The sequence below is a fragment of the Anomaloglossus baeobatrachus genome, chromosome 4, assembly GCF_048569485.1.
Source record: "Anomaloglossus baeobatrachus isolate aAnoBae1 chromosome 4, aAnoBae1.hap1, whole genome shotgun sequence".
Taxonomy (NCBI): Eukaryota; Metazoa; Chordata; class Amphibia; order Anura; family Aromobatidae; genus Anomaloglossus; species Anomaloglossus baeobatrachus.
Window position 1 is genome coordinate 467,445,179 of NC_134356.1, and position 1,153,433 is coordinate 468,598,611.

Consider the following 1,153,433-nt stretch of genomic DNA (forward strand, 5'->3'; position numbering starts at 1 on the left):
CCATATGAGGTCATGTCTTTGAAAGTTTCTGATAGGTTTATTTGCAACATGTGAGTTAGAGAATTGCGTATGAGCACTACGTACAGAACTACACAAACTTACATGTCTTAAAGGGAATCTGTAACAAGGTTTTTGCTACCGAATCTGAGAGCAGCATAATATAGAGACAGAGACCCTGATTCCAGCGATGTGTCACTTACTCAGCTGTTTACTGCCATTTTGATAAAATGAATGTTTTTTGTGCTGCAGATCTAGCAGTTATACAGAGCTCATGAATATGCTGGACTACCTTGCAGCATGCCAAGTAGTCCTCTAATGATCTCCTGTTGATTCAAGATTGATTTTATCAAAACTATACTAAGAAGGCCAGAAAGTGACACACCACTGGAATCAGGATTTTTGCCCTTATATTATGCTGCTCTCAGATTAAATTGTAAAAACCTGGTGACAGATTCCCTTTAACTGCTTTCAGTTAGGTTATGGCTTGTTGGAAAAATGTTCAGATGGGCACACAAATCATCAAGATCCACCACTGGCACTTGGTTTGATGCCATACCTGCCTGTGAGAATTCCGGAGCTATTGGTGAATTTCCTCCTAATCCACCAGAGAAGGAAGTGGAGATTACCTATTTTATCTCACTGCGGTCAGTAACTGACTTCTTAGCCTCTTCTCACTTTAAGGGCCAACTTGAGGATAGCACTTACACTTGTAGCTTCATATTCCCACAGGCATCACACAGTGCGTTTCTAATGTTCTAAGGTCACAGAGCTGATAGGACCACCTATTTACTTGAAATCTGCCCTATTCTTGAAACTTTTTTTACTAAGAGAAATAAAATGTCTTACGGTATTTTATAAAGAACATTGCTGTCTTTTGCCAGTCCTAGCTGCAATCGCTATACTCTACTGCCACCTACTGGAAAATCTTAGAAATATCACCAATAATCTTTCCTTCTGCAGTAGATCTCATTATTATTATTATTTATTTCTAGAGCACCATTGATTCCATGGTGCTGTATATGAGAAGGGGTTATATACAGAATACATATATAAGTTACAATAGACAGACTGATACAGAGGGAAGAGGGCCCTGCCCTTGCGGGATTACATTCTATGGGATTTTGGGGAGGAGACAGTAGGTGGGGTGTAGGTTGGGCGGCAGCTCCGCATGGTGGTGGTGGGGCCGCAGCTCCGCACGGTGGTGGTGGGGCCGCAGCTCCGCACGGTGGTGGTGGGGCCGCAGCTCCGCACGGTGGTGGTGGGGCGGCAGCTCCGCACGGTGGTGGTGGGGCGGCAGCTCCGCACGGTGGTGGTGGGGGCCGCAGCTCCGCACGGTGGTGGTGGGGGCCGCAGCTCCGCACGGTGGTGGTGGTGAAGCAGTGAGGTCATTGAAGGTTATAGGCATTTCTGAACAGATGAGTTTTCAGGTTCCGTTTGAAACTTGCGAGTGTAGTAGATAGTCTGACATGTTGATCTAGCTTACCCCTGCCTCCACCTGATACCAGATTACTCAGGAGCCTAGCTCTAATTTTTCGAAGCCCCACTTGAAGGTGGATTACCCTCCCCTTTTCATAATTTGAAAATATAATAAACTAACACCCGTGACACCCTCTGAAGCTCATACGTTTCTGGAAATTGCCGTACTGTTCACATACAGCTCATAGGCATTCCATTTCACATATGGATACATACAACTCTAAAAATTAAACAGATATTAGATTCGGGAGATGCAGGTTTCTAAGTAGTTATATATTTATTTCCCTTGTAAGATTCTAACTAAAGTGCGATATAGAAAAGTAATAGTAATGATGGCGAAATGTGACTTGATTTCTTGGACAGCAATTATCTTTACATGTTCTCAGTTCTATATATTTTGGCATTTCCATCAGGCTTCTTCCAGCTCCACCAGGACTCCATCACAGTCTTTTGGGTGCAAGAATACAACTGGTTTTCCATGTGCACCAGTTTTTGGCTCTTCACTTAATAACCTGATATTTTTCTGTTTCAGATCCGACATTGCCTTTTTAATGTCATCAACCTAGGAACAAAAACAAAAGATAGCATATTTGTATAGACGTGTATCTTATTATTTAAGCAAAAAAGGATGAGAAAAAGGAACAAATAGATATACTTTACATCAAAGAGCATACATACCCCTTTCCCCTGACCTATTCTACCTTTGGAGAAGAGGGCATAGAAAAGAAAAGAGAAAAGGAAACCATGCTATTTAGCTGCCTTAATATCCTAACGGCCAATGATGTACCGTATTTTTCGGACCATAAGACGCACTTTTTTCCCCCAAATGTTGGGGGAAAGTTGGGGGTGCGTCTTATGGTCTGACTATAGGGCTGCGGCTGGGAATGAGGGTGCTGCAGGTCATTGGGGGCACGAGCAGGCAGCAGCAGCGCCTGCCGTGACCACGTGGGCCCGCTCATTACATATGCACGCCCATCCTCCCGCCCATCTCTCAGCGCTGAAGCCGGCACTGACAGGTGGGCAGAAGGATGAGCGGGGACGCGCGCATAGTAAAGAGCCGGCCGCATGATCACCCCTGGCAATTACAGCCTGGAGTGATCATGTGCGGCTGTATTCACTGCCCCCCGCGCGTCATTACCAGCGCGGGGTGCAGTGAATCAGTACACTCACCCGTCCCCGTGTGTGGAGCCGCCCCCCTGCTGCACGCGATGTCTTCCTGTCTGTGCCGGTCAGCTGATCTGTGCTGAGCCGGTCAGCTGATCGGCACAGACAGGAAGACATCGCGATGCAGCAGGGGAACGGCTCCACACACACAGATCAGCGTGCCAGAGAGGAAGATATGATCGGTGCTGCAGGGAGTGAGGAAAAGGTGAGTATAAACGTTTATTTTTTTCTCTGTGCTATAGGATACAGGCCATATACCAGGATGGTATATGAGCAGGATGGGAGTATATGAGCAGGAGGGATGGGGGGGTATGTGAACAGGCTGGATGGGGGGGGGTATGTGAACAGGCTGGATGGGGGGGTATGTGAACAGGCTGAATGGGGGGGGGGGGTATGTGAACAGGCTGAATGGGGGGGGGGTATGTGAACAGGCTGGATGGGGGGGGGGTATGTGAACAGGCTGGATGGGGGGGGGGGGTATGTGAACAGGCTGGATGGGGGGGGGGGGTATGTGAACAGGCTGGATGGGGGGGGGGGGGTATGTGAACAGGCTGGATGGGAGGGGGGGGGGTATGTGAACAGGCTGGATGGGAGGGGGGGGTATGTGAACAGGCTGGATGAGAGGGGGGGTATGTGAACAGGCTGGATGGGGGGGGGTATGTGAACAGGCTGGATGGGAGGGGGGGGTATGTGAACAGGCTGGATGGGAGGGGGGGGTATGTGAACAGGCTGGATGGGGGGGGGGTATGTGAACAGGCTGGATGGGAGGGGGGGGTATGTGAACAGGCTGGATGGGGGGGGGGGTATGTGAACAGGCTGGATGGGGGGGGTATGTGCACAGGCTGGATGGGGGGGGGTATGTGAACAGGCTGGATGGGGGGGGGGTATGTGAACAGGCTGGATGGGGGGGTATGTGAACAGGCTGGATGAGGGGGTATGTGAACAGGCTGGATGGGGGGGGGGTATGTGAACAGGCTGGATGGGGGGGGGGTATGTGAACAGGCTGGATGGGGGGGGGTATGTGAACAGGCTGGATGGGGGGGGGGTATGTGAACAGGCTGGATGGGGGGGTATGTGAACAGGCTGGATGGGGGGGGGTATGTGAACAGGCTGGATGGGGGGGGGGTATGTGAACAGGCTGGATGGGGGGGTATGTGAACAGGCTGGATGGGGGGGGTATGTGAACAGGCTGGATGGGGGGGTATGTGAACAGGCTGGATGGGGGGGGTATGTGAACAGGCTGGATGGGGGGTATGTGAACAGGCTGGATGGGGGGGGGGTATGTGAACAGGCTGGATGGGGGGGGTATGTGAACAGGCTGGATGGGGGGGTATGTGAACAGGCTGGATGGGGGGGGGTATGTGAACAGGCTGGATGGGGGGGTATGTGAACAGGCTGGATGGGGGGGGGTATGTGAACAGGCTGGATGGGGGGGGGTATGTGAACAGGCTGGATGGGGGGGGTATGTGAACAGGCTGGATGGGGGGGGGTATGTGAACAGGCTGGATGGGGGGGGGTATGTGAACAGGCTGGATGGGGGGGGGTATGTGAACAGGCTGGATGGGGGGGGTATGTGAACAGGCTGGATGGGGGGGGTATGTGAACAGGCTGGATGGGGGGGTATGTGAACAGGCTGGATGGGGGGGTATGTGAACAGGCTGGATGGGGGGGTATGTGAACAGGCTGGATGGGGGGGTATGTGAACAGGCTGGATGGGGGGGGGTATGTGAACAGGCTGGATGGGGGGGGGTATGTGAACAGGCTGGATGGGGGGGGTATGTGAACAGGCTGGATGGGGGGGTATGTGAACAGGCTGGATGGGGGGGTATGTGAACAGGCTGGATGGGGGGGGTATGTGAACAGGCTGGATGGGGGGGTATGTGAACAGGCTGGATGGGGGGGTATGTGAACAGGCTGGATGGGGGGGGGTATGTGAACAGGCTGGATGGGGGGGGGTATGTGAACAGGCTGGATGGGGGGGGGTATGTGAACAGGCTGGATGGGGGGGGGTATGTGAACAGGCTGGATGGGGGGGGGTATGTGAACAGGCTGGATGGGGGGGTATGTGAACAGGCTGGATGGGGGGGGTATGTGAACAGGCTGGATGGGGGGGTATGTGAACAGGCTGGATGGGGGGGTATGTGAACAGGCTGGATGGGGAGGGTATGTGAACAGGCTGGATGGGGGGGGTATGTGAACAGGCTGGATGGGGGAGGTATGTGAACAGGCTGGATGGGGGGGGTATGTGAACAGGCTGGATGGGGGGGGGTATGTGAACAGGCTGGATGGGGGGGGGTATGTGAACAGGCTGGATGGGGGGGGGGTATGTGAACAGGCTGGATGGGGGGGGGTATGTGAACAGGCTGGATGGGGGGGGTATGTGAACAGGCTGGATGGGGGGGGGTATGTGAACAGGCTGGATGGGGGGGGTATGTGAACAGGCTGGATGGGGGGGGTATGTGAACAGGCTGGATAGGGGGGGGTATGTGAACAGGCTGGATAGGGGGGGGGTATGTGAACAGGCTGGATGGGGGGGGGTATGTGAACAGGCTGGATGGGGGGTTTATAGCAGGATCATATACAAGGCAGGAGGATCATTACCAGGATGGGGTACCTTAGTAGAGAATTTGGGGACATTACCCCCATAACAGTGTCAGCAGCAGATCCTCGCCTCATAACAGTGTGTCATGACCACATTTTTTGCTTAAAGTTTTATTTTCCCATTTTCCTCCTCTAAAACCAGGGTGCGTCTTATAGTCCGGTGCGTCTTATAGTCCGAAAAATACGGTACATTTCCGTCATATGTTGATAAGTAATGTATGAAGCAGTGTCAGAAGATGAGCCTGTTTATACTGAGCAGGTGCTGGCTGTGTTACATAGCTAACACATCAGTTTTTTGCCAGTCACAATCCATCGAATTTTGAAAAAATAACGGATCCAGCGACTGATGCCACTGAATCCGTTTTTTTTTTTCATTGACTTGTATTAGTGACAGATGGCCTCACATTTCATCCGTCATTCGACAGATCCGTCGAAAAATGTTTGTCTGTCGAACCAAGACAACGTCAACAGTAACATTTCTTGTGTACGTCGAAAAAAAAACAGACGGCGACGGATACGTCGCTTAGTGGAATGGAAGCCTATGGGCGCAGGATCCGTCGTCATCCGTCAAATGACAGAATACGGTGACTGATTCGGTTTTTTTTTAACTGAGCATGCTCCAAGTATTATTTAGCCCTCAGCTAGTCGGATCCATTGAAAAACGGAGCAGTCGCATCAGTTTAGCCACAATCTGCGAGGTATCCGTCGAGAAAACAGATTGTGACTGATGGCAAAAAAAGTGATGTGTGAAAGGGGCCTAACTACAGCGGGTGGGATGGGATGAACCACTTAAATACCACTGTCAATCTCTGATATCAACATTAAAATGACACCAGTGCAGGCACATTGGCTTTCATCAGACACCCGCGAAGAACCGTTGGGTTACCATGTTAGACAGGAGCTTGCTCATATTACTGCCATCTTGGTCTTCATATGAAGCTCAAGTATATAGGAGACAGCGATTTACCTACATACTGAATACTGTGGCATTGCTATGTACACGGTAGTATAAGAGATCAAATGCTTGCAGGTTCAAGTTCCCTAAGGAGACTAAAAATAAAAACAAATGTTTTACAAAATATTTTAAAAAAATGCAAAATTTTGAAAGACCCTACTGTTCCCCCAATAAAATTAAAAAAAGAAAAATAAAATATTCGGTATTGCTGTGTCCCAATATATCAGCCTGTCAAGAAACAAAATTATTTAAACCATTGGTTAAAGGTCTCCAAAAAAAAATCTAAAATGCCTAAATTGCATTTTTTTTCAGTTGCCAAACTTACCAAAAAAATGCAATGAAATTAAATTAATCAAAATGTCATATGAAGGGTAGTGTGAATAAAAATATCAGCTGAGCACACAAAACGTAAGAGTCCTGATATAACACTATGGACAGAAAAATAAAATAAAGTTATGAGTTTCAAAAAAAGGGTGATGGAAAGAAAATTCGTTTTGTTTTTTTTTTTTTTACAAATTTCCAAATTTATTTCATCAATGGAATAATGAAGTAACTGGAGAAGTATAGTAGTGTAGTATGGTATCCCCATTACCGTACTGGACTGGAGAATCATGTCAGGTTAATTTTACCGCGCACTGAACAGTGTCAAAATAAAATCCCCCAAAAATGGTAGAATTATGGTGGTTTTCTTTGGGATATAACCGCGCTTGAATTTTTTTTTTCCGTTTTTCAGAATATTATATGGTAAAATGAATGGCGTCATTCAAAGTTACAACTCATGTCGCTAATAATAACAAACCCCTATACAGATAGACTGACTGAAAAATAAAGTTATGGTTGTTGGAACAAAGGAAGGCAAAAACCAAAGTGCAAAAGTGTAAACTTCCTGGGACTTTGATAAAATCTTTTCACATTATTTTTTTTTCCCGAAAGCGATAAAATGGAAATAAAGCTAGGTTCACATGATATCGAGCGCTACTTCTGGGCCTCTGCTGAAGTTCCCAAAAGACTATTCCGAAGGGAAACCGGACACAGCTGTAAGGCAGCCATTCACGAGAATTAAGCCGACAGTCACTGTAGACACTGTCTGGCCACCCTCCGGGCAGTATTCACCATTTCCAGATATACAAAAAGATGTGGTTTGCCAATGTGTCCAATCCAGGTCAGTAATGTGCACTGCAAGCTTTGCCCCCACATTATTCTCGTTCTTGGGTCCACAGCTTTGCTGCGCCTTAACACCTGCGTGGATGTATAAACCGTTGTTGCATTATATTCAGTGTTCAGTACAATTTATTATAGTACCTAATAAAACCTAATTCCCTGGTTTATAGATTATAATAACTACGAATTTGGATGCATTCATTAATTATGAAATTACTCGTATAGTAACTGTGGTTTTATGGTAACTGTATATGGCTGGTAGTTTTACAAAGAAATTACCGTATTTTTCGCTTTATAAGACGCACTTTTCCTCCCAAAAATTTGGGAGGAAAATGGGGGGTGCGTCTTATAATCGGAATATAGCGGTACCTGGGGGTCTTGCCTGTGCGGTAATCGGGCGGCCGGGTGCCTGTGGCTGCGTGCGGCCGGCTGCCGGGCGCTGTGTGCGGCCGGGTACCCGTGGCTGTGTGCGGCCGGCGGTCGGGCGCTGAGTGCGGCCGGGAGCTGTGTGCGGCCAGGTACCCGTGGCTGTGTGCGGCCGGCGGCTGGGCGCTGTGTGCACCTGGCTGCCGCCCGCACGCAAGCACAGGTACCCGGCCACGTGCATGCAGGGTGGGCGCGCAACCTGCTGGCTGCCACTCTGTGCGTGCGGGGCGGGCGGCTGTGTAGCAAGTTACCCAGTTTGTCTGCGGTCCCACTTTCAAATGATGGCGCCGGGAGCGGGAGCGGGCGCATGCGCAGCTGGAGTTCTTGGATGAGAGCTCCATCTGCGCACGCGCTGCTCCGTGAGTCAGCGCGTGCGCAGATTGAGCCCTTGGATGAGAGCCCCATGTGCGCATGCGCCGCTCCAGGCGACATCACTTGAATCGGAACCGCGGATACACTGGGAAAACACGGCATCGGTCTGCTCCACCACTGAGCAGTCGCCGCTGCCACCACTGAGCCGTCACCGACGCTGCCACCACTGAGTAGTCACCGCCGCTGCCACCACTGAGCAGTCACCGCCGCTGCCACCACTGAGCCGTCACCGCCACTGCCACCACTGAGCAGTCACTGCCGCTGCCACCACTGAGCCGTCACCGACGCTGCCACCACTGAGTAGTCACCGCCGCTGCCACCACTGAGCAGTCACCGCCGCTGCCACCACTGAGCCGTCACCGCCACTGCCACCACTGAGCAGTCACTGCCGCTGCCACCACTGAGCCGTCACCGACGCTGCCACCACTGAGTAGTCACCGCCGCTGCCACCACTGAGCAGTCACCGCCGCTGCCACCACTGAGCCGTCACCGTCGCTGCCACCACTGAGCAGTCACAGCCATTGCCACCACTGAGCTGTCACCGCCGCTGCCACCACTGAGCCATCAGCGCTGCTGCCACCACTGAACCATCAGCACCGCTGCCACCACTGAGCCGTCATCGCCGCTGCCACCACTGAGCCGTCACCGCCGCTGCCACCACTGAGCAGTCACAGCCACTGCCACCACTGAGCCGTCACCGCCGCTGCCACCACTGAGCCGTCACCGCCGCTGCCACCACTGAGCCGTCACCGCCGCTGCCACCACAGAGCAGTCACAGCCACTGCCCCCACTGAGCCGTCACCGCCGCTGCCACCACTGAGCCGTCACCGCAGCTGCCACCACTGAGCCGTCACCGCCGCTGCCACCACTGAGCCATCATTTGACCCGGGACCGCGGACAATGGGACACTCACTGCAGCGGCCTGCTGCACGACTCACCCGCCGCCGCTGCTGCCGCCACCACGGACCCCGCGGCTCCTGCCACCACGGACCCGCTGCCACTGACCTGCCGCGCCTGACAGCACAACCTGTGCCTCCTGTGACCCCGCTTCACCACCACTGCTGCCACCCTAAGGTAAGAGAACACCGAAGTATAAGACGGACCCCATTTTTCTTTTTTTTACCTTTTTTATATCTAAATTTGGGGTGCGTCTTATAATCCGGTGCGTCTTATAAAGCGAAAAATACGGTATGTGCTTGACATCAGTACACACCTATCTTGGTCATGTATGGTCTGGGGTCCTTTGGATGTCTGTTAAAGGGAAACTTACCCTTTGCCCTAATAAATTTATTCAGCATTCAAAAATCTTTTTTCATGTCATCAATTGTTTCAGTGTGCCAGAACTATTACTATTTTGTTAAAGGGAAACTGTCAGGTCCCCTATGGCCTCCAACCCAGCAGCATTCATACATGTATATCCAAATTCCCTCCATAACAGCCCTGTATGATACTATTCACATATATGAAGGTTTAAAAAAAAAAATGACTTATAAATCTCACTTTATCTATACTAATTCGGGCCTTGACTAGTTGCAGGGACGTTAGTTGATCAGACTAGTAGGCCCTCTTTCCATGTTATCATGCCCCTCTGGGCGCTATAACAGGATTTCCATGAGTTGGCGTCACCACCAGCTAATGGAATCTCACACATGCGCATGGCTCATTTCGGCTCCTCAGAAGCAGGTTGTATGCTTCCCGGCTTCATTAGGAGCACTGCACACGATCAAAAGATAGCTCATGTACAGGTCTTCTGAACTTCCGGTCATGCACAGTGTGCCTAATGAAGCCGGAAGCGTCTACCCTGCTTCGGAGGTGCACGGACGTGGCCAAAATGAGCCGTGCGCATGTTTTACAGGACCTGGCAATGACACAGACTCATGGAAATCATGGCCCACAGGTGAGTGATAACATGGAAAGGGGGCCGACTAGTCAGGGGGTCTAATGCCTCTGTGACTAGTCACAGGCCTAATTAACATAGGGAAAGTGAGCTTTAGGGTATGTGCGCACGTTGCTTTTTACCTGCTTTTTACCTGCTTTTTTGCTGCTTTTTCTTCTGCGCTGTTTAATGACAAAATGGATGTGTTCTTCTATTCAAGCAAAGTCTATGGGAATTTGGGTTTCTTGTTCACACTATGTTGTTCAAAATGCTGCCTTTTTGTGGCAGAACTTTGGTCAAAAACTCAGCTTTTCAAAGAAGCAACATGTCAATTGTTTTTGCCATTTGGGTTTTGCACTGCAAAGCTGAGTTTTTGACCAAAGTTCTGCCACAAAAAGGCAGCATTTTGAACAACATAGTGTGAACAAGAAACCCAAATTCCCATAGACTTTGCTTGAATAGAAGAACACATCCATTTTGTCATTAAACAGCGCAGAAGAAAAAGCAGCAAAAAAGCAGGTAAAAAGCAGGTAAAAAGCAACGTGCGCACATACCCTTAGAAGTCCTTTTTTTAAACCTTCATATTAGTGAATAGCATTATACAGGGCTGGTTAAGGAGGGAATTTGGGCGTACAGGTATCAATGCTGAAGGGTTGGATAGGGCATGGGTCCCCAAATCCAGTCCTCAAGGGCCGCCAACAGTGCAGGTTTTCAGGATTTCCTTAGTATTGCACAGGTGATAATTTAATCACCTGCACAGTTGATGATTCCAACACCCATGCAATGCTAAGGAAATCCTGAAAACATGCACTGTTAGCAGCCCTCGAGGACTGGAGTTGGGGAAACCTGGGATAGGGGGGCAGATTCCCTTTAATCTCATAAGGCAATGTATACACATTGATGCCCTTCTTTGTAAGTTTAATTTAATATAAAAAAAAATAAAACAATCAATATAGAATATACGCCTAAATTATGCCAGGGATATTATTCTTATATTTCTAATCCAGGGTTTTTTCTCGCGGTATGCTTTTTCAAGAGAAAGCAAAGTCAATAATGATTTCTAATACAATAAAAAAAAAGTACTGTATTTTTCGGCGTATAAGACGACCCCCAACTTATCCAGTTAAAATATAGAGTTTGGGATATATTGTATATACTCGAGTGTAAGCCGACCCCAGAAATATCCCCATTGTTTAGTGATGTCCCCTGCTGTAATGTCCCCATTGTTTAATAATGTCCCCTGCAGTAATGAGCCCAATGTTTAATAATGCCCTACTGCAGGTTCTCTTCTGTCCCCTATTATGCCATAGTTTACACACAAACGGATTTTTGTGTACTCACCATAAAATGGTTCTCTCTTAGCCATCATTGGGGGACACAGGACCATGGGTGTTATGCTGCCTATCCATAGGAGGACACTAAGTAGATGCAAAAGCATAGCTCCTCTTCTGCAGTATACACCCCCTGGCCGGGCCAGGCAACCTCAGTTTTAGTACACAAGCAGTAGGAGAAAAAAAACAGTAAAACCCTCTCAACAGAGGAACATGAGAAAAGAAGATTCATAACCGAATAAGGTACTGAGAGAACCAAGGCCCAACAGGGCAAGAGGGTGAGTGCTGTGTCCCCGAATGATGGCTAAGAGAAAACGATTTTACGGTGAGTACACAAAAATCCATTTTTCTCTGACGCCTCATTGGGGGACACAGGACCATGGGACGTCTTAAAGCAGTCCATGGGACGTCCTAAAGCAGTCCATGGGTGGGAAAAATAAAAACAAGACAACGCAACCTAAGGACTGGGAACCAGTCCCAGACAGCCTGGAGCACCTACTGCCTGCTCTACTGCCGTTTGCAGAATTTTCCTACCCAGATTTGCTTCAGCTGAAACCTGGGTATGGACTCTGTAATGCTTTGAAAACGTATGTAGGCTAGACCAGGTCGCAGCCTTACACACCTGTTCCACTGGAGCCTGATGCCGAATGGCCCACGAAGCGCCAACTGCTCGCGTGGAATGAGCCCGCAGCCCACTAGGAATGGGCTTGAGTTGCAAGCGGTAGACTTTCTGGATCGCAGAGCGAATCCAGCGAGCCAGAGTCGCCTTTGAAGCTGCTTGTCCCTTCTTAGGCCCCTTAGGAATGACGAACAAAGAGTCCGTTTTCCTAAAGGGGGCTGTCCTGGATATGTAATATCTGAGAGCTCTGACGAGGTCTAACGAATGCAGAGACCTTTCCACCCTATGAACTGGGTGTGGACAAAAGGAAGGCAGAACAATGTCCTCGTTCAAATAAAACGGGGTAGGAACCTTTGGAAGAAAATCCGGAAGGGGGTGCAGAACCACCTTGTCCTGGTGAAAGATCAGAAAAGGCTCGCGGCAAGAGAGTGCTGCCAGCTCCGAAACCCGTCTGATGGACGTAATTGCCACCAGGAATGTTACCTTCCAGGACAGAAGAGCAACTGAGGATTCCTTGAGAGGTTCAAAGGGAGACCTCTGGAGACCGTCCAGAACGAGATTGAGGTCCCATGGGTCCAGCGGCCGTTTGTACGGGGGAACTAGATGGGAAACGCCCTGGAGGAAGGTCTTGACTTGCGGTTTTTGAGCCAGGCGGCATTGGTAGAAGATTGAGAGCGCTGAGATCTGCCCTTTAAAGGGAACTGAGAGACAACCCCGCTTGCAAGCCAGACTGTAGAAAGTCGAGAATTCTGGGGATGGCCAGAGGCATAGGCTGCACGTTAGTTTCCCTGCACCATGAAAGGAAGATTTTCCATGTAATGCGGGATGAAGCAGGCTTTTGGGCGCTGATCATGGTGGAAATAACCGTGGGGGAGAATCCCACTCTTGTTAATACCCAGGTCTCAATGGCCATGCCGTCAGCTTTAGGGCTCTGGAGTTCTGATGGGAAATGGGCCCTTGGGTCAGCAAGTCTGGGATGTCTGGAAGGCGCCACGGTACGTCTGCGAGCATTTGTACTAATTCGGCGTGCCAGGCGCGCCTGGGCCAGTCCGGTGCTATCAGTATCACCGGGACTTCCTCTGCCTTGATCTTCCTGATTACCCGCGGCAGCAGGGGTAGAGGTGGAAATATGTAAGGCAGGCGGAAGTGGTGCCAGGAGCAGACTAGAGCTTCCGCGCCGATGGACTGCGGGTCGCGTGACCTGGCTATGAACGCGCGTACCTTTGGGTTCAACCTTGAGGCCATGAGATCCACGTCTGGTGTGCCCCAGCGAGTGCAGATGTGTAGAAACACTTCTGGGTGGAGAGACCATTCTCCGGCAGCCAGGCCGCTGCCCAGTTCTCTACCCCCGGTATGTGTACCGCTGATATCACTGACCACGTCGATTCGGCCCAGCTGAGGATCTTGTGGGCCTCGAGATAAGCCGCTTTGCTGCGGGTGCCCCCCTGCCGATTGATATAGGCTACAGCTGTCGCATTGTCCGATTGGACTCGAATCTGACGACCCGCTAGCAGAGGGCAGAGCGCCCTGAGCGCGAGGAAGATCGCGTGGATTTCCAGGATGTTTATGGGTAGGGAAGACTCCTGGGGCGTCCAACGTCCTTGAGCAGTGTGGTGCCGGTACACTGCTCCCCAGGCTAGGAGGCTTGCGTCCGTGGTCAGGACCCACCAGTTCACTGGGAGAAAGGATCTCCCCTTCGATAGGGATGAGGACCGAAGCCACCAGCGGAGTGCATACCTGACTGAAGGCGTCAGGTGAAGATGTCTGTCCAGGGAGAAGGGGCTCTTGTCCCAGGCCGCTAGAAGGGCTAGCTGCAGTGGGCGGAGGTGCAGTTGAGCAAAGGGTACTGCTTCCATAGCCGCCACCATCCTGCCAAGTACCTTCATCCTGAATCGAATGGAGCGAGACGGAGGACGTAGAAGGCAGCGTACCGCTCGTTGAAGAGCGATCGCCTTGTCCAGGGGGAGGTAGATCAAGCCCCGACGGGTGTCCAGGGACATGCCCAGGAAGGTGATGGATCGTGGATCGGGGATGATTTGTCTAGATTCACTAGCCACCCTAAGCGGGATAGTATGTCCACAGTGATCTGTACGCTGGTTGAGCAGTCGCGGAAGGAGGGGGCCTTGATGAGGAGGTCGTCCTAAGTAAGGGAGAACGACTACTCCCCTGGCGTGGACGCTCATGGCGGCCGCCATGACTTTGGTGAAGACCCTTGGTGCAGTGGCAAGGCCGAAGGGTAGAGCTACGAATTGAAAGTGGGAGTCCTGAACTGCGAAGCGGAGGAACTTTTGGTGATCTGGGGTGATGGGTATGTGCAGGTACACGTCCTTGATGTCTATGGAGGCGAGGAATTCCCCTTCGACCATGGATGCAATAATGGACCTTAGGGACTTTATTCTGAATCTCCGTACGTGCACATGTTTGTTCAGGTGTTTGAGGTCCAGGATGGGTCGAACTGACCCATCCTTTTTGGGGACCACAAAGAGGTTGGAATAAAAACCTCTGAACTTCTCGTCGTCCGGGACAGGTATTATCACTCCTGCTGTTTGGAGCGAGTGGATTGCTGAGAAAAAAGCTTTGCGTCGTTTTCGAGTCTTTGGGGGTTTGAGAGAAAGAATTTCGGACCCGACCCCTGAGTCAGTTCTATCTGGTAAACCGGAAGACACAAGGTCTCGCACCCATTTGTCGTCTGTGGTGGCAGCCCAGATGTGTTGAAAGAGCCGCAGTCGACCTCCTACAATGAGAGTGTCTTCCGGGGCGCCGAAGGAGTCATGAGGGGGGAAAACGTCGTGGACGAGTCTCCCTAGTCCTGGACTGTTTTGGTCTAGGCTGCCATGACGAAGTGGGTTTCGGGGAGAGCTAGCTAAGGTTGGTCGGTCTCTTCGTAGTCCACGGCTGGTGGCGGGGACAGCACGGGATGTCGACCACCCAAATGAGTTCCGAAAGGAGCGGAACGAGGACTGTGGACATCTGGTGAAGGACGTCCTGGACTTCAGCTGGGGGAGGGAGGTACTCTTTCCTCCCGTGGCGTCAGAAATGAGCTTGTCCAGACGTTCGCCAAACAATCGGTCTGGAAAAAAGGGAAGGCCCGTGAGAGACTTCTTGGAGGCAGAGTCCGCTCGCCATTGTCTGAGCCAGAGAGCTCTACGAATGGCTATGGTATTTGAGGCGGCAAACGCTGCTCAGGTAGCAGCGTCCATGGAGGCCTGCATGAGGTACTCCGCCGCAGCAGCAATTTGAGCTGTTACCTCTGTGAAGGTATGAGTGAACTGTGATTTCTCAAGCGAAGTGTTAAGGGATTCTGCCCAAACTGAAATCGCCTTTGCGACCCACACAGAGGCAAAGGAGGGCGAGAGGGAGGAACCCGCAGCCTCAGAAGCAGAGTGGGCGAGGTGCTCCACCTGTCTGTCAGGTCCTTGATGGAGAAACCATCGGGCAAAGACAGGAGCGTCTTTGTGGCAAGGCGGGAGACCGGGGGGGGGGGGGGGTCGACCGAGGGCGGATCGGCCCAGCTCTTAGGGGCAGGTGAGGCAAAAGGGTACCGGGACTCCATGAGTTTTCGGTTACCGAAGCGCCTGTCGGGCTTCTCCCTTTGCTTTGTGCGGATATCCTGAAACTCTGGGTGATCAGCGAAAACCTTTTGGAGTTTTCTTGGCCTCTTAAAGGAGACCGCATGGTCAGTGGTAGTGGATGGGGGATCTTCCACATGCAGAGTTTGGTTGATTGCTGCTATAAGGGAGTCTATTGCAGTTTGATCATCTTGGGAGGCTGAAACCAAGGAATCCTCTTGGTACAAACAGCATTCTCCCTCCTCCAGCTCTTCAGAAGCCGTGGAGCGTGTGGGAGAGCCTGCCCTGTGTGCTCCCGAGGGAGAGCCCTGGGGGTCATGAGAGAGTGCTAGAGACACCCGGCCGTTTGCTCTTTTCCTGATCCCTGCAACCGGTGAAGCATGTGCCCGGATTACCTCATGGGATCCTCCATAGGGGTATCCTCAGGCTGCGTTCCGTCCAGGGGCCCAGAAGGGTGTGGAGGACGACATTGCATAGCCAGAACCAGGTTCTGTGACAGTTTTTCCATGGATTGGGACAGAAATTGTGCCCATTCCGGTGGGCTGGGAGCCCTAGGGTCTGGGCTGACGGTTGCGGCGGTGGTGGCGGGCGGGTCTTGGAGGGCTATATGGGCACAGGAACCACAGAGAGAAGGTGTGTTTACGTGGTAGCTCAGCGTGGCAGGCAGCGCAGGCTGAATAGTAGACTATGTGAGCCTTAGCGCTCTTAGTGCCCTTAGAATTCTGCATGTTCCTGATAGGAGTATGCCAGGAGGGGGAGCAATGGTCAGCAGAGCTACAAGTGAAGCAAGTACCTCACCAGAATCAGCCGATGGCCCTGCGTCCTCAGGAAGGAGTAAGCTCTGTGGAGATCTTTGCACGCTTTCCTGGGGGGGCGGGGCTTATCACGCCCGTGGGTGGGCGGAGCTTAGCGCTAAAAGAGCGCCAAGAATAAGTCAGTGTGCCCCCCCTGCTGTCGGTAGCAAAAAACGGCGGGAAGGGAGCTTCTGTGACATCTCCCTCCAGTCAGCACACAGCTAGTTACCGAAGGATAATCTCTGCCGGCTTTCTGCAATCAGAGCCGCACCTAGAGCAAATAAACAGAGCAAATAAACAGTGTGAGTTCCTGAGCTCTGGGTCCTCCCCCCCCGCCACCGGTAAATTATCTGTGCAGATTTCTGCAAACAGCGAGGGACTCCCCCCCCCTCCCCCCCCCCTCCCCCCCCCACCCCCTCCTCCAGCCAGCAAGCTAGAGAAAAAATTAACACTGTGTGTTCAGGATCCCTGGGGCTCTCCTCCTTGCAATCAGCAAGGGACTTTCTCATAATAAAATACTGTGCATTCAGTGGTCCTGGGAGCCTTCCCTGCACTGTCTTTTCTCCCTTTGTCTGGGAAACCAGTCAGGGGGAATCTCACCTTAAACACTGCTTCAGTCCAGGCAGTGGAATAGCAGAATCAGCCTCCTGTGTCCGGTCACACAGTGCAATGTCCAACTCAGAGCCTGCAAAGAGGGGCTGAGGAATTGTGCTTCTGCCCTGGGCTCTGGAAAATCGGTGTCTGTGGGACCCGTCGTCCAGTAAAAGGCAGCCCAGGATCCAGCGTCGCAGGAGGGGGGTACGTGGAGGCAGCACTCCGCGTTCCCGCCCGTTGATGGTATTGGCAGATCGGTCCCAAAAAGAAACCGTCACCTTGAAAAAATAACAAAACCTTGAAAGATGTGCCTCCTACAAACACTAAGCTAAAACTGAGGTTGCCTGCCCCGGCCAGGGGGTGTATACTGCAGAGGAGGAGCTATGCTTTTGCATCTACTTAGTGTCCTCCTATGGATAGGCAGCATAACACCCATGGTCCTGTGTCCCCCAATGAGGCGTCAGAGAAAAAAGATATTTTCGCCTGTCCTCCGTGCCCGCGCTGCCTCCAGCTGTTAGTTGCAGTCCACAGGCACACAGACCCCTCCATGATAGTCTGAACGAAGCGGCCGCTGTAGGATGTCATCATGGCTTTACTACAGTTGAATGCTTTACAGCGCCACAAAGCACTCAACTGCAGTAAAGCGCTGACAGCCTCGGTGGCCCTGTGTATGGGATGCGATCATGGAGGAGTGCTTCTTGTGGACCGCAGGCACACAGACCCCTTCGTGATAGCGTTCAATACACAGGGCTGCCGCTGCTGTCAGCGCTTTACTGTAGTTGAATGCTTTGTAGCGCTGTAAAGCATTTAACTGTAGTAAAGCCATAACGACATCCTGCAGCAGCCGCTTCGTGCTCTGGACGCTATCACAGAGGAGTCTGCGTGCCTACAGACTGCAAGAAGCAGCTGGAGGCAGCGCGGGAATGGAGGACAGATGATAATATCTTTTATTGTGTGTAAACGACAGCACCGTGCACTGCCGTATAAGACAACACCCGGCTTTTCAGGGGTTGAAAAGTTGTCATATACGCGGGAAAATGCGGTATACCACAACAAAACGGTAAAAAAGGCAGTCCGGTGTAAAATTGGCAGGTTTTTAATGGAGAGTGGGGATTTGCTGCCCTCTGCTGACACAAATGAGGAAGTGATAATCTAAAAGGTGAAAAATGAGGATTATCGTTCCTTACGTTCAATGATGATGGTTTATTTACTATGGGCAGAAAAGGATTGTGCTCATTATACAGAAGTACATTGATAAAAAGCCCATTTTACCAGTTCATTTCTGGACCCCAATGAATCTGTCTGCTTTTACCAGTTGATAATCCTGAGCTGATGATTTCTCACCATTGTCTTCTCTGTGGAAGCTTCATATTTATTTCATTTTATGGATATGCATTACAACCTTTCTTTTCAGCCCATAAGGAGTTTAATGAAACCTTTTCTAACACAAAACTAGTAGTTTTTCTTAAACTTTATTTAATGTACAAAATAATAAAACATAAAACTATATAAATTTATTATTGCCATATTCGAAATGACACGCAGAATAAAGATAACGCTCTTTGTGCAGCGGAGTGAATCGTGTAAAACTTAGTTAATAAAAAAAAAAAAAAAACAGTGGCAGATTTTGTGTTTTGTCTATATTCCTCTCCCAATAAAAGTTAATAAAAGTTTGTTCTTAAAGCTAATGCTAATGACCCTTGGCTCTTGCTGTGCTGCGAGTGTGAGCTGAGTGCCATTATACTGTGATCTGATCCTGCGATCAGATCACAGCTGCGCAGGAGAGGGCGGGCGCTGCGGTGGAGAGGGAGGGATTAATCTCCCTATCTCCTTCATTAGCAGCTGATGCGTATATCACACTGCATTCCAGTGTCATCCGAATGCAGTCTGATGTTTCACTCACACCCATTGACTTGTATGGGTGCGAGTGAATACGGAATGGATTCCACCTGCAGCATGCTGCAATTATTTTTTCAGTCTAATTAGGGCTGAGAAAAAAACTGCAGATGGGAATGGCCCCATAGAGTAAGAAGCAATTTATTGCATTCCACTCTGCCCACTTTACTTGCCGCGTGTCCTAGGCCTAAGTTATTTACACACAATAATGATTCCACTGAAAACACAATTCATCACAAAACAAAAACCTAAAACAAGCTCTCATACGACTATATCACCCATGGTTTGTTGACAAAAATATGATAGAAAGTTACATAACTTGTCCTTGTGCGTCATTCCTCCTGGGACCCACCTGAAAAAGCACTAAAAAGTAAAGAAGAATGAACATACAGTGGGTACGGAAAGTATTCAGACCCCTTTAAATGTTTCACTCTTTGTTTCATTGCAGCCATTTGGTAAATTCTAAAAAGTTCATTTTTTTTCTCATTAATGTACACTCTGCACCCCATCTTGACAGAAAAAAAACAGAAATGTAGAAATTTTTGAACATTTTTTAAACAAGAAAAACTGAAATATCACATGGTATTAGGTATGCAGATCCTTTGCTCAGACACTCATATTTAAATCACATGCTGTCCATTTCCTTGTGATCCTCCTTGAGATGGTTCTACTCCTTCATTATAGTCCAGCTGTGTTTAATTAAAGTGACAGGACTTGATTTGGAAAGACATACACCTGTTTATATAAGACCTCACAGCTCACAGTGCATGTCAGATTAAATGAGAATCATGAGGTCAAAGGAACTACCCAAAGAGCTCAGAGACAGAATCGTGGCAAGGCACAGATCAGGCCAAGGTTACAAAAGAATTTCTGCAGTACTCAAGGTTCCTAAGAGCATAGTGGCCTCCATAATCCTTAAATGAAAGAAGTTTGGGACCACCAGAACTGTTCCTAGACCTGGCCGTCCAGCCAAACTGAGCAATTGTGGGAAAAGAGCCGTGTAAGAGAAATAAAGAAGAACCCCAAGATCTCTATGGCTGAGCTCCAGACATGCAGTAGGGAGATGGGAAAAAGTTGCACAAAGTCAACTATCAATGCAGCCCTCCACCAGTCAGGCCTTTATGGCAGAGTGGCCCGACGGAAGCCTCTCCTGAGTGCAAAACATATGAAAGCCTGTGTAGAGTTAGCAAAGAAACACATGAAGGACTCCAAAACTATGAGAAATAAGATTCTCTGGTCTGATGACATGAGAATAGAACTTTTTGGTGATAATTCTAAGCGGGATGCAGAGTGTACATTAATGAGAAATAAAATGAACTACCGTATTTTGAATTTACCAAATGGCTGCAATGAAACAAAGAGTGAATAATTTAAAGGGGTCTGAATACTTTCCGTACCGACTGTACAGAAATAACCAGCTCACCACTGATGGAGGAAGAATCCTAGGACGGTGCACGGAATGGCAGGCAAATCCACAGCAAGGTAATAGACGAAAATCCAGCATCCATGTCCAATATCATAAAAAACTTCGACTTTATTTCACATGGTATAAAATTGGTAAAACCAGTTCAAAATGACATGACCATGTCATTTTGAACTGGTTTTACCAATTTTATACCATGTGACATAAAGTCGAAGTTTTTTATCATATTGGACTTGGATGCTGGATTTTCGTCTATTACCTTTCCGTACCCACTGTATCTGCGACCTACTGCTTGAGATGTGAGCCAAGGAAACTACAAGGACTTCTTTACATGCCACAGTTTTTCCGACAGAACCAGAGGTATTTACACATAAGAAAAAGGAGTGATTTGCTGTGAGTCAATACCTCTATACAGATGTGATGCATTCCTCCGGCCTTGTTTTTCTGAAGGAAGCCAGAGATAGGGCTGTTCTGTCCCAGAGGATGAAGAAGCTCCAGCTTTGTGTTTCCCAGCTCCACAAAAATGGTGTATACTCCATGATCAGGAAGGGGAATGGTCTCACTTACACTTGCTCCCAAAACATTTTGATACAATGATTTGGCTTTTTCTAAGTCCGGTACAGCGATGGCTACATGATTCAGGCGTCCTAAGCTCCACAAGGCATTTGGAATCTTCTGAACCAAGGTTTCTGATAATGACAAGTTCCTCCTTACTTGGATGGCGCCGGGAACTCTGCAAATTAGACCTAGAGATGCAGAATAAAAGATTAACGTCTACAAAATTCGACATTGTTAAAGGGAACCCGTCAACAGATTTGGTGACTAAAAGCTGCGGCCACCACCAGTGGGTTCTTATCTTATATACAGCAATCTAACATGCTGTATATAAGAGCCCAGGCCGCTGTGTAGAACGTAAAAATCACTTTATAATACTCAACTAATGGGCGGTGCGTGTGCAGATTGGTCGGATGGGTGAACGGAGACATCCATCCGATCAGTCTGCACCGCACCGCCCGTTAGGTGAGTAATATAAAGTGATTTTTATGTTCTACACTATAAGAGCCCACTGATGGTGGCCGCAGCTTATGGTCACCAAAACTGGTAACAGGTTCCCTTTAAGGTATATGCACAGAATGTTTTTAGAAGTAGGCGGACCCGCATCGTTATTGAAGGAGTGACATATTTACTGAAGTGATGCACTTTTCAACATCTTTTGCAAAGGCTTTCTCGGGGCATCTATGTTTTGTTTTTTACGTACTATGTATTTAATAGTGGTAAGTTCCCAGAGGAAGCCGCCATAAGAATGAATAGTAACAAAAGACACAACATGTACATTGCAAATCATTTTTACACTGCTGTGCAAAGGGTAATCATTTTCATAGTCCTTTTTCAGGTGGGTTCTAGTCAGAATCTGCCTGATAAAGACATTGTGGGCACATACTCTAATAATACTCTGATAGTATGTTGTGCCCAGAGACTCACACCATCTCACTCTAAAGCCTCATTCAGACGTGTGTGCCCACCGGTCTCCAAACCTGAAATTAACACCCTCATATACTCCTAGAAGACTCTCAAGTGTGAGTCAGGAGACGGGCAGTCGGTCCGTGATTTACTCTCAATACACAATGAGTACAGATGAGCGGACACGTGGAAGATCGGTTCGGTGGGTTCTGCTGGACTTTAAAGTTCGGTTTGGACTTGACCAGAACCTCAATGGAAGTCACTAATTGGGCAGTTTGGGTCTCCGTCTACATGCAGATGGGAATAAACAGAACACTTCCAAGAGTGGGGGGGGTCCATTCATATTTATTTTTTATTTTTTGTGCACACTATATCCGATAACGCTGTTGTTACCCTCAGTGTGACCCATTCAAACACTGCATGCGGCTCTTACTGGGCTGATCACTGAGTGTACCCGAGCACAGCGATGTTCGCGTGAGTGGTCAGCATAGGTAAAGCCCCCGAACTATGAACTCAAACTCTGTTATTCTTTGTAAAGTCTGTGTTCAGGAGGATAACTTTATACGGCAGCTGGTGCAATATCAGACACGGCTACCATACCATTCCACATAGCACTGCTACCTCAGTTGTCCTCCCCTGTGGCTTATCCTATCTGACCTATGCACGACATCTGTTTGGGGGCCTCCTGATGAATTGAATTGGGGAAACGCATTGAGGCATTTTTCTACCTGAAGAAAACAACTTTGTGTCTGGTCTGAATTTATGACATCCGTGGCCGTTTATTTCAAGGGACTACCTGGACTATTATATCTCTGGATGTCAATATGTGAAGAATTAAACAGATAAGTAAACCTATAGCTTCTATCAAGGACATTAATAATTGAATTTTTCAGATCACATGATGCTTACCCGTTCTAGCACCCCCTTTAGGTGTTGTGCTACGGGGGTAGTTACTGTCTGTTAGGGGTACCATATTTAATGTAGGTTTTCCTACTGATAGACGAATATGTCCCTGAAAGCCAAATTCTGCCTATCTCCAGTCTTGTATATTTTGGTATACATGTTGTAAATTGTGTCGACTGTATTATATTTGGGTTGTTTTGTATATTTTTTTTATTTTATATTTTGGTGGATTTTAAACAATACTAATAAAAAATTAAAGGAGCACGTCAGAAGAGACTTTTGTCACCAAAGCTGACCAACCCCTTTAAAGGGAATCTGTCACCAAGTTTTTGCCACCTACTGTATGAGCAGAACAATGCAGAGGGAAAAAAAGAGCCCGATTCCAGCTATGTGTCATCTGTGTCTGGATCAATGTTATTCTATGAGGTCGAGCATGTTAGATTCTTTCCTCAGCTAGTTTCTCTCTTAGGTGAGAAAAAATAAAAAGACAATGTGTCCGAGTTTGATTCGATATTGGATGGCACAGATCCAGGCAAGGCAACGAGTGCGTGGAAATCACCAGACTAAGGCTAGTATCACACATCCGGCTTTTCACTGGTTTGCCGGATTGGGCGCACGCCAGTACAGTGTATACAGTACAGTGGCAGCGCGACAAGCTCCGGTCACATGCTGTCATATGACCGGAGCATGTGACCCGGAAGTTACAGTGCTGCCACTGTACTGTATACACTGTACTGGCGTCCGCTCAATCCGGCGAAAAGCCGTATGTGTGAAACTAGCAGAGGAGAAGATGGAGACATATTGTTCTCCATCTTCTTCTCACAGCGCTCTCTGATTCTCCCATCAGACAAATTGGGATCACACTGAGCTCACACTCCGACCAGACTCAGTGCCATAATCAGCTCGATCCTCTCTACTGGGAGAACCTATGGCCCCCTATTGCAGAGGATGATGTCTGCTGTATAACTCCTTGTTCAGACAGGTGAAATGTCAGCCTGTGCTCAGCCATATCACCCCGGCTTTAGGCTATGTGCCCACGTTGTGTCCCGTCCCTCCATAGACAGAGCGGGGGCTGCATCCAAAGCGCACTGAATAAGTGACATGTTGCTTTTTAGAACGCAGCAATTTGGCAGCATGCAAATCGTTGCGTTCTAAAACGCAACGTGCGCATGGATTATGCATAATCATAGATTGTGCAGGGGACGCAGGACGCGTGCAGTTATGCTGCGGTGCAGAACGCAGCGTACCTGCATGCCATACGCACACGTGGGCACAGAGCTTTAGGATGTATTATACGGTCCATGGTAGGCCAGGATGACACCGGGATCTAAACAGATCACAAAGCCCAGTCAGGAGAAGGGTCTCCCCACCCTAATGTACATCCTGACATGTCTGTGAGCCTGTAAGCATACACTAGTCAGCCTGGGCCTTGTGGTCCATGTAAGAGCAGGGAAATACACGTGTGTCAACACAGCCGTATGGCCACCAGCCTGACCTAATAGCTAGCCACATAGGCAGGCAAACATGCCGGCTATAGGTCAGCAGTGAGAGCAGCACTGCGGCCATCACATGCGCTATGTACACTGGGCAGGAAACCTTCACAATCTACTGTGTGTGTACTTATATCCAGCGTTATGGAGCCGAGGTCACAGTAACCAGCCTGCATGGGTCAGCCAGCCGCGTCCCAGCGGTCAGTGTGTATCGCGACATATCGGCAGTGTCTGGCATCACACAGCTGCAGCGCACCCGGCCCTGTACTGACAGCGCGATATAGGCAGATGTGTGATCCGACCTCCCGAGGAGCATTCACCGACCACAGCATCACCGCTCTCCGGGACCTCTATTACCTGTCACTCTGACCATGGACGCCGCCATGTTGTTTACTTTTTTTTTTTTTTTTTTACAAAACTTTATTCACCCACGTTAATACATGTTGTGCGTCAGGAGCATAGACGCCATATTAGAAGTGGGCGATGTGCCAGCAGTGCGGATTCATAGGTGAAACAAGTGTCATAGCTAGAGAGATTGTAGATAGATAAGAGATAGATTATAAATCAATTAGAAAGATAATGGATACAGGAAATAAATCTATAGATTAAAATATACAGATAATAGATGGCTATACATAGATATATAGCAATAGATATAGAAAGAATAGATCAGTAGATAGCTAATGATTGACAGAAATAATAAAGATACAGAAATGTATGTGTGGATATATATATATACATAATACAGATTAGATAGCTAAATATATATATATGCATGTGTATGTAGATAGATTATATGTATATATGTACCACCCCAGGGCTATGGGGTACTAGGTCCCGGCCGTATATATGCGGTGAACAGATCACTGGGTGGCTGTTGCCCGATTCCGTGACCCTGTGGGTCGCTTTAAAAGGGGGGTTATTTACAGGGGAATGTTCCATAAAGTTTATGTCGTGACGCAACTTGCAGGTTGCAGTTATGGTGATGGAACCGCCGCTGCACAATCTCTCCACTGGGACTAATGTTAGTGGCAGCTTGGGTGTTGGGCCCTCCACAAGTAGGGCCGGGGCCCCAGGGGGTAGGTTATGGAGTTAGGCGTGGGAATGAGGTAGGCCACACAAGGAATTGCAGTGTAACTGGGTTCTTTACTCACAGCAGGTTGGTAATTGGTACCCGGAGGAAGGCTGGTGTTCACCTCTGGTTCCCTTAGTCCCAGTGCTGGGGTGGTGACCTGGTGGCTTCTTGCCTCTGCACTTTTCTCAAGTTGGTGGGTTCCCGTGGCTTGGAGCAGCTTGGGGTCCCCTCCTGTTTGTCTCTCAGTCTCTGGTCCATATGGCAGGCAGTGTGAACCCTCTAGGGTTGGTGTTCTGTTCCGGTCCCTGGTTCTCCCGTTACTGCTGGTGCCCCTGGACCTCTAAGGTCAGTGAGGCCCTGGATGGTCCCCTCACTGTGCAGATTTTATCAGGTCTGTCTTGAGCGTTTGCCTGACCTAGGGCTCTGTACCCCGTCGTTGCTATGGTTCCGGGAGTATTTTGTCGTATTCCACCGGCAACCACACGCCTGGGCCCTCAAGTCACCGTTACATTTCCCATCAGTGAGGTTATATCCGTCTCCTCTCACTTCCACTTACTAACTGTCTGACTGTCCGTCCCCTCCCACCTGGTTGTTATCTAGTGGACTGGATCGGCTCCATTACTAGGTGCCCATCCATTGGGTCCAATTCTAGTCTGTCACCAGTCCTTGGGAATGGGGAAAAACTGGGATTTTAGTGTGTTTTGCTGTTACCGGCACTGGTCTTCCAGGTCCCCGGGGGTAGGTCCTGCACCTTTGACAGGGTGCAGTACCTTGTAGTGCCCCAATGGGTTCAGGGGTGCTACATATATACAAAATATATATGTATAATATATATATATATATATATATATAATGTGTTTGTATACATATATAGCCGGGTAGACAGACACATTTATATGTGTATATATGTATATACAGAGACAGAGGGTGTTAGGTCTATTTCTGCAGACTCCTCACCACATTTCTGATTTGAAGCCCACACTGGGCTCACACCACTCACGATAGGGCACGTTTATATTGGTATAGTATTTTAGCCCCCAAAGTACTAGCCAGGTTTCTGTGGACACATGAGCGGGCTTTTGTTGTATGGTTTTGCAGTTGTTGTGGGGTCCGGCTGTCAGCTGTCCTCTCTGAAGAGTGATGCAGAATAAGGCAAAGGAGAGCTCTCTAGGTTTTGGGGCAACAAGATGGATGTTATGGGTTAAAGGGGGCTTTACACACAGCGACATCGCTAGCGATGTCGCTCATGAAAGCACCCGTCCCCGTCGTTTGTGCATCACGGGCAAATCGCTGCCCGTGGCGCATAATATCGCTAGGAGCCGACCCACATACTTACCTTCCTAGCGACTTCGCTGTGGCTGGCAAACAGCCTCTTTTCTAAGGGGGCGGTTTGTGCGGTGTCACAGCGACGTCACACGGCAGGCGTCCAATAGTAGCGGAGAGCAGCCGCAGGGAAGTCATGCCCACCTCGTTGCCGGAGGACGCAGGTACAGTGTTGTTCGTCGTTCCTGGGGTTTCACACGTAGCGATGTGTGCTGCCTCAGGAATGACGAACAACCTGCGTCCTGAAACAGCAACGACATTTTGAAAATGAACAATGTGTCAGCAATCAGCGATTAGGTGAGTATTTCTGATCGTTAGCTGTCACTTGTACGTGTCACACGCAACAACGTTGCTAACGAGGCCAGTTGTGCGCCACGAATTCCGTGACCCCAACGACCTCTCATTAGCGATGTTGTTGCGTGTAACGAGGCCTTAAGTCTCTTCTCTGACTGCTTTGTGATGGCTGGGTCCACAGTTATAGCTGTAGTTATAGTTCTACCTTCCTTCTCTTTAATTGTGTAGAATACTTTGGGATACCTGCAAAAAAGTTAGGAGTACACAACAGGTCCCAGCAGTAAATAAGACCAGCAAAGTCAGTACCTTTTTAAATAAAAACTTAGAAACACTTATTTATTTTATTGTGTGGATTAAAAACAATTCTCCACTATATTGGGTTTTGCTTTATTTACTCTCAGCATTCACTATGTAATTTGAATATTACTTTTATTCTGTGGATCAATTATAAATACATTCATAGTAGCGTTTTATTGTTTTACTACCTATGAAAAATGTAGAATTATTGACAGCACATCCATTATTAAGATCGGAGGGAGTAAGTTAGATTGTATGACAGTATATAACACTCATGTGACGCCCTCGACTATCAGGTCGTCACAGGGTATTGTGCAATCTGCCCTTCTGTGCATATCCACTTCCTCCTTGGTTATGGGTCCCCAGCTATATGGTGTTGCGTACATCAGTCAATAAAATCCTAGATACACTCTGCACCACACCCACCAGACACATCAGTGGGCAGCCTGAGTGGAATAGGGTCGCTCACTTGGGGGGTTGGTTAAGGGGAGGTCAGGAGTGTCAGGAGTAGGTCAGTTGGAGAGTGAAGTGTAAAAAGTGAAGGAGAGAGGAGGTCAGGAGCCGGGCTCCTTGGAAGCAACTAGGTGGGAGACGGCGGTCTGGGCCTAGTGGGAGCTGGACCCCCGGGCGCAGGGGATGGTAAGAAGGGGCACGGAACTGTCAAGGAGGACAGCCGGCGTCCTTGTACCATCACCGGGCTGGGACCAGGGCACGACGGGGTACGTGGACCCTAGGTCAGGGAGTAGCTTCAGGCAACCTGACGATTTACCCGACGAGAATGGAGCCTTCAAGATCCATTCTCCACCTACTCCAAAATCGGGGTACTAGAGCAACAAGGGGGATTGGACTTTCTACCAAAACGGTCCAGAAAATCCCAAGCGTGAACCCTGAGAGCAAGCTCCCACAGTTAGCTACACTGGGGAGCGGGACCCGACTAGTTTTATTCTACCGGGGCCAACTAAGAAGAGAACTAAGAGCCAGGAGGAAGATCACAGATCACCAGGCAGCACCATCGGGGACGGGACCCAAACATGCTCCCCTCAGCGGCAGCGGTGTCCAGAACTTTGGTTTATCCAGTTGTCGGTGTCAGCTTTATGGACTGTGTGAGTACGAAAGTGTCCCTCTTCGCTCCCCACGGCACCCCTGCAGCTCCCATCACCGATTCCCGGGGCATCCTCCCTACCCGTGGAGGGTTCTAACATCCGGCTGCCCCACTCCATCGCCCCCGGGTACTCCTAACTGCAGCGGTGGTACTCCACATTACCGCACACCATGGGTGGCGTCACAAACTCTAAATATACAATCCCCTGTAAATACCCCCTTCGTTTGAGTGGCCACACGACCCCCGGGTCCGCACGCCCCTCGAGCCACCCCGGATCCGAGCAGCCCGGCTGCTGACAGGGGGGCGGCACACTGACAGTGGTTGGATCTGTATAGCATAGCATCATTACAGTAAATAAGACTCTTTAGGGACCATGATGAGATTGAAGGGTAATATAAAAGATGAGTTTAGGATTAATCAGTTTAATTTTGGAGCATCCAAGGTTGATACCCCCTCGATACTCTATTTCACTGCCATAGATCCTGTTGAATGTAGTGGGAAAATTAAATTTCTACGTGGCTGTCCCTCCAAGAAAACACAGTCCTTTAATGGGAGTAGCCCATTACCAATACATAAAGGTTATGCCAATACTTTTATGATCAGTGGGGGTCCATGTTTTGGTAATACAGTGGAACCTTAGTTAACGACAACAATCCGTTCTGGGAGTGTGCTTGTTAACCAAGTTACTTGTTCAGCAAAGCAAGATTTCCCATAGGAAATCATTGCAATGCAGACAATTCGTTCCAAAACTTCTTAAATGTCCCATCCTGGTCCCCTATTGTGCCATTCCACACACGCAGAAACACGCACAAACACGCACGCACACATATTATGCTCACCTTACCTTCCGTTCCATCGCCGGCCTCATGGATCTTGCAGTTCGCCGGTACATAATGTGTATCAGGTAACCATCACGACGAGGGAGGAACTTCCGCTGCCAGAGCAAGTTCCTCCCTTTTGGCGATGGTTACCCGATACAAATCCTGTACCGGCGAACTACAAGAACCATGAGGCTGGCAATGGAATGGAAGGTAAGGTAAGCATAATATGTGTGTGTGCGTGCTTGCGTGTTTGTGTGTGTTTGTGCGTGCTTGTGTGTGTTTGTGTGGACTGCAAGAGCGGGTTAGAGCGCGGTGAATGTACGGAACAGGAAGTGTGTGCGGTGACTATTTTGCTCGTTCAGCAAAGCTTGCTCCTAAAATTAGTTACAAATTTATGTACCGCCCCGGGGCTCGACCGGCTGCCGAGCCACTTGGATCCGTGCTCGTCGGTGGGTGGCTCGAGCTCTCCACGGACCCGGGGGTCACGTCGCTCTGAAAGGGGGTTGGCGCTACACGTAGGGACTTTGGTGGGGTGATCCACGGCCGGAGCCGCGGTGGTTTGTAGGAGATTTTAAGTTCGTGACACCACCCACGGGTTGTGGTGAATGGATGGACACCACCGCTGCCATTGACTAGGCTCCCGGGGACGGTGTTGCGCAGCTTGGTGTTGACCGCCCTCCGTGGGTAGGGGGATGGTGGTCCCGGGGGCCCGAGGGAGGTGCTGAGGCGAGGGGACGGATGCGTGCTGGGGTGTCGGTGTGGTGCGGTGAGCGGCCCGAAGGCACTGTTGTACTCACTATGATAAAATACGCTGGAGTCTCTGGTAAATCAAAGAAGATGGTGAACGGTGCCCGGCTGCAGTTTCCCCTTAACAGGTTGGTGGTTTCCGCCTTTCTCCTGTACCTCTCTTGTGTGAAAGTTATGACTCTTATGCCTAAGCAACGGTAGTCCGCTCCCTGGCTTGCTGTATGTTGGGAGAGCCCTGTGTGCCCGCAGACGCTGGCCCCTTGGGTCTCTATGCCTTGTCGGTGGCTTTACCCTAATGGTTGGGCTGTTGTCTTCATTCGGGTCTTGTGTGGGAAAGGTCCTAAAGTCCAGTCCTCAATCAGTTAATTTGACTTAGCCTAGTTGTTTCTGGGCCTCATACTGGGTCTGAGTACCCCTCCTGGTGCTCCGGTTTCCAATCGGTTCCCCGGTTCGGTACCGGCGGGCCACCGCCCATTCCTGGTCCCTACGGTTCCACCGTCTGCCTCCTTGCCAGAGGTTACTGGGCTCCAACCCAGACACCTGGTGTAGACTTGTTGGCAGGCCTAAGCACAGGTCTGCCCTTGAACTTGACTCAAACTCGTCTCTCCTTTTTTCCCGCCTCCAGGACTGTGAACTCCTCGGTGGGTGGAGCCAACCACCTGGCTCTGCCCCCCTGGTGTGAACATCAAACCCGGAGGGTGGTGACAAGGGTTTTGTAGTTTGGCTGCTGTCACCTTTTTAGGGGAGGGGGTGTGTGTATGCATGGGACTACCTGGGACGACCTGACTAGTCCAGGGCATCACATTTACAGGAAGCTTTGCTCGTTAAGCGAAATACTCGCTAACTGGGTTACTCATTAAGCGAGGTTCCACTGTAATAAGAAAAGGCAAATTCGGTCAACTCACCCATGCTTTAGACCGTTCTCAGAATGAGAAAGTGGTTATCCGTGATAGTATCAATCCATAAAAATAAACATACGCCATCCAGGTATCATTAAAAGACAATTTATTCCAAAACATTAAAAGTGACAAAAGGTCCCTCCAAAAGTAAAGATTAAAAGCCATGCAATACAATAATTTCAAACGCTTTTCAGACCAGTGTCCGAGGTCATGATTGGTCCAACCTTTTGGACTCATACTGGTCTGGAGAATGAAGGAGTCATCAGCACTGGTATAGTGCTGTGCTCCATCAGATTTTTTTTATGGCTCAGTGGTGATTCTTGCCCTCTGACTGTGCAGGCAATGTCAGTAAACGCCTTTCACCTACACTACCAGGTGGATAACCGTCCACTATGTGGGAAAAAAACAGTAAATGCCAGTTTTGGAGCCCTCTCATTTTCAAGACCAGTTAAGGTTCCCAATAGAGAGAGATATACCATTAATTTATGAGATTATATATAAAAAATACAGCATGTGCCATTACTGAGCTTTTTTATTAAACAGTAGAGATGAGCGATTACCGTAATATTCGTAATCACTATAGTCATAACGAGTACTTTGTAATACTCATGTATTCATTACGAATAGTGAGTACAATGCAAGTCAATCGGAATCGTGAGTAATGTTTTGCTGGACCCAACAGAGAGGTCTGGGGGCCTGAGGAAAAGGCTGAAATGGATGGGAAAGTGATGAAAGTGAATGGGGAGAGCCTGGAGAATATGCCTACATGCATTTCTGACTCACATAGGGTTTCTGGGAATGAGGATGTCACAGTATTATGCCACTGCTTCTCTCTCCAAGCGCTTCCGATCACGGGACGGATGTCATACTGCTCCTGCGGCCTGTCATTCTTCTTGCCTACCGATCATTAGCCTCATCATATATTCACTGCTTCTCCCTGTGATTGGTTGCAGTTAGATCCGCTCCCAAGGTGAGTGACAGCTGTCTGACTGTAACCAATCACAGCCGCTGGTGGGTGGGTCTTTATCGTACAGTAAAATAAATAAATAATGTTAAAAACCGGCATGTGGTCCCCCCAATTTTGATACCAAGACAAGATAAAGCCATATCGCTAAGGGTTGGTATTTTCAGGCAGTGGGTACCCGCGTTTTTGGCAGCCCCCAAGCCTAAAAATATCAGCAAGCAGCCGCCTGGAACTGCAGCATCCATCAGATGTGACAATCTCGGAGCTTTACCTCACTCATCCCGAATGTCCTGGTGCGGTGACAATCGGGGTAATAAGGAGTTAATGGCAGCCCATAGCAGCCACTAAGTCCTAGGTTATCTATGAAATACCCCCCCATGATTAAATCTGTAAGTGAAAGAAAATAAACACAACCACCGAAAAATCCTTTATTTGGAATAAAATACAAAAAGCCCCCTTTTTCACCACTTTATTAACCCCCCATACAGCCGTCCAGGTCCAACGTAATCCACACGAGTTCCCACTACAGTCCTGGCTCTGCTACATCCGAGCCTGGAGAGACCGCAAGCATGTCCGATCTCTCCAGGCTCCGGGAAACACTGACAAGAAGGACCCGGCTGCCAGCAGTGACATCACTCAGTTCATCAGCGGTCATACCCGGGTTCCCACGGTATGACCTCTGGTGACCTGAAGCACTCTGGCCTAAAGTGCGGGACTGTGTCCCGCACCCTGCCAGTCCTTTAACAGTGCAAAACAAGAATGCCGTGGAGACACCATCACATGTCTCTCAACGCTGGCAGGAAACTAGCCAGGTCTTTTACCGGGAAGAAACAATCAGGGGAAGTGCAGTCTCCAGTCAAGGAAACCGCCTATACCAAAACATGGTATCCATCCACAGACAGCTGTTTTGGGGTATTTGCCCCTCATCAGTGGATGAAGCTCTGCCAGGAGGAGCTATCGAGGTGAGTACATGCTGCAGCGAGCGGTGATCACAGCCCACCATCTGCTTTGAGCTGTGTGCACTGCCAGGAGGAGCTGCCGACACACATCCACCTCGATGGTGGGCTGTGATCACCGCTCTCCCCGAACGGCATTGTCAGTGATGAAGTGCTGGTGGGGAGCGGGACAGCCGTGTCGCGCCATGATCAGTGAGTATAAAGTTCTTGGAGAGAGATGCTGGCAATGTATTGTGTACAAAATAGTGGTGGCCAGCCAATCACAGTAATGTTGCAGCCAAGATGGTGCAACAGCGAATAGTGATGAATACACTTGCTCATCACTATTAAACAGTGCCATACTTTATATAGGATGTGCATCATAAAATTATGTATCACTTTGCAGGTCCAGTATTAACATATTGTTCAGTCACACTATGTAATGATCGTGGTTGCAGCTTCACATTGCGTTGTGCAGAATATAAAGAGCCTTCCTCTCAAAACAGTGCTAAAAAATAATTTTAACTAATGATGGGGAGAACTGTAAAAGTCCAGATCCACGCGATTTCAAACTAACCCAAGTGCCGGACCCAGGCCCAGAGTTCTCAGGGAACTCCAGTTACTGATCCGGGTCCTGCAACTCAGAAAATTAAAAATAAAAAAAGAAACTAAAAAAATAAGAATGAAGTGGGCGCTTCATTCTTACCGAGTCTCCAGCACGGCTGTAACTGGTCTCGTGGTTGCTCATTCTTCTGGGGCTGCTCATTCTTGCTAATCCATATGCACTGCTTCACCTGCCCATTGGCTGTCCTGGCGTCTGTGATTGGTTGCAGTCAGACGTGCCGCCAGTCTGTGTGACAGCATCTGACTGCTTACAATTACAGACCCTGTCTGCTGGTTTAAAAATAAATTTAAAAAAAATTGCCGTAGGGTCCACCCATATTATGATACCTAGCACAGATAAAGCATACAGTTACAGGCTGCAGCCCCCAACGGTGCGCTTATCGTGGTTGTGTATTAAAATAAGAGGAACAGCATACAGCAATTTTGATATCCAGCCATGATAAAGCCACCAGCTAGGGGCTGGTATTCTCAGGCTGGGTAGACTGTTATGATCCGGAACCATTGAAGACCACCATAAATCATCGGTAAAAGGTGACAAGAGCATTGGCAACTAATCTGGCCGCCATCCCCTTACTAACCATCAACAATAGAAGTAGCCGAGGGGTGAACTAAGATCCTGTGCACCGCGAACCCAGACGGAGAACTAGCTATCCTAAAGGAAGGAAAGATGAATAACTCTCTGCCTCAGAAAATAGATAAAGAATAGCAAGCCCCCCACATTCAAAAACTGTGATGATATAGGAAAACACAATACACAGATAGATGATAGGATTAGCAAAAGGTGAGGCCCTACTGACTAAATAGGACAGGATAGGAAAGGGACTGATGGTGGCCAGAGAAAAACCCTACAAAAATAAAAAAAAACTGATAGTACAAAAAGCCCTCAGATCGCTAGATCTGAACTCCGTCCTATACCAGGCGCTCTTGTCATACCAATGAACAGACAGCAGGAACCATTACAAATTCAAGAAGCAACAAACACATGGACTAATAGGAGCAATACTCCAAACATAGCTGCAGGGAGCTTCCCAGCTAAGCAACTGAGAGTGAAGATCCCTGCATGCAAATAAACTGAAAACAACCCCAGCAAATGACAAACTCAGATAAGAGCAAAATAATAATAATAATAATAATAATTTTATTCATTTATATAGCGCTATTAATTCCACAGCGCTTTACATACATTGGCAGTACTGTCCCCATTGGGGCTCACAATCTAAAGTCCCTATCTGTATGTCTTTGGAGTGTGGGAGGAAACCGGAGTACCCGGAGGAAACCCACGCAAACACGGGGAGAACATACAAACTCCTTGCAGATAAAAAAAAAGAACCAAACAACAAATAAAGAGCCAAGCACTTATCTGGGGTAGATGTGGTCTGCAGCAGGATGAAGCAGGCTGGTGAACAAAGAACAACTGACATCCGGCATAGCCTGCTAGCAGACCAGGGTTTAAATAGGCAGAGAGTTAGCAATGGAAACGCCCATTGCTCAACACACCTGGTTTCTGTCCAAAACATTCCTGGCCACAAGAGGGAGCCTCACAGCAGCAAAAGCATAACTGACATTCACAACAGGAACCCATGCTTATTGGGCCCCCAACCTAAAAATAGCAGCCTGCAGCTGCCCAGGTTTGCCGCATACATTAGATGCAACAGTCTTGGCAGTTTACCTGGCTTTTCCCAATTGCCCTAGTGTGGTGGAAGTCAGGGTAATAAGGGGTTAATTGCAGCTCGCAGTTGCCACTAAACTCTAGATTAATTATGGGAGACTTCTATGAGACCCCCTATTACTATCTGTAAGTGAAAAGAAATAATCAAACACCAAAAAAAAACTTTTTTTGAAATAAAATACAAAAAAAAAATTCTCTTTCACACCTTTATTAACCCCCAAAACACCCAGGCCTGACGTAATCTGCACGAGGTCCCACGACGATCCCAGCTCTGCTACATCTGAAGTCACAGCAAGCAAATCATTTGGTAAGTTATGGTTCCCAGTCCCTATGATTAAAAGTATAGTTAAATGTCTTTCATATCAAATGGAAGGATTTGTTTTGATGTGGTAAAGTACCAGCCATACCATGGTTCAGCATGTGAGCAGGTAAGTATATGTGTATAAGTGGGTGAGCTAAAACCTATATAGATGGATATTTGTGTATGTAAACCTGTTTATTTGAATACAATTTTTCTTTAAAGGAAAATAATCTCTAATATTTGGTAATGATATTTTTAATCTTATATTTGATCATTTAAAACTGTCAGTAAGTAGATTTTATACGTATTTAACACTTATTGTACACATACTGTATATATACTGTATGTTTCCTAGACTTGAAACCATTGGGACTTCTAACCCACCCACCAGCTGTTAATGTGATCTAAGGTATTTCAGATTGCAATCACTTTTCTAGTCTCATGGGGAAGCAAGTTTCCTTGTGAATCAGCACATTCTGAGCAGGATGAATTAGAAATACATTTACTTGTCAAACTTTGGAGCAAGCAAATGAATACAACCGCACTTTGGGTGCATCAAGGTATTTGTAAACACTGCAGGTATGAAGGTATGAATTATGAAATGCATTAATGCTATGTATACGTATATATATATATATATATATATATATATATATATATATATATATATATATATATATATATATATATATATATATATACAGTTAGGTCCAGAAATATTTGGACAGTGACACAAGTTTTGTTATTTTAGCTGTTTACAAAAACATGTTCAGAAATACAATTATATATATAATATGGGCTGAAAGTGCACACTCCCAGCTGCAATATGAGAGTTTTCACATCCAAATCGGAGAAAGGGTTTAGGAATCATAGCTCTGTAATGCATAGCCTCCTCTTTTTCAAGGGACCAAAAGTAATTGGACAAGGGACTCTAAGGGCTGCAATTAACTCTGAAGGCGTCTCCCTCATTAACCTGTAATCAATGAAGTAGTTAAAAGGTCTGGGGTTGATTACAGGTGTGTGGTTTTGCATTTGGAAGCTGTTGCTGTGACCAGACAACATGCGGTCTAAGGAACTCTCAATTGAGGTGAAGCAGAACATCCTGAGGCTGAAAAAAAAGAAAAAAAATCCATCAGAGAGATAGCAGACATGCTTGGAGTAGCAAAATCAACAGTCGGGTACATTCTGAGAAAAAAGGAATTGACTGGTGAGCTTGGGAACTCAAAAAGGCCTGGGCGTCCACGGATGACAACAGTGGTGGATGATCGCCGCATACTTTCTTTGGTGAAGAAGAACCCGTTCACAACATCAACTGAAGTCCAGAACACTCTCAGTGAAGTAGGTGTATCTGTCTCTAAGTCAACAGTAAAGAGAAGACTCCATGAAAGTAAATACAAAGGGTTCACATCTAGATGCAAACCATTCATCAATTCCAAAAATAGACAGGCCAGAGTTAAATTTGCTGAAAAACACCTCATGAAGCCAGCTCAGTTCTGGAAAGTATTCTATGGACAGATGAGACAAAGATCAACCTGTACCAGAATGATGGGAAGAAAAAAGTTTGGAGAAGAAAGGGAATGGCACATGATCCAAGGCATACCACATCCTCTGTAAAACATGGTGGAGGCAACGTGATGGCATGGGCATGCATGGCTTTCAATGGCACTGGGTCAGTTGTGTTTATTCATGACATAACAGCAGACAAGAGTAGCCGGATGAATTCTGAAGTGTACCGGGATATACTTTCAGCCCAGATTCAGCCAAATGCCGCAAAGTTGATCGGACGGCGCTTCATAGTACAGATGGACAATGACCCCAAGCATACAGCCAAAGCTGCCCAGGAGTTCATGAGTGCAAAAAAGTGGAACATTCTGCAATGGCCAAGTCAATCACCAGATCTTAACCCAATTGAGCATGCATTTCACTTGCTCAAATCCAGACTTAAGACGGAAAGACCCACAAACAAGCAAGACCTGAAGGCTGCGGCTGTAAAGGCCTGGCAAAGCATTAAGAAGGAGGAAACCCAGCGTTTGGTGATGTCCATGGGTTCCAGACTTAAGGCAGTGATTGCCTCCAAAGGATTCGCAACAAAATATTGAAAATAAAAATATTTTGTTTGGGTTTGGTTTATTTGTCCAATTACTTTTGACCTCCTAAAATGTGGAGTGTTTGTAAAGAAATGTGTACAATTCCTACAATTTCTATCAGATATTTTTGTTCAAACCTTCAAATTAAACGTTACAATCTGCACTTGAATTCTGTTGTAGAGGTTTCATTTCAAATCCAATGTGGTGGCATGCAGAGCCCAACTCGCGAAAATTGTGTCACTGTCCAAATATTTCTGGACCTAACTGTATATATATATATCAGTACAGACAAAAAGTTTGGACACACCTTCTCATTCAAAGAGTTTTCTTTATTTTCACGACTCTGAAAATTATAGATTCACATTGAAGGCATCAAAACTATGAATTAGCACATGTGGAATGAAATACTTAACAAGAAAGTGTGAAACAACTGAACATATGTCTTATATTCTAGGTTCTTCAAAGTAGACATCTTTTGCTTTGATTATTGCTTTGCACACTCTTGGCATTCTCTTGATGAGCTTCAAGAGGTAGTCACCGGAAATGGTTTTCATTTCAAAAGTGTGCCATGTCAGGTTTAATAAGTGGGATTTCTTGCCTTATAAATGGGGTTGGGACCATCAGTTGTGTTGTGCAGATGTCTGGTGAATACATAGCTGATAGTCCTACTGAATAGACTGTTAGAATTTGTATTATGGCAAGAAAAAAGCAGCTAAGTAAAGAAAAACGAGTGGCCATCATTACTTTAAGAATTGACGGTCAGTCAGTCCGAAAAATTGGGAAAACTTTGAAAGTGTCCCCAAGTGCAGTGGCAAAAACCATCAAACGCTATAAAGAAACTGGCTCACATGAGGACCGCCCCAGGAAAGGAAGACCAAGAGTCACCTCTGCTGCAGAGGATAAGTTTATCCAAGTCACCAGCCTCAGAAATCGCAGGTTAACAGCAGTTCAGATTAGAGACCAAATAAATGTCACACAGAGTTCTAGCAGCAGACACATCTCTAGAACAACTGTTAAGAGGAGACTTTGTGCAGCAGGCCTTCATGGTAAAACAGCTGCTAGGAAACCACTGCTATGGACAGGCAACAAGCAGAAGAAACTTGTTTGGGCAAAAGAACACAAGAAATGGACATTAGACCAGTGGAAATCTGTGCTTTGGTCTGATGAGTGCAAATTTGAGTTCTTTGGATCCAACCACCGTGTCTTTGTGTGATGCAGCAAAGGTGAACGGATGGACTCTACATGCCTGGTTCCCACCGTGAAGCATGGAGGAGGAGGTGTGATGGTGTGGGGGTGCTTTGCTGGTGACACTGTTGGGGATTTATTCAAAATTGAAGGCATTCTGAACCAGCATGGCTACCAGAGCATCTTGCAGCGGCATGCTATTCCATCCCGTTTGCGTTTAGTTGGACCATCATTTATTTTTCAACAGGACAATGACCCCAAACACACCTCCAAAGTATGTAAGGGCTATTTGACTAAAAAGGAGAGTGATGGGGTGCTATGCCAGATGACCTTGGCTCCACAGTCACCAGACCTGAGCCCAATCGAGATGGTTTGGGGTGAGCTGGACCGCAGAGTGAAGGCAAAAGGGTCAACAAGTGCTAAGCATCTCTGGGAACTCCTTGAAGACTGTTGGAAGACCATTTCTGGTGACAACCTCTTGAAGCTCATCAAGAGAATGCCAAGAGTGTGCAAAGCAGTAATCAAAGAAAAATGTGGATACTTTGAAGAACCTAGAATATAAGACATATTTTCAGTTGTGTCACACTATTTTGTTAAGTAATTCATTCCACATGTGTTAATTCATAGTTTTGATGCCTTCTATATGAATCTACAATTTTCAGTCATGAAAATATAGAAAACGCTTTGAATGATGTGTGTCCAAACATTTGGCCTATACTGTATATATCTATCTATATATATATATACACACTATGATATCGAGGTAGTTTTTGAGAAAGAGAGCGAGGCAGACGGCAAAAAAACTAATGTGTGAAAGAGGCCTAACTCAGTGGCCCCTTGCTTGAGCAAGTCCAGATCCCTGGATAGGGATTAAAGTGTGAAGGCCAGGAGATTTCTCACGAGCTGCGCCTATGCTCTAGAACACACTACCAAGAGAAATCCGATTAATTCCCAACATCCACACCTTTAAGCGGGCCCTAAAAACGCATTTCTTTAGACTAGCCTATCACCTCACTGCCCTGATCTAATCTAGTCCCTACCTGCCCTTCAAAAAATTTACTTCCAGTTCTCGTTCCCTGTACCTGTATAAATTCTCACCGACGGGTTCATGCAGCTGGTTTTGAATACCCTATTAAATCGATGGCTGGACCATATATGACAAGCTTTTCTCCCCCCCATTCACCTTTTATGTCTCCCCTATTTCCTCATAGACTGTAAGCTTACGAGCAGGGCCCTCACTCCTCCTGGTATCTTAATTTTGTTATTTTCTATTGTCTCATATTGTTTGTACATGTCCCCTCTTAATTGTAAAGCGCTGCGGAATATGTTGGCGCTATAGAAATTATTATTATTATAGAACCCCTGGGATATGGTAAATGTAGCGTCCCTGAGCCACTCAGGGCACTACAAGGAACTACATCCTCTTGGGGATGCAGGACCTACCCCTGGGATCTGGAGTACCAGTGCCGATACCACCAAAGCACAACCAAAATCCTAGTTCTCCACTCCACACCGGGACTAAGGCGTTAATCAAGTAAGGGGAAGGTCACCTAGAGTAAGGAACGAGTCCCAGTGATTAACCAGCCTAGTGGGAAGGGATACAGAGAGAGAACAGTGGCAAACAGAGATGTGTGCGGACGTGCTCGAGCTGGGTCCGTGCAACGGTGACCCGTGGGCCCACGAGAGAGGTCGTCAGGGCGGGTATGGACAAGTACCGCTGGGACCGGAGCACGCAAAGGGCACAGGGCCCTAGATCAGGCACCACTTCTACACGGCTTGATAATCACCTGCATGGTGTGGACACCTTCATAGACTTCACCGAACCAAATAATCTGGGGGCATTAGCAGTAAACTAGGATGATTGGGGTTCGGACAGTTACCTCCCCACAGGGTCCGCACTGCCCACCGTATGGAGGAGACTGATGCCCCAAAAGGGCCAGTCGCCCCCCAACCGCTCTATGCTGCGAGGACCCAATCAACAGAGAGTGTCGGGGACAGAGCAACCTGGCACTGATTGGCACTGATACTCCATGGAACTTGAACCAGTCATCCATGGGTCGGAGTAAGTAGAGACTGTTCATTACAACCGTGTGTGGTCTCCATTATTGCCCTTCACATCTCCCAGGCATGGCTCTACCTGCGTAGGGCCCAACATCATTGCTGCAAACCAGCACCAGCACTGGGAGTAAGCACATTCAGCAGCGGCGGTTCTACACCCTTAACCACAACCCCCAGATGGCGTCACATACACTAACTTTCATTCCTATTTAAAATAATTCCCCTTTTACAAGAGAAACCCCAAAGCACGGGACCGGGCAACGGCCACCAGAGTGACATTCCAATTTGCAACCTCCCGGGACCTGGTACCCCTTTCCTGGGCGACACATAAATGGAGCGGTTCGCACTAAGCCTATCCATTTTAAAGCTGCTACGTGACTACTGACCCTGTTACACTCAACTACTCGACTTACCTCTCCTGGGCCTAGACCTAAAAATTTAAAGGACAGGTTGGAATCAGCTCTAGTTCAAAACAGCTTATTACAGTCAAGATGAATGCTCAGTGAATATGGAGGCAGTTACGTACCCCCAAATGTATGAAAAAAGAAACTACGTACCTACTAACAAGATAAAATGCATACAGGTGCAGGGTGCTGTGACTGCATTGCTGAAACATACAAATACAAACTTTAAGTGGGCTATGAATATATGAATTTTGACGTCTAAAAATTGAGGTCATTACCACACAGATGAAATTGAGTGATGCCATCTGCAAGTGACAAGGTGATAGCTTTAGAAGGGAAACTACGGTACAGTACTAGATTTATCTCTCCCAGGTTTAGGCCTTGGAGCAAAGTTATAATACGAAATTGTAACTGATTCCGGTTATTTAAGGACGGATGGATGGTATAATTGTTTTTCCAGAAATAATGAAGTATCAATAGGACTTTGTATAATATTTAGATTATTATCCATGATTATATATGATAAAAATGTAAATTTATTTGACTACATTATAGTTTCATATGGCTAGAGTGTGACCTTCTGTGTACTGTAGTGCAGCTGTATTTGCTTGCTTATAATGTATATAATATAACTAGTTGTCTCAGCTTGCACCTGTTTACACTTGTCGTATTCAGTTTCGAGGTGGTGGTCAGTTAATTGATATTTGTAGTATACTATTTTTGACTGTGCACGTCACCAATCAGCCTAGAGTGTTTTTAATTGGTCAGTTAATTAGAGCTGGATCCTGCCTGAGCTTACCATGTTTCCCCCAGAAATAAGCACTACCCCGAAAATAAGCCCAAGTTGCGGTTCAGTAATGAAGTGTGCATGCAACTAAAAAAAGTTAAAGAATACTGCAGGACACTTCATTATAGAAAGTAGACACCCTCTAAAGCGAGAAGAAAGAAGACAAAAGACCTCGCAATCTTACTCACCAGACCCCGAACGGGAAGACCTACAGTGGAACACACACCCACACATATCAGATCGCACACCCACACATATCAGATCGCATACCCACACACATCAGATCACACACCCACACACATCAGATCACACACTCACATCAGATTGCGCACACATCAGATCGCACACACAAATATCAGATCGCACACACACACACACATCAGATCGCACACACATCAGATCGCACACACAATAACACATCAGATTACACACACAACATTCGGTGATACTTATTGCTTCTGGTCGACAGGGGAACCTGGGATGGAGTGCAGTGGAATTAGAAACCTTAGAAAAATATTCAGGGGGGTCTTTAGACAAAGTACACCTCGAAAAAACAAGCCCCACAATAAAATTCAATACTTTATTTCATTAACCCCTTAACGACCGCGGGCCGTAAAATTACGTCCTAAATGACATAATCTTACTGCCCGCGGTCCTCCGGCGGCAGCATGCCGCGATCGGCACACATCTCAGCTGATTTTCACAGCTGAGATGTGTGCCTGCTAGGCACGAGCAGAATCGTTATCTGCTCGTGCCGATTAACCCCTTATATGGCGCTGTCAATACATGACAGCGCCATTATAAGCGCGATCGCGGTAAAGTTTTACTTACCGCCGAAACCGGAAGTCACGTGACGCGATCACGTGACTCCCGATAGTTGTCATGGTAGCACAGGGTCATGTGATGACTCCTGTACTACACATGAATTGGTTTCACTTTCGCTGTGCCCGGGGCACAGCAAAAGAGAAAGACAGCGTATCTGCTGTTTACAGCCTTCCAGCTGTGATCAGCAGATACTGCAGAGCGATCGGAATGCTGATCGCAATAGCCCCCTAGGGGGACTAGTAAAATAAAAAAAAAAAGTAAAAAAATAAGTTTTAAAAAATTAAAAAAAAAACAAAAAAACCTAAAAGTTCAAATCACCGCCCATTCGCCCCATTGAAAATTAAAGGGTTAAAAAAATAAAAAATATACACACATTTGGTATCGCCGCGTTCAGAAACGCCCGATCTATCAAAATATAAAATCAATTAATCTGATCAGTAAACGGCGTAGCGGCAAAAAAATTCCAAACGCCAAAACGACGTTTTTTTGTCGCCACAACTTTTGCGCAAAATGCAATAAGAGGCGATCAAAACGTAGCATCTGCGCAAAAATGGTACCGTTAAAAACGTCAGCTCGAGACGCAAAAAATAAGCCGTCATTGAGCCTAAGATCCCGAAAAATGAGAACGCTACGGGTCACGGAATATGGCGTAAAACGTGCGCCACTTTTTTCGGACAAACTTCCGATTTTTTTTTAACCCCTTATATAAAAGTAAACCTATACATGTTTGGTGTCTACGAACTCGCACTGACCTGAGGCATCACACCCACACATCAGTTTTACCATATAGTGAACACAGTGAATAAAATATCTCCAAAACCACAGTGCTATCGCACTTTTTTTGCAATTTTTCAGCATTTGGAATTTTTTTGCCATTTTCTAGTACACAATATGGTAAAACTGATGGTTTCATTTAAAAGTACAGCTCGTTCCGCAAAAAATGAGCCCTCACATGACCATATTGACTGAAAAATAAAAAAGTTACGTCTCTCAGAAAAAGAATGGCGAAAAAAAAAAACGGAAAGCGAAAAATCGGCCGGTCGTGAAAGGGTTAAACCAACAAAGTGCAAATTAAAAACAAAGTGGTTTGATGCAAAAAATTACGGTCACAGGGAGGATCCCGGGCAAATTTCCTATTCTCTCCCTTCTCACATCCTTCTCATTGTCCAGATCAAAAACCATCTCCAAAGGTACTTACTCAGATATCCCACTGCATGGGTCTATAGGCCGGCCGCATGCCGGTAGTGCGAGGGTAATGGCGCCTAGCTCATTTCAAAAAGCTGCCAGGTTTAAATCCCCTTCAGGGGTAACGTCATATTACCTCATTTCCGGTCCTTTTTAACCAGTTTGTTACAGGTCACCCTGGGGGGTGTTATCCTTAGAGCCTGGTGTTGATCGTCAGCTGGTACCTCCCACATATGATGCGCAATGCCGCGCACCCGATCTCATTGGTCAGCTGTTACGTTTCATCTGGGTTACGTGGAGTTTCCCTACTTCCGGTTTATGGAGGTCAGGTGATCGACACCCCATCCGGAGCATTACCATGCCTCCTTTCCGGTGCTCGTCGTCATGGAGGGAGTGTCATATCCGGTCTCCGCTTTCAGCACAACCCTCAGATGAAAACAGCATCATTTTGCCTCACTTCCTGTGCTGGCAAGAGGTCCGTACATACTCTGAAAGCGGCATCATTTTGCCCTACTTCCGGTCCCTATAAAATACTTTATTTCCAGGATAATCCACATCCATATTTAAAGGGGAACTGCCTTATTATAAGCCTCAGGCCTTCAAAGGACCCCAATAGGTTCTGGAGTCCTTATTGACCACCCTATATCCATGTATCCTATTAAACACTCCACGTTTTCCATCCCTATATACCACACAGGGTCCCAAAACACTGTCGACCCACCCTGGGGTTAAGAACCTAGAACCCCTCATACCCCATTAGTTAGATTTAGATCCATGTAGCCCCTGATCCTGACCCAGAGAGGAGTGAAGGGGGACTCTAAGAACAGACCAGTCATTCAAAATCAGACTACTGGCCTAACACTGAAATCAACCTGCATTTTAAACTTGGTCCTATATCTTAAGATGGTACCTACATTAGCTACCTTTATGCCTATAGCCTCATATTAAACACTCTCCTTCCATTGGAAGGTACCTTATGTGTTTCCTGGATCAATTTGCCCATAATTAAATAAAACTCAGAAAGCTCAACTGCTCATTGAGCCCCTCTGGATGTATTGTTCGCAGCCAAAAGATCCAACGGGTCTCCCTTTGGATAATCGTTTTATCCCAGTCTCCTCGTCTCACAGGGATCGGGATGGTCTCAATGGTCCTGAAGGAGAGAACTCCCACATCCCCGCCATGGCAACTATTAACATGGTGGGCAATGGGGGTGTCCCTTTTATTCCTCACATCCCCTAGGTGCTCGCTGATGCTAATTCTCAATTGCCTTTTGGTTTTCCCAACATAATCCAGTGGGCACGTGCACGTGCAAAGATAGACCACTCCCTCCGTCCTGCAATTAGCAAAGTTTCTATTCCTATACACCCTTCCTGTGCTAACGCTTACAAATTCTTTCGATGGTGTAATGAACCTACAGAAGGAGCATTTCCCACACCTGAAGGTCCCCATTTCTCTCTGGTCTAACCAGGTACCAGCTTTTTTTGGTGGGTGTATAAGCTGTGGACAACGTGGTCCTTTATTGTTCGACGCCTCCTGTATGTCACAGATGGTATATTGGTGATCGAGTCACCAATATCTGGGTCACTAAACAGGATCCCCCAGTACTTTCTCAGGATCCCCATCACTTTCCCATTCTGATCGTCAAATGTGCCAATCAGCCTTGTCTTCAAATCTCCCTCATTCTTCTGTCTCGGAACCAAAAGTTTTGTCTGTTCACTTTGCCAAGCGTGTTCACAGGCCGCATTTATTGTTTCCAAAGGATACCCTCTTTGGAGGAATCTATTTCTCAAAAACCTTGACTGTTTGTCAAAATCCTCTGCCAAGGAGCAGTTCCTGCGTACTCGCAGGAACTGCCCCTTGGGGATGCCTTTTTTCAGGGGGAATGGATGGAAGCTCCTCCAATGCAACAGGTTATTGGTGGAATTAGGTTTCCTATAAATATCCGTCCTCAACCGTCCATTTGTATCCTTTTGGATGAAGATGTCTAAAAATAGGATCCTGTCTCCTCCGATCTCATATGTCAGCCTGAGGCCAAGATTATTATTATTGAGATATCCCACAAACGAGATAAATGATTCCTCAGTCCCGGACCAAACAATAATAACATCGTCAATATATCGCCCCCAGAAAATTATCTTGGGGCTCCATATTGTGTCCTCTTCACCAAAAAGTACTGTGTCCTCCCACCAGCCCAAGAACAAATTTGCGTACATGGGGGCACATGGGCTCCCCATTGCGGTGCCCCTGAGCTGGTGGTAAAATCTAGAGTCAAAGATGAAGTAGTTCTTGGTTAGGACAAATTCCATCAGATTCCATACAAATCTATTGTGGGCATTATACTGAATTCCACGAGATGAGAGGAAGTGGTCAATGGCTCCTAGGCCATGTTCATGGGGGATTCAGCTGTATAGCGATTCCACATCTATCGATGCCTAAATGGCCTCTTTTTCCACAGTTACACCCTCTAGTTTTCTAAGTAAATCCATCGTGTCTCTAATATGCGACGGTAAAGCCGTTACAAATGGTCGTAAAATTTGGTCTATGTATGTGCTGCTGTTTTGACAAAGGGCATCGATCCCCGAGACGATTGGTCATCCTTTCAGGGGATCGAGCCCTTTGTGCACTTTAGGCACTGTATAAAACGTGGCTAACCTAGGGTGTCTAGGGAAGAGGAATTCAAATTCCTCTTTTGAAATTAGTTTTACATCTCTTGCTTTATTCAAGAGCTCCTTCAGTTCACCACTGAAGGTGTCAGTTGGATCTTTTCTTAGAACCTCAGAGGTGTCTTTGTCGTTTAGGAGTACCAAACACATACGTAGATATTCTGATCTATTCATAATTACTGTATTTCCGCCTTTATCAGACGGTTTAATTATGATTTTAAGATTTTTTTCCAAGTTACTTAAGGCCTCTCTTTCCTGTCTGGTCATATTCGTTGGGGTGGGGTTACGTTTAGGGTCAATTTTGGTCAGTTTACTGGTCACCAATTTACAGAATATCTCTGTGCTATTGTGACGCCCTGGGCAAGCCAGGGGTCACAGGTCACAACACCACACGCACCCCACATTCCCTGCAGGTACACACAAGGTCAAAACTAAAATCCTTGTTGCGTTCCTCCAGGGGCTGGTGTCCACACCAGGGGGTGGGCCAGGCGGTTGGCTCCGCCCACCGAGGAGTTCACAGCCCTGGAGGCGGGAGAACCAGGCAGTGCAGTTTAGGAGGAAGAGGTAGAAGGAAGTGAAGTGGTAGTGGAGCAAAGGAGAGGAGCTTGTAAGAGGAGTAAAGAAGTAAAAAGAAACAGTTAAGCAAGCCTGAAGTTGGTCCGGGTGTGTGCCCCGGACTGATACAGCAAGGTTGGCAGACGGCGGTGACCGTCTGCAGGCGAGACTGATTGGAGGTTGCCGAAAGGACCGTGGACGGGTGGTGACCCGGCGGTACCGGAGCGGTATACGAAGATTAGTCAGCACCAGGGCAGGGGCCTTTCGGATCCCGGCAAGGCTTGGAGTCGCCGAATTTGCCAAATCCGTCAGTAAAGGGGACGACTGTCTCCCAACAACCAAGTCCCGTTGAAGGCAACAGTCCAACCGTTAAGGGGAAACACCGCCACCGCCAAGGCACCAGTTTCCCAGGGCCAGCGCCTGCGGGCAAGAGTGGAGCTCCTCCGGCTCATATCCAAGCTGGGGAGCGGGTTACCAGTGGGGACCCATCGCTACCAAAGAGACTTTCATAGGTGCAGGGAAGAGACCGTCACCGCTAACTGCAGGGAACATCAGCACCGTGAACCGTCCGAGGGACCCGTCCAACCAGCCGTTTGTTTACCGAGAACTGTGTCGTGTTTACTGGCTGAGTGAGTACCTCCGTGCCGCCGTGCGGCACAGCGCTGTTCCTGCGCCCCTGCACCTCCACAGGCCCCATCCCCGCCTGTCCACCATTCCAACACCCCATCACTGGGCCCCGGGATCACCAACCCCTACCCACGGATGGGCAACACAACAACTGGCTGCTCCATACCATTACTCCCGGGCTTCCCATACAGAGCAGCGGTGGTGTTAACAAATCACCACAACCGTGGGTGGCGTCACAGACAATAAACTATCCCAAAACACCAATTCCCCTTTTCACTCACGGGCGAGGAGCGCCGCTCAAGTCCCCGGGATCCGGCCCATCGCTCGAGCCACCGAGCAGCGGCAGGCAGCAGCAGCCGCGGCAGCCGGACCCGAGCAGCAGAGGGAGAGCGCGGCGTCCCCTCCTCCGCCCGCGACAACTTGGCGTCACGAACAGGATCTTACCGCTCTGCCGTTGGGTAGAGGTGCGCCTTGTGACCGCCGGAGGTATCCGGCTGAAAAATTTCAGAAGTCACCATCTTTGGCGCGAAAAGTTCCCGCTCGAGCGTCTTCTCGAGTAGCAGAGGCGCGAAGGCCAAAACCCCGCCCCAATAGAGGAGGGGCCGGAAAGAGGCTGAAGGAGACGGAATGGCGGCTAGCTGCATGTAGCCGCGGCTATAAAAGCAGGGACGCCAGGACTCTGCAGACATCTTGTTCCTGGGAGAAGCCGCCAGCAGCATGTGGATGCCGTCCCGCAACACCGTAGCCCCCGCGCCTGGAACCGCGGTGTGGGTGGAGATCCGGACCGCGCAGCTCTACCAAAGGCTGCAGGTCAAGATGCAGCTCCTCATGGAGGAGTGGGAGACCAACATGGCGGACGTCATAGCGACCGTGCGGAGACGCGAGGAGGAAGTGGAGGAAGGGAGGGTGAGTGACCCACGCCCCGATGCCCTCGAAGGGCCGGTCATCGCAGCTGCGGGACCCGGTCCAAGCCCTCTCCCCCCGCTGCCTCCCTCGCCACCCGTCTCGGAAGCCGTGACCCCGCCATTAGGCCCGTTACCACCGCAACCGGTAGCGATACCCAGCATGCCCGCCCAGGCGGGCCAACCTGTAGCCGTAGCCCGTAGTCGACCGGAGGTGTTGCCCTGGAAAGCCCCGAAAACCGAACCGGAGGCGTCTCCCAAGAAAGTCCCCGAGCCGGAGCCGATGACCCGCTCCGTGCCGAAGGCCCAACTGCGGAAAGCCCCTGTGCCCATCCCCCACACCTCGGCTGAGGTTGCGCCGGGTTGCCGATGCAAGGCAGCGTCTAAGGCCACGTCACCGCGGGACCTGTCGCCCAGAGTACCAGCAGTGGGCAATGTCAAACAGGTCTTGCGGGGCCCGACCCGTGCGCCGGAGCTCGCAGCAGCGCCATACTGGGACAGGGAGCCGGTACCGTTGGGCCTGGAGATCGGTGAGAGGGAGAGGAAGAAAGCAGAACTGGTGGCCCGTGCAATCTGGGAAAATGAGAGTCTCCGTCAGGCAGCGTTCCGTGTCCGGGGGCCGCTGTATGAAGGGCAGGTGAGGCGGTTTGATGTCCGCCGGGGCTATGGGTTTATATATGAACCGGGCCTGGAGGCCGAAGTGTTTATAGCCCGGCGGGATGTGAATGCCCACCTGCCTGAGGAGCATCCCGGTCGTAACCTGATGCCGGGCGACATCGTGCAGTACACCCGGCACTGTGGGGAGAGGGGGTGGTTCGCGCTGGACGCTAAGCTAAGGGGCAGTCAGGAGTCCCGTGTGAGCGCCGCACCCCCTCCCTCAGGTGATGCCGAAGAGCATGAGTAATGGCAGCGGAGCACCGTTGCACTGTCCCCGTTGGGACCACCAGTGTGTTTAAAAGTTTTTGCAAAAGATGAAAATGAAGTAATTAACTGATGAAGTAACCTGATTGTCTAACCGTGATTTGCAACCGGCCGTTGCCGGCACTGTTGTCCCCGTGGGGACTGCTTGAAAAGTGTTTGCATGAGGAACTGCTCATGGACAAGCCCGTGAACTTGCAGGGCAACCACAAACGTTAGTGGCTTGTAAATAAGTTGTGTTACCGTTACTGTTTCCGCATTTACCGCCTCCGGAGAGGCAGGTTGGAGGGAGGGCCCACAGCAGAGCAGGCTGGGGCCCAGCCACCACAGGAACCGGTGGCTACCCTCTGGAGGGGAAGGACAGATCCCACTCGGGTAACTTGTGCTGGACTGGGGTCAAGGGGTGCTGCCTGGGTTTTAGGGGCAGCATCAGGGCCAGGTTACTTGGGTGGGAGAGAGCAGAGACCGTAACCGTTAACCGTTTTAATGTTTGCAACGTTTAAGCACTGAACCTCCCGATGTGGGATGATGCCATAAACTGTAAATATGTTACCGTTTTTCTTATCTTTACAGAAAACAAAAAGGAAAATAAAACCGGTGTTGGACGGGCAGCCCGAGGACGGTCTGCGTTTTGCTAAGGGGGAATGTGATGCCCTGGGCAAGCCAGGGGTCACAGGTCACAACACCACACGCACCCCACATTCCCTGCAGGTACACACAAGGTCAAAACTAAAATCCTTGTTGCCTTCCTCCAGGGGCTGGTGTCCACACCAGGGGGTGGGCCAGGCGGTTGGCTCCGCCCACCGAGGAGTTCACAGCCCTGGAGGCGGGAGAACCAGGCAGTGCAGTTTAGGAGGAAGAGGTAGAAGGAAGTGAAGTGGTAGTGGAGCAAAGGAGAGGAGCTTGTAAGAGGAGTAAAGAAGTAAAAAGAAACAGTTAAGCAAGCCTGAAGTTGGTCCGGGTGTGTGCCCCGGACTGAGACAGCAAGGTTGGCAGACGGCGGTGACCGTCTGCAGGCGAGACTGATTGGAGGTTGCCGAAAGGACCGTGGACGGGTGGTGACCCGGCGGTACCGGAGCGGTATACGAAGATTAGTCAGCACCAAGGCAGGGGCCTTTCGGATCCCGGCAAGGCTTGGAGTCGCCGAATTTGCCAAATCCGTCAGTAAAGGGGACGACTGTCTCCCAACAACCAAGTCCCATTGAAGGCAACAGTCCAACCGTTAAGGGGAGACACCGCCACCGCCAAGGCACCAGTTTCCCAGCGCCAGCGCCTGCGGGCAAGAGTGGAGCTCCTCCGGCTCATATCCAAGCTGGGGAGCGGGTTACCGGTGAGGACCCATCGCTACCAAAGAGACTTTCATAGGTGCAGGGAAGAGACCATCACCGCTAACTGCAGGGAACATCAGCACCGTGAACCGTCCGAAGGACCCGTCCAACCAGCCGTTTATTTACCGAGAACTGTGTCGTGTTTACTGGCTGAGTGAGTACCTCCGTGCCGTGCGGCACAGCGCTGTCCCTGCGCCCCTGCACCTCCACAGGCCCCATCCCCGCGTGTCCACCATTCCAACACCCCATCACTGGGCCCCGGGATCACCAACCCCTACCCACGGAGGGGCAACACAACAACTGGCTGCTCCATACCATTACTCCCGGGCTTCCCATACAGAGCAGCGGTGGTGTTAACAAATCACCACAACCGTGGGTGGCGTCACGGACAATAAACTATCCCAAAACACCAATTCCCCTTTTCACTCACGGGCGAGGAGCGCCGCTTGAGTCCCCGGGATCCGGCCCATCGCTTGAGCCACCGAGCAGCGGCAGGCCGCAGCAGCCGCGGCAGCCGGACCCGAGCAGCAGAGGGAGAGCGCGGCGTCCCCTCCTCCGCCCGCGACACTATCATATTCCCCTGGAGGGGGCTTTTTAGTGCTTTTGTTCTTAAGTGTAGAGAAAGGACCTTCGCCCATCATCCTTCTTCCTTCCTCCTCCAGTTCCATCAGGGTGTCAAAGTCATTGATCATATCCGATGGTAAATCTAGTCTTTGACACTTCATTCGGTTATTTATTGCAAAATGTTTCTTCCACTTTAGTTTCCGAATGAAGAGGTTTAAGTCTTTTACCCATGTGAATGCATCATATTTCACTGTGGGTACAAAGCCCAATCCTGCCCTGAGTACTGATAATTCAGTTTCTGACAATTTATAGTTTGATAAATTAATGACCTGTGTCCTGATCCCTACTTCGTACACACATCCCATCTAGACCCTGTTTATTTTTGGTGGTCCCCGATCCCTTATATCGTAAGGTCTCATTTCTCTCCTTTCTAAAAAAGAGGGAGTGGGAGGGGGAAGGGCCACAGAAGTGGAGGGTAATCCAGAGCCAGATGAACCAATGCCATCTGTACCCCCCTGATGGGTATTTTGATTGTATCTTGCCCCCTCCCCCTTCTGAAACCTCCCTTCCATCTCCTCCTTTTTGATCCTTTTGGGATCCAGGGATTTCTATTATTCCTGATCTCTGAATCCGACTCTGCCTCAGTGGATGAGACGTCACTTGGAAAGGTGTTTCGACTATTATCCTGAAAATTGTATGCCTGCTTATCCCTAAAATCTTTTAGGTCCCTCACGAACCTCTTGTGTTTCCTGTCTTTGATACTAAGTCTGTAGCGTTCAACTGAGGTTTTTAACGCTGCTTCCCTACTAGCAAAGTCGGTCTCTGTCTTATGTTTGACAGCGGTCTCTATGAGTTCCTGCAATCTTACAGTAGTTTTCTGTAGGGTATTCTTTTCCTCTTCAAGTAGAATCCCCATAAATCTCACAGATGAAGAGATAGACTCCTCCTCCCACTTCGCTAGTAGTTCCGTTGACCTAGATCTAGGGGCAGGTAAGATAGAGATGCGTAAGCTTCTGGGGACCACCCGGTTCTTAATATAGTTGTAGAGGGACTGCACCTCCCACCAAGATTTTATATTTTCTTTATATCCAATCAATAGGTCCGAAAAAATTGATCTCAAAGTTTGTGTTTGTGTAGGGTTTCCTCAGTGAGCAGCTCAGAAAAGCTTCCTTGGCATCATTCAGCCAAGTGTTGTCGCCAATAGGTCCAGACAAAAATCCAGCCATAACAATTCAACTAGAAACCTTAGAAAAATATTCAGGGGGGGTCTTTAGACAAAGTGCACCTCGAAAAAACAAGCCCCACCATAAAATTCAATACTTTATTTCATTAAACCAACAAAGTGCAAATTAAAAATAAAGTGGTTTGATGCAAAAAATTACGGTCACAGGGAGGATCCCAGGCAAATTCCCTATTTTCTCCCTTCCTGACCGCGGGGGTCAGCACCCTACAAGGGTTAACGTAGTGGTGCCCCCGCTCGGTGTGGACTGACCCTTCAAAACCCTGTACTGACAAACTTATTAGTGCTGCTGATCTCTGTGAGAGCCTTATACGGTATCTCGTGAGGTTCTCATGCACCCACACAGGCACTCTGGGGAAATATGTATTTAGTATTTCACAATTTTACCCCTTTCATATGCTAAATAGACATCTTCTCTATACTCAGCATTTTGTAAATAATATAGTCAGCTTCTCAAGTTAGAAGACACAGTCCATGTTTTTAAGCAACAAACTTCTGAATATCACCAGTAGATGACGTAGCTACCGTGTTTTTCCAAAAATAAGACCTCCCCCAAAAATAAGCCCTAGCAGGGATTTTCAGCATTTTCGGAGAAAGGCTTAAATATAAGTCCTCCCCCGAAAATAAGCCCTAGTCGCGGATCAATAATGAAGTGTCCCTGCAGCTAAAAAAGTTACAGATACTGCAGGACACTTCATTATACACGGCACTCCCAAAGTGTGATGAAAAAGTGTATTTATTGTGCTTGAAGAACGTTTTCGGTCCAAATTGGACCTTCCTCAGTAGCACTAAGCATAAAAATAAAATACAAAAAATAAATAACATAGATACAAACGGTGTATATAACACTGAGGGCAAACAAAATAGTTACATGTACAGTGTACATTGCAATATTCAAATTCATATTCTTTGATAGAAAAAATCTCATACATATATTCATTTCATATATGTGACAATTTATACATTATTCTGTGATAAATAAATTTCATATTGACTCAGACTTTTTTTGAAGATAAAACATGAAATGAAGAGAAAAGGAGTAAAAATGGAGAAAGAGAAGAGGAGCCAAAGGGAAAAGAAGTTGGTTTGTATAGGGTTAATGGAAAGAGGATGTGTGATAAATGTCTATAACAGTGAATGAGTGTGGTGGCAGGGAGAGACCGATTGATAGCATATGTATATAGTCATCAGGGGTGTAGGATGTGATAATATGATTACAGAGTAGGGTAAGATAGTATGAACACAAGCGCTATGTGTGGGAAAAGGTCATATAGGAATTGTAAGTATAGGAATTGTAAGCGCTTGTGTTCATACTATCTTACCCTACTCTGTAATCATATTATCACATCCTACACCCCTGATGACTATATACATATGCTATCAATCGGTCTCTCCCTGCCACCACACTCATTCACTGTTATAGACATTTATCACACATCCTCTTTCCATTAACCCTATACAAACCAACTTCTTTTCCCTTTGGCTCCTCTTCTCTTTCTCCATTTTTACTCCTTTTCTCTTCATTTCATGTTTTATCTTCAAAAAAAGTCTGAGTCAATATGAAATTTATTTATCACAGAATAATGTATAAATTGTCACATATATGAAATGAATATATGTATGAGATTTTTTCTATCAAAGAATATGAATTTGAATATTGCAATGTACACTGTACATGTAACTATTTTGTTTGCCCTCAGTGTTATATACACCGTTTGTATCTATGTTATTTATTTTTTGTATTTTATTTTTATGCTTAGTGCTACTGAGGAAGGTCCAATTTGGACCGAAAACGTTCTTCAAGCACAATAAATACACTTTTTCATCACACTTTGGGAGTGCCTTGTTACTTCTTGTTGTATGGCTTTGGAACCTGAAGTGCACCCCAACATCTTTTGAAAATATATACGAAGGAAGTGCCGTTTTCTTCTTCATATACTTCATTATACACAGCGGCACCCGGCAATTACACTCACCCGACACTGAGCGGCAGGTCCTGCAGTGATCACATACCCGCACACATCAGCTCTCACACACACACACACACACAATCAGATCTCACACACACACCAGATCTCACACACAAACATCGGATTGCACACACAGTCAGATTGCACACATAATCAGATCGCATACACAAACATCGGATCACACGCAAACATCAAATCACACACACAAATATTGGATCGCACACACATCGGATAGCATACACACTCACCTCATCCAGTGACACCGATCTCTTCTCGCCAGGAGAATCCTTAGAGGCAGTGCAGTGGAGCACAACGAACAGGACCTGCGGCCGGACACGTGACTTGCTCTCATTCCCTGCTGCCGTAAGTGCTGGATGTGATGTGATGTGTGTGTGTCGCGGGCGGGGAGGAGGGTGTCAGCACTGTGCTCACCCCTCTGCTCGGGTCCGGCTGCGGCTGCTCAGTGGTGGCTCGAGCGGTGGGCCGGATCCCGGGGGTTCTCGAGCGGCGCTCCTCGCCCGTGACTGAAAGGGGATTTTGGGTGTAGGGATTGGTTATTGTCCGTGATGCCACCCACGGTTGTGGTGAGTTGTTGACACCACCGCTGCTCTGTGTGGGGATCCCGGGAGTGATGGTGTGAAGCAGCAAGTTGTTGTGTTGCCCCTCCGTGGGTAGGGGTTGGTGATCCCGGGGCCTAGTGATGAGGTGGGAGATGCAGGGCCTGGTGGGCGCAGGGACGCGGGGGCAGCGCTGTGCCTTGCCGCGCTGTGGTACTCACTCAGCCTGAGACGATGACACAGTTCTCGGTAAAACACACGGCTGGAAAGACGGTTCCCACGGATGGCTGCACTTGCTTTCCCAGTAGGTGACGGTGATGTCCAATTTCCTGCACCTAATGTTGTTGATGGTTTCGATGGGTTCCCACCGGTAACCCGCTCCCCGGCTTCAAGCTGGACCGGAGGAGCTCTACTCTTTGCCCGCAGGCGCTGGCCCTTAGAGACTGGTGCACTGGCGGTGGCGGTGTCTCTATTTTAATGTTTGGGCTGTTGCCTTCAATCGGGACTTGGTTGTTGGGAGACAGGCGTCCCCTTCACTGACGGATTTGGCAAATTGTGGCGACTCCTAGCCTTGCCGGGGTCCGAGAGGCCCCTGCCCTGGTGCTGACTGTCCTTTGTACACTGCTCCAGACCGCCGGGTCACCACCCGTCCGCGGTCCTTCCAGGAACCTCCGAGCAGTCACCCCTGCGGACAATCACCGCCATCTGCTGACCTTGCTGTCTCAGTCCAAGGCACACACCCGGACCAGCTTCAGGCTTTCTTACTGTCACTTTTACTCCTTTACTCCAGTTTTCTCCTTTGCTCCTCTACCACTTCACTTCCTTCTACTTTCACTTCCTTAACTGTTCTCCATGTTTACTCCTTCACCTCCTGAACTGAACTGCCTGGTTCTTCCCGCCTCCAGAGCTGTGAACTCCTCGGTGGGCGGAGCCAACCGCCTGGCCCACCCCCTGGTGTGAACATCAGCCTCTGGAGGAAGGCAACAAGGGTTTTTGGGTTAGCTGGTGTGCCTAGCTGGGGTGTAGGGTGTGGTGGTGTGATGACCTGTGACCCCTGGCTTGCCCAGGGCGTCACATGTGTGTGATCTGCTGTGTGTGTCTGCAATCGGCTGTGCGTGTGTCTGCGATCGGCTGTGTTTTTCTGCGATCGGCTGTGTATGTCTGCGTTCGGCTGTGTGTATCTGTGATCGGCTGTGTGTGCCTGTGATCGGATGTGTGTATCTGTGATCGGCTGTGTGTGCCTTTGATCGGATGTGTGTATCTGTGATCGGCTGTGTGTGCCTGTGATCGGATGTGTGTAGCTGTGATGGCTGTGTGTGCCTGCGATCTGCTGTGTGTGATCTGCTGTGTATACTGTATCTGCGATCTGCTGTGTGTGTGTGCCTTCGATTGGATGTGTGTATCTGTGATCGGCTGTGTGTATCTGTGATCGGCTGTGTGTATCTGTGATCGGCTGTGTGTATCTGTGATCGGCTGTGTGTGCCTGCGATCTGCTGTGTGTGCCTGCGATCTGCTGTGTGCCTGCAATCTGCTGTGTGTGCCTGCGATCTGCTGTGTGTGATCTGCTGTTTATATCTGCGATCTGCTGTGTGTGTGGGATCTGCTGTGTGTGTGTGTGTGTGTGTGTGTGTGATCTGCTGTGTGTGCCTGCGATCTGCTGTGTGTCAGCGTGTCAGCTAGCAGCAGGGTAGGACGGCGTGCAGCACCGACCTGAGATCACAGGAGGACCTGGGAACCACGCAGACGTCCTGGTCTGATGAGTATGAGTCTCCTGGGAAGTGAAGGGGTCTGCTTTTTGGGGGGGTAAACTTACCCCCAACCGTGTTTCTCCAAGAATAAGACCTCCTCCAAAAATAAGCCCTAGTGCTTTTTTGGGGGGCAAAAAAAATATAAGACAGTGTCTTATTTTTGGAAAAACACGGTAATAGCTACTACTTCGCCATTAAGCGTAGCTCACTGCCCGACGCGTTTCTCCTCCTGGACCAACAATTGAACGGAGGTTCATCAGGGGCTGTCCAAGGCTTAGTCGCGCAGATGACAGACTGAAAACACCAATATGTCTATATTAGATGACTGGCCACCATTTCATAGAGTCCATGTATAGCAGTCCCAAAAACAAACCATTACTCACATTATATTAGTGCCATATATGGTAATTCAATCCTTCAATGAGGTACTGTTGTTTAGCTGAAAATACATGTATATAAATTCATCACATCATTCTCATCATATTAAATCAACAACATGTTTTTGAAAAAACACCAATACTCACTCAGATATATCACTGCCTGGGAATGCACTATTTGTCTATTTGTGCCGTGAGTAATTGATCCCTCAATGAGGTATTATTGTGAACTGTAAAGCAATATATAAATCTGATAAAACCCCATCACATCCTTCTCATTGTCCAGATCAAAAACCATCTCCAAAGGTACTTACTCAGAAATCCCACTGCATGGGTCTATAGGCCGGCCGCATGCCGGTAGTGCGAGGGTAATGGCGCCTAGCTCATTTCAAAAAGCTGCCTGGTTTAAATCCCGTTCAGGGGTAACGTCATATTACCTCATTTCCGGTCCTTCTTACCCAGTTTGTTACAGGTCACCCTGGGGGGTGTTATCCTTAGAGCCTGGTGTTGATCGTCAGCTGGTACCTCCCACATGTGATGCGCAATGCCATGCACCCGATCTCATTGGTCAGCTGTTACGTTTCATCTGGGTTACGTGGAGTTTCCCTACTTCCGGTTTATGGATGTCAGGTGATCGACACCCCATCCGGAGCGTTACCATGCCTCCTTTCCGGTGCTCGTCGTCATGGAGGGAGCGTCATATCCGGTCTCCGCTTTCAGCACAACCCTCAGATGAAAACAGCATCATTTTGCCTCACTTCCTGTGCTGGCAAGAGGTCCGTACATACTCTGAAAGCGGCATCATTTTGCCCTACTTCCGGTCCCTATAAAATACTTTATTTCCAGGATAATGCGCATCCATATTTAAAGGGGAACTGCCGTATTATAAGCCTATCAGCAGCACTAATAAGATTGTCAGTACAGGGTTTTGAAGGGTCAGTCCACGCCGAGCAGGGGCACCACTACGCTAACCCTTGTAGGGTGCCGACCCCCGCGGTCAGGAAGGGAGAGAATAGGGAATTTGCCCGGGATCCTCCCTGTGACCGTAATTTTTTGCATCAAACCACTTTGTTTTTAATTTGCACTTTGTTGGTTTAATGAAATAAAGTATTGAATTTTATGGTGGGGCTTGTTTTTTCGAGGTGTAGATGGAGTGCAGTGGAGCATGAGGACCTGAGGTGGAATGCATAGAGGGCCTGCAGTGGAACCAATCGTTGTGTTCCACCGCAGGTCCTCGATGCATTACGCTGCAGGTCCTCAAGCTCCACTGCACTGCGTCCCAGGTTGCCCTGCCAGCCGGAAGCAATAGGTATCACTGGATTTTGTATGTGTGTGTGCAATGTGATGTGTGATTGTGTGTGCAATCTGGTGTTTGTGTGCAATCTGATGTGTGTGAGTGCCAGCCGGAAGCAGGGCAGGACCGCTGTGGAGCATACCTGCTGGGAGCACCTGCCAAAGATCACAGGATGACCTGGGAGTGATGCAGACATCCAGGGCCTGGTAAGTATGATTTTCCCAGGAATGGGGGTCTTCTTTTTGGGCGGTAAACTTACCTCCAGCCCATATTTCCCCAAGAATAAGCCCTACCCCGATAATAAGCCTTGGTGCATTTCCTGGGGCAAACATAATAAACAGTGTTTTATTTTCGGGGAAACACGGTAAAAGTGTAGGCTTTCACCCTGGAGAGGCATATAAGGTTAGGGTGCCAACAAAAGGGTATGCCTTGTTGCTGTCATTTTTTAACGTAGTTTCTATAGCAGTAAAGCAATTCCAAGTTCATATTTTCAATTTGTACTTAGTATGACATATCAGAGGGCAGCTGTATTCTGTTATATAATTTATTCCTGCAATGAACGCATGTTATTATATGTATAACTATGAGAAGTACATTACCTGTTGTAATTCCTAGAATACTAATTGCAACAAAAATTACATGGAAATGCATGAAACTGTGAACTTTTATTTTACACCTAAGAGATTTATTTTTTCTATGTCGAATTTGAGAGTGTACAGGTTGGCTAGGTAGAAAATCAGGGGTCGCTTTTTTTATTTCCTTCAGTAATTTTGATAGCTTTTCTTCTCTGAGGCTATAAGTAAACGAATGAAGCAGACTCCTCTGAGTTTACTTGCATGGCTGGCAGGTTTGTACATGACATAGTAAATCATTATTTTCTAAGTATTGATGTGGCAATGCAGAGGTTACATGTTACAGCCTGAAACCTTTTGCATGCAGTTGATTAAAGTGAAGTCATCATCAGAAAATGACCTATTGGTTATCAATTTTTGGTGTTTAATGTGCTTTTAATGCTTTAAATCTAAGCCAAAAATTCAATATAGGGAAAAAAAATTCCAGCGATGCAGAAAATCGACCCAATCCAAGGAGTATTCTTAAACGTCACAACTCTGAGAGCCAGAATGAGGCTCTCATAGAGTTGTATTGAGTTGTGACCTACAGCGCACTCCATGAAACAATGGAGCTGCCGGCATGTTACAAATCGCCGGAGCCTGACCGGCGTGGTAGTCATAGAAAATTAAGCTGCTGGACGGTGAATATGAGACAAGGGTCAGGGCATTTAGATTTACGATTCAATATGTTTTTATTTATTTATCAACTTCCAAAAAAACAATCTTTGACAAATATGCAAGGCAAATGAAATACATAGAAAGTTTACATATAAGAGTGCAATATTATATAATTAGTTTCCAAGTCTATTAATAACACACCATAGTACAAATTGTATAAGATATTTAATGATATAATGAATAGTAAGTGTATACCTTGAACAATGTTAAACATGAGGAATTGGAAAGGGAGGGAAGAAAACAACACATAAGAAGAGGGAAAAACATCGGAGAATTACAGAGGAGAAGGAGATAACAAGTTCAAACACAAAAAGGCTTAAATTATTGCTAGACTCACTCACAGTCAGAAGAGCTCCTAAAGGAAGACCAAGATAACCAAGCCCTCAAATACTCATAGGACTCTGCGTGGAGCCAATTATCTGAAATTATTAAATCTTTCATACGTATTAAAAAGTTCACATATTCAACCCATTCTAGCATAGAAGGGTGAGTAGATGATCTCCATTGTCTAGGGATGACTTTTCTTGTTCCTGTCAAAAATATTCAGAAGAGTCCTCTCTTGATAGATGAAATAGACATTGGAAGAACAGAGTAATGCTGCTTCTGGTGAATTCCATAAAGTTGTTCCAAAGGTCAAGAATTGAGTCCCAGAGTTTATTAATATCAGGACAAGCCCAACAAATATAAGTCATGTTGGCTACAGCTAAGTCACATCTCCAACAATATGACAAAATGTAGAGATCTTATGGGTAAGAGTCAAGATCAGCAGAGAAAAATAATCTGAGCTTCCGTTCCTACATCCCTTGAAATGGAACCGAAGTACTTAAAGTTCATCAATCACCAGGATTTTCCTATATAACCTAAAGCCAGGGCTATACTGCCACTACCATGCAGATTCTATGCATACCTTTAGTTGTCAGCTAGGATGCATAGGTTTTGAAACACAAGCAAGTAAACCATATAAAATGAGTAGCTTTTTGATTGGCAGCAGCTGTCGATCAGCTAATAGCTGGGGTTGGTTTTGATACTGATTCCCAGGACCCCTGCCTATCCACACTTCCCCTGTTATTTATGCTAATTCTATTATATCAAAAAGCATGGTTCCATAGATTGTTTGTGAGCTGAGATGCAGGACCTCTGCCCCTCTGTAGGACAGTATCCCTTGATGAGTCTATATCGACGAAACGCGTCAGGTGCTATTAGGGAGGGTACAGAGGTTTACATTCTAGCTAGCTGTGGTCTGCCCTTGTTAGAGCGGAAGTCTGGCGTAACAGTCAAATATATCTCCTTCAAAACTAGGGTTAGTGAAGCCATGGCAACTCTAGGACTCCTAGGAGAGAGAGACTGATTTACCCAGCAGACCACCTAATTGGTGAGACCATTCCCATCTTTTCTATATCAACTGTACTATCAATGCTTTATGTACATTTGAACTGTTGACCGCTGTCAACAATCTATATTATTTATATATTTTGTGTTTTTCTATTCAGTTTGTTGTGTATATAGGACCGTTGTCCGGATAACACGTGAAAACACAATCTGCATATATTTTTCATTTTTTGTTTGTTTGTTTATTTTGTTAAATTTGTGGCATCCCTGAGGGGCTATCTCTTGTGTGGCGTGGCCTACACCTTATATCCTGATAGTAGTCGAGGATGCTTATGGTTACATTGGCCTAAGTATTAGGTCTTTTACATACTTTTATTAAAAGTTATGTTTTAGCCTCTTATTTGCTTGTTGATATGTATATAATAAGTGGCATTGAACACATTTGCTGTATTCTAATTCTATTATAGAAATGTTTTACTAAGTGGCTAGAAGGACCTTTGCTGATTGTGAAGATGTCATTTACCCTCTCACTGTATATGCTGTGATACTATGTCATGATATGTATATTTCCCTGGTTGTATTAGTTGTAATTCATGTATTTTCTTGGGGGAGCTACTGGTTTCAATGTGTCTCTCTCATACAATTGCAGTCTTGGCATCTAATGTGATTATGTAAATAGCCTGTTGTCTTCTATCCAGAGTTGTGTATCTAGTCTGTAATTGCATTGGCCAGTGAAGGAATAGTCATTGTTCTGCACAGCAGGGGATCCATTCATCTACTGTGGCTGGCAGACATATCGGAGCCCTGTGATGGACCAAACCATTAATGATAGGATGTGTGACCCCCACCCCCTGAACATGGTGGGCTGGTCAAGGAGCACAGACAATGCATTTCCCTTTTTGTAACTTCAGAGTGAGCTGAAACTTGGAAAGAGAAGGAGACCCCAGCCTGGGTGGCTGTGGACACGGACGGAGCTAGGCCTGTGTGGCGGCCCGTGGGATTGTGTGGAACTCTTTGGACTACTGTAAGGACGATTGCTTTGTTATCCGGTCCGAGGATTGTTGGGAAGGGCCCCCGAATCTGTTTTATGTGGACTTATCGTGTGCTGTTCCAGTGTTCTTGTGAATAAACCTGTTGGATCGTCCCTCGGCCTCGTCCATCCTTTGCTCTGTTGTACACTCCCGTCACAAACTGGTTGGCAGCGGTGGGATCAGAGCAGAAGGAATGGAGGACAATGGCTCAACATCAGGAACCAGCACTGCAGAGTACAAGACCTGGACTTTGGGGAGCCTGCAATCAAAGGCCCGTGAAGTAGGAGTTCGTTTCAAAGGACTCTCCAAGGAGCAGCTGATTGAGGCGCTAGAAGGAGTCTGCTCGCAAAATGACGTGGAGGAAGGATCCTCACAGCAAACGGAAGAAAGACGGCAGCCGGAGGTAAATACCCAAAAAAGTCAGTGGGTTGTGTGGTACGAGGAGGAGATGGCCTTGCTGGGAGAGGAGACCACCATAGAATATAAGATGGAGGTCATGCGTGGAGCTAAAGAGGAGGAGCGCAGGATGGAGGAGATGGCATTGCTGGATAAGCAGCTCGCTGTGGAAGCCGCGAGAGGTTCCAGACAGACTGTAACCCCAGCACCCATCATGAGGGAACTTCCCAGGGTGTCCCGCAAAGACTTTAAGCCGTTTAATGAGGCTGCAGGCGACATTGAGGGCTTCTTCCAGGACTTTGAGCATCAGTGTCGATTAATGGAAGTCCCGGACAGGGAGCGTGTCCGGCATCTGGTTGGGCTCCTAGAGGGGGGAGCTGCTGAAGCCTATAGAGCTATGGACCCTCGGGGGAACTGTGAGTATGCGGATATTAAACAGACTATTCTAGAACATTATGCTGTGACCCCAGACACTTACAGGACTCAGTTCCGTGCTTTAGCCTGTGATGGGGAAGTGTCTTTTAAGATATATGCTCATAGACTCAAACAAATATGTAATCGCTGGCGGGAGGCAGAGGAGGCCTTATCTTGGGAGACCTTCCTGCAGGTCATCCTAAAAGAACAATTCTTTGCCCAGTGCCCCGCTGAGATCCGGGAATGGGTGCGTGAGAGAAAACCAGCGACAGTGGAGGAAGCTGCTGCTCTAGCTGATGAGGTGCTCACTATCAAGCCTCAGTGGAGGGTTCTGTTGGAGGATGGAGAGACGCCTAACAGCTCCACAACACCGGATGCCCCCAGTTATTCTGTCCCCATTGTTCCCCGTTCCTCTAAGCCACCACATGTTGATACCCGTGTTAATGTGCCTCCAGTTGCTTCTACTGCATTTTCTGGAATACGCCGGGGAGAGGAAGTAACAGAGCGCAGGTGTTATGTTTGTAGGCATCCCGGGCATTTGCAGGCCTCATGCCCAGCCAGCCCATGGAGGAATCATTCTCAAACCCCTACAGCACCTTCAGGTGGGAGCCGGCCTCCAAGTTCCCCTACCCCTTAACCAAGAGGACGCCTTGGATGGAGGGAGACCCAGCTCAGATGCTATCAATGTGGACAGCCAGGGCATTGGCAAGTCTCCTGCCCAGCTGTTCAAATGAGGACTGATCCTGCACCCAATCGGATTGTTAATTTTTTACAGCCCAGTGCCATGGAGGAAGATGTGGCACCGCTATGTGAGGACTGGCCTAGTGACTCAGCCCCCCATGTTGCAGCACCAGGAGTTTACGGGGTGCGACCCGCAGTTATGACGACTTCTGCTCATCGAGGTAAGCACTTGCAGGAGGTTGTGCTGGATGGACAGAGACTTGTTGGATTTTGTGACTCGGGTGCTTTCCTCACACTGGCTGATCCCCGAGTGGTTCGGCCTGAGGCAATCCATAGAGGACCTGGGATTGTCATTGAACTTGCTGGTGGACAATGGAGGACCATTCCCACAGCCACTGTGGATCTGAACTTTGGTTTTGGGGTCAGGCGATGTGTGGTTGGGGTGATGGGTGGTCTGCCTGCAGCTGTTCTCCTGGGCAATGATGTGGGAGAGCTACGATGCCAATTCGTGGCTGCATGAAGCCACATGTAAGTAACGCTCTGCCTGTGTGTACTTAACCAGTGACCTGTAGAGGTCCCTAGTACGTACACAAGTTGGGAGGGGGAGGGATTGTGAAGATGTCATTTACCCTCTCACTGTATATGCTGTGATACTATGTCATGATATGTATATTTCCCTGGTTGTATTAGTTGTAATTCATGTATTTTCTTGGGGGAGCTACTGGTCTCAATGTGTCTCTCTCATACAATTGCAGTCTTGGCATCTAATGTGATTATGTAAATAGCCTGTTGTCTTCTATCCAGAGTTGTGTATCTAGTCTGTAATTGCATTGGCCACTGAAGGAATAGTCATTGTTCTGCACAGCAGGGAATCCCTTCATCTACTGTGGCTGGCAGACATATGGGGGCCCTGTGATGGACCAAACCATTGATGATAGGATGTGTGACCCCCACCCCCTGAACATGGTGGGCTGGTCAAGGAGCACAGACAATGCATTTCCCTTTTTGTAACTTCAGAGTGAGCTGAAACTTGGAAAGAGAAGGAGCCCCCAGCCTGGGTGGCTGTGGACACGGACGGAGCTAGGCCTGTGTGGCGGCCCGTGGGATTGTGTGGAACTCTTTGGACTACTGTAAGGACGATTGCTTTGTTATCCAGTCCGAGGATTGTCGGGAAGGGCCCCCGAATCTGTTTTATGTGGACTTATCATGTGCTGTTCCAGTGTTCTTGTGAATAAACCTGTTGGATCGTCTCTCGGCCTCGTCCATCCTTTGCTCTGTTGTACACTCCCGTCACACTGATGTCATACCCATGCGACCAGAAGGGGCAGGGCCTCAGCCAACATAGCTGGTACCAGAAAGCAACATTATTTTTCTGTTAACTGAGGCCCCGACTCTTCTGGGCACATGGGTAGGACATCAGCACAGGTCCTTCTAGCCACTTAGTAAAACACTTTTATAAGAGAATTAGCATCAATAACAGATGGGGGAGGAACAACAGGCAGGTTGCAGGAATCATTATCAAAACCCAACCCACCTATTAGCTGATGCAGCTGCTGCCAATCAAAAACCTGCTCATTTTGCAAACTTTACTTGCTTGTGTTTCAAAACCTATACATCCCAGCTGACAACTAAATGTACTCTATATATAGAATCAGCATGATAGTGCCAGTATAGCACTGGCTTTAAGTTATATAGGAAAATCCTGGTGATTGGTGCGCTTTAAACTCTCCGCTTCCCTCTACAATCCACACAACAGTGAAACACAATGAAAAAGGAACTTTCTCTATAATACAACATTTTTCAAACTCGATTATGGATCTCCCAACATGGTATTGAATAAAAGAGACAATATATGTAGCTGAACTCCATCCAGGCATGACTGTAATAGTGACCATATGATGTTAGACTTTTGATAGGTTCTAAATCCAGTACCGAAGTAGCATACCTCATCTGACAAATCCGAACCCAGGAATTTAAAAGTATCAGAATTCGGCATATGACGTAAGAGCAGAGACCTAGGAGCAGATATTGAAGAAATATTGTATTTACTTATTACATGATCTCAGGTAGATAAGAGAAAATGATATAAGGGTGACAAAAATGGCACTCCAGCATGCAGAATGCGACCCCCCAAACAAGTATAATAAACAGGCAGGGTTCATAGATTCTTCCAACTCAGTCCAAATTTTGAGAAGGAGTTTATGATTATACTCAAAATACAATTATTTGATGAGATCTTAAGATATCCCAATCTGAATCTGAAATACGAGCCCCTCCACATGCTCTAAGTGCATCAAGACTGAGTAGGAGAGCCTAGGCCTTGAGGTGCCTAAAAAAAAACTTAGAAGATAAAGATTTAAGACTAAAGCGAGCTTTATACACAGCGACATCGCTAGCAATGTTGCTGGTGAAAGCACCCGCCCCTGTCGGTTGTGCATCACGGGCAAATCACTGCCCGTGGCGCACAACATCGCTAACACCAGTCACACGGAATTACCTGCCTAGCGATGTCGCTGTGGCCGACGAACCGCCTCCTTTCTAAGGGGGTGGTTCATTCGGCGTCACAGTGGCGTCACTAAGCGGCTGCCCAATAGAAGCGGAGGGGTGGAGTTGAGCGGGCTGAACATCCCGCCCACCCCCTTCCTTCCTCATTTCGGGCGGCCGCAGGTACGGTGATGTTCCTCGTTCCTGCGGTGTCACATATAGCGATGTGTGCTGCCGCAGGAACAACGAACAACCTGCATCCTGCAACAGCAACGATAATTGGGATTAGAACGACGTGTCAACGATCAACGATATGGTGAGTATTTTTGATCGTTAACGGTCGTTCCTGCGTTTCACATGCAATGACGTCGCTTATGAGGCCGGATGTGCGTCACGAATTCCGTGACCCCAACGACATCTCGTTAGCGATGTCGTTGCGTGTAAAGCCTGCTTAAGAAAGAAAGATCTAAGAAGATTAGATGGAATGGTGTGAAAAAGATAAAGTATTCAGTCTCAGAATGTTAATCCTACCAAACAAAGTAACCGAAAGCCTGGACAGTTCAATAGATCCCTTGCAATAGGAGGAGACGTAAGAAATTAAGAGAGTACAACTCAGTGGGGATAATGATCTCTAAATATTTAATATGGTCATTCCTTAACTTAAAAGGAAATGGACTAAGATGTAAGGCCTCTGCACCTGAAATATTAATATTAATAGTCTCTGATTTAGAAATATTCACTTTAAAGTTAGAGAATAAAAAGAAACGCTTAAGTTCCGCTAAGATCACTGGAATGGAAATTCTTGGAGAAGTGACACACAGTAGAAGGTCATCAGCAAAGATGGACATCTTATGTGTTTTGTGCCCTTTTGGAATCCCTAATTTGTGAGGGTTATGATGGCTAGTGCCACCATAACCAAAATATAAAAAGAGGGGACAAAGGATAACACTGAAGCATGCAATTGTGTATTATGAAAGTTTTAGAGAGATTACCATTTACCCCAACGTGGGCCATAGGAGAGATGTAAAGGACAATAAGACATAATACCACATTGCCACTCAGACCAACCTTCCTCAGTGTTGCCCCCAGAAATTCCCACCCCACCCTGTCGAAAGATTTCTCAACATCTATAGACATCAAGCAGGATGGGATTCCCAGATATTGCACCCTCTCAATAGTGGAGAGGGTCTTGATGTTCTTATCCCTGACCTCCATGCCCATAACAAAACCCACCTGTTCTTTATGTATAATGCCCATAGTCAGGGGTTGTAACATAAGAGCTAAAACTTTTAAATATATTTTTAAATCTATGTTAATTAATAAAATTGGTTTGAAGTTGTTACAATGTGTGTGGTCTTTACCCACCTTAAGGATAACCATAATATGAGCTAGTAATGATTGCATATGAAATTTCTCACCCAAGGTTATAAAATTAAAAGAGTGCAATACAATTGGAGCCAAATGTTCCTGAAATAGCTTAAAGAATCAAGGAAAAAACTGTCGGGACCTGAGCTCCTACCTACTTTCAAATTTTGAATCACCCCCAAACTCCGCTCAACTTAAAATCTCTCTCCAGTGCCTGTGATTGACACAGCTCAAAGGAGGAGCAAAGATATCCAGATAGGTTGTAATTAGTGATGAGCGAGCACTAAAGTGCTAGTTACTCTAATCGGGCAGGTGCTACACTTGGACCTGCTTGATTCGAGTAATGAGCATAATGAAAGTCTATGGGGATCTCAATCATTTTTCCAGCAGTCTCCACAAGGAGAACTAGGGGGCTGGAAAATAGCTGAAATGGATGGACGTAGTTCTCAAAAGATATGGGAACAGCATTGGGCAGACGCTTGGATGCATCCTTGACTCATAAGGTGGTGTCACACACAGCGATGGCGACAACGACGTCGCTGCTAAGTCACCATTTTCTGTGACGTAGCAGCGACGTCCCGTCGCTGTCGCTGTGTGTGACATCCAGCAACAAGCTGGCCCCTGCTGTGAGGTCGCTGCTCGTTGCTGAATGTCCTGCTTCATTTTTTGCTCGTTGCTCTCCCGCTGTGAAGCACACATCGCTGTGTGTGACAGCGAGAGAGCGACAAACTGAAGCGAGCAGGGAGCCAGCTTCTGGCAGCCTGCGGTAAGCTGTAAGCAAGGTAAATATCGGGTAACCAAGGGAAGCCCTTTCCTTGGTTACCCGATATTTACATTAGTTACTAGCACCGCCGCTCTCACGCTGCCAGTGCCAGCTCCCTGCTCCCCGCACACGTAGCTGGACTACACATCGGGTAAATAATCAAAGGTTTGCTTATTAACCCGATGTGTACTCTAGCTAGGAGTGCAGGGAGCCAGCGCTAAGCGGTGTGCACTGGTAACCAAGGTAAATATCAGGTAATGGTTACCCGATATTTACCTTAGTTACCAAGAGCATTATCACTTCCACGCGTCGCTGCTGGCTGGGGGCTGGTCACTGGTCGCTGGTGAGATCTGCCTGTTTGACAGCTCACCAGTGACTATGTAACGACGCAGCAGCGATCCTGATAAGGTCAGGTCGCCCGTCGTGATCGCTGCTGCATCGCTATGTGTGAACCCAGCACTAGGTCTCTGCTGGAAAGTTAAAACTTAAATAATTAAAATAAAACCATGGGGTTCCCCCAATCCCATTTGTTAGAACCAGCCACAGTAAAGCAGACCTGGATATAGAATACAGCTGTTGTCTGCAGTCCCAATCATCCTCAGAAAGCTTGGAGAGGTAGTCCTCTGAGACAGAGTACATGGGACCACAGTCAACTCAGAACCTGGGTCAGAGAGCGAGGACTCGATGATGCAGTCTGGTGCCAGCGTCATTTTTTACGTCATCTCCAGGACTGAGGGAGTTGTTTTGTGGTGCAGATAGCAGGAAATATCTGCTTCTGTGGTCATCAAGCTTGGGCCAAAAGTCATGGATTCAAAGGAGAAAAATGGTTGCAGTTATAAAAAGAAATGGAGAGTCTTGCAGAGGCTCTTCAGGCGTGTGTCCTATCCCTCCGTCAGCAACACTCGCCCCTCGCAGGGGACTTAGATTCAATGCACTGCTCCAGCGATGCAATAAAAAAATGCTGGATTGGTGCTTTAAAAAATGTTTATCCATTTTTTTTATATTACAATCTGTATTAAAAATAGAAATCTTCCAATTTTCACACTGACTTTTTTAGGCACTTCCTCTTATTTTAGCAAACAACACATGTACATCAGCCAAACCCAGTCCACGTCTTTTGTATTGAAAAATCTAATGTGCCTGTGCAAAGGTCATTGGGGAGTATGGTCAGGTGTCTGATCATCTATTTTAATTGAAGAAACCTATATTAGCTGTTATCGATCATAATTCTGCCTCTAGTGATAAGGAGCCTGTTGAAAACTCTTCTTGAAAGAATAGGAATTATGAGTCTAAAAAAGCACAAGTAGCCAATGTGAAAATTACAAGACTACTATTTTTATTAATACAGATCATGAAAAAAAAAATACATGTAATACAAAATCTGATTTAAAGTGTCCCTTTCAAATAAACATATAATCTTCCATGCAATAACAATACAGTATCCATGAATGAAGAGTACAATGTGTAATAAAATGGTAAGTTAGAAAAAGAACACAGGCGATAAACTATGGACATTTGGTGGTAGCTTGCACTGCACTAATAAAATCCAAATTTATTAACACTGTATTGTTATTATAACAGTTTTCATGAAAAAAGGGGAGTTACAGTGAACCATATTACAACTTCGTGTTCTCACGTAATGATCCCCCAATTTTTACCAAATATATGCATACTCCTCAATATCTTAAAACAATGTGATGCCACACAACGGAGTTATTTTATGCTCACTTTATTGAAAAATTTAATAAAAACAATCACCAACACACAAAGTGAAAAATACTGATAATACAAAGCTAAAAAGTAGTCCTGCTGTGTAGTGATCCGGATACAGCATTAATAATACACCTGCATTAATTTTAATTAGGGATAGTATACTCACTCACACAAGAGGTTAATAATCAGGGACTAAGCCCATATAATGCAGGAGATCTAAAGTACAACCCCCCCAGGGGTCTGGGCATCAGGTACACCGTAATGAATTGTGAAATGACAACCACTGTCAAAGATTACTCAAATAGTCAGGGTAAAAAGCAACCTTGCAGCAACCAGTTATGTCAAAAACGTACCGGATTAGTCAGACGACTGGGGGTGTATCCAGGATCACAAGCCCGAAGCGCTTTTCGGCAACCTTTCTCAAGGGCCGTTACACATTGTCTGTAAACCGCCACCTTGTGCCCATAAATACCTCAAGGATCCACCCCCGTCAGGGACACTTGTTTAGTGTCTTAGTATGCTTAGATATTTACCAAATTTACAATGCAATTTTATTTTATCTTAACAACAAAAAGCAAAAACGTAAGTATCTTATTGACAGATGCCAGTGTCACGCTAAGATACGGGGAAGAACCAAGCGAACAGAGAAAGGAAAGGGAAGGGAAATCCTGTGTCTAGGGAAGTGGGAGATCGTGAACCCTAACGAAGCCAACCTCTGGGCCTGTGTTCCCTCACCACATTAGATAGGTTCCGCACCTATGCACCGAGCTGGATACCTGACTATACGCTGACTCTGATCTGGGCCGTAGGTAGGGAGCGGATGGGATTAGCTCTTCATCAACCTCAGTAGGCACTAAAGGACGCACAGTAACAGGCTAGTGTCACTACCAAATGGTTCCATTGGGAGGCTTTTTTCTCCTCTCCACTGTATTGGACTATTCTTAGATAGGGAGGGGTATGTGGTGTACAATGTATCTTGATGGGCCCGGTTTTTGATATGGTAGATTCGCATGCTCAGAGTTCTAACAATTTCTTGAGTCCCTTCTTTACTTGCTATCTTCTACATCTTTTCTCTCCCTCTTCCTGTTTTTTACTTTACTTTTCTTCTAGTGTATAAGCACCTGCCTAATGTTGATATTGGCACTTCATATGCGGTTTTGTCAAGTGCTATTCTTTTTAATGGAAAATCAATAAAATTCTTAAAACTGAAAAAGGATATACAGGGATAAAAAACAAGGGAAAGCAACAAACAACTTATCTCCAATTGTCTCATGGAGAGAAGCTGCAACAAGCACCAAGATTCTCCTGATTTATACAAGCAGCCTGCTTGCACTGAAGACTTGATAAAGATGTATCCAATATCACTAGCACCGAGTAATAGGAAGTGAAGATATATAAAGTCAAGCAAAGTACTGATGAACAGCAGCTGACAGGCTAAACAATGCCCTAGGGTCCTAAAAGGAAAACAATGAAAACCAAACAGGAATTATAGAATGTGAGGGAGCAGTTTGTGCAGCCAAACGCATTGACCTTCTGTAGCTGGACACCACAGGGTTGTTTGTCACCCATGACACACCCCTGATAGCCAGGTTTTGGGTCAAATGAAGACAAAGGTCTAGCTTTGAACACTATTTGGTATATTTAATTTCCTAAAAAAATTAAAAGGTTGTTTAAAAACAAATGGGACAAAGTAAGTTGATGCCTTAAGGCCCCTTTACACACTGAGACTTTCTAGCAATCCCACCAGCGATCCCAACCTGGCCGGGATCACTACAAAGTCTCTGGTGAGTCGCTGGTGAGCTGTCAAACAGGCAAACCTGGCCAACGACGCAACAGCGATCCGGACCTGCAGAACGACCTAGCTAGTTATTGGGGACGTTGTAAAGCAGCTTTTTGAAAGGGAAGTCGCTAACGAAGTCGCTGTAAAGTCCCCTTTACACACTAAAACTTTGCTGCACAGCGGGAAACAAAGGACCAAAGAATGGTCCTGAACGATTTGTAGCGATCAGCGACCTGACAGCAGGGGCCAGGTCGCTGATGTGTTTCACACACTGCAATGTCGCTGGGGAAGTCGCTATAACGTCACAAAACCGGTGACGTTACAGCGATGTCATTTGCGATGTTGCAGTGTGTAAAGCCACCTTTAAAATGTCAAAATAAGTATTACTTACCTGTTGACTCTCCTGCTTTTCCAGTGCTGCCTGTCCCCTGCTTAATGCTGGTCCATTGTGAAATTAGGTATACAAAAAGAACAATATTCAGCAGGTCAGTGGTCTACCACCATTTCATTTATAGGGAATATGCTCAAGGCACAGCTCGTCTATGTTGACAGGGCTGTAATGCTGATTTCGCAACTGCAACACAGTGCCATTGTAACCAGTGCTGAGATAGACAGAATGAGACCACTGATTGGGTATAGCAGTCAGTTGTAGACAGGACATCACTATGTAGCCCTGTCAACTGAGGCTACCAGAGAGGAAATGGAAAGGTGGCTCTGGAGTCATAATTCACTATATCAAAAAGAGTATACAATTGGAATTCGTGATATCAATCTCATGCACACACTAGTGCCAATTTCTGGAGGAACCCTGGGCAAATATGGAGAGAACATACAAACTACCTACAAAAATTGTCTTTGTTGGGCTTCAAACCCAGGATCCCAACCTTGCAGAAAAAAATGCTAACCACTGTGCTGCAAAGACATAGAAGTAAATTAGTAAAAAAGAAGTGACTTAGGCACTGTATATAATTGCATTTAAAAGGAGTTTGTCAGCACTGAATGGCTGTTCAAACCAAGTACAAGTGCTCAGTGTATCCTTGGCAAGGCCAAATATTTAAGAGAACCTTCCCACCTATTTTTTTTTGCTTCTAACTATGCCCTTTTCTGGCTTTATAAAGCCAGAACTGTCAATCAAAGAATTGGGGGGATGGAAATCGGAAAGCAGAAGTAGGTGGGAAGGTGCACTAAAATGTTCGGCAAAGACACCGGTGCACTGAGCGCCCGTATTTCAGTCAATCATTGCTGACAGACGTTTTTTAACCTTAGGGTTAATAATACAAGCTTTAAATTGGTCTTAGTGAGCCAAATGACCCCTCAGCACATAAAGAACATCAGGAAATCTGCAACATGTCCAGAGCCTTAACACATAATTAGAATCAAAATAAAGTCAAAATATCATCCATTAATATCACAAATCCTGTTGTGTTTTGGTTTCAAAGTAATAATATATAAATATATATATATATATATAAACATAAGTAATAGATTTCATATATACTGTATATATATATATATATATATATATATTATATATACATATATATGTATATATACAGTACAGACCAAAAGTTTGGACACACCTCCTCATTCAGAGAGATTTCTTTATTTTCATGACTCTAAAAATTGTAGATTCACATTGAAGGCATCAAAACTATGAATTAAAACATGTGGAATGAAATACAGACATATGAAAAAAAAGTTTGGGCACCCCTATTAATGTTAACCTTTTTTCTTTATAACAATTTGGGTTTTTGCAACAGGCATTTTAGTTTCATATATCTAATAACTGATGGACTGAGTAATATTTCTGGATTGAAATGAGGTTTATTGTACTAACAGAAAAATGTGCAATCCGCATTTAAACACAATTTGTCCGGTGCAAAAGTATGGGCACCCTTATCAATTTCTTGATTTGAACACTCCTAACTACTTTTTACTGACTTACTAAAGCACTAAATTGGCTTTGTAACTTCATTAAACTTTGAACTTCATAGGCAGGTGTATCCAATCATGAGAAAAGGTATTTACGGTGGCCACTTGCAAGTTGTTCTCCTATTTGAATCTCCTATGAAGAGTGGCATCATGGGCTCCTCAAAACAACTCTCAAATGATCTGAAAACAAAGATTATTCAACATAGTTGTTCAGGGGAAGGATACAAAAAGTTGTCTCAGAGATTTAAACTGTCAGTTTCCACTGTGAGGGACATAGTAAGGAAATGGAAGAACACAGGTACAGTTCTTGTTAAGCCCAGAAGTGGCAGGCCAAGAAAAATATCAGAAAGGCAGAGAAGAAGAATGGTGAGAACAGTCAAGGACAATCCACAGACCACCTCCAAAGACCTGCAGCATCATCTTGCTGCAGATGGTGTCAATGTGCATCAGTCAACAATACAGCGCACGTTGCACAAGGATAAGCTGTATGAGAGAGTGATGCGAAAGAAGCCGTTTCTGCAAGCACGCCACAAACCGAGTCGCCTGAGATATGCAAAAGCACATTTGGACAAGCCAGTTACATTTTGGAAGAAGGTCCTGTGGACTGACGAAACAAAGATTGAGTTGTTTGGTCATACAAAAAGGCGTTATGCATGGAGGCAAAAAAACACGGCATTCCAAGAAAAGCAATTGCTACCCACAGTAAAATTTGGTGTAGGTTCCATCATGCTTTGGGGCTGTGTGACCAATGCGGGCACCGGGAATCTTGTTAAAGTTGAGGGTCGCATGGATTCAACTCAGTATCAGCAGATTCTTGACAATAATGTGCAAGAATCAGTGACGAAGTTGAAGTTACGCAGGGGATGGATATTTCAGCAAGACAATGATCTAAAACACCGCTCCAAATCTATTCAGGCATTCACGCAGAGGAACAATTACAATGTTCTGGAATGGCCATCCCAGTCCCCAGACCTGAATATCATTGAACATCTGTGGGATGATTTGAAGCGTGCTGTCCATGCTTGGCGACCATCAAACTTACCTGAACTGGAATTGTTTTGTAAACAGGAATGGTCAAATATACCTTCATCCAGGATCCAGGAACTCATTAAAAGTTACAGGAAGCGACTAGAGGCTGTTATTTTTGCAAAAGGAGGATCTACAAAATATTAATGTCACTTTTATGTTGAGGTGCCCATACTTTTGCACCGGTCAAATTTTGTTTAAATGCGGATTGCACATTTTCTGTTAGTACAATAAACCTCATTTCAATCCAGAAATATTACTCAGTCCATCAGTTATTAGATATATGAAACTGAAATAGCTGTTGCAAAATCCCAAATTGTTATAAAGAAAAAAGGTTAACATTAATAGGGGTGCCCAAACTTTTTCATATGACTGTACTTAAAGTGAGAAATAACTGAAAATATGTCTTATATTCTAGGTTCCTCAAAGTAGCCACCTTTTGCTTTCATTACTACTTTGCACACTCTTGGCATTCTCTTGATGAGGTTCAAGAGGCAGCCACCGGAAATGGTCTTCTAACAGTCTTGAAGGAGTTCCCAGAGATGCTTAGCACTTGTTGGCCCTTTTGCCTTAACTCTGCGGTCCAGCTCACCCCAAACCATCTTGATTGGGTTCAGGTTTGGTGACTGTGGAGGCCAGGTCATCTGGCGTAGCACCCCATCACTCTCCTTCTTAGTCAAATAGCCCTTACACAGCCTGGAGGTGTGTTTGGGGTCATTGTCCTGTTAAAAAATAAATTATGGTCCAACTAAAGGCAAACCGGATGGAATAGTACACCGCTGCAAGATGTTGTGGTAGCCATGCTGGTTCTGTATGCCTTCAATTTTGAATAAATCCCCAACAGTGTCACCAGCAAAGCACCCTCACACCATCACACCTTCTCCTCCATGTTTCACGGTGGGAACCAGGCATGAAGAGTCCATCCGTTCACCTTTTCTACAAAGACACGGTGGCTGGAACCAAAGATCTCAAATATGGACTCATCAGACCAAAGCACAGATTTCCACTGGTCTAATGTCCTTCTGCTTGTTGCCTTAGCAGTGGTTTCCTAGCAGCTATCTTGCCACGAAGGCCTACTGCACAAAGTTTCCTCTTATTAGTTGTTCTAGAGATGAGAAGGTGTATCCAAACTTTTGGTCTGCACTGCATATATATTTTTTTTATTTTTATATATTTATATATATATATATATATATATATATATATATATATATATATATAAAAGCAATACTGATAGTAAAACATGCATCATACATATGAAAAACACAGATACATTTACATGGGTGATCATTGCTTTCCATTTTGAGACAGGATTGGATACAAACTAAAGGCCGCTTTACACGCTGCGATATCATTACCGATATTGATAGTGTGCGTACCCGTCCCCATCGTTTGTGCAACACAGGCAAATTGCTGCCCGTGGCGCACAAAATCGCGCAGACCCGTCACACTACTTACCTGCCTAGCGACGTTGCTGTGACCAGCAATCCGCCTCCTTTCTAAGGGGGCGGTCCGTTCTGCATCACATCGACATCACTAGGCGGCCGCCCAATCTAAGCGGAGGGGCGGAGATGAGCGGGACGTAACATCCCGCCCACCTCCTTCTTTCCGCGTTGGCGGCGGCCGCAGGTAAGGAGATGTTCCTCGTTCCCTCGGTGTCACACACGGCAATGTGTGCTGCCGCAGGAACGATGAACATTGTCACAGCATTAGCAACGATAATCGAGATTAGGGGGGCATGTCACCGATGAGCGATTTTGAACGTTTTGCGACGATTCAAAATCGCTCATAGGTGTCACACACAGCAACATCGCTAAAGCGGCCAGATGTGCTTCACGAAATCCGTGACCCCAACGAGATCGCTTTAGCGATGTCGTAGCGTGTAAAGCGGCCTTAAGCAAAGAGTGAAGATTTCCTTTTTCCCTGTGTTGTGATGCAATCCCATTTTTTATGTATACTGGGACATTTATCACTACTAAAACTATTAATCCATTGCGACAAAATATATATTATATTACACTGAAACTTCTTTTTGACCCAAAAATGCAGAATAAGGTGGTCTTCTCTAGGGGGATAGTCTTTTCAAAGGAGATTGCCAATATACATTATATATGGTCAAGGTGAAATCTTTACCAGGAAAACTAGTTTTAATAAAGAGCTAGTTTTTTTGAGAGGTCTTATTCTATATTACGGAAATTAGTTTACCATTGCTTCTATTTTCTTGTCTTTGGTTCTTCTGTACAGCATGGATTTAATGATAGCTTTTTGTTGGTCTTTTAATCTCTACTAATCATTTCATAAGTGGCCAAGTTCATCTTCAGTGACTCAGGGCTCTTTTACTTGTTGTTATTACCTGTAATTTTCTGGGAACTCAGAATGTACTGTAATTGTCTGTGCTCTTGCAAAAAGCAAAGTCTCAAAAATAAAAGTGAAGATCCTGTTCTCCCAAATCAGCCTTGCTTTGGTTACCCGTTTTTTTCTAAATGAAAGACGTGTACTCCAGCATTTAGAATTTTTTTTAACTGAAAATCGAATGTACATGTTGAAAACCTTCCATACATGCTATATTATTTTTAGTCATATTAATATTATTATTATAATTATTTATTTTTAAAGCACCATTGATTTCATGGTGCTTTACATGTGAATAGGGGTTACATACAAAATACAGATATAAATTACAATGATGCAATGACAGATTAGAACAGAAAGGGGAAGATCCTGCCTTGTTGGCTTAAAGTCTATGGGATGAAGGGTAGGGGGACAGCAGGTTGCGGGGGTTTGCGGCAGTTCCTGGTGGTGGTGAGGTGACAAGGAGTCATTGCACACTGGAAGCTTTCTTGAAAAAAATGGGTTTTCAAGTTCTGTCGGAAGGCTCCGAATGTGGCAGATAATCCGATGTGATGGGGCACAGAATCTCTGAAGATTTTTAAATAGTCTTCAATACTTTTGGGTGAAAATAGCAAAGAATTATATCTTTATTAACCAAAGAATTATATTTAAATATGTTTACAGTTTTTCAAAGCAGGGAGATCCCCTTCATCAAGGAGATGACAGAGGAGAACATAACATTTAAAAAAATTTAATATTCCTGCAATAGATACACGATAGTTGTAGTCAACATTATTGGCATCCTCGGAGGTTGATGTTTTCATTTTTTATATATATATAAAACACAAAAAAGCCAACATCTTCTGAAATAGGTAAATTGTCACAGCTTCAAGTCCCGAGGGCACTTGTAAAACAATAAAAAGTGAGAAAAAAGGTTTTTAACAAAAAAAGATACAAAAGTTCAAATCACCCCACTTTTGCCTCATTGAAAAAAAAAAAAACAACAAAAAAAGACATATTTGGTATCACTGCATTTAGAAATGTCTGATCTATCAAAATCTAAAATAAAATAATCTGATTGGTGAACAGAGTAATGAGAGAAAAAAAATAAAAAAAGTCCAAATTACATTTTTGGCCACTGCAACATGGCAATCAAAACATCACATCTATACAAACATGGTGTTTGTAAAAACATCAGCTCATGGCACAAAAAGTAAGCCCAAGATGCCGAAAAATTAGAACATTACGGTTCTCGTAAAATGGTGACAAAAGCACAATGGTTTTTTTACAAATTTCTGAATTTTTCTTCACCAAATAAAAAAAAAGCTATAGATGTTTGGTACTTACAGAATTGAATTGACTTGAAGAATCATATTTCCAGGTCAGTTTTACCATATAGTGAACATGTTAAATACCCCCCCAAAAATTGTGGAACTGCACTTTTTTTTGCAATTTCACAGCCCTTGAAATTTTTTGGTAAATTTTATCAGTTCATTCAAAAGTACAACACGTCCAGAAAAAACAAGCCCAAAAATAAAAAAGTTTTGGCTCTTGGAAGAAGGGGAGAATAAACAAATAATGGAAAATCGTAAAGTGGTGAGTGGGTTAATGGCTATCTAAGCTTTACAAACAAATGAGGTCATGTCATAAGTCATTGTATAAAACGTAAATACCGTATTTTACGGACTATAAGACGCACCGGACCATAAGACAGACCCTGGTTTCAGAGGAGGAAAATAGGAATATAAACTTTTAAGCAAAAAATGTGGTCATGACACTGTTATGGGGCGAGGATCTGATGCTGACACTGTTATGGGGGTAATGCCCCCATCCTGCTATATACCCCCATCCTGCTATATACTACCATCCTGGTATAGCCCTCATCCTGCTATATACCGCCATCCTGCTATATTGATAAATGGTTGTACCACTGGTTCTATGGCCAAATCAATGTAACACCGAGCTTTTAATCTACCATATATGAAGAACAGAGGGATGCGGCTATCATACATTATAACACCAAACACCATAACTCTTGAAGTAGGACAGGTGTGAAGTTCTGTCTTAAAGGACTTCACAGCATTGCCTACATTGTTTCCAAATCAGTATCCAGCAATCATTGTGTCCAAGACAAAAGGGAAACTCATTGCTGAAGAATAGAAAACTTTACTTCTGGCCTTATGAGTATTGCCCTGCAGCATGGTAGCCTTTGAGAGTGGTGACAGGAGGTCAGTGGATCACCTGTAGCTGGACATCTGGCTCGTAGATCGGTTTTGTGCAAAACCCTCCTGATGGGTCTACAAGGTGTCCCGGTTGCTGTTTTTCAACAAAACACCAGACCACATGTTGCTTGTGCTATTGTGAATTGCCTGTGTGGCCTGCAAGTGCAACCATGGCCTGTATGTTAACCTGTCCTCCATTGAGCATTCTGGGAAATCATTGATTGGAAATTACAAAAGGAGTAGTGGATCTTCATGATTTGTGTACCCAAGTGCATTTAAAGTGTCAGAACACTGAAATCTGATCCTAGGTCTCTTCTACATGTTTCCAATGTTGATGCATACTGGTTGACTGACTTGGGTAGGCATACAGCTTTTTCTTCAACTCTTTCCAAAAGTATTTGATTGGGTTGAGGTCTATAGACTGTGGGGGCCAATCCAGCACCTTTACTTTCACCTCCTTCCCATCTTGCCCTGAGGCAGGAAATAGATGGGAAGGAGGTGACGTGGGGTCAGCAGCACCGCGCTTGCGCAGAACGAAAGACGCCGAGGGGGAAAGAGCGGTCCCGCGATTATGGGCGGTTGCTTGGTAATAAACATCACAGCACCGCCCATAATCTAAAGCCTGCGCGCACGTCACCAGTGGTGACACTGGGCACAGTGCTCATCCATGAGAGATGGGCACTGGGCATGTGCGGGGACCTGTGGAGCACTGGACGGCGTCCACAGCTATGGAAGGAGTGATGGGGGACGGCCTAAAGCGGCAGGAGGCAGAATAACGGACGCCAGGCAGCCCGCCCCCGTGTCACATTTACAGAATCCAAATCCAAAAAGGTATCACTTTATAAAACTCTGTATTTTGGTCAGAAAGAGGGCACAATAATAACAGGGACCTTTCTAGAATGCAGCCCAGGAGCTGCAGAGGGGGAATCTTTTAGGTTTTAGGGGAAATTTCTGCTGACAGGTTCCCTTTAAACCAGTGACCTTTTGCTTGAGAATTAACCTAATAACACACTGAGGCATGGGTGTAAATAGAAATCATTGGAAACCACAGCAGATTTTCAAATTGGCCCCCCCAAAAAAATAAAAATAAAAACAAATAAGAATAATATTCAGTTGGTTTACAGAAGAGCATATTTCGCAACTTTGCAGCCCTAACAAAGTAATTTTCCTCCTATTGAAGCCCCTAGGGTCCCCTTTCATTGCACTCATAAAGTATAATGGCAACAAAAGTGTCCCACAAACACTGAATGATCACCAAAGTAAATTCCTCCACAGTATCCTACACACACACACACACACACACACACACAGTATGATGACCCTACTGCACCCCCTGCAACTTCCCCAGCTATGAATGGTGACCGACATGGTAAGATCCCCAACTGTGACCCCCACACAGCACTCCATTCAGTAAAATAAGCCTACATATAGTATAATAGCCCCTACTATCCCTCCAAATCATATAAGGCCCTCACACAACCCTCCACACAGTATGATAGACCCCACACAAACTTTCACACTGTATAATTGCTTGCATACAGTACAATGGCCTTCAAATAACTCTAGATAAAGTATAAATGCAACCTCATAGCACTCCAAATATTATAATGGCCCCAGAAAGCCTTCCAAATCATCTAAAGCACCCTATAGTGCTCCATAAAGTATAATGCTCCCCCATAGTCCTCCATGTACTATAATGCTGTCACGCTCCCGATGCCTCGGCACCACTCCTTACCCGCTGATCCGGTCGCACCATCCCGGCACCGCTCCGTACCCACTGATCCGGCCTCACTGTCATTGCACCGCTCCTTACCCACTGATCCCGCCCGTGCTCTCCTGTGTCCTGTCCTCAGTCTCATGTGTCTGACTCTGAGTCCTAGACTCATGCTTCTGTATAGGGTCGGGCCGCGCCCACTCACCTGGTCTTATGGGCCCAGCACTGCTGAAGCAGGATATGACATGAGGCTGGGCTGGGTATATAAGACAGGCCTTTCCATGTGGGTGGGGCCTGATCAACATGTCTTGTAAGCTTTGTCTTGACAGCTAGATGCTCAGGTCCCCTTTTGCCATGTCCTGTTATCAATACTATTGCCTGACATTCCTACCCGACACCTGTGCCGGATTCCTGCACTGTTTCCAGGAACTCTGAAGCCCCAGTGACTCTGTTCTACCCGTACCCTGTGGGACGCTGTCCTTGCCATGCTAGTGCTCCGGCTACCGTGCACCCAGGCCTCCGGTGGGGTGCTCGGTCCAGTGGATCCACCATATGGACCGAACAAATGCACCTCATAGTCCTCCAAATATTATAAGCACCCCATAGCCCTCCATATAGTAATGGGTCCCACATAGTCTTCCATATAATATAATGCACCCTGTAGTCCTTCATATAATGCATTTCCCATAGTCCTCCATATATTAAAATGCACCATAGTCCTTCATATATTATAATACACTCCCCATATTCCTCCATATAGTTTCATGCAGCCCCACATAGCATTATGTAGCCCCACATATTATTATGCAGCCTCACATATAGTATTATGCAGCCCCATATAGCACTATGCAGCCCCACATATTATTATGCACCCTATATCATATTATGCACCCCCATATAGCATTATCCAGCCACACATGTAGTATTATGCACCCCAGTATTAGCATTATGCACCCCATATAGTATTATGCAGCCCCACATATAGTATTATGCAGCCCCCATAAAGAATTTTGCAGCCCCATGTAGCATTATGCAGCCCCACATGCAGCCCCATATAGTATTATGCAGCCCCATATAGCATTATGCACCCCCTTATAGTATTATGCAACCTCATATAGCATTATGCAGCCCCCATATAGTAGTATGCAGCCCCATATAGTAATATGCATCATCATATAGTATTATGCAGCTCCATATAGTATTATGCACCCCCACGGTGTACTGATTGATTAAATAAATAAATACCTCTACTCATTCCCCCGCTGTGTCCTGTGTTCTGCACATCTCAGCACAGTGGCATGCAGTAGAGATGTCATTGCGGTTTGCTGTGCTGAGCTGTGAAAGCACCACAGACACAGCAAATGATGAGAGGGAGTGCTCCACCCCCTCTCTCATCATTGCTTTCAGTTGCATTGGCATCTGTGATGCCAGTAAAATTGAAAGTGCGATCCTGGGTTGGGGTACGTGGAAGGTGGGCCTGTGTCAGAGCTTACACCAGGCCCCCATGACTCATTGGCCCCATAGTGGCCACATGATCTTCAGCCATTGGCAGTACGCCACTGCACTGAGATATTAGGGAATGTGAGAAGAGGTTGCAGTTTGTAGTATATAGAAAGAAAAAAAAAATCAGACATCAGGAGCGAAGCTGTAATAATGCAGTGACATGACAAGAATCTGCATAACTAATCATATGCTAAATAGCTGCAATTCAAATTAATGCATGAGATAGCCAAGATCATTGTCTGTAAGACTGCTGAGACCCCACCACTGAACCAATGTCCCACGCCCGAACAAAACACACAATTGTAGTCAACCAAATCAACTTTATTAGAGAGATAATCAAATATTTATACAAACTCTCATCTTTTGTTGGGTTGGGGTCGGTCACAGCTTAAAATTAACCTTTGTAATTATCCAACCGGATTTACCATTTCAAACGAGGCGTAATGCCAGGCCGGACTCCCGGCGCAATCAGCCTTCGCTTAACATCCACCATTTTCAACCACTGACCGCTGTGACTTAAAACAATATAACATACAATAAAGGAGAGGGAGGGTGGGACAGCAGCAGACTGTGTCCAGGTTGCCAGCAGCACAGCAGCGTCTGTGTCTCAGGATGAGGAGAGGCCGAATCCAGGAAGTAAGGGGAATTATATAGGGGAGCCAATATTGAGGAAAATAGTGGGATTGGACACCATAAAGGGGGCAGGGTTCGGGCATGGGAGTGGGATTTTAACCCCTTACATACCGGGCTCAGCAGTCAGAGTGCATTCAGTGCAGCCTCACTGACGTGCCCTGCAGACTGCTGAGACCCCACCACTGAACCAATCGCTCATGCCCGAACAAAACACACAATTGTAGTAAACCAAATCAACTTTATTGGAGAGATAATCAAATATTTATACAAACTCTCATCTTTTGTTGGGTTAGGGTCAGTCACAGCTTAAAATTAACCGTGGTAATTATCCAACCGGATATACCATTTCAAACGAGGCGTAATGCCAGGCCGGACTCCCGGCGCAATCAGCCTTCGCTTAACATCCACCATTTTCAACCACTTACCGCCACGGAGGAGCAAAAGTTGATAGACTGCGCTCCGACCCCCACCCATAAAAAAGAGGGCCTGCTGAATGCCATCTTGAAAGCCAATAAAATAGCTGCCTGTCTCTGGGAGTTTTTACCACGATGGACCTCTTGGGACAGGAACAGAGCTCATCACCGAATATGAAAAGCTCGGGCGATACCGCGCCGTCTATTAGTGAAGCAATAAATGAAGGCTACCATAATGCACAAAACAAGAGGAACGCCATTACCGACGTGCTGAAAATCAGGGTTAGAAAACCAGCCTGTGCAGCCTTGGCAGCAGCACACATCCTAAAAGAATGCGTACCAAAACCAAAGGGGTTAGGCCGAGTAAATCAAAGACACTGACGTAAAAGGAACAAGAACTGGAACTTTTGACAGCTAGGGACTATCCTATCCTCTAGAGATAGGAGGAAACACTGGAGTTGAGCAGCGCATGTAGTTGTTAACCAAAGAATACCTACCGGATGGATCCGTTCCTGGACTTACAAACCCAAACACGTAAACCGCCCGAAAAACCAACAGAAATGTGATTTGCAAAACAACTGCTTGCCGATTCGACAAGCGCCAAAAAAGACCTAGCCAAAGTAAAACGCAAAAATAAAAAGAACCGATTGAGAATGGACAAACAAAATTACACGCACAAGCAATTGCCACCATGTGCTATGGACAGATCTAAAAAACTCATGGGAAATGAAAGCAAGCTTTGTCAGGTGTGAGGCGAAAAAAACCATACCTTTGGAATCAATTGCAATCCCTAAAAAGGGTAACCAAAATAAAGCCCAATCACAGCTGCGCAACAGCCTCTTTATTAGGGTACCGGTCGAGCCACGGTCCCATCGCGAGAACACCCACTGGCGTCCTTATCCAGCGTATTTGATGGTTTCGCTGGCAATTTTGCGGACGAACTAAGGCACTGAGTTGCTGCATGTGCTCCGCCACAAGCGGAGCACTCATGCCTGAATTTACATAGGCCAAAGAAGCGGCAGTGGCCTTCATTAAATAACCAACACGCGCCGGGTCTACGAACGGCCACTGAGCTGGAGGCGGCAAAGGTGCCAGGGTGAAGGGGGTCATAAGCCTTCTGAGCCAGCATTAAACGCAGCCAATTGTCCATGGCTTTCACGCCCCAACCCAACTGGGTTTGAAGGGCCAAACGACGCCGAAAATCCTCGTCGTAACGCCACCAAGCTGATCCACCATGTGACTTGTAGGAATTATAAATGGTGTCGAGATATATAAACATCTCAGAACAGCGCTCAGGGTGCTTCTGTCCCATGACACATCCCATAACAAAAAATGCCAGAAGCCAGTTGTTAATGGACTTAGCCACTTTTGGCCTCCTCTTGAAAGGATGATCAGATGAGCTTCATTCCTTGCCAATTGTATGTTGATCGGTCGTAACTAAAGACCATATATCAACATAGTCATTCACACATATTTTTCGGACAGTCTCCGCATCCAAATGGGATCCCAAAGAGGCAATGCCGCAAAAGAAAGCGTCTCTATGAATGTCAGCACGAGGCAGGGGGTCAGACTGTAAAGGAGGTGGACCAGCTAAAGAAGGGTTAACTAGTATTCCCCCACCAACCTGTAAATTAGCTAACAGTGTCTGGATAGTCGTTGCTATGCCCGTACTACCCCCCAACGCCCCCAAGTATTGGTACTCACCAACATCCGGAAGGAGAGTGACAGCAGGTTCCTAAAGAGGATCAACAACCGTCTCCCTCGGAGGAGGTTGGTAACGACGGCGATGATGCCCATGGGGCACAACTGAGCCATTTGAGGAATACGGTGAAGTGGAAAGAGAACGCCACCTCGATGAAAGGGAACGGCGGCTCCTCCGAGAGGATCTGGAACGACGGGAGGAATGGTGGCTATGTCTGCCATGTGATCCAGCAGAGCGTGTGCGGTCAGGGCTGCGAGAGGTTGATGCCGAGGAGAACAAGGCGGAGCGGTTACCGTGCCCACGGCGGCTACGACCGCAGGCCGGGGATCCAGCAACCGCTTTTGGTGAAGCAGGAGCAAATGGGGCTTGTGCAGGTGGAGGAGGGGCAGACACTGCAGGGTGTACACCTGCAGAGCATCTGCGTAGGCCAGGGCTGCAAAGGGGTGACACTGAGGAGAGCAAGACAGAGCGGATACCGCGCCCACAGCAGCTACGACCGCGGGCCGGGGGTCCAGCAACCGCCTGGGTTAAAGCAGGAATATCAGGGGCTTGACAAGCTGGGGCAGGTGGACAAGGGGCAGGAGGGGCTAATAATCGAGCAGATGAGGCTTGTGCAGGTGGGGGAGGGCAGATACTGCAGGGTGCACACCAGCAGCCCCCTGCACCAAAGGTCGCATGATGAGGGACTGCAAAGGGGCCAGGAGGGCTTATTACTGCCCCAGCACCCAGGGGTGCATCCTGCTCAATAAACTGGGAAGGAGGGGGGTAGGGGGTGCACCATGCCTGCAGATCCCCCTATGAACGAGCAGCCACAGTCATGGTGTCCCCCTGTTATTCGTAGTGACGGTGGTGGCTGTTTTAATAGAGGTTCGGGGAGGCAGGGGTTAACTAATACTGGCCACGGTTCTACACTGACAGGGGAAGAATGTCTGTGTGCAGCAGCCATGGCCGGAAGCTGGGAGGGAGTGAGGAGCTGGGAGGGAGTGAGGAGCTGGGAGATATCTGCATGAGTTGGTGGTACATGGGGGTTAACAGCTCCCGACTGCAGATAGATGCGGCCAGGGGGACAGTCCTGGCTCACAGCCGCCGCGGCCGGGAGCTGGGAGGGAGTGAGGGGGGAGGTATCTGCATAAGTTGGTGGTACATGGGGGTTAACAGCTCCTGACCGCAGATACATGCAGCCAGGGGGACAGTCCTGGCTCACAGCCGCTGTGGTCGGGAGCTGGAAGGGGGTGAGGAGCTGGGATGGGGTGAGGGGGGAGGTATCTGCATGACTTGGTGGGTTAACAGCTCCCGAACGCAGATACATGCGGCCAGGTGGACAGTCCCGGCTCACAGCCACTGCGGTCGGGAGCTGGCTGAAAGTGGGCGGTACTAGTCGCGAGGCGCACGCACGAGAAGTGCGCACGCCCCGTGACGTCACAGCTACCGACCGCAGGTCCACGCTGCCAGAGGGACAGTACTGGCGTGTAGCCACTGCGGTAGGGAACCGAGGGGGTGCTTGGGGGGCTAGTCGCGAGGCGTGAGCACGAGAAGTGCGCACGCCCCGCGACACTATCGGTGTGGGACTCAGGTGCTCCAGCGGACGGGTACACCGAGCGGACCGCCTGCCACCGGGGGTCACTGCCGGAGCCTCAGGAGGGACGGAATGCGGGTGTATCCAGTACAGCCTCACCGACCTTCCCTGCAAATGAAGCTATAAAATAAAGCTATCTCTCTCAAAGCTGTAGCTATGGAGCTTGAAGGTCAAAAGTTCAAAACATTGTTACCCTTTTCCTCGGCAGTGTACATTTAAAGCACCATTCTAGCGCTGAAAAAACCCCCCACTGGATTGGTACTTTAAATTATCCATGTCTCTCTTTTTCTTATTTTAGGATACAAGGTATTTTGATCTAAAAAAAATTCCATATTTGTAACTACCACTTAGCAGAAATCTATTAGCTATTAGATTAGTAACTAGATTTCTACGAAATTGTATTTTCTTCCAAGCTAAAATCAATAATATGTATGCTTTACAGAGCAATGTAAAACTTCTTTCTAAATCATTCTCTGCATTTATTATTAGAAAGCGTTATGATTGAGAATCGTTTTTTCAATCCATCTACTTATGGTAGAATAATACTCTTAAAATGAATTACTTTAGAATATTACTTTAGAATATTGCAGATTAGAAGTCCGGTCAAATAAAACATAGCTATACATAAAGTACTGTGCAAGAGGTTTAGGCAGGTGTTGAATAAATCCTGCAAAGTGAGAATGCTTAACCCCTTAGTGACGGAGCTAATTTTCACCTTAATGACCAGACCAAATTTTGCAATTCTGAGCAGTGTCACTTCATGAGGTTATAGCTCTGGAACGCTTCAACGGATCCCGGTGATTCTGAGATTGTTTTTTCGTTACATATTGGACTTCATGTTAGTACTAAATTTTGGACAATATTTTTTGCCTTTATTTATGAAAAAAATTGAATTCTGGCGAAAATTTTGAAAATTTAGCAATTTTCAACTTTTGAATTTGTATACCGTTAAACCAGAGAGTTCTGTGACATAAAATAGTTAATAAATCACATTTCTCAAACATGTCTACTAGTGATGAGCGAGTACTAAAAAGCTCGGGTGCTCGAAGCTCGGGCCGAGCCTCCCAAGATACTCGTGTACTCGGGCCGAGCAACGAGCCCAATGTTATCCTATGGGAGACCCGAGTATTTTTGTGAAATGACCCCCCGGCAGCATGGAGAAACCCTAAAAATGTCACAAAAGTCTCAGAAGAGTGCTCAAATGACATGGCAACAGCATGGGGAAGACCCCTTGAAGCATTTATCACTCAAAAGTCACAGCTGTGAACAATTTTGTCCGCGTTTCACGCCATTTTTACGGACTCACCAGAAAACCTTCCAAAATGACCCCAAAATGATTTTTCATGGCAGAAATGTTAAGGGCACATACGCAATAGTGAGATAGAGCTGGTATATGTTACTTTTTGAGATTAATACATGAAAGATTTTACGTGAAAATATTGTGTGGCACTCCGATGTCCCTGAGAAGAGACGTACATGAAGGCCTCTTGAGTCTAATGTGCCCATTTTGAGGAAGTGAGTCTTTGTAGTATTTTCCTTTGCCAGGGCAGTCCAAAATTGTGAGGTTCACCAATGCCCCTGCATACAGACGTGCATGAGGGCCTGTAAACCTGAAGTGCCCATTGTAAGGAAGTGGGTCTATTTTAGTATAGCCCTTTGCCAGGGCAGCCAAAAATTGGGAGGCTCCACGTTGTCCCTGGATAGAGACGTGCATGATGGCCTGTAAACCTGAAGTGCCCATTGTAAGGAAGTGGGTCTATTTTAGTATAGCCCTTAGGCAGGGCAGCCAAAAATTGGGAGGCTCCACATTGTCCCTGGATAGAGACGTGCATGATGGCCTGTAAACCTGAAGTGCCCATTGTAAGGAAGTGGGTCTATTTTAGTATAGCCCTTTGCCAGGGCAGCCAAAAATTGGGAGGCTCCACGTTGTCCCTGGCTAGAGACGTGCATGATGGCCTGTAAACCTGAAGTGCCCATTGTAAGGAAGTGGGTCTATTGTAGTATAGCCCTTAGGCAGGGCAGACAAAAATTGGGAGGCTCCACATTGTCCCTGGATAGAGACGTGCATGATGGCCTGTAAACCTGAAGTGCCCATTGTAAGGAAGTGGGTCTATTTTAGTATAGCCCTTTGCCAGGGCAGCCAAAAATTGGGAGGCTCCACGTTGTCCCTGGATAGAGACGTGCATGATGGCCTGTAAACCTGAAGTGCCCATTGTAAGGAAGTGGGTCTATTGTAGTATAGCCCTTAGGCAGGGCAGCCAAAAATTGGGAGGCTCCACATTGTCCCTGGATAGAGACGTGCATGATGGCCTGTGAACCTGAAGTGCCCATTGTAAGGAAGTGGGTCTATTGTAGTATAGCCCTTAGGCAGGGCAGCCAAAAATTGGGAGGCTCCACATTGTCCCTGGATAGAGACGTGCATGATGGCCTGTAAACCTGAAGTGCCCATTGTAAGGAAGTGGGTCTATTTTAGTATAGCCCTTTGCCAGGGCAGCCAAAAATTGGGAGGCTCCACGTTGTCCCTGGGTAGAGACGTGCATGAGGGCCTCAAAACATTAAGTGTCCATTGTCAGGAAGTGGGTGTATTATAGTATAGCCCTTAGGCAGGGCAGCCAAAAATTGGGAGGCTCCACGTTGTCCCTGGGTAGAGACGTGCATGAGGGCCTCAAAACATTGTTCCCATTGCAAAGGAGCGGGTCTCCTGTCGTTGTAATGTCCATTCTGCAAAGAATGGGCGAAAAAATTTACCACTGGGGGTATACCTGAAACAAAGGCCTAAGTATTGCAATTTGTAACGGTCATCATCATGGTGGCGCATGAGGAGAAGGAGGAGCAGTCCAGCGATTATCCAAAGTCCAGAAGTGTGTACCCATGGGTGAGTGGAGGTACATGGCAAACTTTAAATTCCGCTCTCATTTGCTGGTGGTGTGGTGAAGTCTGGCCCAATCCAACCCTTGTTCATCTTGATCAGAGTCAGCCTGTCAGCATTTTCAGTTGACAGGCGGGTGCGTTTATCTGTAATGATTCCACCTGCGGCACTAAAAACACGCTATGACAAAACGCTAGCAGCAGGGCAGGCCAGGACTTCCAAGGCGTAGAGAGCCAATTCATGCCACGTGTCCAGCTTGGATACCCAATAATTGTAAGGCACAGAGGAATGTCGGAGTACAGTTGTTCGATCTGCAAGGTACTCCTTCAGCATCTCGGCAAACTTAGGATTTCTTGTGGCACTACCCCGCACCTCAGGGGCTGTGGTACGTGAGGGGCTGAGAAAACTGTCCCACATCTTAAAGACTGTTCCCCTACCTCTGGCGGATTGGACTTGTGCCTCTCTCGGCTGTACGCCTTGGTTGTCCACTGATTCCTGACCTATGCCGCTAGCGTTTTGTGAGGGGAATGCTTTGCCTACTTCCGTGACTATGGCCTTCCGGAACTGCTGCATTTTGGTTGACCTCTCCTCCACGGGAATAAGAGACAAAAAGTTCTCCTTGTAGCGTGGGTCTAACAGTGTTACCAACCAGTAATGATTGTCGGCCAAGATGTTCTTAACGCGAGGGTCACGAGACAGGCAGCTTACCATAAAGTCAGCCATGTGCGCCAGACTCTTAACAGCCAGGACTTCAGTAGCCTGACCAACAAGATGACTGAACATGCTGTCCTCCTCCTCCTCCTCCTCCTCCTCCTCCTCATCTACCCTGTCCTCTGGCCAGCCACGCTGAACCGAGGATATGACTGGTGTGCATGTCATATCCTCAATTTGGCCGGAGAGTTGCTCCATGTCTTCATCCTCCTCCTCGTCATAGTCCTCCACTGCACGTTGTGATGAGACGAGGCTGGGCTGTGTGTTATCACCCACACCCACTACTGTTTCTTGCTGCAACTCATCGCGCTCCGCCTGCAATGCATCATGTTTGTTTTTCAGCAGAGAACGTTTTAGAAGGCAGAGTAGCGGTATGGTGACGCTAATAATGGCATCATCACCACTCACCATCTTGGTGGAGTCCTCAAAGTTTTGGAGGATGGTACATAGGTCTGACATCCATCTCCACTCCTCAGGTGTTATGTGTGGAGTTTGACCCATTTCCCGACGGCTTAGGTGATGCAGGTACTCAACAACTGCCCTCTTCTGCTCACATATCCTGACCAACATGTGCAGAGTTGAATTCCAATGCGTGGGGACATCACACACCAGTCTGTGAGCCGGAAGATGCAAACGGCGCTGAAAGCCGGCAAGGCCGGCTGAAGCAGTAGGTGACTTTCGAAAATGTGCAGACAGGCGGCGAACTTTTACCAGCAGATCAGACAGCTCTGGGTATGACTTTAGAAACCGCTGAACCACGAGGTTGAGCACATGGGCCACGCATGGAACATGTGTCAGCTGGCCTCGCCTCAAAGCCGCCACCAGGTTCCGGCCATTGTCACACACGACCTTTCCTGGCTTTAGGTTCAGAGGTGTGAGCCAGTGATCTGCCTGCTGTTTCAGAGCTGTCCACAGCTCTTCTGCATTGTGGGGTTTGTCACCTATGCAGATTAGCTTCAGCACAGCCTGTTGCCGCTTTGCCGAGGCAGTGCTGCAGTGCTTCCAGCTTGTGACTGGTGTGGAGGGTACAGTGGATGAGGATGCGCAGGAGGAGGAGGAGGCTGAAGAGCATGACATTCCGGAGCTGTAGAGTGTGGGTGAAACACTGACTGAGGTAGGGCCTGCAAACCTTGGTGTGGGAAGGACGTGTTCCGTCCCTCGCTCAGACTGGGTCCCAGCTTCCACAATATTAACCCAGTGTGCCGTCAACGAGATGTAGCGGCCTTGCCCACAAGCACTTGTCCACGTGTCTGTGGTTAGGTGGACCTTGGGTGAAACAGCGTTGTTCAGGGCACGTGTGATGTTTTGTGACACGTGGTTATGCAACGCGGGGACGGCACACCGGGAGAAATAGTGGCGGCTGGGGACCGAGTAACGTGGGACAGCTGCCGCCATCAGGTCACGGAATGCTTCTGTCTCCACCAGCCTAAAAGGCAACATTTCCAGCGCAAGCAGTCGCGAAATGTTAGCATTTAGAACTGTGGCATGTGGGGTGTTGGCAGTGTATTTGCGCCTGCGTTCAAAGGTTTGCTGAATGGATAACTGAACGCTGCGCTGGGACAAGGACGTGCTTGATGATGGTGTTCTTTCTGCGTAGGCAACTGCAGGTGCAGGAGTGGAGGAGGCTTGTTCGCAGGCAGCATGGACAGGGGATTGGCTCGCATGCACAACCAGCGAAGACGTAGCAGTGACATCAGCAAGCACTGCTCCTCGACTCTGTTGTACTTCCCACAAAGTCGGGTGCTTGGCTGACATGTGCCTGATCATGCTGGTGGTGGTCAGGCTGCTAGTTTTGGTACCCCTGCTGATGCTGGCACGGCAGGTGTTGCAAATGGTCTTTTTTGAATCATCTGGATCCAACTTAAAAAACTGCCAGACTCGGGAAGACCTAACATTTGTACAGGCACCTTGTGTCGTCGTGTTGTTCCAGGGAACGGTTGCCTGACTTCTGCCTGGGGCCACCACCCTGCTTCTTACTGCCTGTTGTGATGCTACGCCTCCCTCCCCCTGTGCACTGCTGTCCTCGCTCAGCATATCCTCCTGCCAGGTTGGGTCAGTTACTGGATCATCCACCACGTCGTCTTCCTCTTCCGCACCCTGCTCCTCCTCCTGACTTCCTGACAATTGTGTCTCATCATCGTCCACCACTTATTGAGACACGTTGCCAACTTCGTGAGAACGTGGCTGCTCAAATATTTGGCCATCTGTACAGACGATCTCCTCATGACCCACTTCAATATGAGCTGGCGAGAGGCCAGAATGTGTGAATGGAAACGTGAACAGCTCTTCCGAGTGTCCAAGTGTGGGATCATTAATGTCCGAGGAGGACGTGTACTCAGCCTGGTGGTAGGAAGGAGGATCAGGTTCAGAAATGTGCGGTGCAGTATCACGGCTACTGACACTTGACCGTGTGGAAGACAGAGTGTTTGTGGTGGTGCCAATCTGACTGGAAGCATTATCTGCTATCCAACTAACAACCTGTTGACACTGGTCTTGGTTCAAGAGCGGTGTACTGCTGCGGTCCCCAAGAATTTGGGACAGGACGTGCGAGCGACTAGATGTGGCCCTTTGTTGTGGCGAAATTAGAGCTTGCCCACGACCTCGGCCTCTGCCTGCACCACCATCACGTCCACTTCCTTGTTCCTTGCCAATGCCCTTGCGCATTTTGCAATGCTGTGCACTGCTGACGTGTATATTCACTACTTGTGCGTTATATCAAAGTTTCTGGAAATTGCACACAAGTGCACCTGTACGCTGCCACCAACAGGCACACACGTGCGGTTTTAAAAACCAAGCACGGACGCAATAAGAACCTAACAGGTTTTTTTGGGGAGCGACAATTACAGACAAGTCCGACACTATCTGGACTGTTTTACACTGTGTACACCAGCCCCAGATATGATGAAGGCTGGTATACGGTCACCACTACCCTGCCTGCCTGCCTGTATACTGGTACAATAGTCCTGACAAGGACTCTTTTGGTCACTAGCCTGTATTCAGACCTGGCTATACCCTGCCTGTATATAGCAACAATAGTCCTGAGAAGGACTCTGCTACTGTACTCCGACCTGGCTATACCCTGCCTGCCTGTATACAACTAGAATAGTCCTGAGAAGGACTTTTGGTCACACTGTTTTCAGCCCTGCAACTGAAAAAGCTATAAAGGGCCGCAAAGCTTTCCCTGAATCAGCGACACTCTCCCTGCACTGACAGTCTGGATAGCTGTGAGCAGAGCACAGCGCGCCGGCCGATATAAAGGCTCGGTCACGCTGTGCAGGCCGGCCAATCACTGCAATTCCACAACTAACAGGGCTGTGGCATTGCAGTGGTCTGCCAGCCAATCCCTGCATGAGGGCTGGCTCTCAAAAGAGCGCCAACATGCAGAAATGAAGACCACGAGTACAGCACGAGTATCGCGAGATTACTCGGTCCCCGCCGAGCAGCCCGAGTACAGCGATACTCGTGCGAGTACCGAGTAGTTACAAGCATGCTCGCTCATCACTAATGTCTACTTTAAATCAGTGTAAATTTTTTAAACAAAATTTTTTGGGGTTAGGAAGTTAGAAAGGTTTAAAGTTCATCAGCAATTTCTAATTTTTTCGACAAAATTTACAAAATCTTTTTTGTAGGGATCACATCACATTTGAAGGGACTTTGAGAAGCCTAGGTGACAGAAAATACCCAAAAGTGACACCCTTCCAAAAACTGCACCCCTCAAGGTACTCAAAATCACACCCAAGAAGTTTATTAACCCTTCAGGTGCTTCACGGGAAGTAAAGCAATGTGGAATGAAAAAAAAATGTATTTTACCTAAAAATATTGCTCTAGGGCCACTTTATTCCCTTTTAGAAGAAGTAACACAACAAAATGGAACCCCAAATTTGTTCCCCAGTTTCTCCTGAGCGTGCTGATATCCCACATCTGGTCAGAAACCTCTGTTTGGACAAATGGTAGGGCTCGGAACAGAAGGAGCAGTATTTGAATTTTGGAAAGCAAATTTGGCCGAAATAGATTGCGGGTACCATGTTCCATTTGCAGGGCCCCTAAGGTAAATAAACAGCAGAAACTCTCACAAGTGACTACATTCTGGAAACTAGACCTCTCAAGGATTTCATCTAGGGCTATAGTGAGCATTTTGAACCCACAGATACTTCACAGAATTTGATAACATTATGCCATCATATTGAAAATTTTCATTTTTTTCACAAAAATATTGCTTTAGCACCAAATTTTTCACTTTTTCAAAAGGTAATGCCAAAAAGTGGACCCCAAAGTTTTTTTACCACTTTCTTATGAGCGCGGTGATACCCCACATGTAGTCAGAAACTTCTGTTTGGACAAATGAGAGGGCTTGGGACAAAAGGAACAATATTTGAATTTTGGAAAGCAAATTTGGCTAAAAAAGATTGTGGGTACCATTTTGAAGTTTTAGGGCCCCTAAGGTACCTAGACAGCAGAAACCCCTTACAACTGACCCCATTTTGGAAACTAGAACCCTCAAGGATTTTATCCAGTGGTATAGTGAGCATTTTGAACCCACAGTTACTTCACAGAATTTGATAAGCTTAGGTCATCATATTGAACAATTTTATTTTTTCCACAACAATGTTGCTTTAGCACAAAATGTCTCACTTTTTCAAGAGGAAAATCAAAAAGTGGACCCCACAGTTTGTTATCTAATTTCTTATGAGCGCAGGGATACCCCACATGTGGCCAAAAACCTCTGTTTGGACAAACAGGAGGGCTTGGAATAGAAGGAGCACCATTTGAATTTTGGAAAAGCTGAAATAAATTGCGAGCACCATGTTGCATTTGCAGGGCCCCTAGGGTACTTATACAGCAGAAAGCCCCCACAAGTGACCCCAATTTGGAAACTAGACCCCTCAAGAATTTTATTCAGGGGTATAGTGATCATTTTGAACCCCCAGGGGCATCACAAAAATGTTGCTCTAGCAGCAAACTTCTCACTTTTAGCCTATGTGGCCACGATCCGGCGACACTAGTCTATGGAGATGTGAGTGTTGTCCATGGCAGAATGCAGCTGCCCGTGACCATGATCCAGGTTCCGGACCCCAGGCAGTGCACAGGGCCCCAGGAAACACACAGGGGTCCCAGGCAGTGCACAGGGGCTCCAGGCAGTACACGGGGTCCCAGGAAGCACACAGGGGCCCAAGGCAGCACACAAGACCCAGGCAGCAAACTGGGGCGCAGAGAAAGCGCACAGGGCCCCAGACAGCGCACGGGGCCCTAGACAGTGAACAAAGCCCCAGCAGCATACAGGGCCCCAGGCAGCACACAGGGGCCCCAGGCAGTGCACAGGGCCCCAGGCGGCACACAGGGACCCCAGGCAGCACACAGGCCGCAGAGACAGCACAAGGGGGAAGAGAAAGTGCAAGGGGGAAGAGACAGTGCAAGGGGGGAAGATACAGTGCAAGGGGGGAAGAGACAGCACAAGGGGAGGAAGAGGCAGCACAATGGTGGTAAGAGACTGCACATAAGGGGGGAAGAGACAGCGCACAAGGGGAGTGAAGAGACAGCACACATGGCCCCTTTGTGCTGTCTCTGCCCCCTGTGCGCTGTGTTGTGCCCCTGTGCGGTGTCTGGGTTCTCTGTGCAACGTCTGGGGCCTTGTTCTTGAGTATATCACTCAATCGTTCTCATAAGCGTGGAAAATCTGATCTACAACAGTAGGGGTATATACACTGTGTGCAGAATTATAAGGCAAATGAGTATTCTGATCACATGATCATTTTTATACATGTTGTTCTACTCCAAGCTGTATAGGCTTGAAAGCCAACTACCAATTAAGTAAATCAGGTGATGTGAATCTCTGTAATGAGGAGGGGTGTGGTGTAATGACATCAACACCCTTTATAAGGTGTGCTTAATTATTAGGCAACTTCCTTTCCTTTGGCAAAATGAAGAGAGATTTGACGAGTTCTGAAAAGTCCAAAATTGTGAGATGTCTTGCAGAGGGATGCAGCAGTCTTGAAATTGCCAAACTTTTAAAGCGTGATCATTGAACAATCAAGCGTTTGATGGCAAATAGCCAACAGGGTCGCAAGAAGCGTGTTGGGCAAAAAAGGCGCAAAATAACTGCCCATGAATTGAGGAAAATCAAGCGTGAAGCTGCAAAGATGCCATTTGCCACAAGTTTGGCCATATTTCAGAGCTGCAACGTTACTGGAGTATCAAAAAGCACAAGGTGTGCCATACTCAGGGACATGGCCAAGGTAAGGAAGGCTGAAAAATGACCACCTTTGAACAAGAAACACAAGATAAAACGTCAAGATAAAATGTCAAGACTGGGCCAAGAAATATCTTAAGACTGATTTTTCAAAGGTTTTATGGACTGATGAAATGAGAGTGACTCTTGATGGGCTAGATGGATGGGCCAGAGGCTGGATCAGTAAAGGGCAGAGAGCTCCACTCCGACTCAGATGCCAGCAAGGTGGAGGTGGGGTACTGGTATGGGCTAATATAAGCAAAGATGAACTTGTGGGACCTTTTTGGGTTGAGGATGGAGTGAAGCTCAACTCCCAGACCTACTGCCAGTTTCGTTTGGCGTTTGTTGACTGTTCACATTGGGTCATCAGGCTTTGTCCACAGGCTATATATATACTTCATGCAGCATTTGCTTGGACCTGTCCCGCCCACAGCCATGACTCAGTCATGGGTACGGGACTGCAATAGACCAGGTGAGTGCTGCTGAGAGCAGTTCTGCTATTTATATGTGAGGCCGCATGGCACATTTTATAAAAATATTTTAGTGTAGGACTGCTTCAAATGAGATTTGCCGTGACGTGGCGAAGCAGCTCAAGAAATTGCAATTTTTTGCCAAAAATCTCAAAAAAATTTTTATAATGCAGTTTGGAATATTTGATGCCTTAGTGCACATTGGTGCTGGCTCTTTGTTGTTTCTTTGTTGAATTGGTCGGTGGTTGACCTCCACCTTGCTATGCACCCCAATTTGGGATGTATTCCATCTGTATAGATTTTGGCGTTTGGTGACTGTTCACATTGGGTCATCAGGCTTTGTCCACAGGCTATATATATACTTCATGCAGCATTTGCTTGGACCTGTCCCGCCCACAGCCATGACTCAGTCATGGGTACGGGACTGCAATAGACCAGGTGAGTGCTGCTGAGAGCAGTTCTGCTATTTATATGTGAGGCCGCATGGCACATTTTATAAAAATATTTTAGTGTAGGACTGCTTCAAATGAGATTTGCCGTGACGTGGCGAAGCAGCTCAAGAAATTGCAATTTTTTGCCAAAAATCTCAAAAAAATTTTTATAATGCAGTTTGGAATATTTGATGCCTTAGTGCACATTGGTGCTGGCTCTTTGTTGTTTCTTTGTTGAATTGGTCGGTGGTTGACCTCCACCTTGCTATGCACCCCAATTTGGGATGTATTCCATCTGTATAGATTTTGGCGTTTGGTGACTGTTCACATTGGGTCATCAGGCTTTGTCCACAGGCTATATATATACTTCATGCAGCATTTGCTTGGACCTGTCCCGCCCACAGCCATGACTCAGTCATGGGTACGGGACTGCAATAGACCAGGTGAGTGCTGCTGAGAGCAGTTCTGCTATTTATATGTGAGGCCGCATGGCACATTTTATAAAAATATTTTAGTGTAGGACTGCTTCAAATGAGATTTGCCGTGACGTGGCGAAGCAGCTCAAGAAATTGCAATTTTTTGCCAAAAATCTCAAAAAAATTTTTATAATGCAGTTTGGAATATTTGATGCCTTAGTGCACATTGGTGCTGGCTCTTTGTTGTTTCTTTGCCAGTTTCTGGAAGACAACTTCTTCAAGCAGTGGTACAGGATGAAGTCGGTATTGTTCAAGAAAAACATGATTTTCATGCAGGACAATGCTGCATCACATGCATCCAACTACTCCACAGCGTAGCTGGCCAGTAAAGGTCTAAAAGATGAAAAAATAATGACATGGCCACCTTGTTCACCTGATCTGAACCTCAAAGAGAACCTGTGGTCCCTCATAAAATGTAATATCTACAGGGAGGGAAAACAGTACACCTCTCGGAACAGTGTCTGGGAGGCTGTAGTGACTGCTGCACGCACTGTTGATCGTAAACAGATCAAACAACTGACAGAATCTATGGATTGTAGGCTGTTGAGTGTCACTGATGAAATGAGAGTGACTCTTGATGGGCTAGATGGATGGGCCAGAGGCTGGATCAGTAAAGGGCAGAGAGCTCCACTCCGACTCAGATGCCAGCAAGGTGGAGGTGGGGTACTGGTATGGGCTAATATAAGCAAAGATGAACTTGTGGGACCTTTTTGGGTTGAGGATGGAGTGAAGCTCAACTCCCAGACCTACTGCCAGTTTCTGGAAGACAACTTCTTCAAGCAGTGGTACAGGATGAAGTCGGTATTGTTCAAGAAAAACATGATTTTCATGCAGGACAATGCTGCATCACATGCATCCAACTACTCCACAGCGTAGCTGGCCAGTAAAGGTCTAAAAGATGAAAAAATAATGACATGGCCACCTTGTTCACCTGATCTGAACCTCAAAGAGAACCTGTGGTCCCTCATAAAATGTAATATCTACAGGGAGGGAAAACAGTACACCTCTCGGAACAGTGTCTGGGAGGCTGTGGTGACTGCTGCACGCACTGTTGATCGTAAACAGATCAAACAACTGACAGAATCTATGGATTGTAGGCTGTTGAGTGTCATTATAAAGAAAGGTGGCTATATTGGTGGCTAATTTTTTGGGGTTTTGTTTTTGCATGTTAGAAATGTTTATTTCTAAATTTTAAGCAATTATATTGTTTTACCTGGTAAAAATAAACAAGTGAGATGGAAATATATTTGTTTTTTATTACGTTGCCTAATAATTCTGCACAGTAATAGTTACCTGCACAAACAGATATCCTTCTAAGATAGCCAAATCTAATAAAAACCCACTCCAACTTCCAAAAATATTAAGCTTTGATATTTATGTGTCTTATGGGTTGATTGAGAACATAGTTGTTGATCAATAATAATATAAATCCTCTAAAATACAACTTGCCTAATAATTCTGCACACAGTGTATAATCTGGCCTAGGTCACTTTATACTCCGGGGTATAGTTTAGCCTAGACTATAATTTACCCATGGTCTATACTCCTCTAGGGCATAATATTGGTGTGTTTTTGCTACTGTAGTGCTACAGTATATATAGATGCACATACACAAACCATATACCATTTCATGCAGCTTTTGTCACATTTTGATGCGGTCTGCAGCAGATTTCCCTCTTCCATGTGACATGGAGAAATCTGCTGTGATTCTGCACAAAAATCCAAATCATTGGGATACAGATTTTGATGCATTTTGGCTGCTGATTTTTTCCCTGTGGAAAATCAGCAGCAAATCTCGTGCAAGTGAACGGGTGGACTAGAGCCGACTAGACTAGATCCTAAAATTTTAGCACCCAAATTGCTGCGTTCATAAAAGCATTGTGCGCATGTGTTATGCACAATCTTCATAGATTGTGCAGGGGACGCAGGACACATGCATTTACGCTACAGTGCAATGCGCAGCGTAAATGCATGCAATTACGCAACGTGCTCATGAGCCCTATATGAGGCTCTGTTTTATTCGAGCTAAGTTATGCTTTATGTTAGTGCCAGTTTTGATAATGCACTAGCATTTAAATTTTAATCAGCAAGTGGTCGTATTCCCATAGAGAGGATAATTCCCACAACGTACTACCACGGCACCGAGCAGAAAAGGACTAGAGATCTAGTTATGGAACAACCAGTATTTAAGATGTACAGTAGTGATGAGCGAGCATGCTTGTTACTACTCGGTACTCGCACGAGTATCACTGTACTCGGGCTACTCGGCGGGGACCGAGTAATCTCGCGATACTCGTGCTGTACTCGTGGTCTTCATCCCTGCATGTTGGCGCTCTTTTGAGAGCCAGCCCTCATGCAGGGATTGGCTGGCAGACCACTGCAATTCCACAGCCCTGTTAGTTGTGGAATTGCAGTGATTGGCCGGCCCGCACAGCGTGACCGAGCCTTTATACCGGCCGGCGCGCTGTGCTCTGCTCACAGCCATCCAGACAGTCAGTGCAGGGAGAGTGTCGCTGCTTCAGGGAAAGGTTTGCGGCCCTTTATAGCTATTTCCGTAGCAGGGCTGCAAACAGTGTGACCAAAAGTCCTTCTCAGGACTATTGTAGTTGTATACAGGCAGGCAGGGTATAGCCAGGTCGGAGTACAGTAGCAGAGTCCTTCTCAGGACTATTGTTGTTGTATACAGGCAGGGTATAGCCAGGTCGGAATACAGGCTAGTGACCAGAAGAGTCCTTGTCAGGACTATTGTAGCAGTATACAGGCAGGCAGGCAGGCAGGCAGGGTATATAGCCATTCCTAGTGGTGACTGTATACCAGCCTTCATCATATCTGGGGCTGGTGTACACAGTCTAAAACAGTCCAGATAGTGTCAGACTTCTCATTAATTGTCGCTCCTAAAAACCTGTTAGGTTCTTAGTGCGTCCGTGCTTGTATTTAAAAACCGCACGTGTGTGCCTGTCGGTGGCAGCGTACAGGTGCACTTGTGTGCGTTTTTACCAAACTATTATATAACGCACAAGTGTAGTGTATAATACACGTCAGTCAGCAGTGGCTGATAGTGTCAGAGTTCTCATTAATTTTTGCTCCTAAAACCTGTTAGGTTCTTAGTGCGTCCGTGCTTGCATTTAAAAACCGCACGTGTGTGCCTGTCGGTGGCAGCGTACAGGTGCACGATTTGCACAAACTTGGATATAACGCCCAAGTCTAGTGAATACACGTCAGCACAGCATTGCAAAATGCGCAAGGGCGTTGGCAACGAACAAGGAAGTGGACGTGATGGTGGTGCAGGCAGAGGCCGAGGTCGTGGGCAAGCTCTAATTTCGCCACAACAAAGGGCCACATCTAATCGCTCGCACGTCCTGTCCCAAATTCTTGGGGACCGCAGCAGTACACCGCTCTTGAACCAAGACCAGTGTCAACAGGTTGTTAGTTGGATAGCGGATAATGCTTCCAGTCAGATTGGCACCACCACAAACACTCTGTCTTCCACACGGTCAAGTGTCAGTAGCCGTGATACTGCACAGCACATTTCAGAACCTGATCCTCCTTCCTACCACAAGGCTGAGTACACGTCCTCGGACATTAATGATCCCACACTTGGACACTCGGAAGAGCTGTTCACGTTTCCATTCGCACATTCTGGCCTCTCGCCAGCTAATGTTGAAGTGGGTCATGAGGAGATCGTATGTATAGATGGCCAAATATTTGAGCAGCCACGTTCTCACGAAGTTGGCAACGTGTCTCAACAAGGGGTGGACGATGATGAGACACATTTGTCAGGAAGTCAGGAGGAGGAGCAGGGTGCGGAAGAGGAAGACGACGTGGTGGATGATCCAGTAACTGACCCAACCTGGCAGGAGGATATGCAGAGCGAGGACAGCAGTGTACAGGGGGAGGGAGGCGTATCATCCCAACAGGCAGTAAGAAGCAGGGTGGTGGCTCCAGGCAGAAGTCAGGCAACCGTTCCCCGGAACAACAACACGACACAAGGTGCCTGTACAAATGTTAGGTCTTCCCGAGTCTGGCAGTTTTTTAAGTTGGCTCCAGATGATTCTAAAAAGGCCATTTGCAACACCTGCCGTGCCAGCATCAGCAGGGGTACCAAAACTAGCAGCCTGACCACCACCAGCATGATCAGGCACATGTCAGCCAAGCACCCGACTTTGTGGGAAGTACAACAGAGCCGAGGAGCAGTGCTTGCTGATGTCACTGCTACGTCTTCGCTGGTTGTGCATGCGAGCCAATCCCCTGTCCATGCTGCCTGGGAACAAGCCTCCTCCGGTCCTGCACCTGCAGTTGCCTACGCAGAAATAACACCATCATCAAGCACGTCCTTGTCCCAGCGCAGCGTTCAGTTATCCATTCAGCAAACCTTTGAACGCAGGCGCAAATACACTGCCAACACCCCACATGCCACAGTTCTAAATGCTAACATTTCGCGACTGCTTGCGCTGGAAATGTTGCCTTTTAGGCTGGTGGAGACAGAAGCATTCCGCGACCTGATGGCGGCAGCTGTCCCACGTTACTCGGTCCCCAGCCGCCACTATTTCTCCCGGTGTGCCGTCCCCGCGTTGCATAACCACGTGTCACAAAACATCACACGTGCCCTGAACAACGCTGTTTCACCCAAAGTCCACCTAACCACAGACACGTGGACAAGTGCTTGTGGGCAAGGCCACTACATCTCGTTGACGGCACACTGGGTTAATATTGTGGAAGCTGGGACCCAGTCTGAGAGAGGGACGGAACACGTCCTTCCCACACCAAGGTTTGCAGGCCCTACCTCAGTCAGTGTTTCACCCACACTCTACAGCTCCGGAATGTCATGCTCTTCAGCCTCCTCCTCCTCCTGCGCATCCTCATCCACTGTACCCTCCACACCAGTCCCAAGCTGGAAGCACTGCAGCACTGCCTCGGCGAAGCGGCAACAGGCTGTGCTGAAGCTAATCTGCATAGGTGACAAACCCCACAATGCAGAAGAGCTGTGGACAGCTCTGAAACAGCAGGCAGATCACTGGCTCACACCTCTGAACCTAAAGCCAGGAAAGGTCGTGTGTGACAATGGCCGGAACCTGGTGGCGGCTTTGAGGCGAGGCCAGCTGACACATGTTCCATGCGTGGCCCATGTGCTCAACCTCGTGGTTCAGCGGTTTCTAAAGTCATACCCAGAGCTGTCTGATCTGCTGGTAAAAGTTCGCCGCCTGTCTGCACATTTTCGAAAGTCACCTACTGCTTCAGCCGGCCTTGCCGGCTTTCAGCGCCGTTTGCATCTTCCGGCTCACAGACTGGTGTGTGATGTCCCCACGCGTTGGAATTCAACTCTGCACATGTTGGTCATGATATGTGAGCAGAAGAGGGCAGTTGTTGAGTACCTGCATCACCTAAGCCGTCGGGAAATGGGTCAAACTCCACACATAACACCTGAGGAGTGGAGATGGATGTCCGACCTATGTACCATCCTCCAAAACTTTGAGGACTCCACCAAGATGGTGAGTGGTGATGACGCCATTATTAGCGTCACCATACCGCTACTCTGCCTTCTAAAACGGTCTCTGCTCAAAACCAAACATGATGCATTGCAGGCGGAGCGCGATGAGTTGCAGCAAGAAACAGTAGTGGGTGTGGGTGATAACACACAGCCCAGCCTCGTCTCATCGCAATGTGCAGTGGAGGACTATGACGAGGAGGAGGATGAAGACATGGAGCAAATCTCCGGCCAAATTGAGGATATGACATGCACACCAGTCATATCCTCGGTTCAGCGTGGCTGCCCAGAGGACAGGGTAGATGAGGAGGAGGAGGAGGAGGAGGAGGAGGACAGCATGTTCAGTCATCGTGTTGGTCAGGCTACTGAAGTCCTGGCTGTTAAGAGTCTGGCGCACATGGCTGACTTTATGGTAAGCTGCCTGTCTCGTGACCCTCGCGTTAAGAACATCTTGGCCGACAATCATTACTGGTTGGTAACACTGTTAGACCCACGCTACAAGGAGAACTTTATGTCTCTTATTCCCGAGGCGGAGAGGTCAACCAAAATGCAGCAGTTCCGGAAGGCCATAGTCACGGAAGTAGGCAAAGCATTCCCCTCACAAAACGCTAGCGGCATAGGTCAGGAATCAGTGGACAACCAAGGCGTACAGCCGAGAGAGGCACAAGTCCAATCCGCCAGAGGTAGGGGAACAGTCTTTAAGATGTGGGACAGTTTTCTCAGCCCCTCACGTACCACAGCCCCTGAGGTGCGGGGTAGTGCCACAAGAAATCCTAAGTTTGCCCAGATGCTCAAGGAGTACCTTGCAGATCGAACAACTGTACTCCGACATTCCTCTGTGCCTTACAATTATTGGGTATCCAAGGTGGACACGTGGCATGAATTGGCTCTCTACGCCTTGGAACTCCTGGCCTGCCCTGCCGCTAGCGTTTTGTCAGAGCGTGTTTTTAGTGCCGCAGGTGGAATCATTACAGATAAACGCACCCGCCTGTCAACTGAAAATGCTGATAGGCTGACTCTGATCAAGATGAACAAGGGTTGGATTGGGCCAGACTTCACCACACCACCAGCAAATGAGAGCGGAATTTAAAGTTTGTAACGGGAATTTGCCATGTACCTCCAGTCACCCATGGGTACACACTTCTGGACTTTGGATAATCGCTGGACTGCTCCTCCTTCTCCTCATGCGCCACCATGATGACCGTTACAAGAGTTAGGCCTTTGTTTCAGGTATACCCCCAGTGGTAAATTTTTTCGCCCACTCTTTGCAGAATGGACATTACAACGACAGGAGACCCGCTCCTTTGCAATGGGAACAATGTTTTGAGGCCCTCATGCACGTCTCTATCCAGGGACAACGTGGAGCCTCCCAATTTTTGGCTGCCCTGCCAAAGGGCTATACTATAATACACCCACTTCCTGACAATGGACACTTAATGTTTTGAGGCCCTCATGCACGTCTCTATCCAGGGACAACGTGGAGCCTCCCAATTTTTGGCTGCCCTGCCAAAGGGCTATACTATAATACACCCACTTCCTGACAATGGACACTTAATGTATTGAGGCCCTCATGCACGTCTCTATCCAGGGACAATGTGGAGCCTCCCAATTTTTGGCTGCCCTGCCTAAGGGCTATACTACAATAGACCCACTTCCTTCCAATGGGCACTTCAGGTTTACAGGCCCTCATGCACGTCTCTATCCAGGGACAACGTGGAGCCTCCCAATTTTTGGCTGCCCTGCCTAAGGGCTATACTACAATAGACCCACTTCCTTCCAATGGGCACTTCAGGTTTACAGGCCCTCATGCACGTCTCTATCCAGGGACAACGTGGAGCCTCCCAATTTTTGGCTGCCCTGCCTAAGGGCTATACTACAATAGACCCACTTCCTTCCAATGGGCACTTCAGGTTTACAGGCCCTCATGCACGTCTCTATCCAGGGACAACGTGGAGCCTCCCAATTTTTGGCTGCCCTGCCTAAGGACTATACTACAATAGACCCACTTCCTTCCAATGGGCACTTCAGGTTTACAGGCCCTCATGCACGTCTCTATCCAGGGACAACGTGGAGCCTCCCAATTTTTGGCTGCCCTGCCTAAGGGCTATACTACAATAGACCCACTTCCTTCCAATGGGCACTTCAGGTTTACAGGCCCTCATGCACGTCTCTATCCAGGGACAACGTGGAGCCTCCCAATTTTTGGCTGCCCTGCCTAAGGGCTATACTACAATAGACCCACTTCCTTCCAATGGGCACTTCAGGTTTACAGGCCCTCATGCACGTCTCTATCCAGGGACAACGTGGAGCCTCCCAATTTTTGGCTGCCCTGCCTAAGGGCTATACTACAATAGACCCACTTCCTTCCAATGGGCACTTCAGGTTTACAGGCCCTCATGCACGTCTCTATCCAGGGACAACGTGGAGCCTCCCAATTTTTGGCTGCCCTGCCTAAGGGCTATACTACAATAGACCCACTTCCGTCCAATGGGCAGTTCAAGTTTACAGGCCCTCATGCACGTCTCTATCCAGGGACAACGTGGAGCCTCCCAATTTTTGGCTGCCCTGCCTAAGGGCTATACTACAATAGACCGACTTCCTTCCAATGGGCACTTCAGGTTTACAGGCCCTCATGCACGTCTCTATCCAGGGACAACGTGGAGCCTCCCAATTTTTGGCTGCCCTGCCTAAGGGCTATACTACAATAGACCCACTTCCTTCCAATGGGCACTTCAGGTTTACAGGCCCTCATGCACGTCTCTATCCAGGGACAACGTGGAGCCTCCCAATTTTTGGCTGCCCTGCCTAAGGGCTATACTACAATAGACCCACTTCCTTCCAATGGGCACTTCAGGTTTACAGGCCCTCATGCACGTCTCTATCCAGGGACAACGTGGAGCCTCCCAATTTTTGGCTGCCCTGCCTAAGGGCTATACTACAATAGACCCACTTCCTTCCAATGGGCACTTCAGGTTTACAGGCCCTCATGCACGTCTCTATCCAGGGACAACGTGGAGCCTCCCAATTTTTGGCTGCCCTGCCTAAGGACTATACTACAATAGACCCACTTCCTTCCAATGGGCACTTCAGGTTTACAGGCCCTCATGCACGTCTCTATCCAGGGACAACGTGGAGCCTCCCAATTTTTGGCTGCCCTGCCTAAGGGCTATACTACAATAGACCCACTTCCTTCCAATTGGCACTTCAGGTTTACAGGCCCTCATGCACGTCTCTATCCAGGGACAACGTGGAGCCTCCCAATTTTTGGCTGCCCTGCCTAAGGGCTATACTACAATAGACCCACTTCCGTCCAATGGGCACTTCAGGTTTACAGGCCCTCATGCACGTCTCTATCCAGGGACAACGTGGAGCCTCCCAATTTTTGGCTGCCCTGCCTAAGGGCTATACTACAATAGACCCACTTCCTTCCAATAGGCATTTCAGGTTTACAGGCCCTCATGCACGTCTGTATGCAGGGTCATTGGTGAACCTCACAATTTTGGACTGCCCTGGCAAAGGAAAATACTACAAAGACTCAGTTCCTCAAAATGGGCACATTAGACTGAGAGGCCTTTATGTACGTCTCTTCTCAGGGACATCGGAGTGCCACACAATGTTTTACGTAAAATCTTTCATGTATTGATCTCAAAAAGTAACATACATCAGCTCTATCTCACTATTGGGTATGTGCCCTTAACATTTCCGCCATGAAAATTCATTTTGGTGTCATTTTGGAAGGTTTTCTGGTGAGTCCGTAAAAATGGCGTAAAACGCGGAGAAAATTGTTCACAGCTGTGACTTTTGAGTGATAAATGCTTCAAGGGGTCTTCCCCATGCTGTTGCCATGTCATTTGAGCACTCTTCTGAGACTTTTGTGCCATTTTTAGGGTTTCTACATGCTGCCGGTTGTCATTTCACAAAAATACTCGGGTCTCCCATAGGATAACATTGGGCTCGGTGCTCGGGCCGAGTACACGAGTATCTTGGGATGCTCGGCCCGAGCCTCGAGCACCCGAGCTTTTTAGTACTCGCTCATCACTAATGTACAGTAGTTCACTTTTTCTATGGATACAAATGAAAAAAATCCTGGTACAAGGATAAGTTTCCCGCTGATAGCATACAGTGTTTGCCTATGAAGAAAATGCCTGCCCTTACTCATCATAGGGAATATATTGGATGTGATGTGCTGCAGTTAAAACAACTACTGGAAAGGCCACTGACTCATTTTCAATGCTTGAATTAATTTTTATTCCAGGGAAGTCTGTGAATGGAACCTTTTCATGACTCAGTAATTCATGCATGAGATTGGTCGCTGAGCAAGTGATGTAGGCTTTAAATATTTTAGATGGTTTACGGATGATTTACAATCTTATTTCATACTCGTATGTACAAGAGGTAGAGCAAGTATTTTGACCTTTTGGGTAAAACACCAGCAAGTGACTTAGGGGCAGCGACCAATATTCTTATTGAGCAGTAAAGACATTAATTGTAGCACACGCAGATACATTCTGTTTATGAAAAGTGTTGATGTAGTCTAAAAATAATGTATCATACTCTATTTGTTTTATATATATATAAAACATTATACATTTTATAGATTTATATACTATATACACACATATATATATATATATATATATATATATGTATATATATCTATATCTATATATATGTTTTCCCTATTCTGTCACTCTGTCTGTCTGTCCAGAAAATGATGTCGTGCGTTGAAACCGCCTAAACTACGTCCACTCAGCTCCAACAGGCCGAACACCCCCTACACACACACACCCCTCACTCCACCCTCACCCAATCCAGGGCCGCCATCAGGGCATTACTAGTGGAACTCCTGTAGCGGGCCCGGTGAGCAGCAGGCAGGAGGGGGGGCCCCGGACACACTAACAGGCCCCTCCCCTTTCATTCCTCTGCTCCCCGGGTCCCAGCGCAGGGGGCGTTGACAGTACACTTCGCAGGGCGGGCTGGTCGTGCAGTGACCAGGAGGCGGGGCCTCGGTAAGTTTAAAGACACTGTCTCCTTTCAGCCGCCGCCATTACCCCAGCCCCCCACCCTTCAGCTGCTGGCTGCAGCAGTCACTGCCCCTGATCCAGTGGCACTGAACCCATCTGCTGCGTCCCCTCCATCTGCCACCCCCTCCCCCATCAGCTGCTGCCCCCCCTCCCTCATCTGCTGCCCCCCTCCCTCATCTGCTGCCCCCCCCTCATCTGCTGCCCCCCCACCCTCATCTGCTGCCCCCTCCCTCATCTGCTGCTCCCCTCGCTCATCTGCTGCCCCCCTCCCTCATCTGCTGCCCCCCCACCCTCATTTGCTGCCCCTACCCTCATCTGCTGCCCCCACACCCTCATTTGCTGCCCCCACTCCCTCATCTGCTGCCCCTCTCCCACCTCTCACCTTCCTCCATCTGTTGTGATCTCCCCACCTGCTGTGATCTCCCCACTTGCTGTAATCTCCCCACCTGCTGTGATCTCCCCACCTGCTGTGATCTCCCCACCTGCTGTGACCCCACCTGCTGTGACCCCACCCCCACCTGCTGTGACCCCACCCCAACCTGCTGTGACCCCCCGACCTGCTGTGACCCCCTCCCCACCTGCTGTGACCCCCTCCCCACCTGCTGTGACTCCCCCACCTGCTGTGACCCCCCCACCTGCTGTGAGACCCTCCACTTGCTGTGAGACCCCCCACCTGCTGTGAGGACCCCCACCTGCTGTGAGACCCCCCCACCTGCTGTGAGACCCCCCACCTGCTGTGAGACCCCCTCACCTGCTGTGAGACCCCCCACCTGCTGTGAGACCCCCCACCATCCATCCGTCACTCTGTCCATCCATCCCTCCGTCCCTCCATTCCTCCATCCCTCTGTCCCTCTGTCCCTTCGTCTCTCATCTATCTGTAGCACCCACGGGGCAGGGGTTAAATGTTACTCGTCGCCGGGCCAGTGATTTCGGATCAGGGGGATGTCACAGGTGGCCCTGCCCGGCTTCGTGGCCCCGAGGTGTACAATAAAAGGGGATTTGGATGATGGTGGGGGAATGATGAGGATGTTAGTCTTGTGACGCCACCTGTGGTACGTGGCCAGGGATTAGCCGCCGCTGCTGTCTCTGTCCTCCGGGGCGGATGGTGTTGCAGCAAGGATGTTTCTGCTCCCCACAGGTGGAGCGGGGCCCCGGGGAGGATGATGAGGAGAGTAGTGGCCGTTGGTGCCGAAGTGCGAGGCGACGGCAATCAAAAGGCTGAATCAGCTGCTGTGGTTCCAGCCATGATGGGCCCCAGCTGATCCCGGATCTGTTAGAGGTTAGAACCAGTACGGTGGTCGATGGGCCCTTCCTACTTGTGCCTTTACAGATGGATCCCCGAGCCTGATGCTGCTTGGGGATCCCGGTTCGTGTAGTGTTAGCTCCTGTCCCATGTGTAGGTGACGCAGGGCCGCTGTGGGCTTGACTGTAATCACGACTCCGGACCCTATGTGGCACTGTGCTCCGGGATCTCGTGGTGGTCAGAGGGACTTGCAATCCCCCTGTCCTGCAGATTCTGGTGATACAAGGTGAAGTCTGTTCCACCCTAAGGCTCTGCACCCTGAACCGTACCGGTCCCACTCCTGTTCTCTCCTGCTGGAGAACACTCTAACTGTTGTGTAAGCTCCTAACTCCTCCTGGTGGCTGCTCCTCCCCCGGTTCCCTGTCACTAGTGGGTGGCCGCCCCCCATGTTTGGTGACTAGCTTAAGACCCGACCCTAGCCTGGTCCCCAATGGGGAGGGCATCCTGGTTGTGTATATGAGTTTGTGTTGTGGAACTGGTACCGACCTCCTCTGGATCCAGGATGAGTACTGCACCTTAAGTGAGGTGCAGTACCCTGTGGTGACTGAAGCCTCAGGGGTGCCACATATCCATCTATCTATCTATCTATCTATCTAGCCATCTATCTATGATTCTATCTATCTATCTATCTGCTGAAAGAGCCTTAAAGGGAATCTGTCAGCAGGTTTTTGCTCCCCCATCTGAGAGCAGCATAAAGTAGAAACAGATATCCTGATTCCAGCGGTGTGTCACTTACTGGGCTGTTTGCTTTCATTGTGATAAAATCCATGTTTTCTCTGCTGCAGATCTAGCAGTTATACAGAGCTCATGAATATGCTGGACTACCTGCAGCATGACAAATAGCCCTGTAATGATAATCTCCTGCTGATTAACCAGTGATGTTATCAAAACTACACTAAGCAGCCCAATAAGTGACAATTGCTGGAATCAGGATCTCTTCCCCTATGTTATTCTGCGCTCAGATTAGGTGTTAAAAACCTGGTGACAGATTCACTTTGAAGGGGTTGTTACTTAGGTCTAAATCCACAAGTCAGAATTATCCCAATTTGGTTTCAATTAGTTTAAAAACTGAATGCGACACATTCCCTTAAAGACAGAAAATAGATATACCAAAAATAAATATATACCAAAGAAGTTAGATTTAAAAAGAAAAAAAAAAAGTTAGAGTAAAGTAGGGCCCTGCCAAAAGAGTCTGCCTTGTCGTGGAGGCAAGCTTAAAAAAATCTGATGGCTGCGTGTGTGATACGGTGTTCAGTGTAAAGGGTTAATGTGTGATTGGTGAGGCTGTAGTGCAGAAGTGAAATTTTCCAAGAGTGGCGGTGGGACTGTGGAAGATTTTTGGGGTGGAGGCGGAGCTGGAGCGGAGGTGGAGCTGGGGCGGAGCCTCAAGGGGGCCCCGAACCTTTGCCAGAATGGGGCCCTGAATTTCCTAGTGGCAGCCCTGACCCAATCAACAGCGGTCCTGCATCACACCCCCCACACACCCACACCTTACTCTACCCACACCCAATCAGCAGCGACGACCACTCAATTAGGACACGCCCACTCGCCAAAACCCTGACAACGCCATGACGCAGCCGGCGGACAGGTACAAGCGGTACCGCCATGGAAGCCCCCTACACCCGACGCGACGGAGCACAATAAGCCCCGACCCACAGGAGGCCCCAAACGCAGGTCAGTGACCCAACTACACCACAGAGACACAGAGGGACGGGGACCTGAGGAGATGCAAATGCGGCATCGCAGGGCTTCCCCGCGCCACAGAGAAACAGAGGATGGACGAGGACCAGAGGAGATGCAGCTGCGGCATCGAAGGGCTTCCCCGTGCCACAGAGACACACAGAGGGATGGGGACCAGAGGAGACGCAGCTGCGGCATCGCAGGGCTTCCCCACGCCACAGAGACACATAGAGGGACGGGGACAGGAGGAGACACAGCTGCGACGCACTAGGAACCCAGCACTCTGGGACGCAGCTCTCCCACTAACCACTGATAAATGCAGGGGAAGCACATGGCTACTTAAATATTAACACTGCTGTGAATGTTAAGGAGCCGCTCATTACTATTCATGAGCCGCTCATTACTATTCATGAGCGGCTCCTTAATATTCACTGCAGTGTTAATATTTAAGTAGCCAGCATTCATCGGTGGTTAGTGGGAGAGCTGCTTCCTGGAGTACTCATGAGCCAATCATTACTATTCATGGCCAGCGGGAAATGAAGCCACACACACACCACAACTCCCACAGAGCCCAACACAAACACACACACACCCACACACACAAACCACCACGTACACACACCGCTGCGCACACACACACACAACAACCCCACTCATATCAAATGCGCCCCTCACACACACACAACCACCCACACACGGGCACACACACACAGCTGCACACAAACACCCCCGCACACACACATCACCCCACAATCACACGCCCCCACTCACACACAGCAGCACAAAGACAAATACACACACACTGCACAAAACACACACCCACACAACACACACACATCACCTCACATACGCATCGCAACACACACATGCAACACAACAATCCAAACACACCGTGCAACACAAACACTGCCCTACATAGACACCCACATACCAGGATGGGGGCCATACAAGGATAGAGACTATACCAGTATAGGACACAGACCAGGATGCTGTATGCACAAGGATCCTGCCTATACCACGATGGGGCCACATACCAGGATGGGGCCACATACAAGCATCAACCCACATACTAAGATGGGGGCCAAGCAAGGATGAAGACTATACCCAGATAGGACACAGACCAGGATGCTGCATACACAAGGATCTTACCTATACCACGATGGGGGCACATACCAGGATGGTGGCAATCATAGGATGGGGCCACATACCAGGATTAGGCCATATCACAGCATCAGCCCACATAACAGGTTGGGGGCCATACCAGGATGGAGACTATACCAGGATGGGACACAGACCAGGATGCTGCCTGCCTACACCAGATGGCGCACACAGACCAGGATGGGGGCACATGTCAGGATGGTGGCTACACCACGATGGGGGCACATACCAGCATGGGGCCACATCACAGCATCAGCCCACATACCAGGCCAACCCACACCTCCCAACGCAACAGCCTGCAACTCACCGCCGGCCACAGTGGAAAAGCGGAGCGGACACTGCACAGGAGCGAGCAGCCAGCGGACAGGTACAAGGGACACCTTAGGAAACATTCTGGATGGTGTCTATACCGGGAGACTGCCTACACCAGATTGCGCACACAGACCAGGATGGGGACACATGTCAGGATTGTGGCTGCACCACGATGGGGGCACATACCAGCATGGGGCCACATCAAAGCATCAGCCCACATATGAGGATGAGAGCCATACCAGGATGGGACACAGACCAGGATTCTGCATACACAAGGATCCTTCCTATACCACGATGGGAGCACATACCAGCATGGCGGCAATCACAGCATGGGGCCACATACTGCATGACATTGCCCTGACCTGACTTCTTTACTTGATTCTACTTCATCATTCGCTACCACTGTCTATGTGGGTATCTTTCACAAATTACGACAAACAACATTTAACCTTCCGGCCTTACAAGGGCTCCTAAAAGAAAAAACGCAACCCAGCAACACATCAAACCAGCAGCAAGAAGAAGCCAACAACAACATCACAAGAAACACAATGCTACAAAGGAAGACCAGACAACCACACAAGCACGAACATCACACACAACTTCAAGAAGAAGCCACATTACAACACAAGAACGTCTTACTAACCCCGGAAGCAGAATCTCAGACACAACAGCCAGAAGAAGAGAATCCTCCACAAACTAAGGACACATATTTTTCAATGATATTGCTAAATCACACAGTATACTGTTAATGCAGTTAGTTCCCAACAATATTTAGTTACATACAGTTACAACTTCATGTTAAACATTCACAATTTTTAAACAATAAAACCTATCTTTGACAAAAAATATATTGTGTCTTCCTTCCATTATGAGTCAGAAATCATATATTAACTAAACAATAAATTCTAGAATACCCGATACGTTAGAATCGGGCCACCATCTAGTGTATATATATATACTAGATGGTGGCCCGATTCTAATTAAAAAATCTATTTGGGTCCGAGAGTTTTGGGGTTGCAAGACCCTGCCATGTACAGTAGAGCAGGATCCCATGTCCTTGTCTGGCAAAACAAGAGATGTCACCTTTTATCTTGTGATCTTGCATTTTTAACTAAAACGGCGCTGCTGCATTATTTTATGCGTGGCAATTATGAATGAATAACATCATTATATTGTATTTTATCAACTGTAAACATTTATTCTTGTACCAGGCTTTTACCGGTATGCATTTGCTTCCAAAACAAACATGAAAAATATGTGATGTCCTGGCTGTTTGCTAATCATAATTAACCCTTTCTTGCCCTACGCCAAAATTGTACGTTAAAGGACAGGAGGAAAAGGAGCATGAGTGCAAAAAATAGTAGAAAATATATTTATTGATAACATACTAAATACAAAAAGGAAAAAGGAAAGATTGGGGGCAATATGCCGAAGCAACAAGACAGAGCCAATCTCAGCATGTAAACATGCCACTACACAGTACAATGTGGGAGGTCAATATGGGGTAAAAGAACCCAATGTACACAGAATTACCAGGCTAAGACTGATGCATGAAATAAGGACAATAAATTATTAAAGTGCAATTAGTGCAAAAAACAGTGGATGCTATGGGCTTCGGCATATTGCCCCCAATCTTTCCTTTTTCCTTTTTGTATTTAGTATGTATTGATAATCAATAAATTAATTTTGCACTATTTTTTGCACTCATGCTCCTTGTCCTCCTGTTCTTTCATGTCATTTTGGAGTTTTTGTGCTTATCCACTGGGTCATCATTGTATGCACCCCGGTGTATACTCTAAATGGTGTTCTTGGTTTATGTAATCCTTCAAAATATTACATTGTGGGAATTATGTGCACTATGGGTAAAGAACCTCACAGAGTTTAAAGCTTAGCTGTTATTAGCATGCAAATCAACATGGACAACCTATAAAATATAGTTATCAAGTCAGTAATATTGCTTAATGAATGCTGTAAAAACTAGAGCAAAACACTGGCATCATTGCTGGGTTTTTCTGCCTCCCTCACCAAAAAAATAATACATTTTATGTACACCAAATGGTGATATTCTAAAACTCTACAAAAACAAGTCTTCACAAGTCTATGTCAACAGTTAAAAAAGAATGACGGCTTTTGTAATGTGCCATGTATTAAAATTAAAAACTAAAAGACCTAAAAGACTAAAAAAGTCAATTACCGTATTTTTCGGACAATAAGACACACTTTTTTTCCCCCCAAATGTTGGGTGCACCTTATAGTCTGAATGTAGGGTACGACTGCGAGGAATGAGGGTGCTGCGGTGGAGCAGGTCATCGGCGGCATGCGCAGGCTGTAGCAGCGCCTGCCGTGACCACGTGGGCCCGCTCATTTCATATGCATGCATCCTCCTGGCCATCCTTTCTCAGCGCTGACAGGTGGGCGGGATGATGGGTGGGATGCGTGCATAATTAGCAGTGTGATCACCCCTGGCAACTACAGCCTGGAATGATCATGTGTTGTGGCTATATTCACTGCATCATCATCAGCACGGGGGGGGGGGGGCAGTGAATAAGTATACTCACCGGTAACCGTTCCCTCTGCAGCATCATGATGTTTACCTGTCTGCCGGCCTGCTGATCTGTGTAGACACCGGTGAACACAGCGATAACGTCATCCCTGTGCGCACTGCTCTCCATGCACATCAGCGGGCAGGCAGACAGGAGGACGAGCGATGCTGCTGGAGTGAGGAAAGGTGAGTATACATGTTTATTTTTTTGTGTGCCACAGGATGCAGGCCATATACCAGGATGGGGGTAGGTATATAGCAGGATGGAGGTATATAGCAGTATGAGGGTATATAGCAGGATAGGGGTATATAGCAGGATGGGGGTATATAGCAGGATGGGGTATATAGCAGGATGGGGGCATTTATCAGGATGGGGATATTTATCAGGAGGGGGTATATAGCAGGATGGTGGAATATAGCAGGATGGGGTATTTACCAGGATGGGGGTATATAGCAGGATGGGGGTATATAGCAGGATGGGGTTATTTAGCAGAATGGGGGTATTTATCAGGGTGGGGTATTTATCAGGATGGGGGCTATACCAGGATGAGGGACATATATACAAGGATGGGGATCATATACAAGGCAGGAGGATCATTACCAGGTTGGGGTACCTTAGTTAGAGAATTTGGGGACATTACCCCCATAACAGTGTCAGCAGCAGATCCTCGCCCCATAACAGTGTGTCATGACCACACTTTTTGCTCAAATTTTTATTTTCCTATTTTCCTCCTCTAAAACCAGGGTGCGTCTTATAGTCCGAAAAAATACGGTAAGTCAAATTACAACATTGAAAGATGAGTGTTTACTCTCATAAAGGGAACTCAGTGTGAACATAGCCTTAGAGGATACTCACCCAGCTTTATTCTTTCTTTTTTTTTTTTTTACTTTGTAACTTATACACAAATCATAGTTATGAAACAAAAATTGTTTAACAGCTGGACATTCTGGCTTTACCAAAAATAGAAAACATAAATGAAAGTAAATTATTTTAATTAATGGCATATATTTCATATATTTCATATATTTTTACCGTGACAAGTATATCAGGGTGGATATACTGCACGTGCAGCCAAGTTCACGGAAAATCCAGCAATCCAGTCCACGGAAATTCTTTCTTAAAATCACAATCTTTTATTCATAACTTCATATTAAAAAGTCCATGACAGGGTCACATATACCCAACGCACGTGCAGCCAAGTCTGCTGCATAGGGATCCATGGCAGAGAAATAGCACATGACATGTTGCTCAGCCATTGTGATTCTCCTGAGGAAGGAGATATCTTATCACTGAAACGTGTAGAAATAAATCATGTTCCAGTCATCCTGATGGTTTCGTCTTTCCACGGCAGCGCGGTGCTTTAACCCTGTCTTCTCCAGCTAATGTGTTACACTCATTTGGGGACCACAGCAGCCATCTTGTGCATGCCAGCAAATCATCCAGGTGAGCAATTTCATACACACTTGCTAATTCTCCATCTGGGATAAGACCCTAGTTTGCGCTATTTTTTCTTTCCAGCACACTTTATTTGTACAAAAACTTTTGATAGACACAAGTCAGGTATATATAATGGTTTTAACTTTAGTTGGTTAGGGACTGTCCCAGATGGGTACACCGTGACGAGGTGTGATGGCTTCTTATGTTTTTGCAAAAATGTATATACTAAGTACCCTGTTATTAAGCACTTGCAGTTTATTCATTATTATTCAGGGTATTTTTCATTCAATTTTTCTTTTTGGTTTTTTCTTGTCTAGAGGCTGCTATTGACATGCTTGTAATGTTGCATGTTTTCTTTTTTTATTTTGTTACAGCTCAGTTTTTTGGTGTTTTTTGTCTGCTATCTTGCTTTATTGCAAGTTATGGGCACAGCCCTCCTTATACTGAGGCTGAACAACCAATTGCTTCCCACTTTGCTGTGTATTTAATCTGGGACCCAGCTGACCACTTGTTACCATTCACATTGGAGTTTTTGATAGACACAAGTCAGGTATATATCATGGTTTTAACTTTAGTTGGTTAGGGACCGTCACAGATGGGTACACCGTGACAAGGTGGGTGGCTTCTTGCATTTTTACAAAAATGTATATACTAAGTACCCTGTTATCAAGCACTTGCAGTTTATTCATTGTTATTCATGGTATTTTTCCTACAATTTTTCTCTTTATTTTGTTTTTTTTTTTGCTACAATGATAAGGTAATGGAAGCAGTGTCACGAGCATTTCTCCAAAGTGTTCCAGGAGCCGTTTTTTAACATGACAACACCAGGATGCCTGTTGCTCGTATTACTCTGAGCAGTACGTGTGGTCCAAATGTGCTACCATGACCTCCAAATTTGCTAGCAGTGCCCCCACATTTATCTCACATTGAGTAAATCTGGAACATCATTGGTTGGCAATTGTAAAGGGAGCTGCCAGCAGCAGATCTTGATGATTTGGGTGTCCAAGTGCATTCAGCATTGCAGAACATTCCTCAGACAAACATTAAGGACCTCATTAATAGCATGTTAACGTGTGTGTGTGTGTGTGTGTGTGTGTGTGTGTGTGTGTATGTTACTGCTTCTAGTACTCAAAATTTTGTTTCCATTTTTTTCATCATTTCTGTAGCATTAACATGTCTATCGTTCTTCTGATTTCCTTAATTCTAACACTTTTCTTTTTGGATTTACAATTTCAAAGTTTTAAAATGTAATTCAATTTTATAAGCATCTAAACATCTCTTTTCCTAGCTGGACAACCACTTTGCAAACTTTTGAATTTTGCTGTTTAAAATAATTATTGGCCCCAAAAATAAAAAACTCAATTGAAAAAATTAAGTGGCTTACAAAATTATTTTAAGATGGGAATTGGACTATGGCCTAAGGATGTTCCCAATAAGCTGTGTATAAAATTTGCTGCATACATAAATTTAATTTGGAAGGAATAAAAAACGTACATGTATGCCCAAGTAGAGTTACAAAGCAATATAATAAAAACAGAAAATGTACAGTAAAATAAATCAATAATTTCTTGTAGATGGTTCACCTATAGATTATTGTAGTATAGGAAGTTGAGTGCACTGGTTGGATTCTGTACCCTCAAAAAAATCCTATTTAATTAGTAGAAGAAGAAATACCGAGTCTCCAGACGTTACAGCTTTGGAACAAAAGTGCGGAAGATCAATAAATGTCTGAGGCAATTTTTTTCTTTTATTGCCTTAAACATTTATTGATTTTAAAACTTTTGGTTACATAACTTTGAAGTTTGGAGAGCTGGTATCTCTGCTATAAAAAACAAACAGGAAAAAAATGTACAGGAACTGAAGTCAATGTTTGTGACAGAATTGTAAAAATCAGTTGGATAAATGACATTTACATATAAAACAAGCACTAAGATCTAAACAGAAGAAAACAATATTATACGTTAAGAGATGGTGCTGGAACTTCTATTTGGTAGCATTCTACTGAAAATTTTCAAGATGGCTGTCTAAGGAATGCAATCAAAATTCACCACTCACTTATGTAAATACATATGCAGTAGGAATGGAAAGAAGAAGCAGATAAAAAGTGCACATAGGGTGAGTATGTAATGACACCGGGAGTAGTGGAATAACTGAGGTTGGGGTGCTAACCTTTTTGAAGATGAGCTGAATGGACACTTTCACTGCCATTCAGATGAGACTGGTTTGCCACATGGAGACATAGCACAATAGTGTTAAGGGTACAGTCACGACTGTCACAGCCATGTCCCTGTTTTGGAGACTAGTGGCAGCTTGAGGACTGGAACCCCCTTATCTCTATCTAGGACTCTGCCTTTAAATGTTTTGCTTCCTTTGGTTCTGAAGTAGTTAATGTCAGTTTTTTTGCTACCAGCTCTCCTGCAGTTTAGGGCAGATGCTCTGTAACCACACCCCCTTGTGTTTAAATAGCTAGGTCTCCCAGCATGTTTTGCCGACTATACAAAGCCATTTGTATTTAAGCCGCCTTGGTGGAAGGAGCTGCTGTGGATTCTCCTGAAGTCATATCCTCTCCGTTTTGCTTGTTTATCCTCTGTTTGTCTCCCCTACCCTCTTGTCTTATTAGTTCAGTGGTTGGTGTAGCAAACTTCACGTACCTCTCACTAGTCAGGCATCTATAGGGTTTCCCAGGGTCTCAGGGTGCTGCTCGGCAACAGTTTTCGATACTGTATAGGGACTGGCTAGGAGAGTAGGGACAGCTACAGGTGAGGTTAGGTAGTGTCCATCTACCCTCTCACTAGTCCCAATGCTATTGTTTCCCCTGTGCCCCCCGTGTCTGTGGTGTTTTTGAGATGTGTTTTTCGTTTTGCATCAGATTTCAGTTGGTCTGAACGTGCTCGCCACACTTGTTGCATGACAGGTATGCCTTGAAGTGGTTGGATGGCTTTTGCGCTCTTTGATCAAAAAAGTTACATACCTTACATTTTTAACGATTATAGCAATATTGGAGTTCATTTATTCTTTAAGTGCTGTGTGCCACCGTAACAAATATGTTTACCACTCCACTGCAGGCATAAATACATGTACAAGACACAGCTACTATCTTTGTCCCACAGCTGGGTGTGTCACCAGAATCCCAGAAGGTTATCCAGGAATACACTGTAGGCAGATGCCCAAAACAAGCTGACAGACAGATCTTGATTGATGTTCAATCTTTATTAAGCATATCTCCAAATTCACAATCCATTTCAGGGCTCAGGGAACATTTTATCAAGTGAGGGAAACAGACACAAGACATTACATTGTTTTTTTTTTAATTACAAAAAAAGGACGCCAAAAAAATGGGCTGAGAATACGCCTCCGTTTTACCACATTTGTCACATTAAACACAATAAAATGTCTTTAAATGAATTCATTATATGTACATTACACAAGCAAATAATGAGTTCAGATCTAAATATATAATGGTTACAATATCAGGATGGATATCCAACAATATGATATAGAGAGATGACCGCACTCTCACAAAATCTTGAATAAAGTTTTCAATTTGGTAACAAGCACAAACAACATGTCAAATGCCTATATACAGTACATGTCATGATGTATTTTACCTTCTCACTGTATTTGCTGTAATACTATGTCAGGATGTGATGTCACTTTCCTTTGGTTGTACTTACTGAACACTTTGAAATGTCTTGGGATGTAAGTAACCATACCTTCCCCCCATCTCCTGTGTCTCTGGGCCCATAATGCAATTATCTCTTGTCCACACAGCCAGGGGAACTTCTCATTGTTTCGTAAGCAGTGGATAACGCCAACTACACAAACCTGTAGACATCTCGGAGCCAACCTTCTAGAATCTTCTAGTGGGCCCAACCATTGCATAGACCCCTACCCTTGAGGGGCGGGCCCACGAGCTCAAACAATTCACTCCTGTTTCTAAATGCAGTTGGGAGTTGAGTTTTTGAAGAGGAAGGGAGCGAGATCTGAATCTGCGGACAGACCTCGCCGTCCAGTGGATTGTGTGGGATTTCTGGGACTCTGAAAAGGACTATTACGTTGTGATCTGGCACTTTGGATTATCGGGAGGTGCCCCCGAATCTGTTTTATTTGGACTTGTCGTGTGCTGTTCCTGTATTCCTGTTAGTAAACCTGTTGGATCATCCTCGGCCTGTTGTCTCTCTTTGCTCTGATGTACCCCCCGTCACAAACTGGTTGGCAGCGCTGGGATCAGAGCAGAAGGAATGGAGGACAATGGCTCAACATCAGGAACCAGCACTGCAGAGTACAAGACCTGGACTTTGTGGAGCCTGCAATCAAAGGCCCGTGAAGTAGGAGTTCGTTTCAAAGGACTCTCCAAGGAGCAGCTGATTGAGGCGCTAGAAGGAGTCTGTTCGCAAAATGACGTGGAGGAAGGATCCTCACAGCAAACGGAAGAAAGACGGCAGCCGGAGGTCAATACCCAAAAAAGTCAATGGGTTGTGTGGTACAAGGAGGAGATGGCACTGCTTGGAGATGAGGCCACCATAGAAGATAAGAGGGAGGCCATGCGTGGAGCTAAAGAGAAGGAGCGCAGGATGGAGGAGATGGCACTGCTGGATAAGGAGCTCGCTGTGGAAGCCGCGAGAGGTTCCAGACAGACTGTAACCCCAGCACCCATCATGAGGGAACTTCCCAGGGTGTCCCGCAAAGACTTTAAGCCGTTTAATGAGGCTGCAGGCGACATTGAGGGCTTCTTCCAGGACTTTGAGCATCAGTGTCGATTAATGGAAGTCCCGGACAGGGAGCGTGTCCGGCATCTGGTTGGGCTCCTAGAGGGGGGAGCTGCTGAAGCCTATAGAGCTATGGACCCTCGGTGGAACTGTGAGTATGCGGATATTAAACAGACTATTCTAGAACATTATGCTGTGACCCCAGACACTTACAGGACTCAGTTCCGTGCTTTAGCCTGTGATGGGGAAGTGTCTTTTAAGATATATGCTCATAGACTCAAACAAATATGTAATCGCTGGCTGGAGGCAGAGGAGGCCTTATCTTGGGAGACCTTCCTGCAGGTCATCCTAAAAGAACAATTCTTTGCCCAGTGCCCCGCTGAGATCCGGGAATGGGTGCGTGAGAGAAAACCAGCGACAGTGGAGGAAGCTGCTGCTCTCGCTGATGAGGCTCTCACCATCAAGCCTCAGTGGAGGGTTCTGTTGGAGGATGGAGAGACGCCTAACAGCTCCACAACACCGGATGCCCCCAGTTATTCTGTCCCCATTGTTCCCCGATCCTCTAAGCCACCACATGTTGATACCCGTGTTAATGTGCCTCCAGTTGCTTCTACTGCACTTTCTGGAATACGCCGGGGAGAGGAAGTAACAGAGCGCAGGTGTTATGTTTGTAGGCATCCCGGGCATTTGCAGGCCTCATGCCCAGCCAGGCCATGGAGGAATCATCCTCAAACCCCTACAGCACCTTCAGGTGGGAGCCGGCCTCCAAGTTCCCCTACCCCTTACCCAAGAGGACGCCTTGGATGGAGGGAGACCCAGCTCAGATGCTATCAATGTGGACAGCCAGGGCATCGGCAAGTCTCCTGCCCAGCTGTTCAAATGAGGACTGATCCTGCACCCAATCGGATTGTTAATTATTTACAGCCCAGTGCCATGGAGGAAGATGTGGCACCGTTATGTGAGGACTGGCCTAGCGACTCAGCCCCCCATGTTGCACCACCAGGAGTTTACGGGGTGCGACCCGCAGTTATGACGACTTCTGCTCATCGAGGTAAGCACTTGCAGGAGGTTGTGCTGGATGGACAGAGACTTGTTGGATTTTGTGACTCGGGTGCTTTCCTCACACTGGCTGATCCCCGAGTGGTTCGGCCTGAGGCAATCCATAGAGGACCTGGGATTGTTATTGAACTGGCTGGTGGACAATGGAGGACTATTCCCACAGCCACTGTGGATCTGAACTTTGGTTTTGGGGTCAGGCGATGTGTGGTTGGGGTGATGGGTGGTCTGCCTGCAGCTGTTCTCCTGGGCAATGATGTGGGAGAGCTACGATGCCAATTCGTGGCTGCATGAAGCCACATGTAAGTAACGCTCTGCCTGTGTGTACTTAACCAGTGACCTGTAGAGGTCCCTAGTACGTACACAAGTTGGGAGGGGAAGGAATTGTCATGATGTATTTTACCTTCTCACTGTATTTGCTGTAATACTATGTCAGGATGTGATGTCACTTTCCTTTGGTTGTACTTACTGAACACTTTGAAATGTCTTGGGATGTAAGTAACCATACCTTCCCCCCATCTCCTGTGTCTCTGGGCCCATAATGCAATTATCTCTTGTCCACACAGCTAGGGGAACTTCTCATTGTTTCGTAAGCAGTGGATAACGCCAACTACACAAACCTGTAGACATCTCGGAGCCAACCTTCTAGAATCTTCTAGTGGGCCCAACCATTGCATAGACCCCTACCCTTGAGGGGCGGGCCCACGAGCTCAAACAATTCACTCCTGTTTCTAAATGCAGTTGGGAGTTGAGTTTTTGAAGAGGAAGGGAGCGAGATCTGAATCTGCGGACAGACCTCGCCGTCCATTGGATTGTGTGGGATTTCTTTGACTCTGAAAAGGACTATTACGTTGTGATCTGGCACTTTGGATTATCGGGAGGTGCCCCCGAATCTGTTTTATTTGGACTTGTCGTGTGCTGTTCCTGTATTCCTGTTAGTAAACCTGTTGGATCATCCTCGGCCTGTTGTCTCTCTTTGCTCTGATGTACCCCCCGTCACAGTACAGTCATGGCCAAAGGTTTTGAGAATGCTACAACTATTAATTTTTACAAAGTCTACTGCTTAAGTTTTTCTAATGGCAATTTGCATATACTTCAGAATGTCAGAAAGAGTGATCAGCTTAACAGCAATTACTTGCAAAGTCAATATTAGCTAAGAAAATGAACTTAAACCCCCAAAACACATTTCAACATCATTGCATTCCTGCCTTACAAGGAGCAGCTAACATTGTTTTAGTGATTGTTCCATTAACACAGGTGTGGGTGTTGATGAGGACAGGGCTGGCGATCAATCAGACATGATTAAGTAAGAATGACACCACTGGACACTTTAAAAGGAGGCTGGTGCTTGGTATCATTGTTTCTCTTCAGTTAACCATGGTTATCTCTAAAGAAACACGTGCAGCCATCATTGCTCTGCACAAAAATGGCCTAACAGGGAAGAGTATCGCAGCTACAAAGATTACACCTCAGTCAACAATCTATCGCATCATCAAGAACTTCAAGAAGAGAGCTTGCATTGTTGCCAAAAAGGCTCCAGGGCGCCCAAGAAGGACCAGCAAAAACCAGGACCGTATCTTAAAACTGTTTCAGCTGTGGGATCGAACTACCAGCAGTGCCGAGCTAGCTCAGCAATGGCAGCAGGCTGGTGTGAGTGCTTCTGCATGCACTGTGAGGTGGAGACTGCTTGAGCAAGGCCTGGTTTCAAGGAGGGCAGCAAAGAAGCCACTTCTCTTCAGAAAAAACATCAGGGACCGACTGATATTCTGCAAAAGGTACAGGGAGTGGACTGCAGAGGAGTGGAGTAAAGTCATTTTCTCAGATGAATCCCCTTTTCGATTGTTTGGAACATCTGGAAAACAGCTTATTAGGAGAAGAAGAGGTGAGCGCTACCACCAGTCTTGTCTCATGCCAACTGTTAAGCATCCTGAAACGATTCATGTGTGGGGTTGCTTCTCAGCCCAGGGAATCGGCTCACTCACAGTCTTGCCTAAAAACACAGCCATGAATAAAGAATGTCCTCCAAGAGCAACTTCTCCCAACTGTCCAAGAGCAGTTTGGCGCCCAACAATGCCTTTTCCAGCATGATGGAGCACCTTGCCATAAAGCAAAAGTGATCACTAAATGGCTCATGGAACAAAACATAGAGATTTTGGGTCCATGGCCTGGAAACTCCCCAGATCTTAATTCCATTGAGAACTTGTGGGCAATCATCAAGAGACGGGTGGACAAACAAAAACCAACAAATTCTGGCAAAATGCAAGCATTGCTTATGCAAGAATGGATAGCTATCAGTCAGGATTTGGTCCAGAAGTTGATTGAGAGCATGCCAGGGAGAATTGCAGAGGTCCTGAAGAAGAAGGGTCAACACTGCAAATATTGACTTGCTGCATTAACTCATTCTGTCAATATAACCTTTTGGTACTCATAATATGATTGCAATTATATTTCTATATGTGATGTAAACATCAGACAAACACAATTAAAAACCAGAGGGCAACAGATCATGTGAAAATATAATTTTGGTGTCATTCTCAAAACGTTTGGCCATGACTGTACACGCCATTCTTTCCATTCTTGACACATGTGAAAATGCAAAATTTGGGGCTTAAGCAACATTTTTGAGGAGTGAAAGAAAAATGATTTTTTTTACACATTGCTTTAATTCCTGTGAAACCCCTGAAGGGTTAATAAACTTGTTAAATGTGGTTTTGAGTACTTTGAGGGGTGCAGTTTTTAAAATGCTGTCACCTTTGTGTGTTTTCTGTCACATACACCATTCACTCACTTGAAATGTGACGTGGTACCTAAAAAAAGTGGTTTTGTAAATTTTGTTGGAAAAAGGAGAAATTGCTGATAACCTTCTCACTTCCTAAAAAAAGAATTATATTAAAAAAATGGTGCTGATTTAATGTAGACATGTGGGAAATCTTATGTGTTAAAGAGCACCAACCACCAGGATTTTCCTATATAAACTAAAGCCAGTGCTATACTGGCACTATCATGCTGATTCTATACATATCTATTTGTGAGATTGGATGTATGCTTTATGAAATATAGGCAAGTAAGTTTGTGAAATACTGTACAGTTATTTGATGAGAAGTGGAACAGAATATCTAATAGGTGGGTCAGGTTTTGATTTGAGTTATTCCTGCCCCTGTCTGCCTGCCTGTCCTCCTTCCCCCTGTCCTTCCTCACCCTGTAATAACAGAGACAGGGGGAGGAAGGACAGGCAGGCAGACAGTGGTGGGAATAACTAGCAAAACCTGACCCACCTATTAGATATTCCATTGTACCTCTCATCAAATAACAATGCATTTCGCAAACTTTACTTGCCTATATTTCAGAAAGTATACAGCCGATCTCACAACTAAAGGTATGTTTAGTGTTTAGAATCAGCATGATTGTGCCAGTATAGCGCAATCATGCTGATTCTAAATAGTATATCCCCCAGAGACCCTTTATTTAGAGTACCATTACAGAGCCTGATGCAGAGTGGCCACACAGACCCTTTATTAAAATCCCCCCCCCACAGATCATTTTATTAGAGTACCCCCAGTGAGCCTGGTGCAGAGTGCCAACAAAAAAACCCTTTATTAAAATTCCCCCCAGCGACCCTTTATTTAGAGCACCACTACAGAGCCTGGTGCAGAGTGGCAAACACAGACCCTTTATTAAAATCCCCCCCACAGACACTTTTTCTAGAGTACCCCAAGTGAGTCTGGTGCAGAGTGGACACACCGAGACTTTTTTTAGGAGTTCCCCACAGGGCCTGGTGCACAGTAGACACACAGAACATTTTTTAATAGTACCCACACTGTAAGCTAATGTATCGCCCCCGTAGCAGCAGCCGAGCCACTCGGATCCGGAGCCGCGGTGGCTCGAGGGGTCTCCGCACGTACACTCGAATTAAAAAGGAGTGGGGGAGTATATATACAGGATTAGGAAAGTTTGTGATGCCACCCACGGTGCGTGGTAAGATGGTGTACCACCGCTGCTGTTGGTGCGGGAGCCCGGTGGTGATGGTGTAGCAGCAAGGTGTTTAACCCCTCCATGGGTAGGGGGTTGTGCCCCGGGAGCCCAGTGACGGTTGGTATAGGGGTGCCGTTGAGGTAAGAGAAGGGTTTTTCAGTGTACTCACTGAGTCCAGAAATAACCACACCAACAGCTTGTAAACCAGAGTTCTGAGCACCACTGCAGCTGGGAGGGAGTACGCTTGGGTCCGTGTCCTTGGTGTTGCAGTTGGTCTGTGACCCTTTCCTTGGCACCTGTGTTTTCCTCTTTGGACCCTCAAGTCTGAAACTTTTCGGGTCCCGCTCATCCGTGTGGCTAACGGAGTGAGCTTGCTCTCAGGGTTCACGCGTAGGATTTCTTTGTACTGTATTGGGAAAGTCCTATCCCATCGGTGCGCTAGTACCCCGATTTTGGAGCGGGTTGGGGATGACACTTGAAGTCTTCACCCCCGTCGGGTAAATTACCAGGACGCGTGAAGCTACTTCCCGGCCTAGGGTCCACGTACCCCGTCGTGCCCTGGCCCCTGCCCCCTGCCCGGTAATAGCTGAAGGCCACCGGCCGCCCTCCTCGGCAGTCCATGCCCCCTGACACTATCCCCTGCGACCAGGGTTCCAGCCCCTACCAGGTCCAGACTAACGTCTGCCACCTAGTACTCAGGAGCCCTGCTCCTCCTGTGATCTCTCCTCCCGAGAGTCACTTCACTTCTCCTTCCACCACTTCACTTCTCGACTCCCCTTGCTCCACTGTCACTTTCTTCACTTTCCCCTTACCACACCCCCATATGGGTGGCCCATTCCCTTCTGGCCCCCCAATGGTGTGTCTGGTAGGTAAAGTGTAAAGTGTTTCTAGGGTTTTGATTGGCTCAGCTGTTAGCAACACCAAAGGACCAGGACCCGTAACCAAGGAGGAGTGGATACTGTGCAGAAGGGCAGATTTCACAATACCCTGTGACGACCTGATAGGCCAGAGCATCACACTAACACCACCCATGATCTGTCAATTATACAGGCCCTGTCATGTGATGTGCAAGCCACTCACAGCCATGCCAATACTTGGTATGGCTGTGATAACTGTGGAACTACTCACAGCCGAAAAGCTTGTCAATTGGATGCGCTGCAACCTTTCAAAAAACTTTATTCAGCATCTGATTTTCATTCGAACGCCAAACTCGACCACAGACGTCCATGAGAAGTTCGTGTTCAGATTTGAGAACAGGATGCTAGGGCTCCGGTACAAATGTTGAACTTTACAGTTCGGATTCGCTCATCCCTAGTATTCACTTTCATGTGCAATATTGCTTTAAATCTCTGAATCAATGATGCAAGTGATGTCATTTTCGTAATTTTGGTTACGTTTAATCTACAATTTAGTTGAGGTTTAGGGGGTAACATGTTACGGTCGTCTTCCTTTGATAGGCTCAAACTCTGAGTCTCTTATTACCATCTGAGACTAGAGTTGAGCGCGGTTCGTGGTTCGAGGTTCTCCAGTTCTAGGCTCGAGTGATTTTGGGGGCTGTTCGAGATCGAACTAGAACTCGAGCTTTTTGCAAACGGGAACGGTTCTAGCAGCAAAAAGCAGGGCTTTTTACAGCTACAGTGTGCAGGAGCCATCGCTGGCAGCCTGCCAGAAGCTGGTAACCAAGATAAACATCGGGTATCCAAGCAAAGCGCTTTGGTTAGTAACCCGATGTTTATCTTAGTTACGTGCAGGAAGCCCACACTTCCCCGCTCAGCTCGCTACTCCCCCTCCTGCCCGCGGCATGTACACATATACACACACACACACACACACGCATATGGTCCCGCTCGGCTTACCTGCGGTGATGAAGTCCCGCCATCCCGACCTCAGCGCTGTCACTGTCCTCCATGGCCGCCGCTTGTCACATCACCTCTCGCTTCCGACCCGAGACTGACTAGCGGTGACGTCACGGGCCTCTCGCGATGCTTGGCTGTGAAGGCGCCGGTCATTGACCTCAGTGACAGGGGCTGTCAGTGTGCTGGAGATCAGCGCAGGTAATGTACCTCGCTGACAGCAGCACTTGTCATGCCCTGCAGTGACCTGGGCTGACCCATTGATGTTAGCTCAGGTCACTGCACTGCTCTCCCAGCCAATGAGGAACATCCTGCTCTTCATTGACTGGGACAGTGTGGATCGTCATGGCAACCCCTTGGATTACAGCAGACCTGGATTTGTTTTTCATTCTAATAAATTGGTTAAAGAGGGAATGTTTTGGGGAGTGTTTTTTCAAATAAAAATGTGTTTGTCGTCTATTTTTTTTTATTACTGACTGGGTTGGTGATTTCGGGTATCTGATAGACGTCTGACCTCACCAACCCCAGGGCTTGATGCCAGATGACATTACACATCTGGTATTAACCCCATATATTACCCCGTTTGCCACCGCACCAGGGCGCGGGATGAGCTGGGGCGAAGCACCAGGATTGGCCCATCTTCTGGGGTGGCTGCGGCCTGCTATTTTTAGGCTGGGGAGAGTCCAATAACCATGGACCTCCCTAGTCTGAGAATATCAGGCCCCAGCTGTCTGCTTTACCTTGGCTGGTGATCCAATTTTGGGGGACCCCTACGTGTTTTTTTTTTTAAATTATTTATTTAATTTAAAATAACAGCGTGGGGTGCCCTCAGTTTTGGATTACCAGCCAAGGTGAGGTTGCCAGCTGTGGTCTGCAGGCTGCAGCCGTCTGCTTTACCCTAGCTGGCTACAAAACTAGGGGGAACCCTACGTCATTTTTTTTTCATTTTTTTGGCTAAATACAAAGCTAAGCACCCCTTAGTGCCACATGAAAGGCACCAAAGGGTGCTCCACTTTTTCTCCATTTTTTCTTCACTTTTTCTCCATTTTTTCTCCACTTTTTCTCCACTTTTTCTCCACTTTTTCTACATTTTTTTCTACATTTTTTTCTCCACTTCTTCTCCACTTTTTCTCCACTTTTTCTCCACTATTTATCCATTTTTTTTCTCCACTTTTTATCCATTTTTTTTCTCCACTTTTTCTCCACATTTTCTCCACTTTTTCTCCACTTTTTCTCTATTTTTTCTCCACTTTTTATCCATTTTTTTCTCCACTTTTTCTCCACATTTTCTCCACTTTTTCTCCACTTTTTCTCCACTTTTTCTCCACTTTTTCTCCACTTTTTCTCCACTTTTTCTCCACTTTTTCTCCACTTTTTCTACATTTTTTTCTACATTTTTTTCTACATTTCTTCTCCACTTTTTCTCCACTATTTATCCATTTTTTTTCTCCACTTTTTATCCATTTTTTTTCTCCACTTTTTCTCCACTTTTTCTCCATTTTTTCTCCACTTTTTCTACATTTTTTTCTACATTTTTTTCTACATTTTTTCTCCACTTTTTCTCCACTTTTTCTCCACTTTTTCTCCACTATTTATCCATTTTTTTCTCCACTTTTTCTCCACTTTTTCTCCACTTTTTCTCCACTTTTTCTCCACTTTTTCTTCACTTTTTCTCCACTTTTTTCCACTTTCTCTCCACTTTTTCTCCACTTTTTATCCACTTTTTCTCCATTTTTTCTCCATTTTTTCTCCACTTTTTCTCCATTTTTTCTCCACTTTTTCTCCACTTTTTATCCATTTTTTTCTCCACTTTTTCTCCACTTTTTCTCCACTTTTTTCTCCACTTTTTTCTCCACTTTTTCTCCACTTTTTCTCCACTTTTTCTCCATTTTTTTCTCCACTTTTTCTCCACTTTTTCTCCACTTTTTCTCCATTTTTTCTCCACTTTTTCTACATTTTTTTCTACATTTTTTTCTCCACTTTTTCTCCACTTTTTCTCCACTATTTATCCGTTTTTTTTCTCCACTTTTTATCTATTTTTTTTTATTACTGACTGGGTTGGTGATTTCGGGTATCTGATAGACGTCTGACCTCACCAACCCCAGGGCTTGATGCCAGATGACATTACACATCTGGTATTAACCCCATATATTACCCCGTTTGCCACCGCACCAGGGCGCGGGATGAGCTGGGGCGAAGCACCAGGATTGGCGCATCTAATGGATGCGCCACTTCTGGGGCGGCTGCGGCCTGCTATTTTTAGGCTGGGGAGAGTCCAATAACCATGGACCTCCCTAGTCTGAGAATATCAGGCCCCAGCTGTCTGCTTTACCTTGGCTGGTGATCCAATTTTGGGGGACCCCTACGTGTTTTTTTTTTTAAATTATTTATTTAATTTAAAATAACAGCGTGGGGTGCCCTCAGTTTTGGATTACCAGCCAAGGTGAGGTTGCCAGCTGTGGTCTGCAGGCTGCAGCCGTCTGCTTTACCCTAGCTGGCTACAAAACTAGGGGGAACCCTACGTCATTTTTTTTTTCATTTTTTTGGCTAAATACAAAGCTAAGCACCCCTTAGTGCCACATGAAAGGCACCAAAGGGTGCTCCACTTTTTCTCCATTTTTTCTTCACTTTTTCTCCATTTTTTCTCCACTTTTTCTCCACTTTTTCTCCACTTTTTCTACATTTTTTTCTACATTTTTTTCTCCATTTCTTCTCCACTTTTTCTCCACTTTTTCTCCACTATTTATCCATTTTTTTTCTCCACTTTTTATCCATTTTTTTTCTCCACTTTTTCTCCACATTTTCTCCACTTTTTCTCCACTTTTTCTCTATTTTTTCTCCACTTTTTATCCATTTTTTTTCTCCACTTTTTCTCCACATTTTCTCCACTTTTTCTCCACTTTTTCTCCACTTTTTCTCCACTTTTTCTCCATTTTTTCTCCACTTTTTCTACATTTTTTTCTACATTTTTTTCTACATTTCTTCTCCACTTTTTCTCCACTTTTTCTCCACTATTTATCCATTTTTTTTCTCCACTTTTTATCCATTTTTTTTCTCCACTTTTTCTCCACTTTTTCTCCACTTTTTCTCCATTTTTTCTCCACTTTTTCTACATTTTTTTCTACATTTTTTTCTACATTTTTTCTCCACTTTTTCTCCACTTTTTCTCCACTATTTATCCATTTTTTTCTCCACTTTTTATCCATTTTTTTTCTCCACTTTTTCTCCACTTTTTCTCCACTTTTTCTCCACTTTTTCTTCACTTTTTCTCCACTTTTTTCCACTTTCTCTCCACTTTTTCTCCACTTTTTATCCACTTTTTATCCATTTTTTCTCCATTTTTTCTCCACTTTTTCTCCATTTTTTCTCCACTTTTTCTCCACTTTTTATCCATTTTTTTCTCCACTTTTTCTCCACTTTTTCTCCACTTTTTCTCCACTTTTTTCTCCACTTTTTCTCCATTTTTTCTCCACTTTTTCTACATTTTTTTCTACATTTTTTTCTACATTTTTTCTCCACTTTTTCTCCACTATTTATCCGTTTTTTTTCTCCACTTTTTATCCATTTTTTTTCTCCACTTTTTCTCCACTTTTTCTCCACTTTTTCTTCACTTTTTCTCCACTTTTTTCCACTTTCTCTCCACTTTTTCTCCACTTTTTATCCACTTTTTCTCCACTTTTTCTCCACTTTTTCTCCACTTTTTCTCCACTTTTTCTCCACTTTTTTTCTCCACTTTTTCTCCACTTTTTCTCCATTTTTTTCTCCACTTTTTCTCCATTTTTTCTCCACTTTTTCTTTACTTTTTCTCCAATTTTTTCTCCACTTTTTCTCCACTTTTTCTCCACTTTTTTTCTCCACTTTTTCTCCATTTTTTTCTCCACTTTTTCTTTACTTTTTCTCCTATTTTTTCTCCACTTTTTCTCCACTTTTTCTCCACTTTTTCTCTACTTTTTCTCCACTTTTTTCTCCACTTTTCTCCACTTTGTCTCCACTTTTTCTACATTTTTTCTCCACTTTTTCTCCACTTTTTATCCACTTTTTATCCACTTTTTCTCCACTTTTTCTCCATTTTTTTCTCCACTTTTTCTCCATTTTTTCTCCACTTTTTCTCCATTTTTTCTCCACTTTTTCTCCACTTTTTCTCCACTTTTTATCCATTTTTTTCTCCACTTTTTCTCCACTTTTTCTCCACTTTTTCTCCACTTTTTTTCTCCACTTTTTCTCCACTTTTTATCCATTTTTTTCTCCACTTTTTCTCCATTTTTTCTCCACTTTTTCTCCACTTTTTATCCACTTTTTTCTCCACTTTTTCTCCACTTTTTCTCCACTTTTTTCTCCACTTTTTTCTCCACTTTTTTCTCCACTTTTTTCTCCACTTTTTCTCCACTTTTTTTCTCCACTTTTTCTCCACTTTTTCTCCATTTTTTTGTCCACTTTTTCTCCATTTTTTCTCCACTTTTTCTTTACTTTTTCTCCAATTTTTTCTCCACTTTTTCTCCACTTTTTCTCCACTTTTTCTCCACTTTTTCTCCAATTTTTTTCTCCACTTTTTCTCCATTTTTTTCTCCACTTTTTCTTTACTTTTTCTCCAATTTTTTATCCACTTTTTATCCACTTTTTCTCCACTTTTTTCTCCATTTTTTTCTCCACTTTTTCTCCATTTTTTTCTCCACTTTTTCTACATTTTTTCTCCACTTTTTCTACATTTTTTCTCCACTTTTTCTCCACTTTTTCTCCACTTTTTCTCCACTTTTTCTCCACTTTTTATCCATTTTTTTTCTCCACTTTTTCTCCACTTTTTCTCCATTTTTTCCTCCATTTTTTCCTCCATTTTTTCTCCACTTTTTCTCCACTTTTTCTCCACTTTTTCTCCATTTTTTTCTCCATTTTTTTCTCCACTTTTTCTCCATCTTTTTCTCCACTTTTTTTCTCCACTTTTTCTCCACTTTTTTTCTCCACTTTTTCTCCACTTTTTATCCATTTTTTTCTCCACTTTTTCTCCATTTTTTATCCATTTTTTTTCTCCACTTTTTCTCCATTTTTTCTCCACTTTTTCTTTACTTTTTCTCCACTTTTTCTTTACTTTTTCTCCAATTTTTTCTCCATTTTTTTCTCCACTTTTTCTCCACTTTTTCTCCATCTTTTTCTCCACTTTTTTCTCCACTTTTTCTCCACTTTTTTTCTCCACTTTTTCTCCACTTTTTATCCATTTTTTTCTCCACTTTTTCTCCATTTTTTATCCATTTTTTTTCTCCACTTTTTCTCCACTTTTTCTCACTTTTTCTCCACTTTTTCTTCACTTTTTATCCATTTTTTTCTCCACTTTTTCTCCACTTTTTCTCCACTTTTTCTCCACTTTTTTCTCCATTTTTTCTCCACTTTTTCTCCACTTTTTCTCCACTTTTTCTCCACTTTTTCTCCACTTTTTCTCCACTTTTTCTCCACTTTTTCTCACTTTTTCTCCACTTTTTTTCCACTTTTTCTCCATTTTTTTCTCCACTTTTTCTTTACTTTTTCTCCAATTTTTTTCTCCACTTTTTCTCCACTTTTTCTCCACTTTTTCTCACTTTTTCTCCACTTTTTCTCCACTTTTTATCCATTTTTTTCTCTACTTTTTCTCCACTTTTTCTCCACTTTTTTTCCATTTTTTTCTCCATTTTTTCCTCCATTTTTTCTCCACTTTTTCTCCACTTTTTCTCTTTTTTTCTCCACTTTTTCTCCATTTTTTCTCCACTTTTTCTCCACTTTTTCTCATTTTTTTTCTCCATTTTTTCTCCACTTTTTCTCCACTTTTTCTCCACTTTTTTCTCCACTTTTTTCTCCACTTTTTTCTCCACTTTTTCTCCACTTTTTCTCCATTTTTTTCTCCACTTTTTTCTCCATTTTTTTCTCCACTTTTTCTCCATTTTTTCTCCACTTTTTCTCCACTTTTTCTCCACTTTTTCTCAATTTTTTTCTCCATTTTTTCTCCACTTTTTCTCCACTTTTTCTTCACTTTTTCTCCACTTTTTATCCACTTTTTATCCATTTTTTTCTCCACTTTTTCTCCACTTTTTCTCCGTTCTTTTTCTATGGTCGGTCTACCCATTAGCTCTGCCATGCATACTGTAGCTCTACACCTACTGCACATGTTACTTTATGATTGACATCTCTTTCGTACCAGAGCTGTCTAAGCCTACTCTGACCCCATATTTGTCATTACTATATTGTCCTTGTACTGTATTATGACATTTGTATCATGTGTTTCATTTCTTGCTGTGTTGCAATTTTTTTGCTGCATCCCAATTGTACATTGTTCGAGTTTATGTTATTGTTCTCTCACTCTTATGTGATACTGATTATTGTCATTTTTCATGATTACATGCAGATAAGTCCAATCTGACGAAGGCTCAGGCCGAAACGTCATTTGTAACTTGTTTTGGACAAAAACATATATGCTTATGAAAATTTTTTTTTTCTTAATACGGACCAATAAAGAGTGATTTTTGCATTACTATCCGTTGTGACTTACTGACTTAGTCTGGGAGATTTAGAGTGCCGAGGTTACTCACTAATTTTATCTATTATTACCTCTGAGCACCTATATACCAGTGAGCAGAGCTTCCTCTACAGTAGTTCTCCTGATTAGGCATGCCTTTACCTCATGAGCAGGGCATTGCAGCTTTGGTAGCAACCATTACGACATGGACTCTGCTGCTGTGGACCCGAGAAGAGTGAGTGCAGATTCATTGCACCCACACTCCTCACATGAAGGGTCCGCACTCCTAGAAAATGGGGGATACGTTCCCTGAGTGTCTCCCCCCATATTCTAGACGATCCAGAGTCGTCGTGGGACCCCTTTATTTTTTTTCTTACAATAAATTGGTGAAAGAGGAAATGTTTTGGGGACTGTTTTTTCAAATAAATTTCTTTTGTCGATTTTTTTTTTTTTGTTAGTACTGACAGTTTATGATGTTGGGTATCTAATAGACGCCATGACATCACAAACTGCTGGGCTTGATCTCAGGTGACTTTACAGCTAGTATCAACCCGATTTATTACCCCGTTTGCCACTGCACCAGGGCACGGGATGAGCTGGGGTGAAGCGCCAGGATTGGCGCATCTAGTGGATGCGCCACGTCTGGGGTGCCTGCGGCCTGCTATTTTTAGGCTGTGAAGGCCCAATAACTATGGACCTTCCCACCCTGAGAATACCAGACCACAGCTGTCCGCTTTACCTTGGCTGGTGATCCAATTTGGGGGGGACCCTACTTTTATTGTGTAATTATTAATATTTATAAAATAATTATAAAAAAGAGCCTGAGGGGACCTCCACATTGGATCCCCAACCACGGTAAAGCTGCCAGCTGTGGTTTTCAGGCTACAGCCGTCTGCTTTACCCTAGCTGGCTATCAAAAATGGGGGGACCCAACGTCATTTTTTTTTTTAACTATTTTTTAAATAGAAAAAATTAATGGGCTTCCCTGTATTTTGATTGCCAACCAAGGTAACGGCAGGCAGATGGGGGTGGCAACCCATAGCTGTCTGCTTTATCTGCGCTGAGAATCAAAAATACCGTGGAGCGCTACGTCATTTTTTTAAAGATTTATTTTTACAGCACTGTGATGTCCAGCAATCAAAATACAGGGAAGCCCATTTTATTTTTAGTTATTTAAATAAATAATTAAAAAAAATATATATGGGCTCCCGCTGCATTTTTTGTATTGCTAGCTAAGGGTAATCCAAGCAGCTACTGGCTGCTAACCCCCACTGCTTGGTGTTACCTTCACTGGCAATGGAAAATCCAGAGAAGCATTTTTTATTTTTTTTGCCAAAAAACTACAAAAAAAGGACGTGAGCTTCGCCATATTTTTGTATGCTAGCCAGGCATAGCAGGCAGGTGCTGGAAGAGTTGGATACAGCGCCAGAATATGGCGCTTCTATGAAAATGCCATTTTCTGAGGCTGCTGCAGACTGCAATTCGCAGCAGTGGGGCCCAGAAAGCTCAGGCCAACCTGTGCTGCGGATTCCAATCCCCAGCTGCCTAGTTGTACCTGGCTGGACACAAAAATGGGGCGAAGCCTACGTCATTTGTTTTCTAATTATTTCATGAAATTCATGAAATAATAAAAAAAGGGCTTCCCTTTATTTTTGGTTCCCAGCCGGGTACAAATAGGCAACTGGGGGTTGGGGGCAGCCGTACCTGCCTGCTGTACCTGGCTAGCATACAAAAATATGGCGAAGCCCACATAATTTTTTCAGGGGCCAAAAAACGTCTGCATACAGTCCTGGATGGAGTATGCTGAGCCTTGTAGTTCTGCAGCTGCTGTCTGTCTGTATGGAGAAGAGCAGACAGCAGCTGCAGAACTACAAGGCTCAGCATACTCCATCCAGGACTGTATGCAGAATTTTTTTGCCCACCAAAAAAATGACGTGGGCTTCGCCATATTTTTGTATGCTAGCCAGGTACAGCAGGCAGCCACGGGCTGCCTCCAACCCCCAGTTGCCTATTTGTACCCGGATGGGAACCAAAAATATAGGGAAGCCCGTTTTTTTTAATTATTTCACTTATTTCATGAAATAATTAAAAAACAAATGACGTGGGCTTCGCCCATTTTTTGTGTCCAGCCGGGTACAACTAGGCAGCTGGGGATTGGAATCCACAGCACAGGTTAGCCCGAGGTTTCTGGGCGCCTCTGCTGCGGATTTCAGTCCGCAGCTGTCCCAGAAAATGGCGCTCTCATAGAAGCGCCATCATCTGGCGCTGTATCCAACTCTTCCAACAGCCCTGGAGCCGGGTGGCTTGTTGGGTAATCATGAGTTAATACTGGCTTTGTTTTACTAGCCAGTATTAAGCCAGAGATTCTTAATGTCAGGCACGTTTGACCCGGCCATTAAGAATCTCCAATAAAGGGTTAAAAAAAAACACCACACAGAGAAAAAATACTTTAATAGAAATAAATACACAGACACATTAGAGACTCCATCTTTATTACCCCCTGTCAGCCCTCCACGATCCTGCTCTTCTGTCTTCTTTCTTTCTAGTGTAGTAGTAGTGACGATTGTAGTGAGGATGAGATTCCCCAGCTCATCACTTGGGGCTGGGGAACCTCATCCTGACTACAATCCTCACTACAATCGGGAAGCAGCGTGCAGCCTTCACTCCGTGAGTGATCAGTGCTAGCTGTCAGCGGTAACAGCGGTAACGCTGACAGACGCGTTACCATAGCAACGGTGCTCTCGGAGCCGCGGTTAGCGGTGACATCACCGCTAACTGCGTTGCTATGGCAACGGTGATCTCCGTTAATGACCGGCTGTGTCAGCCGGTCCCTAACGGAATGGGGAGTCGACCGTGTGCTAGAGCATGTCGCCTGTACACGGCGAAACACATATGTGCACCGTGTACCGGAGAGATGCACTCGCAGGTCCTACATGACGCGTCATAGTCATGTGACCAGTCTGTAGCCAATGAGATAATAGCCACGTGACTGGTCACATGGCTATTTTGACGTCACGATAGGTCCTGCATCTCTGCTGGCAGTGCAGGTCACTGGGAGGATTAAGCGATCATAGGATGGAATAGCGGCAGGAGACAGAGTGCAGAAGGGATCGCGGGGACCGGTAAGTGTTATGGCAATGTTTATTAACTGTTTGTGTACATTTATAATGGATTTTTATGTGTTTGTGATTGCCTCCCATTATAGCCTATTGGTTCGAGTTCAGTTCGTCGAACGTTCGACAAACCGAACTCGAACGGGACCTCCGTTCGGCGACCCGACCTCGAGCCGAACCGCGACCGGTTCGCTCATCTCTATCTGAGACGCTACACATTAAATGTGTTTTTCCCTTTTGGTATGCTCTGGATTAATGTCATTTTTCTTGCAAGCAGCAAGCTCATTACCCCTGTTCAGGAGTTTCCACTGATGACCACTCCTAACCTGGATAAATAGCGGGTGCTGTTTATTCAGAATTCATTCTGGAGCTTGGTCTGGAGTGGAAAGGGGGTGTTTGTTGCTGCTGCTGCTGCCGCCGCCGCCACTGAGCCCGCCATTGTCTTCTGTTGCTTGGTGTGGTAGAAACCCTGTAGTTTTGTTACTTGCTCCTTATCTTATTTACCTCCTGGGCACCTTTTGTAGTCTTCCTGGTGTTTGATTTTGTGTGCATGAGTTTTGTTTTCCCCCCTGTCTGTGTTGTGTGTCGGGGTTTTGTGAAAGCTGTCCCGGCCCGACCCTTGGGTGGTGGGTGTGGACGGTGTTACATCAGGGTCTTGGACAGGAGATAGGGAGATGCTGGGGGCTCAGACCTCACTACCATCGAGTGTATCTCTGGGTTGGGGGTCAGCTCAGGGTGCTACCTAGTCTGAAGGTCAGCTTAGGGGTCCCTATCTATTCATATCATAGACACCAGCATAACATAACATATTGCTATGACAAAGGCAATTTTAGTCCAGAATGCATAGAAAGACTACTACAATTGTAGATTTTTATAATTTTTTTTTGTGAACATGCTGCTTTAAATTCATGTATTTTCTCACATGTTATTGGTTGGTAAAGGATTCACCTCTGCTTATTTTTTGTAATGTAATCTTTGTCTTGCTGTGGCATCCATGTATAAACAATAGCTGATGAATATTAAATAAGAGCCTATTTTAAAGGGTGAATCATCGTTAATGCATTGCAGTTTTCCAGAGATAAGTCTGCACATTTTTACTGTTTAATATGGAACTGTTTACTGCCACAGTACATGAAATAATGAGACAACAGGATGAGTATGGCATTCACTACACTGTAAAGCAATTTGCTCTATGCCTCAGAGCCAGAGATACATTCTGCAAAAGATGGTGAAGATAGTAATTGAAGTTCCCAAAAGGCAGTGAATTCCACTGATCAATACTGATGTGAAATACTGTAGGAGTTTTAATTTAGTGGTTGGGCATAATCTGGTCTCCTGAGATTAAAACTGACAGTTTTCTCCGTAGTGATGTCAATAACCTTTTGGCATTTTGCTAACGGTTTTGCGAGAAATTATTAATTAAATATAATAGATGTTACATGTACTGTTGACCCAAGAACACGTTAAAATCCTTAAAATATATAAAGCCAGATAAATGTAAGAGACGAGCGTGTTACTGAATGGTTTTAAAATACCTGTGCTTTAAGGAATCAGCCATTAATTTGGCACGTCTGTCACTTTGCACAAATGTACGGATTATATTGTCTAGATTGGATCTGATGTGATCTCCTAAATTGGAGAGTAATTTGCCTTTATGACAGTAAGATTTGTGACCCGTGCGTTGATGGAATTGATGAAAGCAGATCAAATGCACAAATTTCAAAGAATCTACTGTATGTTCAAGTGCGAGAGTCAGACTATCCATTAATCTATTAGTGAATTTTGTGAAATTATAGGAGTAAAATAAAGTCTGTATGAAATCTCTTATGGATATTTATGTCTTTATGAATGACAGTGACCGGGAAGAGATGCCAAATTCAGAATGAGAAATGTAAAGAGATGTATTTTCAAGTGCAGTGGAATGTAATTTTATAATACAGTGGAACTTGGTTAACGAGACCAATCCGTTCTGGGAGTGTGCTTATTAACCAAGATAAGGCTACTTTACACACTGCGATATCGGTCCCGATATCGCTAGTGTGCGTACCCGCCCCCATCTGTTGCGCGACACGGGCATATCGCTGCCCGTGCCGCACAACATCGCCCAGAGCCGTCACACATACTTACCTGTCCGGCGACGTCGCTGTGACCGGCGAACCGCCTCCTTTCTAAGGGGGCGGTCCGTGCGGCGTCACAGCGACGTCACTGAACCGCCGCCCAATCGCAGCGGAGGGGCGGAGATGAGCGGGACGTAACATCCCGCCCACCTCCTTCCTTCCGCATAGCGGCCGGGAGGCAGGTAGGGAGACGTTCCTCGCTCCTGCGGCGTCACACGCAGCGATGTGTGATGCCGCAGGAACGAGGAACAACCTCGTTACTGCTGAAGTAACGATAATTGGGAATGGACCCCCGTGTCGCCGATTAGCGATTTTTCACTGTTTTGCAACGATGCAAAATCGCTAATCGATGTCACACGCAACGGCATCGCTAATGCGGCCGGATGTGCGTCACGAATTCCGTGACCCCAACGACTCCGCATTAGCGATGTCGTAGCGTGTAAAGCCCGCTTTACTCATTCAGCAAATCAAGATTTCCCATAGGAAATCATTGCAATGCAAACAATTCGTTCCACAACTTGTTAAATGTCCCATCCTGGTCCCCTATTGTGCCATTCCAAGCACGTACAAACACGCACAAACACGTACAAACAAGCACAAACATGCATGCACACAGACATATTATGCTCACCTTACCTTCCGTTCCATCGCCAGCCTCCTGGATCTTGCAGTTCGCTGGTACAGGCTGTGTATCGGGTAACCATGGCGACAAGGGAGGACCTTCCGCTGCCAGAGTGCTGACGTCAAAGGCAGGAGCCGCTTGCCTCTGGTCAGCGCGCTGCCTTTGAATAGTGGCTGACAGCGGAATTTCCTCCCTCGTCGCGATGGTTACCCAATACACATCATGTAGCGGCGAACCTTAAGAACCATGAGGCCGGCGATGGAACGGGAAGGTAAGGTGAGCATTATATGTGTGTGCGTGCGTGTTTGTGTGTGTCTGTGTGTGATTGTGTGTGTTTGTGCGGACTGTAAGAGCGGGTTAGTGCGCGGTGGATGTACGGAACCGGAAGTGTGTGCGGTGAGTATTTTGCTCGTATGGCAAAGCTTGCTCATAAAGTGAGTTACAAATATACAGCAAGTTTTGCTCGTTAAGCGAAATACTCGCTAACTTGGTTGCTCGTTAAAGGGAACCTGTCATCAGAAATTTCGCCCAAAAGCTAAAAGATTCCCCCTCTGCAGCTCCTGGGCTGCATTCTAGGAAGGTCCCTGTTATTATTGTGCCCCATGTGAGACCAAAATAAAGCCTTTATAAAGTTCTACCTTTTTGTATGCAGCTTCTGTAAATCCGTCACGGGGGCGGGCTCTCTGCCGTCCGTTATTCTGCCTCCTGGTCCTGTATGCCGCCCCCATCGCTCCTTTCCATATCTGATGCACCGCCCACTGCTCCAGCCATCCCCGCGCATGCCCAGTGCCAGTCTCACAGGACTGAGCAGTGTGACCGCTGGTGACGTGTGCGCAGACAAGTGATTATGGACGGGACTGTGACTGTTATCAGCAAGTACCCGGCCATAATCTCTTGAGCGCGCAAACCTCTCCAGCATTCACACTGAGCTCAGTGTAGATGCTAGACTGTATGGGCTGCTTCCAGGGATGACGTCCCTTTGTCATGTGATAGGGGCGTGTTCGAAATACTATCACATGACAAAGGGACGTCATCCCTGGAAGCAGCCCATACAGTCTAGCATCTACACTGAGCTCAGTGTGAATGCTGGAGAGGTTTGCGCGCTCAAGAGATTATGGCCGGGTACTTGCTGATAACAGTCACAGTCCCGTCCATAATCACTTGCCTGCGCACACGTCACCAGCAGTCACAGTGCTCAGTCCTGTGAGACTGGCACTGGGCATGCGCGGGGATGGCTGGAGCAGTGGGCGGTGCATCAGATATGGAAAGGAGCGATGGGGGCGGCATACAGGACCAGGGGGCAGAATAACGGCCATCAGGCAGCCCGCCCCCGTGACACATTTACAGAAGCTGCATACAAAAAGGTAGAACTTTATAAAGGCTTTATTTTGGTCTCACATGGGGCACAATAATAACAGGGACCTTCCTAGAATGCAGCCCAGGAGCTGCAGAGGGGGAATCTTTTAGCTTTTGGGCGAAATTTCTGATGACAGGTTCCCTTTAAGCGAGATTCCACTGTAATTGAATTAGAGATTAGCAGCTTTGGTGAATTTAAACATGTTAAAATATGATTTGCAGATTGCAAAAACAGAAAAATTGCTGTCACCATTTCCCACGCTGCCAATGTATGTAAAGTGCTATGGAATTAATAGCGCTATCTAAATGAATAAATTATTATTATTATTATTATTATTACTGACGCATTTGCAAATGGGCTAATGTCTTTTTGCGTGGCCACTAAGTTATGACATGACATCTTATGAATGATGCCTTGTACAGTGGTGATCAATAGCTGGGCCGTCAAAAATGAGCGGTTCCTAGTGGCACACAGTCTGTACAGCAGTCATTTTCCATTTCCAGAGTCACTGGGTAAGTTTCTCTTTCCTGTAGAGTGTAAGCTCTTATGGTGGGCGGGGTGCTCTCTCTCCTATAGCGTGTAAGCACTAATGGTCACTGAGGTTCTCTCTTTCCGAAAGAGTGTATGGTCTTATGGTCGGCTGGGTTCTCTATTTTCTGTCCCCAGATGTATTTTCTGAGTACACGCTTTTCAGTATTGTGATTCACACAAATTTATTCCTCACAAATCAATTATAGGGGAAAATTCTGCAATGCCGGTGAATTCAAATTTCAAATGATCAGCTATTTTCTACTTCTGACTTGTATGTCCTTAAGGCCCCTTTCACACATCAGTGATTCTGGGACGTTTGTGCTTTTTTTAAAACGTACCAGAATCACTGACATACGCAGACCCATTATAATGAATGGGTCTGCTCACACGTCAGTGATTTTTCACTGCACGTGTCTCCGTGCGGCGTACCCGCGTGTGCGTGATTGCCGCAAGGAGACATGTCCATTTTTTTCTGGCATCACTGATGTTCCACGGACCACGCAGTGGTGTGGTCCGTGAAACACGTGCCAGAAAAAAACGTGCTTTTAAAATAAAAAACATTTTAACTCACCCGGCGTCCAGCGATGTCCTCTGCAGCCCGTTCTCCCTGCTGCTTCTGAGCCGGCTCATTATTGTCGCGCATATTCATTATGCACGACACAGCCGACCCGGAAGCAGCAGCTGCGGGGGTCACCGCCGGCCGGATGCTGCACCGCGGGAGCGATCAGCACCATGGACAGCGGGAGCACGCACAGGTGAGTTGTTTTCTAAGTGCAATCACGGGCCACGGAGAACGGAGCCCGGATTGCACTTAGATAACCCACGTGTGCCGTGAATCACGGCACGGCACACGCAGGGACATGTGCGTGTTTTACACGCCAGTGAAAAACGTCACTGTTTTTCACTGACGTGTGAAACGGGCCTTATTCATATATATAGAATAAAAAATAATACCTGCTGTACGAAGGAATTAATGCAACACAACTTAAAGGATTAAAACTAAATTTTTATTAATATAAACATCTTACAAACAATATATTTATTTACTAATTCATTTGAACAGAGTGCCTAACTATGCAATCAAGGACACTAAACCACCGCTCAAGTAAATAAATAAATAAATAACCCCTAAAATTTGTAAATGACGTGCACTTGGCTTAAGTAGATATAAAAATTATTATTAAATATAAAAAACTTCAATAGAATTCAATTAAATAAATATTAATCAATTAAATATTCAATAATTATATTATCAGTAACAGTCTAATAAATAAAGAAACAATGCACTACCCTGTGTGATTCCCAAATTACTAGCAATAAATTACCAATGTGAAAATATATTACATACAATAATTTAATATGTATATATATATATATTTTTTTTTTTAAATTCAATATAAAAATGAATTCATATAAATATACATATAGTTTAGGAGATAAATAAATAACATAGGAATCAAATATTGCACTTTTGCACTTTTAACAGTATATAAGAGGTATCTAAATAAATCTTAATGGACGGCTCCCTGATGAAGTGATATACGAAACGCGCATCGGAGCGCGAGGCACGCAGCAAAACCGGCATACACAGGTATTAGGAAGTTTTGTATTTATGTAATATTTATTTTCTACTGAGGTGGTTTTTTAGGACACTGGTCCATTAAGATTTATTTAGATACCTCTTATATACTGTTAAAAGTGCAATATTTTATTTCTGTGTTATTTATCCCCTAAACTATATTTATATTTATATGAATTAATTTGTATATTGATTTTTTTTAAAAAAAAAAAAATATATATATATTAAATTATTGTATGTAATATATTTTCACATTCAATTTTTTGCTAGTAATTTGGGAATCACACAGGGCACTGCATTGTGGCTTTATTTATTAGACTGTTACTGATAATAAAATTATTGAATATTTATTTCATTGAATGCTATTGACATTTTTCATTTGTAAGAATAATTTTTACATCTATTTAAGCCACGTGCATGTAATTTACAAGTTTTAGGGGTTATTTATTTATTTATTTATTTATTTACTTGACCGGTGGTTTAGCATGCTTGATTGCATAGTTAGTAATATTGGAAACAAATCATTTTTCATAATTTCTTGGTATGCTGAGGTATTAAGATTTCTATTCATTTCAAATAATAGGTCAATGCCAATCCTTGTAAAACAACCCTATAGTATTTTCCTTCCTCTATGAATCTTTACAGTTGGTAAAGTGCTGTCAGATAGGCAGGTCATGTTTTCCTAGCATTCACCAAACCAAAATGCATCCAACAGCCTGGCAAAGAAGTGGGATTCGTTACGTCACAGAATACTTTCCACTGCTCCAGAGGCAGTTCTGGCATGTTTTATATTACTCAACCCAATGTTTGGCAATTGATGATATAAGGCTTGCATGTAGCTCCTCCATCAGGGAATTGTGGCGCCCTGGGCAAGCCAGGACGTCACAAGCACTACACCAACACACCCCACACTCCCGGTCAGGCACACCAAAGTCAGACAAAAACCCTTGTTGCGTCCCTCCAGGGGCTGATGCTCACACCAGGGGGTGGGCCAGGCTGTTGGTCCCGCCCACCGAGGAGTGCACAGTCCTGGAGGCGGGAAAAGGAAGGAGTAGAGTTGAGTTTTTAGAGTTTGAAGTGGAAGGAGTGAAGTGGTAGAGGAGCAGATAGAAAGTGGTCCGGGTGTGTGGCCCGGACGGAACAGCAAGGTTGGCAGACGGTGGTGACCGTCTGCAGGAGAGGCCGATTGGAGTGAGCCGTAAGGACCGTGGACGGGCGGTGGCCCGGCGATACCGGACCGGTACGCAAAGAGAAGCCAGCACCATCCGGCAGGGGCTTACGGACCCCAACAAGGCTAGGAGTCGCCGTGCAATTTGTCAAATCCGTTAGCGAAGGGAACCTCCTGGGTTTCCCAGCAGCCAAGTCCCGACAGAAGGCAACAGTCCAACCGTTAGAGGGAAATACAGTCACCACCAAGGCTAAAATTCCCAGGGCCAGAGCCTGCGGTCAAAAGGGGCTCCTTTAGCAACCTTCAAGCTGGAGGAGCGGGTTACCAGTGGGAATCCATTGGAACCGTCTACACTACAAAGGTGCAGGCAAAGGCAGTCACCATCAACCTGCCGGGAGGAGAAACCCCGCAGCCGTCCGTGGGACCCGTCCATCCAGCCATTTGTTTTACTGGAGACTCTGTGTTTATCATTGGCTGAGTGAGTACCACCGTGCCATGCGGCACAGCGCTGCCCCCGTGACCCTGCACCTCACCAGGCCCCGTAACCCGCCTGCCATCTATCCCTACCCCATCACCGGCCCCCGGGACAACCAACCCCCTACCCACGGAGGGGAGAACTAACATCTAGGCTGCTCCCTGCCATCGCTCCTGGGATCCCCGTCCAGAGCAGCGGTGGTATCACCAACCTCACCACAACCGTGGGTGGCGTCACGGACAATATCAAATCACCACAATCATACCCCCCTTTTCACTCACGGGCGAGGAGCGCCGCTCGAGTCTTTGGGATCCGGCCCACCGCTCAAGCAACCACCGAGCAGCAGCAACCGGACCCAAGCAGTGGGAGAGCACAGCGTCCCCTCCTCCGCCCGCAACAAAATCACATACCATACAGCCGACATCGACGATTTTATACACTATGCTCCTCAGAACTTGGCAACTCTGCTCAATAATGTTACCTGGTTTTCCAGTTTGTGGCTGAGTTGTTGTGGCTCCTACATGCATCCACTTTGCTAAACTACAACTGATACTTGATCATGGAATTGTAGGGTGCTAGAGGGTGGTAGTCATGGGCGAGCTGCTGCTGCATAGTCCCCTGGCAATCTACATAGAGATTGTGTCCCAGATTAAATATGTTGTCTTGTGTGAAGTGCATTACGTATAATCACTGGTGGGCCACAGGTTTCTGCTGACTCCAAATCTTCCATTTCAGGAGCCGCTGAACAAAAGGACACCCAGTTTGTTTCAAACCCTGAGAATTTTACTCAACAGTCCATTTTCTTCCACTTGTAACATATAAAAATGGCCACATAAACTTCCGGTAGACCTTTCAATAGCACAGTACTCTTCAAGGTTCACATTTCATTCCTCATGGACTATCACTGCTCTTACTGATCCTGTCTCCCACCTGTCACTCTACGTCAAACTTTCCTCCGTGAGAAAGGGCTTCAGATGCTCACAAATGCACCACCAACCAGCCTTAGTCTATAGCTATTTCAGCAGTATATTAACAGCGAGTTCCAGTAAGGCCTCATACTGCCCAGAACACCATGCACTCTCTATGCTATCCAACCTTATCTGCCTATTTATCCAGAAACCCATTTGAGTCCTTACACACTATCCCCTGCCATAATGGACTAGTCCCACATTTAACTATTTCTGTCCCTGCACTCTATTGCTGACAGAACTGTCTTAACTAACAATAGGACCCAGACCTTAAAGTACGGTGTTCGTACCGAACACAGACTTTACAAGAAAACAGTGTTTCAGTTCGGAGTTCAGGGGCTTTATGTATGCTAATCACTCGAGCGAGCATCGCTGTGCTCCGGTATGCTCAGTCATTAGCTCAGTGCGAGTTGCTTGCAGTGTTTGACTGTCTTGCACTGGGGAAAAAATAGCATTATCAGATGTAGTGTGTACAAAAAAAAAATGAAAAAACCCACCCAATCTCCCCCAGAAGTGATCTGTTTATGGCTGGCTGTGTGTGTGCAGAGACCCAAACTGCCCAATTAGTGACTTCCAATGATGTTCGGGTCCAGAACAGAACTTTATCATAAGCCCACCTGAACACGAACTTCCACGGGTCCACTCATCTCTAGTCTTAACAAACGTTTATAAACCATAAACTACACCTTGTTGCTTTCAACACTATACATTATGTGACACCCCTGGACTATCAGGTCATCACAGGGTATTGCACAACCTACCCTCCTGTGCAGTATCGACCTCCCTCTTGGTTATGGGTCCCTAGCCAAATGGTATTGCCTAAAATAGCAAATCAAATCCTAGATACACTCTGCACCACACCCACCAGACACATCAGTGGACGGCTTGAGTGGAATAGATTCGCCCACCTGGGGGGGACAGGGAGGGGAGGTGAGGAGTGTAGTCAGTAGTCAGTAGTTAGGAGTAGGAGTGAAGTAGTGGAGGTGTGAGAATGTGGCCCTCGAGCTGTGAGGAGTTCTGAGGAAGTCGGGACCGGTGACTCCCATAAGGAAACTGTCTAGGTTGCAGACGGTGGTCTGGGCCAAGAGGAGTCGGACCCCCGGTCGCAGGGGATCATGGCAAGGGGCTCGAATCTTTTGAGCAGGACAGCCAGCGACCTTGCACTATCACCGGTCCGGGACCGAGGCACGACGGGGTACATGGACTCTAGGTTGGGGAGTAGCTGCATGCAACCCGATAATTTACCCGTGGAGAATGGAGCCTTCAAGATTCGCTCCCAACCTCTCCAAAATCAGGGCACTAGCGCAACGAGGGGGATAGGACTTTCCACCCAAAACGGTCCAGAAAATCCCAAGCTTGAGCCCTGAGAGCAATCTCCCACACTTAGCCACAGTGGGGAGCAGGACCCGGCAAGTTTCACACTACCGGGACCACCAGAGAAGTAAACTTAGTGCCAGGAGGCAGGTCACGGATCACCAGGCAGCACCATTGGGGACAGGACCCGAACTAGCTCCCCTCAGCGGCAGCGGTGTCCAGAGATTTGGTTTACCCGGTTGTCGGTGTCTGCTTAATGGACTGAGTGAGTATAAGAGTGACCCATGCATCCCACGGCCTTCTCCTCACACCAAGTCCCGGGGCATTCCCCCTACCCGTGGAGGGTTCCAACACCTTGCTGCCCCGTTCCATCATCCCCGGGTACTCCCAACCGCAGTGGTGGTACTCCTAATTACCACACACCACGGGTGGCGTCACGAACTCTATAATCCCTTGTAAATACCCCCTTAATTTGAGTAGCCGCACAACCCCTGGGTCCGGAGACCCTCGAGCCACTGAGAACCTGGATCCGAGCAGCCCTGGCTGCTTCCACGGGGGCGGCACAATTACATTTTCCATTGCGATTTTTAACAGACGCACACAATTGGTGTCTTCAGGGTCAGGAACACCACCATCTCCTTACAGAATATTTAGGAGGGAAAAAAAATGAATTAACTGACATGTTACAATGGTGACATCTTATTACAGGACCATGCTCACATCCAGTGAGTTCTTTAGAACAACACATTCTTTCAGGAATGCTTCGTTCAGGCAGACTACATGGTTCTGGGCTGGATTTTATACATTTTGTGGCAATGAGACTGAGTGGAAAATCTAAATTCAGTCAGGTATGTCCCAATACTATTGTTCATATAATATAGCATCAGTCAGGACAAATGGAAGCTCTTTTTTTTACTTCTGTTCTTGTCTATATTTTCTGATGAGATAAGTGACTTTCATTGGAAATGTCATTTTTGCAGGGCTCTTCTTTTTCTTTAGAGATTAGTCTACATTATACAGTCATTATTCCAGGGCAAATGCACAATGTCACATTTAGGACTTCACTTATTCCTCAACTGCAAAATGTAATACACGAGCCACAGCTGTGTCTGAAGATATCTACCACTTCAAATGTTTTTCAAGATGTCATACATTAGAAAACAGAAATGTCAAGTTACTAGAAGTCGCCAGCCGACCCTCACTCTGTATGTCTTCTTTATGAGTTTTTCAGAGAAATAGAGCTCTGCTGCCATCTTTATTTTAGATAAATACCAGTGTCAAGAGTCCTCCTTTCTGGGTCATGTGTGCAAGTTATTCAGCCAATATCAATTATCTTCAGAGACTTTTTTTATAAAATGGGCTGGATCTATGTAAGCTAATAATTATAATGGCCCAGCATAAACTAACAATGCTAGAATTATTTACTGCTAAAAGATGTCAATGTCAAGTCCATAATGCATAAACTTGCATAGATTTTTCAATACTTCATCGTTGAATCTTTTCAATAAGTATAGAAGAAGCAGCTGCTTAAGTTGATGTAATCAATTCAGATGAATTTTGTCTACCAGAGGTAGGCTGTATACAAGGATTCTGATGTACTGAACAGTGTCTGATGGTTTTGTTGCCCATATGGGCTAAGCCGCTAAGGCATAATGTGATTTTTTTTAGGTCAGACTAGAGAGAAACAAGTGAACTTGATTAATTGGTCCACATGAATAAAGACTTTTCATACATGAGTTCCAATATTTTAAACCCGGGAACTTTGCTGAGGGCATGAAGACCTTATTTCCACCACTTCAAGGAAATGTCTTATGAAGAAGACCCTGAAGCCTGCATGCAGATCAGCTAATCAGGTCAGCCATGTAAACTGATTGTGATGATGTTATCACTAGATGTCACAACTAGCCAAATAAATGTCAGCCTTTTAATATATGGCTGGCCAGATACAGCAGATACATAAATAGTGAGAGCTGTTTTTGATGAGCAGCTTCCAGCAAAAAAAGACAACCCTGGTGCAAAACTCGGACCGGGGCCCCCCCTCCATGTACATCGACACTTAGGGTACAGGATAATGACACTGACACTTGGCTTTTACCCACAGCACCCAGGTTTCCCATGATCTGAAATCCATCTAGTCCTCGGCACCCAACTTTCCCATGCTCTGCCATATATCCTTCCCTCAGCACCCAGCTTTCCCATATCAGAGCATGGGAAAGCTGGGTGCTCAGAGTAGATGTACTAAAAAGGTAGCTGAAGTGAGCACCTATATATATATATATATATATATATATATATATATATCATATAGAGAGGGAGAGATACAGAGTGGAAGCCAAAAATACATAATCACTACAGATGAAGGCTGCACATCGACAATTTGATAGTCTTGGCAGGTATGTGACCCGATCATGCAATCAGGTCACAGCTGTTAAGCTGAGGACGGGCGCTGCGGAGGGGAGTGAGGGGTTAATCCCCCCATCTCCTCTATTGTCAGCCTGTGCGTATATCGCACTGCACTGAGATAACATCCGAGTGCAGTCCGATGTATCCCCCGCACCTATTCACTTGAATGGGTACGAGTGATACGGCCGTAGCAGAAAATCGCAGCATGCTGCCACTTTTCTCACATCCAGAATCTGGATGCAAGAAAAGCTGACTAACTGCTCTCCATCACAGAGGTCTGAGTGCAATTTGAGATTTTCTCGCACTCGTCCGATTTTCACGCTCGTGTGAGCGTACCCTTAGAGAGAATATGTATAGCAGAGCATGGGAAAGCTGGGTGCTGTGGGAAAGAGCCTTTTTCCCTCAGCACAAAACATTTCCATCCCATGCTTGTATCTTTGTCCCCCCTAGTATATAGTTCTCCAAATACTATAATGGCCCCCACATAGCCTTCCATATAGTATAAAGGGTCCCGCATAACCCTTCATATATTAGAATGCACCTCCATGTCTTATAATGCATTTCCTATAGTTTTCCATATTTTATACTGCACCTCCATAGTCCATGTATAAGGCAGCCTCCATGGTCCTCCATATATTATAATGTAGCCCCCATAGTCCTATGTATTATAAAGCAGCCCCATAAATCATAATATTGTATTATGCAGCTCCATACTCCTCCATGTATAATGCACCCCTAGTCCATATATGAGGTGTCCTTCGTTTATTATGCAGTCCCATAGCCCTCCATGTGTCATGCAGCCAGCCCCCCCAGGGCCTCCATGTGTCATGCAGCCTGCAAAATAAAAAAAACAAGTACCTTTCTTCTCCTTCCGACCCCTGCCCCCATATGTCACACACCCTGCTCCCCATACAACCTGCACCCCACCATCACACACACTACACCCCCATATGTCACACACCCTGCCCCACATATCTCACCCTGCCTGTACCCCAACTTACCCCTCTCAAACACTCTGCACCCCTTCACATCCTTCTGTCACAGTCTGCAGCCCTCATATGCCACTCACCCCGCACCCCCCTTATGTCCCCCCTCGTGTCCCCTCTTTTCTCATTACCAGTCATGTGTCCCAATCTCCTTCAGGAATCATTATTTTCTCCTGCCTTCTGCCCGGCAAAGCTGTGTCTTCTCCCACACAGTCACAAGGGCATGACAATCGCAGGTCCTGGAAGGATGGATTCCGTCTTCTGTGAAAGAGCATTTCTATTCTGCCGCAGCTCAGAAATGCCTGGTGGCCCTCTCCAGGTCAGGGACCCCTCTGCCCCCTGCTGACACCGGCCCCCCCTGACTCACAGGCCGGCGGTCGTATGGTCATCCACTCAAGAGTGCAACTCCTCTCTTACAGAGAGAAGCCGGCTCTGCAGAGCGGCTGCCAGGCCCAGTCGCAGTGGCGACCTCTGCGACCACGGTCGTTACGCCCCTGCCCCTTACCCAATTTAATATTCTTTAGAGTTAGTGCAACATTAAGGTAAATACCTCTATAATCGGTGACAAATCGGGGCACACTTTATAATGTAGTGTCAGTGACGTTATTACACAAAAGCACATCCGCTGAATCAGGCGCTGGTTTAGCGAGCCACTGCATAGTGTGTTGCTGATATATTGTTAAAGACTGATGGCACTTCCTAAATTTCTAATCTGAACAGGTGCATACTGAGCATGTGAAGCGACCGGTGGTAGGGCCGCGGGTGTGTGTGTATGCTCTATTCCAACAAAATCCCCATACTCAGATTTTACCGGTAGTAACATTTCTTTACTAGGAAACATATTTATAATACAATCAACCGAACTATCTGCGCACATGAGTATAGTGGAGTCCCCGGATTTTCACTCCTTCCGGGTACGCAGCAAGAAGAAAGGAAAAAAAAAGCAACAAAGAAATGGCGGCAACTTTCCCTAACTTTCCCTACAATCACGTACCAGTCTATCCCGGAAGAAGATGCCGCTCCCACGTCGCAGGCCTGGAGTCTCACGATGATGGGTCCCGGTGCAGTGCTGAAGGGATGCAGCTCCTCGGTCTTTTCCTTTGATCTTCCCCCACTGGTAACGGATTCTAGTCAGTCTTTTAGTCCCGGGGCACGCCGAGCAGAAGAAGGGAGGTCACAGCCCCTGCACTTGCACTCAGGGTGCGATGCTCTGCAGTCCGGTTAGATCCTTGGTGAAAACAAACTCCTGCAGACCGGGAATGGCAGAAACCACTTCCACAGGGTGATTTCTCCAAGACTCCGGTGGCAAAAGAGCCCTCTGTTCAGGAAGACCACACGCAGCTCTCCTCTGGCTGAGCTCTGGGGCTGAACAACCTTCCCGCACTTTTTCTTCCTGGTTTTAAACACACAAGCTGCAGTAAGGGATTTCCCACCTCTGTGTTTGTGATTGCACAGTCTGACACTGTCCTTGTGGGCAATTGCTGAAGCAATATTCAAATCCATTTCTACATTAATGATGCAGTCTGAATTGTTGATCCCATTACATACCCCCCCACTTAAAGGTTGGCAGTCCCTGTCAACTACCGTCGGTTCCCAGGCAGCGATGACTGCAGATGTCACAGGGGTTGGTTGATAAGTGGGCCATACATACAGGTCCCTGTAAGACCGCCCGGGCGGGATCCCAGCAGTGGTGCGGTCAGTGCGTCTCAAGGGTCGGTTGTTCCCCTCCCTGTCACTGTCTTTACGCCCCACTTCAGTCAGCACTCCGGGGGAAGAACTGGGTTGTGTAGGTGGGTCACCGACCTCAGAGTCAACGTTATCACTATGCTGGGAAACGTCCGTGACGTCAGTCGTGTTGGTAGCGTCACCCCCTCCGGGTACTGTGGTAGGGGAGTCAGGCTGGGATCGGCAGGGACGCAACATATTTCGGTGCACAGTGCGGATGCTGCGACTGTCTTCACCCCGTACTCGGTATACATGCCCGTTGGGGTAGGGGCGTTCGATTACCCGGTAGACCTCAGTCTCCCACTTGGCTCGAAGTTTCCCTTGGGGCTTCTTGATACAGAGCAGAACTAGCTGTCCCAACTTTAAGGACTGCTCTTGCACGGGGAGTGGGTCAGCATGTATCTGGCCCCGGATTTGTTGGCTCACCAGCCGGTGTACAGTCTCCATCTTCTGTCGGTGAGCATTTAGCCAGGAGGGGTAGTTATGGCAGACATCATCTCCAGGGCGGAATAGGTTCAGGTCATGGACCCCTTTTCCGGGGCGGCCAAAGAGAAGGGTGTGTGGGGTGTAACCAGTCACGGAGTGGACCTGGTTGTTGTAGGCCCATACTAGATCGGGAAGGAATTGGGGCCATTGGTCTTTCTTATCATCGGCCAAGGTGCGGATCAGCTGGAGTAGGGTCCGGTTGAAGTGTTCACATGCACCGTTCCCTTGTGGGTGGTAAGGAGTGGTCCTCGACTTCTGGATCCCATACATCCGATGCAGCTCTTCGATGACTCGGCCTTCGAAACAAGCCCCCTGGTCGGAGTGCAACCTCTCCGGGCACCCGTAGACGTGGATGAACTGTCGACAGATGGCCCGAGCAGCCGATTCAGCCATCTGGTCTTTGGTAGCGACAGCGACAGCGAATTTTGTGAAGTGATCCACCATGACTAGACAGTACTAATAGCCACTGCTCGCCGTCCCAATCAGCAGATAGTCCACCATCAACAGCTCAAGGGGCCTGGATGTTTTAATTGTCTGAACAGGTGCACGCTGCTCAGGGGACTTGTGTAGTTCGCAGGTGCGACAGGTCTGGCAGACGTCTTCAACCAGCTTGCGGAGCCCCGGACAATAGATGGACTGTTGAATCCACCGAAAGGTCTTGTCTATTCCGAAGTGTCCATTCCTTTTGTGGGCTTGGGCCACCATCTCACGGGCCAATTGATCAGGCACCACAACTTGTGTGCATTCCTCCAGCATGTGCGACAAGAGAACCTTCCGGTATAGCACTCCTTCTCTCAGAATCAGCCGATCCCACTGACTGAGCAGGGTCAAGGTCCCGGTAGACAGTCGTGCCCGTATATCGGCGGGAGGCTTCTGCTGCCGCTTCACCCATTGTTTGAGTAGAGCCCATTCAGGGTTCTGGTCCTGGATCCTGCACAACTCCTGGGGTGGCAAGGCGACTCCCACTGGAGTTCCAGCTTTGCCCACAACGAACTGGCGGTAATCCACCATCTGTTGGGCGAGCTTTGCAAAGTCAGGCGTCTCGTCCCCTTCTAATTCTTCATCCCGGTCTCGGTTGAGTAAGGGGTATAACACTCTAGACAGGCTGTCCGCATTTTGATTCTCAGCTCCAGCCCTATATTTGATCTTGTAATTGAACTTGGAGAGCCGAGCCATCCAACGCTGCTCCATAACTCCGAGCTTCGCATTTTCTAAGTGGGCCAACGGGTTGTTATCGGTCAGGACTAGTACTTCGGTCCCCGTGAGGTACCCTGCAAATTTCTCCGCCATAGCCCACGTTAGGGCCAACAGCTCCAGCCGAAACGAGCTATAATTGGTGGGGTTCTTCTCGCCCTCATGTAGGGACCGACTGGCATAGGCTATGACCCGTTCCTTGCCTTCTTGTACCTGTGAAAGTACTGTCCCTAGACCCTGTAGACTGGCATCGGTGTGTAGTTGAAAGGGCAGGTTGTAGTCCGCATATGCCAGGATGGGGGGCGACGTTAAGACACCCTTTAGGGCTTGGAAGGACTCTTCCTGGCTGGGTCCCCAGCTGATGGGTCGTCCTCTGGGGCTGTTGGTGGTCCCTCGAAGCAGGTCATGCAAGGGTGCAGCAAGTCGGGCGAAGTTTTTGACGAACCGGCGGTAGTAGCCGGCCAACCCCAGGAAAGCCCTGACCTCCTTGACGTTTGTGGGTTGCGGCCAATCCCGTATGGCGGCTATCTTCTCTGAAGATGGCTGGACACCTTCGGCTGAGATCCGGTGGCCAAGGTAATTGATCTCGGGCTGAAGAAGACGGCACTTGCTGGGTTTCAACTTCAGGCCATGTTCTCTCAACCTACTGAACACACGGCCCAGCTGCTGCAGGCGTTCTTCAAATGTGGCCGAATAGACTACAATGTCGTCCAGGTAGATGAGGGTGAAGTCGAAGTTGAAGTCTCCCAAGCAGCGCTCCATCAGCCGCTGGAAAGTCCCCGGCGCGTTGTTCAGACCAAAGGGCATCCGGTCGAACTCGTACAGGCCCATGGGTAAGATGAAAGCAGTCTTCTCTCTATCTTTCTCATGCATAGGTACCTGCCAATATCCGCTGGCCAGATCCAACGAAGAGAAGTATTTGGCTTTCTTCAGGGCTGTCAGGGATTCTTCGATCCTTGGCAAAGGGTACGAGTCCTGGATGGTGCAAGCATTCAAACGGCGGTAGTCCACACAGAATCTCAGGGATCCGTCCTTCTTCTTGACTAACACCACCGGTGCCGCCCAGGGGCTCTGGCTTTCTCGTACCACTCCCGCGTGTAACATGGAATTCAGGAGATTTTTCACTTCTTGGTATTGCTGGGGAGGAATTTGGCGGTACCTTTCACGGATAGGAGCAGTGTCACCGGTGGGGATTTCGTGCTTGATACTGGTGGTGCACCCAAAGTCGGTGTCATGCCGGGCAAAGGACGCCTGATGCTCTTGAAGTAGCTCTTCCACCTGGGACACCTCCCGTTTGGAGTATTGGGATACGTCCAACTGACACTTCTCTCGTAGTTCTCGCCCCGCGTTGGTGTCACCTGCGACAGCGGCCATGGCAGAGACCGTCACTGTCCAATCTCCCTCTGTAGACGGTACAAACTGGAGGGGGCTCATAGGGTTCACCTCTTCGGTTAGAGCGTAGACTCGGGCGAGCTGTGTCCCGGCTTCTAGGTCAACTCTCACGTTAGCCGTGTTGCCCAGCCTGACAGGAATTCTTCCCTTTCTCACTACTGCTAGAGTTCAAGCGACTAGTGGATTCAGCTTCCCTTCCTTCGGGGTGCGCGGCTCAATCAGCACCTCCACGCCTTCAAGCTGTCTCGTGGTGCTAAGGGGTAGTGAGATAACTGTCTCTTTCCCAGCCGGTATGGTGATCCTAGTATGGCGGGGTACGGTGACCGTGGCCAGCGGCAGTTGTTCTTCTGTCATTCGCTGGAGGTTGCAGGTCCGGACCACTTGCTGAAAGGCACGGCGGGTGGCCCTATGTGCGGTCACTTCTTGCCAGTACTTGGGCCCCTTCTTGGTAAACAACACCAGATATCCCAATAATCATGGGCGTTTCTGATCCAAAGCCTTCCCTGACCACGATTATCCCTCTCTTCCCTAGATCTTGGCCACAGATTTCGGTGTTCATCCAGGCAACTCCCGTCACCGGAATGGGTAGATTATTGGCTGCTTTGATCTTGATGGCGGTATCAGGGTCATAGGCAACCCGCGGCTTTAGACATTCTTCGTAGAACTGCTCTGAGATGGTGGAAACCTGAGACCCAGTATCCTGTCACGCTCCCCGGGTCCCCTGCCCTGCTCCCCGGCTCACCTGCCACGCTCCCCGGCTTCTCTGCTCCTCTCCCCGGTCTCCAGCCTCCTTTTCCCGCGGTCCCCAGGCGTCCCGCTCCCCGCTCCCGGCGCCCGTCTGCTACACACCGCTAGCCCAGCTCTCCTGCTTCTTCCTCACCGCTCCCTGCCCTGGCCTCTGGCACCCGGGCCGCGCGCATGCGCATTAGGGTGCGGGCGCGGTCATTGACCCTTTCTTAAAGGGCCAGCGTCCACTGACAGGAAATGAAGCACACAGGTACAGGGTATAAAGGGGTTTAGTGTCCAAGTGGGCGGGGCCTGTTCTTCATGTTTCCCAAGCTAGGAGTCAGGTCTCCTTGTGTTTCTGTGAGATACTCACCTCTCTCTCTTCTAGAGCCGATCCTGCCTCGTCATTCGGTCCTACCGAATCCCGAACCCCGAACGCTGCCTATCTGCCATCCTGACAGTCCGTTCCATCTCTGATCCCTGCGGTGACCCGTCATCTCGCTCCATCGGTTCCGGATTCCGCCTGACACCATCTCGGCTTCCGAACCTGAGCTCCATCACCCGGACTACCATCAGTGACTCCGTGGTCCCAGGGACTTCTCCATTCTACTCTTGTGCACGGACTGTCCTGCTACCTGTAGTGCTCCAGCTACCGGACCCCTTACCATCATCAAGGAGTTCGCCCAGTGGATCCACCTCCTGGGTCTGCCCGTCCACCTGGCCCTAACATATCCATTAACCCTTGTACAGCGATCCCTTCCAGTAATACTTCCAGGGTGGGGCTATTTGATGCAAGTTTTTTCCGTGGCTGGCTCTGTTTTCCTACACCCCTCTCTTTGGCATCCCCTGCCGAGTGAGCCTCTTTGGCAGGGGCGTCTAGTTTAAAGGCGGCCACTGTTGTGGGACATGACTTGCTGGTTCTGGTAGATCGGACTGTGGATGAGCTTGAAAGTTCTGGGGGCAACGGTTGGCTCTATGGCGGGGATCGCCGTATGTCCAGCATCTTCTCATCGGCCGGCTGGGTTGTTGTCTCACTTGCCGGCCCGCCTGTTGGTCTAAGGTGAGCTGTAACACCTGTTTCTGCAACTCTGCCACCATCTGTTTCAGTTCTTCCGTGTTGCTGTTCGGAGTCCCGATACCAGATATGGACCTGCAAGCCGCGGTATATGTCTGTATCTCCACGACAGATCCCCTTGAATGTTCTATAGCTTCTTGTTTGGCCTCAGCGAACGTAAAGGCCGGATTTATCCGGAGTAGATCTTGCAATGAGCGGTTAAGGTACGGGTCTCTCAATCTGGTCACGAACTGATCTCTCAACACCAGGTCACGGGTACCCGTACTAGCTATCTGTTCTTCGTTTCTACCGACTTGTTCTAGTAGCACTTGGAGGGCATTGGCATATTGAGGAATGTCCTCCGACTCGAGTTGAGTACGCCGGAAGAACATATAGCGCAATGTTCCCGCATATGTGGTCGGCCCATAGGTGTTCTCCAGCACCCGCACCAAGTCATCCAACGTACGCTGGCCCCTAACCGTCTCCAGCCTGACTGTCGTCCACGCTTCCCCTTCTAATGTTAGCATGGCCATTTCTGCTAAGGTCTTAGGATCAGTGTTATACATTTCCCCCACTATCTTAAGTTGTTCAGTCCATTCAGTTACAGGATAGTTCCGTCCGTCAAACTTTCTCACCTGATTGACAATAGATGGCGGGGGAGCTGTCCGGTTATAAGTTGCTACCGGGGGATGATTTTGTTGGTCACACATCCTGCCGACTACGCCACATGAAGCGACCGGTGGTAGGGCCGCGGGTGTGTGTGTATGCTCTATTCCAACAAAATCCCCATACTCAGATTTTACCGGTAGTAACATTTCTTTACTAGGAAACATATTGATAATACAATCAATCGAACTATCTGCGCACATGAGTATAGTGGAGTCCCCGGATTTTCACTCCTTCCGGGTACGCAGCAAGAAGAAAGGAAAAAAAAAGCAACTAAGAAATGGCGGGAACTTTCCCTAACTTTCCCTACAATCACGTACCAGTCTATCCCGGAAGAAGATGCCGCTCCCACGTCGCAGGCCTGGAGTCTCACGATGATGGGTCCCGGTGCAGCGCTGAAGGGATGCAGCTCCTCGGTCTTTTCCTTTGATCGTCCCCCGCTGGTAACGGATTCTAGTCAGTCTTTTAGTCCCGGGGCACGCCGAGCAGAAGAAGGGAGGTCACAGCCCCTGCACTTGCACCCAGTTCAGACTTAGAATGGTGTTCCAAACGTTATTCGTTATTGTTAGTAGTTTTTCGTTTGTGAACCCTGCCCACCACACCTATTGCCAATCCATATAATACGCATAAATAGCTTGGGTCTCAGCTTCCCATACACGGTAAGTTTTTTAACTGCATGAGAGGACACACACAAGCTAGGGACCCCAACGTAGAGAAATACTTTGGCGTAGTGTTGGGGCTCTATTGCATTGATCAATTCAGTAGCTAAATTTCTCTTGATTCATATGTTCATGGCAGTAATGCAGATTCCATTTTTCACATTTTCACTCTTCATATAGCTATTGGATTTTTCAAGTCAGTATTCACACAGCAGTTTCTGCTATTCCATGTATTCCCCTTACATAGTCACTGGTGTGCATACCTTATCTCCCCATAGTGATGTTTTTTTAGGTTTTTCGCACCCAGTTCAGACTTAGAATGGTGTTCCAAACGTTATTCGTTATTGTTAGTAGTTTTTCGTTTGTGAACCCTGCCCACCACACCTATTGCCAATCCATATAATACGCATAAATAGCTTGGGTCTCAGCTTCCCATACACGGTAAGTTTTTTAACTGCATGAGAGGACACACACAAGCTAGGGACCCCAACGTAGAGAAATACTTTGGCGTAGTGTTGGGGCTCTATTGCATTCATCAATTCAGTAGCTAAATTTCTCTTGATTCATATGTTCATGGCAGTAATGCAGATTCCATTTTTCACATTTTCACTCTTCATATAGCTATTGGATTTTTCAAGTCAGTATTCACACAGCAGTTTCTGCTATTCCATGTATTCCCCTTACATAGTCACTGGTGTGCATACCTTATCTCCCCATAGCCCCTGCACTTGCACTCAGGGTGCGATGCTCTGCAGTCTGGTTAGATCCTTGGTGAAAACAAAGTCCTGCAGACCGGGAATGGCAGAAACCACTTCCACAGGGTGATTTCTCCAAGACTCCGGTGGCAAAAGAGCCCTCTGTTCAGGAAGACCACACGCAGCTCTCCTCTGGCTGAGCTCTGTGGCTGAACAACCTTCCTGCACTTTTTCTTCCTGGTTTTAAACACACAAGCTGCAGTAGGGGATTTCCCACCTCTGTGTTTGTGATTGCACAGTCTGACACTGCCCCCTTGTGGGCAATTGCTGAAGCAATATTCAAATCCATTTCTACATTAATGATGCAGTCTGAATTGTTGATCCCATTACACATGAAACATAGTAACAAAAAGGAGACAGTTGCACTCTGTAGTGCTAAGAGATATGTAATAATGAATTTAAGAATTTAAGAATATAGACGTGCAATATGGAAAACGTACAAATTGAGATAATTAGCACACAAAAATGGCCAGTTTTATGTTGGCCCAACAGACAACGCCGAGGTGAACTCTTATTGTTAGGTCCCTGCCTACTCCAATGTCTTTCTTTGAGTTAAAAAAAACCCTCCAATTTATGGGCAGACAGGAACCTGCAAATGAACAAATAAAATTGCTTAACACTGAGGAGCAGGACTGCTCAATCAGAAGGCATAACCCTGTAATCTAAGAAAAAGACTGAGGGCATGTCCTAAATTTCTAATGTGAACAGGTGCAAACTGAGCATGAAGTATAGTAACAAAAAGAGACGGTTACACTCTGTAGTGCTAAGATATGTGTAACAATAAATATAGGAATATAGATATGCAATGTTTTTTACGTTTTCCATAGCAGTAATGTATGTCTAGATTCCTATAGTCATTATTACATATATCTTAGCACTACAGAGTGCAGCTGTCTCTTTTTTGTTGATATTATTAAAGGCACCCACAATACAGACAGCTGTGAGACGGCAGCAGGGCAGGGCCACCCCAGCTCACATGCCCCATAGCAGCCGCATGGCCTCCCGCCGTTGGTGGTATACCACTGATGGTAAGCTCACATTCCTCTGTTCAGTCAAACTAACAGGACACTGAGTTGAGTGGATTTAAGAGTTTAGATTAACACCTTTCTTTAGCCGACTCAGTATGAGCATCCATCTCAATCACCCTGGGCAGCACTGAGGCTCAGTGGTTAGCACTGCAGTCTTGCAGCACTGGGGTCCTGGGTTCTAGTCCCACCAAGGACAACATCTGCAAGGAGTTTGCATGTTCTCCCCGTGTTTGTGTGGGTTTCCTCCCACACTCCAAAAACATACTGATAGGCAATTTAGATTGTGAGTCCCAATGGGGACAGTGTTGCCAATGTATGTAAAGCGCTGTGGAATTAATAGTGCTATATAAATGAATAATTATTATTATTATTATTACTGCATCTGCCTCTTCTTCACTCATCCTACAGCATGTCTTCTAAAATCTAGGACGGGCTGCAAAATGACATAAGATGGCAGTTGAAATCTTTAAAATCCTGACAGAATTCCCTAGATAAAGCATATCATTTTGCTAAATAAAGATATTTAGAGAAATGCTTAATATTTAAATGGGTATCATTTTTTTATTCCTTTCTTTTATTACATTTCTTGGAGAACCTCATTAACATAATACTATTTTTTTATTTCTGTAGTGCTAACATTATGCAGCACTTTTCATGCTTACTATACACTTAACATGCTCAAACCTTTGAATTGTCCCCTTTAAATTTTTTGAGGGCACTTTAAGGTATGACATGCAAAAATATATTGCAGAAAATAATATAATAACTGACAGACAGCATAGATTCATGAAAGGTAAGTCGTGTCTAACCAACATGTTGGGGTTCTATGAGGGGGTAAGTGCAAACCTGTATATTGGTAATGCAGCTGATGTGGTTTATTCGGACTTTGCAAAGGCATTTGATACTGTACCACATAACAGTCTTATGCTAAAACTCCAGAAGCAAGGATAAGGGGACTGTATGTAACTGGGTAAGGAATTGACTAAAAGATAGGAAACAAAGAGTAGTCATAAATGGTACATTCTCTAAATGGGCTATAGTCAGCAGTGGGGTGCCGCAGGGATCTGTGCTAGAACCGATTCTTTTTAATCTCTTTATTAATGACAGTGGATGTGATTGATAGTAAAGTGTCAGTCTTTGCTGATGACACCAAACTATGTAGGATATTAAAAACTGACCTTGATAGTACAATATTACAAAAAGATCTGGATAACATGTCAGAATGGGCAGATACTTGGCAAATGAGATTTAATGTTGATAAATGTAAAGTAATGCACCTAGGACGGAGTAATCCTATAGCTGCGTATACATTAAATGGAAGTAAACTCGGGACTACAGAACAGGAGAAGGACTTGGGTATTCTCATTAAAAATAGGCTGAGCAGCAGCACTTAATGTCAAACAGCAGCTGCAAAAGCAAACAAGATTTTAGGGTGTATAAAAAAAGAGATTAGATCCCGTGAGCCCAATGTATTGTTACCCCTCTATAAATCACTTGTAAGGCCACATCTAGAATATGGGATCCAGTTTTGGGCTCCATATTTTAAAAAGGACATTCAGAAGTTAGAGTCAGTTCAAAGGCGGGTAACTAGACTACTATAAGGAATGGAAGGCCTCCAATATGATGACAGGTTGAAAAAGTTAGATATGTTTAGCTTAGAAAAAAGACGTCTCAGAAGAGATATCATTTATGTGTATAAATACATGCGTGGACAATATAAAGGACTGGCACATGACTTATTCCTTCCAAAGACAATACTAAGGACAAGGGGGCATAGACTGCGAGTGGAATACAGTGATTCTGGCAGCTAAATAGAAAAGGGTTCTTTACAGTTAGAGCAGTCAGACTGTGGAATGCCCTACCACAAGAGGTAGTAATGGCAGATACTATAACGGATTTTAAAAAAGGGCTGGATGATTTCCTGAGTACACACAACATTGTTGGTTATAAATGACTTAGGGACTAGAGATGAGCCACACCCCTAGATTTCGAGTTCGGTTCATCGAACGAAGGACAAGTTCGTCGAACATTCGACGAACGTTCGACGAACCAATTGGAACCCCATTGAAAACAATGGCAGGCAAACACAAACACATAAAAACACATTATACATGTACACATCCACATACAGTTAATAAACATTGCCATAACACTTAGGCGGGCTTTGCACGCTGCGACATCGGTAACAATGTGTTACCGATGCTGCAGCGATAGTCCCGCCCCCGTCGCACGTGCGATATCTAGTGAAAGCTGCCGTAGCGATTATTATCGCTACGGCAGCTTCACACGCACATACCTGCCGTGTGACGTCCCTCTGGCCGGCGACCCGCCTCCTTCCTAAGGGGGCGGGTCATGTGGCGTCACAGCGACGTCACACGGCAGGCGGCCAATTGAAGCGGAGGGGCGGAGATGAGCAGGATGTAAACATCCCGCCCACCTCCGTCCTTCTCATTGCAGCCGGGAGGCAGGTAGGTGATGATCCTCGCTCCTGCGGCTTCACACACAGCGATGTGTCCTGCCACAGGAGCGAGGAACAACATCGCACCTGGCGCTGCATCGGCATTATGGAAATGTCGGAGGCTGCAGCGATGATACGATAACGGCGCTTTTGCGCTCGTTCATCGTATCAAAAAGGTTTTACACGTTGCGATATCGACTGCGACGCCGGATGTGCGTCACTTTCGATTTGACCCCATCGACATCGCACGTGCGATGTCGCAACGTGCAAAGCCGCCCTTACAGGTCCCCGCGATGTGTCCTGCACTCTGTCTCCCGCCGCTTTTCCTTCCGATAATCGCTGCATCCTGCTGGTAACCAGCACATATGATAGGACCTATTGTGACGTCAAAATAGCATTTGACCAGTCACGTGTCTATTATCTCATTGGCTACAGACTGGTCACATGGCTACACGTCATGCTAGGTCCTGTCAGTGCATCTCTCCGGTACGCGGTGCTCGTTCCAGCATCTCCGTGTACCAGCGAAATGCTCTGGCACATGGTCGGCTTCCCCGTTCCTGCAAGTGGGCTCTCTTTACAGAGTCAGCCCACATCCAGGGTCTGGCTGCCACAGCCGGTAAATAGAAGCACCGGGAATCACGTGATAGTAGATTGCCATTGCTATAGTAACGGTGGCAGCGGTGACGTCACCGCTTACAGCCCGCAGCCTCTGCTCACTCACTGAGTGATTAGACTGCACGGGAGCAGCAGCGTCTTCCTCCCATGCAGTGCTGTCTGATGTAGCAGAGCTGCATGGGTTGAAGGAGAAAGATGACAGAAGACCAGGATTGTGGAGGGCTGACAGGGAGTAATAAACATGGAGTCTCTAAGTGTGTGTGTATTTATTTCTATTAAAGTATTTTTTCTCTGTGTGGTGTCTTTTTTTAACCCTTTATTGGAGATTCTTAATGGCCGGGTCAAACTTGCCTGACATTAAGAATCTCTGGCTTAATACTAGCTAGTAAAACAAAGCTAGTATTAACCCATTATTACCCAGCAAACCACCCAGCTTCAGGGCTGCTGGAAGAGTTGGATACAGCGCCAGATGATGGCGCTTCTATGAAAGTGCCATTTTCTGGGGCGGCTGCGGACTGCAAGTCGCAGCAGAGAGGCCCAGAAAGCTCAAGCCAACCTGTGCTGCGGATTCCAATCCCCAGCTGCCTAGTTGTACCTGGCTAGACACAAAAATTGGGTGAAGCCCACGTCATTTTTTTTTAATTATTTCATGAAATTCGTGAAATAATTAAAAAAAAAAAGTTCTTCCCTATATTTTTGGTTCCCAGCTGGTTACAAATAGGCAGCTGGGGGTTGGGGGCAGCCGTACTGCCTGCTGTACCTGGCTAGCATACAAAAATATGGCGAAGCCTGCGTCATTTTTTGGGGGGGGGCAAAAAACTCCTGCATACAGTCCTGGATGGAGTATGTTGAGCCTTGTCGTTCTGCAGCTACTGTCTGCTCTTCTGCATACACTAGTGAATGGAGCATGCTAAGCCTTGTAGTTCTACTCCCCCTGCCTCTCCCTCCAGCATACAGTCCTGGATGGAGGATGCTGAACCTTGTAGTTCTGCAGCTGCTGTCTGCTCTCCTGCATACACTAGTGGATGAGGTATGCTGAGTAGAGATGAGCGAACTGGTCCCGGTTCGGCTCGAGGCCGGTTCGCCGAACGGGGGTCCCGTTCGAGTTCGGTTCGTCGAACGTTCGACGAACCGAACTCGAACGTATAGGCTATAATGGGAGGCAATCACAAACACATAAAAATGCATTATAAATGTACACAAACAGTTAATAAACATTGCCATAACACTTACCGGTCCTCGCGATCCCTTCTGCACTCTCTCTCCTGCCGCTATTCCATCCGATGATCGCTGAATCCTCCCGGTGACCTGCACTGCCAGCAGAGATGCAGGACCTATCGTGACGTCAAAATAGCCATGTGACCAGTCACGTGGCTATTATCTCATTGGCTACAGACTGGTCACATGACTATGACACGTCATGTAGGACCTGCGAGTGCATCTCTCCGGTACACGGTGCACATATGTGTATCGCCGTGTACCGGCGACATGCTCTAGCACACGGTCGACTCCCCGTTCCGTTAGGGACCGGCTGACACAGCCAGTCATTAACGGAGATCACCGTTGCCATAGCAACACAGTTAGCGGTGACGTCACCGCTAACCGCGGCTCCGAGAGCACCGTTGCTATGGTAACGCGTCTGTCAGCGTTACCGCTAGCAGCCAGCACTGATCACTCACGGAGTGAAGGCTGCACGCTGCTTCCCGATTGTAGTGATGATTGTAGTGAGGATGAGGTTCCCCAGCCCCAAGTGATGAGCTGGTGAACCTCATCCTTCCTCACTACAATCCTCACTACTACTATACTAGAAAGAAAGAAGACAGAAGAGCAGGATCGTGGAGGGCTGACAGGGGGTAATAAAGATGGAGTCTCTAATGTGTCTGTGTATTTATTTCTATTAAAGTATTTTTTCTCTGTGTGGTGTCTTTTTTTTAACCCTTTATTGGAGATTCTTAATGGCCGGGTCAAACGTGCCTGACATTAAGAATCTCTGGCTTAATACTGGCTGGTAAAACAAAGCCAGTATTAACTCATGATTACCCAACAAGCCACCCGGCTCCAGGGCTGTTGGAAGAGTTGGATACAGCGCCAGATGATGGCGCTTCTATGAGAGCGCCATTTTCTGGGACGGCTGCGGACTGAAATCCGCAGCAGAGGCGCCCACAAACCTCGGGCTAACCTGTGCTGCGGATTCCAATCCCCAGCTGCCTAGTTGTACCCGGCTGGACACAAAAATAGGGCGAAGCCCACGTCATTTGTTTTTTAATTATTTCATGAAATAAGTGAAATAATTAAAAAAAAACGGGCTTCCCTATATTTTTGGTTCCCAGCCGGGTACAAATAGGCAACTGGGGGTTGGAGGCAGCCCGTGGCTGCCAGCTGTACCTGGCTAGCATACAAAAATATGGCGAAGCCCACGTCATTTTTTTGGTGGGCAAAAAACTTCTGCATACAGTCCTGGATGGAGTATGCTGAGCCTTGTAGTTCTGCAGCTGCTGTCTGCTCTTCTCCATACAGACAGACAGCAGCTGCAGAACTACAAGGCTCAGCATACTCCATCCAGGACTGTATGCAGAAGTTTTTTGCCCCCTGAAAAAATTATGTGGGCTTCGCCATATTTTTGTATGCTAGCCAGGTACAGCAGGCAGGTACGGCTGCCCCCAACCCCCAGTTGCCTATTTGTACCCGGCTGGGAACCAAAAATAAAGGGAAGCCCTTTTTTTATTATTTCATGAATTTCATGAAATAATTAGAAAACAAATGACGTAGGCGTGGCCCATTTTTGTGTCCAGCCAGGTACAACTAGGCAGCTGGGGATTGGAATCCGCACCACAGGTTGGCCTGAGCTTTCTGGGCCCCACTGCTGCGAATTGCAGTCTGCAGCCGCCTCAGAAAATGGCATTTTCATAGAAGCGCCATATTCTGGCGCTGTATCCAACTCTTCCAGCACCTGCCTGCTATACCTGGCTAGCATACAAAAATATGGCGAAGCTCACGTCCTTTTTTGTAGTTTTTTGGCAAAAAAAATAAAAAATGCTTCCCTGGATTTTCCATTGCCAGTGAAGGTAACACCAAGCAGTGGGGGTTAGCAGCCAGTAGCTGCTTGGATTACCCTTAGCTAGCAATACAAAAAATGCAGCGGGAGCCCATATATATTTTTTTTAATTATTTATTTAAATAACTACAAATAAAATGGGCTTCCCTGTATTTTGATTGCTGGACATCACAGTGCTGTAAAAATAAATCTTTAAAAAAATGACGTAGCGCTCCACGGTATTTTTGATTCTCAGCGCAGATAAAGCAGACAGCTATGGGTTGCCACCCCCATCTGCCTGCCGTTACCTTGGTTGGCAATCAAAATACAGGGAAGCCCATTAATTTTTTCTATTTAAAAAATAGTTAAAAAAAAAAAATGACGTTGGGTCCCCCCATTTTTGATAGCCAGCTAGGGTAAAGCAGACGGCTGTAGCCTGAAAACCACAGCTGGCAGCTTTACCGTGGTTGGGGATCCAATGTGGAGGTCCCCTCAGGCTCTTTTTTATAATTATTTTATAAATATTAATAATTACACAATAAAAGTAGGGTCCCCCCCAAATTGGATCACCAGCCAAGGTAAAGCGGACAGCTGTGGTCTGGTATTCTCAGGGTGGGAAGGTCCATAGTTATTGGGCCTTCACAGCCTAAAAATAGCAGGCCGCAGGCACCCCAGACGTGGCGCATCCACTAGATGTGCCAATCCTGGCGCTTCACCCCAGCTCATCCCGTGCCCTGGTGCAGTGGCAAACGGGGTAATAAATCGGGTTGATACTAGCTGTAAAGTCACCTGAGATCAAGCCCAGCAGTTTGTGATGTCATGGCGTCTATTAGATACCCAACATCATAAACTGTCAGTACTAACAAAAACAAAAAAATCGACAAAAGAAATTAATTTGAAAAAACAGTCCCCAAAACATTTCCTCTTTCACCAATTTATTGTAAGAAAAAAAATAAAGGGGTCCCACTACGACTCTGGACCATCTAGAATATGGGGGGGGGAGACACTCAGGGAACGTATCCCCCATTTTCTAGGAGTGCGGACCCTTCATGTGAGGAGTGTGGGTGCAATGAATCTGCACTCACTCTCCCCGGGTCCACAGCAGCAGAGTCCATGTCGTAATGGTTGCTACCAAAGCTGCAATGCCCTGCTCATGAGGTAAGGGCATGCCTAATCAGGAGAACTATTGTAGAGGAAGCTCTGCTCACTGGTATATAGGTGCTCAGAGGTAATAATAGATAAAATTAGTGAGTAACCTCGGCACTCTATATCTCCCAGACTAAGTCAGTAAGTCACAATGGATAGTAATGCAAAATCACTCTTTATTGGTCCGTATTAAGAAAAAATTTTTTTCATAAGCATATATGTTTTTGTCCAAAACAAGTTACAAATGACGTTTTGGCCTGAGCCTTCGTCAGATTGGACTTATCTGCATGTAATCATGAAAAATGACAATAATCAGTATCACATAAGAGTGAGAGAACAATAACATAAACTCGAACAATGTAGAGGTACAATTGGGATGCAGCAAAAAAATTGCAACACAGCAAGAAATGAAACACATGATACAAATGTCATAATACAGTACAAGGACAATATAGTAATGACAAATATGGGGTCAGAGTAGGCTTAGACAGCTCTGGTACGAAAGAGATGTCAATCATAAAGTAACATGTGCAGTAGGTGTAGAGCTACAGTATGCATGGCAGAGCTAATGGGTAGACCGACCATAGAAAAAGAACGGAGAAAAAGTGGAGAAAAAGTGGAGAAAAAAATGGAGAAAAAGTGGAGAAAAAGTGGAGAAAAAGTGGAGAAAAAAATGGAGAAAAAGTGGAGAAAAAGTGGAGAAAAAAATGGAGAAAAAGTGGAGAAAAAGTGGAGAAAAAAATGGAGAAAAAGTGGAGAAAAAGTGGAGAAAAAGTGGAGAAAAAGTGGAGAATAAGTGGAGAATAAGTGGAGAATAAGTGGAGAATAAGTGGAGAAAAAGTGGAGAAAAAGTGGAGAAAAAAATGGAGAAAAAGTGGAGAAAAAGTGGAGAAAAAGTGGAGAATAAATGGAGAAAAAGTGGAGAAAAAGTGGAGAAAAAGTGGAGAATAAATGGAGAAAAAGTGGAGAAAAAGTGGAGAGAAAAAGTGACGAAAAAGTAGAGAAAAAATGGAGAAAAAGTGGAGAAAAAGTGGAGCACCCTTTGGTGCCTTTCATGTGGCACTAAGGGGTGCTTAGCTTTGTATTTTGCCAAAAAAATGAAAAAAAAGATGACGTAGGGTTCCCCCTAGTTTTGTAGCCAGCTAGGGTAAAGCAGACGGCTGCAGCCTGCAGACCACAGCTGGCAACCTCACCTTGGCTGGTAATCCAAAACTGAGGGCACCCCACGCTGTTATTTTAAATTAAATAAATAATTTTAAAAAAAAAACACGTAGGGGTCCCCCAAAATTGGATCACCAGCCAAGGTAAAGCAGACAGCTGGGGCCTGATATTCTCAGACTAGGGAGGTCCATGGTTATTGGACTCTCCCAAGCCTAAAAATAGCAGGCCGCAGCCGCCCCAGAAGTGGCGCATCCATTAGATGCGCCAATCCTGGTGCTTCGCCCCAGCTCATCCCGCGCCCTGGTGCGGTGGCAAACGGGGTAATATATGGGGTTAATACCAGATGTGTAATGTCACCTGGCATCAAGCCCTGGGGTTGGTGAGGTCAGGCGTCTATCAGATACCCGACATCACCAACCCAGTCAGTAATAAAAAAAAATAGACGACAAACACATTTTTATTTGAAAAAACACTCCCCAAAACATTCCCTCTTTAACCAATTTATTAGAATGAAAAACAAATCCAGGTCTGCTGTAATGCAAGGAGTTGCCATGACGATCCACACTGTCCCAGTCAATGAAGAGCAGGATGTTCCCCATTGGCTGGGAGAGCAGTGCAGTGACCTGAGCTAACATCAATGGGTCAGCCCAGGTCACTGCAGGGGATGACAAGTGCTGCTGTCAGCGAGGTACATTACCTGCGCTGATCTCCAGCACTGCCGACAGCCCCTGTCACTGAGTTCAGTATCGCGAGAGGTCCGTGACGTCACCGCTAGTCAGTCTCGGGTCGGAAGCGAGAGGTGATGTGACAAGCGGCGGCCATGGAGGACAATGACAGTGCTGAGGTCGGGATGGTGGGACTTCATCACCGCAGGTAAGCCGAGCGGGGGTGTGTGAGTGTGTGTGTGTGTGTGTGTGTGTGTGTATGTATGTGTACGTGTGTGTGTGTATATGTGTACATGCCGCGGGCAGGAGGGGGCAGAGTGAGCTGAGCGGGAAGTGTGGGTTTCCTGCACGTAACTAAGATAAACATCGGGTTACTAACCAAAGTGCTTTGCTTGGATACCCGATGTTTATCTTGGTTACCAGCTTGTGGCAGGCTGCCAGCGATGGCTCCTGCACACTGTAGCTGTAAAAAGCCCTGCTTTTTGCTGCTAGAACCGTTCTCGAACGTATCTAGAACTATCGAGCTTTTGCAAAAAGCTCGAGTTCTAGTTCGATCTCGAACAGCCCCAAAAATCACTCGAGCTTAGAACTGGAGAACCTCGAACCACGAACCGCGCTCAACTCTAATGCTGAGCCTTTCAGTTCTTCTCCCCCTGCCTCTCCCTCCACCATACAGTCCTGGATGGAGGATACTGAGCCTTGTAGTTCTGCAGCTCCTGTCTGCTCTCCTCCATACAAACAGACAGCAGACAACAGCTGCAGAACTACAAGGCTCAGCATACTCCATCCAGGACTGTATGCAGGAGGTTTTTTGCCCCCCCCCAAAAATTACGTGAGCTTCGCCATGTTTTTGTATGCTTGCCAGGTACAGCAGGCAGCTACGGGCTGCCCCCAACCCCCAGCTGCCTATTTGTACCCGGCTGGGAACCAAAAATATAGGGAAGCCCTTTTTCTTTTTAATTATTTCATGAATTTCATGAAATAATTAAAAAGAAAAATGACGTGTGCTTCGCCCAATTTTTGTGTCCAGCCAGGTACAAATAGGCAGCTCGGGATTGGAATCCGCAGCGCAGGGTGCCCAAGCTTTTTGGGCACTCCAGCTGCGAATTGCAGTCTGCAGCCGCCCCAGAAAATGGGGCTTTCATAGAAGCGCCATCTTCTGGAGCTGTATCCAACTCTTCCAGCTGCACTGGTGACGGGTGGCTTGCTGGGTAATAATGGGGTTAGGGCTAGCTGTATATTATCAACTGGCCCTAAGTCCGAAATTCATGGTGTCACGCCAATATTAGACATGGCCACCATGAATTTCTAGTACAGATAAAAAAAAACACAACACACAGAAAAATATTTTAATTAGAAATAAAACACAACACAATTAGTGACTCCATCTTTATTGAAATAAAGAACCCCCGTCTGCAGTAATCAAGGATCCCGCGCCGTCCAATCCGTATCCAATATAATCTGATCGGTTTGCTGGAAGGCAAAGCGATCAGATGATGTGTCAGGTTCAAGGGCCTGAATCACATGACACAGCAGTTGATTGTATAAACGTCTTTCATACAATCAGCTGATGCATCAGTGCAAAAAAAAAAAAAACTACACACTTCTGTGCAGACTCCTGTCCGACAGCATCAGCTGATAGTTTAGCCGGCTAAGCGGTAAAAAGCCAGCCTCACCGCTCGACTAATAGTGTCAGCTGATTTCGTCAGGTGACCACATCAGCTGATCATCGCCAGGTCTGAGGGAGAGAAAAGAGAGAGAAAAGAGAGGAGAGAGAGAGGGATAGAGAAAAGAGAGAGAAAAGAGAAGAGAGAGGGAGAGAGAGAGAGAAGAGGAGAGAAGAGGAGAGGAGAGAGAGAAGAGAGAGAAAAAGAGAGAGAAAGAGAGAACAAGAGAAAGAGAGAGAAGAGAGAGAGGAGAGAGAGGAGAGAGCAATGCAGCCTCATTCCGTGAACTGCTCCGATTTTAGAGGTGTGGCCCGCGGCTCACAGCTGATGTCCGACTCCTCCCCTCAGTGCATATTTAAATTAAATTAAATTATAATTATAAATAAATAATTATAATTTAAAATTAATTAGTCTCTTTACCGGGGCGGCTGGGACTTAAATTCGTGAACTAATGCTTCTTAGGCAGTAGCTCTAACCATTGAGCCACTGGCTCTAATGAGAAACATAGGAAGATTTGGTTATCTTGACTAGAGATGAGCGAACCGGCCGTGGTTCGGCTCGAGTTCGGTTTGGCGAACGTTCAACGAACCGAACTCGAACGGCATAGGAAACAATGGCAGGCAATCAGAAACACATAAAAACACCTAGAAAACACCCTCAAAGTTGTCCAAAAGGTGACAAACAACTCACAACACAACACAAACACATAGGAAAGTGACAAGGACATAAACTCATGCGAAAACAAAAGAGCTGGACAAGGAAAAAGGAGGAGGAGACACATATATAGGCATGGCACGCCCTTCTAAAATCATGTAAAACACCACAAGGTGACTCCAAGTGGAGTTCTCCCTTTTTTCCAAAAATTGGGCCACACACACACACCCACTCCTTCAGTGGCAGCACTTGTGCCCCAGTTGTACACTTCACAGCTAGATTTGCATCAAGCACATTCAGAAATACGCCATACTTTTCCGTCCTCAGGATTGCACCGGGGTAGGTAGCTAAGTCTTTGCTGAACCATGACTTGTTCATCTTGGCTCCTTTTAAAAAACACAGCAAGCAAGGGTTACTCCAAGCGGAGTCTCCCTTTTTTCCAAAAATTGGGCCACACAGGCACTCAGCCCTTCAGTGGCAAAACTTGTGTCCCAGTTATACACTTCACAGGTAGATTTGCATTAAACACATTCAAAAATACGCCATACTTAACCGTCCCCAGGAGGACACCGGGGTAGGTAGCAAAGTCTTTCCTGATCCCAGATCTGTTCATCTTGGATCATTTTTAAAAACAATGTAAGCAAGGGTTACTCCAAGCGGAGTCTCCCTTTTTTCCAAAAATTGGGCCACACAGACACCTACCCCTTCAGTGGCAGCACTTGTGCCCTAGTTGTACACTTCACAGCTAGATTTGCATCAAGCACATTCAAAATACACAAGCATTTACTCTCCCCAGGATGACACAGGGGTAGTAAATTCCTTGTGGATCCATGACTTGTTCATTTTGATGAACGTTAGTCTGTCCACATTGTCACTGGACAGACGCGTGCACTTATCTGTCAGCACACACCCAGCAGCACTGAAGACACGTTCAGAGACAACGCTGGCAGCTGGACATGACAAAATCTCCAAGGCGTAAGTTGAGAGCTCTGGCCATTTTTCAAGATTTGAAGCCCAAAATGAGCAAGGCTCCATTTGCAAAGTCATGGCATCGATGTTCAATTGGAGATACTCCTGTATCATCCTCTCCAGCCGTTGACTATGTGTCAGACTTGTTGTCTCTGGTGGCCTTGCAAAGGACGGTCTAAAAAAATTATGAAAAGATTCAATAAAATTGCTGTTACCAGCACCAGATACGGTGCTACTGGTACGGGTAGACTGTTGAAGATGACGAGACCGTCCCATGTTTGTCAAGTTACAACTGGGAGATTCACTCCCTGCACCTGCACGGTTGTTTGGTGGAAAAGCCGAGCTAAGATCGAGTAACAGCTTCTGCTGATACTCCTGCATACGTGCGTCCCTTTCTATGGCTGGAATTATGTCACAAAATTTGGACTTGTACCGGGGATCTAATAGTGTGGCAAGCCAGTAGTCATCATCACTTCTAATTTTGACAATACGAGGGTCATGTTGGAGGTAGTGCAGCAAGAAGGCGCTCATGAGTCTTGCGCAGCCATGCGAACCAAGTCCACACTGTGTTTGTGGCATAGAGGTGCTAACCGTTCTTTCTTCCTCTGACATCTCCCCCCAACCTCTTTCAACTAAAATTTGACCAAGGTCTCCCTCATCGGCTGAGTCTTCCATGTCCATGGACAGTTCGTCCTCCATTTCTTCATGTTCTCCTGCACCTTCCTCAACATTTCTCCTGCTACTATGTGTCCTTGTTGATCCCTGTCCCCCATGGTCCCATGCCTGCCGCGTTGTTGATGATGAACGTCTCGACCTTGGTGATGTTGTTGTGTCTTGCGCATATGAATCCTCCTGTAGTTCCTCCCCTTCCTGTTGTCCCACTCCCTGACTCCGAATAGTGTTTAGCGTGTGCTCCAGCATGTAAATGACTGGAATTGTCATGCTGATAATGGCATTGTCAGCGCTAAACATATTCGTCGCCATGTCGAAACTGTGCAGAAGGGTGCATAGGTCCTTGATCTGAGACCACTCCATCAGCTTGATCTGCCCCACCTCTGCATCTCGTTGGCCCAGGCTTTACATCATGACATATTGCACCAGGGCTCGGTGGTGCTGCCACAGTCGCTGTAACATGTGGAGAGTTGAATTCCAGCGTGTCGCCACATCGCATTTCAGGCAATGAACCGGCAGGCCGAAAGACTTCTGGAGCGATGCAAGTCGCTCAGCTGCGGCGGTTGAATGGCGGAAGTAAGCAGACAGTTTTCGTGCCCTATTCAGAAGGCCATCTAGGCCGGGATAGTGTGTTAAAAATTGCTGGACAACAAGGTTCAACACGTGAGCCATACAAGGCACGTGTGTCACCTTGCCCAGGCGAAGGGCCACACCCAGGTTTGCAGCATTGTCGCACACGGCCTTACCAGGCTGCAGGTTGAGTGGAGACAACCATTTACCAAACTCAGTATCCAGAGCTGCCCACAACTCAGCCGATGTGTGACTCCTATTTCCAAGACATGTCAAGCTAAAGACCGCCTGATGCCGTTGCGCTCTGCTGCCAGCATAGTAATGAGGGGTGTGTGATTCCTTCTGCGCAGTGAGAACGCTGGTTGCCTGACCAGGCAGGCTTGCTGCGGAGGTGGAGGACCAAGATGAGGTGGAGAGGGCAGAAGCAGTGGCGGAACTTGGACAGACAGAGGATTGACACACAAGTCGTGGGGATGGCAAGACTTGTGCAGCAGACCCTTCACCATCTATCACCATAGTTACCCAGTGCCCAGTCAGTGACATGTAACGTCCCTGTCCATGCTTACTGGTCCAAGTATCGGTGGTGAAATGCACCCGTTCACACACAGAGTTTCTCAAGGAAGCGGTGATGTTGTGTGCGACATGCTGGTGTAGCGCGGGCACACCTTTCTTAGAGAAGTAGTGGCGACTGGGCATCTGGTACTGGGGCACAGCGACAGACATAAGGTCTCTAAAATCCTGTGTGTCCACCAGGCGGAAAGGCAGCATTTCGGTAGCCAAGAGCTTACAGAGGGATATAGTCAACCTCTTAGCTTTGTCATGGGTCGCAGGAAATGGCCTTTTATTTGTCCACATCTGAGGGACAGAGATCTGGCTGCTATGTGTAGACGGTGTTGAGTAGGGTGGGTTGACAGTAGGTGGGATCTAGAACTTCCTCATCTATTGTTGTGTTTGCACTCCCCTCACCCTCAGACTGAGCCTCTTTTTGCCCTGACCGAATATTTAAGTTGTGATCCCAATCTGGTATCTGCGTCTCATTGTCATCAGTATGTTCCTCATTGTCTATTACAACAGGTGTTTCAGTTTGTGAAAAAGGGTCAACATTATGCTCAGAAACTTGGTCCTCACGGCCTGAATCAGAGTCACAAAGGTTCTGGGCATCACTGCAGACCATTTCCTGGTCTGTGCTCACTGTAGCTTGGGAGCAGACTTCTGATTCCCAGGCTATAGTGTGACTGACCAGCTCTGCAGACTCAGCCATCTCAGTTCCACCATACTGTGCAGGGCGGATGGAGACTTCAGAGCTGGGAGAATGCAAGTGTGATTGGGCTGACAACTCAGAGGACTGGTGTTTTTTGGATGCGGTAGTTGAGGTGGCGGAGAGGGCACTTGTTGGACCGCTTGAGATCCATTCAAGCATTTTCCTTTTTTGGCCATCATCTACCTTTGTTCCAGTTGTTCGTGTCCGTAAAAAAGGGAGCACATCGGATTGTCCACGGTAAGTAGTAGACATCTTACTTTTGCTGGAAGATGGTCTATCTTCAGCAGATGTTAATGGAGCTTTGCCACCTTCCCCACGGACAAACCCTTTTTTTCCTTTTCCAACACGCCTCTTCCCCTTTCCACCAGCATTTGTCATTTTGCCACTCATTTTGATTGTGACAAGATTGTGCACTTAAAATGTGGTAGTAAAAATTGAGAGGTGGTGTAGATTTCAGCGGTGGTCTAGCTTTATTAACAGCAGAATAAACAACAATAATTATCCCTGACAATGCAACTACGGTCCTTAAACTGGCAGCATAGTTTGCTAGCATAATGGCTTAGTAACAATGAGTTTGAGTGTGCAATGCCGGCAAACGTGCTGCAAATATCTTTGCACTAGTGGGACAATAATGAAGTCCAACAGCCACTTTTGGGATGCCACTAAGTTTCCTCAGTGTTTGCTAGTATAATGGCTTAGTAACAATCAGTTTGAGTGTGCAATGCAGGCAGACGTGCTGCAAATATCTTTGCACTAGTGGGACAATACAGAAGTCCAACAGCCACTTTTAGGATGCCACTAAGTTTCCTCAGTGTTTGCTAGTATAATGGCTTAGTAACAATGATTTTGAGTGTGCAATGCAGGCAGACGTGCTGCAAATATCTTTGCACTAGTGGGATAATAATGAAGTCCAACAGCCACTTTTAGGATGCCACTAAGTTTCCTCAGTGTTGGCTAGTATAATGGCTTAGTAACAATGAGTTTGAGTGTGCAAAGGGCAGGAGGGTACAGTGGCAGGGTTGTGGGTCTGGGTAGAGGAAAAGAAGCCTCCCTTTCTATCCCTCCTAATGGGGAAATGCAGCGAGGAAATCCCTGACCTTAGCTACACAGACGCTGTCATCTTGTGTAGCTGTTAAAATCTGTTTTCACGGACCTGACTGTCACCTATGGCTCTGACCCTGCCGGTATTAGCCCTTACAAGGGCTGAAAGAAACTTCTATCCCTATTCTGTATAGCGCTGTGTATAGCGCGTACACAGCAGTATCGGAGACAGGAGCTACGCCAGCGGTGACTGACACCAAGACGCAGAAGGCAGATAATGGCGTGCTGGAGGAAAATGTCCGTTTTTATAATGCAGGGACATGTGACATGGACATCCTATCACACATGCCGTTGCTTCTCTGGCTAAAAGTCCACTTAGCTGTGCATGTGTCTGGGATTGGCTGACATGCTGGCCCGCCCCACTACACGCGCGCGCTTAGGGAAGGAAGACAAGGAAAAAAAAAAAAATGTCGATCGCCATTATCCAAACAGCAGTCATCTGAATGCGCTGTTCCCGCACACTATACACTGAAATTTCATAATAGTGTGAGTCACAGAGTGACTTACACTATTACAGCGGAAAGCCAGCTAGTAATTAGCTTGTCTTTTTGCTGCTAGAACCGTTCTCGAACGTATCTAGAACTATCGAGCTTTAGCAAAAAGCTCGAGTTCTAGTTCGATCTAGAACAGCCCCCAAAATCACTCGAGCCGCGAACTGGGGAACCTCGAACCGCGAACCGCGCTCAACTCTAATCTTGACATCTGCATTACAGAGTGAAGTCTCTGGTGACAGCGCGGCTAACTTCAGGTGCTGCATGGAGAGGACACAAAGCGCTCGTGTTCTATGGGGCTCCCTGTCATCTTCATGTAGCAGAGCTGACAGTGTCGTGTGGATTACTTCAGACCTGGATTGTTGTTTGGGGATTAATAAAGAGGTAAATGAGGGTTTTTTTTGTCTTTTATTCCAAATAAAAGATTTTTCGCTGTGTGTTTCTTTAGTTTAGTTTCAGTTTAATCATGGAAGGTATCTCGGGGAGACGCCTGGCATGATTAAACTCATTATTACCCCGATTACCACCGCACCAGGGCAATTCGGGATGAGCTGGGTGGAGTTCCAGGACTGTCACATCTAATGGATGCGGCTATTCCGGCCGGCTGCTGGGTGATATTGTTAGGCTGGAGGGCTCCCCATACCGTGGCGCTCTCTATCCTGACAATACCAGCTTCCAGCCGTGCGGCTTTATCCTGGCTGGTATCAAATATGGGAGAACCGCATTTTTTTTTTTATTATTATTTATTTATTTATTTTACTGCACGATATAGACCCGCCCGCCGGCGGCTGTGATTGGTTGCAGTGAGACAGCTGTCACTCAGCTTGGGGACTGCAACCAATCATAGGCGCCGGTGGGCAGGGAGAGCACGGAATAACTAATTGACTAATGAAGCGGCAGCCATTTTCTAAAGAGGAAAAGACACCGCAGATTTGTGACAGACTTTGAGCGAGACGCCCGTGATCGGTGAGTAGGAAAGAGAGAGGGATTGTGCGGGGGACGCAGGACGCATGCAGATAGCAACGTGTGCACATAGCCTTACTGTGAAAAGCCACGTTTATAGTGATCGAACCGTTCTCGAACGTAACTCGAACTTTTAGCAAAAACCTCGAGTTCGACCTCGAACATGAAATTGGCGAACCTCGAACATCACTCATCTCTATAAATCAGTCAGTTTGGATCCTTCAAGCTCTTTTTGTCCTCCACATAGACTTAAAACTCGGACTACAGTTACCACTATCTTCTAAAAATCAATGCAATAAACATCAACATTTTTTCCCTGCTGCCATAGACACAAAACAGCCTTCAGTATAAACATTCTATTATTTTTTTTTACAAAATTAGCATTTCCTTGCTGTTTTTCATAGGCACCAGCTGTCACCATTATTGTTTGTTGCCTAAATGTTATCTTTGGAGTTAACACATGAAAACTAAAATGACACAGCCTTGTAAAAATAGCATTTTCTTATTCAGAACATGGAAGTATATAGTTCAATAACATAAAAACAATTAAACATCTTGTATGAACATTTTCTTGTTTCTTCCAATCAATCTTTCTGTTTGTTAGCATTTTATTATTTTATCATCCTTTCTGCTAATCATAGGTGAACGTGCTCGCCACTGCTCGATACGCCATCGAGCATTGGTGTGCTTGGGTACTCGCGGAGCTTGGCCAAGTATTGTGGGATTCTGATGTTTCTTCTGTGAAACAATGATGACAAATTACAGGTTTGCTTGACTGCATGATATATGCATATGTGTCATCCATGGTTATGGGGTACTCGGTCCTGGACAGCGTATAACTGGGGAATGTCACTTTGGTGGCCATTACCCGGTCCCGTGCCCTGGGTGCTTTTTAAAAGGTCGATTATTTACAGCGGATTTTGAATAAAGTTCACACGTGACGCCACTTGCGGTTTTGCGGCTATGTGGATGGAGCCGCCACAGCACAGTTTTCACTACTGGGGCTGGTGTTAATGGCAGTTTGGATCTTAGACCCCCCCACAAGCAGGGCCAGGCCCCAGAGGAAAAGGAATGCAGGTGGGTGTTGAAAGAAGGTAGGTCACAACAGGTTTTTCAGTGTTACTGGTTCTTTTTACTCACTGCAAGCTGGTAACTGGTCACCCGAAGCTGGCTGGTTTTAACCACCCGTTCCCTTAGTCCCACTGCCAGTTTAATGACCTAGTGGCTTCTTCCCCTGCACCTGTCTTTTGGTTGGTGGGTCACCGTGGTGTAGAGCGGCTGGGGGTCCACTCCTGGTTGTCTTCTTCAGCAGTCCGTATGACAGTAACGTGAACTCTGTGGGGTTGGAGTTTCTGGTCTTGTCCCCGGTTCTCCCTTTGCTACTGAGTCCCAAACTTCAAGGTCAGTGAGGTCCTTGATGGTCCCCTCACTGTGCAGATTTTATCAGGTCTGCCTGAAGCTTTTGCTTTTTAGGGGGTAGGCCCTGCATCCTGGTGAGGATGTGTGATGCCCTGACCTATCAGGTCATCACAGGGTATTGTGCAATCTGCCCTTCTGCACAGTATCCACCCTCCTTGGTTACGGGTCCTGGTCCTTTGGTGTTGCTAACAGCTTAGCCAATCAAAATCCTAGGAACACTTTACACTGTACCCACCAGACACACCATTGGGGGGCCTGAAGGGAATAGGGCCGCCCATATCGGGGGTTGGTAGGGGAAAGTGAGAAAGTGACAGTGGAGCAGAGGAGAAAGGGAAGTGAACCAGGAGAGGAAGGAGGTGCAGGTGACTCTCAGAGAGAGAGGTCACCGGCCTGGAGAAGGGCCCCTGTAGTTACTAGGTGGCAGTCGTTGGTCTGGGCCTGGTAGGAGCTAGAACCCCGGTCGCAGGGGATTGTGTCAAGAGGCACGGACTGCCGAGGAGGGCAGCCGGCGGCCTTGAGCTATCACCGGGCAGGGGCCACGGCACGACGGGGTACGTGAACCTTAGGCCGGAAAGTAGCTTCACGCGTTCCGGTAATTTACCCCACGGGGGTGAAGACTTCAAGATTCATCCCCAACCCGCTCCAAAATCGGGGTACTAGCGCACCGATGGGATAGGACTTTCCCAATACAGTCCAAAGAAATCCTACGCGTGAACCCTGAGAGCAAGCTCACTCCGTTAGCCATACCGGTGAGCAGCACCCAAAAAGTTTTATACTTGAGGATCCAAATAGAGACAAAAGGTGCCAAGGAAAGGGCCACAGGCTAACCGCAACACCAAGGGCACGGACCCAAGCGTGCTCCCTACAAGCTGCAGTGGTGCTCAGAACTTTGGTTTACAAGCTGTCATTGTTGTTATTCCTGGACTGAGTGAGTACAGTGGAAACCCCTTTTCCTAGCCCCCCACGGCACCCCAAGCACCAACAATCCAACGGGCCTCGGGACACAAACCCCCTACCCACGGAGGGGTTAACATCCGGCTGCTGCACCATCGTCACCGGGCTCCCCAACAGCAGCGGTGGTCCCTCACATTACCACGCACCATGGGTGGCGTCACGAACTTTCTAACCCCCTTGTACATATCCCCCCTCTTCTTTTAATTCGAGTGTCCGCGCGGACCCCCCAGATCCAGAGACCCCTCGAGCCACTGCGGCTCCGGATCAGAGCGGGTCGGCCGCTGGTACAGGGGCGGTACAGTAACACTAGGTGCATACCAGTCCTAGCGACCAGCATATATTTCACGATCTATGTTATTCTGCAGTTTCCATCATTAGATAAAGTCCAGTCTGACGAAGGCCTATTAGCCGAAACGTCACGTTTTGTGGACTATTTCATGTACATCATTTTCACTGAGTTCTCTCATTTTGTGCTAAATAATTTTTTTCTCCTGAGCACCTATCAATCGGTGTCACAGAGCTTCTCTCATATATTGGACTATTTTTGTTTGTGGCATGTTTGCTGGGGATTTTAGTACATACAAATAAAATATCAGTGTTTTTAGAGGGTTTTTTGTTTTTGGTCTTTCCTTATGGATTATACCTCTGGTAATTTGAGTACATTCTGGTTTTAAATTATTATTAATAATAATAATAATAATAATAATAATAATAATAATAATAAAACACAAAATAACCAACAAAAAATATTCCGTTTGTTAACGTCAGTAGAGAGACATTAGTGATACAAAATATAAATACTGTAAAATAACCTATAATTAGAGATGAGCTGACCCTTGGAAATTCAAGTATGCTAGGTTCAGCCAGGCTTTAGATAAAGATCAGTTTGGGACCTGTAGTTCACCTGAACTTGATCCCGGAACCTGAACCCCATTAGAAGTCACTGATTGGGCAGTTCAGCTCTCCACCCCCAGGACATCTAGCCATAAATAGAACACTTCTGGGGAGGAAGGATGGGGTTTTATTTTTATTTTTTTGTACACACTACATCACCAAATATTTTTTTACCACCAGTGAGAGCCATTCAGAGACTGCAAGAGGCTCGCACTGGGCCAAGCACCGAGCATACCTGAGCACAGCAATGCTTGTGTGAGTGGTTAGTATACAGTATGTAAGGCATCCAAACTCAGTCACTGATTTTTTTTTAAAGTCCATGTTCGGTATTTACCCTGAACTTTGCAGTTTGGGTTCACTCATCTCTACCCACAATCTCATTGCCAATATAATACATATTATGCAAAAAGATTTACAGTTTCCACACATGCAGTAGTACATATAGAGCCATTTTGAACAGATATAGGATCAGCAGGACTGCTTGTTGTTTATATAATGAGCATGTCATTCTCCTTGTTTTTGAAATCACAAATTAGCTGATATTAGCATGGGGAGTGTGAGCAATGTAATTGTCTGCACCAATACAATATAGACAAACATTTTGTCCAATAAATCGTGATATATAGTCAATAAGAGAACTTTTGATTTATTCATGATTCAATGGATAAAAAATGTATCTATATTGTGGAGGTCCAGACAATTCATCACAATAACCACACCCCATGCTATCATCAGCTTAAGAGTACGCTCACACGAGCAGATGAATCGGATAAGTGCAATGTGAGAAAATATCGCATTGCACTCGGACCATTATTAGTCAATGAGGGAGAGCAGATGGTCAGCTTTTTTCTCATCCAGATTCTGAATGAGAGAAAAGTCGCAGCATGCTGCGATGGTCAGCAAGAGACGTGTCACTCGCAGCCATACAAGTCTATGGGTGCGAGAGAAACATCGGACTGCACTCAGATGACATCCGAGTGCAGTGCCATAATCGCATCAGCTTAAAATGGAGGAGATGGGGAGATTAATCTCTCCCTCTCCTACGCAGCTCCTACCCTCTTATCCACAGCTGTGATCCTATTGCAAGATAGGATCAGAGCTGCCTGACACTTGGCTTACGCTAGTAGTAAAGAAGGAGCCATACCAGTGTGTGAATACAGCCTAAGGCCACATTCACACGTTCAGTATTTGGTCAGTATTTTACATCAGTATTTGTAAGAGAAAATGCAGACAGAATAGAATAGAACAAGTAACAAAGATAGACCACCAGCATGTAAAAAGGGTAATTCAAATAAGAGTTGTACTCAAGTAAAGGGGAGGGAAAAATAATTGAAGGATGTGAATAGTGAATATTGAAATGAGAATATGCATTGCTGTCCAAAAAATATGAAAAATGTTTTGAGAAAAAACGAGATTTTTTGCAAATAAAATTGGCCAAATTTACTTGAGCCGAGTTACCACGCCAAGGTATAACTCTCAACTGGGTCCTAATCTAAATTTCTGCCTCTTTTTGTGTCAATCCTGACCTTTTATATGGGCTAGAAAAGAACCTGCAAAAGAAAAATTAAAACACCTGAGGTCATTGGGAGGAGAGCGCAGATTGACATGAAAAGAGGCAGAAATTTAGATTAGGACCCAGTTGAGAGTTATACCTTGGCATGGTAACTAGGCTCAAGTAAATTTTGCCAAGTTTATTTGCAAAGTAACTCATTTTTTCTAAAACAATGTTTCATGTTTTCTGGGCATAATATAAAAATAGCAACAAAAAGAGGAATAAATATCCTCCAAAAATTAAGTATTGCTTACAGCAAAGATGGGCTGCAGTGTGTACATCGCCCAGGCCAAAAACTAATACTCTATCAGGATACCACTGCAGCCCATCTTTGCTGTAAGTAATACTTAATTTTTGGAGGATATTTATTCCTCTTTTTGTTGCTATTTTTATATTTAGTGTAGGGACCTATAAGCATGAGGTTCCCGTGACGAGAGTTGTAGGTTCTGTTTTATGGCCATAAATACCAACTAAAACCTCATATTTTTTGTACAGGATACAGCCAGGCCCCTTTCTGTTAGGCCTTGCATTTTAGAGTTTCTGTCCCTGCATGATACACAGGTGGGGTATGGCTTGGCAGCCCGCCTGATCTAATAGTATGGGCATCACCTAATAGGCTGTGGGCTTGTGACTGTGTTATTTGCATGTGTGCACAGCGCTCTATGCAAGCCATCAGTGTGCAGTTCTATCATCTAGCAATCGCCCCCACCATTCCATGGAAGTGTGTGTGTGATTTGCTTCTCCTGCACCTGTGATGCCTCCACTTAGTGGGGGTTTATCTGCATCCTGGTAGAGTATTAGCTTTTGGCCTGGGCGATGTACACACAGCAGCCCATCTTTGCTGTAAGTAATGTTTTCTGGGAAGCAATGCATATTCTCATTTCAATATTCACTATTTACATCCTTTAGATATTTTCCCTCCCCTTTACTTGAGTGCAACTGAAATTTTGGATAATATATGCTATGTTCAGTTGGCACCAGTTGAGACCTTCAGTTTAGGAAGGGCCGACAATTTTTCTATTTTGTAAAAAGGGTACGAGGGGCTGCTGATAAGTCTTTGGCTTTACCCAGGAAGAAACGAGATAGGATGATGAAACTTTACAATTATTCCACATACTCTCCACTGATGTTAATACACTTCTTACATTGGTATTCCCAGTTCTGTAAGCCTAGCAAAAAGAAGGATTTCGGTTGTGCCTCAAACCAGGCATCTGTAGCACCAACGGCATCAGAAATGGTGTGACATGACATTGGTACTCTTGAGGTACTCCTTCAGGTTTGGGAACAGATGATAGTCAGAGGGAGCTAGATCTGGTGAATAAATAGGTGGTCAACCAGCTGGAAGCCCAGCTCTGCCAGTGTTGCCATGGTCACTTGTGCAGTGTGAGCAGAGGCGTTGTCTTGCAGGAACAAGATTCCTTTGGACAGCTTCCCATGCCTTTTGGCTTTCAGAGCTGCCTTCAATTGGACCAAAAGTTCAATGTATTACCTTGCATTGATGGTGGAACCCTTTTGAAAATAGTTCACTAGCAGCACGCCCTCTCATCCCAGAACACAGACGCCATCACCTTGGTGGCTGATTTTTGCACACTGAACCTCGTTGGAGGAGAGCCACTGTGCCTCCCCTTTGACTGCTCTTTGTTTTCAGGGTCATACAAATAAATCCAGGTCTCATCCATAGACACCAGTAGATCCAGGAAATTCTTATCAGTCCGGAAACACTGACAAATGTACGAGGATGTTTTCAATCACATACTTCTCTGATCTGTTGTCAAACATTTGGGGACCCACTTTGCAGTTGTTTGTGGGATTACCTGATGTGGAGATCCTTCCCTGCCCCAGGTACAGGTATATTTGTGGCAACTGAACCCTGGGGTGCCACACAACTGTCACTCAAGAAGCTGCTCATTTTACAAACTTCACTTTCTTGGATTTCAAAACCTAAACATCCGAGCTGACCATTACATGTATGTATAGAATCAGCCTGATTGTGCCAGTATAGCACTGGCTTTAGGTTATATACGAAAATCCTGGTGATTGGTTCCCTTTAATATCACATGTGAAAACAACAGACAATATTACTATCACATACACTTTATTACATATTACAGTCCTATTACAAACAAAAGGGATATCAGTACCATGTAACTAGTAATCTCAAATAACAGCAGTACTGATGTGTGCATTGGGTTTATCAGGTACTCCACACAAAATGGAAAAAAAAAAAAAAAAATGAAGGAACTCACCACTCTGTTGTGTATAGTTATGTTTTGAGTGAGATAATGCTGGAATGGGCACAGCTAGTGGAAGCCCGGACATGACAGGGGTTTAAAAGTAGGAGGCTAGCAATTTTTTGCACTCTCCTGCCAGGCGCCGTCGCCCTCCAGAGAGATTGAGGCCAGATGTTTCTCTCTGCTCTAAAAGAATGAGGAGTCCATCACACATCCTATCACAGGCACACACAGCCGATCACAGATACACACATCCGATCGCAGGCACACACAGCCGATCACAGATACACACATCCGATCACAGACACACACAGCCGATCACAGATACACACAGCCGATCACAGACACACACAGCCGATCACAGATACACACAGCCGATCGCAGAAAAACACTCCCAATCGCAGACACACACACAGCCGATTGCAGACACACACAGCAGATCACACACACACATCACATCCAGCACTTACGGCAGCAGGGAATGAAGCAAGTCACATGTCCCGCCACAGGTCTTGTTCGTCGCGCTGCACCGCACTGCCTCTCAGGATTCTCCCGGCGAGAAGAGATCGGTGTCGCTGGATGAGGTGAGTGTGTATGCGATCCGATGAGTGTGCGATCCGATGTTTGTGTGTGTGTGATTTGATGTTTGCGTGTGATCCGATGTTTGTGTGTGCGATCTGATTATGTGTGCGATCTGACTGTGTGTGCGATCCGATGTTGTGTGTGAGATCTGGTGTGTGTGTGAGATCTGATTTTGTGTGTGTGTGTGTGTGTGTGTGTGAGAGAGCTGATGTGTGCAGGTGTGCGATCACTGCAGGTCCTGCTGCTTGGCGCCTGGTGAGTGTAATTGCCGGGTGCCGCTGTCAATAATGAAGTGTCCTGCAGTATCTGTAACTTTTTTAGCTGCACGGACACTTCATTATTGATCCGCGACTAGGGCTTATTTTCCGGGGAGGGCTTATATTTAAGCCTTTCTCCGAAAAGGCTGAAAATCCCTGCTAGGGCTTATTTTTGGGGGAGGTCTTATTTTTGGAAAAACACGATAGTAACCGTGGCCCAATCTGAGAATGCACCATTAATAACCACTCTTTGTTTTCTACCACTAAGCCAGCTACCTACCCATTTACACACATTTTCCCCAAACCCAGGCTTTCTCATTTTACTTATACAGATAATTATCCTTGGTTACTGACATAAGCCGGTTTCTTTTCTAAGATACGCAGGTTTCAGTTTTCCAGTCTATATCGGGAAGTTGAAGTCACCCATATAAATCACCTCATTGTGATTTCCTGTTTTGTTTATTTGTTTCAATATTACATTTTCAGTAGTTTCTGTTATATTTGGTGGCTTATAACAAACCTCTATGAGCATTTTATTAGTTTCCCTTTTTATATCTCCATCCATAGAGACTTCACCTCTTTATTTCTCTTTTGTATATTTTTTCTTAGGCTGGGCTTTAAACTGGACTTTATATATAGACTGACTCCACCCCCTTTCCTGTTTTTACGATCTCTTCTAAAACAATTAATATTTTTGCAGGTTAGCCTAGTCACAGCTGTCATCTAACCACGTCTCAGTTATTTCTACTATCAAAGGTTTTCTTTTCTTTTATAGATACAGTATATACGAACAGTGTTGTTTATCGTAAGGTTTCAAAGTTCCCCAGCGAAGTATATTGTTATAGAGATATAAGTTATTTTCAGAGTTTGTCCAACTTTAGTTTCTAGTATGTAGCTAATTTATTACCTGCTGTCTTATTTTTTTTTTTTCCTTTTAGAGTATAGCAGCATAAAACTATGAACTTTTGCCAGATTGGTACACAAAAACAAAAAAGAAAAAAGGGGGGAGAAGTCATTGCGCAGCAGATATATTATACAAGTTCTGGGGCTGACCCTTCCCCCGCAAGTCATATTTGCTGGATTACTCTGAAGCATGTCTGTTAACTGAAATAAGAAAATCTTATCCTATATGTTCATTTATTTAGTATTTTCAGTCATGTGAAGTATAGATGACCACTACCTGTATTATAGTCTGAGTTAAAGTTATAAGAATGATCTAATGCATATTTTTAGTTTTTTGTTTTCATAGATGGAACAAGATGTTGGTCGATTCTACACTGGATATGCTACAGTATACACAACATGAGGTACTCTAAAATTTGAACCACTCCCTCCCCTCCTATTGGTACAGGAGACAGTGACATATTAATGTTCTTTCTAGATGCATATGGCAGGAGTGGGTAAGATGGTTAGATGTGTATGTAGGTTGTAGATTTTTTCCTGTTGTCAAATGAACCAGTTATGCTGAAAATAAAGTCTAGATCTGAGCTGATGGAATCGGATGGGGTTTCCCCGCACAGGTGCAACTGACCAAGAAGCAGTGAACGGGCCTAGAGTTGAAGAGTCCTTTACCAATGCATACCAGTACTATACCTCGGTGGCACTTGTCACGTCAGTGACTTCTGTCACTCCTTATGTTCTTAAATCCTTACAGGAACAAGCGAATCAACAAGGAATGTAGTGTGAGACGCAGGGAGCCGGCTGACTGAGGAAGGTCTGTGGATAAAGGGCGGTAAGCTTTCTCTGCCATGACATCTCTTCTTAATGATGGCCCAGGTAACCTATGGACTAAAATCTGTGTAAGACAGATATCAGTGTGTGCTTTGATGACACCAAGGTGCAGTACTCAGGTGGGCAGACTCACCCAGTCTTGTAAGACATGTGCCTAAAGCGAAGTGAGAAAAAAACTGTTAAGAATCAGCAGAAACACCATGCACCTGCTCTACCCATTTTTAGAGACTGCAAACTGATTTTAAATGTATATTATGAGCACGTTGTATGCAAGTCTGTGCGTGTTGGGTAGATTTCTTTCCAAGTTTGGTCGGAGGCATTCCAGTGCAGAAAACAACATTATTGCTGAAAAGCACATGATGAAGGTGGTATGTAAAAAAAAATGGGTTTACAAAAAAGGTGTATATTTTATAGAAAAGTGGAAACTGGCAAATCGTGAACAAAATGTATGTTTTGTTTTCTTTTCGTAATAAACAGGTCTTTATGTAAGATTTTTTTTGGTTTAGCACAGGCATGTATATTTTTAGATAATTGACTAGATAGTGTGATAAACAGGTGTATTTTCCAATTCCAGATTTTAAATCAGAGCTAGTAGTATATGGTTTTCGGTCAGGAGACTGATTGATTCTAAAGGACAAGCGAGAAAGAGCCATGAGTGAACACTAGATGAGCCGATCCAACCGCAGAAACATCCATGGATTAACGCCTTGCATTGCAGAAGGGTCGACCCACCAAAGCTGCACTGAGCGCCCTGCTCATATTTATCCTTTTCAAAAACCTGTACAGAGAGGAGAGAACTTAGAGAACCTTGAGACATGGGAAAGTCCAACTACAAAGGGCTAGCACAGGAGCGGTACAGTAACACTAGGTACATACCAGTCTGACCAGCATATATTTCACGATCAATGTTATTCTGCAGTTTCCATCATTAGATAAAGTCCAGTCTGACGAAGGCCTATTAGCCGAAACGTCACGTTTTGTGGACTATTTCATGTACATCATTTGCACTGAGTTTTCTCATTTTGTGCTAAATAATTTTTTTCTCCTGAGCACCTATCAATCGGTGTCACAGAGCTTCTCTCATATATTGGACTATTTTTGTTTGTGGTATGTTTGCTGGGGATTTTAGTACACACAAATAAAATATCAGTGTTTTTAGAGATTTTTTTGATTTTGGTCTTTCGTTATGGATTATACCTCTGGTACTTTGAGTACATTCTGGTTTTGAATTAATAATAATAATAATAATAATAATAATAATAATAATAATAGTAATAAAACACAAAATAACCAACAAAAAATATTCAGTTTGTTAACGTCAGTAGAGAGACATTAGTGATGCAAAATATAAATACTGTAAAATAACCTATAATTAGAGATGAGCTGACCCTTGGTAATTCAGGTATGCTAGGTTCAGCCAGGCTCTAGATAAAGATCAATTTGGGACCTGGAGTTCATCTGAACTTGATCCCGGAACCTGAACCCCATTAGAAGTCACTGATTGGGCAGTTCAGCTCTCCACCCCCAGGACATCTAGCCATAAATAGAACACTTCTGGGGAGGAAGGATGGGGTTTTATTTTTATTTTTTTGTACACACTACGTCACCAAATATTTTTTTTACCACCAGTGAGAGCCATTTAGAGACTGCAAGAGGCTCGCACTGGGCCAAGCACCGAGTATACCTGAGCACAGCAATGCTTGTGTGAGTGGTTAGTATACAGTATGTAAGGCATCCAAACTCAGTCACTGATTTTTTTTTAAAGTCCATGTTCGCTATTTACCCTGAACTTTGCAGTTTGGGTTCACTCATCTCTACCCACAATCTCATTGCCAATATAATACATATTATGCAAAAAGATTTACAGTTTCCACACATGCAGTAGTACATATAGAGCCATTTTGAATAGAAATAGGATCAGCAGGACTGCTTATTGTTTATATAATGAGCATGTCATTCTCCTTGTTTTTGAAATCACAAATTAGCTGATATTAGCATGGGGTATATGAGCAATGTAGTTAATTGTCTGCACCAATACAATATAGACAAACATTTTCTCCAATAAATCGTGATATATAGTCAATAAGAGAACTTTTGATTTATTCATGATTCATTGGATAAAAAATGTATCTATATTGCGGAGGTCCAGACAATTCAGCACAATAACCACACCCCATGCTATCATCAGCTTAAGAGTACGCTCACACGAGTAGATGAATCGGATAAGTGCAATGTGAGAAAATATCGCATTGCACTCGGACCATTATTAATCAATGAGGGAGAGCAGATGGTCAGCTTTTTTCTCATCCAGATTCTGAATGAGAGAAAAGTCGCAGCATGCTGCGATGGTCAGCAAGAGACGTGTCACTCGCAGCCATACAAGTCTATGGGTGCGAGAGAAACATCGGACTGCACTCAGATGACATCCGAGTGCAGTGCCATAATTGCATCAGCTTAAAATGGAGGAGATGGGGATTAATCTCTCCCACTCCTACGCAGCTCCTACCCTCTTATCCACAGCTGTGATCCTATCACAAGATTGGATCACAGCTGCATGACACTTGGCTTACGCTAGTAGTAAAGCAGGAGCCATACCAGTGTGTGAATACAGCCTAAGGCTACATTCACACGTTCAGTATTTGGTCAGTATTTTACATCAGTATTTGTAAGACAAAATGCAGACAGAATAGAATAGAACAAGTAATAAAGACAGACCACCAGCATGTAAAAAGGGTAATTCAAATAACAGTTGTATTCAAGTAAAGGGGAGGGAAAAATAATTGAAGGATGTGAATAGTGAATATTGAAATGAGAATATGCATTGCTGTCCAAAAAATATGAAAAATGTTTTGAGAATAAACGAGATTTTTTGCAAATAAAATAGGCCAAATTTACTTGAGCCCAGTTACCACGCTAAGGTATAACTCTCAACTGGGTCCTAATCTAAATTTCTGCCTCTTTTTGTGTCAATCCTGACCTTTTATATGGGCTAGAAAAGAACCTGCAAAAGAAAAATTAAAACACCTGAGGTCATTGGGAGGAGAGCGCAGATTGACATGAAAAGAGGCAGAAATTTAGATTAGGACCCAGTTGAGAGTTATACCTTGGCATGGTAACTGGGCTCAAGTAAATTTTGCCAAGTTTATTTGCAAAGTAACTCATTTTTTCTAAAACAATGTTTCATGTTTTCTGAGCATAATATAAAAATAGCAACAAAAAGAGGAATAAATATCCTCCAAAAATTAAGTATTGCTTACAGCAAAGATGGGCTGCAGTGTGTACATCGCCCAGGCCAAAAACTAATACTCTATCAGGATACCACTGCAGCCCATCTTTGCTGTAAGTAATACTTAATTTTTGGAGGATATTTATTCCTCTTTTTGTTGCTATTTTTATATTTAGTGTAGGGACCCTACAAGCATGAGGTTCCCATGACGAGGGTTGTAGGCTTCTGTTTTATGGCCATAAATACCAACTAAAACCTCATATTTTTGTACAGGATACAGCCAGGCCCCTTTCTGTTAGGCCTTGCATTTTAGAGTTTCTGTCCCTGCATGATACACAGGTGGGGTATGGCTTGGCAGCCCGCCTGATCTAATAGTATGGGCATCACCTAATAGGCTGTGGGCTTGTGACTGTGTTATTTGCATGTGTGAACAGCGCTCTATGCAAGCCATCAGTGTGCAGTTTTATCATCTAGCAATCGCCCCCACCATTCCATGGAAGTGTGTGTGTGATTTGCTCCTCCTGCACCTATGATGCCTCCACTTAGTGGGGGTTTAGCTGCATCCTGGTAGAGTATTAGCTTTTGGCCTGGGCGATGTACACACTGCAGCCCATCTTTGCTGTAAGTAATGTTTTCTGGGAAGCAATGCATATTCTCATTTCAATATTCACTATTTACTTTCTTCAGATATTTTCCCTCCCCTTTACTTGAGTGCAACTGTTATTTTGGATAATATATGCTATGTTCAGTTGGCACCAGTTGAGACCTTCAGTTTAGGAAGGGCCGACAATTTTTCTATTTTGTAAAAAGGGTACGAGGGGTGGTGATATGTCTTTGGCTTTACCTAGGAAGAAACGAGATAGGATGATGAAACTTTACAATTATTCCACATACTCTCCACTGATGTTAATACACTTCTTACATTGGTATTCCCATTTCTGTAAGCCTAGCAAAAAGAAGGATTTCGGTTGTGCCTCAAACCAGGCATCTGTAGCACCATTGGCATCAGAAATGGTGTGACATGACATTGGTACTCTTGAGGTACTCCTTCAGGTTTGGGAACAGATGATAGTCGGAGGGAGCTAGATCTGGTGAATAAAGGTGGGTGGTCAACAAGCTGGAAGCCCAGCTCTGCCAATGTTGCCATGGTCACTTGTGCAGTGTGAGCAGAGGCGTTGTCTTGCAGGAACAAGATTCCTTTGGACAGCTTGCCTTGCCTTTTGGCCTTCAGAGCTGCCTTCAATTGGTCCAAAAGTTCAATGTATTACCTTGCATTGATGGTGGAACCCTTTTAAAAATAGTTCACTAGCAGCAAGCCCTCTCATCCCAGAACACAGACGCCATCACCTTGGGGGCTGATTTTTGCACCCTGAACCTCTTTGGAGGAGAGCCACTGTGCCTCCACTTTGACTGCTCCTTGTTTTCACGGTCATACAAATAAATCCAGGTCTCATCCATGGCGACCAGTAGATCCAGGAAATTCTTATCAGTCTGGAAACACTGACAAATGTACCGGGATGTTTTCAATCGCATACTTCTCTGATCTGTTGTCAAACATTTGGGGACCCACTTTGCAGTTAGCTTCCTCATGTCCAAATGTTCATGGATAGTGACACAAACATTTTTACGGGAAATCCCCATGATGTCTGCTATTGCTTTAGCTGAAATTCTGTGATTCTCCAGTATGAGGTTGAGCACAGCATCGACGATCTCCGGAACAACAACCACTCTCCGTCATCCAGGACATTCCTCATCATTGGTGCTGAAATGTTCTGTTTTAAATTTGGCAACCCAGTTCTTAACTGTGGAATATAAAAGGACTTGATCCCCCAATGTCTGCAACATATCACCATGAATATCCTTCGTGGACTATCCTTACAGAAACAAGATTTTTATCACTTTTCTGCTCTCAGTTGCAGTGAATATCTCATTAGACTCCGCCATTTTGTTTTCCCTTGTGCGTAGAACACTGTTGCCATAAGCAACAAACAAAAAATTTGGAGAACATATATTAGACACATAAGGCTTTCATGCGGTGTAACATTCGTTTCCATAGAAACAAAAAAAGATCCCAAAGCTAAAGACTTATCAGCAGCTCCTCTTAAAGGGAACCAATCACCAGGATTTTCGCATATAAGCTGAAGCTAGTGCTATACTGGCACTATCAGGCTGATTATCTACATACCTGTAATGGTCAGCTCGGATGTTTAGGTTTCAAAATCCAAGAAAGTGAAGTTTGTAAAATGAGCAGCTTCTTAAGTGACAGTTGTGTGGCACCCCAGGGTTCAGTTGCCACAAATATACCTGTACCTGGGGCAGGGAAAGATCTCCACATCAGGTAATCCCACAAACAACACTTCCACTCCAAGCCTGGAGGGGGAGCTTTACAAGCAGAGTTCAGGTGAAGTCCCCTTTAAATCCAGGTTTGGAGGCGGAGTCAGACAGACAGTTAACAGTTGGAGTTGAGCTCGAGCGAGGAGAGGGAAGACATTAAAATGGAGAGGGCTGTGCTAAGCCCGCACGAGTATCTGTGTGACAGACTGAGGGATCCAGACGTGAGGCAAAAGAGAAGTGACCGGGGAGGTGGAGCCATATCGGTTCGTCCCCGAGGAACAGCGCTGATTACCGGACACCTGTGTCCAAGATTGTAAGAGATCTAATCTGCCCAGCAATAAAGACCGGAGGCCAGGGAGACTCCAGATCTCCTGGCCGCAGCAGCACCGGAAGGCAAAGCCGCTACACAGAGCTTAGGGACCACAGTGAGTACAGCAGTGCCCTTTAGAGAAGCTCCCGCCGCCTGCCATACAGGTGAAGACAGTGAGAGAGGGACAAGGTATAGCTACAGGCAGCCTAGTATCAAGGAGAGACACAGCGCAACAGGGAGGTCACACAACTAACCTGGCATAGAGATCCTGAACTGTTCCCAGATTACCCAAAAACTGTCACATCAGAAACTGAACCCCTTTTTAATAACACCTGCAAGTAAAACCTGGTCAGAGTTAATGAAATGGTGTGATATACTTTATTACTTTCATCTGAGGAGCCATAGGCTGCTGCACTAAAGTGACAGTTGAAAAGGCTGTGAAGACAAACTGCCATATTTGTGCAAGACTACAAAAACTGCCCTGGGGATCCCGCTTCACCTACGGGAAGCGTAAACAACTGGCTGCCTAACCATCACCCCGGAGGTCTAACCTGCAGCCCCAGTAACCATACAGGCCCCCGTGACATAATCCCATTATCCAACCCCCGGAACCGACTACCCCACGGCCCTGGGGCAGGTCAGCTGCACTGGAGCATATATTCATAGTTATCCCCTCCCTCTGTTAGAATTAACATAAGCATTATGCAAATGACTCACTTTGTCTAGCAGTGTTTCTCAACTCCAGTCCTCAAGACCCACCAACAGATCATGTTTTCAGGTTTTCCTCAATGTTGCACAGGTGATGGAATTATTCCCTGTCTAACATTGAGGAAAACCTAAAAACATGATCTGTTGGTGGGTCTTGAGGACTGGAGTTGAGAAACACTAGCAGGACCTGTGGTGAGGTCATACCCATGTGACCTTGGATCCAGCTTTGGTGGCTGAGGCCCTGCACCTTTTGGTCACATGGGTATGACCTCACCACAGGTCCTGCTAGACAAAGTGAGTTGTTTTTATATTACTTATGCTAATTCTAACAGAGGGAGGGGATAACTATGAATATATGATCTGCTCCAGTGCAGCTGTCACTCAAGAAGCTGCTCATTTTACAAACTTCACTTTCTTGGATTTCAAAACCTAAACATCCGAGCTGACCACTAATGGTATGTATAGAATCAGCCTGATAGTGCCAGTATAGCACTGGCTTTAGGTTATATACAAAAATCCTGGTGATTGGTTCCCTTTAATATCAGATGTGAAAACAACAGACAATATTGATATCACATACACTTTATTACATATTACAGTCCTATTACAAACAAAAGGGATATCAGTACCATGTAACTAGTAATCCCAAATAACAGCAGTACTGATGTGTGCATTGGGTTTATCAGGTACTCCACACAAAATGAAAAAGAAAAAAAAAAACAAATGAAGGAACTCACCACTCTGTTGTGTATAGTTATGTTTTGAGTGAGATAATGATGGAATGGGCACAGCTAGTGGAAGCCCGGACATGACAGGGGTTTAAAAGTAGGAGGCTAGCAATTTATTGCACTCTCCTGCCAGGCGCTGTCGCCCTCCAGAGAGATTGAGCCCAGATGTTCCTCTCTGCTCTAAAAGAATGAGGAGTCCATCACCACCTTCAGCAGCGTTGTCTCCGGACCAGGTAAGAGCTCCTGGTGTGAGAATCCAGGCAGCGGCACATGCGTGAGAGAGGGGAAGGGCTTATGACCTTTGCTTCTCTTATCGAGATCTTGTTGCGATAAGATGTGGCCAGTTTCAGAGCATGGAGTGATGACATGGCTCAGCACCAGGAACCAATGATGAGGAGGCTGCTACCACGCATTGAAATATCCAGGCCCAGCGCTTGGTGGGAAAAAGGCGTGGGGGTAAATACAGGATCAGTCTATTCTGGATGTATTTGTGCTTTCCAAGGCTACCTCAGCTAGATTGTGCCTCGGGTCACGGAGAGACATCGCAGGGAAACAGCTAGGACCAGTGTGAAGACCATTTCCATGCCAGTGTGTGTGAGGGGGGGCAGGGATTGAACAGGCCGCATGCAATGCATCATATCGGATTACCCCTTTTTCATATGAGGAGGTCGATGATAATCAAGACAGTAAAGGTGTCCTGAATTAAGTACAACACCTGCGTTCAAGTGAGACTAGTAGTTCGGTTAGTTTACAATGTTTGTCAGGCAATTTGTGGCTGGTTTTAGGACAGTAATTTATCAGTTTCCTCCAGAGTTGATAGGTCAGATTAGCCTATTGAGTGCTTGAGTAGGATATAGGTAAAAGGGATACATCCACCTCCCAGGCATTGGTTACTAGTGTGTCATTTCCAGACGCATCATCAGGTACGCCAGTTTTGGGTGCAGTGACTTTCACAGAGTCTGTAGACCTTGGGATTAGGTTAGATGATGTTTCTTGGGGAGAGGTATATGTCTGTTTTGATGGCACTTTTGGGGCTCATTTAAAACATGACACTAGGGAAAATATTTTGAAGGATGAGTATGTGGAATTTTTTCCCTGCTCCCCATGGCCAAATTAAATCTGGAAAAAATTAAACCAGATGAGAGTAATTAAGAAGCGTTATTGTTTAATACCTTGGACTTTTTCAAATTTGCTATAAGCCCATGCTATTTTAGCCAGCGTCATTGGGGAAAAGCCCCTCAGAATTGTTTGACATTATTTTATTATATGGACTCCATAAGTAAAGCATATCGGGTTTTCGGTGATTTTGACTGGCTCCACTACAATGGACTCAGGTCTCAGGATTTAATGTCACAATTGGTAGGGTAAGCTATAAGGATAGCTAATGATATGGCCTGAAAAGAATGATTGCTTTTTTCAAAAGGGCTGGGCAGGGAAGGGAGGAGTGGTGATCTTTTGACATTGCTTCTGTACTTTATTGGTGATTGTTTTTCACAAGGGGTAACTATTTCCGGGGTAGCAAAAAGAATGGTGGGTGAGTCCTTTTGGTTTACAATGCTGGGTATGGAAGATGTGTCAAAGGCACATTTGTCAAAGAACAGTAAGGTACTATTCAAATTTCAAATTGTTGCAGTTCTGTGTAAGGTACTGGGAAGGTTGAGGCTGAACTTTAAGGAGTTCACATCTCACTCCACTAGAATTGGTGCTGCTACTAATGCCAGCGTCACACGGGACGATCTATTGTGCGATCGCACAAGCGATCGTACCCGCCCCCGTCGTTGCCCGTGGCGCACAAAGTCGTTAACCTCCTGTTACACGTACTTACCTCCCGGACGACCTCGCTGTGGGCGGCGAACATTCTCTTCCTGAAGGAGGAGGGACGCTCGGCGTCACAGCCATGTCACACAGCAGCCGGCCAATAGAAGCGGAGGGGCACAGATGAGCGGGACGTAGACATCCCGCCCACCTTCTTTCTGCCGCATTGCCGGCGGGACGCAGGTAAGCTGTGTTCATCATTCCCAGGGTGTCACACGGAGCAATGTGTGCTGCCACGGGAACTATGAACAACTGGCGCACAGAATACGAAACGACTTTTTTTAAAATGAGCAACAATAAGGTGAGTATTTTTGCTCGTTCACCGTCACTCATAGCTGTCACACGCTACGATATATCAAACTGTTGAGGATAAGAATTGAGTAAACTGAAATACTTAATTCAGCCATTTCATAGACTCAAATATATAGTTTAGTAGATGTAAACTAACACACATATTTATGAATGTTTTTGTTTCTTATTAACACGTATATATGTATATTGCATATTTAGTGATTTTCCTTAACACAGTATATACCAGCATTTGTAACTTAAAGATGGTTGCCACATCTTGTGTACACCCAAGATGATGAACAAAGGAGAATTCCTAAAGTTTTGACTGACCAATCCAATAGAGATTATGCAAATTCCTATACGTCTTGAAGCCCTGACCTGCAATACTTGATTGGACTATACTTTTGTCTACACCCTTCACTTGTCTAAAGCTATAAAAAGTTTCAAACAAGAAAGAGAGCTAATTGCTCAGCGTCTGTCATGGAGAAGGTTCATAACTGATGCAGTGTCCGTTGTTTACTTCTCGAAGTGCACTCATGACATTATAATTTAGAACAGCAGTCAGATCCCGAAAGACCACTTGAGTCTCATTATCACCATCTCAACAGCTGGCGCCCAACGTGGGGCACCGAAAGAGTGAGAGTGAGATCTTCCACTTTCCGGACATCTGGGGCTACTCCACAAGTAACCAAGTGTCTCTCGATATTGAAGATTTGATCACCCTCATCGATCTACAGGTACGCTTAATATACATTGTATGTGTTGTTCTATCTGTGGTTCGAGAGACACTTGGTGAAAGGGGGTGGTCACTAGTCCGGAGAATGGTAGTGCACCGGAGACCTAACGGGGTGACTGTCGCTCGCCGGTGACCTCGAGAAGGGAAGATCTCAGACTCCCTGAGAATCTGGGTTTAGGTCTTTTGCATGGGATCTGCCTGTCTGTGTATTATTGAGTTGTTGTAAGTGAGGCAAAAACCGGGGGCTTTTTGAGTAGCAGCTACCCACAGATTTGTATGCAGCGGACTGACATTTGTGATTAATTAGGAATAGGGAAGGGGCTGTGAGCTCCATAGAAGTCTTGTAATTTCTCCGCTTTAGCTCTGACTTAGTCCTCAAAGAGTTAATTACTTGTAAATGTTGAAATCAGCTGCAGAAAGGAGGAGGGTTAGCAGTTACCCACACTACTTGAGTTAGGCAGAGGGAGGGGGGCCAGAACCCAGGGACGCAGCTGCAGCCTTTACATTGAGAGCGAGGAGGAAGGGGGGGCAGTGGGCAAACATAGAGGATGCAGGAAGCAAGAAGGGGGGTCAATCACCCACTGCTGCAGTCTTTATACAGAGAGTAAGGAGTGGGCTTATACGTTTTCAGTTTTCAGTATTTTGCAATTGAGTTTGTTTTTGAAGAGGTGTGGGAACCATCAATTCCCCTGTGTTGTATATGACACATTCACTGCCTGTGTTTAATCACTAAATAACGGGCAAGAAGGGAAGGGTTTAGATAAATTATAGTGTTAGAATCAGCGTATTCCCCTGTGTCTTAAAGGACACGTGCCACTGCTGTGTAGGAAGCCGGAAAAATAGGAACGTATGAGGAATGGTATTTTTATTCACATGTTGGACGTCATGAGAACGTCCTCCCGTACACAAGCGAGGTCGGAAAGGATTCAAGTTGGATTTGGCCAATCCAATTAGAGCACTATGTATACTCTGTTAAAAAAGAAAACGTTTTTTCTGGAAAGTGCTGAAAACGCTATTGCCCTAGTTAATAAAAGAGCAGGAAAAAATATACAAAGGATTGTAAGATATTGTGTAAAGTAGTTGGACTACCACCAGGTGGCAGGCTGCAACCCAGTGTATGGAAGTCCATACTGATCTCCAATAAGGGTATACTAGAGGACAAAGACTCCATTCACTGTCTGTTACATCCTTTAGTCCCACTCCCTGCCCCCCTCTGCCTGTTGCTGTTTCTGAAATCACTAAATGTCTTTCTCCAGTTATGTCGGAGTAATTACATCTGGTACTAATCAAACCCCTCCTTCGTATGCTGGAATGCAAACTGGTTTACAGCCACTAAAGGTAACACCCCTGGTTCAGTCCATAGCTCCAGCCTCTCCCATTACACCCAGAGTGTCCCAACATGGAAGTACTCCCGGAAGTCAGGTGCCTGGAACTTCCTATGGCGGCCATCTTGCTACACCCACTGATGGCATAAGCCACGCCCCTCTCAGTGGTTCTTTGTCCAAAGTTCTCAACCCATCCCCTTTAAACTTTTTTTTTCTTTTTTGGGGGGAGGGGTGTTCTCTGGAATATATGACTAACACATTTGAATAAGTATAAAATAGTATATTTGCTTACTCAGCTATCCAAAAAATACAAGTCAGAGATAAATAAGTGAAATTTTTAAAGAATTGGTAAATAGAAAGAGGTAACTGTCCACCTAAAATAATTGGTATTCTAAAAGTCCAGTAACATTATATCATAAAATAGAATAGAGGTAGGTAAATACATATCATTGTATTGTGTTATTTAATCTAAAAATCTTAAAAAACGTACCCTACTGATTTCAAAAGGTATTATATCCATTTGTAAGAGCATTAAGCAATGCATCCGAAGAGAAGAGCAGAGCGAGAAGTTAAAAAGGCTGTCCAGAGTTTAACAAAAGAGAGAATGGAATGTCGCCCCTCCCAACAGAGAAGGGAGTTCTGTTTAACCCTTTAAGTTCAGGATTTCACATTTTAGTTTCCTGCTCATACCCGAATGATTAAATTAACTTTATAGGGAAAAATATTCTTTTCCGACTCCTAAGTTGGGTCAACTATCTACCTGTTATATTATGTTATTCATAACCTTACACTTATCTGTGTTACACCTCAGCTTCCATTTTTCAGCCCAATTCTCCAATTTTCTCACATCCATCTGTATTGCAAACTGTCCTCCTTTGTGTTAACTACCTTACATAGTTTTGTATCATCTGCAAATACTGATATTTTACTCTGAAAGCCATCCACTAGATCATTAATAACATTAATAAATATATTAAAAAGAAGGGGGCCAAATACAGAACCTTGTGGCACCCCACTAGTAACCGTAGCCCAATCGGAGAATGCACCATTAATAACCACTCTTTGTTTTCTACCACTAAGCCAGCTACCTACCCATTTACACACATTTTCCCCAAACCCAGGCTTTCTCATTTTACTTATACAGATAATTATCCTTGGTTACTGACAGAAGCCGGTTTCCTTTCTGAGATACGCAGGTTTCAGTTTTCCAGTCTATATCGGGGTATTTGAAGTCCCCCATATTAATCACCTCATTGTGATTTGCTGTTTTGTTTACCTGTTTCAATAATACATTTTCATTAGTTTCTGTTATATTTGGTGGCTTATAACAAACCTCTATGAGGATTTTATTAGTTTCCCTTTTTATGTCTCCATCCATAGAGACATCACCTCTTTATTTCTCTTTTGTATATTTTTTCTTAGTCTGGGCTTTAAACTGGACTTTATATATAGACTGACTCCACCCCCTTTCCTGTTTTTACGATCTCTTCTAAAACAATTAATATTTTTGCAGGTTAGCCACCCAGTCACAGCTGTCATCTAACTATGTCTCAGTTATTTCTACTATCAAAGGTTTCCTTTTCTTTTATAGATACAGTATATACGAACAGTGTTGTTTATCGTTAGGTTTCAAAATTCCCCAGCGAAGTATATTGTTATAGAGATATAAGTTATTTTCAGAGTTTGTCCAACTTTAGTTTCTAGTATGTAGCTAATTTATTACCTGCTGTCTTATTTTTTTTTTTTCCTTTTAGAGTATAGCAGCATAAAACTATGAACTTTTGCCAGATTGGTACACAAAAACAAAAAAGAAAAAGGGGGGGAGAAGTCATTGCGCAGCAGATATATTATACAAGTTCTGGGGTTGACCCTTCCCCCGCAAGTCAAATTTGCTGGATCACTCTGAAGCATATCTGTTAACTGAAATAGGAAAATCTTATCCTATATGTTCATTGATTTAGTATTTTCAGTCATGTGAAGTATAGATGACCACTACCTGTATTATGGTCAGAGTTAGAATGATCTAATGCAAATTTATAGTTTTTTGTTTTCATAGATGGAACAAGATGTTGGTCGATTCTACACTGGATATGCTACAGTATACACAACATGAGGTACTCTAAAATTTGAACCACTCCCTCCCCTCCTATCGGTACAGGAGACAGTGACATATTAATGTTCTCTCTAGATGCGTATGGCAGGAGTGGGTAAGATGGTTAGATGTGTATGTAGGTTGTAGATTGTTTCCTGTTGTCAAATGAACCAGTTATGCTGAAAATAAAGTCTAGATCTGAGCTGATGGAATCGGATGGGGTTTCCCCGCACAGGTGCAACTGACCAAGAAGCAGTGAACGGGCCTAGAGTTGAGGAGTCCTTTACCAATGCATACCAGTACTATACCTCGGTGGCAAATGTCACGTCAGTGACTTCTGTCACTCCCTGTCACTCCTTGTGTTCTTAAATCCCTACAGGAACAAGTGAATCAACAAGGAATGTAGTGTGAGACGCAGGGAGCCGGCTGACTGAGGAAGGTCTGTGGATAAAGGGCGGTAAGCTTTCTCTGCCATGAGATCTCTTCTGAATGATGGCCCAGGTAACCTATGGACTAAAATCTGTGTAAGACAGATATCAGTGTGTGCTTTGGTGACACCAGGGTGCAGTACTCAGGTGGGCAGACTCACCCAGTCTTGTAAGACATGTGCCTAAAACGAAGTGAGAAAAAAATGTAAAGAATCCGCAGAAACACCCTGCACCTGCTCTCCCCATTTTGAGAGACTGCAAACTGATTATAAATGTATATTATGAGCACGTTGTATGCAAGTCTGTGCGTGTTGTGTAGATTTCTTTCCAACACGTATATATGTATATTGCATATTTAGTGATTTTCCTTAACACAGTATATACCAGCATATGTAACTTAAAGATGGCTGCCACATCCTGTCTACACCCAAGATGATGAACAAAAGGGAATTCCTAAAGTCCAATAGAGATTATGCAAATTCATATACGTCTTGAAGCCCTGACCTGCGATACTTGATTGGACTATACTTTTGTCTACACCCTTAACTTCTCTAAAGCTATAAAAAGTTTCAAACAATAAAGAGAGCCAGTTGCTCAGCGTCTGTCATGGAGAAGGTTTATAACTGATACAGTGTCCGTTGTTTACTTCTCAAAGTGCACTCATGACATTATAATTTGGAACAGCAGTCAGATCCCGAGAGATCGCTTGAGTCTCATTATCACCATCTCAACAAAAACATGCCGGGTGTGCGTCACTTACGACGTGATTCCGCCGACATATCACCCGATATATCATACCGTGTGACGCCGGCATAAGGCAGCAAGATGGGGATTAAGTGAAATTGCTATCAAGTAAGTTGGCTGTTGGGAGTCAAGTAAATATAAGTCTTATGTTCGGCTATGTATGTAAGAAGATACAGGGTTAGGGTGGTCTTTGTTTATATAATCATGTTCTAATTGTTTCTTCCCTCTCATTCAGAACCATACAAGTGCTTAATTTGCATTCTGAGCCATTTGTTTTGCAGTGGGGGGCTATAAGTACAGGCATGCAACTGGAGTCCAGATTACTAGGACTGGAGGAACGAGGTGAGATGTGCTGGTGTTGCACATGGGGGTAATGATCTCAGGGACTTAATAAGAGATATTAAATTTGACTTGCTTTGCATTTGGTCTTTATTTCCAAATATCATAATGGTATGGTCGGAGATTTCAGCTCGTCTCACTTGGTGGTGATTCCTGATCTGAATTTTCGTAGAAAAAATAGGGTCCACTTGAATGTGGTGGATTTGGACCTCTGGTGATTGAACCTAAGAGAATGTGTGGATAAGTCTGTTAAGGTTTGGCTGGACTTTTGGGTCCAAATATTCGCGCATGCTCATCTTGAAGATGAGGAGGTCAGAGATGGCTCTGGATAATGGGGTCAGGGGCTACATCAGGTGTTGTGTCCTCAGGTAACAGGAAATTCTTGTTTGGGCAGCACAATAACTGTTAACCCAGAGTTGGAGTGGTACAACTGGCGATTTTGGTGTTTGATATTGTCCAGCTTTAGTGAGGATCTCCTCAGGAAAATTGAAGGTGATTAATTGTGTTCATTTAGATGTATTTAATAAAGGCTGCTGGGGCTATATATATTCTATCATCACTCAGTGTTAAGCCTTTATTTATTAATACTGTAGATATGTTTCAATACCCTAGTCAAGATAGGCTGGAATTAGAGCAGCTAGTGGAAGCCTGGACATGACAGGAGTTTGAGAGTAGGAGGCTAGGAAAGGGTTAACTTTTAGTTTGAAACATACACCAGAGAGGTTAGTTAGTGGGCAGTGCATATTTGTTAGATCACATGGGCATGAGAGGTTCAAGATTGGTCAAGCTTAGAATATGGGAGGAGTGGTATGTCAGGTTATTTTAAGAGGAGAGGCCTTGTGGTAAAAGCCTTCACTAAAAGCCCAGGACTAGAGTTGAGCAATGTTCGAGTCGAACGGTTCGCCAATTTCATGTTCGAGTGATTTTGGGGGGTGTTCTAGTCGTTCGACGAACTCGAACAATTTGCTTAAAGTTCGGCAGTTCGAGTTACGTTCGAGAAGGGTTCGATCACTAAAAGCGTGGCTTTTCACAGTAAGTATGTGCGAACGTTGCGTATCTGCATGCATCCTGCATCCCCAGCACAATCCCGCTCTCTTTCCTGCTCACCGATCACGGGCACCTCGCTGCACGGCTGTCACAAATCTCCGGCGGCTTTTCCTCTTTTGAAAATGGCTGCTGCTTCATAATTCAATCAGGTATTCCGTGCCTTCCCCGCCGGCGCTCATGATTGGTTGCAGTCAGACACGGTCCCACGATGAGTGACAGCTGTCTCACTGCAACCAATCACAGCCACTGGTGGGCGGGTCTATATCGTGCAGTAAAATAAATAAATAATTAAAAAAAAAAAAAACTGCAGTTCCCCCCATATTTGATACCAGCCAGGATAAAGCCACATGGCTGGAGGCTGGTATTGTCAGGATGGAGAGCCACGTTATGGTGAGCCCACCACCCGAAAAATATCAGCAGACAGCCGCCCGGAATTGCCGCATTCATTAGATGCGACAGTCCCGTGACTCTACCCAGCTCATCCTGAATTGCCCTGGTGCGGTAGCAATCGAGATAATAACAGGGTTAATCTTGACAAGCGTCTCCCCGAGATACCTTCCATGATTCACCTGTAAGTGAAAGTAAAGAAACACACACAGCAAAAAATCCTTTATTTGGAATAAAACACAAAAAAACCCCTCCTCATTTACCTCTTTATTAATCCCCAAACAACAATCCAGGTCTGAATTAATCCACACGACACTGTCAGCTCTGCTACATGAATATGACAGGGAGCCCCATAGAACACGAGCGATCTGTGTCCTCTCCACGCAGCACCTGAAGTGAGCTGCGCTGTCACTGGAGTCTTCACTCTGCAATGCAGATGTCAAGATAACCAAATCTTCCTATGTTTCTCATTAGAAGCAGTGGCTCAATGGTTAGAGCTACTGGCTAACGAGCATTACTTCACAAGTTCAAGTCCCGGCTGCCCCGGTAAAGATTTAATTTATTTTTAAATTATAATTATTATTTATTTATAATTTTAATTTAATTTAATTATGCACAGAAGGGAGGAGCCAGACATCAGCTGTGAGCCGTGGGCCACACCTCTAAAATCGGAGCAGTTCACGGAATGAGGCTGCATTTCTCTCTCCTCTCTCTCTTCTCTTTCTCTCCTCTCTCTCTTCTCTCTCTTCACTCTCTCATCTCTCTCTCTTTTTCTCTCTCTTTTTCTCTCTTTTTCTCTCTCTCTTGTTCTCTTTTTCTCTCTCTTTCTCTCTCTCTCTTTTTCTCCCTCTCTCCCCTCTCTTTCTTCTCTCTTTCTCCTCTCTCTTCTCTCTCTCTCTTCTCTTTTCTCTCTCTTTTCTCTCTCTTTTCTCTCTCTTTTCTCTCTCTCAGACCTAGCGATGATCAGCTGATGTGGTCACCATACGGAATCAGCTGACACTAAAAGTCAAGCGGTGAGGCCGGCTTTTAACCGCTTGGCCATCTAAACTATCAGCTGCTGCTGTCGGACAAGAGTCTGCACAGAAGTGTGTTTCTTGTTTTTTTTTTTTTTTGCACTGATCCATCAGCTGATTGTATAAAAGCCGTTTATACAATCTGCTGCTGTGTCATGTGATTCAGGCTCTTGAACCTGACACATCATCTGATCGCTTTGCCTTCCAGCCAAGATGATATTGGATCCGGATTGGACGGCGCGGGACCGTTGACCCAGGATTACTGCAGAGGGGGGTTCTTTATTTCAATAAAGATGGGGTCACTTATTGTGTTGTGTTTTATTTCTAATAAAAATATTTTTCTGTGTGTTGTGTTTTTTTTTATCTGTACAAGAAATTCATGATGACCATGTCTAATATTGGCGTGACACCATGAAGTTCATGCTTAGGGCCAGTTGATAATATACAGCTATCCCTAACCCCATTATTACCCAGCGAGCCACCCATCACCAGAGCAGCTGGAAGAGTTGGATACAGCGCCAGAAGATGGCGCTTCTATGAAAGCGCCATTTTCTGGGGCGGCTGTGGACTGCAATTCGCAGCAGGGGTGGCTAGAAAGCTTGGGCACCCTGCGCTGCGGATTCCAATCCCCAGCTGCCTAGTTGTATCTGGCTGGACACAAGGCTCAGCAACCTCCATCCAGGACTGTATGTAGGAGTTTTTTGCCCCCCAAAATAATGACGTGGGCTTCGCCATATTTTTGTATGCTAGTCAGGGACAGCAGGCAGGTATGGCTGTTCTCAACCCCCAGCTGCCTATTTGTACCCGGCTTGGAACTAAAAATATAGGGAAGCCCTTTTTTTTTTTTTTTTTTTAATTATTTCACGAATTTGATGAAATAATTTTAAAAAATGACATGGGCTTCACCCAATTTTTGTGTCCAGCCAGTTACAACTAGACATCATCTATCAAGGTCTGTGTCTTTCCCCATCCCCAGGCAGCTGGGAATTGGAATCCGCAGCACAGGCTGGTCCGAGCTTTCTGGGCCCCTCTGATGCGAATTGCAGTCTGCAGCCGCCCCAGAAAATGGCGCTTTCATAGAAGGGCCATCATCTGGTGCTGTATCTAACTCTTTCAGCAGCCCTGAAGCCGGTGGCTTGCTGGGTAATAATGGGTTAATACTAGCTTTGTTTTACTAGCTAGTATTAAGCCAGAGATTCTTAATGTCAGGCAAGTTTGACCCGGCCATTAAGAATCTCCATAAAGGATTAAAAAAAGACACCACACAGAGAAAAAATACTTTATTAGAAATAATACACAGACACATTTGAGACTCCATGTTTATTACTCCCTCTCAACCCTCCATGATCCTGGTCTTTTGTCTTCTTTCTCCTTCAACCCATGCAGCTGTGCTACATCAGACAGCACTGCATGGGAGGAAAACGCTGCTGCTTCCCATGCAGTCTAATCACTCAGTGAGTGAGCAGAGGCTGCGGACTGTAAGCGGTGACGTCACCGCTTCCACCGTTACTATAGCAACGGCAATCTCCGATCATGTGTTTCCCGGTGCCGCTATTTACCGGCTGTGGCAGCCAGTCCCTGCATGTGGGCTGACTCTGTAAAGAGCGCCCACATGCAGGAACAGGGAAGCCGACCATGTGCCAGAGCATTTCACCGGTACACGGAGATGCTGGAACGAGCACCGCGTACCAGAGAGATGCACTGACAGGACCTAGCATGACGTCTAGCCATGTGACCAGTCTGTCGCCAATGAGATAATAGACACGTGACTGGTCACATGCTATTTTGACGTCACAGAAGGTCCTATCATCAGTTCTGGTTACCGGGAGGACGCAGCGATTATCGGTAGGAAAAGCGGCGGGAGACAGAGTGCAGGACGCGTCGCAGGTACCTGTAAGTGTAATGGCAATGTTTACTAACTGTATGTGTACATGTATAATGTGTTTTTATGTGTTTGTGTTTGCCTGCCATTGTTTTCAATGGGGTTCGAACGGGTTCGTCGGACGTTAGCCGAACGTTCGCTGGATGGAGCCTCCGTTCGACGAACCGAACCGAACTCGAACTCGAACTCTAGGGGGGTGGCTCATCTCTACCCAGGAGTGAACATTCTGCCCACCCACCCTTGATAAAGACTAAACTTTCTTGGTGGGGGTAGGATTTGGTGTTATGTTTATTTATGTCATAGCAGTTAGAGGTGATGAGGTCATGGATGGCCCTGGATAATGAAGTTGGGGGTTATATCAGCGGTATTTCACCCATTGTTATTTTGTGTGATTAGTTCCAGCTGGGATGGTTCTTGAGAAACAGGAAATTGTTGTTTGGGCAGTACCATGATAGTTTGTCAATCCCGAGTTGGAGTGGAGTGATGTGACCCCAGTTCATTTACATGTTGCATTTAATAAAGGTTACCGTGGTGATATATATTCCATCATTATTCAGCGTTAAATTGATTTTTCCAACAAACAAAGTTAATTTTAAAGTTGATTTTAATCAAGAGATCTTGGAATCATAATAAGTTACACAATTGGATGTTTTTAAAAAAATGTTCCTGTGCTGAGATAATCATATATATGTGTCCCTGCTATGTACTGTGTAATGGCCGTGTCTGACCATACAGGGACATGATCTGATCATACCACATCTCCTGGGCAGGGGAGGATATAGAAAAGTATACAGACATTACAGCACTGGATCACCGCTGATTCGCTTTGTGAGGTAAAACATTTCCCTACCTCTTTTTTTCAAAAATGTTTTACCTTAAAGAAATATTATTATTTGTGGTCCCATGCTCTAATATCTGTATACTCTTTTACTTTCTCCACTGCCGAGGAGCTGTGGTATGATCAGACCATGTCCCTATATGGTCAGACACAGCCATTACACAGTACATAGCAGGGGCACATTTATAAGATTATCTCAGCACAGGAACATTTTTTTAAAGCACATCCAATTGTGGAACTTATTATTATTCCAATACCTATTGGTTAAAATTAACTTGGAAAACGCTTTTAATTTTTTACTTATTAGTGATGTAGACACTTTTTAGTACCCTAGTCAATGCCCATAAGTGCTGGTTACAGTGATAGCGGGTGCTATCACTTCAATAAAGCTTGGATAAAAAGCACAAACGTCCCTTAATTTGATTTTGTCTTGTTCCTTACATTTTGTATCTTTTCAGTGCTATTAACGAAGATGTTTTTTACATGCATATTGGAAAAGTGGGCTGGAAAAGATGTAGCCTAAATTGTGATACAATGTGCCAGAATTGCTTTAGAACTTGGCTAAATTTAGTGGGAAAAATAAGTCAACCAAATAGATGGTGTTAATAGTCAAAAAAATGCAGCATATTTATCAATCGGCATGAATCACTTACATTTGGGGTATTTTAAAACTGCCTGGTACGGCATCTATTGTTTTTTAGATTACATATCAGAAACATATTGTACAACCAATTTCAATTTTACATGTTACAGAAGAAGCCAGGACATCAGTCATAAACAGGGTCTGAGTGGATAATGTATAATCGCTCCTGATTCCTGTGGCTGGAGATCATCTACATGAGGCATGTAAAACATATCCACACTGATCCTAAATTTGGTGGAGGTGATCTCAACCTGTCACACTATAGGCTACTGTGTCCAAGTTGAGTCCTAAAAAAGGAAAACAGGGGTAAGCTTTTCCAAAAGACTGACCCCTTTATCCTTTCCCATGCCTGACTTGACGGAGGTATTTTTTTTTCAATCATACTATGTAATATGAAGTGCCCTTTAAGCCCTTTAATTATAATAGGCCAATTAGTTAGAAATCCTATTTGAACCTTAGGGCATCTGCCCAATATGTAAGGTCTCTGATAGCATATGGCCTAAGAAAAAAGTAGGATCTCATGAAACATTTTGGCAAAATTAAGGCTGCCCAGGATATGGGGAAATTCTATGTGAGGAACTTTTTCAACAGTTTCTTATCGCAGTCCATTTCTCTACTTACTCCTACTATACTTCTAAGGCTAGTTTCACACTTGCGTTGTGTGGCATCTGTCACAATGTGTTGTGTGACGCATGTGACTAATGCGTTGTAAATAGTGTGATAATACAGGCAACGGATTCCTGTGAAATAACGTGTTGCATTCTTTTAGCTTTCTTTAGTCGAGAGAGAGAGAGCGAGAGAGAGCAAGCCCCCATCATCACTGCACACACACCAGCATTACCGCCCCCATCATCACCGCACACACCGGAACTCCGACCCCATCATCACCGCACATACATCGACACTACTGCCCCCATCATCACCGCTCATACACCGGCACTACCACACCCATCATCAGCACACACGCAGGCACTACTGCCCCCATCATCACCACACACGCAGGCACTACAGCCCCCATCATCACTGCACACACACCGACACTACCGCCCCCATCATCACCACACACACCGGCACTACAGCCCCCATCATCACTGCACACACACCAGGACTACCGCAGCCATCATCACTGCACACATGCAGGCCCTACTGCCCCCATCATCACCACACACATACTGGCACTACCTGAGTGATGTCACCACTGACAGCGTGGTTCACTTCACTTTCTGCGTGGAGCTCACAGTGAGCGGCGGTGTTCTATTGCTGCTACTGTCAGATTCCGATGTAGCAGAGCTGGACCTCATGTGGATTACAAAAAAAACCAAGGAGAAAAATTGTATGAAAAATACCCTGAATATAAATAAATAAATTGCAAGTGCTTAATAACAGGGTACTTAGTGTATACATTTTTGCAAAAAGGTAAAAAGCTGTCTCACCTCGTCACGGTGTACCCATCTGAGACAGTCCCTAACCTACTGAAGTTAAAAACATTATCAATACCTGACTTGTGTCATGTCAAAACTCCAATATGGATGGTGGCAAGTGGTTAGCTGTGTCCCAGATAAAATACACAGCAAAGTGAGACGCAATCAGCTGTTCAGTCTCAGTACTAGGAGGGCTGCACCCCCAACTTGCAACCAAGCAAGAAAACATACAAAAAACACAACAACCTGAGCTGAAACAATGTTCAGTAAACATGCAACATTAAGCATGTGAATTGCAGCCTTAGGACTAGAAAAAACCAAGGAGAAAAATTGTATGAAAAATACCCTGAATATAAATAAATAAATTGCAAGTGCTTAATAACAGGGTACTTAGTGTATACATTTTTGCAAAAAGGTAAAAAGCTGTCTCACCTCGTCACGGTGTACCCATCTGAGACAGTCCCTAACCTACTGAAGTTAAAAACATTATCAATACCTGACTTGTGTCATGTCAAAACTCCAATATGGATGGTGGCAAGTGGTTAGCTGTGTCCCAGATAAAATACACAGCAAAGTGAGACGCAATCAGCTGTTCAGTCTCAGTACTAGGAGGGCTGCACCCCCAACTTGCAACCAAGCAAGAAAACATACAAAAAACACAACAACCTGAGCTGAAACAATGTTCAGTAAACATGCAACATTAAGCATGTGAATTGCAGCCTTAGGACTAGAAAAAACCAAGGAGAAAAATTGTATGAAAAATACCCTTAATATAAATATTCAGGGTATTTTTCATACAATTTTTCTCCTTGGTTTTTTCTAGTCCTAAGGCTGCAATTCACATGCTTAATGTTGCATGTTTACTGAACATTGTTTCAGCTCAGGTTGTTGTGTTTTTTTGTATGTTTTCTTGCTTGGTTGCAAGTTGGGGGTGCAGCCCTCCTAGTACTGAGACTGAACAGCTGATTGCGTCTCACTTTGCTGTGTATTTTATCTGGGACACAGCTAACCACTTGCCACCATCCATATTGGAGTTTTGACATGACACAAGTCAGGTATTGATAATGTTTTTAACTTCAGTAGGTTAGGGACTGTCTCAGATGGGTACACCGTGACGAGGTGAGACAGCTTTTTACCTTTTTGCAAAAATGTATACACTAAGTACCCTGTTATTAAGCACTTGCAATTTATTTATTTATATTCAGGGTATTTTTCATACAATTTTTCTCCTTGCTTTTTTCTAGTCCTAAGGCTGCAATTCACATGCTTAATGTTGCATGTTTACTGAACATTGTTTCAGCTCAGGTTGTTGTGTTTCTCATGTGGATTACGCCAAACCTGGAGGGGTATTTGAGGATTAATAAAGTGGTGACAGACAGTGTTTTTTTGTTGTTGATTCCAAATAAAGGATTTTTCGGGTGTTTATGTTTATTTACTTTCTCTTACTTTCACTTACAGGTTAATCATTAGGGGTGTCTCATAGATCCTTGCCATGATTAACCTAGGACTTAGTGGCAGCTATGGGCTGCCATTAACTCCTTATTACCCCGATTGCCACTGCACCAGGGCAATTGGGGAAGAGCCAGGTAGAGTCCCAGGACTGTCGCATCTAATGGATGGGGCAATTCTGGGCGGCTGCTGGCTGATATTTTTAGGTTGAGGGGCTCCCCATAACGTGGGGCTCGCCATCCTGAGAATATCAGCCTTTAGCCATGTCGCTTTACCTTGGCCATATCAAAATTGGGGGGGACCGTACATAGTTTCTTCTAACTTATTTATTTACTTATTTTACTGCACTATATGGACCCGCCCACCGGCGGCTGTGATTAGTTGCAGTCTGACAGCTGTCACCCAGCATGGGGGCTCGTCTGACTGCAACCAATCATATGTTGGAATAATGAGCGGCCGGCATTTTCAAAAGCAGGAGAAGCCGCCAGAGCAGTGTGACAGCTGTGCAGCGCCGTGCCGGTGATCGGTGAGTGTGAGAGAGGGGGTGAGAGTGAGAGACCGACAGAGAAAGAAAGAGAGACCGAGATCAACAGAGAGAGGGATAGACCGACAGAGAGAGATAGAGACCGAGAGAGAGACCGACAGACAGACAGAGAGAGAGACTAGAAGTGCTTTTAAACTATTTAGAATGATTTAGAACGTTCTTCTGGACATGCTGAGCATGCTCAGTATTACATGACAGAATCCAGCACCATAGACATTCATTATGCCTCTTAACGGATCCCAACGGAATCCTGCAGAGTGCGTTTTTTTACAGCAACAAAAAACGTTACATGACGCGTTCCTTCCGCACGACGATCACTGACGGTCACCGACAAAACAACTGATGCGCCGCGGGGCGGATGCAACGTAAGACCATCCATTGCAATCCGCCCTTAATAGAAGCCTAATTAATACAAAGGACCGGTTCTTTGTATTAATTATACTGTGGATGCCTTCCTTGGACACGCGCACCTTGAAGGATTGTGTGCCGCCTGGAACTTCTGTTTCTTAATAGAAGCCTATGAGGAATAAATGGATTCCTGCAACAGTTACCATAATTCCTCAAGGCGGCAGATTGCAACGGATGCCGCACAACTCAAGTGTGAAAGTAGTCTTACCTTAGGCTAGGTACACACTGTTTGTTACCATTATCAAAAGAAAAAGGTTTTGGTACTGTGTTAGCCAGTTGAAAAATTATTGATTGCCTAGGGACTCATCCACCATAGGGACACATTGTAAGGAACATATAACGTATGGTATACATTTCTTTGTGGTAGACTCTCTAGTCTGATGCGCTTTTTTATACAGTTAAACAAACAGTATGCTGGTATATACCTATGAGACAATTGCCTGAAAGAACACACTTTGACCTCCATCGGGTGAATGAGGGCCTATGTTAATATCACAGAACATGTCAAGTGAAGATCCCGAAATATACAGTAGACTAGGTACACAAATATAATGTATACCTTGCTTTAAGGTGTTTTTATATAGAAGAATGAATTAGAACAATGTCAGACTCTTTCAGAGTTCCTACCAGAATTGCAAATCAATTGGCACAATTTACTAGAGTACCTGCTCTTGTTTTATTGCCTTTTTGCTCACAGCTGTGCCTCTAAGCATTTTAAGGACCTGGAGCAAATAATTTACTGTGCCAATGATATACTCACCCTGGAGGTATTCAGATTTGCATCCAACACACAGGATGAGAATCTGCAATTGAGTAAAGAACAATATCATAAAATAATCATAGTAAAAAAAGTTTTGATTAGTGCACTCCTTGACTTCTTCATTTTCTTCTCTTTGTTGGCAGATCTCCATGTTCGGAGGAGGCAGCTCTAGCTATGAACCACCTCCACATTGAGGAAGATAGGAGAATGTGGTATACAACCACTATAATTTCTAGCAGCAGCTAAAGCCATGAACCACAGGTTCCAGCGACAGCCAGTGAGACTTTTGTATACTTGATCTACATTGCAGACTCTGAGTCCACAAGCAAATTATACTGGTACAAAGAAATACACTGATATATACAATGTATTCTACAGGGAGAATAAAGGAGAGATTTTTTTTTCTTCCTATAAAATTACTAAAAAGTAATAAAAAAATGACAACAATGTCATTTTTATTGTGCTTTCTAAAAAAAATAATAAACATCACAAATCAGCAGATAACATGAACATATTTGGTGTCCCTGTAATTATAACATCCCACACAACACAGCAATCAGATTATTGATGGTGATCGGTAAATGGCATGGAAAATGACATGTTTGATTATTAAATCGATAAAAAATACAATAAAAATGTAATGGAAAGACCTTAAGTCTAAGTTGACATACGGCATCTTTTGCTGCGTTTTTGGTGCATTTTTGAGGTCATAAAGGTGCACGTAAATGCATGCATTTCCTTCTCCCAGCAAAGTCTATGAGATTTTGATTTTGCTGTCTACACAGGGCATCTTTTGTTGGGTGCAACTTGGCTGCCTTTTTGAAGATGCAGCATGTCGATTCTTTTTGCGTTTTTCCAGCATTTTTCAGCCCTTGCAACCAATAGATTTGACTTAAAAGCGCATTGGGCAAAACGCAGTAAAAACGCATCAAAAACACATTGCGCTTCTTGATTCGTTTTTGTAGTGGTACATTTTTTTGGAACAAAAACGCTGCATCATTGAGGTAAAAAAAAGATGTCGCGTGTGAACATACCCTAAATGCTGCATTTTTTCTACTGCTTTTTTCTGGACATTTTCTGGAGATGTCATCACCACACAACGCAATAGCAATCTTTTGCAAGTTTGCTGCATTTTTTTCCACCTTATTTGTTGCATTTTTGGTGCAGTTGTGACTCCATGTTTTTAATGCTTTTATTAATACTACAGAAAAATTTTGATACTGCCATTACATTTTTTTTACCTGCATTTTTTCCAGACAGCACATAGAAGCTTATAGAGAAAAAAAAAAAGCACCAAAACTGCCCAATTCTTAGACGCTTTAGAGTTTTCATAAAATCACATTGAAATCACATTAATGAAACTGCTTTGCTTGGGCATTTAGGCCGTGTTCATATGTAGCCTATATGCTGTGTTTTTTCTGCTGCTTTTTTTTGCAGAGTAATTTTGCTCAATTTAACTGTCCAAGCAAAGTGATGTGATTTCATAAGAATTGCACCCACTGTGCATCTAAAGATGAGGTTAAACAGTTCAGTTTGTGTTTTGTTTTTTTTTTTTACTCTAGAGGCTTCTCTGTGGAGCCTACAAAATGCATGCAAAAAACTGCAGTAACTATTTTAAGTGCAGAATGAAAGCTTTTCCATACAATAAAAAGCACCCACTTAAAAATGCAGCTTCATATCGGCACCAAAAATGGTGGGGGGGAAAGCATAAAAAATACAGCAAAAATATGTGACGCCCTGGCAAAACCAGGGTGTCACAGAGCCTGCAGAAATCCAGCAAAGTGCAGGCCATTCTCCTCCTTGGCACCAACACAGTCCTCACACAGATGCACACCAACCAATCAGGCCCTCCTCACCCCCCCTTCAGGAAAATGGGAGGGATTGGAAAGCACTGAGGAAGTGTTAGGGCCGCTTTGCACGCGGGGATGGATCTTTGGTGGATCTGTGGTTGCGGTGGAGTTGTGGACAATCACTGCCAGGTTTGTGGCTGTGTACAAATGGAGCAATATGTCCATGATTTCGCTGCGGCCACGGATCTGCCGGGGAGTTGTCTCTGCGTGTAGAGTGGCCTTTAGAGCAGAGTTTAGTCAGTCTGTGCTGAGGTCAGTGAAAAGCTGAAAGGGGAGGCTTGCAGCTCCCCGGAGAAAGGGGTAGCCAGGGTTGGGGCCCTGGACTACCGGACTAGGTGACTGTAAGGGCCCTTGCTGTGCATCCGTGTGCGGGACCCGAGCACAACCCTGCAGAGGCTACTGGCATCCGGCCTTGGTTCACTATAAGGACTCTGTGTGAATTTAATCTGAATAGTGAGTACACCAGTACCCTCAGGTACAGCACCGTGCTACGCCGCCCTGCCCTGCACTCTTCTAGCAGCTCCGTCGTCATCACCCCAGCGGGCCCCCGGGACTCACACCCCCTACCCACGGAGGGGTCAACACCTAGCTGCGCCACAACACCGCCACCTGGGAGCCCCCACCATCATCAGCAGCGGTGGTGCCAACAATCACCACGACCCATGGGTGGTGTCACGAACAATCTCCATAGCGGCCCCGGCCGCGCACCCACCCGATCACCAACCCAATCCCCATTTTCACTCGTGGGCGAGGAGCGCTGCCTGAGCCCTGGGTCTGGCCCACTCGAGCCACCAAGGAGAAGGTACCGGACCCAAGCGTGATCTCCCCGGGCAGCCCCCGCGATGGGGGACACTGGCCCCCGCCCGCGACAACTACAATAATCAAAAAGATTGTTATTGCTTTGTTTGGTTCACCTGCAAAAAACAAAGAATACAGTATTTACGCAATATGTGAACACGGCCTTAGGCCTCTTTCACACATCAGTGATTCTGGTACGTATGTTGCAGTGTTTATACATACCAGAATCAGAGACATACGCAGACTCATTAAAATCAATCATTTCTCACTGACATGTTTCCGTGCGGCGCACACAAGTTTCCATGTGTTCCACATGGAGACATGTCTGTTTTTTTCTGGCATCACTAATGTCCTACGGACCACACAATGATGTGATCTGTGAACCACATACCAGAAGAACACAGACATTTAAAATAAAAAGCTTTTTAAACTCACCCGTCTCCAGCGATGCTGTCTTCAGCGGCTGCTGTCTCCTGTTTCCAGGCCGTCTAATTATACTCATGCATATTCACTGCACAGCCGACCCGGAAGTAACAGCAATGGCAAGACAGCGGCGACCGGACACAGCATGATGGGAGATATCAGGTGCGAATTTGTGCCTGATCTCCTTGTATTATCACGGATAGCAAACGGAGATCACACATCATAGGTGATGCCGGAAGGTAAGAGATTTGCAGCCTTCCATCCAGTTACTAGGTACCACTGACCTGGATGCTGGACCGGAGTCACATGAATCGATGTGCTCAGTTCTAATCCCAGCAATCCTGGATACAATGGACATCCCTGGATTTGGGTCTACTCCCTGCAGTCTCGGCCATCTTCTGAATGTCCTTTACTGCCACCGCTCTCTCTGATATCTCCTCCCGGCAAGGTAAAAAGAAACGGTAAATAGGTGTGGCTATGGGCATGGACAAAAGTTGTTGCATAATTTGTGCCTCTTTCTGTTTTTCTAAACTTGGGAGGCATGCACATGTTCTGTCTTATGTCACTTCTTTTACCGACTTCAGGGTTCAGAAACTATGAAAAGGTTAAAAGAAGAGACATAGTCATTGTTGTGGCGGCTTTGCTAGGAAGCTGCCTGCCCTCTATAAATCACAGAATAGAGTGAAAGTCACCGGATTAAACTCCTCCATGCAAGTCTATGACCAAAGCCTCCTTCAGATGTCGGCACTCGTACCTGTGATAGTCTATGGCACCATTCATATGTCCATTTCACTTTCTGATTACTGAGGTTGCTGCTGGTAAAACTCTACAGATGGGAGGAAGGAGCTCTGATTTTAGACCCTCCTCCATCCCGCTGCATAGGAAATAACATTTGCTACCAATAAGATTCTATCTCTGTAATTTCAAACTTGTATTCAATGAATACATATTTTTTAGCATGAATTGAGAAATTTGGGAACAAATGATGAGCCCTGGCAGAGAAAGAAGCAGATTTCGTTGATAAAATATATTGCAAAGTTTCTTATTTTCTTATGTACTACTGATTTATTCAATAAAAGTGAACACGATGGTTTCTTTTTAAGGCTATGTGCACACATAATGTCAATCTGATTCTGCCAGAATTTGCCTGAAAAAGCATTGCAAAAGCACCTCATAACATGAGCATTATGCACAGCAATGTCAAAAACAACATTGCAGTGTCACTTCCATCTATATCCCCTCATTTAACCACTTCAGGGTTTAGAAATCCTGAAGTGATTAAAAGAAGTGACATGCTTATTATTCCACAGGGAGAGAGATGGGAGGCCTCCATGTTGCCAACATTAGGCTAACGTGTATTGAGACCTTAAAGAGAACCTGAAATCTGATATGTGCTGCCCATGGGCAGCAGGTATCAGACACTGGCTGTACTATCACAGCCAGTTATGTTTGACAGAAAAGATGCAACACTTCAGAGAAAAATAAACTTTTAATAGCCACCGGGGATCAAGCCATGCTGTAGTAGTATAGTAGGACAGCCATGTCTCCGGCGGCTTCTCCCTGCCTGCTCCCCTGGACTGACAGATCTCTGTCTATATGCAAACATATGTAGCGTCCCTAAGCCACTCAGGGGCACTACAAGGAACTGCAGCCTCTTGGGGATGCAGGACCTACCCCCTGGGACCTGGAGTACTAGTGCCAATACCACGAAAGCACAACCAAAATCCTAGTTCTCCACTCCACATCGGAACTAAAGGGTTAATCAAGTAAAGGCGGCGTTACACGCTACGATTTATCTGACGATATGTCGTTGGTGACGCACTTCCGTCATCGTTAGCGACGTCATTGCGTATGACAACTACGTGCGACTCCGAACGATTGCAAATAGGTTGAAGATCGTTGATCGTTGACACGTCGTTCACATTCAAAATATTGTTCATCGTTTGGATCGCAGCAGACATATTGGTTCGTTTGGCACCCTGCAAATGACAAACAACATCCACACGACCACCTTGGTCAAACAATATATCGTTGAACGATTTTGCGTTGCTTGTGAGATCGTTACGTGTGACCCCTAATAAAAGACCTATGAGCGATCTCGGCAAATCGTAACTACAATCTGGGCATGTCACATCCCTAATGAGATCGTCAGATAAATCGTAGCGTGTAAAGCTGCCTTTAAAGGATGGTCGCCTAGAGTTAGGACCGAGTCCAGGGATTAGCCAGCCTGGTGGGAGGGGACAGAGAGAACAGTGGCACACAGAGAGGTGTGCGGACATGCTCGAGCTGGGTCCGTGCAACGGAGACCCAGGGGGCACAGTAGAGAGGTCGCCAGGGCGGGTACGGACAAGTACCACTGGGACCGGAGCACACACGGGGCACAGGGCCCTAGGTCAGGCGCCAGTTCTACACGGCTTGATAATCTCTTGCACGGTGAGGACACCTTCATGGACTTCACCGAAGCAAATAATCCGGGGGCATCAGCAGTAAACTAGGATCGGGGTTCGGACACTTACCTTCCCACAGGGTCCGCACTTCCCGTCGTATGGAGAAGAAGACTGATACCCAAAAATGGACAGTCGGGCCCCCAAACACTCTATGCTTCAGGGACCCAATCAACAGAGAGTGCTGGGGACAGAGCAACCTGGGTCACTACATTGGCACAGATACTCCATCGGACCTGAACCAGGTCGGAGAAAGTAGAGACTTAGAGACTGTTCATTACAACCGTGTGTGGTCTCCGTTATTGCCCTTCACATCTCCCAGGCATGGCTCTACCTGCAGAGAGCTCAACATCATTGCTGCAAGCACCACCAGCCCTGGGAGTACCCACATTCAGCAGCGGCGGTTCTACACCCTTAACCGCAACCGCAGGTGGCGTCACATACACTAATTTTCATCCCTACTTTAAATAATACCCCTTTTACAAGAGAAGCCCCAGGGCACGGGACCGAGCAACGGCCAGCAGAGTGACATTTCCATTTGCAACCGCCCGGGACCGAGTACACCCTTCCCTGGGCGACACACATACACAGACACCTGTCAAACCAGGGCAGCAGGCGGGAATAATCTGCCAGAGACCCACCTGTCCAACTAGTCTATAGTGACAGTGCGGCTCGGTTCCCAGCAGCTATTAAGAGTATGTTCTTCTCTGAAACATCTAAGCATTTCAGTCAAACATATCTGGCATCTGGCTGTGATCATACAGCCAGTGCCTGATATAAGAGGCTATGTGAGGGCTCATACTGTACTGTATATAGGAGACAATGTGGGGGCTTAACTTTATATAAAAGTTCATACTGGGTACAGGAGAATATACAAGGGTGTGTCCAGCAAGACTAAGTAAGGACAACTAGTCCGAAACGCGTCCTCCTAGCATGGCATGATGGATTTTTTAATATTTCTTCAATAAAGGACTTTTATTTTAAATTATTGGAACCGTGCTGGATCAACTTTTTTTGATTTCTGGGTACAGGAGACTATGTGGGGGCTCATACTGTACATAGGATGCTATGTGACGGCTCATACTGTATATAGAATACTATGTGAGGGCTGTCTATAGGGGAGCTATGTGGAGTCTCACACTGTATATAGACTATGTGAGGGCTCATCCTGTATATAAGGAGCCTATGTGAGTACTCTTACTGTGTATAGGTAGGCTACCTGGGGGCTCACATTGTATATAGAGGGCTATGTGAGAGCTCATACTGTATATAGTGAGGATATGTGAGGGCTCATACTGTATATAAGCAGCTGTGCGAGTGCTCATTCTGTACATATGAGGCTATGTGGGGCTCATACTATATATAAGCAGCTGTTTGGGTGCTCATACTGTATATATGTGTGAGGGCCGGGGAGGACTGGTAGGCCCAGGAGGTGGATCCACTGGACCGAGCACCCCACCTGGAGCGCAGGGTACAAGGTAGCTGGAGCACTAGCGTGGCAGGAACGGGAAGAACCAGGTCACCAGGGTCATGGAGTCCCATAGGACAGTACAGGAACAGGTGCAGGTATCAGGAAGCAAACACAGGACCAGGACACTAGGGTCACAGCGTACTTTAAAGCAGTAATACAGGAAATAGGAACAAAAGGACCTGAGCACCTAGCTCAGAAGACAAAGCAAAGAAACACAAGCGATGATCAGGCCCCTTCCCACATGGCAAGGCCAGTCCTATATACCCAGCACAGCCTCAGGTCATTTCCTGTTGCAGCAGTGCTGGGCCTATAAGACCAGGTGAGTGGGTGCGGCCCCGTCCTATACAGAGGCATCAGTCAGAGTCAGACTCCTGAGACCTGGAACAGGACTCAGAGGAGCAAGAGTGGGCGCGGCAGGCGTGACCGGTGGACGCATGGACTGGACCAGTGAGCAAGGAGCGGTGGTGCGATGGCGAGACTGGATCAGTGAGCACGGAGCGATGCAATGCAGGTGCGACCAGATCAGTGGGTACGGAGCGGTGCCTGGATGGTGAAACTGGCTCAGTAGGTAAGGAGCGCTGCTGGGACACTGGGAGTGTGACAATATAAAGCTATGTGGAGGCTTATACTGTATCAAGGGACTATGAGGGCTCATACAATGTACAGGACGTTTTGTGGAGGCTAACACTGTATATTGTGAGCTATGTAGAGGATTACACTGTATAGAGGGCTATGTGAGGGCTCATACTATATACAGGGAGGCTACGTCAGGACTCATACTGTATATAGACAGCATTGTGGGGGCTCATACTGTATATAAGGGACTATGTAAAGGCTCATCTTGTATAGAGGGAGGCTATGTGGGGGATCATGATGTATATAAGACAGGCAATGTGAAGGCTCATACTGTATATTGGAGCTATGTGGGGCTTATGCTGTATATAGGGGGTGGTGTGGGGGCTCATACGCTATACAGGGGGATGTTAACATACTTAATTCTGCTGAACAATAAGAGAAACAATTAATATCCATATAATAACTCTAATTAATATGTTAACATTAATATTGACCAGGTTTTATTTTTAGCCCATTGGTTTAGTCCTCCACAGCAGTCACGATCTCTCATGTGGCCCCTTGGGGAAATTAATTACCCACCCTTGCACTATTATGTATGTATGTATGTTATGTATCACAGTGTACATAAGGAAAAAAAATCTCTCATTTTGCACCTTGCTACTCTACATGCGCCCCTGCTCCCAGAATCAGTGCAGCAGCGTGTGACAGTGATAATAGCGCTGGACCACAGCCATGTGTATGTGACAAAGATTGGAATCTTTTGGTACAATTACATACTATGTAGTAACAAAATACGTCGAGACATTGTGCAATGCCTCCCATTAGCTAAAGAAAGTCCAAAAACGTTTATTTATGATCATAAACATGACTTTAAAATCAGTATTTCAACAGATAAAATCCATGTGGCAGATGTCGCGGGCGGAGGGGACGCGCTCGCCACGCTCGGGTCCGGGGCTTCTGCTGCTGTTGCTCGGTGGCTCGAGCGGTGGACCGGACCCGGGAACTCGAGCAGCGCTCCTCACCCGTGAGTGAAAGGGGGTGGTGGTTTGGTTAGGGAGATTGTTCGTGACGCCACCCACGGGTCGTGGTGATAATGGCACCACCGCTGCTGGTAACAGGGATCCCGGGAGAGATGGTAGGGTGCAGCTGAGATGTTGTCCCCTCCGTGGATAGGGATTTGGCGTTCCCGGAGCCCAGTGGTGTAACGGGGAGGCTGGATAGCTGGGGTGCAGGGACTGCGCGGCGCGGTGCCGGACGGCACTGGTGTACTCACTCAGACAATCACTGACAGAGTCTCTGGTAAACCAAAACGGTCGGATGGACGGGTCCCGAAGCCGGCTGCAGTGTTGTTGTTGTGCTCTCCCCGGACGGCTGATGGTGGCTGTCTTTCCCTGCACCTTTTAGAATGTTCTGACTCCTGTGGTTGCCCACCGGTAGTCCGCTCCCCGGCGTATAGGTGCCGTAGGAGCCCGTTTTGCCTGCAGGCGCTGGCCCTTGGATCTCTAGCCTGTGGCGGTGGCTGTATATCCTCTCTGGGTGAACGGTTGCCTTCAATCGGGACTTTAGTAGTTGAGAAACCCCTGGGGTTCCTGTCACATTTGGGTTTGACTATTGACGGCGGCTCCAAGCCTGGTCGGGGTCCGATGGCCCTGCCTGTATGCTTAGCTTCACTCCATTCCCCGGTCTGGTACCGGCGGGCCGACGCCCGACCCCGGTCCTTACGGCTCTGCAGAGTTCCACTAACTCCTGCAGATGGCCACCACCGTCTGCCAACCTTGCTGTTAGTGTCTGGGCTCCAACCCAGACACCCAAGTGTTCACTCTTCTCTCTTTCACCTCCAAGACTGAACTGACACTTTTCCCGCCTCCAGGCCTGTGAACTCCTCAGTGGGTGGGGCCAACCGCCTGGCTCCACCCCACCCGGTGTGGACATCAGACTCTGGAGGGAGGCAACAAGGGTTTTGTGTTTGGCTGCTGTAACTGCCTAGGGTGGGGGTGTGTGTGTTGGCATGTCTGTGACTACCTGGCTAGTCCAGGGCCTCACATTCCCCCTTGGTAAAATGCAGACCGTCTGCGTGCTGCCCGTCCATCACCGGTTTTATTTTTCAAACTGTAAAAATATAATTAACATATAAAATGGTAAACATTTAAAACAAGCATTTTTTTTTTTTAAGGTCACTTTAAACGTTGCACATATAAACATTTTTAATACTGACAGACGGACGGACGGATGTCTTCCGCTCTCCCACCCAAGCAACCTAGCCCTGATGCTGCCCCTAAGAATTGGGCAGCACCCCTTGACCCCAGTCTAGGTTCTGGCTGCCCGAGCGGGAACGGGTACGGTAACTCGCACCCACAAGTTTGTGGGTGGCCTGCCAGTTCTCGGTCATGTCCATGAGCAGTTCCTCATACATACGGTAAAACACATAGGGTCCCTCCGGGGACAACTTGCCGGCAACGGCCGGAATAATCACAGTAGATAATCAGGTGAAGCTTCGGTTGGATTATTTTTCATTCATTCAAACTGCTGAGGGTCCCAACGGGGACAACTTGGTTGCAACGGAGGACCGCTGCCACTATTTGAGGTCGCACTCATCCAGGACCTCCTCCAGCTCAATATCCGGACGGCACGGTGGAGGAGGGGGCTGGGGCCGCATCTGCACACCGCGGCTCTCCCTTTGCTTAACGTCCAGGGCGAACCAGCCCCTCTCCCCGCAGTGGCGGGTGTAGGTGACCAGGTCGCCAGGCAACAGATCGCGACCTGGGTGGCCCGTGGGAAGGTGTGAGTTTACATCGCGGCGGGCCACAAACACTTTGGCCTCCAGGCCCGGCTCGTAGATGAAACCGGACCCCCTTCGCATGTCAAACTGCCGGACTTGGCCTTTATACACCGGGCCCCGCACCCGAAAGGTGGCATGGCGGAGTGCATCCTTCTCCTTAATCACTCGCGCCATCACTTCAGCCTTCTGCTGCTCCCTGGCGGCAATCTCTCGGCCCAACTGGCTTGGTTCACTGTCCCAATAAGGGGCGTTGGCAGACCCATGCGCTCGGGTCTGGCCCCGCTGGACCGCGCCCACACCGGCCACAACCGGTACTCTCTTGTGGGGGTCCTGCGGTGACGTGGCCTGGACTGCTGCTTTGCAGTGGCGGCCCGGCACAGCCTCAGCCGAGGCGTGGGACTCTGGGAGAGTTGGCCTCACCGGTTGGGCCTTTGGGCCCGCAGCGGACGGTTCTTCCACGGCCGGGCGGACTTCCGGAGCCGGGACAGTCTCGATTGCGGCCACTTCCGAGGCCGACGGCTTCTTGTCATGGACGGGCACCTCCAGCGGGATCTTCCATGGCAGCGGGAGGGATGCGGGCCGTTCGCGGACAACGCCCCCAGGTCGGTCCTCTAGGGCGGACGGGTTTGATTCAGCTACCAGTGTTGGGGGTAGCGGTCCAAGCGGAGGGGCAACAGCAACCGGTACGAATGGCGGGGGAGGCAGGAGGGTGAGCGGGCGCAAGCCGGGCCCCTCAGCCGCAGCGGCCGGTCATTCTCGGACACAGGGGCGTGGGTCACTTACCCACTCCTCCAACACTGCCTCCACCTCGCGTCTCCGCACAGCCGCCGCCACTTCCTCCATCTCGGCCACCCAGCGCTCCATCAAGAACCGGACCTGGGTTTGAAGGCGGCAGCACATTTGTGCGGTCCACGCTTCCACCAACGCCGCCGTTCCTGGCGTGGGCTCAGGAATCTCGGCATCACTGGACGGGACGGACATGCTTGCTGGCAGACTTCCAGGAACCGGATATATTGCAGACTCCTGGCGTCCCCGCTTTTTATGCCCTCGGCAACATTAGGCAGGCTTTCAACCGCCCCCCCCCCCTTGGTTCTTTCTAGTACGTCCGCTTGTTGGGGGCGGGGCTTCGCTTTCGCGCCTTCCCTACTCGGGGAAGACGCTTGAGCGGGACATTTTCGTGCCAAAGATGGTGGCGCTTTCAATTTTTCGGCCAGACGCCGCCGGCGGAGACTGCAAGGCGGCTCGATCCTGTTCGTGACGCCAAGTTGTCGCGGGCGGAGGGGACGCACTCGCCACGCTCGGGTCCGGGGCTTCTGCTGCTGCTGCTCAGTGGCTCGAGCGGTGGACCGGACCCGGGAACTCGAGCAGCGCTCCTCACCCGTGAGTGAAAGGGGTGGTGGTTTGGTTAAGTGGATTGTTCGTGACGCCACCCACGGGTCGCAGTGATAATGGCACCACCGCAGATGCTAACGGGGATCCCGGGAGAGATGGTAGGGTGCAGCTGAGATGTTGTCCCATCCGTGGGTAGGGGGTTTGGCATTCCCAGGGCCCGGTGGTGTAACGGGGAGGCTGGATAGCTGAGGTGCAGGGACTGCGCGGCGCAGTGCCGGACGGCACTGGTGTACTCACTCACACAATCACTGACAGAGTCTCTGGTAAACCAAAACGGCCGGATGGACGGGTCCCGCAGCCGGCTGCCGTGTTGTTGTTGTGCTCTCCCCGGACGGCTGATGGTGGCGGTCTTTCCCTGCACCTTTTAGAATGTTCTGACTCCTGTGGTTGCCCACCGGTAGTCCGCTCCCCGGCGTATAGGTGCCGTAGAAGCCTGTTTTGCCCGCAGGCGCTGGCCCTTGGATCTCTAGCCTGTGGCGGTGGCTGTATATCCTCTTTGGGTGGACGGTTGCCTTCAATCGGGACTTTAGTAGTTGAGAAACCCCTGGGGTTCCTGTCACATTTGGGTTTGACTATTGACGGCGGCTCCAAGCCTGGTCGGGGTCCGATGGCCCTGCCTGTGTGCTTAGCTTCCCTCCGGTGTGTGTGTTGGCATGTCTGTAACTACCTGGCTAGTCCAGGACCTCGCACAGAAAATCCATGGTGTCTTAACCAGGTTTTAAGGAACAGCTGGAGAAAGGAAAGTTCAGTGCTTGGATATTTGTCAGTCCCTTAGGCCTCCTTCACATGCCCGTGTCTCCGGTATGTGTTTGGTGCGTTTTTTCACGTCCTGGAAACATGGGCACATGTAGACTCATTAAAATCAATGGGTCTACACTCACGTGCGTGTTTTCCATGGACCGTGTGTCTGTGTGGAGCATACGTGTGCTCTACATGAAGACATGACCATTTTTCTCCACCATCATGAGTGTCACACGGACCGCACGGATATGATCCGTGTGACATGCACCGGAGAAAACACGTGTCTGTGAATTAAAAAGAATTTCTATACTCACCTTCTCCAGCCCTGCTGTCTCTGCCGCTGCTGTTGTACCACCCCGCGGCCTCGGCTGCAACCGCCGAGCCGCTCGGATCCGTGCTCGTTCTGCTGGCGGTAGCTCGAGCCTTCCACGGACCCGGGGTCACTTCGCTCTGTAAGGGGGAGGCTGGCGCTGCACGCTGGGGGTGCGGGGATTTCGGGTAATCGCTCGTGACGCCACCCACGGGTTGTGGTGATGGTGGGCACCAGCGCTGCGGTAGAAGTGAGGGACTCCCGGGAGCGATGTCGGGGCGCAGCTTTGGATGTTAACCCCTCCGTGGGTAGGGGCGGTGTGTCCCGGGGCCCAGTTGCGGGGAGCTGACGCAGGGCTGCTGTGCGGTGTGGTGCTGCAGTACTCACGATTGAAAGACACGGAGGCACTGGTAAACCAAACGTGGTGGAAGACGGGTGGCCCACAGCCGGCTGCATTCCACTAGGTGGGTTGGCAGAGTCCTCCTTTCTCCTGCATCTAAGTGTAAGTGGACCACGGTGCCTAAGCACGGTGGTCCGCTCCCCAGCGGGTTTGCCGAAGGAGCTCCTTTGCCCGCAGGCGCTGGCCCTTGGATCTCTGGCCTCTGTCGGTGGCTACTATCCAGTCGGGTTGGGCTGTTGCCATCAATCGGGACTTTGGTGGGAAAGAACCCCGGGAGGTCCAGATCTTCAATCAGTTAATTTGACTAAATGGTGGCCCACGGCCTAGTCAGGGTCTGAGTACCCTTCCTGGTGCTCCAGTAAACTGTTGGCTCCCCGGTTCGGTTCCGACGGGCTCCAACCCTGTTCCGGTCCTTACGGTTCCACCGGTCATGTTCTCGGTCTCCTGCAGGCGGCCCCTGCCGTCTGCCTGCCTGACTGTTTCAGGGCCCTGGGCTCCAACCCAGGCCCTACGCAGAGCTGTACTGAACTCCTCCACTACCATGTCCGACTCCCTCCTCCCTCTCTCTCTCACCAACTACTTCTCACTACTGTCTTCCTGCCTCAGGCCAGCAGACTTCTCGGTGGGCGTGTCTTTCCACCTGACTCCGCCCACCTGGTGGGCCTGTCTAACACTGAGGGAGGCAATCAGGGCTTTATGTGTGACGGGTGTTACCTGCCTAGTGTGGTGGGGGTGTAGGTGGTGTAGTGACCTGTGACCCCTGGGGTGTCCAGGGCGTCACATTCCCCCTTGGTTAAATGCAGACCGTCCGCGGGCTGCCCGTCCACACCGGTTTATTTTTGTTAACTGCAAAAGATAAAATATTAAAACATTTAAGCATTTTCATTTATTCCCTTTCGGGAGGCACATTCTTGAACTGTTACAAACAGGAAAAACATTTTTAATAATAACGGGAACGGGTCCATTACCTTCCACTTTCCCACCCAAGCAACCTAGACCTTGATGCTGCCCCTATGAAACGGGCAGCACCCCTTTTCCCCAGTCCAGAAAATGGGAACTGGCCCAGGCCACCCAAGCGGGAACGGATACGGTGCCTTGCACCCGGTCAGTCTTGCAGGGGCCCCGCGTCCAAGGGGACCCCTGCCCCGGAGGATGGTCACTGGTTCGGGTGGTGACCGGACCCCAGCCTGCTCTGCTGCGGGTCCCTCCTCCAATCGGCCTCTCCGGAGACTGACTGTGCGGGAAAGGGCATGGCCGGGGGCAGGAAGGGACAAAAACTCACAGACTAATGGCAGAAGATGTAAACTGCCCAAGGCCAAAAAGACTAATGCACTGCCAGGATGCAGCAAGACCTCCATTAAATGGAGACATCACAGGTGCAAGGATGATGGTAAAATTGCACACTTGTGGCTTGCATAGATCACTGTTCACACACGCAGGTTCACAGTATCTGGTATGCAGCCTATTAGTTACGCCTCATCACAATAGATGCAAGCGGGCTGCGCCAGTACTATATATGTGCACCATGCAGGGACAGTGAGTATAGTATGCAAGGCCTAACATAAAGCGGCCTGGATGCATCCTGTATAAAATATTCTGTGCAAAAGAATAAATAAATATATGAGATATTGGTAGGTAATATGGCCATAGTACGGAAAGCCCACAATCCACGTCACGGATCCTCATTTTTGTGGGTCCCTACACTAATATATCATATATGTATATACATAATAAACACCAAAAAGAGGAATAAAAATCCTCCAAATATTAAGCAAAAACTCACAGACTAATGGCAGAAGATGTAAACTGCCCAAGGCCAAAAAGTGTGATGAGGTGTAACTAATAGGCTGCATACCAAATACTGTGAACCTGCATGTGTGAACAGTGATCTAGGCAAGCCACAAGTGTGCAATTTTACCATCATCCTTGCACCTGCGATGTCTCCATTTAATGGAGGTCTTGCTGCATCCTGGCCGTGCATTAGTGTCGCGGGCGGAGGGGCCATGCTCGCTACGCTCGGGTCCGCAGCTGCTGCTGCTGCTCATTGGCTCGAGTGGTGGGCCGGACCCGGGGACTCGAGCAGTGCTCCTCGCCCACGAGTGAAAAGGGGGTGGTTTGTTTTGGGAGATAGTTCGTGACGCCACCCACGGGTCGTAGTGACAATGGGCACCATCGCTGCTAGTGACGGGGATCCCGGGAGCGATGGTAGGGAGCAGCTAGGATGTTGTCCCCTCCGTGGGTAGGGGTTGGTGATCCCGGGGCCCGGTGGTGTAACGGGGAGGCAGGATGGCTGGGGTGCAGGGTTGCAGGGGCAGCGCGGCGCGGTGCCGGATGGCACTGTGGTACTCGCTCAGACACAGATGCACAGAGTCTCTGGTAAATCAAACGGCTGGATGGATTGGTCCCGCAGCCGGCTCCAGTGTTTGTGCTCTCCCCGGACAGGGTGATGGTGGCTGTCTTTCCCTGCACCTTGTTAAAATGTTCTGACTCCTGTGGTTGCCCACTGGTAGTCCGCTCCCCGGCGTATAGGTACCGAAGGAGCCCGTTTTGCCCGCAGGCGCTGGCCCTTGGATCTCTAGCCTATGGCGGTGGCTGTGTATCCTCACGGTGTGGACTGTTGCCTTCTGTCGGGTCTTGGATGTTAGGAAACCCCTGGGGTTCCAGTCACTTTCGGATTTGACCGTTGTCGGCGGCTCCAAACCTAGTCGGGGTCCGATGGCCCTGCCTTTGTGCTTAGCTTCACTCCGCTGCCCGGTTCGGTACCGGCGGGCCACCGCCCGACCCCGGTCCTACGGTTCCGCAGAGATCCACTAACTCCTGCAGACGGCCACCACCATCTGTCAACCTTGCTGACAGTGCCTGGGCTCCTACCCAGACACTAACAGGTTCTGTCCTCTCACTTTCACCTCCAAACTTAATCTGTCACTTTTCCCGCCTCCAGGCCTGTGAACTCCTCGGTGGGTAGGGCCAACCGCCTGGCTTCGCCCCACCTGGTGTGGACATCAGACCCTGGAGGGAGGCAACAAGGGTTTTTGTTTGACTGGTGTGAACTATCCAGGGGAGGGGGTGTGTTTGGTGTTATGTTTATTTTTCTGCAAAATATAAACATAAACAACTGTACGCATATTTCAAATCTTCCCTTACGGGAGGCATGGTGCTTCAACGTTACAAACATTAATAAAAACATTTTTATTACTAACGGACGGGTTCATGTACTTCCACTCCCCCACCCAAGCAACGTAGACCTTGATGCTGCCCCTAAGAAATGGGCAGCACCCCTTTACCCCAGTCCTGGTCCAGGTTACCCGAGCGGGAACGGGCACGGTGTCTCGCACCCGGCTGTCACTTCAGGGGACCCCACGTCCAGGGGGACCCCTGACCCCCGGAGGATGGCCACCGGTCCTGGTGGTGGCCGGACCCCAGCCTACTCTGCTGCGGGTCCTTCATCCAATCTGCCTCTCCGGAGGCGGCAATGGAATACAGCCCACAACTTATTTACAAGGCCACAAGTTCGTGGTTGGCCTGCAAGTTCTCGGCCTTGTTCATGAGTAGTTTCTCATGTGGGCTGTTTCGAAGTAAACATCCTGATGGTCCCAACGGGGACAACTCTCTCCTTCCATGGACGGTAATCAGGTAAGTCATTTGGATCAATTAGTATTCATTCAACTAAAACAAAGTGCTGAGGGTCCCAACGGGGACAACTGTAGTGCAACGGTGGACCGCTGCCATTATTTGAGGTCACCTTCCTCATATGCCTCCTCCAACTCGACATCCGGACGGCACGGTGGGGGAGGGGACTGGGACCGCATCTGGACACCGCGGCCTTCCCTCTGCTTCACATCTAGGGCAAACCAGCCCCTCTCCCCGCAATGTCGGGTGTAGGTCACCCGGTTGTAGGTCGCGACCAGGATGACCCGTTGGTAAGTGGGAGTTCACATCACGGCGGGCCACAAATATCTCGGCCACCTGGCCCTCGTACACCGGGCCTCGCACCTGAAAGGTGGCGTTGCGGAGATTGTCTTTCTCTTTTATGACGCGTGCCAGCACTTCGGCCTTCTGCTGCTCTCTGGCGGAAATTTCACGGCTCAGCTGGCTCGGCTCTCTGTCTCAGAAAGGGGCGTCTGCATGTCCCTGCGCACGGGTCGGGCCTCGCTGGACCTCCCCCACACCGGCCACTACCGGTTTCCTCTTTGGGGGGTCTTACGGTGACGAGGCCTGGGATGCTGCTTTGCAGCGGCGACCCGGCACAGCCTCAGCCGAGGCGTGAGATTCAGGGACAGCAGACCTCACCTGCTCGGCCCTCCGGTTCACGGCTTCCACCTCTCCTGTAGTCGGACGGACTGCCGGGGCCGGGATGGTCTCGGGTGCGGCCACTTCCGGGGCCGACAGCTTCTTTTTGCGGATGGGCACCTCCCGCGGGATCTTCCATGGCAGCGGGAGGGGTGCGGGCCGTTCACGAGTAATGCCTACAGGCTGGTCCTCCAGGGCGGATGGGCTGAACTCCGCTACCGGTGTCGGGGGCAGCGGGCCTAGTGGCGGGGCAGCAACAGCCGGTGCGGATGGAAGGGGAGGCAGCAGGGTGAACGGGCGCAGACCGGGCCCCTCAGCTGCAGCGACCGGTCCTTCAGCAGGGACACAGGGGCGTGGGTCGCTTACTAGCTCCTCCAGCACTGTCTCCACCTCGCGTCTCTGCACGGCTGCCGCTACCTCCTCCATTTCGGCCACCCACAGCTCCATTAGAAATCGGACCTGGGCCTGCAGGCGGCAGCACATTTGCGCGGTCCGGGCCTCTAGCACGCCGCTGTTCCTGGCGTGGGCTCTGGGATCTCAGCATTGCCAGACGGGACGGACATGTTAGCGCTTGTGCTTCCAGGAACCGGATATGTAGCAGAGTCCTGGCGTTCCTGCTCTTTATACACTCGGTTACATGAGGCAGGCCTTCACCCACCCCCTCTTGGTTCTTTCTAGCACTTCCTCTTCAGGGGGCGGGGCTTCACTTTCGCGCCTTCCCTGCTCGGGGAAGACGCTCGAGCGGGAAATCTTTGCGCCAAAGATGGCGGAACTTAAAATTTTTCGGCCGTACGCCGCCGACGGGGACTGCAAAGCGCACTTCTACCAGTAGGTTGATTGGTTCTATCCTGTTCGTAATGCCAAGTTGTCGCAGGCGGAGGGGCCACGCTCACTACGCTCGGGTCCGCAGCTGCTGCTGAGCTCGGTTGCTCAAGCGGTGGGCCGGACCCGGGGACTCGAGCAGCGCTCCTCTCCCACGAGTGAAAAGGGGGTGGTTTGTTTTGGGAGATAGTTCGTGACGCCACCCACGGTTCGTGGTGATAATGGGCACCACTGCTACTGGTGACGGGGATCCCGGGAGCGATGGTAGGGAGCAGCTAGGATGTTGTCACCTCCGTGGGTAGTGGTTGGTGATCCCGGGGCCCGGTGGTGTAACGGGGAGGCAGGATGGCTGGGGTGCAGGGTTGCAGGGGCAGCGCGGCGCGCTGCCGGATGGCACTGTGGTACTCACTCAGACACAGATGCACAGAGTCTCTGGTAAACCAAACGGCTGGATGGACGGGTCCCGCAGCCGGCTGCAGTGTTTGTGCTCTCCCCGGACAGGGTGATGGTGGCTGTCTTTCCCTGCACCTTGTTAAAATGTTCTGACTCCTGTGGTTGCCCACCGGTAGTCCGCTCCCCGGCGTATATGTACTGAAGGAGCCCGTTTTGCCTGCAGGCGCTGGCCCTTGGATCTCTAGCCTATGGCGGTGGCTGTGTATCCTCACGGTGTGGACTGTTGCCTTCTGTCGGGTCTTGGGTGTTAGGAAACCCCTGGGGTTCCGGTCACTTTCAGATTTGACCGTTGTCGGCGGCTCCAAACCTAGTTGGGGTCCGATGGCCCTGCCTTTGTGCTTAGCTTCACTCCGCTCCCCGGTTCGATACCGGCGGGCCACCGCCCGACCCCGGTTCTACGGTTCCGCAGAGATCCACTAACTCCTGCAGACGGCCACCACCATCTGCCAACCTTGCTGACAGTGCCTGGGCTCCAACCCAGACACCTAACAGGTTCTGTCCTCTCACTTTCACCTCCAAACTTAATCTGTCACTTTTCCCGCCTCCAGGCCTGTGAACTCCTCGGTGGGTGGGGCCAACCGCCTGGCTTCGCCCCACCTGATGTGGACATCAGACCCTGGAGGGAGGCAACAAGGGTTTTAGTTTGACTGGTGTGAACTATCCAGGGGAGGGGGTGTGTGTGGTGTTATGTTTGTGACTACCTGGCTAGTCCAGGGCGTCACATTAGTCTGTTTGGCCTTGGGCAGTTTACATCTTCTGCCATTAGTCTGTGAGTTTTTGCTTAATATTTGGAGGATTTTTATTCCTTTTTGGTGTTTATGTATATAAATATATGATATATTAGTGTAGGGACCCACAAAAATGAGGATCCGTGACGTGGATTGTGGGCTTTCCGTACTATGGCCATATTATTTACCAATACCTCATATATTTATTTATTCTTTTACACAGAATATTTTATACAGGATGCAGCCAGGCCTCTTTATGTTAGGCCTTGCATACTATACTCACTGTCCCTGCATGGTGCACATATATAGTACTGGCGCAGCCCGCTTGCATCTATTGTGATGAGGCGTAACTAATAAGCTGAATACCAGATACTGTGATGTGTGAACAGTGATCTATGCAAGCCACAAGTGTGCAATTTTACCATCATCCTTGCACCTGTGATGTCTCCATTTAATGGAGGTCTTGCTGCATCCTGGCAGTGCATTAGTTATTTTGGCCTTGGGCAGTTTACATCTTCTGCTATTAGTCTGTGAGTTTTTGCTTAATATTTGGAGGATTTTTATTCCTCTTTTTGGTGTTTTTTGGGCAGGAAGGGACACTATTTACAGACCCAAATGTTTCTGGGTTGGCCTGCAAGTTCTCGGCCGTGTCCATGAACAATTTCTCATGCAAACAGGGAGGGGGAGCAAGGTGACAAACATGACCAAGGTGACAGGACTTGTCCCAACGGGGACAGGGCTCTTCATAGCCAACGGGCTACCACAACTGTAGGATGAAACTCCATGGCCAACGCAGCCTCCTCCAGCCACTTTCCCTGATCCACCACAGGGCAGCACGGGTCCCCAATGCCACACTCACTCATGGTGGCACTGTCCAGAAAGACCCCGTCTTCCACTGCCTGCGGGGCGGGTACGGTAACCGGGCTCTACTTGTAGAACTGTTCTCGCTCCTTAAACTTCCCGCCGTCCTCCACCAGGGGCTCCGACCTCCTGATGGCACCCACCGGGGCTCCGACCCCAGCGGCGTTCAACAAGTGGGGTGGTGTCCGGCTCCTTCCACCCGGAGTACCGGATGGCGCCCCACGGGAACATGGTGGCGTTCAACAAAGGAACACGGTGTTGCAGGAACGGGACTCTTAAAACCTTTAACTTTAGAACGCCAACTTTTGAACTTTAGGGGTTAATCCTTTGCGGTTCGCGGCTACCACCGCCGCGATCCAGACTGGCCGATGGTCAGACGATCAATCGGGTTCCCCATCCAGGTGCAGTGGGTTCCAGGGCTGTAGGCCGATACCGGGAACGGTGGCGGAGGCGGCGTACTCTGGACCCCTTCCTCCATCAGCTGCACCATCTCGGTCTCACCTGCTGCGGTGCGGCCGGGTCCCAGCTCCCACTCTATCAAAGCCGGTTTGAGGGCTTGCGTGGCCTGATCTCAGCACTGCACGATGGCGGCGGCCCCTTGCTCACGGGCCCATACCACGGCAACCATCCTGCGTACCTCCGCCTTCCAATCCAGCAGCTGCTGCAAGCTCTGTGCCCTCACCTTCATGCAGAAGCGGCCCAGCTCCCGCTCCAACCATGCAGCGGTCCCAGAGGGGAGCTCACCTGGTCCGCAGTCCTCAAAAGCTACTCCTCCTCTGTTTCTTCCGGGCCCCGCCACTGCAGCGATGGGCACCCCTCCGCTCCTGTCCGGGAACGCCGACATTCTTCCATCCGTCCCCCCTTGGTTCTTTCTGGCATTGCCTTCTTTTGGGGGCGGGGCCTCACTCTTTGCGCCTCACTGCTCGGGGAAGAAGACTCGAGCGAGAACTTTTCGCGCCAAGATGGCGGATCTTCAAACTTTTTCAGCGGGACGCCGCTAATGGGAACTACAAGGCGCACTTCTATGGGTGAGTAGAATAGATCGATCCTGTTCGTGACGCCAGTTGAGTCGATGTGTACCGCCCTGCGGCCTTGGCTGTGACCGCGGAGCCACTCGGATCCGTGCTCGTTCTGCGGGCGGTGGCTCGAGCCTTCCACGGACCCGGGGTCACTTCGCTCTGTAAGGGGGAGGCTGGCGCTGCACGCTGGGGGTGCGAGGATTTCGGGTAATCGCTTGTGACGCCACCCATGGGTTGTGGTGATGGTGGGCACCACCGCTGAGGTAGAGGTGAGAGAGTCCCGGGAGCGATGTCGGGGCGTAGCTTTGGATGTTAACCCCTCCGTGGGTAGGGGCGATGTGTCCCGGGGCCCGGTTGCGGGGAGCTGACGCAGGGCTGCTGTGCGGTGTGGTGCTGTAGTACTCATGATTGAAAGGCACGGAGGCACTGGTAAACCAAACGTGGTGGAAGACGGGTGGCCCACAGCCGGCTGCAGTCCACTAGGCGGGTTGGCAGAGTCCTCCTTTCTCCTGCACCTAAGTGTAAGTGGACCACGGTGCCTAAGCACGGTGGTCCGCTCCCCAGCGGGTTTGCCGAAGGAGCTCCTTTGCCCGCAGGTGCTGGCCCTTGGATCTCTGGCCTCTGGCGGTGGCTACTATCCAGTCGGCTTGGGCTGTTGCCGTCAATCGGGACTTTGGTGGGAAAGAACCCCGGGAGGTCCAGATCTTCAATCAGTTAATTTGACTAAATGGTGGACCACGGCCTAGTCAGGGTCTGAGTAGCCTTCTTGGTGCTCCAGTAAACTGTTGGCTCCCCGGTTTGGTTACGGCGGGCTCCAACCCTGTCCCGGTCCTTACGGTTCCACCGGTCGTGTTCCAGGTCTCCTGCAGGCGGCCCCTGCCGTCTGCCTACCTGACTGTTTCAGGGCCCTGGGCTCCAACCCAGGCCCTACGCAGAGCTGTACTGAACTCCTCCACTACCACGTCCGACTCCCTCCTCCCTCTCTCTCACCAACTACTTCTCACTACCGTCTTCCTGCCTCAGGCCAGCAGGCTCCTCGGTGGGCATGTCTTTCCGCCTGACTCCGCCCACCTGGTGGGCCTGTCTAACACTGAGGGAGGCAATCAGGGCTTTATGTGTGACGGGTGTTACCTGCCTAGTGTGGTGGGGGTGTAGGTGGTGTAGTGACCTGTGACCCCTGGGGTGTCCAGGGCATCACACTGTCACCTTCCTCTGACCCCCGCTTATTATGCTCATTGCATATTCACTCCACTGCGGACCGGAAGCAGCAGCAGCGGGGAGTCTGCAGGACCGGAGACCGTAGATCAGGACCACGGACAGGAACGCCAGGGACAGGTGAGCAGAAAGTTCCTGTTCTCCGTGTGTTATCACGGAGAACACACGTATGCCATAAACACGGCACCCTGAGGGCAATACACACCTTTGACACGTCCGTGAAAAACGTGCGTGATTTTCATGGATGTGTGAAAGAGGCCTTAAACAATGAATGTAACAATGCTCTGCGCTCGAAATCTTGCAGTTATGCAGTGTGGATGGGGGCTCGGGACCCTGGCTCTAATGATTTTTGTGAGTCCCAGAAGTGGTACCTAAGGCATGAGACATTTATTGTATTAATATCCTGCGCTGTTTCCAATAGTCGGGAACAACAGGAATAGAGTAACTTTGTAGCTTGGAGCGCTCAGTTGTTTCCTAAACTCTTCTATTGGAGTGGCAGACACAGCAGAGCAGATGGCTTGGCTGTTTCCGTATTCCTGACCACCTGTATTCGTGACATAAAGACAGGTATTCCCATCCCAGCCATGAAAAGCTAGAAGGAAATACCAGTGGGTCCAATAGCATCTGTAGGGCAGTAGTTCTGTTAATGTTTGACACACAAAACAATTTAATCTGTTTTAAAGCATCACATTGTATTAATGGGGTCATAAACTTTGGACAGAAGCTTCAATTACACCCTATCAAGACATATAAAAATAAACATGAAAAATGCACATCATGATTTAGTGCAATAAGCCCAAAGCAAGATGGAAATATAGCTGATGAATGTCAGCGCTCAAAAGAAGTGGTAAATGTCGCGGGCAGGGAGGGCGCTGCGCTTACCACGCTCGGGTCCGGCACTGCTGCTGCTGCTCGGTGGCTCGAGCGGTGGGCCGGATCCGGGGACTCGAGCGGCGCTCCTCGCCCGTGAGTGAAAGGGGAGTAGTTTGGTTTGGGGATTTGGTCCGTGACGCCACCCACGGGTTGTGGTGAGGTTGGAGCACCACCGCTGCTATTGACGGGGATCCCGGGAGCAATGACAGGGAGCAGCTGGGATGTTTCTCTCCCCTCCGTGGGTAGGGGGTTGGTGGTCCCGGGGCCCGGAGAGGTGACGGGGAGGCAGGGTCGGGCAAGGTGCCGGGGGCGCTTGGACTGTGCAGCGTGGTGCCGGACGGCACGGTAGTACTCACTCAGCCACAAATGAATGCAAGTCTCTGGTAAAAGAAACGGCTGGATGGACAGGTCCCGCAGCCGGCTGCTGTGGTTTCTCCCAGATGGTTGGTGGTGGCTGCCTTTCCCTGCACCTTTTGTGTATCTTCGGTCCCGATGGCTTCCCACCGGTAACCCGCTCCCCAGCGTGGCTATGTGCCGGAGGAGCCCTTTTGCCTGCAGGCTCTGGCCCTGGGAACTCTAGCTGTGGCAGGAGCCGTATTTCACTTGTGCTGTTTGGACGGTTGCCTTCAATCGGGTCTTGGCTGTTTGGAAACCCCTGGGGTTCCGGTCACTAACGGATTTGACCTGTTTAATGGCGACTCCAAGCCTGGTCAGGGTCCGCAGGCCCTGTCGGTTTGTGCTGGCTTCACTTCGCTCCCCGGTTCGGTACCGGCGGGCCACCGCTCGTCCCCGGTCCTACGGTTCCGCGTTGATCTGCCTATCCTGCAGACGGCCACCACTGTCTGCCAACCTTGCTCTTGGTGCCCGGGCCACGTACCCGGACACAGTCAGTTTGCTCCTCTACTACCACTTTACTCCTCACTCTTTCCCTTCCCTCACTTCACTCCTCTCACTTTGACTTCCCTAACTTCACTCAAGCTCTGCTCGAGCTGAACTCTCAACTCAACTGACTTCCTTCTCCTGCCTCCAGGACTGTGAACTCCTCAGTGGGTGGGGCCAACCGCATGGCTCCACCCCACCTGGTGTGGACATCAGCCCCTGGAGGGAGGCAACAAAGATTTGTGTCTGACTGATGTGCCTATCTCGGGGTGGGGGTGTTGTGTTGTAGTACCTGTGACGACCTGGCTAGTCCAGGGCACCACATTCCCCCTTGGCTAAATGCAGACCGTCTGCGGGCTGCCAGTCCATCACCGGTTTTATTTTCAACTGAAAAAGGTAGAAAAACATATGAAAAACATTCAACAAAGCATTTTTATGGATCTTCCCTTAACGGGAGGCATGGTACTTTAACGTTACAAACACTATTTTATTAATAATAACGGTCGGCTTCCGCTCTCCCACCCAAACAACCTGGCCCTGATGCTGCCCCTAAGAAGTGGGCAGCACCTCTTGACCCCAGTCCAGATCCAGACTGCCCGAGCGGGAACGGGTACGGTGTCTCGTACCCTACGGTCACTTCAAGGGACCCCACGTCCATGGGGGACCCCTGACCCCTGGAGGATCGCCACCGGTTACTGTAGTGGCGGGCCTGGGCCATCTCTTTCCTCCAGGCCCATCCTCCAAATCGGCCTCTCCGGAGGCGGCAATGGAAACATGCCAACATATTTACATTTCCACTAGTTTGTGGGTGCCCTGCTAGTTCTCAGGCGTGTCCATAAGCAGTTTCTTATGCAACGGTACAAAGGGTCCCTAAGGGGACTACTTGCCGGCATCGGCCGGTTCAATCACTGTCGACAATCAGGTAACATCTTTGGTTGATTACTTTTCATTTACCAGGTTAACGGTACTGGTGGTCCCAACGGGGACAATGGTGCAACGGAGGGACCGCTGCCTTCACTTTAGATCCACAACGCAGGCCGGATGAGGGGGCTGGGCCAGTTCTTGGGCTTCCTGGCCTCCTCTCAACTTGACATCCAGGGCAAACCAGCCCCTCTCTCTACAGTGCCGCGTGTACGTGACTAAGTCGCCTGGGAGCAGGTTGCGGCCCGGGTGGCCCTCTGGCAGATGAGCATTAACGTCCCGGCGGGCCACAAACACCTCGGCCTCCAGGCCTGGCTCAAAAATAAATCCATATCCCCGACGGATATCAAACCTTCTTACTTGCCCCTCGTGGATCGGGTCCAGTACCCGGAAGGTGGCTCTGTGGAGGCTCTCCTTTTCCTGTATGGTGCGGGCTATCAGCTCAGCCTTCCGCTTCTCCCTCTCCGCAATCTCTCGGCCCAGCGGGGTCGGTTCCCTGTCCCAGTAAGGGGCTGCTGATTGCCCTTGTGTGCGGATCGGGCCCTGCGGAATTTCCACTACACTGCCTACACTGGCGCCCTCGGTGGAAGATCCCGCGGTGACATGGCCTGGGGTGCTGCCTTGCAGCAACGACCCGGCGCAGCCTCAGCCGAGGCGTGGGGGATGGGTACTGGGGTCCTCTCCCATTTTGACCTTCGCCTCCTCCTGCACGGGACGGATCACCGGAGCCGGAACGGGACTAGGCACGGTCACTTCTGGGGCCACTGGTACGTCTCCGCCGACAGGTGACGCCTTCGGGAGCTTCCAGGGAAGCGGCTCGGGCCAGCTGCGGGCTTCAGCTGCAGGCTGGTCCGCTTGGGCGAACAGGCAGGGTTCCGCTACCGGTAGTAGGGGTAGCAGGCCTAGTGGCGGGGCGGCAGCAGCCAACACGGGTAGTGGGGGAGGCAGCAGGGCGAGCGGGCGCAGACCGGGCCCCTCAGCCGCGACGACCGATCCCGTTGGAACACAGGGGCGTGGGTCGCTTACCCGATCTTCCAAGTCTTCCTCCACCTCGCATCTCCGTATGGCCGCCACCACGTCCGCCATGTCGGCCTCCCACTCCTCCAGGAGGAGCTGCATTCAGACCTGCAGGCGGTTGCTCAGCTGAACGGTCCAGATCTCCACCCACGCCGCGGTACCAGGCATGGGCGCGGGGACTGCGGTGTTTCCGGACGGACGGTGCATACTGGCAGCGGTATCTTCTAGGAACCAAATATGGCCACAGAGTCCTGGCGTCCCTGCTTTTATAGCCGCGGTTTACATGCGGCCGGACGCCATCCGTCCCCCTTGGTCTTTTCTCAGCACCTCCTCTTCAGGGGCGGACCTTCGGCTTTCGCGCCTCCACTGCTCGAGAAGATGCTTGAGCGGGAAAATCTTCGCACCCAAGATGGCGGCTTCTGAAATTTTTCGGCCGGACACCGCCGGCGGGACACAAGGCACACTTCTACCAGCCGGTAGAACGGTAAGATCCTGTTCGTGATGCCAAGTTTTCGCGGGCGGGGAGGGGGCTGCGCTTACCACGCTCGGGTCCGGCGCTGCTGCTGCTGCTCGGTGGTTCGAGCGGTGGGCCGGATCCGGGGACTCGAGCGGCGCTCCTCGCCCGTGAGTGAAAGGGGAGTAGTTTGGTTTCGGGATTTGGTCCGTGACGCCACCCACGGGTTGTGGTGAGGTTGGAGCACCACCGCTGCTATTGACGGGGATCCCGGGAGCGATGGCAGGGAGCAGCTGGGATGTTTCTCTCCCCTCCGTGGGTAGGGGGTTGGTGGTCCCGGGGCCCGGAGAGGTGACGGGGAGGCAGGGTCGGGCAAGGTGTCGGGGGCGCTTGGACTGCGCAGCGCGGTGCCGGACGGCACGGTAGTACTCACTCAGCCACAAATGGATGCAAGTCTCTGGTAAAACAAACGGCTGGATGGACGGGTCCCGCAGCCAGCTGCTGTGGTTTCTCCCGGACGGTTGGTGGCTGCCTTTCCCTGCACCTTTTGTGTATCTTCGGTCCCGATGGCTTCCCACCGGTAACCTGCTCCCCAGCGTGGATATGTGCCGGAGGAGCCCTTTTGCCCGCAGGCTCTGGCCCTGGGAACTCTAGCTGTGGCGGTAGCTGTATTTCCCTTGTGCTGTTTGGACGGTTGCCTTCAATCGGGTCTTGGCTGTTTGGAAACCCCTGGGGTTCCGGTCACTAACGGATTTGACCTGTTTAACGGCGACTCCAAGCCTGGTCAGGGTCCGCAGGCCCTGTCGGTTTGTGCTGGCTTCACTTCGCTCCCCGGTTCGGTACCGGCGGGCCACCGTCCGTCCCCGGTCCTACGGTTCCGCGTTGATCTGCCTCTCCTGCAGACGGCCACCACCGTCTGCCAACCTTGCTCTTGGTGCTCGGGCCACGTACCCGGACACAGTCCGTTTGCTCCTCTACTACCACTTTACTCCTCACTCTTTCCCTTCCCTCACTTCACTCCTCTCACTTTGACTTCCCTAACTTCACTCAAGCTCTGCCCGAGCTGAACTCTCAACTCAACTGACTTCCTTCTCCTGCCTCCAGGACTGTGAACTCCTCAGTGGGTGGGGCCAACCGCCTGGTTCTACCCCACCTGGTGTGGACATCAGCCCCTGGAGGGAGGCAACAAGGATTTGTGTCTGACTGATGTGCCTATCTCGGGGTGTGGGTGTTGTGTTGTAGTACCTGTGACGACCTGGCTAGTCCAGGGCGCCACATAAATATATGAGGAATTCCATTTATTACAGGTCGAGTTGCTCATCTATACTAACCCATCTTTCAATGGATCATTTCCCCTTGCATGCCCATTCTCTTTGCTTCCTTTCTGCTCTTCCCCTCCTGGCACACAACTTGCCCTCCATAACCAGTTTTTCCTTCACTCATTTTCCCCCACTGCCATCTTTCTTTCTTTCCATTCACCTCCACCTTCTTGACCCAATGATTATCATTGTTACATGTATTTTAATGTTGGTTTCTCTTTGTTTAATGGCCAGTTGTTAGGGCCAGGTGGACGGGCAGACCCAGGAGGTGGATCCACTGGGCTGAACACCTCACCGAAGGCAAGGTGTCCGGTAGCCGGAGCACTACAGGTAGCAGGACAGTCCGTTCAAAGGAGTGTAGAAGTCCCTGGGACCACGGAGTCACTGAAGGTAGTCCGGGTGACGGAGCTCAGGTTCGGAGGCCGAGATGACGTCAGGCAGAGTCCGGAACCGACGGAGCGAGAAGACGGGTCACCACAGGGATCAGAGATGGTATGTACTGACGGGATGGTGGACAGTCACCGTTCGGGGTTCGGGAATCGTCAGGACCAGATGGCGAGGCAGGAGCGGCTCTAGGAGAGAGATAGGTAAGTATACCAGAAGACACAAGGAGACCTGACTCCTAGCTTAGCAAAACACGAAGAACAGGCCCCGCCCACTTGGAAAGGATCCCCCTATATACCCAGTACCTGATCCTTCAATATCCTGTTGGAGGACACTGGCCCTTTAAGAAAGGGTCAATGACCGCGCGCGCACCCTAATGCGCATGCGCGAGGCCCGGGTGCCAGAAGCCAGGGCAGGGAGCGGTGAACAGGAGGCAGGAGAGCCGGTCTGGAGCAAAGCTGCCGACGGGCGCCGGGAGCGGGGACCGGGCCGCCTGGGGACCGCAGGTGATGGGGCCTGGAGGCTGTGGAGCGGGGGACGCCTGACAGAGGAGCCGGGGAGCGAGGCAGGGAAGCCGGGGAGCGTGGCAGGGGAGCCGGAGAGCGTGACAGGGGACCCGGGGAGCGTGACACCAGTGTGAACATGCGCTCACAAGCTCCATGTATACCATCTCATACTCCGGCTCACTTTTTTGTTTTTATGTATTTTAATGTGTAGTTGGTGTTTTAACGTTGTTTTTAGTATATTTTTTCAGTACGTTTCTCACTACAAATATATTAATGAGGTCATAGGGCATATTCACTGGAGATAATATTTTGTTCACGTGTGTGCGCACTTTTACTGTATGTGCCCTGATGAATATAACAATCAAAATACATTGTCTGACTGTTTTACCAGTAAAACCTTGACTACATCTTCTGTTCTCTTGATGGTCATTATCAAGACATTGGGAAGTAGGACACCTTGCTTTGGACCCTCTTCAAATAACCAAAATAAGGTGTTTCTACGGAGTTTAGAATATGCAGCATCTGTATTACGGCTGCAACATTCTGACCTCCTCTGGTTCTCAGCCAACATGCTGGTTTCCTCCAGGTCTAATCCAACATCCTGACCTCCTCTGGTTGTGATCCAACATTCTGACTTCCTCCAATTCTGATCCAAACTGCTGACCTCTTCTGGTTCTCTGATTCTGATCCAATATGCTGACTTCCTCCAGTTTTGATACAAGCTCTTGAACTCCTCTGGTTCGGATCGAACATGCTGATTTCATTTAGTTCTGATCCAACATTCTGACCTTCTCTGTTTCTAAGTTAATATGTTGACCTCATCCAGATCTGACACAACATCCTGACCTCCTGTTCTAATCCAACATCCTGACCTTCACTGGTTCTGATACAATATGCTGACTTCATCCAGTTCTGATCCAACATTCTGACCTACTCCAGTACTGATCCAACATCCTGACCTCCTCCAGTTTATATCCAACATTCTGACCTTCTCTGATTCTGGTCCAAAATGTTGATCTCCTCTGGTCATGATCAATCATCCTAATCTTCTCCAGATCTGATCCCACATCCTAACCTCCTACAGTTCTAATCCAACAACATCCTGACCTCCTCCAGATCTGATCCAACATCTTGACCTTCTCAAGTTCTGATAAAACAGCATCTGTCGCGGGCGGAGGGGACGCGCTCACCACGCTTGGGTCCGGGGCTTCTGCTGCTGCTGCTCGGTGGCTCGAGCGGTGGACCGGACCCGGGGACTCGAGCAGCGCTCCTCACCCGTGAGTGAAAAGGGGGTGGTTTGGTTAGGGAGATTGTTCGTGACGCCACCCACGGATCGTGGTGATAATGGCACCACCGCTGCTAGTAACGGGGATCCCGGGAGAGATGGTAGGGTTCAGTTGAGATGTTGTCCCCTCCGTGGGAAGGGGGGTTTGGCGTCCCCGGGGCCCGATCGTGGTGACGGGGAGACTGGATGGCTGGGGTGCAGGGTTGCAGGGACAGCACGGCGCGGTGCTGGACGGCACTGGTGTACTCACTCAGACAATCACTGACAGAGTCTCTGGTAAACCAAAACGGCCGGATGGACGGGTCCCACAGCCGGCTGCAGTATTGTTGTTGTGCTCTCCCCGGACGGCTGATGGTGGCTGTCTTTCCCTGCACCTTTTAGAATGTTCTTACTCCTGTGGTTGCCCACCGGTAGTCCGCTTCCCGGCGTATAGGTGCTATAGGAGCCCGTTTTCCCGCAGGCGCTGGCCCTTGGATCTCTAGCCTGTGGTGGTGGCTGTATATCCTCTCTGGGTGGACGGTTGCCTTCAATCGGGACTTGGTAGTTGGGAAACCCCTGGGGTTCCTGTCACTTTCGGATTTGACTATTGACGGCGGCTCCAAGCCTGGTCGGGGTCCGATGGCCCTGCCTGTGTGCTTAGCTTCACTCCGTTCCCCGGTCCGGTACCGGCGGGCCGACGCCTGACCCCAGTCCTTACGGCTCTGCGGAGTTCCACTAACTCCTGCAGACGGTGGTGGCCCAACCCAGACACTCGCAGTATGTGACCTCTCACTTTCACCTCCTGAACTCATCTACTGCTTTTCCCACCTCCAGGCCTGTGAACTCCTCGGTGGGTGGGGCCAACCGCCTGTCTCCGCCCCACTTGGTGTGGACATCAGACTCTGGAGGGAGGCAACAAGGGTTTTGTGTTTGGCTGCTGTAACTGCCTAGGGTGGGTGTGTGTGTGTTGGCATGTCTGTGACTACCTGGCTAGTCCAGGGCGTCACACATCTTGACCTCCTCCAGAACTGATCCAACATCCTGACCTCCTCCAGAACCGATCCAAAATCCTGACCTCCTCCATTTCTGATCAAACATCATGACCTTCTCCAGATCTGATCCAACATCTTGACCTACTCAAGAGCTGTCCAAAATCCTGACCTCTTCCAATTCTGATCAAACATCCTTATGTGACGCCCTGGCCTATCAGGTCGTCACAGGGTATTGTGCAATCTGCCCTTCTGTGCAATATCCACCTCCTCCTTGGTCACGGATCCCTAAAAATTGGTATTGCCAAAACCAGCTAATCAAAATCCTAGGAACACTCTGCACCACACCCACCAGACACACCAGTGGATGTCCTGAGTAGAATAGGGTCGCCCACTTGGGGGGTTAGTTAAGGGGAGGTTAGGAGTGTCAGGAGTCAGTCAGAGAAAGGGAGTGTAGAGTTGGAGGTGAAAGTGAGAGGAGGTCAGCAGCTGGGCTCCTTGGAACTACTAGGTAGCAGACGTTGGTCTGGGCCTGGTAGGAGCTGGACCCCCGGTCACAGGGGATCATGACAAGGGGCACGGTATTGTCGTGGAGGACAGTCGGCGGCCTTGTACCATCACCGGGCTGGGACCAGGGCACGACGGGGTACATGGACCCTAGGTCAGGGAGTAGCTTTAGGCCACCTGACAATTCGCCCAACGAGAACAGAGCCTTCAAGATCCGCTCTCCACCAGCTCCAAAATCGGGGTACTAGTACAACGATAGTGATAGGACTTTCCACACATACGGTCCAAGAAATCCCAAGCGTGAATCCTGAGAGCATGCTCCCTCAGTTAGCAATACTGAGGAGTGGGACCCGACTAGTTTTAGGCTACAGGGACCAACCAGAAAGTAACAAGGGGCCAAGGGGAAGGTCACGGATCAACAGGCAACACAAACGGAAACGGGACCCAGGTGTGCTCCCCCTCAGCGGCAGCGGTGTCCAAAACTTTGGTTTACTCAAGTTGTCGGTGTCAGCGTTATTGGACTGAGTTAGTACGCAAGTGACCCTTACCTCCCCAACGGCACCTCCCTGTCACCTTCACCGAGTCCCGGGGCATCCCTCCTACCCGTGGAGGGGTTAAACACCTGGCTGCCCACTCCATCGCCACTGGGTACTCCCAGCCGCAGCAGTGGTACTCCACCTTACCACACACCACGGGTGGCGTCACGGACTCTCAATATACCATACCCCCTGTAAATTACCCCCTTCATTCAAGTGGCCGCGAGACCCCCGAGTCCGGACGCCCCTCGAGCCACCGCGGATCCGGATCCGAGCAGCTCGGCTGCTGACACTGAGGTGTCCTCCAGACGTCCTCCAGATCTAATCTAACATCCTGACTTCCTCCAGATCTGTTCAAAAATCCTGACCTCCTTTAGTTCTGATCAAACATCCTGACCTCTTCCAGATCAGCTCCAATATCATGATTTCCTCCACTTTTGATCAAACATCCTGGCCACCTCCAGATCTGATCCAACATCCTGACCTCTTCCAGTGTTGATCAAACATCTTGACCTCCTCAAGTTTTGAACCGAAAACATCCTGACCTTCACCAGATCTGATCCAACATACTGACCTGCTCTAGAACTGATTAAACTGATTGGACCTCCTCCAGTTATGATCCAACAACATTCTGATGTCCTCCAGATCTAATCCAACATCCTGACCTCCTCTGGTTGTGATCCAACATTCTGACTTCCTCCAATTCTGATCCAAACTGCTGACCTCTTCTGGTTCTCTGATTCTGATCCAATATGCTGACTTCCTCCAGTTTTGATACAAGCTCTTGAACTCCTCTGGTTCGGATCGAACATGCTGATTTCATTTAGTTCTGATCCAACATTCTGACCTTCTCTGTTTCTAAGTTAATATGTTGACCTCATCCAGATCTGACACAACATCCTGACCTCCTGTTCTAATCCAACATCCTGACCTTCACTGGTTCTGATACAATATGCTGACTTCATCCAGTTCTGATCCAACATTCTGACCTACTCCAGTACTGATCCAACATCCTGACCTCCTCCAGTTTATATCCAACATTCTGACCTTCTCTGATTCTGGTCCAAAATGTTGATCTCCTCTGGTCATGATCAATCATCCTAATCTTCTCCAGATCTGATCCCACATCCTAACCTCCTACAGTTCTAATCCAACAACATCCTGACCTCCTCCAGATCTGATCCAACATCTTGACCTTCTCAAGTTCTGATAAAACAGCATCTGTCGCGGGCGGAGGGGACGCGCTCACCACGCTTGGGTCCGGGGCTTCTGCTGCTGCTGCTCGGTGGCTCGAGCGGTGGACCGGACCCGGGGACTCGAGCAGCGCTCCTCACCCGTGAGTGAAAAGGGGGTGGTTTGGTTAGGGAGATTGTTCGTGACGCCACCCACGGATCGTGGTGATAATGGCACCACCGCTGCTAGTAACGGGGATCCCGGGAGAGATGGTAGGGTTCAGTTGAGATGTTGTCCCCTCCGTGGGAAGGGGGGTTTGGCGTCCCCGGGGCCCGATCGTGGTGACGGGGAGACTGGATGGCTGGGGTGCAGGGTTGCAGGGACAGCACGGCGCGGTGCTGGACGGCACTGGTGTACTCACTCAGACAATCACTGACAGAGTCTCTGGTAAACCAAAACGGCCGGATGGACGGGTCCCACAGCCGGCTGCAGTATTGTTGTTGTGCTCTCCCCGGACGGCTGATGGTGGCTGTCTTTCCCTGCACCTTTTAGAATGTTCTTACTCCTGTGGTTGCCCACCGGTAGTCCGCTTCCCGGCGTATAGGTGCTATAGGAGCCCGTTTTCCCGCAGGCGCTGGCCCTTGGATCTCTAGCCTGTGGTGGTGGCTGTATATCCTCTCTGGGTGGACGGTTGCCTTCAATCGGGACTTGGTAGTTGGGAAACCCCTGGGGTTCCTGTCACTTTCGGATTTGACTATTGACGGCGGCTCCAAGCCTGGTCGGGGTCCGATGGCCCTGCCTGTGTGCTTAGCTTCACTCCGTTCCCCGGTCCGGTACCGGCGGGCCGACGCCTGACCCCAGTCCTTACGGCTCTGCGGAGTTCCACTAACTCCTGCAGACGGTGGTGGCCCAACCCAGACACTCGCAGTATGTGACCTCTCACTTTCACCTCCTGAACTCATCTACTGCTTTTCCCACCTCCAGGCCTGTGAACTCCTCGGTGGGTGGGGCCAACCGCCTGTCTCCGCCCCACTTGGTGTGGACATCAGACTCTGGAGGGAGGCAACAAGGGTTTTGTGTTTGGCTGCTGTAACTGCCTAGGGTGGGTGTGTGTGTGTTGGCATGTCTGTGACTACCTGGCTAGTCCAGGGCGTCACACATCTTGACCTCCTCCAGAACTGATCCAACATCCTGACCTCCTCCAGAACCGATCCAAAATCCTGACCTCCTCCATTTCTGATCAAACATCATGACCTTCTCCAGATCTGATCCAACATCTTGACCTACTCAAGAGCTGTCCAAAATCCTGACCTCTTCCAATTCTGATCAAACATCCTTATGTGACGCCCTGGCCTATCAGGTCGTCACAGGGTATTGTGCAATCTGCCCTTCTGTGCAATATCCACCTCCTCCTTGGTCACGGATCCCTAAAAATTGGTATTGCCAAAACCAGCTAATCAAAATCCTAGGAACACTCTGCACCACACCCACCAGACACACCAGTGGATGTCCTGAGTAGAATAGGGTCGCCCACTTGGGGGGTTAGTTAAGGGGAGGTTAGGAGTGTCAGGAGTCAGTCAGAGAAAGGGAGTGTAGAGTTGGAGGTGAAAGTGAGAGGAGGTCAGCAGCTGGGCTCCTTGGAACTACTAGGTAGCAGACGTTGGTCTGGGCCTGGTAGGAGCTGGACCCCCGGTCACAGGGGATCATGACAAGGGGCACGGTATTGTCGTGGAGGACAGTCGGCGGCCTTGTACCATCACCGGGCTGGGACCAGGGCACGACGGGGTACATGGACCCTAGGTCAGGGAGTAGCTTTAGGCCACCTGACAATTCGCCCAACGAGAACAGAGCCTTCAAGATCCGCTCTCCACCAGCTCCAAAATCGGGGTACTAGTACAACGATAGTGATAGGACTTTCCACACATACGGTCCAAGAAATCCCAAGCGTGAATCCTGAGAGCATGCTCCCTCAGTTAGCAATACTGAGGAGTGGGACCCGACTAGTTTTAGGCTACAGGGACCAACCAGAAAGTAACAAGGGGCCAAGGGGAAGGTCACGGATCAACAGGCAACACCAACGGAAACGGGACCCAGGTGTGCTCCCCCTCAGCGGCAGCGGTGTCCAAAACTTTGGTTTACTCAAGTTGTCGGTGTCAGCGTTATTGGACTGAGTTAGTACGCAAGTGACCCTTACCTCCCCAACGGCACCTCCCTGTCACCTTCACCGAGTCCCGGGGCATCCCTCCTACCCGTTGAGGGGTTAAACACCTGGCTGCCCACTCCATCGCCACTGGGTACTCCCAGCCGCAGCAGTGGTACTCCACCTTACCACACACCACGGGTGGCGTCACGGACTCTCAATATACCATACCCCCTGTAAATTACCCCCTTCATTCAAGTGGCCGCGAGACCCCCGAGTCCGGACGCCCCTCGAGCCACCGCGGATCCGGATCCGAGCAGCTCAGCTGCTGACACTGAGGTGTCCTCCAGACGTCCTCCAGATCTAATCTAACATCCTGACTTCCTCCAGATCTGTTCAAAAATCCTGACCTCCTTTAGTTCTGATCAAACATCCTGACCTCTTCCAGATCAGCTCCAATATCATGATTTCCTCCACTTTTGATCAAACATCCTGGCCACCTCCAGATCTGATCCAACATCCTGACCTCTTCCAGTGTTGATCAAACATCTTGACCTCCTCAAGTTTTGAACCGAAAACATCCTGACCTTCACCAGATCTGATCCAACATACTGACCTGCTCTAGAACTGATTAAACTGATTGGACCTCCTCCAGTTATGATCCAACAACATTCTGATGTCCTCCAGATCTAATCCAATATCCTGACCTCTTTCAGAAGTGATCCAAAATCCTGACCTCCACCAGTTCTAATCCAACATCCTGACCTGCTCCAGATCAGATCCAATATCCTGACCTCCTCCAATTCTGATTCAAAATCTTGACCTCCTCTAGAACTAATCTAAAGTTCTGACCTCTTCCAGTTCTGATCACAAATCATGACGTCCTCCAGATCTGATCTAACATCCTGACCTCCTCCAGATCTGTTCCAAAATCCTGACCTCCTTCAGTTCTGATCAAACATCCTGACCTCTTCCAGATCAGATCCAATATCCTGATTTCCTCCAGTTTTGATCAAGCATCCTGACCTCCTCCAGATCTGATCCAAAATCCTGACCTCTTCCAGTTCTGATTAAACATCTTGATCTCCTCAAGTTTTGAATCAAAAACATCCTGACCTCCTTCAGACCTGATCCAATATCCTGATTTCCTCCACTTTTGGTCAAGCATCCTGACCACCTCCAGATCTGATCCAACATCCTGACCTGTTATAGAACTTATTAAAAATCCTGACCTCCTCCAGTTATGATCAAACATCTTGACTTCCTCAAGTTCTGATCCAACAACATGCTGATGTCCTCCAACTCTGATCCAACATCCTGACCTATTTCAGAACTGATCCAAAATCCTGACCTCCTCCAGTTCTGATCAAACATTTTGACCTCCTCCAGTTCTGATCCAACAACATCTTGACCTCCTCCAGATCTGATCCAACATCTTGACCTTATCCAGATCTGATTCAAAATCCTGACCTCCTACAGATTTGATCCAAAATTCTGACCTCCTCCAGTTCTGATCAAACATCCTGACCTCCTCTAGATCTGATCCAAAATACTGACCTCGTCCAGTTTTGATCAAACTTCCTGACCTCCTGCAGTTCTGATCCAACATTCTGACCTTCTCAAGATCTGATCCATAATAATGACCTCCTCCCATTCTGATCATACATCCTGCTCTCCTCCAGTTTTGATGAAACATCCTGACCTCCTCCACTTCTGATCAGGACTGAGATCACTGTTACACAGTGGTTTCCTAATCCTTGGTTACATAAGTATTATTAGGACACCCTGTGAGTGACTTCACTAAGTGATTCTGACATTACAGGGGGAAGTATCTTTTAAGCAGTTCTCTCATAGATAGGTGAGGGTGAATGACTCAAGTATAGGCAAGGCATCATCTAAGGAGAGACATTACAAACGATAATAAGGTGGGCATATATTACATTTGGATGGCTTGGTGTGCCCTGTGGTTATGCCCTAGGCAGGAAATGCAAGTGTATGAGAAGAAGATGAGTCAGGGTGAAGTGGAGCAGATGTAGATAAACATTCCCCTCCAGTGTCTTCCTTCTCACACTGTATTTCTTTACTACAAGGCACACAGGCCTAAAGGAGGAGGAGAAGGAGAAGGATGGGGCAGCAGCCGTCGCCATGGTAACAGCCTCATCCCCTCCCTTCACTCTCTCTCGTGCATTCTTCTCCTTTCTCAGCCAGGGGCCATGTTCTTCCTCACACAGGTTCCAGGGCTGCCATTGTACGAGCTTCGGTATGCAGCTTCCTGGGTTCATTAGTAGTCTCAGCGTGTGGCTGGGAAGCAGGAACACAAAAGAGCTGACTGCTGCCTGACAATCCGGATCCTCCGCAGAGGGAGACGCACTAAGGGGCTGCGGGCACAGGTAGGCACCTCACAGGGGGCTCTCACCTGTCCTGCCCAGGAAGGCTGCCCTGCGTGCGGCACATACACAGGAGGGGTGTGGAAGTGACCTGAAAGTAGAGACCATCCTGGCACTGCGATCTGGGGAAGGTCCCACAGATTATTCTTGAAAGCTGTATCTCCAGTGTACGTGATGGAAGAGGCTGATGCCTGCTCGTCCTGCGATGTCGCCGGTGTTCTGCATGATGTCTTCTAATCTGTTGCTATAGGGAGAATGGGGATGCGGTGACTGGTACATGACGGGTAGGGGCAGCCGATGGGCACCGGGGCTGCCAGAGGCTGGGACAGGCAGGAGAGGATAAGCAGGAGGGTAGAGGCTGAAGGGGATAGGCAGGAGAGGATAGGCAGGAGAGGATAGGCAGGAGAGGATAGGCAGGAGAGGATAGGCAGGAGAGGATAGGCAGGAGGGGATAGGCAGGAGGGGATAGGCAGGAGGGGATAGGCAGGAGAGGATAGGCAGGAGGGGATAGGCAGGAGGGGATAGGCAGGAGGGGATAGGCAGGAGGGGATAGGCAGGAGGGTAGAGGCTGAAGGGGATAGGCAGGATGGGATAGGCAGAAGGGGATAGGCAGGAGGGGATAGGCAGGAGGGTACAGGCAGGAGGGGATAGGCAGGAGGGGATAGGCAGAAGGGGATAGGCAGGAGGGGATAGGCAGGAGGGTACAGGCAGGAGGGGATAGGCAGGAGGGGATAAGCAGGAGGGTAGAGGCTGAAGGGGATAGGCAGGAGAGGATAGGCAGGAGAGGATAGGCAGGAGAGGATAGGCAGGAGAGGATAGGCAGGAGAGGATAGGCAGGAGAGGATAGGCAGGAGAGGATAGGCAGGAGAGGATAGGTAGGAGAGGATAGGCAGGAGGGGATAGGCAGGAGGGGATAGGCAGGAGGGGATAGGCAGGAGGGTAGAGGCTGAAGGGGATAGGCAGGATGGGATAGGCAGAAGGGGATAGGCAGGAGGGGATAGGCAGGAGGGTACAGGCAGGAGGGGATAGGCAGGAGGGGATAGGCAGGAGGGGATAGGCAGGAAGGGATAGGCAGAAGGGTACAGGCAGGAGGGGATAGGCAGGAGGGGATAGGCAGGAGGGGATAGGCAGAAGGGTACAGGCAGGAGGGTACAGGCAGGAGAGGATAGGCAGGAGGGTACAGGCAGAAGGGTACAGGCAGGAGAGGATAGGCAGGAGAGGATATGCAGGAGGGTACAGCAGGCAGGAGGGGATAGGCAGGAGGATACAGGCAGGAGAGGATAGTAAGGAGGGGATATGCAGGAGGGTACAGCAGGCAGGATGGTACAGGCAGGAGGTAATAGGCAGGAGGGTACAGGCAGGATGGGATAGGCAAAAGGGTACAGGTAGTAGAGGATAGGCAGCAGGGCACAGGCTGGAGGGGACAGGGAGTAGGGGATATGCAGGAGGGGACAGGTAGGAAGGGACGGGCAGGATCGGACAGGCAGGAGGGGATAAGCAGGAGGGTACAGGTAGGAGGGGATAAGCAGGAGGGTACAGGTAGGAGGGGATAAGCAGGAGGGTACAGGTAGGACCTACTTGGCAGGAGTTATATGGAGCTGGTTGTAAGCAGTGTAAGATGTAGCAGAGCAGACACTGTGCAGTCACACCCTTGCTTCTCCCGAAGGGCTTACAGGCAGTTGTTTGCTTCCCAACTTCTATCTATCTATCTATCTATCTATCTATCTATCTATCTATCTATCTATCTATCTATCTATCTATCTATCTATCCCTCTATCTATCTATCTATCTATCTATCTATCTATCTATCTATCTATCTATCTATCTATCTATCTATCTATCTATCTATCTATCCCTCTATCTATCTATCTATCTATCCCTCTATCTATCTATCTATCTATCTATCTATCTATCCATCCATCCATCTATCATCTATCTATCTATCCATCCATCCATCTATCATCTATCTATCTATCTATCTATCTATCTATCTATCTATCTATCTATCTATCTATCTATCTATCTATCTATCTACCTATCCCTCTATCTATCCATCTATCTATATCTCTCCCTCTATCTGCATACATATGTGACATATGAATACAGCATTATATACATGTGTGTGTGTGTATATATATATATATGATGTGTTTTGTGTTTTCTTTTTGCTGTAGTCACTGTCACTTATTAATGGCCTCTGTACTCACATTGGCCAGGAGAAAGCTTTCAGTCTAATTTACCTATTGAGGCTTGTACCATTTAATAGGAAATCAATGAAGCTGTGCCTGTTTCAGTAAAGTGTGGGAGGCGAGCAATACAGCCCTGGCAGAATATGTGAACTTCATGCATGTGTTGTAGACAATCCCGGTGCTGTCTGGTTACAGCCGTGATCCGGACACTGTACATGTTATTGTCACACATTGGTAATATTTCCAGAATTATTATATTTCCTTTGACATAACAAATCTTACCTGTCTTTAGTAATCCTATAAATACTATTATGTAGACATACTGGCATTCTGATTCTGGGATGAATGGTGGTCACATATTAGCCAGTTGGCACCTGATACAATGATTACTGGTAATGATGACTTGGCTGTCCTGGTCATGAAAGACAAGTGTTAATCCTAGTACGTCTCCTTCATTGCTAGTGCATCTTGTGGCTCTGATTTTTAGCTTTATGGCTCTCAGCAGAGACTTGCCTGTTGGATGACAAATGATTCCATTAAGCTGTCATCTTTAGGTCAGCGGCCACCATACTTCGCACTTGTTCTGCTGGTCAGTGGTCCCAGTTGTGGAGGGCCGGGATGGCTGCATTTCCATCGCTAATGCTGTCTCGCTTTGTTATAGTGCTCGATTATTGACTCTAGTGCAGCCCTAATATGCAAGTGCCATCATCATTTTCTATTATCATGTGTTTTTCCCTTCTGTTTGCTGATGTGATAGTCCACTGCACATTTCCTCCATTATAAGCCATTTTTCTATAGCTAGCTGCATTTTGATGATGTTGCGACACTACACAGAGTTATGTTGCAGCATTATATAAATTGCTTTTTAGTGGTCTATGTAAAGAACAGCAGCTTTTGCTTCATCCGGTTCCCTTCATGGTCGCTCTACATGTAAACAAATAATTTGATTTTGTTATTGTATAAGGGCCGAGGCATACATTATCTATGCCCTGCTGGAAATTGATTGATCTATTGAATTGGGAAGGCATGCGTTGCTGAAGGCCTTTCTGTCCAACCAAGGAGTTCAATATTTTCAAGTGTCAGTGATTGAGGGAATTTGCATGAATGACATTGTGTTGTCTGCCATTCCTTAGTTGTAAGGCATTATTTTTACTGTTCTTTAAGCAAAACTTTATAAACACTCATTGTTTTCTGATGACCAAATGTCAAAATGATTTATTTTTACTACATATGATCAAAACAATATAATATCACATTGATGGGCATGATTTGTCAACAATTTGGACTTGGCACTTCCATGCATGTTGGTCACATTTATGGACCCCTGTAGCATTTTAAATCCTATAAAGACATAAGTGTTGCCCTCTCCCACACTTCATTATGTAGTTATGTCCCTCATCCTGTACTAATATCCTCCATCCTGGGTGTCCTCCTGCTAAATATTTCCCCCATCCCAGTAAATATGTCCCTCAACTTGGTATATAAGTCTTTCATCCTGGTTTCTTTCCAGGTATAGAAGACCCCCATCCTGGACCATGTTCATATATATATATATATATACATATATATATATATATATATATATATATATATATATATATATATATATATATATATATATATATATATATATATACACATATATATATACACATATATATATATATATATATATATACATATATATATATATATATACACATATATATATACACATATATATATATATATATATATATATATACATATATATATATCTACACACATATACATATATATATATACATATATGTATATATATATGTGTATATATATTTATGTATATATGAATATATATATATGTGTGTATATATATATATATGTATTTATATGTATATATATGTGTGTGTGTATATATATATATATATATATATATATATATATATTATATGCCCCCCATCCTCGGCTCATTACTGGTATATATGTCTCCAATTATGGTATATTTGTCCCCCATCCTGAGTCCCTTCCTGGTATATATGTACCCCATCCTGGGCCCCTTCCTGGTATATATCCCGTGTTCTGAATCTATTCTCTAATGCATAAAAATAGAAACATGTCTTCTCAGCTTCCCCCACTTCTACACCCAGTGTTCTCTTCTGTAGCTAGCACAGCTGATATCAGCAAACCTGCAATAAATAACACATGACATCACTACCCTGCAACGCCAATGTCTAGCATGCTGTCAGCTGTGGCTGGTGGCATGTATTGAGATGCAGGTACCCAAGGGGTCTCTGTGCCACAATACACTTCAGCTCAATGTGCATCCTTAGCCACATCCAGCTGAAATAGGTGCTGGCATTGGCCTGCACTCCTTTAACACAGCCAAATTGCTGACAGATTTTATGTGACCACGATCGTTACACACCTGGCAATACATCTGTTTGAAAGGGAATATTACAAAGGCCTGATTCAGACGGATGTTGTGTCGATCTGCGTGCACAACACAGTGCACACTGAATGCTATGTATAAGCTAGTACAGCTGATCAATTTAAAATTGGCAGCATGTGCTATTCTCATCTGCTTCGCGGATGTAGCAATACTAGTTTTAATGGCAGATAGTTCTTCTGCAGATAACCGTATACACAATTTTTAGACATGGTCCAAAAATAGCCACAATGATCTGAATGTATATAACATAAAGATCCAGAAATTATAGGCAACAACTCAATAATGCATTTAAAACACAGAACACAAGAGTCTTTAAATTCACCAAGGTATGAAAACACCCCATAGACATCGTAGTACAAATGTATAAAACATTTTATTAATAATAGTGCACAGGGTATTACAAAATTACAGAGCAACAATCAGAATAACCGGAATGGGTAGTGAAGGAAGAGGGGAGAACCCCACGTGACCCAGGATAGATGTCAAGTATTGAAAGCAGGACCTGCTAAACAGATATATATGTATAGTAGCCTCCTGTCCATAGAAAAGGCCCAATGTGTCGCTAGTTTATGGTCCAAAGCATAGACATATGGCCTTCTAACGGGTCATACATCAAGTATAGCTAGAGGCCTATGTAGAAGAGACTGACACCATGGCCAAAGTTCGCTACACAGCTAGGCTATAACCTCATAAACAAATCAGAGGTGCCCAGGCTGTATAGCTTGATCAACTATCTATAAGGCATGAGGGCTTACCAGTGACAAGCAGAACGTCCGGGAATCCTGAGGGGCACGTGGGGACCGACGTCCCAACACGTGTTTCGTCAAATACTTCGTCGGGGGACGATAGTTAAAAGGTGTGAGGAGTGGAGTTTAAGAAGGGAGCCTAATTGTCACTGACACGCCTCCATTCCCCATGTGCGCTGCAGTGGATGACCGCTACGGAGCGCGCCGCGGCACAGTCTCGGCGGCCGGAAACCGGCGGAACAAGAACTTCCGGTGACGTCACCAACTAGTACATCCGGTTCCCCGCCGCACCGAGCGTTGCCATGGACGCGATATCAATCAAAGCGGAAACCACTGCAGCGCTACGTCAGATGGACCAACCCCTTGTGGAAACGCCAATCCAACCTCCACAATCCCGTCATCAAAAATGTGATGTCTAATGCACCAATGTATATTAGGCGTTTTTGCATATAAGAATGAAATATCCCCTAGTGACACCTATACAAGGAATATATTACAAGGCACATACGTATTATGCATTATTTATATTCAAACGCCACAAGTGGTGCTAATATGGAAGAAAATAGAGGGAAGAGGAGGAGAAAAGATAGGCAGACGTCTGCATAAGTATATACACAGTGGTTTTCAGCATAGAAATAATTACAGACAAATCCATGTCCATGTCTGTCACAATTCCGTAGCCTCCCAGTTTTTTTTGTTGTTCTGTAGACGCACATAGACCTCCATTTCTTCCAGATCAAAATTGATGGCAGACCCTTGGGGGCAGTGGAGGAAGGTGGGAAAGGGGAAATGGGGGCGGTTTTTTGGAGGGAAGGAGAACGGGGAGGGGAGGGGGGGGGGGGGGGAAGGGGGGAAAAAGGGGGGGTGGGAAGAGGAAGGGAGGGGCCAGAATGGTCGGAGTTCATGACAAAAACAGGTCCCTTAAAGTTAAACAAAAGATAAAAAACACACTGTTAAAAGAGTCATAGGACCAGCAATATATACAACATGAAAGATACATCTAAAAATATATCTACAAAATACGCTAGAGGTTACGTGATTATTCACACCTCTATTGCGTATTCATGGTGGACTCAGCCACCCAGAGGACCAAATCTCGAGTTAATTGAATCCGACTGGGAGGAGCACGACCCCCCTCTCTCCTCTCTCCAGTCGGACTCCTTTAGGATATCACTATTATCGTGCCGGCGAGCTCCCATGCGCAGTGTTGGTTGCGCTATATTGACGACATTCTGGTCGTCTGGGGGGGAACCGGCTCTGAGCTGGAAGATTTTGTGCGTCACCTTAACTCCAACAGGTTTCCGGCCGCCGAGACTGTGCCGCGGCGCGCTCCGTAGCGGTCATCCACTGCAGCGCACATGGGGAATGGAGGCGTGTCAGTGACAATTAGGCTCCCTTCTTAAACTCCACTCCTCACACCTTTTAACTATCGTCCCCCGACGAAGTATTTGACGAAACACGTGTTGGGACGTCGGTCCCCACGTGCCCCTCAGGATTCCCGGACGTTCTGCTTGTCACTGGTAAGCCCTCATGCCTTATAGATAGTTGATCAAGCTATACAGCCTGGGCACCTCTGATTTGTTTATGAGGTTATAGCCTAGCTGTGTAGCGAACTTTGGCCATGGTGTCAGTCTCTTCTACATAGGCCTCTAGCTATACTTGATGTATGACCCGTTAGAAGGCCATATGTCTATGCTTTGGACCATAAACTAGCGACACATTGGGCCTTTTCTATGGACAGGAGGCTACTATACATATATATCTGTTTAGCAGGTCCTGCTTTCAATACTTGACATCTATCCTGGGTCACGTGGGGTTCTCCCCTCTTCCTTCACTACCCATTCCGGTTATTCTGATTGTTGCTCTGTAATTTTGTAATACCCTGTGCACTATTATTAATAAAATGTTTTATACATTTGTACTACGATGTCTATGGGGTGTTTTCATACCTTGGTGAATTTAAAGACTCTTGTGTTCTGTGTTTTAAATGATCTGAATGTAGTGTAAATGTAATGATCTGAATGTAGTGTAAATGATTGTTTTGGAACTGATTTCTAGATAGCAAATATCAGTGACCCCATAAACCTGTAGTGTCTGTCACAGATGTGTTTAACCTCCTCTAGGCTATCTTGTGTGTCCCTAGGATCACAGCCCCAGCGAATACGTTCCATTTTCATTATGGTTGTGGCTACATGTGTCTCGTGACAGCAATTCTCAGACAAGTCTCTCCATCAAAAACATTTGTGCAACTCGTCTGCAACTTACTTTGATGGGACTATTTTAGGGCCACAATTTTGTTGTAAAAAACAGCGAAATTACAATCAATGTTAAATGTGATCTAACCTTAGCTTTAAAGAACACCTATTAGCTCAGCTGAAAGAATGTCTGTTTTAATATATATTTGCTTGATAAAAGATTTCTGGAGTATTTTTTCCTAGTTTGCTCGATTGTGCTGTTCCTCTGTTATTGCTCCTGTGTGACTGTGTGACAACTGGGTGGTACCAATGATCTTGTGTCCTACACAATCTGTCAGTGTCATCTCCAATAAAACAATGTCATACCTCCAATTGATAACACCCAGTTTTCAATTTATTTGAGAATTTCCAAAACGAATAACGGTAAAATATATCTTTGTACCATGGTAGCCAGTAGAGAAAAAAAAAATTTGTTTAAAAGAACTGAGAGTCCTCGGTTGGTGATACCTTTTAATGGCTAACTGAAAAGATGGTAATAATAGCAAGCTTTCGAGACTACTCAGGTCTCATCAGGCATGGTATAACACAAAATCTGAAGATGTAGAATTGGTTTTGTAATCCAGAGTCCTTTGGGGATCAGATTCTCCTTCTCTCTCTTTAGATTTTGTGTTATACCATGCCTGATGAAGAGACCTGAGTAGTCTGGAAAGCTTGCAATTATTACCATCTTTTCAGTTAGCCATTAAAAGGTATCAACCACTGAGGACTTCAGTTCTTTTAAACAAACTTTTTTTTATCAAGAGGAATAACAAAATTCTAAAATTAAAAATACATGGAGTTGTTAATTTGTGAAGAATACAAGTATTTACTTTTATACACACGTCAGGAAATCTAAAAGGTCCTCTTTAAATGATTGCTTTTGGCTTGACTTTAAAGGGTGCTTTACACGAGACGATCTATTGTGTGATAGATCGTCGGGGGTCACGGTTTTTGTGACTCACATCCGGCGTCGCTTGCGACGTCGGCCTGTGTGACACCTCTTAGCGATGCAGTATCGCTCACAAATCATGAGTCGTGTACTCGTCGCTAGGTTTCATGAAATCGTTTATGAAACATGGCGCCAGTTGTTCATCGTTTCCGTGGCATCACACGTTGCTCTGTGTGACACCACGGGAACGATGAACATCGCTTACCTGCATCCCGCGGCTTCCGCCGGCTATGTGGAAGGAAGAAGGTGGGCGGGATGTTTACATCCCGCTCATCTTCGCCCCTCCACTTCTATTGGCCGGCCACCGTGTGGCGTCGCTGTGACGCCAAACATCCCTCCCACTTCAGGAAGTGGATGTTCGCCGCTCTCAGCGACGTCACATGGGAAGTAAGTGCGTGTGACGGGGGGGTTAACGAGCTTGTGTGCCATAGGTAATCAATTGGCCGTGATGCACAAATGACGGGGGCGGGTACGATCGATCGGGAAATCGGATGATTGGTCATCCCGTTTAAAGCAGGCTTTAGGCTATGTGCTCACGTTGAGTATTTGGTGCAGATATTTTCTCCATAAATTCTGCATCTTGTAGCAAAAAAATGCATCAAAAAACACATCAAAAACGCATCAAAAATGCACTGTGGAAACTTGGTTGTTAACAGTTGATTAAATTAGATTGGGACACCAATATCAGTCAATAAAATGGTAAAATACTGTTCGATCTCTGCGCAGCTGAGCTACAAGGCAACATGAGTAACTACTGTGGAGATTTGGCTACAATAGATTTTAGGCCATGTCGGTGATCTGGACATGACCACTTTAGACTTTTGTGTTAAGTTAAAAATAACCTTCTACATAGAAAAATTGAATGCAAGAATGAATATTCAAAGTGTCGCTAGCTACCGAAGGATTACACTTAAGCTGGTGTCACACATAACGACGACGACAACGACGTCGCTGCTACGTCACCATTTTCTGTGACGTTGCAGCGACGTCCCGTCGCTGTCATTGTGTGTGACATCCAGCAACGACCTGGCCCCTGCTGTGAGGTCGCCGGTCGTTGCTGAATGTCCAGCTTCATTTTTTGGTCGTCACTCTCCCGCTGTGACACACACATCGCTGTGTGTGACAGCGAGAGAGCGACGAAATGAAGCGATCAGGAGCCGGCACTGGCAGCTGCGGTAAGCTGTAACCAGCGTAAACATCGGGTAACCAAGGGAAGACCTTTCCCTGGTTACCCGATGTTTACGCTGGTTACCAGCCTCCGCTCTTGCTGCCAGTGCCGGCTCCTGCACTGTGACATGTGGCTGCAGTATGCATCGGGTAATTAACCCGATGTATACTGTAGCAAGGAGAGCAAGGAGCCAGCGCTAAGCAGTGCGCGCGGCTCCTTGCTCTCTGCACTGTGACATGTAGCTGCAGCACACATCGGGTTAATTAACCCGATGTGTACTGTACCTAGGAGAGCAAGGAGCCAGCGCTAAGCGCGGCTCCCTGCTCTCTGCACATGTAGCACAGCGACGTTATGATCGCTGCTTCTGCTGTGTTTGACAGCTAAGCAGCGATCATAACAGCGACTTACAAGGTCGCTGTTACGTCACCGAAAATGGTGACGTAACAGCGACGTCGTTGTCGCTGTCGCTTAGTGTGACACCAGCTTTACTTTACAACCGCTCTGTTCTTGTCGAGTTCTCAAACACAAAAAAGCCCTGATTTATCAAGCTGTTTTGGTCAGAATTCTGAAGCAGAACTGTTTGAAATATCGTAAACTTTTTGCACAATGCAAAGTGATTTTGACGTTTTTCCACGAAGTCCCAACCAGCTCCACCAACGCTTAAAAAGTGGATGCAGCTCAGGCAATATGAGGGGTGGTAAAGCACTGAGAGGACTCGCGTTGTTTCCCTGCAGCACCAGACGACCAGACGAACTACTGTGAACTACTGCATTGTCTGCACTGGCCTGAATATGTGGGGGAGCTCTATGTGGGGTCTCTATCTACCTCAGGCCATTTATCAATCAGTTTGGATTTCTGTTCATATTGGGCCTCCTGATGGACCGTACAAAACGGGGAAACGCGTCAAGGCCCCGGAGGCAAATATGACTACTGCATTTTTACCTGGAGGACTTTGGTTGCATTATATATAGTCCATACAAGAGATAGCAGATACTGCTCCATGGGGTTCTTTAATTTATCAGCTAATCGCTATATGTGAATACAAGGAATCATGAAGGATCTTCCTTTGGGAAGCTGAGTATTCACATCTGGAGGCGTATTATTATTATTATTTATTATTATAGCGCCATTTATTCCATGGCGCTTTACAAGTGAAAGAGGGTATACGTACAATAATCATTAACAGTACAAGACAGACTGGTATAGGAGGAGAGAGGACCCTGCCCGCGAGGGCTCACAGTCTACAGGGAATGGGTGATGGTACAATAGGTGAGGACAGTGGTCTACTGGACTGAGGGCTATTGTAGGTTGTAGGCTTGTTGGAAGAGGTGGGTCTTGAGGTTCCTCTTGAAGCTTTCCATGGTAGTGGAGAGTCTGATGTGCTGAGGTAGAGCGTTCCAGAGTATGGGGGATGCGCGGGAGAAATCTTGTACACGATTGTGGGAAGAGGAGATAAGAGAGGAGCAGAGAAGGAGATCTTGTGAGGATCTAAGGTTGCGTGCAGGTAGGTACCGGGAGACTAGGTCACAGATGTAGGGAGGAGACAGGTTGTGCATGGCTTTGTATGTCATGGTTAATGTTTTGAACTGTAGTCGTTGGGCGATGGGAAGCCAGTGAAGGGATTGGCAGAGTGGCAAGGCTGGGGAGTAGCGAGGGGAGAGGTGGATTAAGCGGGCTGCAGAGTTTAGGATAGATTGGAGGGGTGCAAGAGTGTTGGAAGGTAGGCCAGAGAGCAGGAGGTTGCAGTAGTCGAGGCGGGAGATGATGAGGGCATGCACTAATGTTTTTGCAGATTCTTGGTTAAGGAAAGCACGGATCCGGGAGATATTTTTGAGTTGTAATCGGCATGAGTTGAAGAGGGCTTGGATGTGTGGCTTGAAGGATAGAGCAGAGTCGAGGGTCACTCCAAGGCAACGAGCTTGTGAGACTGGGGTGAGTGAGCAACCATCGAGTTTGATGGAAAGGCTTGTTGGAGGAGATGAGTGAGGAGGAGGAAAGACAATAAACTCTGTTTTGTCCATGTTAAGTTTTAGGAATCGTGCAGAGAAGAAGGATGAAATAGCAGAGAGACATTGTGGTATTTTGGTTAGTAGAGAGGTAATGTCAGGTCCAGAGAGGTAGATCTGTGTGTCATCGGCATAGAGATGATACTGGAAGCCGTGGGGCTCTATGAGCTGTCCCAGGCCGAAGGTGTAGATGGAGAACAGCAGGGGTCCAAGAACTGAGCCTTGAGGGACACCGACAGATAGGGGGCGAGATGAGGAAGTGGTGTGAGAATGGGAGACGCTGAAAGTTCGGTCGGTTAGGTATGAGGAGATCCAAGATAGGGCCAAGTCTGTGATGGCAAGAGATGAGAGAATCTGTAGTAGGAGGGAATGGTCTACTGTGTCGAAGGCAGAGGACAGGTCCAGGAGAAGGAGGATAGAGTAGTGTCGCTTGGCTTTGGCGGTTAGTAGATCATTTGGTGATTTTGGTTAGGGCAGTTTCAGTAGAATGATGTGGTCGGAAGCCAGATTGAAGCCGGTCAAAGAGGGAGCAGGAGGAGAGGTATGAGGACAATTCAAGATGGACATGCTGTTCCAGTAGTTTTGAGGCGTAGGGGAGAAGGGATATGGGGCGATAGTTTGACACAGAGGATGGGTCAAGGGAGGGCTTTTTGAGGATGGGTGTAATAGAGGCATGTTTAAAGCATGAAGGGAATACACCACGTATGAATTTATTCTGTTACATCTGGACTATGGTTCTCCTTCCTGCGGTTGTATATAAATTGTTTGATTCCCTTCCATTTATATATATATACCGTATATATTTATATTTATATATATGTGTTTGTCATTTTTTACACGTACCGGCGGCACGGAGACACGTACAGCAATGCTACCCTATGGTAGCAGGCACACACACGTAAAACCACACGGAACGTGTGTCCGTGTGCGTTTGTACGTGTGTGCGTTTTTCAAAGCGCTGACATGTCTGTTTTTTCTCCGGCAGCACGGGTGTCACACGGCCCGCACCCGTACCACACGGGTGTAGTGTGGATGCGGTCCCGTGTGACACGCGCCGGAGAAAACACACGTGTCAGTGAAAAAAAAAAAAACATTAACTCACCTTCTCCTGCCCTCCTGTCTCTGCCGCTGCTGCCTCTTGCTGCCGACCGCCGCTCATTAATCTCATAGAATATTCACTTCACTGCCTGGCAGCAGCAGCAGCGGGGAGACGGGAGGGCTCGAGCCCGAGGATCAGCACCACGGACAGCAGCGCGGACATCGGGAAGGACCAGGTGAGTATGATAATTACCGGTTCTACGTGTGCTATCGCGGATAGCACACGTAGATCACACGTGGCCCGCACGTACCAGAGACACGTACTTACCTGCACGCAACACGCAGGGGAAATACGTGTCTCTCGGCACGTGCGTGAATTTCACATGAATGTGGCAGAGGCCTAAAGGATATTTACAATCACAAAATTTTGCACAGACACTTCATTTGACTCACAGAATGTCATAGACTATGTTTTGAGGGGAAATTTTAATCCCACGCTTTATAGTTATTCATCAAAAAAACCTTCCTCCATTAAAGTAAATGGAGCTGGGAGCTACAGGTCGTTAACAGGGACTCTGGTTGCTATAGGCAACGAAGGACATTCTTAGTATAAGAAGCTTATGTGGGAAGTAATATGTTATAGATGGAGAGACGGATAGAGCGAGATACATAGACAGACACACAGAGATAGAGACAGATAGAGAGACGGACAGAACGAGATAAAGAGACAGAAAAAGAAACAGACAGAGAGACAGAGAGAGCAACACATAGAGAGAGACATAGACAGACAGAGAGAGACAAAGAGAAAGATAGAGAGACAGAGTGAGAGACAGACAGAGACAGACAGAAAGACAGACAGAAAGACAGACAGAGAGACAGACAGAAGACAGACAGTGAGAGACAGGCAGACAGAGAGAGAAACAGAGAGACAGACATACATAGAGAGACAGACAGGATGCTAGAGAGACAGACAGGGAGAGATAGAGACAGACAGAAACAGGCAGACAGGGATAGAGACAGAGAGACAGACGGAGACTGAGAGAGACAGCCAGACAGAGAGGGAGAGTGAGAGATACAGAGAGACAGTTACTATCCCAGGCAACACCGGGTACTATAGCTAGTAAAGAATAAAAATATCTAATACATAATTTTTAACAGATTTCCTTGAATCAGAATCAGTTTTGTGTGAGTAATGTTTATGCCGGGGAAAAAAAAGGTCGCACATTTGGAATTTGAAAACTCAATCATGTTTTTTTGTTTAAGTTGCTTCTAGAAGTTTCTGATAGCAGCTTACTGACTTCTCCCTATGCAGAACATGTGTCTTATGCTGAAGCCCACCAAAACACACAGAAACAAGCAAAAGAGGAGAATAAAGTCACATCAGATGGAAAGGGTTACTTCTAGATGAAGAACACTACAGTCAGCCTCTCTTGCAGGGAATAATAGATTGTATTCTGCTGCAAAGCAACTGGATTTAGACCTTAGGTTTCGTAGCCCTTTAATAGAAGTTACTAGCTTTTGCTATTAAATAAGTTTCTGACTCACCATGATTCAGAGATAAAAGATAATTATCTAAAGATCAAGTGCAGAATGTTTTAAGGAAAGGTCATTATATTCCCATTACTGGTGGAGGTGAATCTCATAAGGAATTGAAATTGATATTAATTCTCTCTCACTTTTGTTCAGGTCCAAACTATTCATGATCCAATGTAGAGCAAGAGAAATAACACTTGCTCTATGCAAATGTTCTAGAATGCCAATGAATGACAGATTAAAGATTATTTCACAGTACATCTAGACATTTGTACCTCTGATTATTAAAGGGGTTGTCTGGCCTTATGCGGGCGTCACACGATACGATCTATCGTGCGATCGCACAAACGATCATACCCGCCCCCTTCATTTGTGCGTCACGGGCAATTAGTTGCCCGTGGCACACAAAGTCGTTAAACCGCCATTACACATACTTACCTGCTGAGCGATGTCGCTGTGGGCGGCGAACATCCACTTCCTGAAGGGGAGGGACGTTCAGCGTCACAGCGATGTCACACAGCGGTCGGCCAATAGAAGCGGAGGGGCGGAGATGAGCGGGATGTAAACATCCCGCCCACCTCCTTCCTTCCGCATAGCCGGCGGGAACCGCGGGACGCAGGTAAGCTGTGTTCATCGTTCCCGGGGTGTCACACGGAGCAATGTGTGCTGCCCCAGGTACGATGAACAACCGGCGCAAAGAAAAACAAACGATTTTTTAAAAATGAGCGACGTGTCAATGATACACGATTTGCAAACGTTCTGCATTGCTCGTAGGTGTCACACGGGACGACGTCGTAACCGATGCCGGATGTGCGTCACGAAAACCGTGACCCCGATGACATATTGCACGATAGATCGTCTTGTGTGATGCCCGCATAAGGGTACAAGTCTACAGTCCCTCTGTGTCACTCCATGTGACTGCAGACTTGTGAATCCTCACAGCTCGCGCACTGCTCACTGTGAGGACTCTCCACTGCCGAGAGCGGGGGCCACGCGATCACAGGTAATTGATATGTATACATGCAATCACGTGTCGAGATGATGGTGCAGTCTTGCTTCATGCTAGAATGTGAGAGGAAGCATGTAGATCGCATCCTTGCGGTCACTTGGCAGCCCACTTCTGTCTTCGGCACAGGAGAATTTTCACAGCATGCAGTGCACGTGATGTGAGGATTCACAAGTCTGCCATCACATGGAGTGACTGTAGACTTGTAGCATAAGGACGGACAACCCCTGTAAGTGCAACAGTAAGTAACAGCTGGACCTGGTCCTGCATTGTCTGCTTCTGTGACCTGGTGCCACTGTATCTGTGACCTGGTGCCACTGTATCTGTGACCTGGTGCCACTGTATTCAGTCTATGGGCGACACTGGTGATGGAGAAGATGTCATGACCAATAGCTGGGGTCAGTTCAAGCTTTGTCCAGCCAGAGGAACTTAGTGTGGCATGAATCTATAGTGCTGCCCAGTCTTGTAGTATGGTTATGTGTGCTATCTAGTAGTAGTAATCAGCTCCCTGCTGTGGCCAAAAGCACAGTGCCACACCATACTTAAACAGTTATAGTTACATTTGCTTTGGCTCACTCCTGTTAATTATTTCTTGTTCAGCTTGTTTGATTTCCATTTCCGACCTCGGTCTTTGTTAGACCATGATTCTTACTGATATTTTTGTATTGTTCCTTACTTCATGTTATTGATGTGGTTTTCTTACCACAGTCTACAAACTTGCTCAATGTACCATGTGGACCCAATATGAGTGCCCCTGTGGAAGTCCAGGTCCTTTTTAAATGGTGAATGCCAGGGCACCTCCTGGAATCTGCTAGATCTACTGGCTAGAGCAAAGCCTGTCCATGGGAGCCCTATTATCCCTTTTACTGACAGTAATGATCAGCAACACCTTGATCACATCTGCTTCATATACACATATAGATGTTGCCCAGAACCAGATAGACATCTGGATAGGTAATTATCAACATGTCTGTCTGAGCCGGCCACTTACTCGCAGGATTACTTGCTAGGATAGCAAACTAAATCCCTGCTATTCCCCATAATGGGATTTTTATTCTGTTCACCATTTACATGATGACACATGCTACGAAAACAGCAATGACAATTGTCTGATTAGAAAACAGCTACAGATCAAATCAAGATCATCTTACCAGTCGCTGCACAGTGGTTATAGCTGTAATCGGACATTTTCGGTTTGATCATAGCTAAGTCACGTCATGCATAGTAGGAGCAGCCTTCGGCACTATTGTCCTCTTTGTTTCTTCTTCATCAGATAATAGACATCAGGTCATCAGTTGATTAACACCAGGGATGCCAAACGGCACAATGCAAGCTCCATTTCTACAGATATATGGTCATTAGCTTGACATGTTTTTATTATTTTTATAACCATTTGTTTTAGGTTTACCTGTTACCTAATCCCTTGTATGAATGAAACCAGCTAAGCAGTCACAGCACGTAAACTCTCATTCCATTATTTCCAAAAGAACACACTGTAACCTGCCCTGCAATGTCAAATTGTGAACAGCACTACAGGTTACTGTTTTCTCTAGGTTCAGAATAATGGATGTTTAGGGGATATCTCATACATTCAGCTCATTTGTGGATGGCAACATAGAAATATATACTTAAAGAGGACCTATAGGTTATGTGAGAAGCATAAAAGTGACAGCAAATTAATGGTAAAGTGGAGTCTTGTGCTCAGATCTGGCCGTTTTTGGCCTGTTTCTTCTTTTTATCAACTCAAACATTTGCTCATTTTATTTTAATTTAAGTCAAATCTGCTGTGGAGGGATTAAAAAAATCCATAAACTCATACTCATCTCTCCTGGGCCCTCCCTATACCGGTCCTGCCGCCTCTCTGCCCATTCTTCCAGACTCTTCTCCTCCCTTCGGGTTTTCCGCCAACACTGACTAGACCCAATCAGGAAGAGCGGCAGTGAAACGGGTATGAGGAGGGCCAGGAAAAGGTGAATAGAAAAGAGTATTGTGTTTTTTTTGTACCCCATCCCAACCATCAGAATCCAGCAAAATAAATGCTAGTTTGACTATTTTGCTAGATTCGAACAAATCTATCACAGAAAAAATTCAGATTACTTAGATCCTAAATTTTGGGGGAAATTAATAGAAAATTCAGTTACTGTATTTTTCAGATTATAAAATGCACTTTTCCTCCCAAAAAATTGGGAGGTAACTGAGGCGTACATCTTAAAATCTGAATGCACCTTACCGGGAGATGGTGGAGTGAGGTCGCAGGAGGCAGGCGCTGTGCTGGAGCCTGTGCAGCGGTAGGCTGTGCTGGGGCCTATGCAGCGGCGCGCTGTGCTGGGGCCTGTGCGGCGGCAGGCTGTGCTGGAGCCTGTGCGGCAGCGCGCTGTGCTGGGCCTATCCGGCGGCGCGTTGTGCTGGGGCCTATCCGGCGGCGCGTTGTGCTGGGGCCTGTGCGGCGGCAGGCTGTTCTGGTGCCTGTGCGGCAGCGGGCTGTGCTGGGGCCTATGCAGCAGCGGACTGTGCTGGCTGAGGCCTGTGCGGCAGCGGGCTGTGCTGGGGCCTGTGCGGCAGCAGGCTGTGCTGGAGCCTATGCGGAGGCGTGCTGTGCTAGCCTGTGCGGCAGTGGGCTGTGCTGGGGACTGTGTGGCAGTGGGCTGTGCTGGGGCCTTTGCGGCAGTGGGCTGTGCTGAGGCCTGTGTGGCAGCGGGCTGTGCTGAGGCCTGTGCGGCAGCGGGCTGTGCTGGGGCCTGTGCTGCGGCAAGCTGTGCTGAGGCCTGTGCGGCAGCGGGCTGTGCTGGGGCCTCTGTGGCAGTGGGCTGTGCTGGGGCCTGTGCTGCGGCGGGCTGTGTGGCAGCCCTTGCTGTGGTGGCCTGTGCTGGGGCCAGTGTGGCGGTGGGCTGGGAGGCAGGGGCCTCCTGAAAATGTTGGCGCTGTGGGGTTCAAATAATGGCACCCAGAGGCAGCGCATGCTCAAATAGCGCTTTCAGCTCAAGATCTCATCTGCGCCCGCCCCGCCACCAGCTCACTGATCTCACAGCAGCGGACTTAAGGAAAATGATGCCCGGAGATGGCACATGTGTAGATGAGATCTTGGCCTGTCATTGAGCTGATATCTCAATCTGTGCACGGGCCGACTCAGGGCGCCATTTATTTTAAGCACGCACCACAGATAGTTTCTGGAAGTTGCCTACCTCAAAGCATCTGGGACTTGCCGCACGCACCGCCAGCTGCATCGGCCTGCTGCACCAATGCGTCTGCCTCTTGTGACCCCCTTCTACCACTGTTGCCACCACTTCCCCACAAACAGAGACCACCATATTGTAAGACGGATCCCATGGTTTTTTTTTTTACCTTTTTTTCCTCTAAATTTGGGGAGCGTCTTACAAACCGATAAATACCATAATTTAGAATGAGTTGGCTCATATCTATTAACCAATGTATCTTAACAGGCAGCTATTTAGTGAGATGCAAATCAAGCAGAATATGTATCTCATCTCAAGGAACTTTACTTCATATTGAATATTTCTATTCATTAGCCATGTAATACTGTAAGTTATCCCTGTGTATTATGCAGGGCAGATAAAGAAGAAGCATAATGTTTCTAAAGGGTTAAATTTCAGAAGACACAGCTAAATCTAAGGGCTCAGTCTGCAAGATTGGGGCATAGTTGCTTGTAAAACAGTATTCTGAGTCTTTCACTATATACATTATACAAACAGACACAGAAGGCTTTGACATGATGTATCTCAGTTGGTGTTCCTAGTTGCCTCCTGCTGCTACGAAATACACAGGAATCCATCTTACATTGGCTCTATATAATAGCATTCAGTATGCTGTAAAAAACAGCATTAAGATAACAGCATAGATCTTCCCTTTTTTCCATGCTGCAAACAGAAACTGTGCAGAAAGTACTACTACTACTACAAAAAAAAGAAAAGTTATATAAATGGTTGATTTTTTTTGTCTGTTCAGGCATAGCTTATGCATGAGAGAGATCCCACATGGCCGATCAGAACAGTGAATAAAATCTACTTGCAAGCATCTTAATTTTACTATACATATAGGGTAGATGTGTCATGCCTTAAATTTGATCCATTAGTGTCTTGTGCAGTGGTCCATTTCCTTCTCCTCTGAACCACAGTCAGGTTCAATCACTGTCCTGGTTCTGAAAACTTTGTTTGCATTCCCTTTCTACCAACAAGTGTTTCCAATGCTGTAATTCAGTCTGCCCTCTCACCGGCATATGTAACTATTTACAGGTTCCCTGGGCTTGCATTTCTCATTGGTGATATTTCTGAAGTGGATACTGCTTGGAATTACAGCCTGTCTACCAAATGCTTTCCTGGCAGACTGTTAATTTTGGCTTACCTTTTTTTTTACTTTTCACCTTCCCCTGGATCCTTAAGGAGGTACGCTTAGGAGGCAACTGTCCAAGTGGTCATCTTATACATCCAGTTGAGGTTGTTTCAGTTTGTACAGGGAACTTTAGGGGTTGCGTAGCTGGGAGCTCTAGTCTGTACAAGAACAGGCAGGTCAGATTTAGTAGTTTGAGTTAGACTTTATTTTCCATGTGCACACTATCATGTACATAACAAACAAATGTATGGTAATTTAAAAAAGTACTTGCGGCCCTGCGGGTGCACCATTCCAAGCGTCCCTCGGCCAACTGCGACTCATTTGCAGGGCACCAATAAATTTATGTGCACCCAGAGCATGCTTCAGACCCCTGTCTGCCATTACGCTGCCTCTATGAAGATCAGCTCGTGGCTGACAATCATAGATTGTGATTTTACTATACACTGCAATACTATAGTAGTACAATACTTAAAATATTCCATTAGGATATGTGCACACAATGATTTTTCCAGGAAGGCAAAATCAACAAAGTTTTAAAGTGGACACTGCTTTAGGAACTGCTGACGGTTTTTTTACCTGACGCTTATTTTTACTGTGGTTTTCTGAAATAATTTGCAAAAAAAATTTTTTGCTGGCATTTTATTAAACTTTTTTCTTTTGTTAGCATTATTTGGGGTGATTTGCAAGTGTTAGTGTTGTTTATGTTCATTAAGCAATGAGAAAACGGGAGTGTTTTTTTAAAAAAAATTTTAGGCATTTTTTGCTTTAAATTGACCTCTTTTGTAAAGTATGGTGTGTCATCCAAGCAAAAAATGCCTGAAGTGGTTAGGGAAAAAAAAAGAAAAACAAATTGTTTGCTGGCGTTACTGGCTTCAGAGAAGACAGGGTGACCAGAAGATCAGAAAGATGGGAATTTTATTGACAATGTGTTTTGGAGTTGTTTTAACTCCATCATCATCATCATCATCATCATCATCATCATCATCATCATTTATTTATAGAGCACCATTAATTCCATGGCGCTGTACATGAGAAGGGGTTACATACAGAATACATATACAAGTTACAGTAGACAGACTAGTACAGAGGGAAGAGGGCCCTGTCCTTGCGGGCTTACATTCTATAGGATTTTGTGGAGGAGGCAGTAGGTGGGGTGCAGATTGGGCGGCAGCTCCGCATGTGTCACGGGCGGAGGAGGGGACGCCGCGCTCTCCCACTGCTCGGGTCCGGCTGCCGCGGCTGCTGCCGCCTGCTGCTGCTCGGTGGCTCGAGCGATGGGCCGGATCCCGGGGACTCGAGCAGCGCTCCTTGCCCGTGAGTGAAAGGGGATTGGGTTTTGGGATAGTTTATTGTCCGTGACGCCACCCACGGTTGTGGTGATTAAGTGGACACCACCGCTGCTCTTTCTGGGGAGCCCGGGAGTGATGGTACGGAGCAGCCAGTTGTTGATTTGCCCCTCCGTGGGTAGGGGTCTTGGTGCTCCCGGGGCCCAGTGATGGGATGGGAATGGTGGACAGGCGGGTCTGGGGCCTGTGGAGGTGCAGGGGCAGCAGTAGCATGGAGGTACTCACTCAGCCAGTAAACACGACACAGTTCTCGGTAAACAAATGGCTGGTTGGACGGGTCCCTCGGACGGTTCACGGTGCTGATGTTCCCTCCCTCCAACCTGCCTCTCCGGAGGCGGCAATTGCAGAAACGGTAACGGTAACACAACCTATTTACAAGCCACTTAACGTTTGTGGTTGCCCTGCAAGTTCACGGGCTTGTCCATGAGCAGTTCCTCATGCAAAACTTTTCAAACGGTCCCCACGGGGACAACGGTGGCGGCAACGGCCGGTTTCCAAATCACGGTTGACAATCAGGTTACTTTCACGGTAATCATTTTTTCATTATCTGCAGAACTTTCAAACAAACACTTGTGGTCCCAACGGGGACGGTGCAACGGTGCTCCGCTGCCTTTTGCGGCTCAACAGTCCATTCTCACTCGTGGGGTTCTAGTGCCACCTTCACATGGTGCACCGCTCTGGACCCCAATGGTAGCTCACTGCAGGCGATCTTCTTCCATATACATGCGGGCATGCACATCCGCTCTACACCCCTCTCGGGCATCGATCTCCCTGCGCAGCTGCTGTTGCCGCCGCTCCCAGTCTGGAGCACTTTCTGATTGCTCCTGTTCGGCCTGTGCGGGGAACGGACCCAGCCAGAGTCCCTCCGTGTCGGCTACGACCGGCACCTTCAGTAATGAGGGACCCCGCTGTGACGTGGCCTGCTCTGCCGCTTGGCAGCTACATTCCCCCTGTGCCTCAGCCTAGGCCCGGTGCCTGGGAGCAGTTAACGTGACTTGCGGTGTTGGCGTTTGATCGAGGATCGCCTCCGCTGCGGCCGGGCGGACTGCCGGGGCCGTCATCAACTCCGTCGCGGCTGGGATGGAAGCCGGGACGGGTGCCAGGGCGGTGGTAAAGGTAAGGCCCGGGGGCCGCAGGTCTGGGCCCTCTCCCACAGATGCTGCGGGCTCCGCTACCGGTGGCAGGGGTAACGGGTCGGTCGGGGCGTTGGCCGCAGGCATGGGCAGTGAGGGAGGTAGCGTGGTGGACGGCAGCAGGCCGGGCCCCTCAGCCGTATTGACCGATCCCTCGGGGACATAGGGGCGTGGGTCGCTTACCCGCTCCTCTGAGACCACCTCCACTTCGGATGCCCAAACGGTTGCGGCCAGGCCCTTCATCTCCGACGTCCACTTCGCCAGAATGAAGTGGACTTGGGCCCGGAGCTTCTGGCACATCTTGCTTCTGGATCCAGGAACGTGTTTCAGCAGAGTCCTGGCGTCCCTGCACGCTACAGTGCTAGTTACATGCGGCTGCGACCACCGCTCCTCCAGCGGCTCCGTCGGGCGCAGACATCTTGTTTCCGTCCCCCTTAGCTTCTTTCCGGCGCCTCCTCTATTGCGACGGGGTTTTGGCCTTCGCGCCTCTGCTACTCGAGAAGACGCTCGAGCGGGAACTTTTCGCGCCAAAGATGGCGACTTCTGAAATTTTTCAGCCGGATACCTTCGGCGGTCACAAGGCGCACCTCTACCCAATGGCAGAGCAGTAAGATCCTGTTCGTGACGCCAAGTTGTCGCGGGCGGAGGAGGGGACGCCGCGCTCTCCCACTGCTCGGGTCCGACTGCCCTGCAGTTAGCGGTGACGGTCTCTTCCCTGCACCTATGAAAGTCTCTTTGGTAGCGATGGGTCCCCACCGGTTACCCACTCCTCGGCTTCAAGCTGGGCCGAAGGAGCCCTACTTTGCCCGCAGGCGCTGGCCCTGGGAAACTGGTGCCCTGGCGGTGGCGGTGTCTCTCCTTCACGGTCGGGCTGTTGCCTTCAATCGGGACTTGGTTGTTAGGAGACAGACGTCCCCTTCACTGACGGATTTGGCAAATTATGGCGACTCCTAGCCTTGCCGGAATCCGAAAGGCCCCTGCCCTGGTGCCGACTGTTCTTTGTATACTGCTCCGGTACCGCCGGGTCACCACCCGTCCGCGGTCCTTCCAGCAACCTCCGAGCAGTCCCCCTGCAGACTATCACCGCCGTCTGCTGACACTGTTTGCTGTCACTGTCCGGGGCACACACCCGGACCAACTTCAGGCTTTACAAACAGTTTCTTTTCACTTTACTTCAGCTTCTCTCCTAAGCTCCTCTACCACTTCACTTCCTTCTACTTTCACTTCCCTCACTGATCTGCCTGGTTTTCCCGCCTCCAGGGCTGTGAACTCCTCGGTGGGCGGAGCCAACCGCCTGGCCCACCCCCTGGTGTGGATATCAGCCCCTGGAGGAAGGCAACAAGGATTTTGGGTTAGCTTGGTGTTCCTGCAGGGAATGTGGGGTGCATGTGATGTTGTGACCTGTGACCCCTGACTTGCCCAGGGCGTCACACATGGTGGTCGGGCGGCAGCTCCGCACGGTGGTCGGGCAGCAGCTCCGCATGGTGGTCGGGCGGCAGCTCCGCATGGTGGTGAAGCAGTGAGGTCATTGTAGATTATAGGCATTTCTGAACCGATGTGTTTTCAGGTTCCGTTTGAAGCTTGCAAGGGTAGCTTCATCACCTGGTACCTGCAAAGATTGTGTTTTCCATTTATTTTTTTTCAGGTTCTGTGCCTGACTTTTTTCAGGTTCAGCAGATGGAGTAGCAGCCACGTTCTACCATTCTTTAAAGGAAACCAATCACCAGGATTTTCGCATATAACCTAAAGCCAGTGCTATACTGGCACTATCAGGCTGATTCTATACATACCTGTAGTGGTCAGCTCGGATGTTTAGATTTTGAAATTCAATAAAGTAAAGTTTATAAAATGAGCTGCTTGTTGAGTGAAAGCAGCAAATGATCAAATAATATCTGGGGGGTATGCATAGTTATCCCCTCCCCCTGTTAGAATTAGCATAATCATGATACAGTCGACCTAGTAGGACCTGTGGTGAGGTCCCATGTGACCAGAAGGGGCGGGCCTCAGCCAACATAGCTAGATACCAGGTCACATGGGTATGACCTCACATAGATCCTGCTATGTCGATTGTATCACACTTATGTTAATTCTAACAGGGAGAGGGGGTAACTATGCATACCCCCCAGATATTATCTGATCCTCAGCTGCTGTCACTCAAAAAGCTGCTGATTTTATAAACTTAACTTTCTTGGATTTCAAAACCTAAACATCCGAGCTGACCATTACATGTATGTATAGAATCAGCCTGATAGTGCCAGTATAGCACTGGCTTTAGGTTATATACAAAAATCCTGGTGATTAATTTCCTTTAATTAAGCCCTATGCAGTGTTGTGCTTACAATTTGCTCCTTACCAGGTGGGTGTCACCCTTGAGTCTCTATTTTTTAGTTTTATCCCACTGATTTCACATATGGAGCGCCTCTGCTTCTTTTTCTTTCATTTGAAGCGGTTAAACTCTCAAAAGACTGATCAGCAAGTCTTTTTTACATAGAACTGAATATGAAGATTCTTTTTGAGTGTTCTCAGCAGCACAGCTCCAACCTTACCTGAAAATAACATTGTGGGAACATACCTTTAGGCTATGTGCGCACTTTCCATTTTTACCTGCGTTTTAGGTGCGTTTAGGGTCTGTTTTGAACTGCAGCGTTTTTGTGCCCAAATGCATGCGTTTTGGTTTTCCATTAAAGACAATGAGAATTCATGATTTCTTGTCCGCACTTTGCGTTTCAAAACGCATCTCAAAATTTGCATAAGTTTGGTCAAAAACCATGCGTTCAGAAAAGGACCCTGTCAATTGTTTTTGCCATTTGTGGTGCATTTTGTTAACATTGAAGTCAATGAGAAGTAGCAAAAAGCAAGAAATATCAAAATTCCTACGTTTTACCTGCTTTTTCATTGCAGAAAACATGCGTTTTGGACATCAAAATAATGATTTGATATGTCCCTTTACACACACACACACACACATAATCCGACAATTAAATTTAAGAATAATATGCATTTATTGCTATTTTACCAATAAAATGTATATTAACGCTATAGTTTTATTAAATATATCTTTTTCCATTATTTTTCCCATTAATATAGATTTGTCCCTTTTTTTCTACATTTTCATTCCGTTTGACTGTTTAAACTTTATTTAGCAGTGTCTTGATGTTCAAAACGCATCTGTCAAAACGCAAGGGAAAAAGCATGTAAAAAGCGCTGAAAACGCATCTAAAACGCGGTAAATACGCATGCGTTTTCTGCGCTAAATTTCTGAAAAAGGCAACTTTGGCTAAATCAATTAAGGCTAAAACGTGCGTTTACAACTGCATGTAGGACGACGGAAAGTGCGCACATAGCCTTAGAGTGATGCAGTGGATAGACATGGATGGCACTCCACCATTTATTGTCCATGTAACTGCTGGAGATAGCTGATCGCTGTCCTCGACTATCATCATGCCAGATGGGTTGGTGTTGGCACTAGGCGACTCAGACTGTTTACCAGTTTAATCATCTTTACGCTTCATTAACCTACAATTTGCTGTTATCAAATTATCTTGTGTAATTATAGCTCAGGCAATGTCTCAGACTAACACTTCTACCATTTTTGTTGCCGCTCAGGTGTAACACAATATTGGTTGCAATGATTACCACCATTTTTCACTTTGCCCCTGTGAGGCCTCATTCATACATAGGTGATTTTTCTCATATTCATCCCGTATTCAACAGTATTTGGTCCATGTGTCAGTTTTTACCATCAGTATTTCATTGCCGTTTCTCACGTATGGATAAATAAATGCTAAAGCTTCTCCTATTCATTACAACGTTAATCACGGACTGCACACTAATGCCATCAATGACAGCACATGGTTATGTGGCGCCCTGGACTAGCCAGGTCGTCACAGGTACTGCAACACACACCCCCACCCCGAGACAGGCACATCAGCCAGACACAAAATCCTTGTTGCCTCCCTCCAGGGGCTGATGTCCACACCAGGTGGGGTGGAGCCAGGCGGTTGGCCCCACCCACTGAGAAGTTCACAGTCCTGGAGGCGGGAAAAGGAAGGAGTTCAGTTAGGGAAGTGCAAGAGAGAGGACTGAAGTAGTGGTGAAGGAGTAAACTGACCGTGTCCGGGTGCGTGGCCCGGGCACTAAGAGCAAGGTTGGCAGACGGTGGTGGCCGTCTGCAGGAGAGGCGAATCAACGCGGAACCATAGGACCGGGGTCGGGCGGTGGCCCGCCGGTACCGAACCGGGGAGCGAAGTGAAGCCAGCATACACAGGCAGGGCCTGCGGACCCCGACCAGGCTTGGAGTCGCCGTTAAGAGGTCAAATCCGTCAGTGACCGGAACCCCAGGGGTTTCCTAACAGCCAAGACCCGATAGAAGGCAACCGTCCGACCAGTAGAAGGAAATACAGCTACCGCCACAGAGTTCCAAGGGCCAGAGCCTGCGGGCAAAAGGGCTCCTCCGGCACATATATACGCTGGGGAGCGGGTTACCGGTGGGAAGCCATCGGGACCGAACATACACAAAGGTGCAGGGAAAGGCAGCCACCATCAACCGTCCGGGAGAAGCCACAGCAGCCGGCTGCGGGACCCGTCCATCTAGCCGTTTGGTTTACCAGAGACTTTTGCGTACATTTGTGGCTGAGTGAGTACAACCGTGCCATCCGGCACTGCGCTGCGCAGTCCACGCGACCCTGCACCTTGCCAACCCTGCCTCCCTGTCACCTCACCGGGCCCCGGGACCACCAACCCCTACCCACGGAGGGGGAAAACGACATCCCAGCTGCTCCCTACCATCGCTCCCGGGACCCCCGTCACCAGCAGCGGTGGTGCCCAACCTCACCACAACCCGTGGGTGGCGTCATGGACCAAATCCCCAAACCAAACTATCCCCTTTAACTCACGGGTGAGGAGCGCCGCTCGAGTCCCCGGATCCGGGCCCACCGCTCGAGCCACCGAGCAGCAGCAGCGCCGGACCCGAGCGCTAGCGAGCGCAGCGCCCCGCCGCCCGCGACAGTTATCACATTCCCATTGAGTTGTATAGGTAATTTTGATCCGTGAAACAGATCAACAATGGATATGTCGCATTAATGTTGACCACTCAGTGCCCGAAAATGAACAGACCTTTAATGGTTACTTGTTTGGCCACTGAAAATCACAGCTAGACACATACATGATTCAAGGACATCTGAATGGGGCTCTAAGGTGCATCCTTACATGGCTTTTTTGTGCTTTGTGTATATTTATTAGAGACCATGATAATTTCTGTTATAATTATGGTCCTGTCTTTTTCTGGAGAGAAATTTAAATTCCACATGATGTTAGTCCTTTTTCGTTCACAGATGTTGGGGCACAGTTTACCATTATATGATATTCACCCTTATCAGCCCTGAAATACAAGAGCACAAACATATTTCGTGTTCACCTCTCAATAATTAGGCCTATATGCTTTCAAGGATACAGTTCAGTCCTATTCCCATCCTGCTCCTATCTGTGACTATACAATGGGTGTAGCAATTGCTCTTCCGAGAGAGATTATAAGTAGCATCCGTGAGCTTCTCTATTCACATTTGCACATATTTTATCATGTTAGAGTGGAAATGTTAGTTTGCTTTGGTTCAAGGACATTATAAGAATTGTTTTTATGAACAGCGCCTTTTATGTCTCCTTGAAGAATATAATCTAAAGCTGTGAGAGTATCTTAGTAGAAGCAGCCTTGAAAAAGTTCATAATCGCCAATAAAAGAGATATTGGATCACTTGTATATACAGTACACCTATTACACTAGAAATTACTCCTTATAGTATTACTGGCTCTCCCAGGGATCGTGTGATATTGTTATGATCCCTGCTGCCAATCAGCGGCTACTTCACTGTTTCTTCCTTTGGACGTAATGACATCTGGAGGGAGTGAATGGGCAGCAGTGGACAACCCCTATAAGAAAGTGCAACCTGTGCTGGTGGAGCGTCCTATGACTGGATGATCTAAAAATGGGGTAAGTGGGTTCTCCAGCAGGTACAATTGCCCTCAGACCGGGGGCAGACATATCATTGATGCAACCTGTGCATTTGCCCAGGGGCCCAAAAGGTAAAGGGCCCATTTTTATCTCCAAAGAATTTGGAATTGTGTATTATGATGAGCTATTGGACTGCAAAGGCCCTATATATTGTGCTTTCACAAGGCCCTTTTCTGTATGTGTCCGCCAGTGCCCCTGACAGTTCTTTTCTATGAACATTTCTACTATGAAAGGTTCCGATAACCTTCAATGTTCTCTTGTATGTTAATAACTGTAAATTATATATGATTCATAGGTGTCATATGTTGCCCTTTGGAGTAAATCCATCAGAGCAGCTTGCTCGACCCTTAGCATACAGGAGCATATATCACTATTTTCCCGTCTTCTCTCTCCTTGCTCACTGTCGCTGCTTATGACTCAGTTTGATGCTTGGGATCCATCTCACTGACAAGCTAATTCCCAATGGTGTTTCCTACGAATATTTTAATCCAGCCCTCAGAAAACTTTCCGAGCATCCCCAAGTCTGTACATTTTTTATTTTGTTACCACAACAAAGAGACGACTATATTAAAACCTGACCTACTGCAAAATAGAGCACAAGGCTGAACTTCACTGAACTTTCCATCACTACTCAGGAACTGAAGACGTCGATGAACATTAGGCGGGCTTTGCACGTTGCGACATCGCAAGCCAATGCCAAAGCAATAGTCCCCGCCCCCGTCGCAGGTACGATATCTTGTGTTAGCTGGCGTAGCGAAAATTATCGCTATGCCAGCTTCACATGCACTCACCTGCCCTGCGACCGTCGATCTGGCCGGCGGCATCATAGCGACGTCACACGGCAGGCAGCCAATAGCGGCGGAGGGGCGGAGATGAGCAGGATGTAAACATCCCGCCCACCTCCTTCCTTCCGTATAGCCGCCGGCGGCAGGTAAGGTGATGTTCCTCGCTCCTCCGGCGTAACACACAGCGATGTGTGCTGCCGCAGGAACGAGGAACAGCATCGTACCTGTCGCGGCAGCGTAATTATGGAAAAGTCGGAGCCTGCACCGACGCTTTTGCGCTCGTTAATCGTATCATCTAGAATTTACACACAACGATGTCGAAAGTGACGCCGGATGTGCGCCACTTTCGATTTTACCCCACCGACATCGCACGTGCGATGTTGCAACGTGCAAAGCCGCCCTTAAACTGCCCACTACAAGGGGGAGCAACCACATACATCAGAAGATCGGCATATAAAAATTGCCTCCCTAGCTGCACCACACCAATGACAGGGGAACGTCTCACACAATATAAGAGTAATTGCTCCATTTCCTTTCCTATTTTAGGAAATTAGAATATAGCGGTTAAGTAATATAGAGCGCTCAAAGCTTTTATCTGATAATACCTACCCCTGCATAACTGCTGTAGACACCTTCTTCATTTTCCCCTTGCGCTAATTTTGATGTCTCAATGTGTCAAGCTTTGCATTTTCTGTGTATTTTTTTTAAGACACCCCGTACTATCTTGCTTTTTTCTTAGGCAAATGGTTTGCATCTCTCTTAGCAAGCGTTTAAGTAGAGCATGGCATTTTATGTGTCAAGCAGGCATCACTTTACTTCATAAGCATAATTACCTATGCATTATTCCAGAAAGAGACGGCACAGGAACAAAATACAGCCTTATGAATTCGAAGTTGTAAAGAATGTCACCTGCCAATCACTTTTCATTACTCTAGCCAGTAAAGTTACATCGTTACAACCGCAAACTGAGTCAAACACAAAACAGAGGAAGCGCCACACATTTCTTAGGGTCTTTTTTTTTTTTTAAGACATAATGCTTCCATTTTACTGTATTTTTTATTAGAAGTACAATCAAATGTAGGGATCGTTCAGATAAGCATATTCTTAGCCCGTATGCTGTCGGTATTCAAAACATGCACACAGCACTCACTGACCAAGTACACACTAACCACATGAACATGTTTACCATTGGTCCGCTTATAAAAAAAAGTCACTGGCATGCCAGACCAAGCTTGGTACTGTCCACAAGGAGAAACCTTACCCTTTATATTCAAGTCTTAGGGGTACTTTGCACACTACGACATCGCAAGCCGATTGCTGCGATGCTGAGCGCGATAGTCCCGCCCCCGTCACAGCTGCGATATCTTGTGATAGCTACCGTATCGAACATTATCGCTACAGCAGCTTCACATGCACTTACCTGCCCTGCGACGTCGCTCTGGCCGGCGAACCGCCTCCTTCCTAAGGGGGCGGGTCGTGCGGTGTTACAGCGACGTCACACGGCAGGCGGCCAATAGAAGCAAAGGGTGCGGAGATAAGCGGGACGTAAACATCCCGCCCACCTCCTTCCTTCCCCATTGCAGCCGGGACGCAGGTAAGGAGATGGTCTGCGCTTCTGCGGCTTCACACACAGCGATGTATGCTGCCACAGGAACGAGGAACAACATCGGAACATCGGTCCTTCCGAAAATATGGAAATGACCGACGCTACACCAATCATACGATTTCGACGCTTTTGTGCTCGTTAATCGTAGAAAAAAGGATTCACATACTCCGATGTCGACAGCGACGCCGGATGTGCGTCACTTTCGATTTGACCCCACGGACATCGCACCTGCGATGTCGTAGTGTGCAAACTACTCCTTAGCCTCTCACCTAGCCAAATCAGATCTCATACTTTGCCCTGGTGAGGGGCAATACCCCAAAACACGTGTCTGCAAATTGAGATTCTGGTTTGGGTTATATCCTAAAGGCCCCTTTACACACTGAAACTTTCTAGCGATCCCACCAGCGATCCCAACCTGGCCGGGATCGCTACAAAGTCTCTGGTGAGCTGTCAAACAGGCAAACCTGGCCAACGACGCAACAGCGATCCGGACCTGCAGAACGACCTAGCTAGTCATTGGGGACATTGTAAAGCAGCTTTTTGAAAGGGAAGTCGCTAACGAAGTCGCTGTAAAGTCCCCTTTACACACTAAAACTTTGCTGCACAGCGGGAAACAAAGGACCAAAGAATGGTCCTGAACGATTTGTAGCTATCACAACTGCACAGCAGGGGCCAGGTCGCTGATGTGTTTCACACACTGCAATGTCGTTGGGGAGGTCGCTATAACGTCACAAAACCGGTGACGTCACAGCGATGTCGTTTGCGATGTTGCAGTGTGTAAAGCCACCTTTAGTCATATAGCTAGGCTCGTTAAAGGGTTGATATTGACTTTTAGGATTGCTATTTCAAATAGGTGGCGCAAGAGTTCAGTCCTCTCTGAAGAGGCATTTTGCATATAAAAAAACAGCATACACCTCTTGGAACTCTATTTTGGCTCAGACTTGCCTATTATAAATCAACAGGTGCCAAAAAAACAGCTCACGTATGGGTCATCCTTAGTGATGGGTGATAAGTAACTATTTGTGTTTGGATTATTCGTAACGAATCCCAAAATACTATACTATATACTATACTATAACTAGTATTCATTACAAATAACAAACCTAATGAACGTCAATGGGGAACCTGAGCTTTTTTTCTGGGAAATCATGAAAAATGCTCAGGTTCCCGATTGACTTGCATTAGATTCGTTATTTGTGACAAATAGCGGAAAAGTACGTTGAGATTCGTTCCGAATAATCCGGACCCGAAAAGTTACTATTCACCCATCACTATTCATCCTTATGGGTTCTGTTTTCATACAATTTCTAACATAGGAAACTATATTTAGACTTATATTATTTATTTATTGATGTAAAAAATGGAAATGGAGATGGCATACGGATGAAATTTTTTTTCACACTATTTAGTATATTCTCGCCTGAACCCCGCTTAAAACATATAACAAACAACAGCGAAACATGTATAAAGGATGATAACAGTTCTAAATCGATGTACTGTATACACACACCATAGTGTTTTGTATTCTTACCCTAGACACCAGTGTTCCAGACTGAATCCGACGTTGTTCCCGCAGCTTCTCTCTTTGGTACATTTACAAATTAAATTAATAGAAACTAGAAACCTGTATTTGCCTGAAGCAGGAGACTGCGTAAAGGTCTTTGATGCACTGAATGCTCTCTTGAAAACATCAAGGTTAATGTATAGTCAATGAACACGTGTGAAAACATCATAATTCTAATGAGCCAGCGGCTACAACATTGTCGGTACATAATGCATAAAGAGACGGTGACTGTGGTGAAATTTTTCATTTACTAGCGGGTATGAAATTCTTACAGCCGCTGTTCTATCATATCATGTAATGAAGGAGTGGATTATTAATACCGGACACACGCATCCATCCTGACTGCACAGACGGCACAACCGTCACAAGATCAAAGCTTACAAGCACACCATCATCACCACCTGAAGACGTGCCGCAAGAAACGACATGGGAGGAAGATGGCTGTAGTGGCAATAACACCGCAAGTGCTTTCTTTTCTGTGGTAATGATCAAGATATCAGCGTTATGGGAGAATGGCGGCAACGTCGCTAGAAATGTGAAGAGATAATCATGTGTTATTTCCGGCAGTGCTAATTAACTCCACAAATGTGTTACTGCATCATACCAAGTGTTAATAGGCAGATATTATAAACATATAGCGAAGTCTCAGAATCCGAGCGTCTCTCATCCCAGCAGCTCCGGTCTCATCACCCATGTATTTGATGTATATATTAAAGAGCACTTTTTACATCTGGGAAATAATTAGTACAGGTGGCAGGGGGCACAATGAACCCAAGCTGTCTAATAAGCTTTTATTTTTAACTCTTCTTTCCTGACAACCTATAGTTACGCTTATATTAAGGTTGCTATTTAGAAAGCACCTATGCTCTTGACACAAGTTTGCAGGATACTTTTTACAGACATATGTTTTGTATTGTTGGTTATTACATTGGCTCCCTGGGAAATATGATGTGGATATAATTATTCACATGGCATCCTTTTTAGATGCTTCAAGTCAACAGACATGGAAAAGTCTTATAATAATCATAACATCCTTTTGAATCAGCACTTCCCAGCTAATAACACCATGTACCCGAATTATTGTATCGTCAATTTCTCCCAATGTTTTTAGGGGAGTTTAACTCTGAAACAGTCTCCAGTGGAGCAAGCCATTGTTCTTTTTATGAAATGCATCAGAAAGTAAATCTGTTAGCCCTTAGTGTGAATTTATATTAGAATTTTTGGCAAGCTTTCCGAATCCTAACAATGTACAATGTGGTCAGTTGTGGTTGTCACCTTTGGGTTCCAAGGATTTAAGAAGAAGACTACTGAGGGACATATACTGATAGGTCACTTCTTTAGAGACACCCATCTAGTAGCGTGTTGGACCTTCTTTGGCCTTCAAAACATCAATATATAATTAATCATTGCATAGATTTCTTTGTGATTAAATTGTTCTGCAAAAATATTGGCCCACACAGATAGGTCAGCTTCTCACAGTTTTCTCAAATTAGATGGAGATACTGACATCCTCTGAACAAAGTGTTTTACCACATCTCAGTGAGGCTGTATAACTTTAAGAACAGACTTCATGGTGAGTCAGTGGTTATAGTGCTGTGGTCCAAGTCTACTTGGAGTTTGTATGTTCTCTTTTTTTGCGTTGGTGTCCTCTGGGTTCTCCAACTTTCTCCCACACTCCAAAGACAAAGTAATAGAGAATATTGACTGCAAACCCCAATGGGAACAGTGATGATGATGTCTGTAAAGTCATGTGAATAAGTTTTTTATTGTACTTGTTTATATAGCACTAAATCTGGTGACTGTGAAGGAAAACTTGTTGTCTTGTTCCTGAAGCCAATCCATATGACATTGTATATTGGTAGTGATAGTGTTTGTGATTTGTTGAGCAGTAGGACTCGTTAGTTGGAACGCGAGTGTTGTAGCTATCTACAATTTGTTTATCTGCTAAGAATTTCCTTGGCAACCTTCTCTGAGCCCTTTCATTGACATGTTTACTTCCACAGCTTCTCCCCTGTGCTGTATATTTTCCGCATTTTCTGTATACACTGGATACCATTGCAGGACCAAACAATGTTGTTCAGAGGGCATTGAATGCGCTTATGTCGATTTGGTTCAGCAAACATGTATGGGACTCCTAATTGTCTGAGTAGTTACATATCAGGCATGTCCAATTTTGGACTACCTGTCCTTTTGTTCTCTGCAGATAATCCACTATCATAGTTGTGTCTGGCAGGAACACTCTTGTAGAGAATACAGGAACACTTGACAGAGTGAGTACTCTTGTAATTAGGACAGTCAGGTGAGATACTTGATGACCGAACCATTGTTAGGGCCAACAACTATTTAATGTGTATGTGGGGCTTAAGCAGTAGGAATAGTGTCCAGGTTGACTATGTTTGTTAAAATTTAAACTGATTATGATTTCCTACTAGATTCCTCAGACCAAGCAATAACACTCTGCTTGCATTAGGACTTGCTGTTATGCCTCTTTTATGACGTAAAATGGTCCATGGTGTAGGTGCGTGTCTGTGTGTTCCATGTGCTGTCCCTATGTTATCTGTGTGACATCCGGATAGCACATGGACGGCATGAAGTTGTATACTTGTCCCCGATGCTGCTGTCTCTGACGCTGCTGTTACTTCTGCGTCCACGGTGAGTCCAGTGAATAAGCAATGAGCATAATGAGTGGGCCTAGAAGTAACAGCAGAGGCAGAGGTAGCAGCGCCAGGGTCAGGTAAGTATAAAAATTCTTTATTTTTATATGCCACGTGTTTTCTCCTGTACGTGTCACACTGATATCACAAGGATCATATCATTGTGTGGTACGTGTGACATCCGTGCTGTCGGCAGAAAATAGACATGTCACCATGTGGAGCACATGGACATTCGTGTGCTCCACATGAACACACAATTTGTGTGAAATCACGGATGTGTGACCAAGCCCATTGCTTTTAATGGGTCTATGTCACATGTACCGGAGACACTGATGTGTGAAGGAGGCCTAAGTGTGTGTGGCAAATAACCACATGTATGAACTGGTGGCCATTTCTGGTTAGTTAGACTCTCAAACTTACTAATGAGAAGATTGAATTGGTAATGCTATAATGTTGGGGCAGACTAGCCGAAATAGTCTCCTGGTTTTATTGGTTACAGTTCAGAAAAAGGCATTTTTAACAGAGAATTCTTGGCATAAAGTAATAGGAGACAGAGTGGTAGGTAAACGGACAAGATGTGATGGGCACAATAACAACAGCATCTCCTGCTACTTTTATATAGTTATAGAAAAAGACATTTCACAGTCATTTCCCTGTCAGTCACTTTTATAGTTACAGCCGGATGAAATGCGCTGTGTTCCAGGAGAAGAACATTCAGCTTTTAATAGATTATCGTGGCTTTTGGTGCTTGAAACTAACTTTGAGATTTTTTTTTTCATTTTTATTCTCTGGTGTTATAAAGAGCAATGTTAAGACAGCAAACGCAGAACGATTATGGTACATTCGCTTCTGTAGACAATGACAACTTAGATAGGAAAAACAGGGTCTTATGTATTCTTAATATTAGTTGTATCCCTTGACCTTATCCTTTTAGGTTTATTTCAATAAAAAGTATTTATGACATGATGAAAATATATGCAGCTTTCTATTTTATTTTGTGTTGTAAATCTTCCATCTCTTCATCAATATTGAGATTTCTACTTGCTGTTAAAAAATAAGAATATTCTTAGGCTCAACTAATATATAAACTGGAGGTGTCCAACCACGTCTTGTAAGATGTATTGTGAGCCCATAGTCCTTTATTAAAAAGCATAGTCATAGGAAGCCAAAAGTTTGGGGTTTTTTTGTTTTTTTTATTCCAGTCTATTGTTTATATCCAATTGTTTATATCCAAAATCACAAAATGTCCTTATCATAGCCAATTATTAAAGGGAATTTGTCAGCATATTTTTGCTACCTCATCCGACAGCACCATAATGTAGGCAAGGAGATTCTGAATCCAACAGTGTATCACTTAGATTACTGGTTGCAGCCATTCTGAAAGAATCAAAGAATTTAGATTCAGGAACACAGCACTGCAGAACTAAGGCGGGCTTTGCACGTTGCGACATCGCAAGCCGATGCTGCGATGTCGCACGCGAAAGTCCCCGCCCCCGTCGCAGGTACGATATTGTGTGATAGCTGGCGTAGCGAACATTATCGCTACGCCAGCTTCACATGCACTCACCTGCCCTGCGACCGTCGCTCTGGCCAGCGACCCGCCTCCTTCTTAAGGGGGCGGGTCGTGCGGCGTCATAGCAACATCACACGGCAGGCGGCCAATAGCGGTGGAGGGGCGGAGATGAGCAGGATGTAAACATCCCGCCCACCTCCCTCCTTCCGCATATCCTACGGAAGCCGCGGTGACGCCGGTAGGAGATGTTCCTCGCTCCTGCGACTTCACACACAGCGATGTGTGCTGCTGCAGGAGCGAGGAACAACATCGGACCATCAGCGTAATTATGGATTACGCCGACGCTGCACCGATGATACGATTACGACGATTTTGCGCTCGTAAATCGTATCATCTAGGCTTTCCACACTACGATGTCGCATGCAATGCCAGATGTGCGTCACTTTCAATTTGACCCCACCGACATCGCACCTGCGATGTCGTAGTGTGCAAAGCCCGCCTAAGAGCTGTCCCCTCACACACCAGGCTCTCAATAGAGATTGCTCATTGACTGTGAGGTGTCAATCACAGCAGAGTGTCAGACTGGCATGCATGTGAGTTTCTAGTCCTGTAATGATAGTCACAAGGTAGTAAACTCTTTAGTTTGCGTAAACAATAGCTCACACACAGATGAGAGAAACAGCTGCTTTTGTTTAACCCTTACAGCATGTCCTCAGCGTACATATCAAAAACCTGATGACCGATTCCCTTTAAAGGGTCATTCTCAACTTGGCAAGTTTTTGGGCATGGATATGCTTCATGGTTTCATGAAGCACTGCACTCAACAGGCTGTGTAAATGCACCATTAGGTCGGTTTAACACAACATTCACAGTCCGAGAAAGGATGGCCATTGCTACGTCACGGCCATCCATTGGTTGTGATGAGTTGCAGGCTGTTAAGAATTTTGTTTGCATTTCACAATAATGCACAGTTTGGATTGGGAGAAATTAGAGTATTTAATGACATTCATAAGAACGTGGAGACTTCTGTGAGCTCCAAATGTCTATTCACTGACATCAAGCAGAGATCTTCTGGGCTGCATGCAAATAAGTGTGTGCATTTTGGCTTATCATACAGCTCACACTGTGCATCTTATTGCTGATTCTTATTTTTAAGTTAGGATTTGTTTCATAGAATATTTTTTCTGCAGACGTTTATATTCAGGAATAGAACTTCCTCCAATCTGCAGCATTTGCAGGAACAGATGGACACTTCTCTCATGCAGACTTTATATACATTTGCATTTCAAGAGGGTTATGTATAGTGCTGCTTAAATAGTGACTGCATGTGGTATCTGTAATTTTTGTCACAAATACCTCTATTTAAGAGATATTTAGAGGGAATATATCACCTGTATTTTGCAATAATTTACTCCATATACTTTATTTTTTTCAAAATCTGTTTTAAGTACATTTCTTTATTCTATGTTCAGTAAATTCTTATTATGTAGCCATCTTGTTGTTGTTAATAGCATTAAGGCCACATTCCCACAATGAGCTTTTGTTGATTTTTTGATGCAGCATATTTTTACTGTTCAAAAAATGCAAGGTTTTACAGTAGCGGCAAAGTGGATGCAATGGTGTTTATGTATTAGTCTCCCTTCACACGTCAGTGAAAAACACAGATGTTTTTCAGGGACGTGAAAAAGGTGCGTATGTCCCTCCATGTGCCGTGATTTTGTCACACGTGTGAACTCGGTGTGCTATCCGTGATAATACACAGAGATAAGGCACTTATTATGCTCACCTGTCCCCGCTCCTGCTCTCCATGGTGCTGAACTATCCCAGATGCTGTTTCCGGCCGCCGCTGTCTCCCCTCTGCAGCTGCTTCCGGGACGGCTGTTCAGTGAATATGCATGAGCATAATTAACTGGCCTAGAAGCAGGAGACAGCAGCGGCTGAAGACAGCATTGCTGGAGATGGGTAAGTTTGAAAAGCTTTTTATTTTAAACGTATATGTTTCTTCTGGTACGTGTTTCATGGAACACATCACTGTGTGGTACGTGGGACGTACATATAAAAACTGTCTCATATGTACCAGAATCACTGATGTATGAAGGAGGCCTTACTCACCATAAACTGACCTGCAGTGTGAGTTTCAAATTAGCAACATATCAATTTCTCTTAGAGATACAGTTTTTTGTGCAGATTTTTCCCATAGACTTGTATAAGATGCCAAAAATCTACAGGTAAAAAAACACACAAGTGTTCATAGTGTGTTTCCGCAGCAGAAACTCATCAAAAACTCATGTAATCAGCATCTTAGAATGTCAGTAAAGTTTTGTTAAAGCCAAATGCCAAAAGCGCAATAACAACATACAGTATGTAAAAAAATGCATACAAAAACGCAATGAAAAAAAGCAAGTAGTCTAATTTACATAATAGGTGCTGAAATTCTGCAACATCAAAAGCTCATTGTGAGAGCATAGCTTTAGGCCATGTGTACATGTTGAGTATTTGAAGTTTTACCTCAGTATTTGTAGCCAAAGCCAGAAATAAAACAATCAGAAGAAAAGTATAATAGAAACACGTCACTACTTCTGTATTTATCACCCACTCCTGGTTTTGGCTACAAATACTGATGTAAGATACTGACCAAATACTCTACATGTGTATGTGGCCTAAGAGATATGCTTTTCAGCAGCCACATGCATCATAGGAAGGGTAGGTCACACAAACGTATAAAAAAAAAAAGCTTTGATTTTCATCCCAATAAGTGAGAGAATTTTTTCTCACTTGTCATCCATGTGTAGCTCATAGTATCAATAATAATAATAATAATAATAATCTTTATTTCTATAGCGCCAACATATTCCGTAGCGCTTTACAATTCAGGAGGATCATATACAAACAAGTAACAGTTATAGAAATACAATATTTAGAGGGGAAAAAAATACAACCCTGCTCGTGAGAGCTTACAATCTACAATGAGATGGGGGGAGAGGCAAGGTTCAAGTGCTTATTTACAATGACAATCCAACCATCTCACGGAAATGGGGCTGGATAATGGTTTCCTGGACCAGTGGGCCCGAGCCTTGAGATGCCTTTGGGTGCCATGGAGTTTGATGTGGAGCTATGTTGTGAGAGGTTGTAGAGGGACTATGTGAATCGAATCTGATTAGGGAGTGTGATAGGCCGCCCTAAAAAGATGCGTCTTTAGGATAGTTTTTAAGGTTGAAGGGAGACTCTAAGGCGGGCTTTGCACATTACGACATCGCAGGTGCGATGTCGGTGGGGTCAAATTGAAAGTGACGCACATCCGGCATCGCATGCGACATCGTAGTGTGTAAAGCCTAGATGATACGATTAACGAGCGCAAAATCGTCGTAATCGTATCATCGGTGCAGCGTCGGCGTAATCCATAATTACGCTGACGCGACGGTCCGATGTTGTTCCTTGCTCCTGCGGCAGCACACATCGCTGTGTGTGAAGTCGCAGGAGCGAGGAACATCTCCTACCGGTGTCACCACGGCTTCCGTAGGATATGCGGAAGGAAGGAGGTGGGCGGGATGTTTACATCCTGCTCATCTCCGCCCCTCTGCCGCTATTGGCCGCCTGCCATGTGACGTCACAGTGACGCCGCACGACCCGCCCCCTTAGGAAGGAGGCGGGTCGCCGGCCAGAGCGACGGTCGCAGGGCAGGTGAGTGCATGTGAAGCTGGCGTAGCGATAATGTTCGCTACGCCAGCTATCACACGATATCGTACCTGCGACGGGGGCGGGCACTATCGCGTGCGACATCGCAGCATCGGCTTGCGATGTCGCAACGTGCAAAGTCGCCCTAAGTCCATCTAGTTCAACCCGTAGCCTAACATGTTGATCCAGAGGAAGGCAAAAAAAACCTAATGTGGCAAGCAAGTTCCAATTGGGAAAAAAATTCCTTCCTGACTCCACATTCGGCAATCAGACTAGTTCCCTGGATCAACACCCTGTCATAAAATCTAATATACATAACTGGTAATATTACATTTTTCAAGAAAGGCATCCAGGCTCTGCTTAAATGTTAGTAGTGAATCACTCATTACAACATCATGCGGCAGAGAGTTCCATAGTCTCACTGCTCGTACAGTAAAGAATCCTCGTCTGTGATTATGATTAAACCTTCTTTCCTCAAGACGTAGCGGATGCCCCCGTGTTCCAGTCGCAGGCCTAGGTGTAAAAAGATCTTTGGAAAGGTCTCTGTACTGTCCCCTCATATATTTATACATTGTGATTAGATCCCCCTAAGCCTTCGTTTTTCCAAACTAAATAACCCCAAGTTTAATAACCTGTCTTGGTATTGCAGCCCACCCATTCCTCTAATAATCTTGGTGGCTCTTCTCTGCACCCTCTCCAGTTCAGCTATGTCCTTCTTATATATCGGTGACCAGAATTGTACACAGTATTCTAACTGCGGTCGCACTAGTGACTTGTACAGAGGTAGAACTATATTTTTTTCATGAACACTTATACCTCTTTTAATACATCCCATTATTTTATTAGCCCTGGCAGCAGTTGCCTGACACTGTCCACTAAAGTGAAGTTTACCATCCACCCATACACCCAAGTCTTTTTCTGTGTCTGTTTTACCCAGTGTTCTACAATTAAGTACATAATTATAAATTTTATTTCCTCTACCCCTGTGCATGACCTTACATTTATCTACATTAAACTTCAATTGCCACTTCTCAGCCCAATCCTCCAATTTACATAAATCTCCCTGTAATATAAAATTATCCTCCTCTGTATTGATTACCCTGCAGAGTTTAGTATCATCTGCAAATATTGAAATTCTACTCCGCATGCCCCCAACAAGGTCATTAATAAATATGTTGAAAAGAAGCGGGCCCAATACTGACCCCTGTGGTACCCCACTATGAACTGAGACCCAGTCCGAGTACGTACCATTAATAACCACCCTTTGTTTCCTATCACTGAGCCAGTTTTTAACCCAGTTACACATATTTTCCCCTATCCCCATTATTCTCATTTTATGTACCAACCTTTTGTGTGGCACCGTATCAAAAGCTTTTGAAAAGTCCATATACACAACATCCACTGCATTTCCCTGGTCCAGACTTGAACTTACCTCTTCATAGAAGCTGATCAAATTAGTTTGACAGGATCGATCCCTCATAAACCCATGTTGATACTCTGTCATAAGGTTATTTTTCTTGAGATACTCCAGTATAGCATCTCTTAAGAAACCCTCAAGGATTTTACCAATCGTTGAGGTTAAACTTACCGGCCTATAATTTCCCGGCTCAGTTTTTGTCCCCTTTTTTGAATATTGGCACCACATTTGCTATGCGCCAGTCCTGCGGTACCGAGAGTCCTGCGGTAGTTCATACAGTCCAATTTTTTTTTACAGTTTCCCTTGTTACAGAATCGCAATGTATCCATTAAAATCGAATGCTATACTATGGTATCTGATTTTTTTTTTCTTCCAGCCATAGACTTGGATGAATGATTCTCAATCAATACTCAGAGGAAAATCGGGCATGCTGCAATTTTTTTTTCTTTCACACAGATTTGGTCAGTGAAAAAAATCCTTCATCTGCACTGCCCCATTGAATAACATTGGTCCAAGTTATCCATTTTTTATGGATAGCACTTAGACCGAAAATACAGTTTTGTTATTGAGCAAAAATGGGTATCTGTAGACTGGAGTTGCACTTTGACTTACATGAAGGAGAGATCTAGGCATCCCCTATGAGTGTAGAGGTCATCATAGTGAAGGGATGGAGAGCTAGTGAGCTGTGAAAATCACCCATTTTGTATCCACTGTTATCTAGAAACAAATACTACCGTATGTTTCAGTGTAGTACTGTCTGTTGTGATAATGCGATGACTCTTGAGTAGAGATGAGCGGACCCGTGGAAGTTCGGGTTTGACGAGTTCACCCGGACTTTAAAAGAAGTTTAGTTTGGCACCCGTACTAGACCTGAACCCGATTTGAAAGTCACTAATTAAGCAGTTCGGGTCTCCGCACACATACAGCCAGCTATAAACAGATCACTTCTGGGTCGGCATTTTTTTTTTTTGTGCACACTACATCCGATAGCGCTGTTGTTACCCCCAGTACAAGCCGTTCAAACACTGCAAGCACCTCGCACTGAGCCGAGCACCGAGTGTACCCGAGCACAGCGATGCTCGTTCAAGTGATGGCCAATTTTTAAAAGTACAACTCGTTCTGCAAAAAAAGAAGCCCTCATATGGCAAGATTGATGGAAAAACAAAAAAGTTACGGCTCTTGGAAGAAAGGGATCAAAAAACAAAAAAATGAAAATTCATCCGGTCATGAAGGGGTTAAATAATATATCACATGTCAGCGCTTATGTGCACAAAAGAGCCACATCATGGACTAAAACTGTGCACTTTGTGCAACTACGGTTATTAAATTTCTTACTTTTGATTCAAAGGTTAAGGGTAAGGTTTTTCTACTTTTGATTTGGCAAATGGTTAAATCCTCAGCAAAATTCGATTTACTGCAACAGCTTTCATATTTTTAGGTTTGAAAGAATAGAAAAGTCCATTGAGTTTATCCTATAATCTTAACATGTTGATTTAGAGCAGGGGTCTCAAGCTCAGTCTGGTATGTGGGTTTCACATAGAAAAAAAAATTGAAATTGACGGGTCATTTTCCTTGCAGGATGACATGATTTCAATATTTTTTTGATCACTTTTTATTTCATCTTGTGTCAATATAACTAAAAAGCCACATTTTTTGTAAGTTGATACATTTATTTTGTACGGTGTTTATCATATAAGTTATGGCATACTTTTATAGTTTGGGTCATTTGGAATTCAGCAATACCAGATGTATACCATTGTTTTGTTTACTTTATATTTTATTTTTTTCACTATTTTTTCATACTTTGTTTTAATTTTATTTTTTTTTTTAATAATTACAATTTTTTTTCTCTGCTTAGTTTAGTTGGTACATGGGACTGTAACATTTAAATTGCCTGATTTCTGATATATTATCCTGCAATACTTCTGTACTGCATGATAATAGATCTGTCAATCTTTGTGACACTTATTGCAGGGCCTTACAGGTCACCTTAACTGGCTGACCCAAAAATCATTATTAAACATTTGCTTGCTATGGAAAACACCGAATTAAAGAGAGAACACTCATACTTAAGTAACCAAATGGTGGTGACCGGTGCCAATACTGATCATGGACGTTGAAGCAGAATGTCAGCTATGATATACAGCTGACACCTGTTGGTGATGGTACCGGCGGAACCCTCTCTGGGACTTCTAGTGTTAAATAACAAGTTATACTGAATCTTTTCTCATAAAACTATATATCAGTCTACTCAGTCCACTGCTCTATATCATAGTGCTCGCAAATTGAACTGCATCTTTATGTTGTTGGGTTCCATTTAGTCACTCTCTCTGCACCTGCTCAAGTTCAGCTATGTCCTTATACACTGAAGAACAAAATTGTATACCGTATTCTTAGTGTGGTCGCACAATTGACTTGTATTGAGGCAAAACTATGTTCTTGCTATGAGCATCAATGCCTCTTTTAATGCATCACATGATTTAATTTACCTGCCAAGGTGCCCGACACTGGTGAGTAAAGATTAGTTTTCCACCCATACAATCAAGTTATTTTTCAGTGACAGTTTTATCTAACATGTTACAATTTATCGCATAATTATACGTTTTATTTCCTTGGCCCAAGTGCTTGACCTTACATTTATCTACATTGAACTTCACTTCCCATTTCATTGCACAAGTCTCCATCTTACATACACTGGCAAGCAAAAGGGCAACAATATTTTCAACTTTTGACTTTCAGGCAGTGACATAACTAGAGCCCAATGGACCCTGGTGAAAAATTTGGACCGGGGCCCCCTCTGGCATGCTGGTTAGATGTATGGGCCCTTGTAGTGTTCTAAATCTTATAGAGACATACACGTTGCCACCTTACCTCTTCATTATGGAGTACTGTAGCCCCCATCCTTTAGTAATATCCCCCATCCTGGGCCCCTTCCTGGTAAATATGTCCCCCATCCTCATAAATATGTCCCTCATTCTGGAAAATATGTCTCCCACCCTAAGTCCCATCCTGGTGGTATTTACAGTGCTGGCCAAAATTATTGGCACCCCTGCAATTATGTCAGATAATACTCAGTTTATTCTTAAAAATGATTGCAATCACAAATTCTTTGGTATTATTATCTTCATTTAATTTGTCTTCAATGAAAAAAAATAAAAAAAATTGTCATAAAGCCAAATTGGATATAATTCCACACCAAACATAAAAAAGGGAGTGGACAAAAGTATTGGGACTGTTTGAAAAATCCTGTGATGCTTCTCTAATTTGTATTATTAACATCACCTATAACTTATAACTATACATCTCCGAACTACTCTCCCACTACACTCCAACACGTCACCTCCGGTCCTCCCAAGATCTCCTCCTCTCCTCCGCTCTCATTCGCTCCTCACGCAACCGACTCCAAGACTTCTCCCGAGCATCCCCAGTCTCCTGGAACTCGCTGCCTCAACACGTCAGACTATCCCCTACCCTTGCAAACTTCAAACGGAACCTGAAAACGCACCTGTTCAGAAATGCCTACAATCTACAATGAACTCGCTGCCGCCCGACCACCGTGCGGAGCTGCCGCCCGACCACCGTGCGGAGCTGCCGCCCGACCACCGTGCGGAGCTGCCGCCCGACCACCGTGCGGAGCTGCCGCCCGACCACCGTGCGGAGCTGCCGCCCGACCACCGTGCGGAGCTGCCGCCCGACCACCGTGCGGAGCTGCCGCCCGACCACCGTGCGGAGCTGCCGCCCGACTACCGTGCGGAGCCGCCGCCTGACCTACACCCCACCTATTGTCTCCTCCCCATAATCCTATAGAATGTAAGCCCGCAAGGGTAGGGCCCTCTTCCCTCTGTACTAGTCTGTCTACTGTAACTTGTATACGTATTTTGTATGTAACCCCCCTTCTCATGTACAGCACCATGGAATTAATGGTGCTCTATAAATAAATAATAATAATAAAATAATAATAACTTACCTGTGGCACCTAACAGGTGTTGGCAGTAACTAAATCACACATGCAGCCAGTTGACATGGATTAAAGTTGACTCAACCTCTGTCCTGTGTCCTTGTGTGTACCACATTGAGCATGGAGAAAAGAAAGAAGACCAAAGAACTGTCTGAGGACTTGAGAATCCACATTGGGAGGAAGCATGAGCAATCTCAAAGCTACAAGTCCATCTCCAAAGACCTTCAAGTTCCTGTGTCTACGGTGCGCAGTGTCATCAAGAAGTTTAAAGCCCATGGCACTGTGGCTAACCTCCCTTGTTGTGGAAGGAAAAGAAAAATTGACGAGAGATTTCAACGCAAGATTGTGCGGATGGTGGATAAAGAACCTCGACTAACATCCAAACAAGTTCAAGCTGCCCTGCAGTCCAAGGGTACAACAGTGTCAACCCGTACTATCCGTCGGCGTCTGAATGAAAAGGGACTGTATGGTGGGATACCCAGGAAGACCCCACTTCTTTCCCCGAGACATAAAAAAGCCAGGCTGGAGTTTGCCGAAACTTACCTGAGAAAGCCTAAAACATTTTGGAAGAATGTTCTCTGGTCAGATGAGACAAAAGTAGAGCTTTTTGGGAAAAGCTATCAACATAGATTTTACAGGAAAAAAAAAAGAGGCATTTGAAAGAAAAGAACACTGTCCCTACAGTCAAACATGGCAGAGGTTCCCTGATGTTTTGGGGTTGCTTTGCTGCCACTGGCACTGGACTGCTTGACCGTGTGCATGGCATTAGGAAGTCTGAAGACTACCAACAAATTTTGCAGCATAATGTAGGGCCCAGTGTGAGAAAGCTGGGTCTTCCTCAGAGGTCATGGGTCTTCCAGCAGGACAATGACCCAAAACACACTTCAAAAAGCACTAGAAAAGGGTTTGATAGAAAGCACTGGAGACTACTAAAGTGTCCAGAAATGAGTCCAGACCTGAATCCCATAGAACACCTGTGGAGAGATCTCAAAATGGCAGTTTGGAGAAAACACCCTTCAAATCTCAGGGACCTGGAGCAGTTTGCCAAATTCCAGGAGAGCATTGTAAGAAACTCATTGATGGTTACCGCAAGTGGTTGTTCACAGTTATTTTGGCTAAAGGGTGCCAATACTTTTGTCTGGCCCATTTTTGGAGTTTTGTGTGAAATGATCAATGATTTGATTTTTGTTTCATTCTCTTTTGTGTTTTTTCATTGCAAGCAAATTAAATGAAGATAATAATACCAAAGAATTTGTGATTACAATCATTTTCAAGAAGAAACTGAGTATTATCTGACAGAATTGCAGGGGTGCCAATACTTTTGGCCAGCACTGTATGTCCTCAATTTTGGGCCACATCCTGGTATATACAGTGCCTTGCGAAAGTATTCAGCCCAATTTTCAGTTTATTATTTTTTATAAAAGTTTAAAATAAGCAATAAATTTTGTTCAACTTCACAATTGTGTCCCACTTGTTGTTGATTCTTCACCATAACATTAAAAAATTTTATCTTTATGTTTGACGTCTGAAATGTGGGAAAAGGTTGAAAAATTCAAAGGGACCGAATACTTTCATAAGGCACTGTATGTCCCCCATCCGGGTATATATGTCCCCCAACCTAGGCCCCTTCCTGGTATATGTATGTCCGCCATCCTGGTATGTATATCCCCCCATCCTAGTATGTATGTCCCCCATCCGGGTATATAAGTTCTCCTTCCTGGTATACAGTGAAGAGCAAAAGGATAACAATGTTTTGAACTTTTTACTTTCAGGCTCCATATCTCACCATCCACTACATATTTGAGTATGAGACTAGCTTAATTTTATATACAATCATCTTGGCTATCTCATACATAAATTAGAATTATAACTATTTAATATATGACTAGTTATGCAGATTCTTGACATGTCAATGAATTGTTACTGTTTTGCTTCTGGTGTTAAAAATCTTTTTTCTTCCTGTATACTACAAATTACATCCTGTTCTTACATTCCCTAATAACACAGTGTGTTATTAGGTTGATTTCCAACAAAAGTCAGTGATTCGAATCAAGCAGCTACCAGGAAGATTTTCCAGGAAAAGAGAAACCGCATCATCCAGCTAATTGATAGCGGATTCTTGGTCAAGAAAATTGCCAAACTCCATCATGTGAGTGCCAGTTAGAAGAATATGAAATGAAGTCTGTCCATCCATTCAAAAGAGGAGAAAGTCCAGTCAAAATATTGGAGGTAACAAGTCGGCTCAACACAAGGTCTATCAGTTCTGACGCGTCTAACATGGCAGTGGAGGAGGCTCATATGCTTCATAAAAGCGAGAATCGAGATGTCCATGCAATCACTGTGGGACGCACTATACACAAGTTGGAATGGTGGTCTGAAAAAAGGTGAAAAATCCTCAACTTCAATATCATCATAAAAAGTGTTGTCTCGAGTTTGCACCACACGCAAGCACAGGTACCCGGCCGCTTGTACGCAGGGTGGGCGGGCAGCCTGCTGGCTGCCACTCTGTGCATGCGGGGAGGGCGGCTGTGCAGCATGTTACCAGTTGTCCGCGGTCCCACTTTCAAATGATGGCGCCGGTGGAGCTCTTGGATGAGAGCTCCATCTGCGCACGCGCTGCTCCGGGAGTCAGCGCGTGCACAGATGCAGCCCTTGGATCAGAGCTCCATCTGCGCATGCGTCGCTCCAGGCACCATTACTTGAATCGGGACCGCGGACACACTCCACCACTGAGCAGTCCCTGCCGCTGCCACCACTGAGCAGTCGCCGCCACTCCCACCACTGAGCCGCCGCCGCCGCTGCCACCACTGAACCGGGACCGCGGACACTCGCTGCACGGCTTACCCGCCATGGCTGCTGCCACCACCATGGACCCCATGGCTCCTGCCACCGCTGACGCCACCGCGCCTGCAACCACGGACGCCACGGCACCTGCAAACACGGACCCCGCTGTCACTGACCCGCCGCGCCTGCCAACACAACCTGTGCCTCCTGTGACCCCGCTTCACCACCACTGCTGCCCCCCTCCGGTAAGAGAACACCGGAGTATAAGACGGACCCCATTTTTCTTTTTTTTACCTTTTTTTATGTCTAAGTTTGGGGTGCGTCTTATATTCTGGTGCGTCTTATAAAGCGAAAAATACGGTAATTGTCTTTCATTATGTAAAAAAATCTGTTTCCTTTTGTGGACCTGCAGGTTTCTGCTTTTTTATTTATGTACTAATCGGCTCTCTTTCCATGATATCACGCTCCTGTGGTCATGATAACATGATTTCCACAAGCCGACATCACTGCCTCTTAATGGGAATCTGGCACGTGTGTGGTTCGTTTTGGCATCGTTGGTGTGACTTTGAAGCAGGGTGGACGTTTCCTGACTTCATTAGGGGCACTGCTCATGACCAGAAATTCAGAAGATGGGTCAAGTACAGGTCTTCTAAACTTCCTTTCTTGTGGAGTGCGCCTAATGAAGCCGGGAAGCATCTACCCTGCTTCAAAGGCACACTGACACAGCTGGAATGAGCCACACGCACATACGAGATTTCCAGGAGCTGGCAGTGATGTCAGCTTGTGGAAATCATGTTATCACACCTACAGGGGCATACAAACAGGGAAAGAAGACCGACTAGTCCAGAAACGAATGCATCTGCGACTAGGCAAGACCCTAATTAGCATAGGGAAAGCAAGCTTTATAAGTCTTTTTTTAAACATTCATATTACTGAATAGCATTATACAGGTTTGATAAGGGATGGAATTTGGGCGTACAGGTATCAATGCTGCTGGGTTGGAGGGCATGAGGGACCTAACAGGCTCCCTTTAAACAAGAACCACAAAAAGGTATCAGTTTAATTAATATAACTGGGCCATTATGGCCATGTCTTTATATTGCTAAACCCTGCTAACAGGTTCTCTTTAACCCCTATGATGTATTGGTACGTCATAGGTCGTGTAATTCCCTCTGGAATTGATGTGAAGAACAGTGATTTTTGTTCGAAGACACTACCAAGCGCAAACGTTTGGTCCATAACGGACCTTCCTCAGTGTGCAGTGGTAGTTTCCCAGGAGAGGCACGCGTTAGTGCAATGTCTACCGCTATACTGAGCAAACGCCTTTTGCTCAGAGTTTGCTTAGTATAGCGGTGGACACCGCTTGGTAGCGTCTTGGGATAAAAATCACAGTTCTTTCACATCAACTCCTGAATGCCAAGTTTTCTGTTATATTGGTATTCATAGGAAGTCATCATTTCTGCTGTACAGAGCTGATACTGATACCCTGCTCTGCACAGCACAAGCGATAGGATGGTCGCAATTTCAAATCCCCTAAGGGGACTAGTAAACAGTGAAAATTAAAAAAAGGTTTTTAAAAATATGAAGAAACCCTCCCCACATCCGTTCAAATATCGGAAAATTGCAACAAAAGCTCATTTTTTTTACATGTTTGTGAATTTTTCCCCCCCAATTAAATCTAAAAAAAACTATATATGGATTTTTTTTTTCCTGTTGGTAAAATTAATGGTTTCATTCAAAAGTACAACTTGTCCTGCAAAAAAACAAGCGTTTGTGAACGAAATACACTCCTTCTATTCCCTTGCAACTCCAAATTAATAAGATTTGTTTTACAAGCACTTGAAGAAATCAATACAGCACACACGCTTTGTGTTGTACTGAGAGTTTCTGTTTTATTACATCATGTAATCAGCTTATATAGTACCTCAAATAAAAAAAGTAACTATGCACCAATAAGGCCTAAGCCACACAGCATGAAAATTGGTGCGAGTGAAGTGCGGTAAAAAATCGCATTCCATTCGGACCAATATTACCCTGTGTGTCAGCACCCATGAGCGATTATTTTCTCAGCCCTAATCGGATCGAGAAAACAATTGCAGCATGCTGCGACTTTAATGCGATCCTGTTTTCTCTCGCACCCATTCAAGTCTATGGGCGAGAGAAAAATCACACTGCACTAACGGTACACTGGTGTACCGCAAGTGCAGGGTGAGAATGGCAATAGCCAGTTACGGAGGAGATAGGGAGATAAATCCCTCCCTCCCCTCCTCCATGCCAGCCCACCCCTCTGCAGCACCAGCCCGCCCCCCGCAGCTGAGGTCCGCTCCCACAATCTGACCTCAGTCGCAGGGACACTCGCATGACACTCTGCTCTGCTGTACTGCCAGTGTGAGCCGAGTGTCATGCGAGGGGATCACAGTAATTCCCATGTGGCACCAGCCTAAGAGCCGCAGAGGTGTGTGTAGAAATGTGAAACATCCCCACCCATCAGTGTTCGCTTGTATTCTCTCACACCATCATAGTGCTATGTTGACAGAAAAATAAATGATGGCTCTTGGAAGAAAAAATGAAAAACAGGAAATTGCTAGGTGGTGAAGAGGTTACGTTTATAGCCTAAATCTCTGAATTCATTCCTAAGGAATTTCCACCTACCTGTAACATTGTGACCAGTGACCACTCGGTCCTCAAGCACCCCTAGTGATATATCCATCCTTTTCTCGCTGTGTCAACTCGAGCAGCAAGAAGGAAACATTTTTGTGACAGATTGCCGCTAACCATGGTAAAATGATGCCACTTGTGGACCTTACCCTAACAGCAATCCATATTTATCCGTTTAGAGAACGGAATGCGCGCCTCCTAATTTATTAATGTGAAGCTATAATACCTCTAAACCGCCATTTATTTTTACCTCTGCCTTGATTCGCAGGATTTCAAATCCAGATTTGGCTTATTTTTTATTTATATAAAATAACCAGGTCTCATAATATTTTTTATATATCATACTGTGCGGGAAACAAAAAGGAGAATCATTAATGGCCGCCTGCTTGCTTAGTTTATATAGTTTCTTGCCTGATTATTTCGAGAAGGGATTAGACGGTGCGATAAGGCAATACACTACCTCCACTCCAGCAGCAGAAATAATCAGCTTGTTTTGCATTTAGACCAGGCTGCTGAATAAACAAGATAGGCAGCTCTGAAATGTAGCAGACACTGTGTGCTCTTGTTTTTATGTATCGCATTAGAATTGCAGACATTTTCCTATCAAGCCCCATAGTCTCCCGACACCTGCGGCGCGGTGATAATGCAGCAACCTACATCTATTATTTGTAATAATTAAACTCCATCTCTTCCCGCAAACTATTGTCCTTCATCTCATCATGCATATAACCCATTATACTTTTATTAATGACTTAGGAAATTTTATTCTAAACTCCTATTCTATTTAAAAAAAAAAAGGAAAATCCTGACATGAAGGTGAGAATATTTTGCATATGAACATCATAAGAAATGATGAAAGTTCCAGGAGGAACAAGGGCAAGATAAGTACATAACTGTTATTTAAAGCTCGTCTCCAGGCAAAAATTTAGGTTTTTTCTTTGACAATCCATCCAACAGTCCTCTGCGTTCTGATTTCCTGCAGTCACACATCATTTGATATTAAAAAATAGATGCATTTTATGTCTTCTAGTCACATACAAGTAAATGCCAACCATATATTTCCAGCTCATCTGTGCACTCGACCCTTCTCATCCATAATATTCAGTGCCTAGCCTTTACTTTCCCAGCTCTGTAATGTTCTCCAAAGTGGTACCACAAAACCCTCAGATCCTCTATTTCTAAATACTATATTTTTGGATTATAAGATGCACTTTTCCTCCCAAAAATTTGGGAGGAAAATGAGGGGTTCATCATATAATGCGAATGTAGTTTACTGGAAGTGGTAGAGAGGGGTCACATAAGGCAGGGGCAATGCTGTAGGCTGCTATGTGCTACGGGCGTGTGGTGCGCTGCTTTGTGCTACGGGGGTGTGGTCTGCTCTGTGCTGCGAGCTGAAATGAGTAGAGCTGCCAACACAGACGGAACGCACTGCGCATTCAGAGTACCCAGTGGCATTCAGAGATCAGCACCACCCTCACATGAGGCAGGGGCAATGCTGTGGGCTGCTTTGTGCTACGGGCATGTGATGCACTGCTTTGTGCTACGGGCGTGTGGTCTGCTCTGTGCTGCGGGCTGAAATGAGTAGAGCTGCCAGCACAGACGGAACGCACTGCACATTCAGAGTACCCAGTGGCATTCAGAGATCAGCACCACCCTCACAAGTGATGTCACTGAGGACGTGGTTGTCACAAAGTGTGACGAGAACTTGGAATAGGGATGCCTACACTGGCACTCGGGCTACAGGGGGTGCTAGCTGTTCCTGTTATCAAAGATACATCTAATGGTGATGATGTTTGGGTCGCCTTCCTAACTCTAGATCCTGAGTAGCCCTGGTGTATACCCCCAGGGAGGGCCGGGACAGAAGTGGTTTATCACATACAAATAGACAGACAGGGAAAAAAAACCCCTCAAACTAACTGCATACACAAAGGTAAAACAGTACATGCTCTATAGGAAATACAAGAATCAGGGAGGAAATAACAAACATCAATGATATTTTCACAACGCATCAAATAACACACAGAAGATCACCAGAACTAGATCACCACAGCACAAGGACCGGTATTCGCAAATGAAGCTATAATCGGCATGGAGGAACAGGCTCCACACTCTGATAGGCCTCCAGTAACTTGCAATCCTAGCATCTATCCACAGGCTAGCAGAAATTAACTTGTGGTAGACTGATCACTAGTAAGCACACAACTGGTTGATGCTCGAGTCTGACTGTGCAACCCAAAAGCACCATACCAGGTGGCGTGTCAGACTCTGCAGTGTGAACAGGGTCACAAGTTGTCATGACACCTGGTGAGTTCAGAACTGAACACCTTGTGACAACGGTGCTGGTCTCTGAACACCACCAGGTACCCTGAGCACACTGATAGTGCCACTGCTCTGTGGTACCGTCTCTACTAATCTGAGCCAACATCAGATTGGATGCTTTCACTGTGCAGATCGCACAGCGAGCAGAGAGGAACAGAGCAGTCCTTGAGATGAGTGTCACTTATGACGCTTCTTTCAGGGATGGGCAGGGGCTCTGGTAGTGACCACAATCTTTGTCCCCTGGTGACACTTTGTTTTAATATCCCAGCATGCACTATGATTCTCATAGCATTGTCAGACAGAAAAAAGGGGAAAAAAACAATAGTTTTATAATGTAGTCAGAGAAGGGAAGGAGATTTTTAATGCAGCCATATTAGAAAATAGTTTAGATTGGGGCAAAAATAGATAGGAATTTAGATTGAAAATTCTTCAGCTTTCACACCATCCCTTTTAAGTTCACAGCCATAGCACTGTATATACAGTAAGTATCTTGCTAAAGGCAAGTAGCTTCTTGGCATTTTCATTTTACCTCCTCATCTACATCTTAAGCCTACAATTTCTTCAGGCTTTGGACCAAGAAAACCCCAGCTTTGACTATGTCCAGATCTTACCTTATTTTGCACTTAGAGATGCTGATTTTGGCCTAACAATGCATCAGTGCCCATAGACTGGACAATTTACACAGGCGACAAGCATTGATTGATACAGAACAATTGATCGTACAATCCCCATATCATATTTGTTATTGGCAGCACATCCCCTGTTTAAATAGGTAATGTGCTTGCTGATGACAATGGTTTTTTTTCCTTGTCATAAATTTAATCATCCAACGAACCAGCTCATACGTTGGGTGATCGCCGGCATGTTTGCACCAGCAGAAAATTGGTCAATGAGCATTCCTATGAATGCTTGCTCCCTAATTATTCACCAGTTTAAATGTACCATTACTTAGCCCTGGTGTAGTATACCTCATTTGGCAAAACCTTTGCAATCAAGCCTTGGCGTACTTTCCCAAATGTCATTAAAATACTTCTGTAACTGAATAGGATAACTGAAGTGAGCACTAATATATATATTCTGAGTGCAAGCCAAAAAAATACATACTATATAAGGATAAGGCTGCACATCAAACTTAGATAATGGTATAATGCCTCAAGCATATGGAAAAATATTGAAAAATACAATGAAAAATGCTATTTGCTAACTTGAACATGTGAATAATGAATTGCATACCTGCCATGAATATTAGGAAAAAGGAGATATTTAGCAATCACATTGATCAATGTAACTGAGCCCCAAAACCTCGTCAAGGTATATCTCTATATTGGGGTCCCTAGCTCTGTGACCCTAACTGTGTGTCATCTCATTGCACTCACTGCTGTGGGTGGAGAGGGGTAACCAAGGACTTTCTTATATAGGAGATGGAAAAAACATGGCCGAAAGGGGCGGAGCTGTGTTCACATTCAGAAAAAAAACAAACAAAAAAACTACATATAACTGAATAGGATAACTGAAGTGAGCACTAATAAATACTTATAATAATTAAAATACTTCTGGTCTGCAATTTTAAAAGAAGGCCCAGAAGTAAGAAGATAGCTTTCCAGGTATACAATTTTCTAATTGCCTCCGAGCTGAAACTAATCATATAGGATATTCCTTTATTATAGGGTAACTTATGACATTTCACTTGGATATATTTTCAGGTTGTGATTGGAGGATACCCTTTGTATGTAAAAGGGGGGTATAGTGCTGAATTAGTTCTCTGGCCCCTGAATTCTGTGCATCAGTGAAGCCAATCTATTACATAAAGCTGAGTGTATGTGTGTGTGTATGTCCACTAAAGGAATTTGCACCGTCACATTTACAATCACGAAATTTTGCACAGACACCCCATGTGACTCAGGGAACATCATAGACTGTTTTGACGGGAAAATTTAACCCCGCGTTTTAGTTACAGTCCAAAATCCTGCCTCCATTAAACTGAATGGAGGTGGGAGCTACAGGCTATTAATAGCAACTGTCAGTGGTTGCTATAGGAACAAAATAAACTGTTAGTATAAAAAGCTTATGTGGGAGGTAATATGATGTCGGTGGGGAGACAGAGAGAGAGACAGAAAAAGAAAGACAGAGACAGACAGATGGGCAAAGAGACAGATGGGCAAAGAGACAGCCAGGCAAAGAGACAGCCAGGCAAAGAGACAGCCAGGCAAAGAGACAGCCGGGCAAAGAGACAGCCGGGCAAAGAGACAGCCGGGCAAAGAGACAGCCGGGGAAAGAGACAGCCGGGGAAAGAGACAGCCGGGGAAAGAGACAGATGGGGAAAGAGACAGATGGGGAAAGAGACAGATGGGGAAAGAGACAGACGGGGAAAGAGACAGACGGGGAAAGACAGCCCTGAAAAGAGACAGCCAGGCAAAGAGACAGCCGGGCAAAAAGACAGCCGGGGAAAGAGACAGCCGGGGAAAGAGACAGCCGGGGAAAGAGACAGCCGGGCAAAGAGACAGCCGGGCAAAGAGACAGCCGGGCAAAGAGACAGCCGGGCAAAGAGACAGCCGGGCAAAGAGACAGCCGGGCAAAGAGACAGCCGGGCAAAGAGACAGCCGGGCAAAGAGACAGCCGGGCAAAGAGACAGACAGACAGACAGACACACACATAGAGACAGACACAGAGATAGAGAGAGACAGACAGACACACACATAGAGACAGACACAGAGATAGAGAGAGACAGACAGACACACACATAGAGACAGACACAGAGATAGAGAGAGACAGACAGACACACACATAGAGACAGACACAGAGATAGAGAGAGACAGACAGACAAAGATGGAGACAGACAGAGTAATAAAAATACAGACAGAGCGATAGAAACAGACATACAGAGACATAGACACAGACAGACAAAGAAAGACAGAGACAGACAGACAGAGAGTGACACAGACAGAGACTGGGAGAGAGACAGAGACAGTTACTATCCCGGGCAACGCCTAGGCACTACAGCTAGTCTAATATATAAAGCTGAGTGTATGTGTGTATGTACAGTATGTATGTATGTGTCTGTGTGTATGTCCGCTAAAGGAATCCACACCGTTGCATTTACAATCACAAAATTTTGCAGAGACACCCCATTTGACTCAGGGAATGTCATAGACAATGTTTTGAGGGGAAAATGTAACCCGCGCTTTACAGTTATTCGCCAAAAAAGTGCTTACATTAAAGTCAATGGAACTTGGAGTTACAGGTCATTAATAAGAGCTCTGATTGGTTGCTATAGACAACAAAGGACATTCTTAGTATAAGCAGCTTATGTGTGAGGTAATACGTATATCGGTAGAGACAGAGACACACAGACACAGAGAGAGACACAGAGTCACACAGAGACAGAGACACACAAAGACAGAGACAGACATAGAGACACACAGGCACATAGAGACATACACAGACACACAGAGACATACACGCAGAGACACACACAGACACATAGACACATACACACAGACAGAGACAGACAGAGAAAGAGAGGCAGACAGGCGGAAGACAGACAGAAAGAGAGGGAGACAGACAGAGAGGGAGAGTGAGAGAGACAGTTACTATCCTGGGCAATGCCGGGTACTACAGCTAGTCACTTTATATAATGCAAATACTCAGAATTTTTGCAGAGATTGATCTTTAATGAATGTTAAAAAAATATATTTTTAAACAATTTTCTTCATAGTAATTTACACAAAAAACATTTTCAGTATTTGTAAGAAACTTTGATAAAGCACCCGCCCTTCTAAGTAGGTTGTAATTATTGTACGTGTCTGAAATGTGACTTCAGATTTGCTATTTAACCTCCACCAAATGGCTCTCTCTCATCCCATTAAAAACCATATTGCTATGGGATTCCTACTAGATTCTGCTTTGTTTGGAACAGATGCTTTCTTGTCATATCACAGCTAATTGCATTTTTCTCTTTATATTCAAATATGAGACATACCAGCCTCCATCTGTGCCAGCTAAGACTCTCCGAATGGTTTATTTCAAAGCTCATTCCCAACATATAAAAGGTAATCTTATTTATTAGGCAGATACAAAATTAGGAGTTAGTGAATCTGTATAGAACCAGTAGACTTTGGTATTAAAGAGCTTTATTTCTTTTTTTTTGTGTGATGTAAGCCCAATGTAGCGCCACTACTTACTACAACCGCCCTAAGCTGGCCGCTCTTGGGAGCAGTAAAGATCATTGTCTCCGTGGTGCCGCATTTTCAGTACAATGGCTAGACATCTTTTATAACTCTTGTAACCTGCAGATTAACCCTATATCTGCAGGTTAATATCATTATCTCACCTGACTGGTTCCCTTTAAATTCACCTGAAAAACATGAAATGTCATCAGTGATTTCCTTGAACCCAGACCGTTTTCTACCTTGTATTGACTATGTAAAGCACAGAAACCTCATTTCTAGTAATTTAATATCCTTACATGAAATCTCGTGTCTCAGGAACACTTAATACTCATTTTAGTTTGGTTGCTCTATTTGGGCTGTCACTATGTGATTACCAGGCTCTGTTTCTACCCAAATATAATGTCATGTGTTTGGATTTGATCCAGCAGCATCCTGTGCTATGGTCCATTTCCCTCTCCATTGAGCCACAGTCAGGTCTGGTTGCTGGCCTGATTCTGAACACTTTGTCTCTGTGTAGACACTGTGTGTTCATTGCTATTTTTAAAACAAGTGTTTCCTATGATGCAACTATTTAAAGGAAGGTTTTTCAATTTTGGTATTAATAATACAGATTATGGAATCAATTATTTTTAATACAAAATTTAATTAATTGTTTATTTAGTTTTTATTTAATTCTATTTATACTCTATCACTGGGGGCTGACATCTTGGATTTGCTGTGTGTAACGACAGTTACTCAACTCAAATACGACAGTTCCTGTGCATAAGAGATAATAGTCAGTGTCCAACCCTATCTCCTGCACTTTGTCTGCTTCCTGCTGTGACCTGGACATGTCTCCAGCATCTATTGTGTGACTGTGTGCGCCACTGTCACCCTGAGCACGGTGGCAGTTGCGGTGATCAGCAGCTGATCCTGATGTTGCACTGTGGAAGTCGCGCTGCAATCACCGCTCCCCTGAGTGTGCTTGCCTCATGCCTCCACTCCCCCCGTGTGTGCTCACTTCGGACCTCCTCTTCCCACTCCATGTGCTTGCCTCGGGCCTCTACTCCCCCCCACAAGTACTCGCCTCGGGCCTCCCGCTCCCCCCGCGTGTGCTCACCTTGGGCCTACCGCTTTTGGCATCTCCTCCTCACTACTCTGTGCTCCTATCGCTGACAGGAGGAACTGCCGAGACACCAGGCTGAAAGGAGAAGCTTCTAGGGCAGAGGTCTGAAGTGAGTGCATGTGTCTGGGAACGATGTTCATTGCGTGACACCTGTACTGCAGTGCAGGGCATAGGGTATAGTGCCACTTGCACATAGCTTCCGATGCAAGAGCATCGGAAGCAAAATGCTAATGACCCTCTGCTGCGAGTGTCAGCCGAGGGTCATGTGACTGTGATATGATCTTGCAATCGCATCACAGCTGCGGAGAAGAGGGAGGGAGCATTTTCTCTCCATCTCCTCCGCTGCCTGTTTTTATGTACATCGCACTGCAGTCTGATGACATGTGAGTGCAGTGTGATATTTCACATGCTCCCATAGACTTGTATGGGGGTGCGTGAGCCGAGAATCGCTGCCAAACGTAACATGCTGCAATTCATTTCACAGGTCGCTATGGCTTGAGAAATCAATCACAGATGGACACTGTCTCATAGTATTGCACTGGTGTGAGTGCAGTCCAATGTTTTATGCAAAATGCAATTGGAACCGTACCCTTAGGCTGTAGATCACCCCTCCTCGCTGCATGTCACTTCGGACCTCTGGTCCCATCTGCTTCTCTTGTCAGCCTGGTGTCTCGGCAGTTCCTCCTCTAAACGCTCAGAGCACAGTATATGGGGACACAGGAATATGGGGGCACAGGAATATGGTAGCACAGATTTATGTGGACACAGAAATATTGGGCACAGGAATATGGGGGCACAGGAAAATTGGGGCACAGTATATTGGGGCACAGTAATATGGTAGCAGAGTATATGGGGCACAGTATACAGTGGGGCACATTATACAGTGGAGAGCTATGCCAGCTGTCCTTGGTGACACATTAGACATTAGGATCACTTTCCGGTCACCAACAATATGGCTCGGCACTGTGATCCTAAACTTCATCTTCCCTTATACTTTTGGAAACACCCAGAAGGGGAGGGGGAGGTGTGACATCACACACATGAGTGCAGATTCCACCCACTTTAACTACAGTTGCAATGTGAGCTAGTTATACACTAGGATTTTAGCAGCGGTTCCCCTTAGTTTTTAATAGTGGAAAATATCAAACTTTTTACTTTTTTTATATTTTGCTCAATTAAAAACAAATAATAATATTTAAATAAAACATTAAAACATGAATTACTTTTTTTCAGTTACTGATTTTTTTTTTTTTACAACACCTTCTCTTTAAAGCTTTCCCAGGCTTCCATTTTTCCACTGGTGATATTTGAGAAATGGACCCTGCTTGGAATTACAGCCTGTTCTTCTTGTGTTTCTCCTGGCAGATTATAACTTTTGTTTTACCTTATTTTTGACTCTGGACCTTCCCCAGATTCTTTAGCAGGTACGTGGAATCCTCGATGGCATCGATCCTCTAGTGGTCATCTGAGTCATCCAGTTAGGGCTCTTTTCCATCTGCGGGTAAATAATCACTGTGAATCACCCAGTAAAGTGGGGTGAGTGTCATGTGTATAGTGTGCATTTTTTTTCACCTAGCATCCGTATGACATGTGAGTGTCATGCGAGTGCTATGTAAGTGTGTAGATTTTGAACACCAAAGATCCGTGTGACATGCATATGCCATCTGTATGACCTGCGTATGCCATCTGTATGACATGCGGATGGCATCCGTTGTGCGATTTTTTTTTTTTTTTTTTTCTCTCGCTCCCATAGGCTTTCATGGGGGTACAAGAGCTGAGACTTGGTGCTGCGATTACACCGAGAGCCCGATTCGTGTGCAGAAAAAGCAGGACAGAGGAAACTGACTCATTGATTAACACTGGTGCGAGTGCAATCTGATTTTTTTTATCGGATCGCACTCGCACAAGAAAATCGCAGATGGAAAAGCACTCTTATGGTTGTTTCAGTCTACACAAGGGCTTTTAAGGACTGCGCAGCTGGGACCTCTAGTCTATACAAGAAGCGGTTTAGTCAAGTTTAGTAGTTTTAAGTAAGACCTTATTTTTTGCGTTGTTTACCACGTGTTTACTTTTGTGCACATTTCATCTAGTCAATGCAAAGCAAACTCAAAATCAATCGGTAAATAATTTACTTATACTTTAAAAAAGTTAAATGGCATGAAATAGATGTATAATGCAGTGATTGATCTTGTGATCAGTTGAGGTCCCACACCTTTTAATGGATGCTAGGTCTTTGTCCCAGAATAGTCCTGAATGTGACAAATATAGAGCTGGGCTCTTTCCCTGTAACGCATGCTGCTTTAGTACTGCAGCTCCATTTACTGGGGAAAACAATAGTGTGAAAAATGATAATGTTCTCCGGATTTTGACTGGACACTCCAAATCCTTTATTTTGTTCCTTGTGGACTTGTTTATGTGCTTCGGATCATTGTCAAGATGCATAACCTAAATTCTCTTGAGCTTTAGGTCTTGAACCGATGTGCAAATATTCTTCTTCTCAGGAATTTGACAGAGAGTAGAATTCATGTTTCCATCAGTTGACAAGTTGTTTAGGTCCTGCAGATGTAAAGCAGCCACAAACCTTAACACTACCACCATGTTTGACTGTTATGATGTTTTTATGGTGGAAATTTCTTTCAGTTCTAGGCAACCTGTAAATCCAGCAGTAATTCTAAAATTGAACTTGTCAATTGAATTTGAATGATTGATTTAGTAACTAAGGGGTAATTATTACATGTCCACATAGGTCCAGAGAGGACTGAACAGCATTTCCCTTCAGTAAATGAAATTATCATTTTAAAAGAACATGTTGTTTTTCCTTGGGTTATTTATTAGTGATGAGCAGACACGCTCGCCACTGATCATTACTTGATTGAGCCTCGAGCATCTGAGTCTGAGAAAGCTCGAGTTTCCCATTGACTTACATTATACTCGGTGCTCTAGTAACATTGGCGCAACCCATTGCTCTATCAGCATGTTTGCCCATCACTATTATTTATGTCTAATAAAAATAAAAGGAGTTTGATGTAAAATATTAAAAAATCATAAATATAGAAATATTAAAAAAATAAGAGCTTGGGAAGGGTGCAATACTTATTTAGGCGACTATGAAGTCTTTCCCGATGTTTCGACCCCTACTGGGTCTTAGTCAAGAATCGCTTCAAGAATGGTGCCTGGGATATGGAAGTTGAGTTGAGTGGATGATAGTATGAATAAGGAATGCCTTGAGGATGTGGGTCCTGTGTTTAAGCAAGCGCAACAGCACTATTGCTGGTGATAAATATATCCTATCACCCTATCACCAGCAATAGCGCTGCTGTGCTTGCTTAAACACAGGATCCACATCCTCAAGGCATTCCTTATTCATGCTATCATTCAGTCAATTTCCATATCCCAGGCACCATTCTTGAAGCGACTCTTGACTAAGACCCAGGAGGGGTCGAAACGTCGGGAAAGACTTCATAGTCGCCTAAATAATTTTTTTTCCTTTTTTTGCATCACAACCATTGAGTGCAGTTAATTTATTTTCTACTATGTACTAGGGCCATTGACCCAATTTTTCACTAGCACCACAATCTTTTTTGTCTGAGTGCAGACCATTTTTTGAACTGCAATACTTATTTAGAGCACTATAGAATTGTATTTTGGCAATTTGGAAACTGGCAGCAAGTCATAAAAACACCATTTATTTGCACTACACTGTAGTGGAAAATTACATGGAAAATCTACATCAAATCTCTCAGTGTAAACATGGCCCTAGGGGAAAAGAGATTACCACTAATCCTGTTTTCATTCCCTATACATTTACAAGGAGAGATGGAGGGAGCAATAAGGAAGAGAGGGAATATTATTGTTTTATAATATTTTTATTTTCATACCAGGGCTCAGAATTAAATGTCCATAATATTTCATGTGATAAAGATACTGCATATGTACAATAGATTATTACTGCTCAAAACAGTGCGTGGGACTATACTAGGGATACATATTCCAGAATACAAAGATTATATTTTGGATGGATTATGTACTTTTGCAAGACTATTTGATTGTGACTACTTTCAGAATAAGCTGTGATGTGTGTACATGATAAATAACATCTTCCTTAATGCCCTTTCATTATTGTTTTCTGTGTTTTCTGGTGGATGGTTTCTCTGTGACCATTGTGCATTTAGTGCAGAATAACCACAGACAGTTGTGTTTTCTTTATATTGCGTATAATGTTTAACATAATGAAATAAAAAAAATAACAATAATCATATTCTTCCAGACCTTTTTATGACTTGTATCTGCATTTTTAGCAGTTTTTCCCTCTGCAGTATTAGCCTCAGCATTTTTTCTCTTTGTGTGCTTTGCCTTTTACTCCCTCCAATGTCTCCCCCTCCCCTCTCCATAGGCTTTTACAGGGACTGCAGAACCATTTGGTGACAGATTTAGTGCTTGTTCAGACAGGCGTATTATACGGATGCTTGCTGTCCAAGTTAAAATTGGGAAGCACTCTGACCAATGTTATTTAATTTGGCTGGTCCGATGACACTTTTTTGTCCATGTGATTAAAATCGCAGCATACGCTATTCTCTTCTGTATTTCAGATGAGGCTTGCCTGTTCAAGCCTAAGGATGTAAAAAAATATCAGATCTCATGCGGCGCATCTGTTTTGCATCCAATTTTTATAGATACAAGATAAGAAAACTGCTCACCACACCTGTAGCTTCATTTTGGGTGCTCACCAGCTTGAACAGAGCAAGCAATATTATCCAGTAAGGGAAAAGCCATCACTCCGTCCTTCTTGAGAAACTCTGTTTTATTATAATTGTATTCCATACGTGCTAAAACCATTGAACACAGATCCTCAAACAACTGACGCGTTTTGGAAGTAAGCTTCCATACCCATACCTCAAGGAGTTTCTCAAGGACGGAGTGCTGGCTTTTCTCTTACTGGATTTTCATAGATACATTGCTATTATTAACATAGGAAGCTGTACTTGATCACATACACTGTTATATAAATACGGATGTCACGTGGATATACGGTAATGAACAGACAACTGGATGGAACACAAATGGAAAATGAATGAAAATACAGATAAAAATTGTCCAAGTTTTCCGGATGAAAATCAGACAATGCTCGCCTAAGCCTAGCATTATGGAGAATCTGTCAGAATGTTTTTGCAATTTAATCAGAGAACAGCATATTATAGGGTATGAGACCCTGATTCCAGGGATATGTCACTTATTAGGTTGGGTGTTGTAGTTTCAAGGGAATCAGCATTTTTCCAGCAGGAGATTATCACTGCCCGACTACAGTTCATATGACAGGCAGTCAGGCTAATCTGTCTAACCCCGCCCTTACCACTGATTGGCAGCTTTCTGACAACACACAGTGGACACAGGAAGTTGGCAGTTAGGAGTGTGAACAGTTATACACAGAACAGAAGTCTTAGCTCTGCTGCATCTACATCAGACAAAACAGGTATTTTCTGAAAACTACACCAAGCAGTCCAGTAAGTGATACATCCCAGAATTAGGCTTTTTTGCCCTATATTTTGGTGCTCTCAGATTATATATAAAAAGTCTGCTGACAGATTCCAGGTTTGAAAAATGAGTGACTCGTATTTGAGAGGAAAAAAAAGGACTTCTTTTTTCTCAAAAGAGCATATTTTTCCAATAAGACATATTACAAATATTATCTTCATTGGTACTTTTGATTTATGAAAATAAGGAGTTGTTACTACCACTCCAATGTTTTCTTTTTCAGCTCTGGAGTGAGGCTTTTAGTATAAGGTCTATGCTGCCAGTAATATACTTACCCTCTGGCATCTTCACATTTTACCGACACCACCCTTTTGTGACTACTACTTCTGACTAACTGGATTGCATGTCTTTAAGAGCCAGAATGAGGCCCTCATAGACTTTTATTGAGTTGTGACCTCCAGTGCGCTCCATGAAGCACTAGAACTGCAGGCAGGTCACAAACTGGAGAAGACCGATGGGAGCAGCGCAGATAACAGATGAAAACTCTGGAGGGTGAGTATAGGACAGGGGGGCAAGGGACTTAAGGCCCCATTACATGCTACGATATATCTAACGGTATGTCGACGGGGGTCACGTCGTTAGTGACGCACATCCGGCATCGTTTGACATATCGTAGCGTGTGACAGCTGCGAGCGACTGTGAACGAGCAGAAATACTCACCTTATCGTTGCTCGTTGACACGTCGCTCATTTTCAAAAAATTTAGCTTCCTTCTGCGCGCCGGTTGTTCATTGTTCCCGAGGCAGCACACATCGCTCCGTGTGACACCCCGAGAACGATGAACTGCAGTTTACCTGCGGCTGCCGGCAATGCGGAAGGAAGGAGGTGGGCGGGATGTTACGTCTCGCTCATCTCCGCCCCTCCGCTACTATTGGGCGGCCGGTGTGTGACATCGCTTTGACGCCAAACGTTCCTCCCCATTCAGGAAGAGGATGTTCGCCGCCCACAATGAGGTCGTTTGGGAGGTAAGTACATGTGACGGGGGTTACCGACGTTGTGCGACACGGGCAACAAATTACTCATAACGCATAAACGATGGGGGTGGGTGCGATCGCTAATGCGAACGCTCGATAAATCGACATGTGTAAAGCGGCCTTTAGATTAGAAGCAGCACTCCAGTGGCAACTAAGAAAGAAACACTGGAGTGGTGTTTTACAATTAAGCTTTGTTGGTTAAAAAAAAGAAACTTTAGGCAAAAAATAAATCATCTATAACACTCATATTTTTATGAAATATATTGGGTATGGTAATAGGCAAGATCCTGTTATATCGGACTTATGAAACCTTAGCATAATAACCTTTTTTTTAGATTTGAGCGAATCAGGTAAATGCTGAAAAAAGTGTAATTTGCATGAAAAAGAAATGCTTCATTCTGCTCTTTGTATTGAAAAGCATAAAAAACATATATACAACTGTGATCTACAGCCTGTATATTTCCAGCTGGGTAGTGAAACTACAGCTCCCAGCATGCACAGCTTTCATAGCATACTAAGATAATCCATTCAATGGCACATTGTATTTAACAAAAATGGCAATCTAACAAGAACACTATAAATAAGAGCTCTTCCACATTCAGCAAAGTAGACCCTGGAGGCTTGCAGGTGTCCCCCTCCCCTGCTCTAGCGCCATCTCTCTGCAGCTGCCCAGTTTCTGTGTTTTGGCGCAGTAGTGATGTCATTATGACATCACACATCATTGCTGCAGCCAATCATTGAGCTCAGCAGCTCTGCCTTTAACTTTATCAATTCAACAGCATAGCATATTCATCTACAGTAAATGCAGAATTTTCTGTCCAGATTTCAATCTGATCATAAATCAAATAGAGTATCCCTGGTCTTGTTTTCAGTCGATACTACATTACACAGACCACTACTTCATGTGGGCTCATATAATACCCAGAATTAAGCCTGTGCATTTCTATTTCTCAGACAACAACCTATAAATACAACACGTATTCACGGTTTTACTCTTTTCTAGTAGTGGTAACCTTGGATTTCACTGAGCAGAGAGAATTATACAGATTGATGATCCCTAGCGTTCTCTGAGGCGCTGACCTGAAGTGAGGACATCTTTTATTAGAAGGTAAAGTGCAGTGAATACAGAGTAGTTTTCTATCTTCAGCCAGTTTTACAACCAGTATAACATAACAATGGATTTAAAAGGGATTAATAAATACCGAATGGCATACGAATGTGGACGGCATGAGCTTTATTCAGGTGCACTGTGAAGGAAGAGCTTTTATTGCATGTGGATATTAACACGAACCTATCAGTTGAGTCATGCTACCAAAATCATGGCCAACGTGAATCAGAGCCTGGTTGCACAATTTCAGCCAGGTATGTTTTTCTCCGAAATGCTCCAGTATTTCAGAGAAAATGTAGTATGAGCAGAGGCGTACCTACAATCGGTACAGATGTTCCAAACGCACCCAGGCCAAGGAGCTATGGATCCCAAAAAGTCCCTTTGATTTACAACAAAAAGCCAATACTATGATAGGAGCCTTGCCTTGGGTGTTGTAAGGCACTAGGTCACCTGCCCTGCTTGTGCACTGTCACTGTGGCAGTGGTTGGCCTTTAAGGCTTCAAATAAGTGAGAGACCGACTCAGATGTTCGCCGTGACGTGGCAGTGGCTTCATACAGTGTGATCAGAATGTTAAACCAAGAACCTCATGTTCAGGTATTTAAATTTTTGCCTAGCGGCATAAGATCAAAGTATGATTGTAGAGTAGCGATTCATGGCTTTTTGTACAATTATTACATGCCCACTACTTTTACATTGATGACCTATTCGCAGGATAGGTCAATTCATAAATGTCTGATTGGCCTGGGTCCGACAGTCGGCACCCCCACTGATCAATTCTTGGTGCTGCGGAAAGTTACGCCACTTTTGACAGTCTCCGTGTAGTCTCTTCTCTGACTTTGGTCACTGGCCAAATCTTCACACTGCAATCGTCCAACCAGGTTTTGATTCATTTTGCACACAAATCAGCTAACGGGTTCCTTTTAACTAATATTTATGCTTATAGAGAATATATTTGCAAAGAACCATTTATATTGGCACAGATCCCCTATGGCATCAATTATGAAAGGTAATTTAATAAAATGCCTCTTATGGCTGATATTTAGTGCAGATCCTTGCGATATTTGTTGTCTTTTAGTGCTTATAGATTTAAAATGTAAAGCATAGCCAAGGAAATAATAGGAACATTAAGAAATGCCAAAATAATTCAATTATAAACAGCAAAAAAGTAATAGTATTTACCAGTCAAGGTCACTGAAAAAAATGCATAAACAGGATACAGCAGAACCCCTTAATAAAGGAGGTAACACAGGTCCCAAATACTGATGAGACAACCACTTTTAACCTACCAGATCATGGAGGAGATCATTTCCCACTATTAGAATTGCTCACAGATGAAGCTTGCAATAGGGCACAGGTCACACACATGTGAAGTACAGTGGCCAGCCATCAGCATATTACACACCTCTATTATTCGATTAGGCGGGCTGCCCGGCACCCTCTCAGTGCAACACAGAGGCCCCTAGTTTACAAGGTCACCATTAATGGACCTGGCTGCAGCCTGTAAAAAAAATGTAAAATGTACAGGAAAATATATACTATAAATAAGAGGTATTGGTTCATATTTTGGCCGAAATACGTAAGCAACATTATATATTGTTTACTGCGGAAAATTTCCGAAAACTGCTGATGAATTGTGGCCAATGACTTACTGATATTCCTGTAATTCTAGTCATTATATTCTTGAATCAAGAAGTTCAGGACAAACATCCCTTTACATACATGCGATATACACTAGGTGAGTGTAGCAGTGCAAAGAAATGTGGGTGAACTAATAAAATATGAGTTTCACTAAAAACACCATCATTAGATATACAGTTCTCAGAATAAATGAGTACACCTTTAAGAAGTTTCATTTTAATTAGAATCTCACTGAAAAGTAGAATAATTTCCTAAATTTTGTCTAGATGACGTTTCATAGAACATTTTTTAACTCATAACATGAAAGTAAAGTTAATAATATAACTTTAATTACAAAATTCTCAGCTCTACTTAAATTAGATGATGTGAAAATTAATACATCTCACGTCAAAAACTAATACATCCTGTATTTTGTATGACCTCCATGCTTTTAAGGACAGCACCAAGTCTTCTAAGCATGGAATAAACAAGTGGGCGACATATTGCAACATTTTTCCCATTGTTCAAGAATGACCTCATTTAGATGCGGCATGGAGGGTTATGCTCAGCTTGTCTCTTTAGAATTCCTCATAAGTGTTTCGGTTGGGTTCAGATCAGGAGACATACTTGGCCATGGAATCATGTTCCCCGGTTCTTCTTTAGAAATGTAACACTGGCAATAGATGTGTTTTGGATCAGTGCACATCTACCAATTGCCTGATGTAGCATCTTTTCTTTCAACATAGAGCAGTACAACTATGAATTAATGTTACGATCAATGAAATATAGTTTCTCAACACCAGTAGTCATGCAGCCTCACATAAGGACACCAACACCACCGTTTTTCTATCTTGGTCTCATCACTCCAGAGTATAGACTCCCGGTATTCTTCATATATTTCAGTATGTGGAAAATTCTAGGTAGGTTTTATTGTCTATGAGCTTTAGGAGAGGCTTCTTTCGTGGACAACACCGATGCATGGCATTCCTCTGCAGTGTACACCATATTGTGTCACACCACGAATAGACTTTTTACTTCCTCTTTAGCTTACTGCAGTGAGCTTACATTCTTCCACCCTCCTCCTTAGAGAACGCTCCTGTTTAGGTGTTAATTTCCGTTGTTGGCCTGGACATCTTGATGAGATGGTAGTAATTCCATTATTGTTACATTTTTGTATTACTTTTGATATAGTATTATGACTGATAAGTAAAGCTTTGCTAATCTTCTTGTAGCCTTCACCTTTCTTATGTAAATAAATTATTTTCTTTCTCAGGTCTCATGACATTTCTCTTCCATGTGGTGCCATTGCTGACAGTGTGAAATGGAAAGGGTTTTTTTGTGAAGTAACAACCTTTTACAGACAACTATAATGAATAATTAGACTTACCTGTGATTGAATTCCTATTAATTAAAATTTTGTGGTCAAAACTTTAGCTTTGCACCTAAAACTTTCAGTAGTGTGTATGTTTGCAAAATCACCTTGGAGGAATCGGTTTAGAAAATTACTTTTTGGAGGTGTGCAAAATAACAAACCTTGTTTCCAATCAATGGCTCACATTTGTGGGAGTATTATATAGGATGGTACTCAATAGAAAATGTTAATTCTGAAAAGAAACTATAGGTTTTGTGACCAATCTATACATTACATATGATACAGGCCTGGTGTATAGTATATTAGTACTATAGCAGAAAAATAATGTGCTTATAAGAGTAGTGAATCTTCCCTCAACTAGATCAGCTATTTATATTATTATAAATATTATATATTTATTTGGACTTTGTGTGCATATCTTTGTGTTCATGTTAGTACCTTCTAGAACTGGTTATGTTCAATTCTTGTAAATATTTTATCAGTTGTAACATTGTATCTACTGCTGCATATATTTGATTCTACATTGCATTTCTATATTTACAAAACAATAGTTTAGACTATGCAACTAGAGTTAGGCAAATTCTTTTCAAGTGGAATTGAATCCTACTGGAGCTTTACAAAAATCCATACTCTCTTGAATATGGATTTTATTTTTTTAATTTTCTTCTCGCAAATTGTTCAAAATGGAAACCATGTGAGGCTACCATACTGCTGAACTATAGAGGGCTAGCAACAGTTTAAAATACCTCACTGTTCACTGCCATCTGGTCCTTAGGGTGTCTTCTTCCCACAGTCGTGTGACAATGTCTTCACTATAGAACAGGACCTCCAGTCATGACCAGTCTTTGTAACATTGTAACTAGGGATGATCGAATACTTCGATTATCCGGCTTCATGAATATTTTTCGAATACCTCGCCGCTATTCGACTATTCGCGAATATTCGATACACAATGTAAGTCTATGGAAAACCCGAATAACAACTATTCAAAACTATTTGGGCTTCCCATAGACTTAAGGGGGCTTTACACGCTACGATATCGTTAATGTTTTATTGTCAGGGTCACGTCGTGAGTGACGCACATCCGGTGTCATTAACGATATCGCAGCGTGTGACACTTATGTGCGACCAAAAACGATCGCAAAAGCGGCCAAAACCGTTTGCTGCGGAGAGGTTGTCCTAAAACAAAAAATCGTTTACCTCTCATTAGCGATGTTGTTCCTCGTTCCTGCGGCAGCACACATCGCTGTGTGTGACACCGCAGGAGCGAGGAACATCTCCTTACCTGCCTCCACCGCCAGTGCGGAAGAAAGGAGGTGGGCGGAATGTTACCTCCTGCTCATCTCCGCCCCTCCGCTTCTATTGGACGCCTGCCGTGTGACGTCGCTGTGACGCCAAATGACCAGCCCCCTTAGAAAGGAGGCGGATCGCCGGCCAGAGCGACGTCGCAGGGCAGGTAAGCCGTGTGACGGGGGAGAAAGATTTTGTGCACGACGGGCAGCGATATGCCCGTGTCGCACAAACGATGGAAGCGGGTACGCACGCTAGCGATATCGGTACCGATATCGCTAGTGTGTAAAGCCCCCTTTACATTGCGCATCGAATAGTCGAATAGCAGCGAGGTATTCGGAAAATATTCGTGAAACCGAAAAATCGAAGTATTCGATCATCCCTAGTTGTAACGTCATTATGCACAGTAACCACCGAGGTCTGGTCATGGCCAGAAGTCACGCAAAGAAGTGACCCATACAGTAAATTTCTTAAAGTGGTGATCCAGTCATTTTATTTTTCTAAATGTAGTACTGTAAAAGAATGAGCTAACCAATATTTACCTATTTAAACCCACTGTTTCTCCAATGTTGCTATCCCAGTACCAATATCATCAGCCTGGATAACCCCTTTAATTTAGTTGTTTTGTTACTATAACAGGGCAGACCATTGGAATTAGAAACACTGATGTGAACAGAGCCTTTTAGGGTTCTGTTAATAAATATGCGGAAATTGTACATTCTGGGAAGTGCTGATAACTTTGACAAGAATATCACAATTTCAGTGTTCTATTATTAACATATTTTGAAATGTTTAAATTAGAGGTCTTTAATGCTTTAGATTTCATTTTGAAATCCATCAGAGTTGGTGTTTACCAGTCACAGTCCATTTCAATTAAAAGTTATTATTGTGGCAAATCAAACAAGATACTGTGAAGATCGAAAACACAAAACTCAGTCTGGTGGAAGTTGAAAATTGAAATGACTATGAAACTCCATCACAATAAACATTGTTCGAACTGTCCAACAGAAATTCTGTCCATGTTGCACCTAACAAATAATAATAGATAAGTTTAAGAAAAAAAGTCTGATTGCTTTTAATTGGTAAGAAGTCAAGCTGATGTTTATATCTAATAAATATTTTGATTAATAAGATTTTCTGGTGCTGGTGGATTATCACTGATTCAAAGGCATTTCTTGCTGTTTATGGTATAAAAATATATGACTAGTATCACTAGGGTCTCTCATTGTCAGCATCAACTGGAATGGCAGCCATCGGACCCCACTACTGATATTGTGTGACAGTTACTTGAGAAAGTTAAGGAGCATAAATAAGAGCCTAAACAGTAGAGATGAGCGAACCGGTCGCGGTTCGGCTCGAGGTCGGTTCGCCAAACGGGGGTCCCGTTCGAGTTCGGTTCGTCGAACGTTCGACGAACCGAACTCGAACCAATAGGCTATAATGGGAGGCAATCACAAACACATAAAAATGCATTATAAATGTACACAAACAGTTAATAAACATTGCCATAACACTTACCGGTCCTCGCGATCCCTTCTGCACTCTGTCTCCTGCCGCTATTCCATCCGATGATCGCTGAATCCTCCCGGTGACGGCACTGCCAGCAGAGATGCAGGACCTATCGTGACGTCAAAATAGCCATGTGACCAGTCACGTGGCTATTATCTCATTGGCTACAGACTGGTCACATGACTATGACGCGTCATGTAGGACCTGCGAGTGCATCTCTCCGGTACACGGTGCACATATGTGTATTGCCGTGTACCGGCGACATGCTCTAGCACACGGTCGACTCCCCGTTCTGTTAGGGACCGGCTGACACAGCCGGTCATTAATGGAGATCACCGTTGCCATAGCAACGCAGTTAGCGGTGACGTCACCGCTAACCGCGGCTCCGAGAGCACCGTTGCTATGGTAACGCGTCTGTCAGCGTTACCGCTGTTACCGCTGACAGCCAGCACTGATCACTCACGGAGTGAAGGCTGCATGCTGCTTCCCGATTGTAGTGAGGATTGTAGTGAGGATGAGGTTCCCCAGCCCCAAGTGATGAGCTGGTGAATCTCATCCTCACTACAATCATCACTACTACTACACTAGAAAGAAAGAAGACAGAAGAGCAGGATCGTGGAGGGCTGACAGGGGGTAATAAAGATGGAGTCTCTAATGTGTCTGTGTATTTATTTCTATTAAAGTATTTTTTTCTCTGTGTGGTGTTTTTTTTAACCCTTTATTGGAGATTCTTAATGGCCGGGTCAAACGTGCCTGACATTAAGAATCTCTGGCTTAATACTGGCTAGTAAAACAAAGCCAGTATTAACTCATGATTACCCAACAAGCCATCCGGCTCCAGGGCTGTTGGAAGAGTTGGATACAGCGCCAGATGATGGCGCTTCTATGAGAGCGCCATTTTCTGGGACGGCTGCGGACTGAAATCCGCAGCAGAGGCGCCCAGAAACCTCGGGCTAACCTGTGCTGCGGATTCCAATCCCCAGCTGCCTAGTTGTACCCGGCTGGACACAAAATGGGGCGAAGCCCACGTCATTTGTTTTTTAATTATTTCATGAAATAAGTGAAATAATTAAAAAAAAAACGGGCTTCCCTATATTTTTGGTTCCCAGCCGGGTACAAATAGGCAACTGGGGGTTGGAGGCAGCCCGTGGCTGCCTGCTGTACCTGGCTAGCATACAAAAATATGGCGAAGCCCACGTCATTTTTTTGGTGGGCAAAAAAATTCTGCATACAGTCCTGGATGGAGTATGCTGAGCCTTGTAGTTCTGCAGCTGCTGTCTGCTCTTCTCCATACAGACAGACAGCAGCTGCAGAACTACAAGGCTCAGCATACTCCATCCAGGACTGTATGCAGAAGTTTTTTGCCCCCTGAAAAAATTGTGTGGGCTTTGCCATATTTTTGTATGCTAGCCAGGTACAGCAGGCAGGTATGGCTGCCCCCAACCCCCAGTTACCTATTTGTACCCGGCTGGGAACCAAAAATAAAGGGAAGCCCTTTTTTTATTATTTCATGAATTTCATGAAATAATTAGAAAACAAATGACGTAGGCTTCGCCCCATTTTTGTGTCCAGCCAGGTACAACTAGGCAGCTGGGGATTGGAATCCGCAGCACAGGTTGGCCTGAGCTTTCTGGGCCCCACTGCTGCGAATTGCAGTCTGCAGCCGCCTCAGAAAATGGCATTTTCATAGAAGCGCCATCTTCTGGCGGTGTATCCAACTCTTCCAGCACCTGCCTGCTATACCTGGCTAGCATACAAAAATATGGCGAAGCTCACATCCTTTTTTTGTAGTTTTTTGGCAAAAAAAATAAAAAATGCTTCCCTGGATTTTCCATTGCCAGTGAAGGTAACACCAAGCAGTGGGGGTTAGCAGCCAGTAGCTGCTTGGATTACCCTTAGCTAGCAATACAAAAAATGCAGCGGGAGCCCATATATATTTTTTTTAATTATTTATTTAAATAACTAAAAATAAAATGGGCTTCCCTGTATTTTGATTGCTGGACATCACAGTGCTGTAAAAATAAATTAAAATGATTCTCAGCGCAGATAAAGCAGACAGCTATGGGTTGCCACCCCCATCTGCCTGCCGTTACCTTGGTTGGCAATCAAAATACAGGGAAGCCCATTAATTTTTTCTATTTAAAAAATAGTTAAAAAAAAAAATGACGTTGGGTCCCCCCATTTAGCCAGCTAGGGTAAAGCAGACGGCTGTAGCCTGAAAACCACAGCTGGCAGCTTTACCGTGGTTGGGGATCCAATGTGTAGGTCCCCTCAGGCTCTTTTTTATAATTATTTTATAAATATTAATAATTACACAATAAAAGTAGGGTCCCCCCCAAATTGGATCACCAGACAAGGTAAAGCGGACAGCTGTGGTCTGGTATTCTCAGGGTGGGAAGGTCCATAGTTATTGGGCCTTCACAGCCTAAAAATAGCAGGCCGCAGGCACCCCAGACGTGGCGCATCCACTAGATGCGCCAATCCTGGCGCTTCACCCCAGCTCATCCCGTGCCCTGGTGCAGTGGCAAACGGGGTAATAAATCGGGTTGATACTAGCTGTAAAGTAACCTGAGATCAAGCCCAGCAGTTTGTGATGTCATGGCGTCTATTAGATACTCAACATCATAAACTGTCAGTACTAAGTACTAACAAAAAAAAAAAATCGACAAAAGAAATTTATTTGAAAAAACAGTCCCCAAAACATTTCCTCTTTCACCAATTTATTGTAAGAAAAAAAATAAAGGGGTCCCACGACGACTCTGGACCGTCTAGAATATGGGGGGAGACACTCAGGGAACGTATCCCCCATTTTCTAGGAGTGCGGACCCTTCATGTGAGGAGTGTGGGTGCAATGAATCTGCACTCACTCTTCTCGGGTCCACAGCAGCAGAGTCCATGTCGTAATGGTTGCTACCAAAGCTGCAATGCCCTGCTCATGAGGTAAGGGCATGCCTAATCAAGAGAACTACTGTAGAGGAAGCTCTGCTCACTGGTATATAGGTGCTCAGAGGTAATAATAGATAAAATTAGTGAGTAACCTCGGCACTCTAAATCTCCCAGACTAAGTCAGTAAGTCACAACGGATAGTAATGCGAAATCACTCTTTATTGGTCCGTATTAAGAAAAATTTTTTTTCATAAGCATATATGTTTTTGTCCAAAACAAGTTACAAATGACGTTTCGGCCTGAGCCTTCGTCAGATTCGACTTATCTGCATGTAATCATGAAAAATGACAATAATCAGTATCACATAAGAGTGAGAGAACAATAACATAAACTCGAACAATGTAGAGGTACAATTGGGATGCAGCAAAAAAATTGCAACACAGCAAGAAATGAAACACATGATACAAATGTCATAATATAGTACAAGGACAATATAGTAATGACAAATATGGGGTCAGAGTAGACTTAGACAGCTCTGGTACGAAAGAGATGTCAATCATAAAGTATCATGTGCAGTAGGTGTAAAGCTACAGTATGCATGGCAGAGCTAATGGGTAGACCGACCATAGAAAAAGAACGGAGAAAAAGTGGAGAAAAAGTGGAGAAAAAGTGGAGAAAAAGTGGAGAAAAAATGGAGAAAAAAGTGGAGAAAAAATGGAGAAAAAAGTGGAGAAAAAAAGTGGAGAAAAAGTGGAGAAAAAGTGGAGAAAAAGTGGAGAAAAAAGTGGAGAAAAAGTGGAGAAAAAGTGGAGCACCCTTTGGTGCCTTTCATGTGGCACTAAGGGGTGCTTAGCTTTGTATTTAGCCAAAAAAATTTAAAAAAAAATGACGTAGGGTTCCCCCTAGTTTTGTAGCCAGCTAGGGTAAAGCAGACGGCTGCAGCCTGCAGACCACAGCTGGCAACCTCACCTTGGCTGGTAATTCAAAACTGAGGGCACCCCACGCTGTTATTTTAAATTAAATAAATAATTTAAAAAAAAAACACGTAGGGGTCCCCCAAAATTGGATCACCAGCCAAGGTAAAGCAGACAGCTGTGGCCTGATATTCTCAGACTAGGGAGGTCCATGGTTATTGGACTCTCCCCAGCCTAAAAATAGCAGGCCGCAGCCGCCCCAGAAGTGGCGCATCCATTAGATGCGCCAATCCTGGTGCTTCGCCCCAGCTCATCCCGCGCCCTGGTGCGGTGGCAAACGGGGTAATATATGGGGTTAATACCAGATGTGTAATGTCACCTGGCATCAAGCCCTGGGGTTGGTGAGGTCAGGCGTCTATCAGATACCCGACATCACCAACCCAGTGAGTAATAAAAAAAAATAGACGACAACCACATTTTTATTTGAAAAAACACTCCCCAAAACATTCCCTCTTTAACCAATTTATTAGAATGAAAAACAAATCCAGGTCTGGTGTAATCCAAGGGGTTGCCATGACGATCCACACTGTCCCAGTCAATGAAGAGCAGGATGTTCCCCATTGGCTGGGAGAGCAGTGCAGTGACCTGAGCTAACATCAATGGGTCAGCCCAGGTCACTGCAGGGCATGACAAGTGCTGCTGTCAGCGAGGTACATTACCTGCGCTGATCTCCAGCACACTGACAGCCCCTGTCACTGAGTTCAATGACCGGCGCCTTCACACCAAGTATCGCAAGAGGCCCGTGACGTCACCGCTAGTCAGTCTCGGGTCGGAAGCGAGAGAAGGTGATGTGACAAGCGGCGGCCATGGAGGACAGTGACAGCGCTGAGGTCGGGATGGCGGGACTTCATCACCGCAGGTAAGCCGAGCGGGACCGCGTGTGTGTGTGTGTGTGTGTGTGTGTGTGTGTGTGTACGTGTGTACAATACATGCCGCGGGCAGGAGGGGGCGGAGTGAGCTGAGCGGGGAAGTGTGGGCTTCCTGCACGTAACTAGGATAAACATCGGGTTACTAACCAAAGCGCTTTGGTTGGATACCCGATGTTTATCTTGGTTACCAGCTTCTGGCAGGCTGCCAGCGATGGCTCCTGCACACTGTAGCTGTAAAAAGCCCTGCTTTTTGCTGCTAGAACCGTTCTCGAACGTATCTAGAACTATCGAGCTTTTGCAAAAAGCTCGAGTTCTAGTTCGATCTCGAACAGCCCCCAAAATCACTCGAGCCTAGAACTGGAGAACCTCGAACCTCGAACTGCACTCAACTCTACTAAACAGTCAGGTCTTTCCATTTGGATCTCAACAGATTTATGTAAGGGAGGTTCCCTTCACCCATTCCTAAAGGGCAAGTGGCTGTACACTGTTTCATAATTTCATGTAGACTAAAGCGGGCTTTACACGCTACTATATTTCTAGCAATTTCTAGCGATATCGTACGCAAAAGCACCCGCCCCCGTCATGCATACGATATCGTGTGATCGCTGCCGCAGCGAACATTATCGCTATGGCAGCGTCACACGCACTTACCTGGTCGGCGGTGGCGCTGTGACTGCCGAACAATCTCTCCCTCAAGGGGAAGGTGCGTTCGGCATCACGGTGACGTCACTGCGACGTCACTAAGCGGCCGGCCAACCAAAGCGGAGGGGCGGAGATGAGCGGGACGAACATCTCGCCCACCTCCTGCCTTCCTCATTGCGGGTGGGACGCAGGTAAGGTGAGGTTCCTCGCTCCTGCGGTGCCACACATGGCGATGTGTGCTACCGCAGGAACGAGGAACAACATCTTTAAACAACCATTAACAATTTTTGGTTTTAGGATGATCTCTCCATGGTGAACGATTTTCACCACTTTGGAGGACGTATAAGGTCGCTGGTGTTACACGCTGCAATACCGTTAATGATGCCGGATGTGCGTCACTAACGACGTGATGATAAAACATTAACGATATCGTAGCGTGTAAAGCCCCCTTAAGACCTGCGTATTGTTTCCAAGTACCGTGTTTCCCCAAAAATAAGGCAGGGTCTTATATTATTTTTGGCTCCAAAAGATTCTTTAGGAATTTTTAGGGGATGTCTTATATTATGTTTTGGCTCAGTGATTGGGTCTCCCATTAATGAACAATAAATATTCAGTCCCTTCCCCCTCCCACTCCTCTGCGCCAGTGTTAGTGATTGGAAGTGTGTTAATGGAAATGAATATTCACCATCTTTCCCCACCCATAATCATGTCACCCCTCCCCCTCCCGTGCGAGTGTCAGACAAGAACTCGAGAAAAAAAATTAGAATAGCAGTTAGTGTAGATAGGGAACAGTAGGGAATTTTTAATACAAGTATATTAGAAAACAGCTTAGATTGTAGCATCAAACATAAAGGGATTTAAATTAAATTTACTTTTGCCTTCGGATCACCCCTTGGATATGAAGCAAGGCAGAATATGTATGGCTCCTTGTTCTCCATCAGCTCATAGATCACCTCCATCATGACTGCGTTTGTAATTTTGAGCCATTTCTGTTTTTTTTTCAATCCTATTGAGGAGCAGAAATATGGAAAAAAAAGTTTAGTTACAGGACCAGGAGTTTTGTTTTTTATAAAATACTAGCTGTAGCACCCGGCGTTGCCCGGGATAGTAACTGTCTCTCTGTCTCTCTCCCAGTCTCTGTCTGTGTGTCGCTGTCTGTGTGTCTGTCTCTTTCCTTGTCTATCTGTGTGTATGTCTCTGTCTTTCTGTTTCTGGCTCTCTGTCTGTATTTGTATCAGTCTATCTGTCTCCATCTCTGTATCTGTCTCTATCTCTGTGTCTGTCTGTCTGTCTTTCTGTCTATCTCTTTGCCTGGCTGTCTCTTTGCCCGGCTGTCTCTTTGCCCGGCTGTCTCTTTGCCCGGCTGTCTCTTTGCCCGGCTGTCTCTTTGCCCGGCTGTCTCTTTGCCCGGCTGTCTCTTTCCAGGGCTGTCTCTTTCCAGGGCTGTCTCTTTGCCCGGCTGTCTCTTTGCCCGGCTGTCTCTTTGCCTGGGTGTCTCTTTGCCCGGCTATCTCTTTCCAGGGCTGTCTCTTTGCCCGGCTATCTCTTTGCCTGGGTGTCTCTTTGCCCGTCTGTCTATTTCTAGGGCTGTCTCTTTCCAGGGCTGTCTCTTTCCCTGGCTGTCTCTTTGCCCGGCTGTCTCTTTCCAGGGCTGTCTCTTCCCAGGTCTGTCTCTTTGCCCGTCTGTCTGTCTCTATCTTTCTGTCTCTTTCCCCGTCTGTCTCTGTCTGTGTGTGTCTGTCTGTCTTTTTCTGTCTCTCTCGATCCGTCTCCCCAATGACATCTTATTACCTCCCACATAAGCTTCTTATACTAACAGTTTATTTTGTTCCTATAGCAACCACTGACAGTTGCTATTAATAGCCTGTAGCTCTCACCTCTATTCAGTTTAATGGAGGCAGGATTTTTGGAGAGTAACTGTAAAGCGCAGTGTTAAATTTTCCCACTCAAACATAGTGTATGACATTCCCTGAGTCACATGGAGCGTCTGTGCAAAATTTTGTGATTGTAAATGCGACGGTGCGGATTCCTTTAGCGGACATACACACACACACACACACATACACTCAGCTTTATATATTAGATTTTCAGTTTGCATCTGTAGATGGAATGGACACTTCTGTTATTTTTGTTTTAATAAAAAATAGTCTATGAATTTACCAAAGCTTCTATTTTTAAACAGTTGTTCGTTTGTTTTTTCTTATTCATTTTTGTTCCTTTTCATTTATTTCATTTATATTGTCAAATGGATCCACAACTGACACAGAGTGTCATAAAACACTGGGTTTATGAAGAAGAATTTGCAAACCTGTTAACATGATATGCTATGAACACAATTCCCTAATTACCAATAATGCTGCACATGCATCACACGTTTGGTTGGCTTATCCTCAGTGATGGATATTTCCAGCTAACGCATTATCGTAGCTTTTGCTCGTCACTGGCGCTCTTTCACGATGCTGAATCAAGCATTTAGACAAACATTCAGAGAAAGATTTTTGCCAATAGATTTAAGATGCCAAAAATGAAGAGGCAAGACTGCCCAGTGTTGTCATTCAGGATGAACAGCTCTGAATAGTTGCCAAAAATGTCAAAATTTTCACAGTCAGGATTACAAGCTTTTACACATTGGATGTGGCTTTTATATATGATTTCCCATTATATAAATGCAATGCAATGTTACAAAACAAAGCAAACCTTTTCTGTTTATGCGAACAACTGAATGTGTAAACTTAATTTCCAAAGAAAACGGAAATTAAATTGAGATTCATTTTGGAAAATGCAAACAGAAGTGGATAGGATATGAATATATATGAGAAACTGGTAAGAGATGAATAGATAGACAACAAATAAGAAAAACACTTTTTTGTGAGTAAGTATAATAAAAATGGCAGTTTTCGCTGACCTGTGTCCAGTATCTCTGCCCCTTAATTCCCCTTAGTGACACTACGTCTAAGGCCTCTGCCACACTCACGTGAATTTCACGCACGTGCCGAGAGACACGTATTTTCCCTGCGTGTTGCGTGCAGGTAAGTACGTGTCTCTGGTACGTGCGTGACACGTGTGTTCTACGTGTGCTATCCGCGATAGCACACGTAGAATCAGTAATTATTATACTCACCTGGTCCTCCCTGCTGTCCGCGCTGCTGTCCGTGGTGCTGATCCTCGGGCTCCAGCCCTCCCGTCTCCCCGCTGCTGCTGCTGCCAGGCAGTGAAGTGAATATTCTATGAGATTAATGAGCGGCGGTCGGCAGCAAGAGGCAGCAGCGGCAGAGACAGGAGGGCTGGAGAAGGTGAGTTAATGTTTTTTATTTTTTTCCCTGACATGTGTGTTTTCTCCGGCGCGTGTCACACGGGACCGCATCCACACTACACCCGTGTGGTACGGGTGCGGGCCGTGTAACACCCGTGCTGCCGGAGAAAACACTGACATGTCAGCGCTTTAAAAATCGCACACACGTACAAACGCACACGGACACACGTTCCGTGTGGTTTTACGTGTGTGTGCCTGCTACAATAGGGTAGCATTGGTTAAAGTGTCTCCGTGCCGCCGGTACGTGTAAAAAATGACAAACACGTGCCGGAGGCACGGATGTGTGGCACAGGCCTAAAAGAGTAGAGATGCCAGAAACACGTCAGTGAAATCTGTGATCACATCATGTGGATTTTAATCTTTTGCTAATCTACTAGGGATCACTAATAAAGAAATAAGCTGGATGTGCTGTCTTCCTTTACTTTTCTGAAAAAGTGCTATATATGAAGTATATACGTATCTTTATAGTCAATGGCCCCGACAGTGCATACACACAAATCCCGTTTTGTGAAAATTTGGGCATAAACTGTAACAGAGCCACTGAACATAGTGGTGTGCACTCTCTTCGTCCAGCCTGCAGTATATAGTGGGTCATATTCTATTTTATATTATACCTTTGTGTCATGGTCATCTCCCTGCTGTTTTGGGACCAATGAAAGCCTTAGGACTGGAGCCTCCCATCTCCATCTTAATTCCTCATTTAAACGAGGTTTCCTTTCCTTTGGGGTCTCATGAGTTACAGTGCCTTGCAAAAGTATTCTGCCCCTTTTCAGTTTTTCAACCTTTTCCCACATTTCAGGCTTTAAACATAAATATAAAAAATTCTAATTTTATGGTGAAGAATCAACCACTAGTGGGACACAATTGTGAAGTTGAACGAAATTTATTGATTATTTAAACTTTTATAAAAAATAATAAACTGAGGCGTGCAATATTATTCTATTCGGCCCCTTTAAGTTAATACTTTGTAGCGCCATCTTTTGCTGCGATTACAGCTGCAAGTCACTTGGGGTATGTGTCTATCAGTTTTGCACATTGAGAGACTGAAATTCTTGCCCATTCTTCCTTTGCAAACAGCTGGAGCTGAGTGAGGTTGGATGGAGGCATTTGTGAACAGCAGTTTTCAGCTCTTTCCACAATTTCCCGATTGGATTCAGGTCTAGACTTTGACTTGGCCATTCTAAAGGTGGCTTTACATACTGCTACATCGCAAACGACATCGCTGTAACGTCACCATTTTTGTGACGTTATAGTGACCTCCCCAGCGACATTGCAGTGTGTGAAACGCATCAGCGACCTGGCCCCTGCTGTGAAGTTGTGATCGCTACAAATCGTTCAGGACCATTCTTTGGTCCTTTGTTTCCCGCTGTGCAGCAAAGTTTTAGTGTGTAAAGGGGACTTTACAGCAACTTCGTTAGCGACTTCCCTTTCAAAAAGCTGCTTTACAACGTGCCCAATGACTAGCTAGGTCGTTCTGCAGGTCCGGATCGCTGTTGCGTCGTTGGCCAGGTTTGCCTGTTTGACAGCTCACCAGAGACTTTGTAGCGATCCTGGCCAGGTTGGGATCGCTGGTGGGATCGCTAAAAAGTTTCAGTGTGTAAAGGGGCCTTAACACCTAGATACGTTTATTTGTGAACCATTCCATTGTAGATTTTGCTTTATGTTCGGGATCATTATCTTGTTGGAAGACAAATCTCCATCCCAGTCTCAGGTCTTTTGCAGACTCCAACAGGTTTTCTTCAAGAATGGTCCTGTATTTGGCTCCATCCATCTTCCCATCAATTTTAACCATCTTCCCTGTCCCTGCTGAAGAAACGCAGGCCCAAAACATGATGCTGCAACTACCATGTTTGACAGTGGGGGTGGTGTTTTCAGGGTGATGAGCTGTGTTGCTTTTACGCCAAACATATCATATTGTATTCTGCCCAAATAGTTCGATTTTGGTTTCATCTGACCAGATCACCTTCTTCCACATGTTGGTGTGTCTCCCAGGTGGCTTGTGGCAAACTTTAAACTACACTTTTTATGGATATCTTTGAGAAATACCTTTCTTCTTGCCACTCTTCCATAAAGGCCAGATTTGTGCAGTGTACAACTGATTTGTTGTCCTGTGGACAGATTCTCCCACCTCAGCTGTAGATCTCTGAAGTTCATCCAGAGTGAGACACTGCAAGAGACAGGCGGACACACTCCATGTTCCTCTGTCACGGTATAGGTTCTAACAGGGATCTTCTCATACTACCTCTTCCTTATGAGCGACTATAATTGTCTCCCACACTTGTGATTACAGATGGATACACAGTGCCCTTTACTACTTCATTTGGTTCCCAATATAACAGGAATCGTTCCCAATTCCTAAGATTTAATAGATATACAGTACCTTTCATATCCACTTGGTATGACATTACGTAAAGATTATTTTCACAATACATTAGAATTTCTTTATGAATCTTGGAAATTCATCTAATAGAGTGGATCCCTATCCAGAGTAATTTTATTTGGACCTCACATGACTATAAGGACACTAAGACGTGTATCCACTAGAGAATCTTCTTTGTAACCTGACATACCTATGCTCATCCTTTGGACCTCCATATTGTTATGGTCTAGCAACCAGTGTCCAGCTCATCTTTGAGAATTGTTTTCCCTGTGTACTGACATTAGATAAAATAAGTCCAGTCTGACGAAGGACTGCTGGCCGAAACGTTGACCTCGGTGGACACTTCCTTAATATCCTTAATCCAGCAATATACAACAATTGCATTATTTTTTTGATTAATAAAATTATCACAGCATAAACTCGACTTGACAATTTTGTTTGGGGTCATTAATGTACCGAAGTTTCTCTATTTAGCCGTGCTCAGTATAGAGACTGTAACAGCTCCTACCACCACCTCGATAATCGGAAATGAGCAGTAGGAGGCCGGCATTGCTCAGTTCCGCAGCTGATCCATCTTGTGATATAGGCCGCATTGGGGTATGATTAATGCCGCTATCGAATGGGCGTATTTTATGGTCCATATATTGATTGCCCCAACTGACGGGGAATCTCCAGACCCAAATCTACAATCTTAGACACATATAGGTCTGTAAGTTTGTGGGAAGCCCAGCAATCAGCCCGACATTTCAGTTAATATATGAATTGTGAACTACGAACCTGACCTGATGGTCCAAAAAATCTGTTCCAGTGCTATACAAAAGTTATAGACAAGTGTAGAAAACTGCTGCAAAATGTGGGTACTTTCAAAGATAAAAGAATAAAAGTGTTATGAGTATTTTTATCAATTAACAAAATGCAAAGCGGATGAACAAAAGAGAAATCTAAATTCAATATTTGTTGTTTTTGTAGCATCAAAGCATCACTTCTTCTATGTTCACTTGCACATGGTATTCTTCTAGGTACACTTATTTTTAAGTGCAGGTAGGTCATTCCAAACATCATGGAGAACTAACCACAGATTTGTGGCTGCATGAATCTTTGTCTGTTCATGTAATCCCAAACAGAATCGAAGATGTTGAGATCAGGTCTCTGTGGGGCTGTATCATCACTTCCTCCTTGTTCTTCATTACGCTAAAGATGGTTATTAATGACATTGGTTGTATGCTTTGTGTTATTTTCCTGCTGCAGAATAAATATGGAGCCAGAAAGATGCTTCCCTGTTAGCTTGATGATAAAGTATCTGTCTATATGTCTCAGTAATGATGACACCATAAATCCTATTCAACTACACTTGCTGAATTTTAGCTCCAAAATTGCAAACAACCTCTACCATGCTTCATCAGTCCAGAGCACCTGCTGCCATTTTTCTGCAGCCCAGTCAGTATGTTTTCGTGCATAGTTGAGTTGCTTGGCCTTGTTTTCCATGGTATGGAAGGTTTGGCTTTCTGGCTGCAATTATTCCATGGAGATTACTTATATCTAGACTTCACTGAATAGTAGATAGTAGACCTGAAGGAAATTAACTTTATTCCTCCCAGGAACTGCTGGCTTTCAGACATAGAAGTGTACCAAGTAAGACTACAGTCAACACTCAGACACTTTGATTGACAGCTTGCTCTGGAACACATTTGTGCCTAGTGAGCTGTCAATCAAAATGATGGGATCTGCTTACAATGCCATGGGTGGTGACTGTAGCTGCACCAGTTTGCATCTGAGTATACTCACATTAGCGTATAGCATCCGATGATTCTCTCATGCGAGAGCAGTGGGTATGCTATGCTATTGACATTTGGCTCAAGATCTGCTACCAGCGTAATGAAAGTGTCATATTACTGTGATCAGATTCTCATGCATGCAAAAATTGGATCACAGATGCAGAGAAGGAGATTAATCTCTCCATCCTCTACATTGCCTGTCTCGGCGTATATCAATCTGCGCTCAGATGTCATCTAAGCGCTCCCTCATATTTTGCACACACCCATTGACTTGAATGGATGTGTGTGATGCCCTGACAAAACCAGGTAGCCACAAAAGTTGTCCACCGTCCTTGTTACCACCAAAAACCCACACCCAGGTATAACACATGGCTATTAAAGCCTAGCCACCCACTCATGATAATAAGGACACATCAATGGGCGGAATCAGGCAGATGAGAATGCCCACCTAAGGGTCCTGAGGTGTCAGGGGCGGGAACACGACAGACTAGTTCTGACAGCAGTCAAGTCTGGAGAGTTGACAGTGGAGTCGTGCTGACAGCAGTGGAGTCAGGTGTAGGGGCCCCTGGACTACCTGGCTAGATGGCAGACGGTGAACAGGGCCATAGGCGACGGAGATCCGTTCGCGGGAGACCTTAAGTGAACCGGGGCAGGGTCATAGCCCGCTGATGCTGACAGCGGGAATCCGATCCGGAGGCCGTGCACAGACGGGGTGCCTGAACCCTAGGACGAGGAAGGTTGCATGCCCCTTGTTAATCAACCATCAGAGGACAAGGTTTACAGCCTCCAACGGCAGCCGGTCACTGGCAACTTGGTTTACCACTGGACTTGTGTGAGATTACTGAACTGTGAGTACACCATTGACCCCCGGTCCAACCCGGCATGCCACCTCCAGTAGCCATTACTCCCGTGTACCGACCAAGGGCCCCGGGACTACGCCTCCCCCTACCCGTGGAGGGGATCCCATCTTGCTACCCCGCTACACCAGCCCCGGGCGCCCCATCACCACGCAGCGGTATTAATAAAATCGACAAATCAGACCACAAAGCATTATTCGTCCTGAAGTCCTGCACTTAGGTGATTCATAAGTCACAATAGAGCATTTATGTCTCTTATAGTGTCGGTCTGCATTCTCACTGCCTTAAATCATAAAATGACCATTACCATAACTTTATTATGGTTATTAAAACCTTTCCTATTAATGTGTCACTGCTACTGTTTTCACTGTTAAGTGGGTTTTAGTGGAAACAGTTCTAATTAAAGACCATTTCCTACTAAAATAGAAATTACTTGTACAAATGTCCTTGTGTTCCCCTCTTAGCTGAAATATAATCATAATCTCAAAGTCTTACTAAGTTACCACTGAATTTGACGTTTACATTTACTACAACCATTTCCTATGGTCACGCTGAACATACAGAAGAAAATCTGTAATTGTGCTCGCATTGAGCCTGTATAGTGTCATCAACTGTAATATTCATTTTAATAAATAATTAGGGTGAAGGAAACTGATGTAACACGAATTGTTACTGCTTCTAATAACCTACTGCTACAGTCCTTACCGAATTCTGTCTATGTGTAATTAGTTCTGATATTTCTTTCAAGAATCAGAGGATTTTGTAAAAATGTTATGATAGTATAATTGAGTTGGAATACATGAAAATATACTGTATTGTTTTATTTCTTACATAAATAGGCATTCTGTAAGGTCATTATGCAATTTCTTAGGCTCTGATGAAATTATATTTGAACACTTTGTTAACCCCTTCACTACCCTACCATTTACCATTTTTTCTTTTTTCCTCCCCTTCTTCCTAGAGCCATAGTTTTTTTATTTTTCATCAATATAGCCATATCAGGGCTTGTTTCTGTGGAACGAGTTGTACTTTTGAATGACACCATTCATTTTACCATATAATGGTAAAAAACAGAAAAAAAAATCCAAGTGCGGTGAAATTGCAAAAAAAGTGCAATTCCACAATGGAGTTATTTTTTTTACCATGTTGACTATATGGTAAAATTGACCTGGCAATATTATTTCTTGGGTCAATTACAGTTCATTGATGCCAAACATATAGTTTTTTGGGGGTTTTTTTGTTTAAATTGATGAAAAATTTCAAAATTTGGCAAAAAACCCCGCACCTGTAGCGTTCTGATTTTATGGGATCTGGGGCTTGGTGATGGCTTATTTTCTTGCACCTTGAGTTGTCTTATTTTATTATGCAAATTTTGTGTAGATACGATGCTTTAATTGCCTCTTATTGCAATTTTTTGAAATGTTGAGGCGACCAAAAAAACATAATTCTGGTGTTTACCTTTACCAATAGGATTAGTTCATTTTTTTATTTTGTTTGATAAATCAGGCATTTCTGAATGCAGCGTGTATGTATATATATATATATATATATATATATATATATATAAAATTAGCTGTAGTACCCGGCGTAACTAAGTGTCTCTGTCTTTCTCCCACTCTCCCTCTCTCCCACTCACTGTCTGTCTCCCTCTCTGTCTGTCTCTCTATTTCTGTCTGTCTGCCTGTGTCTCTGTCTCTGTATGTCTCTTTCCCTTTCCGTCTGTCTCTTTCCCTGTCTTCCTCTCTCTAGCTGTATGTCTCTTTCCCTGTCTGTCTGTCTCTTTCCCGATCTGTCTCTATCTGTATGTCTCTTTCCCTGTCTGTCTGTCTCTTTCCCTATCTGCCTCTGTCCTGTCTGTCTGCCTCTTTCCCTTTCTGTCTGTCCCTGTCTGTCTCTTTCCCTGTCTTCCTCTCTCTCTAGCTGTATGTCTCTTTCCCTGTCTGTCTCTTTCCCGATCTGTCTCTATCTGTATGTCTCTTTCCCTGTCTGTCTGTCTCTTTCCCTATCTGCCTCTGTCCTGTCTGTCTGCCTCTTTCCCTTTCTGTCTGTCCCTGTCTGTCTCTTTCCCTGTCTGCCTCAGTCTGTCTGTCTCTTTCCCTGTCTGTCTGTCTTTGTTTGTATGTCTCTTTCTGTTTATCTGTCTCTTTTCCTGTCTTTCTGTCGCTGTTTGTCTACCTTTTTCCCTGTCAGTCTCTGTCTGTCTTCCTCTTTCCCTGTCTGCCTTTATTCGTCTCTATCTCGTTCCATGTTTGCCGCTCTCTGTCTGTCTATTTCATTACCTGTCTATTTCTCAGTCTGTCTGTCTGTCTGTCTGCCTGTCTCTGTCTCTCCACAGAAATCATATTACCTCACACATAAGGTTCTTATACTAAGAAAGTCCTTTGTTGCCTATAGCAACCAATCAGAGCTCCTATTAATGACCTGTAGCTTCCAGCTCCATTGACTTTAATGTAAGCAGGTTTTTTGGTGAATAACTGTAAACGGTGAGGTTAGATTTTCCTCAAAACATAGTCTGAGGTTCCCTAGAGTCAAATAAGGTGTCTGTGCAAAATTTTGTGATTATAAATGCGACAGTGTGAATTCCTTTAGCGGCCATACACACATACATACACCTACACTCAGCTTTATATATTAGATATACCATATATATTTATAATTTTTATTTATTTATATATATATATATATATATATATATTTTAATTTTAGTGCTGCAAAAAGGGGGTGATTTGAACTTTTGTGGGGGGTTTCTTCATATTTTTTAAAACTTTTTTTCCCCACTTGTTATTGTTTTTACTAGTTCCCTTAGCGGACTTGAAGCTGTGATTCTCCAAGTCTGTTGTATTGTACAGAGCAGTGCATCGGCAATTGACTTTCTATGAACGCTGGCGTTCACAGGAAGTTTGTAATGACAGACATAGGAGTCATCAGCTGGTCCCTGGCTCTCATGATAACCCATCATTGCCCTGCGTTAACGTCACGGGCCGCTATTGGGAGCGGGAAATGACATGCTCCCTGCCGCCAGAGAATGGCAGCGGGATTAGTTAACAGAGGCAGATGTAGGATGATCAGATCAGCCGACATGTGCAGGGAAAAGTGCGATCTCAGCTTGTGAGCCCACATCAAAGTTAGGGAGCCGAAATAGGACATACCGGTATGTCCTATGTCAATAAGGGGTTAAGCATAAAAGGAACCTGTCATGTTGGATAATTGTATTAACCTGCAGATATAGGAGTAATCTACAGGTTAATAGCATTAGAAAGATTTACTCAAAGTGCAGTTTATGAACTTTTTTCCTTCCAAGAGCCGCTGGCTTTCAGTCATGCAGACATGCCGATGCGGGTACAGTGACCACTCACTGTACTGAGAGCAGCAGCTGGAAGCATGCCTAACACTTTTACTAACAGCTTGCTCTGCAGTGTATCGGTGCAGAGCTACCTGTCAATCAAATTGCTGGGGCGTGCTTCCAACCGCTGCTAATGGTATACTGAGCAGTCATTGGAGCCACATTGGCATGCCTGCATGACTGAAAGCCAGCGGCTTCCAGGAGGAATAATGTTCATTTTCTCCTCAGAGCCATGATTTCAGTGCAGCAGCCGAGCTACTTCCCAACTATATTAACCTGCAGATCAACCCCATATCTGCAGGTTAATAGTGTTATTCAACCTGACAGTAAATCCAACATATCCAGTAAATCTCCAGGTGAATACAACAAATTCCAGATTGAATTTGTATAAGCTAACTGACTGTTCTTTTGGCATATGCAGGACTTGAAAACGCAATTACATAGCTTTCTGCTGTTGTATGTTTGTCACATTTGTGGAGAAAGTCATCCTCACTTTTAATAAATTATTATAAAATATCTTGATGCTGAATACTATAACTTGACACCTAAGGATGTGTTCACATGTTGCGCACTTGATGTAGATTTTGTTGCAGAAAGTTTTGCAACTATTTCATTTCTATGAAACAACCCTAGGCATATGAAAGAAACTGTGTTTTCAGTCGCAGAAACGTCTACAAAAATCTGCAGCGTGAGAATATACCCAAACACAACACATTATTGCATGTCAGGTTAGGCTACGTTCACTTAGAGCTTGGCCCTATGGTCAGTGGCTCTGTCGGGGATTATACCGGTGCCCCTCCAAACAGGATTTGGTCGTATGCGCTGATGAGGCCATTGACTATAATGATGCAGACACAGTCAGTGTGCTCTGTCATGCTTCATTTTTTATTTGAGATGGGCAGCAAGACGTAATCGACTACATCTTGGTACCCAACTCAACTAGATGAATACAATCAAAATAATGCAAGACCAAGCACACGGTGACTCCTTCAGAATCTTCATAGTCAATGGCCATACACCGGCATCCCAGACGTGATGTGAACATAGCCTACGGTGTCAAGTTACTTGTTCTTCTATCAAGATATCATCCTGTACCAAGTAACAAAATGTTCTTTCCGTGCCAGAAGCTGTGAAACATTATGGCTTCAGTTTTACTTTTGATTCCTTTACCTAATCTTAAAACTACATTTTACTGTGAATTTCTGCTTTTTCCATCTTTGAATGTTTTTTTATTTCCTTGATTTTAAGCTACTTATAATGTTCTTTTGCTTTATAATCAGCATCTCTTATTTCGGTAGCTTTTGTTCTCATTTGGCACAGCAGCCGTCTCATCACTCGTGTGGATGTGATTGCCTTGCTATACTGTCATGTAGAAAACATTTCAAATAAAAACTGCAGTATAGGTATGTTCATGTGATATAGATCTGACTCTTGTATATGTTGCTCTTAACAGGATTCATCCATTAATGGCTCACGAAATGTTGCAAGGGAAACAATTAAGTCATCTATTTTCCTAGTATTTGTAATAATTTTCATTTAGGCTTTATCTACGAGCTGGACTGGAGCTTAAAAGCTATCCTGGCACTCAAACCCCGTCAGCCCATATACCATGCACCACTATTCCAATCTTGGAGGGAGAAATAGCAGCATGCACCTCAAGGTGCAGGGAATTTTTGCACTTTCTCATGCTTCTCTCCTCTCTCTTAGGCCTCCTTCAGACACATCCGTGTCTCCGGTACATGTGACATCCGTTTTCACACGTACCGGAGACACAGGCACACGTAGACCCATTAAAATCAATGGGTTTGGGCACACGTGTGTGTTTTGCCATAGACCATGTGTCCAGGTAGAGCATACGTGTGTCCATGTTCTCAATATGTAAACATGTCTGTTTTTTCTCCAGCATCACGGGTGTCACACATACAGCACGGATGTGATCCGTGTTACATCAGTGTGACATATACCGGAGAAAACACACGTGCCTGTGAAATAAAACGAATTTCTATACTCACCTTCTCCAGCCCTGCTGGCTCTGCCGCCGTTGTCACTTGCCTCCGACCTCCGCTCACTATGCTCATCGCATATGCACGGCACAGATGACCAGAAGAAACAGCAGCGGGGAGTTGGCAGGGCCGGACACCATAGATCATCACCACGGACAGCAGCGCCAGGGACAAGTGAGCAGAAAGTTTTTGTTCTCCGTCTGTTAGCATGGATTGTGCCAAAATCAAGGCACGCAGAGGGCAATACACACCTTTTACACATTCGTGGAAAACATGAGTGGTTTTCACGGATGTGTGAAAAAGGCCTTAAACAGCTTGTCCACTGTTAATTTTTATTTCCCAGTAGGAGTGCAAATGTAGAGAATAAGACGCCCCCCTCCCTGTGCTCCTGTGCTAGATCTCCGTTGCTTCTGTCCTTATTGACATCATTCAATGGTTGACATCATAACCACAGCGCATATGACCGCTCCTGATAACCACTGGATTCACCGGTCATGGCGAGGTAGACAGAACGAGAACACTGAGTCCCAGTGTACTTATCGTGACGTCATTGCTAAAGCCTGTTTAAAAAAAGCAAAAAAAAACAAAAACAGGTAGCTAGGGGGAGCCAGTGTTTGATGAGCTCAGCTGCTTTTGTGTAATTTTTGCCTATATTCTAAAAACATTGGCAAACCAATTTAAAGAATAGCTGGTATCAGCATTTCAGTAAAAGCAAAAACACCCTGAAAACATACCATGAAAAATACTGTCTCTTTTACCTGTACCTATAGTTTCACCCAACTATTTTCCCCACATCTAAGAAAAATGGTCCAATTTTTCTGATTACACCGGAGTCACATTTGAGAGTGAACACTATTTGCCCGAGGGGCAACAAGAGGTACCCTAACTAAAGACCTAATCAAATAAACTTTATTAAATTATATACAGTCATATGAAAAAGTTTGGGCACCCCTATTAATGTTAACCTTTTTTCTTTATAACAATTTGGGTTTTTGCAACAGCTATTTCACTTTCATATATCTAATAACTGATGGACTGAGTAATATTTCTGGATTGAAATGAGGTTTATTGTACTAACAGAAAATGTGCAATCCGCATTTAAACAAAATTTGACCAGTGCAAAAGTATGGGCACCCTTATCAATTTCTTGATTTGAACACTCCTAACTACTTTTTACTGACTTACTAAAGCACTAAATTGGTTTTGTAACCTCATTGAGCTTTGAACTTCATAGGCAGGTGTATCCAATCGGCAGCTGCACTCATCTAATACGGATTTGGCCTCCCAGCTGCCAATTTTATTCTTTGTCCATTTATATAATTTAATAAAGTTTATTTGATTAGGTCTTCTGTTAGGGTACCTCTTGTTGCTGCTCGGGCAAATAGTGTTCGTATAATTACCCCTACGCTGACCGAGTGACAATCAGAGGTTAGTGTTTGTACATTTGAGAGTGACTCACGCGTACCTGGCGTGAGTCTTGCATCGCATCACCTGGTACAGCTTGATGCTGTCCAGAAAGGAGCATCTCAGCGGCATACATGCAGCCAACCCAGGAGAGTGTGCTGCCGTGTCGGTGATGCGATGCGCGACTCGCACGAGTCACACTCAAGTGTGACTCCGGCATTAGATTTTGATAAGAATTTGAAAAGAGTCTGATCAGAATGGCATTAGTTTGTCTTGTATGTAGAGAGTAAAAAACAGGGTTCTCCACTTTCCTCCTCCATTTTGTCAGCCCGTGAAAATGTCTTCTAAGTGCGGTTCAATTTATCTCAGGACCCATAGAATTGCATTGCTGATTTTCATTGGACACTCAGATAAAAATGTGACATGTATACAGCCACAACGGAAAAAAGAGAGACAAGTGCACATAGTATTATACAGTATAGGGTAAAGGAAGTTAGGGAAGGTGAGGGGGTGCTGACCAGGAGGTTGTGTATGTCACAATCCATTATAGGCTCATAGAGAATACAGCTGCACAGTCACACCCGCGAATAGTGGGAATTCTTCATCTGCAAACATATTGAGGAGTACTAGAAGATGGATGTTTTTGGTTCATCACGTTGCTGCTGGAAAAGTAGTCATAGGTTTAAGTACTAACTCATGAAAACAATGGATAGCACTCAGAAGAGAAAACCAGTCATGTGCACTAGTCCTTAGGCTGGACTACACAATAATTTTGGTCACAACAGACCAAAGATAGGGTTACACTGCTCCTTCATCGCAATATATTCTAAATCAATGCTATAATGCAGGATGCAAGAAATCCAAATGATTTTGGATTTTTCCTCTTTGGTGTCATGGCTGTGCGATGGCATTCACTAACATTAGGGAGCTTCTGACAGCAGTACAGCATAATGTTTAGCTGCACAAAGTGTGTCACTGTCCGGGCCAAAGTCCATATTATGTAGCTTTTTTCAGCCTGCAGTGCAAATCATATACTGTATTTTACTATTAGCGAGTCACTGCAATAATTAGAATTTCACATATCTCACACAATTTTAGTTTGTAGATGCCAAACATGTAGAGTTTACTTTATGTAAGTGTGACGCAGTATTCCAAGTCCCTCATGGTTCTGGGTCTCTATCTAAATAGTGTTGTTTCCAACCGCAAATCAAACCCTAGATACACTCTGCACCACACCCACCAGGCACACCAGTGGACGGCTTGAGTGGAATAGAGTTGCCCACATGGGGGGTCAGGAAGGTGAGGTGACGAGTGTAGTCAGTGTGTGAGTAGTCAGGGAGAGTGAGAGAGAGGAGGTCGGGAGCTTCAGGTAACATGACAATTCACCTGAGGAAAACTGAGCCTTTATGATCTGTTCCCACCCGCTCCAGAATCGGGGCATTAGCGCAACGAGGGGGATAGAACTTTCCAATCCAAAACGATCCAGAAAATCCCAAGCTTGAGCCCTGAGAGCAGGCTCCCACACTTAGCCACAGTGGGGAGCGGGGCCCAGCAAGTTCCATACTACTGGGCCACCACGTTGAAGCTAAACTTAGTGCCAGGAGGCAGTTCACCGATCACCAGGCAACACTATAGGGGACGCGGCTATACCAAATATGTGCATTTTTTTTATAATTATTGCTTTATTTTCAACTAGGAAAAAGGGGATGATTTGAAATTTTAGTTTTTATTTTTTTTTTTAAATTTAATATTTTTTAAACTTTTTTTTTTATATATGAATTTTACTAGTCTCCTTAGGGGACTTTATGGTTTCACTGTCTGATTGCGTCTGGTAATCAGGGCGATGCTTCAGCAATGCTCTAATCAGCAGAAATGCTGTGTTCCTGTGAGTGTCAGCATTCACAGAAGGTGGTTAATGACAACAACAGGGGTAATCAGCTGATCCTACACTGCCATGACAACACATTGGCTCCTTGTGATCGTGTCACAAGCCGCCGGTGTTTGCGGGGAACTGCAATCCTCACTCGAGTGCATTATATTCCGCTGTCAGTTTGATCCACCCGAACCATTATCCTCACGTCTGCTTATCAGATCAGCAGACATGCGTGGGGTGAGAATCCCGAGGTAATGGGACAGCCAAAGATGTACTAGTACATCCTTGGTCGTGAAGTGGTTAATTATTGTTATATTTTGATAGAGCGGACTTTTATGAATTCGGTGATACCAAATATGTGTTTTTTTTTTTTTTAATCATCTATATTTTTAATTAGGCAAAAGGGTATGATTCGAACTTTTATGGGTTTGGGTTTTCTCAGATTTTTTTCAAACTTTTTTGTACTCTTCACAGTTTTTAATGGTTCCCTTGGGGGATTTGAAGTTGCTATCTGATCGCTTGACGTTATATTCAGCAATTCGAGAGCATTGCTGCATATAATGAAAATCATAGTCTCCTTTGAAGCCCAGCTACAGGCTTTAATAGACCCCTGGCTGTCATAGCAACCCATCGACGACTCCCGATCGTGTAACGTGTATGCCGATGAACATTTAGAATGGTGCAACCCCCTGCCGACACATGTTAATGCTGCTGTTCAGAGTTTGACAGTGGGATTTAACAGGTTAACAATCTATTGTTAGAATCAGGTGCTGGCTGTAATACACATTCATCACCTGACCGCTGAGTGACTTGTACCGTACATGTATGGTCTTTTCCATGGGAGAATTGCTCATAGGATTCTCTGTCCTTTTTGAAGACCATAAAAATTTGTTTGTTGGGGTCATGTAATAAAAATCCCCAGATCTCTGGAACCATATGGCAGATTTAAAATGGAAAACAACGTGATATTCAAAAGAGATGTAGGAATAATACATGAGTGAAAATTACCCACTTTCAGCTTGATAACAGGTCCTCTTTAAACCCTTCACAATTTTTTAAGTATATTACGTCATATATTGTCTCTCTGACTTTGATGCGGGCTCTCACACCGAGCCTGCATCTTTCCCTGCACATGATAGCTGATGTGATCAGCTATCATGTGTCTCTAAGAGCGTGGGTGGATTGGAGACTCGCCCACAGCTGTTAACCAGTTAAATCCAACAACCAATTTCTGACAGTGGGATATTACACATGCCGAAGGGGAAGCACGTCATTCCCTGTTCCCATCGGCGTTACTGTGACATGATCGCTGGGCACCAATGGGTTGTCATGACAACCAGGGGTCAGCTGATGACCTTTGTGTTTGTAATGATGAATTTCCTGCGAACGCCAACTGCGAGACGGCATTCCTAGGAGATTGTGATGTCAGTTCTTCGTGCATTTTGGTACTGCATTTTTTAGCCCTTCCAGCCATTGATTTTACAAAAAAAACCGCATGGGACAATAACATGCAAAAACCGCATGCTGTTCTATGCGTGTTCTGGCACAAGGTAAGTCTTTCTGGCACAAGGTACGTCGCTTTGGCACAAGGCGCGTTTTTGTGGCACAGGGTGCGTTTTTGGTCGACAATACAAAACTGCATCGTGCGCACATAGCCTAATTGTTTTAAGTGGTAGAACATTAAAAAAAAAAACCAAACAGTAGAAAGTTCACTACTTTGAAATTTGGAAAGAAATTCCATACTATCTAGCTGTTTTATTGGCTCTGCATCAAACCTCTTATATTGTAAATCCTTGAGTCCATTCGAGCACCAAGTGCTCGTTACGAGAATCGGGCACTTGAGGATGGTAGTGCTCGCTCATCACTAATTGCAACGTATTCATTTTGAGTATGCATATTCCTATCTCCGCATGGGAACATGCACCTCTTATGGCTTTTACAACTTTAAATTGGCAGATACCAGTTGTAATCAAAGTGGATAAATATATTCTGATAGTCAGAGTAACGCCAATAATCACTTTATTTTCAGCACAATGCATACAGCCTTATACGACGCTGTTACAAGTAGAGCCATACTTAACCTTACAAATGTTTTCTCTTCTGCAGTTTTCAGATTCCTACTGGCAGTGGAAGAATGTACTGCAATCCGCTGATCACATCACTGTAGTGCCCAAGAGAATATTTGGGGTTCTTTACTCAGGTACAGTTTTTGCTCACTTTCATGCTTTGTACAATCATGAGTGCAAAAGAAGAAATAACCTTTTTAGAACTCTGTTTGGTTCCTACGTTTTCTGGCATTGTTGTGCACTCCTCCATCCTGCTGCCCTAATGAATAAAAATAAGGTCTCATTCACAAGGTGCTTTTCTCACAGTATTTTAGTCAGTATTTTATCATTGCTGTATATGAGCCAAAACCAGGAATTTGTCCCAAAAACATATAAGGTGGAAATCTTTTTATACCTTCTGTAGGTTTTATTCTGGTTTACAAATACTGATATCGTGTTTCTCCGAAAATATGACGAGGTCTTATATTATTTTTTGCTCTGAAAGATGTGCTACGGCTTATGTTCAGGAAATGTCTTATATTTTCCCATGAACCACAATCCACATTGGTTCTTGAACAAAAAAAATATTTTTTTTTGAAATGTAATCATGTGTTAACATTCTAGAACATCAACATTTTGTGTTTAATCACATTATTGGTTCAGATGCACATTTTCTTATCTGATCTGTTATTCTCGTGGTGCAGGACCAGTCCTATAGTGGTGGGTATATACCATATTTACAAAGATTTAAATTACCTGCTTAATTTTATTACTCTGTTTGTACTGCTAATTTACCCCCAAAAGAAAGCCACCTCCTAAAAGAATCGCACTTAGCAGACCCCAAAGAATTAGAGTTGGCAAGTGAATGGGCTCTCACATAGAAATCTGTATCACTGTCAGATTCCCCCTCATTCTACAGTGTTTGGCTCTCTCTGGTGACTGGAGCTCTATCTGTGTATGAGAACTGCAGTGCGGGTGGAATGGCAAGGGACCTGACAGCAACGCAGATCTGTGTGAGAGCCCATCCACCATTGGTACTTACCAACTGTAATTGTATGGAATGGCATGAAAGTAATGGCATGTGAAAATCACCATTGGCAATTTTTTTTTTAACAAGTCTAGAACCCTAAATATTTTTTAGAGAATCTTATTGCGATTCCCAGTAGGTTTCCTGTTTTGATATAGAATAAGTAGAGAGGAGCTAGCAGTGATGACTGCAGATATATTCTAAGCTAGGAGACATGGAATTTATTCCTGTGCAAAAGAAAGTCGGGGGAACTCAACTGGAAAAAAGCATTTCCTTAATTCTTAAAAAACATAGTGATATTGGTCAAATATTTATATGCTGCATTTGAAGAAGGTAATTCTGGATTTGGTACACATCTCTTTGCTTTGTAGGTTTTGTATCTTTTTAAGGCAACATTGGTTGTAAATGGTCCTCTGTGATATTATATATTATCTATATTAAATATAGAGGTGTTTCTCATTATATGCTCTCATTAAGAACCAAATTTTGTAACTGGATTCAAAATAATGTTTTCTTGAAAGTTTAGATCAACATTTTTTGATACTTTGTAACCTTGCAAAGGATCAAGGATGTGTTAATTCTGCAGATAAGGATTTTAGTCATGATTTATCAAAGTGCTTATGGAAGAAAACTGGTGTAAAACACTTTGTGCAAGCCTTTTGCCACTTCAATGTGGAGTTGTTCAAATATGTTACAACTAGTGATGAACGAGTGTGCCCTGCCCTGCTTGTTGCTTGATCAAGCATCAGAATGCTCGGATACTCGTGGAGCTCAGCCGAGTATCTCAGGTGCTCGAATATTTTGTCTGTGAATCAAAGACCAAACCGCACAGGCTTGCATCACTGCATGATGTGTGCAGACACCACAGGGTGAGGCATTCGCAGTTTCTGGCTCACTTGGAGGATAAAACGTTTTTGTACTGAAAAACTCCCAAACCTGAACAGGCCAATCATTGACTTTCCATAATTCTCGTTACTTGTGTCAAGCTTGTCCAAGCATCTGACCAGCTCAAAGTGAGTATCGAGCATTCAAGTATTTCAGTGCTCGTCCATCACTAGTTATAACTTTTGGCTTTTCATGTGGATTTTAGCAGCTATGCTAAAATAGGTGGAACTTGGGTGTGAGACCAAGATGGGAATTGGCAATGAAAGTCGATCGAATTCATCATTAAGGTGGCATTTGTTACACAAGAAGTGTTACTGGCTTTTTAGACAAGGTGCAAAGAGTCACATGCCACGGATAAGATGTCCCTACTCATAAACTCCCCTTCATTAATGTACAATGCCGGTTTTAATGAATCAGGCCCTTTTTTTAAGTGTTTTGCCCACCGCTTGATTCATGGTATGTTTCAGTGGTGTCACCAAATGCATGCACTCTTTTACAGACAAGTATTATATACTTATATTACAGTATAGTGTCAGATAATAGATAAGACCTATCCGTCTACCCGTAAAGTTAGATTCTGTTGTTTCAAACAATAGGGACATAATATCTATTGACTAGCTTTGCTTTTTATGAAGAAAATTAATCGCACATTGTCAGGATTACAATACATTTACGACAGCTTTGGCACAAGTCATACTGGCAATGTTGTTGTCCAATTGCTGCCAAAAACAATGTGGCTCAAAATTACATTTGCAGAGTAATCTTATCAGAGCTTTTAGCTTAGCATGAAATCTGCTGGGACGGACAAAAGGCATCTTTGTGACTGAAGCCTGGGATTGTACTGTGCCCTGACTTCTGCCCCCTGCCACATCTAGTCTGTGCCCAATTCCTCACGGGTAATTGTTGTTTCCAGTGCAAACAGAAGCCATTTAATCTATCAGCATTCTGATTTAAAGGAAAATATAGATATTTCTACATCTTTGGAGCCATAGGATAGCTGCTGCTGCTGATCTCTTCATTTCTAGCAGTGAATAATGCTGAAATCCATCATTAAGATCTATTGTGAGAAACACAAATTAATCTATCTCATGTATATAATAATGTGCTGTGAAAACATGTTAAATACCATTAGATATTTCTAAGGGTAATAGGTCTTTCATGTGTTTTCTCATAGTTTCATGTGTTTTGAGGTTAAAGGTAGATGTAAGTCCATCAAATTAATACTATAGTCTAACATGTTGATCCATAAGAAAGCAAAACCCCATGCGGCAGACAGAAAGGTCCATGTTAGGGGAAAAAATTCTTTCCTGACTCCACATACGGCAATCAGACTAGTTCCATGGAGCAAGGTTTTCTTGTTTATGCATGAAGGTTATTTCCAATACTTTATTTCAGTTCTTAATCATGTAGTCATAATCTTTAATCTATGCTTATATCATCCGTATTCAGTGACATTAGTCTCTTTAAAGGAAACCTGTCACCAGATTTATCTCATAGCTGTGGGTGGCCACCACCTGAAAGTCCTTATATACAGCATTGCAGAATTCTGTATGTAAGAGCCCAGGCTTAATTTAAAAAGCAGCTTTGTTATACTCATTTAGGGAGCAGTATGGTCCGATGGATGTCACTGGTCGTGGGTCTGCGCCTCCTCCATTTATGCAATCACCATCCTCCTTTTTCTGAGCCAAGTGTGGATTATGTGTCCTATGTCATTCACACTAGCCAGCATTGTGTTGCTGCAGTCTTTAACCTTTCTTCGCATCTGCGCATTCAGTACTTTGATCTGTCCTCAGGGCAGATCAAAGTGAGCCTGCACAGGACCGCAAAGACGGACTGTGTGGATAACATAGGGCGAGTCATCCACACTGTGCTGGGAAGGAGGACGGCGACCGCAGCTAAGGCCTGTTTCACACGTCAGTGATTCTGGTACGTTTGTGCTTTTATTTCTACATACCAGAATCACTGACATACGCAGACCCATTATAATCAATGGGTCTGCTCACACATCAGTGATTTGTCACTGAACGTGTCTCCGTGCGGTGTACCCGCGTGTCCATGATTGCCGCACGGAGACATGTCCATTTTTTTCTGGCATCACTGATGTCCCACGGACCACGCAGTGGTGTGATCCGTGAAACACGTGCCAGAAAAAAAACGTGCTTATAAAATAAAAATCATTTTTACTTACCCGACTTCAGCCGCGCTCTCTGCAGCCTGTTCTGCCTGCTGCTTCTGAGCCGGCTCATTACTGTCGTGCATATTCATGAATGCACAACACAGCCGACCCGGAAGCAGCTGCTGCGGAGGTCAGCGCCGGCCGGATGCTGCACCGCGGGAGCGTTCAGCACCATGGAGAGCGGGAGCGGGCACAGGTGAGTTAATCTCTATGTGCAATCATGGACCACGTAGAACGGAGCCCGGATTGCACTTAGACAACCCACGTGTGCCGTGAATCATGGCACACAGAGGGACATGTGCATGTTTTACACGTCAGTGAAGAGCGTCTGTGTTTTCCACTGACTTGTGAAACAGGCCTAAGAGGAAGTGCCAGACCGAGATCAGCGACACCCATCGGACCAGACCGCCTCCTGGGTGAGTATAATAAAGGTGTTTTTTACTTTATACAGAGCGGCCTGGGCTCTTATATATAGAATTTTAGAATACTGTATATCAAACCTCACTGGTGGTGGCCGCAGCTTATAAGGGAAAAACCTGGTGACAAGTTCCCTTTAAATTTACCAGCAAATTTCCATATCAATAAATACCTATTTTTTTAGCTGGTGTAACATAAACCATTCAATCACATTTGTTATATGCAGGAGAGCCTAAAACATTGGTTATCTATTTGATTCAACAGCATTTCAGTTCATGTTAACTTATGGAGTAAAACTATTAAAGGGAATCTGTCACCAGGTTTTTACTGCATCATCTGAGAGCAGCATAATGTAGGGGCAGAGATCCTGATTCCTACAATGTGCCACTTAGTTTACTGTGTGCAGCAATTGTGACAGAATGAGAATTTTTAGATCTAGCATATAGCAGAGGTCAGAAAATTAAACTCACCCACACCACAGTTCTCTGTATACATTGTCTATTGACGGTGAGCTGGAGGCGTGACTAGATCTCATTCACTGTTGTAGCTGGTGTAGTCTGAGCAATGTGAATGGTGATAAAACCTTCAATATAAGTAAACAACAGCCACAGTTTGATAAGTGACACATCACTAAATTCAGTGTTTCTCAGTGTTTTAACCGCTACCTCACACTCTTTAGATTTTCATAGGAAACACCTATAGGATGTGTTTCCCTGTATTGTTTCTTCTGTTTTTTATTTTTAGCAGATCAACTCTTACAAATGCTGGAAAAATAATTTTAAAACAATCACTGATCTTGGGGAGACCAGCTAGAGAAAACACTGCCAGCAGCCAACAAAGGCGCCCAAAACAGTGAAATCCTAGGTGCATTGCCCCCTGGGAAGTATGCAAATCAAAAAAGGTCCGTGGAGCCTCTGTTAGGGAGTCTCGACACAGAAATAGCCAGATATCCCTCCGGGAAGAACCTAGCCAGGGAGTGGCTCTTTTTAGGAGACCACCATAACCACCATATTAAGTGGCCCTTTTAGTCAATATCCAACTCTTTGACGAGTTCAAAGATATGACAAAGCAAATACCAAGGCCAGGTATCCCTCCACAGACAGCTGTTTCGGGGTGTTGCCCCTCATCAGTGTGGAGTAGGATTCTGGCTAGGTGGGAGCAATGCCTTTGGACTCGTCAAAGAGTGGGATATTGACTGAAAGGGCCACTTAATATGGTGGTTATGGTGGTCTCCTAAAAAGAGCCACTCCCTGGCTAGGTCCTTCCCGGAGGGATATCTGGCTATTTCTGTGTCGAGACTCCTAACAGAGGCTCCACGGACCTTTTTTGATTTGCATACTTCCCAGGGAGCAATGCACCTAGGATTTTACTGTTTTGAGGGCCTTTGTTGGCTGCTGGCAGTGTTTTCTCTGGCTGGTCTCCCCGAGATCAGTGATTGTCTTGTCTTGTTGGTCTACTAGAAAAAAAATCATCCAGAAAATGACATTAAAAAGACCTCCAATAATGCTGGCAGAAAAAAATGTTGAAAAAGCACTCTAGAAATGGTAAAAAATGCATAGAAAAAGAAGATTCAAGTTAACAAAAGCTCAGAGAGAGAGAGATATTCCAGAAGCGGTTTTTGTTTGTAAAACAGACTTTTTGAGCGTCAGAAAAAAAACACTGTGAACTTGTCCTTGGGGAGTCAAACATAAAACCTAGGTTTTCCTTCATCTGGAACAACCATTTTATTTTCTATTCAAGTCATATATATAAACTTAATGAGAAAGTGACTTGTTGGGAGTCTACCATGGCATATCGGCATCATAGCAGTCACTGATGACCATCATTGCTGGAGAGGGTTCTATAACCTCTTTAATCGTAAATCTCTAAAAGTGACATTTTAACACCCGCCAACACGCCGACAGGGGAGTGCGTCATTCCATGAGCCCATCGGCGCGCCTGTGAAGTGATCCTGTGTTGCCATGATAGCCAGGGTCTGCTGAAGACCCAAGTGCTTCCCATGACAATTCTGTGAAATCCAACATTTAGCTCTGTTCATAGGAGACCTCAATTTTCAATCTACATAGCAGTTCTGATGCACTACAATGTATAGAACAAGTGATTGGATGATAGCAGGTTCAAGTCCCCTAAAGGAACTAATAAATACATGCATTTTGAAAAATAGGAAAAAAAATATAAATTTTATTTATCCCCCATTTGTCCCATTAAAAATAAAGTAATTAAAAAACATAAAAATACACATAATTGGTATTGCTGCATTTGTCAGAGTCAGAGCTATCAAAATGTCAAATAAATGAAGCCGATCAGTAAACAGTGTAATATTAAAAAAAAAACTGCATCAAAATGCAAGAATTTTGGGGAATTCTTTGGAATTAGAATTTTTCTTAGATAATAAAATTATTCACTGGGGAACAATTTTTGTTATTTCCACAAAAACACTTGTTCTTAATTCGAGTGTTCTGATCTCAAATCTGAGATTAGTTTCTCCCTGCAAGCTGCAGTTTTTTTTACAATTCAAGATTTTAGGTTTTCGTATTGTAAAAATTTCAACATTTAGTTTAACATAATGAAGTAGAATGTCTTCTTTGGCATCATCTTTGTGAAAAAGTAATGCAGAAAATACACTAATACACTAAAAAATATGATTACATCAGAATTTGTCTACAATTTAAAAATAAAACATTTTAGAACACTTATTTTAATCATAAAATTTGCACAAAACTTATTTAAATTCTATTCAGGCAAACATTTGCGTGTGTAGCTCTTGAGTTTGTGTACTTGAGTAAAATCTCATTTGATTCTCCAACAGTAGTCTGCCATCATATTTTTTGTCCCATCGCCAGTGATAACGGTTTTCCATCGTCTTCAGATCTTGATGAAAATGTTCTCGCTGCTCATCACTAACAGCGTCAAGATTTTTTAGAAATTTATGACGGTGACTGTTCAGGAAGTGACTCTTAACACTCATGTTACATCCAATGTCGCAGAAAGCCAACAGCATCCTTTGAACCAGAAAGTTCATAGTTTTCTGCTTTTTTGTTGCCAAAGAAGTTCTTTGTAACTGCCACAAAACACTGCCATGCTGCTTTCTCCTCTTTTTTCATCTTCTTGGCAAATTCTTCATCACGTATGAGGGTTCAAATTTGAGGTCCATCGAATACACTTGCTTTTATCTTCTCGAAAGACAAGGCAGGAAAAGAAGAAATAATATTTTGAAAGCATTCACTTTCTGTATTCAAAGCCCGAACAAACTGCTTCATTAAACCAAGTTTGGTGTGAAGTGGGGGAAAAATGATCCCGTCTTGATCAAGTACAGGTTCATTCACAATATTTTGCATCCCTACTTCCAGAGCTTCACGTTTCGGCCTGTCCAGTGTTTTTCCCGAGCTCGGCTGTCCCACAAACACAGAAAATAAGGATACTTCATGAAACCTCTCTGTTGTCCTACCAAGAGATTTATCATTTTAAGATCTACACAAATGATCCAATTATGCTCCTCATACTTCAGTAAGTCAAGGACAATTTTTGTGTCATTATAATCTTCTCATAGTTGAGTTGAATAACCAATTGGAACCGCTGCATAAACATTACCATTACGTAGGACTACACATTTCAGACTCCGTTTAGAACTGTCAAGAAATAGCCACCACTCTGTTGGATGATAAGTGGTAACACCTAGCTGGCTAAGTAGAATACTGATATCATGACAGAAAATAAAGTGTTTGTCTTCGGAAAAAAGTCCACAAAAATATATTCACACTTCCTGAAATGGGATACTTTAGCTGACCGGTGAAGTACATTTTTTTTTTGAAGCCTGGAGGTTAATAACTCGGCTGCTTTCTTTGATAGGCCCAAATCTCTTACTAAATCATTCAATTCGGGTTGGGTAAACTGCTGAGGGGTTAATGACTGCTTAGCATCAGAAGAAGACCCTTCAGATTCTACGTTCATTTCCTCATGCTTCTTATCAAAATACATTTGATCACCATCTTCACTTTCTTCATCCTTAGAAGAAATAAAACTATTGAAAACTGGAACCGGGAGTGTGGGATAGGTCGTATTACTGAAGGAATATTAGGATATGCCATCATATGCCGTTTTTTTTCTTGCCGATGCCCTTTGCATAGATCAGATAGAAATAACAGTCACTGCTGTGGTCCTTAGGTTCACGCCAAACCATGGGAATACCAAAAGGCGTTCTTTTGCGTTTTCCTTTTGTCCAGTCGCGAAACATTTCCTCACAATTATGACACACAATATTAGGAGCCCAATTCTTGTCTTGATTGCCAAGGGGAACTTGAAAATAGGCAATATATGCACGTGTCACAAATTATGAAATATTGCTCCTTTGACATTGAAGTGTGTAACAGCCACATATATAAGAGAAGGTGTCAGGACTAGTCTTACATTTACGCCTACTCGAGGAAGCCATGATTCAATCTGAAAACAACAATAAGAGGTTGTTTTTATCAGATAATATAATTTTTTACAGTTCAAAGCAACTACAATTCTGCAAAAGTGATGTTTGTAAAACATTAAAGAGGATTGTACCTATGTATTTCCTAATGCTACTAATTGCTACTAATAAATAATGCTCCTAATGCTACTTTACATGTTCCTATATGCAGGTTACACACAAAACCGAGACGACAGGTCCTCTTTAATTGCCTTGTGGCTGTGTTCAATCCAAGAGTCCTTGCCCTTTAACTCCAATTTAAAAACCAATGCATGCCATAAAATGTAACAAAAATAAATTAAAATTGCCAAAAAACTAGAGCATGCACCAAAAAAACGTTTTTCAGATTTGGAATCAGGGATGCAGCAATATATAGAAAAGGTTCTAAAACCTCATGCAACAGAAAATAAAAAAAAAATGTTGCCCAGTAAATAATTTACAGTTTAAAATCGTATTTTGCCGTGATTTCTTTTGATAAACATTTACTATACATAAGTGGATTGTAGTCACAATGTAACAATAAGATTGAATTTATCACAGCAATACAATGAGCGATTATAAATAGCCATTTCCATGAGCATTAAACAGCTGAATCATCGATCCGCCTTCTCCATTTTTGCTGTTTAGGGCTCATTGCTGTTCCCGTTTCAGTGCGTGACGAACATTGTTCCTCAGTATAATATGGAGTCAAAACACATCTGAGAGAATAAAAAAGAAAATAATTTATGTTCTTTAAAAGTGTAATACTGCTTAAGAAAATAGTTTGCGAGCTGTGCTAGCTTTTATTTCTGTATATTAATTTTTTTCTTAACAAAAAATATGATGACTGGTGATTAAAGTAGATTATAAGCTTGTTTGTGCTCTCGCTTGCTGGCTCTTCACTTTGCTCTCCCTCAACCGGTCTAGAGAGATGTCAGTAATCATTGGACTATAGTACAGTGAGCAGGGCGTATGTTCAGCATGCATGGTTATGGACAACCGGCGCATGATTAGTAGAGCAGAGATCAGCTCCGCCCCTGAAACAGATGTCACTGTTGATGTCCCATTTCAGCAGCAGGGGCAATGACGCAGCACCTGCTGATGACACATTTGAGAATCCCCACTGCATGTTGGGATACTCAAACGAATCATTTGCTTTATACATGAAAAAATTGGTGACAGGTTCCCTTTAATACTTTTGTTTGCTGCTCATTACCTTGTAAACTAATTGCTAGACATCAAAACATGTGCAGCACTTACAAACTCATTTCTATTGAGCTTGTAAGCACTGTTTTGAAGCTGGCAAGAACCGCTTGAGCGCTGTGCCACCTAACCCTGAAAAGTTTTAGTCCAATGTTTACAAACTAGACAGCATCGGTGGCCGGTCTCCCAAGAAATGAGCTGTAAACCGCAGAAAAAAAGTTAATATCTCAGGTCAAAACAGCAAATACGCAAATATGTGACATTTTTACACATTTTACATTTACACAGTTTATAAAAAAAAATCACACTACTGGCAATTTAAAGAGAGGAGAAATTTTAGATTTAATCTTTTTGTAAATTCTAAACTGCTTTCCCACATTCATACCTGGGTATCTCCTTCCTTATGGCACATTTGATGATCATTTCCAATATTCATAAATTCCGTAGTGCTGTGCAGTAAGCCTCCTACCACCCATTGTATGACCCCATTTTCACATTGAGTCACAAGGGATGCAGGAAATTAAAATTTCCCGTACCCCTCACTTTATTACAGCTTGCTTCTCTACTGAGCGCAATTATTGAAAATGATTCCTAATGCATAGTGAAGTGTTTCTATATTCCTGATTTCTGTAATATCAGCTGAGGAAATACTGAATTAATGAGAACACATTAAGCGTTGTACAGCTTGTCAACCTGTATATAGCGTCTAATTGTTCTTCCAGTGGTGGAACTAAATAAGTTAATAGGAGTCTGCCCGTTCACGTTTTGAAATTAATTTCTGGACCTTTTCAGGCTTTGCATTATTTAATATTTTAATTGACTAATCAATCTTTACAGCACAGTATCTAGTGAGTGGAGGTTCTGATGAGAGCGGGGCAAAGAGACAACTAAAGCTGCTTCTCCATTGTTCTCCGCTGTATAATCTAGAAAGTAATTGTAACTCTAAATAACAGACTAAAAGGGTTTGCTTCCTCTAATGGCAAAAACAAAGCCAAATATTTGACAGACACTTGTATGGGTGAGTGTAGCTTTTTGTTTTTGGGTGGTTTTTTTACCTCTTAATAGGTCTGAAATTCTGTACTGTTTAATTTCACTTTTTATTAGTTTGTTTCTGATACAGATTTCCACATATTACAAATGTATTCAGCTCAAATAGACCTAAAAAAAATCGATCTACAATAAGCTCGAAGGCTCCCCCTTGTGATGACTATAGGAAGTCAGAATTTTGTAATTTATGTAATACAGTCACTATTTACGGGTTGTAGAAACAGAAGAGTAGTCAGGGAAGCCGGGATCTGGTAACAGGAGGACATGTATGGATTCAGGAAGTACACATATGTGAAGTCAGATCACAATCCAGGGGTCAGAATCCCAGGAAGGCACTTAAAAGATTCAGGGAGTAAACTAATGCCTGCTTTACACGCTTCAATAAATCTTTCAATCCGTCGTCGGGGTCAAGTTGTGAGTGACGCACATCCGGCATCGTTCGTGACGTATTTGCGTGTGACACCTACGTGCGATCAAGATTGAACGCAAATACGGTGATCGCATACACGTCGTTTATTCCTCATACATTGGACGTTTTGTTGTACGAACCTAGTCAATTGAAACGTGTGACATCCCTCATATGATTTTGATGTCTGAGGCTATGTGCGCAGGTGTGCGCTCTGCACCGCAGCTTAAAAAAAGGTCCACTTCAGAGTGCAGCTGAAAAGCTGCGTTCTGAAGCGCCTCACAATGTCTGTCAGTCGGTCACTATCTCTGTCAGTCGGTCACTATCTCTGTCCCTCTCTCTCTGTCCATGTCAGTCTATCCCTCTTACCCCCTCTCTCATACTCACTGATCCCCGATCACCGGCGGGGCGCTGCACGGCATTCACACTGCTCCGGCGGCTTTTACTATTTTGAAAAAGCCGTCCGCTTATTAAACAATCTCGTATTCCCTGCTTTCCCCGCCCACCGGCGCCTTTGATTGATTGCAGTGAGACACGCCCCCACGCTGAGTGACAGGTGTCTCACTGCACCCAATCACAGCAGCTGGTGGGCGTGTCTATACTGTGCAGTGAAATAAATAATTAAATAATTTAAAAAAACGGCGTGCGGTCCCCCCCAATTTTAAAACCAGCCAGATAAAGCCATACGGCTGAAGGCTGGTATTCTCAGGATGGGGAGCTCCACGTTATGAGGAGCCCCCCAGCTTAACAATATCAGCCAGCAGCCGCCCAGAATTGCCGCATACATTAGATGCAACAGTTCTGGGACTGTACCTGGCTCTTCCCGATTTGCCCTGGTGCTTTGGCAAATCGGGGTAATAAGGAGTTATTGGCAGCCCATAGATGCCACTATATCCTAGATTAATCATGTCAGGCGTCTCCCAGAGATACCTTCCATGATTAATCTGTAAGTGACAGTAAATAAACGCGCACACACCCGAAAATATCCTTTATTAGAAATAAAAAACACAAACATATACCATCGTTCACCATTTTAATAAGCTCGAAAAAGCCCTCCATGTCCGGCGTAATCCAGGATGCTCCAGCGTCGCTTCCAGCTCTGCTGCATGGAGGTGACCGGAGCTGCAGAAGACACCGCCGCTCCTGTCACCTCCATGCAGCAACTGAGGTGAGTATCGCAATCAGCTGAGCTGTCACTGAGGTTACCCGCTGTCACTGGATACAGCGGTGGCCGCGGGTAACCTCAGTGACAGCTCAGCTGATCGCGCGGCTGTCTTCAGTTGCTGCGTGGAGGTGACAGGAGTGGCGGTGTCTTCTGCAGCTCCGGTCACCTCCATGCAGCAGAGCTGGAAGCGAAGCTGGACCATCCTGGATTACGACGGACATGGAGGGCTTTTTCGGGCTTATTAAAGTGGTGAACCAGGGAATGCGTTTGTGTTTTTTATTTCTAATAAAGGATTTTTTCGGGTGTGTGTATTTACTGTCACAGATTAATCATGGAAGGTATCTCGGGGAGACACCTGACATGATTAATCTAGGATTTAGTGGCAGCTATGGGCTGCCATTAACTCCTTTTTACCCCGATTTGCCAACGCACCAAGGCAAATCGGGAAGAGCCGGGTACGGTCCCAGAACTGACGCATCTAATGTATGCGCAATGTAAACCGCACGCCGTTTTTTTAAATTATTTCATTATTTATTTCACTGCACAGTATAGACACGCCCACCGGCTGCTGTGATTGAGTGCAGTGAGACACCTGTCACTCAGCGTGGGGGCGTGTCTCACTGCAACCAATCATAGGCGCCGGTGGGCAGGGAAAGCAGGGAATACGAGATTGTTTAATGAGCGGCCGGCTTTTTCAAAATAGTAAAAGCCGCCGGAGCAGTGTGAATGCCGTGCAGCGCCGCGCCAGTGATCGGGGATCGGTGAGCATATGAGAGGGCTGCTCAATTCAGTTACTCAGGAGTTTAGCGGTCACCGGTGAGTCCTTCACAGGTGACCGCTAATCAGGACGCGACACAGACAGAGCCGCAGCATGACAATGAAGTCGGGTGAAGTTCACCCGAGTTCATTCTGATCGTGCGGCTCTTTCTGTGTCTACTGTCATCTGCCATTCAGCTCTGCTACATGGCTGTCTGTGTCTGCTGTTAGCGGCTATGTAGCAGAGCTGAATGGCAGATGACATAGTAAAAACGCATCCCTACACATTACACACGCTTGGCAAGTCAATAAATAAAAAAAAAAAGGGTGCCCAATACATATGTCACAGAACACATGATCTAAAGGATCGCACACAAAATTGATCAATTTAACATAGACTACTAACGCACATGTGACAGCAAATGAACGACCTACGTGCAATCTCATTAAATCGCATATGCGACCTGGGCGTGTCACATCGCATACAAGATCGCACACCTAATTGTAAGGTGTAAAGCTGGCTTAAGACGTGGTCAGGTAATGGTCTGGGATCTGAAGCCAGGAGGTCATCATGACAGAAACAGGGAGCGGGCAGAGAGGAGTCAAATCAACAGTCCGGAGTCAAGCCACAATAGATCAGAACACTTGCAGGAACACAGGCCAACAGCACAACAACTGAACCAGAATGTATGACTGGCAAGGTTCTGGGAGAGCATGCTCAGGAAAGAAGCAGAACAGTTACCAGGAAGATGGAACAACCTGAGTAATCAGCACCTCCCAGAACCAGCATGGAATCCTGTGCTGTCAATCAACCTGCCAGCTAAGTAGCTCAGGAAACACAGCAGTGCATCTCCTAATATGCAGGATCCCCTGCACAGACGAATTGTGTCACTGCCAGCTCAGTGGTCCAGGAAAGCTCACCAGGATATCTCCTAGTGTACAAGATGCTCTGCACAGAGCAATTGTGACAATTTAGTTCTATGATTGTGAAAAGTGAAGCAAAGGCTTTAGAGGTCTGTATCACAAAAACTGGGCATTGTTATAGACTTTATGAAATGAATCTGCTCTAATTTTTGCAACCTCATTTTTACATATGTGTAATATGTGGATTGTTTTTAATTTTACCTACTGCCAAACAAGCCTATTCTAGTTCTGTTAAATTCCTTCAAAGGGAATCTGCTATCAAAAAATGTCTCAATGTTTAAAACAAGTTTTTATGTTAAAGGAAATCAGTCATGTCATTTTTTGATCTTAAACTACCTCCAATGTGTTTTAAATGATGCAATGTGCATCATTAACTTGGTTAAAAAAAATAAATCTATGTATTTATCTTAAAAAAATACTTTATATGTTTAGGTGAATGCAGTAAATACAGTAACTATAGGTTTCAGTTATTGGGTGGAGCTTTTGCTGGAATCAGTCACTGTCACTCAAGTTCAGGCATGATTCTTTTCTTAACGTAATCACACCACAGGTCCTTAACCCCTTCACGACCTTGGACGGATCTATCCGTCCAGGATCGTGTCCCGTTAAGCCCCGCCCCCTGCCGCGGGCAGGCGGCGTGGATCGGCACACATATCAGCTGTTTTCAACAGCTGACATGTGTGCCTGCTAGCCGCAGGTGGAATCGCTTCCACCCGCGGCCATTAACCCCTTAAATCTTGCTGCCAAAGTCTGTCAGCAAGATTTAAATGCGCGCGGCCATGTTTGTTACTTACCGCCGCCCCCACCGGAAGTCACGTGTGTTATCACGTGACTATCGGTGGTTGCCATCGTAGCACAGGGTCATGTGATGACGCCTGCTGCTACGATGTTTCACTTTCGTTTTCCCTCGGCCGAGAGCAGAGGGAAAACCAAAGTGACTGAATCTGCTGATTACAGCTGTATTGCTGTGATCAGCAGATAGCGATCAGCGATCGGATTGCTGATTGCTATAGCCCCCTAGGGGGGACTAGTAAAATAAAAAAAAAAGTTAAAAAAAAAGTTTTAAAAAATAAAAAAAAATAAAAAAAACCTAAAAGTTCAAATCACCCCCCTTTCCCCCCATTGAAAATTAAAGGGTTAAAAAATAAATAAATATACACATATTTGGTATCGCCGCTTTCAGAAATGCCCGATCTATCAAAATATAAAATCAATTAATCTGATTGGTAAATGGCGTAGTAGCAAAAAAATTCCAAACGCCAAAATTACGTTTTTTGGTCGCCGCAAGTTTTACGCAAAATGTAATAACAGGCGATCAAAACGTAGCATCTGCGCAAAAATGGTACCATTATAAACGTCAGCTTGAGACGCAAAAAATAAGCCATCACTGAGCCATAGATCCCAAAAAATAAGAACGCTACGTGTTTCGGAAAATGGCGCAAAACGTGCGCCACTTTTATTGGACAAACTTGTGAATTTTTTTTAACCCCTTAGATACAAGTAAACCTATACATGTTTGGTGTCTACAAACTCGCACCAACCTGAGGCATCACATAGTTACATCAGTTTGATCATATAGTGAACACGGTGAATAAAACATCCCAAAAACTATTGTGCGATGACACTTTTTTTTGCAGTTTTTCCACACTTGGAATTTTTTTGCTGTTTTCCAGTACAATATATGGTAAAACCTATGGTTTCATTTAAAAGTACAACTCGTCCCGCAAAAAACAAGCCCTCATATGGCAAGATTGACGGAATAATAAAAAAGTTACGGCTCTCGGAAGTAAAAGAGCAAAAAACAAAAACGCAAAAATGGGAAGTGCCCGGGGGCTGAAGGGGTTAAACATCACTTCTCTGCTGAGCTCTGCCCATTTAGGTCACATGATTATGACATCAGCACAGGTCCTGCAGAACCACTTCTCTTCTGCTGATTACCACAGGTCCTTCAGTATGACTTCTCTGCTCAGTTCCGCCCATTATGGTCACATGATCGTGACAGCAGCACAGTTCCTTCACCACCACTTCTCCAATGCTGAGTTCCACCTGAACTTGAGTGACCATTACTGATCCCAGCAAAATCTCCACCCCAATAACTGAAACCTAAGATATTTACTGCATTCACCTAGGCATATAAAGTCTTCTTTAAGATAAATACATGGATTTTTTTTTAAAACCATGTTAGTCATGCACATTGCATCATTTAATACACATTGGAGGCAATTTATATCAAAAAGTGACATGACAGGTTCCCTTTAAGCATATTTTTGAATACATTATCTACACCGTGTGAAGAATTATTAGGCAAGTTGTATTTTAGAGGATTTTTTTTATTATTGATCAACAACTGTGTTCTCAATCAACCCAAAAGACTCATAAATATCAAAGCTTAATATTTTTGGCAGTTGGAGTGGGGTATTTTTTTTAGATTTGGCTATCTTAGGAGGATATCTCTTTGTGCAGTTAACTATTACTGTGTAAAAGTATTAGGTAACTTAATAAAAACCAAATATATTCCCATCTCACTTGTTTATTTTCACCAGGCAAACCAATATAACTGCGTAAAATTTAGAAATAAACATTTCTGACATGCAAAAACAAAACTCTAAAAAATTAGTGACCAATATAGCCACATTTATTTATGATGACACTCAGCAGCCTACCATCCATAGATTGTCAGTTGCTTGATCTGTTTATGATCAACATTGCGTGCCACAGCCACCCAGACACTGTTCCGAGAGGTGTACTGTTTTCCCTTCCTGTAGATCTCACATTTTATGAGGGACCACAGGTTCTCTATGGGGTTCAGATCAGGTGAACAAGGGGGCCATGTCATTATTTTTTAATCTTTTAGACCTTTACTGGCCAGCCACACTGTGGAGTAGTTGGATGCATGTGATGGAGCATTGTACTGCATGAAAATCATGATTTTCTTGAACGATACTGACTTCTTCCTGTACCACTGCTTGAAAATGTTGTCTTCCAGAAACTGGCAGTAGGTCTGGGAGGTGAGCTTCTCTCCATCCTCAACCTGAAAACGTCCCACAAGTTCATCTTTGATGATACCAGCCCATACCAGTACCCCACCTCCACCTTGCTGGCGTCTGAGTCGGAGTGGAGCTCTCTGCCTTTACTGATCCAGCCTCTGGCCCATACATCTGGCCCATCAAGAGTCACTCTCATTTCATCAGTCCATAAAACCTTTGAAAAATCAGTCTTAAGATATTTCTTGACCCAGTCTTGATGTTTTATCTTATGTTTCTTGTTTAAAGGCGGTCGTTTTTCAGCTTTCCTTACCTTGGCCATGTCCCTGAGTATGGCACACCTTGTGCTTTTTGATACTCAAGTAACATTGCAGCTCTGAAATATGGCCAAACTGGTGGCAAATGGCATCTTGGCAGCTTCACGCTTGATTTTCCTCAATTCATGGGCAGTTATTTTGCGCCTTTTTTGCCCAACACGCTTCTTGCGACCCTGTTGGCTATTTGCCATGAAACACTTAATTGTTCAGTGATCACGCTTCAAAAGTTTGACAATTTCAAGACTGCTGCATCCCTCTGCAAGACATCTCACAATTTTGGACTTTTCAGAGCCCGTCAAATTTCTCTTCTGACCCATTTTGCCAAAGGAAAGGAAGTTGCCTAATAATAAAGCACACCTTATATAGGGTGTTGCTGTCATTATACCACACCCCTCCTCATTACAGAGATGCACATCACCTGATTTACTTAATTGGTAGTTGGCTCTCAAGCCTATACAGCTTGGAGTAGGACAGCATGTATAAAAAGTATCATGTGGTCAAAATACTCATTTGCCTAATAATTCTGCACACAGTGTACTTTTTCTGTACAGATCATAAACATCTCATATTTAGGGTATGTGCACACATTGCATATTTGGTTGCAGAAATTTCTGCACCAAATCTGCATCTCTTGGCAGTAAAAACACAGTGACAAAAACACTGTTTTTCCAACATCAAAAAAATGCAGCAATACATGCATGTGCAAACAATCCTACAATTTATAAAGCACAGGGTAATACCAGTCAATATAGGTATTAATCTCTGCTCATCTCCCCCCTTTCCCTCCACAATGATCTTAGCATGGGTCGCATAATATGCCTAGAAAACTCTCCCATAGATGTCAATGAGCTCCCCAAGATTACAGATTTCTTCCATGTGGCTGCTGTAAAACATATATCTAATTATTGCTAACAGAAGTTCAGGAAAGTTGACTAGCTTCATAATCATGTACAGGGTGAAATAACGTACATATTGAACGTGTAACCAATTTTCTAAGTAAGTATGTTTTTAAAGGGGCTATTGACATGAATTTCTCCCCAGATGTCAGTAACAAGCCATCCAAGCCACACAGACATAGAAATCAAACCATACATGTCCATAAATTTAGTGATATGCAATGATGAGAAATGACACAGGGAAAAAAATATTGAACATGCTTACTGAAATGTATTTAATTCTTTGTACGAAAGCCTTTGTTGGTGATGACAGCTTCAAGACATCTCTTATACGGAGAAACTAGTCGCATGCATTGCTCAGATGTTATTTTGCTCCATTCTTCCACACAAACACTCTTCAAATCCTGAAGTTTCTGTGGGCTCCTTCTATGAACGCTGAGCTTTAGTTCCTTCCATGATTTTTTTTTTAAATTCAGATCAGGTGATTGGCTGGGACATTTTAAAATTTTTATTTTTTTTCTCTCAAACCAATTGAGTTTTTTGTGCTGTGTGTTTGGGATCATTGTATTGCTGAAATGTCCACCCTCATTTCATCTTCATTATTCTGGTAGATTGCAGCAGATTTTTATCAAGAATGTCCCAGTATATTTGTCCATTCATCCTTCCTTCAATTATATGAAGTTTGCTGAAAATCAGCCCCACACCATGGTGTTCCAACATCCGAACTTCACTGTTGGTATGGTGTTTTGGGGGTGATATACAGTGCTTTTTTGCCACCAAACGTGGTGTGTATTATGGCACCCAAAGAGTTCACTTTTGGTCCCATTGGACAAGACTATATTCTCCCAGTATTTGACAGGCTTGTCTAAATGTCGTTTAGCAAATTTTGAATGTGGTTGAAAATGCTTTTTGTTGGAGATTTTTGTTGTGACCGTGCATAAAGACCACAAAGGTTGAGTGCATTACTTATTGTTTTCTATTGTTTTCTTTGAAACAATTGTACCTGCTGATTCCAGAGCAGGTGGTTCTTGAACAACTCTTCTGATAATTATTTTCACTCCTCAGTCTGAATCTTGTGGGGAGCACCTGGTTGTGGCTTGTTTATGGTGAAATTATGTTCTTTCCACTTTAATTTCAAGGTCCTAACAGTGCTCATTGGAACCTTTAGTAGTTTAAAAATTCTTCTGTAAGCATTGCCATCAGTATGTTTTGAAACAAGGTTGTGAAGGTCTTGAGACAGCTTACTGATTTTACCCTTCATGAGATGTTTCTTGTGTGGCACCTTGATAATGATACACATTTTTATAGGTCATCAGTTGAACCAGCTGATAAATATTTTTCATTAACTGGCAAGATTGCTTTCTCATTACTGATGGATTTCATCTGGTGTCATGACTTTCCATGGCTTTTTATACCTCTTTCTTCATGTGTTCAATACTTTTTTCCTGTGTCATTTCTCATTATTTACATATAAGTTAATTTATGGAAATCTATAATTTGATTTCTTTGCCTGTGTGAATTAAATGGGTTGTTACCGACATCTGGGGACAAATTCAAGTCAATAGCACCTTAAGAAATATATTTACTTACAAAACAGGTGACTAGAGTTGAGCGCGGTTCGAGGTTCTCCAGTTCGCGGCTCGAGTGATTTTGGGGGCTGTTCTAGATCGAACTAGAACTCGAGCTTTTTGCTAAAGCTCGATAGTTCTAGATTCGTTCGAGAACGGTTCTAGCAGCAAAAAGCAGGGCTTTTTACAGCTACAGTGTGCAGGAGCCATCGCTGGCAGCCTGCCAGAAGCTGGTAACCAAGATAAACATCAGGTATCCAAGCAAAGCGCTTTGGTTAGTAACCCGATGTTTATCCTAGTTACGTGCAGGAAGCCCACACTTCCCCGCTCAGCTCACTCCGCCCCCTCCTGCACGCGGCATGTACACACACACACACACACTCACCTGTCTGCAGCCAAGCAGTCCATGACACTGACGTCCTCAGCGCCACCCACTTCGCACTCCGCCGCCAGTACACATGGCTCCGCCCACCTGCACTCTGCACACATGGTCCCGCTTGGCTTACCTGCGGTGATGAAATCCCAACCTCAGCGCTGTCACTATCCTCCATGGCCGCCGCTTGTCACATCACCTTCTCTCGCTTCCGACCCGAGACTGACTAGCGGTGACGTCACGGGCCGCTCGCGATACTTGGCTGTGAAGGCGCCGGTCATTGAACTCAGTGACAGGGGCTGTCGGCAGTGCAGGAGATCAGCGCAGGTAATGTACCTCGCTGACAGCAGCACTTGTCATCCCCTGCAGTGACCTGGGCTGACCCATTGATGTTAGCTCAGGTCACTGCACTGCTCTCCCAGCCAATGGGGAACATCCTGCTCTTCATTGACTGGGACAGTGTGGATCGTCATGGCAACCCCTTGGATTACACCAGACCTGGATTTGTTTTTCTTTCTAATAAATTGGTTGAAGAGGGAATGTATTGGGGAGTGTTTTTTCAAATAAAAATGTGTTTGTCGTCTATTTTTTTTTATTACTGACTGGGTTGGTGATGTCGGGTATCTGATAGATGCCTGACCTCACCAACCCCAGGGCTTGATGCCAGGTGACATTACACATCTGGTATTAACCCCATATATTATCCCATTTGCCACCGCACCAGGGCGCGGGATGAGCTGGGGCGAAGCACCAGGATTGGCACATCTAATAAATGCGCCACTTCTGGGGCGGCTGCGGTTTGCTATTTTTAGGCTGGGGAGAGTCCAATAACCATGGACCTCCCTAGTCTGAGAATATCAGACCCCAGCTGTCTGCTTTACCTTGGCTGGTGATCCAATTTTGGGGGGACCCCTACGTGTTTTTTTTTTTTTAAATTATTTATTTAATTTAAAATAACAGCGTGGGGTGCCCTCAGTTTTGGATTACCAGCCAAGGTAAGGTTGCCAGCTGTGGTCTGCAGGCTGCAGCCGTCTGCTTTACCCTAGCTGGCTACAAAAATAGGGGGAACCCTACGTCATTTCTTTTTTCATTTTTTTGGCTAAATACAAAGCTAAGCACCCCTTAGTGCCACATGAAAGGCACCAAAGGGTGCAAAATTACAAAATGCAGGAGAGTGGGACATTATGTGTCTTTCTGCCATTATAATGACAGAAAAGACTGATATGAAGTGCACAAGCACAAGAAAATCACCAGAGCGCTCTACGCTGTGAAAAGCAGTAGAAAATGGCACTGGAGTGAACATGTGACCGCCTCATGTAGGATGAAGCTATGGATCCTGGGTAAATTTATGCATTTACCCTCCTTCAGTTGTTTTGCAGTACACAAAAAAACGGAAGGCACACGGATGACAAACAGATGACATACGGACCGTCTACGGAACGGAAACGGATGCCACACGGATGCACCCGTGAAAAAAAACGGACTGTTTTTTGCAGACCACAAAAATGGATCGGTCGTGTTAATGTAGCCTTATTCTGATCTGCCGTTTATAAACAGCAGGCAGAAATAAGTGAATAACGCCCCCCAGCATCAGAAAATCTCCGGGGTTTCAGGGCTAGCTGAGACACTGGAGATCATGATTCAGGACGGTTTTTCCAGTCCCCACTCACGTGATCACAGGTATACACCATACACCGATGATCACGTTACAGTAAATGGCAGCGCCGGTAAAAAATTATTTATCTCCCATCTGACATGAACAAACATGATAAATCTCCTCCCCGGTCTCCTCCGGTCCCCCGGTGTCGCCAAAGTGCCCCCCCTGATGCCCTCCCAGAAATCCAAGATGGCTGCGCGCACAGCAGCGCGCCGGCCGCATTCACCCTATTCCTCTGATTTCTGTCGCATGTGCCATGACACATGCGACAGAAAACTCCTCCCCAGGCCCTGCCAGGTCACCCCCTATAACCCCACCGGTGTTCCCCGGTGTCCCACGGTACCTGTGCAGCGTTGATCCCCCCCACGGCCCTCTCCTTCACAATAGACGCTGCCGCATGCACAGAGCGGCTGTCAGCTCAGCTTCCTGTGTTCAGACACAGTGAGTGGTGGTTATGCATCTGTAAGCTAAATGGGCGGCACGGTGGCTCAGTGGTTAGCACTGCAGTCTTGCAGCACTGAAGTCCTGGGTTCAATTCCCACCAAGGACACCATCTGCAAGGAGTTTGTATGTTCTCCCCGTGTTTGCGTGGGTTTCCTCCAGGTACTCCGGTTTCCTCCCACACTCCAAAGACATACAGCGCTATGGAATTAATAACGCTATATAAATGAATAAATTATTATTATTACTGCAATGCCCTGCTCATGAGGTAAGGAACATAATTGATCAGGAGAGCTATATACTACATTTCCAAATGGAGGGATTTGCTGTTATAGTTTCCCTGCTGAACGACTACCAAACATGAGAGTCCGTTATACGCCACAAGAAAACACATCTAAATAGCGAGCTCTGTTGTTAAGTATTCATTCAGCTGGATAACTGGACTTAAAGGGGTATTCCATCTCCAAGATCCTATCCCCAATATATAGTAGGTGGAATAGCAATAATATCAGCAAATACCAATATTTGGAAATGTAGAATAGTTCTCCTGATTAGGCATGCCCTTACCTCATGAGCAGGGCATTGCAGCTTTGGTAGCAACCGTTACGACATGGACTCTGCTGCTGTGGACCTGGGGAGAGTGAGTGCAGATTCATTGCACCCACACTCCTCACATGAAGGGTCTGCACTCCTAGAATATGGGGGATACGTTCCCTGAGTGTCCCCCCCCCATATTCTAGACGGTCCAGAGTCGTCGTGGGACCCCTTTATTTCTTACAATAAATTGGTGAAAGGCAGGTGCTGGAAGAGTTGGATACAGCGCCAGAAGATGGCGCTTCTATGAAAGTGCCATTTTCTGAGGCAGCTGCAGACTGCAATTTGCAGCAGTGGGGCCCAGAAAGCTCAGGCCAACCTGTGCTGCGGATTCCAATCCCCAGCTGCCTAGTTGTACCTGGCTGGACACAAAAATGGGGAGAAGCCTACGTCATTTGTTTTCTAGTTATTTCATGAAATTCATGAAATAATAAAAAAAGGGCTTCCCTTTATTTTTGGTTCCCAGCCGGGTACAAATAGGCAACTGGGGGTTGGGGGCAGCCGTACCTGACTGCTGTACCTGGCTAGCATACAAAAATATGGCGAAGCCCACATAATTTTTTCAGGGGGCAAAAAACTTCTGCATACAGTCCTGGATGGAGTATGCTGAGCCTTGTAGTTCTGCAGCTGCTGTCTGTCTGTATTCTTAAATTTCAAATGAAAATAGTAGTTGCATTTCAATTGTCACTCCGCTATTGCGCATTGGTAATCCCAAAAGGCCACGATGGAAAGCTTCTCGTTTCTAAGCGGTTTTGTCATGCTTACAATTTTAATTGTTTTATTTTATAAAGATGCCATGTTTCAATGTATCAATAGCGTCTATTGTAAGCAGCAGACAGTGGATTTGAACAAGACGTAGTGTTAGTACCATTGGGACCCATCGTGGATATCTACAATACATGAATTGTCTAGCACAAGAGTTCTTTTAATGTTCCATTCTCTTATTATAGGATTGTGGATGTTGAATTAGTGATTTAGGCACAGTCTTTGCTTTTTTTTCCAAGGAACTGATCATTTCAGCTCTTTATCACTCATGAGAATCGTGCTGGCTCTATATGGCAGAGTGCTATGCAGTATGCACTACCAATGTGTGGTATATGCTGTAACTACATAGTAATGTAATCTCAGGGAAACACGGGTTAGAGGTATGTTTACCCCCCAAAAAAAGGCAGACTCCTCCTTCCCAGGATACTCATACCAGACCCCGGACGTCTGCGTCACTACCAGGTCTTCCTGCGATCTTCGACGGGCGCTCCCAGCAGGTATGCTCCACGCGGTCCTCCCCTGCTTCCAGCTGGCACACTCTCATCCGATCGCACACATACACACACACACACACATATCAAATTGCATAGACACACACACATCAGATTGCACACACACACACACACACACACAAAACATCCTGTGGTACCTGTTGCTTCTAACTGGCAGGGGAATCTGGGATGCAGTGCAATGGAGCGGGAGGACCTGCGATGGAATGTATGGAGGACCTGCGGTGTAACGTATTGATGCATTCCACCACAGGTTCTTGCTCTCCAGTGCAAAGCATCCCAGGTTACCCTACCAGCCGGAAGCAATCGGTATGATCAGATGTGGTGAGTATGTGTGCGATCTGATGTGTAATTGTGTGTGCGATCTGATGTGTGATTGTGTTTGCCATCTGATGTGTGATATATGTGCAATCTGATTTGTGTGGGTGTGCAATTTAATGTGTGTGGGTGTGCGATCTGATGTGTGTGGATGTGCGTTCCACCGCAGGTCCCTGATGCATTTCTCTGCAGGCCCTCCTGTTTTGCATTTGGTGAGTATGGTTGGGGGTCTTCTGTCATCTTTCTTCTATCTTTTTGGGGTGTCTGCTTTCTATAATGAAGTGTCCTCCAGTATTCCTTCACTTTTTTGTCTGCATGGACACTTCATTATTGAATTACTAGGGCTTATTTTCTGGGTAGGGCTTAAGGCCACTTTACACGCTGCAATATCGGTACCGATATCGCTAGCGTGGGTACCCGCCCCCATCGGTTGTGTGACATGGGCAAATCGCTGCCTGTGGCGCACAATATCGCGCGTACCAGTCACACTAACCTGACCTGCGACGTCGCTGTGACCGGCGAACCGCCTCCTTTCTAAGGGGGCAGTCCGTGCGGCGTCACAGCGACGTCACTAAGCGGCCGCCCAATCAAAGCGGAGGGGCGGAGATGAGCGGGACGTAACATCCCGCCCACCTTCTTCCTTCCGCATTGCGGGCGGCGGCAGGTAAGGTGAGGTTCCTCAATCCTGCGGCATCACACGGAGCGATGTGTGCTGCCACAGGAGCGACGAACTACATCGTACATGCTGCAGCAGCGATATTTGAGAAGGGACCCCCATGTCACCGATGAGCGATTTTGAACGTTTTTGCGACGATTCAAAATCGCTCATAGGTGTCACACACAACGACATCGCTAATGCGGCCGGATGTGCGTCACAAATTCCGTGACCTCAACGGCATCGCATTAGCGATGTCGTAGCGTGTAAAGTGACCTTTATAGTTAAACCTTACACCGAAAAAGCAGAAAATTCCTGCTAGAGTTTACGTCTTTTACGGTATATGTTTCACGGAGTTTCTGAATATTTTCATGTGTATGAACTATATTGAAAAGGTGGAAGTGACCCCATATCTGCAGGGTTCTTGGACAGTCTTTGTGGTAGGTGTAATTAAGTATCAAACTTCTTTAAATGAAATCATAAAACACTTTAGACACTCTTTTACAGTCTTCTCCCCCAAAAAGCTTAAAATCCAAATGAGGCTCTTGGACCATTGCAAATGTCTCTCCAGCTGTTGTAAACCATTCTGCACTAGAAGAACCAACAACGGCACAACAATATTGAACATTGGTTCTAGGGTCAAACCTTATTACCAACAGTTAACATTAGGAAAAATATTCCTTTTAATATTTAGCAGGTTTTACATAATTCTGTCATTCCTGAATTGAGAAAATAAAGGAGGATCTCTATTCTAAGTAATTAATATATTTTTTAAAGTTTAGAGTGTGTAAATATTATACAAATATGGATGCCAGCTACATCACTATGGGGGATCTATTCATTTTATCATTTGTACTGGAAAAATCTGGTAATGTGACTACCATCATGATTCATACCAAATGAATGGTCACAAGAATTTATTTATTTATTTATGTAACAGCCTTCACCTCGATTTTCAAGCCACGGCAACTTGATGGATAAACGCTCTGGATCTTGTGGAAGCCTAGATAGGTCTACCAGGGTCTTCTACATCACTATCTTGATTGTATCAAGCCATTGGCTTGCTCGTCTTCCTTTGTTCCTTCTATGGTTTGACCCTAGGGCCAATGTTCAGTAAAGTTGTGCTGTTGGCAGTTCCTCCAGTGCACATTGGTTTCCAACAGCTGGAGATACATACGCAATGAGTGTTTTTATGCTTTTCTTTAAAGGAGTTTGATGCTAAAGCAGATCTACCACAAATACTCTGCTAGAGCACTGCAGATATGGGGTCACTTCTACCTTTCCAATACAATTCAGTCAAGACCCCATTAATTGTAGTGTGTTCTCCATGTTCTCTGGTTAGGCTATTTCTGAAAGCTACAACTTTAGACTCAACAAAACAAACTGGAGCACATGCCAATATATCTATAAGGCTTATTTGTATGAAAACATTGATTTTCAAATCTTCATTTTTGTATAAAACATTCAATGCTTGAGAAGGGTGAATTCTCCAAATCGTTACAACAGATGTGGAGGCTGAATTCAATCTTGTTTCAGTCTTTGCCGGCCTATGACTTAAGTTGAAGCCAGGGAACCTCGACAATGGTTTAACTCTACAAATGGGATTATGTGGGTGGTTGCATTATTTAAATTACGATTTGTATGTCTAATCTGTCATGTCTGTGAATAGTGATTACTGATCATCACTCAAATCGAGCAGCTCAGACACCTGGATGGTCCCCACCCATTTTTTGATAACCAGGCAATGTAAATCAGACAGCTGGGGGCTGACATTACCAGGCTGGGAAAGTCCATTATTATTTGGCATTTCCCAGCCTAAAAATTTTAGCCCACGGCCACCCAGGCATTAGCGCCTCTAATGAATTCCGGTGCTTTGCCCAGCTCTTCACGATTGCCCCGCTGCGGTAGCATTCGGGTTAATATTTTTGGGGGTTGATGTCACCTGTGTAATGTCAGCTGTCATCAAGCCAAGGGGTTAGTAGTGGAGAGATGTCTTATCAGACACCCCCATTATTGATCCAGTAATTAAAAAAAAAACACAGGAAAAAATTGTTTATTTGAATAAAGACTTTTTCACACTATCTCTTGTTTTCCATTTTATTATCAAAAAATGTTCTCACAAAGCTTTGTTGTGGTCTACAATCTATGAATGCAGCTCCAGTGACTGTGAATAGCAGTAAAGTACGCTGTTCACAGGTGCTGGGTAGTGACTACAACTTTCATCAGAGCTGCCAGCTCAGCACTACACTCAGCGAGACCCAGCATCTCTGATTAGAGTTGTCTCACTTCTCGAAATCTGTCAATAGCTGTACTTTACTGTTATTCACAGTCACTGAAGCATCATTTGGGGATCGTGGTCTATTACTGAGCTTCTTGGAAACATCTTTGATAATAAATTGGTGAAAGAGGGATAGTGTGAGGGGGTCTTTATTCAAATAAACTTTTTTACGGTTTGTCTTTTTTTTCTTTTCACTTAGTGGGTTAATAATGGGGGGATGTTATAGACGCCTCCCCACTACTAACCGTTGGGCTCGATGTCAGCTGACATTACACAGGTGACATCAAGCCAAAAAAATTACCCCGATTGCCACCATACCAGGGCAGTTGGGAAGATTGGGCAAAGAATTGGAGCATCTAATTTGATGCGCCAATTCTGGGGTGGCTTCTGGCTGATATTTTTAGGCTGGGAAGGGGCCAATATCCATGGACTTTCCCAGCCTGATAATATTAGCCACAAACTGTCTGCTTTACCTTGGCTGGTTATCAAAAATAGGGGGAACCCACGCCGTTTTTATAAATTATTTATTTATTAGGTTAAACAAAGCTAAAAATAACTCTTTAGTGCCCCACGAAAGCTATTGAGTGCAAATGTACAAGCCCTGCTCTAATTTAACTCTCCCTCAAATATCAACTCATTCTGAACTGTTTCCAGAGGACAGTGGGCCACCGGGTCTCATATATGATCTGATGATGCAATACGGTTGGTCACAGTAATGCTAGTAACCAACATGGCTACGGCTTTACCATGTATGGCAGGCAACCCCACATGTTTATTGGCTGTCTAGCAGCTGCAATGCATGTGGAGCGGGGATTCGAGCATGGCGCTCGAGCACCCATGATACTGGATCAAGTAACGAACGTATCGAGCACCCAATGAGCATGCTCTCTCATCACTATCTCTGAAGCATTGAAGATACTAGATAGTGATGCCATTGTTTTATTGAGTCGCTTGCTCCTTACAAGTGTTCTCATTATTTCAACTGTTTATCAAACAAGTCCATACTGTGTTGCCCATCCAGAAGCTCCACTATCTATGCTCGCCCTGTTACAAATTTTAATTTTATTTTCTAAAGAATACATTTTTGTACAAACACCAACATACATACATTAACAAATACATAGATATGTAGACACACACCATTCTGCAATGGAGAAAATTGCCATTGGCATTTTTTATAGTTTTGCAATGCAAATATAGTTCATTATTTGTTCGTTGTTTATTTGACTATATACGGTACGCTGCCTACATAATATGAATCTAGTATTATTTGGATGCCTACTTTGTTATTCACTTCTTTCCATCAAGTGTCAAAAATATTACTAATATTCCTAAAATTCTGCTTGACAGCACTTGCTAGAATTTTGCCCATAAATTAAAGATGTGGCTTATGAGAAATGAACCATTGAAGCGACCGGGGAGAAAACACAGATAGATGAAAGGTATATAACTGCCTATGGGGACCTGATTGAAGCGTGGCATGTCAAACCTAATCTAAAGTAAGAAGCACTTTCTAGACTTTGTCATACAGTGAGATACCTGACCATTTCTTTATTAGAGAGGAACTTTGCTGTAATAACCGGATAATTATAAGCATTAAGTTCTTTCTTATGCTGAGAAGTGCACGTGCTTAGTATGATAACTGAAATTAAAGGGCATTTTCTGTGTAGAAAAACAATCTCTTCTCAAGGAAGAGATATAACTGTTAAGGCTGCTTTACATGCAGCGACATTGCTAGCGATGTCGCTCGTGAAAGCACCCGCCCCCGTCGGTTGTGCGTCAAGGGCAAATCGCTCCCCGTGGCGAACAATATCGCTAGGAAGCGTCACACGTACTTACCTTCATAGAGACATCGCTGTGGACAACCTCTTTTTTTAAGGGGGGGCGGTTTGTGCGCCGTCACAGCGACGTCACACAGCGGCCCGCCAATAGAAGCGGAGGGGCGGAGACCAGCCGCAATAACGACACGCCCACCTCGTTGCAGGAGGACGCAGGAACGCTGCCTTTCGTCATTCCCGGGGTGTCACACATAGCGATGTGTGCTGCCTCAAGAACAATGAACAACCTGCGTCCAGCACCAGCAACAATTTTTTTTGAAAATGAACGACGTCTCAACGATTAGGTGAGTATTTTTGATCATTAACACTCGCTCATAGGTGTCACACGCAACGACGTCGCTAACGACGTCTGATGTGCGTCACGAATTCCGTGACCCCGACGACATATCGTTAGAGATATTGTTGCGTGTAAAGCCCCCTTTAGTCAAAACGTATGTACCACTCTATACTAAAAGGGTTGTCCATTACTCGAACAACTCCTTTGCAATCACTATGTTTCCACCAAGTAAAATAATAACACCTATATTCGCCTCCGATGTTGGTGCCATTCCAACGTTGTCAAATCTAGCTCTTGGGGGGCTGTGTAACACATTGCTATTTAAGCAATTCTAGTTGTAAAGTACTGTGGAATATATTAGTTACACAGCATGAAAATAAACAAATTTGCAATTGACTTATTTTTTCTGTCTGCTGTCATTGTCATGCAATGAGAGCTTTTATCTTTCATAGTGTGCAGTTGGTTTCCATTGAGCTCGGCCACTAGTGTCTGCCCATACTCTGGCCAAGATTAGGTATTAGTTTCACTCCAGGAGAGGAGTCAATTCCTAACATACCAGTCAGCTCTCCAGCCCATTGATTTTTATAGAGCAGTTATTACCAACCAGAAGTTCTAATCACACAGACAAGCCCTGTGCTTATTTAAATGCCCTGTTATCTCTATGGGTAAATATAGTAATAAGAGTCAAGGCTCAGAATAAACCATTGATAACTGATTTTGAACTTGCAAAGATATTTATAGTTCTACTAATGCTACAGTTCTAAGGGTACTTTCACACTTGCGTTTATTTCCTTCCGTTACAATCCGCCCTTTTGGAAAACAGCGGAATCCGTTAACGGATTCCGCTGTTTTTCATAGACTTGTATGGGTGACGGGTTGTACCAAAAGGACCTGCGTTGCTTCCACTGGGCGACGCTCCGTTGCTTCCGCCCAGCGGGAGGAACGCAGCATGTAACGTTGTTTTGAGCAGCGGAATCCTCTGGATTTCACTGCGCATGCTCTTTTTTTTTTTTTTTTTGTAAATCAAACTTTATTTTGGCTCGCGGTGGCCGAACGTTCAGCTGAGCGCCCGGCCGTCGGCAAGCGACAGCGCTCAGCTGAGCGACCGGCCGCCAGCATGCCCGGCCGCCGGCAAGTCACAGCGCTCAGCTGAGCGCCCGCCCGCCGGCATGCCCGGGCGCCGGCAAGCGACAGCGCTCAGCTGAGCGACTGGCCGCCGGCATGCCCGGGCGCCGGCAGGTGACAGCGCTCAGCTGATCACCCGGCGGTCGGCTGCAGGGAGCGATCAGCTGATCACCTGGCGGCCGGCAAGTGACAGCGCTCAGCTGATAACCGGCGGTCGGCTGCAGGGAGCGATCAACTGATCACCCGGCTGCAGGGAGCGATCAGCTGATCATTCACAATAGTCTGCCGCTGGTAAAACTGTAAAAAAAAAAAAATCAAAACGAATTGCGTTGTTTTGCAGCATCCGTTGCATCCGTTACACAACGCAATGCAACGGATACCGTTCAACGCAAGTGTGAAACTAGCCTTACTCAGCAGTTGTCAATCAAGTAGGAGTGCCCACCCTGCAAGAAACCAGAAAGTAAAGAGAAAACTATATGCAGCTCAAGATACAAGTTGAGAATTCTCCTTTAAGTGAGGAAACATCTAATAATCTTGTGAACACATTTGTAGCTAAAAATCCCCACAAAATGTTTGATGTCTACTTTATTATTGATGCTGAGTTATTTTCTGGAACATATTTAATGTCACTGATTTCTATACCCAAATAGGGTATAGAAAAAAAGTACCTATTAATATATTCATCTTTCGGCCTTGTGACCACCCACCTAAAAATACGCACTGTAACCCGCTGCTTAGTAGATAGAAGTGCTTTGCTCCTGCATACACAGAGTGCAGTACACAGAATCAATGGACAGTCAATAAGTCTGTACATGGAATATAGACTTTCTACTGGGTTCTTACATTGCTGTGTGCACAATCATGTAAAAGTTGAGCACCTCTGCCTCCTGAGCCATGTGTTACATGTCAAATTTTTAGCAATTGGCGGGAGTCTGAGGATCCAGACCTCCACCCAACTGCTGTATGTGTAAAGAATGATGGATATACAGTACAGACCAAAAGTTTGGACACACCTTCTCAGTCAAAGAGTTTTCTTTATTTTCATGGCTCTGAAAATTGTAGATTCACATTGAAGGCATCAACAATCAAAACTATAATTTAACACATGTGGAATGAAATACTTAAAGTAGCCACTTTTTGCTTTGATTACTGCTTTGCACACTCTTGGCATTCTCTTGATGAGCTTCAAGAGCTAGTCACCAGAAATGGTCTTCCAACAGTCTTGAAGGAGTTCCCAGAGATGCTTATCACTTCTTGGCCCTTTTCCCTTCACTCTGCGGTCCAGCTCACCCTAAACCCTCTCGATTGGGTTCAGGTCTGGTGACTGTGAAGACCAGGTCATCTGGTGTAGAACCCCATCACTTTCCTTCTTAGTCAAATAGCCCTTACACAGCCTGGAGGTGTGTCATTGTCCTGTAGAAAAATAAATGATGGTCCAACTAAACGCAAACCGGATGGAATAGCATGCTGCTGCAAGATGCTGTGGTAGCCATGCTGGTTTAGTATGCCTTCAATTTTGAATAAATCCCCAACAGTGTCACCAGCAAAGCACCCCTACACCATCACACCTCCTCCTCCATGCTTCACGGTGGGAGCCAGGCATGTAGAGTTCATCCGTTCACCTTTTCTGCATCGCACAAAGACACGGTGGTTGTATCCAAAGATCTCAAATTTGGACTCATCAGATCAAAGCACAGATTTCCACTGGTCTAATGTCCATTCCTTGTGTTCTTTAGCCCAAACAAGTCTCTTCTGCTTGTTGCCTGTCCTTAGCAGTGGTTTCCTAGCAGCTATTTTACCATGAAGGCCTGCTGCACAAAGTCTCCTCTTAACAGTTGTTCTAGAGATGTGTCTGCTGCTAGAACTCTGTGTGGCATTGACCTGGTCTCTAATCTGAGCTGCTGTTAACCTGTGATTTCTGAGGCTGGTGACTGGGATAAACTTATCCTCCTTAGCGGAGGTGACTCTTGTTTTTCCTTTCCTTTGTCCTCAGGTGAGTCAGTTACTTTGTAGTGTTTGATGGCTTTTGCCACTGCACTTGGGGACACTTTCAAAGTTTTCCCAATTTTTCAGACTGACTGACCTTCATTTCTTAAAGTAATGAGGGCCACTCGTTTTTCTTAGCAGATTTTTTCTTGCCATAATACAAATTCTAACAGTCTATTCAGTAGGACTATCAGCTGTGTGTCCACCAGACTTCTGCACAACACAACCGATGGTCCCAACCCCATTTATAAGGCAAGAAATCCAACTTATTAAACTTGACAGGGCACACCTGTGAAGTGAAAACCATTTCCGGTGACTACCTCTTGAAGTTCATCAAGAGAATGCCAAGAGTGTGCAAAGCAGTAATCAAAGCAAAAGGTGGCTACTTTAAAGAACCTAGAATATAAGACATATTTTCATTTGTTTCACACTTTTTTGTTAAGTATTTCATTCCACATGTGTTAATTCATAGTTTTGATGCCTTAAATGTGAATTTTACAATTTTCAGAGTCATGAAAATAAAGAAAACTCTCTGAATGAGAAGGTGTGTCCAAACGTTTGGTCTGTACTGTATTAATAATAATAATAATAATAATAATAATAAAAAAACAGGGTAAGGTAATCCTATGTTGTATGCTGCATTATGATATTCAATTTTACATCACTGATCTCTTAGAAGCCGGTTACAAACAAAGCTCAGCTAATCTCAGCCCCTCCTGAAGTATATCTCATCACTCAAGCCTCTTTATACAGAGCTCCATCCTGCATTATAGCCTATCCACCATTCTATACATTGCCTTCTCCAGCAGTACACATATCTTTCCTCTCAGCTGTTACACAGAGTAGCCTCCTGCAGTATATCTTTCTTCTCAGCCCACTGTCCAAGGTCCATCTATGACATTATCCTTCACAGGAAGCACAATATGGAGATGGCCACAATAAGGAGACGGGGCAACAGAGACATAATATGAAAGTATGTACAGTATGTGGAGAGTGCAGTGCGGGTGTGAGCCAGTATGATCAGGAAGCACAGTAAGGAGAGGAGGCACAGTATGGAGAGGGGACATATTTCTTTGCACTCTGACCCATTATTTTGCTGAGTGGGGCGGAAAGCCGAGGTAAATTTGAATGTTTGTACATGTTTATTTCAGTATGTTCTGTCCTTATATGATTGGACCTAAATATGGAGCCAGTTGTTCTGGAGGATACATCTATATTTCTAGTTAGCTACATAAACATTTGCATGACACCCATGTTGTAGATTTTCATCATGAAAGAAATACAGTTGACCACGCTGGCAAACACAGACAGAAAAGGGCATAAATAATGCCAATATTTAACTCTGCATCTTAATACACCAGTGACAATGAGGCCTTTGCTTTTTCATTGCATTTTAAGTTTGCTCTTGTCCACATCTTAGTCTTTAATACATCTACCAAAATACTGGCATAATACATAGAAGATGTCATACAAACAAATTTGCCTCATGAAAGACGTTTTTCTATAGTTACACCTATTGGTGCCAACCCTGTAATTTAATACCCAGCCCAGTTAGGGTTCTTGTGTAGGGATAATGGCCAAATCAGATACTCCTATCTATAGACAGCACTGTTTGGAGTTTTTATTCCTTATCATTTGCATACTTTTTTGCTGAATCTCCAGAAGTAAAGTAGAGCGAGTAACTACCAACATCTGCTTCAATTTGAATACGTTTCTCAAAGAGCATTGCCTGTAAGGTTGCTTTCACAACAAGTGACAGGAATGCACTGCTATTTGATTGACAGATGCAAAAGGAAGAGAATATGTGAGTCAGGTCTTGCTATCTAATACCGCCCCGTCTGCCTACCTGTGCCGGAGTTAACGTTTATGACAGCGACAAGGGGAGAAAGGCCAGGCAGACAGGGGTAGGAATAGATAGCAAGACCTGACCAACATATTCCCTTCCTATTGCACCTGTCAATCAAATAGCAGAGCATTGGTGCAACTTTACTTGCACATATTTCTGAAATAAAACATCCAATCTCTGAACAAAGGCTATACTTACATTCAGCACCAGAGTGCCAGTATAATACTGGCTTTACTTTATGTATTAAAATGGTATCTTTAAAACAAATTCACAGATAAAAACATACTTTTGCTTTGTCACACAGGGCTCCATTTTACAATATCGCAGTAGTACCAGTCAATAACCGGGTTACGTTTACACAACCAAGCATACCCAAGACTACTGCCATTGATTGCTGAAGGCAGAATCAGGTATATCCACTAAAGCTGGTGTCACACACAGCGACAACGACAACGACGTCGCTGCTACGTCACCATTTTCTGTGACGTTGCAGCGACGTCCCGTCGCTGTCGCTGTGTGTGACATCCAGCAACGACCTGGCCCCTGCTGTGAGGTCGCCGGTCGTTGCTGAATGTCCAGCTTCATTTTTTGGTCGTCACTCTCCCGCTGTGACACACACATCGCTGTGTGTGACAGCGAGAGAGCGACGAAATGAAGCGAGCAGGAGCCGGCGTCTGGCAGCTGCGAAGCTGTAACCAGCGTAAACATCGGGTAACCAAGGGAAGCACTTTCCCTGGTTACCCGGTGTTTACGCTGGTTACCAGCCTCCGCTCTTGCTGCCAGCGCCGGCTCCTGCACTGTGACATGTGGCTGCAGTACGCATCAGGTAATTAACCCGATGTATACTGTAGCAAGGAGAGCAAGGAGCCAGCGCTAAGCAGTGTGCGCGGCTCCCTGCTCTCTGAACTGTGACATGTAGCTGCAGCACACATGGGGTTAATTAACCCGATGTGTGCTGTAGGAGAGCAAGGAGCCAGCGCTAAGCGCGGCTCCCTGCTCTCTGAACATGTAGCACAGCGACGTTATGATCGCTGCTTCTGCTGTGTTTGACAGCTAAGCAGCGATCATAACAGCGACTTACAAGGTCGCTGTTACGTCACCGAAAATGGTGACGTAACAGCGACGTCGTTGTCGCTGTCGTTTAGTGTGAACCCAGCTTAAGACACAGGAGCTGATACACACAAGAGCTAGTTAGTTTTAACTCAAAGCTTTCAAAACTGGCAAAAGCCACAAGTCACACAGGTAAAACAAGGTTTCCGAATAGTCATCCTGCAACGGCCGATGGTTGAAGCAAGAATAGAAGGAAAAGGCATCGGCATATATGTCACAGCTGTAAAGTACGAAATTAAAAAGGCCTTCATTCTTGAGAATGGAGAGGATATTTAAGAAAAAAAGTAAATTGCAAAGTTGTTGGTAAATGAGTTTGCTATTTTAACCATTTATGTACATGAGACAACTCCTAACACTCTCATAGAATAGGTTTTAGGGGTACTTTGCACACAGAGATAAATCTTTGGCAGATCTGTGGTTGCAGTGAAATCATGGACATATTGTTCCATTTGTACACAGCCACAAACCTGGCACTGATTGTCCACAATTTCACTGCAACTACAGATCTGCCGCAGATTTATCTCTGTGTGCAAAGTACCCCTTAATGTTCCATCACACGCCAATAATAAAGGATTCATTCACTTTGGATTAAAAGATAATATTATGGAGTTTTCTTAGAAACTGCGATGAAATATGTTTTGGCAATTATAATTAGAGAGTGAGCAGATGGCAAAAGCCTAATAAAATCACTTTGAAAATAAATGAATTTGCCAGGCTTTAATTTTTGATTACATGCATGATTTCTCCATTTAATTTTAGAATGGTTCCTGATGTCCATGCCTATGGGCAATGTTTCGTGCATGTAGATGCAATAAAATAAAATGGAAAAACCGGTAAACATCTAAAATGCTCTCAGGAAATATTATTAAGATTAAGGCATTTTAATACACCCCCAGCTTTGTGAGACTATGACCCACCAATTACCAGTCGCTGATAAAGAAATGCTGATTTGGATTGAAAGCATTAACATTAAATTGGTGCCCAAATAATTTCATAACTTTTATCAAAGGGTTTTTAGTGTATCAAGGTACAGTAGGAGTTCAATTTAATACTGTAGAATTTCTAGAAGGTTATAAATTGACATATCTTGTAAAAAATTACCAACATTGTATAAAGAATTGACAAAAAGAAAAACAATAAAGACTAATGTAAGAAAGTCAAAGCCTCAAATCCTAGTGAAATACGTAGGTAAAATTGTGTGCTCCTCTTTATATATCTCATTATAAGATTCCAATTTTTTTGGAACTCTTCAATATCTGCTGTGTAGAAGTTAATGAGATTTTCCCACAAAGTTCATTTTAATAAATGGATATTGGAATAATAATAACAACTCCCCCATTTGGATTTATTTAAAAAAAAAATGTTCCTGTGCTGATATAATCTTATATATGTGTCCCTGCTATGTCCCTGCTATGTACTGTGTAATGGCTGTGTCTGACCGTGCAGGAACATGGTCTGATCATACCACATCTCCTGGGCAGGGAGGAAGTAAGAGTATACAGACATTACAGCATGAGATCATAGCTAATTCCCTGGCAGTTTAAAAAAAAAACAAAAAAAAAAGTTTTACCTCAAAGAAAGAATTAATTGAGATCCCGTGCTGCACTGTCTGTTAATTTTTTAACTCCCCCCTCCTCCCCTTGCCTAGGAGGTGTGGTAGGATCAGACCACATCCCTGCATAGTCAGACACAGACTTTACACAGTACATATCAAGGACACATATATCAGATTATCTCAGCACAGGAACATTTTATATAACATCCAGTTGTGGAAATTATTAATATTCCAAGATCTATTGATCAAAATCAGCTTTAAAATTAACTTTATTTGTGGGGAAAATCCCTTTAAGGTATAACAATTGATAACTATGCAACTGTATGTTTTTTTTGCAGTCAAGGCCTGTTATACAAGTCTACCATATCTTAACTGTATTGCATAGTTTGGGAAAGCTCCTACAAAGTAGATAACTCCAGGGTATATACCAATATTTGTTTGTCTTGTAATTTATCATAACTTCAATAGTTTCAATCCAAATCTAAATTTTCCTAAAAGTCACAAGCCTAAACCTCTTGCCTCAATTTCTAATCCTATAGTCTGTTATGAAGACTTCAATAATCTCCCAATATGTTCATCAATATTATTACACTAGAAGGTGGCCCGATTCGAATGCATCGGGTATTCTAGAATTTACGTATTGTGTAGTTAATGTATGATTTTTGTATATATATATATATATATATATATATATATATATATATATATATATAGATGTTGTTGTGTGTAGTTACCAAGTGTTTGTGTAGGGCGCTGTAAATGTTCTGGGTGTTGTCTGGGTGTGGGGGTGTGTGAGAGCGGTGTTGTATGTGTTGCGTTGTGTGTGTTGCATTGTTTGTGGAGCGCTGTGTGTCTGCAGTGTTCTGTGTGTGTGGTGCTGTGTGTGTTGCGCGGTTTGTGTGGGTGTGGAGTGCGTGTGTGTTTTGGGGGGAGGTATGTTTTGTGCAGTGTGTGTGTTGCGCGGTATGTGCGTATATTTATGTATACCGCGGTGTTTGTGTGTTGGGTGTTGTGTGTGTGCGGCGTTGTCTGTGTGTGTGGGTGTCTGTGTAGGGCGGTGTTTGTGGTTCCCAGTGTGTGTGTGGTGTGTTGTGCGGTGCGCGTGTGTGTTTTGGGCGGAGGTGTGCACCCCCATCGTTCTCCATCCCCCATGCTGCGCACCCCCCATCGTGCTCCTTCCCCCATGCTGTGCATCCCCATCATGCTCCATCCCCCATGCTGCGCACCCCCCATCGTGCTCCATCCCCTATGCTGCGCACCCCTCATCGTGCTCCATCCCCCATGCTGCGCACCCCTCATCGTGCTCCATCCCCCATGCTGCGCACCTCCCATCGTGTTCCATCCCCCATGCTGCGCACCCTCCATCGTGCTTCATCCCCCATGCTGCGCACCCCCCATCGTGCTCCATCCCCCATGATGCGCACCCCCCATCATGCTCCATCTGACATTCTGCGCACCCCCCATTGTGCTCCATCTGACATGCTGCGCACCCCCCATCGTGCTCCATCCGACATGCTGCTCACCCCCCATCGTGCTCCATCCCCCATGCTGTGCACCCCCATCGTGCTCCATCTCCCATGCTGCGCACCTCCCATCGTGCTCCATCTCCCATGCTGCACACCCCTCATCATGCTCCATCCCCAATGCTGCGCACCCCTCATCGTGCTACATCTCCCATGCTGCTCACCCCCATCATGCTCCATCCTCCATGCTGCACACCCCCCATCGTGGTCCATCCTCCATGCTGCACCCCCCCATCGTGCTCCATCCCCCATGCTGGGGCCGCCGGGGGCGGGTCCGAGCGTGGCAATGTGTGCCGGGGCGGGGCTGAGCGGCCGAGGCATCAGCGTATGCCGGCTCCCTGCACATGTGTACCGGGAGCCGGTGTACGCTGGTAACCATGATACACATCGGGTAACTAAGGGAAGCGCTTCCTATAGTTATGCGATGTGTATCATGGTTACCAGCATACATCGGCTCCGTCACGATCCCAGCATCGCAAGGTTATGTCCGCCGGGGGCGGGGCCGAGTGTGCCAACGTGTAGCATGGGCGAGCGAGCGAGGCGTCAGCGTATGCCGGCTCCTTGCACATGTGTACCGGGAGCCGGTGTACGCTGGAGCGGGCGATGTGTGCGGAGGGCCGGGCGGGTGAGCGGCTAATCCATGCGGGGGGCGGGGCCAGGCTGAGGCGAGCGGCCAATCCGTGGGGGGCGGGGCCAGGCCGAGCCCAGCGGCCAATCCGACAGTTGTCACTCTAACGACACTGTCACGGTGACACAATTTTGGAGTAAGACAGACAGACAGAATAAGGCAATTATATATATAGATATTATAACTGTGCAGTACTTAGGGCAAATTTTAGTGTATTTTTTGCTTTGCTTGTTCTGATTTGCTCTGGTGATGGTTTACAGGAGAAATAAAAATCAGTGTAAGGCTATGTGCCCACGTTGCTTTTTTTTCAGCGCGGAAAAAAACGCACCCTCTGGCAGAGGGGAGAATTGTAAACAATGCTTTCTGAGAAAAACGCATCGAAAACATGCGTTTTTCATGCGTTTTCCATGCGTTTTTTTAGGTGCGTTTTTTAAGACTTGTCAGTGTTAATAAAGTTGGTTGATCACAGACCTTTGGAAAAAAAAACCTGTGATGTCATTTCCTTCTCCACATTCTGTTTGGATAAATGGGAGGGCTTGGAATGGAAGGAGCACCATTTGAATTTTGGAAAAGTTGAAATAAACTTCGCGCACCATGTCACATTAGCAGGGCCCCTTGGGTACCTATACGTCAGAAAACCCCCACAAGTGACCCCATTTTGGAATCTGCACCCCTCAAGGATTTTATTCAGGAGTATATTAAGCATTTTGAATCCACAGCTACTTCACCCAAAATGTTGCTGTAGCAACAATATTCTCACTTTTAGGCTATGTGGCCGTGATCCAGCGACACGGCGTCTAGTACACAGTGCCAGCCTTCCTGCAGAGATGTGAGTGTTGTCCACGGGAGAACGCAGCTGCCCATGCCCACGATTTGGGTTCAGGCTGCTGTGGACTTTAGCTCTATTCTACCTGCAGAGAGCACTCTCGTCTCCACAGCATAAATTGACATGCTGAGGCTCGGGAAGCCACGCCACCGGTCAGTTTATGCTGCGGAGAAAAGAAGCACAGTGGGCATGGGATCTCCAAAAATCCTTCCACTGTGCTTCTACTGCACAACGCAGTGTTATGGACGCAGGGAAAACACTCAGCGCCCAAACCACTGCAAAACCTGATTGTGGGCACACAGCCAAAAAAGCGTCAATGGATGAATGGATGTCAAATATATATAACGTCCCACCCCCGCCTGCATATTCTAAGCTGGCACCTTTAGTACCTTTCATGTGGCACTAAAGGGTGCCTAGCTTAGTATTTATCAAAAAAAAAATGAAAAAAATGGCGTCTGGTCCCCCCTATTTTTGATAGCCAGTCAGGGTAAAGCAGACAGCTGTAGCCTGCAAACCACATCTGGCAGCTTCATCTTGTCTGGTGATCAATTTGGAGGGCTCCCCAGGCTTTTTTTTTTATTTATAAATAAAGAATTAAAAAAAAAATTAACGTGGGGTCCCCCCAAATTAGATCACCAGCCAAGGTGAAGCTGACAGCTGGGGTCTGGTATTCTCAGGGTGGGAAGAGCCATGGTTATTGGACTCTTCCCAGCCTAAAAATAGCAGGCCACAGCTGCCCCAGAAGTGGCGCATCCATTAGATGCGCCAATCCTGGCGCATCGCCCCAACTCATCCCGCGTCCTGGTGCGTTGGCAAACGGGGTAATAAATGGGGTTGATACCAGATGTGTAATGTCACTTGGCATCAAGCCCAGCATTTAGTGATGTCACGGCGTCTATCAGATACCAGACATAACTAATTGACAGTAAACAAAAGCAAAAAAAGACAAAAACATTTTTATTAGAAAAAACACTCCCCAAATCATTCCCTTGTTCTCCAATTTAATAAAAAAATTTGAAAAAAATGGGTCCGCAGAAATCCATTTGGACGTCCCACGTCGGCTCTGGACCTTCTAGAAGAGGGGTGGGGAACCTTTTTACTGCCGAGGGCCATTTGGAATTTTCTACCAACCTTCGGGGGCCGCACCAAATTATCAACTTGAAAACGACCAGGCTATATTTGGTCAAACAATTAATTAACTCACCCCTAATGTGGTGGCTGGAGCGGCTGTGATGTTCGGTGATATTGATCATTTTGTTTCTCACAACTGCTTTTCCAGGTTTGTCTTGGTCTGGAGAGGCTGGGGGCATACACATCCCAGGAGAAGCTGGGGCATATACATCACAGAAGACACTGGGGCGCATATACATCACAGGAGACACTGAGGCATATACATCACAGGAAACATTGAGGCATATACATCCCAGGAAAGGCTGGGGCGTATACATCACAGGAGGAGCGTATAGATCACAGGAGGGGTGTATACATCACAGGAGATGCTAAGCATGGACAGCACTAGTGGCGGGCACAGACAGCACTAGGCGGCGGCACAACGGACAGCACTAGGCGGCAGCACAGAGAGCGCTAGGCGGCAGCACAGAGCACTAGGTGGCAGCACAGAGAGCACTAGGTGGCAGCACAGACAGAACTAGGTGGCAGCACAACGGACAGCACTAGGCGGCACAACGGACAGCACTAGGCGGCACAACGGACAGCACTAGGCGGCACAACGGACAGAACTAGGCGGCACAACGGACAGCACTAGGCGGCAGTACAGAGAGCGCTAGGCGGCAGCACAGGGAGCGCTAGGCGGCAGCACAGGGAGCACTAGGCGGCAGCACAGGGAGCACTAGGTGGCAGCACAGGGAGCACTAGGTGGCAGCACAGGGAGCACTAGGTGGCAGCACAGGGAGCACTAGGTGGCAGCACAAAGAGCACTAGGTGGCAGCACAAAGCACTAGGTGGCAGCACAGAGAGCACTAGGTGGCAGCACAGAGAGCACTAGGTGGCAGCACAAAGCACTAGGTGGCAGCACAGAGAGCACTAGGTGGCAGCACAAAGAGCACTGACAGTGACAGCACAGAGAGCACTAGGTGGCAGCACAAAGAGCACTAGGTGGCAGCACAAAGAGCACTAGGTGGCAGCACAAAGAGCACTGACAGTGACAGCACTAAAAGGCAGCATGGAGAGCATTAGGTGACAGCACTAGGAGGCAGCAGGGAGAGCACGATGTGACAGCACTAGGAGGCTGCACAGATTACACAGCACTGAGGGGTTACACACAGTACTGGGGGGTACACAGCACTTGGGGCAACACATAGTACTAGGGGGTACACAGCACTTGGGGCAACACACAGTACTAGGGGGTACACAGCACTGGATGGGGGAGCAGCGATGGGTTGCATACTCACAGTACAAGGGGAGGAGGAGGAGTCACATAGCACAGGTCCAGGAGGCATGTACAGCAGGAAGGCATCTGCTGCACCTCTTCTGCTGTGACTGGAGCACAGCGCGCTGTTTACCCCGCCCTCAAGGTAAACCCTCAGCATGCGAGCACAGTCCCGGGTTCAGTCTAGAATGTATGGGCTGTAGTCAGGTCCCGAAAAGAGCCCGTACATTCTAGTACGGGCTGCAATCAGGATCTGTAAATAGCCCGTACATTCTAGCATCTACCCATAACGCACTGGGATTTTAAAGGGCCGGCAGCTGGCAAAAGCGCAAGTGCCGCTCGAGCACTGGGGTAGCCTGGAATGTGCCCGGGGGCCGCAGTAAATGTCATCGCGGGCCGCATACGGCCCGCGGGCCGGAGGTTCCCCACCCCTGTTCTAGAATATGGGGGCACGTTCAGGGAACGTATCCCCCATTTTCTAGGAGGGCAGACCCTCCATTTGAGGGGAGTGGGTGCCAAAAATCTGCACCCACTCTCCCCGGGTCACAGCTGCAGAGTGCGAGCAGCCAGCACAGCTCTCTGAACACAGTGCTGGCTGTCAGCTGCTCTGCTCATGTGACCGCACTGACCGGCGTCTGCTGTGAAGGAGGAGGGGGCCGCGGGGGATCAGCGCTGCGACCGGACAGGTAAGGGGGAATACCGGGGGAATAGGGGGGGACCTGGCAGGGCCTGGGGGGCATTTTTCTGTCGCATGTCTCAAGGCACATGCGACAGAAATCATTAGAGTAGGTTGCAGCCGGTGCGCTACTGTGCGCGCGGCCATATTGGATTTTCGGGAGGGGGGTCGGGGCGGGCACTTTGGCGACACCGGGGGCTTTCCAGGACTTTGCCAGGAAGTGAGGTCAACAGGAAACGTCTTGACCTCACTTCCAGGTAAATGCCTGCGTTCTGGCATGCCGACAAAGCCCGCGGACCGCAACAAAAAAGCAGCTCACTGCGGTGTAGCTGCGTTCTGACCCACATCATTGATTCAATGGGGGAGAGAACGCAGCCACAACGCACAAAAGAAGTGACATGCTGCTTTTCTTTCCACACCGATTTTTGGCATCCAAAACACTGCGTTTAGAAACGCAGCGTGTGCACTGATTTTTCGGCTTTCTCATACACTTTGCTGGGAAAGCTGAACGCATGCAATTTGCCACTGAAACGCTGCGGTTCTAAACGCAGCGTTTCCGCGGTAAAAAACGCAACGTGTGCACACAGCCTTACATATTCTATCATAGTGCTGACCTATTAATGTTTCCAGTGGTAATTTCTGCATTCAAATTCTAGACTACAGATTCAATATGGACTGCTCTTGAAACAATAAAACGTATAATAATTTTCCTACATTCTAAAAGCCATCAAGTGACAGTATAATACAAAACAAATTGTACCATACTTTCTTTAATGTTTGTTTTCTAAAATCTTTTTTTTTCTGGGTGATTTTATTTTGTTTGTTTCTGCTAAATAACCCCCATAAGTAGCCCTGAGCTTTGATATAGGGTATTTTCCTTTCATTTTCCATCCATCCATTTTGCATGAGACACATAAAAGAAATGACAAATAGTAAAAAAAAAAAATCGTAAAACACTGGCCATCTCATTCACTTTTCTTTCTACTGAGCTTTAACATGATCCAAGTACTAGATTGTTCCTCTGATTATAGCAAATTGGCAACCACGTTATTTGGTTGCCAATTAATGATTGAAAACGTTTCTCAAAAATGCCCTAATGGAAGTAAAGTTTGGACAAGGCCACCTTTGGAGCATATACCAGTCGGGTGTAATGGCTCATTTTGTATATATGAAGTATATCGGTTGCACCACATGTATAAAAATAATTAGATTCTCCTACTGCTGTCAGAGGGCAACGATCATAAAAGGATGGCAAGAAGAATAAAGCTCTTTATCTAAGATAATAGACATAGGCTAGATACTTTTAGCAATGTCCTTTCAGTCATAGCACACGTTTTCTATGAATAGTGAAAAGCTGTTGTGGAAATATTACAAGACAAGAAGATCTGGTACTACTTTGTTTTCAACGACTGGGAGCTGGCCTAGAGAAATGTCTCACCAGAGGATCTTTGGCTTAACACACATGGATGATTTTGTTCCATCATCCGAGGCACTGTTCAGAATTACAGTCACATATTATTGTCAGTAGAGTGTGATGCCTCATCCTTATTTTTATCCAGATCCTAGAAATTTAGCATTGTAGCTATCTCTGTGACATGTTTACATTATACCATGCCTCCAGGATTCACAAATAGATCTGCTTAATTGAGTATGATGAGTGTAGCTCGGAGATTGCAATATAATTTGCAGTCTTTTTGTTCCCCCAATAAAATTATGTGATGGCTCAATGGAATCAATTGGCTTCTTGCTTGCCTTAGTGTACCGTCACACTTTAGCGATGCAGCAGCGATCCCACCAGCGATCTGACCTGGTCAGGATCGCTGCTGCGTCACTACATGGTCGCTGGTGAGCTGTCAAACAGGCAGATCTCACCAGCGACCAGTGACCAGCCCCCAGCCAGCAGCGACGTGGAAGCGACGCTGCTCTTGCAGGGAGCCAGCGTCTGAAAGCTGCGGACACTGGTAACTAAGGTAAACATTGGGTATGGTTACCCGATGTTTACCTTAGTTACCACTGGCTCCGTGCACTCGTAGCCACAGTACATATCGGGTTAATAAGCAAACCTTTGCTTATTTACCCGATGTGTCCTCCGGCTACGTGTGCTCGGAGCAGGGAGCCGGCACTGGCAGCGTGAGAGCTGCAGACGCTGGTAACAAAGGTAAATATCGGGCAACCACCTTGGTTACCCGATGTTTACCTTGGTTACAGCTTACCGCAGGCTGTCAGATGCCGGCTCCTGCTCCCTGCACATTCAGGATTGTTGCTCTTCCGCTGTCACACATAGCGATGTGTGCTTATCAGCGGGAGAGCAACCATAAAAAAACGAACCAGGGCTGTGTGTAACGAGCAGCGATCTCACAGCAGGGGCCAGATCGCTGCTCAGTGTCACATGCAGCGAGATCACTAATGAGGTCACTGCTGCGTCACAAAAAACGTGACTCAGCAGCGATCTCAGTAGCGATCTCGCTGTGTGTGAAGCACCCCTTACTGGGTGTGTTATCGTATATACAAAACACTTACATAGTTTTAGGTCAGACTCAGAAGTGCAAACAGTAGTAAAAAAAATACAGTACTGAATGGTAATATTACAGGCAACACTTTACAATAGCTACAACTGGAATGCACTACTGGGAAATCAAAGAGACAGGCTATATAGTATGGTGCTGCTCGCCCACCGCCACAAAAGACCAGAAGGACATAAGACATAACACAAGTAACATAAAAAACACACAAAAAAATGCAAGAAATAATTGGTTCTGAAATATCTTATCTGATAATTCAACATATGCTGTATTTTGCGGACTATAAGGTGCTTTGAACCATAATATGCACCTAGATTTTTAGAGGAGAAAAATAGGAAAAAAAATGTGAAGTAAAAAAAATGTGGTCATGGCACACTGTTGGAGATTTGCTGCTGACACTGTTATGGGGGTAATATCCCCCAATTTTGTACTAATATGCTCCATCCTGGGTCCATCTCAGTGTATCCTCTCCTCGTTTCCGCGTTTACCGTGGTTCCTGTTTTTTCACATACCTGGATTATTAAAAGAAGAAAATTTTCACGATTGAAGTGTGCCACTGTACTTCTGTATTCTTGGATCACTGCTTCACCCATCACTGGGTTTTAACAAGCAGAGCACCTCCAGTCTCATTCAGCAAGTCCTGCTGGTCAGTCAGGATCGCAGTGAGTGAAACCCATGGCAGCTGAGTGGTCCGCATGTCGTTTGCTATTTCTTGTCAGATATTCTGGTATATATATCTCCCCATCATGCCGCACACATAAAAAAATAAACTATTATATTTGCCATCTCTTGGCCACCCACGAGCACGATGTCCTCTTCTGATGCCGGCAAATGACTTCAGCATGTAAGTAACACAGCACATAATGTCACTGCCCTATGCCTCCAACTACATGCAGAAGTCAGATGCTGGAATATTCACTGCTCCCCATGCCTGGGTATATGGGTGTGAGGAGCAGTGAATATTCATTCTCTTTAAAAGTGACCACACGTGATCCCCACACTGGCTCTTGTCGGACTATAAGACGCACCCCCCACTTTCTTAAAATGTTTGTGGAAAAGTGTCTTATACTACACAAATTACGGTAATATTTTTTGGGGGTCCTTTTTTATCAATATTTTGTAAGTGATATGGTGGGATACTCATATATATGGGGCAAGCAGACTGTAGGTATTAAGAAGATGCGTTATCTTACTAGACTGGATATATCCCACATCAACCCACTCATTTCTGAATCACCCCCACCCTCCCTCATGTCTTTGCCATCATTGGCAGTCCCATCGGTTTAGGTTTGTTTTCCCTTCCAGTAGGTAGAGTATAGTTAGGAACACTGAATAATGACCGCAGAGGATGAAACTACATATTTCCTGCAATGTCCACATGATGCTATATGGTCAGTGGATGGATGCATGCATTCATAGACGTAAATGAAAGCACTTCATTAAAATCTGTTTGATCCTTATTTCCGTAATACCCGTTTTTGAGAGTTTTTTTGCTACATTGAATGCTACAGGTCTAGAAGTTGAACCCCCAAAGCCAATCCCTTTCTCTGTAATCAGCCATTAGCACTGGTAAAAGACAATAAGTAATAGTGTAAGGGTACTTTTCCACTTATGATTTTCATGTGCGAGTGCGATCCAATAAAACATTGCATTGCACTCGCACCAGTGCAAAACTATGGGGCAGCATCCATTTGCGATTGATTTCACATGCCATAGCGCAATGCGGAATGGATCACAGCATGCTGTGTTTGGCAGCGAGTCTCATCTCACGCCCCCCCATACAAGCCTATGGGAGCGTGTGAAACATCGCACTGTACTCGCATGTAATACAAGTTCAGTGCGATATACGCAGAGACAGACAGCTGAGGAGATGGGAGAAAAGTGTTCCCTCCCTCTTCTCCGCAGCTGTGATACGATTGCAAGATCAGATCACAGTCGCATGACCCTCGACTGACACCCGCAGCAGAGGGTCATTAGCATATCACTTCCGATAATCTCACATCGGAAGCTATGCGCAAGTGGAAAAGTACCCTAATATAGTAAATGGTTGCGTCTACCCCAATGGCTGCAGTTTTTGCATATGCTCTCTTATATAGCTAATAAAGGAAGATCCAAAGCAGAAGACCCCTCCAGGATCCAAAGCAGATGACCCCCCTATATGTTGATATATGACAATAGAATATAGCTCACTTTCTAAAACACTTTCATTAATACTCCATCATAAGGTTTGCCTCTTAAGTATATTTTTTCCCTAGGAACAACCAGTATTCCGAGTTTAGATTATTCTTTTTGATAAAGAAATGAAATCTTGTGAGTACGAGACACTGAGAATTTGAGGTTTCTCCATTAATGTTATAAACCGTTCACATCAAAAACTGCGGCAATGGTTCAAATATATATTTGATGAATATTAAAAATGCATATCTGTAATGCTAATAAATGTGTGATTTTATTGTTTTTACTAATTTATGTTTAGGTAGTTATTCAAGATAAATGACCTACGGTACATAGACATGAATACTGTAGTTTAAGCTGCACTTTTTCATGTAATGTTCATTAGGGCTCATACACTGGAATGAATGGAAAGTCTTTGGGAGCACATCCCTGCAGATATGTCTTATAGAGCGCCTTGTCTGGCACGTTGCTGATCTCAATAACAGAAGACTTAGCTCAGTTTTATTGCCTCAGGGTAGCAGATTCTCAATTCTCATAGCAGATTCATTTAGTCATAACTATGATTGCTTGTGAATAAACATAATCTGGTGCGACAGAGTTTACCTGCCATACATGAAAAACAGCTGTAAGTATACCAACTGTGCTCAGGATTTATGTATATCCTGTACATAACTCAATGTTTATTGATCTGTATACGGTTCACATTGTATAACTATTTTGTTGCAAGTGTGGTTTGCAGAGTTGCTAAATTCTTTTGAAATTAAAATTCGCAAAGTTTAACTATTTCTTTCCAAATATTTAGCTGTACATTGCAAAGGCTCCAATTTTCCTGAAAATTCATGTAACACTTGGACATCTCCTAGGACTGTATTCAACCCCTTTTAAACAAACACAGCCTTAATATCGTCAGAATAATCTCCCCATAGAAATGGCTGTTAACATTGAAGTATCAAACTGCCAATTTATTAACACAGTTCACTGATAGACATTTCATGTTTTTAAAATTATATAAATTGTCCAAAAAATATCCCCAGTAAGAGTGTTTTTGTGATTTAGAGCTATTTGTAATGATACAGACCACTGTGCAGAATACTTACTCAAACTGACAGTGTCACTGTCAGAGGTCACATCATCCTGCTGTGACTGAGACTATTGATTTGCCATATAATTCATACAGTTCTCAGCTACCCCTTAATACACTGGCTGTAGCCAAAGGAGGCCAATTTTGAACTAGGCTTGGCATTACTATTGAGAGGACAGCTGGTACCAGTGGTGATGGTAATGTGATTACTTGATGCTCGCACATTTTTAGCCATAGTATATTTTTGTTTTTATACCACTTTTGACATTTTTTTCTTTTACCACGCATTTTGTATGATGTTATAATTATTTTTTTGTCAATTTTTTCAGCCCCAATTATGTACCTCTTGTCAAAAATGACATAACTTATCATTTCTGATAAGTAGATACACGTAGAAAAATAAAAATGTGGCAGCAAGTTGTAGTATAATTTTGGCATGTATGGTTAAGTTGGACTAGTAAAAACAGATATGCAGTTAAATGTCTAAAAACATTTTTTAAAGTCTATTTAGCAAAATGTAACTCACTTCTCAAAAATAAATAACTGCGATGTAGGTACACATCCAAAAATCACCTGCAACAGTGCAAAGTAAAATAAAAGTGCAATAATAATTGTTTGCAAAACGCACACTTTGTGGTTGTTATTAGCAGTCAAATGACTGGATTTTGGTTAATTATATGAAGCACATCATGATTTTTCTTCTGAAATTCTCCATCAGTCTGAGCTGTTAGTCTATGTGCGCACGCTGCGTTTTTGCGCATTTTTCGGGTGCCTTTTTGGCCTCAAAACTGCATGACTTTGCTTCCCCAGCAAAGTCTGAGTTTTCATTTTTGCTGTCCACACACAACTTTTTTTAAGCTGCGGTTTTGAGCTTGAAAAAAAAATGGACATGTCAATTCTTTCCTGCGTTTTTCTGCGTTTTCTGCCCATGCAATGCATTGGAAAAACGCAGCAAAACGCAGAGATCAAAAACGTAGCAAAACGCAGCCAAAAACGCACCAAATCGCGGTAAAAATGCATGCGTTTTTTTTACGCGTTTTTTCGATGCAGTGCATTTTTGTGCGTTTTTATCGGACAAAAACGCACAAAAACGCAGCGTCACAAAAAACGCAGCGTGCGCACATAGCCTAACACACCTACCTTGTTATATAAGAAAAGCTGAAGTTGAATTGAAAATGCCGGCATTCGAGATAGCCGACATGTTAGTCAACATGAGAGAGGATCCTTCACGAAGTAATAGCGTCTGCAAAGCTGAATAAAATATTTTATTTTTTTTTTTTTTTTTGTTTTTTTAATTTTGTGTATGTGTTGCAGAGATATTAGCAATTAAAGTTTTTGACACCTTATTATGAGTTAATTATCTTTAAGTCCACGTGGGTGTTTTCAGATAGTTTTCACTGGGGTCATGTACTGCTAAAGTGTCGCTTCCTACTTATGATTTATTAACTTTACTGGAACAAGAAGGACACATCCCGCAGTAAAATCTCTTATAACACCCATGGTCAAGGGGTGCTAAGCTGGCCCTAAGACTGTAGGCCCTGCGCTCACCCTGACCCTGGAAGTACCTTTGATGGTAGGGAGGTCCAGGTCACCACACTAGGTCCTGTCTCCTGTCCCGCCATGTCCTAATACCTCTCCCTGAACGACTAACCCCAGGACGGGCAGGACACCAAGTAACAACCTCCCAAAGACACAGACAAGGGGATAGAATGGAGAGACACACACCGCAAATAACCACAGAGGAGAGACAAAATGACACCGGAGGGAATAAACCAAAAGGGGTAAGAGGAATTCACACCAGGGAACTATCGAACTGAGCAAACAACGATTCACTGGTCATCAAATAGAAGAATGCCACGGACGCCTGGACTTCACAACTGCAAGCAGAGACTATCTTCGGTGATGGTACAAAAAACTCCCCAGCCTTAAGTAGGAGGAGACTAGCTGGAAATGGTGATTAACTGAGAAGCCAGCCCCTACTCCAGTAGGAATTAACTCCTAAAGTGCTAGAAGCAGACTAAAACAACCGATGCCCAACAGAACAGAGCTACTTACACAAACCAGGTTGCTTGTTGGAAGTGTGTACAAAGTCCAAACAAGTAGTGCTCCATAAACGTGGATCTGCACCGTGCATGACACACACTTGAACATAACTAAAGTTAGCTCATTAATTACCAATGATTGCTAATATCTCAGCGACACAGAGGCAAAATGAAAAAAGAAATGAAAACACCTGCTCTGCAGCCACTATTATATCACTTGTCCAATTCACCATGAAAAATTTGTGCCTTAATGTAGATCAACTTTTACCAACACTTTTTCATTTTCTATTGGTATTTACTTATCTTTGTACTGTTTATTCTAGGTATCTTTTGAGGTCCCCTTTATATCAATTACTGTTGAGTTTCTCTGTTTTCTGTTTATTTGTGTAAATTACTTTTTTATTAATCAGTAATTTGGTTGCTGAATCTTCCATAATAAATGTAAAACAAACCAAAGTTAGTACAAGCCCAGTGAAAGTGTAATGAAATGAGGTTATTAGCATCGGGGCATACATCGCTATCCGAACGCTTTAATTAAGATGAAGTTTAATAAAATTTGTTGCTACTTGTGTCTTTGAACTATTTAATTAATTTGAAATCTAATCAAATTTTAACCTCCTTATTTCTAAGAGGCACATTTGTTTCAAGTTAAGCACATCATTTATCATTTATAATTAAAAACCTGGATTTTCCAATGGATTAATTTGTACAGTTGATGCAGAAACGTTGGATAGAACTAGCTATAGGGAAGCTTTTATAGAAAATCTCTATAGCTTACGTGTGCTATATTTTTACTAGTGATAGACAAACATACAAAAACTTTCGAATAATTGGTACTGTATAAAGATTGGTACTTTGCATAAGACACAGGCATTTGGAATAAGGCAAACTATTACCTAAGCTTTAAAGGGAACCTGTCACCATTTTTTTGGCGTATAAGCTGCAGTCACCACCACCGGGCTCTTATATACAGTATCCTAACATCCTGTATATAAGAGCACAGGCTGCTGTGAGAACATAAAAAAACACTTTATAATACTTACCTAACGGTCGCGCAGTTGGCCATATGGGTATCTTCGTTCTCCGGTGCCGGCGCCTCCTCTTTCGTCCATCTTCGTCCTCTTTCTGAAGCCTGTGTGCATGATGCGTCTACGTCGTACACACTTGCCGGTCCTGCGCAGGCGCACTAAAATACTTTGATCTGCCCTGCTCAGGACCTGAATGCCGGGGAGTGTGTATGACGTTGGACGCATCATGCACCGCAGCTAGAGAAGGAGAACAAAGATGGCCAAGAGAGGCGGCGTCGGCACCGGAGAACGGAGAAGGCCATATGGCCAACTGCGCGACCGTTAGGTAAGTATTATAAAGTGTTTTTTATGTATTCACAGCGGCCTGGGCTCTTATATACAGCATGTTAGAATGCTGTATATAAAAGCCCGGTGGTGGTGGCCGCAGCTTTTAGGGCAAAAAAGTGGTGACAGGTTCCCTTTAAAAAAAATGTTCCAACAAATATATAATCAGATCATTCCCACATGGTAAACCTGACAGCATTTTGTAGTACAAATGTCACTCGTGCTTCGAGGTGTACCACATGTCTTTGATATTTTTGGTATTGTCCAAAAAATATTTTTGTGCGACAGTGGAAAAAAATGAAAGCTTAAAAGGAATCTGTCACCAGGCTTTTGCTAGTCAAACTGAGCACAACATAACATAATAGCAGATACTCTGATTCCAGTGATGTTTCACTTACCGGGCTGATAAGGGTGGTTTTGATAAAATCACTGTTTTATCAAGAGATTATCATTAAAGGATTAGTAATCCTGCTGCCAGGTAATTAAGCATATTGGTGAGCCATGTATAACCCCACACCCAACACTGATTAACAGCTGTGTACACTGTACATTGAGAGAAAGCTGCCAATCAGAGTTGTGGGTTGTGTTATAGAGCTCAACGTTCAGAGAACTGCTAGATCTGCAGCAGATCAATCAGTAATTTTATCAATGGCTGCAAACAGCTCAGTAAGTGACAAATCACTGGAATCAGGGTCTCTGCTGCTACGTATCAGATGGAGTTGTAAAGACCTGGTGACTAGAGATGAGCGAACCCAAACTGTGTTCAGGGCTCGTACTCGCACATGGACTTTTAAAAAAAATCTCACTTTCCAAGTTTGGAGTTCCGGTACTGTCCATATGCGAACCACTCAATTGTTTATCAGGGTGCTCGGGTACATTGACTTTTTTAGGCTCCAGGATCAAATTCAGGTCAAATCCGGGTCCTGAACTGAACTTTATCCAAAGTCCGGCTGAACCGGCAATCCTGAATTTCCACGAGTCCACTCACCTCTACTGATGACAGATTTCCTTTAACTTCTTTCAAATATGGCTGTTTTATTTTTACAATGTTTTACTTCAAAGAAATATCACAAGTTTTATCTATGTGGCCAACTGTTTATTCTTTCTGACTACCTCTGAGCTATAAATTTCATGGCTCAATGGGCAAACAATATTTAGATGACACTCACATTTTCACACCATAAAATGTTTTTAATTAACCCTTTGAAGGGCTGTAAATTACCTTATTTGAAGTAAATAAATTGAAGTTTCATACAGTGACAGTAAGTTAGGTGCTTGTAGTCATAACCATAGCTATCTAAGCTGCTGTAATGCGCTGCACATGAGGTAAGTGACAAAGCTAATCACGAGATCTATACTACATTTCTAGTTGGATGCATTTGACAATATTATTATTATAGCTACTACATATTAGGATAGGATCTTGGCAATGGGAAAACCCCTATAAGTTTATATACAGTGCCTTGCAAAAGTATTCGGCCCCTTTGAATTTTTCATCCTTTTCCCACATTTCAGGCTTCAAACATAAAGATAAAAATGTCAATGTATGGTGAAGAATCAACAACAAGTGGGACACAATTGTGAAGTTGAACAAAATGTATTGCTTATTTTAAACTTTAAAAAAAAATAACTGAAAATTGGGGCGGGCAATATTATTCGTCCACTTTAAGTTAATACCTTGTAGCACCACCTTTTGCTGCGATTACAGCACAAGTCGCTTGGGGTATGTCTCTATCAGTTTTGCACATCAAGAGACTGAAATTCTTGCCCATTCTTTCTTTGCAAATAGCTCGAGCTGAGTGAGGTTGGATGGAGAGCGTTTGTGAGCAGCAGTTTTCAGCTCTTTCCACAGATTCTCGATTGGATTCAGGTCTAGACTTTGACTTGGCCATTCTAACACCTGGATACGTTTATTTGTGAACCATTCCATTGTAGATTTTGCTTTGTGTTTGGGATCATTGTCTTGTTCGAAGACAAATCTCCATCCCAGTCTCAGGTGTTTTGCAGACTCCAACAGGTTTTCTTCAAGAATGGTCCTGTGTTTGGCTCCATCCATATTCCCATCAATTTGAACCATCCTCCCTGTCCCTGCTGAAGAAAAGCAGGCCCAAACCATGATGCTGCCACCACCATGTTTGACAGTGGGGATGGTGTGTTCAGACTGATGAGCTGTGTTGCTTTTACACCAAACATATCGTTTGACATTGTGCCCATATAGTTCGATTTTGGTTTAAACTGACCAGAGCACCTTATTCCACATGTTTGTTGTGTCTCCCAGGTGGCTTGAGGCAATCTTTAAAAGACACTTTTTATGGATATATGTGAGAAATGGATTTCTCCTTACCACTCTTCCATAAAGGCCAGAATTATGCAGTGTACAACTGATTGTTGTCCTATGGACAGACTCACCTCTGCTGTAGATATCTACAGTTCATCCAGAGTGATCATGGGCCTCTTGGCTGCATCTCTGATCAGTGTTCTCCTTGTTTGACATTACATTTTTGAGGGACGGCCAAGTATGGGTAGATTTGCATTTCAATAGGATCGCTTGCACAGTGCTCCTTGGGATGTTTAAAGTTTTGGAAATCTTTTTGTAACCAAATTCGGCTTTAAATGTCTTCACAACAGTATCACAGACCTGCCTGTTGTGTTCCTTGAGCTGGGTTCACACTAAGCGACAGCGACAACGACGTCGCTGTTACGTCACCATTTTCGGTGACGTAACAGCGACCTTGTAAGTCGCTGTTATGATCGCTGCTTAGCTGTCAAACACAGCAGAAGCAGCGATCATAACGTCGCTGTGCTACATGTGCAGAGAGCAGGGAGCCGCGCTTAGCGCTGGCTCCTTGCTCTCCTAGGTACAGTACACATCGGGTTAATTAACCTGATGTGTGCTGCAGCTACATGTCACAGTGCAGAGAGCAGGGAGCCGCGCTTAGCGCTGGCTCCTTGCTCTCCTAGGTACAGTACACATCGGGTTAATTAACCCGATGTGTGCTGCAGCTACATGTCACAGTGCAGAGAGCAGGGAGACGCGCGCACTGCTTAGCGCTGGCTCCTTGCTCTCCTTGCTACAGTATACATCGGTTTAATTAACCCGATGTGTACTGCAGCCACATGTGCACAGAGCAGGAGCCGGCACTGGCAGCAAGAGGGGAGGCTGGTAACGAAGGTAAATATCGGGTAACCAGGGAAAGGTCTTCCCTTGCTTACCCGATGTTTACGCTGGTTACAGCTTACCGCAGCTGCCAGACGCCGGCTCCTGCTCGCTTCATTTCGTCGCTCTCTCGCTGTCACACACAGCGATGTGTGTGTCACAGCGGGAGAGTGACGACCAAAAAATGAAGCTGGACATTCAGCAACGACCGGCGACCTCACAGCAGGGGCCAGGTCGTTGCTGGATGTCACACACAGCGACAGCGACGGGACGTCGCTGCAACGTCACAGAAAATGGTGACGTAGCAGCGACGTCGTTGTCGCTGTGTGTGACACCAGCTTTGGTCTTCATGATGCTATCTGCTTTTTAAACAGAACACTGAGACTATTACAGAGCAGGTGCATTTATATGGAGACTAGATTACACACAGGTGGCTTATATTTATCATCATCAGTCATTTAGGACAACATTGGATCATTCAGAGATCCTCGATGATTTTTTGAAGTGAGTTTGCTGCACTGAAAGTAAAGGGGACAAATAATATTGCATGCCCCACAATTCAGTTATTTATTTTTTTAAAAAGTTTAAAATAAGCAATAAATTTTGTTCTATTTAACAATTGTGTCCCAGTTGTTGATTCTTCACCATAACATTAAAATTTTTATCTGTATGTTTGAAGCCTGAAATGTGGGAAAAGGTTGAAAAATTCAAGGGAGCCGAATACTTTTGCAAGGCACTGTATTCCCCTATCTTTGTATGGGCTTCCTCTCGCCAGTTTAGCGTTTACCTTATATGTAAGAATACTGTTAATCCCGCTTTACACGCTGCAATTAATCGTGCGATCGCATTGTTTGTGCGGCAAGGGCAATTTGTTGACCGTGTCGCACAATGTTGTAACCCCCCGTCACACGTACTTACCTTCCAAATGACCTCGCTGTGGGCGGCGAACATCCACTTCCTGAAGGGGGAGGGATGTTTGGCGTCACAGCGACGTCACATAGCAGCCGGCCAATAGAAGCGGAGGGGCGGAGATGAGCGGGACGTAAACATCCCGCCCACCTCCTTCCTTCCTTCCGCATTGCCAGCGGGACGCAGGTAAGCTGCAGTTCAGCGTTCCTGGGGTGTCACACGGAGCGATGTGTGCTGCCTCGAGAACGATGAACAACTGGCGCAGAGAAGGACGTGCGATATTTAGAAAATGAGCGACGAGTCAACGAGCAACGATAAGGTGAGTATTTTTGCTCATTAACAGACGCTCGTAGCTGTCACACGCTATGATATGTCAAATGGCGCCGGATGTGCGTCACTAACGATGTGACCTCGACGACATGTCATTTGATATATCGTAGCGTGTAATGCCCGCTTAAGTCAGAGCAGCTTTGGTGGCTGAAATATCTTTGAAGTTTATGGTTTTCATGTTTCAACTCTTAAGTACTTGTTACGGTGTAGATTGGGATAAATTTTATTACTACCGTATTTTTCGCTTTATAAGACGCACCGGATTATAAGACGCACCCCCAAATTTGGTGAAGGAATAGAGATTTATTTTTTAATAAATGGGGTCCGTCTTATAATGCCAGTGTCCGTCTAATAAATCATATAGGGTATATGTCCCTCATAGCCCCCCATCCTAAAATTAGCCCCCTTAATCTGGATATGGCCACCTTATATTGAATATAGCCCCCTTGTGCTGTCACACACCCCCTGTGGCTGACACACACGGCCCCCCTATGGCTGACACACACGGCCCCCCCTTTGGCTGACACACACGGCCCCCCCTGTGGCTGACACACACGGCCCCCCCTGTGGCTCACACACACGGCCCCCCCTGTGGCTGCCACACACGGCCCCCTCGTGGCTGCCACACACATCCCCCCTGTGGCTTCCACACACTGCCCCCGATGTGGCTGCCACACACGGCCCCCCTGTGGCTGCCACACACGGCCCCCCTTGTGGCTGCCACACATGGCCTCCCTGTGGCTGCCACACACGGCCTCCCTGTGGCTGCCACACATGGCCCCCCCTGTGGCTGCCACACACGGCCCCCCCCTGTGGCTGCCACACACGGCCCCCCTGTGGCTGCCACACACGGCCACCCTGTGGCTGCCACACACGGCCTCCCTGTGGCTGCCACACATGGCCCCCCCTGTGGCTGCCACACACGGCCCCCCCTGTGGCTGCCACACACGGCCCCCCTGTGGCTGCCACACACGGCCACCCTGTGGCTGCCACACACGGCCCCCCTGTGGCTGCCACACATGGCCCCCCTAAGGCTGCCACACATGGCCCCCCTGTGGCTGACACACATGGCCCCCCTGTGGCTGACATCGCCCCCAGGCTGCTGCTTTTAGTAAAATAAATTCTTTCCTTACCTTCTCCAGCACTGTGCTCCCTCGTGTCCCCCTCCTCAGGGTTGAGCTCCGGCCTCCTGCCTGCATTTCCTGGTTCACGGTCCGGTCATGTGATCGGCACGGCAGAGTGAAATCTCTGCGTGCCTGATCACAGCATCAGGAGGGAGACACGCTGGAGGGGGTAAGTAAGGAGTTTTTTATTTTACTATGGACAGCACCATGGGGGCCATAGCTAACACAGGGGTGCATGTGCGATCAAAGGGGCGCAGGCAGGTATAATATGCGCTGCTCCCCCAGCCCATCGCCGCGGTGCGGTTTCAGCACCACAGCTATGGACAGCGGCTTTGCATATTATATGAGCGGGAGCAGGAGATCAAAGATTCCCTCCCTCAGCTTCACCAGCCTCCACCAGCCCCCCCCAGCACCGCTCAGGAGCGGCCCCCACCTCCCCTGGACCCTGCAGTATATAATCCATATATTCGGTTTATAAGATGCACCCCCTACTTTCCCCCAAAATTTGGGGGAACAAAAGTGCGTCTTATAAAGCGAAAAATACGGTAATTTGCTTTACATTTGTGACATATTACATAGATTTTTAGTTCAATAAAAAAACAACAAATATTTGCACTTTTTTAATGTTTGTATGTCCTCATGTGTATCAGTTTATTTACTTTCTATTTAACATCCAGATTTTTGTTCAAAGGTTTTTACAGCAACACAAAAATATAAATGTGATTTACAAAGTGAGTTTTAAAACTTGCTAATATACTTCAATTAGGCAGTGTTCACATCATTATCTAAAAAATGAAACCAGAAGAACAATATGGTTGTCTCTGCGCTTTTGGAGAATGATGAGATAGCCAGACGTTGAATACAGATGAAAAAGTGGTTTATTTCAATGCGTTTCAAAGTGATCCTAACCTGGTGGCTTTCCTGAAGAAGTGAGGATCACTTGGAAACCCTCGTTGAAATCACCTTTTCATCAGCATTCAACTTTTAGCTATCTCCTCATTCTCCAGCAGCACAGACACAGCCACATTGTTCTTCTGGTTCCATTAGGATCTTTCTCAGTCTTAGGGCTTGTGGCTTCTGCAGCAGCTTTTTCTAAGCTATATACAGGGTTGTGTAAGGCACTATTATATGTTTACCTGGTAAGACCCTATTGCGCTCGTTTCTCCACAGCTCACCCACCATTAGCTAGTCACTCCATCTAAATGGCTCCTTCAGATGACCGAGCACATCAGTCTGATCTTGGATCGCAATGCATAGACTGGCCATGGTTCTCTCAACTTAAGCGGGACAGTCTCATAGAAACATATGAAGCTGTCATGCTCCGGTCAGGAGTCCTGTAGCCAATCCGTGTATTGTGGTTGGAGACTTAACTTATGTGCATGGTCATCTGAATGAGCCCAATGTCTTGCTGCGTGATACTGGAGTGAAGTTCTTGTGACAAGGGTAGGGCATGAAGTGGGGATATTAATATTGAGGGTCTGCTGATAGATCTGCCAGGTAATGATACAAATATTACATTTGGGACAATTATTGGTTTGGGACAATTATTGGACTGTCGGACAATCATCCCTCTTTCCTTATAACTATGACAAAAAGGAAACAGTTGCACTGTATAATGCTAAGATATGTGTAACAATGAAAATAGGAATATAGGCATTGCTGCTATGAAAAACATGTAGTGAGATACTAAGCACACAAAAATGGCCAGTTTTATGTGCACCTAACAGCCTAGTTATGGGCAAATGTGCTTGCCACTGCTCGTTACTCGATCATCGGATTGCGTTGACGCTATTCGAGTACCGAGTAAATTGGAAGTCATTGGAAAACTCGAGCATTTTCAAACTCAGATGCTCGCGGCTTGATCGAGTAATGAGTTGTGATAAGCATGCACGCTCAACACTATTTATAACCTGATTTAGTAATTTTTCTAATATCCATATTTAATGATGGAAACTTGAGCTGGTGCTTGTATAAAAAGCTGCATCTACTCTATTTTTCTCTTTTTTTTACTTACAGTTTTCTTGGCAGTGAATAGGCCTCACAGGTAAAATAAAAAAAACTACAGTCATGAAACAAAATTCATGACACATTCCATAAAAATATCTCATTTATCCTTGTGCTTTATCATATCCTCAACAAGACCTTGACATGTGGCAGATTTCTGTAGAGCAACCTGGCAGGACAAGGTTCATAGTATTGAATTATTGAATGGCATGACCTGCAATTGATTTTTCTTTCCTGTGGCAAATCATACAGGAGAAAGTTTATCTCCAGGGGATTAATTAACTTCTGCTCTTTTACCAATAGCGGCAGATATGTGAAGCTTTCTCTTTCACAAGTACTTGTACTTAACACTTGTTTACATGCCTAGGCCTGGGGAGATGCAGCGTAAATTTAGATGACATGCAATGCTGGTAGACTACATCAAACACTTTGTTCTTCTCTATTTCGAGCCTGTAGAGGTTGGTCAGAATAGGAAATGTACAGAGAAAATCCGATTTCTTGATGAAAAGCGTCAACTTTTATCTGTAATGGCAAGTGGATATAAAGAAGAGTTAGCATGAAAATTCCTGATACTAGCACTTCATATCCAAAACTTTCATTGATTATTTTTGCAGCTTAGAGCGGTTATCTGAGAATATAACCTAATTTTTAAAGGCTTTATATCTTATCAGTGTTCATCAAGCAGCTTAAACATGGTATTAACTCTTTAGCCACCTGATTTCTTTCATCTTGTGTCAAAGGTCCAGAAATTCAAGGACAGTTGGTAAAAATAGGGCAATTTTTGCCCAGTCTGTAAAAAAAAATGAGTCTGTAAAAAAATTAACTTTTTTTTTGTAATTATCATCATTTTACTGTTTACAGTGAATGCAGCTTCATATCAGAATTATGGGCTGTAGACATGTTTCAATTATTTTTATTATTATTATTATTATTATTATTATTATTATTATTATTATTATTAATATTATTTATTATTATAGCACCATCTATTTCATGGCGCTTTACATGTGAAAGCGGTGTATATAATAGGGACAAGTACAATAATCATAAACAATACAAGACACAGACAGGTACAGGAGAATTATATTATTACAGTTTTCTTATATGTCTGTAAAAAATAGTCTGTCCGTGATTTTCTCATAAGCTGTCCAGAAAAATGAAAAAATAAATTGTCAACCCTGTTCTTCTGCCACCCTAGTCCTTCATGACTTCGTCTTTGTAGTTCAGTGTAGACAGTTGGTCATGTGACCAATGTTTGAGAAAACTATATTTCCCATAACCCCCTCCTTCTCCTACAAACTCCCTCCCTGTCCTGTGATTATTCCAACATTTAACTTATTTTAAGACTCTCTGCATTATCCTGTGTGCAGCCACACATCTAACATTCACTATTTTAAAAAATGTAAATAGTGCAAGTATTCACACTGGCCACCAAAGATCTTTTAGACTCATTATTACTGTTTTCTGTTTTTTTTTGGGAAGAGTTTTTAGTTAACACCTTATATAAGGCTGATAACACAAAATCCACCATTCACAGGAGGTGATCTCACAGCTGATATCTCAGTCTTACTTTTAAATTACCTTTGCACATGCTCATTTGATGCCTCAATACAAAAGCTAGACTCAGGCTATTGCTGCTAATGTACATGTGAAAATTCCTGAAAGTACAGAAAGTGCTAAAATAGCCCAGTGACCATTGTAAAAACTACAAGGTTTCTAATTTTTTTTTAATACAGATTGTGATATAAAAGAAAATGCCAAAAATTTAAATAAATTTAACATAAAAATCTGATTTAACCCCTTCACCCCCAAAGATGTCCATTTTTTGTTTTCATTCTTTCCTCCCCTTTTTCTAAGAGCCATATCGTTTTTATGTTTCCATCAAAATAGCCATATGAGGGCTTGTTTTTTGTGGGACAAGTTGTACTTTTGAACGAAAGCATTCATTCTATCACATGGTGTACTAGAAGTGGGAAAATGTTTCCAAATGCAGTGAAATTACAAAAAAAGTGCAATTCCACAATATTTTTTGCCCTTTTTATTTACCATGTTCATAATATGGTAAAATTGTCTTGGTAATATGATTCCCCAGGTCAGTATGCGTGCTCAGATACCAAACATGTATATATTTTTTTTTATTTGACTAGTGATAAAAAAATGTTTTTGCTTTTATCCCCATTTTCCGAGATCCGGAACATTCTCAGTTTTTGGGCCCTGAGCTGACGTTTTTTTACTGATACCATTTTGGGGTTTCATTAAATGTTATTGCATTATTGCGACAACCAAAAAGCTATAATTTTTGAGAATAGAATTTTTTTTATTGTTGCGCCATTTACCAATCAGATTAATTTGTTTTATATTTTGATTGCATTTCTGAATGCGGCGATACCAAATGGGTATTTTTTTAATAGTTTTATTTGTAGTGGGGTGATTTGAACTTTTGTTTTTTTTTATTTGTTTAATATTTTTCAAAACTTTTTTTTTTTACTTTTCACTGTAATTAACAGTCCCGCTAGGGGACTTGAAGTCTGATCGCTTGACCTATACAAAAGACTGCATCAGTGCACTGCTCTCTGTAGCAGAAATCACGGTTTCCTATGAATGTTGGCTTGCAACTGGCGTTCATAGGATGATCGTGATGACAGACATGGGAGATTTCATCACTCAGTCATAACCCGTCAGCACCCAATGGGCAGGATCGATGACGTGCTTCCTGTCTGTGTCTGTTAAATGCTGCTGTGATTGACAGTAGCATTAACTGGTTAATAGCCATGAATGGATCCACCTGCGGCTGTTAGAGGCACTTGATGGCTGATTAAATCAGCCATGAAGTGTGGAGAAAGATGCGGGCTCAGCGTGTGAGCCCAGATCAAACGCAGGGACACGGCTGATGATGTAAATATACGCCATCGGTCATGAAGGGGTTAAATAGTAACATTATTTGATGAAATATTACCTTTAAATTGGAATGCAGTGAAAGTAGATACTTTAGCTACTGAATTTATTTTTTACAAGGTGACTGTATGGGGATATATATGATGTAATGTAGGTCAGTATTCATACACAGAAGACTCCTGTGTAAAAATGATAAACCCTTCCAAAGAAGACCTCTTTGGAATTCAACCGTATATTATTCTGTATAATGACTCGGTGCAGAAATGATAAGCTGTTGCCATGGATACAAATAGTGTTTTGGTTATTGAATGATCCAGTGACATGATAATTCTACTTTCAGAGTGTGTGATCTTTTTAAGACCTATGCTAATAGACCTTTCAGTCTTATAAATGCATTTAGAATTATATTGAGATAGAAAATACACTTTTTACTTAAAATGGAACTTTACTGAAATATAATATTGAAATATCAAAAATTCACTTTATTACAGATTATGTGTTTCGGTAAGATTTGCACATACGCAAAATGAGAAGGAAAATCTTAAAATATACCAGTACCATACTAAATTCTTTAAATTCTTTTAATTTTAATTAATCTTAATTTAAAAACAAAACAAAATATTTTTCTCCTAATACTCTCTATCAAACTTTTTCGGTATTCTACCTAATGACTTCTGCTATTGTTGCTATTTCATTTTTATATTCTCTACCCTAGTTAGATAATTAGACCCTAAGGGCTAGTAGGTTAAAAGAAGCAGATTCAATATATCACAAAAGTGAGTACACCCCTCACATTTTTGTAAATATTTTATTTCTTTTAATGGGACAACACTGAGGATATGACACTTTGATACAATAAAGTAGTAAAGTAGTAAGTGTACAGCTTGTATAACAGCGTAAGTTTGGTGTGCTCTCTAAATAACTCACCATAACCATTAACGTCTAAACTGCTGGCAACAAAAGTGAAGACACCTCTAAGTGAAAATGGCCAAACTTTGCCTACTTAGCTAGTTGCCTTTCTTGGTGTCATGTGACTCATCAGTATCAGTGTTACAAGATCTCAAGTGTGAATGGAGAGTAGATGTGTTAAATTTGGTGTTATTGTTCACATACTCACTTACTGGTCATTGGATGTTCAACATTGCACCTCATGGCAAAGAATTCTCTGAGGCTCTGAAAAGAAGAATTGTTGCTCTACATAAAGATTTCCAACTGAGCTGCAGCACGGTGGCCAAGACCATACAGTGGTTTAACAAGACAGGTTCCACTCAGAACAGTCTTCACCATGGTCAACCAAAGTAGTTGAGTGCACATGCTCAGCATCATATTCAGAGGTTGTTTTTTCAAAATAGATGTATGAGTGCTGCCAGCATTTCTGCAGAGGTTAAAGGGGTGGGGGAGTCATCCTGTAAGTGCTCAGACCATACACTGCACACTTCATCAAATTGGTCTGAATAGCTGTCATCCCAGAAGGAAGATTTTTCTAAAGATGATGCCAAGAAAGCCCTCAAACAGGTTGCTGAAGACTAGCAGACTAAGGACATGGATTACTGGAACCTTGCCCTCTGCTCTGATGAGACCAAGATAAACTTATTTGGTTTTGGTGATGTCAAGCGTGTGTGGTGGCAACCAGGTGAGGAGCACAAATACACATCTATCATGGTGATGGGAGGTGCAGGGCAGTGTGACCAGGGACCGGGCACGACAACAACATCAGGTGGTTATCCTTAGGGGTGAGATTCCCCATACTCTTTAAAAAAAACAGGCTGACAAGCATGTGGGAAACAATTTAAGGCTTGAACCATGATAGCACTAGCTGAAGATAAGTAATTGAATATATGTGGCTAATTATACCTGTTTGGTATTGCAATAAGATACTATAAAATATAATGTATGTAATATAGTGGTTGAACTACTTTTGGGGCCAATCCACGTGCATTGCATCCGGTTCTGATAGTTTAATCTGTCATTACAAAGAGCAAGTTATGTTGTCCAATATAATGTAACCTTGAGATTCATATATATACACTGTGTTCCAAATTATTATGCAAAAAATATTTTTTCATATTTTCCTAAATTAACTTTTTGAATTGCAGTCATTGTTATTTTCCAGTCATCTACTATTTGAGTATAATTGAAATGTTTTGAGCAAACTGCCTATGAAAACAGTATATTTTTAAAAATAATAAACACTCAAAATGCACTTAAAATGCATGTTCCAAATTATTATGCACAGCAGAGTTTTCAACCTTTTTATTTTTATTTTGAAAAACAAAATGGTCATTTGTGAAATTATAAGCATTATCAGCTTATTACAAAATGAAATCACAGTTTTCAAGTCAAAACTTAATTCTAGGTGATGACATATTGGCACATAGGACCCCTTGTTTGAAAGAAGCTTCTGAACTCTCTCGTCCATTGAATTTGTCAGTTTGTGGATGGTTTGTGCTTCAATTGTTTTGCATGTGGACAGAACACCTTCCTAGAGCTGTTGCTTAGATGTGAACTGCCTCCCGCCATCATAGACACTTCTTTTCATGATGCTCCAGAGGTTCTCAATGGGGTTGAGGTCAGGGGAACATGGTAGCCACACCATAAGTTTGTCCTCTTTTATGCCCATAGCAGCCAGAGATGCAGATGTGTTATTTGCAGCATGAGACCGTGCACTATCATGCATGAAAATGATCTTGCTGCGGAATTCACGGTTCTTCCTCCTGAACCATGGCAGGAAGAGCTGTTTTAGAAACTCCACATAGATTATGGAGTTCATCCTTACCCCTTCTGGGATCCTAAAGGAGCCGACAATCTCTCTCCCCATGATTCCAGCCCAAAACATTACTCCACCTCCTCCTTGTTGGCGCCTTAGCCGTGTTTTCATGGGGTGTCCATCAACCAGCCATCCTCCACTCCATCCATCTGGACCATCTAGCGTTGCACGGCACTCATCGGTGAACAAAACAGTTTGGAAGTCAGTCTTCATGTATCTTTTGGCCCACTGGAGCCGTTTCTGCTTGTGTGCAGTGGATAGAGGTGGTCGATAGGATGGCTTACGCACAGCTGCAAACCTCTGAAGGACAATGCACCTTGTTATTCGGGGGACGTTGGAGGTACCAGTAGCTTCAAAAATTTGTCTGCTGCTATGACAAGGCATTTTAGCAGCTGCTCTTTTAACCTGACGCAATTGCCTGTTGGAAAGAGTCCTCAATTTCTTCTTATCAGCATGCACACGTGTGTGCTGTGAATCAGCTACATACTTCTTGATTGTGCGATGATCACGATGAAGTGTCTTGGCAATGTTGATTGTAGTCATGCCTTGACTTAAATACTCCACAATTTGTTGCTTCTCAGCAGCCGACACATTGTTTTTCTTTCCCATTTTGGCAAAAAATATAGGCTGCTTAATAATGTGGAACAGCCTTCTTAAGTAGTCTTGCCTTTATTTGACACACCTGCCAAACTAATGTGCACAGGTATCTGCAATTGCTTTCAGTGATATAAAGAGCCCTGACACACATCACCAGCAATGAGTGTACATGACAAACAAAAAATTTCTGACCTTATCACTCAAACTCTTTTTGCATAATAATTTGGAACACAGTGTATGTATTGCTAAATGATGAACATTTAAGTATGCAATAGGGTTGACCTATATGCAATATGTGAATGTGTTCTGTCCATAAATACAAACTTTATATGATAATTTTTATGCAGTATTTGGGATGTGTGCAATATAACAATTGTCTCTCCAGGAAAGGAGACAAACTCTAGCGCCACCTATTGGAAGTAGCAAATCCTAAAAGTCAAAAGTGGCTTTTTAACAAGCCTTTTCATATGAAATATGCCAGACCAGAATCCCAATTTGCAGACATGGTGTTTCAGGGTGATTGCCCCTCATCAGTGCAAAGTGTGGGTATCTGATCTGGCTTATGAGAAGCTATGTGGGGACCACGGAGGAAGACTATTCTCCTTACGGAGACCTGACAAACCAGTCTGGCTGTCAGTTGTGAGGGGACTTATAGCTGCAATGCCCCTCTGGAAATTATTTAAATTGTCTCTCCAGGAAAGGAGACAAACTCTAGCCCCACCTATTGGAAGTAGCAAACCTAAAAGTCAAAAGTGGCCTTTTAACGAGCCTTTTCATATGACCTAGGATATGCAAAGTGTGAGTATCTGATCTGGCTTATGAGAAGCTATGTGCAATATAATAGAGTGCAGTATAATGATATATTATAAATACAAAGGAGCACTATAACCAAGCACTTTAATTGTTTAATATAATATTGCGTACATACAAACAGTTTGTCCTCTTGCACATATATAATTCATCTAATCATGACTGGTCCTATCTTATGTATGAATTAATGCAATTGTCTCTTCTAACCTGCTCTGTAATAGATATGAAGATAGTCTATGTCCTAGGTCACGCTGCCCTGTGAATGTTTACCTTAATGTATTTTTTGGTTTTATAAAAACACTATCTGCACTGTGTGTTATCTATAAAAATATTTATCTACTAATAAAATATTTGATATAATGAATCCACTTGGAGATTATTTTGCGTTTTCATATCTGTAACTATGAGTCGGTTGTAGGTAAATACCAATGCTAGGGACCATAGTAAAAAGAACATCATAATAATATGGATCTAGTGATTCTAATTTTAAGGATTCTCATGCACCGCACGCTGCATCAAATTGGTCTGAATAGCTGTCATCCCAGAAGGAAGAGTCTTCTAAAGATGATGCCAAGAAAGCCCTCAAACAGGTTGCTGAAGACAAGCAGACTAAAGCGGGCTTTACACGCTGCGACATCGCTAATGCGAACTCGTTGGGGTCACGGAATTCGTGACGCACATCCGGCCGCATTAGCGATGCCGTTGCGTGTAACACCGATAAGCGATTTTGCATCGTTGCAAAAACGTGCAAAATCGCTAATCGGCGACACGGAGGTCCATTCTCAAATCTCGTTACTGCAGCAGTAACGAGGTTGTTCCTCGTTCCTGTGGCAGCACACATCGATGCGTGTGACGCCGCAGGAACGAGGAAGCTCCCCTTACCTGCCTCCCGGCCGCTATGCGGAAGGAAGGAGGTGGGCGGGATGTTACGTCCCGCTCATCTCCGCCCCTCCGCTGCTATTGGGCGGCGGTTCAGTGACGTTTCAGTGACGTCGCTGTGACGCCGCACGGACCGCCCCCTTAGAAAGGAGGCGGTTCGCCGGTCACAGCGACGTCGCCGGACAGGTAAGTATGTGTGACGGCTGTGGGCGATGTTGTGCGGCACGGGCAGCGATATGCCCGTGTCGCGCAACAGATGGGGGCGGGTACCCACACTAGCGATATCGGGACCGATATCGCAGTGTGTAAAGTAGCCTTTAGGACATGGATTGCTGGAACCTTGTCCTGTGATCGGATGAGACCAAGATAAACTTATTTGGTTTTGATGATGTCAAGTTTGTGTGGTGGCAACCAGGTGAGGAGCACAAAGACACATCTGTCATGGTGGTGGGAGTAAACACAAAAAAAACTCAGCACACTAAATGAGAATACAAGAAAATATGATGTTCAAAGATGTATATTTATTTGTGCGTAGGCATAAGAAAATTAAGTCCAATGTTTCGACCATACATTTGGTCTTTTTCAAGGACAAATGAATCTATGGGAAATATTTAGTAAAACGTCAATTGTTTCTATGTTGGTCTATGACCGTCTGGGGATTTCCCTTTACACTTTAGTTGGAGCATTCAGGTCTCAATATTCTTTTATCATTCCCAGGTACCAAACATTCACTCCTCTTCACCTGAGCCACCACTCGAAACACCAATGCAGGAGCATAGTACTGATAAATACCCGGGACATTACCCAGACATTGATTTCCTAGAAGGATTGCAGCTCTCACTTTTATCAGGGGCATTTAACTGTATAATTAGCTCCTTAAAGTGACACACTGTGTACACCTTATATCAGGATTCACTCAATTGCTTATCACCATCTTGTTTTGCTCCGCACCTCCCCAGAGAGTACTGAGATGTGTCCTTGGTGTCACTTATGCACAAAGAAACTTTTGGAACATTGGGAAACTTTTTCTATGAAGTTTCCATTTTCCTTTGACAAATAGATTTGTCAAATATTATAAAAACATTGCCTGTAAGGATGATAAAAGAATATTGAGACCTGAATGTTCCAACTAAAGTGTAAAGGCATATCCCCAGACGGTCATACACCAATACAGAAACAATTGTCTGTTGCCTAGAGACGTTTTTCTATATATTTCCCATAGATTAATTTGTCCTTGAAAAAGACCAAATGTATGGTCGAAATGTTGGACTTAATTTTCTTATGCCTACGCAAATATACATCTTTGAACATCATATTTTTCTCGTATTCTCATTTAGTGTGCCGGAGTTGTTTTTAGTGTTTTCTAGACTTAGTTTTCTTCTGAGCACCTTTGAGTATGTATAGTTGTCGGGTTTAACCCCTTGTTTTTATAGTGGTGGGAGTCTCATGGTTTTTTGGCTGTGGATTCTGTTAGTACACATGACTGTTCAAACCAAGGACACGTGTATCGTAGCACTACCAACCATTTAAGTGTACCTTCCCATCTGCTTGTTTTCCCTCTATCTCCACCCTCGCCTCTTCTTTGAGTGACAGCTCTGGTTTGATAGAGCCAAAGAAGGGAAGAGATAGATGGAAAGAAGCAGGTGGGAAGGTGTATTTAAATGGTACTGCAGTAATGCACTAATCGCTTGTACTTGGTTTCAACAGTCAATTTTGGTCTGATAGAGCCCCTTTAAATGGTCATCATGTAATGCTTCATTTCCCCTTTAGCGCCTAGAATGTATTGCCGGATGTGGTTTCCCTAGAAATTTTCCATCTGATTGCCAGTGTTTAGAGAAGAGAACCATCAATCAGCTGCTTGCTGTGACAGATTCAGCCTATCTTAATGAGAGACCAGAAAGCTCCTACATACTTTTCTATGCATTTCTTTAGGTGCCTTGTATATTATTAGTCTTGTCATTATCTGTCAGATGTAGGCATCAATCTGCGGCTTGTCACTTGCATATAATTATCAAAAAGTTGGAGTTTGACATTTTTATACATTAAAAGTAAAATTTGAATATTTAAAATATTGTAAGATCCCGATCACATCAATACATAGTAGTATGATGCATATGTTCTGTTCTGCAACATCTGGGCCAACATGAGGAAACATTGCACTGGCACATGCTATTTCAATTATTTCTATTAAAGGGAACCTGTCACCAGTTTTTTGCCCTATAAGCTGCGGCAACCACCAGTGGGCTCTTATATACAGCATTCTAACATGCTGTATATAAGAGCCCAGGCCGCTGTGTACAACATAAAAAACACTTTATAATACTCACCTAAACCGGTCGCTGCAGTGGATATGGCTCAGATGGGCGTCTTCATCCTCCTGTGGCGGCGCCACCTCTTTCAGCCATCTTTTTCGCCGCCTCTGTCGTCCTTCTGAAACCGCGGTGCATGTCGCGTCCGAAGTCATACACACTCACCAGCATTCAGGTCCTGAGCAGGCACACTTTGATCTGCCTTGAACAGGGCAGATCAAAGTATTGTAGTGCGCATGCATGGGACTGGCGAGTGTGTATGACGTAGACACGTCATGCATCGCGGCTTCAGAAGGAGAACGAAGATGGCCGAAAGAGGTGGTGCCGGCACTGTAGGATGAAGACACCCATCTGAGCCACATCCACCGCAGCGACCGGTTTAGGTAAGTATTTTAAAGTGTTTTTTATGTTCTATACAGCGGTCTGCAGCGGTCCGCAGCTTATAGGGTAAAATAAATGGTGACAGGTTCCCTTTAAAGGAAACTTCTTGCTTGATTCTTGTTACTATGAAGAGCTTGGCTGCACAATTGCAGACAAGTATGTTTTTCTCTAAAATGCTCCAGGGTTTCAGAGAAAACATAATTTAAAGAGCCATCCATGCACTGCTGTATTTAATTGACGGATCTTTCATGAGTGTGCAGAGACCTGTGTACAGAGAGGACGGCCGCGACCTGTGCCGGACTAGTCTCATCTCTTCCTATGGTTCCAAATTGGCTCTCAAAATTATGTTTTCTCTGAAATGCTAGAACGTCTCAAAGAAAACATACATTTCTGCAGTCATGCTGCCAGTGGGGTTGTCAACTTAATTTTTTACTTTTTCTGGCCAACTTTTCAAAAAATCACGGACAGACTATTTTTTTATGGATACATTGGAAAATTTGAATAAATCATAATTATAAGTGATACATGTTTACTGCCCATAATTATGATATGAACACATTAAATTCATTCATTGTAAACTGTAAAATTACAATGATTACAGTCAAAATAATCTGTATAATTTTCTTCAGCTTCAAAAAAATCATGGACTCCTGAAATTTTTTTATGGACAAGGCAAAAAAGTGTCTTTTTCAATGGACTGTCCTAGAATTTCTGGGCGTTTGGCAACCCAGGCCGCCTTCCTCTAATTACTGCTGCCTGTGGTCTGGACTAGTGCTGAGCGAGTAGTTAGCTATTCGTACTTACTATGCTGTTAGCGAGTACTGTCCGCTACTTGCATAGTCGTTATGAGTAGCGGGCATAATGTAAGTCAATGGGAAATACTTGCAAAGTAGCAAGTACCCGAAAGCCGTACTTTTCGTGCCGAGTAGCGAATAGTACGGCTTTTGGGTTATTCGCTACTTAGCGAGTATTTTCCATTGACTTAAATTGTACCTGCTAACAAATATGCAAGTAGCGGACAGTACTCGCTAAGAGCATAGCGACTACGAATAGTCAACTACTCGCTCAACACTAGTCTGGACAGCATGATTCAAGTTACACATTCACTTTGAATAGAGATTTCCAGGAACCCTGATACTCTGAGGCATAGCTATGTAAAGTGTGTGAGGGGGGTGGGGTGGGAGTCGGGGATAGACATTATACCATGTGAATGAGGCCATCTTTCATCCATGACTAATAAAAAAGATTTTGAAGAAAATAATTAATCTCTAACCTTTGCATGGTGATGTAAGTGAGCTGCTAATGTTAAAGCTGGTTTGTCTAAATGTTTCAAAAAGTAAAATTTTTTATATATGTTTAAATAATCACTGTTGTTTCCAGAAACTTTGCATACATTACTAGTATACACAAATATTAAACACAAATATTTATGAACTAAGTAGAGAAAAAAACTGCTAATAGACCAAAAAACTAATTTCTCTAAAATCAATTTTTATTTATAAACATAAAAATAGTCAATTCAAGCCATATCTTATCAAATATAGCTATATTGGTCAGTGAGCACACACCCGGTCGTGCAGAGCTAAATGCACTCTGATAGGGATATTAATCTAGAAGGTGAAGGTTAGCTCGAGGTGATTTTACATGGTGGTTCCAGGGATAACAATGAGATATTCTTTGCCAGCTTGTCCTGAGGAAGAGAGCCGAGTCTCTTGAAACGTGTTGACCTGTGCACAAAATAAAGCAACATTAATCTGAAACCTTCATGATCTGTCGGTCATTGGCGCGGCTTGGAAACCCATCTCTATCACTCTTTGTTAAATGAGATATTAAAGTAAGGGCCAGGCTGCAAATACCTAATGTCGCTCCTACCTGGCCGCGGAGGTTAATGCACCATAAGGTTTTGGGCGCCCCCGCTAAGCGTCGGCTATCCCTAAAGAACTCCTATACCTGACTGTGTGCCAATAATTGACCCATAGCCCAAAAGGGTGTAATTAGTGCTGAAGTTAGAGTGGTTCAGTCACACTAAGTACATAGTCAGTACACTAATAAATATTAGGTATTATTATTGGTCATATAAACAGTTCCCAATCGGAATACTTAAACACACACTCCCCTTTGGTAATATATGAAAAAAGGGGGTTCTAAGGTATTCGGGATATTTGTTACTTGTCGAGTATTTTGCTGCTCAGCTCAAGAATCTCAAGTCCCCTCTCCCCATGTGCTGCCTTATTTTCAGCCACTAAACATGCGGTAATTGCCTGGCAATTACAGTAATGCTGTAGCCATCTCTGCTATTGACATTACTGTGATTGGCAGGTACAGTTGAAAAAAAAAGACCTGCGGTCCCCCGCCTATTTGTGATGACCACTGCAGGTAAAGTAGACAGCTGCTGGCTGCAGCCCCCAGCTGCATGCTATATCTTGACTGGTTATCAAAAATAGAGGCTCTCACACTGTTTTTTTAATTATTTAAATTTATAAAAAATGACAATAGCTCCTGCCCATTTTTGATAACCAGTGGATATAAAGCAGACAGCTGGGGACTGGTATTTTCAGGCTGTGAAGGTCCATGGTTATTGGACCCTACCCACTCTAAAAATAGCAGCTTGCAGTCACCCTACAATTGGCGTATCCATTAGATTAGCTAATTGTAGGGATTAACTCTGCTTATCCCAATTGCCCTTGGCAGTGGCAATTGGGGTAATATATGAGATTGATGTCAGCTGTGATTTGTCAAAAATCACAACTACCTTTAAGCCCTCGGTTGCTAATGGAGAGGTGTCTATGAGACTCCCACAACCAACCCTGTAAGTAAAAAAAAAACCCACAAACACACAAAAGTCCTTTATTTTAAATAAAAAAACAAACAAAAATATACCCTCTTTCACCAATTTATTAACCCCTCCAAAATCCCTGTAGGTCCGATAAAATCCAAACGGCGTTTCACGAAAATCCTGGCTCTGCTACATCCAGAGACCATGGTGAGTGGTGACACACTGAGAGCAGTGTGGAAGCAGGCAGAAGTGACCTCAGGTGAACTTAGTGCCAGACTGTTGGACTAAGTGTCACTGCAACAGCGCAGTCCAACAATCCAGCACTGAGTTCACCTGAGCTCACTTTTGGTGGTTCCCATGATACCCTCTGTGTGAGCTGCCAGCTGTGACCTCAAATGAACTCAGTGTCAGACTGTCCGGCTGTGTGAAATGGCGAAAGTGCAGTTCGACAGTTAACTAGGTGAGAGGCTTGGAAATCTAAAGGAGTCTTTAAGGTAGACTTTAATGTTACTGGTGTCCCCTGCCACCAGGTCTCTTGGCAGCTGTCAACCCAATAACTTTAAGGCTGTGTGCACACGTTGCGTTTTTTACCGCGGAAACGCTGCGTTTTGAACCGCAGCGTTTCAGTGGCAAATTGCATGCATTCAGCTTTCCCAGCAAAGTGTATGGGAAAGCTGAAAAATCAGTGCACACGCTGCGTTTCTTTCCGCAGCGTTTTGGATGCCAAAAATCGGTGCGGAAAGAAAAGCAGCATGTCACTTCTTTTGTGCGTTGTGGCTGCGTTCTCTCCCCCATTGAAATCAATGATGTGGGGTCAGAACGCAGCTACACCGCATGGACCTGCTTTTTTGTTGCGGTCCGCGGCCTTTGTCGGCACGCCAGAACGCAGGCATTTACCTGGAAGTGAGGTCAAGAGGTTTCCTGTTGACCTCACTTCCTGGCAAAGCCCCCGGTGTCGCCAAAGTGCCCGCCCCGACCCCCGACCCCCCTCCCGAAAATCCAACATGGCCGCGCGCACAGTAGCGCACCGGCCGCCCTGCTCCTATGTTATCTGTCGCATGTGCCTTGAGACATGCGACAGAAAAATGCACCCAGGCCCTGCCCGTTCACTCCAATTCCCCCCGGTGTCATACATACCTGTCCGGTCGCAGCGCTGATCCCCCGCGGCCCCCTCCTCCTTCACAGCAGACGCCGGCCGGTCACATGTGCAGAGCAGCTGACAGCCAGCACTGTGTTCAGAGAGCTGTGCTGGCTGCTCGGCACTCTGCAGCTGTGACCCGGGGAGAGTGGGTGCAGATTTTTGGCACCCACTCTCCTCAAATGGAGGGTCTGCCCTCCTAGAAAATGGGGGATACGTTCCCTGAACGTGCCCCCATATTCTAGAAGGTCCAGAGCCGACGTGGGACGTCCAAATGGATTTCTGCGGACCCATTTTTTTTATTAAATTGGAGAACAAGGGAATGATTTGGGGAGTGTTTTTTCTAATAAAAAAATTTTTGTTTGTCTTTTTTTGCTTTTGTTTACTGTCAATTAGTTATGTCGGGTGTCTGATAGACGCCGTGACATTACTAATTGCTGGGCTTGATGCCAGGTGACATTACACATCTTGTATCAACCCCATTTATTACCCCGTTAGCCAACGCACCAGGGCGCGGGATGAGTTGGGGCGAAGCGCCAGGCTTGGCGCATCTAATGGATGCGCCACTTCTGGGGCGGCTGTGGCCTGCTATTTTTAGGCTGGGAAGAGTCCAATAACCATGGCTCTTCCCACCCTGAAAATACCAGACCTCAGCTGTCAGCTTCACCTTGGCTGGTGATCTAATTTGGGGGGACCCCATGTTATTTTTTTTTTATTATTTTTATTTATAAATAAAAAAAAAAACCTGGGGAGCCCTCCAAATTGATCACCAGACAAGATGAAGCTGCCAGCTGTGGTTTGCAGGCTACAGCTGTCTGCTTTACCCTGACTGGCTATCAAAAATAGGGGGGACCCCACGCCATTTTTTTTATGTTTTTGTGATAAAAACTAGGCTAGGCACCCTTTAGTGCCACATGAAAGGTACTAAAGGTGCCAGCTTAGAATATGCAGGGGGGGGGGTGGGACGTTGTATATATATTTGACCTCCATTGACGCTTTTTAGGCTGGATGCCCACAATCGGGGTTTGCAGCGTTTCGGGCGCAGATTGTTTTCCCTGCGTCCATGACGCTGCGTTGTGCAGTAGAAGCACAGTGGAAGGATTTTTAGAAATCTCATGCCCACTGTGCTTCTTTTCTCCGCAGCATAAACCGACCGGTGGCGCAGCTTCCCGAGCCTCAGCATGTCAATTTATGCTGCGGAGACGAGAGTGTTCTCTGCAGGTAGCATAGAGCTCCACAGCAGCCTGAACCCAAATCGTGGGCATGGCCAGCTGCGTTCTCCCGTGGACAACACTCACATCTCTGCAGGAGGCTGACACTGTGTACTGGACGCCGTGTCGCTGGATCATGGCCACATAGCCTTAGGCCTGTTTCACACGTCAGTGATTCTGGGACGTTTGTGCTTTTTTTTAAACGTACCAGAATCACTGACATACGCAGACCCACTATAATAAATGGGTCTGCTCACACATCAGTGATTTTTCACTGCACGTGTCTCCGTGCAGCGTACCCACGTGTGCGTGATTGCCGAACGGAGACATGTCCATTTTTTTCTGGCATCACTGATGTCCCACGGACCACGCAGTGGTGTGGTCCGTGAAACACGTGCCAGAAAAAAACGTGCTTTTAAAATAAAAATCATTTTTACTCTCCCGGCGTCCAGCGATGTCCTCTGCAGCCCGTTCTGCCGGCTGCTTCTGAGCCGGCTCATTATTGTCGCGCATATTCATGATGTGCGACACAGCCGACCCGGAAGCAGCTGCTGCGGGGGTCAGCGCCAGCCGGATGCTGCACCGCGTGAGCGATCAGCACCATGGAGAGCGGGAGCAGGCACAGGTGAGTTAATCTCTAAGTGCAATCACGGGCCACGGAGAACGGAGCCCGGATTGCACTTAGACAACCCATGTGTGCCGTGATTCATGGCACACGGAGGGACATGTGCATGTTTTACACGCCAGTGAAAAACGTCACTGTTTTTCACTGACGTGTGAAACGGGCCTAAAAGTGAGAATATTGTTGCTACAGCAACATTTTGGGTGAAGTAGCTGTAGATTCAAAATGCTTAATATACTCCTGAATAAAATCCTTGAGGGGTGCAGATTCCAAAATGGGGTCACTTGTGGGGGTTTTCTGACGTATAGGTACCCAAGGGGCTCTACTAATGTGACATGGTGCGCTAAGTTTATTTCAACTTTTCCAAAATTCAAATGGTGCTCCTTCCATTCCAAGCCCTCCCATTTATCCAAACAGAATGTGGAGAAGGAAATGACATCACAGGTTTTTTTTTCCAAAGGTCTGTGTTCAACCAACTTTATTAACACTGACAAGTCTTAAAAAACGCACCTAAAAAAACGCATGAAAAACGCATGAAAAACGCATGAAAAACGCATGCGTTTTCGATGCCTTTTTCTCAAAAAAGCATTGTTTACAATTCTCCCCTCTGCCAGAGGGTGCGTTTTTTTCCGCGCTGAAAAAAAAGCAACGTGTGCACATACCCTAAGGAACATTTTAAGGTTTCTGGTGTTCTCAGCTGTTGGGATACCTGAAGGCTGTGAACTGTGCTAAGTTTTGGCTTACAAATACTGAGGTAGAAACTCATATACTCAACGTGTATTTGCAGCCTTAAGGGTACTTTACACGTAACGATATCGCTAATGATATATCGTCAGGGTCACTGTGTTCGTGACGCACATTCGACGCCATTAGCAATATCGTTGTGTGTGACTAAAAGGAGCGACGATGATTGGAAAAACGTCACAAATCGTTGATCGTTGACACGTCGCTCCTTTTCTTAATACCGTTGGTGGTGCATGCCGCTGGTTGTTCGTCGTTCCAGCGGCATCACACATCACTATGTGTGACACCGCAGGAATGACGAATATCTCCTTACCTGCGTCCACCGGCAATGAGCAAGGAAGGAGGTGGGCGGCATGTTCCGGCCACTCATCTCCGCCCCTCCTCTGCTATTGGGCGGCCGCTTAGTGACGCCGCTGTGACGCCGAATGAACCGCCCCCTTAAAAGAGAGATTGTTTGGTGCAGCAGGTACTGTATGTGCGTGTGACGCTGCTGTAGCGATATTGTTCGCTACGGCAGCGATCACCCCCATGATGAAACAGCGACTTGGGCGGGTGCTATCGCGCACGACATCTCTGGCTATCGCTAGCTATGTCGCAGCGTGTAAAGCACCCTTTAGAGTCTCTGGATAAGGGGGAGGGGCAGAGAGTGGCCCAAACACAGAGAGATCGTTCTTCACCTTTGTAGTGTTTTTCTCACCTCAGTGCAGGATTCCTAGTTATATTGTCAGTTCTGCTGTTTAATTACTTCAAAGCTGCTGCGACTTCTGATTATGTGTAACACAGAGAAAGCTAGGCAGGAATCCCTAATGTCAGTGTGTGCTTTATATAGGTGATATTACATCAACTGGTCTTTACCCACTAGTGTAGAGACAACTGAACATTAGAGAAGGAGCATTCATAAGGGAACACCAGTGAACAATGAATGGTATGTCATATAATGATTAGAACTAGTGTTGTTTCTCAAGACAGCTGACTGTGACAGGTACAAGTAAAATGTTATAATAAAAGAAAACTCCATATAGGTTGAACTATTTTGACTATGGACAAGCCTGATAAAGAATAGGTCCCAGATTAGGGCTCCTATTTCTTATCTACTTTACAGCTGGGAGCTATTCAGGAAAAAAATAAAGACCATATCCAAATATAGTTTCTTCCAAAGATCACTTTATCATTATGTCAAGGTCAGTTTTACAGTATAAATATAATCATGCATGTCTTCATCTACAGTATTTAGAAATTGACAGGGACATTTTTGAAGCAACAAATACTATTTCACAGTTAGCGACTTCCCTAATACTGAGAGAAACTTCCCAAGTCCTTTAGTGTCACTATCAAATTGAGTTCATGTTATTTGACCAAAGGCATTTATTTTGTAGACACGTTCAGAATGTGCTTTTAAGACTGATTTCTTAATGTTTAAGATATGGATCCTGAAATGACTCCAAATGTTGTCAGTGATAAATTATATCTCATGGCTTGCAGAGGGCAGTTATGTCCTTGATAAAATATTGAGGTTTTGATTATTTTTGTTGAAGTTCATTGATTTCCTTTAGTTCACTAAACTTTTATTACTTTGTTTAACCTGGATTTTTTTCAGTACATGTATATAAGGTATTTTTTTAACGTGTTTTAGTTTTAAGCAGATATTTGAGTCTGTCTGGATACAGTAAACTTACTGCTCTAAAAAAAGCTACCAATATAGGCTTAACGGGTGAGTTATATTGTCTAAGCTATAGGTCAATGTGAGCACCACGGACCAGGGACGACGGAGCAGTATAGTGAGTGGTCTGTGATCGCATGTGGATCAGTGAGGACTAGAATTGCTGGGCACGCAGGAAGTAATGGCAACTTTCTCTTATTTACAGAGGTGAGGTTCACATATATATACCGGTAACGGAAATATATAGGTAAACTGGAAACTAGCGTGCTGTGATATGTTACCTTGATTGCAGTGAATGAGGTGGGAATAGCACCCAGAACAATTCGTGATATGGAAAACCCTAATTAGAAGAAATTAGAGATAAGTGGATCTTTTGAAATTCAAATTTGCCAACTTTGTTGATTTTTCCCCCAAAATTTGATTTGTGATGCATAAATTCATCATTACTATCAATACTGAAAAATGTCTACGAGCCAGGAAAATATGTATATAACACTCTGAGGTCTTCCATACATGTATTGAACTCCTTTTGAGCTTTTTAATGCAAACACTGCCTTATTAATGTCCAAGTAACCTCACCCTATCTGGCTGGGAAAAAACAATGGTAACGAGCAGCCTTTTAACAACACATTGTATTAACTGACGTTTGTAGGTTACTGAAAGTGTACAGTGGTCAAAAGAATTATCTCTTCTTTAGCAGAAGAAGGTGCTTGTGGAAGAAGCCAATTCTTTTTAACAAGGGCTGGTGCTTAGTAGGTTCATGTCCCAAAAGCAAGCTTCTGCAGCAGGCCTGCTGTATTCAAGTGGTGTGTAGGGGTGTGATATTGACCTATTACTGTCATGAGTATGTCCCACCTGGGGGAGATCTTTGGCGAGTCTGGAATCAGAAGGACACAATGCCTTATTGCTTGCAGATTCACTAATGATAATGTCACTCACGCGTGACAAACATGATCAGACCAACAGGAGTCTGACGCACTACAAAAAACACCACAAAAAGGGGGAAACACCAGGGTCATGATACCATGGCTGTCCCTGCCACTAGGGAGTGAGTTGAGGGGACACCTCCTGAACTAACCTCAAGCTGACTCCTGAGCTCCCTAGCATCCTTATACAGGTTCTTTCAACCTATTGGTGAGCAGGATACCTTAGACTCAACTGACCATAAACTCACTCTGCCTAGTGAGTAGGCCATCGAGTACACTAGGCTTGCCATTACACTAATAAACATGGAGAGAAAGGAAAGACAAATGGTGGGAATAAACAGAAGGATACAAAACACCAAACTTCACTTTAGTAGATGGACTCTAAAGTAGCAGGTGGATGGGCACAGGATATAATCTCAGCAGTTCCTTCCACCAGGTTGGCCAATGTAGAAATTAATTCTAACAGCAGCAGGGTCTGCTGGGAAAGCTCCAGTATTTAACCTAAATGGGCATGGGCTCAAAGCAGCTACAGCTGACTTGCACTGCTATGAGCTGCTGGCAACAAACCTGAAATTAACTCATGAGATGCTAAAGGAAAGGAAACCGTGTTTAAATGAAAAGTCAAGATTGAGTTGGGAGGCTCCAGTCCAAAGGCACTAGTCTCAAAGCAGCAGGAAGATGACCATGAATGATACTTAAATGACATCGACTTGCCTTTAGTGCTGTAAGGGTTAAGCACCCCTTTTCTGTCTGGCTGCTGGCTGTAGCTTTAATCCGAGGTGCAGCATTTTTGCCACCACTCCCCTTCACTATATAAAGTCATATGTCTTATCAGCTGATGCCGGTGATATAAATAGAATCCTCATTTCTATGTAGTCTACTTTGGAAGGAGCCTGGCTCTGGGAAAAAAAAAATTTTGTCTCGTGTAATTTTGCAGCTGTGGTGTTAGCTGCATAATAGCTGCTTTGAGTGTTTGTGAATTTTGTATGTATTTGCCCTGTCTGTTTTCCTAGCCTTGCATTTCTTTGTTGTAGAGGCGAGACTAGTGCTTTTGTTGGCCTGCTCACTAGCCAGGGTGAATTTGTGAATTTAGAGCAAACAAGGGCTTAAGAACGGCATCCATTGCAAGGTGAAAGAACCTGTATAGGGACATCAGGGAGTGCAGGGTGCAGTCTCATGTAAGTGCAGGTGGTGACCCTGCTCCACTCTCCCTAGCGCCAGGACACGCCGTTGTATTGTGGCGTCTGTATAACCTATGTGTTGTTGAACCTTCTGGAGGTTTTCCTGGTGCATGGTATACGAGGTGACAATTACAATAAGGAAGTGTACAAAAAATAAATATATTTTTACAACATACACACTTTGTTAGGTAGACAGTTATGTTTTCATTTCTGAAATGTGAAGATTTACTTTTTTTAATGTTGGTTGCCTTTCTCACAAACTAGGAAGCTTGCTTTCTCTGACACACAAACCTTGATTTCAGTATTTTTCTTTAGAAGCAAAGTTAGGACTGAGAGTATAATACTGTGTCCTTGTATGTTGTGTGTGAACAATAAAAAACTATGCTGTTATTAAGGTGCTGTTAATGCAGTACATCACAGATCAAAAAAATTCACAGTTACACTGACTATGCAGGTACAGCACATCACTATCACTTGAGTCTTTGTATTATTGTTCAAAAATAAATATTAACCCTCAGTTGACCGATGTAATCTCATAGGGGAATACACCAACTGAATAATTAATCCAAAACTCCACAGGATAAACTCAGAGTAGAAACCGTGTGCACTAAGGCCCTGATAATAGTAATAAAACACAATTTTATTTTAAAAATAACATTAAAAAGATTTAAAGGATAAAATAGCAAGTGCCCCAAGTGGGCCAGCACCGACAATACAATTATTTGCCTAAAAAAACAAAAGGACAAATTACAGTCTTTGATGCCATACCTATATGGACTCTGGAAACCTAATGTACCTTTACTGTTGTTTGTGGGAAGGATTTTTAAATTGAAATTTTCTCCTATTATTACATAGAAAATATTGTACAGCTCAACCCCGTTGTGTAGGTACCACCAAGGTTTATGCATAGGCTTTTGTTTGCTGGTGCAGAGACTGGACTTAAAAAAGCTCATGTGAGGTGAAAGCATGGGAAATTCTGATAATGATAGTATTATGGTTCCCACACAGTCTTCCACACAGTATGATGGTCCTCCACAGTCTCAATACAGTGTGATGGTCCCCCATGACCCCAATACATTATTTTGTACAGTGGAACCTTGGTTTACAAGAACAATCCATTCTGGGAGTATGCTTGTAAACCAAGTTACTTGTCTAGCAAAGCAAGATTTCCCATTGGAAATAATTGAAACTCAGACAATTCGTTACACAACTTTTGCAATGTACCATCCTGGTCCCTTATTGTGCCATTCCATACACGCACAAACACACATAAACACACACACACACACACACATTATGCTCACCTTACCCTCCGTTCACTCGGCTTCCTCCTGGTTCTTGTGGTCCGCAGGTATGTGTATCTGGTAACCACTGCGACTGATGCAGGAGCTTCCGCTGTCGGTGCAGCAGACGGCATGCGCAGGAGCCGCTTACCTCTGATTGGCCAGCTGCCTTTGAGAAGTACTGTTTGTGTGTGTGTTTGTGAGTGATTGTGCGGACTGCAAGAGTGGGTCAGAGCGCGGTGAAAGTACGGAACCGGAAGTTGTGCAGTGAGTATTTGCACATACAGTGAAGCATTGCTCGTAAACAGAGTTACAAATTTACAGCAAGCTTTGCTCATATAGCGAAATACTCGCACACCAAGTTACTCTTAAACCGAGGTTCCACTGTATCTTCTGGTAGTGGATTCGGGTGGTGGGATGCAGTGTTGTCATCATGCCAATCAACGTTCCATGCATGGCACTGGCCTCCAGCAGGCTACACACCCAAAATATCCTGCGGTTTGCCAGACCAAGTGTTGATACATGGAGCCTGTGGCTCCATACTCCATCAGAGCTGTTACCAGTACTGATATCCTGAGGATACAATACTGTTAACAGTGTTGCAATTTATGTGGCCCATCATGGCATTTGCCAGTTTTGCCCGATGGCCAGTCCGGCCCTGGTGACCACTGTAGTATAAGTACAGCACATGGTTTTAAAAGGGTCACTGAGGATTAGCTCAACAAGAGTGACTAGCTTTATGGCTGCCTTTTGTGTAACCCCAATAAATGAGAAGATTAAATGTATGTGAGGATTCCCTCAGATGGTTATCAGAGCTGCATATACTTTTTACAGTAATGGATGTATGATCATGTAGATCTATACAGCTGACCCTGAATAGTCTACCACTGACATATAAAGGCTTTTAATTCACACGAGACAAATTCCATTTATGTAGTAAAGGAAATTGTACCACATTTCTTTTTTAACTGATAGAAATTCTTTTCTTTTTCTTTTTTATGCTGCTAAATCTATGATCTTGTAGACTTATGAAACCTTAACAAGGCAGGGAGGCCAGATGCAGATGCAAGGTCAGTGACAGTCTGGAAAAAATTCTTACTTTGTTGTTCTTCAAAACATATGTTCCTACTGTCCTTGTAGATAAGAGGTTATTGCCTGGGAATATACTGATGTATCGCCCTTGGGAACAATAGGGCAGCACTGTTTATCTTAATCCGTCTTGTGTTCCAGATACTGAACAAGTGAATTGTGTAGCATCAATCTTTTATGCGAAGGTTAAACAAAATAAAACAGTCCAGATAAACGGAATGCAAATTTAAAAAGGTCTCAGAAACATTCTTAAGATAAATGTTCATTTTTTGATTTTTAATCTTTTTTAATGTCTTTACTAAATTTATTGTTCTAGTCTATGTGATAGACAATGGAGGAATTTACCAAGTTTTGTATACCTGGCTTGAACCTATAACGCTCTGGCGTTAGGTGTGCCAAATTTCTAAAGAGGTGCACACCCCATAATAAATGTAGGGCTTTTTTGGTCTGTCTGTGCTATCTACTGTGTGTCCACCCATATCTTGTCCACCGCCATTAACTTGAGAACGGCGGCAGCTATAGGCATAGAAGTGGTATCTAGGTATAGTAAAGTATCCATGCGCTACGCAATAAAACCACCTATAGCGCCACCTAGTGGAAAACAATGGAGTTAGCATTTTTATCTCGAAAACGGAACAAGATGGAGAAAAAAGTGAATTATAAAGTTGTAGAGCATTATCAATTCAATACAAATTGACATATTGCATACAGAAATGCTATGATTAGAACGTGTAAAACGCACAAGGCTGCGGACGTGAACCGATACCTCATGGAGACCTTCCTACAAGTCATTGGGTATGGTGGCTGCGTGGAGTGGCCTCCACGCTCACCTAACCTGACCTCATTGGACTTCTTTCTGTGAGGTCACATCAAACAGCAGGTGTATGCGACCCCTCCACCAATATTGCAGGATCTACGACGACGTATTACAGATGCTTGTGCAAATGTGTCACCTACCATATTGCACAACGAGTAGCAAGTCACAGTATGCTATCCAGAGTCCAGATGTGCATTGCAGCTGACGGTGGCGACTTTGAGCATCAAAGTTAAATGAGCCCCATATGCGTGACCAGCATTCAATGTTTTGGGGGGGTCATGGGTTTCATATCATAGCATTTCTGTATGCAAGGTGTCGATTCGTATTGAATTAATGATGCCCTACAATTTTTTAATTTACTTTTTTTCTCTATCTCGTTCCGTTTTCGAGATAAAAATACTAACTCCGTTGTTTTCCACCAGGTGGCGCCATAGGTGGTTTCATTGCGAAGCGCATGGATACTTTACTATACCTAGACACCACTTCTATGCCTATAGCTGCCGCTGTTGTCAAGTTAATAGCGGTGGACAGGTATGGGTGGACACACTGTATAAAAATGATAAAAAGATGGTACCAGCTCACCTCTGTGAAGGCATTTGCAGGGGTCTTGGCACAGTGAAAGCCACTCATGCCCAGTATGTCACTGCAAAATTTCAAGAAAGTGATGCTGTCCAAATAAAATAGTAAGCTTTATTCCAACATTTGAAAATTGCGACATTTTTAACTGTATCCAAAAAGATTTAATCCTTTTTCATACAACGTTTCTGATCATACTCCGGTCCTTATTCATGTATAATTACAAATTATCTAATTAAATTGTGTTTATCCATGAATAAAGACTTGGGTATAGTCTGAAACGTTGTGGGAAAAAGTTGAAATCTTTTTGTATGTACCTGAGAATGTCACGATTTTAAGATGTTTGAATAAACCTTACTATTTTACCATATTTTTGGACTATAAGACGCACCGGACCATAAGACGCACCCTGGTTTTAGAGGAAGAAAATAGGAAAATAAAATTTTAAGCAAAAAATGTGGTCATGACACACTGTTATGAGGTGAGAATCTGCTGCTGACACTATTATGGGGATAATGTCCCCAAATTCTCTACTAAGGTACCCCATCCTGGTAATGATCCTCCTGCCTTATATATAATCCCCATCCTTTTATATATATATATATATATATATATGTCCCTCATCCTGGTATAGCCCCCATCCTGCTACATAGTGCTAGCCGCTAGCCTGGTAAATGCCCTCATCCTGCTATATACCCCCATCCTGCTATATACCGGCATCCTGCTATATACCCCCATCCTACTATATACTGGCATCCTGCTATATACCCCATCCTGGTATATACTGCCATCCTGGTATATGCCCTCATCCTGGTATATGCCCTCATCCTGCTATATACTCCCATCCTGCTATATACCGGCATCCTGGTATATACCTCCATCCTGCTGCATAGCGCCATCCTGGTATATACCCTCATCCTGCTATATACCGCCATCCTGGTATATGCCCTCATCCTGCTATATTCCCCCATCCTGGTATATACTGCCATCTTGGTATATGCCTTCATCCTGCTATATACCCCCATCCTGGTATATACTGCCATCCTGGTATATGCCCTCATCCTGCTATATACCTCCATCCTGCTATATGCCCCCATCCTGGTATATGCCCTCATCCTGCTATATGCCCCCATCCTGGTATATACTGCCATCCTGGTATATGCCCTCATCCTGCTATATACCCCATCCTGGTATATGGCCTGCATCCTATGGCACACAAAAAATAAACGTTTATACTCACCTTTCCTCACTCCTGCAGCATTGCATTGCTGCATAGCGCCATCCTGGTATATACCCTCATCCTGCTATATACCGCCATCCTGGTATATGCCCTCATCCTGGTATATGCCCTCATCCTGCTATATACTCCCATCCTGCTATATACCGGCATCCTGGTATATACCTCCATCCTGCTGCATAGCGCCATCCTGGTATATACCCTCATCCTGCTATATACCGCCATCCTGGTATATGCCCTCATCCTGCTATATTCCCCCATCCTGGTATATACTGCCATCTTGGTATATGCCTTCATCCTGCTATATACCCCCATCCTGGTATATACTGTCATCCTGGTATATGCCCTCATCCTGCTATATACCTCCATCCTGCTATATGCCCCCATCCTGGTATATGCCCTCATCCTGCTATATGCCCCCATCCTGGTATATACTGCCATCCTGGTATATGCCCTCATCCTGCTATATACCCCATCCTGGTATATGGCCTGCATCCTATGGCACACAAAAAATAAACGTTTATACTCACCTTTCCTCACTCCTGCAGCATTGCTCGTCCTCCTATCTATGTCAGCAGCAGCGCCTCTGACCTGTGTGGAGCCGTCACCGTTCCCTGCAGCATCTCGATGTCCTCTTGTCTGCCAGCCCGCTGATGTGTGTAGAGACTAGCAGGCTGGTGTGTGGAGACATCATCCCTGTGCTCACCGCTAGTCTCCACACACAGTAGCATCCAGCAGACAGGAGGACATCGCGATGCTGCAGGGAACGGTGACTGGTGAGTATACTTATTCACTGCACCCCGCACTGATGGCGATGCGCAGGGAGCAGTGAATACAGCTGCACATGATCACTAGGCTGGCTGTTAATTCTGTGCACATCCCCCGCCCATTATCCCACCCACCTGTCAGCGCCGACTTCAGTGGTCGGGAGGATGTATGGATATGAAATGAGCGGGCCCATGTGGTGACGGCAGGCGCTACTACAGCCTGCGCATGCCGCCGATGACCCGCTCCACCGCAGCACCCTCATTCCCAGCAGCCATGCCCTACATTCAGACTATAAGACACACCCCCCACTTTCCCATATTTAACCCTTGGAAGACGCATTTCCTGCGAAACGTGTGTCATGTGCAGCATATGTTTCCTTTGATTGCAGGTTCACATTTTCACTGGATATTAATCCCTTCACGACCGGTCGATTTTGCGTTTTGATTTTTTTTGCCTTCCTTCTTCTGAGAGTCATAGCTTTTTCTATTTTTCAGTCAATATGGTCATGTGAAGGCTCGTTTTTTGTGAAACGAGCTGTACTTTTAAATGAAACCATGAGTATTACCATATAGTGTACTGGAAAACGGTAAAAAAATTCCAAATGTGGAAAACTTGCAAAAAAAGTGCGATTCCATTATTGTTTTTGAGATATTTTATTTACTTTGTTCACTATATGGTAAAACTGATGTGTTGCTGTGATGTCTGAAGTCGGTTCAAGTTCGTAGACACCAAACATGAATAGGTTTACTTTTATTTAAGGGGTTAAGAAAAAATCAGAGGTTTGTCCAAAAAAGTGGTGTACGGATTGCGCCATTTTCTGCAACCCGTAGCGTTCTCATTTCTCAGGTTCTATGGCTCAATGATGGCTTATTTTTTTCATCTCAGGCTGACGTTTTTAATGGTATACTTTTTGCGCCAATGCTACATTTTGATCGCCTGTTATTGCATTTTGCACAAAACGTAATTTTGGCGTTTGGAATTTTTTTTGCTGCTACGCCGTTTACCGATCAGATTAATTGATTTTATATTTTGATAGATCGGGCATTTCTAAACGCGGTGATAGTAAATGTGTGTATATTTTTTATTTTTTTAACCCTTTAATTTTCAATGGGGCAAAAGGGGGGGGGGGGTGATTTGAACTTTTAGGTTTTTTTATTTTTTATAATTTTTCAAGACTTTTTTTTTTATTTTACTAGGTCCTCTAGGGGGCTATAAGGATCAGCAGCCTGATTGCTCATTGTTTTCTCCAGATCAGAGCAGCACAGCTCAGACAGGGAGAAATGATCATGTCTTGTAACCTGCAGTGCTTGGCTGCTGATTACAGGACCGGAGTCATGTGAGCTACAGGAGTCATCACATGACCCTGTGCTACAATGACAACTATTGGATCCACATGATCATGTCACGTGACTTCCGGTGGCGGCCTGTCAGTATGTCATTACTGTGATCACCATTAAAATAGCGCTGTCACATCTTGACAGTGCCATTTAAGGGGTTAACAGATATGGATGGATAGCGATTCCACTCGTACCTGCGAGACACACATGTCAGCTGTACAAATCCTGCAGCAGGAGGGATCTAACACTCTGACCACTAGGACGTAAGATTACTGCACACGGTCATTAAGGGGTTAATCTTTGTCTTTTTCACTTATACATTTTCCTTGAGGAATAACTGTTTCTGTTATTTATTTGTATGCGGTTTTTTGAACAAGGTAAACCGCTAGTAGGTTTTCTTTCCACAACAGTTTAACTCCATATATTTATGCACATATTTTTGTCTTTATTCTTAACCAGGCCGTACTCTATCCAGCCATTAATTGCTTATTATTATATTTACTGTGTACCAGGGACTTAGCCTTTTCCCCTAATTTGCCTGTACCGCTGCTGTTTTTATCCGGTATGTATTTCTCTTATTATCTAATATATAAAGCTGAATGTGTGTGTGTGTGTGTGTGTGTGTATGTCCGGGATTGGCATCTGCACCGTCGCAGCTAGAGCCACAAAATTTTGCACACTCACACTTCTGGACCACGACAGCGTCATAGGCTATGTTTTGAGGGGAAATTTTAACCCCGCGCTTTACAGTTATTCGCCAGAAAACCTGCCTCCATTAAAGCGAATGGAGCTGGGAGCCGCAGTGCGGCCAGAACTTCAGAAGAATGCGCAGCCACGCCCTTATATGGAATGTTGGCGTGTCACAATGCAGCCAGGGAAAGAGACAGACACAGACAGGGAAAGAGGCAGATACAGATAGGGTAAGGCTAGTTTCACACTTGCGCTATTTTGACGCAAACGGAATCCGTCACTAATGTAGTACAGTTCATTTATTTACAGGTGAAGCGCGACACCATGTGGACACAAGCGGGTACTGCATGACACACACACGCGCCATAGTAACGCGCTTCCACAGTAAATAAATGAACTGTACTACATTAGTGACGGATTCCGTTTGCATCAAAATAGCGCAAGTGTGAAACTAGCCTAAGAAACAGACATAGACAAGGTAAGAGACAGACACAAAGAGACAGACACAGACAAAGAGACAGACTGACAGGGAAAGAGAGAGACAGACACAGACAGGTAGAGACAGGACACAGACAAAGAGACAGACACAGGGAAACAGACAGACAGGGAAAGAAAGGGAAAGAGACAGACCGGGTAAGAGACAAAGAGACAGACACAGGGAAAGAGACAGAGGGAAAGAGGGAAAGAGACAGACAGGGAAAGAGAGGGAAAGAGACAGACAGGGAAAGAGAGGGAAAGAGACAGACAGGGAAAGAGAAGGAAAGAGACAGACGGGGAAAGAGACAGAGATAGATAGACAGCCAGGGAAAGAGATTGAGGCAGACGGAGAAAGAGACATAGACAGTCAGAGACAGACAGGGAAAGAGACAGACAGGGAAAGAGACAGACAGACAAAGAGAGAGAGAGACATAGACAGAGAGATATATACAGAGGGGGAGACAGACATTATAATTACATTTCTATCTATTTGTTTTGTGTTTTTTGTGTGCAGAATACATTTTTGTTAATACATTCTATTTTGTTAACAGCAGTTATTAACCCGGGCAAAGCTGGGTAGTACAGCTAGTACATCAATAAACATGTAAGTTTTATAGTTTGTTGTTTTGCATTTTGTCTTATTGAGAGTATATTAAGTATTTTTGCAAGCTAGTCATTGCTGCTGAATTAATCTTGCATATGGGTGTTTACTATTTTATTTGGAAAACGGCTGGAGGATCACACTTTTCCGTTTAGGTATGACCTGCCCATTTTTTAAAAAAAATTAAAAAAATATGGCAGGGCAAAAAACATTTTTTTTCTATAGAATACCATTTGCAACAAATTTTACAATTATTTCATGCCAGTTTTCAAGCATATAGAGAACAATAGATTTTCCCAAATTAGTTCAGCTTTGAATTTTCTAGACAAGTGTGTACTATGTACTGTATATAATAGGTGACAGCGGATAGGGCAAATTGAGTTGCTGTAATATGTATTTGACGCTCCAGTGAACAGGCAATTGTATATCTTCTATGTTATGTTTCTTGCAAAAGGTTTGCAGTGAGCTGTTCTCCTCTTAGGTGATTCAATGCAGCACAGCTGCCAAAGATTAATTTAGGTGTAATGTAACTTTCCTATATGCTGGTGTATTGTAATTATCCAATTATCTCTTAAATACATTTGTTTTCTGCATACCAAGTCATAGGAGAGGTATAAGAGTCATTAGGACAGACTCATGCGCGGTGCCATAGATATAGGTATACCAGCAAGACATCTTGATACAAGGATTTTTAAAAACAAGTGATCTGAAAAAGCAAGATGTTGTTTGAAAAAACATCATGTTGATCCGAAACATAATTGCTTTTCACTTGATGGAGTGTTGCGGTCATGTTATTTTTGCCACGGAGGTAGGCAAAGACAAGAAAAACGCTTGTCCACGTGGTCTGCTTTTCTTGCTTACCACGGAAAATGAATTCACTCATGAATCTTTGCAGTTAGTTTTTCTTTCCTTCGATATAGTTTTTGGCCTTTCTATAAGTTGTTGAGATGTATACACTTAAAGGTAATTTGCCATTAGATAAATGGCCCAGTGTTTAAATCATATTTTAGGTCACGTTTTTGGTTTTTTTTTGTTTGTTTTTTTAATTTTCCATATCACTATATAAAAATAAGCTGAAATCTTGCATTTTTCACACCGACCTCTAGTCTTATTATTAGCCTAATACTTCTTGTTCTTCTTGGCAGGCACGTGATCATAGGCAGCAATAGACTGAGGAAAATGTGTTACCTTAATTTCATCAGATGCGAGGCCCTGCTGTTTTGTCTGTATACTCACTTATTACTGTGTCCCACCTCGGTGATGCCGAGTCAAATTCCAATTCTAGAAGTTGACGTGACATCACTCGCCATCAGAGGTCACTGCAGCTTGGGGCGACGTGATGGGGATGAGCGGAGAGCAATAGCGCCGCTCACAGGCAGAATGGACGATAGAAGGTATTCAGAAAAAGCCGCCTGTCAAAGCTTTACGCTGAGTTGGCCAATAAGCTTTGTAGTGGACCACCCCTTTAACAATATGGTATGCATGCCATCTCAAACTGATTAAGAATTAGGTTTGTATGATTACTTTTCTTAAACATGGTTTCCATATGATCTGGTAAAACTGATTTATCTGCTATATTTAAAAAAATGAGTAGAAGAGCCGCAGTCATGCATTTATTTATTACTGTACTGCATGACATTTTTGTCAGGGAGGTGGGTGTTTGTATTATGTTTGAGCATTTCTACTGTTTTTGTAATTGTTCCTTCACAACACAGAATGTTTCGGTTATGGCCTTTTTTTTCTAATATTCTTCCTATAGTCTTTTCTATAGGACTTTAAAACCACCAGAAAAAAAATGCCTGTTTAAAGTGGTGCAAGAAATAAAGTCATTAAAATGCTTGTAAAAAATGCAACTGAATTGCAAAAACCCCCCAAAAAACAAATGTTTTTAATAAGCCAAAAACTGCCAAGAACAATTGTGTGAAGGAGCACCCTGTGAGCCGGATCCATGCGGTGATCTCTTCAGTTTTAGGTAATACTGGTCATAATTATGCGTGAAGTAGGCTTATCCCAGACCTGTTTAATGCCTAGTTAATTCCAGCTACTTAACAATAATACAGTAAATAATATCTTCTAGCACACAATTTATGCTTTATATGCTCATTATTACAACTGCATAAAATTGATTTTTAAGCCATTTTATGCCCAAAATGATTCTGTATTCTCTTCATAAAGTTATTACAAATATAAACCTAAAGTCTTCAGCTTTCAGTCAGATGGATTTTGCTGTATATTTGCAGGCATTATCCACAGCATGCAAGTTCCTCCATAAGAAAGAAACCTTTATGCTTACTACAGATCACTATCCTGCCATTCTATAGCCAACCTTTTTACAAGCATTGCAACATGACTTTTATCCAACCAGAAAATCCATATATAAATAGATTGTTCGCAGTTCATGCCTCATCATCAGCACACAACAGGTTACTGGTTGGCTGGATTGGATGTATTTACTAAATGTATGTATGGTTTTGGTGTTCATTAATAGATAAAGCAGAAGTAAACTGATTTTTTACTATTAGAGGACAATTAATTTGCATAGTAAATTGGAATATCTTGATAAATGGGGATTTTAAAGTTGGGCTTTCATCAGAGAGGTATGCACTTGTTTATTAAAGGGGTATTCCCATCTCCAAGATCCTATCTTAATATGTAGTAGGTGTAATAATAATAATAATAATATTAGCAAATACCTCTAATTAGAAATATAGTATAGTTTGTCTGATTCACTATGTCGGTTACCACATGTTCAGGGCATTGCAGGACCTTAGATATCCATGGTTACGACCACACATATAGTCAAAGTTAGTTGCTTAGTTATTAGTGGTTATAATGGACACCTAAGGTCCTGCAATGCCCCGAACATGTGGTAACCAAGATAGTGAATCAGAAGAACTATACTACATTACTAATTTAGGTATTTGCTAATTTTATTTCTATACGTGCTACAAATTGGGATAGGATCTTGAAGATGGGAATACCCCTTTAATCTCTCAGCGCAAATAACATACCTGTATTTCAGCACTCAGATCACCACGTGATGACAGGGCTTAAAATCTGAGCTCGCTCCCCATGTGGTTGATGTCCGTTGTGTTAAATACTTGGCACCTGTCTCTTAAAGGGAATCTGTCACCAGGTTTTTGCTAGCAGCAATAGTATAATAGTATAGCAGCAAAAACAATAGTATAGTATAATTCGCTGTATCCTATGAAGTTCAGCCTGAGGCTGGTATTCAGAGTCTTTAGCTCTGATTGCTGCTGTTAACAGCAGCAATCCGAGCTAAAGACTGAATACCAGAATTAGGTTGAACTTCATAGGAGATAGCAATTTATAGTATACTATTGTCTTGCAGTATATAATATAGCCATTAGGCGATCACAGGTTGAGATCCCCTAAAAAGTCTAAAAAGAAAGTAATAAAAACAAAAAAGTAAGTTAAGAATATATATATTAGGTGTTTTCTTAAAAAAATATGGTCTATCGAAATAAAAAAAAATAAATAACCTGTAAGGTAAACACAGTTAGGCCTCTTTCACACGTCCTTGTCTCCGGTACGTGTTTGGTCCTTTTCCTCACATACCGGAGACACGGGCACACGTAGACCCATTAAAATCAATGGGTCTGCGCTCACGTGCATGTTCTGCCATGGACTGTGTGTACGTGTGGAGCATACGTTTGTCCGTGTGCTCCACACGTCAACATGTCCATTTTTCTCCGGCATCACGGGTGTCACACGGAACGCAAATTAACCACACGGAGGTGTTCCATGTGACACGCACCGGAGAAAACACACGTGTTTGAGAAAATAAAAAAAAAACTTTACTCATCTTCTCCAGCCCTCTTGTCTCTGCCCCTGCTGTATCTTCCGACCGCTGCTCATTATGCGCATTGAATATTCACTTCACTGCGGCCGGAAGCTGCAGCAGCGGGGAGTCGGCAGGACCGGAGACCGAAGATCAGCACCACGGACAGCGACGCCAGGGACAGGTGAGCAGAAAGTTCCCGTTCTCCATGTGTTTTCACGGATAACAGACAGAGAACACACGTAGGCCATAAACACGGCTCACGGAGGGCAAAACGCACCTCTGACACGTCCGTGAATAACATGCATGGTTTTTCACGAACGCGTGAAAGAGGCCTTAAGAGTGAAAATGTAGAAATGCAATCATTTTTCAGTTACCTCATCTCTCTAAAAGAAATTCAATAGGAAGCAATTAAAATGTCTTATGTACACCATTTGGTATTAATGAAAACATCAGCTTGCCATGCAAAAAGCCCTGACATGGCTCCAGCGACGGAAAAATAAAACCATTTTGGGTCTTGGATAGTGGCAGCACACACCATCATTTTTTTTTATTTACAAATCTCTTAATTTTTTTTCTCCACTTAAAGGGGTTGTCCACTACTTGGACAACCCCTTCTCATTCATCGTGTTTGGCCCCATTACAGTAAAAGGCTTATACTCACCTCCCATTCCGTGCCGTTCCAGCAGTGTCGGTGCCCGCATTCTTGGGGCTCAGGTTGTGACGTTAGGGGAGCCGTGCATCCAATCAGTGCTGGCTTTTTTCTCCCCACCTCCAGTCATATAATTAATCTTCAGGAAGTGAGTGATACGTCACTTTCTGTTGACTACTCATACATCCAAAGGTGGGGACCGAAAAGCTAGCACTGATTGGACCCAGGACTCCCATGACATTACAGTCTAACTTGAGCCCCGGGAACGCAAGTGCATACAATGCTGGATCAGCACGGCGGCGCAGGAGGTGAGTAAAAGCTTTTTTTATTCTAATGGGGATATAGCAATTCTGCCATGCAGAAAAATATTGCCCAAAGTTCTGGATTAATAATCCTACCAAGGACTAAAATATAACCTTTAATTCAACACTTTAAAATCAGTATATAAAGTGCAGTGCAAAAAACAGTGCAGAAATCATGAGATTAATGTATAGAAAAACACAAGAAGAATACAAAAAGGATAGCACTCACCCAAATCTTCACACTGGGCAGACCAATTGCCACCAAAACATGCTGCAGGCGAATACGAGGGTAACAGAGGTAGGGTCCAAACAGATAGTGAAGTCCTAACTCCTGTCATGCCCCATGCAAATGCTTCCGCCCTTACAAGGGCAGCACCCCAGTAATGCAAGCTACCCTGGATACGAAAAGGGGACCCTGCAAATGCGTTTTCCTCTCAGTAGCCTGTAATGGCAAGTATAAATCACTAGTCAAGGGTGACTAAAGAAATACAGCCTGCAGTGGCACGTATATAAAATTGCACATCGCAGTGAAATTCCACTGGCCACCCAGCACATCTGACCACTGCGGTGTGCAATTTTACATACCTGCCAATGCAGGCTGTATTTCTTTAGTCACCCTTGAGGTGATTTATACTTTCCACTACAGGCTATTGATTCAATTTATCTCCCCTGATGAACTCTCTATTTAAAACCTGAGAGGGAAACTCTGGGATGGTCCCCTTTTTGTATCCAGGGTAGCTTGCATTACTTGGGTGCTGCCTATGTAAGGGCGGAAGCATTTGCGTGGGGCACGAGATGGGTTACGACTTCACTATCTGTTTGGACCCTACCTCTGTGTTACCCTCGTATCCGCCTGCATTATCTTTTGGTGGCGATTGGTCTGCCTGGTTTAAAGATTTGGGTGAGATCTATCCTTTTTATATTATTCTCGTGTTTATACGTTATTCTCATGATTTCTGCACTGTTTTTTGCACTGCACTTTATATACTGATTTTAAAGTGTTGAATTCTAGGTTATATTCTAATTTCGGATGAGAAGGGGTTGTCCTAGTAGTGGGCATTCCCTTTAAATAAACAAAAAGCCTATGTAAGTATTACTGCAATCATACTGACCTGAGAAATCAAATTAACAGTCCTTTTTACAATGCACAGCACAATGTATATAGAATATGATTCAATAATATACGGTAGATTAAAGAAGATGTAAAGCGTTTTTTTTATCACAATTAAGAATAATGAAACATTAAGTAAAGGCGGATGGTTCACGTTTAGCCAACTGTCGTGCACCTTCCTTGCTTCTAGTTCATTTAGGATTGTGACTTATTAAAACCTTGTATCTTAGCAATGTAGACATAGCCAACACTTATCTGTTAAGAAACAAACCTTTTCTAAAGGATGAGTAATAGCAGTATAACAGCGATATCACAGCTGGAATGGCGAGCACGAGCGCTGTCAGGAACAGCTTACAGCTTTCAGATCAATACCCTTGGGCTCCGTCTACACTGAGACTTTTATTGCTCTATTTGGACAACTCTGTGTCGCTTAAAATATATCTATATCTTTCACAAGGAAAATGATCTTTCCATAACTGACGTAGCAAAACTTTGCATTTAGGAAGCAAATGAAAAAACAAATTAGCATGGAAGGTATACTGAACATTTAAAGTGTGGATTACTTTAATTATTCAGAATAATTCCCAATTGTTTTAAACTTAAAGTGGATTTCTCATGAAATTTTACCATAAAAAGTGCATACATTATTAAATAGATCCATTAGACCTGATGAAATTGGTGTACTTTCTTTGAAAATCCATGTCAGAGTGCCTGTATTATCCATTTTGACCATTTTCCTACCTGCCATTAAATGGAACTGTTACAGATTACTCATGTTAGTGTAAAGATAATACAGCCTTTCTCATGTGAGTTTTTCAACATAAATACACCAGCCTCATTAGATCTAAAAGATCTAATTAATAATGTATGCAGATTGTATTGTGAGATCACATGACAGATCCTCTTTACCCCTGAATTGGTTGATTATTTGTTAATTATTCAGAAGCTTACTGTCTGAGAAATTTCAACACAATAATTGCCAAAAATGGGTATACAAAATACATTAGAGAAATAATAAACAAAATACTGTATATGACCCAGATGACACATCAACCACATAATTTTTCAGCTGCGAAACCAATATTTGCTGGTTTTTTTTGTACAAATATTTTCCAACATTCCTTTTGCTAGACTCATAGAAATCAGTGGGTCGATATAGTACCTCAGTATGCCTCCAATTACAAACAGAATCTGAAAATTTATTAACTGAATGGTATATTCCTTATTCACATGCGGTATTATATACATATTTTGTTCTAAAAACATTGCCTCTGGGACATAATGAGGTGCAAGCTATCATGCAGTGGATCACAGAGTATCTAGAGCTGTAGATCTATAGTCACTATGAGGAAATTGGTGCATATTTCTTTGATTATAAGCTGCAGCTCCTGAAAACACTAGGTCATTTGGTGAAACAGTGGGGCTTCAATTTTAAAGTAAAATAAGCCTCAGTGGTCACAGATGTTTGTGTAGGATTGTGTACTGCAGATGAATCCTGGCATTACTGTTCTTGATTTTATCAGCTCAATTGTAGTTTTAATGTACATATAGGTGCCTTTAAATAAGTTATGTTTTACTTTATTCTATTCACACTTATATGCAGCATTCTGATTAATAGCTGCATTAATGGGTAAATTTAAAGGGAATCTGTCACAAGGTTTTTGCCACCTAATTTTTAGAGAAGCTAAGTGCAGAAACAGAGACCCCAATTCCAGCAATGAGTCACTTACTAGACTACTTGTTGTAGTTTTGTTAAAATCAATGTTTTATCAGGAGGAGATTATCATTAAATGACTAGGAAACCTGCAGCCATGTCATCCTTCATGTTTTTAAGCTTTCTATAACCCCACCAAGATTTCTGCCAATGCCAAGTATACGTATATAAACTAGAAAAGAGAAGCGCTGATAGGGTTTTACCAGATTAAACACACGGTTAGCAAATGGTAAATGCACTCACCGATTGAGGTTGTGAGAGGTCACAACCACCACAGATAGCATGAGATAATGGCAGCTGCAGCGGCCCCACGTGTTTCAGACTTCAAAGTGGAGAGGGAGAAGGGGTTAAACCCGCGCAATCCGCCAGTAATCCAGAAGGAGATGATGATAAATAAAACAATCTTTTATTCCATGGGTCTACGCGTTTCAAGGTCTAAGACCTCTTCTTCAGGACCAGTAAATCAACACTCTAGTGTAGAGTGTTGATTTACTGGTCCTGAAGAAGAGGTCTTAGACCTTGAAACGCGTAGACCCATGGAATAAAAGATTGTTTTATTTATCAACATTTCCTTCTGGATTACTGGCGGATTGCGCGGGTTTAACCCCTTCTCCCTCTCCACTTTGAAGTATACGTATACACAGATAGCTGTCAATAAGTGGTGTGGTCGGGGTTATACAGAGCTCAGTAGTCAGAGAACTGGTGGATCTGCAGCAGAGAAATAATTGGATTTTATCTAGCAGCCCAGTAAGGGATACATTGCGGGAATCAGGGTGTCTGCGTTTACATTATACTGAGCTCAAACAGGGTACCAGAAACCTGGTGACACTTTTATTCTTTATTTATTTACTTTTTTATTTTATTGTTTTATTTATTATTATTATTATTATTATTATTATTATTATTATTATTATTATTATTTCTAAGTTCTTTTTTGCCTTTTGTCAAGTAGAAAAATTACCATTGATTCTTATTCATAACCAGTTATCAGGTGTAATACATACTACATATATACATTATATAGGTAAGAATGGTTGACCTTAGGGAGATCAAGATTGTTGATCTCCCTAAGGTCAACCATACTTACGTATATAGTCTTCTACTAGGCATTGCTCCCACTAGCCAGTTTCCTACTCCACACTGATGAGGGGCAAATACCCCGAAACAGCTGTCTGTGGATGGATACCATGTTTTGGTATAGGTGGTTTCTTTGACTGGAGACTGCCCTTCCCGTGGTTTTTCCTTCCCGGTGAAAGACCTGGCTAGTTTACTGCCAGCGTTGAGAAACATGTGATGCTGTCTCCGCGGTTTCCTTGTTTTACATATATACACTAGTTATGATAGATATATTCACTATATATTGCTGGCAGTGTAAGGGTACACTAATATGTGGCGCTCACTGTGCTACAGCTGCTAAAATATTTTAACAGTCATTTGAAAATTTAATCCGTAAAAAAATTATTTTTTTTCCTGGTGTTCATTGAAGGAGTGGACACTTGTTTTCAGCTTGGTTAAGCATTATTCAGTAGCTCAGACTGTCAATCAGAGAAGTATACTTGTTCCCAGCAAACGACAGCCTGAATCCATCCATACTGTTCCTCCAGTGAAGCAGAACCCGCTTAGCTGCATCTCTTTTCCTCATTAGCCATCAGCATATTTGAAAGGGATTTCATAGTTCATGAGTCACAACAATGGGAATGGTAATTAAGGCGGTCAGTGCATTTTTTCTGGGAGTTGTTCTGCTGGTGGCATGACTTACCTATATTTAAACAGTTTATTGCACATCCTTGGTTCTTTAAAAAAAAAAATCAAGTAGTTTTTATGCTTCAATTATTTGACAGATGCAATGTTTTCTTCAGTTGTGGCTTAGGAGGGATTTCAGACATTTTTAGAAAGATACTGGGGAAAACTGTGGAGTATCTGTACAGCCACAGATTACTACTTTAAGATATCTTTATATAGAAAGATAATTGTCTCTGTGGCATGCGCAAAAAATGACAAGAATGTACACAGCCACTTTGTCACACCAGCATGATGGTCCTGCGGTGCTCTGCCAATCTCTGCCCAATACGTTCAGTGATTGGCGGGAAAAGTCACTATGCCGCGATGACTTCATTTGACAACAATGTTTTACAAATGATCCAGTGTGAGTTCAAAGGTTTAGTTGTTTTTAAGGTTGAAGGTAGACTTTAGTCCATTGAGTTTAACCCATAACCTAGGGGACTTTTTTTCTTTTTCCTTTGTTACATATATGCTACCAGTTAGTCTTTTTCTAGGGCACTAAACACAACACTAGAGATAAGTGAATTGACCCTGCACTAATCAAATTTGGTACAAATTGTTCTTTGTGCAGTAATTCTCAATTAGTTTTGTTCGAATCTCCTAAAACACACTGACGAAGAAAAGGGTAACAAGGTTTTGAACTTTTGACTTTCAGGCTCCATATCTCACCAGCCACTACAGCTTTAAGCATGAGACTATATTCATTTTCATGGCTATCTCATTTGACTTGCAACTATTTAGCATATGATTAGTTATGCAAATTCTTGTCATGTCACTGCATTGTTACTATTTTGATTCTGGTGATAAAAAAATCTTTTTCTTCCTGTATACTACAAATTTTACCCTGTTGTCACATTTCCCAATAGCTCAGAGTGTTATTAGATTGATTCGCAAGCCAAAGGTCACTGGTTCAAATTGAGGCGTAACCATGAGGGTTTTCCAAGCTAAGAGAAATGGCATCATTCAACTCATCAATAACGGTCTCTCAGCCAAAAACGTTGCCAAACTGCATCATGTGAAATGAAGTCCTTCTATCCATTCAAAAGACAAGAGTCAACAACTCGGCTCATCACAAGGTCTATCAGACGGCTTCATAATAGTGGGATCACAGACGTCCATGCAAGCAACGTGCAACGCACATTACACAAGTCTACAATTGACGACATAGTGTTCCAGCAGGACAATGATCTGAAGCATACGTCGAGATTGGTGAAGAAATGGTTCATTGACAATTAGTTAGACGTGCTGGATTGAACCCCACAGTCCCCAGACCTCTTCACAACTTTAGTGTCAATGGATTGCTGCTTGATCCGTTCTGATGATTACTGGACTCCCTCCCCAGGTTCAGTGATGTCCCACCACTGCTGCCCCATTTTTTGTCAGCAGGCTGCAGTAGTGACATCATGATGATATGTGACCGCTGCAGCCAAACATTGTAGTTGTGATGTCAGAAAGAAAACCCCCCAGAACATATGATAATGTATGTCATGTAATATGTTCTGGGATTTTGATTTTAATATTAACTGTTATCCCTCATAGCATTGCAACATATTCTTTTGTTCTATTTATGTCTTGGCATACTTATTGATGATTTTCTGTGTGAATTCAGATCTTGGAATCTTTCCTTTGTCGTGTTGATATTGTATGAGTAAATCACAGTGAGCACAGATGGTAAAAAACAGCAGTAAGTTGTAATACCGCATAATCAGTGGAGGAATTTCACACCACCTACAGAATAAATGATCCAGAGAGAAGTAGGAAACTCAAGTGGCCAAGTGAATATATTGCCTCACAAATTCCTTCAGTTCACATAAGAACCTAGACGCTTGTGAAACAAATTGACCATTCTGTAGAATGATTTCTCTCGGTGTGTACTAACTGCTTAACTGCAGGCTATGCACGATCCACAGAGCTCTTGTTCCAGCTGTACTTTAATATCGGTATACATGTATATATTTCATAGAATGGAAACCTGCCGTATGAGAAAGTGCTTCTTATAGGCTTTTGATATTTTTTTTGCAGCTGAAAAAAAACCTCTTGTAAAGAAATTAAAAAGTTTTTATAGTGTATATATATATATATATATATATATATATATATATATATATATATATATATATAAAACTTGTCTACAAAGACTAAATTGGTTGTCTTACTAATATTTATTCTTTATTTTTCCTTTTGTGCCATTATAATTATGTGTATAGGAGATAAAATACTCTATGGTGTATCCCAGTGTTGGGTGCTACCACTGAGTATGACATGTCATCATAGATACATTTGGGAAGACTTTTAGAAAGGATTAATGTATGCCATCCTGCTTTAAGATCTCCATTTTTTTAGCGCTATGGAAATAAAGGGATACACATTAGATTGCCGACATACCCTTTCATTATCAGAAGGTTTTGCTAAAGGCACCGTCACACTAACATCGCTGCTAACGAACAACTTTTGTGACGTAGCAGCGATGTTGCTAGCGATGTCGCTGTGTGTGACATCCAGCAATAACCTGGCCCCTGCTGTGAGGTCGTTGGTTGTTGCTGAATGTCCTGGGCCTTTTTTTAGTTGTTGCTGTCCCGCTGTGAAGCACAGATCGCTGTGTGTGACAGCGAGACAGCAACAACTAAATGTGCAGGCAGCAGGAGCCGGCTTCTGCGGAGGCTGGTAACCACAGTAAACATCGGGTAACCAAGAAGCCCTGTCCTTGGTTACCCGATATTTACCTTCGTTACCAGCCTCCGCCACTCTCACTGTCAGTGCCGGCTCCTGCTCTGTGCACATGTAGCTGCAGGACACATCGGGTTAATTAACCCGATGTGTGCTGTAGCTAGGAGAGCAGGGAGCCAGTGCTAAGCGGTGTGCGCTGCTCCCTGCGCTCTGCACGTGTAGCTGCGTGCGCTGGTAACCAAGGTAAATATCGGGTTGGTTACCCGATATTTACCTTAGTTACCAAGCGCAGCATCTTCCACACGGCGCTGGGGGCTGGTCACTGGTTGCTGGTGAGCTCACCAGCAACTCGTGTAGCGACGCTCCAGCGATCCCTGCCAGGTCAGGTTGCTGGTGGGATCGCTGGAGCGTCGCAGTGTGACATCTCACCAGCAACCTCCTAGCAACTTACCAGTGATCCCTATCGTTGTTGGGATCGCTGGTAAGTTGTTTAGTGTGACTGGACCTTAAGATTAGACTAATGAGTATTAAAACATCTTAAAGTAGACTAGATTAGACTAATGAGCATTAAAACATCTTAAAGTATACCTGCACTGATCCACTGATCTTATAAATACACATATTGTATATGCAATTAACCTGTAATGTTGCTATAAGCAAATTATACTTGAGAGCAAGCCTGGAACAGAGGGATTTGAAGAACTATCTGCGTAACCTTTCAGGATACCGTATTGGCTCTTCAGCTCTACAGTGGTTATCATACAGAGAACATGGACGATTCCTTCCACCTAAGCTGGCCATTCCTTTCGCTGGCCATACACATTAGATGGCATCTGTCAATCTTTCGGATGACAGTCGTCTCAGGAGACTGTTTCTTACACAGGAGCTGTATAGCTTCGGCTGTGTGTCTCCGGGAAACAATGCAATCTGCAGTCAAAATTAGTCCTGCGCAATTGACATCTCTACTAACCATCAGTTAGCTGGCACCTCCTTACACATTGGACCAAGGGTGGGCAACATTTTTTTTTCCAAAGGCCACATTGCCATACTGAATCAATCCCAAGGGCCTCAAAAAAAATTCAGCCATTACATCATCAGAACCACCATCAGTACATTAATACATCACCAAAGTATGGGAAAGAGAGAGGGGAAGCTCACCAGCTTCTCTGCAGACCCCACCGATGCACATTAATATATCCCCAGAACCAGGTTTTAAGTATTTGAAAAGGATTTGGAGAGATTCTGCTCAGTTTCTGCTTCAAAAAAAAATCAGTGTTAACACACTAACTTAAACTAAGTTTTTGAAGCTGAAACTCACCAAATCCTCTGCGGAAATATACTGAAAAGTTAGAAATTTTAGATAAAGTTTTAACATAGCCATGATGCACATTTGACACTGTTGACCACTCCCTGCTACTACAGATCCTCTCTTCCCTTGGTGTCAGAGACCTCGCTCTCTCTTGGATCTCTTCATACCTCTCCAACCGCACTTTTAGTGTCTCCCATTCCCACACAACCTCTTCATCCCGTTCTCTCTCTGTTGGTGTCCCTCAAGGCTCTGTCCTGGGACCCTTACTTTTTTCTATCTATACATTTGGCCTGGGACAACTCATAAAGTCCCATGGCTTCCAGTACCACCTATATGCTGATGACACTCAGATCTACCTCTCTGGTCCAGATGTCACATCTCTGCTGTCCAGAATCCCAGAGTGCCTATCTGCTATATCTTCCTTCTTTTCCTCTCGCTTCCTAAAGCTCAATATGGCCAAAACTGAACTGATCATCTTTCCTCCATCTCCCCTGCACTCTCCACCTGATCTATCCATTACAATTAATAACATCACGCTCTCCCCAGCACCCAAAGTTCGGTGCCTCGGAGTGACCTTTGACTCTGCCCTGTCCTTCATACCGCACATCCAATCCCTCACCACCTCCTGCCGTTTTCAACTCAAAAATATCTCCAGAATCCGCCCTTTTCTCAATCCCCAATCTACAAAAATTCTAGTGCACGCCCTCATAATCTCCCGCATCGACTACTGCAACATCCTCCTCTGTGGTCTCCCTGCTAACACACTCGCCCCTCTCCAGTCCATCCTTAACTCTGCTGCCCGACTGATCCACCTCTCTCCTCAATACCACCCCGCTTCTCCTCTCTGCAAGTCCCTCCACTGGCTCCCAATCTTCCACCGTATCCAATTCAAATTACTAACACTGACCTACAAAGCTATCCATAATCTGTCTCCTCCATATATCTCTGAACTAATCTCTCGCTACACTCCAAAACGTAACCTCCGGTCCTCCCAAGATCTCCTTCTATCCTCCTCTCTCATTCGCTCCTCATGCAACCGACTCCAAGACTTCTCCCGAGCATCCCCAGTCTCCTGGAACTCACTGCCTCAACACGTCAGACTATCTACTACACTCGCAAGCTTCAAACGGAACCTAAAGACTCATCTGTTCAGAAATGCCTATAACCTTCAATGACCTCACTGCTTCACCACCGTGCGGAGCTGCCGCCCCACCACCGTGCGGAGCTGCCGCCCCACCACCGTGCGGAGCTGCCGCCCCACCACCGTGCGGAGCTGCCGCCCCACCACCGTGCGGAGCTGCCGCCCCACCACCGTGCGGAGCTGCCGCCCCACCACCGTGCGGAGCTGCCGCCCCACCACCGTGCGGAGCTGCCGCCCCACCACCGTGCGGAGCTGCCGCCCCACCACCGTGCGGAGCTGCCGCCCCACCACCGTGCGGAGCTGCCGCCCCACCTACACCCCACCTACTGTCTCCTCCCCAAAATCCTTTAGGATGTAAGCCCGCAAGGGCAGGGCCCTCTTCCCCCTGTGCTAGTCTGTCTATTGTAACGTGTACATGTATTCTGTATGTAACCCCCTCATGTACAGCACCATGGAATCAATGGTGCTCTATAAATAAACAATAATAATAATAATTATGGAGTGATATATGTGTGGAAGATCAGAACCACCATCAATACATGAAAGCAACATCTGGACAACCATCAGTGCAAAAATGCAACACCAGAAGCACCATCAGTACATAAATGCAGCTCCAAAACCACCGTCAATACATGAAAGCAGCATCTGGACAACAATCAGTACATGATTGCAGCATCAGAACAACTGTTAGGACATTAGTTTAGTGCCAGAACCATAATTACTACCACAATGCAACACCAGAACCACTGTCCGTACATAAATACAACATCAGAACTACCCTTAGTACATGAATACAGCATTAGAACCACCATTAGTACATTGTTTCAGTGCCAGATCTACCATCAATACATGAATGCAGAGCCAGAACCACCGTTAGTACATGTATACAGGATCAAGCATAGTGCAGTGATCAAATTTATTGTCATGTCAGCCCCATACATATATTGCTTGAACCTACAATTCCCAGTATGTGATTAACAATGGTAAGGAGATATTGGGAGTTGTTGTTATCACTCATCATCAGACTTCATACCATACAGAAACCACAGTACTAGTGAGACATAGTCAGTATCACAAAAACATTTACATCCATGTACCTTATAGATGACACCTTCCTTGATTAAAGTTGTTTCCATCTTTTGTCTCCACATAGTCAAGATGACATGATGAATTTTCATGTCCAGAGCTCGTCTCTGCAGACTTCCCTCTTCTCCATCTGCAGCAGCATTTCCTGACACAATGCCATTAAAAATAAAAGTATCTTTATACTGCCCCATAAAAATAAATATCTTCCATGCTGCACTTCTGAAAATATAATTGCCCCTCACTCTGCTTCCTGCACAAAATATCCCCCACACTGCTCCTTTCCACAATATAACTCTCTCCATAATGTCCCCCCCAGCTAGCGCTTCTCCATAATATTCCCTCCACACTGCCCCTCTCCATACTCTCTCCCTCACATTGACCCTCTCCATAATATGTCCCGTCCTCCCTCCCAAGTGTCCGTTTCCATAATCCCCCAAAGTACTCTTCTCCAAAATATCCCACCCACATTGTACCTCTCCATAATATTACTCCCACACTGAGCCTCCCCATAATATCCCACACACACTGAGGCTCTCTGTAATATTTCCCCCCCACTGTCCCTCTTATTTTTCCTCCCACACTACTACTCTGCATAGTATCCCTCCCACACTGAACCTCTACATTATATTCCTCCCACACTGTCCCTCTCTATACTGCCCCTCACATTCAGTTTTTCCATAAGATGAGAATCCATTTGAATATACAAAGAAGGGAGTGGCATCTACCAGATAGGTCGATAGGTCTGTGAGCTTCAGCAAATCCTCTGCGTTATTACAATCAGCCTAAGGCCACATGCCCAGGGAATTGCATCGAAAAAAGGAGGCCGCTCTGGAGTCATCTGATTCCCCATCTGGGCAATGCCCGGAAGTTATATTTATTGAAAAGCTTTAACATGCAGGTCAAATAATGCCAATTTTATTGGTTACTTTTCAATCCTCACATAATGATTGGTTACACCCTTGTTCATGTGTTATACTGATTGGTTCTTTGGAAGATTACATACATTTAAAACCACATAACATAAGTGGATGCTAAGATAATGTTCTTGGCATGGTGTACTGTATGTCCCTTACGGTTCCTATCTTATTCTGGCACACTGTATGTTTTAGGAGCTTTTTAATATTATTTTATGTAGGTGTAGAGTCAAGTTATTCTTATTTTTAGATGGTGTTATCTATGTGGTAATGTCTCAAACACATAGCCATGTGCCATTGCCATAAGACTACATGAATGCGATATTGGCACATTACAACACGCACAAGATGGGCCATCTACACAATGTGAATGCCAGGAGTATCATTATATCACAACAAATTCAAACAATAATAATAATAATATAATAATGTCCAGCTTATAGATTAGGTTATTTCCTTAACTCTCTGGCATGCCGTATGTTATTAAGGCCTTCATTAAATTATTTGATGAACCTGTAGGTATGAGCAGGTTTACCGAAATTTGTCTAATATGCATGGGAGTAGTTAGTCTAGATCTTATGTCATAGAACAAAAAAATGACGACTTAAGTCACTGGCAGACAAGTATCTCCTGTTGCATCACACCGCTGTTCAATTCCACAGGAAGTCTAGATCATGTTCCGGATTTCTTTTATTCTTTTTCATACAGCGTATGGTAGTAGATAAATAAGACCAATTGGCACCATTTTTATTCTCCTTTTTAAACTGCAGTTTTTAGGTACTTGAAATGGGTCTTGGTGACCTATCTTAATCTTCATTTTTTTCTTTAATACTTCTAAAAAGTTATGTTGATATTTTCCTGCTGATTTGAGTGACCTTATTACATAATCATATTCATTGGGCTGCATTGAGTGAATTCATGTTAGGCAATCATAGGCAATACATAATTATTTTAGTTAAGTCAGTCAAGAAACCATTTATTTTTCTTAGCTGTAGCGCCGAAGACATATTGTAAGACTCAATATTCCGTCTCCTGAATTTCATGAAAATATATCCTTACAGATGTGTGGGTGGTAAATGGAAGCAAATACTAAGTCTGTATGTGTTTTCATAAGCGCTCAAAAACATAACCCCCAGTGTGCTAACAAGTAACTTCAATTACTTTTCATGGGGTTTTAATTAGCGCAGTGATTGCATATGAAGTACAATTAATGTATCTCTGTGTTTCACTCTGCACCTGGTAGGGAATTCAGATGGGACTATGCAGAGATTTTGGAATGTGCTTCAGAACAGTAAGAAAATAAATCACAGACTTATTTGTCATACCAGCCATGGGAAATGTAATCTTCGAAAAAGTTTTGACAGTGAATATAGATTCTTTTAGTGGGGCGCTGTTTGATGTATGCTCTTGAAATTTAAGTGTTTCATTTTTTTCCTAATGGTATTGTACCAAAATATTTTTTAGCTGGTAAAACAATCTTACCCATCCTATTACAAAGGAAGTTTCCTTTAAAACATTATATAAGAACTCCTGCAAAAAAGAATCCAACTGAATAAGGCCTCTTTCACACATCAGTTTTTTGCCATCAGTCGCAATCCATCGTTTTGTGAAAAAAACGGATGTTTTTTTCTTATTGACTTGTATTAGCAACGGATTGCGACAGTTGGCCTCACGTGTCATCTGTTGTGCGACGGATCCATCGAAAAATGTTTGTCCAGCCGACGGAGCCGACGTCCACATGAACTTTATTTGTGTGCATCGAAAAAACGGACAGCGACGGATCCATCGGCATCCGTCGTTTGTTATAATGCAAGCCTGTGATCACTGTATCCATCACAATTCGTCACGGATTCCCATGACGGATCCACCTTTTTGTAACCGCGCATGCTCAGCTGTGTAAATTCAATTCTGGTCATAAAATCTCTCTCTCTCTCTTACTCTCTCTCTCATCCCAAAGTAGCATCATATGGGTTTTCCATAGCAAATAGCCTTTGGTCTGAAGAAAAAAAAATAAGATGGATCCATTTTTCTGACGGATACGCGCATCAGTTTTTACACAAACTGCAACGGATCAATAAGATCCGTCACAAAACGGATTATGACTAATGGCAAAAAACTGATGTATGAAAGGAGCCTAAGGGGTACTTTGCACACTACGACATCGCAAGACGATGCATCTGATGCCGAGCGCGATAGTCCCCGCCCCCGTCACAGCAGCGATATCTTGTGATCGCTGCCGTAGCGAACATTATCGCTACGGCAGCTTCACATGCACTCACCTGCCCTGCAACATCGCTCTGGCCGGCGACCCACCTCCTTCCTAAGGGGGCAGGTCGTGCGGCGTCACAGCGACATCACACGGCAGGCGGCCAATAGAAGCGGAGGGGCGGAGATGAGCGGGACAGAAACATCCCGGTCACCTCCGTCCTTCCGCATAGCCGGCGTGAGCCGCGGTGACGCAGGTAAGCTGATGTGTGCTGCCGCAGGGGAACGAGGAACATTATCGTACCGTCGCTGCCGCGCAATTATGAAAATGTCGGACACTACACCGATGATACGATTACGACGCTTTTACGCTCGTTAATCGTATCAAAAACGCTTTACACACTACGATATCGACAGCGATGCCAGATGTGCGTCACTTTCGATTTGACCCCACCAACATCGTAGCTGCGATGTCGTAGTGTGCAAAGTACCCCAAAGTTACCTCCTATGGCTGCATGCACATGTTTTGGGCATCAGTATTGTTCACCGCTAATTGCAATGGTTTTTCGGCATAAGAGATGAGCCATGTACAGTCATGGCTCACCATATGCATTGAAAAACTGCATGTAGTGTTGCCACATGGCAAAAAACAAATTTGCAGGAAAAAAAGTTATATTTTGCAACATCTATATTCTTTTTAATACAGAATTCACAGGCAGATGCAGCTGTAAAGGAAAATTTATATTTTTGTGCAGCAAATCTTACAAAGTTTTTGTTCAAAATAGGCATCAAAATCCTCAACAAGATCTTTAACTCTTATAAGCAGATTTGTCAGGTATTTTGACTCTGATTTCAGCCTTATCAATAATTTTATCATTTAAGGATGTATCCACAGTTTTTTTGATAATGACACTTACTCATAGTATATTTCACATCTCTTCCCCAACACAAAAGTCTTCTGTCTCCCATTAGAGAAGAGGGAATCTTTTGAAATGTAAATTGACCAGATTTGCCAAATTTTTCATAAGAAAATTTGGTTTGTGGTAAATCGAGTCGCAGCAAATCAGTGCTCCAAAGCCTCTATTTGCATTGACAATGTTTATCACACTATTTTGTTCATCTCACACTAACATTCTTTATTTCAACATAGCTGGAGAAAAAGGCATAAACCGCACATCCAAAAATCATCAGTTTATTTAATGCCGCAGGCAAAAATTTTATATATTTGAACATGAGGTTCTTGGTTTAGCATTCTGATCAGACTGTATAAAGCCCACTGTCACATCACGGCGAACCTCTGAGTGGGTCCCTAACTTATAAGAAGTCTTAAAGGTGCGGTTCCGCTTGACAACAACCGCCGCAACAACAGTGCACCAGCAAGTCAAGTGACCTGGGTCCTCACAACACCCATGCTGCAAGGATGAGTCCCCATGACTTCAGGAACACAACCCCACCAACACAAAACCACTACAAGAATGGCTGCCGCACAGCACCAGCACTCTGGACACCTCACCTTCCACAAGCTCCCAGTATGTGAACTGAGAGCAAAAAAGGCAGGACCCCCTCTTTTAATTAAAAACATTCACTCTGCTTCATTATCATGCTGCTACATAGTATTTAGACTGCATTTCCATGTTGCAACCGCATGGTTTTTTCGTTTTCTTTTTTTTTTGCTACAATCACTGTAAAACCACAAATTCTTTGCCTTAATTTTTTAAAATGGTAGAAAAACTATTCATTTATGCAGTAGTTGTACAAAAAAATAAATTGCTGCTGCATTTCCTACTTCTGCTTTTATACAGGCTATGATTGTCCCTACTGATTGGTTGTACTATACCATGTGACTAGAGTTGCGCGCGGTTCGAGGTTCTCCAGTTCGGGGCTCGAGTGATTTTGGGGGCAGTTCTAGATCGAACTAGAACTCGAGCTTTTTGCAAAAGCTCGATAGTTGTAGATACGTTCGAGAACGGTTCTAGCAGCAAAAAGCAGGGCTTTTTACAGCTACAGTGTGCAGGAGCCATCGCTGGCAGCCTGCCAGAAGCTGGTAACCAAGATAAACATCGGGTATCCAAGCAAAGCGCTTTGGTTAGTAACCCGATGTTTATCCTAGTTACGTGCAGGAAGCCGACACTTCCCCGCTCAGCTCGCTCCGCCCCCTCCTGCCCGTTGCATGTACACACGTACAAACACACACACACACACACACACACACACACATGGTCCCGCTCTGCTTACCTGCGGTGATGAAGTCCCGCCATCCCGACCTCAGCACTGTCACTGTCCTCCATGGCCGCCGCTTGTCACATCACCTTCTCTCGCTTCCGACCCGAGACTGACTAGCGGTGACGTCACGGGCCTCTCGCGATACTTGGTGTGAAGACGCCGGTCATTGAACTCAGTGACAGGTGCTGTCAGTGTGCTGGAGATCAGCGCAGGTAATGTACCTCGCTGACAGCAGCACTTGTCATGCTCTGCAGTGACCTGGGCTGACCCATTGATGTTAGCTCAGGTCACTGCACTGCTCTCCCAGCCAATGGGGAACATCCTGCTCTTCATTGACTGGGACAGTGTGGATCGTCATGGCAACCCCTTGGATTACACCAGACCTGGATTTGTTTTTCTTTCTAATAAATTGGTTAAAGAGGGAATGTATTGGGGAGTGTTTTTTCAAATAAAAATGTGTTTGTCGTCTATTTTTTTTTATTACTGACTGGGTTGGTGATGTCGGGTATCTGATAGACGCCTGACCTCACCAACCCCAGGGCTTGATGCCAGGTGACATTACACATCTGGTATTAACCCCATATATTACCCCGTTTGCCACCGCACCAGGGCGCGGGATGAGCTGGGGCGAAGCACCAGGATTGGCACATCTAATGGATGCGCCACTTCTGGGGCGGCTGCGGCCTGCTATTTTTAGGCTGGGGAGAGTCCAATAACCATGAACCTCCCTAGTCTGAGAATATCAGACCCCAGCTGTCTGCTTTACCTTGGCTGGTGATCCAATTTTGGGGGGACCCCTACGTGTTTTTTTTTTAAAATTATTTATTTAATTTAAAATAACAGCGTGGGGTGCCCTCAGTTTTGGATTACCAGCCAAGGTGAGGTTGCCAGCTGTGGTCTGCAGGCTGCAGCCGTCTGCTTTACCCTAGCTGGCTACAAAACTAGGGGGAACCCTACGTCATTTTTTTTTTTCATTTTTTTGGCTAAATACAAAGCTAAGCACCCCTTAGTGCCACATGAAAGGCACCAAAGGGTGCAAAATTACAAAATGCAGGAGAGTGGGACATTATGTGTCTTTCTGCCATTATAATGACAGAAAAGACTGATATGAAGTGCACAAGCACAGGAAAATCACCAGAACGCTCTACGCTGTGAAAAGCAGTAGAAAATGGCACTGGAGTGAACATGTGACCGCCTCATGTAGGATGAAGCTATGGATCCTGGGTAAATTTATGCATTTACCCTCCTTCAGTTTTTTTGCAGTACACAAAAAAAACGGAAGGCACACGGATGACAAACAGATGACATATGGACCGTCTACGGAACGGAAACGGATGCCACACGGATGCACCCGTGAAAAAAAACGGACTGTTTTTTGCAGACCGCAAAAATGGATCAGTCGTGTTAATGTAGCCTTATTCTGATCTGCCGTTTATAAACAGCAGGCAGAAATAAGTGAATAACGCCTCCCAGCGTCAGAAAATCTCCGGGGTTTCAGGCGTAGCTGAGACCCTGGAGATCATGATTCAGGACGGTTTTTCCGGTCCCCGCTCACGTGATCACAGGTATACACCGTACACCGATGATCACGTTACAGCGCCGGTAAAAAATTATTTATCTCCCATCTGGCATGAACAAACACTTTTTCTCCACTTTTTCTCCATTTTTTCTCCATTTTTTCTCCACTTTTTCTCCACTTTTTCTCCACTTTTTCTCCACTTTTTCTCCACTTTTTCTCCATTTTTTCTCCACTTTTTCTCCACTTTTTCTCCACTTCTTCTCCACCTTTTCTCCACTTTTTCTCCATTTTTTCTCCACTTTTTCTCCACTTTTTCTCCACTTTTTCTACATTTTGTCTCCACTTTTTCTCCACTTTTTCTCCACTTTTTCTACATTTTTTCTCTACTTTTTCTCCACTTTTTCTCCACTTTTTCTCCATCTTTTCTCCACTTTTTCTCCATTTTTTCTCCACTTTTTCTCCATTTTTTCTCCACTTTTTCTACATTTTTTCTCCACCTTTTCTCCACTTTTTCTCCATTTTTTCTCCACTTTTTCTCCACTTTTTCTCCACTTTTTCTCCACTTTTTCTCCACTTTTTCTCCACTTTTTCTACATTTTTTCTCCCTTTTCTCCACTTTTTCTCCACTTTTTCTCCACTTTTTCTCCATTTTTTCTCCACCTTTTCTCCACTTTTTCTCCATTTTTTTCTCCACTTTTTCTCCACTTTTTCTCCTCATTTTCTCCATTTTTTCTCCACCTTTTCTCCACTTTTTCTCCATTTTTCTCCACTTTTTCTCCTCTTTTTCTCCATTTTTTCTCCACCTTTTCTCCACTTTTTCTCCACTTTTTCTCCACTTTTTCTCCACTTTTTCTCCACTTTTTCTCCACTTTTTCTCCACTTTTTCTCCACCTTTTCTCCACTTTTTCTCCATTTTTTCTCCACTTTTTCTCCACTTTTTCTCCTCATTTTCTCCATTTTTTCTCCACCTTTTCTCCACTTTTTCTCCATTTTTCTCCACTTTTTCTCCACTTTTTCTCCTCTTTTTCTCCATTTTTTCTCCACCTTTTCTCCACTTTTTCTCCACTTTTTCTCCACTTTTTCTCCACTTTTTCTCCACTTTTTCTCCACTTTTTCTCCACTTTTTCTCCACCTTTTCTCCACTTTTTCTCCATTTTTTCTCCACTTTTTCTCCACTTTTTCTCCTCATTTTCTCCATTTTTTCTCCACCTTTTCTCCACTTTTTCTCCATTTTTCTCCACTTTTTCTCCACTTTTTCTCCTCTTTTTCTCCATTTTTTCTCCACCTTTTCTCCACTTTTTCTCCACTTTTTCTCCACTTTTTCTCCACTTTTTCTCCACTTTTTCTCCACTTCTTCTCCACTTTTTCTCCACCTTTTCTCCACCTTTTCTCCACTTTTTCTCCACTTTTTCTCCACTTTTTCTCCACTTTTTCTCCACTTTCTCCACTTTTTCTACATTTTTTCTCCACTTTTTCTCCGTTCTTTTTCTATGGTCGGTCTACCCATTAGCTCTGCCATGCATAGTGTAGCTCTACACCTACTGCACATGTTACTTTATGATTGACATCTCTTTCGTACCAGAGCTGTCTAAGCCTACTCTGACCCCATATTTGTCATTACTATATTGTCCTTGTACTGTATTATGACATTTGTATCATGTGTTTCATTTCTTGCTGTGTTGCAATTTTTTTTGCTGCATCCCAATTGTACCTCTACATTGTTCGAGTTTGTTATTGTTCTCTCACTCTTATGTGATACTGATTATTGTCATTTTTCATGATTACATGCAGATAAGTCCAATCTGACGAAGGCTCAGGCCGAAACGTCATTTGTAACTTGTTTTGGACAAAAACGTATATGCTTATGAAAATTTTTTTTTTCTTAATACGGACCAATAAAGAGTGATTTTGCATTACTATCCGTTGTGACTTACTGACTTAGTCTGGGAGATTTAGAGTGCCGAGGTTACTCACTAATTTTATCTATTATTACCTCTGAGCACCTATATACCAGTGAGCAGAGCTTCCTCTACAGTAGTTCTCCTGATTAGGCATGCCCTTACCTCATGAGCAGGGCATTGCAGCTTTGGTAGCAACCATTACGACATGGACTCTGCTGCTGTGGACCCGGGGAGAGTGAGTGCAGATTCATTACACCCACACTCCTCACATGAAGGGTCCGCACTCCTAGAAAATGGGGGATACGTTCCCTGAGTGTCTCCCCCCCATATTCTAGACGGTCCAGAGTCGTCGTGGGACCCCTTTATTTTTTTTCTTACAATAAATTGGTGAAAGAGGAAATGTTTTGGGGACTGTTTTTTCAAATACATTTCTTTTGTCGATTTTTTGTTTTTGTTAGTACTGACAGTTTATGATGTTGGGTATCTAATAGACGCCATGACATCACAAACTGCTGGGCCTGATCTCAGGTGACTTTACAGCTAGTATCAACCCGATTTATTACCCCGTTTGCCACTGCACCAGGGCACGGGATGAGCTGGGGTGAAGCGCCAGAATTGGCGCATCTAGTGGATGCGCCACGTCTGGGGTGCCTGCGGCCTGCTATTTTTAGGCTGTGAAGGCCCAATAACTATGGACCTTCCCACCCTGAGAATACCAGACCACAGCTGTCCGCTTTACCTTGGCTGGTGATCCAATTTGGAGGGGACCCTACTTTTTTTGTGTAATTATTAATATTTATAAAATAATTATAAAAAAAGAGCCTGGGGGGACCTCCACATTGGATCCCCAACCACGGTAAAGCTGCCAGCTGTGGTTTTCAGGCTACAGACGTCTGCTTTACCCTAGCTGGCTATCAAAAATGGGGGGACCCAACGTCATTTTTTTTTTAACTATTTTTTAAATAGAAAAAATTAATGGGCTTCCCTGTATTTTGATTGCCAACCAAGGTAACGACAGGCAGATGGGGGTGGCAACCCATAGCTGTCTGCTTTATCTGCGCTGAGAATCAAAAATACCGCGGAGCGCTACGTCATTTTTTTTAAAGATTTATTTTTACAGCACTGTGATGTCCAGCAATCAAAATACAGGGAAGCCCATTTTGTTTTTAGTTATTTAAATAAATAATTCAAAAAAATATATATGGGCTCCCGCTGCATTTTTTGTATTGCTAGCTAAGGGTAATCCAAGCAGCTACTGGCTGCTAACCCCCACTGCTTGGTGTTACCTTCACTGGCAATGGAAAATCCAGGGAAGCATTTTTTATTTTTTTTGACAAAAAACTACAAAAAAAGGACGTGAGCTTCGCCATATTTTTGTATGCTAGCCAGGTATAGCAGGCAGGTGCTGGAAGAGTTCGATACAGCGCCAGAAGATGGCGCTTCTATGAAAGTGCCATTTTCTGAGGCGGCTGCAGACTGCAATTCGCAGCAGTGGGGCCCAGAAAGCTCAGGCCAACCTGTGCTGCGGATTCCAATCCCCAGCTGCCTAGATGTACCTGGCTGGACACAAAAATGGAGCGAAGCCTACGTCATTTGTTTTCTAATTATTTCATGAAATTCATGAAATAATAAAAAAAGGGCTTCCCTTTATTTTTGGTTCCCAGCCGGGTACAAATAGGCAACTGGGGGTTGGGGGCAGCCGTACCTGCCTGCTGTACCTGGCTAGCATACAAAAATATGGCAAAGCCCACATAATTTTTTCAGGGGGCAAAAAACTTCTGCATACAGTCCTGGATGGAGTATGCTGAGCCTTGTAGTTCTGCAGCTGCTGTCTGTCTGTATGGAGAAGAGCAGACAGCAGCTGCAGAACTACAAGGCTCGGCATACTCCATCCAGGACTGTATGCAGAAGTTTTTTGCCCACCAAAAAAATGACGTGGGCTTCGCCATATTTTTGTATGCTAGCCAGGTACAGCAGGCAGCCACGGGCTGCCTCCAACCCCCAGTTGCCTATTTGTACCCGGCTGGGAACCAAAAATATAGGGAAGCCCTTTTTTTTTTAATTATTTCACTTATTTCATGAAATAATTAAAAAACAAATGACGTGGGCTTCGCCCCATTTTTGTGTCCAGCCGGGTACAACTAGGCAGCTGGGGATTGGAATCCGCAGCACAGGTTAGCCTGAGGTTTCTGGGCGCCTCTGCTGCGAATTTCAGTCCGCAGCCGTCCCAGAAAATGGCGCTCTCATAGAAGCGCCATCATCTGGCGCTGTATCCAACTCTTCCAACAGCCCTGGAGCCGGGTGGCTTGTTGGGTAATCATGAGTTAATACTGGCTTTGTTTTACTAGCCAGTATTAAGCCAGAGATTCTTAATGTCAGGCACGTTTGACCCGGCCATTAAGAATCTCCAATAAAGGGTTAAAAAAAAGACACCACACAGAGAAAAAATACTTTAATAGAAATAAATACACAGACACATTAGAGACTCCATCTTTATTACCCCCTGTCAGCCCTCCACGATCCTGCTCTTCTGTCTTTCTCGTTCAACAAATGCAGCTCTGCTACATCACTGCTGCATGGGGGAAGACGCTGCTTCCCGTGGAGCATTCACTCCGTGAAAGCTGCACGAGAAGCAGCGTGCAGCCTTCACTCCGTGAGTGATCAGTGCTGCTGGCTGTCAGCGGTAACGCTGACAGACGCGTTACCATAGCAACGGTGCTCTCGGAGCCGCGGTTAGCGGTGACGTCACCGCTAACTGCGTTGCTATGGCAACGGTGATCTCCGTTAATGACCGGCTGTATCAGCCGGTCCCTAACGGAACGGGGAGTCGACTGTGTGCTAGAGCATGTCCCCGGTACACGGCGATACACAAATGTGCACCGTGTACCGGAGAGATGCACTCGCAGGTCCTACATGACGCGTCATAGTCATGTGACCAGTCTGTAGCCATTGAGATAATAGCCACGTGACTGGTCACATGGCTATTTTGACGTCACGATAGGTCCTGCATCTCTGCTGGCAGTGCCGGTCACCGGGAGGATTCAGCGATCATCGGATGGAATAGCGGCAGGAGACAGAGTGCAGGAAGGATCGCGGGGACCGGTAAGTGTTATGGCAATGTTTATTAACTGTTTGTGTACATTTATCATGCATTTTTATGTGTTTGTGATTGCCTCCCATTATAGCCTATTGGTTCGAGTTTGGTTCGTCGAATGTTCGACGAACCGAACTCGAACGGGACCTCCGCTCGACGACCTGACCTCGAGCCGAACCGGGACCGGTTCGCTCATCTCTACATGTGACAGCTTCAAGGCATTATATGGTAGTTTGCCTGATGTCATATGTGCCTTCTCTGGCTGATGTAAGCTCCAATGTGTAAAGGTGCAGACATTTTAAACATTTTAGATGATGAGTGGGAAGTGAACTGCAAATTGTCAGGTTCAGTGGATTTCTAAAAAACTGACAATTAAATTTACTTCAAATTAATTTGTTTATCTTTCTCTACAATCCACTTTATACAGATTCCATCCATTTTATATTGCCATTACCTGGATTTAACATTATTATTATTATTATTTTTTAATATTATTGTTAGAGAACTTTTCATTTTGATTTGGCTGGGAATAATTTGATTTGGCTTTTGTTACTATTCAGCCATACAACTTACATTATTTAGGATGGTCAGGGTTATGAAATGTTTATATCATGTGACTTTTGTATTATTGTGCATTTCTATAATAAAACCTTAGATTTGTATTTTTTTGTGTGCACACTTTTTGCACAATTTTCTACTTTTCATGGCTTGGTTTGATGTAGAAGTTATATTTAGCACCCAACCTCATGAATATTGCAGTTCACCCCTTAGTGCTGTGTTTCTGCAATGGTTAGGTTCTTCAAGGAAGTGTCCACCGTTTTGACCATGAGATCTACTTAAGACAATTTCACACTTCTTTTCCCTAATACAAGTTTATTTTTTTACCGTGTCTGGACTACACAATTAAATGTTTAAAGGATATAATTGAATCGAGATCTCAATTGGTATACTAAAAGCCACCGACGTCATTTTATTAAGGACCTCAGAGCAATCTCCGCTAGCATTGCCCACAACGAGGATGATGCAGGCTCAAACTTTCAAATAGGAGTCAGGTCGCACATGACGCAGTGATCTGTCATACTGACACTAGAGGCAGGCGGAGGGGCAGGGGAGGAGCCGAAAACTCTATCCACAGTCCCGCCCCTGTTCATCTAAATTTTATTACATAAAAACTTCAAGTGTTAATTAAAGAACAACCATAGAGCGGATTTCTTCACTAGAAGGTATCGATTAAATCAGTATAACAACTCCATTATGGCCATGCCTTTACTTTAACATGCCAAATCCATGCTGACAGGTTCTCTTTAACTTGAAATGTACATTATTTTGTCTTTTACATTATGCAATCACTGTTGAAATATCATAAAAAGAGGAAAGTGAGGATCAATATCGGATCAACACTATTTGTCCATTAAAGTAAAGTAATTGTATAGACTATACTTTTGGTTCAATGCATATTATCAATAGTGTTGAGTGAGTAGTTAACTATTAGTACTCGCTATGGTGTTAACAAGTACTGTCCACTACTCGCATATTTGTTACAAGTAGCGGGCGCAATGTAAGTCAATGGGAAATACTCGCTAAGTAGCAAATAACCCGAAAGCCTTACTATTCGCTACTCGCACGAAAAGTATGGGTTACTTGCTACTTAGCGAGTATGTCCCATTGACTTACATTACGCTCGCTACTCGTAATGAATATGCGAGTAGCGGACAGTACTCGCTAACAGCATAGCGAGTACAAATAGTTAACTACTCGCTCAACACTAATTATCAAGTGTATCAAGAAGATGACTGCAAGGTGGTAATATAACAGAAATAATAAAATAAGAATAAAAAATTCATAGCATAACAATAAACAACTAAAGAATCAAAATTCACTTACAATGAGATTCTGATAAAAATGTACAACATCAGATTGTGAACAATAAAAATAAAGGATAATAAGGGTAGGGTGAGAAGATATTATTTGAAAATGTCAATGTGACATATTTAAAGAGAACCTGATAGCTGATTTATGCTACCCAACCCATGGGCAGTATATATCAGACACCGGTTTTATGAGCTCCATTAGATATGTTTAACCCTGAAAAACTAAATAAAATACACCACAGCATTTCAAGTATACCTGGCTGAGATAATACAGCTAGTGGCACAATCTGTGGCAGCTTATCAGCAGACAGGTTCCCTTTAAAGAAGGCTGAAGTAATGAGGGCTGATTGGAGACCCAGGTATTAAAGGATACAATTTTTTTTTAACTGATCAAAGTGGTCTATATTTTTAGAAAATGATTGATGTTCGGTGTTTGTATGGAACACAGACTTTCAGTGTTTAAATTCAAAGTTTGAGTTCAGAGTTTGAGAGCTTTACATATGCAAACCACTCAAGCGAACATCGCTGTGCTCAGGTACACTCGGTGATTGGCCCAGTGTGAGCCACTTGCAGCGTTTGAATGGCTCTCACTGGGCATAAAATCAGCGTTATCAGATGTAGTGTGTGCATAAAAAAAATAATAAATGCCGACCTCCCTGCTCTGAAAAGTGATCTGTTTATGGCTGGTTGTATGTGGGCGTAGACCCGAACTGCCCAATGAGGTTCAGGTCAAGTCCAGGTCCAGAACTAAACTTTATCTACAGTCCAGATGAACCCACCGAACCGAACTTCAACGGGTCTGCTCATCTCTAGTCCTGAGGTAAAAGCACATTCATCATTTATAAATTAGAGATGGTGCATTCCTTGGCTAAGGGAGTTTGAGTAGCTAAGTGTGTAGCTTCGAAAAAGAAAAAAGACCCTTTTCCAGAGAAGTGATTTATTCAGGAAGTGTGGAAAGGAATGGCCCTGGTTGTAGACAAATATACTAATATATATTAGTAGAGTGTACTAGATTATACAGATTGTTTTTTTTTTTGCCAGATAGAAACAATTTCCCAACAATCCCACCAGATATGTCCAATAACGTATCTTCCATTTTCTCCAACACATGAGTGTTGAGGGTAATATTTATGCATGACAGTAGGGGTCCGGTGCCATCTGGATTAGAATTTTTTCCCTGTATCTTCCAAAAGATTGATGATTTATGGTTAAAGATAAATCCCATTCATTTTATTCTTCCAGGGCGAGAGATTGGTGTAACTCTTACCCCCATAATTGAAATGTATAGAGAGTATGGTGAAGTATTGGGTCCCATGCAATTTGTATTTCAAACATTTTTTTTGTGCTTTGATTAATCCCTTTATGTATTGGGTTAGGCAAATATAATAGTGGAAGATATGAACAATTCTCTACAGCTAAAGTGCTATGTAAAGTTGTTGCATGGTGTCGCTGTAGCTTTGGGCGCTGCTATCTATAATGCTGGCAGTGAGCACTTGTATTGCGGTTATCATCAATTACCTGATGGCTATAACCATATAAACATTTCTTTCAACAACACAAATGTATTTAAAAAGAAAGAAAAAAACTTACAATTTGTAGAGTGTGAGATTAATATTGTTTTTTTATTATAGCTCTCATTTGTTCATTGAAATTCAGACAGCTATTGTAGTTGCTTTTTTGTCTGGGAACATGGAAATAATGATAAAAGGAAGAGTAGAGTTTTTATTTGTTCTGTAAAAACGCTAATGTTTCTCGGCAGAGACATCTAAGTCTTGTCATCACTGCTTTTGTATTCAGAAAACATTTCTTCCATCCTCCATTAAATCTTAAGGACATACTAAATTTATTTAGGGTGTTTGGCAAACGCAATGCTTCTAAGCTGAAGTACACACTTCATGATACCGGAGCTAAACTGAATTCTCTGCTCGTCATTACAGCAATGTCCTTTCCAAACGCATGTTACTTAGGTAAAGCACAGCTGTGAAATTACATAGGAAAAATTATAATTTACACTTTTCAAAGTCCATATCAGAATAAAATACAATCCTGATATTAAAATGAGCATTTTACAGAAAAAGATTTCCCAGATTTTAATCAAGATCTAAAATGGGAAAGCTCACAGGTTCACGCACTGGCGAATGCTGACAGAAGACTGTCCCTGAGCGAGTACAATATATGGGCCCTTGGCAGTCCAATATTTCATCATAATGTTCAATTCCACCTGCTGTAACGGGCACCCTTATATCTTTGGCCCCTCTGCGGCTGTACAGGTTGTGCCAATGATTTTCCACTCCTGAGTCCAGGTATTTTCAGTATCCACCCAGCCTGACTAACAGTTGCAACCTGTATTAAGCAGTGTCAGATCTTAGCGGCAGCAGGGAGAAGGGATGCTGAGTAGTGACTAATGAAGCTAGTGGGCAGAAAATGAGTTTATATACAAAAAGGATTCTGTAACTGTTTTTGACTTCCAGCCTCATCATGTCTAACAGATCTACTTAAACGGAACCTGTCACCAGATTTGTCCCCTAAGAATACTGTAAGTAAGTGACCAGGCGATCGATATAACATAAAAACAGCTTCTATTATACTCACTTGCGGGGCGATCCAGTCCGCTAGTCTCGGTCTCGGTCCAACGTCTTCTTTCTTCCTTCCATCGCCATCCTCCTTCCCAGCTCGTTATCCACATCAGTGTCCTCCATTGTGCTCATGCTCATGTGTGTTTCTCCCCTGCCATGCTGAGGACAGAGCAAAGTACTGCAATGTGCAGGCACAAGGAAAGGTTAAAGAATGCTTGCGCATGCGCACTATAATGTTTTAATCTGCTTGCGGAAGGGCAGCAGGGCATGAGCACGATGGAGGCCTCTGTGTGGATGACGTAGGACACGTCATCCACATGGAGCTAAGAGGAAGGACTGTGATGGAAGGAAAAGAGGAGGTGCCAGACCGAGACCAGCACCGCCCATTGGACCCAACTGCCCCACAGGTGAGTATAATAAAAGCTATTTTTTTCTGTTAGAGCAGCCTGGGCACTTTCTAGTATTCTAGAATGCTGTATATAAGGGCTTACTGGTGGTGGTTGCAGCTTATAAGGGACAAGATTCCCTTTAATATTGTATGCAGTTTGTATTGTAAAATCTAGTGACAGATCTGCTTTAAGAGCATCCCTATTTAGCACTCATCCACAGTATATAAAGTTCTGCTGATTCCATTCTTCACCCACCTCCAAATGTAATCTCATTCTCTCATTGTTTTGTACTACAAATATATTCTAACCTTCTAAATAGTGATCTAATCCCAAATGAATAGATTGGATCTGCTTCACTGATTCAGACCTCCAAATGAAATGTAATTAAAAATCTTCTTTGATCCATCCAGTGTTGTGATTGTGCAGGTCGTAAATAAATCACTACTTTACAAAGATCATTTGACTTTCAAGCAGATTTCATTACAAGCATTAAAAGCTTCAGAGGCAGTAATGTAGTCAGCTGCATGGAAATTATCCGTTCTGTCCATGCTTATGTGGGGTTCATCTGAATACTTTTCTGAGGGCCCATGCAATACTATTGTGGCACCATATTTTTCTTCTGACTTTGACACCTTTTTCTTAAAAGGTGGGTCTAATGGAGAGCTGTGATTTGGCTGGATTTCCATTTATGGTGCATAGGTCACCCAAAGATGTAAAAAGTCAACTATTTTCTTGTGCCCCAATGAAGTCTGATACCAACACAAAGAATCACAAATGGAGTCCTATTTATTCTGTTTGCCTATGATGAATGACTCTGTCAGGGACATGTCTGAATCCCATTTTTCAGGGGTTCATCCGACAGTTCGGATGGAAACCATCAAACCATTGATGAACGCTGTGTGCAGTTAGCATTGGAAGTAGTGCAGCTTTAACAACACTGCGGTATAACTGCTTTTGTTTTTACTGCGTTGGTAGTAGAAAAAATAATGAAGTGGGAAACTTTGCAAAGATTTACTGATACAGCAATTATATTTAGATACTAATATATTTCTTGTCAAGCATCCACTTTGAATAACAATGTTTTATTATGGCTAGACATATATCTTATGATGTTCGCATAAAGATGATAAATGTGTTTACTGCACTCAAACTTGTCACATTTCGTTGTTGCTGACAAATGTATAGTACATGTATTTAGTTTCATCTTAGAATGTTCTCTAAAATCCTATGTTTACAAGAAGCTCATTCTAATAATGGACACTATTCTTAGAGAATAATCACAATAATGTAATCAGAGTAGTGTTTACCCAAAGGGTTATATGTCACACCGGGGCAAGGGAATACACTGCGCGTGACGCAAGAGGAGGTGTATGCTAGGGAAGATGTAAGGTAGGCACTGATGATAGGAAGAGGGATCACCACCTAACTCACCTGTGGCTGATCCCTGAGGTCCGTAACATCCATAGACAGGTCATACACCCCCCACCCGTGCACAATCAATCACGTTCCTAGGCACTAGCTGACCCTAGACTTGCCCTGACTAAGGCAGAGGCCAACAAGACACTAGTCTTTCTACTAGTATAAAGACAACACAAGGAAGGGGAGACAAATAGGGGACAACAGAAACTCCAGTTCTTCTCCTGAGAGGGACTCCACCAAATTCTGCTGGAAAGAGAACCACAGCTTTCTCCAGAGACAACTCCTTCACAGGTCAGCATAGAATGAACTATAGCCAGCATAGGAGAGAGTAAGGAGTGGGTTTATATAGCAGAATGGCGGGGCTGCAGCAAAGATTAACAGCTAGATGTCAATCTCAGCAGGATAGAAAAGAAACCGTAACCTTTTCAGAACCATCTGGAATTAAATACTATCTTACTCAGGATAAATGATGAGCAGGTTTAAAAAAGGATCTGTGATCCACTTAGCGGTGACCTTCTGATCCCAGATCCCCCTAAGGTCTCAGCAGGGCACGACACACTCGTGACATTATACAACTTAGACTAAAAGAGCTATTTTGGTTTACATTAAATCAAAGAGCATACACTATAAAATATATGTATGGGAAGCCTAGTGCATTTTTCTTTGCCCCTTGGCATAATGAAAGGTCACAGTACAAGTCTACCATGAGACACGGAGAATGATATTACTGGTTGACTGCAAAGAATCTTTCAAGTTAAATGTAGCAAGAAAATCATACTTATGACATTTACTCAGATTTGTTGCTAACTCATGTTGTCTGTGATTCCCAATCTCAGAATAATATGCAGAGACTCAGCAGCCAGGTACTTGATACAGTGGCTGCTCGTGAATATTCACGATGAGCTCCACTCTTCTTGGTCTCCATCTACCAGCTTATTTTAATAGGTAATTGTGTTGTCACCTCCTATTAATTTCTGTGTAACAGGTGATGTGATAGGTTGATGACATCACTGAAGCATCAGTAGTCACTGAAAAATAAACACACCCATTTGACAATACTACTTTGTAAATTGGCATTATCCAGATCGGTTTTTAGCCCCTGGTATAAAATATACTATAAAAGTGGTGCTAAACCACGGCTCCTGTTCCTATTATTCTTATTATCACTGGGATCCAGGTAAATGAGAAAACACATTAAATAAAAAACTACTAAATATACAAAAATAGAGAGAATAAATGATGTTTACACTCAGGAACCCACGTTTATGGTGATTAACCCCTGCTTAGTCCAGTCATATTTGACATATCTATCCATTAATTTGGTCCATTTTCCTACCTATTTACTACTAGTCTTAAATTCTATATTTATATTAAAATCATTCAAATCTAATTTTTTTTTAAAAAAAAAAAAACTTTACTCACCAACACTTTGGTCCAGCATCCATCTTTACAAGACAAATCCTGAGAGCAGAAGTGACTGCTAGGGCAGGTGGATCCATGATTGTCACCTTTTGCTGGCTAGTAGTTACTTAGGCAAGATTTTATTACCAGCGTTTTCCTTTAAATATTCTTCAAATATCTTTATAAATAAGTTTTCATTAAAAACAGCAGCACAGAATACTTTGCTCCATAACAGCTAAAAGTAGGGCACTTATGAAATGTTTTACATTACTAAATCATAATCTTTTAACCTGACAATGAAAAATTCATATAGAACTTAACAAGCTTTGACCGCATCCATGCTGAATTAAAGTGTTCTAGTGACAGAAAAGGGCTATTTAGAGGAATAGGGCACAGCACATTATGTGAGATGATAAGGAGATGGACGCACAATGTTCTGGTTATGCTAATGATGTGTCAAGCAATTACGTACTTCTGTAGGCAGCAAAGCGCCCAGCGTTTATCTCAACTATAGGGAGTGAAATATGTTTTCTATGGCATAGAACATGCAAGTTATACCGTATATTACGGTAAATGTGTTTATATTGCAGCCAGTTGTTCACTGGAATATTGCAATTCTGTATGTTCAATGGTTTAAAATAATGGGCTAGAAATAGGTCTTAATGACCGCCGATACACTTAAAAAAGGTGGCCGCTAAGGGGCCTTATTCCTCATATAGCACCCCCAGCATCAAAAAAATCTCTGGGGTTTGAGCTACCGAGAGTAGCTGAGTCCCTGGAGAACATGATCTGGTTGGTTTTTGCCGTCCCCGATCACGTGATCACCGTTACTCCACGAATAACGGCCATCGTGTAAAAAAAAAAGTAGGATCTTCGTTAAAAATCATTTTACATGATCCAATATGTTAGATGAGAGAGAAAAGGTGTCCCCTGGCCCCCCAAAGTACTTTGGTACCAGAAAAGTCCTCCTCCTGTCATTGCAAAACGGCCGGCGCATGCGCTGTGCCCCCACCAACATGTGTTGGCTGGCTGCCAGTAATGTCAGGAACCAGTTTAATTGATTCCTGACATTCGAGCACTGTGATAGACAAATGTTATGGTCCATTTTGTTGTGCTATCCCTTGTAAAAAGTAATAGATTGGGAACATTTTAGAGGTGAAATGTAAATGTATTTTTTTTTTCATATCACTTTGTATCAATCCCTGTGCAGCACCCGGAGGGTTAAAAAAATTCCTGACAGCAATTTTGACGTATTTGAGGGGTGTGGTTATTAAAATGGTATGACTTTTGAGGAGTTTCTTATATATAGGCCCTTCAAAGTCCATTTCAGTCTCAATAGATCCCTAAAGAAACAGGTTTTGTAAATTTTTTGAAAAAAAAATGAAAGATCTCTGCTTACATTTTAACCCTTCTAATATCCTATCAAAATGAAATGATGCAGATATAAAATATGAAAATGTTATTTATCAATTATTTTGTACGGCATGACTAACTGGTTTTAAGGGAATATGTCTGCAGGTTTTTACTTCCTCACCTGAGAGCAGCATGATGTAGGCAAAGAGATCCTGACTCTAACAATCTATCACTTAGATTAGTGGCTGCAGCCATTCTGACACAGTTAAAGATTATTTTTTTTGCATATAGTAGAGTTTGGGAGCTGCCCCGACAAACACCAGGCTTTCTGTGTATATTTCCATAGACAGAAACTGCTAATCACAGATGGGGGTGAAGTCAGACTACAGCTCATGTGCTCCTCAGACCCACTAATGGTAAAGCTAAGAGGCTTAAACTAACATTGCAGGTAAATAAAAACAGACTTTAAGATAAGAGACAGCTGGCTGTAAACTGCATCTTAACTTTTACAGCATGCTGGCTTTAGATTACATAGCAAAAACATCCTGACAGAGTGTCTTAAGGATATAAAATGTGAAAGTTTGATCATTTGGGATTTTTTTTCAAAATTTTCAGTAAAATTCAGAAATTTTTGCATAAAAATTTACCTAAATTTACATAAAGTACAATGTGGCATGAAAAACATTATCTGAATCACTGGAATCTGTTCAAGCATTGCAGAGTTATTACCACATAAAGTGACACTGGTCAGATTTCTAAAATTTGGCCTTGTCATTATTAGCTCAGTCACTAAAGGCCGCTTTACACACAACGACATCGCTAACGAGATATCGTTGGGGTCATGGAATTCGTGACGCAAATCCGGCCTCGTTAGCGACGTCGTTGTGTGTGAAACCTACGAGCGACCGCTAACGATCAGAAATACTCACCAAATCGTTGATTGTTGACACGTTGTTCATTTTCCAAATATCATTGCTCGTGCTGGATGCAGGTTGTTCGGCGTTCCTGAGGCAGCACACATCGCTACATGTGACACCCCGGGAACGACGAACAACATCGTTCCTGCATCCTCCGGCAATGAGGTCGGAGTGACGTGAATGCGGCTGCTCTCCGCCCCTCCACTTCTATTGGTGGCCCGCTGATTGACGTCGCTGTGTCGCCGCACGAACCGCCCCCTTGATAAAGAAGTTGTTTGCAGCCCACATTGACGTCGCTAGGAAGGTAAGTCCGTTTGACGCGTCCTAGCGATATTGTTCGCCACGGGCAGCGACTTGCCCGTGACGCACAAACGATGGGGGTGGGTGCGATCGCTAGCGACGTCGCAGCGTGTAAAGCGGCCTTTAGGGTTTAAAGAGAAATTCCATACAAGCATTTTACATATGTGTTAATTAGTCAATACCACATTAGTCTGTTCCTGCTCCAGTGGAGGTCAACAGTTATTTATCAGTAAAATGCATTTTTTGCTGGTTCACTCTGCTGAAACTTTGTAAAAACACATAGATGAGTTTCCTAACAAATGCAGCTAAACCTTCCCATTACTGCCCATAAGTCTGTGCTACACACTTTTCTAAAATGCAATGTACATTTTGATGTGTTGCCCTTGTAGCTGTGATGCCCTGAAGTGGCCCAGGAGGAGAATTATGAGCAAACGTTAAATGCAGTTGTATTGTTATTTTCTTGTTTGAGAAATGGACCATCTGTTATGTTACAGTGCAGGGATTTGAGAAGAATAAAAATTGTTGCGCACATAACGTATAAATTCATAGCTCAGCTGTTGGCTGTATTCGAGAGATTGGTCCAAATTGGTAAAAAAAAAGGGTAATTTTACCTTGAACAATGCAGTAATCTGCTACAGTTTTACTGTTGTTGTATAAATGGATGAGCATTACAGTTTTACATCTGCAATGCCACTACCTATTTTATTCTGAATAGGCTATGTGGATGGATAGGGCTAGGCAACAATGAGGGATCAGATGCCCAAAGAGACAGAGAAAACTCATTGGGGCATCAAAGCTCAACCAGTTCTTGTAAATATGTTAGCCTGCCCCTTGTATAGTCAACGACCAATATTTTAAGCTTGTATTAAAGAAAATAAAGAGACTTCCTTTAACGCCAGCGTCCCTGCAGGGACGCCGACTTGCTTACTACCGCGGCTGGGTTTTGTCTTTCCCTGCCGCCCCACGGTGACCCATGTGTTCCCCTGCCTCCCTCTCTTCTTGAGGCCTGTGAACACCGCATAGGATCTATGAGAGTGTGCTTAGTTTGCGAGCGCACACATCGACCCTCTGCTTAAAGGGCCAATGTGCTATTTCTAGGAAATGCCTCTCAGACAAAGGCTGTGAGGCACTATGTATTTAAGGCACTGTCACAGAAAGGGAAGTGCCTGCGAAAAATTTTCAGTTAGTCAGTCTCCTGTCTGTCTAGCTAGTTGTCAGATCCCATGCTCCTACCCTACATCCTTTACCTGTACCTCTGTCCACCCTCCCATTCCAGTCTGTCTCTACTATTCCCACTATTCCTGTCAGTACCCATTGTCCTGCCTGCCTCAGGCATCCTGGATGTACTCGCCTCACACTAGAGACAGTACCTGCCTATAATAGTGTCCATACCTGCAATGGGGGTCAGCTGCCACAGTCCCGGTCACTGCCCTGGGAGTGGTACCTGGCATCAATCTCGTGGTAAGCACTTAGTTAAGCCCCTCCCACTAAAGGGAAAGCCAGGGTTCCCCCTGTGGTCCAGTGGGTTCATTACTCCTTCTCACTGCCTCTACACCAGCCGTGAGCCTTACACTTCAGGTTCCAGTGCTGGTGATGTTGGACACAGCGTGAACAGCTCCTGCACCCTTCCAAATTAAAAACAGTCATTAATGCCACCAAGTGGCTCAGACCAACTCAACAGTGGTATCAAACACTGACAGCACCGGCTCCCCTTTTTATGAACCGTTATTTGCTCAGAAGACAACAGTGGGACAACTACATCTGACGGGAACTTTCATGGGAGGAGAAAATCTCGCCGACTTCAGAATGCACCTCAGCTGTTCAACAAGATATGTCTCTCTTTAAGAGTGAATATGCTGATGATCTAACAAAGGAGGCTTCCACCATTATGCTGGACTATAAAAATCTGACAGGCTAAGTAGAGAAGAGAATAGTTCCAGACATACAAAAAACCTCTAAATCTAAACATCCCTCACCAATATACAGGGAGAATTAGGCCAACAAAAGGGAAAAATAGAGGAATCAAGACTACACCAAGCAATATATTTCCTAGATTACAATGACAGGTCTGACAGAATGAGAGCTTACAGGAAGAGGGCCACCTTATGAAAATCAGAGGCATGAGACTCTTTGAGGATGATTCCGCTGACGTTGCGAAATACAGGAAAGCCTTAAGCAAACTATGCTCAGTCTTGACCAGGCAAAAAGAGGTTTATGCTTCAGTACCCGACAACACTTAGTGTGGTACCCCTTACCTGGTCAGGCACCACAGAGTACTGCACCCATGCTGGGACAGTGCTTCCAGGTAATTCCAAAAGGCCAGAAGGTGTGTACACACAGACACATAGCAAACAGGTGTCCCACACCTTTAGAGGGGACCCTTGGGTAGCCTCTGAAGTGGTTAGCTTTCAATTCTCAGCAAGGGGTGCAGTGGAGGGGCTGGAAGCTAGGTTGCAGTGGCAGAAAGGAAGGAGGAGGAGCAAGCCAGTCTAGAGCAGTGTACAGAAGTTGCTGAAAGAAGCAAACGTACAGCCACGCTAGTCAGACCCTGCAAGTGTGGTAGCTGTTAGCGGGGGAGTACAGTGACCAGAAAGTCAGTCTGAAAGACACCTGAAGAGAGGCAGTCGAGTACGGGGACTGCTGGTGATTGGACACGCACAGGGAACAGGTCCCTAGAGCCAGACATCCATTTACTGATCTGCTAAACCTGCCGGTGAGGGGACTAGAGGTCCCTCACCAAAGATAGAGTTCGAGCCTCAGCAGCAACAGGGGGACCCATAAGGAGATAGGGCCAGAAGCCATCTCACCTGGTCCACGCTGCCGGCTAACGGGCCAGAAAAGGCAGAAAAAGGCAGTAGTGACTTCCCTGGATGAATCACACGATACTGCAAGTCAGGGGTTAGACGAACAAAAGAAGTGCAAGGAAGGTGAGTTAATAGCTACCCTCAGTTTGGCCTGGAGGAGTTCCTGGTTCCACCTGGTATAATCTCAGCATCGCCCGGGTATCTCACCAACCATCTAAGGGGCACTTTGCACACTACAACATCGCAGGTGCGATGTCGGAGGGGTCATGTCGAAAGTGACGCACTTCCGGCTTCGCACTCAACATCGTAGTGTGTAAATCCTAGATGATATGATTAACGAGCGCAAAATTGTCGTAATCGTATCATCGGTGTAGTGTCTGGGAATTCCATAATTACGCAACTGTGACAGGTACAATGTTGTTCCTCGTTCCTGCGACAGCACACATCGCTGTGTGTGAAGCCGCAGGAGCGAGGAACATCTCCTACCTGCGTCCTGCAGCTCACGCCAGCTATGCGGAAGGACAGAAGTGGGCGGGATGTTTACGTCCCGCTCATCTCCGCCCCTCCGCTTCTATTGGGCAACCGCTTAGTGACGTCGCTGTGACGCCGAACAAACCGCCCCCTTAGAAGGAAGGCGGTTCACCGGTCACAGCGACATCGCTAGGTAGGTAAGTAGTGTGACGGGGACTAATGATGTTGTGCGCCACAGGCAGCGATTTGCCCGTGACGCACAACCGACGGGGGTGTGATCGCAGCATGTAAAGTGGCCTAAAGTGATACATCATTGGATTCAGGATCTTTTTGCCTACATCAGGCTGCTTTCAGATGAAGTAGGAAAAAGCGTGCTGACCGATTCTCTGTAATCGTTTTGTCCATGTCCCCATATATATATATATATATATATATAAATATATATATATATTTAAGTAAAAACTATATTTTACAACTGATGAGTTGAGGCATTGTTCTACATGGAACCTATTAAAATCAGAATATATATTTAGGAACACACTGGTTATTCCAACTCTATAGCCATTGTTTGCAGCAGCTTTCCCCATTGGCTAATTGAAGAAGGTTCTCAGCTAGAAATCAGACTATTATTTCTATGTGTCCTTCTTAGATAAAAGCTTGACTACAACTCAAACATTTAACCTAACTTGCTAAATGGGGTTGTTAAGGGTACTTTACATGCTGCGACATCACTAGCAATCTCGTTAGCGATGTGAAATTCTAGATCGCAAGTGCGATCTTTCGAGATCCCACATGCGTAAAATGACCTATGTGCGATCTCGAAAGATCGCACTTGCGATCTAGAATTTCACATCGCTAACGAGATCGCTAGCGATGTCGCAGCATGTAAAGTACCCTTTATATAATATAGCCTTAGCAATCTCAGATTACTTACAGTAGCTCTTCTACTCTTCCGCTCGTGGCTCAAATGTCATTGGGTTGTTGTAGGAGAAAGGTCAAGAGAGCTTAGTTGTATTCCAGTCATGAGTCCCTCTATTTCTTATTGCTATATCATACATTTTTAAAAACTATTTTGATCCCCAAGGTAAAATGTTGCATCATTTCTGAGTTTCAAATGTTATTGCTTTTTGTGCTTGTTTGTCCTTACATTGAAATATTTAATAACCTTGAAAAAAGAAAGGAAAAGAATGAGACTGCAGGGAAAGTTGACCTCGGTTACATGAAATATTCTAAAAACATTAAAAAAGTATATAGCATGAATTCCGATGACATGAAAATGCAGGAATATATTTTGTACTGTTGCTTCAATTTTTCAAGTTTTATAAATGATCTTTGACATAATTCAGTATTTCTGTTATTGTTTACAAAGTCATCTTTAGTGAAATCAGTGAGCTACTGCTATACAAACTAAACAGCTCAGTCACTTATTCTGAAATCTGTTGCAAATTTAGGCTTTTTGATTGTTTTAGGTTTTACAGGCATTGAAAGTCAAGTCATCATTCATCAACCTCTTAGATGAAGACACCTTTGCCTTGTGAGTTTGTTTGCTTTCTGTAGGATGTCGGCCAAGGAAAGAGTCTTGTATTTTGGCAGTATTCAAATGTTTTTGGGTCACATATTAGCCAATTCTAAGTTAGTACAGGAGAGTCTTGTCCTTTCAACTTAAATAGTGGAGAGTGGTTAAAAATAGTGTGTGTCTCTAGTAGAGGTGAGCGGACCCGAACAGTAAAGTTTGGTGTCCATACCGAACACAGACTATCAGTGTTCAATTTTGTAGTTCAGGTGCTTTACGTATGCTAACCACTCGATGCAGCATCACTCTTCTTGGGTACTCTTGGTGCTCGTCCCAGTGCCAGCCGTTCGCAGTGTTTGCACGGCGAGATCGAATGTAGTTTGCACCCAAAAAAAAGTGAAATAACTCACCCTCCCTTTCTGGGAAGTGCTCTGTTTATGGCTACCTGTAGAAGAAGAGCTAAACTACCCAATCAGTGAATTCCAATGTGGTTCAGGTCAAGATTGAGTCCAGAACAGAACTTTATATAAATTCCAGCTGAACCTGCAGAACCCGAACTTCCATGGGTCTGCTCATCTCTAGTCTCTAGAGCTTCTGCCGTGCATTACACAATGGGGAGCAATGTAATACTTTTTTCCACTGTTGTGGCACTGAAGGAAAACAGAAAACGTATTGCCAGGTTTCCCCAACTCATCATCTAGTAAGGAATTACTGTGATCTGTTTATTGTTCATGGATTTCAGTAGAGAATGTTCGACTCAGAGAACCTAACGAATTGCTGTTATAACTACATCACAAAATATAACGAACACAATAAGCTGGTTTAGTATGTGTTATTATGCATGTTATACATTTTCCTGCACTCACTGACAGATGTCACTATGTTATACGCGTACACAGGGTGAATTGTCTACAGGGACTTTCCATTGCTATGAACCTGTCATCCTCATGCTTCACAGGACTGCACCATGCTGTCATATCTGTCATTCTACTTCTGGACAGTACATTTAAATGTAATAGCAGAAGTAGCTTGATAAGCCGGTCAGAAGTCAGCTCTAAGAAGGGCTCTTAAGTCTTAGCCACTCTTGGCCAATAGCACATAAATATCTGCTACACAATTAAAATGGATATTTTACACTAGGATATCAAAATTGCAATTTCATTTTTGGAAACATTAGGTTATTGTAGTGTTTGCCCTTCTCTATTTCCTAAAAATTAAAAAAAGATAACTGAACTTATCAAACCTTTTTTTAAATGGCAATCCATCATTTGGAGTTGCCTTTGCTATTAAACTACTATATCATACAGTATATGCACACAGAGCAGGAAAGAGTTGCAGAGGGCATCTTATTCCCTGAGCCTGCACACCCTCTGAAGGAGTATATAGTGTATATCTCTAATATTGTTTTAATAAGTTCAATTACCCTGCAGCTAGAGTTTTAAAGTAAGTTTTCTTTTTTGGAATTATATTAGTATTGGCTTATTGATAAATATGGAGATAGATAGATAGATGAAAATGGAGCAGCACATTTGCCAATATGGTGGGTGCAAATTTTACCTTACAATAGCCCTATCGTAAACATATAGAAAAAAAATAAAATGAAGGCTTCCCTCCAAAAATTATGAAAAAGATGGACCTTTTTTTAGCCCAATAGGTGTCGACGTTTTGGTTGCTAAGAACCTTTTTCAAGTTGGCTGGAAAAGGGTGCCAAAGGGTGAGCAACCAAGTATTAATTATGGGTGCCTTTATTTCTGCACATGCTGTTTAGGCTGTTTCTTCTTTGAAATTGTAACATGAAAGCAGACAATGTTTTATTGTTCTAATACTATGGACCATTAATTAAAAAATCCTGAGGATAAAAATATTGATACATTTCCCTTTATTTCTGAAGATATTGTACAGTCGATGAAAAAAATTAAAGGGTGCAAATAATGGTGGGCAGCACTGCATATCATGATGGTCCCCACAACTACCTGTATATAGAATGATGGCCCCAGAACTCCTTGTAAATAGTGTGATGACCCCACAGCCTCCCTATATACAGTATGATTTCCCAGCAATCCTCTCTATATATTTTGATGTACCCTAGCACCCTATATATTATGTCTCCACAGCCTATATATATTATATGATTTCCCTACAGCTTCTTATAAATATTAGAATGTACCCACATCTCTTTATATACAATATGATGTCCCCACAGGTCTTTATATATTATGATGTCCCGACAGCTACCTATATATAGCATGATGTCCTCCGAGCAAGAAATTTGAGGTTGAAGCCCCAGATCTTTGATTCTGTTGATGCCTTTGCTCAATGTATGTTTTTAAGTAATCTTAAGATTAGTATGAAGATATGTTATTCTCCTTTATTAAGCAAGAAGTCCATGAAAAATAAATATCTGGTCCTCCTTGCCTCTGTCTTGTCAAATCTCTGGCCCAGTGTTCCCTCTATGCCAGGTCTTCAGATGGCGAGTAGGTCCACCAGGCCAGAGATGCGATGGTGGACCAGACAATGGCCAAAGACCAATGGGGGTGGCTGGAGAAGTGAGCAGGGATGTATGTTTTTTTTATTTTTGAGCCTTTTGCTGGGCCTGCTACTGATCAACAAGATGCCCAGAGCTAGTCATCATTTTGCTGAATTCACACAAAGCGAATGATACAAAAATGGATTCTTCATAATGCTGATTTTTGTAAAATGTTAGTAGAATTCAATTTTGTTAGAATAAATTTGCCCACCTCTACTCATTGTACAAAAAAAAGATGTTGTGTCACATGAGCACTGCAGCCAGAAAGTGGTTGTTGAACAGCTGCAACCTTTACTATTTTTTCAGGGTAGACATCCACTCTAACGAAATATTAAAAGATGAGCAGTAGGTGAGTGTCTACGTCTGCAACGCTCCCATGACATGGCAATATCACACAAACACTGGAATACCTAGCGCCGATATCACTGCAATGGTGCCAGTGCTGGAGGGGAGTAAAAGTATTTCTTACGTTACCTGAGTATTTAGGAAGAAGTGTTGTCTTAGTAGTGGACAAGTCCTTTAACAGTGGTTTAAAGAGTCATATTTGCTTCCCAGAAAGTGAGTCACATACATAGTGGATCTTGTAAAAGAAATTACAATTCAGATTGCATAGAGCATTTAGACTTGGGTACTAATCCTTGTCAAAATAAGCTGTGTAACTATTTTTTTTCAAGTTTGAGGCCATTAAATTTTAGCTCCTCTTGTAACAAGTCCTATAGCAGCTGATTAAACTGTCTTTGTTGTATATATTAGCTGAACATCTTTAATTTCTCTGCCAAACTTTACTTTTGTGGAAACTCTTAAGCCGGTGTTACACGCGCCGATATGTCGTGCGATCGCATGAGCGATCGCACCCGCCCCCATCTTTTGGGCGTCACGGGCAATTTGTTGCCTGTGTCGCACAGAGTCGTTAAACCCGTCACACGTACTTACCTCCCGAACGACATCGCTGTGGGCGGCGAACATCTTCCTGAAGGGGGAGGGACGTTCGACATCACAGCGACGTCACACAACGGCCGCCCAATAGAAGCGGAGGGGCGGAGATGAGCGGGACGTAACATCCCGCCACCTCCTTCCTTCTGCATTGCCGGCGAGACGCAGGTAAGCTGCAGTTCGTCATTCCCGAGGTGTCACACGGAGCGATGTGTGCTGCCTCGGGAACAATGAACAACCGGCGTGCAGAAGGAGGAACGAGTTTATGAAAATGAGCGACGTGTTAACGAGCAACGATAAGGTGAGTATTTTTGCTCGTTAACAGTCGCTCTTAGCTGTCACACGCTACGATATGTCAAACGATGCCAAATGTACGTCACGGAATCCGTGACCCCGATGACATATTGCCCGATATATCGTAGCATGTGACGGGGCCTTTAGTATAGTTGATGAGTGAGGGCACCATGCTGTTTAGTCCTTGTCTTGTTATTCATGAGGGAAACTTCAAATATAATTTTAGTTTTTCTCTTGTGTGTCTTCCTTTCTAAAGCATGTATTATAATATTCTATCATACTACATAGTTATTTTCTATTATAAGATGCTATTACATAATTCAAGCAAATCAAAGCTATACATTAACCCATTGTTTTAAAAATTACCGTATTTTATAAGACACACCGGATTATAAAACGCACCCCAAATTTAGAGATAAAAAAATGGGGTCCATCTTATAATCCGGTGTTGTCTTACTGGAGGGGGCGGCAGTGGTAGTGGAGAGGGCTTACAGGAGGCAGAGGCTGTGCTGGCAGCGGCAGCGCATCAGTGGTAGCGGCGGTGGGTCAGTGGTGGCAGCAGCGGGTCGGTGGCAGCAGTAGTGGCAGTGGCGGGTCAGTGGGGGCAGCGGCGATGGCTGATTAGTGGTGGCAGCGGTGGGTCGGGTCAGTGGTGGCAGCAAAAGCTGCAGTGGTTGTGTGGTGAAGCAGGCTTGTGCGGCGAGTATCCCAGTCTGTCCGCGGTCCGGGCTTCAAAGAAATGGCACAAGGAGCGGCGCGTGCACAGATGGAGCTCTCATCCAAGAGCTCCATCTGCACACGCGCTGACTCCTGGCGCCATCATTTGAAGCCGGGACCGCGGACAGACTAGGACACCTGCCGCACAGCCACCCGGCCGCACAGAGTGGCAGACAGCAGGCCTCCCACCCGCACAATGAGGCAGCTGGCCGCTGGGACAGAGAGGCAGCCGGCCGCCGGCACCAACAGGCACCCAGCCGCCCGCACGCACCGACAGGCACCCGGCAGCCCGCACGCACCCGGCAGCAGGCACACAGAGCCACACAGACAGCCCCCCTGCCAATTCACCTCCCAGTAAGCTATATTCGGATTTTAAGATGCACTCCTCATTTTCCTCCCAAATTTTTTGGAAAGAAAAGTGCGTCTTATAATCCGAAAAATACTGTATGTTTATGCGCAGTGTTTTTGCAGTTTTTTTCTCCAGAAAAGAAACTGAATTTTACAGTAACAACAAAAGTTACGAGATTTCAGAAATCTCATACACACACTTGTGTTTTTGTTCCCTGACTGCATTTGAGAACTGCAGTGGTCTTGAAATCTGTTACAAAACAAAGGAAAGAAGGAAAAATCCCATAGTCCGTTCTTCTGTAAAATTATCCATTTTTTTGAGACATTGGAAAGTATAAAATACATGCTTCAGGCTACTCACCACGGCTTACGCGTTTTGGAGAGAAACCTGTTCTTGAAATCTGAAGTCAATTTTTTCTGCGTTTCTTCACCCATACAAACCATGCGAGTGCAAAAATCTTATTACTAAGCACTTTAAACCAAGCACACATTTAAACGGGGCCAAAAACAATTCAGAAAATAAAAAAAACAAAACAACTTAAAAAGTACACAAAAAAAGCAGCAAACATGCAGCATTTTTACTGCCAAGAGAGCATGTTTTAGCCTCAGAAAAAAATTGCGTGTGTGTACACTGCCTTACAAATGGAGATTGAATCTGTGCAAAATTTTACTAAATTTGACATAGCTGAAACAATGCCCTATTGTTGGCTCACCACTTTCCTGGGACATTATTTCTACGTTTACTACTTGTTCCACTATTATTTTGAAAGTTTTAGCAGCACATTAAATCCATAGGCTCTGTTCACAATATATAACTGTGGATTTATTAGAATGCAATGATATTGATGAGTGTAAACCATTACCTCCAAATTTTGGGGGGCCAATCAATAGATTCATTTCAGCACTAAAACCTCTCTACATTGTTTTCATGCTACTAGTGGCACGTATAATATATTATTTATTCTAATAGCTTAAATTATACATTGCTCAATTTCGTCAGAGCCTGGAAATCCCAAACAGTACACACCAACTTATATTTAAGGAATGTTATATTAACTTATATTTAAGGAATGTTTTATTATTTCATGGCTTTGCATGTGCATTTTAGTTCAAGATGATATTTTATGACTAATACCTCAGAAGATATTGAGTGTGCCACTGGGCATACCGGCTACAGTGGGTCTACCTATTATGAGCGCCTGACAAATCTGGTCCTCAGCCTTTACTGTTGATAAGTAGAGATAATCACTGGAATAAAAAAATTAGAAATCATCAAAGCATGTATTATGCAAACATATCAAACCATTTGTGGGGTCCCTTGAGGTGAGTCAACGTAAAGGACATTTGAACTCAAGAAATATGTTGCCTGATTATTGATGAATGTGTGTGGCGCCCTGGCCTAGCCAGGTCGTCACAGATAACACACAAACACCCCCACCCCCCATTAGACAGGGACACCAGCCAAACAAAAATTTTTGTTGCCTCCCTCCAGTGTCTGATGTCCACACCAGGTGGGGCGGAGCCAAGCAGTTGGCCCCACCCACCGAGGAGTTCACAGGCCTGGAGGCGGGAAAAGTGACAGTTTAGTGTTGGAGTTTCAGGAGTGAGGAGTAAACACTTGGGTGTCTGGGTTTGTGGCCCAGGCACTGACAGCAAGGTTGGCAGACGGTGGTGGCCATCTGCAGGAGTGGTGGAGCAACGCGGAACCGTAGGACCGGGATCGGGCGTTGGCCTGCCGGTACCGACCGGGGAGTGAAGTGAAGCCAGCACACACAGGCAGGGCCATCGGACCCCGACCAGGCTTGGAGCCGCCATCAATAGTCAGATCCAAATGTGACTGGAACCCAAGGGGTTTCACAACAGCAAAAGTCCCGATTGAAGGCAACAGCCCACACCGTGAGGGTATACAGCTACCGCCTAAGGCTAGAGACCCAAGGGCCAGCGCCTGCGGGCAAACGGGCTCCTCCTATACCCATCCACCGGGGAGCGGACTACCGTTGGGAATCCATAGTAGTCAGAAGAAGAACATCAAGGTGCAGGGAAAGACAGCCACCATCACCTGTCCGGGGAGGAACACAGCAGCCGGCTGTGGGACCCGTCCATCCAGCCATTTGGTTTACCGAGGACTTTGTACCTTTCTTGCTGAGTGAGTACACCAGACCATTACTGATCACTCAAAACACCGATCGGTGAGGTTCTTAGGACCCAGACCTTCACCGACCTGTAGGGACTTGAAAGCTCGAAAAAATATATTTACAAAATCTGAAGTTTATTTATCAGTTACTTCTTAAAGACTAAGGGGAGAACTTTTCTCCTTGTGGAGACTGACACACCAATTTGGTTGTCAGTAGTGAGGAGTCTTATAGCTGCAATGCTCCTCTGGGATATATTCAAATTGTCTCTTCAGGGAGAAAGGAGACAAACTCTAGTGCCACCTATTGGAAATAGCAATCCTAAAAGTAAAAAATGGCTCTTTAACAAACCTTTTTATATTACCTAGGATTGCTACTTCCAATAGGTGGCATTAAAGTTTGTCTCCGTCCTCCCTGAAGAGACAATTTGAACATATCCCAGAGGAGCATTGCAGCTATAAGACTCCTCACAATTGACAGCCAGATTGGTTTGTTAGTCTCAGCAAGGAGAAAAGTTCTCGTCTTAGACCCCACTTTAGCTTTTCATACAGCCAGATCAGACCTCATACTTTGCACTGACGAAGGACAATCATCCCGAAACACCGTGTCTGCAAATTGAGTTTCTGATTTTGCATAAATCCTAGGTCATATGGAAATGGTTGTTAAAGAGCCACTTTTGACTTTTAGGATTGCTACTTTCAATAGGTGGCGCTAGAGTTTGTCTCCTTCCTTAAAAACTAGTGACAGGTTTACAACATGACAAACATGAAAATCGCTATTCTCCTTTTCGTCTCATTTCGTATCTTTAGCCATTTATTCCATGTGACTTTTCTTTCCTTTTTCAGTTCCAATCATCTTATTTGTTAGAGTACAACTCATTCTAATGGAATCCCTCTTTTTTCTATCTCTCTTACTCACTTGACAAGTTATCAAGTACGCAGCTATGCATCTCAGCCCTTTTTTCATTATGTTTTGAACATTTTTCTCTACATATCACTACTTCCATTGCCTCTTTCTCCAGCTCATCCCACCCTTTCTCAGTAAAAAGCACTTATTCATTAGATCTTCCTTCACTCTAACAAAATATGTTCAACTCCACCTATTCTTCACCCCCTTTTAAGACGATACACTTCACAAATCCCCTACTCAGGGTGATATTTCACTTTTCTTACTCTCTAACTATTTAACTTTAATTGCCTTAATTTTTTCCCAGAAAAAAAACTCTCATTCATTAGTTTTCTCTCTCCCTAACATAAAACGTTCTTTTACTTTTCACCACTTTTTTCACAAATTCCTTACTTGAGCTTTTTCTCCCGTTTAATTGGTGTCCTTATGTTTCCTTCCCATTTTCCTCATCGTTTTTGCCCTTTAGCACACACTTTCACTACTTCTTACATTCAAGCTCACTTTTCTTTTACTTTTTAACTTCTACATACTCATTCATTACATCATCCTTTTATTCTCATTTTTTATTTTTTCAACTTCGCTTATTTCTGTCATGCGATGTTCAGCTCTACACACACTTGGTGGCACAGCGGTGTCAGACTCTGTTCACACAACAGAGTTTGACAAGCAACCTGAGGCTTCAGAATTGTTCACCCAGAGCTGGGCATTGGCTGATTCACATTCACTGGTCTTCAGCCCTGCTGGAGTTAATTCCTGCAGACTGGTGAGCAGGAATTGGGAGCTCAGGTTGCTAATTGCCACATGCAGCTATTTCCTTTTTATTTAAGGTATAGGTTTCCTCCAGTAAGTGTCGGTAATAGCTTCAGCATAGCTCCAGCGGTTACGGTCTTAGTGGCTATCCTGTTTATAGGGATTTGTGTTGCAATTTTGCATGTTGTTGAAGTTTCCCTGTTGTGTGTTTACTTAATTCCCTTTCCTTTATTCCTTTGTACACATACTGTCGCTCCTTTGTGTTTGAGTATGGTGGGTACAAGCTTTCGTTCTCACTTATCTGTGTCATTTCTGTGGGGTTTTGTTATTGTGTTTCCAACCCGCCCCAAGGGTGTGGGAGAGGGCTTGGACAGGAGTCAGGGTCATGCTGGGGGCTCGGACTTGGCTACCATCAAGCCTACTACTGGGATAAGGGACAGCGCAGGGTCTCAAGTCTGAGGGCCAGTCAAGGGACCCTGTTCCATTACTTCATACCCCATGACAATTTCTTTACTGTTGCATCTATTAACTTTCTGTTCAACCTATTACTGGTTTTCTCTCCATCCCTCTCCTCTTCCAAAATAAATTCTAATAACCATCTTTCTACCTCCAATCCTTTCTTATTTTTTTTTACCTGCTTAACGCCATCACACTCTATTCTCCCCCTATTATTTTCCCATATGTTTATCTTTTCCTACACCATGACTTCTATCAATCACACTTCTGTCCATCCCGTTATTCACCAATCCTCTGTTTCTCTTCCTTCTCTCCTATAGCCTCTCACACTAGATTTCTTAATCTTAACTTTACTCTCACTTATATCTGAGTTCTAATTATCTCCCTTTTTTTTCCACTAAACATCACTCCCTTCACTTTTATTTTTACTTTTTCTATCTCATTATCTTGTCACTCTTTTCTTCATGTTCTTCATTTTTCAACCAACTATTTTTCTTCCCTTTCACTGTTTCTTTCTCCACATATTTATGCTTTACATGTTCTTTTTCTTCTTCATACTACCTTACTACCGCACACATATCTTTTTCTCTTCTTTTCTTTATTCCTATTAACCATTGTCTTCTTTCTTTCGCATCATTTTTTTTTTAATTCTCCAAATACCCTCCCTTTTATGGATATTCTCTTATATTTTTTGGCACCCATCTCAGCCTTTTTAAACCTCATTGCCTTTGTACTGAACACATTTTGGTTTTGTATCTTGGGAAGGGTGCTGTTCTGGCACTGAAACTCATTGGTGTTAATACAAACCTTAATTATACTATCGAGACTTCTTCATTCCTGCAAGCACAGCCCAGCTACTGTGATATCTCCACTGATGTAAACATGAAAAGATGTCAAATTGTGATTTAAGTGCTAGAGGACCTACTGGGAAAAAGCTGTTTGTAGCAGTTGGCTCTTATAATTTAACAGAAACCTGTGTCTAGGTTTAGGACCACTAAACGTTAACATTTTATTTTCCCAGTCCTATTACCCAGCACCAAAATGGCTGGTTTTTACTTTAGCACATTGGCATGTTAGCTGTATCTAAATTTCAGTTGCATAAGAACATTCTTAAACTGGTCCTGAGGCTAGGAGAACCCTCACTGACTCTGATTCCAAAGATATGCCTAAAGGTGGCGATGTTTGGGCCGCCTTCCTTACCCTAGCTCCTGAACAACCCTGGTCTAGTGGCCCCCCTTCGTCCATCCAGGAGATGGCTGGGACAGGAGTGATTAATCGCACACAAACACACAGATGGGTGAAAAAAACTAAACTCAAACTCAGAGAAATCACACACAAGAAGTATAGACAATACATGATCAGGACAAAACTAAAGAAAGGGAGGAAATAGACAACAAAAGTATTTCCACAACACAACAAACAGCACACAGAAGTTCACCAGCACCAGGATATCAAAGCACAAGGACCTAGATCACAAAAGCTATTATCGGCATGGTAGACCAGGCTTCACCATCTTAAAAAGGTCGGAGGCAACTGTGATAGGTCTCCTGCAACATGAGATTCAAGCAGTAATCCACAGGCTAGCAGAAATTAACTCTGGCAAGCCCTATTACTAACAAGAGCACAGCTGGTTGATGCCCAAGCCTGTCTGTGCAGCTCAAAAGCAGTAACATGTGGAGTGTCTGACTCTGCTGTGTGAACAGCGTCAGTAGTCCTGACTCTCGTCGCGTTTTTATACAGATGACGTGTGACATTAGCATGGTTAATGCCACTACAGCCTTTAAGTAATGCCTCAGATTTCTGATGTTTGTGTATGAGTGCTATCCATTATTTTAGACAACACTCATACCAGTGATCATCTATGGGGCCATTCTCATGTCCTTGAATTTTTGATGGCCGTGTGGTCGGCGGAATATTACGAAGACATCCAATATGAACACACGGGTCAGATCAAAATTGGCAATGCAAGTCTATGGGTCAATGAAAAACTCAGATTGGACTCAGATAACATTCGAGTGATGTCCAATTTTCACAGACTGTCAGACTGTTTATTTGTTTAGCAGGTGAAGAAACCTTTTTTTTTCTCCACATATGAAAAAAATGAATAATAATAATATAGTATATATAATATGTGCAAATATTGTATATCTAAATGAGGCCTAATTCTGAATTTAAAGGCATTTTCAGATAGAGTGATCAAGGTAGAAATGAGATTATGGCTGTAGAGTTTAATTTTAACAAGTTTCGTGTTGTTTATTGTCAAATTCTTTGAGACAAATCATGATTAGTGATGAGCGAGCATGCTTGTCACTACTCGGTACTCGCACGAGTATCGCTGTACTCGGGCTGCTCGGCGGGGACCGAGTAATCTCGCGATACTCGTGCTGTACTCGTGGTCTTCATTTCTGCATGTTGGCGCTCTTTTGAGAGCCAGCCCTCATGCAGGGATTGGCTGGCAGACCACTGCAATGCCACAGCCCTGTTAGTTGTGGAATTGCAGTGATTGGCCGGCCTGCACAGCGTGACCGAGCCTTTATATCGGCCGGCGCGCTGTGCTCTGCTCACAACTATCCAGACAGTCAGTGCAGGGAGAGTGTCGCTGATTCAGGGAAAGCTTTGCGGCCCTTTATAGTTAGTTCCGGAGCAGGGCTGCAAACAGTGTGACCAGAAGTCCTTCTCAGGACTATTCTAGTTGTATACAGGCAGGCAGGGTATAGCCAGGTCGGAGTACAGTAGCAGAGTCCTTCTCAGGACTATTGTTGCTATATACAGGCAGGGTATAGCCAGGTCGGAATACAGGCTAGTGACCAGAAGAGTCCTTGTCAGGACTATTGTAGCAGTATACAGGCAGGCAGGCAGGGTAGTGGTGACCGTATACCAGCCTTCATCATATCTGGGGCTGGTGTACACAGTGTAAAACAGTCCAGATAGTGTCAGACTTCTCAGTAATTGTCGCTCCTAAAAACCAGTTAGGTTCTTATTGCGTCCGTGCTTGCATTTAAAAACAGCACGTGTGTGGCAGTCAGTGGCAGCGTACAGGTGCGCGTTTTGCAAAAACTATTATATAACGCACAAGTCTAGTGTATAATACACGTCAGTCAGCAGTGTCTGATAGTGTCAGACTTCTCAGTAATTGTCGCTCCTAAAAACCAGTTAGGTTCTTATTGCGTCCGTGCTTGCATTTAAAAACAGCACGTGTGTGGCAGTCGGTGGCAGGGTACAGGTGCGCGTTTTGCACAAACTATTATATAACGCACAAGTCTAGTGTATAATACACGTCAGTCAGCAGTGTCTGATAGTGTCAGACTTCTCAGTAATTGTCGCTCCTAAAAACCAGTTAGGTTCTTATTGCGTCCGTGCTTGCATTTAAAAACAGCACGTGTGTGGCAGTCGGTGGCAGGGTACAGGTGCGCGTTTTGCACAAACTATTATATAACGCACAAGTCTAGTGTATAATACACGTCAGTCAGCAGTGTCTGATAGTGTCAGACTTCTCAGTAATTGTCGCTCCTAAAAACCAGTTAGGTTCTTATTGCGTCCGTGCTTGCATTTAAAAACAGCACGTGTGTGGCAGTCGGTGGCAGGGTACAGGTGCGCGTTTTGCACAAACTATTATATAACGCACAAGTCTAGTGTATAATACACGTCAGTCAGCAGTGTCTGATAGTGTCAGACTTCTCAGTAATTGTCGCTCCTAAAAACCAGTTAGGTTCTTATTGCGTCCGTGCTTGCATTTAAAAACAGCACGTGTGTGGCAGTCGGTGGCAGGGTACAGGTGCGCGTTTTGCACAAACTATTATATAACGCACAAGTCTAGTGTATAATACACGTCAGTCAGCAGTGTCTGATAGTGTCAGACTTCTCAGTAATTGTCGCTCCTAAAAACCAGTTAGGTTCTTATTGCGTCCGTGCTTGCATTTAAAAACAGCACGTGTGTGGCAGTCGGTGGCAGGGTACAGGTGCGCGTTTTGCACAAACTATTATATAACGCACAAGTCTAGTGTATAATACACGTCAGTCAGCAGTGTCTGATAGTGTCAGACTTCTCAGTAATTGTCGCTCCTAAAAACCAGTTAGGTTCTTATTGCGTCCGTGCTTGCATTTAAAAACAGCACGTGTGTGGCAGTCGGTGGCAGGGTACAGGTGCGCGTTTTGCACAAACTATTATATAACGCACAAGTCTAGTGTATAATACACGTCAGTCAGCAGTGTCTGATAGTGTCAGACTTCTCAGTAATTGTCGCTCCTAAAAACCAGTTAGGTTCTTATTGCGTCCGTGCTTGCATTTAAAAACAGCACGTGTGTGGCAGTCGGTGGCAGGGTACAGGTGCGCGTTTTGCACAAACTATTATATAACGCACAAGTCTAGTGTATAATACACGTCAGTCAGCAGTGTCTGATAGTGTCAGACTTCTCAGTAATTGTCGCTCCTAAAAACCAGTTAGGTTCTTATTGCGTCCGTGCTTGCATTTAAAAACAGCACGTGTGTGGCAGTCGGTGGCAGCGTCAGGCTCCATATTGTCCCTGGATAGAGACGTGCATGATGGCCTGTAAACATGAAGTGCCCATTGTAAGTAAGTGGGTCTATTGTAGTATAGCCCTTAGGCAGGGCAGCCAAAAATTGGGAGGCTCCACGTTGTCCCTGGATAGAGACGTGCATGAGGGCCTGTAAACCTGAAGTGCCCATTGGAAGGAAGTGGGTCTATTGTAGTATAGCCCTTAGGCAGGGCAGCCAAAAATTGGGAGGCTCCACGTTGTCCCTGGGTAGAGATGTGCATGAGGGCCTCAAAACATTGTTCCCATTGCAAAGGAGCGGGTCTCCTGTCGTTGTAATGTCCATTCTGCAAAGAATGGGCGAAAAAATTTACCACTGGGGGTATACCTGAAACAAAGGCCTAAGTATTGCAATTTGTAACGGTCATCATCATGGTGGCGCATGAGGAGAAGGAGGAGCAGTCCAGCGATTATCCAAAGTCCAGAAGTGTGCACCCATGGGTGAGTGGAGGTACATGGCAAACTTTAAATTCCGCTCTCATTTGCTGGTGGTGTGGTGAAGTCTGGCCCAATCCAACCCTTGTTCATCTTGATCAGAGTCAGCCTGTCAGCATTTTCAGTTGACAGGCGGGTGCGTTTATCTGTAATGATTCCACCTGCGGCACTAAAAACACGCTCTGACAAAACGCTAGCAGCAGGGCAGGCCAGGCCTTCCAAGGCGTAGAGAGCCAATTCATGCCACGTGTCCAGCTTGGATACCCAATAATTGTAAGGCACAGAGGAATGTCGGAGTACAGTTGTTCGATCTGCAAGGTACTCCTTCAGCATCTGGGCAAACTTAGGATTTCTTGTGGCACTACCCCGCACCTCAGGGGCTGTGGTACGTGAGGGGCTGAGAAAACTGTCCCACATCTTAAAGACTGTTCCCCTACCTCTGGCGGATTGGACTTGTGCCTCTCTCGGCTGTACGCCTCGGTTGTCCACTGATTCATGACCTATGCCGCTAGCGTTTTGTGAGGGGAATGCTTTGCCTACTTCCGTGACTATGGCCTTCTGGAACTGCTGCATTTTGCCTGACCTCTCCGCCTCGGGAATAAGAGACATAAAGTTCTCCTTTTAGCGTGGGTCTAACAGTGTTACCAACCAGTAATGATTGTCGGCCAAGATGTTCTTAACGCGAGGGTCACGAGACAGGCAGCTTACCATAAAGTCAGCCATGTGTGCCAGACTCTTAACAGCCATCACTTCAGTATCCTGACCAACACGATGACTGAACATGCTGTCCTCCTCCTCCTCCTCCTCATCATCTACCCTGTCCTCTGGCCAGCCACGCTGAACCGAGGATATGACTGCATGTCATATCCTCAATTTGGCCAGAGAGTTGCTCCATGTCTTCATCCTCCTCCTCGTCATAGTCCTCCACTGCACGTTGTGATGAGACGAGGCTGGGCTGTGTGTTATCATCACCCACACCCACTACTGTTTCTTGCTCAAACTCATCGCGCTCCGCCTGCAATGCATCATGGTTGTTTTTTGAGCAGAGACCATTTTAGAAGGCAGAGAAGCGGTATGGTGACGCTAATAATGTCGTCATCGCCGCTCACCATCTTGGTGGAGTCCTCAAAGTTTTGGCGGATGGTGCATAGGTCGGACATCCATCTCCACTCCTCAGGTGTTATGTGTGGAGTTTGACCCATTTCCCGACGGCTTAGGTGATGCAGGTACTCAACAACTGCCCTCTTCTGCTCACATATCCTGACCAACTTGTGCAGAGTTGAATTCCAACGCGTGGGGACATCACACACCAGTCTGTGTGCCGGAAGATGCAAACGGCGTCTTAAGCCGGCAAGGCCGGCTGAAGCAGTAGGTGACTTTCGAAAATGTGCAGACAGGCGGCGAACTTTTACCAGCAGATCAGACAGCTCTGAGTATGACTTTAGAAACCGCTGAACCACGAGGTTGAGCACATGGGCCACGCATGGAACATGTGTCAGCTGGCCTCGCCTCAAAGCCGCCACCAGGTTCCGGCCATTGTCACACACAACCTTTCCTGGCTTTAGGTTCAGAGTTATGAGCCAGTGATCTGCCTGCTGTTTCAGAGCTGTCTACACCTCTTCTGCATTGTGGGGTTTGTCACCTATGCAGATTAGCTTCAGCACTGCCTGTTGCCGCTTCGCCGAGGCAGTGCTGCAGTGCTTCTGTGTCGCCCTGGACAAGCCAGGGGCCACAGAGCACAACACTTAAACACCCCACACTCCCTGCAGGCATATCATAGTCAAAACACAAAATCCTTGTTGCCTTCCCCAGGGGCTGTTGTCCACACCAGGGTGTGGAGCCAGGCGGTTGGTCTCCACCCACCGAGGAGGAGGGAAAACACAGGCAGTGAGAGTTAAGCTAAGGAAGTGGAAGGAGGAAAGTAGTAGAGAGGAGAAAAGTGACAGCAAAGAGCCTGAAGTTGGTCCGGGTGTGTGGCCTGGACAGGACAGCAAGGTTGGCAGGATGTGGTGACCGTCTGCAGTGGAGGCTGATTGGAGTCTGCCGTAAGGACCGTGGACGGGTGGTGACCCGGCCGTACCGGACCGGTATACAAAGAGAAGCCAGCACCATTGGCAGAGGACTTTCGGATCCCGGCAAGGCTTGGTGTCGCCGTGAATTTGCCAAATCCGTTAGTGAAGGGGACCTCAGGGTTTCCAAACAGCCAAGTCCAGATAGAAGGCAACCGTACAACCGTGAAGGGGAGACACAGCCACCGCCAAGGGCAACCGTCTCCCAGTGCCATCGCCTGTGGGCAAAAGGAGCTCCTCCGGCCCATATCCAGGTCAGGGAGCGGGTTACCATTGGGAAACCATCACTACCAACACTTAACTTAGGTGCAGGGAGAGACAGTCATCACTAACCTGCAGGGAGGAACAACCGCAGCCGTCCGAGTGACCCGTCCATCCAGCCACTTGTTTTACCGTGAACTGTGTCATCATCATTGGGCTGAGTGAGTACCTCCGTGCCGTGCGGCACAGCGCTGCCCCTGCGACCCTGCACTTCATCAGGCCCCGCAACCCGCCTGTCATCCATCTCTACCCCATCACCAGGCCCCGGGACAACCAACCCCCCTACCCACGGAGGGGAGAAATAACAACAAAGCTGCTCCCTGTCACAGGCTCCCAGGATCCCCGTCCAGAGCAGCGGTGGTGTCCACACAATCACCACAACCGTGGGTGGCGTCACGGACAATATCCCCAAAACCCAAACCACCCCTTTTTACTCACGGGCGAGTAGCGCCGCTCGAGTCCCCGGGATCCGGCCATCGCTCGAGCCAACGAGCAGCAGCAGCCGTAGAGCTGCGTCAGCCGGACCCGAGCAGTGGGAGAGCGCACCGTCCCCTCCTCTGCCCGCGACACTTCCAGCTTGGGACTGGTGTGGAGGGTAAAGTGGATCAGGATGCGCAGGAGGAGGAGGAGGCTGAGGAGCATGACATTCCGGAGCTGTAGAGTGTGTGTGAAACCCTGACTGAGGTAGGGCCTGCAAAACTTGGTGTGTGAAGGACGTGTTCCGTCCCTCGCTCAGACTGGGTCCCAGCTTGCACAATATTAACCCAGTGTGACGTCAACGAGATGTAGCGGCCTTGCCCACATGCACTTGTCCACGTGTCTGTGGTTAGGTGGACTTTGGCTGAAACAGCGTTGTTCAGGGCACGTGTGATGTTTTGTGACACGTGGTTAGTTATGCAATGCGGGGACGGCACACCGGGAGAAATAGTGGCGGCTGTGGACCGAGTAACGTGGGACAGCTGCCACCATCAGGTCGCGGAATGCTTCTGTCTCAACCAGCCTAAAAGGCAACATTTCCAGCGCAAGCAGTCGCGAAATGTTAGCATTTAGAACTGTGGCATGTGGGGTGTTGGCAGTGTATTTGCGCCTGCGTTCAAAGGTTTGCTGAATGGATAACTGAACGTTGCGCTGGGACAAGGACGTGCTTGATGATGGTGTTCTTTCTGCGTAGGCAACTGCAGGTGCAGGAGTGGAGGAGGCTTGTTCGCAGGCAGCATGGACAGGGGATTGGCTCGCATGCACAACCAGCGAAGACGTAGCAGTGACATCAGCAAGCACTGCTCCTCGACTCTGTTGTACTTCCCACAAAGTCGGGTGCTTGGCTGACATGTGCCTGATCATGCTGGTGGTGGTCAGGCTGCTAGTTTTGGTACCCCTGCTGATGCTGGCATGGCAGGTGTTGCAAATGGCCTTTTTAAAATCATCTGGAGCCAACTTAAAAAACTGCCAGTGTCAGAGTTCCGGGTTTTCCAGTTTTCTTTTGAAAGAGCTTGCCCTTTGTTAACATGGAGTTTTCTGTTCTGTTGCCCTACTTCCTGTCCATCTGTTTAAAAGCCACCCCTAAAGCTTAGTCCAGTGCCTGAGTATACTGCTTCCTGTGTGCTCCTGCCCTGCTGCTTTTGGTTCCTGATTGTTATTCGGATCCTTTTGGAAAACAACCGACACCGACTCTGGACTTCATCTGGTATCATCTAGCTGTGCCTGGACTCCGTTTGCCGTCTTTGGTCGGCACTTCTGCCCGGTTCCTTCCGTTTAATACCACTCTGGACTCACATCACGTACGGACATTTTTGGACTTACCTATTGCCCTTTTGTGTCCCGGCTGCTGCGCATTTAGGGCTTCTGGGGTGATTGCCAGACAGTCCCTGTATAGGGGTTCGCTCTTGGTGGTCTCCCTGGGGGAGTCCGGTGCGCGGTCCCGGGAATTCCCTTTCGCTCAGTCCCTGGAAGGTATTTCCTGTATTTATGTTCTACTGTGTTTTTGTTCCGTTTATGTACATATTTGCTGGTTGCATATTATAAACGTCTTGCACCAAGAACTCGTCTCTGGTTGTCATTGCCCTAACGCAATCGAAATCCTCAATACATACAATAGTATTACAGCCAGACTCGGGAAGACCTAACATTTGTACAGGCACCTTGTGTCGTGTTGTTCCGGGGAACAGTTGCCTGACGTCTGCCTGGGGCCACCACTCTGCTTCTTACTGCCTGTTGTGATGCTACGCCTCCCTCCCCCTGTGCACTGCTGTCCTCGCTCTGCATATCCTCCTGCCAGGTTGGGTCAGTTACTGGATCATCCACCACGTCGTCTTCCTCTTCCGCACCCTGCTCCTCCTCCTGACTTCCTGACAATTGTGTCTCATCATCGTCCACCCCTTGTTGAGACACGTTGCCAACTTCGTGAGAACGTGGCTGCTCAAATATTTGGGCATCTGTACATACAATCTCGTCATGGCCCACTTCAACAGGAGCTGGCGAGAGGCCAGAATTTGTGAATGGAAACGTGAACGAACAGCTCTTCCGAGTGTCCAAGTGTGGGATCAGTAATGTCCGTGGACGTGTACTCGGCCTGATGGTAGGAAGGAGGATCAGGTTCTGAAATGTGCGGTGCAGTATCACGGCTACTGACACTTGACCGTGTGGAAGACGAGTGTTTGTGGTGGTGCCAATCTGACTGGAAGCATTATCCGCTATCCAACTAACAACCTGTTGACACTGGTCTTGGTTCAAGAGCGGTGTACTGCTGCGGTCCCCAAGAATTTGGGACAGGACATGCGAGCGACTAGATGTGGCCCTTTGTTGTGGCGAAATTAGAGCTTGCACACAACCTCGGTCTCTGCCTGCACCACCATCACGTCCACTTCCTTGTTCGTTGACAACGCCCTTGCGCATTTTGCAATGCTGTGCTGATGTGTATTCACTAGACTTGTGCGTTATATCCAAGTTTTTGCAAAACTCACACAAATGCAGCGGAAAGCTGCCACCAACAGGCACACACGTGCGGTTTTTAAATGCAAGCACGGAGGCACTAAGAACCTAACAGGTCTCTATCCAGGGACAACGTGGAGCCTCCCAATTTTTGGCTGCCCTGCCTAAGGGCTATACTACAATAGACCCACTTCCTTACAATGGGCACTTCAGGTTTACAGGCCCTCATGCACGTCTCTATCCAGGGACAACGTGGAGCCTCCCAATTTTTGGCTGCCCTGCCTAAGGGCTATACTACAATAGACCCACTTCCTTACAATGGGCACTTCAGGTTTACAGGCCATCATGCACGTCTCTATCCAGGGACAATGTGGAGCCTCCCAATTTTTGGCTGCTCTGCCTAAGGGCTATACTACAATAGACCCACTTCCTTACAATGGGCACTTCAGGTTTACAGGCCCTCATGCACGTCTCTATCCAGGGACAACGTGGAGCCTCCCAATTTTTGGCTGCCCTGCCTAAGGGCTATACTACAATAGACCCACTTCCTTACAATGGGCACTTCAGGTTTACAGGCCCTCATGCACGTCTCTATCCAGGGACAACGTGGAGCCTCCCAATTTTTGGCTGCCCTGCCTAAGGGCTATACTACAATAGACCCACTTCCTTACAATGGGCACTTCAGGTTTACAGGCCATCATGCACGTCTCTATCCAGGGACAATGTGGAGCCTCCCAATTTTTGGCTGCCCTGGCAAAGGGCTATACTGAAATAGACCCACTTCCTTACAATGGGCACTTCAGGTTTTCAGGCCATCATGCACGTCTCTATCCAGGGACAATGTGGAGCCTCCCAATTTGTGGCTGCCCTGGCAAAGGGCTATACTGAAATAGACCCACTTCCTTACAATGGGCACTTCAGGTTTTCAGGCCATCATGCACGTCTCTATCCAGGGACAATGTGGAGCCTCCCAATTTGTGGCTGCCCTGGCAAAGGGCTATACTGAAATAGACCCACTTCCTTACAATGGGCACTTCAGGTTTACAGGCCATCATGCACGTCTCTATCCAGGGACAATGTGGAGCCTCCCAATTTTTGGCTGCCCTGGCAAAGGGCTATACTGAAATAGACCCACTTCCTTACAATGGGCACTTCAGGTTTACAGGCCATCATGCACGTCTGTATGCAGGGGCATTGGTGAACCTCACAATTTTGGACTGCCCTGGCAAAGGAAAATACTACAAAGACTCACTTCCTCAAAATGGGCACATTATACTCAAGAGGCCTTCATGTACGTCTCTTCTCAGGGACATCGGAGTGCCACACAATGTTTTCACGTAAAATCTTTCATCTATTAATCTCAAAAAGTAACATACACCAGCTCTATCTCACTATAGGGTATGTGCCCTTAACATTTCTGCCATGAAAAATCATTTTGGGGTCATTTTGGAAGGTTTTCTGGTGAGTCCGTAAAAATGGCGTGAAACGCGGACAAAATTGTTCACAGCTGTGACTTTTGAGTGATAAATGCTTCAAGGGGTCTTCCCCATGCTGTTGCCATGTCATTTGAGCACTCTTCTGAGACTTTTGTGACATTTTTAGGGTTTCTCCATGCTGCCGGGGGGTCATTTCACAAAAATACTCGGGTCTCCCATAGGATAACATTGGGCTCGTTGCTCGGCCCGAGTACACGAGTATCTTGGGAGGCTCGGCCCGAGCTTCGAGCACCCGAGCTTTTTAGTACTCGCTCATCACTAATCATGATTTTTCTATCTACTTTACAAGTAATCTGCTATAGATGTTCTGAAGAATGATGAGATTATCCTGCACCCACTCAATAGCAGCTAATACTCTACGGCTTCCAGCTCATTATAGCTTCCTTATGAGTCAACATTATAAAGATGGATAAAAGACTCCCCTGTCAGTCATTCAGGTAAATTAGAGGTCACTGTAATTACTATTGATTACTCCTCACTTCTATAATCAACAGGGAAAATATTCTGTTAAACTATCAGAGAAGCGATCAAATATGTGAAACGCAAATTCTATTTTGATTTTTAAGGTCGTCTTCCTAAAAAGCTGAGTATTTGTGTTTGAGAATATTCCAGAGGATCATAAAAGCGAATCCTATTGTAGCATCACAGCATGCTTCACACGTTTAGGTATTATACGTTCAGATTTCCTCTACTCACTTGCCATCTGCCCTTCTAAATTCCCTCTTCCCAGCCCTTCTAGTTTATGCCAAGACCTATTTATTGGCAGCGTTTATGATGTGGGGATATGGAACAGCTAGACCATAATCTCATGAGACCAATCACATTATAGCACTTAGTTGCTAAAGCATACAAAAACCTCATTCCCGGCTCAGCTAATTATCTAGAACAGTTGTGTTTTTAGTGCATAATCTTAATTCATCTAGCTTCCATTAGCAGATGGAAATATATATGTATAATAGAAAGGAGATCTGATGAACCCAACCACGCTCTGTAACTGCAGCCTTACTATTTACAATTAATGTAGAAATGAACACGTGCCTAATTGAATACGATACTTCACACTAATTGTGAAAGCCATCTCTAATGAACTTCATCCAACTTGAAATAAAATTAATAATGCCTTTTCTTTTGGAAGAGAATGGCTACATTTATAGTAACAAATACTAGCAGAGTATTAGTTACGCCATTGTAGACCTCTCTGATCTTACAATTAGGGTGCATTGAAACGATCGTATAAATCAGAACAAGTTTTGGACCTCAATACTTGCATCCTAAACAGTTGCATATATTTCTATCTAAGGCTTAGGTTTGGAGTCCGGGCATTGCCGTCCGATCTCGGTCCAATTTATATGGCGTGAATGCACAGTGTAACTGCCATCTCTCTGTTATTAGAGACTTGTGACTGGATCTGGGCCATTTGAGACTCCTCACATTAAATGTATTCTTTTTCCTTTGGTACGAAAGACTTAATGTCAGTTTTGGTTGCCAGCAGCTTTCCAGCAGCTTCTGACTCCAGGCCTCAGGTATTTCCAGTTGGTGACCACTCCCTTCCCCTATATATGGTTACATCTCCCAGTAAAGGGTGCCAGTTATTCTGAATCCATTCTGTAGCTAAATCTTGAGGTGGAGGGAGCTTGTGGAGGCATTTTTGCTGTGACACAGTGTAGGCTGCAGTCCTGGTGTCTGACTGCAGCTGTGAAGCTGGGCTTTATCCTTTTGCTATTTCCCCTGTCTGCGGTACCTTCCCTTCATGTTGTATTAGTGCAGCAGTGGGAATAGTGATCCTTACCTGCCAGCTCACTAGCCAGGGTCATTACAAGGTCTCTCAGGGCTTCAGGTATCCTGCTCGGAGACAGGTGCGGAACCTGAATAGTGACTGGCTAGGAGTATAGGGTTTAGCTGAAGGTGAGTGGAGGAGGTATCCCATCATCCCTATCCATAAAAAGGCCCAATGTTGTTTAAGTGTCCCTGGTTAACCCCTTGTTTGCTGTGGTGAAACCCCTGTTTGTTGTGCATCTTGCCCCTTCCACAAGTCCGTGCGTGACAAACAGTTATGGTCAGACAGGGTTCACACATGTCGTCAGTCACTACAAATTGCGGACATGACTGTGTCCTTGCATGGGTGGAGAAGCTGTCCACTATTACATCCACTATTTTCTTCCCTAAAACAGATGAGAATACCACATGCTGAAATTTTTCCACAGGAACCTTAGGTATGTTTGGAAAATAGCTCATGTGCACTAATACAATGGCTAACAATAGTCGGTGTGCTGTTGGTGTGCAGTCAATTGCACAAATGGAAGGCACAATGAACCGAAAACACATGGTCACATGACCCCAATCTGATCAATTGGACTGGTAGAGTAACATCACACAAAGTGAAGCTGTCAGCAGTAGAGATGAGCGAACCGGTCCCGGTTCGGCTCGAGGTCGGTTCGCCGAACGGAGGTCCTGTTCGAGTTCGGCTCGTCGAACGTTCGACGAACCGAACTCGAACTGCATAGGAAACAATGGCAGGCAATCACAAACACAGAAAAACACCTAGAAAACACCCTCAAAGGTGTCCAAAAGGTGACAAACAACTCACAACACATGGGAAAGTGACAAGGACATATACTCATGCGAAAACAAAACAGCTGGACAAGGAAAAAGAGGAGGACACACAGATATAGGCATGGCACGCCCTTCTAAAATCATGTAAAACACCGCAAGGTGACTCCAAGCGTAGTCTCCCTTTTTTTCCAAAAATTGGGCCCCACACACACCCACCCATTCAGTGGCAGCAGTTGTGCCCCAGTTGTACAATTCACAGCTAGATTTGCATCAAGCACATTCAAAAATACGCCATAATTAACCGTCCCCAGGATGACACCGGGGTAGGTAGCAAAGTCTTTCCTGATCCCAGCTCTGTTCATCTTGGCTTTTTTTAAAAACAATGTAAGCAAGGGTTACTCCAAGTGGAGTCTCCCTTTTTTCCAAAAATTGGGCCCCACACACACCCACCCCTTCAGTGGCAGCAGTTGTGCCCCAGTTGGACACTTCACAGCTACATTTGCATCAAGCACATTCAAAAATACGCCATTCTTATCCGTCCCCAGGATGACACCGGGGTAGGTAGCAAAGTCTTTCCTGATCCCAGCTCTGTTCATCTTGGCTTCTTTTAAAAACACAGCAAGCAAGGGTTACTCCAAGCGGAGTCTCCCTTTTTTCCAAAAATTGGGCCCCACACACACCCACCCATTCAGTGGCAGCAGTTGTGCCCCAGTTGTACAATTCACAGCTAGATTTGCATCAAGCACATTAAAAAATACGCCATAATTAACCGTCCCCAGGATGACACCGGGGTAGGTAGCAAAGTCTTTCCTGATCCCAGCTCTGTTCATCTTGGCTTCTTTTAAAAACACAGCAAGCAAGGGTTACTCCAAGCGGAGTCTCCCTTTTTTCCAAAAATTGGGCCCCACACACACCCACCCATTCAGTGGCAGCAGTTGTGCCCCAGTTGTACAATTCACAGCTAGATTTGCATCAAGCACATTCAAAAATACACCATAATTAACCGTCCCCAGGATGACACCGGGGTAGGTAGCAAAGTCTTTCCTGATCCCAGCTCTGTTCATCTTGGCTTCTTTTAAAAACAATGTAAGCAAGGGTTACTCCAAGTGGAGTCTTCTTTTTTTCCAAAAATTGGGCCCCACACACACCCACCCCTTCAGTGGCAGCAGTTGTGCCCCAGTTGGACACTTCACAGCTACATTTGCATCAAGCACATTCAAAAATACGCCATTCTTATCCGTCCCCAGGATGACACCGGGGTAGGTAGCAAAGTCTTTCCTGATCCCAGCTCTGTTCATCTTGGCTTCTTTTAAAAACACAGCAAGCAAGGGTTACTCCAAGCGGAGTCTCCCTTTTTTCCAAAAATTGGGCCCCACACACACCCACCCATTCAGTGGCAGCAGTTGTGCCCCAGTTGTACAATTCACAGCTAGATTTGCATCAAGCACATTCAAAAATACGCCATAATTAACCGTCCCCAGGATGACACCGGGGTAGGTAGCAAAGTCTTTCCTGATCCCAGCTCTGTTCATCTTGGCTTCTTTTAAAAACACAGCAAGCAAGGGTTACTCCAAGCGGAGTCTCCCTTTTTTCCAAAAATTGGGCCCCACACACACCCACCCATTCAGTGGCAGCAGTTGTGCCCCAGTTGTACAATTCACAGCTAGATTTGCATCAAGCACATTCAAAAATACGCCATAATTAACCGTCCCCAGGATGACACCGGGGTAGGTAGCAAAGTCTTTCCTGATCCCAGCTCTGTTCATCTTGGCTTCTTTTAAAAACAATGTAAGCAAGGGTTACTCCAAGTGGAGTCTCCCTTTTTTCCAAAAATTGGGCCCCACACACACCCACCCATTCAGTGGCAGCAGTTGTGCCCCAGTTGTACAATTCACAGCTAGATTTGCATCAAGCACATTCAAAAATACGCCATAATTAACCGTCCCCAGGATGACACCGGGGTAGGTAGCAAAGTCTTTCCTGATCCCAGCTCTGTTCATCTTGGCTTCTTTTAAAAACACAGCAAGCAAGGGTTACTCCAAGCGGAGTCTCCCTTTTTTCCAAAAATTGGGCCCCACACACACCCACCCATTCAGTGGCAGCAGTTGTGCCCCAGTTGTACAATTCACAGCTAGATTTGCATCAAGCACATTCAAAAATACGCCATAATTAACCGTCCCCAGGATGACACCGGGGTAGGTAGCAAAGTCTTTCCTGATCCCAGCTCTGTTCATCTTGGCTTCTTTTAAAAACAATGTAAGCAAGGGTTACTCCAAGTGGAGTCTCCTTTTTTTCCAAAAATTGGGCCCCACACACACCCACCCATTCAGTGGCAGCAGTTGTGCCCCAGTTGGACACTTCACAGCTACATTTGCATCAAGCACATTAAAAAATACGCCATTCTTATCCGTCCCCAGGATGACACCGGGGTAGGTAGCAAAGTCTTTCCTGATCCCAGCTCTGTTCATCTTGGCTTCTTTTAAAAACACAGCAAGCAAGGGTTACTCCAAGCGGAGTCTCCCTTTTTTCCAAAAATTGGGCCCCACACACACCCACCCATTCAGTGGCAGCAGTTGTGCCCCAGTTGTACAATTCACAGCTAGATTTGCATCAAGCACATTCAAAAATACGCCATAATTAACCGTCCCCAGGATGACACCGGGGTAGGTAGCAAAGTCTTTCCTGATCCCAGCTCTGTTCATCTTGGCTTCTTTTAAAAACACAGCAAGCAAGGGTTACTCCAAGCGGAGTCTCCCTTTTTTCCAAAAATTGGGCCCCACACACACCCACCCATTCAGTGGCAGCAGTTGTGCCCCAGTTGTACAATTCACAGCTAGATTTGCATCAAGCACATTCAAAAATACGCCATAATTAACCGTCCCCAGGATGACACCGGGGTAGGTAGCAAAGTCTTTCCTGATCCCAGCTCTGTTCATCTTGGCTTCTTTTAAAAACACAGCAAGCAAGGGTTACTCCAAGCGGAGTCTCCCTTTTTTCCAAAAATTGGGCCCCACACACACCCACCCATTCAGTGGCAGCAGTTGTGCCCCAGTTGTACAATTCACAGCTAGATTTGCATCAAGCACATTCAAAAATACGCCATAATTAACCGTCCCCAGGATGACACCGGGGTAGGTAGCAAAGTCTTTCCTGATCCCAGCCCTGTTCATCTTGGCTTCTTTTAAAAACAATGTAAGCAAGGGTTACTCCAAGTGGAGTCTCCCTTTTTTCCAAAAATTGGGCCCCACACACACCCACCCCTTCAGTGGCAGCAGTTGTGCCCCAGTTGGACACTTCACAGCTACATTTGCATCAAGCACATTCAAAAATACGCCATTCTTATCCCTCCCCAGGATGACACCGGGGTAGGTAGCAAAGTCTTTCCTGATCCCAGCTCTGTTCATCTTGGTTTCTTTTAAAAACACAGCAAGCAAGGGTTACTCCAAGCGGAGTCTCCCTTTTTTCCAAAAATTGGGCCCCACACACACCCACCCATTCAGTGGCAGCAGTTGTGCCCCAGTTGTACAATTCACAGCTAGATTTGCATCAAGCACATTCAAAAATACGCCATAATTAACCGTCCCCAGGATGACACCGGGGTAGGTAGCAAAGTCTTTCCTGATCCCAGCTCTGTTCATCTTGGCTTCTTTTAAAAACACAGCAAGCAAGGGTTACTCCAAGCGGAGTCTCCCTTTTTTCCAAAAATTGGGCCCCACACACACCCACCCATTCAGTGGCAGCAGTTGTGCCCCAGTTGTACAATTCACAGCTAGATTTGCATCAAGCACATTCAAAAATACGCCATAATTAACCGTCCCCAGGATGACACCGGGGTAGGTAGCAAAGTCTTTCCTGATCCCAGCTCTGTTCATCTTGGCTTCTTTTAAAAACACAGCAAGCAAGGGTTACTCCAAGCGGAGTCTCCCTTTTTTCCAAAAATTGGGCCCCACACACACCCACCCATTCAGTGGCAGCAGTTGTGCCCCAGTTGTACAATTCACAGCTAGATTTGCATCAAGCACATTCAAAAATACGCCATAATTAACCGTCCCCAGGATGACACCGGGGTAGGTAGCAAAGTCTTTCCTGATCCCAGCTCTGTTCATCTTGGCTTCTTTTAAAAACAATGTAAGCAAGGGTTACTCCAAGTGGAGTCTCACTTTTTTCCAAAAATTGGGCCCCACACACACCTACCCCTTCAGTGGCAGCAGTTGTGCCCCAGTTGGACACTTCACAGCTACATTTGCATCAAGCACATTCAAAAATACGCCATTCTTATCCGTCCCCAGGATGACACCGGGGTAGGTAGCAAAGTCTTTCCTGATCCCAGCTCTGTTCATCTTGGCTTCTTTTAAAAACACAGCAAGCAAGGGTTACTCCAAGCGGAGTCTCCCTTTTTTCCAAAAATTGGGCCCCACACACACCCACCCATTCAGTGGCAGCAGTTGTGCCCCAGTTGGACACTTCACAGCTACATTTGCATCAAGCACATTCAAAAATACGCCATTCTTATCCGTCCCCAGGATGACACCGGGGTAGGTAGCAAAGTCTTTCCTGATCCCAGCTCTGTTCATCTTGGCTTCTTTTAAAAACACAGCAAGCAAGGGTTACTCCAAGCGGAGTCTCCCTTTTTTCCAAAAATTGGGCCACACACACACCCACCCATTCAGTGGCAGCAGTTGTGCCCCAGTTGTACAATTCACAGCTAGATTTGCATCAAGCACATTCAAAAATACGCCATAATTAACCGTCCCCAGGATGACACCGGGGTAGGTAGCAAAGTCTTTCCTGATCCCAGCTCTTTTCATCTTGGCTTCTTTTAAAAACACAGCAAGCAAGGGTTACTCCAAGCGGAGTGTCCCTTTTTTCCAAAAATTGGGCCCCACACACACCCACCCCTTCAGTGGCAGCAGTTGTGCCCCAGTTGGACACTTCACAGCTACATTTGCATCAAGCACATTCAAAAATACGCCATTCTTATCCGTCCCCAGGATGACACCGGGGTAGGTAGCAAAGTCTTTCCTGATCCCAGCTCTGTTCATCTTGGCTTCTTTTAAAAACACAGCAAGCAAGGGTTACTCCAAGCGGAGTCTCCCTTTTTTCCAAAAATTGGGCCCCACACACACCCACCCATTCAGTGGCAGCAGTTGTGCCCCAGTTGGACACTTCACAGCTACATTTGCATCAAGCACATTCAAAAATACGCCATTCTTATCCGTCCCCAGGATGACACCGGGGTAGGTAGCAAAGTATTTCCTGATCCCAGCTCTGTTCATCTTGGCTTCTTTTAAAAACACAGCAAGCAAGGGTTACTCCAAGCGGAGTCTCCCTTTTTTCCAAAAATTGGGCCCCACACACACCCACCCATTCAGTGGCAGCAGTTGTGCCCCAGTTGTACAATTCACAGCTAGATTTGCATCAAGCACATTCAAAAATACGCCATAATTAACCGTCCCCAGGATGACACCGGGGTAGGTAGCAAAGTCTTTCCTGATCCCAGCTCTGTTCATCTTGGCTTCTTTTAAAAACAATGTAAGCAAGGGTTACTCCAAGTGGAGTCTCCCTTTTTTCCAAAAATTGGGCCCGACACACACCCACCCCTTCAGTGGCAGCAGTTGTGCCCCAGTTGGACACTTCACAGCTACATTTGCATCAAGCACATTCAAAAATACGCCATAATTATCCGTCCCCAGGATGACACCGGGGTAGGTAGCAAAGTCTTTCCTGATCCCAGCTCTGTTCATCTTGGCTTCTTTTAAAAACACAGCAAGCAAGGGTTACTCCAAGCGGAGTCTCCCTTTTTTTCCAAAAATTGGGCCCCACACACACCCACCCCTTCAGTGGCAGCAGTTGTGCCCCAGTTGGACACTTCACAGCTACATTTGCATCAAGCACATTCAAAAATACGCCATTCTTATCCGTCCCCAGGATGACACCGGGGTAGGTAGCAAAGTCTTTCCTGATCCCAGCTCTGTTCATCTTGGCTTCTTTTAAAAACACAGCAAGCAAGGGTTACTCCAAGCGGAGTCTCCCTTTTTTCCAAAAATTGGGCCCCACACACACCCACCCATTCAGTGGCAGCAGTTGTGCCCCAGTTGGACACTTCACAGCTACATTTGCATCAAGCACATTCAAAAATACGCCATTCTTATCCGTCCCCAGGATGACACCGGGGTAGGTAGCAAAGTCTTTCCTGAACCCAGCTCTGTTCATCTTGGCTTCTTTTAAAAACACAGCAAGCAAGGGTTACTCCAAGCGGAGTCTCCCTTTTTTCCAAAAATTGGGCCCCACACACACCCACCCATTCAGTGGCAGCAGTTGTGCCCCAGTTGTACAATTCACAGCTAGATTTGCATCAAGCACATTCAAAAATACGCCATAATTAACCGTCCCCAGGATGACACCGGGGTAGGTAGCAAAGTCTTTCCTGATCCCAGCTCTGTTCATCTTGGCTTCTTTTAAAAACAATGTAAGCAAGGGTTACTCCAAGTGGAGTCTCCCTTTTTTCCAAAAATTGGGCCCCACACACACCCACCCCTTCAGTGGCAGCAGTTGTGCCCCAGTTGGACACTTCACAGCTACATTTGCATCAAGCACATTCAAAAATACGCCATAATTATCCGTCCCCAGGATGACACCGGGGTAGGTAGCAAAGTCTTTCCTGATCCCAGCTCTGTTCATCTTGGCTTCTTTTAAAAACACAGCAAGCAAGGGTTACTCCAAGCGGAGTCTCCCTTTTTTCCAAAAATTGGGCCCCACACACACCCACCCATTCAGTGGCAGCAGTTGTGCCCCAGTTGTACAATTCACAGCTAGATTTGCATCAAGCACATTCAAAAATACGCCATAATTAACCGTCCCCAGGATGACACCGGGGTAGGTAGCAAAGTCTTTCCTGATCCCAGCTCTGTTCATCTTGGCTTCTTTTAAAAACACAGCAAGCAAGGGTTACTCCAAGCGGAGTCTCCCTTTTTTCCAAAAATTGGGCCCCACACACACCCACCCATTCAGTGGCAGCAGTTGTGCCCCAGTTGTACAATTCACAGCTAGATTTGCATCAAGCACATTCAAAAATACGCCATAATTAACCGTCCCCAGGATGACACCGGGGTAGGTAGCAAAGTCTTTCCTGATCCCAGCTCTGTTCATCTTGGCTTCTTTTAAAAACACAGCAAGCAAAGGTTACTCCAAGCGGAGCCTCCCTTTTTTCCAAAAATTGGGCCCCACACACACCCACCCCATCAGTGGCAGCACTTGGGCCCTAGTTGCAAACAGGATGTTTTGATTTGCATCAAGCACATTCAAAAATACGCCATAATTAACCGTCCCCAGCATGACACCGGGGTAGGTAGATAGTCTTTGCTGACCCATGACTTGTTCATCTTGGCTTCTTTTAAAAACACAGCAAGCAAGGGTTACTCCAAGCGGAGTCTCCCTTTTTTCCAAAAATTGGGCCCCACACACACCCACCCCTTCAGTGGCAGCAGTTGTGCCCCAGTTGGACACTTCACAGCTACATTTGCATCAAGCACATTCAAAAATACGCCATTCTTATCCGTCCCCAGGATGACACCGGGGTAGGTAGCAAAGTCTTTCCTGATCCCAGCTCTGTTCATCTTGGCTTCTTTTAAAAACACAGCAAGCAAGGGTTACTCCAAGCGGAGTCTCCCTTTTTTCCAAAAATTGGGCCCCACACACACCCACCCCTTCAGTGGCAGCACTTGTGCCCTAGTTGTACACTTCACAGCTAGATTTGCATCAAGCACATTCCAAATCCACAAGCATTTACTCTCCCCAGGATGACACAGGGGTTGTAAATTCCTTCTGGATCCATGACTTGTTCATTTTGATGAACGTCAGTCTGTCCACATTGTCACTGGACAGACGCGTGCGCTTATCTGTCAGCACACACCCAGCAGCACTGAAGACACGTTCAGAGACAACGCTGGCAGCTGGACACGACAAAATCTCCAAGGCGTAAGTTGCGAGCTCTGGCCATTTTTCTAGGTTTGAAGCCCAAAAGGAGCAAGGCTCCATTTGCAAAGTCATGGCATCGATGTTCATTTGGAGATACTCCTGTATAATCCTCTCCAGCCGTTGACTATGTGTCAGACTTGTTGTCTCTGGTGGCCTTGCAAAAGAGGGTCTAAAAAAATTATGAAAAGATTCCATAAAATTGCTGTTACCAGCACCAGATACGGTCCTACTGGTACGGGTAGACTGTTGAAGATGACGAGACCGTCCCATGTTTGTCAAGTTACAACTGGGAGATTCCCTCCCTGCACCTGCACGGTTGTTTGGTGGAAAAGCCGAGCTAAGATCGAGTAACAGCTTCTGCTGATACTCCTGCATACGTGCGTCCCTTTCTATGGCTGGAATTATGTCACAAAATTTGGACTTGTACCGGGGATCTAATAGTGTGGCAATCCAGTAGTCATCATCACTTCTAATTTTGACAATACGACTGTCATGTTGGAGGTAGTGCAACAAAAAGGCACTCATGTGTCTTGCGCAGCCATGCGGACCAAGTCCACGCTGTGTTTGTGGCATAGAGGTGCTACCCGTTCTTTCTTCCTCTGACATCTCCCCCCAACCTCTTTCAACTGAAATTTGACCAAGGTCTCCCTCATCCGCTTAGTCTTCCATGTCCATGGACAGTTCGTCCTCCATTTCTTCATGTTCTCCTGCACCTTCCTCAACATTTCGCCTGCTACTATGCGCCCTTGTCGATCCCTGTCCCCCATGGTCCCATGCCTGCTGCGTTGGTGATGATGAACGTCTGGACCTTGGTGATGTTGTTGTCCCTTGCTCATATGAATCCTCCTGTAGTTCCTCCCCTTCCTGTTGTCCCACCCCCTGACTCCGAATAGTGTTTAGCGTGTGCTCCAGCATGTAAATGACTGGAATCGTCATGCTGATAATGGCATTGTCAGCGCTAAACATATTCGTCGCCATGTCGAAACTGTGCAGAAGGGTGCATAGGTCCTTGATCTGAGACCACTCCATCAGGGTGATCTGCCCCACCTCTGCATCTCGTTGGCCCAGGCTATACGTCATGACGTATTGCACCAGGGCTCTGCGGTGCTGCCACAGTCGCTGTAACATGTGGAGAGTTGAATTCCAGCGTGTCGCCACATCGCATTTCAGGCGATGAACCGGCAGGCCGAAAGACTTCTGGAGCGATGCAAGTCGCTCAGCTGCGGCGCTTGAACGGCGGAAGTGAGCAGACAGTTTTCGTGCCCTGTTCAGAAGGTCATCTAGGCCGGGATAGTGTGTTAAAAATTGCTGGACGACAAGGTTCAACACGTGAGCCATACAAGGTACGTGTGTCACCTTGCCCAGGCGAAGGGCCGCACCCAGGTTTGCAGCATTGTCGCACACGGCCTTACCAGGCTGCAGGTTCAGTGGAGACAACCATTTATTAAACTCGGACCGCAGAGCTGACCACAACTCCTCAGCTGTGTGACTCTTATTCCCAAGACATGTCAAGCTAAAGACCGCCTGATGCCGTTGCGCTCTGCTGCCAGCATAGTAATGAGGGGTGCGTGATTCCTTCTGCGCAGTGAGAACGCTGGTGGCCTGACCAGGCAGGCTTGGGGCGGAGGTGGAGGACCCAGATGAGGTGGAGGATGCAGAAGCAGTGGCGGAACTTGGACAGACAGAGGATTGACACACAAGTCGTGGGGACGGCAAGACTTGTGCAGCAGACCCTTCACCATCTATCACCATAGTTACCCAGTGCCCAGTCAGCGACATGTAACGTCCCTGTCCATGCTTACTGGTCCAAGTATCGGTGGTGAAATGCACCCGTTCACACACAGAGTTTCTCAAGGAAGCGGTGATGTTGTGTGCGACATGCTGGTGTAGCGCGGGCACACCTTTCTTAGAGAAGTAGTGGCGACTAGGCATCTGGTACTGGGGCACAGCGACAGACATAAGGTCTCTAAAATCCTGTGTGTCCACTAGGCGGAAAGGCAGCATTTCGGTAGCCAACAGCTTACAGAGGGATAGAGTCAACCTCTTAGCTTTGTCATGGGTCGCAGGAAGTGGCCTTTTATTTGACCACATCTGAGGGACAGAGATCTGGCTGCTGTGTGTAGACGGTGTTGAGTAGGGTGTCCCTGGAAAAATGCAGGTTTGTGAGGAAAGTGCAGGCGGAGACATGATGTTGCCTTCATCCAACGTTGGTGCTATCGATGTCTGAGAGAGCTGTACACACTCACTTGTTTCCCCTTCCAAACCAACTGACGACCTACCAAGCAAAGTGCCTGTTGCGGTTACAGTGGTGGAAGTTGTGCGTGGAAAAACAGGTGTGACAGCTGTCCCCACAGTCCTAGAAGATGAAGAGCGCGCGGATGCACTGGAAGGGGCAGGCCGTGGATGGTTCTCTCCGCTAGGCCGCATTGCAGCACAGTGAGCTTCCCACCGGGACTTATGATATTTATTCATGTGACGATTCATGGAAGAAGTTGTCAAACTGCTGAGGTTTTGACCTCTACTAAGAGAACCATGACAAATTTTACAGATCACATAATTTGGGCGATCTTTTTCTATGTCAAAAAAGGACCAGGCTAGGCAAGGCATAGAGGCCATGCGACCTGTTGATCCACCCCGAATAATGCTCAGAGGCAGAGTGGTGGCTGAGGATGCAGTTGTAGACGTGCTACCAGTGCTCCGACTCTGTCCAGGAAGGCGCAAGGTAACTTCGTCGTCGGTTGCATCCTCCTCCACCGCCTCTGTTGACCTCCTCGAGTGCCTGACTGGGGGTTGACAGTAGGTGGGATCTAGAACTTCATCATCAATTGTTGTGTTTGCACTCCCCTCCCCCTCAGACCGAGCCTCTTCTTGCCCTGACCGAATATTTAAGTTGTCATCCCAATCGGGTATCTGCGTCTCATCTTCATCAGTATGTTCCTCATTGTCTATAACCACAGGTGTTACAGTTTGTGACAAAGGGTCAACATTATGCTCAGAAACTTGGTCCTCACGGCCTGAATCAGAGTCACAAAGGTTCTGGGCATCACTGCAGACCATTTCCTGTTCTGTACTCACTGTAGCTTGGGAGCAGACCTCTGATTCCCAGGCTATAGTGTGACTGAACAGCTCTGCAGACTCAGCCATCTCAGTTCCACCATACTGTGCAGGGCTGATGGAGACTTCAGAGCTGGGAGAAATGAAGTGTGATTGGGATGACAACTCAGAGGACTGGTGTTTTTTGGATGCGGTACTTGAAGTGGCTGAGAGGGCACTAGTTGGACCACTTGAGATCCATTCAAGCATTTTCCTTTTTTGCCCATCATCTACCTTTCTTCCTGTTGTTCGTGTCCGTAAAAAAGGGAGCACATCGGATTGTCCACGGTAAGTAGTAGACATCTTACTTTTGCTGGTAGATGGTCTATCTTCAGCAGATGATAATGGAGCTTTGCCACCTTCCCCACAGACAAAACCTTTTTTGCCTTTTCCACCACGCCTCTTCCCCTTTCCACCAGCATCTGTCATTTTGCCACTCATGTTGATTGCGACAAGATTGTGGACTGAAAATGTGGTAGTAAAAATTGAGAGGTGGTGTAGATTTCAGCGGTGGTCTAGCTTTATTAACAGCAGAATAATAAAGAATAAATATCCCTGACAATGCAACTACGGCCCTTAAACTGGCAGCAAAAATTGCTAGTATAATGGCTTAGTTATGAGTTGGAGTGTGCAACGCAGGCAGATGCGCTCTGCAAATGTCTTTGCACTAGTGGGACTATAGCAAAGTCCAATAGCCACAGATAGGATGCCACTAGGTACACTGAGTGTTTGCTAGTATAATGGCTTAGTTATGAGTTGGAGTGTGCAATGCAGGCAGATGCGCTCTGCAAATGTCTTTGCACTAGTAGGACTATAGCAAAGTCCAATAGCCACAGATAGGATGCCACTAGGTACACTGAGTGTTTGCTAGTATAATGGCTTAGTTATGAGTTGGAGTGTGCAATGCAGGCAGATGCGCTCTGCAAATGTCTTTGCACTAGTGGGACTATAGCAAAGTCCAATAGCCACAGATAGGATGCCACTAGGTACACTGAGTGTTTGCTAGTATAATGGCTTAGTTATATGAGTTGGAGTGTGCAACGCAGGCAGATGCGCTCTGCAAATGTCTTTGCACTAGTGGGACTATAGCAAAGTCCAATAGCCACAGATAGGATGCCACTAGGTACACTGAGTGTTTGCTAGTATAATGGCTTAGTTATATGAGTTGGAGTGTGCAACGCAGGCAGATGCGCTCTGCAAATGTCTTTGCACTAGTGGGACTATAGCAAAGTCCAATAGCCACAGATAGGATGCCACTAGGTACACTGAGTGTTTGCTAGTATAATGGCTTAGTTATGAGTTGGAGTGTGCAATGCAGGCAGATGCGCTCTGCAAATGTCTTTGCACTAGTGGGACTATAGCAAAGTCCAATAGCCACGTATAGGATGCCACTAGGTACACTGAGTGTTTGCTAGTATAATGGCTTAGTTATATGAGTTGGAGTGTGCAACGCAGGCAGATGCGCTCTGCAAATGTCTTTGCACTAGTGGGACTATAGCAAAGTCCAATAGCCACGTATAGGATGCCACTAGGTACACTGAGTGTTTGCTAGTATAATGGCTTAGTTATGAGTTGGAGTGTGCAATGCAGGCAGATGCGCTCTGCAAATGTCTTTGCACTAGTGGGACTATAGCAAAGTCCAATAGCCACAGATAGGATGCCACTAGGTACACTGAGTGTTTGCTAGTATAATGGTTTAGTTATATGAGTTGGAGTGTGCAACGCAGGCAGATGCGCTCTGCAAATGTCTTTGCACTAGTGGGACTATAGCAAAGTCCAATAGCCACAGATAGGATGCCACTAGGTACACTGAGTGTTTGCTAGTATAATGGCTTAGTTATGAGTTGGAGTGTGCAACGCAGGCAGATGCGCTCTGCAAATGTCTTTGCACTAGTGGGACTATAGCAAAGTCCAATAGCCACGTATAGGATGCCACTAGGTACACTGAGTGTTTGCTAGTATAATGGCTTAGTTATATGAGTTGGAGTGTGCAACGCAGGCAGATGCGCTCTGCAAATGTCTTTGCACTAGTGGGACTATAGCAAAGTCCAATAGCCACAGATAGGATGCCACTAGGTACACTGAGTGTTTGCTAGTATAATGGCTTAGTTATATGAGTTGGAGTGTGCAACGCAGGCAGATGCGCTCTGCAAATGTCTTTGCACTAGTGGGACTATAGCAAAGTCCAATAGCCACAGATAGGATGCCACTAGGTACACTGAGTGTTTGCTAGTATAATGGCTTAGTTATATGAGTTGGAGTGTGCAACGCAGGCAGATGCGCTCTGCAAATGTCTTTGCACTAGTGGGACTATAGCAAAGTCCAATAGCCACAGATAGGATGCCACTAGGTACACTGAGTGTTTGCTAGTATAATGGCTTAGTTATGAGTTGGAGTGTGCAATGCAGGCAGATGCGCTCTGCAAATGTCTTTGCACTAGTGGGACTATAGCAAAGTCCAATAGCCACAGATAGGATGCCACTAGGTACACTGAGTGTTTGCTAGTATAATGGCTTAGTTATATGAGTTGGAGTGTGCAACGCAGGCAGATGCGCTCTGCAAATGTCTTTGCACTAGTGGGACTATAGCAAAGTCCAATAGCCACGTATAGGATGCCACTAGGTACACTGAGTGTTTGCTAGTATAATGGCTTAGTTATATGAGTTGGAGTGTGCAACGCAGGCAGATGCGCTCTGCAAATGTCTTTGCACTAGTGGGACTATAGCAAAGTCCAATAGCCACAGATAGGATGCCACTAGGTACACTGAGTGTTTGCTAGTATAATGGCTTAGTTATGAGTTGGAGTGTGCAATGCAGGCAGATGCGCTCTGCAAATGTCTTTGCACTAGTGGGACTATAGCAAAGTCCAATAGCCACGTATAGGATGCCACTAGGTACACTGAGTGTTTGCTAGTATAATGGCTTAGTTATAATGAGTTGGAGTATGCAGAGGACACGAGGGTACAGTGCCAGGATTTTGGGGCTCTGGGTAGAGGAATGGAAGCCTGCCTTTCTATCCCTCCTAATAGGGAAATGCAGGGAGGAAATCCCTGACCTTGGCTACACAGACGCTGGCGCTGTTTTCAGGACCTGTCACCTTAACTCTGACCCTGCCGGTTTGAGCCCTTAAAAGGACTGCTATAAAGTGCTCTCCCTAAGCTGTCTAACGCTGTGTATGCAGCGCATACAGCTGTATCGGCGATAGGACTCAGGAGGACGGAGCTGCGACAGTGATGTCTGACACCAAAGACGCAGAAGGCAGATAATGGCGTCCTGGAGGAAAATGTCCGGTTTTATAATGCAGGGACATGTGACATGGACATCCTATCACACATGCCGTTGCTTCTCTGGCTCAAAGTCCACTTAGCTGTGTGTGTGTCTGGGATTGGCTGACATGCTGGCCCGCCCCACAAGACGCGCGCGCTTAGGGAAGGAAGACAAGAAAAAAAAAAAAAAAAATGGCGATCGCCATTATAGAAACAGCAGTGATCTGAAGGCGCTGTTCACGCACACTATACACTGAAATGTCATAATAGTGTGATTCACAGAGTGACTTACACTATTACAGCAGAAACCAAGCTAGGATTTAGCTGGTTTTTTGCTGCTAGAACCGTTCTCGAACGTTTCTAGAACTATCGAGCTTTTGCAAAAAGCTCGAGTTCTAGTTCGATCTAGAACAGGCCCCAAAATCACTCGAGCCTAGAACTGGAGAACCACGAACCACGAACCGCGCTCAACTCTAGTCAGCAGGTGTTTGCTATGTAAGCTGAACAATACTGCAAGGGTTAACACAAAGTTCAGGGATACCTATCTTGTCATAGTCCAATCTGTTGTTTATTTGCTATGTTTTTTTCAAACAGCAGGACCCCTATGATTGCTTAGATTACAAAGTCACAGTCATGGCAGTCCAGCATGCCTCCTCCTGTGATTGACACCCCACTGACCATGTGCAATCTCTATTGAGAGACTGGTGTGGGTAGGAGGCTCTCAATGCTGCTACATGACAAAACCTAAAAAATGTTTGATTGTGTCAGAATGGCTGCACCCAGTAATCTAAGTTATACATCATTGGATTCAGGATCTCTTTGCATACATCATGCTGCTCTGAGATGAGGTAGCAAAAACAGATTCCCTTTAAAATACTAAAACACTACTGAAAAAATGCTATAGGCAGAGGTTCAATTGAGAACAATGAAATGCAATACATCACATAATATATATTATTACGTTCTTTTTTTTTTTGCCATTTACTACCCAGTGATCTCTAGTTATTTTCTGTCCATTGAAAAGAAAATATGTATTGGGTTTTTACATCATTGTTTTATTGGTGTTTTTAAGAGGAATCTTGAAATCACAAGGTCTATAAATAACAAGGACTGCAATGTTAAAAACGCAATTAAAAAGCACAATAAGGTCTCATTCAAAGGTTTCACATGTAAAAATAATAATTGACCAATTTTAATCAGTATTCTAGATCAGTTTCATCAGTGTTTGGTCACTTTGTCAGTTTTTACCATCAGTTTCACCAGCGATTTTCTTGTATGCAAAATAAGAAAAAAGAAAAATCCACTACCCATTGCAGTTATAATGGACATAACTGCATAATTCTCTTGTACTCATTTACTTGTATGTAAGATTTAAATCAGTGACTTTGATAAAAAATGGACGTCTCTGTGATTTGCTTGTGGACACATGGCCCCAAAACAGACAAGTAAATAGCATCATAGACTATAATGGGTACGGGTTTCTACTAGAAAAATATTGGATAGTACAATTATATAAAAAATCTACTTAGGAATGCGGCATAAAACGTGTTCAATTTATAGAAAGCTCCAAAAACACAGAAAAATTCCAGAATAAAAACATGTAAAAATACTGCAATTTTTATGTAATTTTTAATTGTGCATCTTTAGTTAAAAGTAAAACAAATATCAAAATGAAACTGGTATTATGAAAGCTGAGCTCTTTAAAAAATATACGCAGCAGATATTGAGCCGTCTATGGTCACCTTATTGTTATCTCAGATTGATATTATTTTCCAAAACTTTTACATCATGTAGATTCAATGACTATGGTGTGCAATTATAATTATTTACATCTTTAATTTAGTGATAAAAGCTCTGACCCTTACAGGGATTGGCCACTTTATTATTTTTGTATCAGATGTGTTCAAGACATGATTTTCTGTATCTTACTAATATATACAGTTAGGTCCAGAAATATCTGGACAGTGTCAGAGTTTTTGATTTGGCCTCTACATGTCATTATTTTTTATTTAAAATGAAACAACTTAAATACAATTGAAGTGGAGACTTTCAGGTTTAATTAAACGGGTTGAACAAAAATATCCTGCAGGAATTTGCAAGTTCTAAGTGAAAATTAACTCTGATTGATCCTCCTGTAGCTCTAATATCGGAGCCTGATTTCTTAATTCCTATTGCTCACTTTGGACTAACCTTACCTATAGCCTGTCTAATGATTTTACCTCTAACTCTGTCTTCCTTGGTTTTGATCTTGGATAGCTGTCATGGGTATATCACGCTTGACAGACAGTCCTGTAGTTTCTAGATGTAGAAGGCTGAAGCATTTGGCTACACAAGCTGCTCTCTGACTTTCCCTTTTTTCCTGATTGGGGTTTATCCCTTCGTCTTTAGGACCGTGTGGATTTCCTCATCTTTTCAGTTGTTAGTGTTTAGCACTCCCTTTTCCCCTTTTCTTTCTTTAAATACCCTCATTATCTCTTACTCTGTGCTGGTGATAGCTCTGATACCCTTAACAAGTCTTCAGTCAAGCAGTCGGCTTGTATTCATCTGGAGAAACTTTGTCGGTGTTGCAGTTCCTCTCCTTGAGTCATCTGGAGATACGATTATTCGTTTACTTCTCCTTGTGTGTATTCCCTGTGTTCACTTTAGAGCTTATCGGGGGTTACTAAGTCCTCATCCCATCCATTCCTTACCTAGTGCTTATTTCAGGCTTAGCCAGGGTCAGACATCTGGCTCGGCGCCTAGGTGCGGAACCTATCTAGGGTGGTGAGGGAAGCCAGGGGTCAGCGTTAGGTTTGGTCAACGATCACCATCTCCCCGTTACCTAGACACAGGATTTCCTTTCCCTTTTGCCGTTTGCTTAGTACTTCCCCATACCTAGCGTGACACTACCTCTTTTCATCCCTATCAACTGATTTTGTCCTATATTTGCTTTTTGACGGTTTGAACCCAGCTTTATGACCATCCTCTATCAGGTTGCTTCACTGGCAGGCAGCTACTCTGTGAAATCAACTCAGGGAACCCTGAAGTAAGTACAGATCCCTGTATACATTTAAAGTGTTAAGGCCAGGTTTCCTGTGGCACCTATTAAGCAGAGTGGCACACACAAGGTGTGTCTGGGAAAGCCCTATTAAGAACTGACAGTTTTCCAACTACCGTTCACCCTTTTATACTGTAGGTCCTCTTTAAGTAAAATTGATGTGTGCTTCATTCATCCACAGCAATCTTGTTGAGTATGAAGTAGACTAAAAGCAGTGTTTTTCACACGTTTGTAAAAAAAGTTTAGATAATTTTGATATATAAGGTACAATCACGGTGACTATGATGTTCCACCACTTTTCCACTCTCATTTTTATGCTTCAAAAAGTGGCACAGAACCTTCATAAGAATGTGATCAGATGTGCAGAAGTAACCTTAACAGGAATAATTCCTTTTAAAGGGGTTGTTCAAAATATGGACAACAACCTTCTCAATCACTATGTTTACTCTCATTAAAGTAATAACACTTATACTCACTTCTGGTGCTGGAGCCGTTTCAGTGGAGTCAGCTCTCGCTCTGCTGGAGTTAACATGACATTGTTATTTCAATCAGCGCTGGCATCACTTTTCCCACCTTAGGATGAATTAAATATCATCAGGAAGTCAAAACTGCAGCTGGCAACTCACTTCCTATTGATGTTTTATACGTCTGAAAGTGGAGAGAGTGAAACCAATGCTGATAGAGCACAGGGCTACGGAGACATAACAAAATCACATGAATCCCTGGAGAATGATTGCTGACACCACTAAAACAGCACCCCATACCTGACTTGAGTATAAGAATTGTTATTTTAACAGGGGAAAGTGCGATGATTGAGAAGTGGTTGCTTGAGTAGTGGACATTCCCTTTTAAATTCACTTCGTGTTTCCAGCCTAAATATGTAATTCCATCTAACCAAGCATAAGGCAGATAAGCCATAACTGAGACTGTTTTAGTATATGAGCTAGCACATGAAAACCATAATGTTTATTCCTATTGCAAGATGGCTGCGGGATATGTCATTGAGGAGAGAAATGTGTCACAGAGGTGGTTATCCTCTGTGATGTAAGCCTGGAAGAAAACTCCAGTACATTAAGTATAGGGTGTCACAAGGGTCGAGCAGTCAGAGAGATGGGTGGGACAGGCTGCTCACATATCTCCACCCTAGCGGGGTATGGTGGACATAAGAAAGTCCAGGTGAAATCATTATTTGTCTGTGTGTGTGGAGGTAAGAAAACCTCCTGTGTGAAGTCTCCATGATTGCACTTGTGTAATGGTCTAATACTGAAGTGTTATTTTCAGAACTGTGTATCCTGTTTTCCTGCCAAGAAAGGCCATTTATTTTCCTTGTGTGTGACTTGCTTTATGGAGTTTTAATAAAGCAGCCTGGACGTCATGTTTAACGTTGCCTCCAGTGTCTACTTCACATGCCTCCGAGTGAGCCATATCGCTACACTGTATAGAGAAAAATAGATTTATACATTCATATAAACATGGATGAGATCATTCTATGGTAAATTCTAAAATTGGCTTTGCTCCAGGGCATAACATTATTTTTATATGACACAAGTAAAGAGGATATTAATCAATGAACAGTAATTGACCATTGAGTAATCGAGAAATTTTCATAGGTTTTACATAGCCAAGCGCGAAGAGCATTATTCAGTTCAGAAAGATATTGAGTTCAGAAATTCTTTTGCTTATGGATCTTTCACCACGCTAGTTTTACTAGAAGAATACAGCAGATTCCTTAAAGTGTAACTAACTGCATCTTCAAAAACTGTTTCACAAGTCATAGAGACATGCTATAAGATTTAATTGATGGGAGACTAGGTGCTGAGAACCCCACTGATTGCTAAGGAAAGTCTTTGGAGTCTATCTTGAGAATTAGAGGTGAGCAGGGCTCGGCTGAGTGCTTCTGCCCTTTAATTTGAACAATTGTTAGGAATCTTAGCACCTAAGCCCCCACCAGTTAAAACTTCTGACGATGTCTATATTACATGTCAAAAGTTTTCTGAAAGTGCAACTGCTCTTAAGAAACCTGAGAAGGTTTTCACAATGGCTTTCAATAGAATCTTACAATACTGCTCTACAAATTACTTCTATGAACAGACGTCTTAAAGCATTTCCACCTCTGTACAATGGTTTACACTGAAACGCTTTAAAAAATGTGTACACATTTATAAGAAGGACATTGCATTAACATACAAAATAATAGATTGCTGTATTCTTTTCCATTCTTTTAAAATCTTAAAGGAAATCTGTCACCTAGCTCTGAGCCCTACATTATGCTACTCTCAGATTACATAGAAAAAAGCAATAAAGAAGTGGGATAGCTGGAGAGGTAGGATACTTGTCTAAGAATTTGTAGGTTTATGCATTATATTACTTGTCTTAGCTAAGAAAATGGAGTTGTATAAAATATTTCTCCTGTGCAAATGAGAAAAAAAATTACATTACTTTAACATGATCTATACGCGCAACCAGCTCTGTCCTCACCTATTTTACCATCACCCATTCCCTGTAGACTGTGAGCCCTCGCGGGCAGGGTCCTCTCTCCTCCTATACCAGTCTGTTTTGTACTGTTAATGATTGTTGTACGTATACCCTCTCTCACTTGTAAAGCGCCATGGAATAAATGGCGCTATAATAATAATAATAATAATAATAATAATCTATACCAAATAGTTGAGAAGAAGATTGCAAGTAATCAGCATACTGAGCAGTAAGAAGCCATTAATATGTCATGAAATGCCATTACTCACACTTTAGATACTGGTGGTTACCTAAAGATACTGTATATTCTGTCTTAGTACTCAGGCTTAACCAAGAGAAAGGATTAATAAACCAAATTACTGAGCTTACTGGTTTTATAATAGAAATAGCAGGTTACTATTGCATAATGTTTGTAAATATATATACTAAGCCATGCAAACGTTTGGGTACCCCTGGTCAAAATTACTGTTATTGTGAACAGTTAAGCAAGTTGAAGATGAAAGGATCTCTAAAAGGCATAACGTTAAAGATGACACATTTCTTTTGTACTTTAGGAAAAAAAATATTTTCCTCTATTACATTTTAAAAATTACAAAAAGGAAAATGGGTTAATGCAAATGTTTGGACATCCTTGGAGATTTGTGTGCAGAGATAACTTTGACCAAGGTTTCAGACCTTAATTAACCTGTTAGGGTTATAGCTTGTTCACTATCATCGTTAGGAAAGGCCAATTGATGCAACTTTCACAGATTTATAAAAAAAAAACTGCTTTCTCTAACTTGTGCTAAAAAAACAGCAGCCATGGGTTCTTCTAAGCAGCTGCCTAGCACTCTGAAAATTAAAATAGTGGTCCACAAATCAGGAGAAGACTATAAGAAGATAGCAAAGCGTTTTCAAGTTGCTATTTCCTCAGTTTTAAATATAGTTAAAAAATGGCAGCTAAGAGGAACATTGGAGGACAAGATAAGGTCTGAAAGAGCAAGCAAACTTACTCGTAGAGCTGCTCGTGGATTGCTAGAGAGGCAAATCAGAACCCTTGCTTGACTGCAAAAGACCTTCAGGAAGATTTAGCAGACTTTGGAATTATGGTACATTGTTCTACTGTTCTGTAATGCCTGATAGGAGCCACAGACTCAGACTGGCTGTAAGGGGAATCTAGTGAAAAGCCGCTAACAAAGCAGGACCCCAAGAACTCTGCAACCCTTTAACCCCTGTACAGGGATTTGGAATTACACAGAGCCTCAGAGATCACTACCTGTGGTAGACTGTAGTCCGTGGTCGTCAGGCAGGGTCAAAATCCAGGAGATGCAAAACAGGAACAGAATTGGCAGGCAAGGGTGTAGTAAGGAGACAAAGAAGGGGTCAAATCCGGAACTGGCAGCAAGGTACAAAAACGACAGGCAGGAGGGTAGTCAAACACAAGCAAGGTCAGCGCACAGGAATCACAATACAAACAGCACATGAGCCAGGAGAACAGAACTATCACTGGCAGTGATCATGTGACAGGAGAGGGAATAAGAAGGGTGTGGTGTCTTCCCATAGGCTGCAGGTGAATGTTGGCCACTTCAGCCGGGAGACACACACCACCTACAGTCAGCCAGTGGTACTGCAGGTTCCAGGGAAACCCAGCCTAGTGGATGAACGGAGCCTGTGCTCCGCAGAGCCACGGGCACGACTCCTCTCCCATCACCACCACTATCCATTGTGGGAACATGGCGTCGTCTGGCGATCGGAGCAGAAGTCGCAGGAGCAGACTCCGGTGGGGACGTGACACTGTGCTCCGCAGAACCACGTGCAACGACTCCTCTCCCATCAACCAGCACTATCCATGGTGGGAACATGGCGTCGTCTGGCGATCGGAGCAGAAGTCGCAGGAGCGGACTCCGATGGGGACGTGACATATTCAAAGCCACCCGCACAAATATGGCCTTCATAGAAGAGTAATCAGAATAAACCCTCTCCTGTGTCCTTACCATAAAATTTAGTGTCAGAAGTATGCAAAAGAAGATCTAAACAATTGTGATGCACTTTGGAAACAAGTCCTGTGGACCGATGAGGTTAAAATAGAACTCTTTGGTCACAACGATCAAAGGTATGTGTGGAGAAAAGAGGGAACAGAATTTCAGGAAAAGAATATCTTGCCAACCATTAAGCATAGGGGTGACTCAATCGTGCTTCAGGGTTGTATTGCAGCCAATGGCATGGGGAACATTTTACGGGTTGAGGAAAGAATGGATTCCATGAAATTTCAACAAATTCTTGATCTAAACATAACACCATCTGTATTGTAAAGGGGTCATTGTAAACCCCTCAGCTTGCGCCTTTTGAGTAAGTGTATTGTGGATTCTGACGTGTTTAGGATCATTATCCAGTTGCAGAAGCCATCCTCTTGTCAACTTCATCTTTTTTAAAGCAAAATGTCTGAGAGTTGCTCGTAGGATTACTAGACACGCAAATCAGAACCCCTGCTTGACTGCAAAAGATCATCAGCTAGTTTATTTTGCCTAAAATACAAAGGAAATGTGACATCTTTAACGTTATTCCTTTTACAAATCATTTAATCTTCAACTTGCTTAACTATTCACATTAACAGTAATTTTGACCAAGGGTGCCCAAACTTTTGCATACCACTGTAAGTAAATGTCCATTCTGAGATTGTTCTGCTACATCCTTTTCTGACAGGCTTGCAGTTCTTGCTTTTGGTTTAAATAAATTACAGCATAAGGGTTTTCAATGAAAATTAATAACATTTAGTTTGATCAGTTACTTGGGTGATTGAAGGAAGTAATTGATCGATCAGTAATTGTATTATATGTGTTTTTTACAGAGATTTTATAGTCTATTAATAACATCTACATATGAGCATTATATAGCTTCTATCGTGTAATCGGCAAAGTGAATCGTTAAGCTGCATAAAGGGTTCTCTTACTAATGGTGTGTTTCATTAGGAAATGTCCTTGTGTCACCTTGACTATTGAAATGTCTTTGCTTGCCGAGGTCTTTAAAAGCCGCATATAGTGAGAAATCCACAATTGTTAGCTTTTACCGTATGAGTTTCATTTTGTTTATATTTGAAATTTTTGTATCTTCTGTAAAATGAATTAACGTGGCTAATGCTAAAACTCATTGAATAAGGAGGTTAGTGACCTGTGTAGTTTGCAGCACCAAGGGAAACCAGTTTTGTAATTACCTCTTTCTCTTTTTGTTGACGATACATATTTATAGATGGCGTTTTATTGACATTTTGATATGAAATTTCTATGAAATTATTAGTTTAACACGTTTTGGTTTTCGTACATTCCAATTTCTATAATGGAAAATGATCGTAAAAATTTGGAACAAGACTATTTAATTTTCTGTGATGCCCCCATGATCTTACTATTATTCGATAACCCTGTTAGTATGTGCCCATGCTAGCTTTTTTGTTGCAGAAATCTGCACCTTGTGACAGAAAAACACACCAAAAAAGTATACGATTTGAGGGCATTTTATGGTGCGTTTTTGTGCCTTGTGTTTTTTGGGTAAAATAATTGGCTGGACAGGCTGAAAAACGCAGGATAGAAATACACCAACAATTGACTTGTTGCTACTTTTTTCTACACCCAAAACTGCATGGAAAATAGCAAGGTGCGCACAGCTCTTCAGTATTCTCATTGACTTTGCTGGCGTAAGGATCGACATACCAATTTGGGCCACAGACTATACCAAAAACCGCAGCGAGTGCACAAGGCTTTAGGCCATGTGTGCACTCAGTAATTTTGTTTCTTCAGTAAAAATCGCACCCTCTGGCAGAAAAACGCACCTTTGGCCAAAAAACGCATCAAAAAAAGCATTCGTTTTTGCCATGTTTCGGTGCGTTTTTTGGTTACATACGTTTTTTCACCATATTCAAAGGAAAAACGCAGGTCAAAAACGCAGAAAGAATTGACATGCTGCTTTTTTCTGCAACCAAAACTGTGAGGAAAAAAGAAGCAACACGCGCACAGCCTTTCTGAATTGTCATACACTTTGCTGGGGAAGGAAATGCAGTTTAAAGCAATGAACTGCACCGAAAGCAGCACCAAAAACGCATCAAAATCTGCACCATGCTCATAGGGCCTTAGGCCTTGTTCGCACGTACCTGCTGAATATTCAGCAGCGATTTGACAGCACATGTGCGCTTCAAATCGCTGCAGAAACACTGCATAATGGATGTAGTTTTTCTGTAGAAAAAAAGCCGATTTCATGCGCTATGGCTGCTGCCCACACCATAGACAGAGTGGGAGCTGCATCCAAAGCACACAAATTAATTGACATGCTGCTTTTATGAACGCATGGATTTGGGTCAAAATTTTAGCACCTAAATCGCTGCGTTCAAAAAAACAACGTGCGCACGTCTCATGCACAATCTACATAGATTGTGCAGGGGACGCAGGACGCATGCATTTACACTGCAGTGCTATACGCAGCGTAAATGCATGTCAGTACGCAACGTGCGCATGAGCCCTTATGGTGTTTTCTTAAGATGATATTTACCCAGAACCTACAAAAGCTTTACTGAACCCTGTGATGATCTGAATTGAATTGATTCTGGTTAATTTTTAGTGTCTTTGGGATTTTGTTGCTTTTTTTCCTTTAAAAGCAGCATGCTGTAGGTATGAATTTTATATGCTATGATTCCCATAATCTTCTCTATAGGGTTAGAAAAAAAAGCAAGAGGAAAACACATTGCAAGAGTATAAATGTTAGGAGAACACTATGAAAAAAATTCAAATTCCTGTCGTACTTTTACAAGTGCTTAAAAATGCTAAAAAATTGCTTGTGTGATTGAGCCCTCAGGGTGTTTCAGAGTGATGCTTCCACGCAAATAGTTGTTTTTGCTTTTTATGCCCAATTTGACAACAGATGGTTTCAAATTAAGGCGTTAGAAATAGATATATATTTTAGATGTCTGATATTAAACGTAAGTTAGAAACAATTTGTGATTCTTCACGTATGAAGAAATGTGTCCATCCTTACCTAATTATCCGAGTATCAAGGAAATGCTCCATTTTTGCATTATAAACAACAGCTGTGTGCTGCAATTGCAAGTCTATACAAATGCATGCAGTTGCTTAAATGACGGTATTACTGATTGATGTCACATGAAATTATTTTCGTCACTTTTGTTTCTATGCTGAGTGATTTAGAAATGAAAGTGTACAAAGCAAACAATGTAAAGTTGTGCTAATGTAATACTTTTTTATGTTTAGGACATAATGTAAAATGCTGGAATAATTAGAGCGTTCCCAAAACTTGGATTGATCTTTTATTTCATAAGATGATTCCAAAAGTTTCTTGTTTGGTATGGATTTTATGATTAAAGGGGGCTTTATACGGTACGACATCGCTAATGCGAACTCGTTGGGGTCACGGAATTGGTGACGCACATCCGGCCGCATTAGCGATGCCGTTGCGTGTGACACCTATGAGCGATTTTGCATCGTTGCAAAAACGTGCAAAATCGCTAATCGGTGACATGGGGCTCCATTCTCAAAAATCGTTACTGCAGCAGTAACGAGGTTGTTCCTCGTTCCTGCGGCAGCACACATCGCTCCGTGTGACGCCGCAGGAACGAGGAAGCTCTCCTTACCTGCCCCCGACCACAATGCGGAAGGAAGGAGATGGGCGGGATGTTCGTCCCGCTCATCTCCGCCCCTCCGCTTCTATTGGGCGGTGGTTCAGTGACGCAGCTGTGACATTGCTGTGACACTGAACGAACCGCCCCCTTAGAAAGGAGGCGGTTTGCCGGTCACAGCGACGTCGCCGGGCAGGTAAGTATGTGTGACATGTCTGGGTGATGTTGTGCGGCACGGGCAGCGATTTGCCCGTGTCACACAACAGATGGGGGCGGGTACCCACGCTAGCGATATCGGTACCGATATCGCAGCGTGTAAAGTAGCCTTAAGGCAGTCCCTTAATACAAATTACACTTAGCCCGATAATCCATCAGCCTGTAGCCATATGAGAATTGTTTTTGTGGGATTAGTTGAGTTTTTAATGGCACACCTTTGGTGTATATACAGTCTATGCAAACATTTGTTTTTTTGTAGTGAAATTAGCAGAAAAGAAGTAATTCTGTAATTGTGAGGGTTTTGTTTTACAGCATTCATTGTGTGGTATGAATTTATGGCTGTCCTTATTCTCTAAGTCAATACAATTAAGAGGATTTCACATATACTGTATATTGGTTTTGTTGTCTGATCACCGAGCTTGTTGACAAACTGCAGCTTATACTGATCGGTGGGAGATTTTATGCAGCAGCAGGGGAGGAGGATACCCTGAAAGCGGCTTTCCAGTCAGCCTAGATTGAGGAGAGACTGAGCTTATCTCATTAATACATTTGTGTAATGGTAATACAGCACTGCAGATCATGGTGGGAGGTGCTCGGATAGGGTACAACCCCATAAGTAGAGAACAAAATAGGAATACAGCTCTCAGGATAGCAAATGGTATTTTGGCTTTATTTGGCATCTGTGTACATGTGTGATGTTTTGGTCACACCACCCTTCCCAATCGTACTCTGAAAACTGAAAAAAAGTGGTTATCACAACATGAATGTGACAATATAAATATCACAAGAGAATAGACAATGTAAACAAAAAGAGACAAGCAATAAATAAAATATCAGAGTAGACAGCAACGAAAAAATAACAAGGACCTTTAGGGACATAAAAAAATGGAGCAGATGATTTAATACAAACTCATCTTAGATACAAAGCACAATAAGACGGTATAGTGTTGTGAATATTAGGAAAAGGAAAATATGAGACAGATAATACTTAGGACTTGTATACAAAAGGCATACAGTACTTATTACAAGTGACAGAGAGTACCACCGGAAGACCATAGGGGTTACTAGATGTATATAGGTGTACATTCATTTGGATCATTTCGAGCAAGAATGAGTGGGGCAACAGTCTTAGTTAGATCAATAATATTACAGGTGAAAATTGATGTTAAAGGCCTCAAAGAGCGGTGAGACAAGGGACTTACCAAGTTGTGGGGAGCCATGTGGGTAGAACTGTAGCAGAGCTATGGAGGTTCATGGAGGCTCATGTCTCTATAGGCAGGTTTGCTGTGTCTGCAGTGGCTGGAGGGGTTTAAAAAGCCTGATTTGATGAGCGTCACTACCATGGATGGGGTGGAAGTGACGTGGCATGGTCTGCAGTGTGATGGAGGAGTGTGCACGTCCCTTCCTGTGACAAATACATTTGTGCATGAGCTGTTTTACTATCTTGCTTGGCTCATATTTTTACAAAATATTATACAGCTATCTTGACATGGATTTTTAAAGCAAGTTCACCAGTCTCATCAGGAGTAAGACATCTATTTAACTGGGGCTAAATGTTTAAAGGGAATCGAATCTTGTCAGTAGGATCAACCTTCCTAAGCCATCCATATGGGCTTGAGGGCCATAGAAAGAGGAATACATGAATACTTTTATATCTGCGATCTGATGTCTTATTTCAGAGTTAGTCACATTTTTCTTAATATGTAGACATAAATTCCATAAGAATCTGTCTCTAGAGCTTATTTTAAATGAAAGGGGCTGTTACCAGTGTGAGACATGTAATGTTTGACAGTCTAATCTACATGTCTCACACTGATACCACACCCTTTCATCTAAAATAAGTTCTGGAGGTAGATTGGCATGGAGATCAGTGTCCATCCCATAGATCTGAATGGCTCATTTACATATTACAGTAAACATGGTTTACTCTGAAATAACACATCAAATCACAGATATCAAGGTATCATTTTATTCAAGTTTCTGTCCTACTTGCCCATATAGATGGCTTTGGATGGTTGATCCTGCTGACAGATTCCCTTTGATACACCTACAGACTATAGTACATTAACTAAATAAAAACGTTGTTTATAAATGTTTAAAATAAAAATGAAATGAACTTTAAAACCAGAATAGAGTTCAATTGTACATGTAGTTTAGTGATATGTGCATTCTGGGAATCCTAATTCTTTTTATCTTATATCTTTCACAGAATCTTTTGTGAAATGATGGTCATATGAAATACTCAGTATGGCAAACAGGAAACGTCAAAGTACCAGGGCTAGCATGCTGGATCAAAGACCAAGATCCTGCCCTTCTTCCCCTCAAGTCTTAAGTCGAGAAAAAGAGGACTCCATATATGAGGAAACCGTAGTACATGAATACACAAACACACAATTACATAGTAGACACTCTACAAGCAATCAAGAGGAACAAGACTGTAATGACAATAGTGGGGATGGGGACTCAAGTTCTGATTATGTGAATAACACTTCTGATGAGGAGTATGATGAAGGTCTTCCAGATGAAGAGGAAGGCATCACTTATTATATACGTTATTGTCCTGAAGATGACAGCTACCTTGAAGGCATGGATTGCAATGGAGAGGAGTATATCCACACTGAAGAACACCACTTAGATACAGATGAATGTGTTGAAGCAGTGGAAGATGAATGGACAGAATCGAAACTACAGCAACAAGAATGTATTGAAGAAGATGGGGGGCAAGAGAATCAGATGCAAATTTTAGAGGAGGATAATTCTTCCTCTTTGGAAGTTCAAGACCAGGAGGAAACAGCGCAATATAGTGAGAATGAAGAAGTGTATCAGGATTACTATCCTGTAGAGGCTAATGGCAATTCTCTTCCACAATCCCCATTTCATAAAAGAAAAACCGATGGCAATGTTGAGGATCAGGAGGAAGATATTGACCAAATAGTAGCAGAAATCAAAATGAGTATGAGTATGAGCAGTATCAACAGTACAACAGACATGAGTCCCGAGCATGGAGGAACAGAAAATGTGCCAAAAGACCATAAGGAAATTAGCCAGAAAACAGATGCCAGCCAATCTGTAAACAGACACGAAGACCGACCAAAATCTTTGAATATTCCTTCAGCTTCCAAGCATAATGATATACAAAGAGGTTATAAAACAAAAGTTCGCACTCCAGAAGAAAGACAGAAGTGGTCCCAAGAGCAGGTGAGTTTTATTTTCTTTAAATATGTTTTACAAAATCCGATGCCTTGTTCATTTTCAACTGTTTTTAACCATCTTTTCTGCAGTTACTTTTACAGTAACAGTTATGTTACCCTTATATGGAAGCCCTGGAACAAAAAAAAACCAAAAACGAATTATAAACATTTTTTCGTTATTTATTTATTTTATTGTTTATTAAGCTTTGTGGAATAACATAGTAACTAGTATTCAAAAGGAAGGTAGTAAGGAACACTTTTCATTTTGCTCCTAGTAATTGTTAGGGTATGTGCCCACAATGAGTGTAAAGGGGGCTTTACACGCTGCGACATCGCTAACGATATATCGTCGGGGTCACGGTATTTGTGACGCACATCCGGCGTCGTTAGCGACGTCGCAGCATGTGACAGGCTGGAGCGACCTAAAACGATCACAAAAAAGACAAAAATCGTTTGTTTTGGAGAGGTCGTTTAATAACAACAAATCGTTGTCAGGTAAGTAGCGATGTTGTTTCTCGTTCCTGCGGTGTCACACATCGCTATCTGTGACACCGCAGGAGCGACGAACATCTCCTTACCTGCATCCACCGGCAATGAGAAAGGAAAGAGGTGGGTGGGATGTTTGGCCTCCTCATCTCCGCCCCTCCGCTTCTATTGGCCGTCCGCTTAGTGACGCCGCAGTGACATCGCTATGACGCCGAACGCACCTCCCCCTTAAAGGAGGGATTGTTCAGCGGTCACAGCGACGTCGCTGACCAGGTATGTGCATGTGACACTGCCATAGCGATAATGTTCGCTACGGCAACGATCACCAAATATCGCACGGATGACGGGGCGGGTGCTATTGCGCTCGACATCGCTAGCAAACGCTAGCAATGACGCAGCATGTAAAGCGGCTTTTACTCCTGTTTTTGCTGCTGCATCAAGCACACAGTTCTATAGTACAAGCAAAATGGATGGGATTTATAAAAATATCATGTACACTGTGCTTCTTTATATGCTGCGTAATATAGTAGGTAGTAGGTTCACTAGTGGGAGAAGGTCCTCATTTAAAAATGTACTTTATTAGACATGCATTAAAAAGTCACATATTAAGAAGGTAGTGATCAGAGAGGACTGCGTATGTCGATGTAGGATACTTGAAAGGGATGGCACACAGGTGGTTCAGGGAAAAAAAATATTATGCACTGGTATTGCTGACCCTGAAGTGACCCTATTGGTCACTAAAGAATTATAATGTAAACTGACCCAGATTTTTTTTTTATATTTATGTCTATTTTGCTCTATGTGAAATTTTTGTTTCTTAAATTGTCCATTGGTACTTTTTTGAGATCACATTGTGTTATGTAGGGTCATTCAGGTATCTAAGAGGGACAGACTATGTTGAGCGGGGGCGCAATATTGCGTTTTATACTAGGGTGCCAACGTTTGCGGGAAGGCAGGGCATATTCTCAATGTCATTTTAGGGTTACTTCAGGGTCACCAGTACCAGTGTATATGGTAATTTTTTCCTTCCCTGGACCACCCTTTGAAATCCCTTTAAAGTATCTTACATCTAGATACAGAATGCTTTTTGATCTCTACCTTTGAATACTTATAAGTGACTTTTTTCATGCATATCTGATAAACTATAGTTTTTAAATGAGGACTTTTTTCCCACTAGTTAACAAATTTTTGATTAGTCTTCTATATGCTTCTTCTTGAGTAATAACTGCTTAGACTGGAGTCACACTTGTGAGGCACTCTCATGAGTTTTGCAACGCATCGCATCACCCAGTCGCACACTCTCCTGACAGGAGCGGGTCGGCAGCATGTATTTCTATGCAGCTGCACGCTCGTGTCGGGAGAGCGTCGGGTCGTGCCGGGGGATGCGATGCGAGACCTGCAGTGCATTTTTCCAATCTGCAGCATGTCAATTATTCTTGCGGGTACACTGAGTTTTGTATGCGGAATTTCCCCATAGACTTACATTAGGCATGGGAAATTTACAGGTAAAAAACCATATGTAATTTGCACCTAGGAATGTCAATACCAAACAATCCTAAAAACAAAATAGTTTTATTTAAAACAAAATACACCAAACAGAGGAAAAACACAGCTTCAAAAACACGATAAAAATGTATACACACAATGCAAATAATGCACGATAAAAATGCAATGCACACAAAAACGCAATGAAAAAACCCAAGTAAACCAAGGTGCAGAAATTCTGCAGTGTCAGAAACTCAACAAACATTGATCGAGGGTTCTCAGAGTCTGAACATTTGCTGAGTGTATTTTCTATGTTTCAAAGCCGTGTAAGAGGTTTATTTATATGATATCAGTTTACCTCAAGCAAATCATAGATTTTTTTTTGTCTACAAGTCAAAAGAGATCAAATATCACAGACTTCACAATGTAATATTTCTACTTATATCGATAACATACAGATATATCATACCTTAACTTTCCTCTTGGCTTGACATACCCTAAGAATTGGAGTGTGAAATGACAGCTTTGAGGGAAAAAAACATATTTTTGCCAATAGAAAGTAGTATATACAGTGCCTTGCAAAAGTATTTGGCCCCCTTGAATTTTTCAACCTTTTCCCACATTTTAGGCTTCAAACATAAAGATAATGTTAATGTTATGGTGAAGAATCAACAACAAGTGGGACCTAATTGTGAAGTTGAATGAAATTTATTGCTTATTTTAAATTTTTTTAAAAACGAAATAACTGAAAAGTGGGGCGTGCAATATTATTCATCCCCTTTAAGTTAATACTTTGTAATACTTTTAATACAGTATGATGACTCTACTGTGCCGATCCTCAGCTACCCTAGCAAAGTATGGTGCCCCAACACAGTATGATCCCCCAACTGTTACCCCTCACAGCCCTCCATGCAGTATAATGTGATTACGTACAGTATAGTGGCCCCCACACCTCTTCACACTGTATAATGCCCCCACTAGCCCTTCAATCAAAATAATGACCCCCACAGCCCTACGCACCGTATGCTGGCCCCATACAAACCTTCACACTGAAAAATTGCTTGTATACAGTATAATGGCCTTCAAATAGACCTCCAGAAAGTATAAAGTAAAGCCCTCCAAATATTATAATGGCCCCCACATAGCCTTCCATACAGTAAATTGGCCCCACATAGTCCTCCATATAGTATAATGCACCTCATATTCCTCCATATATTATAATACACACCCCATAGTCCTCCATATAGTATAATGCACCCCTATAGTTCTCTATATAATCTAATGCACACTCCATAGTCCTCCATATAGTATAATGCACACCCCATAATCCTGCATATATTATAATGCTCATGCCATAGTTCTCTATGTAGTTTAATGCACCTCAAAGTCCTCTATATATTATAATGCACACTCCGTGAAGTATAATTCACACCACATAGACCTCCATATATTATAATGCCCACTCAATAGTTGTCCATATAGTATAATGCACACCCCATAGTCCTATATATATTAAATACACACACCATAGTCCTCTATATAGTATAATGCACACCCCATAGTCCTATACATATTATAATGCATACATCATAACCCTCCTTATAGTATAATGCACACTCCATAGTCCTCCATATAGTATAATGCACCCCATGGTCATCCATGTAGTATAATGTACTCCTCATAGTCCCTCTGTATACTATAATAGACATCACATAGTCCTCCATATAGTATAATGTCCCCCCATAATCCTCCATATATTATGTTTAATCTCTTTTTATTAAAACTTTTCATGAGAATACAGAACATAAATAATAGTATGGATAATCGACTGATAACACCTTAAATCAATTATATGGTTACATCCAAAAAACAAATACAAAGTTAATGAGACCACATATAGTGAATGATTCCCTGAGAAAGGTAATAGGTCTCTGCAGGAACAAGATAAGTCAAATGTGGCTTTATTGTTTCGAGTGGTCTAAAAGAAGCCAGAAGAAGAGATAGAACAAAGAACCTAGAGAGAGAGATAAAGAGGCGGCTATCTAAAGAGGAAAGAATGAGAAAAAAGGGAGAGAGTTAAGAAAGAGGGAAAAGAAGAGGATCAGGGGGTTCCAAAGAGAGATTGCTCTAATCAGCCATATATTATAATGCACACCTTATAGTCCTCAAAATATTATAATGCCCCCCATAGACCTCCATATAATATTATGCACTCCTCATTGTCCTCCATATATTATAATGTACCCCATAGTCCTGCATATATTATAATGCACAGCCCATAGTCCTCTACCAGTGTATTTACTGACTTGTCACTGCGCCCACTGTGTTAAGAGGTCAGAACGCAGACACAGCAAAAGAATGATGGAGGAGAGAGCGGATAGCGAAGTGCTCCCTCTTTTATTATTATTTACAATCCGCAATGCCGACACTGTTGAAAGAGGGATTCCCCCCTCCGCCTCATGGTCCCCATAGCGGCCGCGTAGTCTATGTGTGGTCTATGCCACTAAACATGGTATAGCGCGACTGATTAGGAACTATCATGACCTGTAAAAAAAAGCAAAAACCATGACTGCAGCAGCCATTTTGTGGCAAAAGTGAATAGTCAGAGGATGTCACAGTTCACATCTCAGCCATAGAAATAGGGAGTAAACCAGTAAAAGACAAAAGAAATTGTGAACGTTTTAAAAGCATAACCAGTCCATCAGTCAATGTGTTATTAACCGGGCTGTTGGTTACCATCAGATACCAAAAGTTTATATATATACCGTGAGGTCACTTTGACACTACTAAAGGCCGCTTTACACCAGACAATCTATCGTGCGATAGATCGTCGGGGTCACGGTTTTTGTGACGCACATCCGGCATCGCTGGCGATGCTGGCCTGTGTGACACCTCCTAGCGACGCAGTATCGCTCACAAATCGTGAGTCGTGTACTGGTCGCTAGGTTCCATAATATCGGTCCTGAAATCGGGCGACGGTTGTTCATCGTTCCCGTGGCATCACACGTCGCTCCGTGTGACACCACGGGAGCGATGAACATCGCATACCTGCCTCCCGCGTCAGCCGCCGGCTCTATGTGGAAGAAAGGAGGTGGGCGGGATGTTTACATCCTGCTCATCTCTGCCCCTCCGCTTCTATTGGCCGGCGGCCGTGTGACGTCGTTGTGACGCCGAACGTCTCTCCCACTCCAGGAAGTGGACGTTCGTCGCCCACAGCGAGGTCGCACGAGAGGTAAGTATGTGTGACGGGGGTTACAGACTTTGTGCCCCACGGGCAGCGATTTGCCCGTGACGCAAAAAGGACGGGAGCGGGTACGATCGATTGTGAAATTGCACAATCGGTCGTACCGTGTAAAGCAGCCTTAAGCCTATGTTCAAGATAAAACGCTTGAAAGGCATTGGATACGGTCCTAGGAGACCTTAGAGTGTTATACGCATCTTTTCAGAGCAATTACAGCCTTTGTAGTAGTTTTCTTTTTTTCTTTTAATTTAGAAAAGCTGCTGAATTAGAATTTGAATTGTTCGCTCTTCTCTGCTCATCTCTTTCTGCTGAAGAACATGCTGCTTGCCGATCCAACTACATGTTCAATGTGACAGGTTCCATTTAAAGATTTCTTCTTTCTGGTTCTATGATTCCAGAATTTCATTTGCCTCGCCACAGATTTGAGCTGATTTCTTATAAGTAGTCCCAGAACCAATTCTGTTGTCACATATGTTTTAGCAATGATGATACTGGATACTGGAGTTGTTTGACATTTTAGTGCTGTGCAGATTATTTTCATAATCTAAAAGTCTTGTGCAGAAATGTCAGCCCGTGTTATGTAAGTTATCACCTTCTGTTATAGTGTAAATCTATATTTATTGGAAAAGTGACTCTAGGTCTTGTCTGTCTATTATGATAACACCAAAATTAATTTAAATAAGGGCCTGTGAACATATGAGCTTGGTTGTAAAAATGAAGGTCAGGTGAGCATTGTGTGCTCAGTAATATGAAGGACTGTTTGCCATAAATCCAATTTATCCTTTATATCCACATCAATTACCTTTCAGGCATAGACATAGCTTTAATAATTTGGGTTACTCATGCAGCCCTTTTCTTAAATTTGAACAGTCAGATGGAAATAAAAGAAGCTAGTCAACCATTGTCACTATTATATGCTGTAGCCACTGGCAGCCATATGCATTTGTACAAAATTTAAAGAGAATCTGTCATCATCATTTCACCCCCCCAATTGACAGTCATTGTCGAAAGTGATGGCATCCTTGATATTATTACAGAAAATGAAGTATTTCTTCCAGAGAATTATTACAATTACACGTTTTGTCATACACGTTTATGTCTTTTGTGTGTATTGGAACAACACAAAAAAGAGTAAAAAAAAAAAAAAAGGTAAATTGGGCATAATTCAACCCTCTCCCCTCCCCAAAAAAAGCCAAACAAAATTGTTGGCACCTTTTCAAAATTGTGAGCAAACGACTGTGTTTCAAGCATGTGATGCCTATCCAAACTCACCTGTGGAAAGTAACAAGTGTGGGGAATATGAGGAGAAGAGACTGTCTGAGGACTTGAGAACCTAAATTTGTTGAAAAATAGCAACAATCTCAAAGTTATAAGTCCATTTCCAGAGATCTTGATGTTTCTTTGCTCACGGTATGCAACATAATTGAGACGTTTACAACCCATCACACTGTAGGAAATCTCCCTGGATGGGGATGGCAGAGAAAAATTGATCAATGGTTACAACAGAGGATAGTCGAGATGGTGGATAGGCAGCCCCTATAGGCTGGATGGTCCGGATGTTGGATAAGAGAGAACTATCTTTCAAAATTTGAATGAAATGAAACACTATGGTAGGAGACCCATACAAAGACAAAAAAAGCTAGACTGCAATTTGCCAAAATGTACATGAGTAAGCCAGAATCCTTCTGGAAAAGTGTCTTTTGGACCAATGAGACCAAGATAGAGTTTTTTGGTACAGCACATCATTCTACTGTTTACCAAAAATGAAATGAGGCCTACAAAGAAAAGAACACAATACTCACAGTCAAATATGATGCAGGTTAAAAGATATTTGTGGTTGTTTTGCTGCCTCTGACACTGTGCTTTGACTCTGTGTAAGACATCATGAAATCTGAAGATTACCAAAGGATTTTGGGTTGCAATGTTGTGCCCAGTGTCAGAAAGCTGCATTTGCATCCTGTCACACTGTGACTATCGAGGTTCCACCAGGTATAGTGGAACCCTCAATGAGTGGCACCACAAACAGGGTACACTGGGGATATAATACAACGGTGGGCCTTGGCGCTAGGGAGATGGAAGCCGAGTCTTCACCTGCACTCACTTGTGATCTCTGCACTCTCTAACGTTCCTATATGAGTTTTTTCACCCTGTAGACCCTCACTTGCCCTAAACTCACCTTAGCTAGTGAGAAGTCCGGTGAGAGAACTAGTCTAACCATTGCATTAATAAAACACAAGGTTACATAAAAAGACAGGGGGAAATAGATAAAAGGATATTAACAAAACTATACGGCTGCAGGCAGACACCAAGGCTGCAGGCAACACGACTCCAAACAGCAGAGCAACTGCAGCAAAATATTCAGCAGCTCTTAAAGGCTTCCTGCCTCCAAATGTAGTCAGAACAGAATGGACTTTCTTTTAAAAATACATTTAATATTTGAGCCTCACAAGTTAATGTGGAGCTCAGATCTCATAAACGTCCCAAATAGCAGAAGAACGGAAGACACTTGTGGCACTTCCTAGATCATGGGTTTTCCAGCCAGACAATGACCCCAAACATGTTTCTAGAAGCACCCAAAAATGGATGGAAACAAAGCACTGGAGAGTTCTGAAGTGGCAGCAATGAGTCCAGATTCAAATCTCATTGAACACCAGTGGAGAGATCACAAAATTGCTGTTGGGGAAGGCATCCTTCAAACATAAGAGACCTGGAGCAGTTTGCAAAGGAAGAGGGGTCCAGAATTCCAGTTGACAGATGTAAGAAGTTTGTTGATGGTAATAGGAAGCTATTGATTGCACTTATTTATTCCAAAGGATGTGCAACCAAATATTCAGTTGAGGGTGTCCATTTTGGGAATTTTATGTTCAATTATGTTAAATTTTCCTTTTTTTTCCCCTGTTTTTTTTGTGGCATACCAAAACACACAAAGGAAATAAATGTGTATAACAAAACGTGTAATTTTAATCATTTTGTGGAAGAAATACGTAATTTGCTGGATCAATTTCTAGGATGTCAACACTTTTAGCTATGACTGTATTTATATGAGTATGTAGGTCTTTCAATGCCTTTACCTGGACAGTCCATTTTTCCTTTCCTGTGAGATCAGCTTTTAAAATAATATACAAATGAGTCTTTAGATCTGAAGCCCCTGTCGCTCCAGTTCTATTCCCCTCCCAAGCAAGAGGAGGTGGTGGTGCTAATGGGGAAATAGAGCTAGAGTGGCAGAGGCTTCAGATCTCTAGCCTCACTTGTGTTTCAACTACAGGTTTGAGGTAATTTTGATGTTACTTGGATGCATGGCGTGTATTTGGCATTTTAGTGTTTTAGCAAATACTTGTTTGTATTCTAAGCTCAAATGTGGTAGGGTAAAGGATGAAGTTTGGCAGAGGGCCATTATTAGATCACATTGAGTCATATTGATCAATTTTATTAAAAAGGTTCTGTCAGTGGCAAAAGATGTAGAAGATGTGCTCTAAATGTACAATGCATCATAACCTTCAATTGAATTAAATCCTGTCTTTGTCAATTTCTCTAACTAACAATTATCTTTAGTCTGGTGTCTAGCATTTGAATTTATGTCATCATCAACTAAATATAGTGGTCTTTATGTATGAAGGGCTAGTAGGCTAGACCAGCCAGTCAGAAGTCAGAATTAATTTTCTTAGTTCAGTATAAAAAACAAGAACTAAAAAAAAATCGCTGTTAGCAACACATTTTACCTTAAAATTGTTCTAGTGTATAAATATGTTCATCTTTAACCTTTCTGCCTTCTGCTGGACATGTACAGTATATCACTAAAGTGAGTACATCCCTCACATTTTGGTAAATATTTTATATCTCTCCATGGGACAACATTGATGATATGACACTTTGATACAATGTAAAGAAGTCAGTGTACAGCTTGTATAACAGTGTAAATTTGGTGCCCTCTATATAACTCAACACAGCCATTAATGTCAAAAACACTGGCAACAAGAATGAGTACACCCCTAAGTGAAAATGGCCAAATTCCGCCCAATTTGCAATTTTCCCTCCCCAGTGTCATGTGGCTTGTTAGTGTATCAGGTGTGAACGGGGAGCAGGTGTGTTACATTTGGTGATATCGCTCACCCACTCTCTTACTGATCTCTGGAAGTTCAACATGACTCCTCAGGGCAAAGAATTTTTTGAGGATCTGAAAATAAGAATTATTGCTCTACGTAAAGATGACCTAAGCTATAAGAAGATTGCCAACACCCTCAAACTGAGCTGCAGCATGGTGGCCAAGACCATACAGCTGTTTAACAAGACCGACTCTACTCAGAACAGGTCTCAGCATGGTCAACCAAAGAGGTTGAATGCAAGTGCTCAACATCATATCCAGAGGTTGATGATGCACAAGATAGCCATAAACAGGTTGCTGAAGACAAGCAGACTAAGTACAAGGTTTACTGGAACCATATGCTGTGGTCTGTTGAGATAAAGACAAACTTACTTGATTCAGATGGTGTCAAGCATGTTTGTCGGCAACCAGGTGAAGAGCACAAATACACTTCTGTCTTGCCTACAGTCATGTAGTGGGAGTGTCATGGTTCAGGGCTGTATGAGTGCGACTGGTTGTGAAGAGCTACAGTTCATTGAGGGAGGCATGAATGCCAACATGTATTTTGACACACTGAAGGAGTGGCCACAAAGCAGTATTCCAACATAACAACCCCAAACACACCTCCAAGATGACCACTTTCTTGCATCTGTGGGGCATCCTCAAGTGGATTGTGGCAGAGTGCAAGATCTCTAACATCCACCAGCTCAGTGATGTCGTCTTGGAGGAGTTGAAGAGGATTCCAGTGGCAACCTGTGAAGCTCATTCAGTGTTTGAAAATATTAACACTTCGGACACAATTTGGCCATTTTCACTTAGGGATGTACTCATGAATGAGCAAGATAGTATAGTTTGATACAATATACTGCTAAGAATGTATGCGCTATCCAAGGATCACAGGTTAACGTCCTCTATGGGGAATATAAAAAGAAAATATATTAGAGAACATAAAAAAAAATTTCAAATATTCAAAAAAAAAAATATCGAAGTTTAAATAATTTCACCTTTTTTTAGTTTTATATAGTCGGGGGGGGACATGCAATAAAATGTGATCAATATGTCGTACGTACCCCAAATTTGTATAAATGTAAATATCAGCTTGGCATGTAAAACAAATGCCCTCATGCAGCAATATCGACAAAAAAATAACAATGTTGTGGGTCTAAAAAATGGTGGCACAATTTGTTTTTTTAAAATGATAAAGACTGACAGCAGGAAGCTGGTATTCTCAGGCTGAGGAGGCCCATGCTTATTGGGCCACCCTCAGCCTAAAAATAGCAGCCTGCAGCCACCCAGGATTGTTAGAAGTGACAGTCCCGGCACTTTGCCCAGCTCTTCCTGAGTGCCCTGGTATGGTGGCAATCGGTTAATAAGGGTTAATGTCAACTCACAGCTGCCACTAAGCCCTAGATTAGTAATGGGAGGTATCTGAGACCCCCTATTACTAATCTGTAAATGAAAATAAATAAACATAAACACCGAAAAATCCATTATTCGAAAGAAAATACAAAAAAGCACCCTCTTTTACCAAGTTATTACCCCAAAACACCCCTGCAGGTCTGACGTAATCCACACAAGGTCCTGTGACAATTTCAGCTCTGCTACATATCAAAATTCAAACTGAGCGGCCATAGAACATGACCACCCATTGTGAGGTTCAAGTAGAGACTGTCACTCAGGTGATTTGCGGTCCCTCCTGCAGGACTGTGGGAACCTCCTACTGTGACCTCAAATCACCTGAGTGATCACTTGAGGCAAACAGCGCCTATGATTAGCTGCAGACAGATGCCGTCACACAGGCTGGGGGCACATCTGCAACCAATCACAGACACCAGGATGGCCAATGGGCAGGGAAAGCAGTGCATATGGATTAGCAATAATGAGCAACGGAAGCAGCCTAATAGTAGTTAAAGCCTCAGTAAGTATGAAGCGTGCTTGTTCCTGTCCCCTTATCTATTCTACCACCATATTTATCACCGGATTCTGGTCCCCATAAACTTATATGGGGATCGGCGTCCGGCCAGATAACTGGGACCAATCCCAGGCCAGAACCGAGATTTTTTTTTAACCCGGTTAGATTCGCCAGTCCCGGTTATCTTGGAGCCTGTCCATCACTAATTACAACCAGTAGGTGGCCACTCATAGATAGATATCCAAGCAAGGAGCCTCATGGTTAAACCTTAAGGTCTCATATAGGTCATACTGGTAAAGGGTATGAATCAACCCTCCAGAAAAACCGAGAGACAGCACACTCCAAAGAGCTATTGTATAAACAACGAAAAGTAGCTGTTACGGGCAATTAGAATAGTTTATTTAAATAGTATAAAAAATATATATAGAAAGGACATTTTGAGCAAAAGATAGGGAATATACACTAGAGTCCTGTAAACCACAATATCAATCATAGTATAGCTATAAGATTGCTCACTCACTCCTCCCAGAAGAAGCGGTCTTGTACCGCGAAACGGCCGTTGGAGGTTCCCCTCTGGTCTGGCTCCCCTGAACCACCCTTGATTTAGGTATGCGCCACTATTTGGCTTCTGTCTTGACAATGGATAGGGCTATTGTTACTTTTGTTATGATTCTACTATGGGACTTACAGCCTGTCTCCATTCTTAACTGAGTTGCATTTTACAAGCTGCATACTGTGCCTTACCTGTATCATTGTTAATTGGTGTTTTACATATTTCAATCTTATGGCTATAATATGATTGATATTGTGGTTTAAGGGACCCTAGTGTATATTCCCTATCTTTTGCTCTAAATTTCCTTTCTATATTTTTTTTTTATACTATTTAAAAAAACTATTCTAATTGCACGTAACAGTTCCTTTTTTCGTTGTTTATATCATAGATAGATATAGTATCAACATCTTATAACAGAGTTTTCCAAAATCATGTTTGTTTTTTTTTTCCAGGCAAGCAATCTTGCACCACACATCTCGAGATATGTTGAGCCAAGGGCAAATTTAAGGAAGTACTTACAGCAAATAGAGGGCAGCAGTTATAACCTGCCCAGGCCAACGAACTAATGCACTAGCAGGATGTAGCAAAACCCACAAAGAGGTGGAGGCATCACAGGTGCAAAAGAAGCAAATCACTCACACACTTCCAATTCATGGAGAGGGCAAATGCTGGATGATAAAACTTCACACAAGTGGCTTGTATAGGGCGCCGTTCACACATGTAGGTGCACAGTAACTGGTTAGCAGTAGAGATGAGCGAACCGGTCCCGGTTCGGCTCGAGGTCGGTTCGCCGAACGGGGGTCCCGTTCGAGTTCGGTTCGTCGAACGTTCGACGAACCAAACTCGAACGTATAGGCTATAATGGGAGGCAATCACAAACACATAAAAATGCATTATAAATGTACACAAACAGTTAATAAACATTGCCATAACACTTACCGGTCCTCGCGATCCCTTCTGCACTCTGTCTCCTGCCGCTATTCCATCCGATGATCGCTGAATCCTCCCGGTGACCTGCACTGCCAGCAGAGATGCAGGACCTATCGTGACGTCAAAATAGCCATGTGACCAGTCACGTGGCTATTATCTCATTGGCTACAGACTGGTCACATGACTATGACACGTCATGTAGGACCTGCAAGTGCATCTCTCCAGTACACGGTGCACATATGTGTATCGCCGTGTACCGGCGACATGCTCTAGCACACGGTCGACTCCCCGTTCCGTTAGGGACCGGCTGACACAGCCGGTCATTAACGGAGATCACCGTTGCCATAGCAACGCAGTTAGCGGTGACGTCACCGCTAACCGCGGCTCCGAGAGCACCGTTGCTATGGTAACGCGTCTGTCAGCGTTACCGCTGTTACCGCTGACAGCCAGCACTGATCACTCACGGAGTGAAGGCTGCACGCTGCTTCACGATTGTAGTGAGGATTGTACTGAGGATGAGGTTCCCCAGCCCATGATGGGCTGGTGCACCTCATCCTCACTACAATCGTCACTACTACTACACTAGAAAGAAAGAAGACAGAAGAGCAGGATCGTGGAGGGCTGACAGGGGGTAATAAAGATGGAGTCTCTAATGTGTCTGTGTATTTATTTCTATTAAAGTATTTTTTCTCTGTGTGGTGTTTTTTTTAACCCTTTATTGGAGATTCTTAATGGCCGGGTCAAACGTGCCTGACATTAAGAATCTCTGGCTTAATACTGGCTAGTAAAACAAAGCCAGTATTAACTCATGATTACCCAACAAGCCACCCGGCTCCAGGGCTGTTGGAAGAGTTGGATACAGCGCCAGATGATGGCGCTTCTATGAGAGCGCCATTCTCTGGGATGGCTGCGGACTGAAATCCGCAGCAGAGGCGCCCAGAAACCTCGGGCTAACCTGTGCTGCGGATTCCAATCCCCAGCTGCCTAGGTGTACCCGGCTGGACACAAAAATGGGGCGAAGCCCACGTCATTTGTTTTTTAATTATTTCATGAAATAAGTGAAATAATTAAAAAAAACGGGCTTCCCTATATTTTTGGTTCCCAGCCGGGTACAAATAGGCAACTGGGGGTTGGAGGCAGCCCGTGGCTGCCTGCTGTACCTGGCTAGCATACAAAAATATGGCGAAGCCCACGTCATTTTTTTGGTGGGCAAAAAAATTCTGCATACAGTCCTGGATGGAGTATGCTGAGCCTTGTAGTTCTGCAGCTGCTGTCTGCTCTTCTCCATACAGATAGACAGCAGCTGCAGAACTACAAGGCTCAGCATACTCCATCCAGGACTGTATGCAGAAGTTTTTTGCCCCCTGAAAAAATTATGTGGGCTTCGCCATATTTTTGTATGCTAGCCAGGTACAGCAGGCAGGTACGGCTGCCCCCAACCCCCAGTTGCCTATTTGTACCCGGCTGGGAACCAAAAATAAAGGGAAGCCCTTTTTTTATTATTTCATGAATTTCATGAAATAATTAGAAAACAAATGACGTAGGATTCGCCCCATTTTTGTGTCCAGCCAGGTACAACTAGGCAGCTGGGGATTGGAATCCGCAGCACAGGTTGGCCTGAGCTTTCTGGGCCCCACTGCTGCGAATTGCAGTCTGCAGCCGCCTCAGAAAATGGCATTTTCATAGAAGCGCCATCTTCTGGCGCTGTATCCAACTCTTCCAGCACCTGCCTGCTATACCTGGCTAGCATGCAAAAATATGGCGAAGCTCACGTCCTTTTTTTGTAGTTTTTTGGCAAAAAAAATAAAAAATGCTTCCCTGGATTTTCCATTGCCAGTGAAGGTAACACCAAGCAGTGGGGGTTAGCAGCCAGTAGCTGCTTGGATTACCCTTAGCTAGCAATACAAAAAATGCAGCGGGAGCCCATATATATTTTTTTTAATTATTTATTTAAATAACTAAAAATAAAATGGGCTTCCCTGTATTTTGATTGCTGGACATCACAGTGCTGTAAAAATAAATCTTTAAAAAAATGACGTAGCGCTCCGCGGTATTTTTGATTCTCAGCGAAGATAAAGCAGACAGCTATGGGTTGCCACCCCCATCTGCCTGCCGTTACCTTGGTTGGCAATCAAAATACAGGGAAGCCCATTAATTTTTTCTATTTAAAAAATAGTTAAAAAAAAAAATGACGTTGGGTCCCCCCATTTTTGATAGCCAGCTAGGGTAAAGCAGACGGCTGTAGCCTGAAAACCACAGCTGGCAGCTTTACCGTGGTTGGGGATCCAATGTGGAGGTCCCCTCAGGCTCTTTTTTATAATTATTTTATAAATATTAATAATTACACAATAGAAGTAGGGTCCCCCTCAAATTGGATCACCAGCCAAGGTAAAGCGGACAGCTGTGGTCTGGTATTCTCAGGGTGGGAAGGTCCATAGTTATTGGGCCTTCACAGCCTAAAAATAGCAGGCCGCAGGCACCCCAGACGTGGCGCATACACTAGATGCGCCAATCCTGGCGCTTCACCCCAGCTCATCCCGTGCCCTGGTGCGGTGGCAAACGGGGTAGTAAATCGGGTTGATACTAGCTGTAAAGTCACCTGAGATCAAGCCCAGCAGTTTGTGATGTTATGGCGTCTATTAGATACCCAACATCATAAACTGTCAGTACTAACAAAAAATAAAAAAAAATCGACAAAAGAAATTTATTTGAAAAAACAGTCCCCAAAACATTTCCTCTTTCACCAACTTATTGTAAGAAAAAAAATAAAGGGGTCCCACGACGACTCTGGACCGTCTAGAATATGGAGGGGGGACACTCAGGGAACGTATCCCCCATTTTCTAGGAGTGCGGACCCTTCATGTGAGGAGTGTGGGTGCAATGAATCTGCACTCACTCTTCTCGGGTCCACAGCAGCAGAGTCCATGTCGTAATGGTTGCTACCAAAGCTGCAATGCCCTGCTCATGAGTTAAGGGCATGCCTAATCAGGAGAACTACTGTAGAGGAAGCTCTGCTCACTGGTATATAGGTGCTCAGAGGTAATAATAGATAAAATTAGTGAGTAACCTCGGCACTCTAAATCTCCCAGACTAAGTCAGTAAGTCACAACGGATAGTAATGCAAAATCACTCTTTATTGGTCCGTATTAAGAAAAAAAAATGTTTCATAAGCATATATGTTTTTGTCCAAAACAAGTTACAAATGACGTTTCGGCCTGAGCCTTCGTCAGATTGGACTTATCTGCATGTAATCATGAAAAATGACAATAATCAGTATCACATAAGAGTGAGAGAACAATAACATAAACTCGAACAATGCAGAGGTACAATTGGGATGCAGCAAAAAAATTGCAACACAGCAAGAAATGAAACACATGATACAAATGTCATAATACAGTACAAGGACAATATAGTAATGACAAATATGGGGTCAGAGTAGGCTTAGATAGCTCTGGTACGAAAGAGATGTCAATCATAAAGTAACATGTGCAGTAGGTGTAGAGCTACAGTATGCATGGCAGAGCTAATGGGTAGACCGACCATAGAAAAAGAATGGAGAAAAAAGTGGAGAAAAAAGTGGAGAAAAAGTGGAGAAAAAGTGGAGAAAAAGTGGAGAGAAAAAGTGGAGAGAAAAAGTGGAGAAAAAGTGGAGAGAAAGTGGAGAGAGAGTGGAGAGAAAAAGTGGAGAGAAAAAGTGGAGAGAAAAAGTGGAGAGAAAAAGTAGAGAGAAAAAGTGGAGAAAAAGTGGAGCACCCTTTGGTGCCTTTCATGTGGCACTAAGGGGTGCTTAGCTTTGTATTTAGCCAAAAAATGAAAAAAAAATGACGTAGGGTTCCCCCTAGTTTTGTAGCCATCTAGGGTAAAACAGACGGCTGCAGCCTGCAGACCACAGCTGGCAACCTCACCTTGGCTGGTAATCCAAAACTGAGGGCACCCCACGCTTTTATTTTAAATTAAATAAATAATTTAAAAAAAAAAAAACACGTAGGGGTCCCCCAAAATTGGATCACCAGCCAAGGTAAAGCAGACAGCTGGGGCCTGATATTCTCAGACTAGGGAGGTCCATGGTTATTGGACTCTCCCCAGCCTAAAAATAGCAGGCCGCAGCCGCCCCAGAAGTGGCGCATCCATTAGATGCGCCAATCCTGGTGCTTCGCCCCAGCTCATCCCGCGCCCTGGTGCGGTGGCAAACGGGGTAATATATGGGGTTAATACCAGATGTGTAATGTCACCTGGCATCAAGCCCTGGGGTTGGTGAGGTCAGGCGTCTATCAGATACCCGACATCACCAACCCAGTCAGTAATAAAAAAAAAATAGACGACAAACACATTTTTATTTGAAAAAACACTCCCCAAAACATTCCCTCTTTAACCAATTTATTAGAATGAAAAACAAATCCAGGTCTGGTGTAATCCAAGGGGTTGCCATGACGATCCACACTGTCCCAGTCAATGAAGAGCAGGATGTTCCCCATTGGCTGGGAGAGCAATGCAGTGACCTGAGCTAACATCAATGGGTCAGCCCAGGTCACTGCAGGGGATGACAAGTGCTGCTGTCAGCGAGGTACATTACCTGCGCTGATCTCCAGCACACTGACAGCCCCTGTCACTGAGTTCAATGACCTTCACAGCCAAGTATCGCGAGAGGTCCGTGACGTCACCGCTAGTCAGTCTCGGGTCGGAAGCGAGAGGTGATGTGACAAGCGGCGGCCATGGAGGACAGTGACAGCGCTGAGGTCGGGATGGCGGGACTTCATCACCGCAGGTAAGCCGAGCGGGACCATGTGTGTGTGTGTGTGTGTATGTATGTGTACATGCCGCGGGCAGGAGGGGGCGGAGTGAGCTGAGCGGGGAAGTGTGGGCTTCCTGCACGTAACTAAGATAAACATCGGGTTACTAACCAAAGCGCTTTGCTTGGATACCCGATGTTTATCTTGGTTACCAGCTTCTGGCAGGCTGTCAGCGATGGCTCCTGCACACTGTAGCTGTAAAAAGCCCTGCTTTTTGCTGCTAGAACCGTTCTCGAACGTATCTAGAACTATCGAGCTTTTGCAAAAAGCTCGAGTTCTAGTTCGATATCGAACAGGCCCCAAAAAATCACTCGAGCCTAGAACTGGAGAACCACGAACCGCGCTCAACTCTAGTTAGCAGCCTATTAGTCACGCCCATACAATTCGACCAGGCGGGCTGCGCCAGTACTATCCAAGTGAACCATACAGGGATGGGAACTCCAATATACTAGGCCTAACATTAAGAGGCCTGGCTGCATCCTGTATAAAATGTTATGTGCAAAAAACATATCTAAAAAATATATATGAGGTATTGATTGGTATTATGGCCAAAATACGGTAGCCCACAACCCACTTCACGGGTCCTCATGTTTGTGGATCCCTACATATCTAAATCAATAAATTTTGCTTTTTGCTACATCCTGCTAGTGCATTAGTTCCTTGGCCTAGGCAGGTTATAACTGCTGCCCTCTATTTGCTGTAAGTAATTGCTGAATTTTTTGAGGAGATTTTATTCCTCTTTTTGTTGCTTTTTTATTTTTATTCAAATTTAAGGAAGAACAAATAGTTACATAGGTTGAAAAAAGACGTATATCCATACATAATATGTCAACCTTAGGACAATTTTAACATAAAATGAGTCTTTGTGCTTTATCACTCTAGAGTGTTTTTATTAGATACAATAAAGAAAAACAATGTTTATTTTAATGAGTTAATGGTAATCAAATTAACCATTTGCATATTTATTAGGAGCAGTACTGCATGTACTGTGCTACTTCAAAATACAATGACAAGACCTCATGAAGAGACCTGAGAAGTCTCAAAAGCTTGCTATTTATTACCATCTTTTCAGTCAGCCATTAAAAGGTTGGCCACTGAGGACTCTGTTTTTTTTAAATAATATTAGAACCTGCTTTTTTCTGATAGTTTATACAGTAAAGAGGGCATTCTAGTATATGTGTTTTTATAGGCATTCAATAAAAATAGATTTTAAATCTTCCACAAGTTTTCAGCAAATTTGGCATGATATTGATTTTTAAAATTCCCTAGAATAAATATCTGCTCTGATAACTAGTATTAAGCTGTAAATTAGTTGCCATTGCAAAGCATGATCATCACCTAACTTTTAGCACATGGTGTATATTTGTAACAAATATAATTATCCCCTATTCCAAATGTACGTGTTAACTGTATCACAAATTATCATGTTCCAGTATTGAAAAAAATAAATAATAACAATAAAGAAAAATTACTCATTCACTAAACATGTCACTAAATACTAGACACAATCTAATTGTTTAAAAGTTGAATTTAAAATATTTAGAAAATATTTCTCGATTGTGACTCAGTTACTTTAACTATCCTGAAAAGATGTTTCTAAAACTGTGGGGCCTCCTAAGACTTTGTGTCATCCCTTTCAAACACTTTGCTGCAAACACAGCCTTAGTATTATTAAAATGACCTCACTATAGAATGGAATGATAATCTAGTAGTAAAGAACAGCATGTTTAATACCGTGTTTTTCCAAAGGTAAGACACTGTCATACTTTTTTTGCCCCTAAAAAAGTGCTAGGGCTTATTTTTGGAGTAAAGAGTGCTTTACACGCTGCGACATCGCTAGCGATTCGTTAGCGATGTGACACGCCAGATCGCAGATAAGATTTGCCGAGATCGCACATGTGACCGCTGCAGGAAACACGACCTATGAGCGATCACGGCAAATCGTATGTGCTATCTGGCGTGTTACATCGCTAACGAGATCGCTAGCAATGTCGCAGCGTGTAAAGCACCCTTAAGTCTGATTCTTGGAGAAACATGGTTGATGTACATTTACCCTCCCGACCTCCCTTTCCAGAAGACTCATACTTACAGACCCCGGACGTCTGCTGGCTCCCAGGTCCTCCTTGTGATCTCCGGTGGTCCCTCTCAGCAGGTATGCTGCACACTGTCCTCCCCTGCTTCTGGCTGACATACTCACACATATCAAATCACACATACATGCACACATCAGATCACACACACAATCCCCGATCAGATCGCACACACATACTCACTTGTCACTCACCACATCCGGTGGTACAGAATGCCTCCGGCCGCAGGGAAAGATGGGAGGGAATTATGCATCGCAGGTCCTGTAAGCTTTCCATCCGCAGCCGCACCACACTGCGCCTCAGGAAATCGGTATTACTGGATGTGGTGAGTGTGTGTGTGATCTGATGTGTGATTGTGTGTGAGATCTGATGTGTATGGGTGTGCGATCCACTGCAGGGCTTCACTCTTGGTGTCTGGTGAGATTGATTGCAGGGTGTCTGCTGTCTATAATGAAGTGTCCTGCAGTATCTTTAACTTTTTTTATCTGCATGGACACTTCATTATTGAACCATGACTAAGGCTTATTGTAAGGGGAGGGCTTATATTTAAACCTTGTTCCGAAAATGTTGAAAATCCTTGCTAGGACTTGTTTTTGGGAGGTTTTATTTTTTAAATAACACGGTAACACAGTGCACTGACAAACGGTTACTGCTTTTGAAATTAAAAAAAATATACAAAAATTATCTCTTAGTCATTTGTGTTCTGGCAAGATTGTTGTATGCAGAAGAATGACTCGAACTGACAGTGTAGATGATATAAGTCACCTACTCATCCTGCTGTGACTAATATGAATCATATATTCCATAATGCACTTTGCTTCCTCCTAAATAATAAACTTTGAGGCAAAAGAGACCAATAGGTAGAACTACAGCCCGGACAATGGTGCCAGTTGGTATGGTGCTTCTGCTTGCTGCTAGTAGGCGCCCACGTTATTAGCTGTGGCATGTTTGTTTTTATTTTCATACTTCCCCATTCTTTACCATTGCCACTTTTTTTTTAACAAACATTTTGTACGTTATAATGAACTTTTTATATTTTTCACCAGCTCTATTTATTCAACCATTCCCACATGCACAATTAACTGTCTACATTTAAAATATATATATATATATATATACATATATATATATATATATATATATATATATATATATACTAGAAGGTGGCCCGATTCTACGCATCGGGTATTCTAGAACTTACGTATTGTGTAGTTAATGTATGATTTTTGTTATATATATATATATATATATATATATATATAGATGTTGTTGTGTGTAGTTACCAAGTGTTTGTGTAGTGCGCTGTACATGTTCTGGGTGTTGTCTGGGTGTGGCAGGGGGTGAGAGCGGTGTTGTTTGTGTGTTGCGTTGTTTGTGGAGCGCTGTGTGTCTGTAGCATTGTGTGTGTGTGTTGCGCGGTTTGTGTGGGTGTGGGGTGTGTGTGTGTGTTTTGGTGGGAGGTATGTTTTGTGCAATGTGTGTGTTGTGCGGTATGTGCGTATATTTGTGTGTGCCGCGGTGTTTGTGTGTTGGGTGTTGTGTGTGTGCGGCGTTGTCTGTGGGTGTCTGTGTAGGGCAGTGTTTGTGGTTCCCAGTGTGTGTGTGGGGTTTTGTGCAGTGCAAGTGTAGTGATGTGTGTGTGTGTGTGTTTTGGGGGGAGGTGTGCACCCCTCATCGTGCTCCATCCCCCATGCTGCACACCTCCCATCGTGTTCCATCCCCCATGCTGCGCACCCCCCATCGTGCTCCATCCCCCATGCTGCGCACCCACCATCGTGCTCCATCCCCCATGCTGCGCACCCCCCATCGTGCTCCATCCCCCATGCTGCGCACTCCCCATCGTGCTTCATCCCCCATGCTGCGCACCCCCCATCGTGCTCCATCCCCCATGCTGCGAACTCCCCATCGTGCTCCATCCCCCATGCTGCGCACTCCCCATCGTGCTCCATCCCCCATGCTGTGCACCCCCCATTGTGCTCCATCCCCCATGCTGCGCACTCCCCATCGTGCTCCATCCCCCATGCTGTGCACCCCCCATCGTGCTCCATCCCCCATGCTGCGCACCCGCCATCGTGCTCCATCCCCCATGCTGCGCACCCCCCATCGTGCTCCATCTCCAAAGCTGCGCACTCCCCATCGTGCTTCATCCTCCATGCTGCGCACCCCCCATCGTGCTCCATCCCCCATGCTGCGAACTCCCCATCGTGCTCCATCCCCCATTCTGCGCACTCCCCATCGTGCTCTATCCCCCATGCTGTGCACCCCCCATCGTGCTCCATCCCCCATGCTGCGCACTCCCCATCGTGCTCCATCCGCCATGCTGTGCACCCCCCATCATGCTCCAAAGTCACACATCAGACAGTATACACGCACACATCTGATCGCATACACTCACACACACACCCCACTTCTCCCTGTGCCCACCGGTGGGCGGTCCCAGCAGCTGTGCTGCACGCCGTGCTCCTCTGCCGACACACAGATCCGATCGCATACACTCACACACACACACTGACACATCAGAACACACACACATCCGATTGCATACACGCACACACACACACTCACACATCAGAACACACTCACACACATCCGATCGCACACACACACACACTGACGATATCGCACAGCGCTCACACAATCACAACTTCCGGAGATACCACATGCTTCCGGCCATGTGATCCTCCGGCAGGTCCTGGAAGATCACTGCATGCACAGGATCGCCACCGAGAAGCAAGCGATATCACGGGATGTTGTGAGTGTGTGGATGCGATCTGATGTGTGTGTGAGAGTGAGTGTGATCTGATGTGTGTGTGTTTGTTCTTATGTGCGTGTGTGTGTGTTCCGCCGCTGCAGGACCTTGATGCGCTCACCTGGGAGCCGGTGTACGCTGGTAACCATGCTACAATATTACATGGTTACCAGCGTACCCCGCCCCCCGCTCGCACGGGAGCCCACACCAGCGTACGCCGGCGTACGCTGATGTGGGCTCCCGGGGGTACAGCACTCACCTAAGAGTCGGTTCGGGGAATGCGTGTGGGGGGCGGGGCCAGAGCGAGCATGCAATGCGTGAGGGGGGCGGGGCGGGGCCGAGTTGCCAATGTGTGCAGGGGGCCGGGGCGAGAGGCCAATCCGTGCGAGGGGCGGAGCCGAGGCGAGCGGCCAATCCGTGCGGGGGGGCGGGGCCATGGTGAGCCCAGTGGCCAATCAGCTGTTTGTCACCATAAGGACACAATTTTGGAGCAAGACAGACAGACAGACAGAATAAGGCAATTATATATATAGATAAAATATATATATATATATATATATATATGACAATTTAACCGCTTTTCAAAAATAAAATAAAAATGCTAGTTAGCTACACAACCAAAAAAACAACACTGATATTGTATTGCTGTATAAATGTAAAATGTGAAAAGTAAAGCAGATATGCAAAAAAAATTGTTCAATACAAACACATAGTAAAAAATTAAATTTTAGAGAATTTTCTTTTATATTCTTAAAAAACAAGTATTCCCCTCCTAACATAAATGATTGCACAAGACAAGAAATGCAAATACTTAGTGTTGACTAGAGTTGAGCGCGGTTCGCGGTTCGAGGTTCTTCAGTTAGCGGCTCGAGTGATTTTGGGGGCTGTTCTAGATCGAACTAGAACTCGAGCTTTTTGCTAAAGCTCGATAGTTCTAGATACGTTCGAGAACGGTTCTAGTAGCAAAAAGACAAGCTAATTACTAGCTGGCTTTCCGCTGTAATAGTGTAAGTCACTCTGTGACTCACACTATTATGAAATTTCAGTGTATAGTGTGCGGGAACAGCGCATTCAGATCACTGCTGTTTGTATAATGGCGATCGCCATTTTTTTTTTTTTTCCTTGTCTTCCATCCCTAAGCGCGCGCGTGTAGTGGGGCGGGCCAGCATGTCAGCCAATCCCAGACACACACACAGCTAAGTGGACTTTTAGCCAGAGAAGCAACGGCATGTGTGATAGGATGTCCATGTCACATGTCCCTTCATTATAAAAATGAGTATCTGCCCGTCCGGACACCATTATCTCTTCTGCGTCTGGGTGTCAGTCACCGCCGGCGTAGCTCCTGTCTTCGAAACTGCTGTGTACGCTCTATACACAGCGCTATACAGAATAGGGATAGAAGTTTCTTTCAGCCCTTCTAAGGGCTAATACCGGCAGGGTCAGAGCCATAGGTAACAGTCAGGGCAGTGAAAACAGATTTTAACAGCTACACAAGATGACAGCGTCTGTGTAGCTAAGGTCAGGGATTTCCTCGCTGCATTTCCCCATTAGGAGGGATAGAAAGGGAGGCTTCCTTTTCTGTACCCAGACCCACAACCCTGCCACTGTACCCTCCTGCCCTTTGCACACTCAAACTCATTGTTACTAAACCATTATACTAGCAAACATTGAGTAAACTTAGTGGCATCCTAAAAGTGGCTGTTGGACTTCTGTATTGTCCCACTAGTGCAAAGATATTTGCAGCATGTCTGCCTGCATTGCACACTCAAACTCATTGTTACTAAGCCATTATACTAGCCAACACTGAGTAAACTTAGTGGCATTCTAAAAGTGGCTGTTGGACGTCTGTATTGTCCCACTAGTGCAAAGATATTTGCAGCACGTCTGCCTGCATTGCACACTCAAACTCATTGTTACTAAGCCATTATACTAGCAAACACTGCTGCCAGTTTAAGGGCCGTAGTTGCATTGTCAGGGATAATTATTGTTGTTTATTCTGCTGTTAATAAAGCTAGACCACCACTGAAATCTACACCACCTCTCAATTTTTACTACCACATTTTAAGTGCACAATCTTGTCGCAATCAAAATGAGTGGCAAAATGACAGATGCTGGTGGAAAGGGGAAGAGGCGTGTTGGAAAAGGAAAAAAAGGGTTTGTCCGTGGGGAAGGTGGCAAAGCTCCATTAACATCTGCTGAAGATAGACCATCTTCCAGCAAAAGTAATATGTCTACTACTTACCGTGGACAATCCGATGTGCTCCCTTTTTTACGGACAAGAACAACTGGAACAAAGGTAGATGATGGCCAAAAAAGGAAAATGCTTGGATGGATCTCAAGTGGTCCAACAAGTGCCCTCTCCGCCACCTCAACTACCGCATCCAAAAAACACCAGTCCTCTGAGTTGTCAGCCCAATCACACTTGCATTCTCCAAGCTCTGAAGTCTCCATCCGCCCTGCACAGTATGGTGGAACTGAGATGGCTGAGTCTGCAGAGCTGTTCAGTCACACTATAGCCTGGGAATCAGAGGTTTGCTCCCAAGCTACAGTGAGTAAAGGCCAGGAATTGGTCTGCAGTGATGCCCAGAACCTTTGTGACTCAGATTCAGGCCGTGATGACCAAGTTTCTGAGCATAATGTTGACCCTTATTCACAAACTGAAACACCTGTGGTAATAGACAATGAGGAACATACTGATGATGATGAGACGCAGATACCAGATTGGGATGACAACTTAAATATTCGGTCAGGGCAAGAAGAGGCTCGGTCTGAGGGTGAGGGGAGTGCAAACACAACAATTGATGAGGAAATTCTAGATCCCACGTATTGTCAACCCACAGTCAGGCCCTCGAGGAGGTCAACAGAGACGGTGGAGGAGGATGCAACTGACGACGAAGTTACCTTGCGCCTTCCTGGAAAGAGTCGGAGTACTGGTAGCACGTCTACAACTGCATCCTCAGCCACCACTGTGCCTCTGAGCACTAGTCGGGGTGGATCAGCAGGTCGCATGCCCTCTAAGCCTTGCCTAGCCTAGTCCTTTTTTGACATAGCAAAAGATCGCCCAAATTATGTGATCTGTAAAATTTGTCATCATTCTGTTAGTAGAGGGCAAAACCTCAGCAGTTTGACAACTTCTTCCATGAATCGTCACATGAATAAATATCATATGTCCCAGTGGGAAGCTCACCGTGCTGCAATGCGGCCTAGCAGAGCGAACCATCCACCGCCTGCCCCTTCCAGTGCATTCGCGCGCTCTTCATCTTCTAGGACTGTGGGGACAGCTGTCACACCTGGTTTTCCACGCACAACTTCCACCACTGTAACCACAACAGGCAGTTTGCTTGGTAGGTCATCAGTTGGTTTGGAAGGGGAAACAAGTACGTGTGTACAGCTCTCTCAGACATCGATAGCACCAACGTTGGATGAAGGCGACATCATGTCTACGCCTGCACTTTCCTCACAAAGCTGCATTTTTCCAGGGACACCCTACTCAGCACCGTCTCCACACAGCAGCCAGATCTCTGTCCCTCAGATGTGGACAAATAAAAGGCCATTTCCTGCGACCCATGATAAAGCTAAGAGGTTTACTTTATCCCTCTGTAAGCTCTTGGCTACCGAAATGCTGCCTTTCCGCCTGGTGGACACACAGGATTTTAGAGACCTTATGTCTGTCGCTGTGCCCCAGTACCAGATGCCCAGTCGCCACTACTTCTCTAAGAAAGGTGTGCCCGCGCTACACCAGCATGTCGCACACAACATCACCGCTTCCTTGAGAAACTCTGTGCGTCAACGGGTGCATTTCACCACCGATACTTGGACCAGTAAGCATGGACAGGGACGTTACATGTCGCTGACTGGGCACTGGGTAACTTTGGTGATAGATGGTGAAGGGTCTGCTGCACAAGTCTTGCCGTCCCCACGACTTGTGTGTCAATCCTCTGTCTGTCCAAGTTCTGCCACTGCTTTTCTGCCTCCTCCACCTCATCTGGGTCATCCACTTCAGCCCCAAGCCTGCCTGGTCAGGCCACCAGCGTTCGCACTGCGCAGAAGGAATCACGCACCCCTCATTACTATGCTGGCAGCAGAGCGCAACGGCATCAGGCGGTCTTTAGCTTGACATGTCTTGGAAATAGGAGTCACACAGCGGCTGAGTTGTGGGCAGCTCTGCAGACTGAGTTTAATAAATGGTTGTCTCCACTCAACCTGCAGCCTGGTAAGGCCATGTGCGACAATGCTGCAAACCTGGGTGCGGCCCTTCGCCTGGGCAAGGTGACACACGTACCTTGTATGGCTCACGTGTTGAACCTTGTTGTCCAGCAATTTTTAACACACTATCCCGGCCTAGATGGCCTTCTGACCAGGGCACGAAAACTGTCTGCTCACTTCCGCCGTTCAACCGCCCCAGTTGAGCGACTTGCATCTCTCCAGAAGTCTTTCGGCCTGCCGGTTCATCGCCTGAAATGCGATGTGCCGACACGTTGGAATTCGACTCTCCACGTTACAGCGACTGTGGCAGCACCGCCGAGCCCTGGTGCAATACGTCATGACGTATAGCCTGGGCCAACGAGATGCAGAGGTGGGGCAGATCACCCTGATGGAGTGGTCTCAGATCAAGGACCTATGCACCCTTCTGCACAGTTTCGACATGGCGACGAATTTGTTTAGCGCTGACAATGCCATTATCAGCATGACAATTCCAGTCATTTACATGCTGGAGCACACGCTAAGCACTATTCGGAGTCAGGGGGTGGGACAACAGGAAGGGGAGGAACTACAGGAGGATTCATATGCGCAAGACACAACAACATCACCAAGGTCCAGACGTTCATCATCACCAACGCGGCAGGCATGGGACCATGGGGGACAGGGATCAACAAGGGCGCATGGTAGCAGGCGAAATGTTGAGGAAGGTGCAGGAGAACATGAGGAAATGGAGGACGAACTGTCCATGGACATGGAAGACTCAGCGGATGAGGGAGACCTTGGTCAAATTTCAGTTGAAAGAGGTTGGGGGGAGATGTCAGAGGAAGAAAGAACGGTTAGCACCTCTATGCCACAAACACAGCGTGGACTTGGTCCGCATGGCTGCGCAAGACAAACGAGCGCCTTCTTGCTGCACTACCTCCAACATGACCCTCATATTGTCAAAATTAGAAGTGATGATGACTACTGGCTTGCCACACTATTAGATCCCCGGTACAAGTCCAAATTTTGTGACATAATTCCAGCCATAGAAAGGGACGCACGTATTCAGGAGTATCAGCAGAAGCTGTTACTCGATCTTAGCTTGGCTTTTCCACCAAACAACCGTGCAGGTGCAGGGAGTGAATCTCCCAGTTGTAACTTGACAAACATGGGACGATCTCTTCATCTTCAACAGTCTACCCGTACCAGTAGCACCGTATCTGGTGCTGGTAACAGCAATTTTATGGAATCTTTTCATAATTTTTTTAGACCGTCCTTTGCAAGGCCACTAGAGACAACAAGTCTGACACATAGTCAACGGCTGGAGAGGATGATACAGGAGTATCTCCAAATGAACATTGATGCCATGACTTTGCAAATGGAGCCTTGCTCATTTTGGGCTTCAAATCTTGAAAAATAGCCAGAGCTCTCAACTTACGCCTTGGAGATTTTGTCGTGTCCAGCTGCCAGCGTTGTCTCTAAATGTGTCTTCAGTGCTGCTGGGTGTGTGCTGACAGATAAGCGCACGCATCTGTCCAGTGACAATGTGGACAGACTAACGTTCATCAAAATTAACAAGTCATGGATCCACAAGGAATTTACTACCCCTGTGTCATCCTGGGGAGAGTAAATGCTTGTGGGTTTGGAATGTGCTTGATGCAAATCAAAACATCCTGTTTCCAACTGGGGCACAAGTGCTGCCACTGATGGGGTGTCTGTGTGGCCCAATTTTTTGAAAAAAGGGAGACTCCGCTTGGAGTAACCCTTGCTTGCATTGTTTTTAAAAATGATCCAAGATGAACAGAGCTGGGATCAGGAAAGACTTAGCTACCTACCCCGGTGTCATCCTGGGGACGGTTAAGGATGGCGTATTTTTGAATGTGCTTGATGCAAATCTAGCTGTGAAGTGTACAACTGGGGCACAAGTGCTGCCACTGATGGGGTGTCTGTGTGGCCCAATTTTTGGAAAAAAGGGAGACTCCGCTTGGAGTAACCCTTGCTTGCCGTGTTTTTAAAAAGGAGCCAAGATGAACAAGTCATGGTTCAGCAAAGACTTTGCTACCTACCCTGGGGTCATCCTGGGGACGGTTAAGTATGGCATATTTTTGAATGTGCTTGATGCAAATCTAGCTGTAAAGTGTACAACTGGGGCACAAGTGCTGCCACTGATGGGGTGTCTGTGTGACCCAATTTTTGGAAAAAAGGGAGACTCCGCTTGGAGTAACCCTTGCTTACATTGTTTTTAAAAATGATCCAAGATGCACAGAGCTGGGATCAGGAAAGACTTTGCTACCTACCCCGGGGTCATCCTGGGGACGGTTAAGTATGGCATATTTTTGAATGTGCTTGATGCAAATCTAGCTGTGAAGTGTACAACTGGGGCACAACTGCTGCCACTGAAGGGGTGGGTGTGTGTGGGGCCCAATTTTTGGAAAAAAGGGAGACTCCGCTTGGAGTCACCTTGCGGTGTTTTTCATGATTTTAGAAGGGCGTGCCATGCCTATGTCTGTGTCTCCTCCTCTTTTTACTTGTCCAGCTCTTTTGTTTTCGCATGAGTATATGTCCTTGTCACTTTCCCATGTGTTTGTGTTGTGTTGTGAGTTGTTTGTCACCATTTGGACAACTTTGAGGGTGTTTTCTAAGTGTTTTTATGTGTTTGTGATTGCCTGCCATTGTTTCCTATGTGGTTCGAGTTCGGTTCGTCGAACGTTCGCCGAACTGAACTCGAACAAGACCTCCGTTCGACGAACTGAACCACGATCGGTTCGCTCATCTCTAGTGTGGACGCTTATGACAATAAACCTGACTATTTAAGAAAGTAAAAGTTTTATCTTTCTTAGTAGAATATTTATAGTCATGGCCAAAAGTGTGTATACACTCTTTGAATTGTTTCAGAAAATGAAGTATTTCTCCCAGAAAATTATTGCAATTACACATATTTTGGTATATATGTTTATTTCCTTTGTGTGTATTGGAATAGTTCAGATCAGTTGGCAGAGAATAGTCACTGAGCATGACAGGTAAATCAGCGGTTTCTGCTCACACCACGTCTACAGAGGAGCAGCTTGTCTCTTGCTCTGCTCTGTTGATGGGCCGTGACTGTTGATGTCATGTTGACTGACATTTTGCTCCCTACTGCCTGAGGCCTCTTTCACACATCAGTGAAAAGCACACACATTTTTCACTGACATGTTAAAGGTACGTATGTCCTTCTATTTGTCGTGATTTTGGCACATATGTGATCTCTGTGTGCTATCCGTGATAATACACGGAGATCAGGCACTTATACTCATCTGTCCACGCCACTGCTGTTCGTGGTGCTGATATCTCCTGCGATGCTGTGTCTGACTGCTGCCGTCTCCTTGCTGCAGCTACTTCCGGGTGAACGGTGCAATGTGTATTCATGAGTAGAGATGAGCCACCACCCTAGTGTTCGAGTTCGGTTCGTCGAACTTGGGGTGTGTTCGTCGAACGTTCGTGGAACACTTTTGAACACCTTCAAACACCATTGAAAACAATGGCAGGCAAACACAAACATGCACAAACGCACACACACACATATTATGTTCACCTTACCTTCCGTTCCATCGCCGGCCTCCTGGGACTTGCAGTTCGCTTGTACAAGATGTGTATCGGGTAACCATGCGACCGATGCCCCGGAGCGTCCGCTGCCAGCATGCTGACGTCAAAGGCAGTAGCCGCTTGCCTCTGATTGGCCAGCGCGCTGCCTTTGAGTAGCATCTAACAGAGGAAGTTTCTCCCTCGTCGCAATGGTTACCCGATACATATAATTCGCCGCTACAGGATGTGTATCAGGTAACTATCGCGACAAGGGAGGAACTTCCTCTGTCAGACGCTACTCTTGCTTTGCTGAACGAGTAACTTGGTTAACAAGCACACTTCCAGAACGGATTGTTCTCGTTAACCAAGGTTCCACTGTATTAACATTGAATGACAGGATTGCTGTTAAAAGCCAGTTACGCTTTTGGTGATCGAACCGTTATCGAACATAACCTCGAACTGTCGAATTTGAATCTAATTGTTCGCGTTCGTCAAACGACTCGAACATCGCCTAAAACAGGTCGAATTTGAGATTGGCGAGCAGTTCGATTTGAACACCGCTCATCTCTATTCATGAGCATAATTAGCTGGCCTGAAAGCTGAGACAGCAGCGGCTGAAGAGAGCAGCGCTGGAGATGGGTGAGTTTAAAAAGCTTTTTATTTTAAACATACATGATTGGTACATGTTTCATAGATCACACCATATTGTGGTCCATGGGTGTTACGTCACCGCCGGAGTCTGCTCCAGTGACTTCTGCTCCGATAGCCAGGCGATGCCGTGTCCCTGCCGTGGATGGTGCTGGTAATGGGAGAGGAGTCGATGCCAGCGGCACCGGTGGGCGCAGGCTCCGATCATCCACTGGGCTGGGTTATCTTGGGATCTGCAGTACTGCTGGCTGACTGTGGGTGGCATGTGTCTTCCAGCTGAAGTTGCCAGCGTTCAGCTACAGCCAATGGGAAGACACCACACTCTTCTTATTCCCCCTCCTGTCACATGACCACTGCCAGAGATAGTTCTGTACTCCTGGCTCATGTGCTGTTTGTATTTTGATTCCTGTGATTTCTGCGTGTTTCCTGACTACCCTTCTGCCTGCTGTTTTTGTACCTCGCAGCCCGACCCGGATCTGACCACTGCTACGTTTTCTGTTTACGTATTTGCCTGCCGATTCTGTCCCTGTTTTGCTATACCCGGTTTGACCCTGCCTGATGACTACTCTCTTGGACTGCAGCCTTCCACAGATAGAACTCTCCAGTACCCTGTGTAATTTCAAATCCCTGTATAGGGGTTAAAGGGTTTCAGGGTTCTGAGGGTCCTGCTTGGTGAGGGGCTTCCCCCTAGTCTGTCCATTACAGCCTGTCTGAGTCTGTTGATCCAGGCAGGCGTTACAATGGAACATCAGTGATTCCAGAAAAAAACGGACTTGTCTCCGTGTGGAGAACATGGACATGCATGTGCACCGCACAGGAATAAGTCAGTGAGAAATCACTGATGTGTGCGCAGACCCATTTATTTTAAAGGGTCTACGTATGTCCGTGATTCTGATATGTTTAAAAACTGCAACATACATACCAGAATCACTGACGTGTGATGGAGGCCTAACTGCAAGAAACCGGATGTTAATCAACATGACATTGTCTTTTACAACCCATCATCAAAGCAGCCCAGAAGAAGAAGAGATGCTCTGTTGACATGGAGCAGCTGAATCAATAACAGGTGTGATCTGTGACCACTGTGAGTCTGCCTGTTAGTTTTTGTCTCAATCCTAAAAAAAATATTTAGTCCTGAATAACTCCTTTAAGGTCCTTACTGGCAGCCAAGTAGTGGAGTTCTTCCATTCATGTGATGGAGCATTGCTCAGCATAAGTATCATGATTTTTTGAAAGATGCTAACTTTTCTGTACCAATATTTGAAGAAAGTGTCTTCTAAAAACTGTCAGTAGGTTTAGAAGTAAATTTTGGTCCATATTCAACCTGAGAAGGTTCAACTTGCTTATTTTTAAATATACCAGTTAATTGCAGTACCCCATGTTGAGCTTGCTGGCATCTGAGTTGAAGTGGAGATCTGTTACCAGCCATCAGCCCATCCATCTGGGCCGTCTAGAGTCACTCATCTCGTCTGTCTATAAAATCTTTGAAAAATCTGTCTTCAGATATTTCTTGGTCTTGTTCAGTGGTGATCGGAATTCAGCCTTCCTTATCCTGAACATGTCTCTGAGCACCTTGTATTTCTGAACACTCCATGGAGGTTTTAGTTCTGGAATATATTAGTGCTAGAAAAAAGAAGCGCTAATAGGGTTTTACCCAATAAATAACAGGTTAGTAATGTGAATTAATACACTCACCCAAAAAGGTTGTGAAGGGTTACAACCACCATAGATAGCATAGGATAATGACAGCTGCCGCGGCCCCACATGCAGAAGTCTTCAGTATAAGAGGAGAAAAAGGGGTTAAACCCGCGCAATCCGCCAAATAAGATGTAGAGATGTTGATAGATTAATCACTCTTTTATTCCATAGGTCTATGTGTTTCAAGGTACAGAGACCTCTTCCTCAGGACCAGAAAATCAACAACTGTTGATTTTTCTGGTCCTATAATCTCTGATCCGTGAGAATCGGACTGAATACGCAAGTCACTCTAATCTAACACCTATCAGCGTTTGTTCAGATTATGATCAGAATGTCATCTGATTTTGTCGGATGAAAAAAAGATAAAGTAAAAAAAATGTTTTCCATCTTCTCTGTTCTGTCAGTCATTGAAGAGCGGGCTACACTAATTTTGACTGCAGTCCGATTTTTTTTTTTCATATACTTATTGACTTGCGTGGCCAGCTGCAATCTGATAATTGGATACAAATTGGACATGTGCATAGTCACATATAATAACATTGGTCTGAGTGCAAACCAGTCTTTTGTTGCATCGCAGTTGGACTGGAAATATGGTCATCTCTATGAGCCCTTAATGCGTGTATTTTTTTCTTAACACATTTTCTGCCACCCTGTTGATGATTTGCAACAAAATTGTTGATGATTTTGTGATCACTTCTCAATACCTTAGCAATTTCAAACATGCTGCATCCAGAGTCAGTTATATCTTTTTTTTTTGGCCCATTTTGCCTGCGGAAAACAAGCATACCTTAATAAACGTTGTTTATATCCTTAGGTCACACCACCCATCACTACACAAAAATACATCTCTTAAGCTTTAAACTAATAAGCATTTATGTACAGTTAGAAAATGTGCATAAAGATCATATGGTGAAAATAATCGTCAAATGATTGTGCACGCAGCAGATATGTGCAATATTTTAGGACTTTATTTTAGGGTGATCTATGTACCCAACAGCACTCATTCTGCAAAGCAGAACCCAACAGCTGTAGGCTGCAACACCCCATAGACTCCTGCTAATTTAAAAATCTTCTACAATATCTTAAAAAAAAAGAAGTGGGATTTCTTGGGGGCGATTTGCACAAATCGAATTGCAAATTGTTCAAATTTGCTGGGACCTGCAAGTTTCATAAAATTCGATTTGCATCAAATTGATTGGATCATCACTACTAAATACATTTTACTAACGCCCTTGCATTGACATTATATTGTGTGTCAGTACAACAGACAAATCAGTAAATTACATCTTAATTATTGAAACCTATGTTGCAGCCCCAGTAGGATGAACCAGAAGGGGGCACCATTGGCTGTGTGCTCCGGAGCTTTTTGACATGATAGAGATTCTCAGATAACAATTCAGAATATTAAATAGTAGAGTTAAATCGCCGAGATTTCCCATAAGATTTTATAGTCAGACATTTGAAAACTCTGTTCATGTAGTCTTGACTGTAAGAGGACAGCATAGCCTGAGGCAGTAATTATGGAAATTATGCAGATCTTGCTGTATTAATCATCTTTTTGTTCACTGTAACTTGAATAATAATTTGTTAGAAAAAAAAGTCTCCCTTTAGCAATTTCACCTCCCAAAAATTGTTCTATAATTATTCTAGACGTACAGTACAGATAGAAATACTGTGGATGGGTTGTATGTATTTTAATTACCTGTATATAGATGTCTTCATTCTTATATCAAACTGACAAATTACATTCAAGGATATGCTAAGATTTTACCATATTCAGAGAGCAGGAGAGAATATTCTGCTCATTTCAAATTGCAAGTAGGAACACTTTTTTAACATGCTGTAGAAGAGCAGATATTTTTGTATTTATGTCTTATTTTATTACTTATTGCTACATTTCCTAAAGAAGACTCCTTGTAACTCTGCAGATTGAGTTTGACTTAATTTCCATGTCATTTAGAGTTCACCTGAAGTCACCACTCATTCATCATTTTACATCAGGCCTGTGGAGTTGGTAAGCCGACTCCGACTCCTCAATTTCCCTTGCACCGACTCCGACTCCACGACTCCAACTCCAACTTCCACATATATTGCTTATATTTAAGTGAAAATTTATTGTAGTACAATGCAAACATCAGACATTTAATAATTTTTATGATACAATAATCAAGATATCTAGATAGAAAATAAAATATACTTATTGGAATACAACTTTAGAACACAAAAAACTGTAATAAATTGTAAATTTGTAATACATTATGTAATATAGATTAGATATACTGTGTATATATATATATATATATATATATATATATATATATATATATATATATATATATATATATATATATATATATATATATATATATACATACATATATGTATATATGTATATATGTACAGTGCCTACAAGTAGTATTCAACCCCCTGCAGATTTAGCAGGTTTGATAAGATGCAAATAAGTTAGAGCCTGCAAACTTCAAGCAAGAGCAGGATTTATTAACAGATGCATAAATCTTACAAACCAACAAGTTATGTTGCTCAGTTAAATTTTAATAAATTTTCAACATAAAAGTGTGGGTCAATTATTATTCAACCCCTAGGTTTAATATTTTGTGGAATAACCCTTGTTTGCAATTACAGCTAATATTCGTCTTTTATAAAACCTGATCAGGCCGGCACAGGTCTCTGGAGTTATCTTGGCCTACTCCTCCATGCAGATCTTCTCCAAGTTATCTAGGTTCTTTGGGTGTCTCATGTGGACTTTAATCTTGAGCTCCTTCCACAAGTTTTCAATTGGGTTAAGGTCAGGAGACTGACTAGGCCACTGCAACACCTTGATTTTTTCCCTCTTGAACCAGGCCTTGATTTTCTTGGCTGTGTGCTTTGGGTCGTTGTCTTGTTGGAAGATGAAATGACGACCCATCTTAAGATCCTTGATGGAGGAGCGGAGGTTATTGGCCAAAATCTCCAGGTAGGCCGTGCTATCCATCTTCCCATGGATGCGGACCAGATGGCCAGGCCCCTTGGCTGAGAAACAGCCCCACAGCATGATGCTGCCACCACCATGCTTGATTGTAGGGATGGTATTCTTGGGGTCGTATGCAGTGCCATCCAGTCTCCAAACGTCACGTGTGTGGTTGGCACCAAAGATCTCGATCTTGGTCTCATAAGACCAGAGAACCTTGAACCAGTCTGTCTCAGAGTCCTCCAAGTGATCATGAGCAAACTGTAGACGAGCCTTGACATGACGCTTTGAAAGTAAAGGTACCTTACGGGCTTGTCTGGAACGGAGACCATTGCGGTGGAGTATGTTACTTATGGTATTGACTGAAACCAATGTCCCCACTGCCATGAGATCTTCCCGGAGCTCCTTCCTTGTTGTCCTTGGGTTAGCCTTGACTCTTCGGACAAGCCTGGCCTCGGCACGGGTGGAAACTTTCAAAGGCTGTCCAGGCCGTGGAAGGCTAACAGTAGTTCCATAAGCCTTCCACTTCCGGATGATGCTCCCAACAGTGGAGACAGGTAGGCCCAACTCCTTGGAAAGGGTTTTGTACCCCTTGCCAGCCTTGTGACCCTCCACGATCTTGTCTCTGATGGCCTTGGAATGCTCCTTTGTCTTTCCCATGTTGACCAAGTATGAGAGCTGTTCACTAGTTTGGGGAGGGTCTTAATTAGTCAGAAAAGGCTGGACAAAGAGATAATTAATCCAAACATGTGAAGCTCATTGTTCTTTGTGCCTGAAATACTTCTTAATACTTTAGGGGAACCAAACAGAATTCTGGTGGTTTGAGGGGTTGAATAATAAATGACCCTCTGAATAAACTTTTCACAATTTTAAAAAAAAAGAAAAAAAGAAATAACATTCTTTTTTGCTGCAGTGCATTTCACACTTCCAGGCTGATCTATAGTCCAAATGTCACAATGCCAAGTTAATTCCGAATGTGTAAACCTGCTAAATCTGCAGGGGGTTGAATACTACTTGTAGGCACTGTATATATATATGTATATATATATGTATATATATATATATATATATATATATATATATATATATATATATATATATATATATATATAATCAATCACTAGGTAATAAACTATGTAAGTGGCAAAGAAACAGTTTTCAACAAAAATATACTAAATAACATTTGTGCAGTCTATGAATTTGTGCTAAGAAGTAGGATTGCCTCCATCAGATCCTCCTTCATAGATGACCTCAAATGTGACCTAATAATTTTAAGGCTAGAGAACAACCTCTCTACACTGACTTGGGTTGGCGGCAAAGCCGTAACCACATGGGCAACATCTTCTCTAACAATTTATATAAAGGAATTGCCTCATGCACAGTCAGTCAGTTAAACTCCTCATCTGATGAGGATGAAGATATGGCAGCAGTAGCACTGTCAGGACCCAAGTCCTCTTGCGACTGACAGTCCTGTAGGCTACTCATCCTAACTGCTACCTCAGTCAGAGCTTCTTTTCCTTTAGTAAACTGTTGATCATCAAGCAGTATACAATGACTTGGGTCTACATAAACAGCTGCCAGAAGAATTTTATTTTCCAATAGCTGTGTCTCTCTCCATTTCATTGAAGCAGAAATGGCATCTGTGATTAAACCTCTGCTTTGGGACAGGAAAAATAGCAAGTTCTTCCACTCCCTTATGAAAATGCCAGGAGTTAAATCCTCAGCTTGTAATTTTTTAGTCACAGTAAATGGGTGATTAAGCAATTCCTTCAATTCAGCCACCTGTGTCCATTGACCTTCATTTAGTGTTACCTAAGGGTTCGCCATATCTATAAGAAACGGTTTTAGTTCAAGCAATCGCTCAATCATTAAATAAGTGCCGCCCCACTGAGTGGCTTGATTGACAATTGCCCTTTTCCCAGCAAGTCTCTTCAAAATGGAATCAATTTTAGGGATTCTGGCGGCAATAACCAAATTCTTCACTTTTCCAATCAGATTTCCAGCATGTCCCTCTTGCAGACTATCTCTTATTGCCAGCTGCAGCGTGTGCACAACACAGCGCATGTGATGAATATGAAAGTGTTTTGAAGCAGCTTGAAGAAGATCTAATTCTAAAGTATCATTTTGCTGTTCTTCTGTTGTAATATCTGTTTGTTCCTCAGTTACATGAACAGCACTGTGGCTCCATCAAACACATAATGAATCCTAAATTTTCTTCTAGCTGTTGTTCATTACTCTCATTCATCAGTTTAATTGTACTTACCATGTTTGAAACCTTGTTTTGTGAGGATCCATTTTTGGGCTCAAAAACGGATCCTCACAAAGAATGAGCATGTAAGATTGTGTGGCGTTTTTCTAACCTGCTTTTGCTATTGAAAACATTATCTATGAGCTCAAAAACGGGTGATGTGGCTTTTTAAAAAGCTCATCTGCTTTTGCAGCTGAAAAACGTATCCTCAAAAACACAGCAAAAACACTGTGTGTGAATGTAGCCTTAGAGCAGGAATAAAATAGACATTTATAGGACATTTCATAACTTTCCCAAATTCCTATGAAAAAATATTCAGCACATTCTGCATTGAACTACTGTACCCAATTTGGGAGTCGGTCCATTTTATACTGACTCCGACTCAACCAAAATGAACACTGACTCCACGACTCCGACTCCGACTCCACAGCCCTGTTTTACATACCAGATTTTTTTTTATACTGGCATTTTTACTTTTTGACTATGTCTTACCCTATACTTATATTTTATTACCTTTTCCCCTCCCCTTGACCCTCAGTTCCCCTCCCACATTTTTAAATTCTCTGTGGGTGTTTCTTCAGTTATTTCTGGCACCCATTTCAGGCGATTTAAGCCCCTCTTGCCCCTATGTGCACTTAATAGATGATTTTTACATGTGAGAAAGACTCCAAACTAGAAAGACGTTGTAGAATAAAAACCGCTCTTTTATATTATTGGATCGGCAAATATTTTTTCAGTTTGCTCAACACAAAACTCTAAATTGTCTTTTCCTTCAAGCATCTTGGTGAAGTTCATCCCCCATTAACGATCCAACTTTCATAAAAGTTGTACATGCACAACCCGCTCAGGTGAGCAGATAACCTGGATGTATGATTTGATAAAGGTATCAACCTTTTGTCTGGTGTATTTTGTTTCCCCACAGTGTTAATCTACAAATAGCAATCTTGCATCCAGAAAAAGAACAGTGACCAGTGTACACAGCACAGCTAAGGTTCTCTAATATCTAATATATAAAGCTGAGTGTATGTGTGTATGTGTGTATGTATGTATGTATGTATGTCCGCTAAAGGAATCTGCACCGTCATATTTACAATCACAAAGTTTTGCACAGACACCTCATGTGACTCAGGGAACGTCATAGACTATGTTTGCATGGAAAAATTTAACCCTGCGCTTTACAGTTACGCTCCAAAATCCTGCCTCCATTAAACTGAATGGAGATGGGGTTATTAATAGCAACTGTCAGTGGTTGTTATAGGAACAACATAAACTGTTAGTATAAGAAGCTTATGTGTGAGGTAATATGATGTTGGTGGGGAGACGGATAGAGAGAGACATAAAGAGACAGACAGACAGAGACACAGACAGAGACAGACGTCGAAAGAGACAGACAGAGACAGATGGGGAAAGAGACAAATGGGCAAAGAGACAGCCCTAGAAAGAGACATCCCAGGCAAAGAGACAGCTGGGCAAAGAAACAGCCGGGCAAAGAGACAGACCTGGAAAGAGACAGACCTGGAAAGAGACAGACCTGGAAAGAGACAGACCTGGAAAGAGACAGACCTGGAAAGAGACAGCCCTGGAAAAGAGACAGCCCTGGAAAAGAGACATCCCTGGAAAAGAGACAGCCCTGGAAAAGAGACAGCCCTGGAAAAGAGACAGATGAGCAAAGAGACAGGTGAGCAAGGAGACAGACGGGGCAAGGAGACAGACGGGGCAAGGAGACAGACGGGGCAAGGAGACAGACGGGGCAAGGAGACAGACGGGGCAAGGAGACAGACGGGGCAAGGAGACAGACGGGGCAAGGAGACAGACGGGGCAAGGAGACAGACGGGGCAAGGAGACAGACGGGGCAAGGAGACAGACGGGGCAAGGAGACAGACGGGGCAAGGAGACAGACGGGGCAAGGAGACAGACGGGGCAAGGAGACAGACGGGGCAAGGAGACAGACGGGGCAAGGAGACAGACGGGGCAAGGAGACAGACGGGGCAAGGAGACAGACGGGGCAAGGAGACAGACGGGGCAAGGAGACAGACGGGGCTAGGAGACAGACGGGGCTAGGAGACAGACGGGGCAAGGAGACAGACGGGGAAAGGAGACAGACGGGGCTAGGAGACAGACGGGGCTAGGAGACAGACGGGGCTAGGAGACAGACGGGGCAAGGAGACAGACGGGCCAAAAATACAGACGGGCAAAGAGACAGACGGGCAAAGAGACAGACGGGCAAAGAGACAGACGGGCAAAGAGACAGACGGGCAAAGAGACAGACGGGCAAAGAGACAGACGGGCAAAGAGACAGACGGGCAAAGAGACAGACGGGCAAAGAGACAGACCTGGAAAGAGACAGACCTGGAAAGACACAGACACAGACAGACGGGAAAGAGACAGACACCGGCATAGAGGGAGACAGACAGACACACAGATAGAGACAGACACAGAGATAGAGAGAGACAGACAGATACAGAGATGGAGACAGCCTGATACAAATACAGACAGAGAGATAGAAACAGACAGAGACATAGACACAGACAGACAAGGAAAGAGACAGACAGAGAGACAGACAGCGACACACAGACAGAGATTGGGAAAGAGTTACTATCCCGGGCAATTCCCGGGTACTACAGCTAGTATGTAATATATGGCCATTTTATGCTTTATTCGCAAATACTTCTTAAGACCTGTAGAAATCTGCTGAGTTTTGGGGTGCCAGTTAATCATAATTAACAAGAGGTACTGGATATTTAAAAGGGGATTTATTACAAATAGGGATTAACAATGACATACATAAGGGAAACCAAACTAAGGGAAAGGGTACAATAAAAGGGGAAAGGTAATAGGAGAGGGTGGTGGAAGATGGGAAGTGGGGTAGACTGATTAGCTTGGTATGCTAACTTTATATCAGACACACAGTCAAACATGGCCCATACAGTGCCCATCCCTGTAACACCTCCACATGATAGTACCATCCAATCAGGTCACAGTCTTTTGTGTTGTCCAGGAACATGCATATGGCTGCTGATGTCATCGCTTTCCTGAAGGTGACTCTCTGAGGTCAATTTGTTAAAGGATCAAGAGTCTTGACAAACCTGTGGATCCTGTGTCCTGGTATATAACAAAGGTCTTTCATATCACAAAGCCTGAGGACAGGTTGAAAGCCCTTTACACACTGAGACTTTATAGCGATCCCACCAGCGATCCCAACCTGACTGGAAATTCGCTGGTGAGCTGTCAAACAGGCAGATCTGGCCAACGACGCAGCAGCAATACGGACCTGCAGAATGACCTCGCTGGTCGTTGGGGACGTGTCACACAGCAGGGAACGCTATAGCACGTTGGGTTCTAAGTCGCTAACAATGTTATTGTAACAGTGTCAAACACACCGATGCATGCTGTGCAGCGGGAAACAAAGGACTAATAAATTGTCCTGAAAGATTTATAGCGATCAGCGACCTTAAAGCGGGGGCCAGGTCGCTAATGCGTGTCTCCCACTGCAATGTTGCTGGGGAGGTCGCTATTACGTCACAAAATCAGTGACGTTACAGCGATATCGCTAGCGATGTTTCAGTGTGTAAAGGGGCCTTTACACTCCATTCAGGTTGGAGACTTGATGTCCATCTCCAGAACAATGGATTTTATTTCAATTGAATGAGGGATTGTTTACCATGTACATTTTACTAGGCCATAAACAGGACATTCAATTCATAAGTTGTGTATCTTCCAAAAGGAGTTGTGTATCTTCCACATGAGTTGTGTATCTTCCAAAAGGCTAAGGGGTGCTTCACACACAGCGAGCTCGCTGCCGAGATCGCTGCTGAGTCACGCTTTTTGTGACGCAGCAGTGACCTCATTAGCGATCTCGCTGTGTGTGACAATGAGCAGCGATCTGGCCCCTGCTGCGAGATCGCTGCTCGTTACACACAGCCCTGGTTCGTTTTCTTCAAAGCCGCTCTCCTGCTGTGACACACAGATCGCTGTGTGTGACAGCAAGAGAGCGACAAATGAAGCGAGCAGGGAGCAGGAGCCGGCGTCTGACAGCTGAGGTAAGCTGTATCCAAGATAAACATCGGGTAACCAAGGTGGTTACCCGATATTTACCTTAGTTACCAGCCTCCGCAGCTCTCACGCTGCCTGTGCTGCCGGCTCCGGCTCTCTGCACATGTAGCTGCTGTACACATCGGGTTAATTAACCCGATGTGTACAGCAGCTAGGAGAGCAAGGAGCCAGCGCTCAGTGTGCGCGGCTCCCTGCTCTCTGCACATGTAGCTGCATTACACATCGGGTTAATTAACCCGATGTGTAATGCAGCTAGGAGAGCAAGGAGCCAGCGCTCAGTGTGCGCGGCTCCCTGCTCCCTGCTCCCTGCTCCCTGCTCACACTGGTAACTAATGTAAACATCGGGTAACCATACCCGATGTTTACCTTAGTTACCAGTCTCCGCAGCTTCCAGACGGCGGCTCCGTGCAAGCGCAGCGTCGCTTGCACGTCGCTGCTGGCTGGGGGCTGTTCACTGGTCGCTGGTGAGATCTGCCTGTTTGACAGCTCACCAGCGACCATGTAGCGATGCAGCAGCGATCCTGACCAGGTCAGATCGCTGGTCGGATCGCTGCTGCATCGCTAAAGTGTGAAGGTACCCTAAAGACAATTCACATGAAAGTTCAACCTTTATCCTGTTGATAGAACAAAGGTCAGATCATCACAGAACACACAATGGCCTTCTTGCCTCACAGGTTATGCAACTCCTCATTGTATATGGCTAATTCCTTTGATGCAAAGTCCTGGTAATATTGGTACCTCATAGATACAACATAGAGTCCAGTGATTCCTTATACATTGTCCATGTTGGCTTCCAACAAGACCTCATGACATTATTTTTCTATAGCATCAATGAGTTTGGCCTCAATATAAAAGAGAATGACCAGTCACATTCATCTCTTCTACCTGCTTCCTTTATTCATGCAGACAGCCTAATTATGAGGTTAATTGGGGGCTTTGTCAGACAGTCTCGCTGCTCAAAATGGCAAGAAGCGCTTAGGAACTTGTTATTTTTGTGCACCTTTCATACATTATTAAGAGTAACTGTAACAGTCTACTCATTAAGTAAAAATTACAACACAAATAGTAGACAACAACAAGATATAAATTAAAAAATTAAATGATGAGAAATCATAATTTTGGGGCTCTCCTGGTGAACTGAATTCTGAATTCTGTAAGCTGCAGGTTAGGGTGAACACAAAGACTGAACATGATGGCATAGCTGGCAGGACTTGCCAGATGGCACGTGGAGCAGGACAAGTTTGGACGGCAGACAAACAGAATAGGACAAACTAATAGGCACAGAGATGTGGTGTAGACTAGCACAGGAAGTGAAGATATATAGTAAGGCCTAAGACACACGGCATAAAAATCGGAGCGAGTGGAATGCGATAAAACATTGCATTCCTCTCTGACCAATATTACTCTATGTGCCAGCACCCATCAGCGATTATTTTCTCAGCCCTAATTGGACCAAGAAAATAGTCGCAGCATGCTGTGGGTGCAATGCGATCCTTGTTTCTCTCGCACCGATTCAAGTCTATGGGACGAGAGAAAATCGCACTGCACTCGCATTACACAGGTGTACTGCGAGTGCAGAGAGAGAATGGCAATAGCCGGCAACAGAGAAGAGAGAGAGATAAATCCCTCCCTCCCCTCCGCAGCGCTGGCCCTCGCCTGCTCAACGCTGGCCCGCCCCTCCTCAGAGCCGGCCCGCCCCCCACAGCTGTGCTCCGATCGCATGATCGGACCTCAGTCGCAGTGACACTCGCATGACACTCGGCTCCTGCTGTGCTGCCATCGTGAGCCGAGTGTCATGTTAGGATCGCAGTAGTCGCCCGTGTGGCCCCGGCCTTAGTCCAGGAATTGCAGTTGCATTTGTAATCTAAAGCAGTCTATAGAAGAATTAAGGTACCGTCACACTAAACGACGCTCCAGCGATCCCACCAGCAACCTGACCTGGCAGGGATCGCTGGAGCGTCGCTACACGGATTGCTGGTGAGCTGTCAAACAGGCAGATCTCACCAGCAACCAGTGACCAGCCCCCAGCCAGCAGCAACGCGTGGAAGTGATGCTGCGCTTGGTAACTAAGGTAAATATCGGGTAACCACCCGATATTTACCTTGGTTACCAGCGCACACCGCTTAACGCTGGCTCCCTGCACTCCTAGCCAGAGTACACATCGGGTTCATTACCCAATGTGTAGTCTGGCTATGTGTGCAGGGAGCAGGGAGCCGGCACTCGCCGCGTCAGAGCGGCGGACGCTGGTAATGAAGGTAAATATCGGGTAACCAAGGAAAGGGCTTCTTGGTTACCCGATATTTACATTGGTTACCAGCGTCCGCAGAAACCAGCTCCCTGCTCACTGCACATTCAGTTGTTGCTCTTTCGCTGTCACACACAGCGATGTGTGCTTCACAGCGGGAGAACAACAACTAAAAAATGGTCCAGGACATTCAGCAACAACCAACGACCTCAAAGCAGGGGCCAGGTTGTTGCTGGATGTCACACACAGCGACATCACTAGCAACATCGCCGTTACCTCACAAAAGTAGTGCCTCAGCAGCGATGTTGCTAGCGATGTTGCTTAGTGATGTTGTTGTGTTTATGCTCACAGCAGCCAAAGGGTTAATCAGCAAACAAGGGATATCTGTTATCAGAAGGTATGAAGAGGCAAACTCATTTGAGAAGATACATTCTGGGGCACTAGCAATTTAAGTGTGAACAAGTCCAGGTGACACTTCTGCTTACAACAGATGAAGGGTTAATCAGCGAGTCTGAGCCAGGAAGTAAATGCAGTTGGTAATTAACACAACTGTTTAAGATTACTAATCTGCGACAGTAGAAACATTTACTGTGACCCAGTAGTGGACTGGCAGACAGTGACAGTGCCAAACCTGTGTCAGAGCACCCTATAAGTCTGACCCCAGCCGTGTAACCACACACATTTACATACATGTTCATATTAGGCACTAAGCAATAAATCTGTACATACTAATATATCATACACATGCATTTACACATTACAACATAACATATGCACTTACATATAATGCATACAGTTGTGGCCAAAAGTTAAGAAACTGACACAAATTTTGGTTTACAATAAGTTTTCTGCTTTAGTGTTTTTATATCTTTTAGCTCACTAAAAGATCTAAAAACACTAAAGTAGAAACCAAAGTACAGAGATTGCACTGCAGATGACTGGAATAAAGTTAGTTTCTCTGATGTAGTCCCCAATATATACACAATGTATTTGTGAATAAAAGTTTAAAAACTTATATTTGTACTTCAGTAACCATGAAAATATCTGAATATTTTCATGGTTACTGAAGTACTATTATAAATTTTTAAACTTTTATTGACAAATACATTGTGTATATATTGGGGACTACATCAGAGTAACTAACTTTATTCCAGTCAGCAGTGCAGACGTCCGTGTTTAATCAGGTACCAGTCACAAGCATGGTTATGGTCATACGTGTGTCACACGTGTGTCACATGTGTGACATCCGTGTTTGCATACGTGTGACAGGTTCCAGAGAAAACACGGGTCTGTGAAATAAAAAGATTTTCCATATTTACCTGCTTTCTTCGGCTCTGCTGCCTCCCCGCTCATGACTGCCGCTCATTATATTCATCGATTATTCACCGCACTCAGGACCTGGAAGCCGGAGCAGCGCTGAATACAGCACCGCTGGGACAGGTGAATATTCTGCAAGCACAATGACATCCAGGAGGTCATTGGAGTTCCCATTGAACTCTGATGACATCCTGATGAACCCCGCGACACCCGCACTTCAGCTTCACGGGATGCTGTCGCCATGATACTCCGGCTTCCAGGTTCTCACTACACACACACACTCTGCTGTATACTCACCCAGCGATGCGGTCCCCGGCACTGAAAGCCCCAGCGCTGCTCCTGCTTCCAGCTCCACAGGGTACTGAATATTCAGTGAGTATAATGAGCGGGGGTCAGGAAGAGTGGGAGGCAGCAGAGCCGGAGACAGCATCACTGGTTACAGGTAAATATAGAAAATCTTTTTATTAAAAAGACCCGTGTTTTCTCCGGTATGTGTCATACTGATGTCACATGGATCTCATCAGTGTGTGATCCGTGTGACACCCGTGCTGACGGAGAAAAAATGGACATGCCTGCATTTGTGCTTGCGGAGTCATGAGAGGTCACATGGTGTGAAAACACGGATGTGTGAGTAGTAGCAAATAATAACATGGATACGTGTTGCATCCGTGTTAAAAACTGATGTCACACGTACCTGAAACACGGACGTCTGAAACCAGCCTCTATCTCTTTGGGATATCTTTCTCAATTTGGTGATGAATAGTAATGGGCAGATCTGGACTGTGAAAATCCGAATCTCTGCGGTTTCAAAGGAACCCGAGCACTGACCCGGGGCCCGGAGTTCTCAGGGAACTCCAGGTAATGATCCGGATCCGTCAACTCTTGTAATAAAAAGATAAAAACATGAAGAATAAAGAAAAAAGGGGAAAGTTTCCTGTACGGTTGTAACGCTACTACTGGGGCCGCTCATTATCCTTCATACATAATCACTGCTTCCCCTGCCCACCTGCAGTCCCAATGTCTCTGATTGGTTGCATTCATACAGCGCCCCCAACCTGAGTGGCAACGTGTCTAACTGCTTTCAATCAGAGACACTGTTTGTGTCTATATCAATAGATAAATAAAAAAAATTGGCGTAATTTCCCCCATATTATAATACCTCAAGTATGCTGTGGATAAGAAGGGTCTTATCTGGTGGGATTTGACAAGACAAACAGGTAAGGTACTCACCTGTAGAACTTGTCAGTCACAACTCCTACATAGGCATAAAATGGCGTCTTCTGCAACCCTGGAGTGACGTGTTACAGATGTGGAAGAAGGAAACTGGGATATGCCGCACTGACATCAAGCATCCAGAAGTTGATTAATTTCTCTTTCATTCAATCAGGTCTACGCGTTTCGGAGGACGCAGCCTCCTTTTTCAGGGCAATTATTACAGAAAAATCAACCTTACTAAGGATGATTTTTCTGTAATTGTCCTGAAGAAGGAGGCTGCGTCCTCCGAAACGCGTAGACCTGATTGAATAAAAGAGCAATTAACTTCTGGATGCTTGATGTCATCAGTGAGGCATATCCAGGTTTCCTTCTTCCACATATGTAACATTATGATACCTAGCACAGATAAAGTATAAGGTTACAGGCTGCAGCCCCAGCCATGCGCTTATCTTGGCTGTGTATCAAAATAAGAGGAACCAAATGTGGCTTATTTAAAAAAAAAAATTAACTAAATAATTAAAAAAAAACAGCATGCAGTCTCCCCCCTCCAATTTTGATATCCAGTCATGATAAAGCTGAAAGCTGGGGGCTGGTATTCTCCGGTTGGGTAAACCCATGCTTATTGGTGCACACTAAATCCGATCACGCTGTTGTTACCCACAGAGCAGGACATTCAAACACTGCAAGCGGATTGCACTGGGCTGAGCACCGAGTGCATTCATAAAGCACCTGAGCGCCGAACCCGAACTCCGTTTTTTTTTATAAAGTCTGTGTTAGGAACGAACAACGAATATGAAACCTCAAGTTCGCTCATCTCCAATCAGGAGTACACTGACCTGATTCATTAAGCTGGGTGCACAGCTTAAGAATCAGGATCATCTGATACCCAGCGTGCACCTTCACCAGAAATGTACATCAGATGGGGACTGGCATGCATTTTTGTGGTAAGTTACTCCACTTCAGTGGCATAAATTATGATCAATTTGATGTGTCCATGTCCATGTTGGCATATTTGCCTGGGTTCAATTGACTGGCTGAGTAGTGCAAAAATTTCGTGACATAATCACATGTTTACACGATATACACTGCTCAAAGGCTTTTTGAGAGCGCAATTGGGTAGGGGTATCAGGACACATGTTAAGTAGTACTTCTAATTAGAGGGGCGGTTCACCTGTTTTCATTACTGGCCACATCAATTTTATGTTGAGAAACAAGGTTTCTATCAAATACCTTATGTTGCCAATATTGCCTGTGAGCGGCGCTATTGCGGTCCACTCATCCCCATCGCGTGACCCTCCGGACTCTGTGACCTCTGATGTCCGGTGATGTCACGCCAACTGAAGCAGGCCGCAGTCTTCCTGAGTGACTGGGCTGTGGGTGGCATTTCACCAGTTGTCACAGTCTAGTGTCACAGCACAGCATCTCGCATGCTCTCTTCTCCTTCACAGTGCTGCAAGCAGGAGCAATGCTGGTCTGTGATGAGTGGTGAAACGCCGCCCACATCCCAGTGACTCACAGAGACTGGGCCCAGCTGTGGTGATGTCAGATATACAGGAAGTTGATGTGACATCACCAGATCTCAGAGGTCACGGAGCCCAAGTGAAGGGGGTGACTGGAGCACAATAGCGCCGCTCACAGGCACTATTGCCAACACAAGGTATTTGAGAAAAACCTTGTTTCTCAACATAATATTGATGTGCCTAGTAATGAAAACGGGTGAACCACCCCTTTAAAGAGAAAAAAATATAATAGGTACTTTTTAAGGCTAAATTGATGTGTTTCTTAAGGACATACACACCTGTGAGTTTGACCATATTGAGGGAAGGAACCTAATAAAGCTCTAGCTTTTGTGTCTACAAGCCCATGAGATCGATCCAGCACTGTTCAGGGTCATGTAACAGTACTTCAGATACCTAATTTAAACTCTTGATTGAGAATTTCCCAAAGGGTTAAATAATTGCCAAGAGTATTTATCAGCCATAATTATTCATGCTTGTTACATGATATATAACCATATTTACCATTTCCCTTTTTATTCTGCAATATGTGCAGCATTAGTTTGGGCAGGTTTTTTTTATCAACAAGCTGACAAGTTCCTCTATGGGTGTCATGTCACAGTCACATCATGTCAATCTCACAAATGGAAACCCTATTTGTGTAATATCCAATGCTACTCTATAAGGCCCCTTTCACACCTCTGTTTTTTGCAATCAGTCACAATCCGTTTTCTCGACGGATCCGTTGCAGATTGTGGCTAACGTAATGCGACTGATCCATTTTTCGACGGATCCGACTAGCTGGTGGCTAAATAATAATTGGAGCATACTCAGTTAAAAAAAACGGAATTCATTGCAGGATTCTGTCATTTGACGGATGACGACGGATCCTGCGCCCATAGGCTTCCATTCTGCCAAACGACGGACGGCAATGAATTTGTCGATGTCCATTTTTTCAATGTACACAAAAAACGTTACTGTGGACATCGTCTCCGCCCGACGGAGAAACATTTTTCGACGGATCCGTCGCTAATACAAGTCGATGAGAAAAAATCGATCCAGCGGCATCAGTCACCGGATCCGTTTTTATTCAAAATTCGATGGATTGTTACTGATGGCAAAAAAAAGACGTGTGAAAGTAGACTAAGTAAACCATTAAAATGAGCTTCTTGCTAAAGTAGGCAGCAGCATATTGAGTAGAGAACGCATAATTGTGGTCAAATGTAGTCAATTTTATCTTGTGTAGCCCAGCAAGAAGGTGAAAATGTTTTTATAATGCTCGCCTTGAAGACATGAATAAGTACCAGAGATAAATCCGAGTTTGTACCATCTTATTGAATTCCTAAGTCTGATCCCTCAGCGGTATGTACTTATATTGATCAGAATGTGCCTTTAATGTTTTCTCTGATTGAGAGATAATTTGTAATAAGAAAATGATTAGCAGCGTGCTGTCTTCTCTTTTTTAAGACTTTGCCGTATTCACGCATCTGGCAACTTTAACATAGAAAGTTCAATTCATTGTTCAACAATCTTTGTGATATAAAGAATGATTTCCCTTCTAGCACAGCAGTATAGGCCAATTATTTCTACTCTTCTATAAAGAAACCCAAGCTGCACTGATATTTTTTTTGCATGTATTTCATTAACTATTTCTATGGCTGGGCACCAAATTGTATTGCTTTAGATAATTGTGTAATTAGAAAGCTGTCGTGATTTTATACCATTGTACTTAGACCGCTGCCATCTGCAGAATAATGCCAGTGGGTCTGCTTATCAATTTTCACCATGAATTAGCAAGTTACTGGGTTTGTAAAACAGGTGGAAATCTGTGATAAATGGGTAATAGCATGTGGATATGTGTATGGAATTTAGTGCAAATCTCCAGACTCACATAATCTAATCTAATCAGTGCTGTCAGTGTCAACAGATTCACAAATGGTGGAAAAAAATCTGTGCGGATTCTATTGCGGATTTTGCTGCAGAACAACAACCCCAATTCCAAAATTGTTTGGGCACTATGTGAACTGTAAAGAAAACAAAAATGCAATTATTAGGAAATCTCTTATAGTCATATATTATTCACAACAGAACACAGATCAAAAGTTCAAAGTTAGATATTTTTTTCATTTAGTTTAAAAATAAAATAACCAATATAGAAATTGATGGCAGCAATAAGTCTCAACAAAAGTTGGGACAGGGTTAACAAAAGGCTGGTGCTAATGAAAAACAACGGGAGGTTCCATTTTCAAAAAGTCTCATTACTGTGTATAAAAAAAAACATGTTATAGAGGCAGAGTCTCTCAGAAACAAAGATGGTCAGAGGTTCACCAATCTGTGAACAATTCCATCTAGCATATTAGAGAGGCAGTGTATCTTAGAAGCAAAAATGGTCAGAGGTTCACCAATCTGTGAACAACTCCATCTAGCATATTAGAGAAGCAGTGTATCTTAGAAGCAAAAATGGTCAGACGTTCACCAATCTGTTAACAACTCCATCTAGCATATTAGAGAGGCAGTGTATCTTAGAAGCAAAAATGGTCAGAGGTTCACCAATCTGTGAACAACTCCATCTAGAATATTAGAGAGGCAGTGTATCTTAGAAGCAAAGTTGGTCAGAGGTTCACCACTTTGTGAACATCTTCATCTACTATATTAGAGAGGCAGGGTCTCTTAGAAGCAAAGATGGTCAGAGGTTCACCAATCTGTAAACATCTTCATCTACTATATTAGAGAGGCAGGATCTCTTAGAAGCAAAGATGGTCAGAGATTCACCAATCTATGAATATCTTCATCTACTATATTAGAGAGGCAGGATCTCTTAGAAGCAAAGATGGTCAGAGGTTCACCAATCTGTGAACATCTTCATCTACTATACTAGGGAGGCAGTGTCTTTTAGAAGCAAAGATGGACAGAGGTTCACAAATCTGTGAACAACTGCTTCCAAATGTTGTGGAAATTTTTCAAAATAATGTTCCTGAACTTAAAATTGAAAAAACATTGAATTTTCTCAATTGACACATAATGTTATAAAAAGATCCAGAGATTCTGGGGAAATCCATGTGCCCAAGGGACAAGGTCAACAGTCAATATTGGATGCTCATGATGCACGGTCCATCAGATTGCACTTTATTTAAAGCATGGATGATTTGGTTGTGCAAATCACTGCCTGGGATCAGGAATAGTTCAGACATCCTTGGCCCTGAATCATCAAAGCAATTAGGTCAGAATTAAGAAAACACTTTATAAATGCAGAGCAGTGTACATAGTGTAATACTGTACAACTGTACAGATAAGATTAATAGTTTTCAATCAACTGAACTGCAACAGAATCCACATGCAATGCTTATTCATTTTGTTGTACAACTTCAGTTCCAAAAAGGTTGGAACAATGTGAAATAGACATATTATATTGACAACTGTAAACAGATCACATATCAGAAATTTAAAGTATGATCCCTTTGATGAGGGGGTTGGGGGAGTCAAACAGGTGCACACCTCTTAATGAATCAGATGCACCAGATGAGTGTAGTGCACCTCTGTGTATTTATCTGACCACAGAATAGTTTTACATTTTGCTTCAGTCCATTTTAAATGAGCTTTGGCCCAATGAAAACACCATTTTGGGATTCTTTGCCTGATAGAGATTTCATAGGAGCTCCATCTTGACTACAAATATATATGTGCAATAAAAATAATTATTTGTCATATATTAGTTAACATGAAGCAAAACTAAAAACATGACAAAATGTTTTGAATATCATCAAAAATATATCTGAGAAAGCATGTATGCGTGTGTGTGTGTGTATATATATATATATATATATATATATATATATATATATATATATATATATATATATATATCTATATATAGATATATATATATATACACACACATACAGTACACACCAAAAGTTTGGACACACCTTCTCATTCAAAGAGTTTTCTTTATTTTCATGACTGAAAATTGTAGATTCACATTGAAGGTATCAAAACTATGAATTAACACACATGGAATGAAATACTTAAAAAAGTGTGAAGTCAACTGAAAATATGTCTTATATTCTAGGTTCTTCAAAGTAGCCACCTTTTGCTTTTGATTACTGCTTTACACACTCTTGGCATTCTCTTGATGAGCTTCAAGAGGTAGTCACCGGAAATGGTTTTAACTTCACAGGTGTGACCTGACAGATTTAATAAGTTGGATTTCTTGCCTTATAAATGGGGTTGGGACCCTCAGTTGTGTTGTGCAGAAGTTTGGTTGATAAACAGCTTATAGTCCTACTGAGTAGACTGTTAGAGTTTGTATTATGGCAAGAAAAAAGCAGCTAAGTAAAGAAAAACGAGTTGCCATCATTACTTTAAGAAATGAAGATCAGTCATTCTGAAAAATTGAGAAACTTTGAAAGTGTCCCCAAGTGCAGTGGCAAAAACCATCAAATGCTACAAAGAAACTGGCTCACATGAGGACCGCCCCAGGAAAGGAAGACCAAGAGTCACCTCTGCTGCGGAGGATAAGTTTATCCGAGTCACCAGCCTCAGAAATCACAGATTAACACAAGCTCAAATTAGAGACCAGGTCAATGCCACACAGAGTTCTAGCAGCAGACACATCTCTAGAACAACTGTTAAGAGGAGACTTTGTGCAGCAAGCCTTCATGGTAAAATAGCTGCTAGGAAACCACTGCTAAGGACAGGCAAAAAGCAGATGAGACTTGTTTGGGCTAAATAACAGAAGGAATGGACATTAGACCAGTGGAAATCTGTGCTTTGGTCTGATGAGTACAAATTTGAGATCTTTGGATCCAACCACCATGTCTTTGTGCGAGGCACAAAAGGTGAATGGATGCACTCTACATGCCTGGTTCCCTCCATGAAGCATGGAGGAGGAGGTGTGATGATGACACTGTTGCTGGTGACACTGTTGGGGATTTATTCAAAATTGAAGGCATACTGAACCAGCATGGCTACCACAGCATCATGCAGCGGCATGCTATTCCATCCGGTTTGCGTTTAGTTGGAACATCATTTATTTTTCAACAGGACAATGACCCCAAACACACCTCCAGGCTGTGTAAGGGCTATTTGACCAAGCAGGAGAGTGAGTAATGAAGTGCTACCTGATGACCAGATGACCTGGCCTCCACAGTCACCAGACCTGAACCCAATCAAGATGGTTTGGGGTAAGCTGGACCGCAGAGTGAAGGCACAAGGTCCAACAAGTGCTAAGCATCTCTGGAAACCTCTTCAAGTCTGTTGGAAGACCAGTTCTGGTGACTACCTCTTGAAGCTCTTCAAGAGAATGCCTAGAGTGTGCAAAGTAGCAATGAAAGCAAAAGGTGGCTACTTTGAAGAACCTAGAATATAAGACATATTTTCAGTAGTTTCACACTTTTTTGTTAAGTATTTCATTCCACATGTGTTAATTCATAGTTTTGATGCCTTGAATGTGAATCTACAATTTTCAGAGTCATGAAAATAAAGAAAACTCTTTGAATGAGAAGGTGTGTCCAAACTTTTGGTCTGTACTATATATATATATATATATATATATATATATATATATATATATAAAATATATTTATTTTTATATATATAATATACTGCCGATTTTGGACGATTACCCACCACATATAATGGAGAGGGCTGTAATTTCTATTGTAGGTACTCTTCAACTGTGACAGACAAGCCCCCCCCCCCACAAAACAAAATCCAGAAAATCACATTGTATGATTTTTAAATAATTAATTTGCATTTTATTACATGGAATACGTGTTTGATCTCCTACCAACTAGCAAGAATTATTGTCTATCAGAGACCTGTTTTTTTTTCTTTAAGAAGCCCTTGAACTTGTTACCTGTATAGAAGACACCTGTCCTGTCCATACAATCGATCACACTCCAACCTTTCCACCATGGCCAAGACAAAAATGCTATCTAAGGACACCAGACACAAAATTGTAGACCTACACAAGGTTGGGATGGTCTACAGGACAATAGGCAAGCAGCTTGGTGAGAAGGCAACAACTGTTGGCTCAATTGTTAGAACATGGGAGAAACACAAGATGACTGTTAATCTTATTCTGTCTGGGGCTCCATGCAAGATCTCACCTTGTGGGGTAAAAATGATTCTGAGAAAGGTCAGGAATCAGCCCAGAACTATACAGGATGACCTGGTCAATGACTTGAATAGAGCTGGGAACACAATACGCCATCATAGTGTAAAATTTTGCAGGGCATGCTAACGCCAGCAAATGTCCAGACATTTATTTTTATATAAAAATTTAGAAAACTAACTCATTGAAAAATTGATGTCAGCAATAGAGATGAGCGGTGTTCGAATCGAATTATTCGCCAATCTCAAATTAGACCTGTTTTAGGCAATGTTCGAGTCGTTCGACGAACACGAACAATTAGCTTCAAGTTCGACAGTTTGAGGTTATGTTCAATAACGGTTCGATCACCAAAAGCGTAACTGGTTTTTCACAGTAATACTGTCATTCAATGTTAATACAATTGAACATTGGTTAACGAGAACAATCCATTCTGGGAGTGTGCTTGTTAACCAAGTTACTCTTTCAGCAAAGCAAGATTTCCCATAGGAAATCATTGCAATGCAGACAGTTCGTTCCACAACTTGTTAAATGTCCCATCCTGGTCCCCTATTGTGCCATTCCACACTTGCACAAACACACACAAACACGTACAAACACACACAATCACACACAAACATACACACACACACACACATATTATGCTCACCTTACCTTCCGTTCCATCGCCAACCTCCTGGGACTTGCAGTTCGCCGGTACAAGATGTGTATCAGGCAACCATCATGACCGATGCCGGAACTTCCGCTGCCAGAGCACTGACGTCAAAGGCAGGAGCCGCTTGCCTTTAATTGGCCAGCGTGTTGCCTTTGAGTAGCGTCTGACAGAGGAAGTTCCTCCCTCGTCTTAATGGTGGCAAATCAGAGGCAAGCGGCTCCTGCCTTTGATGTCAGTGCTCTGGCAGCGGAAGCTCCGGCATCGGTCGTGATGGTTACCCGATACACATCGTGTACCGGCGAACTGCAAGTCCCAGGAGGCCGACGATGGAACAGAAGGTAAGGTGAGCATAATGTGTGTGTGCGTTCGTGTTTGTGCATGTTTGTATGTGTTTCTGTTTGCCTGCCATTGTTTTCAATGGTGTTCGAAAGTGTTCGTCGAACGTTCGACGAACACAACCGCCATTCCACGAACCGAACTCGAACACTAGGGTGGTGGTTCATCTCTAGTCAGCAACACATCTTAAAAGAATTGAGGCATGGCACTATCTACCATTGTGTAGCAACCCTTCTTTTTTCAGCAGACTATAAACGTCTGGAACTTCTACAGCGAATTGAGAAAGTATTCATATTCTGAGAGCTTTTTATATTTTTAAAATATTTAGAAATACATGTATCATTTCCTTTATACTTCACAAATATTTTCTATTTTATTTTGGTATATTACATAAATTACCAATAAAGTATATTTGAGTTTGTGGGTGTAGTGTTAAAAAAATATGGAAAAGTTTATGGGTATGAATGAATTTTCAGGGCACAGAAAATTTGGCCTTAGAAAAAGTGGGGACTGGAAATGTACCGTATTTATATTTTTTTTTTACGGAATAATAACAGAAGATCTAAGAAAGTATGCTCTAGGATTGTTTTTTAAACACGAATGCAAGTACGGTACTTTATTGCTCACAAAGGCCTAGTATAATAGGTGACCGATACTCTCTTAATAGTAAAATCCATTAATTGTGATTTATATATTTTCATATCATGAAAAATATTAGGACTGTCACCCATAAAGACCACTCTAAATGAATACATATAAATTATTTAATCTAGGTAAATTTGAGTGTGCTTCACACAAAAGATAAAATTTGAAAGCAGACAGATATTATAGCTATAAATTTGCCATCTCCTTTATTACCCATTGTGCTCTGTAGTTCAGCTAGAGGTTGCAGATTTTCCAGCATGTAGACATCAACGATTAAAGGCCCCGTTACACGCAACGACGTATCTAACGATATATCGCCGGGGTCACGGATTCCGTGACGCACATCCGGCATCGTGGGCGACGTCATTGCGTGTGACATAATGAACGGCTATTAACGATCAAAAATACTCACCTTATCATTGATCGTTGACACGTCGTTCATTTTCATAAAATCGTTGCTTGTTGAGGACGCAGGTTGTTCTTCGTTCCCGAGGCAGCACACATCGCTATGTGTGACACCTCGGAAACGACGAACTACAGCTTACCTGCGGCCGTTGGCAATGAGGAAGGAAGAAGTTGGGCGGCATGTTACAGCCGCTCATCTCCGCCCCTCCGCTTCTATTGGGCTGCTGCTTAGTGACGCCGCTGTGATGCCGCACGAACCGCCCCCTTAGAAAGGAGGCGGTTCGCCGGCAATAGTGACATCGCTAAACAGGTAAGTACATGTGTCGGCTCCTAACTATATTGTGCACCAAGAGCAGCGATTTGCCCGTGATGCACAAACGACGGGGGCGAGTGCTTTCACAAGCGATATCACTGCGTGTAAGGCCCCCTTAAGGCTACGTTCCCACGATGAGCTTTGGTGAGTTTTTAATGTTGTAGAAATTCTGCACCTATTACAGTTGGGAAAAAAAGTATTTAGTTGGCCAACATTTGTGCAAGTTCTCCCGCTTAAAAAGATGAGAAAGGCCTGTAACTGACATCATAGGTAGACCAAAAGTATGAGAGACAAGATGAGAAAACAAGTCCATACCTCCCACTCGTCCTGGATTCTGCGGGACTGTCCCGATATGAGGGCTCTCTCCCGCAGTTCCGCGGCTCACATATGATGTCCCGACTCCTCCCCTCAGTGCAGTGAATAAATTAAATTCTCATCTGCTCTGGGTTACCGCGACTCAAACTCATGAACTCATTGTCTATAGGGAGAAGCTCTACTCGCTAAGCTACTGCCTCTAATGAAAAATATAGGAAGATTTGGTAATCTTGACCTCTGTATTGCAGTAGAGAAACCAGAAGCAGATTATTCAGCTACAAAGATAGACAGACAGACAGACAGATAGATGGATAAATACCGCATCTCTTTGTAGGTGAAGAAGAGTCAGATTTATTTGTTCCCATAAAACTACTATGAAGAAATGAGAAAATAAAATACAAATATATATATAAAAAAAATTTGCTTTATTTTCACCACCTTGGTTTCAAAGCAGCAACTGTCAAACATGTGTCCAGCAGTCCTCCTAGCTTTCTAGCTGTTGAGCCACTAGGAATGACGATCTCAGAGGGAGGATTTTACATAGATAAACCTACAATGCAGCCTCTGATTACACAGGTCATAGAGATCCATTGTACAAAGCAGCATCTCTATCTCCTGAATTCTACAGGGAGAGGAAAAGTGTTTCTTTTTCTTCTAATAAAATTACTAAAAATAATAAAAAAAATAGAATAATGTTATTTTATTACACTTTTTTTTATAAAATAATAAACATCATAAATCAGCAAATAACATGGACATATTTGGTGTCCCTGTAATCGTAACAACCCGAACAACACAGCAATCAGATTATTGATGGGGATCGGTAAATGGCGTACACAAAATGGCGCAATTTATTATTTTTCTTTATTAAAACCCATAAAAAATGTAATAAAAATGTACTGTTGAGGCCGTGTTCACACGTAGTGTAAATGCTTTGTTTTTTTCTGCAGATGTCCGCACCACGAGCGCAATAACATTCATCTCTGATTATTGCATGTCTGTGGTATTTTTATGCATTGTCCCAAACATTATACATGTTTGTTGCAGATGTGAATCCTGAAGCTTATAAAGAAAAAAAACACCAAATCCGCACAGTTCAGCAGCGTTTTTAGACGCAAAAGGGCGGAGATTTCATCACATCTCATCCACTTTGCTTGGACAATTAGTCCATGTTCACATGTAGTGTAAATGCTGCATTTTTCTTCTGATTTTGTTTGCACATATATTATGCTGTGTTTTTCTGTTCCAGCAAAGTGGATGTGATTCCACGAGAAGACGCCGCTGAACTCTGCAGTTTTGGTGCTTTTTTTTCTCTAGGAATTTCTATGTGGAGCTTGAAAAAATGCAGGAGAAAACTTTTCTGTACAATAAAAACACTTAACGCAGATTCACATCTGAACCAAATTAAATAATGGAGAAAAGGCATAACAAATGCAGCAAAAATGGATTGTGTAATTTGGTGCAGACACCAGCAGAAACAAAAAAAAACAGAATTTATGCAACATGTGAACACGGCTTTATGGGCACAAATAAGCAACATGTGATACAGTGACACATAAATATAAGAAAATTCTGGCTGCTATGACTATGAATAAACAGTCTGGGGCATCTGCTGAATGACCCTTACTGCCAAATGGGTGTGGCTAGGGGCGTGGTCAAAATTTGCCGCAGCGCACATGGCGCACCACAGACCTTGTCCCTCTTTCATCTCCTCAAAAGTTGGGAGGTATACAAATCCAGAAAATCACCTTGTCTGATTTGTCAAGATTTTGTTTGCAAATTCTAAGGGAAAATAAGTATTTAGTCACCTAAAAACATGCAAGATTTCTGGCTCTCACAGACTTGTAACTTCTTCTATAAGAGGCTCCTGTCACCTGTTTGAACTTGTTATCAGTATAAAAGACACTTGTCCACAACATGAAACAATCACACTCCAAACTGACTATGGGGGTGCATTATACTATATGGAGTACTATAGAGTAAAGGTGATCCAGCTCAACTGAGGCAAGGTCCGGTATGCACGGATAACACTCTAGCAGTGCAAGGGTCCAATAGAAGAAGAAAAGATCCAGCTTCCGGAGTTGTAGTAAAACTATTGCAAAATTTTATTGAAGGACGTCAAAATTAATGTGATGACAAGGACAAAAATAGGGAGCCCATATGCAGCATAAGGCTACGCGTTTCGAACGCTGCCTGCGTTCTTTGTCAAGCCTGAGTGAGCATATGTTACTCACAAGTATTTAAACGCACTCCTACCAATGGGAGGGGTGGGTTTAATCAGAAAGCACATGTGCCAGCATGGGGTAGATGACATACAAACACATAATACAAAAATCCAACGAGTGAACAAAAAAAATTGTATACAAAAGAAAAGAAAAACATTTTTGTTATTAAAAATGTTCACATAAAACACTCTTTCAATCGAAATGTACATGCAAGCATTATCTACCAAGATTTAATAATGGAACATGACATCTCATCTCAGATTAAGACCATTGGGTATTCTAGTTCCCAAATGAAATATCCAAAAAGCCTCACGTGTGAGAACCTGATGTTGGATATCACCACCACGAGGAGAGATTTTCACTTTTTGTAAACCAAAAACACGCAGGGAGTCAGTATTGCAATTGTGATGTGAAATAAAATGTCTGGATGCCGATGAAAAATTTCTGACTGGAATGACGGTGCCCTTAGAATTATAAATATCCCGGATATGTTCATTAAAGTGCACCTTGAGCTTTCTCACTGTACAGCCAATATAAAGTAAGTTGCAGCTGGTGCACATAATGCAATAAACCACATTGGTGGTACTACAATTAATGTACCTAGAAATGGGATATGTAGCAGTCTCACCAATATTAGAAAATGAGCTACAAGGTAAGGCAAATTCACATGTGCGACATCGTGAGGTGCCGCATCTAAAAAATCCCTTGTGTTCAAGCCAGGTGGAAACAGGTATATTTTTTACAAAAAAACTAGGTGAAAGAATGTTGCCCAGTGAGGGTGCTTTTTTGGCAACCACATTGCAACCTGATTGCAGTATGGTTGCAAGAACAGGGTCCTCATTTAAAACGGGTAAATAACGTTTGATAATATTTTTGATGTGATTAAATTGTGTACTAAAGTTACTAAAGATAGCACTATTTTATTATGCAATTCCGTATTATTATTTTTGTTATTTTTCCGTTTAGAAATTTTATTTGAAAAATCTATTAAATGATCGCGTTTTTTGTTTTCTACTCTATTTTACGTGCTCTCTGAAGTGTCCAAGACGGATAACCCCTTGCACTTAATCTGGATTCAGCTGATCTGACTTCATTGTTGTATACAGAATGCTCACTGCAATTACGCAAAGCCCTGGTAAATTCACCCACTGGTACAGCTTTGATCGTATGATTAGGATGACTGCTCTTAGCATGTAAAATTGTATTGCTGGCCAGTGGTTTACGATAAATACAAGTAGATATAATCTGGTTAGGTATACCTGTGAAAGTCAAATCCAAAAAATTAATTTTATTATCAGAAAAATGAGTGAATTTTAGATTGAATTTATTATTGTTTAAATAATTCATAAACTCCGGAATTAATGAGATAGGACCATTCCAAATGAATCACTGATCATCGATAAATCTAACGTACCAGTGGATGAATTTACAGTAAGGGTTATTAATGCAATATAAGTATTTTTCCTCCCAATGAGCCTTAACCAAATTCGCAATCGAAGGCGAAAATTTAGCACCCATAGAAACTCCATGGTGCTGTAAGTAAAATTGTTTATTAAACACGAAAAAATTATGCTCCATCAAAAATGTGCAATTTGGATGATATAATTTTGAAACACTAAAGAATAGGAGCTGTGTTTATGCAAATGAAAAATCAAAGCTTGTATAGCTACAGATAGAGGAATGGTAGTGTACAGCGATATAACATCGCAACTAAGCTTGTTTGTCAAATTTTGTTGGAGAACTGATCAAGAATATCAATACTATCTTTAATATACCCTGGAGTTCTATGGGTTAAAAGCTGCAGTATTGGATCCAGCCATTTTGAAGTTCCGTTAATTTGAGCTCCTCATATTTGACAATGAGTCGCATCAGGTTTAATGAACAAGTACTAAGAATTTAATTCCATTCCTCTTGGAAGGCAGAACAAAAAATCGTGGTGGGCGATTTTTTAATACGGAGTCCTCTTGGGATCATGTCCTTTGAGACATACTTATTTAAAGTTGTACAATCCCACCACGTTTTATTCTCTGTGAACAATAATTTTTCCACCTCACGCATATCAGATAACATGGAGCCTGATGATGATTGGGGATTAACACTTTCATCAAACACAGAGGCAGCTTTGGCTTCCCTATTAGCCATGGTATTGTCCATTCCTAAATTATTCGTTCATAAATAAAGAAGTATAAACCAAACGTCCAGTTTACCACCAGGAGCATGGAGTGTCAGAAGCCGATGAGAAAGAATGAAGGTGATCCAGCTCAACTGAGGCAAAGTCCGGCATGCACTATCGGAGTTGTAGTAAAACTATATATAAAAAATTGGATTCTGATCCCACAGAGATTTTCTGCATTGATTATCCGATTGATTGATGAAGGTGTACATTTGAATTATATCACCAAGAAACAAAGGGATTATCTCATTGTACAACACCCTGTCACCCCGACTCTGCATGCTTTACCCAAAACACACAAGGGAATATCACCTCCCCCAATGAGATCAATAGTCTCAGGTATCGGCTCTTCTAATGAACACATGAGTGAATGGCTGGATTCAATACTGCAGCCTTTAACCCATAGAACTCCAGAGTATATTAAAGATAGTATAGAATTTCTTGATCAGTTCTCCAACAAAATTTGGCAAACAAGCATTAGCTGGCTTAGTTGCGATGCTATATCACTGTATACTACCATTCCTCTATCTGTAGCTATAAAAGCTTTGATTTTTCATTTGCATTAACACAGCTCCTATTCTTTAGCGTTTCCAAATTAAATCATCCAAGTTGCGCAATTTTTGATGGAGCATAATTTTTTCGTGTTTAAAAAACAATTTTACTTACAGCACCATGGAGTTTCTATGGGTGCTAAATTTTCGCCTTCAATTGCGAATTTGGTTATGGGTCATTGGGAGGAAAAATACTTATGTTGCATTAATAACCCTTACTGTAAATTCATCCACTGGTACGGTAGATTTATCGATGATTAGTTATTCATTTGGAATGGTCCTGTCTCATTAATTCCGGAGTTTATGAATTATTTAAACAATAATCAATTAAATCTAAAATTCACTTATTTTTGTGATAATAATAACATTTTTTGGATTTGACTTTCACAGGTATACCTAACCAGATTATATCTACTTGTATTTATCGTAAACCACTGGCCAGCAATACAATTTTACATGCTAAGAGCAGTCATCCTAATCATACGATCAAAGCTGTACCAGTGGGTGAATTTACCAGGGCTTTGCGTAATTGCAGTGAGCACTCTGTATATAGCAATGAAGTCAGATCAGCTGAATCCAGATTAAGTTCAAGGGATTATCCGTCTTGGACACTTCAGAGAGCACGTAAAATAGAGTAGAAAACAAAAAAACGCGATCATTTAATAGATTTTTCAAATAAAATTTCTAAATGGAAAAATAACAAAAATAATCATACGGAATTGCATAATAAAATAGTGCTATCTTTACAATTTAGCACACAATTTAATCACATCAAAAATATTATCAAACATTATTTACCCATTTTAAATGAGGACCCTGTTCTTTCAACCATACTGCAATCTGGTTGCAATGTGGTTGCCAAAAAAGCACCCTCACTGGGCAACATTCTGTCACCTAGTTTTTTTGTAAAAAATATACCTGTTTCCACCTGGCTTGAACACAAGGGATTTTTTTAGATGCGGCACCTCACGATGTCGCACATGTGAATTTGCATTACCTTGTAGCTCATTTTCTAATACTGGTGAGACTGCCACATATCCCATTTCTAGGTACATTAATTGTAATACCACTAATGTGGTTTACTGCATTAAATGCACCAGCTGCAACTTACTTTATTTTGGCTGTACAGTGAGAAAGCTCAAGGTGCGCTTTAATGAACATATCCGGGATATTTATGATTCTAAGGGCACCGTCATTCCAGTCAGAAATTTTTCATCGGCATCCAGGCATTTTATTTCACATCACAATTGCAATACTGACTCCTTGTGTGTTTTTGGTTTAGAAAAAGTTACAATCTCTCCTCGTGGTGGTGATATCCAACATCAGGTTCTCACACGTGAGGCCTTTTGGATATTTCATTTGGGAACTAGAATAGACAATGGTCTTAATCTGAGACGAGATGTCATGTTCCATTATTAAATCTTGGTAGATAATGCTTGCATGTACATTTCGATTGAAAGAGTGTTTTATGTGAACATTTTTAATAACAAAAATGTTTTTCTTTTCTTTTGTATACAATTTTTTTTTGTTCACTCATTGTTGGATTTTTGTATTATGTGTTTGTATGTTATCTACCCTATGCTGGCACATGTGCTTTCTGATTAAACTCACCCCTCCCATTGGTAGGAGTGAGTTTAAATACTTGTGAGTAACATATGCTCACTCAGGCTTGACAAAGAACGCAGGCAGCGTTCGAAACGCGTAGCCTTATGCCACATATGGGCTCCCTATTTTTGTCCTTGTCCCCATCACACTAATTTTGACGTCCTTCAATAAAATTTTGCAATAGTTTTACTACAACTCCGGAAGCTGGATTTTTTCTTCTTCTATAGTACTATAGAGTGCATTAGAATATACAGATGACTGTGAGGGTGCATTATAATATATGGAGGACTATGGGGGTACATTATAATATATGGAGGTGCATTATAATATTTGGAGGATGACTATGGGGTACATTATTCTATATGGAGGACCATTTGAGGCCTAATATACTATTTTGAAGACTATGGGGGATATATTCTACTATATGAAAGGCAATATGAGGCCTATTACACTTTATGGAGTGCATTATACTATAGGGACCATAAGAGTCATCCATTATACTATAATGACGACTATGATGGTGTAATTATTTATATGGAAGGCACTGTGGGGTCCAATATACTATATGGAGGACTATGGGGTGCATTATTATGGAGGACAATGTGGGACCTATTACACTATATGGAGGATTATGGGGAATTTATGATGCTATATGGAGGACTATGTAGGGCCAATTATAATATATGAAAGCCTATGTGTGGACCATTATATTATTTGGAGCTATATGAAAATCTGGCACACCAATAATGAGAATAAATAGATTTTCATGCAGATTATGAATATTTATTCCAGCCGCATTCAGAATACAGAAGCTGGACTTCTTACTATCTCAAGCATATGTAAGAGTTGTTTTATTAAAATGTTTTCTTTTTGCACAGTATTTTTATGGAATGACCTAGACAGTTATAAGAGTTGGCTGAATTTAGTTGAATTAAATTGAATTCCACAAAAATTTTACAAAAATCCATATGCTCCCTATTTTTTGTTATTTGCTTAATGTATATCATAGAGGATTGTGAAAAGATTAAAATAAGGTATAGTTGCGGCAGGAAGTCCTAGTTTAGTGTCAGGATGCCTGGGCTTTTAGCATAAGGCTGAGGTAGGAAGAGGAGTAGAGACGAGTGGACCCCTAGAGGTTTGGGCTCGATGGCTTCAATTGGACTTTAGATAAAGTTCTGATCAGGACCTGACCTTTACCTGAATACATCACATTTTTTGGTACATTTTTCAGCCAGGAGATGCAGATTTTCTGTATCCAAATACTCACCGCATAAAGCCTAAGCTGGTAATTTGGCATTGAGTTCACCTCAGGTGAGTTCATAGAGTTCACTTGTGGTGAGTTCACTGAGGTTAATGGAACCACCAGCTGTGGCCTCAGGTATACTGACTGACATCACTATTCCACAGCTGCAGCTCTGACAGCGTGTCCCTGATGCCGCAGTGCTCAGTCAAATTTTCTACTATGGCCATGCACTGCAACCTTATAAGTTGCAGAGCCATGATCATCTTAGGACTTTGTGTCTGTGGATTACATTGCACATGCAAGGGTGTTTTTGGGGTTAAATTGGAGAAATAGGGCTTTTTTTAAACAAGGGACTTTCTCTGTATTTTATTATTTTATTTGTACAATTAGTAATAGGGGTCTCATAGACCCCCTACCCTTTGCTAATCCAGGGCTTTGTGACAGCTGTGGTTTCTTGACAAATCACAGCTGTCATTAACCCCTTATATTACCCGATTACCTCCAGGGCAATTGGGATGAGCTGGGTAATGGATCTAATGGATGTGCCAATTCTGGGGTGGCTGCTGGCTGCCATTTTTAAGTCCCCAAAAGTCTGCTTTATCTTAGCTGGGTATCAAGATTGGGGGCACTGCACCCTGTTTCTTTAAATTATTTAAATATTTTTTTAGAAAGCCGCATGGGGGTCCCTCGTATTTTGAAACACAGCCAAGATAATGCATAAAGCTGGGGGCTGCAGCATCCAGCTATATGCTTTTTCTGCAGTGGGTATTAAAATCTAGGGAATCCTATGCTATTTTTTACAATTATTTATTTTTTACACTCCACTTCAGGGACCCAGACAGCTAGTGTGAGGGCAACCAATCACAGACACTGTCACAGAGGGTGGGCAGGGGAAGCAATGAAAATTCATAAGCTTTAATGAGCAGACACAGAATTAGTGTGACAGCTGCATGGAAAGTATAATTGTCCTGCTTTAATCCCCATTTATTTGGCTTCCTTATTATTTTACAGTTTTATCAGAGTAGCCGAACCTGAACAGTAAGGCTAGTTTCACACTTGCGTTCAGCGCATTCCGTCACTATGGAGAATAGCGCAGTCCGTTAACGCACTGCGCTATTCTCCATAGACTTGTATGGACGACGCACTGTAACGCAAGTGTCTGCGTTGCATCCGCTGGACGACGCAGCGTTGTTATTTTGACGCTGCGTCGGGCGGATGGAACGCAGCATGTAACGTTTTTCTGCGCTTGGCGGAGTGTCAAAAAAACGCAACCTGCAGGAATCCGTTAGGCGTCCGTTGTTTTTATAATGGATGCCTATGGTGGCGGATTCCGTTAGAATGCGTCATTTGATGGATTCCGTTAACGCAGCTGTCTTTACACAACTGCGCATGCCCAGATGTGTAAAGACAAGGAAAAAAAACTACAACGGACTGCGTTATTTTGTACGATCCGTAGCATGCGTTGTGCCACTATATGCAACGCATCCGTTGCATGCGTCACACAACGCAATGCTACGGATCCCGTCCAACGCAAGTGTGAAACTAGCCTAACCCGGACGTCCCTGAGACTTTCATGTTCGAGGTCTGTGCACAGACACTAGGTTCCCGGTAAGGACCTATACAGTTCGGGTTTGTCCATCACTATCTATAATAGTTAATGAAGAGGAGAATATGGAATATAGATCATAGGCATGGGATAATATATCTATCTAAGGGCATGGGATAATAGATCTTTCTATGGGCATGTGATAATAGAACATTCTATGGGCCTGGGATAATAGATCATTCTATGGGCAAGGGCTAACATTGTCCTCAAAAGCACAAGTCAGAACATAGATCTTTCATGCAGCCTAAAATATCATTTCCCCTGACGAACAAGTGTTTTGCTCATTTTTGGGGTGATCGACAGCCTGTTTAGACTGCATGATAATAATGTGAATCCACTTTTATTCCTCATGTACATGCATGAGAGCTTATTCTGAGAAGTCACCTGAAATTGCATTTACATTATAAGCTTATTGAATCCTCTATTTATGGAGTGCAGTGCTTTACCTCAAGCACTTAGTTCTAAAGGAAGTTGGCAAGGTTTAGCAGTGCAATTAAAAAATAGTGCCTTTTTAATAGGATAGTTTAAGTGATCAGCATGTTCTTTAAATGATGTCATGATGCAGAAATCTGTAACATTCCCCATACCCGACAAGATCTTTGGCCTTTGCCGTGTTAGGTTTTGTGTTCCAGTTTTCGGCTACAAGTTATTTTTCAGCATTAATGGGTTGTATCTCAAGCTCAAAGATGCTTCATCTGTACAGCTAAGATACAGTTCACATTAATCTATCCAATAATCCTACAATGAGCAATGACGTTAAGCTGGTGTCACACATAACGACGACGACAGCGACGTCGCTGCTACGTCACCATTTTCTGTGACGTTGCAGCGACGTCCCGTCGCTGTCGCTGTGTGTGACATCCAGCAACGACCTGGCCCCTGCTGTGAGGTCGCCGGTCGTTGCTGAATGTCCAGCTTCATTTTTTGGTCGTCACTCTCCCGCTGTGACACACACATCGCTGTGTGTGACAGCGAGAGAGTGACGAAATGAAGCGATCAGGAGCCGGCACTGGCAGCTGCGGTAAGCTGTAACCAGCGTAAACATCGGGTAACCAAGGGAAGACCTTTCCCTAGTTACCCGATGTTTACGCTGGTTACCAGCCTCCGCTCTTGCTGCCAGCGCCGGCTCCTGCACTGTGACATGTGGCTGCAGTACGCATCGGGTAATTAACCCGATGTATACTGTAGCAAGGAGAGCAAGGAGCCAGCGCTAAGCAGTGCGCGCGGCTCCCTGCTCTCTGCACTGTGACATGTAGCTGCAGCACACATCGGGTTAATTAACCCGATGTGTGCTGCAGGAGAGCAAGGAGCCAGCGCTAAGCGCGGCTCCCTGCTCTCTGAACTGTGACATGTAGCTGCAGCACACATCGGGTTAATTAACCCGATGTGTGCTGCAGGAGAGCAAGGAGCCAGCGCTAAGCGCGGCTCCCTGCTCTCTGAACATGTAGCACAGCGACCTTATGATCGCTGCTTCTGCTGTGTTTGACAGCTAAGCAGCGATCATAACAGCGACTTACTAGGTCGCTGTTACGTCACCGAAAATGGTGACGTAACAGCGACGTCGTTGTCGCTGTCGTTTAGTGTGACACCAGCTTTACATTTGTACTGATGATATTGGAAAATGTGCAAATGTTTGCTTGGATATGTGTAGTACCTGCAATAAGTGGATTAAAAAGGGGTAACCATTATTGATGAGTGAGCATGCAAGCCACTGCTCGATACTTGGATCGAGCATCAGGGTGCTCAGGTACTCGCGATGATTGGTCGAGTAACATGGGTGCTCAGATGTGTCATTCATGATACATTGAATGCAAAGTGAATAATGGGAGCTGGTACCCAAGTGAGAATCACTTGCAGTCTCTAAAAGACAGCCATGGATCCCCTGGGGAGGAGGGGCGACATGACCAAGGGGGAGTTAGGGAGTGATGGGGTTAATAGGGACAGTTTGCTTGGCAGGCCTAATATGGCATTAAGGGGTGGTTTAGCTTGGGAGGAAGAGGAGGAGTAGGGAAAGGGTTAGTCTGGGAGAGGAGGGGGTTACCTCCTCTTCTTCTTCCGGACGCCAAGAGATCCCCGCCCACCCTCCCTTTTTTGTGTTGTCATCTGGGGGACGTGGTTTGGGATGTTGGGATGCTATTTGTCACAGCGGCGGGGGGGGTAGGTCTGGTCCAGAGGTTGGAAGTGACTGGTAACTGGACCGGGAGTCATTGTCTCGGTATGGTGGCTCTCGGTTCCGGGATGTGGCAGGCACGGGGTTCTGCCAAAGTGTGGGGGTGTCAATCCGTGGGTGATTGGCACCTCGTCTCTGGGTCGGTGTGTTGCGGCCAGGGGCAGGGGGAGTAGTAGTTATGGACTGGGCCTGCCCCCGGGAGGGTCATGTAATTGGCATTGTCTATTGTTATATGTGTGTTGTTTTGGGTCGCCCGTTGGACGGCGTCCCTAAGGTGCTTAGTTTGTGAACAATAGGCAATAAAAGGCTGCTGTGGCCATTTGAACCAAGTCACATGCAGTCCGTGTGTTTATTTATAGTATAAGGGGTTTGGTAACACAGACATCACGACCGGAGAATACTCCCTCAGCTGGTCATGGCTATGACTATGGGTAAAAACAATGTTTTTGCATGTAGGGTGCCCATATAAAAAAAACCCTGCCCTTAGTCCCCTGGCTGGCTGTATGTGGGTGGAGAGCCAAACTGGCCAATCATTGACTTCCATTGTACTTGTTACTTGAGTTGAGTCCATCTGAGTTTCCGACCTGCTCAGGTCAAGCATCGTAGTGTTCACTCATCATTACTAGTACCGAGCACTGCCATGGTCGCTCATCATGAGTAACAATGTATACATTGACCATGTTTCATTTAATGCTTAGTAGTCATCTCTTCACCTTGTGATGAACAGTTGTAACTCAATGGCAAATTGAAATTTCAGGATTCATCGTACCTTTTCTCTCTAGTAAAGTGACTTCCATTGACACAGATTTTGTCACTTATTTATCACTGTGAATGAATTAATGGTTTTGCTAAAAACAAGGATAAGATGCTGCTCAGAATGAGTCAATTAGGGAATCACACAAGTTATCTTAATATAAAATGTTTCATTCTGCTACCACAATATAATAATGTTCTGAAATGTAGAAATTCATGTATCTAAAGGGGCTTTACACGCGACGACATCGCTAATGCGAACTCGTTGGGGTCACGGAATTGGTGATGCACATCCGGCCGCATTAGCGATGCCGTTGCGTGTGACACCGATGAGCGATTTTGCATCGTTGCAAAAACGTGCAAAATCGCTCATCGGTGACATGGGGGTCCATTCTCAAAAATCGTTACTGCAGCAGTAACGAGGTTGTTCCTCGTTCCTGCGGAAGCACACAGCGCTCTGTGTGACGCCGCAGGAACGAGGAAGCTCTCCTTACCTGCCTCCCGGCCGCTATGCGGAAGGAAGGAGGTGGGCGGGATGTTACGTCCCGCTCAGCTCTGCCCCTCCGCTGCTATTGGGCGGCCGCTCAGTGACGTCGCTGTGGCGCCGCACGGACCGCCCCCTTTAGAAAGGAGACGGTTCGCCGGTCACAGCGACGTCGCCGGGCAGGTAAGTATGTGTGACGGGTCTGGGCGATGTTGTGCGGCACGGGCAGCGATTTGCCCGTGTCGCACAACAGATGGGGGTGGGTACCCACACTAGCGATATCGGGACCGATATCGCAGCGTGTAAAGCCCACTTTAGGCTAATTTTGACACTAATCATAATCACCTTTATTTATGGCTGCCAATGAGCCTACTAACCGGCCTTATAATCTGTGTTGTGTCTAGGTGTGTAACAGTGGGGAACAACCCAGGAAACAGCAACGCTCAGATCTTAATGGGCCAATTGATAACAACAATGTTTCTGAGGTAAGTGCTTCTGTTACGCGTCACATAAAGCTTCATCTGCTGATTATAAGAATGGTTATTTAAGATAAACACAAAGAACTTTCTACCATGTTTATTTCTAATTCTGCTCTATGCATACAGTGTCATATTGTTAGCTATTTTAGACTGGTGGATCAAGAATAATAGTGAATATGTTACTATTATATTTTTTCCGCAGACATCTAGATCATCTTTTTACCTACTGACTAGGTTGTTTAATGAATCTCCTTTTCTGTTTAAAATAGCAAATGAACATAAAGGGGTTTAGTTCCACATTCTTCACAATTCCACCTCCCCCCCCTCAAAACAAAAAAAGACAAGCATATTTATTTTTGGTCACCAATTTGTTATTAACTCACTGGCAGAAAGGGACTCATGACATTTGCTTACTTCTTTACTTGAAGACTTGGATATGCATTGCTATTGTGGGTGTGCAAATGGCCAATTTGCATTAAGAGTAGTGATTGGCGAACCCGGATTGTAAAAGTCCAGATCCGTGTGGTTTCAAAAGTATCCGAGTGCTGGTCCTAGGCTCAGAGTTCTCAGGTTACTCCGGCTAATGATCAGGATCCGGCAACTCAGGAAATAATGAAAAAATAAAGGAAAAATCAAAATAAAGCAAGTACGCTATACATACCGAGCCTCAAGTGCAGCTGTAACTGATCTTGCAGCTGCTCACTCTTCTTCTGGGGCCGCTCATTATTGCTTATTCATATTCACTGTTTTCCCTGCCCACCGGCCATCCTGGTATTCTTGGTTGCAGCGCGCCCCCAGCCTATGTGACAGCGTCTGACTGCAAGTAATCACAGACCCTGACTGCGGGTCACAATTGTGGATTAAAAATAAATAAAAAAATTGGTGTAGGGTCCCCCATATTATGATACCCAGCACAGATAAAGCATACGGCTCCAGGCTGCATCCCCCAGCCGTGCGCTTATCTTGGCTGTGTTTCAAAATAAGAACCGCTTTTTTAAATTATTTAAATAAATAATTTTAATTTTTTTTTAAACAAAGTCCCCCCCAATTTTGATACCCAGACATGATATAGCCTGACAGCTGGTGGCTGGTATCTTCAGGCTGGGGAGACCTATGCTTATTGCGCCCACCCAGCCTAAAAATAGCGTCCTGCAGCTTCCCAGGAATGCTGAATCCATTAGATGTGACAATCCCTGAACTTTACCTGGCTTTTCCCTATTGCCCTGATGCAATGGCAGTCAAGGTAATAAGGGGTTAATGGCAGCCCATATGACACAGGATGCCAGGCATTCAAATAGCTGAGACTCCTTCTGTTCCCATGCCAACCACACTGCTGCTTATATGTACCGTACACTATTCATCTACTTGGTAAGAATTTTGTTTTACTCAGATGTGTAATCAATGACTCTGGTTATCTGTAGTGACTCCAGTGACTGGACAGGTTCAGTTCAATGGAGCATAGGTTACTGAGTATGTGAGCCATCTCAGCCAGAGGCAGGGGTGGAAGCGCTTGAATCAGCTGGATGTGCATCCAGGGCGCACATCCAGCTGAAATGAATTGCAGTACAGAGACCCATTAGTTCCCTGCACTACAAATAGTGGCAGCACAGGGTCACAAGAGGCAGCAACCAATTTTCTTTACATTTTCTTTTATGTTATTATTTTTATACAATATATTATTAATAAAAAAGGGGCTGAAAGGATTAATAGCATTTCAATTCATTTTAATAGGGAAATTTAATTTGAGATAAGAGCAAACCGAGTTAAAAGCTTGGTTACAGAACAAATTAAACTCGTAAGTCAAAGTATTATTGTATAAACTAAAGCCACCACCTGTAGCTGGTCCATTACTGCAATCCATCGACCTCTAAGCCCTTGAACTCCCTCTGCGTATGCCAAAAAGTACCTTATATAATCCGTGCATTCAGTGTGGTACAGTCTGATGGTAATTTTTTTTCTTTTCTCTATGTGCAGAATTGCCATCCTACTGGCTTCATTGACATGGATGACGCGTTTTACGTCATTTATGGATCGCTTGTACCTGAAGTGCAAGCCTGCAAAGGCGCTCTATGTTCTGCCCTGTTAAGCGCATAACGGGGTCTATAATGTGAAGGAACCTATGAAGCCAGTGCACGCGCATGGTTAGTATAGAACTTTGCCCTTAGTGGGGATAGCGCAAAAGGCACCAGCGCTTAAATTGTGCAGATACAAGATTCATGTCAATCTGTGGCTGTGTAAAACATGTCAACCACATCAATCAAGCCAGAAAGCCATTGATTCTGCATATAGAGGAGTTACCAAGAAAAGAAACCAGACTGGGCCATATGCCAGAAGATTATAAGGAATACAAGGTATTTTCTGGTATATGCAGGGGGAGTTCAGAGCTTCAGGTCAATTGACTGCAGTAACAGAGCAGAAAAAGGTGAGGGCTTTTGTTCCTGTTGGAAAAACCTGGTGGTAGTTCCCTTTAAACTTTCCACACATGCATTCACAGAGTCATACATTTATGTCATATGTCATGTCCTTGACTTTGATGTTAGCTCACACACCAAGCCCGCATCTTTCACTGCAGGTGATGGCTGTGTTATTCAGCCATCATGTATGTTTCACATCCGCTCTGCCCGCAGCTGTTAACCTTTTAAATGTCGCTGTCAATCTCTGACAGAGGCATTTAACACACACAGGCAGCGGACGCGTCATTATATGTGCCCATTGGCGCATCGGTAATGGGATTGTGGGTCGCCAATGTATAGCCATGACAGCCAGAGGTCTTCTGAAGACACCCGTACCTGTCATTACGATACTCCTGTGAAAGGCAGCGTTTAGATGGCATTCAAAGCTGATGCACTGCTATGTACAATATATCACAAGTGAACAGACACTCACCGGCTGAAGTCAGCTAAGCGCACTATTAAATTCAATAAAGTACAAAGTAAAAAATAAGTTTTAAAAAATATGAAAAAATTAATCACAAGTTTAAATTTCCTCCTTCAACTATTAAAGATAAAACAATTAAAAAAAAATTAGTTTAGCTGCATTCATAAAAGTCTAATCTATAAAAATATGAAGTAAATTAACCCCATTGGTAAACAGCATAATGAAAAAAAAAATGCCAGAATTACTTTTTTTTTTTTGTCCGCTTCTACATTGCAATACAATGCAAGAGGCGATCAAAACATCATACGTACCCCAATATGACACAAGTAAAAACGTTTGCCCAGCGCACAAACAATAAGCCATCACACATTCCCATGTCTTGAAAATTGGAGGCGTTACAGGTCGTGAAAAATGGTGACACAAGCGAAAAAACATTTTTTTATGAATTTTTTTCACCACTGAAATAAAAAAACAAGCTATGCATGTTTGGTATCTAAGTAATCGTACTGATCTGGAGAATCATATTCCCTGGTCAGTATTAAATTAGAATTAACATGATAACTTAAAAAAAAAAACAAAAAACAATTGATTAACTATTAAGAAAAACTTTTTTCAATTTTAACACACTTGGAATTTTTTTTTCCTACTGTCCACTGCATCACATGATAAAATGAATGGTGTCATTCCAAAGTACATTCTGATCCCTCAATAACAGCTATGTTACAGAAAACTTAAAAAGTTATGGCTCTTGGAAGAAGGAGAGTAAAAAATGAAAATTGAAAATCGCCGGTAAAGGGGTTAAAGGGAACCTATCACCAGATTTGTCCCCTATAAGCTGCAGCCACAACCAGTAAGCTAGAATGCGGTATATAAGTGCCCAGGCCACTCTGTTGAACATTCAAAACAGCTTTTATTATATTCACCTTCAGGGTAGTCTGGTCCGATGGGCATCACTCGTCTTGATCTTCTAACGATATCCGTCGTCCTTCCCTGCTCCATGTGGATGATGCGTTCTACGTCATCCACACAGAGTCCTCCATTGTGCTCCTACACACTCACACTTCACTCTGCCCTGTTGAGGGCAGATCAAAGTAGTGTAGTGCACAATCACGGGCATTCTTTGACCTTTCTCCACACCTGTGCACGTGCACAGGAACGCATTGGAGGCCTCTGTGTGGATGACGTAGGACACATTATCCACTCAGAGCAGTGAAGGCGGATGGTTATGGAAGGAAGAGAGGAGGTGCTGGACCGAGACCAGTGATGCTCATCGGACTTGACCACACTATGCTCTGTGTGGATGAAGCATCCTACATCATCCACACAGAGGCCTCCATTGGGCTTCTTCACAGGCCGGCAGTGTGTGCTCTTCAAGTCAGGACCAAAGCAGGAAAGCTACAATTTTGTTTTTGTACTTTAACAACCAGACTCTGTTGTAACTTTTAAAGCCAAATCGAGTTACAGATCTTAAGAACCATATGGATGGGCCGAAAAATGGGAAACGAACGTTCATAGGAAAGCTTGTTACCAATCGTCAGCCCATCTAAGCAGTTTGGCAATCACCGAATGAATAGGCAAATTGTTCATTTGTTTTGTGTGACAATTTTTATGCTTAAAATGCATCATTATTGAAAGCATATTGCCGTATGTAATGTAGAATGTTCATACATATAGCCTTTCTGTGGTTGTTTAACAGCCGCTGTCAACTTGTGTAAATGGGCATTAGTGATGAGCGAACACTGTTATGCTCGGGTGCTTGGAACTCGTAAAGAGCAGTTGAATGCTCGGATGGGCGTGACTCGAATACCCAAGCATAATGGAGGTCAATGGGGAACTCAAGCATTTTTAGGAAGATATTCTGGAAAAATGCTTGAGTTCCCCATTGACTTCAATTATACTCAGGTACACGAGTCGTGCCCATCTGAGCATCCACTTGCTCATTACGTTACGAATACTGAGCACCCGAGTATGACAGTGCTCGCTCATCACTAATGGCCATTAATCTTGCCACCCTGTTCAATCTAGCAGCTACAGTGCTACAATATATCTACATAATATCCTATTCTGGTTGTTGAATTGTATTAATATAAGTCAAAATTGCTGATCTAGCCTTTATGGAAGCACTTTGATGCCTCTGACTGTCAGCCTCCTTCCTTTTCACCACTTCATTTCCACCATCTTGCCTTATCTACTTTAGCCATGTCCATTCACCTCATTCGTTATAAATAGAGAAGGGTTATTTGAATGCCATTATGCACCTTTTTATTAGCAAACCCATTTTGTAGCTAGCTATAGAAAAGCAATAAATAGAGACAGAGCCCCTAATTTTATGACCTGCTCTATTTATTTATTCAGTAGCGTACATGGTGTTCCTACTGTGCATGAAGAAGTGTTAAGGTGGCTGCAAAGTCTTTATGTCTGTACGGGAGAGCATTTATGTATGCTGACAGGTAAAATAAATTTAGATGCTTATCGCAGGCAGGATGAAACCAGTGGAGCATCTACAGTGTGACTTAATGAAAAAGCAATGCAAATAATCCCAGCACAAATGTACAAGTGAAAAGAAACTGAATAAACAGTACAACAGAATGCCTGGAAATGATTGTCTACATGTGACGAGAAATAGAAAACTGAGACTGGTGAAGGATGACAAAATGATTTGACGGAAAGACTATGAGAAATAATGAATATTGTATCACTAGAAAATTATTCAAAAATGGCTTTACCTCTGCTGTAAAAAAAAAAAAAATTGTTAGCTTATATAAAAGAGCTCATTATATTAATAAATAATATACAGTGCCTTGCGAAAGTATTTGGCCCCTTTGAATTTTTCAACCTTTCCCCACATTTCAGGCTTCAAACATAAAGATAAAAATTGTAATGTTTTGGTGAAGAATCAACAACAAGTGGGACACAATTGTGAAGGTGAATGATATTTATTGCTTATTTTAAACTTTTTAAAAAATAAATAACTGAAAAGTGGGGCGTGCAATATTATTTGGACCTTTTACTTTCAGTGCAGCAAACTCACTCCAGAAGTTCATTGAGGATCTCTGAATGATCCAATGTTGTCCTAAATGACTGATGATGATAAATATAAGTCACCTGTGTGTAATCAAGTCTCTGTATAAATGCACCTGCTCTGTGATAGTCTCAGTGTTCTGTTTAAAGTGCAGATAGCATCATGAAGACCAAGGAACACAACAGGCAGGTCCATGATACTGTTATGGAGAAGTTTAAAGCCGGATTTGGTTACAAAAAGATTTGCAAAACTTTAAACATCCCAAGGAGCACTGTGCAAGCGATCATATTGAAATGGAAGGAGTATCATACCACTGCAAATCGTCCAAGACCCGGCCGTCCATCCAAACTTTCATCTCAAACAAGGAGAAGACGGATCAGAGATGCAGCCAAGAGGCCCATGATCACTCTGGATGAACTGCAGAGATCTACAGCTGAGGTGGGAGAGTCTGTCCATAGTACACTGCACAAATCTGGCCTTTATGGAAGAGTGGCAAGGAGAAAGCCATTTCTCAAAGACATCAATAAAAAGAGTGGTTAAAAGTTTGGCACAAGCCACCTGGGAGACACACCAAACATGTTTAAGAAGGTGCTCTGGTCAGATGAAACCAAAATGGAACTATTTGGGCACAATGCCAAACGATATGTTTGGCATAAAAGCAACACAGCTCATCACCCTGAACTCACCATCACCCCTGTCAAACATGGTGGTGGCAGCAGCATCATGGTTTGGGCCTGCTTTTCTTCAGCAGGGTAAGGGAAGATGGTTAAAATTGATGGGAAGATGGATGGAGCCAAATACAGGATCATTCTTGAAGAAAACCTGTTGGAGTCTGCAAAAGACCTGAGACTCGGATGGAGATTTGTCTTCCAACAAGATAATGATCACAAACAAAGCAAAATCTACAATGGAATGGTTCACAAATAAACGTATCCAGGTGTTAGAATGGCCAAGTCAAAGTCCAGACCTGAATCCAATCGAGAATCTGTGCAACGAGCTGAAAACTGCTGTTCACAAACACTCTCCATCCAACCTCACTCAGCTCGAGCTGTTTGTAAAAGAAGAATGGGCAATAACTTCAGTCTCTCGATGTGCAAAACTGATAGAGACATACCCCAAGCGACTTGCAGCTGTAATCGCAACAAAAGGTGGCGTTACAAAGCATTGACTTAAAGGGGACCAATACTATTGCACGCTCCACTTGTCAATTATTTATTTATAAAAAAAGTTTAAAATAAGCAATAAATTTCATTCAACTTCACAATTGTGTCCAACTTGTGGTTGATTCTTTACCATAACATTAACATTTTTATCTTTGTTTGAAGCCTGAAATGTGGGAAAAGGTTGAAAAATTCAAGGGGGCCAAATACTTTCGCAAAGCACTGTATGTTATAATAAAATAATTGTAAGATATCTAATATAAAAAAACTAATGCAGCAGTACCTTCATTTATTCCAGCTTCTTCTATAGGCCTTATGGACAGAACCATATTATGGATTACTGCTAGAGTCAAGCAAAAAGATTTGCAGGACCCTGCTCCGTTGCCACTTTGGTACTCAGCAATCAGCATACCATATGTCTCTTCTGATTTGTAGGCCCAGTGTTCTTGTCATGTTTGTGTCACAGAACAATGATGAAGCCTACTAATCAGAGGAGGTCTCAATGAAGCCAGCAGATAGTAAGATTCAGCGCCACAGACTACCGACGTGGCCTCTGAATCTGTGTACTGCAAATCTTTTGGCTCATTTGTATTTACTGCCGTACAGATCCACACCAATAGAAATCTGATATCAGAATATACAGTCATGGCCAAAAGTGTTGGCACACTTGAAATTGATCCAGATAATTAAGTATTTTTTCCCAGAAAATTATTGCAATTAAACATATTTATTTCCTTTGTGTGTATTGGAAAAACACAAAAACAAATCAGAGAGAAAAAGACAAATTGGAAATAATTTCAAACAAAAACACCCAGACAAATTTTTTGGCACCTTTCCCAAATTCTGGGCAAACAACTTTGTTTCAAGCATGTAATGCTCATTCAAACTCACCTGTCGCAAGTAATAGGGCTGAGCAATATGAAAATCACTCCTGAAACTAGATAAAAAGGGGAGAAGTTGCCTCAATCTTTACATTGTGTGTCTGTGTGTGCCACACTAAATATGGAGAAGAGAAAGAGGAAAAAAGAATTATCTGTTGAGATTTTTGAACAATTTTGGTTCTTATGTCCTCAAACTCAAGGTTACATATCCATCTCCAGTTATCTTGATGCTCCTTTGTCCACGGTGCACAACATAGTCAAAAAGTTTACAAACCATGGCACTGTAGCTAATCTCCCTGGACTTGGATGGCAGAGAAAAATTGATGGAAGTTTGCAACGCAGGATAGTCTGGATAGTGGATAAGCAGCCCCAATCAAGTTCCAAAAAAATTCAAGCTGTTCTGCAAGCTCAGTATTATTGCAAACTATCCATTTACATTTGAATTAAATGCAACACTATGGCAGAAGACGCAACAGGACCCCATTGCTGACATTAAAAAGCTAGACTGCAGTTTGCAAAAATATAAGTGAGTAAGCCGAAATCTTTCTGGGAAAGCATCTTGAGGACAGATGTGACCAAGATAGAGCTTTTTGCTAGAGCAAATTAGTCTGCTGTTTACTTTAAATGGAACAAGGCCTACAAAGAAAAGAACATAGTACCTACAGTCAAATATGGTGGAGGTTCAAAGATGTTTTGGGGTTGTTTTGCAGCCTGTGGCACTGGGTGCCTTGACTGTGTACAAGACATAATGAAATCTGAATATTACCAAAGAATTCAGTGTCTCAATGAAGTCCCACTTTCAGAAAGTTGGGTTTGCGTCTTATGTCATGGGTCTTTCAACTTGACAATGACCCCAAGCATACTTCAAAAAGCACCCAGAGATGGGTGGAAACAAAGTGCTGGAGAGTTCTGAAGTGGCCAACAATATCCAAATCTAAATCATATTGAACATCTGTGGAGAGATCTTAAAATTGCTGTTGGGAGAAGGTCCCCTTCAAATATGAGAGACCTGGAGCAGCTTGCAAAAGAAGATTAGGCCACAATTCCAGTTAAAAGGTATAAGAAGCTTGTAGATAGTTATAGGAAGTGTTTGATTGCAGTTATTTATTCCAAAGGGTGGGAAACCAAATATTAAATTGAGGACGCCAACAATTTTGTGTTGTTCCAATACACATAAAGGAAATAAATGTGTATGACAAAACGTGTAGTAGCAATAAGTTTCTGGGAGAAATAATTCATTTTCTGAAACAATTTCTAGGGTGCCAACACTGTCAGCCATCACTGTACCTCAAAATGCTGACAATGTCATATAGAAGTATACACATTTTCTGAGAAAGAATAGTATGCTTGTATGACTTGTGATGTCTTAAATGTACAAATGGACCATACTGGCTAACAAAGTACCTTATGGTATAAAACAGTTGGGTTATTATATAGGAATTGTGCCTGAGACATTTTGAGAAAAGTCATTAGCATTTTAAAGAAAAATCTATTTCATTTTTAGGTTAGTGGCACTTTATCTTTCTATTTAGATGTTGCTAGTTTGGTCCTTGTAAATTTAGTTTGTCTCCTGTACTCATTGGGTTACTAGACTAACAGATTAAGCTGTCAGATTTGATACATTTATGACTACACTAGAAGGTGGCCCGATTCTACGCATCGGGTATTCTAGAATTTACGTATTGTGTAGTTCATGTATGATTTTTGTTATATATATATATATATAGATGTTGTTGTGTGTAGTTACCAAGTGTTTGTGTAGGGCGCTGTACATGTTCTGGGTGTTGTCTGGGTGTGATGGGGGTGAGAGCGGTGTTGTATGTGTGTTGCGTGTGTTGCGTTGTTTGTGGAGCGCTGTGTGTCTGTAGCGTTGTGTGTGTGTTGCGCGGTTTGTGTGTGTGTGGTGTGTTTTGGGGGGAGGTATGTTTTGTGCAATGTGTGTGTTGTGCGGTATGTGCGTATATTTGTGTGTGCAGCGTTGTCTGTGTGTGTGGGTGTCTGTGTAGGGCAGTTGTTTGTGGTTCCCAGTGTGTGTGTGTGTGGTGTGTTGTGCAGTGCGCGCGCGTGTGTGTGTGTGTTGGGCGGAGGTGTGCACTTCCCATCGTGCTCCATCCCCCATGCAGCACACTCCCCATCGTGCTCCATCCCCCATGCAGCGCACTCCCCATCGTGCTCCATCCCCTATGCTGCGCACCCCCCATCGTGCTCCATCCCCTATGCTGCGCACCCCCCATCGTGCTCCATCTCCCATGCTGCGCACTCCCAAACGTGCTCCATCCGCCATGCTGCGCACTCCCAAACGTGCTCCATCCGCCATGCTGCGCACTCCCAAACGTGCTCCATCCGCCATACTCCGCACTCCCCATCGTGCTCCATCCCCCATGCAGCGCACTCCCAAATGTGCTCCATCCGCCATGCTGCGCACTCCCAAACGTGCTCCATCCGCCATGCTGCGCACTCCCAAACGTGCTCCATCCGCCATACTCCGCACTCCCCATCGTGCTCCATCCCCCATGCAGCGCACACCCCATCGTGCTCCATCCCCTATGCTGCGCACCCCCCATCGTGCTCCATCTCCCATGCTGCGCACTCCCAAACGTGCTCCATCCGCCATGCTGCACACTCCCAAACGTGGTCCATCCGCCATGCTGTGCACTGCCAAACGTGCTGCATCCGCCATACTCCGTACTCCCCATCGTGCTGCATCCCCCATGCTGCGCACTCCCAAACGTGCTCCATCCGCCATGCTGTGCACTCCCAAACGTGCTCCATCCGCCATGCTGTGCACTCCCAAACGTGCTCCATCCACCATGCTGCGCACTCCCAAACGTGCTCCATCCGCCATGCTGCGCACTCCCAAACGTGGTCCATCCGCCATGCTGCGCACTCCCAAACGTGCTCCATCCGCCATGCTGTGCACTCCCAAACGTGGTCCATCCGCCATGCTGCGCACTCCCAAAACGTGCTCCATGCGCCATGCTGCGCACTCCCAAACGTTCTCCATCCCCCATGCTGCGCACCCCCCATCGTGCTCCATCCCCCATTCTGCACCAGCATCAGCCTCTCTACCCGCAGCATCAGCCTCTCTCATCCCAGCATCAGCCTCTCTCATCCCAGCATCAGCCTCTCTCCTCCCAGCATCAGCCTCTCTCCTCCCAGCATCAGCCTCTCTGTCCCCAGCATCAGCCTCTCTCATCTCAGCATCAGCCTCTCTCCTCCCAGCATCAGCCTCTCTCCTCCCAGCATCAGCCTCTCTGTCCCCAGCATCAGCCTCTCTCCTCCCAGCATCAGCCTCTCTGTCCCCAGCATCAGCCTCTCTCCTCCCAGCATCAGCCTCTCTCATCCCAGCATCAGCCTCTCTCATGCCAGCCTCAGCCTCTCTCCTCCCAGCCTACCCCAGCCTCAGCCTCCCCCAGCATCAGCCTGTCTTCTCTCAGCCTCCCCATCCCAGCCTTCCCCAGGATCAGCCTCTCTCCTCCCAGCCTCCTCCAGCACGCCGTGCTCCTCTGCCGACACTCACAGATCCGATCGCATACACTCACACACACCCACACACACCCGATCGCATACACTCACACACACCCGATCGCATACACTCACACACACCCGATCGCATACACTCACGCACACACACATTGACGATATTGCACATACGCGCTCATACTCACAACATCCGGAGATACCACATGCTTCTGGCCATGTGATCCTCCGGCAGGTCCTGGAATCTCACAGCACAATATCGCCGCCGAGAAGCAAGCGATATCCCAGGATGTTGTGAGTATGTGGATGCGATGTGATGTGTGTGTGAGAGTGAGTGTGATCTGATGTGTGTGTGTGTGTGTGTGCTATGTGTGTGCGTGTGTGTATTTTCCGCCGCTGCAGGACCTTGATGCGCTGGTAACTATGCTACCATGGTTACCAGCGTATCTCGTCCCCCGCTCGCACGGGAGCCCACACCAGCATACGCCGGCCAGCCCCAGCAATACGAGGGTATGTGTCGGCTGGTTAGGCGGCGTACGCTGATGTGGGCTCCCAGGGGTACAGTACTCACCTGGTAGTCGTGGCTCCGTGACCGTGTCGGTTCGGGGAATGCGGGGGGGGGGGGGCGTGGCCGAGTTGCCAATGCCTGCAGGGTGCCGGGGCGAGAGGCCAATCTGTGGGGGGAACGGAGCCTGGGCGAGCGGCCGGCCAATCCGTGTGGGGGCGCAGCCTGGGCGAGCGGCCAATCCGTGCGGGGGGCGGGGCCATGGCGAGCCCAGCGGCCAATCAGCTTTGTGTCACCGTAAGGACACAATTTTGGAGCAAGACACAGACAGACAGAATAAGGCAATTATATATATAGATATGAAGACTATGGCCAATACTCAACTTTATATTACTATATATTAAACCAGTTGATTTAGTTACCTTGAGACTTGATAAATTACATCTATAGTGCCATCCATTTATCTGAGTACCATAGGGAAGAACGCTAAAGTAGGAGTGGACCTGCTTCATCAATAATTTTGGGATTACAAATCCATAGCAGATCACAAATCAAAGCATTGAGACACAGTGATGCTAGGGTTTCACATCAGAAATCAGGACAGGGTGCACTTAGAAAGAATGTAAGCACAGGGCCCAATTAGTAGAGCCGACCATGGCTGTTAAGCAACCGCCTATCTGCTAAGTACAAGCCGATGGACGGCCCTTTAATGGCCTATTTAGGCAGGCAGACAGAACAGTCATTATCAGAAGCACAAATCCTGTTTACAATGGATGATATGTTCCTTTGAACTATGATTTATTGCCGACACAAATGATCCAATGAACACTTTTGCACCACAGGTTTATACAAGCTGATAGTCTAAATGGGCCTTAACGCTAATGGCTGCCATCTGTATCACATCTCAGCAAATTGTAAACACTATATCTACAAAAGCTGATGTTAGCTGATGGTATTTGTGGGAAAAAAAGAAAAAAAAACACTTCCCCTGAAAGCTCTTTTGAAATAACATGCTCTAAACTTTATGCTAAATTACTGAAAAAAAATGTGTAAGAAAAATTTTTGTAAATATATTTTATATCTGAAGAACTTCTAAAGATGCTGTAAAAAAACCCCAAACTAAAATAGGAGAGTCAATTCTGTCTCGGTAGGTTTCCAATCTTTGAACTGTAGGACAAAGTATAAGCCTCTTGGCTTTGGGTCTCCAATCTCCACCTTGTATAGTTACATAGGTTGAAAAAAGATCTAGGTCCATCTCGTTCAACCTTCCTCCACCAATTATACATTTTGTCATTAAGTGATTTATAACCAACAATGTTGTGTGTACTGAGGAAATCATCCAGCCCTTTATTAAAAACTGTTATAATATCTGCCATTACTACCTCTTGTGGTAGGGCATTCCACAGTCTGACTGCTCTAACTGTAAAGAACCCTTTCCTATTTAGCTTTTCTTCCTCTCGCAGTGAATGTCCCCTGGTCCTTAGTATTGTCTTTGAAAAGAATGTCATGTGCCAGTTTTTTGTATTGACCACAGAGGTATCTATACATATAAATGAGATCTCCTCTGAGACGTCTTTTTTTCTAAGCTAAACAAATCTAACTTTTTCACCCTCTCATCATATTGGAGGCCTTCCATTCCTTGCAATAATCTAGTTGCCCACCTTTGAACTGACTCTAACTTCTAAATGTCCTTTTTAAAATGTTGAGCCCAAAACTGGATCCCATATTCTACATGTGGCCTTACAAGAGATTTATAGAGGGCTGGGATTCTCGGCAGCCTGCAGCCGCCCCTTCAAATGGTGCATTGTTTCTTAGTGTCATTTACAAGCGCTTTATCCGGTTCGTCCAGTGGCCCTAATGAGGTGGCATGCTGGGTAATAAAGGGGTTAATACCAGCTTTAAATTCTCAGATGGTACTAAGCTCGAAATTCATAGTGTCACGCCAAATTAGAGATAGCCACCATGAATTTCTAGGAAACCGTAAAAAATATACAAAACAGAATTATTTTTTTATTAAAAATTGTTTAAAAGAACTGAAGTCCTCAGTGGTTGATACCTTTTAATGGCTAAGCCATTAAAAGGTATCAACCACTGAGGACTTCAGTTCTTCTAAACAATTTTTTATCTCTACTGGCTAACACGGTACAAAGATATATCTTACCTGTATTTTTTATTAGAAATAAAACAATAAAAACATTTAGAGACTCCACCTTTAGTATAAAAAACAATCCTTAGTCCGACGTAACCCACAGGACAGTAATGTTAACTTCCTCACTGTGGACAGACACAGTCTATACACAGTGAGAAGCACAGGGAGCCAAGTCAGCTCTGCTACATCGCTCTGTATAGAGCGAGATGCAGGCTGACAGTGAGGGGATGATTGCACTTGTGTTTCGCATCACCCCGCACAGCCTGACACTCTCCCGACAGGAGCACATCTGCTGTCTCTCCTGTGGGGAGATTGTGCGCTGTGATGCGACACTCGCACAGTGACAATGAAAGTTCAGTTACCAGGACCTTCGATGACGTCATAGTCATGTGACTAGTCTGTATGCCAATCAACATTCACACCAGACGGTCACATGCTATGACGTCATTGAAGGTCCTGCAAGTCACTGCTGGTTACCGGCAGCATAGCAATGGTAGCAGTTAGCATCGCGAGACCTGTAAGTATAATGACAATGTTTTATAATAATGTGCTTTCTTTTTACAGCACATGACCTAATCTCGACCCGATCTGTAACACTAGCTTCCCAGGAAAGCTCGTGGTCGGGATCGTGTACACAATAATAATAATAATATATTTATTCATTTATATAGCGCTATTAATTCCACAGCGCTTTACATACATTGGCAACACTGTCCCCATTGGGGCTCACAATCTAGAGTCCCTATCTGTATGTCTTTGGAGTGTGGGAGGAAACCAGAGAACCCGGAGGAAACACGCGCAAACACGGGGAGAACATACAGACTCCTTGCAGATGGTGTCCTTGGTGGGATTTGAACCCAGGACCCCAGTGCTGCAAGACTGCAGTGCGAACCACTGAGCCACAGTGCTGATCACTATGTGATCGGTACGATACCCAATCTTTACAGATCAGGATCGCGCATCCCTATTGCAGACATTTCTGCACAAAATCTGCATCTCCTGCTAGATAAATGCACCAAAACCACATCAAAAACTCATGCAGTTTTGGTGCGTTTTTCTGCTAGGAGATGCAGATTTGGGGAGAAATGTCTGCAATCAAGTAATCAATATGCACACTGCCTAATCCACTTTTTATATTTTATCTTGGTTGGGTATCAAAATTGGGGAGGCTCCAATTAATTTTTTTAAATTTATTTATTTATTTATTTAAATAATTTTAAAAATGCCTTATGGGTCCCTTGTATTTTGATACACTGCCAAGATAATGCACACAGCTGGAGGCTGCAGCCTGTCTGCTTTATCTGCACTAGGTGTCAAAATACAGGGGACCCTATGCCATTTTTTTCAATTATTTATTCATTTTTACACTCTACTTTCGGGACACAGACAGCTACTATGAGGGAAACCAATCACAGACACTGGGCAGTCTGTCTGCAAACAAACACAGACAATGCCACAAAGGGTGACCAGGGGCAACAGAGAATAGTCATGAGATCTAATGAGCGGACCCGGAAACAGTGTTACAGCCATTCGGAGACTTGGTAAGTATAACTGTCCTGCTTTAATCCCCATTTTACTTCCTTTTTTATCTGCGTGGCTAAACTCGAACAGTAAAGTAAACTAACTTCCGTAAGAAGTCAGTGTTCGTGGTCCGTGCCAGACCCCAAACTTTACAGTCTGGTTCAGCCATTACTATTCAAGATCTGATACAAATTATTTTATTGTTTAGACGTATTGGGACATACTGTAAGAGAGACTTGGTTGTGAAGGTGTACATGCAGCATCCTTTCAAGGTGTTGTCCAATCCTGGGACATCCCATTTTCAATCATTATGTTCCCCTTAATTAAAGGAATAACACCTATACTCATATTTGGTGTGGGCACTATTCCAGTGGTATAGGCACTGGCTCTGCCAACTCTGTCCCGGTGGCCAATCAGTGGCCTCTTCACTGTCCCCTCAATTAGAGGTAATTGACATCTGGAGAGGGTGAGAGATGCGACTTCTCCTTCACTTCCTCTGAATGTTTGATATGTCAAAAATTGGGGACAGTGAATTAGCCACTGATTGGTAGCAGGAATCGTATAACATAATGTCACAATTGAGCCTTGGGAGAGCCAATGCCAACAATGCTGTAACGGCTGCGGCACCAGAGGCGAGTTTAGGTGTTATTATTTTACTTTCAGGATCATAGTGATTGAGAAAGGGTAGTGGAAAACCCCTTTAAAATGTGATGGAATCCTTTACAACGTGTTTTATTATGATTCCTTCATTGAGTTATTGTATATCAAATGGACCAGTAAATAGTGTATTACTTCTTAATATTCAGAAAGTTTATCTCTTTCCAATTTATGCTACAATATGTTATGTATTCCCCCCACACAGCAGAGAATATATTTTAAGAGTGGCAGTATTCCATTCCCAGAGGATCACTAAAACTCCAGAATGAAGGTCAGGGAGGCACTCGGTTAAATATAAATCTGTTCTGGTCTGCAGGGAACTGAGAATTATGTCCACATTTTGTGCAAAGTGTCTGTCTTTAGCTCATTATAGAGTAATTGCGGCAAGCTAAAACTTTTACAAGCCAAGTGACTAACTCCATTGCTTATTTGTTATACAAACCAACAAGACCTTGGAAATGTTTATTGAGCCACCTCTGTGTAATATTTACTGACTAATATGCTTGATTTATGATATGAGTTCATGTAAATAAATGCATTTATGGGGATTTTTGGTCTTCTGCAAGTTTTAAAGGAGTTGGTCAATCTAAAATGACTGTGAGGATTCTCCAGAGTCAGCACTGGGAATGGCGATCCCATGACCACAAGTATGTGATGTGCATACTCCCAGTCAGAATCCAAGGTTTCCAGCACGCGGCTGGCAGGGTCGCCACTAGGAATTTCAGGGCCCCATACTGGCAACATTTTGGGGGGAAAAACCACAAAGAACTATATCAAAAAAACACCACAAAAAAAAAAAAAAAAAAAAAAAAAAAAAAAAAAAAAAAAAAAACCTTCAAACCTTCAACAGTCCGGCACCACTTTTAGATAAACATATATATATATATATATATATATATATATATATATATATATATATATATATATATATATACACATAGTCATTGCCAAAAGTGTTAGCACCCTTGAAGTTGTTCCAGAAAATGATCTACTGTATTTCCCTTAGAAAATTAATACACCTCTCCATAATACACCCTCTACATTGCCCCTGTCCATAACACACCCTTTACACCGCCTTACTTCATAACACACCATATACACCGCCTCTCTCCATAACACACCATCTACACCGCCTCTCCATAATACACCTTTTATACCACCTCTTTCCATAATACACCCTCTACACCACCTCTTTCCATAATACACCCTCTACACCGCCCCGCTCCATAATACATCTTCTACAATGCCCATCTCCATAAAATACCTTCTACACCACCTCTCTCCATAACACACCTTCTACACTGCCTCTCTCCATAACACACCTTCTACACTGCCTCTTTCCATAACAGACCTTCTACACCTTCTCTTTCCATAACACTCCTTCTACACCATCTATCTCCATAACACATCTTCTACGCCGTCTCTTTCCATAATATACCTTCTACACTGCCTCTCTCCATTATGTCTCTCCCCAACTGCGTCTATGTATAATATCCCCACACACTCTACCCCTCTGTATAACATCTCTCCCACACACACTGCCTGTCTATATAATACATCCCACACACAATGGCCCTCGGTATAATATCCCCCTACACACTGCTTCTCTTTATAATATTCTCCCACACACTGCCCCTTTGTATATTGCCCCCCACACACTATCCCTCTGTATACTATCCCTCACACACTGCCCCTCTGTATAATATCAACCTGGTATATATGTCCTCCCCCTGGTATATACTGTATGCCCCCATCCTGGTATATATGTCTTCCTCCTGGTCCTATCCTGCTTTATTTGTCCACTTCCTAGCATATATTACCTCCTCCTGGTATATATGTCCTCTTCCTGGGCCGCTTCTGGTATGTGTGTCCCCATCCTGGTTTATTTGTCCCCTCCTGGTATATATGGCCCATCCTGGGGTCCTCCTTGTAAATATATCCTTCTCCTGGGCACATTCTGGTATATATGTACCTATTATGGTTTCTGTTCCCTTCCTGGTATATCCTTCTCCTGGCATATGTGTCCTCTTTCTAGGTTCCTCCTGGCATATTTACGGAAAAAAGAAAAAAAAGCAAACATTTTACTCACCCTCTTCGGCTCCCAAGTTGCGCGCCGTCCTCTCTGAGCCGCAATACATTTCAGCTGGATATGCACCTTCTGAAGTGCATCTAACTAAAGTAAGGCAGGTACTGGGGTCGGCGGGCCCCCACGACCCCTGGAGATCATCCTGCTACTGTCTTCAGCACACAGAGTGGTCACCTGTTCCCACTGGCTGCCGAGTCCTCGCCACCTCTGCGGCTCTGCTTTCCTGCAGTAGTGTAGTGAGGTCGCAGAGTGATGACCTCATCGCACTGCTGCATGCTGAGCCCTGCTCTGCCCCACTGATCCTGCCTCCAGCACACATGGCTAACTTGCATGCGATGCAAAGTAGCAATGTATAGTGGCAGAAGCGACACTGCCGGGCCCCTCTACTGCAGCTGTGATTGGGACCTGGTGAGGCGGGGGTTAATTAATAAACCTAAGTAATTATCTCGGGCCTGGCAGGGCCCCCCTCTTCACTAGACCCCATACACCTGTCACGGTTGTAATGCCCTGATGGCGGCCCTGGAGGTAGGACACAGTGTAGTCTGATACTGGCCAGGAATCTGTATATCACACACTTGAGGTCACAAGGCCGCTGTTCCCGGTTATGACATTGGAGAATCCTCACAGTGCACCATGTTTGGGATGTGAGGATTAACAAGTCTGCAGTCACATAGAGTGACACAGAGTGACTGCAGACTTGTCATTTTAGACTTGATAATTCCTTTAAGGACGTCACAAATGCAGTTTTTGATGCAGTGTTTTAAGTCAAAGCCATAAGTGGATCCAGCAGGAAGGAAAAATATAGTTCGCATATCACATATATTTATATTTTATGCAAATTTAAAACCATATATAATAAATATTTTTTCTAAACAGTTTTCATTTTTTGATGTAGACTTTTTATTCTATTTTGCTTGTGAGGTGGCCATTTTGTCTGAACAGCAGTGATCAACATTTAGAAATGTGTTTTACAGCCATTATAGAACAGGCAATAGTCAGGATATGACTTCTATGGGAGGGTTTTCTAGGCATGCACTGATCCAAGCAGTGGTCATTATACAGAGGAGGAGGTGTGCTATGACCATCACCTATTGTCAGTGGTGTCATTATGTGTTATCCTTATGTGGTTGTTACCTTTTCGTTATAATCCTGCCGGTGGTTATAATAAGGAGACGGCCAATAAGTGACCTCTGCAGAGGAGGGTGTTGCTGTCTGCTATAACATCCATTGGCTAGAGTGACAAGTGTAAGATTTCATAATTGTTAATATAAATGGAGAAACAAACATTCTTAAAAAAGTTTAATTTAAAGAGTTGGTGATTTCTGTTGCATTGATCCCATTAATATGCCTAAAGGCTGCTTTACACGCTGCGACATCGCTAGCGATGTCGCTAGCGTTCGCACTCGCCCCCGTCGTTTGTGCGTCACGGGCAAATTGCTGCCCGTGGTGAACATATTGCTGGGACGCGTCAAACGGACTTACCTTCCTAGCGACATCGCTGTGGCCAGGGAACAACCTCTTTTTTAAGGGGGCGGTTCGTGCGGCATCACGACGACGTCACACAGCGGGCCACCAATAGAGACGGAGGGGCGGAGAGCAGCCGCATTCACGTCACTCCGACCTCGTTGCCGGAGCCGTTCGCAGGAACGCTGTTGTTTGTCATTCCTGGGGTGTCACACGTAGCGATGTGTGCTGCCTCAGGAACGACGAACAACCTGCATCCAGCACGAGCAACGATATTTTGAAAATGAACGACGTGTCAACGATCAGCGATTTGTTGAGTATTTCTGATTGTTAGCGGTTGCTCGTAGGTGTCACACGCAACGACGTCGCTAACGATGCCGGATGTGAGTCACGAATACCGTGACCCTGACGACATATCGTTAGATATGTCGTTGTGTGTAAAGCGGCCTTTACTCTTGAATCCACTTCTGGCTTTGTCTTAGGCCTAAAACACACTTCCGCAAAAAAAAACGTCTGTATGATACGGTCCGTTTTTCGGGTCAGTGTTCCGTTTTTTTGGGGCGTTTCTCCGGTATGTATGGCATCCGTGTGATGGCGTATGCGAGCCGTGTGTGCGTGTGGAATGTCCGTATTGACATAAAATACGTACGTGTGCTGTCCGTGTGCTTTCCGTTTTTAAAGGCCCGCATTCTTACCGAATTAACGATTTTAATCATTCATCATGAGATCCTGGTGTTGTTGTTTGCTTTCAAATGACCTGATAGATTGGTAACAAGTGTTTCAGATTTTGTGATGAAAAACGGACACGGACGATACGTGCTGAACACGGACATACTCGGTGTGCGGCCCGTGCAGGCACGGACCCATAGACTAAAGCGGGTCCGTGCCTGCGTGTTGCCGGCAAAAAACGGACATGTCGTCCGTGTAGAAAAACGCACACACGTACTTACGACACGGACACACGTTCCGTGTGATTTTACGTGCGTGTGCCATCTACCATTGAATAACAAAGGGGTCTCCGTGTGTAAGTGTCTCCGGTACGTACAAATACGTACCGCACACGTACAAAAAAAAAACGGATGTGTGTTGCGGGTCTTAGAAAAATCATCAATAATTGCACTTTGAGTCCAGGCTAAATAGAATTTCCACCCAAAACATAACAATTGCACACATGCTGAAAAGGCTGTAATTACATATGCAGTTTTGTGTGTCAGTTTTTGATGCAGTTTTTTTAACCAAACACAGGAAGGCTTAGAAAAGTATAAAGGAAAGTTTGACTCTTCTCCTTAATTTTGTATCATCTCCTATATATCGTTCAAAAAATGCGTAATAAACTGTGAAAATAACTTTGGTCTCCTTCACAACTTGGCAATAGCTGGACATTAACCTGGTTTCCAGTTTTGAAACTGAAGCTGTCAGGATTCTGGTAAATTGCCAGATCTGACGGGTGGTCACGTCACTGCCAGCATGCTAATGCTATAGAGATGGTCACTTACCAACTAGATTCTTATCTTCTTTTTTCAAAAGAAAGAAATTGTCTACTATTTTAATATTGATGGCCTATACTTAGGAGTACTTTACACGTTGCGACATCGCTAGTATCGGCTAGCGATGCCGAGAGCGATAGTACCCGCCCCCGACGCACATGCAATATGTGGTGATTGCTGCCATAGCGAACATTATCGCTATGGCAGCTTCACATGCACATACCTGCTTGGCGACGTTGCTGTGACTGGCGAACTATCCCTCCTTCAAGGGCGAGGTGCGTTCAGCCTCACACCGATGTCACCGCGACTCTACTAATCGGCCGGCCAATAGAAGCGGAGGGGCGGAGATGAGCGGGACATAACATCCCGCCCACCTTTTCCCTTCCGCACTGCCGTCGGGACGCAGGTAAGGAGATGTTTGTCGCTCCTGCGGGTTTACACACAGCGATGTGTGGACCTGCAGGAATGACAAACAAAATCATACCTGCTGTCGACCCGAAATTATGAAAATGACCGACGCTACACAGATCACCGATTTGCGACGTTTATCGTCACACAAAGGATTTTGGATGTGATGTCGCAATGTGTAAAGTACCCCTAAGGATAGGTCATCATTGTCTAATTGGCCAGGTCTGACACCCGACATCCCTGCTGATCAGCTGTTCTTGGTCCCCGCGGCGGAAGCAGATGGCTGGAAATGCTCAGTTCCCTTCTGACAGCAGCGATGGCCGGGTACTACACAAGCGCCTCCTATTGATTTGAATGGAAGACAGATGTGCAATACCCGACAGTGGTTGCTCTCCGTTGATGGGGCAGCTCCAGAACTGAGCATTTCTACCCACCTTCTTCCGCTGCCGGCACCAATTACAGATGATTGTAGGGAGTGCTGGGTGTCAGACCCCGGCCGATCAGTCATTGCTAACCTATCCTAAGGGGTACTTTGCACGCTGCGACATCGCAAACTGATAATGCGGTGCTGAGCGCGATAGTCCCCGCCCCCGTCGCAGCTGCAATATCATTGTGATAGCTGCCGTAGCGAATATTATTGCTACGCCAGCTTAACATGCACTCACCTGCCGTGCGACGTCGCTCTGGCCGGCGACCCGCCTCCTTATTAAAGGGGCGGGTCGTGCGGCGTTACTGCGACGTCACACGGCAGGTGGCCAATAGGAGCGGAGGGGCGATGATGAGCGGGATGTAAACATCCCGCCCACCTCCTTCCTTCCACATAGCCTACGGGAGCCGCGGTGACGCAGGTAGGAGATGTTCCTCGCTCCTGCGACTTCACACACAGCGATGTGTGCTGCCGCAGGAGCGAGGAACAACATCGGACCGTCATGTCAGCGTAATTATGGAATTCGCCGATGCTACACCGATGATACGATTACGACGATTTTGCGCTCGTTAATCGTATCATCTAGGATTCACACACTACAATGTCGAGAGCGACGCAGAAAGTGCGACATGACTTTTGACATGACCCCACCGACATCACACTTGAAATGTCGTAGTGTGCAAAGTACCTCTTAAGGATAGACTATCAATGTTAAAGTAGTAGCCAACCTCTTTAAGATGAATCTTGACAGGATGCATAATATGTTTCCTTGTCAGGATTTGCAAATCTGGCACATAAAATAATTTCCGAAATTTAGGTCATGCCACAAATCCCTTTATTTTTTTGCTTTTTCTTTTAGTAATATTTGTAATCAAATAATACCATATATATTTTTGTTGTTAGGGGATGTTAACAGTTTTTTTTTTATTTATTTCAGCAAACAAAGCAAGTGGCATCTTTCCCCAGTTTTGTGGATGGTATGTACTCCTGCATAATTTGGTATCAGTATTGTATGTTTATAAGGACATCTGTTGACAGTTGCAATTACATAAATATAAAAACGTCAATGAATCTCAATCCATAATGTCCCTTAATTAGTCAGCCAGGGTTAAAGAGGTACTCCGGGGAGATAAGAAATTCTTCTTCTATCCCTGCCCCCGTAAACTATAAAGATGAGATGCACAGTGCAGTTCTATTATTATTATAGCTGGAATTCAATGAGACATTTTTTGCTCCCTCTCCCCTCTGGGACATAACCTCATGTAGCACCCCTGAGACCTTCAGGGCACTACAGGGAATTGCATCCTTACAGGAATGCAGGACCTACCCCTTGGGACCTGGAACACTAGTGCCAGAAACACCCACACACACCAAAATCCTAGTTACCACTCCACACCAGGGGGCACTGCCTAGTCAGACAAGGGGAGAGCCACCAATAGGGCGGAGCCTGACCAGGGAACTAGACAGTCTGGTGGGAGGGGATGGCAGTCAGAAAGAGTCTAGAGAGAACCGTGGTGCACAGTGAGGGGCATGGACGTGCCTGAGAGCTGGGTCGTGTAACAGTGACCGGGGGGCACAAGAGAGTGGTCGCCAGGGCAGGTACACCCGAGTACCGCTGGGATCAGAGCACGCACGGGGCACAGGGCCCTAGGTCAGGTGACAGTTTCAGATGGCCTGGCAAATACCTGCACAGTGAGGGGACCTGCACGGATCTCACTGACCCACATATCTAGGGGCATCAGCAGTAAAGCATGGATTACGGTTCGAACACATAGCTCCCTACAAGGTTCACACTGCCCGCCATACGGAGAAGGAGACTGCCACCGCAAAGGGACAGTCGAAGCCTCCAAATGCTCCATGCTACGGGAACCCAACCACACTGAGAGTGCCGAGGCAGAGCATCAGAGTCACTGGAAGTACAGGGAACTCAACCAGCCGTCCAAGGGTCCGAGTGAGTAGAGACTGTTGTTTACAATCCATGGTGTGGTCTCCCTTTTTACTTCATCATACATCTCCCAGGCTCAACCCTACCTGCATAGGGCCTACCACCTCAGCTGCCATTACCACCAGCCCTGGGAGTACCCACTTCAGCAGCGGCGGTTCCACAACATTAACTGCAACCCGCAGGTGGTGTCACACAAATTACTTTATTCTCCCCTGTAAATACTCCCCATTAAAAAGCACCCAGGCCACGGGACCGGGTAATGGCCACCACCAAAGTGACATTCCCAAAGTGCAAACCGCCCGGTACCGAGTACCCCTTTCCCTGGGTGACACACTCACACATCAGGGGGGTGCCCAATGCTGTTAGTAACAGCCAGCCCTCTCATAATATCTGCTTCTCTTCTGTTTGAGAGCTGGGGAAGACCCCCTTGTTCTCAGATTAGAGAGAAGCAGCTATTATTAGGGGGCTGGCTGTTACTAACAGTATGGAGCAGGCAACACCCCCTTGTCTCAGACTGCAGGAAAGCAGATATTAATAGGCTGATATAGAGCATAGAGCAGGCCACGCTCCAACCATGCCCTGTTCTCGCACTGCAAGGAAGCAGTTATTATCATGGAGCTGTCATACGGTGTCTGGCTCAAAACTCGCAGTATCAGGACTACTTCTAACATTGTTCACACAGCAGAGTTGTACACTCCACATGATGCTGCTTTTGAGTTGCACAGAGAGGCTCGGGCGTCGACCAGCTGTGTTCTTGTTATCAGGCTTGCAGGAGTTGATGTCTGCTACCCTGTGGATTACTGCTTGAGTCACATGTTACAGAAGATGTATTGCATTCACTTCTGCCATTTTTAAGATGGTGGAGCCCGTTCTCCCGTGCCGATGATAGCTTTGCGAGCCCGGTCATTGGGCTTTGATATCCTGTTGCTGGTGCACTTCTGTGTGCTGTTTGGTGTGTTGTGGAAATACTCTTGTTCTATGATTAGTTCCTCCTTTCTTTTCGTTTCCTCCTGATCACATATGATCTATACCTCTGTGAGTGTTTGCTGTGAGCTTGAGTTTTGGTTTTCCTCTATCTGTATATTTGTGTGAGATTAACCACTCCTGTTCCGGCCCTCTCCTGGGTGGAGGTAGAGGGGCCACTAGACCTGAGTTGTTCAGGGGCTAGGGCAAGGAAGGCAGCCCAAATATATTTACCTTCAGACATATATTTTGAATCAGGATCAGCTAGGGTTCCCTTAGCCTGAGGGCCTGTTTATGCTTCCCTGTCCCTAGTGATCCTGTCACATCCCATGACAGGGGATGACGGTTACCAATAGCATAGATCAGGCCACACCCGCTCCACGCCCTTTGTTTTCAGACTGCAGGATAAGCATCTATTATCAGGAGGCTGTCTGTTATTAACAGCTTGGAACAGGTTACACCTTCACCACACCCCCTTTTTTTGGACTGCAGGAAAGCAGCTATTATCAGGGGGGTGGCTGTTCCTAACAGCATGGAGCAGGCCACGTCCCCACCACACACCCTGTTTGTAGACTGCAGGGAACCAGATATTATCAGGGGGCTGACTGTTACTAACAGCATGCAGCAGGCCACGTCCTCACCACACCCCCTTTTCTCTGACTGCAGGGAACCAGATGTTATCAGGGGGCTGACTGTTCCCAATTTTCACGGAGCAGGACTCTGATGTGTGATGTTATGTCCCAGAGGGGAGGGGGAGCAGTGAAGAGCGGCTCCAGCATCACACTGAATTACAGGTATTGTGAGGATATGGAAATGCACTGTGCATCTCATCTTTATAGTGTATGAGGGCAGGGACAATAGAAGAATTATCTTCCCGGAGTACCCCTTTACGTTGACTCACCAAAGAACCAGAGTGAATCTGGGCTTTGCCAAGATAATTGAGGTTAATTCTAACCAGACCTTCTCCATCCAGAAGAATACAAATCAGCTTTGGAGCAGAAAAGTGGGAGGCAACTTACTGCCTGGGTTTAATACTTATTTAGATTTTTTCATATATTTGTAATAATATGTTTTACAATGTGCCGTGACTCAGTTAGTGCATTTATAAGTACAAAGTTTACAACCTTGGATATGTACTATAAAATCCTCCTATTCTTGGGGACATTTACATATCCATCATGCTTCAGGTTCTTTCAGGATCCAAGTTAAAGGGAACCAATCACCAGGATTTTCGTATATAACCTAAAGCCAGTGCTATACTGGCACTATCAGGCTGATTCTATACATACCTGTAGTGGTCAGCTCGGATGTTTAGGCTTTCAAATCCAAGAAAGTAAACTTTAAAAATCAGCTTCTTTATTGGCATTTGCAACTGAGCCGATAATATATGGGTGGGTATATTCAGATGTATTCCTGCCCCCCGCCTGTTGTTCTTCCCTCTCTGTTCACTATGGTTTTATACAAACTATTCACTGTGCTAAAGTACCTGTCGTGAGGTCATACCCATGTGATGAGAAGGGGTGGAGCCTCAGCCAACAAAGCTGGATACCTGGTCACATGGGTATGACCTCACCACAGGTCCTTAATCAAAGTGAATTGTTAGCATAATACTATAGTGAACAGAGAGGGAGGAACAACAGGCAGGGGGCGGGAATCCATATATGTACCCACCCAGACATTATCTGCTCAGTTGCAAATGCCAGTCAAGAAGCTGCTGATTTTTTAAGCTTTACTTTCTTAGATTTGAAAGCCTAAACATCCGAGCTGCCCACTACAGGTATGTAGATAATCAGAATGATAGTGCCAGTATAGCACTGGCTTTAGGTTAGACCCGCAACACACATCCGTTTTTTTTGTACGTGTGCGGTACGTATTTGCACGTACCGGAGACACGTACACACGGAGACCCATGTTATTCAATGGTAGATGGCACACACACGTATAATCACACGGAACGTGTGTCCGTGTGATAAGTACGTGTGTGCGCTTTTCTGCACGGACGACATGTCCATTTTTGTCCGGCAGCACGCAGGCACGGACCCGCTAAAGTCTATGGGTCCGTGCCTGCATGGACCGCACACGGAGTATGTCCGTGTTCAGCACGTTTCGTACGTGTGCGTTTTTACACTAGCGATCTTATTTTTATTTTTTTTTAAATTAAATTCAGTATACTTACCTTTTTTCTGCTGTTCTCAGTCATACTTACATTGGCGCTCGTTTTTTTTCTTCCCCCAGCTCATACCGCTCCCCGATCACCAGCGCGGCGAGGAACAGCTGTGCAGAGAATATGCGACAACAATTACTTTGAATATGCCCGCCGCTCATTAATCAATCTCGTATTCCCTGCTTTCCCCACACACAGACGCCTGTGATTGGTTGCAGTCAGACACGCCCCCCACGCTGAGTGACAGGTGTCTCACTGCACCCAATCACAGCAGCCGGTGGGCGTGTCTATACTGTGCAGTAAAATAAATAAATAAATAATTGAAAAAAACGGCGTGCGGTCCCCCCCAATTTTAATACCAGCCAGAGAAAGCCATACGGCTGAAGGCTGGTATTCTCAGGATGGGGAGCCCCACGTTATGGGGAGCCCCCCAGCCTAACAATATCAGTCAGCAGCCGCCCAGAATTGCCGCATACATTATATGCGACAGTTCTGGGACTGTACCCGGCTCTTCCCGATTTGCCCTGGTGCATTGGCATTCAGGGTAATAAGGAGTTTTTGGCAGCCTATAGCTGCCAATAAGTCCTAGATTAATTATGTCAGGCATCTCCCCGAGATACCTTCCATGATTAATCTGTAAATTACAGTAAATAAACACACACACCCGAACAATCCTTTATTAGAAAAAAAAACACTAACAAATTGCCTTGTTCACCAATTTTATAAGCCCGAAAAAGCCCTCCATGTCCGGCGTAATCCAGGATGGTCCAGCGTCACATCCATCTGTGCTGCATGAAGGTGACCGGAGCTGCAGAAGACATTGCTGCTCCTGTCAGCTTCACGCAGCTAATGAAGGGAATAACGCGATCAGCTGTATTCAGCGTTGGCCGCGAGTAACCTCAGTGACAGCTCAGCTGATCGCGCTATTCCCTTTATTAGCTGCATGGAGCTGACAGGAGCGGCGGTGTCTTCTGCAGCTCCGGTCACCTTCATGCAGCAGAGCTGGAAGCGACGCTGGACCATCCTGGATTACGCCGGGCATGGAGGGCTTTTTCGGGCTTATAAAATTGGTGAACAAGGCAATTTGTTAGTGTTTTTTTTTCTAATAAAGGATTGTTCGGGTGTGTGTGTTTATTTACTGTAATTTACAGATTAATCATGGAAGGAATCTCGGGGAGACGCCTGACATGATTACTCTAGGACTTATTGGCAGCTATGGGCTGCAAAAAACTCCTTATTACCCCGAATGCCAATGCACCAGGGCAAATCGGGAAGAGCCGGGTACAGTCCCAGAACTGTCGCATATAATGTATGTGGCAATTCTGGGCGGCTGCTGACTGATATTGTTAGGCTGGGGGGCTCCCCATAACGTGGGGCTCCCCATCCTGAGAATACCAGCCTTCAGCCGTATGGCTTTATCTGGCTGGTATTAAAATTGGAGGGGACCGCACGCCATTTTTTAAAATTATTTATTTATTTATTTTACTGCACAGTATAGACACGCCCACCGGCTGCTGTGATTGGGTGCAGTGAGACACCTGTCACTCAGCGTGGGGGGCGTGTCTGACTGCAACCAATCACAGGCGTCTGTGGGTGGGGAAAGCAGGGAATACGAGATTGATTAATGAGCAGCCGGCATATTCAAAGTAATTGTTGCCGCGTATTCTCTGCACAGCTGTTCCTCGCCGCGCTGGTGATCAGGGAGCGGTAAGTATGAGAGAGGGCTGCTCACTTCAGTCACTCGGGGGATTAGCGGTCACTGGTGAATCCTTCACAGGTGACCGCTAATCAGTACGCGGCACACAGACAGAGCCGCGGTATGACAATGAAGTCGGGTGAAGTTCACCCGAGTTCATTCTCATCGCGCAACTCTGTCTGCTGTCTCCCGACATGTATCAACGACATTGTGCAACACACAAACGGACATTCCACACGGACATTCCACGTACACATACACGGGCATTTTACACACAAACACGGACATTTTACACCTACACACGGCTCGCATACGCCATCACACGGATGCCATACGTACCGGAGAAACGCTCCAAAAAAACGGAACACGGACCCGAAAAACGGACCGTGTCACACGGATGTTTTTTATGCGGAAGTGTGTTTTAGGCCTTATATACGAAAATTCTGGTGATTGGTTCCTTTAAGGTTTGGTTCACATGAGTGTAAAAAAAAATCTTCTTAGTTTCATCCAGAAAACTCGGATGATTTTTTTCTCATTTGTCATCCGTATGTATTCTGGTTTCCTATACAATAGTAGTAGTTAAGAATTTACAAGTATAAATACAGTTTCTTATGTTAAAGAATTGCAATGTATCCATAAAGATCGAATTCTATACAGTGGCATCCGATTTTTTTGCACACCCAAAGGCTTGAATGGATGAATCTCATATGACCCACATAAGAAATTACTGCATGCTGCAATTTTTTTTCACACTCGGATTTGGTCAGTGGAAAAAATCACTCATCTGCCCTGCCCCATTGAATAAAATTGGACTGTTTTTTTCATGAACAGCATTGGAAGTAAAAATACGCTCTTGAGAACTTAGAAGGAAAATAATGATACAATTGTATTAACTGGAATCAACTTTGCGCTTTGTTTTGCAATATAGGTGTCTGGCATTAATGCTAGCATTAGGCTGTAATCACATGATGGTATGGCATCTGATGCAAGTGCATAAGATGCAATATGCTAATGACACTTGACTCCCGCAGTGCTGCCAGCGTGAGCCAAGTGTCATGCAACTCTGATCCGATCCTGCGATCGGATCATAGCTGCGGAGGAGAGGGAGGGGTTAATCTCCCATTCTTCTCCATTGTCAGCCTGTGCGTATATCGCATTGCACTTGGATATCATCCGAGTGCAGTCAGATGTTTCACTTGCACCCATAGACTTTTATGGGTGCGAGTGACATGGCTCTCACTGACAGTCGCAGCATGCTGCGACTTTTCTTTCATCCAGAATCTGGATGAGAAAAAAGCTGACCATCTGCTCTCCCTCACTGAATAACATTGCTCCAAGTGCAATGCGCGATTTTATCGCATTGCACTTGTCTGATTCATACGCTCGTGTGAGCGTACCCTTATCTGAAGAAACAGTAAGTGCAATGTTTCTTCCTTAAAGAGGTTGTCCACTACTTTATCATTATTGGCATATCCTTGTTATCAGTATCTGATTGTTCAGCGTCCGACACCCGGAACCTCCGCCTAACAGCTGTTTTCAGTGCTGGCAGCGGTAGCCAAAAATGCTCAGCTGCTCCATCTTCTGATAGTGGCCAAGTGCTGCACATCCGCCTCCTATTGATTTGAATGAGAGGCGGATGTGTCACTTGACAGGCCAGTTCCGGAACTGAGCATTTCTGGCTGCCTCAGTGGGGGTGCGGGGTGCTGGACCCCAGCCGATCAAATGTTGATGACCTATCCTAAGGCAGGCTTTGCACATTACGACATCGCAAGCCGATGCTGCGACGTCGAGTGCGATAGTCCCCGCCCCCGTCGCAGGTACGATATCTTGTGATAGCTGGCGTAGCGAACATTATCGCTACAGCAGCTTCACATGCACTCACCTGCCCTGCGACCGTCGCTCTGGCCGGTGACCCGCCTCCTTCCTAAGGGGGCGGGTCGTGCAGCGTCATAGCAACGTCACACGGCAGGCGGCCAATAGCGGTAGAGGGGCGGAGATGAGCAGGATGTAAACATCCCGCCCACCTCCTTCCTTCTCATTGCAGCTGGGAGGCAGGTAGGAGATGTTCCTTGCTCCTGCGGCTTTACACACAGCGATGTGTGCTGCCGCAGGAACGATGAACTACATCGTACCTGTCTCTGCACCGGCATTATGTATATGTCGGAGAATACACCAATGATACGATAACGACGCTTTTGCGCTCGTTAATCGTATCATCTAGGATTTACACACTACTATGTCGAAAGTGACGCCGGATGTGCGTCACTTTCGATTTGACCCCACCGACATCGCATGTGCGATGTTGCAACGTGCAAAGCCGCCCTAAGGATAGGCCATCAATGTAAAACCAGTGGACCTCCTCTTTAATGTCGGTCAATGTCCTACAGAATGAAAGGGCGCTACATATAGATATGTTATGGTCAAACGGTAGCCTATTTTAAAGGGAGTAGAAATATTCCCCATCTTATATTTGTGTAGAAGCCTTTATTATTTGTAAGGATGAAATACACATTGCTAAGAATGCTACCATGATGTGTGATACCTATGTATTTTAATATTTGGTAATACGAACCAAGCTGACGTATCCCATCCAATACCTTTAAAGGTTTATTTCTTTGTATTAGACAGAAAACTGCCAGAAATGGCGATTTACAAAGGGTAAATGTTAAGAACGTATAGACTCTTGCGCTTAGGATTAGAGAAACTATGGGTGATGTGTATTGAATGTGGAAGTAATTATCACTCATTGTCTCCTACAAGCATTGATTAAGTGATAATCTTCAGAAGCTTTTATAAAGAAGTCACTTGCAAGCCCAAGTAACTGAAAGACTTAATTAAGCCGAAGACATCAGAGGGCTTGTTGTATGGTTTCTATAGTAATGTCTATATTTCATTGTGTGAAAGCTGTTATGTACATGTAGAGTTTCTCTGTTTAACAGCGAGAGTCATTTATGACTGGACAGCCTGATTAGAAGAGCATCTGCTGCTGTTTTTTAAACTGTTGTCATTTAATTAAATAATCCAACAAGAACATATTATAGAGAATCTTACTTTTTTAGTAACTGACTGTACCTGATTTCAGGAAAGATTCATGAAATGTAAATGAGTTTAAAGGGTGTTTGTCACCAGATTTTGTCATCTAATCTGAGAGCAGCATAATGTAGAGACAGAGACCCTGATTCCAGCGATGTGTCACTTACTGGGCTGTTTAGGGTAGCTATCAGACGGTAATTATCATTAGAGGACTAGTAAATGCACTGCCAAGTAGTCAAGCATATTCATGAGCTCTGTATATCCACGCCTATACCCCTGATTGACAGATTTCTGCTCATGTACAGTGTACACAGAACTGCCAATTATTGGTTTAGGTGGGGCTATATAGAGCTCAGCAGTTAGAGTACTGCTAGATCTGCAGCAGAGAAAACTAATGATTTTAAAAAAATGACAACAAGCAGCCTAGGAAGTGACACATTGCTAGAATCAGGGTCTCTGCCCCTATATTACACTGCTCTCGGATGGGATAGCAAAAATGTTGTGACAGATTCCTTCTACACCAAGAAGGGCAGTAATGCCCTGATGGCGGCCCTGGTAAGACGTCATTATAACACATGGCCGCGCACAGTGAACTGAGCACGGCCATGTCTCCTGTACTATAATGCTGCCGGCTGACACTGTCTGCGCCTGTAATGTGTCAGTGCCGGCCCCGTGGCATCACAGTACAGGAGACACGGCCATGCGCAACCCACTGTGCGCGGCCATGTAAGTGTTATAATGACATTATGCAGCAGGTGGCTGTCCCTGTACAGCGGTTGGGAGGGCGGCCCGGCGGGCAATTGCCCTCCTGCCTCCCAGCCCAGCCCGCCCCTGCCTTTTAAGGAATGTTCCTGTATTGTATTAGGACTGAAAGTGGAGCATGCAGACTTATTCACAGAGGGCTTTCTCTGCTCAGCAGGGTATGTGAAGTCACTTTAGAGATCAAGTGTAACAGATAATTGGACTCTCAATGAAGATATGAAGATTCTTCTAGTTGATTTGTATAGTGGCATACATGGCAGTTTGACACATTTCAATTCATCCTGAGCTTTTTTCAAACCGCATATAAACCCGTATAAAATGCACTATATGAACATGATCACAAGTTAAAGGAGTTATCTGGTTATCAGCTCTCCGTAGGACAGGGGATAACTTACTGATTGTTGGGTATCCCACCTCTCGGACCCGCGCTCATCGATAGATCGGATTATTTTTATTCCCTGTGGGGAACGTTTATCCTCTTTAGAAGATGACGCTGTAGGGTCAGATGTGCAACCATAACTGCTGCTCCAGTCTTTCCAGGCTGTCAGGAAAAGTTAAGTACAGCGCCATATGGATTGAATTGGGGGGCAGGGAGTACACCTGCACTGCTGCTCCATTTTAAGGGGGATAAAAGTTCCCAATTCTGCTTATCAATGTGGGTCCCAGTTTTTGAACCCCCAACCCATCAACAAGTTATTACGTATTGTATAGATAGGTGATATTACCATGCTCAGGTGCTCAGTTCTCTTAGTTAACAGTTGAATGTTTGGATGGGAGCGACTCAAGTACATAACATAATGGAAGTCAATGGGGAACTTGAGCATTTTTCTGGAAGATTTCCACCAAAAAATGCTAAAGTTGTTCATTATCTTCCATTATACTTAGGTACTCGTGTTGTGCCCATCCAAGCATCCAAAGGCTCATTACGAGTACCGAGCGCCTGAGCATGGTAGTGCTCGCTCATCACTAGTAACATCTTCCTTTAATCACCAAACAACGGCATGATAACAGCAAACAATTAATAACATAAGAAAGATAATAAAGTAATACAGATAGCGGAGCAACAGTAAAGGCTCTGTCACACACAGAGATAAATCTGCGGCAGATCTGTGGTTGCAGTGAAATTGTGGACAATCAGTGCCAGGTTTGTGGCTGTGTACAAATTGAACAATATGTCCATGATTTCACTGCAACCACAGATCTGCCAAAGATTTATCTCTGTGTGTGACGGGGCCTTTACACTATGTGTGCACATTGCGTCCTGACCAGTGCGGAAAAGAATGCACCCTCTGGCAGACGTGATGGTGCGTGTTGACAAAAAGAATGCATCCAAAACGCATGTATTTTGGATGCATTTTGCATGCATTTTACATGCCTTTTGGATGCATTTTTGTCAGTGCGTTCCCCGGCAATTCAGCTCTGCTACATGTCTGCTGACAGCAGACACAGACAGAGTCGGGCAATGAGAATGAACTCGGATGAACTGCACCCGACTTCATTGTCATCTCGTGGCTCTGTCTCTGTCTGCTGTCATGAACTCAGATGAACCTCTGAGGTCAGTGCCAGGACACAGGAGTCCACAGCAATGACGTCAGATCTTCACCCGATTTCACTGACATCGCACGTCTCTCTCAGTGTGGCAGCCTGATTTGCGGTCACATGTGAAGGACTCACCTGTGATCGCAAATCCCCTGAGTGACTGCAGTGAGCCGCGTGATCAGCGGTGCTGTCACTCAGGTGACCCGCGGCCACAGCTACAGTCTTCCACCTGAGAGTGGTGGCCGCGAGTAACCTCAGTGACAGCACAGCTGATCTTGGGGAGACACCTGCCATGATTAACCTAGGACTTCGTGGCAGCTATGGGCTGCCATTAACTCCTTATTACCCCGATTGCCACCGCACCAGGGCAATTCGGGATGAGCTGGGTAGAGTCCTGGGACTGTCGCATCTAATGGATGCGGCAATTCCGGGCGGCTGCTGGCTGATATTGTTAGGCTGGGGGGCTCCCCATAACGTGGAGCTCCCCATCCTGAGAATACCAGCCTTCAGTTGTGTGGCTTTACTCTGGCTGGTATCTAAATTGGGGGGACCCGCACGTCGTTTTTTTTTAAATTATTTATTTTTTTAATTGCTCGATATAGACACGCCCACCGGCGGCTGTGATTGGTTGCAGTGAGACAGCTGTCACTCAGTGTGGGGGCGTGTCTGACTGCAACCAATCATAGGTGCCGGTGGGCGGGGGAAGCAGGGAATATGTGATGGATTAATGAGCGGCCGGCATTTTCAAAAGAGGAGAAGCCGCCACAGTGTGAACGCCGTGCAGCGCTGCGCCAGTGATCGTGGATCGGTGAGTATGAGAGAGGGGGTGAGAGGGAGAGACCGACATAGACAGAGAGAGCGATAGAGACCGACAGACCAACCGACAGAGAGAGACCAAAAGACCTGCGTTTATTATGTCAAAAACACATGCAGATCGCTAGTAAAAAGCAAGTGAAATGCATTCTTTCTTGAAAAATATGCGTTTAGACATTTCTCATTGACTTCAATGTTATTAAAACGCTGCCAAAATGGCAAAAATAATTGACATGTTGCTTCTTCAAACGCAGGGATTTTGACAAATTTTCCGCAACTTAAATGCAATGTTTGTAAATGCATCGTGCGCACAAGGCGGCCCTATTTTCCATAGACTTTGCCTGGAAATCAAAACGCATGCAATTTTGCATTAAAAAGCTGCAGCTCAAAACGCTGCTGAAACGCATGAAAAAAAGCAAAGTGCACAACATAGCCTTAAACTATTTTCGAACAGGAGGTGATTCACATGCTTTGTATGATATAATTCTGTGTTGGTGCTCCTGGATCATGTTAGTAGTGTCACATGAGTTGTCAGGGTTTACATTACAAATAGAGAACAACCATGACCTGCTTATAAATTTTAGTGATATCCTAGCAGTACACTAACAATAAAGCTGTGTATGTATACAATACTGCGAATACAATCAAATAAGTACAAAAGTCAAAACATAGCTTGGTTATGTATATAGCAACACAGTTCAAAAAGAGCAAAACCTTACAAAAGATCACTCGTCAAAGAGTAATAAGTATGACAAAGGTGCAACAAACAGGTACAGATAATAATACATAAATGATTCAGTATAAAAGAATCAAGCAATAACACTGTACAATAAAGTGCCATGTAGATAGGCAGCCAGGTGAATTAGCTCATAAAGAAAGCTAAAAAGTATTGCCCCAGGAGATGACATTCTTAGGCTATGTGCGCTCGCTGGGGATTTTACCGCAGATTTGCTGCAGAAAATGTGTCTAAAGCCTGCTTTACACGCTTCAATAGATCTTTCAATCCGTCGTCGGGGTCAAGTTGTAAGTGACGCACATCCGGCATCGTTCGTGACGTATTTGCGTGTGACACCTAAGTGCGATCAAGATTGAACGCAAATACGGTGATCGCATACACGTCGTTTATTCCTCATACATTTGACGTTTTGTTGTACGAACATAGTCAATTGAAACGTGTGACAACCATCATACGGTTCCGCAAATCCAACTTTTATACTCAGAAGCTGTGTGGGTGTGTTGTTGAACGTCAAGTTTTTACGCCCATCCCCATACATTTAAATAATCGCACTTGCGTTACGGCTTAATCTCTCTTTAAATGGCATCCTGCAACGCCTTGAAACACTGCCATGATTCATAAACATTATTAAAATCAAGCCATTACCTAGCAAGTTACAAAAACAAGAATGGCAATTAAAGGGAAAAAAAACAAAACAATTTGCAATTTTAACGCACGTGCGATATTTTTATAGCGGGTTGCCAGATTAAACATGCATTGCCAGCCTTTAATAGTCTTGAATGCAACGCACATAGTTCTGGTGTATTTTATAAAACAAAAAAATAACGTAATTGCGTCAATTGATGGTTGTAATTTAATTTAAAAAAAAAGGGTGCACAATGCATAAGAAAACACATGATCTAAAAGATCGCACACAATATTGATCAATTACAAAAAGACTACTAACGCACGTGTGACAGCAAATAAACGACCTACGTGCAATCTCATTAAATCGCATATGCGACCTGGGCGTGTCACATCGCATACGAGATCGCACACCTAATTGTAAGGTGTAAAGCTGGCTTTACATTTCTGCAGTTATTCCCCAGCAAAACCTATGGGTATAGAAAAATGCTGTGCGCACACTGCGTTTTTTTATACCTGCGGATTTACACGTGGAATTTCCGCTGCGGAATAAATGTGCATGTCACTTCTTTTTCGCAGGTACATGCAGTTTTTGTCATAGATAATGATAAAAATCTGCAGGGACCAACCTGCGGAAAAACAGCAGCAAATCCGCACCAAATCTTGGCAAAACCGCATGCAGATTTTGTTGTGGTTTTGGTGTGTTTTTTTACCGCGGGTGCAGGATTGTTTAAGAGGGTCCGGATTTTCCTTGAGTAAAAGTCACTTTTTAGTGCGCACATGGCCTAAAGGCCCTGTCACACACAGAGATACATCTTTGGCAGATCCTTGGTTGCACTGAAATCATGGACATATTGTTCCATTTGTACACAGCCACAAACCTGGCACTGATTGTCCACAATTTCACTGCAACCACAGATCTGCCGCAGATTTATCTCTATGTGTGACAGGGCCTTAAGAGGTCCTCAGTCTCACACGGTGCTTTATCTGAGCTAATTCAGCCCGGGTGACTGCACCTTGTGCTTTATTGTACAGTGTTACTTCTGCCCTCTTCTATATTCTTGTGATACTGCATTACTTATTATCTGTACATGCGTGTTCACCTTTGTAATTATTCATCACTATTTAACATTATTTTGGCTATAAAGAAAAGCCCGGACGACTGCCCTGAAGGGTCTCAAGGGAGGGCAACATGACTGAGGAGGGATACTAGGCTTGAGGGTTAGCATGGGGATAAGGTGTAGGGCATTTTTTGCGGGAAAAGTGGGAGGTGGAGTTATAAGGGCCGTGAGGCCATGTAATTGGTCAGGGGGCTGTTAATTGTAGGGGAGTATATATAGGGCCGAATTTTGAGGTGGGAGGCTCATTCACTACCTGGAAGACGTCCGGAATTGTCCCACCCACCCGCCCTTTTCAAGATTTCTGGAGATCAACATGGAGAGACGTAGGGGATTGACCTTGTCGCAGCAGTCGGCGGAAAGGAGGGGCGTATTTGAAGTCGGTGGATTGCACAAAGAGTGGGGGAGAACCCAGTGCAGGAACAAGTTACCCTTGGTGGTGCAATGGTATGGTTGTTGGGTCCCTGCTGTGCTCGGTCACAACGGGACATGTTAACGTGGGACCCTGCTGTGCTGGGTCACCGCAGGGCATGTTAATGTGCTGGGTGTCCTCGAGCCGGTGTGGTGCGGCTGAGGGCACATGGTGGAGCAACACTCGGCTGGGTGTCCTCCAGCCGGTGTGGTGCGGCTGAGGGCACATGGTGGAGCTGGTGTTGCAATCATGTACAACGATACTCTTCACTTACCCCCCTCCTTTGCTGGTGGTTATGTTTTATGGAGTCATTATATTTATGAATAAAATGTTATTGATTATTTTGGTGATAATAAACGAGGCTGCTGTGGCCTTTTACATCCAATGTCACACAGTCTGTGTCTTATTTTGGGTTGAGAAGCGGTAAAAGGTGGATAACTGGTTTGGGTCAGTGCGGCAAGATAGGGCCGCCAGTCAGACTTTCCTAAGTCATGTATTGTCATGCAGGTCATATATGTTGTAACCCAACAGGGAAACAGGTTCTGGTTCAGTATGTACATTTTTCAAAGTTTTAACTTGTTATATGTAGGCTATTGTGTTTGTGGTATAATAACGATACATATGGTTAAAATTTAGAAAGTGTAACAGTTCTACAGTCATGGCCAAAAGTTTTGAAACTAAAACAAATTTTGCTTTTCAGAAAGTTTGTTGCTTCGTTGTTTTTAAATCTTTTCTTCAGGCGTTTCTATGGTTACTGAAGTACAATTATCAGCATTTCATAAGTTTTTAAACTTTTATTGACAAACACATCAGGTTTATGCAAAGACTCAATATTACATTTTTGTCCTTTATTTTTTCGAGACTGACATGCTGGATATCACCTTCTGGGCCAAATCCTGACTGATGACAACTCATTCCTGTCTAAATCAGTGCTTTCAATTTATCAGTTTCTGTGGGTTTTTTTATCCCACACTTTTTAAGGATTGGCCACAAGCTCTCAATGGGATTGAGATCCTGTGAATTTCCTGGAAATAGATCCAAAATGTAATTGTTTTGTTCTCCTTAGTTTTCACTTTTGACTTGTGATATGGTCTCCATGTTACAAAGATCATTGTAAATTACCAAATCCATTCCTGGATCGTTGAGAGAAATTGTTCTTGCAGGATGTTTACATTACATTATTATTCATGACATGTTCTTAAAATGTGTAAGCCTACTAAAGGGGATTCATTAGAGACAATTATTTTACCCCAGACCTCTGCAGTCAAATCCCTGTACTCCCTGCAGAATGTCAGTCTGTCCTTGATGTTTTTCTTGGAAATAAGTGGTGTCTTGCTGCTTTTCCTGACAACAATCCAGCCCTAAAAAGCCTCCATCTTACAGTGCATACAGATGGAACTAGCATGCTGCCATTTCTAAGCAAGCTCTGCGCTTGTATTGAACTTGTATTGTAGCTGAATCCTCTTTAGGTGATAGTTCTAATGTAGCGCCCCTGAGACCATCAGAGTGGTACAAGGTTCTGCATCCCCACAAGGATGCGGGGCCTACCCACTTAGGCACCCAGAACCCCAGTGCCGGTACCAACAAAAACCTAGATAATCCCAGTTTTCCCCAACAATCCCCCATTCAATGGTACCCAGCTAGGGTGGTACCAATGGATGGCCGGCTAGAGGTGGAGCCACTCCAGTCCACTAGTTGACCAGGTGGGAGGGGCAGACTGTGGAGAGTAGTTGGAAAAACAGTAGTCAGAACTGCAGAGACTGGAGAGAACTGCGGTGACTGTTGAAAGTGTCAGACAGCAGGAGAGTGAAGGTGGAAGCGAAGTGACACCCTGACTCGGGTTAACGGTGACCTGGTGCCCAGGAGACGTGGTTGCCGGTTAAGTACGGGCGATTACTCCCGGAACTACGCACAGACGGGGTACAGGACCCTAGGACAGGAAAGAGCTTCAAGCCGACCTGTTAACACCTGCACAGCAAAGGAGACCATCAAGGACCTTGCTGACCCTAAAGAATCCGAAGACTCAATAGCAAAGGGAGAACTGGGGACATGACAGGAAGACTCCAACCCCACAGGGTTCACGCTACCATCAGGCAGACAGAAGTAAAAAAAACGCAGAACAGGGACCCCCAGTTTTCTATACCACGGGGATCCACTTACCAGAGACAGGTGCAGGGGAAGAAGGTACCATAGAATCAGACTGGCACTGAGACGAAGGGGACCTGGAGGCGAAACCAGCCGGCCTTGGGCAACCAGTTAACATCTCAAGAAAGTGAGTAAACCAGTTGCACTGAATACCTGTGTGGACTACCTTCTTCCAACGCCCACTGCACCATACACCTGCTGGGGCAAAGCCCTACTTGCGGAGGGATTACCATACTAGCTGCCAATACCAACAGCCCCAGTAGAGACATTCTGCAGCGGCGGCTCCCTACACTTAGCCACAACACTGAAAGTGGCATCACGTATAAACTTTATTCAACAATCCCCTGTAAATATCCCCATTACAAAAAGGGCCCAGGGCACGGAACCAGATAACAGCCACCACAGTGATATTCCCAAGACGTACCCTGCCCGGAACAGAGTACCCCATATCCCTGGGTGCTACACTAAAGGGTACTTTATACGCTGCGACATTGCTAGCAATTGCTAGCAATGTCGAGCGCGATAGCACCCGCTCCCGTCGTACGGCCAATATGTGGTGATCGCTGCTGTAGCGAACATTATTGCTACGGCAGCATCACACGCACACACCTGGCCAGCGACGTCGCTGTGACTGCCGAACAATCTCTCCCTCAAGGGGGAGGTGCGTTCGGCGTCAACGTGACGTCACTAAGCGGCCGGCCAATAGAAGCGGAGGGGCGGAGATGAGCGGGACGTAACATCCCGCCCACCTCCTTCATTCCGCATTGCCGGTGGACGCAGGTAAGGAGATGTTCATCGCTCTCGCTGTGTCACACAGCGATGTGTGATGCCGCAGGGACGACGAACAAAATCGTACTGGTGGCAGCAGTGATATTAAGGAAATGAGCGACGTGTCAACGATCATCGTTTTGGAACGATTTTTCGATCGTTGATCGTCGCTCATTAGTGTTACACGCTGCAATGTCGCTACCGGCGCCGGATGCGCGTCACTAACGACGTGACCCCGATGATATATCGGCAGCGATGTCGCAGCGTGTAAAGCACCCCATACACTTGCTGGACTTCCTTGGACACCCAAAAGACTTTTTCATAGCCACTAAGCCTCTCTCTTTGAATTGGGTTTTTGTAACTAAGTTAAAGGGAAGGTGTCGCATTTTTTTATTTTTTGTATTAATAGTGATTATGAAATAAAGTATTTTTAGTTCAAAATTAAACTCACTGTTTTAGTTTTTATTTAATTCTATTTTTGCTGAAACAATGGGTGCTGCCATCTTGGATCTGCTGTGTGTATTGACAGTTACTCCCCTCATTTATGGAAGCCCTATGTGCATTGATTCTGATTGTCGGGCTGGGACCCTATTTTCTAACACAGAAAGCTCCCTGCTGAGAACTGGACACACCTCCTGAGCTGTCCAGATCACAGCATAGGGAGGAGATTGCCGCCATCTTTGTGCAGCTCACAGTGTATTCTGTGTGCGCACTTTCCCCCTGTCACCTGCCAGGATGTGTCAGTACCGTTGCCGGCCGGCAGCGGAGTATATGGGGACGCGGAATATAGTGCAGGATACAGTGCAGCATGGTAGAAAGTGCAGTGCGGGATATAGTGTGGTGCAGGATGTAGTACAACACAGGATACAGTGCAGCATGGGATACAGTGTAGTGCGGGATACAGTGCGGTGCAGGATACAGTGCGGAGCGGGATACAGTGCGGAGCGGGATACAGTGCGGTGCGGGATACAGTGCAGAGCAGGTTACAGTGGGGAGCGGGATACAGTGTGGCGCAGGATACAGTGTGGCGCAGGATACAATACGGCGCAGGATACAGTGCGGCGCGAGATCAGTACAGTGTGGGATATAGTGCAGGATACAGTGTGGTGTGGGATACAGTACGGTGTGGGATACAGTAGGGCACTATGCCAGCTGTCCTTAGTGACACTTTGCGGTCATTAACAAAATGGCTCGGCACTGTGATCCTAAACTGTGATCCTTCATTCCCTTATCCTTTTGGAAACACCCAGAACGGGAGGTGGAGGTGACATCACACACAGGAGAGCAGATTCTGCCCACTGTTACTGTAGTTGTAATGTGAGCTAGCTCTACAGCAGGATTTCAGCAGCTGCTCTCCCTAGTGTTTAAGAGTAGAAGATATCAAACTTTTAATTTCATATATATATACATACTAGCTGTAGTACCCAAGCGTTGCGTGGGATAGTAACTGTCACTGTGTCTGTCTCATTCTGTCTGTTTCTATCTCTGTCTGTCTCTGTATCAGTCTGTCTCTATCTGTGTCTGTCTGTCTCTGTCTCTCCCCGTCTGTCTCTTTCCCCGTCTGTCTCTTTCCCCGTCTGTCTCTGTCGCTCTGTTTCTTTCCTCATCTGTCTCTTTCCAGGTCTGTCTCTTTCCCCGTCTGTCTGTCTGTCTTTGTCTGTCTCTTTCCCATCTGTCTGTGTCTGTCTCTGTCTCTTTCCCCGTCTGTCTCTATCTGTCTCTTTTCCCGTCTATCTCTGTCTGTCTCTTTCCCTGTCTGTCTGTCTGTCTGTCTCTTTCCCTGTCTGTCTCTATCTCTCTGTTTCTTTCCCCATCTGTCTCTTTTCCAGGTCTGTCTTTTTCCCTGTCTTTCTCCCTGTCTCTTTTCCTGTCTCTTTCCCTGTCTGTCTTTGTCCATCTCTTTGTCTGTATCTTTTTCTGTCTGTCTCTTTTCCCGTCTGTCTCTGTCTGTCTTTGTCTCTTTCCCACTCTGTCTCTTTTCCCATCTGTCTCTTTTCCCATCTGTCTCTTTTCCCATCTGTCTCTTTCCCTGTCTGTCTCTTTCCCCATCTGTCTGTCTCTGTCTGTCTCTTTCCCTATCTGTCTGTCTCTTTTATCATCTGTCTCTGTCTGTCTCTCTCTCTCTGTCTGTCTCTCTGTCTGTCTCTTTCCCTGTCTGTCTCTTTCCCTGTCTGTCTCTTTCTGTCTGTATCCGTCTCTCCACCGCCATCTTATTACCTCACACATAAGCTTCTTACACTGTGACTGTCCTTTGTTCCTATAGCAACCGATCACAGCTCCTATTAATAACCTGTAGTTCCAGGTTCCTATTCACTTTAATGTAGGCAGGTTTTTTGGAGAGTAACTGTAAAACGTGGGGTTAAATTTTCCCAGCAACCCACAGTTCATGAGGTTCCCTGACTCACATGAGGTGGTTGTGCAAAGTTTCGTGATTGTAAATGCGACAGTGCGGATTCCTTTAGCGGACATACATACACACATACATACACTCAGCTTTATATATTAGATATATATATATATATATATATATATGTATAATTTTACATTTCTCTCAATTAAAAATAAATAGTATTTAAATACAACATTAAAAGATTTATACTTTGAATTTTTTAGTTATTGTATTATTATTTAGTTATTTAGTAATGTTTTGCAGTTTATCTAACCACTCTTTATAACAATCTGACATTTCATATTTGTGTCAGTCTCAAACCTTTTGGCCTTAACTATTTTATACTTGTCCTTTGTCTTTCTTTGAAATATATATGCTTTACTTATATGCTGGTTAGCATTGCATCACTATACAGGTGGTGCTAACTGCATTGGGGATTTTTGGTAAATAAAGAAATACAAATGTGGTGGATCCTTGCATCATGTCTGCAATGCGTACATTGGATAACCTGTTCTAAGGGGAGATTAATATAAAATATTACAGCATTCCCCAGACTGTGTCACTGTCACAAACAGATCCAATTCATGCATCTGTAGGAAAAAGAGGATGTTCTTCAAAATAGAATACTGATAATTTATTCAGGATCGTAGGTAACTGTACACTTTGACTTTTTTTTACATCAGTATCCAATTTCCGACTCGACCAGAAAGATTAATCATTTCAATAATTTGAAAATGGAGTTGTTTTACCGTTTCTGAACAGGATAAAGAAATGGGGCATGGAGAACAAAAGATTCTTTGTCTAATGGTTGATTTGTGTTTTGAAAACCAATCTTTCATTAGTTATATAATTGTCCTCATGCAAGCCAAACCACAGGGAGATTTGAGTAAATAAATGACAAAATTACTTTTGTGGTATAAAACAATTTAATCCAAAAGGTTTCTCCTATGTCACAAAGTTGGAATTTGTTGCCTTTTTGCAAGAGTGTATTAATATATATGGTAGTTGGTCAAGCCTAGAAAAAAATACATATTTTCAAAGTTCTACTATTTTATTCAACATAATCACAAAAACATCCTGTTCTGCAAAATGCGACCCTACACCATCAATTAATTTCTCATCAGTGGTAAGTTTTCATCTTTGCAATGATTTTTTTGTGAGTTTTGGAAAGATAAAAATCAGATCAGAACAAATCAAGAGACAATAATAACAGAGTTTTACACAAACTTTGCTGACTGTCAGTGCAACATTGGACTCTATTCAGATTGCAGATTCTGACACTGTGCCTGATGATTTCTCTGGTGCCTGGGATCAACACAGGGAGACTTGGGAGTCAACCTGCTCTGTACTGTTTGATAGGCAGACTAGCACAGTTAATCTCTGCTAGTCTGTTTGCTCCTTTAATTACATTTTGTGGGGAAACCTATCACAAATGTTCACCTCCTATTTATGCTGCCTGAATCCTTCTACCTATGCCAGCTATAGTTTATTCTGTGTTGGTCTGTGAGGTGTGGCATTGCAGACTCTTCGGTTAAGGTTGTGCTTTAGTTGTGCCTATTGCTTGGCGTGATTGTGGAGTTTACCCCTGTTGCTTTGTACTTCTTTCCTGCTCTTGTTTTTCTTCCTAAATCTCTTATTATTTATACCTTTGTGTGTGCGCATGATGTGTGACAGTGTTTTGGTTTTTCCCTTGTTTGTCTTTGTGGTTTCAACACATTCCTGTCCAGTCCCTCCCTGATGTGGAGCAGGAATTAGATCCGCACTGGTAAGGAGCACGGCCAGGAAGGAAACTCAGGCCTCTCCACCATCAGGAGTATCCCTGAGATTAGGGATAGCGTAAGGTCCCTTAGCTTGATGGACAGTTTAGGAGCCCCAGTTCCATGCTATCCCAAAGTCATTGTGACAGCAGTGATTAACAATTTCAAAGCTGATTTCATTGAGTTTTGCAGCGCAATGTAAAACTTGTAGGCGGGCGCATGTCCTTGAAAAACAAGACATCTTTAGAAAATTTTTGCTGGAGTTGAAATCCTCACCTGACATCAAATCAGAATTTCAAAATGATATAACATTTTCTTCTAAAACTTAGTACTTGCACTTATCAGAGTTAATACTTGTTTCTATAGCAACGGGATTTATTTCTTACTGCATATTTAAGGCCAACTATTTATCAATACTTTATCATATGACGATTTAACATTATCCACACTGGGATATATGGGATGTGAACCCCTCTTTGGGATAGTAAAAAAATCTCTTGAATCTGCCTATGTCAGCATGTACTAAATTATCCTTGCTCTATTCTGCCCCCTTAACACTAGAACTACTGAGGTAGTCATTTTGACTACTTTGCACCATGTATTTCTATATAGGTGTCACGAGTCCAGTAGTTCTAGTGTTAAAGCACAAGAGGGATAGATTTCGGAATTGGTTTATCTCTACAACGTAAATTTTCACTGTAACCTCTCGCCATATCCAAGCATATTCATGTGACTACAGATTTTCATGTCAGATGTTCAAAAACTAATTCATTTAGGCATATATCCAAAAAGAGCAATTTATTTTGAATGATCTCTTCGAATAGCACCTAAATTGCGAAGCATGCCTAACCTTGTGAGCAGTTCATTAGAGCTGCAGATTTTTTCCCATTTTGCTCACTTTGTTTAAAAATCATTAACATTTCTATTCCGTCCTGATGAAATAATCATTTCTGCACTGGCAATAATTTCTTAACATGGATACCTTAACTTGCATATTATCAAAGGCTATCTGAAATATCAAAACTTAACTGATGCGTCTGGTCATAAATTATAGATTTTGCATTTGCAGCTGAACTTCAAGGCTGAATATTTGATGGAAGTTTTAGATTAAATGGTGTGGATTCAGATGTATATTTTAACTACTTTAATACTTTAGGGTCGTCTCCTTATTTTTTGTTAAAAAATTGTAAAGTTGTAGAGACAAGAACTTTTGTACTTTACTAATTATTAAATTTCCCTTCTTTTGCCCTTAAAATGTTTTTGTTTATGGTGTTTTGCCTAAGGGAATGGCAGTTTCTGCAGTCAAACAGCAGTAGCTGAACATGCGCAATGCTTACAAGTAGAGATGAGCAAACCCGAATTGTAAAGTTTGTACCGAACACAGACAAAAAAAAAAAAATAGTGTAAAGGCTATGTGCCCACGGGACTCTGTATCTGCGGATTTTTCTGCATCAAAATCCGCAGCTTTACCCCGGAATCCGCACCTTTTCTTAGATGCGGATTTGATGCGGATTTGACGCGGATTTTGTTGCGGATTTTGCGTTTTTATTTTTTTTTTTTTTTAATTCAATTAATTGAATAGGCAAAATCCGCACGAAAATCCGCAACAATAATTGACATGCTGCAGATTTTTCCGCACGAAAATCTGCACGATTTCCGCTGCGGAAAAATTCGCAGCGTGGGCACAGCATTTCCCAAATGCCATAGAAATGGCTGGGGAGTAGCTGTGCTGCAGATTTCTGGAAAATCCGCAGCTTTTCCGCGAGAAATCCGCGGCAAAATCCGCGCCTTTTCCGCAGTGTGGGCACATAGCCTTAGAGTTCAGGTGCTTTACGTATTCTGACCACTCGATTGAGCATCGCTGTGCTCGGGTACACTCATTGCTCTGCCCTGCGCGAGCCGTTTTCAATCTCTGACTGGCTCTCACTGGGTGTAAAAACAACATTTTTGGATGTAGTGAGTCTCAAAAAATAAAAACTACCCTCCCTTCCCTGGAAATACTCAATTTATGGCCTCTTTCACACGTGCGTGCCTCCGGTACGTGTTTGGCAGTTTTCTCACGTACCGGAGACACGTACACACGTAGACCTAGGTATTCCTATGGTTTTGGACACACGTAAGTATTTGCGCATGGAACGTGTGTCCATTCTGTACTTACGTGTGTCCGTGTGTTTCTCACGCCGACATGTCCGTTTTCTCTCTGGCACCACGGGTGTCACGCGTAATGCAAACGGACCACATGGATGTGTACCATGTGACACGCACCGGAGAGAAGACATGTGTCTGTGAGAAAAAAAACCAAACCTTTACTCACCTTCTCCTGCCCTCCTGTCTCTGCCGCTGCTGTCACTTGCTGCCGACCGCCGCTCATTATGCTCATTGAATATTCACTTCACTGCGGCCGGAAGCAGCAGCAAAGGGGAGTCGGCAGGACTGGAGACCGAAGATCAGCACCAAGGACAGCGACGTCAGGGACAGGTGAGTAGAAAGTTCCCGTTCACACGTGTGCAATACACACGGCACACCGAGGGCAATATGCACCTTTGACACGTCCGTGAAAAACGTGCATATTTTCACAGACATGTAAAAGAAGCCTATGGCTGGCTTGATGTTGGCGGAGAGCCAAACTACCCAATCAGTGACTTCCAATTGGGTTCGGGCTCCGGGATCAAGTACAGGTCAAGTTCGGGTCCTGGACTGAACTTTATCTAAAGTCCAGCTGAAGTCAGCAAACCCGAACTTCTACGGGTCCACTCATTTCTACTTAGATTGCTTTCTCACTTGCGTTGTTTTGCATCCGTCAAAATCAGTTGTGTGACTGATGCAACGGATGCGTTGCAGATAGTGGCAAAACTGATGTGACTGATGCTGCAAAACAACGATCCGTTTTTTTGGTTTTTTTTTACTCTTTTACCAGCGGCCGACTTTTCTGAGTGATCAGCTGATCAGCCGGCGGCCGCCTTTTGTGAACGATCAGCTGATCGGTTGTGCGGCCGCCGGGCAATCAGCTGATCGTTCAGAAAAGGCGATCGCTGGCCGATCAGCTGATTGCTCACAAAAGCTGCTGGAACTGCATTTACAGTCCATCATGGTTTGTTACTGTATGCATGCTCACAGTAAAAAACGATCCGCCGCACACAAAAAAAGTTACAGTGTGTGTTCCTACCGCCTGATGGTCAGTCAGTAAACGACTGATCCGTCACACGGCGGATACAATGCAAGGCCATTAGTCACAATCCGTCGCTAATAGAAATCCATGTGGAAAATACAGATTCCTGCTAAATATTTTGCCAAATACCGTAATTCCTCAAGGTGACGGATTGTGACTGATGCAAGACAACGCAAGTGTGAAAGCAGCATTACAAGCAACTTCCAATAAGGGTTTGCTCATATCTGTCTAAAAAAAAAAAAACGATCTTATATTCATCCAGAAAAGTGAGACAAGTGAAAATCCATTTGGTCTTCCAAATGTCATATGAGTGCAATGCAAGTGTGTGATTTTTTTTTCTCTCTATTAGCATACATATGACATCCATATACCCTCCATATGCAAAAGAGGGTGTTTCTCAGCAGTTATTAATCAACATTCATTAACAGGACTATTTACAGTGTTGTAACAGAATGGTATTGTATCTGTAAAATTCTTACCGCATACAGATGGTCCATGTGCCGTCTTTTTTTTTTCTCGCACCCACTGACTTGCATTGGTGAGTTCTGGCACTTTTACGCGACTGTACGCAGCATACTGCGATTTTTTTCTCCAGGCCAATAATAGCTGAGGAAGAACTCTTAGATCAGCACTGCCTTATTGAATACCATTGGTGTGAGTGCAATCTGATTTTTTTGTCCAATTGCAGTTGGTGTGCCGCCCCCGTGCCAGCAGGCGGGTTGCTCGGATCCGGATCCACGGTGGCTCGAGGGGTCCACAGACACGGGGGTCGTGCGGCCACTCAAATGAAGGGGGTATTTACAGGGGATTTTGTTAGAGGTTGTGACGCCACCCATGGTATCTGGTAATTTGGAGTACCACCGCTGCAGTTGGGAGTACCCCGAGGGGGATGGAATGGGGCGGCCAGGTGTTAGAACTCTCCACAGGTAGGGGGGATGCCCCAAGACTCGGTGGTGGTGAGGGGGAGTGCCGTTGGGTGCGAAGGGGTCACTTGCGTACTCACTTAGTCCATTAAGCTGACACCGACAACTGGATAAACCAAACTTCTGGATACCGCTGCCGCTAAGGGGAGCTAGTTCGGGTGCCGTCCCCAATGGTGCTACCTTTTGATCTGTGACCTGCCTCCTGGCACTAAGTTTACTTCTCTGTTGGTCCCGGTAGTCTGGAACTTGCCGGGTCCCACTCCCCACTATGGCTAAGTGTAGAAGCTTGCTCTCAGGGTTTACGCTTGGGATTTTCTGGACCGTTTGTGTGGAAAGTCCTATCCCCCTCGTTGCGCAAGTACCCTGATTTTGGAGCAGGTGGAGAGCGGATCTTGAAGGCACCGTTCTCGTCGGGTAGATTTTCAGGTTGCCTGAAGCTACTCCCTGACCTAGAGTCCACGTACTCCGTCATGCCTTGGTCCCAGCCCGGTGATGGTGCAAGGCCGCTGGCTGCCCTCCTCGACAGTTCCGTGCCCCTTGCCATGATCCCCTGCGACTGGGGGTCCAGCTCCTCTAGGCCCATACCACCTAGATAGCTACCTAGGAGCCCTGCTCCTGACCACCTCTCTCCTTCACTTCCAAACTACTTCTCCCTGTTCCTGACACTTCTGACCTCCCCTAACCAACCCCCCCAAGTGGGCGACCCTATTCCACTCAGGCCGTCCACTGGTGTGTCTGGTGGGTGTAGTGCAGAGTGTACCTAGGATTTTGATTAGCTGATGTAGGCAACACCATATAGTTGGGTACTCATAATCAAGAAGGAGGTGGGTATTGCACGGAGGGCGAATTGTAGTCCAGGCGCGTCACATTGGCATATTGACACACAGACGTTAGTGAACCCTAAAGCTTGTAAACGCTGCACTGAAAGAGACCAGGACTGCTCATAATACCCTCCAACCCAACCAAAGTGCGGTTGTGCCTCAGCTGACTGCATGGAGCCAACTCTTTAAAATTATTTTTCTATTAAGAAGTAATACAGTTTGTTTTTTGTTTATACACTTTTATTGCATATCATATAGTTTAATTAATAGTTTATACATATTACATTTTATTTAGTCACAAATCATATACAAAACTCTAACTTATACACGTTAATGTAAGCATATATAATTCTATCTACTAACCATAACATGTATTTCACTCTGTAGCAGCTGTGAATGAATATTAGATGAAGTAAAGCTAGAATTATTATGCAGATATTTCCTTCCATTTGCGTTTTTCTGGCAAAGCACATTTTCATTTTCTCTCTTTCCATGTTTGCTGTTGGACAATCCCATTCTTAGTCAAATTTAAGACTCACACACACAAACTGTTGAAGAACCCATGATCATCAGTGGGTTTTTTTTTTCCTCCAGAAAACCACAAAAGTGCACCCTAGATAAGGAGTAATGGTGTTCAAGAACAGCAAATCACCTTTGCTACAGTTCTTTGCACGGTATTTTTACTAGAGATGATCAAACCTGTTAAAATTCAAATTCTTCAAATTTTTTAAAATAATTTGATTAGCAGGAAATTAATTTGCCATGAATCGCAATGTAACACTTTGAGGTCTCCTAGGACTATACGCCCTTATGTGGTATTAGTTGTGGCTGTGCCATCCACAGCGGACGTCAGCTATCATATACAGCAGTGCTCCTTCTTCATGTGCTTAGATTGGAGCTATCTTAGATCACCAAATTCATGAATCATGAATATGGCGCAATAGTCCAAAACAGTCTATTTTCCTGTCTTGAAGCATTTTTGCTACTTTTTGATGTCAAAAGTTGCACATTTTAAAAAATCGCAATTCATGAATCAGAGAAAAACATCTGGAATCGCTAGACACAGCCCACAAAGCAGAAATAAAAGGTGAGCACATATAAATAGACCTCAAAAAAGGCACAAATAGGATACAAACATAAAAAGCGCAAAATACACAAATAAACAAAAAAATAGAGGCGAAGACAATGATAAAACAGGGCCAAGATATAAATTGGCTAGCACTAAAGATGAGAGAACCCGAACTGTAAAGTTTGGGGTTCATACCGGACACATAGTGTTAGGGGCTGAAACTGAAAAACGGACTTTTCACGGATGACCATGTCCAAGTTTGGGTTCGGGTGCTGTTTGGATCCTGCATAAACTTGTTGAAAGGCTACAGCGCAGCCAATAAACAAGCTTTTTAGCATGGTGAAGATGTTTACATTTCTGAGAACAAAATAAATTACAAAAAAACCCAAAATGACATGCAATCCCCTCCTATTTTAGATAACCAACACAAGTAAAGCATACAGCTGCGCGCTTTAGCTGTCTGCTTTATCTTGGCTGGTTATCAAAAAAAAGAGGGGGACCCCACGCAGTTTTTTATTGAAATAATTTTAAAATACCGGCAAGAGATACCCCCAGTTTTGATAACCAGCCAAACTAAAGCAGACAGATGGGGCCTGATATCAGGCTGGAATGTCCCATGGTTATTTGTCCCTTCCCAGTCTAAAAATTGCAGCCTGCAGCTGCCCCAGAAGTGGTGGATCTATTAGATGTGCCAATTTTGGTGCTTTTCCTGGCTCTTCTTGATTGCGCTGGTGCGGTGGCAATCGGAGTATTACTTTTAGGGTTGATGTCAGCTGTGAATTGAGAGCTGCCATCAAGCCCAGTGGTTAGTAATGGAGAGGCATCTATCAAACGCCGCCATTACTATAACAGTAAATATACAGTTAAAATACATACACAAGAAAAAAAATAGTTTATTTGAATAAAGGCTCACGCACACTCCCTAGTTCACCAATTTATTAATAAAAAAGAAATTCTCAAAGTTCCAATGTAATCCAATGGTGTAATGTCCAATAACATCCATCGAATTCTATAGAGGCTCATTTTGAGACCAAGGCTCCGTAGGTTACTCCTGATCAATGGAAGTCTCATAATTTCTCCTGCCTTCCCTGCCTGATAATTCCAGCCCTCTGCTATCCGCTTTAATTTGGCTGGTTATCAAAAATAGGAGGGAACCCATGTCTTTTTTTTTTTTATTATTATTATTTCCTATCCACATTTGTTTACATGGCAATTTTTCTGCTCTTACCCCAAACTTGCTTCCTTTTACACCCCCCTAGCCCTTACAATGACCATTTTATAGCTATTTTACAGCACCAAAGTTCGGGACCCCTTGACAGGTATTCGGAGTCCAAGGTCAAGTTTGAGTACCGAAGTTCCAAAGTACCGAAGTTCGAGTACGAAAGTTCGGGACCCATTGATTGGTATTCGGGGTCCAAGGTCAAGTTCGAGTACCGAACTGAACTTTTAAATGTGCTAAATTGTAAATCACTGGGAAGAACTGTCACTGAAAAACACTTAGGTGTACAGGTGGGTGACAAACTCAACTTTAGTGACCAGTTCCAGGCAGCTGCTGCAAACGCAAATAAGTTAATGGGATGCATTAAAACATGCATAGATGCACATGGTAAGAAGAGAGTTTTGCCTCTGTACAAGTCATTAGTGCGGAAAAATGTAGCTGAATTTGAGTGAGTGAAATAAAGAGCAACCAAGGTAATTAAAGGAATGGGTGGACTGCAATACCAATACAGATTGTCAAACTTGCGCTTATACAGTTTGGAAAAATTAAGGCTTAGGGGTGATCTTTTTACAGTGGGCAAATATGTTAGGGGACAGTACTGAGATATTTCTTATGAACTTTTTACACCTATGCCTGTGACAGTGAAAAGGGGCCATCTACTATGCTTAGAGGTAAGAAGGTTTATCATAACCATAGACAGTGATTCTTTACTATAAGAGCAGTGATACTACGGAACACTCTGTCATATGATGTGATAATGGTTAATTCACAACAAAAGTTCAAGGAGGCATAGATGCCTTTCTTGAAAACTGTATTACAGATTAAGAGATTGTGTGATGCGACGTTGATCCAGGGAACCAATCTGATTGCTGGTTGTAGAGTCGGGAAGGAAGCTTCTCACTAATACAGGGCAATTAGCATCTGCCTCATAGGGGTTTTGCCTTTCTCTAGAACAACATGTTAGGATGTTAGGCTATATGTTGAACCTGATGGATCTACAGTTCCTTTAAAAAGTATGCATACCCTGTGTACCACCAACATGGTATGTGGAAGGAGGTGCTCTGGTAAGATGAGGCTAAAGTAGAACTTTTTGGCTAAAAGCAAAACAGTATCTGTTGCCGAAAACTAACACTACACCTCAATATAAAATGATTATCCCCACTGTCAGACATGATGGTGACAGCATCTTGCTTGTGAGCATGCTTTTCTTCAGTCATGACAAGGAAGCTGGTCAGAGTTGATGGGAAGATGGATTGAGCTACATATAGGAATATTCTGGAGGAAAACCTGTTAGAGGCTGCAAAAGATTTGACATAGGGTTGTAGGTTCACCTTCCAGGAGGACATCGACCCTAAACATACTGCCAGAGCTACAATGGATGGTTTAGATCAAAGCATATAATTTGTGTGAATGGCCCATAGTCCAGACCTAAATCCCATTGAGAATCTCTAGTAAGACATAAATTGCTGCTCACAGATGCTCTTCATCCAATCTCACTGACCTAGCGCTAGTGTGCAAAGAAAAAGAGGAGATATACCCGAAAAGACTTGCATCAGTAATTGCAGCAAAAGATGGTTTTACAAAGAATTGACTCAGGGGGCTATATGTAAATACATATCACAATTTTCAGATTAATATTTTTAAAATATTTACAAAACTATCTATCATTTCCTTTACACGTCACAAATGCTAATTTGAGTTAGCATGTCACAGAAAATCCCAATAAAATATGGTACTTTTAGGTTTGTGGTTGTAACTTGAAAAATGTGGAAAAATTCATGGGGCATGAATACTTTTCAACGTACTGTAAGTCTATCTTCTGCCTAAAAAATAAAAATCTATGAAAGAATGTATTGATCAAGAGAATAAACATAACTTCACCTACACCTAATGTTGTAGTGTTGAAGCCAAAATACAAAACTGATTTGTACCACAAAATGATTCCAATAAAAACTACACTTTGTCATGTTATAAAAACAGTCCTGACTCAGCTCCATCAAGTAAAACATGTAAACCTAATGCATCCCAGAATATAGCAAAACAATAAAAAAAGGGTTTGTTTTTTTCAAAGAATGTATTTTTTGTAAAAAAAAAAGTAAAACATTAAAAAAGTAAAAAAAAAAAATGGTATTGCCATATTGGTACTGACCAACAGATTAAAGGTGACACTTTATTTGTGCACTACATGTAAAGTGCAAAATTTTAAATGTGAAAAAAAATCAGAATTGTATTTTTTTATATTTCTACATCTTAAAGAGTTGATAAGAGATATGTAATAATAAGTTATTATAAGGAAAATGATAAATAAAAACACCAAAAAATGATTACTCCTGGAATGCAATTATGACAAATGGCAAATATGGCCCCATCCTTAAAGGGGTTTTCCCATGAGCAAAATGTATTTTAAAGTTGATTTTAATCAATAGATCTTGAAATAATAATAATTTTCACAATTGGATGTTATATAGAATATTCCTGTGCTGAGATAATCTTATATACAGTATGTGTCCCTGCTTTGTACTGTGTAATGGATGTGTCTGACCGTACAGGAACGTAGTCTGATCATACCACAGCTCCTGGGCCAGGGAGGAAGTAAAAAAGTGAAGGAAAAAAGTATACAGACATTACAGCATGGGACAGCAAATATTTTTTTCTTTTAAGTAAAACATTTTTTAAAAACAGGAAGGGAAATGTTTTACCTAACAAAAATAAATTGCTATAAATTGTGCTGTAATGTCTGCATGCTCTCTCTTATTACCCCCTGCCCAGGAGCTGTGGTATGATCACACCTTGTTCCTGTACGGTCAGACACAGCCATTACACAGTACATAGCAGGGACACATATATAAGATTATCTCAGCACAGGAACATTTTTTCTAAACACATCCAGTTGTGGAAATGATTAGTATTTCAAGATTTTTTAATTAAAATAAATTCTAAAATTAACTTTGTGCATGGGAAAATCCCAGGGAATCTCTTAGAATCTGTCTGACACAACCTCTTTAAGGGGTACATGTAATTTCTATGTTAATAAGATGACTATGTTGCCTCTTTCTTGATAGCATAACATGTATATTAATTGGTAATCCAATATTTTGCCTTCTTGGGATTGTTCTCTTTTTATAAGTTCACCGATGGCAGTAACGGATACGCGACTGACATAAAATACAGCTATAATCTAATGTACAGTACACGCAAGGTCTTTTAAGAACCTGAACAGATGCCAAGCAGACCAGATACTCCCCAGGAATATGTAATCAGCTGTAAACTCCTTCTTTTAGACCACTTTATAGTCTAACATTCCAGTGATCTAGTAATAAAAGTCATGAAGCATTTTTTTCTTTACACACTGTACTTACCAGAGAGAAGACGATTCAGTAGACAATTGCGTTCTCTCTTCTGAATGATACTGGATGCAGGGGGTACATGCTGCTTTTGGCTTTGTGGCTGCAGTCAAGCATATGTCTCTTGCATGTAGCAAATGACCTTTCAGACTTAGATTAACAATAAACATTTGGTGCGCAAGGACGACTTGAAATTATATTTCGATAGATAAGAAGTGAATTTTTCTGTGATGTGTTAGACATTTACGTGGTATAAAAATAATTCAAATAGTTTAGATATTTTTCTTGTATTATAACTAAATATACACTTCATTAACCCTTTAAAGAGAATCTGTCAGCATGTTTTTGTTACGTAATCTGAAGAAAGCATGCTGTAAGGGTTCACATAGAGATTACAGCCATGTGTCTCTTATCACAAAGTATGTTTTTCTTTACCTGCAATGTTAGTTTAAGCTTCAGTAGCTTTATCATTAGCGGACTCAGGAGTGCATGCGCTCAAGTCCGACTGTGCTCCTGTCTGATTAGGAGCTTCTCTGTATGGAAATGTACACTGAAAGCCTGGTGTGGCTTTGGCAGCGTTTTAAGCTCTGCTGCTTTGTTAAAAATAAAATCTTTGATGGTGTGAGAATGGCTGCACCCAGTAATCTAAGGCCAGAATCACACTTGCTAGTGCCTCGCTTGTAACTCGCGCGAGTCTCTCATGGTAGAATCCGGCTTGGCCGCACACTCCCCTGACAGGAGCGGGTCGGTTGCATGTATCTCTATGCAGCTCAGACGCTCCTGTATGCATAGTGTGCGGTCATGCCGGGTGATTCAATGAGAGAATCGCGCGAGCTACACGCGAGGCACTAGCAAGTGTGACTCCGGCCTTAGTGATCGTTGGATTCAGGATCTCTTTCCCTACATTATGCTGCTCTTAGATGAGGTAGAAAAAACCTGTTGATAGATTCCCCTTTAGTGATGATGTATTTTGGCAAAGTCATTTTGTTGTAAATTCATCATCACCTTTTGAGACATATTTTTTTAATACTCTAATATTTGTAACATCCAAGAAATGCCATTTAATGATTATTTTTTATAGTGGGGAAAAAAATATTTTAAAAAAATGAATTTTTTTTTTTCATTGGGGGCCTCTAAAAAAAATGTATGCCCCCTAAAAAAGAAAAGGAGAAACTAGCTGTTGCTATTGTCAGGGCACAAATGAGATTAAATGGTGGAGATCACATCACATCTGCATATGAAAAATGGGTCCGAGTCTCATCCAGGAGAGTAGGATGAGTGCAATCTGTTTGGTTTTCCATGTCATACGAGTGCTATGTGAGTGTGCAAATTTTTTACTCGCCTAGCATCTAATGTTGTTGATGTAATAGTTTAGATCAGGGGTGGGGAACCTTTTTACTGCCGGGGGCCATTTGGAATTTTCTACCAACCTTTGGGGGCCGCACCAAATTATCAACTTCAAAACGACCAGGCTATATTTGGTCAAACAATTAACTCCCCCCTAATGTGGTGGCTGGAGCGGCTGTGATGTTCAGTGATATTGATCATTTTGTTTCTCACAACAGCTTTTCCAGGTTTGTCTTGGTCTGGAGAGGCTGGGGGCATACAAATCACAGGAGAAGCTGGGACATATACATCACAGGAGAGGCTGGGGGCATACACATCACAGGAGATACTGAGGCATATACATCACAGGAGAGGCTGCGTCATATACATCCCAGGAGAGGCTGCGTCATATACATCCCAGGAGAGGCTGCATCATATACATCCCAGGAGGGACTGGGGCATATATATCACAAGAGGGGCGTATACATCACAGGAGATGCTGAGCATGGACAGCACTGGTGGCAGGCACAGACAGCACTAGGTGGCAGCACGAACAGCAATAGGCGGCACAACGGACAGTACTAGGCGGCACAACAGACAGCACTATATGCGGCACAACAGACAGCACTATAGGCGGCACAACGGACAGCACTATAGGCGGCACAACGGACAGCACTATAGGCGGTACAACGGACAGCACTATAGGCGGCACAACGGACAGCACTATAGGCGGCACAACGGACAGCATTATAGGCGGCACAACGGACAGCACTAGGTGGCACAACGGACAGCACTAGGTGGCACAACGGACAGCACTAGGTGGCAGCACAGAGAGCGCCAGTTGGCAGCACAGAGAGCGCCAGTTGGCAGCACAGAGAGTGCCAGTTGGCAGCACAGAGAGCGCCAGTTGGCAGCACAGAGAGCGCCAGTTGGCAGCACAGAGAGCGCCAGTTGGCAGCACAGAGAGCTCTAGGTGGCAGCACAGAGAGCTCTAGGTGGCAGCACAGAGAGCACTTAGGTGGCAGCACAGAGAGCACTTAGGTGGCAGCACAGAGAGCTCTAGGTGGCAGCACAGAGAGCTCTAGGTGGCAGCACAGAGAGCTCTAGGTGGCAGCACAGAGAGCTCTAGGTGGCAGCACAGAGAGCTCTAGGTGGCAGCACAGAGAGCACTAGGTGGCAGCATGGACAGAACTAGGTGGCAGCATGAACAGAACTAGGTGGCAGCACAAAGAGCACTAGGTGGCAGCACAAAGAGCACTAGGTGGCAGCACAAAGAGCACTAGGTGGCAGCACAAAGAGCACTAGGTGGCAGCACAAAGAGCACTAGGTGGCAGCACAAAGAGCACTAGGTGGCAGCACAAAGAGCACTAGGTGGCAGCACAGAGAGCACTAGGTGGCAGCACAGAGAGCACTAGGTGGCAGCACAGAGAGCACCAGGTGGCAGCATGGACAGAACTAGGTGGCAGCATAAAGAGCACTAGGTGGCAGCACGGACAGAACCTCGTGGCAGCATTGACAGAACTAGGTGGCAGCACAAAGAGCACTGGGTGGCAGCACAAAGAGCACTGGGTGGCAGCACAAAGAGCACTAGGTGGCAGCACAAAGAGCACTAGGTGGCAGCACAAAGAGCACTAGGTGGCAGCACAAAGAGCACTAGGTGGCAGCAAAAAGAGCACCAGGTGGCAGCACAGAGAGCAACAGGTGGCAGCACAGAGAGCACCAGGTGGCAGCATAGAGAGCACCAGGTGGTAGCACAGAGAGCACCAGGTGGCAGCACTAGGAGGCAGCACGGAGAGCATTAGGTGACAGCACTAGGAGACAGCAGGGAGAGCACTATGTGGCAGCACTGACAACACTAGAAGGCTGCACAGATTACACAGCACTGAGGGGTTACACACAGTACTAGGGGGTACATAGCACTGGATGGGGGGGCAGCGATGGGTTGCATACTCACAGTTCTTGGGGAGAAGGAGTCACACAGCATAGGTCCGGGAGGCATCTGCTGGCCTGAACCTCTTCTGTGAAAGGAGCACAGCGCGCTGCTTACCCGCCCACAAGGTAAACCCTGAGCACGCGAGCACAGTCCCGGGTTCAATCTAGAATGTATGTGCTGTAGTCAGGTCCCGAAAAGGGCTGCAAACAGGATCTGGAAAAAGCCCATACATTCTAGCATCTACCCAGAACGCACTGGGATTTAAAGGGCCGGCGGCCGGCAAAAGCGCAAGTGCCGCTCGAGCACTGGGGTTGCCTGGAATGTGCCCGGGGGCCGCAGAAAATGTCATCGCGGGCCGCATACGGCCCGCGGGCCGGAGGTTCCCCACCCCTGGTTTAGATGTTATTATATTGATGTTATTGTGAGCTTACTCCGTGGACTCCATTTTTAATACTATTTAGGACTCTGTTTTTTTGTGTGTTTTGATTGTCTTTGGAGTGCTCTGTTTGTAAATTTTTTTCCCCCATACGTAATAAAATAAAATGATTTTGTTTTTTTGTTGTGCACACGACCTTCCCATGCTCTGCTATACATCTTCTCTCAGCACCCAGCTTTCCCATGCTCTGCTATACATCATGTCTCAGCACCCAGCTTTCCCATACTCTGATATGGGAAAGCTGGGTGCTGAGGGAAAGATGTATAACAGAGCATGGGGAAGCAGTGTGCCGAGGACAAGATGGATATCAGAAAATAGGAAAGCTGGATGCTGATAGAGGGATTTCAGATAATGGGAAATCTGGGTGCTGTGGGTAAGAGCCAAGTGTCAGCATCATTATCCTGTACCCCGAGTGTCAGTGTCATTATCCTGTACCCTAAATGTCGATGTACGTGGAGGGGGGGGCCCAGGTCTGAACTTTGCACCGGGGCCCATCAAACTCTAGTTACGCCCCTGGGTTCAGGTCTGGTGACTGTGGAGGCCAGGTCATCTGGCGTAGCATCCCATCACTCTCCTTCTTAGTCAAATAACCCTTAGACAGCCTGGAGGTGTGTTTTGGGTCATTGTCCTGTTGAAAAATAAATGATGGTCCAACTAAACGCAAACCGGATGGAATAGCATGCTGCTGCAAGATGCTGTGGTAGCCATGCTGGCTCTGTATGCCTTCAATTTTGAATAAATCCCCAACAGTGTCACCAGCAAAGTTCCCCCACACCATCACACCTCCTCCTCCATGCTTCACGGTGGGAACCAGGCATGTAGAGTCCATCCGTTCACCTTTTCTACAAAGATACGGTGGTTGGATCCAAAGATCTCAAATTTGGACTCATCAGACCAAAGCACAGATTTCCACTGGTCTAATGTCCATTCCTTGTGTTCTTTAGCCCAAACAAGTCTCTTCTGCTTGTTGCCTGTCCTTAGCAGTGGTTTCCTAGCAGCTATTTTACCAGGAAGGCCTGCTGCACAAAGTCTCCTCTTAACAGTTGTTCTAGAGATAAGAAGATGTGTCCAAACATTTGATCTGTACTGTATGTCTTGTGTGCATTCTTACACATAGGCATGCATGGCATGGTGCCAGAACTATTGACATTGCCTGTATGTAGTAGTGCACCAAGTGGTGCCACAGACTCAGGTATAATAATCATGCTTTTCATTTTGATATCATAGCAGGACACGGAGGGTCAATATTGTCAACAGTTATATATTTAGTTCTTCTTTCTACATATAAATTTATCAATCAAACACACACAGCTCCGCAGCACCGCACTTCACATGGTAAATATCATGATTACTTTCAGTCCATATCTCCATAGTAACAGTTCACAATACAGTACACAGATGTGAACACTTCATCAGATCCAATTCACATTACGAGCTGGAAAGCATCTCATAAATATGGTGAATATAAATGCAGCAAAAAATCTAAGTCCCTATTTAAAGGGAACCTGTCACCAGTTTTGGGGCCTATACCAGACCAGTGGGCTCTTATATACAGCATTCTAACATGCTGTATATAAGAGCCCAGGCTGCTGTGTAGAAAATAAAAATGACTTTAAAATATTTACCTAAACGGTCACTACAGTGGAGTTGGGCCATGTGGCCGTCTACGTTTTCAGCCATCTTCGTCCTTCTTCTGAAGCCTGTGTGCATGACGCGTCTTACATCATACACACTCGCCGGTTCCGATCTGCTCAGAGTAGATCAAAGTGCGCCTGTGCAGGACCTCAGTGTCGGCGAGTATGGATGACGTAGAACGCGTCATGACACCCTGGCTTCAGAAGAAGGACAACAAAGATAGCTGAAAGAGGAAGACCCGGACCCGGAGAACGGACACGCCCATATGACCCAACTCCACCGCAGCGACCATTTAGGTAAGTATTATAAAGTCATTTTTACGTTCTACACAGCGGACTGGGCTCTTATATGTTGCAAGTTAGAATGCTGTATATAAGAGCTTGGTGGTGGTGGCTGCATGTTGTAGGCTCAAATCTGGTGACAGGTTCCCTTTTAAAGAGGATCTTTCACCAGTTTTAGCATGTTAAACTGGCCACATCATGGAATACAGGCTCCATAGCTGAATAAATCATAGTTTTATTTTTTTTTATTATCCTCCCCACCTCCATTGCAGGGATATTAGCTAGTAAAATTTAGAATTAAATTTGACCTTTCCACCAAGGGGGCATTAGCAGATGGAAGTTACTTTTATCCTGTATAACGCTGACCAATCATAAGCAGAATGCATTATGTAGGGGACTAAAAATCATGCCTCCAGAGAAGCTTAGGATGGGATTTCTCATGTGAGACATGTAATAATAGACAGCCCAATTCTGCTCATTGATCTGATTGGAGACATTTACTGTGTAGAACAGAACTATGTGTCATTACAAACTCCTCTTGCAATTTTCATCTCATTGCACTGTCCGTGTTGGCTAAGAGAGAGTAGAGTAGAGCTGACAGCGTTGTGATAGTGCTGAAACAGGTGTTTGATATGACACACAGCTCTGCTCTACTCCCCTTTTCCACTTATAATCATATTGGGTTCTGGCAGGGCAAATCTTACTACGACTGTTGTAAGTCGCACTTATGACATGAAGAGGAACATGCTTCCTAATTAATTCAGGTCATATTACTTCAATGATGGCTTAATTAAGACTAGGAACCTGTCACTGTCTTGCTTCTGTTTTTATTGCATTAAATGGAACCTGTCAATTTCAGCCTTTAGTCTGACGTGCTGCAGTGTTTTTAGATAAAACATAGTTTGGAAAGGCGGACGGGGACTGTAGGGACTGAGCTGACCAGTCTGGTACAGTCCCTAGAAAGGCTTGTCTATCCCATGTGTGTACATAGGGAAGGATCTATCATCTAATTGATGTGCAAACAAGCTGACCATGCTTGCCAGGCTATTCAGGTCCCTCCATAAGGTTCCCAGGAGGCTTTTCAATAGTATGATGTTGATTAGTTAAGGTGTTTGTGTCAGAATTCTAGCATAAAACACCGTAATTTGTATTATTCTTGCTCATATCAGAAGTTATGCATTTTCACGTCAATCTCCGCCAGCTACGCCAATATGGGCAGAGCATAGGTGGGAAGGGGCCTGGCAACACTCGCCCATTAAATTAATGAAAAGTGACACCGCTTTACTGGCATAACGTTCTCCAGAAATGTTCATTGTACTGGTGGCACATGCCAGCTAGGAGTTGCACCTGATTTATTAAAAGGAATCTGTCACAAGTTTTTGCTCCCCCATCTGCGAGCAGCATAATTTAGAGACAGAGACCCTGATTCCAGCGATGTGTCACTTACTGAGCTGTTTGCTGTCATTTTGATAAAATCAATGTTTTCTCTGCTGCAGATATACAGAGCTCATGAATATGCTGGACTACCTGCAGCAGGCCAAGTAGTCCTGTTGTGATAATTTACTGCTGACTAAACAGAGATTTTATCAAAACTACTCTAAGCAGCCCAGTAAGTGACACACCGCTGGAATCAGGATCTCTACCCCTACATTATGCTGATCTCACATTAGATGGCAAAAACCTGGTGATAGATTGCTTTTAAGTTATGTGTACTTCTCAATGAATTAGGATCTTCGTACTCCAGCGAGTTAAGACTGGCACGTGCAATACCAGTCAATCAGTCATAATATTTTCTCTAAAGCGCCAACTCATTTCAGAGTAAAACATACTTTGCTACAATCGATCAGCAAGGCTCTTCATTCATGCTGCTTGTGGTTCGGGAAGCATGAAACTAGTGATACTTTGCCTTTTATCTTTTATTTCTTTTTAAGACAGAACTCTTATCATTTTATGTGTCCTTATTTCTATTCTCCATTATTCATTCCTATTTGTCTAAGGAGAATGAACGCTTCAAATATCTATCATGTAGAATTGCTAAAGATACAAGAAAGTGCATTATCGTGATAAGCTAAAATACATGTGTTATATAATCTACGCATTGTATAAGTGTTCCCACACCGCCCAACATTCTGTTGTCTGCAGACACTCATACATCTGGTTGTTATTCAGTGGGGAATAGCAATTTACAAAAGAAGTGCTTAGGAATATACTTGTTTAGTTTTTATGGTGTTTGCAAAGTTGACAACCCATCACTAATGTGGTGAGGTGTCAGGTATTTAGGGAAATGACTTATGAAGAGATATAATCCCATGTATATTACTCAACCCCTCTTGAATACAAATATTCCAAATGTATCTTAAAGAGTTAAATAACCTTTGAAATGTTTTTTTCTTTTTTTCACATTTTATTGTCCTATTGATTACAAGCAGATCAGATTGGGTTGGGTTCTGAGATCCCCACCAATGACTTAAACCCCTGTGAGAGGTGGGAGTTCAGGAGCGCAGAGATCCTGCCTGAGCACACACTCAGCCTGGAGTATGTACAGAAAGGAAAACGTATGCTTTCTATGGAATCTGTATCCTGATCGGTGCGTGCAACCATGACCTGTATGACCCTGACTCTTGAGCTGCGCACATCTCGAAGAAGTTTTTGTGTGATCATTACCCAGATCCCATTGATTTTCTTGGATTCATTAAGACAATAAAGCGGGCTTTACACGCAACGACATCACTAACGAGATGTCGTTGGGGTCACGGAATTCGTGATGCACATCCGGCCTCGTTAGTGACGTCGTTGCATGTGAAACGCTGGAACGACCGTTAACGATCAAAATTACTTACCTAAACGTTGATCGTTGACACGTCGTTCCTTTCCCGAATATCGTTGCTGTTGCAGGACACAGGTTGTTTGTCGTTCCTGCGGCAGCACACATCGCTATGTGTGACACCACAGGATTTAGGAACATCACCGTACCTGCGGCCGCCCGCAATGAGGAATGAAGGAAGTGGGCGGGGATGTTCATCCCACTCATCTCCCCCCCTCCGCTTCTATTGGGCGGCCGCTTAGTGACGCCGCTGGGACGCCGAATGAACCACCCCCTTAGAAAGGCGGCGGTTCGCCGGCCACAACGATGTCGCAGGGAAGGTAAGTCCTTGTGACGGGTGGTAGCCATGTTTTGTGCCATGGGCAGCGATTTGCCCATGACGCACAACCGACGGGGGCGGGTGCTTTTACAAGCGACATTGCTAGCGATGTCGCTATGTGTAAAGGGGCCTTAAGGTTATGTGCGCACGTTGCATAATTCCATGCGTTTACGCTGCATATTGCACTGCAATGTAAATGCATGCATCCAGCTTCCCCAGCACAATCTATGAAGATTGTGCATAATCCATCTGCACATTGCATTTGAGAGCGCAGCGATTTGCATGCTGAAATTTTGATCCAAATCGCTGCACTCAAAAAAGTAACGTCACTTATTTTGTGCGCTTTGGATGCTGCTCCCACTCTGTCTATGGGAGAGGCAGCATCCAGAGCGCATGAATTCGGCATCTATTCTGCAGACACACTGCATCCATTGCGCAGTGTTTCTGCAGTGATTTGAAGCGCACTTGCACTGCCAAATCGCTGGAGATTTTTCAGCATGGACACTACGCAACGTGTGCAGATAGCCTTAAAGGGAACCTGTCTTCAGATTTGGTGACTATAAGCTGCAACCACCACCATAAGGCTCTTATATACAGCATTCTAACATGCTGCATATAAGAGTCCAGGCCACTGTGTAGAGCGTAAAAATCACATTATAATAGTCACCTAAATGGTCACTGCGGTGGAGTTGGGTCATATGGGCGTCTCCATTCTCCGGTGCCGGCGCCTCCTCTTTCAGCCATCTTTGTCATCCTTTTTCTGAAGCCGGGGTGCATGACTTGTCCTACGTCATCCACACCCACCGACATTGAGGTCCTGTGCAGGGCAGATCAAAGTTTTGTAGTGTATGACGTAGGAAGCGTCATGCACACAGGCTTCAGAAGGAGAATGAAAATGGCCGAAAGAGGAGGCGCCAGCACCGGAGAATGGAGATACCATCACAGCGACCGTTAGGCATTATAAAGTGATTTTTACGCTCTACACAGCGGCCTGGTCTCTTATATACAGCATGTTAGAATGTTGTATATGAGAGCCCACTGGTGGTGGCCGCAGCTTATAGTCACCAAATCTGGTGACCTGTTCCTTTTAAATGTTGAGGGGAAAAAAATACATTTCAATGGTCCAATTACAATTTAAGTAAAAATGGATATTCTGCTAAAAGATTTTGAACAATTTTTTTTGGTTTTGTCTTTCCTACCATATCATTGTACAGTATTTATGAATGGAGGTGTTACCGAGAATGCTGTTAATAAAAAATAAATATGGCAGCTAATTCATAGATAGGGCATTCACTATGTATAGACACTGATGAGCTATCGTTTATACAGCTGCTATAGGAGCAAATACATTTACACTGTTCTCAGGCAGACAAAGACATTGGAAGCTTGATAAATATGCTTGTATTTAATATACTATGCATTTGTACAAGCTGGATCCATGCACATGGCATTGTGCATGGCCAAACTTTATATGGTGGAAATTTGATCTACTGGTTTCAGATAAGGCTGTGATCAAATATACATTATCACTCTTGACGACAATGGAAGCCATGATAGTTTATGGGTGTAGAGTATATCAAATATCTGAAAAACTCTGACAATATGTTTCTGCCAAGGAGACATTGCAAGAGCCAAAGGGGTAGAATAAAACAACGACCAAGTGGAGCTATGCCGTAAGCCATTTTTGGCCTCAGTTTAACATGCATTGTTAGGAAAAGCTCCCGATGTATGATGATATCCATTTACCGGCTATGTTAAGCTTTACAGAAAATTTTACAGACATATCCATTAAGCGGATGATATAACCTATGGGTGACGGGTGCCAGTGTTAGGCATCTTTCACAAGCAACTGCTGCCCATAGGCTATTATGGCATCTGTTAAACACATTTAGCGTGAATAGCTTTTGAAAAGTCCATGGCAGGTCAGATATGTTTTATTACACGCCTGTGTTTTTCACATTACTTTTTTGCCTAGTGATCTAATAAAAAAGTAATATAATTATACCATAAATAATAAGTAATAAATAGTGATGAGTGAGCACTACCATTCTCAGGTGCTCGGTACTTATAACTAGTGATGAGCGAGCACTAATGATGAGCGAGTTTTGAAATACTCGGATTCGCGATACTCTTAACGAGTACTGTCTAATACTCGCGAATGTATTCCGAATAGTGTGTGCAATGCAAGTCAATGGTGAATACTCGCAATGTAACGAGTAACCCATGCGAGTAGCGAATTGTGCGGCATTCGGGTTACTTGTTACATTGGGAGTATTCCCCATCGACTTGCATTGCACACACTATTTGGAATACATACGCTAGTATTAGACAGTACTCGTTAAGAGTATCGCGATTCCGAGTATTTCAAAACTCGCATACTCGAATACAGAAAATAGCCACTGGTAAAGTACCACAATCCAAATAATCAAGGTAGCAAGCCGGGGTACAAGAAATATAAAACTTAACTTTTAATATATTTTTCCTTAAAAGGAAGCAGGAGATCCTTACTTCAGTAAAAAGTTATCTAAAAAAATGCCATATATCATACATCTCCCTTAGCATGTATCAAGGGTTCAGGTGGCCAGAAAAGGATTTTCTGAAAGATAACATATGTATGATATGCTGACCGGTGCGAACTGCAGGCAAGGACAGCTACCGACAGGATTTGGACTATAAAGTACCACAAGGTCCAAAAAAATCAATGTCTTATAAGAAGGAAACTGGAATGGTCTCACCCATTAAAATGCACATAACATCCTGGGCATCCCAATGGTCCTTAATTGGACTAAGCATATGGTCCCCTTGTTTTGAGATGAGATCCTTATGTCCCTGTTCTCCCTTAAGTTGTACCCCGGCTTGCTACCTTGAGTACTCGTTACGAGTATCACGAATCCGAGTATTTCGAAACTCGCTCATCATTAGCGGGCACTGCCATGCTTTGATGCTTGGTACTCGTAATGAGCAGTTGGATTCTTGGACAGGCTTGTCTTGTGTACTGAGTATAATGGAAGTCAATGGGGAACTCAAGAATTTTTCCAGAAGATCTTCTGGATAAATGCTTGAGTTCCCCATTGACTGTCATTATACTTGGTCCACGAGTTGAGCCTTCCGAGCATCCAACTGCTCGTTACTAGTATCCAGCACCTATGCATGGTAGTGATCGCTCATCACTAGCAATAAAGTAAAATAATATTAACAATCTAAAATAAAAATATATCTTAAAGCATAATTTTGAAACAGAATTTTCAATTGTTACTTAAAGTGTAAAGACTAAGAAATATATGAATAAATAAGTAAAATATATTGTACGAATATAGTAAATTAGTTCTATTATGCAACTTTATTATTTCCTGTATTTTTTTTCCCACATTTCAAGATTGTGGTAACCAACTACTATCTCTTATTTCAGTACCTGGCCCTTGTGAACCAGAGGATCTCATTGATGGGATTATCTTTGCAGCCAATTTCTTGGGCTCCACACAGCTGTTGTCAGAACGAAATCCATCGAAAAATATCAGAATGATGCAAGCTCAAGAAGCCGTGAGCCGTGTGAAGGTGAGGGCTTTATTGAGTTTATTCGGAGGCCTCTGTAAAACCTCTACATTTAATAAGTCAGTGTGCGTTATTATAGGTTATATAGTGCTGGACTCTCATTTGAGCACCCTCATGGTATATCCATATAATGTGATTCATTTACACGTGTTTGATACAGTATTTCATGATTGACAATGGCAGTTTTTAGAGTTACAGCATAATGTACCCAGGAATTGCAATCTTAACCAATTTAAGCTAAAATAACCAACAAACATTTTTTTTCATGGACAACATGTATTGATAGCTCCAATATAGATCAGATATTAGGAATGTTGACCATGAACTATAAAATAGTGATAATTAAAATACAAATAACAGGCTCAAGCATTAAAGGAATCCGTTATTAGCTTTTTGTTGTGTAATCAGACAGCAGCATGATGTATAGACAAAGACCCCGATTCCAGCTATATGTCACTTACTGGGCTACTTGCTGCAGTTTTGATAAAATCACTATTTTTATGCTGCAGTTCTCTGAATGCTGAGCCCTGTATCACCCGCCCACAATTTTCTGTGTACACTGTACAATGACAGTAAGCTGCTAATCAGTGGTCGGTGAAGGGTTACACAGAGCAGGTAGATTACATGGCAAGACATTTAGTCCTCTAGTGATAATCTCCTTTTGATAAAGCACTGATTTTATAGAAACTACAAGAAGCAGCTCACTTAGTTATACATTGCTGGAATCAGGGTATGTGCCCCTAGCTCAAACTGCTCTCAGATTACATAGCAAAATCCTGCTGCCAGATTCCCTTTAATTTTCTACAGATAAGTTTCTGGTTGGTTTGCAACAATGACCCTTTTCATCCTAGTTTTGTTCTGTTTTGCTTGTTGTTTGGGCATATGGCAAAAAGCAAAGCCCTAATAATAACAACAAGTAACGTATGTTTCTTAAATGCAGAACCATGCCATGACTATCTTTGTGAAAAGAAAAGTTAATTAACCATTGTAAAGACAAAATTGTGATTTAAAAAATAATTTCTGGTTAAGCTGCTAACAAGAGTATAACAAATATTTAAGGGGTAAGCTTGGAACAGAGTCCGATCCCACCATATCCTCCTTCAACATGAACTCCGAACTCCTGCTGATAGCAGTGATATACCATTATGAGATGGGACTAGCCCTTTAATTACTATAAAGCAAATTTAGTCTATACCCATGTACTACAAATTTGCAATTTATCTATAAACATTATTTAAAGCATTTGCCAATAAAATCCTTTTTTTACCTATTGCTGATTTGTGCGATAGACATATAAAATGAGTTTTTAAGAAAGTAAAGTACATATTACAAGTAAACGGGTTGTCCAGTCATTCAGTATTGATGATCTGTCTTTGGAATAGATCATCAATATCAAATTAGGGAGGTGACACCAATTAGCTGTCAGCTCCTGTGGCAGCTGAATATAAACATTCAATAAAGCTGGACAGCACAGCCAGTAGTGTAACTGGAGTCTGATGGGCCCTAATGCAAAGTCTGAGCCTGCCCCCCCACATTTTGGTCAGTTGTATGGCCCATTGTAGCATTTTTATTTCTATATGAGTTGCCCCTGCTCTCCCTTAATTGTGTAGTATATAAAATATAGGTCAGGTAAAGAGAAAACCGGTTTAAATGCCGCGCTAAAAACCACTGATGTTGTAGATGAAAAAGATTTCCTTTATTTCATAATTCTACGCGTTTCAGAGACATCTCCGTCTCCTTCCTCAGGAAAATAAATCCTGAATATGATTTATTTTCCTGAGGAAGGAGACGGAGATGTCTCTGAAACGCGTAGAATTATGAAATAAAGGAAATCTTTTTCATCTACAACATCAGTGGTTTTTAGCGCGGCATTTAAACCGGTTTTCTCTTTACCTGACCTATATTTTATATACTGCATTCCGGGGCCGCTGCTAAACCACAAAAAGGCACTCACATGCGATCATAAGGAGTTGTGACTTGCACAACCCTACCAGGTGAGTGTACCTCTTTCTGTCTCTCTACCCTCATACCGGGTAAGACCCTATTGCGCTTTTTCCCCCTACAGCTCTATTAATTGTGTAGTAATGACCTCATCCTGTACTAATGTGCCCCATCCTGGGCAACTTTCTGGTAAATATGTTCCCCATTCTGGTAACTGTGTCTGTCCACATCATGGCCCCATCCTGGTGTATGACCTCAACATTGCTATATCCCGGTATATATGGCCTCATCCTGGTATATATGTCCCAACCCTGGTATATACAGTTAGGTCCAGAAATATTTGGACAGTGACACAATTTTCGCGAGTTGGGCTCTGCATGCCACCACATTGGATTTGAAATGAAACCTCTACAACAGAATTCAAGTGCAGATTGTAACGTTTAATTTGAAGGTTTGAACAAAAATATCTGATAGAAATTGTAGGAATTGTACACATTTCTTTACAAACACTCCACATTTTAGGAGGTCAAAAGTAATTGGACAAATAAACCAAACCCAAACAAAATATTTTTATTTTCAATATTTTGTTGCGAATCCTTTGGAGGCAATCACTGCCTTAAGTCTGGAACCCATGGACATCACCAAACGCTGGGTTTCTTCCTTCTTAATGCTTTGCCAGGCCTTTACAGCCGCAGCCTTCAGGTCTTGCTTGTTTGTGGGTCTTTCCGTCTTAATTCTGGATTTGAGCAAGTAAAATGCAAGCTCAATTGGGTTAAGATCTGGTGATTGACTTGGCCATTGCAGAATGTTGCACTTTTTTGCACTCATGAACTCCTGGGTAGCTTTGGCTGTATGCTTGGGGTCATTGTCCATCTGTACTATGAAGCGCCGTCCGATCAACTTTGCGGCATTTGGCTGAATCTGGGCTGAAAGTATATCCCGGTACACTTCAGAATTTATCCGGCTACTCTTGTCTGCTGTTATGTCATCAATAAACACAAGTGACAAGAGAGGTTTGCATCTAGATGTGAACCCTTTGTATTTACTTTCATGGAGTCTTCTCTTTACTGTTGACTTAGAGACAGATACACCTACTTCACTGAGAGTGTTCTGGACTTCAGTTGATGTTGTGAACGGGTTCTTCTTCACCAAAGAAAGTATGCGGCGATCATCCACTACTGTTGTCATCCGTGGACGCCCAGGCCTTTTTGAGTTCCCAAGCTCACCTGTCAATTCTTTTTTTCTCAGAATGTACCCGACTGTTGATTTTGCTACTCCAAGCATGTCTGCTATCTCTCTGATGGATTTTTTCTTTTTTTTCAGCCTCAGGATGTTCTGCTTCACCTCAATTGAGAGTTCCTTAGACCGCATGTTGTCTAGTCACAGCAACAGCTTCCAAATGCAAAACCACACACCTGTAATCAACCCCAGACCTTTTAACTACTTCATTGATTACAGGTTAACAAGGGAGACGCCTTCAGAGTTAATTGCAGCCCTTAGAGTCCCTTGTCCAATTACTTTTGGTCCCTTGAAAAAGAGGAGGCTATGCATTACAGAGCTATGAGTCCTAAACCCTGTCTCCGATTTGGATGTGAAAACTCTCATATTGCAGCTGGGAGTGTGCACTTTCAGCCAATATTATATATATAATTGTATTTCTGAACATGTTTTTGTAAACAGCTAAAATAACAAAACTTGTGTCACTGTCCAAATATTTCTGGCCCTGACTGTATGCCCCCATCATGGCCCCATTCTGCTATATGTCTGAATCATGACCCTATCCTGGTGTTTGACCCCCATCATGGCTATATCCTGGTATATATGCCCCCATCATGGCTCCATCCTGATATATGTCCCCATCATGGCCCAATCCTGCTATATGTCCCAATCATCACTCCATCCTGGTGTATGTCCCCCATCATGGCTATATCCTGGTATATATGCCCCCATCATGGCTCCATCCTGATATATGTCCCCATCATGGCCCAATCCTGCTATATGTCCCAATCATCACTCCATCCTGGTGTATGTCCCCCATCATGGCTATATCCTGGTATATATAATCCCATCATGGTTTATATGTCCCCATCATGGCCCCATCCTGGTATATATGTCCCCACCATAGCCCCATCCTGGCATATATTTCTCCATCATGGCCCCATCTTGGCCCCATTCAGGTATATATGTCCCCATCATGGCACCATCCTAGTATATATGTTCCCATCATAGCCTCATCTTGATGTGTCTCCTTCCTAGCATAGGTCCCCATCCTGCCTGCATCCTGGAACATGTGATCCTCCATCATGCCACACACAGTAAAATAATAAACAATTATGCTCACCTTCCCACTGCTCCCCTGGTATCCTCCTCCGATGCTATCATTCCGGCAACTGATCACTGCATGTAAGCACAGCAGCAGATGACGTCACTGTCATGCATGCTCACTTACATTGCCATCATCTGCAGGCATATTCGCTGCAGGAAGCTGGCTGCAAGGTTGTCACGTGTGCTGCTATTAAAAAACATTCAAATTTACTACTCCCACTCCCATAATCCCACCCACCGGCTTCAGTGCAAAGAGCTTGGTGGGATTATGGGCATGGGGAGCAGTGAATATTCATAACCTTAATCGGCACATTGCAGTGCAAGGACCTGATAGGTCTCTGATGTGCAAAGCTTTAAAGCTGGATGCATGCCCTCGGACGCACATCCACTTGAAACACTGAACCCCTGAGCCCGGTCGTGATCCCTGCAACCTTGATTGTTACAACCCTGAGCACAGCTCTGACCAATATCTGTCGGCTACTGCCAGGATCTGCAGCTTAGATCCTATTTAAGAAAATGGAACTGATCTCCAGTTGTAAGTAACAACCGCTAAGTATTGAAGAGTTGCTCTTTTCAGCTCTATTCATTGTTTACATCTGGCCAGTAGTAATGAGTGAGTACTACCTTGCTTGGGTCCATGATACTCATAATAAACATTTTCACTCTTGGACAAACTCGAATTGTTTACCAACTATAATGGAAGTCTTTGGGGAACCTCAGCATTTTTCCGGAAGATCTTTCTTGAGCTCCCTGTTGACTTCCATAATACTTGGTAAACAAGTCAAGCCCATCCAAGCGTCAAAATACTCGTTACGAGTATCTAGCACCCGAACATGGTAGTACTCGCTCATCCCTAATGGCCACCATTGAGCTAATAACAGCTGATTCGTAGGGCTGTCAGTTGTTGGACATCCATTAATCTGATATAGATATTAGATGCCACAACAATCCCTTTAAAATAACTTCTGATTGTAAAGGTGTAGCTAAACATATTTCATCTTAAATTCCTTATGACAACAGCTCTGGAGTTCAAAACAATTATCCAAAAATTAATAAAATTGGATGTTTCTCAAACATTAGTCATGGAGGATCTTAAAACTATATTGCGAATGGGTATTTAAATATTAGGTGATATTTGAATCATATAGCAACTTCAACAATAAGTTACCGTAGGTTAGCTGAAATAAAAAATATGACGCTTTCGTTCAGCCAACTTTAAATTCTTGTTTGGAGTTCAATTCTACTGCTTTTTACAAATAAAGCTTTTTTGGTTTTTTTTTGTTTTGTTTTTTTTTTTAATTTTCAGACATAAAGCTATTATGCAGCTGACTTGGTGATTGACCATGTGATTATATTACGCTAACATTAAGCTTGTATTATGCCATATAAAGGATGTGTGATACTACGTGCCTAGTACTAACACATTTAGAGCATCACAACAGCTGGTTGTCGTGTGGGTTTCCTTGTCATTTTCTCAGAATTGTACACTAATAGATTACTCTTTTCTGTTTTTCTCTGTGTGATCACACTCCTCTATCTTCTCTGTCACGTGCTGTCGTCTTCACAGAGGATGCAGAAGGCTGCTAAAATCAAGAAAAAAGCGGTGTGTGGAATGATTCCTGTTTTTACTGACATCCGTTTCATTCTCTTTTTTTCATTCCATCAGCATCCAATCCATTTTATAAAGACTCAAAAGTGATTTTTTTTCACATTTTTTTTTAATTAACTGCTTGTTTTGTTTTTTCTAAAATGCATTCTTACATCATGATTTCATTACAAATGTTGAACCTTTTGGCTTGTATACAGTAGCATCTATGTATTAAGGTATATAACTTGCTGAAGAATAAAGGCCGCTTTACACGCTGCGATCTAGCTAGCGAGATCGCTAGCGTGCGTACCCGCCCTCATCGTTTGTGTGTCACGGGCACATTGCTGCCCGTGGCGCACAAAATCGCTCCGACCCGTCACACTACTTACCTGCCTAGCGACGTTGCTGTGACCGGAGAACTGCCTACTTTCTAAGGGGGCGGTTCGTTCGGCGTCACAGCGACGTTACTAAGCGGCCACCCAATCGAAGCGGAGGGGCGGAGATGAGCAGGACGAACATCCCGCCCACCTCCTTCCTTCCTCATTGCCGGTGGACGCAGGTTCGGTGAGTTTCCTCATTCCTGCAGTGTCACACATAGCGATGTGTGCTGCGGCAGGAACGACAAACAACATCGTACCTGCAGCTGCAACGATATTTGGGAATAGAGGAGCATGTCAATGAATAACAATTTTGCACGATTTTGCGACCTTTTTTGATCGCACGTAGGTGTCACACGCAACGACAATCGCTAACGCGGCCGGATGTGCATCACGAATTCCGTGACCCCAACGGCATCGCGTTAGCGATGTCGCTGCGTGTAAAGCAACCTTAAGACTCTGATTATCACACGGATCTTGATGAGGGAGCATGCTGGAGGCAGATGTTCCTGACTCATTAAGATGCTTTTTAATGAATGAGGAGCATGTGACAATTGGCATTCACTTCCATGTGCACCTAACCAAATATCTTACTCCAGTCAGGGACTGGAGTAAGATTTTTGGTGTTAGGAAGCCGCCACTCACCATTAATTTGACGAGCAGGGTTAGCAATGCCCCCATCCTGCCCTAGCACCGCTTACTTTACCTTCACTGGGGGAAAATGGTGTGAGTATGCTAAAAGTTGCAAAATTTTAGAACAACGTTGCGACAAAATATGCTGCTTTTCGAAGCTTTTTACTCCAGAAGTCTATCAAAAAAGCTTTGCTTTATTGGGTCCTAAGGCTACCATGAATTCTTTCTTAGGAGACAGTTAGAAGACAGATTGTAGACCAACAAAACATGATCACTAATGGAGTTCAGTGTAAGCACAGTCTGCTACAATTAGCTCCAGAAATATTTGAACAGAGACACAAGTTTTGGCATTTTAGTTGTTTGCCACAACAAATTTAGTTATATAATTAAAATGGGCTTAAACAGCAGACTCTCAGCTGAAGGCCTTTTATACACGTCAGTGAAATCACACATTTTTCATGGACATGTTGAAGGTTCATATAGCCCTCCATGTGCCGTTATTTTGACACACGTGTGTTCCTTGTGTGCTCTCCGTGATAGCGGACAGAGATCAGGAACTTTTTACTCACCTATCCCTGGCGCTGCTGTCCATGGTGCTGATGTCTCCAGCTCTGCGGACACACTTGCTTCTGGGTCCTCGGTGCAGTGAATATGCAATGGGTGAACCCTGAAACAAGTGACAGCAGCGCCAAAGACAGGATCGCTGGAAACAGGGGAGTACGAGTATAGAAATTAATTTTATTTCAAAGACATGTTTTCTCTGGGGGACATCAGTGCTGCCGGAGAAAAACGGACTTGTCTCTATGTGGAACACATGGTCCGTGAGAAATCACTGATGTGTGCGGAGACCCATTGATTTATGTCCAACCGTATGTCCGTCATTCCGTTACGTATAGAAATGGCGTCATACATACCGCAATCACTGACGTGTGAAGAGGCCTTAGGCATCGCTTCCACTTGCGTATAAATACAGCAAGTGTAATGCGATAAAAAATTGCATTGCACTCACACCTTTGTTATTCAGTGAGGCAGTGTTCATCTGCGAGGTTTCTTTTAAGGACTGGGGAGTGCCACTTTATTTTTCTCTGTTTATGCATAAGATTTCTGGCCTGTTTTTCTCAAACTGTTGCACCACATATACCTGATTGAAAGTCATGGTAAGAGGTTAATTCACAACTGAAATCACACATTCATTAGTGCTAAGGTAGTGCCGAATAACTGTTGTTGTTTATTTTCCTCAGCTGTAATCAGGCTGAGGAAACAAATCACAGCATGTTGCTTTTTGGCAACGTATCTCGTATCACGTGCACCCTTATAAGGCTATGGGTGCGAGTGAAACATCGGACTGCACTTGGATGACATCCAAGAGCAGTCCGGTATATGCAGAGACAGGCAGTGGAGAAGATGGAGGAATTACTCTCTCCTTCTCCTCACCTGTGCTCCGAATCTCACCTGTGAGAGAACAGATAATGACACTTGGCTCATACTCTCAGCAGAGTGTGACCCAGGAATCTTAGCTCATTCCTCTTGTACTTTGTCCTCTAGTTCACAAGCAATCTTGGGTTCTCAAGAGAGCAGTCCAAAAATTAAGAGAAGAGGACATTGCCTTGCACAAAAAGTCACAAATATATAAAGTTATAGCAAAACATTTGCTATCTCAAGCATTTAATTTAGCTTGTGATGGCATTAGAAGCAGAGTTCACAAGTTCAAAGTAAAAGCTGCCCTGAATATACTACTTGGACATGGCTGAAAGAGGAAACTATCACCATCTGCCAACACATTACTGAGGAAACAAGTGGTCAAAAAGTTTTTCGAGGCTGAAAAAGACCCGTAGGAAGATTTGGTGGCAGCAGTCCCTGAGGACTCAGCACAGTAAGGCACATGCTAAATGTAGAAGGTTTCCATGTTCGCACTCCAGGACATACAGCTGTAATGACTGAAAAGCATAAAAATGTTGAATCTAATATGTTCAAAAAAACTATAGATAAGCCATAGAAGCTTTTAGATTTTGTTTTGTAGAGTAGTGAAACAAAACAGGAACTTTTCAGGTCACTGAATCACTTGTATCTGTGGAGGAAGAAAAATGAAGAACACACCCAAAAGAAGTGTCTCAAGGTGCTCTAAGGCTGCTCTGATTCCTCTGGAATGTAAAAACTAGTGCATGTGGAGGGAAGATGGATTAATTCAAGAATCAGAAAGTCCTAGGTTAAAATGTCATGTGTTCTGTGGGAAAGTTTAGACTTGAGCATTATTGGACCTTCCAAGGTCCATAAAGTATTGGCTTCAGAGAAGTCCTGCAACAAACAGTTTTCTCCTTCACTTTCTGTTCTCCATGCTTATTGTGGCACACACAGACACACGATGCAAAAATTCAGTCAACTTCTCCCCTGTTTATTTGGTATCAGGTGTGATTTTCATATTGCCCACACCTGTTACTTGTCACAGGAGAGTTTAAACGAGCATCACATGCTTGAAACAAAGTTGTTTACCTACAATTTTGGAAAGGTTTTACCAATATTGTCTGCCCATTTTTGGGGGTTTAGTGTGAAATTATGTCCATTTTGCCTTTTTTTCTGTGTTGTTCCAATTCATAGAAAGGAAATAAACGTGTACAGCAAAATATGTATTTGTAGTAAGTTTCTTTGGGAAATACTTAATTTTCTGGAATAATTTCAAGGATGCCAACAGTTTTGTCCATCATTGTATTAGCAGAAAAACAGATTTAAACAGATAATGACTTAAGGCCACTTTACACACAGAGATAAATCTAAGGCAGATCCGTGGCAGATCCATGGCAGATCTGTGGCAGATCTGCGGCAGATCTGTGGTTGCAGTGAAATTGTGGACAATCAGTGCCAGGTTTGTGGCTGTGTACAAATGGAACAATATGTCCATGATTTCACTGCAACCACAGATCTGCCAAATATTTATCTCTGTGTGTAAAGTGGCCTGAAGTGATACAGTGATTGGTGTACCAATATGAAAAATAAAATCTTTATTAATCGGGGAGTGTCTTACAATAAAAGTGAGCTAAGATAGGAATAGGGTATGTAGGAATGGGTAATAAAAAAGGACTTGAAGTAATAGAAATGGAGCTTTTGTTTCAAACTATATCTGGTCAGTACAATATATAAAGTATTCATCAGATAATCTCCTAATAGATTATTTAAGCATTGCAGTTCTAAGAAATCTCTACATTCGTAGCACGTTTCTGTGCTCAGCATGGAGTAATTGTGTCTCATAGGTATAATATACACTCATACTATTATTTTTCTGTTTTCACTAGTATTCCATTCAACTTTAAATACACAGTGGTTTAATAACATTTTCTCTTTCTCAACAATCTTAGATTTTTCCTAAGTATCACATCATTAACTGCTTTTGTGCAGAATGTTCATTGTTGATTCTTTTTTACTTTTCACTTCCCAGTAACTCTGAAGAGGTAATAATATATATTGTTATTTGGACATGTGAGTGCTCTCCACAATAATAACCTAAAATTTCCCATCAATCCCCGCACCCCTAAAATTTACATCTAGCTATGAAATGCTTACCATTTCTAGCATACTGTGTCCTCTCCCCTATTCCCCATCTATACTTGGACTCATTCATTCACAGTACATAATGATAAGTGCCTTGACTGATGAGATGTAATTTACTAGAAAACAGTTCCAAAAATCTCTGCGGCTTTGTTTTTATGCCTCATAGCATTTATCATGAGAAGATATGATAATTATGGAAAATGTGCCAAGGCAGATCTTTTCTCTTGATAACAATGTGCTGGATAATAGGGTTTTTAAAAATATTTTCCCCAAGCCAGAATATATTTTTTCTTATTTTTAGTCAACTGAAATATATGAATCTGCTAATTGGTTCAAAAATAGCAGTTCCTTTCTTGTTTCTAACATTTTTCAATATAAATATGTGTAGTAATTTGATAAATAGCATACTGTATTGCAAATTACCACATAACGTATAGTTTGTTTACATAAGGACTTAAAAGGAATTTGTCAGCAGGTTTTTGCTACTTCATCTAAGAGCAGCATGATGTAAGCAAAGAGATCCTGAATCCAATGATGTATCAGTTAGAATAATGGAAAGATTTTAGTTTTAGCATAGCAGCAGAGCATAAAAAGCTGCCTTCACCCACACCAGGATTACATTGTAAAGTTCCATACTGAAAAGCTGCTAATCACAGAGGGGAACAAAGTCGGACTTGAGCTCACGTGATCCTGAATCCAAAGGAAGATCTTTTAGATGACTGGCTGCAGCCATTCTGACAAAACTAAAGATTAAGGGGTACTTTGCATGCTACTGCGATATCATCGGGGTCAAATCGAAAGTGACTCACATCCGGTGCCGGTAACGACGGCGCAACATGTAAAGCCTAGATGCGCCGATAAACGATCGCAAAAGCGTAGAAAATCGGTGATCTGTGTAGCGTCGGTCATTTTCATAATGTCGCACCAATAGGAGATACGATGTTGTACCTCGTTCCTGCGGCAGCACACATCGCTGTGTGTGAAGCCGCGGAAGCGAGGAACATCTCCTTACCTGCCTCCACCGGCTATGCGAAAGGAAGGAGGTGGGCGGGATGTTTATGTCCTGCTCATCTCTGCCCCTCCGCTTCTATTGGCCGCCTGCCGTGTGACGTCGCTGTGACGTCGCACGACCCGTCCCCTTAGGAAGGTGCGACGGCCAGAGCGACGTCGCAGGGCAGGTAAGTGCGTGTGAAGCTGCCGTAGCGATAATGTTCGCTACGGCAGCTATCACAAGATATTGCATGTGCGGCGGAGGCAGGTACTATCGTGCTCGGCATCGCTAGCCGATGCTAGCGATGTCGCAACATGCAAAGTACCCCTTAGTTTCAGCATGAGCAGAGCTTAACAAGCTGTCCCTGCCCACACCAGGTTTTCAGTGTGCATTTCTATAGACAGAAGCTGCTAATCACAGAGGGGGAGGGGGCAGTCAAACTTGAGCACTGAGTCTACTAATGATAAAGCTACTGATGCTGAAACTAACATTGCAGGTAAAGAAAAAATACACTTAGTGATAAGAGACACCTGGCTGTAAACTATGTGTTAACTCAGGCAGCATGCTGTCTTTAAATTACATAGCAACAATCTGCTGACAGAATCCCTTTAAATACACCCTCGAGTTAAAAGCAAGCACCAGGAGCTAGAGCTAATAAACAGTGACAGTATGCTTCATAAGATGGCCACCAAATATGATAACTAGAATTTTCCATGTGTTAACAAATTCTAGGGCTTGACTGGAGGGTCACTTTAAAATTAAGTTAACTAATCCCATCTAAATTTCCAAGGCAAATAATGTTCTCATGTTTTGTATAGATGGAGTGTAGACCACAGAATAATTTCCTTTGGTGGACCCAAAGAACCCCAGATCTACTCTGTATGATCTAAGTGTACGAACTTACTTGCCAGACCAAAGTAACCTTATTTAGATGGCTCCCTAGAGTAAACATTACACTTAAAGGGTTTTATGGGACTTTTTTTTTTTACAATGTGCCTAAGCACTAACAGACAGGTACAGTAACTTGCAAAAGTCTTCACCCTCTTGACTTTTTAGCTATTTTGTTACATTACAGCCTATGTTTAAATATTTTTATAATCCAATTTGTGTGTGATGCATCAGCACTGAATAGTCTAAGTTGGGAAAGTGAAGTGAAAAAAATATAGGCAAAAGCTTAATTTATGGGATAAAATAAGAATTACCATGTACATATGTATTCTCCCTTTTGGTATGAAGCCCCTAAAAATTTCTGGTGCAAGGAATTATCTTCATAGGTCACATGCTTAGTGAAAGTAAGGGTACCTTCACACTTTAGCGATGCAGCAGCGATCCGACCAGCGATCTGACCTGGTCAGGATCGCTGCTGCATCGCTACATGGTCGCTGGTGAGCTGTCAAACAGGCAGATCTCACCAGCGACCAGTGACCAGCCCCCAGCCAGCAGCGACGTGCAAGCGACGCTGCGCTTGCACGGAGCCGGCGTCTGGAAGCTGCGGACACTGGTAACTAAGGTAAACATCGGGTATGGTTACCCGATGTTTACATTAGTTACCAGCGCACACCGCTTAGCTTTGCTCTCCTAGCTACAGTACACATCGGGTTAATTAACCCGATGTGTAATGCAGCTACATGTGCAGAGAGCCGGAGCCGGCAGCACAGGCAGCGTGAGAGCTGAGGAGGCTGGTAACTAAGGTAAATATCGGGTAACCACCTTGGTTACCCGATGTTTATCTTGGTTACAGCTTACCGAAGCTGCCAGATGCCGTCTCCTGCTCCCTGCTCGCTTCATTTCGTCGCTCTCTCGCTGTCACACACAGCGATCTGTGTGTCACAGTGGGAGAGCGCCTTTGAAGAAAACGAACCAGGGCTGTGTGTAACGAGCAGCGATCTCGCAGCAGGGGCCAGATCGCTGCTCAGTGTCACACACAGCGAGATCGCTAATGAGGTCACTGCTGCGTCACAAAAAACGTGACTCAGCAGCAATCTCGGCAGCGAGCTCGCTGTGTGTGAAGCACCCCTAAGACCACTTGTGACCAATCTAAGTGTCCCATGATCTGTGGGTATATACTGTACACACCTTTTCTGAAAGGCCACATAGACTAAAACACCATTAAGCAAGAGACACTACTAGCTAAACAGCACCATGAAGACCCAGGAGATCTCCAAAGAAATCAGAGACAAAGTTGTTGAAAAGTATAAAACAGAGTTGGGTTCTAAAAATAATCCCAATCTCTGATGATGCCCCGGAGCGTAATCAAATCTATTATCATCAAATGGAAAGAATATGGTACCACAACAAACCTGTTAAGAGAGGGCCACCTACCAAAATTGTGGAACAAGGAGGGCATTAATTGGAGTGGCAGCACAGAGACAAAAGATTATCCTGAAGGAGCTGCAGCGTTCCCAAGTACAGACCGGAGTATCTTTCCATGCAACTACAATAAACCGTACCCTCCATATAGCTGGGCTTTATAGAAGAGGTGCCAGAAAAAAGCCTTTACTTGCACCCAAAATTTGGACCGTTCCTTTTGATTGTAACAAAAGACATGTGGGAAACTCCCCAAATGTATGGAGGAAGGTGCTGGGGTCAGATGAGACCAAAATTTTACTTTTTGGCCACAAAGGTAAATGCCATGTCTGTCACCAAACTTACACAGCTCATCACCCCAGGAATGCCATCCTCACAGTGAAACGTGGTGGCAGCATCATACTGTGGGTATGTTTTTCAGCAGCAACGACAGGGAAAATAGTTCAAGTTGAAGGGAAGATGGATGATGCAAAATACAAGGATATTATTGATCAAAACCTATTTCAATCTGTCAGTGATTTGAGACTTGTACAATGGCCCAAAGCATACTACTAGAGCAACACTTGAATAGGGAAATGTGTAAATATATTGGCATGGCCTAGTCAAAGCCCAGACCTTAATCCAATTGAGAATCTGTGGTCAGACTTGAAGATTTCTGTTCACCAGAGTAAACCATCTAACTTGAAGGAGCTGGAGCAGTTTTACATTGTGGAATGGAAAGTTCATAGAGACTTATCCAAAGCTGTACTATCCGTAAAAGGAGGCTATACAAAGGACTGATTTTAGGGCAATAATTAGTTATGTACACTGACGTTTATTTTGTCTTATTTGTTGTTTGCTTCACAATAAAAAGAACACCAAATGTTCACAGTTGTAGACAAGTTCTTTACATGCAAACCATCAACAAAAAAACAGTGAAATTCCAGGTTGTGAGGTAGCAAAAAATAAAAAAAATGCCAAGGGAGTGAATACTTTTGCAAGGCACTGTGGCTAACTACCTGCCTGTTATGCCCAGTAGTGGACAGTGACACAGACAATTCATAACAGGAATTCAGTGGTTTCCACTGACGTCACATCTATGGAATAGCGGCTTCTTTTCTGCTCTGCTCCATTGACAGGGCATGACTGCCAATCATGCTAATTGATAACCAGCTCTCCGTTGCCTAACTGTGGGAAGCCGGCTGTTGACAGAGCAGCCCGAAGGAGGTAGAGTTGCTGAATCACCAGCAGTAGTGGTCAGTGACCGTTCTAAGCTGGGGTTAGATACAACAAGCAGGCAGTTTCCTCTATTAGCAATTACCTGCCTGTTTTTAGACACATAGTAAAAAAAAATACTAGAAAACCTCTTTAACAATATACACTATAGCAGAAATATCTCTTGTAGTGTGCACTGTAAGTGACAATAATATATATATATATATATATATATATATATATATTAGTTATTCCCCTGTTTTACCTCCTCTATACTTCTACTTCAGACCCCATATTGATTCCAATGTTTCATGCTGCATTTTATTGTTCTACGCTCTTTTATCAATTTCATGATGCATCAGCCAGCACAATCTATGCTTGCAGGAGGAGCATTGTGTGATCATACTCACCGATGTGCCTCAGTTGTGATCTCCTACATTATAACTTTGACACAAGACCTGTGTAATCATCATCACTATGTGGGATAGTAGTTTCTATTCTCTTCATGTGCAGAAAATGTGAGGTACAGTAAATGCAGTTTCATATTCATATAGGAACTTCTGGTGACCACCTTCAATAAACATAAAGGCACATCATTCCACTGAGGCCACCATTAGATTACATGGCCTAATTCTTTAAAATGAATCCATAATTTTTTAGATAGAGATAGAAAAGTAACATATAGGCAAGTTAATACTAGATATGTCACATATATTGAGGGACAATTTACAGGATGAATAAAAAACAAATCTCTGGACTGCTACTTTAGGATCAACATAAATTAGCTGTAACCTACCTAATGCAAACTATTAAATAAACAGGTCACCTAAGAAAAAAGCAAACCCCACTTTTCATGGGAGATTTTGATAAGAATTATTCATATGTACTACTCTCCCTTAGGCCCTTTTCACACGTACGAATGTACGTACGTGTGTTCATGTCTCCGGTACGTGATAAAACTGCCAAACACGTACCAGAGACACGTACACACATAGACCTATGTATTCCTATGGTTTTGGACACACATAAGTATTTGCGCACGGAACGTGTGTCCGTTCCGTACTTACGTGCGTCTGTGTGTTTCTCACGCCAACATGTCCGCTTTCTCTCCGGCATCACGGTTGTCACACGAAACGCAAACGTGTCACACATAATGCAAACGTACCACACGGATGTGTTCCGTGTGACACGCACCGGAAAAAAGACGTGTCTGTGAGAAAAAAAACAAAACTTGACTCACCTTCTCCAGCCCTCCTGTCTCTGCCGCTGCTGGCACTTGCTTCCGACTGCCGCTTATTATGCTCATTGCATATTCACTTTACTGTGGCCGGAAGCAGCAGCAGCGGGGAGTCGGCAGAACCAGAGACCGAAGATCAGCACCACGGACAGCGACGCCAGGGACAGGTGAGCAGAAAGTTCCCGTTCTCCGTGTGTTATCACGGATAACACACGGAGAACACACGCAGCCCATAAACATGGCTCACGGAGGGCAAAACGCACCTCCGACACGTCCGTGAAAAACGTGCGTGATTTTTCACGAACGTGTGAAAGAGGCCTAACATACATACACATATGACTAAACTATTAAGGGTATATGCGCACGCTGAGTTTTTGGCTGCAGAAATTTTCTGCATCAAAAACTGCCCCATGTAGCAGAAAATACGGATTTTTGGTTTGTTTTTTTTGGTGCGTTTTTGTGCAATGCATTTTTTTAATTAAATCCTTGACTGAATAAGCTAGACAAGGCAGGAAAAAAAACAACAATAGACACGCTGCTTCTTTTTCTGCACCCAAAACTGCAGGGGAAAAAGAAGCAACGTGTGTACAGCATTTCAGAATTCTCTTTGACTTTGCTGGCATAAGGATAGACATGCAGATTTTTGCAACAAATTGCACCAAAAAACACATCAAGAATGCAGAGTGCGCACAGGGCCTTATGGATGCAGTGTATAAAAAAGGTTTTGCAATTGGTTTTCTTTATAATTATTAGAATTTTGCTGCTTTATTGTAATCTGGATTTTAATATAACCACCATGTAGAAATCCACCATCAAAAACCATAAAATCTTTTTCCATATCTCATTTATCCCGGATAATATGTGAATAATACCTTTTACATTATCTTTTTCTTCTCATTGTAGAACTCAGAAGGAGATTCTCAGACGTTAACAGAAGTGGATCTTTTTATATCAACACAGAGGATCAAAGTTTTAAATGCTGATACACAGGTGTGTTTTCATCTTGTTTCTTATAGAAGGACTAAGCTGTGGGATTTGTGGAGAGAACATTTATCCTTGGCGGTTGCAGAGAACAGTGCCATTGCCTGCAGTGTATAAGGACTAATGTGGTATTATTGAATGAAGACAAGTGCGTTTACCAGGAGGAGCAGGAGGTTCCATCAAAATCATGTGGAAATGTTACCATTTTTTCACAATATTAAATACATCTCTTAGACTAATAATACTGGTGGATTTACATTGAAAATCCATGTCAGAATTGTATAATACTGATATTGAGATAATAATATTTACTCATTTATATAGCGCCATTAATTCCACAGCGTTTTACATACATTGACAATATGAGCAATTTATGAGTTCGAGAATAAAATAACTTAAAGCGGCAAGTGTATTCAATCTTTACCTATCCAGCCCAACTGACAGCTGCAGCTTGTGCTGAGCAGTGAGAGATCTCAGCAACAGGAGGGACTCTGAGGAGCTGTCAACCAGGTTGGATGGGTTTAGGTTGAGTTAAACTTTCATAAAGGATTAAACAGCTATTCTGAAAGGAATTATCAAAGTAAATACGGCCTCATCAAGACTGTATCAGGTCTATAAAACCTATTTAGTATTGTGAAGTCTGCAGACAGATGTGCTGTAAGGAGTAAAGGTCTGTCTAATTAGAGTTTGCAGCTAGCCATGCATTTTTTCAGCTAAATAGGAGCAGCTTGAACTGTACTAAGTGTCTCTTTCTGCGGGCTTGTAGAGTGGTCACAAGGGTGCTACTGTAGTTTATGTGAATAACTGTTATATTGTATGTCAGTTTGGTTAATTTTCAAGATCTATCCTTGCAATGAGTGTATGTAAGCCTATGTTTACATCCATAAGCATAAAATCAGTCATGATATGTTAACATTTTTCAATGCACAGTTTAAAAGGCTGTCCCCTTTCAGTAAATCTCAGTCCCGGGTGCAGTTGCTTCTCAAAAATCAAACCACACATCACTCATTATTCCTTGGCCTAGCACTAAGTCTGTGTTGCTGCTATTAGTTGTGGTGCTAACGTCACATCAGCAGCTTGACAGTAGTGATGGACGGACTCACAGATAATTGGGACCGGCGGGTCTAAACAGGTTAAAAAAAAATGGTTCTGGTCCGGGATTGGAGCTGTATATTTGGTCGGATGCCAATCCCCATATCATTTTATGGTGACCAGAATTCGGCAATTAAAAATGGTGTTAGAAGAGATAGGGGCATAACAGCAAGCGGGCTGTACTTACCGAAGCTCCTGTGCAGCTGTACGCTGCTCCCAGGCCGCTCATTCACTTCAAGAGCCACTTATTACCTTCATTTAATGTGCACTGCTTTCCCAGCTCACCAACGTCTGTGATTGATTGTAGTCAGACGCGCACTCACCCTTAATGTCAGCGTGTCAGCTGAGTGCTTGCAATCACTGACACTATGCGTGTCTATCGTCGTATAAAAATGAATAAAAAAAATAAAAATTGGGGTAGGGTCCCCCATATTATGATACTCAGCACAGATAAAGCATACGGCTACAGGCTGCAGCCCCCAGTCGTGTGCTTATCTTGGCTGTGTATCAAAATAAAAGGAACCGCATACGTTTTCTTATTGTTATGTAAATAAATAATTTAAAAAAATGGGGTGTGGTCCCCCCAATTTTAATATCCAGCCATGATAAAGACCAACAGCTATGGGGCTGGAATTCTCGGGCTGGGAAGACCTATGGTTATTGGGCCTCCCCAGCCTAAAAATAGCGGCCTGCAGTCACCCATATCCAGAACTTCACCCGACTCTTCCTGATTGCCGTGGTGCGGTGGGAATTGGGGTAATAAAGGGTTAATTGTAGCTCACTGCAGCCACTAAGCCCTAGATTAGTGATAGGAAGCATCTATTTCGCCAGAGTTCACACTTGAGGGCTTCACTGCTGCTCTCAGTGAACTCCACTGAACCCTCTGCTGGATTGTCGGACTGAACTCCATAAAACCCTCTGCCAAATTATCTAACTGTGGATTGCTGGATGCAGCCACAGAGCTGTCCGACAATCTGGCAATGGGTTTAATGGAGGTCATGGAGGGCAGCGGGGGAGCTGTGAACTTCGGTGACCATACTGCCGGATTTCCAGATTGCTGTGCCATTGTGTCCTGCAATTCGACAGTGTGGCAATCAGAGCAGTCTGGTCACCAGAGTTTACTCTCAGTGGCTCCCCCGCTGCTCTCGGTGAACTTAATTGAAACCGTTGCCAGATTGCTGGACTGTCAGATTGGGGACATGGCCACACAACAGTCTAGCAGTCACGTCACCGGTGTTCACGCTTCCCTGCTGCTCTCAGTGAACTCAATTAAACCTTAATGGATGCACCATTTGTGGGGCGGCTGCGGGCTGCTATTTTTAGCTTGAAGAGGGCCCAATAACCATGGACCTTTCCAGTCTGAGAATACTAGTCCCCAGCTGTCTCCTTTACCAGCGCTGGCTATCACACATAGGCTGGGGACTGCACATCATTTTTTTTTTTTTTGCTGTGCCTGCATTTCACAGTAATGCCAGTAGCAAAGATGAATACAGTATTACTGTGATTGGCAGGCAATCCCCGCATGTTTAAAGACTGAAAATTAGGCGCCAAACATGTGGGGAGGGGTCTCGAAACTCACGAGGCGAATACCAAATACTTGACGAGTAACGGATATCCTGAGTACCCTAATATTTGTGAGCGTAACAAATAGTGGCGAGTATATTCCCGCATCACTATTAGGCACATCTTTTGAACTATATACAATTTACAGCTAATTAATTTGTCACCAAATTTCAATTTCAAAAGGTTTGATCATCTCTAAAGTATATTCTTCATTTCCTGAAGCAGTTCTCGAGATAGAAAATATGGTTAGATACACAGCATCTGGGGGAGCATGCTGTGAGTTTAGTTCACATATTATGTACATGAAAAAGATGATTTGGAAATTGTGCGATGTAAGTCTCTATATGAATACATTACCGCCATATATTATCACCTGAAATGGTTGTGTGCATAGGGCCTTATTAAGATAAGAAGCTATGAATTCTGTTTAATTCATAGCTATTTCTTGCCTGATTGCTATCTTTGTGATTTCTTCCCACAATCCCTAGCTTTGCTTAGCTTTTCTAGATCAAACAGATTTGTCAGCAGTACTTATTATTAAACCTGCAGTGATGGAAATGGAAATGTTGTTTTTTTTCTGTCGTTCCCATATTCTGACATTGCAGCAAAAAAGGGTCAATTATTACACAAAAGTATGAACTTAATTGCAGCCCTTCAATCTCAGCTCATTGTGCCTTGTTGTGACTCATTCTTCTTCATTCGCTTTATAATGCAAATGCAAAGTAAAAGATATATGTTTATCGGCATGGAGGACAGAGGTGTTTATTTGAATACAATGCATCTGCCGCACGTTCTGTCATAGCAAACACAGAAATAAGGTTATTTAGGTAGGTGACATTTGTCATTGACTGAAGCTTAGGAACGCTAGGCTCAGCTCAGATGAATTACTTATTCTGTGGCAGTACACTCAACTACCAAAAATGTCAACATAAGAAAACATTCTTTACCTAGACTATAAAAATGTAATGTAGTTACCTACAATACTCAACACCTCTAATAACATAACTGCCGGGTCTCAGCCTCAATTTTCTATTGAAAAGAAAATATTACAAAAGTGCAAGTTGCTATAACAGAAAGCAGAATTCTAAAAAATGTTAAATACTTCTCTGACATTTCCGTGGTAGTGTTATCTTGGAAATGTTTGTATTTAGACAATGGAGCACTTGGGTTTTCAGTAAAGGACCAATGGGCTCTATGGCCCTGTAAAGTTATATTCGATAACCTTTTTTTAAATTCAGCACTTCCTATGTGAGGGAGATGCCAGTAGGGGTGGCGCTTGTCTGCTGAATGCCGGGTATAGACACCACTCTGTTACCATCTGATCATTACAGATCTGACCAAACAGCAGAGTAGGCACTGTCTCTGTGCCGATAGAGCAGGGAGGGACATAGAGGGACAGACCGGCCCCTGAAGTGAGCGTAAAGATGACACTTTGTTTAAACTCTTCACCCCCCGGGCAATTTTCCATTTTTCCATATTTTTTTTTTCGCTCCCCTTATTCCGAGAGCTGTAACTTTTTTTTATTTTTCGTCAATCTTGCCATATAAGGGCTTATTTTTTGCAGGACGAGTTGTACTTTTAAATGAAACCATAAGTTCTACCATATAGTGTACTGGAAAATGTCAAAAAAATTCCAAGTGTGAAAAAATTGCAAAAAAAATGCGATTGCATGATTGTTTTTGGGATAGTTTATTCACAGTAATCACTATATGGTAAAACTGATGTGTTGGTGTGATGCCTCAAGTTGGTATGAGTTTGTAGACACCAAACATGTATAGGTTTACTTTTATCTAAGGGGTTAAAAAAACCCAGGAAGTTTGTCCAAAAAAGATGGCACAGTTTTTGCGCCATTTTCCCTGATCCGTAGTCTTCTCATTTTTCAGGATCTATGGCTTAGTGATGGCTTATTTTTTGCATCTTGAGCTGATGTTTTTAATGGTACCATTTTTGCGCAGAAGTGCTGTTCTGATTGCCTGATATCACATTTTGCGCAAAATTCATAATTTTGGCATTTGGAATTTTTTTACGCTATGCCATTTACCGCTCCAAAAATGCTGAAACTCCGTACTAGGGCTTTTTTTGGGGGGGAGATATTATTTTTGGAAAAACACGGTAGTACCTGTTGTACCTGATTAGACACCATATTTATGCCTGGCCTTGCACTTCCTGCCAAGTAAGATTGTTAGTATCACCTGTTGCACCTCCATATTATCTTGGTATTCCCATGTATTGACCTCTGGCTTCTCACTGACTATGCTGTCTACTGCTCCACCTAAGGCTATGTGCCCACGGGAGCTCATACCTGCGGATGTATCCGCAAGTACGGCCGCAGGTTTACCGCAGCTGCCCGCTGGCATCCGCAGCTATTTGTAGCTGCGTTAGTACAGCAGAAGAGCTGCGGTAAACCCGTGTACTTTCATGCGATTTACCTGCGGACGTCCCGGCTCTATCTCCATAGTGGAGGGCCGGGATTTCCGCAGGTAATTCCGCAGGAATAATTGACATGCAGTTATGTGCGGCTGCGGGACATCCGCAGCATATTCTACAGTCGCACATTCCGCAGCGTGGACACAGACACTCCTCATGTCCCATAGGATAACATGGGGATTGTCTGTACATGCTGAAACCTGCGGATTTATCTGGAAAATCCAGATAAATCCGCAGGTTCTCTGCGGAAAAATCAGCAGAAGCAAGCTCCCGTGGGCACATAGCCTTTTTGTATGCTCTTCCCATGTACTGACCTCTGGCTTCCCCCTTACTACACTACCTGTTTGTGCTATCACAGTGGTTGCAATAAAATGACTCTAATCCAGACCCAAATCATTGTATCAATCAATGTATCTATATTATGTAGTACAGATAAAAGAGGAGACTTCTAAGGGTACCTTCACACTTAGCGATGCAGCAGCGATCCGACCAGCGATCTGACCTGGTCAGGATCGCTGCTGCATCGCTACATGGTCGCTGGTGAGCTGTCAAACAGGCAGATCTCACCAGTGACCAGTGAACAGCCCCCAGCCAGCAGCGACGTGCAAGCGACGCTGCGCTTGCACGGAGCTGCCGTCTGGAAGCTGCGGAGACTGGTAACTAAGGTAAACATCGGGTATGGTTACCCGATGTTTACATTAGTTACCAGCGCACAGCTGTGTGTGCAGGGAGCAGGGAGCCGCGCACACTGAGCGCTGGCTCCTTGCTCTCCTACCATAGCTACAGTACACATCGGGTTAATTAACCCGATGTGTAATGCAGCTACATGTGCAGAGAGCAGGGAGCCGCGCACACTGCTTAGCGCTGGCTCCTTGCTCTCCTAGCTGCTGTATACATCGGGTTAATTAACCCGATGTGTACAGCAGCTACATGTGCAGAGAGCCGGAGCCGGCAGCACAGGCAGCGTGAGAGCTGCAGATGCTGGTAACTAAGGTAAATATCGGGTAACCACCTTGGTTACCCGATGTTTATCTTGGATACAGCTTACCTCAGCTGTCAGACGCCGGCTCCTGCTCCCTGCTCGCTTCATTTGTCGCTCTCTTGCTGTCACACACAGCGATCTGTGTGTCACAGCAGGAGAGCGGCTTTGAAGAAAACGAACCAGGGCTGTGTGTAACGAGCAGCGATCTCGCAGCAGGGGCCAGATCGCTGCTCAGTGTCACACACAGCGAGATCGCTAATGAGGTCACTGCTGCGTCACAAAAAGCGTGACTCAGCAGCGATCTCGGCAGCGAGCTCGCTGTGTGTGAAGCACCCCTAAGGGACATACTGAGAAGAAGCTGTGATAGATTTCAACTCTGTAGATCTTTCTTCTAGCCTCCTCCTATTGCTCTATAATACACAGGAATCTATCTTATATTGCCATATGTATACCGTAACTAAATTTGGAATTAATGAAGACAGCAGCACAGATCTCCCCTGTGTTTATATTTTGCAGACAGTCACCCCCCCCACACAAGAAGTCTTACACAGCTGTCAGTATAGTGAGACAGTGAAGAGCCTTCCTTAACTTAAAAGACTATAGTTTTTATAATTTAATTAGATATATATTTTTTTAACTTTTCCAAATTATACTGTATATAGTTAAGAAATTGTTATATCTTGGTTTACTCTTATCTTATGAAGTTTTCCAGGATATTATAGGTTCTGTTTTAAAATGACCTGGGTGACACAACTGCGCAAGGCTTGTGATAAGATAAAGCACTGATACATTTAAAGAGACTATGTCATAGTAGTAATGCAATGCAACATGCACCTCTGTTTTTACTAGAAACAGAGGCCGTTGTCCAGAGGATAAATCATACAAGCTCACTAAGCAATAATGCTGCTGCACTGGGTTGAGCAATATAATGTTTTAGTTTGTTGGGTTTTTTTTTTCAAATATACTGTGAAGATCACCTACTGTTTTCAGTGGCAGATTCCATGACAGATTCTCTCTATCACGCCTTGATCATCATATTTTTGGAGAAGTTTTCAGCCTTTAGCTCTAGTTAATGACTATTTCCATTGAGTGGCATAATGAGGTGCATTTACCTAGCTGAGCGCTCTATTCATCAGCTGAGAAATATGGTGCAGCTTCTGAATCATTGCAGTCTACATATATTTTTACATTTCTGCCCAGTTCAGTGCTGAAAACCTTTTGTAAAGCTTCATCCCAACAGATACTAAAATTTTTTAGGTAAGTGAAAAAAGTGTTGGGGTTTTAAAATATACAGTATTCTTCAACCCAAAACTGATTAATAGACCCAAATAATATTTAAAAAATATATGTGCAATAATTGCAAATGTTAAAGAGAACCTCACAACTGATACACGGAAGTATGTATCATATCAGATACTGGCTGTAAGATTTCAGCCATATATATTAATCTCTGAAATGCTGCAGTGTTTCCGAGAACAACATACTTTAAAAGGACCAAGATGCAGAGGAGTCTAGTTGGACATGCGGGGCCCCGGTGGCTTCTATCCGCCCACTGCCCTGGTGTGACAATTCTCACCCTGCATGCTTATATAGGGAAAGACCTGTCAGTCAGTGGCATCGGTCGGGGAGGACCTGCCTGCCTGACTGGTGTCTCTGGCAGCTTTAAGGCCATGTGCGCAATAGAAAGTGCCTTTTTTCCTATGGAAAATGCAGACCCTCTTAAAGAATCCCGCACCCGTGGTAAAAAAACGCACCAAAACCGCAGCGAAATCCGCATGCGGTTTACCACGGATTTACCACAGATTTACCGCGGATTTTCCGCAGGTTGGTCCCTGCGGATTTTTACCATTATCTATGGCAAAAACCGCAGGTACCTGCAGAAAAGAAGTGACATGCTCATTAATTCCGCAGCGGAAAATCCGTGGGTATAAAAAAACACAGTGTGAGCACAGCATTTTTTAAAACCGATAGGATTTTCTGGGGAATGACTGCAGCAATGTTAGACACATTTTCTGCAGCAAATCCACGGCAAATCAGCGGCAAAATCCGCGATAAATCTGCAGCGTGCGCACAGGGCCTTAAACAGTTTTTCTCTGAAATGCTGCAGCATTGCAGTGTGAAATATACGTGGCTGAAATCATGCAGCCAGCGTCAGACACGCAGCGTGCATCGGGCGGCATGTATCAGCCTTCACATTCATTTTAATGTTAGGTTCCATTTAAGTTACAGGGGGGTTTTGTGTCATTTCAACTATCATTAGATTCATGCTTCTGAAATCATGGCTGCATTAATCAGAGCCTCGGTGCCCAATTGCATTATTTCAAAGAGAACACAGCTTCAAAAGCAAGGGACTATCGGGAGAGACGTTTCTAGTCAGGTGCGACCCCTGGCCGGCTTCTTCCTACTCCACTCCATCTGATAGACAGACTCGTTCATAAGTGTACATATGGAGAGACCTGTCAATTACCTGGAAGGATGCAGGACCGACATTTTAGGCTGCTTTCATACTACGTTTTTTTGCTGCAAAAGTGGATCCTGTTTTTGCAAAGAAAAGCGCATGCAAACGCATGTGTTATTTTGCAGGATCCTGTCACTTTAAGTTTTTGGGCGGGCATTGGAGTCATGTGATCGGGAGTGAGGGGAACTGAACGTGAAAGACTTGGAGCCGACATCTGACAGCTGCGGAGGCTCGTAACCAAGGTAAACATCAGGTAACTTGCTTGGATACCCGATATTTACCTTGGTTACGAGCATCTGCAGCTGCTAGGAGCAGGGCTGCCGGCTCCCTGCACACGTAACCAAGGTAAACAACGGGTAACTAAGCCCGCAGTTACCCGATATTTACCTTTGTTACGAGCGTCCTCCGCTCTCAGGCGGGGGAGAGAGGGAGGGGGAGAGAGAGACTGATTACACCAGGCTGGTTTCTGGGCATGCTCAGTAGAGCAAGCAGGATCCTGTCTATCAGCATGCCAGCGTTCACATACGTTTGTGTTCAGTATTTGGACGCAGCTCACAAACGCTTCAAGTAGTGTTTTTGAAAAAAGTTAAAAAACTGCAAGTCGCTGGATCCTCACTATAACGCACACAAACACATGTGAACGCATGTTGACGTGAGTCCATTGCAAATGCATTGAAATGAAAACGCATTTGCACTGGATCCGTTTTTGCGTTAAAAAAAGTTCATGACGCATGTTAAAAAAACGTAGTGTAAAAGCAGCCTTAAAGTGCGTTTTCTTTTTAAACGCCATAGCATTTCAGAGTAACATATACCTGACAGTAATGACACAGCCAGGCTGTAATTCCTGCTGCTTGTGGTCCAGTCAGCATTAAACTAGTAACTGGTATCCTTTAAATTAGTCGAATTTTGAAGCTTAATGCATGCTGTCATAAATACAGTAAATATCAATAACACAGTATGCAGTAAGCTCCAGAGCTCCATCCTGTGGTGGCTTCAGACATTTAGGGATTTGGAGCTCTATATCTAAAAGACCAAGCTCCTACTACTTTAAAGGGTTGTCCTCACCTTTAAGCTTTAGAAGTGCACCACTGTACAACCACCCAACTCCCTGATTGTTGGGTGGCAGATGCTCCTCTTTGATGGATAGCTCATGCCAGCAGTGTATGGGCCCTCTAATGCTGCTGTACAATCCAGCCTTGCTTGCTTCGCAAGTGTTGGGATTATGACAACCCACTATGGTGTGCGTGGTTGTCATGATCCATGCTGTGCACTATACTGCAAAGACCCTCATAAGGACTAAGAAGCTGATGGCACTGGCAGAGGGTGTGTGAGGGTGGATAGGGAAACACTGTCAAAGTCCTCTCAATAATCAAATAGTCCTGTAACACAAGGGGGAGGTTATGTAAGCAAACCTAAAAAAGAGAGGAGAGCAGGTATAAAGAAATACATGTCAGTGAGAGAGATGGGGTCAGGAGTTAGCACTCCTGAGATCCTGAGTGGCCTCAATGTAAAATTAGGATGTGCTATTGTATTATATTGTTCAGGCACCGATCTAAGACAGCAGCGATGGCTGGTATCCTTGGCAATAAGTTGTAAAAAGCAAATAGCACTATGATGCTATATAGAAAAAGCAAGTAAATTGCAAACTTGCTTATTTTAATACTATCTTCCTGCCTATCTTAATTTTATGCCATGGAATTAACCCTTTGAAGATATAAAAAAAAATCAGCACAAAAAGCTGAACTTAAAACTTACGTGATAGTAGAAGGTAGAGATTTTCTTTGCTCTGCTGCTAATAAATGCTCAGGAAGAACAGGAGTTGGCAGGTTACAGACCTACTTCTGAATTTGCTTTTGCCTGTGCGGAAGGTACATATTTCTTCAGGAATCTTGAGCTGAATAATACATTGTATGCATTGTCTTTGTCAGTGTTTTGCAACCTATTATACAATAGGATAGTATGTTCATTGTTTATTTAATCTAGACAGATGTTAGATGGCTACTAAGCATAAAAAGGATCATTAGAATATATTTTTAGGGTTACTTTTGTTTTGACATTTTGTAGCCACTGTTAGGGGTACTTTACATGCTGTGACATCGCTAGCGATTGCTAGCGATGTCGAGCGCGATAGCTCCCGCCCCCGTCGCTCGTGCGACATTTGGTGATCGCTCCCATAGCGAATATTATCGCTACGGCAGCGTCTCACGCACATACCTGGTCAGCGACGTCGCTGTGACCGCCGAACATTCCCTCCCTCAAGGGGGAGGTGCGTTTGGCATCATAGCGACGTCACTGCGGCGTTACTAAGCGGCTGGCCAATAGAAGCGGAGGGGCGGAGATGAGCGGGACATAACATCCTGCCCACCTCCTTTTTTCCGCATTGCCGGTGGACGCAGGTAAGGAGATGTTCGTCGCACCCGCGGTGTCACACATAGTGATGTGTGATGTCACAGGAACGCCGAACAACATCGTACCGGTGGCAGCAGCGATATTAAGGAAATGAACAACGTATCAACAATCCCCGTTTTGGAACGATTTTGCGATCGTTGATCGTCGCTCATTAGTGTTACACGCTGCGATGTCGCTACCAGCTCCGGATGTGAGCCACTGACGTGACCCCGATGATATATTGGTAGCGATGTCGCAGCGTGTAAAGTACCCCTTAGGCTATGTGCACACATTGAGTATTTGTAGCAAAATGTTTCTGCTGCAAAAACAAGAGTGTTGTCAGGAAAAATTCTATGTAAAAATGTGCACGTTTTTGCCACGTTTATACATACGTTTTTAGTACTGGTTTTTCCCCATTCATTTGACTGGGTGAAAAATGCTGCAAAAATACTGAAATAATTGACATGCTGCAGATTTAAAAAACACTTTGATGGTGCAAATCTGCAAGGAAATAATACGCAGCATATATATGAGATTTCAGAAATGTCCTTCACTTTGCAGGTAAAAACAGGCTGAAAAAATAGCAAAAATGCAACATGTGAGCAAGCCCTTAAAGGGGTGGTTCATTAGTTAGCACTAATGGCCACATCGTTGTAACATTCAGAAACAAGGCTTCTCTCAAATACCTTGTGTTGGCAATAGTGCCTTCTGAGTGGCACTATTGCGGTCCGCTCATCCCCATCGCATGACCCCCAGAGTCTGTAACCTTTGAGATCCAGTGATGTCACGTCAACTTCCAGTTGACCCGACATCACCAAGGCCAGCCCCAGTCTCCCTGAGTGACTAGGCTGTGGGCAAAGTTTCACCTCTCCACACAACCCAGCATCGCTCCTTCTTGCGGCGCTCTGCAGTGAAGGAGGGAGTGCGCAAGATGCTGGGCTGTGACGAGTGATGAAACTGTGCCTACAGCTCAGTCAGTCACTGAGACTGGGGCCAGCCTTGGTGATGTCGGGTCAACTAGACGTTGACGTGACATCACCTGATCTCAGAGGTCTTGAAGCCCGGGGGTCACGCAATGGGGATGAGTGGTCCACAATAGCACCACTCACAGGCACTATTGCCAACACAAGTCATTTCAGAGAAGCCTTGTTTCTGAATGTTATATCGATGTAACTAGTAAAGCGAAGTAGTGAACCACCCTTTAAGACGTTTTCATCATTTAGGGTCTTGAGACCTGAAACAAAGTGACAGACACACTCATCTCAAGCTCGAGCAGAGAAATGACAGGATTTATAGGAAGTCTAGGGGTGATTGATGGCGTTCACAGGACTCGGACCCCCACGGATCAAAACAGCTCTACAGTGGCTACAACATCATGTATCAAACCGTTTTTAAAAGTTTCTCCAGCCTTCAAATAACCTTGATAAGTGTTTTCTAAACCTCAGATTAAAGTTTGCCAGAAAATACCAGCCAGACAAGAATATGTGCAGGAACATTTTTAAAGCTCTCTAGAACTATCAGACAAAGAAAACATCTTGACATTGGCAGGGACTGAAATTGACATGATTAAATTTATCAGATAGAAGTCTTCAGAATTTCTCAAATGGTGTCTCACTCAAAACAACAAAACGTGCATTGGATTTTTCCCATGGCATATAGCTGTGTTTGTTTTTATTTTTGTTACCCCATGAAATTGTTTTGCAGATTGATGTTAAGCTCAGCCTAGCTGAAGAACCTTTTTATGAAATTTCATTTCTGTGACGTTAATGCCTCAGGGATTGTTTTTTCATGAGCCTTTTCATAAATCCACCAAAGTAAAAAAAGACGAAAACATCAAAATGCTAAATATTTGAATGAGTGAAGGAGGAAATGTGTTTTGTGCTTTGAAAAGTCTAGATTTAGCAGAGCTGAATTCGACATTTCAGTGTTCAGGGCTATTTTGTTTGGCAATATACAGGAATAACTCCAAGTCCATGTCTTTGCCTACAGTTTTTTGTAAACATATACCACTATCATCATATCGTCACTTCTCACTTCTTTAATAGGATCATGTTTAGTGATGGGCGAACTTGAACTGTAAAGTTCGGGGTCCGTACCGAACACATAGTGTTTGTGCACACGGTCCCGAACACGAGCTTTCCTGGGAAGCTCATGTTACAGTTCGGCTCCAGGGGCTGTAAAAACAAGCACATTATTAAAAAAACATTATGATTATACTTACAGGTCCCGCGACGCGTCCTGCAGACCCACAATCTCCCGGCCGCTTCTGGTTCCGGGTCTGATCATTAATCATAGGGCGTTTCGCCCATCACTAATCATGTGCTGTGTGTCTTCCATCTATTGTCTCTTAACAATGGACAAAACTGTTGCAAGTAACAGGGTCACCTAATTTTTTACATCTGTCATCCTATAATTGATGGAGGTAAAGATCTCATATACATGCACATCTGTTTTCATCTATAAACAATATGGCCCTAGACTAAAGAAATAAAGGTTGGCGTATAGTATATATGTACAGTGGGTGAAATAAGCATTGACATGTCACCAATTTTCTAAGTAAATATCTTTCTAAAGGTGCTATTGAGCTATTAACTTGAATTTCTCAACAGGTGTCGATAACAACTCATCCAATCCACACAGGCAAATAAATCAAACCATAGATTTCCATAAATTTAAGTTATTTGTAATAATGAGAATTGACACAGGGAAAACAGGAAGAAGTGCAAAAAGCCATGGACTGTTCTGACACCAGCTAAAATGTATCAGGAATTAGTAAGCAATCCTGCCACTTAGTGAAAACTAATATCAGCTGGTTCAACTGATGGCTTATAAAAAGGTGTCTTGCTGTGAAAATCCCCCACAAAAAAAAACTCATGATGGGTAAAACCAGTGAGCTTTCTTAATAACTAGAGCTGATCGAACGCCCCAAAAACCGGGGCCAGCGGATCACTGACAGATTTAGAAATAAGTCTGATCCGCTCCGGAATCCAGTGCCCATATAAGTCAATGGGCACCAGAATCCAGAGATTAAAAATGTCTGTGGAGGGGATATGGGGGAAGGAGCTCGTGCGGTGTACTCACCGAGGCTGTGTCATGGCGGCACACTCCTTCCGGGTCACACTTTTACCTTCCAGAGCTGACAATTCAATATTCACTACTTCACCGACTCATGTAATTGGTTGCAGTTAGACTAAACTCTAGGTTGTGATGACACGGGCGTCTATGAGATACCTGCATCACACAAACCTGTAAATAACAGTAAATAAACACACAGAGAAAAATCCTTTATTTGGAATAAAGTACAAAACACACCCTCCTTCATCACTTTATTACCCCCAACACCCTGCAGCTCGTGCCTAATCCACATGAGATCCCACAAAGACACATCCAGCTCTGCTACATGTCAGAGCGAGCAGCCGTAGAGAAGACTGCCAGCTGTGAGTGCAGCCTATTATTGAGCCGCGATAAGCGATGACTGTCACAAGCTGGCGGCGCGTCAGCCTGGAAGCAATCACAGATGAGAGGACAGCTGGTGGGTGGGTAAAACACGGAAAACTGTGTGTATGCGATTATACAGTACAGGAAGTGAATGTGCGACCCGGAAGCAGTGTGCCGCCATGACACTGAGTCTCGGTAAGTATGAAACTCTCACTTATTTCTTCTTTTCTTTATTTTTACTTTAATTGCCGAATCCGGATCGTGCACCCGGAATCCCGTGCCCGGGTCCGGCACCCAAATATCGTTGAAACCGCGGGGATCTGGACTTTTATAGTCCGGATCCGCTCAGCACTATTAATAACTTATTGTTGCAAGACATACTGGCATTAGTTGGAGAAGACTTTTTAAACTACTGAAGGTTTCAGTGAGCACTTTGGGTCATAATCCGGACGAGTATAGAACATAATTTCACCATAAACCGACCTTGTTGGTCTGGTCAGATGAGACCAGAATTGAACTCTTTGGATGCCATAATACACACAATTTTTGGTGGCCAAAAGATACTGCATATCACACCAAAAACACCATACCAACAGTCAGTGAAGTTTGGAGGTGGGAATATCGTGGTCTGGGGGCTGTTTTTCAGCATACTGCACTGTCAAACGTTATAGTTTAATGGTTTTCAAGGTTTAAGGTAGACTCAAGTCCATCAAGGCCAACTCATAGCCTAACATGTTGATCAAAAGGAAGACAAAAACTACATGAGGCATACCATAAGTTCCATATAAGAGGAAAAATTCCTTTCCGACTTCACATACAACAATCACACTACATCCCTGGATCAATGCATTCATATAATTGAAGAAATAATGAATGGAGAAATGTACCGTGTAGTGATAGGCAAGCACTAAAATGCTTGAATGCTCACTATTCGATTCGAGCTGGTCCATCGCTTGGACGAACTTGACACGATTAATGAGCATTATGGAAAGTCAATGATTGGTCTGTTCAGATCTCCATCAACATACAGCCAGACATGAACAGCATTTTCAGTGTGAGGGAAAGTGTTTTTTTTTTATCTTTGGCTAGTCACACTATATCCAAGAGCATTGTTTTATCCCCTGGGAGAGCCAGCCAGAGACTGTGAATGATTCTCCCTGGGGTTCCACATTATGCAGTGAAGCAAGCCTGTGCTTTATGGTCGTTGTGTCACAGACAAAATATCTGAACACCCGCAATACTCGGCCGAGCTTCGTGAGTACCCAAGCAGGTTAATGCTCAAATGAGTAATGAGCAATGCCGAGCATGTTCACCCATCACTAGTACCAAGGCAATCTTTCTAAAATCTGCTGCCATCTAGCGGGATGATGAAAATAAAACAAAAGTGGACATTTCAGCAAGGCAATGTTCCCAACCACATAGCAAAGAAAACTCTCAATTGGTTTCAGAAAAAAGAAAATAAAGCTGCAAGAATGGCCCAGCCAATCACCTGTCCTGATTCCAATAGAAAATTTACAGAAGAAACTAAAGGTCAGAGTTTAAAGAAGGAGCTCATGAAGCCTTCAGGATTTTAGTGTTTGTGTGGACGAATGGGCCAATATCACACCTGAGCAATTCATGCGACTAGTTTCTCCATACTCAAGGTGTCTTGAAATTGTCATCAGCAACAAAGGCTTTTGTAGTATTAAATATATTTCAGCAAGCAAGTTCAATACTTTCTCCCTGTGTCATTTTTCATTATTACACATCACAATATTTATTAATGTATAGGTTTGATTTCTTTGATTATGTAGATTGGATGAGTTGTTGCCGACACCGGTTGAGAAATTAATGTCAATAGCACCTTCAGAAATATATATACTTAGATGTTTGGTGACGTGTTCAACAGTTATTTTACCCTGTGTACATACATGTAGACATGTGCCATGCTAATTTTGTATTGTGGACGGTGATTTAATACAGAAAAACGGTGACTCATAGATAATATCTTCTTTGATTGTAGTTGCTTGCTTTTCCAATCTCCTCCATTTGCAACAGATCACTATTATGACTTTTCCTAATGGCTATCGATACATCAATGGCCCCTAACCCTAACAAATATTCTCAGCCTTTGTAATAACAAAAAAAAAACCTTTTAACACTGCCTTTTGGCTGCTGGCAGCAATACTTTCTCAAGAAAGGAGGCGTCTTTAAGTTGTCATCACCAACAAAAGCTTTTGTACAAAGTATTAATTACATTTCAGTAAGCGTCCTCAAAACTTTTTCCCTGTGTAATTTCTCATTATTACACATCACTAAATTTATGGACATCTATGGTTTGATGTTTTGATTTCTTTGTCTGTGTGGTCTTCATAGATATATATATATATATATATATATATATATATATACCGTACGTATATAAAAAAAAAATATATATATATAACAAGCTGAAGAAGGATCCAGCAAGGCAGAATGACTCCAAAGGGCAACAAAAGTTTTGTTTTTTTTTTCTCTGACTTTATTAACTAAGAATAAAAAATTCCAGAGCTCTTGACAAGTTGTTAAGTGCAAGGTATATGCAGTATGGACAGTCAGGTCCATACTGCATATACCTTGCACTTAACAACTTGTCAAGAGCTCTGGAATTTTTTATTCTTAGTTAATAAAGTCAGAGAAAAAAAAAAAATTTGATGCCCTTTGGAGTCATTCTGCCTTGCTGGATCCTTCTTCAGCTTGTTCTACATATCTTGGAGGTCTCCCACTTCGGGTCCGTGCAATAAGGAGAACAAGGACGCCGGGGCTTCAGCTCAGACAGGTGAGCTGGTCTACAACCTTTATTTCAAAATATATATATATATATACATATATATATATATATATACATATATATATATATATATATATATATATATAATCTTAATGTGACAATGGTGAAGATATGGGATATGGGACTTCAATACAATGTAAATTAGTCAATGTACAGCTTGTATAACAGAATCACAGGAGCCACTAGGATCCCCTTCCTCTTTTCCATGACATCATCGAGCTGGTGGATGTTAGAGATCTTTTGCTACTCCCCCTTATATTTGAGGATGCCCCACAGATGCTTAATACGGCTTAGGTTTGGAGACATGGTTGGCCAGTCCAGCAGCTTTACCCTCAGTTTCTTTAGCAAGGCAGTGGTCGTTTTGGAGGTGTGTGTGTGTTAGGGGTCGTTATCATGTTGGAATACTGCCCTGCGGCAAAGTTTCCAAAGGGAGGGGATCATGCTCTACTTCAGAATATCACAGTACATGTTGGCATTAATGGTTCTCTCAATGAACTGTAGCTCTGCACAGCTGGCAGCACTCATGGAGCCCCAAACCATGACACTCCCACCACCATGCTTGAATGTAGGCAAAACACACTTGTCTTTGTACTCCTCACCTGGTTGCTGCCACATATGCTTGACACCATCTAAACCAAATACGTTTATCTTGCTCTCCATCAGAGCACAGAACATGATTCCAGTAATCCATGTTCTTAGTCTGCTTGTCTTCAGCACACTGTTGGCGGGCTTTCTTGGGCATCATCTTTAGAATAGGCTTTCTTCTGGGATGACAGTCATGCAGACCAATTTGATGCTGTGTGTGGTGTATGGTCTGAGCACTGACAGGCTGAACCCATGTAATCTCTGCAGCAATGCTGGAAGCACTCATACATCTATGAGCAAGAATAATGAAAAGAGCATATTCGCATGGGAGGAATAGAGCTATCCAAAAGCATGTGTGAAAAAGACTTGGGTATACTAATAGTTCACAGACTGAACATGAGTCAACAGCGTGACGCAGCAGAAAAAAAGGCAAACACCATTCTAGGATGTATTAACAGAAGCATACAGTCTATATCATGTGAAGTCATTATCCCCCTTTACTTCTCTTTGGTCAGACCTCATCTGGAATATTGTGTCCAGTTCTGGGCACCACATTTTAAAAAAGTCATCAACAAACTGGAGCAAGTTCAGAGAAGAGTGACCAGAATGGTGACTGGTCTGCAAACCATGTCCTATGAGGAACGGTTACAGGATTTAGGATTGTTAAGCTTGTAAAAGAGAAGACTGAGAGGAGACTTAATAGCTGTCTACAAATATCTTATAGGCTGTCACAATGTAGAGGGATCAGTTTTATTCTCATATTCACAAGGAAAGACTAGAAGCAATGGAATGAAACTGATGGTGAGGAGACACAGATTAGATATTAGAAAAAACTTTTTGAGAGTGAGAGTGATCAATGAGTGGAACAGGCTGCCACGAGAGGTTGTGAGTTCTCCTTCAATGGAAGTCTTTAAAAAGAGGTTGGACGGACATCTGTCTGGGATTTAGTGAATCCTGCTTTGAGCAGGGGGTTGGACTAGATGACCCAGGAGGTCCATTCCAACTCTAATATTCTATGATTCTATTTTGAAAAGACAACCTGTGAATGTGACGCTGACCACATGCACACAACTTCTTTGGTCAACCATGGTGAGGCCTGTTCTGAGTGGAACCTGTCTTGTTAAACCACTGTATGGTCTTGGCCACTGTGTTGCAGCTCATTTTCAGGGTGTTGGCAATCTTCTTATAGCCTAGGCCATCTTTACGTAGAGCAACAATTTATTTTTCAAATCTTCAGAGAATTCTTTGCCATGGGGGGGTGCCATGTTAAATTTCCAGTGATGAAAATGTGAGAGATAACATCATATTTAACACACCCTCTCCACATTCACACCTGACACCTTGTGACACCAGGAAGGGAAAATGTCTAATTTGGCACAATTTAGCCATTTTCACTTACAGGTGTACTCACTTTTGATGCCAATGGTTTTGACATTAATGGCTGCTTGTTGAGTTATTTAGAGGGCACACCAAATTTACACTATTATACAAACTGTAGATTGACAATTTTGCATTGTATCAAAGTGTCATATCTTCAGTGCTGTCTTCATGAAAAGAAATAAAATATTTACAAAAATGTTGGGGGTGTACTCACTTTTGTGATATACTGTATATATTTACAAACATTATGCAATAGTAACCTGCTTTTTCCATTATATAACTAGAAGGCACAGCGATTTGGTTTATCCTGTCTCTTGGGTTAATATCTACACAAATGTGAGGACTGTTCTCACTTTTCCAATATTTCCAATATACTGCATATATATATATATATATATATATATATATATAAATATATATATATATATATATATATATATATATATATACATACAGTATATATAGTTTCATGTTTGCTAGTGGATTTAGTTCTCTGACGCAGCTCGTCTTTGTTATGGTAAAATATCACCATTTCTGTTCTGTATTTACCTTCACCCAGGCAGAGTCATAATGCCGCTTATCTCTCCACATTAACTTGAATAAATACATAAATACAATTGCCTCCATACAATAGTCAGTTTATCTGTAGTTATTTGCCAGCATATGAATATCACCGTTCCAGCCATCTCAATACCGAAACAGTGCACATCAAAGTGACACGAAGGCCACAGTCAGCAAACCAAGAGAAATAAGAACAGTAGGGGCTGCCAGAGCGATAACAGTGATTTATACCCGCTACCTGCATGAAGCAGAAAGATAGGACATTTCACAGCCACATAATCTGCTCATCTACACCATTCCTGGGAGTCTGACATAAATAAAAAGATGTCACATCTTTATGTGTAAAAAGTAAACTGAGCTCTGCTAAAATAGGACTGAAGTTTTAATGAGAAAGCAAACTATTCCGCTGTGGACGGAGGAACACTCCGAACGTGTGACCCTTAGGCTCTGTGCGCACTGGGAAATGGAATTTTCTTGAGAAAATTCCGCATCCTCTCAAAGATTACCGCACCCGCGGTAAAAAACCGCGGGAAACCGCACCCGAAAACCGCATGCGGTTTGCCGCAGTTTGCCGCGGCTTTACCGCGGTATTATTCGCGGTATTGCCGCGGTTTTGCCGCGTGCGGGTTGGGATGTGCTTTATTGCATTCAATGCAATAAAGCACATTGAAGAAAAAAAAAAAAAATACATTTAATTCTGATAGTAGATAGACAGAAGAATAGATAGAGGGATAGATAGATAGACAGACAGAAGAATAGATAGAGGGATAGATAGATAGACAGACAGAGGGATAGATAGATAGATGACAGATCGCTACATTTCCCACGGTCGGCAGTGAGTTCACATTACCGGCCGTGGGAAATGACCGATAATTACCTCTGCTGTCTGCTGCATTCAGCCTGTCTGTGACAGTCGCGGCTGGATGGAAGCAGTGCAGGACGTCGGAGCCGGAGCTGTGGATGTCGGAGCGGTGGATTACGCCGGAGCTTTGGTGCGGGAGGGGTTAATAAAATGGTGAACGAGGCTTGTTGGTTTTATTTAAAATAAAGGATTTTTCGGTGTCTGTGTTTTTTCACTTTACTTACGGGTTGATCATGTCAGCTGTCTCATAGATGCTGCCATGATCAAGCCTGGGGTTAATGGCGGTGGTCCCCCATCACCATTAACCCCTTGTATTACCTTGTCACCACTGCTACACGGTGGCAAGAAGAGCCGAGGACACGCCGGCAGTGCCGCATAATGGATGCGACAGTGCTGGGGCAGCTGCGGCTGATATTCTCGGCTGCCGGAGGGGGAGTGAGGCGGGGGACATTACCCCTGCCCCTCTCCCTCCCCAGCCTGAGAATACCGGGCCGCCGCTGTGTGCTTACCTCGGCTGGAAGGTAAATATGCAGCGGAGCCCACGTTCTTTGTTTTCTATATTTCCGTTTTCTTTCTATGTGTGTTCTATGTGTCTGTGTCTGTGTGATCTATGTCTGTGATGTGTGTTCTGTGTCTGATGTGTGTGTGTTTACTCTCTGCACGGCTTCCTGTTCCTGTAATGACATCACTTCCCTGCAAAACCGCAAGCAAGTGATGTACATTACCGGAGGTAAACCGCAAAATACCGCAGGGAATAACGCAGGAAAACGCAGTGAACCGCACAGAATTTGCTGCCTGCGTTATTCCCTGCGGGATTTCATGATTAACATTGAGTCAATGGAGTGAAATCCCGCAGCGATGTGCGGAAAAGAAGTGACATGCACTTGTTTTTGCTGCGGGATTCCCGCAGCAAAACATGCAGCTGTCAAATTCCGCCCAGTGCGCACAGGATTTTTTTTCTCCATAGGATTTGCTGGTGATTCACTGCAGAGATGTTATGAACATTTTCTGCAGCGAAACATGCAGCAAATCCGCGGCAAAATCCGCGAAAAATCCGGTAAGTGCGCACATAGCCTTATGCAGTATTTCCTTAGTATAGGGGCATGAAGGCTGTGATATTACAACGTTCAGCATGTACTGTAACCTCACTTATGTCCAAGCCCAACTTCACCTTAATCATTTTGCTTCTTTTTGTTGAGAATATTTTTATTTTGTAATTACAAGTACTTGTCTATGTACAATACTTGATCTGAGGGAAGTTAAAGGGGTATTCAGGTAACAAAAAAAGGATGTGATAACTCCTAGATTGGTAAAGGTTCAACCTCTGAGGATCCCCAGAAAGGTGCACTTTTGTCCCATCTGAATAGAGTGGCAGTGGGCTTTATCCGTTTGACTCTGCCAGAGAAAGCCGAATAGAATACTCATTTTTCTCAAGGAATCTCATAGGGAATGAATAAAATGTCGGCTGAGCATTCGCAGTTCTACTTCATTCAAATGGGGAGCAAAAGTGTCAATTGGTCGGAACCCCAGCTATTGAACCCCATCAGTCCACTGTGGAATACACCTTTAAGTAGAAAAATGTCAGGACACCCTGCTTTGCTTCTCTCACTTATTGGTCCATAGACTGTTGAAGCGAGACTATAGTGACACATCTTCTGGTAGCACAGTTTCATATATGAAGATGAGCAGACAGGCAGATAGACAGACAGATAGAAAAAAAAGAGAAGGAAGGCAGCACTCCAACATTAAAGCTGAAAAATCAAACCTTTATTGGCCAATGATGTGACTGACAATGTTTTGGTTTACACTGAACCTTTCTCAAGCTGGACAAAGGTTCAATTGGAACCAAAACATTGTCAGTCACATCATGGGCCAATAAAGGTTTGATTTTTCAGCTTTAATATTGGAGTGCTGCCTTCCTTCTCTTTTTTTCTGTATTATTGGCATTTAAAAAATTGCCTCATACACCCTGTACCCATAATTGTTTTGTTATGTGCTGCTCTTGTCTCTTTTTTCTAGACAGACAGACAGACAGACATTGGATCAATTCAGTCCAAGTTAGCGACACAGAAGTTCGGTTCAAAGAGGGGTTTGTTGTAGCTGCATAAAATAAATGCAAAGCCTTTACATCCAGTCACAACAGTGAAGCTCAAACTAGACATCAGCTTCCCTGACTATACAGGAGGCCTACTACCATCCACCTGAGAAAAAACAAAAAGCACGTTCATTACCTGACACCAATGGATCCATCTGGAGGCTAGCAGTCCTCAATGAAACAATTTTTTGTCTCACATCTTCTGTCTTTTCAGATAGTTTTCCTCCAGCCAAAGAGAACACAGTGCGCTCCTTTCTAGACCCGTTAGTGAATAAGTCCAACACCTGAAGTAAGTGAGGTCTACAGAGAAAACATGGCCAGGAAGGGATCGACTAGTCCCAATACAAAACCTTCCTATCATTCCATAAAAATAGAGGGCCAGATTACATCAAACTGTTTAGTCATGGTAAAAGTTTTGAGACTGACACAAATTTTGATTTTTAATAATGTTCACTATTTCAGAGTTTTTATAACTTTTAGATGTTTCTTTGGTTGCTGAAGTACAATTATATGCATTTCTTAAATTTCTACACTTTTGTTGACAAATCTCTCAAGTTTATACAAAGACTCAATAATTTCAGTGTTGACTCTAAATTTTCAAGATGTCTGGCATTCACCCTGACATGCTGGATATCAACTTCTGGGCCAAATTCTGACTAATGACCACCTATTCTTGCCTAATTATGCTTGACATTTATCACAATTTCTGTGTTTTTTTTTGTCCACCAGTTTTTTGATGATTGACCAATTGTTGAGATCTTGGAGCTTAATAATAATAATAATAATAATAATAATAATAATAATAATAATAATAGTAATAATAGTATTATTCATTTATATAGCATCAACATATTCCGGAGCACTTTCCAATTCAAAGGGGACATACAGTTGTGCTCAAAAGTTTATATACCCCGGCAGATTTTTTTTCTTTCTTGGTCTTTTTTCAGAGAATATTAACGATAACATAAAAGCTTTTTTTCCACTCATGGTTAGTGGTTGGGTGAAGCTATTTATTATCAAACTACTGTGTTTTATCTTTATTGATCATAATGACAAACTAAAAAACATCCAAATGACCCCGATCAAAAGTTCGCATACCCTGGTGATTTGGGCCTGAAAACATGCACAGAAGTTGACACCAATGGGCTTGAATGGCTAATAAAGGTAACATCCTCACCTGTGACTTGTTTGCTTGTAATCAGGGTGTGTATAAAAGCAGAGTGAGTTTGTGGGATTCAGACAGACTCTTGCATCTTTCATCCATCCACTGACGTTTCTGGATTGTGAGTCATGGGGAAAGCAAAAGAATTGTCAACGGATCTACTGGAAACGAACATTCAACTGTATAAAACAGTAAAGGGATACAAAAAGATATCCAAGTAATTGATAATGCCAGTCAGCAGTATTCAAACTGTGATTACCAAATGGAAAATAAGGGGCTCTGTAAAAACCAAACCACGATTAGGTAGACCAACAGAAATTTTAGTTTTAACTGCCAGGAAAATTGTTCGGGGATGCAAAGACAACCCACAAATAACATTATCTGAAATACAGTGATGTGTTTGTTTCAAGATGCACAATAAGGAGGCACTTGAAGAAAAATAGGCTGCATGGTGGAGATGCCAGAAGGAAACTATGTCACGAATGCCACAAAGTATATTGCCTACAATATGCCAAACACTACAGAGACAAGCCTCCAAACTTCTGGAACAAGGTTTTTTGGAGTGATGAAACCAAAATTGAACTTTTTGGCTACAACCATAAACGTTACATTTCGAGAGGTGTCAACAAAGCCTATGATTAAAGGAACACCATTCATACTGAAAAACACGGAGGTGGATTGCTGATCATGAGCTACAAGGCACTGGAAACTTGGTCAAAGTTGAAGGAAAAATGACTGCAGCATGTTATCAGTAGAGATGAGCCACCCCCCTAGAGTTCAAGTTTGGTTCGTCGAACGGAGGACATGTTCGTCGAACGTTCGATGATCATTCGCCAAACCAACTCGAACCCTATTGAAAACAATGGCAGGCAAACACAAACACATAAAAACACATTATACATGTACACACACAGTTAATAAACATTGCCATAACACTTACAGGTCAAAAAGATTCCTTCTTAGCACACTCCCTTTCTTCTTATCTTTCATAACACTTAAAAGTCCCCGCAACGTGTCCTACACTCTGTCTCCCGCCGCTTTTCCTTCCGATAATCACTGCGTCCTCCCGGTAACCAGCATTGATGATAGGACATTCCGTGACGTCAAAATAGCATGTGACCAGTCACGTGTGTATTATCTCATTGGCTACAGACTGGTCACATGGCTAGATGTCATGCTAGGTCCTGTCAGTGCATCTCGGCGGTACGCGGTGCTCATTTGTGCATCTCCGTGTACTGGCGAAATGCTCTGGCACATGGTCGGCTTCTCCATTCCTGCATGTCGGCGCTCTTTACAGAGTCAGCCCACATGCAAGGCTTGGCTGCCACATCTGGTGAATTGCGGCACCGGAAATCACGTGATTGGAGCACCGTTGCTATAGTAACCGCCTGTCAGATTACTTTAGCAATGGTAGCAGCGGTGACGCCACCGCTTACAGCCCGCAGCCTCTACTCACTCTCACTGAGTGATTAGACTGCACGGGGAGCAGCAGCGTCTTCCTCCCATGAAGTGCTGTCTGATGTAGTAGAGCTGCATGGGTTGAAGGAGAAAAAAGACAGAACACCAGGATCATGGAGGGGTGAGAGTTAGTAATAAACATGGAGTCTCTAAGTGTGTCTGTGTATTTATTTCTATTAAAGTATTTTTTTTTCTGTGTGGTGTCTTTTTTTAACCCTTTATTAGAGATTCCTAATGGCCGGGTCAAACTTGCCTGACATTAAGAATCTCTGACTTAATACTAGCCAGTAAAACAAATCTAGTATTAACCCATTATTACCCATCAAGCCTCCCGGCTTCAGGGCTGCTGGAAGAGTTGGATACAGCGCCAGATGATGGCGCTTCTATGAAAACCCCATATTCTGGGGCGGCTGCGGACTGCAGTTCACAGCAGAGGGGCCCAGAAAGCTCGGGCCAACCTTTTCTGCGGATTGAAATCCCCAGCTGCCTAGTTGTACCTGGCTGGACACAAAAATGGGGCGAAGCCCATGTTGATTTTTGTTTTAATTATTTCATGAAATTCATGAAATAATTAAAAAAAGGTTTTCCCTATATTTTTTTAGTTCCCAGCCGGGTACAAGTAGGCAGCTGGGGTTTGGGGGCAGCCGTACCTGCCTGCTGTACCTGGCTAGCATACAAAAATATGGCGAAGCCCACGAAATTTTTTTGGGGGGCAGAAAACTCCTGCATACAGTCCTGGATGGAGTTCGCTGAGCCTTGTAGTTCTGCAGCTGCTGTCTGCTCTCCTGCATACACTAGTGAATGGAGCATGCTGAGCCTTGTAGTTCTTCAGCTGCTGTCTGCTCTCCTCCATACAGAAAGACAGCAGACAGCAGCTGCAGAACTACAAGGCTCAGCATACTCTATCCAGGACTGTATGCAGGAGTTTTTTGCCCCCCAAAAAACTACGTGGGCTTCGCCATGTTTTTGTATGCTAGCCAGGTACAGTAGGCAGCTACGGGCAGCCCCCAACCCCCAGCTGCCTATTTGTACCCGTCTGGAAACCAAAAATATAGGGAAGCCCTTTTTTTAATTATTTCATAAATTTCATGAAATAATTAAAAAAAAAAATCACCTAGGCTTCGCCCAATTTTTGTGTCCAGCCAGGTACAACTAGGCAGCTGGGGATTAGAATCCGCAGAGCAGGGTGCCCAAGCTTTCTCGGCACCCCTGCTGCGAATTGTAGTCCGCAGCCGTCCCAGAAAATGGCGCTTTCATATAAGCGCCATCTTCTGGCGCTGTATCCAACTTTTCCAGCTGCCCTGGTGACGGATGGCTCGCTGGGTAATAATGGGGTTAGGGATAGCTGTATATTATCAACTGACCCTAAGCCCGAAATTCATGGTGTCACGCCAATATTAGACATGGCCACCATGAATTTTTTAGTACCGATAAAAAAAAACACAACACAGAAAAATATTTTTATTAGAAACAAAACACAACACAATTAGTGACTCCATCTTTATTGAAACGAAGAACCCCCTCCACAGTAATCCTGGGTCAAGGGTCCCGCGCCGTCCAATCCAGATCCAATATCATCTGATCGGTTTGCTTGAAGGCAAAGCGATCAGATGATGTGTCAGGTTCAAGGGCCTGAATCACATGACACAGCAGCTGATTGTATAAACGGCTTTTATACAATCAGCTGATGCATCAGTGCAAAAAAAACAAACAAACTACACACTTCTGTGCAGACTCCTGTCCGAAAGCAGCAGCTGATAGTTTAGCCGGCCGGGCGGTAAGAAGCCGGCCTCACCGCTCGACTTTTAGTGTCAGCTGATTCCGTCAGGTGACCGCATCAGCTGATTATCGCCAGGTCTGAGAGAGAGAAAACAGAGAGAAAAGAGAGAGAAAAGAGGAGAGAGAAGGAGAGAGGAAAGGGAGAGAAAAGGGAGAGAGAGAGAGAAGGGAGAGAGAAAGAGAGAGAGAACAAGAGAGAGAGAGAACAAGAGAGAGAGAGAACAAGAGAATGAAAAAGAGAGAAGAGCGAAAGAAGAAAGAGAGGAGAGAAGAGAGCGGAGAGAGAGAGAAAGAGAGAGAGAGCGAACAAGAGAGAGAGTTAACAAGAGAGAGAAAGAGAGAGAAGAGAGAGAGAGGAGAGGGAGGAGAGAGCAAAGCAGCCTCATTCCGTGAACTGCTCCGATTTTAGAGATGTTTCCCGCGGTTCACAGCTGATGTCCGGCTCCTCCCCTTAGTGCATAATCCAATTAAATTATAATTATAAATAAATAATAATTATAATTTAAAATAAATAAAATTTTTTACCAGGGCGGCCAGGACTTGAACTCGTGAACTAATGCTTCTTAGGCAGGAGCTCTACCCATTGAGCCACTGCCTCTAATGAGAAACATAGGAAGATTTGGTTATCTTGACCTCTGCATTGCAGAGTGAAGTCTCTGGTGACAGCGCGGCTCACTTCAGGTGCTGCGTGGAGAGGACACAGAGCACTCCCTGTCATCTTCATGTAGCAGAGCTGACAGTGTCGTGTGGATTACTTCGGACCTGGAGTGTTGTTTGGGGATTAATAAAGAGGTAAATGAGGGGGAGGTTTGTCTTTTATTCCAAATAAAGGATTTTTTGCTGTGTGTGTTTTTTTACTTTCACTTACAGGTTAATCATAAAAGGTGTCTCGGGGAGACGCTTGTCATGATTAACCCCGTTATTATCTCGATTGCCACCGCACCAGGGCAATTCGGGATGAGCTGGGTAGAGTCCTGGGACTGCCACATCTAATGGATGCGGCAATTCCGGGCGGCTGCTGAGTGATATTGTTAGGGTGGTGGGCTCCCCATAACGTGGCGCTCCCCATCCTGACAATACCAGCATCCACCCGTGTAGCTTTATCCTGGCTGGTATCAAAATTGGGGGGAACCACATTTTTTTTTAAAAATTATTTATTTATTTATTTTACTGCACGATATAGACCCGCCCACCAGCGGTTGTGATTGGTTGCAGTGAGACAGCTATCACTCATCGTGGGGGCATGTCTGACTGCAACCAATCATGGGCGCCGGTGGGCGGGGAAGGCACGGAATATCTGATTGAATAATGAAGCGGCAGACATTTTTAAAAGAGGAAAAGCCGCCGGAGATTTGTGACAGCCGTGCAGCGAGGCGCCCGTGATCGGTGAGTAGGAAAGAGAGAGGGATTGTGCTGGGGACGCAGGACGCATGCAGATACGCAATGTCTGCACATACCTACTGTGAAAAGCCACGCTTTTGGTGATCGAACCGTTCTCAAACGTAACTTGAACTGCCGAAATTTTAGCAAATCGTTCGAGTTCGTCGAGCGACTCGAACACCCCCCAAAATCACTCGAACATGAAATAGGCAAACCGTTCGACTCGAACATCGCTCATCTTTAGTTATCAGCAAATACTGGAGGCAAATGTGCACTCATCAGCCCGGAAGCTGTGCATGAGATGTACTTGGATGTTCCAACTTGACAATGATCCAAAACACAAATTCCAAGTCGACCTGTCATTGGCTACAGCAGAACAAACTGAAGGTTCTGGAGTGGCCATCTCAGTCTTCTGACCTCAAATTCATTGAGCCACTCTGGGGAGAACTCAATCGTGCAGTTCATGCAAGAAAGACCAGGAATTTACAGGAACTGAAGGCTTTTTGCCAAAAAGATTGGACAGCTTTATTGTCTGAGAAAATAAAGAGCCTCATCCACAACTACCACAAAAGACTTCAAGCTGTCATTGATGTTAGAGGGGGCAATACATGGTATTAAGAACTGGAGTATGTGAACTTTTGATCAGGGTCATTTGGATGCTTTTGATTGTCATTATTATTTAAAAAGAGAAAAAACAGTAGTTTGACAATAAAAGGCTTCACCCAACCACTAACCATGAGTGGAAAAAAAAGTTTTGTGTTATCATTCAAAGGCCAAGATAGCAAAAAATCTGTTGGGGTATGTAAACTTTTGAACAAAACTGAATACAGACAGTATGAGACATTACAGAGTAACACAATTCAACAGATACCAAGTGGAGGGAGGGTCCTGCTCGCAAGTTTACAGTCTATTAGGAGATAGGGGAAGCACAAAAGGTAAATGGTAAAATGTGCTTGTATTGTCTGGTCCAGCCATCAATATAGCAATGACTGACACAGAGTAGAGGCATCGGTGAAGCGGTTAGAGAGGAATATGATCCTAGCTGCTGCATTCAGGATGAATTGGAGAGGGGATCGTTTAGTAAGAGGGAGGAGACCAATTAGCAGGGAATTGCAATAGTCCCGACGAGAATGAATAAGCGAGATCGTAAGAGTTTTGCAGAGTAAAAGGTAAGAAAAGGTTGAATTCTAGAGATGTTTTTGAGGTGTAGGTGACATGAGCAAATGAGTGACCAGTTCTAAGGAATTAAGGAGAGATTTGAGTCAAATTTAACTCCAAGACAGCAAGTGTGCTGCTGGTGAGTAATGGTAGAGCCTCATATGGAAATGGTAATATTGGATTTAGGATGCTTAGCTGAGGGAGGAAACATGAGAAATTCAGTTTTTGAGAGATTCAGGTTTAGATAGAGGAAGAACATGATGTTTCATACAGCAGATAATCACTGGTATCTATTTGTAATGCAAAGATGGTGTCAGGAGAAGAGGTGTGTAATTGGGTATCATCAGCATATAGATGTTACTGGAAACCAAATCTGCTGATGGTTTTGTGAAGGCCTAGGCTATGAATTGTTTGTCCAGTATAATAATAAGTTAATCTGTCCTTTGAATGCTTTATGTATTGCTTCTCCATATATACCTAATTGAAATATTAGTGGAATGTATAACCAAAACACATTATGCTTAGGTCTAAGTAGAATAAGTTTTAGTTCATGAATAAGTAACTGACATTCATGAATGGAAGAGATACTTATTTGTGGTTTCAGATAGTTAACTAGCATTCTTTTATCCATAGATGAATGCTTATCTGTAGTTTCAAGTAAGTAACTGATATTCATGAATAGAAGAGAATAAGTAACTGACATTGTTCTATTCATAGACTCTCATCTATGTTTAAACACATTTGAATGTTTTGCTAATGAATGTTGCCAAGACTGTTCAACAAGGAATGAACTATGCCCGGCTAGCTGGTTGGTTAATAGATAACGTGGATGTATTGAGTAAGCTGTATATGTATGTTATGTTTTGAATACAAGGGTTAGAAGATCATTGAGCTTCTCCTGGATTGAGATATGTCTCTGTGTGGTCTTTTTTCCTCATACATACATCTGCGCGGATCTAATCTGGAATCCTCCTCTGTGACCCTGAGAGACACCTTAGAGGTCTCCTTCAACAGTTGGAATTGTCCAATAGGGGCAGTGTATAGAGAGAAGAGAAGGGGGCCTAGGACTGAACCCTGAGGAACAGTAAGGCGAAGAGGAGAGGAAGTAGAGCTGGCAAAGATACAATGAAGCAGTGGTCAGAGAGATAGGAGGAGAACCAAGAGAGAACCGTGTCCTTGAACCCAATAGAGCAGAGCATAGTGAGGAGATGCTGGCGATCCACAGTGTTGAATGCAGCAGATAGATCCAAGAGAATCAGCAAGAAGTAGTGACCATAATAATAATAATAATAATAATAATTTTATTCATTTATATAGCGCTATTAATTCCATAGCACTTTACATACATTGGCAACACTGTCCCCACCTGGGCTCACAATCTAAATTCCCTATCAGTATGTTTTTGGAGTGTGGGAGGAAACCGAAGAACCCAGAGGAAACCCACACAAACACGGGGAGAACATACAAACTCCTTGCAGATGTTGTCCTTAGTGGGACTAGAACCCAGGAACCCAGTGCTGCAAGACTGCAGTGCTATCCACTGAGCCATCGTGCCGCTATTAGACTTAATGGTTAGTAGATCATTAGAGATTTTCGTACAGTGTAAGGAGCGGAAACCAGACATCAGATCGTTAAGGGTCCAGAAGAGAGTTATCTGAGAAATAGCAAATTAGACAGGACTGGACCAAGTGCTCCAGAAGTTTAGACATGAAAAGGAGATTAGAGACAGGTCTGTAGTTAGCAGCACAGTTTTGGTCCAGGGATTTTTTTTAATAATGGGTGTATGCTGGCATGTTTGAAGGAGGAGGAAAAGACACCAGATTAGAGGAAGGTTAAATATTTTAGTTAGATGAATGGTGACTGTCAGGGAAAGGGACTGAAGAAAATGTGAGATAATAGGGTTACTGGTGCAGGTAGTAGGGCAAGAAAATGCGAGGAGCTTGGTAACTTCTTCTTTTGTGACTGGTTTATTTAAAAACAGAAAATGAGCTAGATGATGTGTAGGAGGGAAGAGAATGCGTAATATTAGGAGGATGGGACAAAATTTACTGTCTGATATGGTTAATATTTTCTTTAAAATCATTGTCAGGTTACCCACACTGAGGTTGGTGGCTGGGGTTTGCACTCTTGGACCAAGGAGGGAGTGGAAACTGTTAAAGAGTCATTTATGATTGTTGGATAGTGAAGTGATGATGGTGTTGAAGTAAGTTTGTTTGGAGGGTTGAAAGGCAGAGTTGTATGATTTAAACATAAACTTATAGTGGATGAAATCTTCTGTTAAATTGGATTTCTCCACAGATGTTCAGTGCACTTGGAGCACCGCTGGAAAAAATGTGTTTGTACAGTGTGCCAGGGCTGCTGCCAGCTGTGCCACATTGCTCTGTGTGTAGGAGGTGTAGCTCATCCATGGCATTTTGCATTGTTTCATTATAATGTTTGAAGGCAGAGTCAGGACATGAAAGGGAGGAGATTGGGGCCAATGTTGACTAAAATTGTCAGAAGTTCCTGGATATCAAGGGCATGTATATTCCTAAAAGTATGGTAAGTGCGGGCGCCCTGAGTGGGTTGACAGTTCTTTACAGAGAATGAAAGAAAATTGTGGACAGAGATTGGGAGAGGGGAGTTAGTAAAATCATGCAATGAGCAGAGCCGGTTGAAGATCAGGTCCAGCATATTTCCATCTTCATGCGTAAGAGATTTAGAAAGTTGTGAAAGGCCGAGAGAGGAGCTCAGAAATAAAAGATGAGTGGCAGATGGGGTGAGGGGATCATCAATTGGGATGTTAAAGTCCATCATGATGAGAGTTTGAATATCATAGACTAGAAACTGTGGAAGCCAAGTGGCAAAGTGATCAAGGAACTGATGGAGAGGGCCTGGAGGGCGATACACAACTGCCACTCGTAGGTAAAAGGGCCTGTAAAGTCTGACAGTATGGACCCCAAAAAAAGGGAAGACAAGTGAGTGTACTGTAGGGATTACCTGAAAAGCAAAATTTGTCGAAAGTAGCAGAACAACACCTCTACCTGGTCTGTTCTCAGGTAAAGGGGTATGTGAAAATTGTAGGCCACCATACGAGATAGCAGCAGCAGTGGTGGTGTTGGACTGCTGGATCCAGGTCTTAGTAAGAGCTAGGAGGTTAAAGGAATTTGAAAGGAAAAGGTCATGGATGTAGGAAAGTTTGTTACATGCTGACTGTGGGTTCCAGAGGTAACAGTTAAAGGAGACAGAAGACATGTAAGGAATAGTAATGACATTCTTTGGGTTTCTGAATGTGGCAGGGAAGGAGTTCAACTTACTATTATATAAAGGGCCTGGATTCGGTGCAATATTTCCTTCGACTAAGAGAAGGAGAATAGAACCATGAGCCCAAAATGTAAAAGTTTTGTTCACCGAGCCATCAACTTTCACTTCTGCCTTATGATATGGTGCTCCATCATGCTAGAAAAAAGCATTCATTACCAAATTGCTTCTGAATCATTGGGAGAATTTGCTTCTGGAGGATGTTTAGATACCATTCTTTATTCATGGCAGTGTTCTTAGGAAAAATTGTGAGTGAGTCCACTCTTCTGGATGAAAAGCAACGCCACACATGAATAGTCTCAGGATGCATTACTATTGGCAAGCAACAGGAATCATAGTAGTTATTCCTCACCCTTTCTTCTCTGGACAATCATTCTTCCCAATGTCTCACACAGTCTAAACAGCTAAACAGTCTAAAGGGAGTTTCATCAGGTAAAATCCCTTTACTTCCTATAGAATGTCAGTCTGTCCTTGAAGATTTCTTGAAGATAAGTAGCTTCTTTGCTACCCTTCTTGACAGCACAGCAGATATACAGTATATGTATATACTGTATTTCACTTGTAAAGCACCATGGAATAAATGGCGCTATAATAATAATAATAATATTTATATAAGATATCTATATGTACCATACTTTTCATTTTAGAAGGCAACCGGATTATAAGACACACCCCACATTTAAAGGGAAAAAAAGTAAAAAAAATATGGGATCCGTCTCATAATCTGTTGGTGTCTTACCAAGGGGGGGCGGCAGCTGTGGTGAAATAGGGTCACGGGAGTCAGGGGCTGTTGTGGAGTAGAGCGATGGTGCTACTACGGGTGGTGCGGCGGATTTCCAAGATGCTCGCTGCGGGTGCTGTGAGGCAGGTACATCTAGAAACTCTCGGCAGTGTGGGCTTCAAAGAAATGGCACTAGGAGTTGGTGGGTGCATAGATTGAGCTATCGGCTGAGATGAGAGAGATTTCATCTGCGCATGAACCACCTCTGGGCGCCGTTATCCTTAAGTACGCTGCCAGGAGATCAATTGGCCGGAGGCAGTGCATGCGCAGATGAGGTTTTCAGCCAAGAGCTCAATCTGCGCACCCGCTGACTCCGGAGGGCATTATTTGAAACCTGTACTGCCACATTTTCAGGATGGCCCATCTAACCACCCACAGCACATTGCCCCTGCCTTCTGTGACCATTCTCTTCAACCGCCAGTAAGCTACATTTGTCTTATAAGAGGCACCAAACATTTTCCTCCCAAATGTTTGGGAGGAAAGTGCATCTTATTATCCGAAAAATATGGTCTGTACTGTATGTATATATGCATGCATGTACAGTATAATATATATATATGTATATTTATCATAAGACAAACGGAGCAGGCAAAAGGATGTACATCTGAAAACTAAGCTTCCTAGAGCACAAATCTGCTTTCTAAGCACTGACATTACCTAGCATTGGCAGTCAAATAGACAGCAGGAAGAGCAAGTTAATATATATAGATATAAAATGTAAGCTTTAATGATTTATTTTTGTTAATTAACAAAATGCAACTTGAATGTTCTTGGAGCCTTGGAGAAGTAATCACAAACCTTCTGTAGATGTAGCCTTGTTCAAATCCTCTTCATGTAATCCTAGATAGACTCGATGATGTTGAGAAGAGGGTTGTAAAGGAGCCATATCATCACTTTTAGGATTCTTTGATCTTCTGTAAGCTGACGATAGTTCTTAATGACATTGGATGCATGTTTTTTGGGGGTGATTTTCGTGCCGTAGAATCAATTTGAAGCCAATTAGTTATCTCTCTAAGGCTATGTGCGCACTAGAAATGTGAAGTTTCTCAAGAAAATTTCTTGAGAAACTTCTGCCAGTGAAAGATTTCCGGACCTGCGGAAAAAATCCGCACCAAATCCGCATGCGTTTTTGCCGCGGATTTGCCGCGGATTTGCCGCGAATTTGCCCCGGATTTGCCGCGGATTTACCGCAGGTTTGTCCCTGCAATAAATAATAAAGATAATCGATAGACAGATAATGGATAGAGGGAAAGATGGATAGATGAATAGATAGATAGATAGAGGGATAGATAGATGAATAGATAGATAGATAGAGGGATAGATAGATAGATAGATAGATAGATGAATAGATAGATAGATAGAGGGATAGATAGATAGATAGATAGAGGGATAGATGGATAGATAGATAGATAGATAGATAGATAGAGGGATAGATAGATAGATAGATAGATAGATAGAGGGATAGATAGATAGATAGAGGGATAGATAGATAGATAGATAGAGGGATAGATAGATAGATAGATAGATAGATAGATGAGAAAAACCTATATAATGTTCCACCTCCCTGCATTTTCTAAGCTGGCACCCTTTAGTGACTTTCATGTGGCACTTAGGCTACTTTCACACCTCCGGTTTTTGCTATGCGGCACAATCCGGCACTTTGCATGAAAATCGCAACCGTTTTTTTTTTGCTGCCGGTTGCGATTTTCCTGCATAGACTTTAATTAGTGCCGCATTGTGCCGCATGGCCTTGCGTTCCGTCCGTTTTTTGCCGCATGCGGCAGATGTAGCCGATGCGGCGGCCGGATGGAACGTTGCCTGGCACGTTTTTTCGTGCGGCAAAAAAAACCGCATCGCGCCGCATTCGGCCGATGCGGCACATTTTTCAATACATGCCTATGGCGGCCGGATGCGGCGCGATGCGGCAATAACCGCATCCGGCCGCCGCATGCGGTTTTTGCCACTGCGCATGCTCAGTAGCATGCCGCAAGCGGCAAAAACCGGACTGGCCGCAAAGGAAAAACCTATGCAAAGGATGCGGTGTTTTCACCGCATCCGTTGTATAGCTTGCACAGCCGGATTGAGCCGCAGAGCTCAAGCCGGATGTGTGAAAGTAGCCTAAAGGGTGCTTAGCCTTGTATTTAGCCATAAAATAAATAAATAATTAAAAAAAAATGACGTGAGGTCCCCCCATTTTTTGTAGCCAGCTAGGGTAAAGCAGACGGCTGCAGCCTGCAGACCACCGCTGGCAGCTTCACCTTGGCTGATAATCCAAAACAGTGGGCACCCCACGCTGTTATTTTAAATTATATAAATAATTTAAAACAAAAAACGTGGGGTCCCCCCCATATTGGATCACCAGCCAAGGTAAAGCGGACAGCTGGGGTCTGATATTCTCAGACTAGGGAGGTCCACTGTTATTGGACACTCCCCAGCCTAAAAATAGCAGGCCGCAGCCGCCCCAGAAGTGGCGCATCCATTAGATGCGCCAATCCTGGCGCTTTGCCCCAGCTCATCCCGCGCCCTGGTGCGTTGGCAAACGGGGTAATATATGGGGTTGATGCCAGATGTGTAATGTCACCTGGCATCAAGCCCTGGGGTTGGTGAGGTCAGGCGTCTATCAGATACCCGACATCACCAACCCAGTCAGTAATAATTAAAAAATAGACAACAAAAAAAGTTTTATTTGAAAAAACACTCCCCAAAACATTCCCTCTTTAACCAATTTATTGAAAAGAGAACAATCAATTCCACGTCCGGCGTAATCCAATAAGGGGGGGGGGGGGGCACGGCGATCCATACCATAGTCGCTGTCCCAGTCAATGAAAAACAGAATGTTCCCCATTGGCTGGGAGAGCAATGCAGTGACCTGAGCTAACATCAATAGGTCAGCTCAGGTCACTGCAGGGGATGACGAGCGCTGCCATCAGGAGCATAGATGAGATCATTACCTTCTGTGATCATCTCCTGTACTGCTGACGTCAGCGCTGTCACTGACTTATCGCGAGAGCCCGTGACGTCACCGCTAGTGACAGTCTCGGGCCGCTCGCGAGTCGGCCCTAGACAGCAGTGACAGCGCTGACGTCAGGAGGCAGGAGATCGTCACAGCAGGTAATGATCTCACCTCCTGACAGCAGCGATCGTCATCCCCGCGGCTCCCAGCACTGCAGGATGTCAGTGTCTGCCTGCGCTGCCGCGTGACAGGCTGCTGACACTGCGGGCAGACACTGACACCCTGCAGTGCAAGCAGCCGCGAGGCCGGAGCAGGACACACACTCCACAGACACCTGGAGGTCGCACGGAAGTGCTTCTGTGCGGCGTCCAGGGAGTGTGACGTGTGTTTACTCTGCTCCTCTTCCTGGCATAATGACATCGCTTCCTGCAAAACCGCAGGCAGCGATGGGCATTACCGCAGGTAAATCGCGGCTATTCCGGTGGTATACCGCACATCATTGCTACCTGCGGAATACCCCCGGAATACCCCCGGTACCTGCGGAAATTAATGGACATGCACATTTTCTCAAGAAAGTTTCTCGAGAAAATTTTCTCAAGAAATTTTCTTGAGAAAAATCCGCACAGTGCGCACAGCTATTTTTTTTTCTCATTGAATTTCATGGGAAATGTCTGCACAAAGATTGCAGACATTTCTCAAGAAATTTCCGGGGCAAATCCGCGGGTAAATCCGCGGGAAAAACGGTCTAGTGCGCACATAGCCTTATGGTAGTGTATGATGGATAAGTATCAGCCTGCATTTCTTTGCATTGAGGAGAAGAAATGCGAAATGTTGAGGACCATAGACACAGTGGTCAGCCAAGGAAAGTTAGTGCAGCAAATGATAGACACATCATCTTTACTTCACTTTGAAATTTGGAAGATGCTGAGCAGTGCCATCAGCTCAGACCTTGCAGAAATCAGAGGGATTGAGCTACAACCATGTACTATTTGGAGACATCTGTCCAGAAGTGATCTTAAAGGATTAATTGTGCCTAAAAATCATACCTTTCATATGGAAAAAATGCAAAGCATTCAACTATGCACAAATACTTAGGAGCTGGGGTGCCAAAAAAAGGGTAGCAAGTGCTCTAGAACGATAAGTCAAAGCATAAAATCTTTGGCTGTTAGGGGTACTTTGCACACTACGATATCGCAGGTGCGATGTCGGTGGGGTCAAATCGAAAGTGACGCACATCCGGCATCGCTGTCGATATCGTAGTGTGTAAATCCTTTATGATACGATTAACGAGCGCAAAAGCGTCGTAAACGTATCATCGGTGTAGTGTCCGACATTTCTATAATGTAGCTGCAGCGACGGTACGATGTTGTTCCTCGTTCCCCTGCGGCAGCACACATCGCTGTGTGAGAAGCCGCAGGAGTGAGGAACATCAGCTTACCTGTGTCACCACGGCTCACACTGGCTATGTGGAAGGAAGGAGGTGGGCAGGATGTTTACATCCCGCTCATCTCCGCCCCTCCACTTCTATTGGCCGTTTGCCGTGTGACGTCGCTGTGATGCCGCACAACCCGCCCCCTTAGTAAGGAGGCGGTTCACCGGCCAGAGCGATGTTGCAGGGCAGGTGAGTGCATGTGAATCTGCCATAGCGATAATGTTCGCTACGGCAGCAATCACAAGATATCGCTGCTGCGACGGGGGCGGGTACTATCACGCTCGGCATCGCAAGCATCGGCTTGCGATGTCATAGTGTGCAAAGTACCCCTTAGAGAAGGTTTTCCGGAATGCTGAAGATCAATATAATAACTGTCCACAGGTAACAGTGAAGCATGGTGAAGGTTTCTTGCAAGTTTGGAGCTGTATTTCAGTAAAAGGAGTGTTAAATCTGGTCAGGAATAATGGTTTCCTCAATCCTGAGAAATACAGATAGATGTTTATACATCATGCAATACAATCAGCCAGGCATCTGATTGGCCACAAATTTATTCTGTGTCAGGACTACCACAGACACAGCCTGTGTTATTAAGAACTATTTTCATCATAAAGATGACCTAGGCGTCCTGGAAGTGATGAAATGGCCTTCACAACCGTGATCTCAACATCATTGAGTCTGTCTGTGATAAAAAAACATATGGATTTGTAGAAGTCTCCATCCACAGAATATCTATAATTAGTTATCCAAGATGTTTGGATCAAAATCCCTGCCTAGTTTCTTTAAAAGTGTTGTGCAAGTGTACCTTCAAGAAGTTTGAAAGTATTTTTGAAATAATTCTTGCTTTGTATCATTTTTTCCCACACCTGGCTAAAACTTTTGCACAGTAGTGTATATCTGTGTATGCTTACAATGCTGTCTTATTCTACCAGAGGTTATTAGCGGTAGTTTGGGTGAGAATGTTTAGATCAAATTCCAAACGTCCTTTTATAAGGAATACTGCTGACAATTGTGCTGATGTATGTACGAGGGGCGAACCAAAAGTAATGAAAATCAATAATAAACACAATGAATATATTAAAAAAAAAAATATTTTTCTACATAGTCTTTTAACAAGTCTATAAATTTGGTCCATCTCTTTTCTAAACTTAGAATTCCCTTTGAAAAAAATTCTTGATCTTGACCCTCAAAAAAATCCCCAACAGCGGTTATCATGTCGCTATTGTCATCAAATTTCTTGCTCCGGAGGTGTTCCTTGAGGCAAGGAAAGAGAACGAATTCACTGGGGGCTAGATCTGGCGTATAGGGGGGGTGTTCCACCAATTCAAAGCCCGCTTCTTGAATGGTTGCCATGGCAACTGCAGCTTTGTGAGCCCGCACGTTATCTTGGTGAAACAGCACTCCAGCCCGCAGTTTGCTGCGCCTTTTCTCCTTGATAGCCTCCCTCAATCTTCTGATTTGTTCTGCGTAGTAGGAGCCCGTAATAGTGGCTCCCTTCTCCAAATAGTCCACCATAATGATTCCTTCAGCGTCCCAAAAAACGGATGCCATAACCTTCCCTGCTGAGCTTGACACTTTGAATTTCTTCGGCGTCGGTTCGTCGGCTCGTTTCCATGTCATCGATTGTTGTTTAATTTCAGGATCAAAGTGGAGGATCCAGGTCTCGTCCATGGTCAAAAAACATGACAAAAAATTCTCCTTGTCTGCTTGGAACTTTTCGAGATTTGCTATTGAAATGTCAACTCGTTTCTTCTTTTGCTCGTCGGTTAACATTTTTGACACCCAACGCGTGGAGACCTTTCTCATATGCAATTCTTTTGCAAGGATTCTTTGAATACTGCCATATGAGATCCCTGTGACCTCAGCTGCCTGATAGTCACTCTTCGATCTGCCAATACAACTTCTTCAACTTTTTTCACGTTTTCTTCATTGAGGGACGTGGATGGGCGTCCTTCACAATGTTCATCTTCCGTCGATTTTCTTCCCAGCTTAAATTCCTTGGCCCAGCGTGCAACTGTGGAATATGGAGGAGACGAGTCCCCCAATGTTTCCACCAAGTCGCTGTGTATGCCTTTGGTAGTAATTTTTTTCAAGCAGAGGTATTTGATGACAGTTCTGAGCTTGTTTTTTTCCATCTTGATGTTCACTCCTCGGCAGTTCATATTCAAATGAATGTAGTTCCCGGGAATCGTGGACTATTTAAGTGATTTTTTTTCCCCTGGATTAGTGGGTACTTAAGAGAGAAGAAAACATTTTATTTTAATTTCTGTGTGCAATAGAAATAACCGATTATCATTACTTTTGGATCACCCCTCGTAGAGTATGGAAGTATGTGATGACTGGTAAAATAAAAGGCTTTAGGTAAATATCTATTTCTTTTTTTTGACTTAAGAATTTTATGTTGTGTTAGTCAGACAGCTAAAGTCATCATCACAATGTATAGGCCCTGGACTTTTTTTTTCCCACAAATGTGCATTCAAGCATGTGCATTCATCTTTTAACTGTGATTGGAAATGTCTACATGCATGTCTACATCTCCAATGAAAAGAGGACAGGTCTATTCATTGTAGATTCAAAAAAGGAGAAAAAGACTGGGCACCACTGGTGTGTAAAAACGAGCTTCACACTGGCCTGAAAAAACTCGACCGCAATTGTGGACAAGGGATACCTGCCCCGGAGATGCACACCCTGATCAAGACCGCAGTGGAAAATCCAGGTCCACAAAAGGAGGAAGAAAAAGAGCAGCTACTCACCGGGAGATGAAATCAAGTCTTCTTTATTGTGCAAACATGGGTTACATGTGTGAAGCCCCGTTACATTCAGGTCGCCTAAGGGTCTCCTGGGGCTTCATGTGCTGGTGATCTTCTGGCCACAGGTAGGCCAGGTTAACTTCAATGAGAATCGTGATGCCACTCTCGGTATTTGCGGTCAGTGGGTGACCGCCACTGCAGTTTAGGGAGCACTTGGGGCTGATGGTAGATGCAGTCAGTTGTTGTGGCCTCCCGAGAGTGAGGCTGGCCCCAGGGCCCAGTGTAAGTGTGTAGTACCACAGGTCGCAGAAGAACTCACACACAGGCAGCAATGTCTTTCAGGGTTTTTACTCACTTTTCTGGTGGTAGATGTGAGATACCCGGGCGATGCTATGATGAACCAGGTGGAACCAGGTATCCCTCAGGTTGATCCAGGGGTGAAGGCTGACTTGCCTTCCTAGCCCTTTTTGTTTGGGGTGACTCCTTACTTGTAGTACTGCGGGAATCACCCAGGGAAATCGCAACTGCCATTCTCCCCTTTCTGGCCCGTTTGCTGGCAGCGTGGACCAAGGTTAAGATGGCTCCAGGCTCAATCCTCCTTATGGGCTCCCTCATTGCTGCTGATGCTGCGGACTCTGTGTGGTTCGGTGAGGTACATCCAGCACCCTCACCAGCAGGTTTAGCAGGCCGAGTAGATGGGTTCCTGCTCTAGGGACCTGTTTCCCTGTGCGGGCTTGGTCTACCGGTAGTCTCCTTACTCAGCCACCTCTTCACTAGGTGGTTTTCAGACAGCACCACTGGGTAGCCACTCTCCCACACCAGCAGCCACTACAGGTGCAGTGTCTGACAGTGTCCTGCTCCTTCTGCTCTACACCTCAGACGCGGCTGCTCCACTCCTACGCCTCTGACTTCCACTGCACAATCTGTAGTTTCCAGTCCCACTACCCACCACTAGCTGGGATGCGAGGGCCACGCCCCCTCCCTGGGTCTGCCCAGGGGTCCCCTCTAAACTGTGTGTGTCCTGGTTACTAAGTGTCTGTGTGTCCACACCCTAGTCAGCCTTTGGGATTACCTGTTTTGTACTCAGTCTGAGTGCAGTACTCAGTGGTGCCTGACCAGGTCAGGGGCACCACACATGCAGTACCGAGCAGGGGAGCCAAAGCTTTGGACAACGGTAAACCGTTTCGCGCTGATGTAGCTCTTCTACGGGACACCTTCTTTGCTACAAACTTTGCATAAAACAATAGTACAGAAACTTTGCAATAAATCTTATTAAAGAAAAGTGCTTTTTTCCTCCACTTATGAGCCACTTCTTCCTCTCTTCCCTGCATACTGAACTTATCAAACACTCTGCTAGCCAAATTCCACATATATTGAAGTCTATGGTGAGAGGAGTGGGGAGGAAGAGATGGGCAAAATGTGAGGGCAAGCAGACACAGGTCTCTACTATCAAATATATTTTATTTCATTGCTGGATACATAATGGTGCAGCACTTTAATGGCTTCCATGGGGCTGCTGCTTCTCTCTGTGTTCTGCGGAGAAAAGATCGGGAATCCCTGATGTTTGTGACTGCTGTGTATAAAAGACATTATAGCAAGTAGTCTCCTCCCAATAAATCAGAGATGACAGTAAATTGGAAAAAAAAGTTTGCAAAGGGAAAAGTGGTGAAAAATGCAGAATATAAGTCATATAAAGGCCAGAAAGAGTGGTATTCCTCATGCACTCACCAGCTTATTCTGGAACATTACCATAATTGATCTGCACTCTTTCAAATACTGTATACTATCAAGAAGGAGTATAGAACGTGTATGGTATGTATGCAGACAATGTAATGTCTTTCTAGATAGAAGTATTTCCCTCTTCCATTTCTCACCTTCCACAGCTCCATAATGTGCATTGGATAAGTTTCCATTGACAACATATTATAAATTGTCATATTGGCACAGCTTGGTAGCTTCCAGCTCCTACATGTTTGTATAATGTAATTTGTAAGGCTAGTTTCACACTTGCGTTGAACGGCATCCGTTGCATTGTGTTGTGTGATGGATGCAATGGATGTGTTGCATTTAGTGGCACAACGGATCATACAAAACAACGGAATATTTTTTTTTTTTTTCTTCTTTACAGTTTTACCGGCGGCAGACTATTGTGAGAGATCACCTGATCGCTCACAGCAGCCGGTCACCGGGTGATCAGCTGATCACTCACAGCAGCCGGCCGCTGGGTGATCAGCTGATTGTTTGGCCAAGTTGGTTAACTTCAATGAGAATCGTGATGCCACTCTCAGTATTTGCGGTCAGTGGGTGACCGCCACTGCAGTTTAGGGAGCGCTTGGGGCTGATGGTAGATGCAGTCAGTTGTTGTGGCCTCCCGAGAGTGAGGCTGGCCCCAGGGCCCAGTGTAAGTGTGTAGTACCACAGGTCGCAGAAGAACTCACACACAGGCAGCAATGTCTTTCAGGGTTTTTACTCACTTTTCTGGTGGTAGATGTGAGATACCCGGGCGATGCTATGATGAACCAGGTGGAACCAGGTATCCCTCAGGCTGATCCAGGGGTGAAGGCTGACTCGCCTTCCTAGCCCTTTTTGTTTGGGGTGACTCCTTACTTGTAGTACTGCGGGAATCACCCAGGGAAATCGCAACTGCCGTTCTCCCCTTTCTGGCCCGTTTGCTGGCAGCGTGGACCAAGGTTAAGATGGCTCCAGGCTCAATCCTCCTTATGGGCCCCCTCGTTGCTGCTGATGCTGCGGACTCTGTGTGGTTCGGTGAGGTACATCCAGCACCCTCACCAGCAGGTTTGGCAGGCCGAGTAGATGGGTTCCTGCTCTAGGGACCTGTTTCCCTGTGCGGGCTTGGTCTACCAGTAGTCTCCTTACTCAGCCACCTCTTCACTAGGTGGTTTTCAGACAGCACCACTGGGTAGCCGCTCTCCACACCAGCAGCCACTACAGGTGCAGTGTCTGACAGTGTCCTGCTCCTTCTGCTCTACACCTCAGACGCGGCTGCTCCACTCCTACGCCTCTGACTTCCACTGCACAATCTGTAGTTTCCAGTCCCACTACCCACCACTAGCTGGGATGCGAGGGCCACGCCCCCTCCCTGGGTCTGCCCAGGGGTCCCCTCTAAACTGTGTGTGTCCTGGTTACTAAGTGTCTGTGTGTCCACACCCTAGTAAGCCTTTGGGATTACCTGTTTTGTACTCAGTCCGAGTGCAGTACTCAGTGGTGCCTGACCAGGTCAGGGGCGCCACACATGCAGTACCGGGCGGGGGAGCCAAAGCTTTGGACAACGGTAAACCGTTTCGCGCTGATGTAGCTCTTCTACGGGACACCTTCTTTGCTACAAACTTTGCATAAAACAATAGTACAGAAACTTTGCAATAAATCTTATTAAAGAAAAGTGCTTTTTTCCTCCACTTATGAGCCACTTCTTCCTCTCTTCCCTGCATACTGAACTCATCAAACACTCTGCTAGCCAAATTCCACATATATTGAAGTCTATGGTGAGAGGAGTGGGGAGGAAGAGATGGGCAAAATGTGGGGGCAAGCAGACACAGGTCTCTACTATCAAATATATTTTATTTCATTGCTGGATACATAATGGTGCAGCACTTTAATGGCTTCCATGGGGCTGCTTCTTCTCTCTGTGTTCTGCGGAGAAAAGATCGGGAATCCCTGATGTTTGTGACTGCTGTGTATAAAAGACATTATAGCAAGTAGTCTCCTCCCAATAAATCAGAGAGGACAGTAAATTGGAAAAAAAAGAGTTTGCAAAGGTAAAAGTGGTGAAAAATGCACAATATAAGTCATATAAAGGCCAGAAAGAGTGGTATTCCTCATGCACTCACCAGCTTATTCTGGAACATTACCATAATTGATCTGCACTCTTTCAAATACTGTATACTATCAAGAAGGAGTATAGAACGTGTATGGTATGTATGCAGACAATGTAATGTCTTTCTAGATAGAAGTATTTCCCTCTTCCATTTCTCACCTTCCACAGCTCCATAATGTGCATTGGATAAGTTTCCATTGACAACATATTATAAATTGTCATATTGGCACAGCTTGGTAGCTTCCAGCTCCTACATGTTTGTATAATGTAATTTGTAAGGCTAGTTTCACACTTGCGTTGAACGGCATCCGTTGCATTGTGTTGTGTGATGGATGCAATGGATGTGTTGCATTTAGTGGCACAACGGATCATACAAAACAACGGAATCTTTTTTTTTTTTCTTCTTTACAGTTTTACCGGCGGCAGACTATTGTGAGAGATCAGCTGATCGCTCACAGCAGCCGGTCACCGGGTGATCAGCTGATCACTCACAGCAGCCGGCCGCTGGGTGATCAGCTGATTGTTTGGCCACTGAGAATGTGTGAGGGGGGCGGAGTGCAGGGGGTGGAGTGCGGGGTGGATGGAGCCGAGCAGGACCATGGTGCTGAGGACGTCAGTGCAGCGAGGAATGCAAGGCTGGGGACAGGTGAGTGTGAGTGTGTCTGTGTGTGTGTGTGTGTGTCTCTGTGCATGCATGTGTACATGTAGAGTGGAGTGCGGGAGGGGGTGGAGCCGAGTGGGGAAGTGTCAAGTTCCCTGCACACGTAGCCAGGGTAAATATCGGGTAACTAGGCAAAGCACTTTGCTTGGTTACCCGATATTTACCTTGGTTACCAGCGTACACCGCTTAGCGCTGGCTCCTTGCACCCATAGCCAGGGTAAAGATCGGGTAACTAGGCAAAGAGCATTGCTTAGTAACCTGATGTTTACCCTGGTTACGTGTGCAGGGAGCCAGAGAGAGCATGCGCAGAGAAATCCTACGGATTGCACTGCTCAAAAAAACGTTACATACTGCGTTCCTTCTGCCCGGCGGAAGCAACGCAGCGTCGCCCAGTGGAAGCAACGCAGGTACTTTACTCGCAATCCGTCGTCCATACAAGTCTATGGGAAGCAGCGGAATCTGTTAACGGATTCCGCTGTTTTCCAAAACGGCGGATTGCAACTGAAGGAAAACAACGCAAGTGTGAAAGTACCCTAAGACATCTTCTATATTTTAACAGAAACAACCGAAAAAGGGGATATGTGCCGGGACAAAATAAGTCACAGCAATTAATTAAAATGTTAAACTTTATTAGGTACACTTAATTAAAAACAACATGTAAAAATAATGCACGAGATTAAAATTGGTGGGTGATCGATCGTGGGAACCCCATTAATACAACGCATAAAATGCACACTGCAGGTGAAAATTGTAATGGTTAATACTAACATATACACTACAGTTCATTTTGTCTTTTCCATGAAAAATCATACTTTTATTTATTAAATGAGTTGCATAATGATTAGAAAATATAGTACAGACATTGACTTGGTTAGAAATAATGATTTTTACTTGCAATAATAATTTTCTTCTTCAAACTTTGCTTTCATCACAGAATGCTCCTTTGCTGCAATCACAGCTTTACAGACCTTTGGCATTCTAGCTGTTAATTTGCTGAGGTAATCTGGTTGTTCAGTGGGGCCTCCCACATCTCTTCTATTCTGGTTAGAGCCTGTTTGTGCTCTCCTCTGAAGGGAGTAGTACACACCGTTGTAGGAAATCTTTAGTTTCCTGGCAATTTCTCGCATGGAATATCCTTCATTTCTAAGAACAAGAATAGACTGTCGAGTTTCACATGAAAGTTCTCATTTTCTGGCCATTTTGAGAGTTTAATGGAACCAACAAATGTAATGCTCCAGATTCTCAACTAGCTCAAAGGAAGGTCAGTTTTATAGCTTAAAGGATATATGCTACAGCGCTCCGTGGCACTTAGCAAATGCACTGTTGTAGCCAGAAAGGGTGCTCCCTGTACCGTAGGGACAGTAATTAATAAAACAATGATGTAAGTTGCTAAGGGAGACTAGAAAGGGGTTAAAGGGTTAAAAAAACTTGCATGAGAAAACACTGGAGCTTGCCACGTTGCTGAAGGATTCCCGGCATGCATGCTGATTTGAGTCCCAAGGTGCCTGCGCTAATATATGCTCCACTATGTGTGTGGCAACTGTAGGTAAGCGTGGATGCCAGGCAAAATGAGGGAAGATTTGCACCAGCATCGGACGTAAATGGAACAGTGTGCAATATGGATTGACACAGGAATCCAGGAGTCCCGGCTGGTAGCTTCCCTGGTTACCTGGCAGCGCGCATGCAAAGAGCGTGTGATGTCACAGCGATGGGATCAGGCTATGTAGGCTTGTAGGGGCAAAAAATTCCAACGCGTTTTGGAAATGCAGCGGACCTCCTTCGTCAGGGATGCCCCCCTGATGTAACGCTATATTTTTTTATTATTTACCACAGCTACGTCCACCAATAGGGAATGGGTCACATGTTGGGTAGATGTGTGGCTTCTTCATTAAAGTATATAACAGTAGGCTTAACCCTATGTGGACCGCTATGTAAGTTTGTTTTCAAAGGGTGGCATATAATATATATATCTTGCCTATATTAAAGGGTTCTGGATTAAAGTGCAGATGGCTGAGATGTTGGGGTAGAATAAATAGTTGCTTTTAAAATAAAAATCTTTATTGGTTACTAAATAAAAAAGGTGAAGGTTAAAAATTGATAGATGAAAAAAAGAACAGTTTTAAAACCTTCTGTACAAGATTTAATTTTTTTTAAATTTCTTATTAAGAAATTTTTTTATTAAAAATATTTTATTAAAAACTCCCTTCGGAACATAAAAAATTCCTTAGAAATAATAGACATGAAAAATTCAAAGTGTATATAGGTGAATTAAAACGCATTCAATTTTATTTCAGCGTTAAGGCCCCTGGGGAACAGGGTGTCCAAGGAATAAATCCATTTGGATTCAGATCTAGACATCTGTTTGATAAAGTCACTGCCCCTCCAGTTTGGGACCACCATTTCTATCCATTTCTCTTTGGTCAGTTTTATAGCTTCTCTAATCAGCAAAACTGTTTTCAGCTGTGCTAACATACTTGCAGAAGGGTTTTCAATGAATTTCTAAACATCCATTTGCCTTCTAACATAGTTAGCAAACACAATGTACCATTAGAACACTGGAGTGATGGTTGTTTGAAATGGACCTTTATACACCTATGTAGATACTTCATTAAAAACCAGATGTTTGAAGCTAGAATAGTCATTTACCACATTAACAATGTATAGAGTGTATTTCTGTTTCATTTAATGTTGGCTTCATTGAAAAAGATGTGCTTTCCTTTCAAAAAGAAGGAAATAGCTAAGTGACCCTTAACTTTTGAACTGTAGTGTATATTCACCCATATGGGTTCTGTGTCTCCAATTTGTGAATCCATTGCACTTTTTTTGGGCAAGTTTATATCCGCGATGATGTGGTCTGTACCATTAACCTTCAAAATGTTTTCATCACATCCATGAGCTAGGCCAGAAGTGTCCGGGTATTGGTTTTAAATGAGAGCTGGTGGTGGCATCTTTTGCCGCCTTGATATCATGCACATATAGTCTAATTCTTCATCTCAGCTCCCTTGTAGTGATGCCTACATAGATCATTTTGTAGTGGTATGTAGCATAATAAATGACCGCGTTCGTACAGCAATTAATTGAATATGTGATCTTATATGTGATTGTACCCAAAGAATCTTGAACGTCAAACGCATCGATCATGTTTGGACAAGAGATACATCATCTACATGGGGAACGGCCCTATCTTTGGCCACGAGACCCAATGATCTGTGTAGGCTTAAACGCTTGGTGATTGTGGTGCTGTGAACTAGAAAGTTACAAAGGTTTCTAGACCTTCTAAATGACATAGAGGCACAACTAAAAAGATGGTTATGCAAGGATCTCACAAGGATCGGTGAGTGTTTAAGAAGACTATCTCATACCTGATCATGATGAGAATGGAAATTGCAGACAAATCTGACTTTATGCAAATCATTCTGTTTCCTATTAGTGACAAAGAGGCCTGTTTATTTGTTTTTTTCTAGCTCTGATTTTGGCTTGTTCAATACATTGTGTGCTGTATTCATTTAACATCATATTATAAATTGTGTGATGTTGGTATAGCCTGGAAGCTTACAGCTTTTGCATGTTTGTATAATGTAGTTTCTAACACATTTTCTATATTTTTTATATAACAGGAAACAATGATGGACCATGCACTAAGGACAATTTCCTACATTGCTGACATTGGAAATATTGTTGTCTTGATGGCTCGACGTCGTATGCCAAGATCTGCATCCCAAGATTGTATAGAAACTACTCCAGGTGCTCAGGAAGGAAAGAAGCAGTACAAGATGATCTGTCATGTGTTTGAGTCCGAAGACGTAAGTTATCAATTCTGTTTACAAGCACACAGCGTATTTATTAAAAGGAACGTGAAATATTTAATTCATGTTTATATTTGTTATCATTTTTATGAATTGTGTGCACAAGTGATATCTTATGGAGTATAGTATGTGACAGCATCTGCTGAAATATTATGAAACTACTAACAAAAAAGAACACCTGTATAACTATTCCCTTATATAATTATTAGTCTTTTTCAGCCAAGCACAACATTGTGGTTTGTCATGTCTGAAAAAGACAAACACTACCAGGATGAAGCCATATAGTGTTCACAGTGACTCTGTCAGCTTCTTTCAAGTTAATGGCACCATTAGGTTGTAAGGGGGTGGCCAGTAGGAAACATCCATATTCTATGCTCTGCAACATTAGCAGTCTTGCATCACCCTCTGCCAGTAAACCAGAGAAGAGATGAACCAGTTAGTAAGGAGTATGTTTCCTTGAAGGAAGGATTAGCAGAGTGTACCCTGGCAACTGACAACTTTGGCGTGGAATAAATTGTAAAATATAAAAGCCAGAACAAGCAGTAGGGAGGAGAACTTGGCATCAATACTACCTGGGGAAAGGGCAAACAGAACCGGCCTATGTCGTCTTCAGTGGAAGCATCTAGAAATGTGCTGAACCCAAAGAAAGCATAAGTTCCACAGTCGTCCGAAGTACCAGAAAATCAAATATCCCATTTTATCATTGAGGAACCCGAAGACCAAATATTCCATTTCATCATTGAGGACCCCGAAGATACCCCATTCCATCATTGAGGAAACCAAAAACCAAACATCAAATATTGAAAGAGGAAAGAGGATCAGACTATGAAGTCAAGTACCAAAGTCAGAATACCGAATACCTGAGATGGAAGGACATCTTGTCGAGGGCAACCTCCAAGTGAGACAGGCTGTCATTTCCCCCTCAGTCGTACGGTACCGAGAGACTATTTACCTGGTGGACTAGTGAGTGAAGATTTGTGATATAACTGAGTTAGTGTGACTATAAGTAGGGTGACACTGACCTTTCCCCTCCAATGGAAAGATCGGGATTGAGATAGACATAGAGAATTTGCTTCTTATAATTGTACAGTGATTTTGGTTGAAATAATTTTTATTAAAGAATTTTCATACAAACAATGAAAGCAAAACTAAACAAACAGTAACATTATACAGGATACTCAATACATAGCAATATATGTAGACATGTAGACACAGTTTATTGGGGAGGAGAAGAAAAGAGGCAAGGGAGTGGGAAAGGATAAGAAACAATGGAGACCTTTTATTACAATTCAAGTATATATACATAAAGAAGATAAAATGCTAAATATAAAAAAGTCAAGTTCCAGGTAAACAAGTCTCAATTTTCAAGGACTGTGAAGTCTAAATCAGATATTAAGCACTAGAGATGAGCGATGTTCAAGGTTCGAGGTTCGCCAATTTCATGTTCGAGTGATTTTGGGAGGTGCTCGAGCTCGAACTCGAGCCTTTTGCTAAAAGCTCGACAGTTAGAGTTACGTTCGAGAATGGTTCGATCAACAAAAAGCCTAGCTAGTCACTAGCTGGCTTTTCACTGTAATAGCGTGAGTCACTGTGAATCACGCTATTACCAAATTTCAGCGTATAGTGTGCGGGGGGGACGGGGTTTAGATCTGTGCTGCTGCTGAGTGCTGAGATAATGCTGATCGCCGTTTTTTGTTTTTTTCCCTAACCGCGCGTGCAGTGGGGTAGGCCAGGATGTCAGCCAATCACAGACACACACACAGCTAAGTGGATTTTTGCCAGACAAGCAAGGGCATGTGTCATAGGCTGTGCATGTCACATGTCCTTGCCTTATAAGATCCGGTCATTTTCCCCGTCGCCACCATTATCTGTCTTCTGCGTATGGGTGACAGTCACCGCTCACGCTGCTGCTCCTGCTGTGTGCACTATAGAGATACAGTGCAATCTACACAGCGCTTTAGGGATTAGGGACTACTGGTTATTTCAGCCTTTTTCATGGATGATTTACAGGCGTCCATAGCCATAGCTGCTAGGCAGGTCCGTGCAAATGCTGTGTAGGGCTTTAGATAACAAAATATGCCCACTTGAGCTCAGGCAATTCTTTGCTGCATTTTCTCATTAGCAGGGATAGAAAGTGAGGCTTCCTTTGCTGTCCTGCTACCTACAGCACCCGTGCATTATACCCACCTGCCCATTTTTGCCACACTATTTTATTTTCCCAAAGAGCTGACACTTTTTGTGCCATCCTAAAAGTGTCTGGAATACTAAGTTAGTGTTCCTTTGCTGTCCACTGACCCACAGCACCCATGCATTATACCCACCTGCCCATTTTTGCCACGCTATTTTATTTGCCCAAAGAGCTGACACTTTTTGTTCCATCCTAAAAGTGTCTGTGATACTAAGTTAGTGTTCCTTTGCTGTCCACTGACCCACAGCACCTGTGCATTATACCCACCTGCCCATTTTTGCCACGCTATTTGATTTGCCCAAGGAGCTGACACTTTTGTGCCTCCTAAAAGTGTCTGGAATACTAAGTTACTGTTCCTTTGCTGTCCACTGACCCACAGCACCCCTGCATTCTACCCACCTGCCCATTTTTGCCACGCTATTTTATTTGCCCAAAGAGCTGACACTTTTTCTGCCATCCTAAAAGTGTCTGGAATTCTACTTTAGTGTTCCTTTGCTGGCAATCATGGTACAGCACCTGTGCATGGTGCACTCCTGTCCATTTTTTCTATGCAATTCTAATTGAAAACTGTGCTGCCACTGTTAGGGGCATACTAAAATTGACTGGGATAGTCAGTGTTGGTTCTTCAGCTGTCAATAAAGCTAGACCACCTCTGCATTGTACACCACCTCTCCATTTTTGCTACCACATTTTAAGTGTCCAATCTTGTTGCTAACAAAATGAGTGGCAAAAGGAGAGATTCTGTTGGAAAGGGAAACAGGCGTGTTGGAAAAGGAAAAAAGTTTGTGTCCGTGGTGTAGTTGGGAAAGCTACATTAACATCTGCTGAAGAAAGGCCATCTTCCAGCAAAAGTAAGATGTCTACAACTTTCCGTGGACAATCGGATGTGCTACCTTTTTTACGGAACCAAACAACTGTAGCAAAGGTAGATGATGCACAAAAAAGAAAATGCTAGAATGGATCTCAAGTGCTCCAACAAGTGACATCTCCTCCACCTTAACTTCAACATCCAAAAAACAACAGTCCTCTGAGTTGTCACCCCAATCGCACTTGCTTTCTCCCAGCTCTCAAGTCTCCACCCGCCCTGCAGAGTATGGTGTAACATAGATGGCTGAGTCTGCAGAGCTGTTCAGTCACACTATAGCCTGGGAATCAGAGGTCTGCTCCCAAGCTACAGTGAGTACAGACCAGGAAATTGTCTGCAGTGATGCCCAGAAGCTTTGTGAGTCAGATTCAGGCCCTGATGACCAAGTTTCTGAGCATAATTTAGACCCTCATTCCCAAACTGTAACACCTGTTGGTGGAGACAATGAGGAACATACTGATGACGATGAGACACAGATACCTGATTGGGATGACAACTTAACTATTCTGTCAGGGCAGGAAGAGGTTAGGTATGAGGGCAAAGGGAGTGCAAACACAACGCTTGATGATGAAGTTCTAGATTTCCACTTACTGTCAACCAACAGTCAGGCACTCGAGGAGGTCACCAGAGGCGGTGAAGGAGGATGCGACTGACGACGAAGTTACCTTGCGCTTTCCTGGACAGAGTCTGAGTACTGGAAGCATGTCAACAACTGCATCCTCAGCCACAACTCTGCCTCTGAGGACAAGTCGGGGTGGCTCTGCAGGTCGCATGGGCTCTAAGCCTTGCCTAGCCTGGTCCTTTTTCGACATTCGCAAAGGATCTGCCAAATCATGTGAACTGTAGGATTTGTTGACAATCTATAAGTAGAGGCCAAAACCTCACCAGTTTGACAACTTCTTCCATGAATCGTCACATGAATAACAAGCATAAGTCCGAGTGGGAAGCACACCGTGATACAATGCGGACTAGCGGAGCGAGCCAACCACCGTCTGCCCCTTCAAGTGCATCCGCGCGCTCTTCATCCTCTATGACTGTGGGAACAGCTATCACACATGTTTTTCCAAGCAAACCTTCCACCTCTTTAACCGCAACAGGCAGTTTGTTTGGCAGGTCGTCAGTTGGTTTGGAAGGTGAAACAAATGCTGGTGTACAGCTCTCTCAGACATCAAGAGCACCAACGTTGGATGAAGGCAACATCATGTTTCCGCCTGCACTTTCCTCACAGACCTGCAGTTTTCCAGGGAAACCCTACTCCACACCGTCTCCAAAAACCAGCCAGATCTCGGTCTCTCAGATGTGGACCAATAAAAGGCCATTTCCTCCGAGCCATGACAAAGCTAAGAGGTTGACTTTCACCCTCTGTAAGCTCTTGGCTACCGAAATGCTGCCTTTACGCCTGGTGGATACAGGATTTTCGAGACCTTATGTCAGTCGCAGTGCCCCAGTACCAGATGTCCAGTCGCCACTAATTCTCCAAGAAAGGTGTGCCTGCGCTACACCAGCATGTCGCACAGAACATGACCGCTTCCTTGAGAAACTCAGTGTGCGACAGGGTGCATTTCACCACCGATACTTGGACCAGTAAGCTTAGACAGGGGCATTACATGTTGCTGACTGGGCACTGGGTAACTACGGTGAGAGATGGAGAAGGGTCTGCTGAACAAGTCTTGCCGTCCCGACGACTTGTGCGTCAATCCTCTGTATGTAGAAGTTCCTCCACTGCTTCTGCCTCCTCAACCTCGTCTGGGTCTTCCACCTCTGCCCCAAGCCTGCCTGGTCAGGCCACCCATGTTGTAACTGTGCACACGGAATCCCGCACACCTCCTTACTATGCTGGCAGCAGAGCTCAATGGCATCAGGCGGTCTTTACCTTGAAATGTCTTGGAAATAAGAGTCACACAGCTGAGGAGTTGTGGTCAGCTCTTGCAAGCGAGTTTCGTAAATGGTTGTCTCCATTCAACCTGCAGCCAGGGAAGGCCGTGTGCGACACTGCTGCAAACCTGGGTGCGGACCTTCATCGGGGCAAGGTGACACACGTGCTTTGTATGGCTCACGTGTTGAGCCTTGTTGTCCAACAATTTTTAACCCACTATCCCGGCCTAGATGGGATTCTACACAGGGCACGGTCACTCTCTTCTCACTTCCGCCATTCAACCGCCGCAGCTGACCAACTTGCATTGCTACAGAAGTCTTTCGGCCTGCCGGTTCATCGCCTGAAATGCGATGTGCCAACACGCTGGAATTTGACTCTCCACATGTTGCAGCGACTGTTGCAGCACCGGCGAGCCCTGGTGCAATACGTTATGAGGTATAGCCTGGGCCAACGAGATGCAGAGGTGGGGCAGATCATGCTGCTGGAGTGGTCTCAGATCAAGGACCTATGCACCCTTCTGCACAGGTTCGACATGGCGACGAATATGTTTAGCGCTGACAATGCCATTATCAGCATGACAATTTCAGTCATTTACATGCTGGAGCACATGCTAAACAGTATTCGGAGTCAGGTGGTGGGACAAGAGGAAGGGGAGGAAGTACAGGAGGATTCATATGCGCAAGAGATACCAACATCTACAAGGTCCAGACGTTCTAATCACCAAGGAGGCAGGCATGGGACGGTGTGGGAGAGGGATTAACAAGGGCGCATGTTAGCAGCCAAACTGTTGAGGAAGGTGCAGGAGCCCAGGAAGAAATGGAGGACGAACTCTCGATGGACATGGAAGACGCAGCAGATGAGGGAGACCTTGGTCAAATTTCGGTTGAACGAGGTTGGGGGGACATGTCAGAGGAAGAAAGCATGGTTATCACCTCGCCGCCACAAACACAGCGAGGACTTGGTCTGCATGGATGCGCAAGACACATGAGCACCTTCTTGCTGCACTACCTACAATATGACCCTCGGATTGTCTGAATTAGAAGTTATGATGACTACTGGGTTGCCACACTATTAGATCCCCGGTACAAGTCCAAATTTGGAGAAATAGTTCCAGCCATAGAAAGGGACGCACGTATGCTGGAGTATCAGCATAAGCTGTTACTCAATCTTAGCTCGGTTTTTCCACCAAACACCAGTGGTGCACGGAGTGAATCTCCCAGTTGTAACTGCCAAACATGGGACTGTCTCGTCATTATCAGTCAAACCGTAACAGCAACACCATATCTGGTGCTGGTAATAGCAATTTTATGGAATCGTTTCATAATTTTTTTAGACCATCCAATTCAAGGCCACAAGAGACAAGAAGTCTGACACATAGTCAACGGCTGGAGAGGATGATACAGGAGTATCTCCAAATGAACATCGATGCCATGACTTTGCAACTGGAGCCTTGCTCATTTTGGGCTTCCAATCTTGAAAAATGGCCTGAGCTCGCCACTTACGCCTTGGAGATCTTGTCATGTCCCACAGCCAGCGTTGTCTCGGAACGTGTCTTCAGTGCTGCTGGGTGTAGATAAGCGCACACGTCTGTCCAGTGACAATGTGGACAGACTAACGTTCATCAAGATGAATAAGTCATGGATCCGCAAGGACATTACTACCCCGGTGTCATCCTGGGGACAGTTAAGGCTGGCGTATTTTGGAATGTGCTTGATGCAAATCTACCTGTCAAGTTTGCAACTGGGGCACAAGTGCTGTCATTGAAGGGGTGTCTGTGGGGCCCAATTTTGGAAAAAAGGGAGACTCTGCTTGGAGTCCCCTTGCTGTGTTTGTAAAAACGAGCCAAGATGAACAAGTCATGGTTCAGCAAAGACTTTGCTACCTACCCATGTCTCATCCTGGGGAGAGTAAAGGCTGGCGTATTTTGGAATGTGCTGTGCAGTGTGCAGGATACCCAGTACACTAGACAGCGGGTTAGATCCTCAGTGTGGGGATAGTGGTAGTGGAAGTGCCCGATGCCTGGCACAATGATGCAGTAGGTAGGGTACACAGATGTGTGTGCACTCGCAAGACATACAAAATGACACTCGCATGTCACTCACATCTCACACCAAGATGGTTTCAGGAGCAACAACAGAGCCATACTTCACACGCAGATGTGAGTGAACCCTAAACCACATACTCTTCTACCATATACATTTAGTGACAGACCATTAGAGGGTTGGCAAAAAAAAATAGATAATTGGTAAAAGTACTTTCATCCCTTCTTCCCTTAAATGTAAATCATTCTTTTTAGTTGGACTGTGCATATATTTTACAAAAGAAGAAACCTGGATCAAGAAGCTATTGTACGATGACTTTTCATTTCGATGCTTGAATCATTCACAGAAGTAAAATGCTGCCATTCTCAGATCAGAAGCGTTTCCCTTTTTGGAAAATCAGTAATAGCTAAGGTTCTCCAGCTGCCAAGCTCTGCTTTCTTATACAGGTGACATGAAAGGCCCTTACAATAGAAATTCATGATACAGAAGTGACTTTCGTACATTTCTTTAATGTCTGCTACCTAGACTGACCCAGCGGAGTGCTCTCACCAGAACTTGTGTCAGCTGTAATAAGCTGCTGGGCTCATTCACAGCATGTGGCATAAAAGCCCTGGTTTATCCGGTATAGGATGCAAGGGATTTCAGTATATAAATAATTAAAATCTGGGCACTGAATGTAAAGCCCGCTACACACGCTTCAATATATCTCACAATCCGTTGTTGGGGTCAAGTTGTAAGTGACGCACATCCGGCATCGTTTGTGAGGTATCTGTGTGTGACATCTACATGCGATCAGGATTGAACGCAAAACCGTTGATCGCAAACACATCATATCTTTGTCTAGAATTGAGCGTTTTGTTGCACGAACCTAGTCAATTGTAACGTGTGACATCCCTCATACGATTTTGGTGTCTGATGCTATGTGCGCAGGTGTGGGCTTTTCACCGCAGCTTAAAAAAGGTCCGCTTCAGAGCGCAGCTGAAAAGCTGCGTTCTGAAGCACCTCACAATGTCTGTCATTCACTAATCTCTGTCAGTCGGTCACTATCTCTATCCCTCACTCTCTGTCCATGTCAGTCTATCCCCCTCTCTCATATACTCACCGATCCCCGATCCCCGGCGCTGCACGGCATTCACACTGCTCCGGCGGCTTTTACTGTTTTGAAAAAGCCGGCCGCCCATTAAACAATCTCGTATTCCCTGCTATCCCCGCCCACCGGCACCTATGATTGGTTACAGTGAGACACGCCCACACGCTGAGTGACAGGTGTCACACTGCATCCAATCACAGCAGCCGGTGGGCGTGTCTATACTGTGTAGTGAAATAAATAATTAAATAATTAAAAAAAACGGCGTGCGGTCCCCCCCCAATTTTAAAACCAGCCAGATAAAACCATACGGCTGAAGGCTGGTATTCTCAGGATGGGGAGCTCCACATTATGGGGAGCCCCCCAGCCTAACAATGTCAGCCAACAGCCGCCCAGAATTGCCGCATACATTATATGCGACAGTTCTGGGACTGTACCCGGCTCTTCCCAATTTGCCCTGGTGCGTTGGCAAATCGGGGTAATAAGGAGTTATTGGCAGCCCATAGCTGCCAATAAGTCCTAGATTAATCATGTTCTATGAGACACCTTCCATGATTAATCTGTAAATTACAGTAAATAAACACACACACCCGAAAAAATCATTTATTAGAAATAAAAAACACAAACATATACCCTGGTTAACCACTTTAATCAGCCCCAAAAAGTTCTCCATGTCCGGCGTAATCCAGGATGCTCCAGCGTCGCTTCCAGCGCTGCTGCAAGGAGGTGACCGGAGCTGCAGAAGACACCGCCGCTCCTGTCACCTCCACACAGCAACTGAAGACAGCCGTGCGATCGGCTGAGCTGTCACTAAGGTTACCCGCTGTCACTGGATCCAGCGGTGGCCACGGGTAACCTCAGTGACAGCTCAGCTGATCGCGCTACTCACCTCAGTTGCTGCGTGGAGCTGACCGGAGCGGCGGTGAGTAGCGCGATCAGCTGAGCTGTCACTGAGGTTACCCGCGGCCACCGCTGGATCCAGTGACAGCGGGTAACCTCAGTGACAGCTCAGCTGATCGCGCGGCTGTCTTCATTAGCTGCGTGGAGGTGACAGGAGCGGCTGTGTCTGCTGCAGCTCCGGTCACCTCCATGCAGCAGAGCTGGAAGCGACGCTGGAGCATCCTGGATTACGCCGGACATGGAGGGCTTTTTGGGGCTGATTAAAGTGGTTAACCAGGGTATATGTTTGTGTTTTTTATTTCTAATAAATGATTTTTTCGGGTGTGTGTGTTTATTTACTGTAATTTACAGATTAATCATGGAAGGTTTCTCGGGGAGACGCCTGACATTATTAATCTAGGACTTATTGGCAGCTTTGGGCTGCCAATAACTCCTTATTACCCCGATTTGCCAACGCAACAGGGCAAATTGGGAAGAGTCGGGTACAGTCCCAGAACTGTCGCATCTAATATATGCGGCAATTCTGGGCGGCTGTTGGCTGATATTGTTAGACTGGGGGGCTCCCCATAACGTGGAGCTCCCCATCCTGAGAATACCAGCCTTCAGCCATATGGCTTTATCTGGCTGGTTTTAAAATTGGGGGGGACCGCACGCCGTTTTTTTAAATTATTTATTTCACTGCACAGTATAGACACGCCCACCGGCTGCTGTGATTGGGTGCAGTGTGACACCTGTCACTCAGTGTGGGGGCGTGTCTCACTGCAACCAATCATAGGCACCGGTGGGCGGGGAAAGCAGGGAATACGAGATTGTTTAATGGGCGGCCGGCTTTTTCAAAATAGTAAAAGCCGCCGGAGCAGTGTGAATGCCGTGCAGCGCTGGGGATCGGGGATCAGTGAGTATACGAGAGAGGGCTGCTCAATTCAGTTACTCAGGAGTTTAGCGGTCACCGGTGAGTCCTTCACAGGTGACCGCTAATCAGGGCGCGACACAGACAGAGCCGCAGCATGACAATGAAGTCGGGGGAAGTTCACCCGAGTTCATTCTGACAGTGCGGCTCATTCTGTGTCTGCTGTCATCTGCCATTCAGCTCTGCTACATGGCTGTCTGTGTCTGCTGTCATCTGCCATTCAGCTCTGCTACATGGCTGTCTGTGTCTGCTGTCAGCGGCCATGTAGCAGAGCTGAATGGCAGATGACATAGTAAAAACGCATCCCTACACATTACACACGCTTGTCAAGTCAATAAATAAAAAAAAAAAAGGTGCCCAATGCATACGTCACAGAACACATGATCTAAAGTATCGCACATAAAATTCATCAATTTAACATAGACTACTAACGCTCGTGTGACAGCAAATGAACGACCTACGTGCAATCTCATAAGATCCCGTATGCAACCTGGGCGTGTCACATCACAAATGCGATTGTACAACTAATTGCAACGTGTAAAGCTGGCTTTAGAGAGTGAGCCAAAAATTGCACTCCGATTCTGTTAAAACTTCTGCTGGCTGCATTGTCTTATTGAGGCTTTCCGTATGATGTCGCTGTCTCCTGAGTCGCTGTTATGCAGGTTTGAACACGTATCAGTTCATTTGTGACCACTGTGCGACTATGGCAGCCCCACTTGTTCCTGCACAAATGAAAAGCAGCATGCAGTAATTGTTTTTTTGTGTTATGGTGCAGAGATTTAGTGAAAATGTTGGCCACAATATGGAGAAAGTAGTTTGTTGCAAAGTGGGTATGAATGGATAGAAAAGTTCAATGAAGGTCCATGAGTATAAGCCATGAAGAAAGAGCTGGACGCCCGTCACATCCATGACTGATCACAACACTGAGTATCCTCCCAGTATCCATGATCTGGCACCAGTTTGGTTCCCTGAAAGAAGCATTACAAGGATGAAAACTCACATATAATGAAGCGCTGAAGACAGTTGGGCATTTGTGGCTCATAGCTCAGCCTTTTTTTTAGTGAGGAATAGGAATGCTTGACAGGTGGACAAAGTGTATTCAAAAGTATGGAGTACCGTAGTTTTTGCTTTGTTAAACGCACCTGATTATTAGACGCAGCAAGGATTTAGAGGAGGAAAATAAGAAAAAAATATTTTGAGCCAACTATTGTGCTTATCTAGTGTAGGTAAGGGATCTACAGTAGGTTGAAAACTCGTAATATTGAGATCAAGTAATACGAGCACTCACAAAATTGTGAAAATAATTGCTTTTTATTAAACAATGTGGGGAATCCAGTTATGGTTGAAAACATTTCGGTCTTAATACAGACCTTCGTCAGTGCAATGGGCGTTCCTGTCAGTGGCGGATACCGCTGTGATTCCTCCACGCCAACAATAGATGCAGTGTCAGATGCAGCAGCACCTTAAACTGACGAAGTTCTGAAAACATTTTCAACCATAACTGGATTCACTGCATTGTTTAAAAAAAAGTAAATATTGTGCTAAAACATTTAATAAAATAACAAAATATTATTTTAACAATGTAGACTAAACAGCAGTTATCAGCAGCATTGTAAGTAACATGAACCATGTATGTGAATAACATGAGGAGAATCTTTGATCTTCAGGTATGCCCATTGGCACTGTATATTCTGAGGGATGATAGAGGTTGTAGTTATATTGCACCTCCCAGGTCGGCCCTGAGATCCCCTTCAGTGTCTTTTCTCACCTAGTTTACAGAGTAGATCTTTATTAAAACCCACACGATCCTTCGTAGCAAGGACACAATCCTGTCACTGATTGGTGGAGAGGGGGCGACCCCATGCTTCCTATGACTGCACCACATAATTCACAGCCCATTACCTGCAACCCACTTCACATGACTGGCCTGCTGCACGCTTGACATGACCGCCCACGTCATAGAATAATAGAATGTTAGAGTTAGAAGGGCCCTCCAAGGTCATCTGGACCAACCCCCTGCTCACAGCAGGATTCACTATATCATCCCACACTAATGTCTGTCCAGTCTATTTTTGAAGACTTCCATTGAAGGAGAACTCACTACCTCTGGCCTGCTCCACTCATTAATCATCCTCACTGTCAAAAAGATTTTTCTAATATTTAATCTGTGTCTCCTCACAATCAAATTCATTCCTTTCGTTCTAGCCTTTCATTGTGCAAATGAGAATAGGACTGAATCCTCTACAGTATAACAGCCCTTGAGATACTTGTAGACAGCTATTAAGTCTTCTCTCTGTCTTCTTTTTTTGCAAGTGAAACATTCCTGTAACTATTCCTCATAGGACATGGTTTTCAGATCGATCACCATTCTGGTTGCTCTTCTCAGAACTTGCTCCAATTTGTTGGTCTTTTTTTAAAATGTGGTGCCCAGAACTGAACACAGTATTCTAAATGAGGTCTGACCAAAGAAAAGTAGTGTCAAGCTAGGTACGGGGAAGTACCAAGTGAGCAGCAACAGGTAAGGAAAGGGGACCCCCTGCGTCTAGGAAAGGTGAAACGGTGAAGCCTGACCAAACCTACAGCTGGTCAGGGGTCACCAGCTGTCAGACTGTGGAATGCTCTACCAGAAGAAGTGGCAGACACTATAACAACTTTTAAAAAAGGGCTGGATGATTTCCTCAGTACACACAACATTGTCGGTTATAAATTATTTAGTAATGAGATATATAATTGGTGGAGGAAGGTTGAACTAGATTGACCTAGATCTTTTTTCAACTTATGTAACTATGAGATTGGAAAATAATTTTTTCAATGACAATGAAGTAGAGGTCCTGGATTGGTCCCCAGACCTCAATTCAATTGAACTCTTTTGGGTAGAGTTGAAGAAAAAGCTGTATCGATACCCAAATAAGTCAAACAGTATTCATGAAAAAAAGGGAACATTTAGAAGAGACCTGGGATCAGATTTCGGTTGGGATACGGTTGAATCTGATGGAGAACATGCCCAGAAGGATTTTGGCAGTATTGAAAGCCAAAGGTGGAATTACAAAATACTAATAAAATAACAAAAATGTAAATTTAGAAAAACACACAGGGCCTCTCCAATGTGTAAATCGGTAGAGAAAGGATTAATGTGCCTCTCCTTGGAAAGGCTCACCTGTATTGGATGTTCTAGTCAGTCACAACTTAGTGATGTGCTTTGAAGGGTTGGCTGCTGCGGTATGTGAGACGTCGAATTTAAATAATATAAATACTGGCAGAGCTGAGAATATCACTATTTTTAGTTTACTTCAATTCAAAAATTAAAATTTAGATTTTTAGGAGCAAAAGACTAACAATGCAGAGAGAAGAATCTGCATAACTAATCAAATGCTAAATATTTGCAAGTCAAATTTCTGTATGAGATAGATAGGATCATTGTCTATAAGATGAAGGTAGCCTACCACTTAAAACTGTAGTGGATGGTGAGATTTACATTGTTACCCTTTTGCTCATCTGTGTATGGTACTCCCTGAATAGGAATGTATCAATAGATTATGGAAAAAAAAACATTTCCAGCAGAAAAAAGTTATAGGTTTATTTAAAAACAATTAAAAAAGAAACACATAAAAAAACAATGCGTTTCGGCTGTTTGTCAGCCTTCCTCAGGTGCTGTGTTCTCCATGGATGGAAAGCTTATAGTTGTTATTGAAAAGAAGGGGGGCTATATTTTACACTGACTTACTAATAATCTTTTCTAAATGTTAGAAATGTATTTTTGTACATTTTGAGCTGTTTGGTTATTATTCTCAGTATTACAGATAACAATTAAATAATTGAGATGTAAAAATGTATGTTTTTAATTTATTTGCCCAGTAATTCTGCACACATACTATAGATATTTTCCTAAGAAAAACAAAACTGTATTTTTTCTTTCATAAATAGTCAGGTTTATTAACCCTTTGGATTCACCAGCAGCACTGTAATTGTTCAATAATAAAATTAATCATCAAAAATACAAATAGCCTAATATTGTGTAGACGGTGTATAACTAAAGTAAGACGGAGCACAGAATTGTTATCTCTCCCATTGATGAAAGCTTCCATTAATGGATTTAGTGTTGTCTCTGTCCTTTCACATCAGGATGGTACAGCGTGCTCTAATTCTGATCAAATACCTCCGTTAGATGCACAGTGTTTGAGTCAGCTATAGTTGTGAGATCACTCTGTGCTAAAAGCGTATTCTTAATAAAAGTGGTTCCATTACGACACTCTGTCTCCGGCCTCTGCAATACACCAATTATAGTTTTGTTTTCTCATCATGGATATATTCCCATTGCCTGCAGTCACAAAATGTGTTGTGTGGAGATAATCTCCATACTCCGGGGGACGTATCGGCTTTGCCATAGAAGGAACACATTACATCAATAAGAATAATAAGGGTCGGCCACATTATTTGCAGAATCCTGCAGTCGCTCTGGCTTTCTAGGCTACAGAAGTCTACATGAAGCTCGTGTACATTTTTCTGAGCTTAAAAGAAAAAAACAAATTGATATTGGAATTACAAGAACAAATTAATTTTCTCTCTTTAGGAAACCTTTTTGCACAAAATGCAGTGGTTGGGAGCAAAGCGATAAATCCTAGTACAAACCTTCTAATGCCAGCAGAAGGATATATTTACTTCGTTAAAGAGGTAACCTAAAAAATAGCCTCAGTGGGTGCTTTGGTCTTGTTGAAGTCATTACTATGGCTGATTTAGTACCTTTTGTTTTAGTTTCTGAGGGGACAATGTCACAGGATGACTGTCATGGGGACACTTGCAGGTTGACGCTGTTAATCGGAGTTATGAGTGTAAGGCATCTCACACAACTAGATATAATCTGTTTTATACAGCAGCAGTTATTAAAAATTTACAAGACCATGTACAATACAATTTCCTATGTTGACAAGTTGCCAATCAGACAGCACTCAATGTTATTCAATAGGGCTATACAGATGAGCATTGTATTTATAGACTGAATTTGCCCGTAAAAAAAAAAAATTGCAGCATTGACGAGTTTCCTCTGTGTGTCTGATGAAACCCACTCAATGTTTCCGCAAAAGAAATTGGATTCCATACAAAGCCACTGTAATGCATCTGATTATACTTATTGCAATTCTTTAGCACAGGGATCGGGAACCTTTTTGGCTGAGGGAGCCATGAACGCCACATATTTTAAAATGTATTTCTGTGAGACCCATACTCACCAAGGAGGAGCGGCGTTGGTGGAGCAATTCAGAAGGTCCCAGGAAGAGCAGGGTAGACAATGCTGCGATCATGGAGGAGGGGGTGTCATGGCTCAAGAGAGTCAGTGTGCTGAGGGTCGTTGGGTATCACGGCAGTGGGCGCCATTGATCTGCCAGTGGGCTGCTTTGAATCTCCCGCAGTTGACAAGATCAAGAAAATGGCCACAGTGCGTGTACAGATTGACAAGATTGACTTCAAGAAAATGGCTGCGGAGTCCTATCTGTGCACGCCCCACCTCCGCAACTATTTTCTTGAAGTTGATCTCGTCAACTTCGAGTGGTTCAAAGCAGTCCGCAATCCGCCGGCAGTGCTCACCTCCGCAACACCCCATGAGCCCACAGTATCACCGCCTCTGCACAACCACTGCCACTCCGATACGTCTCACAAACCAGAAATTGGTATTTTTTTATTAAAGATTTATCTGCGAGCCAGATGCAGCCATCAAAAGAGCCACATCTGGCTCGCAAGCCATAGGTTCCCGACCCTGTTTTAGCATAAGAAACTGTATGGAGTCTGTTACATTTTTAATAACTTCTGGTGTATAAAATGGATACCATATGGATAACAAATCAGAAAATTATTCAGATTGTTATTATTATTATTTATTACTATTATAGCACCATTTATTCCATGGCACTTTACATGGGATGGCATTATTATTTATAATAAAAAGCAAGTACCATACTCATAAATACAAGTCACTGACTGGTACAGGAGGAGAGAGGACCCTGCCCGCAAGGGATCACAGTCTACAGGGGTTGGGTGGGTATACAGTAGATGAGGGCAGAGCAGTATAGTGCAATGAGGTCTACTGCAGGTTGTAGGCTTGTTAGAAGAAGTAGGTCTTCATCTTCAGGCTCCTTCTGCAGGTTTCCACAGTAGGTGAGAGTCAGATATTTTGGGGTAGAGGGTTCCAGAGTGTAGGGGATGTATGGGATAAATTTAGTTTGATTGTTGGAAGAGGAGATACTAGGGCAGTAGAAAAGGAGATCTTGTGAGGATCAGAGGTTGCTTGCAGGTAAGTATCGGGAGACTAGGTCACAGATGTATGGAGTAGACAGGTTGCTGATGGCTTTGTAGGTTAGGATTTTGACCTGGAGTCTCTGGGCAATGGGGAGACAGTGAAGGGATTGGCAGAGAGGAGAGTTCAGGTAGTAGCGGGGGAGAAGTTCAATAATCAGGCATCAGAGCTCAAGAAAAATTGGAAGGGTGCAAGAGTGTTAGAAGGGAGGACACTGAGCAGGAGGCTGCAGTAGATGAGGCAGGATATCCAAAATTAGATTTTGCACTGTGTATTATAATTTACAGTTAGGTCCAGAAATATTCAGGACCGTGACTGAATCTTTGAGATTGCATGATATTATTATTATTATTTTTTTTTTTAAATGAAACAACTGAGATGCAATTGAAGTGTAGACTTCAAGGTTTAATTAAAAGGGTTGAGCAAAAATGTCCTGTGAATTGCAACCATTTTTCAACAAAGATTTAAAAACAATTAACATCAAAACAGGAATAATAAAAGACAGGGAGATTCCCAGATTGTGGCAGCGGAAGCAAAATCCAAGATGTCAGTGCATATACAGAAACATTTACATAAATACCACTTAAAATACATTAAAAAGAAGGTACAAAAAGTGCTTTGCAAATGTGCCAAAAATATTAGAATGTATATTAATGGTAGAGGTAAACCGAGTACTAAGCTGTGTTATAATATGAGAAGCCTTCCACAAGGTGAGTATATAAATTAAGAAAAGAGACAAGTGACCTGTGTTCACCAAGGGGGGCTGTCTGCTAGTGGTAGAAAAAAATTGCTGCACTAATATACCTCAATGTACGGATCTGTATTATCCAAGTGGTCGGTGCGTCCGCTGCCGACCCCGACACGTGTTTCGTGACTTCCTCAGGAGGTATATTACTGCAGCGATTTTTTTTCTACCAATATCAGACAGCCCCCCTTGGTGAACACAGGTCACTTGTCTCTTTTCTTAATTTATATACTGACTTTGTGGAAGGCTTCTCATATTATATCACAGCTTATTACTCGGTTTACCTCTACCATTAATATACATTCTAATATTTTTGGCACATTTGCACAGCACTTTTTGTACCTTCTTTTTAATGTATTTTAAGTGATATTTATGTAAAGGTTTCTGTATATGCACTGTCATCTTGGATTTTGCTTCCGCTGCCACAATCTGGGAATCTCCCTGTCTTTTATTATTCCTATTTTGATGTTAATTATTTTTAAATCTATTGGTTTAATAAAATAAATTTTAGATCTCATTTTCTTTGGTCGCTGTTTCTCTCCACGGGTTACATGCCTACACTCGGTGGAAGGATTATTGGATTTTGCATGGTATCATAGTGACTCTTTGCGGAGTTTTTGATTATACATTTTTCTACAAAGCCTCCTCATTTCATAGACTCAAAAGTAATTGAACAAATTTATTTTACCATAAATTAAATGTAATTTTTAAATACTTTGTAGACAATATTTTGCAGGTAATGACTGCCTGAAGTCTGGAAGACTTAATCGTCACCAAACACTGAGTTTCCTCCTTTGTGCAGCTGACTTTGGTTGTTGCTTTTTTGTGGGTCTTCCTGGCTTAAGTTTTGTCTTAAGCATTTGAAATACATGCTCGATGGGGCGTAGACCTTGTGACTGACTCAGCCATTGCAGAATATTCCACTTATTTGCCTTAAATGGACTCTGTCACCAGGTTTTGCCACCCAATCTGAGAGCAGCATAACGTAGGGGCACAGATCCTGATTTCAACAGTGGGTCACTTACTGGGCTGGTTAGTGTAGTTTTTATAAAATCACTGTGTAATTAGCAGAAGATTATCAATAGAGGACTACTTAGTGTGCTGCCAGGTAGTCCAAGATATTCATGAGCTCAGTATAACTCTTCTCTAAATTCGAATAACTACTAGATCTGCTGCAGAGAAAACATTGATTTTATCAAAATTACAGCAAACCGCTCAGTAAGTGACACATCGCTGAAATCAGCGTCTCTGTCTCTACATTATGCTGCTTTGAGATGGAGGAGCAAAACCTGGTGACAGACTCCCTTTAAAAAACTCCTGGTTTGCTTTTGTAGTATGCTTTAGGTCATTGTCCTTCTCTACTGTGAAGTACCATCCAATCATCCTTGCTGCAGTTGGTGGAATCTGAGCAGAAAACAGCCCTGTACACTTCTGAATTTCTCCATCTGCTTCTGTCTTCAGTCACATCATCAATAAACACTAGTGACCCAGGGCCACAGGAAGTCATGCATGCCCGGCCATCACACTGCCTCTACCATGTTTTACAGAGGATGTGGTGTGCTTTGGAACATTATAAGCCTCATTCTGGTTTAGGTTGATCTTAGTGTCGTCTGTCCAAAAAATTATTTTCCAGAACTGGGCCGGCTTCTTTAGATTCTTTTTTGGCTAAGTCTAATCTGGCCTTTGTATTTTTAAGGCTGATCAATGGTTTGCACCATGTGGTGAACCGTCTGTATTTGCTCTCATGAATTCTTCTGTTTACGGCAGACTTAAATATGGAAACATTTACTCCCTGGAGAGTGCTTTTTACTTGGGTAGATGTTGTGAATTGGTTTTTCTTCAGTATGGAAAGGAGTCTGTGCTCATCCAATACTATTCTTTTCTATGTACATCCAATCCTTTTTGAGTTCCCAAGCTCACCAATGCGCTTTTGTTTTGAAAAATATACTAATCTGTTGATTTGGCTATTACTAACATTTTTGCTATCTGTCTGATGGATTTCTTCCTTTTTTCACCCTAGTGGTGGTCTGTTTCTCCTCTATTTAGAACTCCTTTGACAGAATGTTGTGGGTTCACAAAAAGAGCTTTCAGATGCTAATGCCACACCTGGAATCAGCTCCAGACCTTTTACATGCTTAATTGATGAATTAAAGTTTTTGAGATAATTGGCCAGTAACTTTTGGTCTCTTGAAAAAGAGGCACATATATATTAAAGAACCGTGATTCCTAAACTTTTATTTCAATTAGCATGTCAACACTTTCCAAATAATGCTGAGATTCTGCACTTTAAGCCCACATTCATTATATAACTGTATCTTAAATATGCTGTGGTAAATAGCTAAAATGCCAAAACGTGTATCCCTGTCCAAATATTTCTGGACCTAACTGTACATTGTGACAATAATAATGTTAGTGTAACTGATGAGTACTTTTGTCAAGATGGTCTTTCTCAATTGTGAACTGTGCTCCTCTCTCCTTTCTCTTCTGGATGCAGCTGCAGTGGTCTCTGTATTCAGTTCTGACACTTTTTATTTCTCATGGATTTAAGTAGCTCAAACTTACATTGCACAATCGGCACCTAAGTTTTTATGTTGTTGCAAGAAACACATGGACATTAAGGCCCCTTTACACACTGAGACTTTCTAGCGATCCCACCAGCGATCCCAACCTGGCCGGGATCGCTGGAAAGTCTCTGGTGAGCTGTCAAGCAGGCAGATCTGGCCAAAGACGCAGCAGCGATACGGACCTGCAGAATGACCTAGCTGGTCATTGGGGACGTGTCAAAACAGCTATTTGAAAGGGAAGTCGCTAACAAAGTCGTTGTAATGGTGTCAAACACAACGATGCTTGCTGCGCAGCGGGAAACAAAGGACCAAAAAATGTTCCTGAGAGATGTGTAGCGATCAGCAACCTCACAGCGGGGGCCACTTCGCTGATGCATGTCACACACTACAATGTCGCTGGGGAGGTCGCTATTACGTCATAAAACCGGTGACGTTACAGCGATATCGCTAGCGATGTTGCAGTGTGTAAAGGGGCCTTTAGCCACATTGAACAGACTCCAACCCTATCTTTTATATTGAAGTGTCTAATGAGCGTGTTCAAAGGTCTTTGCTAAGAGAGAAGATTTTGGCTGCAGAAAAAAACTCTGCATGTGAACATAGCCTACAATCTGATATGAACAGTAGGTCATTTTCTAATGATAGCTTCCCTTTAACAGAATGTAATAAGGATTAACTCTTTTGTGACAGAAGTGCTTCCTTCTACAAGTATGATAATGTGAACTGCTTAAATGCTAATAACTGCAGCACTAAGACCACTTTTCCCCATCACAATGTGCATACCTATCAAACGACAGCTCAGATTAGTGCTATTGAGTAGTAAAAAAAAGATTCACTATTTTTTTTTATATGTAGCCTTTATACAGTAAAGTTTTGATTTTTTTTTACATATATTTAGATAACCAATATTATCCGGTAGTGATAGTGTAGTAAAGAAAAGTTACTATATGGCGCCACCTTGTGGCTGAAAAATAGTTTATTTCCGATTTTCCCTCTGAAACATACTCTATTACCACATTATTATTCTATTTCACCATTATTGATAAGATATTATATTAAATCGGTCGTGCAACATTCAGAAATCTTGGTTATTTTTTTTAAAAAAACAGCCTCCTTTTTTGCCACATTGGGAAGATATGGAACTGTTTTTGAAAGAAAGCAGCCATGTTTCTTTTCCTAGACAGCCCCTTTAATGAGATTATTATTACAAAACTATATAAAATGGTGTACATGATATCAGCGGGTGATGAAGACTACTAGACCGGACTGTTTCTTCGTTCCTTCACAGGCCCAGCTCATTGCGCAGTCAATTGGCCAAGCTTTCAGTGTTGCTTACCAGGAATTTTTACGAGCCAATGGGATCAACCCAGAAGACCTCAGTCAAAAAGAATATAGTGACATCATTAACACTCAAGAGATGTATAATGATGACCTCATACACTTCTCAAACTCTGAAAACTGCAAGGAGGTAAGTAATACAATGGTATCGCGATTAGGGGCACTTTTTCTGGAATGTTCTGCGAATTCTCATTTGCTTCTTCACAGCTTCAGGTGGAAAAGCTCAAAGGCGAGATATTAGGAGTGGTTATCGTGGAGTCTGGATGGGGCTCAATACTTCCTACTGTGATACTAGCAAATATGATGAATGGGGGTCCAGCTGCCCGATCCGGAAAACTCAGCATTGGCGATCAAATCATGTCTATAAATGGAACAAGCCTGGTTGGCCTTCCCTTAGCAACATGTCAGGGTATAATAAAGGTATGTCACTTGTACAATCTCTCCTATGTGTATTATATGTTTTTTTCTCATATTTTATGGATTCTTCTCTTGTGATCGATCCACTTTGAATCAGACAATACAAACAACAAATGTTCAGTGTGCGCAATGTAACTCTTATTATACTGACAACATAAGTTGGCTATTACTACATTTGTTACCAGGGGTATCCATCTGCAGTCATAACATTTATTAACCTTCTGGTATAACATTAATAATATCACATAGTAATAAAAAAATACAAATATAACAGGTCAAGTGCAATCGAGATGATATGTATATGCAAACTATGTATACTTCCACGTATTCTAGGCTATCCGTAATATATTGTGCTGTTCCAGTCTTCTGACCTCGTCATCTCTTTGAATGAAGCAGAAAGTACACCCAGAGAAGATGGAAGCCTTGATAATATGTCCTGATACATAATATGAGTGAGAAACATGGGCTAACCTTGAATGGCTATTACATATTTCATATAGCCATCTTATAACAATTCTTTCATTTCTATGATGACTTTTCATTGTTATGTAAAGAACGGCATATTATTGTGTTCACCACTGTACGGTGATATAATCACAGTTAGCTTGATTTCCTGAATGTGTGAGCATTTATATTAAACTATTAATATTACTATATTGATGTAGTAGAATAGGCGGCAAAAGAGAAAGTGTTTAATACTGTTACATTTTTTGAGATGCCCCCAAAATTCCAGGGTCAGTTATATAAATTAACTTGTCTAATAAGTCACAGAAAAAAAAAATCTGTTCTAGTTTATGGTTGTATTTTTTTTCTCAAACATGAGGTCTATCGATGAAAAATACTTCCAGATTCACTGCAATTGCTTTTTTGCCTACTTAAACTTACTTGGCTAAAGATACTTTCCCCATATGTTGATTAATACATGAATATATGTATAGTCAATAGTGATGAAGGACTTTATGTCTTTTACATTGCTAAAATCCATACATTATGTATGTACAGAACCAGTGGCGTAACTAGAGTTCATTGGACTTCAAGAGGAACCTCAAGACCCACCTCTTCCAACAAGCCTACAACCTACAATAGCCCTCAGCCCAGTAGACCACTGCGCAACCAGCTCTGTCCTCACCTATTGTACCATCACCCATTCCCTGTAGACTGTGAGCCCTCGCGGGCAGGGTCCTCTCTCCTCCTATACCAGTCTGTCTTGTACTGTTAATGATTGTTGTACGTATACCCTCTTTCACTTGTAAAGCGCCATGGAATAAATGGCGCTATAATAATAAATAATAATAATAATAATAATAATAATTGGACCTTGGATCTTCCTCACCCTTCCATCCCCCTTGTGGTACAGGATAATTACACTGACACTTGGCTCTTAACCTCAGCACCCAGCTTTCCAATACTCCAATATCCCAATATAAAATCTGATATTATAATGCACCCCCATTGTCCTTCATATATTATAATGCACCCCCCCATAGTTATCCATATATTATAATGCACCCCATAGTTATTCATATATTATAATTCACCCCACATAATCCTTCATATCATATAATGCATCTCATAGTGCGCCATGTATTATTGTGCACCCCCATAGCCCTCCATATATTATAATACACTCCCCATGGTCTTCCATATATTATAATACACTCCCCATAGTCCTGCATATAGTTTATTGCACCCCCATAGTCCTCCATATTGTATAATGTAGCCCCCATATAGTATCATGTAGCCCCCATATAGTATTATGTAGCCCCCATATAGTATTATGTAGGCCCCATATAGTATCATGTAGCCCCCATATAGTATTATGTAGCCCCTATAAAGTAATATGCAGCCTTCATATAGTATTATGCAGCCCCCATATACCATTGTGCACCCCACTATACCTTTATGAAGCCCCCATATTCCTCCATATAGTAGCATACAACCCCCATATTGTTTAATGCACCCCCCATTTTCGTCTGTCCACCGTGATTAAATAGGCTGTATCTGGTATTGCAGCTCTACTTCATTCAATAAACAGTTAAAGGGAAGCTCTCAGATCCAATAACACTATTAATCTGCAGATACTGTATATGGTTATTCTGCAGGTTAATAGGGTTATCAAGGTGCCCGGCTGCAATTTTGAAAGTGTAGCACCTGGGAGAAAATGAACTTTAGTTCTTCTGGGAGCTGCTGTTTCTCAGTCATGAAGATGTGCATGGGGCAATTACAGTAACCACTGATAGAACAGAGTGTCAGCTGTATACATGCCTGGCATAAAGTGTGGGTGCACACGATCCGGACACACTGTGTCCTGGATGAAACATGTCTTCTACTGTGGTCACGAGAGTGTTCTCTGCAGGAGTCCAAAAGGTTTCGTGCCGATGATCAGGGTTTGGATCACTGTGGACTTTCGCTCTCTTCTCCCTGCGAAAAAAATCTTGCAACCCCGCAGCATAAATTCACATGTTGCGCTCAGGAAGCCGCACCACATGTCACTTTACGCAGCAGAGAAAAGAAGCACAGTGGGCATGGGTTTTCAATAAATTCCATCCACAGTGCTTGTACTGTACAATGCAGCATTTTAGACGCAGTGAAAACACGCGGTGTCCAAAATGCTACAAACCCTGCTCGTGTGCACTCACCCTTACTGGCAGCTGTCTCTGTACTGATGGTCTGCATGGCTGGCTATCAATCAGTGTCAGGACGTGTTTATAACCGCCACTGTCTGTGCTGTGAGCAGTGACTGTAATTTCCCCGGGCACACCTCCATGAGAGCCAGTGGGCTCCCAGGAGAAATAAAGTTCATTTCCGCCTGGGTGTTGCACTTTCAGCATTGTGGCCGAGCATGCTATTATGCTGTAGATTAACCCTATATCGGCAGTATAGTCGCATTATCTGACATGGTTGGCTCCCTTTAACATATATGAACATGAGTGGTGCAGTATTTTGAATAAATGCAGGCAGTAGTGGATAAAATCTAATATCGCAAAGCTCAACAAGTAAAAGTATTTAGCTCACACTGTCACGTCCTATAAATATGTCACTTGTGTCCATCTCTCTCCTGTAGCTGGCTCCCATGAGTTTGTGATAACACCAAGATTTGGGATAGTTGTTCCTGTACCTCTGTAGAGAATGTGACATATCACTGATGGCAACTTATTGTGCTCGTGTCTTACAGGGCCTTAAGAATCAAACACAACTGAAGCTAAATATTGTAAGCTGTCCTCCAGTCACCACCGTCCTCATCAAGAGGCCTGACCTGAAATACCAGTTGGGGTTCAGTGTGCAGAATGGAATTGTAAGTGGAATTCACCATCGTTTTCTTACATTCATGACTGAATAGAACTTGTTCGGTTTAGTTCTAGCATTATGTATTGTTACTGTTTTGTTAGTTTCCTTTCACCCTTCCCCTAGTCAAGCAGCAGAGCTAAGTGCAAACACAAGGATTACACATTACAGGAGATATCCTCATGCACCACTGCACATGTGAGAGATATGTAATCTTACCGTATATTTTGTAAAGCAATATTCTTCCTAAATTGAATGTTATCTTATAAAGGGAACCTGCCAGCACAATTCACACCTTCTAACTGTTTATATGATCATGTTGCTTTCTGGAGGACAATGCCATCCACACCTTTACTGATGCAATCTGTTACTCCGTGACTTAAAAATCACTGTTTTAATTTTTATGCAGATGATGCCTAATGAGACTTTTTATGGCTGTGCCTCCCCAATTCTGCGCCCAGCCCCACCTTCCTCTACTTGACTGACAGGTCTCTGCTTTGGCTACCAAGACAGTGAAGCAGAGGAAGGTGGAGCTGGGCAGGGAATAGAGTCTGGTAGGTGATAATATGGGAAGTGCAGTTGGATGGGTGCAAAAAAAACCCCAAAAAAACCATCACCACATTCTTTACTCGTCATCCCTGGGTCCAGCGCTGAGTCTTTGCCACTGCTCTTGATATTAGTGGTGTGCACTGATGTCACATGGGCAGTGCATCAGCCAATCAATGAGCTCCACAGTTTTGAGTAAAGCGCAATGTGTTTTTTATGTAACAAACTGCACCCAGTGACCAAGATTTTCTGAAAGACGACAATCCTATTAAGTGATCCAAAGGAAGGTAAAAGCGTGTTATGGTCTACAGTAGACACCACAAAAAATAAAATATAAGGCATAAAAAACAACTGAATAATAGCTTTCTGCCAACATTGCACTCTGACAAATGACTATAGTTCTCAAAAGGGTTGCTATGTTATATTTATTAATCTCACAAATGCAAAGCTCTGTGCAAAAGAAAGAACTATAAATACTGCATTAGAAAAATCCAGATTTCTGGCATGTTGGATGTTTGGTGCCATCTACTGGAAGAATAACTTATGTACAATAACTGAATGATACAAGATTATATAGTCTAATTTCTAAATTAGTCTATATGAGTCTATCTATCTATCATGCATCTATTTATCTATCTATTTATCAATCTATGATTCTATCTATCTATCTATCTATCTATCTATCTATCATGTATCTATTTATCTATCTTAGTAGCTTGCTATCTACCTAGCTATCCTCCTTTTTTATAAAAGAGCTCATACAGTTGCGCAAAAAGTGAAAACTAATTGGGGCATATGCATCAAGACTGGCTGACTGTTGAGTATTGTATCGCCGATGTCCCTGCTTAATCACCGCCCCAGCTGGGTTGCATCCTCTTCTGCTACCCTGCGGCCGTCCACATATGTTCTTGCTCTTTCCTCCCCCCCTGGGCCTGTACACACCACACAGGCTCCTCGGAAACGCATTTACGGAGAACACACACACCAGCCGGCCGGCGCGCCATTTCCTGGAAATGCTTTTCAACCTATGGTTGAGAGACACTTTGTATTTAAGACATCCTCCCACTAGTGGAGGTGCCTGGGCAACTCCCTAAGGGCTCATGCGCACGTAACTGCTGAATATTCTATAGCGATTTGACAGCACATGTGCGCTTCAAATCGCTGCAGAAACATTGCATAATGGATGCACTTTTTTTGTTGAAAAAAGCCGATTTCATGCACTATGGCTGCTGCCCCCACCATAGACAGAGGGGGAGCTGCATCCAGAACGCACAAATAATTGACATGCTCATTTATGAATGCACGGATTTGGGTCAAAATTTTGGCACTCAAATCGCTGCGTTCATATTAACATCGTGCGCACGTATCATGCACAATCTTTATAGATTGTGCTGGGGACACAGGACACATGCAATTACACTGCAGTGCAATACGCAGTGTAAATGCATGTAATTACGCAACGTGCGCACAAGCCCTTAGTTAGTTTAGCTAGAAGTCTGCTAGCTAGTTGTCAGGTCCTGTTATTCCTGTTTCTGTAACTAGTACCTGTGCCCACCTTCCCATACTTGACTACCTTGCTGTGCCCACCATACTTGCCTGTACCCACCTTCATGTCTGCCGAAGCTATCCCGCCTGTACTTGCCTTCATCTGAGTCGGTCTCTTGAACTGGGGGTCAGCTGCCACAGTCCCGGTCACTGCCCTGGGAGTTGTATCTGGCATCTGCCACATGGTGGGTGCTTAGTTACGCCCTTCCCACTAAAGGGTAATCCCAGGTCCCCCCTGTGGTCCAGTAGGTCCACTCCTGCTCGTTGCCTCATCTACACCTGCGGTGAACGCTACAAGTATGGTGCCACCCAGAAAAATGTGGTGTTTGGGGTTTTTTAATGTTTAGATATTTATTGCACATTGTGCCACAAGTGGGACCTTTTCATCAGTAAAAAGATTGATCAGTTAATACCTGCCTGCAGTGCTTAATGGACTCTGTCAGCACATAATGAATGATGTTCAACACAAGTACAAGCGCTCGTGCATCATGGTGGGGCCAAACAAATATATCATTTCACCTGCATGTTTTTGTGATGCCCTGGACTAGCCAGGTAGTCACAGACATAACATCACACACACCCCCTCCCCTGGATAGTCTACATCAGTCAAACAAAACCCTTGTTGCCTCCCTCCAGGGTCTGATGTCCACACCAGGTGGGGCGGAGCCAAGCGGTTGGCCCCACCCACCGAGGAGTTCACAGGCCTGGAGGTGGGAAAAAGCAGACAGTTTTCAGTTACTTCAGTTTTGGAGTTCAGTGGAAGTGGAGTGAGGAGTTGAGTTTGGAGTGGAGAAACTGCTAGTGTCTGGGTCGGAGCCCAGGCACTGTCAGCAAGGTCGGCAGACGGTGGTGGCCGTCTGCAGGAGGTGGTGCAAGTCAGCAAAACCGTAGGACCGGGGACGGGCGGTGGCCCGCCGGTACCGAGCCGGGGAGCAGATTTGCATCAAGCACAAAGGCAGGGCCATCGGACCCCGACTAGGCTGGGAGCCGCCGACAACGGTCAAATCCGAAAGTGACCGGAACCCCAGGGGTTTCCTAACACCCAAGACCCGACAGAAGGCAACAGTCCACACCGTGAGGATAAACAGCCACCGCCATAGGCTAGAGATCCAAGGGCCAGCGCCTGCGGGCAAAACGGGCTCCTTCGGTACATACACGCTGGAGAGCGGACTACCATTGGGAAACCATCGGAGTCAATACATTCTACACAGGTGCAGGGAAAGACAGCCACCATCAACCTGTCCGGGGAGAGCAAAGACACTGCACCCGGCTGCGGGACCCATCCATCCAGCCGTTTGGTTTACCAGAGACTCTGTGAATTTGTGCCTGAGTGAGTACCACAGTGCCATCTGGCACCGCGCCGCACTGCCCCTGCAACCCTGCACCCCAGCCATCCTGCCTCCCCGTACCGCCACCGGGCCCCGGGATCACCAACCCCTACTCACGGAGGGGACAACATCCTAGCTGCTCCATACCATCGCTCCCGGGATCCCCGTCACCAGCAGCGGTGGTGCCCTTTATCACCACGACCTGTGGGTGGCGTCACAAACTATCTCCCCAAACAAACCACCCCCTTTTCACTCATGGGAGAGGAGCGCTGCTTGAGTCCCCGGGGCCGGCCCACTGCTCGAGCCACCGAGCAGCAGCAGCAGCCGCGGACATGAGCGTAGCGAGCACGGCCCCTCCGCCCGCGACATTTTCCATCTATCTCCTCCCTTTTCTTGCCCTTTGATACCAGAGCTGTCAATCAAAGAAAAGGGTGGAGATAGAGGAAAAATAAGCAGGTGGATTTAATTGATTAGCCACAGCATTATGCCCCAAGCGCCTTTACTTGGTTTGAACAGTCATTCTGTGCTGGCAGAGTCCCTTTAAAGCAAAAAAGAAAATCTCAAAAAACAGCAACCTCACTAGTAATCTGACACTTCTTTGCAACAAATCAATATAACATGAGTCAAATGACTCAGGTATATTGACTATTATATTTCAGTAACTTTACCCTTCTGCAAACATAACTATGACCGTACAACATAAAAGATGCTGCCACAGTTGCCCTATAAGGCTTTGTGCCCACGCTGCGGAAAATGCGCGGATTTTGCCTCGGATTTCTCGCAGAAAAGCCGCGGATTTCCCGAAAATCTGCAGCAGCGGCACTTCCCAGCCATTTCTATGGCTTTTTGGAAATGCTGTGCCCATGCTGCGGATTTTTCCGCGGCGGATTTGGTGCGGATTTTGATCCGGAAAAATCTGCAACATGTCAATTATTGTTGCGGATTTTGATCCGGATTTTGGCTTCAGAATTGGGAAAAAAAATTCGCGGTAAATCCGCGCGAAATCCGCGGCAAATCCGCACCTTTGAAAAGGTGCGGATTTTGCGGGAAAGCCACGGATTTTCATGCAGAAAAATCCGCAGCAACATTCTACCGTGGACACATAGCCTAAATGTCATGTTTTAGTTGCTGATTTCACATGGTACTGCTGACTTCTAGTATAATATAAACCCTTAACATTTTTGTTTTCCAAGCTTCATGGCTTCATCATTTGGTGGATTTAAAAACAAAAAATAAAAATCTATATATACAGTCTGTCCACCCATATCCTGTCTACCGCCATTAACATGAGAACGGCGGCAGCTATAGGCATAGAAGTGGTGTCTAGGTATAGTAATGTAGCCATGCGCTACGTGATGAAACCACCTATAGCGTAACCTGGTGGAAAACAATGGAGTTAGCATTTTTATCTCGAAAATGGAACGAGATAGAGGAAAAAAAGTGAATTAAAAAATTGTAGGGCATCATCAATTCAATACGAATCGACACCTTGCAAACAGAAATGCTATGATATGAAACCCATGACCCCAAAACATTGAATGCTGGTCACGCATATGGTGCTCATTTAACTTTGATGTTCAAAGTGGACACCATCAGCTGCAATGCACATCTGGACTCTGTACAGCATACTGTATCTTGCTGCACGTTGTGCAATATGGTAGGTGACACGTTAGCACAAGCATCTGTGATACGTCGTCATGGGTCCTGCAATGTTGGTGGAGGGGTCACATACACCTGCTGTTTGATGTGACATCACAGAAAGAAGTCCAATGGGGTCAGGTCAGGAGAGCGTGAAGGCCACTCCACACAGTCACCATACCCAATGACTTGTGGGAAAGTCTCCATGAGGTATCGCTTCACGTCTGCAGCCTTGTGAGTATTACATGTTGTAATAATAGCACTTCTGTATGCAAGGTGTCGAATTGTATTGAATTCATGATGCCCTACAACTTTCTTTTTCACTTTTTTTCTCTATCTCGTTCCGTTTTTGAGATAAGAATGCTAACTCCGTTGTTTTCCACCAGGTGGCGCTATAGGTGGTTTCATTGCGTAGCGCATGGCTACATTACTAAACCTAGACACCACTTTTATGCCTATAGCTGCCGCCGTTCTCATGTTAATGGCGGTGGACAGGATATGGGTGGACACACTGTATATATAGATTTTTTTTTTTTTAAATCCACCAAATGATGAAGCCATGAAGCCTGAAAAACAAAAATGTTAAGTGTTTATATTATACTAGAAGTCAGCAGTACCATGTGAAATCAGCAACTAAAAGATGACATTTATAGGGCAACTGTGGCAGCATCTTCTTTTTTTTTTTAAATCCACCAAATGATATCAGATATATGGGCCTTTTTATTTAGCGCTCATGGCCCAAAGGATTTTCCTGAGCCGTGTCTTTAGCCTGCTCTGCTAAATTACCCGGTGAGTGAAAACTTTAGGATAATTATTACAAATTAAAAAAAGGACCTATATGTCTGTAACCATATGGAACATTTAAAAAGCCAAACATTAAAAAGACAAAAAAACAGAATACTCCGGGTGAGTGGAGGAAATAAAATAAGAGCAAAATCTGGCCACTTTTGACCTGGTAGCAGTATCTCTTTAAATAACGGAATTCAGAAAATACTTCATGACATTGGTTTAAAGGGAATCATGTGTCTGAACAATCTAATGCCTAAACTGTTTATATGGTTGAAAAAAAAATGTCATCTACTGTATACACTTATGCAATCTGTTGCTGCTTGACTGAAAAATTCCTGGTTTAATTCATTTCTGTATGAGAGGGAATCTGTCAGCATGTTTTTGCTACCTCATCTGAGTGCAGTATAATGTAGGCAAGGAGGTGCTGAATCCATCAATGTATCAATTAGATTGCTGACTGCAGCTGTTCTGACACAATCTGAATTTCTAGGCTTCAACAGAGTCCAGATGGCTGTCCCCGCCCACACCAGGCTCTCAATAGAGATTGTACATTCACAGTGAGGTGTCAATCACCTCAGTGCCGGCCTGTCCCTCCTCAGTGCCGGCCTGTCCCTCCTCAGTGCCGGCCCACCCCCCGCAGCTGAGGTCTGCTCGTACAGTCGGACCTCAGTCACAGGGACACTCGCATGACACTAGGCTCTGCTGTACTGCCAGCGTGAGCCGATTGTTATGCGAGGGGATCGCAGTAATCCCCATGTGGCCCCGACCTAATCCTCTTGATTCATTAAGAGGCACTTCTAAATTGATGGGGAGTGTATGCCAAGTGACGCGCGCCCCCTGTGTGCACTTTGCAACAAATCTTGGACTTCTCATGACCTGGACTAAAGGGTGCTTTACACACTGCGACATTGCTAGCGATCTCGTTAGCGAAGTAACACGCCAGATCGCACATACGATTTGCCGAGATTGTACATGTGTCCGGCACTATAAAAAATGACCTATGTGCGATCTCGTCAAATATTATCTGCGATCTGGCGTGTCACATCGCTAACAAGATTGCTAGCGATGTCGCAGCGTGCAAAGCACCCTTAAGATTTGTGGTGTGAAAAATGCCACCCCTCATCATAAATTTTATGAGCAGATGTTGTTACTCTGTCAGAGCTGGACAACAATGCTTTGCAAACGCTGTAAGTCACAGAACTTTAGAGCAACCTTGCCTTGTGCTAAAAGTTTGCAACTTTTGAAAGCTTTTTTCTTTTAATTTAGGTGTAAAAGATTTGTTCAATTGGAACCACTATCTTTCAGCTGAGGCAAATGACCGTATAAATATTTTGCGGGTATAGGCCCCGTTACACGCAACAACATCACTAACGAGATGTTGTTGGGGGTCATGAAATTCGTGACGCACATCCGGCCTTGTTAGTGACGTCGTTGCATGTGACACATACAAGCCACCGCTAACGATGTAGAATACTCACCAAATCTTTGATTGTTGACATGTCATCCATTTCCCAAATATCGTTTCTGGTGCTGGACGCAGGTTGTTCGTCATTCCTGAGGCAGCACACATCGCTACGTGTGACACCCCAGGAACGACAAACAACACGTACCTGCGTCCTCCGGCAACGAGGTGGTCGTGACTTTCATGCCGCTGCTCTCTGCCCCTCTGCTTTCATTGGACGCCTGCCGTGTGACATCGCTGTGACGCCGCACGAACCTCCCCCTTAGAAAAGAGGTTGTTCGCCGGCCACAGCCACGTCGCTAGGAATGTAACTACGTGTAACAGGTACTAGCGATTTTGTACGCCACGGGCAGCGATTTGCCTGTGACGCACAAACGACGGGGGCGGGTGCTTTCACGAGCATTATCGCTAACGATGTCGCTGCATGTAAAACCCCCTTTAGGGATGGATCATTCTGATCATAATAGGAAAGAGTCGTTGAACACAATTTTCAATGGTTGATCTCAATGGGACCTATATTTTATACTTTCCGCTTGCACATCATTATATTTTTTTCCTAGTAACAGCGCTCAGTATCACTCTTCACAGTGCACTTCAGACTTTATATAACCTCCAGTCCTAAACAATGAATTTGATATTTTGTTACATTCTTTAGGTGTAAAGTAAACAAAAAATAAGGATAAAATAATTCTGATAGTGACAGGAAAGTGTATTTACCCTTCTACATATCAGATGATCACGCATTCGCCAAACTTTGAACTAAATAAAATTAGACGATGTGAGTAAACATAATAAGAGACACTGCAATTACTGCATTTAGAAAATCTCCATTAAAAGGTGTTGTCTAGTAATAACATTTTAAGGGTAGGTCATCAATATCAGGTCGTGGAGAGTCCAAGACCCCACAGCTCCGCCTATCAGCCATTACTTGTTACATCTGTGACTGGATACAAATCACAGGTCACTTTGGTGTGTTGCAGCTGCTGCTGGGCACTGTAAAGAGCTCTTAAAGGGAATCTATCAGGTCCAATATGCACCCAGAACCACAAGCAGTTCTAGGTTCATATTCCTAATCCCTGCCTAGCCGTCCCTGTATACACTAGCATAGATAGAGACCTTTAGAAAAAGTATCTCTAAAGAGCTTTCACCATATGCTAATGAGCACGGGAACTAGTCCCCAGGGCGTTAGTTCCCCGGCCAGTTGCCCCTCATTAGAATGTTAGTATACCCTTGTGGGCATGCTATCATGGTAATGAATACACAGCTTCACAAGATGATCTCACTCACCTCTACACCACCATTGCATCTGACGGGGGATTTCGGCTCAGTGCGCATGACCCCAGAGTGTCGGTCATGCGCACTACTTCAGTTTGAAGCCAGGACGTGTACACCCGGCTTCAAAAAAAGCATGACCAGAACTCCAGGGTCATGCACACTGAGCCGAAATCCAGCGTCGGGTGGCGATGGCGGCGGAGAGGTGAGTGAGATCATCCTGTGACGCTGCGTATTCATTAGCACATCCACAGGGGTGTACTAACATGCTAATAGCGCCAGCTAGCCAGGGCAACTAACGCCCTTAGAGCTAGTGCCCTCGCTCATTAGCATACGGTAAAAGATTTTTAGAAATACTTTTTCTAAAGATCTCTTTATCCATGCTAATGTATACAGGGACGGTTAAGCAGGGATTAGCAATATGCACCCAGAACTGCTCGTGGATTTGGGTGCATATTGGACCTGACAGGTTCCCGTTAAACATATTCAGCATTGGAGCTGATTGGTGGCGGTGCTGGGAATCAGACCCCCGCCCAACTGATATTGACTAACTATCCAATGGATGAACAAAAAGGTGAAAACGGCACATCTAAAGTCCTAAAAAATCTTCTTTATTATGGTGTTTTATCACCCTTAATTGATAAAGGGCAGTGTAGCTCCAGTAAGGTGTCCAGTTTATTATATGGAAGACTAGTTTTTATGTTTAATATAAAGATAATCAATAAAGAAGAATTTTCAGGAATCTGGATGTGCCATTTTCCCTCTTTTTTTTCCATACTTTGAGGTCCACATCAAAATTGACATCCATCTCTCTTTCAATACCTGAGGCATTTTTAAGGACTATTTTACAGTTGTGGTAAGCTTATTACTTTTTTATATACCGTAATTATATCCTATGGATTCATCAATATGTTATTAATGGACAATCCCTTTTAGTAAGATGATCACATAGCAATAGAAAAATCTTTCAAAAATATCCAAATATACTTTCATTAATATTTTCTTATTTCTGTTCCTTGGTCAGGGCCACATACTGCACAATGTACCTAGTAAAACTATTGTGCTGTTAACACCTGTTCAGATGGCACTGTTTCTTTATTTTAATTATGACGTGTTCTTAAATTCTCTTATTAACATATGATGAGCTGTAGAGTTTGCTGGCTATTCATCTATGGCTCCTCGTCTTTCTTACACCGCTATCAATTCATTCCAGAAAATGGCCTTTGTGTAACAAAAATATATTGGCCTTTTGCAGTTCAATAGTTCATCAGAGTGCACTTAAAGACATGTGCCTTAAAAACAGAGGTAGACCTTCTTTCCTCTTGGGCCTCTCTCTAGCTGAACAAGTTGCACTAATAAAATGTCCGCCCCTGCCCCACCCTTTACACAAACTTATCATCCTGCCACCCATTTAACAGTACCTTCCCACTACTTCCCTTAATATGGTGCCTGTTGTTCCTCTATGCACCTCTATTTCTAAATTATCACCACAAAAATGGGTGTGAACTAGTCCACCACGTTAATATTGACCCACACAATAATAGTTCCCCCTTTGTGCCCTAAACAGTAATAGTGCTCCATTTGTGGCATCAACATGATAATAGTACCCCAAAAACTGTTAAATTGACTTCCTTAGTGTCAGGGATCTAATAAGTGGGCCGTGTGGGAGGGGGCCTGCTAACATCAGCACCTATTTGAGCTGGATGTGCGTCTATCTGAGGACTCAAATCCAGCTGAAATATGTTATATTGCAAAGACTTGCCGGTTTCCTGTACTGCAGTAGACTCCGCCAGCCAATGACACGCCGGCAGCTGACATTGGCATGTCAGTCAAAGGCCGCGCATAGCAGTGATGTCATGCTTCACCCATAGCAGGCATACCGAAGTCAGCTGCAGGCCTCTGCACCGGGAATAATGGAAGAGGATACCGCATGTGGTAGAGGTGGAATGTAAGAGGAATTGTTTCATTTTTTTTATTATTTCAGGATGGGCCCTGGAGGGTGAACATTATACCAGAATGGGAGATATTACTACTGGAAAAGAAATGGATGGGGATATTATTTCAGGATTGGGAACATTATACCAGAATTAGTATGCTTTGAGGTCTACCAACTCTAAAGCATAAAAAATGGACCCTAGTGATCCTCCAGTTGCTTTTTAGGCCTTTGATCTCCTTCAGTCAAGATTGTTGCCGGTGACAGCTAGGCCTCGATGTGCTTTATACGTTGTAACTTGATAATATGTGTCACGCCATGCAGACACATGGGGCAGTGCATGTCGCAATATCAAAGCAGGATGAGACCTAACCGGTGCCAGCAGAGAGTGAAGAGGTGACCAGACTACTGGTGGAGTGAAGTATGTGTTTAGGAAGTCACTAGAGGACTAGCAATGAGCTGCAGCGGCATCGACTAGTGAGAGGTTAGGTGAGTATCATTTTTTTTTATTGTGTTTTTAACCTCTTCCTGGCTGATATGTACACACCAATATGACAGCCAGCTGGGTAACATTTTTCTGGATTTGAGAAAATCAAATTCAAAAAGGTTCAGATTCAGTATTCCATGAATTTTGATAAATTTTAATAAGTTTACAAACTTTCCGCTTGCCCCTACTAATAACTTTTATTGAATTTAATTTCCTTTGTCCGACAGCTGCTTCATTAGTATGTGCTGAAACAATAGGTAATGATAGTTATTTAAAGGTAGAAATAAGAAATACATTTTACAATCCCTATCACCCCACAGATGAAGCTGCCTACACAAATTGTAGCCAAGTGCTTGGTTTGTTGATACCATTGTTTATTAATGTATGAGCAATTCTATGGTTACACATGGAACAATGAAAAGATGGCACCATCTTGTTCACTAGAAGGAACTATAGAAGTTCTGACACTATTCTCTCAATAGAGACTAATCTTCTTTTTACCACTAGTTAATTAAGGGCAAGTTAAAGAGAACCAACCAGCAGGATTTTGTTATATGAAGTAAAGGCATTTCCATACTGGCAGTAAGGGGCCCTTTGCACACTATGACATCGCAAGCCGATGCTGCGATACCGAGCGCGATAGTCCCCGCCCCCGTCGCAGCTGCGATATCATGGTGATAGATGCCGTAGCGAACATCGCTACGGCAGCTTCACACGCACTCACCTGCCCTGCGACGTCGCTCTGGCCGGCGAACCACCTCCTTCCTAAGGGGGCGGGTCGTGCGGCGTCATAGCGATGTCACACGGCAGGCGGCCAATAGAAGCGGAGGGGCGGAGATGAGCAGGACGTAAACATCCCGCCCACCTCCTTCCTTCCGCATAGCCGGCCGGGACGCAGGTAGAAGATATTCCTCGCTCCTGCGGCTGCACACACAGCGATGTGTGCTGCTGCAGGAACGAGGAACAACATTGTAACATCATTCATGGGAATGTCCGACGCTACTCTAATGATACGATTACGATGCTTTTGTGCTCGTTAATCATATCAAAAATGCTTTACACACTACGATGTCGACAGCGACGCCGGATGTGCGTCACTTTCGATTTGACCCCACCGAAATCGCACCTGCGATGTCGTAGTGTGCAAAGTGCCCCTTAGATGCTGAATCCAGGCATACCTTTTGTAGAAAGATGCAATTCTGTCTTCATTAAAATGGTTCCGGAGTCCAGGGTACACGCATGCACAAACTGTGACGCTATTTTAAGGAAAACAGAATTGCTGTGGCAATGCGCTTGCACCGCCAACATCAGCTCAGTGTGATATTCAAATAAAGAAAAGGGGGCAAGCCAGGAGGACGCCGGAGGAGGAATCAACGCCGAGTACCCAACCCACAAAGGCCCACTTCTGTTGCACACATCAATCAAAGTGCAGTGCATTTCTGCAACTTTGGTTGAAGATATTTCATCAACCAAGCATCCGATCTTTCTACAACAGGTATGCCTGGATTCAGCATCTTAATGCCTGTATGGCATTGCCTAAACTTCATATTGAAAAATCCTGATGTATGGTTCTCTTTAAGGCCTTGTTCGCACGTACTTGCTGAATATTCTGCAGCGATTTGACAGCACATGTGCGCTTCAAATCGTAGCAGAAACCCTGCATAATGAATGTAGTTTTTCTGTAGAAAAAAAGCCGATTTCATGCGCTATGGCTGCTGCCTCCACCATAGACAGAGTAGGACCTGCATCCAAAGCGCACAAATTAATTGACATGCTGCTTTTATGAATGCACAGATTTGTGTCAAAATTTTAGCACCTAAATCGCTGCTTTCAAAAAAGCATCGTGCGCACGTATCATGCACAATCTACATAGATTGTGCAGGGGACGCAGGACGCATGCATTTACGCTGCGGTGCAATACACAGCGTAAATGCATGTAATTACGCAACGTGCGCATGAGCCCTTAAGGGCTCAATGCACAATCGTACTACCACACGAACTGCAGCATATTGATCTGTTGTTGCAATGTTCTTAGTGATGCATTTGCTGTACTCTCATTGTTTTGTCCAAATTCCCACCCATGACTTACTTGTCCATATACCACAATGCCAAAAGACTTTACAAGGTCTACACAGACCTGTCGTTCTCCTCGTGCGAGGATTTGTGACTTTCTATATTATTTTTCTGGATGGAATAATTTTATTAGACTTTATGGGAAGAGTATGTGAGCACTGTTATTGTTTGGGCATTGATTGGCTGCATTAAGCACTTTTCATAAGTCATTTGATGTTTGAGCAACGCACTGTACGCACACATTGTTTAGTAATGGATTTAAGACAATTTCACATTTTTGATGTGTTAACTTTTTGTTAATTCCCTTTCTCTAGTTCTTTTCATGTTGCTCTTGCAGAAATTTTATAGTGATTTCTTCAATCTCAAGGTGGAATATATAGTGAGATTTAGGGCTTGCTCGTATTTGGGGATAAATTGGATGAGTGCTATTTGATATATTAATGGACAGCATTCGCTCCAATGTTAGACTATGAAGTGGTGCATGATGTGATTGGCAGCGTATATCGGACAGTTCCCACCCATATTCAAGTCTATGAGTGTGTGCAAAACATTGGACTGTACTCAGTGTGCATCTGAGTACAGTCTAATAAATGGAGACAGGCAATGGAGAAAATGAAGAAATTAATTTCTCCATTTTCTCCTCACCTGTGATATGATTCCGATTCTTGCATGTGAGAGGATCAGAGCGCAGTGAATGACATTCGGCTCATGTTCGCAGCAGAGAGTGAGCTGATTGTCATTGGCATATCGCATCTGATTCTCTCACATTAGATGTTTTATATTCATGTGACCCCGGCCTTAAGCCTGCTTTACACCTTGCAATTAAGCATACGATATCGTATGCGATCGTACCCGCCCCCATTGTATGTGCGGCACGTTCAATTTGTTGAACGTGTCGCACAAACGATTAACTCCCCGTCACACGTACTTACCCGTCCATACGACCTCGATGTGGGCGGCGAACATCCACTTCCTGGAGCGGGAGGGACGATCGGCGTCACATCGACGTAATGCGGCAGCCAGCCAATAGAAGCGGAGGGGCGGAGATGAGCGGGACGTAAACATCCCGCCCACCTCCTTCCTTCCGCATTGCCGGCGAGAGCCGCAGGACGTAGGTAAGATCTGTTCATCGTTCCCGGGGTGTCACACACTGCGTTGTGTGCTACTTCGGGTACGATGAACAACCTGACGTTCCTTTTTTAAGAAATGAATGACGTGCATGCGATGAACGTTTTACCGTTCAATCGAAATCGCACGTAGCTGTTACATGCTACAATGTAACTTACGATGCCGGATGTGCGTCACTTACGATGTGACCACGCCGACACATCATAAGATATATTGTAGTGTGTAAAGCACCCTTTACACTCAACAGTGGTACTTCAAACCAAACCAGTGCAGTAATCTTGAATAAAAATATGTAACACATCCCTCCTGTTCTATTTGAGAGCTAGTATATACATAAGGAGAAATTCTATAGTTTTGTGCAATCTCCTTCTTAACAGCAAATGTCTGCTGAAATCTCAAATTGAGCGTTACTGAATGCTAGCAGGGAGGAATTTAGACTACACAAAATGTAGTTGGTATAAGCTCCTTGGTCAGTAATATGAGGAGGTGCACACCAAAGTGCTTTATTTTTTGATTATGCAAGCCTTTGTATATATCAATAGTGGGTTGATCTCTTAGAAAAACACCCAGCCGTATGCCATTGGCAAAACTAGAAGCGCATGCAAAAGCATATGAGGTTTATGTCCATATTTGGGAATTTCCTCTTCTGCTTTCCATAACATAGGGTCCTTATCACGCAGCTGGGCAGATGAATCAGAGCTTGCATAGATGTAGTCAGTCATCATTATTATCAATTTCTTCATTGTGTTTCCTTATATCAGACATCAGCTGCTGGCTTTTCGGCTCCATCTTGCTCCTCATATACAAACAAAAGCTTGGTTATAGTAAAGCATATATAAAAATATTTTGTATTCTCACATACACACGTGGTCAAATTTGTTGGTACCCCTCGTTTAATGAAAGAAAAACTCACAATAGGCACAGAAATAACTTGAATCTGACAAAAGTAATGAATAAAAAAAATCTATGAAAATGAACAAATGAAAGTCAAACATTGCTTTTCAATCATGCTTCCACAGAAATTAAAAAAAAATAAAAAATAAAACTCATGAAACAGGCCTGGACAGAAATGATGGTACGCCTGAAAATAATGTGGCAAAACGGACATGTTAAATCAAGTTGTGTCCACTAATTAGCATCACAGTTGTCTACAGTCTATTAATCAATCAGTGATTCTGTATATAGGGCTACAGATACTCATTGTGCTGTTTGATGACATGCTGTGTACCACACACACAACATGGACCAGAGGAAGCAAAGGAAAGAGTTGTCTCAGGAGATTAGAAAGAAAAATATAGACAAGCATGTAAAGGTAAAGGTTATAAGACCATCTCCAAGCAGCTCGATGCCCCTGTGACTACAGTTGCACATATTTTTTTAGGAATTTAAGATTCATGGGACTGTAGCGAACCTCCCTGGACGTGGCCGCTGGAGGAAAATTGATAACAAATCAAAGAGCTGAATAATACGAATGGTAACAAAAGAGCCCAGAAAAACTTCTAAAGAGATTAAAGGTGAACTTCAAGCTCAAGTAAAGTCAGTGTCAGATCCCACCATACACTGTTGTTTGAACCAAAGTGAACTTCATGGGAGATGATTAAGGAGGACACCATTGTTGAAAACAAAATCATAAAATAGCCAGACTGGAATTTGCCAAACTACTTGCTGACAAGCCACAAAGCTTCTAATAGCATGTCCTATGGACAAATGAGACAAAAATGAAACTTGTTGGCAAGGCACATCAGCTCAATGTTCACAGACGGAAAAATGAAGCATATCAAGAAAAGAACACTGTCCCTACTGTAAAACATGGAGGAGGCTCTGTTATGTTCTGGGGCTGCTTTTCTGCATCTGGCACAGGGTGTCTTGAATCTGTGCAGGGTACAATGAAATCTCAAGGCTATCAAGGGATTCTAGAGAGAAATGTGCTGCACAGTGTCAGAAAGCTTGGTCTCAGTCGCAGGTCATGGGTCTTGCAACAGGATAATGACCCAAAACACAGAGATAAAAGCACCCAAGAATGGCTAAGAGTTAAACATTGGACTATTCTGAAGTGACCTTCTATGAGCCCTGACCTAAATCCTATTGAGCATCTTTGGAAAGAGCTGAAACATGCCATCTGGAAAAGACAACCTTCAAACACAAGACAACTGGGGCAGTTTGCTCTTGAGGAGTGGGCCAAAATACCTGTCGAGAGGTACAGAAGTTTCACTGACAGTTACAGATATCATTTGATTGCCGTTATTGCCTCCAAAGGTTGTGCAGCCAAATATTAAGTTAAGGGACTATCATTTCTGTCCAAGACTTAATTTATGGGTTTTATTTTTTAAAAAAAAATCTGTGGAACCATGGTTGAAAAGCAATGTCTGACTTTCATTTGTTCATTTTCATAGATTTTTTTTATTTATTATTACTTTTGTCAGATTCAAGTTATTTCTGTGACCGTTGTGGGTTTTTCTTTCATACCAACAAATTTGACCACCTGTGTATGTAAGGTCTGCATTCACCCTCTTTAACTTCCACCAATTGAAAGCAAACTAAGAGTTGTATAGAAAATGTGTGTTCTCAGTAAATAATTGTAAGCTCTTTACAACACAAAGTCCTAGAAATATTAGAAATATACTACAATATGGTTTAGTGTAGAGTTGAACTAAAGATCATAACCAAAATGTACCACTAGATGGCAGCCCTCACTACACTATGAACGCTTTTTCCTTGACTATTTTTTCTTGTCCATGTCAAAAGAAGTTACCGTATATGATCAAGGTATTTCCGAAGGATAGGCAGAGAGCCATTTTAACAGGATAATGGATCATGGCTTTGTTTCTATCAGTCTCAGGTTAAGTTTCTCCAAATTTTTGATTCTACATATTTTTGCTAAGCAAACTTGATGGAATTTATAGAGATCTTATGCCCACTGTACTTTATTTGTACTCAGTGTAAACTCATATGCGGTGCGTGTTTGAAATCCAAAATCATGCTTCAGGTCTGTTTCACACGCCACTGACGTATTAAAAACGCATATGTCCCTCCATGTGCCATGATTCACAGCACAAGTGGGTTGTCCATGTGCCATCTATGATACGTGATCCGTCATTCTTGATTGCAGATGGAGATAAACTCACCTGTCCCTGCTCCTGCTGTCCATGATGCTGAACTCTTCGGCTCTGCTGTGTTTCCGGCCGCTGCTGCAACTACTTCCGGGTCGCAGTGTTGTGCATAAATGAATATGCATGACCATAACGAGCTGACTTGAAAGCAGCAGCCAGCAGAGTCCTGAAAAAAATGGACATGTCTCTGTGGGGAGCACACTGACACGTGTACGCCGCACGGAGGCATAGTCAGTGAAAAATCACTGATGTGTGCACAGACCCATTGATTTTAATGGGTCTGCATATGTTCGTGAATCTGGTACGTGAAAAAACAGTAATATATGTACCAAAATCACTGACATGTCAAACAGGCCTTCAACAAAGCTATTTTTTGATACTTCATGTTATTTGGCTTTGCAAAACTTTATGCATAGATTCGGATTACATTGATGCATTTTCACTGCGGTAACGCATTAGAAATGCCTGTGCATGTTTTGCCTGCCTTGTGATCTTGTGTATCTAATATATGTCTATGGAGAAAATCTGCTCAGAAAACTCGGCGTACTTGTGACGCCCTGGCCTATCAGGTCGTCACAGGGTATTGTGCAATCTGCCCTTCTGCACAATATCCACTCCTCCTTGGTTATAGATCCTGGTCCTTTGGTATTTTAACAACTTAGCCATTCAAAATCCTAGGTACACTTTACACCGAACCCACCAGACATACCATTGGGGGGCCTGAAGGGAATAGGGCTGCCCATATGGGGGTTGGTAGGGAGAAGTGAAAAAGTGAAAAGAGAAGGAAAACAGGAGTGAAAGGAGTAGGAGGTGGAAAGTGACTCTCCGAGAGGGAGAGGGCACTGGTCCGGAGCAGGGCTCCTGGAGGTTACTAGGTGGCAGACGCTAGTCTGGGCTGGTAGGAGCTGAAACCCTGGTTGCAGGGGCACGGTCTGCCGAGGAGGGCAGCCGGCAGCCTTCAGCCATCACTGGGCAGGGGCAGGGCATGACGGGGTACGTGGACCCTAGGTCGGGAAGTAGCTCCACGCGTCCTGGTAATTTACCCGAGGGGGTTGATGACTTCAAGATTCATCCCCTACCTGCTCCAAAATTGGGGTACTAGTGCACCGATGGTATAGGACTTTCCCAAATACAGTCCAAAGAAATCCTACGCGTGAACCCTGAGAGCAAGCTCACTCCGTTAACCATACGGGTGAGCAGGAACAACTAGTGAGAAGGTGCCACGGAAAAGGCCAAAGGCTAACAGCAACACCAAGGGCACGGATCCCTGCGTGCTCCCTCTAGGCTGCAGTGGTGCTCAGAACTCTGGTTTACAAGCTGTCGGTGTTATTATTCCTGGACTGAGTGAGTACACTGAAAAGCCTCTTTTCCTCTACCCAACGGCACTCCAATTTCCAGCTCCCCCAGGGCACAAACCCCCTACCCACAGAGGAGTTAAACATCTTGCTGCTACATCATCGCCACCGGGCTCCCTCACCAACAGCAGCGGTGGTACACCATCTTACCATGCACCGTGGTTGGCGTCACGAACTTTCTAATCCCCTGTACATACTCCCCCTTTCTTCTTTTAATTCGAGTGACCGCGTGGACCCCCGGGTCCGGAGACCCCTAAAGGCACCGCGGCTCTGGATCCGAGCGGCTCGGCCGCTGACACGGGGGGCGGTACACCTCGAAAAACCTGGCGTCACGAACAAGATACGAGCAGGACCCACTTACCTGGGTGACGTGTGCCTTGAAAGGTGAAGACTGCAGGTCCGGTCTCCTTTTCCCGCCAATTCCGCCATTGTCCGCCATCTTTTCGTGCCAAAAAGCTGTCTTCATCGGAAAAGCATGCGAAGCCTAAGCCCCGACCTTCGTCTTCCTTGTGAGGCCGGAACCGGAAGTTCCCAGAGGGCCATGGTCAGCGAGCGAGTGCTGTAAAAAGACCGAGGGGGCGGGCCAGAATGTATTACTAGCGGAAGTGGAGCAGGGATGCCAGGACTCTGCAGCAATGTTCCTGGAAGACGCAGGGTCAAGATGGCAGAGAAGCGCTGCTGTTCAGCAGAGAAGCCCGGAGCCGTTCCGAGCATGGAAAGGCGGAGGATGGCCACGGCAGTGCGAGCAAGTGAAACCGAAGTTCCACGAGAGGAGCGGGTAAGCGGTTACCCAGTCCCAGATGATTTCCCTAATCTGGCCGATGCGGCTGTGGGATCCGAGCCGCCCCCGCTGCAGGCCAGCACTCAGTTGCCGTCGCCTCCACCCTGCGCCGCGACTGGCCTTGAGGCGCTGCCCGCACCATCGGCAGCGGATCTCGCAATTTCTGAAAGAGAGGATCAGTTTGAAGTATCTGACCAAATTGACATGGTTACCATGGACTCTGAACCGGAGGCAATGAAAGAAGGCGATTCGGGTTCCAGTACCCCTGAAGCTGCGTGAGTGCCACGCTATGGAGGAAACGGCCGTAGGATGATCCTGTCGTCACGGGCACAGTTGGCATTAGAGATCATTGAAATGGAAGCAGAGTCCACTTCAGATGAGGAGATCTCAGTAGATGCAATGCCGTCGCTGTGGTTTGCCGGGGCACTTTGCAAGAGTGTGCCCAGGAGGTAACCAGCATTAAAAGGGGACCGGAACCTGCAAGTCTTAAAAGTTTTATTAGGTTGCGCTCTCCTTGTTGAACCTTTCTCCCAATCTTTGTTCCAGGGAAAAGGCCATCAGGGCCTCATGCGGTGCAGTGCTGGTAGACGGCACCAGGAGGCCCCGGTGGGGGTCGGCGCAAGGGGCAACAGCTACCAGGTTGCTCAGGGTTTTTACAGAGAGGAGTGTTGAAAAATGTTACAGTACCAGTAGTTGCGATGCCATAGAATTGTTAGGTATCGGTGCTTTAGTTTGCTATTTTTCATAGTTAGTTATTTTCCATATAGAAATGTTAGTAAATAAGTGCCTAATCAACCAGTTTTAATGAAAAGAGTGAAAGTTACCAGATTTGCAAGTAAATTGTTGAAAAGTGTACAACCGGTACATGGACTTCGTTTAAGTTTTTATACATAAGTAAAAATGTACCACAGTCACAGGACTGGCGTGACCAACACAAACTTGTGTCTTGTATAATAGTTGCACCTCCTGTGCCAACGAGAGTCGTCTAAAAGACAACACCCGGGACCTTAACCCGGTCACAGGCCTACCATAGGTTTCCAGGGGGAACAGGTTGAGTGGCGGGTTGTTGGGATCCAGGATGTTAGGACTGGACTGTCGCAGGAAGGGGCTGCAATGGAGTAGGTTGACCCTCCGTTACCATAGAAACTGGTAGCGTCCCACGGTTGGGCGATGAACTCTTAATAATTTCAGTAACGTTTAAGTAAAGTGCCTCCTCTGTAAGGGATGGAACCTGTTAATAAAAATGCATAATGATAAAATGTTCGTTTTTCCTTTTACAGTTAAAAGCAAAAATAAACCTCTTGTGTCCTGTAGCTTGGGGACGACCTACACTTAACTAAGGGAGAATGTGACGCCCTGGTCTATCAGGTTGTCACAGGGTATTGTGCAATCTCCCTTCTGCACAGTATCAACTCCTCCTTGGTTACGGATCCTGGTCCTTTGGTGTTGCGAACAGCTTAGCCAGTCAAAATCCTAGGTACACTTTACACCGAACCCACCAGACATACCATTGGGGGGCCTGAAGGGAATAGGGCCGCCCATATGGGGGTTGGTAGGGAGAAGTGAAATAGTGAAAAAAGAAGGAAAACGGGACTGAAAGGAGTAGGAGGTGAAAAGTGACTCTCAAAGAGGGAGAGGGCACTGGTCCGGAGCAGGACTCCTGGAGGTCACTAGGTGGCAGACGTTAGTCTGGGCTGGTAGGAGCTGGAACCCCGGTCGCAGGGGATCGTGTCAAGGGGCACGGTCTGCCGAGGAGGGCAGCCGGCGGCCTTGAGCCATCACCGGGCAGGGGCCAGGGCACGACGGGGTGTGTGGACCCTAGGCCGGGAAGTAGCTTCACGTGTCCTGGTAATTTACCCGACGGGGGTGAAGACTTCAAGATTCATCCCAAACCAGCTCCACAATCGGGGTACTAGTGCACCGATGGGATAGGACTTTCCCAAATACAGTCCAAACAAATCTTACACGTGAACCCTGAGAGCAAGTTCACTCCGTTAGCCATACGGGTGAGGGGGACCCGAAAAGTTTCAAGCTTGAGGGTCCAACTAGTGAGAAGGTGCCACAGAAAAGGCCACAGGCTAAGAGCAACACCAAGGGCACGGATCCCAGCATGCTCCCTCTAGGCTGCAGTGGTGCTCAGAACTCTGGTTTACAAGCTGTCGGTGTTATTATTCCTGGACTGAGTGAGTACACTGAAAAGCCTCTTTTCCTCTACCCAACGGCACTCCAATTTCCAGCTCCCCAACGAGCCACGGGGCACAAACCCACTACCCACTGAGGGGTTAAACATCCTGCTGCTACACCATCGCCACCGGGCTCCCCCACCAACAGCAGCGGTGGTACACCATCTTAACACGCACCGTGGGTGGTGTTATGAACTTTCTAATCCCCTGTACATACTCCCCCTTTCTTCTTTTAATTCGAGTGTCCGCGCGGACCCCCTGGGTCCGGAGACCCCTCGAGGCACCACGGCTCCGGATCCGAGCGGCTCGGCCGCTGACTTGGGGGGCGGTACATACTCGCAAGAGATATTGACATACGGATTCGAAACACGCACGCAGGTCAGTTTAAGCTGAGTAAAAAAAAGTAGCACAGTGGGCAGGAGATTCCTATAAATCCTTCCACTTTGCCAGAACTGTAAAACGCTGCATTTTTGACAACAAAAATACACAGGGTCAAAAATTCACCAAAAACTCATTGTGGGCACACAGCCTAAGACCACATGCACACGTTGATTATTTGGTGAGTTTTACCCCTCAGTGTTTGTTCCACTTCTAGTTTTGGCTACAATTAGAGGAAAAGTGTAATAGAAACACGTCACTACTTATGTATTTTTGAGATAAAAAACTCACCAAATACTAAATGTGTGCACAAGGCCTAACAGGTGCAGAAATGCTGCAGAAAATCTGCAACATACAGTAACAAAAACACCGAATATTCATCATGAGAATTTAGCCTGAAATGACTTTATAAAGTATTGAACAGTATAATTACTATAATTTTGACTTAACATTTAGAGCACTTGTATACGAGAACAAGAACTGTAATCATCTATACCTGCCGTCTGCCACAAAGAACGTTTTGCCCACCAGTTCTTGAGGAAAATTTGTACACTTTTGAAAAACATTTCCTTCTAAGATACATTAAGAAGAAATATTATTCTGTATGGCCGCTGTATTCAGGTTATTCATGTGTTTTTGACTATTTTTTAGGTATTTCTACTCTTTTTTTTTTTCTCAGCAAAAGCACCAATACATCCCTTGGCTCCTTTACTGCTGCATTACTGGTAAACATTACTTACAAATATGACCCAAAGTAAGGTTGAGTGACCGTAATTTTATATATAGACAGTACAGACCAAAAGTTTGGACACACCTTCTCATTCAAAGAGTTCTCTTTATTTTCATGACTCTGAAAATTTTAGATTCACAATAAAGGCCTCAAAACTATGAATTAACACGTGTAATGAAATACTTAACAAAAAAGTGTAAAACAACTGAAAATATGTCTTATATTCTAGGTTCTTCAAAGCAGTCACCTTTTGCTTTGATTATTGCTTTGCACACTCTTGGCATTCTCTTGTTGAGCTTTAAAAGGTACCGGAAATGGTCTTCCAACAGTCTTGAAGGAATTCCCCGAGATACTTATCACTTGTTGGCCCTTTAGCCTTCACTCTGCGGTCCTCCTCACCCCAAACCATCTCGATTGGGTTCAGGTTTGGTGACTGTGGAGGCCAGGTCATCTGGCGTAGCACCCCATCACTCTCCTTAGTCAAATAGTCCTTACACAGCCTGGAGGTGTTTTTGGGGTCATTGTCTTGTTGAGAAATAAATGATGGTCCAACTAAATGCAAACCGGATGGAATAGCATGCCGCTGCAAGATGCTATGGTAGCCATGCTGGTTCAGTATGCCTTCAATTTTGAATATATCCCCAACAGTGTCACCAGCAAAGCACCCCCACACCATCACACCTCTTCCTCCATGCTTCACGGTGGGAACCAGGCATGTAGAGTCCATCCGTTCACCTTTTCTGCGTCGCACAAAGACACGGTGGTTGGATACAAAGATCTCAAATTTGGACTCATCAGACCAAAGCACAAATTTCCACTGGTCTAATGTCCATTCTTTGTGTTCTTTAGCCCAAACAAGTCTCTTCTGTTTGTTGCCTGTCCTTAGCAGTGGTTTCCTAGCAGCTATTCTACCATGAAGGTCTGCTACACAAAGTCTCCTTTTAACAGTTGTTCTAGAGATGTGTCTGCTGCTAGAACTCTGTGTGGCATTGACCTGGTCTCTAATCTGAACTGCTGTTAACCTGCAATTTCTGAGGCTGGTGACACGGATAAACTTATCCTCCGCAGCAGAGGTGACTCTTGGTCTTCCTTTCCTGGGGCGGTCCTCATGTGAGCCAGTTTCTTTGTAGCGTTTGATGGTTTTTGCCACTGCACTTGGGGACACTTTTAAAGTTTTCCCAATTTTTCGGACTGATTGACCGTCATTTCTTAAAGTAATGATTGCCACTCATTTTTCTTTACTTAGCTGCTTTTTTCTTGCCATAATACAAATTCTAACAGTCTATTCAGTAGGACTATCAGCTGTGTATCCACCAGATGTCTGCACAACACAACTGATGGTCCCAACCCCATTTATATGGCAAGAAATCTCACTTATTAAACCTGACAGGGCACACCTGTGAAGTTAAAACCATTTCCGGTGACTACCTCTTGAAGCTCATCAAGAGACTGCCAAGAGTGTGCAAAGCAGTAATCAAAGCAAAAGGTGGCTACTATGAAGAACCTAGAATAGAAGACATATTGTCAGTTGTGAATCTACAATTTTCAGAGTCATGAAAATAAAGAAAACTCTTTGAAAGTGTGACCAAACATTTGGTGTGTACTGTGTGTATATATATATATATATATATATATATATATATATATACACAGTACATATATATTGTATATATTATATAAAGCTGTATGTATGTATGTGTGTGTGTATGGCCGCCAAAGGAATCCGCACCGTCGTATTTACAATCACGAAATTTTGCACAGATGCTTTATGTGACCCAGGGAGCGTCGTAGACTATGTTTTGACAGAAAAATTTAACACCGTGCTTTACAGTTAGTCTCTAAAATCCTGCCGCCATTAAACTGAATGGAGGTGGGAGCTATAGGGTATTAATAGCAACTGTCAGTGGTTGCTATAGGAGCAAAATAAACTGTTAGTTGAAGCTTAGGCGTGAGGTTATATGATGTCGGTGGAGAGATGGATAGAGAGACAGAAAAAGACAGACAGACAGACAGAGACAGACGGGGAAAGAGACAGCCCTGGAAAGAGACAGACGGGCAAAGAGACAGACGGGCAAAGAGACAGACGGGCAAAGAGACAGACGGGCAAAGAGACAGACGGGCAAAGAGACAGACGGGCAAAGAGACAGACGGGCAAAGAGACAGATGGGCAAAGAGACAGCCGGGGAAAGTGACAGCTGGGGAAAGAGACAGCTGGGGAAAGAGACAGCTGGGGAAAGAGACAGACGGGGAAAGAGACAGACGGGGAAAGAGACAGACGGGGAAAGAGACAGACGGGGAAAGAGACAGACGGGGAAAGAGACAGACGGGGAAAGAGACAGACGGGGAAAGAGACAGACGGGGAAAGAGACAGACGGGGAAAGAGACAGACGGGGAAAGAGACAGACGGGGAAAGAGACAGACGGGGAAAGAGACAGACGGGGAAAGAGACAGACCAAGACAGACGGAAAAGAGACAGACGGGGAAAGAGACAGACAGACACACACATAGAGACAGACACAGAGATGGAGACTGATAGACTGATACAAATACAGACAGAGATAGAAATAGTCAGACAGACAAGGAAAGAGACAGACAGAGAGAGAGAGACAGACAGCGACACACAGACAGAGACTGGGAGAGAGACAGACAGTTACTATCCCGGGCGTACACTACAGCTGGTATATATATATATATATATATATATATATATATATTTATATAGATAGAACAACCAAGGTCTTAGGCCTATAAATTGTAGGAAAATTCAACAATCTTTATCAGTTAAAACAATAAAAACAGGTAATTGGATATGACAGTGTAGGAGGGGCATCATTAACAGTAGGGGAGGACAATGTATGTACAGTATATATACGAGTTAATTAAGAGTCAAGAGGGTGTGGTGGCCAAGAAAGTAAATGCTGCATGTTGTAGTGCAAGGTAAGTTTAACATCATATGGGAATTGGAAATTGTATAAATAGTGGGCAAGACGCACTCAAATAGAGTACTCTTCTGCTGGAATGACGCCTATAATAAAAGTCAATGGGAAAGTAAATGAGTTTTTCTTGAAAAATGCTAGCGCTTTCTTCAATCTCAAATGGACTTAAAACGAGTGGAAAATGGCAATAAAAAAGATGCCATAAAAATGCTGAAAAAAAACCACTATAAAAACCCATCGGTGGCCAAAAACATTGAAATAGCTCAAAAACACTAGAAAATATGCTTCAGGTATCTTTTTCTTGAAAATGTGTCAGGTTCAACCTGCCTGAAAAAGACGAGCACATACTCTAAGGCCACGTGCACAAGTTGAGTATTTGGTGAGCTTTTTACTTCAGAATTTGCAAGCCGAAACCAGAAGTCACACAATTAGAGGAAAAGTATAAACGGAGATTTACACGCAACGACATCGCTAACGAGATGTCGTTGGGGTCACGGAATTCGTGACGCATATCTGGGCTTGTTAGCGATGTCATTGCGTGTGAAACGTACGAACGGCCGCTAACGATCAAAAATACTCACCTAATCGTTGATCGTTGACACGTCGTTCTAAACCCAAATATCGTTGCTGTTGCACAACGCAGGTTGTTTCTCGTTCCTGAGGCAGCACACATCGCTACGTGTGACACCCCAGGAACGAGGAACATCACCGTACCTACGTTCTCCGGCAATGAGGCAGGCGTCACTTTCTTTCGGCTGCTGTCTGCCCCTCCACTTCTATTGGACGGCTGCTGTGTGGCGTCGCTGTGACGCAGCACAAACCGCCCCCTTAGAAAAGAGGCGGTTTGCCACAGCGATGTCGCTAGGCAGGTCAATACATGTGACAGGTCCTAGCGATGTTGTGCGGCATGGGCAGCAATTTGCCCGTGACGCACAACCGACAGGGGCGGGTGCTTTCACTAGCGACATTGCTAGCGATGTCGCTGCATATAAAACAGCCTTAAGGCCGGAGTCACTCTGACGTACAGCATTCAATGTGATCTGCTAATGATACTCGGCTCAGGCTCTACTACAAACGTGAACCGAGTGTCAAAAAAAAAATGCCAAAGACAAAAAAATGCATAAAATATTTGAAACCAGTGACACAAAAAGGCACATTTAACAAGTCCCACTTGATTTACAGCTGACATCTGAGTTTTTTCCCCCCCAAAAAAACAAACACAAAAAATGCTGCAAAATCGCCTTTAAAAAAATAAAATAAAAAGAAATGATGCTGTCAGCTTAGGGTCTCTTCAGGTTGCGTTTTTACCTACGTTCAGTGGTCCCGTCGGAGCTTCCATCTGATCCCCTCCACAAAACGGGTTTTGGACGCATGAGCCGACAGGGCCATTGACTATAATGGAGTGGCCTCGTCAGCACATGCGTCCAAAACCCATTTTGCGGAGGAGTTTCGACGGAAGCTTTAACGGGGTCACTGAACGTAGGTAAAAATGCAATGTGAAAACGGCCTTAATATGTTATCCGTTGTTTGAGCAGAATATTACAGCCACAGGTTACTACTCTAAGGGGTACTTTGCACACTACGACATCGCAAGCCGATTGCTGCGATGCTGAGCGCGATAGTCCCCGCCCCTTTCGCAGCTGTGATATCTTGTGATAGCTGCCGTAGCAAACATTATCGCTACGGCAGCTTCACATGCACTTACCTGCCCTGCAACGTCGCTCTGGCTGGCGAACCGCCTCCTTCCTAAGGGGGCGGGTCGTGCAGCGTCACAGCGACGTCACACGGCATGCGGCCAATAGAAGCAGAAGGGCGGAGATGAGCGGGAAGTAAACATCCCACCCACCTCCTTCCTTCCTCATTGCAACCAGGACACAGGTAAGGTGATGTTCCTTGCTCCTGCGGCTTCACACACAGCGATGTGTGCTGCCGCAGGAACGAGGAACAACATCGTAACATCGGTCCTTCCAAAATTATGGAAATGACCGACGCTAAACCGATGATACGATTTCGACACTTTTGCGCTCGTTAATCGTATCAAAAACGATTTACACACTACGATGTCGACAGCGACGCCGGATGTGCGTCACTTTCGATTTGAGCTCACCAGCATCGCACCTGCGATGTCGTAGTGTGCAAAGTACCCCTTAGTACTCATAACAACACGAGAAATGTTGTGCAGTTAGCTTCTATGAGCGCTGAAATAAGATCCAGATTCATAAAAAATATAAATGTATAAAAAAAAATCGGTCCTATTGTCATCCAGAATTTCCATGTCATGCGAGTGTCATGCGAGTGTTTTCAAGTGTGCAATTTTATTCTCGCCTAGCATCCATCTGGAATCCATATGCCATTCGTATGTAATACTTTTTTTTTCTCAGTACTTATCATTCTTCTTCAGTAATTTACAGGACTATCTTCTCCATTGCGTATATCAGACTGCATTCTGATGACATCCACGTACAGTCCGATGTTTTACATGCATCCAAAGACCTGAATGGGTGCACACCGTACGAATTGCAATATGCTGCGATAGTTCTATGCTCCAAAATGGTAATGAATCCGTAAAAAATGGACATCCCTCGGACACCACACGGATGTCAAAAGGACATGCGTGTGCCATCCGTTTTTCTCTCGCACCCATTGCCTTATATTGATGAGTTGTGTCCAATAGACGAGTGCAATCGCAGAATGCTGCTATTTTTTCATCAGTCCCATTTGAGCTGAGGAAACACTCCAAGATCTGCTCTGCCTCACTGACTAACATTGATACCAGTGCAATGTGATTTTTTTTCTCACATTCCGCTCGTCCTTTTTATATGCCAGTATGAGAGGACCCTAAAGGCCACTTTACACGCTACAACATCGCTCAAGCAATCTCGTTGGGGTCACGGAATTTGTGACGCACGTCCGGCCGCTTTAGTGATTTTGTTGCTTGTGACATCTATGAGTGATTTTAAATCGTCGCAAAAACTTTCAAAATTGATAATTGGTGACATGCCCCCCCTATTCCCAATTATCGTTGCTGCTGCGTGTACGATGTAGTTCATCGTTCCTTCGGCAGCACACATCGCTATGTGTGACACCGCAGGAACGAGGAACCTCACCTTACCTGCGGCCGCCGGCAATGAGGGAGGAAGGAGGTGGGCGGGATGTTACGTCCCGCTCATCTCCGTCCCTCCGCTTCTATTGGGCGGCCGCTAAGTGACGTCGCTGTGACGCCGAACAAACTGCCCCTTTAGAAAGGAGGCGGTTCGCCGGTCATGGCGACGTCACTAGGCAGGTAAGTAGTGTGACGGGTCCGCGCGATGTTGTGCGCCACGGGCAGCGATTTGCCCATGTCGCACAACCGATGGGGGCAAGTATGTACGCTAGCAATATCGTTAACGATATCGCAGCGTGTAAAGCGGCTTAAGGCCAGAGTCACACTTGTGAGTGCCTCGTGTGTAACTCGTGTGAGTCTTGCATCGCATCATCCGGCATGGCCGCACACTCTCCGGACAGGAGCAGGTCAGTTGCATGTATCTCTATGCAACTGAGACGCTCCTGTCTGAAGAGCGTCAGACCATGCTGGGTGATGCGATGCAAGACTCACGCGAGTTACGTGCGAGGCACTCGTGTGTCTATGGCCTAAGGCATATAGCAGTATCGCACAGATGTCTCAATGGTGCAAATAACCTATTATGGTAGGACTGTAAATAAGGAAGCATATTCCGAAATGCGTCCCTTGCCCAGGTTTTAACCTTTTTTAACATGGATTAATAAAGAAGATAGAATTTTTTACTTTAGATGTCGTGCTGGACCTGTACCGCCCCACGCTCGGCTGCAGCCGAGCCGCTCGGATCCGGGCTCACTGGTGGGTGGCTCGAGTGTCTCCAGACCCGGGGGGCCCCATGGTCACTTCGATCTGAAAGGGGCTGGCGGTTTAGGGGACGTAGGTGTATGGCTGGATCCGTTGTTAAGTTCGTGACACCACCCACGAGATGTGGTGAAGGTGGACACCACCGCTGCGGTACGGGGCACCCGGGGGAGATATTATGCAGCAAGTTGTTAACCCCTCCGTGGGCAGGGATGGTGGCCCCGGGACCTGTTGGTGAAGTAGTAGTTGGGCGGTGCAGGGAGATGGGCGGCCGGAGGGCACTGATGTACTCACAATTAGTAAAACACTCAAGTCTCTGGTAAACCAAGTTGATGGTGGTCGGTGCCCGCAGCCGGCTGCGTCTGGTCCCCCACCCAGTTGGTGGTCTCTGCCTTTCTCCTGCACCTGTTTGTGTGATGATGGACTACGTAAACTTGCAATACAGGAGTCCTCTCCCCGGCTTGTGATTGTCGGAGGAGCCCTTTGCCCGCAGACGCTGGCCCATGGGATCTCTCTGCCGTGGCGGTGGGTTTCTATCCCCCTCGTCGGGCTGTTGTCTTCAGTCGGGACTTTGGGTGGGAGCGGACCTATAGACCAGACCGCAATCAGTTAATTAACTCAGTCCAGTAGTTTCTAGACCTCGTTTCAGGGACTGAGTACCCCCCCTTGTGCTCCGGTTTCCAGTCGGTTCCCCGGGTTGGTACCGGCGGGCCACAACCCTGTCCCAGTCCACCACGGTTCCACCGAGCCATCTTCCCAGCTCCTGCAGGCAGAGGCCTCCATATGCCTCCTAGCCAAAGGTGCCCGGGCTCCAACCCTGGCACCTGTCAGTTAGTTGCAGATCTGACACACAGGCCTTCTTCCACTTTACTTCACCTCCACTAACAGACTCCCAGTCTAAACTGCACTGTGTTTCCTGCCTCAGGCTCTCTGAACTCCTCGGTGGGCGTGGCCCACCGCCTGGCTCCGCCCCCTGGTGTGTCCCTCAGGCTCTGAGGTAGGTGACTAGGTTTTAATGGTTGGCTGATAACACCTTTTTAGGGGACAGGTGTTGTGCGGGGCTCTAACTGTGACTACCTGGCTAGTCCAATGTGTCACAGACCTTCATGTTTTTTACCAGTCTCATAGCCAAGAATTATTTCCGTCCACCATCAATATGAACTTCGATCTTACTGGTGAGCTGGAATTGAGAGTTTACTCTCCTTTTGTTTCTTGCAAATAGCCTATTAGTATTTGTATATTATACTATTAGAATGTTTTTCATGTTTTTTGGATACTACACTACTATTTTATACAAGACACAGAGGAAAGGACCTGAAAACAGAAATGACATTACTCATGTATGGAACGAGACACTGTTGTTTGGCTTGTGTCCAGGCTGCTGTGATATGTTTCTCCATCTAAATTGTAAACTATGTGGACGCTGATTGAGCACAACCATCTTCCATGTGTTGGGAGCTGAGCAGTTATGCTGGTTTGCAGTGTATTTGAGAATTACTCCGTGTAGCCTCCTGCTCATGTTACACACTTAGGTGGCAGTGCTGCATTGTACACTGCACATTATTAAACTGGAGACATACACAGCCCTATAGCAGACGTCTCTTCAATTGATGTGTGGCACTCTACAGAACGGATAATTTGCCAGAATGGGAGTAATTAAACATCCTCCACCTACATGTCATTTTCTCATTATGCATGCAGCTGCTAGTTATTTACTTGGCTCACCACATGGCAGATTCTTCGTGCTTTTATCCTGCATAATGTAAAGCTAGTCCATAACTGGGAACTAAGAAACTTTAACTGCAGGGAAATAAAAACACTTTAATGTTGCCTCCTTGTCAGTGAGATTCAGCTTTAAACCTTCTTGTTATTTGTTTCTCCTTCCAGCAAAAATGGGGAAATAATTGCTTAGTGCAAGAGCAAAAGACAGCACATTGGCCCATGTTATGGAACAGGGCTGAGTAGTCAAATGCTTTTTTTCACATTGACTAAATGTTTGTGTAAAAAAAAGTGACAGCGTGTACTTAGATCTTTATTTTTTTTTTTCAATTGAGTCTGTGGGTGCACAGAAAAGAATACTAAATCCCATATGGATCATCCACATTTCATCCATTTTTATTACAGATACATTGCTGTCACCAGAAGTAAATGTATTGGATGTTGTCATTTTTATTGTGTTGATGAATGGAAAATGGATGACAGATTAAAATTGTCTGATTTTTTTGGATGGAAAATGAACGATTTTTCATGTACTCATCTGAACTGGTGTCGAAGAAAAGGACACCAAAAGAAGGGCAGGTGAAGGCTGCAGGGGCGCGAGATTTTGTGAAAAGCAAATTGCTTTACATTCTGCTTCTAAAGGTCCCGTTACATGCAACGACGTATCTAACGATATATCACCGGGGTCACGGATTCCGTGATGCACATCCGGCATCGTTAGCAACGTCGTTGCGTGTGAAAGCAAGGAGCGACTGTTAACGATGGAAAATATTCACCAAATCTTCCATCGTTGACACGTCGTTCCTTTTCAAAAAATCATTGATTGTTGAGCTCGTAGGTTGTTCTTCGTTCCCGAGGCAGCACACATCGCTACGTGTGACACCGCGGGCACGACGAACTACAGCTTACCTGCGGCCGCCGGCAATGAGGAAGGAAGGAGGTGGGCGGGATGTTACGTCCCGCTCATCTCCGCCCCTCTGCTTCTATTGGTGGCCTGCTGTGTGACGTCGCTGTGACGCCGCACGAACTGCCCCCTTAGAATGGAGGCGGTTCGCCGGACACAGCGACGTCGCTAGGCAGGTAAGTACGTGTGATGGCTCCGAACGATATTGTGCGCAACGGGCAGCGATTTGCCCGTGACGCACAAACGACGGGGGCAGGTGCTTTCACCAGCGATATTGCTAGTGATATCGCTGCGTTTAACACCCCCTTGAGAATAGATAAACTTTTTAAAGCGGATTTGTGATTGGATTTCATAATTTAAACTGCAGACTATAATTATATGAGGCTGGTGTAATTACTTTGATGTATGTGCCCACTATGAGAACCTGCTGCGTCCTGGATGCGGTGGGCAGGAGACTGCAGCTGCTTGTGCTCACGATCCGGGCTTGGGCAGTTGCCGACTCTCTCTTCTGTTCTTCCTAAGGAGAATGCTTGTGTCTCCGCAGCAAACAATTGACATGCTGCGGCTCGGAAAGCCGCACGTCAGGTCAGTTTTTGCTGTGGGTAAATCAAGCACAGTGGACACAGGATTTCAAGAAATCCCATTCACTATACTTGTGTGAAGCCCCACAGGTGTTGTGTTGGTGCATTACCTTCAGGGACACCACGTGGATGGAACAGTCTGGTCACAGGTAGGGAACCTTCTCTTTAGGATTTTCGTGGAACCACAGGTCGCAGAATGACTCAGGCACAGTCCAGACAGTCTTTCAGGGTTTTTACTCACAGTAGATGACAGGTGAGTAACCTGGGCATAGCTGGGATGAACCAGGCTGGAACCAGGTATCCTTCCGGCTGGCTGATGAAGGTAACTACCAACTCGCCTTCCTTAGCCCTGTGTGTTTTTGTGGTGACCCCGACTTGAAGTCCCTACGGGAGTCACCAAGGGAAGTTGCTGCTGCCTGTTCTCCCCTCGTTTCGGCCTGTTTGCTTGTAGCCTGGACCAAGTCACTCCGGCTGCTTGCCTCCTGTGAACTATGGGCCCTCTCTTTCCTACGGGGCTGCGGACTCTGTGGTGGTATGGTGTGGGTCTGGAGTACCCCCACCGGCAAGTTTGGCAAAAGAAAGGTGAATCTATCTCTGCACTGGGACCTGTTACCCCTGCGGGCCTGGTACCTCCCTGGCAGTCCCCTTACTCTGCCACCTCTTTGCTCTCTCTAGCCTTGGGTGGATTTCGGGCGGCACTACCAGGTGACCGATCTCCCCCATCGGTAGTCACTGCGCGGACGCTGTTAGACTGCAACAGCTCCAGGGTTTGCTCCTCACGTCTGCTCTCCCTGAGCTGCAGACTAAACTGGCTCCCTGCTCCTCCTCTCCTGTTCTTGCCTACGCCACCTTGCAACCAGGCTCTCTACCACACTCCTTGAGTGGACATGGAGGCCATGCCCCCTCCTGGAATCTCTCAGGAGTCCTCCCAAAGGTAGATGTGTGAGACCTTATTACTATGCGCCTGTGTAGTCACACCTCGGTCAGCCTTTTGGATTACCTATATTGTACTGCCCCCAGCATGGGTGCAGTACTCAGTGGTGCCTCACCAGGTCAGGGGCGCCACACTTGTAAAACACACTGCATCCAAAACGCTGCAAACACTGGTCGTGGGCACGCACCCTTAGATGTCCATGGTAAACAGGTCATTAGAATTCTCCTTTTTGACAATGCATACCAGTGTTCTGTAAAAGGAAAGTTTTGAATAGCATTTATGACTTTACTATTGTATCCCACATTTGCCATTAAAATATATATATATATATATATATATATATGTATTGATGTGCACATTAACCAGATGGCATTATAGCGTATGGGCGACTGATATAAATGCCTATGGCTTGGTCCTCGCTACATCTTTGGGCGGTATTGGCTGCATATATTCAGAAGCTGCATATCTAACAATGGGCACAGTTGGGACAGATGCAGAGGTATCTGTCAACAATAGAGACTTCTTGTAAAGCATCATATACTGCAGGATATATATTCCTTTGTAGTGTCACTCTGTAAAGGAAAGCTCAGTCTTTTGCTATTTCCTATACAGTTGTATATGCTAATTGCCTCTTCAGAGTGCTTGAACTCTAGTGCCACCAATTGGAAGTAGCAATCCCAAAAGTTAATATCGGCCCTTTAAAGAGCCTTGCTAGATGACATAGACTAAAAGCTAAACCAGAATTCTCAATTTGTAGACACATGTGTTGGAGTGTTGCACCTCATCAGTGCAAAGCATGAGATCTGATTTGGCTGTATGAAAGGCTTCTGACTAAGGTCTAAAGGGGTAACCCTTCGCCTTGTGGAAAGTGACATGTCTAACATGCCAGGCATGTCACTATCTACAAGGATAAACATTACCCCTTCAACCCTTATACTGTTGAATAAACAGTATGCAAGCACATATTGGCCAGATGCAGGCTGAAAGAACACAATTTTGAGCTAAGTCTGGTGAATGGGGGCCTATGAGAACATAACAGCAGTGGAGTACCGCCAATGGTGGCAGCCTGCGCATCTGCTATGGGGCCTGTGAGCTGAGGGGCCCAGTGTCAACTGTATCCACATCCTTGATGTCAATACAGTTGAAAGCAATGGTGAAAGCTGTCTTGTGTGTCAGCTCGTGGGCATGATTTCACTACAGTGACCAGAGCAGCAAGACAATGATATTAGCTGAGTATTTTTGTTTTTTATTTTTTAAATCAATGAGTACACTTGTGGCCATACTATACGGATGACTATGTGCATTATACATTATGGAGGACTAAGGGGTGTGTATTATATGATATGGAGGACTGTAGGGCTGTATTGCATTATATGGAGAACTAGGGGGTGTATTATATGGAGGATTATGGGGTGCATTATATGAAGGACTATGGAGGGTGCATTATATTATATAGAGTACTATTGGGGTTGCATTATATAATATGGAGGACTATGGGTGGTACATTATACTATATGGATATGGATGGCTATAAGGTATGTATTATACGATATGTAGGTCTATGGAGTGTGTATTATATTATATGGAGGACTGTTGGGGGGATGATATTATATGGAGGACTATGGGGTGTGAATTATATTATATGAAGCAATATGGAGGGTGCATTATACTATGTGGAGGTCTATGAGGGGCCCATTATAGTATTTGGAAGGCTATGGGGGGGGCCATTATAATATTTGGAGAGCTATGTGGAGGCCATTATATTTGGAAGGCTATGAGGGAGCCTTTATACTTTATGGAGGGCTATTTGAGGGTCATCATATTATTTGCAAGCAATTTAACAGTGTGAAGGTTTGTATGGGGTCCATCATACTGTGCGGAGGGCTATGGTGGGTCTATTATACTGTCTGGAGGCCTACTGAGGGCAATTATACAGTGTGAAATGGTATGAGGGCCATTACACTGCATAGATGGCCATATGGGGGTCACAGTTTGGATCATACTATGTTGGGATCATCATACTTTGCTGGGGTGGTTGAGGTGGGTACAGTAGTGTCACCATACTGTGTGTATGGGGGGTGGTCTCAATTATAGCTTTTGTTATGAGGCCCCATGATTTCTATGTATACCCCTGCATAATAGAATATGTCTGGTAAAGCTCCTAGCATATACTGTAGCCTAAATGCACAGACAAATTGTGCACCTAATCTATCAGTGGCACCTGAAAATCATGGCCTATAATTACATAGAGGCTATTGAAAGCATAGCAATTTGTCTGTCTAACATATACAATGAAAGTTTTCCCTGGTGCATATGGTAAACAGAGTAAAAGAAACGTGATGTGAACGGAACCTGTCTTTGGTCACCTTGTTCTGGGGTATATTTGACCATAGAAGGTGATTTTGGCATGTATTATCTCTGATTATGTACATTTTCAGCCATGAACAGATGCTTATGTTTAATGACATAAACTATATGGACAGAGTAAAATCAGCAATGCCAAACTATGTAAGATAAGAGCCCATAATAATATAAAATAAATGGCTTTTTTCAGGATAGGTGCTTTCATAGAGTGCTGATGCCTAGAAGGCTAGGCTGGCATGGAATAGCTGTGGAGATACTATACCCTGTCCTATAATATTCTCTGAATGTTACTGCTTAGTGATTATTTCACCATTCTAAAATCAGAAGTGAAAATGTACAATTTTTTTCATTAAACTCTTGTGTAACTCTCATTTCATACTCTTTACATAGTGATGAGCGCTTTTTGGACAGTATAAAATGAATGTAATGAAAACACAGCAGAAGTTTTCCAGTTTATATGATTAATTGCTATTACCATATAATTTACTGTATCTGAGTAAAGCATGCCGCTATACATTCAGCACCCCCTTTAATATTGAGGACAGCTGGTGTTCCTGAAATTAATATGTGCTGTGGATGCCCATGGTGCAGGATAAATTGGCATTTACAACATACCTTCTCCGCAGCTGGCAGCTAATCATGGCGGCTCTCAGGAGTAATCAGTGTATCTTAGGGGGCCAACACTATGGGAAGGTATTATCCAAACCACAAAAATCTTTCAAGATCTTTTGATATTTTCTGCAAGAAATTAAAGAAATTCTCCATTTGCCACACAGTTCTTCCCATTGAGAGGTGCAGGTTGATACTTTGTATAATCTTGTGTTTGTATCTGTGGCAATATACACTTACTTTCTTAAATATTCAACACTCAGTTCTTGAGCCCAAGGAGCCGTATTAATCTCTGTTACAAAGTTTCTGCCTTTCTTGCCTAGTACTGTGTACATAAATTAAAGGGATAGTCCACAAGGGAGAAACCACTGGTTAACCACTTCAGAGCCCCTTAGAAATTAAAAATAGTCTCCCACAGCGTCATTCAAGCGATGTTGGCACTCTGATTCCCGAAGGGTCAGATTACATTGTTGTGTCACTTGACAAAGGCCGTTGATTGGCTGCAGCTCATCAGTATTCCGGCAGAGTAGCAGACTGTGCCTATATCATTTTGTAAGGTAACTGCTGTACTGCTGTCGAATTATCACCACGGCAAGCTAAGAAAAGAACTGAAGGTCACTTTGCAGTCTCATGCACGGTAGCCATACTGTCCAGACATGTAATTGATTGTTCCTTATAAAAGTACTAGAAGGTGGCCCGATTCTAACGTATCAGGTAGTCTAGACTGTGTATGTAGGTTAGCAGATTGAATAATAAGGTAATGAATGGACTGGATGGGTTAGGTTTAATTTAGTATTCTTATAATTGTTTATTGGTTTTAAAATGACAAACAACAGAAGGAACAGTTTTAATAGATGAGTCTAATGTTTAATGATGTCCATGTTGTCTAAAGTTAAGTAAAAATATGCTGATGCTGTGATGTGGCCCAATGCTGGTATGTGCCCCCCTCGTGTGGGGTAATGTATGCGGGGGCGGAATGTGGGGGGGGGTGTAGCCGAGCGGGGCCATGGCGCTGAGGACGTCAGTGCCGGGGACTTCATGGCTGGGGACAGGTGACTATCCAGGTGTGTGTGTGTGTGTGTGTGTGTTTTCAGTGTATACATGTGGAGGGCGGAGTGCGGGGGGTGGAGCCAAGCAGGGTAATGTATGCGGAGGGTGGAGTGCGGGGGGTGGAGCAGAGCGGGGTAATGTGTGCAGGGGGCGGAGTGCAGGGGGGGTGTAGCCGAGCAGGGCCATGGTGACTATTCGGTGTCTGTGTGTGTTCAGTGTATACATGCGGAGAGCGGAGTGCGGGGGGTGGAGCCGAGTGGGGTAATTGTGCGGGGGGCGAGCGGTGGGTATGTGTCGGCTAGGTTGTCGGTGTGGGCTCCCGGGGGTGCAGCACTCCCCGGGGAATCAGGGCTCCATGTGGGTGCGGGGAAAAGTGTCAGGCGTCGTCCTGTCGGCCCGTAGTTCGGGCTGTTCAGTTAGCTGAGCCATTGGTCGCAGGCTCTGTAGCGCGCGCGGTGTGGCGACGGTTGTCACTGTAATGATGTCATTTTGGAGCCAAACAGACAGAATAAGGCAATTATATATATAGATTGTAATGTAAATAATATAACACTATTCAGATACATTAGAATACTACAAAACATTTTTTCCTGAGCTTTTCAAAGAGACTCTATTAGCGGTATTCTATTAAAGGAACCAGTGGTAAGGCTCTATGAGCATTTGCTCAATAAGTAAAATGATGCCTCTTTTGTAATGGGTCAATGTACTTTTGTAGAGAAATCATTTTACTTATTGCATACCTATACAACTCAACTGCTAAAATCTGTCACTAGGTTTTTCTACTTCATCTGAGAGCAGCATGATTTAGGGCAAGTGGGGAACGTATTTTCTGCTAGGGACTATTTGGATATTCATATCATCATTCGAGAACTGCACGAAATTATCAACTGGAAATTTATCCTGCTATATTTGGTCAAAAATTTAATTAAGCCTCCCCTTAAAGTGTATTAGGGACACATCTACTCAGACGGCCCTTTGGGGAATCTACACCTTAGCATATTTGTTGAAGAAGGGATCAATGACCGGACTAACTTTGAAATGTCAGTCAAAGTTGGCGTCATCACAGCGTGGACACTGTTCATTATGTTGTAATACAAAAATTTGTGAATGGCTTCAAAGCGTATCTGGGGCATAGACGTATGGAAAACTGGAGTGGTATATAAAACATCAACACTCCAATATTGCCAAACTTCTGGCTTCTTCACTATCCCCTTGTGAAGAACAAGGCCCCAAAACTTCATCATTTTTACTGTGTCTATGGAGGTCCATTTAATGATGAAGTGGGGTTTTAAGCGAGCAATTATTGGACGTAGAAATTGGTCTGAGCTAACATAAGGTTTATGAAAGACTTTGAAAAAGTTGATTTTTGTGAGGCCAGAAGTGTCAAATTCTATTTCTGATTGGGCCACAAAATCAGGAATCTGAGGCATAATCTTCAGGGGGTGAGGTCCATAGAGGGTCACTAATGGTAGGCGCTGGCACATTTGCTGTCATGGGGTGTCTGTCAAAGAATTCATTATAAATGGAGGAAGAAGAGAATGAAGAGAAAAAATAGAGGAAACTGCCATGCTCTCCATCACTATCATTGTCGGAGGCAAAGAAGGCGTATGCCTCCTCAACTTAAAATCGTCTTTTGGGAAGAGAGGGACATTTTATCTTTCACTTGGCTTGAGTGGAATAGAGTCGCCCACCTGGGCGGGTCAGGGAGGGAGGTGAGGAGTGTAGTCAGTTAGTTACTCTGTGAGTAGGGAGAGAGTTGGGAAGTAGCCCTCGAGCTGTGAGGAGCTCAGAGGAAGTCAGGAGTGGTGACTCCTGAAGGAACTGTCTAGGTTACAGACGGTGGTCTGGACCTAGAGGAGTCGGACCCCCGGTCACAGGGGATTGTGGTAAGGGGCCTGGACCTGTTGAGGAGGACAGCCGGCAGCCTAGCACTATCACCGGTCCGGGCCCTAAGGCACGACGGGGCACACGGATCCTAGGTCGGGGAGTAGCTTCAGGCAACCCGACAATTCACCTGAGGAGAACGGAGCCTTTATGATCTGTTCCCACCCACTCCAAAATCGGGGCACTAGTGCAACAAAGGTGATAGGACTTTCCAAATCCAAAATGGTCCAGAAAATCCCAAGCGTGAGCTCTGAGAGCAAGCTCCCATGCTTAGCCATAGTAGGGAGTGGGGCCCGGCTAGTTCCATGGTACTGCGCCATCAAGTTGAAGTCAAACTAAGTGCCAGGAGGCAGGTCACGGATCACCAGGCAGCACCATTGGGGACGGGACCTGGACAAGCTCCCCTCAGTGACAGTGGTACCCAGAGACTTGGTTTACCCAGTTGTCAGTGTCTGCTTATGAACTGAGTGAGTACGAGAGTGACCCCTGCACCCCACGGCACCCCTCACCGAGTCCTGGGGTACCCCCTACCCGTGGAGGGTTACAACACCTTGCTGCCCCGGGTACTCCCAATGGCAGCAGCGGTACTCCCCAAATTACCGTACATCATGGGTGGCATCACAAGCTATATACCAATTCCCCTGTAAATATTCCCCTTATATTTGTGTGGCCGCATGACCTCTGGGTCTGGAGACCCTCAAGCCACAGGGAACCCGGATCAGAGCACCTCGGCTGCTTCCTCAGGGCGGCACACATGTATTAGAATAAGATTAAAATGGTTCACTCTTAAAGGACAACACCAAGGGTAGGCAATCTCTTATTTATTGATGGGTCCTACCTAGATAAGCTCTAAAGTAAGTCTTTTATTGGGAAAGGTATTTTGTGGACTATGTAGACACTATTATGGGTTGAGAGCAATATCTGGTGAGAAAAATGTTTTTCCTACCCTGTGGCAATATCATAGTTTGTGTCACTGTGTTTTGGGCTCACATACTGAGGTGAATTCTCTAAGCCCTTAAGTCAGCCCTTAAGAGTCACTCAAACTGAAAGCACTTGACACGGCAGGCAGGACTTTTTGGGTGGCACATGAATCAGCAAGGACCTGAAAAGTAGTATATGCATGATAACAAGCAGACAAATGGAGCAGAATATACAAGAAGACACATAGTCAGGAGAGTGAATATGCACAGGAATTTAAGAATTAGATCATGTCACACTGGCGTCTAGCATCTGATGATTCTCTCACTCATACTCGCACACTGTGCTGCGAGCGGGAGTGTGCATGTATGAGTGAGAGAATTAACAGATGATATTTGCCAGTGGGACATTCACTGTACTCCGATTCTCTTGCATGCAAGATATGGAGCACACTTGAGGAGAAGATGGAGAGCTTTCTTGATTAGCTTTCTTGAGGAATAGCTAATACTAGAAAAGAGAGAGAGAGGATTCAACAAGATCTAAACAAGCTGGAACAATGGGCAGCAACTAGTAGAATGGTTTTAACAGGGAGAAATGCAAAGTCATACATCTTGGTAAGAATAATGAAAAAAGCATATACAGCATGGAAGGAATAGAGCTATTTCAACAGCATGTGTGAAAAAGACTTAGGTATACTAATAGATCACAGACTGAACATGAGTCAAAAGTGTGACGCAGCAGCAAAAAAGGCAAACACCATTCTACGGTATATGAACAGAAGCATACAGTCTATATTATGTGAAGTCATTATCCCCCTTTGCTCCTCTTTGGTGAGACCTCATCTGGAATATTGTGTCCAGTTCTGGGCACCACATTTTAAAAAAGACATCAACAAACTGGAGCAAGTTCAGAGAAGAGTGACCAGAATGGTGACTGGTCTGCAAACCATGTCCTATGAGGAATGGTTACAAGGTTTAGAATTGTTTAGCTTACAAAAGAGAAGAATGAGAGGAGATCTAATAGCTGTCTACAATTATCTTAAAGGCTGTCACACTGTAGAGGGATCAGTTTTATTCTCATTTTCACAAGGAAATACTAGAAGCAATGGGATGAAACTGATGGGGAGGAGACACAGATTAGATAATAGAAAACACTTTTTGACACTGAGGGTGATCAATGAGTGGAACAGGCTGCCACAAGAGGTGGTGAGTTCTCCTTCAATGGAAGTCTTTAAAAAGAGGTTGGACGGACATCGGTCTGGGATGATTTAGTGAATCCTGCTTTGAGCAGGGGGTTGGACTAGCTGACCCAGGAAGTCCATTCCAACTCTACCATTCTATGATTCTATATTCTCCATTGTTTTGCATCCAGTATATCAAAATGCACTTGGATGTTATCCAAGTGCAGTCTGATGTTTGCACACACCAATTAACTTGAATAGGTGCGGGTACTCCAAGATGCACTGCCAAAGGCAGCATGCAGCAATTTTTTGCCCTTACTGAATTGGCAAGACAAAAACCACTAGTTGGCACTGCCCCATGGTATAATATTTGAGCGAGTGCTATCCAATAAAACATCGGATAGCACTCGTCCAGTTTATACACTCAAGCCCTTATATTAAGTCCAGTACTTTCAGCAACCATATGGTTTTTTTTTTAAATCAGATAAATTTTCATTGCATTCTAAAACTTTCATAAACATAACAACAAATAGTGAGGGTAGTCCTCACACATACTCCCTCCCCCTCCCCCAAGCCTTTTCCGGTCGACAGTATCACCCCTCCACTCTTTACATCCCTCTTTATTCATATAATGACCTGCCCTCCTTATTTCTCAGCCACTGCGATCTTTCCTTTCCTACCTATAGTCTAAATATCCTATCTTTCAGTAGATCAAATGACGCTATTCCTGGAAAGTCCAGCCACTTGCTCCAGATCTTCTCATATTGAGTTCTCCTTCCCCTTTTAATATAAACATTTTTCTCCATATAAATAATATAATTAACTTTTTCATCAAATTCCTTACGTGTCGGTGCTTTTTCAGATAGCCAATACAATGCAATTAGTTTCCTTGCTGCACACAACAATCGTGCCACTGCCAGTTTCTCTTGTTCATCCACCCCCACTTCATCCACATAGCCCAGCACACACACCAGCGGGTTTCTGGGTAGGTCCACTTGCATCACTGATTGAATTAAATTTAACACTGTGATCCAAAACCCTTGTAAACACGGGCATTCCCATGACATGTGCATGATCCCTGCTTCCTCCACAGTGCATTTTGGACATTTGGAATCCGTTCTCACTCCCACTTTCTTCATCCACATGGGGGTTCTATATACTCTGTATATAACATATAATTGTGATAGCCGTTTCGCCTCGCTCGGATATTTTGATGAAATATTGCAAAATAGACTCCCATTTCTCCTCCCCAATTTCTCCCAAATCTTCCACCCACCTTGCATATGCCCCAATTTGTTGCCTCCCAACCGACATGGACAGAAGTCCCCCATAGACCATCGATATACATCCTGCCGTCTCTCTCTGCGTCCCTAATATATTAATTACACTATCTGATTGTATAACAATTGGTGTTATTCTGTTCTGCGATTCAAATGCGTGACGTAGATGCAGGTATTTATAAAACATACTATGTCCCAGTGGGAAGTCTTTTAGCAGTACTTCAAAAGTCTTAAATATGTTTCCATCCATCACTTGGGAGAGGAACGAGATAACAATTCTCCTCCATTGCCCAAATTCTTTAAGGGATAAAAATTCCAGAATGTTGGGGTTGTCCCACATGGGGGTATATCTAGTGATTGAACCCGGTTACCTGTCTCACCTGTTTGATCTTACCCCATACTTTATCTATCAACTGTATAGTAGGATATGATGCAGAGTGTGGACAAAACTTTCCCGCCTCCAGATTTGCCAGCAGAGGACCTTTTCCGATCACATACTGTAATATTTTCCCTGCCGAGGTCTCCAAACCTGTCACACCCCACCCCACCATGTGTTTACTCATGGCAGCTAAGTAATAGCACCAAGGATTAGGTAGAGCCAGTCCCCCTTCGTCTTTTGGTCTCTGTAAATGTTCTAACCTCATCCGTGGGCGCTTCCTTCTCCAGATTAAGCCTCGGAAAATAGAATTTATTTTATAAAACCTATATTGTGGTAGCCATACCAGGGCATTATGGAGCACATAGAGCAGTTGGGGCATTAGTATCATTTTAGCTAAGTTGACTCTCCCCACCACCGTAAGGTACAGTTTGGACCAGGCCAGAATCTTTTGTTTGAACTTAAGTAAAAGGGGGGCGAGATTAAGACGTTCATACTCAGTCAGTTTATTGGATATCATAATTCCCAGATATTTAAACTCTGACACCACCTGAACCGGAGCACAAGTCACCACTACATTGGAAGGCGTTTCATCTAGTGGCATCAAAACCGATTTGTCCCAATTTATCGTGAGCCCTGATATCCTTCCAAAGTTAGATATGACCCTCATTACCTACCGCCTCCAAGGAACTCCCTGCATCTCCCAGAAACAATAATAAATCGTCCGCATATAAGGCCACTTTCTCCTCCACACTCCCATATCGGTAACCCACTACACCAGGATCCCGCCGCATCACAGCCGCCAGTGGTTCAATAGCGGGGACAGTGGGCACCCCTGCCTTGTGCCCCTATAGAGAGAAAATCTATCTGACATGCTGCCATTTGCCCTAATTCTTGCCGTAGGAGCAGAGTACAACAGCTGCACCCACCTAATATACACTTCCCCAAACCCCATTGATAGCATCGTAGCCCATAGGTACCCCCACTCTACGCTGTCAAAAGCTTTGGACGCATCTAGGGACAGAATAACCCGCCTCCCCTTATTTTCCGCCGGTATCTGCATATTCAGGTACAGTCTCCTAAGATTAGTTGCCATGGATTTGTTGGGCATAAACCCTGCTTGATCTGGGTGTATTAGGGATGTAATGACTTTGGTGAGCCTATTTGCAAGCATCTTAGCCAGGAGCTTTACATCTACCGTCAATAGTGAAATCGGTCTGTAAGAGGCTGGCAAACCTGGGTCTTTGCCTTCTTTAGGGAGTACCACAATTTTAGCCTCCTGCATAGATGACATCAGCTCTCCTCTCTCCAGACATGAATTAAATACCTTAAGCAGCACCGGCAGTTAAACCTCCCTATGTTGCTTATATACTTCAGCCGGAAACCCATCTACCCCCGGCGCCTTATCGTTCGCCATATCATTTAGAGCTAGCTCCAACTCCTCTAAGTCAAATGGCTCATCTAGTAACTGTCTAGATTCCCTTGAGAGGACTGGCACCTGAGCTCTGCCTAGAAATTCATCCACCTCCCCCGCCTCCGGGTGCACCTTGACTGAGTATAGATCAGAGTAGAATGTTTCTAGTACTTTTAGGATCCCCGAGTTGTCCGTGACAACTGCCCCATCTATTGCCTGTATAAGGAAGGATGGATGGCAGACCTTACTGACTGTAACCGTGCAATATATGTCGATTCCCTCCGTGCTGCAGCTATCACTGATAATAGGTGACCTGCCTGTTCTCCATTCTCAAAGGACTGCATGGTCTGGAACATTTTCTTTCTTTCCGCTGCCTGTATGGTCAATCTATTAACCATCTTTTGAGGTGCCTTCATCCTAGCTTTTTCCGCCAGCGTGGGGTTTGATATTAAAGCATCTTCCGCCTCCCCCAATTCCTGAAACGCAAGCTGATTCTGCCTTCTTGCCTCCGACTTTACCTTAGATATACCCCTTATATACAATCCCCTCAAGTACGCCTTCATTGCCTCCCAAACCATTCCAATAGACTCTGATCCTTCATTGAACCTAAGGTATTCAGTTAAACTATCACTAATACCCCCCCTTCTTCCACTAATTGTAACCAAAAGGGATTTAATTTCCATAAGGGTCTATTTTGGTTTTGTTGTTCCCCCAGGTTTATTTCTACACACAGGGGCGAATGATCTGATACCGTCCTGGGGAAGTATTTAGTACCCACTACCAAACTTTGCATTGCTTCATTGCCCAAGGCCAGATCAATGCGCGAAAGGGATGAGAATGTAGCCGAATAACAGGAGTATTGATACACTTCCGGATGCCGAGTCCTCCACAGGTCAATCAGCGCCGTTTCTTTGAGTAAATTACTGAATGGTGTACAGTTACCCCCCATTTTTCGTACCTCATGTCTCCCTTTGTCCCAATGTGAATTCGGAATATTGTTAAAATATCCCATTATCATAAAGGGAACACCTGGAAAGTCTGCCAATAAATTTATCAGACTGTGAAGTAGTTTGCTGCAATATGGCGGAGGTATGTATAGGGATATAATTACTACAGCTCTTGTCCCCAGCCTACAGGAAAGATATACATACCGCCCATCTTTATCCACGATGACCTTTAGAAATTCAAACCGTACGCCTGAGCGGACTAGTATACTGGCCTCTCTGGAGTATGCAGAATATGAAGAATGATACTCCACCCTGAGCCACCTTCTATCCAGTTGATGCAGCTTCTCCGGTATCATGTGTGTTTCCTGCAAGCAAATTAGGTCAGGTTTTTCTGTGTGTAAAAATTAAAATATTGCTTGCCTTTTGATGCTAGAGGCTAAGCCCCTAACATTCCAACTAATTAGCTTAATGCGTCCCACCATATGATTAATTCTCGTTCTCCCAGAGCTCCTTCATAGGCCAAATGAGACTGTCGATCGGCCCACCCTCCCCCTACCCCCCCAATATGAACACCCCCTCCCCCAACAATAAACATAGTAACACATCGTTGCCACCAGTCCCCTTTGTATCAGGGACGGAGGGCATATGTTTGCCTTGGCAAGTCTGCCAGATACCGTGTCCATCTTTTGTCGCGTTTCCTCTTTTACGACGGACAGGGCCAATCAACCATCAATAACACCAAAACCAGGACCTCCAGAAGGAGGGGCGGACCCCGCCTGTTTGTCGTGCACGGTATCCGGCTGTCCATCTGATCAGTATTGCAGTCCTGCCATACTCTCGCAATGCCCCTTTTTTTTTTTTTTTATATTAAGGGGGAAGAACGAAAGCAAGTTATGGGAAAGAAGAAGGAAAAAAAAAAGAGCGAAAGAAAGGGGGAGGGGAAATGGGTAAAACAAAGAAGAGAAAGTGAAAAGTAGTATAAGATGAAGAAAGAGGGTGGAATAAGAGGGGCGAGAGGGGAGAAAGAGGAAAACAAAAAAGAGTGGGGGGGGAATAAAAATTAATTCAGTATTTATGCATTGCGAGTCCAGTATGAGTTGGAAAGTCCCTTTCCATAGCCAGGATTCCATTTCCTCCCATCCTCAGTGGTGTTTGCAGACCCCTTTCCTCTAGAGTCCATTAAATGTAGATTTAAATTTAGATTGCCGGGGTAAACAAAAAAAAATATTTTTTTTTTAAATTTTCAAACAGATACTCCTCCCCGGCAACCATAACATATTATTCTTCCTCTACACCACTGCATGCGATGAGAGGCAGGGTGTCCCCAAAAGTCAGTCTCCAGCTTCTCCTTCACAACCCTCCCGCCGCAAGCGTTGTTCATTGCCATTCAGCTATCTTAGCGCTTCCTTAAGATCCAGGAAAAAGTGCACTGTTCCTCCTGCTACCACTCTGAGCTTCGTCCGGGTACATCATGGAGTATACCAGATTTAGTTGTCTCAGCCTTCTCTTGATGTCAATGAACCTGGCTCTTTGCTTTTGCACTTCTATGGAGTAGTCTGGAAAAATGGATATCTTGGAGCCATTGATGATCAAGTCTTCTGGCATGCTTCAGGATATTTTCCCTGTCTCTGTAATGAAGTATTTTGGCCAGGACAGGTCGTGGTGGGTGTCCAGGAGGCAGGGGGCGGGTGGCAACCCTATGGGCTCTTTCCACTGCATATAGAGGGGTGAGATGCTCAGATCCAATTTTACTTTTCAGTCATTCCTCAAAAAATTCAGTTGGGGATGTACCTTACACTTTCTTTGGGACGCCAATTAATCTCAGGTTGTTATGCCTTGATCTTTTTTCAAGGTCATCCGTTTTTGCTAGGAGTGCTGCTATTTGCTGTGCTGCACGCTGCCCGTTTCTGTCAGATCCTGCCATGCGGTCCTCCATGATACTGACTCTCTGCTCAACTTCTCCTGTTCTCTCTTTCACTTCATGAAGCTTGTGCCGCATGGATGCCATGTCTTCTCTGAAGCTCCCCAGCTGCTGGGTCACCTCAGTAATAGATGCTCTGCATAGCATTACTGCTGTGAGGATGTCTCTCAGTGTGGGCTCTTCAGGGATATTCTGTGTACCAGTCAGCTCCCCTAGCTGTTGTGCCTGAGATCTGGGATTGGTCTCTGCCATGCAGGCCTGAGCTCCCTCGCTGCTCTCCCCCCTCCCCCCTCCTTCACTCAGCACCATGCTGTCTGCAAGTCCCATATTCATCTGCAGCTCACCTCTCACTGTCTCTCTGTGATGGCCACTGCTCTCCTGCCTGGCAAAACGCTCCAGCCGTGTTGCAGCCTGTCTTCTGATCTCCTTAGCGTCTGCACTATTATCTTTTCTCTGCTCCATGCTGCCCACGGCACCATCTTGATTCTGCTTCTCCACTTCTCCCACCAGTTTTTTTGGCCCCCTCCTTGTCATATCTGTGCCAGTAAGCACTGCAATCAGGTCAGGGGGGTCAGAGGGTCGTCCAGCTGCAGCCTGTAAATTTTGAGTGTTTTTTTTGGGTTTCTTCCCTAGGGATTTCCTAGATGCTTGGCAGGAGCTACAGGATCGGGTTCCACTCACATACTGAGCTAGGCCACGCCCCCCAGCAACCATATATTTAATTGCAAAGTTGTATGTTATCAGCAAACATAATCAGTGACAGACATTTAGGAAATCAGCAAGCAAATGGTTGACCACTGGCAGAAGTGATGAACAGTCAAACTGAATACGTGCTAGCAAAAAGATTACACACTGTTGCAGTAGAGTTGTACTGTGAACAGCCCCAGTATAGCAGAGAATATTAGCCAGCTGAGAATAATAGATGGTAATTGGGAAGACAATCTTCAATACACATGAAACAGAATGCAAAGCTTACTGAATACTCCGACAGCAAATATCTGTATGAGTTTGTATTAATAGTACTTGGATGATGATGTCAAAGGAGTTTTCTGGGTTACTTGGAAAACCAAGTATGGACTACAGCCAAAGGAGACAGCCATATGAGAATAGAGCAGGTATCAATGCTGGTGCTGGCGCAGGTGAGCAACATAGTATCTGCTTGGTACTGTTATTTTAGCACTAATACTGTCAGACACTCTTTGTGGTAGGTGGGTTCTATTTGTTCACAGTTGTTTTATAAGGCCACTATGTATGTAGCACTAAGTAGCACTAATGATTTTAGGACACTTTATGGCAACATTATTTTTGGGGGTTATTATGGTTGATACTAGGTATCATGGGCATACCCAGCGAGGGGCAGCTGCCCCCCCCTAGAAGCAGGGGCATGGTGTAGTAAGCCACTGTATCTGCAGCCAACGGCACCGGCGCGCTTCTCAGCAGTGTGTGCATGCCGGGCACACTAGCTGCAGCAGGACCAGGAGGCAGCGTGCTGTGCTAGCCCTGCTGTGTGCCCGGCATGCACACAGTGCAGAGGAGCGCGCCGGTGCCGGTGACCACAGCTTCCTTCTTCCTATTCAAATATATTTGCGTCCATTTTTTTTTTAAGCTCAAAAACGCAGCTTAAAAAAAAAGTTGTGTGCGGACAGCAAAAATGAAAACTCATAGACTTTGCTGGGGAAGCAAAGTCATGCAGTTTTGAGGCCAAAAACGCACCCGAAAAATGCACTGTGTGCACATAGCCTTATTCTCTTACATTTTTTGTTTCATTCACCTTTTCCGTTCTAATATTTTACAACCTGAACGACCATGGCTTGCCCCCTCTAGTTTTGATCCTGGGTATGCCCATGCTAGGTATGTCACTATTATTTCAACAGTAGTGCAGTTTGTGCACGTGGCAGCACAGCAGGCCCAATACTATGGATAACAGCCAAATAACACTGCTAGGGCACCAGAATATGGAACTGGTGTTGAAGTAATTCATGGGATGATGGAAAAGGGAGCAACCTATTGTAAAATCACACAACATCAAACTCTTCAGAAATGTGTGATAATAGAAGAAGGTTTCATAAATAAAAAGGTAATTTATATGGTTAATGCCAATCATGTTTCGGTTACTAATGAAGCACAGCTACATTGGTACAAGATGTGATAGATATGGGGCATAATTATAGTATATGTGATATGTGTGTGATGCCCTGGCGCCACCAGGTGGTCACAGAGGTACATTGCACCCTACATAACACCTTCCCACACAAGGTTCCATCAGCCACGAAATCCTAGTCACCCCCCCAGGGTAGGAAGGACACACCAGTGGGCAGGACCAGGCAGATTGGGAGCGCCCACCTAGGGGACTTGAGGATCCGGGAACAGAGTAGATCAAGTTCACACTTCGAGTAGTGAGGTCCAAGTTGAAGTGGAGAGTAGCCGGGGTAGTGGCCCTGGTCTACTGGCTAGGTGGCAAGCAGTAGACCATGTCCAAAGGCGGAATACGGTCGCGGGAGATCCAGTGTAGACCAGGACAGGGTTGGAGCCTGCCAGTACCGACCATGGAAATCCGGTCCGGAAACCGTGCACAGGCGGGTTACCTGGACCATAGTTAGAAGACGGTTGCAAGCCCCTTCTCTAATTCAGCAGGTTTCATAGTTTCATAGTTTTTAAGGTTGAAGAGAGTCTATATGTCCATCTAGTTCAACCCGTAGCCTAACATGTTGATCCAGAGGAAGGCAAAAAAAACCCAATGTGTCAAATAAGCTCCAATGGGGAAAAAAATTCCTTCCTGACTCCACATACGGCAATCAGACTACTTCCCTGGATCAACACCCTGTCATAAAATCTAATATACATAACTGGTAATATTATATTTTTCAAGAAAGGCATCCAGGCTCTGCTTAAATGTTAGTAGTGAATCACTCATTACAACATCATGCGGCAGAGAGTTCCATAGTCTCACTGCTCGTACAGTAAAGAATCCTAGTCTGTGGTTATGATTAAACCTTCTTTCCTCGAGACGTAGCGGATGCTCCCGTGTTCCAGTCGCAGGCCTAGGTGTAAAGAGATCTTTGGAAAGGTCTCTGTACTGTCCCCTCATATGTTTATACATTGTGATTAGATCCCCCTAAGCCTTTGTTTTTCCAAACTGAATGACCTCAAGTTTAATAACCTGTCTTGGTGTTGCAGCCTACCCATTCCTCTAATAATCTAGGTCGCTCTTCTATCTACCTGTAAGATTATGCTATTTATAACCTTCTATACTTTTGCTATCAAGAAAAGCATCCATTCCTCTCTTAAATTCATTCAGTGAGTTGGCCATCACCACTTCCTCAGGAAGAAAGTTCCAGAGCCTCACTGCTCTTACCGTGAAGAACCCTCTTCTATGCTGATGTAGGAATATTCTTTCCTCCAATCGAAGAGAATGCCCCCTTGTTCTTGTCATAGTCCTTGGTACAAACAGATCATGGGAGAGATCTCTATATGGCCCTCTGATATATTTGTACATATTTATTAGGTCTCCCCTAAGTCTTCTCTTTTCTAGAGTAAATAGACCTAATTTTGATAACCTTTCCGTGTATTGTAATGCACCCACTCCATTTATTATTTTAGTAGCCCGCCTCTGAACCCTTTCAAGTTCAGTAATGTCTTTCTTGAGCACCGGTGCCCAAAATTGCACACAATACTCCAAGTGTGGTCTGACGAGTGATTTGTACAAAGGGAGAATGATGTTTTCATCTCGTGCCCCCAGACCTCTTCTAATGCATCCCATCACCCTATTTGCTTTGGTGGCTGCTGCCTGACACTGGGCACTCCAATTTAGATTCCTATTGACTAAGATGCCTAAGTCTTTTTCCATGTCTGATTTCCCCAGCGGTTTCCCATTTAGTAAGTAATCGTAGCATCTGTTTCTCCTTCCCATGTGCATAACCTTACACTTATCTGTGTTAAACCTCATTTGCCATTTTTCAGCCCAATTCTCCAATTTACTCAAATCCATCTGTAGTTGCAAACTGTCCTCCTTTGTGTTAACTACCTTACATAGTTTTGTATCATCTGCAAATACTGATATTTTACTCTGTAAACCATCCATCAGATCATTAATAAATATATTAAATAGTAGGAGGCCCAATACAGACTCCTGTGGCACCCCACTAGTAACCCTGGCCCAATCTGAGTATGCGCCATTAATAACCACTCTTTGTTTTCTACCACTAAGCCAGCTACCTACCCATCTACACACATTTTCCCCGAGCCCAAGCTTTCTCATTTTACTTAGCAGTCTTTTATGTGGGACAGTGTCAAATGCTTTACCGAAGTCGAGATAAATGACATCCAATGATTCTCCTCGGTCCATGTGAGAGCTTACATCCTCATAGAAGCTGATCAGGTTGGTTTGACAGGAGCGATCCTTCATAAATCCATGTTGATATGGAGTTAAACAATTATTAACATTGAGACATTTCACAATAGTATCCCTTAAAAACCCTTCAAACATTTTACCCACAACAGATGTTAGGCTTACCGGCCTATAGTTTCCAGGTTCCCTTTTACACCCTTTTTTGAATATTGGTACCACATTTGCTAGCCGCCAATCCAGTGGAACAGACCCAGTTTCTATGGAGTCTTTAAATATAAGGAATAGAGGCCTGTATATCACATTACTTAACTCCCTTAATACCCGAGGGTGAATGCCATCAGGGCTTGGTGATTTGTCAATTTTAATGTTACTAAGTCGATTCTGCACTTCTTCCTGGGTTAAGCAGGTAATACTTAATGAAGCGTTTACATGATCACTCTGCATTTCCCGTGGCATATGCTTTTCCTGTGTGAACACAGTTGAGAAAAAAGTATTTAAAACATTTGCTTTTCCCACATCGCTTTCTATGATTTTACCCTCATTATTCTTTAAAGGGCCAACACTATCAATTTTAATCTTTTTTCTGTTTATATAATTAAAGAATAGTTTGGGATTTGTTTTGCTTTCCTTAGCAATGAGTCTCTCAGTTTCTACTTTTGCTAAATGTATTTGTTTTTTACACATTTTATTTTTTTCTCTATATATTTTTAATGCTTCTTCGCTGCCTTCTTGTTTTATCTTTTTAAATGCCTTTTTCTTATTATTCATTGCCCCTTTTACATCCTTATTTAGCCACATTGGTTTTCTCCTGTTCCTAGCCCTTTTATTTCCGTATGGTATGGCTCGCTCGCAGTGGGTGTTTAATACCGATTTAAAAACTTCCCACTTATTTTCTGTGCTCCCATTTTTGAGGACATTGTCCCAATCAATTTGGCGAAGGTCTTCTCTAAGCTGATCAAACTTTGCTTTCCTGAAATTCACCGTTTTTGTAACCCCCCTCCAAGGCACCTTACTGAAGGACAAGTGGAATTGTATTATATTGTGGTCACTATTCCCTAGGTGCCCATCCACTCGTACGTCTGTTATTCTATCTGGCCTGTTGCTTAAAATTAAGTCCAGAAGGGCTGTCCCTCTAGTTGGGCCCGGCACAAGTTGGGACAGATAATTATCCTTGGTTACTGACAGAAGCCGGTTTCCTTTCTGAGATACGCAGGTCTCAGGTTCCCAGTCTATATCGGGGTAGTTGAAGTCCCCCATAATAATCACCTCATTGTGATTTGCTGCTTTGTCTATTTGTTTCAATAATACATTTTCAGTGGTTTCTGTTATATTTGGTGGCTTATAACAAACCCCATGAGGATTTTATTAGTTTTCCCTCCTTGTATCTCCACCCATAGAGACTCCACCTCTTCATTTCCCTCTTGAATATCTTCTTAGTCTGGGCTTTAAACTGGACTTTATATATAGACAGACTCCACCCCCTTTCCTTTTTTACGATCCCTCCTAAATAATTCATATCCTTGCAGGTTAGCCGCCCAGTCATAACTGTCATCTAACCATGTCTCAGTTATTCGTACTATGTCGTATTTTTCCTCATACATTACCAGCTCCAGTTCTTCCATCTTATTGGTCAGGCTTCTTGCATTGGTCAGCAAGCAGGAAAGAAGTTTTGCTCCCCTTTTCTTAGCTTCCTTCCTAGTACCGTATCTTGGGTCCTCTTTACGGCATATAGTATCCTTGATTAGTTTGTCCTTCTGCTGCATGTTCTTGTCTGCTGTTTTTTCTCCCATCCCCTCTTCTTCTAGTTTAAAGCCCTCCTGATGAGTGTGGCAAGCCTTCTGGCGAACGTGTGTTTCCCAGATTTTGTGAGGTGTATCTCGTCTCTTGCGAGAAGTCCATCATAGAGGTAATTCACTCCATGGACCAAGAATCCAAATCCTTGCTGCCGGCACCATCGTCGTAGCCAGTTGTTCAAATCTAATATCCTATTCCATCTTCTCACTCCATGGCCATCGACTGGGAGGATTGATAAGAAAACAACCTGTACGTTCCGTTCCTTTATTTTCTTCCCCAGAATTTCAAAGTCTTCACAAATAGTTGGTAGATCATTTCTTGCCGTGTCGTTTGTTCCTACATGTATCAATAGGAACGGGTATTTGTCCTTGGATCCGAGGATAGTTGGTATCCTGTTGGCCACATCCTTGATTTTTGCTCCTGGGAGGCAGCATACTTCTCGTATGGTTATGTCCGGCCTGCAGATAGTTGCCTCCGTGCCTCTTAGTAGTGAGTCGCCCATAACTACCACTCTTCTTTTCTTTCTGGACGCACTGCTTGTTGCTCCTGAGTGCTTTTGAGTGTCTTTTGTTTCTGCTTTTGTTGACACATTAACTTCTTTTGATGATACTGCGTCTTCTCCTGTAGATATGGTATCATCCTGAGCTGTGCCATTTTCGTTCTCCAGCATGAGGGCTTCATATTGGTTGCTAAGCTGTGTGGGGGGTGACGACCACTTGATACGCTGCCTTCTTTTGGTCACATGTGTCCACTTTTCAGCCTCTGTATGTGTTCTGAAGCTTTTCTCACTTTCCATATCCTGAATGGTTGCTTCTGCCTCGTTCAAGAAGTCCTCATGTTCTTTAATTACCTTCAAAGTTGCTATTCTTTCTTCCAGTCCCTGCACCTTTTCCTCTAAGAGGGCAACAAGTTTGCACTTTTGACAGGTGAAGTTGGATTTTTTGTGCGGCAGATCCGTAAACATGTAGCATGTGTTGCAGGTGACCATGTGGATTTTCTTCTCTTCCATATTGCTGATGTAGCATATGACAGGCGAAAGTCGCGCGCCCAACGGCACGCGGTTTTGCGATGTCCTCAAACAGCGAGACCCGGCAAGTCCCAGCAATCGATCAGCTTATGGCGACTCTTCTCCTCTTCCCAGAATTCACTGGAAATATGCAAATGAGCTTCCTACTTCTCCAATCCCACAGGTTTCAGGCCTAGCTCCAGACGTTTAGCCCAGATAGAGTGAAGCGGCAGCCCACTGTGGGGGATAGGGTATCCGCAAACACCCAATGAAATCCCAAGGGTCAGTTTTCGCGGGCACCTCTCCCAACCAGAACATACCGGTAGCGGACTTCCCCGTTACAGACAGAGTCGTCCAAAAGTGAGAAAAATTACAGAGTGCCGGAGGAAGGGACATCGGTACACCAGCCCGGGTGTGGGACCCGAGTACACCCGGACGCGGCAGTCGGCCACTGACTTTTGGTTTACTATCAGACTTGTGTGCAATTATTCCACATTGAGTACACCAACACTCCCCGGTCCAGCCCGACGCGCCATCTCCGTCCCACATCACTCCCCTTGTTCTGGACACTGCACCTCGGGGCATCCATCCCTACCCAAGGAGGGGTCAACATCTAGCTGCCATCCCATCTCCCCCGGGTGCTCCCCTAACAGCAGCAGTAGTACCATACCTTACCACACACCGTGGGTGGCGTCACGAAGTGTTTACAGCAATCCCTGTACATATACGTCCCCTTTTTATTTGAGTGTCCGCACGACCCCCGGGTCCGGAAATCCCTCGAGCCACTGCAGATCCGGATCCGAGCAGCCCGGCTGCTACTGACGTGGGGGCGGCACATGTGATTATGTGATCTATGGATTTAAAATTATCTTCACTGTAGATTGTTCCCATACAGTGGAGGCTCCAGTTTCAGGATCTGACTGTGCGATTTTACAATAAAATAGATATATACACAGTTTATATATATTTGCACCATTTGCAGAATTAAAGGCGTCCTCATCCATTTTAAAGACTTCCATTCATAGGGTTCTCAAGGAGAGACTGCATTGTACTGTCATATATTACTGTTCGGAAGTCCAAAGTCCTGTCCCTGGAGTAGATGGTTTAATATAAACAAAGTGTAGAACATGTTCTAGGTTTAATTACATGTGTTCTCTCCAAATAGGCTGGTATCTCTGGGATTTACGCTCAGTGCATTTTTTGCCTTCTGTAATTTGAAAGTATTTAAATCACTTGAGAAGAAGAAGTCATTTGTGCGTAATTGTTTTTCCAAGTGAACATACTAAAATCTCTTGGAAAACTTTGCTGATGTTTGAGGTAGTTGTGCTCCAGTGCTCTCTATTTTCAGCCTCATTAGCCCTGGAGAATCCCACATTGCAGCACAAATACCTTCCGCTTATAAGGGCTACTGAAGTCGTTTTCTGTACACTTCTTTTAGGTGATTTTGTTCCTGATTTATAAAAGCAAATAATAGCCTTTGTTTGTTACAAAAGATTCTGTTTACTCTCACTGGAATGGTAAGTGCTGCTCATTTCTCATCTAAAGACGAAGGAAAGGCCTTCAGAAATAAGGCTTTAGAGTATTTAAATGCAGTTCTCAATTATAAAAAGCAATTTACTAAAAGCAACATCAAATCAACAACACATCATTGAAAAACAGGGCCATATTTAACAATACATGGTTAAAGTACCAGTTCACTGCACAATGCAGACAGGCCCCAATGGCATATGATGAAGGTAGAACAGGTGCAAAATACTGATGAACAATCACTCACACAGCTATTCCACGCGTCATTGTTTTTCAGACAACATGAATAGACAATGCTGCTTCAAAGTACTTCCCTGCATATGAAGATTTTATTGTTTCAGTAGAAGTTGACACTGCATAAATACATATTTTTTTCAATGCCGAAAAGGTATTTAATAGTGATGGCCTCAGAATTTTTTTCCTCATTTAGAAGGAGTGGCACTCCTAGACCGGTAAAGTGTATGCACTATGTGCAAGGGCTGCCAAAAATGATAAGGAAGAACTTCAATACACCCTGGAACACACGTAGAGTAGGGCCTCAGAAAACATTTACATTGAGAAGTGAGACTTCTTTGGCAAACAAAAAGGAGTCCTGGAGGCAACTTTTCAGAGTACAAGTAGCACAACAGAGACCTTCAAACACCTGACTCTGATTTTGCTCCAGCTAAGGTGTGCAACAGTTCATCCTGTGCTGGCTCAGGGCATCAGACAAGCCCAAGGCTTCAAATAAATTGAAGTAGGGGTTTCCAAACTTTTTTTTTTCTCTCCTTGGACATCTTTTCCAATGAAGATTTATAAACCATATGAGGTAACTTCTCCAACCCATTCCCGAGGAAAGAACACAAGTCTTTTGTCCATTTATTCACATGAGATGCATTTCAGTCTTTATACCATTGTATGAATGCATCTTTATTATTTTTTTTTACACAGAGTTGAGGAAAATCTGAGGCTTGCAGGCCATTGTCGCTGCTCTCTCCCTGCTGCAGTTGATTCCAAGTGTTTTTAGTGCCACCAAGGGCATAATAACTAATAGGCGTATCTGCTTGTCAAATCAAAATGAGGACAGGCTGACTGTTCTCAAAATGAAAAAGGCCTGAATTGGCCCCGACTTTACAACTCCAGCAGATTATATTAGCAGAACATAAAGTCAATTCAAATATTTGCTTTTTTTTCTGGTGTATTCCCATGCACCACTTCCCACTCCAAAAGGGTATAGTGTTCCTGTTTTTTTATTTGTCGGTCACCAGGTGGCCCTTATTCATAATTTTACTTGCCACAGACTTGAGCCAAATCAGTGTCTCGCAGGCTGCATTCATAGTTCCCTCCATGCTTAAGTTGATTCTGTGGGTTTTTAGTGCCGCTGGGGGAATAATAACTGCTAGGCGCATCCTCCTGTCAACTGAAAATCCTGACTGCCTGACTGTTCTCAAATTGAACAAGGCTTGGATTGGCCTAGACTACTCAGCCAAGCCGATGACAACAGCGGAATATAAAGCCAATTCAAATGTTCTTTTTTTCTGGTGTATTCCCTCACTCATAATGGGGTCAGCAGCTGGCCCTCACTCACAATATTTAGAGGGTTAGCAGTCGACCCTCACTAATGTGTGAATAGGTGGTCGGTTTGATGGTAGATAATGCTTCCAGTCTGTTTCCAAGCACCACCCTCTCAGTACCCAAGAGTCTGGACCACATCTACTTCCTGACCCTCCTTCCTCCCACCATAGTGAGTCCCAGGAGACAAGTGATCCAACACTCAGACCTCTCACCCTGTATGTTTCAAAAGGGACATGAGTAAATCATGTGTAGTGATGCCCAAATTTTTGAGCAGCAGAAGACAACGGCGTGCAATGGCAATTAGTGATGAAACACAGTTGCTAACAAGTGATGCTAAGTCAACAAGTCAGGAAAAGGACCAGAATGCGGAAGTGTAAGACGAGGTGGTGGACGATAAATTAACTCACCCAACTGGCAGGAAGATGCAGTGGGGTGACGAGAGGGAGTGTTAAGTTCTCACAAGTCACAAAGGGTTAAAGGTAAAATGCTAAAAACTGCAACTCATTCCTGCTGGTTCCCTTACTGACTAGAGATCCCATCCCTGTAGTCCCTAGTGGTTCCTGCTGAAGTTGGAATAGATTAATACACCCTTTTGCCAACAGTTCGATAGCCTATTTAAGTATAGTGAATAGAGCCTGCACAGAACCTTCAATATAATTAGGAAGTTACTGAATATAGGAGATTCCTGTAGAATAGCAGTAGCAAGGAAAATATAACTCAGTAGTACATAGGCTTACCTAGGAAAGGGTGTTCTGCATGTCCCACTCACCCTAACACACATTTCGTCCTTATTCCTTAAGGTACATGTGAATTGCAATAGCCCTGACCACAGAATAAACAATGGCAACTCGGGCCTATGCTACCTGATCGGCCATCGAACACTTCATGTCCCTTCTAGGGAACTGGAAGGCAGAGCAGTGTGCATATTACCTTCAAAAGGGAAGGTGTGCTGAATTAGAACATGATCCCAGATTAAGAAAAACAAATACAAAATAAAAGAGAAGGTGAATATTGTTAAAAAATATAACACCTATTTACTGACAACAAACATAAGATAGGTGCAGAGTACAGAATATAAACAGCAGAAAGGTGTATCCTAGCTGGTCTGCCACTGACTGGTAGAAACTAACAACAATACGGCTGGACTTAAAAATGAGAATATTACAGCAGGAAATTCCAGCAGGAGGAACATACTTAAAGGGGTATTCCCATCTCCAATATCATATTCCAATTTGTTATAATACTAATATTAGCAAATACCTCCAATTAGAAATGTGGTATAGTTCTCATGACACGTGGTCACAACAGGACTGGAAAACAGCTGATCTTACCCTGAATAGCTGCAGCTACGATATCGTCTGCTGCAGCTAATCAGTGAGATCAGCTGTTCTCCAGTCCTGTTGTGACCACGCACGCTCCCACGGTCATAACGAGATCTGAAGAAGTGAGGGCGCATGCGCCACCCTCTCAGGCACCAAACTGGGTAATGCAGGCTACAAAAACATGGCGCCGGAGATAAGCGCTATGCGCAGGCGCCAACTCCGACGCCATGTTACTGAATAGAGAAATATGCATACAGCCAGCGAGAGGGAGGAACAGGCGGCGGGGGGAGCGGGAATCATATGCATAACCCACCCGGATATTATCTGGAGAAGTGCAACTGTCAATCAAAAAGATGATGAATTTTTTAACTTCATAAACTTGGATTTCACAGCCTAAACATCCGAGCTTCCCACTAATGGTATGTAGATAATCTGCCTGATAGTGCCAGTACTGCACTGGCTTTACCTTATATACGAAAATCCTGATGTTTGGTTCCCTTTAATAAAATCAAAGCACAGATAACAGAAAGTAAACACCTGAAGAAACAGAGAATCTACTGTGGTCCAGCAGTCAGAGAAGCCGACCACAGATCACAAACTCAAGGGTTCAAATCCAGACTCATGAGAGGTAGAAGGCTGACAACTGTTCTCCAGAGCACCCACACCTCACAAGTTTCCATGAGAAGAGTTAGGTGTTTCTTTTTTTCCCCAATGCATTACCATGCACCCCTTCCCTCCCCAAAAAAGGGTATGTGGTTCATGGTTTATTATTTTTGTTGTCTTCCTCTTTCTCCACTTTATAAACAAGGTCGTCAGGTGGCTTTCACTATAAAGTTTTAGGGGGCCATCAGGCAGACTTCACTGATACATTTTGGAGGACCATGAGGCAGCCCTCACTCAACTGACAAAACTTTGAGAAATCAATCAAGATTGTGAGTGGCTATGACGCTATAATCAGCTTTACTATTCCAATTGTGTGTCTACTCAAATGCTCGCTGCTCACAATTGAAAGGAAATCTTTGCATGTGGACCTTGTAGAGATGGAGAAAGTTCAGAGTGCTACGTTCTTGCATATCCTGACTGATTGCCTTTGAAATGTTGCCGTTTTAGGCTTGTGGACTGAGGCTTTCTGCAACATGATGGTGGCGGCTATCTGTATGGCTAAAATCCTTACCTATGAGCCTCTAATACACTATCCCTTCTCCTGCAGCTTGCCTTACAATAAATGCAGCTAAGAGCGGTATTATTAGTGGATAGATTTTTTTTAGGTAGCAGCAGCACGGCCTGTAAGACTAGAATCCCTGCTTACCTGCCTCTAATACACTATCCCTTCTCCAGCAGCTTGCCCTACACTAAATGCAGCTAAGAGCAATATTATCAGAGAATATAATTTATTTGAATTAGCCCTGAAAAGGACCTTTGGGTTAACGTATCAGCAGCAAGGTCTTTAAGGCTAGAATCCCTGTCTACATGCTTATAATACTCTATTTCTTCTCCATCAGCATGCTCTACACTTCATGCAGCTGAGAGCTGTATTATCAGAGAGTAGACTTTTAGGTGGTGGCATCAAGGTCTGTAAGGCTAGAATCCCCGCCCACATACCTCTAATATACTATCTCTTCTCTAGCAGCTTGCCCTACACTAAATGCAGCTAAGAGTGGAGTTATTATAGAAGTAACTTTGAAAAAGGACTGTTGATTTAATGTTGTACTTGCAGGTACTGTGACACTATAAAACACTGCACCTTCTCCAGCGGAACCTCTCCCTACACTATTTCTGGGTACAGTGCACTGAGCATGGCGGCACTGGGTCTTATATAGACCTGATAGCGTGATGCTGTTGGGCTATCACAGTAATACTAGTAGCCAACATAACTACTGCATTACCGTAATTGGTAGGCAATCCCTGCATGTTTAGTAGCTGAAAAAAGTAACAAAACAAAACATGCGGGGTGGGGACTCAAGCATTGAGCCCCAGGATTGAGCACCCTGATACTGGATCAAGCACCGAGTAGTGCCGAGCATGCACACCCATCACTATTATTTAAATACAATTCTTGAAATGGAATCTGTCAGCAGGATTTCAGTCCCAAACTATTTATATACACTTGTAGGTCTTTCAATCACAAGTCCAGAAATACCTTTACCTGGTCCGTCTGTTCATCCATTCCTTGAAGTAAGGGCGGCGTTACACGAGATGATTTATCGTGCGATCGCATGAGCGATCACACCCGCCCACCGTCGTTTGTGCGTCACGGGCTATTTGTTGCCCGTGGCGCACAAAGTCGTTTTACCCCCGTCACACGTACTTACCTCCCGTACGACCTCGCTGTGGGCGGCAAACATCCTCTTCCTGAAGGGGGAGGGACATTCAGCGTCACAGCGACTTAACACAGCGGCCGCCTAATGGAAGTGGAGAGGCGGAGATAAGCGGGACATAGCATCCCGCCCACCTCCTTCTTTTCGCATTGCCGGCGGGACGCAGGCAAGCTGTGTTCGTTGTTCCCGCGGTGTGACACGGAGCGATGTGTGCTGCCTCAGGAATGACGAACAACCGGCACGCAGAATGAGGAACGACTTTATGAAAATGAACGACGTGTCAACGAGCAACGATAAGGTGAATATTTTTGCTCGTTCACAGTCGTTCATAGCTGTCACATGCTACGATATCTCTAACGATGCCGGATGTGCATCACTGAATCCGTGACCCTGACGACATATCGCCCAATATATCGTAGCGTGTGACGCCGCCCTAAGTGTTTGAATTTGAAGTGCAACTGAGGCATAAGTGCTTTCATCAGGTAGGACCTCTTATCAAGCATCTCTCACTCCTGGCTTAATTCCCTGCCCAGTGCTGCCTCCTCCTGCTTGACTGAAAGCTCCTTTATATAAAGTCATACAGGATAGAGGTTGTCCGTCAAGCAGGGAGAAGTTGCACTGCGCGGTGAATCGAGCCTGGATTGACAGAAGCTTGGATAGAGCTTCCACTTGTCAAATGCACTTCTGCCTCTTCTGCATATCAGTTAAAACACTGATTTCTCAGGAATGGAGAAACAGACTGGTCATGTAATGGAATTGCTAGACTTGTACTTTTACATATACATACTAGTAAAATAAAAATCTGGAAATCAATCAATGTTGGTATCTACAACAGAACAAAGAAAAGGAAATACAAAAGATTTATTTCTAAACTTCTGTATACAATTTAATTTTACCTTTATAGGATCTTCTCTCAGTTTTTATGTTAAGAATAGAAAGAAGAATCACACATCTGAGATTTAAAAAGAACCTGTGAGCAGGATTTGGCAACATAAAGGAAAGCCATAGCCATAATGGTGCTGTTATACTGACTAAATTGATAACTTTTCTGAAGGAATTTGATCTATGGTTCTTGTTTAATAAGCCTCTGAAATTTTCTTCTAATGATAGCTCTGTGCATCAGGGCAGTACTGGGGGTAGAAACTTCTTTTGCTCTTCCACCCCTCAGCTTGCCTCCTGTGTGTCTATGACAAGTCACAGATTATTCAGTGACTAGCCGCCTTCTAGAAATTTTGCGTGGGAGGGCATCACGTGCGCAGTGTGATTCCATAGCCAGTCTTCAGGTTTTCAAGAAAATAATGTTAGAGGTGGCGCATGCGCAGATTGAGATTTAGGCTTAATGTAGACGTCATTTGATTGAAGATCTAAAAAGTGTAATCATACTGCAAATGTGCCACCGACCCTAATGATGGCGGTGACACAAAATTTTAAAAGGAGGCAGGTAACTGAATAATCAGTGACCTGTTATAGACACACAGGAGGCAGGCAGAGGGGGGAAGAGCAGAAGACCCAACTCCAGTCCTGCCCCAATGCACAGATCTGTTATTGAAAGAAAACTTCAAAATCTGATTAACCAGGAACCAGATATCTGATATCTGATTCCATCATCAAAGATATCTGTTTAATCAGTTTAACAATGCCATTATGGCCATACCTTCACTTTATATAGCCAAATCCTGCTGACTGGTTCTCTTTTTAACCCATCCATTACTGATGACTTACACAAGCCATGTCTTTGCCTTTGATATGAGGCCACACACTGAGCCTGCATCGTTTCCCACACTTGACAGCTGATTTACTCAGCCATCAAGTGCCTCAAACAGCTGTGTATCCTTCAGCTATTAACCAGTTAAATGTCGCTGTCAATCTCTCATAGCAGCATTTAACACATGCTGTCAGGAAACGCGTCACTAATCCCGCCCATCGGTGCCCCATCATGTGATCGTGGGGCGCCGATGGGTTGTTGTGACAGCTGGTGGTCAGCTGATTACCCCTGTGTCTGTCATCGCAATCCTGTGAACACCGGCTGCAAGCTAGAATTCGTAAGAGATCATGAATTTTGCTATACAGAGCAGTGCTGATTGTTTTAAAAAAAATAAAAACCCCCTTTTCGCCACAATAAAATTAAACAATTAAAAAAACCCATATACAGTGCCTACAAGTAGTATTCAACCCCCTGCAGATTTAGCAGGTTTACACATTCGGAATTAACTTGGCATTGTGACATTTGGACTGTAGATCAGCCTGGAAGTGTGACATGCACTGCAGCAAAAAAAATGTTATTTCTTTTTTTTTTCTTTAAATTGTAAAAAGTTTATTCAGAGGGTCATTTATTATTCAACCCCTCAAACCACCAGAATTCGGTTTGGTTCCCCTAAAGTATTAAGAAGTATTTCAGGCACAAAGAACAATGAGCTTCACATGTTTGGATTAATTATCTATTTTTCCAGCCTTTTCTGACTAATTAAGACCCTCCCTAAACTTGTGAACAGCACTCATACATGGTCAACATGGGAAAGACAAAGGAGCATTCCAAGGCCATCAGAGACAAGATCGTGGAGGGTCACAAGGCTGGCAAGGGGTACAAAACCCTTTCCAAGGAGTTGGGCCTACCTGTCTCCACTGTTGGGAGCATCATCCGGAAGTGGAAGGCTTATGGAACTACTGTTAGCCTTCCACGGCCTGGACAGCCTTTGAAAGTGTCCTCCCGTGCCGAGGCCAGGCTTGTCCGAAGAGTCAAGGCTAACCCAAAGACAACAAGGAAGGAGCTCTGGGAAGATCTCATGGCAGTGGGGACATTGGTTTCAGTCAATACTATAAGTAACGTACTCCACCGCAATAGTCTCCATTCCAGACGAGCCCGTAAGGTACCTTTACTTTCAAAGCATCATGTCAAGGCTCGTCTACAGTTTGCTCATGATCACTTGGAGGACTCTGAGACAGACTGGTTCAAGGTTCTCTGGTCTGATGAGACCAAGATCGAGATCTTTGGTGCCAACCACACACGTGACGTTTGGAGACTGGATGGCACTGCATACGACCCCAAGAATACCATCCCTACAGTCAAGCATGGTGGTGGCAGCATCATGCTGTGGGGCTGTTTCTCAGCCAAGGGGCCTGGCCATCTGGTCCGCATCCATGGGAAGATGGATAGCACGGCCTACCTGGAGATTTTGACCAAGATCCTCCGCTCCTCCTTCAAGGATCTTAAGATGGGTCATCATTTCATCTTCCAACAAGACAACGACCCAAAGCACACAGCCAAGAAAACCAAGGCCTGGTTCAAGAGGGAAAAAATCAAGGTGTTACAGTGGCCTAGTCAGTCTCCTGACCTTAACCCAATTGAAAACTTGTGGAAGGAGCTCAAGATTAAAGTCCACATGAGACACCCAAAGAACCTAGATAACTTGGAGAAGATCTGCATGGAGGAGTGGGCCAAGATAACTCCAGAGACCTGTGCCGGCCTGATCAGGTCTTATAAAAGACGATTATTAGCTGTAATTGCAAACAAGGGTTAATCCACAAAATATTAAACCTAGGGGCTGAATAATAATTGACCCACACTTTTATGTTGAAAATTTATTAAAATTTAACTGAGCAACATAACTTGTTGGTTTGTAAGATTTATGCATCTGTTAATAAATCCTGCTCTTGTTTGAAGTTTGCAGGCTCTAACTTATTTGCATCTTATCAAACCTGCAAAATCTGCAGGGGGTTGAATACTACTTGTAGGCACTGTATTTGGTATTGTCGTGTTCATAAATGTCCGATCTATCAAAATATAAAAAAAAATTAATCTGATTGGTAAACAGTTGAATGAGAAAAAGAATTAAACCGCCCGAATTACATATTTTTTGGTCACCGCAACATTCCAGTAAAATGCGATATAAGGTAGTCAAAGGTAGTCAAAGCATTGTATCCACTCCAAAATAGTATCAGTGAAAACAACAGCACAGGGCACAAAAAATAAGCCCTTACACAGTCCCAAATCCTAAAAATGAAAATGTTACAGGTGTCAAAAAATGGCGACAAAAGGCTAAATTATTTTTTTGAAAAATTTCTGATTTTTTTTCAGCACTTAATTAAAAAAAAAAACTATGCATGTTTGGTACTTAAGTACTCAAGCTGACCTGGGAAATCATAATGCCAGGTCAATTTTACTATATAGTGAACATGGTAAATAAAGAAAAAACAAAAAAACTTTGAGAAATATCAGGGTTTTTTTGCAATTTCACCGCACTTGGAATTTTTCTTTCCAGTTTCCAGTACAATATGGGGCAGAATAAATTGGGAAATTCAAAAGTACAACTTGACCCTCAAAAAAACAAGTCCTAATATGGCTATATTGCCAAAAAAATAAAAATGGTATGGCTCTCGAAAAAAGGGAAGGAAAAAACAAAACGAAAAAAGAAATCTTCTCCTTATCCCAAAAGACATTTATGATTTACTAGAAGGTGGCCCGATTCTAACGTATCGGGTAGTCTAGAATGTGTATGTAGGTTAGCAGATTGAATAATAATATAATCATCAAGTCTTGAATAATGATGGTTCATTTCTTGCTCGTTGGTCTCTCGCTGTGCAGCACGCATCGGCGTGTTTGACAGTGGGAGACCATCGATCTGAATGGGCAGGGACACGGCATACACTGGTAACCATGTTACACAATCGGGTAAGTATGCAAAGCGCTTTGCTTAGTTACCCGATGTGTACCATGGTTACCAGCGTACGCCGGCTCAAGCACACGTGTGCCAGGAGCCTGGGGTAAGGTGGTAACCATGGTACACATTGGGTAACTAACGAAAGCGCTTTCCATAGTTACAGGATTGTGTACCATTTGTTACCAGCATACGTCGGTAAGCTGACAACTATGGTACACATTGGGTAACTATGCAAAGCGATAGTGCTAGTTTATTTTTTGCTTGTTGGTCTCCTGCTGTGCAGCACGCATCGGCGTGTTTGACAGTGGGAGACCAAAGATCTGAATGGGCAGGGAGCCGGGGTAAGCTAGTAACCATGGTACACATCGGGTAACTATGCAAAGCGGTTTCCATAGTTACCCAATGTGTACCATGGTTACCAGCCTACGCCGGCTCCGGCACACGTGTGCTGAGAGCCTGGGTAAGCTAGTAACCATGTTACACATTGGGTAACTAACAAAAGGGGGAGAAAGAACGACCAAAGTCCTATTTATTGCAAACACAATTTTATTCATTGACAAGAGACAGGAGATAGACACCACAGTGTACGATTAAAAACAATGAAAAAAGGGATTGTGATTGACCATACATATAATGACCATATAGACAAATTTCCGTCATTGGCAGGTGGTAGTTATAGCCTCATTACACATCACCGGGTCATATTAGGACTGTATATTTAACAGTACCATAGCCAATCATTTACATATACAAAGATCTTAGGGGGGTGGTCCAACCATAATTTGTATCATATATTAACAGAATTTTAATACAACCACCTAGCATAATTTTATATAGATAGTCATAAGCTACACTGGGTATCAGCCAATATAATTGTATTGGACCTACACACAATAAATGCAGAATTTATAATGCAATCACCTGGCAGGGCTCATATATAGATAAATAGTCATAAATTACACTGGATTACAGCCATTATAATAGTATTAAAACTGCACATAACATATTCATCAATATAGTGCAATCATCCAGCAGTATAAATATGCTAGTATATTAATCCAATGCTATCATAAATGACAGCATGTATATCTCTACAGAGATTTATATGTAATAAGACCAACCACCAGGTGTCTGCCCCAAAACTCCATCCAACATTCCCAAGTAGGGCCACACAATATAACATCCACTAATAGAATTATACTGCAATCACCTGGCAAGATTGATATGTAAATAGTCACAAGCTACAAATAGTTATAGCTAGTATAACTGCAAGGGGATTGCATATAATATATGTTGTACTTGGAGGGAAAAACATCCGACCATTAGTTTGTATAGTATAAGATATAATACAATCACCCAGCAGAACACATATACTAATGTATTGATCCAAAGCCAGCATAGATGTCAGCCATTATGTCCCAGTAGTAGCGGTATATATAACAGATTGAACCACCAGGTGTCAGTATTGACACACCATCCCAAATTCCCAAGGATTGAAACTATATAATATTGTAAATACAATTTACCTGCGCCAGGTAATGATCAATCACATCCAAGGACGCCCTACGCGTGTTTCGGCAACGCCTTCGTCCAGGGGCAAGAGCAGGATGGTAACTGCAGTCTTTTATATTCATATCCGCATATCAGGAAGCGGGCAACTCCCATGGTGACGCATGCGTTGCCATGGCACTTCCAGACGCCCGCCGGCCGCCGCGTCATGTCGGGGCGGCACCCGATACAACACATGATCGGGATGACGTCCGTCCATAGAGATACGGCGGCCGGAGAGGGCCAGGGATACCACCGCACGCATGCGTACTGGGTGCCCGCATACCGATATTAGACATAGACACTGCAATAAGCATTATAGCAATGCAAAGATAATAGATTACTGCTGCAACATTAAGTGCTAATATACATACAGGCAAATACAGTCATCTAAATAGACATTGTATCGAAATGCATTTGTTTTAATAAAAAATCAAATAAACAATATAACATCCATTTGCAATTTAATATATCGACATATATAAAGATCTATACAGAGCATCAATTTTATCAAACAATAAAATCTACTTCAGATATTCAATTCGTGTTTTCAATTATGTGTTTTCTGTAGTTTTAATTGGTTTTATATTTTATTTTTCTAGGGTGGTAATCTATTTGGCTTATCTTTCACTACTGTGATTATTTTTGATCGGTTTGGAGTTAATTAATCAGCTCTACAGTCATCTTCTGGATTATATCTATATGTGGAATTGAATATCTGAAGTAGATTTTATTGTTTGATAAAATTGATGCTCTGTATAGATCTTTATATATGTCGATATATTAAATTGCAAATGGATGTTATATTGTTTATTTGATTTTTGATTAAAACAGATGCATTTCGATACAATGTCTATTTAGATGACTGTATTTGCCTGTATGTATATTAGCACTTAATGTTGCAGCAGTAATCTATTATCTTTGCATTGCTATAATGCTTATTGCAGTGTCTATGTCTAATATCGGTATGCGGGCACCCAGTACGCATGCGTGCGGTGGTATCCCTGGCCCTCTCCGGCCGCCGTATCTCTATGGACGGACGTCATCCCGATCATGTGTTGTATCGGGTGCCGCCCCGACATGACGCGGCGGCCGGCGGGCGTCTGGAAGTGCCATGGCAACGCATGCGTCACCATGGGAGTTGCCCGCTTCCTGATATGCGGATATGAATATAAAAGACTGCAGTTACCATCCTGCTCTTGCCCCTGGACGAAGGCGTTGCCGAAACGCGCGTAGGGCGTCCTTGGATGTGATTGATCATTACCTGGCGCAGGTAAATTGTATTTACAATATTATATAGTTTCAATCCTTGGGAATTTGGGATGGTGTGTCAATACTGACACCTGGTGGTTCAATCTGTTATATATACCGCTACTACTGGGGCATAATGGCTGACGTCTATGCTGGCTTTGGATCAATACATTAGTATATGTGTTCTGCTGGGTGATTGTATTATATCTTATACTATACAAACTAATGGTCGGATGTTTTTCCCTCCAAGTAAAACATATATTATATGCAATCCCCTTGCAGTTATACTAGCTATAACTATTTGTAGCTTGTGACTATTTACATATCAATCTTGCCAGGTGATTGCAGTATAATTCTATTAGTGGATGTTATATTGTGTGGCCCTACTTGGGAATGTTGGATGGAGTTTTGGGGCAGACACCTGGTGGTTGGTCTTATTACATATAAATCTCTGTAGAGATATACATGCTGTCATTTATGATAGCATTGGATTAATATACTAGCATATTTATACTGCTGGATGATTGCACTATATTGATGAATATGTTATGTGCAGTTTTAATACTATTATAATGGCTGTAATCCAGTGTAATTTATGACTATTTATCTATATATGAGCCCTGCCAGGTGATTGCATTATAAATTCTGCATTTATTGTGTGTAGGTCCAATACAATTATATTGGCTGATACCCAGTGTAGCTTATGACTATCTATATAAAATTATGCTAGGTGGTTGTATTAAAATTCTGTTAATATATGATACAAATTATGGTTGGACCACCCCCCTAAGATCTTTGTATATGTAAATGATTGGCTATGGTACTGTTATATATACAGTCCTAATATGACCCGGTGATGTGTAATGAGGCTATAACTACCACCTGCCAATGACGGAAATTTGTCTATATGGTCATTATATGTATGGTCAATCACAATCCCTTTTTTCATTGTTTTTAATCGTACACTGTGGTGTCTATCTCCTGTCTCTTGTCAATGAATAAAATTGTGTTTGCAATAAATAGGACTTTGGTCGTTCTTTCTCCCCCTTTTGTACGTAATAATTACGACTGTCCTTAGATTGTCCATTGATATCCACATATGTACTATTATAGGTATTAGCCTAGGATAATATGAATCAATAGCAATCATGTGGGTAAATCAATTGCCAATTATATATATATGTCACATTGGGTAACTAAGCAAAGCGGTTTCTATAGTTACCCGATGTGTACCATGGTTACTAGCCTACGCCGGCTCCGGCACACGTGTGTCGGGAGCCGGGGTAAGCTAGTGGTTTCACACATCCAGCTTTTTTCCCCTTTGTTGGATCTGGCTTGCTGCCGTAGGCTGGTTTCAGATGTCCGTGTTTTAGATACGTGTGACATGCATTTTGTAACACGGATGTCACACGTACCCATGTTTTTCTCTGATGTGCCTCACACGTCCGTGTTTGCACATGGACCATGTGACTTTTCATGACCCCGCACGCACACACGCAGGCATCTCCGGCAGCACGGATGTCACATGGATCGCATACTGATGTGATTCGTGCGACATCAGTGTAAAACATACCAGAGAAAATATGGGTCTTTTTAATGAAAATATTTTCTATATTTACCTCTCTCCAGAGATGCTCTCTCCGGCTCTGCTGCCTCCCGCTCCTTATCACCACTCATTATACTCACTGACTATTCAGTGCCCTGAGGAGCTGGAAGCAGGAACAGCGCTGGGGACTTCAGAGCCGGGGACCGCATCGCTGGGTGAGTGTACAGCAGAGTGTGTGTGTGTGTGTGTGTGTGTGTGTAAATGCATGTGCGGTATGTGTGTATGCGCTCGGTGTATCCATGTGTGTCTGCTGTGTGTGTATATACATGCATGTGTGCTATGTGTGACACGGACGTCTGAAGACAGCCGTACACTATGTACAGGACAGTGGCTGCGCCGCAACTTCCTGGTCACATGACAACATGTGATCGGAGCTTGTCGCTTGGCAACTGTAGTGTACACAGTGCACGGGAGCGCGCCGACAAAGTGGAGAAAAGGTAACTATTAAAAGTGACAGTGCCAACATGTGCGGGACCCGGAGTAAGCTAGTTACATCGTGTAACTAAGGAAAGCGGTTTCTATAGTTACCCGATGTGTACTATAGTTACCAGCCTACGCCGGCTCCGGCACACGTGTGCCAGCAGGCGGGGTAAGCTAGTGGCTTTTCTCCCCTTAGTCCTGCCGGTGTGGGCTTCCGGGGCTGCAGCAGTCACCTGGGAGTCAGGCGAATCCGTGTGGGTTCGGGGAATGCGTGCGGGGGGCGGGGCCAGGGCAAGCATCCAATATGTGAGGGGGCAGGGCCTGGCCGAGCACCCAATACGTGCAGGGGGCCGGGGCGAGAGGCCAATCTATGCAGGGGGAGGGGCCAGGCCGAGCCGAGCGGCCAATCCGTGCGGGGGGCTCGGCACCTGGGAGTCGGGCGTCTTCGTGTGGTTTCGGGGAATGCGTGCGAGGGGCGGGGCCAGGGCGAGCATCCAATGCGTGAGGGGGCGGGGCCTGGCAGAGCGCCCAATACGTGCAGGGGGCCGGGGCGAGAGGCCAATCCGTGCGGGGGGCGGGGCCATGCCAAGCCCAGCGGCCAATCCGCTGGTTGTCACTGTAATGACACAATTTTGGAGCAAGACAGACAGACAGACAGAATAAGGCAATTATACTGTATATATAGATTCGAAGGATTCCCTGTGTATATTCTATATTGCAATGGCTGTACCACCCATAGTTTTACTAGAATTAAATTAGAGTAAATCACCACAGTGTTATATAATGGTCTAAATTGTCTTGAATATTTCCATGGTGGGGATGACGTTGAAAAAAAGACGTTTTTTCTCTTTTTTTATGTCCATCGAAACTTTACTTTTTATTAATATATTGTGACTTACATAGTGGTAATTGGGAGATTCTACATATGTTACAAGGCAAGCATAGAAAAACTATATAACTGTATTCCATTTTATCGACTTAGTAAAATGAAGATGTTCCTATATCCAATGAATAATTGTGAGGGATTGTATTCCCTAGGGTGTGCTGAAATAAAGCCATGGTACTTGTACTGCAGGAACACAAAGAATAGATGCCAAGATATGTAGGCAAGGGACAGTGCGATAAAAATATAGCTACAGGGTTATATCATCATGAAGAAATGAAATTAAGAAAATATATTGAGTGTGTTGTAGAAGAGACTGCCTAAGGCAACGGTATACCATGAGGATAGCAATTCTTCTCTTCCCATGATTGTGAGGCAATATTTATAGGATAAGGCACTAATCTGTGTTAAATTAATGTGAAACCAGATTAATGTAGCTTATCTTTACATACAAGTCATTCCCCAGGGAACTAAAGAGTAGAGGTTAAATAGCTTTAAATTGCCCTCTCTATAGAAGAGCTCCTGAAGGCTCGTAAAGCCCAAGATGTACAGTTTTAACATTATTTTATAGCTAACGCCCCCATGAGAGCTTTACACACTGAGCAGTCCAGTATGGGGACGGCATTAATCAGAATAACACTGCACCTACCTACATATTTCAGCTAAATGAAACTGACCGCCAAAGCTTTTAACACTTACAGGGAAACTGGGAAATCTTTCTTTTTTTATGTGCCTTTAGGTTTAGAATGATTTGTTGTACAAGATATTGACCTAGCGTATTTTATATTATTATTTATTCTTGGCGAGTAGTAGCTAGAGATTGTGCATGGGTAGTTGTTATCATACCTGGAATATTTGCAACAATGTTATTTTTTTGGCTATAACTTTTAGTGCTAGTGCATTCAATGCTAATAAAAATGTAACAAAAGAGCACAAAAATTGAAAACAGTAAAATAAAAAAATACCATTTCTATACTGCATATATATATATATATATATATATATATATATATATATATATGACCAATCTTAGCACAGACTCGATTGACTGTATAGGAAAGCCTATTCCTCAATGCCACACACATGGATCTGTGAATGCTTGGCTCTCTACAATGTCAACAGGAAATTAAGAACCTTCCTGAGCAACTCAATGGGGCTATGGAGGACAACACTGGAAGTCAACTCAAGGCAACTAGCAAAAGTGTCCATCAAATGTGGCATATACCAAGGTGATGCACTATTTCCATTGCTGTTCTGCTTAGGATTGAATCCCCTCAGTCAGATAACAGAGTCTGGCTATGGATACAAGTTCAAGAGTGGAAGCATCGTCAGCCACCTACTCTACATGGATGACATCAAGCTGTATGCAAAAAATGAACGAGACATCAGTTCACTGATCCACCTGACCAGGATATACAGCGAAGACATTGGGATGTCCTTCGGACTGGAGAAGTGTGGCCTGCTAGTCATAAAGAGAGGCAAGGTGGTAAAGACTGATGGAGTAGAACTACCGGCAAGGCACATAGCAGATGTACAAACCTGCTACAAGTACCTTGGCATCCCACAGGGATACGGTAACCATGATGAGGAGGCAAGGAAAGCAGCAACATCTAAATACCTTCAAAGGGTAAGACAGGTCCTAAAAAACCAGCTCAATGGGACGAATAAGATCTGTGCCATCAATACATACGCTCTGCCAGTTATCAGATACCCTGCCGGCATAGTGTGCTAGCCAAAAGAAGAAATGCAAGCTGCAGATGTGAAGACCCAGAAGCTTCTTACAATGCATGGTGGTCTACAAGCCAAGTCAAACACCCAAAGATTGTATACCAACAGAAATGAGGGTGGTCAAGGCTTGATAGGTGTCCAAGCCACCATCATGGATGAAACAAGAAGTATCCAGGAATACATCAGAAAAATGGCACCAAAAGATGAGATGCTGATACAGAGCCTAAGAAAGCAACAACAACAGTCCAGGAAGGAAGAACAAGAACATGTAGTGCCATTGCAAGATAAGCCGCTGCATGGGATGTATCATAGACAGATAATGGAGGTGGCTGACATGAAGAAATCCTACCAATGGCTGGAGAAAGCTGGACTCCAGGACAGCACAGAGGCACTAATCATAGCAGCACAAGAGCAGGCGCTAAGTACCAGATCCATAGAAGCACGGATCTACCACACAAGACAAGACCCAAGGTGCAGACTATGTAAAGAAACCACAGAAACAATCCAACATATAGTGGCAGGATGCAAAATGCAAGCAGGAACAGCGTACACCGAACGCCACAACCAAGTAGCGGGAATTGTATACAGGAATATCTGTACAGAGTATGGGCTAAGGCCCCCTACATCCAGGTGGGAGACCCCAGAAAAAGTGGTGGAGAATGAAAGGGCTAAAATCCTGTGGGACTTCAAGATCCAGACGGATAAGCAAGTGGTAGCTAACCAACCAGATATCGTGATAGTAGACAAAGATCAGAAGACAGCAAGGATAATAGATGTGGCAGTGCCTAATGACAGTAACATCAGAAAGAAGGAATATGAGAAGCTGGAGAAATACCAGGGCTTTAAAGAACAACTGGAAAAAATGTGGAATGTGAAGGTAACAGTGATTCCAGTAGTGATAGGAGCACTTGGGGCAGTGACCCCTAAGTTGGAAAAATGGCTGCAACAGATTTCAGTTGCAACATCTGAGCTCTCTGTCCAGAAAAGCGCAGTGCTGGGAACAACTAAGATCCTGCGCAGAACCCTCAAACTCCCAGGCCGAGAATTTGGAAGAACAAATAACCACCCACAGGGGGTGAGAAGGTAGGTTTTTTGTTTTTTTTATATATACTGGATATATATAATATATATATATATATATATATATATATATATATATATATATATATATATATATATATATAGTCATGTTTGCTCAAAAGTGGTATTAATATAATTGCTAAGTATGAGCAATATCAAGCAAACATAGTACATAGACTGATTTGGACTGAAGTACTAATGAATAATTCCCTACAGGGATTGTCAAAAAATTAAAGTGATATAAGTGATAAAAGCATCAAAATGGTAATAGGCTCATTCACCAAACACCAGACACGCATTTCGCAAATGCTTCATTAGGGGTCTCATTAGTTGCATATATACATCATTCATACTATAGTTCAAATTACTTTAATTTTTATCCTAGATCATTTTTTTTATTGTCACTTAACAATTAAACCTTCCAGATGCCTAAATCTTTTTTTTATACTTCCCTTAAAGGAATGGTGTTAGCATCAGAAGGCAGAAGCCCTTTTATAGTGAAAATCATGTAGAACTAAGGTCTAAATTATATTATTATTAATATATTATACATATTTGGCGCTGGCCAACTTAACCTCTAGTTCTTTGTTATATGATTCCCTAGTTGCTCTAGTCAACTGTAAATGGGCTCTACTCTTATGATAAAGTGGGATAGCTTCACCAAAACCATTACATTTTGGGCAACTGTCACTTGGGAAGATAATTTTTTCAATTTGAACTTTTTAAATTGAAGTTATTATCTTGGCACAACCTTTATGTTCTTCCTGATTTCCGACAGGTACGTCAACCAGCTGTGCTTTGTGTTGGTGGACGCTCATGCTCTCAGTACTTCTGAATTCTGGCCCCAGATTCGTTTCTCTTCACAATGCCTGTTGTGATCATGTGGAGGAGCTTTCTTTCCATCAATTGCAAACAAATGATAGAACATCGACAACTCTAGCAATGCACAGAATACCAGCGGCATCTTGGTATAACAGACATTCTAAGTTTTACAATAAAGATTCCGGATGCTGTCTTTTCCCCAAGTTAAAAAGGAGAGGTCTAGAGTAACACATCACAAGATTGGTAATATATCTAGAGAAGTCAAAACCTGCAGTACAACTCACCCTAGGATTTGCAACTGAGTCAGTTTTTATCACTATGGGGAAGAGAGAACAGCAACCTGTAGGCCAGTGGTACCCATATTTTCTGACTTTGAGAGCCACATTCAGCTCTGACTGAGGGTTACGATTCACATCAAGCTCCTGCCCTACTGACAGTAGTGACACCACCAACCCCCATTATTATCGGTAGTATAATGACCGCTAAACCTTTTCAGCAAACATTACTCTGAGTCAAGTCTTAGGCTATGTATCCACAGGAGAATGTAGCTGCCCATTTTTCTGCATCAAAATCTGCAGCTTTCCCGCAAAATCCGCACCTTTTCAAAGGTGCGGATTTGCCGCGGATTTACCGCGGAATTGCCGCGGATATGATGCGGATTTTGGTGCGGATTTTTTTTTTTTTCCCAATTTTAAAGCCGAAATTCGGATGAAAATCCGCAACAATAATTGGCATGTTGCGGATTTTTCCAGATCAAAATCCGCATGAAATCCGCTGCGGAAAAATCCGCAGCATGGGCACAGCATTTCCAAAATGCCATAGAAATGGCTGGGAAGTGCCTGAGCTGCAGATTTTCGGGAAATCCGCGGCTTTTCCGCGAGAAATCCGCGGCAAAATCCGCGCATTTTCCGCAGCATGGACGCATAGCCTTAGATTAAGGACGCAGTTTGTCCGAAACGCGAACCTATTTCTATATACTGCTATGATGTGTGTATTTTAATATGGAAGGATGACTTTTTTAAAACTTTTTGAAGTAAAGAATATTTTTTAATATAATTGCTGGAACTGGATGCTGGAAATTTTTTTTTACCTTTCTGAAAAATTACTCTGAGGCAGTATACCAAGAGCCAGAGATTCCCGCTTAAGCCCGTATTTAGATCTGCTTTTCTATATGGGGATACTTGCAAACGTCATCATCTGGAGACCGGCTATTCATATCTGTTTTCTAGACCAGGTGGTAATGCATTAAGGTGACAGAAAGCAATGAGCTACAAATCATAGGCTTGTGAGCCACATGTGGCATCCAGCTACTGGTTGGGGATCCCTGCCTTACACAAAACCCACTTATCAGGTTATTCTCCGGGCCAAGAAGATGTTCCGAAAGGAATATCATAGGGGTGTGATAAGAAATGAACTGCAGTAAGGGACCAGCAATAAATAAAGAAGGGATGTAAAGAGCAAAATAAAAATAGTAAATTGTTTTCAGTGCTCACTGCACCTTGTTACTTTGCTAGTTTTGGTAAAGGTAAGTGTCGATGGTCTTTAAAGGGAACTTGTCACCAGGTAAACAGTGGCCAGATTGAGCTCTTATTTTATTCATCCTGCTTTCTTTAGTGTTCTGTTTCTGTAAAAAAAATCAAAATGAAATGTGCTTCTAGAGATATGTTGCTTTTTATGTAGTGCTAATTTGTATGGTCTTAACCAAGGTGGAGTTGCTCACATGATTCTATGGGATGTGTCTTTAGGCTACTCTGCATAATTTAACATTCCTGCTAAAGACAATAAAAAGATCATAAAAAGTATCACTGAATAAAAAGGCTCATATTTCTGAAATAGAATGTCAGATTTTTAATAAATAATAAAATAAATACTCAGGAGAACACCAGAAATAAATTAACCATATAGGAACAACCAAATGGCCACTTTTGACTTGGTGACAGGTCCTCTTTAAGTGCTATTCTGCATTACAAGCTACAACCAGCTAGATTTTACAAGTATTCTTTTCAATATGAATTACTTTCTAACCTTCAATTTTATAGTCTTCGAGAAAAGCTTTATAAGCTCTTTAGAAATTAGCTAAAACATCAATGTTTTGACAGATTTTTCCTTAATTAAGTGCTTTTTACCATTTTGATGATGTGAAGATGCAATCAGGCTAAGATTTAATTTGTGCCATTTTTAAGAAAATGTTTCAGATTTTTTAGATAATTATCGCTGATTATAAAATCTTTGATTCATGAAGACTGCATTTAAAATTCACGTGTACGAACAGTTTGAGTATATAATCTACAATACCTAATTTATTTTCCATTATTTGGGAATTTCAAGATATGGTTGTATGAATGTTTGAGAGCTGCTTTCATGTAGGTGATGTGTTCAAATCTTTTAAAATTCAAATTTGGAAGTTTCGACAATTTGTTTTCAGGAAATTCGATTGACAGTGAATTGTAAGCACTCCATTGCTGCCAATTGCTTTGGAAAACAAATTTGATACTATACTCTTTACCTCACACACTATTCGTCTTCACTGCTCTGCCATCAAAAACATTATTGTTGTGACGCTCAGCTTTGTGAACCATATCATTTGTGGCTATATGGCTGCTGCAAATAGTGAAAGCAGTCTTACAGTTTCTTGATTGTTTATGGCATTCACTTTCTAACTACAAGGCTAAGCTATAAGCTTTGACGTCTTTTTGCTATCCAGATTCATTATGAAGTGGCTGCTGCATTCCCTGCTTCTGCTTTTATACAGGCTATAATAATCTCCTTCTGATTGGCAGCACTATACCATGTGAGACATTATGGAAAAGCAAAATTAATAGAAAGCCCAGCTCACGGCTCAATGATGGATGATGAGGCATCATAGGGGATGTTGCGTATGCTGTATTTTGTGGTTTAAAAGTAAAGAAACCTACAGTTAGTGAGGTTGGACTTGGATTTTTCTTCTCATTATGGAGAAGCCCTTCCAAGTGATAAATCTCTGACTGATTAAATAATCTGTCAGAGATTTATCCAATAATCTGCAACGTGTAAAATTTTGGTAACCATTTTAGGTACTTTGGGAAAAATTAATAGGAAATAGTTTGAATTTGCCAGGTTTAGGAAATTTTAGAGAATTAGAAACAAGGCACTCTCAAATGGTGATACAAACAAAGAATTTATTCCATAAGACTTAAAGCAACATGTGACGTTTCGTCCAAGTGGCCTTCATCAGACAACTTATTATTAAGACTGTCAGGGTAGTGGTAAAGGCAGTGGTATCCACCACTATGCAGCATAGTGGTGGATACCACTGCCTTTACCACTACCCTGACAGTCTTAATAACAAGTTGTCTGATGAAGGCCACCTGGCCGAAACGTCACATGTTGCTTTAAAACTTATGGAATAAATTCTTCATTTGTATCACCATTTTAGAGTGCCTTGTTTCTAATTCTCTGGACATATGGTGTGGAAACCTACAAGTGCACCTCAACATCTCCTATACTTTGGCTGTGTTATCCTGTTATAGGAAATTTTAATCATCTCTTTAAGTGTAATAAATGTTTTTCACTTATCTTGTTTTATTTTGTTCCCTTATTAGAACAAATATATGAAGAATTTAACCAGATTCCCTTTAACACAGAATAGTAACCTTGATTTATATGCAACAAAACTAAATAATGGAAAATGTGCCACAATAGTTATATTGATTGCTAAACTTTGATTTCTTTTCCCCTTTGATCCATTACTGTAGATCTGCAGCCTAATGAGAGGAGGAATTGCCGAAAGAGGTGGAGTAAGAGTTGGACATCGCATAATTGAGATCAATGGACAAAGTGTAGTGGCCACGGCTCATGAAAAGATAGTCCAAGCGCTTTCCAATTCAGTAGGGGAGGTAAGAAGCTTGTCTTTGTGGTGCTGCTGTGTTATTATAACCCAACTCCGCGAGCATTCAGTCCTGATCAATGCTTGCCAGTTGTTGGCACATCTTTAAATACACATTTTATATTTGCCTTTTTTTGAGGATGTGAGGTTACTGGAATGTGTAAAGATTTTATTGTTTGCAATTTTGCTTGGAGCATTCTCTGTGCAAGGAGATATAATGGATCCTATTTACACGGCAGGGTACATGCTGCTTGACTATTGTTAATGTGACTGTATTATCCCTATCTTGGTTAGAGGGACAGCGAACATAAGGATTAACTATCTGCTGCAATGAATTGAGATGTTTAGTTCCTGTGAATATAGTTTTTCGTTCGTGAACTGCTTTAGACAGATATGAAAACATTAGATATACAAGTCATTTTCCGCAGCCCTGATATCCTGTGTTCTGCTGCATTGTGCAGCCCAGGGCTTTGAACATTTTATTTTAGATGTTTCATTGATGAGATAAATTGATATTCAAAAGCAGTGAAGAAGAAAGGATTTTAGGTTTCAAAAAAAGTATAAAACCCATTTAGTTCACAGTGCCATTTTTTCTGCAGTTCTGTTATGTATGGTTCATTGCGATAAAAGAGGGCAGATGAGGTTGCTATCATTTTTTATTCATGTGTGGCCATAAAAATTCTATGAAATCAATAGGTGGCATGCCACTGCTATCGGAATGATTTATAGGCTGAGGAAATGAGAAAATGAGTGATTGCAAATATAACTCTTAGTAAAAAAACGGTCTAGTTAATGCATATTAATTAGAATAATTAATCTATGCTCTGCAAGCAACTTTCGACTAACATCCACACTAATTCGAACCTCCCACTCCCGGATCCAAGACTTCTTCCGAGCTGCACCAACCCTCTGGAACGCTCTACCCCAAGAAGTTAGGACAAATCACAACTTACTCAGCTTCAGACGCACCCTAAAGACGCATCTTTTTAGGGCGGCCTATCACACTCCCTAATCAGATTCGATTCACATAGTCCCTCTACAACCTCTCACAACATAGCTCCACATCAAACTCCATGGCACCCAAAGGCATCTCAAGGCTCGGGCCCACTGGTCCAGGAAACCATTATCCAGTCCCATTTCCGTGAGATGGTTGGATTGTCATTGTAAATAAGCACTTGAACCTTGCCTCTCCCCCCATCTCATTGTAGATTGTAAGCTCTCACGAGCAGGGTTGTATTTTTTTCCCTCTAAATATTGTATTTCTATAACTGTTACTTGTTTGTATATGATCCTCCTGAATTGTAAAGCGCTACGGAATATGTTGGCGCTATAGAAATAAAGATTATTATTATTATTATTATTATTAATAATATAATAATAATATTTATTCATTTATGTAGCGCTATTAATTCTGCAGCACTTTACATACATCAGCAACACTGTCTCCACTGGGGCTCACAATCTAAGGTCCCTATCAGTATATTTTTGAATTGGGGGAGGAAATCTGAGTACCCGGAGGAAACCCACACAAACACGGGGAGAACATACAAACTCCTTGCAGATGGTGTCCTTGGTGGGATTTGAATTGAGGACCCCAGCGCTGCAAGACTGCAGCGCTAACCACTGAGCCACCGTGCATAGCATATATATATGCTTAGATGTTACATCTTTACATTTTCACAATTTTTGTAAGAACTCCATTTTTTGAAATGCAAAATCCAACCCAGGAAAAAATGAGGCAGCAGTCAGAAGATAGTTGTAATACAATCCAATTGTTCATTCCAGTACAGTCAATGTTTCCGTTACAAGGTTTTATCAAGCATAGTAACACACTGCTCTATAGCTCATATATACATGAAAAAGTGACATCATATGTGAAGTTAACCCACAGGAAGTGTCCATACATGACCTGTCAAAATACTAATGGTTCACCAAAATAATAGGTATCATAACATAAATATAACAAACAAGTTAGTCCATCCCAATATTGTGGAAAAAATAAGTATGTACCTTCAAATTAATCTCCTTCAGAGGCTTCAGAGTTTAAAGTGCAGAAACTGTTCTTCTGATCATGTGCAGTGCTCCTCTCTGAAGCCAGGACACGTACACCTGGCTCCTGAGGCGCACTGACGCTGCTAAAATTAGCCGCGTGCATACACAAGATCTCAACAAGCTGCTATGAGGATCACGGAAGCCATGTTATCTTGCCCACTGGAGAAAAGAGGGCCGACTAGTCTGGGGAAACAACGCCTCTTTGACTAGTCAAGGCCCTAATTAGCATAGGAACAGTGCACTTTATAAAGGCTTTTTTTACACTTTGATTTTAGTAAATAGCATTATACAGAAACGGTTAGGCAGGGAATTTTGACATCTACATGACATGTGAATGCTGCTGGGTTAGAGGGCATAGGGACCTGACAGGTTCCCTTTAAGGTTTAGAAATATCACCTGTCATAAAGCACAAGATTTATCTATGAGTATAAATGAAGTACACATCCCCTAAGTAATATTATTGCACTTAGCCCAATATAAAAGTGCAAAGTTTAGAGATGAGCAGACCCATGGAAGTTGGGGTTTGCCGGGTTCAAGTGGACTTTAAATAAAGTTCAGCTATACAGTGTCTTGACCTATCCCCAATGGAAATCACTGATTGGGCAGTTCTGGTCACCCACATACAGCCAGCCATAAACAGAACACTTCTGGGGGTGGATGGGGTTTGTTTTTTTTTGACACTCTACAACCGAAAACTTTTTTACCCTCAGTGACTATCATTCGGAGACTCCACACTGCTTGCACTAGGTCAAGCACTGAGTGTACCCGAGCATCCCTGAGTGTCCGAACTCGAACACTGATTTCTTTTTAAAGTCCATATTCGGTATGAACCCTGAACTTTACAGTTCGGGGTTTGCTCATTTCTCACAAAGGTAAGCAACTGCTGAACAAACAAATGTGGAGCAGTATATGTAACAAAATATTGCCCTGGAATCAACAACAATGTAGAGATGCTTTAAAATTCCCACTAAATGATTAGTGAAGCAGCTTTGTCATCATAAAAGTTAGAAGTTACCTGTAGCCTTGTTTATGAATGTGAGGTAGTAACCCAAAAAATGCTCCACCTCACCACACATTTCACCATGCCACCGGTTTCATCCGAAGGTGCTGGAGCACATATCCTTGGGGTTTTCATAATCCTTCTGTAGTGCAGTTGTAATCAATCTGCTAGCATTACTGAGCGCATTAGGTGGCATGTTTTCATGGTTCAGTGGAAAGAGCTTACAGTGAGCACATCACCAGGCCACATGACCGTGGTCAGTGTCCCCGATAACGTGTATGTTGTCAAACATAAAAGATGCTCTCAAAGGAATGGTCACGGACCCGGGGACACGTCCCTGTCAGCATTCCACCACTTCGGCACAACAGCACATGCACTCTTGCTGGATTAGTGGGATGATATGTATATATATATATATCTATATGTCCTCATTTTTAAATATATGTATATATATATATATATATATATATATATATATATACAGTTAGGTCCAGAAATATTTGGACAGTGACACAAGTTTTGTTATTTTAGCTGTTTACAAAAACATGTTCAGAAATACAATTATATATATAATATGGGCTGAAAGTGCACACTCCCAGCTGCAATATGAGAGTTTTCACATCCAAATCGGAGAAAGGGTTTAGGAATCATAGCTCTGTAATGCATAGCCTCCTCTTTTTCAAGGTACCAAAAGTAATTGGACAAGGGACTCTAAGGGCTGCAATTAACTCTGAAGGCGTCTCCCTCGTTAACCTGTAATCAATGAAGTAGTTAAAAGGTCTGGGGTTGATTACAGGTGTGTGGTTTTGCATTTGGAAGCTGTTGCTGTGACCATACAACATGCGGTCTAAGGAACTCTCAATTGAGGTGAAGCAGAACATCCTGAGGCTGAAAAAAAAGAAAAAATCCATCAGAGAGATAGCAGACATGCTTGGAGTAGCAAAATCAACAGTCGGATACATTCTGAAAAAAAAGGAATTGACTGGTGAGCTTGGGAACTCAAAAAGGCCTGGGCGTCCACGGATGGCAACAGTGGTGGATGATCCCCGCATACTTTCTTTGGTGAAGAAGAACCCGTTCACAACATCAACTGAAGTCCAGAACACTCTCAGTGAAGTAGGTGTATCTGTCTCTAAGTCAACAGTAAAGAGAAGACTCCATGAAAGTAAATACAAAGGGTTCACATCTAGATGCAAACCATTCATCAATTCCAAAAATAGACAGGCCAGAGTTAAATTTGCTGAAAAACACCTCATGAAGCCAGCTCAGTTCTGGAAAAGTATTCTATGGACTGATGAGACAAAGATCAACCTGTTTCAGAATGATGGGAAGAAAAAAGTTTGGAGAAGAAAGGGAACGGCACATGATCCAAGGCACACCACATCCTCTGTAAAACAGGGTGGAGGCAACGTGATGGCATGGGCATGCATGGCTTTCAATGGCACTGGGTCACCTGTGTTTATTGATGACATAACAGCAGACAAGAGAAGCCGGATGAATACTGAAGTGTACAGGGATATACTTTCAGCCCAGATTCAGCCAAATGCCGCAAAGTTGATCGGTCAGCGCTTCATAGTACAGATGGACAATGACCCCAAGCATACAGCCAAAGCTACCCAGGAGTTCATGAGTGCAAAAAAGTGGAACATTCTGCAATGGCCAAGTCAATCACCAGATCTTAACCCAATTGAGCATGCATTTCACTTGCTCAAATCCAGACTTAAGACGGAAAGACCCACAAACAAGCAAGACCTGAAGGCTGCGGCTGTAAAGGCCTGGCAAAGCATTAAGAAGGAGGAAACCCAGCGTTTGGTGATGTCCATGGGTTCCAGACTTAAGGCAGTGATTGCCTCCAAAGGATTCGCAACAAAATATTGAAAATAAAAATATTTTGTTTGGGTTTGGTTTATTTGTCCAATTACTTTTGACCTCCTAAAATGTGGAGTGTTTGTAAAGAAATGTGTACAATTCCTACAATTTCTATCAGATATTTTTGTTCAAACCTTCAAATTAAACGTTACAATCTGCACTTGAATTCTGTTATAGAGGTTTCATTTCAAATCCAATGTGGTGGCATGCAGAGCCCAACTCGCGAAAATTGTGTCACTGTCCAAATATTTCTGGACCTAACTGTATATATATATTAGACTCAGTGTATGTTATAGTTAATATTGCCATTACTAATAAGATATATCAGACTACATTTCTTAAATATAACATCACTTAAGGCCACTTTACACACAGCGACATCTCTAGCGATGCCATTGCCAATCGCATCCGCCCCCATCATTTGTGCGTCATGGGCAAATCGTTGCCCGTGGCGCACAATATCGTTAATCCCCGTCACACATACTTACCTGCCTAGCGACGTTGCTGTGACCTGCAAACTGCCTCTTTTCTAAGGGGGGCGGTTCGTGCGGCGTCACAGCGACGTCACATGGCAGGCGGCCAATAGAAGCGGAGTGGCGGAGAGCAGCCGAAGGAAAGACACGCCCACCTCGTTGCCGGAGGACGCAGGTACAGTGTTGTTCGCTGTTCCTGGGGTGTCACGCGTAGCGATGTGTGCTGCCTCAGGAACGACGAACAACCTGCATCCTGCACCAGCAACGATATTTGGGATTTGAACGACGTGTCAACGATCAACGATTACGTGAGTATTTTTCATCGTTAGCAGTCACTCGTACGTTTCACACGCAACGACATCGCTAATGAGGCCGGATGTGCCTTCACGAATTCTGTGACCCCAGCGACATCTCGTTAGCGATGTTGTTGCGTGTAAAGCCCCCTTTAATATGTACAATTACAGAAATATAAAAATGGGATTAGATATGTAAGTCATAAAATATTTGGCTATGACAGACACATGACAACTCTATCATGGTACAAAAACATATACATTCTACATTCTCTATACATTCTCTATATATAGATAATATTTTTTCTTGTTATGGTCTCTGTACCCCATGATGGGGATTTCATTGTAATGTGCATAGTACTTTAATTGTATTCATGCAACAAATAAAGACAAGGACTTTTTTTAGACATATTTCTGTTCCCTGATACTTTATTTATAAGGTGCCTACACAATATGTAGAGTGTTTGAAATATGATTTATGGACGCCTTATAATTAGATCTGTCATGTGACACATGACTAGTGGTAGTACTTTAGCTGGAGTTTTTTGTAGATCCTCTAAAAAGCTACATCAAGATCATTGTGTATACATTATAATACAATAAAAAGGATATTTTGTGTTGAAAGAAAAATTGTGTAAGGCCTTGTTCACATGTTAAGTGTTTGGTGAGTTTTTTTTACCTAAGTATATTTAAGCCAAGACCAGGAGTGGGTGATAAAAGTAGGAGTGGTGCACATGTTGCTGTTATGTTTTTTCCTTTGATTGTCCCACTCCTGGTTTTGGTTACATACACTGAGGTAAAAACTAACCAATTACTGAATGTGTGCACATGGCCTTAGGCAAGTTACGTTGAGTATTTGGTTATTTTTTTATCTCAGTATTTGTAGTCAAACCAGGAGTGGAACAATCAGAGGAAAAATATAATACAAACACGTCACGACTTCTGTATTTATCACCCACTCCTTGTTTTGGCTACAAATACTGAGGTAAAAAACTCACCAAATACTCAATGTGTGTACATGGCCTTAGGCTACTTATGTTGAGTATTTGGTGAGTTTTTCCCCTAAGTATTTGTAGTCAAAACCAGCAGTGGAACAATCAGAGGAAAAGTATAATAGAACATGTCACCACTTCTATATTTTTTACCTACTCCTGGTTTTGGCTTACAAATACTGAGATAAAAAATTTACCAAATACTCAATGTGTGAATGTGGCCTTAGAAGGGAGAAACAGTCATATTGGGCTGAAATTGAAGCTAATTGATAACTGGTGAGTAATTTACTGCAAATCTTAAATTTACATGAATTTCCTTTGTGTTAGCCAGTTTTCTTGCATCTGTTTAAGAACACGGTACCAAAACCTTTTTCTTTTGTGTGTAACAGATCCACATGAAGACTATGCCAGCAGCGATGTTCAGGCTCCTTACCGGACAGGAGACACCTCTTTACATCTAACTTCAAGCAGCCATAGAAAAAAATTGTATTTCAAGCTCAGATCAATATACATCCACATATCAACAGAGACACTGGGCAGACATTTTGTATTTCGAGCAAAAGAAGAACAAATATCAATGGACTGATACTTTTTCTTTTCTCTGTTTTTGCTTCTGTCCTTTTTTCTGCCTGAGGCATTGCCAGTTCTATGCGAGTCTTATCACCACCAAGAACAATTTGTACATTATAGTCATTCCGGACTGTTTACTCTTCATGACTAGTAATGAGGATATTTATTTGTTATCGTACATGTAGTGTTAAGAAGTATATGTTATATGTTACATTGGTAAGTGTGTAGAATTAAAGACGGAGAACGATGGATACAATGCACTGTGGATTCTAATTAAGACAAATGAAAGATTTGTTCATGTGGAAATACATTGCTCAAGAGGTCCCATTAAACAAAGTCTTTGTAAGCCTACATAGTCTACACCATCATTTTCAGCTGGGTCCAGGTCTTTCATGTTTATTGCAGATTGGTATCTTATGTAATGTCACTGGAAATGTCAAACTTGATGAATTATTTCCTTTAGCTTCCAAATCTCTACATTAGATGAAGCCTAGTACTGTTTTGAAGACCAGGACAGATGACGGAAGCATTGGCTTGGTCCTGTAACATGCCGCGTACTACGTCCTTCTGGGTTCTAAAGTGAGAGCTTCTGATCCAGATAAAAGCAATAACTCTGCTTATCACTAGCCGCACACAATGTGTATTGGGCACAATGTTTAGAGCAAATTACATAACTACAGGATTACATCTGATTTTTTTTTTCTTTACTCCTGTATTATGATTATATTTCAGTTTTGTCATAGGTAACATTTATACTGAAGTATTGAAATCTTAGCATTGATTTCAATCTCATAATATCAATGCTTTATATGCTGAATAATAAGCTTTAATGGAATCTGTTAGCATATTTTTGGTATTTAATCTGAGAGCAGCAGAATGTTGGGTCAGACAAGCTGATTCCAGGGATGTCACTTGCTCAGCAACCTCCAGTAGTTTCAATACAATTAGTGCTTTATCAGCAGGAAAGTATCAGTAGAGGCCTAGGTGTTGAGTGCAAGCATTCAGACTAATTTGTAATCTCTCCCTCATCACTGATTGGCAGCTCACTGACAATGTACCATGTACACATGAAGCTGCCAGACAGTAGTTGGCGGGGTTATACACAGCTCAGTATTCTATCCACAACAACAACAGAGAAAATATGTGACACATCACTGGAATCAGACACTCTGCTCCTGCATCATGCTGCTCTCAGTTTGCATAGTAAAAGCCTGTTGATAGAATCATTTTACATCAGATATTATAAGCGCCGCTAAAAACACTGTAGATTATTTTCTTTTTTACAGTTGTGGTTAACATTATTAGCGCTTTTGAGTGAATATGAAAAAGCCAATATCTTCATTAAGAAGTGTATATGTACCAACTATAGCATTAGAGTATTGAATTGCATATCCAGACACAATCAACCGAAAAGTTAAACGGTCACAATACATGCAGTCATATGACAAGGAAAGAAGAAATAAAGGCGTGACATGGAGAGGTTTAATAAAACCCCTCCCTTAACACTAGAAGTCCCAGAAATTTCGAGCTCCCCCCTGAAGTCCCGAAAGAGGGTCAAATGACCCTTAAGGTGGTGTCACACACAGCGACGGTGACACCGACGTCGCTGCTACGTCACCATTTTCTGTGACGTTGCTGTGTGTGACATTCAACAACAAGCTGGCCCCTGCTGTGAGGTCGCTGGTTGTTGCTGAATGTCCTTCATTTTTTGCTCATCGCTCTCCCGCTGTGAAGCACACATCGCTGTGTGTGACAGCGAGAGAGCGACGAACTGAAGCGAACAGGGAGCAGGAGCCGGCGTCTGGCAGCTGCGGTAAGCTGTAACCAAGGTAAACATCGGGTAACCAAGAAGCCCTTTCCTTGGTTACCCGGTATTTACATTAGTTACTAGCACCGCCACTCTCACGCTGCCAGTGCCGGCTCTCTTGCTACCTGCACACAGCCAGAGTACACATCGGGTTAATTACCCGATGTGTACTCCAGCTACGTGAGCAGGGAGCCGGCACTGGCAGCGTGAGAGCACACCGCTTAGCGCTGGCTCCCTGCACACGTAGCCGGAGTACACCAAGGTAAATATCGGGTAATGGTTACCCGATATTTACCTTAGTTACCAAGTGCAGCATGGCTTCCACAGCGACGCGTGTCGTTATGATCGCTGCTACATCTGCTGTGTTTGACAGCTAAGCAGGGATCATAACAGCGACTTACTAGATCGCTATTGCGTCACAGAAAATGGTGACGTAACAGCGACGTCGTTGTCGCTGTCGCTATGTGTGAACCCAGCTTTAGTCTAAACTGTAATTAAGGCCATTACTGTCGCACCACAGGAGGTTGGAAAACAACAACCTCCTGTGGTGCGACAGTAATGGCCTTAGTTACAGAACGAAAGACGGTGATTATAGGATGTTAGCTAAAATCCTTCAGGTCATTCGACCCATCTCTGGGTTCCAAAGGTAGAAATGTTAAATGACCCCTCTCTGGGACTTCTAGTGTTAAACTTGATTGCACGACCTTTGACTGTTAACCTCCATTTATTTTTTTGTAGCCCACGGTAACATTTTGCACAGTTAATTTTCACAATACCAGATTTCAACTCTCCCTAATGATTTTTCATTTGATTGTAATCAGGACTCAACCAGTTTATAAAAGGTAATTTCTTTTCCTTCCTAACCATGCTTTTTGTATCAGATATATTTGCTTTTATATCTCCAAGCAGTTTTACCAAACACTTTGGGCCTTATTTATTATTGTATTTTAGCCTACTTGTTATTTTTTTTTTTCAATGTTTTGTGCCTTGTTTGTGATGTTTTTGTTTGCACCTTTTTTAAAGTCACTTTTTTATATGTTCGTATAATTTTTTTTTTTACTTTTTTCAGTGTGGGTGGAGTTTAATTTTTTTTCAGATGTTTTTGCTTTATTCATCATTTACAAAATGAAAAGTCAGCTCAAATGTATTCCAGTTTTTCCCCATTTACCGTGTACCATATTTTCCAGATTGTAAGATGCATTATTTTTCCCCCCAAAACTGGGGTTAAAATGGGGGTGTGTCTTACAAAACAGATATGGCTTACCAGGGCAGTGGTGGTCGAGGAGAGTCATAGGAGGCAGGGTCACAGGACGGCTTCAGAGGTGTCGCGGCAGGAACCATTGGTCTGTGGGCGGGCTGCAGGGGTGTCACTGCAGTGGAGCAACTCCCCCTGGTCACAGCATGGGGTGTCTTGGCGGCAGGTGCATTGAGCTGACTGCGGGTTCCATTGAATCGCCCGCGGTTGATATGATGGACTTCAAGAAAATGGCCGCGGAGGCAGTGCGTGCACAGATTGACACAATGGACTTAAAAAAATGGCCATAAAGTCTCCGCGCTATCTCCTCTGCAGCCATTTCTTTGAAGTCCATCTCGTCAAGATTGGGCGATTTAATGGGGCCCGCAGTCACATCAATGGCACATGCCGCCGAGACACCCCATCCTGTGACCCTCCATTCTGTGACCCTCCTGAGTCTCTTCACTGCAGTGTCATCCCCGCAGACTACCAGCAGATCAATGGTACCCGTTGCCATGACACCCCCGAACCCGCAGTATCACCGACCCTCCTGAGCTGCAACACCCATTCCTCTGAGCCCGCAGCATTGCCCTGCCTCCTCTGACCTTCCTGAGCCGCTCCACCACCGTCACTCCCCCCTGGTGAGCATTAGGATTAAGACGCACTAAGACTATAAGATAAATCCTCATTTTAACATTAAAAAATATTTTTTCCTATCTTCTAAATTTGGGATGCGTCTTATAATCCAGTGCGTCTTATAAAACGAAAAATACGGTATATTCTTGAAATTTTTGCTCAATTTTTATGACACTTTATGGGAACATATGAGACTTTTTGCTCTAAAAATTAACATACCATGTTAAAGACAAAAAATAAAGAGCACACTGTGTACACTGTCTTAATTACTTTGGCGCAAAAAATGTTCATTTAATACCAGAACACAAAAACAGTGAGTTGATTAAAAATAAAATACAAATGATGTCCATTTTTTAGGAGATATTTTACATAATATACTAATAATTTTGACCATAACTGTATAGTAAATTATTCATTTTACTTGATTACATAATACTTCAAAACAGTACTTTAACATATATAGTATGTGGTTCTATATCTTATCGTTTTGTGAAAAACTAATCAATTCATATTATATTGCTTGACAAAATGTTCTGTGGGTAACATCTTCCATATCTTGGTGTAATAAATATGATTGGCATGGTAGAAGGGCAGGTGGCCAGACAATGCATTGCTCTCATGTAAGATAAGAAGGAATGTAGCACAATCATCTCTAAAATAAATAACTTGTGAACCAAAGAAATGTCAGGTGCTGGAACAGAATATAAGCCATTGATTTAACAACTCTCACAAGAGCCCTGTTTTCCAATGTTTTACTTTATGAAATTATTGGGAAATAAAAAAATATTAGCTGTTTTATACAGAGGTCAGTTATGTAGATTTCTGTTAGGTCTATGTCTGTTGTGTGAATATTTTAATATTTTTTTTTAATTTTATAATCTCTTTATTATTTTATTTCTTCAATCAAAAGCAATATTAAAGCCAAGGCTATCTTTCTTCTCCTGGGATATATAATCATCCAAAACAACAATCGCATCTCAGCTTTGCTGCTTCCTCCCTTGCATAGTGCACAGTTATATATACTGTATGCACAGTATAATACAGAGAGACTGTAAAGCTAGACTTCCTCTCCTCTCTCTTATATTCACCTGCTTCATCTTCTTTTGCCACTGCTCTAGTTAGTCTATGGTGACTTGTAGTCTGCTGGCAGCTCCAGTGTTTCATAGAGCACCAGAGGTCACAACTCAATACAACTCTATGAGAGCCTCGTTCTGGCTCTCATAGACATGCATTGGTATCTTGGGACATAACTTCTGGCCAGTCAGACGTTACATGCACAAGATGGCACCACAGGACAGGAATGGCACTGAAAAAATGAAAATGATGGAAGGTGAGTATAAGAGCAAGGGCAGGGGACTTACATTTAAAATGCCACTCTAGTTCTGAGAAAAGAGCTTTAGCTTACACATTTTAGCAGACTTTTTTTTACAAGATATAGATTTGTGTGGATACATTTGGCTCAAAGATTATTGCCTAGATTAAATACATGGGCATGGTCTGTACAAGTAATTTGCCTTTGTAATAGAACATGTTAGAAAGCTGCGGAAGATTTCCATAAAGGTGTTTTCCAAGATAAAGTTTTATTTGGGCAAAGACTTGTGTAGGTATAAAATAACAAATGTATCTCTTACACAAGCTCTGCAGGCCCAGCGCCTGCCTTAGGCTGCTTTCACACATCCGGTATTTGCAGTGAGGCTCAATCCGGCTCAAAAACCTATGCAACGGATGCGGCGAAAAAAACGGTTCCGTTGCATATGTTTTTCCATGCGGCATGTCCGTTTTTTGACGGATGACGCTTGATACTGAGCATGCGCAGTGCAAAAAACCGCATGCGGCGTCCATAGGCTTGCATTGTAAATCGTGCCGCATCGCGCTGGATCCGGCGCGATGTGTTTTTTTCGCCACACAAAAAAACGTGCCAGGCAACGTTGCATCCGGCTGCCGCATGGGCTAAATATGCCGGATCCGGCAAAAACCGGATGCAACGCAAGGCCATGCGGCACAATACGGCGCTAATGCAAGTCTATGCGGAAAAAACGCAACCGGCGGCAAAAAAAACGGTTGCAATTTTTCTGCAAAGCGCCGGATTGCGCCGCACTGCAAAAACCGGATGTGTGAAAGCAGCCTTATGCCACTGCTCCTGTATTTATTTACTAGCTGTAGCAGTGACATCATGACATCACAGCTGTGCCACTCACTGAGCTCAGCAGCAGCTCATGCCTTCTACTTAGGCAGAACAATTGATCCCAGTGATTGACTGCAGCAGTTATTTGTACTGTAGTTGGTACATCATAAGATTCAACCTGTAAACAAAAAACACCGCAACAAAGAACTGCTGGTGGACCTGGGAAGTGTGAGTAACAATTGTGTCTTGTTGTTTTATACCTATATAAACCTTTGCTCAAATAAAAGTTTTTCCTGGAAAGCCCTGTGAAGCTTTATTTTCATAAATGTGGAAAAGTCTTTCAATGTTGGCATCCATATATTGTGAAATGTCTGAAAGTGATATTCCCAGTTTAAATACTTATGACTTTTCCACTGAGTATGCTGTCACAGTGCCCCCTACCAGGAGAAAAAGGATCCTGTGATACCCTAGCGCAGCTCTACAGTCACTGCTTTCTCTAACAAACTCTTTGATGAAGTGGCTTCTCGATGATAGGTATGGAAATTGGTTGGACACTCACCTATCAACCAATTAAACTTTTATGCTAAACATGTTTTAGATGGCAATGCGCTTTTAGAACATTTTGGCCCTCCATTTAGCACCTAGTTGTAATTTATATTAAGAATTAGTATCAAATAGAGATAAGAGGACCCGAACTTTAAAGTTCAATGTTCGTACTAAACACAGACTTTACAAAAAAAAAAATCACTGTTCAAGTTCAGAGTTTGGGTATTTTACGTATGCTAAGCACTCAATCGAGAATCACTGTGTTCAGGTACGCTCGGTGCACAGCACAGTGTGAGCCGCTTGCAGGTTCTGAATGGCTCTCGCTGGGGGTAAAATCAGCATTATCGGATGTAGTGTGTTCCAAAAAGAAAAAAATGAAAAATCCCGAACTCTCACCCCGGAAGTGTTCTGTATATGGCTGCCTGCATGTGGTCGGAGACCCGAACTGCCCAATTAGTGACTTCCAATGTGGTTCAGGTCAAGTTTGGGTCCAGAACAGAACTTTATCTAAAGTCCGGCTGAACCTGCCGAACCCGAAGCTCAATGCTCATGTCTAGTATCAAGTCAATGGGAAAAATAGCGATGTATTTGCAGAAGAAATATATACAAATAAAAATGTATTTGCCCCAATAAATAAGTCAAATTTGATGGTACATTAGTAACTCTTAAGTGTTTCTAATCTTTAAACAAAATGGAACATTAGACAAAAGAAACCTGAATAAATATTTATGCATGCTAGTGAATAAATACTCAATGTATATCATTTTTTTACACTGCACCCATATCAACCTTGTAAATATTCCAGCTGTACTTTATCATCAGCAGTTGGCCCGACTTTCTCCTTTTATTTTCTAGCAGTGGTGTAAATTCATGGTTGCTTAATGTTTTCCAGATTTCCGTTATATTGTTTTATTACTTTTAGAATGCTTAATTTGTAGTTTGCTGTATTTGGTTTACATCAGACATAATGAGACTTGTTTTGTGTTGGACATTCAAAATATTTTTCCAAGTATTTTCATTATATCATTCAGTTTTTCAAATATGGTAAAAGCTAAATGGTTCATCTTAGATGTCAGTGGCTTCTACGTTGCTAGTCTTCCATAAATTATATTCTTGTAATTCCACTTTGGAGATAGAAGAGAATGAGAAGACTTCTTTGGGTAGTCTTCTGTGAACTTTGAATAATTTGGGCAGTTTGACCACTCCTGATTAGATTGTTCCAAGTCTTTTCCAGTTGGGAATAATGCGCATTATAAATGACTACAACCCCTGGCAAAAATTATGGACTCACATGGGTCTGAGGATGTTCATTCAGTTGTTTACTTTTGTTTAAAAAAAAGCAGATCACAGACATGGCACAAAACTAAAGTCATTTCAAATGGCAACTTTCTGGCTTTAAGAAACACTAAAAAAAATTATGAAAACATAATGTGCTAGCCAGTAACGGTTACTTTTCAAAACCAAAAAGGGGGAAAAATGATGGAATCACTCAATTATGAGGTAAAAATATTGGAATCACCCTGTAAATTTTCATTCCCAAAATTTACACCTGCATCAAATAAAATCTGCTCGTTTGTCTGCATCTAAAAAGGAGTGATCACAACTTGGAGAGCTGTTGCGACAAGTGGACTGACATGAATCATGGCTCAAACACAAGAGATGTCAATTGAAACAAAGGAGAGGATTATCAATCTCTTAAAAGAGGGTAAATCATTACGCAATGTTGCAAACGATGTTGGTTGTTCACAGTCAGCTGTGTCTTAAATATGGACCAAATACAAACAACATGGGAAGGTTGTTAAAAGCAAACATACTCAGTAGCAGCATTGTAGAGGATAAATTAATACATAACATTTATTTTACCAGTTAAAATACTCACAATAATTACACAAAAGGTGATGCAAATAGTCCAATTTATGTATATACGCTCACCGTGTACACGCTTACCCCTGGCCTCTCCCTGGAGCACGGACAGTCACTGCTACAGCCCGATTTTGCAAATAGAAGAAAGAAGGAACATCCAGGAAAACCTGAAGAGCTGGATGTTCCTTCTTTCTTCTAGGTGCAAATAGTGCAAAAAAAAAAAGAAGGAAAAAAAACCTTCTTGTCCAGAAAGGACCAACAAGATATCTATATCTATATCTATATACATATATATATATATATATATATATATATATATATATATATATATATATATGCCACTAGATATCGGCTATATAATAACCGCAATATCAACATTAATCGACCAATAAGATTGTAATGATTAAAGAAAGACCACAATTGGAGTCTAGATATCAATTTTCAAATTTAATGGGGACTATAGTAGCTGGATGTATTCCAAGGTATTACAGAGGATAGAACACTATCTATAAACATATTGATACAATATATATATCTCATCAAACTAATAGTTCATCTAGAAAACAATAGAGCTTTTTAGAAACATTCATTTATCACTAGCAGAGGTTCATTTTTAAGATATCCAAACATAGATAGTGAAAGAATGCTTAATAGTTGCTGCCACAATGGGGAGTTAGAGTCCACTTTAGTCCACTACAGGGTAAGAGCTCTATACCTAGTTATGGATGGACACCTGATCCCTCTACATTCATGACCCTTCCATTACGAGACCTAGATTTATGGATGAGGACAATCCTTTTTTCTTGTATAACACCACTATGATTATTTAACCACATGACTGCTGAGAGATCTTTATTTATGGCTAAAACTAATCTGTTCTGTATCACCATTATGATCAGGTACAACTATTGATTAGTAGATCACCACTGTGACTATGTAATAACATTTCTCCAGGGCCAGTTAATAGTCCTATATGAGTAAAATATTTCTTAATATTCTTGGTGGGTTGTGGCAGCAACTATTAAGCATTCTTTCTCTATCTCTGCTGGTGGATGTTTCTAACCAGCTCTATGGTTTTCTAGATGAACTATTAGTTTGATAAGAGATACAGTACAGACCAAAAGTTTGGACACACCTCATTCAAAGAGTTTTCTTTATTTTCATGACTCTAAAAATTGTAGATTCACATTGAAGACATCAAAACTATGAATGAAAACATGTGGAATGAAATACTTAAAAACAGTGTGAAACAACTGAAAATATGTCTTATATTCTAGGTTCTTCAAAGTATCCACCTCTTGCTTTCATTACTACTTTGCACACTCTTGGCATTCTCTTGATGAGCTTCAAGAGGTAGTCACCGGAAATAATTTTCCAACAGTCTTGAAGGAGTTCCCAGAAATGCTTAGCACTTGTTGGCCCTTTTTCCTTCACTCTGCGGTCCTGCTCACCCCAAACCATCTCGATTTGGTTCAGGTCTTGTGACTGTGGAGGCCAGGTCATCTGGCGTAGCATCCCATCACTCTCCTTCTTAGTCAAATAGCCCCTACACAGCCTGGAGGTGTGTTTGGGGTCATTGTTCTGTTGAGAAATAAATGATGGTCCAACTAAACGCAAACTGGATGGAATAGCATGCCGCTGCAAGATGCTGTGGTAGCCATGCTGGTTCTGTATGCCTTCAATTTTGAATAAATCCCCAACAGTGTCACCAGAAAAGCATCCCCACACCGTCACACCTCCTCCTCCATGCTTCACGGTGGGAACCAGGCATGTAGAGTCCATCCGTTTACCTTTTCTACAAAGACACTGTGGTTGGATCCAAAGATCTCAAATTTGGACTCATCAGACCAAAGCACAGATTTCCACTGGTCTAATGTCAATTCCTTGTGTTCTTTAGCCCAAACAAGTCTCTTCTGCTTGTTGCCTGTCCTTAGCAGTGGTTTCCCAGCAGCTATTTTACCATGAAGGCCTGCTGCACAAAGTCTCCTCTTCATAGTTGTTCTTGAGATGAGAAGGTGTGTCCAAACTTTTGGTCTGTACTGTATATTGTATCAATATATTTATAGATAGTGTTCTATCCTCTGTAATACATTGGAATACATCCAGCTGCTATAGCCCCCATTAGATTTAATAAACTAGTGGATTACTACCAATTGAAAGTATGCCTGATATCTAGACTCCAATTGTGGTCTTTCTTTAATTATTATAATCTTATTGGTCGATTAATGTTGATATTGTGGTTATTATAAATCTGATATCTAGTGGCACATATATATATATTAACAAACCAGTGCTTGATATACAGATATCCTGTTGGTCCTTTCTGGACAAGAAGGTTCTTCTTCCTTTCTTCTTTTTTTGCACTATTTGCATCACTTTTTGAGTAATTATTGTGAGTATTTTAACTGATAGAATAAAAGTTATGTATTGATTATTCCTCTACAATGCTGCTACTGTTTACCTAATTGGAGGAGGAATTGTAACACTGTTTCATTTGATTGTTATTCCAATTGCTAGTATTTTTGACTAAATGAAATGGGATTTACATAGAGAAAAGTTAAAAGCCATCATTAACACCTAAACAGAAAAAAAACAAGGTTACAATGGGCTAAGGAAAAGCAATGGTGGACTGTGGGTGAGTGGATGAAAGTCATATTTAGTGATGAATCATGAATCTGCATTTGACAAGGTGATGATGCTGGAAATTTTGTTTGGTGTCATTCTAATGAGATTTATAAAGATGACTGGCCTGAAGAGAACATGTAAATTCCCACAGTCATTGATGATATGGGGCTGCATGTCAGGTAAAGGCACTGGGGAGATGGCTGTCATTACATCTTCAATAAATGCCCAAGTTTACATTGAAATTTTGGACACTTTTCTTATCCCATCAATTGAAAGGATGTTTGGGGATGATTAAGTAATTTATCAAGATGATAATGCATCCTGCCATAGAGCAAAAAGGTTAATGACATGGCCTGCAAATAGTCCGGATCTCAATCCAATTGAAATTCTTTGGTGGAAGTTGAAGAAAATGGTCCATGACAAGGCTCCAACCTGCAAAGCTGATCTGGCAATAGCAATCAGAGAAAGTTGGAGCCAGATTGATGAAGAGTACTGTTTGTTATTCATTAAGTCCATGCCTCAGAGACTGTAAGCTGTTATAAAAGCCAGAGGTAGTGCAACAAAATACTAGTGATGTATTGGAGTGTTTTTTTTGTTTGTTTTTCATGATTCCATAATTTTTACCTCAAGATTGAGTGATTCCATAATTTTCCCCCTTTTTAGTTTTGAAAAGTATCCGTTACTGGCTAGCACATTATGTTTTCATTTTTTTAGTGTTTCTTAAAGCTAGAAAGTTGACATTTGAAATGACTTTAGTTTTGTGCCATGTCTGTGATCTGCTTTTTTTAAACAAAAGTAAAGAACGGAATGAACATCCTCAGTACCAGGTGAGTCCATAATTTTTGAAAGGGGTTATATATTATGTTTATTCAGTTTTTCTCTTGCCTAACATTACAATATATCTACAGATCACAGGCCATTTTTCCCACCTACACTGCAGTTTTGTATCTGAAGTACCAGCATGTTATATTCATTGGAGTAAAGGATTAAATAGATATAAAATTCAGTCTGCCCAGTCTGTTTCCTATGTTGAGAGGTGTGGGTGCTATTATCCTTTATTCAAAGACACCAGATAGTTGTTGAATTTGAAAAATCTCATGTTTAGCTCTCAATTATGTTATTGTCCAAAATGTTTAATACTGTTGTTACTATATAACAATTTCAAGTCCCAGAGAGATAGGAGACTATGGGAGTACAAACTTATGCTGACCTTTGACACATTCAGAGCAGGAATGAATATGTCTCATGGATTCATGTCCTTTTACATCAGTTAAAAGATGTGCTCCTCTGACCATCCGAGCGTGTCACAGCCTGGACCAGACCCTTATCAGAGGACAATAAAACTTTCACACTGAACTGCAGCAAAATTTATGGCCACAACAGTTTGCCCCCCTGCCATAGAGAGATTTCTGTTTTATATAACTTGTTTTTGTTGTTTTTTTTTTTTTTACACTATTCTATGTCCTGTTGTGTATAAATATGTGACTCTTCAGATTTTGTGTTATACCATGCCTGATGAAGAGACCTGAGTAGTCTCGAAAGCTTGCAATTATTACCATCTATTCAGTTAGCCATTAAAAGGTATCAACCACTGCGGACTTCAGTTCTTTTAAACAATTTTTTTTTATCGCTACTGGCTAACACGGTACAAAGATATATTTTACTTGTATATAACAATGGAAAGCTGTGATTGTAACAAATGACTGTAAATTAACCTCTTGGAGACTCCTTTATTGAAAATCTCACATAATTACTGAGAAGATAAATTTGAAGAATACGAATATCACGATCATAGTTTATTTATGCTACATTTTCATCTTGTTGTGTTACTAAAAGCCCTAGATACTACATTAGGTATATATACCTGCATAATATACCTTATTGTCCTGTACAGTAAAGGTTATTGAGAGTCTGGTAGCACAAAGTGACTGTTCAAATTGTACAAAACATGTTGTTGGGGCATAGTCCTAGTAAAAATCGTATCTTTTTTGGCGAAATCCTTTGTTCTGTTTGGCAGAACTTGTTCTTTATTCAAATATGTTAATGAGGTGCTCAGTGAACCCCTGGAGTGGCCATGCAGATAAAGGGAATCTGTGAGCATCATTTCACCCCCAAAACTATTTAATTGTGCATGTAGCTCTTTCAAAGACAAGTCTAAAAATATCTACAGATAGGAAGTCTATTACTCCATTGCTGAGAAATCAGCATATGAACTCCTTTGCAAATATGACTGAAGCCACTGTCACTCCAGCTCTATTCCCCACCCAGCGCTGCTTCCCCCTGCTTGATGGACGACCTCGTTGCTATGTGACTTCATACAAAAGAGCCATCAGTCAAGCAGGAGGGGGTGGTGGCAGCACTTGTCAGGAATTAGAGCTGGAGTGACAGAGATTTCAGATCTACAAATAGCTCTCATTTACATATAAACCCAAGCACTGATTTTTCAATAATGGATATATGGACTGGCCATGTAAAGGTATTGCTGGATTAGTCTTTCAAAGTGATACATGTGAATATAAATAGTTTGGGTGGTGCAGTTCTGCTCACAGCTTCCCATTAAGTGCACCTTCCCTCCTATGTGTTTTTCATTTATTTCTGACATATGTAAAGATCTAATTGTCAATCAAAAAAGATAGATTAAAGACGGATACATACAGGTAGATGGTAAGGTGCACTTATCCACATCTACTCATCTACACATCTACTCAACTACTCATCCACATCAAGGATGTACCGAACACTCAGTTAACATATTTGAATAAAGAGTCATTTCTGGAAAATGCAACCATGGATTTGGATATGAAGGGTATGATTTATATTAGGGCTAGGTCTCCTACATGGTGCTGTGCTTGGTTTGAACAGTCATTTTGTACTGATAGATTCCCTTTATGGAATGTTACACGATATTGTACTGCAAAGTAGAATCTCACCACAATGAATAACCTTCATATGAGAGCTGGCAAGGAGACGATAACACCATCACTGATCCTGCATTTATGTCCAGCCAGACAGATAAAATGAGGTCTTACATAGTAGTCATTCAGTGACAAGACTCAAGGCCATTAGTGGGCAGCTCTTCATTTTGGCTCAAAGAAAGTGGTTCTGAGCAACATTCATCTGTTTCTAATGTCCAAATACGCATATGGACAGGGGCAGTCAACCCTTTTTAGGGGAGAATCTTTAGTATTGTGAGTCCTGAGTGGTGAATATTATTAGTTCTTCTGATTAAGAAGCAGTAAAATCTGCGTGTTCAGCTTGACATGAGGTAGATGGTATCTGTTAATTGATGATGCACAGATTTTTAATGTTATAAATGGGAAAATGAGATGGAAAGAAATTCTGCACTACTTTATCTAATGATCAGATGTCATTTGGAAGTCTACCAAATCATAATTCTTTTTGTATCCGCAGCCAGATGTCTATTGTCCAGCAGTCAGTCTGGTCTACAGATCCCAAGGATAGTGTTTGATTATTTCAAGAATAATAAAGAAAAGACCAAGAGTAGAGAGATTCTGAATGTATAATATTGATGAATCTGAGTACAATGTGGATGGGGCGCTAACGGTGTGAATGATTATCGTGTGTATACATGTACTGTTCTGATCAACCTTCGGATCTTGCATTACTCTCTGTTTTCAAGATCTCAGGAGCAGAGTCTATAAATTGATGATTGTGTTATTAGACATGATGCAATTTTTTTTAAGCAGAAGAGAAGGAACGCGGCTCGACTTGCTGCATTGTCTTGTTTCGTCAATGACAAACCATGACCATTTCCAATATTAGACTGTGTGCGTAGTGATGCTGTATTTCATTAACAAAATAAATGTTGATTGCTGTTTTACATTTTTGGCTTAGACCTTGACTAGTATACACTGTGATTTAACCAGCCTTACCATACAGTATCAGAAATGTGCTGTATGTCGAGGACTAACATATATATTGCATGCAGCCGCCAATTGTAGGAAGCATCACTGTTAATAAATTTAATACAAATGAGGAGTGATCCGTTTCTTATTTAACCAGCACTATAGTAGTGAGTACCGTGCGCTGATCAATCTTGTGTTGTTCTGCATTGTCTTGCACTATGGCTGATATTTTAGACTTTATTTTCTCTTAGGGTTCTATTCCACTTGCGTACCGCTTCCGATGCTCCTGCTAATGACCCTCTGCTGCGGTGTCAGCCAAGGGTCATGAGGCTGTGATGCGAACTTGCGATCGCATCACAGGAGCAGAGAAGATGGAGGGAGCATTTTCTCCCCATCTCCTCCGCTGTGCGAGTGCAGTGCGATTTTACACACGTGACCGAGACTCGCTGCAAATCGCAGCATGCTGTGATTGTACAGAGAGCCCGATTCGTGTGGAGAAAAAACGAGACAGAGGAAACTGTCTCATTGATTAACACTGGTGCGAGAGAAATCCGATTTTTTTATCAGATCGCACTCGCACAAGAATATCGTAGATGGAAAAGCGCCCTAATAATCAGCAATCCCAACCCAAACTGAGCAGTATGATGTCTTCTATCCCAGCTGTACCATTGGAGAAATGGCTGCAGTGCTCTACTGTATAATCATGTATAATGTATAGTCTAAGCCTAGGAGACTCATCACTTTTGTGTGGTCATAAAACTGATTGAGTATTTTATTAGATGCTGTCTGATTTCATTAAATTTAGAATTAAAAACACAATACTATACAGACAGTACCATGCAAAAAGCCAGAGAGCACCGTTATTTATTTCATTTCCTGGCACAACAGACTCCAACACATATTATTAATTTCTCAGTATCAGGAAAACAGGAAACCAAGATTTATTAGAAAGTATCATATCAAATCCATCAGTATGTGTTCCTTTAGTGCGTAAATAAGTTCCAACAAATGACAATAGTATTATTAACCAGTTAGAGATCTACAAATACACCATAACTGGAAAAGTCTGTTATGTGCATCTAAACTGTCTACAAAAGATTAGATTTTGGGTAATCCACTTGCATAAGAAAGTGTAAAGTTGTAACTATAATAAAACACTAAGGGTTCATGCGCACGTAACTGCTGAATATTCTGCAGCGATTTGACAGCACATGTGCGCGTCAAATCGCTGCAGAAACACTGCAGAATGGATGCAGTTTTTATGTACAAAAAAAGCCAATTTCATGCACTCGGGATGCTGCCCCCACCATAGACAGAGAGGGAGCTGCATCCAGAACGCATAGAATAATTGACATGCTTCTTTTATGAACGCACGGATTTGGGTCAAAATTTTAGCACCCAAATTGCTGCATTCATAAAAGCAATGTGCGCACATACCATGCACAATCTTCATAGATTGTGCAGGGGACGCAGGGCACATGCATTTACGCTGCAGTGCAATACACAGCGTAAATGCATGAAATTAAGCAAAGTGCGCACACAGCCTAAAGGTCCATTCACATAAACCAACTGGTGACATGATACGACTGACAATTAGTAAACTTTGACCAATCTGTAAAATGTTACCAATTGGCAATCATTTGACTGCCTGTTTACGCAGGCAGACCAAAGAAAACGATGCTCATTGAGTAATCTAGATCAGATCACTGAGTTTACACTAGCAGACTAATATAAACGATGCTTGAGTGATCAATAATTAATATTAGATCCCTGAGTGCATATAGGCAGACCAAAGTAAACAATGCTCATTGAGTGATCATTAATCTATATCAGATCACTGAGTTCACATAGGTAGACCAAAATAATTGATGCTCATTGAGTGATCCATATCAGGTCACTAAGTGCACATATGTAACAGATTAGCTCTAGAACTCAAAAGGATGACATGCAAAAGGGCAACATATAAATGTATTTTTATTGATATTCTGCAAAAAGAAACATAGTGCACCTCAACCAAAGCAAAAGCCAACATTTTGGCTCTTATGAGCCTTCATCAAGGCTTCGTGTTTAAAATAGTTGAAGAAAGGATTACACAAGTTTGTAGTCTCAGGCAGTGTCTTTAACAAGGATGAGGTACTCGTGATTGCAGATATATTACATAGTAATACAGGATGGAGGAGAAGAAGGTTATGGGATGTGAATGGGGAGTGAACCTGTAAAAGAATGCCGACAGGAAACAGGACAGGGTCCGGGAGGTCAATGGTGGCAGTGGCTGCATTTATATGTTTCCCTTTTGCATATTGTCCTTTTGACTGCTGGAGCTAATTTGTTACATATATAACTTCTTTCTCCAAGCACCTATCCTATAACAGTAGAGCCGAGTCCTATCCTCTCCCTAGTGGGTGCACATAGGCAGACCAAAGTAATCGATACTCATTGAGTGCCCTATATTAGATCACTAAGTGTACACAGGTAGAACAAAGTAAACAATGTGTACTGAGTTATCACTGATCTACTGTATATCAGGTCATTGAGTGCACACAGGCTGCCATAGTGCTCAGCACAGCAAGTCCTGTGTACACAGTTAGACCAAAGTAAATGATGCTCATTGAGTGATCCATATCAGATCACTGAGTGCACATAGACAGACCAAAGTAAACAATGCTCATTAGGAGAGCTATATCAGATGATTGAGTGTGCATAGATAGCCATACTCTCTGCGTGCAAACAGCCTACCATAGCTATCTGCACAGGAAGTTCTGATTACACAGGCAGACCAAAGTACACTATGCTCATATAATAATCTATATCAAATCACTGAGTGCCCATAGGGATCTATATCAGATCACTGAGTGCATGCAGGCTGCCATAGTTAGTCACTTCATGGACAAAAGTTTTAGGACACCCACACATTATGTTTACCTGTGCTTTAATGACTTTTATGATATTCTGTTCTGAATCCATATACAGTAATGTAAAACTGGTCCCTCAGTATGAACATAGAAAAAATATTGCACTCACTGGTTTTTTGCTGTGCATGGTGCTGTTTATTCAGTGGTGGAGGTTACATGTGTGGAAAGGGCTGGTGGGGAGAGGGAGTACACGCCGTACGTGGCAGACGGCCGTTTCACACCTGTCCGGTGCTTCAGCTGGTCTGATTAGGTATGACATCATGTCCGTTTTATCCACAAACAAAATGTGGCTGATGTCAGATAATTAAAACATACATTAAAATCAAAATATACATACAAATCTTGAAAAATAGCAACAATTTGTAGCAAAGATATACATATGTATATATAAAGACAAGTGCTTCATAAATCAACCTAGAAACACACTTAGATTGTTTTTTTCATTTAACCCTAAAGGGCCTGTTGCATTAAATCTCATGATATATTCGGCTTCCCTCCTGAGTAACATTTTGTGAGTGTCCCCTCCTCTAGCATTAGGCTCAATCAGATTGATACCTGCAAAAAACAATACATTACAGTTAGAATTGTGATATTCATTTATGTGGTTAATTAACCTTGTTGCCCCTATTCCTCTATGAATGGAATTCCTGTGCTCCGTGAATCTCACAAAAAGTTGCCGTATAGTCTTTCCGATGTAAAAATATTGGCAAGGACAGAAAATCATGTAAACGACAATTTTGGTCCTGCAGGTAATCAAATGCCTCACATAATGTGAATAGCCACCAATTGTAAAGGATTTACCCGTTATATGAAAACTGCAGAATGAGCAGTTTCCACATCTGTAATTACCTACAGGACCATCTTGGTGTAACCAGGTTTTAGGAGCTATATAGCGTTTTTTTACTATGATATCACCAATATTCTTACTACATCTATGCGTCACCAAAGGTTTATTAAGGGCTATTTCTCTGAGCTCTGCCACCCCATCAATTATATGCCAGTTTTTATTTATGATTGTTTTAATCAACCGATCCATCGGGCCATATTTCAAATTAAATATGAAACGATTTAATTTTTTGGCAGGTGTGCTACCCAGATTTTTACTGGAGGGATTTTTCTCAGATTGAATTTTGCATTCTGCTTGTTTTTGCATTGAATTAATAAGATTCAAGGGATACCCCCTTTCCAAAAACCGTTGCCTGAGGTCATTTGTCAGGTTACACAGTGTGCCAGGATTATTGGTAACCCTATTTAACCTTAAAAATTGACTAAAGGGGACAGATCTCAAGACATGTCCTGGGTGGGCACTATCATGATGTAACAAAGCATTTACAGTGGTGGGTTTTCTATACAGTTTCCGTATGATCTTCCCTTCCTGGGCTATTAATTTGACATCAAGGAACTCTATAGTTTTATCACCAAAAAAGTGTGTAAATAATATGTTATAGTTATTATTCAAATTCAGATATGCCACGAAGGATTCAAATTGAGATCTGTCCCCATCCCACACTATTAGTACATCGTCGACAAAACGCATATATTTTTTTATGTGTTTTATGTCGGGATTACCAGGGTTGTATATGAGATTATCTTCCAGGTGTGCAAGAAAAAGGTTTGCGAAAGTGCAAGCCACAGGGGTACCCATTGCCACCCCGTTGTTTTGCTGATACCAGGTATGGCCAAATTTAAAGGTATTGTATTTTAATACAAAAGACAATGCCTCCTCCACAAAATTTATTAGCAGATAATCCTCACCGAGCCCTCTCAGCATCTCGATTCTAACATCAATGCCCAATTGCTGCGGTATCCTGGTGAACAGATTTTCCACGTCCAATGACGTCCAGCAAAAGGTGTCTTGCCATTCAAACTGATCTAATTGTGTCACTAAATCCCCTGTATCTCTCATGAAAGAGGGGATTATTTCTAGCAGGGAATGTAATAACCAATCGAGATATGCTGAGAGTGGCTCAGTGAGTGAACCTGATCCGGAGACAATGGGTCTCCCCGGTGGTCTAAATTCAGACTTATGCACTTTTGGTAACCAGTACCAATGTGGCTTGGTCGGGAATAGAGGAAAAAGTTTTTCTGCCCTATTTTTTGTAATAAAACCTAAGACAACCTGTCTATTCAAAAGGCTGCGCAATTTTTCTTTTAACTTATTAGTAGGGTCATTTTCCTCTTCACAATTGTTAAAACTGGTCCCTCTATTGCAGCCATAGCAGCTGGAAAAGCTTTTAACAAATTTTTAGAGTGTGTGTATGACTTTTTCCTATTCATCCAAATGAATATCTGTGAGGTCAGACACTAATAGTGGACCAGATCTCCTGGCTTACAATCTCCATTCTAGTTCATCTCAAACACAGGTTGAAGTCTCAAAGTGGCAGAGTTCAGGGCTCAGTGAAGCCAGCCAAGTTCTTCCACACCAAACTCACCCAATCATATGTTCATAGACATGGCTTCATGCACTTGGGCACAGTCATGATGGAATGGAAAAAAGCCTTCTCTAACTATTCTCACAAAGTTGGTAACTACAGTAGTGCAAAGTGTTTTGGTATGCTGAGCATTAAAAATTTCACAGGAACTAAGGATTCTATGCCAACCCCTGAAAAATAACCAGATATCATTATCTCTAATCCATCAAACTTTATAGTTGGCACAATGCAGTCTTGCAGGTAAGTGTCCTGGCATTCACCAAACCCAGACTTGTCCATCATGCTGCCAGATAGAGGTGTGATTCGTCACTCTGCAAAACAATTGTATCACATTTTGTGGCTTAGGGTACCGTCACACTTTAGCGACGCAGCAGCGATCCCACCAGCGATCTGACCTGGTCAGGATCGCTGCTGCATCGCCACATGGTCGCTGGTGAGCTGCCAAACAGGCAGATCTCACCAGCGACCAGTGACCAGCCCCCAGCCAGCAGCGACATGCAAGTGACGCTGCGCTTGCACGGAGCCGGCGTCTGGAAGCTGCGGACACTGGTAACTAAGGTAAACATCGGGTATGGTTACCCGATGTTTACCTTAGTTACCAGCGCACACCGCTTAGCTTAGCATGTGCAGGGAGCAGGAGCCGGCACTGGCAGCGTGAGAGCTGCGGAGGCTGGTAACGAAGGTAAATATTGGGTAACCACCTTGGTTACCCGATGTTTACCTTGGTTACAGCTTACCGCAGGCTGTCAGATGCCGGCTCCTACTCCCTGCACATTCAGGATTGTTGCTCTCTCGCTGTCACACACAGCGATGTGTGCTTATCAGCGGGAGAGCAACAATAAAAAAATGAACCAGGGCTGTGTGTAACGAGCAGCGATTTCACAGCAGGGGCCAGATCGCTGCTCAGTGTCACACACAGCGAGATCACTAATGAGGTCACAAAAACCGTGACTCAGCAGCGATCTCAGTAGCGATCTCGCTGTGTGTGAAGTACCCCTTACACTAGTAGTGGTTAGCATATTGTTAGGTGATGTCAGGCTTGCATACAACTGTTCAACCATGAAATCACATGCCATACGATACTGGTGCACAGTTTTAAAACTTTAGGGTTAATGATTTAGCAGAGCGTTGGTGACTTGTCTACACTATGCTACTCGATGACCCTGTTCTGCAGCCTTATGTAGTCAGCCAAGTCATGGCTCAGTTTCTGTGTTTCCTAAATGTTTCCCTGTTCTTCATAACACTACTCAAAGTTGTGGGATATTTAGGAGGTAAAAAATGTCATGAACTGACTTGTTAAAATGTGGCACCGTATAACACATTACAGTCAAATTTGTTGACTTCATAGATCATATTAATCAAAGGCAAAGTTATAATGTAAAGAAACAAGTTATAACAAGTTTGTGAAAGCTTATAAATTGGAAAATCTACATTAGAAATAAGCAGAATAATGTGTCTGAAGAAAAACAGACCAGCGTCAGCAACATACGTTTCAGGAATTGGTTTATTTGTAAAGCATTTATTGATGTTTTGGTATTAAGAAAAAACTAAAAAACATTAGTCTCCACCTCTGCGTTGTTGGATAAAGGCTCAACTGACCTCATCTGGCTGAATTCCAGCAACACAATATGAAACGACAAATACATAGAAAATGATTTGGTCTCGTATGGCCTTTGTCAAGCCAATATAAACAGCCCACCACAGCAACAATATAAAAAAGACATCCAATTTATATCTCTATTCTTTGGCAGGAGGTCTGCATACAGTATATTTCTGTTCCCTTGTGTCTACAATGTGAGTCAGACGCCACATATTGTATTTGTGGCGGGTTTTCATATTGGCTTCACTAAAGCCCTGTGAGGCAAAAGTATTCTCTTTCTGACGAATCTTAACTCTTTCTACTGATGAGTTGGTTCATAAAGCTAATCTGTAATAATAGAGATTGAGGAAATAGGAGAGAAAATCAACTCATCTCTAGGACGTTATTTTGTCTCAATTTACGATATTATTATTATTTCTAGCAGTCTATGAATTGTGAACATCCAGCCCTGGCTAGTAACAATCTAAAAATGAATGATGATGGCTAAAACACATTGAAGATGCTGAATATAGTCAGCATTTTTGTAATATTTTTTATTAACTGTCCAGTAAGGGGATATGGACAAAAAGCCATATTAGAACTCTGTAAATGGCTCCATATATGTATTCTATGTGTGAACGCTACTGAATCTCCATGTCATGGCAGTTTTTTCTTGTCCGCTTCCCTGGAGGATTCGAGTTATGCTCAGACTCCATATGTGTGAAAGCAGATAGAGAAAATAAAAAACTCTTCAGCTCACCAAGGTTCAAAGAAGCAGGATCCCCGGGCAGTGCTCGGAATCAGTGAGTCCAAAACACAGAGAGTATCTCTGGCATCAACGACCGCAGGGAATATCCAGTGATAAAATCAATGACCTTTATTTCTCATCGTAGGTTAAAAAAAATCATGTTAAAATTAAAGTAGGACATAATGCAAGTCCAGAAAGGAGATTTAAATGGTTTCAGAGAATATGCTTTTAAGAAAGTGCAGCTGCCCAAATAAGGAGGTGACAATAAAAGTATTACACTGGAGGGAAGTTTGGTGGATATTTTGTATGCATACCCGTGTGCCCATGATCAATCATTTGCAAAAAATCTCATTGAATTGTTACAGTAGGAATGAATTTGTGAATATTACACTTTTTATTTCTTCATTGTTGCATGCCATTCATAAGCAGTGCTGGCTCCCCTCCTGGTCAGGTGGTTGACCGCCACCATGCCGTGCACGCCCAGTGTGGTTTGCAAATTCCTTCTGTCGCCATCAAAATTCAGTTTGGTGCTTGTTCACACACAGCCACCGCCTCCTGCTCCAAGGCATCATTATTTAAACACCACCTGCCTGAACCTTGTTCCGCCCTCATCCATGTTTCCTGGTCTGGCACTGTGAGGGCCAGTCCTGACATTGTGCTGTTGTGTGTGGTTCTGCCACACACACTGGCACCTGGGCTGCCTTTATTCGCGGTTGTCAGTCCTAGCAGCATGGGAGCGGTTCAGACATGTCACGGGTAAGTGGTGTTTTCATATGGTTCTGCTCATTATATGAGACCTTATGGTACAATAATAATTTATAATATAGCGTTAGCGACCCCCCTATAGAGATTTGCCGTGACGGGGCAGGGGGGCTCAAATCATTGATCAATCATTTGCAAAACATCTCATTGAATTGTTACAGTAGGAATGAATTTGTGAATATTACACTTTTTATTTCTTCATTGTTGCATGCCATTCATAAGCAGTGCTGGCTCCCCTCCTTTTCTGTGTGCCCATGGGTATGAACATCAAGAATAATTTACTATGTATGTATTAATTGATCTAATTACTTTTGGCTGTGATTTAATTGATTATTCACGTTGTGTTCATCCTTTCCTGCCTAAACTCCATTTAAACTTGGTCTTGTTATCTGATACATAGAACTTGAAAAACGACTATCTGTCTGAAACGCATCTTCTTTTACCATGTGGCAGAATGTCTCACTTCAAATTTAACATGGACTTTTTTAAACCTAAGATGAGAAATAAAAGTAGTTGATTTTATCACTGGATATTCCCTGTGGTCGTTGATGCCGGAGTTCTCTGTGTGTTTTCCATATGTGTGAAAGTATTCTTTCTAGTCAAAAGAAGACAGTCAGCAAAGTCATTGTATGTTGGCAGTTGTGATACCTTTGCACATTTGGCTGTACGTGATTGATTTAAACAGTCACCACACAAAAACACTCAGTGACGGTTTAGCTAAACTGCTGTCTGCTACACAGAAGACATGAAGCCAGGGACTAATCAACTTTGGTCCTGCCTCGACGATTGCTGTGATTGGTCTATCTGACTTAGTTTGCTTTTTGGGCACCAACCTTCTCAGTGACGTCACGGAGAAGATCATAGCCGCTGTCAGGTAGTGTAGCCCCATTTTACATAGGAATGGGCGAACCCAAACTGGACCCGTACCGAACATAGTGTTGGTGCACAAGGTCCCGAACATGGGTTTTCCTGGGAAAGCCGTGTAACAGTTTGGGTCGAGTTTGGGTCCAAGGGCTGTAAAAAAAGCACATTATTAAAAAAACATTATGATTATACTTACCAGTTCAGCAACACGTCCTGCAGATGCGCAATCTCCCGGCTGCTTCTGCTTTCGGGTCTGATCATTAACTTACGTCGGTAAGTCACTCGGCAGTCTTCGGCTTTTTCAGCTGTGTTCGCGGTGATGTCAGGGTTCACCCAAGTCGATTGAACTTTGAATACCACTGTCAGCCTGCTTCTCACTCTGTATAGATGCTTGTCTGTACAGAGCAATGAAGCAGAGCTGACATTGCTCTCCCTGTGGACTACATCGGACTAAGGATTTTTTTTTATAATAATGATGGCGTCTCTAAATGTTTTTTTTGTTTTATTTCTAATAAAAAAATGTTTCTATGTGTTGTGTATTTTTTACTGTTTACTTGAAATTCATGGTGACCATATCTAATTTGGTGTGACACTATGAATTTTGGGCTTAGTACCAGCAGAGGATACAAAGCTGGTATTAACCCCTTTATTACCTAGCGTGCCACCGCCATCAGGGAAATGGCGCTAAGAAACAATGCGCCATTACAGGGGCAGCTGCGGGCTGCGATTGTTAGTCTGGGGGGCCCAAAATACTTGGGCCACCCTGCGCTGGGGATTCCAGCCCCCCACTGCCTAATTTTACCTGGCTAGCCATCAAAATATGGCGGGAGCTCACACAATTTTTTTAAAAAATATTTATATAAATAATTAAAAAAAATATTGGGCTTTTCTGAATTTTGATTGCCAGCCAAGGTAAAGCCAAGCAGATGGGGGTGGCAGCCCGTAGCCATCCGCTTTATTTGCGCTGAGAATCAAAAATACTGCAGAGCTCTATGTCCTTTTTTAATGATTTATTTACTTTTATAGTACTGTGATGTCAGGCAATCACAGACACTGGCAGAGAGAATGGGCGTCTGTGATTGCCTGTTGGCGTAACCTGAAACCAGACCATACATTCATATGTGGCAATAACTGCACACAGCCATAAAGCTTATAGAGAAGTGAACAGCCATGTAGTCTTGCTCAGCTGGTCACACTAACCCGGAGGCAGATTATACACTCTGGGCTTGAACACAGGAAGATACCGGAATGTATGGTCTCTTTCCAGGTATGACATCATTTCCCTCATGTGATAGGGGACTGTGCAAAGTGCTGTCCAATGTTTACAGACTGAATAACTTTATTTTATAAAGTCCACATGGATAATGAGTTTTTATACTATAAGTGAGGGTCTGGGGGCACCACTCCATTAATTTTATAATTATAGTGGATGGGTAGTAACGTAGCCATGTCCACCAAGCAAGCCTGTCATGCCCACTAAACTCAAAGAAGATTACACATTACACTGTATGCTCCACCCTGTGAAGATATCCCACCCAAGCTGCCTGCTTTCTTTGTGCCACACAGCCTGTGGAACAAAGTAGTTAGTTATAAATATGAGATCATCAAATAGTGGCCATGGACGAGAACGTGGTGTAGTGGCTGCAAGGAGAGGACATGCTGAGCCTGTACCTGTTATGCAACCAACCGAAACACCTTTCCAAGGAGCACACTGGCGACACGTTGGTCTATCTCATTCCGTAGTCCGTACGCCCAAGAACTGCTGGACAGAAGGTGAACACAGAACATTCTTCTACCTTTTCTTATACCCAGAAAGTGCAGATTTTGCACCTGCAGGCCATAAGCATCCATCTTCCTCACGACTTTGCAAATCAGCCAAGCTGTCTGAGGCTGAGCCACAAGGCATTCAGCAGACTCTGATGCTTTATGATGACTCTGCTGCCTGGGGTTCCATTTCCCACCCACCTGGCCCTGTCCCAGAAGTGGAAGAGACTGAGTGCTCTGATGCCCAATAATTTTTTCTGTTGGTGTATGAGTCCATGGGAGGGCCAATGCACACGGTCAGCAGAGCACCACACCATGGCTTCGATGATGATCAAACACAGGTAACTACTGCTGCAGATGTCCACGATGTGCAGTAGTGAGGAGTGTCTGGATGATGATGAGGGTTTAGACCCCACATAGACTGAAGGACATCATAGTAACAAGCCCAGTTCGGACAATGAGGTGACAGTTACGCTGCACCAGCAACATAGCCACAGAGGGAGGAGGGTGGAAAAGGTCAGCTGCTACTGCCCACCGCGGCGATGAACTAAGCACACCTAAACTTCCTCCAAAGACCTCATTTGGGTGGCATTTCTTCAAACAATGTGCTAGCAACAGGATACGGGTGATTTGCAACCTGTACTATCAGAGCTTGATGCCAGGACAAAATGTTCTGAACCTGAGCACCACTTGCATGACGAGGCATCTGGAAGCAAAGCACTCAGTTCAGTGAAATGCATACTTGACAAGACAAAAAAAATCAGAGTCTCGTCCTGCTCCTGCTTCAGCTGGGTTCTTAGCCTCTTCCTCAAAAGCAACAACATTGCGACTGACGTCCCCGCAAACAGAGGATGTGACTGCATGACCATAAACACCATTGTCACCAACCAAGTCCACAGTCCCACAGGGAAGCGTTCACCTCTCCATCCAACAAACCCTCAACAGAAAGAGGAAGTACCCCCCTACCCACCCATGAGCCATGGTCCTGACTGTCAAAGTTACAAAATTGCTTTCCTTACAAATGCTGCTGTTTTAGCTTGTGGAAACAGAATGTTTAAAAAATGTGATGGTGACGGCTGTACCATGGTACATTGTTCCGAGCCGTTACTATTTTTCCAGGCAAGCCATCCCTAACCTGCACACACATGTTGTGGACCACATCAAGTGTGCACTGGGCAACGCCATCAGTGGAAAGGTTCACATTACCACCGATACGTGGACCAGTAAGCATGGGCAGGGACGTTCCATCTCACTAACTGCCCACTGGGTAACTCTAGTGGCTGCTGGCCCACAGGCGGAAGAAGACGTAGCGCATGTTCTACCACCATCTAGGATTGCTGGACGTTTTTCGGTCCAAGTTGTCTCCTCCTCCTAATCCGCTTCCTCATGCAGTTGTAGTGACACCTGCACCAGCAACTTCACCACAGTCAAGGGGAAACAACAGCAGGCTGTTCTTAAACTCGTCTGCCTGGGGGACAAATCCTACACCATGCAGGAGCTGTGGAAGGGAATCAAACAGCAGACAGATGAGTGGTTGTTGCCAGTTAACGTGAAGCCTGGACAGGTGGTGTTTGATAATGGGTGAAATCTAATAGCAGCTCTGGGTCTAGCCTGTTTGACACACATCCCTTGCCTGGCGCATATCCTTAATTTTGTGGTGAAGACCTTCATAAAAATTTACCCAGGTATGTCCAACCTGCTGGTAAACGTGTGGGCAGTGTGTGCTTCCTTTCAATGTTCTGGCACTGCAGCTGCCCACCTGTCTGCGCTGCAGCGTGACTTTGAACTTCCTGCTCACTATCTGAAATGTGACATATCAACAAGGTGGAACTCCACCTTGCATATGCTCGAGAGACTGTGCGAGCAGCAACAGGCAATAGTTGAGTTTCAAATGCAGCATGCACGGCAGAATCGTTCTGCGGAACAATCCCACTTCACTACCAATGAGTGGGCTTCCATGCGGGACTTGTGTACTGTGTTGCGCTGCTTTGAAATCGCCAACAACATGGTCAGCACAGATGATGCCATAATCAGCATCACTATACCAATTTTATGCCTACTGCAAGCAAATATTGAGTTTGATGCAGGAGAGGGAGGAGCAGGAGGAACATATATTAACCCCTTCAGCCCCCGGGCACTTTCCGTTTTTGCGTTTTTGTTTTTTGCTCCTTTTCTTCCAAGAGCCGTAACTTTTTTATTATTCCGTCAATCTTGCCATATGAGGGCTTGTTTTTTGCGGGACGAGTTGTACTTTTAAATGAAATCATAAGTTTTACCATATAGTGTACTGGAAAATGGCAAAAAAATTCCAAGTGCGGAAAAATTGCAAAAAAAGTGGGATCGTACAATAGTTTTTGGGATATTTTATTCACGGTGTTCACTATATGGTAAAACTGATGTCTGGGTGTGATGCCTCAGGTCGGTGCGAGTTTGTAGACACCAAACATGTATAGGTTTACTTGTATCTAAGGGGTTAAAAAAAATTCACAAGTTTGTCCAATAAAAGTGGCGCACGTTTTGCGCCATTTTCCGAAACACGTAGAGTTCTTATTTTTTGGGATCAATGGCTCAGTGATGGCTTATTTTTTGCGTCTCGAGCTGACGTTTATAATGGTACCATTTTTGCGCAGATGCTACGTTTTGATCGCCTGTTATTGCATTTTGCGCAAAACTTGCGGCGACCAAAAAACGTAATGTTGGCGTTTGGAATTTTTTTGCCACTACGCCGTTTACCAATCAGAATAATTGATTTTATATTTTGATAGATCGGGCATTTCTGAACGCGGCGATACCAAATATGTGTATATTTATTTATTTTTTAACCCTTTAATTTTCAATGGGGGGAAAGGGGGGTGATTTGAACTTTTAGGTTTTTTGTTTTTTTTTTATTTTTTAAAACTTTTTTTTTTACTTTTTTTTTTTATTTTACTAGTCCCCCTAGGGGGCTATAGCAATCAGCAATCCGATCGCTGATCGCTATCTGCTGATCACAGCAATACCGCTGTAATCAGCAGATTCACTCACTTTGGTTTTCCCTCTGCTCTCGGCCGAGGGAAAATGAAAGTGAAAGATCATAGCAGCAGGCGTCATCACATGACCCTGTGCTACGATGGCAACCACCGATAGTCACGTGATAACACACGTGACTTCCGGTGGGGGCGGCGGTAAGTAACAAACATGGCCACGCGCATTTAAATCTTGCTGCCAGACTTTGGCAGCAAGATTTAAGGGGTTAATGGCCGCGGGTGGAAGCGATTCCACCCGCGGCTAGCAGGCACACATGTCAGCTGTTGAAAACAGCTGATATGTGTGCCGATCCACGCCGCCTGCCCGCGGCAGGGGGCGGGGCTTAACGGGACACGATCTATGACGGATAGATCCGTCCAAGGTCGTGAAGGGGTTAAAGGGTGCTTTACACGCTGCTACATCGCTACCGATATATCGTCGGGGTCATGTTGTTAGTGACGCACATCCGGCGCCGGTAGCGACATCGCAGCGTGTGACACCAAGGAGCGACAATCGCAAAATCGTTCAAAAACGTCGCTCCTTTCCTTAATATCGCTGTTGCCACACGTACAATGTTGTTCGTCGTTCCTGCGGCAGCATACTTTGCTATGTGTGACACCGCAGGAACGACGAACATCTCCTTACCTGCGTCCACCGGCAATGCGGAAGGAAGGAGGTGGGTGGGATGTTAGGTCCCGCTCATCTTCGCCCCTCCGTTCTATTGGACGGCCGCTTAGTGACGTCGCGGTGATGTTGCTGTGACGCCGAACGCACCTCCACTTGAAGGAGGGATTGTTCGGCGGTCACAGTGACGTCGCAGCACAGATATGTGCATGTGGCGCTACCGTAGCGATAATGTTCGCTACAGCAGCGAGAACCAAATGTCGCATGTACGATGGGGGCGGGTGCTATCGCGCACGACATTGCTAGCTATAGCTAGCGATGTCGCAGCGTGTAAAGCACCCTTAACACTAATATCAGACCCGGTGTGACGGCCCTGGACTATCGCAGGGTGGTACTCTAAGCAAGTCACGGACATCACTCGAGCGCGGCTGAGGAGATACAGAGGACATGCACATTACACCTCCCACCGAGGACAGCTTGTTGATTCTGGGCAGCCTGGCACACATGAGCCAATTCATGCTGCTGTGCCTGAAGAACGACCGCTGAGTTGCCAGGATTTTAAACAATGAGGATTACTGCCTGGCCACCCTGCTGGATCCCTGCTACAAGGACAACATAGCATCATTAATTCCATCCCTGGAATGGCACAGCAAGATGCAGGAATACAAGGTTGCATTGCAGGCACTAAGTACAGCATTTCCACCTGACACTGAGGAGTAAGCAGAACAATGAGGAAGAGAAGCAAGACACCAAACCAGCTTGGAAACTCACACCATGTCTCCAGGCAGGGCTGGCCTGACAGAATTTTGGCAAAAGTTCATGAACACACCAAAATATCGGGCACCAACATGTAGTACAGCGCCAATAAGCAGGGGGCAACGTTTTCAGAAGATGGTGCAAGACTACATGTCTACGCATCTTGAGGTGCAATCTAATGGATCTGCCCCTTTTAACTTCTTTGTCTCAAAATTGGACATCTGGCCTGAGCTTGCCATTTTTGCCTTGGAGGTGCTGGCCTGCCCTCCAGCAAGTGTTATATATCTGAACGTTTGTTCAGCATGGCAGGGGGGGGTCATAACAGACAAGTGTACAAGTCTGTCCACCGCCAACGTGGGAACACTGACTTTCTTTAAAATGAACCATGCGTGGATCACACAGGACTTTTCCCTACCCGTGGCTGACTAGAGAACTATAACAGCTGCACACAGCCATGGTTAGACTTTAGTTCATATTACTGTTTTTTTGGTGTCCCCCCAAAGTTGAATGTATATATACCCTGTGACGTCCGAAACACGTCTTCTGTGTGGTTTGAACCATGCCATATTTATAAGGATTTTTTACTGATGTTTCAATAAAGACTCAAAAAATCTTTTTCATTCTACAATCGGACTGGATGCTGGATTATTTTCTTTGCCTGTTGTCTGGACTAAGGAGTGGTCGTCCTTCCGTGCACCGTCTCAGATTGTCTCTACATGGTGAACTGGAAACTTTTGTTACTGGATAAATATTGCAGTGTATGAGAACAGTGATCAAATTAAAAAATATTTCAGTCCCATAGCGAGTAAGTAAAAATGATAAAAAAAAGTAAGAATTAAAAAAAAACCCCTTACAATATGTAACTTTTTCATCATACTGTCACTCAAAAAATGGAATAAAAAGAAACCGAAAAATATTTGTAAACAAAAATGATATCACTGAACAAATTATCTCATCAAACAAAAGACAAGCCCACATATAATACTGTCTGCGGTAAAATAAAAAATGTTATGGCTTTCTCTTATGGTTAGAAAGTTGTTCTTACCCATCTGTCCTGGTTCTGGTCTCTGCTCTTTTCTTCCCAGTACGCTAAACACTCTTACACTCCATGTACTCTCATGTGTTGAACCTTCTAGGCCTATATAAAGCTTACCAAGATAAACACGTGTCTTGTTATTAAAACTTAAATTTTTCCAAGACCTTTAGTTTGTCTTTGCAGTTACCTGTCTGCAGTCTTCAGGATGTCTCTTGATTGCCTATGGCTTCTATGAAACCTGTCTGTGATCTCCAGTCTCTCTGCTTTAGGTGCCTTGTGTGCCTTGACTGCCTGTTGTAACTATGCCCTGGAACTTGGGCTTCAAAGATCCAACTCACCATGTGAGCCTACCCGAATAGCAAGACCATGGTTCTTAACCCCTTAACGACCTTGGACGTACTGAGTACGTCATGGTGACATGGTGCTAAACGACCCATGACGTACTCAGTACGTCCTGGCGAAATCGCGGTCCCGGAGCCCCGGGGAGTGAAATTTATTTACTTAAACGGTGGATTCGGGAAGGAGGGGACCTCTGCCTGACGTCAGGAGGGGTGGTGCCTCCTCCCCGAACCTACAGAGGCTGTGATTGGCTGACGAACGCCGCTCAGCCAATTACAGCCACTGTAATGTTCCAGCCATTGAAAATGGCTGGAACATTGAAATCCAGCCCTGATCAGTGCTGCTGTAGCACTGGCCATTGGCTGGAGCTGGGTGATCGATGCTTCACCCGCCCCCAGCTCTGATTGGAGAGACCGGTCTTGTGACCGCTCTCTCCAATCAATGTGGATCTGCGGCCTGTGATCGTCCCTAGAAGCCGAGGAGAGCGGTAAGTTGTTGTCCCCGCCGCCCGCCCCTGTCCCCGATCGCCCCGCCGCTCGCCCCTGTCCCCGATCGCCCCGCCGCTGCTCCCGCTTCACCGCTGTCCCCGCCGCTGCTCCCGCTTCACCGCCGCTGTCTCCGATCGCCCCGCCGCTGCTCCCGCTTCACCGCCGCTGTCTCCGATCGCCCCACCGCTGCTGCCGCTTCACCACTGTCCCCGCCGCCATGCTCCCGATGCACCGCCGTCCCCGCCGCCGCTCCCGATCCACCGCCGTCCCCGCCGCCATGCTCCCGCTGCACCGCTGTCTCCGCCGCCATGCTCCCGCTCCACCGCTGTCCCCGCCGCCGCTCCCGATCCACCGCAGTCCCCGCCGCCATGCTCCCGCTGTCTCCGCCGCCATGCTCCCGCTGCACCGCTGTCCCCGCCGCCGCTCCCGATCCACCGCCGTCCCCGCCGCCATGCTCCCACTGCACCGCTGTCTCCGCCGCCATGCTCCCGCTGCACCGCTGTCCCCGCCGCCACTCCCGATCCACCACCGTCCCCGCCGCCATGCTCCCGCTGCACCGCTGTCTCCGCCGCCATGCTCCCGCTCCACCGCTGTCCCCGCCGCCGCTCCCGATCCACCGCCGTCCCCGCCGCCATGCTCCCGCTGCACCGCTGTCTCCGCCGCCATGCTCCCGCTCCACCGCTGTCCCCGCCGCCGCTCCCGATCCACCGCCGTCCCCGCCGCCATGCTCCCGCTGCACCGCTGTCTCCGCCGCCATGCTCCCGCTCCACCGCTGTCCCCGCCGCCGCTCCCGATCCACCGCCGTCCCCACCGCCATGCTCCCGCTGCACCGCTGTCTCCGCCGCCATGCTCCCGCTCCACCGCTGTCCCCGCCGCCGCTCCCGATCCACCGCCGTCCCCGCCGCCATGCTCCCGCTGCACCGCTGTCTCCGCTGCCATGCTCCCGCTGCACCGCTGTCCCCGCCGCCGCTCCCTATCCACCGCCGTCCCCGCCGCCATGCTCCCGCTGCACCGCTGTCTCCGCCGCCATGCTCCCGCTGCACCGCTGTCCCCGCCGCCGCTCCAGATCCACCGCCGTCCCCGCCGCCATGCTCCCGCTCCACTGCTGTCCCCACCGCCGCTCCCGATCCACCGCCGTCCCCGCCGCCGCTCCCGATCCACCGCCGTCCCCGCCGCCATGCTCGCCACTGTCCCCGCCGCCGTCGCACCCACCTTTTTCAGCCGCAGCTGCCCCCGATCGGCGGCGGCCGCCGCCTCCGTCATCGGCTGCCCCTTCTCCATCGCCACACCACCTATCCCTCCATGTGCTGCAAGCCACCCTCCCCCCACGTGGGGGGAGGGTGGCTGGCTTGCAGCACATGTGGGGGGAGGGTGGCTGGCTTGCAGCACATGTGGGGGGAGGGTGGCTGGCTTGCAGCACATGTGGGGGGAGGGTGGCTGGCTTGCAGCACATGTGGGGGGAGGGTGGCTGGCTTGCAGCACATGTGCTGCAAGCCACCCTCCCCCTACATGAGCTGCAAGCCAGCCACCCTCCCCCTACATGTGCTGCAAGCCCCCCTCCCTCCCCCTACATGTGCTGCAAGCCCCCCTCCCTCCCCCTACATGTGCTGCAAGCCCCCCTCCCTTCCCCTACATGTGCTGCAAGCCCCCCTCCCTTCCCCTACATGTGCTGCAAGCCCCCCTCCCTCCCCCTACATGTGCTGCAAGCCCCCCTCCCTCCCCCTACATGTGCTGCAAGCCCCCCTCCCTCCCCCTACATGTGCTGCAAGCCCCCCTCCCTCCCCCTACATGTGCTGCAAGCCCCCCTCCCTTCCCCTACATGTGCCATCTCTCTCTCGCATCAGACTCTGCCCCCCTCCCCGATCTGCTGCCTGCTCTCTCCCATTTTCCATCTACTGCCCCCTCTCACCCTCCTCGATCTGTTGCCTCCTTCATCTGCTGCCTCTTCTGTCTGCTGTGATCCTGCTGCCTAGATCCATCCTGTAAGGTAGGTATCCCCATCTCACCCCCCCATCCTCTGCTGCTCCTCCATCCGCTGCGCCATTTCCCATCATCCATCCGCTGCGCCCTTTCCCATCCTCTGCCGCTCCTCCATCCGCTGCGCCCTTTCCCATCTTCCATCCGCTGCGCCCTTTCTCATCTGCCGCCCCGCCCTCTCGCATCGCATTATCCAGCGCAGTTGCTCGCTTCCAGACTGCAGTGGATGATGCGATGCGAGACTCGTGCATTGCTCTCACGTTTGGCACTGGTCTTAGTGGCAGGCGCTCTTTTTTTTTTTTTTTTTTTTTTACTGATGTCTGTATTTTTTATTTCGCCAAACTAATTTTTTTTGTATGGGGGGGGGTCTAGTTTCCAAAATGGGATCACATGTGGGGGAGCTCCATTGTTTAGGCACCTCAGGGGGGTCTCCAAATGAAACATGGCGTCTGCTAATAATTCCAATCAATTTTACTGTGAAATGGCGCTCCTTCTCTTCTGAGCCCCGCCGTACGCCCAAACAATTGATTTCCACCACATATGGGGTATCTGCGTACTCAGGAGAAAATGCACCATAAATTTTATGGTGCATTTTTTCCTGATACCCTTGTGATAAAAAAAGCTACCTGGTTGAAGCAACAGTTTTGTGGTAAAAAAAATTTTTTTTCTTTTCACGGCTCAACGTTATAAACTTCTGTGAAGCCCCCAGGGGTTCAAAGTGCACATCAAACATCTAGAAAAAATATTTGAGGGCTCTAGTTTCCAAAATGGGATCATTTGTGGGGGAGCTCCATTGTTTAGGCACCTCAGGGGGTCTTCAAACCCGACATGGCGTCCGCTAATGAGTGCAGCTAATTTTGCACTCAAAAATTCAAATGGCGCTCCTTGCCTTCCGAGTCCTGCTGTGTGCCCAAACATTTGATTACCACCACATATGGGGTATCTGCGTACTCAGGAGAAAATGCACGATACATTTTATGATGCATTTTTCCTGATACCCTTGTGAAAATACTAATTTCTATGGCTAAAGTAACATTTTTGTGTTAAAAAAGTAAAATTTTCATTTTTTCGTCTACATTGCTTTGGTTGCTGTGAAGCTCCTAAAGGGTTAATAAACTTCTTGGATGTGGTTTTGAGCAGAGTGAGGGGTGCAGATTTTAGAATTGGGTCACTTTTGGGTATTTTCTGTCGCCTAGGTTTCTCAAATCACTCCAAATGTGATGTGGTACCTAAACAATTTTTTTTTGTAAATTTTGTTGGAAAAATGAGAAATTGGTGATGAACTTTGAACCCTTCTAACTTCCTAACGGAATTTTTTTTTTTTTCAAAAATTGCGCTGGTGTAAAGTAGACATGTGGGAAATGTTATTTAGTAACTTTTTTGTGTGACATATCTCTCAGATTTATGGGCATAAAATTTCAAATTTTGAAAATTGCAAAATTTTCAAAATTTTCGCTAAATTTCCGAAATTTTCACAAATAAACGCAAAACATATCGGCCTAAATTTACCACTGACATGAAGTACAATATGTCACGAAAAAACAATCTCAGAATCGCCAGGATCCGTTGAAGTGTTCCAGAGTTATAACCTGTCAAAGTGACACTGGTCAAAATTGCAAAAAATGGCCGGGTCTTTAAGGTGAAAACAGGCTGGGGGCTGAAGGGGTTAAACGTACAGTGGCTACCACACCATTGCTAGGGGGTTACAGACCTTTATGAAAGGGGTCCTAAAAAGGGGGGTATTCCAACATACCTGTCCCCAGTCTGAGCTCTGCTCCCTTCTTGAAGGTCCACCAATTTTTTTTGTACTTCACATTTTCACATTGAGCTTTCCAAGTAGCCCACCATACCTTTCGTGGTAGTAAGACTTCAGTGTTCTTAAGACTTTTAGTTTGCCTGTTCACAGCTACCTCTCTGTGGTCTTCAGGACATCTTCTTATTGCCTGTGGGTTCTAGTACTTCTGAAACTTGTCTGCAGTCTCCAGGATACCTTCTGGCTGCCTTCAGCTTCCAGTTACTTGGCTACCTCTCTGTCTGCAGATTTCAAAACCTCTGCAACCTGTGTGCAGTATCCAGGATGTCCTTTGGATGCCTTAGATGAAACCTTAACAGAATACCAGGATCATGATTGGCAAAGGTACAGTGGCTATAACACCATTGATGAGGGTTACAGACTTTTTTGGGAGGGGTCCTAAAAGAGGGATATTGTTACATACCTGTCTCAGGTCTGGACTATGCTCCTTTCTTCCTGGTCCACTAAATATTCTTGTGCTCCACATTGGGCTGCGTAAGAAGCCCGCCATGCTCTCATGTGTTGAACTTCCTAGGTCCATATAAGGTTTACCAATATACATACCTTTGTCTTGATGTTAAGACTACAGTGGTCCTAAGTCTCTAGGCTGTCTGTGGATTCCAGTTCCTAAGATAGACTACTGCCAGTGGCTTTTTGTACCTCTACTAATTATATCTCATGTGCTGAACCTACTCCTGTTGCCCATGAGCCCACAAGGACCTTGGGCTTTGAGGATCCTCATCACCATTAGAGCTTAACAGAATACCAATACCATGAATCTCAAAAGTACAACAGCTACAACACGGTTATTGGGCATTGCGTACTTTTTTGGGCGGGACCCTGTAAGGAAGGGATACTATTGCATACATTTCCCAGGTCTAGGCTCTACTCACTTCCTACCAGTCTGATAAAGCCTCTTGTGCAGGGGTACTCTAGATGCAGTGTCAGTCCTCTTAAGCAGCTGTTAGTGTTGTCGACAGGAGAATGCAGAATTCGTGCCCGCAATCATTATTCTGGGTGTGGTGAATTTTTGCTGTGTTCCCCACTGAGAATATTAGCATCTTCGCAAGCATAAATTGACATGCTGCGGCTCGGAAAGCTATACTACATGTCAGTTTACGCTGTGTCTAAAAGAAGCACAGTAGGCATGGGATTGCTATAAATCCCATTCACTGTGTTTGTACTGTACAAATCAGCATTTTAGACACAGCAAACATGTGCTGCTTCCAAATTGCTACTAACACTGATCATGGGAATGTACCCTAAGACATTTTGTTTGCCTGTGCACAGCTACCTGTCTGTGTTCTTCAGGATGTCTCCTGATTGCGGCAACTAGTACCTTTGCAACTTGTCTGTGATCTCCAAAATATCTCCTGGCTGCCTGCTGCTTCTTGATCCTAAGCTACCCTTCTGCCTCGAGCTTTCAGTATCTCTGCTAATGGTCTGCTGCACTGACGCCCGTGGCCCGAATGGCCACCAGGATCTGGGTCTTAGAGGATCTTCATCACCTAGTGAGCACCCTAGCAAGTGTGTTTAGTGCGTACAAGTAACAAACAAACAAAAAAGTATATATACATAAATATATGTGTATACTGTATATATAAATTTGGTACCCATCTAATTCGAGAGAACAAAACTGTCATTGCTTATACCACACTGTGAGCAACATTTAAAAAAAAAAAATAATAATAATTAAACCAATTGTTGATCTGTTGTTTATTTGCTAATTCTGTTTCCCAAAAAGTAGAATAAAGCTTGGTTTACATTTATTAGGTCCTCTATGCTGAGCACTTACCTCAGGGTTTCCATATAAATCCCCCAAAAATGTGAATCAGGCAAAACCCCTGACAGAATAATTCACTATAATGAGACAGATGGAGCCACAATACATAATGATTGACCTTTAGTCTAGTGGCCATGTCATTTTAGGCATCTTTATAGCTCAAGAAAGTATGTTTTTGTGTATGCATAAAAAAGGTGGACACCACCACAACATATAGGAAATGGTTCTGATGGAGGCTTCATCTGAATAATGTTTTTGGGTGACTTTGACAGAAACTGCGCCATAAGTGCTCAGTGTAGAGCACAGGATAAAAGGGAATTTCATCTTTAATGTAATCAATTTATGTACCCTAACATGGTACCAATAAAAAAATTAAATCAACCCACAAAAAGCAAGCCCCATGCAGGTCTGTTATCTGTCAATGTAAAAATATGGGGTTTCCACAGTATTGATAGCACAAAGGGTAAAAGGGCAACATTGCTCCCCAAAGACCAATCCAGCAGAATCTGCAATCCTAAATCCAAATGCTCCCCTCCCACATCTGCTGAGCCCCAAAGTGTGCCTAAACCACAGTTCGTATCCACAAGTTTGGCATTACCATAGCAAGAAGAACCCAGTTAACAATTTACTAGGTGTGTTTCCAGGATCACAAGCTGGGCACATTATATTGGGCACTAAGATGGCATATTTACAATTTTTACTCTTCAACATCCAATCTATATATCTTTCTGGAAAACACTTGTAAAGGTGGCTTTACACACTGCAACATCGCAAACGACATCGCTGTAACGTCACCGGTTTTGTGACGTTATAGCGACCTCCTCAGTGACATTGCAGTGTGTGAAACACATCAGCGACCTGGCCCCTGCTGTGAAGTTGCTGATCGCTACAAATCGTTCAGGACCATTCTTTGGTCCTTTGTTTCCCGCTGTGCAGCAAAGTTTTAGTGTGTAAAGGGGACTTTACAGCGACTTCGTTAGCGACTTCCCTTTCAAAAAGCTGCTTTACAACATCCCCAATGACTAGCGAGGTCGTTCTGCAGGTCCGGATCGCTGTTGCGTCGTTGGCCAGGTTTGCCTGTTTGACAGCTCACCAGAGACTTTGTAGCGATCCCGGCCAGGTTGGGATCGCTGGTGGGATTGCTAGAAAGTTACAGTGTGTAAAGGGGCCTTAAGACTAAAATGATCTTTATATCCAGAGATGAATTCATAGAATGGTGTAGTTTTCAGAATGGGGTCACTTTTGGGGATTTTCTGCTGTTTTGGCACCTTAACCGCTATACAATAGAGCCCAATCTATGCAAGCAAGATCTGAGCTCCAAGAGTAAAACAATGCTCCTTCCCTTCCAAGCCCAGATCTTTGGCCAAACAATAGTTTTCCATCACAAATGGGGTATTGCTGTATTCAGAATAAATTGTGTAATAATTCTGTATGTGTTATAAATTTTTGTGAGGTACATAGTTGCTCAAAATTCTCACTACACCCATGCATGAACTCTTTGGCATAGTTTTCGAATTGTGGTCACTTATATTTCTTTCCTGCTCTGCTACCTCTGAGGCTCTGTTTATCCAACATGGCATCAGCCATCTATTCCAGCCAAATTGTCACTCCAATGGTCAAATAGCACTCCTATAGACTAAAATGTAATATCCGGTTACTTATTGGTGCATGAATGTGTTCATAAGAAATTCCGTAATAAATTGTGGGATCCTCTATTTTCAATTACCTCTTGTCGCAGTGACAATTTTGAGACTAAAATAGCATTTTAGTTGATTTTGTTTTCATGACCCAATCTTATCAATTCTGTGAATTTTTTGATGGATCTAGTTTCCATAATGGTTTGAACTAAATGGACCTAGGTAACCTATGCAACTATGCTTCTGCTCTTTTGGCACCACAAAGATTCAGTATATGTGACATTGTGTCTACAATCTGGTCCAGACCAATTTCCTCTTCTGAGCAATGCCATGTGCCTAAATAGCATTTAGGATGTTTCCAGACATTGTGTAATAATCTATTGGGTTATTTTTTTCCCTTTTATCTCTGTTATACTAAAGTAATATTTAGATAACTGTTACATCTCAATGTTATAAACTTTTGTGAAGAACCTCAGGATCAAAAATGGTCCCTACGTCACTAGATGAATGAATACCTTGAGAGTTATAGATTCTAAAATGGGGTTACTTGTGAGATTTATGCTGCTTTGGCACTTTAGGGACTGGGATTGGTTTGCTTTTTCATCCAAGCCTTGCAACCACCAAAACAGTAGTTTTCCACCACATATGGGGCGTTTTCACCTTTTGGAAATATTGCATAATAAATATTTAGGTTAATTTCCTGCTCTTACCCCTTGTGAAAATGAAAAATTTAGGGCCCAAAGCAATATTTTAATGGGAAAAAAAAAACACAATTTTTTTTATTCCTTTGAAGCACCTGAAAAGTTAAAATATATCTTTGTACCGTGTTAGCCAGTGGAGATAAAAAATTGTTTTAAAGAACTGAAGTCCTCAGTGGTTGATACCTTTTAATGGCTAACTGAAAAGATGGTAATTTATAGCAAGCTTTCGAGACTACTCAGGTCTCTTCTTCAGGCTTCAGATTTTGTGTTAGGCCCGTTTCACACGTCAGTGAAAAACAGTGACGTTTTTCACGGGCGTGTAAAACACGCACATGTCCCTGCGTGTGCCGTGATTCACGGCACACATGGGTTGTCTAAGTGCAATCCGGGCTCCGTTCTCCGTGGCCCGTGATTGCACTTAGAAAACAACTCACCTGCGCCCGCTCTCGCTCTCCATGGTGCTGATCGCTCCCGCGGTGCAGCATCCGGCCGGCGGTGACCCCCGCAGCAGCTGCTTCTGGGTCGGCTGTGTTGCGCATAATGAATATGCGCGACAATAATGAGCCGGCTCAGAACCAGCAGGGAGAACGGGCTGCAGAGGACATCGCTGGACGCCGGGTGAGTTAAAATGCTTTTTATTTTAAAAGCACGTTTTTTCTGGCACGTGTTTCACGGACCACACCACTGCGTGGTCCGTGGAACATCAGTGATGCCAGAAAAAAATGGACATGTCTCCGTGCGGCAATCACGCACACGCGGGTACGCCGCACGGAGACACGTGCAGTGAAAAATCACTGACGTGTGAGCAGTAGAGATGAGCGAACTGGTCCCGGTTCGGCTCGAGGTCGGTTTGCCGAACGGAGGTCCCATTCGAGTTCGGTTCGTCGAACGTTCGAACCGAATTCGAACCGCATAGGAAACAATGGCAGGCATTCACAAACACATAAAAACACCTAGAAAACACCCTCAAAGTTGTCCAAAAGGTGACAAACAACTCACAACACAACACAAACACATGGGAAAGTGACAAGGACATATACTCATGTGAAAACAAAAGAGCAGGACAAGGAAAAAGAGGAGGACACACAGATATATGAGTATATGCAAGGAAACGTCGATGCCATTACTGTGCAACTTGAGCCCTGCTCATTTTAGGCTTCCAATCTGGATAAATTGCCTGAGCTTGCCACGTACGCCTTGGGGATCTTGTCGTGTCCTGCAGCCTGTGTTCTCTCGGAACCTGTCTTCAGTGCTGCTGGGGGTCTGCTGGCAGATAAGCACACGTGTCTGTCCACTGACAATGTGGACATGGCTCTCAGAGGACTTTTCTTCCCCTGGGTCATCCAGGGGAGGCGAAAGGCACGCGTATTTTTGATAGTGCTTCATGTAAAGCATCTTTGTAAGCTTGAAAATGGGGGTCAACTGATGCCAGTCAAGTGGGGTGTGTGTGGCCCAGTTAGTGGAAACGAGGGAGACTGTGGTTGGAGTCCCCTCGCTTTTGAAAAAAGAACCAAGATGAACAAGTCATGGCTCTCAGAGGACTTTTCTTCCCCTGGGTCATCCAGGGGAGGCGAAAGGCACGCGTATTTTTGATAGTGCTTCATGTAAAGCATCTTTGTAAGCTTGAAAATGGGGGTCAACTGATGCCAGTCAAGTGGGGTGTGTGTGGCCCAGTTAGTGGAAACGAGGGAGACTGTGGTTGGAGTCCCCTCGCTTTTGAAAAAAGAACCAAGATGAACAAGTCATGGCTCTCAGAGGACTTTTCTTCCCCTGGGTCATCCAGGGGAGGCGAAAGGCACGCGTATTTTTGATAGTGCTTCATGTAAAGCATCTTTGTAAGCTTGAAAATGGGGGTCAACTGATGCCAGTCAAGTGGGGTGTGTGTGGCCCAGTTAGTGGAAACGAGGGAGACTGTGGTTGAAGTCCCCTCGCTTTTGAAAAAAGAACCAAGATGAACAAGTCATGGCTCTTAGAGGACTTTTCTTCCCCTGGGTCATCCAGGGGAGGCGAAAGGCACGCGTATTTTTGAGAGTGCTTCATGCAAAGCATCTTTGTAAGCTTGAAAATGGGGGTCAACTGATGCCAGTCAAGTGGGGTGTGTGTGGCCCAGTTAGTGGAAACGAGGGAGACTGTGGTTGGAGTCCCCTCGCTTTTGAAAAAAGAACAAAGATGAACAAGTCATGGCTCTCAGAGGACTTTTCTTCCCCTGGGTCATCCAGGGGAGGCAAAAGGCACGCGTATTTTTGATAGTGCTTCATGCAAAGCATCTTTGTAAGCTTGAAAATGGGGGTCAACTGATGCCAGTCAAGTGGGGTGTGTGTGGCCCAGTTAGTGGAAACGAGGGAGACTGTGGTTGAAGTCCCCTCGCTGTGTTTTTCATGCTTTTAGAAGGGCATGACATGGCTTAGAGGTTGACTTTCAGCGTCTGGAAACTGTTGGCTACCAAAATGCTGCCTTTCCAACCTTTTTAACCGAGGATTTTCGAGACCTTATGCCCATTGCAGTGCCCCAAGAGCCGATGCCCAGGCGCCACTCCTTCTCCAACAAAGGCGTGCACGCGCTACACCAGCATGTCGCACTAAACATCACTGATTCCTTGAGAAACTCTGTGTGACAGGGTGCATTTCACCACAGATAATTGGCCCAGTAAGCATGGACAGGGACGTTACATGTCGCTGACTGGGCAATGGGTTACTGTGGGGAGAGATGGAGAAGGGTCTGCTGTACAAGTCTTGCCGTCCCCACGAGTTGTGTCAATCCTTCTTCTGTATGTAGAAGTTAATACACTGCTTCTGCCTCTTCAACCTCGTGTGGGTCCTCCACCTTGGCCCAAACCCTGTGTGGTCAGGCCACCCTTCCTTGTAACTGCGCACAAGGAATACCACACACCTCCTTACTATGCTGGCAGCAGAGCTCAATGCCATCAGGTGGTCAAAGGTTTACTTTGAAATGTATGGGAAATGTGAGTCACACCGCTGAGAAGTTGTGGACGGTTAGCTCTGGAGACCGAGTTTCATCAATGGTTGTCTCCACTCAACCAGCAGCCAGGGAAGGCCGGGTGCGACAATGATGCAAACATGGGTGCGGCCCTTCGCTGTGACAATGTGACACACGTGCCTTGTGTGGCTCACGTGTTGAACCTGGTTGTCCAGCAATTTTTAAAGCACTATCCTGGCCCACATGGCCTTTTGCAGAGAGCACGGTGTAACGCCTTCCTTGATCCACACACTCAGATGGGCTGTAAATGATAGGCTAGAGGGAAGCCACTCACCAAGCAGGACCCCTAGAACCCTGAAACCCTTTAACCCCTATACAGGGATTAGGAATTACACAGGACCCAAGGTGAATGGGACGGCCAGGACTTAATCAGAAAACAAGCAGAGGGGAAATGCGGATCGGCCAACAAGGTACATAAACAGCAAGCAGCAAAAGTAGTCAGGTAACAAGCACACAAAATCATAAAACTGAACTGGGGGTAAAAGTAACCAGAGGTTCATAGCTATGTCTGGCAGTGGTCTGCAGACAGGATGGGCATAAAAAAGGGTGTGGTGTCTTCCCATTGGTTGTAGCTGAATGATGGTACTTCATCTGTGAGATACCCACCAGCTACATTCAGCCAGAGATTCTGCATCTGTCAAGGTAATGCAGCCCAGTGGGTGAGCATAACCTGCGTCCACCTGTGCCGCTGGCATCGACTCCTCTCCCATCATCAGCACTATGCATGAAAGGAACACGTTGTCACCTGGCGACCAGAGTACAAATTGACGGAGCGGACTCCGTTGGTGACTTAACAGCCGTGTGCGGCAATGATGCAAACCTGGCTGCGGGCCATCGTCAGGGCAATGTGGCACACGTGCCTTGTATGGCTCACGTGTTGAACCTAATTCTCCAGCAATTTTTAAAACAACATCCCGGCCTACATGGCCTTGTGCAGCGGGCACGCTCGCTATGTGCTCACTTCCATCGTGCGCACACAGCAGCTCAACAACTTTCGTTGCTACAGAAGTCTTTAGGTCTGGTGGTTAAACGCCTGAAATGCGATGTGCCGACGCGCAGGAATTTGAATCTGCACATGTTGCAGCGTTTGTGGCAGCACCGCCGAACCCTGCTGCAATACGTTATGACATATAGCCTGGGATAACTTGATCCAGAGGTGGTGCAGATCACGCTGCTGGAGTGGTGTCAGATCAAGGACCTATGCACCCTTCTACACAGTTTACAAATGTCGACGAACATGTTTAGCACTGGCGATGCCATTCTCAGCGTGACAATTCTGGTCATCTACATGATGGAGCACACTGTAATTATTATTCGGAGTCAGGTGTTGGGACAAGAGGAAGGGGAGGAAGTACAGGAGGAGTCATATGCGGAAGGGATAACAAGATCTACGAGGTCCAGATGGTCAGCGGCACCTAGGCGGCAGTCATGGTGAGGGAGAGGGATTAACAAGGGCGCATAGTATCAGCAAAAAGTGTTGAGGAAGGTGCAGGAGCCCATGAAGAAATGGAGGACGAACTGGTGATGGGCATGGAAGACTCAGCAGATGAGTGAGAGCTTGCTCACATTTCGGTTGTGCGAGGTTGTGGGGAGAGGGCAGAGGAAGGAGGCACAATTCTCACCTCTCTGCCACCAACACACCAAGGACTTGGTCCTCCTGGATGCACAAGACACATGAGCGCCTTCTTGCTGCACTACCTACAACATGACCCTCGGATTGTACGAATTCAAAGTAATCCTGACTACTGGGTTGCCACACTGTTAGATCCCTGGTACAAGACAAAATTTGGCAAAATAATTCCTGCCATAGAAATGGACGCACGTATACAGGAGTATCTGCAGAAGGTGGTACGCAATCTTAGATCTGCTTTTCCACTAAACACCAGTGCTGCACAGAGTGAATCTCAACGCTTTGTCATGGATAGGAGGAAATGGTCTTTTACTTGTCCACATCTGAGGGACCGAGGGCTGGCTGCTGTGCTGAGATGGCATTGAGTACGGTGTCCCTGCAGAGTTGCACTTTTGGTCATATACCAAAATGAGTTGAAAAAGGACAGATGCTGGTGGAAAGGGGAACAGGTGTGTTGGAAAGGGGAAAAAAGTTTTTGTCCATGGATTTGGTGGTTAAGCAACAGTAACATTTGCTGAAGAAACACCATCTGTCACAGTGGGACTGGCAGATTTGGATAAGGTGGTATATACTATGTTACCGCTATATACCAAAAATTATTAAGAAAAGAAAGAGAAAGGTATATATCCCCATCAGCAGTCAGTGTCCACCGTGCTCCCAGATGGAAAAGGAGAGGTTGGCAACTGGAAGGTTTGGTGGAGGATACAGAGCTGTGTGGCTATGAAACTAATAGTAGCCTGAACCGAGTTAGACGCCATTCGGATCTGGAGACTGGGAGCCCTGTTAGCGTCACATGCCCACCCAGCCCAGGAACTCCCTGTTAACAACACAGGGGCCATTGAGTACGCTGACTGTGTGCGTAGGGGCCACACCTGTGGACAGCAGGTGCATCAGCAGCAGCAGGCCTGTTATTGCCACTGGGCTGCACAAGCAGCACTGGTAGGACAGGAGCTGGTCTTATCCGTTCTGCGTTACCAACTGTGGTGGTGGCCTGCATCGACAACATATCCCTGCCTACCTCTGGCCTAAAGCCGCAATGGGTTCAACACATGGAGGTGTGCTCTTTCGGAGCATAATAGAAGACTGCGCACCTCCTTGTTGGCTCCAGCCCCTTTTATAACCTGGGTCCGCCCCAAACCAGAGTGAACCACAATGCACCTCCTGGAGACAAAAGCAGAGTGACACGTCATGAGTGGCATAACTAGCGTCCTATTTGGAACCGCAACTTCAATGATGACCTCATGGCTGCCATGACCCAAACACCTCACTAGTCATCGTCTGACCATCAATAATGCGGTGACAAATCATAGGGGCGGGCCTCTGCAAGCCATTTGGGAGTGGCCTGGCCACATCGTCAGGACACCTGATGCCCTGTGGTCTATATGGGACCCCCACATCAGGGGCAGGGCCAAAGAGTTCATTACCGGATATAGTTTCTGATGCAGTAAGTGCCTGAGCATGCTCAGTAGCATGAAATACAGTGTCTGAAAAAAGACTATCAGCTTTATGGTGTCTAGGCACAACACAGGACCTAGACCCAGCACGGAGTGCAAGTACCTGTGCAAAGAGGCTTTTCGCACTAAGTGTGGGAGCATGCGCTGTATCCCGAAATGAAGACGCAGCCTCCGCAATGGCACAGTCAGGCTGAGCATACTCACTAGGCGAAACACTGTAGTTAGGCTGCGGCTGGGGTAAATCGGCACACGCATGCGCACTAGCTGCCTCTCCACACTTAGACGTGGAGGAGAAAGCAGCCAGCTGGACAACCCAAGGCACAGCCCTAAGTCTCAGCTGACGCCTGGGCGCAAATGAAACCGCAGCAGGCTTCAGGTTACAGGTTTTGTAACAACAAATACCATCCAAAAGAACAGGTGTACTTCTTCCCATGGATAATCTGATATGATCCTTTTTTTCACGGACACAACCATCGCTAACAAATGTAGATGAGGCCAAAACAGCAGCTGCTTCAATGGATCTGAAGTGCTCCATAAAGTGGCCTCTCCTCCACCCCAATTTCAAGATCCCAAATACTCCATTCCTCTGTGGTGTCAATCCAATCGCACTTGCTTCCTAACAGCTCTCAAGTTTCCACCAGCCCTGCTGAGTATGGGGTAACAGAGATGGTTGAGTTTGCATAGCTGTTCAGTCGCACTATAGCCTGGGAATCAGAGGTCTGCTCCAAAGCTGCAATGAGTACAGACAAGGAAGTTATTATTATTTTTATTATTATTGATTTATAGAGCACCATTGATTCCATGGTGCTGTACGCGAGAAGGGGGTTACATACAGAATACATATACAAGTAACTATAGACAGACTGGTACAGAGGGAAGAGGGCCCTGCCCTTGCGGGATTACATTCTAAAGGATTTTTGGGAGGAGACAGTAGGAGTGGTGTAGGTTGAGCGTCAAGTACGTATAGTGGTGGTGTCATTGAAGGTTATAGTCATTTCTGAACAGATGAGTTTTCAGATTCAGTTTGAAGCTTGCGGGTGTAGCAGATAATCTGACGTGTTGAGGTAGCGAGTTCCATGAGACAGGGGAAATGATCTGCGCAGATGGCCAGAAGCTTTGTGAGTGGGATCCAGGCCCCGATGAAGAAGGTGCTGAGCCTAATCTACCCCCTCATTTCCAAAAAGTAAATCCTCTGGTGGAGACAATGGGGAACATGATGAGGAGCACAGATACCTGATTGGAATGACAACTTTACTATTCGGTCAGGGCAGGAAGAGGTTGTCTCGGAGGACTCAGGACGAGGGGAATGAAAACACACAGGGTTATTGATGAGGTTGGAGACCACACTAAAGGCTGCTTTACACCAGACAATCTATCGTGCGATAGATCGTCGGGGTCACGGTTTTTGTGACGCACATCCGGCATCGCTGGCGATGCCGGCCTGTGTGACACTGTTACAGTTGCTGTGGCACTGGAGTCTATGTCCAGATTTCTTGCTACTGCACATGTGCAAGCGCTGGAGACTAAGTCCTATCTTGGAGTCATTGCACATGTGCGGGTGACATCATCGCTGACACAAGGTCACATGTCTCTGACACATTCTATGCCGATTGGCTGCTGGTCATGTGCTTGTGACATGTGGTCACATGTCTCTGACACCTTCTATGCCGATTGGTCGCTGGTCATGTGCTTGTGACGCTTTGCTCGGTGATAGGCCAGCGTGACGTCATTCCTGTCATTCTGGCAGCGGATTGGCTCTGGTGTCCTCCATCTTGGATGAGGCACAGAGTCTATATAAGACCCTGATGCACGCCGCATGGCGCTCAGTCCTCTTGGTTCATGCATGAGAGTAGACGCCCTGTGCACGTCCCTCTAGGCATCTCTCTGTCTATGTTAGGTGAGCGTTACCGGCAGGGTAGCGTTCTTATACCTTACAGCTTCGGCTGCAATCCGTATCCTTACCTCTTAGGGGAGCGGACATAGGCAGGTGCCTGAGGCACATGGTCTGGCTGGGCCTTGTGATTCTACTCGTAGGTGGACGTTGCCGCTAGGGTAACGTTCCTTATACTGTGTCTGGCAGTTGTTCGTATCCTCGCACACTAGGGGAGCGAACAGAGGTAGGAGATTTGTGCGGCTTATGCTGCTGTCCGTCTCTTTTGCACCACTAGAAGAGCGGACCTTAGCAGGTGCCATATCTAGTGGTTCGTGTCCTCGCACACTAGTGGAGCGAACGCAGGTAGGAGCTTTGTGCAGCTTACGCTGCTGTTCGTCTCTTTTGCACCACTAGAAGAGCGGACCTAGGCAGGTGCCATATCTAGTGGTTCGTGTCCTCGCACACTAGTGGAGCGAACGCAGGTAGGAGCTTTGTGCGGCTTACGCTGCTGTTCGTTTCCTGGCACCACTAGAGGAACGGACCTAGGTAGGTGCCATTTAACTCTCACTGCCTTTGTCTCTGTGATTATTAACAGAGACCATTCCACACACCCTCCAAGTAAGGGAGGAATTACCTTATTTACTAATTATATTCCTTTGTGAGTTTAACAGAGGTATTGCACTCTGCCATAGTCTGCAGCAGAGTCTTTGCATGGTGGACCCTGACTGTCTGTTACTCCTTTAGGTTTTATTATCAGACAGCCCCCTGTAACAGACACCTCCTAGCGACGCAGTATCGCTCACAAATCGTGAGTCGTGTACTGCTCGCTAGGTTCCATAATATCGTTTAATTTAGTTGTTCATCATTTCCGGGGTAGTACACGTCGCTCCGTGTGACACCCCGGGAACGATGAACAGCAGCTCACCTGCGTCACGCGGCCGCCGCCGGCTATGTGAAGGAAGGAGTTGGGCGGGATGTTTACATCCCGCTCATCTCCGCCCCTCCGCTTCCATTGGCCGGCGGCCGTGTGATGTCGCTGTGACGCCGAACGTCCCTCACACTCCAGGAAGTGGACGTTCGCCGCCCACAGCGAGGTCGCACGAGAGGTAAGTATGTGTGACGGGCGTTACTGACTTTGTGCGACACGGGCAGCGATTTGCCCGTGACGCAAAAAGGACGGGGGCGGGTACGATCGATTGTGAAATCGCACAATCGGTCGTACCATGTAAAGCAGCCTTTACTGTCAAACCAAAGTCAGCCAGTCGATCAGGTCAGCAGAGGAGGTGGAGGAGGATGCTACTGACGACGAGGTTACGTTGCGTCTTCCTGGCCAGAGACAAAGTACTGGAAGCACGTCAACAACTGAATCGTGGACCACAACTTTGACTCTGAGCAGATGTCGTGTTGGCTATGCAGGTCGCATGGGCTGTAAGCCTTGCCTAGCCTGTGAATTTTTGGACATCGCAAAGGATCACCCAAGTCATGGAATCTGTAAGATTTGTCAACAATCTGTAAGTAGAAGGCAAAAACTCACACCTTTGAGTAGTTCCTCCATGAAGTGTCACATGGATATGAATTGATAGCGTGAAGGTGTATTGCTCAGCTTTAGCCACTGTCAATGCAACATGCTTATTTGCCATTGCATGCATTGTTGCAGACTACACACAAGGGGCTGCTGTTTTTTTGGATCTGCCTTTGTTTGGTCACTATAGCAATATCAAATTGTTCTTTGGATGTGGACTTGGAGATGCTGTCTATGAACACAAGGAAAAGCTAAAGGTGTGTGTTACAGCAAGGAGCCACCGCGGAAACACTTTGTTCAATTGTGAGGGGAGTCATGTTATACTTTGATGATGAGCCCCGTAATGCCAGTGAGCAGCATCCTTTGCCACAGACCAACATTCTTACAGTGCTGTCTATACTGTTTACCGTGAGAGGAGCGTAAAGTCTGTATTTCTGAAAACTGGACATCAGAGTACCCGGGTACGGTAGGCTGTGCCCAGACAATAATGCGGGCACGCAACACTTTGTTTTATTAGCAAAACACACATCTGTTCTGGGTAGGCCGACTATATAGACAATAAGACTTGCTGCCTCTGCACTGTCAAATTGTCACGTACAGTTTAAATCATAGAGGGACAGCAACACATGTTTGCATTGACTGTTGCTTTTCAAGATTTCCATGACTGTGTTGCAGAGCTGTGTGGTTTGCATTCACACTGTTATCATCTGCATTATCTGTGAGGCTTCAAGCTAACAAGGGTATTCAGGGGGGGTAAAGTGTTTTGACTATGTTTAGGTTGATAATTTGGAAGCTCTTGTGATGCGCCACTGGTAAGTCGTGTTCAAACACACACACACACACACACACACACACACGCACAAACACACAATTACTGCTACACAGAGGGATTAGCAGGTAGTAGGCAACAGAATAGATTGTTCAATTATTTAAATTGTATGCATGGTTCTTATTGTTTGTTTTGGTAAAGTTAAACAATCATTTATCAACCCAACTGACTAGAGTCCTTTTCCTGTTGCCTGGTTTTGCTGCATACTGGGGAGCCCACCCTGTACACGACTTAAAATGAAGCATAAGTCGCAATGTGAATTTCACTGTGCTACAATGCGGCCTAGCGTGCCTGTGCAACCACCGCCTGCCCCATCAAGTGCATCTGCGTGCTCTTCATCCTCTCTGACTGTGGGGACAGCAGTCACACATGGTATTTCACACTGAACTTCCACTCCTTTACCCGCAACAGGGAGTGTGATTGGCAGGTCATCACTTGTTTTGGAAGTGGAAACAGAAGGTATTGTTGAGCTGTCAGACATCGAGAGAACCATCATTGGATGCAGGCTACATTATATCCATGCCTGCACCTTCGTCACAGATTGGCTGGACTATCTGCAGTTAATAATTGCATTCCAGAAATGGAAAGGAGTGTAGAATGCACATGTGTTGTACCTTGCTTGGCAGCAAAGTAACACTAACTTAGTATTCCAGACAATTATAGGATGGCAGAAAAAGAGTCAGCTCTTTGGGCAAATTAAATAGCGTGGCAAAAGTGGACAGATGGGTACAGTGGCCGTGTTCTGTGGGTACCAGGACAGTAAAAGAAGCCTCACTTTCTATCCCTCCTAATGATCAAATGCAGCAAGGAATTCCCTGAGTTTGCTATAAAATTAGCATAGCTAAATGTGCATGAGGGTAGAATGCAGAGGTGCTTGAGATTGCTTGGCACAAGTGGCACAATAAAGGAGTCCAACAGCCACTTTTTGTATGCCACTAAATGGCAGTATTTTTTGCTATCATTATAGCTTATTAAAAACAGAGCAGGAGGGTGTCCTGCACAGGTGCTAGAAATAGCTTGGCACCAGTGGGGCACTAATGGAATACAACAGCCAGTTCTATGATGCCACTAAATGGCAGTATTTTTTGCTATCATTATAGCTTATTAAAAACAGAGCAGGAGGGTGTCCTGCACAGGTGCTAGAAATAGCTTGGCACCAGTGGGGCACTAATGGAATACAACAGCCAGTTCTATGATGCCACTAAATGGCAGTATTTTTTGCTATCATTATAGCTTATTAAAAACAGAGCAGGAGGGTGTCCTGCACAGGTGCTAGAAATAGCTTGGCACCAGTGGGGCACTAATGGAATACAACAGCCAGTTCTATGATACCACTAAATGGCAGTATTTTTTGCTATCATTATAGCTTATTAAAAACAGAGCAGGAGGGTGTCCTGCACAGGTTCCAGAAATAGCTTGGCACCAGTGGGGCACTAATGGAATACAACAGCCAGTTCTATGATGCCACTAAATGGCAGTATTTTTTGCTATCATTATAGCTTATTAAAAACAGAGCAGGAGGGTGTCCTGCACAGGTGCTAGAAATAGCTTGGCACCAGTGGGGCACTTATGGAGTACAACAGCCACTTCTTGTATGCCACTAAGTTTACTCAATTTTTGGTATTATAACGTCTTAGTAAGTAACAATGAGTTTGAGTGTGCAATGCAGGCAGACGTGCTGCAAATATCTTTGCACTACTGGGGCAATACAGCAGTCCAACAGCCACGTTAAGGATGCCACTAAGTTCACTCAGTGTTTGCTAGTATAATGGCTTAGTAACAAGGAGTTGGAGTGTGCAATGCAGGCAGACATGCTGCAAATATCTGTGCACTAGTGGGACTATACAGAAGTCCAATAGCCACGTTTAGGATGCCACTAGGTTCACCCAGTGTTTGCTAGTATAATGGCTTAGCTACAATGAGTTTGAGTGTGCAATGCAGGCAGACGTGCTCCAAATATCTTTGCACTACTGGGGCAATACAGCAGTCCAACAGCCACGTTAAGGATGACACTAAGTACACTCAGTGTTTGCTAGTATAATGGCTTAGTAACAATGAGTTTGAGTGTGCAAAGGACAGGAGGGTACAGTGCCAGGGTTGTGGGTCTCTGGGTAGAGGAAAGGAAGCCTGCCTTTCTATCCCTCCTAATGGGGAAATGCAGCGAGGAAATCCCTGACCTTAGCTACACAGACGTTGTCTCTGTTTTCAGGACCTGTCACCTATGGCTCTGACCCTGCCGGTACGAGCCCTTAAAAGGACTGATAGAAAGTGCTATCCCTAAGCTGTCCAGCACTGTGTATGGAGCGTGCGTATACAGCAGTATCGGCGATAGGAGCTGCGCCAGTGATGTCTGACACCAAGGACGCAGAAGGCAGAAAATGGCGTGCTGGAGGAAAATGTCCGGTTTTATAATGCAGTGACATGGACATCCTATCACACATGCCGTTGCTTATCTGGCTAAAAGTCCACTTAGCTGTGTGTGTGTCTGGGATTGGCTGACATGCTGGCCCTCCCCACTACACGCGCACGCTTAGGGAAGGAAGACAAGGAAATAAAAAAAAATAATGGCGATCGCCATTATCCAAACAGCAGTGATCTGAATGCGCTGTTCCCGCACACTATACACTGAAATGTCATAATAGTGTGAGTCACAGAGTGACTTACACTATTACAGCGGAAAGCCAGCTAGGAATTAGCTGTTTTTTTTGCTGCTAGAACCGTTTTCGAACGTATCTAGAACTATCGAGCTTTTGCAAAAAGCTCGAGTTCTAGTTCGATCTAGAACAGGCCCCAAAATCACTCGAGCCTCAAACTGGAGAACCTCGAACCACGAACCGCGCTCAACTCTAGTGAGCAGACCCATTGATTATAATGGGTCTGCGTATGTAAGTGATTCTGGTACGTTTTAAAAAAAGCACAAACGTCCCAGAATCACTAACGTGTGAAAGGGGCCTTATATTGAGCCTGAAGAAGAGACCTGAGTAGTAAGTAGTAAGCTTCAGTTCTGAAAAGTTAACACACTTTCTGACAGCAGTTTTGCATACAGTGAGGGGTAAATGTTGCTTTTAGGCATTTTTCAATAAATAGCACCCTCAAAGTCACTTCAAACCTGAATAAGTACATAAAAGTAATAGGATTTGAAAATTTCATTGAAAGAATATAAAGTTGCTGTTAAACCTTTAACCCTTCTAACAAAATAAAAGGTTGATTCTAATGTAAAGACAATTGGGACATTTTACTTATTAACTAATTTCTTTGGTATGACCACTTATCTATTAAAAGTGAAAAAAAATAAAAAGTTTGAAAATTGTGTTTTTTTTCTAAATTACCAAATTTCTGATAATTTAATAAATAAATGAAAAATGTTGTGGACCTAAATTTAACACTAACAAAAATTAGATTGTGTCACCAGGAAAACAAAAAAAGTTTCAGAATGATTGGGATATGTAGAAGCATTCCAGAGTTATTACCACATAAAGTGACACATGTAAGAATTAAAAAATGGGACTTGATCATGTGAGACCCAAAGTGGCTCAATCCTTAAAGCAATGTCAGCAAGATTTTGCACCAAAAACTATTTACATGCACATTTAGCTCTTGCAAAGACAAGTCCAGCAACACCTTCACATGGCAAGTCCCTTCCTACGTTACAAAGAAATCTGTATGTAAATTGATATACAAATGAGGCTAAATAACTTTTTGTAGATCAGTAGTCTGCGTCACTCCAGATCTTTTCCCTGCCCAGCGCCACCTCCTCACATTTGTTTTATTCACTTTGGAAAGACACCAACCAATATGGAGTGTAAAGGGGTTGCAAATAAAACAAACCTTATTATCATTACTATTGAAGAACTGGAATATTTAAACATCGCAACCCATCTAACATGTTTTATCTAACTGGATTTACACGTCCATTTGGACATTCCTAAAACATAGACAAATGGATTTTATGTCAAATTCCTTACATCAGTTATGCAAATAGAAGCAGTAAGCCTCCATTAATTATTATGGGATCCCTCTGGTGTCCGTTTTAGCCCACTGGATCCACATGTCCATTTGAACATTCCTAAAATGTCACAGACAAATGGAATTCTTGTGCAATCTTATTACATCAGTTATGCAAATGAAGCAGTATCCACTGATTATTATGGGATTCCTCTGGTGTCCATTTTTCTCAGCTCAGGAGAAGATGTGAGCAGTACTGAGACTATCAATCATGCCTGGGGGGTGTGATTGCAGCTACTGAGGCCGGACTGGACTTGGTGACTAAATGTATAGCTGGACTAGTCAGGGTTCATTTGCATATACTAGCGGCTGCATATAACTTCATTTTGCACAGACCTGTGCATGCAGGACTACAGGAAGTAAGGAGGAGAAGTGGCTTAGAAGTGGAGAAAGAAGCATATTTCTCTGATGAGGTTTATTAGGCTATGTGCGCACGTTGCGTTTTTACCCGCGTTTCTGCAGCGTTTTTGCGCTAAAACGCATGCGTTTTTGTTTACCAGCAAAGTGAACGAAATTAGCTGGATCAGAAAATGAAAAAGGATAAAACCTAAAACATAACTTTTAATATTATGCTGATAAAAGTGAGAAAGCTCACAGGTTATAAGCAATGGTGGCACAAAACCACCCGAACTAAAATTGGGCTAAATATGGTAGGCCCAAACAAACAGTATCCCAGACAGGTACCACGGTAGGACTTTCTACACCTTATAGTTGCTGGTCACCACCTGGGACATTGATACACAAAACATCAACGATCAGAACCCCAACCGTAGGGAAGATGTATGTCTATGTGTGTCAGAGCAATTAGAAGTTCCTAGACCATTACAAACCGTATTTTTCATAAATCCCACTATATGTGGGAACGGTCTTACCGGTCCGGAGCTCTGCAGGCATTGAACAATTGGTTTAGAGGTTCAGGCAGGGGGCTGTTTTACCAGCATGTCTAGATCCCTCGGAGACCTCAACCAAAGAACAGGGCATATAATCACCATGCCCACTCCCAACGTTTCAACCTTAGTTCATCAGGGGAGTTTCTGTGGGGAAGTGCAGTCAAACGGTATCTCCACCGGAAGACTGTTACAAAATGCCCAAGTCACTGTGAGAAAAAACAAACACATACACTAAGAATAAGCCCTAAAGCCTTAAATCAAGCCATGTATGTAGCCCATAGGATCGCAATACTCACCGCATAATGGCGTGCACGTAGAGCCCAAAGTTCATAGATGCCGCGCTCGGCGTCCACAGGACGCTCCATAAATAGCCCGGCGCATGCGCGATTGGGCACGTCATCGATGACGGTCACCCCCAGAGTTCCTCCGGGCCGGAAGTGACGCGGCACCGATCGCCATTGATGACGCTCACCTCCCAGCATACATTCAAACCGGAAGTGAGTCATCATCAATTGCCGCGTCGCCACCCGGGCGTCACGGCTGATACCCGAAGTGGCCACATCCGGGTATATGGAACGCAAGCTGTGTGTTATATTACACGTAGCTTAGGGTACGCCCATAATAGTACGGGCGCATCTGTAAGCTAGCCGCGGACCAATCAAAACAAACAAAGAGGGGCACGGAGGATCAAGTCCATAGACATGCCAGTATACATAATGGTAATGGTCAGGCTCCACATAAGCAATAGATAGCAGCAAGTGGTTTAGCCAAATATATTCAAGGAAAGTGTCCGAATGATGATACAGAAAAAGATACACAAACCACCCGAGGAAGGGGGGGGGGGGGTGGGTTTGCGAAGAGACATGGGACAAGTAATTATTATTATGCATGGGGGGCATGGTAGATGACAAAACCCGTCACATGGAGGTTGTGTAACTAGGGAAATGGATACTAATGGGCGTGTGCTCATGGGTCCCAAATCGGCCGGGCTGACATCATAGGAGGATAGTAAGGTCAGGGTGGAAGAGAGAAAACTAAAGTGCACACTCATCTCTCACCCTAACTGAGAGGCCCTACCTATCATGTGGGGGTCGGCACCCTACAATTCCCACGCCTATGGTGCCCCCACTCGGGCGTCGGCTATCCCTCCTCTAGGCCTCCCTATTACTAGGGTGCTCCTAAAAAAGGGATGAAGGACAGGGATTCATTCAGTCCTCCTGGTGTCATTGTGTCCAAACTGTAAATCCAGAAACACTCTTTCTGCAGAATGGTCCTATCCCAGTTTCCACCCCTGCGTGGAGGAGGAATGAGGTCAATGCCCATTACTCTAAAAGTCCCCAGGTCACCATTTTGGCAGATGTTAAAATGTCTCGCCACGGGTGTATCATTCTTCTTGAGGATGTCTCCCTTATGCTCCCCTACTCTGCGTCTCAGTTCTCTAATCGTCTTACCCACGTACATTTTGCCACATCCACAGGTCACCTTGTACACTACCCCTTTTGACTTGCATGTTATCAACGACCGCAGGGAATATAGCCTGGTGCCACTCGAGTTCTTAAATTCATTCCCTTCCTCAATAAACTTACAGTTTATACAGTCATGACACTTAAAGCAGCCATGTATTCCCGTCTTTGTCCTCACCAGTCTATTTTCCTCAAAGTGACTGTGCACCAGTCTGTCACCTAGGGATTTTGATTTTCTAAAGGTGATTGAGGGGTAGCTGAGGAGAAGTTTATTTATTGTGGGATCCATGTGCAGTATAGACCAGTGTTTATTTAGTGTTTGTCTTAGATCAAATGAACCATTGTTAAACGTTGTAATGAATCTCAGGACATCTGGGTTATCATCATTTCTATGGTTGGGGTTTAAGAGGTTGCTGCGGTCAAGCTCACATGTGGACTTGTATGCCTTGGCAATCACCCCCTCAGGGTAGCCCCTCTCCCTCAACCGTCCCATCAAATCCACAGATTGTGTGCGGAAGGACATATCATCAGAGCAATTCCTCCGCATCCTGATAAATTGTCCCTTAGGAATTCCCTTTTTTAAGGGAACAGGATGGGCACTATCCCACTTCAAGAGTGAGTTTGAGGAGGTGGCTTTCCTAAAGGTTGTTGTCTTTAGGCAACCCTCGGGACCCTTCTCGACCAACACGTCCAAAAATGCCAGGCTATCCCCACCCACTTCACAGGTGAAATGCAGACCAATGTTGTTATTGTTGATGACAGCCATGAAGGAATGAAAGTAGACTTCCGATCCCTTCCAGACGACGAAAACGTCGTCTATGTATCTAAGCCACAGGACGACGTCCTCAGTGTCCACATCACCACCAAACACAACCTTCTCCTCCCACCAGCCCAAGAGGAGATTAGCATACGATGGGGCACAGCAAGTCCCCATCGCAGTCCCCTTGAGCTGATGGAAGAACCTCCCATCGAAGGTAAAGACATTCTTAGTCAGGCAGAAGGTGAGTGCCTCGATGACAAATTTATTGTGTTGGATAAACTGATTTCCTCTGGTGCCCAGGAAATATTGTACAGCCTCGACCCCAACTGTGTGGGGAATGGAGGAATAAAGGGCCTCAACATCGATGCTGCACAATATCATGCCCTCCTCCAAGAAAATATCGTCGATTCTCCGAAGAAAATCCGTTGTATCTCTTAGATAGGAGTTGAGTGACAGAACGAATGGTCTTAAAATCCTGTCTACGTAAATGCTCAGTTTTTCCGTTAAACTGCCTATCCCAGACACGATTGGGCGACCCTTTAAAGGGCTAAAGCCCTTATGTATTTTGGGTAGGATATAAAAGGTTGCCATGACTGGGAAGGTCGGAAAAAGAAAATCGAACTCATTTTTGTCTATGAGATTTCTATTCAAAGCTGTTTCTAACATGTTCCTTAATTCCTTCTTAAAACCCTGCATCGGGCTTGAATCAAGTTTTGCATAGGATGACTTATCTCTCAAAATGTCTAAACAGATGTTTTTGTAGTCCTTGGAGTCCAGTATCACCACGTTACCCCCTTTGTCAGAGGGTTTTATGGTGATACTGGAGTCCCTTTCCAAACATTGTAGACTGAGCATTTCAGATTTAGACAGGTTGTAATGACCCTTACGTCTGTCAACATTCTTTCTTAAATCCTTGGTTACCATGTTCACAAAAATGTCTATGGCATCAACCTCCGTTGGTGTGGGGGGCATTCTTGTACTCCTATTTTTGAGATTCGTGAATGGTCCTTCCCCCAAATCATTGGGGTTCATATCACTCAGATGGAAAAGACACCTAACATCTTCTAAAAGATCTTCTGAGATCCCCAGTTCACCTGAGGCTTTCTCATTTAGTTTACCAAAATACTTCTTCCACTTAAGACGTCTGGCAAAAAGGTTCAGATCTTTAATTGCTGTGAATTCGTCAAAATCGGAGGTGGGGACAAATGACAAACCTCTATCCAAAACCCGTTGTTCAATGTCACTGAGGGGTCTAGAGGACAAATTCATCACCTGAGGTGCCACACACATTATTGCGGATTTATTTGGCCCTTGCTTCTCAGGTGGTATTGATTGTCTAAAAAGCCACCCCGGCCGGAGTTGTGGTTGGCACCCCTGTAGCTGGATCGGCCTCTCCCTCTATGCTTTTTAAATTGTTGTGGTCTAAACTGATTGTTCCTAGTGTCGGTGTCCGAAATATCAGCATCCGTTGAGGAAAAATCTGTCTCACTCTGTCTAATCACTCGATTGCCTGATGGAATATAAACTCTGTTATCCTTGAAGTCCTGGAGATCTCGAATATAGAACTTATGCTTTCTCTCTTTTAATTTGTATTGGAACTTCTCAATTACGCCTTGCAGTACGAGTTCCTTATTGGCAAAATCACCTTCACTGGAGAATTTGCGTGTAATATCAATATGTTCCCTTAGGGAATTTTCCAGAGTAGACAGATTTTTCCTCTCCTCCTCAAGAAGTAATTTCATAAGTCTGAGGGAGCTTTCTGTGGCCTCTTTTTCCCACTTAGCTATGAAGTCAGGATTTTTATGCCGGTACCCTGGCTGTAATGTTATCCTAAGATGTCTAGGAACAATTTCCTCCTTCAGATAGCTCTCTAGCGATTGGACCTCCCACCAGGAGACAATACGCTCCTTATATATCCTGGTGAGGTCCTTAAACGCCCCACTCAATGTTGGTGTATACCTCTTGAGGTTTAAGTTTTTTTCCGAGAACACTTCCTTGGCCTCAGAGGCCCACTGCCTTGTATCAATATCTGACGATAAAAAGCCCGCCATCGACCAAGTATAATATTGGGGTAAATAGCAGTATACCAAATTGTGAATCCACAGTAATTGAACGAAATTAGCTGGATCAGAAAATGAAAAAGGATAAAACCTAAAACATAACTTTTAATATTATGCTGATAAAAGTGAGAAAGCTCACAGGTTATAAGCAATGGTGGCACAAAACCACCCGAACTAAAATTGGGCTAAATATGGTAGGCCCAAACAAACAGTATCCCAGACAGGTACCACGGTAGGACTTTCTACACCTTATAGTTGCTGGTCACCACCTGGGACATTGATACACAAAACATCAACGATCAGAACCCCAACCGTAGGGAAGATGTATGTCTATGTGTGTCAGAGCAATTAGAAGTTCCTAGACCATTACAAACCGTATTTTTCATAAATCCCACTATATGTGGGAACGGTCTTACCGGTCCGGAGCTCTGCAGGCATTGAACAATTGGTTTAGAGGTTCAGGCAGGGGGCTGTTTTACCAGCATGTCTAGATCCCTCGGAGACCTCAACCAAAGAACAGGGCATATAATCACCATACATACCATAATCGCAAAATTATGGAGCTTCCTGTGGACGCCGAGCGCGGCATCTATGAACTTTGGGCTCTACGTGCACGCCATTATGCGGTGAGTATTGCGATCCTATGGGCTACATACATGGCTTGATTTAAGGCTTTAGGGCTTATTCTTAGTGTATGTTTTTGTTTTTTCTCACAGTGACTTGGGCATTTTGTAACAGTCTTCCGGTGGAGATACCGTTTGACTGCACTTCCCCACAGAAACTCCCCTGATGAACTAAGGTTGAAACGTTGGGAGTGGGCATGGTGATTATATGCCCTGTTCTTTGGTTGAGGTCTCCGAGGGATCTAGACATGCTGGTAAAACAGCCCCCTGCCTGAACCTCTAAACCAATTGTTCAATGCCTGCAGAGCTCCGGACCGGTAAGACCGTTCCCACATATAGTGGGATTTATGAAAAATACGGTTTGTAATGGTCTAGGAACTTCTAATTGCTCTGACACACATAGACATACATCTTCCCTACGGTTGGGGTTCTGATCGTTGATGTTTTGTGTATCAATGTCCCAGGTGGTGACCAGCAACTATAAGGTGTAGAAAGTCCTACCGTGGTACCTGTCTGGGATACTGTTTGTTTGGGCCTACCATATTTAGCCCAATTTTAGTTCGGGTGGTTTTGTGCCACCATTGCTTATAACCTGTGAGCTTTCTCACTTTTATCAGCATAATATTAAAAGTTATGTTTTAGGTTTTATCCTTTTTCATTTTCTGATCCAGCTAATTTCGTTCAATTACTGTGGATTCACAATTTGGTATACTGCTATTTACCCCAATATTATACTTGGTCGATGGCGGGCTTTTTATCGTCAGATATTGATACAAGGCAGTGGGCCTCTGAGGCCAAGGAAGTGTTCTCGGAAAAAAACTTAAACCTCAAGAGGTATACACCAACATTGAGTGGGGCGTTTAAGGACCTCACCAGGATATATAAGGAGCGTATTGTCTCCTGGTGGGAGGTCCAATCGCTAGAGAGCTATCTGAAGGAGGAAATTGTTCCTAGACATCTTAGGATAACATTACAGCCAGGGTACCGGCATAAAAATCCTGACTTCATAGCTAAGTGGGAAAAAGAGGCCACAGAAAGCTCCCTCAGACTTATGAAATTACTTCTTGAGGAGGAGAGGAAAAATCTGTCTACTCTGGAAAATTCCCTAAGGGAACATATTGATATTACACGCAAATTCTCCAGTGAAGGTGATTTTGCCAATAAGGAACTCGTACTGCAAGGCGTAATTGAGAAGTTCCAATACAAATTAAAAGAGAGAAAGCATAAGTTCTATATTCGAGATCTCCAGGACTTCAAGGATAACAGAGTTTATATTCCATCAGGCAATCGAGTGATTAGACAGAGTGAGACAGATTTTTCCTCAACGGATGCTGATATTTCGGACACCGACACTAGGAACAATCAGTTTAGACCACAACAATTTAAAAAGCATAGAGGGAGAGGCCGATCCAGCTACAGGGGTGCCAACCACAACTCCGGCCGGGGTGGCTTTTTAGACAATCAATACCACCTGAGAAGCAAGGGCCAAATAAATCCGCAATAATGTGTGTGGCACCTCAGGTGATGAATTTGTCCTCTAGACCCCTCAGTGACATTGAACAACGGGTTTTGGATAGAGGTTTGTCATTTGTCCCCACCTCCGATTTTGACGAATTCACAGCAATTAAAGATCTGAACCTTTTTGCCAGACGTCTTAAGTGGAAGAAGTATTTTGGTAAACTAAATGAGAAAGCCTCAGGTGAACTGGGGATCTCAGAAGATCTTTTAGAAGATGTTAGGTGTCTTTTCCATCTGAGTGATATGAACCCCAATGATTTGGGGGAAGGACCATTCACGAATCTCAAAAATAGGAGTACAAGAATGCCCCCCACACCAACGGAGGTTGATGCCATAGACATTTTTGTGAACATGGTAACCAAGGATTTAAGAAAGAATGTTGACAGACGTAAGGGTCATTACAACCTGTCTAAATCTGAAATGCTCAGTCTACAATGTTTGGAAAGGGACTCCAGTATCACCATAAAACCCTCTGACAAAGGGGGTAACGTGGTGATACTGGACTCCAAGGACTACAAAAACATCTGTTTAGACATTTTGAGAGATAAGTCATCCTATGCAAAACTTGATTCAAGCCCGATGCAGGGTTTTAAGAAGGAATTAAGGAACATGTTAGAAACAGCTTTGAATAGAAATCTCATAGACAAAAATGAGTTCGATTTTCTTTTTCCGACCTTCCCAGTCATGGCAACCTTTTATATCCTACCCAAAATACATAAGGGCTTTAGCCCTTTAAAGGGTCGCCCAATCGTGTCTGGGATAGGCAGTTTAACGGAAAAACTGAGCATTTACGTAGACAGGATTTTAAGACCATTCGTTCTGTCACTCAACTCCTATCTAAGAGATACAACGGATTTTCTTCGGAGAATCGACGATATTTTCTTGGAGGAGGGCATGATATTGTGCAGCATCGATGTTGAGGCCCTTTATTCCTCCATTCCCCACACAGTTGGGGTCGAGGCTGTACAATATTTCCTGGGCACCAGAGGAAATCAGTTTATCCAACACAATAAATTTGTCATCGAGGCACTCACCTTCTGCCTGACTAAGAATGTCTTTACCTTCGATGGGAGGTTCTTCCATCAGCTCAAGGGGACTGCGATGGGGACTTGCTGTGCCCCATCGTATGCTAATCTCCTCTTGGGCTGGTGGGAGGAGAAGGTTGTGTTTGGTGGTGATGTGGACACTGAGGACGTCGTCCTGTGGCTTAGATACATAGACGACGTTTTCGTCGTCTGGAAGGGATCGGAAGTCTACTTTCATTCCTTCATGGCTGTCATCAACAATAACAACAGTGGTCTGCATTTCACCTGTGAAGTGGGTGGGGATAGCCTGGCATTTTTGGACGTGTTGGTCGAGAAGGGTCCCGAGGGTTGCCTAAAGACAACAACCTTTAGGAAAGCCACCTCCTCAAACTCACTCTTGAAGTGGGATAGTGCCCATCCTGTTCCCTTAAAAAAGGGAATTCCTAAGGGACAATTTATCAGGATGCGGAGGAATTGCTCTGATGATATGTCCTTCCGCACACAATCTGTGGATTTGATGGGACGGTTGAGGGAGAGGGGCTACCCTGAGGGGGTGATTGCCAAGGCATACAAGTCCACATGTGAGCTTGACCGCAGCAACCTCTTAAACCCCAACCATAGAAATGATGATAACCCAGATGTCCTGAGATTCATTACAACGTTTAACAATGGTTCATTTGATCTAAGACAAACACTAAATAAACACTGGTCTATACTGCACATGGATCCCACAATAAATAAACTTCTCCTCAGCTACCCCTCAATCACCTTTAGAAAATCAAAATCCCTAGGTGACAGACTGGTGCACAGTCACTTTGAGGAAAATAGACTGGTGAGGACAAAGACGGGAATACATGGCTGCTTTAAGTGTCATGACTGTATAAACTGTAAGTTTATTGAGGAAGGGAATGAATTTAAGAACTCGAGTGGCACCAGGCTATATTCCCTGCGGTCGTTGATAACATGCAAGTCAAAAGGGGTAGTGTACAAGGTGACCTGTGGATGTGGCAAAATGTACGTGGGTAAGACGATTAGAGAACTGAGACGCAGAGTAGGGGAGCATAAGGGAGACATCCTCAAGAAGAATGATACACCCGTGGCGAGACATTTTAACATCTGCCAAAATGGTGACCTGGGGACTTTTAGAGTAATGGGCATTGACCTCATTCCTCCTCCACGCAGGGGTGGAAACTGGGATAGGACCATTCTGCAGAAAGAGTGTTTCTGGATTTACAGTTTGGACACAATGACACCAGGAGGACTGAATGAATCCCTGTCCTTCATCCCTTTTTTAGGAGCACCCTAGTAATAGGGAGGCCTAGAGGAGGGATAGCCGACGCCCAAGTGGGGGCACCATAGGCGTGGGAATTGTAGGGTGCCGACCCCCACATGATAGGTAGGGCCTCTCAGTTAGGGTGAGAGATGAGTGTGCACTTTAGTTTTCTCTCTTCCACCCTGACCTTACTATCCTCCTATGATGTCAGCCCGGCCGATTTGGGACCCATGAGCACACGCCCATTAGTATCCATTTCCCTAGTTACACAACCTCCATGTGACGGGTTTTGTCATCTACCATGCCCCCCATGCATAATAATAATTACTTGTCCCATGTCTCTTCGCAAACCCACCCCCCCCCCCCTTCCTCGGGTGGTTTGTGTATCTTTTTCTGTATCATCATTCGGACACTTTCCTTGAATATATTTGGCTAAACCACTTGCTGCTATCTATTGCTTATGTGGAGCCTGACCATTACCATTATGTATACTGGCATGTCTATGGACTTGATCCTCCGTGCCCCTCTTTGTTTGTTTTGATTGGTCCGCGGCTAGCTTACAGATGCGCCCGTACTATTATGGGCGTACCCTAAGCTACGTGTAATATAACACACAGCTTGCGTTCCATATACCCGGATGTGGCCACTTCGGGTATCAGCCGTGACGCCCGGGTGGCGACGCGGCAATTGATGATGACTCACTTCCGGTTTGAATGTATGCTGGGAGGTGAGCGTCATCAATGGCGATCGGTGCCGCGTCACTTCCGGCCCGGAGGAACTCTGGGGGTGACCGTCATCGATGACGTGCCCAATCGCGCATGCGCCGGGCTATTTATGGAGCGTCCTGTGGACGCCGAGCGCGGCATCTATGAACTTTGGGCTCTACGTGCACGCCATTATGCGGTGAGTATTGCGATCCTATGGGCTACATACATGGCTTGATTTAAGGCTTTAGGGCTTATTCTTAGTGTATGTGTTTGTTTTTTCTCACAGTGACTTGGGCATTTTGTAACAGTCTTCCGGTGGAGATACCGTTTGACTGCACTTCCCCACAGAAACTCCCCTGATGAACTAAGGTTGAAACGTTGGGAGTGGGCATGGTGATTATATGCCCTGTTCTTTGGTTGAGGTCTCCGAGGGATCTAGACATGCTGGTAAAACAGCCCCCTGCCTGAACCTCTAAACCAATTGTTCAATGCCTGCAGAGCTCCGGACCGGTAAGACCGTTCCCACATATAGTGGGATTTATGAAAAATACGGTTTGTAATGGTCTAGGAACTTCTAATTGCTCTGACACACATAGACATACATCTTCCCTACGGTTGGGGTTCTGATCGTTGATGTTTTGTGTATCAATGTCCCAGGTGGTGACCAGCAACTATAAGGTGTAGAAAGTCCTACCGTGGTACCTGTCTGGGATACTGTTTGTTTGGGCCTACCATATTTAGCCCAATTTTAGTTCGGGTGGTTTTGTGCCACCATTGCTTATAACCTGTGAGCTTTCTCACTTTTATCAGCATAATATTAAAAGTTATGTTTTAGGTTTTATCCTTTTTCATTTTCTGATCCAGCTAATTTCGTTCAATTACTGTGGATTCACAATTTGGTATACTGCTATTTACCCCTTTACCAGCAAAGTCTATAGGAAAAGATGAAATACGGTCTGCACTTTGCTTTTTTTTCTGCAGCGTTTAATTTGCATATTTGTGGTCAAAAACCATGCAGAAAAAGAAGCAGCATGTCAGTTGTTTTTGCCATTTCTGCAGCTTTTCCTTAACATTGGAGTCAATGAGAAATGGCAAAACGCAACCAAAATCAACATTCCTGCGTTTTTCATGCTTTTTACCTGATTTTCCACTGCGTTTTTGGCTTCAAAAACGCATGCTTATCTGGCATAAAATTAAAGGGTTATAAACTTATAATGTTCCTTTACACACACACAAAAACCGAAAATTTAAATGATAAAAAATATTAAACTTTACCTATTTTTCTGTTAAAATGTTCATAACCGCTATTATTTCATTAAAATTGATAATGTTCCATATATTTTTATTAAAAGTTAATTTTATTCTTTTTTTTCTTTTTTTTCATTATTTTTGACTATTCCAACTTTATTTCTCAGTGTCTTGATCTACAAAACGCATCTGCAGAAACGCAGGTAAAAAGCGCTGAAAACGCACTAAAAATGCGGTAAATACGCATGCGTTTTTAGCGCTAAAAAATGGCCAAAAGCCATTTGGTCAAAAACCAAGGGAAGGAAAACGTGCAGAATAAACTGCAGGTACTCCGACGCAACGTGCGGACATAGCCTTAAACCCTTTAATTTGTTTGTACTATTGATATATGATATATCAATTGATATATGCAAAGTTTGCTCAAATAACGGAGATCATGTCAGTAAAATATCAAATGGAATTTTAGGTTTTAAGATTTTTTTTATTAAAACACTTTATGAAAACACTTTGAGGTACAGAAAGTAATACAACACTGAGGTTGTAAGATTTTTCTTCTGCTTAAGATTTTCTCCGTTTATACGATATGCTACCTTTCATTGATGGTACAGATCGGATATACTTTAAATGTTGTTTCCAAGTTTGCAAAACCAAATAATGGCTCCCCTTTCTGGGAGTTGGAGACTGCTGGGAAGATGGTGTACAGTTAATGAAGCTACATGGCAGCAATATCCAAATCTCTATTTTAAATGAAAAATAGATTAAACATCAGATGTCTATTCCCAAAAGATTTTTTTGTGTAGAAATAAAAGTTGCATTGTTGGTGCAGAACATAATACATTCAGGGACCTCTCTGAGTAAGAGTCTATTGTCCCATGCATGACCATGTCCAGATCGGAAATGCCATGTTGATTGGTGTTGGTGAAAGAATTGGATTTCAGTGTCCTCGGTCTTTGCATGCAATCTTTAAAAAATGTTTGTCAAAGGATGGTTTCTCTGCAGACTCCGATAAGACTATGTGGTCTGTCATGGTCCATTTCTCGTGTTAGATGTATCCTATGTAGAAAGGTCACTGGAGAACTGAGAGCACCACAACTTCGCAGGTGAAGATCTTCTTGTAGTCGCTTTCTTGATATACTGACACTGTGCTGAGAGCTTGTAATTACCTGTTAATAAGAAAAGAACGTATCAGTCATTGGATCAATAAAACCAATGAAATGGAATCAGGACTTACAACCCTTAGCAAAAAATAAAAGCAATGCACGTGTCTGTGAAAAATTCACATATTTTGTACTACACCTAAGTAAAATCCAATAAACAGTATTAGGTCTTATTCGGACAACTGTTTTACACGTATGTGTTTTATTTGTTAATGTCTATGATGCTGTTCATATGTCCGTATTTTTTTGCAGACCAAGTGCTCTGCTAAATATTTAAAAGATGTCCACTTATTAACGGAGTCATGTGTCCATGTAAATAACAGACAGCACACGGATGGCATCAGTGTGAAATCCTTGTGCCGTCCGTTTTTAACATTGTAATGTATAGGAAACGTTTTGCACTGTATTTTTTCGGATTATAAGACGCATTTTTCCTCCCAAAAATTTGGGAGGAAAATGAAGGGTGCGTGTTATAATCTGAATGTTGCTTACCGTTGTAATGTTGCTTACCGTTCTGTTGGTAACAACTGAAAAACTGAGCAAACAATGATGAAAATCAGATGAAAAACACAAGTTCACATTAGGGCAATTTCTTTAACATATGAGAAAAATCACAGCTATCTGAATGAGTCTAGAAATGACATGAGATCATAAGAATACAAGGCATGAAACCCCTGGATAAGAATGTGGACCCTGCAATTTCAATACAATTACAAGATGGAATATTTGCAGATTGTCAAAGAGAAATACTACAGCAGGTAAAGTAAAGCCAAGGAACATAAGTTTGTATTCGACTCCACAAACATATGGGGGTTCCATAATAAGCCAACAAAAAGGATAACAGTAGAAAAAAAAGGTAGTGAACACCCCTTCAAGCAAGCACATAAACAAGAGTTAGCATGGTAATAGTGAAAAGTGACCTAAGGTAAAAGTGGCATAAGGCGCGTTTAGATGGAAATGGTAGGATGAATATTTTTAACCAGTTGTTTTTCTTCCTATTTGTCTGTATTTTTGCGATCTTATTTTGTCTCTACCACTATTGTTTTTGATTTCATTCAGCTGTATTATTAAAGGGAACCTTTCAGGTAAAAAAAAAAAATGCTATTAACCTGGAGACATAGGGTTTATCTGCAGGGTTATAGCATTCTTTAGCTGCCTGGCACCTGCAATAAAAGCTCTGCTGCCATGAAGAAATTACCTTTAATCTTCCTGGCAGCCTTAGGCTTCCTGTCATGGGGATGGGTCGATACGAGTTCAGTCACCGCTCAGTGAATAGTGAGTGGCAGCTGTAACGCCCGCAGAACTGACTGATAGCTGTGTCAGAATAAGAACCAGCTGTAAATCAGTGCTGGGGGTGTGGTTACAGCTGCTGCTCACTATGCACTGAGCCACACCCCTGTAAGTATATTAGGAAAGTGTTAGTTAGGAAGAGATAGGATAAAAGAAAGGGGGTCACTTTAGGAATGGAATATCTCTTTAACCACTTCATGACACATGACGTACTAGGTACGTCATGGATTGTGTATGTTAATCCCCACGGGCTGCCGTGGGCAGTTCACGGCAATCCACGCAGATGTTAGCTGATTTCAACAGCTGACATGTGTGCCTGCCAGGCGCAAGTGTAATCTCGTTCTATCCGTGTCTATTAATCCCTTACATCTTGCTGTCAAATTCTGACAGCGAGATGTATCAGCGCGCCGCCATAAGGATAACTTACCCACCCCCTTCGGAAGTCATGTGACATGATCAAGTGACTTACGGTGGTTGCTATAGTAGCACAGGGTCATGTGATGACTCCTGTAGCTATCATGAGTCACTTTTTCTCACTGCCGACAGAGGGCAGTGTGTGAGAGTAGAGCAGCTTTTCTCCAGATCGCTCTGTATAACTGTGATCTGGAGAAATAGAAGAGCGATCAGACAGCTGATCGATATAATCCCCTAGGGGTCCTAGTTGAACAAAAAAAGTTAAAAAAGTTTTAAAAAATAAAAAAAGTAAAACAAATAAAAAAAAATAAAAGTTCAAATCACCCCCCCATTCGGCCCCATTGAAAATTAAAGGGTTAAAAAAATAATATTCACATATTTGGTATTGCCGCGTTCAAAAACACCCGATCTATCAAAATATAAAATGCAATTAAACGGCGTAGCGGAAAAAAATTCCAAACGCCAAAACACTTTTATTGGTCGCCAGAAATTTTACGCAAAATGCAATAACAGGCGATCAAAACGTAGCATCTGTGCAAAAATGGTACCGTTAACAACGTCAACTCGAGACACAAAACGTGTGCTATAAATGAGCCATAGATCCCAAAAAATAAAAACTCTACAAGTTTTGGAAAATGGCGCAAAAAGTGCGCCACATTTTTTGGACAAACTTGTGATTTTTTTTTAACCCCTTAGATAAAAGTAAACCTACACATGTTTGGTGTCAATAAACTCGTATGGACCTGAGACATCACACCCACACATCAATTTTATCATATAGTGAACATGGTGAATAAAATTTTAAAAAAACTATTGCGCGATCACACTTTTTTTGCAATTATTCCGTACTTGAAATTTTTTCGCTGTTTTCCAGTACAATATATGGTAAAACTTATAGTTTTATTTAAAAGTACAACTCGTCCCGCAAAAAACAAACCCTTATATAACAAGATTTAAAATAAAATAGTTACGACTCTCGGAAGAAGAGGAGCAAAAAATAAAAACGGAAAATCGCCTGGAGGTGAAGTGGTTAAGGACAAAAAAGAGACTGGTGTGTCCTGAAGTGTGCACCTTCCAAAAAACTTGACGGGTTTGCACAGGTCTAAAAGACATTGTGTGCACAAACCCTACAATTGATCACATTTACAGTAGTTGTCATTTATTTCTACACTCTGCAAATCTCTTTATGTTTTTTCCTATAAAGGGTGATGCTATAGGGCTGCACACATTTCAGGACAAGGAATAATTAAATATCTTTATTTTAGTAACGGTTTTGATATGTAAAATGAATGTTTTATATAGATATCAGAGAATATTGTGTAGTTCACTTTTGTCTTGTAAGGCTAATCTTACTTGATACTTAATATACTATGTGTGAATATTTGGTCTTATTGCAAAAGTTGTTTTCAATATGAAAAAGTTTTTATGGTCTCATGCACAGTTTTGCCTGTGGCTGCATTGCTTTTACGTACATTAAATTGTTTGAAGTGGCACATTATCTTCAATATATTTGGCACAACTTAAAGCGCACCAATCACCAGGATTTTCCTATATAACCTAAAGCCAGTGCTATACTGGCACTATCATGCTGATTCTATACCTAACTTTAGTTTTCAACTAGAATGCATAGGTTTTGAAACACAAGAAAGTAAAATCTGTAAAATGAGAAGCTTTTTGAGTGACAGCAGCTGCCCATCAGCTGATAGCTGAGGTGTGGTTTGATAGTGATTCCCGCCCCCCTGCCTGTCCATCCTCCCCCTGTTATTTATGCTAATTCTATCTAGAATCATTTTAGTAACTGACTATGTCATACCCATGTGACCAGAAGGGGCGGGGCCTCAGCCAACAGAAAATAATGTTGCTTCCTGGTATTGGCTGTGTTGGCTGAGGCCTGACCCCTTCTGGTCACATGGGTATGACATCAGCACAGGTTGACTCCCACCTATCTTCCCCAATACCGCACAATTCTTCTGTCCACTTGTCATGGCTCCAGTTGGATGTTGCAAAAGAAATGTGTTGAGGAGGCTGCCATACATCATTACACCTTTGATATGACTCCTGTCGTACTTCTCTGTAGTCCTATCATACTATCATATCAGCTTGTACTAAGGTTGGTTCTATTTTACATTGTGCTTTAAAAGCATTGGAAAATTGTAGGAATTTAAAAAGCATACTATAGCCCAGAGGGTACTCCTTTTGTAGCCCTTCAAAAGTTTTAAAGATATTGTCATCTACTAACTGGCAGATGTACCAAATCCTGATCCTCCTCCAGTGCCCAAATTCTTTGAGCGATAGCAACTCAGGAGCCTCAGGGTTATGCCAGATGGGTGTGTATTTCGTAAAGTCTGTGATATTTCTCAGCTGCTTAACCTTGCCCGATATTTTCTCAATAAGCTCTACTGTAGGGTATTTTTTGGATCTCAGATGAAACCTTCCCACTTCAAGACTAGCCAGTAACGAGCCCCCTCCTATCATATATCGAAGAATTCGCCCAGCTGATTTGGTTAGGCCAGGTCCTCCCAACCCACCATACATTGACTCTGAGCTTCTAAATAATAAAGCCACAGGTTAGGCAGTGCCAGTCTCTCTTCATCCTTAGGCCTCTGCAGGAACTCTAACTTAATTTGCAGGCGTTTTTCCCCCCAAATAAGATCCCTAAAAAGTTGAGCTGCTCATATTCTGCTAGTTTGATAGACCTCACAATAGTCTGCTGCCACCAGCTATTTCACTTTCGGCACATCACCTCCCGTGGCGCCATCTTGAGCCTGCCGCTCAATATCTATGGTATACAAGAGAAAAAGAGAATGTGCAACAAGTGGGATCACCAGAAATGACCATATAATATCATTTTATTAATCAAAAAGGACATACAAACACACAGATGTTCATTAAAAACAATTAAAAAAGCAAAAAAGCTTGTACATACATTTGGTGCCAATAATATAAGCCACCAAAATACACCCCACCCTCTCAGCAAGCCAAAGAGAAACCCCACATAATAAGTCAGAGTAAGTGTGATAGCCAAAAAAACCTTGTTCAATCAATAACAGGCAGTGAACACGGCATGCTAAATGAGACAATAGCAGGCAGAAGGACAATTGCTGCATACAAATACCTCAAAGCCGCATGAAAATAATCTGCCCTGAAAACAAATGTCTGGAACCAGTATAAGGCAAATCACATACCCAGGGGTCCTGCACGGGGTAAATGGCAAAGCAAATATCATGAGAAGGGTGGGGTGGAAACCCCACGCGTATCGCTACAAGGAGTTGTAGCTTCCTCAGGGGAAAGTGAGGCACACTATGGTAGGTATGTCTTAAATAGCCATTATAATCAAAGAAGATTGCTTACCAGCATGGGCAAGGAGGAGGAGGGAGAGGTCGCTATGCAACCTGAAGATGCCGATGGGCGCCGCCATTGTGAGTCATGTGATCAAATCATGTGGTACCTTTTTTTTTTTTTTTTTTTTTGCAGACAAGCGTCACAGCCCAATTGCAAGCTCCACTGCCAGGTCGCTATGCAACCTGAAGACGCCGATAGGCGCCGCCATTGTGCATCATGTGATCAAATCATGTGGTCCCTTTTTGCAGGCAAACGTCACAGCCCGAACGCAGGCGCAGTGATATCAGCACCACAAGCACGATTAGCAATCCCTTAGTATAGTGAAATAGGTATACAAAAGACATATATTGTACACTATGCATGCGAAACAGGTAGTACATATGTGCTAGATGAATAACGCAAGTCACTTTGTATATATGGAAATCCACATGAATCTGCGCGTGCGCAGTTTCAGTAAGAGATCCCCGAAGGGACATTTCAAGTGCAGGGATTAAAAAAACCTGACAGCACAGAGGTAATACTCAAGTTACCACTAGAGTAACATTGAGTGTTAATCCATCATACGGGTACCTATGTTATGCACACACAATGCTGATATGTCACGCACAAACACTTGTGGCCTGCATCACGTGTCTATATGACACCATGCCAAAAACAGTGCTTCTCATCGCGCATGCGCCGAGACATCAGCAATGTCCCATTCAAAAGCAGAGAAATGATCTCAGTGGGCAGCACAGCCCATTAAGGCCAGTATAACTGAATAACAAGAACTCAAGCATTCACAATCTGAGCGCACAGAACCACACGCATACATCCAATAAAGATTGAATATGGATACTGTTCCCGAAAAATATTTATCTCACCACTTAATGCGCATGCGCTATGTAAATGCATACTAGCATAGAGGACTCTGTTGCCCAAAATACGGGCCTACAGGGAAACCACACAGCCATTGTATGAATTTGTCACAGAAAAAAGTCTTTGTTCAGAGGACATAACAGAAAACAGTACAGGTACACGAACCCCCATCCCAGATTAGCACAAAAATAGACCTGTGTGCTTGGATGACACAAGCACACAGTCTGAGTACATGAAGTAGGTAATATGCATATGAAGGACCATAAGGGAACCAAGAAGACCAAATTATTAATACAGAAAGCCCCACTAGAGGGTTGGTAACCTACAAGGGGGCTAGCCAGAAACCGCCTCGGAATTACAAGCAGGTCATGAGACCAAACTGAGCAAGCAAAAGGGTGTGTTCTGGTCACCCATACAGGTATAGCATGTTCACATGATATATAAGTGTCCAAAAAAAAGGGGGATTGCCAGGTAGAGATAATGTCCAAATAAATGGCAGAGTCCCATTGAGGCGGGTCTTCCAGAAGTGGTCAGCAACTTGAATGTATCCATCACCGAAAGGTAGACAAAAGAACGCTTCAGATCATAGTTCGGGTAATCCCACAGCTCCAAAGACCAAGAAAGAAGGAAGAGCCCAGAAGGACGGACTCCAGTCTGCACGTCACTGGACATCAAGGAACGGACGTCCAAAAGTGATTATTTGTGTGTACATAAATTCTTCACGAGCTGTAGTCAACAGACCCTGTTCAGGGCAAATGGAGCCAAGCCCACATGGTCAGAACCCTGGAATGTTAAAAAGGTAAATACATAATCAAGATTGTATCCACACCAAAGAGTGGGGAGGTGGGAAGAGGGGGGGGGGGGTTTGGGGAGGGGGAAGAGGGGGGGGGGGAAGAGGGGGGGGGAAGAGAAAGGGGTGGAAGGCCAGACCCACCAAAAATACTGGTGTAAATGTGATGAGGCTCTCACAAATCCCCAAGTGAATGGGATGCCACATCCAACTGGGAATATCCCATGTAATTGGTGCAGGCCAAGCATTTACTTCTTGTAGAAGCCGGTGAACAAAAGTTCCTCATTCAATCCCTGGGGGGAGAGACTCTGAAGTTGGTATATCCATCTCGCTTCCCTTCTCAATAATTCGTCAGATACCCTACCCCCCTGATGTTCATTTGAACATGATCCAATACCAGGATCTGGACCTTGCGAAACGAGCAACCATGTGAGTCAAGGAAGTGTTTAGCCACAGAGGAAATGGGCTTACCTTGAGCTTGGTCTTTTTGTGCTCGACCGATGTCAGAAAAATGGTGCTGGATCCTGCGGCGAAGCTCCTGTGTGGTCTGTCCGACATAAAGTTTTGGACACTCGCAAATCAGGAGATACACAACATTCCTACTTCGACAGTTTGAGTAAAATTTGGTGGTGATGGTTCCTGGAAAAACACCAATGCGAACACAACTGTCAGCAACAAGAAAAGGGCAAATGGTGCAGTCCCCACACGGGAAAGACCCAAAAAGTTTGTGTCCCCGACCCAAAGGAATAGTGGGTCTCTTAAAATGGCTAGAAGAAAGCATATCCTTCAAATTCATCGCACGTTTTGCGGTCAATTTGGGATGGGCGCTGATAAATGGAGTCAACCTGGGCTCACTAAGGAGGATATTCCAATTTTTTGTAAGAACCTGTCGTACCTTATCCCAATGGTTGTTATATGTGGTCACCAGGTTTATAGTACCCATCTCAGTTCTCAGTCTGCCCCGAAACGTGTCGGACCGTGGAGTGTTGGCTGAGTGTTGGAAGGCTTTAGAAACAACCTTGCGTGGGTATCCTCTCTTGATAAATCGCGTGGTCAAATCTTGTGCCTCATTCCTGAAGGTGGTGACATCAGTACAATTGCGGCGTACTCGCAAAAACTGCCCCTTGGGTATCCCGTCTCGCACATGTCTCGGATGAAAAGAGGAATAATGTAACACACTGTTGGTAGCCGTCTGTTTCCGGAACAGGGATGTTGTAATATGGTTATTCTCCAACATAACCCTCAAATCAAGGAATTCCACCATTGTTGTTGATATACTTGCAGAAAGTCGGATGTGCCACGGGTTCTCATTCAGCTGGGCAATGAAATTTTCACAAGACGCACGGTCACCTGTCCAGAGAAAGAGAACATCGTCGATGTATCTAAACCAGTTTGACACGTGCCTCTGGAACAAAGCGATGGGCGCCACCTGTGTCTCCTCCCACCAACCCAAAAACAGGTTGGCGTAGGAGGGGGCACAGCGGGCACCCATCGCGGTCCCAGACGCTTGTTTATAGAAAACACGATCGAACACGAAAAAACTATTTTGTAAAACAAAATGTAACAGTTCAAGAAGAAACAAATCGTGTTTTCTATCACCTGTAGAGCGACGATCCAGAAAGTAGGTGACCGCTTGAATTCCCAAATCGTGTTCAATGCACGTGTATAGCGACTCGATGTCCATGGTGACCAAGAGTGTACCAGCCTGTACCTCCACCTGTTCGAGTTGGGTGATCAAGTGCGACGAATCTCGGACGTATGAATCCAAAGTAAGGACATATGGCTGCAAATAAAAGTCCACATAAATACACGGACGTTCATATATGCCCCCTATGCCGGATACTATGGGCCTCCCCGGAGGGTCCACCAAAGACTTGTGTACCTTTGGGAGCATATAGAACGTCGGCATTGTAGGGTGGCGTGTGGTGAGAAAATCCCTCTCACGTTTTGAAATTATACCAAGATCAAAGGCACGTACAAGAAGTTTGTCCAATTTCACCTTAAAGGCATCAGTGGGATCTGATGGAAGAATTGCATAATTGATTCGATTGCCCAACTGTCTGTGGGCCTCTTTCAGATATAATTCAACGGGCCACAACACCACGTTGCCGCCCTTATCCGCTTCACGGATAATGAATGAGTTGTTTTTTCTCAGATTAGACAAAGCCCTTTGTTCAGCCTTATTAAGGTTGTTTTGTTGGAATGGTATCACCTTAAGGGCCTGTATATCACGGCACATGGCTTCAAAGAAAATCTGGATTGCCGGAAACAAGGAAAATGAGGGTGTGGCCTGAGAGGGAAGCCTAGATGGAAATGGCAGTTTCTTACCTCCGAAGGAATCGCCCTCTTCCAAAAGTTCCATAAGGTCTCGAAATACCTGCCTATCCTCCGCAGGCAAGGTGTCGATGACCCCAGGCTGATGATACATCAGTTTGAACACCATTTGCCTGCAAAATAGATACACATCCTTCGTGAGCTCAAATTTGTCCAATGCCTTGGTGGGTGAAAAGGAGAGACCTTTAGAAAGAAGACTCACTTCAATCTCAGATAAAGGATATTCAGTTAGATTTATTATTTGTAAGTTACCTTGTGAGTCCTGCTCCAGATCCCTGGAACCATGGTCAATCTCCATCACCACCTCTTCCTGTTCCTTGTGGTTCTGTTGGTTGTTGGGGGCCCTTGTCTCCCACGGGTCTGATATACCGACCTCCCTGTTGTGCTTGGCGGGTTTGCGTCTCCCTCGTCTGGTGGGCCTTCCCTGTCGCTGACGTCCGACGACAAAAAATCACTGGAAGATAACTCCCTGGTCGTGACATTATGTGCAGTTTGTCCCATCGTGACAGCCCTGCGAAACCTCTGATTGCCATGATGTGACCAACGAAATGCTGCACCACTTTCAAAGTCCTTTTTGTCCCGAAGAAATTTCTGTTTTTTACCCCTGATGATGTCCTTCTCGTATCTATCAATGGACTCTTTAAGTTTTTGTTGAAAGGGAAGAACCTGGTTATTCAGATCAAAAGTTCTCAGTTTGGTTTCACAAGCCCTGATTTTATCCTTAATCGTACTCAGTAAGGTTTTATCATGCTCAATTAACAATTAACATATTCAAAATGATATCTGAGCACTTCAAAAGGCCGGCTTCCCAAACCCCCTTAAATCCAGCGTCAGGTTCCCATGCGGGAAAAATCTGCACCCTCAAGCCCCTCGGTGCAAACCCCATTTTGAGATATTCCTCTAGAGTTTTAATATTCCACCATGTTTTAGTCACAGCTTTATGCAAGGACTTTGAAAGTGGTGCAGCATTTCGTTGGTCACATCATGGCAATCAGAGGTTTCGCAGGGCTGTCACGATGGGACAAACTGCACATAATGTCACGACCAGGGAGTTATCTTCCAGTGATTTTTTGTCGTCGGACGTCAGCGACAGGGAAGGCCCACCAGACGAGGGAGACGCAAACCCGCCAAGCACAACAGGGAGGTCGGTATATCAGACCCGTGGGAGACAAGGGCCCCCAACAACCAACAGAACCACAAGGAACAGGAAGAGGTGGTGATGGAGATTGACCATGGTTCCAGGGATCTGGAGCAGGACTCACAAGGTAACTTACAAATAATAAATCTAACTGAATATCCTTTATCTGAGATTGAAGTGAGTCTTCTTTCTAAAGGTCTCTCCTTTTCACCCACCAAGGCATTGGACAAATTTGAGCTCACGAAGGATGTGTATCTATTCTGCAGGCAAATGGTGTTCAAACTGATGTATCATCAGCCTGGGGTCATCGACACCTTGCCTGCGGAGGATAGGCAGGTATTTCGAGACCTTATGGAACTTTTGGAAGAGGGCGATTCCTTCGGAGGTAAGAAACTGCCATTTCCATCTAGGCTTCCCTCTCAGGCCACACCCTCATTTTCCTTGTTTCCGGCAATCCAGATTTTCTTTGAAGCCATGTGCCGTGATATACAGGCCCTTAAGGTGATACCATTCCAACAAAACAACCTTAATAAGGCTGAACAAAGGGCTTTGTCTAATCTGAGAAAAAACAACTCATTCATTATCCGTGAAGCGGATAAGGGCGGCAACGTGGTGTTGTGGCCCGTTGAATTATATCTGAAAGAGGCCCACAGACAGTTGGGCAATCGAATCAATTATGCAATTCTTCCATCAGATCCCACTGATGCCTTTAAGGTGAAATTGGACAAACTTCTTGTACGTGCCTTTGATCTTGGTATAATTTCAAAACGTGAGAGGGATTTTCTCACCACACGCCACCCTACAACGCCGACGTTCTATATGCTCCCAAAGGTACACAAGTCTTTGGTGGACCCTCCGGGGAGGCCCATAGTATCCGGCATAGGGGGCATATATGAACGTCCGTGTATTTATGTGGACTTTTATTTGCAGCCATATGTCCTTACTTTGGATTCATACGTCCGAGATTCGTCGCACTTGATCACCCAACTCGAACAGGTGGAGGTACAGGCTGGTACACTCTTGGTCACCATGGACATCGAGTCGCTATACACGTGCATTGAACACGATTTGGGAATTCAAGCGGTCACCTACTTTCTGGATCGTCGCTCTACAGGTGATAGAAAACACGATTTGTTTCTTCTTGAACTGTTACATTTTGTTTTACAAAATAGTTTTTTCGTGTTCGATCGTGTTTTCTATAAACAAGCGTCTGGGACCGCGATGGGTGCCCGCTGTGCCCCCTCCTACGCCAACCTGTTTTTGGGTTGGTGGGAGGAGACACAGGTGGCGCCCATCGCTTTGTTCCAGAGGCACGTGTCAAACTGGTTTAGATACATCGACGATGTTCTCTTTCTCTGGACAGGTGACCGTGCGTCTTGTGAAGATTTCATTGCCCAGCTGAATGAGAACCCGTGGCACATCCGACTTTCTGCAAGTATATCAACAACAATGGTGGAATTCCTTGATTTGAGGGTTATGTTGGAGAATAACCATATTACAACATCCCTGTTCCGGAAACAGACGGCTACCAACAGTGTGTTACATTATTCCTCTTTTCATCCGAGACATGTGCGAGACGGGATACCCAAGGGGCAGTTTTTGCGAGTACGCCGCAATTGTACTGATGTCACCACCTTCAGGAATGAGGCACAAGATTTGACCACGCGATTTATCAAGAGAGGATACCCACGCAAGGTTGTTTCTAAAGCCTTCCAACACTCAGCCAACACTCCACGGTCCGACACGTTTCGGGGCAGACTGAGAACTGAGATGGGTACTATAAACCTGGTGACCACATATAACAACCATTGGGATAAGGTACGACAGGTTCTTACAAAAAATTGGAATATCCTCCTTAGTGAGCCCAGGTTGACTCCATTTATCAGCGCCCATCCCAAATTGACCGCAAAACGTGCGATGAATTTGAAGGATATGCTTTCTTCTAGCCATTTTAAGAGACCCACTATTCCTTTGGGTCGGGGACACAAACTTTTTGGGTCTTTCCCATGTGGGGACTGCACCATTTGCCCTTTTCTTGTTGCTGACAGTTGTGTTCGCATTGGTGTTTTTCCAGGAACCATCACCACCAAATTTTACTCAAACTGTCGAAGTAGGAATGTTGTGTATCTCCTGATTTGCGAGTGTCCAAAACTTTATGTCGGACAGACCACACAGGAGCTTCGCCGCAGGATCCAGCACCATTTTTCTGACATCGGTCGAGCACAAAAAGACCAAGCTCAAGGTAAGCCCATTTCCTCTGTGGCTAAACACTTCCTTGACTCACATGGTTGCTCGTTTCGCAAGGTCCAGATCCTGGTATTGGATCATGTTCAAATGAACATCAGGGGGGGTAGGGTATCTGACGAATTATTGAGAAGGGAAGCGAGATGGATATACCAACTTCAGAGTCTCTCCCCCAAGGGATTGAATGAGGAACTTTTGTTCACCGGCTTCTACAAGAAGTAAATGCTTGGCCTGCACCAATTACATGGGATATTCCCAGTTGGATGTGGCATCCCATTCACTTGGTGATTTGTGAGAGCCTCATCACATTTACACCAGTATTTTTGGTGGGTCTGGCCTTCCACCCCTTTCTCTCCCCCCCCCCCCTCTTCCTCCCCCCCTCTTCCCCCTCCCCAAACCCCCCCCCCCCTCTTCCCACCTCCCCACTCTTTGGTGTGGATACAATCTTGATTATGTATTTACCTTTTTAACATTCCAGGGTTCTGACCATGTGGGCTTGGCTCCATTTGCCCTGAACAGGGTCTGTTGACTACAGCTCGTGAAGAATTTATGTACACACAAATAATCACTTTTGGACGTCCGTTCCTTGATGTCCAGTGACGTGCAGACTGGAGTCCGTCCTTCTGGGCTCTTCCTTCTTTCTTGGTCTTTGGAGCTGTGGGATTACCCGAACTGTGATCTGAAGCGTTCTTTTGTCTACCTTTCGGTGATGGATACATTCAAGTTGCTGACCACTTCTGGAAGACCCGCCTCAATGGGACTCTGCCATTTATTTGGACATTATCTCTACCTGGCAATCCCCCTTTTTTTTGGACACTTATATATCATGTGAACATGCTATACCTGTATGGGTGACCAGAACACACCCTTTTGCTTGCTCAGTTTGGTCTCATGACCTGCTTGTAATTCCGAGGCGGTATCTGGCTAGCCCCCTTGTAGGTTACCAACCCTCTAGTGGGGCTTTCTGTATTAATAATTTGGTCTTCTTGGTTCCCTTATGGTCCTTCATATGCATATTACCTACTTCATGTACTCAGACTGTGTGCTTGTGTCATCCAAGCACACAGGTCTATTTTTGTGCTAATCTGGGATGGGGGTTCGTGTACCTGTACTGTTTTCTGTTATGTCCTCTGAACAAAGACTTTTTTCTGTGACAAATTCATACAATGGCTGTGTGGTTTCCCTGTAGGCCCGTATTTTGGGCAACAGAGTCCTCTATGCTAGTATGCATTTACATAGCGCATGCGCATTAAGTGGTGAGATAAATATTTTTCGGGAACAGTATCCATATTCAATCTTTATTGGATGTATGCGTGTGGTTCTGTGCGCACAGATTGTGAATGCTTGAGTTCTTGTTATTCAGTTATACTGGCCTTAATGGGCTGTGCTGCCCACTGAGATCATTTCTCTGCTTTTGAATGGGACATTGCTGATGTCTCGGCGCATGCGCGATGAGAAGCACTGTTTTTGGCATGGTGTCATATAGACACGTGATGCAGGCCACAAGTGTTTGTGCGTGACATATCAGCATTGTGTGTGCATAACATAGGTACCCGTATGATGGATTAACACTCAATGTTACTCTAGTGGTAACTTGAGTATTACCTCTGTGCTGTCAGGTTTTTTTAATCCCTGCACTTGAAATGTCCCTTCGGGGATCTCTTACTGAAACTGCGCACGCGCAGATTCATGTGGATTTCCATATATACAAAGTGACTTGCGTTATTCATCTAGCACATATGTACTACCTGTTTCGCATGCATAGTGTACAATATATATGTCTTTTGTATACCTATTTCACTATACTAAGGGATTGCTAATCGTGCTTGTGGCGCTGATATCACTGCGCCTGCGTTCGGGCTGTGACGTTTGCCTGCAAAAAGGGACCACATGATTTGATCACATGACTCACAATGGCGGCGCCCATCGGCATCTTCAGGTTGCATAGCGACCTCTCCCTCCTCCTCCTTGCCCATGCTGGTAAGCAATCTTCTTTGATTATAATGGCTATTTAAGACATACCTACCATAGTGTGCCTCACTTTCCCCTGAGGAAGCTACAACTCCTTGTAGCGATACGCGTGGGGTTTCCACCCCACCCTTCTCATGATATTTGCTTTGCCATTTACCCCGTGCAGGACCCCTGGGTATGTGATTTGCCTTATACTGGTTCCAGACATTTGTTTTCAGGGCAGATTATTTTCATGCGGCTTTGAGGTATTTGTATGCAGCAATTGTCCTTCTGCCTGCTATTGTCTCATTTAGCATGCCGTGTTCACTGCCTGTTATTGATTGAACAAGGTTTTTTTGGCTATCACACTTACTCTGACTTATTATGTGGGGTTTCTCTTTGGCTTGCTGAGAGGGTGGGGTGTATTTTGGTGGCTCATATTATTGGCACCAAATGTATGTACAAGCTTTTTTGCTTTTTTAATTGTTTTTAATGAACATCTGTGTGTTTGTATGTCCTTTTTGATTAATAAAATGATATTATATGGTCATTTCTGGTGATCCCACTTGTTGCACATTTTCTTTTTCTCTTGTATACCATAACTGTTTGCTTTGAATGTGCTAGTGGTTGTGATCCCATCTTTATATATTTTTTTCATTATCTTTGGTGCCCTCCCGCCTGTCTTGTTTACTGCCGCTCAATATCTCACGCCATTCTCTGCTGTCCCTTCTTTGTGATCCTAGTGTGTGATGGACAGCATAATTGCTGCAGGGATCTGTCAGGTACCTATTGCCTTTCTTTGCAGGTAGTGTGCGGGTTGCTTGTGGGTGTTTCTTCACTAGATTAACTAAATGCTGGGCAGGAGCTCTGCACTCTGTCTTAAGCCTGCTTTACTTGTTACGATTAAGCATACGATATTGTATGCGATCGTAACTGCCCCCATCATATGTGTGGCACGTTCAATTTGTTGAACGTGTTGCACAAACGATTATTTGCTGTCACACGTACTTACCCTTCCATACGACCTCGATGTGGGCGGCAAACGTCCACTTCCTGGAGTGGGAGGGACGTTCGGCGTCACATCGACGTCACGCGGCAGCCGGCCAATAGAAGAGGAGGGGCGGAGATGAGCGGAACGTAAACATGCCGCCTACCTCCTTCCTTCTGCATTGCCGGCGGGAGCCACGGGACGCAGGGAAGATCTGTTAATCATTACCGGGGTGTCACACACTGCGATGTGTGATACCTTCGGAACATTGAACAACCTCATGTTCAATTTTTAGCTATTGAACGACGTGCATGTGATGAACGTTTTAACGTTCAATCGCAATCGCACGTAGCTGTCACACGCTACAATATAACTTACGATGCCGGATGTGCGTCACTTACGACGTGACCCCACCGACACATCGTAAGATATATTGTAGCGTGTAAAGCGGGCTTTACTCACATCCTGCGCTAAGCCACACCCCATACTGTCATTTGTTTAGTAAAACCGCTGTTACCTCCATTCAGTGTAGGGATAACTGTGGAGGAGGGATAGTTTTGGAATAGATGCATATAGCAATTAGAGGTTTATTGCTTTACAGTAATTCGATGGGTATAATGTTGCTACAAACTAAAAACAACAGTTCTTTTCAGGGCTACATATTTTCTGTTCCCAATTAATACAATAAAGTTTGCAAGCATACACGTATTATATACCTAATTGAAAATGTACATGGCGTGTTAAAGGACGGGGAAGTGGACATTCTGCTGATAGTACATGCAGCGGCCAAGGCCATGGGCAAGGTAACTATGCAAGTAAAACTATGCCTGCTGCAGGAGCACAACAAACATACTCATCCACGAGACCTAACTTCCTGTTCCACTTTGAAGTTCCTCCTCTTAATTTTTGGCAGCCCTTGCACTTAGTACATAGGCCTTATGAGTCTACGAGTCTCACTAACAATTTTAACAGAATGTGTATGAGGTCCTTCTTTATGTCTTATACAGAGTGTATTGGAGTCCATAGAAAAAAATTAAAAATAAACTGGAACCTCCTTAAAATATAACTTCTTATATTCTTAGTAATCCATGAAATCAGATGTCACAGGGGGACTGTTGACTTGTTTCGACTCGTCCGAGTCTTAATCGTAACTAACATACAGTCTAAAGCGGGTCTGTGATCAATAATATGCTGTGACGTTCTGATCCCAGATCCCATCGAGATCACATCAAGACACGAAACACTCAAGACATACGTGCTTTCCTGACTTCCAAACATTAGGCTTTGATGTGCTGGTCTGGCCTGCACATCGTGATAGAATCTGAAAGTTATACAGTGCCATCTGCACAATGTGTACAGGCAGCTTTTTGTACCACAGCTAAACTTTGTGCATGGCAATGTAAGGTTAGAGGACTTGAACAGAGAGATTTAAGGCCACTTTACACCCTGCAATATTGTGACCGATATCGCTAGCGTGGGTACCCGCCCCCATCGGTTGTGCGACATGGGCAAATCCCTGCCCGTGGCACACAACATCGCCCAGACCCGTCACACTACTTACCTGCCCTGTGACGTCGCTGTTACCGGCGAACCGCCTCCTTTCTAAGGGGGCGGTTCGTTCAGCGTCACAGCGACGTCACAGCTGCGTCACTGAACCGCTGCCCAATAGAAGCGGAGGGGCAAAGATGAGTGGGACGAACATCCCGCCCACCTCCTTCCTTCCGCATTGCGGGCGGGAGGCAGGTAAGGAGAGGTTCCTCGTTCCTGCAGTGTCACCCGTACCGATGTGTGCTGCCGCAGGAACGAGGAACAACATCGTTACTGCTGCAGCAACGATATTCGAGAATGGACCCCCATGTCACCGATGAGCGATTTTGCACATTTTTGCAATGATGCAAAATCGCTCAAAGGTGTCACACGCAACGGCATCGCTAAAGCGACCGGATGTGCGTCACAAATTGCGTGACCCCAATGAGATCGCTTGAGCGATGTTGCAGCGTGTAAAGCGGCCTTAACTATCCCTATTTTTTTGTTGTAACCTAGGACACAGTATTGGTTGGTGGACCTGTGAATTGTTTTTTTTTTTACAGCAGTGGGGGTGCTGCCAACACCTTGTATTGTGGTCAAGAGAAGTACATCCCTCTTGTCCTTGTACTTGACCACAAGCATTTTGTTGTTACATTGGGCTCTGCTCTCACCCTTTCGTGGCAGCTGCCCCAATTAATGACCTAGGGAGGCCCTCTGGTTTTTTTGCATAGTACCACATTCTGCAGTAACTTTGACAGAGAGGGAGCTGAAGAGTGGGATACTGGTGTAAAAGTTATCTTCATACAGATGATAAACCTGATCCAGCAGTGGTTGCACCAAGGCCCACACAATTTTTCCACTCACTCCCAAGACGGTGGGAAGCATTCAGGGGGTTGAATCCGGGTGTCTTTCCCTTCATAAACCCTAAATCAGAGGGTTTACCCTGAGGTACTCGAACACAACTTGTAGAGTTTAATTCTGTACCTAGCCTTCTTACTGGGCATGTACTGCTGGAATTTCAGGCTCCCCTTGAAATGTATTAGGGGACTCATCCATGCAGATGTCCTTTTGGAGAATGTACACCTCAGCAAATTGCACCAATCATAGCTGGCCCTCAATGTTTTAAGCAATTTAATTTGTCTGAAACATTGGAATTACTGTGATCGGCAATTCAGGCTTGAACAGCCAATCACAATGATCGTAGTTGCAGGGGGCTTGCAAGACCCCCAATAGCCACGTATCCAGGTGCTGTGTAGTCAGAAACAGCAGGCACCTTCATGCGATCATCATTGCTGCAGTCACTGTGACTGCATGATTGCCATGACACTGGGAACTCCTTTCATGTATGGGTATGTCATAGATTGTGAAAGGGTTAATTATAAAATTTAACACTGTATCATTTTCAATTTTAACAGCATGTAATATACTCACTGTAAGGTTTCAGCTTACAGTGATTTCAGCAGTCATCACACGGTCACTCCACTCATATGCAATTTTCATATTTATAGTCACGCGAGATCTATCTATTGTACCTGCTTCTCTCAATAATGCAGGAGCTGTAGTTTTCCACTGAACATTCCATGAATTAGGAAGAGCAACTTGTCGGCATGAGACTTAAGGGTGCTTTACACGTTGCGACATCGCTAGCTATTGCTAGCGATGTCGCGACCGATTGCACCCGCCCCTGTCAGTGGCACGATATGTGGTGATCGCTGCCGTAGCGAACATTATCACTACGGCAGCGTCACACACACATACATTGTCAGCGACGTTGCTGTGACTGCTGAACAAACCCTCCTTCAAGGGGGAGGTGCTTTCAGCATCATAGCGATGTCACTGCAGTATCACTGAGCGGCCGGCCAATAGAAGCGGAGGGGCGTAGATGAACAGGACGTAACATCCCGCCCACCTCCTTCCTTCCGCATTGCCGGTGGAGGCAAGTAAGGAGATGTTCGTCATTCCTGTGGTGTCACACACAGCGATGTGTGCTGCCACAGGAATTACAAACAACATCGTACCTGTCGCTGCAATGATATTAAGGAAATGAGCGACGTGTCAACGAGCAACGATTTTCACGTTTTTGTGCTCGTTGATCGTCGCTCATTTGTGTTACACGCTGCGATGTCGGTAACGGCACCGGATGTGCGTCACTACCGACGTGTCCCCGACAATATATCGTTACCAATATCGCAGTGTGTAAAGCACCCTTAAGTGTGCAAATCTCATATAAATAAGAGGTCACATGACGACTACTCAAACTGCATGTGAGGGGGTGCCAAACTGAATTCTTGCCCCCGATGCTGGAAAACCTAGATTGGCTTCTGCTATACTGTTCAGATCTGTAGCTGCTAACATGTGGACACCAATGGTAGTAACAACTGCTGTTCAGGGGCTGCTGGGTGTCAGACCCCCCACCAACTTGATATTGATGAAATATACCATATTTCCCGGCGTATAAGATGACTTTTTAACCGCTGAAAATCTTCTCAAAAGTCTGGGGTCATCTTATACTCCATATATCATTTTATAGGGTGTATAATTAGGTACCGTACTGTATTTTTCCGATTATAAGTGGCTGGTCACTGTCTGTGCATGCGGGCGGCTGCCTCTCTATACAAGCGGCTCTCTGTGCTGCTGACTCTCTCCATGCGGGCGGCCGGCTGGCTGCTTCTCTCTGCGTGTGGGCAGGCGGCCGGCTGGCTGGCTGCCTCTCCATATGGGCGGCTGGCTGGCTGTGCTGGCAGCGGAAGCTGCAGTGGCTGTGTGGCGGAAGTCCCAGGTGCTCTGGCTTTAAATCATGGTGCCCAGAGTCAGCACGTTCACAGAGGGGCTCTCAGCTGAGAACTTCATCTGCACACGCGCTGCTCCGGGGGCCATTTCTTTGAAGCCTGGACCGCTGATAGAGCATCTGTGGCTCCACACAGCCAGCATAGCTTCCACTGCCAGGCACAGACCCCACTAGCACTGGCACTGCCTCATGTGACCCCGCTCCACCACCGCTGTCAGGCACAGACCCACCACTGCCAGGCACAGACCCCACCAGCACTGCCCCTGCCTCTTGTGACTCCGCTTCATCACCGCTGCCCCCCATTGTTAGACAACACTGGAGTAAAAGACTGACTCCATTTTTTTTTTTTACCATTTTTTATCTCTAAATTTGGGGCTCGCCGGACATCACATGGAAGACCTGGGAGCCACGCAGACGTCCGGGTCCTGGAAAGTATGAGTCTCCTAGGAAGGGGGGGTCTGCTTTTTGGGGGGGTAAATAAATAATATAACTGTCTTGATTCTGAAGGCGACTCACTGATTTCTATTTCTTTTAGGTGTAGTTTATCAGTCTTTATTGTTAATGTAGTACTAGCTTTGCGTTTCTATATTCATTTACCTGGTCTATAATGTTGGCACTAAAGATGGCCTCCTCCATGTGCCGCTCATCTGATTTGATAACAGACTTAATGCTATTTACCACATGTTGTACTTCTGGTGACAGGTGACAATTTGAATGTTCCAGGAATTTAGCCACTAAAATCTTTGTGTCCTTGTATGTTTTCAGGTCTACCAGAGAGTTGGGCCTCTCCTTTGAGATATTCTTTAGGGCCTTGGGCTTGATTCGATGACCGCCTTTCTTGTCTTTTTGTCTCCCCAAGAAAAAGTGGTTTCCTGACTCCTGGCAGGCTGAGGCCATCGGATACGAGCAAGGAGCTGAAAAGAAAGAGGGAAAAGGTAAACAGCTGAACAGATTGAAACATGATACCAAGACTAAATTGTCTGACTGGATAAGAAGCATAATCAAGCATCAAGATGCAGAGCATAAATAATTAATAAATCAAAGTCTCCCAAGTGAGTATTTAGCAGATTAGCAATATTCAGCGCACGTTTTAAATAAATGTATTCTGGTTCAGTCATGCACGCGGCTGTACTGTATAATCCATCTGGAAGCAAATCTTAAGGCCGCGTACGACATGTGATTTGTAAGTAGATTCAATTTTACCATTTTTCACTTAATTCTCGAAATTCCAGTGTCATAAAGTATTTTTTCTTTTTTTTTTTTACAAGAAGAAATAAAAATAAAATTATTTGGTACTTGCAGCAAAGCACACACAGAACCGAGCATGCACGGCACTACGGACATGGTTCTCAAGGAAAGCTCTTCATACAGAGGCTAGGGTTTACACTGAGTTAGTTTTATATACAGTACGCAATGAAAAAATAAATTATTTTCCAATATGTTTCTGTCCCTATTGCATGTATAAAGAGTCAGTTTAGATCCTAGTTTTAAGTTGTATTCATATAATAATCACTCTCAATATACTATACATCAAAGAATTATAACATTAAAGGGAACCTACCAGGTCCTCTATGCACCCAGAACCAAGAGTGGTTCTGGGTGCATATTTGTAATTCCTGCCTGGCTGTCCCAGCCGATAGTAGCATAGATAAAGGGATTTTTAGAAAAAGTATTTCTAAATATCCTTTATGATATGTTAATGAGGCCAGCGACTAGTTGCAAGGATGTTACTTCCTTTGGCTAGTCAGCCCCCTTAGCATGTAAGCATACCCCTGTGGGCATGCTAACATGCTGATGAATACACAGTGTTAGAAGCATGGTCACTCACCTTTCTACTGTCACCGTCGCCGAGACTGGTTTTCATCTTAGTGCGCATGATCAGAAGTCCCTGGACTTCCTATCATGTGCACTATGAAGCCGGGTTTACGTGTCCTGGTTTCCAACTAGAGTAGTGCGCATGACAGAAAGTCTGGGAACTTCTGATCATGCGCACTGACCCTACACCCTGCATTCTGAGGTGGTACAATGGACACAGATATGCGCATCACTGCCAATGATGACGCTGGGCAATGAGCATTGAATAGCATGTTAGCACGCCCCTGAGGGTTAATGTAGGATTATCTATCTATCTATTTATCTATCCATTTTCTACTAAACGTTGCCACCACCTCATACCTGCTTGCCATGTTTCTGGACAGATTTACTGAAGTCATTTATATACTTATGGAGATCACAGATGTTCTGAGACATAGTGCCAATTGCTGCATAGAGTCTGAATATACTGAATATGAATACACTCTCCATGTGTCAATGAAGCCAGTAAAAGCTGTTCTGAACAGTGTTCCCAGTGAGACTTCAACTTCAGTTCTTGCCAACCAGTGTGTAGTGAAGTGCTTATCTAGCATAATACAAAGTAAATGAATTCAAGAATTGTTTCTAAATGAATTATATGCAATAGATATTATATATTGTAAGATTATATAAATTATAAAAATACTTAAAGTTATTGTGTACAGATAAGCAAGTTGAAGATGACAATATCTAAAAGGCATAGAGTTATAGATGACACATTTCCTTTATTTTAGGCAAAATATATATATATAGTTTCATCTTTTAGATTTGAAAAAAATACATGAGCCTATGCAAAAGTTTGGGCACCCTTGAATATTTGTGTGCTCAGATACCTTTGACCAAGGTTTCAAACCTTAATTAACCTGTTAGGGTTATGAGTTGTTCACTATCATCGTTAGGAAAGGCCAGTTGATGCATTTTTCAAGGTTTTATACAAACCCAGCCTCCTTCCAAAAAACAGCAGCCATGGGTTCTTCTAAGCAGCTGTCTAGCGCCCTGAAAATGAAAATGGTGGAGGCGCACAAAGCAGGAGAAGGCTATGAAAAGATAGCAGAGCAGCATGGAAGACCAAGCAAAATTTATGTGAGAGCTGCTCGCCGGATTGTTAGAGAAACAAATCAGAACCCCATCTTCACTGCAAAAGACCTTAAGGAAGATTTAGCAAACACTGGAGTTGTGATACATTGTTCTACTGTTCAGAGACACACGCACAAATATGGACTTCATGGAAGAGTCATTAGAAGAAAACTACTCATGTATCCTGACCATTAAATTCAGAGTCAGAAGTATGGTAACGAATATCTAAACAAGCCTGATGCATTTGGGAAACAAGTCCTGTGGACCGATGAGGTTAAAATCGAACTCTTTGGACACAATGATCAAAGCTATATGTGGAGACAAAAGGGCACAAAATTTCAGGGAAAGAATATCTCGCCAACCATTAAGCATGGGGGTGGATTAATCATGCTTTGAGGTCGTGTTGCAGCCAATGGCATGGAGAACATTTCAAGGATAGAGAAAATAATAGATTCAATTAAATTTCAACAAATTCTTGATGCAAACATAACACCATCTGTAAAAAGGCTGAAGTTGAAAAGAGGATGGCTTCTACAAATGAATAATGATCTAAGGCTATGTGCGCACTCTGCGTCGAGGTAGTTGCAGTTCTAAAATGGATCCTCTGGCAGAACTGGTATTTGCCAAATTTGGTTTTGACCACAAAAATGCTATAAATACGCTTGCGCTTTTACAGCGTTTTTGCCGCGTTTTTACCGCGATTTACATGCTTTTTCATTGCTTAAAGTCAGATGCGTTTTGAAGACAAAAACACTGCCAAATAAAGTTTTAACATTCGAACACTATGAAAAAAAGGGAAAATAATGATAACAAATATCATGATTAAATTCATTCATAAAATAGCTGATTTTATTAAAATGATAACATTTTGTTAATATTTATGTATGAAATAACGTTAAATTATTTATTTTCATAATTTTAATTGTCGGACTATGTGTGTGTGTAAAGGGACATATCATGCCCTTAATATAATGTCAAAAACGCATGCATTTAAATTGTCAAAAACGCATGTTTTCTGCATCAAAAAAGCATGTTTAACGCTAGGATTTTGATGTAGAATGCGTTTTGCAACTTCTCATTGACTACAATGTTAGCAAAACGCTGCCAAAATGGCAAAAACAATTGACATGCTGCTTCTTTGAACACAGATTTTTTGCGCAAAAATATGCAAATTAAATGCAGCATTTTGAACTGCATAGTGCGCACAAGAAATCCCTTTTTCCCATAGGCATTGCTGGAAAATCAAAACGCATGCATTTTGGCATTAAAACACTGCAGTTCAAAACGCTGCAGAAACGCAGGTAAAAACGCAAAGTGCGCACATGGCCTTAAACACACGTAAAAATCCACAATAGACAACCTCAAAAGGTGCAAGTTGAGAGTTTTACAATGGCCCTCACAGTCCCCTGATCTGAACATCATTGAAAATCTGTGGCTAGACCTCAAAAAAGCAGTGCATGCAAGATAACCCAGGAATCTCACAGAACTGGAAGACTTGTCCAAGAAAGAATAAATGAAAATCTCTCAAACAAAAATTTAAAGACTCTAGACTGGCTACAAAAAGGGTTTGCAAGCTGTGATACTTGCCAAAGAGGGTGCTACTTGGTACTAACCATGCAGGATGCCCAAAGTTTTGCATAGGCCCATTTTTCTTTCTTCTTAAATGTAAAATGTAAAAGATGAAAATAAACTTTGCTTTTTTTGCCTAAAATGCAAAGGAAATGTGTCATCTTTAACTTTATGCCTTTTAGAGATCATTTAATCTTCAACTTGCTTGACTGTTCACAACAACAGTAATTTTGACTATGGGTACCTGTACATGCCACTGTATATAATGGGTGAAAATAGACCACAATATTTGTTATGCAATTTCCCCTTAATGCAGCGATACCCCATGTGTTGTTATAACTTGTTGTCTGGCCATACAGCTTGGCACAGATAGAAAAGAGCCCTATTTGACTTTTGTATTACAGATTTTACTGAATTGCAAGCTCTATTGCAAAACCCCTGTCATGCCAAAACCATCAGCTCACAATTATCCTGTGCTCTACGCTTCAGACTTGCATTAGGGTTTCCATCTAAATCCCCTAAAACAATATTTAAATGAAAATCTAGACAGAACCATTCCCTATAATTGTGCAGATGGAGTCACTTTAGAGTCTAGCGGGCCTTACAAGCAAGCGATTGTACCTGCCCCGTCGGTTGTGCGACACAGGCAAATCGCTGCCCGTCGCACACAACCTCGCTTACCCCCGTCACACGGACTTACCTGTCCTGTGACGTCGCTCTGGCCGGCGAACGGCCTCCTTTCTAAGGACTTACCTGTCACAGCGACATCACACGGCAGCCGTCCAATAGAAGCGGAGGTGCGAATCGCCCGCCCACCTCTTTCCTTCCGCATTGCCAGTGGGGCAGGTAAGGAGATGTTCCTCGCTCATGCGGTGTCACACACAGCGATGTGTGCTGCCACAGGAATGACGAACAACATCACTGATTAAAAGGAAACGATTTTTTGTTTTAGGACGACCTCTCCATGGCAAACGATTTTTGCCGCTTTTGCGATCGTTTTAGGTCGCACATGACTGTTACATGCTACGATATCGTTAATGACGCTGGATGTGCGTCACAAACAACGTGACCCCAACGATAATTCATTAACGATATCGTAGCGTGTAAAGCCCGCTTCTGTCATTTAGGCATACACAAATATGCCATTAATCACACTTTTTGTGCTAAAAAGATGCTTAAAATGACAGGATACTGCCGGAACAGAGGCCAGATGGTGTCCAAAGTGGCTCTCTCTTCCTTATAATAGTGAATGGTCCAGTTCAGGGTTTCGTTTGCATAACTTATTTATGTTTTGGGGTTTTTTTTTTTTTTTTTTAGAGTGTTCATTCTAGGGGATAAATAATGGGATAGTTTTACAATATGGCCCAATCTGCATATGTTGATACTAATTATGTGTATTTGTTTTACATTAAACCTGCATTGATTTTCTTGGTGCTTTATTGCTGAGCATTTACGTTTTCAAAAAATGTATTATTTTTTTTTTTACATTTTTAGCTAGTCCTCCTGTAGGACTTCAATACTCTACATTTTGATTGCTGGCTTCATACACTGCAGTGCTCATGTACTGAAGTGCATGAGAGCTATAACTTTTAGGCTAAGTTGATGCTACCACATAAAAAGTGATCAGTTTACATGTATGTGATTTTGCATTAAGGGTGTACAATCTCTTTGCTTAGAAGTATAGCGGGCAGCTTTATTTATTTGACAACCATCTCTTTAAGACTGTGCTTATAGAGATAGCTGTCAATCACTAATAGACCCACATACTAAACTGGATGAATTATTTTCTACAAAATTAAATATCATTCTGCCCAGCTCCACTTGCCCAATATCATACTTCCGACAGATAAGACTGCACGTATAATGTGAAAAGCTCCCTAAAGTCCCATATTGTGTACAATTTATGACCACCTGTGACTTTGGCCTAACTTCAAAAATAAGTCACATATTACAGTAATAGCATCTTGAACAATTCGAAACGTGTAGACCTGGATAGCATCATGATGTAATTTTTTTATCCCCCTTTTTAACCTTTTCTTGAATAAATGTGATGTTTAAATATGAACTGAAAATCTCTCTGTGGTTGCTGGATCTTCCTCGCTTATTCTTCCATAAGGTCTTTGGACCTCAAACTAGCATGTGTCATTGCTAATACTGGTTCATATGAAGTGGCAGAGGATATGTTGGGTCCCCTCAATTACCGGGACCCTTGCTCAATAGCTTGCTATGCATTCTGTGTAGTTATACTAAAGAATAATGTAGATCAAGAATTATCACACCATCTGTTAGTACTGATACTTGGATTTTTACTAACAGACTTATTAAACTGCATAGGAAGTAGATAATCAAGTGCACAAAAATGGATTCTACATTCTGACGTGAATGACCTTTGTGTCTCTTGAGATGTAGCTGAAGCTACACTTCGTTATGAGCTACTGCTAGTACTGAAAAAAGAAAAAGTCCAGCTCACCCTCAAAAAAGCACTCCAGAGCAAAAGAACCAATAGAAAATGTGGAAAAAGCATTGAAAGGATGAAAATCCAGCTTCACAGTGTGTGGATGAAATAAATATTTATTGAAAGTCCAACGAAAGGTAAAATCTAGACAGCAATGTCAAAAGAAGGATTAAAAAATAACCACGCGTTTCGGGTGATAAAAATTCTTAATCATGTTTATAATTTGAAATGTGTAGTTTTTTTTTTTAATTTTTCGATTTACATTGATGTCTATATTTTACCTTTGAATGGATAGTCAATAAATATCTATTTTATCCACACACCGTGAAGCTGGATTTTCGACTTTTCAAGGCTGCTAGTACTGCTGAGAAGTCAGCTGGTGTGGCCCTAATTGATATGAAGTCAGACCGGAGCACGTTAAAAAAAAAAAGCAATAAAAAACATCAGCGCCCAATGTTAGCGGTGGCTGATCAAAAGTGAAGGTCTAGAAGAATGACCTCTATATAGCAAAATATATCAGCTTATTATAAGAGAGGTTTCTTTACTGGGACAAAAATAAAATAAACACTGTTATAATAATGGGTTTATTGTAGGGGAATCAGTAAGCTCTTCCAGCCAGCTGTGATCCACAATCTATCCTCCTGGAGAAAGCCTTCACCTGCTGTGTTTTTCATTATATTTAAGAATACTATTTGCCTTTGCAAATGGGTAATTGATTCCCCTAGTAGTAATTAATGTAATTACTATTGATTTAAGAAGCTCTCCACCGCAAAAGCCCTTTGAGAAGGAAGAATCACTGAAACGCTTTCTGTCTCTCTCAATTTGGTTGTGGGTGAGGCAAACCATTGCATTGATGTATGTGCTCCATTTGCAATACAACCATCCTTTATAAATGCACAGGCTGAGCAGATCTTAAATCATCTTTGAGATACGGTTGCATTTTAAGGCAAACAAAGGCAGCCAAAGAGATTTACGATATGATGTGCTAGCAAATCTTTCCAAAGTATTGACATTCTCCCTATCTCCAAATTGCCAGCATTAGATATATTGCAGAAGCCTAAAAAAATTGAATAACCAAAATCAAATACAGTCGTATTGTACAATATACTGGTACATCTGGATGGAACATACAATACATCCCGGGAGCGAAAATTGGAAGAGAATGGCTGCCACAGATGCAAAATTAGTGCGGAGAGAGAACATGCATTATAAGCGAAGATGTGACTCTTCTATTATACCGATGCTAATATTCTAACTGTGATCATATATCATTAGTGCTGGATGTATTAGGAAGGGCCTCCTGCACCCACCAGCTGTGTTTTGTCAGTTGTTCTCTTTCATCCAGAGCTCAATCTCTCATCCGCTTGCAATTTTAGCCATCAAATGCATATAATACCAGTGATCAGTAAATGTTAGCTCTTGTTTCGGTGAGGAGTGTGACAGATAATGATGTTTAATGATAGGAGTGCATAATAATTTTTGGCTTTACTCCCAGTGATACTGTATTTTATAGTATGACTGTCTTTCTGATAATGAGCCATTAATTGTATACAACTATAATTCAAATTAATGGGGAATAATATTTTGGACGACTCCTTTGTTGAATTTACAACGGGTTCCCTAAAAGCATTAAAACCAGACAGTTATAAAGTGAATTAATGTCTGTGAAAGCTGAATTCTTAGATGACTTTGATATGCGAACTATACGGTAACATATTCTGGGATCTTCTCATTATCCGAGTATGCAGACTAAGCGCTTTAGCTTTTAGTTTTAATGTAAACATTCTTGCTATTTTTTGCTCCATCACTATTGTAAGGTTCACATGGGGGTGCCTGCTGGCCCTAATGGACATTTAGCATGACCTAAAATTGACCCTCTGATCTTGTGCTGTTCTAATCTGAACACGATATCCATGTAGTCACAAAAAGTGTACATCCTCCATGTCACCACCAAAAATCCACACTCAGGGACAACACACAGCCATTAAAGCCTAGCCACCCCCTCATGATAATAAGGGCACACCAGTGGGCGGGATCAGGGGCATGAGAATGCCCATCTAGGGGTCCTGAGGTGTCAGAGGCGGGAACAAGACAGACAAGTTAAAGTGGGAGAACAGAGTTGACAGTAGTAGTGAGTGGAAGTCAAGTGCAGACTGAGCAGTGTAGTCAGGGGTAGGGGCCCTTGGACTACCCGGCTAGGTAGCAGACAGTGAGCAGGGCCACAGGCGACGGAGATCCGGTCGCGGGAGACCTAAAGTGGATTGGGGCAGGGTGGTAGCCCGCCGGTGCCAACAGCGGGAATCCGGTCCAGATGCCGTGCACAGTCAGGGTGCCTGGACTATAGGACAAGGAAGGTTGCAAGCCCCTATCCAATTAACCAGTCGGGGACAAGGTTCAAGACTTTGTCCCTCTAACTGCCCAGATAGAGCAAACCAGAAGACCAATGCGGGGGATAGGGTGTCCATCAGAACCCACAGAAATCCTAAGGGTCAGATTTCGCGGGCCACAGCTCCCAAATACATACAGAACCGAGAGTGGACTTCTCCGTTCCATGCGAAGTCGTCCAAGAAGAGAGACAAACATAACGTGCAGGAGGAAGGGACACCTGTTCACTAACCGGGGTGTGGTACCTGAATACACACTCCTACGGCAGCCGGTCACTGGCAACTTGGTTTACTACTGGACTTGTGTGCAATTACTGAACTGTGAATACACCATTGACCCCCGGTGCAATCCGGCATGCCACCTCCTGCAGCCATCACTTCCGTGTACCAACGCAGGGCCCCGGGACTACACCTCCCCTACCCGGGGAGGGGATCCCATCTAGCTGCCATGTTCCACCAGCCCCGGGCGCCCCATCACTAGACAGCAGCGGTGTCACCATCCCTCACCGCGACCCACAAGTGGCGTCACAGACAAAATCCCCTGTAAATACCCCCTTTACGACAGTTGTGAGGACGGACGGCCGTGCGAGCCTGGGTCCGGTCACCACTCGAGCCGCAGCAGTAACCCGGATCCGAGCAGTCCCGGAAGCGGCAGCGGCCCCCGCCCGCAACAAGTAGATCAGGCAACATTTTAGGCTATGTCCACACACTGCATCTTTGTGGCGATCACAAAACTGCACCCTGTGGTCAAAAGAAACGCAACCTGTAGTCACAAAAATGCATTAAAAACCACATGTGCTTACCACGTGTTTTGCATGCATTTTTGATGCGTTTTTGACAATGAGTTTTATTATTCAATGGGTGAAAAATAGTGATGGGTAGACCAGACTGTAAAGTCCGACATCCGTGGGTTCAAAGGCTCCCGAGTGCCAGACCTGGGACCGTAATTCTCAGGGAATTGAAATCCAGCACTCAGGAAATAAAAAAAAATGCAAAAATAAGCGAGCTATGCTAACCGAGTCACTGGTGCGGTTGTTACTGCTCCTGGGGCCTCTCATTCACTTCTGGGGCTGCTCATTACCTTCATTGCATATGCACTGCTTCCCTTGCCCACCAGAGTCTGTGGTTGGTTGCAGTCAGATACGCCCCCATGCTGAGTGACAGTGTGTCACTCTTCCAATCAGAGACCCGGTCTGTGGGTCTATAGAATACAGTAAATATAAATACATTTTAAAAAAATTGACGTAGGGTCTCCCCATATTATGATACCCAGCACAGATAAAGCATATGGCTACAGACTGCAGCCCCCAGCTGTCCGCTTATCTTGGCTACCGTATGTATCAAAATAGGAGGAACTGCATGTGGCTTTTTTAAAATTAATTTAAAGTTATTTAAATAAATAATTTAAAAAAACGGCATGCGGTTCCCCTCAATGTTGATACCCAGCCAAGATAAAGCCCAACAGCTCTGTGGGTGCAATTTTTTTCCAGCTTACCGTTGCATCATAAGGTACAAAGAATGGTGTTATTCAAAAGTATATCTCCTCCTGCAAAAAGCAAACCCTCAATGCCTATAGCAATGGAAAAATAAAACAGTTATGGCATTTGGAATAAAGGAAGGAAAAAATGAAAGAACAAAAATGAAAAGTCACCCGATCCTTAAGGGGTTAACAGACTGTGATGGCAGACTACAGTGAGGGATGTGCACAGAGTAATCTGTAGTAGATGGCTTGGTGCACATAGGATGCCATGGTTCTCGGCAGTGTGAGTTCTGTTTATACATGATGATGACTTGCCGAGATCGATGATCTTTTGTGCTACATAAAAGATAATTTCACTTGATGAACTAGTATTTTGCTTGTTCATGGGGTAATTGGTGGCCTGTTTACACTGAAAGATTATTGTAAAACAAGCGTTCTTAAGAGTAGCCAAGAGGCTATTGATATTGAAACCCTTTTTTGTGGACTGATGAGACAAAAATACAGCTTTTTGGTTTAAATGACAAATGTTGTTATCTCATATCTCATAGCTTCTGAGAAACACACTGGTGTTTCATGGTTTTGCCTTATTTTGCTGCATCTGGGCCACGTTGGCTTGCAATCATTCACAAACATGAATTCTGAATTATATCAGTGGGTCTAAAAGGGAACATTTTTCCTTTCAGACAGTGCCAAGCCGGCATAAGGAGACTTATAGATCATGCAAAGCTCCTCTGGGCAAACAGCCTCTTTAAAAGGAAGAGGACTTGAACTCTGGCACCACTTATTGGATGTGGCAAAAAGTCAATATAGACCCTTTGACAAGGCTTGCCATATGACTTAGGATAAAAATAGGGAATGTTACTTCTCTAGTCAGCCAAAGGTACAGACAAGTCCTCTCAGATCCATGCCTAGTTCATTTTAATGAATGTGAGTTTGCCCATGTTGGCTGTGGATAGGCGGATGCATCTGTCTATTATCACACCACCTGCATATTAAACACATACTTGTACAGTACACTTGCCAATGGGGTGGCTAGCACCTCCAAGATGTAAAGGGCAAACTTAGATCATGTGTCCATTTTGGAGATCCAGAAGTTCAATGGGACAGACCCATTACTCAGTACATGGCGACATGTGAACACATACTCTTCTACCATGTTGTTGAAATCCTGCCACCTGCTAATATAGACCATTTTAAATGGTGGTGCTGGATGTTGTGGCGTGATGAGGAAGTTTTTCCACATTTCAACCATGCCTACCCCCCCTTCCGAGGTGGTGCCAGTGCCCCAGCTGCATTGGCAACTTCCTTTTCCTCCTCTGCCATATGCATACACTAAGTTCCTGCTGTTGTGTGGGAATGCCATCAGTAGTGCATCTACCAGTGTGCGCTTGTATTTTCCAGTCATGCTCCAGTACCAGAAGTAAGGATGACACATGGTCATTGAAGCAGGGATCCAGCAGGGTGGCCACCCAGTAATCAGCACTGGTAACAATCAGAGCAACTCGGTGGTCATTGAGCAGGCACTGAAGCATGTATTCGCTCATGCTTGACAAGCTGCCCATTACCAAAGACAAGGTGTCCTTAGTGTGAGGTGTAACATCTGTATCCTTTCTATCAACCCAGCCAATCTCCAGGGATGCCTGTGAGCTTCTTTCAGTGCCACCCTGCTGTGAACATGGTTCCTACGCTTCTTCCTCCTCATCCTCCAAAACTGTCTCCTAGCTGGACAGTTGTGTACTTGTCAGCTGTTGATACAGGAACCCACCTACCAAGCCTTGAGTGGATGACAGGACTGATATTTGTGTGAATGGTCCCTGTTCCTCCTCCTCTTCATCCTGTGCCACCACCTCATCCATCATCACCTGAAGCAGTTTTTCAGGGAGGCATAGAAGTGGAATAGTAACTCTGATGATGGTGTCATCTTCACTGGCCATGTTTGTGGAGTACTCAAAGCAGTGCAAAACGGCACAGACATACAGCATAGAGGCACCGGCAGAGCCTGTTTCAGAGTACCTCCACAGAGCCTGTTTTCATAGAACCCCCAAAAAGCTTGTTTGCAGACTGCCCTACAAAGCCCATTTGCAGAATATCCCCACAAAACCTGTTTTCAGAGTACCACCACAGAGCTTTTTTTCAGAGTACCCCTAAAGATCCTGTTTTCAGAGTGCTCCTACAGAGCTTGTTTTCAGAGCCCCCCACAGAGCCATTTCTCAGAGTTTCCATGCCAGAGCCTGTTGCACACTACCTAGCCTCACAACGTCTTTTTACAGAATACACCCACAGAGCCTGTTTTCAGACTACCCCCACTGAGCCTGGTGCAGAGTACCCCCACAGAACCTGTTTACAGAGTTCTCTCAAAGAGCCTGTTTTCAGAGTGCCCCATTGAACATTCTTTAAGAGTACCACCGAGTCTGGTGCAGAGTACCCCTACAGAATCTGTTGAAGAGTACTCCCATTGGACCTGTTTGCAGAGTACCCACAAAGAGCCTGTTTTCAGACTAATCCCACAGAGCCTCTTTTCAGAATATCCCCACAGAGCCTTTTTTCAGAGTCCCCCCACAGAGCCTGATGCGGAGTAATTCCAAGGACCTGGTGCACAGTAACCCTCCAGAGCTGCTCTACAGAGCTTTCTGTCAAAGTTCCACTACAGAGCCTGGAGCAGAGTTTCCCCACAGAGCCTGTTTTTTAAGTACCCCCACAGACCCTGTTTTTAGAGTAACCCCACAGAGATTTTTTTCAGAGTACCGTCACAGGGCCTGTTTTTAGAGTTACCCCACAGAGCCTGTTTGCAGAGTACTCCAACAGAGCCTGTTTGCAGCATGCTCCACAGAGCCTGTTTTCTGAGCATACAGAGAGAGGAGTAGCTTAAGGGAGCTTTTCCATCTGTGATTTTCTTGTGCGACTGCGATCCGATAAAAAATCGGATTGTACTCGCACCAGGATTAATCAATGAGACAGTTTCATCTGTCCCATTTTTTCTCCACACGAATCGGGCTCTCGGTACAATTGCAGTGTACCGCCCCTGTGCCAGTTGCCGAGCCGCTGTAAGCAGAAGGACTGACTGCTCCACAGCCAGGGTTACAGGGTCCGGGTGCTCTGCCTCTAAGGATGGGCCTGGTGAGGTGGCCAGGTCTGGTCTGGCCGGTGTCTGGATGACCGCTGTCGTGACTGGAGTAAGGGTCATAGACGGGATCTCCGCAGCTGGAGCTTCTTGTAGATGCACTGAAGATTCCGCTGCAGGGGCTGGTGTGGGCAGCTCGGCGTCTGCCGAGGACAGGGTAGGTGTTGGTGGAGTGCTCACCACAAGTGGGGGGGGTCCTGATCCCTCAGCCGCTGTGACCGGATTTGGGCAATCTATAGGGACTGGGTAACCGCTTACCCTCTCTTCACGTGGGACTTCAATCTCACGGGCTCGCACTGCCACCGCCAAACTCCTCATCTCTTCCCTCCAGTGGTTCAGTATAAACAGGAACTGCGTCCGCATTCTCCTGCACAGCTGCTCCGTTTCCTCCTCTATCCATGTCGCGGTCCCAGGGACAGCACGTTCTGGTGACCAGTCTCGTTCCGCCATCTTGCCACTGCGTCTTCCAGGAACGTTGTTGCAGAGTCCTGGTGTCCCTGCTGCACTTCCGCTCTTCTTACATTCCGGTACGCCCCCTTGGTCTTTTTGCAGCACCCTTTCGCGTGCTGTGGCCCTCTGGGAACTTCCGGTTCCGGCCTAACATGCGAGACGAAGGGCGTGGCTTAGGCTTTGCGAGCTTTCTCAGGGAAGACAGCGTTTTGGCACGAAAAGATGGTGGACAATGGAGGAATTAGCAGGAATAAGACTCCTGACTCGCAGTTTTCGATTTTCAAGGCACACGTCACCCGGGTAAGTGGGTCCTGCTCGTATCCTGTTCATGACGCCAGGTTCTTCGAGGTGTACCGCCCCCGTGCCCGTGGCTGAGCCGCTTGGATCCAGAACCGTGGTGGCTCGAGAGGTCTCCGGACCCGGAGGTTCGTGCGGACACTCAAAGTTGAAAAGGGGAGTATATGCAGGGGAGTTAGAAGTTCGTGATGCCACCCACGGTGTGTGGTAAGGTGGGATACTACCAATGCTGTTGGGGAAAGGGGGAGCCCGGTGGCGATGGTGCGGCAGCAAAGTGTTTAACCCCTCCGTAGGTAGGGGGTTTGTGCCCCAGGGCCCGATGTTGGTAGTGTAGGTGTGGGGTGCCATTGGGAAAAGGAAGGATTTCTGCGTACTCACTCAGTCCAAGAATACTAACACCGACAGCTTGTAAACCAGAATTCTGAGCACCGCTGCAGCCAGGAGGGAGCACACTTGGGTCCGTGTCCTTGGTGTTGCTTGTTAGCCTGTGACCTTTTCCATGGCACCTTGTTCACTGTTTGGACCCTGTAGTTTTGAACTAGTCGGGTCACGCTCACCTGTATGGCTAACGGAGTGAGCTTGCTCTCAGGGTTCATGCTTGGAATTTGGTGGACCATGTCAGGGAAAGTCCTATCCCATTGGTGCGCTAGTACCCCGATTTTGGAGCAGGTGAGGGATGAATCTTGAAGGCTTCTCCCCCGTCGGGAAAATTACCAGGACGCTTGAAGCTACTTCCCGGCCTAGGGTCCGCGTACCCCGTCGTGCCTTGGCCTCTGCCCGAAGATGGCTCAAGGCCGCCGGCTGCCCTCCTCGGCAATCCGTGCCCCTTGACACCATCCCCTGCAACCAGGGTTCCAGCTCCTACCAGGCCCAGACCAACGTCTGCCACCTAGTACTCAAGGAGCCCTGCTCCAGCCCGGTGACCTCTCCCTCTCAGAGAGTCACCACTTTACCTCCTATTCCTTCCACTCCTTTCTCAGTTCCCCTTTCACTTTTTCACCTTCCCCTTCCAACCCCCCAAGTGGGCGGCCCTATTCCCTTCAGGCCCGCAATAGTGTTTCTGGTGGTTATGATGTAAAGTGTTTCTAGGGTTTTGACTGGCTAAGCTCTTAGCAACACCAAAGGACCAGGACCCATAACCAAGGAGGATTGGACACTGTGCAAAAGGGCAGATTGCACAATACCCTGTGATGACCTGATAGGCCAGGTCGTCACAGCAGCATGCTGCGATTTGCACCGAGTCTCGTCTCACGTGTGTGTAATATCGCACTGCACTCGCATGTTATGCATGCAGAGATAGACAATGGAGGAGATGGGGAGAAAGTGCTCCCTCCATCTTCTCCGTTACTGTGATGCGATCGCAACAAAGGGTCATTAGCATATCGCTTCCGATGCTCCCACATCGGAAGTGGTAGTGGAAAAGAGCCCTAACACTACCCCTCACTGAAGCTGCATCCTGTCCCTATGCTAGTCACAGCACTATGGCTGTGTCACCCATGATCAAGCTGTTATATAGGCTGGTTCACATAGTGCATCGGCCAATAACAGACATGCTAATACTTGGCATGGTTGTGATGGCTGAGGAAGTATACTGCAGCCTTTTAACAAACTTCAGTCAACATCCAAACTACAAATTTCAACACTAGGTGTCCAGTATGAAGCCCGAACTGTATAGTTCAGGTTCACTCATCTGAAGATAAGAAGTGAAACCAGAAACTCCATTTGCATACATGTGTTTCTGGGTGCTGTTCCTCCTCTGTGCAAAGCAGGAGATCTTATTCTCTAGCTGAGAGGCTTGTGACTGGGATTTTAACCCCTTTACCACTGGCAATATTCTATTTTTCATCTTCATTTTTTTCCTCCCTGTCTTCCAAAAGCCATTACTTTTTTGGTTTTATGTCAATTACAGAATTGTTTTGGTTGTCTCTTATTCCCCTTGTTCACTATATGGTAACACTAAAGGTTGCTTTACACGCTGCGACATCGCTAACTATTTATCGTTGGGGTCACGTTGTTAGTGACGCACATCTGGCGCCGTTAGCAACATTGCAGCGTGTGACACCAAGGAGCGACGTGCAACGACCGCAAAAACATCAAAAATCGTTGATCGTTGACACGTCGCTCCTTTTTCAAATATCGTTGGTGGTGCATGCCGCTGGTTGTTTGTCGCTCCTGCGGTGTCACACATTGCTATGTGTGACGCCACAGGAACAATGAACATCTCCTTACCTGCATCCACCGGCGATGAGGAAGGAAGAAGGTGGGCAGCATATTCTGGCCGCTCATCTCCGCCCCTCCTCAGCTATTGGGCGGCCGCTTAGTGATGCCGCAATGATGTCGCTATGACGCCGAATGCACCTCTCCCTTGAAGGAGGAATTGTTTGGTGGTCACAGTGACGTCCCTGACAAGGTACAGTTAGGTCCAGAAATATTTGGACAGTGACACAAGTTTTGTTATTTTAGCTGTTTACAAAAACATGTTCAGAAATACAATTATATATATAATATGGGCTGAAAGTGCACACTCCCAGCTGCAATATGAGAGTTTTCACATCCAAATCAGAGAAAGGGTTTAGGAATCATAGCTCTGTAATGCATAGCCTCCTCTTTTTCAAGGGACCAAAAGTAATTGGACAAGGGACTCTAAGGGCTGCAATTAACTCTGGAGGCATCTCCCTCGTTAACCTGTAATCAATGAAGTAGTTAAAAGGTCTGGGGTTGATTACAGGTGTGTGATTTTGCATTTGGAAGCTGTTGCTGTGACCAGGCAACATGCGGTCTAAGGAACTCTCAATTGAGGTGAAGCAGAACATCCTGAGGCTGAAAAAAAAGAAAAAATCCATCAGAGAGATAGCAGACATGCTTGGAGTGGCAAAATCAACAGTCGGGTACATTCTGAGAAAAAAGGAATTGACTGGTGAGCTTGGGAACTCAAAAAGGCCTGGGCTTCCACGGATGACAACAGTGGTGGATGATCGCCGCATACTTTCTTTGGTGAAGAAGAACCCGTTCACAACATCAACTGAAGTCCAGAACACTCTCAGGGAAGTAGGTGTATCTGTCTCTAAGTCAACAGTAAAGAGAAGACTCCATGAAAGTAAATACAAAGGGTTCACATCTAGATGCAAACCATTCATCAATTCCAAAAATAGACAGGCCAGAGTTAAATTTGCTGAAAAACACCTCATGAAGCCAGCTCAGTTCTGGAAAAGTATTCTATGGACAGATGAGACCAAGATCAACCTGTACCAGAATGATGGGAAGAAAAAAGTTTGGAGAAGAAAGGGAACGGCACATGATCCAAGGCACACCACATCCTCTGTAAAACATGGTGGAGGCAACGTGATGGCATGGGCATGCATGACTTTCAATGGCACTGGGTCACTTGTGTTTATTAATGACATAACAGCAGACAAGAGTAGCCGGATGAATTCTGAAGTGTACCGGGATATACTTTCAGCCCAGATTCAGCCAAATGCCGCAAAGTTGATCGGACGGCGCTTCATAGTACAGATGGACAGTGACCCCAAGCATACAGCCAAAGCTACCCAGGAGTTCATGAGTGCAAAAAAGTGGAATATTCTGCAATGGCCAAGTCAATCACCAGATCTTAACCCAATTGAGCATGCATTTCACTTGCTCAAATCCAGACTTAAGACGGAAAGACCCACAAACAAGCAAGACCTGAAGGCTGCGGCTGTAAAGGCCTGGCAAAGCATTAAGAAGGAGGAAACCCAGTGTTTGGTGATGTCCATGGGTTCCAGACTTAAGGCAGTGATTGCCTCCAAAGGATTCGCAACAAAATATTGAAAATAAAAATTTTTTTTTTGGGTTTGGTTTATTTGTCCAATTACTTTTGACCTCCTAAAATGTGGAGTGTTTGTAAAGAAATGTGTACAATTCCTACAATTTCTATCAGATATTTTTGTTCAAACCTTCAAATTAAACGTTACAATCTGCACTTGAATTCTGTTTGAGAGGTTTCATTTCAAATCCAATGTGGTGGCATGCAGAGCCCAACTCGCGAAAATTGTGTCACTGTCCAAATATTTCTGAACCTAACTGTATGTTCATGTGACGCTGCCGTAGTGATAATGTTTGTTATGGCAGCGATCACCAAATGTCACACCAATGACGGGGGTGGGTGCTATTGCATGTCGCAGCGTGTAAAGCACCCTTTACATGTTAGTATGATGCCTCAGGTTGGTATTAATTCGTAGATACCAAACATGTATAGGTTTACTTTTATCTACTGGGTTAAAAACATACAAAAGTTTGTACCATTTTTGTGCAGATGCTACATTTTGATTGTCTGTTATTGCATTTTAAAAAATTTTTGTGGTGACCAAAAAACATAATTTTGGCGTTTGTAATATTTTTCTCACGAAGCCGTGTACTGATCAGATCAATTGATTTTATATTTTGATAGATTGGGCATTTCTAAACTCCGCAAAACCAAATATGTGCATACTTTTTTTTATCTTTTTATTGTTTTATTTTCAATGGGGTGAAAGGAGAGTGATTTGAACTTTTAGGGGTTTTTTTTACATTTTTTCCACATTTTTTAAACTTTTGCTTATTGATTTTACTAGTCCCCTAGGGGACTATCACTGCACAGTCTGATCGCCTGTTCATTTCTACTGAAGAGCTCTGTCGGCTGATTTCTGCTCTGTCGGCTCTCACAGGAAATATACTGTATCATGACAACCCATTGCTGCCCTGTGATTGTGACCATTTAAATCGTGCTGTCAGATTTTGACAGCACAATCTAAGTGGTAAGAAGGCGTGGGTGGATCTCTGATCTGATCTACCCACACCTGTTAGCCGCACATGTCTGCTGATTGGATCAGCAGAAATTAGAGGGGATTACCGCGTGCTCACTGCCGGAGCCCATGGTTACCGATGGGACACAAGCTAGGATGTACTGTATAAATACATCCAAGGTTGTGAAGGGGTTAAGGGTGAAGGTCTATCCTTACGGACAGTGACAAACCAGCATAAAGAGACTTATAGACCTTGAAATGCTCTTCTGGGAATTTAAACATGTAGTTAAATTTTTCAGAAGAAAAAGAACTTGATCTCTGGTGTCACCTATTGGATATAACAATTCTAAAAGTCAATATCATCCCTTAAATGAGCCTTGCCACGTGACTTAGGATAAGAAACCAAACTGGAAACTACATTTCCAGACACTTGTTTCTGGTAAGGCCCCTCCCCAGTGCAATGAAGGAGATCTGATTTGGTTAGCTGAGAGATCTCTGACTGTGGTTCTAAGGGGGGCTTTGCACACTACGACATCGCAGGTGCGATGTCGGTGGGGTCAAATCGAAAGTGACGCACATCCGGCGTTTCAGTCGATATCGTAGTGTGCAAATCCTTTTTGATACGATTAATGAGCGCAAAAGCGTCGTTATCGTATCATCGGTGTAGGGTCCGACATTTCCATAATGGCGGTGCAGCGACAGGTACGATGTAGTTCCTCGTTCCTGCGGCAGCACACATCGCTGTGTGTGAAGCCGCAAGAGCGAGGAACATCTCCTACCTGCATCCCGGCTGCAATGCGGAAGGAAGGAGGTGGGCGGGACGTTTGCATCTTGCTCATCTCCGCCCCTCCGTTGCTATTGGCCGCCTGCGGTGTGACGTCGCTGTGACGCCGCATGAAGCGCCCCCTTAGGAAGGAGGCGGGTCACCGGCCAGAGCGACGTCGCAGGGCAGGTAAGTGCATGTGAAGCTGCCACAGCGATAATGTTCGCTACGCCAGCAATCACAAGATATCGCTGCTGCGACGGGGGCGGGGACTATCACGCTCGACATCGCAGCATCGGCTTGCGATGTCGCAACGTGCAAAGTACCCCTAAGAGTAACATTTCTCCTTGAGGAGCATGCCAAGCCAGTGTAAGGAGGCTTATAGGACATGCAATGCTCCTCTGGGAATTTAATTATGCAAATAGCATCATTTTCAGAAGGTAAAGGACTTGATCTATTTTCTTATGTCAGCTTGGAACTCTCCACAATGACAAATATTCCCCCTTAAGGCCTTGTCACACACAGAGATAAATCTGCGGCAAATCTGTGGTTGCAGTGAAATTGTGGACAATCAGTGCCAGGTTTGTGGCTGTGTACAAATGGAACAATATGTCCATGATTTCACTGCAACCATAGATCTGGCTCTGTGTGTGATAGGGCCTTTAGTGTATTAGCACACAATAAGTATTTGCTTCTGAAATTTCTGCACCATCTCTGCATCTCTTGGCAGGAAAAATGCAATGTGTGTTTTTGTTGCGGATTTTTCCCCACTCATTGGCATAGATGAAATTTGCAGCAAAAAAGCTGCAAGAATTTTCATGCGGCAGATGTAAATTTGCTGCAAATTTTAAAAAAGAAATTAAGATTCTGTTTACTGGCATTAGGAAATCCTTCAAATTTTGTGACAAAACAGAACATAGAAAAAACTCGACAAAAACGCAATATGTACACAAACTATTAGAACCCCAGTTAAAGGTGTTTCACCTTGCCAATCAGATCTCCTGCTTTGCACTAAGGAGGGGAAACACTGCAAAACAGGTGTTAGAAAATGGAGTTTAAGGTTTGGTTTCTTATCGTACGTCAGGTGGCAAGGCTTGTTTATAAGGGTCGATATTAACTTTTAGAATTGGTATATCCAATAGATGGCACCAGAGATCAAGTCCTCTTTCTTCGGAAGAGGTTATTGGAATTATAGCAGTGAATTATAAAGGAAAATGTCAGCATAGCTAAAGAGGTTTTTCATTACCCAGACAACCACTTTTCAATTGCTACAGATAATTACTAAAGACAGCTGGAATTATTTTAAATCGGGGAATATAGAAATCGAGAAGGAGTTGTCCAAGTAGTGGACAACATCTTTAAAGAACCATAAAGATAAAGCATTGAAATGACAAAGTCAAAGTCTTAATCTTATAGAAATGTTGTAGAAGGAACTGAAACAAACAGTTATTATTGAAAACCTACCAACAAAACAAAGTTAAAGGGAATCTGTCAGCATGTCAGTAGGTTTATGCTATGTAAGCAAAATCCACTATGCTGCAAGGGTTAACAGAGAAATGAGGGATGCCTGTCTTGTTACAGTCTGATAGGTTTTTTTAAGCAGCAGGCCCCTTAGTATTGCTAGGACTACAAAGGCATAGGCATGGCAGTCCAGCACACCCTCTCTTTTGATTGACACCACTCTGTTGATGTACTATCTATAGAGAGCCTGGTGTGGGCGGAAGCTTACTCAGCTCTGCTGTGCTGCTAAGTCTAAAGGGTGATTTACACACTGAGACATCGCTAACGATATATCATCGGGGTCACGTCGTTAGTGACGGACATCCGGCGTCGTTAGCGATATCGCAGCGTGTGACACCAAGGAGCGACGATCAACGATCGCAAAAGCGTCAAAAATCGCTTTTCGTTGACACGTCGGTCCTTTTCATAATATCGTTGCTGCTGCAGGTACGATGTTGTTCGTCGTTCCTGTGGCAGCACACATTGCTATGTGTGACACCGCAGGAATGACGAACATCTCCTTACCTGCGTCCACCGGCAATGAGGAAGGAAGAAGGTGGGCAGCATGTTCTGGCCGCTCATCTCCGCCCCTCCTCTGCTATTGGGCGGCCGCTTAGTGTCGCCGCAGTGACGTTGCTATGACTCCGAACGCACCTCTCCCTTGAAGGAGTTATTGTTCGGTGGTCACAGGGACGTCGCTGAAAAGGTATGTGCGTGTGACACTGCCGTAGCGATAATGTTCGCTACGGCAACGATCACCAAATGTCGAACGAACGATGGGGGTGGGTGCTATCGCGCACGACATCGCTAGCGATGTCACAGTGTGTAAAGCACCCTTAAGAATTGTGATTGTGTCAAAATAGTTGCACCAGTAATCTTACTGATACATCATTGGATTCGGGATCTCTTTGCTTACATCATGCTGCTATCAGTTAAGGTAGCAAAACCTGCTGACAGATTCCCTTTTAGAAATTGCGGGATGAAGTTATCACTGTATAAGGGAGTCACACCAGACCCTGAAAGCAAAGGTCACATACTTTACTCACAGACTGGATATTCATATTGGATATATTTTTTTTAAAACATTGACAATCTAATATTTTTTGCTTCATTTGTTTTATTTGGTGCTCTATCTACTTTTGGGTTTTGTGTGAAAATCTGATGTAGTTTTAGGTCAAATTTATGCAGAAATACTGAAAAATCTTTGTTCCCATTTTTTCAGGCATCATTATATCTGAAACTAACACTGCAGCAAAAAAGATATCACCTGAAGGTATAAAGGAGTAAGAAGGTGTCTGACTGACACCCTGAAGACTTCTGATATTTGCAAGTAAGTGGATTAATTGTTGTGTTCCCCCATAAAGACACCTATTGCATTATTGTCATATGAAGTGTAATGTGTACTGTGAAGGTAATATAATGCGAACTGTGATGTAATGTATAATGTGCAACAATCTAGTATGTGGTTATGTTGATGTTAGAGCAAGAAATGGTTAACCCCCTTTCACACCAAGCTTCTTTTCACCTTCATGAACAGGCCATTTTTTTCAATTCTGATTACCTCTCACTTAAAGAGGTAATAATAACTCTTGAATGCTTCAACAGATCCCAGTGACTGAGATTTTTTTTTCATGACATATTGTACTTCATGAAAAATATAGGACAACATTTTTTGAGTGCATGGAACATGGTCTGATCATTCAAAATCTCCTGCACAGAAGACCTCCGTCATGACTATCTCCTCGCACCACAATATACTTGGCATAGTCAGCAGGATCAAAACTTGCAGTCAGAAGATTCTATCAGTGTGGTGAAAACTATAAAATGGTGGGCAGTGGCACAGTTCAGAAGGAGGGTTCTGCCTGATGTCAGAGTTAATGAAGAGAATGGGAACTAAGATCTAACCAGCCCCCATGAGACACAACCTACCAGAGGGAGTGCCACGTTTGGAGGAGTTGCCAAGTGTTGAAGAGTGCCTGCACTCGTAGGGCAGAGTGGAGAAAGGTTTGCCTGTCGCAGAGTGATAGCAGAAAATGGGTAGATACCTGGACAAAATGGGATGGTGAACCAAAAGAGACACCATCCAATACAAAGCGGGGCTGTGAAGCAGGATATGGAGGGGTGAGTAGAGCGGTGCCATTTGTTGTGTGAGAGCAGAGCTGCAGGAAGGCAGAGCGGAAATTGCCAATGGCTCTAGGAGGCCCAAACATACTGAGGCAGTTGTGGCGGGCTGATGGCCTTAATGTCAGTGGAGGTAAGACCAGGTAGCTTTGCTTAGAAGGTCACCGGTCACCTGAAGGAAAGCCAGAGATAAGGCTCAAAATGGAGGACATTGACAATAGAGATGCCACAGCTGAATCAAGCTGGAGATACAGCTGTTGCACAGGAGACGATACAGGACACACTTTCAGTTGCTCAGTGTTCTGCTGTGGTACAGGTGGCACAGATGGCCATGGCCTTTGTTCGTGACAAGGGAATATCATAGTCACCAAAATCCAGATGACCCGCAGACCAGCCCAGAGATATACCCCCAGCAGAGGAAGAAAGAGAGGAGCCGTCTCTACATTCCTTAGAGAAGGAATAGGATCCTTAAGGAAAATGGAGTCGAATACCAAAAGGTCCTCTTTGTATTTGTTGTACACTTTGAATAGAACAGTTCTGAATTACCTCAAATGGTCAAGGGTCTAGAATAGAATTATATCCAGGACTCCACTGTTGGCTGCAGATGGCTGCATTTGTTTGTTTTACCCCACCTGCTGGATTAAGAGACATTCTAGCCAAGAGTGGGTTGCACGCCCTTCACCATGGACTTATCCAATTCAGAAAAAGGACTTTGCATCAAAATGAACTGTGTCCTAGTTCTAAGAACTAAAATTGGGGGGAGGGGGGAAGGACAAGCTGATGAGTTTTGCCAGGTTGAGAAAAATGGACTTAAACTCTTTATTTCTTGGATCTTAACTCATTAGGACAGGGTTTGTGTTGTACAAAAAGGATGAGGATGTCCTTTATATTCTGTAGAAGAAAAAGAGACTCGTGTTGATTAGTGTTATATGTGGTTCGGCATTGGTGTCTTCTAGGTTGTCCGAATGGTCGAAGATGATGATTATTAATGAGGGGAGGAATGTGAGGAGGTGGACTAGCTGCTGTCTTCCCTCTGAAGACACCAAGAAGAAGAAGAAACAATGTTAATGTCATGGGAAGTCTAATGTGTATTATGTCCTATGTATTTTAAAGGTAATATAATGTAAAGTGTGACGTAATGCATAATGTGTAACAAAGTTTGTGGTTATGTTGATATTAGGGCAAGAAATAGTTAAAGTTGTAGCTAGCCCATAGTGGGAGAGGTTAGTATGTAGGGAAGTCCTGGCAACATCTTAGGGTTGGATATTGTTGTTAAAGGGGTTGTCCCATTTTTTGCTAAAAGTCTGTTGTTACTATATGTGACAGCAGACTTCTGAATCCTCCCAGCATGCACACTACAGGCTGTCAGGATTCTCTGGTGTTGGCAAGGAGAGTTGGCGGTGACCAATCTGTGAAGATTCAGATGTTTGCAGTCACTCTTTTTAGCAAAAGACCAGACAACACTTTTAAGTGAGAGAAGCTCAGTAACAATTGCCACCCTTTCTAGTGTATATAGAGCTTCCTTGTATAAAATAATATAACCATCACCATTTATTAATATTATGCATGAGCTCACACTTGTTTGTGAAAAGATATCATACAAATTATCATGGAATTTATTTTTTTATTTCAACCTTATGTGAAATGAATACTGTACAACGTAGATATTTTTGGAAGGGAAAAGGTAAATGCGTGAGCGCTTTCATAGGGCATACATCATGTGAGACTCCAGAATGATAAATGCTTCTGTCCTACTCTATTCCTGACACTCTATTTTAAAGCTCTGAAAATCCAATTGGGTGATCTGTCAAGCTTTTAGTGTGACTGATTGTAGCGAAAAGACAAGCAACAAAGGAGTCTCCTGTGCAATAGGGATTCCATGTCCTCACTAATGAAAATCTCCACAGTGACTGTAAAATGTCTGCAAGGGCACTAATCAAATTATTACATAAAAATAGGAGGACAAATGTCAATATCAGCCAAATAATCCTCTTTCTGAGCTTAGAATTGCTGTTTTTAAAAATTCTTATACTATTGGGATTCAACCATGACAATCATAAACCTAAGGAGTATTGGAATAACATGATAATGTGCAATCTATGCATCATTTCCCCGCAGAAGCATCTCATTAGGGGACTAAATTTTCCATTGTCTCTTTTCACTAAACTAAAGCTACACTATAGATCTATTGCTAGTTGAAACTTCTAGCAATGATGAATTCAAGCTCGGAATGTTTTGGTTAGTGCCAACATTTCAGAAGTGGTTAGGACTGTTTAGTATCTGCAGGTGCCATTTACTTGTTCAAAGCAATTATAAGATATGTGTAAAATATGCAATAATGTGGAAACCTTTTAGGCAGCTGGTGAAAAAATGCTGCTAAGTATGAATGCTTTCAAAAATACAAGTGTTAAAGAGGTGTTTCACCCCCTTTTCATTACCAGCCACATTGATATTATGTTGAGAAACAAGGTTTCTCTCAAATACCTTGTGTTGCCAATTCTGCCTCTGAGCTGTGCCATTGCCGTCTGCTCACCCCTTCGCGTGATCCCTGGGATTTATCTTGACCTCTGGGATCCAGAGTTGTCACATTAACTGATGTGGGTCCCAGTCTTCCTGAGTGACTGGGCTGTGGCACCAATTCACAGCTTGTCACAGCTCAACATTGCTCCTGCTTGTGACTGTCTGTAGTGAAGGAGAGAGCAGGGAGATGATGGGCTGTGACGCTGGGCTGTGACGAGTGGTTAAATACCGCCCACAGCCCAGTCACTCAGAAGACTGGGGCCCTCCTCAGGTGATGTGACATCATCGGATCTGAGAGGTCACGGAGCCTGGGGGTCACGCGATGGGGATGAGCATTCCGCAGTAGCACCGCTCAGAGGCACTATTGGCAACACAAGGTATTTGAGAGAAACCTTGTTTCTCAACATAATATTGATATGGTCAGTAATGAAAACGGGTGAACCCCCTTTAAGAGTTTTATTGTTGTCAATTTACAACATGCAAAGTGAAAGATCAAAAAAGAACAAAAGGGAAATCTCAATGAAATCAATGTATGGAGTGTATTCAAAAGGACATCAAAGCATCAATTCTCCAAGGTGCAATTAAAGGCTATTTTCACACATTGCGTTTTTGCTTCAGCAAAACCTGCTTTCTGCAAGGGCCAAATCATCCGTTCCAGGGCTCCTTGTTCTTTTTTTATGGTGAAGATAGTACTTAATGACATTAGCTGTATTTGTGTGAACGTTGTCTTGCCACAGAATAAATTTGGGGCCAATAAGACACCTCTCACTTAGTAGTGCATGTTGGATAAGTATCTAGCTTTATTTCTTAGCATTAAGGAAACCATTAATCCTAATTAATATCCAACTCCTTTTGCAAAAATGCAGTCCCAAACATTACGCTTTACTAAGCATTGAGGACACCAAGAAACATGCAATGTTGAAGACCGTAAACAAGGTCAGCCAAGGAAACTAAGGGGTACTTTACACGCTGCGACATTGCTACCGATATATCGTCGGGGTCACGTTGTTAGTAACGCGCATCCGGCGCCGGTAGCGACATCGCAGGGTGTAACAATAATGAGCGACGATCAACGATCGCAAAATCGTTCCAAAACGGTGATCGTTGACACGTCGTTCATTTCCTTAATATCGCTGCTGCCACCGGTACGATGTTGTTCGTCGTTCCTTCGGCAGCACACATCGCTGTGTGTGACACCGCGGGAGCGACGAATATCTCCTTACCTGCGTCCACCAGCAATGCGGAAGGAAGGAGGTGGGCGGGATGTTATGTCCCGCTCATCTCCGCCCCTCCACTTCTATTGGCCGGCCGCTTAGTGACGCCGCAGTGATGTTGCTATGACGCCAAACGCACCTCCCCCTTGAGGGAGGGATTGTTCGGCAGTCACAGCAACGTCACTGACCAGGGATGTGCATGTGACGCTGCTGTAGTGATAATGTTCGCTACGGCATCAATCACCAAATGTCGCACATACATCGGGGGCTGATGCTATCATGTTCGACATCGCTAGCTATCGCTAGTGATGTCGCAGCGTGTAAAGTACCCCTTAGAGTAGTAGATGAAAGACACATCATGCTTTTTCCTTTCAGAATCAGAAGATGTCCAGCCGTGCCATCAGCTCAGAACTGGCATTCAGCAGTGGGACCCAGCTACACCCATTTACTGTTCAGAAAAGTCTGGCCAAAAGTTGTCTTCATTGAAGAATTGTAGCCAAAACAACATACCGTCTACATGGAAAGATATCCAACTGACTCAACTGTGCATGGACACATATGAAATGGATTATAGAGATATAACAGCAGGGTCTCTGTACTGATGAGTGAAAATGTGAAATATGTGGCTGTAATAGAAGGCAGTTTGTTCATGAAGGCCTGGAGAATACAGTACTATAATGAGTGTCAGCAGACAACAGTGAAGCATGGTGGAGGTTACTTCAGCAAATGGAGTCGTGAATGTGACCAAAATTAATAGTGTCCTCAATGCTGAGAAAAACAGGCAGATAGTTATCTTTCATACAATACAATCAGGAAGATGTCTGAAGTCTGGGTCTAAATTTATTCTGCAGCTGGACATTGAATCCAAACATACAAACAGTGTCAATAAGAATTATCTTCAAGGTAAGGAAGATCAAGGAGTCCTCATCCCAACATCATTGCCTCCTATGTCAGAGACGCGACAGATGTCCTAAGCAAAGTCAATGGTATTTCATTGCACCCTAACATGCTTATAATCATTGCTGCTTATGTTGAATGACTATATACCAGTATACTACATAATGATGACCTAGAAATTGTTTACTTTTTCCTGACGATGAACATGTGAGACGGCACTGTGCGTGACTTCATCTTGCAACTCTTTGCCATTATATGCAAACCTGTTTTTTGCTTTCTGGGAGAGGCGGGTTTTCCATGACAATAGTGCTCATGCTACTTGCTGTATGCAGTGATGGTATAAATATATTGAGGACCTATTTGTAATTTGGTAAGAGACTGAATTTGAATTGAATTGTCATATCCGAACTCCAATTGCATTAACATCAAACTCCATAAATATTTTACAAAAATAATATTAGTGTTTTTTGGAAATTCAATTGGTGACACAAGATTGTGACTTAATACAAACTGATGTTTTTAGAAAAAAAGACATAACATAAGTCAATTCATATTTATATGCATTCTCTACTTATACAGAATTCTCCATACGGACTGTCTCAGATGGTCAACTCCTTAGGATGAAGTGAATTTGCTCTAGAGATCTGAACTACAAGCAGCTAAATTAAAGAGAACCTGGCATGTAAATAAAATGCTATTAACCTGATGATTAGAGATGGGGACTTGCAGAAAACTAGGACCAGCGGGTCCCTGTTCTCTTTTTTTAAAATCCGGATCCGGTCCGGAATCCGGCTCCCATATAAGTCTATGGGAGTAGAATCCGCAGATTAAAAATGGTGGTAGAAGGGACAGGGGAATGGGAGCAAGCGTGCTGTACTTACCAAAGCTCCGGCATGGCTGTACGCTGCTCCCAGGCCTCGCATTCACTCCTGGTGCCACACATTACATTCATTACGCATGCACTGCTTTCCTCGCCCACCAGAGCCTGTGATTGGTGCAACCAGATGCGCCCCCACCCTGAATGACAGTGTGCCAGTTGACTGCTTCCAATCACAGGCGCCAGGACAGCTGGTGGGCGAGTAAAGCAGTTTAACTGAAGGAGCCCATATACTCTAGCATCTACCATGAGCCTAGAATGTACGAGCTCATTCCAGGTTAGTGGGCGGGACTTGTTTGGTTGGTGGGCATCACGATGTTTCCTCTTATCCATCATAATCTTGCAAGGGGGGGTGAAGCCCCACTGCACATCATCTACCTTGGGGTCTTACCCCCACTTCTATTATAAACAGCTACATGCCCACGTGGACTTAAAAAATAATGTTTATTTTGAATATTTTATTTTCAAACATCAGACAGCATTTTGAACACGCCCCTATTATATGATGGTGGCGTGTTGAAATTACATCCTACCTGGAAAGAGCCGGTACACTCTAGCATCTACCATCAGTATCGTGGTATAAATATAAATAAATAAAACAAATGGTATAGATTCCCATCATATTGTGCAACCCAGCACAGATAAAGCCCATAGCTATGGGCTGCAGCCCCAGCCCTGTGCTTATCTTGGCTGTGTAGCAAAAGAAGAGGAAACCACATGTCACACTTTTTTTTTTTAAATTATTTAAATAAATAATTAAAAAACAACGAAATGAGGTCCCCCCAATTTTGATGTCCAGCCAAGATAAAGCCAGTTGGGGGCTGGTATTTTTAGGCTGGGGAGGTCCAGCCTCAAAATATCAGCCTCCAGCTGCCCGAAACAAGCCCAGCGCTTTACCTGGCTCTTTCCAATTGCTCTGATGTGATGGTAATCGGGGTAATAGGAGGGGTGAATACCAGCCCACAGCTGCTACTAAACCCTAGATTAGTGATGGCAGGCATCTATAACACCTGCATCACTAATCTGAAAGTGAAAGTAAATAAAGACAAACACCAAAAAAATCCTTTATTTGGAATAAAATACAAAAAACACCCTCTTTCACCACTTTACTAAACCCCTAAACAGCTCTGCAGGTCCGAAATAATCCACATGAGGTCTGACGAAGATTCAGCGCTGCTACATCTAAATCTCACAGCGAGCACCATAGACATAGTGCAAAGTGTGAGTGCAAAGAATGAATGGGCTGTGCAATTAATGGTGACGTCACTCAGGTAATTTGCGGTCACAGTTGGAGGTTCCCACAGTCCTTCACCAGTGATCGCAGTAACCTAACCACAGGTGACCTCACCTCAGGTGAGGTCACTGAGTTCACAGACCTGCATCTCCTGGCAGAAAACCACAGTTTTTTTGTAAAGAGATGCAGGTTTGGGGATGAAATTTTTACACCATATTCCTGCACCTAATCTACACCTCCTATAAAAATATTGGTTTTTTATGCACTTTTTTGCCACGGTTTTTACTGAGAACTTTGCCACAGTTTTCCGCCAGGAGGTGCACATTTAGTGCTGAAAACATCTGCACCAGATTTCAGCGCCAAATTTACACCTCCTTGCAGAAAAAAGGGGGTTTTTTTTGCATTTTTGGGCCAAGAGATGCAAACTTAGTGATTCAAATTTTACACTATATTCCTGCACCCAATCTACACCTCCTGGCAAAAAAAGTATCACTACCGCATGCGGTATGATGCAGTACTGGTGCTTTTTTTGCCAGGAGGTGTAGATTGGGTGCAGGAATGTGATGTAAAACTTTCATCACCAAATATATATATACAGTGCCTACAAGTAGTATTCAACCCCCTGCAGATTTAGCAGGTTTACACATTCGGAATTAACTTGGCATTGTGACATTTGGACTGTAGATCAGCCTGGAAGTGTGAAATGCGCTGCAGCAAAAAAGAATGGTATTTCTTTTTTAATTTTTTTTTTAAATTGTGAAAAGTTTATTCAGAGGGTCATTTATTATTCAACCCCTCAAACCACAAGAATTCTGTTTGGTTCCCCTAAAGTATTAAGAAGTATTTCAGGCACAAAGAACAATGAGCTTTACATGTTTGGATTAATTATCTCTTTTTCCAGCCTTTTCTGACTAATTAAGACCCTCCCCAAACTTGTGAACAGCACTCATACTTGGTCAACATGGGAAAGACAAAGGAGCATTCCAAGGCCATCAGAGACAAGATCGTGGAGGGTCACAAAGCTGGCAAGGGGTACAAAACCCTTTCCAAGGAGTTGGCCCTACCTGTCTCCACTGTTGGTAGCATCATCCGGAAGTGGAAGGCTTATGGAACTACTGTTAGCCTTCCACGGCCTGGACAGCCTTTGAAAGTTTCCACCCGTGCCGAGGCCAGGCTTGTCTGAAGAGTCAAGGCTAACCCAAGGACAACAAGGAAGGAGCTCCGGGAAGATCTCGTGGCAGTGGGGACATTGGTTTCAGTCAATACCATAAGTAACGTACTCCACCGCAATGGTCTCCATTCTAGACGAGCCCGTAAGGTACCTTTACTTTCAAAGCGTCATGTCAAGGCTCGTCTACAGTTTGCTCATGATCACTTGGAGGACTCTGAGACAGACTGGTTCAAGGTTCTCTGGTCTGATGAGACCAAGATCGAGATCTTTGGTGCCAACCACACACGTGACGTTTGGAGACTGGATGGCACTGCATACGACCCCAAGAATACCATCCCTACAGTCAAGCATGGTGGTGGCAGCATCATGCTGTGGGGCTGTTTCTCAGCCAAGGGGCCTGGCCATCTGGTCCGCATCCATGGGAAGATGGATAGCACGGCCTAACTGGAGATTTTGGCCAAGAACCTCCACTCCTCCATCAAGGATCTTAAGATGGGTTGTCATTTCATCTTCCAACAAGACAACGACCCAAAGCACACAGCCAAGAAAACCAAGGCCTGGTTCAAGAGGGAAAAAATCAAGGTGTTGCAGTGGCCTAGTCAGTCTCCTGACCTTAACCCAATTGAAAACTTGTGGAAGGAGCTCAAGATTAAAGTCCACATGAGACACCCAAAGAACCTAGATAACTTGGAGAAGATCTGCATGGAGGAGTGGGACAAGATAACTCCAGAGACCTGTGCCGGCCTGATCAGGTCTTATAAAAGACGATTATTAGCTGTAATTGCAAACAAGGGTTATTCCACAAAATATTAAACCTAGGGGTTGAATAATAATTGACCCACACTTTTATGTTGAAAATTTATTAAAATTTAACTGAGCAACATAACTTGTTGGTTTGTAAGATTTATGCATTTGTTAATAAATCCTGCTCTCATTTGAAGTTTGCAGGCTCTAACTTATTTGCATCCTATCAAACCTGCTAAATCTGCAGGGGGTTGAATACTACTTGTAGGCACTATATATATATATATATATATATATATATATATATATATATATATATATATATAAAGTGTTTTTTTCTGCCAGGAGGTGGAAATTTCGTGCTTAAAACTGCTGCAGATGACTTTAACAACAAATGTGCACCACGTAGCAGAATACCATGGAAAATATCGCAGCAAAAACCAAGGGAAAAAAATGCGGCAAAGAAATATGTCTAACAACTACAGTTTTTTGCCAGTAGGTGCACATTGGGTGTAGGAATATGGTGTGAAAATTTCAGAATCAATTTGCATTCCCAAAAATGCAAAAAAAACCCCTTTTTTATGCCAGGAGATGCAAATTTGGTGCTGAAATTTGGTGCAGATGACTTCAGCAATCAATGTGCATCTCCTGGCAGAATACTGCGGCAAAAACCCGCGGCTACAAATGCATCACAAAATGTGGGGGGGTTTTGCCAGGAGGTGTATATTGGGTGCAGGAATATGGTGTAAATTTTCAGCACTAAATCTACATCTCCTGGCAACCCCCCATGGTTTTCTGCCAGGAGATACAGGTCTCACCTGAGGTGAGGTCACTGACATTACTGAGGTCACCTTCACCTGAGGTCAGGTTACCTGATGTTACAGGTGGAGGACCATGGGAACCTCCAGCTGTGACCGCAAATAACCTGAGTGACGTGATCGCTCATCACGGCTAAGTCATTGTCTGTCTGCACTCACAGCAGGCAGTCATGTTCTATGGCGCTTGCTGTGAGATTCAGATGTAGCAGAGTTGAATTGCTGTGGGGTCTTGTGTAGAGTTGAGCGCGGTTCGCAGTTCTCCAGTTCTAAGCTCGAGTGATTTTTGGGGCTGTTCGAGATCGAACTAGAACTCGAGCTTTTTGCAAAAGCTCGATAGTTCTAGATACGTTCGAGAACGGTTCTAGCAGCAAAAAGCAGGGCTTTTTACAGCTACAGTGTGCAGGAGCCATCGCTGGCAGCCTGCCACAAGCTGGTAACCAAGATAAACATCGGGTATCCAACCAAAGCGCTTTGGTTAGTAACCCGATGTTTATCTTAGTTACGTGCAGGAAGCCCACACTTCCCCGCTCAGCTCACTCCGCCCCCTCCTGCCCGCGGCATGTATACATACATATACACACACACACACACACACACACACACACACACTCTCACCCCCCCCTCCCCCCGCTCGGCTTACCTGCGGTGATGAAGTCCCGCCATCCCGACCTCAGCGCTGTCACTGTCCTTCATGGCCGCCGCTTGTCACATCACCTATCGCTTCCGACCCGAGACTGACACTGGCGGTGACGTCACGGACCTCTCGCGATACTTGATGTGAAGGCGCCGGTCATTGACCTCAGTGACAGGGGCTGTCAGTGTGCTGGAGATCAGCGCAGGAAATGTACCTCGCTGACAGCAGCACTTGTCACCCCCCCTGCAGTGACCTGGGCTGACCCATTGATGTTAGCTCAGGTCACTGCATTGCTCTCCCAGCCAATGGGGAACATCCTGCTCTTCATTGACTGGGACAGTGTGGATCATCATGGCAACCCCTTGGATTACAGCAGACCTGGATTTTTTTTTCAATCTAATAAATTGGTTAAAGAGGGAATGTTTTGGGGAGTGTTTTTTAAAATAAAAATGTGTTTGTCGTCTATTTTTTTTTATTACTGACTGGGTTGGTGATGTCGGGTATCTGATAGACGCCCGACCTCACCAACCCCAGGGCTTGATGCCAGGTGACATTACACATCTGGTATTAACCCCATATATTACCCCGTTTGCCACCGCACCAGGGCGCGGGATGAGCTGGGGCGAAGCACCAGGATTGGCGCATCTAATGGATGCGCCACTTCTGGGGCGGCTGCGGCCTGCTATTTTTAGGCTGGGGAGATTCCAATAACCATGGACCTCCCTAGTCTGAGAATATCAGGCCCCAGCTGTCTGCTTTACCTTGGCTGGTGATCCAATTTTGGGGGACCCCTACGTGTTTTTTTTTTAATTATTTATTTAATTTAAAATAACAGCGTGGGGTGCCCTCAGTTTTGGATTACCAGCCAAGGTGAGGTTGCCAGCTGTGGTCTGCAGGCTGCAGCCGTCTGCTTTACCCTAGCTGGCTACAAAACTAGGGGGAACCCTACGTCATTTTTTTTTCATTTTTTTGGCTAAATACAAAGCTAAGCAACCCTTAGTGCCACATGAAAGGTACCAAAGGGTGCTCCACTTTTTCTCCATTTTTTTCTCCACTTTTTCTCCACTTTTTTCTCCACTTTTTTCTCCACTTTTTTCTCCACTTTTTCTCCTCTTATGCTCCACTTTTTCTCCACTTTTTCTCCACTTTTTTCTCCACTTTTTCTCCTCTTATGCTCCACTTTTTCTCCACTTTTTCTCCACTTTTTCTCCACTTTTTCTCCTCTTATGCTCCACTTTTTCTCCACTTTTTCTCCACTTTTTTCTCCACTTTTTCTCCTCTTATGCTCCACTTTTTCTCCACTTTTTCTCCACTTTTTCTCCACTTTTTCTCCTCTTATGCTCCACTTTTTCTCCACTTTTTCTCCTCTTAATCTCCACTTTTTCTCCACTTTTTCTCCACTTTTTTCCACTTTTTCTCCACTTTTTCTCCACTTTTTCTCCACTTTTTCTCCACTTTTTCTCCACTTTTTTCTCCACTTTTTCTCCTCTTATGCTCCACTTTTTCTCCACTTTTTCTCCACTTTTTCTCCACTTTTTCTCCACTTTTTCTCCTCTTATGCTCCACTTTTTCTCCACTTTTTCTCCTCTTAATCTCCACTTTTTCTCCTCTTATGCTCCACTTTTTCTCCACTTTTTCTCCTCTTATGCTCCACTTTTTCTCCACTTTTTCTCCTCTTATGCTCCACTTTTTCTCCACTTTTTCTCCTCTTATGCTCCACTTTTTCTCCACTTTTTCTCCACTTTTTCTCCTCTTAAGCTCCACTTTTTCTCCACTTTTTTCTCCACTTTTTCTCCTCTTATGCTCCACTTTTTCTCCACTTTTTCTCCACTTTTTCTCCACTTTTTCTCCTCTTATGCTCCACTTTTTCTCCACTTTTTCTCCTCTTAATCTCCACTTTTTCTCCACTTTTTCTCCATTTTTTTCTCCACTTTTTCTCCACTTTTTCTCCACTTTTTTCTCCACTTTTTTCTCCACTTTTTCTCCTCTTATGCTCCACTTTTTCTCCACTTTTTTCTCCACTTTTTCTCCTCTTATGCTCCACTTTTTCTCCACTTTTTCTCCACTTTTTCTCCACTTTTTCTCCTCTTATGCTCCACTTTTTCTCCACTTTTTTCTCCACTTTTTCTCCTCTTATGCTCCACTTTTTCTCCACTTTTTCTCCACTTTTTCTCCTCTTATGCTCCACTTTTTCTCCACTTTTTCTCCTCTTAATCTCCACTTTTTCTCCACTTTTTCTCCTCTTATGCTCCACTTTTTCTCCACTTTTTCTCCACTTTTTCTCCACTTTTTCTCCTCTTATGCTCCACTTTTTCTCCACTTTTTCTCCACTTTTTTCTCCACTTTTTCTCCTCTTATGCTCCACTTTTTCTCCACTTTTTCTCCACTTTTTCTCCTCTTATGCTCCACTTTTTCTCCACTTTTTCTCCTCTTAATCTCCACTTTTTCTCCACTTTTTCTCCACTTTTTTTCCACTTTTTCTCCACTTTTTCTCCACTTTTTTCTCCACTTTTTTCTCCACTTTTTCTCCACTTTTTTCTCCACTTTTTCTCCTCTTATGCTCCACTTTTTCTCCATTTGTTCTCCACTTTTTCTCCACTTTTTCTCCTCTTATGCTCCACTTTTTCTCCACTTTTTCTCCTCTTAATCTCCACTTTTTCTCCACTTTTTCTCCACTTTTTCTCCACTTTTTCTCCACTTTTTTCTCCACTTTTTCTCCTCTTATGCTCCACTTTTTCTCCACTTTTTCTCCACTTTTTCTCCACTTTTTCTCCACTTTTTCTCCTCTTATGCTCCACTTTTTCTCCACTTTTTCTCCTCTTAATCTCCACTTTTTCTCCTCTTATGCTCCACTTTTTCTCCACTTATGCTCCACTTTTTCTCCACTTTTTCTTCACTTTTTCTCCACTTTTTCTCCTCTTATGCTCCACTTTTTCTCCACTTTTTCTCCTCTCATGCTCCACTTTTTCTCCACTTTTTCTCCACTTTTTCTCCACTTTTTATCCACTTTTTCTCCACTTTTTCTCCTCTTATGCTCCACTTTTTCTCCACTTTTTCTCCTCTTAATCTCCACTTTTTCTCCACTTTTTCTCAACTTTTTCTCCACTTTTTCTCCACTTTTTCTCCTCTTATGCTCCACTTTTTCTCCACTTTTTCTCCTCTTAATCTCCACTTTTTCTCAACTTTTTCTCCACTTTTTCTCCACTTTTTTCTCCACTTTTTCTCCTCTTATGCTCCACTTTTTCTCCACTTTTTCTCCACTTTTTCTCCACTTTTTCTCCTCTTATGCTCCACTTTTTCTCCACTTTTTTCTCCACTTTTTTCTCCACTTTTTCTCCTCTTATGCTCCACTTTTTCTCCACTTTTTCTCCACTTTTTCTCCACTTTTTTCTCCACTTTTTCTCCTCTTATGCTCCACTTTTTCTCCACTTTTTCTCCACTTTTTCTCCTCTTATGCTCCACTTTTTCTCCACTTTTTCTCCACTTTTTCTCCACTTTTTCTCCTCTTATGCTCCACTTTTTCTCCACTTTTTCTCCACTTTTTCTCCGTTCTTTTTCTATGGTTGGTCTACCCATTAGCTCTGCCATGCATACTGTAGCTCTACACCTACTACACATGTTACTTTATGATTGACATCTCTTTCGTACCAGAGCTGTCTAAGTCTACTCTGACCCCATATTTGTCATTACTATATTGTCCTTGTACTGTATTATGACATTTGTATCATGTGTTTCATTTCTTGCTGTGTTGCAATTTTTTTGCTGCATCCCAATTTTACCTCTACATTGTTCGAGTTTATGTTATTGTTCCCTCACTCTTATGTGATACTGATTATTGTCATTTTTCATGATTACATGCAGATAAGTCCAATCTGACAAAGGCTCAGGCCGAAACGTCATTTGTAACTTGTTTTGGACAAAAACATATATGCTTATGAAAAAATTTTTTTTCTTAATATGGACCAATAAAGAGTGATTTTGCATTACTATCCATTGTGACTTACTGACTTAGTCTGGGAGATTTAGAGTGCCGAGGTTACTCACTAATTTTATCTATTATTACCTCTGAGCACCTATATACCAGTGAGCAGAGTTTCCTCTACAGTAGTTCTCCTGATTAGGCATGCCCTTACCTCATGAGCAGGGCATTGCAGCTTTGGTAGCAACCATTACGACATGGACTCTGCTGCTGTGGACCCGGGGAGAGTGAGTGCAGATTGATTGCACCCACACTCCTCACATGAAGGGTCCGCACTCCTAGAAAATGGGGGATACGTTCCCTGAGTGTCTCCCCCCCATATTCTAGACGGTCCAGAGTCGTCGTGGGACCCCTTTATTTTTTTTCTTACAATAAATTGGTGAAAGAGGAAATGTTTTGGGGACTGTTTTTTCAAATAAATTTCTTTTGTCGATTTTTTGTTTTTGTTAGTACTGACAGTTTATGATGTTGGGTATCTAATAGACGCCATGACATCACAAACTGCTGGGCTTGATCTCAGGTGACTTTACAGCTAGTATCAACCCGATTTATTACCCCGTTTGCCACTGCACCAGGGCACGGGATGAGCTGAGGTGAAGCGCCAGGATTGGCGCATCTAGTGGATGCGCCACGTCTGGGGTGCCTGCGGCCTGCTATTTTTAGGCTGTGAAGGCCCAATAACTATGGACCTTCCCACCCTGAGAATACCAGACCACAGCTGTCCGCTTTACCTTGGCTGGTGATCCAATTTGGGGGGGACCCTACTTTTATTGTGTAATTATTAATATTTATAAAATAATTATAAAAAAGAGCCTGAGGGGACCTCCACATTGGATCCCCAACCACGGTAAAGCTGCCAGCTGTGGTTTTCAGGCTACAGCCGTCTGCTTTACCCTAGCTGGCTATCAAAAATGGGGGGACCCAACGTCATTTTTTTTTTTTTAACTATTTTTTAAATAGAAAAAATTAATGGGCTTCCCTGTATTTTGATTGCCAACCAAGGTAACGGCAGGCAGATGGGGGTGGCAACCCATAGCTGTCTGCTTTATCTGCGCTGAGAATCAAAAATACCGCGGAGCACTACGTCATTTTTTTAAAGATTTATTTTTACAGCACTGTGATGTCCAGCAATCAAAATACAGGGAAGCCCATTTTATTTTTAGTTATTTAAATAAATAATTAAAAAAAATATATATGGGCTCCCACTGCATTTTTTGTATTGCTAGCTAAGGGTAATCCAAGCAGCTACTGGCTGCTAACCCCCACTGCTTGGTGTTACCTTCACTGGCAATGGAAAATCCAGGGAAGCATTTTTTATTTTTTTTGCCAAAAAACTACAAAAAAAGAACGTGAGCTTCGCCATATTTTTGTATGCTAGCCAGGTATAGCAGGCAGGTGCTGGAAGAGTTGGATACAGCGCCAGAAGATGGCGCTTCTATGAAAATGCCATTTTCTGAGGTGGCTGCAGACTGCAATTCGCAGCAGTGGGGCCCAGAAAGCTCAGGCCAACCTGTGGTGCGGATTCCAATCCCCAGCTGCCTAGTTGTACCTGGCTGGACACAAAAATGGGGCAAAGCCTACGTCATTTGTTTTCTAATTATTTCATGAAATTCATGAAATAATAAAAAAAGGGCTTCCCTTTATTTTTGGTTCCCAGCCGGGTACAAATAGGCAACTGGGGGTTGGGGGCAGCCGTACCTGCCTGCTGTACCTGGCTAGCATACAAAAATATGGCGAAGCCCACATAATTTTTTCAGGGGGCAAAAAACTTCTGCATACAGTCCTGGATGGAGTATGCTGAGCCTTGTAGTTCTGCAGCTGCTGTCTGTCTGTATGGAGAAGAGCAGACAGCAGCTGCAGAACTACAAGGCTCAGCATACTCCATCCAGGACTGTATGCAGAAGTTTTTTGCCCACCAAAAAAATGACGTGGGCTTCGCCATATTTTTGTATGCTAGCCAGGTACAGCTGGCAGCCACGGGCTGCCTCCAACCCCCAGTTGCCTATTTGTACCCGGCTGGGAACCAAAAATATAGGGAAGCCCTTTTTTTTAATTATTTCACTTATTTCATGAAATAATTAAAAAACAAATGACGTGGGCTTCGCCCCATTTTTGTGTCCAGCCGGGTACAACTAGGCAGCTGGGGATTGGAATCCGCAGCACAGGTTAGCCCGAGGTTTGTGGGCGCCTCTGCTGCGGATTTCAGTCCGCAGCCGTCCCAGAAAATGGCGCTCTCATAGAAGCGCCATCATCTGGCGCTGTATCCAACTCTTCCAACAGCCCTGGAGCCGGGTGGCTTGTTGGGTAATCATGAGTTAATACTGGCTTTGTTTTACCAGCCAGTATTAAGCCAGAGATTCTTAATGTCAGGCACGTTTGACCCGGCCATTAAGAATCTCCAATAAAGGGTTAAAAAAAAGACACCACACAGAGAAAAAATACTTTAATAGAAATAAATACACAGACACATTAGAGACTCCATCTTTATTACCCCCTGTCAGCCCTCCACGATCCTGCTCTTCTGTCTTCTTTCTTTCTAGTGTAGTAGTAGTGACGATTGTAGTGAGGATGAGATTCACCAGCTCATCACTTGGGGCTGGGGAACCTCCATCCTCACTACAATCATCACTACAATCGGGAAGCAGCGTGCAGCCTTCACTCCATGAGTGATCAGTGCTGGCTGCTAGCGGTAACGCTGACAGACGCGTTACCATAGCAACGGTGCTCTCGGAGCCGCGGTTAGCGGTGACGTCACCGCTAACTGCGTTGCTATGGCAACGGTGATCTCCGTTAATGACCGGCTGTGTCAGCCGGTCCCTAACGGAACGGGGAGTCGACCGTGTGCTAGAGCATGTCGCCGGTACACGGCGATACACATATGTGCACCGTGTACCGGAGAGATGCACTCGCAGGTCCTACATGACGTGTCATAGTCATGTGACCAGTCTGTAGCCAATGAGATAATAGCCACGTGACTGGTCACATGGCTATTTTGACGTCACGATAGGTCCTGCATCTCTGCTGGCAGTGCAGGTCACCGGGAGGATTCAGCGATCATCGGATGGAATAGCGGCAGGAGACAGAGTGCAGAAGGGATCGCGAGGACCGGTAAGTGTTATGGCAATGTTTATTAACTGTTTGTGTACATTTATCATGCATTTTTATGTGTTTGTGATTGCCTCCCATTCTAGCCTATACGTTCGAGTTCGGTTCGTCGAACGTTCGACGAACCGAACTCGAACGGGACCCCCGTTCGGCGAACCGGCCTCGAGCCGAACCGGGACCAGTTCGCTCATCTCTAGTCTTGTGTGGATTACGTCGGAGCTGCAGGACTGTTTAGGGGTTTAATAAAGTGATGAAAGAGGGTGTTTTTTGTCTTTTATTCCAAACAAAAGATTTTTTTGGTGTTTGTTTATTTACTTTCACTTACAGATTAGTGATGTGGGTGTCATAGATGCCTGCCATCACTAATCTAGGATTCAGTAGCAGCTGTGGGCTGTTATTAACCCCTGCTATTACCACGATTGCCACCGCATCAGGGCAACGGGAAGAGACGGGAAAGCACTGGGCTGGTCGATCTAATGAATGCGACAATTCCGGGCGGCTGGAGGCTGATATTTTTAGGCTGGGTGTCCCTAACTTGAGAATACCAGCCCCCAGCTGACTATCATGGCTGAGTATGGAAATTGGGGGAGACCGCACGTCATTTTTTTTAATTATTTATTTAAATAATTGGAAAGAAAAAAAAAGCGGTTCCTATTCTTTTGATACACAGCCAAGATAAGAGCAGGACTGGGTCGGCTTCATGTATCGGTGGGCTTTATCTGTGCTAAGTATTTTATACCTCGCACTGACCTGGGTACAGTGCCTGTCAGTGATACAGGCTGGGGGCGCATCTGACTACAACCATTCACAAACGATAGGACCACAGGTGGGCAAGGGAAGCAGTGCATATGAAATGAGCCTAATGTGTGGCACAGGAAGTGAATGCGCCACCTGGAAGCAGTGTGCCGCCATGACGGAGCCTTGGTAAGTATGAAGCGCCAACGTCATTATTGTTTTCTTTATTTTTCCTTTTTTTTTTGTTTAATTTCTTGAGTGCCAGACCGGATCAAACACCCAGAATACCGGGCCTGGGCCCACCAACTGAGTACCTTTGAAACTGCATGGGTCTGGACTTCTACAAACCAAGTCCACCCATCCCTACTGTTGATATGTGTTTAATCTCAGTACATAGTGAGTGACCAGCTGTAACCACGCCCTGGCACTGACTGACAGCTGACTTTGCATTGAATCAGTAAAGAGCTAAATGTTAGGGGTACTTTACACGTTGCGAAATCGCTAGCATCAGTTAGCGATGCCGAGCACGATAGTACCCGCACCCGTCGCACATGCAACATTTGGTGCTTGCTGCCGTAGCGAACATTATTGCTACGGCAGCTTCACACTCACATACCTGCTCGGCGACGTCGCTATGACTGCCGAACTATAACTCCTTCAAGGCGGAGGTGCGTTCGGCGTCACAGTGACGTCACCGCGACGTCACTAATCGCCGGCCAATAAAAGCGGAGGGGCGGAGATGAGCGGGACATAACATCCCGCCCACCTTCTCCCTTCCGCATAGCTGGTGGATGCAGGTAAGGAGATGCTTGTCGCTCCTGCGGGTTTACACACAGCAATGTGTGCTGCCGCAGGAGAGACAAACAACATTGTACTTGCGGTCGACCCAACATTATGAAAATGACCGACACTACACAGATCACCGATTTACGATGGTTTTGCGATCGTTTATCAGCGCATCTAGGATTTACACGTTGCGATGTCGTTACCGGCACCGGATGTGCGCCACTAACGACGTGACCCCGACGATATTTCAGAAGCGATGTCGCAACGTGTAAAGCCCCCCTTAGTCAGTGGCAGGGAATGGTTACAACCACCAATCACTATGTTCTGAGTGGTGACTGAAGTTGTGCCCCTATGATTGAAAACTGTAGGAATAAAGTTAATTTCTTTCCTGCAGCGTGAGCTCTCTGTGCAGTGGCCGCAGGACTTCAGAACACTAATAACTTGAAGATTAACCTCATATCTGCAGGTTAATATCATTTTTTTCACATAACAGGTTTCCTTTAACCCCTTCACAACCTAGGATGTATATGAACATTTTAGGTCACCTCCCCCTGGATACCGAGGGCTCCCGCAGCCAGCCCGCTGTAATCCTTGCACGTGTCTGCTGATTTGATCAGAAGACATGTGTGGCTAACAGGTTTAGGTGGATTAGAGATCCACCTGCTCATGTTAACCCTTTACATTGCGCTGTCAAACTAAGCGCGAGCTAACGTGCTCCGGAGGGGAACAGGGGAACAATGTGTTGCCATCACAGTGCGGGGTTAGATGATGGCCCCTAGAGCTGTTATGACTCACTTCTTGTGAATGCTGGCAGAGTGCAGGCACTCACAGGAGATCAGCATTTCTGCTTATCAGAGCAGTGCTGAAGCATTACTCTGATAAGCACAAACAATGAGACTGTGCATTCATAAAGTCCCCTAGGGGGACTAGTAAATCAGTAAAAAAAAGTAAAAAAAAAAGAGTTTTAAAAAACATAAAAAAAACCAAAAGTTCAAATCACCCCTTTCACCCCATTGAGAATAAAACAATAAAAAATACACTTTTGGTATTGCCGTGTTAAGAAATTCCCAATCTATCAAAACATAAAATGAATTCATCTGATTGGTACATGAGGTAGTGAGAAAAAAAAATCATTTTCATGCAATATTGCGGTGATGACCAAAATTACATCACTGCATCATTACATTAAAATACAATAACAGGCGATCAAAATATTTAATCTAAACAAAAGTGGTATAATTAAAAATATTAGGTCAAGACCCCAAAAATAAGCTGTCACTGAGCCCCAGATCACAAAAATGGAGATGGCTACAGGTCTTGGAAAATGGTGACGTGGTAAATAAAAACCAATTGTGCAATTGCACTTTTTTTTCCTATTTTGCCACTCTTAGAACTTTTTTCCTGTTTTTCATTATACTATATGGTAACACTAATGGTTTCATTCAAAAGTACAACTTATCCCACAAACAAACAAGCCCTCATCTGGCTATATTGATAGAAAAATAAAAATGTTATAGCTTTTGGAAGAAGAGGAGGAAAAAAAATCGAAAAATGGAAAATCGCCAGGGGGGAAGGGGTTAACTTAAAATATAGATTTCTTGTGGCTATCATCTAGCAAAAAACCACGTCTTTATAATCTATTAATGTCATCTCATAAGACATGGAAGGATGATTGTACAGTTAGATTTAACTCCCTCATTGGGAAACTATGTGTAGTCTACTGAAAAACCCTGTTCAATTTTGAAAACAAATGCAATATTGGCGATCGTACTGCTTGAAGTCATCTCACTAAAAGCTAGGAGGAGCAAGAATCTGAAAGATAAACCAATGAGAATTTTGTAGTAAAGCCCTTTAAAGTATTCGATAACAAGAATCAAAGGTTTGGGTGCTACCCATTCAGTGACGGACATGTAAGAACATTATATGGTCCACATCTTTTGAAGCAGCCAACATTAGGAACCAATTCAGAACAAATGATCATTTTCAGTTTTTTATGGCTTTGATCTCCATGATTTTTAGGTACATTGGATTGAAAAGTTTTCCCAGAAATTTACAAGGGGTGATATAAAGTGTCTCCTGGCACAATTGTAGTGTTAAAGATTGTGAAATTGGGTACAATGGCTTCTAGTGGACTTGTTGAGAGGTTAAGTTTTGAACCATTTTTGTAAGTAGTCAATTTCTACTATTGAATTTTCTTTTAGTTTTGTTTTTGTCCCCAGTTTTATTATATTCCAGTAATCTCCCATTTATCTTTTGGTCTTTGTGATGACTGATCGGTATATATATGAAGTTTCAAAAATTATTAGAAATTGATATCTTATCATATTTTCTCCCTTCACATTGGTTTGTAAATTAATCTTGTGACCTTAATTGATCTATACGATCTCTCATTATTTGATGTTTACTTTTAATTGGGCTTTATAAAGAAATGTTTATATTTTTTATATATAGATACACTGTCACATATAAATATATTTTTATATATTTCATCATGATTTATTACTATATTATTCACTATATACTTTCATTCTTCTTTAATGCTTCCAAATATTTACTCACATTTTACATCTAGAATTTGTATCTTTTGAAGCATACACCAATATGGCCACTACATGGCCTTCTTCCAAATGGCTCTCTGTGTGCACATGCTTGGTGTAACCTAACGCTGCTCAGAATAGTTGATGGCTTCCTCTTGGGGTGCACTTGCCAATAATGTCAACAGGAACATTTCTTTTTTTTTTCTCTCTGAACTGCGTGAACCTTTGGCATTGCCGGAAGTGTCTCCAACACAGCTCCGCCTCCACCCCTCAAGCTTTTCACAGTATCACCGTCACTCTTGCAAAAAATATATATATACAAGTGCATCTCAATAAATTGGAATACAGTATCATCAAAAAATTACCATATTTTTCGCTTTATAAGACGCACCGGATTATAAGACGCACCCCAAATTTAGACATAAAAAAAGGTAAAAAAAAAGAAAAATGGGGTCCGTCTTATACTCCGGTGTTCTCTTACCGGAGGGGGGCAGCAGTGATGGTGAAGCGGGGTCACAGGAGGCAGAGGTTGTGCTGGCAGGCACTGCGGATCAGTGGCAGCAGGGTCCGTGGCGGCAGGTGTGATAGCGTCCATGGTTGCAGGTGCAGTGGCGTCCGTGGTTGCAGGTGCTGTGGTGGCAGGTGCGGTGGTGGCAGGCGAGGTGGCGTCCGGGGTGGCAGGAGCTGCGGGACACCGTGGTGGCAGGAGCCGCAGGGTCCGTGGTGGTGGCGGCAGCAGCAGCGGCGGCGGCAGGTGAGTCGTGCAGCAGGCCGGTGCAGTGAGTGTCCCAGTGTCCGCGGTCCCGGTTCAAATGATGGCGCCTGGAGCGGCGCATGCGCAGATGGAGCTCTCATCCAAGGGCTCCATCTGCGCACGCGCTCGCTCCCGGCGCCATCATTTGAAACTGGGACCATGGACAAACTGGGTAACTTGCTGCAGTGCACAGCCGCCCGCCCCGCACGCACAGAGTGGCAGCCAGCTGGCTGCCTGCCCACCCTGCGTGCAAGCGGCCGGGTACCTGTGCTTGCGTGCGGGTGCCCGTTTGAGGGCGGCAGCTGGATGCCGCCCGCACACAGCACCCAGCTGCCGCCCGCACACCGGACCCGGCTGATGCCCGCACGGGCACCCGACTGCCGCCCGCACACAGAACCTGGCTGCTGCCCGCACACAGGACCCGGTTGATGCCCCCACAGGCACCCGATTGAAGCCCGCAGACAGCACCCGGCTGCCGCCCGCACACAGCACCCGGCTGCCACCCGCACGCAGCTACGGGTACCCAGCTGCCACCGCAAGCACAGGTACCCGGCCGCTTGCACGCAGCCACAGGCACACGGCCGCCCGATCGCCGCACAGACAGGACACCCAGGTACCGCTATATTCGGATTATAAGACGCACCCCCCATTTTCCTCCCCAATTTTTGGGAGGGAAAGTGCATCTTATAAAGCGAAAAATACGGTAATTTATTTCGATTATTCAATAAGAATAATTGTAAACTCAGAAATGTTGGCGCCTACTGAAAAGTCTGTACAGTAAATGCACTTAATAGTTGATTGGGGCTCCTTTTGCATGAATTACTGCATCAATGCGGCGTGGCATTGAGGCGATCATCCTGTGGCACTGCTGAGGTGATATGGGTGCCCACGTTGCTTTGATAGTAGTCTTCAGCTCTATCTGCATTCTTGAGTCTGGTGTCTCTCATCTTCCTCTTGACAATACCCCATAGATTCTCTATGGGGTTTAGGTCAGGCGAGTTTGCTGGCCAATCAAGCACAGTGATACTGTCGTTATTAAAGGGAACCTGTCAGCAGAAATTGAGCTTTAAACCTAAAAGTTTCCCCTTCTGCAGCTCGTGGGCTGCATTATAGCAAGGTTCCTGGTAGATGGGTGTGCTGACTTTGGTCTTGATTAGAGATGAGCGATGTTCGAGGTTCACCAATTTCATGTTCGAGTGATTTTGGGGGGTGTTTGAGTCGTTCGACGAACTCGAACGATTTGCTAAAAGTTCGGCAGTTCGAGTTACGTTCGAGAACGGTTCGATCACCAAAAGCGTGGCTTTTCACAGTAAGTATGTGAGCACCTTGCATATCTGCAAGCGTCCTGCGTCCCCAGCACAATCCCTCTCTCTTTCCTACTCACCGATCACAGGCGCCTCGCTGCACGGCTGTCACAAAGCTCCAGCGGCATTTCCTATTTTGAAAATGGCTGCCGCTTCATTATTCAATTAGTTATTCCGTGCTTTCCCCACCCACCGGCGCCCATGATTGATTGCAGTCAGACACGCCCCCACGATGAGTGACAGCTGTCTCACTGCAAGCAATCACAGCCGCTGGTGGCCGGCGGGCGGGTCTATATCGTGCAGTAAAAAAAATAAATAATAAAATAAAAAAAAAAATGCGGTTCCCCCCATATTTGATACCAGCCAGGATAAAGCCACACGGCTGGAGGCTGGTATTGTCAGGATGGAGAGCTCCACGTCATGTGGAGCCCACGACCCTAACAATATCACCCAGCAGCCGCCCGGAATTGCCGCATCCATTAGATATGACAGTCCCGGGACTTTACCCAGCTCATCCCGAATTGCCCTGGTGCGGTGGCAATCGGGGAAATAAGGAGCAAATCATGGCAGGCGTCTCCTCGAGATACCTTCCATGATTAAACTGTAAGTGAAAGTAAAGAAACACACACAGCAAAAAATCCTTTATTTGGAATAAAAGACAAAAAACATCTCATTTACCACTTTCTTAATTCCCAAACAACAATCCAGGTCCGAAGTAACCACACAACACTGTCAGCTCTGCTACATGAAGATGACAGGAAGCACCGTAGAACACGAGCGCTCTGTGTCCTCTCCACGTAGCACCTGAAATGAGCCGCGCTGTCACCAGACTTCAGTCTGCAATACAGACGTCAAGATTACCAAATCTGCCTATGTGTTTCATTAGAGCCAGTGGCTCAATGGATAGAGCTCTCGCCTCAGAAGCATTAGTTCAAGAGTTCAATTCCCGGCTGTCCCGGGAAAGAATTTAATTTATTTTAAATTATAATTTATTTATAATTATAATTTAATTTAATTTTGGACTGAGGGGAGGGTGATGGGGGTTGTAGTGCCTGCGGTGATGATGGTGGTTGTAGTGTCTGCGTGTGTGCGGTGTTTGCCCGCCCATCCGCCCATCCATCCGCCCATCCATCCGCCCATCTATCCATCCTTGCAGCTGAAAAATCTGCTTCTAGATTCTCTACTGAAGTATAGAGCTAAAGATTACCAAATCTGCCTATGTTTCTTATTAGAGCCAGTGGCTCAATGGTTAGAGCTGTCGCCTAAAGGCCACTTTACACACTGCGATATCGGTACCGATATCGCCATCGTGCGTACCCGCCCCCATCTGTTGTGCGACACGGGCAAATCGCTGCCCGTGTCGCACAACATCGCCCGGACCCGTCACACTACTTACCTTCCCTGCGACGTCGCTGTGACCGGCGAACCGCCTCGTTTCTAAGGGGGCAGTTCGTTTAGCGTCACAGCAACGTCACTGCAGCGTTACTGAACCGCCGCCCAATAGAAGCGGAGGGGCAGAGATGAGCGGGAGGAACATCCCGCCCACCTCCTTCCTTCCGCATTGTGGCCAGGACGCAGGTAAGGAGAAGTTCCTCGTTCCTGCGGTGTCACACAGAGCGATGTGTGCTGCTGCAGGAACGAGGAACAACTTCGTTACTGCTGCAGTAACGATATTTGAGAATGGACCCCCATGTCGCCGATGAGCGAATTGGCACGTTTTTGCGACAATGCAAAATCGCTCATTGGTGTCACACGTAACGTCATCGCTACAGCGGCCGGATGTGCGTCACAAAATCCGTGACCCCAACGAGATCGCTGTAGCGATCTCGTAGCGTGTAAAGCCCGCTTAAGAAGAATTAGTTTACGAGTTCAAGTCCCGGCCATCAAAGTAAAGAATTTAATTTATTTTTAAATTCTAATTCTTATTTATATATAATTATAATTTAATTTAATCATGCACTGAGGGGAGGTGCCGGACATCAACTGTGAGCCGCGGGACACACCTCTAAAATCGGAGCAGTTCACGGAATGAGGCTGCATTGCTTTTCTCTTTTTCTCTCTCTCTCTCTTTCTCTCTTTTTCTCTTTTTCTCTCTCGCTCTCTTTTTCTCTCTTTTTCTCTCTCTTTTTCTCAGTCTCTCTTTTTCTCTTTTGCCCTCTCTTTTCTCTCTCTTCTCTCTCCTCTCTCTCTTCTCTCTCTCTTCTCTCTCTCTTCTCTCTCTCTACTCTCCTCTCTCTCTCATCTCTCTTCTCTCTCTCTACTCTCCTCTCTCTCCTCTTCTCTCTCTTCTCTCACCTCTCTCTCTCCTCTCTCTCTTTTCTCTCTCTCCTCTCTCCCTTCACTCTCTCCTCTCTCTCTTCTCTCTCTCCTCTCTCTTCTCTCTCTCCTCTCTCTCTTTTCTCTCTCTCTCCTCTCTCTCTCTCTTATCTCCTCTTCTGTCTCTCTCTTCTCTCTCTCCCTCTCTCTCCCTTTCTCTCTCTTTTCTCTCTCTTTTCTCTATCTTCTCTCTCTCTTCTCTCTCTCTCTTCTTTCTCTCTCAGACCTAGCGATGATAAGCTAATGCGGTCACCTGACGGTATCAGCTGACACTATAAGTTGAGTGGTGAGGCTGGCTTTTTACCACACGGCCGGCTAAACTATCAGCTGATTCTGTTGGACAGGAGTCTGCACTGAAGTGTGTAGTTTGTTTGTTTTTTTTTGCACTGATGCATCAGCTGATTGTATAAAAGCCATTTATACAATCAGCTGCTGTGTCATGTGATTCAGGCCCTTGAACCTGACACATCATCTGATCGCTTTGCCTTCCAGCAAACGATCAGATGATATTGGATCCGGATTGGATAACGCGGGACCCTTGACCCAGGATTACTGTGGATGGGGGTTCTTTATTTCAATAAAGATGGAGTCACTAATTGTGTTGTGTTTTATTTGTAATAAAAATATTTTTCTGTGTGTTGTGTTTTTTTTTTATCTGTACTAGATGTCTAATATTGGCATGACACCATGAATTTTGGGCTTAGGGCCAGTTGATAATATAAAGCTAGCCCTAACCCCATTATTCCATTATTATGTAACGACTGAATGCCAGTCGTTATGACTATTAAGATACGATGGCACTATGGAAAACCCAGGGACACACAGATGGTGAATAACAATTTTCTTTATATAAAAAGAACAGTTCTCTTACAATGTATGGGCCACAACAGCCCGGAATAAACAATGACAGTTTATGCAACTTGGAGGACTTCAAGTGTCGGTCTGTAGGGATGAAATGGACTATATTTCCCCCACTATACCGTCTTCCCCAGCAATCTGGCTACTCGTGTCACCACCCCACTTGAACGTGCCAGATCTACAAATTCAGGTAATCGCCTCAGGTCAGGAATCTCGGTATCCTCAAGATCTTCGTCTACCTCACACCCTGGCGCCTCTCACGTTACCCGTGACAGGGCCTCTGCGTTGGAGTTTTCTTTTCCGAACCGGAACCGAATCCAGTAATTAAATTTGGACATTCGCGCCACCCATCGCTGTTCTAATGCTCCCAGTTTGGCGTTCTCCAGATGAGCTAGCGGGTTGTTGTCTGTCATTACAAGAATCTCTGACCCTGCTAGATACTCAGCAAATTTTTCGGTCATGGCCCACACCAGGGCTAACATCTCCAATTTGAATGAACTATAGTTATCAGGGTTGCGCTCAGTGTCCCGTAAGGACCGGCTGGCATACGCGACAACCCTCTCCCGTCCCTCTTGCTCTTGGGCCCACACTGCTCCCAGCCCATGCAGACTTCCGTCTGTATACAGAGTAAAGGGTCGGTCAAAGCGAGCATATGCCAACAGAGGTGCCTGTACGAGAGCTGCCCGAATTTGATCGAACGCCTGTTGTTGTCGGTCGGTCCATCGAATAGGCTGATTCCTGGGGCCCTGAGATGTCCCCCTCAATAACTCATTCAATGTTTCAGACATCTTAGCGAAGTCCTTCACAAACCGACGATAGTATCCGGCCAAACCAAGGAAGGCCCGCACGTCTCTCACAGTCCTGGGGGTGGGCCACTCCTGTATAGCCTCTATCTTGCTCTCAGTCGGACGCACCCCATCCACTGACACCACATGTCCCAGATATTCAATCTGAGTCTGGAACAAGCGACACTTCTTGGGTTTGATCTTGAGGCCATTGTCCTTTAGCCATTGTATCACTTGCCGGAACTTCCTAAGGTGATCCTCAAATGAATCTCCAAATATAATTACATCGTCCAGATATATCAACACAGATTAAAAATTGTAATCACCTAGACAGTACTCCATCACTCGCTGAAATGTGGCCGGGGCATTAGTCAGTTCGAAAGGCATTCGATTAAACTCATAGAGTCCCATTGGTAGGATGAAAGCTGTTGTTTGACGATCCTTAGCTGCCGTGGGTACCTGCCAATATCCACTAGCCAGGTCCAATGTGGAGAAGTATTTTGCCTTTCCCAGAGCAGACAGAGACTCCTCAATCCTTGGCAACGGGTATGAGTCACGCACGGTCTGCGCGTTCAGCTTGCGGTAATCAACACAAAGCCGTATAGACCCGTCCTTCTTCAGAACCAGTACAAACGGCGCAGCCCAGGGACTCTGACTCAGGTGGATCACGCCATTATCCAACATTTGCGCTAACATACTCTTGACCTCCTGATAAAGATTTGGGGGAATCTGGCGATATCTCTCTCAAATTGGGGCCACGTCCCCGGTGGGTATCTCGTGTTCTACCGCCTTTGTGCAGCCAAAGTCTTCAGCACTCCTGGAAAAGGCATACTGGTATTCCCATAGGGTAGTCTGTAGCTGGTGCACCTGTTCCGGCGTTAGCTGAGTTGTATCCATCCCCATCAGCTCTATGATCTTCTTACCATTCCACATGGGCGTGGGTGACTCTTCTTCTCCTGCCTGCATCAACAAGTCCAAGCAGTCTGGCGATTCACTTTGAGCGTGAACTGATTCTTGTGGAGAACTTCTCCACTGCACACATACACATTAGCCAGTTTTGAGCCCGCCACCAAAGTCGCCTCATGGCTCTGCAAATTCAGGCACCTAACCGGCACCCTCCCATTTTGTACAGTGACCAGCGTCCTGGCGATCATGAAGCCTTCCATGCTTTCGGACTGTCTCACTGGCTCCAAAATTACTTCCACACCATTCAGCTTCCTATGGGTCCCCACTGGCATCAACACCAGCTTCTCTTGACCCGGAGCGATAGTTACAGCGGGGTCACGTGGGACGTACACAGCTCCCACTGCTCTTCCTCCCACTGAACTCTTCTGTATACCACACGAACGGACCACCTGCTGTAGGGCTCTCTGCGTGACCTTATGAGTTGTTGCTCTTTTCCAGTATCCTGGGCCATCACGCTCAAACAGAAGAGAATCCAGTTCCCTCAGGATGTTCATCCCTAGGACCACCGGGAGATTTGGCCTTGCCTGCGTCTTCACGAGTATCACTCCCTTGGTTCCCAGCTCCTGTCCACTTAGCTGCACCTTCATCCATGCGATACCCGCTACTGGAATCTCTTCATTGTTAGCCGCTTTCAGTTTTAATAAATGCCCCGATTCTGGTTTAGCAGCCTCCTTGAAGTACGTCTGGAAATATTCTACCGGCATAGTTGTTACCTCTGATCCAGTGTCTACCAGACACACAACTTTCTTCCCAGCAAACTGTACCTCCAGTACAGGACTCTCCGCAATCAGATCTTCTGAGTAAAGTTCGGGCATTGGTTCTGGGTTCTGCCTCGCCATATGCCCGGCTACAGCGAGGGCTTCCCTTTTACCGCTGTCAGTTTCTTCTGTTCTGCCCCTCTGACAATCTCGTTGCAGATGTCCAAGCCCTCCGCATCTCCAACACTGGATAGGCCCTCTCTCATCCCACTTCTTGCTGCCTCTGATCTGGGACGGGCCGCTGTTCCTTGTTGTGTATAACGCCGTTACTGCATCTCCAAAATAGGAGGCATCATTTGTCCAGGCATGGGAGTACAGGGTTCCATTGATGCTGGATAGGTCAAAGGCATCACCTGAGCCCGCATTTGTTGCATCTGTTCTGCCAGACCCTCCACAGTCTTCTGGAAGGCTGCTAGCTGTACCTGGACAGGGTCTCGACTCAATTCCCTTGTGTCAACCACCTGCATGTTACTCCATTTCGGGGCAGGCTTCACCTCCAGGGTCCGCGCCACTGCCTCTTCTTGTATTTCAGCGTAGGTAACACAAGGGGTACTCCTTGCCTTCAGTAGTAGTTCACTCCTTAACATCTCATTTTGGAGCCCCTCAATGAACTGATCCCGTAAAATGCGATCAACCTCGGCCTCAGTGCCCACCGTTACATTCGACTTCTTAATTTCCTGATGCAATTCTTCCGATGCAATGCCATACTGGATCAGACTTTCTCCGGTCCTCTGGGTACGAGCGAAAAACTGTACTCACAGTTGTCCGGCCGCTGCTACATGGTCAAAAGCCTTTTCCAAGACCTGAATTATTTTATCCACTGTCTTTCACTGACCTTCTGGTTTCAGCAGAACAACCTTGCGGGCATCCCCCTCCAGAGCATTCAGTGCGACCTCGGGTTGCAGTTTGGGGTGTACGCTGTGCAAGGCAATGGCGTTCTTCAGCCGACCCACCCAGTCACTGAACAGTAAGTTATATCCATCGAATTTAGCCAGGTGATTTAGCAGCGCGCCCGTTGCAGAGCATCCTATTAGTCGCTCACTGCTGTCACCAAGGGGGAAGGGGGGTGAAGTACTACAGGGGGTGTTACAGCGTCTCCCACCTAATCGGAGTTATCCATAGCGAGCACCGTATCCTGCTGACTACGCCAAATATGTAACGACTGAATGCCAGTCGTTATGACTATTAAGATACGATGGCACTATGGAAAACCCAGGGACACAAAGATGGTGAATAACAATTTTCTTTATATAAAAAAACAGTTCTCTTAGGCTAGGTTCGCACACTGCGTTTTTTTGACGCTGCGTTTTTGTGCGTTTTTGGCCGCTAAAAACGCACAAAAACGCACCTGCGTCAAAAAAATGCGTCAAAAAACGCATGCGTTTTTACCGCGATTTGGTGCGTTTTTGGCTGCGTTTTGCTGCGTTTTTGATCTCTGCGTTTTGCTGCGTTTTTCCAATGCATTGCATGGGGGGAAAACGCAGAAAAACGCAGGAAAGAATTGACATGTCCATTTTTTTTTCAAGCTCAAAAACGCAGCTTAAAAAAACAGTTGTGTGCGGACAGCAAAATTGAAAACTCATAGACTTTGCTGGGGAAGCAAAGTCATGCAGTTTTGAGGCCAAAAATGCACCCGAAAAACGTGCAAAGACGCCGCGAAAAACGCACTGTGCGCACATAGCCTTACAATGTATGGGCCACAACAGCCCGGAATAAACAATGACAGTTTATGCAACTTGGAGGACCTCAAGTCTCGGTCTGTAGGGATGAAGTGGACTATATTTCCCCCACTATACCGATCCCTCCCTTATCTATTAATGGGGCTTACCCGGGTGCACTACTACAGATAATGGCACGTGATCCCTCCAAGGATATAATCTTACAACCACCTCCCCTTAAGCCCCCAACACACGCTTCAATATATCTCACAATCCGTCGTTGGGGTCAAGTTGTAAGTGACGCACATCCGGCATCGTTTGTAAGGTATCTGCGTGTGACATCTACGTGCGATCAGGATTGAACGCAAAACCGTTGATCGCAAACACATCGTATCTTTGTCCAGAATTGAGCGTTTTGTTCCACGAACCTAGTCAATTGTAACGTGTGACATCCCTCATACGATTTTGGTGTCTGATGCTATGTGCGTAGGTGTGCGCTCTGCACCACAGCTTAAAAAAGGTCCGCTTCAGAGCGCAGCTGAAAAGCTGCGTTCTGAAGCGCCTCACAATGTCTGTCATTCAGTAATCTCTGTCAGTCGGTCACTATCTCTGTCCCTCACTCTCTGTCCATGTCAGTCTATCCCCCTCTCTCATACTCACCGATCCCCGATCTCCGGTGCGGCACTGCACGGCATTCACACTGCTTCGGCGGCTTTTACTGTTTTGAAAAAGCCGGCCGCCCATTAAACAATCTCGTATTCCCTGCTTTCCCCGCCCACCGGCGCCTATGATTGGTTACAGTGAGACACGCCCCCACGCTGAGTGACTGGTGTCACACTGCACCCAATCACAGAAGCCGGTGGGCGTGTCTATACTGTGCAGTGAAATAAATAATTAAATAATTAAAAAAAGGCGTGCGTTCGCCCCCAATTTTAAAACCAGCCATATAAAGCCATACGGCTGAAGGCTGGCATTCTCAGGATGGGGAGCTCCACGTTATGGGGAGCCCCCCAGCCTAACAATATCAGTCAGCAGCTGCCCAGAATTGCCGCATACATTAGATGCGACAGTTCTGGGACTGTACCTGGCTCTTCCCGATTTGCCCTGGTGCGTTGGCAAATCGGGGTAATAAGGAGTTAATGGCAGCCCATAGCTGCCAATAAGTCCTAGATTAATCATGTTAGGCGTCTCCCCGAGATACCTTCCATGATTAATCTGTAAATTACAGTAAATAAACACACACACACGAAAAAATCCTTTATTAGAAAGAAAAAACACAAACATATACCCTGGTTAACCACTTTAATCAGCCCAAAAAAGCCCTCCATGTCCGGCGTAATCCAGGATGCTCCAGCTTCACTTCCAGCGCTGCTGTATGGAGGTGACCGGAGCTGCAGCAGACACAGCCGCTCCTGTCACCTCCACACAGCAACTGAAGACAGCCGCGCGATCGGCTGAGCTGTCACTGAGGTTACCCGCTGTCACTGGATACAGCGGTGGCCTTGGGTAACCTCAGTGACAGCTCAGCTGATCGCGCGGCTGTCTTCAGTTGCTGTGTGGAGCTGTCAGGAGCGGCTGTGTCTGCTGCAGCTCCGGTCACCTCCATGCAGCAGCGCTGGAAGCGAAGCTGGAGCATCCTGGATTACGCTGGACATGGAGGGCTTTTTTGGGCTGATTAAAGTGGTTAACCAGGGTATATGTTTGTGATGAATTTTCCTCGTCAGGGGCAGTAGGAGCTCCAAGGAAAAAAACGAGTAAGCTGTCCACAAAAGGAAGGAAAAAAACAGGCAATCCTACAAATCCGAACACGGGAAAATGACATCCGTCTTTCTCTTGCACAGTCCCTCAGATCCTGACTGAAATTTTCAACCGTCTCTCTGTGTCTCCGTTACCAGGGAAACCTAATGTAACCCCTTACTGTCTAGCAGTGTGCCTGCCCTCTAGTGACACCAAGTGGCCATTTAAGTTATAGAATAAATATCTATATACATTAACAAACATGCAAGTTTATCTTATGTACATTTTAATTTTCAACCTGTTACAATTACCCAGCGAGCCACCCGTCACCAGGGCAACTGGAGGAGTTTGATACAGCGCCAGAACATTTTGCTTCTATGAAAGTTCCATTTTCTGGGGCAACTGCGGACTGCAATTCACAGCAGGGGTGCCCAGAAAGCTTGGGCACCCTGAGCTGCGGATTCCAATCACCAGTTGCCTAGTTGTACCTGAGTTAATACTAGCTTTGTTTTACTAGCTAGTATTAAGCCAGAGATTCTCCGTTATTCACCGGCTGTGGCATCCAGTCCTTGCATGTGGGGGGCTGACTCTGTAAAGAGCACCGACATGCATGGACGGGGAAGCCGAACATGTGCCAGAGCATTTCGCCGGCACACGGAGATGCTGGAACGATCATCGTGTACCGGAGAGATGCACTGACAGGACCTAGCATGACGTCTAGCCATGTGACCAGTCTGTAGCCAATGAGATAATAGACACCTGACTGGTCACATACTGTTTTGACATCACGATAGGCCCTATCATCAGTGCTGGTTACCGGGAGGATGCAGTGATTATCGGAAGGAAAAGCGTCGGGAGTCAGAGTGCAGGACGCGTCGCGCGGACCTGTAAGTGTTATGGCAATATTTATTAACTGTATGTGTACATGTATAATGTGTTTTTATGTGTTTGTGTTTGCCTCCCATTGTTTTCAATGGGGTTCGAGTGATTCGTCGAACGGTTCGTCGAACGTTCGTCGAACGAAGCCTCCGTTCGACGAACTGAACTCAAACGCTAGGGGGGTGGCTCATCTCTAGACTTGATAAAACACAATGGATCTACACCAGCAGATGACATGGCTCCCCAAACCATCACTCATGTCGGAAACTTTACACTAGACCTCAAGCAGCTTGGATTGTGTGCCTCTTCACTCTTCCACCAGACTCTGGGACCTTGATTTCCAAATCAAATGCAAAATTTACTTTCATCTGCGGCTTACTCTCCTTGTGCAGTGTGTCAATGACTGCTTTCTGGACATCTGTCAAGTCAGCAGTCTTCCCCATGATTGTGTAGCCTACTGAACCAGACTATGGGACCATTTTAAACGCTTAGGAAGCTTTTGCAGGTGTTTTGTGTTAATTATTCTAATTTTCTGAGATAATAACTTTTGGGTTTTCATTGGTTGTAAGCTATAATAATCAACATTAACAGAAATAAAAACTTGAAATAGATCAGTCTGTTTATAATGACTCTATATAATATATGTTTTACTTTTTGTATTGAATAACTGAAATAAATTACCTGTTTGATGATATTCTAATTTATTGAGGAGCACTTGTATATATACTTCTGTATATCACCCCACACATACTACGCTCCTGTATACTATCCCCCTACACACACACTGCCCCTCTGTATAATATACTCCAGGTATATATGTCCTCCTCCTGGTATGTACTGTGTTGTATGTACTGTATGTCCCCTTCCTGGTATATATGCCTCCCTCCTGGGGCCATCCTGGTTTATTTATCCCCTAGCATATATGTCCTCCTACTGGTATATCTGTCCTCATGCTGGACCTCTCTTGGTGTATATATGTTCCCATGCGGGACCCCTCCTCATGTATATGTGACCATCATGATATATATGTGTATATATATATATATATATATTGTCAGGACCGGGAGGACTGGTAAGCCCAGGAGGTGGATCCTCTGGACCGAGTACCCCACCGGGGGGCAGGGTACACGGCAGCCGGAGCACTGGCGTGGCCGGGACGGGTTTAACCAGGGTCACGGAGTTCTTTAGGATAATACTGGAAACAGGCACAGGTACCCGGTAGCAAAAGACAAACAGTAACAGGGCACAGCACAAGGGGACCTGAGCACCTAGCTCAAAAGACAAGCTTCAGGACACGTTGATCAGGCCCCGCCCACATGGAAAGGCAAGTCTTATATACCCAGCACAGCCCTATGTCATTTCCTGCTTCAGGTGTGCTGGGCCTATAAGACCAGGAGAGTGGGCGCGGCCTGGTCCTATACAGAACCATGAGGCCAATACTCAGAGTCAGACTCCTGAGACCAGGAGCAGGACTCAGGGGAGCAGGCGCGGGAGCGGCAGCCATGACTGGTGGACACATGGAGTGGATCAGTGGGTAAGGAGTGGTGCTGGGACACGGGGAGCGTGACAGTACCCCCCCTCTAAGCCCCCCCCTCCGAGCACAGAACCCCAGGGGCACCCCGGATCGAGACACCGGACCGGGACCTAACGCAAAGGCGGGGAAGGACCGCTGACCCCGTACCGCCTTCTTAGCCGTACGGCGCTTAGCCGATCTACCAGCAGTGGCAACGGGGGCAACGGGAAGAGGAGGATCGACAGAAACAGGACTGGCATCGTGGAGGACCGGCCCAGGCGTCTCGGACCGGGCACAGGACAGTGACTCATCCCCGGTAGCCGGTGGCATCAGAGTCTCAACCGTCAGGGACGGTGGAACGACGCTGGAGTGCGTCGTCACTTCGGGTTCTGGTAGCACCACAGGCATAAGTGCCAGGAGCTGTGGTACAACGCTGGACTGCGTCCTTTCCTCTCCTTCTTGCGAGAGGACAGGGTCAGGTGCCAGGGGCTGAGGAACGGGCTGTAGACAGTTATCATGGCACGAGGGACTCCAGCGAGTGATTGCGCCAGAGCGCCAACTGATGTCAGGGTCATGAAGATGTAGCCAGGGCAGACCCAGCAGGAGCGCGGGAGCCATTCTCGGGATGACATATAAAGCGATAGTCTCAGTGTGCAGGGCACCAATACAAAGTCTCACGGGTTCGGTGGTGTACCGGACAGGTTCGTATAGTGGTTTTCCGTCCACGGAGGCGAACCAGAGGGGTTTTGCAAGCGGGATGACCGGTATCTGATAACGGTCCACGGTAGCTTGTAGGATGAAATTACCCGCTGCTCCCGAATCAATGTGAGCCTCTGCCGTGAACTGGGTTTTCTCGGTCGTGACCTGGACAGTCTGTGTAACCGGGACTGAAGGGATTCCGGTACCAAGGGTGGCGGTTCCCACCATCCCTTGGACTTGGGGTCTACCTGGTCTCTCCGGGCAAGAACGAAGCAGATGTGTACCGCTTCCACAGTAGAAACACAGGCCCCGGGCGAGTCGCTCTGCACGGCGTTACTCGGCTTGGCTCAGCCGGTCTATTTGCATAGGTTCAGGAGTAGAAACGCAGAACGGCAGTGGCGGGGGAACGGTAGACCTCTGCGGAACGGAGATGTGACGGATTGGTCGCTTCTCCCGGGATACCTCCTTGGTTCGCTCTTGGAAACGGAGGTCAATCCGGGTGGCTAGGGATACCAAAGCATCCAAGGTACGGGGAACGTCACGACCGGCTAATTCATCCTTGATGCGACCGGAGAGCCCCTCCCAGAAGGCTGCCGTCAATGCCTCGTTGTTCCAGCCTAGCTCGGAGGCAAGCGTGCGAAACTGGATGGCGTACTGGCCCACTGTCAGGGTTCCTTGGCGTAGCCGGAGGAGCGAGGAGGTAGCCGCGGTACTGCGTCCCGGTTCATCAAAGGTACTTCGAAAAGCCTGAAGGAATTCCCGGATGTCGGTCGTCACCGGATCCTCGTTCTCCCACAACGGATTTATCCAGGACAACGCCTCGCCTTCCAGGTGGGACATCACAAAGGCTATCTTGGCTTGATCGGAAGCGAAGAGGTGCGGGAGTAATTTGAAGTGCAACGAGCACTGGTTCAAAAACCCCCGGCAGTTCTTGGGGTCCCCAGCATAGCGAGGCGGTGCCGCGAGGCGGAGTTGCAAGGCCGCAGAGACAACGGGTTCGGACGTAGAGACTGGTTGCTGCGTGGACTCAGACGAGGCGGCGGTCTGCAGCGTATATAACCGGTGGTCCACGGACGCCAGGAATTTCAGCATCCGGGTCAGGGTTTCACGCTGTTGTGCCAGCTCCTGGCGCAGCTCAGCCAGCTCGGATGTTTGCGCTCCAGCGGGATCCATGGCCTGATCAATCTGTCAGGACCGGGAGGACTGGTAAGCCCAGGAGGTGGATCCTCTGGACCGAGTACCCCACCGGGGGGCAGGGTACACGGCAGCCGGAGCACTGGCGTGGCCGGGACAGGTGTAACCAGGGTCACGGAGTTCTTTAGGATAATACTGGAAACAGGCACAGGTACCCGGTAGCAAAAGACAAACAGTAACAGGGCACAGCACAAGGGGACCTGAGCACCTAGCTCAAAAGACAAGCTTCAGGACACGTTGATCAGGCCCCGCCCACATGGAAAGGCAAGTCTTATATACCCAGCACAGCCCTATGTCATTTCCTGCTTCAGGTGTGCTGGGCCTATAAGACCAGGAGAGTGGGCGCGGCCTGGTCCTATACAGAACCATGAGGCCAATACTCAGAGTCAGACTCCTGAGACCAGGAGCAGGACTCAGGGGAGCAGGCGCGGGAGCGGCAGCCATGACTGGTGGACACATGGAGTGGATCAGTGGGTAAGGAGTGGTGCTGGGACACGGGGAGCGTGACAGTACCCCCCCCTCTAAGCCCCCCCCTCCGAGCACAGAACCCCAGGGGCACCCCGGATCGAGACACCGGACCGGGACCTAACGCAAAGGCGGGGAAGGACCGCTGACCCCGTACCGCCTTCTTAGCCGTACGGCGCTTAGCCGATCTACCAGCAGTGGCAACGGGGGCAACGGGAAGAGGAGGATCGACAGAAACAGGACTGGCATCGTGGAGGACCGGCCCAGGCGTCTCGGACCGGGCACAGGACAGTGACTCATCCCCGGTAGCCGGTGGCATCAGAGTCTCAACCGTCAGGGACGGTGGAACGACGCTGGAGTGCGTCGTCACTTCGGGTTCTGGTAGCACCACAGGCATAAGTGCCAGGAGCTGTGGTACAACGCTGGACTGCGTCCTTTCCTCTCCTTCTTGCGAGAGGACAGGGTCAGGTGCCAGGGGCTGAGGAACGGGCTGTAGACAGTTATCATGGCACGAGGGACTCCAGCGAGTGATTGCGCCAGAGCGCCAACTGATGTCAGGGTCATGAAGATGTAGCCAGGGCAGACCCAGCAGGAGCGCGGGAGCCATTCTCGGGATGACATATAAAGCGATAGTCTCAGTGTGCAGGGCACCAATACAAAGTCTCACGGGTTCGGTGGTGTACCGGACAGGTTCGTATAGTGGTTTTCCGTCCACGGAGGCGAACCAGAGGGGTTTTGCAAGCGGGATGACCGGTATCCGATAACGGTCCACGGTAGCTTGTAGGATGAAATTACCCGCTGCTCCCGAATCAATGTGAGCCTCTGCCGTGAACTGGGTTTTCTCGGTCGTGACCTGGACAGTCTGTGTAACCGGGACTGAAGGGATTCCGGTACCAAGGGTGGCGGTTCCCACCATCCCTTGGACTTGGGGTCTACCTGGTCTCTCCGGGCAAGAACGAAGCAGATGTGTACCGCTTCCACAGTAGAAACACAGGCCCCAGGCGAGTCGCTCTGCACGGCGTTACTCGGCTTGGCTCAGCCGGTCTATTTGCATAGGTTCAGGAGTAGAAACGCAGAACGGCAGTGGCGGGGGAACGGTAGACCTCTGCGGAACGGAGATGTGACGGATTGGTCGCTTCTCCCGGGATACCTCCTTGGTTCGCTCTTGGAAACGGAGGTCAATCCGGGTGGCTAGGGATACCAAAGCATCCAAGGTACGGGGAACGTCACGACCGGCTAATTCATCCTTGATGCGACCGGAGAGCCCCTCCCAGAAGGCTGCCGTCAATGCCTCGTTGTTCCAGCCTAGCTCGGAGGCAAGCGTGCGAAACTGGATGGCGTACTGGCCCACTGTCAGGGTTCCTTGGCGTAGCCGGAGGAGCGAGGAGGTAGCCGCGGTACTGCGTCCCGGTTCATCAAAGGTACTTCGAAAAGCCTGAAGGAATTCCCGGATGTCGGTCGTCACCGGATCCTCGTTCTCCCACAACGGATTTATCCAGGACAACGCCTCGCCTTCCAGGTGGGACATCACAAAGGCTATCTTGGCTTGATCGGAAGCGAAGAGGTGCGGGAGTAATTTGAAGTGCAACGAGCACTGGTTCAAAAACCCCCGGCAGTTCTTGGGGTCCCCAGCATAGCGAGGCGGTGCCGCGAGGCGGAGTTGCAAGGCCGCAGAGACAACGGGTTCGGACGTAGAGACTGGTTGCTGCGTGGACTCAGACGAGGCGGCGGTCTGCAGCGTATATAACCGGTGGTCCACGGACGCCAGGAATTTCAGCATCCGGGTCAGGGTTTCACGCTGTTGTGCCAGCTCCTGGCGCAGCTCAGCCAGCTCGGATGTTTGCGCTCCAGCGGGATCCATGGCCTGATCAATCTGTCAGGACCGGGAGGACTGGTAAGCCCAGGAGGTGGATCCTCTGGACCGAGTACCCCACCGGGGGGCAGGGTACACGGCAGCCGGAGCACTGGCGTGGCCGGGACGGGTGTAACCAGGGTCACGGAGTTCTTTAGGATAATACTGGAAACAGGCACAGGTACCCGGTAGCAAAAGACAAACAGTAACAGGGCACAGCACAAGGGGACCTGAGCACCTAGCTCAAAAGACAAGCTTCAGGACACGTTGATCAGCCCCGCCCACATGGAAAGGCAAGTCTTATATACCCAGCACAGCCCTATGTCATTTCCTGCTTCAGGTGTGCTGGGCCTATAAGACCAGGAGAGTGGGCGCGGCCTGGTCCTATACAGAACCATGAGGCCAATACTCAGAGTCAGACTCCTGAGACCAGGAGCAGGACTCAGGGGAGCAGGCGCGGGAGCGGCAGCCATGACTGGTGGACACATGGAGTGGATCAGTGGGTAAGGAGTGGTGCTGGGACACGGGGAGCGTGACATATATATATATATATATATATATATATATATATATATATATATATGTCCTATCCTGGACCCTTCCTGGCATATATAGTCCCCTCCTGGGCACATTCTGGTATTTGTGTCCCCATCCTGGTTTTTGTGCTTTTTCTGGTATATATGTTCTCCTCCTGAGATATACTGTTTCATGACTCTAAAAATTGTAGATTCACATTGAAGGCATCAAAACTATGAATTAAAACATGTGGAATGAAATACTTAAAAAAGTGTGAAACAACTGAAAATATGTCTTATATTCTAGGTTCTTCAAAGTAGCCACCTTTTGCTTTCATTACTGCTTTGCACATTCTTGGCATTCTCTTGATGTGCTTCAAGAGGTAGTCACCGGAAATGGTTTTCCAACAGTCTTGAAGGAGTTCCCAGAGATCTTTAGCACTTGTTGGCCCTTTTGCCTTCACCCCAAACCATCTCGATTGGGTTCAGGTCTGGTGACTGTGGAGACCAGGTCATCTGGCGTATCACCCCATCACTCTCATTCTTAGTCAAATAGCCCTTACACAGCCTGGAGGTGTGTTTGGGGTTATTGTCCTGCTGAAAGATAAATGATGGTCCAACTAAACACAAACCGAATGGAATAGCACGCCGCTGAAAGATGCTGTGGTAGGCATGCTGGTTCTGTATGCCTTCAATTTTGAATAAATCCCCAACAGTGTCACCAGCAAAGCCCCCCCACACCATCATACCTCCTCCTCCATGCTTCATGGTGGGAACCAGGCACGTAGAGTCCATCCATTCACCTTTTCTACAAAGACACGATGGTTGGATCCAAAGATCTCAAATTTGGACTCATCAGACCAAAGCACAGATTTCCACTGGTCTAATGTCCATTCCTTGTGTTCTTTAGCCCAAACAAGTCTCTTCTGCTTGTTGCCTGTCCTTAGCAGTGGTTTCCTAGCAGCTATTTTACCATCAACGTCTGCTGCACAGTCTCCTCTTTATAGTTGTTCTAGAGATGAGAAGGTGTGTCCAAACATTTGGTCTGTACTGTACGTCTCTTTAGTTTTTTAGGCCCCTCCTTGTATATTTGTCTGCCGCAAAAAGAAAAAAAAAAAGAAAAAATTATTTTACTCACCCTCCCTGGCTCTCACATCGCGGGGCATCCTCTGTGATCTGCGATGCATTTCAACTGGATATGCACCCTGATGATCATCCAGCTCCAGTTTTCAGTTCACGGGGTGCTTACCTTTCCCCACCGGCTGCAGCATTCTCACCATCTCCATGGCTCTACATTGACTGCAGCAGTATGATGGTGTCTCAGAATGATGAATTCATCACGCTGCTGCACGCTGGGCTATGGGATGATGTGACGGCGCCCTGCTCTGGTTCATTGACCTTGCCTCCAGCACATAGCAACATGGCCGGGCCCCTCTGCTGTGTCTGTGACTGGGCCCCAGTGAGGAGGGTAAGGCTGCTTATTCACCATCTAGACTATCCTACGTTGCAACCTTTCATCAATTTTCCTCGGCCATCCACATCCAAGGAGATTAGCTACAGTGCCATGGGTTATAAACTTCTTGATTATGTTGTGCTCCGTCAACAAAGCTAAGATGGACTTATAATAACCTTGTGATTGTTGATATTTTTCAACAATTTTGGTCTTCCAGTCCTCAGATGGTTCTCATCATCTTCTTTTACTATGAATCCTTAGTCTAACCCACATATACACACAATGCAAAGATTAAGTCAACCTCTCCCCTTTTTATCTGCTTTTAGAAGTAATTTTTATATTGCCCACGCCTACTACTTGCCACAGGTGAGTTTGAAAAAGGATCATTTGCTTAAAACAAACTCATTAGCTCACAACTGTGGAAATGTGCCAATAATTTTGTCCGGCCCATGACTGAAATTATGTCCAATTTGCCATTTTTTCTATATTTTTTGTGCTGTTCCAATACACACAAAGGAAATAAACATGTATAAAAAAGTCATGTAATTGCAATAATTTTCTAGGAGAAATATTTCATTTTCTGCAACAATTTGAAGGTTGACAAAACTTTCGGCCATGACTATAGATCTATTTAAATTTTGTTTCATTACTAATTAATAATATATTCAAGGAATCATCTATTGCCCATAGTTTTGATAATTTTTCCAATCATAGATACTCGGTGACAGGGTAGTTTACTAGTTTAAAAAATGTATCATACACTATGAGCCAGTTTAATTTTTTGTGGGCTTTTAAGTCACATTTTTTATCTTGTGGAATTTGCTGACATTTGTGCACCTCGTTCATCAAAATAACTCACGCGTTTCACGAATATTTGTGGATGGTAAAACATTTTCTTTTTTTTCTGTCTTTAACTATTTTTCTATGTGAGCAAGGATGGTTGACCTTAGGGAGATCAACATCCACCACTGCGGAGACACCATCACGTGTTTCTCAACGCAGTGATTCTAGAGCAATGCCCCCTGGGAAATATTCAAAGCAAGAAGGCCTGCGGAGACACCATCACATGTTTCTCAACGCTGGCAGGAAACTAGCCAGGTCTTTCACCGGGAAGGAACAACCACGGGAAGGGCAGTCTCCAGTCAAGGAGACCACCTATGCCAAACATGGTATCCTTCCACAGACAGTAGTGATGAGCGAGTACTAAAAAGCTCGGGTGCTCGAGGCTCGGGCCGAGCATCCCAAGATACTCGTGTACTCGGCCCGAGCACCGAGCCCAATGTTATCCTATGGGAGACCCGAGTATTTTTGTGAAATGACCCCCGGCAGCATGTAGAAACCCTAAAAATGGCACAAAAGTCTCAGAAGAGTGCTCAAATGACATGGCAACAGCATGGGGAAGACCCCTTGAAGCATTTATCACTCAAAAGTCACAGCTGTGAACAATTTTGTCCGCGTTTTACGCCATTTTTACGGACTCACCAGAAAACCTTCAAAAATGACACCAAAATGAATTTTCATGGCGGAAATGTTAAGGGCACATACCCAATAGTGAGATAGAGCTGGTGTATGTTACTTTTTGAGATTACATGAAAGATTTTACGTGAAACATTGTGTGGCACTCCGATGTCCCTGAGAAGAGACGTACATGAAGGCCTCTTGAGTCTAATGTGTCCATTTTGAGGAAGTGAGTCTTTGTAGTATTTTCCTTTGCCAGGGCAGTCCAAAATTGTGAGTTTCACCAATGCCCCTGCATACAGACGTGCATGATGGCCTGTAAGCCTGAAGTGCCCATTGTAAGGAAGTGGGTCTATTGTAGTATAGCCCTTTGGCAGGGCAGTCAAAAATTGGGAGGCTCCACGTTGTCCCTGGATAGAGACGTGCATGAGGGCCTCAAAACATTAAGTGTCCATTGTCAGGAAGTGGGTGTATTATAGTATAGCCCTTAGGCAGGGCAGCCAAAAATTGGGAGGCTCCACGTTGTCCCTGGATAGAGACGAGCATGAGGGCCTGTAAACCTCAAGTGCCCATTGTAAGGAAGTGGGTCTATTGTAGTATAGCCCTTTGGCAGGGCAGCCAAAAATTGGGAGGCTCCACGTGTTCCCTGGATAGAGACGTGCATGGTGGCCTCAAAACATTAAGTGTCCATTGTCAGGAAGTGGGTGTATTATAGTATAGCCCTTAGGCAGGGCAGCCAAAAATTGGGAGGCTCCACGTTGTCCCTGGATAGAGACGTGCATGAGGGCCTCAAAACATTAAGTGTCCATTGTCAGGAAGTGAATGTATTATAGTATAGCCCTTAGGCAGGGCAGCCAAAAATTGGGAGGCTCCACGTTGTCCCTGGATAGAGACGTGCATGAGGGCCTCAAAACATTGTGTCCATTGTCAGGAAGTGGGTGTATTATAGTATAGCCCTTAGGCAGGGCAGCCAAAAATTGGGAGGCTCCACGTTGTCCCTGGATAGAGACGTGCATGTGGGCCTCAAAACATTAAGTGTCCATTGTCAGGAAGTGGGTGTATTATAGTATAGCCCTTAGGCAGGGCAGCCAAAAATTAGGAGGCTCCACGTTGTCCCTGGATAGAGACGTGCATGAGGGCCTCAAAACATTAAGTGTCCATTGTCAGGAAGTGGGTGTATTATAGTATAGCCCTTAGGCAGGGCAGCCAAAAATTGGGAGGCTCCACGTTGTCCCTGGCTAGAGACGAGCATGAGGGCCTGTAAACCTCAAGTGCCCATTGTAAGGAAGTGGGTCTATTGTAGTATAGCCCTTTGGCAGGGCAGCCAAAAATTGGGAGGCTCCACGTTGTCCCTGGATAGAGACGTGCATGAGGGCCTCAAAACATTAAGTGTCCATTGTCAGGAAGTGGGTGTATTATAGTATAGCCCTTAGGCAGGGCAGCCAAAAATTGGGAGGCTCCACGTTGTCCCTGGATAGAGACGTGCATGAGTGCCTCAAAACATTAAGTGTCCATTGTCAGGAAGTGGGTGTATTATAGTATAGCCCTTAGGCAGGGCAGCCAAAAATTGGGAGGCTCCACGTTGTCCCTGGATAGAGACGTGCATGAGGGCCTCAAAACATTAAGTGTCCATTGTCAGGAAGTGGGTGTATTATAGTATAGCCTTTAGGCAGGGCAGCCAAAAATTAGGAGGCTCCACGTTGTCCCTGGATAGAGACGTGCATGAGGGCCTCAAAACATTAAGTGTCCATTGTCAGGAAGTGGGTGTATTATAGTATAGCCCTTAGGCAGGGCAGCCAAAAATTGGGAGGCTCCACGTTGTCCCTGGATAGAGACGTGCATGAGGGCCTCAAAACATTAAGTGTCCATTGTCAGAAAGTGGGTGTATTATAGTATAGCCTTTAGGCAGGGCAGCCAAAAATTGGTAGGCTCCATGTTGTCCCTGGATAGAGACGTGCATGAGGGCCTCAAAACATTGTTCCCATTGCAAAGGAGCGGGTCTCCTGTCGTTGTAATGTCCATTCTGCAAAGAATGGGCGAAAAAATTTACCACTGGGGGTATACCTGAAACAAAGGCCTAACTATTGTAACGGTCATCATGGTGGCGCATGAGGAGAAGGAGGAGCAGTCCAGCGATTATCCAAAGTCCAGAAGTGTGTACCCATGGGTGAGTGGAGGTACATGGCAAATTCCCGTTACAAACTTTAAATTCCGCTCTCATTTGCTGGTGGTGTGGTGAAGTCTGGCCCAATCCAACCCTTGTTCATCTTGATCAGAGTCAGCCTATCAGCATTTTCAGTTGACAGGCGGGTGCGTTTATCTGTAATGATTCCACCTGCGGCACTAAAAACACGCTCTGACAAAACGCTAGCGGCAGGGCAGGCCAGGAGTTCCAAGGAGTAGAGAGCCAATTCATGCCACGTGTCCACCTTGGATACCCAATAATTGTAAGGCACAGAGGAATGTCGGAGTACAGTTGTTCGATCTGCAAGGTACTCCTTGAGCATCTGGGCAAACTTAGGATTTCTTGTGGCACTACCCCGCACCTCAGGGGCTGTGGTACGTGAGGGGCTGAGAAAACTGTCCCACATCTTAAAGACTGTTCCCCTACCTCTGGCGGATTGGACTTGTGCCTCTCTCGGCTGTACGCCTTGGTTGTCCACTGATTCCTGACCTATGCCGCTAGCGTTTTGTGAGGGGAATGCTTTGCCTACTTCCGTGACTATGGCCTTCCGGAACTGCTGCATTTTGGTTGACCTCTCCTCCTCGGGAATAAGAGACATAAAGTTCTCCTTGTAGCGTGGGTCTAACAGTGTTACCAACCAGTAATGATTGTCGGCCAAGATGTTCTTAACGCGAGGGTCACGAGACAGGCAGCTTACCATAAAGTCAGCCATGTGCGCCAGACTCTTAACAGCCAGGACTTCAGTAGCCTGACCAACACGATGACTGAACATGCTGTCCTCCTCCTCCTCCTCCTCCTCCTCCTCATCTACCCTGTCCTCTGGCCAGCCACGCTGAACCGAGGATATGACTGGTGTGCATGTCATATCCTCAATTTGGCCGGAGAGTTGCTCCATGTCTTCATCCTCCTCCTCGTCATAGTCCTCCACTGCACGTTGTGATGAGACGAGGCTGGGCTGTGTGTTATCACCCACACCCACTACTGTTTCTTGCTGCAACTCATCGCGCTCTGCCTGCAATGCATCATGTTTGTTTTTGAGCATAGATCGTTTTAGAAGGCAGAGTAGCGGTATGGTGACGCTAATAATGGCGTCATCACCACTCACCATCTTGGTGGAGTCCTCAAAGTTTTGGAGGATGGTACATAGGTTGGACATCCAACTCCACTCCTCAGGTGTTATTTGTGGAGTTTGACCCATTTCCCGACGGCTTAGGTGATGCAGGTACTCAACAACTGCCCTCTTCTGCTCACATATCCTGACCAACATGTGCAGAGTTGAATTCCAACGCGTGGGGACATCACACACCAGTCTGTGAGCCGGAAGATGCAAACGGCGCTGAAAGCCGGCAAGGCCGGCTGAAGCAGTAGGTGACTTTCGAAAATGTGCAGACAGGCGGCGAACTTTTACCAGCAGATCAGACAGCTCTGGGTATGACTTTAGAAACCACTGAACCACGAGGTTGAGCACATGGGCCACGCATGGAACATGTGTCAGTTGGCCTCGCCTCAAAGCCGCCACCAGGTTCCGGCCATTGTCACACACGACCTTTCCTACCTTTAGGTTCAGAGGTGTGAGCCAGTGATCTGCCTGCTGTTTCAGAGCTGTCCACACCTCTTCTGCATTGTGGGGTTTGTCACCTATGCAGATTAGCTTCAGCACAGCCTGTTGCCGCTTCGCCGAGGCAGTGCTGCAGTGTTTCCAGCTTGGGACTGGTGTGGAGGGTAAAGTGGATGAGGATGCGCAGGAGGAGGAGGAGGCTGAAGAGCATGACATTCCGGAGCTGTAGAGTGTGGGTGAAACCCTGACTGAGGTAGGGCCTGCAAACCTTGGTGTGGGAAGGACGTGTTCCGTCCCTCGCTCAGACTGGGTCCCAGCTTCCACAATATTAACCCAGTGTGCCGTCAACGAGATTTAGCGGCCTTGCCCACAAGCACTTGTCCACGTGTCTGTGGTTAGGTGGACTTTGGGTGAAACAGCGTTGTTCAGGGCACGTGTGATGTTTTGTGACACGTGGTTATGCAATGCGGGGACGGCACACCGGGAGAAATAGTGGCGGCTGGGGACCGAGTAACGTGGGACAGCTGCCGCCATCAGGTCGCGGAATGCTTCTGTCTCCACCAGCCTAAAAGGCAACATTTCCAGCGCAAGCAGTCGCGAAATGTTAGCATTTAGAACTGTGGCATGTGGGGCGTTGGCAGTGTATTTGCGCCTGCGTTCAAAGGTTTGCTGAATGGATAACTGAACGCTGCGCTGGGACATGGACGTGCTTGATGATGGTGTTATTTCTGCGTAGGCAACTGCAGGTGCAGGACCGGAAAGAGGCTTGTTTGCAGGCAGCATGGACAGGGGATTGGCTCGCATGCACAACCAGCGAAGACGTAGCAGTGACATCAGCAAGCACTGCTCCTCGACTCTGTTGTACTTCCCACAAAGTCGGGTGCTTGGCTGACATGTGCCTGATCATGCTGGTGGTGGTCAGGCTGCTAGTTTTGGTACCCCTGCTGATGCTGGCACGGCAGGTGTTGCAAATGGCCTTTTTAGAATCATCTGGAGCCAACTTAAAAAACTGCCAGACTCGGGAAGACCTAACATTTGTACAGGCACCTTGTGTCGTGTTGTTGTTCCGGGGAACGGTTGCCTGACTTCTGCCTGGAGCCACCACCCTGCTTCTTACTGCCTGTTGGGATGCTACGCCTCCCTCCCCCTGTGCACTGCTGTCCTCGCTGTGCATATCCTCCTGCCAGGTTGGGTCAGTTACTGGATCATCCACCACGTCGTCTTCCTCTTCCGCACCCTGCTCCTCCTCCTGACTTCCTGACAATTGTGTCTCATCATCGTCCACCCCTTCTTGAGACACGTTGCCAACTTCGTGAGAACGTGGCTGCTCAAATATTTGGGCATCTGTACATACGATCTCCTCATGACCCACTTCAACATGAGCTGGCGAGAGGCCAGAATGTGCGAATGGAAACGTGAACAGCTCTTCCGAGTGTCCAAGTGTGGGATCAGTAATGTCCGAGGACGTGTACTCAGCCTTGTGGTAGGAAGGAGGATCAGGTTCTGAAATGTGCGGTGCAGTATCACGGCTACTGACACTTGACCGTGTGGAAGACAGAGTGTTTGTGGTGGTGCCAATCTGACTGGAAGCATTATCCGCTATCCAACTAACAACCTGTTGACACTGGTCTTGGTTCAAGAGCGGTGTACTGCTGCGGTCCCCAAGAATTTGGGACAGGACGTGCGAGCGACTAGATGTGGCCCTTTGTTGTGGCGAAATTAGAGCTTGCCCACGACCTCGGCCTCTGCCTGCACCACCATCACGTCCACTTCCTTATTCCTTGCCAACGCCCTTGCGCATTTTGCAATGCTGTGCTGACGTGTATTCACTAGACTTGTGCGTTATATCCAAGTTTGTGCAAATCGTGCACCTGTACGCTGCCACCGACAGGCACACACGTGCGGTTTTTAAATGCAAGCACGGACGCACTAAGAACCTAACAGGTTTTTAGGAGCGACAATTACTGAGAACGAAGTCTGACACTATCAGCCACTGCTGACTGACGTGTATTATACACTACACTTGTGCGTTATATAATAGTTTGTGAAAAACGCACACAAGTGCACCTGTACGCTGCCACCGACAGGCACACACGTGCGGTTTTTAAATGCAAGCACGGACGCACTAAGAACCTAACAGGTTTTTAGGAGCGACAATTACTGAGAACGAAGTCTGACACTATCAGCCACTGCTGACTGACGTGTATTATACACTACACTTGTGCGTTATATAATAGTTTGTGAAAAACGCACACAAGTGCACCTGTACGCTGCCACCGACAGGCACACACGTGCGGTTTTTAAATGCAAGCACGGACGCACTAAGAACCTAACAGGTTTTTAGGAGCGACAATTACTGAGAACGAAGTCTGACACTATCAGCCACTGCTGACTGACGTGTATTATACACTACACTTGTGCGTTATATAATAGTTTGTGAAAAACGCACACAAGTGCACCTGTACGCTGCCACCGACAGGCACACACGTGCGGTTTTTAAATGCAAGCACGGACGCACTAAGAACCTAACAGGTTTTTAGGAGCGACAATTACTGAGAACGAAGTCTGACACTATCAGCCACTGCTGACTGACGTGTATTATACACTACACTTGTGCGTTATATAATAGTTTGTGAAAAACGCACACAAGTGCACCTGTACGCTGCCACCGACAGGCACACACGTGCGGTTTTTAAATGCAAGCACGGACGCACTAAGAACCTAACAGGTTTTTAGGAGCGACAATTACTGAGAACGAAGTCTGACACTATCAGCCACTGCTGACTGACGTGTATTATACACTACACTTGTGCGTTATATAATAGTTTGTGAAAAACGCACACAAGTGCACCTGTACGCTGCCACCGACAGGCACACACGTGCGGTTTTTAAATGCAAGCACGGACGCACTAAGAACCTAACAGGTTTTTAGGAGCGACAATTACTGAGAAGTCTGACACTATCTGGACTGTTTTAGACTGTGTACACCAGCCCCAGATATGATGAAGGCTGGTATACGGTCACCACTAGGAATGACTATATACCCTGCCTGCCTGCCTGCCTGCCTGTATACTGCTACAATAGTCCTGACAAGGACTCTTCTGGTCACTAGCCTGTATTCCGACCTGGCTATACCCTGCCTGTATATAGCAACAATAGTCCTGAGAAGGACTCTGCTACTGTACTCCGACCTGGCTATTCCCTGCCTGCCTGTATACAACTTATTGTATGTCCTGAGAAGGACTTCTGGTCACACTGTTTGCAGCCCTGCTCCGGAACTAACTATAAAGGGCCGCAAACCTTTCCCTGAAGCAGCAACCCTCTCCCTGCACTGACTATCTGGATGGCTGTGAGCAGAGCACAGCGCGCCCGCCGGTATAAAGGCTCGGTCACGCTGTGCGGGCCGGCCAATCACTGCAATTCCACAACTAACAGGGCTGTGGCATTGCAGTGGTCTTCCAGCCAATCCCTGCGTGAGGGCTGGCTCTCAAAAGAGCGCCAACATGCAGGGATGAAGACCACGAGTACAGCACGAGTATCACGAGATTACTCGGTCCCCGCCGAGTAGCCCGAGTACAGTGATACTCGTGCGAGTACCGAGTAGTAACAAGCATACTCGCTCATCACTAACAGACAGCCGTTTTGGGGTATTTGCCCCTCATCAGTGTGGAGTAGGAATCTGGCTAGTGGGACATTGCCTAGTAAAAGACTATGTGAGCAAAGATGGTTGACCTTAGGGAGATCAACATCCACCACTGCGGAGACACCATCACGTGTTTCTCAATGCAGTGATTCTAGAGCAATGCCCCCTGGGAAATATTCAAAGCAAGAAGGCCTGCGGAGCCACCATCACATGTTTCTCAACGCTGGCAGGAAACTAGCCAGGTCTTTCACCGGGAAGGAACAACCACGGGAAGGGCAGTCTCAACGCAGTGATTCTAGAGCAATGGCATTGCTCTAGAATCACTGCGTTGAGAAACACGTGATGGTGTCTCCGCAGTGGTGGATGTTGATCTCCCTAAGGTCAACCATCCTTGCTCACATAGTCTTTTACTAGGCAATGTCCCACTAGCCAGATTCCTACTCCACACTGATGAGGGGCAAATACCCCGAAACGGCTGTCTGTGGATGGATACCATGTTTGGCATAGGTGGTCTCCTTGACTGGAGACTGCCCTTCCCGTGGTTGTTCCTTCCCGGTGAAAGACCTGGCTAGTTTCCTGCCAGCGTTGAGAAACATGTGATGGTGTCTCCGCAGTCCTTCTTGCTTTGAATATTTCCCAGGGGGCATTGCTCTAGAATCACTGCGTTGAGAAACACGTGATGGTGTCTCCGCAGTGGTGGATGTTGATCTCCCTAAGGTCAACCATCCTTGCTCACATAGTCTTTTACTAGGCAATGTCCCACTAGCCAGATTCCTACTCCACACTGATGAGGGGCAAATACCCCGAAACGGCTGTCTGTGGATGGATACCATGTTTGGCATAGGTGGTCTCCTTGACTGGAGACTGCCCTTCCCATGGTTGTTCCTTCCCGGTGAAAGACCTGGCTAGTTTCCTGCCAGCGTTGAGAAACATGTGATGGTGTCTCCGCAGGCCTTCTTGCTTCCTTTAACTATTTTTCTGACTTTTAGACCAAAAAGTTGTATGTGTTTCAAAATGTTGCAAAAAAAATGCTCAAAAATTTCTGGCATACATAAAAAGCAGTCCAGAGGATGACTGGAGAACAAGTGCAAAAAAATTTTCTTTTGAAACGTCACAAATAATGAATCAACAAAAATATCCAGAAACCCTCAACCCCAGCCACAGTGGTGAGCCAAAAAACAAACAAAGAAGCAAATACATAAAAAAAACTTGACAAAATGTAAAAGTGGGAAGATGAATTTGGTGTAAACAATAAAAGGAGCAAAACACCACAAATTCTACAAAAAAACAGGCGCAAGTACAATAATGATTTGGCCCTACCAGACAAAATATACAGTGTGTCCACCGATATCCTGTCCACCGCCATTAACTTGAGATCAGCAGCAGCTATAGGCATAGAAGGGGTGTCTAGGTATAGTAAAGTAGCCATGCGCTACGCAATGAAACCACCTATGGCGCCACCTGGTGGAAAATAACGGAGTTAGCATTTTTATCTCGAAAACGGAACGAGATAGAGAACAAAAGTGAATTAAAAAATTGTAGGGCATCATCAATTTAATACGAATCAACACCTTGCAATACCTTGCATACAGAAATACTATGATATGAAACCCATGACCCTGCCAAAACATTGAATGCTGGTCACGCATATGGATCTCATTTAATTTTGATGCTCAAAGTGGCCACTGTCAGCTGCAATGCACATCTGGACTCTGGAGAGCATATTGTATCTTGCTGCACGTTGTGCAATATGGTAGGTGACACGTTTGCACAAGCATCTGTAATACGTCGTGGTAGCTCCTGCAATGTTGGTGGAGGGGTCGCATACACCTGCTGCTTGAAGTGACCTCACAGAAGGTAGTCCAATGGGGTCAGGTCAGGTGAGCGTGGAGGTCACTCCACGCAGCCACCATACCCAATGACTTGTATGAAGGTATCCATAAGGTATCGCTTCACGTCCGTAGCCTTGTGTGTTTTACACGTTCTAATCATAGCATTTTTGTATGCAAGGTGTCGATTTGTATTGAATTGATGATGCCCTACAACTTTGTAATTCACTTTTTTTCTCTATCTGGTTCCGTTTTCGAGATAAAAATGCTAACTCCGTTGTTTTCCACCAGGTGGCACTATAGTTGGTTTCATTGCATAGCGCATGGATACTTTACTATACCTAGGCACCACTTCTATGCCTATAGCTGCCGCCGTTCTCAAGTTCATGGTGGTGGATAGAATATGGGTGGACACTGTATAAAAGATCTGCTAGCGAGTGATTTAGATGACAGCATTTACTGTGCTTGTTTTATTTCGATTTTTAATGAACACTTAAGGGACCTCATTATATTTTCTTTTGGCTGGCAATCTTTAATAATGATGATATTTTAGCCATAAACATCTTATTATATTCAGTGTTTTTAATAAACAATGTTTTAATGTTTGTATCCTACTGATTACCCAATATTTTATTCTGCGATGTATTGGCTAATACTTGATAAGTGAGCTCTTCTATATATCCATTGCTCCCAACCTCTGAAGCTGCCCACTAAGCACGTGCACAGGTAGATTTCTTACACACTTGACAGGTTCAGTTAGTACTTTATATTGTGGGTATTGGGAGCAATTATTTTTATAGAATATCTGTACCTTCCCATACAAATTTCTTAAACTCACTGACTAATGTCTGTTGTCATGGAACAACTAGAGAGGATTTTTTTTTTTCAACAGTCTTCAGCTCAATCTTTAACCATAGTCGCTTGATGAATGAACATTCTATAGGAAGTTCGATCTTGTTGAAGCCTAGATACGTCCACCAGGGTCCTCTCCATATCATCTTGATTGCATAAAGGCATCGGGTTGCTGGTCTTCCTCTTCACCTTATTCCTTCTATTCTTCTGACTATGATGTCATTCTCCACTGTTTGCTCTCTTCATATGATATGTGCAAAATAGGCAAGTTGTAGCTTGGGGATCCTTTCTTCGAGTAACATGTCTGGCTTGATTTGTTTGTAATTCTTGCCATCAATGGTATTGATAACATCCTTCTCCAGCACCATATTTTGAAGGCATTGATTCTTCTGTCATTTTTCTTTATCATCCAGGTTTCCCATCTGTATGTTACCGCAGAGAAGACAAGACTATGTATGAGCCATATCTTTGTTGCCAGTTAAATGTTTTTTGATTTGAAGAACTTGTCCAGAGACTCCATTATTGATTTGCCCACAGCTATTCCCCTATTGACGTCCGGTGTTGTCGCCGCATCTTGAGTAATCATCGCTCCAAGTAGGTTGAAGTTCTTTCCAACTTCCAATTCATCAACATCCATCTCAAATGTGTCCTGGTCGTACCTGGCAGTAGTCAATATCTTTGTCTTCTTGAAATAAAGTAGTATAGTGATGGCTTACAAATGGTAGATAGTTGCTACAGTAATGCTGTTTGTTCCAAAATCAGGAGAACTCTATCCTGCCTAAACCATATACTCCACATATAGACCACATATTGTCTTCATTATAATAATAGACTAGAAATACAACATGACACAGTGATACCATGGGAGCAGGGTTGGAAAGCCAGCATATTATAAGAACTTTGGCTTTTAGTATTACTCATTGAATCACTTTGTTCAAATTAGTGTGAAGTCAAGTTAAAATTTTCTTTATTAGGATTTACCCTATGTCTAAAAGTGAATGTGTGACAGGAAATAGCCTAAATTAGATATTTATGTTAAATGTATTTTTTGGACTTTTTTTATTATTGATTTTATTTTTTTCATGTCACTGCCTATATAAAAAAACAAACAGAAACATTTACATTTTTACACTGGAATTCAGACCAGGCTTTTCAACAGTCCTATTAGCATCACATCCAAAATTATGCCAGTTTCAGACGTCCGTATTTCAGGTACGTGTGACATCCTGTTTTAACACAGATGCCACACGTAGCCATGTTATTCTCTGGAGTTACACACACGTCTGTGTTTTCACATGGACCGTGTGACCCAGCGTGGCCTCACACGTAAACACGAAGACATGTCTGTTTTCTCTCCGGCATCACGGGTGTCACATGGATTGCACATTGATGTGATCCGTGTGATATCAGTGTGAAACGTACCGGAGAAAACACGTGTCTTTGAAATAAAAAGAATTTCTATATTCACCTGAATCCAGTGATGCTGTGTCCGTTTCTGCTGTCTCCTGCTTCTGACCCCCACTAATTATGCTCATTGATTATTCACTTCACTGAGGACCTGGAAGCAGGAGCATCGCCAGGGACAGCACCGGGGACAGCATCGCCAGTAACAGGTGAGTATCCAGAAAGCAGTGTGTGTGCAGTGACTCCAGTAGGTCATCCGAGTTCTCAATGAATTATGATGAACACGTCACCATCATGACACCCGCTGTAGCACGGGTGTCACTGGGATGTCATCAGGAGGTCATCAGAGTTCATTGGGAACTCCGATGAGCTCCTGGACGTCACTGCACACACACTGCTTGATGGATACTCACCTGTTACCGGCTATACTGTCCTTGGCGATACTGTCCATGGCAATGTTGCCCCTAATGCTGTCCCCAACACTGTCCCGGCATTGTTGTCCCCAGCGATACTCTTGCTTCTAGGTCTGGGGTTCAGTGAATATAGCGGGGGTCAGAAGCAGGAGATAACAGAGCCGGAGACAGCATAGCTGGATATAGGTGAATATAGAAAATCTTTTTATTTTAAAGATATGTGATTTCTCTGGTACGTGTCACACATATGCAAACACAGATGTCACACATGTTACACATGCGTGACACACAAATGACCATACCCATGCGTGTGGCTTGTACCTGATTAAACACAGACGTCTGAAACCGGCCTTATACTGAATAGTTGTACCTCTATACAAAGTAGTTAAAACAAGATCCATAATTCTCAATACTTCCTGGTGACAGTTTACTGCCTCCCTCTCCCTTCACAAAGACTTCTATACAAACAATTAAGGTCTAAAGGCCGCTTTGCATGCTGCGATATTGCTATCGATATCGCTAGCGTGCGTACTCGCCCCCATCGGTTGTGCGTCACGGGCAAATCGCTGCCCGTGGCGCACAACATCACTCGGACCCGTCACACTACTTACCTGCCTAGTGACGTTGCTGTGACCGGCGAACCGCCTCCTTTCTAAGGGGGCGGTTCGTTCGCCGTTACAGCGACGTCACTAAGCGGCCGCCCAATAGAAGCGGAGGGGCGGAGATGAGCGGGACGAACATCCCGCCCACCTCCTTCCTTCCTCATTGCCGGTGGCCGCAGGTAACGTGAGATTCCTCGTTCCTGCGGTGTCCCACATGACACATTCCCTTTAAGGAGGACCAAGCACTAGGATTTTGCAATATGAACTGAAAGGCAGTGCCATACAGGCACTAAGGGGTACTTTGCACGTTGCGACATTGCTACTGCGATATCGTCGTGGTCAAATCGAAAGTGACACACATCCGGCGCCGGTAACGACCTCGCAACGTGTAAAGCCTAGATGCACCGATAAACGATCGCAAAAGCGTCGTAAATCGTTGATCTGTGTAGTGTCGGACATTTCCATAATGTCGCAGCAATAGGAGATACGATGTTGTTCGTCGTTCCTGCAGCAGCACACATCGCTGTGTGTGAAGTCGCAGAAGCGAGGAACATCTCCTTACCTGCGTCCACCGGCAGGAAGGAGGTGGGCGAGATGTTTACGTCCCGCTCATCTCCGCCCCTCCACTTCTATTGGCCGCCAGCCGTGTGACATCGCTGTGACGCCGCACGACCCGCCCCATTAGGAAGGAGGTGGGTCACCATCCAGAGCGACGTCGCAAGGCAGGTATGTGGGTGTGAAGATGCCATAGTGATAATGTTCGCTACGGCAGCTATCACAAGATATCGCATATGCAACAGGGGCGGGTACTATCGCGCTCGGCATTCCTATCATCGGCTAATCGGCTAGCGATGTCGCAGCGTTCAAAGTACCCCTATGATGCTGAATCCAGGCATACCTGTTGTAGAAAGATCAGATGCTTGGTTGTAGAAATATAGACATGTAGACATGCACTGCACTTTGTTTGACGGGTGCAATGTGGATGGGCCTTTATAGGTTGGGTCATCACTGTAAAGTCCTCCTCCAGCATCCTCAATGACGTACTCCCTTTCTTTATTTGAATATTGCGCCACATCGCCATTGATGTTGGCGGCAGTGTGTGCGCATTGACACAGAAATTCTGTCCCATTGAATGGTGCCGGAGTCTGCGCAAGCGCGAACCACTATCTCTAACACCATTTTATTGAAGACACTGTGGTGAAGATTATGAGTGGCAGGGGCGCATGAGCAGATGTAAAAAAAAAAAATCTGTGCATGCGTTAATGTCTCTCGTGGTATTCACTATAGAGACTGCATTTCGCGCATGCACAGCCTCCAGTGCCATTTTAATGAAGACAGAATTACTGTGTTAATTACACACATGCTACCGCCAACATCAATGGCAGTGTGGCATGATATTCAAATAAAGAAAAAAGGGCATGTCATAGAGGACAGTGGAGGAGGACTTTACACTGATGACCCAACCCACAAAGGCCGGCCCCATTGCACTCATTCAAAGTGTAGTGCATTTCTTCAACTTTGATTAAAGAAATTTCTGCAACCAAGCATCGCATCTTTCTAAAACAGGTATGCTTGCCTTCAGCATCTTAGTGCCAGTATGACACTGCCTTTAGTTCATAATGCAAAATCCTGGTGATTGGTCCTCTTTAAACCCTTTACAACTGAGTACACACCAGTACGTCCTAAATCATGAAGGGGTGATCATTGCCGGCTACTGCGGTGAGCTGGCGGCGATCACTGAACATGTCTGCTGATTTGAACAGCAGACATGTGCAGCTATCAGGCGCGGGTGGATCCACCTGTGCCTGTTAACCCCTTAGATAGTGCTGTCAAAATTTGACAGCACAATTTAAATGACCGCAGCGGGGAGATCGCCTTTCCTCACCGCCATTGGAGGCCCCGTGATGTGATCAGGGGGAGCCGATGGTTGCCGTGAAAGCGACGGGTCATAAAGTAGTTCCAGTTATAGCCGACAGAGCAGCAGCTGTAACAAGAAAGCAGCATTTCTGCTGATCAGAACTGTTCAGCTCTGTTCTACAAAAATGAATGAGCAATCAGATTGCTGATCCTTATAGTTCCCTAGGGGGGACTAGTAAAATAAAAAAAAGTAAAAAAAGTTTTAAAAAATTAAAAATTATAAAAAAACTAAAAGTTTGAGTCACCCCCCATTTGCATTTGCCCCATTGAAAATTAAACAGTTTAAAAAATTAAAAATATACACATTTGGTATCGCCGAGTTCAGAAATACCTATCAAAATATAAAATCAATTAAGCTGATTGGTAAATGACGTAGCGGCAAAAAAATTCCAAACGCCAAAACAATGTTTTTGCTCATTGAAAATTTGGCGCAAAATGCAATAATAGGCAATCAAAACATAGTATCAGCGCAAAAATTATATCATTAAAACTGTCAACTTGAGACGAAAAATAAACCATCACTGAGCCACATAGCCCGAAAAATGAGAACGCTACGGGACACGGAAAATGGCAGAAAAAGTGAGCCACTTTTTTTGACAAACTTCTGAATTTTTTTAACCCCTTAGATAAAAGTAAACCTATACATGTTTAGTATCTATGAACTCATAGCAACCTGAGGCATCACACTGACACATTAGTTGTACCATATAGTGAACATGGTGAATAAAACACCCCAAAACAATCGTTCAATTGCAATTTTTTTGCAATTTTTCCCGTACTTGGCATTTTTTCCTGTTTTCCAGTATACTATATGGTAAAATGCATGGATTTATTTAAAAGTATAACTCATCCTGCAAAAAACAAGCCGTCATATGGCAAGATTGAAAGAAAAATAAATAAGAAACGGCTCAAGGAATAAGAGGAAAAAAAAAAGCAACGAAAAATGGAAAATCGCCCGGAAGGAGTTAAATATGTTCTGCTTTTTGGTATTTTTAGCCACGTAAATTTGCATCTTTCTTTGGAACTATAACAAACTATGCTTGTACTTGATTAATAATAATAATAACTCCAATTAAATCAATAATAGTTACAAATATAGAAAAAAATATATATTGGCTATTTTTCTCTTCAGAGCTTATTGGCATAAAATAAATTATACAAATAGTATTAGGAGCAAAGAAGATATAGTATTAACTGACACTGATAATTATGTTTGCCAGATCATAATACAAATAGAAACAACCAACTGTGATTCATTCATTATTATGTGATCATAGCCAGTGAGAAATCATGAACTCGTTAATTTTTAATAAATACTGAAGGAGAAATACTTATATTAGTGTATTTCAGAATCACAGGGAAAAGTCTAAACCCAATGTCTTTTTGCATAGTGCGGATACTATTTTTGCTTATGATGGACCATTATTTTCATGTAGATGTTGTTATGTACTGTAGCTGTAGCTTTGCTTGTTTTTTTTTTTGTGGGATGAGTTGTAGATTTTACTGGTACCATTATAGGACACTTCCAGTATTTAATATTATTTTTTTAGGGGGGAGAATACACATAAAAGTAATTCCATCTTGGCAGTACTGACAAGATACCAGTGATGGATATGTCAGCAACAATCAGTCAGGGATCATTTATAGGGAATCTGTCAGTAAGATCAACTCCTCTAACCCATCTATATGGTTATGTAGGTCATAGGAAACTGAATGAAATATTTTCACATCTGCGATCCAATGTTTTATTCCAAAGAAATCTAAGTTTTCTTAATATGTAAAGTTGTTATGGGCTATGAGGTGGACATAGATCTTCCTCAGAATATGCTTTAGTGCTTATTTTAAATGAAAGGTGTTGTTACCTGGGTGAGTCATGTAATAACGCAAAACAGTAGAACAAAACTCTGTCCCATTACAAGCACATTAGCAGCTGCAGCTCTCACAGCTCTGCTTTTTTGCAACACTGACTACCTGTAAGGCGGAGGCTGAAGCTGAGGAACCCGCAGATGTGTTTAATGCTGTACTGTGTCAGTTATAATTGGACACAGCTCTGCAGTGAGATCAGGAGAGCAGATTGTCAGTCATTACATGTCTCTCACTGGTAATATCCCTTTCATCTATAATAACCTCTGAAGGCAGATTCTCAGGGAGATTAATGTCCAGCCATTAGATCTTAACAGCAGATTTACACATATGTCTCAGGAAAAATTCATCAGATCACAAATATCAAGATATCATTTTATTTAGCTTCCTATGACCTGTATGCCTATATAGACCTCTTAGGAGGGTTGAGCTTACTGACAGATTGCCTTTAAGACTAGAAAAAGGGGTGGTTTGCATTTCTTTTTTTTTTTAAACAAAACTTATCTATATGCAGTGTCTGAAATGACTGCTTATCCACATATAATTGACCTGATATAGTAGACATGCCACATGGATGACACTGTTTCTGTATTTTAATTACAAGATGACACAGTTACAATAGGTTAAAGGAACACTCATACAATTTATAATAAAGCTATTGTATTTTATTTCTGTTCCTTATAAATTCCAAGAATGAGGAGGAAGAAGAAAAACATGCTTGGCACTAAACCACGGAACAGTATTATTTATACCTATCTATTTATACCTGCTAAAAATCATTTAGTTTATATGATTTGGATAGGAAAAAATATATATTTTAAATGTTTATGAAAAATAAAGTTTATGATTTATTTGCTACAGAGAGAATTGTTTTTCATGTATTTCATTGGACTTCTCTCAGATAAATTTATTGACAGCTATGCGTATTTTATAAAATCCCAGTGGAGATTGTGAATACTGATGGTACCATTGACATGATTTGCCCTCCAGCATGCTACAGGTCTCACTTCCACCAGGTCTGAAAGGCTATAGAATGATGTCTATACATAGACAGTTTCTCCACGTTTGGTTTTCCCAACAGGAAAATGAAAGGTTGACATGGCTGCTTGACATATATGCGCTATTCACACAGATAGGTTAAATGGGAATGTTTATAAGAATGCTTTTTCAGTGCTATAACAGATGGTCAAATATGATAACCTTTCATCCTTGTATCATCTACAAACGTATTTATTGCATTTACATTCCATTGCTATGTGCTGGTACAGAAGTAGCAAAGATTATCTTGATTCTCACAACACCATCTTGATCACGGAAGGTTATCTCACTTAAGAGGATTAATATAACGTAACATTGCACAAGTCATTGAACAATGCCAAGTTAGGTATTTAAATTCAATATTTCATGAACAAAAATACTACTTACCTGCAGATATAGGGTTTGGTTGAGTTCACATGTCCTGCAATCATCCGTTATCATGGATCCATTACAGATCCGTAAGCAAAAGCGTTGTGCAAATACAACTTTTTTGTCCGTTGTTAAATAACGGATGCCAGCCGGATCCATTTTTAACATGAGGAGTCTATAGACAATGCATCCGTTAATGGATTGTTATTAAGCCATCCTTTGTACTTGCATGTGTAACGGATCCATTGTTTTCTTACTGGATCCATTACAAATGGAAGATAAATAGCTGTTAACGGATCCTTTGTCCAAAACGCATCAGACAGAAATCAATTTGCCAATAGATGTATGCAGGATCTGTTCTACCGGATGACTACAGGTCATGGGAACTTAGCCTTAATGTGCAGGTATAAAGTGCTAAAAAGCAGTTTGGCCACCTTACTGAAAGCAATTAACTTAAATCCTCCTATTAGCTGCTTGCTTTCAATAAGACAACCAGACTTAATTTTAGGCTGGATTTACACTATCGTATGGCATCCGATGCGAGTGCATTAAGTGCAATATGCTAATCATCCTCAGCTCCTACTCTGCTGGGAGCGTGAGCCGAGTGTCATTAAATTGTGATCCGATCCTGTGATAGGATCACAGCTATGGAGGAGAGGGTGGGTGTTGTGGAGGAGAGGGAGAGATTAATCTCCTTATGTCCTCCATTGTCAGCTAATGTGATTATCGCACTGCATTCGGATGTCATAGGATTGCAGTCCGATGTTCCACTTGCACCCAGAGACTTGTATGGGTGCGAATGACACGTCTCAGGCTGACATTCGCGGTATGCTGTGATTTTTCACTCATTCGGAATCTGGATGAGAAAAAAGCTGACCATCTGCTCTTCCTCATTGAATAACATTGGTCCGAGTGCAATGCGAGACTTTCTCGCATTGCACTCGTCTGAGTCACACACTCGTGTGAGCGTACCCTTAGGGCTATTTACCTGCACATTAACCATATATCTACAGGTAAATAGCATTATCGCAGAATGCCAATTTCCTTGCAATTACTCTTCTTTTGCCGTAATGTTCCAGTGCTGTGTAACATTTACTACATCTGATCTGTAAACCTAAATATTGATGAGTAATGCGCTAAATGTCCCAAAGTATGATGTTTTACAGAGTTCAACTTACAGCCAAAATTTGAGTGAAAGGTAGTCCTTTCAAAATATTAATCACAAGAACCACCTTATTAAGAAAGTCGCAATGTTATACATACTGAAGTCTCTACTGAGGAAATGTTACACATGCAGATATCAGGACTGAGGCAATGTTATACATGATAACATCACTACTGAGTAAGTGCACTGAGTCAATGTTACACATGCTAATGTGAAGCCCAGTCATCCCAGGGACATCGATCCCCCTTCAGGGACGCCACAGGGTCTTCTTTAGTACATGGCAAGGCAACAGGTATGTAATATGAGTCGTGACGCCACTCACGGCTTGCGGTCAGGGATATGGGTGATCGCCACTGCAAATTTTACGAGCCTCTGGGGCTGATGGAGTCTGCAGTCGGATGGTGAGGCCTCCCGTTAGTGAGGCTGGCCCCAGGGGCTCGGGTGTGTAGGGTAGTGGTTCCAGGAATAATCCAATCAGAGTCCAAAATGTCTTTCAATTGATCTTTACTCCCTTAGGCCCCCTTCACACGTCCGTGAAAAACACGCACGTGTGTTACGGGCCGTTTTTCGGGTCCGTGTCCCGTTTTTGTGTCCGTTTTTATGGTCCGTGTGGCACCTGTGTGAATTGCGTATGCTAGCCGTGTTTGTGTGCAGAACGTCCGTGTGTGCGTGTGGAATAAACGTGTATGTGAACGTGTAATGTCTGTGTGTAATGTCCGTGTGTGTGATGCACAATGTCGTTTATAAATGTCGGCTGACAGCAGACAGAGTTGCGCGATGAGAATGAACTCGGGTGAACTTCACCCGACTTCATCCTCATACCGCGGCTCTGTCTGTGTCGAGTACTGATTAACGGTCACCTGTGAAGGATTCACCGGTGACTGCTAATCCCCCGAGTGACTGAAGTGTCCCCCCCTCTCTCATACTCACCGATCCCCGATCACCGGCGCTGCACGGCATTCACACTGCTCTGGCGGCTTTTACTATTTTGAAAAAGCCGGCCGCCCATTAAACAATCTCGTATTCCCTGCTTTCCCCGCCCACCGGCGCCTATGATTGGTTACAGTGAGACACGCCCCCACGCTGAGTGACAGGTGTCACACTGCACCCAATCACAGCAGCCGGTGGGCGTGTCTATACTGTGCAGTAAAATAAATAAATAAATAATTAAAAAAAAACGGCGTGCGGTTCCCCCCAATTTAAAAGCCAGCCAGATAAAGCCATACGGCTGAAGGCTGGTATTCTCAGGATGGGGAGCTCCACGTTATGGGGAGCCCCCCACCCTAACAATATCAGTCAGCAGCCGCCCAGAATTGCCGCATACATTATATGCGACAGTTCTGGGGCTGTACCCGGCTCTTCCCGATTTACCCTGGTGCATTGGCAAATCGGGGTAATAAGGAGTTATTGGCAGCCCATAGCTGCCAATAAGTCCTAGATTAATCATGTCAGACGTCTATGAGACACCCTCCATGATTAATCTGTAAGTTACAGTAAAAAAACACACACACCCGAAAAAAATCCTTTATTAGAAATAAAAAACACACACAAATTCCCTCATTACCAATTTATTAACCCCGACAAAGCCCTCCATGTCCGGCGTACTCCACGGACCTCCAGCGTCGCGTCCAGCTCTGCTGCATGGAGGTGACAGGAGCAGCAGAAGACACCGCCGCTCCGGTCACCTCCACACAGCAAATGAGGTGAGTAGCGCGATCAGCTGCTGTCAGTCAGGTAACTCGCGGCCACCGCTGGATCCAGCGGTGGCCGCGGGTAACCTCAGTGACAGCAGCTGATCGCGCTACTCACCTCATTTGCTGTGTGGAGGTGACCGGAGCGGCGGTGTCTTCTGCTGCTCCTGTCACCTCCATGCAGCAGAGCTGGACGCGACGCTGGAGGTCCGTGGAGTACGCCGGACATGGAGGGCTTTGTCGGGGTTAATAAATTGGTAATGAGGGAATTTGTGTGTGTTTTTTATTTCTAATAAAGGATTTTTTTCGGGTGTGTGTGTTTTTTTACTGTAACTTACAGATTAATCATGGAGGGTGTCTCATAGACGTCTGACATGATTAATCTAGGACTTATTGGCAGCTATGGGCTGCCAATAACTCCTTATTACCCCGATTTGCCAACGCACCAGGGTAAATCGGGAAGAGCCGGGTACAGCCCCAGAACTGTCGCATATAATGTATGCGGCAATTCTGGGCGGCTGCTGACTGATATTGTTAGGGTGGGGGGCTCCCCATAACGTGGAGCTCCCCATCCTGAGAATACCAGCCTTCAGCCGTATGGCTTTATCTGGCTGGCTTTTAAATTGGGGGGAACCGCACGCCGTTTTTTTTAAATTATTTATTTATTTATTTTACTGCACAGTATAGACACGCCCACCGGCTGCTGTGATTGGGTGCAGTGTGACACCTGTCACTCAGCGTGGGGGCGTGTCTCACTGTAACCAATCATAGGCGCCGGTGGGCGGGGAAAGCAGGGAATACGAGATTGTTTAATGGGCGGCCGGCTTTTTCAAAATAGTAAAAGCCGCCGCAGCAGTGTGAATGCCGTGCAGCGCTGCGCCGGAGATCGGGGAACGGTAAGTATGAGAGAGGGGGGGAAACTGACCGACAGACTGTGAGAGAGGGACAGACAGACAGAGAGACCGACAGAGAGACAGAGAGACTGACCGACGGACTCAGGGAGATTGACCGACATACACAGAAATAGAAAGAATAGCCGACATCACTAGAAATAAAAACACCAAACGGACACGGACTATAGGTATATGCATACGTGTTTACTAACGTGTGTGCACATACCCATAGACTTTCATTGTGTCCACGTGTGCGTGCTCCGTGCAGATAACGGACATGCATCCGTGCCAAACGCAAACACATACGGATCACGGACACGCACACACGGACATAATGAAATAACGGACGTGTGACCACAATCATAGATTAACATTGGTGCACGTTTGGCCGTGTCTCCGGTACATACGGAAACGGACCAAACACGCACGTGTATCACGGACGTGTGAAGGGGGCCTCAAGTTGTTTTTTTGAGGTACCCGGGCGATGCCGAGATTAACCAGGTTGAAACCAAAGCTCCTTCAGGCTGGTCTAAGGGTAACTATTAACTCGCCTTCCTTGCACTTCTCTGCTCCGGTAACCCCTGACTTGAAGTACCGTAGGGTTCATCCAGGAAGTCACTACTACCTTTTCTCCCTTTTTGGCCCGTTTGCCGGTAGCGTGGACCAAGTGATATGGCTCCAGGCTTGATCCCCTTATGGGCCCCCTCGTTGCTGCTAAGGCTCGGACTCTAGATGGTTGGTGAGGGACTTGTAGTTCCCCTCACCGGCAGGTTCAGCAGATCAATAAATGGACGTCTACTCAAGGGACCTGTACCCCGTGCGTGCCTAATCACCAGCAGTCCCCGTACTCAACTGACTCTCTCTCTGTCTTTCTGACTGACTTGTAACCGTTCTTCCCCGCTAACGGCTACTCCACGCACACAGGGTCTGACTAGTGGCCACGCGCGTCTCCCTTAGCAACTCCCGCGCTCACCATTATCAGACTGGCTTGCTCCACTCCTTTCCTTACAGCCTCTGCACTTTAGCTCCCAGCCCCTCCACTACACCCCTTGATGAGATGTGGAGGCAAGCCCCCTCTTGAGTCTACCCAAGTGTCCCCTCTCAAGGTGTGGGAGACCTGGTTGCTATGTGTCTGTGTGTACACACCCTATTCCAGCCTTTAGGATTACCTGTAAGTACTGCCCCAGCATGGGTGCAGCACTCAGTGGTGCCTGACCAGGTTAGGGGCGCCACACTAATATTACAATGGAGGTAATAAATAGGAGGTGGAAAGAGAAACCACGCAAAATAGGGTCTTATCCAAAAAAAAATAAAGGAGAAACAACTCAGAAAGGCTCACCTTGTCCTGGTCCTGATGAAGAAGCCTCTGAGGGCTTTGAAACGCGTTGACCAATAAATCATATTTTATCTACATCGTTGAACTGGTTTGGTGGCGCAGGAGATTAACCCTTTTCTTCCTTCCAATGGAGGCAATGCAATACATGATGATTAGAGATGAGCGGACTCATTAAAATGCGGTTTGGTGGGTTCAGTCAGACTTTAGATAAAGTTCTTTTCTGGACATGGACTTGACCTGAACCTCAATAGAAGTCACTGATTGGCAGTTCAGCTCTATGCCCACATATACCCAGCCATAAAAAGATCACTTTCAGGGTAGGATGGGTGGCCTTTTTTCAATTTTTTTATTTGTGCACGCTACTAGAGATGAGCCAGCCTCTAAAGGCTCGAGTTCGGTTCGTCGAACGGAGGCCCCATTCGAGTTCGGTTCGGCAAACCGTTCGACGAACCTCTCGAACCCCATTGAAAACAATGGGAGGCAAACGCAAACACATAAAAACATATTATAAATGTACACATACAGTTAATAAACATTCCCATTACACTTACAGGTCCCCGCAACGCGTCCTGCACTCTGTCTCCCGCCGCTTTTCCTTCCGATAATTGCTGCATCCTCCCAGTAACCAGCACTGATGATAGGACCTTCCGTGACGTAAAAAAAAACATGTGACCAGTCATGTGTCTATTATCTCATGGGCTACAGACTGGTCACATGGCTAGACGTCATTGCTAGGTCCTGTCAATGCATCTCTCTGGTATGCGGTGCTCGTTTGTGCATCCCCGTGTACCGGCAAGATGCTCTGGCACATGGTCGGCTCCCTGCTCTGCTTCCCCATTCCGTTATTCACCGGCTGCCACAGCCGGTCAATAACGGAGATCACCGTTGCTATAGAAACACGCCTGTCAGCGATGACATCACCGCTTACAGCACACAGCTTCTGCTCACTCACTGAGTGAATAGACTGCACGGGAAGCAGCAGCATCTTCCTCCCATGCAGTCTGATGTAGCAGAGCTGCATGGGTTGAAGGAGAAAGAAGACAGAAGACCATGGATCGTGGAGGGATGCGAGGGAGTAATGAACATGGAGTCTCTAAGTGTGTCTGTGTATTTATTTCTATTAAAGTACTTTTTCTCTGTGTGGTGTCTTTTTTTAACCCTTTATTGGAGATTCTTAATGGCCGGGTCAAACTTGCCTGACATTAAGGATCTCTGACTTAATACTAGCTAGTAAAACAAAGCTAGTATTAACTCATTATTACCCAGCAAGCCACCCGTCACCAGGGCAGCTGTAAGAGTTGGATACAGTGCCAGATGATGGCACTTCTATGAAAGCGCCATTTTCTGGGGCGGCTGCGGACTGCAATTCGCAGCAGAGGGACCCAGAAAGCTGAGGCTAACCTGTGCTGCGGATTCCAATCCCCAGCTGCCTAGTTGTACCTGGCTGGACACAAAAATAGGGCGAAGCTCATGTCGATTTTTTTTTTAATTGTTTCATGAAATTCATGAAATAATTAAAAAAAGGGCTTCCCTAATTTTTTTGTTCCCAGACGGTTACAAATAGGCAGCTGGGGGTTGGGGGCAGCTGTACCAACCTGCTGTACCTGGCTAGCATACAAAAATATGGCGAAGCCCACATCATTTTTTTGGTGGGCAAAAAACTCCTGCATACAGTCCTGGATGGAGTATGCTGAGCCTTGTAGTTCTGCAGCTGCTGTCTGCTCTCCTGCATATACTAGTGAATGGAGTATGCTGAGCCTTGTCGTACTGCAGCTGCTGTCTGCTCTCCTCCATACAGACAGACAGCAGCTGCAAAACTACAAGGCTCAGCATACTCCATCCAGGACTGTATGCAGGAGTTTGGCCCCCAAAAAAGTTATGTGGGCTTCGCCATGTTTTTGTATGCTAGCCAGGTACAGCAGGCAGCTATGGGCTGCCCCCAACCCCCAGCTGCCTATTTGTACCCGGCTGGGAACTACTAAAAATATAGGGAAGACCTTTTTTTTTTTTTTAATTATTTCATGAATTTCATGAAATAATTAAACAAAATGACGTGGGCTTCGCCCAATTTTTGTGTCCGGCCAGGTACAACTAGGCAGCTGAAGAATGGAATCCGCAGCTCAGGGTGCCCAAGCTTTCTGGGCACCCATGCTGCGAATTGCAGGCTGCAGCCGCCCGAGAAAATGGTGCTTTCATAGAAGCGTCAGCTTCTGGCGCTGTATTCAACTCTTCTAGCTGCCCTGGTGATGGGTGGCTTGCTGGGTAATAATGGGATTAGTGCTAGCTGTATATTATCACCTGGCCCTAAGCCCGAAATTCATGGTGTCACGCCAATATTAGACTGGCCACCATGAATTTCTAGTACAGATAAAAAAAAAAAAACACAACACACAGAAAAATATTTTTATTAGAAATAAAACACAATACAATTAGTGACTCCATCTTTATTGAAATAAAGAACCCCCCTCCGCAGTAATCATGGGTCAAAGGTCCCGCACCGTCCAATCCGGATCCAATATCTGATCGGTTTGCTGGAAGGCAAAGCGATCAGATGATGTGTCAGGCTCAAGGGCCTGAATCACATGACACAGCAGCTGATTGTATAAACAGCTTTTATACAATCAGCTGATGCATCAGTGCAAAAAAGAAAAAAAAAACTACACACTTCAGTGCAGACTCCTGTCCGACAGCATCAGCTGATAGTTTAGCCGGCCGGGCGGTAAAAAGCCGGCCACACCGCTCGACTTATAGTGTCAGATGATTCCGTCAGGTGACCGCATCACCTGATCATCGCCAGGTCTGAGAAAGAGAGAGAGAGAAAGAAGAGAGAGAAGATAGAGAAAAGAGAGGAGAGAGAGAGAAGAGAGAGAGAGGAGAGAGAGAGGAGAGAAGAGGAGAGAAGTGGAGAGAAGAGGAGAAAGAGAGAGGAGAGATAGAGAAGAGAGAGAGGAGAGAGAGCGAGAGAGAGCGAGAGAGAGAGAGAGGGAAAAGGAGAAAAAGAGAGACTGAGAAAAAGAAAGAGAGAGAAAAAGAGAGAAAAAGAGAGAGAGAGAGAGGAGAGAGAGAGAGAGGAGAGAGAGGAGAGGGAGGGAGAGAGAGAAAGCGAGAAAGAGAGAGAGAGAGAAAGAGAGAGAGAAAGAGAGAGAGAAGAAGAGAGAGAAAAGAGAGAAAGAGAGAAAGGAGAGCGGAGAGAGGGGAGAGAGAGAGGAAAAAAAGGAAAAAGAGAGACTGAGAAAAAGAGAGAGAGAAAGAGAAAAAGAGAGAGAGCAGAGAGGAGAGAGAGAGACGGATAGAGAGAGAGACTGAGGGAGAGAGAGAGAAAGAGAGAACAAAAAAGAGAGAGAAAAGAGAGAAAGACAGAGGAGAGAGGAGAGAGAAAGAGAGAAAAAGAGAGATAAAAAGAGAGAGAGAGAAAGAGAGAGAGAAAAAGAGAGAGAAAAGAGAGAAAGAGAGAGAGGAGAGATGAGAGAGGGGAGAGAGAGAAAGAGAGCGAGGGAAAAAGAGAAAAAGAGAGAATGAGAAAAAGAGAGAGAGAGAGAGAGAAAAAGAGAGAGAGGACGAGAGAGAGAGAAAGAGAGAAAAAGAGAGAGAGACAGAGAGAGAGACAGAGGGAGAGAGAGAGAAAGAGAGAGAGAGATAGAGAGAAGAGAGAGAGGAGAGAGCAATGCAGCCTCATTCCGTGAACTGCTCCGATTTTAGAGGTGTGTCCCGCGGCTCACAGCTGATGTCCGGCTCCTCCCCTCAGTGCATAATGAAATTAAATTATAATTATAAATATATAATAATTATAATTTAAAATTAAAAATAAAAAAAATTAAATTCTTTACCGGGACCAGGACTAGAACTCGTAAAGTTATCCTTCTTGAGCGAGCGCTCTATCCACTTAGCTACTACCTCTAATGATAAAGATAGGCAGATTTGGTAATCCTGACGTCTGCATTGCAGAGTGAAGTCTCTGGTGACAGCGCGATTCACTTCATTGCTACGTGGAGAGGACACAGCGCGATCGTGTTCTATGGTGCTTCTGCATCTTCATGTAGCAGAGCGGACAGTGTCGTGTGGATTATGTCGGACCTGGATATGTATTTGGGGATTAATAAACTGGTAAAAGAGGGTTTTTTTTAACTTTTATTCCAAATAAAGGATTTTTCGCGGTGTGTGTTTATTTACTTTCACTTTCAGTTTAATCATGGAATATATCTCGGGGAGACGCCTGGCATGATTAAACTCATTATTACCCCGATTGCCACCGCACCAGGGCAATTCAGGATGAGCTGAGTGGAGTCCCGGGACTGTCGCAACTAATGGATGCGCCAATTCCGGGCGGCTGCTGGGTGATATTGTTAGGCTGGAGGGCTCCCCATACCGTGGCGCTTCGCATCCTTACAATACCAACCTCCAGCTGTGTGGCTTTATCCTGGATGGTATCAAATATGGGGGGAACCGCATTTTTTTTTATTATTTATTTATTTTACTGCACGATATAGACCCACCCGCCGACGGCTGTGATTGGTTGCAGTGAGACAGCTGTCACTCATCGTGGGGGCGTGTCTGACTGCAACCAATCATGGGCGCCGGTGTGCGGGGAAAGCACGGAATACCTGATTGAATAATGAAGTGGCAGCCATTTTCTAAAGAGGAAAAGATGCCGCAGATTTGTGACAGCCGTGTAGCGAGACGCCTGTGATCGGTGAGTAGGAAAGAGAGAGGGATTGTGCTGGGGACACAGGACGCATGCAGATAGCAACGTGTGCACATCGCCTTACTGTGAAAAGCCACGTTTTTGTTGATCGAACCGTTCTCGAACCTTACTCGAACTGTCGAGCTTTTAGCAAAAAGCTCGAGTTCGAACACCCCCCAAGATCACTCGAACATTAAATTGGCGAACATCGAACATCGCTCAACTCTACACACTACATCCAATAAAGCTGTTGTTACCCCCAGTGAGAGCCATTCAAACACTGCAAGTGGCTCACACTGGGCTGAGCACAGAGCGTACCCGAGCACAGTGATGCTAGCGCAAATGGTTAGCATTTGTAAAGCTCCCGATCTCCAAATTTCAACACAGTATTTTGTGTAAAGTCAGTGTTCAGCACAATCATCGAACTTTCCTTTTCAGGTTTTCTGATATCTAATGATGATATCATCACTGAAGCAATGCTATACATTATGACACCACCACTGAGGCAATGCTATACATGATGACATCACACTGAGAGAATGCTACACATGATGACTTCACCACTTAGGCAATGTTATATATGCTGATATCACCACTAAGGCAATGTTATACATGATGACATCACTACTGAGGTTCTGAGGCAATGCTATACATGATTACATCATACTGAGGCAATGTTATACATGATGACATCACTACTGAGGTTCTGAGGCAATGCTATACATGATGACATCATACTGAGGCAATGTTATATATGCTGATATCGCCACTGAGGCAATGTTATAGATGGTGACATCACTACTTAGGCAATGCTACACATGATGACATCCCTACTGAGTCAATGCTACACATGATGACAACATCACCAGTGAGGCAATGTTATACATGATGACATCATTACTGAGACAAGTAATTGGCTGCATCTGTCACACTGCACCGATTCCCCATCCCAGTAAACCTTGACCCCTTTCTTCCCACTTTTGAAAGGTGTGAAAAGTCAGAATGTAAATGTAAATATGGAGTGCGCCAAAATTTGTGACTTTAAAGGCTGCTTTACACGCAGCGACATTGCTAGCACCCGCCCCCATCGATTGTGCGTCACAGGCAAATCGCGTCATGGCACAACATCGTTAGTCCCCGTCACACATACTTACCTGCCTAGCGATGTCGCTGTGGCCGGCGAACCGCCTCCTTTCTAAGGGGGTGGTTCGTGCGGCGTGACAGCGACATCACATGGCAGTCGTCCAATAGAAGCGGAGGGGCGGAGAGCAGCCGAAAGAAAATGACGCCCACCTCGTTGCCAGAGGATGCAGGTACGGTGTTGTTCGTCGCTCCTGGGGTGTCACACGTAGCGATGTGTGCTGCCTCAGGAATGACGAACAACCTGCGTCCTGCAACGATATTTGGGATTAGCACGACGTGTCAACGATCAACGATTAGGTGAGTATTTTTGATTGTTAGCGGTCGTTCGTGCGCTTCCCATCGCTAACGAGGCCGGATGTGTGTCTCAAATTCCATAACCCCAACGACATCTCGTTAGCGATGTGGTTGCGTGTAAAGCCCCCTTTAGCCCTAAAGGTGGCAAAATCCTTAGATAAAGTCTTCCTATCAAACCTTTTCTGTGTATACAGTGCTTCTATCCTGCCTTATCTATGCCTCCGACAGTGCAATGATGCTATAATTAAATCACCCGCTCTCTGCGGAGTCTGTCCCAGGCTAAATAGCAAAGCTAACTTGGGAATTATAGAAAACAGTATATGTCTCTTGTAATAGTTGTAGTATTGAATAGTTTTATATAAATAGCAAAAAAGGAAAAAAAAAAACAGCACCAAACATTTTTATACAATCTTTATAGTAACATCTTATTTAAATAATAGGCGATTAATGATTCTTTCCTTTTAAACTTTCCTATTACGGTAAATATAATACTGCAAAAACAAATAGCAAACAGGTCAGCAAAAGTCAAGCTTGAAATATTTCTACTGGAACTTATTTTTTGTACTATACTATTATTATATTTGAAATAATTGCCCTTTTAGCAGCATTCAGCGAGAAAATGATTAAAATAATCTCATTTCCCTGCATGTTATAAACTGCAGCAAGATACATTTACAAAATCAGTAATTTTGCCGAGTTTTGTAAAGGTCTCTGAACTGTTTCAGACTGGATCTACTTAGGCAGCAATTTACTAAACACAAGTCAACAAGAACCTATTTGCAAACAAGACTTTCTAAAAGACATATAGTCTCATACTGTGAAAGCGCAGCTGGAAATACAAACCATTAAACTAGTCGGATCATTCTGTAAGTGTGTTAAAGTTCAGCCTCATTTTCTCAGCTGGGGATACAAACCATATTACTTGTCTGGTAATTTTCTGGTGTGTAAAAGTGCCTTTAATTTTCAATTCAGTTCAAGCTTCCAAATGTCTTTCCTAATTAATCTACCGATTGTGCAGCAGAAGTTCCGGGGCTGTCTAAAACATGAAACTTTTCTTTCCAGTAACTGCTGCTATAAAATACAGAATCCATTTCAGGTACTAAAGTCAAACTGCAGGTTATATCTGCTGATATATTTTGTCAGAGTTTTATTTTCAAATGTGCTCTATATTGATCAAACGTAATTGCTTTCTAACCAGGTTATCCATTCTATCTGTCTTGATATATAAATCCAGAATATAGATTATATTACTACAATCATGCAGGCTGGATCTGTGCAACACAGAATGTTTCGTGACATTTGGTGAAAAAACGAGTAAATGATTTAAGTATTTGGGGAGAATGTGCATTTCCTACTAAATAATAGTAATAATAATCCATGTGAAAAGAGACGGAAGGCACTCACCAGATATGCAGTAAAAAAAATCTGTTTTATTCGACCATCAGGTCAGGGGGAAAGGCGTGAGGGAGGTGGGTACACACACTCATGGCAGCGTCGGTTGTAAAGACGCGAAACGGCCGTCGTCCGACGGATTGTGTGTATCCACCTCCCTCATGCCTTTTCCCCTGACCTGATGGTCGAATAAAACAGCTTTTTTTACCGCATATCTGGTGAGTGCCTTCCGTCTCTTTTCACATGGACTGTATGGATTTTTGTCTTTTGGAATGAGCACCGTGGCTAGAATGCAAAGAAATTTACAAGCCGTATAATGCGTGTCTAAACCTGAAATAGGAAGATTGAGTGGTTAGCTCACTGAATGGTACCAGTGTTTCCTTCTTTCTTTGTTTTGTAATAATAATCATTATTATTATTGGGGATGAGCGGACCCGTTAATGTTCTGGTTAGCTGGATTCAGCCGAACTGTGATTAAAAGTTTGGTTCAGTACCTTGACTTGACCCTAAACCTTAATGTGGACCCGAACTTTTGGGCTGTAAAATGGTCATAGTAAGGACTTAAGGGGGCTTTACACATTGCGACATCGCTTCCGAAATATCGTTGGGGTTACGTCGTTAGTGATGCACATCTGGCGCTGGTAGCGACATCGCAACGTGTAAATCCTAGGTGCGAGGATAAACGATCGCAAAAGTGTCAAAAATCGTTGATCTGTGTAGCATCGTTCATTTCCATAATGTCGAGTCGTCCGCAGGTACGATGTTGTTTGTCGTTCCTGCAGCTCCACACATCGCTATGTGTAAACCTGCAGGAGCGATAAACATCTCCTTATCTGCGTCCCGACAGCAATGCGGAAGGGAGAAGGTGGGTGGGATGTTATGTCCCGCTCATCTCCACCCCTCCGCTTCTATTGTCCGCCGATTAGTGACGTTGTGGTGACGGCAGTCACAGCAACGTCGCCGAGTAGGTATGTGCGTGTGAAGTTGCCGTAGCGATAATGTTCGCTATGGCAGCAATCACCACATATCGCATGTGTGACGGGGATGGGTACTATCGCGCTCGGCATCGCTAGCCGATGCTAGCAATGTCGCAACGTGTAAAGTACCCCTTAGGGTTGCAAAAGGAAGACCAGGACAATTGCCCTGCAAAAAAATGTAAATAGGAAATAAATAAATAAATAAAAAAAAAAAATAAATAAAAAAAGAGGCATCTCACTATTTTTGATAACCAGCCAAGGTAAAGCAGACAGCTGCTGGCTGCAGCCCTCAGCTATCTCCTTTACCTTGGCTGGTTATCAAAATAAGAGCTGATCGCACACTGTTTTTTAAAGTGATTTATTTCCAATTGCCATGGTGCAAGGGAAATTGGGGTACCATTTTTGGAGTTTATGCCAGCTGTGAATTGACAGCTGGCATCAAACCCAGGGGTAGTAATGGACAGTCATCTATCAGACACCCCCATTACAAACCCAGTAAGTGAAAAGTAAAAAAACCCCAAAACACAGGAAATACTAGTTTACTTCAATAAAGACTATCTTCATACACCAATTTACTAAATTGAAAAAAATTTCAAAGTTCAGAAGTAATCCAATGGTGAAGAAAGACTTCCCCCACACTCTCTCGTTCACCAACTTATTAATTTAAAAACATCCTTAAAGGGTCCCCACTCCATTTTTTTAAATTATTTAATAGTTACAAAAAGTCTAAAAACACCCTTTAGTGCCCTATGAAAGGTACTAAAGGTGCAAGTGTGCAATATGTGGGAGGAAGACTTTGTCAACTTCTAGAGGACAGTGTGTGCAGAGCATCACACCACCAGGTCTTATGTGGACCCGATAAGGCGGTCAATCACAGCCATGCCAGTACTCGACGTGGCTGTGATGGTTGCAGAAGTTCCCATAGCCAAAAAGATTGTTGATTGGCTGCACTGCAGCCTTTTAACAAACTTTATTAAGCATTTTTACAGTATCTGAACTCTGAACTCAACTATGGACTTCCTTGAGAAGTCCGTGTTCGAGTTCAAGCATCGGACACTAGGTTTCCGGTACGAACCGCAAACTTTACAGTTTGGGTTCACTCAGCCGAACTGTGAATTGTCATACAGGTCACAAGAAACGGAATGAATTGATACCTTCACATCTTCAATGATGCAATGTTTTATTCCATGTTTTCTTAATAAGTAAAGTTCTTATTATCTTTGAACTGAACATAGATCTCCCCGTGTATCTGCCTTCAGAGCTTAATTTAAGTAAAAAGGGTGTTACCAGTGTGAGTCATGTAATAACACAGAACAGTAGAACTGAACTTTGTCCTTTTACAAATATGTTAGCACCTGCAGCTCTGATGTATTGCAACACTGACTACCTGTGAGACGGAAGTTGGAGCACTATGAGAGGAACCTGCATGTGTGTTTATTGCTGTACTGTGTCAGTTATAATCCCACACAGCTCTGCAGTAAGATCAGGAGAGCAGACTATAAGCCATTACATGTCTCTCACTGGTAATGTCCCCTTTCATTTATAATAATCTCTGGAGGCAGATTCTCAGGGACATTAATGTCCAGCCCATAGATTATAACAGCTCATTGACATATAAGAAAAATTTGGATTTCTCTGGAAAACAAGATCAGATCATAGGCACCAATGTATCATTTTATTTCGCTTCCTATGACCTGCATACCTGTATAGACCGCTAAGGCGGGTTGATCTTACTGACAGATTCCCTTTAAGACTAGAAAAAAGGGTCTGCTTTTCTTTTTTTAAGCAAAATAGTAGCACTTTACAGTTTGAGTTCGCTCCTTACTAACAATAAATTACTAGATCATATTTAAACTTCACAGATCTTTCCCTTCTGAGAAAGTGTTATGTTGGTTTCATGCAATAGATTTTTTTGTACATTTTGCGTGCAAGCCATAATTTTGAGCATAGGTCATGGACCCATTAAGTTTTTATGTGACTTTTCAAAAAAGTCTGCAAAAAAAGAGACGTCCGATTTTGATCCATACTGCAGATCAAATTTGCCAATGCAAGTAAATGATCCTATATAAAAAAGAAAATAGTATGTAGATGTCATCTGTGTGCTGTCCATATTTGCATATTCTATTGTTTAAGGACAGGTTCAGATGAACAAAAGAAAAGTTGTCCAATTTTCATCCAGAAAATGCCGATCTTTATTCGTATTGCCATCCCCCTGTGCAATTAGTATGCATCCATGTGACATCTGTATTTAAACTTCAACGTTTTAAAAAGTCCATGATCAAATACAGGTAATGTTTAACTGTAAAAATCAGCTGGAATATGGATGATCAATATGGGTATGATTTTTTTTGTGCACGCATAGACTTGAATGGGTGGGTCTAATCCAAAATATGGTAGAGCATAGTGCATGCTGCAAGTCCATGTGAATAATTTTTATCTGAACAGCCCAATTTAATTACGGTACATTGGTCATTGTGCTGTCTGCTATTTACTCAGGCAGCCCACGTCTGTCCAGTATAATGTTTGTCTGTACAAATCCTAATGATTAGAAGTTAAGATTTTTATTTTCACATGTGAAAATTGAGCGAACAAAAATGTTAAACACTGAATCTCTGACCAAAAATGGGTCCAGCACAATAAAACAAACACAAGCCATTTTTCACATATGAGAATTGAAAGGATGTGTGAAACTAGCTTTAACGGGGTGGTTCACCCCTTTTCATTACTGGCCACATCGATATAATGTTGAGAAACAAGGTTTTTCCCAAATACCTTGTGTTGCTAATAGTGCCTGTGAGCGGCACTATTGCGGTCTGCTCACTTTCTTCACGTGACCCCCGGGCTCTGTGACCTCTGATGTCTGGTTATGTCACACCAACTGAGTCGGGCCACAGTCTTCCTGAGTGACTGGGCTGTGGGCGGCGTTTCACTGTTCATCACAGCACAGCATCAAAGCCCATCATCTTCCTGCTCTCTCCACTGCAGAGCACGCAAGCAGGAGCAATGCTGGGCTGTGCTAAGCTGTGAAACTACACCCACAGCCCAGCATCTTCCTGCTCTCTCCACTGCATGCAAGCAGGAGCGATGCTGGGCTGTGCTAAGCTGTGAAACTACACCCACAGCCCAGACAGTTACGGAGACTGGGGCCGGCCGCAGAGATGTCGGGTCAACAGGATGTTGATGTGACATCACTGGATTTCAAAGGTCACAGAGCCCGGGGGTCACGCAAAGAGGATGAGCGGAGTACAATAGTGTCGCTCACAGGCATTATTGGCAACACAAGCTATTTGAGAGAAATAGTGAAGAAAGGGTTTTAACCAGCTCACCTGTATAGGAACACCAACTGTTTTAGAAGCAAGGATAACAGTGTTGCTGGTGCAGGGACTTGAAATAGAAAAGATCTCCAGCTTCCAAATGAATAAAATCAATTTCTTTTATTCCAAAAATTAAAATCCAAAGTACAGGACTTGATCCAAAAGCGTTTCAGAAAAGATGTCCTTTGTCAGAGCATAAATATATGCTCTGACAAAGGAGATTCACTGAAACGCGTTGCATTTCTAATTACTCTTATTATTTTGGATCAAGTCCTGTACTTTGGATTTTAATTTTTGGAATAAAAAAAATTGATTTTATGCACTTGGAAGCTGGAGATCTTTTGTATTTGAGAGAAACATTGTTTTTCAACGTAATATTGATTTGGCTAGTAATGAAAACGGGTGAACCACCTCTTTAATGGAACATTATGGGCTAAATTTATAATTTTTTAGGCCTCACTCAGATGGCTGTTATTTTTCAAGTACCTGAAAAACTGGACCAATCATTTTCATTAGTTTTTTGGGTTAGATTTTCATCAGTGTATGGTCAGTGTGTCAGGTTTTATCATCATTGTTTCAGCAGAGATTTCCCACATGCAAAAAAAATTGTAAAGCCTCTCCTATCCATTATAATGTTAAAAACATGACCAATAAATTTGTATAAGCAACTTTGATCCATCACTAAGATAAAAAAACAGACATATCTCCATAATTTTTTTGTAGATATACGGTCCACAAAAATATACAGACATGTGAACAGCATCTTAGATTATAATGGGTTCTATCTATGAAAATTAAAATGTATACATTGCATAAACGACAAAGCAGACATATAAGTAAGGACTTATACCTAAAGAAGGGCCTAATGGAACAATGCATTAAGGCGCTTTTACATAGACAGATAATTGGTTGAGTAAGTGGTTGGAAAAATGTTATTGCTTTATTATTGATCCATGTAAACATGGCAGCTCCCATCTAATGAATGAGCAAGAATAGGGATTAAAAAAATCTTTACTGTCAGTATCACATAACGTCTTGTAGACAATATACAGATCGTATCTAGACAAAGCAACCATATCAATGATTGTCTGTCCCAAGTAATCTCCACAATGGAAACTTTAAAATAGTGTGTTACGACTTGTTTTAGGATACTTGCTAATGTAAAAAAGCCCTTAGGCCTATGTGTGTCTCTATTAGAGTTGAGCGCAGTTCGTGGTTCATGGTTCTCCAGTTCGCGGCTCGAGTGATTTTGGGGGCTGTTCTAGATCGAACTAGAACTCGAGCTTTTTTGCAAAAGCTCGATAGTTCTAGATACGTTCGAGAACGGTTCTAGCAGCAAAAAAAACAGCTAATTCCTAGCTGGCTTTCCGCTGTAATAGTGTAAGTCACACTATTATGATATTTCAGTGTATAGTGTGCGGGAACAGCGCATTCAGATCACTGCTGTATGTATGATCGCCATTTTTTTTTTCCTTGTCTTCCTTCCCTAAGCGCGCGTGTGTAGTGAGGAGGGCCAGCATGTCAGCCAATCCCAGACACACACACAGCTAAGTGGACTTTTAGCCAGAGAAGCAACGGCATGTGTGATAGGATGTCCATGTCACATGTCCCTGCATTATAAAACCGGACATTTTCCTCCAGCACGCCATTATCTGCCTTCTGCGTCCTTGGTGTCAGACATCACTGGCGCAGCTCCTATCGCCGATACAGATGTATACGCTCCATACACAGCGCGGGACAGCATAGGGATAGCACTTTCTATCAGTCCTTTTGAGGGCTCATACCGGCAGGGTCAGAGCCATAGGTGACAGGTCCTGAAAACAGAGTTTAACAGCTACACAAGATGACAGAGTCTGTGTAGCTAAGGTCAGGGATTTCCTCGCTGCATTTCACCATTAGGAGGGATAGAAAGGCAGGCTTCCTTTCCTCTACCCAGAGACCCACAACCCTGCCACTGTATCCTCCTGCCCTTTGCACACTCCAACTCATTGTTACTAAGCCATTATACTAGCAAACACTGAGTGAACTTAGTGGCATCCTAAACGTGGCTATTGGACTTCTGTATAGTCCCAGTAGTGCACAGATATTTGCAGCATGTCTGCCTGCATTGCACACTCAAACTCATTATAACTAAGCCATTATACTAGCAAACACTGAGTGAACTTAGTGGCATCCTAAACGTGGCTATTGGACTTCTGTATAGTCCCACTAGTGCAAAGATATTTGCAGCACGTCTGCCTGCATTGCACACTCAAACTCATTGTTACTAAGCCATTATACTAGCAAACACTGAGGAAACTTAGTGGCATCCTAAACGTGGCTATTGGACTTCTGTATAGTCCCACTAGTGCAAAGATATTTTCAGCACGTCTGCCTGCATTGCACACTCAAACTCATTGTTACTAAGCCATTATACTAGCAAACACTGAGTGAACTTAGTGGCATCCTAAACGTGGCTATTGGACTTCTGTATAGTCCCACTAGTGCAAAGATATTTGCAGCACCTGTGCAGGACACCCTCCTGCTCTGTTTTTAATAAGCTATATTGATAGCAAAAAATACTGCCATTTAGTGGCATCATAGAACTGGATGTTGTATTTCATTATTGTCCCACTGGTGCCAAGCTATTTCTAGCACCTGTGCAGGACACCCTCCTGCTCTGTTTTTAATAAGCTATAATGATAGCAAAAAATACTGCCATTTAGTGGCATCATAGAACTGGATGTTGTATTTCATTATTGTCCCACTGGTGCCAAGCTATTTCTAGCACCTGTGCAGGACACCCTCCTGCTCTGTTTTTAATAAGCTATAATGATAGCAAAAAATACTGCCATTTAGTGGCACCATAGAACTGGATGTTGTATTTCATTATTGTCCCACTGGTGCCAAGCTATTTCTAGCACCTGTGCAGGACACCCTCCTGCTCTGTTTTTAATAAGCTATAATGATAGCAAAAAATACTGCCATTTAGTGGCATCATAGAACTGGATGTTGTATTTCATTATTGTCCCACTGGTGCCAAGCTATTTCTAGCACCTGTGCAGGACACCCTCCTGCTCTGTTATTAATAAGCTATAATGATAGCAAAAAATACTGCCATTTAGTGGCATCATAGAACTGGCTGTTGTATTGCATTATTGTCCCACTGGTGCCAAGCTATTTCTAGCACCTGTGCAGGACACCCTCATGCACATTTTGCTACGCTAATGTTATAGCAAACTCAGGGAATTCATTGCTGCATTTGATAATTCGGAGGGATAGAAATTGAGGCTTTCTTTAGCTTTTCCTTCTGTTCATAGACAGCATCTCCAAGTCCACACCCGAAGAGCAATTTCTCCTCCACGTGTAAGTGTGGAGAGGCAGCTAGTGCGCATGCGTGTGCCGATTTACCCCAGCTGAAGCCTAACTACAGTGTTTCGCCTAGTGAGTATGCTCAGCCTGACTGTGCCATTCCTGACGCTAAGTCTTCATTTCAGGATACAGCGCATGCTCCCACACTTACTGTGAAAAGCCTCTTTGCACAGGTACTTGCATTCCGTGCCGGGCCTAAGTCCTGTTTTGTGCCGAGACACCATGCTAAAGCTGATAGTCTTTTTTCAGAGACTCGATTTCATGCAACTGACCATGCTCAGGCACTTACTGCATCTGAAACTAGGTCCGGTAATGAACTCTTTGGCCCTGCCCCTGATGTGGGGGGGCCCATATAGACCACAGGGCAACAGGTGTCCTGACGATGTGGCCACGCCACTCCCAAATGGCTTGCAGAGGCCCGCCCCTATGACTTGTCACCTCATTATTGATGGTCAGACAATGACTGGTGAGGTGTTTGTGTCATGGCAGCCATGAGGTCATTATTGAAGTTGCGGTTCCAAATAGGACGCTAGTTATGCCACTCATGACGTGTCACTCTGCTTTTGTCTCCAGGAGGTGCATTGTGGTCCACCCTGGTTTGGGGCGGACCCAGGTTATAAAACGGGCTGGAGCCAACAAGGAGGTGCGCAGTCTTCTATTATGCTCCGAAAGAGCACACCTCCATGTGTTGAACCCATCGCGGCTTTAGGCCAAAGGTAGGCAGGGATAGGGCAACGATGCAGGCTGCCACCACAGTTAGTAACGCAGAACGGTTAAGACCAGCTCCTGTCCTACAAGTCTTGCTTGTGCAGCCCAGTGGCATTAACAGGCCTGCTGCTGCTGATGCGCCTGCTGTCCACAGGTGTGGCCCCAATGCACACGGTCAGCGTACTCAATGGCCCCTGTGATGTTAGGGAGTTCCTGGGCTGGGTGGGCGTGTGGACCCTGTGACGCTAACAGGGCTCCCACTCTCAAGATCCGAGTGGCGTCTAACTCGGTTCAGGCAACTATTAGTTTCATAGCCACACAGCTCTGTATCCTCCACCTAACCTTCCAGTTGCCAACCTCTTCTTTTCCATCTGGGAGCACGGTGGACATTGACTGCTGATGGGGATATATACCTTTCTCTTTCTTTTCTTATTAGTTTTCGTTATATACATAGTATATACCACCTTATCCAAATCTGCCAGTCCCACCGTAACAGATGGTGTTTCTTCATCAAATGTTACTTTTGCTTAACCACCAAACCCACGGACAAAAACTTGTTTCCCCTTTCCAACACACCTGTTCCCCTTTCCACCAGCATTTGTCCTTTTTCAACTCCTTTGGTATATGACCAAAAGTGCAACTCTGCAGGGACACCGTACTCAATGCCATCTCAGCCCAGCAGCCAGCCCTTGGTCCCTCAGATGTGGACAAGTAAAGGACCATTTCCTCCTATCCATGACAAAGCATTGAGATTCACTCTGTGCAGCACTGGTGTTTACTGGAAAAGCAGATCTAAGAAGAAAAGTCCTCTGAGAGCCATGACTTGTTCATCTTGGTTCTTTTAGAAACACAGCGAGGGGACTCCAACCACAGTCTCCCTCGTTGCCACTAATTGGGCCACACACACCCCACTTGACTGGCATCAGGTGACCCCCCTTTTGAAAAAGAAAAAGATGCTTTGCATGAAACACTCTCAAAAATACACGTGCCTTTCCCGTCCCCTGGCTGACCCAGGGGAAGAAAAGTCCTCTGAGAGCCATGACTTGTTCATCTTTGTTCTTTTAGAAACACAGCGAGGGGACTCCAACCACAGTCTCCCTCGTTGCCACTAATTGGGCCACACACACCCCACTTGACTGGCATCAGTTGACCCCCCTTTTGAAAAAGAAGAAGATGCTTTGCATGAAGCACTCTCAAAAATACGCGTGCCTTTCCCGTCCCCTGGCTGACCCAGGGGAAGAAAAGTCCTCTGAGAGCCATGTCCACATTGTCAGTGGACAGACATGTGTGCTTATCTGCCAGCAGACCCCCAGCAGCACTGAAGACAGGTTCCAAGAGAACGCTGGCTGCAGGACACGACAAGATCCCCAAGACGTACGTGGCAAGCTCAGGCAATTTATCCAGATTGGAAGCCTAAAATGAGCAGGGCTCAAGTTGCACAGTAATGGCATTGATGTTTCCTTGCATATACTCATATATCTGTGTCTCGTCCTCTTTTTCCTTGTCCAGCTCTTTTGTTTTCGCATGAGTATATGTCCTTGTCACTTTCCCATGTGTTTGTGTTGTGAGTTGTTTGTCACCTTTTGGACATCTTTGAGGGTGTTTTCTAGGTGTTTTTATGTGTTTGTGAATGCCTGCCATTGTTTCCTATGCAGTTCGAGTTCGGTTCGTCGAACGTTCGACGAACCGAACTCGAACGGGAGCTCCGTTCGGCGAACCGACCTCGAGCCGAACCGCGACTGGTTCGCTCATCTTTAGTCTCTATGAACCACATTGGGACATGTCCTTGAAAAACAAGCACAGCACATGAATGGCACTTGCCATCTGTGTGCTGTTTGTTTTTAACCCCTTCACACTTTTCGATTTTATGTTTTCGCTTTAATTTTTTTCTTCCCCTTCTTCCTAAAGCCATAACATTTTATTTTTTCCATTAATATGCCCATATGAGGGCTTATTATTTACAGTACAAGTTGTACTTTTGAATGACACCATTCATTCCACCTCATAGTGTACTGAAAAAATGGGAAAAAAATTCCAAGTGCTGTGGAACTGCAAAAAGTTTATTCCACAATGTTTTTAGGGTGTTTTGTTTACTGTGTTCACTATTTGGTAAAACTGACTTGGTAGTATGAGTATGAAGATACCAAACTAGTATAGTTTTTTTTTCATTTAAGTGGTGAATTTAAAAAAAAAAAAATAAAATTGTAAAAAACCCCAGAATTTTGCTTTTGTCACCATTTTCCAAAACCCGTACCATTTACATTTTTCAGGATGTTAGGGCCTTGAGCTGATATTTTTACTGATACCATTTTTGGGTAGATTTGATACTTTGCTCGCTTTTAATTTTATAATGGTGACCAAAAAAACATGATTCTGGCATTTTGATTTTTTTTTCTCATTACACCATTGTGCAATCAAATTAATTTATTTTATATTTTGATAGATCGAACAATTTCTAACATGACAATACCAAATATGTGTATTTTTTATTTTGTTTTATATTTAATGGGGAAAGGGAGGTGATTTTAACTTTTTGGGTTTTTTTTTATAATTTTTGAAAACTTTTTTTTTTTTACCTTTTACAGTATTTAATTGTCCTTTTAGAAGACTTGAAGCTGCAATCGTCTGATCACCTGTGCTATGCAGAAAAGTGCATCAGTTCTGCTATGAATATCAAAAATCAGAATCTCCTATGAATGCAGGCTTGCAGGTGGCATTCACTGGAGGGTCATAATGACAGACACGGGGGTAATTAGCTGACTCCCAGCTGCCATGAAAACTCGTCATTGATCACTTGACGAGTGCTGATGGACGGGACAAATGATGCACTTAGGCTATGTGCGCACGTTGCGTAGTATCCATGCTGAAAAAATCTGCAGCGATTTGGCAGTGCACGTACAGTTCAAATCGCTGCAGAAACACTGAGTAATGGATGCAGTGTGTCTGCAGAATAGATGCCGATTTCATGCACTCTGGATGCTGCCTCTCCCATAGACAGAGTGGGAGCAGCATCCAAAGCGTAAGAAATAAGTCACATGTTACCTTTTTGAGCGCAGTGATTTGGATCAAAATTTCAGCATGCAAGTCGCTGCCCTCTCAAACGCAACATGCGGATGGATTATGCACAATCTTCATAAATTGTGCTAGGGACGCAGGATGCATGCGTTTACATTGCAGTGTAATATACAGCATAATCGCATGAAATTACGCAACGTGCGCACATAGCCTTACTGTCAGCAAGTGTTAAATGCTGCTGCCAGAGATTAACAGCATTATTTAACTGGTTAACAGCAGCAGGTGGATCTCTAGTCCACCCATGGCTATTACACTGTGTGCAGAATTATTAGTCAAATGAGTATTTTGATCACATGATAATTTTTATACATGTTGTCCTACTCCAAGCTGTATAGGCTTGAGAGCCAACTACCAATTAAGTAAATCAGGTAATGTGCATCTCTGTTATGAGGAGGGATGTGGTGTAATGAGAGCAACACCCTATATAAGGTGTGCTTAATTATTAGGCAACTTCCTTTCCTTTGGCAAAATGGGTCAGACGAGAGATTTGACAGGCTCTGAAAAGTTCAAAATTGTGAAATGTCTTGCAGAGGAATGCAGCAGTTATGAAATTGCCAAACTTTTGAAGTGTGATCACCGAACAATCAAGTGTTTCATGGCAAATAGCCAACAGGGTCGCAAGAAGCGTGTTGGGCAAAAAATGCGTAAAATAACTGCCCATGAATTGAGGAAAGTCAAGCGTGAAGCTGCCAAGATGCCATTTGCCACCAGTTTGGAAAAATTTCAGAGCTGCAATGTTACTGGAGTATCAAAAAGCACAAGGGACATGGCCAAGGTGAGGAAGGCTGAAAAACGACCACCTTTGACCAAGAAACATACGATAAAATGTCAAGACTGGGCCAACAAATATCTTAAAACTGATTTTTCAAAGGTTTTATGGACTGATGAAATGAGAGTGACTCTTGATGGGCCAAAGGCTGGATCAGTAAAGGGCAGAGAGCTCCACTCCGACTCAGACGCCAGCAAGGTAGAGGTGCGGTACTGGTATGTGCTGGTATCATCAAAGATGAACTTGTGGGACCTTTTCGGGTTGAGGATGGAGTGAAGCTCAACTCCCAGACCTACTGCCAGTTTCTGGAAGACAACTTCTTCAAGCAGTGGTACAGGAAGAAGTCGGTATCGTTCAAGAAAAACATGATTTTCATGCAGGACAACGCTCTATCACATACATCCAACTGCTCCACAGCGTGGCTGGCCAGTAAAGGTCTAAAAGATGAAAAAACAATGACATGGCCCCCTTGTTCACCTGATCTGAACCCTATAGAAAACCTGCGGTCCCTCATAAAATGTGAGATCTACAGGGAGGGAAAACAGTACACCTCTCGGAACAGTGTCTGGGAGGCTGTGGTGGTTGCTGCACGCAATGTTGATTGTAAACAGATCAAGCAACTGACAGAATCTATGGATGGTAGGCTGTTGAGTGTCATCAGAAAAAAAAGGTGACTGTATTGGCCGCTAAGTTTTTTGGGTTTTGTTTTTGCATGTCAGAAATGTTTATGTCTAAATTATGTGCAGTTATATTGGTTTACCTGGTGAAAATAAACAAGTGAGATGAGAAGATATTTGGTTTTTATTAAGTTGCCTAATAATTCTGCACAGTAATAGTTACCTGCACAAACAGATATCCTCTTAAGATAGCTAAATCTAAAAAAAAACACTCCAACTTCCAAAAATATTAAGCTTTGATATTTATGAGTCTTTTAGGTTGATTGAGAACATAGATGTTGATCAATAATAATAAAAATCCTCTAAAATACAACTTTCCTAATAATTCTGCACACAGTGTAAAAGCACTTTATGGCTGATTAAATCAGCTTTCAAGTGTCGAGAAAGATATGGGCTCACATGAGCCTGCATCAAAGGGAGGGACACAGTCAATGATGTACATGTATGTCATTGGTCGTGAAGTTGTAAACAACGGTATGGTTGAAACCTGTTTTTCAATCATACCGGAGAAAAAACCATGGATGCCACATAGATAGCACATGTATGACACACTGGCAGGCACAGATAGAAAAAGGTTGCTGTGCGAGAACAATATATGGGCCCTTTCCAGTCCAGTAGCTCAATATAATGCACAATTCAACCTGCTTTGGAGGTGGTAATGGCCTTCTTACCCCTTGGGCTCTTGTGTGGACACACAGGTTGCACCAGTGATATATCCGCCTCTGGAGTAACATACAGATGACACACAGATGACATATTAACCTTTTCCTATCCTGAGTCCCCTCGAGGCAGACATTTCAAAAATTCCGTTACGCTCCTTTGTCCCCTGGCAGGGGACATTAATAATTCATACGCATTTTATTGTCCTAAGTCACTTCTAGTGGGCCACTGAGTGGAAAGTCCTTTTCTAAGCATAGCAGGCAGGTCTTCGCTCATAGTGCTATTTTTGGCAGCCAATGGTTTCAATGGGCAGAACAGGAAATTGTATTGGATAGGAAAAGCTTAATGGCACACTGATGAAAACACTGAAACACCAATACCTGTTTTACATATATTTTTTATACGAATGTGTAAAGGGGACCTTAGGGTTCGCTCACACTTGCATGAAAAAATTTGGTCCCATTCTTCTTCTGAAAAGTTGTACAATTGAAATCAATGTGTGTAATCTTTTGTCATGTGAGTGCAATGCGGTGATGATTTCAGTAACATTACTGACATCATCACTGTTGCCCGGTCACACATAGGACACATAATCGAGGAACGTCATGCAAAGCACTTGACTACGTCGGACCTGAATACTTTACTTTCTAATAAATGAGTCAACGAGAGACAAGTCTATTGTTTTTGTCTCTCTTTTTATGTCTTCCAGGTTTCAATTTCTGTACGTCGTTGGACTTTGTCAGACCTGCAATTTTTTTTTTTAACAAATTGGTGAATCAGGGAAAGAGTTAGGGAGTGTTAACTCCTTCACGTCCACTGATTTTCCACTTTTAATTTTTCCCTCCTTTTGTTCCAAGAGCCATAACTTTTTCATTTTCCATCAATATAGCCATATGAGGGCTTTTTTTGTGGGATGAGTTGCAATTTTGAACAACACCATTCATTCTGCCGCATATTGTACTGGAAAAGGGGAAAATTATTTGCAGTGAAATTGCAAAAAAAGTGCAAATCTACGATTGTTTTTTTTTTTTTTTATTATGATTTACCATGTTCACTGTATGGTAAAACTGACCTGTCAATGTGATTCCCCAGGTCAGTAAAAGTTCACTGATATCAAATTTGTATAGTTTTACTTTTATTTAAGTAGTAAAAAAAAATTCAGAAATTTGTCAAGAAAAAGAATTGTGGTTTTATCGCTATTTTACGAGATCCTTAGCAATCACAATTTTTATGATTTTGGGCTGTGTACCAGCTTTTCTTTTGCGTCCTAAGCTGACATTTTTTAATTATACCATTTTTGGGTAGATTAAATGTTTTGATTGCCTATTTTTGCATTTTATTGCTATGTTGCGAGGACCAAAAAAACGTAATTCTGACGTTTTGATTTTTTTCTAACTGTGCCCTTACTCATTATACATTTACTAACCATCCAAAATTACTTTGTCCAGCTCACCTGCTTCTCGCCGGAGACCGCTTATCCAGGACCGTGCACGGAAAGGAAGGTAGCAGAATTCATTTCATGTAATAGAAAAAATTCCAGCAACAAATCCATGGAAAAATCTTCATTAAAAATTCATATTTTATTTATCAAAAACTTATAAAGCAGTCCATGTTATCAACTGCCCCAGCAGAGGACGCGTTTCGAACGACACAGTTCTTAATCCGTCTCTAATTCTTTTGAGAAAAAAATGGACTCATTAAAAAGGGGCTGAAACCCCAACATGAACGTCAATAACCAGTGAAAAGTTTAGAAGGTGCAGCAAAGAAGTTCTCCTATTAACCCTACATGTCCAAAGTCCCAGAGAAGACTAACCACAGTCTCTTTTAGCACTAATTCCCATATGTCCAACTCCCAGTTTGTTTTTAATTATTTTTATTTTTATTTTTATTTTTATTTCTCTTTCTATTTATATTGTTATTTTTATTTTTATTCCATCATTCTATCCTTCTACCACTATCTCCCAATCACAAAATCGGAAGCAAATTCAGAGACAAAAAGTCCCCTTATAATAGAATTTATTCCTAGGGATTTTTTTTCTCTATAATGTTTTTCATAAGCTTCTAACAAACTTTTATTAGCCCACTTTTTTCTCAATCAGAAAAAGGACACTGGAAAACGCTACACATTTCATTCCCGTCAGATTCTATATCCACCATGATATGAAAAACAAAATTATAAAAAATTACAAAAAAATACAAAAAACCAAAAAATTCAAAAAAATCAAAGTTTAGCATTTAACACGCTGCTCATCCCTAATATGCATATAACACATCATTCCTCCTATTCAAACCCATAGGGTATCTAGTTCCCATCAGGAAAATCCACTTGATATCTCTGTGTAACAATAGCCTTTTCAAATCACCTCCTCTTTTAGGCAACTTCACTTTTTCTATCGCGTTTACTTTCATATCTGTCAAATCTCCTGCATGTACGTCCCGAAAATGTTGAGACACTCCAGACAAACTCCTGGTTGTCACATTATTCGCGTCATACACATGCTCCGAAATTCTCCTCCTTAAAGGACGCGACGTACTCCCAATATATTGCAACCGGCAAGTTACACAGGAGATCAAGTAGACTACATAATCTGTACCACAGTTTATCATAGAATTTATCTCATAATTTTTACCTTGACTAAAGGAAGAAAAGCCTTTGGTACCTTGCATAAAAACACAAGAACCACACGATTTATGTCCGCACTTATAGGATCCTTTTGTTGGAAGCCAGTTCCCTGTGGCTCCCTCCACTCCATTCACATTAGGCCTATTCATGTGGTCACTAGGTGACAATAACGCATTCAAAGCCGTATTCTTTTTGGACACAAACTTGACTCCTTCTTTCAAGATTTTAAACAATGTCTCATCAGTTGATAATATCGGTAAATACTTTTTGACCACATGTACCACTTCATGATAGTTTTTACTGAATTTTGTGGAGAAAACCACAGGCAACTTCGACCTCCCCACTACTTCCTTTGTCTCCAAATACTGCGCCCTACTTTTCAAATTAGTTTTTTCTTTAGCTCTTTCCAAATTATCTCGGCGGTACCCTCTGGCCACAAATCTTTCATCAATAATTTTACATTCTAATTTATAATCCTCCTCACTCGTGCAACATCTCTTTGCCCTTATGTACTCACCTGTTGGGATGTTCTCAATAATATGCCTCGGGTGACAACTCCCTGCATGAAGCAGAGAATTCCCCGCTGCAGGTTTTCGATATAATTTACATTCTATCATTCCCATACTGGGATTACCATTCATGTTCATGTCCAAAAAATGTATTTCTTGTTCCTCATGCTGGTGGGTAAAAAATAAATTATGAGCATTATTACTGATGTAAAATAAAAAATCCTTTATTCTATCTCTCTCCCCTTTCCATATAATCAATATATCGTCTATATACCGAAGGTATATAGCCATATCTTTTGAAAAAGGATTAGAATAATTAAAAATATACTGCTCTTCCCACCAGAACATGAATATCCCTGCCAAAGAGGGTGAAAATTTGGAACCTATGGAACATCCCTGCAGTTGGACATATCGATTATTCAGGAATGAAAAGTAATTATTTTTTAATAAGAAGTTGGTCACTTCCAATATAAATTCTTGTTAGTCAGATTTATAGCCAGAATACCGCTCGAGCTGATTCTTCAGAGCCAGAATCGCAAGATAGTGTGGAATTGACGTATAAAGCGTCTGTACATAACATGTCAACCAACTATAGCCTTTCCTCCATTCCACTTTTGACAAAATATTCAACACGTTTCCCATCTAACACAAAACTCGGAGATGCTTTTGCCAGTGCCTGCAGATGGTCATCAAGCCATTCTGACAAATGCTCCGTCATTGACCCAATACCCGAAATAATAGGTCTGAAACTAGGTGGAAATAAATTCTTGTGTGATTTTGGGAGAGCGTGCAGCAGTGATGTTCGTGGACATGAGGGAATAAAATACTCTTTTTGTTTAGCATTAATCAATCCCAAATGTAGGCCCTCATCTATCAACTTCTCTAGGGCCACTCTAACTCTCTCTACAGGATCATAATCTATGCTTTTGTATGTTTCACTATCCTTAAGCAATTTCAAAATTTCCCTCTCATACAGTCCCACGTCCATCACTACTACCGCTCCCCCTTTATCAGAATTTTTTATAATAATATTCGGATCATTCTGTAGTGTTCTTATAGCATCTTTCTCCTTTTTAGACAAATTTTGAGCCATGACTTTTTTCTGATTTTACAAACATGTCAGTTCTTTCTCAACAATATTCTGGAAATCTGTCATTTGATCTGTTCTTGAAACAATAGGATAGAAATCTGGATTAGGTATTCTCCTTTTCCTAACTATATCATCTTGAGCACTAAGCTTCAAATCATCTATGGAAAGATCTCTCAGATCCTGCAACGCCAATTGCTCATGGAATGAAGAGGGGGAAAAAACCGCATCGGGTGGATGAGGTTCCTCCAGCTCCTCATTCTGATCGCAAAAGAAATGTCTCCTGACGGTCAATTTTCTAACAAATTTGTTTACATCAAGTATGGTCTCAAATAAATTGAAACCCGTATTAGGTACAAAATTTAAACCTTTTTCCAAAATTTTGATTTCACTTCCATTCAGAATACAAGCTGATATATTTATTACAGACTGCGCTTTCTCTTCATTTACTTCTTTTTCCCTCTCGTGAAATGTCCACGCTGATACTCCTTTCCTTCTATGCCTGCGGCCGGCCCTCCTTGTTTTTTTCTTTGACTTTTCTGAAAAAAATATTGGTTTTTTGAATTCCCCATGGAAGTCGATGGATCCTCCATGTTATTCTCAGATGCATCCGTGTTATAGTCTGTGGATTCCAAATTCGTTGTCTCTGGATCCGTTGAAGAAAAATTAACCTTATTATGATTCCCTCTATTCCTTGTTTTTAAAATAGATTTAGGACCGTCTCGAGGATATCTCCGATAACCATGCCATGTATAAACTCGATCATTCTCATAGTCTCTTGAATCTCTACTAAACTTCTTTTCTTTAAAGGCTGTGATTTTATCTTCCAATACAATGATTTTTTTATTAATTTGTTCTTTCATGAGTTTGTAAGACTCCAGACTATTAAATTGTGCCAATGAGTTCTCAACTTCCTTCATTCTACCTTCCAAATCCGTTAATTTGCACTGCTCCTGTTCAATAATAAGCTGGATCAACTTTCTTGAACACTCCGACAGGATCAGATTCCACTTAGTCATGAATTCCTGATTGAACTCCGTGGTAGGTCTCTTGCTCATACGGAGCCCTCTAGGAATCATTCCTTTATCAAGATATGCCTGTAAGGTCTTGCTGTCCCACCATGTGCGAATTCTAGAAGACATAATCTTCTCCAGATCCCACATGAGTTTACTCAACTCCATGTGTTCTTCCACGGGGATATCTTGTGCATTCGTGGAAAAAATCTTTGCTGCTCTCTCCACTCTTCTCTGGTTATTAATATTAAAAAACTCATCATCTTGTACATTTGTATCACTTTGAGCAATCTCCATTTTGTAAATCTCACGGTAACCGACAACACTCTTCAATGAATTGAAAAATCAATGCTCATTCATAAGATATATATGGTTGTGCTGAATATACTGCAGGGAGCACGGACACAACCTGCCCAAACTCTGAAACATCCAAAACTACTTTGTCCAGCTCACCTGCTTCTCGCCGGAGACCGCTTATCCAGGACCGTGCACGGAAAGGAAGGTAGCAGAATTCATTTCATGTAATAGAAAAAATTCCAGCAACAAATCCATGGAAAAATCTTCATTAAAAATTCATATTTTATTTATCAAAAACTTATAAAACAGTCCATGTTATCAACTGCCCCAGCAGAGGACGCGTTTCGAACGACACAGTTCTTAATCCGTCTCTAATTCTTTTGAGAAAAAAATGGACTCATTAAAAAGGGGCTGAAACCCCAACATGAACGTCATTAACCAGTGAAAAGTTTAGAAGGTGCAGCAAAGAAGTTCTCCTATTAACCCTACATGTCCAAAGTCCCAGAGAAGACTAACCACAGTCTCTTTTAGCACTAATTACCATATGTCCAACTCCCAGTTTGTTTTTAATTATTTTTATTTTTAATTTTATTTCTCTTTCTATTTATATTGTTATTTTTATTTTTATTCCATCATTCTATCCTTCTACCACTATCTCCCAATCACAAAATCGGAAGCAAATTCAGAGACAAAAAGTCCCCTTATAATAGAATTTATTCCTAGGGATTTTTTTTCTCTATAATGTTTTTCATAAGCTTCTAACAAACTTTTATTAGCCCACTTTTTTCTCAATCAGAAAAAGGACACTGGAAAACGCTACACATTTCATTCCCGTCAGATTCTATATCCACCATGATATGAAAAACAAAATTATAAAAAATTACAAAAAAATACAAAAAACCAAAAAATTCAAAAAAATCAAAGTTTAGCATTTAACACGCTACTCATCCCTAATATGCATATAACACATCATTCCTCCTATTCAAACCCATAGGGTATCTAGTTCCCATCAGGAAAATCCACTTGATCTCTCTGTGCAACAATAGCCTTTTCAAATCACCTCCTCTTTTAGGCAACTTCACTTTTTCTATCGCGTTTACTTTCATATCTGTCAAATCTCCTGCATGTACGTCCCGAAAATGTTGAGACACTCCAGACAAACTCCTGGTTGTCACATTATTCGCGTCATACACATGCTCCGAAATTCTCCTCCTTAAAGGACGCGACGTACTCCCAATATATTGCAACCGGCAAGTTACACAGGAGATCAAGTAGACTACATAATCTGTACCACAGTTTATCATAGCATTTATCTCATAATTTTTACCTTGACTAAAGGAAGAAAAGCCTTTGGTACCTTGCATAAAAACACAAGAACCACACGATTTATGTCCGCACTTATAGGATCCTTTTGTTGGAAGCCAGTTCCCTGTGGCTCCCTCCACTCCATTCACATTAGGCCTATTCATGTGGTCACTAGGTGACAATAACGCATTCAAAGCCGTATTCTTTTTGGACACAAACTTGACTCCTTCTTTCAAGATTTTAAACAATGTCTCATCAGTTGATAATATCGGTAAATACTTTTTGACCACATGTACCACTTCATGATAGTTTTTACTGAATTTTGTGGAGAAAACCACAGGCAACTTCGACCTCCCCACTACTTCCTTTGTCTCCAAATACTGCGCCCTACTTTTCAAATTAGTTTTTTCTTTAGCTCTTTCCAAATTATCTCGGCGGTACCCTCTGGCCACAAATCTTTCATCAATAATTTTACATTCTAATTTATAATCCTCCTCACTCGTGCAACATCTCTTTGCCCTTATGTACTCACCTGTTGGGATGTTCTCAATAATATGCCTCGGGTGACAACTCCCTGCATGAAGCAGAGAATTCCCCGCTGCAGGTTTTCGATATAATTTACATTCTATCATTCCCATACTGGGATTACCATTCATGTTCATGTCCAAAAAAATTTATTTCTTAATATGCAAGAGGAACAAACAATGAAAAAGAAGCAGGAAAGCCACTGTATGGCACCTGTCTGAGCACACTCTGAACATCAAACAAAGACTGGAGGACAAGGAGTAAAGTGCAAATAGATTTAATAAATAGCAACTGGCACAAAAGAATCAGCGGCTAAAACAGGCCGGCAAATAAAATATAGATGTACTAGAGGACAATTACATATAGGGCACAAGTAAAATGAATAAATAACAGACTGGGTCAAAAACATGAACAAGGCATCCTGCACATAAAGAGCATGGTGTAAAATTTTGACAATTGTTACACATAGACAGATGGAAAAAACCAGCTCTGGATAAGCACAATGATAACAGTGTATACTCTGAAATAACAGAGATATATAAAATAGGATCCAAGTCTCACTAATCAACAGTGCTTAATACAGATGCTGGTGAAACAGCAACTTCTGCAGTGACAGAGTCAAATAGTTAGAAGTCAAAAAGCAGATAAACAGGTTTAGCCACCATGAGGTGCTAAATGGATGCCAATGAACAGTCAGATTAAGTACAAAGACATGAATGCATGAATAAATCCCAGCTGGTTTAAGTAAACATACCCATAAGTGCACAAAGCCGGCCTGATAAGCAGCAGAGAAGACCCCCCCGGAGAGAGCCCCAACGTATACCTTTCACAATCTCAGCTATAAGATTAGTTCATCAGGGGGAAATTTATTTCTTGTTCCTCATGCTGGTGGGTAAAAAATAAATTATGAGCATTATTACTGATGTAAAATAAAAAATCCTTTATTCTATCTCTCTCCCCTTTCCATATAATCAATATATCGTCTATATACCGAAGGTATATAGCCATATCTTTTGATATGTCAGAAAGAACTGACATGTTTGTACAATCAGAAAAAAGTCATGGCTCAAAATTTGTCTAAAAAGGAGAAAGATGCTATAAGAACACTACAGAATAATCCGAATATTATTATAAAAAATTCTGATAAAGGGGGAGCGGTAGTAGTGATGGACGTGGGACTGTATGAGAGGGAAATTTTGAAATTGCTTAAGGATAGTGAAACATACAAAAGCATAGATTATGATCCTGTAGAGAGAGTTAGAGTGGCCCTAGAGAAGTTGATAGATGAGGGCCTACATTTGGGATTGATTAATGCTGAACAAAAAGAGTATTTTATTCCCTCATGTCCACGAACATCACTGCTGCACGCTCTCCCAAAATCACACAAGAATTTATTTCCACCTAGTTTCAGACCTATTATTTCGGGTATTGACGGAGCATTTGTCAGAATGGCTTGATGACCATCTGCAGGCACTGGCAAAAGCATCTCCGAGTTTTTTGTTAGATGGGAAACATGTGTTGAATATTTTGTCAAAAGTGGAATGGAGGAAAGGCTATAGTTGGTTGACATGTGATGTACAGACGCTTTATACGTCAATTCCACACTATCTTGCGATTCTGGCTCTGAAGAATCAGCTCGAGCGGTATTCTGGCTATAAATCTGACTTACAAGAATTTATATTGGAAGTGACCAACTTCTTATTAAAAAATAATTACTTTTCATTCCTGAATAATCGATATGTCCAACTGCAGGGATGTTCCATAGGTTCCAAATTTTCACCCTCTTTGGCAGGGATATTCATGTTCTGGTGGGAAGAGCAGTATATTTTTAATTATTCTAATCCTTTTTCAAAAGATATGGCTATATACCTTCGGTATATAGACGATATATTGATTATATGGAAAGGGGAGAGAGATAGAATAAAGGATTTTTTATTTTACATCAGTAATAATGCTCATAATTTATTTTTTACCCACCAGCATGAGGAACAAGAAATACATTTTTTGGACATGAACATGAATGGTAATCCCAGTATGGGAATGATAGAATGTAAATTATATCGAAAACCTGCAGCGGGGAATTCTCTGCTTCATGCAGGGAGTTGTCACCCGAGGCATATTATTGAGAACATCCCAACAGGTGAGTACATAAGGGCAAAGAGATGTTGCACGAGTGAGGAGGATTATAAATTAGAATGTAAAATTATTGATGAAAGATTTGTGGCCAGAGGGTATCGCCGAGATAATTTGGAAAGAGCTAAAGAAAAAACTAATTTGAAAAGTAGGGCGCAGTATTTGGAGACAAAGGAAGTAGTGGGGAGGTCGAAGTTGCCTGTGGTTTTCTCCACAAAATTCAGTAAAAACTATCATGAAGTGGTACATGTGGTCAAAAAGTATTTACCGATATTATCAACTGATGAGACATTGTTTAAAATCTTGAAAGAAGGAGTCAAGTTTGTGTCCAAAAAGAATACGGCTTTGAATGCGTTATTGTCACCTAGTGACCACATGAATAGGCCTAATGTGAATGGAGTGGAGGGAGCCACAGGGAACTGGCTTCCAACAAAAGGATCCTATAAGTGCGGACATAAATCGTGTGGTTCTTGTGTTTTTATGCAAGGTACCAAAGGCTTTTCTTCCTTTAGTCAAGGTAAAAATTATGAGATAAATTCTATGATAAACTGTGGTACAGATTATGTAGTCTACTTGATCTCCTGTGTAACTTGCCGGTTGCAATATATTGGGAGTACGTCGCGTCCTTTAAGGAGGAGAATTTCGGAGCATGTGTATGACGCGAATAATGTGACAACCAGGAGTTTGTCTGGAGTGTCTCAACATTTTCGGGACGTACATGCAGGAGATTTGACAGATATGAAAGTAAACGCGATAGAAAAAGTGAAGTTGCCTAAAAGAGGAGGTGATTTGAAAAGGCTATTGTTGCACAGAGAGATCAAGTGGATTTTCCTGATGGGAACTAGATACCCTATGGGTTTGAATAGGAGGAATGATGTGTTATATGCATATTAGGGATGAGTAGCGTGTTAAATGCTAAACTTTGATTTTTTTGAATTTTTTGGTTTTTTGTATTTTTTGTAATTTTTTATAATTTTGTTTTTCATATCATGGTGGATATAGAATCTGACGGGAATGAAATGTGTAGCGTTTTCCAGTGTCCTTTTTCTGATTGAGAAAAAAGTGGGCTAATAAAAGTTTGTTAGAAGCTTATGAAAAACATTATAGAGAAAAAAAATCCCTAGGAATAAATTCTATTATAAGGGGACTTTTTGTCTCTGAATTTGCTTCCGATTTTGTGATTGGGAGATAGTGGTAGAAGGATAGAATGATGGAATAAAAATAAAAATAACAATATAAATAGAAAGAGAAATAAAATTAAAAATAAAAATAATTAAAAACAAACTGGGAGTTGGACATATGGTAATTAGTGCTAAAAGAGACTGTGGTTAGTCTTCTCTGACACTTTGGACATGTAGGGTTAATAGGAGAACTTCTTTGCTGCACCTTCTAAACTTTTCACTGGTTAATGACGTTCATGTTGGGGTTTCAGCCCCTTTTTAATGAGTCCATTTTTTTCTCAAAAGAATTAGAGACGGATTAAGAACTGTGTCGTTCGAAACGCGTCCTCTGCTGGGGCAGTTGATAACATGGACTGTTTTATAAGTTTTTGATAAATAAAATATGAATTTTTAATGAAGATTTTTCCATGGATTTGTTGCTGGAATTTTTTCTATTACATGAAATGAATTCTGCTACCTTCCTTTCCGTGCACGGTCCTGGATAAGCGGTCTCCGGCGAGAAGCAGGTGAGCTGGACAAAGTAATTTTGGATGTTTCAGAGTTTGGGCAGGTTGTGTCCGTGCTCCCTGCAGTATATTCAGCACAACCATATATATCTTATGAATGAGCATTGATTTTTCAATTCATTGAAGAGTGTTGTCGGTTACCGTGCGATTTACAAAATGGAGATTGCTCAAAGTGATACAAATGTACAAGATGATGAGTTTTTTAATATTAATAACCAGAGAAGAGTGGAGAGAGCAGCAAAGATTTTTTCCACGAATGCACAAGATATCCCCGTGGAAGAACACATGGAGTTGAGTAAACTCATGTGGGATCTGGAGAAGATTATGTCTTCTAGAATTCGCACATGGTGGGACAGCAAGACCTTACAGGCATATCTTGATAAAGGAATGATTCCTAGAGGGCTCCGTATGAGCAAGAGACCTACCACGGAGTTCAATCAGGAATTCATGACTAAGTGGAATCTGATCCTGTCGGAGTGTTCAAGAAAGTTGATCCAGCTTATTATTGAACAGGAGCAGTGCAAATTAACGGATTTGGAAGGTAGAATGAAGGAAGTTGAGAACTCATTGGCACAATTTAATAGTCTGGAGTCTTACAAACTCATGAAAGAACAAATTAATAAAAAAATCATTGTATTGGAAGATAAAATCACAGCCTTTAAAGAAAAGAAGTTTAGTAGAGATTCAAGAGACTATGAGAATGATCGAGTTTATACATGGCATGGTTATCGGAGATATCCTCGAGACGGTCCTAAATCTATTTTAAAAACAAGGAATAGAGGGAATCATAATAAGGTTAATTTTTCTTCAACGGATCCAGAGACAACGGATTTGGAATCCACAGACTATAACACGGATGCATCTGAGAATAACATGGAGGATCCATCGACTTCCATGGGGAATTCAAAAAACCAATATTTTTTTCAGAAAAGTCAAAGAAAAAAACAAGGAGGGCCGGCCGCAGGCATAGAAGGAAAGGAGTATCAGCGTGGACATTTCACGAGAGGGAAAAAGAAGTAGATGAAGAGAAAGCGCAGTCTGTAATAAATATATCAGCTTGTATTCTGAATGGAAGTGAAATCAAAATTTTGGAAAAAGGTTTAAATTTTGTACCTAATACGGGTTTCAATTTATTTGAGACCATACTTGATGTAAACAAATTTGTTAGAAAATTGACCGTCAGGAGACATTTCTTTTGCGATCAGAATGAGGAGCTGGAGGAACCTCATCCACCCGATGCGGTTTTTTCCCCCTCTTCATTCCGTGAGCAATTGGCGTTGCAGGATCTGAGAGATCTTTCCATAGCTGATTTGAAGCTTAGTGCTCAAGATGATATAGTTAGGAAAAGGAGAATACCTAATCCAGATTTCTATCCTATTGTTTCAAGAACAGATCAAATGACAGATTTCCAGAATATTGTTGAGAAAGAACTGACATGTTTGTACAATCAGAAAAAAGTCATGGCTCAAAATTTGTCTAAAAAGGAGAAAGATGCTATAAGAACACTACAGAATAATCTGAATATTAATATAAAAAATTCTGATAAAGGGGGAGCGGTAGTAGTGATGGACGTGGGACTGTATGAGAGGGAAATTTTGAAATTGCTTAAGGATAGTGAAACATACAAAAGCATAGATTATGATCCTGTAGAGAGAGTTAGAGTGGCCCTAGAGAAGTTGATAGATGAGGGCCTACATTTGGGATTGATTAATGCTAAACAAAAAGAGTATTTTATTCCCTCATGTCCACGAACATCACTGCTGCACGCTCTCCCAAAATCACACAAGAATTTATTTCCACCTAGTTTCAGACCTATTATTTCGGGTATTGGGTCAATGACGGAGCATTTGTCAGAATGGCTTGATGATCATCTGCAGGCACTGGCAAAAGCATCTCCGAGTTTTGTGTTAGATGGGAAACGTGTTGAATATTTTGTCAAAAGTGGAATGGAGGAAAGGCTATAGTTGGTTGACATGTGATGTACAGACGCTTTATACGTCAATTCCACACTATCTTGCGATTCTGGCTCTGAAGAATCAGCTCGAGCGGTATTCTGGCTATAAATCTGACTTACAAGAATTTATATTGGAAGTGACCAACTTCTTATTAAAAAATAATTACTTTTCATTCCTGAATAATCGATATGTCCAACTGCAGGGATGTTCCATAGGTTCCAAATTTTCACCCTCTTTGGCAGGGATATTCATGTTCTGGTGGGAAGAGCAGTATATTTTTAATTATTCTAATCCTTTTTCAAAAGATATGGCTATATACCTTCGGTATATAGACGATATATTGATTATATGGAAAGGGGAGAGAGATAGAATAAAGGATTTTTTATTTTACATCAGTAATAATGCTCATAATTTATTTTTTACCCACCAGCATGAGGAACAAGAAATACATTTTTTGGACATGAACATGAATGGTAATCCCAGTATGGGAATGATAGAATGTAAATTATATCGAAAACCTGCAGCGGGGAATTCTCTGCTTCATGCAGGGAGTTGTCACCCGAGGCATATTATTGAGAACATCCCAACAGGTGAGTACATAAGGGCAAAGAGATGTTGCACGAGTGAGTAGGATTATAAATTAGAATGTAAAATTATTGATGAAAGATTTGTGGCTAGAGGGTACCGCCGAGATAATTTGGAAAGAGCTAAAGAAAAAACTAATTTGAAAAGTAGTGCGCAGTATTTGGAGACAAATGAAGTAGTGGGGAGGTCGAAGTTGCCTGTGGTTTTCTCCACAAAATTCAGTAAAAACTATTATGAAGTGGTACATGTGGTCAAAAAGTATTTACCGATATTATCAACTGATGAGACATTGTTTAAAATCTTGAAAGAAGGAGTCAAGTTTGTGTCCAAAAAGAATACGGCTTTGAATGCGTTATTGTCACCTAGTGACCACATGAATAGGCCTAATGTGAATGGAGTGGAGGGAGCCACAGGGAACTGGCTTCCAACAAAAGGATCCTATAAGTGCGGACATAAATCGTGTGGTTCTTGTGTTTTTATGCAAGGTACCAAAGGCTTTTCTTCCTTTAGTCAAGGTAAAAATTATGAGATAAATTCTATGATAAACTGTGGTACAGATTATGTAGTCTACTTGATCTCCTGTGTAACTTGCCGGTTGCAATATATTGGGAGTACGTCGCGTCCTTTAAGGGGGAGAATTTCGGAGCATGTGTATGACGCGAATAATGTGACAACCAGGAGTTTGTCTGGAGTGTCTCAACATTTTCGGGACGTACATGCAGGAGATTTGACAGATATGAAAGTAAACGCGATAGAAAAAGGGAAGTTGCCTAAAAGAGGAGGTGATTTGAAAAGGCTATTGTTGCACAGAGAGATCAAGTGGATTTTCCTGATGGGAACTAGATACCCTATGGGTTTGAATAGGAGGAATGATGTGTTATATGCATATTAGGGATGAGTAGCGTGTTAAATGCTAAACTTTGATTTTTTTGAATTTTTTGTTTTTTTGTATTTTTTTGTAATTTTTTATAATTTCGTTTTTCATATCATGGTGGATGGTGGATTCTGACGGGAATGAAATGTGTAGCGTTTTCCAGTGTCCTTTTTCTGATTGAGAAAAAAGTGGGCTAATAAAAGTTTGTTAGAAGCTTATGAAAAACATTATAGAGAAAAAAAATCCCTAGGAATAAATTCTATTATAAGGGGACTTTTTGTCTCTGAATTTGCTTCCGATTTTGTGATTGGGAGATAGTGGTAGAGGGATAGAATGATGGAATAAAAATAAAAATAACAATATAAATAGAAAGAGAAATGAAAATAAAAATAAAAATAATTAAAAACAAACTGGGAGTTGGACATATGGGAATTAGTGCTAAAAGAGACTGTGGTTAGTCTTCTCTGGGACTTTGGACATGTAGGGTTAATAGGAGAACTTCTTTGCTGCACCTTCTAAACTTTTCACTGGTTAATGACGTTCATGTTGGGGTTTCAGCCCCTTTTTAATGAGTCCATTTTTTTCTCAAAAGAATTAGAGACGGATTAAGAACTGTGTCGTTCAAAACGCGTCCTCTGCTGGGGCAGTTGATAACATGGACTGTTTTATAAGTTTTTGATAAATAAAATATGAATTTTTAATGAAGATTTTTCCATGGATTTGTTGCTGGAATTTTTTCTATTACATTTACTAACCAGTATTACCAATTAATTTATTTTATATCTTTAGATCAGGTGTTTCTGAAATTGGCAATACCAAATATATAGTTTTTTTTAATTGTTTTATTTTCAATGGGGCAAAAGTATTTTGTATTTTTTTCATATTTTTTAATTTTTTTTTGTTTTTATTGATTTTACTAGCCTTTTTAGGGGACTTGAAGCTCACGCTGTCTGATCGCTTCTGCTGTTCAGAGTGATACTTCAGTACTGTTCTGTACAGCAGAAATGCTGATTTCCTGTGAATGCCATCACTCAGCCAGCATTTACAGGAACTTCATCATGACAGCTACAGGGATCATCAGCTGTTCCCCGATTGTCATGACAACCCATCAGCGACCCATGATTGCATCATGGGGCTGCCGATACCAGTGGGGAATGGCACGCTCCCGACTGAAGAGCATTAAATCCCGCAGTCAACTGATCATATCAGCTGACCTGTGAGGGGAAAAATGTGGTCTTTCCGTGAGAGCCCACATTAAAGAGACAGACATAGCATTGAATGTACAGATACGTACAAGGTCGTAAAAGGGTTAAAATAAACCATTTTTGTGTGGTTGTTTTTTTCTTTTGGCTTATTGGGTTAGTAATAGGGGTGTCTGAGAGACACCTCTGTATTATTAACACCAGGGCTTGATGTCAGCTGACACTACACAGTATCAATACCCAAAACCATTACCTAAATTACCCCGATTGCCACCTCACCAAGTCAATCACAATGAGCTGAGGCAAGTCACCAGAATTGGCCCATCTTATGTGATGTGCTACATCTGTAGTAGCTGATGGCTAGTATTTTTAGGATGGGAAGTGCCAAATAACTATGGAGCTTCCCAGTCTGATAATATCAGCCCCCATCTGTCTATTTTACCTTTGCTTTGCTGGTTATCAAATATAGGGAACAGCGCACGTCGGTTTTTTTTTAAATTATTTATTTATTAGGTTAAACTAGACTAAACACCCTTTAGTGCCCCATGAAAGGTTCTAAAGGGTGCAGGTGTAGAATATGTAGGGGAGTTGTTAAATTATATATCTGCAGGATATCTATTTATTCTTATCTATCTATCCATCTATCTATTTCTTTATAACTTTTTTTTATTGGTTGCCAGCAAGGTTCTGGCTGTTAACTGTGCGCAAAAATAGGACGACATGTGGATGGTCTGTGTGCTGTCCATTTTTTTTCTTGTATCCGTAGACTTGAATTGGAAAGTGTCATCTGATATGCCCAATCAATTGCAGCATGCTGCAAATTTTTTACTAACGCCGATTAGACCTGAAAAAAAATACGCAGATCTGCTCTGCCTCATTGAATAAGATTTTTTTCTCGCATTGCACTTCTCCGTATTATACGCCAGTCTTAGCGTGCCCTTATACAGAGATTCACCAACTAAGAAAGAAATTTCTGGGCTATGCATTACCATCTCTAGCCCTCCAATAGGATCGAACACAGTATATAAATTTTAAGCAACGTGTTCCCTAAAATTCCCCTGTGTTTTTTTTAGTTACATCTTTTTTTGATAAAAACTGGGTGTCAATCAATATGGGCACCTTCATAAGAGCCTTTTATCTATTTAAATAACTAAAAATAGAAAGTCCAACAAGCAACAGGTTTCATAAAGGGGTTGTTGCAGACACACTATTTATACCCCAAATACCAGGAATTTCAGGGCCCCATACCAGCAAAATGTTTAGACCCCCTTGAGACTCTGCCCAGGCTGCATCTCAGCTCCACCTCCAACCCTCAATCCTTCCACAGTCCAACACTCACTCTTGGAAAAGCTCCACTTCTGTACCACATCCTCACCAATATCACATTATTTTTTTCCCCAGTCCCTCTTTGGAAGTTTAATTGTTATTACTCTGTTCACTGGTGCAATGCACAAGCATGGCAATATATTACACCTGTCAGTGTGATTCTGACAGAATGCCTGTTAGACCCGGCTTCTGGCCGAGTCTAATCCAGTCAATCAGGTTCCAATGATGTTGCAGTTCAGTACTATTGCTCTGCACCAGAATCCTGGCACTTTGAGGACTCTGGGGGTCCGAATCCCACCTGACCACCAAACGTACACAAACACCGGTGCTGCACAAATACCATTATTTACCTTTGGTAGTTGGGAACAGGTTAAATTTTAGTGGTAAAAGTTTTGTAAGAAATTGTACATTTTCTTAATTTACAATATATATTAGTCTGCATATCAATTGTAATAGGAAATACTATATAGTATTCAGGTTATATATGTCTTTTTGATGCCCCATTGGTGCACTCGTATAAGTGGTTGGTTTACCTTCTGTATTAGATGAGCAGGAAACCGGGTCACTGGTGGAGCGGACTATACTGGCAATCCGATATCTTCTGGCATGGTGCTGTTGGGCTGTCTTTTCCTTCTGTCCTGAGTGAGGTGTTGGATTAATTGGTAATGTGCTTGGTGATGGTTGGCATTGTCCAGGTGTTTGGCTAAAAACACCACAACACATCTTTATAGGTTTCAATGATACTTTCCTTTCTTTTGTCGATAATTGAGATTCTCTTTCAGGAGTGCTCAGATTTTGAGATGAAGAGTCCAAGGATCTGGACTGAGTATAATTATCACAATCTTGCCACTGGGATCTGTCTGTTGATGCTCTGCTTCCATCATCGTCTGGTGAACACTGAGAATTGGTGAGATGAAGGCCACAGCGGAGACTATGCTCCAAACTAGCACAGCTACTTTCTGTAACTGCTGTGCGATTAGTGCTATATGGAGAAAAGTCTGCAGAACGCAAGGAACCTTGAACCTCTAAAGAACAAAGGTCTTCTGATGAGCAGCTATGAGCAGGGATGTCAGCCATTTCTGACACCAGAATAGAGGTGCTGTCCACAGACACTACAATGTAAAAGATGAAGATAACAATTAGCTAAAATACAACAGTTTGTCTTGAATGACATATATTTTTAGAGATATAGGGAAAAATATTTTGCAATATAAGAGCGAATAATTAATTTTGGAGAGCCCCTCTAAATTAATATGGAAAAATAACTTTACAAAAATATCTCTGGTCTCACATTGAAAATGAATTAAATGGTAATTTGAAGCAATCCAATACAACAAGGAGACTCTACTACTAGAACAATACAAAAATCTTATTTTCAATCATGATTATATTAAAAAAAAAATCCAATGAAAAGACAGAGTACAGGAGAAAAAAAAACATGAGGCATGATAAAGTATGAAGCCATAAATAATTAATTACTATAGAGGTAATATTGCATAGAGAGTTATAATTGGGTGGAAAATCAATGAAATAGATATCTAGCATTTGTCAGTCCAATCACAATAAAAAAGTGCAAGTGAAACAAAGATTAAAAACCCTTAAGATCATCACATGAAAAATCTGATACACAATTTAATTTTTCCTCCCTTTCTCCTAAGAGCAATAACTTTTTTATTTTCCTTCAGCATATACTGAAAAATAATATAAACGTAACACTTTTGTTTTTGTCACATTTTTGATGAGATATAAAACTTTTTCTTTGCACATAAAAGGCTTTTTTCTCTTAAATACTGTTCCCAAATTTGTGTAAATCTGTGTTAGTGAGCACTTCTACTTTGCCCGAGATAATCCATCCACCACATAGGTGTGACATAAGGCCCCTTTACACACTGCAACATTGCTAGCGATATCGCTGTAACGTCATCGGTTTTGTGACGTAATAGCAACCTCCCCAGAGACATTGCAGTGTGTGACACGCATCAGAGACCTGGCCCCCGCTGTGAGGTCACTGATCACTACAAGTTGTTCAGGACCATTTTTTGGTCCATTGTTTCCCGCTGCGCAGCATGCGTCACTGTGTTTGACAGCAGGGACAAACGAGCACCGACTCTGTGTAAGCGGTGTTGTTAGGGCCAGGTGGACGGGCAGACCCAGGAGGTGGATCCACTGGACCGAACTCCTTGATGAAGGTAAGGGGTCCGGTAGCTGGAGCACTACGGGTAGCAGGACAGTCCGTGCACAAGAGTAGAATGGAGAAGTCCCTGGGACCACGGAGTCACTGATGGTAGTCCGGGTGACGGAGCTCAGGTTCGGAAGCCGAGATGTTGTCAGGCGGAGTCCGGAACCGATGGAGCGAGAGGACGGGTCACCACAGGGATCAGAGATGGAACGGACAGTCAGGATGGCAGATAGTCAGCGTTCAGGGTTCGGGATTCGGCAGGACCGGATGGCGAGGCAGGACCGGCTCTAGAAGAGAGAGAGGTGAGTATCTCACAGGAACACAAGGAGACCTGACTCCTAGCTTGGGAAACACGAAGAACAGGCCCCGCCCACTTGGACACTAACCCCTTTATACCCTGTACCTGTGTGCTCAATTTCCTGTCAGTGGACGCTGGCCCTTTAAGAAAGGGTCAATGACCGCGCGCGCGCCCTAATGCGCATGCGCGAGGCCCGGGTGCCAGAAGCCAGGGCAGGGAGCGGTGAGGAGGAAGCAGGAGAGCCGGGCTGGGGCTGAGTAGCCGACGGGCGCCGGGAGCGGGGACCAGGACGCCTGGGAACCGCAGGCAATGGAGGCTGGAGACCGGGGAGCGGCGGACGCCGGACAGAGGAACCGGGGAGCGACGCAGGGAAGCGGGGGAGCGTGGCAGGTGAGCCGGGGAGCAGAGCAGGGGACCCGGGGAGCATGACAGTACCCCCCCATGCCCCCCTCCCCGCAACCGGGACAGGAAGGCACGGATCAGAGGCGTACCCACATTCTCCCGGGGTTCCCAGGACCTATCCTCAGGACCATACCCTGCCCAGTCCACCAAGAAGAACTGTCGGCCCCGTACGGTTTTCATGGCCACGATATCCCTTACCGCATAGATGTCGTCATCGGCAATAGGAGGAGGAGCCGAACTGGCAGCAGCGGAGAAGGGACCAAGGACAACCGGCTTGAGCAGGGAGACGTGGAAGGAGTTGGGTATCCTCATCGTGGCCGGGAGCTGCAGCTTGTAGGAGACCTCATTGATCTTGCTGAGGACTTTAAACGGCCCGATGTAGCGAGGTCCCAGCTTGTAGGATGGTAGCTTCAATCGGACATACTTGGAAGCAAGCCAGACGAGATCTCCTGGAGAGAAACACGGAGGGTCCAGACGCCTCTTGTCTGCATGTCTCTTCATCCGCAGGGAAGCACGTCCCAGGGACGCCTTGACTGAGTCCCAAATCGTTGCAAAGTCACGGGCTACAGCATCAGCAGCAGGGACATCCGAGGAAGAGGATACAGGCAATGGGACGGAAGGCTGAAGTCCGTAAACGACATGGAAGGGAGAGCTGGAGGAGGACTCACTGACGTGGTGGTTATGGGAGAATTCAGCCCAAGGAAGAAGCGTGGACCAGTCGTCATGATGGGCGTTGACATAGTGACGTAAGAAGGAGGTCAAGATCTGATTGACCCGTTCCACTTGGCCGTTCGACTGAGGATGGTAGGCTGAAGAAAAGTCCAGAGTCACTCCCAGATGTTTGCAGAGAGCCCTCCAGAAGCGGGAGGTGAACTGAGTTCCTCTGTCGGACACAATGTGTGATGGAAAGCCATGCAAGCGGAAGATGTGTTGTATATAGGCGTCAGCGAGTTCCTGGGCAGAGGGCAGTCCAGCCATAGGGATGAAATGAGCCATTTTAGAGAACCGATCCACCACGACCCATATGACTGTGTGTCCGGAGGACAGTGGCAAGTCCGTAATAAAGTCCATCGCAATGTGTTGCCACGGAACTGAGGGTATAGGCAGAGGCAGAAGACGGCCATATGGCAGGTGTTTGGGCGTCTTGTTCCTGGCACAAGAGGAGCAGGCTGAGACAAAAGAAGCGACATCCGTCCGAAGGGATGGCCACCAGTAATGACGTACAATCGTACTCCATGTTCTCTTCTGACCAGCATGACCGGCTATTTTCGAGGCATGGCCCCAGTGTAACACTTTTTGCCTGTCAGTCTCAGGAACATAGGTCTTCCCGGGCGGTATCTGGGCCAGGGTGACAGGAGTCACCGGAATGATTTTACTAGGACAGATGATGGGCTGGGATGTCTCCTCCTCCTGCTCCATGGGCATGAATGACCTGGACAAGGCATCTGCGCGTACATTCTTGTCCGCGGATCGGAAATGGAGCTGGAAATCGAATCTGGCAAAGAACAAGGACCACCTGGCTTGCCGTGGGTTCAGTCGTTGAGCAGACCGCAGGTATTCCAGGTTCTTGTGGTCCGTGTAAATAATAACGGGGTACACTGCTCCTTCCAGAAGGTAGCGCCATTCCTCCAGAGCCAGTTTGACTGCCAATAGCTCTCGGTCACCGATGGTGTAGTTGCGTTCAGGCGCTGAGAAACTCTTGGAGAAGAAACCGCAAGTCACCATCTTCCCGGAGGAGGACTTCTGCATGAGCACTGCTCCGGCTCCCGAGGAGGAGGCATCCACCTCCAAGGTGAACTGTCGGTTTAACTCCGGACGGTGGAGTACAGGAGAGGAGGCAAATGCCCGCTTCAGAGAGCCAAACGCGGCGTCGGCCGCAGGTGACCAGTCCTTTGGATTAGCCCCCTTCTTGGTCAAGGCGGAGAGAGGAGCAGTCAGAGCCGAGAAGTGAGGGATGAACTAGCGGTAATAGTTGGCGAATCCAAGGAAGCGTTGGATTGCCTTTAGTCCAGAAGGAGGAGGCCAGTTGAGAATGGAAGAGACCTTCTTCGGATCCATCTGCAGTCCGGTATCGGAGATGACGTAACCCAGGAAGGGAAGAGAAGACTGCTCGAAGACACACTTCTCGTACTTGGCGTACAGACGATTCTCCCTCAGTCGTTCTAGTACCAGCTGCACGTTCTCTCTGTGGGTCTGGAGGTCCGGAGAAAAGACCAGGATGTCATCAAGATACACCACCACACAGACGTAGAGAAGGTCTCGGAACACGTCGTTCACCAATTCCTGAAAGACTGCTGGTGCGTTACACAGGCCGAAGGGCATCACACAGTATTCATAGTGCCCATCGCGAGTATTGAACGCGGTCTTCCATTCGTCCCCAGAGCGGATGCGGACCAGGTTGTAGGCACCCCGAAGATCCAACTTGGTGAACACACGAGCTCCTCTAAGCCGATCAAACAATTCGGGGATGAGCGGCAGGGGGTACTTGTTTTTCACGGTGATTTGGTTCAATCCCCGGTAGTCTATGCATGGGCGTAGGTCACCTTCTTTCTTCTTAACGAAGAAGAAGCCTGCTCCAGCAGGAGAGGAGGATCTCCGAATGAATCCCCTTGCCAGGCTCTCTGAGATGTAAGTAGACATGGCCCTTGTTTCGGCAGGAGACAGCGGATATATCCTTCCTCGAGGTGGTGTAGTTCCCGGGAGCAGGTCGATGGCACAATCGTAAGGACGATGTGGCGGAAGTACCTCTGATTCCTTTTTGTCAAAGACGTCCGCGAAGGACCAATAGGCCGAGGGCAGTCCCGGTAGGGACTCTGGAACCGGAGGTCGTCGGATGGGTTGTATGGTCTTCAGACAGTTCTCATGGCAAGAAGAGCCCCATCGGGTGATTTCACCACCAGTGCCCCAGCTGACTGACGGTTCGTGTGTCCTTAACCAGGGGAGTCCCAGCAGAATTTGATGGGACATGTGTGGGAGGACGTAGAGAGCGATGTTCTCGGTGTGCAGGGCCTGGTGATCCACGAGATGGTGTCAGAGAGGGGTCTTCCATCCACAGAGGCAATCATGAGGGGTTTGTCGAGTGGAGTAACAGGCACCTGGTACTTGTCCACCGTGGCCTGCTGGATGAAATTGCCTGCTGCCCCAGAATCGAGGTACGCCTCGGCCGTGAACCGCGTCTCTCCCGTTGTCACTTGAACAGTCCACGTAACCGGGTCTGAGAGAGTCCCAGCACCTAGGGTGGCCTCTCCTACCAACCCTAGGCTTTGGAGTTTCCCGGCCTCTCTGGACAGGAGCGTAGAAGGTGTGTGCCCTCTCCGCAGTAGAAGCAGAGGCCCTTGGCGAGCCGCTCTGCTCGGCGTTGTTCAGACTGCCGCACACGGTCGATCTGCATGGGCTCGTGGACGGAGACACCAGATGCCGTTGACTGAAGTACGGCGGGCTTCTGCGGAGGAGAGGAATGCCGTACCGGACGTCTCTCACGGGACACCTCTTTGGATCGCTCCTGAAAGCGAATGTCCACTCGAGTCGCTAGGGTAATCAGGGCATCCAGGGTGGACGGTACGTCACGACCAGCCAGCTCATCTTTAATTCGACCCGAGAGTCCTTCCCAGAAGGCGGCGGTTAGAGCCTCGTTGTTCCACCCGAGTTCCGAAGCCAAGGTGCGAAAACGGATGGCATATTGACCCACCGTCAGAGTCCCCTGACGTAACCGGAGAAGAGATGAGGCAGACGCGGAGGCGCGTCCGGGCTCGTCAAAGGTGCCACGAAATGCCTGCAGGAACTCCTGGATGTTCATGGTCACAGGGTCCTCCTTCTCCCACAAGGGGTTCATCCACGCCAATGCCTCACCCTCTAGATGGGACATCATGAAGGCGACCTTGGCTTGGTCGGAGGCAAACAAATGCGGCAGCTGCGTGAAATGGAGGGAGCATTGGTTTATGAATCCCCTGCAGGTCTTGGGATCTCCGGCGTACCGGGGTGGTGAGGCCAAACGAAGCCTGGAAGCATCCGAGGAGGCTGCCACGGGAGCTGGAGCCGTGGATTGTCTAGTGGAAGCCCGAGATGCTGAAGATGTAACCGACGCTTGTAGCGTGTTCAGGCGGGCGTCCACAGAAGACATAAAGTTCAGCATGCGGGTCTGAGTCTCACGCTGGCGTGTGAGTTCTTCCTGCAAGGCCGCTAGTGCTTCGGCGGGATCCATGGCCTGTTCTTACTGTTAGGGCCAGGTGGACGGGCAGACCCAGGAGGTGGATCCACTGGACCGAACTCCTTGATGAAGGTAAGGGGTCCGGTAGCTGGAGCACTACGGGTAGCAGGACAGTCCGTGCACAAGAGTAGAATGGAGAAGTCCCTGGGACCACGGAGTCACTGATGGTAGTCCGGGTGACGGAGCTCAGGTTCGGAAGCCGAGATGTTGTCAGGCGGAGTCCGGAACCGATGGAGCGAGAGGACGGGTCACCACAGGGATCAGAGATGGAACGGACAGTCAGGATGGCAGATAGTCAGCGTTCGGGGTTCGGGATTCGGCAGGACCGGATGGCGAGGCAGGACCGGCTCTAGAAGAGAGAGAGGTGAGTATCTCACAGGAACACAAGGAGACCTGACTCCTAGCTTGGGAAACACGAAGAACAGGCCCCGCCCACTTGGACACTAACCCCTTTATACCCTGTACCTGTGTGCTCAATTTCCTTTCAGTGGACGCTGGCCCTTTAAGAAAGGGTCAATGACCGCGCGCGCGCCCTAATGCGCATGCGCGAGGCCCGGGTGCCAGAAGCCAGGGCAGGGAGCGGTGAGGAGGAAGCAGGAGAGCAGGGCTGGGGCTGAGTAGCCGACGGGCGCCGGGAGCGGGGACCAGGACGCCTGGGAACCGCAGGCAATGGAGGCTGGAGACCGGGGAGCGGCGGACGCCGGACAGAGGAACCGGGGAGCGACGCAGGGAAGCCGGGGAGCGTGGCAGGTGAGCCGGGGAGCAGAGCAGGGGACCCGGGGAGCGTGACAGGTGTAAGCTGGTAACCAGGGTAAATATCGGGTAACTAAGCAAAGCGCTTTGCTTCGTTACCCGATATTTACCCTGGTTACCAGCGTCCGCTGCTTAGAGGCTGCCAGCGCTAGCTCCCTGCACACGTAGCCAGGGTAAATATTGGGTAAATAAGCAAAGCGCTTTGCTTAGTAACCCGATGTGTACCCTAGCTACGTGTGCAGGGAGCCAGCGGTGGCAGCCTGTAAGCGGTGTACACTGGTTACCAGGTAGGGTAAATATCGGGTAACCAAGCAAACGCTTTGCTTGGTTACCAGATATTTACCCTGGTTACCAAGTGCAGCATCATTACACGAGTCGCTTCTGGCTGGTGGCTGGTCGCTGGTGAGATCTGCCTGTTTGACAGCTCACCAGTGACCATGTAGAGACTTTCCAGCAATCCCGGCCAGGTCAACTTCTGCTCCGATCGCCAGGCGACACCGTGTTCCTGCCGTGGATGGTGCTGGTGATTGGAGAGGAGTCGATGTCAGCAGCACAGGTGGGCGCAGGCTCCGATCATCCACTGGGCTGGGTTATCTTGGGATCTGCAGTACCGCTGGCTGACTGTAAGTGGTGGGTATCTCCCAGCTGAAGTACCATCATTCAGCTACAGCTATGGGAAGACACCACACCCTTCTTATTCCCCCTCCTGTCTGCTGACCTCTGCCAGAGATAGTTCTGATTCTGGCTCATGTGCTGATTGTTTTGTGATTCCTGTGCGCTGACTTGCTTGTTGTTGATGTGGCGCCCCTGACCTGGTCAGGCACCACTGAGTACTGCACCCATGCTGGGGACAGTACAATACAGGTAATCCAGAAGGCTGACCGAGGTGTGACTACACAGGCGCATAGTGATCAGGTCTCACACATGTACCTTTGAGAGGACCCCTGGGGATCCCAGGAGGGGGAAAAGCCTTCACCTCCACTGGAATAGTGGAGGGGGCCAAAAGCCTCCATCTCCACTCAAGGGGTGTGGTAAGAGAGCCTGGTTGCTAGGTGGCGTAGGCAAGAACAGGAGAGGAGGAGCAGTGAGCCAGTTTAGTGTGCAGAGTCCAGGGAGCTCAGAGAAGAGCAGACCCCTGGGGCTGTTGCAGTCTAACAGCGCCCGCGCAGTGGCTACCGACGGGGGAGAACGGTCACCTAGGAGTGCTACCCGAAATCCATCTCCAGCTAAAGAGAGAGCACGGAATGGGAAGTAAGGAGACTGCTAGGGAGTACCAGGCCCAAACGGGCGGCAGATCCCAGAGCGGGGATAGATCCACCTTTCCTTGCTAAACCTGCCGGTGTGGGGCCCTCAAAGCCCACACCACAACACCCAAAAGCCGCAGCCACGTAGCCACAGTTAGGGCCCATAGTTCACAGGAGGCAAGCAGCTGGAGTGATCTGGTCCAGGCGACAAGCAAACGGCAACCAAACGAGGGGAGCAGTTACTTCCCTGGGTGACCCCCATAGGGACTAGAAGTCGGGGTTACCCCAAACCACCAAGGGCTAAGGAAGGCGAGTCGGTAGTCACCATCATCAGTCAGCCTGAAGGATACCTTGTTCCAGCCTGGTTCATCCCAGCTACGCCCGGGTTACTCACTCTGCCACCTTCTGTGAGTAAAACCCCTGAAAGACATCCTGCTTGTGTGGAGTTATTCTGCGCCTTGTGGTTCTACACACCTACACAGGGCCCTGGGGCTTGCCTCACTCTCAGGAGGCTATTACAACTGACTGCACCCACCATCAGCCCCAGGCATCCCTTAACCTGCAGTGGCGGTCCCCACTGACCGCAATTCTGAGAGTGGCGTCACGACAATCAAAACAGAAGATTTTCCTACCTGTGACCAGACTGAGCCAGTGGAGTCCCTGAAGGTAATGCACCGACACAGCGTTCTCGGGGCTTCACATTGACTACCCTTCTGCCTGCTGTTTTGTACCTCGCTGCCCGACCCGGATCTGACCACTGCTACGTTTTCTGTTTACGGCTTTGCCTGCCGATTCTGTCCCTGTTCTGCTGTTCCTGGTTTGACCCTGCCTGACGACTACTCTCATCGGACTGCAGCCTTCCACGGGTAGAGATCTCCAGGGCCCTGTGCAATTCCAAATCCCTGTATAGGGGTTAAAGGGTTTCAGGGTTCTGGGGTCCTGCTTGGTGAGGTGCTTCCCTCTAGTCTGTCCATTACATCCTACCTGAGTCTGTTGATCCAGGCAGGTGTTACATCGGATCGCTGGTGGGATCGCTAGAAAGTCTCGGTGTGTAAAGGGGCCTATAGCAAGATACTGATTAGCTAGCATGGCAATTCACAGGTGTGCCTTTGGCTATCGAACAATAAAAGGTCACTGTAAAATGTGCAGTTTTATCACACAACAAAATGCCACAGATATCGCAAGTTTTGAGGGAGCATGCAATTGTCATGCTGATGTCAAAAGGAGGATTTTACAAACATCGACGATTGTCATGGCAGCATCAGGATCTGTGGAGACTGCAGATTCTGGCACTCTGTCTACTAACTTCTCTTATGTCTGTGATCAGTGCAGGCAGACTCGGGTGTCAACCCACAGACTTGTGGTTCATAGGCAGGCTAGCAAGAGTTAATCTCTACTGGGCTGCTTCTAAAGGCCCAGTCACACACAACGACTTACCAGCGATCCCAAAAACGATGCGACCTGATAGGGATCGCAGGTAAGTCGCTGGGAGGTCGCAGGTGAGATGTCACACAGCCAGATCTTACCAGCGATGCAGGAACAATACAGGTCGCAGTAGCGACCTGTCTAACGATCTCAGCAGTCACTGTGACCCTGTCACACAGTGTCAAACACAGCGATGTGTCCTGCCCAGCAGGACATCGCCTTTGAAGAAAATGACCTGGACCATTCTGCAACGACTAGCGATCTCAGAGCAGGGGCCTGATCGCTGGTAAGTGTCACACATAACGAGATCGCTAACGGGATCGCTACTGCGTCATCAAAACGGTGACTCAGCTGCGATCTCGCTAGCGATCTCGTTATGTGTGACAGTACCTTTAAGCTGGGGTCACACTAAACGACAGCGACAACGACGTCGCTGTTACGTCACCCTTTTCTGTGACGTAGCAGCGACCTTGTAAGTCGCTGTTATGATCGCTGCTTAGCTGTCAAACAGCAGCCGAAGCAGCGATCATAACGACAGTGCTGCAACATGTGCAGAGAGCAGGGAGCCGCACACACTGAGCGCTGGCTCCCTGCTCTCCAAGCTACAGTACACGTCGGGTTAATTACACGATGTGTCCTGCAGCTACATGTGCAGAGAGCAGGGAGCCACGCACACTGCTTAGCGCTGGCTCCCTTCTCTCCTAGCTACAGTACACATCGGGTTAATTACACGATGTGTACTGCAGCTACATGTGCAGAGAGCAGGAGCCGGCACTGGCACCGTGAGAGCGTCGGAGGCTGGAAACGAAGGTAAATATCGGGTAACCACCTTGGTTACCCGATGTTTACCTTGGTTACAGCTTACCGCAGCTGCCAGATGCCGGCTCCTGCTCCCTGCTCGCTTCATTTCGTCGCTCTCTCGCTGTCACACACAGCGATCTGTGCATCACAGCGGGAGAGCGACGACCAAAAAATGAAGCTGGACATTCAGCAACGAGCGGCGACCTCACAGCAGGGGCCAGCTCGTTGCTGGATGTCACACACAGTGACGCTGCAACGTCACAGAAAATGGTGACGTAGCAGCAATGTCGTTGTCGCTGTGTGTGACACCACCTTTAGTCTCCTTTGATCACATGCTTAGGGGAAGCCAGGTACATTCATTACCCATATATAAATATATATATATATATATATATATATATATATAGTTACGTAGTTACTTAGGTTGAAAAAAGACCTAGGTCTATCTAGTTCAACCTTCCTCCACCAGTTCTACATTTAGTCACTAAGTCATTTATAACCAACAATGTTTTGTGTACTGAGGAAATCATCCAGCCCTTTTTTAAAAGCTGTTATAGTATCTGCCATTACTACCTCTTGTGGTAGTGTATTCCACAGACTGACCGCTCTAACTGTAAAGAACCCTGTCCTATTTAGGTGTCGGAATCGCTTTTCTTCCACTCGCAGTGAGTGCCCCCTGGTCCTTAGTACTGTCTTTGGAAGAAATAAGTCATGTGCCAGTCCTTTATATTGACCACACATGTATTTATACATATAAATGAGATCTCTGAGACGTCTTTTTTCTAAGCTAAAGATATCTAACTTTTTCAACCTGTCATCATATGGGAGGCCTTCCATTCCTTGTAATAGTCTAGTTGCCCGCCTTTGAACTGACTCTAACTTCTGAATGTCCTTTTTAAAATGTGGAGCCCAAAACTGGATCCCGTATTCCAGATGTGGCCCTATATATAGTACAGACCAAAGGTTTGGATACACCTTCTCATCTCTAGAACAACTGTTAGGCGGGCTTTGCACGCTGCGACATCGGTAACAATGTGTTACCGATGCTGCAGCGGTAGTCCCGCCCCCGTCGCACGTGCAATATCTAGTGAAAGCTGCCGTAGCGATTATTATCTCTACGGCAGTTTCACATGCACATACCTGCCGTGCAACATCCCTCTGGCCGGCGACCCGCCTCCTTCCTAAGGGGGCGGGTCGTGCTGCGTCACAGCGACGTCACACGGCAGGCAGCCAATTGAAGTGGAGGGGCGGAGATGAGCAGGATGTAAACATCCCGCCCACCTCCGTCCTTCTCATTGCAGCCGGCGGCAGGTAAGCTGATGTTCCTCGCTCCTGCGGCTTCATACACAGCGATGTGTGCTGCCGCAGGAGCGAGGAACAACATCGCACCTGTCGCTGCACCGGCATTATGGAAATGTCGGAGGCTGCAGCTATGATACGATAACGACGCTTTTGAGCTCGTTCATCGTATCATCTAGGATTTACACACTACGACATCGCAAGTGACGCCGGATGTGCGTCACTTTCGATTTGACCCCACCGACATCGCACCTGCGATGTCGTAGTGTGCAAAGCCGCCCTTAGAGGAGACTTTGTGCAGCAGGCCTTCATGGTAAAATAGCTGCTAGGAAACCACTGCTAGGGACAGGCAACAAGCAGAAGAGACTTGTTTGGGCTAAAGAACACAAGGAATGGACATTAGACCAGTGGAAATCTGTGCTGTGGTCTGATGAGTCCAAATTTGAGATCTTTGGATCCAACCACCGTGTCTTTGTAGAAAAGGTGAACGGAACGGATTGACTCTACATGCCTGGTTCTCACCGTGAAGCATGGAGGAGGAGGTGTGATGGCGTGAGGGTGCTTTGCTGGTGACACTGTTGGGCATTTATTCAAAATTGAAGGCATACTGAACCAGCATGGCTACCACGTGCTATTCCATCCGGTTTGCGTTTAGTTGGACCATGATTTATTTTTTAACAGGACAATGACCCCAAACACACCTCCAGGCTGTGTAAGTGCTATTTGACTAAGAGGGAGAGTGATGGGGTGCTACGCCAGATGACCTGGTCTCCACAGTCAACAGACCTGAACCCAATCGAGATGGTTTGGGGTGAGCTGGACCGCAGAGTGAAGGCACAAGGGCCAACAAGTGCTAAGCATCTCTGGGAACTCCTTCAAGACTGTTGGAAGACCATTTCCGGTGACTACCTCTTGAAGCTCATCAAGAGAATGCCAAGAGTGTGGAAAGCAGTGATCAAAGCAAAAGGTGGCTACTTTGAAGAACCTAGAATATAAGACATATTTTCAGTTGCTTCACACTTTTTTAAGTATTCCATTCCACATGTTTTAATTCATAGTTTTGATGCCTTCAATGTGAATCTACAATTTTAAGAGTCATGAAAATAAAGAAAACTCATTGAACGAGAAGGTGTGTCCAAACTTTTGGTCTGTACTGTGTGTATATATATATATATATATATATATATATATATATATATATGTATGTATGTATGTATGTATGTATGTATGTATGTATGTATATATATATATATATATATATATATATATATATATATATATATATATTATGCTAGTTGGACACTTCCTTTAATGATACTGATCTGGTGAGGTGCTCCAGAATTACTGGTGATCGTAGTACTTCATTGCTGTGAGTGGTTGCAGTGTTAACCCTTGTTGACCCTTTTGTTGCTGCCTTACTTCTCTTGATTTTCTCCTTAGTGTCTTACTGCTTGTTCCTGTGAGTTTGCAAGTGACTATGATTTGTTTTTCCCTGTCTTTTTCTGTGTTGCCATCACACTCCTGCCCCCTTCCTTCCCTGAGGGGGACAGTTTTGTTCTGGTCAGGAGTATAGTAAGGCATGGGACTCCGGTATCTCCACCATCTGGGGTAATCCAGAGGTTACAGATAGTCTAGGGTCCCCTAGTGTGAGCATCATTATAGGAGTCCCCTGTCCCTCACTTTCCTACAGTCACATTGTGTCGGCTGACTGAAGGAATGTGGATCAGAGCTGTTGCCTGTGAAGTGAATGATCATTTCTCTACCATAACCTTTTCCAAAGGTGTTTCATAGAATTGGGCATTACATCCAACCCGTCTCACAACTGCAAACCATGTGTAACCACACCAGCCAGGACCTCCAGATCCAGCATTTTCACCTACAAGGTCATCAGGGACCAACCACCCAGGCAGCTGCTGCAACAATCAATTTGTATAGCCAAAGAATTTCTGTACCAACTATCAGAAACTGTCTCAGGGAAGTTCATCTGCACGCTTGTCGTACTCACCTGAGCCTCCACCTGACTGCAGCTTGTCATTGTAACCGATTTAAGTGGGCAAATTATCATATTTAATGGCATCTGGCATGTTGAAAAAGTGTTCTTTTTAAGGATGAATCCTGTTTTTCCCTGTACAGGGCAGATGGCAGACTAGCAAATGGTGGTTACACCAGACACTGACTGGTTTTCTGACCCCCTGAAACCCTCTAATACTGTAAAACTGCACATTTTAGAATGGCATTTTATTGTGGCCAGCCTAAAGGCCGCTTTACACGCTATGACATCACTAAAGCGATCTCGTTGGGGTCACGGATTTTGTGACGCACATCCGGCTGCTTTAGCGATGTCGTTGTGTGTGACACCTATGAGCGTTTTTGAATCGTCGCAAAAACGGTCAAAATCGCTCATCGGTGACATGCCCCCCTATTCCCAATTATCGTTGATACTGCTTGTACGATGTAGTTCATCGTTCCTGCGGCAGCACACATCGTTATGTGTGACACCGCAGGAACGAGGAACCTCACCTTACCTGCGGCCGCCGGCAATGCGGAAGGAAGAAGGTGGGCAGGATGTTACGTCCCGCTCATCTCCGCCCCTCTACTTCTATTGGGCGGTCGCTTAGTGACGCCGCTGTGACGCTGAACGAACCGCCCCTTTAGAAAGGAGGCGGTTCGCCGGCCAGAGTGACGTCGCTAGGCAGGTAAGTAGTGTGATGGGTCCACGCGATTTTGTGCGCCACGGGCAATGATCTGCCCGTGTCGCACAAACGATGGGGGTGGGGGGTACGCACGCTAGCGATATCAGTAATGATATCGCAGCGTGTAAAGTGGCCATTAGGCACACCTGTGCAATAATCATGCTTTTTAATCAACATTTTGATATGCCACACCTGTGAGGGGGTGGATTATCGCAACAAAGAAGTGCTCACTATCACAGATTTAGACAAATTTGTGAACAATATTTGAGAGAAAAAGACTTTTTGCATTCATAGAGTCTTAGATCTTTCAGTTAAGCTGACAAAAAGTATGAGCAAAAATAAGTGTTACGTTTACACTGTATTTCTGTATAAATGTATGAGTGCTTGTTTTTTGTGAGACGAGTTGTACTTTTGAAAGATACAATCCATTTTATAATATAGTGTACTGGCAATCAAAGTAGCGGAGAAATTGCAATTCCACAATAGTTTTTTTTTTATCTACAGCATTGTGTCCAGTAAAAATGACCTGGAAATTTTGCTTTTTAAAGCAATACCACAATATTGCTGTATGTAACAAAAATGATGGTCACCTACGAACACCAGTCACATGCTGGCATTCACAGAAGTACCTTCATGACAGGCACAAGGGTCTATTAGACCCTCAAATTCAACCAATTATCAACCACAGGTGGAGCTCTTCTCAAGTAGAGATGAGCGAACCCGAAATTTGGTGTTCGGTGTTTATGCCAAACACAGACTTTACAAAAAAAAAACAGAGTATGAGTTCAGGGATTGGGTGCTTTACGTATGCAAACCATTCATGTGAGCATTGCTGTTCTTGGGTACGCTCGGTGCTCAGCTCAGTGCGAGCCACTTGCAGCGTTTGATCGGCTCGCACTGAAGGTTACAACATGATTGGATGTACTGTGCACCATTAAAAAAAAGGAAAATTCCAGCCTGAACCCAGAAATGATCTGTTTATGGCTGGCTACATGTGGGCAGAGACCCAAACTGCCCAATTATTGACTTCCATTGGGGTTCAGGTCAAGTCCAGATCCCAAACAGACCTTTCACAAACCCGCCGAACCAAACTTCTATCATTTTGCTCATCTCTACTCTCAAGGCTATTATAGGTAGATGATGACAGTTTAACACAGCCATCATCTCCCAGTAAAGGTGCAGGCCATGGAAAAAAGGGTTACCGAGCTGGCATATGACATAACAGTAACATTATATGTCGGAAAGGGTAATTTTAATATTCTATGGTCATCCAGTCATTGACAATAGCTACTTATACAACCTGTACTAGGTTCCTTTGATTTCAGGCTAAACTTATTTTAAAGTCACTATTCTAAGGGTGATTAAAGGGGATAATAAAATAGTGTAGATGTATTAAGAATATTTCAAATACCTACATGCTAAATAAAAAACTAAAGTGCCTAAATGACAAATCCATTTCATGTGGCATCCTGCAGTATCGCACAGTAAGATAGAAAACAAAGACCAAGTAAAATATTTTTACCAAGCTTCTCACTGACAGTATTCCACCTAATATGAACAGCTTTTTTGTTGCAAAGGAAATTTGTCATCAGGACAAGCAGCAAATAAGGGCAAACCTAATGGGACTCCTATACTACAGAATCCCATTAACCCGGAAGAGAACCATATGTCTCCGTATATTGCTCTCACCCAAGCAAGCAGCGACTAGCAGGAAAGCTAATGCTTGGGATTAAGCTTAACTGTCACTGTATAACTAATAAGCACATGGATTCTTTAAAGAAATGTGTTCCTAGTGTTTAGTCACGCTGTTTAGTGGTATGGCAGATCTTAGACAGCCTGGATATTTCTGCAGGTGTCAAGTAATACTGTTAAATGGAACTTTGTATGCCAATTAAGCAAATTAATTAAAGATTGGGACCTGCTGACATATACCCATTTATAATAGACCCTACAACACATAATAGGTTCCTTCAACTGATCCCTTGATATAAAATTAGTTTGTTTGTTAAATGGGTCTAGATTCCTATAGAATCTTATTCTCCAATAAGTGAAGGATACTTGGAAAGCATTACATACCACTCCCTGCACCAAGTGAGAGAATATAATAGAAGCTTGTGTGCACCCTTGTTGGCTGTGGCAATGATGTCAACCAATTCTGATGGTTTATTTTAACAAGCATTGGTCTCCTGTAGGATATGACCTAAGTTGTAGTAGTCATCAGAAATTAATAAAATTAGTCAAAGCAAATTGAATTTATTTCAAATTTGACAAAAAAGTTGCATTGCTGAAACACCATTTTTTTCATAATTCAAGTTGCTCAAATCAAGCAAAATGGCAGCTTGCTTGCCTCTATTTTGCTTGATTTTTTGAGGGGGCTGGGAAATGGTTAACACATGTGAAAAATAATTGTCGTTTCACTTCTTAACTATCCTGACACTTCAGCTCCCCATCCGGTATGCTATTGGCTCCATACCTATCTCCAGCTCCAGTCTTCTCTTGCATGCTGTCATGCCGGCATACTAGGGATGCTGGCGTCCCTCTGTACCTTGTGCAGTGTATCTGCTTCCCTCTTCTCTGCCGCCGCGTATAAGCGCAGTCCCCAGCTGAGTTTGCCGATGGATGCCCACGTTATGGTCGGCTCTGATCCCACCTAGGCTGCAGGCTCTGCACATGTTGTGTGGGGTTTCCTGCTCTCCAGCCTAGGGGCTGCGCGTGCACACTTCCTCATCTTTTATAGGAAGATGTGCGCACCTTGCTAAGGGGTCCCTAGCCTATTGCTTGGAGGCACCAGCTATTTAAGTCTCCTCCCCCTGATAGGAGGGGTAGAGCATTTTGTTTGTGTTTTTGTATGTGTTCCTCCTGAAGTGCTGGGGTCGTCTGTTCCTCAGTCCAGTATGCTGGCAATCCCCCTGGACTCCAGCCTGGTCCTGTTTCCTGTATTCCTGAAGGGCTGGGGTCTTCTGTTCCTGAGTCCAGTTAACTCCCTGAGTCTGGTCACCTGTCTGAAGCTGGTATCTTGTTTGCAGTCTGGTTAACCATTGTCCCAGCATGCTCAGGTATCTGCATATTCAGGGACCGGCGTATCTGGTTACTGGCATTCCCCCTGGACTCCAGCCTGGTCCTGTGTCCTGTATTTGTGTTCCTGCCATGTGATGTACCTTGATATCCTGCCGTGTGATGTATCCAAAGCCCTGCTGTGTTTCTTGTTATTCTGCCACGTGAAGTATCCAAAGTCCTGCCGTGTCCTGTGAATAAAGTCATGTTTTATATAACCTGAAGTCTGGATGTACCTGCTGTGCCGACATCACTCTGCTGTGGTCCATGCCCGTTCCTGCACTGCTCTGTTGTGGTCCGTGCTTGCTGTACCCGATGTCCGGTGTCTGGTGACCTCTGCTCGATGTCTGGAGCCTTACCCGATGTCCGGTGTTTGATGACTTCTGCCCGATGTTTGGAGCTTGACCCAATGTCCATGACCTATGCCGGTAGACCCATGTCTGACGTCCTACTCCTGGTGTCTCGTGCCTGATGTCTGATGGTGCTGACCTTGCTCATTCCTGTTCAGGTTCCTGCTCTGTGTTCTGCTTTCCCAGTCCGGCTGTCACCCTGGCCCACTCAGCTGCCACAGTCCCGGTCTCTTGCCCTGTGAGTGGCATCTGGCGTCTCGCCTTGCGGTGGGCGCTTAGTCAAGCCTCTCAATCTGCTAAAGGGTAAGTCCGGGTTCCCCCCTGTGGTCCAGTGGGTCCACTCTTCTCTCGGACACTCGCCGCCTTCCCTGGATCTCCTGGCGGTGAGGTTGTGACACGTCCTCATTCTTTGACGCCTCCGGTGATGACTAGGACTGACATCACAGTATGATGTATTGCATGATATTGTGTGAGGCCTAGGCTGAATGATTGATGCAAAAGAGTGAAGAAGATTAAATTTGGAGGGAGGAAGCAAGCCACGGAAGGATGAGTGAGCAGTTGTGGTGTCAGGACAGGTGAGCGGTGAAGTTACTATAATTTTTTTAAATTTATTATTACCATGATGTTATCCTCTGGGGTCTGGAGAGATTTTACCAACATGTACATATGCATTGAATAAAATCAACAAAGCTCGTAGCTGAATTTGAGCATATCAAGTGAATTGAATTTCTGCCAATACAGTCATGTTTATTAGCCACTCCTGGATGCTACCTTTAGTCTACAGTTGTTGTTTTTTTTTATAGGATATTACCCAGTTGCTTCACTGGAAATCCTGTACTAGCTCATAGTTAAACCCTTAGCTACTTCCATTAATGGGAAATGGAAACTTGGGTCAAGCTACTCAGTCCTTAGTTTGTACACAATAGTGGATACCATCTAGGGCAAACCTTGCACTCTTTGAGGTGTACTGAACTATTTAGAAGGGGTTTTATTATTTTTAATTGCTTTTTATACAAGGCATCATGCGTAGTATTCCATTAAAACCACACTGCTCTCAAATAGTAGGTATATAGTTACTATTTGAATATTAGTATTAAAGCATTATATTTTAAATTTTGATAATAACTGTAGTTTTTAAGAATTAAAATCACTTTCCAAAAGTATGTGCAAATAAACTAAAAAGCAATAGATCAGCTATATATTTGTAAGAAAAACATGGATGAAGTGGGCAGAGTTGTTAATAAAACATGTTGGATGCATTAAGACATCATAAAATCCTCACCATACATATCTTAAGATTAATCGACATTTCCCCAAACACTGTAATGTCAACAGTAATGTTTGGGGTACAGAAGTTGTATATTTAGTGACTTATTTAGTGACTTATGTACAGAAAGTAATTTAGGTTTCTGCCAAAAAGTAACAATTACAGTATTCTTGAATGTAAATAAATATATATATATATATATGTATAAATGCAATGTAGGAAAAAAGATTAGTTACTGCATGAAGAGCAATATTTAGTAAATCAGTTCAAGACGAAAATGTTAACACGAAGGATATTTTACCAACCTTGTGTGCTGAAACCAGCTGTAGTGTTCCGGTCCCCAGCACTGGATTCTGTCACCTGCTGGTCTATACTGGTTCCCTGAAGCAACACAGGACATAACAATGTCAGCCATTTGTATTTACTGGATATTAGACATTTGTATGAATACAGTTACATTTTAGAGATAAAAACTAGGGATGATCGAATACCTCAATTATTTGGCTTCGCGAATATTCGATGAATAGGTTGCCGCTATGCGAATATTCGAAGCGCAATGTAAGTCTATGGGAAGCCTGAATAGTTCCAAACAGTTATTATTTGGGTTTCCCATATACTTACATTGCACATCGAATATTCACGAACAGTTGAATACCAGCGACCTATTCGGAAAATATTCGCGAAGCCGAATATTTGAGGTATTCGATCATCCCTAATAAAAACCTTTGAACGATTGAATTACTTTTATGTTGTAATAGGTTTTATTTATCCACTAGCATGATATTTTGTGTTAAGAAACCGATGCAATGCCATCAATGTCATAGAGAAATTATAAAATCCATAAAGACATGGCCTCTAGAGAGGTAACATATTAATCCCCACATAGAGCATGTGGGATTATTTATAACTGGGGAAGAAATAGAAAGCTAACACTACATCTGGCCCCTGTTCAGCTAGGACCCTTTGATGTGGACATTCCGTCGGATGCTGCTGCAGTCTGTGTCCCGCTTCAGCCCCAGCCCTGTGATGACAAGCGCTGCCATCAGGAGGTTAGTGAAGTTCCTTACCTGCGGTGATGAAGTCCTGCCCTCCCGACGTCAGCGCTGTCACTGTCCTCCATGGCCGCCGCTTGTCACATCTCATCTTGCTGCCGACCCGAGACTGTCACTAGCGGTGACGTCACAAGCACCCGCAATACTTGGTTGTGAAGGCGGCGGTCATTAAACTCAGTGACAGCTCTGCTATCAGAAGTGCAGCGATCACCGCAGGTAATGTACCTCGCTATCCTCCTGACAGCAGCACTTGTCATCCCCTGCAGTGACCTGGGCTGACCTATTGATGTTAGCTCAGGTCACTGCATTGCTCTCCCAGCCGATATGGAACATTCTGTTCTTCATTGAGTGGGACATTGAGTATGGTATGGATCGTTATGAGACTCCCTTGGAGTACACCAGACCTGGATTTGCTTTTCTTTCTAATAAATTGGTGAAAGAGGGAATGTTTTGGGGAGTGTTTTTTCAAATAAAAATGTGTTTGTCGTCTATTTTGCTTTTATTACTGACTGGGTTGGTGATGTCGGGTATCTGATAGACACCTGACATCACAAACCCCAGGGCTTGATGCCAGGTGACATTACACATCTGGTATTAACCCCATATATTACCCCATTTGCCACCGCACCAGGGTAATGGGATGAGCTGGAGCGAAGCACCAGGATAGGCGTATCTAACGGATGCGCCACTTCTGGGGCGGCTGCGGTCTGCTATTTTTAGGTTGGGGAGAGTCCAATAATCATGGACCTCCCTAGTCTGAGAATATCAGACCCTAGCTGTCCACTTTACCTTGGCTGGTGATCCAATTTTGGGGGGACCCCCAGGTGTTTTTTTAAATTATTTATTTAATTTAAAATAACAGCGTGGGGTGCCCTCAGTTTCGGATTACCAGCCAAGGTGAAGCTGCCAGCTGTGGTCTGCAGGCTGCAGCCGTCTGCTTTACCCTAGCTGGCTATCAAAAATATGGGGAACCCCATGTCATTTTTTTTTTAATGTATTTATTTTTTTGGCTAAATACAAGGCTAAGCACCCCTTAGTGCCACATGAAAGGCACCAAAGGGTGCAAAATTACAAAATGCAGGAGAGTGGGACATTATGTGTCTTTCTGACATTATAATGACAGAAAAGACTAATATGAAGTGTACAAGCACAGGAAAATCACCAGAGCGCTCTACACTGTGAAAAGCAGTAGAAAATGGCACTGGAGTGAACATGTGACCGCCTCATATAGGTTGTAGCTCTGGATCCTTGGTAAATTTATATATTTTCCCTCTTTCAGTTTTTTTGCAGTACGCAAAAAAACGGAAGGCACACGGATGACAAACGGACCGTATACAGAACGGAATGGAAACGGATGCCACACGGATGCTTCCGTGAAAAAAAACGGACCTTTTTTGCGGACCACAAAAACGGATCGGTCGTGTGAATGTAGCCTTATTATGATCTGCCATTTATAAACAGCAGGCAGAAATAAGTGAATAGTGCCCCCCAGCGTCACAAAATCTCCGGGGTTTCAGGGGGTAGCTGAGACCCTGGAGATCATGATTCAGGCCGGTTTTTTCGGTCCCCGCTCATGTGATCACCGGTATACACTGTATACTGATGATCATGTTACAGTAAATGACAGCGCCGGTAAAAAATTATTTATCTCCCATCTGGCATGAACAAATATCTCAGGTGGGAGATAAATCTCCTCCCCGGTCCCCTCCAGTCCCCCAGTGTTGCCAAAGCGCCCCCCTCCCGGAAATGCAAGATGGCCGCGCGCACAGCAGCGCGCCAGCCGCATTCACCCTACCCCTCTGATTTCTGTCGCATGTGCCATGACACATGCGACAGAAAACTCCTCCCCAGGCCCTGCCAGGTCACCCCCTATAACCCCACCGGTATTCCCCGGTGTCCCACAGTACCTGTGCAGCGTTGATCCCCCTCCTTAACAATAGACGCTGCCACATGCACAGAGCGGCTGTCAGCTCAGCTTCCTGTCTTCAGTCACAGTGAGTGGCAGTAACCATGCATCTGTAAGCTACTGCAATGCCCTGCTCATGAGGTAAGGAACATCGTTGATCAGGAGAGCTATACTACATTTCCAAATGGAGGTATTTATTTTTATAATTGCCCTGCTGAATGACTACGAAACATGACAGTCCATTATACGCCACAAGAAAACATGTCTAAATAGCGAGCTCTGTTGTTTAGTATTCATTCAGCAGGATAACTGGACTTAAAGGGGTATTCCATCTCTAAGATCCTATCCCCAATATATAGTAGGTGTAATAGCAATAATATTCGTAAATACCTTTTTTTGGAAATATAGTATAGTTCTCCTGATTAGGCATGCCCTTACCTCATGAGCAGGGCATTGCAGCTTTGGTAGCAACAGTTATGACCAAGAGCAACCCACTGTCTCTATGAATGGTGGTAACCATGCATACGTAAGCTACTGCAATGCCCTACTCATGGGGTAAGGAACATAGTTGATCAGGAGAGCTATACTAAATTTCCAAATGGAGGTATGTGCTATTTCTGTTGCCCTGCTGAACGAATACCAAACACGAGAGTCCGTCATACGCCGCAAAAGAACATGTCTAAATAGAGAGCTCTGTTGTTTAGTATTCATTTAGCAGCATAACTGGACTTAAAGGAGTATTCCATCTCAAAGATCCTATCCCCAATATAGAGTAGGTGGAATAGTAATAATATCAGCAAATACTAATATTTGTAGAATTTGTGTAATAAATGTAGAATAGTTCTCCTGATTAGGCATGCCCTTACCTCATGAGCAGGGCATTGCAGCTTTGGTAGCAACAGTTACAACATGGACTCTGCTGCTGTGGATCCGGGGAGAGTGGGTGCAGATTTATTGCACCCACACTCCTCACATGGAGGGTCTGCACTCCTAGAAAATGGGGGATACGTTCCCTGAGCGTGTCCATCCATATTATATATAGTCCAGAGTCATTGTGGGACCCCCTTATTTTTTTTTCCTTACAATAAATTGGTGAAAGAAGGAATGTTTTGGGGAGTGTTTTTTCAAATATTTTTTTTTTTTTTGTTGTCTATTTTTTTTGTTAGTACTGACAGTTTGTGATGTCGGGTATCTGATAGACGCCATGACATCATAAACTGCTGGGCTTGATGTCAGGTGACCTTACAGCTAGTATCAACCCCATTTATTACCCCGTATGCAACCGCACCAGGGCACGGGATGAGCTGGGGTTAAGCGCCAGGATTGGCGCATCTAGTGGATGCGCCACTTCTGGGGTGCCTGCGGCCTGCTATTTTTAGGCTGTGAAGGGCCATTAACTATTGACCTTCCCACCCTGAGAATACCAGACCACAGCTGTCCGTTTTACCTTGGCTGGTGATCCAATTTGGGGGGACCGTACTTTTTTTTTGTAATTACTATTATTTATAAAATAATTATAAACTAGAGCCTGGGGTGACCTCTACATTGGATCACCAACCACGGTAAAGCTGCCAGCTGTGGTTTTCAGGCTACAGCCGTCTGCTTTACCCTAGCTGGCTAGCAAAAATGGGGGAACCCCACATCATTTATTTTTTTTTAACAATTTTTTTAAATAAAAAAAAATAATGGGCTTCACTGTATTTTGATTGCCAGCCAAGGTAACGCCAGGACGATGGGGGTGGCAACCCGTAGCTGTCTGCTTTATCTGCGCTGAGAATCAAAAATACCGCGGAGCGCTATGTCATTTTTTTTAATGATTTATTTTTACAGTACTGTCATGTCAGGCAATCAAAATACAGGGAAGCCCATTTTTTTTTTTAGTTATTTAAATAAATAATTAAAAAAAAATATATGGCCTCCCGCTGCATTTTTTGTTTTGCTAGCTAAGGGTAATCCAAGCAGCTACTGGCTGCTAACCCACACTGCTTGGTGTTACCTTCACTGGCAATGGAAAATCCAGGGAAGCATTTTTTATTTTTTTTGCCAAAAAAACTACAAAAAAATGACGTGGGCTTCGCCATATTTTTGTATGCTAGCCAGGTACAGCAGGCAGGTACGGGCTGCCCCCAACCCCTAGCTGCCTATTTGTATCCGGCTTGGAACTAAAAATATAGGGAAGCCCTTTTTTTAATTATTTTATGAATTTCATGAAATGATTAAAAAAAAACCACGTGGGCTTCGCCCCATTTTTGTGTACAACCGGGTACAACTAGGCAGCTGGGGATTGGAATCCGCAGCACAGGTTAGCGCGACCTTTCTGGGCCCCACTGCTGCGAATTGCAGTCTGTAGCCGACCTAGAAAATGGCACTTTCATAGAAGCACCATAATCTGGCGCTGTATCCAACTCTTCCACCAGCCCTGCAGCTGGGTGGCTTGCTGGGTAATAATGAGTTAATACTAGCTTTGTTTTACTAGCTAGTATTAAGTCAGAGATTCTTAATGTCAGGCAAGTTTGACCCGGCCATTAAGAATCTCCAATAAAGGGTTAAAAAAAAGACACCACACAGAGAAAAAATACTTTAATAGAAATAAATACACAGACACATTAAAGACTCCATGTTTATAACTTCCTCCACGATCCTGCTCTTCTGTCTTCTTTCTCCTTCAACCCATGCAGCTCTGCTACATCAGACAGCACTGTATGGGAGGAAGACGCTGCTTCTCCCGTGCAGTCTATTCACTCAGTGAGAGTGACCAGAGGCTGCCGGCTGTAAGCGGTGATGTCACCGCTGAGAGACGGGTTATCATAGCAACGGTGCTCCGATCACGTGATTCCCGATGCCGCTATTTACTGACTGTGACAGCTAGTCCCTGCATGTGGGCTGACTCTGTAAAGAGCGCCGACATGCATGGACGGGGAAGACGATCATGTGCCAGAGCATCTCGCCGGTAAAAGGACATGCTCAAATGAGCACCGCTTACCGGAGAGATGCACTGACATTGACCTAGCAATGACGTCTAGCCATGTGAACAGTCTGTAGCCAATGAGGTCCTATCATCAGTGCTGGTTACCGGGAGGATGCAGCGATTATTGGAAGGAAAAGCGGAAGGAGACAGAGTGCAGGACGCATCGCGGGCACCGGTAATTGTTATGGCAATGTTTATTAACTGTATGTGTACATTTATAATGTGTTTTTATGTGTTTGTGTTTGCCTCCCATTGTTTTCAATGGGGCTCGAGAGGTTCGTCGAACGGTTCGTCGAAACAAACTCGAACGGGGTCTCCGATCGATGAACCGAACTTGAGCCTTCAGAGGCTCGCTCATCTCTAGTCAATATACGCAAGGATGTAAAAGCGTCACGTGTGACCTCTGAAGTCAGATATGCGGAATATCAAAAGATTGTCCCAGACATTTTGGGTGGTCAGAGATGAATATTGAGGTTTGTATAGGTTCAATATAGGAGGCACATTTTCAGCTTTGTGATCCGGAAGGGAAGAACATACATATTTTTATATAATTGTGCGACCACCGCATTACTCCCAAATTAAAACCGGGTATTTGGATGATCATACAGATGTTATATTTTCTATCTATCTAAAGATAAAATCACGATAGGAAACATGACCATGATATCTTCCAACTGGGACCTCCAGATACGAAGTTATGAGTTGGGAATCTCATAATTTTCAAGTATTTACAGTACAGACCAAAAGTTTGGATACACCTTCTCATCTGTAGAATAACTATTAAGAGGAGACTTTGTGCAGCAGGCCTTCATGCTAAAATAGCTACTAGGAAACCACTGCTAAGGACAGGCAACAATCAGAAGAGACTTGTTTGGGCTAAAGAACACCAGGAATGGACATTAAACCAGTGGACATCTGTGCTTTGGTCTGATGAGTCCAAATTTGAGATCTTTGGATCCAACCACCGTATCTTTGTAGAAAAGGTGAACGAATGGACACTACATGGCTGATTCCCACCGTGAAGCATGGAGAAGGAAGTGTGATGGTGTGTGGGTGCTTTGCTGGTGACACTGTTGGGGATTTATTCAAAATTGAAGGCATACAGAACCAGCATGCCTACCACAGCATCTTGCAGCGGCGTGCTATTCCATCCGGTTTGCGTTTAGTTGGACCATCTTTTTTTTTTCAACAGGTCAATGACCCCAAACACACTTCCAGGCTGTGTAAGGGCTATTTGACAAAGAAGGAGAGTGATATGATGCTACGCCAAATGACCTGGCCTCCACAGTCACCAGACCTGAACCCAATCGAGATGGTTTCGGGTGAGCTGGACAGCAGAGTGAAGGCAAAAGGGCCAACAAGTGCTAAGCATCTCTGGGAACTCCTTCAAGACTGTTGGAAAACCATTTCCGGTGACTACCTCTTGAAGCTCATCAAGAGAATGCCAAGCGTGTGCAAAGTAGTAATGAAAGCAAAAGGTGGCTACTTTGAAGAACCTATAATTTAGGACATATTTTCAGTTGTTTCACACTTTTTTAAGTATTTCATTCCACATGTTTTAATTCATAGTTTTGATGCCTTCAATGTGAATCTACAATTTTCAGAGTCCTGGAAATAAAGAAAACTCTTTGAATGAGAAGGTGTGTCCAAACTTTTGGTCTGTACTGTATAAGCAGACATAAGCAAACCCTTAGTAATAGTGTTGTGGGTTATAAATAATTTAGGAATAGAAAATGAAAAACTAGTGGAGAAAGGTTTTACTTGATGTACCTCTGCCTTTTTTCGACCTATATAACATGTAATGTCAAAGTGACTTTAACATATAAGGCCATGGGTTAAGAAATGGTAACAGGTTTTCACAGCTTTTCAGTCAAACATACCATCTGTACAGCTTAGTCTATTTTTTTGTGGAGTGCTGCGGGGTGGTAGACGTGGGCAAGGGATTGACTCACTACATGAAATGACTGGTCCTGGCTGGGTATGTGGACTTGTGTCATGAGGGTTATGAACCCGGGTAGGCTGCATACTGCCACTGATGTCAGCTGGCTAGGACCAGATGATGGCTCATGCTCAGAAAAAAACCACAGTTCTTTTCAAACAACACTTTACTTGATGGTTCATTCTGTTCAACAACTTCACACTCCAGATAGCGGCACATATCTTCTAAGACATTACACTTTGGTCAGGGCTGCCATCAGGGCATTACAACCATGACTGGTGTATCAGGCCCAGTGAAGATGGGGAGCCCGGCAGGCATGGGGTAATAACTTAGCTGTATTAAACCGGTGTCCCACTCTTCAAAGGGCCACAGTCAGAGATGCAGCAGAGGGGCCTAGCGGTGTTGCTTTGTGGTCACTACAACACATCGCTAAGTTGCAGGTGAAGCCCTGTCCAGGGCATTGCATGCAACTTAGCCATGTGTGCTGCAGGCAAGGTGAGTGGAGCAGTGCAGGTTGCAGGCACATCATCCTGCTTCCCTGTGTGCAGCACTGTGATGAGGTCATCGCTCTGCGCCCTCACCACACTGTCTGCAGTAGGTAACAGAGCGACGGGGATGGCGAAGAACCGGGCAGCAGCTGGCTGGGTCAGGTAATCACTTGCTGAGCTGAAGACGATTGTCGAGGTGGTGGGGGGGCTGCTGACCCCAGCCCCCACTAACCCAAGCTACTGCCTTGCTTCAGCTAGATGCGCGGAGGGTGCACAATCCAGCTGAAATGCTTCAGAGGTTGAGAAGAGGTTGCCATGCGACATGGGAGCTCAAGATGGTGAGTAAAATGTTTTGGAGGGTTTTTTTGCTGAAAATGTGTCAGGAAGTGGACATATATACCAGGAGAACGACCTATATACCAGAAAGGGGACAGAGCCCAGGAGGGGATATATATATCAGGATGAAGACAAATAAATCAGGATGGGGTCATTTATAACAGGAGATTCCCAGAATTGGTACATATATACCAGGAGAACAACATACTGTATATACCAGGAAGGGGACAGAGCCCAGAATGGGATATATATACAAAGATGGAGACAAATAAATCCGGATGAGGACATATATACCAAGAGAGGCCCAGAATGGGTACATATATACCAGGAGGATGACATATATGCTAGGAAACTTACAAATAAACCACGATGGGGACATTTATATCAGGATGGGCCTAGGGGAGGAATATACAGTTAGGTCCAGAAATATTTGGACAGTGACACAATTTTCGCGAGTTGGGCTCTGCATGCCACCACATTGGATTTGAAATGAAACCTCTACAACAGAATTCAAGTGCAGATTGTAACGTTTAATTTGAAGGTTTGAACAAAAATATCTGATAGAAATTGTAGGAATTGTACACATTTCTTTACAAACACTCCACATTTTAGGAGGTCAAAAGTAATTGGACAAATAAACCAAACCCAAACAAAATATTTTTATTTTCAATATTTTGTTGCGAATCCTTTGGAGGCAATCACTGCCTTAAGTCTGGAACCCATGGACATCACCAAACGCTGGGTTTCCTCCTTCTTAATGCTTTGCCAGGCCTTTACAGCCGCAGCCTTCAGGTCTTGCTTGTTTGTGGGTCTTTCCGTCTTAAGTCTGGATTTGAGCAAGTGAAATGCATGCTCAATTGGGTTAAGATCTGGTGATTGACTTGGCCATTGCAGAATGTTCCACTTTTTTGCACTCATGAACTCCTGGGTAGCTTTGGCTGTATGCTTGGGGTCATTGGTCATTGTCCATCTGTACTATGAAGCGCCGTCCGATCAACTTTGCGGCATTTGGCTGAATCTGGGCTGAAAGTATATCTCGGTACACTTCAGAATTCATCCGGCTACTCTTGTCTGCTGTTATGTCATCAATAAACACAAGTGACCCAGTGCCATTGAAAGCCATGCATGCCCATGCCATCACGTTGCCTCCACCATGTTTTACAGAGGATGTGGTGTGCCTTGGATCATGTGCCGTTCCCTTTCTTCTCCAAACTTTTTTCTTCCCATCATTCTGGTACAGGTTGATCTTGGTCTCATCTGTCCATAGAATACTTTTCCAGAACTGAGCTGGCTTCATGAGATGTTTTTCAGCAAATTTAACTCTGGCCTGTCTATTTTTGGAATTGATGAATGGTTTGCATCTAGATGTGAACCCTTTGTATTTACTTTCATGGAGTCTTCTCTTTACTGTTGACTTAGAGACAGATACACCTACTTCACTGAGAGTGTTCTGGACTTCAGTTGATGTTGTGAACGGGTTCTTCTTCACCAAAGAAAGTATGCGGCGATTATCCACCACTGTTGTCATCCGTGGACGCCCAGGCCTTTTTGAGTTCCCAAGCTCACCAGTCAATTCCTTTTTTCTCAGAATGTACCCGACTGTTGATTTTGCTACTCCAAGCATGTCTGCTATCTCTCTGATGGATTTTTTCTTTTTTTTCAGCCTCAGGATGTTCTGCTTCACCTCAATTGAGAGTTCCTTAGACCGCATGTTGTCTGGTCACAGCAATAGCTTCCAAATGTAAAACCACACACCTGTAATCAACCCCAGACCTTTTAACTACTTCATTGATTACAGGTTAACAAGGGAGACGCCTTCAGAGTTAATTGCAGCCCTTAGAGTCCCTTGTCCAGTTACTTTTGGTCCCTTGAAAAAGAGGAGGCTATGCATTGCAGAGCTATGATTCCCAAACCCTTTCTCCGATTTGGATGTGAAAACTCTCATATTGCAGCTGGGAGTGTGCACTTTCAGCCCATATTATATATATAATTGTATTTCTGAACATGTTTTTGTAAACAGCTAAAATAACAAAACTTGTGTCACTGTCCAAATATTTCTGGACCTAACTGTATCTACTAGGAGGATATTATACAGTGGGGCAGTGTTTGTGTGTGTGTGGGTGGCATTATACAAAGGGGCAGTGTGTGTTTGAGGATATATATAATGAGGGGCAGCTTTGTGGGGGATAGTATACAGAGGGGCAATGTGTGTGTGGGATATTATGCAAAGGAGCAGTGTGTGGGAGATATTATACAGAGGGGCAGTGTGTGTAGGGGGATATTATAAAGAAAATTAGTGTGGAGGAGGGAATATACAGAGAGGCAGTGTGTGGTGGGATATTTTACAGAAGAGCAGTGTGTGGGGGAATATTATACAGAGGAGCATTGTGTGTGGGGCGGATATTATAGAGAGGAGCAGTGTATGTGTGTGTGTAGATATTATACAGAGGAGCAGTGTGTTTGAGGCGATATTATACAGAAGAGCTGTGTGTATGAGGGATATTATACAGAGGAGCACACACATTTTTCCAAGAGCGGCAATAAGACTGTGGAAGTTTAAGGGGTGGAGGAGGAACTATGGTTGAGCCTGAGCGGAGCCCGAGTCCCAGGAGGGCCCAAAAAAGTTGCCAGTATAGGGCCCTGAAATTCCTAGTTGCGGCCCTGACAACTCTCTCAAAAACATTTCAGATTCCTACTAAGTTGTTTCAGATCTAACTGAACCTATGCGTTTCAGCGGAAACCAATCCAATGTTACAGCACATACTGTGACAATCACCTTCCCGTCTTGCAATCCCATTTCCAGTCCTATCATGAGTGGAGCAAGGTTTCAAGCTCCCAGTCGTTTAGGGGGAAACCGCTTGGGTAAGTGACTACGTCAACATGCCAGTTAAAGTCAACCCGGTACGTTGATGGTTAACCCCTTCACCCCCGGGCGATTTTCCGTTTGTTTTTTTTTGTTTCCCTTCTACCGAGAGCCATAACTTTTTTTATTTTTCCATCAATCTTACCATATTTTTTTAGTTGAGATGAGTTGTACTTTTAAACCATAAGTTGTACCATATAGTGTACTGGAAAACGGCAAAACATTTCCAAGTGCGGAAAAATTGCAAAAAAAGTGCGATTACACAATTGTTTTGGGGATTTTTTTATTCACCATGTTCACTATATAGTAAAACTGATGTATTTTTGGGATGCTTCAGGTCAGTATGAGTTCATAGACACCAAACATGTATAGGTTTACTTTTATTTAAGTGGTTCAACAATTCACAAATTTGTTCAAAAAAAGTGGCAGATTTTTTGTGCCATTTTCCGCAACCCACAGCTTTCTCATTTTTTCGGGATCTGGGGCTCAGTGATGACTTACTTTTTGTATCTCGAGATGATGTTTTTAATGGTACTATTTTTATGCAGATGCTACATATTGATCGCCTGTTATTGCATTTTGCCCAAAATTTGCGGCAACCAAAAAAAAAATGTAATTTTGGCGTCTGGAATTTATTTGTCGCTTTGCCGTTAACCGATCAGATTAATTGATTTTGTATTTTGATAGATCAGGTGTTTCTGAACACGGCAATACCAATTGTGTGCATATCTTTAATTTTTTTAAACCTTTAATTTTCAATTAATGGACCATGATGAAGGTGACCCTGAGCAGAAGCGCGTAGTGCATATGTGTATAGTATGCCTCCACCTCTGTCACTCATAATATTTATTATTGCCTTGTGATGAACTGATTCCAAGTTAGTTTTTATATGAATTAAAAATAAAAGTTATATTTTATCCGGTATTGGGTTACCGCTGGATCCCATTACTTTTTTCCACAATTCATCAGGTGTTGCTTCCACCTTCTCCTTGCGGAACTCCCTGGATTAAGTGTTCAAACATGCTGAAGGAAAGGTAAGCTGGCTTTTTTTTTTGCAATTTTACATTTAATTTTCAATGATGCAAATGGGGGGGTGATGTGAACTTTTAGTTTCTTTTTTTTTTATTTTTTACAACTTTTCTTTTAACTTTTATCTTTATTTTACTAGTCCCCCTAGGAGACTATGAGGAACAGCAGTTTGATCGCTTGTTCAGTTCTGTAGATCAGAGCAGCATTGCTCTGATTTGCAGAAAAGCTTCTCTCCTCTCACACATGGCACTCTGCTGAGTATAAGAGGAAGTGAAATACCAATTGAAGATAGTAAAAGTAGATATTTACTCAAACCTCAGACTTCACTACTTTTTCATAAAAACGTGTAATTTTATTGATATCAAATTCACATACATAAACAAACATTTAAGTTTAAAATGAGGAAAGAGATAGGAGAGAATATATCCCTGTCCTTTTCCCTTCCTAGACTACGGGGGTCGGCGTCCTAAATGTGGTGAAGCCCCCGTTCCACGACGGCTCTGTCACTAGATGAATGCCTCCTTAGTTTGGCTGGGTGCATTCCCTCTAATAGATAGATACACTCCAAAGCAGTAAGACCACAGTGAGGAAAGAGTGCACAGTCAACAGGGACTAATTTGTCTGTATCATCACCACGACATATAGGGATTAGGGGCTTAGGGGTCGTCAGATATTTTTAAATCAGTCTGTGTGCTCAATAGCAGATAGATACAACACACAATTTTAAGACACAAGATTTGCTATTCAAGAAATTTCCAACGCGTTTCGCCCTTTTTGATATTGATAATCCAGGGCTCATCAGCGGCTTTTGACAAGAATTCTTGAAAAATTCTTTAAATCACATTCAAAAGATGGTTGTATCCGTTTTCCTTTCACATAATATAGGAGATAATATTGTACGTGTCAGCCGATCAATCGTAAGACCTACCCATATGTAGTCTTACCTCACATATTGGTATATGTCTATCTGTTAGAGAGAATGCACTCAGCCAAACTAGGGAGGGCATCATCTAGGGACGGAGCTGTCGTGGAACGGGGGCGTCACCACATTTAGGACGCCGACCCCGTAGTCTAGGAAGGAAAAAGGACAGGGATATATTCTCTCCTATCTCTTTCCGCATTTTAAACTTAAATGTTTGTTTATGTATGTGAATTTGATATCAATAAAATTACACGTTTTTATGAAAAAGTAGTGAAGTCTGAGGTTTGAGTATAAGAGGAGGTGACTCATGTTAGCTACAGGAGTCATCACATGACCCTGTGCTACTATGTCAACCATCAGCTCTACATGATCACGTCACGTGACTTCCAATGGCACCGGCTAAGTGAATGCTTACCATGGCGTGCTGTTACATGGCACCGTGAGATTTTGACAATGAGATGTAATGGGTTAACAGACTTGAGTGGATTGCAGATCCACTTTTGCCTGGGAGGCACACAGAGAAAAAATACTTTATTAGAAATAAATACACAGACACACTTAGAGACTCCATGTTTATTACTCCTTCTTATCCCTCCACGATCCGTGGTCTTCTGTCTTCTTTCTCCTTCAACACATGCAGCTCTGCTCCATCAGCAGCACTGCATGGGAGAAAGACGCTGCTCGCCGTGCAGGCTTTTCACTCCGTGAGTGATCAGTGCTGCTGGCTGTTAGCGGTACCATCACCGCTGACAGATGGGTTGCCATAGCAACGGTGCTTCAATCATGTGATTCCCGGTGCCACTGCGGCTGTTAGCGGTGACGTCACCGCTAACAGGCGCATTGCTATGGCAATGGTGATCTCCGTTATTTAACGACTGTGTCAGCCGGTCAATAATGGAAAGGGGAAGCAGAACAGGGAGTCGACCATGTGCCAGAGCATGTCACCGGTACACGGCGATACACAAACGTGCACCGTGTCCCGGAGAGTGCAATGACAGGACCTAGCATGACATCAAAGCCATGTGACCAGTCTGTAGCCAATGAGATAATAGACACGTGGCTGGTTACCGGGAGGGCGCAGCGATTACTGATGGAAAAGCGGCAGGAGACAGAGTGCAGGACACATCGCGGGCACTGGTAAGTGTTATGGAAATGTTTATTAACCCATTCAGCCCCAGCCTGTTTTCACCTTAAAGACCCGGCCATTTTTTGCAATTTTGACCAGTGTCACTTTGACAGGTTATAACTCTGGAACACTTCAACGGATCCTGGCGATTCTGAGATTGTTTTTTCGTGACATATTGTACTTCATGTCAGTGGTAAATTTAGGCCGATATGTTTTGCATTTATTTGTGAAAATTTCGGAAATTTGGCGAAAATTTTGAAAATTTTGCAATTTTCAAAATTTGAAATTTTATGCCCATAAATCTGAGAGATATGTCACACAAAATAGTTACTAAATAACATTTCCCACATGTCTACTTTACACCAGCGGAATTTTTGAAAAAAAAAAAATTCCGTTAGGAAGTTAGAAGGGTTCAAATTTCATCACCAATTTCTCATTTTTCCAACAAAATTTACAAAAAAAAATTTTTTAGGTACCACATCACATTTGGAGTGATTTGAGAAACCTAGGCGACAGAAAATACCCAAAAGTGACCCAATTCTAAAATCTGCACCCCTCACTCTGCTCAAAACCACATCCAAGAAGTTTATTAACCCTTTAGGAGCTTCACAGCAACCAAAGCAATGTAGACGAAAAAAATGAAAATTTTACTTTTTTAACACAAAAATGTTACTTTAGCCATAAAAATTAGTATTTTCACAAGGGTATCAGGAAAAATGCATCATAAAATGTATCGTGCATTTTCTCCTGAGTACGCAGATACCCCATATGTGGTGGTAATCAAATGTTTGGGCACACAGCAGGACTCGGAAGGCAAGGAGCGCCATTTGAATTTTTGAGTGCAAAATTAGCTGCACTCATTAGCGGACACCATGTCGGGTTTGAAGACTCCCTGAGGTGCCTAAACAATGGAGCTCCCCCACAAATGACCCAATTTTGAAACTAGAGCCCTCAAATATTTTTTCTAGATGTTTGATGTGCACTTTGAACCCCTGGGGGCTTCACAGAAGTTTATAACGTTGAGCCGTGAAAAGAAAAAAAAAATTTTTTCACCACAAAACTGTTGCTTCAACCAGGTAGCTTTTTTTATCACAAGGGTATCAGGAAAAAATACACCATAAAATGTATTGTGCATTTTCTCCTGAGTACGCAGATACCCCATATGTGGTGGTAATCAAATGTTTGGGCACACAGCAGGACTCGGAAGGCAAGGAGCGCCATTTGAATTTTTGAGTGCAAAATTAGCTGCACTCATTAGCGGACGCCATGTCGGGTTTGAAGACTCGCCGAGGTGCCTAAACAATGGAGCTCCCCCATAAGTGACCCCATTTTGGAAACTAGAGCCCTCAAATATTTTGTTTAGATGTTTGATGTGCACTTTAAACCCCTGGGGGCTTCACAGAAGTTTATAACGTTGAGCCGTGAAAAGAAAAAAAAATTTTTTTACCACAAAACTGTTGCTTCAACCAGGTAGCTTTTTTATCACAAGGGTATCAGGAAAAAATGCACCATAAAATGTATTGTGCATTTTGTCCTGAGTACGCAGATACCCCATATGTGGTGGAAATCAAATGTTTGGGCGCACGGCAGGACTCGGAAGGCAAGGAGCGCCATTTCACAGCAAAATTGGTTGGAATTATTAGCGGACGCCATGTTGCGTTTGGAGACCCCCCCTGAAGTGCCTAAACAATGGAGCTCCCCCACAATTGACCCCATTTTGGAAACTAGACCCCTCATGGAATTTATCTAGCTGTTTAGTGAGCACTTTGAACCCCTGGAGGCTTCACAAACGTTTGTAATGTTCAGCCGTGAAAATATTTTATTCTTTTTTTTACCACAAAATTGTTTTTTCAAACAGGTAGCTTTTTTTCCACAAGGGTATCAGGAAAAAATGCCCCATAAAATGTATTGTGCAATTTCTCCTGAGTACGACGATACCTCATATGTGGTGGAAATCAATTGTTTGGGCGTACGGCGGGGCTCAGAAGAGAAGGAGCGCCATTTCACAGTAAAATTGATTGGAATTATTAGCAGACGCCATGTTTCATTTGGAGACCCCCTGAGGTGCCTAAACAATGGAGCTCCCCCACATGTGATCCCATTTTGGAAACTAGACCCCCCCCATACAAAAAAAATTAGTTTGGCGAAATAAAAAATACAGACATCAGTAAAAAAAAAAAAAAACTGAGTGCCTGCAACTAAGACCAGTGCCAAACGTGAGAGCAATGCACGAGTCTCGCATCGCATCATCCACTGCAGTCTGGAAGCGAGCAACTGTGCTGGATAATGCGATGCGAGAGGGCGGGGCGGCAGATGAGAAAGGGCGCAGCGGATGGAAAATGGGAAAGGGCGCAGCGGGTGGAGGAGCGGCAGAGGATGGGAAAGGGCGCAGCGGATGGATGATGGGAAATGGCGCAGCGGATGGATGGGAAATGGCGCAGCGGATGGAGGAGCGGCAGAGGATGGGGGGGGAGGTGAGATGGGGATACCTAGCTTACAGGATGGATCTAGGCAGCAGGATCACAGCAGACAGAAGAGGCAGCAGATGAAGGAGGCAACAGATTGAGGAGGGTGAGAGGGGGCAGTAGATGGAAAATGGGAGAGAGCAGGCAGCAGATCGGGGAGGGGGGCAGAGTCTGATGGGAGAGAGAGATGGCACATGGAGGAGGGGGGCCCCGGGGGGAGGGTGGCTTGCAGCACATGTAGGGGGAGGGTGGCTTGCAGCACATGTGGGGGGAGGGGGGATTGCAGCACATGTGGGGGGAGGGTGGCTTGCAGCACATGTGCTGCAAGCCAGCCACCCTCCCCCCACATGTGCTGCAAGCCAGCCACCCTCCCCCCACATGTGCTGCAAGCCAGCCACCCTCCCCCCACATGTGCTGCAAGCCACCCTCCCCCCACGTGGGGGGAGGGTGGCTTGCAGCACATGGAGGGATAGGAGGTGTGGCGATGGAGAAGGGGCAGCCGATGAAAGAGGCGGTGGCCGCCACCGATCGGGAACAGTGGGGGCCGATTCGGGGGCAGCAGCGGCTGAAAAAGGTGGGTGCGACGGCGGCGGGGACAGTGGCGAGCATGGCGGCGGGGACAGCGGTGGATCGGGAGCGGCGGCGGGAACAGCGGTGGAGCGGGAGCATGGCACCGGGGACAGCGGTGGAGCGGGAGCGGCGGCGGGGACAGCGGTAGATCGGGAGCGGTGGCGGGGACAGCGGTGGAGCGGGAGCATGGTGCCGGGGACAGCGGTTGATCGGGAGTGGCGGCGGGGACAGCGGTGGAGCGGGAGCATGGCGCCGGGGACAACGGTGGATCAGGAGCGTGGCGCCGGGGACAGCGGTGGATCGGGAGCATGGCGCCGGGGACAGCGGTGGATCGGGAGCATGGCGCCGGGGACAGCGGTGGATCGGGAGCGTGGCGCCGGGGACAGCGGTGGAGCGGGAGCGGCGGCGGGGACAGCGGTGGAGCGGGAGCATGGCGCCGGGGACAGCGGTGGATCGGGAGCATGGCGGCGGGGACAGCGGTGCATCGGGAGCAGCGGTGGGGACAGCGGTGCATCGGGAGCAGCGGCGGGGATAGCGGTGCATCGGGAGCAGCGGCGGGGACAGCGGTGCATCGGGAGCAGCGGCGGGGACAGCGGTGCATCGGGAGCAGCAGCAGGGACAGCGGTGCATCGGGAGCAGCGGCGGGGACAGCGGTGCATCGGGAGCAGTGGCGGGGACAGCGGTGCATCGGGAGCAGCGGCGGGGACAGCGGTGGAGCGGGAGCATGGCGCCGGGGACAGCGGTGGATCAGGAGCGTGGCGCCGGGGACAGCGGTGGATCGGGAGCAGCGGCGGGGCGATCGGAGACAGCGGCGGGGACAGCGGTGGATCGGGAGCAGCGGCGGGGCGATCGGGGACAGGGGCGGGCGGCGGGGACAGCAACTTACCGCTCTCCTCGGCTTCCAGGGACGGTCACAGGCCGCAGATCCACATTGATTGGAGAGAGCGGTCACAAGACCGGTCTCTCCAATCAGAGCTGGGGGCGGGTGAAGCATCGATCACCCAGCTCCAGCCAATGGCCAGTGCTACAGCAGCACTGATCAGGGCTGGATTTCAATGTTCCAGCCATTTTCAATGGCTGGAACATTACAGTGGCTGTAATTGGCTGAGCGGCGTTCGTCAGCCAATCACAGCCTCTGTAGGTTCGGGGAGGAGGCACAACCCCTCCTGAGGTCAGGCAGAGGTCCCCTCCTTCCCGAATCTACCATTTAATTAAACAAATTTCACTCCCCGGGGCTCCGGGACCGCGATTTCGCCATGACGTACTGAGTACGTCATGGGTCGTTTAGCACCATGTCACCATGACGTACCCAGTACGTCAAAGGTCGTTAAGGGGTTAACTGTATGTGTACATTTATAATGTGTACATTTATAATTTATTTTATGTGTTTGTGATTGCCTACCATTATTTTCAATGGGGTTCGAGAGGTTCGTCGAACGGCTTGTCGAACGGGGCACCGTTCGACGAACCGAACCGAACTCGAACTCCAGGGGGGTGGCTCATCTCTAGTCCTGACCTGTGGGGACGCAAGTCTCTTCTGCAGGAGACCGCAGCGCCCTGAACCCTAATCACGGTCAAGGGCAGCTGCAGTCTCCTGTTGAGAACCTGCCCATAATGAGGGTTCAGGGCGCTGCGGTCTCCTCGCTGTGTTCTCTCTGCAGAGGACGCTTGCGACTCCACAGCAAATAATTCACATGATGCGGCCTCTGAAAGCTACATCACAGCTTAGTGGTTGCTGCAGGGAGCACACACACAGTGGACATGAGACTTCTAGAAATCCCATCCACTCTGCTTGTACTGTACTCCACAGCGTTTTGGACGCAGCTGAAATATGCTGCAACCAAAAAGCTGAAACACTGATAGTGGGCATGCAGCCTAATCAGAGGGAAGAGAGGAAAGGTGAGGAGAATTTTTTTTGGAGTATTACTAAATGATGGGCACAATACTACAGGGCACAAGGATGGGCCAATTCTACAGGGCACAAGGATGCGCACAATACCACAAGGATGGGAACAATACTACAGGGTAAAAGGATGGACACGTTGCTACTGGGAAAAAGGATGGGCACAATACTACAGGGCACAAGGATGGACACAATACTACAGGGCACAATACCACAAGGATGAGCACAATACTACAGGGGACAAGGATGAGCACAATACCACAAGGATGAGCACAATACTACAGGGCACAAGGATGAGCACAATACTACAGGTGACATGGATATGTAGCACCCAGGGATATGGGGTACTCGGTTCCGGGCAGTGTCTCTATTGGAAATGTCACGGTGGTGGCCGTTACCCGGTTCCGTGCCCTGGGACCTTTTTGTAATGGGGATATTTACAGGGGATTTGTGAATGTTATTCTTAACGCCACTTGCAGTGTTGTGGCTAAGTATAGAGAGCCGCCGCTGCAGTGTCTCTACTCGAGCTGGTGGTATGGCAGCTAGTATGGTAGTCCCTTCGCAAGTAGGGTATTGCCCCAGTGGGTGTATGGTGCAGTGGACGTCAGAAGAAGGAGTCTAGACAGGTATTCAGTGCAACTGGTTTACTCACTGTTCTTAAGGTGTTGGCTGGTTGCCCGAGGCTGGATGGTTTCGCCTCCAGGTCCCCTTCGTCCCAGTGCCAGTTTGGTTCTCTTGTAGCTTCTTCCCCTGCACCTGTCTCTTCTAAATGGGTCCCAATGGTATGGAACACTGGGGATCCCCGGTTTCTGGTTTGTCCACTTCTGTCCGCCTGATGGCAGCGTGAACCCTGTGGGGTTGGAGTCTCTGGTCCTGTCTCCGGCTCTCCCTTTGCTACTGAGTCTTCATATTCTTTAGGATCACCAATTTCCTTGATGGTCCCCTTTGCTGTGCAGGTGTTAACAGGTCGGCTTGATGCTCTTTCCTGTCCTAGGGTCCTGTACCCCATCGGTGCGTATTTCTGGTAGTACTCCACCGTACTCCACTGGCAACCACCTTTCCTGGGTCCCAGGTCACTGTTAACCCGAGTCAGGGTGTCACTTCTCTCCCACCTTCCCACTCCTGCAGTCAACACCGAATTCTCCTCCGTCACTGCAGTTCTCCTTTTGACTACTGACTTCTCTCCACAGTCTGCCCCTCCCACCTGGTTAACTAATGGACTAGAGTGGCTCCATCTCTAGTTGGCCATCCATGGTCCCACTCTAGCTAAGCACCATTGTATGGGGGATTGTTGGGAAAAATTGGCATTACCTGGGTTTTTGGTGGTACCGGCACTGGGGTTCTGGGTAACTAAGGGGGTAGGCCCCGCATCCTGGTGAAGATGGAGAATCTTGTAGCACCCTGATGGTCTCAGGGGCGCTACAGATAGACACAATACTACTGGGCACAATACTACTGGGCACAAGGATGAACACAATACTACAAGGCACAAAGATGAGTGCAATGCCATAAGGACGGATACAATACTAATAGGCACAAGGATGAGCACAATGCTACAGGGCACAAGGATGGGCACAATACAACAGGGCACAATACCACAAGGATGAGCACAATACTGCACGGGACAAGGATGAGCACAATACTACAGGGCACAAGGATGAGCACAATACTACAGGGCACAAGGATGAGCACAATACTACAGGGCACAAGGATGGACACAATACTACAGGTGACAAGGATGAGCACAATACTACAGGGCACAAGGATGGGCACAATACCACAAGGATGGGCACAATACTACTGGGCAGAATACTACAAGGACGAGCATATTACTACAGGGCACACGGATGGGGGCCATTACTGCAGCACGGGGACATTACTACAAGATGTTGTCTATGATTACTATATGATGCTGGCAATTGTAAAACAATATTACAAGAAGGTGATAAAATGTATAAAAAATTCAAAATAAAGCATACATTTTTTTTGCCATTAAAAATACTTTTTTATGTATAAACTTAACTAAAAATAGTGCAGGTTTGTTATAATAAGCAAGCAAAAAAATGTTCAAAAAAGTGATCCAAAGGTGTATAGAAAGAAACCATGAAATCATTAAAAATGTCACTTTGTCCAGCAAAGAATGCGGCCCCTCTCAATTTTTTTTTCTATGTGCGGCCCATACACCAAGTTGAGTTTGAGACCCAAGGTGCAGACAATATCACACTGTGCTCTGTCATGCACCATTTTTAGGCATATACGTCTGGGTGTCAACCTCCATTAGGCACGTACGGACAAAAATAGTGCACGGCAGAGCACATGGTGACTTTGACTGCACCATTATAGTCAATGGCCACATTGGCGCTAAGTTTGAATACCATTTTGAAGGGAATTCGGACGTAAGGCCTGACGGGGCCACTGAACGTGAATAACGTAGTGTGAAAGAGGCCTTACAGTTTTAGGTCTCCTTCACACCTCCGTGAAAACCACACACGTTTTGCACGATAATGTAAAAGGTGCGTATGGCCCTCCTTGTGCCGTGTTTTTGGCACACGTGTGCTATCCCTGATAACACACGGAGAACAGGAACTTTCTGCTCTCCTGTCCCTGGCGTTGCTGTCCGTGGTGCTGATCTACGGTCTCTGGCCTTGCTGACTCCCCGCTGCTGCTGCTTCCGGTCCTCTTTGCCGTGCATATCCGATGAGCATAATAAGCGGGGGTCGAAAGCAAGTGCTAGCAGTGGCAGAGACAGCAGCGCTGGAGAAGGTGAGTATAGAAATTCAATTTATTTCACTGTATTTATTTCACAATTTATTTCACAGAAATTCAATTTGTTTTATTTGTTTTCTTTGGTACGTGTCACACTGATGTCACACGGATCACATCTGTGCGATCCGTGTGACACCCGTGCTGCCAGAGAAAAAAGTACATGTCTACGTGTGGAGCACATGGACACACGTATGCTCCACATGGACCCACGGTCCATGGCAAAACATGCATGTGTGCAGAGCCATTGATTTTAATGGGTCCATGTGTGCCCGTGTCTCCAGTACGTGTGAACACGGACATCACACATACCGGAGACACGGACATGTGATGGAGGCCTTAAGGATTTTTCTCTTTACCTTGATCACTATGACAAAGCTGTGATGTAGTTTCACTCTGCAGATTCATAACAAAATGAATGCTGCATTTCCTGCTTCTGCTTTTATACAGGCTGTGATACTCCCTCTTGTTTAACTATACCATACCATCTCATATGATAGTTGAAAAACATTATGAGAAAATCCTCCCAGCAGCACCTGAAGTCATGTGATCCTTCCCTAGCTGATGCAAATTTCCGCAATGTGTAAAAATGTCTGCAGCCATTTTAGACCACTTTCAAAGTGAATTGCAATTGCAAATTGTTCGAATTTATCTGATCTAGAGGTTTGCTTTAAATTCATTATGTTTGATTTGCATTGATTCAATTTGTTCATCTCTGTTTACACATCTTCCTATATAAATGAATGTCTTTTGTTACTTTTTTGTGTGCGTTAATTGAACATAATTGAACAGGGACATCATTTTGATTGGGGCTCATAGGGTTCAAATCTTTGATTGTTACCTTGTGCCAGCAACCTGCCTAACTCATTATTCATCTTTACTATCTGCATTGTTTCCACCTACACAAATAATTTACACAAGGTAAGCAGACATCAATTGTTAACCCACAAACAGCTGACAACGAACAGTGGAATTCACATTAATACCATGGAAATACGATTGTGTCCCGATATATGTTTTTGCCTTACTTGTATTTGTAATTTGAGTCATCATATATATTATTTTATAACACTATAAGTGCGCAAATGTCAATGAAATGTTAAAATAAGAGATAAAGTCTAATTTATTCGTAATTGTGAATCTTTACCTTCAGATATTTTCATTGAGCAATTATTTAAATGGTATATAATTGTACATAATAAATTATAAAAAAAAAATCCTTATAGAGGTGTTTGAATTGTTGTTGATTCTAAAATAAATATGTTCATCTATGAAAGATTTTTCTTGCTTCCAATGATGGAAATCCCTGCCTTCTATAAGGTTGTGGGGAAGCTTTAGTCACTGCCAGGTATACTTAAAACTTTTGACATTTCACTGGGAAATGAAAGGAATTATTATGAGTTAAGCGACACTTGGCAGCTGGCTGCATGCTGTTCACATCAATGGCCAATTGTATGTTTTTATTTCACAATGGTGTCAACATCAACCTTACATGGCAGTTCCTTTCCAATAGAATCAGAAAAATTCATGTTTGTAAAAAGACATTACAATTGAAATAAGTATTGTTTGCCCTTTGCTTAAAAATATCCTAAAAACGGAAAATTTACTGTCATTTTGCAACTCTACAAGTATATTATACAAAACTCTTGTTGAGAAGTAGGCATGTCATTGTAACATGAGAAAAGGTCTTTCACCCTGCGTTTCAAGTGTATGGAGCGAGAGAAGGAAATATCTAATTAAGACAGGCCATAGCACTAGCCCACGGCTATGGGAGAGGTGGACATAACCAGGATTGAAGGGGAGAAGAGGCCTGTTTAGTGGGAGGAGGAGTAGGGGCATTTGTGGGGGTTTATAAGGCCAAGTAAGAGGCGGGGTTGCCACCATTTTCGCTTATTGAGGACAGAGGGATAGTCCCTACCAGCCTCCCTAATCATGAGATTTGCTTTGAGCAGGATTTAGGTAGTGTGTTAGCGGGTCATAGTAGCGTTTGGCAATTTTGGTGGGTCCTTGAAGTTTGTTTAGATTAGTCCAGTGGCTCCATCTGGGTATGGATCTTTTAATTGCCAAGGAATGCTTGGTAATCTGGTGATTTTGGGTGGAATCCCGAAAGAGAATGCCGGGCCCCTGTGTGAGTTTGTTAATGGAAAAAAATGAACTCTTTGAGTTGTGGTGCTCCCAAGCCTATGTGGGTAACAGCTGGGAGCAATTTGGTTTATGGTTAGGTTAAGAAAATCACCAGGTATCAACCAAAGAGGAAACAGTAATGCACTACTACGGGGTTACTGTGTAACACAACTGGAAAAGGAGAAAGTCTGCTCGAGACCTCTTGAGGTAAATGCTGGCTCAGGGTGCACGCTCCAAAGTCAGGATATCACCAAGATGAAAACCAGAAGAAAGAAGCAGCACTGTCCACAGCCCATGCAGAAAATCCAATGTATTTAAACGTGTGCATAAAAACCGCAGAAGAGACCGGGTACAGCCAATCACCAGTTTGTATAAATTCAAGGACTTTACCAAGTTTTAGTATTTTACTATTATGTACTTGTTAAATAAATGGCTATTGTGGTCAAATTATGAAACCTGATGTATCTGAGTATTTATTAATAGGGAAAAGGGAACCACTCGGGTGGGAGCACGGCTGTAATACTGGAATCTACAATTCCATGGTCAGTTCCTCTACACTGTGTGCCTCTGTTTGTGTGTGAATATGTGTTTCTATATGTTCCTAACATAGAGTGCGTTTTGTAACGCACAGTGTGTGTGTGTTACATGCCGTGTGTTTAATATCAAGTGTGTGCAGCATAAAATGTGTATGGGTGTGTAGCATGTAGTGTGTATATACAACATACAGTGAGTGTAACATGCAAAGTGTGTGTAATGTACAGTTTGTGAGTAGCAAGGCAAATATGTTTACTATAGTATGTATAAAACATGGAGCTTGTGTAACATACAGGGTGTATGTGTAGCATGCTGAGTGGTAAAATACATTGTGTAACAAGGAGGGTGGGCAACATACAACATGGTATGTGTGCAATATATTGAGTATATGAGTAGAATGGAGTGTGTTTGCAACATTCACTGTGTGTGTAGCATTAAGACAATGTGTGTGTATGTGTATGTTTAGCATGGCATGTGTGAGAGTTTGTGTGCAACAAATAGTTTGTGTAACACCCAAATTTAAAAATATCAGCAGCGTAGATGAGCATTCAAAGGAGTAAAAATGTTGGCAATCACCCAACAAATATGCAAAATGCTCATTCATTGGGTGATTGGATTGTTAATCCCGAAACAAATTTTATCGTTCTTGGTATCATGTCCTCCTCAAGGTAAGCGGATCGTGTGCTGCTGATAACGTGCTACTGTATGGGGACAGAACAAGCACAATAGTGATATTGGTGATCTTCTGTCCTCATCACTCTTCATCAGTATGTGTAAAAACGCTGATAAAAAAGTGAAGATGAACTGGAATGTAGTTGATTAACGCTATTTTAACTCTAGAACGCATACCTTGGGCCTCGCAGGCGTGCTAGGTCACTTGTTTTCTATAGTAGATTTCTATGGTTGCGCATTCTAGGGTTAACAATCTGAAATTGACTCATGCCCATGCAACCTAATTGATTGTATGCAATGGTGCAATATGTTAGAATTTGGGACCCAACTTTTAATTTTGCCAAGGGCCAAACATTGTACAAAACTGACTTTGGTTGGAGAATTCATTTAGTAAGTATTGCATGGAAATTGTACTGTCAGGCATAAACGTTGCATTGATTTTGACATCTGAAGCCAGTGGAAGAGTCAAGAGAATATTGACCTAAACATTGATTTGGCGTGTGATTGACATGTGGATATTCAGGATATTGTGAATTTTATGGCTTTATTTGTAGAAATTGTACCAACTCTTAGGGGTACTTTGCACACTACGACATCGCAAGCTGATGCTTGCGATGCCGAGCGTGATAGTCCCCGCCCCCGTCGCAGTAGCGATATCTTGTGATTGCTGCCGTAGTGAACATTATCGCTACGGCAGCTTCACATGCACTTACCTGCCCTGCGACGTCGCTCTGGCCGGCGAACTGCCTCCTTACTAAGGGGGCGAGTCGTGCAGCGTCACAGCGACGTCACATGGCAGGCGGCCAATAGAAGCGGAGGGGCGGAGGGGCGGAGATGAGTGGGACGTAAACATCCCGCCCACCTCCTTCCTTCCGCATAGCCGGCGTGAGCCGCGGTGACGCAGGTAGGAGATGTTCCTCGCTCCTGCGGCTTCTCACACAGCGATGTGTGCTGCCGCAGGAACGAGGAACAACATCGTACCGTCGCTGCAGCTACATTATAGAAATGTCGGACCCTACACCAATGATACGATTACGACGCTTTTGCGTCGTTAATCGTATCATAAAGAATTTACACACTACGATATCGACAGCGACGCCGGATGTGCGTCACTTTCGATTTGACCCCACCGACATCGCACCTGCGATATCGTAGTGTGCAAAGTACCCCTTATTCTGAGAGAAATCTCAGTTTCATATGGGATTTTCAGGAATGTTTGCGGTCACTATTTTGATTATAAAAATGTATATACTGTAAAAAAATAACACAATTTATAATATTGAACATTATTTCTTCTCTTTTCTTCTTGCACACTTTCTGCTTATTTAAAAAAAAGATGGCCCCATATTATCATGTACAATCATTAAAAGGAACCAATAAGGATACTTTATTCCACTGAGGCCTCTTTTACACGTCAGCGAAAAACACAGACTTTTTTTTACTGACATGATAAAGGTGCGAATGTCCCTTCGTGTGCCTTGATTACTCAACTGTCCACGCTCCTGCTGTCCATGGTGCTGATATCTCCTGTTCTCCTGTGTCTGGCCGCTGCTGACTAGAGTTGAGCGCGGTTCGCGGTTCGAGGTTCTCCAGTTCGCGGCTCGAGTGATTTTGGGGGCTGTCCTAGATCAAAGTAGAACTCGAGCTTTTTGCTAAAGCTCGATAGTCCTAGATACGTTCTAGAACGGTTCTAGCAGCAAAAAGACCAGTTAATTCCTAGCTGGCTTTCCACTGTAATAGTGTAAGTCACTCTGTGACTCACACTATTATGAAATTTCAGTGTATAGTGTGCGGGAACAGCGCATTCAGATCACTGCTGTATGGATAATGGGGATCGCCATTTTTTTTTTCCCTTGTCTTCCTTCCCTAAGCGCGCGCGTGTAGTGGGGCGGGCCAGCATGTCAGCCAATCCCAGACACACACACAGCTAAGTGGACTTTTAGCCAGAGAAGCAACGGCATGTGTGATAGGATGTCCATGTCACATGTCCCTGCATCATAAAACCGGACATGTTCCTCCAGCACGCCATTATCTGCCTTCTGTGTCCTTGGTGCCAGTCATCACTGGCGCAGCTCCTATCGCCAATACTGCTGTGTACGCTCCATACACAGCACTGTACAGCATAGGGATAGCACTTTCTATCAGTCCTTTTAAGGGCTCATACCGGCAGGGTCAGAGCCATAGGGTACAGTCAGGGCCGTGAAAACAGAGTTTAACAGCTACACAAGATGACAGCGTCTGTGTAGCTAAGGTCAGGGATTTCCTCACTGCATTTCCCCATTAGGACGGATAGAAAGGCAGGCTTCCTTTCCTCTACCCAGAGACCCACAACCCTGCCACTGTACCCTCCTGCCCTTTGCACACTCCAACTCATTGTTACTAAGCCATTATACTAGCAAACACTGAGTGAACTTAGTGGCATCCTAAACGTGGCTATTGGACTTCTGTATAGTCCCACTAGTGCAAAGATATTTGCAGCACGTCTGCCTGCATTGCACACTCAAACTCATTGTTACTAAGCCATTATACTAGCAAACACTGAGTGAACTTAGTGGCATCCTAAACGTGGCTATTGGACTTCTGTATAGTCCCAGTGGTGCAAAGATATTTGCAGCACGTCTGCCTGCCCTTTGCACACTCAAACTCATTGTTACTAAGCCATTATACTAGCAAACACTGAGTGAACTTAGTGGCATCCTAAACGTGGCTATTGGACTTCTGTATAGTCCCACAAATGCAAAGATATTTGCAGCACGTCTGCCTACACTGCACACTCAAACTCATTGTAACTAAGCCATTATACTAGCAAACACTGAGTGAACTTAGTGGCATCATAAACGTGGCTATTGGACTTCTGTATTGTCCCACTAGTGCAAAGATATTTGCAGCACGTCTGCCTGCACTGCACACTCAAACTCATTGTTACTAAGCCATTATACTAGCAAACACTGAGTGTACTTAGTGGCATCCTAAACGTGGATATTGGACTTCTGTATAGTCCCACTAGTGCAAAGATATTTGCAGCACGTCTGCCTACACTGCACACTCAAACTCATTGTAACTAAGCCATTATACTAGCAAACACTGAGTGAACTTAGTGGCATCCTAAACGTGGCTATTGGACTTCTGTATTGTCCCACTAGTGCAAAGATATTTGCAGCACGTCTGCCTGCATTGCACACTCAAACTCATTGTTACTAAGCCACTATACTAGCAAACACTGAGTGAACTTAGTGGCATCCTAAACGTGGCTATTCGACTTCTGTATAGTCCCACTAGTGCAAAGATATTTGCAGCACGTCTGCCTGCATTGCACACTCAAACTCATTGTTACTAAGCCATTATACTAGCAAACACTGAGTGAACTTAGTGGCATCCTAAACGTGGCTATTGGACTTCTGTATTGTCCCACTAGTGCAAAGATATTTGCATTTCGTCTGCCTGCATTGCACACTCAAAATCATTGTTACTAAGCCATTATACTAGCAAACACTGAGTGAACTTAGTGGCATCCTAAACGTGGCTATTGGACTTCTGTATAGTCCCAGTGGTGCAAAGATATTTGCAGCACGTCTGCCTGCCCTTTGCACACTCAAACTCATTGTTATTAAGCCATTATACTAGCAAACACTGAGTGAACTTAGTGGCATCCTAAACGTGGCTATTGGACTTCTGTATTGTCCCACTAGTGCAAAGATATTTGCAGCACGTCTGCCTGCACTGCACACTCAAACTCATTGTTACTAAGCTATTATACTAGCAAACACTGAGTGAACTTAGTGGCATCCTAAACATGGCTATTGGACTTCTGTATAGTCCCAGTAGTGCAAAGATATTTGCAGCACGTCTGCCTGCATTGCACACTCAAGCTCATTGTTACTAAGCCATTATACTAGCAAAAACTGCTGCAAATTAGTGGCATACAAAAAGTGGCTGTTGTACTCTATTTGTGCCCCACAGGTGCCAAGCTATTTACAGCACCTCTGCATGACACCCTCCTGCACTGTTTTTAAAAGCTATAATAATAGCAAAAACTGCTGCAACTTAGTGGCATTCAAAAAGTGGCTGTGTTACTCCATTTGTGCCCCACAGGTGCCAAGCTATTTACAGCACCTCTGCATGACACCCTCCTGCACTGTTTTTAAAAGCTATAATAATAGCAAAAACTGCTGCAACTTAGTGGCATACAAAAAGTGGCTGTTGGACTTCTGTATTATCCCACTAGTGCAAAGATATTTGCAGCACCTCTGCCTGCATTGCACACTTAAACTCATTGTTACTTACTAAGACATTATAATACCAAAAATTGAGTAAACTTAGTGGCATACAAGAAGTGGCTGTTGTACTCCATTAGTGCCCCACTGGTGCCAAGCTATTTCTAGCACCTGTGCAGGACACCATCCTGCTCTGTTTTTAATAAGCTATAATGATAGCAAAAAATACTGCCATTTAGTAGCATCATAGAACTGGCTGTTGTATTTCATAATTGTCCCACTGGTGCCAAGCTATTTCTAGCACCTGTGCAGGACACCCTCCTGCTCTGTTTTTAATAAGCTATAATGATAGCAAAAAATACTGCCATTTAGTGGCATCATAGAACTGGCTGTTGTATTTCATTAGTGCCCCACTGGTGCCAAGCTATTTCTACCACCTGTGCAGGACACCATCCTGCTCTGTTTTTAATAAGCTATAATGATAGCAAAAAAATACTGCCATTTAGTGGCATCATAGAACTGGCTGTTGTTTTTCATTAGTGCCCCACTGGTGCCAAGCTATTTCTAGCACCTGTGCAGGACACCATCCTGCTCTGTTTTTAATAAGCTATAATGATAGCAAAAAATACTGCCATTTAGTGGCATCATAGAACTGGCTGTTGTTTTTCATTAGTGCCCCACTGGTGCAAAGCAATTTCTAGCACCTGTGCAGGACACCCTCCTGCTCTGTTTTTAATAAGCTATAATGATAGCAAAAAATACTGCCATTTAGTGGCATCATAGAACTGGCTGTTGTATTCCATTAGTGCCCCACTGGTGCCAAGCTATTTATAGCACCTGTGCAGGACACCCTCCTGCTCTGTTTTTAATAAGCTATAATGATAGCAAAAAATACTGCCATTTAGTGGCATCATAGAACTGGCTGTTGTTTTTCATTAGTGCCCCACTGGTGCCAAGCTATTTCTAGCACCTGTGCAGGACACCCTCCAGCTCTGTTTTTAATAAGCTATAATGATAGCAAAAAATACTGCCATTTAGTGGCATCATAGAACTGGCTGTTGTATTTCATTAGTGCCCCACTGGTGCCAAGCTATTTCTAGCACCTGTGCAGGACACCCTCCTGCTCTGTTTTTAATAAGCTATAATGATAGCAAAAAATACTGCCATTTAGTGGCATCATAGAACTGGCTGTTGTTTTTCATTAGTGCCCCACTGGTGCCAAGCTATTTCTAGCACCTGTGCAGGACACCCTCCTGCTCTGTTATTAATAAGCTATAATGATAGCAAAAAATACTGCCATTTAGTGGCATCATAGAACTGGCTGTTGTTTTTCATTAGTGCCCCACTTGTGCCAAGCTATTTCTAGCACCTGTGCAGGACACCCTCCTGCTCTGTTTTTAATAAGCTATAATAATAGCAAAAAATACTGCCATTTAGTGGCATCATAGAACTGGCTGTTGTTTTTCATTAGGGCCCCACTTGTGCCAAGCTATTTCTAGCACCTGTGCAGGACACCCTCCTGCTCTGTTTTTAATAAGCTATAATAATAGCAAAAAATACTGCCATTTAGTGGCATCATAGAACTGGATGTTGTAGTTCATTATTGTCCCACTGGTGCCAAGCTATTTCTAGCACCTGTGCAGGACACACTCCTGCTCTGTTTTTAATAAGCTATAATAATAGCAAAAAATACTGCCATTTAGTGGCATCATAGAACTGGCTGTTGTTTTTCATTATTGTCCCACTGGTGCAAGCTATTTCTAGCACCTGTGCAGGACACCCTCCTGCTCTGTTTTTAATAAGCTATAATGATAGCAAAAAATACTGCCATTTAGTGGCATCATAGAACTGGCTGTTGTATTTCATTATTGTTCCACTGGTGCCAAGCTATTTATAGCACCTGTGCAGGACACCCTCCTGCTCTGTTTTTAATAAGCTATAATGATAGCAAAAAATACTGCCATTTAGTGGCATCATAGAACTGGCTGTTGTATTTCATTATTGTCCCACTGGTGCCAAGCTATTTCTAGCACCTGTGCAGGACACCCTCCTGCTCTGTTATTAATAAGCTATAATGATAGCAAAAAATACTGCCATTTAGTGGCATCATAGAACTGGCTGTTGTTTTTCATTAGTGCCCCACTGGTGCCAAGCTATTTCTAGCACCTGTGCAGGACACCCTCCTGCTCTGTTTTTAATAAGCTATAATGATAGCAATAAATACTGCCATTTAGTGGCATCATAGAACTGGCTGTTGTATTTCATTAGTGCCCCACTGGTGCCAAGCTATTTCTAGCACCTGTGCAGGACACCCTCCTGCTCTGTTTTTAATAAGCTATAATGATAGCAAAAAATACTGCCATTTAGTGGCATCATAGAACTGGCTGTTGTTTTTCATTAGTGCCCCACTTGTGCCAAGCTATTTCTAGCACCTGTGCAGGACACCCTCCTGCTCTGTTTTTAATAAGCTATAATGATAGCAAAAAATACTGCCATTTAGTGGCATCATAGAACTGGATGTTGTATTTCATTATTGTCCCACTGGTGCCAAGCTATTTCTAGCACCTGTGCAGGACACCCTCCTGCTCTGTTTTTAATAAGCTATAATGATAGCAAAAAATACTGCCATTTAGTGGCATCATAGAACTGGCTGTTGTATTTCATTAGTGCCCCATTGGTGCCAAGCTATTTCTACCACCTGTGCAGGACACCATCCTGCTCTGTTTTTAATAAGCTATAATGATAGCAAAAAAATACTGCCATTTAGTGGCATCATAGAACTGGCTGTTGTTTTTCATTAGTGCCCCACTGGTGCCAAGCTATTTCTAGCACCTGTGCAGGACACCATCCTGCTCTGTTTTTAATAAGCTATAATGATAGCAAAAAATACTGCCATTTAGTGGCATCATAGAACTGGCTGTTGTTTTTCATTAGTGCCCCACTGGTGCCAAGCAATTTCTAGCACCTGTGCAGGACACCCTCCTGCTCTGTTTTTAATAAGCTATAATGATAGCAAAAAATACTGCCATTTAGTGGCATCATAGAACTGGCTGTTGTATTCCATTAGTGCCCCACTGGTGCCAAGCTATTTATAGCACCTGTGCAGGACACCCTCCTGCTCTGTTTTTAATAAGCTATAATGATAGCAAAAAATACTGCCATTTAGTGGCATCATAGAACTGGCTGTTGTTTTTCATTAGTGCCCCACTGGTGCCAAGCTATTTCTAGCACCTGTGCAGGACACCCTCCAGCTCTGTTTTTAATAAGCTATAATGATAGCAAAAAATACTGCCATTTAGTGGCATCATAGAACTGGCTGTTGTATTTCATTAGTGCCCCACTGGTGCCAAGCTATTTCTAGCACCTGTGCAGGACACCCTCCTGCTCTGTTTTTAATAAGCTATAATGATAGCAAAAAATACTGCCATTTAGTGGCATCATAGAACTGGCTGTTGTTTTTCATTAGTGCCCCACTTGTGCCAAGCTATTTCTAGCACCTGTGCAGGACACCCTCCTGCTCTGTTTTTAAAAAGCTATAATGATAGCAAAAAATACTGCCATTTAGTGGCATCATAGAACTGAATGTTGTATTTCATTATTGTCCCACTGGTGCCAAGCTATTTCTAGCACCTGTGCAGGACACCCTCCTGCTCTGTTTTTAATAAGCTATAATGATAGCAAAAAATACTGCCATTTAGTGGCATCATAGAACTGGCTGTTGTATTTCATTATTGTCCCACTGGTGCCAAGCTATTTCTAGCACCTGTGCAGGACACCCTCCTGCTCTGTTATTAATAAGCTATAATGATAGCAAAAAATACTGCCATTTAGTGGCATCATAGAACTGGCTGTTGTTTTTCATTAGTGCCCCACTGGTGCCAAGCTATTTCTAGCACCTGTGCAGGACACCCTCCTGCTCTGTTTTTAATAAGCTATAATGATAGCAATAAATACTGCCATTTAGTGGCATCATAGAACTGGCTGTTGTATTTCATTAGTGCCCCACTGGTGCCAAGCTATTTCTAGCACCTGTGCAGGACACCCTCCTGCTCTGTTTTTAATAAGCTATAATGATAGCAAAAAATACTGCCATTTAGTGGCATCATAGAACTGGCTGTTGTTTTTCATTAGTGCCCCACTTGTGCCAAGCTATTTCTAGCACCTGTGCAGGACACCCTCCTGCTCTGTTTTTAATAAGCTATAATGATAGCAAAAAATACTGCCATTTAGTGGCATCATAGAACTGGATGTTGTATTTCATTATTGTCCCACTGGTGCCAAGCTATTTCTAGCACCTGTGCAGGACACCCTCCTGCTCTGTTTTTAATAAGCTATAATGATAGCAAAAAATACTGCCATTTAGTGGCATCATAGAACTGGCTGTTGTTTTTCATTAGTGCCCCACTGGTGCCAAGCTATTTCTAGCACCTGTGCAGGACACCCTCCTGCTCTGTTTTTAATAAGCTATAATGATAGCAAAAAATCCTGCCATTTAGTGGCATCATAGAACTGGCTGTTGTATTTCATTAGTGCCCCAATTTTGCCAAGCTATTTCTAGCACCTGTGCAGGACACCATCCTGCTCTGTTTTTAATAAGCTATAATGATAGCAAAAAATACTGCCATTTAGTGGCATAATAGAACTGGCTGTTGTTTTTCATTAGTGCCCCACTGGTGCCAAGCTATTTCTAGCACCTGTGCAGGACACCCTCCTGCTCGGTTTTTAATAAGCTATAATGATAGCAAAAAATACTGCCATTTAGTGGCATCATAGAACTGGCTGTTGTTTTTCATTAGTGCCCCACTGGAGCCAAGCTATTTCTAGCACCTGTGCAGGACACCCTCCTGCTTTGTTTTTAATAAGCTATAATAATAGCAAAAAATACTGCCATTTAGTGGCATCATAGAACTGGCTGTTGTATTTCATTATTGTCCCACTGGTGCCAAGCTATTTCTAGCACCTGTGCAGGACACCCTCCTGCTCTGTTTTTAATAAGCTATAATGATAGCAAAAAATACTGCCATTTAGTGGCATCATAGAACTGGCTGTTGTTTTTCATTAGTGCCCCACTGGTGCCAAGCTATTTCTAGCACCTGTGCAGGACACCCTCCTGCTCTGTTTTTAATAAGCTATAATGATGGCAAAAAATACTGCCATTTAGTGGCATCATAGAACTGGCTGTTGTATTTCATTAGTGCCCCACTGGTGCCAAGCTATTTCTAGCACGTGTGCAGGACACCCTCCTGCTCTGTTTTTAATAAGCTATAATGATAGCAAAAAATACTGCCATTTAGTGGCATCATAGAACTGGCTGTTGTATTTCATTAGTGCCCCACTGGTGCCAAGCTATTTCTACCACCTGTGCAGGACACCATCCTGCTCTGTTTTTAATAAGCTATAATGATAGCAAAAAATACTGCCATTTAGTGGCATCATAGAACTGGCTGTTGTTTTTCATTAGTGCCCCACTGGTGCCAAGCTATTTCTAGCACCTGTGCAGGACACCCTCCTGCTCTGTTTTTAATAAGCTATAATGATAGCAAAAAATACTGCCATTTAGTGGCATCATAGAACTGGATGTTGTATTTCATTATTGTCCCACTGGTGCCAAGCTATTTCTAGCACCTGTGCAGGACACCCTCCTGCTCTGTTTTTAATAAGCTATAATGATAGCAAAAAATACTGCCATTTAGTGGCATCATAGAACTGGCTGTTGTTTTTCATTAGTGCCCCACTGGTGCCAAGCTATTTCTAGCACCTGTGCAGGACACCCTCCTGCTCTGTTTTTAATAAGCTATAATGAGAGCAAAAAATACTGCCATTTAGTGGCATCATAGAACTGGCTGTTGTATTTCATTAGTGCCCCACTGGTGCCAAGCTATTTCTAGCACCTGTGCAGGACACCCTCCTGCTCTGTTTTTAATAAGCTATAATGATAGCAAAAAATACTGCCATTTAGTGGCATCATAGAACTGGCTGTTGTTTTTCATTAGTGCCCCACTTGTGCCAAGCTATTTCTAGCACCTGTGCAGGACACCCTCCTGCTCTGTTTTTAATAAGCTATAATGATAGCAAAAAATACTGCCATTTAGTGGCATCATAGAACTGGATGTTGTATTTCATTATTGTCCCACTGGTGCCAAGCTATTTCTAGCACCTGTGCAGGACACCCTCCTGCTCTGTTTTTAATAAGCTATAATGATAGCAAAAAATACTGCCATTTAGTGGCATCATAGAACTGGCTGTTGTTTTTCATTAGTGCCCCACTGGTGCCAAGCTATTTCTAGCACCTGTGCAGGACACCCTCCTGCTCTGTTTTTAATAAGCTATAATGAGAGCAAAAAATACTGCCATTTAGTGGCATCATAGAACTGGCTGTTGTATTTCATTAGTGCCCCACTGGTGCCAAGCTATTTCTAGCACCTGTGCAGGACACCCTCCTGCTCTGTTTTTAATAAGCTATAATGATAGCAAAAAATACTGCCATTTAGTGGCATCATAGAACTGGCTGTTGTTTTTCATTAGTGCCCCACTTGTGGCAAGCTATTTCTAGCACCTGTGCAGGACACCCTCCTGCTCTGTTTTTAATAAGCTATAATGATAGCAAAAAATACTGCCATTTAGTGGCATCATAGAACTGGATGTTGTATTTCATTATTGTCCCACTGGTGCCAAGCTATTTCTAGCACCTATGCAGGACACCCTCCTGCTCTGTTTTTAATAAGCTTTAATGACAGCAAAAAATACTGCCATTTAGTGGCATCATAGAACTGGCTGTTGTATTTCATTATTGTTCCACTGGTGCCAAGCTATTTCTAGCACCTGTGCAGGACACCCTCCTGCTCTGTTTTTAATAAGCTTTAATGATAGCAAAAAATACTGCCATTTAGTGGCATCATAGAACTGGCTGTTGTTTTTCATTAGTGCCCCACTGGTGCCAAGCTATTTCTAGCACCTGTGCAGGACACCCTCCTGCTCTGTTTTTAATAAGCTATAATGATAGCAAAAAATACTGCCATTTAGTGGCATCATAGAACTGGCTGTTGTTTTTCATTAGTGCCCCACTGGTGCCAAGCTATTTCTAGCACCTCTGCATGACACCCTCATGCACATTTTGCTATGCTATTGTTATAGCGAACTCAGGGAATTCATTGCTGCATTTGATAATTCGGAGGGATAGAAAGTGAGGCTTCCTTTAGCTTTTCCTTCTGTTCATAGACAGCATCTCCACACCCGAAGAGCAATTTCTCCTCCACGTGTAAGTGTGGAGAGGCAGCTAGTGCGCATGTGTGTGCCAATTTTCCCCAGCTGCAGCCTAACTACAGTGTTTCGCCTAGTGAGTATGCTCAGCCTGACTGTGCCATTTCCGAGGCTAAGTCTTCATTTCGGGATACAGCGCATGCTCCCACACTTAGTGCGAAAAGCCTCTTTGCACAGGTACTTGCATTCCGTACCGGGTCTAAGTCCTGTTTTGTGCCTAGACAGCATGCTAAAGCTGATAGTCTTTTTTCAGAGACTCTATATCATGCAACTGACCATGATCAGGCACTTACTGCATCAGAGACTAGGTCCGGTAATGAACTGTTTGGCCCTGCCCCTGATGTGGGGGGCCCATATAGACCACAGGGCATCAGGTGTCCTGACGATGTGGCCAGGCCACTCCCAAATGGCTTGCAGAGGCCCACCCCTATGACTTGTCACCTCATTATTGATGGTCAGACGATGACTGGTGAGGTGTTTGTGTCGTGGCAGCCATGAGTTCATTATTGAAGTTGCGGTTCCAAATAGGACACTAGTTATGCCACTCATGACGTGTCACTCTGCTTTTGTCTCCAGGAGGTGCATTGTGGTCCACCCTGGTTTGGGGCGGACCCAGGTTATAAAACTGGCTGGAGCCAACAAGGAGGTGCGCAGTCTTCTATTATGCTACGAAAGAGCACACCTCCATGTGTTGAACCCATTGTGGCTTTAGGCCAAAGGTAGGCAGGGATAGGGCGTCGATGCAGGCCGCCACCACAGTTGGTAACGCAGAACGGTTAAGACCAGCTCCTGTCCTACAAGTCCTGCTTGTGCAGCCCAGTGGCATTAACAGGCCTGCTGCTGCGCCTGCTGTCCACAGGTGTGGCCCCAATGCACACGGTCAGCGTACTGAATGGCCCCTGTGATGTTAACAGGGAGTTCCTGGGCTGGGTGGGCGTGTGGACCCTGTGACGCTAACAGGGCTCCCAGTCTCCAGATCCGAATGGCATCTAACTCGGTTCAGGCAACTATTAGTTTCATAGCCACACAGATCTGTATCCTCCACCTAACCTTCCATTTGCCAACCTCTCCTTTTCCATCTGGGAGCACGATGAACATTGACTGCTGATGGGGATATATATCTTTCTCTTTCTTTTCTTATTAGTTTTCGTTATATAGCGGTAACATAGTATATACCACCTTATCCAAATCTGCCAGTCACACCGTAACAGATGGTGTTTCTTCATCAAATGTTACTTTTGCTTAACCACCAAACCCACGGACAAAAACTTTTTTTTCCTTTCCAACACACCTGTTCCCCTTTCCACCAGCATTTGTCCTTTTTCAACTCATTTGGTATATGACCAAAAGTGCAACTCTGCAGGGACACCGTACTCAATGCCATCTCAGCCCAGCAGCCAGCCCTCGGTCCCTCAGATGTGGACAAGTAAAAGCCCATTTCCTCCTATCCATGACAAAGCGTTGAGATTCACTCTGTGCAACAATGGTGTTTACTGAAAAAAGCAGATCTAAGAATCCGTACCACCTTCTGCAGATACTCCTGTATACGTGCGTCCCTTTCTATGGCAGGAATTATTTCGCCAAATTTTGTCTTGTACCGGGGATCTAACAGTGTGGCAACCCAGTAGTTAGCATTACTTCAAATTCGTACAATCCGAGGGTCATGTTGTAGGTAGTGCAGCAAGAAGGCGCTCATGTGTCTTGTGCATCCAGGAGGACCAAGTCCTTGGTGTGTTGGTGGCAGAGAGGTGAGAATCGTGCCTCCTTCCTCTGCCCTCTCCCCCCAACCTCGCACAACCTAAATGTGAGCAAGCTCTCACTCATCTGCTGAGTCTTCCATGCCCATCGCCTGTTCGTCCTCCATTTCTTCATGGGCTCCTGCACCTTCCTCAACAATTTTTGCAGATACTATGCGCCCTTGTTAATCCCTCTCCCCCACCGTCCCTTGACTTCCGCCTAGGTGCCGCTCACCGTCTGGACCTTGTAGATCTTATTATCCCTTCTGCATATGACTCCTCCTGTACTTCCTCCCCTTCCTCTTGGACCAACACCTGACTTCGAATAATGCATACAGTGTGCTCCATCTTGTAGATGACCAGAATTGTCACGCTGAGAATGGCATCGCCAGTGCTAAAGATCTTCGTCGATATTTGTAAACTGTGTAGAAGGGTGCATAGGTCCTTGATCTGACACCACTCCAGCAGCGTGATCTGCACCACCTCTGGATCAAGTTCGCCCAGGGTATACGTCATACCGTATTTCAGCAGGGCTCTGCGGTGCTGCCACAGACGCTGCAACATGTGCAGATTCAAATTCCTGCGTGTCAGAACATCGTATTTCAGGCGTTTAACCGCCAGACCCTAAGACTTCAGGAGCGATGAAAGTTGTTGAGCTGCTGGGTGCGAAGGATGAACGTGAGCACATAGCAGCATGCCCGCTGCACAAGGCCATGTAGGCCGGGATGGTATTTTAAAAATTGCTGGAGAATCAAATTCAACATGTGAGCCATACAAGGCACGTGTGTCACATTGCCCTGACGAAGGGCCGCAGACAGGTTTGCATCATTGCCGCACACGGCTGTTAAGTCACCAACGTAGTCCACTCAATCAATTTGTACTCCGGTCGCCAGGTGACAACGTGTTCCATTCGTGCATAGTGCTGATGATGGGAAAGGAGTCGATGCCAGCGGCGCAGGTGGACGCAGGTTATGCTCACCCACTGGGCTGCTTGACAGGTGCAGAACCACAGGCTGAATGTAGGTGGTGGGTATCTCACAGATGAAGTATCATCATTCAGCTACAACACATGGGAATACACCGCACCCTTTTTTAGGCCCCTCCTGTCTGCAGACCACTGCCAGACAAAGCTATGAACCTCTTGTTACTTTTACCCCCAGTTCAGTTTTATGATTTTGTGTGCTTGTTACCTGTGACTACTTTTCCTGCTTGCTGTTTATGTACCTCGTTGGCCGATCCGCATTTCACCTCTGCTTGTTTTCTGATTAAGTCCTGGCCATCCCATTCTGTTCCTCTTCCTCAATTAATGTTTTTGACCCTGCATGACTACTATTCTCTGGAACTGCAGCCTTACACAGGTATTGATCAACTTGGGCCCTGTGTAATTCCAAATCACTGTATAGGGGTTAAAGGGTTTCAGGGTTCTGGGTGTCCAGCTTGGTGAGTGGCTTGCCTCTAGCCTATCCTTTACAGCTCATCTGAGTGTGTCGATCCAGGCAGGTGTTACACCGTGCCCTCTGCAGAAGGCCATGTAGGCCGGGATAGTGTTTTAAAAATTGCTGGACAACCAGGTTCAACACGTGAGCCATACAAGGCACATGTGTCACATTGCCCTGAAGAAGGGTCGCAGACTGGTTTGCATCATTGTCGCACCCGACCTTCCCTGACTGCTGGTTGAGTGGAGACAACCATTGATGAAACTCGGTCTCACTCTCCAAAGCTAACCGTCCACAATTACTCAGCGGTGTCTCACATTTCCCCTACATTTCAAAGTAAACATTTGACCGCCTGATGGCCTGGAGCTGTGCTGCCAGCATAGTAAGGAGGTGTGTGGGATTCCTTGGGCGCAGTTACAAGGAAGGGTGGACTGACCACACAGGGTTTCGGCCGAGGTGGAGGACCCACACGAGGTTGAGGAGGCAGAAGCAGTGGAGGAACTTGTACATACAGAGGAAGGATTGACACACAAGTCGTGGGGACGGCAAGACTTGTAGAGCAAACCCTTCTCCATCTCTCACCATAGTTACCCAGTGCCCAGTCAGCAACATGTAACTCCCCTGTCCATGCTTACTGGTCCAAGTATCTGTGGTGAAATGCACCCTGTCACACACAGAGTTTCTCAAGGAATCGGTGAGGTTGTGTGCAACCTGCTGTGGTAGCGCGGGCATGTCTTTCTTGGAGAAGGAGTGACGACTGGCCATCGGCTCTTGGGGCACTGCAATGGGCATAAGGTCTTGAAAATCCTCGGTCTCAAAAGGGTGTAAAGGCAGCCTTTCTGTTGCCAACAAGTTGCAGATGATAAAACTCAACCTCTTAGTCATGTCATGCCCTTCGAAAATCATGTAAAACACAGCGAGGGGACTCCAACCACAGTCTCCCTCGTTTCCACTAATTGGGCCACACACACCCCACTTGACTGGCATCACTTGAACCCCCTTTTCAAAATGAAAAAGATGCTTTGCATGAAGCACTCTCAAAAATACGCGTGCCTTTCACGTCCCCTGGATGACCCAGGGGAAGAAAAGTCCTCTGAGAGCCATGACTTGTTCATCTTGGTTCTTTTTTCAAAAGCGAGGGGACTCCAACCACAGTCTCCCTCGTTTCCACTAATTGGGCCACACACACCCCATTTGACTGGCATCACTTGATCCCCCTTTTCAAAATGAAAAAGATGCTTTGCATGAAGCACTCTCAAAAATACGCGTGCCTTTCACGTCCCCTGGATGACCCAGGGGAAGAAAAGTCCTCTGAGAGCCATGACTTGTTCATCTTGGTTCTTTTTTCACAAGCGAGGGAACTCCAACCACAGTCTCCCTCATTTCCACTAATTGGGCCACACACACCCCACTTGACTGGCATCACTTGACCCCCCTTTTCAAAATGAAATAGATGCTTTGCATGAAGCACTCTCAAAAATACGCGTGCCTTTCACGTCCCCTGGATGACCCAGGGGAAGAAAAGTCCTCTGAGAGCCATGATTTGTTCATCTTGGTTCTTTTTTCAAAAGTGAGGGGACTCCAACCACAGTCTCCCTCGTTTCCACTAATTGGGCCACACACACCCCATTTGACTGGCATCACTTGATCCCCCTTTTCAAAATGAAAAAGATGCTTTGCATGAAGCACTCTCAAAAATACGCGTGCCTTTCACGTCCCCTGGATGACCCAGGGGAAGAAAAGTCCTCTGAGAGCCATGACTTGTTCATCTTGGTTCTTTTTTCAAAAGCGAGGGGACTCCAACCACAGTCTCCCTCGTTTCCACTAATTGGGCCACACACACCCCATTTGACTGGCATCACTTGATCCCCCTTTTCAAAATGAAAAAGATGCTTTGCATGAAGCACTCTCAAAAATACGCGTGCCTTTCATGTCCCCTGGATGACCCAGGGGAAAAAAAGTCCTCTGAGAGCCATGACTTGTTCATCTTGGTTCTTTTTTCAAAAGCGAGGGGACTCCAACCACAGTCTCCCTCGTTTCCACTAATTGGGCCACACACACCCCACTTAACTGGCATCACTTGATCCCCCTTTTCAAAATGAAAAAGATGCTTTGCATGAAGCACTCTCAAAAATACGCGTGCTTTTCACGTCCCCTGGATGACCCAGGGGAAGAAAAGTCCTCGGAGAGCCATGACTTGTTCATCTTGGTTCTTTTTTCAAAAGCAAGGGGACTCCAACCACAGTCTCCCTCGTTTCCACTAATTGGGCCACACACACCCCACTTGACTGGCATCACTTGACCCCCCTTTTCAAAATGAAAAAGATGCTTTGCATGAAGCACTCTCAAAAATACGCGTGCCTTTCACGTCCCCTGGATAACCCAGGGGAAGAAAAGTCCTCTGAGAGCCATGACTTGTTCATCTTGGTTCTTTTTTCAAAAGCGAGGGGACTCAAACCACAGTCTCCCTCGTTTCCACTAATTGGGCCACACACACCACACTTGACTGGCATCACTTGACCCCCCTTTTCAAAATGAAAAAGATGCTTTGCATGAAGCACTCTCAAAAATACGCGTGCCTTTCACGTCCCCTGGATGACCCAGGGGAAGAAAAGTCCTCTGAGAGCCATGACTTGTTCATCTTGGTTCTTTTTTCAAAAGCAAGGGGACTCCAACCACAGTCTCCCTCGTTTCCACTAATTGGGCCACACACACCCCACTTGACTGGCATCACTTGATCCCCCTTTTCAAAATGAAAAAGATGCTTTGCATGAAGCACTCTCAAAAATACGCGTGCTTTTCACGTCCCCTGGATGACCCAGGGGAAGAAAAGTCCTCAGAGAGCCATGACTTGTTCATCTTGGTTCTTTTTTCAAAAGCAAGGGGACTGCAACCACAGTCTCCCTCGTTTCCACTAATTGGGCCACACACACCCCACTTGACTGGCATCACTTGACCCCCCTTTTCAAAATGAAAAAGATGCTTTGCATAAAGCACTCTCAAAAATACGCAAGCCTTTCACGTCCCCTGGATGACCCAGGGGAAGAAAAGTCCTCTGAGAGCCATGACTTGTTCATCTTGGTTCTTTTTTCAAAAGCGAGGGAACTCCAACCACAGTCTCCCTCGTTTCCACTAATTCGGCCACACACACCCCACTTGACTGGCATCACTTGACCCCCCTTTTCAAAATGAAAAAGATGCTTTGCATGAAGCACTCTCAAAAATACGCGTGCCTTTCACATCCCCTGGATAACCCAGGGGAAGAAAAGTCCTCTGAGAGCCATGACTTGTTCATCTTGGTTCTTTTTTCAAAAGCGAGGGGACTCAAACCACAGTCTCCCTCGTTTCCACTAATTGGGCCACACACACCACACTTGACTGGCATCACTTGACCCCCCTTTTCAAAATGAAAAAGATGCTTTGCATGAAGCACTCTCAAAAATACGCGTGCCTTTCACGTCCCCTGGATGACCCAGGGGAAGAAAAGTCCTCTGAGAGCCATGACTTGTTCATCTTGGTTCTTTTTTCAAAAGCAAGGGGACTCCAACCACAGTCTCCCTCGTTTCCACTAATTGGGCCACACACACCCCACTTGACTGGCATCACTTGATCCCCCTTTTCAAAATGAAAAAGATGCTTTGCATGAAGCACTCTCAAAAATACGCGTGCCTTTAACGTCCCATGGATGACTCAGGGGAAGAAAAGTCCTCTGAGAGCCATGACTTGTTCATCTTGGTTCTTTTTTCAAAGGAAGGGGACTCCAACCACAGTCTCCCTCGTTTCCACTAATTGGGCCACACACACCCCACTTGACTGGCATCACTTGACCCCCCTTTTCAAAATGAAAAAGATGCTTTGCATGAAGCACTCTCAAAAATACGCGTGCCTTTCACGTCCCCTGGATGACCCAGGGGAAAAAAAGTCCTCTGAGAGCCATGACTTGTTCATCTTGGTTCTTTTTTCAAAAGCGAGGGGACTCCAACCACAGTCTCCCTCGTTTCCACTAATTGGGCCACACACACCCCACTTGACTGGCATCACTTGACCCCCCCTTTTCAAAATGAAAAAGATGCTTTGCATGAAGCACTCTCAAAAATACGCGTGCCTTTCACGTCCCCTGGATGACCCAGGGGAAGAAAAGTCCTCTGAGAGCCATGACTTGTTCATCTTGGTTCTTTTTTCAAAAGCGAGGGGACTCCAACCACAGTCTCCCTCGTTTCCACTAATTGGGCCACACACACCCCACTTGACTGGCATCACTTGATCCCCCTTTTCAAAATGAAAAATATGCTTTGCATTAAGCACTCTCAAAAATACGCGTGCCTTTCACGTCCCCTGGATGACCCAGGGGAAGAAAAGTCCTCTGAGAGCCATGACTTGTTCATCTTGGTTCTTTTTTCAAAAGCAAGGGGACTCCAACCACAGTCTCCCTCGTTTCCACTAATTGGGCCACACACACCCCACTTGACTGGCATCACTTGATCCCCCTTTTCAAAATGAAAAAGATGCTTTGCATGAAGCACTCTCAAAAATCCGCGTGCCTTTCACGTCCCCTGGATGACCCAGGGGAAGAAAAGTCCTCTGAGAGCCATGACTTGTTCATCTTGGTTCTTTTTTCAAAATTGAGGGGACTCCAACCACAGTCTCCCTCATTTCCACTAATTGGGCCACACACACCCCACTTGACTGGCATCACTTGACCCCCCCTTTTCAAAATGAAAAAGATGCTTTGCATGAAGCACTCTCAAAAATACGCGTGCCTTTCACGTCCCCTGGATGACCCAGGGGAAGAAAAGTCCTCTGAGAGCCATGACTTGTTCATCTTGGTTCTTTTTTTAAAAGCAGAGGGACTCCAACCACAGTCTCCCTCGTTTCCACTAATTGGGCCACACACACCCCACTTGACTGGCATCACTTGATCCCCCTTTTCAAAATGAAAAAGATGCTTTGCATGAAGCACTCTCAAAAATACGCGTGCCTTTCACGTCCCCTGGATGACCCAGGGGAAGAAAAGTCCTCTGAGAGCCATGACTTGTTCATCTTGGTTCTTTTTTCAAAAGCAAGGGGACTCCAACCACAGTCTCCCTCGTTTCCACTAATTAAGCCACTCACACCCCACTTGACTGGGATTACTTGACCCCCCTTTTCAAAATGAAAAAGATGCTTTGCATGAAGCACTCTCAAAAATACGCGTGCTTTTCACGTCCCCTGGATGACCCAGGGGAAGAAAAGTCCTCTGAGAGCCATGACTTGTTCATCTTGGTTCTTTTTTCAAAAGCGAGGGGACTCCAACCACAGTCTCCCTCGTTTCCACTAATTGGGCCACACACACCCCACTTGACTGGCATCACTTGATCCCCCTTTTCAAAATGAAAAAGATGCTTTGCATGAAGCACTCTCAAAAATACGCGTGCCTTTCACGTCCCCTGGATGACCCAGGGGAAGAAAAGTCCTCTGAGAGCCATGACTTGTTCATCTTGGTTCTTTTTTCAAAAGCGAGGGGACTCCAACCACAGTCTCCCTCGTTTCCACTAATTGGGCCACACACACCCCACTTGACTGGCATCACTTGACCCCCCTTTTCAAAATGAAAAAGATGCTTTGCATGAAGCACTCTCAAAAATCTGCGTGCCTTTCACGTCCCCTGGATGACCCAGGGGAAGAAAAGTCCTCTGAGAGCCATGACTTGTTCATCTTGATTCTTTTTTCAAAAGCGAGGGGACTCCAACCACAGTCTCCCTCGTTTCCACTAATTGGGCCACACACACCCCACTTGACTGGCATCACTTGATCCCCCTTTTCAAAATGAAAAAGATGCTTTGCATGAAGCACTCTCAAAAATACGCGTGCCTTTCACGTCCCCTGGATGACCCAGGGGAAGAAAAGTCCTCTGAGAGCCATGACTTGTTCATCTTGGTTCTTTTTTCAAAAGCAAGGGGACTGCAACCACAGTCTCCCTCGTTTCCACTAATTGGGCCACACATACCCCACTTGACTGGCATCACTTGACCCCCCTTTTCAAAATGAAAAAGATGCTTTGCATGAAGCACTCTCAAAAATACGCGTGCCTTTCACGTCCCCTGGATGACCCAGGGGAAGAAAAGTCCTCTGAGAGCCATGACTTGTTCATCTTGGTTCTTTTTTCAAAAGCGAGGGGACTCCAACCACAGTCTCCCTCGTTTCCACTAATTGGGTCACACACACCCCACTTGACTGGCATCACTTGATCCCCCTTTTCAAAATGAAAAAGATGCTTTGCATGAAGCACTCTCAAAAATATGCGTGCCTTTCACGTCCCCTGGATGACCCAGGGGAAGAAAAGTCCTCTGAGAGCCATGACTTGTTCATCTTGGTTCTTTTTTCAAAAGCGAGGGGACTGCAACCACAGTCTCCCTCGTTTCCACTAATTGGGCCACACACACCCCACTTGACTGGCATCACTTGACCCCCCTTTTCAAAATGAAAAAGATGCTTTGCATGAAGCACTCTCAAAAATAGGCGTGCCTCTCACGTCCCCTGGATGACCTAGGGTAAGAAAAGTCCTCTGAGAGCCATGACTTGTTCATCTTGGTTCTTTTTTCAAAAGCGAGGGGACTCCAACCACAGTCTCCCTCGTTTCCACTAATTGGGCCACACACACCCCACTTGACTGGCATCAGTTGACCCCCCTTTTGAAAAAGAAAAAATGCTTTGCATGAAGCACTCTCAAAAATACGCGTGCCTTTCGCCTCCCCTGGCTGACCCAGGGGAAGAAAAGTCCTCTGAGAGCCATGTCCACATTGTCAGTGGACAGACACGTGTGTTTATCTGCCAGCAGACCCCCAGCAGCACTGAAGACAGTTTCCGAGAGAACGCTGGCTGCAGGACACGACAAGATCCCCAAGGCGTACGTGGCAAGCTCAATCAATTTATCCAGATTGGAAGCCTAAATTGAGCAGGGCTCAAGTTGCACAGTAATGGCATCGACGTTTCCTTGCATATACTCATATATCTGTGTGTCCTCCTCTTTTTCCTTGCCCAGCTCTTTTGTTTTTGCATGAGTATATGTCCTTGTCACTTTCCCATGTGTTTGTGTTGTGTTTTGAGTTGTTTGTCACCTTTTCGACACCTTTGAGGGTGTTTTCTAGGTGATTTTATGTGTTTGTGAATGCCTGCCATTGTTTCCTATGCAGTTCGAATTCGGTTCGTCGAACGTTCGACAAACCGAACTCGAACGGGACCTCAGTTCGGCAAACCGAACTCGAGCCAAGCCACGACTGGTTCGCTCATCTCCACCGCTGACCCCGATGCAGCTACCTCCGGGCCGGCTGTGCCGTGCATAAATGCATATGCATGAGAATAATTAGCCGGCCTGGAAGCAACAGGCAGCACCAGCCGAAGACAGTAGCGCTGGAGAAGGTAAGTATAAATAGCTTTTTATTTGAAATGTACATGATTTTTCTGGTACGTGTTTCACAGGTCACACCACAGTGTGTTACTTGTGATATCAGTGATGCCAGAAAAAAACAGACATGTCTCCGTGCAGAGCACTTGGACACATGTGTACGCCACATGGAAACACGGTCAGTGAAATATCACTGATGTGTGCACACACCCATTGATTTTTATGGGGGGGTCAGCGTATGTCTGTGATTCTGGTATGTATAAAAACTGCAACATATGTTCCAGAATCACTGATGTGTGAAGAGGGCCAAAGGCTGTGTTTTTGTTGCATCTTTTGATGTGTTTTTTTAGTGCAGATTTGTTACAAAACTGCAAGCAAATCCTTATGCCAGCAAAGTCAATGAGAAATGTGAAATGTAATGCACATGTCGAGTTTTTTTCCTTGCTGATTTGGTGCAGAAAATAATCTGCAGCATGTCAATTCTTTCAGGGCTTTTGTCTGCATTTTTCACCATTGAAAGCAATAAAAAATACACATGCAAAAAAACACATAAAAAAAATTAACAAAAAAGCAGTAAATATGCACGTTTTGCACCGTGTTTTTCCCGCCAAGAAATGCATTAAAGGCTGGCTTATTTTCACTTTTTATTACTATTTCACTGTTGGGCTACATTGGGGCAGGTAAGTAGATAGTGACCACTTACCTGCCCTGTTGTCAGCCCCTCTGCCCCGGCTCAGAGTGGTCATGTGACCACTCCTGCCGCGATTTTGCTGCTTCCGGTCATTTCATGTCAACATGGGCAGGACCATGTTGACATGCAAATCTGTGAACAGCATGTTGCCGCCCTGCTGGGCGGGTACAGTGCGTGGAGTCCCAACCCCCCTTTCCTGCACCCTCTCACACATTCCCCCGCACCCCGCACTCTCCCCGCAACCTCCCTTGGCACTGCTGTGGGACCCGTGAGTTGAGGGGAGGGGCCTGGCGTTTGCCCATGGTGTCACCACCAGCACCGGGCCCCCTGCTCAGGATTGCACATTCAAATGTATGAGCATCTGTGATGACGATATATTTTAAAGCACTGATGAGAGGGAGCACTGCTTCTCATCACTTTCCCATTGTCTGTGTCTGACAGTTCAGGACAGCGGTGACGTCACTACTGTGCTGATAAGTCCAGACCAGACAGCGTATGAACGTGCAGGAGTGGCGGGGACCAAGGAGAGGTAAGTATGTATTCCCTACATGTGTTCCCTATGGGTGTAGGGGGGGTCGGTGCAGAATGATGGGGGGGTCGGTGCAGAACGATGGTGGGGGGAGTCGGTACAATGCGCCGTGTGTGTGTGTGTGTGTGTGTGGGGGGGAAGGGGGAGAGTTGCAGAGCCCTATGTGTGTGTGGGGTGCAGAGCCCTATGTGTGTGCAGTGCAGAGCCCGATGTGTGTGTGGGGAGTGCAGAGCTTGATGTTGTGCGCGGTGCAGAGCTCTATGTGTGTGTGAGGTACAGAGCCCTATGTGTGTGTGTAGTGCAGAGCCCTATGTGTGTATGCGGTGCAGAGCCCTATGTGTGTATGCGGTGCAGAGCCATATGTGTGTGTGGTGTGCAGAGCCCTATGTGTGTATGCGGTGCAGAGCCCTATATGTGTATGCGGTGCAGAGCCCTATGTGTGTACGCGGTGCAGAGCCATATGTGTGTGCGATGCAGAGCCCTATGTGTGTGTGCGGTGCAGAGCCCTATGTGTGTGGGGAGTGCAGAGCCTGATGTGTGTGTATGGAATGCAGAGCCCGATCTGTGTGTGGGGAGTGCAGAGCCCTATGTGTGTGTGCGGTGCAGAGCCCTATGTGTGTGTGCGGTGCAGAGCCCTATGTGTGTGTGCGGTGCAGAGCCCAATGTGTGTGTGGGGAGTGCAGAGACCGATGTGTGTGTGGGGAGTGCAGAGCCCGATGTGGTGGGCGGTGCAGAGCCCTATGGGTGTGTGGGGTGCAGAGCTCGATGTGTGTGTGGTGAGTGCAGAGCCCTATGTGGTGGGCGGTGCAGATCCCTATATGTGTGTGCGGTGCAGAGCCCGATATGTGTGGGGGGAGTGCAGAGCCTGATGTGTTGGGCGGTGCAGAGCCCTATGTGTGTGTGCGGTGCAGAGCCCGATGTGTGTGTTTGGAGTGCAGAGCCCGATGTGGTGGGCGGTGCAGAGCCCTATGGGTGTGTGCGGCGCAGAGCCCAATGTGTGTATGTGGTGCAGAGACCTATGTGTGTGTGTGCGGTGCAGAGCCCTATGTGTGCGTGGGGAGTGCAGGGCCCGATGTGGTGTGCGGTGCAGAGCCCTATGGGTGTGTGGGGTGCAGAGCCCGATGTGTGTGTGGGGAGTGCAGAGCCCTATGTGTGTGTGGTGCAGAGCCCGATGTGTGTGTAGGGAGTGCAGAGCCTGATGAGGTGGGCGGTGCAGAGCCCTATGGGTGTATGCGGCGCAGAGCCCGATGTGTGTGTGGGGGGGGTGCAGAGCCCTATGTGGGGCTGTTATTTCAAATGCTAGAGTGATAACAGGTAAGTGCTGGGGCAGAATAATGGCAGGGAATGTGTGTGCAGAAGGCGGGCAGGGGAAGGTGCTGGACACTGGGGTGGTGCCAGCTCCGACTGGGAGGTTTTGCACAGGAAGTAATCATGTTTGCTGGAGCTGAATGTAAACAAAGATCTGCAGAGAATAAAGGGATAATTCAAGAGGAACAAAAGTTCTAAAGCAAAAAATAACAATGTAGGGATGTTTTATATGACAATACAGAACAGATTAGCTTACCAAAAATTTTTGAGTTTATGTCGGACAACTCCTTTAATGGTGCAGAAATTTCTGCAACCAGATACACAACATTTGCACATATCCTAAAAAGGCACTACTGGTTTACAGCTCAGTAAATAATGTTTTAAATTTTGTTTTCTGGTTTTATCTTATAAAAAGAGAATAATCATTGTCTGCCTCAATGCAATTACCACCAACTATTCACCACGGTGGTTCCTCTCTTATGAACAGTCATGTTAACCGTCCCTACTCTGATGTGACATCAGTCTTCCTGGCATATGTCAATATGTCATCATAAGGCAATTTCAGTGGCTTCCAAGGTATGTGCAGTGAAATGAGGCGTACTTGCCTCATCTTCAGCAGCGCTCTGCTGATATGCTACTGATATGTTGGTTGCCACTGGAGCTGGCTTGTGATGATGTATCCTCCTTGGAAGAATGACAATCAAGTAGAAAAGGTACATAACCAACAAGTTTGACTGTTTAAGAGAATTAGGAACCAGCTACAGTGACATGCAAGAGTTTGACCACCTCTGGTGAAAATTACCGTTATTGTGAACAGTTTAGCAAGTTAAAGATTAAATGATCTCTAAAAAGCATAACGTTAAAAATGACACATTTCCTTTGGATTTTAGGCAAAAAATTTCAATCTTTTAGATTTTTAAATGAACAAAAAAGGAAAATGGGCCAATCCAAGTGTTTGGGCATCCTGCATGGTCAGCACCTAGCAGCATACCCTTTGGCAAGGATCACAGCTTGTAGACACTTTTTGTACCCAGCCTAGGGTCTTTCAGTTCTTGTTTGAGGAATTTTCATCCATTCTTCCTTGGAAAAGTCTTCCAGTTCTATGAGATTCCTGGGTCATCTTGCATGCACTGCTCTTTTGAGGTCTAGCCACAGATTTTCAATGATGTTCAAATCAGGGGACTGTGAGGGCCATTGTAAAACCTTCAGCCTGGGGCTGTAAAATGGTGGTTAGCAAGCACTAGGGGGCTGCAATTTGAAGTTAAATGGTAGTAAGAGCAGGATAGTTATACTTACCATGTACCAGTAATTAAGATTCATGAATATTTACTGCTTCCTCCACCTACCCTCTGTACCAGTGTCTGTGATTTAATTAAAAAAAATGATGTAGGCTTCAGCCATATTTTGATAGCAAGTGAGGATAAAACTACAGCAGCAGGCTAGATTAGTAATGGGAGGCATATATGAGACTCCACCACCATTACTAACAATGTAAGTAAAAATAAATAAAACACAAACACCCAAAAAATCCTTTATGTGAAATAAAATACACACACATACACACACACACACACACACACACATACACACACACCATCTTTAACCCCTTTATTAACATCCAAAACACTTTTGAAGATCTGACGTAATCCGTACAATGTCACACCCCGATCCCGGCATTGCTACATCTGGAGCCTAGAGAGAGAGAAAATACATCTGCTGACTGCAAGCTCTGGGAAACATTGACAGCAGCAGAGGGAGCCCGGTTGTGAACAGGTGACATCACTCAGTTCACCAGAGGTCACATCCAGGCTCCCCAGCTGCTCTCAGTGAAAGTGCTGCCAGATTGCAGGACATGGCCATGACCCACAATACAACAACTGAGTCTCACTTACACTGAGAGCAGCAGGGGTGCTCGAATATGACCTTCGGTGAACTGTGTGATGTCACTGCTCACAGCTAGTCGCCCAGCTAGCTGTCAGTGTTTTCCAAAGCCTGCAGAGAGCGGATATGTTTTCTCTCTCCAAGCTCTGGATGTAAGCTGTGTCATGATAATTATGGGATCTCGTATGGATTACATCTAATCTTCAGAGTGTTTTGGGGATTAATAAGTGAAAAATGGTGTCTGTATTTTATTTCAAATAAAATAATTTTTTGGTGTTTGTGTTTTATTTCTTTTCACTTATAGGAGTAGTAATAGGGGGAGTCTCATAGATGCCTCCCATTACGAATCTAGGGCTTGATGACAGCTGACAAATTACAGCTGTCATTTACCCCTTATATTACCCCAACTGACACCCTACCAGGAAAATCAAGATGAGCCGGGTAAAGCAAGGAATTGTCGCACCTAATCGTTCCAACAATTCTGGGCAGCTGAGGGCTGGTATTTTTAGGCTGAGGGGGGCCAATATAGATGGCGCCTCCTATCCTGATAATACCAGCCCCTAACTGCCTACTTTACTGTGACTGGATATCAAAAATGAGGGGGACCCTTTTTCCCCTCTATTTTTATATCCCGCTACAGTAAAGCTCTCAGATGGGGGTTGCAGATTGCTGCTGAAGTTTTACCCATGCTGGTTATCAAAATAGAGCAGGAGCCTAAATCATTTTTAAAAAATAATTATATATTTTTACATTATTATACAGCAAACTGACTGCAACTAATCACAAACGTGGACACAAGGTGGGGGTGTGTATAGCAGTCTACAACCAATCACAGACACTGGTAAAGAGGGTGGGCAGCGGAAGCAATGAATATTCATGAACCTTAATTAGCGGGCCTGGAAGAGAGTTTGACTGTAGCATGATCTTCTTGGTAACACTGGGAAACATGGTATGCATAATTATTCTGCTCTTACTACCATTTATAGTTGCGATAGCTCTAGAAGTGCCAACAACATTAAAGCTTGCTGATTGGCTTTTCTACAACCTTTCCACAAGCTTCAGGTGACAAATCTGAACAGGAACTGGACGCACAGTTTAAAGTCTGTGTTCAGGGATCAGCACCTATGGACCTCAAACTTTACAGTTCGGGTTCGCTTATATCTGTTCGCTTATATCTAATCTTTAGAACCATTATCCATTGCAAAAGCCATACTCTTTTGAACTTCAGCTATTAACAGATGGTGTTATGTTTGCAACAAGAATTTGATGAAATTTCATTGAATTCATTCTTCCCTCTACCCATGAAATGTTCCCCATGCCATTGGCTGCAACACACCCCAAATGCTTAAATGGTTGGGGTTATGTTCTTACAGATAAGTAATGGAGATATATTGAGTACACATGCTGGATTGTTATTTCTTTAGTATGAATTTTCGATGCTAGGGATCTTGGTTCTGCCTATTGTTGCCCAGTGCCCACTACTGAATTTGTGCTTATATTACAATATTTTAGGCTCTGTATTTATAGTGTTATACTGTGGACACATACCTGAACTCTATTTATCTGGACTATGTTTGGATGCTATATACAGCGTGTGAAAAAGTATTAAAGGGGTTATCCGGCTTCTTTGACATTTTTTTTTTATTTCCCTATTGGGCTACATTGGGGCAGGTAAGTAGATAGAGACCACTTACCTGCCCTGCTGTCAGCCCCTCTCCCCCGGCTCGGAGCGGTCATGTGACCGCTCCTGCCGCGATTTTGCTGCTTCCGGTCTTTGCACGTCTACATGGGCAGGGCCATGTTGACATGCAAATGTGGAGCAGCATGTCACCTCCCTGCTGGGCTGTACAGTGCGAGGAGTCACCGCCCCCTTCCCTGCACCCTCCCACACATTCCCCCCGCACCTCCAGTAACCTCCCCCTGCACTGCTGTGGGGGTCCGTGACCTGGGGGCGGGGCCTGGCGGCGGCTGCCGTGGTGTCAGCTCCAGCACCGGGCCCCTGCCCAGGATCGCACATTCAAATGTACCGGCATCACAGATCACCGATGCCGGTACATTTGAAAGTGCTGATGAGAAGCAGCGCAGCGCAGCTTCTCATCACTGTCCCTCCCGCTGTCTGTGCTCTCTTCAGCACAGCGGTGACGTCAGAGCACAGACAGCGCGCGAACGTGCAGGAGCGGCGGGGACCGAGGACAGGTGAGTATGTACTCCACATGTGTTCCCTATGGGGATGGGGATGGGGATGGGGGGGCTGGCAGAGCCATATGTGTGCGTGTGCAGAGCCATGTGTGTGCGTTTACGGTGCAGAGCCATGTGTGTGCGTGTGCAGAGCCATATGTGTGCGTGTGCGGTACAGAGCCATATGTGTGCGTGTGCAGAGCCATGTGTGTGCGTGTACGGTGCAGAGCCATGTGTGTGCGTGTGCAGAGCCATATGTGTGCGTGTGCGGTACAGAGCCATATGTGTACGGTGCAGAGCCATGTGTGTGCGTGTACGGTACAGAGCCATATGTGTGCGTGTGCAGAGCCATGTGTGTGCGTGTACGGTGCAGAGCCATATGTGTGCGTGTGCGGTACAGAGCCATATATGTGCGTGTGCAGAGCCATGTGTGTGCGTGTACGGTGCAGAGCCATATGTGTGCGTGTGCGGTACAGAGCCATATGTGTGCGTGAGCAGAGCCATGTGTGTGCGTGTACGGTGCAGAGCCATGTGTGTGCGTGTACGGTGCAGAGCCATGTGTGTGCGTGTACGGTGCAGAGCCATGTGTGTGCGTGTGCAGAGCCATATGTGTGCGTGTGCGGTACAGAGCCATATGTGTACGGTGCAGAGCCATGTGTGTGCGTGTACGGTACAGAGCCATATGTGTGCGTGTGCAGAGCCATGTGTGTGCGTGTACGGTGCAGAGCCATGTGTGTGCGTGTGCAGAGCCATATGTGTGCGTGTGCGGTACAGAGCCATATGTGTACGGTGCAGAGCAATGTGTGTGCGTGTACGGTGCAGAGCCATATGTGTGCGTGTGCGGTACAGAGCCATATGTGTGCGTATGCAGAGCTATGTGTGTGCGTGTACGGTGCAGAGCCATATGTGTGCGTGTACGGTGCAGAGCCATGTGTGTGCGTGTGCAGAGCCATATGTGTGCATGTGCGGTACAGAGCCATATGTGTACGGTGCAGAGCCATGTGTGTGCGTGTACGGTACAGAGCCATATGTGTGCGTGTGCAGAGCCATGTGTGTGCGTGTACGGTGCAGAGCCATGTGTGTGCGTGTGCAGAGCCATGTGTGTGCATGTGCGGTACAGAGCCATATGTGTACGGTGCAGAGCCGTGTGTGTGTGTACGGTACAGAGCCATATGTGTGCGTGTGCAGAGCCATGTGTGTGCGTGTACGGTGCAGAGCCATATGTGTGCGTGTGCGGTACAGAGCCATATGTGTGCGTGTGCAGAGCCATGTGTGTGCGTGTACGGTGCAGAGCCATATGTGTGTGTGTGTGTACGGTGCAGAGCCATGTGTGTGCGTGTGCAGAGCCATATGTGTGCGTGTGCGGTACAGAGCCATATGTGTACGGTGCAGAGCCATGTGTGTGCGTGTACGGTACAGAGCCATATGTGTGCGTGTGCAGAGCCATGTGTGTGCGTGTACGGTGCAGAGCCATGTGTGTGCGTGTGCAGAGCCATATGTGTGCGTGTGCGGTACAGAGCCATATGTGTACGGTGCAGAGCCATGTGTGTGCGTGTACGGTACAGAGCCATATGTGTGCGTGTGCAGAGCCATGTGTGTGCGTGTACGGTGCAGAGCCATGTGTGTGCGTGTGCAGAGCCATATGTGTGCGTGTGCGGTACAGAGCCATATGTGTACGGTGCAGAGCCATGTGTGTGTGTGTACGGTACAGAGCCATATGTGTGCGTGTGCAGAGCCATGTGTGTGCGTGTACGGTGCAGAGCCATATGTGTGCGTGTGCGGTACAGAGCCATATGTGTGCGTGTGCAGAGCCATGTGTGTGCGTGTACGGTGCAGAGCCATATGTGTGCGTGTACGGTGCAGAGCCATGTGTGTGCGTGTGCAGAGCCATATGTGTGCGTGTGCGGTACAGAGCCATATGTGTACGGTGCAGAGCCATGTGTGTGCGGGTACGGTACAGAGCCATATGTGTGCGTGTGCAGAGCCATGTGTGTGCGTGTACGGTACAGAGCCATATGTGTGCGTGTGCAGAGCCATGTGTGTGCGTGTACGGTGCAGAGCCATGTGTGTGCGTGTACGGTGCAGAGCCATGTGTGTGCGTGTACGGTGCAGAGCCATGTGTGTGCGTGTGCAGAGCCATATGTGTGCGTGTGCGGTACAGAGCCATATGTGTACGGTGCAGAGCCATGTGTGTGCGTGTACGGTACAGAGCCATATGTGTGCGTGTGCAGAGCCATATGTGTACGGTGCAGAGCCATGTGTGTGCGTGTACGGTACAGAGCCATATGTGTGCGTGTGCAGAGCCATGTGTGTGCGTGTATGGTGCAGAGCCATATGTGTGCGTGTGCGGTACAGAGCCATATGTGTGCGTGTGCAGAGCCATGTGTGTGCGTGTACGGTGCAGAGCCATATGTGTGCGTGTGCGGTACAGAGCCATATGTGTGCGTGTGCAGAGCCATGTGTGTGCGTGTACAGTACAGAGCCATATGTGTGCGTGTGCAGAGCCATGTGTGTGCGTTTATGGTGCAGAGCCATGTGTGTGCGTGTGCAGAGCCATATGTGTGCGTGTGCGGTACAGAGCCATATGTGTGCGTGTGCAGAGCCATGTGTGTGCGTGTACGGTGCAGAGCCATGTGTGTGCGTGTGCAGAGCCATATGTGTGCGTGTGCAGAGCCATGTGTGTGCGTGTACGGTGCAGAGCCATGTGTGTGCGTGTGCGGTACAGAGCCATATGTGTGCATGTGCAGAGCCATGTGTGTGCGTTTACGGTGCAGAGCCATGTGTGTGCGTGTACGGTGCAGAGCCATGTGTGTGCGTGTACGGTGCAGAGCCATGTGTGTGCGTGTACGGTGCAGAGCCATGTGTGTGCGTGTACGGTGCAGAGCCCGATGTGGGGCTGTTATTTGCAATGCTGTAGTGATACCAGGTCAGGTGCTGGGGAAGAATATACTGACAGGGACTGTGTGTGCAGGGGGCGGGCAGGGGGCGAGGCTGGACACTGGGGTGGGGCTGGACACTGAGGCTGGGCGGTGACAGCTGTGACTGGGAGGTTTTGCACAGGAAGTGGTCATGTTTGCTGGATCTGAATGTAAACAAGAAGCTGCAGAGACTAAAGGGATAATTCAAGAGGAACAAAAGTTAGAAAACAAAAAATAACAATGTAGGTGTGATTTATATGACAATACAGCACAGATAAACTCAAAAATTTTTGTTAAGCTAATGTCGGACAACTCCTTTAAACATATCACCAATTTTCAAAGTAAATATATTTCTAAAAGTGCTATTGGCATGAATTTCTCACCAGGTGTTAGCACCAATCCATTCAACCCACACAGGCAATGAAATAAACTCATAGATGTCCATAATTTTAGTAATATTTAATAGTGATGACAATGGGAAAAATATTGAACACTCTTAATGAAATGTATTTAATACTTCATACAAAACACTTTGTTGGTGATGAAAGCTTCAAGATACCTCCTCTATGGAGAACCTAATCACATGCATTGCCCATGTGTGATTTTGGCCAATTTTCAACACAAACTCTCATCAAATCCTCAAGGTTCAGTGGGCGCCTTCTATAAACTCTGAGCTTTAGTTCCTTTCATACATTTTTTATTGGATCGAGGTCAGGTGATTGGCTGGGCAATTCTAACTGCTGAATATTATTTCTTTGAAATCAATTGAGAATTTCCTTGGATGTGTGTTTGGTATCATTGTCTTGCTGAAATGTCCCCCCTCATTTTATTTTCATCATTCTGGTATATAGCAGCATATTTTTTTTATTAAGATTGTCTAGGCACTGTATATTTGTTCATTTATGCTCCCTTCAATTATATGACGTTTGCCAGTGCAGTATACTGAGCAACAGCCCCACACCAAAATGTTCCTACCTCTAAAATTCACTGTTCATATGGTGTTAAACGCCTCCAAACATGGTGTGCAATATAGCATCCAATGAGTTCAGCTTTGATCTTATCTGACTCGAATGTATTCTCCCAGTATGTCACAGGCTTGTCTAAAGGTTGATGAGCAAACTTTGAACGCACTTGAACATGCTCTTTGTTCATCAACAGAGTCTTGTGTGGTGAGTGTGCATACAGGCCTTGGAGGTTGAGTGCAGTACTTACTGTTTTCTTGTAAACAATTGTACTTGCTGATTCCAAGTTCTTTTTTTTAGCTCTGTCTTTAGTTCTTGCAAAACATTTCTATTAATTCTTTTCACTTCTCTGTCTGAAATCTTGCATAGAGCAGCTGGTCGTGGCTGGTTTATGGTGCAATGATGTTCTTTCCTTTCGGATCGTGGAATATAACCATCAGTAGTTTAGAAATTCCTCTGTAACCAATTCCATCACTGTGTTTTTATACAATAAGATTGCAAAAGTCTTGAGACAGCTCACTGATTTTACCCATCGTGAGATGTTTCTTACGTGGCCCCTTGGTAATGAGACACCTTTTATAGGCCATCAGTTGAACCAGCTGATATTATTTTTCACTTAGTGGCAGGATTGCTTTCTAATTACTAATAGATTACTGATACTGTTGTGACTTTCCTTGGATGTTTGCATCTCTCTTTCTTCATGTGTTCAATATTTTTCCCTGTGTCATTTCTCATTATTACATAACTTAATTTATGGACATCTATGATTTAATTTCTTTACCTGTGTTGATTGGATGGGTTGTTACTGACATCTGTTGAGAATTTCTTGTAAATAGCATTTTTAGAAATATATTTTTTTTAGAAAATTAGTGACGTGATAATACTTATTTCACCCGCTGTATCTACAGTTAGGTCCAGAAATATTTGGACAGTGACACAATTTTCGCGAGTTGGGCTCTGCATGCCACCACATTGGATTTGAAATGAAACCTCTACAACAGAATTCAAGTGCAGATTGTAACGTTTAATTTGAAGGTTTGAACAAAAATATCTGATAGAAATTGTAGGAATTGTACACATTTCTTTACAAACACTCCACATTTTAGGAGGTCAAAAGTAATTGGACAAATAAACCAAACCCAAACAAAATATTTTTATTTTCAATATTTTGTTGCGAATCCTTTGGAGGCAATCACTGCCTTATGTCTGGAACCCATGAACATCACCAAACGCTGGGTTTCCTCCTTCCTAATGCTTTGCCAGGCCTTTACAGCCGCAGCCTTCAGGTCTTGCTTGTTTGTGGGTCTTTCCGTCTTAAGTCTGTATTTGAGCAAGTGAAATGCATGCTCAATTGGGTTAAGATCTGGTGATTGACTTGGCCATTGCAGAATGTTCCACTTTTTTGCACTCATGAACTCCTGGGTAGCTTTGGCTGTATGCTTGGGGTCATTGTCCATCTGTACTATGAAGCGCCGTCCGATCAACTTTGCGGCATTTGGCTGAATCTGGGCTGAAAGTATATCCCAGTACACTTCAGAATTCATCCGGCTACTCTTGTCTGCTGTTATGTCGTCAATAAACACAAGTGACCCAGTGCCATTGAAAGCCATGCATGCCCATGCCATCACGTTGCCTCCACCATGTTTTACAGAGGATGTGGTGTGCCTTGGATCATGTGCGGTTCCCTTTCTTCTCCAAACTTTTTTCTTCCCATCATTCTGGTACAGGTTGATCTTTGTCTCATCTGTCCATAGAATACTTTTCCAGAACTGAGCTGGCTTCATGAGGTGTTTTTCAGCAAATGTAACTCTGGCCTGTCTATTTTTGGAATTGATGAATGGTTTGCATCTAGATGTGAACCCTTTGTATTTACTTTCATGGAGTCTTCTCTTTACTGTTGACTTAGAGACAGATATACCTACTTCACTGAGAGTGTTCTGGACTTCAGTTGATGTTGTGAATGGGTTCTATTTCACCAAAGAAAGTATGTGGCGGTCATCCACCACTGTTGTCATCCGTGGACGCCCAGGCCTTTTTGAGTTCCCAAGCTCACCAGTCAATTCCTTTTTTCTCAGAATGTACCTGACTGTTGATTTTGCTACTCCAAGCATGTCTGCTATCTCTCTGATGGATTTTTTCTTTTTTTTCAGCCTCAGGATGTTCTGCTTCACCTCAATTGAGAGTTCCTTAGACCGCATGTTGTCTGGTCACAGCAACAGCTTCCAAATGCAAAACCACACACCTGTAATCAACCCCAGACCTTTTAACTACTTCATTGATTACAGGTTAACGAGGGAGATGCCTTCAGAGTTAATTGCAGTCCTTAGAGTCCCTTGTCCAATTACTTTTGGTCCCTTTAAAAAGAGGAGGCTATGCAATACAGAGCTATGATTCCTAAACCCTTTCTCCGATTTGGATGTGAAAACTCTCATATTGCAGCTGGGAGTGTGCACTTTCAGCCCATATTATATATATAATTGTATTTCTGAACATGTTTTTGTAAACAGCTAAAATAACAAAACTTGTGTCACTGTCCAAATATTTCTGGACCTAACTGTAAATGTGGTAATTAAGGGATACAGAATGATAGTCCTTGGGGAGTGGGGGTGTCATTTGCAATTATTTAGGATGCCAATCTCCATGTAAGGTAGGGTTACATTTAGGGAATAAAGGGATAGACAAACCCCAATCTCCCTAGGTTCATAAGTTTTTTCTTCTTTTTTACTATGGTATAAAATTACTGCGAACTATATCAAATAGTGTATCAAGTTAAATATTAAATGTATTTACCTTTTTGGAGGGTGTTTTAAAATTTTGCTTAAGAAAACATGAATTTTATATGTTGCTTTGTAAGACTGTATTAATTATCCCTTACACAAACTAATATTTATAACTATGCAGGCTATTATGAATGATCATTTATATAATTGCTCCTGTTGTTAAAAAAGTTATATGCACTAAGTCCAATTTCTAATACGTTTTTATTATTGGCGATGAGCACATTTATTCAAATGGAATTGAATTATCCTTGAATTTTCCAAAAATCCATATAATTCCTTGAATATGGACTTTTTGCAATTCATTCCACACGAATTCAGAAAATTGAAAGAAACTTTAAGCCACTATTTGGCTAAACTGTACACAGCAAGGCAAATGATTAAAACCAGAAGTTACCTGATTTCTTGTCTCATCTATTCTGCTACAGCCCGCTGCCTGGTCCTATGTGCTTCTTCTTTTACCTTTTCCTTATCTCGTGCATTCCCTTTGGTCTCTTCTTTCTGGGCCCTGGCTTAACTAGGTCTTGAATATCACTGCGCGCTGTGATCTCATGGCTCATGTTGTGAGGTCACGATCTAAGTGACGGTCAAGGCCAATCAGGTTAAAAGTCAGGGCATAAAGTGAAGAGGCAAAAGGGAATACATGCAACGAGACAGGGGGAAAGAAGAGGCGCAGAGGATCGGATGAAGAGCTGTGAGGGCGATGGGAGAGGGGGCGATGAAGTATTATTTTTATTTTTTACATCCTACATTTTTTATGATCTAGGGTATATTTAACCTGAGTCAAATAACTTCACTGCAAATCAAATTTGACAAATTATCTTTACAGATAAAATCACCCTATGTATTGCCCTTACTCACAACCGTTTTGAGCTCCAAAATTTTGTAATATTTTTCACATAACTTCATGTAGTTAGATATTAGTTAGATGATTTTCCCAGTACAATTTACAGGTACTTACTATTTGTGTGAATCTTTACATACAGTAAATGCATTATATTGTGTTATATTGTGTAGTTACAAATCTCTCAATGAGGTATATATATTAACTGGTTTATTCATCTTTGAAATACAAAGAATTTCTCCATTAGAGTTATTTACTGGAGATGTGCATGTGCCATTATTGTGACAGACGGTGAATTCCTCTGTTGGTTGCTGAGAACTTTCTGCACATCATGCAGTTTTAAAATATGGTGACATTTAAATGTGCATTAATCACTTTCATTTGGTGACATTTCCTAATCTGTAATATATTATTGCTCCTCTATTTTTAGCTACAGCTAAGGTATTGTCAAGCACAGCAAAATGGAATAAATGGCCCTTTCCTCCAGGGAGCAGTATTCCTGCTGTTGTACTGAACTGAATTATATAATACTTTTTATTTTATGATTATACATATAATTGATTGATTTTAAATAGTTACTGTTTGAGTAATGTTTCATTGGTGAATGTCGTCAATTATTTGCTAGTTTTCTGAAGGCCACTTGACTTGGCCATTAAGGCATGGATTCAATGGTGCAAACATGGGATGAGGACTATTATATTTTTAGAATCACACATTCAGGGCAGTATGGTACTCAATCGTTAGCACTATTGCTTTGCAGTGCGGAAGACCTGGGTTCAAATTCCCCCAAGTTCAACTGTCATGAGTGTGTTGTATTCAGCTGAGACTATTGAAGTATCTCTAATGAAAAAGTACCAGCAATTTGCAGATCACAGGTTCTCTTTGACATGAGTGGATTTAACTTAATTTGTTGCTGAAGGGGTTAAGGGTTCAATGTTGATTCTGCTGAGATTCCATTTAGCTCTAATCTCAGCTATTGCACCTTAATGCCATTCCCCTTCATTATTTAAACTCGCTCCTGGCTCTCCCATATGCCAGTGATAGTTCATTTTTTGCTCACCTGAGAAGAAATTGTCTCTGAAAAAAGCTGTGGTTAGCTTTCCAGTTGATATGGTGGAGTTCCTTGTTTGGAGAAGATATGGAGCTCTGTTGTACTTGCATCCCTGTTTGTCTCCCTTCCCTTTTGCTGTATTTAAGTTAGCAGTAAGACTAATGTTTTGCTGGCCTGCTCACTAGCCAGGGCTAGTCTAGGGCCAGCCATGCCCTAGGCAGATGATCACACGTGGGAGGAAGGATACATCTAGGGACATTAGGGAGTGCAGGGATCAGACACAGGTGAGTGTGAGGTGGTGACCCCTCTACCATCTCCCAATTCCTCTAATTGTTCCCTGGTGTACCCCTCTTGTTGTGCCACATGCCAGGCGTTTCCTCGCTGTGGCGTGGCAACAACATCTGCAAGGAGTCTGTATGTTCTCCCTGTGTTTATATGGATTTCTCCAATTTCTGCTGTTTCCTCCCATACTCCAAAGACATCCTGATAGGGAATTTCTATTGCAAACACCAATGATGACAGTTATAATAATCTCTGCATAGTGCTGTGGAATTGGATTTGACTATATAAGCAATGCACAATAAATAACTAATAATATTCAGCAGTGTACGAATAATGACAACTTGTGACATACTTGCTATCATGCCCATGAGCTGGGAAAACCTGGGGTCAAATGGCCCTGTCCTATGCGTAGCATCCACCCATGTCTCCAGATTTAATTAGGACTACTTGTGTAAAGTGGGCTCATATGCTGAACCCACTGTAAATCTGACAGGTGCTGGTTGTTTTGCACAGTACACATCCATAACAGGTACCTTCTGCTATTGGAACTAGCTCTAATAGTAGCAGTTTAACCTCTTAGATGCCATGGTGAACAGCAGCCATGGCAGTAGTAAATGGAGGATTCTTTGTCATCCTCACTGGCCCCTTGTTTGATTTAGTTTCTTTATTTGGTACATTTGGGTAAGACCTATTCCCCTTTGAGCTGTGCACATTCTCTAATTAGCCTTTCATACGCAGATCCAAAACACAGTCAGGTGTAGGTCCTGTTCTGCTCCACCAATTAAGGCCTGTTGATGGACATAATAAGGGGAGTTAGTAGAGTTTGGGACCATCCTGATTGGGTACACCTCATTGTAAGGGCATAGCTTTTACTCTTTTTTGGTCAAAATAGTGTCAGTTAGCTTCCCTATGTAGTTAACATATATTACCACTATTTATTTACTCACTGCAGGGTTAGGTTTTATTGTGCCTGCATGTATGATTCCAAAGCAAGTCAGAATAGATAGCAAATGAGGGGACTTTTTTGTGTAGGATCTTTTTACCCTACACATAAACAGATCCAGGCAGTTAACCCAACACAAAACTGATAGAATGGTGAAGTCATAATTTTTATCTCAACCCAGATGTAACTATTAGCTGTATACTGCCATTGAGGCCAATGTGGTTTGCTATTATAAAGTGTACAGAAAATCTAATGTTATACTACATTCACATTGAATCTGAAACAACATTTTTCCTTCAATTTAGGATAGGTTATTGAAACCCAGGACACCTACTGACCGCTTTGTTAAAAGGGTGGTTCACTACTTAGCTTCACTAGCAACATTGATGTAATGTTCAGAAACAAGGCTTCTCTCAAATACCTTGTGTTGGCAATAGTGCCCCTGAGCGGTCTGCTCATTCCCATTGCCTAACCCACGGGCTCCGTGACCTTTGAGATCTGGTGATGTAACATTAACTTCCAGTTGGCCCGACATCACCGATGCCAGCCCCTGTCTCCTTGAGTGACTTGGCTGTGAGCAAAGTTTCACTGCTCATCACAGCCCAGCATCACTCCTGCTTGCAACAATCTGCAGTGAAGGAGGGAGCTTGCGAGATGCTGGGCTGTGAGGTGTGGTGAAACTGTGCACACAGCCCAGTCACTCAGGGAGACTGCAGTCCACCTCAGTGGTGTCAGGTCAATTGGAAACCACCAGATTTCAGAGATCACAGAGCCCAAGGGTCATGCAATGGGGATGAGAAGATCACAATAGTGCTGCTCAGAGGCACTATTGCCAACATAAGGTATTTGAGAGAAGCCTTGTTTCTGAATGTTATATCGATGTGGCTAGTACAGTTAAGTAGTCAACCACCCCTTTAACTTTAAGGATAGCTCATCAATATCATTGTGCTGGAATAACCCTTTAAAATTAGTGTCAAAAAGGTTTAAGAGAAATTCCACCAAAAATATAAAAATGCTTATTTATTAGAAAATCATAAATTAAAGCTGCAGTTTCATAATTGTAAATGATTTACATAGTTATTCATTTTTTTAATTTATTTGCTGCAATGGCCCTTTTTAGAGAAATTACAGTGCATACCGTTATCTGCACATTCTAAGGAGTTAATTCCAAGACGACCACCAATATGGTTGCACATCCTATCATCACTACTGCACAACTCAACAGAAAAATGCTACTAAAACATATTTATCAAATGTTCACCAAATTTAAATTTTATTCAAATTTTAAATTTATCTCTGTCCAGTACTGTACTGGTTAGGTAAATTAACTCTGCGTCTTTGGGAATTAGGATCGAAGCTCATGAAGTCTGATTATTCCATCTTTTCATTGAATATGTGTCTCCATACACAAAGCTAAATGCTAACTTTTAGGAATTGGAACTGGGATTATTATTCTTATACTTTTCAATATGAAAAAAATATTCATTTTAATCAAGCCTTACTGCTTAAAAAAAAGAAAATCAGCAAGAATATCAACATCGAAGTTTGGAAATTAGATTTATGTCCTCTTGAGAAAAAAGTATTATTTTGAATAGATGAGTTAGATCTTAGTGGGATGTAACTGTAGCTTCATGTAACATGAGGATTAACTTCACGGGTGGTCTGATGGCAGAGGATAGATCACCCTCTGAGAACAGGAAAATAATACTTGTTTCACAGATTTGTATAGGTTTAGAGAGTACATCTGCCATTCTTTCTTATAACATATTGCAGAAGTATTTTATTTTTTATAAACACATCCATATGTAGTGTCTTCAGTAGATATCCTTATGTCTCACATTGCTTATATCCATTGTTTCGGTCGTAAACCATACATTTTACATTTCATTTACATAAACTTTGAAGAGGTAAAAAAAAAGCCGTATGATAGATATATTGTTCTTTTTGTAAGTGACCAAACTGGTTATTTAGTAAAAAGCAACTAACCACGCAGTTTCTATTTAGTTCATGCATTTTGGTCCCTTTCTCTGTAAAGTTTAAAATCTAATTCAGAAACCAATTGGAAAGCGGTTGTCACGCCACTTTCTTGTTAACGAAATCTAGAGATCAATTAGGATTTGTTAGAATTAATTTGGAAAACAATCCATCAGAGCTGTCATAGATAAGCTATGAACATAAACCATGAATGTAAGCCATGAACAAACAAACTCGTATCAATTTTTTTTAAAGAAAATCATCACCGATAAGTCGTTTAATTCAATTACATTTAATGAGAATTAAAGTGATGCAAAGGTACGTCAGTTTGTATCAGTCTTTATCCGTTCTGTCCTAATAACATATTTTAAAGAACACTTTATTTATTACCAAAATTAAACTACCAAAATCTTAAAAGTATAAACTAGAATGTTTGTTGGAAATCTATATATCCAGTCATGATGAAGTCATACAGTCTCCATACATATGGCATTACTTTCAACTTTGCGAACCTTATAATTCAAAAGTGCAAAACTGGAGTGTTTTGCTTTTGTTAACAATGCAACTAATAACAGTTTTGTAAGCATACCCTAAACTAAGACTGGAGCAGGCAGTAAAGGGGTCCACCGACCCCAGCACACCGCTTCAACTGGATGTGTGTCTGAGGGCGCATATCCAGCAGAAATTTATTGTGGCACAGAGACCTTTTGAGTCCCTGTCCTGGAAATTGCGACAGCGTGGGGTACTGGAGGCAGGAGTCAGTGCTTGGGAGAATACATGTGCCCACTGTTTAAGACAATGAATATTCACTGCTCTCCATGGCCATAATCCCCTCCATCGCTAAAGCAGGCGCTGAGAGGAGGGCGGGATTATGGCCGTGAGATGCAGTGAATATTCATTTCCTTAAACTGCAGGCACATGTGATCACCCAGCAGCCGACGCATGCCTCCTGTGACCACATGCCGCCACAATTTACAGCTCAGGAATCCGACAGGTCTCTGTGCTGCGATGACATGTCCATTTAATATATTCAACTGCTCAGAATTATAGCTTGTATTATACTCTAAACGTGTATTCACAATTCAGTCATTCATCAGTGGGAATAGTTATTGTCGTCAAATACAAACCTAACTATTAAAGCCCCACCATTCACTAAACATGTCAGACACCTGCATTATAATGACTTTTCATTCTGTGAAGGTTGATGGTGTAATTGGTAATGTCATACACTAGAAATAAAAAATTATTGTTCATTGGCAAATTGATCTCTGTCTTGCACTTTGACTTGCGCTTAACTTTTATTCAAAAGGTAAGGAGGGGTAAATAAAGACCACCTAACCCAACCATAGCATACATTGAATACACCAATAGGTTGAAGATAGAAGAAATAAGGGAGAGAGGGGTTTAGGTGCAGTTTTGAGTGAGTGTGATAGGTGCTGGCTTAGAGATTACTGCAATGCATGATAGAACTTGTTGTAATAGAACTCAGGAAGTCAGGTGAGAGGAAGTTGTCAATTAACCCCAATCAGAGCTGTATCCAGCAATGAAGAGGAAAGAGTTCTGCCCAGCGCAAGGAGGAGAGATACGTCAGTAAATTTCCAGGTGCTTTATTTTACTTGGTTTTCAATAAAACGATCATATAAACATATGAACAGTTAAGACATAGTCCTCCGACAGCGACGCGTTTCGGCTACTGGAGTGTAGTCTTTGTCAAGTGGCTTTACTATGTGAACTGAGCCCTCTTTATACCCCTACATAAAAAAAGACATCACTCTGATTGTTATACATTTATATTTTTTATGTAACAATTTTTTTTTTTTTTTTTTTTTACCATATGAATATTATTATGTAACATTCAAGTAGTGCCTGCTGATATGAGAGAACTGTTATACAATGTGCATGTCTCTTCTATATTCCATTGGAACCTATATATTTGCAATGTACTGTGATACACCTTAAGCCTGTGGATCCATCATTGGTTAACCCTGAGGAATTCAGCAAGAACCTGCACCTGTTCGTTTGGAGGACTTTTTTATGTATGGGTATAAAGAGGACTCAGTTCACATAGTAAAGCCACTTGACAAAGGCTACACTCCAGTAGCCGAAACGCGTCGCTCTTGTGTCAATATCCACGGAGGACTATGTCTTAACTGTTCATATGTTTATATGATCGTTTTATTGGAAACTAAGTAAAATAAAGCACCTGGAAATTTACTGACGTATTTCTCCTCCTTGCGCTGGGCAGAACTCTTTCCTCTTCATTATACTCAGGTAACAGCACCTGCAGCCCGAGCAGCAGAGGAAAATCGGAGCACATGGAATGGGTGAGCTGAAAGTTTTTCATATTGTCTATCCAGCAATGAGGATCTGACGCTAGAGCATGATAGAAGGTAATATTGCTAATTAATAGTGATGAGCGAGCATGCTTGTCACTACTCGGTACTCGCACGAGTATCGCTGTACTCGGGCTGCTCGGCGGGGACCGAGTAATCTCGCGATACTCGTGCTGTACTCGTGGTCTTCATTTCTGCATGTTGGCGCTCTTTTGAGAGCCAGCCCTCATGCAGGGATTGGCTGGCAGACCACTGCAATGCCACAGCCCTGTTAGTTGTGGAATTGCAGTGATTGGCCGGCCTGCACAGCGTGACCGAGCCTTTATATCGGCCGGCGCGCTGTGCTCTGCTCACAGCTATCCAGACAGTGAGTGCAGGGAGAGTGTCGCTGATTCAGGGAAAGCTTTGCGGCCCTTTATAGCTTTTTCAGTTGCAGGGCTGCAAACAGTGTGACCAAAAGTCCTTCTCAGGACTATTCTAGTTGTATACAGGCAGGCAGGGTATAGCCAGGTCGGAGTACAGTAGCAGAGTCCTTCTCAGGACTACTGTTGCTATATACAGGCAGGGTATAGCCAGGTCTGAATACAGGCTAGTGACCAAAAGAGTCCTTGTCAGGACTATTGTACCAGTATACAGGCAGGCAGGCAGGCAGGGTAGTGGTGACCGTATACCAGCCTTCATCATATCTGGGGCTGGTGTACACAGTGTAAAACAGTCCAGATAGTGTCTGACTTGTCTGTAATTGTCGCTCCCCAAAAAAACCTGTTAGGTTATTATTGCGTCCGTGCTTGGTTTTTAAAACCGCACGTGTGTGCCTGTTGGTGGCAGCGTACAGGTGCACTTGTGTGCAATTTCCACACACTTTGATATAACGCACAAGTAGTGAATATACACGTCAGCAGTGCACAGCATTGCAAAATGCGCAAGGGCATTGGCAAGGAACAAGGAAGTGGACGTGATGGTGGTGCAGGCAGAGGCCGAGGTCGTGGGCAAGCTCTAATTTCGCCACAACAAAGGGCCACATCTAGTCGCTCGCACGTCCTGTCCCAAATTCTTGGGGACCGCAGCAGTACACCGCTCTTGAACCAAGACCAGTGTCAACAGGTTGTTAGTTGGATAGCAGATAATGCTTCCAGTCAGATTGGCACCACCACAAACACTCTGTCTTCCACACGGTCAAGTGTCAGTAGCCGTGATACTGCACCGCACATTTCTGAACCTGATCCTCCTTCCTACCACCAGGCTGAGTACACGTCCTCCTCGGACATTAATGATCCCACACTTGGACACTCGGAAGAGCTGTTCACGTTTCCATTCACACATTCTGGCCTCTCGCCAGCTCATATTGAAGTGGGTCATGAGGAGATCGTCTGTACAGATGGCCAAATATTTGAGCAGCCACGTTCTCACGAAGTTGGCAACGTGTCTCAACAAGTGGTGGACGATGATGAGACACAATTGTCAGCAAGTCAGGAGGAGGAGCAGGGTGCGGAAGAGGAAGACGACGTGGTGGATGATCCAGTAACTGACCCAACCTGGCAGGAGGATATGCAGAGCGAGGACAGCAGTGCACAGGGGGAGGGAGGCGTAGCATCACAACAGGCAGTAAGAAGCAGGGTGGTGGCCCCAGGCAGAAGTCAGGCAACCGTTCCCCGGAACAACACGACGACACAAGGTGCCTGTACAAATGTTAGGTCTTCCCGAGTCTGGCAGTTTTTTAAGTTGGATCCAGATGATTCAAAAAAGGCCATTTGCAACACCTGCCGTGCCAGCATCAGCAGGGGTACCAAAACTAGCAGCCTGACCACCACCAGCATGATCAGGCACATGTCAGCCAAGCACCCGACTTTGTGGGAAGTACAACAGAGTCGAGGAGCAGTGCTTGCTGATATCACTGCTACGTCTTCGCTGGTTGTGCATGCGAGCCAATCCTCTGTCCATGCTGCCTGCGAACAAGCCTCCTCCACTCCTGCACCTGCAGTTGCCTACGCAGAAAGAACACCATCATCAAGCACGTCCTTGTCCCAGCGCAGCGTTCAGTTATCCATTCAGCAAACCTTTGAACGCAGGCGCAAATACACTGCCAACACCCCACATGCCACAGTTCTAAATGCTAACATTTCGCGACTGCTTGCGCTGGAAATGTTGCCTTTTAGGCTGGTGGAGACTGAAGCATTCCGTGACCTGATGGCGGCAGCTGTCCCACGTTACTCGGTCCCCAGCCGCCACTATTTCTCCCGGTGTGCCGTCCCCGCGTTGCATAACCACGTGTCACAAAACATCACACGTGCCCTGAACAACGCTGTTTCACCCAAGGTCCACCTAACCACAGACACGTGGACAAGTGCTTGTGGGCAAGGCCGCTACATCTCGTTGACGGCACACTGGGTTAATATTGTGGAAGCTGGGACCCAGTCTGAGCGAGGGACGGAACACGTCCTTCCCACACCAAGGTTTGCAGGCCCTACCTCAGTCAGTGTTTCACCCACACTCTACAGCTCCGGAATGTCATGCTCTTCAGCCTCCTCCTCCTCCTGCGCATCCTCATCCACTGTGCCCTCCACACCAGTCACAAGCTGGAAGCACTGCAGCACTGCCTCGGCGAAGCGGCAACAGGCTGTGCTGAAGCTAATCTGCATAGGTGACAAACCCCACAATGCAGAAGAGCTGTGGACAGCTCTGAAACAGCAGGCAGATCACTGGCTCACACCTCTGAACCTAAAGCCAGGAAAGGTCGTGTGTGACAATGGCCGGAACCTGGTGGCGGCTTTGAGGCGAGGCCAGCTGACACATGTTCCATGCGTGGCCCATGTGCTCAACCTCGTGGTTCAGCGGTTTATAAAGTCATACCCAGAGCTGTCTGATCTACTGGTAAAAGTTCGCCGCCTGTCTGCACATTTTCGAAAGTCACCTACTGCTTCAGCCGGCCTTGCCGGCTTTCAGCGCCGTTTGCATCTTCCGGCTCACAGACTGGTGTGTGATGTCCCCACGCGTTGGAATTCAACTCTGCACATGTTGGTCAGGATATGTGAGCAGAAGAGGGCAGTTGTTGAGTACCTGCATCACCTAAGCCGTCGGGAAATGGGTCAAACTCCACACATAACACCTGAGGAGTGGAGATGGATGTCAGACCTATGTACCATCCTCCAAAACTTTGAGGACTCCACCAAGATGGTGAGTGGTGATGACGCCATTATTAGCGTCACCATACCGCTACTCTGCCTTCTAAAACGGTCTCTGCTGAAAAACAAACATGATGCATTGCAGGCGGAGCGCGATGAGTTGCAGCAAGAAACAGTAGTGGGTGTGGGTGATAACACACAGCCCAGCCTCGTCTCATCACAACGTGCAGTGGAGGACTATGACGAGGAGGAGGATGAAGACATGGAGCAACTCTCCGGCCAAATTGAGGATATGACATGCACACCAGTCATATCCTCGGTTCAGCGTGGCTGGCCAGAGGACAGGGTAGATGAGGAGGAGGAGGAGGAGGAGGAGGACAGCATGTTCAGTCATCTTGTTGGTCAGGCTACTGAAGTCCTGGCTGTTAAGAGTCTGGCGCACATGGCTGACTTTATGGTAAGCTGCCTGTCTCGTGACCCTCGCGTTAAGAACATCTTGGCCGACAATCATTACTGGTTGGTAACAATGTTAGACCCACGCTACAAGGAGAACTTTTTGTCTCTTATTCCCGTGGAGGAG

General features: G+C 44.5%; 3 protein-coding genes across 5 annotated transcripts in view; 1 reads left to right on the forward strand and 2 right to left on the reverse strand.

The window, feature by feature from the left end:
* Nucleotides 1-964: 964 nt before the first annotated feature.
* On the reverse strand, nt 965-24,499 carry MCEE (methylmalonyl-CoA epimerase). Its single transcript, XM_075342719.1, has 3 exons — nt 24,469-24,499; nt 20,663-21,003; nt 965-2,038 (listed from the first exon to the last, which is right to left on the reverse strand). The coding sequence occupies exons 1-3, from the start codon at nt 24,494-24,496 to the stop codon at nt 1,886-1,888; spliced, it is 522 nt and encodes a 173-aa protein (XP_075198834.1). The 5' UTR covers nt 24,497-24,499; the 3' UTR covers nt 965-1,885.
* A 227,004-nt stretch (nt 24,500-251,503) lies between these two features.
* Nucleotides 251,504-847,616, forward strand: APBA2 (amyloid beta precursor protein binding family A member 2). 2 transcript variants are annotated; one of them, XM_075345685.1, is made up of 14 exons: nt 251,504-251,683; nt 347,845-347,938; nt 531,490-532,478; nt 602,418-602,498; nt 625,554-625,593; nt 670,189-670,334; nt 676,165-676,200; nt 687,371-687,457; nt 736,352-736,537; nt 757,289-757,468; nt 757,546-757,758; nt 760,931-761,050; nt 840,254-840,394; nt 847,453-847,616. In XM_075345685.1, the coding sequence occupies exons 3-14, from the start codon at nt 531,528-531,530 to the stop codon at nt 847,522-847,524; spliced, it is 2,253 nt and encodes a 750-aa protein (XP_075201800.1). In that variant the 5' UTR covers nt 251,504-251,683; nt 347,845-347,938; nt 531,490-531,527; the 3' UTR covers nt 847,525-847,616. The 2 variants fall into 2 exon arrangements, with proteins under 2 accessions (XP_075201800.1, XP_075201801.1); XM_075345686.1 differs by lacking the exon at nt 676,165-676,200.
* A 66,299-nt stretch (nt 847,617-913,915) lies between these two features.
* Nucleotides 913,916-1,153,433, reverse strand: part of ENTREP2 (endosomal transmembrane epsin interactor 2) — a 1,488,859-nt gene continuing 1,249,341 nt past the window's right edge. The window contains exons 8-11 of one of the 2 annotated variants that reach the window (XM_075342723.1): nt 1,081,676-1,081,751; nt 1,061,932-1,062,510; nt 934,911-935,146; nt 913,916-914,575 (exon numbers count right to left, since the gene is read on the reverse strand). In XM_075342723.1, the coding sequence (XP_075198838.1) occupies nt 914,390-914,575; nt 934,911-935,146; nt 1,061,932-1,062,510; nt 1,081,676-1,081,751 (1,077 nt within the window). In that variant the 3' untranslated portion in view covers nt 913,916-914,389. Of the gene's footprint in view, nt 914,576-934,829; nt 935,147-1,061,931; nt 1,062,511-1,081,675; nt 1,081,752-1,153,433 lie in introns of both variants that reach the window. The other variant, XM_075342722.1, reaches the window with a different exon arrangement.

What these genes read in the sequence shown, in the direction of transcription:
- MCEE (XM_075342719.1), bottom strand. Translation starts at nt 24,496, where the DNA reads ATGGCGGCGTCCATGGTCAGAGTGACAG. An exon ending in GTCCATGGTCAGAGTGACAG is followed by an intron (nt 21,004 to 24,468) that starts GTAATAGAGGTC and finishes CTGCATCTCTAG; the next exon opens with GTCTAATTTGCAGAGTTCCC. An exon ending in TGCATCACATCTGTATAGAG is followed by an intron (nt 2,039 to 20,662) that starts GTATTGACTCAC and finishes TTTTGTTCCTAG; the next exon opens with GTTGATGACATTAAAAAGGC.
- APBA2 (XM_075345685.1), top strand. Translation starts at nt 531,528, where the DNA reads ATGGCAAACAGGAAACGTCAAAGTACCAGGGCTAGCATGCTGGATCAA. An exon ending in ATAACAACAATGTTTCTGAG is followed by an intron (nt 602,499 to 625,553) that starts GTAAGTGCTTCT and finishes TATTTATTTCAG; the next exon opens with CAAACAAAGCAAGTGGCATC. An exon ending in ACTCTGAAAACTGCAAGGAG is followed by an intron (nt 757,469 to 757,545) that starts GTAAGTAATACA and finishes GCTTCTTCACAG; the next exon opens with CTTCAGGTGGAAAAGCTCAA.